A 1,153,433-nucleotide genomic window follows, 5' to 3' on the forward strand; every position below is an offset into this window, starting at 1 on the left:
ATTAAGTCCTTTTAAAATTGAGTATTTTTAAGGAGGGAGAATGGGGTAAAGAAAACTCTGGTCTATGATATTAAGACTCACAATTTCAGGTGATCTAGTTCTATAAATACCATCAAAATATATTCCATTCATAATGTCTTACTGAGACGGTATGTTAGAGTTCTAAGGTCTTTCATATCCCTGAGAGTTGCTGAGATAGGTAAAGAAATGGGTTGATTGTTTAAGACAGTGATATTTTTCTGGATGGGAGGATGTAATCAGTGGAGTTTCTAAATGTTCTTCTTCTTCCCACCATTGTGCGGGTATTTATATATGATAGATTTATTTTTATATCAGTGTTTGGTAGGAAAATCACCCAGGATATGCTTAAATTATATTCCTGCCCCTTCTGTCTCTCCCAAATATAAAATGCACAGCTGGTTTTAAATCACCATTCAGCATGTTGTTTAATTTTTATTACTCTACATTACTGTAAGCATCCAGGGAGAGAGTGAAAAGTGATATGGCCTCTAAAAATCAATGAGCCATCAAAGAGTTGGCAATAATTTTGATGGAAGTTTAGAGTACTTAATTATCACCCAAAATATAGATACTTCTTAAAATAGCAAATATTTGGGATCCTCCGCTTATAGATTTGGTTTTACAGGTGAACATAATAAAGCCCTAACTTTTAGTGCTTAGCAATTTTTCATATCCTATTTAGGTCATATTCATTCTCTCTCTCTCATTCTCATTGTCACACAGATTTAAAGAAAGATAATTACTTTTTTATCCTCTGTGTATCTTTCCATAATTTTCTTCCCCACATTTCAACTCCTTCTCTGGAGGAGGTTTTTATTACTGCTGTCAGTCTGACGCTGGGTCACTTGGTAAGGGTGAGAGAAGGCACCATTCTTCTTCACATTTCCGTACCTGATTCTGTAGCTCTCTGCTCTATTCATCTCTCCATTCACACATTACTAATATTACCTTCCTCCGTATATCTGGCTTCCCCATTCTCCTCCCTCCATCCCCATGCGCTCACATCCATACTTGCAAAAGTCATTCCTCCTCACTTCCAAGATGAAAAATAATAATTGACATTAGAGTAGCTAGTGTTTATTGAGTGCTTACTATGCCCCAGGTACTATTCTAAGAGCTTTATAGATATTAATTCATCTAATCCTCATTATAACCCTATGGGATAGGTACAATTATTATTTTATTATCATTTTCATACTCAACAGATGAGGAAAGTGACTATATAAATTTCTTAAGTTTGAGGTAGACTATATAAATTTCTTAAATTTGCACAGTGGCAAAGACAGAAATCAAATTGCAAATAGTCTGGCTCCAGATGGCACACTTTTTATCAATATATTATGTTTAAGTGAAGAAACCTAAGAAACCTGATATGTTGAGCTATCTCAAAGATTCCCAAAATGAAACACTAGGCTTTCTCCAAATTTATTCCAAATTTCAAGAGCGTTTCAGAAACATTACAAAATGGGAAAAAATCAGACTTCTCACTCCTGAGATTTTCTTCTTCAGGGCTTGAAGAATCTTTAGACAGGAGAGTCTTTTAGAGTTCCAGATCATCTGTCTACCACCTGAAAGGGTTGTCCATTTACTATTCCAGCTGGATGTCTTGATATCTGTTTTCAACATACATATCTCTCCTGGTGAGGTGGTTTTAATGCTCCAAGTCATCAGAAAAGGAAAGCGACTTGGGTTTCAAGTGATGAATTACCAGGTTAAACATTACGAAGAATAAGTGAAAATAAAATGGGCAGGGAGAGGTTGAAGCTACGAGCTGCATCTTGAAGTCATAGTAAAAGATGCTGATATCACAAACATGGAAGAAACTTCTTTCTTATTTCTTAAGATTTTTACAGTCCTGGATCTAGACTTTTAAAAAATTTTCAATATTGAGTTCTTACAAGGTGTGGGAAACATGCAGTTAGTGAAATGAGAACACGTCGAATCTGTGATAAGAATTGGTGTCTTGCTCTTGGAGTTCTGCAATATAACTTCATTTTAATTACACTCCTACCTATCTTTAACATTAAAATTATACTATGCATGAAAATACTGAGCAGTATGTACCTTTTGAGGTTCAGGAATATAATTTAATTTTCAACAAATTATGCTTACATGTAATGTTAAAAAATTTATTGAAGGATGAAAATATTGAGAAGACACTGTGTCCCCTTCCCACTCATATTTATTTTAACATCTTTATTGTAGTATAATTGCTTTACAATTGCGTGTTAGTTTCTGTTAATAACAAAGTGAATCAGTTATACATATACATATGTTCCGATATCTCTTCCCTCTTGCGTCTCCCTCCCTCCCACCCTCCCTATCCCACTCCTCTAGGTGGTCACAAACCACCTAGCTGATCTCCCTGTGCTATGCGGCTACTTCCCACTAGCTATCTATTTTACGTTTGGTAGTGTATATATGTCCATGCCACTCTCTCACTTTGTCACAGCTTACCCTTGCCCCTCCCCATATCCTCAAGTCCATGCTCTAGTAGGTCTGTGTCTTTATTCCCGTCTTACCCCTAGGTTCTTCATGACTTTTTTTTTCTTAGATTGCATATATATGTGTTAGCATACAGTATTTGTTTTTCTCTTTCTGACTTACTTCACTCTGTATGACAGACTCTAGGTCCATCCACCTCACTACAAATAACTCAATTTTGTTTCTTTTTATGGCTGAGTAATAGTCATCTTCTTTATCCATTCATCTGTTGATGGACACTTAGGTTGCTTCCACTTCCTGGCTATTGTAAACAGAGCTGCAATGAACATTTTGGTACATGACTCTTTTTGACTTATGGTTTTCTCAGGGTATATGCCCAGTAGTGGGATTGCTGGGTCATATGGTAGTTCTATTTTTAGTTTTTTAAGGAACCTCCATAATGTTCTCCAAAGTGGCTGTATCAATTTACATTCCCAGCAACAGTGCAAGAGTGTTCCCTTTGCTCCACACCCTATCCAGCATTTATCGTTTCTAGATTTTTTTTTTTTTTTTTTTTTTTTTTGCGGTACGTGTGCCTGTCATTGCTGTGGCCTCTCCCATTGTGGAGCACAGGCTCCGGACGTGCAGGCCCAGTGGCCATGGCTCACGGGCCCAGCCGCTCCGGGACATGTGGGATCGTCCCGGACCAGGGCACAAACCCGTGTCCCCTGCATCGACAGGTGGACTGCCAACCACTGTGCCACCAAGGAAGCCCCTGTTTCTAGATTTTTTGATGATGGCCATTCTGACCGGTGTGAGATGATATATGCCCAGTAGTGGGATTGCTGGGTCGTATGGTAGTTCTATTTGTAGTTTCGTAAGGAACCTCCATACTGTTCTCCCCAGTGGCTGTACCAATTCACAATCCCACCAGCAGTGCAAGAGGGTTCCCTTTTCTCCACACCCTCTCCAGCATCTATTGTTTGTAGATTTTTTGATCATGGCCATTTGACCGGTGTGAGATATCACATTTTAGTTTTGGTTTGCATTTCTCTAATGATTAATGATGTTGAGCATTCTTTCATGTGTTTGTTGGCAGTCTGTATATCTTCTTTGGAGAAATGTCTATTTAGGCCCTCTGCCCATTTTTGGATTGGGTTTTTTGTTTTTGTTATTGAGCTGCATGAGCTGCTTATAAATTTTGGAGATTAATCCTCTGTCAGTTGCTTCATTTGCAAATATTTTCTCCCATTCTGAGGGTTGTCTTTTGGTGTTGTTTGTGGTTTCCTTTGCTGTGCAAAAGCTTTGAAGTTTCATTAGGTCCCATTTGTTTATTTTTGTTTTTATTTCCATTACTCTAGGAGGTGGGTCAAAAAGGATCTTGCTGTGATTTATGTCATAGAGTGTTCTGCCTATGTTTTCCTCAAAGAGTTTGATAGTTTCTGGCCTTACATTTAGGTCTTTAATCCATTTTGAGCTTATTTTTGTGTATGGTATTAGGGAGTGTTCTAATTTCTTACTTTTACATGTACCTGACCAGTTTTCTCAGCACCACTTATTGGAGAGACTGCCTATTCTCCACTGTATATTCTTGCCTCCTTTATCAAAGATAAGGTGACCATATGTGTGTGGGTTTATCTCTGGGCTTTCTATCCGGTTCCATTGATCTATTTTTCTGTTTTTGTGCCAGTACCATACTGTCTTGATTACTCTAGCTTTGTAGTATAGTCTGAAGTCAGGGAGCCTGATTCCTCCAGCTCAATTTTTCATTCTCAAGATTGCTTTGGCTATTCGGGGTCTTTTGTGTTTCCATACAAATAGTGAAACTTTTTGTTCTAGTTCTGTGAAAAATGCCAGTGGTAGTTTGATAGGGATTGCATTGAATCTGTAGATTGCTTTGGGTAGTAGAGTCATTTTCACAACGTTGATTCTTCCAATCCAAGAACATGGTATATCTCTCCATCTATTTATATCATCATTAATTTCTTTCATCAGTGTCTTATAATTTTCTGCATACAGGTTTTTGTCTCCTTAGGTAGGTTTATTCCTAGATATTTTATTCTTTTTGTTGCAATGGTAAATGGGAATGTTTTCTTGATTTCACTTTCAGATTTCTCATCACTTAGTGTATAGGAATGCCAGAGATTTCTGTGCATTAATTTTGTATCCTTCTACTTGACCAAATTCATTGATTAGCTCTAGTTGTTTTCTGGTACCATCCTTAGCATTCTCTATGTATAGTATCACGTCATCTGCAAACAGTGACAGCTTTACTTCTTCTTTTCTGATTTGGATTCCTTTTATTTCTTTTTCTTCTCTGATTGCTGTGGCTAAAACTTTGAAAAGTATGTTGAATAAGAGTGGTGAGAATGGGCAACCTTGTCTTGTTCCTGATCTTAGTGGAAATGGTTTCAGTTTTTCATTATTGAGGACGATGTTGGCTGTGGGTTTCTCACATATGGCCTTTACTATGGTGAGGAAAGTTCCCTCTATGCCTACATTCTCTAGGGTTTTTATCATAAATGGGTGTTGAAGTTTGTCGAAAGTTTCTCTGCATTTATTGAGATGATCATATGGTTTTTCTCCTTCAATTTGTTAATATGGTGTATCACACTGACTGATTTGCGTATACTGAAGAATCCTTGCATTCCTGGAATAAACCCCACTTGATCATGTTGTATGATGCTTTTAATGTGCTGTTGGATTCTGTTTGCTAGTATTTTGTTGAGGATTTTTGCATCTGTGTTCATCAGTGATATTGGCCTGTAGTTTTCTTTCTTTGTGACATCTTTGTCTGGTTTTGGTGTCATAGTGATTGTGGCCTCGTAGAATGAGTTTGGGAGTGTTCCTCCCTCTGCTATATTTTGGAAGAGATTGAGAAGGATAAGTGTTAGCTCTTCTGTAAATGTTTGATAGAATTGACCTGTGACGCCATCTGGTCCTGGGCTTTTGTTTGTTGGAAGATTTTTAATCACAGTTTCAATTTCAGTGCTTGTGATTGGTCTGTTCATATTTTCTATTTTTTCCTGGTTCAGTCTCAGCATGTTGTGCATTTCTAAGAATTTGTCCATTTCTTCCAGTTTGTCCATTTTAGTGGCATAGAGTTGCTTGTAGTAATCTCTCATGATCTTTTGTATTTCTGAAGTGCCTGTTGTTACTTCTCCTTTTTCATTTCTAATTCTATTGATTTGAGTCTTCTCCCTTTTTTTCTTGATGAGTCTGGCTAATGGTTGATCAATTTTGTTTATCTTCTCAAAGAACCAGATTTTAGTTTTATTGATCTTGCTATCATTTCCTTCATTTCTTTTTCATTTATTTCTGATCTAATCTTTATTATTTCTTTCCTTCTGCTAACTTTGTGGGTTTTTTTGGTTCTTTTTTCTCTAATTGCTTTAGGTGCAAGTTTAGGTTGTTCATTTGAAATGCTTCCTGTTTCTTAAGGTAGGATTTTATTGCTATAAACTTCCCTCTTAGAACTGCTTTTGCTGCATCCCATAGGTTTGGGGCCGTCATTTCTCCATTGTCATTTGTTTCTAGGTGTGTTTCGATTTCTTCTTTGATTTCTTCAGAGATCACTTCATTATTTTTTATTTTTTTTTTTTTTTTGCGGTACGCAGGCCTCTCACCATTGTGGCCTCTCCCATTTTGCAGCACAGGCTCCGGATGCGCAGGCTCAAAAGCCATGGCTCACGGGCCCAGCCGCTCCGTGGCACGTGGGATCTTCCCGGACTGGGGCATGAACCCGTGTCCCCTGCATTGGCAGGCGGACTCTCAACCACTGTGCCACCAGGGAAGCCCCACTTCATTATTAAGTTGTGTATTGTTTAACCTCCATGTGTTTGTATTTTTTACAGATTCTTTCCTGTAATTGATATCTAGTCTCATAGTGGTGTGGTCGGAAAAGATATTTGATGCAATTTCAATTTTCTTAAATTTACCAAGGCTAGATTTGTGACCCAAGATATGATGTATCCTGGAGAATGTTCCATGAGCACTTGATAAAAATATGTATTCTGTTGTTTTGGATAGAATGTTCTATAAATATCAATTAAGTCCATCTTGTTTAATGTATCCTTTAAAGCTTGTGTTTCCTTATTTATTTTCATTTTGGATGATCTGTTCATTGGTGAAAGTGGGGTGTTAAAGTCCCCTACTATGATTGTGTTACTGTCAATTTCCCATTTTATGGCTGTTAGTAGTTGCTTTATGTATTGAGGTGCTCCTATGTTGGGCGCATAAATATTTACAATTGTTATATTTTCTTCTTGGATCGATCCCTTGATCATTATGTAGTGTCCTTCTTTGTCTCTTCTAATAGTCTTTATTTTAAGGTCTCTTTTGTCTGATATGAGAATTGCTACTCCAGCTTTCTTCTGATTTCCATTTGCATGGAATACCTTTTTCCATCCCCTCACTTTCAGTCTGTATGTGTCCCTAGGTCTGAAGTGGGTCTCTTGTAGACAGCATATATACGGGTCTTGTTTGTGTATCCATTCAGCAGTCTGTGTCTTTTAGTTGGAGCATTTAGTCCATTTACATTTAAGGTCATTATTGATATGTATGTTCCTATTCCCATTTTCTTGATTGTTTTGTTTTTGTAGGTCTTTTCCTCCTCTTGTTTTTCTTGCCTAGAGAAGTTCCTTTAGTATTTGTTGTAAAGCTGGTTTGGTGGTGCCGAACTCTCTCAGCTTCTGCTTGTCTGTAACGTTTTAATTTCTCCATCAAATCTGAATGAGATCCTTGCTGGGTAGAGTAATCTTGGTTGTACGTTTTTCTCCCTCATCACTTTAAATATGTCCTGCCACTCCCTTCTGTCTTGCAGAGTTTCTGCTGAAAAATCAGCTGTTAACCTTATGGGGATTCTCTTGTGTGTTATTTGTTGTTTTTCCCTTGCTGCTTTTAATATGTTTTCTTTGTATTTAATTTTTGATAATTTGATTAATATGTGTCTTGGTGTGTTTCTCCTTGGATTTATCTTGTATGGGACTCTCTGTTCTTCCTGTACTTGATTGACTATTTCCTTTCCCATATTAGGGAATTTTTCAACCCTAATCTCTTCAAATATTTTCTCAGTCCCTTTCTTTTTCTCTTCTTCTGGAACCCCTGTAATTCGAATGTTGGTGTGTTTAATGTTGTCCCAGAGGTCTCTGAGACTGTCCTTAGTTCTTTTCATTCTTTTTTCCTTATTCTGCTCTGCTGTAGTTATTTCCACTATTTTATATTCCAGGTCACTTATCCGTTCTTCTGCCTCAGATATTCTGCTATTGATCCCTTCTAGAATATTTTTAATTTCGTTTATTGTGTTGTTCATCATTGCTTGTTTCCTCTTTAGTTCTTCTAGGTCCTTGTTAAATATTTCTTGCATTTTGTCTATTCTATTTCCAAGATTTTGGATCATCTTTACTATCATTATTCTGAATTCTTTTTCAGGTAGACTGCCTGTTTCCTCTTCATTTGTTAGGTCTGGTGGGTTTTTATCTTCCTCCTTCATCTGTGGTGTGTTTTTCTGTCTTCTCATTTTGCTTATCTTACTGTGTTTGGGGTCTCCTTTTTGCAGGCTGCAGGTTCATATTTCCTGTTGCTCTTGGTGTCTGTCCCCAGTGGCTAAGGTTGGTTCAGTGGGTGGTGTAGGTTTCCTGGTGGAGGGGACTAGTGCCTGTGTTCTGGTGGATGAGGCTGGATCTTGTCTTTCTGGTTGGCAAGTCCACATCTGGTGGTGTGTTTTGCAGTGTCTGTGGCCTTATTATGATTTTTGGCAGTGTCTCTGCTAATGGATGGGGCTGTGTTCCTGTCTTGCTAGTTGTTTGGCATAGGGTGTGCTTGCTAGTCATTGAGTGAAGCTGCCTGTTGATGTTGAGATGGAGATCTCTGGGAGATTTTCACTGTTTGATATTACGTGGAGCTGGGAGGTCTCATTGTGGACCAGTGTCTTGAACGTGGCTCTTCCACCTCAGTTGCACAGCCCTGCCGCCTGGCTGGAGCACCAAGAGACTGTCCTCCACACGGCTCAGAATCAAAGGGAGAAAAAAAAGAAAGAAAGAAAGAAAGAAGATGAAATAAAAAGGTAAGATAAAATAAAGTTATTAAAATAAAAAGTAAATTATTAAAAAAAATTTTTTAAATAAAAAGCAAACAAAAACAAACAAACAAAAAACAGATGTACAGAACCCTAGGACAAATGGTGAAAACAAATCTATACAGACAAAATCTCACACAGAAGCATACACATACACATTCACAAAAAGAGGACAAGGGGAAAAAATAATCTATCTTGCCCCCAAAATCCACCTCCTCAGTTTGGGATGATTCATTGTCTGTTCATGTATTCTACAGTTGCAGGGTACATCAAGTTGATTGTGGAGATTTAATCCGCTGCTCCTGAAGCTACTGGGAGAAATTTCCCTTTCTCTTCTTTGTTCGCACAGCTCCCGGGGGTTCAGCTTTGGATTTGGCCCTGCCTCTGCGTGTACGTCACCTGAGGGCGTCTACGTCACCTGAGGGCGTCTGTTCTTCGCTCAGAGCGGATGGGGTTAAAGGAGCCACTGATTTGGGGTCTCTGCCTCACTCAGGCTGTGGGGAGGGAGGGGTACTGATGCAGGGCCTGCCTGCAGCGGCAGAGGCCAGCATGACGTTGCACCAGCCTGATGCGTGCCATGCGTTCTCCCAGGGAAGTTGTCCCTGGATCACGGGACCCTGGCAGTGGCAGGCTGCACAGGCTCCCGGGAGGGGAGGTGTGGATAGTGACCTGTGCTCGCACACAGGCTTCTTGGTGGCTGCAGCAGCAGCCTTAGCGTGTCTCATGCCCTTCTCTGGGATCTGCGCTGATAGCCGCGGCTCGCGCCCGTCTCTGGAGCTCCTTTAAGCAGCACTCTTAATCCCCTCTCCTCTAGCACCAGGAAACAAAGAGGCAAGAAAAAGTCTCTTGTCTCTTCGGCAGCTCCAGACTTTTCCCGACTCCCTCCCGGCTAGCCGTGGCGCACTAACCCCCTCAGGCTGTGTTCCCGCAGCCAACTCCTGTCCTCTCCTTGGGATCTAAGCTCTGGAGCCGGAGCCTCAGCTCCCAGCCCCAGCCCGTCCCGGCGGGTGAGCAGACAAGTCTCTCGGGCTGGTGAGTGCTGGTTGGCACCAATCCTCTGTGCGGGAATCTCTCCACTTTGCCCTCCGCACCCCTGTTGCTGTGCTCTCCTGCGTGGCTCTGAAACTTCCCCCCTCTGCCATCTGCAGTCTCCTCCTGTGAAGGGGCTTCTAGTGTGTGGAAACCTTTCCTCCTTCACAGCTCCCTCCCACTGGTGCAGGTCCCATCCCTATTCTTTTGCCTCTGCTTTTTCTTTTTTCTTTTGCCCTACCCAGGTACATGGGGGAGTTCCTTGCCTTTTGGGAGGTCTGAGGTCTTCTGCCAGCGTTCAGTTGGTGTTCTATAGGAGCAGTTCCACGTGTAGATGTATTTCTGATGTATCTGTGGGGAGGAAGGTGGTCTCCGCGTCCTTCTCTTCCAGCATCTTCTCCTGAATCCCCCGCATTCATTTTTAATAAGGATACCACACCACAAGGTACCACAAGAGCCAGGGTATTACTACAAATTGTCTTAAAATTGGGTTCACCATACCCCTCCTTTATATATTGTGAAGTTTCCTCTGCAGAATGTGAGATGATATTATTTAAATTCAATTCACACCTTTGGTTCAAGGTTAAACTGTCCCCCCTCCCTCAATGAGGGTGGGGAGGAAAAATGGTTTGTTCAATGTTAATGGAAAAAATTTCACCTGTGAAATAGCTTTAGACTGTGAAGTTAAATCCTCTGTCTATGTTCTATGTTCACTCCCTGAGCCTTCCTCCCTCTACCCCAATCTGTGGTCTCTTTGGATTCCCCCAAGAAAGTATTTAAATACCATGTTGCACAGAGGATAAATCAAGAGATCTAAACATGAAGTATCATTTCTATGACTTTGGGGGAAACTACTTTTGAATATTTCCTCTTGAACTAGAGTGTAAGATAAATAAGAACAAGGACAGAGATTTACTTTCACGTGGCCTCCTACAGTGCCTCACATAGGAGAGGTGCTTAATAAAGTTTTGAGGATGTTGATTTGAAATAGCCAGTGTGTGTGACAAGTAACACCCCAGACTACTCAACAACTTTTTTGTCTATGAACCTTTCTATGTCTATGTTCATGTCTATTGTACATGACCCAACAACAAGAGCATTACCTGCAAGCTTATAAGTAATGCAGACTCTCAGGCCCCATCTCAGTCTTACTGAATTGCAGTGTGCATTGGAAAAAGATCTTCATGTGATTTGTATGCACATTAATGTCTTGAAGCATTGTTTTATTGCATTCAGGACTGTACTTGACTAATTGTACTGAACACTTCTTTCTTTCTCTTTATCTTATATTTCTTCTTGTGTGCCCCAGCTAATTTTTTCTCTCTTTCTTCCTCTTCTGCTTACATTAGGAACCTCCTAATTCTACCTTTCTAGTTCACCATATAATTCCAAGTTTTTTAAGGGTTAGTCCTCACTATAATGCTTTTGAACTCTTCATAAAAAGTAACATCTGGGCTTCCCTGGTGGCTCAGTGGTTGAGAGTCCGCCTGCCGATGCAGGGGACACGGGTTCGTGCCCCAGTCCGGGAGGATCCCACATGCCGTGGAGCGGCTGGGCCTGTGAGCCATGGCCGCTGGGCCTGTGCGTCCAGAGTCTGTGCTCCGTGGCGGGAGGGGCCACAGCAGTGAGAGGCTCGCGTACCGCAAAAAAAAAAAAAAAAAAAAAGGTAACATCTAATCATCTCTGCTTCCTCAAATAGGTTTGTTGAAATTATATGAACAGAGGAGATAATTTTCAGCCTGCTCAGTCTTATGTGTCTTAGACCGATGTTACTTGTCCTTTCTCTAAAAAATCATGGAGTACAATATTATTCCCTTTAAATGATGAGCAGAGGTTTGGTAGGGAGATAATTTCCCCAAAGGGAATGATTTCTGATTCTCATAAGTATGGAATATTACTTATGTTTTATGTAGATAAGGTGCAAATCAATTAAAAGAAATTTATTCTGAGATTTCAGACACTTGAGGGATTTTTATCTTTACCTAATGTGGATGTTTGCTGTGTTTTGTCTCTCTGAAAGCCGTGGTGTTTCAAAATTTAATGAGATTATATGATATATTACCATCATTTTTGAATACAGTTAACAGCTGTGATTAATTCTGGCCCTTCGGAGAAGCAGTATTGGGTGTTATTTTCCCCCTCCTTGTGGGTATTTGTGTCACTCTTACTTTGTGAACTTTGAACTGAACTACGACAGAAGGGAGGGGCAAGCAAATGGGTGTTCGGAATAAGGCTTTTTATGACTGACTTTATGTGAACCTTTATGAGAGCCTGGGAGGAAACATCTCACTGAAATTCACATCATTTGGAGAGAAGAAAGTTTAAATCTTCATAGACAGATATAATATACTAATTTGTAGAAGGAATATAGTAATGGATATTTTCTGCTGAATTAAAACATGTGTTTCATTAAATTAAAACAGCATCAGCTCCTTGTACATGACTTTCTCAGGACCCCTATGTAGGTCTTACATTTCAAGGAAGTGATAGATGATTAGCTCCAGAGTTCCAAGATCTATTAAAGAAATCACATTGACTCTCAGTCAATTCCTCTATGCATGTAAGCAGTACATTTTATAACCCCCCAAAATCCAATCCAGCTCATCAATTATTAAGCAATTAAGCTCACCTGGAACCCTGAGAACTATGGTCTCCACGAATGAACCAAGGATGCATTTTGAGATTGTGTCACTGTTGAGTTCCAGTTGTATCATCTTACCACCACCCCTATCTCTACCACCACCTAGGCAGGATAACTGAAACCCTTGTTAGTTCCTTTCTCAAAAGAAGAGGGTAGATTTGCAAGGCTTAGAGTGAATAGGATAGAACCAGGACCCACAAGTATTCAGTATCAAGATACCAGTGGTTATATAAAGTCTTACCTGGTCAATTGTAAAAACAGAATTATTGCAATTACAGCTTTCTCTCAAGGGGGCTCTCTGCCAAGAAAAAAATATCTAGCTGGCAGCTGCCTTTATTATTCCCTATCTGTGCTTCACTCTCATAACTGCCTTGCACTCTGGCCAGCAAGTTGTATCTCTGACTCCCCTGTAAGTGAAATGCTTGACTAGACGCTGAAGCAGATACAAAAATACAAAGATGGATGAGAGGAATACTGCAACTGAAAGAAGTGAAGTGACTTGTCTTCACTTGTGAAAGATAATGGCAGAACTGACTAATGAGAGATGCTCAGCTATGTGTTCAATTGAACAGTTTTTCAAACTTTGGGGGAAATCAAAAAGAACAGTTCCTCATTAGGAACAGCTTTGGAATGCTGATGCATAGTCTACAACTTCATTTTGTAGATGTAGAAACTGGCCCAGATAGCATGATTTGTCCAAAACTGAACTAAGCCTAGGTCATCTCATACAGGTTGGTACTGCTTTTCCCGTATGATATATGGTTAGTACTCCATAGGCCAACTCATCTCTACCGCTATTTGGCTCAGTCTAGGAGGATACCTCCTGTTTGTGCTGAGAAAGGAAACTCTGTCTTAATTTAAATCCTAGTGACATAAAACAGGATTTAGGATTTAAACTGGATGGCAGTAGAGCCTGACAATCTGTAAAGTCTCTTCTGGTGCTAAGATGCTACGATCACAAAATCCACCAGTGCTGAAGGTGAAAGTGATTCATACTAAGCAGAGTGCCACACACACCGTAGCACTGCTCCTCCCTTTTCAAGAAGATGGAATGTTCAATTCTACCTAGTCGTGTTTTTCTTGAAGTGTTCTTTTTAATAAGGGTAATTGTGTTAGAGTCACAGTGGGAATGTGAGCTGATAATGTAGATAGGCTACAGAGATCTAATGCTGAGGTCAGAAATGATGCAAAGACCTGGAGAAGTGAGAAGGCAAATGCCAAGAAGGATAAAGTTCATGGAAAGAAGCTACAAAGGCAAAGCAGAAAAAGTCAGAAGCTTTTTGGGATCATAAACACTATACCTTCAACTGACTGACTGACTCACTAATCAAACTGATTAATAAAGGCAAGAGTAATGTTTCAAAGTGACAACTGCACTTTCTAATGAAAGAGAGAAACATCTTCCCTGGTTCCACTCACTGGTTTTAGGGTGGTGTTTCTCAACATATACAAGTTATAGGGTTATTCCTCCTATACTATGCCTTCTCAGATGGTTCTCTCTAGGTTTGGAGCTCATATCTTCTCCTCTGGGTCCTTATTTTCCTTCATGTAGTGTGCATTTGCAAGATTCATGTGGATAGGTGTATGATGAAGTCTGTGGTCATCAAGTAAAGGAATATTAAGTGAATAGAGTTGGATGTGTGGTCTTGGCTTAAGGAACACCATCCTTGTCCAGAATATGTGGAATAGGTAACCAATATATGGCACAATTTCAGGTATCAGGAAGGGTCAGGCATTTCTTCTCCTTCCTGCACTCATAGCTTTATCAATGAGCACATGAAATTCTACTGTCTAAATGTTATTCTGTTAGTTGAAGACCTTAGTCTTTGGTACAGTCCTCCTAGACCATAAATCAGATTGTCACTAATCATTGGCAGCTTCATATAAATAGAGTGTCTGAGCCTCTATCTATAAAGGGAAGAGGAGGAACAACAATGAGAGTCCTAGGGCTCTACTGCAGATAAAGGGTCTACAACATGGATGCTAGGTAGGGACAGGTAAACAGCCTACTTAACAATTTTGTTTCAGGAGGGCCTGTCTGAGAGTCAAGTAACAAAATTTATCAGGCAAGTGAATGAATAATGCTGATCCCCCCATTCATTGGGTTTAGGAAGTGAAGGTTAGTGTCATATCATTAGATGCTGTAGGGGGAACAGAAGAATCAGAAGACATTTTCATAGACTTTTAAAGCTAGAAGGAACTTCAGCAGATGTGACCAAGAATGAAAGAAATACAGCAACTTGTCCAAGATTACAAAAGAGAGTGACAGAGCTCTGACTAATGAGAGGCACTCAATATTGTTTGGACAGATTTTCAATTAGAGAACAAATGTAATGAAAATAGTGTTTTTATCTCTTTGTAATACTGTTTTGATTTGTGTGTAAATCACACTTTCCAACACTGTACTTTTAATGGAGTGTTTCCCTCTGAGTATGGGTGGATCCTTACCATCCTCTTGCAGAAACCTCTGCCTGTTACCTTAAATAAGCTTATCCTTGAGATCTATACACTCTTTGGAAATAAACTATGCACAATTTTTAAATGCAGTTTTGAAAAATTAACTGTGCCTAATATTTTAATCGTTTAGCTTTGTCAGCAGGGGCTTTGTATTACCTTGCAAAGTGATTCTTATATTTTCTGTAGAGGTACTTTTGATTGTGTTTTTGGTTTTCAGTCAAACTATTTTAAGAGCAGCTTAGTCTCAAGAGTAAATAATGAATTGCATATTTGAATGGCTTCCCTGAAAGTTAGGGTACATTCTGTTAACCCAGAAATGCCAGTCTGATGTAGTACAAATAGAGGCTTTTTCCCAAAATAGCACTTGGCACCTTGGCAGTGTGTGCATTTCAGCCAGTTTTATTACTTACCTATTTACCATGGTGCAAGAGTTTTACTCTCATTCTGGGATGGACTTTGAGTGTTTCTTTAGCATGCCTGTTATAGTGGTAATTGATTATATACTTTTAAGATACACTTTTGCTTTTTATTATCTTTTTTTTTTTTACCAGATTCATAAGTTTCCTTGTTAGATCCACAAGGGAACTATCTCCTCTCTTTTAATGTTTATATTAGAAATTTTAATGGAAGGGAGAGAATATCACTGTGGTAATTGGCCATTTCCCCTGCCTTAATAGCATTCCAGAGCGAAGGGTTTTTCTTAGATAGCAATGTTCAGCAAAAGGCATTTGTGCCGCTTCATTTTTTTTTTTACATCTTTATTGGAGTATAATTGCTTTACATGCTGTGTTAGTTTCTGCTTTATAACAAAGTGAATCAGTTATACATATGTTCCCATATCTCTTCCCTCTTGTGTCTCCTTCCCTCCTACCCTTCCTAACCCACCCCTCTAGGTGGTCACAAAGCAGTGAGCTGATCGCCCTCTGCTATGCTGCTGCTTCCCACTAGCTATTTATTTTACGTTTGGTAGTGTATATATGTCCATGCCACTCTCTCACTTTGTCAAAGCTTACCCTTCCCCCTCCCCATATCCTCAAGTCCATGCTCTAGTAGGTCTGTGTCTTTATTCCTGTCTTACCCCTAGGTTCTTCATGACCTTTTTTTTCTTAGATTCCATATATATGTGTTAGCATATGGTATTTGTTTTTCTCTTTCTGACTTACTTCACTCTGTATGACAGACTCTAGGTCCATCCACCTCACTACAAATAACTCAATTTCGTTTCTTTTTATGGCTGAGTAATATTCCATTGTATATATATGCCGCATCTTCTTTATCCATTCATCTGTTGATGGACACTTAGGTTGTTTCCATCTCCAGGCTATTGTAAATAGAGCTGCAATGAATATTTTGGTACATGACTCTTTTGAATTATGGTTTTCTCAGGGTATATGCCCAGTAGGGGGATTGCTGGGTCATAAGTAGTAGTTTTTTAAGGAACCTCCATACTGTTCTCCATAGTGGCTGTACCAATTCACATTCCCACCAGCAGTGCAAGAGTGTTCCCTTTTCTCCACACCCTCTCCAGCATTTATTTTTTCTAGATTTTTTGATGATGGCCATTCTGACTGGTGTGAGATGACATCTCATTATTGTTTTAATTTGCATTTCTCTAACGATTAATGATGTTGAGCATTCTTTCATGTGTTTGTTGGCAATCTGTATATCTTCTTTGGAGAAATGTCTATTTAGGTCTTCTGCCCATTTTTGGATTGGGTTGTTTGTTTTATTGTTATTGAGCTGCATAAGCTGCTTATAAATTTTGGAGATTAATCCTTTGTCAGTTGCTTCATTTGGAAATATTTTCTCCCATTCTGAGGGTTGTCTTTTGGTCTTGTTTATGGTTTCCTTTGCTGTGCAAAAGCTTTTAAGTTTCATTAGATCCCATTCGTTTATTTTTATTTCCATTTTTCTAGGAGGCGGATCAAAAAGGATCTTGCTGTGATTTATGTCATAGAGTGTTCTGCCTATGTTTTCCTCTAAGAGTTTGATAGTTTCTGGCCTTTCATTTAGGTCTTTAATCCATTTTGAGCTTATTTTTGTGTATGGCATTAGGGAGTGATCTAATCTCATACTTTTACATGTACCTGTCCAGTTTTCCCAGCACCACTTATTGAAGAGGCTGTCCTTTCTCCACTGTACATTCCTGCCTCCTTTATCAAAGATAATGTGACCATATGTGCGTGGGTTTATCTCTGCACTTTCTATCCTGTTCCATTGATCTATTTTTCTGTTTTTGTGCCAGTACCATACTGTCTTGATTACTGTAGCTTTGTAGTGTAGTTTGAAGACAGGGAGCCTGATTCCTGCAGCTCCGTTTTTCTTTCTCAAGATTGCTTTGGCTACTCGGGGTCTTTTGTGTTTCCATAAAAATTGTGAAATTTTTTGTTCTAGTTCTGTGAGAAATACCAGTGGTAGTTTGATAGGCATTGCATTGAATCTGTAGATTGCTTTGTGTAGTATAGTCATTTTCACAATGTTGATTCTTCCAATCCAAGAACATGGTATATCTCTCCATCTATTTGTATCATCTTTAATTTCTTTCATCAGTGTCTTATAATTTTCTGCATACAGGTCTTTTGTCTCCTTAGGTAAGTTTATTCCTAGATATTTTATTCTTTTTGTTGCAATGGTAAATGGGAGTGTTTTCTTGATTTCACTTTCAGATTTTTCGTCATTAGTGTATAGGAATGCCAGAGATTTCTGTGCATTAATTTTGTATCCTGCTACTTTACCAAATTCGTTGATTAGCTCTATTAGTTTTCTGGTAGCATCTTTAGGATCCTCTATGTAGAGTATCATGTCATCTGCAAACAGTGACAGCTTTACTTCTTCTTTTCCGATTTGGATTCCTTTTATTTCCTTTTCTTCTCTGATTGCTGTGGCTAAAACTTCCAAAACTATGTTGAATAAGAGTGGTGAGAGTGGGCTTCATCTTTGATTCACTCATTCTTATATTTTCATAAATATTTTCAGACCTTCACCAAATGGGCTTACCAAAGACTCTAGCCCTGCTGTTTGATGTTCACTGCATGGCATAGGCCAGAGGAAGGGTGAACTGAAAAGAAATTAACAAAAGCAATCAGAATTTTGGAGAAGTCAGAATTAACAAGCGTTTATGATATTGGATAAGTCCTAGCTCCAAAGTAATTTTTAACCATAGCATTTAAATTATTTTTTTTAATTTCTCAAATTATGTACAGCTCCATAGTAGAGACTGAAGGAGGTAGGGTGACTCAGGATAAATCACTTTCCTTCTGAGATGAGTGAGAAATGGGCAGGGGATGGGGTTGGAGAGATGGCAGTCTTGGAAACCTGAGGGGAGGGTCTTTAATGGGAATTAGGAGTAATAAATTTACTTGAAAATTACAACATATGGTTAAGGACTTGGGCTTTGTCTTTAAGTCTTAGTTCTGCTCCTTATTAGTTGTGTGGTTTTGGACAATTCACTTAAACTCTATGAGTCTGCCTCCTCATATGTGAAGGTGGTACAATAATTTAACTTCATACTGTTGCTTTGAGATTCAAAGGAGATGCTATATGTAAAGCAGTTCATAGTACTGTTCATAGACTGGCATGTAGTAAGTGTTCAATAATGGAAAATGCATTAATATTTAATTCTCAATGTTTATTATGCCCCACCCCTAGGTTTCTCCTTTTATTGAAGTATTTAAAAATGCTGTTTCAGATTTTCCCTTGCTTTTTAGAATTGCTTTAAGAACTTACTGAGGTATAAATTCACACACCATAAAAGTCACCTATTTTAATTATATATTTAAATGAATTTTAGTAAATTTGACAAGCTTTGCAACCATCGCCATAATCCAGTTTAGAACATTTTCATCATAGCCATCAGCAGGAAACCACTAACCTACTTTCCATCTCTGTGGAATTAACTATTTTGGACAATTCATATAATTGGAATCATATAAAATGTGATCTTTTGTGCCTGGCTTCTTTCACTTATATGATGTTTTCAAGGTTCATGTTGAAATATCCATGTTGTAGCATCAATAAGTACTTCCTTCCTTTCTATGGCTGAATAATATTCCCTTGTGTGGATATACCACATTTTTATCCATTCATCAGTTGATGGGCATGTGAGTTTGTTTCCACTTTTTGGCTATGATGAGTAATACTGCTATGAACATTTATGTGCAGGTCTAATTGTGGTGGCATTACTATTAATATTAGCAGTAGTGTTTACTACTGTATCATAATTCACCTGACAGATGCATTGATAACTACAGCAAAACAAAGTAACTAACTTCAGATGCCCGTTAAAGAAGCATCCCGGAAAACAAAACAAAACAAAAAACAATCGGCCTTAAATAAATAAAAAATTGAAAGATCCCTGTAGGAAACCAAGTTTAGTCACAGAATGGATCATCTGAAGACATTTTATTCACATCACCTTTGGGAGAATTCTGAAAACAATGTTTTTGTTTTGTTTTTGTTTTTTAACACCTCAAGTTTTGTCTTATTTCCACTTTTGTAAGATAACCATCTGAATGTCAATAGGGCATACAATGTCTCAGGATGGTGCAGATTTCCCAGTGATTAATATGGGGTATAAATAATGGTGTCTGAATCTGGGCATCAAAGCCAGGAAGATATATCTTGTGACATTCCTGCCTTTTTTTTTTCCTGGGATACACAAATCAGCCCTTAACAGAGGAATGCTTTCACACCATTCAGTGGAATGAAATACAGTTCTATGGCAAGCAGGGCTACACAGTGGTTTGTCCACAGCAAAGGCATCAGGTCTTTCTAGGTTCCTAGCTTAGGGGTCATATTCAGTTGCCCTTCACTTAAAGCAATAAGTGAGTTCCTGAAAAGTAAGTGATGCTCATATTGTGGGCCTACTATTGACATATATCAGTACCAACTGTGTGCCCAGCTTGTAGAACTAGTTCTTTAAACAGGGACGCAGGGCTAAATACACACACGCACACACCCACACACTCCAACAGAGAATGATAAAATGCAATGTTATTAAGTTCTAATTTATATGGTACCATAGGATTTCAACAAAAGCAAGGTAGGTTGCAGTATTCAGGTTAAGTAGTCAATGAAATCATATATTTACATTCTCTGTCATTGTAGTTTCTTTGTTTGGTTCCTAGTGCTTGCCCTATTCACATCTTTTATCAGAAGGAAATGAGTTATTCTTTTTTTATTGGGGTGTAGTTGCTTTACAATTTTGTGTTAGTTTCTGCTGTACAGTGAAGTGAATCAGCTATATGTGTACATTTATCCGCTCCTTCTTGAACCTCCCCCCATCATGTGCACCACCATGTGTAAAACAGATAGCTAGTGGGAACCTGCTGGAAATGAGTTATTCTGATTTGAACTGTAATAGTAAAACTCATTGAACAGTGTACCAAGTCAAAAGGATTCTGTCAGGTAACTGTGGAGCAGGGTTTCTCAAAGTGTGGTCCAAGGAAATTCCTTCAACCAAATAACCTAGAGCACATGCTGAAACTGCATGGAAGTTGGGCCCCACAGTAGTCATTTTGATCTCACTCTCCAGGTGATTGTGATACACACTGGTTTGAGAACACCGAAGTGGAGGCCTTGATATTATCTTTGCTTTATCTGCGTCAGTTATCCAAATGTAACTTGATGAGAAAGAAGCTGCCTTGACTCCTACAATTTGACTCAGCAAATCTAGCATAATATGCATTAGGCGTATAGTAAGCATTCAGTCACCTGAACTGGGATGTTGATTTAGGAGTTTTTAACATATCACCCCAAAATATGCTGCTCTGGCATATTGATTATTTTGAGCTGAAGGCACTTGAGAAATTACAGATGCAGAAACAGCTCTCTGACCTCCCCTTTTCTACCTAAAAGCAGGTCATAAAATTTCCCATGAGAAAGGTGCTCTCTCTACACCAGGAGAGAAGAACATTCTTCTCACTGGAGACTAGAGTCAGTGCTAAAATGGATCTGTACAAACAGACCTTCTGAAATAACCCTTATTTTCCAATAGTTTACCCTATATATTTCTTATTCACTATCCCACAAATTACTTCCCCTAGCCTAAGTCCCTTAGTTTTGCCACATCCCCACAATTTATCATTCTTTGTTTCAAAAGGTATACAAGCTTTTGGGCCTAATGGGTTCTTCGGGTCATCATTTTCCTTTTGAAGGCTCCTGTGTGCATGTAAAACTATTAAATAAAATTTGTATGCTTTTCTCATTTTACACTGTCTTAGGTCAGTTTAATACTTAGGCTCAGCCAGAAAACTTAGGAGGGTAGAATGAAATTTTTTCTTTCCTACAATTATTTATAATTCTATTATTGGAATTGTATAGAGTATCTTCAGGGCTAATGTTCTATAGGGGAGGTAGGAAGAATGCCGGTAAAGAAATGGGAAACTCACATCAGAAAAAAGGCATTTTATTAAGTGAAAAGTATCTGTAAGTTTAATAAATTTGAACTCACAGCAAACCAACCAACAAACAAACTTTTGCAAGTAAGTCAGATTTTGTTTATAAAGGAAAGGGGGGGTCCCTCAAAACCAAAGGAAAATAATTGAGCCCTTGGCTCGCACTTTTAAGTTTCTGAATTTGTCTTTGAAAGGACATAGCTTTTTAAAACATCAAGGACTCTAGCTGTTAAGAACCACACAACACAAAAAAAGATTTCAGCCTGTAATTAAAGTATTATTAAAAAAGAGAGAAGAAACCAAAGAGGTGGCACTGGTAGCATAACACTGAGTAGAGAGGGGGTAAGAACTGAGTATGAATAGAATGGAATGGGTTGGGGAGGGAGGAGGGCATGTCTAGCAATGAAAACAAAAAGAAAAACATAGATGGAATAGAAAACAGAGGTAAAAGGAAAACAGTTTGTAGTAGGAAGCTTGGAAGAAAGTGACTAAGAGGGAAACCATGGCAGAGACCCAAGCATTTCATATGCCCCAGCAAAAAAAAAAAAAAAAAAAAAAGACTACTCAGGAATGCAAGAAAGCAAGCTGACCCTCAACTGCTTTTAGGCAAGCTACCGAGTGTAGCACAAAGGCTTACCAAGAGAAGCCTCTTGGCCAAAAGTAGAACTAAACCCCATGATGTGCCTGAAATCCCCACCATTAAACTCATTATTTGGGTTAAGGTGTTGTATTTCCAGGTGTCATTCCTTAAAGAGCAATTTAAATTGACTGGAAGGGTTAAAATACCTACAGCTTTGTTATGGGAAATGGACCCTTCACAGAAAGTCTTTTAGAATACTTTTAAATGTGCCCGCTATTCTAGAGGAATGAAGCATAACATGATATGACCTGCCCAGCCTCATCTCTTCCTAATCCCTACCCCCTTGCTCATTATACTCCAGCCATAAATGAACACACATTCGTGCTCCTGTACCTTTTTATGTACCATTCCCTCTGCTGAAAATGCCCGCCTCCTACCTTTCTACCAACCTAAGCTCAAAAATGTCTCCTCTGTGAAGCTTTCCTTGTGTTGCCTTCTCCTGTACTTCCACTGCAATTTGCATATGCCTAACGTTGAGCAATGCTGTTAATGTATTGTAATTAGTAGTTTCAGTATCTGTGTTCCTTTCTAGATCATAGTTTCATGCTCCTAAAACAACTGATGCTTTCATAATCATGTGTATCACATGGTAGAGGTGGTACTGTGCTTAAAATCTGGGGCACTGGAGTCAGAGAAACTTGGATTAGAATTCCTGTTCTGGCATTTCCTAGCTGGGTGATCTTGGATAAATTACATAATTTCTCTGAGCCTCAGTTTTGTTTAAAAAACAGGGTTAACAACAAAAACAATAATGTCTAATAGTATTATGGAGAGATTTAAATAAAATATTGCATGTGCATGAAAGTCCTTAGTCTGCTCAGATGTTTTAAGCCTCCTTCTATGGAAAAATACAAAAGAAACAGGGCTAGGAGTCAACAATATTGAGTGCTGTTTTGAGTTTCTACCCTGAATCACTTTTTAATCCCAGCAAGTTACTAAAACTCCTATTTTTCGTATTTCCTACAAACATCATCAAGAGACTGGTCTCCCATCTTCCTTATGTGACCACTGAGTTTAAACAGGGAGTAAACTAGAAGGAGATTGTAGCTTCTCAGAGTGAGGTAGCTGAGAAATGCCAGGTGTTGCTGTGGCCATCTGAGAAAAAGCCAATAATCTTAATCAAAATTGTTACCATATCTTGAGGGCTAACTTCTAATGTGCTCAGGCACTAAGCCAAGTATTTTATTTATAGTTCTCTGTTTTTCATCATGGATAAGCAATGCATATAAGTTGGGCAGACATGCAATGAGAGTATTCAAGTATGGAATTGGGTAGCCTGAGGGTATATGACTCTATTCTTCAGTAGCATCTTTTGCTTTCTTGTAGAATTTTTTTTTTATTTTGTCTTTTATTCTCTCACTGTTCCTCTAGACTTTTTTTTTCAAAGCAATAAGAAGAGAACTATACCTTCAATCATTGTTTGAAGTCCTGTTCAAGTCTGGAAGCTAGTTCAGAGGGAAAGCTATAAATGTTGAAACACCAGCTCTGTAAAAACAGACAAAAGCGCCTTCTTACTGGAGTGAGGTTACTGTTAAGGTATGATTAGTAGTAACACATACATTAGCAATTAGAAAGTCAGCAGAATGGAGACGTGAACAAAAGACCATCTGTTATGAGAGAAATATCCAACCCTCAAAATCAGTAGGTAATAGATGCTCTCTTCTTGAAACATAATAAATAGTTAAAGAATAACAAAAGAATGTCTTGTTGCCTGCTAAAAATACTCTTGGGAATTCCCCCAAAAGAGCTGCACAATAATAATAAAAGTTCTGATTTCTTAAAAATTGAGCTAGAAATAAGAACTGACAACAATTTTCCTCTGACCTTATTCCCATGTTCAGGGACTCCCTCAAAAGTAATTGTAGACCTCAACTGTTAATTGTTAAAGAGAGCGATTTCTGATTATGATTACAATAGACTTTGAATTTAAAAATATCTTTAACTCACATATGAAAATCACATGAAGGATATTTGGTTTATCTCCTGAATGTAGCAGACCATGAAGAGTCATAGGGGCTCCTGGAGAGCAGGGGCAAGGGTCCAGACTTTGGAGCCAGAGAAACCTGAGTGTTAAAGTTGTGTCTTCCCCACTTCATGTGGGACCCCGGGCAGTTTTTTAATTTCATTAAAGCTGTTTCCTTCTCTATAAAGTGGAAGTAATATTTCCCAGCTCATAGTGTTATTGCAGGGTTTAAAGGAAATAATGCAATCAAGCATTTAGCCCAGTGCTACTGCCACTGTTGTTTTTGTTTTGTTGTTGTTGCTGTTGTTGATGGTGGTGGTGTTATTCCTGTGACAAAATTTTGGGCAGGATAGACCAGAGAGTTATCCCGAATGACAGTCTGATGTCTTTACTTAATGGAGGCAGATTGATCTGAGATCCGTAAGATGAGGATTAATAATATTAATATTCACTACACAGGGCTATGTGAATGCAAGGAGCTGATGGAGGTAAAACAGCACAGTACCTGGCATGTAGTAAGCACTCAATAAACGTTAGCTACTATTATTATTATTTAGCACAGTGACACATAGGCTTTTGAATGGTATTGGCTCTTACTGTTACTCCCAAGAATACCCCTGTTCACCGTTTGATTATCAGAGGGCAGAGATTCCCCAGCATTGGCTAGTGTCTGAGGAAAACCTACACTGCTGCTAGACTTGAGCATTGACTCAGCAAGGTGGACAGAGCAGAGGTAAAAGAAATGATACCTCTTATATAATATAGATTAGATATGGGAGAATGAGGACTTCATGCTAAATTAAGGTGACCATGCATATATTTAAAGATGTTCCATCCCTATCTTAGCATATCCATTTTTTTCACATCATTTATCATGGTTGTTAGAACAGTGTCAGCAGGTTTCTAAGAGAGAGCCACACTGCAAAATAAGCTGACGTCCTGTTCTCTTCAGTTTTAATCTAATTGTCAGATCTAACTTGGAGAGGTAGACTTGAATCATTTCGAGATAACCTATGTGTACATTCCACAAATCCCTTGAGATGTACTCAAGTAAAAGTCCTGGTTTGCATTCAATTCTAGTGCAAGGTCAGTGCCTCCAACACAGCTGTCATTCCAATCCTTTCATGCTTATTTCCTCAGCAAGACTGTTGATGTTAATTCTAGGGTGCTGTGGCTCCAGGACCATCTAAGGGACTGAGCAGATCAGGGAAAGCTATACTGAGGAAGAGATCTTCACACTTTTATCCCCATAAATCAGCTTAAAAAAATCTAAACAGTCTGTGAGAATGGAGGGAAAACCCATTCTTGGGTATGATCCTGGGAGTTTTTGGTGGCTGTGGAGCTTGTAAACAAATGAGATAGCTAAGGAACTGAGGACCTCTCCTCTGTCCGCCTTTCTGGGTTGTTGCTCAGTCCGTCAGCAGTACAGGGTTTCCCAAAACACCAGCCAGGGCTGAGGGCATCTCTGCCACTGGTACTTATTTAGTGAACAGGAGGAGTCTCAGAAGATTGTTTCAGGAGGCTCAAATATTTAAGGTAGAGTTCATCTGTTTTCATTTACCACAACTGCTCTCATTCTGTTAAATTTACTTGTTCTTTAGATGATTTTGTTCATGACTAGACTGGACTTCCCAAGGCAGTATGTGGGCATTTGCCTGTGGTACGTTAACCTGAGCCTCCTTCTTCCCTTGATTCCTTCCTTTTCCCCCATTTATTCAAGTAGTAAATAATATTTGAGTGTATACCTACCATATGACAGACAGAGGGTGGGGATGGAGATACATTATGGCAATTAAAACATGCATGGCCCTTGCCGTTGGCTAGTCAGTACAGTTAAGATATGAGCATTGATAGCAGTCATTCAATTCTAGAAAGTGACCAGTGAATGGAGGCCTCCCTAATGCACATTTCTGAACACTTTATATGTTATTCTTATCCTTTATGAGATTTATGTTCTCTTTTCTCTTGAGGAACTTTTAAGAAATCTAAATAACATATTTAGATGCAGAATACTATATATATATATATATATATATATATATATACACACACACACACACACACACACACACATATATATATATACATTTTATAGATTTGAAATATGTATAGTCCAAGGTTACTGAAACTCTTGTAAAGATAGGCAGCCAGCATGTGGGGGAATGAGGGGATTTAAGAAATGTGACTGGTTCCAAACAGTTTACTTAGTCTTACTCTGATACAAGAGAAAATCAAGATGAACCAGATTATAATCTTTAATTTCTGAAGATATTACTATTTTACTTTCTAAGTGCCCCTTTTCTAAAGATTTCCCAGTGACATGTGCTAAATGACTTATGGATACATCTTTCCCCTCTCTATCTTAATGAATGGCTCAATCAAGAAGCAGAATACATTTAAAACTTAAGTGATGTCCACCTCCACACTCCAAGTTACTAGGGAAATAAGAAAAGTCTTTTTATGGATATCTCAGGCTCGCCTGGCTTTCATCTCTGTGATCATTAATGGGGGCTAACACCCATGGGTAGATGGCATAAGAGACTGCTTGTTAAAGAGGATGTGAGAGGTGCTGAAAGTTTCAGTGGTCAGCCTCCTCACAAACAGAAACCTCTCCCATTTCAGTGACTACTTTGAGGTCTATGTAAGTCTGTATTTGAATGTCAAATAGCTGCTCTGAGAGGGCAGCACCACATAGTCTCATTCCTTGGAGGAGATGGTTAGTGGGCTAGTAGATTTTTCCCCTGTGGAGAAGGACTCAGAAAAGGTCCAAAATCTGAAATGCCTTCAGGTGGTTTTCTACAGTTTTAAGATCAGTGGATGCTAAGGCCACTGAATCTTGGTACCTCTTGACACCATCTGCAAGTTGAGTTATATATACATGAAAATAAAAAAAAAAACATAGGGAACTAAGTTAGAGGGAAATGAACATGAAAAGGAGATAGAATGTGAGTAACCTAAGGCAACCTTTCTTATTTTATAATTTTGTTAAGCTGACACTGCCCTCCTTTATAGAGCTAATCACAGTATAACAATCAGAGTCCTTGAGTTTTGTGTCTCTCTTGCTCCACTTGACTGTAAGCCCTTGGAAGGTAGGAACCCAGATTTTAGTAGGTTTTTTTTTTAATCACTTGTCCCTAGGTATGGCCTGATACATGATAAATGTTCAATAAATTTTGGGTGAAAAAAAAGAATGTCATTTCAGGTTTCTGAAACTTTTGAATCTTCTCTCACATTCTTTATTCTGGTCAAATGTCTAATCAGATGTCTTCCCTGACCACCCTATCTAAAATTGTACATTCATGCTCCAGTGCTTTAACTTACTTGCTTTATTTCGCTCTATAGCAATTACCACTCCCTGAAATTATATTATATAATTAATTCTTATTCTGTGTATTGTCTCTCTCCTCTGCTAGAATCTAACTTTCATAATGACAGGGACTTCGTTTGCTTATTCACTGCTGAATCCCCAGTACTTAGAATAGTGTCCAACACAAAATAGCATCTCAATAAATATTTGATGAAGAATGTACCAGCAGTTCTAGGGATGGGCTCCCAAATAGTTTTACTCCATTAATTTTTGTTAAATTAGGATTCCAAAGAATATCCAATAAGTTTGGAAGACAATATTAAGCACAGACCCTTAGGCAGAGAAAAATTTCTTCTAATTCCAGGTTTCATTACTTCAAATAGTCAATAAAATGATAAGAAGAATAAAAAAAACTAGAGCAGACATTGAGTAAGAAATCCTCTTGGCAGCATCAGTATATTATGTTTTTATTTTACTAGGGCAGGTAGTAGTTGTAAGTGCTTGTTTATTTCAAGAGTGGCATTATTTAAATTAATTTACTAGTTACAACCCTGCCTAAAAGTGATTTTTCCCATTTCAATTATCTTCATTTTCTGAAATATTTTCAAGGACATTGACTTCATGCTGAGGATAGAGAACATACTTGAAGAGCTGTATATAGCTCATGATTAACTAAAACTGTGCAATGGACCTCTTTATATATTTGGCAATTATTATACTTCTTTAAAATAAGATCAAGGAACAGAAAGAGTATTTTAACACCAAAAGGAGAGTATTTGCCTTGTTTTATTGAATACCCTGCATCTAACAGCTTAATGAGAATAGTCCCTTGTGTCAAATTCAAATTCTCATTTAGCACTTTTCCAAGTCAAATACCTTTCTACCTATCATATAATTTTGCCTTGAAGCATCTTGGCAATGGACAATATAGGGAGACTTCGAATCAAATTCTGCTTTTAATCTAGAACTAGAAATAGTCCCTTCATCTTCCAGGCTTATCTTTACATGATATGTATGTTACACTTTCTTTTTCAGAAGTCCACCCTCTGGGTTTAGGTATGGACACTATCAAGTACAGACATATATAAACTTGTGCTTTTACAATGTTTCAAGTAGCACAAGAGAAGATAGTAGTGTATGACCATGATGTGAACAGAAATAATAGCACAAAATTCTGTGTGTGGAATAGGACATGATTAAATAACAAAAAATGATGTAAGAATCAAATTATTGCCTAGAGGTACTTAGAGGTTTGGAAACAGGTAAGGAGTGAATGTTGATAACAAAGACTGGGAAAATTAGGTGTTACTGGTTTTCTTGTTTGGGGAAAGTGATGTTTTCTGAAAGATTCACTGGTTGAGCAGAAGGTATGTAATTCTACAAACAAAAGCAAAAAGAGGCATCTTTACCATTAACTGCAAGCTTTTACAACTCTCTCTTCAATTTCCTTGTAACAGCTTCTGGGAGGTGTGTCGGGTGGTGTTCAGTAAGAGAAGACAGCATATTGATGTTGACAGAGATGAAGTAGTTATAAACTTGGCAAGGGATTCTTATTAGTTGTTATCTGTCTAACTTCTTTCCAACTTCTGCTGATTTGTGAGTAGAGTTGCTATGTTGTTTTTCACACTTTTTCTTTGCTTTTCTTTGGTAGCAGGGATGATGCCTTTTTTTGTTTGTTTGTTTGGATGGAAAAGTGTTTTCTATGCCTATTGCTATCACGTCAGGCTTTTCCTTAACAATTTCTTCTCTGTGGTGACATTTGAAAATGAACTTGCAATGTTTTCCACCGTGTATTGTAGGGGGATTATAGACAAAAACTCTTTTAAGGGGCTTCCCTGGTGGCGCAGTGGTTAAGAATCTGCCTGCCAATTCAGGGGACACAGGTTCGAGCCCTGGTCTGGGAAGATCCCACATGCCTTGGAGCAACTAAGCCCGTGAGCCACAACTACTGAGCCTGCACTCTAGAGCCCACGTGCCACAACTACTGACGCCCACATGCCTAGAGCCTGTGCTCCTCAACAAGTAAAACCACCGCAATGAGAAGCCAACGCACTGCAACAAAGAGTAGCCCCCGCTCGCCACAACTAGAGAAAGCCCCCGCACAGCAACCAAGACCCAACACAGCCAAAAATAAATAAATTAAAGAAAAATTATTTTAAGGGATCTTGTTTTTTTCCTGCTTAGAACTGTTATCAGTTTCACACACTCTTAATCTTCTTATCTTTAAGTAGGATCCAGGAAGAAAAGAGAGAAGGAGTCTCAAAACATATTTTTCTAGTTTTCCTTGACTATTATCCAAGGAGGAAGCAAAACTCACTTACATAAGACAAGTAAATCCTTTATTATGATTTTATTTGAAAACTTATAACTCTAATTGTTACTCAGTCTTGTCATTAGGACCACTTTAAAAAAAAATTTCAAGTGGAAATTATTTCCTCTGCCCTCAAGTAGCTGGGCTGTTATACTTTCCTTAACCAGTAGGCTGACCAGACTTTATCTTTGACTTCAGCATATTTCTGGCCTGCCCTTAAATGACAAATTAGTCTTAAAAGCCCATGGAATTAATGTTGAAAATGGTTCCTTTTTTTTTTCTATTAGCTCAACAATAGTGCACTATTCCCTATGCCCTTTTCCTCTTTTTGGGTACAGTGGCTATAAATTAGATTTTATTTCTTTTTTGTAAATTAATAATTTATTTTTGGCTGCATAGGATTTCTTTTCTTTTTTGTTTTCTGAATTTTATTTTATTTTTTAGACAGCAGATTCTCATTAGTTATCCATTTTATACATATTAGTGTATATATGTCAAACCCAATCTCCCAGTTCATCACACCACCACCACCACTGCCCCCCACCCCCCGCCACTTTCACCCCTTGGTGTCCATACATTTGTTCTCTACATCTATGTCTCAATTTCTGCCCTGCAAACCGGTTCATCTGTACCATTTTTCTAGGTTCCACATATATGCATTACCATATGATATTTATTTTTCTCTTTCTGACTTACTTCACTCTGTATGACAGTCTCTAGATCCACCCACGTCTCTAAAAAGACATGGGTCATCACCCAATTTCGTTCGTTTTTATGGCTAAGTAATATTCCATTGTATATACGTACCACATCTTCTTTATCCATTTGTCTGTCGATGGGCACTTAGGTTGCTTCCATGTCCTGGCTATTGTAAATAGTGCTGCAGTAAACATTGGGGTGCATATGTCTTTTTGAATTATGGTTTTCTCTGGGTATATGCCAAATAGTGGGATTACTGGGTCATAGGGTAATTCTATTTTTAGTTTTTTAAGGAACTTCCACACTGTTCTCCATAGTGGCTGTATCAATTTACATTCCCACCAACAATGCAAGAGGATTCCCTTTTCTCCACACCCTCTCCAGCATTTGTTGTTTGTGGATTTTCTGATGATGCCCATTCTAACTGATGTGAGGTGATACCTCATTGTAGTTTTGATTTGCATTTCTCTAATAATTAGTGATGCTGAGCAGCTTTTCATGTTCTTCTTGGCCATCTGTATGTCTTCTTTGCAGAAATGTCTATTTAGCTCTTCTGCCCATTTTTGGGTTGAGTTGTTTGTTTTATTAATATTGAGCTGCATGAGCTATTTATATATTTTGGAGATTAATCCTTTGTCCGTTGATTTGTTTGCAATATTTTCTCCCATTCTGAGGGTTGTCTTTTCATCTTGTTTGTAGTTTCCTTTGCTGTGCAAAAGATTTTAAGTTTCATTAGGTCCCATTTGTTTATTTTTGTGTTTATTTCCATTACTCTAGAAGGTGGATCAAAAAAGAACTTGGTGTGATTTATGTCAAAGAGTGTTTTTCCTATGTTTTCCTCTAAGAGTTTTATAGTGTCCAGTCTTACATTTAAGTCTTTAATCCATTTTGAGTTTATTTTTGTGTATGGTGTTAGGGAGTGTTCTACTTTCATTCTTTACATGTAGCTGTCCAGTTTTCCCAGCACAACTTATTGAAGAGACTGTCTTATTTCCATTGTATATCCTTGCCTCCTTTATCATAGATTAGTTGACCGTAGGTGCGTGGGTGTATCTCTGGGCTTTCTATCCTGTTCCATTGATCTATATTTCTGTTTTTGTGCCAGTACCATATTGTCTTGATTACTGTAGCTTTGTAGTATAGCCTGAAGTCAGGGTGTCTGATTCCTCCAGCTCCGTTTTTTTCTCTTAAGACCACTTTGGCTATTCGGAGTCTTTTGTGTCTCCATACAAATTTTAAGATTTTTTTGTTCTAGTTCTGTTAAAAATGCCATTGGTAATTTGATAGGGATTGCATTGAATCTGTAGATTGCTTTGGGTAGTATAGTCATTTTCACAATACTGATTCTACCAATCCAAGAACATGGTATATCTCTCCATCTGTTTCTATCATCTTTAATTTCTTTCATCAGTGGCTTATAGTTTTCTGCATACAGGTCTTTTGTCTCCGTAGGTAGGTTTATTCCTAGGTATCTTATTCTTTTTGTTGCATTGGTAAATGGGAGTGTTTCTTTAATTTCTCTTTCAGATTGTTCATCATTAGTGTATAGGAATGCAAGAGATTTATGGGCGTTAATTTTGTATCCTGCAACGTTACCAAATTCATTGATTAGCTCTAGTACTTTTCTGGTAGCATCTTTAGGATTCTCTATGTATAGTATCATGTCATCTGCAAACAGTAACAGTTTTACTTCTTCTTTTCCAATTTGTATTGCTTTTATTTCTTTTTCTTCTCTGATTGCTGTGGCTAGGACTTCCAAAACTATGTTGAATAGTAGTGGTGAGAATCAATATCCTTGTCTTGCTCCTGATCTTAGAGGAAATGCTTTCACTTTTTCACCATTGAGAAGGATGTTTGCTGTGGGTTTGTCATATATGGCATTTATTATGTTGAGGTAGGTTCACTCTATGCCCACTTTCTGGAGAGTTTTTATCATAAATGTGTGGTGAATTTTGTCAGAAGCTTTTTCTGCATCTATTGAGATGATCATATGGTTTTTATTCTTCAATTTGTTAATATGGTGTATCACATTGATTGATTTGTGTATATTGAAGAATCCTTGCATCCCTGGGATAAATCCCACTTGATCAAGGTGTATGATCCTTTTAATGTTTTGTTGGAATCTGTTTGCTAGTATTTTTTTGAGGATTTTTGCATCTGTATTCATCAGTGTTATTGGTCTCTAATTTCCTTTTTTTGTAGTATCTTTGTCTGGTTTGGTATCAGGGTGATGGTGGCCTCACAGAATGAATTTGGGAGTGTTCCTTCCTCTGGAATTTTTTGGAAGAGTTTGAGAAGCATGGGAGTTAACTCTTCTCTAAATGTTTGTTAGAATTCACCTGTAAAGCCATCTGGTCCTTTACTTTTGTTGCTTTGAAGATTTTAAATCACAGTTTCAGTTTCATTACTTGTGATCGGTCTGTTCATATTTTCTATTTCTTCCTGGTTCAGTCTTGGAAGGTTATACCTTTCTAAGAATTTGTCCATTTCTTCCAGGTTGCCCATTTTATTGCCATAGAGTTGCTTGTAGTAGTCTCTTAGGATGCTTTGTATTACTGCAGGGCCTGTTGTAACCTCTCCTTTTTCATTTCTAATTTTATTGATCTGATTCCTTTCTCTCTTTTTCTTCATGAGTCTGCCTAATGGTTTATCAATTTTGTTTATCTTCTCAAGGAACCAGCTTTTAGCTTTATTGATATTTTCTATTCTTTTCTTTCTTTCTATTTCAGTTATTTCTGCTCTGGTCTTTTTGGTTTCTTTCCTTCTACTAACTTTGGGTTTTGTGTGTTCTTCTTTTTCGACTTTCTTTAGGTGTAAAGTTAGATTGTTTATTTGAGATGTTTGTTGTTTCTTTAGGTAGGATTGTATTGCTCTATACTTCCCTCTTAGAACTACTTTTGCTGCATTCCATAGGTTTTGGATCATCGTGTTTTCATTATCATTCGTCTCTAGGTATTTTTGGATATCCTCTTTGATTTCTTCAGTGATCTCTTGGTTATTTAGTAACGTATTGTTTAGCCTCCATGTGTTTGTGTTTTTTACATTTTTTTCTCTGTACTTGATTTCTCATCTCATAGCATTGTGGTCAGAATAGATGCTTGATATGATTTCAATTAGCTTAAATTTAATGAGGCTTGATTTGTGAACCAAGATGTGATGTATCCTGGAGAATGTTCTGTGCACATTGAGAAGAAAGTGTAATCTGCTGTTTTTGGATGGAATGTCCTATAATTATCAATTAAATCTATCTGGTCTATTGTATCATTTAAAGCTTGTGTTTCCTTCTTAATTTTCTGTTTGGGTGATCTGTCCATTGGTGTAAGTGAGCTGTTAAAATCCCCCACTGTTTTTGTGTTACACCTGACTTCTGCTTTTACAGCTGTTAGCAGTTGCCTTATGTATTGAGGTGCTCCTATGTTGGGTGCATATATATTTATAATTGTTATATATTCTTCTTGGATTGATCCCTTGATGATTATGTAGTGTCCTTCCTTGTCTCTTGTAACATTCTTTATTTTAAGATCTATTTTATCTGATATGAGCACTGCTACTCCAGCTTTCTTTTGATTTCCATTTGCATGGAATATCTTTTTTCATCCCCTCACTTTCAGTCTGTATGTGTCCCTAGGTCTGAAGTGCATCTCTTGTATACAGCATATATACGGGTCTTTTTTTTGTATCCATTCAGCCAGTCTGTTTCTTTTGTTGGAGCATTTAATCCATTTGCGTTTAAGACAATTATCGATATGTATATTCCTATTACTATTTTCTTAAGTGTTTTGGGTTTGTCATTTTAGGTCTTTTCTTTCTCTTGTATTTCCTACCTCGTGAAGTTCCTTTAGCATTTGTTGTAAAGCTGTTTGGGTGGTGCTGACTTCTCTTAGCTTTTTTGCTTGTCGGTAAAGGTTTTAATTTCTCCATTGGATCTGAATGAGATCCTTGCCTGGTACAGTAATCCTGGTTTTAGGTTTTTCCCTTTCATCACTTTAAATATGTCCTGCCACTCCCTTCTGGCTTGCAGAGTTTCTGCTGAAAGATCAATTGTTAACTTTATGGGGATTCCATTGTATGTTATTTGTTGCTTTTTCTCTTGCTGCTTTTAATATTTTTTTCTTTGTATTTAATTTTTGATGGTTTGATTAATATGTCCTTGGATGTATCCCGTATGGGACTCTCTGCACTTCCTGGACTTGATTGACTATTTCCTTTCCCATATTAAGGAAGTTTTCAACTATAATCTCTTCAAATATTTTCTTGGGTCCTTTCTCTCTCTCTTCTCCTTCTGGGACCCCTATCATGCGAATGTTGTTATGTTTTATGTTGTTCCAGAGGTCTCTTAGGCTGTCTTCATTTCTTTTCATTCTTTTTTCTTTATTCTGTTCCACAGCAGTGAATTCCACCATTCTGTCTTCTAGGTCACTTATCCATTCTTCTGCCTCAGTTATTCTGCTATTGATTCCTTCTCGTGTATTTTTCATTTAAGTTATTGTACTATTCATCTCTGTTTTTTTGTTCTTTAATTCTTCTAGGGCTTTGTTGAACATTCCTTGCATCTTCTCGCTATTTGCCTCCATTCTTTCTCCAAGGTCCTGGATCATCTTCACTATCATTATTCTGAATTCTTTTCTCTGGAACATTGCCTATCTCCACTTCATTTAGTTGTTTTTCTGGGGTTTTGTCTTGTTCCTTCATCTGTTACATAGTGCACTGCCTTTTCATCTTGTCTCTCTTTCTGTGAATGTGGTTGTAGTTCCACAGGCTGCAGGATTTTATTTCTTCTTGTTTCTGCTCTCTGCCCTCTGGTGGATGAGGCTATCTAAGAGGCTTGTGCAAGTTTCCTGATGGGAGGGACTGGGGATTGGTAGAGCTAGCTCTTGCTCTGGTGGGAAGAGCTTAATAAAACTTTAATCTGCTTGTCTGCTGATGGGTGGCGCTTGGTTCCCTCCCTGAGGTGAGGCCTGTTGTGTTCCAACCCTGGAGCCTACCTGGGCTGTTTGGTGGGGCTCATGGCAGACCCTTGGTGGGCTCATGCCAAGGAGTACTTCCCAGAACTTCTGCTGCCAGTGTCCTTGTCCTCATGGTGAGACACAGCCACCCCCTACCTCTGCAGTGGACCCTCCAACACTAGCAGGTAGGTCTGGTTCCGTCTCCTGTGGCATCACTGCTCCTTCCCCTGGGTCCTGATGAGCACATTACTTTGTGTGTGCCCTCCAAGAGTGGAGTGTCTGTTTCCCCCAGTCCTGTTGAGGTCCTGCAATCAAATCCTGCTAGCCTTCAAAGTCTGAATCTCTAGGAATCCCTCCTCCTGTTGCCGGACCCCCTGGTTGGGAAGCCTGACTTGAGGCTCAGAACCTTCACTCCAGTGGGTTGACTTCTGTGGTATAAGTGTTCTCCAGTTTGCAAGTCACCCACCCAGCAGTCATGGTTTTTGATTTTATTGTGATTGCGCCCCTCATCCGGTCTCACTCTGGCTTCTCCTTTGTCTTTGGATGTGGGGTATCTTTTTTGGTGAGTTCCAGTGTCTTTCTATCGATGATTCTTCAGCAGTTAGTTGTGATTCTGCTGCTCTCGCAAGAGGGAGTGGGAGCACGTCCTTCTACTCCACCATCTTGAACCAATCTAGATTTTATTTCTTAAAGCACAAAAGAATCACCTTGATCACAGCATGGAACTTATTAGGTTATGTTACTTCAAAAGAAAATAATAAAAACAAATTGTGTAAGGGTGTTCATAAGTTATTTTACAAGGCAAAGTCATTCACAAATGGTTGCCCATATTTCTTATAGTCCCTCCCTTTTCACCTTCTCAGGAATCCATTATTAGCCACAAAATTCTTTCATATTTGGCTAAAGGTGTTTTATGAAAAAAAAAGTGTTGTTTAAATAACTGCAGCTGGGACTTCCCTGGTGATCCAGTGGTTTGGATTCCATGCTCCCAAGGCAGGGGGCCCAGGTTCGATCCCTGGTCAGGGAACTAGATCCTCCATGCTGCAACTAACAGCCCACATGCTGCAATTAAAAGATCCCACATGCTGCAACAAAGGTCCTGCATGCTACAACTAAGACCTAGCACAGCCAAATAAATAAATAAATAAATGAATAGCTGCAGCTGTTTCTGTAGTCAAGGTGGGAAGAAGAACAAAGACAGCTGATTTGTTTGGGGAAACATATTAATGAGGCTTTCAGTTATGAAGGTAAGACTTTGAGCTGAAAGTAGAGGTTGAAATAAATAGGAGCTAAATTGATCTCCTCTATAAGCATTTTGAATTTTCTCTCAAGCAGCCAGAGACAAGAGTAGGAATCAGGAATCTGTGGAAAAGAGTTAATGGGAGAATGGGCTCCAGAATCATGGCAGATTGTCAATAACAAAACATCACTATGGCAGGAACTTATGTCAATTTTTACAAGTTGATACCTGCTCTGTCCACTAATCTCCCTCTGCTAGGCCAGCTTAATAGAAAGTCCATTGCATGCAAAAGCACTGTGTTAGTGGTACCTTGAGGGGTCATGCAGAGTGGGTTTCATTGGGTTGGCCAAAAAGTTCATTCTGATTTTAAATAAACATGAAAGACACATTTTTCATTTTCACCAAGAACTTTATTGAGCAACATATTCAACGTTTTGTTCTGCTACCCTCTGCCATTTTTCAGGCAACTTCATAATTCCATCTTCCCACAATTTTTTATCTTTTTGAGTAAAGAACTGTTCCCGTTGCCTTTTACAGTCTTCCAGGGAATTGAATTTTTTCCATTAAGAGAGCTTTGTAAAGACCAAAATAAGTGGCAATCTGAAGGTGCAGTGTCTGGTTAATACGGCAGAGGAATCAGAACTTCCCAGCCAAGCTGAACAGATTTTACCTATTCATTAAAGAAACATGAGGTCTTGCAGTAGAAGATTATGTGCTTTTTCTTGACTAATTCTGGGTGCTTTTCACTGAGTGCTGCTTTCACTTGGTCTAATTTGGAGCAATACTTGTTGGAATTAATCGTTTGTTTTTTCTGCAAGGAGCTAATAATACAGAACTCCCTTCCAATCCTACCATATATACAACATCACCTTCTTTGGTTGAAGACCAGCCTTTGGCGTGGTTGCTGGTAGTTCATTTAACTTCCCCATGAACTCTTCTGTTCCATGTTATTGTACAGTATCCAGTTTTCATTACCTGTCACAATTTGTTTTAAAAACAGAATGTTTTTGTTACATTTAAGTAGGGAATCACATGCAGAAATATGGTCAAGAAGGTTTTTTGTGCTTAAATTATGTGGAACCCAAACATCAAAGTGACTAACATAACCAAGCTGGTGCAAATGATTTTCAGTGCTTGATTTGGATATTTTGAGTATGTCGGCTATCTTGCGTGTGTTATAATGTTGATTGTTCTCAGTTAATGTCTTGATTTGATCACTGTAAACTTCAATTGGTCTACCCAACCATGGAGCATCATAGAGCGAGAAATCTCCAGCAGGAAACTTTGCAAACCACTTTTGACATGTTCAATCAGTTGCAGCACTTCTCCATACACTGCACAAATCTTTTTTTGCGTTTCAGTTGCATTTTTACCTTTCTTGGAATAATAACGCATAATATGCCTAAAATGTTGCTTTTTTTCTTCCATCTTCAATATTAAAATGGCTACACAAAAATTCACCAATTTTAATAAGTTTTTTTAATGCATGCTGATATGACAGTTGTCACAATACAATCTAACAGAATTGTTTCGAATGAAATTTAAGACAACTAAGTGCTACTGGAGCCATTTTAAGGAAAAAAAAAACAAATAAACCTTCTGACCAACTCAGTATCTACATGTGGAGTGAGTCAGTGAAGAGAGAGAACAAATATCAGTAATAATAGTGCCAAGATGGCTGAAGTAGATCAAGAACTGAACTAGAAGCTGGAATTCAGAATTAAAGGTATTAGCAACAACTAGGAAAAACAAGAGAATATTGAGAAGAGTGTTGGACTTCCTGCAATTGTATAAGAATAGGGACTTGAATATTTTTCATTTGATATTAAAAGAAAAAGTTAGTCTGGAAGGCTAGAGAACTAAGGACATTAAATATGTGAGGGAGTATGAGCATAAACACACACCCTGGGGACATGGTAAATTTATGAATACTTATATATTTATATTTTATATAATTTTCATTATTGTACTTGGTCAGATTTGCTGTCTTTAAATAAAGTTGTTCAAGATCTGTTTGTAGTACCTTTATATTTTGAGTGCTCCATTTTGTATTTTAGATTTATGAAGTCTATTTATCACTCTATGTCTTTGCTGAAGCACTAGATATATATTGCTAGCTGTTTTTTATTTGAATTTTCAAATTAATGATTATAATATTACCATTAATTGATGATAAGATCCCTATTAAGCACTGCATTCCCTAACATGTTCTCTGACACACCTAATCCTCTTCAGAAAGGGAATCATGTTAAAACAAATTTGGGAAACACTAAACCAGAATCTACCAAGAGCAGATTCTCAATTCACATCTATAAAGTAATGGCTCTAAAAGGTATCACAGAGAGAAAAACAAATTTAATCTGGCTTTAAACAGATTTATATGACTGTTGAACTCACTTTTTACCAACTCCTTATTTATATCTTATGGATCTAATGTTCATTAAAACAAAAGAATCCAATGTGTTTTTATATTTTCATTTATTCCCAGAAAAGTAATATAAAAGATCTACTCATTAAAGGGAGAAAAAATTCACATAACTACATTTGTGTTTAATGCATCTTTATACATAGATTATACCAAAAACAAATTGTCCTTTTTATTCCATGAGGAAATTAAATTCAATCTTTTTCCATCTTATACTCTTACTTACGTTTACTGAGCATTTCTTCTCTGTTCTCTTCAATCCAACATTAACTATCTACTCTGTTCCACTGAACGGGTATTACAAAGTATTGCTATGATGCTTTAGTGTAGTAATGAAGTTTCCCTTTCTGTGTATGGGTCCCTCATTTCTAAATCCAGTGCCTCATGTAGCTTATATGGCTCCCTCCACTAACCATGGTCCCATGAAAGTTCATGAAGCATAATTTTCATTCTTTTGGTGATGAGGCAAAACCAAAAATAACTAAAAGGAATTTGACCAATGTCTATGAGAAAGGCACTTTACCTTAACTTAGGGCTTCTTATTTCTAAACCTCTGGTTAGCTCAATGCCCTCTTTAATCCCAGCAGCCTACAATATGGGTTCCTGAAACACCTTGGAGCACAGACAACCATGGATCCAAACCAAATCCCCTCACTAAGATTGTAAGAAATGAGAGCACAGAAAGTTTAAGCTAATTAGCCAAGATCACACAGCTAGTTAGAAACGTAGAAAAGATGTTATTCAACCTAGTCCTGGCTTCTCTTTCTTATGGAACAATCCCATTTCTAATCCAAGATATTTTGGAATTTCCAAAACCAACAACTACTACCTACAACATACACACACACACACACACACACACAAGCCAAATAAATACCACACTTGTAAAATGACATCAGAGAGACATTTAGTTGGGCCATTTACTAAATTAAAAGAAAAATGCCAGAAACATTTTTCTTTGGAAAACCAAATACATTTTTTAAAATATATAAGGTTTATTGGGAAGAATTGCCTTTCTGTCTAGCACATACCTTGACATCATAGCCCACCTGAAGAGTTGGTTGGTGTCAAGAACTCATATGTTGAAGGATTCCTGAGACCTCATTAATGTGACAGACAATAACACGTTTATGGTATGAACTTGAACTCTCAACTCTTATTCACAAAAATTGGTCATGATTGTGCTTTTGGAGCTATTGAAGATGAGCGTGATAATAATATACAATATAAAGGGAGAAAAATGAAGATCCGGGCTTCCCTGGTGGCGCAGTGGTTGAGAGTCCGCCTGCTGATGCAGGGGACACGGGTTCGTGACCCGGTCTGGGAAGATCCCACGTGCCGCGGAGCGGCTGGACCAGTGAGCCATGGCCACTGAGCCTGCGCGTCCGGAGGCTGTGCTCCACAACAGGAGAGGCCACAGCAGTGAGAGGCCCACGTACCGCAAAAAAAAAAAAAAAAAAAAAAAAAAAAATGAAGATCCATGTCTAAATGAGACCTTTTATTCAGTTACTACATTTTCAATGGCTAACATGTACATGAAGAGATGATCAACATCACTAATCATCAGGGAACAGAAAATCAGAACCACATGAGATGTCATCTCACACCTGTCATAATGGCTATCATCAAATATACAAGAGATAAGTCGGCAAGGGTGTGGAGAAAGGTAACGCTTGTGTACAATTGGTAGGAATGCAAAATGGTACAGCCACTATGGAAAACAGTATGGAGGTTTCTACAAAAATTTTAAATATAACTATATGATCCAGCAATCTCACTTCTGGCTATATATCTAAAGAAAACAAAATCACTATCTTGAAGAGATATCTTCACTCCTATGTTCTTTGAAGCATTATTTGTAATAGCTAAGATATGGGAACAACCTAGGTGTCCAGCAATGGATGAATGGATAAAGGAAATGTGTGTGTGTGTGTGTGTATATATAAAATGGAGTATTATCTATTATATATATTATATATAATATATATTGTGTATATTTACTGGAATATTAGACATAAATAATAAGGAAGTCCTGCCATTTGTGACACATAGATGAACCTTGAGGGCATTATGCTAAGTGTAATAAGTCAGACATAGAAAGACAAATACTATATTATCATATGATAATATAGTATTTGTCTTATATATGGAATCTAAAAACATTATACTCATAGAAACAGAGAGTCGAATGGTGGTTGCCAGGGGCTAAGGGGTGGGGAAAATGGGGAGCTGTTGGGTAAAACTTTCAGATATAGGAGGAACGAGTTCTAGGAATCTAAGGTACATCATGGTGACTCCAGTTAACAGTACTGTGTTGTATACTTGAAAGTTGCTATGAAAGTAGAGTTTTAGTGTTCTCACCATAACAACAACAACAACAACAACAACAAATGGTAAGTATGTGAGGTTAAAGATGTGTTAACTAACCTCATTGTGGTAACCATTTCACAGTATATATGTGTATAAAATCAGCACATTGTACACCTTAAACTTATAAAATGTTGTGTATCAATTATATCTCAGTAAAGCTGAAAAAAAAATAAAACAGAATTACTACATTTTATCTTCATCATAGAGTCCTGTCAGGGATAATGGAGGAACTCTTTAACTCACAAGTTAACTTTGTATGTGCTTGTGGGAAGCACAGTAATATAGAAGATGGAGTCATTCTTTTGTGGATACTAATATGTACAACTTTGCTGATGTATACTGCTTGCTAATTTCCTAGAAGACGAAAGGAGTAGAGAAAATCTGCAAGAGGAATAGGAAATGCACAAGTGTATAATAACCAAAAAAGGCTGAGTAAGAGTTTGTGGGATGACGCTCATTACTTTAATGTCAAAATTGATAGTTGGATTGGAAGGAAAGATAGAGAAATTGTAGGGAAGATGATGATGTTACTTGAAAAAGGCTACAGGGAAATTGAGGTGTAGTGTGATAGTGACTTGTGAGGGAGCACTGAGCACGGTGTGTGGGGCTAATCAGGGGGGAATGGGCCTTGACAGAATGAAGGATTCTTGTCAGTGAAGGGAGAGAGGACAGTTTGGATAGTTACAGGGGGTCAGCAATTCCAGACTAGGGAGTGTGATCTGGGTACATGAGAGTATGAGATGGCAGGGTGAGCAGCGGGCAGGGGAAGTAGTATACATCAAGCACCTTCCATGTGCCAATCAGGAGGCCAGGAGAGTCACATTTATTATCTCACTGAAATCTTCCTAGTGGCCCTCTAAGTGTTATTTATTCCTGAATCCATATCCATGCTCTGTTTCCCCTCATATTACAATGGCTGAAGAGTTCAAGCCCCTGTCAAAGGCCAGCCCTGCCATTTGTGCTCTGGATCCCATCACCTTAATCTCTCTTTTTTGACTGAAACATTTCTAATGGCATTCAAACATGCTCTACTCTTTCCTATTTTAAAGAAATAAGCAAATGCAACTCCTAAACTAGCAAATCTCTCTTATCTACGGCCATGTTTCTCTACTCCCTTTCATGGAAGAACTTGAAAGAGTTTTTCACAATCATTGACTCCATTTCCACATCTCTAATTGGCTTTTGAACACAGCTGAGGGTAGAGCAAGGGGAACAGACTTTCCCCTTGAGGCAAATTCTGCAAAAGTATTATGCTTTCATAATCATTGTTAAGAATATGGTGAAAAACTATTAAAGTAAGCTGTGGGAAAGCATGACCATGAAACAGAGAAATTAGTCAAAGGTTTTCCATCTCTTAAAAATGCACTTGATCCCCCACCAATTGCCCAAAACCTGCTCCTCTGGCCAGGACACACCCGCAGCATCATGCTCACACTTCTGCTATTCAATACACTGCAATCTGGCCCCTGTCCATTCCAACCAACCAAAACAGCTTTTGGTAAAATCATGGATGACCACCATGATGTAAAATCCACTGGTAACTGTGTCTTCATCTTTCTCAACATCTTGGTTGTATCTGATCCTGTTAATCATGTCTTCTTGAACCACTGTTTCTCCTGGATTGCTTGACATTATACTGGCCTGATTTTTCTCCTACTTTACTGTCTAGTCATTCTCACTCTCTTGACCTTTAATTCTTAGACTGCAGGGCATTGGGGCAGAGGAAGCATGCATGGTGTTTTGTGTCTCATACTACTTTCATAGAAGAGTACAGTGGTTATAGAATCTTTTCTAGGTGCATGATTAGTGGCTGAACCTCCAATGTCCTGTCTCCTGGTGCTAGAAGGTTAATATCTACATCTTGCATTAATTTCTAGTCTCTTCTTTGCACCTCTGCCTTCTGTCTGCATTTTGTGTCCCTATAGGAATGTGCCTTTTGAAATTTATCATTCTGAATCCACGTCTTACTTAACTAAAGTAGCAGATTAAAAAAGACAGAGAGGGAATATAATATAGGACCGATGTCTATAAACTACAGTGTCATAGCAGAGAAAATATGCCATATTTCAATAGTATGAGGAAATAAAATTTCCTTGGCTTAAGGAATGAGAGTGGGTAATTTATAAAGATGATTAAAAGAATAAAATACATATAACTTGGCTTAGGGGGAGGTCTAAAGTTCTACATATGTCTCCAATTGTGCAAACATTAGCAAGAGAAAAGGTAGATTTAGCTTAGTAAAAGATACAAAGGAGCTGTAACTAAGAATAATGAAGTTACGCTTAAAGATACCAGAGAAGATGTGATGGAAATATTAGAATAAACATGTGGAGTAAGCCATGGAATGTCCTTTAAAGAGAGCCTTTATTAATAAAGGGAGACCAACTCTATTTAATGAAACAAGTGGCTATTTTGCAAGATCAGTGACATCCTCAACTCCAAGTCTGTGCAGCAGCAAAGAACACTACTACTCTGTCTTTTGTGGCCTTAATGGGGATAACAGTACCTGTGCTTCCCAACATATCTATAAATGGGTTCTAGGTAAACTTCTGCCTGTAGTTATGCCTTGATCTTTTAAAGACAATAATTACCAACTTTTTTTTTCCACACCAGAGCACATAAAGAAAACAAAAATATGTGTGTGGCAGATATCAGAGACCATCAGGGACTCTGGCTGCCTCAGATTCTGCTCAACCACCCCAAGGACTGAGGGGATCAATATGTTGGCTAACCTGGAACCCATTCTTGGCAAATCAGTGTCCTTTAAAACACTGATTAGGGAGCACTGTCCTAAAACCTTTTGTTTAGGCAAGGAAGGCAGCCAGTCTCTGACTCCCAATCCCCTCTTCCATTTCCCCTCTTGCACTACCTTCTTATAACTGCTGTGAAATAAGTCCCTCCTTCTTTTACCTTCCCCCATTCCCTTCTCTGCCCAGTTATTGCTTTAATATCATAGCCCAAATGATTTCTCCCCAAATCCTTACAATGTGTAATCAGAGCCATAGTTAGTATGTGCTTAGGAGGCAGTTGGGGATTTTTCCAGTTCTCTAAGAGACAACTGACTTTAACACTACTCTTTACACATTCAGATGGAGGGGGAGCTATTGCCATAAAGTTCTTAAACTGACCAATGGAAGTTTGCCCTGTTCATATTTAGGCTGTTCTTTTCATCCTGAAAGAGCCACAGTTTCCCAACCACCAGCAAAGAGTTATAATCTCTTTGAAATTGCCGAGTCTAATTAGTAATAACAAACTAAGATTCTGGAGTTATTGAGTCTAATTTTATGAATGTCAACTACGGTGTTTTAATTATGTATTCCTAAGCATACCTAGGGTTGAGTACTGTTTAAAAATTGGCAAAAGAAACCACTCGTAGGGCAATTAGTCAACCTGTAATAAACAGACCTCTAAATGCATTAAACCTTGTACTCAGAATACTTGATAGAAAGCTCTAAACACTTATTAGAATGTCAAAACAGTGGAGAAGATAGTCTTTACATATGAGGGAGTCAGTAGGATAAGTGGAAAGTGCACAGAACCAAGATTTAGGAATTCTGGGTTCTCTCTGGACCTGGTTCTGTCATTTGGAAATATTGTGGACTTAGACCTACTGGATATTCCCAAATCTTAAAGTATTTTAAGTAGTATTTAAATAGTATTTTAATTTTTTTTAATTTTTAATTTATTTTTGGCTGCATTGGGTCTTCATTGCTGTGTGCAAGCTTTCTCTAGTTGTGGCGAGCAGGGGCTGCTCTTCGTTGTGGTCCGTAGGCTTCTCATTGCAGTGGTTTCTCTTGTTGCAGAGCACAAGCTCTAGGCACGCAGGCATCAGTAGTTGTGGCACACAGGCTCAGTAGTTGTGGCTCGTGGGCTCTAGAGCGCAGGCTCAGTACTTGTGGCACATGAGCTTAGTTGCTCCACAGCATGTGGGATCTTCCCAGACCAGAGATCAAACCCATGCAGGCGGATTCCTAACAACTGTGCCACCAAGGAAGTCCCCTTAAATAGTATTTTTAAATGAATGATCTTTACATGGTGAACTGAATGCAAGCACGTACCTCCGTTCCATCTTCTAATCCCCCTAAAATGATATTAAAGAAGTAAAAAGGGCATAACTTACCAAATGAGAAAACAACCCCAATTGGCTAGGAGATGACAGCAGATGAGATAGCAAACAAACAAACAAAAAAGCTGGAGGTTGGAAAGCAGACGGACAAGTGTTATACTGATTCAACAGACCCTGAATAAGTGAAACCTAAGCCTGCAAAGGAGGGGGGTTGGGAAGCAGGAAGCAATCACATTTTTACCAGAGAATCCCAGAAAGTTTCAAAAACTAGAAATATCAAATAGTTCTTCAGGCAGGGCATTGGGTGAGACTGAAAATAGGCTGCCTGATGAAATGTCTTAAAACATGGAGTTAAACTCCCACCCCAGGTCCCCTTCCCATCCTGTCCCCCCAGACAGCTGTTTCTCCCACCCCTATTCTGGTTGGAGACTGAAAGTTTACTCTTTGGAACGGCTTAACCACTCAGGCTCTGCACTCAGAGACACCAGGCCCAACTGAGGACAGAGGAGATGCTTTTTTCTGAAAACAGGGGAAATAAGAGGAAGTCTACGTGTTGAACAGTAAAAGCTTCAATCGCCTTTCCATACTGAAGTCCAAGAAACTGGCAGCCAGGTTTCTCACCCAGTATACATTGAAGCAGGAAGACAGAAAGCTCTAAGAGGGATTCCTCCAAGAACATGGCATCGATAGCATACTGATATCTTTGAATGCATATTCAGAGGTTTTTCGATTCTTTAGAGAATTTGGGAGTGAATTAATTTTGGCACATAAAAAACTAAGCAAATGAAAATATGAGCCAATTAATGAGCTCCAAAATTTTTTTAAAAGTAGTACAAGAAAAGGAAGGTAATCATAAAACATTGAGTAGTTCAGCTATAAATAATGTTATATCATCATAATAGTGTAAACATTGAACTGATTTAACCAAATACGGTGTATGTGTAGGACGAAGGGGGAATTTAGGAAAGCTGAATTCTCATCTTATAATAGGAAGTCAACAGATAGTATTTTAAATTGAAAAAAATGTTAAAATAACAGTGTTAAGTGTGTAATTTAGATAGGGGGAGGTAAATATCAGAAGAAACAGAGGAAAGGGTTGGATGTGGTTTGCTTTTGCAGAGGATGGGGCAGGGATTGTTCTTGTCATTCTAAGCCTAGTAGTACTAGTTGACTCTTTAAAGGTGGAGATTTGTTACTGAGTGAAATTAATTTTTAAGAAAGCATTAAGTTTGACTAAATAACCTTCAAAGTCTGCTGCTTCGAAAATTCAAAGACTATGAAATACTTTAATACTTTCTTCTCCCAAGAGCTTGAGCTTCACTCCCCTTCATTAGATTAGATGCTATGAAGGAAGAAGTTACATTAAATGTTCCAGGCTCTTACAGACTCCATAGTACATGAAGCACTCAAGTTACTCATGTGAATAGTTTCCTCAGTACTCTGTAATAGCCTATATGGGAAAAGAATCTAAAAATGAGTGTATATATGTATATGTATAACTGATTCACTTTACTATATACCTGAAACTAACACAACATTGTAAATCAAGTGTACTCCAATAACATTTTTTAAAAAATCATTATGAATGAAAAAAATAAATTTAAAAAATCTGTTTGTGAATGTACTCCTTGTCACAGACATAAGGGAATTTTCCCTTTGGATATTACATGACCACATATGTGCATCCTCTGAAAAATAGATGGAGAGCAAATGTGAAAATAACCAACTCATAAGTGAAAGCTACCATGAATAGTACTAGTCTAAGAGAAATTTTTATGTTCCACAACTGACCCTCACCTCAGGTTCCAGAGTTAGATAAGAGTTGTCCTGGTTATAATTTCTCCCTGGATTACAATTTGTATATCTTTCTCTTTAGTTGGTTCTTGGTGTTTATTTAAAAAATTCAGTTACCAGTTCTTACACACATCACTGGCAGTAAGGCTGAAATTCCAGACTGAACCCATCTCTTGCCTCTTGGTAAATCCAAGTGCTGATTCTTCTCTGTCTCTCATTCATGTCTTTGTCCAGTCCCTGCATTAGTATCTGGTGTATTCTAATAAGAAATAAATTATACTTGACTCACTAAGAATTTCAGTTATAATTTTAAATACATCAGGTTGGTGACCATCAAAATGGCATGTAAGTGTTGTTTACTGGTAGGTTTCAACACAGTGATATTTCTTTTTATATTCTTACTAATGGTTTCTTTGTTAGGTGCCATCCATCTTTCATTGTCCATTTTCCACTCTGCTATATTTACCCTCATAAGCATTAAGAGCTTTGTGGGGGAGGGTGCCAGACCTAGTAAAACGCCAGCACAAGGAATTTTTCTCTGGGATATTTCTTCATCTCCCTTACTCTTCTCCCTTTCTCCTATTTGTCACATCACATCTTTTCATATGATCGTAATCCTCATCCTGTCCTCTACCTCTACTCCTGAATATCTAGAGATTGCTGGTGTGATTCCTCCCACATGTGAGGAAGCATACCGTATCCAGCCCTATATTGCCCTCTCATACCTAACAAAATGTAACTGTATACATTTCAGTCCAGCTTGGGCTATGTTCTCTGCTAGGAGATAGAACTGAAAGCCTAATTCAAATGGTAAGGGTTGAGATTCCTTTAATGTAATTCTCCTCCTAGGTAATAGCTGTACCTTAATGGGCTCCTTCATTCTACAGTACCCAAAGAAGGTACAGGTGTCTGTGTATGTATGTGTGTGTTTAGGAGGGGATAGCAAGTAATAGAAGGCAGGGGAGAAGGGGGATGAGAGGTGTTTCTGGTGCCATTCATGTCTCACTATGTGCAGGGAGTTGTATACTTTCCTTATATAGAGTGTTCTTTTTTATTTTTTTGAAGTTAGAACTTAATTTGAATGTTTTAATTTTGGCTTGGAAGATTACACATATTCATTTCACATCATTCATTATTATATCGGAATATTATCACAGCTTTGGTAACTTGTATTTTCTTCAGGCTTCTTTTTTTCTTTCAGACCTCTAATAATTATGAACCCTTTTTGTATGTTTGGTATACCATTTTATTCTGTGTAAGGTTAGTGTGCTGTTTTAGCCAATAAAAACAGAAAATGGCTTTTCTTTTTTTCTAAGCAATTAATCTATTCACTTATTCATTAATTTTTAGCAAGAAGGGGAATTCAATTCCCTGAAATATTTCCTTCTGGTTGATAATTCTTGATATTAGCTTGGGTTTTATGGTTTTTAGTCCAGCTGGTAGTGATGTAGGATTCCTATGATCTAGGGAGAAGATTTTAGAAGTAATTAAGAGTGAATACCCCCTCATCTGCTTGTCTTCTCTTATAATAAGAAATTTTCTTATTTAAAAGTGCCAGCTCTAGATCAGGAAACTTGCACAAGCCTCTTAGATAGCCTTATCCACCAGAGGGCAGACAGCAGAAGCAAGAAGAACTACAATCCTGCAGCCTGTGGAGCAAAACCCACATTCATAGAAAGACAGACAAAATGAGAAGGCAGAGCGCTATGTACCAGATGAAGGAACAGGATAAAATCCCAGAAAAACAACTAAATGAAGTAGAGATAGGAAACCTTCCAGAAAAAGAATTCAGAGTAATGATAGTGAAGATGATCCAGGACGTCGAAAAAAGAATGGAGAAAAAGATCGAGAAGATGCAAGAAATGTTTAATAAAGATCTAGAAGAATTAAAGAACAAACAAACAGAGATGAAAAACACAATAACTGAAATGAAAAATACACTAGAAGGAATCAGTAGCAGAATAACTGAGGCAGAAGAACAGATAAGTGACCTGGAAAAGAGAATGGTGGAATTCACTGCTGGAGAACAGAATAAAGAAAAAAGAATGAAAAGAAATGAAGACAGCCTAAGAGACCTCTGGGACAACATTAAGTGCAACAACATTCACATGATAGGGGTCCCAGAAGGAGAAGAGAGAGAAAGGACCAGAGAAAATATTTGAAGGGATTATAGTCGAAAACTTCCCTAACATGGGAAAGGAAATAGCCAACCAAGTCGAGGAAGTGCAGAGATTCCCGTACAGGATAAACCCAAGGGGAAACACACCGAGACACATAGTAATCACATTGGCAAAAATTAAAGACAAAGAAAAATTATTGAAAGCAGCAAGGGAAAAATGACAAATAATATACAAGGGAACTCCCATAATGTTAACAGCTGATTTCTCAGCAGAAACTCTACAAGCCAGAAGGGAGTGGCATGACATATTTAAAGTGATGAAAGGGAAGAACCTACAACCAAGATTACTCTACCAGGCAAGGATCTCATTCAGATTCAATGGAGAAATCAAAAGCTTTACAGACATGCAAAAGCTAAGAGGACTCAGCATCACCAAACAAGCTCTACAACAAATGCTAAAGGAACTTCTCTAAGTGGGAAACACAAGAGAAGAAAAGGACCTACAAAAACAACCCAAAACAATTAAGAAAATGGTAATAGGAACATACATATCAATAATTACCTTAAACGTGAATGGATTAAATGCTCCAACCAAAAGGCAGAGGCTTGCTGAATGGATACAAAAACAAGACCCATATATATGCTGTCTACAAGAGACCCACTTCAGACGTAGGGACACATTCAGACTGAAAGTGAGGGGATGGAAAAAGATATTCCATGCAAATGGAAATCAAAAGAAAGCTGGAGTAGCAATACTCATATCAGATAAAGTAGACTTTAAAAGAAAGAAATTTACAAGAGAGAAGGAATGACATGACATAATGATCAAGGGATCAATCCAACAAGAAGGTATAACAATTATAAATATATATGCACCCAACATAGGAGCACCTCAATACATAAGGCAACTGCTAACAGCTGTAAAAGAGGAAATTGACAGTAACACAGTAATAGTGGGGGACATTAACACCTCACTTACACCAATGGATAGATCATCCAAACAGAAAATTAAGAAGGAAACACAAGCTTGAAATGACACAATAGACCAGGTAGATTTAATTTATATTTATAGAACATCCCATCCAAACACAGAAGATTACACATTCTTCTCAAGTGTGCATAGAACATTCTCCAGGATAGATCACATCTTGAGTCACAAACCAAGCCTCAGTAAATTTAAGAAAATTGAAATCATATCAAGCATCTTTTCTGATCACAATGCTATGAGATGAGAAATCAATTACAGAGAAAAAAAAGTAAAAAACACAAACAGATGGAGGCTACACAATATGTTACTAAATAACCAAGAGATCACTGAGGAAATAAAAAAAAAATACTTAGAGACAAATGATAATAAAAACACGATGATCCAAATCCTATGGGATGCAGCAAAAGCAGTTCTAAGAGGGAAGTTTATAGCAATACAATCCTACTTCAAGAAACAAGAACAATCTCAAATAAACAATGTAACCTTACACCTAAAGGAACTAGAGAAAGAAGAACAAACAAAACCCAAAGTTAGCAGAAGGAAATAAATCATAAACATCAGAGCAGAAATAAATGAAATAGAAAAACAAACAATTACTAAGATCAGTAAAACTAAAAGCTGCTTCTTGGAGAAGATAAACAAAATCGATAAACCATTAGCCAGACTCATCAAGAAAAAGAGGGAGAGGAATCAGATCAATAAAATTAGAAATGAAAAAGGAGAAGTTACAACAGACACCACAGAAATACAAAGCATCCTAAGAGACTACTACAAGCAACTCTATGCCAATAAAATGGAAAACCTGGAAGAAATGGACAAATTCTTGGGAAGGTATAACTTTCCAAGACTGAACCAAGAAGAAATAGAAAATATGAACAGACCAATCACAAGTAATGAAATTGGAACTGTGATTAAAATTCTTCCAACAAACAAAAGTCCAGGACCAGATGGCTTCATAGGTGAATTATATCAAACATTTAGAGAAGAGCTAACACCCACACTTCTCAAGCTCTTCCAAAAAATTGCAGAGGAAGGAACACTCCCAAACTCATTCTATGAGGCCACCATCACACTGATACCAAAACCAGACAAAGATACTGCAAAAAAAGGAAATTACAGACCAGTATCACTGATGAATATAGATGCAAAAATCCTCAACAAAATACTAGCAAACAGAATTCAACAAAACATTAAAAGGATCATGCACCATGATCAAGTGGGATTTATCCCAGGGCTGCTAGGATTCTTCCATATACACAAATCAATCAATGTGATACACCATATTAACAAATTGAACAAGAAAAAACATATGATCACCTCAATAGATGCAGAAAAAGTTTTTGACAAAATTCAACACCTATTTATGATAAAAACTCTCCAGAAAGTGGGCATAGAGGGAACATACCTCAACATAATAAAGTCCATACATGCCAAACCCACAGCAAACATCATTCTCAATGGCGAAAAAGTGAAAGCATTTCCTCTACGATCAGGAACAAGACAAGGATGTCCACTTTCATCACTATTTTTCAACATAGTTTTGAAAGTCCTAGCCACGGTAATCAGAGAAGAAAAAGAAATAAAAGGAATACAAATTTAAAAAGAAGAAGTAAAACTGTCACTGTTTGCAGATGACATGATACTATACATAGAGAATCCTAAAGATGCCACCAGGAAACTAGTAGAGCTAATCAATGAATTTGGTAAAGTTGCAGGATACAAAATTAATGCACAGAAATCTCTTGCATTCCTATATACTAATGGTGAAAAATCTAAAAGGGAAATTAAGGAAACACTCCCATTTACCATTGCAACAAAAAGAATAAAATACCGAAGAATAAACTGACCTAGGGAGGCAAAAGAACTGTATGCAGAAAACGATAAGACACTGATGAAAGAAATTAAAGATGATACACACAGATGGAGAGATATACCATGTTTTTGGATTTGAAGAATCAATATTGTGAAAATGACTATACTACCCAAAGCAATCTACAGATTCAATGCATTCCCTATCAAATTACCAATGTCATTTTTTGCAGAACTACAACAAAAAATCTTAAAATTTGTATAGAGACACAAAAGTCTCCGAATAGACAAAGCAGTCTTCAGGGAAAAATCGGAGCTGGAGGAATCAGACTCCCTGACTTCAGACTATACTACAAAGCTACAGTAATCAAGACAACATGGTTCTGGCACAGAAAGAGACATATAGATCAATGGAACAGGATAGAAAGCCCAGAGATAAACCCACGCACCTATGGTCAACTAATCTCTGACAAAGGAGGCAAGGGAGAAAAGACAGTCTCTTCAATAAGTGGTGCTGGGAAAACTGGACAGCTACATGTAAAAGAATCAAAGTAGAACACTCCCTAACACCATACACAAAAGTAAACTCAAAATGGATTAGATACCTAAATTTAAGACCAGACACCATAAAACTCTTAGAGGAAAACTTAGGAAGAACACTCTTTGACATAAATCACACCAAGTTCTTTTTTGATCCACCTTCTAGAGTAATGGAAATAAACACAAAAATAAACAAATGGGACCTAATGAAACTTAAAAGCTTTTGCAAAGCAAAGGAAACTACAAACAAGGCGAAAAGACAACCCTCACAATGGGAAAAATTATTTGCAAACGAATCAACAGACAAAGGGTTAATCTCCAAAATATCTGAACAGCTCATGCAGCTCAATATTAAAAAAAAACAAACAACCCAATCCAAAAATGGGCAGAAGACCTAAATAGACATTTCTCCAAAGAGGACATACAGATGGCCAAGAAGGACATGAAAAGCTGCTTAACATCACTAATTATTAGAGAAATGCAAATCAAAACTACATTGAGGTATCACCTCACACCAGTTAGAATGGGCATCATCAGAAAATCTAAAAACAACACATCCTGGAGTGGGTGTAGAGAAAAGGAAACTCTCTTGCTCTGTCGGTGGGAATGTAATGTGATACAGCCCCTATGGAGAACAGTTTGGAGATTCCTTAAAAAGCTAAAAATAGAATTACCACATGACCCAGAAATCCTACTACTGGGCATATACCCAGAGAAAACCATAATTCAAAAAGACACATGCACCCCAATGTTCATTGCAGCACTATTTACAATAGCCAGGTCATGGAAGCAACCTAAATACCCACTGACAGCTGAATGGATAAAGAAGATGTGGTACATATATACAATGGAATATTACTCAGCCATTAAAAAAAACAAAATTGGGTCATTTTTAGAGACGTGGATGAATCTAGAGACTGTCATACAGAGTGAAGTAAGTCAGAAAGAGAAAAACAAATATCGCAGATTAACGCATATATGTGGAACCTAGAAAAATGGTACAGATAAACCATTTTGCAAGGAAGAAATTGAGACGTAGATGTAGGGAGCAAATGTATGGACTCCAAGTGGAGAAAGCAGTTTGGGGTGGGGGTGGGAGTGTGATGAATTGGGAGATTGGGATTGACATGTATACACTGATGTGTGTAAAATGGATGACTAAGAAGGACCTGCTATATAAAAAAAAAAATAAAATTAACTTAAAAAAATAAAGAAAAGTACCAGCTCTAGGTTAATTCTTTTCAGAGTAGGCAGTTTAGGTTTTGTGAGTAAGCCATGGAGTCTCCCCTGATTCAATCATCGTAATTTGGAAAAAGAGACAATATGGTGAAAAATGGGGATGCTACTGAAAAACAGCTGTCATTGTCCTTCACCAAGAAAGATTGGATGGCATCACAGGAAATCTGTGGTATCAAATCATGCCCAAAACATATTTAATCTCAGAAAAGAAACTCTATTTCTGAGAGTCAATAGATTGAGGGGAAAAAGAAGAGAGAAAAAGAGATGGCAGTTGTATAGCAAACCCGATCAAAGAATGGTGACTCAGTAGCATGAAGGATCTGTTTTGGAAACAGCTTCACAGACCACCACTAAGATCAAAGCTAAGGCTGCAATGCAGAGGTAAGGAGACAGCAAAGTGGGAGAAGAAGGAATAAAGACCGCACACCAGGAAGAGTATCCATTGGGACAGTCTAGGTAGAGAAGGCAGAGGAACCAAAGCTGTGAGGGGACAAGTTAGTTTGCCATAAGATATTAATGAGATTTTCATGTTGTGTGCCATGAGGCACATGGTAAAGAAAGAGTTCATTTAAAAATGGAGTAATCAGTCAAAGAATAGCAAATTTTTGTAGTATTATTTTTTTTTAATTTTTATTGTGGTGTAGTTGCAGTACTATTTCAATGCTTTTTCACTGATGCTATATTTTCATGCTTAGTGAACTAAATTATTGGCATGGTTTGTTTAGGGCAATACTGTCCAATGGAAATATAATGTGAGTTATATATATATTATTTAAATTTTTCTACTAGCCAAATAAAAAATATATAAAATGAAGGGTGAAATTAAACTAATAATTTAACATAAGGTATTAAATATCATAATTTCACCAAGTAATCTATTTAAATGATTATTGATAAGATATAGTACATTCTTTTTTCATACAAATACATAGAAACTCAGTGTGTATTTTGCACTTACAGTGCATCTTAATTTGCACCAGGCCCATTTCATGTGCTCAAAGTCATGTGTGGCTAACAGCTGCCATATTGGACAGTACAGGTTTAGAGGAACCCATCTTTTCATCACCACCTATGAAGTTGTCTTGAAAAGAAAACAAAGCAGAATTTGATCAAGCTGCTAGATCTGTACTGTCTAATATGTGACCACTAGCAACATGTGTCAATTTAAATTTAAATTAATAAAAATTAATTAAAACTAAAAATGTAGTACCTTGGTTGCACTAGCTGCATTTCAAGTTCTCAATAACCATATGTTATTAAGCAAGTGACTACTCTATTAGTCACCACAGGTTTAGAGACTTAATACTTCTACTATCTAAACTGAAAATTAGAGAAAAATATCAATTACAGGGCATTTGTATTAACTTTGATGAAAAAAATTATTTTATCATTTCAGTCCAAAATCCTCTTTCACTTTATGAACTTCTTCCCTCCCCCTCTGCTCAATAAAAGCTTACTATGGCCTTGCCTACAGGATGCAAAATTTTTCAAGAGAATCTTGAAAAATTCAGTTATGTTGATACCCCTTCTCTCTCAATAATTGCATTTTTCAAGTTTCATAAGGATGTGTGGCATCCTGTGCTTAGAATATATGGCACATCTGTAAAGAGTTGTGAGGAGTGAATTTCTGAGTATGCTTCGATAACTTACAAAACATAATTTTAGCTGGTGCTATGACAATTGTAGAATGTGCAATTTGGAAATTAAAAAGAAAGAAAGATGCAAACATATAGCAATACTCTTTTTACCCCTTCTACATTTTAGGCATTTTTTTTTCTTGTCTATGCTCTGGGCAGTGTTCTAACTTCATATTTGCAAGTCAATGGCAAGGCCTGCTCAGCGCTGAGGGTATTACATAGTTACAGACAGTTAGTCTTTTAAAAGGTCTGCTTCTTGGAAATTTGCCACTAAAGTCAGTATAGCCTTAGCACATAATGTAAATTTTTAATGATTATAACTTTTCTAAATTCAGCCTTTAACTAGTCTTATAGTAGTGTTTTGAAACTTTTAAATCAAACATAACCCAATTAGGTTGGTGTTTGATTAAACTGAACTGCTACTTCACTGAAGTGTTTAAATAAATCAACATTAATATGCTTTTACTACAGTAAATAAAGTTATGTCTATATAGCTGAAATGTCAATACTCACACATGGCTCTTGAAAATTAAGTACTCCCTGCACTCTGAATAACGAATCCAGTATTAAAGTGGGGGAAACTATTGATTTCTTTTTATAGGCCTGTGGGAGTACTTTGTCCCAAAACTGTACAAGTTCTTAGTTCTTAAAAAATAATAAACCAAATAGCTGTTGAATTCTAAAACCACTGAGTTGTCCTAATAATGGTTCTGATTAATGATCTTTTCTCCCTAAAATGCAATACTAATTGATCCTTCAAAGAATAGCTAAAAGGAATCCGTTTCATTCTAACAGGATAAAATTATTAGGAGACCTTTGGCTGCTTTGCTTCCACAATCTACCACCAAGCACTTGCATTGTGAGCCCAACAGTAGATTTTCAATAGCAGATAGTCCTCATCAAAGGTTCACTAGCATGACATGGCAGAAAAACAACCCTGTTCCTGTCCATAGGCACAGCATGATCAATTTAAATATCTCATCTAAGTGTAAAGGAAGCTTTTCAGAAGCAGGACTTAGTTACACTGAAAAATGTAGCTTTCACTTTTCCATTTCTCTTGCTGTTCAACAGATGGATGCTGTAAGATGGTGCTACATTTTCCATGACATCCATAGTTCTGTTGTTCCTTGTTATCCCCTCTTTATGTGGCCTTTAGCAGCCTATTTGATTTTTGACTGATCCCCTGAATCCTGTAAGGATGAGTTTCAAAGTACACTAAATTCTTATTTGAGTACCCCCTGTTAGTGTGTCCGTCACTTAAAAAAAAAAAAGGTAAAACTTAAGTAAATCTGCCTTGGAACACTTGTTTATCACAAGGAGATGTTTACACAGTCTACACTAGAACAACTGTGATTAGTTAGACTTAAGTTTGGGTGACAGGGATAGAAAACCTTAAATAAGAGTAGCTTAAACAAAACAGGTTGTTTCTCTCATGCGTTCAAGTGCAGAGTTACCATAGCAGGGCTGATATGGTCTAGCCTGTTGGTTTCAGAGCTCTTCCATGTCTGGCCTCCACTATGAAGGATATCTCGTGGTCAAAGAGGGCTACCTCCAGCCATTCTGGCCAGCAAGAAGGAGGAAAGGAAAGAGAAGGACAGAACCCTCCCTTTAAGGACATTTTCCAGGGTTTGTATACTCTACCTCCACTTATATCCCATTGACCAGGACTTAGTCTCCTGGTCACAATTAGCTACAAGGACCACTGGGAAATCTTTATGCTGGGTAACCATATGATCAGCTAAAAATTTGGAATTCTGTTACTAGAGGACAAAGGGGATATTGGGGAAAAAACAGGTGTCTGTGCCATACTCTTCTCTGGCATGGGATTTTTGTTCAGCCAAAGACCATTTCATGAGCCTGGCAGCCGCTGCTAGAAAAATAAAGGAAGTGACTAAGTTTCTGGTAGAACTTCCCCAAAGAATTACTTATAATGCCTTTTTCCCCCCTGGCTTACTATAATTTCAGAGCCCCTCTCACCGCAGCATACGAAAATTTCTGCTACTCTCATAGGTCTTAAAATCCCTTGGATTTCAACTGTTTCTTATTGAAACTTCCTACACTCTCATGATAAGAAGTCACTTTCCAATTTTCCACTCTGGCATAATATGTCTGTCATGAGGAGAAAAAACGTTGAATTCTTTTCTTATAGGCCTGAACTTTGTATTCTTTTCCATTCTGCATTTTTTTTTTGTTGGCACACATTGAAGCACCTCTGCTGACATTAAAACTGTCTATATAACATAAAATTAATTGAAGTTTTGGAGTTGATCAAGTAATAATAATAATGACCACTGTGCTTCGAGTGCTTACTCTATGCCAGGCATTGTGCTATGGATTTTACTTATATTATCTCATTAAATCTTCAGAACAACCCTATGAAGTAGGACTATTATTATTGTCCTTAGGTTTCAAGTGGGGAAACTGAAGCTCTTAGAGGGAACATAATTTGTACTAATCCCCACAGCTAATGAGTGATGGAATCCAGGATTCATACCTAGGAAAGCTGAATCCAGATCCCCCCTCAGCCCAGTCTTAAGCACAATATGCCCTGACTGGTTAACATTATTCCATATGAAAAAAATCTAGATCCATGCTGTTCAATATGGTAGCCACATGTGGGTACTTACATTTAAATTGGAATTAATTAATTTAAACAAAATTAAAATTTCAGTGCTTCATCATACCACCCACCTACCATGTGCTCCTTAGACACAAGTGGCTAGTGGCTAGCATATCGAATGGTGCAGATATGGAACATGCCTACCATCACAGCGAGTCTCTTGGAGAGTACTGATCTAGATAACTCAGATCCTAACCTGGATTTTCTTATACTCTGAATTATCTGTCTGTGTAGATATGGGCAAAGTGAAACAGGTAGAACATCTTTAAGAAGATAGTGACTGAGTTTATCATTTTGCCTCATAAATTCTGTATTTATAAACAAACAGTTGAGAGAAAAATGTGAATATTCCTTGAATACTGTCCCTGAAATCATCACCAATCCATTATCATGTCCTTTTTATAACCTTTCTTATTGTTATATAAATGGTGAAATCCTGTCAGACACATAATATCAGCTCTACATAGTCAGTGTCTGATATAGCACAGCTTTGCCCTACATGGCATCTATTAGTCCTTTTAAAATTATAATGGAATAACTTGCTTCTTATTATTGTCAGTATTGTGCAGTGAATGTTTTGACAATGGTGAAAATAAAATGAGAAACACAAAGATGCATATCGGTGTGTAGGAGCCAAATACAATTAATTCTAATCTTTATCCTTTGCTATTTTATAAATTTATGATAAAGATTGAAAGGTGGGTATTTAGAAAAGAAACTGGATTCATCTGTGGATTTGATATACAATCAAATGCAAAATCCTATCCTTTAGAATCATCAATAGTTACAACTTCAAAACCTTTGCGGTAAAAGTGCTCAGTTTCACTAAATCACATCAGCTTTTACTGAAAAAGCCCAGTGGGTTTGCCTATTTGAAAATACTATATTAAAAGAGTACTCTGGTAGTTGGCGAGGGAAAGAGCACCAAAATGACTTAATATACCGCAGCCTAGACTTAGGCCCATTTTTCTTTTTTCAAAGGTGAAAAGAGAAACGTTTAACTTTAAAAAGCAACAATTTTCTATAATTTGAATATCTATTCTTTCAGAAGTTAAAGTAGCAAACACCTAGGTTATTTAAATTTTAAAAGAAAAATGACAAGTTTCTTCTACTGAGCATCACAGTCAAACCAGTAATTTTCCTACCTGTATTCCTTCTGAATAAAGAGCTCCAACTGAAAGTAATAAAAAGTCATATTAAAGAAGCATATATTTTCACCTCTGTATACAAAAGGTTTTCTTAGCACTAACAGTTATTCTGGAAAAAAATAGATTTGCATTTCAGTCAAAGAACATCAGCCATGGGACAGAACAGACATGATCTTTCAAAGTTCCATTTCAGTGCACCTCTGAGATAAAAGGAGTGTTCTGACAATTTTCAGCACCCTGTGTTGCATTGTCTACTTTGAGGTACTATAGAAAATCCAAAAATATCCTTTGTCATTATAATGTCTACACCTCTGAACTGGTTAAAAAAATCAAAAGCAAGCATTCTAAAGCAGGTATAGAAATTACAGTCCTGATTTGGAGAAATCGAGAAATTTAGGGGTGGGAGAGACAACATCATTAAGACGAATCCTTTTGAGAGAAAAAAAAAAAACATAACCCGAGATAACTTAGTATTGACTGTGGCTATATAGATCAAATCCTGAATTCTGAAAGATGAAATTTGGATGTAGAGCTCAGCTCTAAGATTAATTGTGGGACTTTGGCTAAGTCCGTTTCTCTTTCCCTGGATCTCTGCTTCCTCCTCTCTTAAAAACAAAACAAAACAAAACAAAAATACAACTACATGTGGAACAACTCCTACAGAACACCACTGAATGCTGGCAGAAGACCTCAGCCTTCCAAAAAGGCAAGAAAATCTGCACGTACCTGGCCGAGTGGCTGACAGGGTCTTGGTGCTCTGGCCGGGTGTCCGGCGAGAACCTCTGAGGTGAGAGAGCTGAGTTCAGGACATTGGACCATCAGAGACCTCCTGGCCCCACATAATATCAATTGATGAGAGCTCTCCCAGAGACCTCTGTCTCAATGCTAAGACCCAGCTCCACTCAATGACCAGCAACCTCCAGTGCTAGACACACAATGCCAAACAACTAGCAAGGCAAGAACACAACTCCACCCATTATCAGACAGGCTGCCTAAAATCATAATAAGTTCACAGACACCACAAAACACACCACCAGATGTGGTCCTGCCCACCAGAAAGACAAGGTCCAGCCTCAACCACCAGAACACAGGCACTAGTCCCCTCCACCAGGAAGCCTACACAACTTACTGAACCAACCTTACCAACTGGGGGCAGACACCAAAAGCAACAGGAGCTATGAACCTACAGCCTGAGCAAAGGAGACCCCAAATACAGTAAGTTAAGCAAAATGAGAAGACAGGGAAATATGCAGTAGATGAAGTAGCAAGGTAAAAACCCACCAGAGCAAACAAACGAAAGGAAATGGGTAGTCTATCTGGAAAAGAATTCAGAGTAATGATAGTAAAGGATGATCCAAAATATTGGAAATAAAATGGAGAGAATACAGAAATGTTTAATAAGGACCTAGAAGAACTAAAGAGCAAACAATGATGAACAACACAATAAATGAAATTAAGAATTCTGTAGAAGGAATCAGTAGCAGAATAACTGAGGCAGAAGAAAGGATAAGTGACCTGGAAGATAAAATAATGGAAATAACTACCTCAGAGCAGAATAAAGAAAAAAGAATGAAAAGAATTGAGGACAGTCTCAGAGACCTCTGGGACAACATTAAACACACCAACATTTGAATTATAGGGGTCCCAGAAGAAGAAGAGAAAAAAAAGGGACTGAGAAAATATTTGAAGAGATTATAGTTGAAAACTTCCCTAATATGGGAAAAGAAATAGTCAATCAAGTCCAGGAAGTGCAGAGAGTCCCATACAGGATAAATCCAAGGACATATTAATCAAACCATCAAAAATTAAATACAAAGAAAAAATATTAAAAGCTACCAGGGAAAAAGCAACAAATAATAAACAATGGAATCCCCATAAAGTTAACAACTGATCTTTTAGCAGAAACTCTGCAAGCCAGAAGGGAGTGGCAGGACATATTTAAAGTGATGAAAGGGAAAAACCTACAACCAGGATTACTGTACCCAGCAAGGATCTCATTCAGATCCAATGGAGAAATTAAAACCTTTACAGACAGGCAAAAGCTAAGAGAAGTCAGCACCATCCAACCAGCTTTACAACAAATTCTAAAGGAACTTCACGAGGTAGGAAATACAAGAGAAGGAAAAGACCTAAAATGACAAACCCAAAACAATTAAGAAAATAGTAATAGGAACATACATATCGATAATTACCTTAAATGTAAATGGATTAAATGCTCCAACAAAAGACATAGACTGGCTGAATGGATACAAAAACAAGACCCGTATATATGCTGTCTACAAGAGACACACTTCAGACCCAGGGACACATACAGACTGAAAGTGAGGGGATGGAAAAAGATATTCCATGCAAATGGAAATCAAAAGAAAGATGGAGGAGCAATTCTCATATCAGAAAAAAATAGACTTTAAAATAAAGACTATTAGAAGTGACAAAGAAGGACACTACATAATGATCAAGGGATCAATCCAAGAAGATATAACAATTGTAAATATTTATGCACCCAACATAGGAGCACCTCAATACATAAGGCAAATGCTAGCAGGCATAAAAGGGGAAATCGACAGTAACACAATCATAGTAGGGGACTTTAACACCACACTTTCACCAATGGAAAGATCAACCAAAATGAAAATAAATAAGAAAACACAAGCTTTAAATGACACATTAAATAAGATGGACTTAATTGACATTTATAGGACACTCCATCCAAAAACAACAGAATATACTTTCTTCTTAAGTGCTCATGGAACATTCTCCAGGATAGATCATATCCTGGGTCACAAATCAAGCCTTGGTAAATTTAAGAAAATGGAAAGTGTATCAAGTATCTTTTCCGGCCACAATGCTATGAGAGTAGATATCAATTACAGGATAAAATCTGTAAAAAATACTGACACATGGAGGCTAAACAGTACACTACTAAATAACCAAGAGATCACTCAAGAAATCAAAGAGGAAATCAAAAAATACCTACCCCGAATAGCCAAGAAATCTTGAGAAAGCAGAATGGAACTGGAGAACCCAGTCTCCTTGAGTTCAGACTATACTACAAAGCTAAAGTAATCAAGACAGTATGGTATTGGCACAGAAACAAAAGTGTAGATCAATGGAACAGGATAGAAAACCCAGAGATAAACCCATGCACATATGGTCACCTTATCTTTGATAAAGGAGGCAAGAGTATACAAAGGAGAAGAGACAGACCCTTCAATAAATGATGCTGGGAAAACTGGACAGCTACATGTAAAAGAATGAGATTAGAACACTCCCTAACATCATGAAAGGATGCTCAAAATCACTAATCATTAGAGAAATGCAAATCAAAAGTACAATGAGGTATCACCTCACACCTGTCAGAGTGCCCATCATCAAAAAATCTACAAACAATAAATGCTGGAGAGGGTGTGGAGAAAAGGGAACACTCTTGCACTGTTGGTGGGAATGTAAATTGATACAGCCACTATGGAGAACAGAATGGAGGTTCCTTAGAAAACTAAAAATAGAACTACCATATGTCCCAGCAATCCCACTACTGGGCACATACCCTGAGAAAACCATAATTGAAAAGGGACATTTACCACAGTGTTCATTACAACTCTATTTACAATCGCTAGGACATGGAAGCAACCTAAGTGTCCATTGACAGATGAATGAATAAAGAAGATGTGGCATATATATACAATGGAATATTACTCAGCCATAAAAAGAAACGAATTGAGTTATTTGTAGTGAGGTGGATGGACCTAGAGTCTGTCATACAGAGTGAAGTAAGTCAGAAAGAGGAAAACAAATACCGTATGCTAACACATGTCTATGGAATCTAAAAAAACAAAAAAAAATTCGTTCTGAAGAGCCTAGAGGCAGGACAGGAATAAAACGCAGACGTAGAAAATGGACCTGATGGCACAGGGAGGGGGAAGGGTGAGATGGTGTAAAGTGAGAGAGTGACATGGACATATATACACTAACAAATGTAAAATAGATAGCTAGTGGGAAGCAGCCGCATAGCACAGGGAGACCAGCTAAGTGCTTTGTGACCACCTAGAGGGGTGGGATAGGGAGGGTGGGAGGGAGACACAAAAGGGAGAGAATATGGGGATATATGTATATATACAGCTGATTCACTTTGTTATACAGCAGAAACTAACACAGCAATGTAAAGCAATTATACTCCAATAAAGATATTAACGAAAAATTAATAAAATAAATAGTATACTGTGAAAGAAAAGAAAAAGTTAAAACTCCTTTCAGGTCTTATGGTCTATGTATGATTTCCTGTTATTTGCCAAAGTTTAAACAGCTTGTTAGTATTTTCAAAGACTCTACTAAAACACTGAATTAGCCTGAATACATTATTATTATTACTATTGTTGTTGTTGTTAATTTAATTTTGGGGAAAACCCAAGCAAGCTAGTATCAGGAATTCATTAAAAAATGACTTCCAGGAAATATTTTTAGGTCAAACCACAGTCTTAGTCATTCTAATTTTCCATCCCTTGCTCTGGAGAGTGAGTGCTGATGTGCACAGTGATGACCATGAAATCCTGAATAATCATAATTGCCCAGTAAAAATGCAACTCTGTATGCTAGATTTTACTCACATGAGCTGGAAATTTGCCTTGACCATTTAAAGATAATTTTCAACAAGGATTAAAAACAACAAAAATGCTTTCTGCTCAACTTTTGGTTAGATAGTTCAATTACCTACAATATTCTGTTCCCCAAGCATACCAGTTAATCAAGATTTTATTGTGCATTCTTTAAACCAGCTAGTAAGTTAATTAATTGGAGCAAGTGGATTGTTTGGCCTGGCTAGATGTCTGCACTGATGTGATCGGTTGCATTCTATTATTCTGTTTAGTAAAGAGCAAATTGCATGAACAGTGATATATGTAGGTTTGGCTAAGGCAAAGACACTTTGTATATGATGAGCATGGTCAGGCATTAGCAGAAGTAGTTGAAATTTCTGATACCACAATTATCCTGTTTCCCAGCCAACTCAGTCAGTGATACTGAGGCCCCTTACCTACTTCTAGGAACACTTGCTAGTCAATTCTCTTCTGTCACCTTGTTTCCTATGCCAAGTCAAAATCTAGCTCCCTCCATTTAGCAGCTTTCCCTTACAGTGAACGGTAGGATCTCTCTATTGTGAGGAAGGAAGTGGGGCTTTTCATCATTGCATCTCTGGCACAGAACACAGAGTCTAGCAAATAGTAGATGCTTCATAAATGACTAATGAACTAAACAATGGAACAGGAACTGGGGATTATTTTTGACTAATAGGTTGCTCTTTCAGGGCCAGGTTTGTAGTTATATTAAATTAGATCCCTCCAACCAATTTTAGCCAAGATGAAACAGCATGTTATCTGAATGTATTTGGAAACTTATTTCTCTCTTTCACTCCCCCTGCTGTCAGTAAGAGAAAATTGGCCAAATCTTTGATAACAAATATCTTTCATATTTAGACATGTATAGTAGAGATTCAGTTAAATTTGTTGACTGAGTATATAGGAAACAAGGGCAGCTTACAACACAGAGAGCCATTTTACAGTTTTTTTCCTTTGTTTTAAAACAAAACAAAACACCAAATTTATAACTTAGAATTAACTCAGTTTAGATGGTGACATTGACGAAGTGGAGAAGGCGTGCCCACAGAAGGGAAGAGCTGACACACTAAATGAATGATTTTCTCTTAAATATGAACATAACTCAGCACCAAGTGAGGGAACTGCCATGTCAGTTTCCATGATGAAAGCCAAATAATTTAATGAGGATAATCACACAGGCAGTTTTCTGCCTAATTACTTCAAAGCTTAAAAATGCAAGAGTAGGATCAAGGCCATTTTATATCCAAGTGTAATCCTGACAACCAAGAACGAAGATGTTTGTAAATTGTTGACATATAATTATGAACAGTTGTCTGCTTCAGAGGTAAATGCAAATGTGCATGCTAGGGACATGCTTCATGACAGTCTGTTGACTGACCAAAAACTAAGGTGCTGAAAATGCTCTTCATGTTGGAAGAGCTTGCTTTCTGCTTCGTTGTTGAGTAAAGGAGAAGAATCTGATTAACATCAGCTACAATGTTGATGGTTCACCCCATGGTAAACAAGGATAATAGTCTCTTGCCTCCATCAACAGTATACAAGCTAGGCCCTTTGGCCAGAGAATTCAGAGTTGGTCTTTGAGGGCTTCATGTTTCCATCTTTGATCTCAGTTCCAAATCCTCTAATCAAGGAACTGGGTTTTTTATCTTCATTTTATACTTACCAAGCTCATTGCAACTAAATTCTGAGAAACTTTCAATTTATTTCATGGAAAGTGTTGAATAATGTTCTGCTTCAACTGTTCTGACAAAGATTTGGAGCCACCTGGTCTGAATGGCTACTAAATAGGTGTGAAGTTTTCTCATCACTCACCTGTCAGCCACTTTCCTTTGAGTCAAAGGAAGTGCAAACCTGTTGAGTTTCTAAAACCTACTGGCTATATGTACTGAAACTGTAAGTGAGGAAAGCATTTGAAATGATTTAGATATAGTCTTCTGGAAACAAAGCTATGAAGATGAAATAGGCAGCTCAATATAGTAATTGAATTTGACTGGAAAAAGTGAAACAAACCAAAATTTGCTGGTAATGAAAAGACTGGCCCCTGAAGAGCATCAAGTCCAGTTTAAATAGTTAGAAAGGTCAACTAGGAAGGTAAGGATCTGAGGGTTCCAATGACACATACTTGGAGACAATACTGTTTAGTTTCTATTTTGACATAAAATAGAACTCCTCAAATGGAGTTTGATGAAACAGGGGGGTTATAAAAATGGCTCCTGGGTGGTTTGAGACCTGATCTCATAGTTGCATGGTTATTTATATGAATTCATTTCTATCATACTCATATAAATATCTCTTATTGGCATCTCATCCTAAAAATACTAGTTTTGAACTCTGGTTGGCATCCTTTCTGTTCCTTGCTAGCCTAAGAAGTGGGCAAGGTATGGAGGAGCAGAGAGTCAGGACTAAAGCTATTTGGGGAAAAAATCAAAGATTGGAAATATGGCCTCAAGTTAGTAACCTACTGTCAATCTTGGAGAACAGCTAGAACTGATGAGTATGAAGGATGTTGCAAAAAATATAAAAGACTCTCAGTGTTCAAATACAAAAAAGCTGTCCCTTTTATGTAAAATGCTGGCAGCAGGGTTGTGTTACCATTGTTGTTTGAAGAAATGTGGTTTTTTCCTGTACTTTGTTTTAATTGCTGTTTTACAAGTTGCAGTGATTAGGGCCTACAACATAGAATATTCCCTTAGGCAGGAGTTCTATTAAATTTGGTAATCATGATAGGATACCTGGCTGTTGAGAGGTGATTCTTTTTAGGTTAATCTGGTGTTTGTGTCTCTTTCTCCTACCCTCATCCCTTGCTTCCCAACTCTGGAGGGAAGTTCCCTGAGGTGGTTTTCAGATTAGTGTTGCATTCACCCATGGGGTGAAAGGGAGATTGGAATTAGCTGAACACTGCAAGTTACTGGTGGTGGGAGAGTCAGGGAACATAGATGAAGGGAGGTGTGGAGACTTTGAATGGGAGGCAGGCTGAAATGCATTGGCACAGAAACCTGAAAGGCTTTCTACTGAACATTGATGCAAAAATTTCTCTCTCTGTCCCCATTCTTGAAAGTTGATCTCTTCTTTGTTTCTCCATAGTACTCCAGTGAGGCAGTTGCCTTTGTTCTGGTCCCAGAACATGTCTTTATCAGTTTCCCTAGCAATCTTGCCTGCTTACCACATCCAACCCTTGTTGCCTATTAATTTTTAACCACTTTATATACAAAATTACACTTGATTTCCTGAGTAACAGTTCCCTGAAGCAAAACCTACTAGTACCAACTGTGATACTGACTAAACTCAAATGTGTCCTAGGAGCAGCTGCTGACATTTTGACTGAAAAATATGATGGTTGTAAGGCACAGAGCAAGTAGACTTTTGTCAGTTACATAAATGCCTGGACTAACTGGCCCCATGGAAATGTATTTTTGATTGGTATCTCAGGGTTGTGAAACTCATCAAGGACCAACATAGATTTAATAAATACCAATGTGGCTTATGGGAGGAACTTGAGAACTCTTAAGTCTGTATACTCAAAATGATCAGTGTTATAATGGTGGGCAGCCTTTTCTTTAATACTATGGCTCCCTTTTTCTCCTTCAAAATGCATTTTTAATTAGCTTTTATTAAATATGCTTCAGTGCAAAGAAGGCAAATTAGGGCAGGGTATAAAAATAGCACTGGCAATATTACGGTGAAATTTGCTCAAAAGCTAAGGCAGAGGAGGCAATAGAGTTCTAAATGATATGCCAAAACTCTCCCTTCCCAGAATCCTCTTTGAAATGCTATCTGAGTTAATGTGCTATTTCTTTAAATATAGACCACATTTAAACCATTTTCTAGACCAGAAGCACTGTCAGGAGTGTGCTTTAATAATTTTGCACTTGGGGTAAGTTGGAAGAATTGGTTGGTGCTGGTGAATTCAAAAGGAGTACCAGTTTGGTAAGTTCAGGTTTCAGCATTCCATAGAAAGTTAGAAATTGCCTCATGTGGTCACCAGTGTCTAAACCAGTGGTTCTTAATAGGGGTATCTAGGAAATTTTAAAATGCTGGCAAATGCATACACACATAGACACACACATGCACACACACAGAGACAAATTATAGAGACCCTTTCCACCCACATTTTCTCTCCACTGGAAGTTCACATTCCATAAATCTGGAGTAGAGCCTAAGCATCTGCATTTTTAAATGCTCCACAGGACATTCTGCTGTAAAGCCAACATCGAAAAACCCCTGCCCCAGATGTTTAAATTTCACCTGGAGGTAGATGCTTTATTGTGTAACTGATTTATTTAACAAATACAATTTGCCAAGCACTGTTACAGGTGCTTTAAAATATTAGCTCATTTAACAGTGTCATATCAATCCTATGAGGTAGGTACTGTTATCACCATCCCCATTTTGCAAATCAAGGTAAAGAGAGGTACTTAGCTTGTTCAAAATGCTACCAACAATCTTCTATCATAAGTAAAAAGGCACAAAAATTATATCACAGAAATTTACTGATTATTCTTAAGTTAATTGTATATCAAAATCCTGTGAACATTATGAAATAACTGTATATGATGATAACTTATGACATTAACCAGAGTAAGAGAAGACACCTCGACCTGGTTTATGAATATTAAGGAGCACATGAATCAACTTTACTCTCTCCTAAAACAAGATGAATAGCTGAAAAATAGGCTCTGCCATGAAACCTTATTCCAGGGGGAGGGGAAGGGAGAAACAGGACACAAATCAAACCCATGTGAGTGTTTACTATTATCATTTAAACATATGATTGTAGTCTTCCCTTCTTGCATTTTTACAAATCAAGAAAAACCCTGGACTTCCCTGGTGGTGCAGTGGTTAAGAATCTGCCTGTCAATGCAGGGGACACGGGTTCAATCCCTGGTCCAGGAAGATCCCACCTGCCGCTGAGCAACTAAGCCCGTGTACCACAACTAGTGAGCCTACGCTCTAGAGCCTGTGAGCCACAACTACTGAGCCTGCACGCCTAGAGCCTGTGCTCTGCAATAAGAGAAGCTACTGCCTTGAGAAGCCCATGCACCACATCGTAGAGTAGCCCCTGCTTGAAACAACTAGAGAAAGCCTGCGTGCAGCAACAAAGACTCAGTGGAGCCAAAAATAAAAATAAATTAAAAAAAGAAGAAAAGTCCTGGCCTTCTTGATGACCTTGAAATGGACTCCAGCAATATCAGTGTTATGACCTGTTACCACTAAATCCAGCAACCAGAACTTCAGAAACTAGTCCATATATTTAGTCTTCTCTGTTTGTTAATCCATTTTGCTGCGCTGACCTTTCAGAACAGTCTTTTATCAGTAAGTTAGATCAGTGAGTAATCTACATATAAAGGAACCTGAGTTCTAGTCTCAGCTCTGAGACAAATGAGATCTATGTTCTTTCTCTCCCTTCTCAAAGCCTCAGTTTCTTCATCTGTAAGGTGGATGGGTTTGCCTTGGATGATCTCTCCAAAGTCTCTACCAGTATTAACATTGTTAAGAGGCATTGTGACAGGAAGTTTATGACTTATACTTCTTCAAAGCAACAATGAGTTCCTGCCTAACTCCTGGATCTATGAGTGAGCATCAATTAGAAAGAATGTAGTGCTCTGTGGTGGGCAGCTGACTTCTCTTACCTGGCAGAAATGAATCTGTCAACTTTCATTAGGTGTTGTCAGGTAACATCATGCTCAGTGATTTCACCAGAAGAGGTGTTAGGCTAACATTCAATTACACCACGGTTCTAAAGAGGCAGTGCATTCTACTCTTTAAATTCCTGAGAATTAGGGATGCTGCAAAACATGTAAAATGGTTGATAGGATGCAAGAAATTGTTCCCTTTGCCTTTTTTTTTTTTTTTTTTTTGCAGTACGCGGGCCTCTCACTGTTGTGGCCTCTCCCGTTGCAGAGCACAAGCTCTGGACGCGCAGGCTCAGTGGCCATGGCTCACGGGCCCAGCCATTCCGTGGCATGTGGGATCTTCCCGGACCGGGGCATGAACCTGTGTCCCCTGCATCGGCAGGCGGACTCTCAACCACTGTGCCACCAGGGAAGCCCCCATTTGCATTTTAATGCTTCCATTTTGAGATTGTTGATGCTGCATCTGGTTTTACCATGTTTTAAAATTTGTCAAGATCAGAAGAAGAGGTTTCTGGAAAGCTACTGAGCCTCTTTGTGCTTTTAGCCACACTGCTCCTTGATCTGTCCTCCAAGATAGAAGAAGGTGAGGAAAACTTCCTCCTAGGGAAAGTGACTCAAGAAAGAGCCAGGTAGCGGCTGTGGTTAGGAAGGAGGAGGCTTGAGGTAATCATTTTTTTCTTCCAACAGGAGTTGAATTGTCAGAGCCTTTGCATTATCAGCTTTTCTCTTTTAATCTAAAAGTTAAAAGCTATTGTTCTCATTAGAATTGATATTCTGTTTCTTGCTTTACTTCATCAACCTTTTGGTGAGGAGCCATGGAATAATTCAAGATGTTCTCTCTAAGGTACCAAGCAAGTCAGCATGGCTAGCCCCTGATCATTGGCCCCTTGCTTGGGTGATGAAGGGCACACCATAACTTCTTTTGCTGGGCATAGGATGGCTTGTGATTTTCTTGATATGCTTGTTGCCTGATATTTCAAGAGTTGCTCTAAATGTGGCTTGGGAATCCAAGAGGACTGGGCAAGGCCAGGCTGAAGAGACTGTTTTGCCCCTTGGAGAATATTATCTTACAAAGGCTCCTTACTATCTAGGCAAAAAGAAAAAATACGCTCCTCTGCCCCTGGCTTCAACGGAGCCGTTTTCTAATTAGCACTTTATTTGGCAGCAAATGTTTGCTGTGTGCCAGACACTGAGGAAACATCCAATCAGAGTCTTTAGGTGAATATCCTCTACCATGAAGGGCACCTGCCCTCAGGCTTTTCTCCTTTGCTTAGGAAGGCCTTCATTATCCTAAGATCTGAAAGCAATCTTTTTTTCCCCCCAAAATTTGCTTACTTTTAAAGAGAGTTTTTATGTTTTCTTAGATTTCAAAAGTCATAATGAATATATTCACCTTTCAAACAATATGAAAGCATACAGAACAAAACATGAAGGTCCTCTTTAACCTCTTATCCCATTCTCAATGGTCTCATTTGCATCTTTCCAGTTCCTTTTCTATATATTTACATACACATGTATATATAAGCCTATGTGATTTTTCTTTGTGTCCAATGAAACATTCTGCCATGTGGAAAATGTTATAAATCTGCACTAACCAATATGGTAGCTCTTAGCTACATGTGGCTGTTTAATACTTGAAATATGTCTAGTGTGACTGAGGAACTGAGTTTTGTAATTTTAAGTAATTTTAATTAGTTTAAATTAAAATTTTAGTAGACACATGTGGCCATTGGCTATTACTGGGCAGTGCAAATCGAAATAGGAGGAACCAGGAACTCAGAGAAGAAAACAACAGTGGTGTGAGGAGTATACCACTGGGTACTGGGATACCAGTGTTTTCCTGGAGTTGCATCATCTCACTTAATCTTCACAAGCCCATGAGATAGGTTCTATTAACAGATATAAGAAGCAAGTCACAGAGAGATTAGGTACCTATCCAAGACACAAAGTGTTAGAGGGTTGATTCCAACCTAGGCAGTCTAGCTCCAGAAAGTACCTCCCTGAGCTTAAGCATGTGGAGGACCATGTGGAGAACTGGAAATGGCATGAGTTTTGGCATAGACAAAACTAGGTTTGAATCTTGATCCTGCCACATACTGGGGTCCTTAACTGTGTGACTTTGGGCAAGTCACTTAGCCTCCTTGAGTCTTGGTTATCAAGTATGTAAAATGAGACTCATAATTCTTTCTTTCCCACCATCAATGGGATATTCACTTAAGACAGAGAAACATGCTTTCCCCTCTTCCATCCTCCTTATCAACAATATTTATTTGCCTTTGGGTGATGACTACCTGTAGCTGGGGATATGGTCAAGGGCCATGACACAGGTAAAAATTAAATGAGTTTAAAATAGATTAAAATTAAGCATGTGCATTGGTCTTTGTGGGCCAGACCTTATAAGCACAGAATTCTAGTCAGCTGAGATAACTGAGGGTTTACCTCAAGGGAGACAAAGGAGTCTACTGGACTACCTCACTGAGTATAAGGCTAAAGGCAGGGAGCAGTTTAGTTTACTGGAGATAAATTTGTTAATGCTTAGGATTTATAATCAGACTGTGGATAAAGTCCCAGTTCTAATGCTTACTACTTGTGTGAACTTATGAAGGTCATCTACCCTCTATCTTGATCAGTTTCCTCATCTATAAAATGGGGGTAATAATAGTACCTACCTCCTACCTCATTGTATTGTGAGGATTCAGTGAAAATTTCATGGTAAATACTTAATGCCTAACACAAAGTACGCTGCTACTACCATTTTCACTTCTATTAACAGAAGCAACTGAGTGGCTCATTCATCACCACCACCAACCACGGCATGCAGATGCTGGGGACTTAGGTTCTGATCTTAACTCTGCAACACCCTCAGAGACAGGGCAGCTCTTCAAATGCTCTTCAGGTGTTTACTTTGTCCAAGCAGGATAATGAAAACTTCCTATAGGGTTGCTGTGATAATTAATTAGGAACAGCTAGCAAATCTCTTGCATACCTAGGACATATGGATCCATCTACTTGAAAGTGTCTTCTTAGAGTAGCTACAAAGGAGACAGTTTCTTTGATATACTGGGAGTGCCCTGACTTTAGTCTAGATTTCATGATATATCCAATATCTTTACTGGGCCCTCTTTCCACTTAACCTCAGCCCCAACTACATGATGTCCTATAACATTTGAGGAAAGAAAATATTTAAAGCCTATTTCCTTGAGATTCAGTGCTGGGATTACTTTTGTATTCTTGAATCTCCATTCACTTTCTTAGCTCTGAAAGAAAGGTAGCCACTTCTGACTACGTGGTTTAGGAACCTTGTCACACACAGTTCATTTGGAGTAATGTAATTTTGTAACACATTTGAAACACAAGCTTGCAACATACTCTGTTGCATGATTCTTTCTCCAAGATCTACTGGAAATGTCAGTCCATTTAAAGAGAGGTGTTAAACTTTAACATAATGTTTATGAAGCTCTTCCAGGGAAGAATACTGTGTAAATCATAACATCAATCCAAATGGTCAGTCACTATTTTTAAAACTTTTTATTGGAGTATAGTTGATTTACAATGTTGTGTTAGTTGGTCTGTCACTATTAATTCAGTCTAAGTGTAGGAGAAACCAGTCTGACCTGGTGATGAATCTAAACAGTAGAATATGTGAAAAGGAGTGATGGGTAGTTTGTGATGAGTAGGAATCATGCTGGGCCTGCTTTAATGAAAGATAAGATTAATTTTTAATTGTAATCACTGTAATAATAGGATGGTATTAAAGTATTTGAAAGCACAGTTTGGTCTATTAAGTAGTTTGAATATTCCTCCAGCATTTCTGTTTATACTGATTATATGCTTAGCAAAGCCTTTCTTCATACATAATACAAGGTCAACTTAAGCCCAACCTGTGTCCAAATTATCACAAAACTTGAGTTTATCAGGTCCACATTAATGAGGACTTATTACAATAATAAATCTAGGAAGAGCAAAACCTAGAGAAGGCTCTAGATTATGCTGTCTTTTACTGCTTTGTTTTTTCTTATTATAAATTTCACCTTTAGTGCCACTCTACATGTGATGTTGGGATTAGAACAGTCCCCTGAAAACACCAGAACTAAATGTGTATTTTTAAATAGAGACCCACTTATTTGTGCCAGTTAATCTCCAATGAATGTAATGTCAGTAAAATAAGTAGATAATACAAAAATGTTAAATTTTATTGCTAATCTTAAATTCTGCTTTAAGGTAAAGTAAAACCTTAATACTATGGCTAAAGAGTCAAGTCACACTAGATTAGCATTCTTGTACATTAATAATGAAAATAGCTGAGTGCAATTAGTGTCATTTAAAGTTTTGTGAATCAGAGATATGGCCTTACAAATTAAATGGTTTGAATACCGGATAAAAAGTCTAGGGAAATAATTCTTATTAAAAAGTTAAAACCTTCCCTTCTCTTCTAACAGGAAATTTATCATTGGTATAGAATTACATACCATTCACCCTGCAGCATGAAAATGATGGAACTTTGTAGACCATAAAAATGTAATAAAGGAGCCACTAAAATTGATTTTAATTTAGGTAGATTGCCATTGTTTTCTTCCTTAAATGGAGGGAGTGTTCTGTACTCCTCCAACCTATTTTCAGCCATGATACTCTTTCTACACGCACGATTAGGCACTCCTCCCCCCACATTTGAGGATGTTTAAATGTCCCTTGTTTTTCCCATCCTCAACTCCAAAACCTTTTTCAGTCTAGCAAGAGAAGAGGTAATATATAGAAGTGGATGTGCCAAAATTTCCAACAAGTGCACAGATAAACTAAATTGTGAGACAGGTGAAGTGGCTCCCCATTGTTCTTCCAACTCTCTGCATGCTTCTCCTTCTCTAACCCTCCCAACTCTAATATGCGCCGTGGTCTTCTTCCTAGCCCAGGTTCTTCTAGTATGATGCCTCAGACAAGCCTGCACTCCTTTTCTGTCTCTGATGCCACAAAACTTACTTGTTCTGAGTCCATTTAATCAGACCACTGATGTTTATCAAGAATGTTAGTTGTAGTAATGGCAGTAGGAGGAATCATAAAGTAACAATGAAAACAATAGCCAGTGTTGAGTATAATGACTATTTTATTGTGCTCCAGGTGCTCTTCAAGTATTTTATAGTCAGTACTTCATTTTCTTTTTTTTTTTTTTTGCGATACGCGGGCCTCTCACTATTGTGGTCTCTCCCGTTGCGGAGCACAGGCTCCGGACACGCAGGCTCAGCGGCCATGGCTCACGGGCCCAGCCGCTCTGCAGCATGTGGGATTTTCCTGGACTGGGGCACGAACCCGTGTCCCCTGCATCAGCAGGCGGACTCTCAACCACTGCGCCACCAGGGAAGCCCTCAGTACTTCATTTAATCCTCACTTTTACAGATGATGAAATTGAGACTTAGGAAGATTAAATGACTTATCTAAGGTCCCACAGTGAGTAAGAAGACTCACTCTTGTTTGTTTAATTCCAAATGTCCAATCTCTTAACTGCTACTACTCTAGACTGCCTTCTTAGATTTAGGAAAAACAATAAGAGTTAATATCCCTGAAAGTGTTTTGAAAAAAGTCCTTAATGGTTGTTACCTCTTAAGTATTTATAGTTTGTTATCAGATTTTGCTGCATTCTGTCTTATTGAAAAAGTGCAGGGTGGGGAGAGAGAGAGAGGGTAAGGTAGGTGAGGAAAAGAAGGGATGGAAGAGGAAGAATAATTAACTCTCATCCTGGAGTGGATAGTTTGCCCTATTCAAGAATCCAAATGGATAACCTCTAGGCTTCTCATGCTCTTTGGTAAGGGTGTGCCACCCAAAGCTGAGGTGATGCAGTGAAAATGACATAAATATCCCCCATCTCCCTTCTGCGTTCATGAACAAATTCCTCGCCCAATGATTTGTGGCCAGGGTAGCAGGGTTGGTTTTACTCAACACAAGTCATAGTAACTTAGTAAGCAAGAACTTTTTCAGGACACTTTCCTTAAAAGGTCTATAGACACAGGCCAAGCAGGCCTCTGAGGTTACCTCAACTTCTCCTAGAGCCTACTGAGTACAAATCTGTATGATTCTCCTAGGGCTAAATCAGATGATGGACAATATAAAAATTGGACCCAGCCTCCAGATGATAGGAAGAGTGCCATTGCCCTGGGTATAAGAGTTCTTCCAACCCCAAGACTATGCACTGAAATATTTGCTGCTATACCAGTGCTTATTCCCCACTTCCAAAACCACTGCTCTCTGCTGGGTACACTCTGGGGTCTTACGGGTTTCAACTCCCATTTCTAATTAGCCGTGTACGAGTCTGACTCCCTGAATGTAAAAAAATTTGTTTTCTTTAATATGAACCATAAGAGCTCAGGATCCAGCTGGCCCTAGATACTTAAGGGAACTGTTCAGCTCTGCTTTAGTGGCAATTGCCTTTGCTGGTTGAAAGCTCTGTTTTGCTCCCCAACTGTGTTTGTGTGTGACTTATATAAATTAGCAACTTTGGGAACTGCAGGTGATTTTAAGATACAAACTTTTACTTTAATAAAAGTGTAAGTGAGAACCATACCTTCTGAAACTAACCTGAAATATGTACTCTTGCATTCACTTCCTGACCATACTCTAGCTTTCTTCTCCAGCTGGAACAGCCCTTCACCAGAGGTGGCCTGGGTTCATTGCAAAGACAGCCAGGTCTCAAAGATGCACCTGGCATTGACTTTCCCATAGTGTCTTTGAGGTTAAGAATTTCTGGGTCATCTTCCTTCTGATTCTCTTCTGTTACTGACTTACTAGACATGATCCCTGACAAAGTCCACACATATGGGAATTGGTCTTAGAATAGGAAAAACCAAGTCATTGGACACTAGACCTTTGAATACACCATCCTGGTTTGCCTAGGATTGTTCCAGGTTTAGCACTGAAAATCCTACGTCAAGAGAATCCCCTACATCCAAAGGAAACCAGGATGGTTGGTTACCCTACTAGACTTGTCTTAGGCCATATAGTACAATAGAAACAACACTGGTCTTCAAAGATCTGGGTTCAAGTCCTACCAGTGTCACTTATTATATTTAACCGTATATTCTTCAGTTTGTTCATAGTATTTAACAAGATTTTGATTCTATATTATTCTCTATAGTATTAGAGAGTAAACTCAATGAGCGCTAGTATCATGTCTTCTTTGTTCCCTGGTGCATCTTCAACACTTAGCACAATGCCTCGCATGAAGTAGGCACTCAACACTTACCTAATGAATGAATGAGTTAATAAGTCATGTATTTGCACTAGCCCTCCATTTTCTCATCCATAATGGAAATATAATTACTTCCAAGAATTGAGACAATCTATGTGTGAGAGAGACAGTGTATATATTTCATAGGACACACAAAAAAACCACTGATGATTGTGATTATGATATGTGCTTGATAAAAATACCTGCCTTTTACTGAGGAATGTACTGAGTTCTAGGCCCTATCAATGTTTTATTTTGTTTCATCTTTATAATTATCCTTCAAATAGGTGTAGGTAGGTATTATACCCATTTTAGAAATGAGGAAACTAAGATTGCAAAGAGTTATGGTCAACTACAAAGTTAGAGGGCACAGTCCTCAAGATAACCCTCACTTGTGACACCAACTGCACGTTTGGATGGTTCCTAAAACCACCCTCATGTAAGATAATTCACTGGAAGGACTCACAAAACTTACTGAAAGCTATCATATTCACAGTTATGGTTTATTACAAGGAAAGAACACACGTTGAAATCAGCTAAAGGAAGAAGCACATAGGGCAGAATCCAGGAGAAATACCAAATGTAAAGCTTCCATTATCTTCTCCCTGTGGATTCAGGACACATTACTCTCCTGGCATTGATGTGTGCCAATATGCATGGAGCATTGCCAAACCAGAAAGCTTAGGCAAGCTCAGTGCTCAGAGTTTTTACTGAGACTCTGTTATATAGACATGACTGATTGATTGCCAACATGGTTAATTTCAATTTCCAGACTGATACCAAAGCACCTACTCTAAATCACATTGTTATTGTCTGGTTAGCCCAAAGGCCCAGGCAAAGAAATATTATCTTCCAGAAGCTGAAGGAAAAGTCCAGATCCTTTTTTGAACAAGTTTAGTTTCTTTACTATATAGAGGTGCAGAGATGTCAATCAACTTGCCAGAGGTTGCAGAGCTAGTACATGTAAACTCTAGTCAACCTCCCTCCAGTACCCATGTTTTTAGTTTCTATTATTTTCCCTGTGTGTCTGACAAATGATGTTTTAATGTGTTATAAAATAATGTGTACTTTTATATATAGATCAAAGAAAGGCTTGACTAGAAGTAAAAATAATGGGCAGAAGGCAGAAATATTACTCCTCCCCCATCTACCTTTTCCCTCCCACTGTTCTCCAACTTGAACCATTTTTTATGCTTTGAACCCTAACCTAGGTCCACACTGGGAAAAATGTAAAGTAGATGAAGGTGGATAGATAGTTTGTCTAGGGCATACTCCTATTCCACTAACCTCCTCTCTTGTGCACTCAGACTCATAAACACACTCACATATACACACGCACATGCTCAAGAGTGCACACACACACACACACATCTTCTCACAATGGGCTCTATTCTCCATGGCCTATTTGAGAAATTCCATCTTAAGTGTTAAATAAAATTTGAAAATTCTTCCCAGGGCCATTTTTTAAAAAAAACATGAGGCTCTTGAACATAGAACAATCATGAAGGCAAAGAAATTAATATAATTTGATGAGATTTAAAACAGGTGTTTGTGAAGCTATATTATCTTACTGGATATCCTCAAATTCACAATACGGCCAGCTATCCCATTCACTTGTGTGGTGCTAGGGGCCAGAGACAGGGGTGGAAAAACAGCAAGTACAAAGAGGAGAGAGAAACAGGGAAGGAAGGCAGGAGAGACACTCTGAAGCTCTGAAATAATCTGCGCCTGTTCAGAAGTGGGGAAACAGAATTCAAAGGTCCACATCACACAGAAGAGCATCCAAAGCTTAAATAAACAAGAGCAGGCTTAGGGTATATTTAACAAAACGAAGGTAAGGAGTTTGATAAAGCCCATTTTTTGGTTATATCTTTCTAATGGAAAAGGACAAATAATGCAAAATTACAGCTAATTTATTATAGAGGCTAGCAGAAGAAACAGCAGTAGCCTTAGAGACAGACACACCAGAGTTTAAATCCCAACTCTACTAATAGCTATGTGACCATAGGAAGATTATATACCTTCTCTAACCCTCAGTTTCTCACCAGTACAACTAGTGCTAATAATAGAACAAATCTCATAGGACATTTACAGTGATTAAATAAGTGTTTAGCACTGTGTTTGGCACAAGGCAAACATCCAATAAATGAGTTATAATAATGATGATGATGATATGTACTGTTTTCATGTATAAAATGGAAATAACTGTCCTGCTGTATCACAGGGCTTTGGGAACATCTTTTTCTATACTGAATGTGAAAATGCTTTCCAAGAAGTACATTACCAGGTCTTTGAGGTCATTGTTGCCTCTAATCCTTATTTGGCAATGGGCAATAGTGCATAAAAGGCTGATGACTGGAGTATGTACTGAGCCATTCTCTCAGGTGTGACAAAAACATTAGCAAAGTTTTGTTAACCTGCTTGGTACAATGGTAACATCTTGCATTATGGGGGTCATACATACAGATTTGAATCCAGGATATGCCACTTTCAAGTTGTGTGACCTACATATTTTCCTAGAGAAAATGGAAAATGCTTAGACTTTCTGAGACTCAGTACTCTTATCTGTAAAACAGGAGTGATAGCAAATACCTTGCAAGTTATGTAAAGGACCTATCACAGTGTATTACATTCTTTTGCCCCTCAGTGTTTCCAGAGATTAAAGAATGAGCATTTTCTTTAACAGGTAAACAATAGATACAATAAAATATTTTTATACAAACCACTTGTCACACACACATACATAATGTGTACATGTATAAATACATAAATATATATATATACACGCATATATTGGAAAGACTCTCTTTCCCCCATTGAATGACCTTGCCCCCCCAGTTAAAATCAATTGACCATAGATGTATGTGTGTTTTCCTAGACTCTCAATTCTATTCCATTGATCCATGTGTCTATACTTAACGCCACTATCACACTGTAGCTTTGCAGTGTTTTAAAATCAGAAAGTGTGAATCCTCCAACTTTGTTCTTCATTTACAAATTATTTTCATTATTCAGAGTCCCTTGTACTTCCACAAGAACTTTCAAATTAGCCTGTCCACTTTTTCCAAAAAAAAAAAAAAAAGGGAGTTAGAATTTTGATAGGTAGTGCATTGAGTCTGTACATCACCTTGGGGAGTATTGTTATCTTAACAACATTAAGTCTTCCCATCCATGAATACAGTATGTCTTTTCATTTTTTTAGGTCTTTTAAAATTTCTTTAAGTGATGTCTTACAGTATCAGTGTATAATTCTTACATTTCCTTGGCTAAATGTATTTCTAAGGATTTTACTCTTTTTCATGCTATTAATGGGATTTTTTTCTTAATTTTATTTTCAGATTATTTTTGCTATTGTATATTTTTGTATATTGATCTTGTATCTTGCAACCTTGATGAATACATTAGTTATCTTTAATAGATTTTTAGTGGATTCCTGGGCATTTTATAAATAGAAGATCATGTCATCTGAAAGTAGTTTTATTTCTTTACCAATCTGGATTATTTTAATTCATTTTCTTGCCCAATTGCCCTGCTATTACCCTGTACCTCCAATACAATGTTCAGTAAAAGTAGAAAGAGTGGGCATTCTTACTTCATTCTTGACATTTGGGAAAAACCTTTCAGTCTTTCACCACTAAGTATTCTTCTAGCTCTGGGTTTTTCATAGATTACTTTTATCAGGATAAGGAAATTCCTTTGTATTCTGAGTTTATTGAGTGTTTTTTATCATGAAATGGTATTGGGTTTTGTCAAATGTTTTTTCTGTGTCTGTTGAGATGATGATGTGGGTTTTTATCTCTTTATTCTATTCATATTACAAAGGTTCAGAAATCAAGACTATGTGATCCTGGTATAAGATTAGACATAAAGATTAATGGAATAGATTTGAGAGTCCAGAAGAAACCCCATATATCTATGGTCAATTGAGTTTTTAATAAGGGTGCAGAAAACACTCAATGGGGAATGAACAGTGTTTACAACAAATGGCACTAGAACAGCTGGATATCCACATGTGAAAGAATGAATTTGGACACCTATCTAACACTATATACAAAACTTAAAAAAAAATGGATCATATATATCATATATATACATATGATATATATATTAACTAAAACTATAAAACTCTTAGAAGAAAACATAGGTGTAAATTGTTTTGATCTTGGATTAGGCAGTGGGTTTTAGATATGAAACTTAAAGTACAAGCACCAAAGAAAAAGTAGATAAATTAGACTGCATCAAAATGAACAACTTTTGTGCACAAAGGATACAATGAAGAAAACAAAAAGTCAACTCACATAATGGGAGAAAAAGTTTGCAAGTCATATATCCAGAATATATCAAGAACTCTTATAAATCAACAAAATATAACTCATTTTTTATGGCTTGGGCTTGAATAGACATTTCGCCAAAGAAGATATACTAATGGCCAATAAGCACATGAAAAGATGCTCAATATTATCAGTCATTAGGGAAATGTAAATCAAAACCACTATGAGATACCATTTTACATCACTTAGAATGACTATAATTAATTTAAAAAAAGAAAAAATAATGAGTGTTGGTGAGAATATGGAGAAATTGGAAACCTAATGCGTTGCTGATGGGAAGGTAAAATGGTACAGCCATTATGGAAAATAGTTTGGCAATTTCTCAGAAAGCTAAACCTAGAGTTACCATATGACCCAGCAATTACATTCCTAGATATATACTCAAGAGAAATGAAAATGTGTATCCATGCATACACTCATACATGAATATTCATAGCAGCATTATTCATAACAGTCAAAAAGTGGAAGCAACCCAAATGTCCATCAACTGATGAATGGGAAAAAACAGTGTGTTATGTTCAATATATTCAGATATGCATATATTGTTTGTTGTGTAGCAGTAATTAACTATAATTGGAAAATGTCCTGTTTTATGGTTCTCTGAATTCTCAGTGATTTTTCCTTTCCCCTAACTCAAACTACTTTCCCTTAGCATAATCCTTTCCCTGCCCCACATACAAACTGCCTCAATAGAAATATAAGCAATGTAAGTAGGGTTTCCAGTATAGATTTTAGTATCGATGGGGCTACTACAGAATCTCCTGGTGTGGGCTATGTTTGAGATATGTAACTATATGCCTGGAACTGTGGAAAACAAAGATGGGAAATGTACCCATTATATAGGGAAAAGAGTTCGCATTTTGTCCCTTTTCCTTTCTCTAAGAATGGAACACAATGCTCATTCCAGAAGATAAGTGAAAAATACTTCTGAGATAGCATGTGGTAGAAGTGTCTACACCTTCACTGGGACCCTTGAGAAGCAAAATGTCCTTTTTAAGGCTGGACAACTCTGAATTTTAACATTATCTCCCTCTTCATAGTATGATGCATCCATACATCTCTTATAGAATTTTTGTCTTTTACTGGCCCCTTCAATTTCCTCCTTCTGCCTCCTGCCCTTAATCCTTATTTTTAATTTCTCTGTGTCTGTTTTCTACTCTGTTTCCTTGATAAAGAACAGTTTACAATTCTTTCATTTTTACTATCTAGACAGAATTTTCATAACTAGGTCTGCCTACTTCTCTTGATCAGTCCCTTCCTTTCTGGCCTCCCTAATCTGCTCTCTGGTTCTACCTGTAATTCTTGGCTGGATTCCCCATTTGTTCCTGCTACTGGTCACCTAACAGGAAAAATCTCCACAGGGTATCTTTCACTTTGAAACACTTTTTTGTCTTGCCTCTGAGTCACAGAAATTTGGTCACCTAAGTAAAGGAAATATATTTTCAAATACAGGGTGTCTTCCTGGGCACAATTTGAAATGACTCCTAGGAAAATCTCTGATCGTGTGTTCCCAAATATTTAGATATATTTTGATCTGCAGGCCTTCCTTATGCTGTCCACACTTTGTTTGAAAGGAGTGTGCTTCATAAAGCATCAGACTGAATACAAGAAAATCAATAAGCAATCTGTGTGATAATTAATTAAGGTGCCAGAATGAATTACTGTTTCTTCCCCTCCTGATTTGGGTCATAGTCACATTTGATTTGGGAAGTTGTCCATTTTCAGTTATGGTTTGTTCTGTGTTCTTCTGATGTAACTGGAATGAATGACTGACAAGAAAAATCACGTCATGTCAGAAAACTATGGGGTAAATGTAACATGGCGAAGGTGTGGTTTGAAAAAAGTTATTTCCAAGACAGAGCTGATATTAGGACAAGGTAGTGGGGGAGAAAATTCTCTCTTCACATCTGTAGTCAAGACTGTGATGAAGCCAACTGTCTTCTCTATACATTGCTCTCAGTTTGTGTGTATTAATTCAGCAAACATTTAGTGAGCAAATACTTGGTCAGGCACTGTACAATGCACTAGGGGTGTAGCCATGTACAAGAATGTTGTGACCCCTGAGAGAATTTATAGTCTAAAAAGGGAGACCAATATTAAACAGTCACATACATAGTTCATTAATTATAATTTTAATTGCTTCCATAATAAGCTTCAGCTAACTGGATTTTTCCACAACCTTAAGATCACTACTATTCAAACTAAAGCCAGGAAACATCTTGAAAGCTTTCTATGCCCTTCTGTATATCATAAAGTCTTAAGACATAAGTAAATAATGGATAAAGGGATTCCTTCTCAGGGATGCAGTGGGAGGTCTTAAGTAACCCTAGTTTGGAGTTTAGAGTATCAGACAACATGTTCCAACCAAAGAAAGTCTTCAATAGTATAATTCAGCTAATTTCCTAATCCCAATCTCTGCTTCCTTGGTGCTTATCTTAGAGATACCAGTCCTCACTGAACATGGCCTGAAGTCTGACTGGTAAAAATGATCAAGAACAGCCTGTTTTGGTAGATAGTGAATGCTGGTGGGAGGGGTGGGGGATGATGGCAGTTCTCTGGCAGAGAGACATTCTTAATAGGAAGGATTTTCTGGATTGCCTGGTGTTAAAAATATCAAAATGATTGAATGAAGGAGGCTGGAGAATTCAACAAGTGAATAGGTTCCTACTTATTCTGGATGGTGTAGGTTATTAGCAGCCTGAAGGTAGGGGGCCTGAAGCAGATATCTTCAGGCATAGGATTCTGTGAAGTTTAACTTGCTGAGACACTAGAAGAATTGCTGAATGCCAACTCCACTTTCCTTAAATGTGCATTTAAAGAGCACTTGCTGGTGCCAATTTATTCTTAGCTCTGTGGGTCTTCCTATGTATATGTCACATAGACAGGGAAATTGCTTATATTTGATTCAAGGGTCCCAGCCTAAATGTGCTCACAGTTTTCATAACTCAATTTAGTGTAATTATACTCAACTTAGAGAATGAGTAACTGCCCCTTTCTTACCCCTATGGGTATGTGATTAATTGGCTTCGTAGTAAAAATGTCTTCACCACAGACCTAAGCTCCAATGGGCTCCCAGAAGGTTAGGTTTTAAATCTAGATAGAGTTTATTTGGTGCTACCTCATTAAACTTGGATAAGTCAAGTTTAAAAACTCAGTCTTTTCTGATCAGCAAGGGCAGGACAAGCCTAAAGTAAACACAAGAGTTTACCTAGCATCTGTTCCAGACAGATGCCAAATGCTAGGTGACTAGCACACCTTTATGCCTGAGAATGCTACATTTTAATGATTAGTCCTATTTTAGAATAAGTGGCACATAGAGTCTTTCTGAGATCTTTTGGGGATAACATTTTTGGGAGAGTCATTCTGACTCCATTTGCACATAAGCTGTCACCAGTATCTACTTGGTCTGGGCAATATTAAACATCTTTGATCTGAGGCATATTCAGATATGTGTATAACCAGTATAATGCATATGTAAATGCATCTGTGGTTATCTGAACATGAATGTGTGTGGTGATAGTTGTCTGTTCCTCTAATTATGGCGATGACTGTGCCATTCCAACAGCCTTAGTGATTATGACCTTCTATCTAACCTGCCTGAAAATAATTAGACATTACTGCTTAAGTGGATGGTTAAGAAAGTGCAGGTAGATGATTCAAAGGACCAAACCAGTTTTCTTTCTTTACTTTGTGAGACAGTGTACTGTGGTCATTAGGAACATGGACTCATGTGACCTAGGTTTGAATCATGGAACCACAGGTTACAAAGCCTCCCTATGTCTCAGTATCCTCATCTGTAAAATGGAGATTAATGATGGTACCAATCTCATGGGTAGTTGTGCGGATTAGGGAAATTAATCCATGTGAAATGCTTAGCAGAGTACCTGAAACATAGATATCACTCAATGAATGTTAGTCTTGTTATTATCCTTTGAATAAAGCCCCAATCCCCCCTCCCACTTTTCACCCTCTTCACCACTGCTGTAATCCAAGTCACTTTCACCTTTTGCCCAAATTCATTCTCAGCAGTATAATAAGTATAATCTTAAAACATAAATCCTATCAAGGTGTCCCCCTATTTAAAAACTCTCCTTTACTTAGAATAAAACCCAAACTTCTTTCCCTGGTCTACAGAGTTTTAGGTGATCTGATCCATCCTCCACCTTAGATCTCCCATTCTACTACTCCGCCCTTTCTCACTGAGCCCCAGCTGTGCTTGCCTGCTTGCTGTTACTGAAATCATACAAACGTGTCCTGCCTTATAGCCTTTGCACAAGGTATTTCTTGTGCCTGAACAGTCTTTCCTCTAATTTTTATGTGGCTTGGCTCCTTGTCATTTTGCCTCATCAGAGAGACCTTCTGGGCCACCAACTCTAAAAGAACCACCTAAGCACTACCCACCCAACAACCTGTTTTAAATTTTTGCATAGCACTTACCAATCTTATAGGTCTCTGTTTGTTTGTTTGTTTATAGTCTGTCTCCTCTTACCAGAATGCAATGTTTATGAGAACAGGGTTATTGTTCACTATTTTATTCATTCCATATTTATTTATTGAGGGCCCACTATGTACCAGGCACTGTTCTAGGGTCCCTGGAGATATTGCAGTATATAAAGAGGTAAAAATCACTGCTCTCTTGAAGCTTATTTTCTACTAGGTTTAGATAGACAGTAAGAAAAGAAATTGTAAACTGTATCTATACCAGAGGATGAAAAGCAGGAAAGGAAGTTAATGAATGCCCTGTGGTGATGGTGATGGTGGTGATGGTGGTGATGGTGATGTGTGTGTGTGTGTGTGTGTGTGTGTGTGTGTGTGTGTGTGTGTGTGTGACAATTTTTAAAAAGATTGTTAGGAAAGGCCACAATGATGTGGGAACGTTTGAGAAAAGACATGAGGGTTGAGGGTTGGAGCCATCTGTAGTTTGGGGGGAAGATCAAATATAAATGCCCAGATATGGAACACACAGAGTATAGTCAAAGAATATCAAGGAACCCAGTGTGGCTGGAATGGAATAAGTGAATGAGGCTGGGAGTGACGGGAGGGGTGGCCACATCATGTAGGGCATGGTAGGTCATGGTAAGGTCTCTGGATTTTCTTCTAAGCTACATGGAGTGCCAGTGGCTCAATTTGAATAGAGAAGTGGCATGACATATTTTTTAGAAGCATCAATCTGGCTTCTGGATGGAGAATAAACAGTAGGAGGGCAAGGGTAGAAGGAGAGAGACTAATTAATAGGCCATTGCAAAAATACAGTGTAAGAGATGATGGCGATGTATCGATAGAACGGGTGGTAACAGTGGAGCTGGTGAGAAGTAGTCAGAGTAAAGTCTGTATGTGTTTAAAAACACAGGCAACAATATTTGCTAATGGATTGGAATGAGGGATGTGAGAGAACGAGAACAAAGATGACGGCATTTTTTCCCCGCTCAAATGAAAGGATGAAGTTGCTGTTTACTATGATGAGGAAGACTGTGAGAGGTTTCTGGGAATGGAGGAACTGTGAGTGCAGTCTTAAGCATATTTGGTTCAACATCTTTTAGACATCATTTCGAGACACAAATAAAATATCTTTGGTGCCTAGAACAGTGCAAGCATAGGGTCAGCACTCAGTAAATATTTTTAACTGAATGAATGAATGCCCTTTAACTTCCCTCTACCTCCTCTCAGTCACAACCACTTCATATTACCAAGTCATTCTACTCTCTCTCCATGGATTCTCACATTTGATATCAAGTGAGACTTTTAAAAAATTTGATAATTTCCTTTGACCTCTTTCTAAGGTATCTCTATTTAGTCTCACACATTCTGTTCTCTGGGAGTATCAAGAAAGCCCTGTTTGCTCTGATTTCCCTTCTGTGGGGAAGGAAAACGGCTAGGATGCCTGTTATTAATCTTCTTACATCAATACTTACATTGTAAACCTATGCAATCTTCTTTGATTAGTCACAGAGAAGACTACTTATACTGACTTGACTAATGAACTTAGTATGCAACTTTTCATGTAATAAGATGATCTGACCAACTTTCCCTTGCAGTTTTTCAAATACCTCCCCAATCCAGATTTTATAGCAAAGCCAGAAAATTCCAGAATATCCACACAGTTCACTAATGTTAATAAATGTGTATGTGTGTACATGTGTGGGCTTATAGTCTCTGGGTACATAAATATGTACAACTGGACATGTACACCCATCTTTGCAACTTGATGGTGGACAAGGCAGAACAGGGATGCTGGGTCCAAGAAAGACAATGAGAGTGAGTGTCTTCTAAGATTATATGACAGATCGCCTCTACCGATTTTTTCATATTCCACATATATGCATTAATACATGATATTTGCTTTTCTCTTTCTGACTTACTTCACTCTGTATGACATTCTCTAGGTCCATCCATGTCTCTACAAATGACCCAATTTCATTCCATTTTATGGCTGAGTAATATTCCATTGTATATATGTACTACATCTTGTTTATCCATTCCTCTGTTGATGGACATTTAGGTTGTTTCCATGTCCTGGTTATTTTAAATAGTGCTGCAATGAACACTGGAGTGCATGTGTCTTTTTGAATTATGGTTCTCTCTGGATATATGCCCAGTAGTGGGATCGCTGGGTCACATGGTAGTTCTATTTTTAGTTTTTAAGGAACCTCCGTACTGCTCTCCATAGTGGCTGTATCAATTTACATTCCCACCAACAGTGTAATAGGATTCCCTTTTCTCTACACCCTCTCCAGCATTTACTGTCTGTGGATTTTGTGATGATGGCCATTCTGATCAGACAATCTTATTTACGAAGCAGAAATAGACACACCAACATAGAGAACCAAGGGGGAAAGGGGGAGTGTGATGAATTGGGAGATTGGGATTGACATATATACACTATTGATACTATGTATAAAATAGATGACTAATGAGAACCTACTGTATAGCACAGGGAACTCTACTCAGTGCTCTGTGGTGACCTAAATGGGAAGGAAATCCAGAAAAGAGGGGATATATGTATACGTATAGCTGATTCATTTGCTGTACAGTAGAAACTAACACAACATTGTAAAACAACTATACTCCAATATTTTTTTGTGTGTGTGTGGGTGGTACGCAGACCTCTCACTGTTGTGGCTTCTCCCATTGCGGAGCACAGGCTCCGGACGCACAGGCTAAGCGGCCATGGCTCACAGGCCTAGCCGCTCCACGGCATGTGGGATCTTCCCGGACCGGGGCACGAACCCGTGTCCCCTGCATCGGCAGGTGGACTCTCAACCACTGCGCCACCAGGGAAGACCCAATAAAATTTTTTAACAAAAATTATGTGACAGAGATTTACATACTAGCACCAACACAGACAAGTCCTTTCAACCTTAGGGCAGGCACAGGGACCCAAGATTAGTTTTGCCATCCTGAGGGTTAGGTGGAAGATTAAGTTACTGATTCCTTAATAAAAGACAAATGATAATTATTTTGTGTAGGGTAGTTTTTAAATGCTTAGGTAGAAGTCTGCTGGGGTGGCTTCTTCTCCTGAAGGGATTGCCTTAATCACTAGAAGTTACCCAGAAGATCCAGTAACTGGGTTGGCTATAGTGTAAAGTTGGCAAACAATATTTCTGTCAGAGAAGGTCCTGAGCTCCAGGGCCTTTCTCTCCATTGGTGGTTTCTAGTGCTGCTGAGAGTTGCAGGCTGAGCAGAACCAGAAGCTCCTTCTGAGATCTGCCAGTAGCACTAGCCCTGGGCCCAGAAAAGGGTTTTGGGCCATGAAAGATGAGTCATTGGCTATAACAATTTTATTTCCACAAAGAGGAATATTTAGGGATCATCATCTCCTACTGCTTATGCCTCCCTGTTTTGGAGAAAAGTTGAAGAAAAAAAAAAACCCAACGAGGAAGCTTTATAGTAGATATTGGAGGGAGGGAGTTGTTTTGTTATAGGTGTGTATGTGTGTGTGTGTGTGTGTGTGTGTGTGTGTGTGTGTGTGTGTAGGCATGGGTGGTGTAAGATCTAAAAATTAAATTCAAAGAATATAAGAATTGGGAAGCAAGGAGCAAATTTATTTTGAAATCTGGTGAGTATAGCTGAATGGACAGTGAATATAAATGTGAATAGCCTTTTGTGGTGCAAAAAGGGCTGAAGTTCTTAGTTGGACTCTGGAATAGTCAGGGGACAGGAAAAGCTCATTGGTCCCTGGGCAATGGTTGATGTTGCTAGAGGTCCAGAAAGGGAAGATGTATTAATTCAATCAACAAACAGTTTTTCCCAAGTGCTTTCTTGGTTTTTTGCATGACAAAAATATTATTTTGCCTTATGCTTGATTGAATATAATTCTAGGTTGAAAATAATTTTTCCTGATACAAATTAAGGCATTGCTACAACTGATTACTGTCTTTCTTATTTAGCAAAATTTTAACTCTACAATATTATTCAATATTTATTTCAAAGAGTGAAACTATTGAAAGGTCTGAGTAACATTTCCCTGATATGAAATTCTCATTGTATATGATATGGTATTTATTTTATAACAGATTTCCTAATGTTTTATTATATTACTCCACTGTTGCTAATAAGTTTGGTATCTGTATGATTCTCACCTTTGTAATTAATTTTTGCTTCTTGGAAGTTTGCTGAATGTTGCCTTATTCTTCATATGCTAAAATTTCACCATGTCGTTTTTGCTTATGAGCATACACGTACATATATCCATTTGTAAATGTGTGAGTGTATATGTGTGCACACGTACACATGTGTGTATTCAACAAACATTTGTGTTTTTTTATTGGAGTATAACTGCTTTGCAATGTTGTGTTAGTTTCTGCTGTACAACGAAGTGAATCAGCTATATGTATACATATATCCCCTCCCTCTTGGACCTCCCTCCCACTCCCACCCCCCATCTCACCCATCAGTATCATCACAGAGCACCGAAATGAGCTCCCTGTGCTATACTGCAAGTTCCCACTAGCTATCTATTTTAACCATGGTAGTAGTGTATTTATGTCAAACCTAATCTCCCAATTCATCAAACCCTCCCCTTCCCCCACTGTGTCCACACATCTGTTCTCTACATCTGTGTCTCTATTCCTGCCCTGAAAATAGGTTCATATGTACTATTTTTCTATATTCCACATATATAAGTTAATATATGATATATGTTTTTCTCTTTCTGACTTACATCACTCTGTATGACACACCCTAGGTCCAACCATGTCTCTACAAATGACCCAGTTTCCTTCCTTTTGAAGGCTGAGTAACATTCCATTGTATATATGTACCACATCTTCTTTATCCATTCATCTGTCAGTGAACATTTAGGTTGTTCCCATGTCCTGGCTATTGTAAATAGTGCTGCAATGAACATTGTGGTACATATCTCTTTTTTTTTGAATTACGGTTTTCTCAGGGTATATGCCCAGGCGTGGGATTGCTGGGTCATATGGTATTTCTATTTTTAGTTTTTTAAGGAACCTCCATACTGTTCTCCACAATGACTGTATCCATTTACTTTCCCACCAACAGTGTAAGAGGGTTCCCTTTTCTCCACACCCTCTCCAGCATTTGTTGTTTGTAGATTTTTTAATGATAGCCATTCTGATGGGTGTGAAGTGATACCTCGTTGTAGTTTTGATTTGCATTTCTCTAATAATTACTGATACTGAGCATTGTTTCATGTGTCTCTTGGCCATCTGTGTGTCTTCTTTGGAGAAATGTCTATTTAGGTCTTCTGCCCATTTTTTGATTGGGTTGTTTGTTTTTTGACATTGAGTGCATGTGCTATTTGTGTATTTTGGAGATTAATCCTTTGTCCGTTGCTTCATTTGCAAATATTTTCTCCCATTCTGAGGGTTGTCTTTTCATCTTGTTTATGGTTTACTTTGCTTTGCAAAAGCTTTTAAGTTTCGTTAGGTCCCATTTGTTTGTTTATATTTCCATTACTCTAGGAGGTGGGTCAAAACATATCTTGGTGTGATTTATGTCAAAGTGTTCTGCCTATGTTTTCCTCTAAGAGTTTTTTTTTTTTTCTTTTTGCGGTATGTGGGCCTCTCACTGTTGTGGCCTCTCCCGTTACAGAGCACAGACGCTGGACGCGCAGGCTCAGTGGCCATGGCTCATGGGCCCAGCCGCTCTGTGGCATGTGGGATCTTTCTGGACGGGGGCACGAACCCATGTCCCCTGCATCGGCAGGCAGACTCTCAACCACTGCGCCACCAGGGAAGCCCTCCTCTAAGAGTTTTATAGTGTCCAGGCTTACATTCAGGTCTTTAATTCATTTTGACTTTATTTTTCTGTACGGTGTTAGGGAGTGTTCTAATTTCATTCTTTTACATGTAGCTTTCCAGTTTTCCCAGCACCACTTATTGAAGAGGCTGTCTATTCTCCATTGTATATTCTTGACTCCTTCATCATAGATTAGGTGACCAGAGGTGCGTGGGTTTAAATCTGGGAGTTCTAACCTCTTCCATTGATCTATATTTCTGTTTTTGTGCCAGTACCATACTGTCTTGGTTACTGTAGCTTTGTATTGTAGTCTGAAGTCAGGGAACGTGATTCCTCCAGCTCTCTTTTTCTTTCTCAAGATTGCTTTGGCTATTCGGGGTCTTATGTGTTACCATACAAATTGTGAAATTTTTTGTTCTAATTCTGTGAAAAATACCATTGGTAATTTGATAGGGATTGCATTGAATCTATAGATTGCTTTCGGTAGTATAGTCATTTTCACAGTATTGATTCTTCCAGTCCAAGAACATGGTATATCTCTCCATCTGTTTGTGTCATCTTTGATTTCTTTCATTAATGTCTTATAATTTTCTGTGTACAGGTCTTTTGCCTCCTTAGGTAGGTTTATTCCTAGATATTTTATTCTTTTTGTTGCAGTGGTAAATGGGATTGTTTCCTTAATTTCTCTTTCTGGTTTTTTGTTGTTACTGTATAGGAATGCCAGAGATTTCTGTGTATTAATTTTGTATCCTGCAACTTTACCAAATTCACTGATTAGCTCTAGTAGTTGTCTGGTGATATCTTTCAGATTTTCTAAGTATAGTATCATGTCATCTGCAAACAGTGACAGTTTTACTTGTTCTTTTCCAATCTGGATTCCTTTTATTTCTTTTTCTTCTCTGATTTCTGTGGCTAGGACTTCCAAGACTCTGTTGAATAATAATGTTGAGAGTGGACATCCTTGTCTTGTTCCTGATCTTAGTGGAAATGCTTTCAGTTTTTTACCATTGAGAATGAAGTTTGCTGTGGGTTTGTTATATATGGCCTTTATTATGTTAAGTTAGGTTCCCTCTAGGCCCACCTTCTGGAGAGTATTCATCATGAATGGGTGTGGAATTTTGTCAAAAGCTTTTTCTGCATCTATTGGGATGATCATATAGTTTTTATTCTTTAATTTGTTAATGTGGTGTACCACATTGATTGATTTGCATATATTGAAGAATCCTTGCATCGCTGGGATAAATCCCACTTGAACATGGTGTATGATCCTTTTAATGTGTTGTTGGATTCTGTTTGCTAGTGTTTTGTTGAGGTTTTTTTGCTTCTATGTTCATCAGTGATATTGGTCTGTAATTTTCTTTTTCTTAAAATATATTTGTCTGGTATTGGTATCAGGGTGATGGTGGCCTCATAGAACCAGTTTGGGAGTGTTCATTCCTCTGCAAATTTTTGGAAGAGTTTGAGAAGGATAGGTGTTAGCTCTTTTCTAAATGTTTGGTAGAATTCACCTGTGGAGCCATCTGGTCCTGGACTTCTGTTTGTTGGAAGATTTTTAATAAGTTTCAATTTCATTACTTGTGGTTGGTCTGTTTATACTTTCTACTTCTTCCTGGTTCAGTCTTCAAGGGTTGTACCTTTCCCAGAATTTTTCCATTTCTTCCAGGTTGTCCATTTTATTGGCATATAGTTGCTTGTAGTAATCTCTCATGATCCTTTGTATTTCTCTGGTGTCAATTGTAATTTCTCCTTTTTCATTTCTAATTTTATTGATTTGAGTCCTCTCCATTTTTTTTTGATGAGTCTGGCTAAAGATTTATCAATTTCGTTTATCTTCTCAAAGTACCAACTTTAGTTTTATTGGTCATTGCTCTTGTTTTCTTTTTTTCTATTTTATTAATTTCTGCTCTGATCCTTATGGTTTCTTTCCTTCTACTAACTTTGGGTTTTGTTTGTCATTCATTCTCTAGTTGATTTAGGTGTAAGGTTAGATTGTTTATTTGAGGTTTTTCTTGTTTCATGAGGTGAGATTGAATTACTATAAATTTCCCTGTTAGAACCGATTTTACTGCGACCTATGGGTTTTGGGTCATTGTGGTTTTGTTGTCATTTATTTCTGTGCATTTTTTAATTTTCTGTTTGATTTCTTTAGCGATTGCTTGGCTATTTAGCAACACACTGTTTAGCCTCCATATGTTTGTGTTTTTTACAGTTTTTTTTTCCTGTAATTGTTTTCTAATCTCATAGAGTTGTGGTCAGAAAAGATGCTTGATATGATTTCAGTTTTCGTAAATTTTCTGAGGCCTGACTTGGAGTCAAGATGTGATCTATCCTTGAGAATATTCTTTCCATGTGCACTTGAGAAGAGAGTGGATTCTGCCACTTTTGGGTGGAATGTCATATAAATATCAATTAAGTCTATCTGGTCTATTGTGTCATTTAAAGTTTCTGTTCCTTATTTATTTTCTGTTTGGATGATCTGTCCATTGGTGTAAGTGAAGTGTTAATGTCCCCCACTTTTATTGTGATACTGTTGATTTCTCCTTTTATGGCTGTTAGCATTTGCCTTATGTATTGAGGTGCTCCTATGTTGGGTGCATAAATATTTATAATTTTTTATATCTTCTTCTTGTATTGATCCCTTGATCATTATGTAGTGTCCTTCCTTATCTCTTGTAATAGTCTTTATTTGAAAGTCTATTTTATCTGATGTGAGAATTGTTACTCCAGGTTCCTTTTGATTACCATTTGTATGGAATATATTTTTCCATCCTCTCACTTTCAAGCTGTATGTATGCCTAGGTCTGAAGTGGGTCTCTTGTAGATAGTATGTGTATGGGTCTTCTTTTTGTATCCATTTAGCCAGTCTGTGTCTTTTGATTGGAGCATTTAATCCATTTACATTCAAGGTAATTATCAATATGTATGTTCCTATTATCATTTTCTTAATTGTTTTGGGTTCATTTTTGTGAGTCTTTTCTTCTTTTGTGTTTCCCATCAAGAGAAGCCCCTTTAGCAATTGTTGTAAAGCTGGTTTGGTGTTGCTGAATTCTCTTAGTTTTTGCTTGTCTTTAAAGGTTTTAATTTCTCCATTGAATGTGAGTGAGATCCTTGCTGGGTAGAGTAATCTTTGTTGTGGGTTTTTCCGTTTCATCACTTTAAATATATCCTGCCACTCCTTCTGGCCTGCAGAGTTTCTGCTGAAAAATCAGCTGATACCCTTATGTTGTTTCCCTTGTATGTTATTTGTTGCTTTTTCCTTGCTGCTTTTAGTATTGTTTCTTTGAATTTACTTTTTGTTAGTTTGATTAATATGTGTCTTGGTGTGTTTCTCCTAGGGTTTATCCTGTATGAGACTTTCTGCTCTTCCTGGACTTAGGTGGCTATTTTCTTCTCATGTAAGGGACGTTTTTGACTATAATCTCTTCAAATATTTTTTCAGACCCTTTCTCTTTCTCTTCTTCTTCTGGAACCCCTGTAATTCAAATGTTGGTACATTTAATATTGTCCCAGAAGTCTCTAAGTCTGTCTTCAATTCTTTTCATTCTTTTTTCTTTATTCTGCTCTTTGATGGTTATTTCCACCATTCCATCTTCCAGCTCACTTATTTGTTCTGCTGCCTCAGTTATTCTCTGTTGATTCCTTCTAGAGTATTTTTCATTTCAGTTATTGTGTTGTTCATCACTGTTTGTTTGTTATTTAGTTCTTCTAGGTCTTTGTTAAACATTTTTTGTATTTTCTCAATCCATGACTCCATTCTGTTTCTGAGATTTTGGATCATCTTTACTATCATTACTCTGTATTCTTTTTCAGGTAGGTTCCCTATTTCCTCTTCATTTATTTGGTCTTGTAGGTGTTTACTTTGCTCCTTCATCTGTAACGTATTTTTTTTTTTGTCATCTCATTTTTCTTGTTGTTGGGTTGGGCTGTGTTCCTGTCTTATTAGTTGTTTGACCTGCGGTGTCCAGCACTGGTGTTTGTAACCAGTTGTGTGGATCCTGGTCTTGATGCAGAGATTAGGACCTCTGGGATGCCTCACTCTGATTAATATTCCCTGGGGTCTGAGGTTCTCTGTTAGTCCAGTAGTTTGGACTCAGTCCTCCCACCACAGGAGCTCTGGGCTGACCCCTGGCCTGGGAGCCAAGATCCCGCAAGCCATGTGACATGGCAAAAAAAAAAAAAAAAAAGGCAGAGCAATAATAAAGAATAAAAATAAAAAATAAAATAAAACTAGAAAAAGAAAGAAAATTATTAGAAAAAGTAAAAGTATAAATGAAACAAAAACAACAATGTAAAATAGAACCACAACAGCAAAAAAAAAAAAAAAAAAAAAGCCAGAAAATGCCTTGGCTGTGGGGAGGCAGGGCTTAGGCAGGGGCATGGCTTAGGTGGGGGAGGGCGTTAGGAGGAGAGGGCCTAGTCTCAGGGCCCATGGTACTGTAAAAAGCGTTGGGGAGTTGGTGCTTCGAGGCTTTCGCAGGAGCAGGGTTTAGGCAGGGTGTGGGGCCTAGTCTCAGGACCCACACAGCTGGAAAAGGCCCTGTGGGGAGGTGGAGGGTGGGGCCTAGGCTCGGCCTGGCTAGCAGGGCCCTCAGAGTGAGAAGGGTCAGGCCTGGGACCTTGGCAGGCTCCCTAGGGCCCAAGTGGGAGGTGGAAACTCTGGCCTGTTTCCTTCCTATCCTCCTGTCCCCTGAGGGTCTCTCTCTGTTCTTGCCGATCTCCTCACCATGAATGGACCCATACTGAGTGTGGGAATCCCTCCTCTCCCCCAGCCACCCCTCAGGGGCACCAGTCCCATTCTCCTGCCCTCACGTTCCCCCCACGTCCTACCTGGTCACTCGGGGATTCCTCCCCTTAGGTGTCCAAGGTCCCCCACCAGTGCCTGGTAGTTGCCCTAGTTGTGAGGAGATGTGAACTCTGTGTCCTCCTACTCCGCCATCTTGACTCTACCCCCCAACACACATGTATTGATTAGTCATTCTGGGCTCTATTAAGGCCTTAGTTTACAGTGATAAATCAGACAGACATGATCCATTTTTCTGGAATTCACATCTCAGTGGTTCAGATTGACAAATATGTCAGGAAATAAATTCAATAATAAAAAGTTGTGATAAATGCTATTGAATGTTGACCACAGACACTGTTGTGGTGATTTAGTCTTCATACTTCAAAGCCTGGATGGATCCTACCACACTCTAGCACTTTTCATTACTTGAAATGATCTCAATTCTTCATTTATATATTTATTTTCTATTTCTTCCAACTTTACTCAAAGCTCCAAGAGAGCAAGGGCTTTGGCTGCCTTGTTTACAGCTATATTTTCAGGGGCTTGCTCAGTGTTCAGTAATTATTAGTTTGGTGATTGAATGCAAGCATTTTTATCTTCACGTTATCTTCACATTAGCCCTGTTAGGTGCGAAATACAGAAACTATCATACTGACCCTATAAGATAAGGATATGAGACTTTGGATTGATATAGACTTGGGGGTCAGAATAAAATAAAGACTCTCCTACTACTAATAATTATTATAATGCTTTTATGAATGCTTACAATATGTAAGCCATGGTGCTAGATTCTCTGTATAGATTACTTTGTTGAATTCTCACAACAATTCTGTGAGGTAAGTACTATCATTACCCCCTTTTTATATATGAGGATTCTGAGGTGAAATGACCCATTCAGGGTCATACATCTAGGAGGTGACACAGTCCAGAGTTAATTCCAGTGTGTGTTCTCAATGTTTATGCTCTCTCTACTACACCAAGGTGCTTGACTGGGGCTGTGAGGGCTGCCTGAGCTTTATCTGTGCTGTAGGAGAATGCCAAATAGTGTGTTTCTGACTTATTTCACTGGCATTTGGACTCATTATTTTAGTTTGAGTACTGCAGAGAAAGAAACCAGAACAAGAAAGAGAAAGTTAGTTCCTCAAGCTTATGTGTTCTCTCACTGATAAAGCTAAGGCCAGAACTAGAGCTCCTGAATTGCAGTTCAGTTTTATTTGATACAGCCATGTTATCTCCTCCCTTGTCTCAGTGACTTTCAAATGTAGTTCCTCCTAGAAAGGTTTGTTTTCTGAATGGGGCTACAAATATTAAAGTCTCCTTGTATTTTGTGAACCTTGACAGTGATGATTGTATAGATCCATTTCTGGGCAGCTTCCAATTCTGTACTTTCTATTGAGGAGAAGGGAAATAGCCTGAGCAAAGTAGAATGTGAGGTCTCCTTGGTTTGAAGACCTATCCTCAACTTTATAGTCATAAAAATTCATAGCCAACTTGTGGAAGAGATGTAGTCAAGAAGATCCAAAATAAAAGCACATGGTGTTAAGAACAGCTAGACAGAATGAGTTCACTGAAGTTTGACCAGTACAGATATAGTGAATAAGAGCTTCCTACTTGGTGCAGATTTCAGGGGCCTGAAAACATGGAAGTCCCATCATTTGCTCTTTAAAATATTTGTATATGACTTTTATTAAATTTGGAAATATAAGAATACCTAGAGTGAGGAAATATAGAAAGGTAATGTCACAAACCATTTGTTACCAGTTCATTTATCAGTGCAGCTGTCACATAGGAAAAGTATAAAGAATGTGACATAGAAGAGCTAAATTTAGATGAGAGGAAGTATTCATGATTAAGAGCTTGGCCTCTGGAGTCATTCTGCCTTCATTAAAGCCTGGCTCTTCCGTCTGCTACCTTCACAGCCATGGAGGAGTCACTTTTCCTTTCTGTGCCTCAGTTACTCCATCTATAAAATGGGGCTAATTATAATATCTACAGCCTAGGAGTTTTCTAAATACAAAATGAGATTAATTGAAGAAATGGCTTAGAACCGTGTCTGGCATAGCAGTAAATGGTAACAATCACTATTGTTGTCATATGGGAGAAAAGGTCAGAAAATTAAAACTTGTTTCCTTATACTATACCATGTGATTCAGTAAACATTTATTGTGCCCTCCGTCTGAGCCAAGCACTGTGCTAGGCACAGGAAAGAAGGCTGAGATGCATCCCCTGCCCTCAAGAGGTGTCCAATCTAAGAGGATACAGATTTTATAAAGCCATTTTTCTTCTCAGTGAACATTTCCAACCACAGGCATTATTTGCCACCATTTATCTCCTTCTCTTTATCACTTAGCTTTCAGTATACATAATTTTAAAGACCAGATGGTGTTAAACTGCCTATTTTAGGACTGGTTGTAAAAGTTCATTCTTTATCTTACTTTTAACACAGTATCTTAATGAGAAAACCATTCACAAAGCATTTTTAGAGTACTTATTCTTAGTGGGTACCTTGGGAATGATATAAAAAGGAATGCAGCTATCAGGCTTTAGGGAAAGTACCAGCCTTGAAATCAGAAAATTTGAGTTTGGGTAAGGACTTTGACCAGTTGAGTGACCTTGGATGAGTCATTTAACAGCTGTGTTGCTGAGAATATTAAATGAATTAGAAAATGGAAAGCAGCTGGATTCAAGAATTATCCTGTTATTCAGTCTTTCATTCATTCAGCAGAAGACAAAATGGTCTCTGCTTTAAATGAGGTCATTTCCCTTGAGGGGATGGAAAAAGGTATTCCATGCAAATGGAAATCGAAAGAAAGCTGGCATAGCAATACTTATATCAGAAAACATTTGACTTTAAAATAAAGACTGTTACAAGAGACAAAGAAGGACACTACATAGTGATCAAGGGATCAATCCAAGAAGATCTAACAATTGTAAATATATATGCACCCAACATAGGAGAACCTAAATATATAAGGCAAATTTTAAGAGACATAAAAGGAGAAATCTACAGTAACACAATAATAGTAGGGGACTTTAACATCCCACTTACATCAAAGGACAGATCTTCCAGACAGAAAATCAATAAGGAAATATAGACCTTAAATGACACATTAGACGAAATGGACTTAATTGATATATATACAGCATTCCATCTGAAAACAGCAGCATACAATTTCTTCTCAAGTGCCCATGAAATGTTCTCCAGCATAGATCACATACTAGGCTACAAAACAAGGCTCATTAAATTTAAGAAAATTGAAATTATATCAAGCATCTTTTATGACCACAAAGCTATGAGACTAGAAATCAACTACAAGAAAATAAAACTGCAAAGAACAAAAAAACATGGAAACTAAAAAATATACTACTAGACAACCAGTGGATCACTGAATAAATCAAAGAGGAAATAAAAAACAATACCTAGAGACAAATGAAAACATGACAGTCCAATCTATGGGACACAGCAAAAGCAGTTCTAAAGGGACGTTTATAGTGATACAAGCTCACCTCTGGAAATAAGAAAATTCTCAAACAACCTAACCTTACACCTAAAGGAGCTAGAGAAAGAAGAACAAACAAAACCCAAAGTTAGTAGAAGGAAAGAAATCATGAAGATCAGAGCAGAAATAAATGAAATAGAATCCAGAAAAACCAACAGAATAGATCAATGAAACTAAAATCTGGTTCTTTAAAAAGAACTCATTTTCTTTGAGAAGATTTAGAAAGACATAAAAGCCATAACTTGCTTCCCATTCTCCCATCCTCTACCATGGCACCAAAATTTTATTTTGCCAAGTTTATCAGTGACTTTATTGTCAATAAATCCTATGGTCACTTCTAGATCCTCATTTTATGTGACTTTTCAACAGTATTCGCCATACTTGGCCAGTCTCTCTTTGACACAGTGTCTTCCTTGTGCTTCTGTGACACAGTCTTCTGGTTTCCTTTATAGCTGCTCTTTCTCAGACTCCTTTTTAAGCCCCTCTTCCATTATCTACAAATTATATGACAGAAGTCCTCAAGGATCAGTCATATCTAGACCCTCTTTTCTTCACACAAGTCTACCCTCCCTAGGCTTCAGTTACCATCTGTACATAAAGGAGACCCAGATCTATTCATCTTTAGCCAAGCTGTCCTGGACTAAAAACCCACATAGCCAACTGCCTTGTCAACAACTGAATCTGGATGTCCATATCCTATAAGTATCTTAAACTCAAAATGTTACAAGATGAATTTATCAACTAATCTCTCTTCTGCAACACATTCAGCTACTCCTTTAATTGTTCCCATTTCAGTAAAGGGTAAGACCATCCACCCATTATGGCAGAAATGTAGGTTTCACCCTTGAGAGTATTCTTCTTCATCCCTCCCCAGTCTAATCCATTAGCAAGTTCGGTTGCTATTTACACCAAAATATATCTTTCTTTTTTTCTTCATTGGGTCTTCGTTGCTGTGCATGGGCTTTCTCTAGTTTTGGCGAGCAGGGACTACTCTTCATTGGGGTGTGCAGGCTTCTTTTTGTGGTGGCTTCTCTTGTTGTGGAGCACGGGCTCTAGGCTTGCAAGCTTCAGTAGTTGTGGCTTGCAGGCTCTAGAAAGCAGGCTTAGTAGTTGTAGCACATGGGCTTAGTTGCTCCATGGCATGTGGGATCTTCCCAGGCTAGGGATCGAACCCATGTCCCCTGCATTGGCAGGTGGATTCTTAACCACTGTGTCACCAGGGAAGTCCCAAAATATATCTTGTCTATGTTAAAATCTATTAATCTTCTATGCTACCACCCTTGTCTAAGCCTCAGTTGTGTCTGTGCTAGACCACTGAAATAGTCTCTTAACTGAATCCAGCACAGGCACTCCTTCTTCACACCCAAAGTCCATTTACCTGAATGATTGTTTACAAATGTAAATTGAATACTTTCATGTCCTTGTTTGAAACTCCTTAATAGATTTACATTGCCCTTAGAATAAATCTCCCAAATCATTACCTTTCTCCAACTTCATTTTTTACCTTTCTCCCACTGCACTTCCCTCCTCACTCTACATACTGAGCTTCCTCTCTCAGTGCTTTCATGCATGCTTTTTCTCTCTCCCCTCCTCACATTTCAGGTTATAATTTAAGTATCACTTCCACCAGGAAACCTTCCTTAACCAACCTTTGACCCAGGGTAGGTTAGTCTACGTATTTTGTGTAGAACCCAGCATTTTACCTTTCTTCCCACTCAGAACCAATTTCATTACTTATTCAATGTTTGTCCTCCATATTAGACAGTAAGTTCCTTGAGGGCAGTGACTGTGTCTATCTTATTCACCAAGCACAACACCTGGCATATAAGTAGACACTTGTTAAAAATGAATCTTACACAAATGTTCATAGCAACATCACTCATAATAGCCAAAGAATAGAAACTACCCACATGTCCATTATCTTATGTATGGATAAAAAATTGTGGTATATCCATACTATGGAATATTATTTAGCCATAAAAATAATAAATTATTGATTAAAGTTATAGCACAAGTGAACCTTGAAAACATTATGATAAATGAAAGAAGCCAGTCACAAAAGACCATGCAATGTATGGTTCTATTTAAGAAGAAATATCCAAAATAGGCAAATCCATAGAAATGGAAAGATTAGTTGCTGCCAGAGGCTAGGAAGAGGAGGGAATATGACTGCCAAAGAGTATGAAGTTACTTTTTGTTCTAAAATTTAGATAGTGGTGATGGACCTACAACTCTGTAAATATAATAAACACCACTGAAGTTTACATTTTAAATGAGTGGATTGATGGTATGTGAATTACATCTTGATAAAGTTCTTAAAAGTGCGTGTATGTAATGTAAACCACATATCACTGTGAAAGTGTGTAAACAATGTAAACTGTACTGAGTGATTTTTAATTTGCTGGAGGGTAAAGAAACAGGAAATAATAAAGGTCTTACAAATTACACACACCCATTTCATGCATCTGTTTTTTATCTACTTGGGACTTTGCAACTGGGAGAGAGCAAGCATTGGGACCTAAATTTGGAAAGGACCTCAGAGAATCTATAATTCAACTGTTTCACTCTACGTGTGAGTAAATGGGGGTACAAAGGTAAAGTGACTCACCAAGTTCACACAGAAAATTAATAACCAGACCCATACTAAATCCCTTGTCTCCTGAGTCTCATTTCAGGGTTCTTTCCATTATACCCATCCAAATTGGTCTCCTTAAGAACTTTCCCAGAAGCCCTTCATGACAACTTCTTCTTATAAATTATTGTTCACCCCCGTCTTCAAGGGAAGCTGAGAAATGTACTTTCTCTTAGTAAGACAAAGGAGGAATGGACTTTGAGGAGGCAACTTGTAGTTTCTGCCACAGATCCTTTTGCTGGAAATTTTGGATAGGCCAGTATTTAGACCTAGAAGAATCCGTTGTTATCTGAGGTTACTTCTGAAGTCAGCATCAATTTTTCAAATAGAGTGTGAAAGCAAAAGTCACACATTGAACCCCTTTCATGATAAACATCTCTAGCACCAGTCGAGAGGCTCAGCAGTTCCTGAGTAAACTGCATTTGGCAGGGACTGGCTACAAGGTATCACTGGCTCAAATGAATGCGAATTTATTTTAGAAAAATATCAAGGCAACACTCACTATCCTGGAATAAAGACAGGAGGTGAAACACCCTTTTGGAATGCAAATTGCAACCTGGAATGTAAAAAATACCGAGAGACTTCTTGTTGTCTTTTTTAAAAACAGTAAAAGTTCAAAATTTTGCCTTATATGTTCTTCTTTGCTATGTCTAAGTAAGTAGCTAACAGGAAAGGGTTGACAAGAACAGATAATATTTCTATATAAAATTGTTCAAAAAAACCCAAATTGTTCTAGAATGTAAAAAAAAAATTGCAGGGATTTAAGTATTTTTAATCCTCCACTTTATTCTTGGCCACAGTAGTAGTCCTTTTTTTTTTTTTTTTTTTTTTTTTTTTTGTGGTTAAGCCATCTTTCCAGTGCACATGACACTTTTTTTAAAAAACATCTTTATTGGGGTATAATTGCTTTAAAATGGTGTGTTAAGTTCTGCTTTATAACAAAGTGAATCAGTTATACATAAACATATGTCCCCATATCTCTTCCCTCTTGAGTCTCCCTCCCTCCCACACTCTCTATCCCACCCCTCTAGATGGTCACAAAGCACCGAACTGATCTCCCTGTGCTATGCGGCTGCTTCCCATTAGCTATCTATTTTACGTTTGGTAGTGTATATATGTCCATGCCACTCTCTCACTTTGTCCCAGCTTACCATTCTCCCTCCCTGTATCCTCAAGTCCATTCTCTAGTAGGTCTGTATCTACATTCCCGTCTAGCCCCTAGATTCTTCAGGACCATTTTTTTTCTTAAGATTCAGTATATATGTGTTAGCATACAGTATTTATTTTTCTCTTTCTGACTTACTTCACTCTGTATGACAGACTCTAGGTCCATCCACCTCACTACAAATAACTCAATTTCATTTCTTTTTATGGCCGAGTAATATTCCATTGTCTATATGTGCCACATCATCTTTAGCCATTCATCTGTTGACGGACACTTACGTTGCTTTCACATCCTGGCTATTGTAATTAGTGCTTCAATGAATATTTTGGTACATGACTCTTTTTGAATTATGGTTTTCTCACGGTATATGCCCAGTAGTGGGATTGCTGGGTCATATGGTAGTTCTATTTGTAGTTTTTTAAGGAACCTCCATACTGTTCTCCATAGTTGCTGTATGAATTTACATTCGCACCAACAGTGCAAGAGTGTTCCCTTTTCTCCACACCCACTCCAGCATTTATTGTTTGTAGATTTTTTGATGATGGCCATTCTGAGCGGTGTGAGATGATAACTCATTGTAGTTTTTTTGTTTGTTTGTTTGTTTGTTTGTTTTTACCAGTACACGGGCCTCTCACTGTTATTGCTTCTCCTGTTGCAGAGCACAGGCTCTGGACGTGCAGGCTCAGCAGCCATGGCTCACGGGCCCAGCCGCTCCGCGGCATGTGAGATCTTCCCAGACTGGGGCACGAACCCATGTCCCCTGCATCAGCAGGCGGACTCTCAACCACTGCGCCACCAGGGAAGCCCGCACTGTAGTTTCTATTTCCATTTCTCTAATGATTAATGATGGTGAGCGTTCTTTCATGTGTTTGTTGGCATCTGTATATCTTCTTTGGAGAAATGTCTATTTAGGTCTTCTGCCCATTTTTGTATTGGGTGTTTGTGTTTTTAATATTGAGCTGCATGAGCTGGTTGTAAATTTTGTAGACTAATCCCCTGTCAGTTGCTTCATTTGCAAATATTTTCTCCCATTCTGAGGGTTGTCTTTTGGTCTTGTTTATGGTTTCCTTTGCTGTGCAAAAGCTTTGAAGTTTCATTAGGTCCCATTTGTTTCCTTTTGTTTCTATTTCCATTTCTCTAGGAGGTGGGCCAAAAAGGACCTTGCTGTGATTTATGTCATAGAGGGTTCTGCCTATATTTTCCTGTAAGAACTCGATAGTATCTGGCCTTACATTTAGGTCTTTAATCCATTTTGAGTTTATTTTTTGTGTATGGTTTTATGGAGTGTTCTAATTGCATTCTTTTACACATAGCTGTCCCGGTTTCCCAGCACCACTTATTGATGAGGCTATCTTTTCTCCACTGTATATTCTTGCCTTCTTTATCAAAGATAAGGTGACCATATGTGCCTGGGCTTATCTCTGGGTTTTCTATCCTGTTCCATTGATCTATATATCTGTTTTTGTGCCAGTACCATACTGTCTTGATTACAGTAACTTTGTAGTATAGTCTGAAGTCAGGGAGCCTGATTCCTCTAGCCCCATTTTTCTTTCTCAAGATTGCTTTGGCTATTTGGGGTCTTTTGTGTTTCCATACAAATTGTGAAATTTTTTGTTCTAGTTCTGTGAAAAATGCCAATGGTAGTTTGATAGGGATTGCATTGAATCTGTAGAATGCTTTGGGTAGTATACTCATTTTCACAATATTGATTCTTCTAATCCAAAAACATGGTATATCTCTCCGTCTATTTGTATCATCTTTAATTTCTTTCATCAGTATCTTATAATTTTCTGCATACAGGCCTATTGTCTTCTTAGGTAGGTGTATTGCGAGATATTTTATTCTTTTTGTTTCAATGGTAAGTGGGAGTGCGTTCTTAATTTTACTTTCAGAATTTTCATCAGTAGTGTATAGGTATGCAAGAGACTTCTGTGCCATAATTTTGTATCCTGCTACTTTACCAAATACATTGATTAACTCTAGTATCCTGGTAACATCTTTAGGAATGTCTAAGTATAGTATCATGTTATCTGCAAACAGTGACAGCTTTACTTCTACTTTTCCGGTTTGGATTCCTTTTATTTCTTTTTCTTCCCGTATTGCTGTGGCTAAAACTTCCAAAACTATATTGAATAATAGTGGTTAGAGTGGGCACACTTGTTTTGTTCCTGATCTTAGTGGAAATGGTTTCAAGTTTTCACCACTGAGGACGATGTTGGCTATGGGTTTGTCATATATGGCCTTTATTATGTTGAGGAAACTTCCCTCTATGCCTACTTTCTGCAGGGTTTTTATCATAAATGGGTGTTGAATTTTCTCTGCATCTATTGAGATGATTGTATAGTTTTCTCCTTCAATTTGTTAATATGGTGTATCACATTGATTGATTTGCGTAGATTGAAGAATCCTTGCATCCCTGGGATGAACCCCACTTGATCATGGTGTATGATCCTCTTAATGTGCCGATGGATTCTGTTTGCTAGTATTTTGTTGAGTATTTTTGAATCTATGTTCATCAGTGATATTGGCCTGTAGTTTTCTTTCTTTGTGACATCTTTGTCTCGTTTTGGTATCAGGGTGATGGTGGCCTCGTAGAATGAGTTTGGGAGTGTTCCTCCCTCTGCTATATTTTGGAAGAGTTTAAGAAGGATAGGTGTTAGCTCTTCTCTAAATGTTTGATAGAATTCGCCTGTGAAGCTGTCTCGTCCTGGGCTTTTGTTTGTTGGAAGATTTTTAATCAGAGTTTCTATCTCAGTGCTTGTGATTGGTCCGTTCATACTTTCTATTTCTTCCTGGTTCAGTCTCGGAAGGTTGTGCATTTCTAAGAATTTGTCCATTTCTTCCAAGTTGTCCACTTTATTGGCATATGGTTGCTTGTAGTAATCTCTCATGATCCTTTGTATTTCTGCAGTGTCAGTTGTTACTTCTCCTTTTTCACTTCTAGTTCTACTGATTTGAGTCTTCTCCCTTTGTTTCCTGATGAGTCTGCCTAATGGTTTAACAATTTTGTTTATCTTCTCAAAGAACCAGCTTTAGTTTTATTGATCTTTTCTATCGTTTCCTTCATTTCTTTTTTCTTTATTTTTGATCTGATCTTTATGATTTCTTTCCATCTGATAAATTTGTGTTTTTTTCCTCTTCTTTCTCTAATTGCCTTAGGTGTAATGTTAGGTTGGTTTTTTTTTTAGCTGTTTCTTGTTTCTTAAGGTAGGATTGTATTGCTATAAACTTCCCTCTTAGAACTGCTTTTGCTGCATCCCATAGGTTTTGGCTCATCGTGTTTTCATTGTCATTTGTTTCTAAGTATTTTTTGATTTCTTCTTTGATTTCTTCAGTGGTCTCATGGTTATTCAGTAGTGTGTGGTTTAGCCCCCATGTGCTTGTATTTTTTCCAGATTTTTTCCTGTAATCGATATCTAGTCTCATAGCATTGTGGTTGGAAAAGATACTTGATACAATTTCAGTTTTCTTAAATTTACCAAAGCCTGATTTATGACCCAAGATATGATATATCCTGAAGAATGTTCCATGAGCACTTGAGAAGAATGTGTATTCTGCTGTTTTTGGATGGAATGTCCTATAAATATCAATTAAGTCTATCTTGTTTAATGTATCATTTAAAGCTTGTGTTTCCTTATTTATTTTCATTTTGGATGGTCTGTCCGTTGGTGAAAGTGGGGTGTTAGGTCCCCTACTATGATTTGTTACTCTTGATTTCCCCTTTTATGGCTGTTAGTATTTGCCTTATGTATTGAGGTGCTCCTATGTTGGGTGCATAAATATTTACAATTGTTATATCTTCTTCTTGGATCAATCCCTTGATCATTATGTAGTGTCCTTCTTTGTCTCTTGTAATAGTCTTTGTTTTAAAGTCTATTTTGTCTGATATGAGAATTACTACTCCAGCTTTCTTTTGATTTCCATTTGCTTGGAATATCTTTTTCCATCCTCTCACTTTCAGTCTGTATGTGTCCCTAGGTCTGACGTGGGTCTCTTGTAGACAGCATATATACGGGTCTTGCTTTTGTATCCGTTCAGCCAGTCTATGTCTTTTGGTTGGATCATTTAACCCATTTACATTTAAGGTAATTATCGATATGTATGTTTCTATTACCATATTCTTAATTGTTTTGGGTTTGATATTGTAGGTCTTTTCCTTCTCTTGTGTTTCCTGCCTAGAGATGTTACTTTAGCAATTGTCGTAAAGCAGGTTTGGTGGTGTTGAATTCTCTGAACATTTGCTTGTCTGTAAACGTTTTAACTTCCCTTTCAAATCTGAATAAGATCCTTGCTGTGTAGTAACCTTGGTTGTAGGTTTTACTCCTTCATGACTTTCAGTATGTCCTGCCACTCCCTTCTGGCTTGCAGAGTTTCTGCTGAAAGATCAGCTGTTAACCTTATGGGGATTCCCTTATGTGTTATTTTCCCCTTGCTGCTTTTAATATGTTTTCTTTGTATTTAATTTTTGATAGTTTGATTAATATGTGTCTCGGCATGTTTCTTCTTGGATTTATCTGTATTGGACTCTTTGTGCTTCCTGGGCTTGATTAATTATTTCCTTTCCCATATTAGGGAAGTTTTCAACTATAATCTCTTCAAATATTTTCTCATAGCCTTTCTTTTTCTCTTCATCTTCTGGGACCCCTATACTTCAAATGTTGGTGCATTTAATGTTGTCCCAGAGGTCTGTGAGACTGTCCTTAATTCTTTTCATTCTTTTTTCTTTATTCTGCTCTGCAGTAGTTATTTCCACTATTTTATATTCCAGGTCACTTATCTGTTCTTCTGCCTCAGTTATTCTGCTATTGATCCCTTCTAGAGAATTTTTAATTTCATTTATTGTGTTGTTCATCACTGTTTGTTTGCTCTTTCATTCTTCTAGCTCCTTGTTAATCGTTTCTTGTTTTTTCTCCATTCTATTTCCAAGATTGGGTCACCTTTACTATCATTATTCTTAATTCTTTTTCAGGTAGACTGCCTATTTCCTCTACATTTGTTAGGTCTGATGGGTTTTTGCCTTGCTCCTTCATCCGCTTTGTGTTTCTCTGTCTTCTCATTTTGCTTAACTTACTGTGTTTGGGGTCTCCTTTTTGCAGTCTACAGGTTCATAGTTCCCATTGTTTTTGGTCTCTGTCCCCAGTGGCTAAGGTTGTTTCAGTGGGTTGTGTAGGATTCCTGGTGGAGGGGAGTAGTGCCTTTGTTCTGGTGGATCAGGCTGGATCTTGTCTCTCTGGTGGGCAGGTCCACGTCTGGTGGTGTGTTTTGGGGCATTTGTGGCCTTATTATGATTTTAGGCAGCCTATCTGCTAATGGATGGGATGGTGCTCTTGTCTTGCTAGTTGTGTGGCATAGGGTGTCCAACACTGTAGCTTGCTGATCGTTGAGCGGAGCTGGGTCTTGGTGTTGAGATGGAGATCTCTGGGGGATTTTCGCCATTTGATATTATGTGGAGCTGGGAGGTTTCTTGTGGATCAGTGTCCTGAACTTGGCTCTCCCACCTCAGTGGCACAGCCCTGACGCCTGCCTGGAGCACCAAGAGCATGTCCTCCACACGACTCAGAATAAAAGGGAGAGAAAGAAAAGAAAGAAGAAAGAGAGAAAGAAGGAAAGAAAGAAAGAAAGAAAGAAAGAAAGAAAGAAAGAAAGAAAGAAAGAAAGAAAGAAAGAGAAAGAAGATAAAATAAAATAAAGTAAAATAAAATAAAGTTATTAAAATAAAAATTATTAAAAAATAATTTTTATGTAATAAAAAAAGAAAGAAGGAAAGAAGATAGCAACCAAACTAAAAACAAATCCACCAATGATAACAAGTGCTAAAAACTATACTAAAAAAAAAATGGACAGACAGAACCCTAGGATAAACGGTAAAAGCAAAGCTATATAGACAAAATCACACACAGAAGCATACCCATACACACTCACAAAAAGAGATAAAGGGGAAAAAAAAAAATATATATATCGTTGCTCCCACAGCCCACCTCCTCAATGTGGGATGATTCGTTGTATATTCAGGCATTCCACAGATGCAGTGTACACCAAATTGATTGTGGAGATTTAATCCGCTTCTCCTGAGGCTGCTGGGAGAGATTTCACTTTCTCTTCTTTGTTCGCATAGCTCCCGGCTTTGGGCCTGCCTCTGCGTATAGGTCGTCTGAGGGCGTCTGTTCTTCGCTCAGACAGGACGGGGTTAAAGCAGCCGCTGATTCGGGGGCTCTGGCTCACTCCAGCCGGGGGGAGGGAGGGGCATGGAGTGTGGGGCGAGCCTGCGGCAGCAGAGGCCGGCATGACGTTGCACCAGCCTGAGGTGCGCCATGCGTTCTCCCGGGGAAGTTGTCCCTGGATCACGGGACCCTGGCAGTGGCGGTCTGCACAGGCTTGCAGGAGGGGAGGTGTGGATAGTGACCTGTGCTCACACACAGGCTTCTTGGTGGTGGCAGCAGCAGCCTTAGCGTCTCATGCCGTCTCTGGGATCAGCGCTTTTAGCCGCGGCTCACACCAGTCTCTGGAGCTCGTTTAATCTGTTCTCTGAATCCTCTCTCCTCGCGCACCAGGAAACAATGGTCTCTTGCCCCTTCGGCAGCTCCAGACTTTTTCCGGACTCCCTCCCCGCTAGCTGTGGTGCATTAACCCCTTCAGGCTGTGTTCACGCAGCCAACCCCAGTCCTCTCCCTGCGCTCCTACCGAAGCCTGAGCCTCAGCTCCCAGCCCCGCCCACCCCAGCGGGTGAGCAGACAAGGCTCTCGGGCTGGTGAGTGCCGGTCAGCCCCGATCCTCTGTGAGGGAATCTCTCCGCTTTGCCCTCTGCACCCCTGTTGCTGTCCTCTCCTCCATAGCTCCAAAGTTTTCCCCCTCTGCCACCCGCAGTCTCCACCCGCAAAGGGGCTTCCTAGTGTGTGGAAACCTTTCCTCCTTCACAGCTCCCTCCCACTGGTGCAGGTCCCGTCCCTATCCTTTTGTCTCTGTTTATTCTTTTATCTTTTGCCCTACCCAGGTACGTGGAGAGTTTCTTGCCTTTCGGGAGGTCTAAGGTGTTGTGCCAGCGTTCAGTAGGTGTTCTGTAGGAGTTGTTCCACATGTAGTTGTATTTCTGATGTATCTGTGGGGAGGAAGGTGATCTCCACGTCTCACTCTTCTGCCATCTTGAAGCTCCCCGGCCATAGTAGTAGTCCTTTTAATAAGATGATTGACAGCATTTTTCATATTTTTTCTATTTGTTTTCTCTATTTGTGGGAGACAACCTCTCTAAATTAAAATCGTATTTGGGAGGTCTAGGTTGCAGATGGTATAGCAGCCTCTTTTCTCTTGTAGTTTGCAACAGTCTTCCCGAAGGAAATAGATGTTAATGGTGCTGAAAATACCTAGAAGCTTGAGGACAAAAAGGAAAGTGTGGCTAGTTCTCTCCTGTATGCTGTATTGTGATGAAGAAACCAGGTCTGCAGGATCCCTTTTACTTTGTTGACTTAGCTTCATATCAACCCCAAGCGTTATGTAAGATTGTCCATTTGTAGGGAAGAACATGCAATGGCAACAATTCCTCTAGATAAGTTAATTATCTGTCCTGAAGAATACTTCAAGTTTCTTGATCTGCTAATGATATTAGATAGCATAGGTTGTGTTGAGGCATTTTAATGAGTACCCATGAAGTAACGACAGTCTTCAGGAAAATATTTCTGACTTCTAATTAACTTATAAAGTTTCTTTGGGCATATGTTTTGGTTGTTGTTGTTTTGAAACTGAGAATCAAAGAAGGAAATTATATGGGAGGTAGTTAATGCATTCTTTCTGAATCTCTCTCTAGATGACATAAATTAATGGCTGGTCTCCTTTTTCATGCTCCCATTCATGAAAAGAAAGAAATTAAGACAGTGATGATGTTTAACTATTATAGGAGGAATTCATCTTTGGTCAGAATTGTCTAGAGCTTTCCAACTCTGACATCTACGTACTTTACTGTGCTACTTCCCGGGCCAGTGAACCAACTCAGCCTCTGCCAAATGGAACAGTTTAAATTTTAGTGATTCTGGCCCCAAACCTTATTGTCTGTATCCACTGCATGAAGAGGACACCCTTTTCTGAAGCATGAGGAATTCTATTACCCAGCAGCCTGGGACAAGTTAAATTAGTCTATAGACAATTTAACTACAGGAGCACTTGCCTCTAGGAAAACTATTAATTTTCTTTAAAGTGACTATATTGCTGTTGTCAGGGACTTTCTAAAAAAATTTTTTTGTTTCCACAGAGCCTTGTTTAAAGAAAAGTATGTTGACTGACTACATACTCTTTTCTTGCTCTTCACCCCCACAAAAAAAAGATCATACATGCAAATATGCAAATATATGCAGATACTTAGCTAAATTTTGTTTGAACTTTCTATGGGTTTTCTGGACAATTAAAGTAGGGCTTTTATAGGTTAAAAAGAAAAACAAGACTCTGGAACTGGACTTATACTATTCTCTGCAGTAATTAAAATGTTTCACATAAAGGCATTATATACAAAAGTAAATGGAAAAGTATGTGAATAAGACATTTTGGGGAATGTAAGGTGTGTAGTCTATTAGTCAAAAGCACAAGGTCACAGAGTATATATTAGTTTATGTTTTTGAATGTATGTGCCCACTTGCATTTTTCGTAAACATGAAAGCCTCAAATGCAACACAGCTCTGTGTGGGTCAAGTCCCACATCTCCACTCCACCCTCTTGCGGAGGTAGGCATCCTCTGCAGTCAACATTACTACCAAGAAAATTGTTAAAAGAGATGAATTCTGCTTTTCGCTTTCTAGATGCTCTCAAGAGCAGCAAGTATTCCTTGAGGGAATTATGCAGGTTCATTCTTTACTGTTTTCCTCTAAAGTGATCATATTATCTGTAAAGGGCCATACTGGTCTCAGACCTACATTAGAAGTGGCATTGAAAAAATTGCTAAGCCTGCCTAACAGGTAAATAAAAGAAAAAAGCTGTCTGCACAGATCTCACCACTGGTAACCAAAGGCAAGTGTCTTGGAGCAAACCTTGCATCTGTTGCAATTGGTACAAGGGCAGATGGCTGTAATTATGTGGGGATGACACCAAATCTCTACTTAGAGCCCAGAGCTCTATTAGCAGTGCATTCTCCAGAGTCTGACTACCAGCAAACGGGAAATAAGCTTATCTACACTGAAGGAGCACAGCTATTCCCTTGGGGAGCTTCATTAGTGATAGCAGTAATGCTGTTATGTGCTGCTGTTGGGCTCTACTCTGTGTAGCTCATGCTAAGTGGGAATGACATTCTTCTCCTAGCCTCTTTCCTCACTTCCTCTTCCATAAATAACAGCATAAAATATCTTTTTAAAATTTAAGTATGCTTTTGAAGATTATTTTTAAACATCGTTTTTTTGCCAAAACATTTTTTTTCCAATATAGAACTGATTTTTTGGTGAGAAATTAGAGTTGTAGAGTGATGGCATTAATGCCTTTCACTCTTTCTCAGGCTCATGAAACATCCCCTATCTGGAGCCTTGTTTTTTCTTGGCTAACTTAACATTGCTGACAAATGTACCTGTAGTACAACTTCAGTTTCACCTAGGTCCAGAGAATAATTGCCAAGATATTTCAGAAAACTCCTTTTTTAAAAATTAAGGTTTTCCCTAAAGAGCCATCTAATAAAATGACATCTTCTTGAAACAATTATTTGCAACCATTTTAGGACTTCTAATTTGGTGAACTTTTTACTGTCATACGTCATTTCTGTGTATCTCTGGTGTATCTTGTACATCAAAATCACTATTTAGAATATTTTGTGTTTTGAAAGTAAGAGATTTTAAAAAGAAAAGAATATGACACTTTCTTATAAGTCAAGTACAAATGTAGAGATTCAGTATCTTAGAGTCAAGACTGGATTGCCCAGTTGTTTGTGGGAAACCAGTGGGTTTGATCAGGGGTAGGATGGGGAGACTAGTATAGTAGAGAGAATGCAGTATTTTGTTTGGGGATTTTGGGGTTTTCTGGGGGGATCGTTAGAAACATTCTTTTCCTGACATCTTGATTCTAATGGAACAGTAGTAACCCCTTGGGTTAAACCCTTAAAAGGGAAAAGTTGCCTTCCCAGAGTTGACACAGTTAGGCACTCAGCACATGACTGAATAGGCACTGGTCTTGAGATGGTATCATTCATTCCAACCAACTTATACCATTCACAAGAGGGACTGATGGAGAGTAACCCAGCCACACTACTGGATAAACAAGCCAAAGTTTAAAGTTTGTTGTTGTTGTTGTTGAGGTCACTAACATAACTTAGGCACATGAAGTAAGTGACCCACTTTCTACTTTGTAGGACTGTGTAAAGACAGATATAAACTCCGCTTTTCAACTTTATCTGTTCATTGTTGCCTGCCAGCCTTAAAGTAAATCTTGGACCCATAAACCTCAGCAAATATTCAAATGGAAATTCTGAAATAGTTGTTGAATGTGACTAAGTTCTCACACCACTGTAGAAAACAAGAGTCTATCTATACGTACTGTGACTGATTCAAGAAAATATTTCAGGTGGACTTATCCAACAATTTATATGGGGCCTTTGGTGAGCCAGAACAAAAAACCAACAAATGAAGAGTTAATCTGTTATTCACCAAAGGTCATAACCATCAGCCGCAATAACTGAAGGAAGACAATAGTGCACATTGCCTCTGACAACTGGGACTGGTGAGCTGAGAGGAGAGAACAGCCCCAGGCAGCTACTGGCCTGTTTTCTTGTCTCAGGGGCAGCTGGTAACACCAACTGAGTAACACACTTACTCCATTCACAAATGTGCAAGTAAATTGAAGCCAATTTGTGTTAGGACTAAATTATTCCAAAGAGGTGGCTGAGCAGACCAGCCTTTTACTACTACAGCTCTGTGGGTACGTTTAAGAAAAGAAAAAGTAAAAAGAATACCAATCAAACCAAATAAAGAAACGATAAAAAAAGAAAGAGAAAAACATATTACAAAAGCCTTAAAATCTCCATGGGCTTATACACAATTTCTGATCTTCTGAAATATATTGCTTTTCTTTTCTCTGGATTTGGCATTTCAGTGACAGCTAACTATTCCTGTATGGGGAACCTCACTCACAGATAGCTATTCCCCTGTAAGCAGAGACATTTGAGTATATTAGGAAATATCCATCATGTGTGATAGTTCAAAAAAGTGTAGTACAGAACCCTAATAAAAGTGAGATGCAAAAAATTAAAATAGATTGGTGTTTCTGTTTTTCTTTTGTTATCAGCAAATATGTACATTATTTTAGCATATTTATTGGAGTATAATTGCTTTACAGTGTTGTGTTAGTTTCTGCTATACAACAAAGTGAATCAGCTACACATATACATATATCACCATATCTCCTCCCTCTTGTGTCTCCTTCTCACCCTCCCTATCCCACCCCTCTAGGTGTCACAAAGTACCGAGCTGATCTCCCTGTGCCATGCGGCTGCTTCCCACTAGCTATCTGTTTTACTTTTGGTAGTGTATATATGTCCATGCTACTCTCTCACTTCATCCCAGCTTACCCTTCCCCCTCCCCGTGTCCTCAAGTCCATTCTCTACATCTGCGTCTTATTCTTCCTGTCCTGCCCCTAGGTTCATCAGAACCTTTTTTTTTTTTTAGATTCCATATATATGTGTTAGCATACGGTATTTGTTTTTCTCTTTCTGACTTACTTCACTCTGTATTTCAGACTCTAGGTCCATCCACCCGACTACAAATAACTCAATTTTATTTCTTTTTATGGCTGAGTAATATTCCATTGTATATATGTGCCACATCTTCTGATACACTGGTTAGCCCAGACAGTGTCTTGGGGACAGACCTTATAGATGTCAGTCTTGCAGAGAAACCAAGCTAAGTGTGGTTGTTACATTTCATAGGACCCATTTTGACTTGTGATATAGCCAAGGTTTTTAGCTACAAGCCCTGTCATAACAGGGTTCTGTTGTGTTTTATACAGTTCAATAAATCAACTTGAACACCTATGTCTCGTGTGGGGGAGAACGTAGGTCAGGTTTAAAAGAAATGACGAAGCAAGCAAGAAGAATTTTAATACAAATTGAGGTCTGTCATTGTGTCTTTAGAAGCTATTTGATTGCAAGAACAGAAACTGTCACAAGCTCAGCTAAGTAAAGGAAAATGCATTTTAAAGGTAAAGGGAGTCTCATGGAGCCCATTCTCACAGAGAATTGGAAATTGTCAGGCAGCTCATCTATCCATTCTCATTCTCTCTAGCCACACAATCTGTCATCTCTGCTTCTTTCAGCACTGCTGCTTCATCCTGCCTTTTGCAGAATGCCTTTCACCAGTCTGATTCTTAATTTCTACTTTCCCATATCTCCAGCTCACCTTGGGCTTTGCCTATTCTGCTCTCAAATGTTTTGGACCTTACACTTCTGGTGCCCAATAACTTCTGATCTATAACTTCTGACCTATTTAGTCTTGTTTCTCTTTGTTCAAATTCTTAAGAGAATTGGACTGGCTTTTTTGGTCAATGAATCAACTCACTCCCAGCGTGTGTGTCCACCCAAGCAGTGTTGGGGTCAAAAGGTTTAGAAAAAGAATGTACAGCTGTGAACAATGCAGTTTAAGCTAAAAGAGTTAGTTGGATACTGCAGACAAATTGACTGATGTGTCAGAAACAGACATTATTGTCACAATGATGATAATGATGACTATAGTCATTAAATTACTGCAGTAATTAAAATCTATATTTACAGAACTTTTGTCAAGCATATTACATATGCTGTTATTTAATCTTCACAACAACCCTGTAAAGTAGATTTTATTATTATCCCAGTTTTTACTGACAGAAAAATTGTTAATAATAATAACATAATCTATAAATTAATAATAATAACATAAATAAATCTATAAATTGTTAATAATAATAACATAATCTATATATTACTCCCACGTTCATATAGAGGGAGAAAAGGATTAGAACCTCAAGAAATATTTATGTCTATGAGGATGAAAGAGAATAAATATTCTCTCTCATTTGAGTTATTCCAGAGCTTTCAGGTAAATGAAATAGCTTTTAAATATTCATGATCAGAGCATTACCCATTTGTCTCTTTGCCTTAATATTTATCTGAGTTCAAATTAGATATGCCTTTTAGCATAGACCAAGAGTAAAATCCAGCACTTTGGAGTGGAAGCCGAAGCTGGTGTATGTGGTGTTACTGCCCTCTTCCTGAGCTACCGTTTTATTGCTCTTCTGGGAATCCAGTTAAATTACAGCTGCTGATATATTGTGGATTGTGGATCTAAATTCTGGCTTTGACCAAGTCAAGGGCTGGTTTCTTTGGGCAGTATTTCATCTCCTGTTTTATCTGTGCTGTCACCTAAATTTAGCACTTAGACTATACTCCCCTATGTCTGCAGAAGTTTTAAATTATTTTCCAGTGATGCATACCGTGTCCATGCAGAGTTGTGTGTGACAGATTTGCAGTAAAATCTCGGAGCTCTCCAACTCCTTTTTGTAATAAATTAGATCAGTAGCTCCCACGGATTTGACTTTGGGATGGGTTGTAAGGTGATGTGTTTCCCACAAAACTGATTGAGTTCTCTTCAGTGTATTTTTGTCCTGCTGTGCATTTTACCATCTGGCAGACCAATCAGCTTCTTGAAAGCAAAAGATGGCTGCTCTCCCCCGTACCTTAGAAGGTGTCAAATACCTGGTGCATTAAGACCCTTCCCCCCTAATTGCAGGAATGACAGCTGTGTGCAGAGCAGTAATAGTGTTCTAAATTGAGGAATCTTGAATAAGACATAAATCCAAATTCTATACCTTTTTTATATGGGCTTCAACAAGCATCAACTGTAATTGGTAGAACAGCCTGACCTATTAATCCATAGATAAAAATGATTCAATTAAAGTGAAATATAAATATTGAAGGTAATGTAAAACCAAATGAGGCACATCACAGAATTTATGTGCAAATAAACTCACTGAATAAAAATTATCTAGTACATACAAAGTCCATATGCTGTCTTGGTAATGCTATAATTAAGTCAGAGAGTCATGTCATACTGGCCTTTTCCATCTGCTCTGTGATCTGTTAAGGGACCCATTCAAACAGAATGACAGCTGACCTCAAAATGATACATTCTGTTACTGCCCATTTTAATAGAGCTGTTAGTTATGCACATTTTGTCTTCATTTATACTGGGCTCTGAGTGGTTTTCCATTAAATCAAGTAAAATGGAGCATCTGCTTTTCTATTAAATGAGTTTATTTAAACCACTATTTTATTTCCTGAATATTTTTTCAGTTTTCACAAGCAGTAGATTATATTGGAGAGTTTTTTAAAATTGCATTTTGTTCTATAAATTTAAGTGGCATTAAAAAGAGACAGTGATAAAAATAGCAAAATAGAAGCACCCATGTTTTTTGCTTTCTAGTTTTTGTTATCTGATCAAAGCAAGATGGTTCGTACTTGGAGCCTCAAGATGTTGCATGTATGTAATTGACAAGAAAGACGTGAATGAGGAACCGATATTTATAATACTAATTGATTTCATTTATTTTACTTCCCTTGTGCATGTCTTATTGTCATTCTTGCCATTATCTTAATGTTGTTGTTTCCAATAACACTCAGGAAAGTCATTTTAAAGGCAGGGGATCTGGAACACAGATGTGTCAGGTGTAAAGTCTCTCAGCCTCAGAGACATTCAAACTGGCTAAAGGAAACCCCACCAAATGGTGCAGCTAAAGATCCAGTATTTGTCCATCTGTTTGTATCCAGGTTATCTTGTGATAGTCTATTTAATTTCTGGTCTTTGGAGTGTCTGTTTCAACAGTACTTCAATGTACTTCTGTTATTAGAACTCCGCAAGGGAAAAATTGGTAACCCTTGAAACCAGGGTGAACTTTAGTAGATTATGGTTTTGTCCTGTTCTGAACAAACGGTACAAATTTTAACAAGAGGGTCTGCTCTAGTTAAACTCCCAACTTCTTGGAGGGGGTTGTTAAATGTCTCCTCTTTGGGTTTGGAAGATAAAAAAGGAAGAAAGAAACTACACTCATGTGATGTAATGGAGAGTGCTTGGAAACCAAAGGTTTAAAATATACACCAGTTTTAAAATGCCTTAAATAAAATTTGAACCACAACAAGGGACAAGCAGTATCCACAGAGTGAGTCAGACTAACTCACATGAGAGGCTGGAGGGTTTAAAGAGGATGATAATCAGGCAAATGCCCATTGCTCTCTGGGGAAGCATGACCTTGACGTAGCCATTCCTGAATCAAATAAGAGAACTTAATTTGCCAATGTGAAAATCGTTTGTACACGGGATCTTATTTATAAGCAAAAATCCAAATGGAATTTCCTAGCAGAATGTATTTGAGTGTATCTACAAGAGGCAAGAATCATATTCATCCATTTATGCAGTGGGGAAACTTTTGTTGACCATCTAATACATTCCCACCATTGTCTTAGTTTCAGGGGATGTGTTAGTGAACAAAATGAAGTTTGTATTCTCATAAAGCAAATATTCCAGTGGGGGGAAGGCAGACACTAAGCAAATAAACCTGTTATCTGTTCTGTACAGTGCTCAGGACCTGTTAATTAGTCTAGCATTTGGATGTTGGTTCAAAGACAAATATTTATGATGCTTTCCTGAGATTCCAAAGAGCATGTTGATAAGCAAAAATGCAATGGAACATGTATACTCATTTCAATGAAATAATGTACATGTTAGCCATTTACTTTGAAAACTTTCCTTTTGTTTTGCCCAAGTCCATATAGTACTTGCTGTGGTGCAGTGGGAAGAATACAGGATTAGATTCTGCCAAGACACCTTCACCTAAAGTATGTTTTTTTTAAAATAGAATTTATTTATTTGTAAAAATTTTTATTGAAATATAGTTGATTTACAATGTTGTGTTAGTTTCGGTTGTACAACAAAGTGATTCAGTTATACATACGTACATATATATATATTCCTTTTTAGATTCTTTTCCATTGTAGGTTATTATAATATATTGAGTATAGTTCCCTGTGCTATACAGTAGGCCCTTGTTGGTTATCTATTTTATATACAGTAGTGTGTATATTAAACCCCAGACTCCTAATTTATTCCTCCCCCCTTTCCTCTTTGGTAACCATAAGTTTGTTTTATATGTCTGTGAGTCTGTTTCTGTTTTGTAAATAAGTTCATTTGTGACTTTTCTTTTTTTAGATTCCACATATAAGCAATATTATATGATAGTTGTCTTTCTCTTTCTGACTTACTTCACTTAGTATGATAATCTCTAGGTCCATCCATGTTGCTACAAACCTAAGGTACTTATATCCTGGTGGAGAAAAACAGTGATCTCTAAAAAAAGATAAAAATTAAAATGAGAAGCTGAGCCATAGAAATAAAGATGAGGGGACGGGGTCAGGAAAATTTTATTTTTGTGATCATATTTAAGGATTTGTTTTAATATTGGGACAATCTCCAAGTAGCTTAGGTTTGTTGGTGGGAGCCCCATCTTAGGATGGCCTCATAGTTAAAGATTCAGTCTTTGAACCAGTTAGCTTAGATCTATCCCAAACTCTTACCCCAACAAGTCATCATACAAATGCAAGCAACAAATCACAAGCAGGAGTACATATTCCCCACTACTGGAAAGAAGAATGGATCAACCATATCCCCTTTCTGTTCGGTCAGTGATGCATGGGAATAATTGGTAGATATATTACCTGAGATTTAGTTGGTGAATTAGAACCATGGATACTGCCAGACCTTTCAGAACAAAGAGAGTACTGAAAGAGATTTTTTGTGAGTGTTGATAGTTGTGGTAATGTGGAAGGGGATTATTAAATACATATTTAAATATTCAAAGCTAAAGCTATGCATTCTGAAATGCACGTGAACTAATATTTCTCTTTCCTTGTGTGACCTTGAGATAGGGCTACATTTATCAAAGTTCTCATTTTATCCCTCTCTACTGTCCTTCAAAACCTACAGGCTTTTAAACAAAGACCCTCCATAACTAATCAACATATCTGTTCCTGGGCCTCTCCCAAGATGATTTAGAGATGAGTAACCTCAAACCTGGCTTAGTTCAGTGCTATAATCATTTATAGTTTCTTTTTGGAGGCAGAAAATTCTCATCAACTTCACTCCTATTAATCATGTATCTAAATGTGGCATCGTCAGGACAATTTCAAAGTTTTTTAAGGCACAACCATGACTTCCCATCATTTGCAAATTGGCTCATAACAGCCCTGGCACTTTGTTAAAGTGCTAACTAGTCATTATTCCACCCTGTACTACAAAGCCTTTATGCTGCCAATAGCCCATCTTGCCTTTCTGGGGGTCTCTCGCCATGCTACTTTTAAAACAGTGATTTTTAAACTTTGCAGTGGATGGGGGTGGGAGGGGAGTAGACCAGGTCATTTTTGAGAATCTGGAGAAAATTGTGAAATCTTTCCACAGAAGAAAAATGCACATATACACACGGTTTTACATACATTTTCAGGGGACTTATAGACTTGTGAAGCCCATCCATAGACCTCAGATTACAAGGTTTCAGTGTCAAGATGATATGAGTCACAAACTTATTTATTTGAAGTAAATATTATGTATGCCTACTTATAGGCTCATTTATATAATCATATTTTAAAATTATTGAAAAGTGTGTCTATTTCTATTTTTTTCCCTCTTTGAATTTCTCTTTGAACTTTCTCACCTACTTTGAAAGACTTGATTTTTCATTAAGTTAGTTATAGTGACAAGTGTGTACATTTTGAATAAAATGTTCAGAGTATGTTTTTATGACTCTTAAATGTATTATCTTGCTTTATTTATTTATTCACTTATTTTTACTTAAAGAATAATTTTTTATGCACCCCACACCTTAAACAGCCATATGTTTGCCTAAGGACAGTCTTGATATTCTTTGTTCCAATGACATAGAGCTTGTGTTACTTTCTCTTACAACTGCTTGTCATTGATGTCCAAGCATTTAGAATAGTGGATACTGTTTGTTAAATATGAATAAATTTCCTCACTAAAGTTATAGTGGTTAATGTTATAAATTACAAGAGGGAAGGGGTTGTCTCTGTTTTGTTTTCCTTTGCCTATTCCCAGAGTTTAGCACAGTGCCTGGCAGACAGAAGTTGCTCAAAAACTGTGTGTGGAATGTATAATAAGGCACCAATCTTGCTAATTTGGAAAAAAAAGCTTAATGTTTTAAAAGGTCATTTAATCATTCTAATCCTGCAAGCTTCTTCAACGCTCATCCATTTTTCTCAAAGTCATGTGCTAGCTCTTCACTAATTCTGGCTGAATCGTGATTATAGTGACAGGTATCAAATGGGAGGAAGGCCAGACAAAATAACAAAACATTTTTGAAGGAATTCAATGTTATTTCACTCAAGCACAGAAATTCCAACTAAGCTAAGAAAAACTGTTTCTAAATAGATGTTCCATTGTATTTAAGAAGTAGGTAATAATAATTTATTACTTTTTTTCTCAGTAGATATTTACAAGGTACTTAAAATTATTTCTTTCAATAGTTAAATATAGTCCTACAAAATACAATTTCAGAATTAGAAGGACCTTAGAAACTATTTAGTTCAAGTTCCCACCCAGTATAGGAAATCTTTTGACAATATCCATTGCAATGACCGCAAACATGTTATTTTTAAAGGCAGTATATTCCATTGTTGAAAAGTTCTTCACTAATATTGACTCAAATTCTGCCTCCCTGTAATTGTTCTGTATTTGGTCCTAATTAAACCTCTGTAGGCACACAACATAAGTTTACTTTATTCTCCACATGTAAATGCTTCATTTATTTGATGACATCAAGTGGAGCTGACAGACTTACCTATTGACCTAGTATGTAACTCTACACTAATCTCTACTAGCTCGTGTCTGAGAAATTTTAAGCAAGGAATAAGCTGTAAGAAGTCATTTGGAGAATAGAGATTATATCCACAATTTTCTCCCTGATCTGTCCCCTCTCCACAGGGAATCAGTTCTCAAGATTCATCGATCATGAGAATATGGACATGGAATCATGCTGGTGAACATTCCTACATAGTTGACACTAGATAGTTGACACTAGATGTTCTCTATGTAAGCTTATGACCACCATTCATTTGTTTAGTGTGTTCCTTCTTCCTCCCTGCATATATTGAAAAGCAAACTTCATCAAGCTTCCTTTCTGAAATTTTACAAGCTCCAAGTTAGTGGTATCAATGCTGTTTTATTGTGATGCCTTTTTTTTTTTTTGGCTAAGGATTAAATAAGCTCTCCATCTAGCCATTTGTTAAAGAGGTGAAAGTATTATTCTTACTGGCTGGAGTTGAGTGTAGCAGGTGCATCAAAGTGAATTAATATGCCTCTGAAATGGGCCAGAAATTTTAATTGTGGGAAACTATTCTTTTCATCTTAGTTCTCATTACAGATGACTAGGCAGGGAAGGCTTATGTCGTGACGTAGATGTCAAGTGTATTAATTTTCTCTGAATGCCAGCATAATATTTTCTTATTAACAAACACAACAAGGCAGAATACCAGAGACTCAGTATTCTTCCCAAGTTGATCAAGTATTGCTGTAAGGTTCTGCCAGAAGGGCATCACCATATATAATAATGAGCATAAGCCTCCCCTCTATGACCTTTGATATTTTGCCCAGAAATGTTGTTGAGAGTTGGAAATTAATTACAGTATAGCAAAAAGCTATGAACATTAGCTAAAGCTTCATCTTTGCCTCCTTTTTTTTTTCTGAAAATTTGAGTCTGGTGATTTTCCTCCCATTTTTACATGTATGCTATAGAGACTCCCCAAAGAGCAAGCAAGGAAAGGGATGTAATTGCTAGATGCATTTGAGTAGATCTCAGATAAGGACAGGGTAATCAGTGAAGTTATAATGCAGTTAGAAACCAATAACATTTTCCCCAAGCAATACTTTCAATATTTGAAAGACTGACAGCCTTGGAGATAGATTTTTTCATTCCAGCAAAGGAAGAACTGTATTGCAAACTACTTTCCCCCAACAACTGTCAACCAAATATTTGTTCAATATGTTTATCATGGATTTTTATTATTTTATGTGTAGGTGTGTGCATTTTATCATGAAAAAGTTATGTGACTGAGGGCTATTAGTACCTTAGTTTGAGCATGAGTGTAAGTTCTATGTGGTGATTTTTTTAGGACAATAGATTTTTAAAATTGGAAGAAGCTAATATATTTTGAGCTTCAGGCCAAATTAGACTAAGAAAAACGATACACTTAGAGGAGTTAGAGTGACTTGTCCAAAGTCTCACAGCTGGTTCATGGGAAACCATGATAGAACTCTTTATGTGACCCTTTTTAGAAGTCATTATACAAAAGATTGGAAAAAAACCTCCAAAATAATCCCCTCAAGATTTATAACAAATTTGAGCCTTGCTAAATAAGTTGTATCAAGCTAAATAGTTCTTATATAAAGGACATTCTTTGGCACCTTAGTAGCTGTGTTAACTTCTAAGTCATGAGAATACCACAAGGACAGCTCAAACTAAAATGTTTCATTCTGGAAAAAGAAACAAAAACAAATTTTTAATTGAGAATTTTAAACAAGTAAACAACAACTGCAAATAGAAAACAGTCAACTTCCAGAGTGCACTGCTTACATACATATTCAGGGTAATCTCCTAGACTTCATTCCCTTTAGAGAAAGGGGGAATTTTATATTTTATATATATATATATATATATAGAGAGAGAGAGAGAGAGAGAGAGAGAGATGCGAATACTTTGTGATTTGCTGTGTATACTTGTATGCAACTAAATCAAAATAATATCCAACAGTCTGCTCTCTACTTCCGATTTCTTCTGCTTAAGGAACTTATACAGCAGTGGCTAAGAAAAGGATCTAACAGAATTCTTCCTCCTTTTTGTGTCCCTGGGTTTCTTCCAACCAGGTTTTAGTGAAATACCTCCTTTTTGTTTCAAGAAATGCCTTAGCGAAATATCTCCTATTGCTCACTCTTAGTTTCTGGATTTTGTTTTTTTAAATCACTTGCTCAAAAATTGGACTGTGTGATGTCTTTTACTTACTCTTTCCTCTTCCTATTACCCTTTACTACCCTCTCCCGTCAGAGCCAACTACCTACAACTACCCTCAAACCAATTTTCACAAGCTGGTGTATATCCATACGTAACTTTCTATACATAAGCACACACATAAGAGATTTTGTTTGTTTTACACAAGTGATATTATGCTATATATTCTGCCTTCTCATTGAATGGTACATCTTGGAAATCCCTCTAAGTTAGCTGGTAAGTCTAACTCATTATTTTAAAAATTACTTTGTAGTGTTGTAAGGTGTGAGTGTATTATAACTTGTTCAACCATTCCTATAGTGTTTTCCTGACTCCATACATTTTATAATATTGCTGACTCACCCTCTTTTTACTTCTGCTCCATATTCTATATATTTTCCAAGTCTCACGTCTCTTCCTGCTATTGCCCTGACTAAGCCACCTCTTCTAGCACTTGCTTCTAGTCTGTCTTCCATTGCCCTCTAGTGATTTCTTATATTTCAGCCTTAGTTTTTTAAAGGAATTGTAAGCTCCTTAAGGACATACATGGAACTTGTCTAATATCAGCCACAGTAAAAAAAACAAAACAAGTGTGTTCACAGAGCAAGAGTATCAGCTGATAATTTGACAATAGTGGAGTAGAAGTTTTAGAGCTCTGACTCTAGACAAGGAAAGGATAGAAGAATCTCAGAGTCTTTAAGTTTTCTTTGTACTGTTATTTCTGCCAGACATTTAATTCATTTATATCTCTTCTGTGATGATGCTTAGTTCTGTGCATTTTTTTGGTCTCCATTAAGTTATGGCTTCTTCTTGGAATTTTGATTTTATCTTTATCCCTCTGTTGACTCTTAGCCAGTGTGACTGATTTATTGACAGAATAGAAAGACCTCAGGAGTTCTAGATCTAGGGCCATTCCAAATCTCTGGTAACTCAGGAATTGCTGAAGAGGTATATCTCAGCCCCACATCAATTACTATCTAGCCTACATATTGAGGATGGCTAGGAGTAGAGTTCTTAGTATGCAACTGAACACCACAAGCCTATTGAGAACTAAGTGATCCTCCTTGACCATTTTTGGTCTAGACTCCCTCACCATCCTCCAAAACCAAGTTCATCAAAGCTTCGGTAATGCCTCTGCTTAAAAGCCTTCAATGGCTCTCCAGTATGTGCAGATTAAAGAACAAGTTGATTTGTATGGAAATAGGGCACCTACATATTCAGCTCAAGCTTTCACCACTCCTCATGGTAGTAGTGGTAGTGGTGGCAATGATGATAATTCTTTTTTTTAATTTTTCTTGGCCACGCAGCATGCGGGATCTTAGTTCCCCACAAGGGTTCAAACCTTCATCCCCTGCATTGAAACCGTGGCATCTTAACTCCTGGACCACCAGAGAAGTCCCAATTATGATAATTCTGATAATAATAGCTAATATGTATTGAGCGCTTACTGTATGCCAGACTCATTCACTCTCTACTTAAATCTTCATAAAAACCTGTAAGGCAGGTATTTTTGTTATCCCTATTTTATAGAAGACTAAATTGAGAATCACATTGGTTAAGTAACATGATATTTCAGAGCTATTAAGTAAGAAAACTAGGAATGTTCCACTAAAAAAAATTCACATTCTTAACCACTATTCCAGTGCTTCTCAAATGTTATTATGCATAATAATCACCTGGAGTGCTTTAAAAGAGACTGATTTTCAGATCTCATCTAAGAGATTCAGATTCAATAGGTCTAGAGTCAGGGCTGAGCAATATGCACACTTAGCACCCACAAGTGATTCTGAGGTATCACAGGCCAGGGTTTGAGAAGTACTGTCTTACACCAATGCTTCTCAAACTTTACTATGCATACGATTCACCTGGGGATCTCCTTAAACTGCAGATGCTGACTCAGAGAGTCTGGGGCGGGGTCTGACTTTCTGCCTTTCTAACAAGCTTCCAGGGGATACTCACGTTGCTGGTCCAAAGATCTACACTACTACATGCTTTAGTCAGTGGACCAAGATAGAATGTGAGTTTAGCATAAACATGGAATTAATTTTAGTTGAATAATATGTTACATGATAGATATATACCAGAAAAGTCCCCTGCAAGTCTAATTTCTGTTACTTGAATTCCTTTTTCACATTGACTTTCATGATAATTTCAGGTGCTGCCATTATTTATTTCTTACAGATCTCTAATAGCATTCACTTCAACTTTATCAGTCAAGGACTTGGTAAGGAATGACCACTTACACAAATACTCAAGTACTTAAAGAAGGAAGAGCTTACTAAATAGAGAAACCCAGTGGTGAGTTCTTTAGTAAAGTGAATGATCTCTTTTATGTAACTAAGAAATTTAAAAAGAGAAGAAAATCTTAGATTCTGAGATCTGAAAAGGACCAGAGAGATAATTTTATTTAAACTTTTAGTTCTAAAGATATGTAAAGAAAGGCAAGAAAGGGAAGATAGTGTGACTAAATTCACACAGGGAATTAGTGGCAGAGCTGGAACTCAAATGTTAGTTTGGTTAGAGTTTTATTTTTCCATATTGAAATTTTTGTTTTCGAAAAGTATCCTTAATTCTATCTTGGCCTGAGTGTTTGAGAGCTGTATTTTTACTGCTTTATTTAAGGAGAAAGAGGTCGACTCTTATTAACTGTTTTCCCCTAATTAAATATGACTCTAGACAAGGTTAAGGAAACCTTTATTCTGTAAAGGGCCAAGTAGTAAACATTTTAGCTTTGTGGGCCATATCATCTCTATCACAACTACTCAACTGCTATTGTAGCACAGAAACAGTAATATATAATATATGTATGTGTGTGTGTGTGTGTGTGTGTGTGTGTGTGTGTGTGTGTGTATAAAGTGACCATGGCTATGGACACAGAATCTTGAATTTTCATGAAGTATTATTATTCTTTTGATTTTAAGACCATTTTAAATTAAACTGTAAAAACCATTCTTAGCTCATAAACCATTACAACAAAAAGGTAGCAGGCCACTCCCTCTTGCAAGAGCACAGGAATCACAACTAACTGCTCAACAATCAACAACAGGAAGACACTGGAACTCACTAAAAAGGATACCCCATGTCCAAAGACAAAAGAGAAGCCACAATGAGATGGTACGAGGGGCGCAATCACAATAAAATCAAATCCCATAACTGCTGGGTGAGTGACTCACAAACTGGAAAATACTTATACCACAGAAGTCCACCATCTGGAGTGACGGTTCTGAGCCCCACGTCAGGTGTCCCAATGTGAGGGTCCGGCAATGGGAGGAGGATAGCATAGAGAATCAGACTTTGAAGGCTAGCAGGATTTGAGTGCAGGACTTTGACAGGACTGGGGGAAGCAGAGACTCCACTCTTGGAGGGCATACACAGGGTGGTGTGCATGTCGGGACCCAGGGGAGGGAGCAGTGACCCCATGGGAGACAGAACCAGACCTGCCTGCTGGTGTTGGAGGGTCTTCTGCAGAGGCAGGCGGTGGCTGTGTCTCACTGTGAGGACAAGGACACTGGCAGCAGAAGTTCTGGGAAGTACTCCCTGACGTGAGCCCTCCCAGAGCCCGCCATTAGCCCAACCAAAGGGCTTGGGTAGGCTCCAGTGTTGGGTCACCTCAGGCCAAAAACCAACAGGGAGGGAACCCAGCCCCACCCATCAGCAGACAAGGGGATTAAAGTTTTACTGAGCTCTGCCCACCAGAGCAAGAGCCAGCTCTACCCACCACCAGTTCCTCCCATCAGGAACCTTGCACAAACCTCTTAGATAGACTCATCCATCAGAGGGCAGACAGCAGAAGCAAGACTAACTACAATCCTGCAGCCTGTGGAACAAAAACCACACTCACAGAAAGATAGACAAGATGACAAGGCAGAGGGCTATGTACCAGATGAAGGAACAAGATAAAACCCCAGAAAAACAACTAAATAAAGTGGAGATAGGCAACCTTCCAGAAAAATAAATCAGAATAATGATAGTGAAGACAATTCAGGACCTTGGAAAAAGAATGGAGGCAAAGATCGAGAAGATGCAAGAAATGTTTAACAAAGATCTGGAAGAATTAAAGAAAAAACAGAGATAAACAATACAATAACTGAAATGAAAAATACACTAGAAGGAATCAAAAGCAGAATAGCTGAGGCAGAAGAACGGATAAGTGACCTGGAAGACAGCATGGTGGAATTCACTGCTGTGGAACAGAATAAAGAAAAAAGAATGAAAACAAATGAAGACAGCCTAAGAGACTTCTGGGACAACATTAAACACAACAACATTCACATTATACGGGTCCCAGAAGGAGAAGAGAGAGAGAAAGGACCCGAGGAAATATTTGAAGAGATTATAGTTGAAAAATTCCCTAACATGGGAAAGGAAATAGCCACCTAAGTCCAGAAAGCACAGAGAGTCCCATACAGAATAAACCCAAGGAGAAACACACTGAGACACATAGTAATCAAATTGGCAAAAATTAAAGACAAAGAAAAATTATAGAAAGCAGCAAGGGAAAAATGACAAATAACATACAAGGGAACTCCCATAAGGGTAACAGCTTATTTCTCAGCATAGGCTCTACAAGCCAGCAGGGAGTGGCATGGTATACTTGAAGTGATGAAAGACAAGAACCTACAACCAAGATTACTCTACCAGACAAGGATCGCATTCACATTTGATGGAGAAATCAAAAGCTTTACAGACAAGCAAAAGCTAAGAGAATTCAGCACCACCAAACCAGCTCTACAACAAATGCTAAAGGAACTTCTCTAAGTGGGAAGCACAAGAGAAGAAAAGGACCTACAAAAACAAACCCAAAACAATTAAGAAAATGGTCATAGGAAAATACACATCAATAATTACCTTAAATGTGAATGGATTAAATGCTCCAACCAAAAGACACAGGCTCACTGAATGGATACAAAAACAAGACCCATATCTATGCTGTCTACAAGAGACCCACTTCAGACCTAGGGAAACATTCAGACTGAAAGTGAGGGGATGGAAAAAGATATTCCATGCAAATGGAAATCAAAAGAAAGCTGGAGTAGCAATACTCATATCAGATAAAATAGACTTTAAAAGAAAGAATGTCACAAGAGACAAGGAAGGACACTACATAATGATCAAGGGATCAATCCAAGAAGAATATATAACAATTATAAATATATACACACCCAACATAGGAGCACCTCAATACATAAGGCAACTGCTAACAGCTGTAGAAGTGGAAATCAAGTGTAACACAATAATAGCGGGAGATTTTAACAGCTCATGTACACCAATGGACAGATCATCCAAACAGAAAATTAAGAAGGATACACAAGCTTTAAATGACACAATACACCAGATAGATTTAACTGATAATTATAGGATATTCCATCCAAAAACAGCAGATTACACTTTCTTCTCAAGTGTGCACAGAACATTCTCCAGGATAGATCACATCTTGGGTCAAATATCAAGCCTCAGTACATTTAGGAAAATTGAAATCATATCAAGCATCTTTTCTGACCACAACACTATGAGATTACAAATCAATTACAGGGAAAAAAAACGTAAAAAAGACATATACATGGAGGCTAAATAATGCGTTACTAAATAACCAAGAGATCACTGAAGAAATCAAAGAGGAAATCAAAAAATACCTAGAGACAAATGACAATGAAAACATGATGATCCAAAACCTATGGGATGCAGCAAAAACAGTTCTAAGAGGGAAGTTTAGAGCAATACAAGCCTACCTCAAGGAACAACAAACATCTCAAATAAACAATCTAACCTTACACCTAAAGGAACTAGAGAAAGAAGAACAAACAAAATGCAAAGTTAGTAGAAAGAAAGAAATCGTAAAGATCAGACCAGAAATAAATTAATTAGAAAAAAGAAAACAATAGCAAAGATCAATAAAACTAAAAGCTGTTTCTTTGAGAAGATAAACAAAATTGATAAACCATTAGCCAGCCTCATCAAGAAAAAGAGGGAAAGGACTCAAATCAATAAAATTGGAAATGAAAAAGGAGAAGTTACAACAGACACCGCAGAAATACAAAGTCTCCTAAGAGACAACTACAAGCAACTCTATGCCAATAAAATGGACAACCTGGAAGAAATGGACAAATTCTTAGAAAGGTATAACCTTCCAAGACTGAACCAGGAAGAAATAGAAAATATGAACAGACCAATCACAAGTAATGAAATTGAAACTGTGATTAAAAATAATCCAATAAACAAAAGTCCAGGACCAGATGGCTTCACAGGTGAATTCTATCAAACATTTAGAGAAGAGCTAACACCCATCCTTCTCAAACTCTTCCAAAAAAATTGCAGAGGAAGGAACACTCCCAAACTCATTCTATGAGGCCACCATCACCCTAATACCAAAACTAGACAAAGATACTACCAAAAAAAGGAAATTACAGACCAATATCACTGATGAATATAGATGTAAAAATCCTCAACAAAATACTAGCAAACAGAATCCAACAACACATTAAAAGGATCATACACCATGATCAAGTGGGATTTATCCCAGGGATGCAAGGATTCTTCAATATACACAAATCAATCAATGTGATACACCATGTTAACAAATTGAAGGATAAGAACCATATGATCATCTCAATAGATGCAGAAAAAGCTTTTGACAAAATTCAACACCCATTTATGATAAAAACTCTCTAGAAAGTGGGCATAGAGGGAACCTATCTCAACATAATAAAGGCCATGTACGACAAACCCACAGCAAACATCATTCTCAATGGTGAAAAACTGAAAGCATTTCATCTAAGATCTGGAACAAGACAAGGATGTCAACTCTCACCACTATTGCTGAACACAGTTTTGGAAGTCCTAGCCATGGCAATCAGAGAAGAAAAATAAATAAAAGAATACAAATTGGAAAAGAAGAAGTAAAACTGTCACTGTTTGCAGATGACATGATACTATACATAGAAAATCCTAAAGATGCCAGCAGAAAACTACTAGAGCTAATCAATGAATTTGGTAAAGTTGCAGGATACAAAATTAATACACAGAAATCTCTGGTATTCCTATACACTAATGATGAAAAATCTGAAATAGAAATTAAGGAAACACTCCCATTTACCATTGCAACAAAAAGAATAAAATATCTAGGAATGAACCTACCTAGGGAGACAAAAGACCTGTATGCAGAAAACTATAAGATACTGCTGAAAGAAATTAAAGATGATACTAACAGATGGAGAGATATATACCATGTTCTTCGATTGGAAGAATCAATATTGTAAAAATGACTGTACTACCCAAAGCAATCTACAGATTCAATGCAATCCCTATCAAACTACCAATGGCATTTTTTACAGAACTAGAACAAAAAATCTTAAAATTTGTATGGAGGCACCAAAGACCCCGAATAGCCAAAGCAGTCTTGAGGGAAAAAACCGGAGCTGGAGGAATCAGACTTCCTGACTTCAGTCTATACTACAAAGCTTCAGTAATCAAGACAATATGGTACTGGTGCAAAAACAGAAATATAGATCAATGGAACAGCATAGAAAGCCCAGAGATAAACCCACGCACCTATGGTCAACTAATCTATGACAAAGGAGGCAAGGATACACAATGGAGAAAAGGCAGTCTCTTCAATAAGTGGTGCTGGGAAAACTGGGCACCTACATGTAAAAGAGTGAAAGTAGAACCCTCCCTAACACCATACACAAAAATAAACTCAAAATGCATTAGAGACCTAAATGTAAGACCGGAGACTATAAAACTCTTAGAGGAAAACTTAGGAAGAACACTCTGACATAAATCACAGCAAGATCTTTTTTGATCCACCTCCTAGAGTAATGGAAATAAAACCAAAAATAAACAAATGGGACCTAATGAAACTTCAAAACTTTTGCAAAGCAAAGGAAACTACAAATAAGACAAAAAGACAACCCTCAGAATGGGAGAAAATATTTGCAAATGAATCAACGGACAAAGGATTAATCTCCAAAATATATAAACAGCTCATGCAGCTCAATATTAAAAAAACAACCCAATCCAAAAATGGGCAGAAGACCTAAATAGACATTTCTCCAAAGAAGACATACAGATGACCACGAAGCACATGAAAAGCTGCTCAACATCACTAATCATTAGAGAAATGCAAATCAAAACTACAATGAGGTATCACTTCACACCAGTTAGAATGGGCATCATCAGAAAGTCTACAAACAACAAATGCTGGAGAGGGTGTTGAGAAAAGGGAACCCTCTTGCACTGTTGGTGGGAATGTAAATTGATACAGCCACTATGGAGAACAGTATGGAGGTTCCTTAAAAAACTACAAATAGAATTACCATATCATCAAGCAATCCCACTACTGGGCATATACCCAGAGAAAACCATAATTCAAAAAGACACATGCACCCTAATGTTCATTGCAGCAGTATTTACAATAGCCAGGTCATGGAAGCAACCTAAATGTCCATCAAGAGATGAATGGATAAAGTAGATGTGGTATATATATACATTGGAATATTACTCATGCATAAAAACGAACGAAATTGGGTCATATGTAGAGACATGGATGAATCTAGAGGCTGTCATACAGAGTGAAGTAAGTCAGAAAGAGAAAAACAAATATCGTATATGAATGCATATATGTGAGACATAGAAAAATGGTACAGATTAACCGGTTTGCAGGGCAGAAATTGAGACACAGATGTAGAGAACAATCCTATGGACACCAAGGGGGGGAAAGCGGCGGGGGGGAGGGGGTGGTGGTGTGATGAATTGGGAGATTGGTATTGACACATATACACTAATATATATATATATAAAATGGATAAGTAATAAGAACCTGCTGTATGAAAAAATAAATAAAATAAAATTCAAAAATTCAAAAAAAAAAAAAAGGCAGCAGGCCATATTTAGCCCAAGGGCCATAATTTGCTGATCTCGCCTATAAATTAGTTCTTCCAATCAAATGCTAATATAATATTTCCTCAAATTGAGCAGGTATTTATTTCTTGAGTATGACGTGGAAAATAAGTAGTCTTTCAAAGTTCACTTGCAGAGTTAGTGGTGTTACAGGAATTTTATTTGCAAAAGAAAGCCAACAGTCAGAAAGAGGCATATGGTTGCTTATGAGTGGATATTTATGCGTTGCTAAGTTATTTCTAATCTCCAGGCAGAAATGGGGAAAGCCCAAGTAGGTAGGCATGCTACAAAGCAATTTGCTTCACCATAGCCATAGTAGTCTTTTTAACGAAAAGGACTTTGCAGTTCTTTAAAGCAGTCTATGTTCTATCCTACTCACAGTTTAGGGGATACGGAATATGCTGAAGTTTTAATGCAGTCTGTTCCTTTAATTCATGACAGGGAAGCAGGAAAATGACAATAGTTTGAAAGCAACTGATGCACAGGTGGCAATTGGTGAAATACCAAAAGTTTCAAGCTAAGTCCTCTTGGTTCATTATCAGATCACACCACAGTACCAAGAAAAAAAGGAAAAATGTCATATTAGCATAGATGTTTTGCAAATGTCAGATTTAACAATGCTTAGGTGACAAAGTTGGTGCTCCACCATTTCTTTATTTATTTATTTTAATCAAAGGGAAATCACAGTTGGAAATCCAACCAGAATGCTATCAAATGTCATTAGCCTTTGTATGCTTTATTGAAAATGGTGGGTAGGTTTCCTCTTCTTAAAATGGTTCAATTAAGATAATTTTCAGCATTTAAAAGTCAGTAAGTGTCCATATAATAATAACAATCAATCAAAATTCAGGGTTCTTTAAAAAAATAGGTTTCAGGGAGAAAACACAAGCATGAATTTGTCCATTCCAGCATGATATTTTTGCAGACTGCCCAGCCTTGGAATAACCAGCTGCAACAGGAAGATGGCCAAAGAAAGAGGATGATGTGCCTGGCTGGCTTCCTACGCTTCCTCCTTTCCCAAACCCATGACTTCCCTCATAAAAAGTTATCCCACAAGGAAACCTAGAAAAGAAATTTTACTAGGCATATATGTAAAAGAAAGAATTAAACTCTCAGAATATTTACTAAGAACTGGTCATGCTGTTTCTTGTATTCCCTGTATTGTGATTATAGCAGAGAGAAGACATTTTGATCAAACTCATTGGGGGAGAAGAGCACAATTTGAAGTTTCTTGGGTTCTCAGAGGTGAAACTTAATTGAAATCAATATGGGAAAAAGCAATGAGTAAAAACTGCTGCTCTGAACATAGGAAACTTTAATCAGCTAAAAGCGTGATATGTGTAGAGTTCCTTGTGGAGTTGAAGTTTGTTCAATAAAAATGTTTCTATGAAGTTACATTGCTCTCCCTAGTTCACAGGCACTAGTTGAGCATCAGGATCACCACCATTGCTTCTTTTCTTGTAAACATCCAAAAGTTTACAAATCTGAAGATATCTATAATTATCTAAAAACCTACTAAGATATTGAAGTGGAGGTAGAATTAATTTTGCCCAGTAAAGACATTATTGGAAATATTGGGTGTAAATAAAACCTCTGAATCAAATTTTGTTTCCCCACTGATTTTCATAATTTGGGAGAGAAATTTAATGTTATTTTTATTGATCTTCAGTAGACTGTGATTTCTAACAGTTTAGCATTGTATCTTTTCCGTCCTACTCCTAACTTTTGTGAAATAGCAAGTTATAAGCAAATATTTAAATGTACTTGGAACTTAAGGCAATTCAACTTTAACATTTTAAGTATGGTGGAAATAATATTTACACAAATAGCCATCTCATTTTATGGGCTCTTAATTTTAGGATTTTATGTAATGGATTCTACCTGTGTGTGTATAGGAGTGTGTGCATATGTGTGTGTGTATACACCCCAAGTGTCTTTCATATAAATTTTCTCTCAGGACCAACAATCAAATAATTTCAAATGATATATTTATTTATATTCCACCATCACAGGAAGACCTTTAAATGTATTCTTATCAGAAAATGAGACATTCTACCACTTTTCTGTGAGATATATTATTGCCTAGTGTTTGTAAGACTGTCTTGCTAATCTCTGACTGCATTTTATTTCCAGTTTCTGATTGACCTCTTCAACTTGCATGATTTCTGATGCCACCAACAGCTTTTATTAACAATAAACATTTACCTGTGATGCAATAATAGTTCAAAGTTGATTCAGTCATATTAGTTAATTACCTGATCAATCTAGTGAGCAAATTCAATTCAACCTCTTTTCTGATGGAATTGGCCAATGGTTTGAATGAAATTTCTGGTCAATTAAATAAAGATTGTAGCCAAAGTAGTTTCACATAGACACAGCCATACTATGGGCTTCCATCCCCCAACTCCATGTCATTGAACCAGAGTAATGTGTTGCACATTCATTCATTCAGCAAATGCTTATTGATTGCCTATTATGTGATTGACACTGCTCTAAGTTCTAGAGATACAGTGAGGAATAGGACAGTGTCCCTCTCTTTAGTATGCTTATAGACAATTATTCAAGGGCATAAGGACCCTGCCTTCAAGAGCCGTGTGGCAATGGAGTAAACAGAGGTATAAATACAGAGGGTTTTACTCTTTCCCTAAGAGAAGTAGGCAAGGGTCCCTGGGTACACAAATGGACCAGTGGCTCGTTTTGTCTCAGGGTCGACATGAAGAAGTACTAAGAGAAGACTGAGCTGGCATTAGAGAGTCAGTAATTGCTCACTGCCAGGTGAGTTTGGGAGTCCTTTTGGCAGAGGGAATGATGTAAGCCAAGGCACAGGAGGGGAGGGCTTAGGAAAGGAGGAGTGGTTTTGGAATGACACCACTGCCACTTACTGGGTGGGGGACCTCAGGCAGGATATTTTGCTTTGTTGAGCCTCTTTCTATCGCTAGTAAAATAATAAATAGTTTAAAATAATTAAAATATATGCTGAAAGTGTGTTAGTTCATTTTTAAGAAAGTGTGGTGGGAAGTGTTGAAATGAGCTGGCGGGTGGGGGTGTCTTTGGCAAAAGATGAGGCCAGTACAACAGGCAGATGAGCCACGCTAAGATCAGAATTGATTTGATAGGCAAGGGAGAGCCAGCAGAGGTTTTTAAGTTGACAGAGCTTCCATCCTCCTGTATTGTGTTAACTGTTAATCAGTTTGTCAGGAAAACGTAAACACTAAATTTTCTGGCCAACATCATAAAAAAAGAAAAAGAAAAGGATTATTCAAGAGCAGTTGCTTGCTTAGTTTTCCCCACTCTGGTATCAACACTGTGATTCTAATAGCCAAGTAGGCTTCACTAGGTCAGGTACTTAATAGTATTTACTAGGGTTTTTAATCTGAGGAGTGGCAGGGGATATTTTATGGGCAATGAAATAAAGAATTGATAATTATGAGGCCCCACACTCTGTAATGAGGACTATATACATTTTACAAGACTTTACAATGAATTCTAATGTCAGCCTCCATTTATTTTTCAGAAAGAATCTAGTGCTAGTCCTGGCCAGGTATGGATCTTGTGTGTGCCCTATGTTTGTATGTATTCCACTGAGTCTAATCTCTGCCTTTTATTTTCTTGTAAGGCTGTTCATTCTAAGTCCATAACTTCAGAAATTACTGTAAAATTGCTATATCCCTGCTTCTCCAACTGGAGTTTGTTATCTCTCTAATCTCTCTACCAGAATTGTTCTGCTGGTTGGGGCCAACATGGGGCAGAAAAAATGAGGGGTGCTACTTTGGAGAAGTCATATCTTACTTGGATTCAGAGCTAAAAAGTGGAACCCCCGCTTGGTACTATTTGTGCTATTTGCCTATGCCATCTCCTGGGTAACACAATTAAACATTTCCAGGTAATGGTCATTACTATTTAATGTATTTAATAAGTATGCCTTGCCATACCCTGTGGGATACAGTAGCATAAGGAGACTCCTCCTGGTGCTTTTACTTCAGTTCGTCTCATGAGTTTAACTGCTATATTTGGTGACTGGTGGTTCAGTACTTAGAGCAGCCATTAAATGATTTGGTGTGTTTGTAGGACTCTCCTAGAAACACGTGTTACTGTTTTTGCATTTCTTTCTTTCAAAGGCTAGCAAAATGCCAATTTAGTTGGTTGTTTATCTAGATTAAAATAAAAGTAGAATTTAAAAAGCAAATCTTTATGCTGTCCAAGAATTTCATTATCCATTTGCAGATTGCATTACATGGAAAGACTCATTTTGCAATAGTACAGATAATTGCTAAATAAATATTTTTGCCATTACTAATACATGATAGTAGAACTAGAGTGGAGAACTAAACTCTAAGGTCTTTGGAGATATGAGTTGTACCTTAAATGATATTTGTAATCTTTAATAACTGCATAGTGATGGGCACACAAATGCTCAAAAATGATTTGATAAACTTAAAATATCAAAAAGTTGATAATGTGTTACTGCTCTAGTTTAGGGATTTCAGAGGAAGCTTGGAAAATATTTACCTTTCATAGTCTTCCACGAGAAGATATTCTATGCAGATGGCCAGATCCTCCCAAAGACTACTGCCTTTGCACACTGTGTCAGGAGGGGTTTAGGGTTTTTAATTACTAGTTACTGTTCTGCTCTAGAGAAACCTTAAGCAGAGGTTCTAAAAACTCAAGCTGTGGACTTGGAACTAACTCCACACTTTAGCACTTTCTTAAGATTGCCATTACAATGAGACCTGGGAGAGAGATTGCCACAGTGGTCTAGAAGGCAGTATCATCATCTTTAATGGAATCAGCTCCATGTATGTCAAATAAAGCGTGGAATTAAGACTAACCAGGGGCATCAGGGAGGATAGTGTTTTGTGACTTTGTGCATTATCGAATGTATTCAAATGTTAACAAGATGATTACTCACTGCACCTGAATATGCATCCAGGTTAATGTTTTCTTATTGAAAGGAGATTTCATTAGGATAGTGCTCATTCACGTTTATCCAGCTGACTTCAGGAGGTGGTATAGATTTCTCTACAGCCAACAACTGTTATAAGGCCCAGGCTTATATTAGATTTTCCCTAGTACTGATTTTGTTTACTTTGACCTTTATTGTCTGTTTCTCCTAAACCCTCCTTTTTGGGCAGTTGCTAATGGGTGCAGTAAATATCATTCATGGAGGCACATGCAAATGTGATCTGTGTTTTCTGTCACACTCTGCTACAGGCAGTGCAACAAATGTGATGAAATAAATGAGCATTTGATTGACTACAGTGAGACACACCGTTAAGGAGGCTGTGCTCAAGTGTGGTGTTTATTTACATGCACTAATTGACTCAAAAGAGTGTCATCATAATTTGCTCATGGTGCATGTATTCAGGTTTTTTGGAAGAACTGAAGTCATTGTCAGAAAATTACAGTATTATCTCAATATTTTAGTTGAAAGTAGGTTGTGACAACAACAAACTCCTATTTTCTTCTAACTCCTCACCCTTGCGTCACTGTGTACACTGCATATGAAAATAGAGTAGCAAGAGATTAGAGGAGGAGGAATAGAGAACTGGCAGGATTCGTTAGGGAAATTTTCTGGAGAAATCAACTTCTAAATTAACTTATGAGAGGGATATGGGTGAGAGGGCAGTAGAGCCAAGTTACTATGTCCTGCTGGGTTTTCTTATGCCTGGGAATGGAGAGATCTTGGCCAGAGATAAAGCTATATAAACTCATAGTGGATAGAGTCACTCCTGCACCCCGAGCTGTCCCCTGCCCTACCAAGTAAACCAAGTGAGGAATGTGGAATCCATCCAAGTCATTGTGTGCTTTCTAGTGGTAGAATGAAGACTTACAGAGGAGGAGAACCTTGATGAATGGAGAGGGAGGAATGCAAGATGGCCTGAGGCAGGTAGTGAGAGTGGACAGCCCTGTAAGAAGGGGCCTTTCTACATATTCTAGAGTCGTGCTGTACAGTGCAATAGCCACTAACCACATGTGTCTATTTAAATGTAAATGAATGAAAATTCAATTCAACTGAAAAGTAAGTTCCTTAGTTACACTAGCTACATTTCAAGTGCTCAATATGGCTAACCACTACTATATTGGAAAGCACAGATACAGAACATTTTTACCACCCCAGAAAATTCTATTGGAAGCACTGTTCTAAAGCAATGGGCAGGAATAACTATTTGACACCTTAAGTGATAGGAGGCCCTGAGAGAGCTATGAGTGCCAGAGTGACCACAAAACTCTTTTTTTGTATGTGTAAACAAGTGAGAACACTACTGTTGTCTTCCCTTGCACCCTTCCCTAATGCCTCCACTGACCAGCAAGAAAATCCATTTAGATGGTTCAACTGTTATTTTGGATGAATTAAAGCATTAGTTTATGTTTTCATTCTTTCATTCAACAATGGAGCAACTACCATCTTTGAGGCACTATTAGCAGATCTTGTGGAGTTTGTGAGGTTAAATTAGGCACTACCTGCCCTTGAGGTATTTGTAATCCAGTGGGATAACTGTTAAGAAAAAAAGAGAGAAAAATGGAAATCACCAATAGGGGGCATAGGCAAAGTGCTATGAAAAGTGAGAGGAGGAAAACTCCTCTGGGGCTAGGGAACTGGAAGGGTAGCTGCCATTTATTGAGTGGCAACCTAGTACATGCCAGGTTTTTAACCTAGGTAACCCAACGTTATACTCCACCACGTCTAAAAAGGTACATTCTGTTATAGAAATCATACATTTTCAGTAGTAGCTAAATATGAATATTCTTAGAGTCCACAGGATGGTATACATCATTTCTTGACTTTGTAACCCATAGAAAGTCAGACTCTAATTAGCACTTGGTACTACCTTCCCTCTTCCCCTTTCCACTCCTCTGCCCTCTCCCCAGAGTCCTGGCTCCATCATGCTAGTAGCCCATATGGTGGAAGCCTGTGAAACTATCCTTCCTGGATCCATGCTGGTTCTTTTAGACTTCCACAGAGATAAGGTTAAATGCTTTTGGCTTATTGATGTTGGAGCAGCACAAAGACAAATAAAACTCTTTCTTGCTAATACTGATAATTTTTGGTGTGTAATTTTGCCTATGGTGCTAAAAATAACCCTTACTATACCCGAGGAATAAGACTGGAAAGGAGCTATAGGGGCATGACACTTAATCCTGTGCCCTCTCCCAATACTCACAATATCTCACCTAATCAGAAAAGGTTTTATGGAAGACATAGAAGAAATTTGGATATTGAATATGCTAAGAGGACACTGTATATACACTGACAAATTCAAGTGCCAGGGTTTTTTGTTGTTGTCATTGCTTGTTTGTTTCTTTGTTGTTCGTTTGAACATATTACACAAAATAAGTCATTTGCAGATTAAATTCATAACAGCGTGTAGTTCAGTTTGAGAAAGGAAATGGAATATGGAAGGGAGCAGTGGGACCTAAAGCAGGAGAGATTGGTAGAAAGAGTCTAGGTTGGGGAAGGTCTCAAAAGCTAAGTAAGTAGTTGGAATTTACTTGGTAGAAATAAAAACCCAAACCATCAACTAATGTTACCCCAGCTGTTTGAAAATGAGAAATTATTGTTTGCTCTCTCTTTTTATAGATGAATCTCATATTGACATAGACAAATATCATCTAGCTATGTGGTAGAAGAGGACATGTGGTAGAGCTGCCTACTTGGTTCATTTAGTTACCATTAGGCATGAAAGGGTTCAAGTATGACAATGGGAGGAAGAAGATACAAAAGAAATACACTTAATTAATGACCTCTGATCTCAGAGTTTATAGCTTGATTAGGGGATAGATTGTAGTCACACAACATACTGAAGAACACTGTAGCAGAAAATGCCACTGAAACCTCAATAGTCATTCTACTTTTTACCTTTTTAAGGACCCCAATTTTGTTGTTGACAGCAACTTGCCTTCTCAGATTCACTTGTAGCTATGGTGGTTTGTGTGATAATTTCCTGCCGAATGGCACATAGATTGAGATTAGGAACTACCTCTTCCTGCTTTCCTTCCATTTTTGGTTAGAATGCACACACTATTAGGCTGGAGGTAGAGCAGCCATCCTGGGACCAGGAAATGACAAGCACAAGGATGAAAATCAAACGTCATAGATAAAGTGTAAGGATATAATGAACCTGGAATGTTGATGACATTGTGAAGGATCTGTCCCTGGCCCTGAACTGCTTACCTCTGGCGTTTTCGTTATGTGAGAGGGAGAAAAAAAAAACAAAATACCCACCCATTTGTTTAAGCCACTGAATTTGGGTTTTCTGTTACTACTCAAAGCGAAATGCAAACCCAATTGATACAATGCCATGGAGTAGACTATCCCAAAGTGCAAATGAATATGTAATGCTAACACCCTAAGAGGCTTTATGGAAGAGTTTTTAAGCTTAGGTGGAAGCTTTGAAGGATTAAAGGAGCAATTTCAGGTGTTTGATAGCAAATGCTAATGTGGGGTTGTAGTATAAAATTATGTTCATGAGAGGAAGGCATTTTAAAGAAATCCAAATGTGGAATACATTAATATTAGTGGTATGAGAAGTGGATGTAGGTGTGTAAAGAGGTACAAGTGGTGTAGAAGGGACATCAGATATCATGGGGCCAAACAATAACTACAAAATCCTCCAAACTAATAGGCTCAAAAAGAGGTTGCAGGGGAGTGACACGGCCAGAATGCAAAGCCCCTTCTCTGGGATCCATATCCTCATTTATTCTTATAAATGAATCTATGATGTATCTCAGGCCTAAATGAGTGCCATTCTTTTTCATTAGTAAGTTCTTTAAAATCAATAATGTTTTCTTTAAGGGAAAGCTTTAGCTATTACTAATTTATATCTCATTAAATTTTCACCTTGTTTTCCAAGGTTCCGTCTAAGCTACATCTTTCATTAAGATTTTAAGCTACAGGCTATATGTAATTTATTGAAATACCCCAGATAGACAGGAAGAAATATTTGAAACACATAGGTGAACATTAGCTTAGAAGGCTTAGAGTGTTGCAAGCCTTTGAATGATGAGGTTTATCTTTATAGGTCACTTAAGGGATGTCAAGTGAAATAACCGGTGATATTGTAAGTTAGAGAGAGAAAGAGAAAGGTAGAGACAGAGAGATCGAGAGTGAAAGAGAGAGAGAGAGAGAGAGAGAGAGAGAGAGAGAGAGAGATTCTTTTCCCATCTTAAGTTTGTTGGTCGAAATAAATTAGGCTACAATTTTATGTAAAGTACCTAAGGCAAGCTACTATGCCTCAGAGAAAGGAAACCTTAGGTCTCATCATTTTGGATGCCATATTTCAGGATATTTGGGTTTAAATAGGGCCCCAAAATGACATTATAAAGGGTTATATACCCTAAGGCGAGCTGTCATAGAGACTAAGAATTTTGTACAGTTTTCCCCCAAAAATAGTTGGCTGAAAATATAACATCAGTACCCTATTATTTTCCTTGCATAAAATTAACACATCACAACCAATGGCTTTTTTTCAATTATGTGGCATCAAATGAGTCTTAAAAGAGATTAGGACAAGATCTGTGGTAGCTTTGGAGAATTCCTGCAATTGACAGTTTGACACAGCATGGTTTCAGATTATGTCAAATCCTACAAAACATGTGTAGCCCGCTTGGGAGGAGGGATTCTTTTCAATTTAATCTTGTTGGAAATATTTGCCACGAAGTAATAATAATGCCTTTAATATGCAAATGATTATAATTGCATTTATTACACTGTCAAATGCAAGCTCAAATACTGGTTCTTTGTTTTACAACCAAGCATATCAGACAAAGTAAGAGAAATGACTGCTTTCATCGTTAAGTTCATAAGAGGAAGAACAAATTCTCTTTTCCCTGAAGTTGCTTGCTTTTTCTCTCAGATGTGTAGATGTGTCAGATGTGTTCTTTCCTCCCAATCTCAGTAAAAAAAGAAAGAAGAAGAAGAATTGAGCTGATCACTGAAGGATTTTGACATTCAGATTTTTCTCCTTAGTCTTCATCTGTATCCCAATAGTCCTTTAGGTGCACAACACTTTCCCGTTGCGGAGCACAGGCTCCGGACGCGCAGGCTCAGCGGCCATGGCTCACGGGCCCAGCCGCTCCGCGGCACGTGGGATCTTCCCGGACCGCGGCACGAACCCGTGTCCCCTGCATTGGCAGGCAGACTCTCAACCACTGCGCCACCAGGGAAGCCCGGTGCACAACACTTTTGCTAAGACAAATTGTACCTTTGAAGGGGACTTTGCCATAAAGTACTCATGTAACTACCTTTATTCTTATCTACTGGTTGATCTTATTGTACTTTTTTCCCCAGGTGTCTCATTTTTTTCCTCATCACTTAAACAGGAATAAAGTTTTGTCCTGTTCATTTTTCCAGCAATTTCCACTTCATTCACCTGGGTTCATTTCATCTTTCACTTCTTGTTGGAGAGGCCCTTCCTAGATGCTATGTTTTTTCCATCATTAGGCACAAGGGGGGAAGAGAGGGGAGGTGGAGCCAAGGAAATAGTCCCTCTGCAGCTTCAGTGAGGGTTGTTTAAATCTGTAACTTTCAGAAGACATTTCCAGTGTGTGGGACTTTTCTATTTTTTTGCATAGAGATACCTTTATACAGAATACTTAGTTCTCTTGTTATACCTCCTGTACCCAAGAGATTACAGCCAGAGTCTCCTTTGGACATACGGTGTGGAGTGTGTGTGAATCTGTTGTCTTCCCTCTGTTTCTTTGCCTCCCTATTTGCTCCTGCCAACCTTTCCAGTGCGCATGGCTTCTCCTTCTCGCCTTGGTGGAAGCAACCACTTACTGACACCAATGCCTCATCATTAGCAACGTTTTTTTTTCTGAGTTACTTTTCACTTTTCTGTGTTCTTCTTTCCGTCTACCTATGATAGATAAATCAAAAGATTTACCATTAATATTGGGAGATTCTGGGCTAAAACATTTTGTTTTTTTTCTTTTCACTCCTTTGAATCACAGGCAGTTCAAGCTCTTACATCAGATGCAAAACTTGGGAGGACTGCACATTAAACCAGTTTCAGCTATTAACTCCTCTATGCTAATTAGGTTGTTAGAGGTTAGCCTCACTATCAATCAACCTCTAAGGGGTGAGGCCAAAGATAGATAAGTTTGGGTGCCAAGGGGGAAGGAAGGGGCTAGTGCATGGGGTCTTCTCGAGAAGAGTATAATCTATCTCCTCATGCCACTGTCCTTATGCAAGTTCTTTTTCAATAGCTTCCCAAGTGTATATCCTTCACATTCATCATCTGCTCTGCAGCCAGAGTGGTGGTGTTAAAACTCACACATCCTGCTCAAACCTTTGGTGGCTCCCCCTTGTTTATGGGATAAAATTTTTGCTCCTTGGCATAGTTAAGATCCTTCAGGACTTGGCCCTAGCACCTCTTATCTATCTTTTGCTATCACTTACCATCTTCTCACTTTGCTTTCTAGTCCTGCAGAATGGTTTCTGCTTTCTCCATGAGCCCTCTGTGGTTTGGTGCCTCCCTGTTTTTGTTCACAGTGTTTCCTATCCTAGGAGCATTTTTATTCTAATTCTTTGGCCAAATACACATAGCCAGTGCCTACCACAGAACCTGAAACATAGTAGCTGCTAGAATCATATTGGTTGAATGATTGAATGACTGAATGATTTTTATGTACCTCTTAAGACTTTGCTCAGGGGTTCCTTCACTGACTACATCCACATACCTTCTCCACCAATCCAGGCTAAGCAGGAACCTCTCTTTTCTCCCAAAGCATCCCATACTTTCCCACCCCCCATAATACTTACCATAGAGGAAAGCTGTGAACTTCTTTAAAGGCAAGGGCCATGTTTTATTCTGTTCTGTGTCCTCAACACCTGATAAAGGGCCTTTCCGAGAAGGGATGCTCAATAAGTGTTTCTTGAACCCAAATCTTTTTTTAGAGAATGAGGATAAGAAAATCCCTTGTCAAGTGAAACCTAATTTCTGCTCTTCTAACACCAAACCAGACTCCTGAAGCCAGAACTCTTAAGTCCTTTTAGTAGTGGTCACTATTGTGGATATTAAATTGAGATAGTGCTTTATGATATAAAGCTGCTTTATGAATTCTAAAGTATTAAACTGATGAGTTGCATTATTATCTATTTTGTACATGTCAAATAAAAGAAACAACTCAGAGCACTTCCAGTGAAAGCCAGAACCCTGCACTTTCCTACTTCAACCTTCCTCTGTTCCCTTTGGTTCCTAAAACTCCTAGTATTCTCCCGCAGTGATTCAGTACAGAGAAGGAAGCAGACTGGTGAGGGACTGTCAGAGTGGGGATTATTTTCAAAGAATAGCATTAGTTATGATCCACTTTCTTAGATTCAGAATCACCCAGCTGCAGAGATGACCCTGCAGACTCAGATTTCAAACACTAAACAGATTCACTAGGTACACCTAGCATGGTTGCTTCCTTTTAATATGCTTCTGAGTGTTTGAGAGGTATAGGATGTTCTCCTCTCTGTCTCTGTAGAAGTCAGGTAATTTCTTTTGGGGGCCCAACACTACCACTGTGATCCAGCCTGCACTGATGTCAGTTATCTCCTTTGCTACTATGACTAGAGTACCTCTCACTCCTAAGAAATTCATTCTGGGCTGTGTGTTCTGCCATTTCCTGAAAACTAGGTATATCCTGCTCTGCCTTTAAGCTGGCCTGGTCCAAGCAGGTTCTGATCCCTCTGGCACTGATTGTATGCCCTATTGTGGTTCCGAATTTCCCTCTAGTCCTTCATAGAGCTTCCCCTTCCTGTCCCTGCTCTACTAAGATTAGAAAGTCTGAGAACGTATTCTACAGCCCTAGTCTATGAGAGGGTGGGAGAAGAGTCTTGGACTCCCCCATTCCTTCTATATGAGCAATCTAGAATTTTCCAAATCATCTTATCTGGCTAATACAAATCTTATATTTGTAAATTGTACTTCAGAAACCACCCTTCCTGTCTTCTAATTCACTTATTTTTTAATATAACACATTTATTGAGATAAAATTCACATACCACACAATTTATCCATTTAAAGTGTAAAATTCAGTGGTCTTTAGTGTATTCACAGAATTGTGCAACCATTACCACAATCAGTTTTAGAACATTTTAGAACAATCAATCCCTCCCCACCCTCCAAATCAGCCCCTGGCAACCACTAAATCTACTTTCTGTCTCTGAGCCTATTCTGAACATTTCATACAAATGGAATCATATATGTGGATTTGGGGCCTTCTTTCAATTTAGTGTAATGTTTTCAAAGCTCATCCATGTTGTAGCATGTATCAGAACTTCATTCCTTTTTACGGTGATAATATTCCATTGTATGGATATGTCACATTTTGTGTATTTACTCATCTACTTATGGACGTTTGGATTGTTTCCACTTTTTGGCTATTTTGAATAAAACTTCTATGAATATTCATGTACACATTTTTGTGTGCACATAAGTTTTTATTTCTGTTGGGCATGTACCTCGGACTGGAATTGCTAATTCACTTTTAATATTAAGACTCCAGACGTCTATAGAAACACAAATACCCACTTTGTTCCATTATGATGGTGGGAGGAGGAACACATTGCCACCCCCACCCTCTAAATCAGTAAACAAACCTAATTATTAAAGGAAAGTTGCAAGGAAAAGAGGAAGTTGCTTTTTTCCTGCCTTCAAAATAATCAAAGCATGGAATTATTATGCTTATAAACCTCATGTAATGAGGTAATGTGGATTTTTTGCTTATCAAAAGTCAATGATAAATTATAACATGTTCTGTCTTCTCAAGACTCTCTACAAATTACAATTCTGATGAAAAATGTAATGTTTTAACTTTCAGCTTACACCTGAACAGCAACAGTGGTTTGAGAGTATACAAAGTAAGTTATTTGAAAATATACTATTTGGATTTTATAAATAGTATGCTATGGGTGTGTCACCCAATAGATTTCATAAAACCTATTTTCTTCTTAAATTTACTTAACATTTTATTGGAACCTAGGAAACCTGTTTTGGTGCAAAGGATTCCACAATCCTGTGAGGGTGGGGAAGATAGTGATTTATAATTTCCCCTTAAAGAGATTTCTGAGTTGCTATTTCATACCCACTAATGGGTTTGAGTTTCTTCCTGAATCTAAGACATCCTTTAAAGAAAGTTTCCTTGATTAGCAAGGACATTCTCATAGATCATTGGATGTACATGCTCTTTGGCTCTGTCTGTGAAGCAGAAAAGAAAACCAAAACACTGAATTCATGAGGAATGAAAAGATGAAGCCAACTTCTCAGAGACAGAGAATTTATAGACAACAAACCACACTGTTCTTTTAGTCTGAAGCCCTTTTCTTTGATTTTTTTTTTTTGTGATAGCATCTATGGAATCATTTTAAAAAATAAAAAATAAAATAAAATACCAAATGTTTCTTTAAGGTATATCTATATGCATGATCCCCATAGAGTGAAATTTCACTTGAGGGACCTGAGGACCAGGAAAAAGGAACATATGGAAAGCCTTAAGTTAAACTGCAAAATCTGTAAAAAGTAGCAGGAAAAGGGGAGAAAGAGCAGTGGACTTAGCATCTGATTCAAGTCCAACCTCAGCCACTTACTAGGTGTATGAGCTTGAGTATATTCCTTAACTATTCTGTGCTATAGTTTCCTCATCTGTAAGATGGGGGTAGATAATAATGATACTTACCTTATAAGGTTGTGGAGATCAAATGGGGACATGTATATGAAAGCACTATGCAAACAGTAAATCACAAAACAAATATGCATTTAAGTAATTATTTAAAACTGAAATTGAAATTTTAATTAATAATGACAATAACACATTGTTCTTTGTAGAAAGGAGAGTCTACGGTATCTGGATGAGGTGAAGGGGAAGCCTAGATTTACATGAATTTAAATTTTTATCAGTTAACACATGTTCCTTTCAAAATCTAGGCTTTTGTACTATTTCCCTTTACTTCACAGTAAAATATATGAAATGAAGACGCTCAAGTACCAGTAGGCTCAAAATCAATATAGAATCACCAGCCAAGCAGGGAAATCACTTAAAACACAATTAAATCAAATGCTATTTAATTAACAAAGCACTAAAACATCCAAATACTATGATCAAAAGACACACTGTGCCCTCAGGACTTGATTTTAGTTATTCTCCTTGGTAACTGGGTCAGTGTTCAACATTTAACTCTCTTCTGCCAGTGTGGCAGTGATAGCAAGGAGGAGCAGCCTCTACCTTCAGGGTCCTGAATAACAAGCCCGGTCTCAGCTGGATTTGTTTTCACCAGGCCCATTGAGGGTTAAAAATCCATCTATTCAAATATTTCACTGGAGCTGGAAACTGCTTGTTTAAAGGGCTCCCAGGTGTCTTTCTTCCTCTACACAGTGCATTCTTTCTGACGTTTCTTTACTTCCTGATCTTGTTAAACATCTTCTTTCCTTTGAGTAAATGAACAGCTGCCTCAGTAGAAAGGATATACACTGTCTGTCTCAGACTGGACTGGGCTGACAGTTCTCAGGCTGCCTCAGCCTTTAGGGAAAGAACAAAGTAGTCTGTCTTTCATGGAGGTTAATAAGCACTTCTCCTGTTGGTTGGTTCCTCTATAATGGCTCAGGCTTTAGCACTCAATCCGTCATGGATCTTAATAAATTACCCTTTTGGTTATGCACTTAGAAACAACACTTGTATTACTAATATAGCAACCAAATGTCGAAGTTCATCACTGCAGGTGACAAACAGAGCTTAAATCATTTGCCACACTATTTCCTTGACCTGTCTTGAAAAGTGAGAAAATGGCAAAAGAATCAAGTGATAGGAATGTCCTAAATTTGTGAAGAAACAGAGAACATCACTGTATTTTTTAGGGGATACACACACACACACACACACACACACACACACACACATACACACACACGCACGTTATATTTCTGAAGAGATTGTTATAATTATTTGTCACTGTTTCAAAGTTTGCTTTAGAGTTCAAATTATTAGGATATCTTTCTAAATTGTGTTTACTTTCCTGTCTTAATAAAAAGTTGATCAAATTGAAAGAAACCTTTGTATAATGATGGCAACTCTTCTTGTAGTGTCCTTGAGCAACTTCATTATGCAACTGTGGTGCTCAGTGTGTCTGGACCACTGCTTTGACCATCAGTGAACAATGTCCATAGTCATTGATGGAGATGGTTTAGGAGATTCAGCTGAATTGCACTGAGTTCCTCATTCATTCCCTAGAAGTATTTTTAATGAAATTACTGCCATGATTTCGATCTCCATGTGACTTGCCACTTCTTTTTCTAAGTATTCAAATCATGAATTGAGAGTTCTCTTAATTGTGATAATTGTGATCTGGTTAATCAAGACTGTATTCTAGTAGAAAAATTAGGGGTAGAGGGAGAAGGAGGGAGGGAGGAGGAGGGGAGAGGGAGAGAGAGAGAGAGATCACAATAACCAAAATGGTGTACATTCTATGGGAACATTTATGATGTAGAAGGTTTTATAGATTTATCATAGTGGACAGGAGAGAATTCAGCTAGAAGGAAAATTATACTTCCTTTATTTTACTGACTACTGGGAATGGGGGTAAGATGATAAATATAAAATTGGGACAGTACCCAGAGCCCATGTTATTTCAAAGTATTATAAAATGGGCTATATGATTACATGACAAATTTTAACTCCTAGAAAAATTATTTGTTCAGTTATATACTGCTGACTGTGAGTGCATACAGTTCATCTTGTAAAAGATAGAATTTTCAGCTGGTTGATTATCATCCTATTCACAGTTCACTGAATGTGCTCTATAGCCCATAAAAAAACAAGGAACATTTTTATTATTAGATACAGTATTATTCTAAGGAGCCACTGCATAGCAACATCTAGTTCATTTATTGTTTACTAAATTCTCTAATCAAATTAAATGAGGCATTTTATGTATCCTGCAATTCATTTAAAACATCATACATGTTAGAGATTATATGCAAAATCCTGACTATTCATAGGTAGCTTACATGGGCACAATTCAAGGGCATTTAAAAGTCTAGTTAGAAAACGTCTCAATTTCTGAACAGCACAAATATAATTTAATTAGTTAACTGTTTTGTTTATTTAGGTCAGCTGACCTTTGAGACAACTTGACATCTGTATGTTAGTCCTCTTTCAACAGGCATTAACACCATGGTTGATTTTTGAATAATTCTTCCAAGTTGGAGGCCTTCTGAGCAAAGGTGCAGGTACCTGCAAAGGACCCCAGTATTAACTGGATCACGATGAACTACCATTATGATATAGCTAACATGTATTGAACACGGTTTATATTCTAATCACATGATCTATATTACCTTATTTAATTCTGACAACAACCCAATCAGGTAGGTTTTATTTTCATTATCCCTGATTAATGTATGAGGAAAGTGAATTATGAAGCGGCGGATAAATGTCCAATTTTGCAGGGGTTAAAAGTGGCAGACCTGGGATGAACTCAGCTAGCCTGATACTAGTATGTATACTCTTAATCACTAAACCATACAACTCAGCAATGTCGCACATGATATGGTAGAGCCCCATTACACCAAAATTACTGGTTTGCCCTTCTGTGCCCTTTTGCTTCTGTCCCATTTTTTTTCTTCTCTTAATCTCAGCGCCAAACACCTATTGCCTTCTTTTTCTTACCACTTAGGGCATCCTACATCCAATGCCGATGGCTTTGAGCCCTAAATATGGCATCTTAGATGTTACTGTTGATCTTCTAAGGATGAGAATTAGGGTTGTTGAATTTCTTTTTTCTTCTTCTTCTTTGTTGTATTCAAGCTCTTTGATTATTTAACTCTCCTGTTTCTTTCTATTGTTCCTGTGTCTCCTCCCCTGGATTCTCTTGTCTTGTTCCCCCTTGTTTTCTCATTCTTCATTCATTCTTGCTCTTTATAAATGCATTCATAATCATGACTTTAGTCACTACCTCTATGCAGCTTTCCCTCCAACAAGTATCACCAGCTCTAATCACTTTTACAAGCTCTTTTCTCTTTAACCATCTACTATACCCTGATAGGAGCTCAACTGGCCTAAGACAAACTCATCACCTTTACCAAACCAGTTTGACTCTCCTTTTTAAATTTTAATGGTGTGATTCAGCCTCAAAACTCATCATTATTCATTTTTCTGATTCCCTTATCTCCTCAATCTAGTCCTGCTGATTCTTTTTCTGGTAATGTACCTCACCATTAGTTCCTTTGTGTTCCTGGGGCCTAAAGATTTTCCAGTCATCATTGTCTCTTGCTTGCAAGACAATAACTTTCTAACTGGTCTCCTGGCTTCCAAGGTGCTTACCACCTGGTGCCTTTTCTGATTTCATATCCCCATCACCTGTGTGCTGAGGTTAGGTAGGAGGAATACACCCGTAATAAAGTAGAGTTAAAATAAGTGCCAATATAATAGTTTGAAGTCAAGGGAGCAAGCTCTCATTGTTGGCCAGGGTAATCAGGGAAAACTCTATGAACGAGATGGAATTTAGATTTTATATCAATAAAAAATGCCTGAGGGAGGCATTTAAGATTGGGAAAAGTGTGTAAACAGAAGCTTGAGATAGAAATGTAGGAAAAGTTTGGGGACAGTTAGTAGTCCTGGATGAACCAGAACGTTATTGCAGGAAAAATGAGGTTGCAAATGTAGCTTGGGCTCTGATTGTAGGGCGTCTTGCATACCAGGCAAAGGAATTTAAAATGTATCCTGTAGAAAATGCATAGAGACATGATGAAATTGGCATTTCAGGACGATGAATCTGGCAGCTGTGTGCAGGGTAGATTAGTGGGAGGAGAGACTGAAGAGAGGAGGCCTGGTTAGGAGGTTATAATAGAGTTCAGATGTGAGTTAATGAAGGCTTTCAATAGGATGGCAGTGGGAACAGAACTAATGAGATGGATGCAGATGTGAGAAGTATTATGGCAGGAAATTTGATAAGGTTTTGTGAAAGGCTGAATTTACCCCCACCCCCCGAGTGGGGGCTGAGGGAGGAGAGTGGGAGGGTTAGAGTCCAGATGACCAGGAAAGTATCTATCAAAATGTTCCTATCCTTCAAGCTTCAGTGCTTCCTCCTGTAAGAGCGTTTGTCCTGAAAAAGCACTGGGAGCAAGACACCTTGTTCATAATAGATGCTCAAACAGGATTAAGTGAATGCCCACTCCAGCTGGCAGTGATTTTGCAAGCTTTGAAGTTCTAGAGACCTTATGATCGTACTTTTAGTGAGTACTCAGCGTAAACTGCATGCCTTCTATTCAACTGGCTTTTAATTTGAGTATGCTTTACCTCTATGGTGAGAGCAATCAGGAGCCTCTGGAGGACAGAAACCATGTCTTGTTCCTTAGATCCCCATCCTACATCATCCAGTTCTAGACCCATAGTAGTTGTTAAAAACATTTTCCTTGATTGTTTCCTTTTATTCTCTCAGGGGGCTTGGATCAGTTAACGTACAGGCATATTTCCCTGTCCATTATGCTGATGAGGATTGCAGTTTAGCTATACTATCACATCTGGACCTCAGGTACTTACAGAGACTTTCAGTATCTCTTCTTCCATAGTCTATTTTCTTCTTCTGGTAGTGTTTACTGAATGAAAGCACATATCTTATGTTTCATTGGGTGCTTGGTAAATGTTGATTGATTTATTCTCACATTCCAGGCTGTGGTGTGGGCTCTGCTTCATAGCTCATGCAGCTTTAATTCCATTTGCATACTTTAGCTACACTCCAAAAAGTGAATGTATTTGCAGAAATGACAGATTTCATTTGTTTAATTTTGTAAACTGTTTAAAATTTCGTTCATTTCTTTTCATTTTCAAAATATTTTTATTCAAGTGAACTATATGGCTACTCATCTCTGAAGAGATTTGCTATTGCCTGAAAAATACAGTTTGCTTTATGAGCCTAATATTATAGGGCAACCAGGGAATAGACTATCTCTGTAAACAAAATATTTATTTGACCTTGAGACTCTTTCCCCAAGTACCTTTCCCTCATATACTGATGCCAATTTCTACATACATATAAATGTTACCTTAAATTGATAAGATTTATACAATTTATATTGATAAGATTTAATGTATTTGACAGTAATTCCCATTAGAGGAAATTGTTACAGGAATTTCTCTGTTATGGCTAAATTTGAGAGCCCTGCATTCTAGTGCCAGGTCTGCCCCTTAAGTGTTATGAGAACTTAGACATGGTACTTGACTTTCCTGGGTCTCTTTTCCCACCATCTACAAAACCAGAGTGTTGAACTAAATCACTTTCTATCTTAGCACTATTTTGGGCTTCAAGTTAGATCAAGGGTAAAAATAAAGCCTTTTGAAAACCATATAAAATGGAAATTTCAGGGACTTGTAGGACTCTAAGAATAGGTTCTGCTCCAGCACACCCAGGCCTCATGGAAATTAGAATGGGGACAGGAAGCCATCAAGATTGGAAGTTACTTTTTGTCAGGATCTGGCTAATTACAAAGCTACTTTGTTCATTCTCTCTCTCTCTCTCTGCCTCCGTTTCCCCCCCTCCCTTTCCTTTCTCCCTCCCTCCATCTCTCTTTCTGTTCTTCTCTCCACATATCTGCAGTATTCTTCTTAGTATTCTTGTCTTTCTACCACTTGTAGCTTTGGCTTACACATGACCCACTAAGGTTCTAGCTCTAAGTCTCCCATGACCTTCTAACTCCACCCCCACAATTATCAGCCTCATCATCTCAATTTCCAGTTAATTCAGGAGAGAAAATGATTGGTTAAGCTCTTTTCAAGCCAGAGCTCATAAGTCATATGTTGTTGCCCAGCCTATGGAATGAATGCTTTTGTGTTGTGTCCACAATGGTCCAATTAGTTTTGGCTTTTGGGGGTAAGAGGTTGGTTCATATGAAACCAAAATAGGAGTTAAGGACAGCAAAAGGTATATTTCAGAAAACTGTATGAACAGGCAGACAGATACCCTGAAGCTTACCCAGTACATCTTCCAACACTGAATTTCTATGAATCAAAAAGTAAGTACCATTTCTTATTGAACAGTAAGAGATAGTGCTTAATGGGTAACATTTCACAAATTAACCAGCGGGAGGGAGAGATTTTCATTGTTGTTATTGTTAAAACACAAAGTTTGCTGTAAATATAAGGTATATTTCAAGATGTTATTAATTAGCTATCTTTAGGGTGGATGCATTTTAGCTTCCTTCTTGAAAAAGAGGTTTTTGTTTGAGAAGTATGAATATGGACTCCTTGGGAGCTAGTATCAAGCACTAGTTTAAAAAAGAGCAGAACTATGAGGGACTGATAAAAAAGTTTCATCTATGGTTAGGCCCTTTTTTACATCTTACTTTCAAAGTCTAGACAAGGTGCTCAGTAATGCATCTCAGTCCTAACATATTCAAAACTGAATTCTTGATTCTCACCTTTCCCTCATGTGTTATTTTACTTCTTTTCTCTCAATAATTGATAATCCCATTCATTTTGACTCAGGCATAAAACCTAAGGGTTTTTCTTGGTTCCTGTATTTCTACCACATCCAATCTACCATCCAGTTCCTCAGAATAGATTCCAAATTCCATCATGTCCTCCATTGCTATCTTGCTGGTCAAGCCCATCATCATCTCTTATTGGGACTATTGCGAGAGCCTGTGTGATTGCCTGCTTTTGGCTGTATAATGCAATAGCTAAAGTAGATGTTTAGGAGGTGGTTTGACTAGGGAAGAGAACTCTAGAATGAGTCAGATGATATGGGCTCTTGTTCCATCTCTTCCATTAACTAACTGTGCAAAGTGGGCCAAGTCATTTCACCTCTCTGCAACATGAAGGGGTTTCTAAAGGATATATTTCCCTTGCAGCATTGTGTTTCCCCACCTTACTTGCCCTCATTACCTTGCTTCTGGATCCCCTGTGATCCTATCCATTGGCTAGCTGGAGGGACTCTCCCTTCACAACACCCAATGCTCCAGGCTGGTGGTTGTGGGAGAGGAAATTCCACTACTTATGGCACTTACTGTGTACCAAGAATTATACTGGGCACTTTACATACATATCTTGTTTAAACCTCTCCACAACTCTGTGAAGTAGCTATTTTTTTTTCCCATTTTGGAGATAAAGAAACTAAGCTCTAGCGACATTAAATGACTTACCCAACTTATAAAGCTAATAAGAGTTAGACCAGGCTTTTCCAGGCCCTCTGTAAGAGGGAGTATCCTTCCATTTCTCTATGGTCTAAAGTTTGGTGGGAAGTTTTGATAATATAGGTCCAGAGTGGAGGTGGGAAAAATATCAAGTGCTGACATTATTCCCTTTAGATTGAGAAGCCAAGCAAGTGAGAAATCCCCATCTCCTCCTAAAGATTCCTACTAGGGGTCTTTCTCTGCCTCCTTTACTACCAAAATAAATAAAATGTTAAGAAGGGAGGAGGGAGAAAGAGAATAAGATATGGCAGTAGCCTTGCCCTGTACCAGATCCCTTCAGGGATCTTCTTTTTCTTTAGGAGTAAACTAGTCTGCACTAACTTGGTGGCAGTGGGCTAAAAAGTTGCACCTCTCATAAATTTCCAAATTGGCCTCCTGGAAACACACTACTTTCACACAAAGCCCTTACTGTCATAGAAGGGGAATTTTAAGTGCCAAGGCTGGACAGTGGAAGAGCCATTTGTGGACTGACATGTGAAGTACTTCGGGCAGATCGCTGCTCTTCATTCCACATACACTGCAGTTTACTCTGCTTTCTGCAAGCCTTGCCATGCTCCCTGACATTTGGCTTAACCCAGTACCTGAGGACAGGTGATTATTTTGCCCTCATCATAAAATCACAGACTTTGAATTAAAAGAGACCTTAAAGTTCATGGAGCCCAAGCCCCTCATTTTTTCATGAGAGGAAACAGACTACATGGGTTAAGTGACTTGCCTAAGGTTAGTCAGTTAAAAATTACATAGAACTAGTTTAAATAGCCAACATACTTGTTGTTTGTAATGTAAATGCTTACTTTCACAGAATGTAATCTATTAGGGCCTGACCTAGTGATCCAGCCTGTGGCCCGTGCTGCTTTGAACATTTGCTATTATTCTAGAGCCTTTACCAACTCTGTTGCCTGTGTTCCTCCTTTCCCGCAAAAGTTGGCAATGAAGATCCATAGAACTGTAAAACTTTCTTTGCAGTCCATTTACAAATATGCGATTCAGTTCTAGGTTTCTTGTGGATGATTTTGAGTGAGCTTGTTTTAATGACTCATTGGTTCCTGCATTCATTCCACAGCCCAGTACAAGCAGATGTAGAAATTGTTCTGGCATCCTGGATGCATTCTACCACATTATTTCTGTTATACAATGTGATGAAATAGTATAAGTGTGTTTACACCACATCCAGGGATGACTGCACCATTTAGGGGAAGTACTACAACTCAAGAGAAGAATGTGAGAATGGCCTTGATATCATATATATTTTAATTTATGCTTTTATACATTTAATTCCCTATTTTAATTGTGCAAGAGTTTTGAAGTTTCTCTGAACACACACACACACACACGTGCACACACACACACACACACATATATATATATATTCAGAGAAAGTGAACATATATATATATTCACACAGAAATATTCAGGTATTTATATATATGTTTGTATATATACACACAAACTAGTTTATCCATCTGCCCTTCTTTCATCCTCCCCAAAACTAGTCATCTGGAATTTAACAAATAAGCCATAGATCTAAAAGAGAAGAAGGAAGGGAGGGAGGGATGGGGAGGATATTGATTGAGATTGATTACTTGATTTTGATTTATCTGAGATCATCAAAAAGGCATCAAGTTTTCCCATTTGCTTTGCTTTCAAACTGGAGAAGTCTACCAACTTAATTCATAAACATATAAGAAAGGAAACTCAACAGAATATCTAATTGAGAATTTGTGTTCCTTGCCCAAGACATAAAACTATTTGAAATGATCCATTTGTATTGTAACCTCTGGTTGTTACCTGATAGATTGAGCTCCCTTTGAACTGTGCATAGTTAAAAGAAGTTGCTACTTAAGTCACTAGCCTGTTTTAGAAAATACATCAACAAATTACTATGGTCTTTCTCATTTACTTGAATTTAAAATTGGATTTTAGGTAACAAGATATATGACAAATAGGTGTAAAAACTGTACAGTATAAATTGCTCCAGGTGATGGTGCCATAGCACGATTACTACAGGCAGATTCAAGATGCAAAAATTACTTGTTTGACAGCAAGCAGAAAGGCAAATTACTCAGAGACTGAGTACATGTGCTTTTATAATTGCTCATAAATTATTGTGGTCCATGCTAAAATTCACCCAGTTTGTCTATACCACATGTTTTTATTTTAAATAAGAAAAATGCAAATTGTTAGGAATTGGAAAATGTAATCTGCATTATAAAATTAATATTAACCTTGGAACATGGCAATTTGTGTGTGACTTTTTTATTTGTTATCACCTATCTGTCAAAATCTTCATTTTATGACAGCTTTTAAGACCACATTGCTTGCAAAACCACAACAGAAATATCTGACACTGAAATCTCACTAAAATATTATTTGCCATAAATTAGAGTTCGTTATAAGATAGGTATGCCTTGGACCCTCTCCAAGGGGATTTAGTTACTGGATGGCATAAAGTACTTTCCCTTATAATGTGGCTTTCCGGGCTCTGATCCTGAAAACTGTGTTACAGGAGGCTTCGGCAGGCTTATCTCTGCATATCTTCTCGAACTGTGTTTTATGACTGGAATAAATTTCCTTACTCAAGAATAAATGTCTAGTTATTCAACCCAGTTTATGTCCACTCACCATTGTTGGATGATACTGTAAGTCTAGAGTTATATAATAATATAAAGTGTTTAGTTGTCTTACTTATGCTACAGTGGCAGCAGCACTGGCTGTGAAGTCAAGAGTGGGACTTCAACTTACCGTGTGATATGAATAAGTTGCATAGTTTCTCTGAGCCTCAGATTCCCATGTAACTGGGAATAACCATGTACTCTGTCCACCACCCACGACTATTGTGAGGAAGAAATGCAAATTCGTGGGAAAATGCTTCATAAATTTAGAATGGAGAATATTTCTTTTGCTGCTGAAATGAAGATCAATTGCTTTATAAGACTATTCAATGTGTGTGTGTGGCCAGGGACAACTTTGGAATTTAGGCCTCACTCAAAGTCAGGCACAGAAATATTCCAGGGCATGTTTTATATATATAGTGGCCACAATTTTCTGAAGAGAAAATAAACACAAATTTCCTTAAACAATTATTTCTGTGTTTTGAATGATAATATGACCAATGCTTCATCCATTATTTTATGTAACTGAATTATCATGTTTTTAAAAATACATAATGAGGGAAACAATGAATTCTCATTTACAAACTCACACTTATGAAAATGTAGACACTATGCTTAATGCTGTGTATGGTGGTAGAGTTAGGCAATTGTCTTGGAGTTCCTTTAGCCTCTAGATCAGGTATAGTCAAACTATAACCAAGGGGCCAAACCTGGCACACTGCCTGTTTTTAAAAGTTCTGTTGGAACACAGACATGCTTAATTGTTTATATACTGTCTATGGCTGCTTTCGCATTAAAGTGGGAGCGTTGAGTATTTCTGACAGACAGTATGGCATACAAAGTTGAAAAAATTTATTATCAGGCTCTGCAGAAAAAGTTTGCTGACTCCTGCTCTATACCTTGCAGAAAAGGTTTCTCAAAAATTTCTCCCCCTTATCAAATGAAATGCATCCTTTTCCCCTGATGTGTACCAGTTTTTTTAAGGGCTTAATTTTACCCAATGAAAGAAACTGCAAGGATCAGCTGTCAAGGCTCTTGCTTTTGGTTTTGATTCCTTCCAATTCTCTTTCCAACTCTGCCCATATAGCCAATAAGAACAGTAGCTAGGGCTTTCCTGGTGGCGCAGTGGTTGAGAGTCCGCCTGCCGATGCAGGGAGCACGGGTTCGTGCCCCGGTCTGGGAGGATCCCACATGCCGCGGAGCAGCTGGGCCCGTGAGCCGTGGCCAAAGAACAGTAGCTAATCTTCACTAACTGAGTTCCCTAGCAAATTTGAAAGATTTTACTGTATGTACAAATATTGTAGGGGGATAATTCATGTTTTCTAGTACCTTTGATATATCTCTGCTAACATTCATGTTTCATGTCGAATTAGCAGAACCTGCAAGTGCAATACACAACAGATACCCTCTGTGCTTTCTACCCTGGTGTCTGTGAGCTTTCATCATTTCTGGATCCCTAGGTCTTGCAGGTGTCTGCACAACTCACACCCCATTCCTAAAATGGTGACCATTTCAGGCTCAGGAAAGGGAGGAACTGTTCAGAGTCAGGCTTGGCCCAAGGTATGAAGAGACTGGTCCAAGGTCCTTTCCTCCTTGTGCTTGTCCATCACATCACTGATCTCTATCTAGAGGCCTGCCATTTGGTTAAGAGCCCCCTCCCATGTCCCACCTAAGGTCTAAAGAGGAGAGTTAAGAGAACTCTTCTGAAGATATCAAACTCTATATAAGGTATCAGGGAAACTGATGAATTAGACACTTTTTGTAACGAGTTGAGGACATTCACCTGTTCCTGTCAACAGCTAAAGGTGGGGAAGAATAATCTAAAAGGATTTTAAGTGCTTTTGAAAAACAAAACAGAAATCTTGTACTATATTGGAATTCCCCAATCCTTAGCTGGCAGCAGATTGCCCAGTAATCAGGCTGTGCTTCAGAAGCAGTGATTGATGGAGTTCTCATATCCTTCTTTGGAAGAGAGGTGTTGGTAAGATTGGAAGTGGCCTGAGCTGATCCCAAAGCTTCCCATTTTTGATTATGGTTAAATGTGTCCAGGGTGAACAATTTGTCCTGGTTCGCCCAGGACTGTTCTGGTTTTCAAAGTAGAAGTGCCATGTTCTGGGAAACCTTTTAGTTCCAAACAAACTGGGACAAGTTGGTCACCCCAGGTGTGACTATTGGAGAAAACAATAGTTCAACCCTAGATACTGTGCAAAGAAATGTGGAAAAAGGCGATCAAATGCCAGCTAGTGGCAGAAGTGAGATCTGCTAACAAGCAAAGTAAACAGAGCAATGATAAAAGCTCTGCTGGCTTACTGAAGTGGGTCACATAACAGGGACTCCCTGGCTTAACCACAGCCTCCTTTAAGTACTTTCAATTCATGTGCTATCTCTGCTACGGATTGCCAGTATAGCACAATGCTTAAAACCTCAGTCTTGGGAATCAGACAGTGTGGGTTTAAATCCTGGCCCCACCACTTATAAGCTGTGTGACTTTGAGTGGGTTATTTAACCTCTCTGTTTCTGAATTCACTATCTGTGAAAAAGGATACTAATAGTAATAGCTATTAGTAATAGTGGGACTTAGAGAAATATTAAACAAGTCATTACAAAGCACTTAGAACAGTGTCTGGAGCTTAGCATGCACTTAGTGTTAGCTACTATTATGATACATCTATGTCCATCTGTATTCTTCTTTGCACATATCATTGTCATGTGGGTGTCTTATAGGCACCTCCAACTTAATGTATTTAAACTTGAACTCCTCATTCTTGTTCCCAGCTGTTCCTCCTCCCATGTTGCCTATCTCAGTGAAGGAAGAAAGTTACCTGAGCCAGAAACTTTTGACCGTTGGTGACTCCTTCCTTTCCTTCACACCCTACATCCAGACAATGATATTTCATACTCCTTAAATATCAAATACTGACCATTCATTCATTCTTTGATATAGATATTCTTCATTTATTATAAAACATTTATTGGGTGCCACTTACTGTGCTATAAATTTTGGGAGCTTGGTCTTACTGTCAACCAAGCAGAAACCTGGGAGCCACTAACCCCATGCTCTCCCTCATTCTCCAAGGCCAGACTTTCTACCTCCTTAGCATTGCTTATATCCTTTACTAGTCTCTTTTCGACCATGTTCACATTTTTTTTAACCTGAACTGTGGTAATTTCATAAACCATCTCTCCTTCCAGTCTTGACCTCTCCCAGTCTTTGCTCAATACTACTACCAGAATGATTGTTGTAAAAAACTATTCAAAAGATCCTTCAGTGACTCCACATAGCTTTCAGGATAATTGTCAAACTTCTTGGCTTACCATACAAAGCGCTTTTATGATCTGTCTCTTATTTACCTCACTGTAATCTTCTCCTGACACTTACCCATATGTTCCAGCTATATGGAACTACTTGTAGTTTCCTGAACATGTCACATTGTTTCAGCCCTCTGTGACCTCACATGTGTGGTTTCCTCTGCTTGGAATGTTCTCTACTCTGTATTCATTTAGCTATTGGCTCCTCCTTCTTCTAAACTTAATTCGAGGGTCACCTCCTCTGTGAAGCTCTCCTTGACCTCCCAATCTGACTTCGGGGCTCCTATGACACCTTTTTTGTTTGCGGTATCACACTGAAGAGGCAGTCTGCTTAATGGTTAAACACATAGCCTCAGGAGCAGTCTCCCTAGATTTGAATATTGGCTCTCACACATACCACCATGTGGCTTTGGGCAGGTTACTTAACTCTCAGTGTCTTTGTTTAAAAACTGGGGAAATAAAAATAATCAAACCTATCTCAAGGTGTTGTTGTGAGGATTAGATGAGTTAATACATGTAAAATGCTTAGAATAGTACCTGGCACATGGTAAGCACTTTGTGTCATTTATTGATACCATTATTGCCATAACTTTTAATTTAATAATCCCACTAGACTGTAAGATTCCTGAGAGTAAGGACCATGTATTACTTACAGTATAGCCCCAGGGCCTACTCTAGTGTCTGCTACATGAGTGCTCAATAAATGCTTGTTGAAAAATGATCCAGTGAATGAATGAATAAAGAAATGGAGAACTGAAATGCCTTCCCCACCAAAATCATTTAACATCTCAACTTGCCAATCCCCATTTAGCCTCATGTACCTGGAAGAAACAGAGGCTAATGTCTGGAGCTGGCCCTTTCTTTTGGCGTATGCAACGTCTACTGTGCTATTTGGGGGAAAGGATGCAGACTTAGCTCCATTTTTCAATGCCAGGAGATTTTACCTTTGTTATCACTTTTAAGACTTGGGAAAATAATCAAAGGATGACACCATCCCAGTTCCAAAAGTGAAATCCTAGCAAATCGCTAAAGAAGAAAAAAAAAAGTGGAAAGACTTCTTAGTCATGGAGCTAGCTGTGCTCCATCCGGCTCATTCTAGACACTTGAAGAGATGTTTTCGAGAATTTGCCAGATTGCAGATTAATCAGAAAGCACATGAACCGGGATGACTGACAGAACAGCAAAAAGAACATCTCTGCTTCGCATTAATGGAGAGAGGCTGACCTAGATTGGAGACTCTACAGTTACACAGGAGAAGCCTGCTTGATGACGTTGTTAATGGGGAGTGGGGAGGAATCTTCTATTTGACTGGCAACGCTTCTATAATTAAGACTTAGTCCAAACTCACTGCAAGACCATTTTTAAAATGCCATAGAATTGTTACAAGCCTTATTATAAATTATTACCTTACTTCAGTCCGATTCTCTTTCTCATTGTTACTATTCTGTGGGATTTGATATTGCCTTTCTTCAAGGAGATAACTAGGCAAGCTGGGCTTTGTGTTCCAACTTCTCTCACCTCTTGTCTGAACCTACAATTAAGGCATCCCAGATCACTGACTAGAGCACTGAGATAGCTGTTTGAACTCTCATATTCAGAGATAATGAGGTGGGGAAGGGTTGGCCCAATACTCTGTGATGAAGAGGTGGAAGTATTTATCTTTTATGACCAACAATTTTGCTGGCCCCCAGCAAGGTGCCTCTTCCTAAGGAATGATTCCCTAACTCTGTGAGCTGGCTGTATGGGCTGACACACAATTTTCAGGAGATAATCATTACTTTTATTCAGTCAGTTTTGTTTCTTTTCCTTTAGACATTTTCCTCATGAATTTGTTCTAGCTACAACACCACACTCTTAGACTGTTGCTAATGATGGCAAAGCACCTGGTTGATTTGGTTGATTCAGTCAATCCACTGGTCAGTCACTTTAACAGGAGATGACAAACAAACACAATTATGTGAAAATGGCTTTGGGGCAGTTGCAGACAGAACTGAGAAAGCATAGCACTGTTCCACCCCATCCCATCCCCTGGATGCATACACGTACCAACACAGCAGCTTCTAGAACAGCCTTGCCTCCAATGGAAATGGGGGCAGCTTTATCTCAAAACTGTAAAGCTGGGGATGTGTGTCTTCAGAAAAGGCAGTGAAAGAACAGCAAGATACTGTTTTCTATCTTATTATTATTGTTATTATTGTTATTATTAGTAGTATTAGTATGTATAGAGTGTTTACTAGGTACAAAAATCTATGCTGGGTGCTTTATATAATTTACATTTCATTCTCTAATGACCCAGGAGAAAGGTACTATTATGACCCCCATTTTATAGGTGGGAAAACTAGAGGCACAGAGAGGTTATCCTAATTGCCCAAAGTCATAGAGCCACAAACAATAGCAGATTCTGAATTCAAACATAGGTATGTCTAATTCCAATGCCTAAATTTTTAACATTTTTCCTCTTCTGCTTCTCCAACAAACATGTGACCATGGCCAAGTATTTAACCCTGAGCTTCCCAACCAGTATGCTATAGCTAAGCTACAGGGGTGACAGCACATTGATTCCTCAGCTCTTGGGTGGCCAATAAGGTCCGGGATGGCCAGTTACTTCAAGCTGCTAGAAACCTTGTCATTTTATCCCAATGAACAAACACATTTTATCATTTTCTATGTGTATGATGACATGAAAAAGTTATGGCAGTGAATTTCAGTGTCCTCATCTATATTGTGGGACTAATCATATTTATGTGTTAGGGTTTTAGTGCATATAAAATGAGATACATAAGTCACTGTATTAGTCAGGACTCTACAGAGACTATCATCTATCTATCTATCTATCTATCTATCTATCTATCTATCTACCTATCATCTATCTATCTACCTACCTATCCCCAGGCTGTCCCTATATATGTATATAAAGATACTTATTATAAGGAATTGGTTCATGCAGTTATGGAGGCTGACAGCTTCGAAGATCTATGGTCAGCAGAGACCCAAGAGAGCCAACAGTGTAAGTTCCAGTCCTATTGCCGGCAGGCTTGACCTAGGAAGAGCTGATGTTTCAGTTTGAGTCTAAAGGCAGGCAAAAAACCAATGTCCCAGCTCAAAGCAATTAGCCAGGGGGAAATTCTCTCTTACTCAGGGGAAGGTCAGCCTTTTAGTTCCATTCAGGCCTTCAGTGGATTGGATGAGGTCTAACCATATGAGGGAGGGCAATTTCCTTTTCTCAGTCTACTGATTCATATGTTACTCTTGAGGAGAGGGGGAAGATGGTAGAAGAGTAAGACGCAGAGATCACCTTCCTCCCCACAGATACATCAGAAATACATCTACATGTGGAACACCTCCTACAGAACACCTACTGAATGCTGGCAGAAAAGACCTCAGACCTCCCAAAAGACAAGAAACTCCCCACGTACCTGGGTAGGGCAAAAAAAAAAAAAAAAAAAAAAAAGAATAAACAGAGACAAAAGAATAGGGACGGGACCTGCACCAGTGGGAGGGAGCTGTGAAGGAGGAAAGGTTTCCACACAATAGAAGCCCCTTTGCGGGCGGAGACTGCGGGTGTTGGAGCGGGGGAGCTTCGGAGCTGCGGAGGAGAGTGCAGCCACAGGGATGCGGAGGGCAGAGCGGAGAGATTCCCGCACAGAGGATCGGTGCCGACCAGCATTCACCAGCCCAAGAGGCTTGTCTGCTCACCCGCTGGGGCGGGCGGGGCTGGGAGCTGAGGCTCAGGCTTCGGTCGGAGCGCCGGGAGAGGACTAGGGTTGGCGGCGTGAACACAGCCTGCAGGCGGTTAGTGCACCACGGCTAGCCGGGAGGGAGTCCGGGGAAAAGTGTGGACCTGCCGAAGAGGTAAGACATTTTCTTTCCTCTTTGTTTCCTGGTGTGCAATGAGAGGGGATTAAGAGCTCTGCTTAAAGGAGCTCCAGAGAGGGGGAGCCGCGGCTAACAGCGCGGACCCAAGAGACGGGCATGAGACGCTAAGGCTGCTGCTGCCACCGCCAGGGAACCTGTGTGTGAGCACAGGTCACTATCCACACATCCCTTCCGGGGAGCCTGTGCAGCCCGCCACTGCCAGGGTCCCGGGATCCAGGGACAACTTCCTCGGGAGAACGCATGGCGCACCTCAGGCTTGTGCAACGTCATGCCGGCCTCTGCCACTGCAGGCTCGCCCCGCACTCCGTACCGCTCCCTCCCCCCAGCCTGAGTGAGCCAGAGCCCCCAAGTCAGCTGCTCCTTTAACCCTGTCCTGTCTGAGTGAAAAACAGACGCCATCAGGTGACCTACACGCAGAGGCGGGCCCAATTCCAAAGCTGAACCCCGGGAGCAGTGCGAACAAAGAAGAGAAAGTGAAATCTCTCCCAGCAGCCTCAGGAGCAGCGGATTAAATCTCCACAATCAACTTGATGTACCCTGCGTCTGTGGAATACCAGAATAGACAAGGAATCATCCCAAATTGAGGAGGTGGACTTTGAGATAAATATTTATTATTTTTTTCCCTTTTCCTCTTTTTGTTAGAGTGTATGTGTATGCTTCTGTGTGAGATTTTATCTGTATAGCTTTGCTTTCACCATTTGTCCTAGGGTTCTATACGTCCGTTTTTTTTCTTAAAAAAATTTTTTTTAATAATTATTTTTTTATTTTAACAACTTTATTTTATCTTAATTTATTTTATTTTATCCTCTTCCTTCCTTCCTTCCTTCCTTCCTTCCTTCCTTTCTTCTTTCTTTCTTTCTTTTTTCCTTCCTTCCTTCCTTCCTTCCTTCCTTCCTTCCTTCCTTCCTTCCTTCCTTTCTTTCTTTCTTTCTTTCTTTCTTTCTTTCTTTCTTTCTTTCTTTCTTTCTTTCTTTCTTTCTTTCTTCTTTTTCTCCCTTTTATTCTGAGCTGTGTGGATGAAATGTTCTTGGTGCTCCAGCCAGGAGTCAGTGCTGTGCCTCTGAGGTGGGAGAGCCAAATTCAGGACACTGGTCCACAAGAGACCTCCCAGCTCCACATAATACCAAATGGCAAAAATCTCCCAGAGATCTCCATCTCAACACCAACACCCAGCTTCACTCAACGACCAGCAAGCTACAGTGCTGGACACCCTATGCCAAACAACTAGCAAGACAGGAACACAACCCCACCAATTAACAGAGAGGCTGCCTAAAATCATAAAAAGGCCACAGACACACCAAAGCACACCACCAGACGTGAACCTGCCCACGAAAAAGACAAGATCCAGCCTCATCCACCAGAACACAGGCACTAGTCCCCTCCACCAGGAAGCCTGCACAACACACTGAACAAATTTTAGCCACTGGGAACAGACACCAAAAACAACGGGAACTACGAACCTGCAGCCTGCAAAAAGGAGACCCCAAACACAGTAAGATAAGCAAAATGAGAAGACAGAAAAACACACAGCAGATGAAGGAGCAAGATAAAAACACATCAGACCTAACAAATGAAGAGGAAATAGGCAGTCTACCTGAAAAAAAAAATTCAGAATAATGAGAGTAAAGGTGATACAAATCTTGGAAATAGAATAGAGAAAATGCAAGAAACATTGAAAAAGGACCTAGAAGAACTAAAGATGAAACAAGCAATGATGAACAACACAATAAATAAAATTAAAAATACTCTAGAAGGGATCAACAGCAGAATAACTGAGGCAGAAGAACGGATAAGTGACCTGGAAGATAAATAGTGGAAATAACTACTGCAGAGCAGAATAAAGAAAAAAGAATGAAAAGGACTGGGGACAGTCTCAGAGACCTCTGGGACAACACTAAATGCACCAACATTCGAATTACAGGGGTTCCAGAAGAAGAAGAGAAAAAGAAAGGGACTGAGAAAATATTTGAAGAGATTATAGTTGAAAATATCCCTAATATGGGAAAGGAAATATTTAATCAAGTCCAGGAAGCACAGAGAGTCCCATACAGAAAAAGTCCAAGGAGAACCACGCCAAGACACATATTAATCAAACTGTAAAAAATTAAATACAAAGAAAGCATATTAAAAGCAGCAAGGGAAAAACAACAAATAACACACAAGGGAATCCCCGTAAGGTTAACAGCTAATACTTCAACAGAAACTCTGCAAGCCAAAAGGGACTGGCAGGACATATTTAAAGTGATGAAGGAGAAAAACTACAACCAAGAGTACTCTATCCAGCAAGGATCTCATTCACATTTGATGGATAAATTAAAATCTTTACAGACAAGCAAAAGCTGAGAGAGTTCAGCACCACCAAACCAGCTTTACAACAAATGCTAAAGGATCTTCTCTAGGCAAGAAACACAAGAGAAGGAAAAGACCTACAATAACAAACCCAAAACAATTAAGAAAATGGGAATAGGAACATACATATCGATAATTACCTTAAATGTAAATGGATTAAATGCTCCAACCAAAAGACACAGACTGGCTGAATGGATACAAAAACAAGACCCATATATATGCTGTCTACAAGAGACCCACTTCAGACCTAGAGACACATACAGACTGAAAGTGAGGGGATGGAAAAAGATATTCCATGCAAATGGAAACCAAAAGAAAGCTGGAGTAGCAATTCTCATATCAGAAAAAATAGACTTTATAATAAAGACTATTAGAAGAGACAAAGAAGGACACTTCACAATGATCACGGGATCGATCCAAGAAGATGTAACAATTGTAAATATTTATGTACCCAACATAGGAGCACCTCAATACATAAGGCAAATACTAACAGCCATAAAAGGGGAAATCGACAGTAACACATTCATAGTAGGGGACTTTAACATCCCACTTTCACCAATGAACAGATCATCCAAAATGAAAATAAATAAGGAAACACAAGCTTTAAATGATAAATAAAACAAGATGGACTTAATTGATATTTATAGGACATTCCATTCAAAAACCACAGAATACACATTTTTCTCAAGTGCTCATGGAACATTCTCCAGGATAGATCATATCATGGGTCACAAATTAAGACTTGGTAAAATTAATAAAATTGAAATTGTATCAAGTATCTTTTCCGACCACAATGATATGAGACTAGATATCAATTACAGGAAAGATCTGTAAAAAATACAAACACATGGAGGCTAAACAATACACTACTTAATAACGAAGTGATCACTGAAGAAGTCAAAGAGGAAATCAAAAAATACCTAGAAACAAATGACAATGGAGACACGATGACCCAAAACCTATGGGATGCAGCAAAAGCAGTTGTAAGAAGGAAGTTTATAGCAATACAATCCTACCATAAGAAACAGGAAATATCTCGAATAAACAACCTAACCTTGCACCTAAAACATTTAGAGAAAGAAGAACAAAAAAACCCCCAAAGTTAGCAGAAGAAATCATAAAAATCAGATCAGAAAAAAATGAAAAAGAAATGAAGGAAACGATAACAAAGATCAATAAGACTAAAAGCTGGTTGTTTGAGAAGACGAGAAAAATCGATAAACCATTAGCCAGACTCATCAAGAAAAAAAGGGAGAAGACTCAAATCAATAGAATTAGAAATGAAAAAGGAGAAGTAACAACTGACACTGCAGATATACAGAAGATCATGAGAGACTACTAAAAGCAACTATATGCCAATAAAATGGACAACCTGGAAGTCACGGACAAATTCTTAGAAATGCACAACCTTCCGAGACTGAACCAGGAAGAAATAGAAAATATAAATAGACCAATCACAAACACTGAAATTGAAACTGTGATTAAAAATCTTCCAACAAACAAAATCCCAAGACCAGATGGCTTCACAGGCGAATTCTATCAAACATTTAGAGAAGAGATAACACCTATCCTTCTCAAACTCTTCCAAAATATAGCAGAGGGAGGACAACTCTTTCACAGAACACTCATTCTGTGAGTCCAACATCACCCTGATACCAAACCAGACAAGGATGTCACAAAGAAAGAAAACTACAGGCCAATATCACTGATGAACATAGATGCAAAAATCCCCAGCAAAATACTAGCATGCAGAATCCAACAGCACATTAAAAGGATCATACACCATGATCAAGTGGGGTTTATTCCAGGAATGCAAGGATTCTTCAATATGCGCAAATCAATCAATGTGATAAACCATATTAACAAATTGAAGGAGAAAAACGTTATGGTCATCTCAACAGATGCAGAGAAATCTTTTGACAAAATTCAATACCTATTTATGATAAAAAACCCTCCAGAAAGTAGGCATAGAGGGAACTTTCCTCAACATAATAAAGGCCATATATGACAAACCCACAGCCAACATCATCCTCAATGGTGAAAAACTGAAAGCATTTCCACTAAGATCAGGAACAAGACAAGGTTGCCTACTCTCACCACTCTTATTCAACATAGTTTTGGAAGTTTTAGCCACAGAAATCAGAGAAGAAAAGGAAATAAAAGGAATCCAAATCAGAAAAGAAGAAGTAAAGCTGGCACTGTTTGCAGATGACATGATACTACACATAGAGAATCCTAAAGATGCTACCAGAAAAATACTAGAGCTAATTAACGAATTTGGTAAAATAGCAGGATACAAAATTAATGCACAGAAATCTCTGGCATTCCTATACACTAATGATGAAAAACCTGAAAGTGAAATCAAGAAAACACTACCATTTACCATTGCAACAAAAAGAATAAAATATCTAGGAATAAACCTACCTAAGGAGACAAAAACCTGTATGCAGAAAATTATAAGACACTGATGAAAGAAATTAATGATGATACAAATAGATGGAGAGATATACCATGTTCTTGGATTGGAAGAATCAACATTGTGAAAATGACTCTACTACCCAAAGCAATCTACAGATTCTCTACAATCCCTATGAAACTACCACTGGCATTTTTCACAGAACTAGAACAAAAAAATTCACAATTTGTATGGAAACACAAAACACCGTGAATAGCCAAAGCAATTTGAGAAAGAACAACGGAGCTGGAGGAATCAGGCTCCCTGACTTCAGACTATACTACAAAGCTACAGTAATCAAGACAGTATGATACTGGCACAAAAACAGAAATATAGATCAATGGAATAGGATAGAAAACCCAGAGATAAACCCACGCACATATGGTCACCTTATCTTTGATAAAGGAGGTAGGAATGTACAGTGGAGAAAGGGCAGCCTCTTCAATAAGTGGTGCTGGGAAAACTGGACAGCTACATGTAGAAGTATGAGATTAGAACACTCTCAGCACTATACACAAAAATGAGTTCAAAATGGATTAAAGACCTAAATGTAAGGCCAGAAACTATCAAACTCTTAGAGGAAAACGTAGGCAGAACACTCTATGACATAAATCACAGCAAGATCCTTTTTGACCCACCTCCTAGAGAAATGGAAATAACAAAAATAAACAAATGGGACCTAATGAAACTTAATAGCTCTTGCACAGCAAAGGAAACCATGAACAAAAGCAAAAGACAACCCTCAGAATGGGAGAAAATATTTGCAAATGAAGCAACTGACAAAGGATTAATCTCCGAAATTTATAAGCAGCTCATGCAGCTCAATAAAAAAAATAACAAAAGCAACGCAATCCAAAAATGGGCAGAAGACCTAAATAGACATTTCTCCAAAGAAGATATACAGACTGCCAACAATCACATGAAAGAATGCTCAACATCATTAATCATTAGAGAAATGCAAATCGTAACTACAATGAGATATCATCTCACACTGGTCAGCATGGCCATCATCAAAAAATCTAGAAACAGTAAATGCTGGAGAGGGTGTGGAGAAAAGGGAACACTCTTGCACTGCTGGTGGGAATGTGAATTGGTACAGCCACTATGGAGAACAGTATGGAGGTTTCTTAAAAAACTACAAATACAACTACCATATGACCCAGCAATCCCACTACTGGGCATATACCCTGAGAAAACTATAATTCAAAAAGAGTCATGTACCAAAATGTTCATTGCAGCTCTATTTACAATAGCCAGGAGATGGAAACAACCTAAGTGTCCATCATCGGATGAACGGATAAAGAAGATGTGGCACATATATACAATGGAATATTGCTCAGCCATAAAAAGAAACGATATGAGTTATTTGTAGTGAGGTGGATGGACCTAGAGTCTGTCATACAGAGTGAAGTAAGTCAGAAAGAGAAAGACAAATACTCTATGCTAACACATATATATGGAATCTAAGAAAAAAAAATGTCATGAACAACCTAGGGGTAAGACAGGAATAAAGACACAGACCTCCTAGAGAATGGACTTGAGGATATGGGGAGGGGGAAGTGTAAGCTGTGACAAAGTGAGAGAGTGGCATTAACATATATACACTACCAAACGTAAAATAGATAGGTAGTGGGAAGCAGCCGCATAGCACAGGGAGATCAGCTCGGTGCTTTGTGACCACCTAGAGGGTTGGGATAGGGAGGGTGCGAGGGAGGGAGACGCAAGAGGGAAGAGATACGGGAACATATGTATATGTATAACTGATTCACTTTGTTATAAAGCAGAAATTAACACACCATTGTAAAGCAATTATACGCCAATAAAGATGTAAAAAAAAAAATGTTATTCTTATCCAGAAACACCCTCACAGACACACCCAGAATAATGTTTGACCATATGGCTAGGCAATCTGTGGCCCAGTCATAAAATTAACCGTCATAGTCACCTAGCAGTGGTACCTGATACCTGGTAAGGACTTTATAAAAGATTCTTCCCTTCAGGTCCACTTCCTGGATCTTTACAACAAGTCTGTACAGTAAGTAGAGCTAGTATCTCCATTTTACAGATAATAAAATGGGATCAAACCGAGATATCCTCAAGTGTTGTGCCCTTTGGCCTCTACCATCTATTCGTCATACCACTCTTTGGTGATGACATGACTTAATAAGGGCCAGAGAACACCCAAAGGCCAAGTACCCCTTTCCTTTTTCCTACTCCCATTTCTACTTAAAACTTTTCAGGGTCGTATTTTATCAATAGGTTTGTGCTGGGTGATGATAGGGAGTAATGGGTTAATCAGATTAAGGAATTTGTGCTAATATATAATATCTCTGTTAGGAGGTTTTACACTACTCCTAGGGAGTAATACATTCTAATTCAGTAAAACTGCATGATTCCAAACACTATAAAATGTGACACAGAGGAGATAAACCCAGGTAAATCCCTTTGGCTGGGAAGCTTTTCAGTGCCTCTCAAACTGAACAAGACCTAATGGATAGAAGTTGTGGGGCGTGGGGCAGGATTCTGCTTGTTCCTACTATAAATTGAGTTGATTTTCAGGCACAGTTGGGAAGAGCTTTGTAAGCTGCATCTTTGAAAGTCAGCAGATACAAACGAGTCCACTTCCGGTCCCCATTCCCAGCCACCTCATTATATTGAAGTCAATGTCATAAACGACATAGCCACAGCTTCTGCCTTGTTACAAAAAGTTTCCATGCAGCTTGCTAAATATGACCCCATCCAAAGAGATATATAACAAAGGGATAGAGTCGTTTGAATCTTTTGTGTAAGTACTATGCAAATATCATAATAATAGGAGAAATTACAAATGAGTATAAGAATTTATAACATCTTAAGGGGGGATTAGCAAGATAATGAGTTGTTATGGTTACCAGTGAGAATTGAATTATCACTACTGATATTATATATTATTTCTAATAATATGCAGTATCATTTCTAACATTAAACATTATTTCAAATATCATAAATTATATTACTGATAATAATCATACTGCTATAGTTATAAATCAAATTATATTTATTGTCACTACTATTAACCATAACTAATACTTATTGAGTATTTACTAGGTGTTAGGTACTGTGTGTTCTAAGTGCCTGACATGTATTCGTCTTTAAATCCTCACAATGACCCTATGAAGTAGGCACAGATATTATGTCTGTTTTGCTGATATGGAAACTGAAGCACAGGCTTGCAGAAGTAAGGAAGAAGGTGGGGCTCATGATACGTGGCAGAAACAACAGGGCTCCCCCCAGGCCAGCTTGCTCCTCATCTTCCCTCTGTCCCCTCACTCCCTATCTTTCTGCAGCACAGAGGATAAGGCTAGGTTTGTATTTTGAGGGGTAGTCTCTTTCCACTGCCCTGTATTTTGGGGTGTCTGTGGAGGAAGGTGATCTAACCTCCAACATATGTTAGGGAGCATACCTGGGGACATTGGTCCCGATATCCCCATTTGTTCCTATTTAGGCTGCAGGCCTGCTAAGCTCCATGCTAACTAAAATAGTCAGCACCTCTGTGTGTAGGCATGTGTGAGTGTGGCCTGGGCAGACCCTGTTGAGCACGCTCCCTCTACTCTCTACCCCGACTCTCCTGGCCTGCCTACCTGCTTATGTCTGCCTGGCACATACAAATGCTGAAGGGTGGAGGCTAGTGCTGGGGCAACAGGGAATGCCCCATCCCTGGCTGCCACCACCACAGGTGATTCATGTTTCGGGAAATCTTTCCACAGGGTTCACAATGTGACAGTGTCCAATCCCAGATCTCTCTGAATCCAGCCCCTTCTCTGGCTTAGAGTTCATGCCCTGGCTGGGGTGAGGAGAGAGAGAATCATTTAGAAAAGGAATAGCACCAGGCATGAGGGCAGTGGGTGGAAGAGAGAAGAAAGAAGTGAATGAGGAGTTGAGAGGAGGAGGAAGATTTGTTAATGGTGGGGGGTGTTGTCAGTCAGGGTATTTTGGGGGGGGATTTTATTGAAGGATAATTGTTGGGGGAGACTCTCATGCTCCCACACATCTTGCGGGGAATGCCAAGAATGCAAGGCATTGAGGTCCTTTACCTGGACCATTTCTCAGTGCTGTGTTTGCAGCACACAGCCTTAAGGAATGTGGTAAAATCTCTCTCAGGGTAAAGACTGAGCTTGCTGCTTGCTGTGAATTAGTGGATACCCAAGCTCAGTGTTCCTCGACTCTGTTGTACAGCAGCCTTCTGGACTGTTCTGTGTCATTCCTGTGGGAGTTGAGGGACATGGGAAACCTATGCAAATATGCTGATGTTCATGTTGTTTGCTGTCCCGCAAGTAATAATAGTAATAATAATAAGATGATCATCATCGCGAAGGGAGCCAGTCTTGGTGAGTCTTTAGTCAAGTGTGAAGCTGACAACTGGGATCTATGAGGATCTTGTCATATTTCCCAGGCCTCTTGGGTAGGCAGCTGAAGCATGTGGCATTGTTTAGCTGGTGGGGTGGTTCATGCATGCATCCACCCATAGGCAGCATGCTTCGCTGGCTTTGGAGCATGAGGTTGGGCAATGGAGGCAGGGCAGCACCTGTGGGTGGAAGGGCCACAGTGCTCCCCCCTCCACTACCTCTTGTCCTTATTCTCTATCCTGAAAAGGGGGAAACAACAGGGACCTGAAGAGAGCTAGAGGGATCAGGGACAGCTGGAAGTCACAGGGAGCAGCCCCTGAGGCTGCAGGATCACCTGGGAAGGACACATTCACAGAATTGTCACATCCTTTCCAGGAGACCCTATCTCGGCTAAGCTCAAACAAAAGTATACCTTATTGTGTTTTTGAGAATTGCATATTCCCAACCCCCAAGGACTCTGGAGAGGGGCAGAGACCATGCTGAGAGGGTCAGCACAGTGTGCCCCAGGACAAGAACACCCTGTGGTCTGCCAACCATCAGTACCAGAAGGCCAGGATGCCCTCGGGTGAGGAGAGCATCAGCTGTGCTTGGCAGTCCTGGCAGGACAGTTGGAGGGAACTCGGTGGGTGAAATGTATGTGTGGAAGACCTGTGGGCAAAGAGTTTGAGCAGGGCAAAGGCAGCAAGGGCAAGAGGCTGGGGACATTACCTTATGGACAAAACCAGTCGTCCTCCTGGATGGACAAGGAGAGGAGCTGATGTGTGAGGCCTCCTCAGGACCCTAATAATCTGTGAAGGGAAAAGAAAAGGGGTAGGGATTAAGAAGTTATGTTAGTTTTCTACCACTGCCATCACAGATTACCACAATTTTTTTTAGCAGCTTAATACAACACCTATTTATTAACTCACTGTTTGGTATGTCCAGCTGGGCTCACCTGAGTTTTCCGCTTAGGGTCTCACAAGGCCAAAGTCAAATGTCACCCGAGCTGGGCTCTTGGATGGAGGCTCATTCAGGGTACTGGCCGAATCTAGTTCTTGCTGACTGGAGGACTGAGCTAGCTGTCAGTTGGGAGCCACTTTTTGTACCTTGAGGCTGCTGTCATTCCTTCTCAAGTGGCCCCCTCCATCTTCAAAGCCAGGAATCCTGCATCGTGTGCTTTTCACACTTCAGGTTTCTCTGACTCCCCCTTCTGCTATAGCTGGAGAAAACACGCTGCTCTTCAGCCCCCATGTGATTAGATCAGGTCCATCTGAATAATCTCTCTATTTTATGGTCAACTGTGCCGTATAAAATAACATTATCACATAAGTGATATTTCATCCTATTCACAGGTTCTGAGGATGAGGATGGGGCATCTTTTGGGCGGTCATTGTACTACAAGAGAGTTTATGGGTTTCAGGGGCAGGGAATTAGGATTTCACTAGGAACATCAGGCTCCAAAGACCTACCCCACACCCTCAGCCAAAACAGGGTCCAGGAGCTTATGTTTTGGCTGGGGAGATGGATGTACGGAGAAGATGGTAGACATACCCTGGCAATAGTTATCTCTTAACAACTTATGGTCTAGTGATATTGATGGGCCCCAGAAATTGAGCTACAGTGACTGGAGGTGAGGACTGAAAGAGGGAGAAATGGGTCAGGAGGGCTCTCAGGGTTCTGGGACTTAAGATTCTCCCATTCCCAAGTCTCCTAAAAAGAGTATGAAAAGCCTTCCTCCCCACCTAGCCACTTAAATGGGGTCATTCCTTGCCCCTCTGGAATTGCATGGTGAGACCTATGTGGTAGGGATGTATCTGGTGTCCAGGATCATGTCTTTGAGTCACATTTAATGAGCTAGAGATACAGTAGGTAAAAACTGCATGCTTATTCAGGAATGATTTGGGACAGAGCCAGAAGCAAAGCAGAGACCAACAAGAAAATGGGGTCTCTGGCATCTAACTCTGGTTTTCCAGGGGTCATGCAGGAGGGGAAATAAGTGGTCAGGCCTCCATGGTCTGGTGGAGGGAAGGGGTTCTGAATCTGGGGCTCTTTGTCCTAATGGTCCGAACCCTGGCAGTCTGGGCTTTGTTACTTTCAAAGTTTCTATAAAATGCCCAAGCTCAGTGGCAGATAAATAATGATTAACAGGAAACCGTGGCCTGGTGTGGGTAGGTATGCCCATGTAAATCACACCCTTTCTGTTTTACCCTCTAGAGATCTTTTATCCAGCCTTCTACTAGTGTGTGGAACTGATGTTGGGGTGGTGTACCTGGGGTTCTGACTGCTTCTTAAGCAGACTTCTAACCAATCCTATTGGTAAGTCTCACATTCAACCTCCCACCACTCCTAGAGGGAACTCTTGCTGACAAACCTCTATCCATTAACAAATCTCCCCTCTTCCTTCTCTCAATTCCTCATTCACCCAGACATCATCATCATTCATCCCTTCAGCGCCCCAGGGAGTGGAGACTCATTCCATTCCCTCCATAGTCTTCCAGGCTACATCAATTGATCTGGGCCTTATCCAAGTACATATCGGACACGTGCAGCCTAGAAGCCTTGTACCACTGTGTGATGTCAAATACTAGCTACATAAACAGCCATGAACAATAGACTGTTGACATGATGAGTTTTCCTTTGGGCAGGGAGGGCAGGGCAGGTGGATAAAGTAGAGAGGGGGGCTGCCACAGATGGAGAGAGAAAAGAACACTTACTGACTGAGCACTGGGAATAATATCTTTCCTTTGCATTTCTCCTTTTTAAAATTGGCTCACACTTTTTACCTGGGCTACTAGGAGCTAAGGGCTATAATGAAGGAGTAACAAATTTTTGAGAAGCATTTATTGTGCACCAACACTCTACTAGGTACTTTTGGCTTGAGCTACTTTAAATGAGTCTCCTGACAACATCAGGAGGGAGAGATTCAGCCCCTCTTTATACTGGTCATCCCACACCTGCCTGGATCCCCAACATTAGAACCTCCAACACTAGCCACTGCCTGTGCCTGTGACCATTTTATGATGAAAAAGAAAGAAATCCTCATTCTTGTCTGATACATCATAATAATAAGATTATAACTTGCCTAAAATTATTAGTTACATATGATAATTATTCCCATTAATACCCAAGAGAGTAGTAGTGGTTAAAAGAATGGAACATGGACTCAAACTGGCTGTGGAATCTCAGGCAAGACATTTAACCTCTCTGAGTCCCAGTTTGCACAGATGTAAACTGGTCATATCTATAATACCTATCTTACTTATAAGGTTGTTGTGACAACTAAATGAGTCAATGCATGTAAAGTGCTTAAAGCAGTACCTGATACACAGTAAGGAGTTAAACTCTCCTATTACTAATATTATTATCCTTACTACTGTGTACCAAGTTCAAAGTCATTTAAGTCTGACAAAAACCCTCTGAGGTGTGAATTTCTCCATAGTTTACAAGAAATACTCATTCCTAATAGTAATTGTGACTCTAGCACTAATGTAAATGCAAATAATATCAGTATCAATGATGCCTCAAAATTATGTCCATTTTACAGATGCATGCCAAGATTCTCAGTAGTGGTATTAATTATGACTATAATATCAATAGAATGTAAATTATCAATATTCCAAAATCATTTCCATTTCACAGACAGGAACAGATAATACCATTATTTGTATATTAGTGTCCATCATTAGGATATATGATAAAATAACATTAGTGATAATAAAAACAACAACAACAGCAATAACAACATTAACCACATGATATAATTATGCCATTTCCCAGAGAAGAAAATACCACACCAGCATTACCAGGAGTGGTAGTTACTATAGTGTTTTAAAAATATCACAATAATGCAAGTAACTGCATTAATGCTGTACCTCAGTTATCCTGATTCTGATGAGATAAAAGGTTTCTTAGCAATATGGAACAGCAGGGTTTCTTAGCAGTACAGAATTAATTTATTACTAATTATATTTATTACTAAATTATTAACCTGTGTTACACTTACTATAATACTTGTAATACTTAATACAATTATGGTATACATAGTAATACAATCGTGATTGTATTACTATTACTATTAATCATTATAATGACTAATGATATAATCATTTAATTATGACCTTAATTATAATAATAGGTATTATAAAGGTAAAATAATTAAATAATATAAGTAATTTACAATAATGTAAACACGAATAATAATAATGCACAGTAATTATCTCCAGTTAACAGCAAGTAAAGCATAACACAAGCCTCCCTGGTGGTGCGTCCTGGCTAATATTATAACATTATAATATTGTAGAATTATAAATAATAATATGGATATGCAATAATTATGCCCCTTTTACCCTGGGGACAATCAGTACCCGTACACTGAGACGTATATTAATCCTCTAATGTTAACCTAAATGCATATAGCAACATTGTGGGCTGTCCTGTAACCATACCCATTTCTGGGAGGCAAAGACCAGCATCCTAGGTAGTGAAACTATGATAATGGTGCTAACACTTTGCAGGTACAGTCTACCCAGGAACCCAGAAAATCCTTTGAGCTTGGCTATTTCCCTGGCAGGGAAGGCAGGGCCAGCTCCACAGTGGGTGGCACCTCCTTGAGCACCACCTAGGCCATATCAATGCTATAGGTAAGTACCTGCACTGCACAGTACCTCCCAGTCACTTGGAGTGCAGGCACCGGTTTTGACACCCTGCCAGCGTCCCCTCAGCTCACAGTGCCCCTCTGCATCTCTCCCCAGAAAGTGCTATCCTCTTGTAGTCACTGAGGAGTGGCACTCCATGGAACCAAAGCCATGGACATTTCCTCCTCAAGGCCACGTGGACTAACCCACAAATGGGCACTTCCAGGTGCCCCAAGGCTGCCACTGCCCCCAGCCACAGAGGTGGATTGGAGGACCAGACTGAGGGTGGGGGGAACAACTGGGTAGAGACAGAGAGGAAAAACTGCTTCCCCCTTCCATTACCACCCTTCCTCCTTTCCTGGACACCTACCTGGGGGAGGCGGGGGTTCACAGTACAGACCACAAACTCTTTTGCAAGTGGATAGGGATCAGATGCACTTGGGAGATGGGGGAAGGAAAGGAAATGCTCAGGGTCTGGAAGGTTCTTCTGGAGATGAAGTGAGTTGGAGGAGGTTATCAAGCTACACATTCCTTTGTCTGATCAATCATGGAATCAGTAAATTCTCCTCACCCCGAAATTATTTGAACAGATAAGTGAAGGAGGTTGGTAGCCAGTGAGCCATGTGGATGTCTGAGGGAACAGTGTACTAGGCATAGGGCACAGACATTGCAAAGGCCTGGATTTAAAAGAAGCTCTGCTGATTTTATGAACTATCTGAAGGACCCTAGCATGGACCAGTTTGTAATGACAAATAATAACAATATTAAGCAACTAACAGAGTAGTTCTCAACTCTATCTGGTTCTACTCTCCCTTTTGAGGATAGTTGCAATTTTATATAACAAACGTTTATTTGAATTTATGACATCTTATATAAGATATATATTAGGATGAATCACATGAAGTTGTCAATATTTGGTCTTTTATTATAAATTTATTTTTGGCTGCATTAGGTCTTTGTTGCTGCATGCAAGCTTTCTCTAGTTGCAGTGAGCAGGGGCTACTCTTCGTTGCTGTGCACGGGCTTCTCATTACGGTGACTTCTCTTATTGCAGAGCACGAGCTCTAGGCACGCAGGCTTCAATAGTTGTGGCACATGGGCTCTAGAGCGCAGGCTCAGTAGTTGTGGCGCACGGGCTTAGTTGCTCCGCGGCATGTGGGATCTTCCCAGACCAGGGCTCGAACCCATGTTCCCTGCATTGGCAGGCGGATTCTTAACCACTGCACCACCAGGGAAGTCCCAGTATTTGATCTTTTTGACTTAAGCAGCAATTTCATATGATTCAACCTATTATAGTAAACATATAAATATAATTATATATATTTAGTTACAACAATTTATTTTATATTATAAATACACATTATATAACTATATAAACTTAAAATAAACACATAAATATATGCAAATTTATAAACTATGATAAGCAATCTGTAATAGAGTAAATGTATATATAATATATACATATAAATATATGCAGTCTTCAATAATATAATATTGTTATAATATAGCAAGTATACATATTATAATAGTGTAGAGTGATACACACATATTACTCTATACTATTATATACAGTTAATATTGAAACATATATATCATGCTAAAATATTACTTAATGGCCCTTTACTGTCCTGAAATGAAATTTATAAGTAATATGACTTACCTATGCCCCAAATTTGAAAAACAAATTTAATTATAAAACATTTTAATGGCCTAACTTTAATATAAAGATGGTGTAAAAGACAATTTTCATTGAAATAATGCACATTGTTGTATGTAAAGACTTGAGAAGTACAATAGAATAATTTAAAAAATAGATATATAATTAAAAGAAGAAATAGTAGTAGTTGAGGTAGTAAAGGAAATATTTACTGATCATTGTATGTGTGCAAGGCACCGTTTGTTCTAGTTCTAAGGACTTGAAGTACATTAATGTATTTAATCTTCACAGTCCCCTGATAGTCAGAGCCTGGAGAGGCCTTCCACTGTTTGTTAAGAGGAGGGGTTTAGAAATTGAGTTTTCTGTAGTGAGGTGGATGGACCTAGAGTCTGTCATGCAGAGTAAAGTAAGTCAGAAAGAGAAAAACAAATACCGTATGCTAACACATATATATGGAATCTAAAAAAAAAAAAAGTTCTGAAGAACCTGGGGGCAGGACAGGAGTAAAGACGCAGACGTAGAGAATGGACTTGAGGACATGGGGAGGGGGAAGGGTAAGCTGGGATGCAGTGACAGAGTGGCATGGGCATATATACACTACCAAATGTAAAATAGATAGCTAGTGGGAAGCAGCCGCAGAGCACAGGGAGATCAGCTTGGTGCTTGGTGACCACCTAGAGGGGTGGGATAGGGAGGGTGGGAGAGAGGTGCAAGAGGGAGGAGATATGGGGATATATGTATGTGTATAGCTGATTCACTTTGTGATACAGCAGAAACTAACACACCATTGTAAAGCAATTATACTCCAATAAAGATGTGAAAAAAAAAAGAGGAGGGGTTTATGGTAGCTGAATGGTGTGCTAAACTTAGAAATGGAGAGGGAAATAAGTTATCTAAAGAATAAGAGTAAGCCCTATTGGGCACTTATTTGGAGTCTGTATATCCTAGTTGACCCAGAATTTGATTTAAAATAGAGGCAGCTGAGTGTAGAACATATGATGTGGACCCTGCCTCATGCCTCTAACTTCTAGAGCCTGGCTATTTGATGAGTAACAGTTGTGTCTCTTCCGTGAATCAGAACTCTCCCCACAACAGAGCAGAACTCCAACAGGACCAGAGATCTCATCCTGAAATCTGTGTGGCCACACATGGTGTGGAAACAACTAACTTCAGGCAGAAAACCCCTGTAGACTCTGAGGTTGGTCCCCACTCAGACTCTGTGTGTTAGAGGTGCAGGTGGCACATGTGTGGAGTGTGTGCGCAGCTGTAAGTATACTCTCTTAGACCTCAGTTGACTAGAACCCACCTCATAAGAGCCCTCCGTTAACAGGCTTTTATTCCCACCTCTGCTCCCTATTGTAAGATAAACTTTTAATCCCTACAATATTTTTTCTTCAGGGTATCCACCTATGTATGTAAGAGTCTAAAAGTTGGAAAGAATAGTGGTTACATCCAGGCAGGGGTTTGAGATAAGGATGGGACTGTGTATGGTGGTTAAAAGGGGACATTAGCTATATCTGCAATGCTTTATTTCTTTAATAAAACAAAGCTACTGAAAGCAAATTGGAAAAAAGTTAACATTATTAACTTTGGATGCTGAGATCATGGGAGTTTGTAATAGTACTCTTTTTATTTCTGTGTAACTTTGAAATTAAGAGAGAAAAAAATGAAGATTGCCAGGGAGAGATTTTCCAGTTTAGCACATATGCAGCTGGTCTTCTTGACCAAAGACCTCAGCAACCATCATATAATCTGTTTTCTTGGTGCTGGGTTAGAACTTGTCTAGTTTAATGTCTTCATTTCTTTTGGGAGTAGACACTGACTTCCCAAAGTCACGTATCTCCTTGAGGAGGCAGAGGTGGAATGTAAACCCAGGGTTTCAGATCCCCAGCTAGCTCTATGCTCTTTTCACACCGCCAGGCTCTATTCTTATACTGTCTTGGCATCAAGATCTAGGGTGATGACCCTAAGGACCTGACAAATCCTTAGTCAATCCAGAAAATTTTATTCTCATCACGATTCTCTACTTAGGCAAAAAAATGGATTCGGACTTTTCAGAAAAAGATCTTCAACAATCCAAAGGTTAAACTTCAGCTAATGCAAAAATGAATTAACCAAAGCAGTTCACTCTAATAGTACTTAATTAAGCGAAGTCTCATGAGATGAGGATATATCAACCTATATTTAGTAAGACCTACTAAATGTCTGGTCTGGGAGGTGTTTGAGGAGAGATGAAAAGAAAAAACCAAACCAAAAAAAAAAAAAAACATGAGAAGTCTCTGACCTTGACTAATGTGCTAGTCAATATGGTTGGAAAACCAAGCTGCCGTTTCTAACTTGACACCTAGGTAAATTAAGCTCAGGACTTGACTAAGATTTGGTTTGGGAGAGGCATGGAAAGTGGGAGAAGTGGTATGAGGGTGGAGACAGGAAAGAGTTGAATGGGCAAGGGCCCACAACATAACTGCTTCCTAACAAGGAGGGTTAGGGTAGCTCTGTGAGGGAGGAGGCCCGCTTCAAGAACATTTCTCTTGGAAAGTGATAGGCAGCCATTTTGATAGGATGAGGCCTGATTTGAAAGGGCTTGGGTGATAGACTTGGTGATTTTGATCGACTTACCATAGAATCATGAGTTCTGGAGCAGGGATATGGCAGTGAGTTTATTTTGTGATTCCTGTTTTTTGTGATGCTAGCTAATGGGAAAATAGCAATCATTTGTTATTGTGAACACATTTTGTACCTTGGAGCCTGGCTCCTAGCATTCCTATCAGAGTTTGGATGCATCCCTGCTCTGGTGGGAAGCAGTAGGGGGAATCTTAAGGTTGACAAATGCAAACAACTTCTGATTATTAGTGAATTTTTGGGGGGAAAATCCCCACACAATTTCATCCCATAAAGATTTAATTAGTGCCTACTATGTACAATGCACTGGGCCTTGTCCTAGAGATACAAAGGAAATGAGGCACCCATCTAACTGGGAAGGAGATCTGTAGACAAACATGTGGTCAGAGCACTGCAGGGGAAAGAATTCACACAGGGCAGTGAAGTGCAGTTTTTTGGACGACGTGGCATTTGAAGCTGTCTTGGAAGATAAGTAGAATCTCAATTGATAGGCACAGAGGCAAAGTGGAAGGAACCAGAGAACAATGGCAGAGAAGTGAATGACATATCGGGGAGTGGTGAGTATTTACTGAAGGGTACGGTGTGTGAAGAGCTGTGGCTGGGGACAGGAAAGACAGGCAGTCGCTGGTGTGACAGGGGAGCTAGGCTTAGGGATTTGCATACCAGGAGCCACTGCAGGTTTTGAGTGGTAAAGGGACATGGTCTTGTACATCAGAAACATCACCTTGGTAGCAGTTTAAAGAACAGACTGGAATGGAAAACAAGATTCAGGGATGGCTTCCAAAAGTTTTGGCTTGGATGACTGAACATGAGAGACAGAGAAGATTTGGCATTGGAGATAAGCTCACTGGCAAGCATCCTGGATTTGAGAGAGTAGCAGAAAGCCGGCTAGAGGGGTTGGTGGGCAGTACTGATATCCTGTCTCCCACAGATACATTTGCAGCTGCAGCCTTCAAATTAACATCAGTGCATTTGAGAAGAGCTTCAGGCTAGTGGGTAATACCCAAGGAGGCTTATCAGGCCTGAGGTAATCAGGAGTTGAAGAGTTGGTTGTAATGCCTCACGTGGCCACACCTCCAGAACATAATTGAGGCTCTCATTTGGGATAAAGATTGAAGGAATGATCTTGACAAAGCATAGTACAGATTCTGTAATGAAAGGGTAAGGAAGATGGTTGCCAGCCCATTATTAAGTGTGATAACTGGGTTGAAATGAGATGAAGGACTTCATTTAGGCAGAATTTTCCCATTGACGAATAGTGGGGGGTAAAAGAGTGAAAGGAAAGCGTATAATCCAATCCATAAAAAATGTAAAAATGCTTTTTAAAATCTGAAGCAATAATCATTCATTGTATTTATAGAGCTGGAGTGGGGGATATTTTCTCTATTGATAGATACGGATGTGCGGATGAAATTTTAAAAATCAAGAAAATTTTCCCACTGACAGAACTTTATTTTAAAAATGACGAAACAACTCTGTCCATATTTCTAGACTGGGGGCATGAAGGCATATGTCCAGCAGCTGGGGCACAGGCCACTCACTTCTTAGGGAGTTTGACTTTTTGTGCTCGGAGGCTGCCCACTAGAGGCAGACGGCGTACACTGTGATGCATATAAATAAAAAGAATTTTGTCTTTAGGCATGTGTTTGAAGGAGAGCTGAGAGAGAAACAGAGGGTGTACAACTCCCACATTAAAATATTAGAAATAAGGAGAGTAATGTATTCAATAGGCATAATACATAATAAGTACAAATATTAAACATAGAACTCTATTTCTAGGCTGTAATGTTAGGAATTGGGTGATCATCCTTAGATATTTAATTTTAAATGAGTCAATATGGGTCAGATAAAATTTATCCAAGTTTTAGGACTGATCTTCAGAGGTTAAATCAAGTACACAGATTATTAATAATTCATTACTCTGTAAAAACTGTATAATTCAGAGGTAAATAATTGGCATACATTATTTGATGGTTATTATTCCCACAATGGTTATTATTTAGGGACAGACTATTACTCAGCTGGAAAGGTCCGCTCTACTGAACAGGCATGTGCTATTGGAATACATATGACAATTTGGATTAGCACCAAGCAAATTTTAATATTTTAATGTCTCATGGACTGGGATGAGGAGTATAGGAGGCAGTATATAGAACACACAGTGGTTAAGAACATAGGTTCTGGAGTTTAACTCACCTGCATTGGGGTCCAAATTCTGCCATCACAACCTGAGTGATCTTGAGCAAGTCACTTAAAGTCTCTGAGCTTTTCTTTTCTCCTCAGTAAAATTAGAAGAGCAAGAGTCCCTACCTCCCGGAGTTGACATGATAATGAAATGAGAAAACTACATGCAAAGCACCTGTCACAGTACCTACCTGTTTTGTACTGAGGGCTCAATGAATGCCAGTAGCTGCTGTTGCACCTTTCTAAGCTGGGTCATTTACCTGGCATATGTAACCTGGTCATCCAATTTGAGCAAGACCTTAGCTACATGCTCAACTTTTGGCTCCCCCTATCACCCACCCCCAAGGACGCATTCCCAGAGGTTGCTGTGATCCCTCCTCACAACCAGTGATTGGCAGATAGCAAATCCTTATTTTTAGAAATTAGGTGGGGAAAATCTACCGTGCTACACAAAAACTTGTGCAGCCCGCCCTCTAGTGGTATTTTGATGAATTGCCCCCAACAATTGCCCCGTTGATTCACAAACAGGAGAGCTGGCCATAAAAATGAATGGGATATGCGGCTGCTTCCCACTAGCTATCTACCTTACGTTTGGCAGTGTATATATGTTCATGCCTCTCTCTCGCTTTGTCACAGCTTACCCTTCCCGCTCGCCATATCCTCAAGTCCATTCTCTAGGAGGTCTGTGTGCAGCCGCATAGCACATGGGGATCAGCTCGGTGCTTTGTGACCGCCTGGAAGGGTGGGATAGGGAAGGTGGGAGGGAGGGAGATGCAAGAGGCAAGAGATATGGGAACATATGTATATGTATAACTGATTCACTTTGTTATAAAGCAGAAACCAACACACCATTGTAAAGCAATTATACTCCAATAAAGATGTAAAAAAAAAACAACTCATAGGACAGTACAGCTAAGGAGGATGGATTTCACTGTATGTAAAATATATCTCAGTAAACCTGATTTTTTAAAAAGCAAAAAAAAAAAAAAGAATGGGATATATACAGCTGACATAGTTACCAGAAAACACCTGGTTTAACAAATCAATTTATTAATCAAGAACATATAATAAACTAATATTGGATGTACATCTCAGGCAAAGGACTTAAGTTGTAGTGAACATTATCAAGATATCTGGAGATTGCATATTTTCATATGCTAATTAGCCATTTTACCTAAAGAGATTCCCAGTTTGGGGCAAAAATCCAAAATTGGCAATCCTATGCATACCTATATATCCTATCCCCCAATAAAAACTGTAATGTACATAGCCATTAGAGTTTGTAATTTTACTGCATGCAATATTCTTTTTTTTCTAAAATAATATAATTATTGTTGTTGATAATAACATCTTATCCTCTTCTAGGGATTAAAAACTTTTCTCAGGACTTTGTTTTCACAGCAGATAGGTGTGACAGGATTTGCTTTTCCAGATGCATTGAGGAGGAAGCCGAGGCTTGTCTATAAGCAGGCTAAATAGGTTTGCTTTGGTCACCCAGGGCACTTTCCAGGATACTGCATTAGTTTTACCCCTAGGAATCTCCTCTTGGTAAAATAAATTGCGTGGACATTGGCATGTCCCTTTATATGTTTCATATGCTCCTTTTTTTTTTTGAATCTTCATGTCAAACTCCTTAAGCATACACTTGTTTTGCAGTTTGAAATGAAAATGATTAAAATAGAGACCTACGTTTTAAAGAAGTGGCTTTCTTTGCTGCATTGTAATTGTTTTGTATAGCTCAGATATCAAAGCATTTCTACCAACAAGACCAAACTAAGAGTAATGATTTTAAGCCTTACGGAAACCTAAATCAAGGGAACAGAGATGAGCATCTAGAGAAACACAATTGTTCTTTAAATACTTGAATTGCTGTTCATAACAAGACTCAAGAGTGAACAGGGAATGGATAATTTAGAAATAGGTATTTTTTAATGGAATGATGGGAATATTTATAGCCATACTGAGAAATTGTGAAGCAGAGGACAGGCATGCATTCAGTGATGCTTTTGATGGGTTTGTTCTGTAGCAAATTTCAATCCAACTGCAGAACGTTGCTGTGTTTTTGGGGGAAAACCATTTTCCTTCTTACAGTGCCTCTATTTACACTTGTGGCTGGTTAGTGAAACGTAGTTATCAAACCACCTGTGGGAGAAGCCAATCTGTCCAGAAACCACTTTTCTTAGAAGTCTTTCGGGGGCAAACCTACACAGGTGCGACTGGAGTTGTGAACAGAATAGGGCTGGATCCCTCTGTGAATGAGAGGCCTTGCTGATAAGGTCAAGTTTGCAGGTAGGCTTCCTCTGTGGGCTACTCAGTTCCATTATGTCCCCAACCTGGCCATAGCGTGCTCCCTTGTCACCTGCATCACAGATCTATTCATTCACCTATTTGCCAAATATATCTGGAGTGTCAAAGTGCATAGGGCCCTGAACGTGTGGCATGTATTACAAACTCCTTCTCATGACAGAAATGTGAGTTTTACTGGTGACTTCTGATGGCACCATCTTTGATCCCTGGAATGGCCCTTGGCAAATTGAGTTTTATGTGAGCCTTCTCCTCTTCCTGCCTTTTTGTGACCCTCTCATGCTTTCTCTCTTTTTTTTAACATCTTTATTGGAGTATAATTGCTTTACAATGGTGTGTTAGTTTCTGCTTTATAACAAAGTGAATCAGTTATACATATACATATGTTCCCATATCTCTTTCCCTTTGCTTTCTCTTAACCTTCCCTCTTAACCTCAAGGTTTCAATCCCATCATGTTCCCTTGCCACCTGAGTTTCCAGGCCTCTTACCTCAGTAGGCCCTTTTTAGTTGCTTCATCAGTCCCAAGTCTAAAGATAAATGCACCACATTGTAGTACTTCATCCCATCTTGCCTCTCTCTCTGTTGGTTTTCCTAGGAATAGCAATCCATTAAAAACAAATCATACCACCTTGCTGGAATCTAGTAGTGGTCCTATACTCTCTAGATATAAGGCTACAAGGCCTTTACTCATGGGAATGGATTTCCCATGAGTAAAGTTCAGCATGGGAAAATATTCGGTGTCAGATGGGCCTTCATGGATCATACACTTTGTCTGCTTTTTTTGGGAAAATCGCCTGAGGTCTCTTGAGATATGTTATATTGTAACCTGTATTGTGAGTACAGTCGCCCCCAACCCTGCCCGTATTCGCAGGTTCTACATCCTTGGATTCAACCAACCGTGGATGGAAAATATTTTTTAAATTTGCAGAAAGTTCCACAAAGAAAAACTTGAATTTGCTGCACACTGGCAACTTTTACATTGCATTTACAACTACATCACATTTACATTGTATTAGCTATTATAAGTAATCTAGAGATGATTTGAAGTATATCAGAAGGTATATGTAGGTTATATGCTACTACTAAGTCATTTTATATAAGGGACTTGAGCATTCACAGGTGTTAATATCCATGGGGGTCCTGAAACCAATCCCCTGCAGATACTGAGGTATGACTATACTAAGAGAAAAGAATAAAGGAATAACGTTTGGAATTTGTTGTCCTTATTATTGAATATCTATTCTCTGTCTATTGACTACTTTATAACTAAAGATTCCCTCTCTGCTACCTAAAGCAAGGGAACAGAAGAAAAGGAACCATAAATTTATTAAGTCAAATACATTTTGCTCAGCTAGTACTTAGAAGGAAATGAATTCTCAGTGTACTCGCAAGGTCCGTATGACAAAGCTAGTTGTAATGGCAGTTAAATGTCTTCAACTGCCTTTGAACATGATGGTTGTGTCCCAGGAGCAGATTTTTGATTATTTTCTATACCAGCCATGTCCTGTCACTAATGGGACAAACCAGCCTGTTAAACATTGTACAGGTGTAGATTATGCAACAGATTGTTTAGAGGAAGTAACTAAAGGGATTTAGTGTGCAAATGAAAAAAAATTCCAGATTTTTTTTTCTAACAAGTAGGTAGTTATAGAGGTTTGAAACTACTTCGCCAAGACAAATTTGTTAATTCAGAAACACTTGCTGTGCATCTTAGGGTTGGAGAAAACAAAAACTGGAATATTAAGGAGTTTAAAAAAAATTTATCCCCATATTTTCTTTCTATTAACAAACTTTTAAAATAAAGCTATGAGAAAAAATATATTCTCAAAAAAAAACAGTTTCCTCTCAGTTGTGTTAACGCATGGGAACAGTATCACAAATAATCCTTAAAAAGGAATAATATAAAATTAATTTAAAGATGATAAAACAATAAATATTAAAATTGCATTTAATACAGAGATGTATCATCAGTAATTTACCATGACCCAGAAAGTTTAACGAATGCAGATATCCCCCTCTCTGTTCTTGACAGTTATGAGAATGACAAATGACAGGTAAACAACTGATACTTGGGAGTGAATAAAAAAGCCCCCCAAGAGATAGCCAGATATCAGTACGTACTTAGTCCAATTCAGTTGTACCTTCTTGACTTCAGCAGTGCACAATGGTCATCAAAATTCATAGTGATGAATCTGGTGCCCTGTGAGTACTCAAAGTTCAAATGCCCTTCATTATAAATTTAGGATGAGTTATTTATTTGGTTATTGATTTATTTCTAATGAATACTTCACATACTATAAGAGGATTTGAGGCAACTTATAATAAAAGCTCCTATGCAGCAAGGCAGTGAAAAATGAAGTCACAAAGAGACATCAGAAACCACAGAGTTCAAAAACTTTCTTGGGCCATAGACCCCTTTGAAGATCTGATAAAGAGCTGTGGAACATCTCTTCAGAAAAGTATAGCTATGCAAATAGGCACAACCTTGAAGTCTATCCAGGCACTCTGCCCCTGGGTGTCCTTGAACCCCAGGTCAAGAACCCCTTATGTAGAGAAAGCAAAATCCTGAGGTAAGATAGTTATTTCACTTGAGCATTGCATTTAGCTCTGAGCTTCCTGTCAACTGAGGTTAAAAGATAAACACACTGGGTTGCAGAGTTCTCAACATCTAAAAAAGGAAGCAGATCAGTTCACAAAATGATAAGCGAAACATATAATTTTAAAATGACAGTGTTTATAGAGTTTATGAAAGGATTATTTTATAAAGGGTAATCAAGTAATATAATGTAGCACAATTTGATGAAATTCTTTGAAAATCAGCAATTGGAGGTAGAATAACTATGCTAATTGTATTGATTAGCATATAAAATTAGCATATAAAATTAGCCACAGTGTCTCATTTCCAACCCTTCTGGAAAAGAGAGAATTTATTGTATATGTCTTTCTTTAATGGTAGATTTACCCACCTAATATTATTTGATTAAACCTGACATTAATATAATATATTCCCATGAGCGTACACCAGCTGAGCAACAAGGGAGATCTAAGGGTATAAAAAGAAACTGAAGTGTGATTAAATATCTGCTATTAGTAGGTCATACCATGGAAAACTGGCATGTAGATAATGGCAAATAATCATTTTAGGTATCCACTGCTTCCAACCCAGGCATCTACTTTCTCAAAGGCAAATAAATAAAACAATGGTTCCTGTCACAATTACAGGCAGAGGCAGTATAGGATAGTGGTTAAGAACAGAGTCTTGGGAATCAGAGACTGGTTTTCCACCACTTATTAGCTCTGTGTCCATAGGCAAAGTTGCTGAACTTTTCTGAGTCTCAGTTTTCTCATCTATAACATAAGAATAATAAAAGGGTCAATCTCAGGACTGCTCCTAGGCTCTATATGGGTCCTAAGGAAATCTTTGTTTTGTGGGGCTCCTGTCTATATAAACAATTTGAGTCGCCAAAAATCAGCATGTCAGTGTCATTGTAGCCATCCAATCTCACAAAATTCTATTAAGCGGATGCCTCGTGACTGGCAGGAGTGATCCACTGGAATTGATATCTATCTGTGGGGCCCCAGGAAAACCCCATAGGTGTGAGTGCTGGAGCTCCTTGGAAGATCTAGTCAACCCAAAGTTTACTGCAGAGGACTGGAAATACCCCAAAGGCACAGGGCTAGGGCAGGAATCCTGCTTGCCCAGGTCTAAGGAGGATACTGATCTATCTCATAGGATCACTGGGAAGACTGAATGAGGTAATCTATGTAAAGCATGTGACTCAGTGTCTAGCTCATAGCAAGTCCTCAGTACGTGTTGGCAATAATTGTTGCTCTTCTCATTATTGTCAACAATGCTCACTGCATCTCATGCCCAATCTGGTTTTCTTTCAGTGGATGGCTGCATTGACTGGTCAGTGGATCTCAAGACATATATGGCTTTGGCAGGTGAACCAGTCCGAGTGAAATGTGCCCTTTTCTACAGTTACATTCGTACCAACTATAGCATGGCCCAGAGCACTGGGCTCAGGCTGATGTGGTACAAAAACAAAGGTGATTTGGAAGAGCCCATCATCTTTTCAGAGGTCAGGATGAGCAAAGAGGAAGATTCAATATGGTTTCACTCAGCTGAGGCGCAAGACAGTGGATTCTACACTTGTGTTTTAAGGTAAGTGCTGTGTGAAAACTGCTCAATGTCACGGGTGGTAGTCTTGCTTTGGGACTGGAGTGTGTATGGGTGTGCCTCATGTTATACAGTGGATATATTCTTGAAAGGCTGCAGTGCATGTGGAGCTTCAATAAATTCAATTCTAATTATTTATGGGAACAATATAGCAAGTTCTTATCACATTTTCATAAGATTCCCATTTACTATGTATTCTCATTTAATTCAGAAAATTTTGTGATTCATTTATTTCCCAACTCCACCCCTGCCCCAGGGTCTTATATAGATGGTCCCTGACTTAATTATGGTTGGACTTAGAATTTTGCAACTTTACAATGGTGCAAAAGTGACACACATTCAGTAGAAACCTCACTTTGGATTTTGAACTTTTTCCAGGCTAGCAATATGCGGTATGATATTATCTCATAATGCTGGGCAGTGGCAGGCAGTAAGCTGCAGCTCCCAGTCAGCCAAGTGATCATGAGGTAAACAACTGATACACTTAAAATCACTCTGTCCCCATACAACCATTCCATTTCTCACTTTTAGTACAGTATTCAATCAATTACATGAAATATGCATACTTCATTATAAAATAGACTTTGAATTAGACAATTTTGCCCAACTGCAGGCTAATGTAAGTGTTCTGACCACATTTAAGGTAGGCTAGGCTAAGCTATGATGTTCGGTAGGTTAGGTGTATTAAATGCATTTTTGACTTAAGATATTTTCAGCTTACTATGGGTTTATCGGGACATAACCCCAATTGTTAGTACAGGAAGATCTGTATTAAAAATTGTTTTGCATATCTGGCTATGAAAATGACCTAAAGTATCATTTAGGTCAGGGTCTTTCCTTTCTTATTGATGGAAAATAGCTTCAAATGCTTCTGGTGAAATTCTTCATGGGATTTACAATGTGAATTTGAGTCTACTGTATCTAAATATTCAACATGGGACCCTATAAGCACATGGTCATCCTGTGTTCCTATATACTATTCTGGGAAGATACCACAGACACAGTTCCTACTTGCAAGAAGTTTACAGTGAAAAGCAGTCTGTTTTATCCCCAGTGATTCCACAGTATGTCCTTCCTCCCCCCTCCATCCCAGTGTCAGGATCTCAAATCTCAGATAGAGACTGCATTAGGTGTTGAAGTAAGTAGTTGAGGTGACCTTTAAACCACTCTTCAATACTGCCATTTTAGAAGTGTCTGATCTTGCTCACCAGGGACCTGCACTCTACTGTTTGATTTTACCTTCTTGGAAATGCAGACCCTTCCATTTTTGTTTCCTGTGGACTTTGTCTGATGCCAAAGCTATGTCACCTCTTCATCAAGAGCACTTGGAAGCCCCTGGTGTGGCCTCATTGTTCAAAAGGGCAGGAGAACAAGGTGGTATATAAATAGAGAACCTTCTTGATGCTCTAAGAATCACTTTTGTATGTATATTGGGAGGAAGTGTTGGGGGAGCAAGTTTAGTCTCTTTGCGGTGGGCAAAAGCCCCAGGATATTGGCAAAAATAGCAATCATTCTGATCACACCCTTAGCAATAACCAGTATTTTCACCTCCTTGGACAGCTCTTGGCAGAAATGAGAAGTGGGTGTAATTCGGTTCCACTGTCTGACACTCTGTTCTTTACAGTGCTGCTACTCTCTCCCTGCTTACACCCTCTTCATTCCCACCTTCACTAAATCCTGCCAATCTAAAATAGATCTCTTTTCCTCCCCCTATTCCATTTGCTCTGTTTGTTTTGTTTTCACAAATTTAAAATTTTATTTGTAGAGCATCAGCCTACTATATACAGGTGCTATACTTATAATGAATTATTGAATTAATTACTGCTTACTTCCCCTGCCCTGCTTATTTCCCCAGTCTGGCTATCTCTCCTTTCTTCCTTCCTCTCCTCTCACCCATTCCCCTACCCTGAGAAATGCTAACAATATAGTGTGTATCCTTGCATACCTTCCCCTTATTCTTTTAATTATACAAGCATATCTACATGCGGATTTCTCCTCACTGTTTTACAAAATAAAAAGAGAGTTACATATTTCCATGCATTTTCTCTCCTTATTAAAAATACATAGTGGAAATATTTACAAGTCAATTGATAGAGAGCTCACTCATCCTTTTAAGTACATAATATTCGGTGTTGTTTAATAGTCTATGATACCACAATTTAGTCAATCATTTCATTATTGATGTGCATATACTTTGTTTCCAGTGCTTTTGTCCCTATAAAAAGTGCTGCAATTAAAACTCCCAATTTGCTTTTAAATACACTTCTAAATTTTAGAACAGTTTTAGATTTACAGAATTATTGCAAAGATAGTACAGAAAGTTCCTGTATGCCCTACACCCATATTCCCCTAGTATTAACATTTTCCATGACTGTGATACACTTGTTACAACTAATGAACCAATAGTGATACATCATTATTAACTAAAGTCCACATTTTATTCAGCCTTCCTCAGATTTTCCTTAATGCCCTTTTTCTGTTCCAGGATTCCATCTGGGATACCCCACCTTGCATTTGATCTTCGTGTCTCCTTAAGCTCCTTTTGGCCGTGGTGGTTTCTCAGACTCTCCTTGTTTCTGATGACCTTGACAGTTTGAGTAGTACTATTCAGATATTTTGTAGAATGTCCCTCAATTGAGATTTATTTTTTTCATGTTTATACTGGGGTAATGTGTTTTGGGGAGAAAGAACACAGAGATACAATACTATTTTCATCACATCATAACAAGGATGTGGAGTATCAGTATGCTTTTCCATTGTTGATATTGATCAGCTGGCTCAAGATAGTATTTGTCTTTCTCCACTATAAAGTTGTTCTTTCTTCACTCCCTTTTCAAATTGCCCTCTTTGGAAGAAAGTAGTTATTCACAGTCCATACATAAGGAGTGGTAGTTATGCTCCACTTCATTAAGACCAAAGTATCTACATAAAATTATTTAGAATTCTTCTGCATGAGATATTTGGTTTTTTCTCCCATTTATTTATTTATTCAATCATTTATTTATATCACAATGGACTCATGGATATTTATATTATACATTGGGTAATAATCCAATGCAATTGTATTTTCTGGGTCAAATTTATCCACCTTTGACCACTGGGAGCTCTTTCAGTTGGTACATCTGTTCCTCTGACATAATCTCCTCATTGTTTTATGTTGTTGTCTGTTTGTTTGTTTAGTATTTTCTTATATTTCAGCACTCTAAGATGTTCCAGGCTTATCTTTTTATTTTTATTTTTTTGCGGTAAAGGGGCCTCTCACTGTTGTGGTCTCTCCCGTTACGGAGCACAGGCTCCGGACGCGCAGGCTCAGCGGCCATGGCTCACGGGCCCAGCTGCTCCGCGGCTTGTGGGATCTTCCCGGACCGGGGCACGAACCCGTGTCCCCTGCATCGGCAGGCAGACTCTCAACAACTGCGCCACCAGGGAAGCCCCAGGCTTATCTTATATATTCCCTGCCCCCAGTCCTAGAGTCAGCCATTTTCCCAAGGACCCTTGATTCCTTTTAATGAAGAATGATATTAGACACCAAGATTTGGGTGCTAGGTGTGCTCTTTGCTACTGGGGAATTGTTGCTTCTAGGCCCGCTCAGCTGACAGCCTATTGTGCTTTTAAACAAAGCCTTGTAATACCTCATACACAAGGGGGATTTCCCAATGCCCCTGAAATCCTTTCCTATAGGTGGCCCCCTCTTTCAAGTATATATTAGATTGACCTTACTTGTATTTTTTGTAGATATCATCTAAGTCAGTAATTCTCACCTCACATCTAGATCAGTAGAAGAGAAAAGAGTGGTATTCCACTGAGCAGAGACTTAGATGCAAGCATAGGTGGCGACCTCTTTTATTCGTGCAGCAGGTCTTAGGGAACGATTGGGACTGATGGGGTGGGGGAAATTTTGAATATTATCCCTCATGTGTGTCTTGGTAAGGAGAAAAAATATTTGGGAATCACTGTTCTAAAGGATGCAACCGTCTTTTGTCAACTCAGAGATATAGAACTCTCTTTCAGAATGGCAAGAGAGTGACATCTATAGTGAAAAAGGCTCTGAATTTGGCAATGTCTATGTCACCTAAAATCCCAAATTTGATACTATTTTAAGGTAATTATGGAATGATTTTTCTATGCTTTATCGACCTCATTAAAAGTTACTCTATGGATTTCAGTGTGGTTAAAAATGCAGTTATGAAATATTTAGTAATATGCTCCACCCATTTAAGTCACAGCAAGAAAGGTTTACTGTTTGTGACCTTTCAGTAGCCAGTTACTCATTTTTGTGTTTTTCTTTGGCCAGTTTCAAGAGTGATTACTTGAATTTCTCAGCATGTCGGTGGGTTAGTGATAGAGGAATGGTGGAGAAGTGAGTCATATTTTGAGAGCTGTGCCAATCCAAGAATTACTGTCTACTCCCCTTTCCGCTCAAATCTTTTCAGTTGAGGCACTTAGTAGAATAAAAATGATGAGAGTAATCTTATCTGACAAAATCCCCCATATCACTTTCCCAACAACTTGGAACAAGGGGTGACTTAAGCTGTGGATGAAGATAGATGTATTCCTATAATCCTGAATTGAATTCACAGATTTTGAAAAGAGTGATTAAATATAATTGAATATCTGCAGAAACCTGTGTGTTTGGGGATGACGATGGCCAAGTGCAGAGAATCAGTCATAAGTTCAAAACTATCATGACTATTTACCTCTCCAATGAAGTAAATGGAATAAGGAACCCTCTTCTTAAACAGGAAGATAACCCAACTATTTTTGGTCTTTAGTAATCATTGAAATAAATGAGGTTCTCAAAATCTGACTGCCTTACAAACTCATTCTAAAGGGTTCTTTAATGCATTTACACAGTTCTGAGGCATGACATTTGCTTTGCTATTCATCACATTTGAGTGATTATTACTCTAGCAAAACAACATTACCAGAAGAATTGAGGGGAGTTGGAGATATTCAAAACAAGAAATGTAGTATGTATCAATAGCTAATTTTTGAATCTGTACAATGAGTACATGAGGATTCATTACATTTTTTTATTTTTGAATATATTTGAAATGTTCATAATTAAAAAGAATAAGAAATAAGTATAAGTATACTGTAATTTTGCCTGATTTTGATGGCTCTTAAATGATCCTGACTTAAAAGTGCCTATGTAGCATATATTAAACAAGTCTTATATTTCAGTCAACAGTCATGGGACTTGCTTTATGCCATATTGCAAGGAAACTTTTTACATGATCAGCACATTTAGCACAGTTGATCATCCCTTCTTTTTGATATGTCCTTTACCTGAGTTCCAGAGAATCACACCCTCCTAGTTTTCCTCTTATTTCATCAGTTATCCTTTCTGAAGTTCCTTTGCTGACCCCTCATATTCCCCCTGACCTCTTAATGTTAGAGGGCCCTTAGGGCTTGGTCCTTAGGTTTTTTCATCTCTACCCATGCTCCCTCCCTCCATAACCTGTTTATACAGTCTTATAGTTTTATATACCATCTGCACACTGGTAACTTCAATATGTATACCTTCCAGCCCAGATCTCTCTGAAGTCTTTTTTATCCAACAGACTTTTCAGCATCTCCACTTGTGTCAAAACCAATATTCCAAAACTGAACTCCTGATCTTCCTCCTATCTTATCATTGGTTCCTAGAAAGTAAACCCTGGGGCAAAAAGCTAATATGTATTAGGGAGTGTAATCCCAGAAAAACAGGAGTGAAGGAAAAGGAAAGTGAGGCAGGGAGAAGGAAAGGTATTGTGACAAACGATCCAGGAGAAGAAATGGGGAACAATTTATTTCTCAGCTCCCATCTCCCATTGTTCAAGGGGTTATTCCACAGCGTCTTAACCACCTTGAATTTTGCGGATTGCATAATCCGTGCCTTCCATACCACTGCTGGCCCAAGCCAAGGTCTCTTATCTCTCTTGTTACAATAAACTCCTAATTCGTTTCTCTGCGTTCGCACGTCTCCCTTCAATCTATTATTATTGTTATTATTATTATTATTATTATTATTATTTTTTTTTTTTTGCGGTACGCGGGCCTCTCACTGTTGTGGCCTCTCCCGTTGCGGAGCAACAGGCTCCGGACGCGCAGGCTCAGCGGCCATGGCTCACGGGTCCAGCCGCTCCGCGGCATGTGGGATCCTCCCGGACCGGGACACGAACCTGTGTCCCCTGCATCGGCAGGCGGACTCTCAACCACTGCACCACCAGGGAAGCCCCAGAGTGGTCTTTTGAAAACGTAAGTCACCTATGTCTGTGTTCTGTTCTGCTCAAGACCTCCTGATGGCTTCTCATTTCATTTGGAATAAAAGCCAAGTCCTTACTATGGCCCTGGAGGTGATCTAGTCCCTGGTACCATTCTAACTACTACTTTCCCGTTCTTATCTCTTTGGCTTACTCTACTCCAGCCACTCTGACCTCCTTGCTGTTTCTCAAACATGTCAAGTATACTCCATCCTTAGGGTTTTTTCACTGGCTCTTCCCTCTGTCTAGAATGTTTTCCTCTTCTATACTCACATGACCAACTCCCTCATTTCTTTCAATTGTATAATTTCTTCTATTCTAATCTTATCAGTGGGCCTTCCTTGACTACCTTATTTGTAATATTAAGGTTCTCTTTCACTCAGTCCCCATCTTCTGTACTGATACTTGCCTTCCTCTATTTTTTCTGTTTCCATAGCAATTATCACCTTTTATTATATATATAATATATATAACTTATGTATTATATTTATTGTTTTTATTTGTCTATTTCCCCATGCTAGAATGTAATGTTCTTAAGGACAGAGATCTTTGCCTTTTTGTTGTTGTTGTTCACTAATACATCTCAAGGGCCTAGAATAGTGTGTGGCACATAGTAGACACTCAATAAATAAATAATGAATGAATGAGCTATTTTCCAGTTAAAGTCAGGTAGCTGCCTGACAGATATAAATTATTTTTACCGTTTAAGAATATAGGACAAAGTATTGCCAGAGCTTCTGATTTTTTAAAGAAAAACTTTAAATCTGAATATTTATGTGAAATTTCTCAAATTAAAAAATTTTCAGGGCTCTCCTCCCAAAAAAGTCCCTACTCAGATTCAACCAGTGGATTCACAGTTGGCAAACTCTGAACTACTAAATTCTAACTCTAACATTAACCTAGGGAGTGATGGTATATTATAATTGTGTGACCTGTGCCTTGCTTTCCTAACCTGGAAAATGAAGATTAATTTGTTTACTCAGCTTAAGATACATTGAACACTTGTTTTAGGTGTTTCGTATGTAGCATTAAACAAAACAGATTAAAGTTCCTATTCTGTAAATTACCTTCTAGAGTGGGGGAAACATACAAATAACAAATTCACAAGACTACATTGGGTAATGTGTATGATGAGAATAAAAAAAAAAAAAAGAAGGGTCATGTTGCAGGAGTAACTGGGAGGCCATTTTTGGTTAAGTGGTCTAGAGGGCCTCCCAGAGAAAGGGACTTATCAGCTGAGACATGCATGAAAGGAAGGAACCAGCCTTGTGAAGATCTATAGGAACAGTGTTCCAGTCAGAGTGAACAGCAAGTGCAAAGGTCATGAAACAGGAACAGGCTTTTTATATTCAAGGAAGCTAAAGAAGGCCAGTCTGGATGGAGTGCAGTGAGCTGGAGGAAAATGGTACTGGATGAGGCTGGAGAGGCAGGCAGAGGCTAGATCCTTTTGCATATTGTGGTCTAGGATAAAAATTGATTTTTATTAGTAATCAGGGGCAAAGGGAGTGTTGTATTTTGTCTGTTTGTTTTAGACTGGGGAGTAACATGATCAGATTTCCACTTTAAAAAGATCACTCTGGCTGCCCTGGTGGGAAGGGACTGTAGAGAGACAAAGAAGGAGACAAAGTTTGGACGGAATTGTGTTATTTGAACAGATATGTGATGGTAAGCTTGGATTGGGGTGGTAACTTGGAGATGGGGAGAAGTGAATGCGTTCTAGATATGCACTGAAGGATGAGCACCAGGACATACTGATGCACTGGATGTGAGAAATGGGAGAAATAGTTGAGTAAAGTATGACTCAAGTGTTTCTAACTTAAGCAGTTGAGTGAATCGTGGTGCTAGTAACTGAGATAAGAGAAGGCCTGGAGAGGAGCAAGGATAACAGTGTCTACCTCAGGGAATGCTGACAAGCACTTAGCACCAATGCTGACACAGAGTAAGCACTCAACACATTATCTCTTATTTCTACTTTTACTACAACTACCATTGTTACTACTATCTATGATTTTTAGCCCTTATTATATGGCAAACACTGTGATAATCCTCAGTAACCCTATGAGGTAGGTCATATTATTGAAGGTGATAAAACTGATACTCATAGAGGTTAAAGAACTTGTCCCGTGATACACGGCTCGTAAATAATGGAGCTAAGACTTGAACCCAGGTCTACCTAGCTCATGCACATAATCAGTTTTCTCTACCGTCTTTTTGTTTATTACCTATGTTTACTATTCTTTGTAGGTACCTGTATCTGTATATCACAACAAATGAGATATGGTTAATTCCTGTTTGTAGAAAGTTCTGTGATTCCATCTGTTTTCAGGTTCCATGGTATACAGTATTGTCTGGAGATGAGGATGGAATCTACTGTTTAAAGGTGGACAACAGAAGACAGTGAAATAGAGATCCTAAATTCACGAAAAGTGAGGATCAAGTTAAAGCAGAAATTTCCAGAGTTAAAAAACCAGACTACTTGTCTTACAAAGTGTGAAACCCTTTGCAATCATTTATCAGTTTCCAAACATTATACAGAAGTGCTTAAAAGTTGTTCGCTACCAAAGAAAAGGGATGGAGGAACCTTGTTGGACGTATGTCCTTAATTGGCTTTCTTTTGTCCATTTACTCTCACTCCCAAACCTGCAAGGTATAAGATTCACGATGAATCAATTAGAGAAGCATATACATCAGTCTGTGACAAAGTACTGGAATGAATATAATCAGGTGTATAAATGCATGGCTATGTTTTTCAAGAACTTATTGCATGTAACTACTTCCCTCCATTTACCCTAAAGGTATTTCATAGAAGTAGAAAATTGAAGTGCATTCCTTCCTGAGTACAGTTTTATATTATTTTGTTTATTTTGAATAAAAGTGATATTTTTCAGCTGATATCATTTCAGGTACCTATTTTTCACTAAACAAATATTTACTGAGCACCTATTCTATAAAAGCTACCAAAAAAGGCAAAATCAAATGACAGGGCTCCTGCCTCCTAACAAATTTAAAGGGGAATTAGGACATATATACAAATTACAAGCAAACAAGTATAACTTAAGTAAAAGAGAGGATCTCATATGGCTCATCAGAGAATTGTATCCTAGGAAACAGTCCAGCAAATAAACATAATTTTAAAAGTTTGAATATTTAGGTATTTAATGTAGTCCTTTGAAAAACATCAAGGGGAAACCAGTCTGTATCCCCCACCCGGCAACATTTGAAATCATCTTTTCCCATTACTTTCATGCTCAATATTTATTACATGAGGCAGCTGCCCAGAAGCCTCTCTCATCACTCCTCATTCTCATTCCCAACTAAAAAACTCACCCTGGAATGCATCCCCTGCAAGTTTTTCCTCTTTTTGTCCTTTTTCGTCTTCTGTCACTTCTTTTTTTTCCTTGCAAGTAGTTCTTGTTCCCCGTTCTAATATAATTTAATTAAACTAGCATTACTCCTTGCAGTTTTTCAGCTTTCTTCCCTACACCTATTCTGCACATTGAAAGCCCAGATACTGATCTGGCACACCAAGAATCTCCATAGAAGTTGCTGAATTTGGAGAGACCCCTGCAGCCAAAAAGAGGATTATCTCTGGAGGGGAAGGGGAAAACTGCCAATGCTAACTTCCTGTCTTTTATTCCATCACACATGAGAGGAAGTGAAAAGTGCTGTAAGAAAGATGGAGATAAAGTAGTAGTAGACAGTAAGGAAAAATAGCTTTTGACTTATAGAATCATGGTGTTTGAGATGGTTCTTGATGATCTAAACAGGTGGCAATAGTAGAGGAATTACCAGGCAGATGAAGCAGTGTTCAAGAGCAAGGATGCAGTAAAACATGGGTTATGTCCAGAGGAAAACAGGGAGGTCAGTGTGGCTGGAACCTGCATTTATCAAGGCATTTTTTTCTAAATATGAACATAACAATAACTAACCCTTGCTTTATAGAGGTTTCAGATATATTTTTGGAATGTGAGACTTTAACACATCGACCAATTCTTAGAAAATAAGATAAAGGACAGAACTAATGAGCACCTTAACATGCAGTCAGATAATAATGCATGTTTTTAACAGGTGATGTTTCCATGGAGAAAATGGAATATTTAAAGGGAGTAAATTCCCTTCTATGACTCTACCCTTAATAACAAAGGAGATGCTGCTGACCTCAGCATTATCAGTCAGAACATGCACTCCAACTAGTTTTCTCAGGGATGGGAATGAATTCATATGGAGCCATCCCCACTCTCTTGCCACTCTGAAGAATGATCCACCTTGGCAAGATAGCTGGTTAAGGTTCAGTGGGTACAGTCTCTATGGCTATGAAACGGAGAAAAGCCAAGTAGGATGGTGATGTGTAGTTCCACTCCAGGGCCTTGATCTCAGTAAAACAAGACACAGATTAACATGAATCTACACACACTCATTTCCAGACTGGATCATACTCTTCAATATTAAGGCAATATAGAGATGCCATATGCATTTTTTATTTTTCAGCCCCATTACCCTGCCCCCTCCCAACACCTTTCTCTGACTCCCTGTAAAGGAGAGCAGTCCCTCTCGCCTTCCTCCCTCCCTCCCTCCCTTTCTTTCCTTTGGTCTATCTCTTCCATTTTAACTGGGTCTAAAACTTACCCCTGGACTACCCCCTCACACAGTTTCTACACGCATAGAGCAGGCTTTCCATACATGTGGGTTACTGACTTACTGGCTGTAGCCCTCAGATCATTAGGGTCTACGGATTTTTAATTTGGTCGCATGAAATCTTTTCTTTTCTAATATGTTAAATTTTACCAATAGAAACAGCAGGAAGGCACTTATTATGAGATGACAGTGCAAAGAATAATGCTGGGAACATCAGTATTTTATAGCATGGTGCAATGTCACAGAAAATTCTAAATTTTAAGGCATTTAGGGAAATTTCTTATTATGTAGTTTTGTTGTATTATATAAACACTCTGGCAAACTTTCGACTTTGATTCCACATGACATAAAACAAACATTGAAAAGCATTGTTGTTTCTAAATAAAATATGACTTATTTTTACTTTCCATTGTTTTAGAGACAGGTGTAGCCATGTTTGACTGCCCAGTGTGTGGACAGGTCATTTGAAAGAGAGTGGTCAACAGAAACACCTTCGCTATTCATTCCCTTTCACTACTTTGTCATTATCTCAAGCCCAGAGAGGCTCACTACCATTTTTCTAGATATAAAATCAATGACTTTGACCAAACTATTGGCACCTATGAAATTTCCATTCCCTTCACTTGCCCACTGAAGCTGGGTCTTTCTTCCAGCAACATCGTTTTTACAGCTGTCTTACTCTTGAGCTGCTCATCTATGCATGCAAGCACAAGGGCTCAAAGTCCAAGTCATATCACCTCTGTTGGATCTGTTGAGGATATTTAGTGGTAGAAGTGGAATTAACTTTATTAACTCCTTTCCTCTGGACGTACGGAGGGAAAAAAAAAAAACCTTTATATTGGGTGTGATACACAAAATCATTAAAATGTCAGTATCTTCCCTTAATCCTATCAAACCCAAATCCAAACAAACCGAATCATTTACTGAAAAAAAAAAGTTATGAAAACAGTCTGTAACATAGAGATTTGTGTCTGGCGCCCCTTCTGGAACTACTCACCTTCCTTTCCAGTGCCCCCTCCTAGGCTCTTGTTGCAGTGCCCTTTGGTTTCCTTTCATTTGGGCCCAACTGGGCCCTCTGTGCAACCAGATGATTTTTTCTTTCCCCTTCCCCATTCCCCACTTATGGAAGTTATTCCTAAACGTGCCATTGTCCAGAAGCCCCCACCCTGACCTTTCCTTACTCACTCTCAGATCCCTAGTCTAAGGGACACACAGGCAGGAGCCCTCTTGGTTTCTCATCCCTTCGCGTCAGAGATCAGTGTCTGCTCTCTTCTCGTCCTGTCCCAAAGGAAGAGGTGGCCTTTCTAAATCTACCCAAGCCAGCAAATTAATTCTTCTTGTTTTTTGTATATTTGTAAACATTTAATTGTTTTACTTTCCTAACAAAGAAGTATATAAAGAAGTAAGAACCCTCTATCCTACTGCCCCTACCCTACTCCATTTTTCTGGAAAAAAAAGTTTTTTTCCAGAACATTTCTATGCTTACATAAATCCATATATATATGTGTGTGTGTGTGTGTCTGTGTGTGTGTGTGTGTGTGTGTGTGTGTGTATCACATACACGCACAGAATAATGAATAATGTGGGGAGAGATTTTGTTTCACAAAAAAAACACAATTGGCCATCATATTTGTTTTCATTGAACAGTGCAGTGGACATGCCTCCAATACAGTATGCAGGATCTACTTCATTCTTTTACATATTTCTTGTGTTTTCAAGATTTCTGCAGCTATCTCCTTCCCTATGGCCCAAGTTTCTCCCATATTCAAAAGTACTCTCTCTCTCTCAGTCTTGTACCCTACTTCACTCCTTCCCTTCACAGTCAAAGGTCCCTGAAGAAGAGCCCCCTTTCACTGAGCACTTCCTCACTTTCACTCACTCCTCAGTCTTTGCACTTAGGCTTCTGCCATCTTCGGCCCCCCCACTCCCCTGATCTGCTCAAAGATCAGACATGGCCAGACCCAGTGAACACTTTTCACCTCCCATCTTAGCGCCCCACCCCCTGCAGTCCTTAGCACTGCTGAACACACTCCCCTTGCAACTCTCTTCCCCCTGTCTCGACTACTCCTAAGTATTTCACTGTCTCCATGGTTCCCAATTAGGGGCGATTCTGCCCTCCAGTGGACATGTGACAACACGTGGAGACATTTTTGGTTGTCACGATTTTCTGGGGGTGTGGGGTGTGCTACTGGCATCTAGTGGGTAGAGGCCAGGGATTCTGCCAAACATCCTACAATTCACAGGACAGCCTCTGGAAATCTAGCCCCAACTGTCAGGAGTGCTGAAGCTGTGAAATCCTACTCTATAGGGACATAAATAAGCCCAAGGTTTCTGTCAAGTGCAGGCCCTTTAATAACTAGCTAGAGATCTGGCTCCAAATCCTGATAATGATTATGCATATCTGCCCCCAAAGGAGAAAACTCAGAGTCACATCCAGCTGCTGCAGAAATATCCCAGAGTTAGAGTTAGGGTCAGGGCCATGAAAGCTTCAGTACCTAGGTTCACAGTCCCCAGTTAATGTTCAGGGCTCCTCCAGTTGTGTCTCAGTCTGGTCCAGGTATGACTCCTCAACATGTTTCCACCTGTGGGCTAAACCATACATTTAGCCCCCATCAACACAGCTTAGTCATCAGAGGGGGAGATGCAGACCATCCTCCCCCTCCCCCTTTCACCCTCTCCCTCTGAAAATTGATTTCACATCGGGGTATGTTCTATTCTACATTTCTGAATTCACAAGGAGCTTTGTAGCCAGATTCCTCTCCCACTGTTATCCTGGTGATGGGAGAGAGAAAATCTCAGGATGGCAAAATACTGTGGTCAGTGGTCTAGACCAGCAAACCCTCCAGGCACTGTCAAGTTGCTGACTAGCCTCCTTGGCAGTGACACAAGTTCCCTGTTCAGATCTGTCCCCAGTTCTGCCCACTGGGGACTGGGGAGGATTCTCCTGTCATGGGGCTGAAAAACTATAGTAGTCCTCGTCTGCAGCTGGTGCTGGCGTCCTCTGTATGCAGCCCTGAAGGATTCCTTTAGGGGTGGCCCTGTTGTAAGTCCGGGGTTGACCCCAGGCCTGTTTTGATTGTTTCTCATGATATAACTCGCCCAGAACATGAATGAGCTTCCTGTCCAGTTCATTGCTGGAGACTTGTGATGCAGGAATCCCCACTACCCATCACTCCCTGATGCACCTCCCCTGCCAGTTCTGACATTTTCTTTGATGGTTTGTGGTTTGCAACTGCTCTTCTGGTGTAAATTTCTGGCTTGGCAATAATCTGGTTGCCCAGAACAAGAACCCTGTGAAGTTAGCTTAAAGAAAAAAGGATCTGTGTAAAGTGGATTTTCACTCAGCACAACTGCAGGAAGTGAAAAGTGGTCGGGCTGCCACTCTGCACGTCTGGGGTCATGGGATCAACTCCTCTCTGCTTCTCTGTCTCTCTGCTCCCTGGGGCCTCAGACTGTGATTCCCTAAAGGGCACTGGGCCTTTGTAGAGCACACGGTTCTGTTCCCCCACAGCCAAGGCCAGGCCTCAGCTGTGGCCTCGGTGTCCATGACCCCGACCTTGCCCCCGACTCCCAGTGCCCCACTGCTTCATTGCCCAACACCACCCTGGCTATGAAATCTGCCCCACTGCTTCATTGCCCGACACCATCCTGGCTATGAACTCTGCCCCTCTGTTCAGATTCTCTAGTGTGAGGATCTGTTTGGCTCAGGATGGGTCAAATGTCCACTCGTGCTCCAGTCATCTACAGTCTAGTTTCAGGGGTGGGAGGGGAAGCAGAGACAAGGGTGTTATATACTGTCTGCCCAGGTCCACCAGATGCTAGAGTTGGGGAGAGGCACACACAGAAGAGGCAGTAGTTCTGGGGTGTCGAGTACTAGTGCTCTGGAACACAAAGACGGTCATCAGAACACGTCTGTCTCTCTAGGTCTCTCTCTCCGTAAGCCCCCAATCTACAACTTCCCCAGCCACCACCCCATACCCTACTTTCCACCCCATTTCCCCTCCTCTCTCACAGCTCCCTTGCCGCATTCACCCACCCACCCACCCTCCCTTTCCTTCCACTCTTCCCAAGCCCTCCCCCACCCCTCCCCCTCCCTCTGAAAATAGATTTCCCATCAGGGTACATTTCTATTCTGTTTCACATTTCTGAATTCAAGGGTTTTATAGCCAGATTCCCCTCCCACAGTGGAAGCAAGTTTTGTCCCCTGGCCTTTGAAGTACTGGAGGTCTCCCCTGCTGGTGGCGATCAGAGTCCCTCCTGTCTCTTTGTGGTTCTTGAGGGCCCATTCCCTGGCCCCCCACATCAGACCACAAGCTAGAATCAGAGGGCCCCCAGCAGGGAGACGTCTGAGATGGAACTCCTGCTGTGAACGGCGCTGCTGGTGGGGAGGACGTGGGTGCGTCTGGGAAGGGGAATAAGGGGCGTGAGTGTGAGGATGGGAATGAGGCAGGGAGCTGGACAGGAGGGGGTTCCTATGAGGCTGTGGACCTGGACTTTGCTATCCCAGATAAAAAAAGCATGGCTGTGTCCACGGACCTGAGATCTCCCTCCCTCTGCCCACCAGAGGTGTAAATTTTCTGGTTCCCAACTCCGAGAAGCTGCATAAGGTCTCCACGCAGCTCCTCTGCTCCCTCGGCAGCTTCTGACCCTTCCACGTCCTTCTGTCTTCCTCCTCCTCCTGTGGCTCCAGAAGTGGCTGCAGTAGGAGCAGTGGCCTCTGCCTCTTCTTCCTCCTCACCTGCTCCTTCTGTCCCGTCCCACTGGCAGTGGCCAGGCCTGGTCCCTTTGCAACCGACTCCTGGAGAGAAGTGAGCAGATCTGAGACCTGTTCTGGGGGTGGGGCGGCAAACAGGACTGGGGTGGGGGGCGGGCCCGGGACTGAGGGCAGGTCTGGGGGGACGGGCCAGGGACCAAGTCAGAGTAACATGGGACTGTTCCAACTTCCAGAAACAGTGGGGGGTGGGAGGGGTGCATGAGGAAGATTCCCGAAACCCCCAGGACATAAGAGAAGCCCCTACACTGTTGAAAGTCTTTGAAGGTGGGAAGAAACAGGAGTGGTCAGAAAAGATTCAGAGCCAAGAATGTGAAGTCCTTGTAATCAAGTACAAAAAGTCTCAAACACCCTCCCACCACCACCACCACCATAATGGTTTTACCACTCAGGGGGCCCTCCCCTCCTAGAGATGGAATGTTCTAGAACAGGAAACAGCCCCAATCTCTCAGTAGCCTCTGGCGCCCCCCCTTGCTAGGAAGGTTCTGTAGGTCCTGTTCTAGACACAGCCAGATTCTGATACTTGGTCAGGAAACTTTCTTTAAAGGGCCATATAGTAATTATTTGAGACTTTGTAAGCAAAAGACCTCGTCCCAACTACTTGTAGCACAAAAGCAATCATAAGCAATACTTGAAGAAGTAGCTATGTTCCAGCAAATTTTTATTTATAGAAACAGACAACTGGTAGGATTTGGCCTGTAGTTTGCTAACTCCTGCTCTAGACTCATATTTCCTGTGTGTCCCATAGATATCCCAAATTCAAATGTTCATAAGTCAACCTTTTCCCCAAGAAATGATTTTACTCCTATATCCCTGTGTTGTTCAGTATAGAAATCTCAAAATCACCAAGACTACCTCCCTTTAATAACAATCAAATCAGTCACCAAGTCTTATTGCTAATACCTAAGGAACTTTTTTTGACATCCATTCCCATTTAGGGAATGCCCCTGTTGCTTTATAAATTATCTCCCTGACTTTAATCTCTTTCTAATTCCTAATATCCTCCTAACCTTTCCTATGATCACATTACTCTCAAGCTTAAAAAAAAATTTGATGGCTTCATGTGACAAATTACTTGGCTTGATGTTAGGTCTCATCTCAGGCTAGCTGTCTCTATTTTCTTCTCACCCCTTATTTATGTACCCAAGGGACTAGCCATGCAGAGACACTTGTGGGTTTTAATTTATTTTTCCATCTGAAAAATCAGACATTCATTATTTGTTATATGAACATTATATTCTGTTCTATGAACTAGTTTGAAAAAGACAACATTTATTCTTTAAGGGTTTATATCAGATAGTGACAGAGGAAAAAAATGATAAATCAGGCATTAAAGTATTACATAAGAAGGTGGTTAAGTACCAGAGGTATAAATCCCACTGTTTTAGCTCTCTTTAAACATGTTATCATGTGATTTCTTTCCATTTCAATTTTTGTATTTTAATTATCAGACCTTAGTGGGAAGGGTTCATGTTTTCCCTTGTTCTCGAGGGACTTCTGCAGAAAGAGCATTCAAAACCCTACACCTTCAGGAAAGCAAAGATCACCTAGTTTTAATTTTTTACTTCTGTATTATCAATGCTATCCAATTTTTTGAAAATAAATTTTTAGATCAAAAAAAAAACATAATGTAGAAATTGGAATGGTGAGGAAAGGGGAGATACTGGAGTCAGGGAGACCCATTAGGGGGATGCCACAGTAATTCAAAACGTAAACTAAGGGCAGTGGAATTTGGGATGGAGTGGTACATGAACAGAGCTTTTTGCTAGGTAGAATTCATGGGAATGCCAGAGAGGGGCAGGGATGAGAGAATGAGTAGGGTAATTCCCAGGTTTCTACTATAAGGAACTACGTTGATAGTGATGCTGTATACTTATATGGAGAATGAAGGAGAAACTGTGGTGGGTTCAACCTTTAGACGTACGGAGACTGTGGCACATGCCAGTTGAGATACCCTATAGGCAGTTAGATGTGTGAGTCTAGACCTTAGGAGAGACATCAGGGCTGGAGATGTAGTATTGAGAAGTGGAAGCTGGATTTGAAGCAGTGGTTAAAATAACCCAGGGAGAGGATATAGAACAAGAAAAACAGAGTGCCTAGGACAGATCCCTAGCTTTCCTCCCTTGACCTCTTCCTTTCTGCCACTGTCCACTCTCATCGACAGTTTTATAGCTTACCTGTTTACTTCTTTGCCGTCCCTTCTTCTAGCCTCAGAACATCTTTTGCCCTACCTTTTTTATTCCTTCTATAACACTTTAAATGTGAACTTCAGCTTGTGATCACTTGCCTCTGTATGCTACCATCCTTCCACTTCTGCTTATAAACACTTTTAGGAAATAAAAGATAAATAATTTCTTTTGGCCAAAGGATTGGAGGAGGGAGAAAATGAAGACAGGGAAACCTGTTAAGATCCTACTTTAGTAGTACAGGCAAGACACTATTAGGGCTTGAACTGTGGCAGGACCTAGGTGAAATATCAGATAAGGAGAGAATTTTGAAATAGAATTAGCGAAACTTGTTAGCCAATTGTATAAGGGAGATAAGTATGGAGAGGTGGAGTGGAGATGACTTTGAGGCATCTGACTTGAGCAACTAGGTAGTGATGCCTCTAATCATGATAGATAATACAGGAGGAATAACAGACTGTAGGGAAGAGGTACTAAGTTCAGTTTGGGACTGATAAGTGCTTTCATGACAGTAATATGGAATCATAGTTAGATGGATGTACTAGGCTGGATCTTAAGAGAGAGGATAGAGCTAGAGAAAAATATTATACATTTGGATGTCTTCAGCACTTAGTTTGTGGTTGGAATCTAGTGCTTGAACAAAATTTCTGGAGATGAAGTTTGGAGGGAGAGAAGAAAAACACAAATAAGCAAGCAAACAAAACAGAGGCAGGAAACCTGAGGCCTAGGGGAAGATGGCTAACATTCTGGAGATAGCTCAGGGAAGAAAAGCCAACAGTAGAGTTATAAGGAGTGGTCAGAGAAGTAGACAATCCTAAGTGAGAGATATCTTAGAAGTAACAAGAGATTTAGAAAGTTGAAGGAGAGTTACAAGTTTCAAACTATGCATGGAGGTAAGATAGGCTGAGGGTACACAAGAGGTCATTAGATTTGGCTAGTAAGATGTCCTTGAGTCTAATTATAGAAATTCAAAAGAATTATGGGGAAGAAACCAAATGTTAGTGGGTCATAGAGTGAAGTTATAGCAGCATGCAGAAATTTTGAATGTTTACCAGTCTTTTAAGACCTCTGACAGTGACAGTTATGGTGGGTAGGCAGGGATCAGAGAATAGATCATGGAGGCATAGGATATGACAGCTTAGTTGCTAAGACAACTAACTTATATAATTGTCAACACAAAGATAGAGAGAATATTCTGGCTACTGTATGAGGAGCAAGATAACCACATATAAAGGAAGCTCGGTGCTTTTGAAGTATTTGCAATATAACTTGGACGATAAAGCAAAACTTTTGTGAATATTATAAGAATAATTATAAAACTACTTTTTGACAGATACAAAAATATTAGTGTAATCTAAATAGGAAGCAGTGAAGAAGTAAGAAATACAGTTGACCTTTGAACAACATGGGTTTGAACTGCATGGGTCCACATAGGTGCCAGTTTTTCTCAATAGTAAATACTACAGTATTACACAATCCACAGTTGGTTGAATCATGGATGCAGAACCACAGATGGAGGAACCATTTATATGGAGGGCCAACTATAAGTTATATGTGGATTTATGATTGCACAGAGCATTGGCACCCCTAACCTCCTCACTGTTCCACTGTAGTTATAGTCAGTGAAAAATTGTCTTCAACCAAACAATAAATCAGGGGTCACTCGTAACATGTTGTGGGTTATGATAGTGGCGGGGAATCTTTTGAATTTCCCTTGATTATTCCCTTACCTTTACCCACATGTCGGTCAGCCACTGGCAACAGATTTTTAACTAGTTACCCACACCCCTAGGTGGCAGATTGCAATTGCTTTCCTTGAGAATGGTGACGAACTTGCCACAGGAAAGATCCAAAATTCTCAGTTATCTATGAGTGGGTTATTTTACACACACACACACACACACACACACACACACACACACGCACACGCACACACACACACAGGCAATATTTTTCTTGAGTAGGTATCTGACTTAACTACTCCACCCCCAGATAAATTATAGGTTTTTTTGAATTCAGGGTGAATGATATTTTGATAACAAATTTTATCTTGAGCCAGTAGTTTTTAGAATATATATAATTTCTATTGTAACCTGGTCCATTGGCTACTCTTTCTTTAAACCACAAAACAAAACATCTAGATTTACTTTACAGTTTGGTTTGGGAGTCAGTGGATAATGTATTAATTATACAGTGGTGATGATGTAAGAGGGGGTTACTTTCTATGGAGCACTTACCACATGTCAGGTACTGTGCTAAGAGCTTTAAATTAACTCATTGTTGAGAGACAATTCCCTATGGATCTCTTGCATTTCTGCATGGCTTATGCACAGAGGCACTGTCCCTTGTCCCAGATTATCTTTTCAGGGATGTATGTATAGAGAACAGTCATAAAAGGTAGAAATTGCGCCTCCCATCAGAGCAAATGACAGTTTTGCTTGCAGCCTTGGAAAATATAGATAGTATCTCCCTCTGAAGCAAAAGGCAGGCATGCCTGTGTCCCATTATTAAAGAGTTGTGCCTCCTAAGCTTGGGATTCCTGTCCTGTAATGCAGCCTACTGCTTGTGCTGGTGTCATCTGGCCCTCTTTGTATTGCCTTGTGGGAACTGGGTTTGGGGAAGCAAAACAAATGCTGATATTCTGGCTATTTCTATTGCTGTGAATAATTAACTGTCCATTGTTTCTGACCCAAGAGTCTCTTGTCTTCTACCAACACCCATGAAAATTAGAAGTATGGTAAAAATCTCAGACCCTACATGTTTTTTAACACTTGTGTAACAAAACAACTCTATTAGGATAACTTTTATTATTCACATTTTACATATACAAAAATGAAGCTCAGTGACCTGTCTAAAGATCCATGGTTAGGGCATGATAGAGTAGGGATTTGAAACGAAGCCTCTCTGACCGTAGTGGCCACATTCCCAAGCAGTGAGAATTCTCAAGTCCAGTTCAGTTCAAGTCCCTGGGTTGACCTTTTCTTGGACTGCATCAAGAACCATTAAGAAATTATGTTTGAATAGTCCTGGGTTGGAGATTATCAATGTCATTCCAAAGGCTGAGTGTTCATTTCAGCAGGGGAGAAGTTAATAAAGTATTCCCTGTTCACACCTCCAATGAATCCTTGTTTGTTTATTAACTGTGTTTCTGCCTAATGGAACGAATGTACATAAATTCAAACCTATTATATTGACATTATTATAGACTAGAGATATCACCCATGAAAGATAACATTGTTTATTAAAAAACAAACAAAAAACACAAAAATCCCTGAACTCTTCACAACTATAAATAAGGTTATTTGCTTATAGACTGAAAAGTAGAAAAGTGACATTTTCAAAAGATCTTGTATTCCCTCAACTTATTATAGCACAGATATTTTTTGTTATTGTGTTAAGTTTACATCTGCTTTTTTTAATATACCCAATCAGCATGGCACATAGAAGTTTCTCAAAAATGTCATTTGAATTCATCTAAAAGGTTGTGGCTCTTCATAAAATGATAATATTAAGAAATTGGTCAGAGCTTTGGCCCTCTTGGTCTTTTCTTGAAAAAAGACTTTATTTTTCAGAGAAGTTTTAGGTTCATGATAAAATTGAGAGGAAGATACAGAGATTTCCCATATACCTCCTGCCCACATACATGCATACACCATTATCAACATCTCTCATCAGAGTGGAACATTTGTTACAATTGATTAACCTACATTGGCACATCATTATCACCCGAAGTCCATAGTTTTCATTGTGGTTCACTCTTGGCATTGTACATTCTATGGGATTGGACAAATGTATAGTGACATGTATCTACAGTTATAGTATCATAACGAGTATTTTCACTACCCTAAAAATCCTCAGTACCCTACCTATTCATACCTCCCCCCAAATCTTGGCAACCACTGATCTTTTATTGTCTCCATAGATTTGCCTTTTCTACAAGGTCACATAGTTGGAATCCTGCAGTATGTAGCCTTTATAGAGTGCCTTTTTTTTTCTTTCTTAGTAACATGTATTTAAGGTTCCTCCATATCTTTCCTGGCCTGATAGCTCATTTCTTTTTAGCACTAAATAATATGCCATTGTCTTAGATGTACCACAGTTTATCCATTCACCTAACTGAAAGACATCTTGGTTGCTTCTAAGTTTTGGTAATTATGAACAAAACTGCTATAAATGTCTATGTGCAGGTTTTTGTGTGGACATAATTTCTTTACTCCTTTGGATGGATACCAAAGAACATGAATACTAAATCACATGGTAAGAGTATGTTTCGTTTTGTAAGAAACTGTCAAACTATCTTGCAAAGTGGCTGTACCATTTTGCATTCCTACCATTAATGAATGAGTGTTCCTGTTGATCTGCATCCTCACCAGCATTTGGTGATGTCACTTGTTCTGGATTTTGGCCATTCTGGTAGGTGTGCAATAGTATCTCATTGCTTTAATTTGCATTTTCCTGATGACATATGATGTACATCTTTCCAAATGCTTATTTGCCATCTGTGTACCTCCTTTGGTGAGGTGTCTGTTAAGGTCTTTGGCTCATTTTTATGTCGGGTTATTTTCTTATTGTTAAGTTTTAAGAATTCTTTGTGTATTTGGGATAACTTTATTAGATGTGTCTTTGGCAAATATTTTCTCCCAGTCTGTGGCTTGTTTTCTAATTCTTTTGATACTGTTTTTGGTAGAGCAGAAGTTTTTCATTTTAATGAAGTTCAGCTTATCAATTATTTCTTTCATGGATCATGCCTTTGGTGTTGTAATTTAAAAAAATTATTGCCATATCCAATGTCATCTAGGTTTTCTTCTATGTTGTCTTCTAGGAGTTTTATAGTTTTGCATTTTATGTTTAGGTCTGTGACCCATGCTGAGTTACTTTTAGTGATGGGCATAAGGATCTGTGTCTAGATTCATTTTTTTTTTGCATGTGGATGTGCAGTTGTTCCAGTACCATTTGTTGCAAAGACTGTCTTTGCTCCATTGTATTGCCTTTGCTTCTTCGCCAAAGATCAGTTGAGGGCTTCCCTGGTGGTTCAGTGGTTAAGAATCCTCCTGCCAATGCAGGGGACACGGGTTCGAGCCCTGGTCCGGGAAGATCCCACATGCTGCGGAGCAACCAAGCCCATGTGCCACAACTACTGAGCCTGAGCTCTAGAGCCCACGAGTCACAACTACTGAAGCCCATGAGCTTAGAGCCCATGCTCCACAACAAGAGAAGCCACTGTAACGAGAAGCCCGTGCACTGCAAGGAAGTGTAGCCCCCACTTGCTGCAACTAGAGAAAGTGTAGCCCCCATGCAGCAAAGAAGACCCAACGCAGCCAAAAATAAAATAAATATTTTTTTTAAAAATGAAGGCAAAGGAAAGATTTCTCAGATTAAAAAAAAATAGGGAGGGTGGGAGGGAGGGAGACGCAAGAGGGAAGAGATATGGGAACATATGTATATATATAACTGATTCATTTTGTTGTAAAGCAGAAACTAACACACCATTGTAAAGCAACTCCAATAAAGATGTTTAAAAAAAAAGATCAGTTGACTATATTTATGTGGATTTATTTCCAGGCTCAACATTCTATTCCATTGATCTATTTGTCTATTATTTTCCCATTATCACAATGCCTTAATTACTATAGCTTGATAGTAGACCTTGACGTCAGGTAGTGTCAGTCCTCCAGCTTTGTTCTTCTCAGTATTGTAGTTATCATCATCTAGATCTTGTAAATATTTTGTTAGATATATATCTATGTGTTTCATTTAGGGTTTTCTAAAATATAAATGGTATTGTGATTTTAATTTCAAATTTAAAACTTGTTCATTTCTGACATATAGGAAAGCAATTGACTTTTGTGTATTAACCTTATATCCTGCAACCTTGCTATAAATGCTTATTAGTTCCAGGCATTTTTTGTCAGTTCTTTCAGATTTTCTACATAGAAAATCATGTAATCTATGAATTTTCATGTCTACTGAATTAACTAGGACTTCCAGTATAACGTTGAAAAAGAGTAGTGAGAGAGGACATACTGCCTTATTCCTGGTCATTGTCGGAAAGCTTCTAGTTTCTCACCCTAAATATGTTAGCTGTAGGGTTTTTTGTAGATATTCTTTATCAAGTTGAGGAATTTCCCCTCTAGTCCTAGTTTACTGAGAGTTTTTATTATGAATGCGTTTTGGATTTTGTCAAATGCTTTTTCTGTGTCTACTGATCTGATCATGTGATTTTTTCTACTTTAGCTTGTTGATATGATGGATTACATTAATTGCTTTTTGAATGTCAAACCAGGATAAATCTCACTTGGTTGTGGTGTATAATTCTTTTTATACATTATTGGATTTGATTTGCTAACATTTTGTTGAGTATTTTGCATCTATGTTCATGAGAAATATTGGTCTGCAGTTTTCTTTTAATGTCTTTGGTTTGGGTATTAGGGTAATGATGGCCTCATAGAATGAGTTAGAAAGTATTCCTTCTGCTTCTATCTTCTGAAAGAGATTATAGAGAATTGATATAATTTCTTTCTTAAATATTTGATAGAATTTACCAGTGAATCTATCTGGGCCTGGTGCTTTCTGTTTTGGAAGGTTATTAATTATCTATTCAATTACTTTAATAGCTATACGTCTATTCATATTGTCTGATTCTTCTTGTATGAGTTTTGGCAGATTCTGCCTTTCAAAAAATTGGTCCATTTCATCTAGGTTATCAGATTTGTGGGCATAGAGCTGTTCACAATATTCCTATGTTATCCTTTTAGTATTCATGGGATTTGTATGTCCCCTCTTTTATTTCTGATATTAGTAATTTATATCCTCCCCCATTTTTTCTCCTCTTGGTCTTTTAAAGTATTAACATTTCATGTTTGCAGTTATATGTACTTATTTCTGCACTCATCTGAAAGTCTCCTTTTCCACACAAATATGTTTTTCAGTAAAATCTTCTTATTTTATAATGATTCTCAAGAAATGGAATTCACCAAAGGGCCTAATATCCTGTTTGTTTATTCATTTGTTTCCCTTCCCTGAATTGGTATAATATCAGTTCATAGTTCTTTTGGTTTGAGGACAATATCATCCAGTAATGGTAGATTGATTAATTGATAGTTATGCATAGTGGTCAATTCACATTTCAAAAATATCAGAAAACAAACTTGGTTTTAGTTTACTAACCATTAGATAGTTCTGTGATTTTCAAGGAAAGTATTTTGAAATGAAGATAAGACAGTTGAAGGAACCATTTAGAAAAGTTTCAACTATATCCTGACACATTTTTTCTGGGCTTCTGCTTTTAGATATGAAAGAATTCCCTAATTTATTTAGTTTATTTTCAGTAGGCTAACCCTGGTGATACAGCAAATGCACTTAAACTCATATTTTGAAATACAACTTTAGATTTTATAATATTAGCATGTTTTATAAATGGGAATTGGAAAGGGGCATCTGTATTTCTCATGTATGTTTTAAATCCTAGGTCTCACTTTTCCCCTTAGGAAACCCAAGATGATCAACATTGTCCCTTAGAAATATTTCTGCAAAAAAAGTGTATAAATTATGACCTAAAGTAGCTAACATTAAACCTTTGGAATAGAAAGCAAGGTTTATTTACAAATTTGAAAATTCTGTGCTGTGCATTTTAATAACAGTGTTCTTTAAGTGTTATCTGTACACATCTGCATTTCTTTCTGTGAGCATCCCCAAGTTGGTGTGGATAACCATGAGTTAGTTCAGCTGATAACACCAAGTTCTGAGAGTGGCCAGGGGCTAACAGCCAGAACCTTGGTTCTAAGCCACTGACCAGCTATATGATCTTGACTAAGTTATTTATCCTCTCTGTGTCTCTGTTTTACTCCTATACAAAATGTAGATGATACTTACCGTGCACCTTTTCCTGGATTATTGCCAGAATTAAGTAAGACAAGAGATATGGAAATACTTGAAAGATTACAAATGTATACAATTGTAAGGCATTGCTGCAACATCATTGTGAAGGCCCTTTGCTCATGTTGAGCCTGAATGTGCTCCTTGTCCCCCTCAGGATGTGAAGGGAGGACAGAAAAAAGTACAATTCCCATTCTTGCACACTCGTCAGTCTGCCTCCTCAAACTTGCACAGCTCTAATTGTACCTAATGAAAGAAAAGTAACATTTTTAGGTCCCAGTTGCAGGAAACATTTTAAATAGAACTGGCCTGCGGCATTTTTCAAAGTAAAATCTATATAATGCAAGATTATTAACAGGAACTGTGCCAGGGCTGGATTACACAACTAATCAAAATCAATCTGAGTCTCAGACTGTCAGGCATCCTTGATCACACCTTCCCCAAGTCAGCAATGGAAACAACAGGACTCACACCAGGCCTTGTCTTGAGTTCCAGAGAATTTGGTCGTCATCAAGGACTTCATACTAGGGCTTGCTCATGGGGTAACAAGCAATCTGTCAGCAGGCTTTTACATGGTAAAGACCAGAGCAAGAGTGAATTCATGCAGAGCCCTGGTCAAGATTGTTTGTGGATAAGGGTTAGAGAATATTTCCTCCTTCAACCTATCAGCCATTTCCAGGGTGGGTTCCCTGCCCTCATCCTCATCCCAAGTTAATGAAAGTGCTGCTGGCATGACCTACATAGTGTATACTTTGGGCATTTTGGAGAGGGAACACGAAAACTTGCCTAGGGGTCTGGGCTTTATTATAGAAGGTGTTTGTCTAAGAAACTTGCAAAAGGCTTAGTGGAACTCTAACAATTCGACCTCCAAAGTTCTGGCCTTTGCCTAGTAGCTGGTATTCACAGTACCTGGAAGTTCCTTCTTGCCTTAGTTGCTTTCTCTTGATTAACTTCTTTTTGTGCCTAGGTCAGTATATCTTTTTGATCCTTTCAGACCTTCATGGCACACTGGTACTAGGCCTTTTGCCTAACTGACCTCTTCTAGACTCTTCTCTCAAGTGGCACCCCAGGCCAGTGGCATATCTTAACCCATCACTGCCAATGTATTGTTTTTATTATACTGATGATTGTTCACAATTACTACATCACATATAAATTATAATTATTAATTTATCAACAATATATGTAGGAACTAATACAAGCGGTAAAAAACAAAACAAAACAAAAAAAAACAATTCTAATGGCAGTCTATTAAATATTTACTATGGGTCAGATGCTGTGTTACATGTTTTATATTTGCTTAATAGTTACAGCAGCCTGGAGAGGTCAGATATTATAACCATTCCAACTGAAAACAGTAAACTTGTTTTTGCTTAAGTTTGTATAATAAAAGAGCTTCCTCCTCCAAACTCCAGTGGAGCCACCATAAAGGATTTCTTATCCTCATTTTTCAGCTGAGGAATCTGAGACTGAGAGATGTTACATAACTTGCTCAAGGACACAGAGCTAGTTGAACCTAGTGGATCTTAGTTCAAAGCTAGTGCTTTGTTATGAAACCACAATATTATATTGGTCCCTTACTTAGTCTATCCTATTTTATCCTCAGGACTAAATAGATCTGGAATAGTAAGCTCCTTTCAGGGAACTGTACATTCTGTCTAATACTTCTATTGTTGAGACTGCTGGACAACAGCTCTCTCTCCCTGGGTTTGTAACACAAAAATGGGAAGATTTCACCTGTATGGATGGATACCATGGAACAGATATGATCAAAGTCTGTGACATTAACAACTGTTCATAATATTTTACATTCTTAGCAGAGGTGATTTTCTTTCTGCTTCGTTTAAAACTTTTTAAAAACTGTGACCATTTATCTTCCTTCCATCCCCTATACATACCCTAGTCCTCCTTGTCTCCCAGATATAGTCATCATAGTTTTTTCTTTGCTGGTATGCTGATGCACCAAATTTGGCTAATCCTTACCCTGGTGGTACAAGAATACCTGCAGAATTATCTTGAGTCATATTTAAACAGGGAATGTGATATTTGACCAGCCACATACACACATGACTCTGTAGAATGGGGATGGGGTGGTTAGTTCCATAATGAGTTTATGCAAAAGTAGAGCAGGGAGGACATGTCTCTTGAATACATACCTTTTGATGCCCATACATTTAATCAACTAACATTTACTAAGCCCTTGCTATCAACTTAGATCCCAGGAATAGAGTGATGAACAAGAGCAACAAATTCTTTGCTCACACTTAACAAAAAGCACATGATAGAAAATCAAAGAGAAGAGCAAGTATAAACAACCATGGCTCAAATAGGCTTAGTATATTCAAGTAACAGAGTAAATACAATTGCGACTGCACCCTAATGAGTGAAGGACAGAATGTTACGATAGGCCACATCATGTAGGATGTTAAAGAAAGCAAGAAGACATGGGCATGTTTAGCACTGAAGTATTGAAAATGGAGTCAAGAAGAGCCAAATTGATTGAACCAAATTTTACCTTATTGGCTGAGACTTAAAAACATTTCTGGTGGCTTTAGCTTCATGGCTCTTAAAGAAGCTGTCAAACATCTAATAGAATTAAATGTTCTTACATTTGATCCCTAGTGGCCATATATTAAACCCTAAGAACCTACATTGAGGAAGAGAGAAAAGCAATAGCTCACAATCTACATTGTATAATGGGGTTACATCTGAATATCAGAATGGAAGTGTATCTTCAGATGACACAGGCATCACATAGTCAGGAGTACTTGCCAGTAATTAACTTCACTAGAAATCCAAGTAGCAGTCATTTTGATTAACTTAGTTTGTAAACCCAATGGGCAGCAGCCATCTGCACTCCTGTGTTTTGTATGGTGTCTGGCATATTGTGAAATTTCAATGAATACTAAGAAGTAAAAATAGTAACAATCATTTGAGGCCATCTTAAAATTATTGGTTGGCATGTTAATCCCATTTATCAGGATTGTTTTTACTTAGTTGTAAAAATACTCGGTTTTGAATTATCCCTGGCACTTTTGTTTTTTAACAGCAGGTATCCCTTGATGTTTAGAACACATATGATTCTGAAATGTCTCACCAAGAGATTTACAGTTGACCTTCTTTTGAGTCTTACCAGGCTGCTTCTGATCTCTTCCTCATACTTTCCAGATTTCTTTTGTGAGGTTGATATCTTCTGGAGTCTAGGTAGAGTAGGGTAGGGAAATGTCATGGGATATATATAGGGAAATGAAGGCAGAATTCAATTTCATAAATACCCTTCTATTATGGGTTAGCCCAGTAATGTCCAATTTCTAAAGCAGCTTTATGGTAAAATTCAATGTTGAAATTCCTTTATAATTCTAGTTTTGATGAATAAAATTAATCCACTCTGCTAGGATTTGTTCTTTGTAGGAACCCAAATTTGACCCCTGACATATCTCAGTAAACACCTTAAAAAGCTATGTGAGTTAACGGGTATCTTCTATATGTTGATCTGTTTTTATTTTTATTTTATATTGGAGTATAGTTAATTAACAATGATGTGCTAGTTACAGGTGTACAACAAAGTGATTCACTTATACCCATACAAGTTGTTGATCTGTTTTTTGGTATGTATCCTATAAAAGAAAATGTTGGCTTAGAAACCAATGGAAAAATTAACAATCCTTGGAATACCTGTTAAGGGACTGGCCATAAGGGCAAACCAGAAATGGCTATAGCCCTAGTTATAGACTTTCTCATAAGTTTTTGCTATCAGATTGTCAACATAGCAATGTTTACCACTGGGAAAGCAGTCTGACTGTTTTACATTTCAGAAGATGGGTACAGCTGCTCTATGTAGCTATCTCATGGCCAGAGATGTCCACATTAGCATTTTGTTCCATATCTTCATGTCAGTTGAAGTAGAAAAATGTTCTGTGTTGTTTCCATGTTGTTTCTGATTTCTAGGCAAGGTCCTAAGTGGAAAAGTCAATATTCTTGAAATATACAGAGTAAAAACATAGGTGTAAACACCCAATAAAGCCATTTTGCTATTTCTCTATCCCTACAGAAACTCGACATATTGCATGAAGGTGTCAATGTCCTTGACTGTTGCAGAGAATGAATCAGGTCTGTGCTACAATAGCAGGATCCGCTATTTGGAAAAATCTGAAGTCACTAAAAGAAAGGAGATATCCTGTCCAGACATGGATGACTTTAAAAAGTCCGATCAGGAGCCTGATGTTGTGTGGTACAAGGTAACTCAGCATGATGTCAAATGCATTTTTTTACCCTAAGTCAATAGCTGGCTTGGGGAGATAAAAAGGGAGAGATTTTATTTTGAGTTTTTGGTATTAGATATTTCACTGAGAAGAATCAGCAGATCCACAGCTAAATAATTCAGAGCTATGATCCCTATATATTACTGGTTTTCATGTACTTCCATCAGCAGGTGTCAGAAGCAATCCCAGCTTCTCCAATGACTAAAAATAAGGAAAATATCCCTTTAACCCAACTCATGAGAGCAAATGGGAAGAAGAGTGAAGACTGAAATAACACATGAAAGAAATTATTTGAGGGACCTAGAAATATTATTCACTGTTAGGAACAAAGGCCCATCTTTACAAGGAATGGTGCTTACAAGAAATAACAACGATTATCATGGTCTATATTGTGAAAACCACTGCAGTCAGTGCAGAGGAGAGAAATGGGCCCAGTGCAGGATATGTGAACACTGGAAATAACGTGTTTATCTGGAAATAAACCACACTCAAAGGTTGTACAGATAAGAGTTGAATGAAGGAACTGTTTACAGAGGTGTGGTTAGGGTTAAGGGAACCAAAAAGGGAAAAAGCTGTAAATTACCGCTCCTAGGTCTAGAGTGGCAAGGGGAAGGAGCTGTATCTCTGGAACCTGGCAAGAGCAGAGCAGGCCTGTCAAGAGCTGTGGCCTTAGAGGAGCATATTAACTGTGGAAAACAGAGAGGGAGTGGATAGAATGGACACCCTAACCCCTCTTAACTCCCGCCTTCTGGTTTCTTGCTAGTGTCTTCCCTCCCACCATGTGAGTTCAAACAGAATTCAGAAAGCAAAACCAGGGGGTAGAATCAATAGTCTTCAGCTTCTCTGGGCCCAGAGTAGGTCAGACAAAGGCAGAGCATGGATCTAGGGCAGGAAGCAGAAAAATAAACATACAACCTTTCAACTATGATATTCTGGCTGCGAGCCTGGGGCACTGTGGTTCTAAAAGAGGACTGAGCACCCTCTGCCACCTCTGAGCCACACTGGTTGGCCCATGGTGACCATATATGACTATATATGGTGGCCAGAGGTGACCAAGGGGGTTTTCTGCACAGGTACTGTGCACATTATTGCAACCAAACATACATAAAAGGTAGGACAGGTTGTTTCTGTAGTATCTGACAGACCCTCAGTTTCCAGGAAAGCCTAAACCCTAGCTCCTACAGTTGTCAGGTGCTTTTACATTTGGAAGTTCCTCTATCTTCATGCCTGGGGGAACTCGACAAGAGACAGCAAGAGCATGTCCTGAACTAGAACCTCAAGTCTCTTTGTGAAGTGTCATCCTCCTTTTTTTTTTCTTAATATTCTGACACATAAAAAGGAACATGATGTTCATTATGCATAAATATAGAATATCCATACTTAGTGGGACCCTTCATGCCATCATCAGCCTTGTTAGTAGTTCTTTTTTCTTTAATTTTTTTTTTTTTTTGGCCACGCTGCATGGCATGTGGGATCTTAGTTCCCTGACCAGGGATCAAACCCGCACGCCCTGCAGTGGAGGTACAGAGTCTTAACCACTCGACAACCAGGGAAAGTCCTAGCCTTGTTAGTATTTCTTAATCACTTACTATGTGCCATTTGCTGTGCTAAGCTTGGTCTCTATGTTATCTCACTTAAGTCTCAATGCAACTCTGTGTGGTGGGCGCTATTATCATCATTTAACAGAGGAAAAAACTTGAGTCTTACAGGAATGTAGAGACTTGTCCAAAGCTACTCAGCTAACAAAGCTTCATTTTATATTCAAGGCAGTGTGGTTCCAGAGTCCATTTTCTTAATCACTAACCTCTCCTGCAATAGGCCTGGAGCTAAACCCAGCCTCGATTGCAGGCACTTCTTTAAGATGAGTAAAAAAGGTTTTATTTCAATTTTATACTTCAGGAAGGGAGGTTGACTAGCTCAAGGGTTAGCAGCTAGGAGTAAACTCCAGGTCATCAGCTTTCTCTTACAGTGTTCATTCTATCTCATCTTTTTGTCTTTTCACTAAATTCTTTTTTCCCCTTTCTTCACATCTCTATACATCACCATAGTCATTGTCTACCAAAGCAGTTTATTCCTTGGAAAAAGCTAACCCTCACTCTTTCTTAGAAATGGACCAATGATGGTGAAACAAAGGGCTTTTCCAGCTCTGCCTGGATAATAATATTTAATATTTGTATAACATTTTACAATTGATAAATAATAAGCATAATGATAGGTAATATTTATTAAGTACTTACTATATGCCAGACTCTATTTTAAGTGCTTTAGATGGATTAACTCAACTTCTAGTTTCTCAGTCTCAATCTTATGTCTTATGTAGGTATTATTATTATCCCCATTTTACAAAAGACATGACTGGAGACTCAGACGAGTTAAGTGACTCAACAAATGTCACACAGCTGTTTGTGACTTGCAGTTTGGCTCCTGGGCCCTTCCACTTAGCCATTACACTATACAAATGGATCAGGATAAAAAATTAAAACCAAAAGTTAAAGAGTCTGTGAAGCTCCCAAATGCATTGTTAACCCCACTTTTCACACATGGTTTTAAGTAAATCCTTGAAAAATTGACATATTAGGAAAACGTTTCCTTTTTAGCCAATACTTCGATAATCTGCCTTGCTTGCTTTGTAGTCTGTGCATTTCCTACCAGACTGAACATGAAGTGATTTTGCTCTGGCTACAACAATGAAAAAAGGAGGACACATTTGTCTGGAGTTAATTCTGGTGCATATCCAAAGTTAGAAATGTACAATGTATTATCTCCAGTGTTTTAACAGTGAAAAGTATGTGTTGCATGATCCTATTCCCAGTCTTCTTTTCAAATATATGTAATCTTTAAACTTGTTTACTTTCCAACCATCCTGTTATGGCAGGCCTTTGAGGACTATTCTTCCATGCCTGCAGGTAATCACAGGTGAATAGGAAGGTAGAGGTGGCTCATATGGCACTGGGGCGTGTTCATAAAGATGAATGAGTAAGCCTATCCTGGTTGTCCTTGGAATGTAAGAGATATGCATAAGGGGTCTGTAACTCCTCTATCTGAACTCTGTTAGCAAAAGGAAGTGAGGAGAGGGGCTACACTTTCAGCACTTCCTCCTGACGCTATGTATGGGGCTTAAATATTAGAACAGAATATACAATTATGTCAATGCTTTTGGAAACATTTTTGAAATGAGAGATAAAGATTATTTTCTTTATTGAACTAAGAACACAAGAACAACCTCATTATTCACTGAGAACACTTGACACAAGAGTGTAGAGTCCCTTTATCCCATTTCTAAACAAAAAAATTCCCTAACCTTAATAGGACATTAGGAATGAAAATACAAATATGTTCCTTGGGGTAAAACGCATATCTGTGTCATTAGTTATCTCTGCTGATAAAAGGCTGATGTTAATGAAGTCAAGTCTTCCAGTTTGAATCCTCCTTTTTCTTGCCACAATTATCTTAATTTCAGATGTTTGCCGTTGGTTATAATGGAATGGTTGAGTGCATTATGGATAGGTCAGTGCAAATTCATTCATTCAGTTAGTATATATATACTGGGTGCCTACTATGTGCATGTTGACTATATATATCTAATTCATTTTTAATAGCTGTATCATAGTTCATAGGCTAGATATAACCTTGCTTTATTCAACCATTTTTCAGATGGATATTCAATTTTTTCTAGTTTTTTAAAAATAATCCAAGTATTGCAGTAAACATCCTTGAAAACATACTTATATCCTTACATCCATGGCGTACAAGATAGGAATGATCTCTGTCAGTTCTATTATTCAGTATTGTTTTGGAGGTTCTAGCTGATGCCATAAGAAATTTAAATGAAATACACTATACAAACATTGGAAAAGGAGGACAAAATAATCTTATTTTTCAGATTGTATAATTGTATACCAAGAAAACCCAAGAGATTAAACAACAACAAAAAAATAGTACTAATGAGATAATTTGATAACTTAGCTTAATAAAAATATACAAACTATTCAATAATTTTTATTTTTGCCAGTAATAATCGGTTAGATATGTAAAGGAAAAAATGAAATTATCCCATTTACAACAATGAAAAACTGTAAAACACTTTGGAATACATTTAACAAAGATGGGAGGAGACCTATATAAAAATATAATTTTATTGAAGGACATAAAATATAGTCTAAATTAATGGAGAGACAGAACATATTTCTGCATTGGAAGATCTCATAGAAAAAAAGATCAGTTATTCCCAATATTATATAAATAAGTAATCCAATTTGCTAAAATATGAATTTTTAGAAATTAGACAACATGATAAACATTATAACATTCATATGGATGAGTGAATATATCAGTTTTGCAAATGAAATTTTGGAAGAAAACATTAATAAGAGGGGACTTAGTCTAACTGAGACTGAACTTACTGCAAAACAGTAGCAATTAAAATAGTAAGTTTAAGAAAGCATAAATAGATCAGTTAAATAGAATAGAGAATCCAGAAACAGATAAAGTATGTATATATGAGAATTTAGTATATAATAACATATCATTTTAATGGGTTTGGAGGGGGGATAACGGCTTATTAAAAATGATGTGCACATAATTGACAATTCACTTGCAAAAAAATAGATATCTGACTCATACCATGTTTAAGAAAATTGCAGATGGATTGTGAGGAGTTAATTTCATCTCCTAAATAATAGTCTAGGAATGACCATTTCTAAATGCTGTCACTCATTACAATGAGATAAGCTTCCAAAGTTAAGAGCTTTACAGTTATTTATCTTGCTAAACATTCTGACAGTTTTCTTTCTTTTTTTTAAATGCTAAGTTGGGTAGTATGGAGTTTTTTTTTAATTTAATTTTTATTTTATATTTGAGTATAGTTGATTTACAATGTTGTGTTAGTTTCAGGTGTACAGCAAAGTGATTCAGTTATACAGATACATATATCTATTCTTTTTCAGATTCTTTTCCCATATAGGTTATTATAGAATATTGAATAGAGTTCCCTGTGCTATACAATAGGTCCTTGTTGATTATCTATTTTATATATAGTAGTGTGTATATGTTAATCCCAAACTCCTAATGTATGCCTCCCCCCGACCTTTCCCTTTTGGTAACCATGAGTTTGTTTTTGAAGTCTGTGAGTCTGTTTCCACTTTGTAAATACGTTCATTTGAGCTTCTGCTGAAAAATCAGCTGTTAACCTTATGGGCATTCCCTTGTATGTTATTTGTTGCTTTTCCCTTGTTGCCTTAAATATTTTCTCTTTGTCTTTAAGTTTTGTCAATTTGATTAAAATGTGTCTTGGCGTGTTTCTCCTTGGGTTTATCCTGTATCGGACTCTCTGTGCTTCCTGAACTTGAGTGTTTCCTTACCCATGTTAGGGAAGTTTTCAGCTACTATCTCTTCAAATGTTTTCTCAGGCAGGTTCTCTCTCTTCTCCTTCTGGGACCCCTATAATGCAAATGTTGGTGTGTTTGAAGTTGTCCCAGAAGTCTCTTAGACTGTCCTCATTTCTTTCCACTCCTTTTTCTTTATTCTGTTTTGTGACAATTATTTCCACCAGTCTGTCTTCCAGCTCACTTATTCCTTCTTCTGCCTCATTTATTCTGCTATTGATTCCTTCTAGTGTATTTTTCATTTCAGTTATTGTATTGTTTATCTCTGTTTGTTCTTTAAATCTTCTGGTTCTTTGTTAAACATTTCTTGTACCTTCTCAGTCTGTTCCTCCATTCTTTTTCTGAGATCTTGGATCATCTTTACTATCATTATTCTGAATTCCTTTTCAGGCAGATTGCCTATCTCCACTTCACTTAGTTGTTCTTCTGGGCTTTTATCTTGTTCCTGCATCTGGAACATGTTTCTCTGCCATCCCATTTTGTCTAACTTTCTGTATTTGTGGTCTCTGTTCTGCAGGCTGTAGGATTGTAGTTCTTCCTGCTTCTGGTGTATGCCCCCTCGTGGGTGAGGTTGGTCCAAGGTTTTGTGCAGGCTTCCTGGTGGGAGGGACTGGTGCCTGTCCACTGGTGGGTGGCGCTGGGTCTTGTCCCTCTGATGGGCAGGGCTGTGTCAAGGGGTGTGTCTAGAGATGGCTGTGGGCTCAGGACAACTTTAAGCCCCCTGTCTGTTGATGGGTGGGTCTGTGTTTCCACTCTGTTTGTTGTTTAGCCTGAGGTGTCCCAGCACTGGAGCCTTCAGGCTGTTGGGTGGGGCCAGGTCTCGGTGCCAAAATGGTGACCACCAGGGAAGCTCACTCTGAGGAATACTGCCTGGGGTCTCTGCCACCAGTGTCCTTGCCCCTGTAGTGGGCCACAGCCAACCCTTGCCTCCCCAGGAGAGCCTCCAAGACCCACAGGTAGGTCTGGCCCAGGCTTCTATGGAGTCACTGTTTTGCCACAGTCCCAGTGCACGTGAAACCTTGTGTGTGCCCTTGAAGAGTGGAGTCTCTGTTTCCCTCCATCCTGTGGATCTCCTGTACACAAGCCCACTGGTCTTCAAAGCCAAATGCTCTGGGGGCTCCTCCTCCTGATGCCAGACCCCCAGGCTGGGGAACCTGACATGGGGCTCAGAACTCTCACTCCTATGGGTGAACATCTGCGATATAATTATTTTCCAGTTTGTGGGTCACCCACTCGGTGGTTATAGGATTTGATTATATCATGAAAGTTCCCCTCCTACCGTCCTGTGGTTTCTTATTTGTCTTTGGATGTAGAATATCTTTTTTGGTAGGTTCCAGTCTTTTTTGTCAATGGTTGTACAGCAATAAGTTGTGATTTTGGTGTTTTCATGAGAGGAGGTGAGCTCAAGTCTTTCTAATCTGCAATCTTGTCTCCCAGAAAATCCTGACAATTTTCTTAAAGAGGGAAAAAGAAGGTCATTGAAGACCTTGTAATACCACAGCCCAAATGGCCGACACATTTTGGCTATAAAAATGGTTTGGCAAAATGCTTGGGGTTTTTGAATCCCTTTTGAAAATGTATTGATATTAGTATGTACCTTATTTTGTAACCATAAAATTACATTCCATCTTGAAAATCTTAATCTATTTAACTAGAATTTTCAAAGATACTTTTATCCGGAAGGAATGAGCTAGGAATCCCATGAAGGCTTCAATTTTGTATGCCCTAAAACCACAGTCAGTGACACAAGATTTAAGACCCGTTTATCCTTGTTTTTATTTTTAGGTATGGCATTAGAAATGGGAAAATGGTTATTTATTATTTGCAAATTATAGAGAAGATGGGTTGCTATTTGAGGAATGGGTATTTAATATGTGTAAGAAGCACTGGTCTTTGAGCCTGGGGACCTGGATTCTGGTCACCATTACACCATTAATGTGGATGAGTAATTGGATGACCCTGGGCCTCTATTTTCCCACATATAAAATAGATATAACAATGTATGCCATATATCTCAGACATGTTATAAACATCTAATGACTAAAGTCCTTGATATTTGCTGCTACTATAGAAAGGAAAAAGTTACATAGAAAGCTAGAAGCAAAGTTAGGACATCTCCAACTCCAATTGGGAATTTAAGATTGAGGGTTTTTAAAGTCCTGTTATTCTGTATAATCTACAAACATAAAATGCATCCTTTTTACTTGAACAACTTGATGTGTTTTAGCAAATATATACACCACAAACAAGATACAGAACATTTTCATCATTGCAATTTTCTCCATGTCCTTTTGTATTCAGTCCCTTCCTCCAAGCCCCAGTCCTTGCTAAAAAGATATGTTTTCTATTCCTATGGTTTTGTATTTTCCAGAATGTCATATAAATGGAATAATATGATATGTAGCCTTTTGTGCCTATCTTTGCTCACTTAGCATAATTCATTTGAGATTTGTCAATGTTGTGGTATATAACAATAGTTCATTCCTTTTATTGCTGAATAATTGTCCAATATTCCACTGTAGAGATGTACCACTGTTTAGCCATTCACCCATTGATGACCATTTGCTGCTGGGTTTTGGTGATTAGGAATAAAGATCTTATAAGGTTGAGTTTTGACTGTCCAATTTCTGGATTTATCAAAATGATAGTTTTTGTCAACTTCTATAATTATTGACATGTTTGTTTTTCTCAAATTTAACAGGAGTTTGCTATTGATCTTTCCTAAATTGTTATAAGAATCCAGACTTTAAAGGGTCTTCCTGTGTATCCTTAATGGCATTAATGACATTTGAGAGATAAAAACAGATCAAAGTAAATTAAAGCCTTTTAAGCAATGTCTCTTTTTATAATCTGACTACCTTCTATATATCCATTAGAATGATCTTTTAGAAATGCACATCTGATCATAGTGTGCCACTATTTAAAGCACTCCAATGATTCTATAAAAACTTTTAGTTAGTAGTTCCTTTTTGTTGAGTATTTACAGGGCCTGACACTGTGCCACACATGTTCATTAATTAGCTAATTCAATTCTTAGAACAGTCTTATGAGATAGGTTATATAGTGACAGAGCTGAGATTTGAAACCTGACAGTGTACAAATATCTTAGAATGGAATTTAAGGCTTTTAGTATCTGGCCTCCGCCTACTCATTGCCACTCTCAAGAGAGCAAAACTATTCATATTTTTTTGTCCACTCCATGGTTTTTCACATCTGAGTTCTTCTACACATGTTATTCCCTCTGTCCTGTATGTCCTGCTTGCCTGCCTAACTTTTATATATTGTTCAAAACTCATTTCATTTGCTTATAGTAACCTATCTGTACACCAAACCTCTCTGTCATACCCAGTCTTGTATGATCTAGTCTGGTAATCTTGGATGAGCCAGCATTAGAATGACTTCAAATATTTCTTCTGTTCCTTTCTCACTTTCTTCTCCTTCTGGTATTCCCATTACATTTATGTTACATCTTTTGTACTCCTCTCACAGTTCTTGGATATTCTGTTCAATTTCTTTTCATTCTTTTTCCTCTGTTTTTTAGTTTGGGAGGTTTCTATTGATATACCTTCAAGCTCACTAATTCTTTCCTCGGCCATGTCCAGTCTATGAATATGCCTATCAAAGACATTCTTTATTTCTGTTACAGTGTTTTGATTTCTAGCATTTCTCTTTTGATTCTAAGAGTTTCCATCTCTCTTCTGTTCTTACATATTGTCCACTATTTCTATTAGTGTCATTAACATATTAATCATACTTATTTTAAATTCCCAGACTGGTAATTCTAAAATTTCTGCCCTATCTTAGTCTGGTTCTGATGCTTCTTCTTTCTCTTTGAACAGTGTTTTTTTCTGTCTTTTAGTATGCCTTGTAAATATTTTTAAAAATCCAGACGTGATGTACTTGGTAAAAGGAACTGAAGTAAATAGGCCTTTACTGTGAGCTTTTTTTTATGTTTATCTGGCTAAGAGTCAGGCTGTTTTTACTACTTGCTGTAGGTGTTAGAAGCTAAAAGTCTCTCTGGTGTCCTTATTTTTTACTTCCCTGTTATCTTTCTAGAGATATATTCTTTTTTTTTTCTTTTTTTTTTCTTTTTTTTTTCTTTTTTTTTTTTTGTGGTACGTGGGCCTCTCACTGTTGTGACCTCTCCCGTCCTGTAGCACAGGCTCCGGATGTGCAGGCTCAGCGGCCATGGCTCACGGGCCCAGCCACTCCGCGACATGTGGGATCTTCCCGGACTGGGGCACGAACCCGTGTCCCCTGCATCGGCAGGCGGACTCTCAACCATTGTGCCACCAGGAAAGCCCCTAGAGATATATTCTTAAATAAGGTCTGTGTTGTGCATTTCTTTCAACTGTAATATCGTGTTATTATACAGGAGCCCTATTGATGTGCTGGTAAGGTGTTGGGCAAGGGAAAGCATTCTATAATCCTGTGATTAGATTCCGTCTTTTAGTGAGCCTAGTCCCTGGCCTGTGACCATCATATGTGCTTCTCAGCTTCCTGTAAGACAGGAAAAATAGAGAGGACTGGAGCTGGCTATTTCTTTCCCCACTTCAAAGGCTAGAGGAGGCTGGGGTTGTATATTTCCTGTACCCCACGTCTTTTATGGGCAGGCTCTTTGGGTATATTTCAAAATGGTTTACTTTCCCCATCCTTTTCCAGAAGCAGGATTTTTCTCTGATGTTCAGTCTGAGAAGAACCTGGTGGGGCTCATGGAGGTAAACCTTACAGAAGTGTGGGCTGCCTTCCAAAACTGGGCCCTCAGGGATTTTTTATTTCTCAAGCTAGTTCACACTTAGTCTCCAGAAATTACTCAATTATCCTTTAAGTGTTCCTACCAGTTGGCTCCTGAGGCTGTTTCTGCTCCCAGTAAACTGTGATTCTCTGTATCTCCCTGTCTCTCCAGTTTCTGGGACAGTGGCTTTTACTGTGACCTCAATTACCTGATGGAAATAAAAGAAGTTATTGAGTTTCAGTTTGTTCAGCTTTTTTCTTGTTGTTAGGATGGCAGTAATAACTTTCAGGTCCTTTATGTGTCAGATAAGAAAGTAAATCAACCCCTTCATTGGAATGGTAACTTTGGATTGTCTTTTGGATTGTCTCCAGACTCCTATAGAAATATGAGTCACATTAACTCCTAATAGTTATTAACATATCAAGATAGTTGTGTATGTAATTTGAAAGCTGGATGCTGAGGGTAATGACAATGATAGAATAATAGTTAATATTTATTGAGTGGTTTTAGCATGTGATGCTCTATATTACAGAGGATTTATATGCATTACCTCATTTAATCCTAATAATTACCCCTATTTGGTATATAATATGATTATCACCAACTTTTTAAAAATAGGTGAAGCAACTGAGGCTTAGATTGTTAAGTAGTATGCTCAAGAACATATAATTTGGGATTTCATCCCAAGTATTTGAATGTGGGATTTATACTGAACTGCTGTGGGGGTACCAAAATTCAACATTAGGACTGTGAAGATAGAAAGTTAGAGGAAAAGAACTAGGGAGGGGAAGGACTCTCTGCAGTGGGTTATCCTAGGCATTTGGAGTGGAAGTACAAGATTGATACCCAATTCACAATTGTGCTCCTATCTCTTCCATCTTTAAAGTGAAGAAAGTTCAGGTTTCCTACAAATTGTTAGGCAGAGCCTAGATGCTCTGTGGAATAGTTCAGTCTCCAGGGCAAAGGAGAGAAGTTTGGTGTGAGGGAATGGATGTTAAGTATTTGAAGAGGACCAGAGGGTATGTGATTGCCTTATGGTTGCACAGCTGCTTTGTGTCTGAAATTCAGAATCAGAATAAATATTTAAATGAATCTTCCTCATGTTCTTGCTGTGAGAAATGAGTCATGTGCTCTGAATAGCACTGAAGTAACCATGACTAACAAATCAAACTGATTGAAATACACCTGTGGTTGTGATGATGCTATCTCAGAAGTAAACTGTGAATGTAGTGGTGAATATTTCAGGGTGGGAACTCCAAGATCCAAATATGGCTGGCAGCTTCAAGGGGCTGGGTCAACAGATGTTTCTGTTGAACATCCTAGGCTCCCAACCTAGCAACTGCTGGCAAATAACATCTTCCACTCAGGAAGGCTGGGAAGAAGGGAAGGAAGCTGGAATTTAAAGGCTGATGTGATTTTGACTGAGCAAGGATGTCCTACAGCAAACTGTTCTGTGAGAGGACAGCTGGACCATGAACTGAAGCTGTTTGTTAAACTTAGGTAAAACTGGTCCTCAGCGAAAACTTCCAGTTGATTAATTTCAATGTAATGGTCTCAGAGGCATTAACTAATAGAGGCATTACACACTGAGGACAATATTAGGGGCCTGTTCCCATTCGAGGTTCTGGTAGTTTGTCCTTACCTCAGATAAACAACCATCTTGAGACTTGACCTATGTGCTGCAAACTTTATTGCCCACCAGTCTGTCAGAATTAAACTAAACAGGTCTGGAGGGAGTGAAGTATGGTAATGTTGTCTGTCCAATAGGAAAGAGATGATGGGAAGACTGGGGGCAGGAGAGAAGCAGTGACAGTAGTAAGCCTCGCAGCCAGCAGCTTAAGGCAGAGATGCTGCAAATAATGGAGTAAAAAACCTGGAAGACTTCTGAGATTTGATATAGGCACCCAGACGTGGGCAGGATAGCCAATGAGGTAACTTGGTGAAGGATGGGTTGGTGGGGGCAGGATATCATCTACAAGGCTCTTCTGAACAAAATATAATTTCTCTACCCACCTGCTAGGATTAGTGTTGGCGTGGCCTCTTAGGAGCTATACATTTTCAGTGGGTTAAAGTATTACGTTGCTGGGGGATGGTTAACCAATTAGTGAAGATTTGTTCTTATCTGATTAGTCCATTAGCACCAAGTTTCACCAAGTAGAGCCAGATGTTTGGAGGAGATATAATCCAGGATTGTGAAAGTTTAGGGATGAAAAGCATTCTCTGTGTTGGATGACCACTAAATATAGTGCTGCCCAACAAGAGTGTAATGAATAAACTCTGCAAGCCTCTGGATTCTGGTTGTTCATATGGTAGTGTATAGTATCCCCACATGCAGAGTAAAAAACTGAGACCTAAAGAAGTTAGGCAAATTTTCCCAAGATCACAGAACTTGGGTGAACCCCAGATTTTGACCTAGAGCTGTCTTGCTCTGAAGCCAGTTTGCCTTTTCATCTATACTACATTGTTCCAGAAGGATGGAGGTGACCTGAAGATAACATTTTCCTATAACACAGTTAAAAACAAAAACTCTGTTGGGTACAAGGAATCCTTTATAAGGCTAGATGACAACTTGAAAAGCACTTGGGACTATCTGTATCTATCCCAAAGAACATGTGAAGATTCCAGGCTGTTCCTCATCAGGAGTTATTTTATAATTCCTGTACACTCTTTAGATTTTACTTCCTGGGGAAAAAAAACAAAGCAGTGTGCAGAGAAGATGAAAATGGTCAGAGCTAATTGCATATGGACTTTCCCCCAAAAAATGACATTAGAAAACAATGCCATTTGTCTTTGAATGAAGTGAGTGTGTGGGCTCATTTGCCTGCCCCCACCACTGCTATGTGAAAGTGAAGCAGCTCAGTTTTCATTTTCCTTTCCTCTCAAAATGCCCAGAGGGACCATATTTTTGTTTAATGACCTTCAGAATGATTCTTTAGAAATCTGAGGCTATCAGAGTTGGAAGCAATGCGAAAATAATTGTGGATTATTATTGTATGACGATAGTGGCAGCTGGGCTATTTTTTTTCTTTCTGTTCAGTCTTTCTTTTTCATTTTCCCAGAAACCTTATATCCCAAGGTTTAACTCAGAAGCAAATCTCATATAGGTGATAAACCTTGCCAGACATGGTATGTAATAGAATTTCAGACAGACCCTTAAGTGTTCTTTGGAAAGACCCTAGGGAGTGAAGCAGCTTTATATCTAGATGCCCTAGACAGTATTACTTTTATTTACTCTCTGACAATGTGTGTGGGTAGTTGTATTGGACATAAAGCAAGTGTATCTCTTAAATATTATACCTGTGAACTTAAGTGTCAGTTTTTGTGTTTTGTTTTCACTTCTGTTATCATAACAGAAGAAATTTTGTTACAGTAAAATCTAATAAATGGGTACTCACACTTCCAAATCATTTTACGACATGTGCGCACACACACATGCACACACTCAAGCATGCAGAGCTGGGGATTGAGAGTCAGCACTGATTTTACTTTTACATGAATATTTAGGATGTGTCTGCAGAGGATGGGAGTAAGGGTGGGGAGAAGGAGAGGTAGAATAGATGTTGTATATACCATGGGGAATATGGAAACTGTCCTCAACTATTATTCATGTCATCTGCCTCATGATCAATTTTTTAATTCCTTAACTGACAGATCCAGAATTTAAATGATAAAATACTTCAGTACCCCCTCACACCTATCCCCCACAGCTTCACTGATATTTGCACAGCTTTTGGCCACCACTTTCGTTGAACATTTGAGATAAGTGGTAGACAAACTGGAGCAATATGTAAAAAGTAGTCTGAGAAAATTCCCAAAAGACAAAGCCACTTGGCTGAATATTCTTACATACTCTGCTATTGTTGTATCTCTGTCAGTCAACGGAAATGAATCATTCCTTTCTAGTAAAGTCCAATTCCAGTAGCAACACATTCTTACCAGATGAGTAAAAGAATTGACCTCAAAACCCAAATCTTATTATCTGGTCACAGATCACTGAACTCAGAAAATAAGTGGATCATTTCCCCATTACCTTATTACAACAAAGTGTGTCCTCATTTTACCTAGCTATGTTTCTAGAGAATTCCTCAAGCCTCATTTTCTTGATCCCCTTCCCCTCTCAACCTCCTCACAATAGATCTCTTGACTATGGGGAGAGAGACTCTTGAATATTATTATTAGTTTTTACTATAAAAAATAATTAAACCATTGCCAGTGTAAAAGCCAATTAGAATTTTTAAATAATGCCTAAGGCTCCCTTGTTTATATTATGTTGCTAAGTGAACACTATCCTCTTAGAACTCTTAGGACATATTCCTGTCATATAGAAAGAACCAGGGCATTAAAATGCTACTCAGTGACTGCTCTACCTCTTTTGAGTTTGGGGATCTTGTATGCTTTTCTGTTTTTGCAGAATGTCTCTAAGGACATTCTGCTCTTGGGATCAGGCCTTTAAAGTGGTTCTTAGGGTGGTAGTTGTGATGTTTCAATTGGATACAATAAGATGCATTTGTGATGTTTTCTGGTCATTGACGTAACTCTTTAGCTACATATTTTGAAAACTAAAGAGAAGAGTACAAAAAAGTGAAAGTACTAACTTGCCAGTACTAAGACTTAGTGATGTGAATTTTTATTTTTTGCTTACTTGAAAATACTTTCTCTGCAGGAATGCAAGCCAAAAATGTGGAGAAGCATCATAATACAGAAAGGAAATGCCCTTCTAATCCAGGAAGTTCAAGAAGAAGATGGGGGAAATTACACTTGTGAGCTTAAGTATGAAGGAAAACTTGTAAGAAGAACAACTGAATTGAAAGTTACAGGTAAGCATTGGTTTAACCAAATCATGGCAAATGAGATTTTAAGTATAATTTGGTACAGGAAGAAAAAGTTTTCAAACAAAGGGTAAACTAGCTGTGAATTTATAATTAGCTACAAATAAAATAGTTGTGAAACTCACTATTAATAAGTTATACTGATAAGCTATATGTGGAATATGGACAATTAATTTAGGGAACATGGTACCAGTTACTGCATATCTGTTCTCTGCTTTTATGAAAGGTTCTTAACCCTTCAGGGTATCATTGATTGTTACTAAGCGTCTCAGAAGAAATATGCTGGAACCACTTTAGAATGTTGACTTACCCCATATGTGGAGTCTTCTTGCAGGTGAAGGCTGCCTCAGAATGAGGTTCTGTTGGGCTTTTGTAATGAAATCTTCTTGGACTGCATCCAAAATATCATTTATATAGAATTTCTCATAAATGAGTGATGTTATTGTGAGGTTCTAGTGATTCTTAAATGGAGCAACTCCAAATGAATAGCATGCACATGTGTGTTTTACATCAGAAGTACAAGCAAATTGTAAATTAGTAATTCTACTCACAATGGAAGAGAGAGACTCAGAATATTCTTACCTGGTGGAGAATGTTATTAAGTAATTTTCAGCAAAATAGGACAGACCCTAATGACATAAAGATTATCCCTGACAATGGGTGTGATGGACCTTAAGAAACAGTGTGACAAAAGGTCCACCTACTATTGTGCCTGAGCAAATATTGACTAATTCTATTCTTCTTATATATGTTTTAGATGTATGTGTGTGTGTATAAGTACACACACACATTTTTGTATTGTGGGTGAAATCTGAGCCATGGTAAAATTCGACATTATCCAGACAAGTGTAATATTTATTGCACTTATTAGCTTGAGCATTACCTGTTTAACCATCTAATGTTGACATCAACTAGTTGTTTAGTTACAACATACTCTCATTAATGTTAGGAATATAGATTTTCTTCTATATTGTTTTTGTTTATGGCTAGCTGACCTTTATGGGGTAGTGTTAAAATCAGTCTACTAATAATGATACTTGCTTAATAAGTTCATTTGTATAACATATATTTGATTTAGTTTTTGATCCCTGAGAGCCAACTAGTTTCTTTTTTCATCTTTTTCTAAATTCTAAATGTTAACAAAAGGAGTAAAAATAAAAATCAATATATATATACTTTAAAATTAATTAAAAATTAATATATATACTTTAGTTCATTCTCTATTCTGATACATGACAGTTCTACTTCTTAGTCTGAAATTGTAAAGTACCTTCTGTGAAGGTTTGAATTATTATTTTGATTAGAATTGCACGTTGCTTCTCCATGAGCTTTCAAAATAACTACCGTATTTGGCCAATCCAAATAGTAAAGATCTGCTTTTGTTTAATTTCTGATTCCCTTAGTATGAACTAGACTTCCTGCCTCATTCAAGCAGAAGAGTCAATCATAGGCAGTTATACATCATTCATAAGTGGCCTGACCATGCACAAATCCTTGCAGAATCATCACTTTGACCACAGTCACACAATCCTTATCTGATGTTTTCAGAACACTTCCATTTGGAGGTCATTTAGTAAAGTTTGTAACATTATAGTGTTTAGCTTATATTTTAAGTTGGACCAGAATAAGGTAAATATCAAACCTCTTTTATGCTTCCATCTGTTGGGTTATGGTGACAACACATTTGTTTCTTTAGTTTGTTTTTAGATTCTGGAGCTTATTTTGGGTGTCTTATAAGGCATTAATTCACTTGCCCTAAACTTTAAGAAAAGTTGAACTGGGGATTTAAAATTTCACCTGAACTCTACCTCTCAGAGTTTCTCAGACTTTAATGTGCATCAGAATCACATGGAAGAACCCAGGTATGGTAAAGATAAGGCTCCTTAAATATAGATTCCCATCTCTCTCCTCCAAATTCTAATTTAGTACATCAGTAAGACAGGGAATTTATCTTTTTGTCCTGGGGCATCTCTTGCATGCCTTTCAAGGATCATGCTTTGAGAAATACTAGCTGAGAAAATGGTGCCAAAGAAGTCAGTCACAGGTATGATTCCCTTGTGAGCATGTTAGTTCACACATACACACACAGACACACACACACCAAAACTAATTTTCATAGGTCCCAAATTGTTTCACCTAAGCTCCTAACAGCTGTCATGAAAATACAGAGTTTTGATCACTAAGGGAAATCTGTCAAGGGAGGGTGAGGATAAAACCTCAGCCACTGAAACAGTAATTTATTCATTTGGTATTTAAATAAAAATATACTGAGTATATATTACATACTAGAAAAAAATAATTCAAACTTATCCTTGAGTCATTGTTCATGTAAGTATATATCAAGTTTATTTATTCACAGAGTTCAAATGTTATACTTGATGTAGAGACAAAATGTCTTCTCAGTATGGAAGTTCAAGAGGTTGCTCTGTGAAGATTTATTTTATTTGCAATATTGTCTAAGCTATATTATTCCTTGTTTCCTTGTTTAAAGAGCAATTACTCAGCCATAAAAAGGAAAAAAACTGAGTTATTTGTAGTGAGGTGGATGGACCTAGAGACTGTTATACAGAGTGAAGTAAGTCAGAAAGAGAAAAACAAATACTGTATGCTAACACATGTATAAGGAATCTAATAAAAAAATGGTCATGAGGAACCTAGGGGCAAGATGGGAATAAAGATGAGACTTACTAGAGAATGGACTTGAGGATACGGGGAGGGGGAAGGGTAAGCTGGAACAATGTGAGAGAGTGGCATGGACATATATACACTACCCAACGTAAAATAGATAGCTAGTGGGAAGCAGCCGCATAGCACAGGGAGATCAGCTCGGTGCTTTGTGACCACGTAGAGGGGCGGGATAGGGAGGGTGGGAGGGAGGGAGATGCAAGAGGGAAGAGATATGGGGACATATGTATATGTATAACTGATTCACTTTGTTATAAAGCAGAAACTAACACACCATTGTACAGTTATACTCTAATAAAGATGTTAAAAAAACGAGCAATTAACAGATTGTCCTCTTATATTTCAAAATATAAGGCTGGGATTATTTAAAGAGTAACCCACTTATACTTGTTTTGAGTTTAGCGATATGCAGGCATGGGCTAGGAATATTAATACAAAAATCATAGAGTTGGTTAATTACAAAATCATGTAGGTAGAGGTTTTTAAGATTGTGTATTGCAAGTATGCAAGTTTAAAAAGATTATCAAAATTTTAAAAGATTATTTTCTCACTGTTCTTTTAAATTTATAAATCAGAAATATTTCTTCAGTGAAACAAGTGCTCTCTTAAAGTGTATAGGTACTACTTGCTTTAAATATACCGGTTGTAAAAAGATCTAGTTATTCAAAACTGATTAAATAGAAGGTAATCTTTGGCTTTATGAAATTATTTTTTCAATATAAAAGAATTTGTCATGAGATTTCTTTAAATAGCCAGCTGCATTTAAGTAGGATTTGATTTATATGCAACTTTTCTGGAATCATTGTAATATTTAAATCATAGAAGACCTGTGTACTGTTATTGTAGACATTTCTTTTTTATACTTTTAGAGGCTGCAGATAAATAGGGAGTGGTTTAACAACATATAGACATGTACAACAGGGTATTTAGGTCATTTGCCAAAGATACCAACAACTAACAGTTGTATTTCCCACAGCATTTTTCAGGTGGATATTTGCTATTTTAAAGATATTTTTTCCTTTATTCTCACATTGAATTTTGTGCAGAAGCCTAGTCAAAGTGATAAGGAAAGAAGGGAAGGTTGACTACATGAGAATGTAGAACAGGTGATAATAGAAGAAGGAGAAGAGGAGTGGGAGAGAGTGGATAAGATAATGGAATAGGGTCTCCTATTATAATAGAGGAGAACGTCTACCTTGAGAAGGTCAATGACAGACATAAATTATAGGGGCTCCCAAAAATGAACCCAAGCAGGAAGCCAATACTAATTAACTCTATTTAGAAGATAATTCACCCTTCACCTAACAAATCATTCATAAATACATGATTTTATGCCTTTTCAGAAAAGCATATTGACTATTTAGGAAAAAAAACACTAATCTGTTCTCTGGTGAATATGCAAATAATACCCCTACTCCTGATTATCTTAGATAGTTCTAGGGCTCCTGACTTGAGACTCTTCACTTATTAGGGATGAGAGACTTCTTAACCCATTGGTGTCTTAATGTCATGGCTAGAAAGAGAGATTTATTCTATGGATAGGTTGCAAAGATTTGCTGCTGGATTACTATAATAGCAGAAAATCAATCTGGTCATGCAAGGTTTGATTAAATTGCAAACTGGAAGCTGGAATCAGTCTTTGGTGAAGATGTTCAAATGCATGGCTTCAGTAAGTGCTTTTAATTTCACTTTGCAAAGCTAAAACCAACTGTAGTGCATTGTTGAAGGTGTCACTTAGACTGCATAGCTTGTTAGGGTAACCTTCCTTTGGTGTGGAGAATGGCATCTGTTTACACACAGAGGAAGCAATTTCCCATCAGATTTGAAAATGGGCTTTTCCTGGCCCTGGCTCTTTGTTCTTTCATGCCTCTACAGTTAATCCTGAGACACTGGGGTGAGAGTGGGTTTAGGAAAAACAGTGGAATTTAGAGATATGGTGGAGAGATGGGGGAATAAAAAGAAGTGGAGATTCTGACTGAGTGATAATAATGCATCAGGAGAAGTGATCTCTAAGCCAACATCTAAGTTATCATAATAGGGGCACCCTGAGAGCTAATGTCTATTGACAGCTTACTGTGAAGGAGACATTGTGCTTAGTGTATTTCATTCATTTTCTCATCTATTCCTCACAACAACCATATGAGAGTGGTTACTATTATTGTCCTCATTTTATAGAATAAGAAGCTAAAACTTAAAGAGGCTATGTCCCAAGGTCACATACTTTGTAATTGGCCAAGCACAAATATGAATCTAGGTCTTTCTGACTCTCAACTATAACTTTTCAACCATCACCAAGCACAAACCATACAATTTCACCCATATTATATACATTGAAAAAGATGCCAAAATATTGATCACAGTGTACATCATCCCACTATAATGACCTTTTTAGACATTAACTATTTGGTCTTCAATTTGAAGTCCCTGCTGGAATTTAGATAACCCTAAAAAGAATACACTTGACATTTTGGAGCCTAGTCCTTAGCTCTCAGTTAGCACCTTAGATGAGATTAGTAGTAATGGGACACATAATTAAATCTGAGCTTAGGACAGTGCCAGGAGAGAAACAAGGAGCAACATGGTTCCAGGAAAAGCAAGAACGTACAGAAGATAGAATTTGCCAGGCTGCATGTTTTGATGCCATGTGGCCCTATTAATAGAAAATCCGTATTGAGAAAAAAAAATCAATTCCAGTAAGGTTCATTGCAGTTATGGCAATGATTTCAAATTAGTAGAAGTGAAGAAATAGAGAACAGTCTAGTTAAACAACATTGATTCAATTGGTAAAGACCAATCATCACAAAAATCAATGTCTACTCTGTGCAACCAGGAGCATAGGATCTAAGTTTCTAATGTGGTTCTTGAAGGAGACAGGTAGAGACAGAATTTATTCCCTTTGGAAGCTGTGAAAATTTAAAATATGTTCATTAGGACAAATAGTGTTTCCCCAACTGTGTTCTATGGAGCTCCAATTCTAAGAGATGTTAATAGTTACTTTGGGGAGAGAAAAAGGAAAGGAAGAGAGAATGGTGAGAAGTTCTGTGGCAATGTGTTTATCTGCTAGGTCAAAGTTATATAGCTTTCCTTCTTGCAAGGCATTTCAGGGCATCTTAGTGTATATAATATTCTAATATATATTATAATTTTCTAAAAGGAAGATGGGCCATAGTTTAGAACATTTCCTAAACTGTATGACCACGTAACACTCTTCCCCTGGTTGAGAGTATCTGAAGATGCTGTTTCCACAGAATAAACTGTAAAAAAAAAAAAAAAAAAAAAAAAAAAAAAAGCTAATTGAGTAGTCAAGTGAATACCTGGGTCTACTGGCATCCTACTGATGACTGTATCTCTAACAGTTTCAGTAATATACTTAGCAGGCATTATCTTTATGTTACAATTATAATCTTGTTTTCCATTGTTTATCTTATTTTCTCAACTAGCCTATAAGCTCCTTAAGGACAGGGTTTTGTTGACCAATTCTTTTGCATCTCCCCAAGTGCTGAGCATATAGTAAGTACTCAGACATTATGTGTAGCTTGGATTGGTTGGGTTCTTATTTCATTGATGAGTGCTTCAGTTGGGCACAAATAAGACAGCTTGGTATTTGTAGAGAACTTTATAATTTCAAAGCACTTTCACTTCTGAGATCTCATTCTGTTTCTCACAGAACTTTATGGAGTTGGCAAAGATTGTTGTTGTTGTTGCTATCATTATTTGTATTTTGTATTTTTCAGCAGGGTAAATTATGGCTCAGTGTTTAAACCATTTGCCCTGGGCTGGGAACTGGTGAATGGCATAGCCAGGACTAGAACCCGTATCTGCTGATTCCTAACACAATACTTTCCTATCCTATCCCCCTGTTACTCTGTCCACAGTCCCTTAATCCTGGGTTCTGGGCCAGATAAAAAGGAGATGCAACCCAAAAGAGGACTCCAAAAATGGTGACTCCAGAGCTCAGGTCTCCAGAGCTAAGGATCCCTGAAATAACCTGTTATTTAAAATGCTTATTTGCCAATCCACTGTTTTGGCTTTAAGAATAAATAGCTCTGATTCGATTCCTTCTTTAAAAGGAAAAGCATTTACTGCTGATGGCTGACGCTAGGCCAGTGAAGGGGTAATTCCCTAATCAATATTCAAAATGCTTCTAGAAGCCAGGCAGGTCATATACCTGAGTGAGTGTGTGAGGCCACAGAGGGGAGCAAGTTGGAGAGTCCTTGCAGTACCAACTCAGCCCTAGCTGATTGCTGTTATATGAAATTAAGGATCCAGTGCTGCTAGGCCCTCTAATTTTTGAAGAGATGCTAGAAGTCTAAATTTTTATGTGGAAATCCCTGGCTTCTTGAGCATTGTGTGGACCAAATAAAACATGCCTGCAGGCTAAATTCTGTTTGAGGGCTGCCTATTTGTGGCCTTTGCCTTAAAGAATTTGGTTCAGTAGCACTTTTAAACAAGCGACTGGCTGTGTGGTGGGTGCACACTCTGCTCCATGATTTCCATCTCCAGCAGCAAGTGGGGAAAAAAAATCTTAAAGTGGTCCGGAGAGCAGTTAATAGACAAACTGAGAACAGCACTCAGAAGCTATCCTAATCACACCATCCAACAGACTGGTCGATCCAAGCAGAGAGTGAAGGGCACAATTTATGGATGTAATACTACAGGAGGGGTATTGACAAATTGATCACCTTCCAGAGAAGAGCGATTTAGATGATGAAGCAAGTTGGTCTCAAATGTTACAGATAAATGAAGAGCTCTGGGGATAAAGCAGCCACCTTAGAGCAGCATCGAAGCAGTGCCATGTGAAGCACCAAGGGGGACAAATCATTGGCGTGTGTTCTCTCTCCTTCCTGTTCCCTCTCAGCAGCCAGTTGATATGATCTGAATGTATCCCGATTATCGTATGAGAATATATCTCATTTATACCTTTTCTGTGACTTAATGAGGAAAGACCTCAGCAGTCAATAGTTCTTGGCTACATTAATGGAGCTTTCACATGACTGACTGTGCATTTCATAATTGACTGTTCTTTTGCACAGTTTCAGGTACAGAAATCTTATGACCCAAACCGGCTTGCAGCAGCTCCTTTGTCTTTCCTCCTAGGCCTCCCTCTTTTCCTGGGTCACCCTGGCCTTTCCTACCCTACCCAGCCCACCCTGAATGACATCTTTGTCCCTCTCTAGTTCTTTTAAATGTCCTAATGTCATGTCTTCTCTGTAGCCCATCTCCCCAGATCCTTGCTTTCTGGTGGGGCTAATCTAATACCTCAAAGAGATAAAGAATTCATGACTGATATTGGCCAAAATGTTTCCCTTCTAAGCTAACATATTTGCAATTTAATAGATATTTCAATTCTGTAACTCATAGGCATGACTAATGGTGGGAATTTCTGGCAGCTTTGCAGTGCCTGTGGGGGGCCTTTCCCACAGTGTCACAATTCATACCCTACAGGTGTCTGTTTGCTTCCTCTAGAAACAAGGTCAGCTCTACTCATGACCTTGGGGGACAAGGAGGAATAAAAAAAGCCTACTTAGAATTAGTGGGAAGGAGGGCCTTGAATGTCAGTCTAGAGTGATTTTTTTCACTTCCTCTTCTGCTACTCTTATTTTGTCTCTCCTTTCTCCCCCTTATTTCCCTCCTTTGCCTCAACCTATGACACAGTGCTATCTCTTACCCTATTAGTGACAGCCAGGGTCAAAGAGATTTCCAGTCTCTGTCCTAGGAAAATTTTTGTGTCGTGTTTCTATGCCCTACAGGGAGATGAACGAACACTATTAAACTGTCCCATCAGCAGAAAGACACTCTTGTTCCTCTGCAAAGTCAGGGACTATGAGAACATTCATTCCTGTGGGAGTCTTTCGCAAGTAGCTGTGCGGGAGACCAGCTTGCTGGGAGGGCTGGGGGTGAGCAAGTTAGAGCACCGTAGCAGCAGGATGTGGCAAACGTGCCCAGTCTAGGCCAGTTCCGCTCCAGTGGCTCTCTTCCAGCACCTGAGGTGATCATTGACTCCTTGACTGACTTTTCTGACTTGAGTTAGGGGTGGGGGAAGGAGTTCTTAGGAAGGAATTACATTATGAATCCTAGGTGTATAGGCACCTTAGATCCATGGGCACAGATTTCCCTAGTTCCATTATGTTCATTTGTGAGACTCTCAGCTACCTTGCTCTTTGCTAACCTGAAAGCATTGGTTTGAGAAGGCTGAGAATATTCTATCAAGCTACCCTTGTAAAAGGATGAAAACTAGAAGCTTAGTATGGTGGGAGATTAGCCATGAACTAGATCCAACACAGTGGAGTAGATGCTCAGAGAATGCCCATTTATTGGGTCAGGAACTGTACTTCACAATCAGTCAAAGTTCACAACAACATTGGAAGGTTGCCAATATTGTCTTTATTTTGTAAGGGAAGAAATGGAGACTCAGGTTAAGTTACTTGTCTATGGTCACACGGCTAGTAAGTGGTGGGGCTAGGATCTGAACCCACCTTTGTTCTAAAACCTTGCTTTTAAAGCAACATGCCACAGACTACCTGCATGGCTCTTGCACATAACAGTACTACATAAATGCCATTAACTCCTTACCTTCCTGCTTGTTTGCCTACTTCATGCCTTCATACTCTTCTTTGCCAGGACATATTTGCACTTCTGGACTTCCTCCAGGAAGTCTTCACAGATTAACTTTGATTAACTTTATTTTACAATCACCTGTTTATTTCTCCTAAATTCCCTTGGCAATTTTATAAAAGTTTTCACCACACTGACTGATGCTAATTTATAATTAATTATCTTAGACATCTTTGTTTAGGTTTTGTCTCACCAGTTAGATTAATGTTCTCCAAGATTCTTGGTTCCCCATACAAAGGTTTATCTTGACATTTAGACACAAAATACAATTATGGAGCTAGGAGCTGGCTCAATGTTTTTCACAGATATGGTTTCATTTAAGTATCAAAAAGATCCTGTGTGGTATTGTCACCTTAGCCCCTCTTTACAGATGCTGAAGTTGAAATTTGGAGATGTTAGGTAATTTCTCTCAGTGTTTTACAACAACTGAACAATGATGCTAGAATGAAGATTCAGGTGGCTATTGTTTTCTCAAAGCCTGAGCCCCTTCCACTAGTAAATGCTTATAGAACAATGTATTGCTCATAGTACTATGATCTGATTTGACAATAAAAAATTTTCTTATATGTAGAAGGTTAAGATACAGATGCGCACACACACATACACACACACACACAGGAATCTTAGCAAAACAAAGAGTATGATTCTAAGAGAAGACCCTTGGAAAACTCTGAAAACTTGATTTGCTCCCTTATGTCCTGATTTAGAACCAGAAAAATCTGATTCAAATCCTTGTAGCTGTGTGACTTTGAGAACTTTAATTTACTCTTCTGAATTTCAGTTTTTTCTCCATGCAAAATGGGGAGGTGTAGTAGCTGTGCTGAGTGAAGAAAATATATGAAAAACACTTATAATGGTGTCTGGGAAATAGTAGGTATTCAATCAATGATATTAATTATTATGATTAGTATCATTATCATCATCATTATTACTGGAACACTTGCAAAAATGATCTCACAGCCATTTTACCACAAGAAAACAGTCTGATAAATTGTCTAAAACAAATTGATATTTTTAATAGGGTGCTTCATTTACAGGGGATGAATTTTAAAAATTAGGAAGTTAACTAGGGGCTATGACAAACTCAAGCAAAGGGCTACATATGTTTGTATTTTAGGCAAAACTATTTCATTCAAGGAGATGCAATCATGTGGAATAATTTGTCAATTAAGGTGGTCAGAGCAAATGTTGTCTGTATAAATGAGCTTTTGCAGCCAGCAAGACATTTTAATGATGTGTGAGCCAATAGCAAAGGCTGCAGAGACAAAGCTGAGGTGGAAATGAGTCCCTAGAACAGGCATGTTAAGGAGAATGGCCTTTTCCTGTCCAGCAATTCCTTATGGCATTATAATTCATCACTGGTGGTTTATAAAAGGCAGTGAAATGGCCTCCTTTGGCTGTCAAATAGGAAAATAATTCATCAGTTCAAGTCCATAAATCATTTCTTGGTGCCAGGAGAACTTTATATAGCTAGAAATCTCCCCATGATTTGGCACCACTCTCCAGTGGGGATCCTAAGAAATAACTGGGAAGCACCAGATGCAGAAGCCTAAGTGATGAGATGCTTAGGCATGGGTCTGCAGGCAGAGAAGGTTGATTCATTTCTGGGGCACATTGCCTTGATCCTCTCTGACTGGTTAGAAAAAACACCCGGTTGTGTTTCTGGCTTATAGTAATCATTTGATATATTTGTTGGATGAGTGAATTTTAATGTTTTGTGTGTTTTGAATTCTTTGCATCAGACCCTACCTGTAATTTCTGATAATTCTCTTCAGCTGTACTCTGGGAAAATGAGATGGCAAGGCTGTAATAATAATGTTCAGAGATATTGGATCAATACCCTGAGTCGTTTGCTCAATTTTGATATTCAGGGCATCATAGCTTCACTATAAACTTTGGCATAAAAGTTGCATGAGTAATAATTGGGCTTGAATTTTTTTTCTGATAAAAGGTGTTTAACATTATAATTAAATCATCTAATCCACCTTGCTTCTAAAACGGACATCTGTTAATATCAATATCCTTATCTTTTGTGCCAGTAAAATTATCTTCACAATGCTATTTAATTTACGTCCTGTCTACAATATGAGGTGAAAGGTGAAAGGGACATTTTGGGACAAGTGAACAAGTATTTAGTGTCTAATACAGTGATTATCAACCCTGGATCCACAATGAATATATTTGATTTTTTTTAACCTTCATCAAATATTCATTGTGCAGAGTAGAAGTGAGCTAAAAGAGACATGTTCTGCCCTAATAGAGCTTGTAGTGTAATGTGGGGTGGGAATAGATAAGAGACAAAACGAAAAACACATGTATAAGTATATAATTAATAATTGCAGTAAGTGATATAAAGGTAAATAACTGAGAAGTAGGTAGGCTGTTACTTTATATTGGACCATTGGAGAAGGTCTACTTGAAGCAAAATAACATTTAGGCTGGACCCTGAAGGTTAAGAAAAAGCCATCAAGGTGAAAGATGATCAGAAAAATATTTCAGAGGGAATAGCATGTGTTGACTTTGAGGTGCCAAAGATCCCTGCATGCTTAGGGAACAGAAAGAGAGTGATGTGGCTGGATCACAGGGAGTAGTGACGGGGAGTGGGACAAAATGAGATTGGAAAGGTAGGCAAGGACCAGATAACACAGTGCCTTTTAGGGTTTTGTCTTTATCCTAGAGTGGGAGGACACCTTTTGATGATTTTAAGTAGAACAATGTCACATTCCTTCTGACTTACGTAAAAATAATCTTCCTCTGGATGCTTCATGGATAATAGATGGAAGGAGGCAGGGAGACAGGTTAAGAGGCCATTACAGCATCCAAAAGAAAGATGATGATGGCTTGGACTAGAGTGGTGGTGATAGAGATAGTAAAATGTGGACAGATTCAAGAGATATTATAGAGATAAAAATGACTGGACTTTCTCATGATGATTCCTAGGTTTTTGGTTTCAGTAATAGAGTAGACACTAGTTGTATTTACTGAACTGAATTAGAGTGGGGGAGACAAGATTTTGTGGCAAGATCCAAGAGTTCTGTTTTGGCCATTTTTATTTGAGATACCCACTAGACATCCTGGAGGAGACGTTGAATAGGCAGTTGGATATGTAAGTCCTGCATTCAGGGAGAAGTCTGGGATGGAGGTATAAATTTGGGAGCAGTCTGCATGGTATATAAGGTAGAATACAATGAAATACTAAATTGTGTGTGGCAACTGATGATTACTATAGGAGATCAATGAAAACTGCAGCTCCTAGGCCCTGTGTTACATATTTTCTCCAGGATCAGGACAGTGTAATAAAGCCACTTATCATGATTTTTCCAAACCTCATCAACTTGCTAAATATCAGGCATGCTGTCTGTACTTGTATTTTTGCTGATATGTGGGAATGACATCCTGTATTTAGCTGACGTTTGAATCCGTCAGAGCTAGAGGAATATAACTATTGCCATAATAACTACAGACACTATTTATAATCTATTTCAGGTACCGTATAAATCACTTTACAAATATTTATTTCTAATCATTACTCCAGCCCTTCAAAGTACGGGCCCCAATTTTTATATAAAGAAACTCAGATTCAAGAAGTTACATGACTTGCTCAAGGCCACACAGCAAGTATACAGCTGTCCATTCCCTATTCCAATCCCACACTTTAGGAAACATGATTCTAAATTTCCTTTCAAATTCTTCAGATTTCCTAAGTCTTTTACACCCTAATTAAAATAAAGAAAATACTGAGGTGTGCAAACTTATTGCTAAATCTCCTCAATTTTGAATAAAAGTCTGCTAATTTGGATTGTTGCACGGGGCCCGGTCCTTGATTCCTGGTGCATGCACACATCCTGCTGTTGGGATACTCAGCACTGGCTGATCATTCTTCACCCTCCCAGGTTTACTGAGATAAAATTGACACTTAAGCTTGCTGGCCATTCTGAAGGTGACTGCCTACCTAGACTAGCAGCTGCCTTTATAATTTTGGGATACCTTGTTCTGAATTCTTAATTTGATGTTTACTTCCAACAGGAGTATAATTCCCTAAGTGCAGGACAATGAGAGGAGCATAGAACCTGGTATGTAGTTGGTTCACAATAAATGATAGCTATTATGATAATTTTCATCACCTCATTGAATGATAACTTCACAAAAGCCTTGTGAAGTAGGTGTTATTATTTTACTGGTAAGAAAATCAAAACTCTGAGGTTAAGTAACTTGCCCAAGGTCACACGGCTATTAAGGGACTAAGTTGGAATTTGAAGGCCACGCTCTAATTTCTTTTTTTTTAAAATAAATTTATTTATTTATTTATTTATTTTTGGCTGTGTTGGGTCTTTGTTGCTGTGCACAAACATTCTTTAGTTGCAGTGAATGGGGGCTACTCTTCGTTGCAGTGTGCGGGCGTCTCATTGTCGTGGCCTCTCCTGTTGCGGAGCACAGGCTCTAGGCACGCAGGCTTCAGTAGTTGTGGCACGTGGGCTCAGTAGTTGTGACTTGCAGGCTCTAGAGCTCAGGCTCAGTAGTTCTGATGCACGGGCTTAGTTGCTCAGCGGCATGTGGGATCTTCCCAGGCCAGGCCTCGAACCCGTGTCCCTTGCATTGGCAGGCAGATTCTTAACCACTGCACCACCAGAGAAGCCCCGAATCTCTCTAATTTCTAAGCTTATAATCCATACCTCCTCAAGTTGAATGAGAAGGTGAAGCCAGGGGACTGTGCTAGAGAACATTGGGAGGTAAATTTAGATAGGTAAAGTAGACTTGATTACTGGAGGACCTTGAGTGCCAGGGAGAATAACTCATATTCTTGGAATATTTGGGAATATGCACAATGGAAGAGCTATGATTTTTCTCACAGATAAGCAGGGTCCAGCATTTGGATGTTAGGTACCTGTTTCCCAACTAAAATCCCTCACAACTGTGCATAAACCCTGCTCCTTAGCCTGTGCCTCTTAGAGCCCAGAGGGCTTGCCTTCCCTTGTGCTTTCTGGTTTGCACACCTTTCCTTCTTATAGTTCCTCATTTTAACTCAATTCTAGGAAGATTTTTCTGAGTCTCTTCTCTGCAAAGGCACTAAAGTAATTGCTGCTGCACTGGTTGTTGGGGGCATGCAGGTACACCATACCAGCTGGCCTATGTAAGTCTGGGGATGGGAAGGACTAAGAAGAAAGATACGGGAGAGATAGCCAAAATAATTTCCTTAGAGCTTCTGCAAGAGAGAGCACACATTTATACTGTCCTGTCAATCAAATATTCTCCAATTCCTGGAGGCTTCTTTTTCAGTTGATTGATCAATTGATTTTTACTCAGTTGGAATTTTAGCTACACAGGCTTTTGATTTACCCAGTAACATCTGCGAAGTAGAAATAGCTTCAGGAGGGGATAAGAGCTAGAAGAGACTTCGATGAGAATATGATCTGATTCCCTCATGTTTTTACATGAGGTAGCAGAATCCAGAGAGGTTAATTTATGTACCCTAAAGACACAGTTTGGGAGTAGATAAGCTGGGATTTGTCCTAATACAATGCTGCTTTCTACCACTTTCTACTGCTCCACAGTGCCTTTCTAACTTAGTCCTAAATCTTGCCTCAGAGGCTTTTTTATGTCAAATTTAATTGATATCTTCATTATAATTGAAATATTTAAATCAGATTAATGTAAAGACTTCAGAGAGTTCTGCTTATCTGGTTTATAAAAGTCATTCAAGCAAAACTGTGGAAGTATGTGGGATTTTTGACATTTTCCAGAAGCTATTAACTGATATTCTTCACTAATTCTCAGAATGTACATTAAAAGAGGACAATTTTCAAACTAGCCCTTACAAACTCCATATTTATCCCTTTTTGGTTGGTTCACAAGTCAATTTTGTACTCCAAAGATTTTTTGATCCTCAAAACCTTCTCCCCTCCTTAGGGATTATATGCACTACAAAATCAACTCATGAACTATGTCATGAATATTAAAGTCTATTAGCAGGGAGATACCAGGAAGCAGAACTGAGAAAATCACCCCAGCAGTCTCCCTTGCTCTAGAAAAAGTATGGTGAGTGGAAAGAGCACAAGATTTAAAGTCAGAAAGACTTGGTTTCAAATTCTTTCTTTAACAGTAACTTGCCAAATGACCCTGGGTAAGTTATTGAACTTCTCTAAGCCTGCATGTCTACATCTGTTTGTATACTTTTACCCTGCAGAGTTCTTGAGAGAATTTGAGATAACAGAGTAAATGATACCCATTTCTATCATTGCCATTGTCATTATGAATATTATTTACTGGTCCTATGACCAGTACTACTAGTACTAGTACTACCACTGCTACTACTATTACTACCACTACTTAGTAGGCTGAAAGGAAGGAAACGGCCCTCACATATAGTATATTGGCAGATGGAATCAGCTCAAGAGCAGAAAAGCCTTGACACAGGATAGAACAGAGCAGCTTCTAATAATACATTAAAAGTTAGAAAGTGCAAATAACTTACTCAGTAAAAATAGTACTTTAGTTGAGTTATAGAATATATGACTTCATAAATAAAAGTGTTAGAAAAATAACCCTCTCATTAAACTAGAAGTTAAGTTCCATTAGGACAGGAGTTATATCAATCTTGCCCCTTTGCATTCCTCTCTTTAGCACAGTGCTTGAAACAACTTTGTTTCAAAGATGAAAGAATATTTATTGAATAAGCGATAGAAATTCCTAGAAGTAAAACTGTGTATTCTTTATTTTGCTGTTGTTTCTGTATAGTTGTATTTTTTTATTTGCTTAAAATATATTTGAGAGTACAAGCAAGAAGAACTACAATCCTGCAGCCTGTGGAACAAAAACCACATACACAGAAAGAGAGACAAGATGAAAAGGCAGAGGGCTATGTACCAGATGAAGGAACAAGATAAAACCCAAGAAAAACAACTAAATGAAGTGGAGATAGGCAACCTTCCAGAAAAAGAATTCAGAATAATGATAGTGAAGATGATCCAGGACATCGGAAAAAGAATGGATGCAAAGATCCAGAAGATGCAAGAAATGTTTAACAAAGACCTAGAAGAATTAAAGAACAAACAGAGATAAACAATACAATAACTGAAATGAAAACTACACTAGAAAGAATCAAGAGCAGAATAACTGAAGCAGAAGAACGGATAAGCAACCTGGAAGACAGAATGGTGGAATTCACTGCTGCAGAACAGAATAAAGAAAAAAGGATGAAAATAAATGAAGACAGCCTAAGAGACCTCTGGGATAACATTAAACACAACAACATTCACATTATAAGGTTCGCAGAAGGAGAAGAGAGAGAGAAAGGACCCGAGAAAATATTTGAAGAGATTATAGTTGAAAAATTCCCTAACATGGGAAAGGAAATACCACCCAAGTCCAGGAAGCATAGAGAGTCCCATACAGGATAAACCCAAGGAGAAACACGCTGAGACACATAGTAATCAAATTGGCAAAAATTAAAGGCAAAGAAAAATTATTGAAAGCAGCAAGGGAAAAATGACAAATAACATACAAGGGAACTCCCATAAGGTTAACAGCTGATTTCTCAGCAGAAACTCTACAAGCCAGAAGGGAGTGGCACATCCCTTTGAAATGATGAAAGGGAAGAACCTACAACCAAGATTACTCTACCTGGCAAGGATCTCATTCAGATTTGATGGAGAAATCAAAAGCTTTACAGAAAAGCAAAAGCTAAGAGAATTCAGCATCACCAAACCAGCTCTACAACAAATGCTAAAGAAAATTCTCTAAGTGGGAAACACAAGAGAAGAAAAGGACCTACAAAAACAAACCCAAAACAATTAAGAAAATGGTCGTAGGAACATACATATTTATAATTAACTTAAATGTGAATGGATTAAATGCTCCAACCAAAAGAAACAGGCTTGCTGAATGGATACAGAAACAAGACCCATATATAGGCTGTCTACAAGAGACCCACTTCAGACCTAGGGACACATACAGACTGAAAGTGAGGGGATGGAAAAAGATATTCCATGCAAATGGAAATCAAAAGAAAGCTGGAGTAGCAATACTCATATCAGATAAAATAGAGTTTAAAATAAAGAGTGTTTACAAGAGGCAAGGAAGGACACTACATAATGATCAAGGGATCAATCCAAGAAGAAGATATAACAATTATAAACATATATGCAGCCAACATTGGAGCACCTCAATATATAAGGCAACTGCTAACAGCTATAAAGGAGGAAATCGACAGTAAAACAATAATAGTGGGGGACTTTAACACCTCACTTACACCATCATCCAAAATGGTAATAAATAAGGAAACAGAAACTTTAAATGACACAATAGACCAGATAGATATAATTGATATTGATAAGACATTCCATCCACAAACAGCAGATTACACATTCTTCTCAAGTGTGCATAGAACATTCTCCAAGATAGATCACATCTTGGGTCACAAATCAAGCGTAGTAAATTTAAGAAAATTAAAATCATATCATCTTTTCTGGCCACATTGCTATGAGATTAGAAATGAATTACAGGGAAAAAAACTTAAAAAACACAAACACATGGAGGCTAAACAATACGTTACTAAATAACCAAGAGATCACTGAAGGAATCAAAGAGGAAATCAAAAAATACCTAGAAACAAATGACAATGAAAACACAACGATCCAAACCATATGGGATGCAACAAAAGCAGTTGTAAGAGGGAAGTTTATAGCTATACAAGCCTACCTCAAGAAACAAGGAAAATCACAAATAAACAATCTAACCTTACACCTAAAGGAACTAGAGAAAGAAGAACAAACAAAACCTAAAGTTAGCAGAAGGAAAGAAATCATAAAGATCAGAGCAGAAATAAATGAAGTAGAAACAAAGAAAACAATAGCAAAGATCAATAAAACTAAAAGCTGGTTCTTTGAGAAGATAAACAAATTTGATAAACCATTAGCCACACTCATTAAGAAAAAGGGGGAGAGGACTCAACTCAATAATTAGAAAAGAAAAAGGAGAAGATACAACAGACACTGCAGATATACAAAGCATCCTAAGAGACTACTGCAAGCAAATCTATGCCAATAAAATGGACAACCTGGAACAAATGGACAAATTCTTAGAAGGGTATAACCTCCAAGACTGAACCAGGAAGAAATAGAAAATATGAACAGACCAATCACAAGTAATAAAATTGAAACTATGATTAAAAATCTTCCAACAAACAAAAGTCCAGGACCAGATGGCTTCACAGGTGAATTCTATCAAACATTTAGAGAAGAGCTAACACCCATCCTTCTCAAACTCCTCCAAAAATATTGCAGAGGAAGGAAGACTCCCAAACTCATTCTACAAGGCAACCATCACCCTGATGCTAAAACCAGAAAAAGATACTACGAAAAAAAGGAAATTACAGAGCAATATCACTGATGAATATAGATGTAAAAATCCTCAACAAAATACTACCATACAGAATCCAACAACACATTAAAAGGATCATACCACCATGATCAAGTGGGATTTATCCCAGCGATGCAAGGATTCTTCAGTATATACAAATCAATCAATGTGATACACCATATTAACAAATTGAAGAATAAAAAACCATATGATCATCTCAATACATGCAGAAAAAGCTTTTGACAAAATTCAACACCCATTTATGATAAAAACTCTCCAGAAAGTGGGCATAGAGGGAACATACTTCAACATAATAAAAGCCATATACGACAAACCCACAGCAAACATCATTCTCAATTGTGAAAAACTGAAAGTATTTCCTCTAATATCAGGAACAAGACAAGGATGTCCACTGTCACCACTATTATTCAACATAGTTTTGGAAGTCCTACCCACAGCAATCAGAGAAGAAAAAGAAATAAAAGGAATACAAATTGGAAAAGAAGAAGTAAAACTGTCACTGTTTGCAGATGACATGATACTATACATAGAAAATCCTAAAGATGCCACCAGAAAACTAGTAGAGCTAACCAATGAATTTGGTAAAGTTGCAGGATACAAAATTAATGCACAGAAATCTCTTGCATTCCTATACATTAATGATGAAAAATCTGAAAGAGAAATTAAGGAAACACTCTCATTTACCACTGCAACAAAAAGAATAAAATATCTAGGAATAAACCTACCTAGGGAGACAAAAGACCTGTATGCAGAAAAATATGACACTGATTAAAGAAATTAAAGATGATACCAACAGATGGAGAGATATACCATGTTCTTAGATTGGAAGAATCAATATTGTGAAAATGATTATACTACCCAAAGCAATCTACAGATTCAATGCAATACCTATCAAATTACCAATGGCATTTTTTATGGAACTAGAACAAAAGAATCTTAAAATTTGTATGGAGACACGAAATACCCCAAATATCCAAAGCAGTCTTGAGGGAAAAAACCGGAGCTGGAGGAATCAGACTCCCTGACTTCTGACTATACTACAAAGCTACAGTAATCAAGACAATATGGTACTGGCACAAAAACAGAAATATAAATCAATGGAACAAGATAGAAGGCCCAGAGATAATCCCCTGCACCTACGGTCAACTAATCTATGACAAAAGAGGCAAGGATATAAAATGGAGAAAAGACAGTCTCTTCAATAAGTTGTGCTGGGAAAACTGGACAGCTACATGTAAAAGAATGAAATTAGAACACTCCCTAACACCATACACAAACTCAAAATGGATTAGAGACCTAAATGTAAGACCAGACACTATAAAACTCTTAGGGGAAAACATAGGAAGAACACTCTTTGACATAAATCACAGCAAGATCTTTTTTGATCCACCTCCTAGAGTAATGGGAATAAAAACAAAAATAAACAAATGGGACCTAATGAAACTTCAAATCTTTTGCATAGCAAAGGAAACCATAAACAAGACAAAAAGACAGCCCTCAGAATGGGAGAAAATATTTGCAAATGAATCAAATGGACAAAGGATTAATCTCTAAAATATATAAACAGCTCATGCAGCTCCATATTAAAAAAACAAACAACCCAATCCAAAAATGGGCAGAAGACCTAAATAGACATTTCTCCAAAGAAGACATACAGATGGCCAAGAAGCACATGAAAAGCTGCTCAGCATTGCTAATTATTAGAGAAATGCAAAACAAAACTACAATGAGGTATCACCTCACACCAGTTAGAATGGGCATCATCAGAAAATCTACAAACAACAAATGCTAGAGAGTCTGTGGAGAAAAGGGAACACTTTTTCACTGTTGGTAGGAATGTAATTTGATACAGCCACTATGGAGAACAGTATGGAAGATCCTTAAAAAACTAAAAATATTATTACCATATGATCCAGCAATCTCACTACTGGGCATATACCCAGAGAAAACCATAATTCCATAAGACACACGCACCCCAGTGTTCACTGCAGCACTGTTTACAATAGCCAGGTCATGGAAGCAACCTAAATTCCCATTGACAGGTGAATGGATAAAGAAGGTGTGGTACATATATTCAATGGAATATTAATCAGCCATAAAAAGGAACGAAATTGGGTCATTTGTTGAGATGTGGATGGATCTAGAGACTGTCATACAGAGTGAAGTAAGTCAGAAAGAGAAAAACAAATATTATATATGAATGCATATATGTGGAACCTAGAAAAATGGTACAGATGAACCGGTTTGCAGGATAGAATTTGAGACGCAGATGTAGAGAACAAATGTATGGACATCAAGGGGGGAAAGCCACGGGGGGGTGGCGGTGGGGGTGTGATGAATTGGGCGATTGGGATTGACATGTATACACTGATGTGTATAGAATTGATGACTAATAAGAACCTGCTGTATAACAAAGTAAATAAATTTCAAAATTTCACATACACAAATATATATATATATTTATATATATATATATATTTGAGATCCAACTGTATGACAGACACTGTGCAAAGCTCTGGGAATGCAGTGGGAAGCAAAATCATACACAGTTATTACATTTAAGAGCTTAAAATCTAGTGGGAGAAACAGAACTTAAACAATCAGAAAAATAAATATGAAGCTTTAATTATGAAAATAGTATGAAGGAAAGAGCTACATCTGTTAAAAGAACATGTATTAGGGGGATTTGACCTAATCAGAGAGTTCAGGAAAGGCTTCTTAGAGAAAGTAAAGCTTTAGCAGACATACAAAGTGTAAATGGGCATTAACTAGGAAAAGAAAGGAAGGAAGGGCTTTTCTCGCAAAAGCATCAGCATGTACAACTGTGCTCTGTGGAGAGATCATGGGAAATACCAGAAGCTAAAATAAGGCCAACTTCAGCTGGCTGGAGTGAAGTGAGGTAGGAAAAGACTAGAATAAAATGAGGCTAAGGTGGCGATTAGGAGACAGACAATGTAGGGCCTTTATGCCACACTAAAGATTGCCTCTTTATCCTAAGAGTAATGGAAAGCCATTAAAGTGATTTTAAGGAAGGGTATGGCAATGAACCCATCAGATGATTTCAGTATGGAGAATGGATTCGAGGGGAGCCAGAATAGATGGGATTGCTCTAGTCTAGGCTAGAGGTGATAGTAACTTGGACTAGGGTGGAAGTTGTGGTGATGGAGAGAAGCAGATGGACTTGAGGGGCTAGTTAGAATGTAAAATCAACAGGACTTGATGATAGATTAGATATGGAGTATTAGATGAGTAGAAGGCTGTCTCTTAAGTAATTCTTAGGCTCCTTGCTTGTTCAACTGGATGGATTGTGGTGCCTTTCAGTGAGAGGTCCAGGTACGACAAGGTTTATTCAATCACAGATCTTTCTATATGCTACTATGTGCTAGGTATCATGATAGGTGTTGGAGATTCAGAGATGAATAAATTATGGTGCTTATCCTCAAGAACCTCACAGTCTAATCAGGGAGGGGTACAGAAAATCAGCATGTAGTTACAGTGAGTTCAGTGGTGGACTAAATATCTGATAGGCGTCTGCCAAGGGTGCTATGGAAGCCTAGAGGAGGGGAATTGGCTAGAGACTAGACAGAGTTAGGGAACTGTGTTCAGGGAGGCCAAAGAATAGAGGGGTCATTGTGGAGTTGGGTTATTTTGGATTTATATGCACTCATTTGTCGGACATGTTCACTAGACATTAAGCTTTGTAAAGGAAAAGATACCCTTTTCCCCCTTCCTCCTTCTCTATCCTCCGCTTAGTACAATATGCAACCTGGCTGTATATTCTATGCCTATGAGTCAAGAGGCAATTTCTAGTGTCACTGACTGATTTCTCAATCTCTGGCAGACTCTTAAGTGTTCCTCTCTCATTATAAGATACAACAGACTCCTGAAAAGTGGTGTGTAAATCAAATTGGGGCAAATTAAATCCTGCTTTAAATAAACAGGGTAGTTTGCTATTTAGTTTTATAAATTAAAATATTATTTTCAAATTTTCTTCCATATACTCCCATTTAATTCCTCAGCTTTGCTTAAGGCAGTACCTATTATTTTATTGTTTTATTTAACTAACTTCTAAATAGATTTTTCTCACATTCATTTATTTTTAAATCAACTTTATTGAGATAAAGTTTATATTCAATAAAACGCACCCATTAATGAGTTTTGACAAATATCTGCTACTATGTAACCCTACAAAGTTGTAGTTAATCCCCTTCACTCCAGGTCCCAGGAAATCATCTATCTACTCTTTGTCACTTGATTAGTTTGGGCATGGCTCTCACATTTAATGGACTCTAGTGAATTGTTCTGAGCATATACTGGGGGAAAAACACTCCCCCTTTTATTTACTTTAAATTAGAATTCTTATATCCTAACCTTATGGCTGTATATGAGTGACTACATAGACTAGGGGAAAATGGTGATCACATCATGCTTGTTTTAGTATGCATCCTTGGGTCGTGGTGGTGGTGGTACTGTTTGCAAAGAGGGAATTCTGGGAAAAATAATCTGCGGGGGGCTGGCTACAAAATAATGGGCTTTCAGTCATTTCCACACAAACTAAGTTACCATTGGTATTGGTACTGTCTTTTTCTTTTTGTTAAAACTGTCATTTTTAACCTTCATAGGACAAAGCTAGTTTATTGGAATGGGCACAGGACTTGCCATACAGACTAGAGTTTAATTCTTGTCTTACCCTTTTGCCAGTTGTATGAACCTGAACAAGGCACCTAGCTTTTCTGAGTGTCAGTTTCCCCCATCTGTAAAGTGAGAATAGTAATAAATTCTTTATAGGATTATCATGAAGATTAAAAGTCATATTGCATATAAATTCTGCCTGGCACGGAAGAGCTATTAATGAATGCAGGTCCTTCTAATCCCAAATCATAGAACACAAATAAGAATTTACTGAATACATACTTTTCCTGATAGTGTGCTAAGGAGGCCTGAGATGATTGAGAAGAAGATTAAGTTATAAGTTCATAGAATGCTGAAACTGGAAGAAGTTTTATTCTAAAACTCTCATTTGATTGGAGATCATAAGAATCTAGAGGGTCGAAGTGACTTGCTTGATGTTAACAACCAGTGTGTTTGGTCATCCATTCAATCAACAAATATTTATCAAGCATCTAATATACTCTGAGTATTATTCTAGGGGATGAAGATTTAGTAGTTGCAAAAAACCCCAACTATCTTCAAGGAGTGTACACTTTAGTGGAGGAAGATAGGAAGATTGACAATAAACAAATGAGCTGTGTGTGTGTGTGTGTGTGTGTGTGTGTGTGTGTGTGTGTGTGTGTTTGGGAGAGAGAGGGATGGAGAGAGAGGCGTGCTGTGGAGAAAAATCAAGCAAGATGGTAGGGAATTTTGACTATATTATACAGAATGGTCAGAGCAAGCCTCATTTATAAGGTTGTATTTGAACAGAGACCTGGCAAAAGGGAGGGATTTTTGTCGTGTTGATATCTCAGGAATGATTATTTTAGGCAGAGGGGTAGCAAGTGTAAAGGCCCTGGGTGAGAGCCTTTAGGCTTCACTGAACAATAAGGAGGCCAGAGTGGTTGGAGTAGAGTGAACAGTGGAGAATTAGAGAGGAATTAGAAGTTGATGTCTTGAGGAGGTGGTAGGGTCAGATCATGTAGGGCTATGTATGCAGTTGTAAGGATTTTGGCTTTTACTCACAGATGAAAAGCATTGGAGGGTTCTGAGCAGAGACTTGGCATGGTATGGTATATTTTACAAGGTGCATTCTGGACCCCGGGTGGAACTCAGACTTAACAGGCAAGGACTGGAGCAGGGAGACCAATTAAGAGGATATTGCTATAGTCCAGAGGGAAGATGATGGTGACTTGAACTAGGGTGTTAGCAGCAAGGGGAATTAAAAGTGATAGAGTTCTGATTATATTTTGAAGTTAGAACCAACAGTTTTTGGTTCTATTGAGTGTGGGGTGTGAGAGAAAGAGACAAGTCACAGATGATTCCAGATTTCTTGGCTTGTGTAACTAAGAGTGGATTTGCTGATTATTGAGATGGGGAAGATTAGGGATCAGGAATTTGGTTTTCTACATGTTTAATTTGAGACATCTCAGACATCTGAGTGGAGATGTTGAGTACATGAGTTGAAGGGAGAAGTCCACCATAGAGAAATCAAGTTGGGAGTGAACAGCATATAAATGATAAGCAAATTCATGAGATCATTGGGGAATGTAGTTAGATAACAGAAGTAGTCCAAGTTCTGAACTGTGAATGCATGCCAGCATTAGAGGCCGGGGATATGAGGGAGACTACAGAGGGGATTGAAGAGGAGCACCCAATGAAGCAAGAGGAAAACCAAGAGGGAGTAAGTGAAGATAGTGGATCAAGGAGAGTGAGGACTGTGTTGAATGCTGTTGACTGGTCATGTAAGGTAGGGATCAGAACTGACCTTTTGATTTAGAAACATGGCTATTGCTAGTTGACAAAAATCTCAATCCTTACATCTGTTTTCCTTTCACTATACCATGATGCCTTTTCATATTCTTGTCCTTGAGAGTATTTCTTCATTCCTTTATTAGCATTTACTTAAGAGCCTGTTGTGTGCTGGGCATTGGTCTGTTGTGTGCCAGGTGCTAAAACCCAAAGATAAATAAGCTTTGATCTCTGTCCCTAGGGAATCCATGGTATAGTAGACAAATGAGATACATTAACAATGATAATATAGCATGTTTAGTGCTGCAGTAGAAATATGAACAAAATATTATGGGAACACAGAATTCATCTTGGGTGGAGGTGGAGCATGGTGGAAAGCTTTGCAAAGGGGGTGACTTTCGACAAAGAGAATTCAGCAGTGGGTAAAGGTCCAGTAACCATAAGCAGAATTTATCTTGAAATGCTTTATACAGTTGAAACATCTGTACGAAACATCAGAATATTGTTTTGAAAGATGGATTGTAATTTATCAAGTGGACAAGTGAAGAAGGGCCGGAGAGATAGGCAAAGGGCCAAATGATTCAGCGTCCTGGGTGCCATGCTAAGGAACTTAGATTTTATCTTGCAGATGATTCATTGCCATTGAAGACTTTAAGTGGGGGAAGATTTCTATATTAGAGGACTTAGTGGTGATAAATTGGGAAGGGGGAAGAGAAAAGAAGTTAAGTGAATACATTCCTTATTTTCTGCTTGGCTGATTGAGTTGATGGTTATACCAAAGTCTCCAAGATCATTGAAGTTCCAGTATTGAGTATGTCGGAAGGAGTACAAATTTCTTGCTCAAATTTGATTAGAATCGAGTATCCTTACACTAGAGAAGTGAATACTGAAAAACCAGATGCTTTACTAATGCTTAATGGAGTTGGATTTTCCTCTAAGTGAACCGTCCAAGTTCATTGAACTTTACTTTTCTAATAGGAACATTTCTCTTTTGCTAAGGCAAAAGTGGGTCAAGTGCTGGGACACATGGCTCTGAAGGGCCATCAGATGAAATCCACAGCTGGGCCCTTAGTCCCTCATAAAGACCATTTCTGCCTATTTAAAGCCTCCTCTAGGCTTGATCAAAATCAAAACCCTTTAAAATATAATGAATTATTACATTTTGTGCTGAATCACTACTTGTCTAAGCCTCTTACATAGAACAGGATGTTTGAGAATTGAGTTCACTAGGACCTTTGTACAACTTTTTGTGCTTTAGAAAAAAAAAGGAAACAAGAATCTTATAGAACAGATGTATTAGAGGTATATATTTTCAATGGCAAAAGGCCTTCCTATGGCCTTTAAATATCTGTTTACTCTTCATTAACTGTTTGAGAGAAGGGAAACAAGGGTGAAACTTTATCGTGAAGGCCTGTGTCCAACTGAATTCTAATGCTTCTCAAATTATCATAATGGATTTGTGGCATTTATGAAATGATCACAAAGTCATCAGAAATATAAGCCACAATTCTCAAACATAGGCCTTTTGTTCTGTTAGGAATTATTGGTGAAGTCACTTAGCTTTATTAAAGAAACAAAGAGGATACCTCTGTCAGTCTTTATTTATTTTTGAATATGTAATACTAGCACACAGCAAAAAAATACAAACTACAAATATGTATGCACTGAAAAATCTCCCTTGTACCTCCAACCCCTTACTTAAATGCAATCATTTTTTCCAGTTTCTTGGATATCATCCACTATTCAATTGCATGTAACAGTGATTCTCAAAGTATAAATCAAGTATTCTCAGAAGCCCCAAGACCCTTTTGTGGGATCCATACAAGTTCAAGACTATTTTCCTAATAAAGCTGATAAAATGAATGGTGATATTAACAAATATCCAGCAATTCCATTTCCAGGGAGGTTATACATATGTATAATGACATCAAAAGGTGTCTGAGAATACTTGATTCCCCAAAACCTTGTCAGCACAGTTTTTCCTCAAATGTCTTGCTCTTTGCCAAGCATATGGCAAAAACATTATATCTTATTGTAGGTTTATTTGATTTATCTTATTATGATTGGGGTTAAACATGTCTTCATATATTTCAAAACTATTACATTTTACATTTCTGTGAACCATATAGTTTCACTTCTTTAAAAAGAACCTTGGCACAGGCAATCTTTAAATTTCTAAATATAATTCTTAGAAAAATTAATGTAAACTTCAATTTTCCCTTTAGGAATGCGCTCAGTACCTTAAACATTAAGAGCCCTTTCAGTTCAGATATTCAGCTTCAAAACAGTAACAGATCCAATTGAGCTATGTTAGAAGTTATCTTAGCAGGTTTACATCACAGTGATTGAACTGTTTGTAATATGATATAACTAAAACTAGAGAGTTGAGCAAAAGCAATTTGGAACAATAGATCATAATGTAATAAAAAACATTTTGTTCCTACATGTAAGTGATGTGCTGTTCCCTTTACCTGTCCTTTGTGGAAAACAATGGGTCACATTATTCCTGGATTTGTCACCATTTCCCACAGTTCAGTGGACAAGTTCTTCAAGATCCTGCAGTTTTCATTCACCAGAGCTCTGCTTTCTTGGAGCCAAGGCAAAAGGAAATTTCTGTAGACTTTTATAAAAAAAAAAACTAGAGTTTAATAATGACTGGAGTAATTTCAGAAATGAGCCTATTCCATGAGAGAATAGGATTGAATTACAGTTACTATTTTTTTAATATGATGGAGCTTTTCACCCAACACAGATGTGAAAATTTTCTAACAAAGATCACAGCCATATAATTGGCATGTCTGTTTTGAGTCTGCTGGTGCAGAGGACACAACAAACAAAACTGCTGAAGAGAGTAGAGGAAGAGAGTAGAGGAAGAGTCACAGCAACACAAAAGGGGATCAGGGGAAAGCACAGAATATCTTTGGGAACCTCTCACTGCTAATTTTCAACAAAAGTTAGCCAAATGAAAAAATATGAAGATTTACCTTTATTTCTTGCTTTGCTGTTTAGTTGGCTATACTGACTGGGGAAATTTTAAATTAGTTATATACAGTAGTCTCCCCTTATCTGTGGGGGATACATTCCAAGACCCCCAATGGATGCCTGAAACTACAGACAGTACCAAGCACTATATATACTATGGTTTTTTCCTATACATACATACCTATGATAAAGTTTAATTTATGTTAGGCACGGTAAAAGACTAACAATAATAACTGATGATAAAATAGAACAATTATAAAAATATACTATAATAAAAGTTACGTGAACGTGGTCTGTCTCTCATAATATCTTTATTGTACACATTTAATGCCTTTTTCATCTTAACTAAGCACGTAACACATACTGTGGCTGTAACTTTTGCAGTGTAAGGTACAATAACAAAGCAAGCATAGATTTCTTTATCCTTCTACACAATTTCATGGATAGATGATTTGTTATTACTGTAGATCTTAGCAAACCTCAGCATGTGATCTTTTTTCTTTCTTTAATAAGTCGAGAACTTTCACCTTTTCACTTGAAAGATACACTTTACGGTTTCTCGTTGGCATGTCTGAATTGCCAGCATCACTACTCTTGAGGTTTGGAGCCATTACTAAGTAAAATAGAGCTTACTTGAACACAAGCACTGTGATACTGTGATAGCCAATCTGATAACCTGAATGGCTACTAAGTGACTGAAGGGCTGGATATGCCGGACAAAGGGATAATTTACATCCCTAGTGGGATGGAGCAAGTTGACTCAAGATTTCATCATGCTACTCAGAATAGCACATAATTTAAAACTTATGAATTTTTAATTTATGTAATTTTCTATTTAATATTTTCAGACCACAGTTGACCCCAGGTACATGAAAACATGGGAAGCAAAACCACAGATAAGGGGGGATTACTGTACAATGCTAGTGGAGGAGAGTGAATTGATTGACCATTAAATAATCAGATTTTAGTAAGTGTCTACTATGTACTCAACCCTCTGTTAGATACTGTATAAGACATGAAACCCCTTTCTAGTGAAAGAACATGAAAGGGAAAATAGTTGTTGAGTCATATCAGGCATTGTACTATTGATAGATCCTTTATACATCCTATCTCATGTAAATGCTCAAAATAACCTTATGAAGTAGGCACTATTATTGGTACTTAATGGATATGTGGTTTAAGGCTTACAGAAGTAATTTACCAAAGGAGGCATGACTGGTAAATGGCAGATTCCCGATTTAAACTTAGGTCTGTCTGGCTCCAAAGTTTATGCTCTTTCTACTAATCATGTTTTCTCAGGTTATGGAGATAAATCTAATACATTTGAAATAATTAAAGAGCACACGATGGTAAAGTCAAACACTCCGTGGTTGAGTGTGTGTGTGTGTGTGTGTGTGAGTGAGTGTGTGTGTGTGTGTGTGTGTGTGTGTGTGTGTGAAAGCAATTCACTGTGAAACAGAGTAATTAGCAGAAGATCCCTCCTGACGTAGATGGGCTAGGGTAGGTAGGCATTTTTTGTGATTGGTGGAGAAATAAGGGGGAGACATTCAAGACAGTGGCAACAATATGAGCACACTATAGAGGAAGGAACAAGCAGTACATGTTTGTGAGATTAATCAGTCTAACTTGAACATGAGGAGTTGTAGAAGATGAAGTTGAATAGGAAAAGTGGAGATAAATTACAGAGGACCTTGAAATCTACAACGTATAGTTAAGGCTTTTGGGACTAGGCAGTAGAGAACCATAGAAGATTTAGGCAGATTACTCCGACAGTGGTATGTTTGGTGGCAGAGTGACTAGATCTGAGGTTATTGAAGTAGTCTGATGTGAGGTAGATGAGTCTCCTTTCAAATTATAGCATTGTAAGAGATAGGTTTCAAAGGCTTTGAATTATTTGCTTCAGGTCAAATTGATTAACTTTTGGTAGATGGTTAAACAAATGTAAAGTGAAGCCCATGATCTGGAGGTATATGTGAGTTAGTGACATCTAAATCACTAGGACTAAATCTAGAGCAATATTTTTTTCAAACTGTGGGGTATGGCCCATTAGTTGGTTATAAATCAGTGTCAAAGTTTGTGATTGATATTTTTAAATGAAATAGAAAATAGAATAGCATTGCAGATATTAAAAGAAAGTATGTTTGTAAAATTTTATTTCAGTTGTGTATGTACATGTGTGCACACATTTGCATTGAGTCATGCCATAAAATACATTTATTACTATGGCTTGTGGTAAAAAAGAAGTTTGAAAGTCTCTAATCTAGAGCAGAACACTGAATTAGTCTTTTTTCCTCCCATGTAAATTGTCAGCCTACATGATTGACTTTGAAAATTAGTTGAAAAGTCCTATCATCACTTTCCTTTTTGGGCCCTCTTTATCTGTTGCATGGTCCATTTCTAACCACCAAACTGACCTGTATGGTTTCAGTATATCAAGCACATAGTTTATGCCTAAAGTATATGCTTTAGCTTTCAAGGTCCTCTATAATTCATCTCCACCCTTCCTATCCAACTTCATTTTCTATAACTCCTCATGTTCAAGTTAGATTGATTAATCTCACAAAGATGTATTGTTTGTTTCTTCCTCTATAGTGTTCTCATATTTTTTGCTTCACCTTGAATGCCCTCCCCTGATTTCTCCACAAATCACAAACTGCCCTACCAATCCATCACATACCCAGCTTCTAGATCAATATTTCTATAGCACTACTCACATAATGCCATTCTCCTTTACCTAAAGAAAGAATGGTCCTCCCTTCATTTATTTAATGTTCACTCAATAAGTGATGATTGTACCCCCAAGAAATGAAGCCCAAACTCTTGGTTTAGTCAGATATGCAAAGCCTTTTATATTATTGCCCCAAATATCTTTCCAACTTTACTGATTACTGTAGCACCACAGAGACCCCACGGATCAACTTAACTGTACTACTTGCTCTCTCCAGAATACATGTATTTTCATTTCCACATGTCTTTGTTCATGTCATTCCTCATTTACTTGCCATTCTCATCCTTTAAGGCTCATATCAAATATTACCTCTTCTATCAATACTGTTATAATCCTGAATCAGCTGTGCATAGTTAATTCCTTCTCTGGACTCACAATACTTTTTATCACCCACGTGAGACTCATCACATTCTGTCTTGCAGTATATTAATTGGGTTTATTCTCTTTTTTAGCGTTGCTTCTTGTTCACCTCTACAGTGGAAACAGTGCTTTGCATATGGTAGATGGTCAATAAACAGCTGCTAAATAAATAAGAATACTGAATCCATGACACAATTCAGTATCTTTTTGTTTTTATCTAAGCAGTATGACATTATATAGTTCAGCAAAGTATTTTCCCAATATTTTTCTCAGTGTTGCTGACAGCATGAGACAGAATGGACCGGAAGAAAGAGCACTGGGCTAGGAATCAGAAGAACTCAACACTAGTGTTGGCTCTGTCACCAGAAAATTCTGTCACCTTTAATATGCCATTTGATCTCTCTGGGTGTTTTTTTTTTTTTTTTTTTTTGGCTTAAGGGACTGGTCCTATAAAAATATGGGACTGGTCTAGTTAACTTAAAGTATTTTCTAACATTTAACCCTAGATTATTTACTGTGCAAATTTCATTCACTTAGCAAATATTTACTAGGACCTTACTGGGGATACAGCATTGAACAATATACACAGGGAGATCAGCTCCGTGCTTTGTGTCCACCTAGAGGGGTGGGATAGGGAGGGTGGGAAGGAGATGCAAGAGTGAGGAGATATGGGGATATATGTTTATATATAGCTGATTCACTTTGTTATACAGCAGAAACTAACATACCATTGTAAAGCAGTTATACTCCAATAAAGATGTTAAAAAAAAACTATATACTTTCATGGACCTAGCATTATGGTAGTGAAGACAGACAGTAAACAAATGTAATATAGAAAGGTAGTGGTAAATGCTAAAATAAAAATAAAATAAGGCAAAGGGAAGGAGAATGACAGGAAAGGTCTCTGTGGGGAGGTAACATTTGAACAGAGGTCTATATGAAAGTGAGAGATCTAGGTAGAAAAGCATACCAGACAGAGGGAACTGCTATGTAAAACCCCTGAGGTCAGAATGTGCTTTGCTCTTTGTAGGAACACAATGAAAGCCTGGGCCATACAGAGCAGGCAGTTGGGTTGTGGGAGGTGAGGTCAGAGAGTGCTATGGACTGAGTGTCTGTGTCCCTCGCCAAATTCATATGTTGAAACTTAATGCCCCATGTGGTGGTACTAGGATGTGGGGATTTGGGGAGTTGATTAGCTCATGAGAGGAACCCTAAGGAATGGGATTAGTACCCTTACAAAAAGGACTCCAGAGAGCTCTCTTCTCTCTTTTGCCACTTGAGGACATGTGAGGGTGTAGTGAGAAGACGGCCAAATCTGTGAACCAGGAAGTGGGCCCTCACTAGACACAGTATCTGCTAGCAGCTTGATCTTGGATTTCCTAGCCTCTAGAACTGTTCTCATTTTTTAAATTAAACTATGGTTGATTTAAAATGTTGTGTTAATTTCTGCTGTACAGCAAAGTGACTCAGTTTTATATATATATAAATAAATAAATAAATAAATAAATATATATATATATACACACACACACACACACACACACACACACACACACACACACATATTCTTTTCCATTATGGTTTATCATAGGATATTGAATACAGTTCTCTGTGTTGTACAGTAGGACCTTGTTGTTTATCCATTCTATATATAAAAGCTTACATCTGCTAACCCCAACCTCCCATGCCATCCCTCCCCCAACCCCTTCCCCCTTGGCAACCACCAATCTGTTCTCTGTGTCCGTGAGTCTGTTTCTGATAGGTTCATTTGTGTCATATTTTAGATTCCACATGTAAGTGATATCATATGGTATTTGTCTTTCTCTTTCTGACTTACTTCCTTTAGTATGACAATCTCTAGTTGCATCCATGTTGCGGCAAATGGCTGGCCTCTAGAACTGTAAGAAATAAAAAATTTCTGTTATTTATAAGAAATCCAGTCTAAGGTATTTTGTTGTAACAGCCTGGATGGACGAAAACAGAGAGGTAGTCAGGAACTAGGTCATATGGAGCCTTTTCAACAGGGTAAAAAGTTAGATGTTATTCTAAGCATAATGGGAAACCATTGGAAGACTTTAAGCAGGGTAGGGACATGATCTGCCTTATGTTTTAAAATGATCACTCTGGCTACCATTAGAGAATGGATGGCAAGAGTGGATGCACAGAGACTGTTTAGAAAGCTATTAAAAAGGTCACTTCAAGAGATGATAATTGATTAGACTAGAGTGGTAACAGTGGACATAAAAAGAAGTGGGTATATTTGAGGTATAATTGGAAGGAGAATGGACAGGACTTGTTAATGGATTGGTTATGGAGGAGTAAAGGAAAAGAGAGAATTAAGGGATGACTCAGGTTTCTTACTTAACCAACTGGGTTGGATGGTGATACCATTTACTAAAATTGGAAAAACAGAGGGAAAGAATAGATTGGAGGGTTGAGGCTAAAAGTTGAATGAAGAGTTAAGTCTGTGATATGATAAATTTTAAATATGTTTTAGATATTCAAATGCAGAAATAAGAGATATAATTGGATATGTGAGTCTGGAGTTTGAAGAGAAGTCAGTACTGGAGATGTAATGTCAAGGGCTGTCACTATATAAAGAGCACCTAGCGAGTGATCTTAGCTAGGGAATATATATAAATATATAATATACATACATATACACTGTAAACTACTATTGCTGGATAATAAGATTGATCCTTTATTATGGCTAATATTCCACACTGGGGGGGGTAAAGAATTTAATTTATAACATTTAGAGATAATTTATCAAGGTATAGGATAAAAAATTAAGTTGGAGACCTGCAAGGGTACAGTTATTAAAATCAGGAGGTTTAACACTAATACATTAGTTTTATCTAATCTGCAGTCCATATTCAAGTTTGTGTGATTGTCTTAATCATGTCTTTTATAGCTAGTTTTTTTTTTTCCCAATTCAGGATCGCACATTGCATTTAGTTATATCTCTTTAATCATCGTTAACTTGGAATAGTTTTTAAGACTTTGTGTTCCTTAACTTTGACATTTTTGAAAAGTATATACCAATTATTTTATAGAAGGCCCCTCACTTTGAGATTTCCTGATGTTTCCTCCTACTTAGGTTCAGGTTATGCATTTTTGGTAGGAATACCACTAAATAGAGATTGTGTCTTTTTCAGTGCATGTTATTATGTGGCATATGATTTGAGCTTGTCTCAATATCGGTGAGGTTAAGTTTGAAGACTTGGTTAAGGTAGTGTCCTCCAGGTTTCTCAAATATGGAGTTAGTATTTATTTTCTCTTTGTAAGTAATTAGCAATTTGTAAGGAAACACTTTGAGGCCATGTGTATATTCTTTGCCTTATCAAACTTTTCACTACTAGTTTTAGCATCTACTGGTAATTTTCCAACTCCAGCATTTCTTTTATATTTATTAGTTGGCATTTCACAATAAAAGAGGTTTCCTTTCTTCCCTATTTATTTCATTATTTAATCATCGTGAAGTCATGGATTCTTATTTATTCAATGCGTTACAATCCTTTATACCTACTTTTTTGATGTGCAAATTGTCACAGAATTGACCATTAGGAGCTTCTGCAAGCTGGCTCCAGTGCCCTTTTAGCATATCTTATTTGTTGAGCACTTCCTTACTTTAAGATGCAACAAGCTGTTCCAGGCTCTTATTATCCTTTCCCTGCTCCAGAATTAAAACCAGACATTTTTTCATGGGATTCTGGTTAGTTTAGTAAAGAGAAGTATTTTAAAACCAAGATCTGGGCACTAGATGTGCTCATTCCAATAAGCTGCATCATCGTTTCTAGTTCATCTGAAGGAACAGAGTGAGAAAAGACATATCTCTATTAAAAACGTTGAGTTCATACTGATACCTCCAATTCCATTCCAGCATCACAGAGAACATTCTGGTCTTCCCTTTTTCCATATTTATAACTAAAAGAAACATGGCTTCCACTATCCTCAATAGATTTATTCATTTGCTCAAGCCTAGGCTATACAGAATTTAGAATATACAGATTTTAGAATTGCTAACCCATTCTACTACAATTAGGTAGCTCAGAAAGGATTCAATATTTGTCTACAGTCCTTTTCATTTTCATTGATGTAAGATTTGTATCCCTTGAGATGCTTAAATCGTAAGAGTACAATCAATGAATTTTGACAAATGGATACAGCCATGCGATGCACACCCCTATGAAGATTTAGAACATTTCAATCACTCCAGAAAGTTTTCTTGTGTCCCTTCCCAGTCAATCCCTCTCTCCTTTATAGATGTACCCAATGTTCTGAGGTTTTTTTTTTTTTTACCGCAAATTATTTTTTCCTTTTCTAGAATTTCATATAAATGGAAACATACACTATGTAATTTTTTTTGTATCTGAGGGATTTGTCCATAGTATTGCATGTATCGGCAGTTCATTCTCCTTTACTACTGGGTAACCATTCTGTTGATAGATATCCAGGTTGTTTCTATTTTGGGGCAATTATGAATAAAGCTGCTTATGAACATTCTCATACAAATCTTTACAGACATGTTTCCTTTCTTCTTGGGTAAATACTTAGTGGTGGAATTGCTGGTTCAAAGAGTAGAGGAATGTTTATCTCAAAAAGAAAATGTCAAATATTTTGCCAAAGTAATTATATCATTTTATATTCCATTAGCAACGTGTGAGAATCCAGCAACTCTATATCCTTGCCTCATTTGGTGTTCTCTTTCTCATGCTTTCATTCTTTTTCATTCTAGTGCATTAGTGTTGGTATCTTATTGTAGTGGGGTTTTTTTTAAACATCTTTATTGGAGTAGAATTGCTTTATAATGGTGTGTTAGTTTCTGCTTTATAACAAAGTGAATCAGCTATACATATACATATATCCCCATATCTCCTCCCTCTTGCATCTCCCTCCAACCCTCCCTATCCCACCCCTTCCCCAATGACTAATCATAGATTTTCTCTTGTAAATGTCCTTTTAGTTTTTTCTCCATTTTTTTTTTTTTTTTTTTTTTTTTTTTTTTGCGGTACGCGGGGCTCTCATTGTTGTGGCATCTCCCGCTGCGGAGCACAGGCTCCGGACGCGCAGGCTCAGCAGCCATGGCTCACGGGCCCAGCTGCTCCGCGGCATGGCGGATCTTCCCGGATCGGGGCATGAACCCGCGTCGCCTGCATTAGCAGGCGGACTCTCAACCACTGTGCCACCAGGGAAGTCCCTCCATTTTTTAAAATTAGGATTTTCCCTATTATTGTGCTGTAAAACGTTTTTTTAAAATATATATATTCTGAAGAAAGTCCTATGTCAGATATATATTTTGCATATACTTTCTACTTGTCAAGTGTATATATTTTTATATATTGCTGGATTCTATTTGCTAATATTTTGATAAAGGCTTTTGTATCTATGTTCATGAGGCATATATTGTTCTATACTTTTCTTCTAATATCTTTATCTCTTTGAGTATCATGATTATACTGGTCTTATAAAATAAGTTGGGAAGTGGTCCCTCCGACTCTTCTTCTGAAATTGTTTACATAAAATTAGTATTATTTCCTCTTAAAATGTTTCATGGAATTCACAGTGAAACCACCTGGGCCTGGATATATCCTTTGTGGGAAGGCTTTTGGAGATGAAATTAATTTATTTCATAGATATAAAGCTATTTATGTTTTCTAACACTATTTCATCTTTTTTCAGTTTTGGTAACTGTTTCTTAAGGAATTTGTCTCTTTTGCCTAAATTTTGTATTGGTATAAAGTAGTTCTTAATTTTGTCTTAATGCTTTTCATATCTGTAAGATTTGTAATGCTATGGTAGTGTTAATTTGTGTATTTTCTTTTTATTTTTTGCCATCAGTCTTGCTAGAAGTTTATGACTTTTTGTTATCTGTTTGGATAGTCAACTTTTCGGCTTTATTGATTTTTCTAATGTTTTTCTACCTTCAATTTATTTCTGATTTTATCTTTATTATTTCCTTCCTTCTACTTACTTTAGGTTTAATTTTCTTGTCTTTTTGTAGTTTCTTAAGGTAGAAATATATATCATTGAATTAATTTTTTAGTATAAGCATTCGAATTACAAAATTTCCTCTGATAATTGCTTTAGTTGAATCTTACAAATTATCATGTGCTGTATTTTCATCATTATCCAGTTCAAAATATTTTCCACTTACTATAATGATGATTTCTTCTTGGTTAACAGTGTATTTAGAAAAGTGTTGTTTAATTTCCAATTATTAGAACTTTTTAAGATAGCTTACTATCTTGTTGTTACTCATTTCTAATTGAATTCCACTACATTCAGAGAATGTATTTGTAGTATTTCAAATTTTGAAATATTTTATAGTATATAAAATATTTTATAGTATATATCTATTTACTCCCCTTTAAAAATATATTCATATATATATATATATATATATATATATGTAACTCTCTTTTCATTTAATGTACTTGTTGAGACACCTGTGTCTATACTTTCAATTTGCTATATATTTTCTATTTGGCCAATCTGGTTTCTTCTTCTATTCCTCCTTTCATGCCCCTTTTTTGGGGGGTAATCAAATATATTTTTTATTACATTTTAATTTCTTTATGGCCATTTAACTAGGTTTCTTTCCATTCATTTTAGGTGTTTGTGGATTCAATATGTGTCTTAATTTTATCCCAGTTTACTAAGAGTTAATTTTCTACTTCTTATAAAATACGGGAACTTTGCAACAGTATATTTTATCTACTCTCATCCTTTGTGGACAATTATATGTATTTCATATGTGTATTTATATATAATTTATATTTGTATTTACATTCTATTTTATATACATTGTAACCCCAATAAAATGTTATAATTTTTAACTTTAAGAGCTAGGAGGCATCTCCAAGTAAGTGTACAGGAGCATCAAAAAGTGATAGTTAATAAACTGAGAGCTAGGGGGGAGATAGAAAAGTTGAGAAAAATGGACACAGGGACTAAAAATTGATAGTCTACTGAGACCATGTAGTATTGAGTAAAACTCTAAGAAGATCACCACAACATAGCATAGCAATTGCTATTCTAAATTACAATGCACATAAAATAGTGTTAAATATTATTAAGTATCAATCAGTAAATATAGTTTTCAAAGTCAGGTAAATATATAATAATATTTTAGAAAGCTTTCATTTCTGAGACTTTATCTTGAAACTTCACTTAGGTGAATATATGTATTCCTTGATAATTCAACATAATTCACTAATTACTATCAATGTGTGTATATGTGTATATGCACATTTACATAGAGACACTATGAGTGTGCATATTGATTTGTGTGACATTTTCACAAGAAAATTGGGCAAGGGAGTTATCGATGCAAGTGTCTCTTCTACTGGTGGTCATGATTGGGGGTAAGTGACCTCTTTTATACATCATTTAAACACCTTTTTTGCAAAATGACCATCTGAGACTTAGTTATTCCTTTAATACCTGGGCAGAGTGTGAAACAGAAGCATTGTTTCAGGTTAGGACAAGGACAGGTTAGTTGCAAAGAATGGGCAGTAATATGATACTCCCTCCAGGAAAAAAAATGAAATCCATAATTCACCTGAAGCAATGCGATGCATCAGTTCTCTTTTATTGGAAGTGGACATCATCTAATTCAGTATCTAGAGACTTTAAGAAGTCAGTTAAAGATGACTGTGAATTATGTGTTGTTATAGCAGTACTGTCAATGCCTCAAAATAGTTCCATTATGGAAAACGGCCTTTAATTTCCAACCCTAAGTGATATAATCAGAAACCTTATGTCCTACCATTGCTCCTTGAGACAAGTTACTCTTTATTCTTTGTTGGGAAATCTGTTTGGATACAGAAATAGTTAGCATGACATTTCCTGAAGTTGTATAGCATTATACATGAAGACTCAAAAATTAATGTGAAATATTTGAATTGTAAAAGCATATTCAGGTTGTTAAGAATTGTATAGATACTCTCAGAATTTTATATATACATGGTAAAAATAGTTAAGATAAAAGGCAACTTTGGACTTTTCTTTTCCCATTTTCCCAAGATATCTTTCCTAGATTCAAACTATAGCTAAGTCTCAATTAAAAGAACAAGAGGTATAGGGTAATGAAAGTTTAAGATTGTGAGAGTCCACCATATCCACTGAAATACTTGACTTTGGAATATGTGTTCATACAGGTACTTTCATATTGTCAGAAACATACTTGAATCTTAATGTATCACCTTAAAGTTATTTAGCTCTTCTATTGAGAGGCTATTGACTTATTTTAAATGGCCAATGACCAAAATGACAATTGGAATTCCAACCAAACGTATATGGGCTTCCATTCACTTGTAGAAATATAAGGTCTAAGTGATAATAAATGTCAGTTCCTTGTTCCAGAGTGTTATCCTCATTCTGTTCAGCTTTGGCAGGCAACTCAGCCATCAGACAGAAAATGACTTGCCCTCAGATGCTGAGCCCTTCCACGCTGCCAGAAGATGATGACGTTGTCTTAGCCCCTGCAGTTGACCTTAAAGTCAGGCAATAGCAATTTTGAATAGATAGCCTTCGGATACCTTTAAGACCTTAGGGCCTTTGCACTTACTATTTCTTCAGTGTGGAGTGCCCTTCTACCTTATACCCAAGTGGATAGCTCCTTTAACATCCTCAAGTCTTTACTTAAATGTCATCTTTTCAATGAGGTCTTCTTTGACAACACTATTTAAAACCACATCCACTTTCTTCAGTACAACCTTGTTTGATTTTACTCTTTGGCACTTAGCACCTTCTAAAATAGAATGTAATTTACTTTCTTATTTTGTGTATTGTCTGCCTTTTTCCCATTAGCATATAAGTGTCACGTGGGTATATAATTTGTTATTACCTTTCAAAAACATTGTGTTGAAATTCACATGACCTAAAAGTAGCCATTTTAAAGTGTACAATTCAGTGCCCATTAGTATATTCACAACTTTGTACAACCATAACCTCTGTCTACTTCCAAAACATATTCATTACACCAAAAGGAAACCCCATATCCATTAAGCAGCCATTCCCTATCTCCCCACCTCTCCCAACTCCTGGCAATCACTAATTTGCTTTCTGTTGCGCATCCATTTTGACTGTATGCTATTTGATAAGGCTGGTGAAAAACAGATGGAACTAATGCTGGGAAAATTAGCCTGGTGCAATAACAAGTGTATTAAAAAATAAATATAGCTGGTGATGGGCCATCATAGAAAAATCAACTTGTTAATCAATGAAAAAAGGCATGAAATGAGTGACGGCCAGGACCATGCACTCATTAGTTATCTGGCTTTAACCAGAAGAGTGAAGCAAAGATATGTAGACAATTTGGTTAAAATAAAGACATTGCCAAACAGTTATTGATGAAATCAGGCAGGAAAAAAGAGAATCAGGAAACTTGAGTATTTAAATGCTTAGACTTTCCACCATAAGAAGGAAAGAATTGGTTACTGTATGATATAAACACTGCTCTCCCCTGTAAAATAACTCAATGAAGACAAAATCAAAGATGAAACTTACTTATAAGAAGGAAATTCAACTTAATCCATATTCAAATGCTTGGGCATATTGTTGGTAGGCAGAGGCTACTGGGAGTGACAATGGGTATAAACTGGAGGAGCCAATTTTGCATTCACTGCCTAATGGCACAATTCATCTTCTACTGTTCAGTGACTCTTAAGTCTCTTGGAGCCAGATGCACTAGAAATATTGAGAGGAAAACATGGATTTAAGTGTTGAATTTTAACCCATGACTCAAGGGTGAAGGTCTCCAATATTTTTTTTTATGTAAAATACGCATTATCTATATAAAGTCAAACTTGAGATAGTTGGATTAGGAATCACTAGAGGCTCTAATCTGGGCTTCATTAGTAATTAACTTGGTGATATTAGGCTAGTAATTTACCCTTTCTCATCTGATTTTCTTATCTTACCCTCCCTATCTCATAGTGATTTTTCAAAGTAAAAATAGGCTGTATGTTGAAAAAACTCTTTGAAATAGAACTCACAACTTATAGTTTGAATATTTACAAATATCTGTTTGCTGGACCTGCAAAAACAAGAAAAAAAATGCTTCCTACGAAACATTTAATAAGGATTTAATTGCCAGTATCGAATTCCTCTGTAAATTGCAGTCACTAGTAGTTCAACTTATTTTGGGAGGTATTTTGCAAATATGAAAAAGGCACTGATTATGTTTATTCATTTGTACAGGGTGTCCACTCTTTCTGCTCTGAGCTTCTCTCTTAGTTTCTCCTAAAGCCCTTAGCAACTTCTTATATCCCTTCAGCCCAAGCCATAATGTTTTCTCTGTATGTCCTATGATTTCAGAGGGACAAAAGCATTTTTAAAGAATTGTAATTATTTTTTTATTGTTGTAATCCACACTTGGGGGAAAGGTGTCTTTACAAGATATTAGTCTGGAGAGGTAAACATAATCCAAATCATGAAGTATCTTTTATGATTTGAGCCAGGTTACAAAGTTTAGATTTTTATTATTAAGGCACCTGGGAGCCACTTATGGGTTTTATGCAAGGTGTGATATTATCAGGTTTCCACTTTTGAAAAATAACTTTAGCTGCTCTCTGGACTAGAGGAGGGAAAGGCTAGAGTCAGGAGACCAGTTAAGAGGCAAGAGATGATGCCTAAACTAGGGTGGTGACTGTGGAGAAGAATAGAATAAATGGATTTGAGAGCTATTTGGGAGGTAGAATCAGTAGGACTTGGTGAGTGGTTAGGTGTGGGAAGTCAGGGAGAGAAATTAGGTAAGATTTCTGGTACCATTCATTTAAATTAAAAACCAACCAACAAGCAGCCAATTCACCTGTAACCATATTTATTTGTAAAACTTTAGTTATTAGGTTTCTTTTCATTCTTTTCTAAATCTGCTGGAGACTCAGAATGATAAAATGATTAGGAACACAGGTTGTAGAGTCAGATAGATCTGGGTTCAAAACATGACCCCACTCCTTCCTTGCTGTGTAACCTTAGGGAAGTTGCTGAATCTTTCTGTGACTCAGCTTCCTCATCTATAAAATGAGAATAACCATAATATATACCCAATTACATTCAGATGAGTGCAAAATGAGTTAATCTATGCAAAGTATTTAGAATGGTGCCTGGCACTTAATAAGTACTTAGGAAATGTCAGAAAAATTTATTATTGTTGCTGCTGCTACTACTACTACCACAGTACTACTACTACTACTACTACTACTACTACTACTATTAGTTTTAGACTACTTTCACAAATACTACCTAAGGCTATGATTCTTATTTTCAGCACCTTTCAATAGCCCACCTTTAGATTATGGATGAACAGCAGTGATTCCCTACATGCCCATAGGCACCCAGACGATGAGATTTTGGAAGAAAGAGGAAAACGGGATGAAAAATCTCCTATTTTCAGTCCCCTATTTAAGGTCAGAAATCATGTTTGACGGTCATTCCACCCACTGATTTGGGTCTGTCTTCAACAGCCTTCTTTACTAAGCAAGGTAGACCTTACTGATGTGGCATTTCTATTTTTCTTTTTTTTTCCCTAAAAAGTAAAAGCTTTGATGTAACTTCATTGGCAGAAATTAAATTTGAGAACAGGACAGAGCTAATTCTGTGAGGTATCTGTTATTATTTCCATTTCACAGATGAGAAAACTGGAGTTTAGTAAAGTAAGTTACTTGCCTGGAGTCACACAGATAGGCATTAGAGTTGGGCTTTAGTGGTCACACAACTAAACATGAAGTATTTTTACAAATGACTATGTGATGAGCACTTGTAGGCACTATGGGGAATATAAGTCCTTGACCTCCAGGAGTTTTATATTAGCGAACTATACAAGATCGTGTAAATGCAGGGACCAGGCTATGTGGTATAGCCAGTAAGCACTACAGAAATAAATATAAAACAAAGTTATGGGGCTTCCCTGGTGGCGCAGTGGTTGAGAGTCCGCCTGCCGATGCAGGGGACGGGGGTTCGTGCCCCGATCTGGGAAGATCCCACATGCTGCGGAGCGGCTGGGCCCATGAGCCATGGCCGCTGAGCCTGCGCGTCCGGAGCCTGTGCTCCACAATGGGAGAGGCCACAACAGTGAGGCCTGCGTACCGCCAAAAAAAAAAAAAAAAAAACACAAAGTTATGGTTACCAAAGGGGAAGGAATGGGCAGGGATATATTAGAAGTGTGAGATTAACATATATACACTACTATATATAAAATAGATAAACAACAGGGACCTACTGTATAGCATAGGAAACTATACTCAATATTTTGTAATAACCTATAAGGGAAAAGAATCTGAAAAGGAATATATATATATATATATATATATATATATATATATATATATATATATATATATGAATCGCTGTGCTGTACACCTGAAACGAATGCGACATTGTAAATCAACTAAACTTCAATTTAAAAATAAATAAATATCCTAACCTTTAATAATAATAATAAAGAAAGAAGTAGAAGGAAGACATCACTGTGGTTTGTCAAGTCAGGGAGGACTTTTTGGAGGAGATGTGACCTGAGGTAGCTCTCAAAGGAAAATGTAAGAAGTACATTTTTTGAAGTTGGAGGTAGGAGAGAGAGGGTTACTTCAAGCAGAGTCACAAATAGAGTGAAGGCACAGAGAGAAGAACTATATAGTATGTGCTAAAAGGATTCATGACATGTTCATAGTACAGAGCAGTGGAATGAGGTCTGGTGTGGCAGGGTAATCTAAGCAGATAGAAGGCCTTGAATGCCAACCTCTGGGGTTTCTCTCTGCTTTAGAGTTATTTATTGAATAAGCAAATTTCTGCTTGTCCCAAGCACTCTCACTATTGTTATCCATCAAGTGGAGCATGAGATACATTGGTTTTCCAAAGTGCTCTTATAGATTATATTTGTAAGGGGAAATGTGACAAGATGAGCCAAAGTGTCCAAAGGGATTCATAACTATTGCCTTCAAAGCAATACACAACTCCACTCAAGCTGCTAGGATTTTCATGCCTACCAGCATCCCAGAGATACATTATTTAATATTTCAAATTATATATTTTTCTCCTTTCTCTAACAGACCTGTGTTTCTTTCAACGCTCTGCCAGTTCTAGCAGCTCCAGCTGCTGCTGTCACACTTAATAAGGCCTTTTCAGAGTTTAGATATTGTGCCACTGCCCCAACTTTCCCACAGCCCAGAAAAAGAGCTTTGAGATGAGCTGTTCTTTCTGCATTGGTTGATGTTTAAGTTTCAACCTGACAAAGATCCCAGGTTGACCTGCAACTTATTCTGCTATCAGTGAGAGGGTTAAGAATCAGTAAACTTAGCTCCTCCTAATGCCACAGCAAGGTCACTTACAAAGCTGGTAGCTTGTCGAATTGCATGAAATGATCCAAGCTAGTGCAAAACTCCCAATGTGTTAAATGTTGATACCCATATTTGCAAAGTCAGGCATCTGAATTGTGCCTGGTATGAAGCATTAGGCAGTGATTTTAGGAAATTGAGCTCAAGGGTGGGAACATCATAACTTTGGAATTATTGGCATTGACGTGGCTATTTTCACTCATCGTGATGGGAATGTGTTCATAAAAGAAGCAAGATGATTCTGAAAAGTGCCATGCAATCATGAACTATTGGTGGATTAAAAAAGGGTGCTCTCATGTTGGCTTTCTTGCTACTGATTTTTATCCCCTAATTTACTTTATGGTATACTATATGTCAGTCAAATCAAATCAAATTGATGCTGTTTACTATTTGGTGATTTTACTTCTGCTTGTACAACATATGCAGATGTTCTAAAATGTGTCAATAATGCCAGGATATCACAAATAAGATGCACATGTGGTGAAAATAACACTGCGTACACTTATACACACACAGTTTTAATGGGCTGCCATAGAAAAGAATGCAAGCAAAAAAGGCAGAGCTCACATTTCAACTGACAAAATACCAGAATGGCTTATGTTCTCAAAAATGGAAGAGGACCAAAGTGAAATCAAGGGATATATATATATATATATATATATACACACACACACACATACACACACATACACACATACATATACATATTGTGATATTGTGTATGTATGAGTGTGTAAGAGTGTGTGTGTGTTTGTAAAGTTCACCCTGACACAGAAGAGAGAAGAGGACTGGGGACCATGAGGAGAAGGAGTTAGTTCCAGAGTTTGATTTGAACCCCCTCCTCCTGACTCATGAGCCCCTGCCTTGCACCTATACACTGCCTCTTGTTTTGCACAGAAATGCAGTCTGTCTCTGGAAAAATCTTTCCCTTCATCTCTGCCTGGGAAATCTTGACCCATCTCTCCAGGTACAGCTCAGGTGCAGCCTCCTCCATGAAACCTTCCCTGATTTCATGTTCTGCACCCCCAAGGGATCTGACCTCCCCTGTAGTTATGGGCAATTAGCACTGGGGTGCAGAGGAGTGTTGGGGACATTGGGATGGGAAGTTGACCAAAAGGATTAGAGGCTTGCATTCAGAATCTGTGCTTCATAGTCATAACCACCCCTGACGATTCTCATTATCAGGTAGGTTTCAGAAATTCTGACCCAGTCTTATCCCCTCAATTTATAGAAGAGACAACTGAGACAAGCATGTAGTTGCAAACCCGTTTATATTATAGTCCCATTATGTACCCTATTATAGTATATTCCCATGGTAGGACTGGCTATGTAATTTGTAGGGCCCAGTGTAAAATGAAAATGCAGGGCTGCTAGCTCAAAATTACTAGAAATTTCAAGATGGCAAAAGCAGAGCATTAAACCAAGCACAGGGCCTTTCTACATACAGAGCCCTGTGCAACTACACAAGTCACAGACTCATGAGGCCAGCTGTGTCCCACCGAGATTGTTGACTGTATCTTGCATGTGATAGGTCATTATATAAATACTTGTTGGATGAATGAATGGATTGAATTAACACCTCTCATCTGCCAGGAATAAATAAGAGCAGAACACTAGACAAGTTTGTTTTGATGAAAGCACTGGAGAGAAGAAAAATAAGTCTGGAACATGAGACATAGAGTTACCAACATTTATATTGGGATGTGCACATGAGTTTCACACATAAGCTGAGGTTGCTACAAGTGCTGTCCAGTATAAGCACTTCCTAAGTAATAAACACAGGGTCTCTGACTTGTAAGAAGAATGAATTTCAAATGCTTAGCAACCATGACTGGGGAGAAGGCTTTATGGTCATATCAGGCCAGGAACCTGGGAGGAAAAGAAAAAAAAATTAGCTGTCTACTGGATAACTGTACATATTTAATAAGGAATGGTTTAGAGTACAGAAATAAATGTGAATTTATTAGATCTGATTTGCCTGCAGAATTGATGTGTAGCTAGCTCCCTTAGTAAAGCTTAGGCCTAAAGAATAATAAAAACTTTTCTGAGATGTCTGAAATCACTGTCTGGGATCTTTATGCTGCCATCAGAACCTCTGAAAGTCACAACTGCTATGAATATTGTCTGGGTGTTCCATATTATCCCTTTAGGTCATAGTTTCTTAATTTATGTTCGTATTAGTTTTTTATTGCTAGATAACACCACAAACTTAATGGCTTTCAAGCCACCTATTTTTATCCCAAGTTTCTATTGGTCAGAAGTCCAGGCACAGTGTAGCTGATTTCTCTGTTGAGAGTGTCACAAGGCTGAAATCAAGTTGATGTGTGGTCTGTGTTCTCATCTAGATTTTGGGGTTCCTTTTTCAAGCTCATTTACGTTGTTGGCAGCATTGTATTCCTGTGGTTATAGAAATGAGGTCTCCATTTTCTTCTTTACTGTCACCTGTGAGTCATTCTCAGATTCTAGAGGCTGCCATCAGGTTCTACCTGCATGGCCCTCTACATAGGAAGTTTCTAAAATGGTTATTTGCTTTCTTCCAGGCCAGGAGGAGAGCATCTCTGCTGCTTAGAGTTTCTCAGACTTCTTTAGTCTTTTAAGGTTTCACCTGATTAGGTTAGGCTTAATGAGGAAAAACCTTTTTATTAACTCAGAGTCAACTGATTAGGGACTTTAATCTCATCTGCAAGATTCTTTTACCTTTGCAATCTAACATAACCTAATCATGAAAATGATATCCTATCATATTCACAGAGGGGATTGTACAAGGTATGGACACCAGGGGTCAGGATTCTTGGAGGCCATCTTAGAATTCTACCTACCACAATGTCCATGAATGAACTTTGAAGGCATGTCCAAAAATCATCTAAGATGTCATGTAAAAATTTGTGACTGTGCATTTTTCCTAAGCACAGCAACTACCAGCTTTCATCATTGGAGGTCCATGACCCAAATGCCATTAAGAACCACTGATGGGCCAGATAATATGCATTGGGAAGAAATGACCTAGAACCAAATACTTATTTTTGAAAGAATTTTACCAGTGTCTCATTGAGAACCAAATAATTCAAGTGTAGTGTTTATTAAGATGAGACAGGAGATGGCTCAATTTTCATTTAAAACATATCTTTTATTGTACATCTTTGTTTAAACCAGTTACTAATGGACATTTGAAACAGATTTTGCTATTAGTGTGTTTTAAAATTTACCATTGATGGAGGATCTGCTACTCTCTTTATCACATTTGCCTGTGTCTCCACTCTCCTCTTCCACCTGACTGTCTATAACAGTTTGACTAATGGCAAGGCATAGTTAAGTCAGATATATTTTACTTTTCCTGTTAGACATTAGCTGGGGCAGACAATCACCAGTGCTGAATACATTATATTTAATTTCCTACTGTGCTCTAAATTATTTCACATGAAGCTTGGGACCTTCTGGCTAGTCTGTAAGCAACTTGAGGGCAAGAATCAAGTCCTATGCTATATTCCATATAGCATGATATTGGGCAGTGAATAAACCCTTAATAAATATTCAGTGAATTCACTTTGATTCAGTGAATGACTTTGAGAAGATATTGTGTGTAGGAACCATAACAAACAATATGACAAAACTCTGTACCTCAAGTTTACAATTTAGAGAGGATAAGATAATCACAACCCAGAGATTGTAATGTAATGCTGGGTTAGAACTGTGCGAAATGAGAGACATTTGAGACAAATGAGAGCAAAGTCTTGGGTCAGATCACATGTCACATCTGATGGAGGAAATGGGGGTTGGGCAGGGTACTGAGTTAGAGAAGAATAAAGCAGAGGAGGTGAAATTTGCAGTGTGTGAATAGAAAAGGATTACAGAGGGGGGAATCCTTTCAGGTGTAAGAAGAGATAAGGAAGCAAGAAAGCCATACTTCAGGTAAATAGGTGTATTTTACCTGTCCATGTGTGACCCACACTTCCTCTGATTTTTCTGACTGGATTCCTAGATCCCTTCTCTACTTGCTCAAATGCAAATATCCATCATGGTCCAGTTTAAATGTCAGCATCTCCATGAAACTTTTCTGTTCACTCAGGCCAAAAAAGAGACTCTCCCTCCTTTGAAATCATATATAGATAGTATGTTATCTATATCTCTCTCAGGTCATTTTCTGCTCTTTAGCATAGTTTATGTATAGGTACATTTTATCTTCTCTACCACTACTAATAAAAAAAAACCAACCCTTTAATTTATATTGCAATTTATGTGTAAAAAGCAATTTAACGTAGATTCGTCTATTGTTCTCTTGGTTACAGATGATAAAACCAACAATCAGAAAGTCCCAACCTTTACTCTTAGCAAGTAACAGAGTCAGGAGATGACACTGCAAATTATTTTCTCCCACCGTGTGACTTGTCTTCATTTTCTAAATGGTGACCTTGACACATAAATTATTTTTTTTATTTTGATGAACTCCAATTGACCTAGTTTTTATTTTGTCACTTGTGAGTTTGGTGTCATATCTAAGAAATAGTTGCCTAATCCAAGATCACAAAGATTTATGCCAATATTATCCTCTATGAGTTTTATAGTTTTAGCTCTTACCCTTAAGTCTGGAGTCCATTTTTAGTAAATGTTTGTGTACAGTGTGTGGTAGAGATCTAAATTAATCTTTTTGTGTTGCCCCAGTACCATTTTTTGAAAATACTATACTTTCTCCACTGAAATACCTTTTCACCTTTGTCATAAATCTATTGACTGTAAATGTAAGGGTTTATTTTTCTTCAATTGATCTATATATCTATCCTTAGGAAAGTGTAAGCCCTCTGAATTTGTTCTTTATTCCAAGATTGTTCTGGCTGTTCTAGGTTCTTTGCCTTTCCATAAAAATTCAAGGAGTAATTTGGCTGTGTCTGCCCAAAAAAATCCTACTGAGATTTTAAGAGAGATTGTGTTGAATTTATAGATCAATTGGAGGATAATTGTAGTCTTAATAATATTGAATCTTCAATCCATGGACATCAAATGCCTCTTCATTCATTTAGGTCTTCTTTAATAATACATATTTATTCAATGAGTACATAAATGAAAAACTTCTTTTTGTAAAATAGTTTTCCAATTTTGTTCTAGCAAAGGCTGTATGTATAAGAAAAGACAATGCTGAATTGTAGTCTAATACAAGTTGTATTGTCTAGCATTTTTTGAGAAACAAAGTTGAGTGAGTGTTTTATTGTATGTATTCATTGAATGAATCAATGAAAGAGAGAGAGATAGAAGGTTTGGAGGAAGAATCCTAGAGTTTCCAACAGTCTAAGGAAGGTTGGACAAGGCCACCACTGAGTCCTCAAGCCAAAGTCACCAACAAGGTGTTTTCTGTCTCCTAGGAATGGACAGACCTGCCTTAGTATTCCTGCCATGCACAGTCAATGGTTGGGAGAAGTCTATGGGACACATGACCACAACACCAGTGTGGTGATGGATATTAGCATACAGCAACTAAAGCCCCTGGTCAATTATATTCTTTGTAGTTGTAAATCTGTGAGGTACATTCACATGGCCATCACAATACATGATTAAGTAATACTCTTCTTCCTCTCCAGGAGAACTTTAATAGAAGAACCTGATCACTCTGGCCCAGAACCAGTTTTCCTTGATACTCAGCTTTATTGTATCCCTAATACTATTCAATATAGGTTCTCCTACATTCAGGCTGTCACTGCATTCATGTACTTGACTGGGTCATGGTTGTTCCTGGAGAAGTAGCAAGGATAATTTTACTGGGCCTCAACAGAATTGATTATTGAAGATCTAGCAGTAGGATTATTTAAGATTTGCTAAGGAATGGTCTAAATAAATTATGTATGAGACTTCCCTCTATGAACCTGTATGCCTTGCTTTTACACCATGAGAGTAGACTGAGTAGGAAGTCCCAGGGCTTGTGGGAGGGTTTCTTTTATAGGATGTGGACTTTGTAGCTATTGATGTTAATGTCATGGGAAGAGGTAGTTTAAGGAAGCAGATGAGAAGCATGGCCTTGAAAACAGCCTATAGGTAGAGTAGGGAGACTACTGAAAACTGTATTTTCCTGTAGTAGGCATTTCTGTGGCATCTCATCTTCTTTATATATGTGGGAATTATACACTGAAATTTTTAAAAAATTAGGAAAGCATAATTTCTTAGCTATGATTTAATCTCTTTATATCTCTAAAAATCAATCTTCTCTGGGGGTTACTTACCAAAGATCCCCATGCTATCATATGATTTTAAGCTCCTTTCCATTGTGATGGCTTTTTAGCCTCCAGCAAAGGAAAAAGATGAGTTGTGAAGTGGAAGGTTCTTAAATTAAGATAGTATTTTATATATATATATATATATATATATATATATATATATATATATATATATATATAAAATATAATCTCAATACTACAACTATGAAAGAAGCAGGAGTCCTGTCTGGGGCAAAGAATTTAGTTTAACCTAAATTTGGCCCCTTTGTCAAATTATTTTCTGAGCCTAGAAGGAAGTTGTAATAGTCCTCAGATAGCCCCATACTCTCAAGAAAAATGCCATTAACCAATTGTTTTTGGAAACCATGGGGAACCTCACCATTTTAAAGTAAAATTCTGCTGTGCTTTGTATAAGTTCAACTGTTCTGATTCCATTTTCATTTAGTAGCTTAATTCTCATGGCTCTAATCCATCCTAATATACTTACAGGAAGAAGTAGATTGTATTAAGTAAAATTTTACCAATTTGAAATGAAGAAGAGATTTTAACTTTTTATGGTTTTTCCATTTGAGTGGGTGTAATAAGTATACTAATTTCTTCTTTTCCTTCTTGCTTTGTATCTGCTTGCTTCATTTTAGCCTTGGAATGACCTGTTGCAAGTGGCAAAACCCTACAGAATTCAGCTCAGTATTTAGACAGCTAATTATGATTGAGTTATTGGGTGGTGTTTATCAAAGCTCTATTCCTGGCAGGTCACTGCTGCCATAGCAAAGGCTATTTTTCTTTGTTGATTGACTGTCTGTTCAGTCATTAGAAAATATTTGGCTTTGGATTCTCATTCAGTGCTCATTTGTCAACAGAATTGATATATTGTGGAAATAATTCAGGGCCTGGAAGTGTTGGCTTGTGACCATTTGTTACTCCAAGTGTTCACAATACATAGCATTAGATACAGATTAGTAGAAAATGAGAACTGAGAGGAACCTTAGAGATCATCTGGTCCAAACTACCCCCACCTCAACACACACACATACACATTTCACCACGTAGGGAACTATGTGACCCAAGTTATAAGCAACTAAATGGGGACAAAACTCTCTTGCGCCTGCATTTATATCTCCAGACTTCTACTCTGGTGCTTATTCAATTTCTTAATTAACCTGTTCAATTTCTTAATTGACCTGGTCTGGAATGAGTTTATCACATATTTGGTAGCTACATGGAAGTTGAAAGTGAATATTGTCTGAGCTATGTAACTGTTGAATTCACATTGAAAACTAAGAGAGCAGATAGCTATGAACAGAGTGGGATGAAATTTTTCATACGCATTGTGGAAAATTGAGATCTATTTTCATGTGGATGATTTCAGTTTGTTTATCATGGATTCAACACATGATTTAGAACTGAGTATCTGGGCCTGTGCCATCCTTTGAATGTGACTTTTAAGCACTTGAAATGTGGCTAGTTAAAACTGAAATAGATGAAATGTAAGGGTAAACTACACACTGTATTTCTAAACATTAATATTAGTACAAAAAAGGATGTAAAATATCTCATTAATGTTTTAAATATTAGATACATATTGTAATTATATTATTTGGATATATTGGGTTAATTAAATTTATTATTAGAATGAATACCACAAGTTTCTTTTTACTTTTTTAATGTGGCTACTAGAAAATTTTACATTAAATATATGGCTAATATATTTCTATGGGCAGCACTTATCTAGATTGTTGCTACTCAACGTATGGACCACCAACATTGGCATTTCCCAAGAGCTTGATATAAATGCAGAGTTTTATGTCCCACACCAAACCTACTGAATCCAAAATCTGCATTTTAACATGATTCTCAAAGTGACTTCTATGTACACTAAAGCTTGATAAATACTAATCTAGCACATGCATTCTTTATTCATATACTTCCTAGTCCCCCATGTAAAACATGTTAGACATCTTTGGCCTTGACATGTGGCAATTAGGGCCAGGTCAACCCAAGACATTCTGGCTCTAAGCTTTGGTATATTTTTAAGCTGCCTTTATATGCCAAGGTCTCCTGCTCTCAAAGAATCCTACCCTCCTTTTACACCATGATTCTTACTAATAAATCATACAGCAGTGATGAAGGCAGGAACTCCAGAAGGCCAAAGATGAAAAGTGAAAATACTATTGATACACAAATCTATCTTCTGCTCAGTTATCTCTCCTGGTTCTACATCTGGACAGCAGACTGTGTTTTATATTTAGCCCTGGTGTACTACTGGAATGTCAATACAAGCTGTCCAAAATGAAATTAACTACCTTACCTATAAAGTATGCTTTCTTTTGCATTTCCTGTCCTGATGAATGTCACCATCACCTACCTATACACACAAGTGAGACTTGGAAGTCATAATTAATAATTCTTTTCTCACTGTTCTCCCTTAACCTGAAATCCAACTGGCTACTGAGTATGGTCAATTTGCCTCAGATCTCTCTCTCTTGAATATGTTCTTGATTTCCATTTCTACTGTCTTTAATTCAGTTTTCATTAAATCTTGCCTGAATTATTACACTAGCATTTTTTTTTTTTCCGGTATGCGGGCCTCTCACTGTTGTGGCCTCTCCCGTTGCGGAGCACAGGCTCCGGACGCGCAGGCTCAGCGGCCATGGCTCACGGGCCCAGCCGCTCCGCGGCATGTGGGATCTTCCCGGACCGGGGCATGAACCCGTGTCCCCTGCATCGACAGGTGGACTCTCAACCACTGCGCCACCAGGGAAGCCCATACTAGCATCATTTTTTAATCTTCTGCCTCTATTCTCTCCTGTCTAAGCATCTTCCATATTGAAGCCATTAATACATTTCTCACATACAAATCTGATCATGCCTAAAGCCTTTCCTTGACCTCTTAGTAACTCAATCTCCTTGTAAAATGAGGCTAATAATAGTACCTACATAAAAGGTTTATTGTGATAATTAAGTAAGTTAATGTATGTAAAGCATTCAGAACAGTGCCTGGTCCAGAGTAAGCATTATGCAGCTATTACCTTATATTATGGTTGTTGTTCAAGACCCTTTATAACATATGACCTCAACCTACCTTTCTAGTGAAACCAGTGTTCTATTTCTTACAATACACAAAGCATTTTATGGTTTATGCATGTTCCTTCATACTGTTTGCTCTGCCTGAAATACGCTTACTTTATTTTTGTGCCTGGAAAAATCCTACTTCGAACTTTTTTGTTTGTTTTGCTTGAGTTGGTTCCTGGCACTCAAGGCTTCTTTTTGATGGCAAAAATGTACCTATATCCCATGCTTTTATATTGAAATACACCTGTGAACTGTAATTATCTAATGCTGGAAGCTTATATATTCCATTTGATAAATGTATGATGTCCAAATGGAATATGTGGCAACATTTCAGATTTCATTCCCATGAACTTTCCAACCAAAGTAACCAAAGCTCTCTCAGATGGTGAATTGAACAGCTAATTTTTGTAAACAGAACAGCAGGTGGTCTCGTAATTTATCCAAACTGAGAGGAAAAAGAGTTGTTTTGTGACCTTCAAACAGACACTGAGTAATTTAAAGAAAAATGATTGTGGTCAGCCTGTTTATTTATAAAAATTTGAAGCACTATTACTTGGTGTTTTTCTCCTGTTTCATTTGAAAAAGGAATTACAGGCAAAACTTGCTTTACAAATTGTATCTATTCTAGAAGACATATAATTTAATGAAGTTACTTCAAATGAAATATTGTCATAATATCATTAAGCAAACTTGGAATTTAAAGGAACCTGTTAGTGAATCCTACCAGAATATCACCTCCTAACTTAATGTTTCCTGAAGTGTGGACTCTGACAACCTGCATCAGCCTCCCTTGCAGGTACCTATTAAACTTCCAAATTCCTCAGTGGTACCTCAGACCTATGAAGTAGAATCCCTAGAAGTGGATCCAAAAATCTTTATTTTTAACAAGCCATCCCCCAAGTAATGCAGATGCACATAAATGTTTGAGAACCACTGAGCTATGGCTTCGATTTTGTTCATCTGCATTTGTTGCTGGTCCCCGACAGGAACTTTCTGCTGTAATTCATTTGGATTGCTATGGTGATTCTTTGAACATTCATTGCTCCTTTCTGCCTGCCTGTCTTTGCTTATGCTAGTTCTGCCTTTGATCCATTCTTTATCTTGCCATTGTCTCTTTCTAAAAATCGTTCACTATTTTATTTGTTTTTCAAATGTTCTCTTCGTAAAAACGCTTTCTCTAGATTCTGATGTTGGGAACAATCTCTCCTGCTAAACACTTAGTGTGTACTACTCATGAAATCTTCCACATACTGACTTGAGCTCATGGTATGTGAATTAGCATCGTAGTCTTATCTCTCCTGGGATGAACTTCAGTGTCTTATCACCACTCAAATCCTGTGAGTACATAGGTGCTCACACACATACCATCCTTCACACAACAGAAACATACAACTACACTTGAAAATTAGTTTATTTAAAGAAAAAGCGAATCCATTTTCATATAGAGGTTTTCTTAAAGTGAAGTACTAGAATAATCCAGCAGAGTAAGTGGATGGCAGGGTGAATCCTTGAAACAAAGGTATGACTTTCTGGGTCTCGGTATAGTAAAGCCTAATGATACAATATTCTCGACCTGAGAATGCCCAGGCTGCCCTTCTGCTCAGACCCTCTATTCCTTTGTCCCCTGTATTCCAAGGGATTCTATGTTGCTTCTCTCAGTCTGGTGACCTCACATGCATGTCTTTATCAAGAATTTGGCCTTTGAGGTCCTCTTCCATGATCCTGGACATTCATTCATACCCAGATTAGCTGTACTACAGCTGTTCAGTAGTCAGGGCCAGATCTCTTCTCTCAACAGGTATATGTATGTATATATGAATATATATATATATATATATATATATATATATATATATATATATATATATATATATATATATATATATATATAAGGAAGGTACATTCTGCCAAATGATGATTAAACTAACTCAGAGCTAACTGGTGCCACAATGTGGCACAGAGCTGTGTCACACAAAGAGCTCTTCTCAGTGGATCTCTCTGAAACAAACAAAAAAAAGGGTTAACACTTATTCCCAATGCCTTTCATCTGCCAGCCACAGTATTGCTTTAGCTCCTAGATCCTGGCCTAATTATTTCAAACTTAGTAAAAAAGCCATATTGAACCAGGACATAGTTCAGGCCCAGGGCAGAGATTTTAAATGAATGTCTGAGGTATCCAAGCATGTGAGAGCACAGACACATACATACAAAACCCATTTATACCAGATACAAAAACTTAGATGAAAATCTTTCCAGTGGACTACGTCAAATAGTTGAATCCATTTTTAATAAACGTTGTTCTGTTTTGGGGAAAACCACCCTTGAGTTGTGACCAGAAGGGATAGATAGATTGTGTTGAAAGGGCTGAAAACAGAGGATTCCCCTGGAAAGCACAAACTGAGCTTTAATGTTGCCTTGCTCTATCAAACCTTTTACTTTATGAATTCTGGTCTCACTACACAGTAGCAGAAACCATGGGTGGGAGAAGTTAATGCCCCTAGTTTTTCTCTGGAGACATCTTTTTCCAGTAACACAGGAGAATGTTTGCCAATAAAAATGCACACCCAAATGAGTACAGTTATTAGTTGAGATTAAATATTTCTCATTTAGAGTTTTCATGGCTGTTATGAAGAAAATTTCTGCAGCCCTTTACAAACCTCGAAACTGATTGAAACCAACTGAAACTGAGTTATAGTGCTGGTGAATAGCCACACATTTTCCACTCTGAAAATACAAGTGATCAGAGAGCCATTCAACTCAAAAGAAAATGATTGTCATCCAAGCACAAGGTGTGCTGAGCCTTACAGAATAGATCAGGTAAAGTTGTAAAATAATAGAATCACTCACTTACACATTGCAGAGTTACAATTGAGATGCCCAGTTGCTGGTGGTAGCTGAGATGCTCTTGTCCTGAAAACGGCTCTGATGTGGCCTGATTGGCTCTGCTATGGATCCTCTCAGTCCTCATTCATTCATTCAATAAATCTGTATTGCGTGCTTACTATGTACCAAACACTTCGGTAGTCTTTCAAGTCTATGCTATTCCCTACAACATTTTTCTGCTTTGGGTTCTGAGACATTACATTCTCTTGTCTGCTCCTTAGTCACAGATGCAACCTTCCCTTTCTCTTTTTATCTATAACACGTTGTTGGGCTGCACCCCACAAGATTACAAACTGTGTGCTTGCCCAGCTTCAAGACTGAAGAAAGAGCCTGGAGTCAGCGACAGAGACATCAGTGGTTTAATGGAAGGGGAGCTTATGTGTCTGAAGCAAGGTGCTAGAGTGACACCTCACTGTGTGTGACAGATGGCGGGCAGGACATGGCAGCAGGCTTTACTCCCAGGGGTAAGGGGAGATGGCCAGTTATAGGGGAATTGACATCAGGTGGGCTCATTAGTTACCAGGGAAACCAGTAAAGGGGCATTCCCCTCATCTCCCCTTTGATAAACTATCATAGTGGAGATGCTCTGATATAAAGTTAGAACCATCACTAGCTGGGGCTGGGGCAAGTACATAGGAAGGTCAGTCATGTGAGTAGATGAAGCATGTCTGTAGATGAAGCAGGTGCTGGTCGAGCAGGGGATATAGAGAGAGCAAGAAAGTAGCCATCTTGAGTGTCCTGACCACACACATGTGTTCCCCAGGGCTTTGTCCTTGTTTCTTTTCTTGTTCTACACTCTCTCTGAGTAATATCCCATATTCAGCATGACTCTTAAAATATACATCTCAACCTCTGGCTTCTCTCCTGAATTCTAGATACGGACTTCCAGCTGCCCTACTGGCAACATCATCATGGTTACGCTATTGACACCTTCTTTATGGGATGAACCACACATATTATCTTCTACCTAATCCTTTTCTTTGATGTCATTTTTTTTTCTTCTGGTCAAAAATCAAATGAGCCTTCACAGCTTATAAATTCTACCTTTCCTGTGTATTTTCTCTTTTCCATTCGTACTTCCAACACCTTAGTTTAACACATTAAACACATTATTTACAAACTGGCAGCCTGCAAGCCAGATGTGTTTGTTTAAATAGCAAAACATTGATTTTTTAAAATGTGACTGCCTCTAAGATAGACATATACTCTCTAGTTCACTCTAATTCAGCTCTGTTCTCCATGGCACTGACCCAGTACCTTGCATCTAACAGGTAGTCAAGCAATATCTTGGATTGAGTGCCTTTTCCTCAAAAAGCTTATAACATGACTGGAAAACATATATGTGTGCGAAATTATTTAGTAACAATCCAAAGCCGAAAATAGAAAAGTATTGTAGAAAAGTGGAGTAGGCAATAAGTTTTCCATGTAGTGAAAGAAAAGAGAGATCATTTTGGTTGGGAATACTCAGAGAAGGATTCACAGAGGAGAAGGGATTTAATCTGAACTTTGAAGGATGGAGAGAGTATATAAAATATGAAATAGAATTACTTCATTTTGATGTTTTACATCCTACACTGCAAATACTCTGGGTATAGAGAGGTTGAAGAGGGAGAATGGGTACTTATTTTACTCAAACTCCTAACACTGGGACAAATGAAAGAGAGTCTCTTGATGATTGAAAGCAGTAAATATAAAACTGATAAATGGAGATGTTACTTTAAATGGTGAGAAGTACATTTCTGAAAGTATCAATAGCTTCAAATAAATTTAATACTTTGAATAAACAAACCCATTCTATGCATTTATAAATGACAAAACATGGAACTTTAAGGGAACCCAAACTGTTTCAGGAAAAGATGATTGGAAATTAATCATACCTTCCCATCACATACTTCTTTATTCTCTATTAAAGGTCAACATATTGAGCTGGGTGGTACATGCTGTAGGTCTAGAAGCCCAGTTTTGATGTTCTCATTACCTTCGCTCTCTACTTGCATAGGAAGAGATACAGTGGAGCACTTGCCTTAGTTATGTTAGTACCAGGATTGTAGCCATAGATACTCAGATATTCTTTGCTGATGAAGAGAGGTGAGCCTGCAAACAACTTAGAAAGACTGTGCCTTACTTCTTTGTCAGTCACAGCACCTAGAATTGTGCAACAAACATAGAGGCTATTCCTAAACTCTTTTTGATGGATTTCCTCTAGCTGAATTTAAAAGTTCAGTGTTGTTCATTGGAGCCCAATCCTTTGTCTAGGCTCAGATACAGATTATACTGCCTTCTGCCTGTCTCTCTTCCACCATGCCCTCCTCCCCAAAGCCCTTGGTGCTCTGCTGTTTTTGAAGGTGCTCACAGTTCCATCATCACACCATGGCAGACAGGCTGCGCTATGGTGAAGCCAAGGGGAGCCAAATTGCAACAACCCTACTCCAGTTGGGCCCGGCAATAGGGCTTCTGAAGAGTTACGCTTCTAAAGGATAACCTTTTCCATTGTTGTTCTTGTTTTCCTCCCTCAGCATCTTTCGCTGCCCCCACCTCCCTCTACAACTGATTATCTGAAGCAGTTTAACTATCTTTTCATATAAAAGAGCAGCATGGCAAACTGTTGGGCGTGATGCCCCCCTCCCCCACTTGGAGGTTGTAATACTATCGGCTTGCCACTGCCAGCACAGATCCCAGTTGTTTGACACAGAAGGCTAGCATTGTTTTTGATGGTTTATCTTGGATGCTCTACTCTGTCATCTTCCACGTAGATTCCTTATTGGAAAGTCTGGGAGTTCCTCAAAACATATAGAGAATTGTTTATTAATAAAGCCTCCAAATTAATAGCTGGTCTCAGATTTTATGTGTTGGATCTCTTTCACCAAATACATTTTTAGAATCTCATAATTAATAGTGTGTGGAGCACTTGGAATGGAACTAAAGGTGGGGAGATGGTAAGGAAGTTGGGTCAACATATGGTAAGTATGTACATGAGGATAAGGGAAGTAGCATTTTAAATGAAATCATCAAAATAAAAACTCACTTCTTAAAAATCAAAACTCCTAATTTTTTTGTAATCATAATCCAATGTTATCCTATGCTTATGCCAGGTTGGGCACAGGGCAGATATGTTATCTCAGAAACCACCTGCCTGCTCAAAAGTTCAAAGGAAACCTGGTTAGGGAGGCTTCTAATTAGAATTAAGAGAACAAACGCAGATAGCAATCAGATGCAAAACCGGTGGAATATACACGTACAACAAAATCCAGTTTGACTTAATTATTTCAGATTTTAAGCTGGAGTGTGCAAAAACACACTCAGTGGCATACTAAGGGTGAAACCATGGAAGCAGTCCGCTCTGGGTGCAGACAATAAAGGAATGCATTGCCTGCACAGAAGTATAAATAATTATAAGTCTAACTAAATGTTGGTCTGTTTTTTATTATCACCATTTGTCAGCAATTCTGAACAATGTTAGTAACAAAAACTCCTCTGCTGCTAGAGTGGACTGTTTCCTAACACAGACACACACATGGAGGAAAGTTGAGAGAGAGAGAGAGAGAGAGAGAGAGGGAGAGAGAAAGAGACCACTGCACCACACTCTCTATCCACCTTACCTTGATCTAAGGTTTTCTTTTTCTATGTAATTTATGACTTTCTAACAGTCTATGCAATTTATTTATTAGTTTTGCTTGTTTCTTGTCTGTCTTCCCTCACTAGAATGTAAGCATGAATTTTTGTCTCTTGTTCACTCACATATTCCCAGTGCCTAGAATAGTTCCTTTGTGAGAGAATGTATATGTGCAATAAATTATTGAATGAAAAATACTGAATGAATATTGAATGAATAAATGACTTTAACTACATCTATCTCATTTGCTATGAAAGTAACTTAACTGCCTGGAGATAGGGAAGTTCAGTCTTCTGACAGGTCTACATATCATAACTGGGCTGTTCAATATAGACTTGCTTGCACTCGGTAGAATTTGTATATGTTTGTGTATTGTCTTGTTTAGATTATAACCTTATTCTTAACAGAAATTGTAAATGCTTGTGCATACACATTTGCAGTCCCTTACTTTCTCTCAACCTAGATGAGAAATATATTGTAGGAAGAATTCCCCTGCTTCGGCAAATGTCAGTTACTCTAATTCCCTCCTACACACTGGCACATTCAGTCTGTGTGGTTTATATTGTCCTTTACTGAGGATTGTTTTGAAAGTAATTACACAAGACATTTTTTTCCATTCGCATGATTGTTTACTTATCCTCTCATTCATACAAATATTTCCAGTAAGAATAAAGGAAGGTGAATGAGAGAAACCACCTAGAAAGTTACCTGAATTAACTCTTAAATGGCATTTTAAACTAACTTTTAGTCTCCAACTGATCTGTAAATGAGATATTACGTTACGTGACAAATGTTAAGAATTGTTATTTCTACCTCATAGGTAAAGAATGCAATTCATTAATTTCTTAGAGATTCCTATACTGAAATATTTCATTATAAACATTTTAATTATATGATCTTTTTCTTTTCCATCATTACCCGTGATTTTTTTCTCTAAGTTTTCTTCACTTTCTCAAGGAAATCCTGCTGATTCTTTTGGCCACATCTAGTACAATTGTCCCCAAATGCTTTTGTTGAGAAGAGGGAAAGATCACGGGCTAGCTTCATAGGGCAGAGTAGAATGGGGTAGAAAATATAACCTCAGAGCAGATTCAGTACATTCTGTTTTAACCATCAATGAACCAGACAAGTCAGCTATATTTATGGAACTGAGCCAATGGTCAAAACAGACAGGATATAACTTTCTGAGACAAAATGTTGAAAATATCAATTCTGTAATTAGGTTAATCCTGTTTCTCATTTATTTAATCTCAATTAAGGCACAGAAGACCATTTGTTGATTTATTTAAAAAGAAACAAGAAGAAGCATGTTGCAATTAAATTGATCTTTTAAGTCAGGAGGCCCTGGCAATTTGGTCTGACACTGTATCACTTTGGGGGATAAATTTTGAAAATTCCTACTCTGTAATAAGGAAGACCTCATTTCTATCTTTCCAAGGTCTCATATATCATGTTTTATCTTAAAAGAAAACCAGGAAAGTATAGCAATTGGCTGCATACTGAAACCTAGGCAATAGATCTGACATAGCTACTGTGTTGAAAAAAAATAAGGAATCCTCTAAAATGGAAAGGTTGGTCAGGTAGTTAAGTTGAAGAGTCATGGTCCTTGGAAGGCTAATTTATCCTCAGAAAGTCATTAGACAGAGCTAGTGAACTTTCTATCAAGCAAGGTAAGGCTAGCCTTATATGTAGCTTAATATGTTCTTTGGAGTATTTTTTCTTTTATGTCTTTAAAATAGAAAATAATTAATTAGAAAAACTATATTGCAAATACTTATAAAATATAGAATGAATTTTAAAAGATTTACCCCAATACCACTATGCTTATACAACTTCTATTAGCATTTTGGTGTATTTAATTTCAGTCTTTTCTCCTATCCATAAAGGTTACATAGTTGTAATAAAACTGTCTTTACAATTTTCTATGCTGCTTTTTAAAACTTAATATTTTATCATAAACATTTTCCAAGCTGTTATGAAATTCTCAAATCATGATTTTAATGGTTCCATAATGGTCCATTGAATAAATGTACCATGATGATGGACATTTGAATTCTTTCCAATTTGGACCATGTAAACAACTATTTGGTGGGAATGTATCCATGTCATTATTCCTCCATAACTGGATATTTTTCTCTAGTATAGCCATCCACAAATCAAAACATTAGGTCAAAGGGCATACTTCTTTTATAAAATATTACAGTTTGATTTTTTGCAAAAGATGTGTGTGTGTCTGGAAAGATACATATATACTTAAAATTTAACAGTGATTATTTCTACTGGTAGGTTTGCAAATAAGTAACTAATTTCATTTAATTTTAGTTATTTTCAAAATTTTCTATAATGAATATGTATTACTTTTTAAATTAAGAAATGATAATAGAGCAAAATCAGAGTAAAGTGTAATGACTTAAAGCACAGGCCCTGGAGGCAGATTGCCCAGGTTTGATTTTCTGCTGAACTACTTTTTAGCTCTGTGATCTTAGACAAGTAACTTAAACTCTCTGTACCTCAGCTTTCTTGTCTGTAAATTGGGATAATGATGATGTATAGCTCATAAAGCTGTTGACCTCATATCTGTGTTTTGAGAATAAATGAGTTATTCCATGTAAAGAGAACAACGTCCAATATAATAAACACTCCATAAATCTCAGCTTCATTATTATTTGGGACTGGAACAGCAATCCAACCCTCTCACTCCTCACACTGATATGTGAGGATTGTCTTTGAAAGCTTGCTTCCCATTTCTTTCTTGTCCAAGCACCCAGGGCTCTCAGGATATTCTGCTTTATCCTTCAGTAAAACTATTCTGGTGATCAGAGAGGACACTGTATACATTTCAGAGACAATCCTCACATATCTTACAATTTTATATATGATTGGCACTGAACTTAAGTAGAGTGCAGTGAAATATAAATCTGAAAATTTGTAGAAGTGGCTATGTCTTGGTACAAATCTCTATAATTCTCAAAGGTGGCTTTCTCCTAGAAGCAGAATTGATTTTTTTACTTCATCAAACATTGCAAAACTGACTATCATATTTACTGGCCCATATACTAAAGATTTACAAGATACAACCTATCAGTAAATATAAAAATGAGAACTGGGCTTCATTTATTTTATAATTTCAGGATGAACAATCTACCTAGAGACTCACACTTAATTCTGGGGAATAATTTATAAATTCTTGAGTGGATATAAGAAGTCAATGCCTTTCATCACAGTCACCTCCATTCAAAAATCATTTACCAGATCCCCACTCAATTACCTGCTTCCTGCCATTTTATTTCCCAAAACAATATATAAACAAACAAGTATAGTAGAGAAACTCACTGGATGAAGAATCACCAGAGAGACTAGTTCATGCAATGAATAATCATTATTTTGTCTGTTAATTAAGTGCAGGATTTTCATATATGTAACATATAATGTACTTCTACTATACCACATGGATGAAGTCTTTTTAACATGAGGCATTTCTGAGACCCATGGCAGTCTTTTTCAGTCTTATGATACTTTGCTACTTTGAAGAAAGCAAAGTAAATATCCACCAAGTTATCTAGAAGTTTTTCTTTTTCATTTCAAAAGCTTTATAGCATATGTGAAATGGACTGCAAATTAATATTTTTCCAATTAGACTCTTCTTGTTCTGAGCATGATAATGGCATTTTAGGCCATTCACCAAATATTGTGTTTTCCCTTTTTCCTTCAGGTATTATCATCTTCTTTTCATGACCTGGGACATACCACAGAATGTAGCCTCAGGCGGCAATTAGGAATTTAATTTGCCTCCTCTTCTAACCCTGAAATCAAAAGACAGCAACTACTGATACATGCTAGTCATGGCATAAGCACAGGAATAGGATTAACCTGTTTGTCTGTATTTCTATTCTAGGGAGTAATATGAAAATCACACCAACACACAACATAATAAGGCACTTGATGGTCAGGGCATAATTACTGCCTGCAATGTGGCAGGCTCCAGACAGGAAGTTATTATTTGGATCATCAAGGCAGGGAGTGTACCCAGAAACTGACATCACTCAAGCCTACACTCAGCTTTTCTCAAACTCTCCCTCACTTAAATATGAAGCACTGTAAAGTTCACACACACACACACACACACACACACACACACACACACACACACATGATTTATCTTAAGAAGAAACCACTGAGTGTAAAGTCTACAAGGCTTTTGAACAAGCTGCCTCTCACTTAGGCCTAATAAACTCTGATTGTATTAGGAAATGCAGTTTAATAACTCCCATAAACCAAGGGAGTTAAACCAAGAATCAACAATTCCATGTCCCAGGAGAATAAAATGAAATGAAAAGAGTTTGGTAATATTGAGAGCTTTAAACACACAATGCAGTGTATGAACTCCAGGAGTTTCACTTTTGATTTCTATGAGCAGTGATTTTTTTTGTTATAAAAATAAGAGAAATGAAAATTACTGGAGTGCTTGGATACTTACTTCACTGTACTAGTATAACCCACAAGGAAACAAAAGCTCTGTCTATGAATAAGCTCTAAAATCTATCAGAAAAGAAAGTACCTTCATTTTTATTGTCACCAGAGAGCCTTCTGCTAAATGCGGAAGTAGATGTCGTACTGACTGAGGCTTTAATTTGTGACAGCAGGAAAATAGGATCTGACTTGAAAGGCCCTGAAGAAGAACGTCAGGCCTTTGTAATGCTGGTTTTGGGGGACAGGACTAACATCAGTGTCACAAGCAAGCTGGGATAGAGCTGGTTTTGACTGAATGGGGCTGTTATATTTCCAAGATGCAGCCTGGCCTCTGGATATCATAAGCAGTTCTAATGTAAGGGGGGCCTACTCTAGTTTAAAAGTAGGGTGTTTTTTTTGTTTTGTTTTGTTTTGTTTTTGCGTTACGCGGGCCTCTCACTGTTGTGGCCTCTCCCGCTGTGGAGCACAGGCTCCAGACGCACAGGCTCAGCGGCCATGGCTCACGGGCCCAGCCGCTCCACGGCATGCGGGATCTTCCTGGACCAGGACACGAAACCGTGTCCCCTGCATCGGCAGGCGGACTCTCAACCACTGCGCCACCAGGGAAGCCCAAAAGTAGGTTTTTTTTTTTTAAGGACTGTATTGTGCAATAATTTAGCATTGAAAAGAATAGTAAATGTAGCTATTTTTCTCCAGGTAGAATTGTTGAAATGGACAATTTTAGACAGCCTCCTATACTTTTAGCAGAGATAATACACAGGTTGTCCTTGGTGAGAAAGAAGTCTGGCTGCCAAGTCCAGAAGAAATGTGAATGTTGCATCAAGTTTGAAATAAACTGATTCCCAATGGTTCCTTTCCTAAAATGGCATACACACCTGCTTGTCAAGTGATGAATCTTTTTGAAAATTCATTGAATTATATCAGTGGGTTTTTTTCTCAAATTCTTCTTCATAGTACCCTCCTCCACCTACCCCCACCCCAGAACCTGGAAAGGGTTTATCTTGTGTCCAATTCTGGCTCCTGACTTTTGGACCAAGTGTTAACCCTTAACCAATTGTACACATACTGTGAAGTGTTTAATGTAGTGGTGTCTGGGGTCAGACTTGGATGTGAATCCTGATTGGTTCACTCACTAGTTATGTGATCCTGGGCAAGGTACTTACTTCTCTGAGCCTCATTTTCCACATGTGGAAATTTGGACTTATAATAGCACCTATTTCATAGGTTTGCTTTGAGGATTAAGCAAGATAGTGTAATAAAGAACTTAGTACAGTGTGTAGTAAACACTAGACATGTTTTGTAGATTCTGCTTTTACTTTTTGTTGGAGTATTCTAAATTCGTATTTCTTCATCATCACCATCATCATAATCCTTGGTGAACATTGTCTATAAGGTCAGGGTTGGTCATGGAGTCAAGTAGAAGCCTCTAGGCCAGAGTTTCTCAATAATGACACTGAAATTTGGGGATGGATAATTCTTGGTTAGGGTGGGAAGAAGCTGTCCTGTGCATTGTAGGATGTTTAGCAGCATCCCTGTCTTCCACCCATTAGATACCTACCAGTAGCACACATTCCTGTCCCCAAACTCCAAGCTGTGCAACCAGAAATGTCTTCAGATGTTGTCATATGGCCTCTGGTGGCAGGGGGGCAATATTGCCCCCAGTCGAGAACCATTGCTCTAGGCATTCTTTGGTTTAATAATTTCCCTGAAAACTATCTGCCATTCTACCATTCATATACCTGTTACTCTTTATTATCTTGCCTCTGGTTTCATCTGGCAACTTTGATTTTTTTCTCATACTCTCATTTTGGTTTCTTGAAGTTCCCTGGCTTTGACCTTCATTTTGGAACCTAAATCACATTCTCTTCTTGCCTTATTCTAAACCTGAAACTTTGTGACAGCCAGTTCTGACCGTTAATACATCTCTGGACTAACAACTTATTGTTCCCTACTTCGGCCTTCCAGCCCTTATCTCCCAATCCCTAGTGCTAGACCAATGGCCGCCTACCAGAGCCTTTCCTTTAAATTTTTGTATAAAGGGCAGTTGAAATGAGGACTCTGGAGCCATACATCCTGGGTTGGAATCCCAGCTCTGTCAATTACTCACTTAGTGACCTTAACTTCTCTATTTTCTTCCATTTGTAAAACAAGGATATTAATAGTTAGTACTTCATAGGGTTGTTGTAGGATCAGGTGGGTTAAAACATACTTAGAACACTGCCTGGCACAATGGCAAACACCATGTAAGTATAAACTATTATTATTACTACTCCCATAAAGACACCTATGAGAGAACTATTAGCATAATCCAAGAGTTAACTAACCTCCAGGCCCCATCACAGTGCTCCAAAAAAAGCTGCCAAGCTTTTCATGTCACGGTGCATACTGAAAATGATAAATATTTGTCCAGCAAACTGGAATAGAGGGAGGAGGCTCTGACAACCTGAGGGCTGAGGAGATCAATATCTTAGCTATGTGTAACCCATTTGTGACATGCAGTGGTCCACAGCGCTCTGGTTTGAAAGCTTTGCACCAGGCTCATCAAAATTAAAGAAGAAAGGTCCAAATTGTGACCCAGTTAGAAATTCTGATTCACGGTTTTTGACACATAGACTGCAGCATCTTCTAGGTCCACAGGGCCTTACAAGGTCTGTAAGCTATTTTGTGGTTTATTTGAAGAAGTGTAGATAAAATAAAACAAAGGCAAGTTCCATTGAATATTATGAAGTTTTAAACACGTATGCATTTTTTTCTGTGAAGCTTCAGAGTCTAGCAAATCCCACAAGTGTAGAGGTATGAGAATTTAACTCAATAATGTTAGAGAACAGGAGCTCTTCAATCAAATTTCATGTGATGACCCGCTCTTTCTATTTTGTAACTTTCTTTGGAAAGGGCTGGAGCAAAAATAGCCCAGGATATAAAAAGGGCGATTTTCTCTGATTTTCTGTTTGAGTCCTGTGGCTTTGGTTTTGTGGCATGATAGGGCTGTTTTTCATTTGTGACCTCTCCAAGCACTGATTTTTAAGCAACTCATTTGCATATGCTTCCTCTGCATGATTCACCCCATTCAACCAATTGATTCCTTGGTCTCTTCAGCACAATATGAATAATACACTATCTTCCTCCCAGAGACATTTTAAATTGTGGTTTAAATATGTTGAGCCAGAAAAAAAAATGGTGTTTTTGAGTCAACTTCCTGAAAAGTCTACTAAACAAAAGGATGTACAAATGGACCTACTGAGATGAAGCCAACCCTTCCAACCAAGGTCTGACTTATCATAGCACACTGTCAGCTCTACCAGAATCTGTGCCCCTGGACACATTTATTCCAATTTTCCATTGCCATTGTCAATTCTTTAGTTTGTGCCTTTATTAATTTATGCTTCAGCTTTGGTGTTAGCCACATGATTGTATTGCTTGCTTTTCCTCTTCCAAGACCTCCCATATTAACTTCCTAAAACATAGCTTTCATAATATGATTTCACTACCCCAAAATCCTTCAATGGTTCCCTACTGCTTGATGAATAAACTCTTAGGAATCATAGAAATTCTAGAATGTCAGCATTGGAATGAATCCTGGAGTATAATTCAGTGGTTGCCAAACTCTGGTCTCTGAACCAGTGCCAGAAGTTTGCATGAATCCTCAATGGAAATATAAAAATAAAAACAATGAAGTGACTATTATCTGGCTATTCCATAAAACCAAATGTATCCATTTTAAAACGTCTTTGAAATTATCTTTCTTTTTTTTGAAATATCTTTTATTTTATGAAGTGATGGTACTAGATGATAGTTTTTTATACTTTTTAAAACGTCTTTGAAATTATCTTTCTTTTTTTTGAAATATCTTTTATTTTATGAAGTGATGGTACTAGATGATAGTTTTTTATACGTTTGCTCTTTTTTTTTTTTTTAACATCTTTATTGGGGTATAATTGCTTTACAATGGTGTGTTAGTTTCTGCTTTATAACAAAGTGAATCAGTCATACATAAACATATGTTCCCATATGTCTTCCCTGTTGCGTCTCCCTCCCTCCCACCCTCCCTATCCCACCCCTCCAGGCTGTCACAAAGCACCGAGCCAATATCCCTGTGCCATGTGGCTGCTTCCCACTAGCTATCTACCTTACTGCCTTTGTTAGTGTGTATATGCCCATGACTCTCTCTCGCCCTGTCACAGCTCACCTTTCCCCCTCCCCATAACCTCAAGTCCGTTCTCTAAGAGGTCTGCGTCTTTATTCCTGCTTTACCCCTAGGTTCTTCATGACATTTTTTTCTTAAATTCCATATATATGTGTTAGCATACGGTATTTGTCTTTTTCTTTCTGACTTACTTCACTCTGTATGACAGACTCTAGGTCTATCCACCTCATCACAAATAGCTCAATTTCGTTTCTTTTTATGGCTGAGTAATATTCCATTGTATATATGTGCCACATCTTCTTTATCCATTCATCCGATGACGGGCACTTAGGTTGTTTCCATCTCCGGGCTATTGTAAATAGAGCTGCAATGAACATTTTGGTACATGACTCTTTTTGAATTTTGGTTTTCTCAGGGTATATGCCCAGTAGTGGGATTGCTGGGTCATATGGTAGTTCTATTTGTAGTTTTTTAAGGAACCTCCATACTGTTCTCCATAGTGGCTGAACCAATTCACATTCCCACCAGCAGTGCAAGAGTGTTCCCTTTTCTCCACACCCTCTCCAGCATTTATTGTTTCTAGATTTTTTGATGATGGCCATTCTGACTGGTGTGAGATGATATCTCATTGTAGTTTTGATTTGCATTTCTCTAATGATTAATGATGTTGAGCATTCTTTCATGTGTTTGTTGGCAGTCTGTATATCTTCTTTGGAGAAATGTCTATTTAGGTCTTCTGCCCATTTTTGGATTGGGTTGTTTGTTTTCTTGTTATTGAGCTGCATGAGCTGCTTGTAAATTTTGGAGATTAATCCTTTGTCGGTTGCTTCATTTGCAAATATTTTCTCCCATTCTGAGGGTTGTCTTTTGGTCTTGTTTATGGTTTCCTTTGCTGTGCAAAAGCTTTGAAGTTTCATTAGGTCCCATTTGTTTATTTTTGTTTTTATTTCCATTACTCTAGGAGGTGGGTCAGAAAGGATCTTGCTTTGATTTATGTCATAGAGTGTTCTGCCTATGTTTTCCTCTAAGTGTTTTACAGTGTCTGGCCTTACATTTAGGTCTTTAATCCATTTTGAGCTTATTTTTGTGTATGGTGTTAGGGAGTGATCTAATCTCATACTTTTACACGTACCTGTCCAGTTTTCCCAGCACCACTTATTGAAGAGGCTGTCCTTTCTCCATTGTACATTACTGCCACCTTTATCAAAGATAAGGTGTCCATATGTGCATGGGTTTATCTCTGGGCTTTCTATCCTGTTCCATTGATCTATCTTTCTGTTTTTGTGCCAGTACCATACCGTCTTGATGACTGTAGCTTTGTAGTATAGTCTGAAGTCAGGGAGCCTGATTCCTCCCGTTCCTTCTTTCGTTCTCAAGATTGCTTTGGCTATTCGGGGTCTTTTGTGTTTCCATACAAATTGTGAAATTTTTTGTTCTAGTTCTGTGAAAAATGCCAGTGGTAGTTTGATAGGGATTGCATTGAATCTATAGATTGCTTTGGGTAGTAGAGTCATTTTCACAATGTTAATTCTTCCAATCCAAGAACATGGTATATCTCTCCATCTATTTATATCATCTTTAATTTCTTTCATCAGTGTCTTATAATTTTCTGCATACAGGTCTTTTGTCTCCTTAGGTAGGTTTATTCCTACATATTTTATTCTTTTTGTTGCAATGGTAAATGGGAGTGTTTTCTTGATTTCACTTTCAGATTTTTCATCATTAGTATATAGGAATGCCAGAGATTTCTGTGTATTAATTTTGTATCCTGCCACTTTACCAAATTCATTGATTAGCTCTAGTAGTTTTCTGGTAGCATCTTTAGGGTTCTCTATGTATAGGATCATGTCATCTGCAAACAGTGACAGCTTTACTTCTTCTTTTTCAATTTGGATTCCTTTTATTTCCTTTTCTTCTCTGATTGCTGTGGCTAAAACTTCCAAAACAATGTTGAATAATAGTGGTGAGAGTGGGCAACCTTGTCTTGTTCCTGATCTTAGTGGAAATGCTTTCAGTTTTTCACCATTGAGGATGATGTTTGCTGTGGGCTTGTCATATATGGCCTTTATTATGTTGAGGAAAGTTCCCTCTATGCCTACTTTCTGCAGGGATTTTATCATAAATGGGTGTTGAATTTTGTCAAAAGCTTTCTCTGCATCTATTGAGATGATCATATGGTTTTTCTCCTTCAATTTGTTAATATGGTTTATCACATTGATAGATTTGCGTATATTGAAGAATCCTTGCATTCCTGGAATAAACCCCACTTGATCATGGTGTATGATCCTTTTAATGTGCTGTTGGATTCTGTTTGCTAGTATTTTGTTGAGGATTTTTGCATCTATGTTCATCAGTGATATTGGCCTGTAGTTTTCTTTCTTTGTGACATCCTTGTCTGGTTTTGGTATCAAGGTGATGGTGGCCTCGTAGAAGGAGTTAGGGAGTGGTCCTCCCTCTGCTATATTTTGGAAGAGTTTGAGAAGGATAGGTGTTAGCTCTTCTTTAAATGTTTGATAGAATTCGCCTGTGAAGCCATCTGGTCCTGGGCTTTTCTTTGTTGGAAGATTTTTAATCACAGTTTCAATTTCAGTGCTTGTGATTGGTCTGTTCATATTTTCTATTTCTTCCTGATTCAGTCTTGGCAGGTTGTGCATTTCTAAGAATTTGTCCATTTCTTCCAGATTGTCCATTTTATTGGCATAGAGTTGCTTGTAGTAATCTCTCATGATCTCTTTTATCTCTGCAGTGTCAGTTGTTACCTCTCCTTTTTCGTTTCTAATTCTATTGATTTGAGTCTTCTCCCTTTTTTTCTTGATGAGTCTGGCTAGTGGTTTATCTATTTTGTTTATCTTCTCAAAGAACCAGCTTTTAGTTTTATTGATCTTTGCTATTGTTTCCTTCATTTCTTTTTCATTTATTTCTGATCTGATTTTTATGATTTCTTTCCTTCTGCTAGCTTTGGGGTTTTTTTGTTCTTCTTTCTCTAATTGCTTGAGGTGCAAGGTTAGGTTGTTTATTCGAGATGTTTCCTGCTTCTTAAGGTGGGCTTGTATTGCTATAAACTTCCCCCTTAGAACTGCTTTTGCTGCATCCCACAGGTTTTGGGTCGTTGTGTCTCCATTGTCATTTGTTTCTAGGTATTTTTTGATTTCCTCTTTGATTTCTTCAGTGATCTCTTCATTATTAAGTAGTGTATTGTTTAGCCTCCATGTGTTTGTATTTTTTACAGATCTTTTCCTGTAATTGATATCTAGTCTCATGGCGTTGTGGTCAGAAAAGATACTTGATACAATTTCAATTTTCTTAAATTTACCAAGGCTTGATTTGTGACCTAAGATATGATCTATCCTGGAGAATGTTCCATGAGCACTTGAGGAAAATGTGTATTCTGTTGTTTTTGGATGGAGTGTCCTATAAATATCAATTAAGTCCATCTTGTTTAATGTATCATTTAAAGCTTGTGTTTCCTTATTTATTTTCATTTTGGATGATCTGTCCATGGGTGAAAGTGGGGTGTTTAAGTCCCCTACTATGAATGTGTTACTGTCGATTTCCCCTTTTATGGCTGTTAGTATTTGCCTTATGTATTGAGGTGCTCCTATGTTGGGTGCATAAATATTTACAATTGTTATATCTTCTTCTTGGATCGATCCCTTGATCATTATGTAGTGTCCTTTGTCTCTTTTAATAGTCCTTATTTTAAAGTCTATTTTGTCTGATATGAGAATTGCTACTCCAGCTTTCTTTTGGTTTCCATTTGCATGGAATATCTTTTTCCATCCCCTTACTTTCAGTCTGTATGTGTCTCTAGGTCTGAAGTGGGTCTCTTGTAGACAGCATATATAAGGGTCTTGTTTTTGTATCCATTCAGCTAATCTGTGTCTTTTGGTGGGAGCATTTAGTCCATTTACATTTAAGGTAATTATCGATATGTATGTTCCTATTCCCATTTTCTAAATTGTTTTGGGTTCGTTATTATAGGTCTTTTCCTTCTCTTGTGTTTCTTGCCTAGAGAAGATCCTTTAGCATTTGTTGTAAAGCTGGTTTGGTGGTGCTGAACTCTCTCAGCTTTTGCTTGTCTGTAAAGGTTTTAATTTCTCCATCAAATCTGAATGAGATCCTTGCTGGGTAGAGTAGTCTTGGCTGCAGGTTTTTCTCCTTCATCACTTTCAGTATGTCCTGCCACTCCCTTCTGGCTTGTAGGGTTTCTGCTGAGAGATCAGCTGTTAACCTTATGGGGATTCCCTTATGTGTTATTTGTTGTTTTTCCCTTGCTGCTTTTAATATGCTTTCTTTGTATTTAATTTTTGACAGTTTGATTAATATGTGTCTTGGCGTATTTCTCCTTGTATTTATCTTGTATGGGACTCTCTGTGCTTCCTGGACTTGATTAACTATTTCCTTTCCCATATTAGGGAAGTTTTCAACTATAATCTCTTCAAATATTTTCTCAGTCCCTTTCTTTTTCTCTTCTTCTTCTGGAACCCCTATAATTCGAATGTTGGTGCGTTTAATGTTGTCCCAGAGGTCTCTGAGACTGTCCTCAGTTCTTTTCATTCTTTTTTCTTTATTCTGCTCTGCTGTAGTTATTTCCACTATTTTATCTTCCAGGTCACTTATCCGTTCTTCTGCCTCAGTTACTCTGCTATTGATCCCATCTAGAGTACTTTTAATTTCATTTATTGTGTTGTTCATCGTTGCTTGTTTCATCTTTAGTTCTTCTAGGTCCTTGTTAACTGATTCTTGCATTTTGTCCAATCTATTGTCCATTCTATCTCCAAGATTTCGGATCAACCTTACTATCATTATTCTGAATTCTCTTTCAGGTAGACTGCCTATTTCCTCTTCATTTGTTAGGTCTGGTGCATTTTTATCTTGCTCCTTTATCTGCTGTGTGTTTTTCTGTCTTCTCATTTTGCTTATCTTACTGTGTTTGGGGTCTCCTTTTTGCAGGCTGAAGGTTCGTAGTTCCTGTTGTTTTTTGTGTCTGTCCCCAGTGGCTAAGGTTGGTTCAGTGGGTTGTGTAGGCTTCCTGGTGGAGGGGACAAGTGCCTGTGTTGTGGTGGATGAGGCTGGATCTTGTCTCTCTAGTGGGCAGGTTCACGTCTGGTGGTGTGTTTGGGGGTGTCTGTGGCCTTATTATGATTTTAGGCAGCCTCTCTGCTAATGGGTGGTGTTGTGTTCCTGTTTTGCTAGTTGTTTGGCATAGGTTTTCCAGCACTGTGGCTTGCTGGTCGTTGAGTGAAGCTGGGTGCTGGTGTTAAGATGGAGGTCTCTGGGAGATTTTCGCCGTTTGATATTATGTGGAGCTGGGAGGTCTCTTGTTGACCAGTGTCCTGAAGTTGGCTCTCCTACCTCAGAGGCAGAGCCCTGCCTCCTGGCTGGAGCACCAAAAGCTTTTCATCCACAGGCTCAGGATAAAAGGGAGAAAAAATAGAGGGAATTAGTAGAAGTATGAGGAAAGAAAGAAGGAAAGGAGGGTAGGAAGGAAGGAAGAAAGAAAGAAAGAAGCAAAGAAGGAAAGAAGGCAAGAAGGAAAGAAAGGAGGGAGGGAGGGAGGGAGGAAGGAAGGAAGGAGGGAAAGAAGAAAAAAAGAAAGAAAGAAGATACAGTAAAAATAAAATAAAGTATAATAAAGTTATTGAATTAAAAAATTCTTATTTAGAAAAAAAAAAAGGGACGGAAAGAACCTTAGGACAAATGTTGGAAGCAAAGCTATACAGACAAAATCTTACACAGAAGCATACACATACACCCTCACTAAAAGAGGTAAATGGGGAAAAATCCTAAATCTTGCTGTCAGAGACCACCTCCTCAATTTGGGATGATTCGTTGTCTAAAGGAGGGAAGGAAGGACGGAAAGAAAGAAAGAAAGAACGAAGGTAAAGTATAATAAGGTTATTAAAATTAATTATTAAGAAAAAAAATTAAAAAAAAAACATGGACGGATAGAACCCTAGGACAAATGGTGGAAGCAAGACTATACAGACAAGCTCTCACATAGAAGCATACACATACACATTCACAAAAAGAGGAAAGGGGAAAAAATCATAGATCTTGCTCCTAAAGTCCACTTCCTTAATTTGGGATGATTGGTTGTCTATTCAGGTATTCCACAGATGCAGGGTACATCAAGTTGATTGTGGAGCTTTAATCCGCTGCTTCTGAGGCTGCTGGGAGAGATTTCCCTTTCTCTTCTTTGTTCTCACAGCTCCCAGGGCTAAGCTTTGGATTTGGCCCTGCCACTGCGTGTAGATCGCTGGAGGGCGTCTGTTTTTTGCTCAGACAGGATGGGGTTAAAAGAGCCGCTGATTGGGGGCTCTGGCGCACTCAGGCCGGCGGGGACGGAGGGGCACAGAGTGCGGGTCGGGCCTGTGGTGGCAAAGGCCGGCGTGACTTTGCACCAGCCTGAGGCGCGCTGTGCGCTCTCCCGGGGAAGTTGTCCCTGGATCCCGGGAACCCGGCAGTGGCGGGCTGCACAGGCTCCGCGGAAGAGGGGTGTGGAGAGTGACCTGTGCTCGCACACAGGCCCCTCGGTGGCGGCAGCAGCAGCCTTAACGTCTCCCGCCCGCCTCTGGGGTCCGCGCTTTTAGCCGCGGCTTGCGCCCGTCTCTGGATTCCGCGCTTTCAGCCGCGGCTCGCGCCCGTCTCTGGATTCCGCGCTTTCAGCCGCGGCTCGCGCCCGTCTCTGGATTCCGCGCTTTCAGCCGCGGCTCGCGCCCGTCTCTGGATTCCGCGCTTTCAGCCGCGGCTCGCGCCCGTCTCTGGATTCCGCGCTTTCAGCCGCGGCTCGCGCCCGTCTCTGGATTCCGCGCTTTCAGCCGCGGCTCGCGCCCGTCTCTGGGGTTCGCGCTTTTAGCCGCGGCTCGCGCCCGTCTCTGGAGTTCCTTTAAGCAGCGTTCTTAAACCCCTCTCCTCACGCCCCAGGAAACAAAGAGGGAAGGAAAATTCTCCTGCCTCTTCTGCAGGTGCAGGCTTTTCCCCGGACTCCCTCCCGGCTAGCTGTGGTGCACTAACCCCTTCAGGCTATGTTCAAGCCGCCAACCCCAGTCCTCTCCCTGCGCTCCGGCCTCAGCTCGCAGCCCCGCCCGCCCCGGCGGGTGAGCAGACAAGCCTCTCGGGCTGGTGAGTGCCGGTCGGCACCGATCCTCTGTGCGGGAATCTCCCCGCTTTGCCCTCCGCACCCGTTGCTGTGCACTCCTTCGCGGCTTCGAAGCTCCCCCCTCCGCCTCCCGCAGTCTCCGCCCGCGAAGGGGCTTCCTAGAGTGTGGAAACTTTTCCTCCTTCACAGCTCCCTCCCACTGGTGCAGGTGCCGTCCCTATTCTTTTGTCTCTGTTTTTTCTTTTGCCCTACCCAGGTACGTGGGGAGTTTCTTGCCTTTTGGGAGGTCTGAGGTCTTCTGCCAGCCTTCAGTAGGTGTTCTGTAGGAGTTGTTCCACGTGTATATGTATTTCTGGTGTATCTGTGGGGAGGAAGGTGATCTCCGCGTCTTACTCTTCCGCCATCTTCCGCCTTCTCTGCTTTTCTTAATGTCCATACTTGGTAAAATGATGTTGGCAACTCTTTGTTGCTTCATGGCCACCCCTTTTTACAATTTTACTCATCCATGCAATCCAAAAGTCTGGGAGCCACTCATTTCATAAATGAGGAAAGAAGGATTAAGTGACTTGCCTAAGGCCATACTGATAGTAGCAATCTTGGACTGCAAATCCTCATGTTAGCTTCAACTCTTTACCATAATATTCAAAACTCTTCTGTATTTAAATTCCAGTATGCCTCTGCATCTTTATTGTTAGTGTGCCCTAAAATAAACCCTATGCTCTGAACAGTCATTTACCATTCCTTGAATATGCCTTGCATTCTTTCACTGCACTAACTATTCTCCTAAAGTCCCACCCAGTTCAAGCATTGCCTCTTTTACAATAACTCAATGTCAGAAGGGATTCTTCTCTTTTCTGTGCTTCCCCTGCCGAATATATACCATTTATCAGCATATTGTATTTTGACCAGACTGTCATCATCCATGGCCTATACTCCTTTCTGTGTTCTCCATCTCAGTAAATGGCATCACCATCTACCCAACTGCTCAAGCTGGAAACCTTGAAGTCATCCCTTACGACTGCTTACACCAATATCTAATAATCATGAAATCCTGCCATCTTTACCTCCAGAGCTCATCTTCTGTATGTCTACTTGAATCCTTTAACTTGTCTACTACACAGGTCTCTTTGTGTCTCCTTGCTCCCCCCTACAATCCATTTGTTATTTAGCAGCCAATTTTGGGTCTGGTACCTCTCCTTGTAAAGGCCTTCAGTGGTTTTCCATAACCTTCAAGATAAAGTCTAGAATGTTGAACATGTTATATAAGATATAGTATCCTTGCCTACTTCTCTAGCCTCATCTCTTACTCCTCTTTCATTTGCATGTTTCCTTCAGCCTTCCCAAACATTCAACTCTTTGAAAGCATTTTTCTCACTCTTTGCATATTCTTGCTTGCTGACTCTAATTGCTTCTTACCTCTCTGGACCTTCACATATGCTGTTTACATTGCCTGGAACACTTTCTTTAGGACACCTTCCTTGAGCCCCTAATTTTGATTGGACACCCCATGGCACAGTACCTTGTGCCACATATGTCACACCACATTGTGTTATAATTGATTGTTTAACTGATTTCCTTTCTGGCTACACTATATGAACATGAGGTCAGGGATCATATCTATTATGCTTAGTATTCTATTCTAGCTCTTAGCTCTGGCATACAGTAGGCACTCAATAAATGCATGCTGTATGAATAAAAGTCTCAAATTACATTTACGCTTACACTATTATGACTTGCATGCCTATTTTATTTCCTTGATTTGATTGTAATTTCCTGAAAGTCAAAGAAGTCTTTTATGATATAATGCCCTTTTATGGAACCATATATATTATAAACTGCTGGTAAATATTTGGTAAATACATGACTAAGCTATTTTTTCTTAGTTGGCCAGGAAACGTGGTACAGTCAAGGATAAGAATTTTAGTGCATATTTTTACTAAACCTAGGTTGCAACACAACTCTATACAATCCAAGGATTTTAGGCTGATACTAGCACTGACTGTTTATAACATTGCATTTCAGGTGGTCTTCCCACACCCCTCCACAAAATATCCCTACCTTACCTGGTTTAAATTGAGGAATACCCTGTAGCTTCACCAAGCTATTATATGACTGTTCAACTAGGGATTCTGCTGCATTTTAGATAATAAAAATTGTAAAAATCTTAAAGTGACCTAGGATGCATAGGCCTTCATGTGTGTGTGTGTGTGTGTGTGTGTGTGTGTGTGTGTTTCTTGGGGACTGAATTCAGGGTGGACTTTATGGGAAGCTATGGTTAGGGTGACAGCTTCACAATGAAAGCAAATATTTTACTTTAATCATCATTCCAGATTTTTGTGGGGTACTTTATCTATTGAGAATATTTTCAATGTTTATTGATTCTATTTTCATCATCAAGAACATATAAAGATGTTATCAGTCACAGATGATTCATATTGCAAATAATGGGCTCGAATCTCAGCCTCTTTGTATGCATCATAGTACCTGAATTGTGTATCACAATAACCTATAAAGGCAGGAAGCTTCTCTTCTGATTTTTGTTTGCAGCTGACTCAACCTAAATGACTAATTTTCTTTGTAAAAGATGAACAAAACATTATCACTGGTGATTTTTTCTTTTTACAGTTTATGCCTTAAGCCTGACTCACTCTTCTTGTGTGTAAGCATTCTCCCTGCTCAGACCATTTGGATTTGTTGAGTCCAGAGCAAACAAACAGAATGATGAGAATACTGTTATAATTTTAAGCAAGCTCTCTGAATAACAGCCCATGTTACATGGCAGAGGACAGTGCCAAAAGACATGTTTGGGTCAGGAGTGGGAACTGTAACAAGCTTCAGTGCCCATCCTTAAAGAAGTCTTCTCTGACCTTCCAGTGTAAGTCAGTGCTCCTTTATCTCTCACTTATGATCCTCTGTCAAATTCAACAGGGCTTAGCAATGGATGGATGCTGTAGGTGAAAGAAAGGGAGGAGGAATCAAGAATATCTTCATTACTATAACCCCAGCATTATTACCTTGCTCATGGTAGGCTCTGAATAAATATATTTTTAAAGAACAAATAGCTGGGAATGAAACACATTTTGAAACTCTCAGCTACAACACACAGACTATAAAAATAATGGTTGTTTTTATCACTGGGTGGCCATATGTATGGTTAATAAGACCATAGTTTTGAAATTCAGGAAGACCTGGGTTCAAATCCTGACTTCACCATTCAAGTTACGTGATTTTGCAAGAGTTACTTAACCTCTATGAGCCTTGCTTTCTGTGCTTATAAAATGAAAATCAGATCATACCAACCTCATAGTGGTGAGGATTAGATACAATACATTTAATGTACTTAGAACAATGCACTTCGGACTATTTTATTGAGGTAGCTATTATTATTACTGTTGTTCTGTGTTCTTAGCATGTTATGCCCTTAGGTATCGGGGAATAGTATATATTCAGTAATTGTTAGCTGTAAGTATTATAATTATCATCATTATAATAGTTTTATGTTATTTAAATTGAATTATTTTCGATGGAATGCTTATGGGACAAAATTACTCTTTTTAATATTGGGCACAGATTAGTAGTCTTAATTGCAGTAAGTATTATCTTTTAAATTGTTTGGAGTAGACGTGGGATATCTTTGCTTTTAAAGCAATAAGGGTTATTGCTCTTATCATTCATGTAAATTGTTCAGAAATGAGCAAACTGAAGGATTTGTTTGTTTTAACACTGGAAGTTTACAAAAAACATCAGGACAGGATAAAATAGGATTTGGCCATAATGGCTACATGGTTTTTGCTTTATTTTCTGAACCATATTTAAAATTCATTCAAGGACGTCCTTGTTTTCATGAACCTGACATAACTTCTCCAGTTTCTAAAAGTGTGTATGTATATAGATGCGTGCATAGTATACATATATGTTTATATATTTATTATGTATATTAAAATGTTTCCTACCAAGGACCACTATGGAGAATAGTTGAAGGAAGTGTTTTTCAGATGCTTAAGCAAATTGTAAGTACTATTGGTAGCCACAGTTTGACCCAATGTAAATTTGCAAACTTTAGAAAGATACCTCTGCTGTTCTCCAAGTTTATATTCTAATTTGACCTTACATGCTTTGGGGGGTTCTTCAAGCATTTTTTCCAGGTTTATTGAGATACAGTTGACAAAGAAAAGTTGTATGTATTTAGGTTGTACATCATGATTCTTTAAAAGGTGTATGATGTATGATTTAATATACATACACATTATGAAATGATTACTACAAGCAAGTTAATTAATATACCCATCACCTCACATAGTTACCACTTTTTTGTCCAAAAAGATATCACTTCACACCTCTTAGAATGGCCACTATTAAAAAGGCAAGAGATAACAAGTATCGGTGAGGGGTTGGAGAAAAGGGAATCCTTGTGTACTCTTGGTGATTATTGTATTGCTACAATCATTATGGAAAAAAGTATAGAGGTTCCTCAAAAATTTTAAGCTAGAATTACCTTATGACTTTATGTGTTTTATTTCTACACAGTAATTTTTCTTTCACTATCTCATTTCACTATCTCTTTTACTATGTCATTTATTTTATGTCAATATACTGTGAGTGGTTATTTAGGAGAAAACTAACTGACATTACTGACAAACTCAGTCTTATTTTTTAATCATGAAAACAAGTTGCTTTTTAAACATTATGGTTAACAAACCAATAGCAATCTAAAATCTTCATTGAATACCTACTATGTGTCAATGGAGAAAGTATGAAACTATGAAACTGTGTCTCTACCTTCAAAGAACCTCAAATCTAGTTGGGGAAATGTGATATGCATACCTGGAAATACAGCTCATCACACAAGGCAGAATATACTATAATGACAAATCAGTATGAGTCCTCATGGAAAAATACCTCTTATAAGCTCTAATGAGCTTAAAAGTCTTCTGGGGGTATCTTAGTTTGGGTTCCCTAAAAACAGATTCTGAAACAAGGAGTTGCATGATTAAGGTTGATTCTAGAGTGTTCTTGGGAAATTACACCTATAAGGAAGTAAGAAAGACAAAAGGCAAGATTCAGAAGAGGGGGAAGTTGACCGATAATGTGGTTGCTACATGCCCTCAGCAGATCTTAGAGATATCTGGAGCTGGGATGGGTTTTCAAAGTTATCCCAAATGGAGGCAAGGAGCCTGGGCTTTTGAATCTCTGTATCATCCAGTCTTTGGCCATGGACCACTCCCTGCAAGGGTGTTGGCCTTAGCAAAGGCAGCTCTTTGTAATCAAAGGCAGCTCTCAGTGTGGGTCTAGCTTTGAGGGTCAGCAATACGATATTCTCAGCAGCTGGGTGCACTGGCCTGAAGAGTCTGCCCTGAGCAGAGTACTGGAGCATCTACTACAAGGCATTACAATTTGAACAGGCCTTTGAAGGTTGAATAAGATTTATATAAGTGTACTAGAGGAGAATTGACAGATATGCAGTCTTGGGTGAGGAATGGTATGGAAATAGGCAAGTTATATTCTGGATACAACAAATAAATCAGACTTTAATTCAACTGACTTTTGTTGAATTCCTACGTTTAACAGGTGCTAGGAATTTTTATAATGTAGTATCTCATTTAGTCATTATTATAACCCTTCAGGCTTATTCCATTTCATATATGAGAAAAATGCATCTCAGTGTGGTTATGAACTGCACAAAGTCACCCATGAAGTGGTGGAGCTAGCACTCAGACTCTAGTCTTCTGTCTCCAAAGACTTCTCCATCCATTACACCATGTTTATATGACTGGAAACTGAGAAATATGCCTGCAAATGGTGGTGGTAGGATGTGGAGAGTCTATAAGAGATGTTCTGGTCCTTGGTCTCATACTTTATTGTGTTGATCTCTAGATGTCTCAGGACTATAATCTTTTAATGATAATACATTCATTATTAGTAGTAATATTATTAGTACTGGTTATTATTTGCCAAGACTATGTTAAACTTTCTCCCTCTCTCCCTCTTTCTGTGGATTAAAGCATTTATCCTCACAACAAACCAGAGGAAGGTAGTATTGTTCTTATTTTATGGATGAAGTATCTGAAACTCAGACAGTAAAATAAACTTGTTCAATATCACATAGCTCAACTGTGATGGAGCTGAGATTAGAATCCAGGTCCCTTTGACTCCCAAAGTCCATGATTTTAAGCAGTATACTTTAAGCCTTTTTTTTTTTGTATCTTCTATAGTGCTTGGTACATCACTGAACACTTTATTGATACTTAGTGATTACTTATCACCTTAGCAACCTGGGATAAGTGGCTTTGCCTCTCTACTTAAGTGTCCACAGTTTTCACAAAGGTGGCTAACAGGAATATTATATGAGATCAGAGAGTGAACTGGTGAGCTCAGAGGAGTGAGTCTTTACTTGATTTCTTCCAGGTTTCAGGCTCTGTAGCCTATGTCAGTTGGGTTGACCTTATTCATCATTTCATGCCCATCATTCACCCATCCTTTATTATAACAAATATATGTTGAGTCTTACTGTGTGCTGGACACTGTTTAGATGTCAAAATAAATGAGGCAAAGTCCCTGTACTCATAGAGTTTATATCCTAGAGCCAGGAGACAAGTGAGTCACAATTAGTTAAATATGTAATATCTCAAGATGGTGATCAGCGCTCTGGAGAAAAATTAAACCTAGTAAGGAGGATTGGGAGTAGGTTAGGGTTGGAGAAAGGGTTAATATTTTACATAGGGTAGCCAGGAGGGGTTTTTTGGTAAGATGATATATGAACAGAGATCTGAAGGAAGAGAAGTGAGCCATGCAGATATGCTGAGGAAGAGTGTTGCAGGCAGAGGGAACAACAAACGTGAAGGCCTGGAGGCAGGAGCTTTCCTGGTGTGTTAGAGGAACACCAAAATACAATTAATGAGATGTTATTATAATATTTGCCAAATGACTCACCAGTGATATAAAAGATTTAAAAGGCCTTTCCCAAAGTTGGCTATGTATTTCCCACTAGAGTAGATTTAGCATAAGATGAAAAGGACCAATGGGAAAAGATTAAAGTGTTTGAAGCCAACTCATCAAGAAGAAATAAGTAAGATGGGCTACTTAATGACTATCTTTAGCAGTCCCATGCAGGGTTTTTATAAGGAGCTGTGGAACAGCCTTCTGAGGACTAAGTTCTTCCCTTCCCTTTAGGAGATAGCTACAAATTAGAAAATCAGTCAAGAGAGAATGTGTCCTCTGGTAACATGAGAATTATTTTGGGGTAGTAGGAGGCAGAAGCATGACTGTATTCAGTCAACAGGTGAAAAATTTAGAAAAATAAAGAAAAGAGGTTGAATTGAGCAATTTTGGAAGGGAATTAATTTCCATTTTGTTTTCAAGCTAAAAGAAGTGTTTCGATATAAGGGGAAAAAACTCTAAAAATCCAGCTTTATTGATAGTTCTGAGTCAATTGCATGAGTAACATGGTCCTAGAGACAAGTGTGAACTTGATATTAAGGTGAGTAAGCCTGAAAGTGGCTTCCTAGGGAGGATTGATTGGTGCATTCATTCAATTATTTTTTATGTACATATTTATGTCTTGTCTCTTCCAAAAAGGGGTTGAAAAAGGCTACACAGCTATGTATATAATATACAAGATTAAAAAGTAAGAGAGGAAATTATGAGGAAATAATAGCAGTAGGAGAAATAAGATATGATAATGGTAAAACATCCTAAACTGCCAGCCGTAAGATCCTGCACAGTTAGCTAGGGGGAGGCCACATACATTTAAGTTTGATATTTCCAGAAAAAAAATGGAAGGATCCCAGGAAATGATCAGTTCTTTGATATATAGTACCCATAAGATAAAAACTAACTAAAAGTTTTAGAGAGGCCAGAGAGAAATTTTTTCCTCTCTGAGGCAGCCAGATCCTGAGGTAAACCTCCCACCCCAAATGAGTCCCCATATCCAAATACTAAGGCCTCTGTGTAATCCCATTTCCTAGCATGTGGGCACACCTGTGACTCGCTTCTTACCAATAGAATATAGCAAAGTGATGGGTAGACACTCTGGATTGACACACATTTTTATATGAGATTCTGTCTTAGCAGACTATAGTAGGAGACTCTTTCCATTGCTTTGAAGAAGTAAGCAGCCATGTTTTGAGAAGGCCTATAGAAAGGGGTCACATGACAAGGAACAGCTTGCAGCTTCTAGAAGCAGAGAGCGACCCTTGAATGAGAGCCATCAAGAAAATAGGACCTCAGTCCTACAACCACATGGGAATAAACTGTTCCAACAACACGAATGACCTTGGAAGGAGATATTTCCCTGGTCAAACGGATGAGACTGCAGCACCAGCCAACACCTGGATTGCACCCTGCTGAGACCTGGGAGCAGTGGATCTAGCTAAGCTGTGCCTGGACTCTCCATCCATGGAAAATATGATATGATCAACTTGTACTGTTTTAAACTACTAATCAGTGCCTTAAACCATCCCTTAGGTCTCACTCTTTGATACGTCTCCAAGGGAAGCTGGGGAAATAATTTCCATAAAACTTTTCACTTCTTACAGAAGCCTTAGCTACAGTTCTGTATAGAGTCAGGATAAATAGGATTCATGACACTTTAAGATCTCCAGAAGATCTTTCCTCATATATAGAACCCTACCTTGGTTTTGAGATACTTGAATGTAGCAATCTAAATCTTCTGGAATAAGGTCTGTCACCCTCCACATGAGATTCTCTTTTATATGGTATCCATATACTCTTTTGCACTTTGAACACTTCAGGCTTTTACTGAGTATGTAATTACTCTGCTGACTGCTAAACAATAATGTCATTCGTTGAATTCCTTTATCACCAGACACATAATCATCTGTTCAAAAAAATCATGTGAGATTCTCATTGATCTTCAGAATGTCTTTAAAGCTTTATAACTTATAATTAACACATATATTTGTCTTTTTGTGTTAGCAAATGTGGAACAGAATCATTTCCCTGCTGCAGCATTTCATCATTCTCTAGTCTTTGCTGGAATCCTTGAAAATGTGAAGGTGAATGGGTGCTTTTTGCTTTATAATTCAATGTGATAAAACCCACAGCTCCTGTCAAGAGTTCCATTTAATTTAAAAGGGAAAGGGACTGATTTATTCCAAACTAATACGTTTTCCCATGCAGGAGACTGATGGAATTATATAATTCTCTCAATTAAAGTAGATAATAAAGTTTTAAGACATATTTTACAACTTTTTTCTATTATAGACTATATGGGAGTCTAGCTTTTTTTTTTTTCTTCACAACCTGAAGGGGTAGGAACTTTTGCAAACTCTACTTCTCAAGAGACGATAGGTTTTATCTTCGACAATAAACAACTCTACTGTGTCATCAGTGAAGGAAAATACTTTGAATAAACAAGTCTCTTACCTCACTAAAATCCCAGCTCTCCAGCAAACATCTTGTGGAATCAGGAGGCTATCATTCATAAACAAAAACAAACATAAATCTAAATATACTGTTTAGGTTATAATCAATTTGATATATGGCACTGAACTGGTTCTTTATTTTGTTCAGGATGAGTTACAGCTTAAAAGTCAGGACTGGGCTTCCCTGGTGGCGCAGTGGTTGAGAGTCCGCCTGCCGATGCAGGGGACACGGGTTCATGCCCCGGTCCGGGGAGATCCCACATGCCGCGGAGTGGCTGGGCCTGTGAACCATGGCCGCTGAGCCTGCGTGTCCGGAGCCTGTGCTCCGCAGCGGGAGAGGCCACAGCAGTGAGAGGCCCGCGTACCGCAAAAAAAAAAAAAAAAAAAAAAGTCATGACTAAACCAACATGGGGATTTGTAGGGTGTTATTTCTCACAAAACTAATGGCTTTGCATTCAAATGCCACCAAATTAGCAAAGAAAAAACCTTTCATCTACTCTCTCGTATTCTGTATCTGAGGCGTGTGAATTAAACTGACAAAAGACAGACTAACAGGAGAAAATGTTTATTTTGCATGCACAGAAAAGAAGTGAAAACCCAAAGAAATGGTTAGGCTTGAGAACTTATATACCACTTTAACCAAAGGGTGCTATTTTTTGGAGAAGTGACAAGACAAAGGAAAAGGAGTTTGCGCTTCTAGGGGCAGTAAATTATGGAAAGGTAAACATACACAGAAGCTAATGGAAGATAAGAGTTATTTTATAAGCTTTTTCTTAATTCAGACTCATCTTGGTACTGACTTTCCATCTCCTGTGTTAAGTGTTGTTCCCTTCCTCCTGGTATGGGAGAGGGGCGGGAGGACACTTTCAGAAAGGAAAATTTATACTTTGCTTTCAAGTCAAAAGGAGGAGGGAAAAGAGTTCTTCCTGTGTCTGCTGTTTCTTAATTGCTTGTTTCTTTACCTCAAAATAATCCTTATGCCAAAATGGCATGTTTTAGGGTGGGCATATTCTGATCCTCTTCATTAGTAAAATCTTGATTAATAAATACCCAAAGCATTATGAATCTCAATTAACCAGAACTTTTTCATCACTAAATCCTTAGAAATCAAAACTGATTTCAGAGATACTGAAATCAGAGAAGTTAAGTAATTTGCCCAGGCTCACATGGGTAGTAAATAAGGCAGAATTAGGACCAAAGGCCAGTCTTCCTGACTCCTAGTCTACTGTGTTTTCCATTAAGTTTTCTTATCCATAAAGTGAGACTAATAAGATCATAAGCTTTGAAGATAGAATAATTTCATATATAATCCAAGCCTGTGGTACTAGATATATAGTTTGGGGGGTGTTAGTTAACCTTGCTAAAGTTCAGTTTCCTTATTTTGAGTTCTTAGCTGTATCAACCTCATAAGGTTAGTTATTGTGAGCATTAAATGAGACAATCCATGTAAAGTCTTTAGTACAATGTCTTATCAATAATCAGTGCTCAAAGTCAATTATCAATTATTATTAACAATAGTAACATTGTTAGTTGTAGCAGTTTATTAGCATAATTATCATCATGATTGTTTCAGCATGATTGTTAATTATTTCCATAGGTCCAACCCAACTTTTGAGCCAACTAGGCATGCGTGGTTAGAAATGCCTTGAGGGGCATGAAAGACCTCCTCAAGCTTAAATGTCTTTCCACAGGCCTGGCATACAATTCCATCATTAACATTAACTTTTAAAGGTTTTTTGAATATGCATGCACACACATCTGGCATGATATTAACCCATTCCTAGTGGAAAGAAATGCCCTTGGGAAAATGAAAATTAGGCTAATCAGTTTTAATGGGGGTGAGAATAAGAAAAAAAAAATTGTCATTATTTGTATACTAGTAGGCACTATTCTAAGTTCTTCACTTTTGATACCCACAGCAAACTTTTGCAGTAGGCACTGTTATTCACCTCCTCAGTTTATTGATAAGAGAACTGAGACACAAAGAGATTAATTGACTTGCCCACAGTAGGTCACTAGTACCAACTAGGATTCAAGCCCAAATTTGGCTGACTCCACTGTCACTGTTTAAAAGGACAGTTGCTTTTGCCACACAGTCTCCTCAGTGGAGAAACTCAGCAGCCAGAGGTACCCAAGACTGACCTCTGCTGCAATCAATATTAACCCTTTATAGAAAATGAATCAAGACTTTTTCTAGGGGTCTACTATGTCTGGCTGTTGGAAAGTGACAATATTTGGATCATGGCTATTAGTTTGGATTTTCAATGAAAAGAAACACCATTTATACATTTCTTTTGGGTAAGATTTGGAGTAAGATTTTATTAGGAAATGGAGTAAGATTATGGAGTAAGATTTTATTAGGAAATGACTTTTTTTCCAATTTTAAACCTTGCCGCTTTAATACCAGAGGGGTTTTTATAGGAAAGAGCAATAGCATTGAACTGGCAAACATATTATTTTACTTAGATGATTTGAATAATCTGAATAAGTGAGTCTCTGAAATATGATTCTGTAGTTGAAATAATAATCTCCTTTACCAGAAATAATTTCCAAAAGCTGGATGGTGCCCTTTCATTATTCCTCACTTTTTGCCTTCCCTGTTACTTATAATGCTAGCCTCGGGGAATCAACTCTTTTTCATGCAATTAGCACATACCTAGAGCTTGAACTGTTCTCCCTATTCTTGGATTCCAGCCTACCTGACTTCTCTCTTACCCAGTCTGCTTTCCCAAGACATGCCAAATCTCTCTATGAAACCAAAATACTAAATAACTTCCCATTGTTTCCTCCCCGTCAAACATGTAAATCTCATGACACCCTCAATTACCCATTTTTAATTGTTCAGAGTGTTTGTGTTTGTTGATCACACTGTGTCACTGTATTTTCTCAATTTATATTTGTCTCCTATGAAGGGCCTTTAGGTGTTCTCTGTGAAACTGGCTATAGAACCATGAACACATAATTTTTTTTTTAGATTTACAATATGCGTGTTCATTTCAGAAGTGGTAAACTGACCAGGTGTGGGTCCATATATCTGTTTTGTTTGATCTCCAGTGTTTTCAAAATTTACATTAGTTGCCAACATTTATTTAAACATCTAAAAATCACATAAAATCTCTTAAACCCCTTTATGTCAATCACAGCTAGAGCTGAGTAGCAGCCACCTCCTTTCAAAAGAATATATTCTCCAGGTTATACAAGTCGCTATTCTTCCCTATTGTCTTACACCCTTGGCTAATTCATTCATTTATTTTGCCAGTCTGCCTCCGATAGCATGTAAATTTGGAAACCCTGATGATTGTGCAGGAAATAAAATTTTTTTTAGGAAAATTAGAAGGTAAAAATAATAACCATTTGTAGACCCACCATCCAGAGTCAGCCACAATTAATATTTAGTGTATATTTTTCCAGACAGTTCTCTCAAATAGATAGATAGGTTGGTAGGTAGATAGATATGTTTAGAATATGATTGTTATAGTAATGATGATATATCAATATTATTTATTGTTTTTCCTTATTTCAATGCAATAAAGATAGACTGGTCAGGGAATGAAGGTTCAAATTACTTTTCTAGTAAACTGGGCATAAACACCTTTTGTTTCAGTGTTTGGCATGGAAGATATACCCAAATATGCCATTCCAGTTTTTTGCTTAATAAACTAGTGATTAGGTTTGAAATCATCTACTATAGACCAGGACATTTAAAAATCTTTATGTCTTCATTTGGTAATATCTGAGGTGGTTGTTCAGGAAATGGATGCAAATGAGGAAGTTATAGTAGTTTGGTACTAAATTTAGCATATCCCTTAAATATTGAGGCTTCACATAAATTCCTTCCTTTTCATGTCTTCTGTGCTGGAATTTTCTCTATAACATCATTGTTACGGGTTACTAAGTCTGTGTTTGAATATCTGCTATAACAGAAAACTCATTACCTCTTAAACCACAACCTGACCTTGTTGCTCAGCTATTTAAAAGGCCTTCTTTTAAATAAGCATAAATCTATGTCCTTACAACTCCTATCCATTAGATTTAGTTGTACTCTTTGGGTCCACAGAGAATACATTTACTTCCTTTTCTACACATCGATCCTCTTAATATCTTACTATCTTAATATAAAATGATCACATTTTTCCCTTTACTCAAGCCCTTGCTCTTTCAATGAATCTTTATATTGATGGCATGGTTTTCAGACCCTTTCATTATTTTCAGGGACCCACTGAAGACGCTGTTATATACTAATATCCCAGGTATTAGCACCCATAAGAGAAAAAATATATATATATAATATCAAAACTAAACCCCATTTTAATAAGAATTTAATTTCCCTGATATTTAATTGGAACCAATTTTTGTTGCTCTTGTTAGGGCTCATAGTGCTGAATCATACAAACAATAGCATCAACTTGTTATTGCATTCTACCTGTTGCAGACACAGTTTTGGTGCAATCTTCACCTTTAAATATTTCATCAAATTTTTACAATCTCATCAACACAACGTCAAATTAACTATTATCCTCTTTTAAAATTAACTTAATCTGTAGAGGTGAGATTCCTAATAACTTCTCTTACTAGATCAGTCAGTATCAGAATATTTAAAGAGAGGAGGCCTGGTAAGTCATTCAGGGCATACTGCCCCACAAACTCCTATATCCTGAGAGGGTCAGAATCTCAAAGGGCAATCAGGTTTGTGCCAAATGGCCTGAAGAACAACCTGAACTTGCTATATTTCACAGGGTATTACAAAGAAAGGCAAAAGTTATCATTTATTATGTAGGGGAGGAAAAACTTTTCTTCTACCATCAGATTTAGTCACTGGGACCCTCAAATGAAACTGACAAAAGACAGATTAATAATGGAAGAGGCATACAGATTTTATTAATATTTTTACATGCATTTGGAGCTTCTCAGAAAAAAAGTAAAAACCTAAAGAGGCAAACTAGGGGGCTTATATACCATTTTAACAAAGGGGGATAAACTGTGGAGAAGTGACTAGACAAAGGAAAAAGAAGGTTTGTGCTTAGTGGTGGGAAAGGAAAAGGGAAGGGTAGGAAATGTATGGTGGATATGAATTGTTTAGTAAGGTTTATCAGGCAAACTCACGTTGTCTTTTGTGATAAGAATCTTTGTCCTCTTTCCTGGTAAGGAGTGGAGGGGACTTGTCAGGGGGAGACCTTTACAAAGAGAAATTTATACAGTGCTTTTAGTCAGGAAGAAGGAGGACAGAGAGCTCATTCTGGGTCTTCTGTTTTTCAGTTGCAGTCAACTCAAGTTAATCAATATGCCAAGATAGCATAGTTTGAGGTAACATATCTTGACACCATTCAATTATTCGAAACTAAACTTGGCATTCTGGAAATTAGTCAACTTGTTTAAAGGAAATCTGTTAACTGTTTATTGCCATGTTACTTGCTTTTGAGATAATTGACATCTACCCCCATTTATGAGATGTCCCCACCTCCATCTAGGTTATTTAGGAGTCTGTGTGTGTGTGTGTGTGTGTGTGTGTGTGTGTGTGTGTGTGTGTATGTGTGAAAGAGAGAGAGACAGAGACACACAGAGAGAGAATCATAAATATTCAATTTATCAGTTTGTTGAAATAAACCACTAATTATTTGAACAATAACATTCACAATCTGTTCTTTATAGCCTAGCACTTGGTTACATAATGACTTTTATTATTCTCTAGTTCGTGTGCACAAGTCTTGCCAACTGTTTCATAAGCTTTTTGAAACCAAGGCTCATGTCTTCTTTTGCAGTTTCCCCTCCACCCCCCACAACATCTAGTACAGTAAGCACTTAATAATTATTTCTTAACTAGAGAAAATCTGCATGTGGGTTGTGTAGCTTGGCTCCATTCTAACATTCCAGTTGATGCTATTAACCCCACCCAGCTTTCTAGGAAGACTTCAGTCACATGAAAACTGGGCAGGGAAGTTTAGATGACTTAGAGAAGTCAGGCCTCAATGCTGAAGAAAAAACTAAAAGTTCCTAAGCTGCTTCTCAGATGTCAGGCACCCCAGCTCGTACAGATGGTGCACTTATTGAGACTAGCTGGTCCTAGCAAGTTGAAAGCTGTACATGTGGCTTTAACATGCTCTTTGTGGACCACTGACAAAGAGTGTTCACAAATTAGGCCAAGTGCTCCCCCAAGTCATGCTTTACATGTTTACTTTGAGAGATTTACTCTTCCTCCTGGCAAGTATTCTTCCTTCTCCCTCTTGTAAGAAATATGAAATTTGTATCCAGTCATGAAGATTTTATATTAACCTATTTTTCAATCTTTACCAAAGAAAATCCTTTTTTCTGCTGCTCTCGCTTCAATCAGCTGAAAAATGGCAGCCACCTTACTCTGATGCTTCTAAGTCTGCTACTCAGCATTTCTCAAATTACCTGAGATTTTGTTGTTCTTCATGGTAGAAGATAAACCCTTAGACACTTCTTTGCAGAAATTATCACTACTGTAAAAGAGTCACTGAGATGTTTCTACTCTGAGTATTAAAAAATAAGTATTTTTTTCCAAGTCATATCAGCATAATAGAAGTAGGTAAAAAGGAAACTAGTTATTGATTAAAGATATGTTTTAGTTCTAAATGCCCTGTTTTAGAATATCAACCTATAGAGAATTATTAAGGTAAAATTTGCAGTAAATAATTTTGTCTTGTTGAAAAATCTATATGTTGATTGTCAAACAGTGAAGAAAAATGCCAAATCAGCTATACATATATGTATCAGTCATTTGATACACTAATATATCAAAATTTTTAATTAATTTTATTAATTGAAAAATGAAAGTGAATAAAATGTTCAAGCAGTATAACATCAGGTGTAACAAAAGTAAGTATATCTCCAACCCCACACCATCAGTCTTGCTTCTGAGAGGCAATATCTTAACAAATTTTTTTCTAAACTTCCCCCAAATTTCTATAAATATATAAGCATAGAGGGTATTTCTGTGTTTCTATATATCCTTTTTCCGCCTTTTACACAAATGGGAGTAACTTGATATGAAGTTCTACACCTTGTGTCGTGCCCCCCACCGCCTCACTTCACAATAGGTCTTGGAGAGCATTTCATTTCAGCATATATTGACCTAAACATCCTTTTAAACTACTGAATGTAACAAGTCTCCACCTCCATCTAGGATATTTAGGAGTCTGTGTGTGTGTGTGCGTGTGTGTGTGTGTGTGTATGTGTGAAAGAGAGAGAGACAGAGACACACAGAGAGAGAATCATAAATATTCAATTTATCAGTGGATGAATCTGCCAAACAGATTGGAATGACCATTTGTTAACATGATCTTTTTCTTGATATTTCACAGTTATACCAGGTGGGGGAAAAAATCTATCATTTCAATTATTTAAGTATTTGTGAAGGCTTATTCTGTATCCAGTACTGTGCTAGACACTGTTGTATATAAAATTTTTTTATAAGACAAAATTCCTCCTCATACACATTTGCTTTGTTGTAAGACCAGACATCCACACATGAATTAATTAGAGAATATGAGATGGGGTACACTGGAAAAGGAACCCTAATGTGAACTCACTTAGGGGCTCAATATAAACAAGAAGTCTCCGAGAATAGCAGCAGGCTGTGTGTACAGGCCAGCTGAAGTGACTCTCTCCATCAAAAGAACTCCACACTAGGAATATGGCCTGCACTTCTGGGACATCTGAAGTTTAAACTAATTGCAAATTTGAAGACTGTGGACAAATTTTGAAGACCATGAGGCTGCTTTCCTCACAAACAGCTTTATAAGAAGTAAGCAAATCTGACAAAAACAAACTACAGATTGAAATGATATTTCTCTATATCAAGGCTACTTTGCCACAACAAAAACTGAATAATAGACTTTCCAAAATGCACAGGAATGAGCTTATCTCCATTGTATAGGTATAATGACTCGAATTCATTTTCAAAATGGCATTCATTCTACTTATTTCACTGTAAACTACTGACTGGAAAAATGATGTCCCCATTTTAGAGAAGCAAAAGAGAAAAAATAATAAGAGAGGAGGTTGATGTTGGTTAAACTACTGAACATTGAGGTTTTCAGTAGAAGGAAGATTCTTGAGGTTTAAAATATTGGACATGGGGAGAATGGTTCAAGATGGTGAAATAGAAGAATGTGCACTCACTCTCTCTTGTGAGAGCACCAGAATCACAACTAACTGCTGAACAATAATTGACAGGAAGACACTGCAACTCACCAAAACAGATACCCCACATACAAAGACAAAGGAGAAGCCACAATGAGATGGCACAAGGGGGTCAATCACAATAAAACCAAATTCCATAACCACTGGGTGGGTGACTCACAAACTGGAGAACAATTATACCACAGAAGTCCAACCACTGGAGTGAAGGTTCTGAGCCCCATGTCATGTCAGGCTTCCCAACCTGGAGGCCTGGCAATGGGAGGAGGAATTCCCAGAGAATCATACTTTGAAGTCTAGCGGGATATGATTGCAGGACTTTGACGGGACTGGGGGAAACAGAGACTCCACTCTTGGAAGGCACACACAAAGTAGTGTGCGCATCAAGACCCAGGGGGAAGGAGCAGTGACCCCATAGAAGACTGAACCAGACCCACCTGCTAGTGTTGAAGGGTCTCCTGCAGAGGCACGGGGTAGCTGTGTCTCACCGTGTGGACAAGGACAATGGCAGAAGGTCTGGGAAGTACTCCTTGGCATGAGCTCTCCCAGAGACCACCATTAGCCCCACCAAAGACCCCAGGTAGGCTCCAGTGTTGGGTCGGCTCAGGCCAAACAACAGGGAGGGAACTCAGCACCAACCCTCAGCAGACAAGTGGATTAAAGTTTTACTGGACTCTGCTCACCAGAGCAACACACAGCTCTACCCACCACCAGTCTAACCCATCAGGAAGTTTGCACAAGCCTCCTAGATAGCCTCATCCACCAGAGGGCAGACAGCAGAAGCAAGAAGAACTACAATCCTGCAGCCTGTGGAATGAAAACCACATTCACAGAAAGATAGACAAAATGAAAAAACAGAAGACTATGTACCAGATGAAGCAACAAGATAAAACCTGAGAAAAGCAACTAAATGATAGATAGATAACCTTCCAGAAAAAGAATTCAGAATAATGATAGTGAAGATGATTCAGAACCTCAGAAAAAGAATGGAGGCAAAGATCGAGAAGATGCAAGAAATATTTAACAAACACCAAGAAGAATTAATGAACAAACACCTAGAAGAATTAAAAAACAAACAAACAGAGATGAACAATACAGTAACTGAAATGAAAAATACACTAGAAGGAATCAATAGCAGAATAACTGAGGCAGAAGAACAGATAAGTGACCTGGAAGACAGAATGGTAGAATTCACTGTGAGGGAACAGAATAAAGAAAAAAGAATGAAAGAAATGAAGACAGCCTAAGAGAGCTCTGTGGCAACATTAAATGCACCAACATTGGCATTATAGGGGTCCCAGAAGGAGAAGAGAGAGAGAAAGGACCCGAAAAAAGTATTTGAAGAGATTACAGTGGAAAACATCCCCAACATGGGAAAGGAAATAGGCACCCAAGTCCAGGAAGTGCAGAGTCCCAGGCAGGATAAACCCAAGGAGAAACACGGTGAGACACATAGTAATCAAATTGACAAAAATTAAAGACAAAGAAAAATTATTAAAAGCAGCAAGGGAAAAATGAAAAATAACATACAAGGGAACTCCCATAAGGTTAACAGCTGATTTCTAAGCAGAAACTCCACAAGCCAGAAGGGAGTGGCACGATATATTTAAAGTGATAATAAGGGAAGAACCTCCAACCAAGATTACTCTACCCGGCAAGGATCTCATTCAGATTCAATGGGGAAATCAAAAGCTTTACAGACAAGCAAAAGCTAAGAGAATTCAGCACCACCAAACCAGCTCTACAACAAATGCCAAAGGAACTTCTCTAAGTGGGAAACACAAGAGAAGTAAAGGACCTACGAAAACAAAGCCAAAACAACTAAGAAAAGGGCAATAGGAACATACATATTGATAATTACCTTAAATGTGAATGGATTAAACGCTCCAACCAAAAGACACAAGCTCGCTGAATGGATACAGAAACAACACCCGTATATATGCTGTCTACAAGAGACCCACTTCAGACCTAGGGACATATATAGACAGAAAGTAAGGAGATGGAAAAAGATATTCCATACAAATGGAAATGAAAAGAAAGCTGGAGTAACGATGCTTATAGATAAAATAGGCTTTAAAATAAAGAATGCTACAAGAGACAAGGAAAGGCACTACATAATGATCAAGGGATCAACCCAAGAAGAAAATGTAACAATTATAACTATATATGCACCCAACATAGGAGCACCTCAATACATAAGGCAAATGCTAACAGCTATAAAAGAGGAAATCAACAGTAACACAATAATAGTGGGGGACTTTAATAACTCACACCAACGGACAGATCATCCAGACAGAAAATTAAAAAGGAAACACAAGCTTTAAATGACACAATAGACTAGGTAGATTTGATATTTATAGGACATTCCACCTGAAAACAGCAGAATACACTCTCTTCTCAAGAGCATATGGAACATTTTCCAGGATAGATAACATCTTGGCTCTCAAATCAAGCCTCAGTAAATTTAAGAAAATTGAAATCATATCAAGCATCTTTTCCAACCACAACACTATGAGATTAGAAATCAAATACAGGTAAAAAAAAAAACATAAAAACACAAACACATGGAGGCTAAACAATATATTACTAAATAACCAAGAGATCAGTTAATAAATCAAAGAGGAAATCAAAAGATACCTAGAGACAAATGACAATGAAAACATGACAATCCAAAACCTATGGGAAGCAGCAAAAGCAGCTCTATGAGGGAAGTTTATAGCAATACAATCACACCTCAAGAAACAAGAAACATCTCAACTAAACAATCTAACCTTACACCTAAAGGAACTAGAGAAAGAAGAACAAACAAAACCCAAACTTAGCAGAAGGAAAGAAATCATAAAGATCAGAGCAGAAATAAATGAAATAGAAGCAAAGAAAACAATAGCAAAGATCAATAAAACTAAAAGCTGGTTCTTTCAGAAGATAAACAAAATTGATAAAACTTTACCCAGACTCAAGAAAAAGAGGGAGAGGACTCAAATCAATAAAATTAGAAATGAAAAAGGAGAAGTTATAACGGACACTGCAGAGATACAAAGCATCATAAGAGACTACTACAGACAACACTATGCCAATAAAATGGACAAGCTGGAGGAAATGGACAATTTCTGAGAAAGGTATAACCTTTCAAGACTGAACCAGGAAGAAATAGAAAATATGCACAGACCAATCACAAGTAATTAAATTGAAAATCTCATTAAAAATATTCCAAAAAGCAGAAGTCCAGGACCAGATGGCTTCACAGGAAAATTCTATCAAACATTTAGAGGGGAGATAACACCCATCCTTCTCAAATTCTTCCAAAAAATTGCAGAGGAAGGGACACTCCCAAACTCATTCTAAAAGGCCACCATCACCCTGATGCCAAAACCAGACAAAGATACTACAAAAAAAGAAAATTACAGACCAATATCACTGATGAATATAGATGCAAAAATCCTCAACAAAATAATAACAAACAAAATCCAGCAACACATTAAAAGGAACATACACCATGATCAAGTGGGGTTTATCCCAGGGATGCAAGGATTCTTCAATATATGCAAATCAATCAGTGTGATACACCATATTAACAAATTGAAGAATAAAAACAGTATAATCATCTCGATGGATACAGCAAAAGCTTTTGACAAAATTCAACACCCATTTATGATAAAAACTCTCCAGAAAGTGAGCACAGAGGGAACCTACCTCAACATAATAAAGGCCATATATGGCAAACCCACAGCAAACATCATTCTCAATGGTGAAAAACTGAAAACATTTCCTCTAAGATCAGGAATGAGAAAATGATGCCCACTTTCGCCACTCTTATTCAACATACTTTTGGAAGTTTGGGCCATGACAATCAGAGAAGAAAAAGAAATAAAAGGAATCAAAATAGGAAAAGAAGAAGTAAAACTGTCACTTTGCAGATGACATGATACGATATATAGATAATCCTAAAGATGCCACCAGAAAGCTACTAGAGTTAATCAATGAATTTGGTAAAGTAGCAGGATACAAAATTAATGCACAGAAATCTCTGGCATTCCTATACACTAACAACGACAGATCAGAAAGAGAAATTAAGGAAACAATCCCATTCACCAATGCAACAAAAAGAATAAAATACCTAGGAATAAACCTACTGAAGGAGGTAAAATTTCTGTATTAAGAAAACTTTAAGACACTGATGAAAGAAATCAAAGATGACACAGACAGATGGAGAGATATACCATGTTCTTGGACTGGAAGAATCAATATTGTGAAAATGACTATAGTACCCAAAGCAATCTACAGATTCAATGCAATCTCTATAAAACTACCAATGGCATTTTTCACAGAACTAGAACAAAAATTTCACAATTTGTATGGAAACACAAAAAACCCCGAATAGCCAAAGCAATCTTGAGAAAGAAAAACGGATCTGGAGGAATCAGGCTCCCTGACTTCAGACTATACTACAAAGCTACAGAACTCAAGACAATATGGTACTGGCACAAAAACAGAAATATAGGTCAATGGAACAGGATAGAAAGCCCAGAGAAAAAGCCATGAACCTATGGTCAACTAATCTATGACAAACGAGGCAAAGATACACAATGTAGAAAAGACAGTCTCTTCAATAAGTGGTGCTGGGAAAACTGGACAGCTATATGTAAAAGAATGAAATTAGAACACTTCCTAACACCATACACAAAAATAAACTCAAAATAGATTAAAGACCTAAATGTAAGACTGGACACTATAAAACTCTTAGCAGAAAACATAGGAAGAATACTCCTTGACATAAATCACAGCAAGATCTTTTTTGACCCACGTCCTTGAGTAATGGAAATATAAACAAAAATAAACAAATGGGACCTAATGAAACTTAAAAGCTTTTGCACAACAAAGGCAACTATAAACAAGACGAAAAAACAATGCTCAGAATGGGAAAAAATATTTGCAAATGAATCAGCGGACAAAGGATTAATCTCCAAAATATAAAAGCAGCTCATGCAACTCAATATTAAAAAAAACAAACAACCCAATCCAAAAATGGACAGAAGACCTAAATAGACATTTCTCTGGAGAAGGCATACAGATGGCCAAGAGGCACATGAAAACCTGCTCAACATCACTAATTATTAGAGAAATGCAAATCAAAACTACTATGGTGAATCACCTCACACTGGTTAGAATGAGCATCATCAGAAAATCTACAAACAGCAAATTCTGCAGAGGGTGTGGAGAAAAGCGAACCCTCTTGCACTGTTGGTGGGAAAGTAAATTGATACAGCCACTATGGAGAACAGTATGGAGGTTCCTTCAGAAACTAAAAATAGAATTACCATATGACCCTGCAATCCCACTACTTGGCATATACCCAGAGAAAACCATAATTCAAAAAGGCACATGCACCACAGTGTTCATTGCAGTACTATTTACAATAGCCAGGCCATGGAAGCAACCTACATGTCCATTGACAGATGACTGGATAAAGAAGATGTGGTACATATATACAATGGAATATTACTCAGCCATAAAAGGGAACAAAATTGGGTCATTTGTAGAGATGTGGATGGACCTAGAGACTGTCATACAGAGTGAAGTAAGTCAGAAAGAGAAAAACAAATATTGTATATTAATGCATATATGTGGAATTTAGAAAAATGGTACAGATGAACCAGTTTGCAAGGCAGAAATAGAGACACAGATGTAGAGAACCAATTAATGGACACCAAGGGGGGAAAGCAGGGGCAGGGGTGGTGATATGAATTGGGAGATTGGGATTGACATATATACACTAATACTTATAAAATTGATGACTAATAAGAACCTGCTGTATAAAAAAATAAATAAAATAATTTTCAAAAATATTTTAAAAAATCATGTTTATTATTATGAATAAATATTGCCATGTTTCCAAAAAAAATGTTGTACATGAAAATCGAGCAGGTATATGTTTTAGAGAAGACAGGAATCATAATTTTCACTTTAGGAAGAATGCTGTATTTTACCAGTGTGTTATAGGCTTCCTCGTGCTAATATAATCATTTGAGAAAAATGATACAGTGGTAAAATGGGATAAGATACATTTGGAGGAAAGCATGCTCTGCTAGATATCCAGAATTTTAGAAAATGTGTTGTGATAACAGAATGAATGAGCAGGTTTCATAGAGTACATTTAGTTAAGATGAAAGCAGTAGATGGGAAAGAACGACTTTCCCATAACAGATTTTGTATCTGAACATTAAAACATTTAGTGAAAAAGTTTTTTCATGCATAAATATTTCAGTCAGCCATTTACCTCCTATTCCTTGAAACATGTTCACCAACTAAGAACATATGCTCTAACCTTTAATAAAGTAAAAAAATATATCAGCTTCTCAAAAATGTAATGTTTTGTCCAGTTTTCTATTCTAGTCAACCAGTATTTTTTGAATAGTTACTATGTGCAAAGCATCACAGTAGGCATTGTGGAGAATGCAAACTCAAAAGGCAGTCCGCTGGTCTTAGAGTCAGGAGATTTGCCCTCTAATCCCAGCTCTGCCACTTAGTTATGCGATTTAGAGATTCACTTCCCATTTTATGGCCTAGGGGCTGGATTTGATGATCTCTGAGATTCCTTTCAGCTATGATATGATCCAATCCAGTGAGTAAAACAGTTTGTATCCCCAAGAAGTTTACAGTATTTTGTTCAGGTTGAAACTGTTACACAAAAAATCTATGAGAGAAAGCAGAATTATATCAATAATTTCAAAAGAGTGTTACAAACAAAACGATATAGGGATTCAAAAGTAGGAGCTATCATATCAATGGATGATATCATTAATTGCTTCACAGAGGTAGTGGCCCTGAAGGATTAGGCTTTGATAGGCAGAAAAAGGGTCATGAGAATGACTCTGCCTCTTTTGTGGACTTTCTCCATCCTGAGTATTACTTAGGATTTGTCACTGATGAGGAAATAATGGCAGAAAGTCAACCTTTGAAGGCTTTTATTTTTGAAGGAGTTAGCGAATGGGTATATATTTGAGTGGTAGATAGGGAAGCTAAAAGAGAGATGATGGGCTGGGAGCATAGGGAGGGGTTATAAGAATGGACTTCTTCCATGAATGCTGATAGCAATTGTGCCTTGTATTTGTATAATGTTTAATCTGCAAAGTGTTTTGATATCACTTATCCCTAGCATGTGCGAGTATGACAGAGATGTTAAGAGGATGGCTTTGGACTCAAACAAACCTTGGTTTATACTCCAGGTCTGCCATTTACAAGTGGTGTAATCTTGGACATTGATTTGACCACTTATGCCTCAGTTTTCTCACTTGTAAATGGGGATAACATCATGAGGTGACTGTAAGGTTTAAATAAGACTGCATATATAAAGCACTTAGCAATGTAACTTACACATAGGGCATACTCAAAAATGGTAGCTACAAGGTAGTATGTGAGATATTGTTCTCTTTTAATAGAAAGTCAAAACTGAGGCTCTGCAATTCTGTGTCATTTATTAGAATCCAGCATTCTTTCTATTATACCAGTGATTCCTAGCCTGAGTTTTCTGCCCCTACCCTCTCCCTGGGGATATATCTAAAGGTAGTAATGAGAATCTATTAATCATTTTCAATATTTGAAAGGAGCCTAACAGAGAACATTCATTTACTTGTGATAAATTACACAACCTGACTAAAATGTCAAGTTTCTTTGCTTTTGCCTGAAATTATATCAGCTCATTTTGGTAATAGTGACTATCTTATGCTGATGGGAAACTGATTGGCAGCCATATATGTCTTTGATGAATGGAAATGGTAAAAGTGAATTTTATATCGTAAATGCAGTTGATATAGGTGATTTTTTTTTAAACTTAGGAGAACATGAAAGAAAAAGAAAAATTCCCCTGTTGCTGAAACTCTTGAGAAGCAATGCAGTACACCATGCTTCCTTTCTGGCTCAGGGAGAGAGGGGAATAAGGAGGGCAGAAAAATAAGAAGTTGTGGTCAGAGAGAATTTCAGAGTTTGAGATCCTAAAGGTAATTTTTTCACATAATAAGTATGCTAAAAATGAGGACATGACTTGTGGTTTCTTCCTGTGAGAAGACAAGGAAGCTGAGACCCAAGGAGGGGTAAAGAATTGGCAAGGTTGACAGATGCAGCTTGTGGCAGAGCCAGTATTTCAACCCAGTCTCGTGACTCCCAGTTCCATAGCTCTCTCCACTCCAAAGCAAGGCAATATAGTCATCCTGTCTTGAATTCATCAGAGTGTCCACAATGGAATTTCCCTAGGCCTGATTTTAATATTGACCTGTTCTAGTCAAAGAAAACACTTGTTAGAAGATGAATGAAAATGCAATTAGAGACTTACAGACACCTAACATACAAAAGTCTCCTTTGTATTGATTGGCTTCTTTATTGACTTGACAGTACAGATTACCATCTCCTACTCTGAAGCTGTACTGAGAATTCTCTGGTTCAACTTCATTTTTCAGAGTTCATACAAATGCAACAGGTACAGAGGAAAAGGGATGAATAATGATAGCAGCTATAATTTAATAAGCACCCATCATGTGCCAGGAAGTTTACTCATGCATCTCTACTTATTGAGTGCCTACTGTGCTAAAAAATGATATAGCAGTAAACAAGACAGATGAAAGTCTACCCTCATGGAGCTCACAGTTTATTTTCCAAGTGTTTTTACATTACCTCACAACAACCTTATAAGATTGGTAGTTATTATCCCTAATTTACAAATGAGGAAGTAAAGATAGAGTTGATAAATGACTTAGTCAAGATCACACAGCCAGGAATATTAGGTTTGGAAGTTGAACCAAAATTTGTCTCTTACATGCATGTTTTTCTATTATTCTTTCCTAGTTTTATTCCTAACTGTGCTGCCTCAGCAGAGAATTTCTTTCTGCCATTAGTCTCAACTCCCACTTCCCCTTGTATCCATCTTTTCTTTATGTCATGGTACAGAAAACATGAAAATCAGGAAACCAAAGATAGAAAGGCAAAATGCATTCATATTATTGAAACAAGTGGTGCATAGGTCTCCTCACACACTAAACAGAGGGGATGATATGCAGAAGCTGTTAGATTTAGGTAGAGCAGATAGGAAACATTTTATGTTAAGAGACAACATTTATTGACTACTTATTATATGTCAGCCAGTACACTTTTTATACATTTTAATATGTCTAATTCTTACAGCAACCCTATAAGACAGGTTTTGTTGTTATTATCCTCCCTGTTATTTAGATGGAGAAACTAAAGCATAGAGAAATAAAATAACTTGCCAAGAACCCCCAGGTAATAAGTAGCAGAATTTATGTAAGAGAGATTTAAATAGACGCAGCCAGTTTCCAGAGATTGTGGTCAGGATAGTACTTACAGCAGAGTACATAATAACACAATTGAATGATTGTTTAAAATAATCCAGATGTGAGGAAATAAAGGTATAAACTGGGTCAGTTACAATGAGAACAGAAACGAGGATATGAATGCAATAGCCATTTTGGAGAAAGAAGCAATGCGATTTGCCAAGTCTCAGATTTGAGTGACAAGGGGAATGATGGTACCATTGATAGAGATTATTGTTAATTTTTTAATCTAAAGGGATAAAGACTTGGGAGAAAAAAATACTTACTTTGGTTTCTGACATTCTGAGATTGGGTTGATGGTAGAAGTATCTATTAAGCAGATAAAATATGGAATTGAAGATCAAATGTAAAATCAGAACCAGGAGGAGATATGGGGGCATATGTATATGTATAGCTGATTCACTTTGTTATAAAGTAGAACCTAACACACCATTGTAAAGCAATTATACTCCAATTAAAAATGTTAAAAAAAATCAAAACTGGGCTCTGAAGGCAAAGGAGAGGTATGAGGAGAAAGGATAGTGGAAGCCAGGAGAATTGATGAGAACCTAGGAGGAGCGAAGGCTTACAACATGTAGACATTTCATCCTTCTCTTTCCCCATGATGTTAGTGTTGCAATAAAATGAGACCTCAGATGTAACGTGTTCCAAACTAGGATGTTCCTTTGCTTTCTCAGACTCCTCTGCACAAATATGAAGACACAATAGAATGTAAACCCATTCAGGAAAGGAACTGGTTAACAAATTAGACCTTTAAAGGAAGAAAACTTCCTGTGTTGCCCTATGGTGATCTTAAATTTTGTTCACTATACCTTTTATAAAATTGCAAACAGATATCGAGTTAGCTGTAAATCTTTAGATCTATAACTATTTTTCAGAAATAAAATTACAAATGTAACATAAATAAAACCACAAAATGGATAAATTTAAAAGTCATATTAAGCGGTCAGATTTTACTGAAATAAAATCATTGCTTGAAATATGTACTGGCTGACAAGTGCAGGTTCTTTTGAGTTGTGCATGGCTGGGTTACTGTGTGCCATGAGGTGCTGCAGTTTCCCTACCATTATTTATTACTTGGACTATGGTGCACCATGATATCCTTTGGTTCTCATTTAATACGAAATCATCATTTATATACATTTATATGTATGCATTTATATATAATATTAGTTGTTGCCAATATAATCACAAATATGTAAATGTTGGCACTAAAGCCATGTGGCAGTACCCAGTTTTGAGGTGATCACGTAGCATACTGAAAATATATTTTGTTGATTTAGTTCAGTTGAAACACACACAGGTATTCTCATAAAAAGTTCTGCCCCCCAAAACCTCTAGTTTGAGAAGTACTGATGTGAGGTTAAGAGATACATACAGAGTCTTGCTGTGACTTAATACATTAGGACATTTCTCTAGCACTATTAGATTTAATCCTACCTATATGATCATACAATAAAAGTGAGATGTATGAGACATGAATTCTCAAGCTGGCTCTGCCACTACCTTGTTACGGGACCTTAATGAAAGTGCTTTACCTCTCTGAGCCCCAGTTTTCTCATCTATAAAATGGGAGTTGGGGAGAAAGAGACAGGATGGACAACATGATCTTTAAGGTCCCTTCTTGTTTTCAAGTCTACCATCCTTTTGAGGTTCAGAGTAGATGATGTATATGTAACTGTATATGTATATACACACAAATATATATTATTTAGTTAACACTATGGATCTTAGATCATTTGTGAAGGCAGAGCACAACTCCAAATTCATTATAAAGCATATTTATTCTTTTGTTGCTGTTTTGTACCTGTGATCAGAAATTGTATACTTATTTGTCAACCTTGTCACCTGCATATATTTTTCATCACAACTTTCACTGTGTACATTTGCTATAAAAATGTTCTCACTTGATGATTACAAGCGAACAGTTCTATTTTATTTTGTTTATGCTATCACAGTAATCAGGACCATTTCCTTACCATGAAACATAAAACTATACTGTAAGTGAAATGTAATTACAGTGTGAAATTAGTTCATCATAATATTTAAGTTAATAAAGATCTCTTTGCAAATTAAGGAATAAAGGACTTCACATTTGCAATACACTTAAAAAATTAAGACCTCTTCAGCTCAGGTTAATTTAAAAAGCAGAAAGTGATTGATATATATTATGCATTGAGTCTCTAGTATGTGAGTAGTTGAAGGAAACAAGCTATTCTATAAAAGCATAAATTAGTAACTCTGACCATGTCACCTGCCACAGTTTTGCCTACCTAAACAAAAAATTTAGAATACACATACTCATATTGAGACATACCACAAGAAGTTTTGGATCAAAACAAATACTTTACCAACACACAAAGGTTTTTTCACTAATAGTGACTCAAAGTTAATATGATTAAGAAGACAAAATGAATTGTTATGGCCACAGATTTTCTGCAAACATTATTAAAAAAATTGGGCAAATTTATGCTTTTTAATTGAGAGATCTTTATAATTTCCAACTTAACTTCCCCATGTTATAAGGACAAGCTAGTCTGACAAATGGAAAACAGGTAAGAGCAATAACCACAGTCTATGAAGAGGCCAATTCAGTAATGGTCCAACTTACCATTGAAAATAGTGTAAGGCTTGCATCTCTCAATCTTGTAACCAATGACTATATTGTTCTTAAAATCACCCTTTAATTGGAACAAAATATGCACTTTCTTATGTCTAGATTTGTCAGAGTTTTTTGTATAAAACATCTCTTTTATCCACAATTTAGTTTTATTTAATACATCCTGATTGCATCTTGTTATCATTTTGTTTTGATTTGATTTGCTTTGTGTCTTATTACATAAAAGGGGTACTAATCTTTGGGAATTAGTTCTTTATTAGGGTCATTTGAAATTTGCAACTTGAGTTGCAAGTTTGTATTTCTGATTATAAATAATTGACTGCAAAGGAATTCCTAGCATGATATATTATCAGCATAAATTATTATATTTTAATTTTAATGTCTTTTTAAAATATGCTCACAGGAGAGTTCTTCCTCCTGCTTAGTTTTTGTTTTTTGGGGGTTTTTTTTGCGTTACACGGGCCTCTCGCTGTTGTGGCCTCTCCCGTTGCGGAGCACAGGCTCCGGATGCGCAGGCTCAGCGGCCATGGCTCACGGGCCCAGCCGCTCCGCGGCACGTGGGATCTTCCCGGACCGGGGCACGAACATGTGTCCCCTGAATCGGCAGGCGGACTCTCAACCACTGTGCCACCAGGGAAGCCCCTCCTGCTTAGTTTTGGTAGAAGATTATTTTATGCTTTCCTATGCCATTCCTAGTGTGGCTTCTAAGATATACCACTTGCTTGATAGTGTTATTTTGTTACTATTTGAAATTTATAGAATATTTTATTTGTAATTTTATGTTTCTTTGACATATAGTGGAGCATCAGATTGAGTTGGATTCTGTTTATCTTGGAATCAAAGTATAATCTTAGATACTGCCATTTGTTGGCCTCCTCACTTTCTTCTATAGCCAGGAGCTGGGCATAGGCATTAAAATGCCATTTTCCCTAAAAGATGTCCATTGAGTCTCTCTCTTAATTACCAAATTCTACTGTTGTGGTAACTTGAGCTGGATTATGCAGTTGTTAGGCAAGTACCATTCAGGAGCTGTGAATGTCTTAGAGAAGTTTCCTCAGGGTAATTGTGCTCAATGTTTTCAGGATAGGAACTTGAGGCTAGTCAGCCATAGGTTTGACAAACATCCCATTAGTCATCTCATGTTGTTTTTGGGAATTACTGTCCTTCTAGTGTGGAGTGAATACAGAGCATGTTTTACTTTGTTCTGTCTAGACGAGCAGCTGGGATCTCTAAGATAGTTCTTTTTCCAATGACTTCCCAGGTGATGAATGAATACTTTGTTAGTAGAGTCTGCCTTTAGGTAGGGTGCCTATATAATTTATCTTCCAAACTAGATAACTTTTGAGACTGAAGGAGGATAAATTACTAAAAATTATGCTGGGACAACTGGCCTAAATTGGGACCGTCCCAGGCAACTGCATTGTATGATCTAGTCAACTTGGGACAACATGGAGATTTGCCTCAACCCTGCTCCCACCCTTCCTCATCCTCCCCATCTCCCCTCCCCCTATCCTATGGAAATGGTCTATGAGACACACATAGCTCAGAGACTCTTCAGTCATATTGATTTGTGTTCCTCTTTTAGGAGTCACTTAAAAAATAAACATCTCCTACTCATCTGTCTTCCGATCAATTAAAAAATGTTTTTTCATCATATGTTTCCAGTTTGCCCTCCTCTGTAGTTGTGCCCCTTTAATAGTCAGACTTTCAGAGAAAAAGGAAGATTACACCATGCTCTTTCTAAAATGCAAATCTAATCACATCACTACACTACATTAAAACTTCAGTGAGTCTCCATCACCAAGGCCTTTGTGATTTGGCCCCTGCCTCAAATCCCACCATTTTCTACTTCTCTCCTTTCACCAATCACAAATTGCTCCCCATTCATAAGCTAGCATTCTAATAATACAGAAACATTCATACTGTTGAATCCTAGAAGTAAGGAGTGTGTGTATATATCAAAATTGTCCCATCATCCAGCAGAGTGCCTAAAGTATAATTGGTGTTCAATAAATTATTTTTGATGTTATTTAAGTTTATTTTTATTTATTTTTTAACTTTCTATTGCAGTATAGTTGATTAATAATGTTGTGTTAGTTTCACGTGTACAGCAACGTGATTCAGTTATACATATACATGTATCTATTCTTTTTCAAATTCTTTTCCCATTTAGGTTGTTACATAATATTGAGCAGAGTTCCCTGTGTTCCCCAGTAGGTCCTTGTAGGTTATCCATTTTATATATAGCAGTGTGTACATGTCAAATCCCAATAAATGTTTATTGAATAAAAGAATGAATGAAGAGTTAAATGCTATAGGGGATTTTAGTTAAGGTAATCTATTTGTAATATGAATTAGTATATAGCAACTATCATCCTCTTAATCTGCTTGTTTAAGAGTTTCCTATATTGTTTTTTTAAGCAAAGTACAGAGAAATTGCTCTATAAAATAGTATTCCCCACTATCTTATGGGCCTTTAACATGCTTAAGGGAAGTTAATATATTAGTAATAGCAAGCCAATTCCCAAGGCCTTAATTAACCATATTTTACTTGAAATTCTGTGTGAGGGAAATATCTTCACAGATAGTTACACTATCCATGGTACAGGTTTTTGCCTCTGGTACATCCAGGGTGAAAAGCTAATCTTGTAAATATGTGTTTTAGATGTCTTTACTTCAGATAAGTCTGGTGAGTAAGAGACCCACTGACAAAGACTAAATTTTTTAAATCTATAGGTAAGGAAAATATGTGATGAAATAAGTTAAAGACCTGGAATTACTATCACCAACCTCACAATAATGCTTTATATTACAGCACACAAAACATTTTCACAGATATTTTCTTCATTTAATCCTTGGGCCTATGGGGTGAACTCTGTGAGTTAAGCAAGGCAAGGTAGTTATTATTATCCTTTTTTTTTTACACATGAGAAAACTAGCTTGTGATATTTTGTTCATTTATTTCAGCCAATGTAGTTAGGCTTCAATTATTTATGAGACTCCAGAGTGAATAATAATCATGTTGTAGGGTACTCCAGTAAATTAATGATACCTAAGGAGTCTCAATCCTAGCATAACTTCAGCTTATTTAAAATATGCTGTTTGGGCTTCCCTGGTGGCACAGTGGGTAAGAACCCGCCTGCCATTGCAGGTGACATGGGTTCAAGCCCTGGATCCCACTGGCCATGGAGCAACTAAGCCCATGTGCCCCAACTACTGAGCCTGTGCTCTAGAGCCTGCGAGCCACAACTACTGAGTCTACATGCTACAACTACTGAAGCCCACATGCCTAGAGCCTGTGCTCCACAACAAGAGAAGCCCCCGCAATGAGAAGCCCATGCGCAGCAACGAAGACCCAATGCAGCCAAAAATAGGTAAATAAATGAATAAACTTTTTTTAAAAAAAATATGCTGTTCTGCAAAACCAGGCCACTAGGCTTAAAGAAGACTGACTGTATCTGAAGATTAGAGTGATGAAGATTAGAGTGATAAAGTTTAGCCAGGCTCTGTTGGCTACTGACTCTGAATACTTAAGTGGCATAATCAGAAACCACTGAGGTTTTATTCACTTGTCTATTTATGACCTCTCATCACAGCAGTTCACAGAGCTAGTTTGAAACATTCTTAGGAAGCAGAGATTGTATAGAAAAATCTTGTGTTACACTCCCCTCCCAAAAAACAAAATAAACAAAACAAACAAATAAATATATTGATAAATAAATAAATGATGTCCTCTGATGTTGGCCTCAGTTGACAAAAAATAAGTAGAGTTCTAGGTACAATCTCCTGGCACTTCACCAGTATTTGAATACTGAATTGTCACCAAAATGTGCATCAAGTATTTTTCACATTTAAGACATTGTGCAGCATGCCACAAATCCCAGGAGAAGGTGAGGAATTTTGACAGTGACATATTTTTAAAGGTACAAATGGCATATTTGACTTATGAGCCTTATTCTCAGTAGTCCTAATAATACATTTATCCCTCTTAGTGAAAGGGCCTCATAAATCAGCCATGACAATGTACAATGTTCTCAAATTCATGTATGGAGATATATGTGTACCTTTAGTATTCCCATCAGTTGTGCTGAAGGGTTGAATGAGTGTGTATGTATATGTATATGTGTATATGTATGTTTCCTCCAGAGTTTGACTTTGATGAAAACATGCAGAAACTTGAATAGACCCCCTTTTCAAGTTAACAAATCTTAGTTCATTCCTGTTGGCTGTACTCTCTAAGTCTTTGGTTCCTATTGGCATCCATTTTAAAATTGGGGTACTTGATGAAAAATAATTAGAAATAAAGCATGGTTATAAGGAATTTTCTAAGAATCTGTTGATCTCATGAAGATATCAGTTCAATAAGTACTTTTGAGCATTTATTGAGTCAATTCAATAAATATTGTTGCAATATATCTATATCTATATGCATATATGGGCTATACTAGACACTGAGACATACCACATCTCATTTAATGTTTGCAGCTACCCTCTGAGAGCATTATTATTATTATTATTATTTTTTTTTTTTTGCTGTACGCGGGCCTCTCACTGTTGTGGCCTCTCCCGTTGCAGAGCACAGGCTCTGGACGTGCAGGCTCAGCGACCATGGTTCACAGGCCCAGCCACTCCACGACATGTGGGATCTTCCCGGACCGGGACACGAACCCGTGTCCCCTGCATTGGCAGGTGGACTCTCAACCACTGCACCACCAGGGAAGCCCTGAGAGCATTATTATTAACCTCCCTATTAAATAGATGAGGAAACTGAGGCTCAGAGAATTATAATGACCTGTCTCTGATCAAAAGGTTTTTGACCATGCATTTAATAATTTTGTGCTTTTCTTTAAAATGAAGATAAATAAGCAAGTTCACAGTATTGTCTGATAAAATAGGATGAAGTTTGTAAAATGGCTTTTGTGTACTCTGACCCACCATGGGAGGTTTTTTGTTGTTAGCTAATTTTACTTGTGCTACTGGTTTGCTTAATGGGCAGACAAAGCATGTCCTTATGGCATTAACAATGCAGAGATATCTGTAAATTTTGATGAATATTTTTAAAGTATAGAAGTAGTCATGAGAAAAAGATCTTTTTGGTTTGCTAGAATTTATTTTATATTTTAGAATTGTGTTTACTTTGAATTACCGATATTTAGGGATATTATCTATTCAGTACTGAAGACCTCTAAATGTCTTAATTTACATCCTTGTTGAATACGTGGGACTTGGGAATTCTCTTATTCATCCAATCATGCGTCATTTCTAAAATCTGCAAAGAACTGTTTTTTCTTTCCTTCTCAAATTCTCAGAATATCACCCTTCTTTGATAGTCATCTCTCATAACTAGTTGCCTGTCTCCAGTCTCTCTCTTCTTCTAACCTTTTAAATTACTATTTATAAACTTACCTTACCAAAACTCTACTTCTTTAATTCAGGAACCTGTAAAGAATACCTGTATATGGAAATAGAGTTACAGGTATAGAAAACAAACTTATGGTTACCAGGGTGTAAGGGAGGGGGAGGGATAAATTGAAAGATTGGGATTGACATATACACACTACTATACATAAAATAGATAACTAATAAGGACCTACTGTGTAGTACAGGGAATTCTACTCAATACTCTCTAATGACTTATATGGGAAAAGAATCTAAAAAAGAGTGGATATATGTATATGTATAACTGATTCACTTTGCTGTACAACAGAAACTAACACAACATTGCAAACAGCTATGCTCTAATACAAATTAAAAAAAAATAATACATGTATATGTATAACTGAATCACTTTGCTGTACACCTGAAACTAAAACAACATTGTTAATCAACTATATTCCAGTATAAAATAAAAAGTTAAAAAAAATCCTCATTGCTTACCATATCAAGACCAAATGTCTCTGTACTGTTTTCAGGATCTTTCAAATGCTGACTCTTGATCACAAATCTAGTCTGGTTTCACTTTCTGGTCTCTGGTTTTCACATTCTGTTCTGGTTAACCTGATTTTCTCATTGTCTTCTACATAGGCTATGCTAATTCCTACATCCAAGATTTTGTTCTTGTCATTGTCCTGACACTCAATGTTTTTTCTCCTTTCCATCTATCCAATTCTCACCAACTGCCAACATTCAGCTCAAACTCTAAATCCTCTATGAAGTCTTCTCTATTACTTCTGGTGATACTCAGTTCCACCTTCTCTGATTACCCCATTATAATTGTAACACACATTTTAGTATGTAATTGCTCTCTAATTATTTGATATGTGTTGGTTTTGTCTATGTAACCAGACTACAACTCCCCAAAGAGTCTAGCAGCAGAGTACTGTACAGTAATTCAATAACTTTTCTTTGTTTATTTTATGAGCTAGGAAGTATAGAGACTCCATGAATTTAACATTACCTAATTTGACTAGATGGAATTAGGAATAGTGTATATGGTGATGCATATTGTTTTGCCATTGACAAATGTATGGTGTTTCTTCAAACATGCAAATCTTGACACTAGATGAAACTAGAAACCACTTCTCCAATCAGTCTTCCTCCTCTGGGTCTAAGGGTATCCTCATATAAGTCCTCATGTAACCATTATAAAGAAAAATGATATTCTTCTTAAGCTCATTTTAGAGATGAGAAAGTGGAGACTGAGAAGGGAAGACTAAAGTGAGAAAGAGATGCTTAGGCTGGGTCATGAAGGATAAGTTGAATATTCATCAGAAAGAAGGGGGAGAGGCAAAGGAATTACAGACATATAGTTCTTTAGAAGAGAGACATGATATATCTTCATTGCATTCAGTGACTTATAAATAGTACAAAGTGGCTGGAAACTAGAGTTGGTTCAAGGCAAGTAAGGGTATGGAAATAGAGGGTACAGTATGAAACAACACCTTAACATTTCAAAATTAAGCTCATCACGTTTGGTGTCCTCTTCCCAGATAACTCCTTCTATCCTCCTTCTCAGTGATTGCACCAACACCCACCCAACTTCTTAAGTTTCTGATGTCAGAAATTCAGCTCTCACCCTGCACTCCTTATTTTTCCTTCCCCTCGCTGCACAGCCAAGTGATAAATTCTGTTGAGTATACATCCAAATTAACCTGGGAAACTGTTAGAAATGTAAATTTTGAGGCCCAACACCACAGCTCCTGAATCAGAAACCCTGGGGATGGGACCCAACACTCCATGTTTTAACCAATCCTCCTAAGTATACTTACGCACAGGAAAGTTTAAGAGCCACAGCTGCAGACAATGAAGAATTTTTGAGAGGCTTAAGGCAGGCAGGTGACCTAGTAGGATAGGCATTTTAGAAAAGTCATTCTGAAATTTATGTGGGAGATGGAATGGAATAGAGTAAAACTAAAGTAGCAGAACCAATTAGTAGAATACAAAAAATCAAAAAATGAGAGAAGAGAATATAGATTTATGAGATATTAAAGAGTTAGAATTGATTGATTGATGTTACCATTTGTATGCATAGGGTAAAGAGGGAGTAGTCAGGTTGACTGGTCTTATAACACTAAGTAAACATGATGGTCAGGGTATGAAGAAAATAATTAATGTTTTGTTTTTTCTTCTCTTTCTGTTATATATATATATATATATAGAGAGAGAGAGAGAGAGAGAGAGAGAGAGAGAGAGAGTCGTGTTAGGGTGCCATGTGTCAATGTTTGGTAAAAATTTGGATATTTGAGTCTGAACCTCAAGATAGAGGTCATTGCCTACAGATAAAGATTTTGGTGTCAACAGTGTACTAGATAGTAATAGATATTGCCCGAATGGGTTAAGTAACCCAGAAGAACATTGAGGGTGAGAAGAGGACCAAAGACGAAGTTCTGAAAAACACCAATATTTAAGGGAGGACTTCAGAGAAAATAGGAATGGCTAGAGAGTAAGGGAGAGAGCCAGAAAACTGATATCATGGAGATGGGAGGATAGAATTTCAATGAGGTCAACAGTATCAAATGCCATAGACAGGTCAAGTAAGAAAAGAACTAATTAATTATATTTGTCATTCATGGAGTCACTGATGTCCTTAGTAATCACAGCTTCAGGGAAATTTTGAGAGCACAAGACAGCAATAAATTGAAGAGTGAATTGGAATACATTAAGTTGAAACTTTAAATATAACTTATATGTGAAAGGAAGTTAAGGAAGGGGCAGTGACAGACAGATTGAGAAACAACATCAGTGGGAGGTTTTTTTGTTTTTGTTTTTGTTTTTACTAACCAAGAAAATTTTGTATGTTTACAATCCAAAAGAAAACAAGTGAGCTAAGAAGGAAAGTTTGAAGATAGAGTAAAGAGAGGGGGAACGTGATGGAATAAGGTCTCAGAGGAGTGAGGAGATAAGATCCAGGGCACAAGAGGAGATATTAGCTTTGAATATCGTGTTATTATTATCTATTAAATCATCTGCCTCTCTCAACTTAACTGAGAGTCCTCAAGTGAACAGACAGTTTTTTTCAGTCCTTTAATATGCAAGGCTCCAGAAATGTTTGTTGAATGAATGAAGGCCATTTCTTTTGATACTTTCTCTCTCATCTACTTACTCTTCATTGGTTTTTCCCTAATCTTTCATCCTCACCTCTCTTTTTTGTCACTATATTCAGTCTCTTGAGCAGATCTCATCCATGTCCAAAGTTTTCCTTTCTGAGACAGGAGATGCTGAGTTGTGACTAGATCTTTTTATAACTCAGAGAAATACTGAATAATTATACTGTCTCTGGCTTCCTGTTTGCCTTCCCATTGAGCTACAGTAAGTAGAATTCAATTGGCTTTGAAAGTCATGTTCTAATATGTTGCAAATAGTTGACAGATATCATTTGACTTCTTAGTCTTCCTGCCAGGATCTTTCCCAAACCCTCCAACTTCAGGAACGTTCCATTTTCATCCCCTGCTCTGTTCTTCCAGTAGAAAGTAACCCTTGTTGCCTACCTTCTTCATCTGGAAAGAGCTTCCTAGAATCTTCTTTATAGTGATTCTAAAATACATCAGAGTAAATTTGCTTATTCCAGTAGGCTTTGCTTTGACTTTGTTGACTTGTTATTTGCTGAAAGATGTAAGTAGCTTCACAGTAAAAGAAGGAATATTATACCTAGGTTGAAGCAGGATAATTATTTTTGTCTTAAGAGAAAAATCTGATCTAAAGATATATTTGATTTTTTTTCATGTGTGTAATTAAGAATGACCACTTGAAATAGGAGCAGAGATTCCCAAGAGCCCAATTTCCAAAGTAGCAATTTGCTATATTTATTTCTAAGTGAGGCTCTATTCCTAATTTTAGCAAATGCCTTGGAACTGAACCAATATGCTTTAGGAATATTTGGATGTTTAGTTTTTAACCCTTCTGTATTCACTTTAAAATTTCTAATAGTTGCCTGTGAATGAAATACATTATAAACATAAGGGCTCTTTCCTTTTTAGTGCCTTTTTGTAGCAACTAGAAAGTGATTTTGAATGTCAGCTCTTATAAAGAGCACATTTATCTTCCTCTAGGGTAAGAATAGTCTTCATCTCCTCTCTTCTCCATATTGCCTAGTATAGTGCAGGAGAAACAGAAACTCAGTCTATACTTCTTGATTTGAAAGTTTACAAAAACAACATCTTGTCCCCTACCTCCTCCTTTAGAGTATCCCTGTCGACACTATATTTAGAAATGGGTTCTCATCTAAGTCTGGAGACAAGGTTATATCTGTGGAACAGATGCTCATTATAGTTCACATGCATATAGAACAAAATTTCAGAAAAGCGATGAGGTAATTCGTATAATCTTCAGAAATCCCCTAGAAAGGACCATAAGAATAGGAGGCTGGTAAACTCACCCTCCTAACTCATCTGCTCTCTCATTGGCCCCACCGATGCTCTGGGTTCCAATTCTCTGAACCATTTCTGTTCCTGTTTATTTGATTTTAATCTATAAACTTTAAAAGGCATTCTATTATTTACTGATGCTACTTTACTGGTTAGTTTTTAGATTCATTCTTATATTATAAGCAGAGTAAAGGTCAAAAATCAATTTAGATATTACCCGTATCTACCAGGCAGCCTCCCCTTGCCATCACTATCCTTTTTAGAGGTCTCTTCCTTAATGCTCCAAAAGTACTATATTTCTGTCTATCATAGAAGCATTGCTCACCCTACATTGTAAATGCCTGTTATTTTTATCTGTCTCCCTCATATTGAATAGACCACAGGCAAGAAGTATCTTCCATTTTTGTATCTTCCGTACCTGGTACAAAGTCCAGTGTATAATCAGTATTCAAAATATATTTGTTAGATCAATGAATGTATGATGCTTCAATATAGTAAAATTCACTAGCCCATTGTAAAGGCCTTCACTAATCTGAGCCTATTTTAATTATCCAACTCCATTTGTGTATGAGCACCTATTATGCATCAGGCACTGTTAGGCACTGTGGATAGCATGGTAAATGAAAATAGAGATGATCCATACTCTTATAGAACTAATAGTCCAGTGGAGGAGGCACACTCATAATCAAACAAATAAATGTAAAATTACAACTGTGTTAAGTGTCATTAAGGAGAGGTACATAGTGCTATAATAGCTAATAGCAGGGCAGGATGGGAAGTTGACCTAATCCAAAAGAAAGTGATACTTGAATTGAGATCTGAAAGATGACTTGGCATTGCCTAGGTAAAAAGCAAAAGAAAATCTTCCAGGATGTGAGAACAGTGCCATGCAAGGCTTGATCAGAGGCAGCAAAGGGTGGGGGATGAGGCTGGAGAAGTAAGTAGATTCTAAATCATGTAGCAACTTAAAGCCATGTTAAGGAGATTTTGTCTTTATCCTAAAAGCAAGAGGAAATATGGCCTATGAAACTCTTGATCTTTCTGTTGTTTTCCAAAACTACAAAGCTTAGTCTACATACTTCTAACCATACTACCCTCCACTTGTATTCTAATCACCACTACTTTCCAATAATTCAACTCTTGTTAGACATTGAGATGTAGTTCAAATCTTATGTCCTCCAAGATTATTCCTTGATTACTTCAGTCTAGATAGAGTAACCTTTTGATTTTTACTACACTAAATTGTGCTATTCATACACTCATTATAATGCCTCATATCATCCTACCTTGTATTTTTATAGTAGTTTCATACATGGATTTTGGCTCAAGAGACTGTGTAATAATTGTCTTCTGAACCCATCTTAAATATCCATAGCCCAGTACTCTATTCATACTGTATTCCAAACATACACTGAGCATGAAACCAAATACAAACCAATACCTGTAAGAGATGAAGGGAAATATTTTTACACTAGTGCTCTTTCTGATGATACAAGAGCAGCAATTGGAAAAATGAAAAAAGAATCACATCAACTGGTTTTATAGGTTACATCATGACAATTGTTTCACTAAGTTGACTTATCTTTTCACTATATCAATCAGCACTTTACTCACTCAATAAGAATGTATTGAATGAATGTTATGGAACAGCCATTTTGCAGGTGGATACTGGGGATTAAAAGATGAATATGACATGATCTTGACCATCACAAAGCTCAAAGAGATGGTACCCATAGCTACTAAGAATAAGCACATTTCAATTCCCCCAAAGAGTAATATGGATTGGTTGACAGTCATAATCCTTAAGCAGTTTGTAAATGATGCATGTCATTTTCATAGGAAATTCAGCCACACTGTAAGATTAGGAATACAAAGTCTGGATATTGTAGGGTGTGTTCAATGCACCCTACAAAATAATAATTTTGTAATTCACAGAATAATAATTTCCTCTGTGATTATTGTAGTTCTTCACAGGCATTGTATGAGTAATATGAAAAGCGGAATTTTGTAGGGATAACAATTCATCTACATTTTTCAGTAAATCTAGGTAAATTATCTTCCAGTTGTGAGGCAGTGCAGAGTCAGGACTCTTTGAGGTCTGTGATTCTCTTCGTTATGCCACTAACCAGTTATGGAGAAGTCCACAGATAGAGATCAGCAATCAGCCACTGAGAATTAGCTTTTTTTTTTTTTCCTTTGCAAAAGGTTTTGGCTAAGTATAGAGAATAATATTATTCACCCTAATTCCTGGATTTGACTAAAACTTGACTAAAATACTTGTCCAATTGGAGGAGACACAGCAAAGCCAATTATTCTACTAATCAACATATATTTTTAAGCATCCTGGAGGTAACTAGCAGAGTTTAGGTGCTTGAAAAAAATTTCTGCTTTGTGAACAGACATTTGAAGAAACATGCTCCTAAAATTAGACAATTTTAATTAATTGTTTAATTAATAAACTGCTTAATTCAGTGGAGCATGTCACATCAGGGGCTGCTGCTCAAAGGTCTCATAGAGAAGCCGTCAACAAAATTGCAAAAATGAGACTAAAATTTAAAAATAACCTCATATCCATTGATAATCTTTTTTTAACACCTTCAGTTATTATATTCAAAGAAATACAGATTCACGGCATTATCATTAAATTATAAGAATTTTCCAGGGCTTCCCTGATGGCGCAGTGGTTAAGAATCCTCCTGCCAATTCAGGGGACACGGGTTCGAGCCCTGGACCGAGAAGATCCCACATGCTGTGGAGCAACTAAGCTCGTGTGCTACAACTACTGAGCCTGCGCTCTAGAGCCCGTGAGCCACAAATACTGAGCCCGTGTGCCACAACTACTGAAGCCCGCACGCCTAGAGCCTGTGCTCCGCAACAAGAGAAGCTCCCACAATGAGAAGCCTGTGCACCGCAACAAAATGTAGCCCCCACTCGCCGCAACTAGAGAAAGCCTGTACGCAGCAATGAAGACCCAACGCAGCCAAAAATTTTAAAAAATATTTTAAAAAAAGAAATTTTCAAATAGGCTATACCATCCTGTTATGATACACTCATTTCACAGTATTAATGATTACGAGCCAGAGCTTCTGTAGACATACATCTCAACTTGAATATCGGCAAGACTTTCAGCAAGATAAGGGTAACAAGAAAACTACTTTCCTAGCCTGTTTTCAAAGTATGTATAAATATTTTAAAAGGCAGGGGGTTGTAAGAATGTACTATTGTAGGTATTCCCTGAATGAATTTAAGTCCCTTTTTGTCCATATCTTTTATGTCTTCATCCTAGCAACTGTACTCTTATATGATGAAAATAGGATGAAACAAAACCTCTGAGAGTAACTACATTGTTTTTGTTGCTGGAGGACAGACGGTGACCCGAGTCATGGGCTGCTTTGGCTTTGATTAAAATTAAAATCTTGTGCAGATTCCAATTCTGAACATATGTCTCAAACTCTGTGTGCCCACATTATAGTGCATTCAAAATATTTTATGCTAACAGATTACAGTAGGTAACAATATGCCTTTGTTTCCTACAAAGGAATAAGTCAGTAAATTGTTCTACTTAGTAGTAAAAAGACCAGCTCAAGATGCAAATATATCCCAATAGCTCTAAATCCCACTGTAATTCTTCCTAATTTAAGGCATTTATGAACTCATAACAGAGGCTCAAGCTGTTCATATTTCTAGCTTATTTAATTTATTTTTTCTTATTACCTGTTCCACTTAAAGCTTTGCAAATCTTGAAAATCCTGTGTATGTTAAAGGAGAGACTTCCTCAATTAAAGTGTACTGCAACATAGTGGGGAAGAATAAAACTATTGTATGATTCATGGAGAAATGCATGATTTATACTAGTTTATTTTTCTTTCCCTGGTTTGTTATACTAGCCAATTTCACCTAGTCATGTAATGATTAGAAGGTTCTAAGTTCTTTAGCTGGAACCTGCATTTCAAAGTATTTGTTTAGCTCGGGGAGGAGAATGCCATATTTCTTTACAATGGGGGATTTGGTGAAACAGTTAGAGGTTAATATAACATTTTTCTTTCTAAATGCCTTCTAAGAACGAGTACAAATACACAGTTTACTAAAGATATTCAACAGTGCCATTTTCCTGGAACTTCTCCACCAAGTAAATGACATTTTGAAATATTTTTTTTCCTTAAAAGACCTACCCAGCCATTATATAAAATGAGGAAACTCTTCTTGTTGTGTTAACATCTTGAATCTAGTCTCAGGGAAGCTGTTTTATGAGATTTACTGGTGCAATTTGGTTGCAGATGCTTGTGATTTATAGAGAAGCTCATGGAAATAGAATCTGTATAAAGAACCAATACAAAAACAAAGGCATTAGGTAACTCACATGGAGTACATGTCACATTCATCATGTTTCTGTCATGTGCTTTAATGTTAATGTCTTGGGGAGTATTTGGGACTCACGCTTTGTAACCTTCAGATGTATGGGGAGTGGTTCAGGGTCAAACTTCCAGAAAAATCTCATGTGATAAGGTCTGGGCTACTCCCCACCTCAGCCTGCATGATTTGAGACTCTTCTCCACATGCTGGCCCTAACCAATTTCTCTCAACCTCCAAAGGGTTATAAAATTTTGCAGTCTTACTTCTGTCAAGCTCTTTGTTCCTTACTTTGTTAATGGAATAATTTTCCAACTAATTTCTCTTTACAAAACAAAAATATATTGCTTCCTACTTTGCTATTTGCATGCAGTGTTTTAGATGACATACTTCTTACAGGTAGGTACATAGTTACATGCTTCTCTCTCCCAGCGTGCCTTATACAGGATAGTTATAAAATCGATGTTCAGCAACGATTTATTGATTGATTGATCCTGTGTTTTGTCACTCAACTAGTCTTAGACATTATGTTTAGAAGATAAATAGAGCAGGGAGTCTTTCATGCTGACTCATGTTTCCTCCAACCACAGAGATATGAGCCACCTAGTGACGAAGCACCAGAAAAAAGATCAGACTTTAAGCTTCATCCTTGTCTATCAGGGCCTGAGACTGGTCTAGAGGATTTTCTTAGTTGATGTTAGCCATGTTCTCATTTCTCATGTTCAGCCTTACAGATCAACTAGACTAATGTCATGATGACATATCCTCGCCTCTTTTCCCAACCCCTAGTTTACCTCATCTTACTACCATGGGCTAGAATGTTAATATTTGTTGCTCTTGTTGCAGATGATTTTAAATATGTAATTTGTTATCCCTGCAAGATTGTGCTTTCTTCTTCCCTGAAATTTTTTACTCTATCTTTCTGTTTTTTTTTTTTTTTCTTTCCTCTTCAGGGACAGGAGGGAGGAAATTTTTTTTTTCCTGACAAAGAGAGCAGATATGGTAGTTGGTAGGTATGGCTGGGTCTCCTCATTTTACAATTCTGTATTTTACATATTTATATTCAAGTGGTTCAACAATTATACAGGCAATGATCCTACAGTTTCTGGCACTGATGGTGTGTCATCTAAACAAGGTTTCTTTCCTCATAGCTTGAGAAGTTACAGCAAGGATCTCAGTATACATTCAGCCTGTAGTACTGGAAAAGAAAAGATTCTTTTGGCTTACAGAATAAAATTAACACATATTAATATATTTTACTATAATTTCTTAAAATATTATTTACTACTTATACCTAGGTGATATGTTACCCTAACCAATAAAAATTCCATGAACAAATTTATGTATTTCCAATACAGATTTTTTGTTTGTGTTTTGAAAACATTCTAAGCAAGTAGTTTTGAGACTTTATTGTCACACACAGTGATAGATATAGATATGTTTTTGATAAATGATATGTGGTTCATGTAAGTGTCAGTACAATGTATTGTATTTTTAGGTTAGTTTTTATAGATGTGTTTAGTCTGATTTTTGGAATTTCATAGATATGAAAATTATTTAGTCACAGAATAATAAAAAGTAAGACAGTTGATAAAATCTACATGTATTTTCATAAGTCTGTACAGAATTTTCACTGAACATATAAACACTCACATATTCTTCCTTTATTTACTCCTAGGTTTCACTCTGATTCGATTTAGTAACGTAAGAGTAATGGTGATATAAATTTGGGTTGCTCTTAAGAAAGAAATAATTGAGAACACTAAGAGAAAAATCCTGCATTAACAACCCATAATTGTATGAGAACTTTAAGTAGCTTCCAAATATAAAATACGATAAGACCCTTTTATCATATAGTGTAGTATTTACTTTTTGAACTTGGTCTGAAAGTTACGAGTGATATAGCCTAGATTTTAGATATACTTCTACCACTTACTTGTTATATAATCTTGGACAAATTATTTTTCTTCTCTGGGCCTTAATGCCACTATCTGTAAAATTCAGTTACAACAGATCATTCTAACTCAGAGCGTAGTACCAAAATTTTTCTTATGGCTGATACTAGGTTTATTTCCTACATCTCTCTCTCTTTTGAAATGCTTAGGTGTGTCCACAGGTATATAGCTTAAAGTGTCAAGAAGGACATTCATATTTACATTTATTAACTTTTTTCATAACTAATTTTTGAGTACCTATTCTTCTAAACTGGTAAATTAATTTCTGTGTATAATGAAGTTGTTGAAAGCATATGCAAAAGTCAGGATAAATAAACATTGTCCTATGAAAAATGCTATAGATAATATATTCTTTAAAAACTCTATACATTTAACAATTATATTTTGAGACTCTACTATGGTTTTAGGCATTGCTTTTAGGAGCAAGTGCTATAAAAATGATAAATAATGTCCCTGCTCTTACAGAGATAATATTCTTTGGGAGAGAGATATAAAATAGATAAGAAAATAAATAAGAAAATAATATCAGCTAGTGGTAAGTGCCATCCGGAGAAACAACATATGTGATGTGGTTGAGATTGATAGGATGGGATGCATTACACAGTAAGGAAAGGCTGAGATCTGAATGCCACAAAGGAGTTAGCCATATGAAGATGAGTGGGGACAATATTCCAGGCTGATGATATGCAAATTTCCAAAGCAAAAATAAGCCCAGCGTGTTTGAGGAACTGTAAGGAGATTAGACATTCTAATATTTAGAATTTAAATAGAGAAGGAGGAGTTAGCAAAGACAAAGATTGGTCAGTGAGGTAGAAGGAGAACAAGGAGAGACTGTGGTATGAGGGAAACCAAAAGAAAGAACGCATTTCAAGTGGGAGGGAGTAGTAAGCTATGTCAAATGTTGCTGAGAAGATAATTAGGATAAGAACTGAGAGGTGGCTATCAGAAGTGGCAGTATGGAGATCACTGAGTGATGGTAAAGGAAGCCCAATTAATATTGACTGAGGAAAGAATGTGGAATGCTGAAATGAAGTCAGCTATTCCACACAACTGTTTCAAGAAGTTTTGCTGTGAAGGAGATGGGAGATAGGAGGCTGTAGCAAAACGGGCATATTATATGTCAAGGAAGGGTATTTGTTTTATTTTTTGCAAGACTGGACATACTAGAACTTGATGTTTATTGATGGAAAGAAATCAGTAGAGAGGAAAAAATTTTGCCAGAGGAGAGAAAGGGGATAATTGTAGGGGCAAAGTTCATGAAGAGGTGAAAGTGGCAGTATCCATTGCACAAAGGAGTTGCCGGCCTTTAAAGTAGGAGAAGCTTTTTATGCAAAGCTATAGCAGTGAAGGAAGATTCTGAGCATTCATGTTTGGGAATTTCTCTCTGAGTACTCCCATTTTCTCAATGAAGCACAGTAAGGTCAACAACCAAAGATCCAGGGCTGCAGATGAACAGATGTAGAAACTTTGAGGAGAAAAGAGAAGAGATAAAATAGTATTAATGGACCATGGGAAAAAAATAAAACCTACTAAGGGAAACAGAAGAATAATGTACTCTTCGATTTGGGGCAAGTCACTTGGGCTCTCTTAGCTTTAGGTTCTTTTCTCTTTGAGTATCAAAGGATATCGTTTAAAGTTAAAACATGGAATTTAAATGTGTAATGATTCCAAGCTCAATACTATTTATAATTTTTTTAAACCCCAGAGAGAGATTTTAGGAATTAATATCTATTCTGGTGAAGAAAAATGTATTTGAAGTTCAGTAGTTTCTTCTAATTCCATTCAATTTATTTTTCTTCTGTTAAATTCAGGTAAAATGATTGAATGTAATACTTTTTATTCAAAATAGAATATGAGTGTGAGCTTATTTTTGTGAAATTATTTTTCTCTCCATCTTTCTACCTGTATCTATACATAGAGAGGTGGCTGAAATGATGTTTAATAAATGTTAGTAAAAATGTTTCTGAGTATTAAGATTTCGTGTAGTAGTGTTTTGTTGTTTAATTTATTCTTTGTGCTTTTCTCTATTTTATTAACTTTGTCATAAGAAGGCATATTGTTTCTATAAAATGTTAAATTCATTATTATTTTTAAAATATTGTTTTAGTGTAGATAACGTGTTTTCTTGCTGTGGTAGACAGAATCATTCCCCACACCTCCCCTGTAGATGTCCACATCCTAATCCCTGGAACATGTGATTATGTTTGGTTACATAGCAATGGGTAGTTAAGTTTGCAGATGGAATTATGGTTGCTAATCAGCTGACCTTGAGATTAGAGAGATTTGCTGAACTACCCAGGTGGACCCATTGTAATCACAAGGGTCCTTACAAAAAGAAGAGAGAAGTAGAAGAGAGAACCAGAGAGGTGGTAGCATAAGAGGGACACAGCCCAAGGCTGTTAGGTTTGTAGATGGAGCAATGGGACCGTGAGCCAAGGCACATAGGTGACTTCTAGGAGCTGGAAAATGCAAGGAAACAGATTCTCCCCTAAAGCCCACAGAAGGAATGCAACCCTGCCAACACCTTGATTTTAGCCCATGGAGACCCATGTTGGAATTCTGACCTGTGAAATTGTAAGATAATACATCTGTGTTGTTTTAAGCCACTAAATTTGTGATAATTTGCAAGAGTAGCTATCGAAAAAAAATACTTGCTTTAAACCATTCCTCTCTAATTTATTCTCTATACAGCAGCCAGAGTAAACTTTACAACCCTACATTGTCCAGTACAGTAGCCACTAGCCACATGTGACAAATGAGCACTTGAAATGTGGCTGCTCTAAAATGAGGTGTGCTATATGTGTAAAGTACACACTAGGTTTCAAAGACTTAGTATAAAAAATGTAAAATATCTCATTAATGATTTCATACACTGACTTCATATTGAAATGATAATTTGGAAATATTGGGTTAAACAAAAGACAATAGTAAAATTGACATCACCTGTTCTATTTTACTTTTTGAATGTGGCTACTAGAGAATTTAAAATTATATTTCTTTTAGATAGCCCTGATAAAATGTTAATAGGATACTGTAATTTCCCAATTTAAAGCCCTTCACTAGCTTCCAACTGTACTTGAAATATACTTCAAACCCTTGAACTTATAAGATCCTGCATCACCTGGCTTCTGGTCCGTATCTAACTTCATGTTTTGCCTCTTCTTCTCCATTCTAATGGGCCAAGCCTGTTTCTGCCTCAGGGCCATTGCACATGTTGTTCACTAGGCCCAGAAAACTCTTCATCCCACTATTCATCTGAGTGAAGACTTGTCATTCTTCCATCTCAGCTCAAGTCTGCTCAGAGAGAACTTCTCCGGCCTCCCAGTGTAAACTGATCCATTGTGCCTTCTCATTCAAAACATTGTGTTCTTTTCCTTAGTGGCACTTTTCACAAGTTGTAAGGATAGACTTATTTGTTTATCTTTAAAATTCCCTTTGCAAATGATCACCTCAATGTATTTTTTTTAACTACTGTATGCTCAAGGCCAGGCAAGGTATAGCTGCTCAGTAAATGTGTATTACATGGGTGTAGAATGATTAAATGAGATAATGTCTACATAAGCACTTTGTCAACTGTAATGTAATATATAGATGTGATAGGCTTATAGTAGTGATAGTAATAGGAAGAGATGCAGGAAGATGAGAAGGAAGAGAAAGAAGAAAATAAATTGAAGTAGTTTTAAACTACTTGTCATATGTGAATTTTTAAATAGATTTTCTTGATATCTTAGGTTATATCTTCAAACCATTTGGAAAAAATAGCACAATAGGCAACTTTATTACATTGCCTTTTATTTATTTTTTCTTTATTTTTTGAATTTTATTTTAGTTTAATATTTTATACAGCAGGCTCTATTAGTTATCTATTTTATACATATTAATGTATATATGTCAATACCAATATCCCAATTCATACCACCACCACAACCAACAACCTCCCCCCTTTCCCCCCTTGGTGTCCACAAGTATGTTCTCTACATCTCTGTCTCATTTCTTCCCTGCAAACCGGTTTATCTGTACCATTTTGCTAGATTCCACATATATGCGTTAATATACGATATTTGTTTTTCTCTTTCTGACTTACTTCAGTCACTAGGTCCATCCACGTTTCTACAAATGACCCAATTTCATTCCTTTTGATGGCTGAGTAACATTCCATTGTATATATGTACCATATCTTCCTTATCCATTCATCTGTCGATGGGCATTTAGGTTGCTTCCATGACCTGGCTATTGTAAATAGTGCTGCAATGAACACTGTGGTACATGTGTCTTTTTGAATTATGGTTTTCTCTGGGTATATGCCCAGTAGTGGGATTGCTGGGTCATATGGTATTTCTATTTTTAGTTTTATAAGGAACCTCCATACTGTTATCCATAGTGGCTGTATCAATTTACATTCCCACCAACAGTGCAAGAGGGTTCCCTTTTCTCCACACCCTCTCCAGGATTTGTTGTTTGTAGATTTTCTGATGATGCTTATTCTCACAAGTGTGAGGTGATTCATCATAGTAGTTTTGATTTGCATTTCTCTAATAATTAGTGATGTTGAGCAGCCTTTCATGTGCCTCTTGGACATTGTATGCCTTCCTTGGAGAAATATCTGTTTAGGTCTTCTGCCCATTTTTGGATTGGGTTGTTTGTTTTTTTTTAATATTGAGCTGCATGAACTGTTTAAATATTTTGGAGATTAAACCTTTGTCCGTTGATTCGTTTGCAAATATTTTCTCCCATTCTGAGGGTTGTCTTTTCGTCTTGTTTATGGTTTCCTTTGCTGTGCAAAAGCTTTTAGGTTTCATTAGGTCCCATTTGTTTTATTTGTTTTTATTTCCATTACTCAAGGATGTGGGTCAAAAAAGATCTTGCTGTGATTTATGTTAAGGACTGTTCCTCCTATGTTTTCCGCTAAGTGTTTTATAGTATCTGGTCTTACATTTAGGTCTTTAATCCATTTTGAGTTTATTTTTGTGTATGGCGTTAGGGAGTGTTCTAATTTCATTCTTTTACATGTAGCTGTCCAGTTTTCCCAGCACCACTTATTGAAGAGACTGTCTTTTCTACATTGTATATCCTTGCCTCCTTTGTCATAGATTAGTTGACTATAGGTGTGTGGGTTTATCTCTGGGCTTTCTATCCTTTTCCATTTATCTATATTTCAGTTTCTGTGCCAGTACCATGTTTTCTTGATTACTGTAGCTTTGTAATATAGTCTGAAGTCAGGGAGCCTGATTCCTCCAGCTCCTTCTTTTTCCCTCAAGATTGCTTTGGCTATTTGGGGTTGTTTGTGTTTCCAAACAAATTGTGAAATTTTTGTTCTAGTTCCATAAAAAATGCCATTGGTAATTTGATAGGGATTGCATTGAATCTGTAGATTGCTTTGGGTACTATAGTCATTTTCACAATATTGATTCTTCCAGTCCAAGAACATGGTATATCTCTCCATCTTTCTGTGTCATCATTGATTTCTTTCATCAGTGTCTTATAGTTTTCTGAGTACATGTCTTTTGTCTCCCTAGGTAGGTTTATTCCTAGGTATTTTATTCTTTTTGTTGCATTGGTGAATGGGATTGTTTCCTTAATTTCTCTTTCTGATCTTTCGTTGTTAGTGTATAGGATTGCCAGAGATTTCTGTGCATTAATTTTGTATCCTGTTACTTTACCAAATTCATTGATTAGCTCTAGTAGTTTTCTGGTGGCATCTTTAGGATTATTTATGTATCATATCATGTAATCTGCAAAGTGACAGTTTTACTTCTTCTTTTCCTATTTTGATTCCTTTTATTTCTTTTTCTTCTCTGATTGTCATGGCTAAAACTTCCAAAACAATGTTGAATAAAAGTGGCGAGTGTGGGCATCCTTGTCTTGATCCTGATCTTAGAGGAAATGCTTTCAGTTTTTCACTGTTGAGAACAATGTTGGCTGTGAGTTTGTCATATATGGCCTTTATTATGTTGAGGTAAGTTCTCTCTATGCCTACTTTCTGGAGGGTTCTTATCATAAATGGGTGTTGAACTTTGTCAAAAGCTTTTTCTGCATCTATTGAGATGATTATATGGTTTTTATTCTTCAGTTTGTTAATATGGTGAATCACATATTGATTTGGGTATATTGAAGAATCCTTGTATCCCTGGGATAAATCTCATTTGATCATAGTGTATGATCCTTTTCATGTGTTGTTGGATTCTGTTTGCTATTATTTTGTTGAGGATTTTTGCATCTATATTCATCAGTGTTATTGGTCTGTAATTTTCTTTTTTTGTAGTATCTTTGTCTGGTTTTGGCATCAGGGTGATGGTGGTCTTGTAGAATGTGTTTGGGAGTGTTCCTGCTTCTGCAATTTTTTGGAAGAGTTTGAGAAGGATAGGTGTTAGCTGTTCTCTAAATGTTTGATAGAATTCACCTGTGAAGCCATCTGGTCCTGGACTTTTGTTCATAGGAAGATTTTATTTTTGAATTTTATTTATTTATTTTTTTATACAGCAGGTTCTTATTAGTTATCCATTTTATACACATTAGTGTATATATGTCAATCCCAATCTCCCAATTCATCACACCCCCACCCCCCACCCCCACTTTCCCCCCTTGGTGTCCACAAGTTTGTTCTCTACATCTGTGTCTCAATTTCTGCCCTACAAACTGGTTCATCTGTACCATTTTTCTAGGTTCCACATATACGCATTAATATACGGTATTTGTTTTTTTCGTTCTGACTTAATTCACTCTGTATGGCAGTCTCTAGGTCCATCCACGTCTCTACAAATGACCCAATTTCATTCTTTTTATGTCTGAGTAATATTCCATTGTATATATGTACCATATCTTCTTTATCCATTTGTCTGTCGATGGGCATTTAGGTTGCTTCCATGACCTGGCTATTGTAAATAGTGCTGCAGTGAACTTTGGGGTGCATGTGTCTTTTTGAATTATGGTTTTCTCTGGGTATATGCCCAGCAGTGGGATTGCTGGGTCATATGGTAATTCTACTGTTAGTTTTTGAAGGAACCTCCATACTGTTCTCCATAGTGGCTGTATCAATTTACATTCCCACCAACAGTACAAGAGGATTCCCTTTTATCCACACCCTCTCCAGCATTTGTTGTTTGTAGATTTCCTGAGATGGCCATTCTAACTTGTGTGAGGTGATACCTCATTGTAGTTTTGATTTGCATTTCTCTAATAATTAGTGTTGTTGAGCAGCCTTTCATGTGCTTCTTGGCCATCTGTATATCTTATTTGGAGAAATATCTATTTAGGTCTTCTGCTGATTTTTGGATTGGGTTGTTTGTTTTTTTTAATATTGAGCTGCATGAGCTGTTTATATATTTTGGAGTTTAATCCTTTGTGTGTTGATTCACTTGCAAATATTTTCTCCCATTCTGAGGGTTATCTTTTCATCTTGTTTGTTGGAAGATTTTTAATGAGAGTTTCAATTTCATTACTTGTGATTGGTCTGTTCATATTTTCTATTTCTTCCCGGTTCAGTCTTGGAAGGTTATGCCTTTCTCAGAATTTGTCCATTTCCTCCAGGTTGTCCATTTTATTGGCATAGTATTGCTTGTAGTAGTCTCTTACACTGCTTTGTATTTCTGCACTGTCCATTATAGCTTCTGCTTTTTCGTTTTTAATTTTATTGAGTTGAGTCCTCTCCCTCTTTTACTTGATGAATCAGGCTAAAGTTTTATCAAATTTGTTTATCTTCCCAAAGAACCAGCTTTTAGTTTTATTGATCTTTGCTATTGTTTTCTTTGTTTCTATTTCATTTATCTCTACTCAATCTTTGAGTTCTTTCCATCTACTAACTTTGGGTTTTGTTTGTTCTTCTTTCTCCCATTCCTGTAGGTGTAAGTTTAGATTGTTTATTTGAGATGTTTCTTGTTTCCTGAGGTAGGATTTTATTGCTATAAACTGCCCTCTTAGAGCTGCTTTCGCTGCATCTCATAGGTTTAGGATTGTCATTTTTTCGTTTTCATTTGTCTCTAGGTATTTTTTGATTTACTCTTTGATTTCTTCAGTGATCTCTTGGTTATTTAGTAACATATTCTTTAGCCTCCATGTGTTTGTGTTTTTTATGTGTTTTTTCCCTGTAATTGACTTCTATTCTCATAGCATTGTGGTCAGAAAACATGCTTGATATGATTTCAAATTTCTTAAATTTACTGAGGCTTGATTTGTGATCCAAGATATGATCTATCTTGGAGAATGTTCCATGTGCACTTGAGAATAAAGTGTAATCTGCTGTTTTTGGTGGAATGTCCTATAAATATCAAATCTACCTGGTTTGTTTTGTCATTTAAAGCTTGTGTTTTCTTATTAATTTTCTGTCTGGGTGATCTGTCCATTGGTGTAAGTGAGGTGTTAATGTCCCCCACTGTTATTTTGTTACTGTTGATTTCCTCTTTTATAGCTGTTAGCATTAACCTTATGTATGGAGATCCCCCTAGGTTGAGTGCATATATATTTATAATTGTTGCATCTTCTTCTTGGATTGATCCCTTGATCATTTTGTAGTGTCCTTCCTTGTCTCTTGTAACATTCTTTATTTTAAAGTCTATGTTATCTGATATGAGTATTGGGACTCCAGCTTTCTTTTCACTTCCATTTGCATGGAATATCTTTTTCCATCCCCTCACTTTCAGTCTGAATGTGTTCTTAGGTCTGAAGTGGGTGTCTTGTAGACAACATATATATAAGTCTTGGTTTTGTATCCATTCAGCGAGCCTGTGTCTTTTGGTTGGAGCATTTAATCCATTCACGTATAAGGTAATTATAGATATGTATGTTCCTATGACCATTTTCTTAATTGTTTTGGGTTTGTTTTTGTAGGTCCTTTTCTTTTCTTGTTTTTTCCACTTAGAGAAGTTCCTTTAGCATTTGTTGTAGAGCTGGTTTGGTGGTGCTGAATTCTCTTAGCTTTTGTTTGTCTGTAAAGCTTTTGATTTCTCCATTGAACCTGAATGAGATCCTTGCCAGATAGAGTAATCTTGGTTGTAGATTCTTCCCTTATCATAACTTTAAATATATCATGCTGGGCTTCCCTGGTGGTGCAGTGGTTGGGAGTCTGCCTGCAGATGCAGGGGATGCAGCTTCATGCCCTGGTCCGGGTGGATCCCACATGCCACGGACTGGCTGGGCCCGTGAGTCATGGCCGCTGGGCCTGCGCGTCCAGAGCCTGTGCTCCACAATGGGAGAGGCCACGGCAGTGAGAGGCCCACATACCGCAAAAAAAAAAAAAAATATATATATATATATATATATATATATATATATATATAGTGCCACTCCCTTCTGGCTTGTGGAGTTTCTGCTTAGAAATCAACTGTTAACCTTATGGGAGTTTCCTTGTATGTTATTTGTTATTTTTCCCTTGCTGCTTTTAATAATTTTTCTTTGTCTTTAATTTTTGTCAATTTGGTTACTTTGTATCTCGGCATGTTTCTCTTTGGGATTATCCTGCCTGGGACTCTCAGCTTCCTTGACTTGGGTGGCTATTTCCTTTCCCATGTTGGGGAAGGTTTCGACTGTAATCTCTTCAAATATTTTCTCAGGACCTTTCTCTCTCTCTTCTCCTTCTGGACCCCTATAATGCGAATGTTGATGCGTTTAATGTTGTCTCAGAGTTCTCTTAGGCTGTCTTCATTTCTTTTCATTCTTTTTTCTTTATTCTGTTGTGTGGCAGTGAATTCCACCATTCTGTTTTCCAGGTCACTTTTCCATTCTTCTGCCTCCATCGTTCTGCTATTGATTCCTTCTAGTGTATTTTTTATTTCAATTATTGTATTGTTCATCTCTGTTTGTTTGTTCTTTAATTCTTCTAGGTGTTTGTTAAACATTTCTTGCATCTTCTTGATCTTTGCCTCCATTCTTTTTCCGAGGCCCTGGATCATCTTCACTATCATTATTCTGAATTTTTCTGCAAGGTTATCTATCTCCACTTCATTTAGTTGTGTTTCTGGGGTTTTATCTTGTTCCTTCACCTGGTACATATTCCTCTGCCTTTTCATTTTGTCTGTCTTTCTGTGAATGTGGTTTTCGTTCCACAAGCTTCAGGATTTTAGTTCTTCTTGCTTCTGCTGTCTGCCCTCTGGTGGATGAGGCTATCTATGAGGCTTGTGCAAACTTCCTGATGGGTTAGACTGGTGGTGGGTAGAGCTGGCTGTTGCTCTGGTGGGCAGAGCTCAGTAAAACTTTAATCTGCTTGTCTGCTGATGGGTGCAGCTGAGTTCCCTCCCTGTTGGTTTCTTGGCTTGAGGTGACCCAGCACTGGAAGCTACAGGCTCTTTGGTAGGGCTAATGGTGGTCTCTGGGAGGGCTCATGCCAAGGAGTACTTCCCACACCTTCTGCTGCCAGTGTCCTTGTCCCTGTGGTGAGCCACAGCCATGCCCCACCTCTGCAGGAGACCCTCCAACACTAGTAGGTAGGTCTGGTTCAGTGTCCTATGGGATCACTGCTTCTTCTCCCTGGGTCCTGATCTGCACACTACTTTGTGTGTGCACTCCAGGAGTGTTGTCTCTGTTTCCCCCAGTCCTGTCAAAGTCCTGCAGTCAAATCCCGCTAGCCTTCAAAGTCTGATTCTCTGGGAATTCCTTCTCCCTTTGCCAGACTCCAAGGTTGGGAAGCCTGATGTGGGGCTCAGAACCTTCACTCCAGTGGGTGGACTTCTATGGTATAATTCTTCTCCAGTTTGTGAGTCACCCACCCAGCGGTTATGGCATTTGATTTTATTGTGATTGTGCCCCTCATTCTGTCTCATTGTGGCTTCTCCTTTGTCTTTGGATGTGGGGTATCTTTTTTCGGGAGTTCCAGTGTCTTCCTGTTGATGACCGTTCAGCAGTTAGTTGTGATTCTGGTGCTCTCACAAGGGGGAGTGAGCACATGTTCTTCTACTCCACCATCTTGAACCAATCTCTCTACATTGCCTTTTGAAAATGCTTGTATTTTCAAAGATACATTTCTCCTTAAAGGAAGTTCTTAAATGAAGTCCTTCTTAAATTTCTTCTTTTTTTCTTCTTAAAGAATTTCTTATTATAGGAAGCTCACAAAACTGTTGGCTGCTGACTCAGATTCCCTCTTGCATTCTCTAAGACATACATCTCTATTTCCACAGTAGAGGACACCATGGGAATGGAGTGGGAGGGGTGAAGAAAGAAAAGCAACAACAACATTGGGGATATTTTTGTAATAGTTTTCATATAGGAAATCAGAACACAAAAGGAGCAATGAGAAAAACATTCCTACCATCCACTGGTACTTTCAGGTTCCTATTTTTCCAGTCTCTCCTGCTCCTCTAGTCCTGTCACTTATTGGTCTTTTCAACAACTGAATATATCACTGGCAACACCATTCACAAGAGCTTTTTTTTATTGAATTGCGTGGGAGCAGTTCATCTGGTAGCCTTGGGTAAATACACAGAGGGTGTGGGAATGCCATTACAAGCCATTGTGATGGGCAGTAGGCCATGAGTCAGTATCTTCTGGGCTAAAAAGGAAATTGAATATTTGGGAAGATAAAGCTTTGAGGAGATTCAGAAAGCCCCAAATATATCTGAAGTTATTCTGCAACTACTGTATTAGGGCCTTGTGAAGTTCATCATTTTTAGGAGAGTAGGTGCAGGGGTAACAAATATTTGCACAGCCTATCAGTTCACTATTTGTACTGTAGGTGAAGCTGTCCAGAGATGTTTGTCTACTTGAGACTGTTAGGTTTTGCCACTAAAATGAAATAATGCGTCCCGTAGTGTAATGATCAGCCGTATTGCTATAAACAAGTATAATTGTACTGTGCTTTCTTTATATTTTTTCTAACAAGAAATTTCCTTTTTCACTGAAAAAAGTCAGAGCTTAATCCTAGCCTTTCTTAAATTACCTTAAAGTAAATTTTCCTACCTTTGTGCCTTTTCAACAGTGGTTTCTGACTTAAAGTTAACCTTTCCATTAGCATTTTAATAGCCCAAAAAAGTTTACCTTATACTTAGTAGCACATTACAATCTGCATTTAAATGGGAATGTTGTAAAAGAGCAATATAAAAAAAATACTTATGTTAGAAAAGTTGTTTTCCTGGATTTTGTTTTTGTGTTTTCATTATGGCATAGCTTCTTTATATCTTAGACTAAGATTAAGGCCACTGTTTTTGAAGTCACTGAATTAATTCTTGAGAAACAGTTATCATAACCAATTCTTTACCTTTAATAAGAACATCCCAGTTTGATATTTGAAAAGTAATACCCAAGAATTGATACTTTCAGAATGAAGGTTGATCTGCTCATTTCAGATTTGGAAAACCAAAACAAACTAAAACCTTTTAATATAGGTAGAGAGAGAGATATATATAGAGAGAGATAGATAATTATATATGGCCAGAGATATAAGTTTATAGATATAGATATAAATAGACTTAAGACAGCTTTAAAGAATGGGAATGTGTCATTATTACAAGATATCACTGAAAAAACTACAACCAGAGAAGTGCTATTATATGATTCCTGTATACCTAACATTGTTTGCCTTAGATAAATCTCTATGTCTCTTTTGCCACCACCTTCAGCTCTACCCAGGCACACATACCTATTTTATCTCTATCACAATACCCCAAGTGCTCCCATCTCTGCCTCTGCACCTTCTCCAGTCATGGTGTCTTGAATCAGACTGACCGAGTTCAAATCTCTCTTCACCACCTACTAGCCATATGGCCTTGGCAAGTCACCTGATATTTCTGTACTTCAGTATCTGTATCTGTAAAGTGGGAATAATGATGCTACTACTTTATATAATTGTTATGAAGATAAAAAGTAATGCATGTAAAATATTTTTACATAATGCTCACAATAAATATGTTATTTTATTACTTTAAATTATGCTATTAATGATACTATTGATTTTTTACTACTGGCCCTCTAAATACCCTACATTATTAAACTACATCTTTAAAGCATCCTTCTCCTCATAGCCTACCTGTATTAAAGAAAACATATAAGGGCTATTCTCTCACCCCACCTTTGCCTTAGTCTCATTTGCTTTTCATTGTCAAGAGGAAGAGACTGACAAAGTTAAAGGACCATATCTTTGACTAACGTAATCCTAACCAAAAAAGCAATGTATTAAGAAACAATGCAGAACGTCAAAGCTGGTTCTTTGATTACTCCAATTTCCTCAGCTTCCTGATACCCATGCCACAGTATTTCTTCATATTTTGCCTTTGTTCCCTATCCCATATCTTGCTGGTTATCTAGCTCAGTTTTGTAAATTGCAGCCCTAGCTTTCTTCTTTCTTCCATTGTTAGTTCATTTCATTCAGGATCAACAAGTATTTAATGAGCACTTGGCCCTGTGTTAGGGAATTGAGAGGGAGCAGGGGAGTTTTTATGAAACAAAATTTTCGGGACCACCTCTTCTTTCTACCAAATAGGAAGTTAGATTTGTATAAAATTTATATTAAATTGTTAGAAAATCCTGCAAGAGGGGAATTTCATTTGGCTAGCTTTCAACACATATACTGCAATTATTTGTTTTTATGTTTTTCTCTGTCACCATAATATGAGTTCCTTCAGGGCAAGGTCAATGCCTTGGTAATGCTGTCTTCCAGCTCTAGTCTTTGTCTTGTAGGGGACACTGAAAAGATGTTTATTGAATGACCGGATGGAATGATGAAAGGGTGAGACTTGGATCTTAACCTCAAGAAGCTTGCAGTCTAGCAGAAAGGATGACCCGTGTACATAAATAGCAGTAATTCTCATCTCAGCCTACCTTTCTGGCCCATTCTCTCCTCTAATTTCTCTGGTCCACAGAGAATATGACCTGTACATTTATATCTCTCTTCCACGATTTTCTCTGCCTAGAATGTCCTTCTCCTCACTTTCTGCTTAGTGAACTGTTATTCATTTGTCAAAGTATAACTCTAATAGTATCTTCTTAGTGAATTCTTCTCTGAGCATCCTCTCCAAGCAGAACAAATACCTCTTGCCCCTGCCCACTTCTAGCCCTTTTCATATACCTCTCTTAGCACTTAGTACATTGAACCATAATTACCTATTTATCATCTCTTCAGCTTTAACGTGAACTCTAAAAGGTATGGTAATTTATATAGTTGATCTGTGTAATTCTAGGCCTGATGAAAATGTCTGGCATATAGTTACTGCTCAACACAGGGTTAATTGAAAAAAATTAATCAACACTCAGTGAATAATTACCAAAAATACGCTAAAAGATGTAAAAAAATATGAACAATTGTTATATTGTGTAATATGGTCCCAGGTGTCAAGTTCAAATCCCCCTTTTCATGGTTAAATTTCTCTTTACCTCAATCTCACTCCTCCTTTACTTTTGTCCATTCTTGTACCTTCTGTCCGTCCTTGACTTTGCCATCACCATTGTTATTATGTTTAATGCTGTGAGCATCCAGCACAGAATGTGTGCAGAAAAACAAACAAAACAAAATTAACTGTAGGTAAAATTACATCACCTGAAGCATAATGTTAACATGCATAACTAATTGAGGGATATTCTGGTTAATTGCGTCTTTTGATTAATCTTTTTGCTGAGAATAATCATTGACTAATTTTCATGAAATTAAGATACAGAAATATATACTCACCATTACAATTATACTCAACATTGTTGAATAATGATCTGGTATTTGTTCAGGGATTCTGTGATCATTGGATGGTAGATATGGCAGGTGGAGAATATTGATTTGAATCTACACTAATCCCAAAATGCATATAGGGATTTATTCTTTAAAAAAATACCTGACAAATTTCTTATTTGTCATCTACCTTATTATTATAAAATCAAAAGCAGAAAATATCCTAATTACTTTTGCCTTCCAGTTGTTTGGGGATCTGAGAAAATGAGGCATTTTGAAAGTGACTGGACCATAACTGACAAAAACCCATAACAGATATGCCCCACCATCCTGAGTTAGAACCACTGGTTTGTTTTGCTGACATTAGCAGATTTCTTAATCTCTATATTCATTGGATTGGGAGTGAAAATATAGAATTCCCCAGAAGTATATCATCTAGTTACCCTCACAAAATTAGATTGCTTCTATTGATATGTATGAGTGCTTTAAAAATTCAGAATAACACATGGCAAATTCCGTTATAACAATTGCCAAGTGGACATCCACAGTGTGTGACAGTTTTGTTAAAATTCATCATGAAACATATGGGTGAGCAGTCACATCTTTAAAATCCATTTATTATAATGGAAAATTCCACTGTTACAATAGTTGTTTTCATGGGGTTTGTCCATATTATCAGTCCACTATTACTATAGAAATATGGCTGTAATAACCTTTTGTTATTATTGTTTTTTTATTTCTATTTTTTTAAGTATTGGAGGGGCTTGTGATAGAAATATCATTCAGCATAACAAACATTTTACAGTCATCACATGCAGTTACTTTGAGTTTTTGCCTTCATTCTATATGTACCAAGGATTCCACATCTGACTATTTAAATAAGCCTTCTTCAAAGCCAGAATTCTACTGAATTGAGAGTGGGGATGTTGTTTGTTGTTTTCCAGAAACAGACTTGCATGCTACTATATTTTGGACAGATGATCTCAAACACATCCGCATGAGAAGGCAACAGATGTAAAGAAAAAAGTGCTATATTTATTTCAGACTCAGAGCAGTGCAAGTATCACAGAAAATTTGTGCCAACAATTATATATATTCTTTTGCTGACAGCTTGGTCTACAAAGCTGCTGGAGTGCAGCATCAGCAAGTCTAACCCAGAGGCAACTCCAAACTGATGGATAATATTTGATTCAGTAAATGAAATCAAATAGGAGTTTTAAAACCAGTTACATCTCCTTTCATTAGATGTTTCTTCATCTTGTCATTTTTATGGCCTATATATTGGAATTAATATGAAATGTTATATGCAGGGATTTCCACAAACACGCTGCCCCCCCCTTTTCCCCCTTGTTATAAGGCAAGGCCATTTGTTGAAGGAGGAAATAGTTACAAATGCATGTTTGTTATCGATAAATGATAATGTATATGATCCAGTGTTTCAGAGTCTCCTTCACATTAAAAAAATATAGGTTTGAGATGAGAAAATTAAACCCAGGTTTTTGTTTTACTTTAAGTACAACAGATAAAAGGAAAATTGAATCTGAAAGGGATTTTTGAAGTCATTTGGATCACTGACTCCCAAACCAATCTTCACATTATGAACTACCTACAAGAACTTTTTGAAAATACAGTCTTGGGCTCTACTCTGAGATTTCAATTCAGGAGCTCTGAAATGGGGCCTGAGAACCTGCATTATAAACAAGCCTACTGGGTACTTTCAATATAACTGGCCCATATACTATTTTGGAACTACTGATCTGTTACAACTCCTTAGCCATTGTGGAATTCCCTTTACAAGTCCTTAACATGTGGTCATTCAGACTCAAGGTGGCCCATTCCATTTCTGGACAATTATAATTGAGAGAAAGTTTTTGCATATTAAACCAAAGTCCTAGAAACTTCCCCCCAGTAGTGTGTTTCCAGCAGCCTCACAAAGAACCCTCCTCAGTCAGACATGTGTTTGGCCCATCGAAGACTCCTTGTTTTGCTTAGATAATTCTGTCTCAGGGATTATGGAGTGTATATATCAAGAAACCAAATTATAATGTAAGGTACATTTATATTGATAAAGCAAAAATATCCATAGGTTTATGCTCCATAGTTAATAGCTAAGCTTTATTTAAATGTTTTCCCAGCAATGGCTTCCAAAAACAACTTAAATCTTGGCTGAGTATTTAAGATTAAGATTTGTCTGTTTGACAGCACCAACTCAGTCAGTACTGGGAAGTTTGACTGAAAACCCCACTAGCCTACTCAGAGATAGCAGGGTTACAATTGGATTTAACTCCAGCCTACGGCTGCTCCTGGACAGAAAGGCTTCCTTCTACTTCTGAACTTCCTCAAGAAAGACAAGCCTGGGAAACCTTTGCCAAGATAATCATACTGCTTAGGATAAGAATAGTACACAATTGGGGTAGGAAGTGGAATGATAAAAAGGGTTTACATTGAAACTGAAGGGGAGGGTGGGAAGCTAAACAGTGAACAAAGGGTCTGAGTGTGTAACTGACAAGCCTTTTCTTTCTACCATGTCTTCCTTCCCAGGAAACTTGTCTCTTGCTTAGCTCAGTTCACAGCTCTGCCATGCCTCATGATCCTGTATAACACCACCCAGGGGTGTCCTATTCAGGCGGTCAGCTGGGATTGAAGGGCTAGCTTGTTGATTCTCAGTCTCCATCCAACTGAGGCACCAGGACACGGTCAGACTGAAAAGAAATTTAGGGCAGCTATGAGTCTGCCCCAACAGATAAACCAGTGTTCCAGAGTGCAGCTAACCTGAAAGAGGGAAAATTAAATCTCACCTTGGAGAGGAGACTGTCATAACCCAGACTCTGAACAGAGAACAACACTCTGACTAAACCATGGAAAGGTGTGGGCAGAATAGAGATTTTTTGGGTTAGAGCTCAACAACTCTCTTTGCTCTGAGTGCAACCAAGGAGGCAGATGTCACCTTCCAAGAAAACATCTGACTGACCTAAGGCAAAAATAGGCAGGGGAAGAGACAGAAAAAAAGTGGATGGGAGAATAAAGAAGATGAGAGTAGGGAAGAGGCAGGAAAAGGGAAACTGAAGAGATAGGAAAAGGAAAGGGATATAATTAAGGGTGATAACAGCATTCCCCCCAGGGATTGTAATACAGTCATTCTTTTAACTGTTTCTTTTTTCTTCTTTAAGCCAATTTCTATGGAAAGAATTCAGCAAGTTTGAAATTAAATGACGATAACCAGTTTTTTGACTCAATATATATGGCAACCCCTAGTATCCTCTACCTTTCCTTTGTTGGTCTATGTGCACAAGCCCATTATCAGGGAAAGGGAAGCTGAGAAAGTGTGATGCCATTGCCTCCTCCAACCCCTAATTATTCTCACAAGGTCTTTGTAGAACTGGAGTGAAGTTTTGAATTTCTTTTTTTTCTTTTTTACCCCCAGTTTTATTGAAGTATGATTGACAAAAATTTTATATATTTAGGTGTATAATGTCATTTTTAAAATAAATTTATTTTATTTATTTATTTTTGGCTGCGTTGGGTGTTCATTGTTGCACGAGGGCTTTCTCTAGTTGCAGCAAGCGGGGGCTACTCTTCATTGGGTTGTGCAGGCTTCTCATTGCGGTGGCGTCTCTTGTTGAGGAGCACAGGCTCTAGGCCCACAGGCTTCAGTAGTTGTGGCACGTGGGCTCAGTAGTTGTGGCTCGAGGGCTCTAGAGCGCAGGCTCAGTAGTTGTAGCGCATGGGCTTAGTTGCTCTGCAGCATGTGGGATCTTCCCGGACTAGGGCTCGAACCCGTGTCCCCTGCATTGGCAGGCAGATTCTTAACCACTGTGGCACCACCAGAGAAGCCCAAGTGTACAATGTAATTTTTAAAGTGTATTTTTTAAGTTGGAGAACTAGAGAGCAAAAGAGTGAATTTCTTCCTTCTCTTCACCAATAGTTTTCCAGATTTAATTTAGTTTATTTCAATACAAATGCTCAAACCCCCAACAGCAACAAAAGCAATAACATAAACCCAACCAGTGCAAAGCCCTAGGTCAGGAGATGAAATTGATTAAAGGGGTTCCCTCCCCCTATTATTCTCTGTAATAGCACTTATCTATTTCTGCCATAGCATATATAAAAATCTGTAATTATCTTGTTTATTTTTCCTCTTTTCTTATTTACTGCCTGCCTTCCTTTCAGTAGAATATCAGATCCCTGAGGGCAGGGATTAACTATTTTTTTCCCTAGGATATATATTCCCATGGCCTAGAAGAGGGCATAGCAGGCACTCATTCAACATTTACTGAATGAATGGATGGATGAATGAATGAATGGTGAGGCTCAGTGAGCAGGTAGAACAAATCCTCGGGAGAGACTCAGACCACTAGACTGTGAAATCCTGTGTCCTGATTATGTCCCCAACCCCAGTCTGCTCTCTTCCTGGTCTTTCAACTCCTCTCACACACCATGATCTTCCTACCTTAGGGTGTCACACATGCCCTTTCATTACCTATATGCTCTTTCCTGGCTTGGCAGTCCTTCAGTTCTGATTATAAAAAAGCACCTAAGTGAGAACTCCTTGGACATCCCATCTAAGTAGACCGCCCCCCACCTTGTCGTTCTGTCTCACTGCACCCTGCTTACTTCCTTCAATGTGCTTTTCACAAAAAAATTTGTAATTATAAAACTATTTACTCTTTATTATCTGCCTCCCCCATTGTGGTATCTATGAGGACTGGGACTGTGCCTTTGTTTGCTCAACTCTGTATCCCCAGTACCTAACACATCTTTGGTATACAGTTGACAGTTAAATATTTGCTGATTGATTAACTGAGTAAGGAAACTAATAAATGCGTTACTAGTTTTCCTTCCCCCATCCCTCAATATTCAGACATGACCTCCTGAGGCCTGGTGTTTTTATGATATTCTAGGTATGGCGATAGGCTCTCAGTCCACGCCAGAGGAAATCTTGTGTTAGAAATATCTTGATAACCCCAATTATACTTCAATGATTTGAAAGGAAATTACAAAAATAATTTATTTTGAAAGGAGGAACTAAGAAGGACAGGAATCACTTTTATTTCCATTTCTTATATACAAAATGGCTTGGGTCTAAAACTGGATTTTTTTGTAATATAACACACTTGCAGCAATACAATGTACCATGTTATTTTTGTCACAAGCAGCAAATTCCCAACTGGGTGCTACAGAGTCTTTTGGGAGTTTGACTAGCTGGGCCTAGTAAGGCATTTTAATCGGGTCACCTTGGATTAGTTGCTGTCCTGAGTTGGGCTCCATTCTTCCTCTTGCTGGGTTGGGGGCCAGGGCTTGTACAGGCTCCTGGTCAGGCCTTCTGCTGCCAGCACTGTCTCCCTGTCTCTCCAGTTTCTTAATCCTCCCACCTCCTCTGGGACTCTCTAACATCCCATGATTTTGAGCAGCTGTTGTTTCTGTCTCTGAGTCAGTCATGTGTCCAACAGGGGGGTTTAGATGACTAGGCCCCGGGAAGGATTTTTCCCAAATGGAGCCACCTCAAATATTTTATTTACTTTAGGATGTATCACTTCTGCCTTCCTATTCTTCCTAGTAAGTGTCATTTCTCTAAACTTTCTGCAGTCATGTTTATAAATGCAGCAGATGCATGTACTACATATAGACCTTGCTGATTTGCTGCTCCTGGCACTACTCCTTGTCTTTATCAGACATTCAGTAAGTATTGTTTAATTGAATTGGATCAAATCTGAAAGCTTATTGGTGTAATTAGAGGAGGTAGACTCCAAAAGGACTGTCTTCCACGGAAGGAAACATCTTCATTCCTTTGACATTTTGAGAACTACATTTGTGTAGGTTAGATTTAGGTTATGGTTTAAGACTAATACTAACTGCTGGCTTCTATTAGTAATAGGAAGGGTCATTTAGCAAATCTGTGATTGAGTTTCTAATTTAGTCACTATTGAAAATATATAAAATTATATATAAAGTCATCATAACTAGATATTGGAGGTTTGGAATATTACAAAAGATTGTGGTTTAAAATATTGAAAAATATGCCTTCAATATATACAAATTCAAAAAGTATATGAGAAAATTGAAAAGAAAATAAGAATCATAAATATTTTAGTTAATGTTACAATAGAAAGTAAAATTGAATCATACAGCAATGTCTTGGATTCCCTATTTTCAAAATGTAGTGTCAAAAATGAAAGAAATGATAATATCTAAAGAAAAAACTATAAAATATTTGATGCACTAAATAAGTTGAACTATCAAGGATTTCTAAAAGCCTAAAGCTTCTTACATGCAGGCAGGAGTAGTCTAAAATTTGTGTGAGTTGTAAAAACTGCCCACTTCCAGACTCTAGGGGTACAAATAAATGTGGCAGCTTTCTTTTTCTCTGTTGAAACTGAATTTAACTAACTCTCAGCTTTATTTTCATTCCTGGGTCGTGACTTTGCTAACTCAGATTTACTTTGTCTAACTGCCATTTGCTTTGATAATCTCAGAAGCCGTTTCCCCCAGAGTTCTTGATAGCAGCAGCCAGCTCTGTCTGAGACTCCTAAATTTCTAGTGGTCATTTGACTCCACCTCCACCATTCACCTTCTGCCCATTTCATTGACCTCTACAAAGAAAAGAAGCTTTACTTGCCCTGTTTTTGCATTTGGCAAATGATAGCAACCAATAGTTTTATAATTTCTAACATACATAAATGAGAGATAATCAAAGCAGAAGGAATTTAAAGCAGACTACCTAGATTTAGTCAATACTAAATCGGTGGTACATTTGTATAGTCTCCTGATCTGAGAACTTTAGGGATGTAGTTTTCCCATTATAGAACTAGCCATTTGTGCTTAACCCTCATTTATTTCTTACTCCCAGGATCATCATGATTTATATAAAATGAGTTCCAAAAGGTCAGTTGCCTTAAGAATTCAGATTTGGGTGAGAGACTTGGAAAATAGGTGGACTGTGCTTGTTTTTTCCCCTAAATCTGAAAAACTTGTGATTTTCCTTTCCCTCGAGGCAGTCTGCTAGATTAGATGGGGACAGGTTTTGTCCCAAAGACAGAAACTCAAGAACACTCAGAAATGTCTTGATCTGAAATGAAAGCCATGCTAGACTTCACCGAAGAAAGCTTTAGAATGTGAAAATAAGATTAGGGTATGAATTCCAGAGTCTTATCCTAAATCATACTTTTTATCACAGAAATTGTTCACCACTTACTTAGCACATGGTCTAATGCTATGCAGATTCTACATAAAAATGGGACTACAGAAATTAGTATATTGATCAAAAATTGTGAAAATGAGCTTCAAGTTATACATGAGCTGTAACTGAACCTCAACATGGGCAGAATATTGAATGTTCAGGAGAGAAACAAATGGAATTTCTGTTATTTGGCTCTAGGAACACTATGCAAATATTTAATCAATCTGGCAGATTAAAGATACTGTAGGCATCCCTCGACAATATATTTGATTCAGAGACTATACTTATAAAATTTGTGACATAAAACAATAGTTTTCACAATTTAATATGCTTCAGAATAAACTGTCATGCTTTATAAAGTGCAGGTATTTGGCCCCTTAACAAAGAGTTTCATTCAGTGGATTTGGTATTAGCCCAAGAATCTGCATTTTAATGAACAAAGCAAGTTGACAATAAACTGCCTTTGGCAACTAATGAACTCTGTCATTGTAGCATGAAAGCAGCCATAGACAATAAGTAAACAGGTGGGAGTGACTGTGTTCCAGTAAAACTTTATTTATAAAAACAGGCATAGAGCTGAATTTGACCATGGGTCATATATAGTAAACATAGTTTTCAGACCTTGGCCCCTAGCCTAAAGAATTAACTCTTCTTACAAACCTACAACTTCCAGTCTCAGGAGGATTTCTCCCTCCCTTCCTTCCTTCCTTCCTTCCTTCCTTCCTTTCTCCTTCCCTCCCTTCCTTCCTTCCTCCCTCCCTCCCTTCCTTCCTTCCTTCCTTCCTTCATCTTTTATTTTCTTCTCTTTCTCTCTTTTTTATGTAGCTGGTATACAGTTTATATTAGAGAGAAGCATCTATTGGATAACTGTGGTATTGAAGCCTAGTCCCATTTACTATTGTAAATACAAAATAAGGGGGGAGAATAAATTTCCTTGAGCTGTGTACACAAAATGAAGAAGAATTCTTATGACCCATTTTCTCCAAAAATCTTCCTGGATTAACCAAGCCCAATCTCCAGTTAGCCAACACATTCTCTTACTTATGTTTTCTCTATAATTCACATTGATAATTCTGAACTCCCCTATGATAATAGTAGAGGTCAACAAGATTGAACAAGAATATTTTGATAGAGCAAGAATGGAATACACCTGGCATTTGCGCTGCCATTTTCCATTTCTTATCTCCATGACAGACTTTGCCAACCATTTATAGTACTCTTTCCTTCTGGGTATTTATATGGCCAAAAAATATTTCTCAAGAATTCCGGTTACTCATTACCAACCAACGAAAGTTGATATGTGAGATGAAACTTATGTGTTATACCTTAACAAACTAGTCTTGCCATGTGATGTTTTTATTATCTGTGGCTATTCTATTTGGGGTCGCATAATATTTCTTCTATATCTCAATCAATGTAATTATAAGCCTCTCTTAGTGGTGTTCCATAATATGTATTTTGATTAGTTGCCATTGTTTTCCTGTTGGAACATAGATATTTAAATTCAGGGTGTATGCCTAATCATGTTACTCAGTGATATCCTCCAAAAACACTCGTTGCCAGGTTTATACAGCATCTTTTTTCATTAGAATGTCAATGTTTAGTATACTAAAAACTCCTGCTAATAGTTAACTAATTAAAAAACATTTGAAACCGTAAAAACTGATGTTATCAGCAATTTGGAAATTAGAGACTTGTAGTCTGATTTTTGGTCAGATATCTATAAACTATAGCATATGCTTTGAGATAGCATTTTAGATCAGTTTGGGTTAATACTGTTAAAGCATTGTTTAGCTACATAATCAAAATGTTTGCTTACTAAGTACAATGCAAGCTATAGCATTAAATGGACTCAGTTGCATAGCGTAGTATTAACTCTGCAAACTCATTATGTCATATGCTAGCTGTTTTAGTAAAACATGTTTAGTAAAATGTGAAGAAAAATTACCATTTAACGAAGCAAAGCAGTTTTCAAGGCATTTTCAATTTTATCCTGATACATAAAGCTCATGTGTAACATGACTACATTTACATATTTACTGAATAGGTAGTAAGTGTTTTACTGGGTGGTAGGATTGGTTATGAAGAAGGCTTGACCAGAAACTCAAATTGAATAGGATTAAAAACAGTACAGGGGACTAATGCAGTCCTACTATGTAACTTGCCCCAAAGTTTCTGAGGTAAGACAGCCAATAAATGGGATTTTTCCATTGACATGTCATCTAAGAGGTAATGTCCATCAGACACCCAGCTTCTGACTTAGTAAATTTGATAGAGGCTCACACACCAAAATGAAAGAGATGGATAATGGCATCCCTTTATATCTACTATGTGTGTTTCAGCACCAAAATCTCCCTTACAGACAAACCACATTCTTCAGGCTTTTCCTCCAGGTCCATGTTAGGCCTCAGGAAACATTATCTGACCTCTGATATTCCCAAATCTCCATAACAGGATCTGTGTTTATTTTTAGCCAACTTGTTTCTCTTAAAATATGGAAAATCTCTTCTTGCTACTCAACAAAATTGTCAACAGTTTTAGGCAAAGAGAGGGCATTTGTTAGAGACTCTAGGGAGAGCCATCTCCAGAAATAACATGTTCCTCACCTTTCTAATGTCTGTCTTTGAGAGATAAGAATCTGTCTGCTCTTCATATTCTTTAGTCTTGATGCTTACCAAGAGCATATAGGAAGTAGGGAGAGTTTATAAGTGAATGTAGGAGAATGAAAGACATGGAACTCATGTGCAAATTACAGGGAGAGAAGAGATGGTGGAAAAGAGATGTTGGTGTCAGGAGACCTTGTAAGAGAAAGTTAGGGTTAAGAAATCTGTGATGAGAGCTTAGAATATATTGCAGGAACTCAGATCCCGATGTTTTTTTTTTTTTCTTTTTAAAATTTATTTATTTTTGACTGCGTTGGGTCTTTGTTGCTGTGCACAGGCTTTCTCTAGTTGCGGCAAGCAGGGACTATTCTTCATTGCGGTGCGCGGGCTTCTCATTGCAGTAGCTTCTCTTGTTGTGGAGCACGGGCTCTAGGTGTGCGGGCTTCAGAAGTTGTGGCACGTGGGCTCAGTAGTTGTGGCTCACAGGCTCTAGAGCTCAGGCTCAGTAGTTGTGGTGCACGGGCTTCGTTGCTCCATTGCGTGTTGGATCTTCCCAGACCAGGGCTCAAATCCATGTCCCCTGCATTGGCAGGCAAGTTCTTAACCACTGTGCCACCAGGGAAGTTCACCTGATGGTTTTTGGATATACTCTGGCCAAACTTTGACCAGGCTTATAAACTGCTTATTGCTCAGTTTACCAAGCCAAGAACCCTCATGTTCCAAGGATTAGGTAGGCAGGGCTAGCCCCCTGCAAATTTGGGTAGTAGATTCAGTATCCTCAGTCTGCATTTTTTATACTTTTCTCACTCTAGAATGCTACCACTATAACTGTCATATGTGATGCTTAGTATTCTCCCCAGGTGTTCAACCCCGCCCTCTGGAAATTACAACATCTGAAAAAGATTTGGGGAGCTCATTCACTCTAAAGTGTTAACGATGGATGAGAGTGTTCATTGTTTTTCCTTTCCAGGAGGATGTATCTTGAGTCCAGTAAATGACCTATTTGAGCAATTTTGAATATCCCTCAGTTAAATTAAAGAGGTATTGGTGATGTAGCTGGCCTTCTTACTGCTACTGAAATCACAGTACCTATAGGCAATTGATCACTTATAAAGTCTGCCCTGTGGCTGGCCATGGGAATACATGTTGGGAAGTTGGGAGAAGCTGGCTCTCCCAGTGTTTGACTCAGGACTATCACTAAGTACTTTGTGATTTTTTATTTTTTGCTTTTTTTTGATTCACTTTGAATTTAGTTCTCTTGAAATGAAACTCTATAAGAATGCTAGAGATCCCTGAAAGACTTATTCAAGACTTTCTAGAAAAACAAGGTATATTTTATTTTTTTGTACAAGGTTATTTGGGGAGTTGGATGGAGGAGCATTCAGAGAGTTCAGGGCAAACCCTAGGATAGAGACACCAATTTTAAACTGCCAGTCAGACCTTGAGGAAGCTATTTACCACACCCAGGGGACTCATTGCTAAATCAAAGGAGCAATTTGTTGTTTTTAACCCAAAGTAATTTTTCATCAAGTCATTTTATCTATTCAAACAATTATCTGGCAGTGGGTGTAATAATTGATTTTTTGTCTTGGTGACAGATAGGAGACTGACACTTTTAATGTTATGGACCATGTCTGTGCATGACTCTTTAGATCAACTAGAATTTTAATTTACAAAGCTCATCTTGTCTTTAATAAATGGCTTACTCACTGGTATAACAGATACATTTTTATTATCCTTTTTATTACTTTCCACATAGATCAAGGTTTAATATTCTAATCCAGCCATGCTTAGTTATGAAATTGACATACATGCCTATTGCTGAGCACAATGTAGTGACTACCAATGTGCTTTTCCCCTCACAGTGACTATATTTGTACCCAGTGAGAATTGAAAATCAACCATTTGGCTGGTCTCATTTCTCTTAGCTTACTAAAACTACTATCCATTTGGTTGGGACCCCTAGTTCATTTTACTGGAGCAAAATAAACCAAACTAAATGAATTAAATGCTTCTATTAGTTGCTGCACCTACAAAATTATGAAATTGGTGGGATGAATAGAAAGTACCATAGCTATATCCTCTAATATTCCTTCAAGCACTAAACATCTATGAATCTATGTTTAGATTTGGTTCCGTAACAATGATACATTACATCTGATAGCACTTTCTAATTTACTAACACGAGCTTAATCAATCCTTGCAATTACCCTATTCATTTACATATTTATTGAGTTATTGCGAAGTGTCTGCAGTGTCATAAGGCTCTGAGAATATAAATATGAGGTAGACATTCCAGGGATTATTATCCCCATTTTAAAGAGGGAGAATCAGAGACTCAATGAAATTTAGTGATTTACTAAAGGTTACAGTTGTGGAGCTGGGACAGAATAGCGAGTATTTTGACTTAATCTTTTGATATTTCCATTCTACCTCTTGTGTACAAGTACGTAGACCAATGTAAAATGGAAAAGTTAATGATACAGATACGTCATCAAAGGTATGAAAAAAATGATTAAATTGGACTTCATCAAAATTTAAAACTTTACCCTATGAAAGATACTGCTAAAATAGTGAAAAGATAGGTCACAGAGAAGAAGCAAATATTTTCGGATCACATATATAGCAAAGTACTTGAATCCAGAATATATTTAAGAAAGAAACTCAAAACTCAATAATGAGAAAAACAAAATTCAATTAAAAAGAGGTTGAAGAGACACGTAAACAAAGGAGATATAAAGATGGCAAATAGACACATGAAATAAGTTAAACATTATTAATTTTCAGGGGAATGCAAATTAAAACAATCTTGAGCTACCATTACCTACCCATTAAAATAGCTAACATTAAAATTAAAATACTGATAATACCAAGCACTGACAAGGATGTGAAACAGTTGAAATTTTCATATACTACTTGTAGGAATGGAAGATGGCATAGCCACTCTGGAAAATGGCTTGTCAAGTTCTTATAAATTTAAACATATACTTACCATGTGACCCAGAGATCTTAAAACTTATGTTTGAATAAAAAATCTATACACAATATTTATAGTAGCATGATTCATAGTTGCCCAAAACAGAAAACCTCCCAAATGTCCCTCAAAAAGTGAATGGATAAAGAAACTGTAGAGTGTCCACAAAATGAAATAGTAAAATGAACCACTGATACATGCAACAGTATGAATGAATCTCAAACACATTATGCTTGGTGAAAGAAACCAGACACAAGAGATCACATACTGTATAATTCCATTTAGACAACATTCTAGAAAAGGTGAAACTATATGGAGAGAGAAGAGTTCAGTGGTTACCAAGAGGTTAAGGATGGGGACAGAGATTAAAAAGGGGCAGCCCATGGGATATCTCTGGAGTGTTGGAAATGTTTTGTATCCTATCAATGGTGCTAGTTATGTAGTCTATGCATGTGTTAAAACTCATAGAACTGTACATGTAAAAATGTTTATGAAATATTTATTACACATTAATACTTATAGTTAAAATTCACCCTAGCCAAAATTTAAAAATAAGTGGGGTTCGAATTCAGCATTAAACACTTCTTTTATCTTATCAGCAATACTCTTCTAGGCATCTAGTCCCTAATCTCAGTTCCTTATTTCAGCTTTCAGGATATGAGCTGGTGAACCAATTCACATAAAAATTTAAATAACTACTGATAGTTGCACATGTGTCTTCTAGTAGGGTGATTTTCACTTGAACAGGTCACCAAAGTCTTAAGTTGAAGTAATGCTTCTCAGTGAGTGGTATTCCAAGCACTGGCCACTGAGTAAAGGAGCCATTCTAGTGGGGAAGAGCCAGGACAGTCTTCTATGCATTTCTGACACTGAAACATATTTGCTTAGCTCTTCAAATTTTATTTTGGAAGTGTAGTCTGGGTGGTAATACAGATGAATATATAGATATGTATATGACCTTCCCACATACACTCAGCCCGGGAAAGGAAATCGTTGTTGGAATGAAAATAAATGTCTTGAAATCTTAACTTCTTAATAAAAGAAATCATTTAATTGATGAATTTCTTACATAAAAATTCTGAAACTATGCAAGCTCATTGTTTGAATATATATGTATATATATGTGCATATATATAATTTTTATTATCCCTTTCCTTATCCAGATAAGGGAATATTAAGTCAGGAGAGAATTCGGGAAAAGAGCTAAAAGATCAAACTTGGTAACCCAAAGGAGTAACTATTGAAAACTCAGTTTGGGGTTGACTTAAGAGGTGAGTTAGAGATGGGGTATCTGGGTACATCAGAGAGAAGTGCTGTGTTGGGGAAAATGAATCCTAGAGATAATAGAATCCATTTTAGTGCCCATAGTTTGTACTAAGTTGACATCATACCAGTTTTTGCTGCTGTCAGATGGACTGGTTTGTGATGACCTGCAACAAAGTTGGATTTGCTTAAAATTGAGTCCTTCAACACATCAGAGTGGCAAGATTGTAGAGTATTGCTATGGCATCCGTCCTCTTCCATTAGTCATCAAGACCTCAAAGAGAAGACAAATAACTGAGAATAAGGAAGTTATGCTGACCTCAGATTCATATAGAAAATGAGAAGCCACATAGTTCCCTCTATCCTGTCAGTTAGTGACCTGCTTTTTGTCCCTACCCTGTTGCCATTTATAAGCTTGAACCCTATCTCTTCTGTGATCTTGGCTTGGCCATTGGCCCAGTTCTTATATGTTTATGACCTCACTTCCTTTTTGCTGCATCTGCTTTACTTCAGATCCTGATTAGATCCTGTGTTTCTGAGCCTAAACACCCAACCACAAGTCTTAATTGCCCCTTACCAGAATGTTTGGTTTTGGAATTTTTGCTTGGACTGTGCTATGACTCCTATCAATGCCATTACAGTGGCTCAGCCAAAAGTGCCCAAGACCCTTCCCCTAGCAATATAACTTTTGTTAAATGAGAAAAATGGGGTGAGGAGGAGGATAGAAGGGAAATGATACTAAGGAGACAGGGTAGCTCAGAGATTCTACTTAGCCTTTTGTGTTTTATTTCACAAGGAATAAGAACCTTCTTCTCCTTTCAAATGTTTCTTGGTACAGGTCAGAGAAAAACATACTGCACAGGATGGATAATTTCTCTGGCCCAGAGTAGTGTTATGTAGGTCTGGAAAGGAGTCAGGCCCAATGAGGACAAAAAATATCAATGAGAATGGGATAGGAAGTTGAAATCCAAGATTATCCTGCATAATGAAAAACATCTGGTGACCTTAGGCAACTACTAAATTAAACCTGACTTAAAAGATGGTTTGGGGCTTTAGGAGCAAGAATCTAGGTATTATTTCCTTTTTGACAACTATTTGTGACTGCAAAAACAAGGTGAGAACTTCCTGGGTGAATGTTTTCCACAGCTAAATTGAAACATACAGACTCATGTAGAAAAACGTCATGGAAGTTTACCTTTCAAAATTAATTTATATACCAACCCAGAAAACATCCCCCAAAATGACAGCATGTGAAGTGTTGTCCCCTTGGAAAAGGAATTCAATTCTGAAATATCTATACTGTAGTCCTTGAAAGTCTTTAGTCACTTCGTCCAATGGCAAATGGAGATACTTGACTTAGTGACAGATGATCTGCCCAACAGTGTTTCCTTTTTTCTATTGCTGCTTCAATTGTGTATTTAGTGAATTAGTCGTGATTGATGATAGTATTTTAAGCACTTGCTAGTTTTTCTAGTGAAAAGATGGCAATATTTTAACTACCTTAATAGTTTTAGGTTTAAGTGTAGCACAATATATTTTTATCATCCTTCAATAGCAAAGCCACAGTTTATACAAATGGATTCATTCTGTCTTTATCCCTAGCAACTCTGACAAAAAGATGTCATTTATAGTAATGTTGCTCATCATTCAGAGATGAAAAAGCTGAACGCTACATCACTTTGAAATGAAATACCTTTGTAGTTTTGAATACTAACAAAATCTATATATGCTACTAACAGTAACTTAAGTAGTTTGTACAGCTGGAGCCAAACATGCTCCTGAGGGAAAAAAATATCACCAGCTGTTGTAATATTAAAATAAAAAATAGGGCTAAAGAAACAGTTTTGTTCACAAAGACCAACTTACCCCCAAACTGGTTATGAAATATTTAAACGATTTAAAGGTTTATTAATACAACTGTGAACAATGTAAAGTGTCAGTAATTACAGTAGACTGTAGGACTGCTGTCTTACCTTAGGCAGTATTATTTGGAGTCCGATGTCTATCAGATTTAGGGTGAGTACTCTAAAACTTTAGAAGAAATTGTGTTTAGTGAATATTGTTTTCTACTTGGTCTATTCCTCAGTGAAGAAAATAGTGTATACTCTTACTTAATAAATGTCACTGTGGGGGAGAAAGTACAAGGGATTGCCCATATTGTGTCTTTCAGTACAACTACCACATCAAGTATAGTATGGCACTAAGCTATGTGAATGCCAATAGCTAAGTTCTATAAGTGGAGAAGAAAGAGAATTTGGGAAAATTAGTTGATAAGAGATGAGGTTATCTCTCTGTAGTGCCAGATAATGAAGTATTCACTTAAGCCTCTAGGCCTTGAAGAGAACTGTCAATATTTCTAATATCAAATGAACCTAGACCTCTCCTAAAACATAATAGTTCATATGTATTATGTGTACAACATTCAAGCTATTTTTTCATACTGACAGCCTTGAACGGAGGTATACTTAGTTTATTAAAGTCAAACTAAGACATGACAGGTTCCCAAAGTGATGTAAACATGACCCTGACTAATGAATATGCTGGGAGCTGAAACTTATTTACAGGTAGTAGCCTCCATTCTGTTCTAGATCTGGCGGTGCATGGGGAGATGTTTGTGTGTTTGTGTGTATGTGTGTGTGAAGTTGATTATATAAGTGTGTAAACTTACCTGAATTTTTATGTGTTTTTGTAGAGGCTTTGGATGGGGCCTCATCCAGTACAGGGAGATGACAGGGTACCTGGAAGTGAGAGACAGAATTTCTTTGCAAGTGAAGTATAGTAGTACCTTAGCTGATCCATGCTGACTTAGGCTTCAACTCTTTCTACTATAATTGTTTTCCACACAAAGTATTTGATTTATAGCATTCATAAGTAACAACAACTACCAAAAAAAGGCTCATTATTATGAATGGGTAATTGTATACCTGGGGTATAAGAGTGCACCCCTGATCATAGGCCCAGGCAAACAAATGCATGAGGGGCAAATTTGTTTAATCCCTTCAGTATTACCCTCTATTGCTACTCACAAATGTTAACTCCCTAGTATTCCTAAACCTGGCAGCACATTTAAAAGCTGTCTCTAGCCTCTGGTGGCTCCAAATGATACCAACCTTCCATATCCTACATGATTATAGTTTTCAGCTCTGACAGAAGCACACATGGAGCTCTGCCTACATTTTCATTGTTAACACCTCCACTTTTGCACTGTTTCTACCCCATCATACTGTGCAGCAGATGCTGTCTAGACAGTCTTGGCATATGCCCATATACTGGGTCCCTTCTTCTTTAAGGGAGAACAAAAAATCTTCACTTCAAAAGGGTAGATCATAACCTATGAGCACTTCTTATATAATGTCTTCATTGGATTGGTAATTCAAACCTATTTGGATGGTTTCTAATTCAGTCTGACAGCCAATCAGTAACCAGTTAAATCCATTAAACCAGCAATAAATGTGGACTTTGCTTGTCTGAAGGCTAGCTTCAGACTCTCAGTTTTACTCACAGAGTACTTTATAAATACCCAGTGAAGAACTCTGAGAGGAGGAAACAAAACTATTTGTATTGAAGTTTTCAGTTTGTAGCTGGAGATTTTCCAAGAATGGATGTTTGTGAGGAAAATGAACTTTGAATAATATGGAATAATAATCTCTTCTGTTTGAGTAAATCTTTATGTTAACAGGGCACATTCAAACACATTTGTGGATTTCATTTGTACAACAACCTTATGAGGAAAGTAGGACAGGCCTTGGTATTCCAATTTTACAAAATTTGTCAAAGATACACAGGCATTAATGATGCACAACTCAATCCTAAATCTCTTTGTTTTTTGTACTTCTCTGTTAGAATTACAATCATAATTGTTGGTATTGTTTTTTTTAATTATCTGGATTAATTAATGACATTACTCATTTGTATCTCCATATCCTTTCACATTTTGTTCTCTTGCCTAGAATGTCTCCTCCCCTTTCTCTTGGGATTAGTACAAATCTTACTTCCTCCGTGGAGCCTTCTCTGATTATTCCTGAATCTTCCTCTTTTCAGAACTTCCACGGAACTTCTAGTTTATACTCTAAAATAAAGCATTTAATTTTTCATGTCTTACATTTTGTCCAAATTAAACTGTGGGAATGAAACAGGAGCTATTCTATTTGTACAAATGGCCTTTAAACATCTATATCCCTTACTTCCCTGCTTTCTCCCATGGGCTTATCTGATGGCCTGTACCCAGAATTGTACTTTCACCGGGAAAGTGTCAGATTTATCTTTCTCTCAGTTTTCTTGCCCAACAGATGGGGATAATAATTACTATTTTATAGGACTATGACAGTTGAATGAGAATGAATACAAAAATGCCTGGCATCGTTTCTGGCACATGGAAAGGCACTCAATAAATAGGAGCTACTAGTGTAGGATGTAGATATTAAGTTTTGAAGAGTGAGAGAAAGGAAAGACAGTGTTTTAAATCCTTTTAAAGTCTTCTTAGTGATTCCCTTTGGCTTTAGGCATGCCTGCAGTTCCACAGCTCCCTCTATGAACATCTGTGCTTTGATTACATAAACATTCCTGTTCCCAGATTAGTCTATCCATAATAACATCTGTGAAAAGATGAGGTATGTGTGTAAGCATAATATCCATAGAGGTTAAAACCACTTCTGCATACTTATTGCCTGCAGGAACCCATGTCATCCAGTTCAGTTTAATGCTGCCATTGTGAGTATGCTTAATGAAAGGTACAAAGATATTTGGTGAATAACCCAGTAGCCACATGCAATAGAGAGATGGGTAGAGTTTTTCCCCACTGATAATCACAAACTCATAGACATTGTTTTCATATGGTCCTGTGAAAAGTCCTCCAGTATATAATTACTAATCCAAATATAGGCATGTGATGCAAACATATGTATATGTATAACTGAGTCACTTTGTTATAAAGCAGAAACTAACACACCATTGTAAAGCAATTATACTCCAATAAAGATGTTAAAAAATAACAAATATAGGCATGTGGTCTTAAAAAAAAACCTTTATAACACATTTAGATGTTTCCTGAAGCTACATTTTCAATTGTACTTCTTGCTATAGGAGGTACTTAAAACTATGCTTCATTCTTGGCAAAATCTCCAGTGTTGAATCCTTCTTGTTATGATAAATAACACCATTGAAAGAATTTTGAATCATCTTGTAATGATCTAAACTTGATGTGTACATTAAAATAAGGGATGGAAAAAACTTCATATCTAAAGAAGAAAACCCTACAATTTTGGCCAATTTTAGAGCTAAAATGAAACTTTATCCTATTTTTGAGGCTGTTATTGATCTTTTTTAAATTTTTTAATTTAATTTAATTTTTTTATACAGCAGGTTCTTATTAGTCATCAATTCTATACACATCAGTGTATACATGTCAATCCCAATCGCCCAATTCATCACACCACCACCACCACCAACACCACCACTTTCCCCCCTTGGTGTCCATACGTTTTTTCTCTACATCTGTGTCTCAATTTCTGCCCTGAAAACCAGTTCATCTGTACCATTTTTCTAGGCTCCACATATATGCGTTAATATATGATATTTGTTTTTCTCTTTCTGACTTACTTCACTATGTATGACAGTCTCTGGATCCATCCACATCTCAACAAATGACCCAATATCATTCTTTTTTATGGCTGAGTAATATTCCATTGTATATATGTACCACAAATTCTTTATCCATTCATCTGTCGATGGTCATTTAGGTTGCTTCCATGACATGGCTATTGTAAATAGTGCTGCAATGAACATTTGGGTGCACGTGTCTTTTGGAATTATGGTTTTCTCTGGGTATATGACAAGGAATGGGATTGCTGGATCATATGGTAATTCTATTTTTAGCTTTTTAAGAAACGTCCATACTGTTCTCCATAGTGGCTGTATCAAATTACATTCCCACCAACAGTGCAAGAGGGTTCCCTTTTCTCCACAGACTCTCCAGCATTGTTGCTTGTAGATTTTCTGATGATGCCCATTCTAACTGGTGTGAGATGATACCTCATTATAGTTTTGTTTGTTTGTTTGTTTGTGGGACACGGGCCTCTCACTGTTGTGGCCTCTCCTGTTGCGGAGCACAGGCTCTGGACGTGCAGGCTCAGTGGCCAAGGCTCACGGGCCCAGCCACTCCGCGACATGTGGGATCTTCCTGGACTAGGGCACGAACCCATGTCCCCTGCACCGGCAGGCAGACTCTCAACCACTGTGCCACCAGGGAAGCCCCTGCAGTTTTTTTTTTTCTTTTTTTTTTTCATATCTCTATTGGAGTATAATTGCTTTATGATGGTGTGTTAGTTTCTGCTTTATAACAAAGTGAATCAGTTATACATATACATATGTTCCCATATCTCTTCCCTCTTGCATCTCCCTCGCTCCCACCCTCCCTATCCCACCCGTCTAGGTGGTCACAAAGCACCGAGCTGATCTCCCTGTGCTCTGCGGCTGCTTCCCACTAGCTATCTATTTTATGTTTGGTAGTGTATATATGTCCATGCCACTCTCTTACTTTGGCACAGCTTACCATTCCCCCTCCTCAAATCTTCAAGTCCATTCTCTAGTAGGACTGTGTCTTTATTCCCATCTGACCCCTAGGTTCTTCATGACCTTTTTTTTTTCTTAGATTGCATATATATGTGTTAGCATACGGTATTTGTTTTTCTCTTTCTGACTTACTTCACTCTCTATGACAGACTCTAGGTCCATCCACCTCACTACAAATATCTCAATTTCATTTCTTTTTATGGCTGAGTAATATTCCATTGTATATATGTGCCACATCTTCTTTATCCATTCATCCGAAGATGGGCACTTAGGTTGTTTCCACCTCCGGGCTATTGTAAACAGAGCAGCAATGAACATTTTGGTACATGACTCTTTTTGAATTATGGTTTTCTCAGGGTATATGCCCAGTAATGGGATTGCGGGGTCATATGGTAGTTATATCTGTAGCTTTTTAAGGAACCTCCATACTGTTCTCCATAGTGGCTGAACCAATTCACATTCCCACCAGCAGTGCAAGAGTGTTCCCTTTTCTCCACACCCTCTCCAGCATTTATTGTTTCTAGATTTTTTGATGATGGCCATTCTGACCGGAATGAGATGATATCTCATTGTAGTTTTGATTTGCATTTCTCTAATGATTAATAATGTTGAGCATTCTTTCATGTGTTTGTTGGCACTCTGTATAACTTCTTTGGAGAAATGTCTATTTAGGTCTTCTGCCCATTTGTGGATTGGGTTGTTTGTTTTTTTTGTTATTGAGCTGCATGACCTGCTTGTAAATTTTGGAGATTAATCCTTTGTCAGTTGCTTCATTTGCAAATATTGTCTCCCATTCTGAGGGTTGTCTTTTGGTCTTGTTTATGGTTTTCTTTGCTGTGCAAAAGCTTTGAAGTTTCATTAGGTCCCATTTGTTTATTTTTGTTTTTATTTCCAATTCTCTAGGAGGCGGGTCAAAAAGGATCTTGCTGTGATTTATGTCATAGAGTGTTCTGCCTAAGTTTTCCTCTAAGAGTTTCATAGGTTCTGGCCTTACATTTAGGTCTTTTATTCATTTTGAGCTTATTTTTGCGTATGGTGTTAGGGAGTGTTCTAATCTAATACTTTTCCATGTACCTGTTCATTTTTCCCAGCATGACTTATTGAAGAGGCTGTCCTTTCCCTACTGTACATTCCTGCCTCCTTTATCAAAGATAAGGTGACCGTATTCTGTGGGTTTATCTCTGGGCTTTGTATCCTGTTCCATTGATCTATATATCTGTTTTAGTGCCAGTACCATACTGTCTTGATTACTGTAGCTTTGTACTATAGTCTGAAGTCATGGAGGCTGATTTCTCCAGCTCCATTTTTCGTTCTCAAGATTGCTTTGGCTCTTCACAGTCTTTTGTGTTTCCATAGAAATTGTGAAAATTTTTTTTCTAGTTCTGTGAAAAATTCCAGTGGTAGTTTGATAGGGTTTACATTGAATCTGTAGATTGCTTTGGATAGTAGAGTCATTTTCACAAGGTTGATTCTTCCAATCCAAGAACATGGTATATCTCTCCATCTGTTTGTATTATCTTTAATTTCTTTCATCAGTGTCTTATAATTTTCTGCATAGGGGTCTTTTGTCTCCGTAGGTAGGTTTATTGCTAGATATTTTATTCTTTTTGTTGCAATGGTAAATGGGAGTGTTTTCTGGATTTAACTTTCAGACTTTTCATCATTAGTGTGCCAGAGATTTCTGTGCATTAATTTTGTATCCTGCTACTTCATCAAGTTCATTGATTAGCTCTAGTAGTTTTCTGGTAACATCCTTAGGATTCTCTATGTATAGTATCGTGTCATCTGCAAACAGTGACAGCTTTACTTCTTCTTTTCCGATTTGGATTCCTTTTCTTCTCTGATTGCTGTGGCTAAAACTTCCAAAACTATGTTGAATAAGAGTGGTGAGAGTGGGCAATCTTGTATTGTTCCTGATCTTACTGAAGATGGTTTCAGTTTTTCACCATTGAGGACATGTTTGTCGTGTGTTTGTCATATCTGGCCTTTATTATGTTGGGGAAATTTCCCTCTATGCGTACTTTCTGCAGGGCTTTTATCATAACTGGATGTTGAATTTTATCGAAGCTTTCTCTGCATCTATAGAGATGATCATATTGTTTTTCTGCACTTTGTTAATATGGTGTATCACATTGATTGATGTGCATATATTGAAGAATCCTTGCATTCCTGGAATAAACGCCACTTGATCATGATGTATGGTCCTCTTAATGTGCTGTTGGATTCTGTTTGCTAGTATTTTGTTGAGGATTTTTGCATCTATGTTCATCAGTGATATTGGCCTATAGTTTTCTTTCTTGTGACATCCTTGTCTGGTTTTGGTATCAGGGTGATGGTGGCATGGTAGAATGAGTAAGGGAGTGTTCCTTCCTCTGCTATATTTTAGAAGAGTTTGAGAAGGATAGGTGTTAGCTCTTCCCTAAATGTTTGATAGAATTCGCCTGTGAAGCCATCTGGGCTTTTGTTTGTTGGAAGATTTTTAATCACAGTTTCAATTTCAGTGCTTGTGATTGGTCTGTTCATGCTTTCTATTTCTTCCGGGTACAGTCTCAACAGGTTGTGTGTTTCTAAGATTTTGTCCATTTCTTCCAGGTTGTCCATTTTATTGGCATAGAGTTGCCTGTAGTAATCTCTCATGATCTTTTGTATTTCTGCAGTGTCAGTTATTACTTCTCCTTTTTCGTTTCTAATCCTATTGATTTGATTCTTCTCCCTTTTTTTCTTGATGAGTTTGGCTAGTGGTTTATCAATTTTGTTTATCTTCTCAAAGAACCAGCTTTTAGTTTTATTGATCTTTGCTATCGTTTCCTTCATTTCTTTTTCATTTATTTCTGATCTGATTTTTATGATTTCTTTCCTTCTGCTAACTTTGGGATTTTTTTGTTCTTCTTTCTCTAATTGCTTTAAGTGCAATATTAGGTTGTTTATTTGAGATGTTTCCTGTTTCTTTAGGTAGGCTTGTATTGCTATAAACTTCCCTCTTAGAACTGCTTTTCCTGCATCCCATAGGTGATGGGTCGTCGTGTCTCCTTTGTCATTTGTTTCTAGGTAATTTTTGATTTCCTCTTTGATTTCTTCTGTGATCACTTTGTTATTAAGTAGTGTATTGTTTAGCCTGCATGTGCTTGTATTTTTTACATATCTTTTCCTGTAATTGATATCTAGTCTCATAGCATTGTTGTCGGAAAAGATACTTGATACAATTTCAATTTTCTTTAATTTACAAAGGCTTGATTTGTGACCCAAGATATGATTTATCCTGGAGAATGCTCCATGAGCACTTGAGAAAAATGTGTATTCTGTTGTTTTTGGGCGGAATGTCCTGTAAATATCAATTAACGCCATCTTGTTTTATGTATCATTTAAAGCTTGTGTTTCCTTATTTATTTTCATTTTGGATGATCTGTTCATTAGTGAAAGTGGAGTTTTAAAGTCCCCTACTATGAATGTGTTACTGTTGATTTCCCCTTTTATGGCTGTTAGTATTTGCCTTAGGTATTGAGGTGCTCCTATGTTGGGTGCATGAATATTTACAGTTGTTATATCTTCTTTGTGGATCAATCCCTTGATCATTATGTAGTTTCCATCTTTGTCTCTTCTGATAGTCTTTATTTTAAAGTCTACTTTGTCTGATATGAGAATTGCTACTTCAGCTTTCTTTTGGTTTCCATTTGCATGGAATATCTTTTTCCATCCCCTCACTTTAAGTCTGTATGTGTCTCTAGGTCTGAAGTGGGTCTCTTGTAGACACCATATATATGGGTCTTGTTTTTGTATCCATTCAGCCAGTCTGTGTCTTTTGGTGGGAGCAATTAATCCATTTACATTTAAGGTAATTATCGATATGTGTGTTCGTGTTCCCATTTTCTTAAGTGCTTTGGGTTTGTTATTGTAGGTCTTTACCTTCTCTTGTGTTTCTTGCCTAGAGAAGATCCTTTAGCATTTGTTGTAAAGCTGGTTTGTTGGTGCTGAACTCTCTCAGCTTTTGCTTGTCTGTAAAGTTTTTAATTTTTCCATCAAATCTGAATGAGATCCTTGCTGGGTAGAGTAATCTTGATTGTATGTTTTTCTCCTTCATCACCTTAAATATGTCCTGCCAGTCCCTTCTGGCTTGCAGAGTTTCTGCTGAAAGGTCAGCTGTTAACCTTATAGGGATTCCTTTGTGTGTTATTTGTTGTTTTCCCCTTGCTGCTTTTAATATGTTTTCTTTGTATTTAATTTTTGACAGTTTGATTAATATGTGCCTTGGCGTGTTTCTCCTTGGATTTATCCTATATGAGATTCTCTGTGCTTCCTAGACTTGATTAAATATTTCCTTTCCCATATTAGGGAAGTTTTCAACTATAATCTTTTCAAATATTTTCTCAGTCCCTTTCTTTTTCTCTTCTTCTGGAACCCCTAGAATTCGAATGTTGGTGCATTTAATGTTGTCCCATAGGTTTCTGAGACTGTCCTCAGTTGTTTTCATTCAATTTTTTTTATTCTGCTCTGCAGTAGTTATTTCCACTATTTTATTTTCGAGGTCACTTATCCGTTCTTCTGCCTCAGTTATTCTGATATTGATCCCTTCTAGAGTATTTTTAATTTCATTTATTGTGTTGTTCATCATTACTTGTTTCATCTTTAGTTCTTCTAGGTCCTTGTTAAATGTTTCTTGCATTTTCCCTATTCTATTTCCAAGATTTTGAATAATCTTTACTATCATTATTCTGAATGCTTCTTCAGGTAGACTGCCTATTTCCTCTTCATTTGTTAGGTCTGGTGGGTTTTTATCTTGCTCCTTCATCTGCTGTGTGTTTTTCTGTCTTCTCATTTTGCTTATCTTACTTTGTTTGGGGTCTCCTTTTTACAGTCTGCAGGTTCGTAGTTCCCGTTGTTTTTGTTGTCTGTCCCCAGCGGCTAAAGTTGGTTCAGTGGGTTGTGTAGGATTTCTGGTGGAGGGGAGTAGTGCCTTTGTTCTGGTGGATCAGGCTGGATCTTGTCTCTCTGGTGGGCAGGTCCATGTCTGGTGGTGTGTTTTGGGGCATTTGTGGCCTTATTATGATTTTAGGCAGCCTATCTGCTAATGGATGGGGTGGTGTTCTTGTCTTGCTAGTTGTGTGGCATAGGGTGTCCAACACTGTACCTTGCTGGTCGTTGAGTGAAGCTGGGTGTTGGTGTTGAGATGGAGGTCTCTAGGAGATTTTCGCCGTTTGATATTATGTGGAGCTGAGAGGTCTCTTGTGGACCAGTGTCTTGAAGTTGGCTCTCCCACCTCAGAGGCACAGCACTGATGCTTGGCTGCAGCAGCAAGATCCCCTCATCCCCAAGGCTCAGAATAAAAGGAGAAAAATAGAAAGAAAGACAGAAGGAGGATAAAATAAAATAAAATAAAGTTATTAAAGTAAAAATAATTATTAATAAAAAAATAAAAAACGGACGGATAGAACCCTAGGACAAATGGTGAAAGCAAAGCTATACAGACAAAATCTCACACAGAAGCATACACATACACTATCACAAAAAGAGGAAAAGGGGAAAAATAATAAATCTTGCTCTCAAAGTCCACCTCCTCAATTTGAGATGATTCGTTGTCTCTTCAGTTATTCCACAGATGCAGGGTACATCAAGTTGATTGTGGAGATTTAATCCGCTGCTCCTGAAGCTGCTGGGAGAGATTTCCCTTTCTCTTCTTTGTTTGCACAGCTCCTGGGGCTAAGCTTTGGATTTGGCCCTGCCTCTGCGTGTAGGTCGCCGGAGGGCGTCTGTTCTTCGCTCAGACCAGACGGGGTTAAAGGAGCCGCTGATTTGGGGTCTCTGACTCCCTCAGGCTGGGGGTAGGGAGGGGCACGATGCGAGGCGAGCCTGCGAGGGCAGAGGCCGGCATGAAGTTGCACCAGCTGGAGGTGTGCCGTGTGTTCTCCCGGGGAAGTTGTCCCTGGATCCCGGCACCCTGGCAGTGGCAGGCTAAACAGGCTCCCTGGAAGGGAAGCGTGTATAGTGACCTGTGTTCGCACACAGGCTTCTTGGTGGCGGAAGCAGCAGCCTTAGCGTCTTATGCCCATCTCTGTTGTCCGCGCTGATAGCTGCGGCTTGCGCCCATCTCTGGAGCTCCTTTAAGCAGCACTTTTAATCCCCTCTCCTCGCGCACCAGGAAACAAAGAGGGAAGTAAAAGTCTCTTGCCTCTTCGGCAGGTCCAGACTTTTCCCCGGACTCCCTCCAGCCTAGCCATGGTGCGCTAACCCCTTCGGGCTGTGTTCACGCTGCCAGTCCTCTCTCTGTGCTCCGTCCGAAGCTCGAGCCTCAGCTCCCAGCCCCGCCCACCCCGGCGGGTGAGCAGACAAGCGTCTCGGGCTGGCGAGTGCTGGTCGGCACTGACCCTCTGTGCGGGAATCTCTCCACTTTGCCCTCCGCACCCCTGTTGCTGCGCTCTCCTCCACCACTCCGAAGCTTCCCCCCTCGCCACCCACAGTCTCCACCTGCAAAGGGGCTTCCTAGTGTGTGGAAACCTTTCCTCCTTCACAACTCCCTCCCACTGGTGCAGGTCCCATCCCTATTCTTTTGTCTCTGTTTATTCTTTTTTCTTTTACCCTACCCAGGTACGTGGGGGGTTTCTTGCTTTTTAGGAGGTCTGAGGTCTTCTGCCAGCGTTCAGTAGGTGTTCTGTAGGAGTTGTTCCATGTGGAGATGTATTTCTGATGTATCTTTGGGGAGGAAGGTGATCTCCACGTCTTACTCTTCTGCCATCTTCCCCCGAACCCCTGAACTGTTTTTTTTACTGTTGCTTTAAGAGTTCTTTATACATTCTCTATACTATTCCTTTGTTGGATATTTGGTTTGCAAATATTATCTTTTTTTTTCTTTTTTAATTTTTTAATTTTATTGATTTTTTATACAGCAAGTTCTTATTACTTATCCATTTTATACATGTTAGTGTATATATGTCAAACCCAATCTCCCAGTTCATCACACCACCACCACTACCACCCACCACTTCCCCCCCTTGGTGTCCATACGTTTGTTCTCTACACCTGTGTCTCAATTTCTGCCCTGCAAACCGGTTCATATGTACCATTTTTCCAGCTTCCACATTCTGTTTTTCTCTCTCTGACTTCCTTCACTATGTACGACAGTCTTTAGATTCAACCACGTCTCTACAAACGACCCAATATTGTTCCTTTGTATGGCTGAGTAATATTCCATTTAATATACGTACCACATCTTCTCTGTCCATTCATCTGTTGATGGATATTTAAGTTGCTTCCATGACCTGGGTATTGTAAATAGTGCTGCAATGAACACTGGGGTGCATGTATCTTTTTGATTTACAGTTTTTGCCAGATATATGCCCAATAGTGGGATTGCTGGGTTATATGGTAATTCTATTTTTAGTTTTTTTTTTTTTACATTTTTTTTTTCATTGCAGCATTGTTTTTTATTTTATTTTATTTTTTATTTTTTTTAACATCTTTATTGGGGTATAATTGCTTTACAATGGTGTGCTAGTTTCTGCCCCATAACAAAGTGAATCAGTCATACATAAACATATGTTCCCATATGTCTTCCCTCCTGCGTCTCCCTCCCTCCCACCCTCCCTATCCCACCCCTCCAGGCTGTCACAAAGCACCGAGCCAATATCCCTGTGCCATGCGGCTGCTTCCCACTAGCTATCTACCTTACTACGTTTGTTAGTGTGTATATGCCCATGACTCTCTCTCGCCCTGTCACAGCTCACCCTTCCCCCTCCCCATACCTCAAGTCCGTTCTCTAGGAGGTCTGCGTCTTTATTCCTGCTTTACCCCTAGGTTCTTCATGACATTTTTTTTTCTTAAATTCCATATATATGTGTTAGCATACGGTATTTGTCTTTTTCTTTCTGACTTACTTCACTCTGTATGACAGACTCTAGGTCTATCCACCTCATTACAAATAGCTCAATTTCGTTTCTTTTTATGGCTGAGTAATATTCCATTGTATATATGTGCCACATCTTCTTTATCCATTCATCCGATGATGGGCACTTAGGTTGTTTCCATCTCCGGGCTATTGTAAATAGAGCTGCAATGAACATTTTGGTACATGACTCTTTTTGAATTTTGGTTTTCTCAGGGTATATGCCCAGTAGTGGGATTGCTGGGTCATATGGTAGTTCTATTTGTAGTTTTTTAAGGAACCTCCATACTGTTCTCCATAGTGGCTGTATCAATTTACATTCCCAGCACCAGTGCAAGAGAATTCCCTTTTCTCCACACCTTCTCCAGCATTTGTTGTTTGTAGATTTTCTCATGATGCCCATTCTAACTGGTATGAGGTGATACCTTATTGTAATTTTGATTTGCATTTTGCTAATAATTAGTGATGTTGAGCAGCTTTTCATGTGTTTGTTGGCTATCTGTATGTCTTCTTTGGAGAAATGTCTATTTAGGTCTTCTGCCCATTTTTGGATTGGGTTCTTTGTTTTTTAATATTGAGTTCATGAACTGTTTATATATTTTGGAGATTAATCCTTTGTGTGTTGATTTACTTGCAAATATTTTCTCCCATTCTGTGGATTGTTTGTTCATCTTGTTTGTAGATTCCTTTGCTTTGCAAAAGCTTTTAAGTTTCAATAGATCCCATTTGTTTCATTATGTTTTTATTTCCATAACTCTAGGAAGTGGATCAAAAAAGATCTTGCTGTGATTTATATCAAAGAATATACTTCCTATGTTTTCTTCTACAAGTTTTATAGTGTCCAGTCTTACACTTAGACCTCTAATCCATTTTGAGTTTATTTTTGTGTATGGTTTTAGGGAGTGTTCTAATTTCTTTCTGTTACATGTAGCTGTCCAATTTTCCCAGCACCATTTATTGAAGAGATGGTCTTTTCTCCATTGTGTATCCTTGCCTCCTTTGTCATAGATTAGTTGACCATAGGTGCATGTGTTTATCTCTGGGTTTTCTATCCTGTTCCATTTATGTATATTTCTGTTTTTGTGCCAGTACCACATTGTCTTGAGTTCTGTAGCATTGTAGTATGTCTGAAGTCAGGGATCCTAATTCCTCCAGATCTGTTTTTCTTTCTCAAGATTGCTTTGGCTATTCGGGGTCTTTTGTGTTTCCACTGGGAATTTTTTTGTTCTAGTTCTGTGAAAAATGCCATTGGTAGTTTGATAGGGATTGCATTGAATGTGTAGATTGCTTTGGGTAGTATAGTTATTTTCAAAATGTTGATTCTTCCAATCTGAGAACATGGTATATCTCTCCATCTGTTTGTATTATCTTTAATTTCTTTCATCAGTGTCTTATAGTTTTCTGCATACAGGTTTTATCTCTCCCTAGGTAGGTTTATTCCTAGGTATTTTATTCTTTTTGTTGCAATGGTAAATGGGAGTGTTTCCTCAATTTCTCTTTCAGATTTTTCATCATTAGTGTATAGGAATGCAAGAGATTTCTGGGCATTAATTTTGTATCCTGCAACTTTACTAAATTCAGTGATTAGCTCTAGTAGTTTTCTGGTGGCATCTTTCAGATTCTCTATGTATAGTATCATGTCACTTGCTAACAGTAGCAGTTTTACTTCTTCTTTTCCAATTTGTATTCCTTTTATTTCTTTTCCTTCTCTGATTGCCATGGCTAGGACTTCCAACACTGTGTTGAATTGGAGTGGTGAGAGTGGACATCCTTGTCTTGTCCAGATCTTAGAGGAAATGCTTTCAGTTTTTCACCATTGAGAATGATGTTTGCTGTGGGTTTGTCGTATATGGCTTTTATTTTGTTGAGGTAGGTTCCCTCTATGCCCACTTTCTGGAGAGTTTTTATCATAAATGGGTGTTGAATTTTGTCAAAGCTTTTTCTGCATCTTTTGAGATGATCATATGGTTTTTCTTCTTCGATTTGTTAAAATGGTGTATCACATTGATTGATTTGGGTATATTGAAGAATCCTTGCATCCCTGGGATAAATCCCACTTGATCATGGTGTATTATCCTTTTAATGTGTTGTTGGATTCTGTTTGCTAATATTTTATTGAGAAGTTTTGCATCTATATTCATCAGTGATATCGGTCTGTAATTTTCTTTTGTTGTAGTATCGTTGTCTGGTTTTGGTATCAGGGTGATTGTGGCCTCAGAGAATGAATTTGGGGGTGTTCCTTCCTGTGCTATTTTTTGGAAGAGTTTGAGAAGGATGGGTGTTAGCTCTTCTCTAAATGTTTGATAGAATTCACCTGTGAAGCCATCTTGTCCTGGACTTTTGTTTGTTTGAAGATTTTAAATCACAGTTTCCATTTCATTACTTGTGATTGGTCTCTTCATATTTTCTATTTCTTCTGGGTTCAGTCTTGGAAGGTTATACCTTTCTAAGAATTTGTCCTTTTCTTCCAGGTTGTCCATTTTATTGGCATAGAGTTGCTTGTAGTAGTCTCTTAGGATGCTTTGTATTTCTGCAGTGTCTGTTGTAACCTCTCCTTTTCATTTCTAATTTTATTGATTTGAGTCCTCTCCCTCTTTTTCTTGATTAGTCTGGCTAATGGTTTATCAAATTTGTTTATATTCTCAAAGAACCAGCTTTTAGTTTTATTGATCTTTGCTATTGTTTCCTTTGTTTCTCTTTCATTTATTTCTGCTCTGATCTTTATGATTTCTTTCCTTCTGCTAACTTTGGGTTTTGTTTGTTCTTCCTTCTCTAGGTCCTTTAGGTGTAAGGTTAGATTGTTTATTTGAGATTTTTCTTGTTTCTCATCGTAGGCTTGTATTGTATAAACTTCCCTCTTAGAACTGCTTTTGTTGAATCCCATAGGTTTGGGATAGTCGTGTTTTCATTGTCATTTGTCTCTAGGTATTTTTTTTATTTCCTCTTTGATTTCTTCAGTGATCTCTTGGTTATTTAGTAACGTATTGTTTAGCCTTCATGTGTTTGTGTTTCTTACAGTTTTTTCCCTGTAATTCATTTCTAATCTCATAGCGTTGTGGTCAGAACAGATGCTTGATATGATTTCAATTTTCTTAAATTTACCAAAGCTTGATTTGTTATCCAAGTTGTGATCTATCCTGGAGAATGTTCTGTGCGCACTTGAGAAGAAAATGTAATCTGCTGTTTTTGCATGGTATGTCCTCTGAATATCAATTAAATCTATCTGGTCTATTGTGTCATTTAAAGCTTGTGGTTCCTTATTAATTTTCTTTTTGGATGACCTGTCCATTAGTGTAAGTGTGGTGTTAAAATCCCCCACTATTACTGTGTTACTGTTGATTTCCTCTTTTATAGCTGTTAGCAGTTGCCTTATGTATTGAGGTGCTCCTATGTTGGGTGCATATATATTTTTGTAATTGTTATATCTTCTTCTTGGATTGATCCCTTGATCATTATGTAGTGTCCTTCCTTGTCTCTTGTAACACTCTTTATTTTAAAGTCTATTTATCCTATATGTGTATTGGTACTCCAGATTTCTTTTGATTTCCATTTGCATGGAATATCTTTTTCCATCTCCTTACTTTCCATCTACATGTGTCCCTAGGTCTGCAGTGGGTCTCTTGTAGACAGCATATATATGGGTCTTGTTTTTGTATCTATTCAGCCAATCTGTGTCTTTCGGTTGGAGCATTTAATCCATTTATGTTTAAGGTAATTATAGATATGTATGTTCCTCTGACCATTTTCTTAATTGTTTTGTGTTTGTTTTTGTAGGTCGTTTTCTTTTCTTGTGTTCCTTTAGCTTTTGTTTTAGAGCTGGATTTGTGGTGCTCAATTCTGTTAGCTTTTGCTTGTCTGTAAAACATTTGATTTTTCTATCAAATCTGAATGAGGTCCTTGCTGGGTATGGTAATCTTAGTTGTAGGTTCTTCCCTTTCATCACTTTAAATATGTCATGCCACTGCCTTCTGGCTTGTAGAGTTTCTGCAGAGAAATCAGCTGTTAACCTTATGGGAATTCCCTTGTATATTATTTGTCATTTTTCCCTTGCTGCTTTCAATAATTTTTCTTTGTCCTTATTTTTGCCAATTTGAGTTCTGTGTGTCTCAGTGTGTTTCTCCTTGGGTTATCCTGTATGGGACTTGGGTGGCTCTTTCCTTCCCCTGCTAGGGACATTTTCAACTTTAATCTCTTCAGATATTTTCTCGGGTACTTTCTCTCTCTCTTCGCCTTCTGGGACCTCTATAATGTGAATGTTGTTGCGTTTAATGTTGTCCCAGAGATCTCTTAAGCTGTCTTTGTTTCTTTTCATTCTTTTTTCTTTATTCTGTTCCGTGGCAGTGAATTCCACCATTCTGTCTTTCAGGTCACTTATCCGTTCTTCTGCCTCAATTGTTCTGCTATTGATTCCTTCTAGTGTAGTTTTCATTTCAGTTATTGTATTGTTCATCTCTGTTTGTTTGTTCTTTAATTCTTCTAAGTCTTTGTTAATCATTTCTTGTATTTTCTTGATCTTTGCCCCCATTCTTTTTCTGAGGTCCTGGTCATCTTCACTATCATTATTCTGAATTCTTTTCCTGGAAGGTTGCCTATCTCTACTTCATTTAGTTGTTTTCCTGGGGTTTTAACTTGTTCCTTCATCTGGTACATAGCCCCCTGCCTTTTCATCTTGTCTCTCTTTCTGTGAATGTGCTTTTTGCTCCACAGGCTGCAGGATTGTAGTTCTGGTGGATGAGGCTATCTAAGAGGCTTGTGCAAGTTTCCTGATGGGAAGGACTGGTGGTGGGTAGAACTGGCTGTTCCTCTGGTGGGCAGAGCTGAGTAAAACTTTAATCCAGTTGTCTGCTGATCTATGGGGCTGGGTTCCCTCCTTGTTGGTTTTTTGGCCTGAGGCAACCCAACACTGGAGCCTACAGGGGCTATTTGGTGGGGCTAATGGTGGACTCTGGGAGGACTCATGCCCAGGAGTACTTGCCAGAACTTCTGCTGCCCATGTCCTTGTCCTCATGGTGAGAGACAGCCACCCCCTGCCTCTGCAGGAGACCCTCCAACACTGGCAGGTAGGTCTGGTTCAGTCTCCTATGGGGTCACTGCTCCTTCCCTTGTGTCCTAATGTTCACACTACTTTGTGTGCCCCCTCCAAGAGTGGTGTTTCTGTTTCCCCCAATCCTGTTGAAGTCCTGCAATCAAATCCCACTAGCCTTCAATGTCTGATTCTTTAGGAATTCCTTCTCTCGTTGCCAGACCCCCAGGTTGGGAAGCCTGATGTGTGGCTCCAAACCTTCACTCCAGTGTGTGGACTTCTGTGATATAAGTGTTCTCCAGTTTGTGAGTCACCCACCCTGCAGTTATGTGATTTGATTTTATTGTGATCGCTCCCCTCCTATGTCTCACTGTGGCTTCTCCTTTGTCTTTGGATGTGGGGTATCTTTTTTGGTGAGTTCCAGTGTCTTCCTGTCGATGATTGTTCATCAGTTAATTGTGATTCCAGTGCTCTCGCAAGAGGGAGTGAGAGCCCGTCCTTCTACTCTGCCATCTTGAACCAGTCTCCAGATATTTTCTTCTACTATGTAAGTTGTTTTTTCCTCATGTAAGAGGGTCTTTAACAGAGCACATGTTTTTAATTTGATTATATCTAATTTATTAGTTTTTCCTTTTCTGGATTGTGCTTTTGTTGTCAACTCTAAGGACTCTGTGCCTAACTCTGGATTCTAAAGATATTCTCCTGTGTCTTTTTTTTCCTAAATGTTTTATAGTTTTAAATTTTATATTTAAGTCCATGGTCCATTTTAGTTAACTTTTATATAAGGAATGAGTTTCAGGTCAAGGTTCTTTTTTTTATTACAAATGTACCATCGTTCTGGCATCATTTGTTGAAAATGCTATACTCCCTCCAATGAATTGTTTTTCCCCTTTGTCAAAAATCTATTTTGCATGATTCTGAAGGTTTGTTTCTGGGTTTTATATCTTTTCCATTCATCTATGTCTGTCCCTCCACAAATACCACACCACCTTGATAATTGTAGGTATATAATAAGACTTACTTTAGGTAGAGTGATTCCTCCCAACTAATTCTTCTTTGTCAAGATTGTTTTCACTATTCTAGGCCCTGTGACTTTTCATATAAATTTTAGAATAAGCCTGAATATGAAAAATACTTTGCTAAGATTAGGAAATAAATTACATTATACTTAAAAACTTTTGGGGGGAGAATTGATATATTTACTATGTTGAGTCTTCCAATCTATGAACACGTGATTTATCTCCATTTAGATAGTGTTCTTTGATTTCCCTCATGAGTACTTTGTAGTTTTCAACATACAGATCCTGTACATGTTTTGTTAAGTTTGTGGCTATTTCATCTCCTTGCAGAGATTATAAATGGTGTTGTGTTTTAAATTTTGGTTTCTACATGTTTATTATTAGTATACAGAAATACACTTGAGTTTTTGTGCATTTATCTTTTGTGTGTGTCCTGTGAATTTGCTGAGCTCATTTATTAGTTTTACTGTTTGTTGGGAGGTTCCCTGGGATTTTCTATTTAGACAATCATGTCATCTTCAAATTTATTTCTTCCTTTAAAATCTGTATGCTTCCCCCATACCCTTTTTTCACTTATTGCAGTAACTAGAATGTCCAGTACCATGTTGAATAAATGTGGTAATAGCAGACATTCTTGCCTTGTAGATGATATTCAAGGGAAAATATTCAGTCTTTCAAAATTAAGTATGATGTTAGATGTGGACTTTTGACACATTCTTTTTTCATTTTGAGGTAATTCCCTTCTAAACTTGTTGAGAGTTTTTATAATAAATTGTTTTTGGATTTTGTCAAATGCTTTTTCTCATGCAATTGACATGTTCCTAACACTTTTCTTCTTTACCTTGTTAATATTGTAGATTACACTAATTGAATTCAGATCTAGAACCGTCTTGGCATACTTGTTATAAATGTCACTTGGTTGTGGTGCATAATTGTTTTTATACATTGTTGAATTCTGTTGCTGATATTTTGTTGAGGATTTTGCATCTAAGCTTGTAAGAGACATTGGTCTGTAGTTTTCTATTTTTGAATTGTTTTTTCTAGGTTTGTTATCAGAATAATACTGTCCTCAAATAATGAGTTGATAAGTGCTCCTTCCTCTCTATATTTTGGAAGACACTGTGTAAAACTGATTCAAGGCCTAAAGATGTATTTTTTCAGGAGCTTTCTATTAACAAATTCAATTTTTTAATGGTTATAAGACTATAATATAATCAGATATTCAGATAATCAGATTATCTATTTTATCTTTCTTGATTTTGGTATTTTTCAGGGAATTGGTCTGTTTCTTCTAAATTGTAGAACTTACAAGTGTAATGTTGTTCATAATATTCCCCTATTATTCTTTTGGTGGCTGTATAATCTGTAGTAATAGCCCTTATTTCAACCTGCTATGGGTAATTTATGTCTTCTCTCAGTGTTTGTCTGTCTTGCTACACAACTTTCCATTTCATTAATTTTTTTCAAAGTACCAGCTTTTTGTTTTATGAATTTTCTCGATTTGTTTTCCCATTTCCAATTTTATTGATTTCTTCTGTTTATTCTTTCCTTCTTTCTTGCTTTGGACTTATTTTACTCTTGTTTTTCTGTTTTCTTGAAATAGGACCTTAGACTATAGATTTCAGATCTTTCCTTGTTTCTAATATAAGTGCTATAAATTTAGTACTATAAATTTCCCTCTCAGAACTTCTTTAGTTACATCTCATATATTGCCATGGTATAAATTTATTTATAATCAGTTTGTGTATTTCTAAATTTCCTTTGGGACTTTCTCTTTGACTCATGCATTATTTAGATGTGTGTTGTTTAATTTCCAAGTATTTGGAGAACTTCCCTCTTTTCATTCTGTCATTGGTTTCTAGTTTGATTCCACTCTGATCAGATAACATAATCTGTAAAATTTTCAGTTATTTTAAATTTGTTGATGTTTGTTTGTATTATGGTGCAGGATATGATCTGTTTGATGAATGTTCTTTGGACACAAAAAAATTATGTAGTCTGATGTTGAGTGAAGTACTCTGTTGATTTCAATGAGATCTTATTGGTTGGTTGTATTTTCAGTTTTTCTATATAATTGCTGATTTTATGTCTAGGAATTCTATCAGTTGCTGAGGTAGGGGTGTTGCTATAATTGTTGATTTGTCTCTTCTTTTCTATAGTTCCATCCGTTTTTGCTTCTTGTATTTTGTGGCTGTGTTGTTTTGGTCCATACACATTTTAGGATCATCATGTCTTCCTGATAGCTTACTATAACATTATGTAATGTACCTCTTCTCTAGTTATTTTCTTTGCTCTGAAGTCTACTTTCTTTGATACTAATATAGACACTCCTGCTCTTTTCTGGATTAATTATTTCATAATATATCTCTTTTCATCCTTTTATATTAAATATACATATGTTATTGAAATTCAAGTGAGTTATTGTAAACAGTATATATTTTGATCCTGCTCTTTTATCCATAACATTTTTGATTGGTGCATTTAGACCATTTATATTTAAGATAATCATTTTTTAAATTTATTTATTTATTTTACCATTTTATTATGATAAAATAAATTTTATTTTATTATGGTAAAATATACGTAATATTCATCACTTTAACAATTTGTAAATGTATAATTCAGTGACATTAAATACATTCACAGTTTAGTGCATCCATCACCACTATCTATACCACAAATTTTTCATCATCTCAAACATAAACTCTGTACACACTAAGCTAACTCCTCATTTCCCCTCTCCCCCATCCTTTGGTAACCCCTATTCTATCTTCTGTCTCTATGAATTTACCTATTCTAGGTACTTCATATAAGTGGAATCATACAGTATTTGTCTTAATGTCTCATTTACTTCACTTAGCAAGATGTTTTCAAGGTCTATCCATGTTGTAGCATATATCAAAATTCCATTACTTTATATAGCTGAATAATATTTCATTGTATGTATGTATATATTACATGTTGTTTTTCCATTCATCTACCAGTGAGTATTTGGATTATTTCCATCTTTTAGCTATTGTGAATAATGCTGCTAAAACATCAGTGTACAAGTATCTTTGAATCTCTGTTTTCAATTCATTTCAGTATATTCTTAGGAGTGGAGTTGCTGGGTCATGTGGTAAATCTGTGTTTAAATTTTTGAGAAACTACCAGTTTCCACAGTGGTTGTTCAATTTATATTCCCAAGAGCAATGCACAGATTTTCAATTTCTCTACATCCTTACCAATGTTTATTTTATGTTTATTTTTCTTTTTGTCTTAATAATAGTCATCCTTATGGGTTTGAAGTGGTATCTCATTGTGCTTTTTTAATTGTATTTCCTTAATGACTGATGATGTTGAGCATCATTTTATGTGCTTATTGGCTATTTGTATATCTTCTTTGAAAGAAGTGTCTATCCAAGTCCTTTGCTCATTTTTTAATTGTGTTGTTTTTTAATGTTGAGTTATAGTTTTTTATATATTCTGGATATTAATCCTTTATAATATTTGCAAATATTTTCTCCCACTCTGTAGTTGTCTTTTCTTCTTCTTGATCATGTCCTTTGATGTGAAAAAGTTCTCAATTTTAGTGAAGTCATACATATATACACATACATACATATATATAACTTGTTTTTGCCTAATCTTTTGGTGCCATATCCAAGAAATCATTGCCAAACCTAATGCCATGAAGGTTTTCTTTTAAGGGTTTTATAATTTTAGCTTTTAAGTTTAGGACTTTGATCAATTTTGATTTACTTTTTACATAAGGTGTAAGGTAAAGGTCCACTTTTATTCTTTAGTATATAGATAACCAGTTTCTGAGTTCCTTGAAGACTGTCCTTTCTCCATTGAATGATCTTCATACCCTTGTTGTAAAACAATTGACTATATATGTGAGGACTTATTTCTGGGTTCTGTATTGTACTTCATTAGTCTATATGTGCTTGATTTTATTATTTCTTACTGATTTTATTTTTCAGTTTATTTCCTCTAGTTCTTATTTCCATATTTCTTTTTTCTTGTCTTCCTGTGGGTTGCTTGAACACCTTTTAAGATTGAATTTTGATTTATTTACAGTTATTTTAAATTTATCTTTTTTGTATAACTTTTGAACTGGTTGCTTTGTGTATCATGATTATACATATGTGCCTTATGACAGTCTACTTGTGTCATCATTTTACCACTTTGAGTGAAGTGTAGACAACTCACTTCCATTAGGTCTCTTTACCTTCCCCAGCTTTAAATATCATTGTTTTTAGTATAAATATTATAATTTTTCTGTCATTAAATAAGATTTACAAAATTCATGAATAAAAGGATGGTCACTTTTATGTACTCATATTTCTGCTCTTTTCTATTATTCCTTCTTCCTTCTGGATGTTATAAGATTCTTTCATTTATCATTTTCTTTTTTGTTTGAAGAGTGTCCTTTAATCAAGCTTTAAGGGCAGATCTGCTAGCAACCAATTCTTTTAGTTTTCCTTCATCTGAAGATGTCTGTATTTATCTTTCATTATTAAAAGATTCTTTTGCTGGATATAGAATTACAGAGTTTTCCCATTTGGGGAAAGATTCAGCCATTTCTTTCAATATTCTTTCAGCCTCACTGTTTTTCTCCTCTCATTCTGAGACTCTGATGATACAAATATCAGATTTTTTTTTTATTATCCTGCAAGTCTATGAGGTTCTGTCGGTTAATATTCAGTTTATTTGCTCTCTGTTGTTTAGATTGTATGAACTATATTACTTTGTCCTCAAGTCTGCTGATTCTATCAGCTTATATCTCCACTCTACTATTGAGTCTATCCTTAGAGTTTTTATAAATTCTTATTTTGTATTTTTCAGCTTTATGATTGTGATTCTTAGTTACTCCTATTTCTTTGCTGAAATTTTATTATTTTTTCATTTGTTTTATGAGAATTTGTAATTAATTTTTCAAGTATTTTTATGATGCCTGCTTCAAAATCCTTTTCAGATAATCCTAACATCCAATTCATCTCATTGTTTGAGACAATTCATTGCATTTTCTCATTCAAGTTGTGGTTTCTCTGGTTCTTGGTGTAGTGGGTGATTTTTTATTATTCCTTGGACATTTTGTCTATTATATTAGGAGAATCTAGGTCCTGTTTAAATATTTTACTCTAGCAGGCAGTCACCTGCTTAGATTTACCACTCAGAAGCTAGTTTATTTTTGTAGGCTGTGGTTTCAATTTAATTTTCAGAACATTTAGGGAGCTATTTTGGTCTGCTTTGATTATCTGGTGCTGCTGAAATAAAAGTGTATGTCTACATAAAATAACTTGTACACAAATGCTCACAATAGTCAAAAGGTGGAAACAACCTAAATGTCTAACAATTGATGAATGGACAAAGAAAACATGGTATAACCATACAATGGAGTATTACTTTCTCACCAATAAAAAAAAGAATGAAGAATTAATACATGGATAAATCATAAAACTGTATGTTAAGATAGTATGTGCAAAGAGTTGTGAAACCATAACCAAAATCAATTTTAGGATACCTTTAACACCCTAAAAAGAAATCCATACCCATCAGCAGATCTTTTTAGGTCTTTTCCTGGGCTTGTGAACAGTCTTGCTCATGTGTGTGACCTTAGGGTGACTATGAATATCTCAGAGCTTTTCAAAGCCCTCCATGGATATCTCACTCCCCAGTTTTTCCTTTTTACATTTTTTGGTCAGCCTCTTGTTAATGCCAACTAGTAATGCCACCCCAGGCAGCAGCAGCGTTAAACAATTGCTACTGATCATTTTTTATAAAGTCCCTGTGGACAAAACTGTTTGCACAAAGTAGGCTCTGTGTCTGGCCAAAGAAGTCAAGCCCTGAGAATGGAGCTTTTCACCAAACTTCCAGACATCTCATATAGTATCAATTATCTGGCGGTGAGGCTTTTGGATTGCTCCAAACGTGTTCTGCTTTCTCCAATAGCAGCTAGACTGCTGATTTTCAAGCTACCATAATTGTGAGGCTGTTGGTTTTTAAGGCTAGTGTGGAGCTTAGGATTAGGGCAAGTTAAAATGCCACAAAGCTCATTGATTTTAACGAGATTTGGCCATTTTTCTTTAATAAACACTGCTTGGATTGTTGCAAGTCCTAGTTATTTTTCAGTGTTCTGAAAAAGTTTTACTTGACAATTTGTACCAATGCTGTCATTGTTTTTATGAAGGAGTAGATTTTTAAGGTCCTTACTCCACCCTTCCCGAAGTGCCTATCTTGAATGAATGGTTTTAAAATGTTTAATTCAGCATAGAATGCATGTGTGTGTTTGTGTGTGTGCATGTACATATGTCTCTCTGTGTCTGATGTGTTTTAATCTCATATATATGTAATTTTAAAATTCTGTTCATCTACTTAGACTGTATACCTTCTGGCCTTGTGTTGGTTCTGGAATATTTATTTAAAGATATGTTATTTTTACAATTCTTTTGGCTCTTCTTTAAAGGTCAGCCTCCTTTTCCTCTTATATCATCATCTATACCTTTGTGTTTGGATTTTAGCAACAGTGCAATATTCAAGACTTTATCTTTCAGGCTTGGGAACGTGAGCAGGACACACAGGATAATAATACATGTCTTCAAGAGAGCAAGAAGTTTGCTGTAATAATAGAAAATCTATTTAAATATATTTAACAGGCTTTCATGTAGAAACTAAAGACAATCCAACATAAATAGTGTGAGTGTTTGGGACATGTGTGTGAATGTATGTTTTCTGTTTAAAACAAGAAACCTTTATTAGAAATGTCCTCTAACTTTCTTTCATCAATTTGCTCTGCTATCCCAGCCAGGATCATGATCCAAACCAAGGATCCAAATTCAGAAATATAAGCAAAAATAACTATGTACTCATTAAATCCCTATAGAGAAAATCCAATTGGCAAAAAATACTAACCTAAGTGTGAATATATCCAATTTACCAACATAATCTTGTACTTCAGTCATTTTGGCCGTGCTAAGTTGGAGTGCCACTATTCCCCTTTGGAATAGTAAAGGATTCTTTGCTATCAGATTGTCCAGCAGCTAATCATATTTCTTCAGTGCCTATCTTGTCAAAATGGTGAAGCAGGCAGAGTACTGTCTTCAGTGCCCACAAATCTCCCAGATCGAGTTCCTTGTTTCCTTGTTTTTCTTCTGTCACAGTACATGGGCAAGCAAGTAACCCTCTCTATATAAGGCTCTCCAAGTGACCACGAACATGTTTTAATAACAGACATTCTCATTTAAGAAAGGAAAGGTAAACAGCAGGAGGGAATATATACCCAACCCTAAGAATCTCACCATGTATCTCCTTGTAAAACAAAGGATGCTGATGCTCTGACGTCTCTTTCCTTCCTTCCTTCCTGCCTGCCTGCCTGCCTGCCTGACTCCCTCCTCCCCTCCTTCCCTTCCTTTCTTTTCCCAGCCCTCCCTCCCTCTCTTCCTTCCAGGCACAGATGAAACAATTCTTTTTACATTATGGCTCTCAAATATGGAGTATTAATCACATAAGTGCATAAAAAATGACACACTTCTCAACTGGGAATTTTTTCAAACAATGGAGGCTAGCAAGCTATATAATGGCAGCACCTGTGACTAGAATATTATGATGCTAAATAGACTGAAACATCCGGTATTGTTTAGTTACCAATGGGCAAGAAGAGTTTCACTGGTCTCTTCCATCTTCATGTTTTTAAAAGAATTCTCCTTTTAGGAAATCACCTGTATTCAGCATATCATGACCCTTTACACAGATGTGTACTAAAACTCAGTCACTTACTAGCCTAGACCAAACAGCAGGCAGCAATTCCCACATTTAGCCAGAATAATGCCATGTCTGTATTCATACAAAGTTATTTAAAATGGTTCATTTCAGTTTGTCTCTGGAAAGAGAACATTAAAGGAATACAAGTACTTGAGTCAGACAGATGTAGGTTTAAATCTATGTTCTTCTGTATATTTGCTCTTTTCCTTATATATAAAATATATGTGCTTCCTATGCCATATTGAGGGTTGAGATGTTTGAAGTCAAGAGGATTAAATGAAATAAGATATGCGAAATGCCTAACACTGTGCTTGGCACATAGTAAGCACTCAGTGATTATTGTTGGCTGTTGCTGACATTCAAAGAGGGTTTCCAGGGCCCCAAGTCCTGTGGAGCCCAAAGGAGTTACTTCATATTTTATACATTTTTTTCTGTAGTGTCAGTTGTCCTTAGTGCCTTCTAGCAGGAGAAGAACACAGTCTACTTCAGGTTAACTGTATAGAAGGAGATGATTAGGGACTGAGTCAAGAAGAAGCTTATGCTAATGACTTTTACCCCCATGGATACTTGCCTTTACGTCTTTGAATCGTCACCAAAGTCAATTTGAGTTAGAGTGTCCATCTTACTAAATGTCACCCTAGTGACTTGAAAGGGTTAATGCCACTTCCAAATAGAGTATGTTAGGCCCTAAAAGTAATCTGAACACAAATCCCTACACATCTGCACGAATTAATCTCAGCCTGTGTTTCTTTCCTCGTGAAGGCTCAGTCTGTCAAAAGAGTAAGCGTCTAGGTTCTCTTAAGCAATCTATATTTAAGAAAATCACTGAATCTTCCTTCATAAGTAATTCCTTTCATTGTGGAGAAGAAGCATTCTGTCACAAATTCACTGCAATAGAAATGAAGTGAGTAATAGTAGCAGAGTATAGTAGAAGAACAAGAGAGGTGGTGGAGGTGAACTATAGGCAAGAGGTATGTGAATGCTTCACATACAGAAGAAAGAAGCTCTTTCTAGGTATACGTGTGGTGTGTGTGTGTGTATAATTTATAAAGTGCAGCTCCTTAGGAAATAAGTATCTTATTAGAGATGTTGCTCTTTTGGTTCCTAAACAAACAGGACACTGGAAAACATCCACCTTGAACTGTACTCTTGGCTTTCATACCCCATCTCCGCCTCCTTCCCATACAAATCTTTTATAGGACATCATTAATTCCTCCTGCCTGAGGATAGTTCCCAAATTATATTATTACTGGGCTGCTTAGTGCTATCAAAAGTTGGGTTATTAAGGAGCTGTGTGAGGCTTTGTTTCCTGATAATGAAAGCACAATGGCCATCTGAATGGAGATTAATATCTCACTTGGGGTTATGTAATATTTTCTTTATTCCATTCCAGTTGCAATCCCCCCTTTCCTAATTTTTCAAAATGCCACTGAAGCTCATTTCATGAAATTGCAAAGTAATCTGACGGTGATAAATCACTGTTAGAAAGAGAAAATTTGCTGAAGCTATGGATTTGCATTCCCCATGTCATTTTAGTTAAAATGAGGAATGCTTGGAATTGAGACACAAACAAAATTGTATTCTGGCCTTATTTATTAAAGAAGACCCTTGAAATAGCAGTTGGTTTTAATTACACTTTGCCATTGTGTGAAGAGAGAAAAAAAATTGTCTACTTGCACTTAGCTACTATCAGTTTAGAAGTTTTAAGGAGAGTTTGTTAAAATACTATTGAAAAAATTAAGGTCAGAATGATTTTTCTCAGAGACAAATCTATGAATTCTCTTTCTACCTGGCAAGTCATCAAACCAGTGCCTATGAGAGAAGCAGCCCAGTTATTTTAGCATCAATGCTTTCCCTCACTTTCTTCCTACTCCTCTTTCCAATATAATTTTTCAGCCATGCATCAAAATTAAGAGGTTAAATACTCCTGCCACAACACATGGGGGCTTTTTCCCAATTCAGTCAGTTCACACTACTCACCCCTAGATCACTCTCCTGATCTGCCATTTGCAGCCTGACCCCCATTTTCTCTTCCCTCTGGTAGGTGTTAGAAAGGTTCCATTTTCGGTCTCACGAAACCACTATCTTGAAAACACTGGGTAATCCATTTAGGTGAATGGTTTAGTCTGTGAAATGTGATTATTTGGTATAACAACAGATAAGAATCTTATTAATTTGACATGTTAGGGATAGCAGAAAGTATCACTATCTTTTTCTTGAGCAACAATACATTTACCATCTATGGAATAGGCAAGTCCACAGATTTTTTTCCACAACTGTTGAATCAAACCACATTATTTTCCCTTGACTAAATAAGCATCTATTGAGCACTCAGTGTGCTCTCCAACCAATAGACAGTAAGGGGTAGTTGAGTAGGTGGAGGCAAAGGATGCTAAAGATGTGGATCCTGCTTGGCTTCCTTTGAAGGAACTAAGTCATTGATTTGATAATCCTCCCAGAGCCTAGAAAGGTGCTAGGTAGTTCTAGCTCAGGGTTATAATTCTGGTTTTGCTAATAAACAAGTATTTGACTTTAGGCAAAATCATTTTACCTCTTCGGGTTCCTGTTTATATAAAAATAGGGGATTGAGCTTAATTTCTACTTCTCTTTTTCTCTCTCTCTTTCATGTGCATGTGCTCAAATAAAACACAAAGTAAGCAGTCAAGAGAGAGAATAATGAGTCAAAGAATGCTCCTTCTAGGATTTAAGGTTTAAATTTTATTTTGTCTCTTAAGTGTACAGATTAATGGCTGTGCTGAGAAATTTTGCCTTACCTAACTTTCAGGTTTATCTAAAATCTGAGAATAAATCATGTTTCAACATGATCTTAGTATCTGTTCTCCCATTTAAGCAGTCTAGGCTAGTTTTATATTCTAGTCCTGGGCATATACTACTCATTATAGATTAAGCATTTCTAGCATCCACCAGAGACTCTGTCATAACTAGACTATATAGGAGAGAGGGGGAAGATGGCGGAAGAGTAAGACGCGGAGATCACCTTCCTCCCCATAGATACATCAGAAATACATCTACACATGGAACAACTCCTACAGAACACCTACTGAACGCTGGCAGAAGACTTCAGACCTCCCAAAAGGCAAGAAACTCCCCACGTACCTGGGTAGGGCAAAAGAAAAAAGAATAAACAGAGACAAAAGAATAGGGATGGGACCTGCACCAGTGGGAGGGAGCCATGAAGGAGGAAATGTTTCCACACACTAAAAGCCCCTTCGGGGGAAAAGACTGCAGGTGGAAGAGGGGGGGAGCTTCGGAGCCGCAGAGGAGAGCGCAGCCACAGGGGTACGGAGGGCAGAACGGAGAGATTCCTGCACAGAAGACTGGTGCCGACCAGCACTCACCAGCCCGAGAGCTTGTCTGCTCACCACCAGAGCGGGCGGAGCTGGGAGCTGAGGCTCGGGCTTCAGTCAGAGTGCAGGGAGAGGACTGGGGTTGGCGGCGTGAACACAGCCTGCAGGGGGTTAGTGCACCACGGCTAGCCGGGAGGGAGTCCGGGAAAAAGTCTGGACCTGCTGAAGAGGCAAGAGACTTTTTCTTCCCTCTTTGTTTCCTGGTGCGCGAGGAGAGGGGATTAAGAGCGCTGCTTAAAGGAGCTCAAGAGATGGACGCGAGCCGCGTCTAACAGCACGGACCCCAGAGACGGGCATGAGACGCTAAGGCTGCTGCTGACACCACCAAGAAGCCTGTGTGCGAACACAGGTCACTATCCACACATCCCTTCCGGGGAGCCTGTGCAGCCCGCCACTGCCAGGGTCCTGGGATCCAGGGACAACTTCCCCGGGAGAACGCACGGCGCGCCTCAGGCTGCTGCAACGTCACGCTGGCCTCTGCCGCTGCAGGCTCGCCCCACACTCCGTGCCCCTCCCTCTCCCCAGCCTGAGTGAGCCTGAGCCCCCGAATCAGCGGCTACTTTAACCCCGTCCTGTCTGAGCGAAGAACAGACACCCTCCAGCGACCTACACGCAGAGGCGGGGCCAAATCCAAATTTGAACCCCGGGAGCTGTGCGAACAAAGAAGAGAAAAGGAAATCTCTCCCAGCAGCCTCAGGATCAGCGGATTAAATCTCCACAATCAACTTGATGTACCCTGCATCTGTTGAATACCTGAATAGACAAAGAATCATCCCAACTTGAGGAGGTGGACTTTGAGAGCAAGATTTATTATTTTTTCCCCTTTTCCTCTTTTTCTGAGAGTGTATGTGTATGCTTACGTGTGAGATTTTGTCTGTATAGCTTTGCTTTCACCATTTGACCTAGGGTTCTATCCATCCGTTTTTTTTTTTTAACTTTAAAAAAATGTTTTCTTAATAATTATTTTTTTATTTTAAAAACTTTATTTTATTTTGTCTTACTTTATTTTCTTTTCTTTTATCCTCTTTCTTCCTTTCTTTCTAATTTTTCTCCCTTTTATTCTGAGCCATGTGGATCAAAGGCTCTTGGTGCTGCATCCAGGAGTCAATGCTGTGCCTAGAGGTGGGAGACCCAACTTCAGGACACTGGTCCACCAGAGACCTCCCATCTCCACATAATATCAAACGGTGAAAATCTCCCAGAGATCTCCATCTCAACACCAACACCCAGCTTCACTCAACAACCAGCAAGCTACATTGCTGGACACCCTATGCCAAACAACTAGCAAGTCAGGAACACAACCCCACCCATTAGCAGAGAGGCTGCCTAAAATCATAATAAGGCCACAGACACCCCAAAACACACCACCAGACGTGGACCTGCCCACGAGAAAGACAAGATCCAGGCTCATCCACCAGAACACAGGCACTAGTCCCCTCCACCAGGAAGCCTACACAACCCACTGAACCAACTTTAGCCACTGGGGAAACACACCAAAAACAACGGGAACTACGAACCTGCAGCCTGCAAAAAGGAGACCCCAAACACAGTAAGATAAGCAAAATGAGAAGACAGAAAAACACACCACAGATGAAGGAGCAAGATAAAAACCCACCACACCTAACAAATGAAGAGGAAATAGGCAGTCTAACTGAAAAAGAATTCAGAATAATGATAGTAAAGATGATACAAAATCTTGGAAATAGAATAGGGAAAATGCAAGAAACATTTAACAAGGACCTAGAAGAAGTAAAGATGAAACAAGCAACAATGAACAACACAATAAATGAAATTAAAAATACTCTAGAAGGGAACAATAGCAGAATATCTGAGGCAGAAGAATGGATAAGTGACCTGGAAGATAAAATAGTGGAAATAACAACTGCAGAGCAGAATAAAGAGAAAAGAATGAAAAGAACTGAGGACAGTCTCAGAGACTTCTGGGACAACATTAAATGCACCAACATTCGAATTATAGGGGTTCCAGAAGAAGAAGAGAAAAAGAAAGGGACTGAGAAAATATTTGAAGAGATTATAGTTGGAAACTTCTCTAATATGGTAAAGGAATTATTTAATCAAATCCAGTAATCTCAGAGAGTCTCATACAGGATAAATCCAAGGAGAAACACACCAAGTCACATACTAATCAAACTGTCAAAAATTAAATACAAAGAAAACATATTAAAAGCAGCAAGGGAAACACAACAAATAACACACAAGGGAATCCCCATAAGGTTAACAGCTGACCTTTCAGCAGAAACTCTGCAAGCCAGAAGGCACTGGCAGGACATATTTAAAGTGATGAAGGAGAAAAATCTACAACCAAGATGACGCTACCCAGCAAGGATCTCATTCAGATTTGATGGAGAAATTTAAGCCTTTACAGACAAGCAAAAGCTGAGAGAGTTCAGCACCACCAAACCAGCTTTACAACAAATGCTGAAGGATCTTCACTAGGCAAGAAACACAAGACAAGGAAAAGACTTATAATAACAAACCCAAACAATTAAGAAAATGGGAATAAGAACATGCATATCGATAATTACCTTAAATGTAAATGGATTAAATGCTCCCACCAAAAGACACAGACTGGCTGAATGGATACAAAAACAAGACCCATATATATGGTGTCTACAAGAGACCCACTTCAGACCTAGAGACACATACAGACTGAAAGTGAGGGGATGGAAAAAGATATTCCATGCAAATGGAAACCAAAAGAAAGCTGGAGTAGCAATTCTCATATCAGACAAAGTAGACTTTAAAATAAAGACTATTAGAAGAGACAAAGAAGGAAACTACATAATGATCAAGGGATCGATCCAAGAAGAAGATATAACAATTGAAAATATTTATGCACCCAACATAGGAACACCTCAATGCATAAGGCAAATACTAACAGCTATAAAAGGGGAAATCGACAGTAACACATTCATAGTAGGGGACTTTAACAAGCCACTTTCACCAATGGACAGATCATCCAAAATGAAAATAAATAAGGAAACACAAGCTTTAAATGATACATTAAACAAGATGGACTTAATTGATATTTATAGGACATTCCATCCAAAAACCACAGAATACACATTTTTCTCAAGTGCTCATGGAACATTCTCCAGGATAGATCATATCTTGGGTCAGAAATCAAGACTTGGTAAATTTAAGAAAATTGAAATTGTATCAAGTATCTTTTCCGACCAAAACGCTCTAGACTAGATATCAATTACAGGAAAAGATCTGTAAAAAATTCAAACACATGGAGGTTAAACAATACACTACTTAATAACGAAGTGATCACTGAAGAAATCAAAGAGGAAATCAAAAAATACCTAGAAACAAATTACAATGGAGACACGAAGACACAAAACCTATGGGATGCAGCAATAGCAGTTCTAAGAGGGAAGTTTATAGCAATACAATCCTACCTTGAGAAACAGAAAACATCTCAAATAAACAACCTAAACTTGTACCTAAAGCAATTAGATAAAGAAGAACAATAAAACCCCCAAAGTTAGCAGAAGGGAAGAAATCATAAAAATCAGATCAGAAATAAATGAAAAGAAATGAAGGAAACAATAGCAAAGGTCAATAAAACTAAAAGCTGGTTCTTTGAGAAGCTAAACAAAATTGATAAACCATTACCCAAACTCATCAAGAAAAAAAGGGAGAAGAATCAAATCAATAGAATTAGAAATGAAAAAGGAGAAGTAACAACTGACACTGCAGAAATACAAAAGATCATGAGAGATTACTACAAGCAACTCTATGCCAGTAAAATGGACAACCTGGAACAAATGGACAAATTCTTAGAAACACACAACCTGTTGAGACTGTACCCAGAAGAAATAGAAAGTATGAACAGACCAATCACAAGCACTGAAATTGAAACTGATTAAAAATCTTCCAACAAACAAAAGCCCAGGACCAGATGGCTTCACAGGCGAATTCTATCAAACATTTAGACAAGAAGTAACACCTATCCTTCTCAAACTCTTCCAAAATATAGCAGAGGGAGGAACACTCCCAAACTCATTCTACGAGGCCACCATCACCCTGATACCAAAGCCAGACAAGGATGTCACAAAGAAAGAAAACTACAGGCCAACATCACTGATGAACATAGATGCAAAAATCCTCAACAAAATACTAGCAAACAGAATCCAACAGCACATTAAAGGCATCATACACCATGATCAAGTGGGGGTTATTCCAGGAATGCAAGGATTCTTCAATATACGCACATCAATCAATGTGATACACCATATTAACATATTGAAAGAGAAAAAACATATGGTCATCTCAATAGATGCAGAGAAAGCTTTTGACAAAATTCAACACCCATTTATGATAAAAATGCTGCAGAAAGTAGGCATAATGTTGAGGAAATTTCCTCAACATTATAAAGGGCATATATGACAAACCCAGAGCCAACATTATCCTCAATGGTGAAAAACTGAAGGCATTTCCACTAAGATCAGGAACAAGACAAGGTTGCCCACTCTCACCACTCTTATTCAACATAATTTTGGAAGTTTTAGCCACAGCATTCAGAGAATAAAAGGAAATAAAAGGAATCCAAATCAGAAAAGAAGAAGTAAACCTGTCACTGTTTGCAGATGACATGATACTATACATAGAGAATCCCAAAGATGCTACCAGAAAACTACTAGAGCTAATCAATGAATTTGGTAAAGTAGCAGGATACAAAATTAATGCACAGAAATCTCTGGCATTCCTATACACTAAGGATGAGAAATCTGAAAGTGAAATCAAGAAAACACTCCCATTTACCATTGCAACAAAAAGAATAAAATATCTAGGAATAAACCTACCTAAGGAGACAAAAGATCTGTATGCAGAAAATTATAAGACACTGATGAAAGAAATTAAGGATGATACAAATAGATGGAGAGCTATACCATGTTCTTGGATTGCAAGAATCAACATTGTAAAAATGAGTCTAACACCCAAAGCAATCTACAGATTCAATGAAATCCCTATCAAACTACCACTGGCATATTTCACAGAAATAGAACGAAAAATTTCACAATTTGTATGGAAACACAAAAGACCCCGAATAGCCAAAACAATCCTGAGAATGAAAAACGGAGCTGGAGGAATCAGGCTCCCTGCCTTCAGATTATAGTACAAAGCTACAGTAATCAAGACAGTATGGTACTGGCACAAAAACAGAAATATAGATAAATGGAACAGGATACAAAGCCCAGAGATAAACCCATGCACATATGGTCACCTTATCTTTTATAAAGGAGGCAGGAATGTACAGTGGAGAAAGGACAGCCCCTTCAATAAGTGGTGCCAGGAAAACTAGACAGGTACATGTGAAAGTATGAGATTAGATCACTCCCCACAACATCCACAAAAATAAGCTCAAAATGGATTAAAGGCCTAAATGTAAGACCAGAAACTGTCAAACTCTTAGAGGAAAACATAAGCAGAACACTATGACATAAATCACAGCATGATCCTTTTTGACCCACCTCCTTGAGAAATGGAAATTAAAACAAAAGTAAACCAATGGGACTTAATGAAACTGCAAAGCTTTTGCAAGCAAAGGAAACCATAAACAAGACCAAAAGACAACCCTCAGCATGGGAGAAAATATTTGCAAATGAAGCAACTGACAAAGGATTAATCTCCAAAATTTACAAGCAGCACATGCAGCTCAATAACAAAAAAACAAACAACCCAATCCAAAAATGGGCAGAAGACCTAAATAGACATTTCTCCAAAGAAGATATACAGTCTGCCAACAAACACATGAAAGAATGCTCAACATCATTAATCAGTATGGAAATGCAAATCAAAACTACAGTGAGATATCTCACACTAGTCAGAATTGCCTTCATTAAAAATCTAGAAACAATAAATGCTGGAGAGGGTGTGGAGAAAAGGGAACACTCTTGCACTGCTGGTGGGAATGTGAATTGGTACAGCCACTATGGAGGACAGTATGGAGTTTCCTTTAAAAACTGCAAATAGAACTACCATATGACCCCGCAATCCCACTACCGGGCATATACCCTGAGAAAACCATAATTCAAAAAGAGTCATAGGGCTTCCCTGTTGGCGCAGTGGTTGAGAGTCCGCCTGCTGATGCAGGGGACACGGGTTCATGCCCCGGTCCGGGAAAATCCCACATGCCGCGGAGCGGCTGCGCCCGTGAGCCATGGCCGCTGAGCTTGCGCGTCCGGAGCCTGGGCTCCGCAACGGGAGAGTCCACTACAGTGAGAGGCCCGCGTACCGCCAAAAAAAAAAAAAAAAAAAAAGAGTCATGTACCAAAATGTTCATTGCAGCTCTATTTACAATAGCCAGGAGATGGAAACGTCCTAAATGTCCATCATTGGATGCCTGGATAAAGAAGATGTGGCACATATATACAATGGAATATTACTCAGCCATAAAAGAAGCGACACTGAGCTATTTGTAATGAGGTGGATGGACCTAGAGTCTGCCATACAGAGTGAAGTAAGGCAGAAAGAGAAAGAGAAATACCGTATACTAACACATATATATGGAATTTAAGAAAAAAAAATGTCATGAAGAACCTAGGGGTAAGACAGGAATAAAGACACAGACCTCCTAGAGAATGGACTTGAGGACACGGGGAGGGGGAAGGGTAAGCTGGGATGAAGAGAGAGAGTAGCATTGACATATATACACTACCAAACGTAAAATAGATAGCTAGTGAGAAGCAGCCGCATAGCACAGGGAGATCAGCTAGGTGCTTTGTGACCACCTAGAGGGGTGGTATAGGGAGAGTGGGAGGGAGGGAGATGCAAGAGGGAAGAGATATGGGAACATATGTATATGTATAGCTGATTCACCTTGTTATAAAGCAGAAAGTAACACATCATTGTAAAGCAATTATACTCCAATAAAGATGTAAAAAAAAAAAAAAAAACTAGAGTATATACTCCAACTTTGACTACATTCTTTGAAGGCAGTAGCTGTAAAATCTTCTTTCTTCTTTACAGTATCTAGCAAAATTCCAGGCACATAACAGATACTCAGTAAATCTCTTCTGACACAGGTATCTTTAAGAAATGACATTGAGATACAGCACCAATGTTTGGACATTGCTATTTGAATTTTGTAAAGGTTATAAATTGGACCAACAGAATAAGACTGTGGTGATGATCAAAATCACATCAGCTCTAATTTAATAAGTGCTTACATTGTCTCATTTAATCCTTATAACAACCCTATATAATAAAAATTCTAATATTCTCATTTACTTGTGAGGAAACTGATGCATAGAGTGTTTACATAATTTTCATATTGCTAATAAGTAGTGGAGCTGGGATTCGAATTCATGTCTAGTTAGTAAGCCTTTAACCACTGTTGTATTGCCTTAGTTCCCATCCCATCTAGAAAGAAGAAAACATAGCATTCGCTTCTTTTTAAGCTTCAATCCTGAGAGATATCCATGTCTTCCCTCTTTCAAACTGACTCCATAGAAGGCTTTTTTCCTAAGAATGTAAAGTGGACTTGGTATCAAGAATTTCTTTGAATGGGAAAACACATTCTCATTTTGTACTATTAAGTCATGGAAATGAATAATTATGGAACTTGAGAGCTGGTTCTTATTTTAAACATAGATTATTAATTGTAAACTATTGTTGATTTATTTTCCTCTGTTATTACTTAAAGACAGACTTGCTTTTACGTTAAAGGTGTTAACATAAATGTACAAGGATGTTAATATTCTTCTCAAAATTCAGCTTTTTATAGAGATGGACGCTGCATTTGTAGGCAACTTATCAATCCATCCTAATGAGTAATGCTTCACCTAATGTTGAATTTTAACCTGACTCTGGCTAGCCAGAAGGGACCACCCATAGATATATTTGCAGAACTGAGCAGTAAGGAAATCAACCATTCTCCCACTTAGTAGATTGCTAGCCTAGCAAGGAAAGTGCTGTCAACATTTCAGAGTGGGAAAAGCCTCTTCTGTGCAAGGGGTTTTCTCTTTGTTCGAGGACAATGGGCTTTTAAGCAAATACTACTTCTGACTCAGTCCAGCTTTAAAGCTGCTTGTGGCTGCTTGTTAGCTGTCAGTAAGCCTGTTATCTTTGTTCTCTAGCTTTTCTCTCTTTTAAGGGCACAAGATCCCTTGAGCATACTCAGTGGGCATACTTTATCCCTGACATTATTGATGTCACACATATATCTTCTTAGACCATCCAAATTGGCATATTCCAAGGATTTGCGAGGGATAGAGGTAGCATCACTGAAAGACAGAATTGATGGTCCAATTCTCACAGCCAAGTGACGATTTTGTCTCCTGAATCAGAAATCAGAACTCTGCATGTCTCTAGTCACGACTATGATCCTTAAGAAGCTGACCTTTGTGGGGCTGGACTTCTTTGTGACATTACATTACAGAACACCTAACCTCAAATAATTTAGGCCTTTTATTCAGCAGCTTTTCATTGTCAAGACAGTCAAAATATTTTTGGAAAATACATGTTTTTAGCATAAATGAATAATATATTGAGTCAATTTGATTGGAAATCACAAGTTAAAACTTCTCTATCTTCTGTAACTAATAATTTTGGGCATTGGGATTATGTTTCGGGATGGGAGAACAGTCTGCATGAGTGCTCTGATTGGTCATGGAGTATTAATTGGCTGCAGACATCGTGTTTAGAACTCCAGCTTAAAGTTGACAAGAATGATAGCTTTCATTTGTATGCAAAAACTCCAACTGCCCCTTTAAGATGGATGATCAGGTCCTGTGCATCTGTCACTCCGTCTTTACTTTTTAATAGATGAAAGAAGAATGAAAGAAAGAACCATGTGCATCCATGCTTTTCAAAATCATCTTGAACCAAAAGGGGTGCCTCAATCATCTTGCTTCTCAAAAGCACACTTATTTCCTTTCATCAGATTAGGAAGAGCATGAGCTCTGTCTTAGTCTATCTGGGCTGCTATAACAAAAATACCATATAGACTGGGTGGCTTATAAACAACAGAAATTTATTTCTTACAGTTCTGCAGGCTGGGAAGTTCCAGATCAAGTCATTGGTAGATTTAGTCTGATGAGAGCCTGATTCCTCATTGACAGTGGTTTTCTCAATGTAACCCCACATGGCAGAAGAGGCAAGGGATCTCTCTGGGGTCTCTTTTATAAAGGCATTAATCCCATTCATGTGACCTACCTCCAAAGTGCCTCACCTCTGAATATTATCACTTTGGGCATTAGGTTTCAACATATGAATTTTGAGGGGACACATACATTCAGACCATAGTAAGCTGATATAAGGTAAATATTTTTTCATTGAAAAATATCAAACACAGGATATTGTCTCTGAGATTTTTAAGACTTCGACAGTGATATCTCTAGGCTTGTAAGAGGGATTTCTTGATGACTACAGAGAAATACAATCTGATTTAAGATCCTAGTGAAATGAAGTACTGACTTCCATTGCTTCCACCATACTACTCAATTGCTTGGACAAGTTACTCAGAGAAGGCCTGGTTTTATATGAAGATAAAGAGCAACCATCAGCATAAGGAAATGTATATCACGGGCCCTGAAAGAACAGCATAGTCTAACATAATTCCCTGTGGGTTAGGATTAGCTTCTACTACATAGCATAGAAAACTACATAACAGAAAACTCTACTGAATAGTTTTTCAAACACATAAACATTCATTCTCTCAAAGCAAAAAGAATCAGGAGTTAGTCCAGAGTTGGTATGGAAGTTTCAAGAAGTCGTCAGGGATCTAGGCTTTTACTCTCTTTCTGCTCCTCCATTTTTTGCATATAACTTCCATCCCCAAATTACAAGATGGCTGCTGGAATGCCAGACATCAAAACTGCATTCCATGAAGCAGATTAATTAAATACATGAGGTAAATATCACCTGGGAAATAAGAACCAGGAGAAAATCAAACATAGGATGGGGGTATTGCGATAAGGAAAATGGAAGGAAAAGCCTAGACAATGGGTCTCCAAACTTGTCTTATCATCAGAATGAGCTGTGAGGGGTTGGTTAAGAACCCAGATTTCCGGTCCCCACCTCAGACCCACTGGATTGTATTCTCTAGTTGGGGGAACCAGGTGAATTTTGACTAGCCTTCTACGTAATTCTGATATTCAAGCAATGTATTTTCCAGAGTGACATTAACAGCTTAAGAAGCAAACCCAAAGATGTGTAATGATTCAACCCTAATATAAATTAATTTTTTCACACAAAATTCTAAAAAAAGTATTCTTTTTTTTCTCCTTTAGTTCTTTATTTTTTAATGTTCTTATTGGAGTATAATTGCTTTACAATCAAAGTGAATCAGTTATACATACACATATATCCCCATATCTCTTCCCTCTTGCATCTTCCTCACTCCAACCCTCCCTATCCCTCCCCTCTAGCTGGTCACAAAGCACCAAGCTGATCTCCCTGTGCTATGCGACTGCTTCCCACTAGCTATCTACCTTACATTTGGTAGTGTATATATGTCCATGCCACTCTCTCACTTTGTCCCAGCTTACCCTTCCCCCTCCCCATGTCCTCAGGTCCATTTTCTAGTAGGTCTGCGTCTTTTTTCACGGCTTTCCCCTTGGTTCTTCATAACCATTTTTTTTCGATTCCATATATATGTGTTAGCATATGGTATTTGTTTTTCTCTTTCTGACTTACTTCACTCTGTATGACAGACTCTAGGTCCATCCACCTCACTACAAATAACTCAATTTCGTTTCTTTTTATGGCTGAGTAATATTCCATTGTATATATGTGCCACATCTTCTTTATCCATTCATCTGTCGATGGACACTTAGGTTGCTTCCATGTCCTGGCTATTGTAAATAGAGCTGCAATGAACATTGTGGTACATGACTCTTTTTAAAAAGTATTCTTAATTCAAGTACTTTGGTTCCTTCATTCTTGAAATTTTACCACCTCTAGCATGTGGCTTCCAAGGTCTCCATTATCATCTGTATCAAGCTGATGAAAGAGAAAATGACATGAAAAAACTCGTGTGTGAAATTTTTATGAGCCAGGTCTGGAATTGATATATGTCACTTCCATTCACATTGTATTGGCTAGAACTCAGACTCATAGTCACACCTAACTGCAGTGGAGGCTGACACATATAGTCTAGGTATCTGCTCAGAAAGAAAAGAAAACAGATTTTGCAGAACAGCTAGCAGTCTCTGTCACAGGAAAGTTTGGGGATAGGGCTAGCTGCATGGGCACAGGACCTGTGTAGTCATACAGGGTCCCATGCTTAGAAGGGCCCCACACTTGGTTTAATAATCTAGTGTTACTGTCTTAAAATTCTTAAGTTTTGCCCTGGCCTCCACAAAATACTTAGCTTGTCCTATTTGGAGAAGAATGGCTCAGAGCATGAGACACGGCCAGAGAAATGTGGCACAGTGGGGAACATTGGGCAGGCAGCAGACACTATACTTCAGAAGTGTTGATTAGTGAATCAATGTTGTTGACCACCAGAGAGCCCTCTCTCAGGGTGCTGTCCAGTTCTGCATTTTTTATCAGTGACTTAGATGACATATAAATTATACTTATCACATTTGCAGATGAGAGGAAGTTGGGAGGGACAGTTAATTCTTTGGAGGACATAATTCTTGTTCAAAAAGATCTCAGTAGTTTGGAATGATGGGTTGAAACTAACCAGATGACATTTAATCAAAAAAATGTAAAGTTTTTCTTTCAGGTCCAAAAATCCAACTGCAAAAGTACAGTCTCGGGTTTTTATTTGGCTAAGAACACAAGCAGTATGACTAGTTGCCAAAAATGCTAATTTATTCTTAGTCTGCATCGCAGGAAGGCAGGGTCCAGAACAATAGAAGTATTGGTTCCACTGCACTTTAGATGACATCTGAAATCATGTGTTCAGTTTATTTTGCCTTATTTAAGAGACCTATTGACAGACTACATTTTGCCCAAAAAAGAACGTCTAGGATGGTAAAGGGTTTCGGAATACATATCACCTAAAAGACAATGGACAATTGAAGGAACCGAGAGTGTTTAGCCTGGAAAGGGTAAGATTTTCAGAAAGGTAGGGGGGTGGAAGAAACCAAGAGATCTGCCTGCAAATATTTTAGGCATTGGTATATAAAAGGTGTGTTGGTTTATTCTGTGTTATTCCAAAGAGCAGAAATAGGACCAGCAGATAAAACATACAAAGAGACAAATTTTAGATGAATCTAAAGAATAAATTTTTAATAGAGTTATTTAAAATTGAAATGATCAACCTTGTGAGGTAGTGAGTCTATTGCAGAAAAGTTATAAAGCCAAGACTAAATGCTGGGGACTCTTTAGAAGGAATTTATGTGTTAGGAGGACTAGTATATTTCTAATTATGATTTTGTAGGACTAAATGCTTGTCGAAGTGACAAATTGATCGGGATTGTATTAAGCTTATACTTAGCAAGAACTCTGCAGCCAGACTGCCTAAATTCAAACCTCAGCTCTGTTTCTTACTAGATATGTTACCTTGGGCAGGTCACCTAATTTTTTGATGCCTCAGTATTTTATCTATAAAATAGAGATAATAAAAGTATGTACCTCAATCATAGAGTTATTGTAAGCTTTAAGTGAATTAATATCTAAGTCCTTAGAATAGTACCTGACTTATAGTAAGTGCCATATGAGTGTCATATATTATTTTCTACAAATATAGTTGATGATTCTTCTCCCTTTTCTTTAGTAAATGTAGCCTTTCATTGCAGTTAGATATTTATACTAGACATAAAGTAGAATGGTATGGTGACAAAATATTTTAAAACACTGAACAAGCAAACAAACTGGTCCTGTAGATTTCCTCCTTGGATACTTCTAGGAATGGCAGAAGACAGCTATATCTCTGGGATGCATTGTTGGAAGTTGTTAGTTTAGGAGGACATTTCCCACTTTATAGCTTATATTTTTAGAGTTCTTTTTGAAAACTGCATAGGGCTTTTATATTTTTTATTTCATTTGGTCCTTATACTAACCATACAAACTATACAGGGTGATCATCATCCCCATTTTGAAGATGGGGAAACTAAGCAACTGAAAAGTTATCTGAATTGTCCAAGGTCACACAGTATATTATTAGCAGTCTGGATTAGAACTCAGGTCTCTGAAATTTCAGGCCAGGACTTAAACAATATACCTCATGCAGAGTGAGCTTCTTTTAGTCTATCCATTCTGTGGAAGACATTTCATTAAGCTGATGAAGTGGCTTCTATTATTGTGCCAATAATTTGCCTACCTGTTTTGCAGCAAAATGGATATCAGCCTGAAACTCCAACCAACCAGCTCAATTTCCTTTTCATTTTGCACGGGTAGGAGGAGTCAGTAAAATCACTGACTTAGGTTCAGTGTATTATCCACATAGATACTATTGAAACACACCTGCCAGCTCATCTATTTCCTACACAATATTATAGATATTTTTTAAGCTTGTAAAGAAAAATCCAATCCCCTTACCAAGGCAGAAGCTGGCCGTGTGAGTTTTAGATCTGGATCTCTATACACAAGTACTGTGATTGCTCAAGGTATTGGAAAATGGGATTGTTAAAATGAGTGCAAATTGCTTTGGTGATCCTGTTGCTCTGTCTCTACCCTACTCCCACTTCTTCCCTTCAGTACCCTACCCTTGTCCTTTCAACCTTTCTCTCATTGCCATACCTATTCTCAGTCATACATTACATTGGGTTCTCTCCCTAGAAGTAGATACGGCTCAGTGTTTTCTTTAATTGGCCAATTAATAATAATTGCTACCATTGATTGAGAACTATGAGCCAGTTCTCTATTTTGCACTTCAGAAGCATCATCTCATTTAATCCTCATAACAATCCTAAAGAGTGGGTACAATTACCATCCACAGTTATTCATTAAGGAAATGGAATCCTGGAGGAATTAAGAAACGTGATCAAGGTCACACAGTAGGTGGCAGATCCAGATTCAAACTCAGGTATTCTTAACCCAGAGTCTGTGCTTTAAACAGCAATATTATAGGGTTTATGACCTAGATAGTGGGTGGCAGATGTTTTTGAAAGTTGGAAGAGGCTTTCCTTTTAAAATCATAACATATAAGCAGCCATCTGCTCTGAATTAGAGTGAGATCAGCCCAGTGCTGATGAACATCACAGACATTTCCAAGGTCTGGATACACATAAGACAGGCAAGGGTGAGGAGCTTTTGCTGTCCCAGGAACTAAAATTCTCTCTTCAAGAAATGGACAGCGCTTTTTTCTTCTTTAAGGATCTCTGAGACTAAATGGCTATATGCTAGTGAGCTCCAGCTGTCAGGCTCAGGCTGAAGCATTCAGACGAAGATCCTGAAGGCCCCGGTTTTGGTTAGACATATCAGTAACTTAGCAGGCTAAAAGCAGAGCAGTAGACACTGAGTCACCTAATACAGCAAGATCTGTCTGCAGTGTTGTAACAGGTTGATAACCCCAGGTAACCACCGCTACAGAAGAAAGTTCCTTGAAAAGCCTTTTGTTCTCTCACAAATGACCTGACCACTTCTTGACTAAAGACACTATTGGAGAAAGTGTGTGTTTGCTGTAGAAATATCCAGTGACACCAGATCAATATGGCATAAGGCCAGAGCAGCCTTGAGCACCTGGGTTTCATTTGTACTGGAATGTTCCGAAGTGAAGCATTAGTCCAGATCAGTGGATGATGGGGTGGGGAGGGGGTACATGCAGACCCTCAGGTGGATTAACCCACACTTGGAAGCTGCTTCATTTCAACCAGTATGAAGAAGACTGTAATGTGGAGTGCCAGAGAGTGACTATCCTGTCATAGCATTAGCCTGCCTTATGGTAATGAAAGGCTTCTTATTCAGAGATGCATATTCTCCTTCTGAGCATTGAGTCCAATCTCTTGACAAAATTATATCAGGAGATGAATGATACTGACAGCTGAGGAAGTGCTTATCCTATCAGAAAATATGGGTCTATCATTAAAGTTCTACAGTTAGAGGGGAAGTTTATGAGGTTGATTAAAAATATCAAGGCATTCTGTTTTGGGAGACTTGGATCCTACTTTGAAAAATTTCTGAGATTTCATATCTCAGTTTCTGAAGACAGCAATCCTTGCCCTACTAGCCTCTCAGTTGGATTTAATGCGATAATAATTGAAAAGGGAAAGTGCTTTGTAAATTCGGTTTTTCCTTCTCTTGTCTTCAATTTTTCTGCATTCAAAAATTGTGTCTTGAAATCACTCAGCTTATATTTTCTCCTTGGAACTGAGAACAATCATAATTGGCTTCATTTGAAAATCAATTTCAACATCATACATCATCAACTTATATTTGATTAATTACATTAGTGCTCATCAGTGTTTACGAAGACAGGGAACAAGCTTGGAAACCTCCCAGAGTGCTGCCATCATGTGGGAAATCAATCAAGATTTTGAAGGCCAGGTTCTGACTTCAGTGATGAAAATGGAAAGCAAAATGATTTTATTTTCAGATATATTTGTAGTAGGATTGAGTTGATTTGAAATACTATGACATATTCGTCCTAGAGAGTTTTAGGGGGAAAGATCCCAGCTTTAATGTCAGATAGTTGTAGATTTGGGTAACATTTCTGCCCCTTTTGCTAGCTGGTTATGCTACCCAACCTCTCTGAACCTTAATTTCCTCAACAATAAAACAGGAATTATAGTAGTGCTCACCTCATAGGAATGTTGTGAGGATTAAATGAAACTAGGAGACTACAGGATAGGAGTAAGGGAATTGGATTTAAAATCCTGGTTCTGTCCCTTAGTAGCAGGGTATCCTTAGGTGAGTAAATTAAGTTTTCTGAACCTCAGTTTCCTCATCTGCAAAGTCAAAATAATACACTGCAATTTATAGTGTTTTTGATGACCATGCATTTGACTTGCTTTCATGCAAACAAATGGGTTAATCATGATCATGAAAAATTTTCTGGAAATGCAAAGCTGACATGAAGGGATAATGCCCTGTGATTGATACCAGCTGTTTTTTTCAACTTCGGACCCGAAAGTCAGTCTTTATGTTAGAAAAGTTCTCCACTTAGGAGGACAATTTATTCCTGAGTTCTAAATATCACATCATGTTTAATGTCCACCAAAAGATTATTCTGTGAATTAGAAAATTATTCTTGGCATGAAATTTTGATTCTAAAGCAATTCCTTATTTAATGTCTACAGTTGTAGTCCTCATTAGGGACTATAAGCACATCCAAATGGATAAAATTGCTTAAGTGATATTCTGCTTTTTCTTATTCTTTTGCATTACAAAACATTATATTGATAGGCTATGGATGCCTAATCAGTTCAGTACTTGTAAATAAATAAATCATTAAGCTGAAAACAGAAGTATCAATACAAGCCCAATCTACTCAAATAATTAATTGTCTGGATGGACTTCTGTTTGAAAACAAAGATTATGTCCCTGTTCACAAACTGACTTGGCTGAAATGAGACCAGTAAATAAAACTTTATTTCATTAAAATACAATGCATGCAATAATGTATGTTGTTGTTCCATATGACAGCCAAGAAGTCATATCCTTCTATAAATTCCATTTGTATTTTATTTGATTACCTGTTGTGGCATTTTAGTAGGCAGGATAATGGCCCCCCAAAGATGTCCACATCTTAATCTCTTAGGAATCTGTTAGGTTATATAGCAAAGGCAAATTAACGTTGCAAATGGATTTACGATTGCTAATCATGTGACTATAAAATAGGGAAATTAATCTTAATTATCCAAATGAGCCCAATAGAATCACAAGCGTTGTTAAAAGTAGAAGAGGGAGGCAGAAGAGAAGGTTGGTATGATGTAATGTGGGAAGGACTCAACCTATTGATACCATTGCTGGCTTTGTAGATGGAAGAAGACCAAGCACCAAAGAATGTGGGCAGCCTCTATAAGCTGGAAAAGGAAAGGAAATAAATTGTCCCCTAGGGCCTCAGAAAAGGACACAGCTTTGCCAGCACCTTAATTTTAGTCCAGTAAGATCCACGTCAGAATTCTGACGTCTTAAACTATAAAATAATAATAAATGTGTTGTTTTAAACCACAAAGTTTGTGGTAACTTGTTATAATAGCAAGAAAAACTAAAATAGACAATTTCCTCTTTTTGTCAGCCATTTGTACATGCCTATCTCTCATACTAGATTAACCCTTTTTATATGACTCCACATATTGTTCAAATTTGTGCTTTACATCCCCAACTCCAGCACAGACACATACACTATTTATTACAGTAACTTTCTATAATAGAACTATAAACATTTGTTAACTGATTGAAAGAATGAATGACACCAGATAATCCAAATTGAATTTTCATCCCACTCTTTGACTTGTAGAATTGTATAGATACAGTATAAGGTATTCAGTCAATTCATCCCCAAACTCCACTAATTAAATAAGTATTTTCTGAGATGTTTATATGGAAACAGGATATGTTTTGAATAAAAGAAACAAAGTCTTAAATCAAAAAACAAGGAAGAGGGGTAACTGTATAGAGTAGTGTCTATGAGCTCAGACTCAAGAGCCAAATAGACTTAGGCTGATTCCTGGACCCAAAATGTATTTATCAGCAATATGACTTTAGGCAAGTCACTTAATCTCATTAAGCCTCAATTGTCTCATCTGTCAAATGTTGATAATGTTAGGACCTACTTCATGTATTGTCGTGAGGATTTAATGATGGAATGAATGTAAAAGAGCTTGGCGTGGAATGCATGCTTAGTCAATGTTAGCCATGGTGCAGCTGCAAGGATATTGATCTTTAATTCAGGAAACATGGGTTTTAGTCTTCTGTTTGATCACTAATTTGTGATATGATATTCAGAAAATCCTTTCATTTTCTACCTTTCAGTTTCTTCATCTTTCAAAATAGCCAGATGAATTAGACAAATAAGAGCCTGTCTAGCTCTAAAATTATCCATCCCAGAGTATCTTATTATATTCTTAAGCATAACTATCAGGGCCAAATTTCTAGAATCTGACAGATCAGTAACCATAGAAGCCAATGAGGATCTTGATGCAAGTTGAAAATTGATCTATCTTATAAAGATACACAATGGAATACAATTTAGCTGTGAGAAAGAAGGAAATCCTGCCATTTGTGCCACCATAGATGGACCTGGAGGGCACTGTGCTAAGTGGAATAATTCAGACAAGAAAAATACTGCATGATATCACTTATACGTGGAATCTAAAAAAGCTGAACTCATAGAAACAGAGACTGGTATGGTGGTTACCAGGGGCTGGAAGGTGGGAAAAATAAGGCAATGTTGGTCAAAGAGTACAAACTTCTTGTTAGAAGATGAGTAAGTTCTAGGGATCTAATACACAGCATGGTGATTATAATGAACATTACTGTTGTGTATACTTGAAAGCTACTAAGAGAGTAGACCTTAAATGTTCTCACCACAAAAAAGAAATTATAATTATGTGACCTGATGGAGGTATTACTTAGCTATATGGTGGTAATTGTATTGCAATATATGTGTGTCAAATCAACAGATTGTATACCGTAAACTTACACAATGTTATATGTCAATTATATTTCAATAAAGCTGAAAAAAATTAAAACTGATCTATCTTCTATGTGTAACCTCTCATTGTTTTAGCATAAACTATATCCCAAGTTCTGTGTAGAATTCAGAAGTACACTATCTCAGGTAATTTATTTGATAGTAACCACATTTGGAATGTGTTAGACATCAACATTTAAGTGCCCAGAGAGTACTATTTTAAAGAGAGAAGGCAAAAATCTTTCTTGAGGGGGAAAAGGCAAAAGAGAAGAAAAAGCATGTTCTGTGTAGAGAAAAAAAAAAACAAAACTACCATCACAACCTCTGTTTAAGTTTCCATTTCCCCCAAGGTTGTTTTCTTTTCAAGTTTGAAGAAGTTGTTTTATGTCTGGGCGGATTTGTGCTGAATAAACATTGTTCTCTCCAGAGAAGAGCCCTGTGTTAAATGGCATCAAGAAGAAATTTCCCTGCCTTTATGCTCAAGCTTTCCCAAAGCTCATGCATTGCTCAAAACTCAAATATTAGTGGAAATAAATACGGAATCTAGAGGAAAGGGCACCTCAGGGCAACTTCACAGCACCCCTGAGCATTCAGGACCCTCAAGGCACATCCATTGAATTACAAGGCAGCACAGGATCTTTGAGCCAGATGCCCAGAGCAGTTGCTAACGAGATCCTGAGCTGTGCAGGGGCAATGGCCTGGTAGGTTGCCCAGCACTTCCCTGGCAGCTTAGCGTCTGCCTGTTAAAGGATCACCTATTGATTCAAAGAAAATACCTAACTTTATGTTTTAAATAAAGACAAATACTTGGAATGGCTTTAAATTATGGTAGGAGTATTTTAATTCAACTAGAATGTGTTTGTATTAAAAAGCATTTTAATCCTATGAATATGACCTCCTGTCTGTTTGACTCCGTGGTTCTCAATAATTTTATCTTTCAAATACACACATGAGGAACGTGAGCCACCACCATCAATAATAGTGACTTACTAAAGGAAATTATTCTTAGTCAGTAGTAGGGAGGTGTGGGAGACACATATCTAAATATCCAAAGGTTGAGCCACCAGTGGTTTAAAACAAATCTCCAAATGACTCTTGGAATCACTGGCTTGATTTTTTTTTCTGACCCCATCTCAGCCTTTCTACTATAGTTGGAACACCTAGAGAATACATATTCTTTTTGGATGGAATTAATGGACAACATATGTCAGTCTGCCCCCTCCTGTTTTATTTATTTATTTACTTATTTATTTTAATTTAATTTAATTTTTTTTTTTTTACACAGCAGGTTATTAGTTGGGATTGGGATTGACATATATACACTAATATGTATAAAATGGATAACTAATAAGAACCCCTCCTATTTTAAATGAGGTAGATATATTAGAGTTTTGGTGGAGAAAATATTTATAAAAAATTAATTGCTATAGTGCTTAGTTGATGGAGGTAGTAACAGGCTGAAGTGAAAACAAGTGAAACATTGATGTATTTTTAAATTTAAACTATGCTGGGCTCTCTTTCCTAAGATACGTTAAGAAGTGGAGAAATCACTCATAATAATGCTGGTTGGAATCTTGAGGAAAATAACTGTATCTGTCTTCATTAACTTCCGCTGAAGCCCACCCTGTCTGTTGACCAACACCAATATGAAGACAGGAGTAAAGAGAAGGGTCCTGGGGCCAATTATATGCCTGCTGTTTAACCCCCTACTAAGGAATAAAGCCTGCCCTTCCACATTTCCAGACAATCCTTCAAAAGCAACTAGCCTTAGGAGAGGAGATTCAGGTACCTTAAGTTCATTCTAAGGTTTAAATTGCAGAGATTTCTTTGCAGCGAGTTTTGATTAGAGAGACACAACACTGGGTGTCTAAAAGCAGGCTGGAGAAGAAACTCCTCTGAAGTAAGGTACACAAAACGAGGAAGCTTAGGGCAAAGGAGACACATTATATCTAAGACTGATCCTGTTTGGGTTTATAAGTTTGGAGGATTAAAGATAATATTACATAATCATATTTATTGTATATTTTTTCCTGAATGATCACCTAAATTAGGGGATTCTCAGCTTAGTAATCCTAGAAATGAAATATTCACAGTATATGGGACTTTATATTCACTAAGTAGCTAGTAAAATATGTGCCTCATAATTCAGAATTAGGAAGTCTCTAATGTTAATTTCAGAAAGAGATATTCCTTTCCAAGAAATAATAATGCTTATGATGTTTCCAGAACTCAGCAATTTCTGGATTCATTCTGTGTTCAATTTACAAAATCTTGAAACTAGTCGACTACTTTGGCTAGACTTGGATAATCTCCCTTCATGATTACAGGAAACCTTTAAGGATATTAACAAGATCCTTGACTCTCCCTAGATCTAATTTGTTTAGTAAGGACCTCCATTTTCTTTTCCCATGTGAAGACTATTCCCAAGTCTTTTTTCTGAAGATCTTTGGTTCCCTCAGAACATCAGAGAACCTAGGTTTTCTGCAGGGCAGTGGTTCTCAACCTGGGGTGATTTTGCTCCCCAGGGGCATGTGCCAATATCTGGACATATTTTTGGGTTTTACAACTGGGGGAAGGTGCTACTAGATTTAGTGGGTAGAGGCCAGGGATGCTGTTAAACATCCTATAATGCACAAGACAGCCACCTACAAGAGAGAATTATCTGGCACTGAAAATTAATATTGCTGAGGTTGTGAAAGCCTGCTTTAGGGAGATTCTTGTTTTCCTCGGTGTGTGCATGCAGTCTTGGCTAGGGCTGGAGTTAAAAACTTATCCATTCATCCTCTCCTGGGATTTTGAATCTTGGTCAAAGTGACACAAGGACAGAAAACAAGTTACAACACAATAAGACAAAACAAATTAAACACACATACACACACACACACACACACACACACACAAACCAGTTGGAGTGAATTCAGTCCTATGATGGGATCAAGATGAAATTGTTGTGCAGTCCCTTTTGCCTGTACATCTAGACCTAGCCTGGTTTCTTTCCTGTATCTAAACTTAGTTCCCCAGACATCCTGTCCATCATTGAGACATCCTTCTGATAAATTCCCTTTTTGCTTAAATTAGCAAGAGTGTGTTTCTCTTCCTTGTAACCTAAGAACCCTATTGGAGGCACCCATTTTTAGAGAAAGAATACAATGGGAAAATAATTTGAAGATTGTGTTTATTTGTTCCACAGTGTCAGACACTATCTTGATTGTTGGGTTATGTGAGACATGATTCTTGTCATCTAGGAACTTCAAAATCTAGTTAGGGAGACTAGATATACCCATATAAGGTGAAGTTTAATTCGTTTTCAAAGAAATGTGTGCTGTGAACCAACTGAGTGGTTCAAAGAAATAGTAAATGCTTTAGGGTTTCAGAGAGAGGAAAGGTTTGTTTGGGCTTTTATTAGGGAAGGTTTTCTGGAGGATGTTGGACTTAAACTGACTTTTGGAAGATAGATAGGACTTGGGATGGCAAAAAGGAAGGGGAAGGTCTTAGACACTGTGGGCACGGTGAGATCAGACATTACTCATTTCAGATCCCTCTTTTACAAGCTCCTTGACTTTGGGAAAGTTATTTGTAAAATGTAATATAAAATGCCTTAGAACAGGGCCTAGCACACAGCAGATACTAAATAAATGCTAACTATGGTAACTATTATTATTTGTCTCTAAGCTTAGGGAAAGTGTTTAAGCCAAGATGCAGAGTTGGAAATTAATGCAATGTCTAAATAAGGAAAGTAACTTGGCCAAACAAAGAACAGATAAAGTAGAAGAGTGGGTAAGAAGACAGGAAGGCTTTTTTTAAGGCTATATCATGACTGCCTTTATGTTTACACCTGACAGGTTCAGATTTTATCCTCTTGTAAATGTAGGGGTCATTGGGAGATTTTGTATGGTTAAATGTTGTGGTGAAAATAATGATTTTGGAATGTGATTTCAGTGCTGATACATTGAATGGATTTGGAGAGATCCATTTCATTGACCTTAACATACACATTTCATAATGTCTTCATTCCTAGAAATTAAATAGCTACTTTGTGATCCTACTGGGTTCGTACACTTAGTGTCCTTTGCATCAAGCTGTCCTTCTATTCCCTTCCACTTGGCTTGCTAGCAAGTCTAATTAAAGAGACAAATCAACAAAAGAGGACGATGAAACTTGTAATAACTGTATGTAACACTTAGGCAATATAGTCACATAAATTGATTTATTCAAACAGTTAATTCTACTGATTTCTTATACTAAGTTCATAGAAATTTACCAATCATTTCAGCCAAATTAATTGATCTGGTTATATAGGTAGACACACCTTTGCCTGCAATAGAAAAGAAAGAGCTAATTTGGACATTCTCAGGAAAGTTAGTGTTGAACATATAAAACCTAGCTTTGGGAAGAAGCAGGCAGTAACAGTCATAGCTTCACTAGCACATTAAGACTAATACCATGGTATACTCAGTAGAGCAATTATAGTTAAGGATAATTAAACATAAGCGGCTACAGAGGGAAACGCAGGGAGGAATTGTGGACTGAAATGTTAGTACCAAACTGCATCCCTTGCTCCCATTCTTTCAATCAAAGCATGAAGCTTGAGCAGAAAATTGAAAGACTAGCTCAGACCCCAGTTAATCCCTCTAGGGGTCCAGGATAAGTTTTCTAATAAAATTGTAAATCCCCACTGTGTTGTTCATGGGGTCTAGTACTGACAGTTCTCCCCTTCATTTCCCAAACAATAACTGTGATTTTCAGATGATATTTTTTTAAAAAGAAGAAAAATGAAATGAGCTTGCCTACTCATGGCAGCATGTGCTCTAGCTAATCTGCAAATGCTATAATTATGCTGGGCGCTGATAGATTTGTCTCTGGGCTGGTGGTCAGGATCCAGATGAACTGCTGCAGTTCCTGCTTTATCATCACAAATGTTTTGCACTTCTTGGCAATTCCCAGGCCTAGACATGATATTGGAATTTAATGAGGTTCCACGCCCATACATCCCACTGGGATGCATTAGGATAAGTGTAAGTTCATCTCCTTTCATTCATGAGTTTAGGGAAAAAAATGTATGTGCATGGAATGTTCTACAGAAACTGTGTTTCAGCTGGCTGTTTGCCACAAAGCCGCTCCCACTGGCCTGGGAAACTTAGCTTAATTAGTTTGTAGTCAAAGAGGCTAAAACCATTGATTCAGTACTGAGCATTTTTACCTGTTCTGCCTACAACTTATATCTATCTTCCTATCCATTCTGCATATAGGGGCTTTTGGTGACAAGGGGGCACCAAATGAGACAATGCAAGCTTCATTTAGCTTCATCTCTAAGGTGGCCATAATTGTAACTATATTCCTTACCTTCCAAGGTCATTGTGTAGATCACATGAACTAATGTATCTGAAAGCACCTTAAAAATTATGAACCACCTGTAAATGTAAGGCACTTAAAATTATCATTAATATTAATAAATTTTAGTAATTGACATTTAACAATAATAAAATCAGAGTAAGTATATCCATAGTCCATGGCAGGAGGTAAGGATGGGGGGCAACAATGACTCCAGATTCATATCCTGATGAAAGTAAAACAAGATATTCACCTTTGAGCATTAAATACATTACCTACAGTTACTTCCCACCTACCACATCCCAATTAATACATTTGCAGGCAAGACATATTTGAAAATAATACTGAGAACAGTTTCCAGCAATCTAAGTGTCAATAATCTGGATGTGTAAGGCAAATTGACAATAATTATGCCAAGTAACCAAAATAATTCTTTTATAAATAAAATGTAGGTGGCTGGAATTTTAAAATTTTTATTCATGTTTTGAATACACAGTATTTGAATGTTGTTCAAAATGTATAACAGGTATACAGTGAAAATTAAATCTTCCTCTGCTGGCCAGTACCTCCCTAACCCAACCTTACCCACCACTATTCCCCAATCACCTAGCTCATCTCCTCAAAGGAAATCACTGTTATGAGTTTCACATGTATCCATTCAGAAATATTCCACACTTGTACAAATATATATATGCACGGCACGTGTGCGTGCACACACACACACATGTATATTTTTTACACAAAGGATAGTATACTGTGCACACTGTTTGGAACATTGCTTTTTCATTGAATAATATATCTTGGAGATATTTCATAATAGACGTACAGATTTACCTAATTCTTTTAAGTAGATGTATTGTAATATATCATTATATGGAAGTAACATAATATTATTTAACCAACCTCTTACTGATGGATATTGGTAGTTCTCAATATTTTACTATTCCAACTGATAGCAAACAACAAAACTGAACATCTGTTGTGACTGGATTTTGAATACAAATATTTAAATTTTGTTTAAAAGCATATCCTTTATATTTCAAATAATATTTAAATATTGATATAAGGTTATTAAGAGTAACTGAAATATTGAAGAAATGAAGACTATAGATATTGTATTTGTGTGTTTGCCTGTATTATGCCAAAATTAGCTTAGTTAGAAAAATATATCATTCAATTCCATAAGGACAAGATGCATTACAGGCCATCAATAAAGATTTGTTGGAAAAATGAGAACAAGTCACTAAAATTTTTCCTTAACAGTTTGGATATCAGGAAGATAAAGATAATGTTATGTAAAGCTCTTTCCTGGTGCATTTTTTGTTATCAACAATTATTTTGGGAATATCACCAAATTTGTATATTTCCCTAACTTTTCCTATCATGTGATCAACTTTTGTTTCTCTCTTTCTCTTCTAAATATCTTTGCAAATATGAGATGAACTTCTCTCAGGTTGGCACAGAATTCCTAAACCACTCAATTAACAATGGGTTAATGATTATCTCTTTCATACCCAGCTATATTCTATGTCTCTTGTGAATTACAAAGACTTATAAAACATTTCCCTTTGATAGGTAAGAGTCTAGTTGGATAGTTGAAGTAAGGCATAAATACGGGAACAAGTAAAAGGAACTCAGGGTATAAATAATAGCTTCATATAAGGTTTGTCATAAAGCATTTTATGTCTGTGTGTGCCAAGTCCTGACATTTCTTTCTTCTAGGTGCCTCTCTAAGTTCTACCTCTATTCCTCGATTTGTGTTATTAATTTTTCTTGCATTTCTTTTTCCTTACTCTGCCTTTCCAAATCTTCTCCATTCCTTAAGGTCTGTGTGGAGACTCATTTCCTTCATAAAACTTTGCCCGACCCTGACAACAAATACTGACCTCTCCTTTCTCCATTCCTTTACCACATATAGCCTTAGAGATGAAATGCTACAATTTTATTTTTACTAAATTGTATTCTTTGTTCATCTCTTTACTTTCATGTGCTAATTCTGTGTTCATAGTCCTAGATTATATATTGAAGACAAAGATAAAGATTTTACTTCTTTTCCCTTAGCACTTAGCATAAGACTTAGTGGACAAAAGATGCTCAATCAGTATTTTTGATCATTTATCCTAATGAAGGTACCAGTGTTTTATCATATTGTTTTAGAGATTGAGGTGGGGAGTGAGGGATGATTCAGAGGTATAGAAGGTTCATTCCACCATAAATGTCCATTAGGGTTATATTTCATTAAGAATATTTAGTACCACAAAGTGGGTATGAAGATTTAATATTTATATGATTATACTCTTAAAATCTGTATTTCTTTACACTCACAAGCTTATAAAACCACTCAAAATAGACCATTCGTTTGATCTTGTTGGAAAGTGTAGCTGTCAAAGTGGCATATTCACAGTGAATCAATGGTGCTCTAAATGTGTTGGGAAGTGGAGATTGTATGGATAGAGTAACAGCTCAAGTAGGAACACTGTCTAATAAATGTTTACGTACTGTCAAGTCTACAAACTTTAAATATCATACACGATAGAATCTTTCTCATCCTGTAATTTATCTCAATTTTTCCATTACCTTCTTTCATTTTCTCTTCTAGCTTTACTCACAGACAAACCTCCCAAGCCATTGTTCCCCATGGAGAATCAGCCAAGTGTTATAGATGTCCAGCTGGGTAAGTCTCCTTCTGGGAATAATAGGTCCTAAACTTCCTCTCTGTTAACAGATGGGGAAAATTGCATGAACCAGGAAAGGTTTATTGCTACTGTTATTACATGCAAATCAATTTGTGTCTGCTCATTTATAACCCTGGAGTTCATTGCAATAGCAGTTTAAGGAAATGAGTTTGTATTGCATCAAGGAATGGTAATACTAAGTGGTTACACTGGGTATTAAGTGTGCTGTAGGACAGAGCTTTTTAAATCTGTGATTGATAGATTCCTGGGTGTCGTGAATTGGTGATTGGTACAGAAAACTTTTCATGCTTGTCAGTCCCAAATTTTTATTTAGAGAGCACTAACTCCTGGAGAACAAGCCCTTTTTTAAAATAAAAGAGCCCCTCAGTACAGACTTTAAAACGATCTGATAATATTATTTCCAATGGCACAATCCAGGGCTATTTAAAACGTATTTTTAGGTTGAGATCCTAAATATTTATGAATCATCTGGAGTAGGAAAATATAACAAGTTGATTCATGGGTGCTAGTGCCTTTTTACAGATTCAAAGTCACAAGGTGTTGAGCCTCCTGCCACTAAACCTTATGTTTCAAGAAATTTAAGCTTGAAACTCAGAGGCTTGCTAGGGTCTCTTTCAAACCACGGCCTTTACTCTAAACTATATTCTTTAACATCTGTGAGCTTTCATCTATCTTGGGTTTTATTCTATTCTTCAGTTCTAATAATTTCTTCAATTCTAAACAAGAGAACTGGGTAAATATGCTGGTAACATATTATTCGTACTTTGGGCATATGACATTGAAATATGTGACCAGTGGTACCTACCAATTATATAGCTAGGGAAGATGAATTGGCCCCAATATTTCAGTCACTTCGGAAGTTTTTGACTCAACTTTTGATCTTTCCAATCCAACTTGGATTGTTAGAGACTTATTTCTATCTTAAAAATAGGTGAGAGAAAATTACATTCCTAAGAGCTTGTTCATTTTTTAAGAATGAAATATAACACATTATAGTTAATGCAGCCTAGCAGTATGAGTACCAGAGTTAAGTATTTTAAAACAAAAAGAAAATAATAAACATGTTGTTAAGAGTGGGATGGTGAATATTTTGTTGATAATGTTGAAGATTAGACTATGGCTCTCTCCCCACCTCTTGTATATTATTTTGCAGAGTCATCATATTTTGTTAAAGCCAAATCTAGATGTGCAGACACACTCCTTCAGTAAGTTTTATATACTCACATCTTTCCATCCACACTGATATAAAATACCTCAAGGGTACTCTGGTTTGCCAGGGGTTACATGAAGCCATAAGATGATCTTGTATCATTTGTTGAAGATTCAAGTGAATAAGTTATTTCTATATGAAAACATAAACTAAAGAGTAGCAAGCAAAATTCACACAACTATTTCAATTAAAACATGACTAAATTTTGTGTTTGTGGCCCCTAGGGGGATACTTCTTCATTCTCCTCTGCCATTAAGCAAACTTCAACAGAAAAGTTTGAGGAGTGTTTCTCTAAAGGAAGGAGGGAGACCCTTGTAGGAAGTAAATTTCATTCAGATTCACTGGGTGTCACACTTGTCTGTTGTATTCAGGACATCTCTAAGATGTGTACTTTTTATAAATATGTATTCCAACACAGGTATGTATACCAAAATAACTCACCAACACCACCCTGTAAAATCATTAAAGTAATTTGCCTCCAATTTACGTTAGATGCAAGGCTGAACTTTTCAGTTTTTAGTTTGTTACACAATTTGGAAACAACTTTATTGACAGAAAAATGGAGACCTGCCCATTTTTCATTCCAGAAAGGCTGTTTCTCCAAGATGCTAAATCGACCATGTAATTCAGAGAAAGAAAAACAAAATCACTTAAACAAGATCTTTGGCATTTCAAGGAGCACATGACTGGTTAATTTTAAGTGATTTTTAACTTTTCCACAGATTTATTTAGTACTGTTTATTCACAACTGGAAATCATTTTGTAATTTACTCATGCCTCAATAGTAAGGTGATGTTAGAAGCACTATAAATGCCAGAGAGCTCTTCAGTGTTGGTGGGGGCTCTGCAGTCAGAATGATGAGGGCTTAGAAACCCTAGGCATAAAAATGAGCTAGAGAAAGATAACTGTGGTGATTGGACATCCCTGTCTATATCTTGAAAACTTTTAGAATTAACTAAGATCTCAAAACTTCTAGAAATTATTTTCCTTCATTTTTTAAAGTTTACCTAGCACATGCAGTTTTACACATCCTTAAACTAGAACTAAAATTAGAACTACCCAAAATACAACAATCCAATCTAAATGGCTAAGCACATTACCAAGTTCAGTTTTGTCAAATCCCAATATTTGAAAATTTGGGATAGCATTGTAGTGGATTAAAGTTAGCCCCAGATTTTCTCCTATTCCTACCATCTAAACATAGTTTCTCATCCCCCTCCCCTTGAATCTGGTTGGCCTAGGATATACTTGACCAATAGAGTATGGCAGAAATGATATTCTGAGATGTTGGAGGTTGGGTCAAAAGGAATCTTGTAACTTCTCTTTGGATCTCTTGGTCTGGTCTGAAACTACCATGCTGTGAGAAACTCAAGACACATGTAGAGACCCTAGAGGTTGAGATGCCATGTGGAGAAAGAAAGGCCAATAAAACACCAAGGCACCAGACATGTGAGTGTATGAACCCATATTGGAAGTGGATCCTCCAGTCCCAGATGCCCTGACCTATGCCATGTAGTTCAGAGATAAACTACTGAGCTGAACTCTTCTTAGATTTCTGACCCAAAAAGTCATAATCAACCAAAAAAAATGGTTATCACTAGTCACTAAGCTAGGTATAGTTGGTTAAACAATAGATACCTGGAACAAACATTAATTAATTTTCTCTAGAACATTTTGAAGTCCACTTTACCCATGAACAAGAGTCTCATGCAGGCATTTTATGCAAAGTTAGAAATATTGTAGGAAATATTTGAGTATCAGCTTCAAGATAGTTTTAGAAAGCATGATCTAGAATTATTATTTATGTGTTTGTTTGAGGGCTGCACTCAGTTAACAGTTCTGCACATTTGTAAAGGCAATCCAGTAAATGAAAATTTTCAGTCCAGATGAACACTTTATAGTGCATGGAGTTGGCATCAGTACAGATATTTTGTTGTGTCTCTAGAGGAAAATAAACATCTTGACTTTCTCTCTCCTATAGTGTAATCCATTACTCATCCACAAGGTTATAGAAATGTACATATTTTTGCTGACATAGTGATGACAGTTTGGTTGTTGCTAAATTTTGTTCACACTATAATGCTGAAAGAAGATTAATCTTAACAAATAACTATATATGTTGAGATGATAAACATGTTCTTAACAAAATAATATTAAAATTACTGCTCTCACAAAGCAAGTCTATTCAGCTAAAGCTGCCTGTGGTACTGTATGAAATATAAAGATAAAAGTAATGTATAAAACACACACACAAATCCAGTTTGGCCTTATTACCTTCCATTTATTTTCTCCCTCTGAAAGTAGAAAAAATAACACTGCATCACAGTATATTAATTTATATTGTACTTTAATACAAAATTATTAAAGCATCATAGTGATATCTGCCCCACTTGAAATGTATTGATGCTAGGTAGACCCTCTTTTGGTTACTGTTTCTTTTATAGAACACAAACGCATGCTTTACAAACTGTTACAGACGCCTAGAAACTTTGAAAAAGCTATGAACAAATGTGGGTGAAAAGATTTGAGATCTGACATTTCATTTCAGTTAACGGTGAATTAGGAAATGTGCCCTGTTCCTCTCATTGATGATGATAACTATTTTCCTGGGAGTTCCTAAGACTTAAACTACCAGTCAGTGTTATGCATAAAATAAATATACCAGGAAGAAATAGAAAACATGAACAGACCAAACACAAGCACTGAAATTGAAACTGTGATTAAAAATCTTCCAACAAACAAAAGCCCAGGGCCACATGGCTTCACAGGCGAATTCTATCAAACACTTAGAGAAGAACTAACACCTATCCTTCACAAACTCTTCCAAAATATAACAGAGGGAGGAACACTCCCAAACTCATTCTACGAGGCCACCACCATCCTAATACCAAAACCACAAAGAAAGAAAACTACAGGTCAATACAACTGACGAACATAGATGCAAAACCCCTCAAAAAAATACTAGCAAACAGAATCGAATAGCACATTAAAAGGATCATACACCATGATCAAGTGGGGCTTATCCCAGGAATGCAAGGACTCTTCAATATATGCAAATCAATAAACGTGATAAGCCATATTAACAAATTGAAGGAGAAAAACCATATGATCTTCTCAAGAGCTGCAGAAAAAGCTTTTGACAAAATTCAACACCCATTTTTGATAAAAACCCTCCAGAAAGTAGGCATAGAGGGAACTTACCTCAACATAATAAAGGCCATATATGACAAACCCACAGCCAACATTGTTCTCAATGGTGAAAAACTGAAACCATTTCCTCTAAGATCAGGAACAAGACAAGGTTGTCCACTCTCATCACTATTATTCAACATAGTTTTGGAAGTTTTAGCCACAGTAATCAGAGAAGAAAAAGAAATAAAAGGAATGCAAACCAGAAAAGGAGAGGTAAAGCTCTCACTGTTTGCAGGAGACATGATACTATACATAGAGAATCCTAAAGATGCTACCAGAAAACTACTAGAGCTAAACAATGAATTTGGTAAAATAGCAGGATACAGAATTAATGCACAGAAATCTCTTGCATTCCTATTCACTAATGATGCAAAATATGAAAGAGAAATTAAGGAAACATTCCCATTTATCATTGCAACAAAAATAATAAAATAACTAGGAATCAACCTACCTAAGGAGACAAAAGACCTGTATGCAGAAAACTATAAGACACTGATGAAAGAAATCAAAGATGGTACAAACAGATGGAGAGATATACCACGTTCTTGGATTGGAAGAATCAACATTGTGAAAATGACTATACTACCCAAAGCAATCTTCAGATTCAGTGCAATCCCTATTAAACTATTAAGGGCATTTTTCACAGAACTAGACCAAATAATTTTACAATTTGTATGGAAACATAAAGGACCCTGAATAGCCAAAGCAATCTTGAGAAAGAAAAACGGAGCTGGAGGAATCAGGCTCCCTGACTTCAGACTATACTACAAATCTACAGTCATCAAGATGGTATGGTACTGGCGCAAAAACAGAAATACACATCAGTGGGACAGGATAGGAAGCCCAAAGATAAACCCACACACATATGGTCACCTTATCTTTGACAAAGGAGGCAAGAATGTACAATGGAGAAAAAACAGCCTCTTTAATATGTGGTGCTGGGAAAATTGGACAGCTACATGTAAAAGAATGAAATTAGAAAACTTCCTAACACCATACACAAAAATAAACTCAAAATGGATTAAAGATCTAAATGTAAGGCCAGACACTATAAAACTCTTAGAGGAAAACATAGGCAGAACACACTATGACATAAATCACAGCAAGATCCTTTTTATCCACCTCCTAGAGAAATGGAAATAAAAACAAAAATAAACAAATGGGACCTAATGAACCTTAAAAGCTTTTGCACAGCGAACAAAAACATAAACAAGAGGGAAAGACAACCCTCAGAATGGGAGAACATATTTGCAAATGAAGCAACTGACAGAGAATTATTCTCCAAAATATACAAACAGCTAACGCAGTTCAATATCAAAAAAACAAACAACGCAATCCAAAAATGGGTGGAAGACCTAAATAGACATTTCTCCACAGAAGATATACAGATTGCCAACAAACACATGAAAGGATGATCAACATCACTAATCTTTAGAGAAATGCAAATCAAAACTACAATGAGATATCAGCTCACACTGGTCAGAATGGCTATCATCAGAAAATCTACTAACAATAAATGCTGGAGAGGGCGTGGAGAAAAGGGAACCCTCTTGCACTGCTGGTGGGAATGTAAATTGATACAGCCACTATGGAGAAGAGTATGGAAGTTCCTTAAAAAACTCAAAATAGAACTACCATATGGCCCAGCAATCCCACTAGTGGACATATACCCTGAGAAAACCATAATTCAGAAGGAGACATGTACCACAATATTCATTGCAGCACTATCTACAATAGCCAGGACATGGAAGCAACCTACGTGTCCATCAACAGATGAATGGATAAAGAAGATGTGTCACATATATACAATGGAATATTACTCAGCCATAAAAAGCAACAAAATTGAGTGAGAGAGAGGCATGGACATATATACACTACCAAACGTAAGGTAGGTAGCTAGTGGGAAGCAGCTGCATAGCACAGGGAGATCAGCTTGGTGCTTTGTGACCACCTAGAGGGGTGGGATAGGGAGGGTGGGAGGGAGGGAGGGGTGGGATAGGGAGGGTGGGAGGGAGGGAGACGCAAGAGGGAAGAGATATGGGAACATATGTATATGTATAACTGATTCACTTTGTTACAAAGCAGAAACTAACACACCATTGTAAAGCAATTATACTCCAATAAAGATGTAAAAAAAAATTGAGTTATTTGTAGTGAGGTGGATGGACCTAGAGTCTGTCATACAGAGTGAAGTAAGTCAGAAAGAGAAAAACAAATACAGTATGCTAACACATATATATGGAATAAAAAAAAAAGCTTTTGATGGACCTAGGAGCAGGACAGGAATAAAGACACAGACGTATACAATGGACTTGAGGACACGGGGTGGGGAGGAGAAGCTGTGACGAAGTGAGAGAGTAGCATTGACATATATACACTGCCGAATGTAAAATAGATAGCTAGTGGGAAGCAGCTACATTGCACAGGGAGATCATCTGCATGCTTTGTGACCACATAGAGGGGTGGGATAGGGAGGCTCAAGAGGGAGGGGATATGGGAATATACGTATACATATAGCTGATTCACTTTGTTTTACAGCAGAAACTAACACAACACTGTAAAGGAATTATACTCCAATAAAGATGTAAAAAAAATAGAATTGTTTTGAGGATTGTGGCAAGTGAAAGCAATTTCAGGCAAATGTAAATGGATTACCAAAGGTGGATTTAGAATAAGTGTCTTCAAACTTTTTGTAAAAGCCTAGATAGTAAATATTTTAGGCTTTGTGTGCTATATGTTCTTCACTATAAGTATCATGTAGTGTGAAAGTAGCACAGATATTTATATGAGCATGACTTAGTCCTCATAAAACTTTATTTATGAGAACTAGGATTTCAATGTTACATACATAATTTTCATATGTCATGAAATATTATTCTTCCTTCAATTTGTTTGCAAATATTTGAAAAATGTAAAAATCATAGCATGTGGACCATACCAAAACAGAAGTTGGGCCCGCTGTGTCCCCGGGGTTGCAGCTTGCTGGTCCCTGGTGTAGAAGCAAAAAAGTACTAGGCGCCTCAGATGCTGAACATCAACTTCATGTTGAGTAAAAGTGTTTACTCACTAATTGTTAATATGGTTATTTACATTACCCTGAGGATTTTAAATGAAAATAATTCTTGTGGATAACCTTGGATCATTATGCTCATGACGACCATAAGATATTTGCTAAAGTATGCAAATTAGTAAATTGCAACTCGCTAGTGCTGTTTCCTATGTTGGTTCTAAAAATTAAGCAAAGACTATTGTTTTGATAATAAACCTCAGGGTATAGAAAAAATAAATATAAACACTGTTTATTTTCTTTTTCTGTGTTAAAGAGTCAAAAAGGAGGCCTGTGGGCCTCAGTCATATAAGAAAAACTCAGACCAGTGGAATAGTTCCAAGCTAATTGAATACCAGATGAATCTGATCCAGTATGAAAAAGTCTCTTTATTTCTCTTCTATTCTCATTCAGAATTTGTTTTATTTTTATAGGCTGTTTAAATTCATACTTAATGACTGTGTTATGTGCTACTGGCTCAAAAACTTTCTCTGTGTGTATAAGGAGTTTTAATCTTCATCAGAAATCAATGTCACCATCAGTTTCTACTTAAAATTATATTAGGTCCCCTAAGAGACCACTGTATACTACAAGAGAATAAGGGAAAATATAATATTTAATGCAATACTCAGGACTACAAGGCAAAAAAATAACTAATTGAACCCTAATTTAGGAAATTAGCTGTTTAGCCAAATCAATCTTATTTTTAAACTCAATATACATAAAAACATTTTTTGCGTTCTTAGTTGATGCCAAACACTGTGTTAGAACCTGGGGATATAGAGGTTAACAAAATGAGGGCCTTGGCCTTAAGGTGTTTCTCAGTCTAGTGGGGAAGAGAGATGTGTAAGCAGAATTACAATGCAATATGATAACGGCCAAAACAGAGATAACGGCCAAAACAGAGATGGGAAAAGGGAGAGTGACATTTTTGTGGCAAGACCTCATAAATTAACAGTTCTATACTCTTTGACTTTCACTCAATATAATGACAAATCTCTGTAACCTCAATCCAAGTATTAAATTTATGTGAAAATAATTAAAAATTGCCAAGATATAACCTTTTATAATAATAAATTATCTACCATTTCTTCAATATGGTAAATACTAAAAATGGAAACTTATGATATCCCTGAGTCTCTTCAGTTTAGCAAAATTAGCCAACTATTTCTAAAGTTGTCATAGAACAAATAATCCAAAGCAGGTCACCAACAAATTGAGCTAAAGTGTCAAGCCATAATTAATATCAATATAAATAGCAATACATGATTATTCCATAAGCTCGAATCATGTATGTGTCGTGTATATAATGGTGGTAGCAAGGGATTTATTTAATTATTTTTGTTTTTGTATACCCCTCCTATGCTTTTAACTTCAAATAACTCCTTAAAACCTTCACTTAATTTAATCTTGAATAAGTGAAGACTTTGGAGAGGAAGAAGAAGGGTATCATGAGTTCACTCAGCATTCTTGGCACACATAATTGGAGCTGGTTCATGGCAGCATTCACTGTCCCTTGTAGATATTCTAGGGTTAGTGAGCTGTTTCCAAAAGATCTATTTTTTGCAGGATAACATGTACAAGCTTAGCCTGGGGCTACACCAAACTGCAAACTATTCTATTCCCCAGATTGTACAACGTGTGCATTATTTACAGCTTTGGAAATTCTGAGCCAAGCCTTTTCCCTAAGAGTTGGCTGCCATATTAATGCTTGAGATTGAATCTGGTTTACTTACTTTGTCTAAGTTTGTATAACTTAATAGCACAGGGAGATCAGCTCGGTGCTTTGTGACCGCCTGGAGGGGTGGGATAGGGAGGGTGGGAGGGAGGGAGACGCAAGAGGGAAGAGATTTAGGAACATATGTATATGTATAACTGATTCACTTTGTTATAAAGCAGAAACTAACACACCATTGTAAAGCAATTATACTCCAAAAAAGATGTAAAAAAAATCATACTTGTTTTGAGGCACTTGACAATGAAAAGAAAAAAGTTAACACTTAAGATTTATCTGTAATGTAATGAGTTAATTATGAACATCTGAGGAATAACATGATTGTTGACCAGACCTCTATTCCATATATTGCTATTTGGGGGCATTGCTGAAGTTTATGGCTCATTGAGATAATTAATATAAGCTTGAGGGTGTTTCATCACACTTTCACTAATGCCAATACAATGATTTTATACATATCAAAGCAAAATTTGAGAATTTACTATGTATAGACACTGCAATAGGCATGTGTACATACACTGTCTTATTTATTCCTCACAAGAGCCCAAAGTAGTAGTAGGTACTGTTGAACCATTTTGCAGATGAGGAAACTTGGCCTCAGACAGATGAAATAATTTTCCTGAGGTTACATATTTAGTAAGTGGTAAAAATGGGATTTCGATCAGATTTGTCTGACTCCAAAGTTTGCGTTATTTTTATTGCAGCATACTGAGTATGGTAACTTTATCTAGGCCCAAAATTATATCCTCAAAAAAGCTATCAGGCCAATAGAGACATTTTAATAATAATAACAACAACAATAATAATTGTATTATATGTATTATAACTACATGTGAAATAGTAATTATTTAGCAATAGCTCTACTAGTAATAATTATTATTGTTATAATAATATTTAGTATGATTATTTAATAATAGCTCTACTACTACTACTAGTTTTTATTGCCAGTAGTAGTTGTTGCAGTGGTAGTAGTAGTAGCAGTAATGATAGTAGAGCTATCATTTATTGCTTGCTTACCGCATACTGACACTATATTAATACTTTATATGAGCTATCTCATTTAATCCTCCCAATGACTTTGTGGAATGGATGCAACTATTTGTCCCATTTTTAAGAGAATCATTAAGATATTATTCATACACCATACAACTGATCTACTTAAATCATACATTTCAATTATTCCTAATATATTCAAAATTGGGCAACCCTCACCACAATCAATTTCAGAACATTTCAACATCCCCAAAAGAAACTCCAAACCCATTAGCAGTCACTTCTCAGTCCCGCACCTTCACCCCCACCACCATCTCTACGCAACCACTAATCAATTTTCTTTGTCTATAAATTTGCCTATTCTGGACATTTAATATAAATGAAATCATACAACATGTGGTCTTTTGTGATTGGCTTCTTATACTTAGTATATTGTGCTCAAGGTTCAAACATGTTGTAGCTTATATAAGTATTTCACCCCTTTTTAACTGCCAAATAATATTCCATTGTATGGATATACCACATATTATTTATCCATATATCAATTTAAGGACATTTTTATTGTTTCTACTCTTTGGCTATTATAAAGAATGCTTCTATAAATGTTAGTGTACACATTTTTGTATGGATATATGTTATCATTTCTCTTGGGTTATCATTTCTACCTAGGAATAGAACTGTTGGATCACTGGTTACTCTATATTTAAACTTTTAAGGAACTGCCAGATTTTTCCCAAAGCAACTACACCATTTTACATTCTCAGTAGAAATACACAAGCATTCCAATTTATTCACATCCTCACCAACACTTGTTCTTTTCCATTCTTTTGATAATAGTTATCCTAGTAGGTATTTAGTGGTATCTCATTTTGGTTTTGATTTACACTTCTGTAATGGTTAATTATGTTAAGTATCTTTTTTGCGTGTTTATTTGCCATTTGTATATCTTTGGAGAAATGTCTATGGATCATTTTTAAAATGAGAAAATTTGGCTCAGAGAGGTCATATAACTTACCCAAGTTAGTAAGCAGTTTATAAATAGTGAGGCCTAAGTAAGTTGACACTCTTAACACTTACCCATAATGTCCATTAATGTTAGTACTGTTGTTTACTCAGTCTCTTTGCATTGGGGGCTTAGTTCTGTTCCCATTTTAAAATGGATTTTGGACAGAAGTCGAGTGATCCTATAAGTTAAAAGAGTATCCTGTGTGAATTAATTCAGTGGGAGAATAGGAATGAGTAAGAGAGAATTATTTTGAGTTATTGACCTTTGTAACGCATGCCAAAACACATTTTCAAATGGCAAACTAATTCAGAACCTGCAGGCATACCTGAAAACAGGCTATGAAACACAAGGCAGTATGGCAAAACTTTCCAAAGGGATGTACACTTAAGTGACCAGGAAGCTGCATGTATGCTTCATCATCTGAACAAATACCAAGAAATTCATCTGTGTCACTCAATAATAGGAGGGATAGATTAGAGACTAAAAAATACGTTAGGGGGCTTCCCTTGTGGCGCAGTGGTTGAGAGTCTGCCTGCCGATGCAGAGAAGACGGTGTTCGTGTCCCGGTCCGGGAAGATCCCACATGCCGCGAAGCGGCTGGGCCCGTGAGCCATGGCCGCTGAGCCTGCGCGTCCGGAGCCTGTGCTCCACACGGGAGAGGCCACAGCAGTGAGAGGCCCGCGTACTGCAAAAAAAAAAAAAAAAAGTTAGGAAACTCTCTATTTTTTTTTTTTTTTTTGCAGTACGCGGGCCTCTCACTGCTGTGGCCTCTCCCGTGTGGAGCACAGGCTCCGGACGCGCAGGCTCAGCGGCCATGGCTCACGGGCCCAGCCGCTTCGCGGCATGTGGGATCTTCCCGGACCGGGACACGAACACCGTCTTCTCTGCATCGGCAGGCAGACTCTCAACCACTGCGCCACAAGGGAAGCCCAGAAACTCTCTACTTTTGGAACTTATTAGGAATATGTGTCAACTAAGGACACTATTCCCTAATAGCGTGTTTTGTCTTTATTAATATCAATACCATCAGCTTTATAATTCTTTTCAGCAGTTCTGTCCTCTAACCCATTTTAACAAGTGGATAGTGTATGCTTTTTAAATATCTGGAAAGGGAAAAAATAAAGCTACCTCTTTTGACTATGTCTTAACATCCAACATGAACAGGGGGGAAAAAAGAATAATTTAGACACCCCTTCCAACTCAAATAGCTTATTTTATGTAAATAAAAGTGGATTTTATATTATAGGTAAACTTGTAGAAAATTGAGGGAAATATCACCTGGCTGGTTCACACATAAATGACTTTTAAGTGTCTTCAGAATTGAGGTGGAAGTGTGGCTTTGCATCATTTAAATAAGTCCCTTAATTATTTTATACACTTCATTTGTACAGATCTGGCTTAAGCTTTGGAAGATCTTTTGCTTCTTTAGAAATAGTTTTTTTTTTTCAGAAATCACATAGAGATATCAGGAGTGTTATATAAATATATGGTTTTGTTAATAGGCACATGTGCTGCTGTTAATTAGAGAACACCCGAAATTTTCCCACTTTCCTTCCCATCCTTACCCTAATTATCTCCTACACTGTTATGGTGGACAACCGTAGATCAGACTCAACACAAAATAAGGGCCAGGCAAGAGATCTGGAGGAAAAACTCAGAGGTTTCTGAAGACAGAGCTGATAGTCTAGAGTCAAGGTAACAACCTGAAGTCTGGAAGTTTACAGCAAGGTGGTGAGCAAATAGGTCAGGTCAAAGAACACACCAATCTTGGGCTCCTAGCAAGGTGAGAAAGTCAAAGGCTGAGAAGCCATCCAAAATCAAGCAACACATGGATACTGAAAAATCAAAAACAGTGGCATTAGACCTGTAAGAGTTGGCACTTGTTTCCCATAAGAGAAAGGTATTGTCACTGGGCATGGTCCCTAAAAAGGAAGTTGGAAAGAACTGGGGCTTAAAGTAATGCAGAGGAGGATCCACCTGACAGTTAGGAGCAGTTTATGAACACAGGGGTGAGAAAGGGAGCTCCATCAAAAAGAGTGAAAGGCAAACTTAGCCTGAGACCAGTTCTGATAGAAATAGTCTAGTCTTTGCCAATACCTGAATTTTTAAAATTGAATTAATAGTATATGCATCATGTCCAAAAATACATTTTAGTTTTGTTTACAAATGCAATATCAACCCCAGAGCTTCCATATATTGATATTTTGCATATGCTTTATACATTTGTTTTCCATGAACAGCAGCTTTGGTCCACTGAGGGCCTATAACAGGTAGTTTGTTTCCTTCATTGCAAATGTGTTGGGAGTCCTCCCATTGCTATAATGATGATTTTCCATTTAATAGCTAAGCTGTTTGATAAGATTTTTACTTGGTGAGATGATAACCATGGTGTGTCTCAAGGCTGATTGTGATGATGAGTCAGCAGAGGAACAGAAAAAAGGTGAACATTTGGAGTGAGACCCTGCCATAGAGGAGAGGGAATTTTGGTTAAGGCCCAAACTGAAAAACCCTTATCTCAATTATGGGAAAATATTAAGTTCTTTAGAGAGGAAAGAATTGTGATAATTTTAGATAAGAGAATTACAGAAGGGAAAAATTATTTTTTTAACTTTTTAATTTATTTTGGAATAGAGCTGATTAACAATGTTGTGATAGTTTCAGGTGCACAGCAAAGGGACCCAGCCATACATGTGCATGTGTCCATTCTGCCCCAGACTCCCCTCCCATCCAGGCTGCCACATAACACTGAGCAGAGTTCCTTATGGGGAAAGGATTAATTTTAATACTTATATCTCATATTTATGCAGTATACTTCTCTAAGTAACTCAAAGTTTTTGTCAGGTACTATTTACTTAATTTCTTTAATATTTTTGGAAAATAGGATGAGTCATTATTAACCATTGGCGTGTTGAGATTAAAGTTCTTTGTGACACCCACAGGCATTTTAACTAAACATACTAGTGAGGAATTAGCTGGACCAGTAATAAATGAATAAATGTTCATTTATTCATTAAATAAATGATTATTAGCCTGACCAATTATCAGGCAGCTCAGAATTACTGTTGACTCTTCTATTATATATGTACAATTGTATAGCAAGGATGATCTATTTACTCACTTCTGGATGTTTTACTACTTTCTATCTCACTCTAGTAATTAGCTTTATTAACCTACTAACAGCTGTTCTCATGAATGACCACTTAGTATATCAGACTAGTAGGTCTTAAACTTTGAAGATTGGTAGCCTGTGTTTGCATTTACTCTTTGGCTCTATGTGTTGATTCTTGGTATTTTAGTTTTTATATTCTTCTGATGTGCAAAGTATTCTTAAAGAGGACAGGTAAAAAGCAAATAAAATGGTGATATTAGTGGGTACATGTTAACATTTGCAAAGGACAAGAGGGAGACCCTGCCTTCATACAATGTGTAGAAATAGTTCAGTAAGAATGGAATTTCTTTTTGTCAAAGGCAAGTCCATGGTTCTATTAGTCCTCTAGGCTATTGTTTCTTTTAAACCTTCTATTTGACTTCTGTTATGTCTGTATATGCCAAAGAATAATTCTATTAATCACCTTCAGTTGTCTTCTCCAAATGGATTGTTTTATTATATTTAATCTACTCTTATCAACATCTTAATTACATCCCTTTATTTATAGCAGACGTAAACTTAGTACAATTTATTTCATTCTACAGATCTGGAAACCAGCATCACATCAAAAGTCACTGAACAAACAGACCAAGATCATTCAGTATAAAATGTCTCAAACTTTTCCCCTCTGTTTCAAAATGTCTCTTAATTTTTATCCTTTCTTTTCCCCTTTCCTCTATTCTAGGAAGAAGAGGTGCCATGAATTCTTTCCAAATTTAAATTGTCTATGCCTGCTCTTTATTCCACCCCTTCCCATGTCTTTTGTTACCCATGCATTATTCTTTCTTTCAACTGCATTTTTAAACTCTGTCCCAAAGTAAATACACTAATTTTTCTCCCATCCTAAACAAAATATATATTAGAAAAAAAAACATTTTCTGTATCCTGCTTCTTCTTCTTCAAGATACACTGTTCTGTCTCTATTTTTCCTGTCCACACTCAATTGCTTGATACATAGACCATCTGTTTTACCATATATCATTCACTTCCCACCTTACTGAACCTGACTTCAATGCCACAATTCTGTTGAAGCTCACCTCTCAGTTATTTAATTAATTATCTTCTTATAATTAATTCTGCGGCCTCCTCTATTGCCTCTTCCATTTTAGGATCATTTTATACCTTTTGGCACCGTTGAATATGTTCTTTTCCAGTACCTTGCTTGGCACACAGTACATGTTTAGTGTGTGAAGAATACCTCCATTTTCTTCCAAATCTCTTCTTTACTCTTCTAGTTCTTAACCTAATTATCTTCTTGTTTATTCTCAATTTCTCTTTCTAATCTCTCTTCCTACAACTACTTCGTTAGTTGGTGTTAGTGGGAAATAGGATCAGTACAAGTTTAAACCATAAGGATAATTTTTAAATATTCACAAATTTACATTATGAGAACATGGGTTTGGCTAATATGTAGGCCTTTATTAAATAAGATAGAAGTGCCTGCTTTGGTTTATTTGGTAAAAAGGAATGTCTATTCTTAATTAATGAAAGCTTTAAGAAGGGACTCTCATTTTGAACTAGGATTATTAATAAGATTTCTCCAGTAACTGAGATATTAATTGAACACCCACTGTGTATAAGATCCTATGGAGACACATAGATGGCTAAATGTAGACATAGTTCCTATGGAGACTAGAATTTATCTGATGTGATTGAGATAAACAAACAATACAGAGTATGAGGTGACATCAGTAAGACAGTAGAATAGGAAGCTTCTGACCTTGTCCCTCTACAGAAACACCCACTTAACAACAATAAATGATCCAAAAAGCCTTTATGAAAACTCCAAAAATTAGATAGGAAGTCACATTACCCCAGACAAGCTCAAAGCCAAGAATAGTTACATTGAAAAAGTAAGAAAAATCACATTTCAACCATGTCACCTCCTCCCCCAAGCTGGCATAACCAGCAGTTGGAAGAAAAACCCAACTTACAGCTTCTCCCTTGGGAGGGAAAGAAAAGAGTAGAACATACATCCAGTGTTCCAGATTTTCAGGGGACTGAGCAAAGGACTGGTTCCGTCTCTCCTGACACAGGGTACTCATGGGGAATCAGCATGCCTGGGATGCCTAGGGGTCACAGAAATTTAAATAGAGCCAATTGGCTTGAGGCAGTGCAAGACAGCTTACAGACAGATACCAGAGGGAGCAAGATACTACAGGCTCCAGAAAAAACAGTGAATATAGCTAGAGAAGATGCATTCCCAGAAGAGTTTTGAGAGACTCTCAGAATATCTAGACAGCTTGATTAGTGAAGGCATTTCCCTGTGTGAAGATTTTCTATAAAGAGTGGGAGAGGTGGCTGTGTTTTAAAATGCATGGATAACAACACAAACTTTCAAGGCACACAAAGAAATAGGAAAATGTGGCCTAATTGAAGGAACAAAATAAATCTCCAGAAATCAACCCTAAAGAAATGGAGGAATATGGATTACCTGACAAAGAATTTAAAATAAGCCTCATGAATATGTTCAACAAGCTCAGAAAAATGATGCATGAACAAAGTGAAAATATCTACAAAGAATTAGAAAATTTAAAAAAAAACCAACCTAAATTTTAAAGCTGAAGTACACAAAAACTGAACTGAAAAGTTTGCTACAGAAGCTCCACAGTAGACATGATTAAACAGAAGAAAAATCAGTGACCTCAAGACAGGTCACTTGAAATTATCCAGTTAAAGGAGCAAAAGAAAAAAGAATGCGTAAACAAAGCCTGAGACTTATGGGATACCAGTAAGCAGATCAGTATATGCATTATGGGAGTCTCAGAAGGGGAAGAAAGAGAAAAAAAGGAGAAATTTTATTTGAAGAAATAATGGGAGAAACCCCCAAATCTTGGAAAGGTAGTGGACATCCAGATTCAAGAAGCCCAAAACATTCCAATAAAGATGAACACAGAGAGTCCACACCAAGACACATTATGAGTAAATTGTCAGAAATCAAAGACAAGGAAAGAATTTTGAAAGCTACGAGACAAAAGTGACTCATCATGTACAAGCGACACCCATAAGACTATAAGTGAATTTCTCAGCATAAACTTTGCAAGCCAGAAGAAAATGGAATGATATATTCAAAGTGCTAAAAGAAATAGAAAACTGCCAACCAAGTATACTATATCCAGCAAAACTGTCCTTCAAAAACAAAGGAGAAATAAAGACTTCCCCAGATTAACAAAAACTGAGGGAGTTTATTATCATTAGGCCTGCCTCATGGAAAATGCTGAAGGAAGTCCTTCAGGTTGAAATGAAAGGACACTAGGCAGCAACATGAAAACATATGAAAGTATAAAACTTGCTGGTAAAAGTAACTATACAGACATATACAGGAAACTGTAATACTGTAATGGTGGTGCATAAATATTTTTAATTATGGTATAGGAGTTAAAGGACAAAAGTATACAAATAAATATAACTATAAAATATGTTAATGGGTAACAATATAAAATATGTAATTTGTGACATCACTAAAACAGAACTTGGGGGGAAATGTAGAAGAGTAGTTTTTCTCATGAAATTGAAGTTATTATCAACTAAAATATATTGTTAAAACTACAAGGTATTTTATGTCAGCCGCATGGTAACCCAAAATAAAATGCCTGTAGTATATGTATAAAAGATAAAGAAAAAAGAATCAAAGAATGTCACTACAAAAATAAAATCAGGAAAACACAGTGGAAGACAGCAACCAAAGAGGGATGAAAAAGCTGCAAAACAGACAGAAAACAACTAACAAAATGTCAAGAGTAAGTCTTGCACTATCACTAATTACTTCAAATCAAAATGAATAGATAAAAATAAAGCCAACTAACAAACAAACAAAAATCAAGAGAAAACTATTTGGTGTCTACAGGAGCCTCATTTAGATTTAAGGGCACACATAGGTAGAAAGTAAAAGAATGGAAATTATGTCCTATGCAATGTTAACCAAAAGAGAGAAGGGGTGGCCATACATAGAGCAAACAAAACAGAGACTTCAAGACAAAAACTGTCACAAGAGATTAAAAAAAGACATAAAGACATTATGTAATGACAAAAGGCTCAATTCACCAGGAATATAAAACAACTATAAACATATATGCACCCAATATCAGAGCACCCAAATATATAAAGCAATCATTGACAGAGGATTTCAAGAACCCCACTTTCAATAATGGATAGAATATCCAGACAGGTCAATAAGGAGACAGAGGACTTGGCCAATGTACTATAGACCAATGCATTTAACAGATATATACAGAACAATCCACCCAACATCGTCAGAATAACATTCTTCTGAAGCACACATAGAACATTTACCAGGATAAATCACATGGTAGGTCACAAAATAAGTCTTAACAAATTTTAGAAGATTGAAATCATACCAAGTATCTTTTCTGACAACAATGGAATGAAACTAGAAACAAATAGCAGGATGAAAATTGGAAAATTCATAAATATGTAGAAATTAAATAACACAATTTTTAACAACAAATGGGCAAAAGAAGAAATCAAAAGAGCAGTTTGAAAATATCTCAAGATAAACGAATTTAAAATACAATATACCAAAATTTAAAGGATGAAGCAAAAGCAGTATTGAGGGAAGTTTATAGTGATAAACACCTACATTAAAAAGAATAAAGTTTCAAAATTAAAAAAACCTAACTGTACACCTCAAATAACTAGAAAAAGAACAAATTAATCCCAAAATTAGTAGAAGGAAGGAAATAAGAATGATTAGAGGGGAAATTAATCAATTAAAGAATACAAAAACAATAGAAAATATCAACAAAACTAACAGTTTTTTTCTGAAAAAAACAAAATTGACAAACTAGATTAAGAAAAAATAAAGAAGATTCAAATAAGTAAAAAATTAAAGAAGAAAATACAACTGATTCCACAGAAATAAAAAGGATTATGAGATCATTATGAACAATTATCTACTAACAAATTGGATTACCTGGAAAAAAAGGATAAATTCCTAGGACCATACAACCTACCAAAACTGAATCATAAAGAATTAGAACATCTGAACAGACCTATAACTGTAAAGAGATTAAAGTAGTACCAAAAACTTTCCAACAAAGAAAAACCCAGGAGTAAGTGGCTTCACTGGAGAATTCTATCAAAAATTTATATAAAACTTAGTACCAATCTTTTCAAACTCTACCACAAATGTGAACTGGAGGGATCATTTCCAAACTCATTTTATGAGGACAGCATACCCTGATAACAAAGCTAGACAAGGGCACTACAAGAAAACAGAACTGCAGGCCAATATCCCTGATGAGTATGGATGCAAGAATGCTCAACAAGATATTAGCAAACTGAATTCAACATTGCATTAAAACGATCTTGCACCATGACCAAGTGGGATTTATCCCTGGGGTGAGAGGATGGTTCAACATATGGAAGTCAATCAGTGTGATACACCACATTAACAGAAGAAAAGACAAATATCAATATCACAGGATTATCTCAATAGATGCAGAAAACCATTTGGCAAAATTCAACACTCTTTTATAATAAAAACAATGACTAAACTAGGAACAGAAGCAAATTACCTCAATATAATAAAGGCCATATTTCAAAATTCCACAGTTAACATTACATTCAATAGTAAAAAACTGAAAGATTTTCCTTTAAGATCAGAAACAAGTCAAGGATGCCATCTCTTGAAATTTCTATTTAATACAGTACTAGAAGTCCTAGCCAGAGAAATTAGGCAAGAGCAAGAAATTAAATTCATCCAAGTCAGAAATGAAGAAGTAAAATTTTCTCTGTTCATAGATGGTGTTATCTTGTATGTAGAAAACCTTAAAGATTCAAAAAAAAATCCTGTTATCTAATAAATGAATTCAGCAAAGTTGCAGGATATAAATCATTAAAAATTCTGTTGCATTTTTTATACACTAACAATGAGCAATCCAAGAAGGAAATTTTTAAAATCCTATTTATAGTAGCATTAAAAAGAATAAAATACTGAGGAATGAACTTAACTAAGAAGGTGAATTACTTGTACACTGAAGACTATAAAATATTGCTTAAAATATTGCTGAAAGAAATTAAAGAAGACACAAATAAGTGGGAAAACACATCATGTTCATGGATAGGAAGACAATACTGTTAAAATGTCCTTATGACCCCAAACAATCTCCAAATTCAAAGCGAAAAATTCCAATAGCATTTTCCACAGAAATAGTAAAAAACAATCCTAAAATTCAAATGGAACTACAATGGACCTAAATAGCCAGAACAATCTTGAGACAGAAGAACAAATCTGGAGGCCTCACACTTCCTGACTTCAAAACATATTATAAAACCACAGAAACCAAGCAAAGCAGCATTGTACTGGCATGAGAATATACATATAGACCGATGGAATAGACTAGAAAACCCAGAAATAAACCCATACATGTGTGGTCAAATGATCTTACAAAAAGGTGTCAAGATCTCTCAATGGGAAAGGATAATCTCTTCAATAAATTTGTTGAGAAAAATGGATAGCCACATGCAAAAGAATAAAATTAGACCCTTTCTTTACACCATACACAAAAATCAACTCAGAGTGGATTAGAGACTTAAATGAAGGCCTAAAACTATACAACTCCTAGAAGAAAACATGGGGAAACCTTCAAAAGTTTGGTCTTGGTAATAATTTCTTGGATATGACACCAAAGGACAGGCAACAAAAGTAAAAATAGATGAGTGGGACACAACACACTAAAAAGTTTCTGCACATCAAAGGAAATAATCAGTAAAGAGGCAACCTACAGAATGGGAAAAAAATATTTGCAAAACATTTCTGGTAAGGGATTAATACCCAAAAATATAAGGAACTCCTACAATTCAGTAACAAGAAAACAAATTACCTGATTTTTAAAATTGACAAAAGAATTGAATAGTCATTTCTCCAAAGAAGACATACGAATGGTCAGCAGGTTTATGAAAAGATACTTAACATCACTAATAATTAAGAAAATACAAATCAAAACCCTAATGGGATATCACTGCACAGCTGTCAGGATGTGCATTAAAAACAATAAGCAAACAAAAAAACCAAATAACGAGTACTGTTGAAGATATGGAGAAATTGGAACCCTTATACACACTTGGTGGAAATGCAAAATGGTGCAGCTGCTATGAGAAACAGTGTGAATATTCCTCAAAAAGTTAAGGATAGAACTAGTATTTGATCCAGCAATCCCACTTCTATTTATCCAAGAGAACTGAAATCCGTATCTTGAAGACATATTTGCACTCCCATATTTTTTGCAGCATTATTCACAATGGCCAAGGTATGGAAACAATCTAAAAGTTCATCAACAGATGACTGGATAAAGAAAATGTGTTATATACATACAATGGAATATTATTCAACCTTAAAAATATAAGCATATGAATCCTGTCATGTACAACAGCATGGATGAAACTTGAAGACATTATTCTAAGTCAGTCACTGGAAGACAAATACTGCATGATTACACTTATATGAGGTAACTAAAAGAGTCAAACTTTTAGAAGCAGAAATTAGGATTGTGGTTCGCAGGGGCTGGGGAGAGGGAGAAAGGGGGATTTGCTTTTCAATGGGTATAGAGTTTCAGTCATGCAAGATGAAAAATTTCCAGAGATTTGCTGTACAACAACAGGCATATAATTAACAATACTGTACCGTACCCTTAAAGCTTTGTTAAGAAGGTAGGTTATGTGTTATATGTTTGTTGCTAAAACTAAAAAGAATTACTGAGCTGTTGTTAAGAAGTATTCTGAGATCTTCCAAACCAGAAACCTCAGGCTTAAAATGCACTCTTCCCTTTACCACATCTTGCATATCATACCAACAGTGCTTAGGATTCTCCCTACTTAGAATATTATGTATCATTGCTTAAACAGCTTCAGATCAGGCTCCCATATTTCTCACTGGGGCAGGTATTATTATCAATTCCAAACAGGTGTCTCTGCCTCCAGTCTTGCTTACCTTCAATCAATTCTCATACATAACCAGTAAAATGTAAAAATGTAACTCTCATTTATATCTTCGAATTAAATAGCTTCAGTAACTCTCCATTACCTATCTAGAAAAGAAAACACATTTTGCCTTGATTACTGGCTGCCACCTACTTTTCTAGTCCTATCCTCTCCTTGCACCCATTATTCTAAATATACCAAACTGTTTCCATTACTTTCACTTGTGAAGCAACCCATGCCCTTCTCCACCCACAGTCACCTGTCAAAGACTATTTTTATAGAGCAAAATTGATTTTAGCATCACCTCCTAATGATGCTTTTACTGATCCCTGATCCATAATTCCAAGAAGAAGATATATCTCCTTTTAAAAAATATCCCTGCTATATCTTATGAATTTTGTGTCCCAGCATATATAGCTCTTAATTATACCTTTATTTGTTGATACGTCAGTCTCTATTTACTAGACTGTGAACTTGATACTTAGATATTTTGTTCAATATTTTCCCCTAGAAATTAGCACAGTGCCTGATGGTCAGTGAATTTCACATACACATGAATAAATGAATAAAAAAGTGAATGAATATTTGAGATAACCAAATTCCAGATGGTTGGCGCTATCCCTCACAGTAGCCCTCCTATTAACTTTTGTATACTTTCACAAACTAAATTTACTTTAGAAGAGAACCTGTGGTTGTATTTCATGCTATCAAGAAACATAGAATCTTAGACTTAGAAGGAAACTTAGTGGTTTTATTAGTAAGGGTAAATAACTCCAGCAAGTATAATAACCACAAAATCACAGTGGCTGAACATAATAAAAGTTTACTTTTTGCTAACACAAAGTCTAGCTGGGTATTCAGATGATTTTCTGTGATAGTAGCTTTACCATTTCCTAGTGACCTTTCAGAGCCTTCTGCTGTGTCCTTTTTGTTTATCTAGGGAAGGGAGGGAGAGAGAGAGAGGCAGAGAAAGGGAGAGAGAAGGAGAGAGAGGGAGGGGGGAGGGAGAAAGAGAGGGACATAAGGAGGTGGGGAGAGAGGGAGGGAGGGAGGGAGGGAGATTGATTGATAGATAGATACATCACAAGAATGTTTTAAGGTGCCAGAACAGAAAGTAGTGTATTTTACTTCCAACCACATTTTTTTGTTCAGAGTTCAGCTACATGGCCAACCTAATTTCAAGGAAGGCTGTAGACTGTAGAGGAACACATGATATGGGTGAGCATTGACTATCCCTACAGCAGTCATCTTGTCCTATGAGAGTATCCTTAAAAGAGGATTCTTTGGAAGAAGAGAGTTCTATGATAGGGGAACACTCACTATCTTCACAAGGCAGCCTGTTCAAGTATTATAAAATTCTCATCACTAGAAAGTTCTTTATTCTGAGCTGTGATCTCCCTCTTGTAATAAGAGAGAGTAAAACTATTTTTCTTCAATTAAGCCCTTTAAATATTTGAATAAAGTAGCAGATTCCCCCAGGATCTTGTCTTCTTTAGGATAAGTATTTCCAGTTTTTAATAATTTCTTATAGGAACCTTCCACTATTATGGCTACTCTCCTCTGGATATACTCTAACGAAGGTTGTCAGTGAACTTCTTAAAATATGAGACCATACACTAAATGTGATCAAACTCTTGTAGAGAACAGGATAGTGACTTCCTGTAAGCTGGCCACTATGTAAAATGAGATCATCTGTATGAAAGCACTTTTCACAATGTAAAGCAGCATGCTCGTGGAAGGTATCATTATTATTATAAATGTAGCTTGAGATTGCGTTAGTTTATTCAGCAGCCACATCACACTGTTGGCCAGTATTTTAAACTTGTGGTCAGCTAAATCACCAAACCTTTTTCACAGGAATTGCTACATGAAAGAGCCCCATAATCATTTGTTCCATGGTTGGTAATAAATATGCCATTCATTTTTTGCCTTTGAGAAAATAAGCTTAATAGTGTCTAGATTTCCAGGGCTAACTACCAATTTAAAATTTTTGATAAGATTTAAGTCCTATCAACCCACACAAAACCACTTTGACCAAATTCAGTGTTGGGTTTTTTTCTTAAGTACAAATTCAGTTAGCTAAGCATTTTTAAAAAAATTTTCTCTGCATGACAACAAATACCTGATTTAAGTCTTCTTTTGTCTATTTGTGGTTATGGTGTGGGAATGGCCTTAAACTTTTGATTTCCTCTTTAGTAGCTAATGGTTTTGTTTTCATTAACTGCTTTCTGTGGTCAAGAACTACACATTTTCTTGGAATTTGCAAACAGTACGACCAATTTAAATTATACAGAAGCACAGAAATCATAAATAATAGCAGCCTTGAAATCTCACGATTAGTATAGTTAAAGCAGAAAAATGGAAAAACATACCTTTTCCACCATATTCTTTTCCCTCTCTAGGAATGTTCTGGATCATTTACTTTTCAAGCCCATAAATCAGAGCCATCTCTTAATCCAAGATTAATAGTCCATAATGAAAGGATCAGAACTTTTTTAATGCTGTCATTTTAATTGGTTAGTCTATTTGTACTTCTCCATAGGGAATGTGACGGTGTTTTCAAATATTGAGTTTTTAAATAGTTCCCAATGAATTAATTGTACTACTTTAATTTGTTAAAGGCAACTACATTATGTGATGTTTGAAGTATATTAACTTTCTTCAGTCTTGGTAGACCAGACTTTCCAGTTTACTAAATAAGAGAAAAAGGAAAGAAATCAGCTTCCATATTGGATAGTGAAAAGTACATAGTGGTTTTGACTGAGCCTAAAATATTAACAGTATCTCTCTGATTATCTATCACAAGAATATAGTGGTGCATCCTATGTAGGCGGGCTGGTTGCATTTTACTCTAACATACCCACCTTTAACTTTACTACATTCACTAATTTCCTGGGTCGGCTGTAACAAAATGCCACAAACTACGTGTCTTAAAACAACAGAAATTTATTGTCTCATAGTTCCGGAGACTAGAAATCTGAAATCAAGGTGTCAGCAGTATTGGTTCCCTTTTGAGTCTCTGAGGGAGAATCTGGTTCATGTCTCTCTCCTAGCTTCTGGAGCTTCCAGTAATGCTTGGTGTCCCTTGCCTTGTGGATGCATCCCTTCAATCTCTGTCTCTGTTACCACATGCTCTTCTTTCCCTATCTGTCTCTTTCTGTGTCTAATTTTCCCTCTTTTTATAAGGGCACCAGTGATTGGATTATAGGTCTCACCATACTCCAGTATAACCTTGTCTCAACTCTGCAAAGCCCCTATTTCCCAATAAGGTCACAGTCACAGGTACCACAGGTTAAAAGTACATAGCTTTTGGGGGGCACAATTCAATCCATAACACCACACCTTCTTATATTGATATTCATATGACAGTGAACATCTGGATGAGAAGTAAGATCTTCAGTCCCAAAATGAGAAGTTTGCTGTGCTAAAATCTGATCATTTAGAAGCCTGGACATTTCAGTTTTCATATCATTGGAGGCCTCTGGAAAGATATACTCTTAGAAAAGCACATTGGCATGACTTGTGCAGATCTTAAAAAGGAAGTCTTATCTAAAAATAGGTTGTGGCCTCAGTGCTGAATCTACAAGTCTAGCTTACCAAGTCCAGGAGAGGAAATCCTTTTGTATATATGGAGCCCCTTTCAAAAGTGGGCCTTATTTCAAGTATTGTTTTTTCCTCCCTGTCTAGGGCCATAAGGGCTTACTCATTTCAGCTGTCTCCCTTGACAGAAATATTTTCTCATCGCTGGGAAATTTCAGAGATCCTGATGTGTTTATTGAGTTTGTATTTATGGAGCCATATCAGTTTATAGACCAGAAAAAATTGAATAAAAGTCTTTCATTATAACATAGTACCGAGGAGAGCAAAATCTGGCCAATTTAATCTAAGGGTATACATACATGACAGAAGTGGTATAGTAAGCAAGTGCAGTTTCAGGGTTATGTTCATTTCTTATCTTAGCCCAAAAATGATAGAGAAAAGGGGTAGCTTGGAAAATGGAACAAAATAGGTGACATACATCTATTATTTTCCTGTAAGTAGATTACAGATAATTATATAGTGAATTTCTATATTATTTCTGTGTAGGAACGGTATTTGTGCATTACTTTGTATCATTGGAATTTCTTTCAGTCTGAACGTATGATGCAACCTGCGTCTTCCTCCTAGCACCTAGTACAGGGCAGTGTAAATGTCATGTGTAGTCGGTGTAGACAATAGGCAGTCCACACAATAGATCATCAAAAAGTGCTGAATAAATAAATGTAGTATTACTATGTCTAGTAAATAAATATGTAACATTTACTTTTGTTGTAATCCCTAGGTCCTTTTAATACTGGTATGGTCATGTGGGATGGTTTGGTCTTTGTTCTGTCTAGAGCCATAAAGTAACCTCTCACCTTCCCTTCCTAACCCGAGGGTGCTGTTCATGGCCACAAACATGATCTTTGCCAATTATCCTAACTTGCATATATTTTAATTTAATTAGACTTGATACAAATCGGTAATTTCAGTGAGGATCCATTAGATTTAACTCACTCAACAAAGAGTTATCGAATGCTAATGATGTTCTAAACACTGTGAGTATAAGACAGATATGGTTTATTTTCTCATGGTGACTATTGTCTAACAGGGGAGACAGGTTAAGTAAATTAACCTACTATTTCATGTGAATGTAAAATTACTTACTGTGATTGTGTTATGAATGGGAAGAAGAGAGTTCTATGAGAGAATATCAGTAAAATTGTGGATGGGTAGAGCTGTATGGTTTCAGAAAGTTTAGAAGCTAAGACTTATAGGATGAGAAGGAAACACCATGTGAAAATTTAGGGGCATGTGTTTCATGCAAAGGGAATTGCATATGTTAAGGTCTTGCAGAGGCAGAAAAGTTGGAAATATTTGAGAGACTTAAATCCAGTGTAGCTTAAACATTGTAATCTCTGGCAATGGAAGTAGGGATGGCATGAATTGACATCAGAGAGGTAAGGAGTTGTCACATTATGCAGAACCTCATGGAAGGGTTCTAATCAAAGAAGTCTTCTATACAGAAGTCAAAATATAATATTGTACACATGAAACATATAATGTTATAAACAAAAAAAATCTCATGATGCAATTTATATGCATACATCTATATTTAACTTTTTAGTTTGAAATAATTTTAGACTTATAGAAATATTGCAAAATCAGCAGAGTTCTTGTATACCATTCACCCAGCTTCTTTTACTGTGGACCCTAATTAAAAGGATTTGTAGTATTTTAGGCAAAAGATGAAGTTGAATCTGTTGGTGGAGGTAAGATCAATAGCCATTCCCTTAAATTAACCTACTATCTCTCAGATACTGGGTTAGTTGCTGGAGATGCAGTAGTGAGCAAGAGAGACATGGTTCCTGTCTTCAAGAAGCTTGCAATTTAGTGGACTTAATAGTGGATTGGATATGAGGTGATGAGAAGGAGGGTCAACTAATGAAAGTCTTCCAAGTTTCTGACTCTGAACAGTTGAGAGAGTAGAGATGTAATTTACTAAAATGGGCATTTTAATTATGAATTGCTCTGTGACAAACACCCTCCAAAATTTAGTGGCTTAAAAGCAATTATTTTATATGGTGTTATAGTCATCTGGGTGGTTCTTTTGCTACACATGATTTTTACGGTGGTCATTCATGCAGTTGCATTCAGCTGAGAGCTTGGCTGAGCCTGGAATACCTATCATGGCCTAACTCACATTTCTGGGACCTTGGTGATGACCTTTGTCAAAAGTACCTCATTTCTCCTCCATGTAGCTTCTTTTCTCCACGTGATATTTTATTATTCACTTTTTTAGTCCTTGTTTACTTAGCAACTCACTACTAAGACAGGCAGAAGATACAAGGTCTCTTAAAAACTAGGCCTGAAATGGGCATCATTTTCACAATATTCTATTGGTCAAAGCATGGCACAATGCAAGCCCAAATTCAAGAGGAAGGGAAATCGATTCCACCTCTCAAAAGAACTATTGATACATGCACAATGTATCAATAGGTGATGACAATCTTCAGAAATAATCTACTGCCATGGAAATGTCTGAAAGAAGATTTGGATTATAAATCACAAAATCAAATGATACATCAGAATAATAAAGCTAGGGGGATCCCAAGAGAGCTTCTGGTCTAATTGCATTGTTTTTCATGTGAGAAAACTCAACCCCAGAGAATAAAAGTGACATTTTAAGGTCATACAGCTAATTAGAGCATGATATCGGAGGTACAGTTATCTCAAGTGCTTTTTAAACTACATTCCTGCTATCCTTTTGTATAACAAAATGTGATCTACTCTCGAATTTTCCTTCATTCAACATTTTTCAAGCTAACATTTGAAGGAAATATAACTTATTTTCTAGGGAACCTCATGGGTTTCTAAGTGCCTGGATAAGTAAGTGGAGCATCATCTTAGAAAACCAAGAAATAAATTGGGCTCTGTCTATGTTTTATTTCTTTTGCCTGTTTCCCAGATGGATTCATGGTGTTCCATTTTATGTTGTTCTTACTCTGTCTGTCAAGAGAATGAGTTATTTGAATTTGAATGTCTCATATATTCTGTAAATTACAAATAGCAACATTCGCCTCTACTATTTTGACCTTTTCAACAATGTATAATTTTCAGGGTATGCCATTGTACATCTTCTCTTGTTTACAGCCTCAGTGAACTATGGAATAGAGGTGGAATGGCCATCAAATCAAAATATACAATACTGAGAAGGTCAAAATAATGAATCATGAGTCTATTTTTCAAAGCAAGGATTAAAATCAGGATAAGTCTGTCTTATTACTCCCCCCCTTCTCCTCTCCCCCACCATACACATACAATAGGGACATCTGATTTAAAAGACTGTTCACATGATGATGGATGGTGTGGATGGTAGAAATGAATAATATAATAACTAAAGTTGCACTAATGTTTGAGTCCATTTTGAAAAGGAATTTTCCTGAGTATGGGCAGTCTTTAGGTCCATTTCCCAAATGGCTTTGATAGTGCTACACTTATCAACCTTAAGCTTAAAACTTCCTTAAGGATCTCTAACTATCTCAATTTTCTAAAGTTTTGATTAGAAATTTAATTTTAATTTATTTTAATGTTAATATTGAAAAGAACATTTAGCACATATTTGAGAGAAGCACAGGGTATCAAGTCAAATTGGTAGTGTTTGGACTTTACAGAAGTTAAAAATTATTGTCTATTTCAGTTGAATTCCCCTTTTAGTAGTGGAACCATTTCTAGAAAAACAATTTAAAATTGAATCTCAATATGAAAATATATTAAGAGGAGGCAACTTTAGTGAAGAAGGAGATTCCTAATGAGGTCCCAATCCCACTGGGGCCCAAACACTGTCATAGATCCCCTTTGCTCTGAAGAGTGGCTTCTGAAAACCTCTGTTCTATTGCAATGTGCTGCTGCCTGAAACAGCCACTGACCTTCTATAAAGCAAACTTTCATCACTTTGTCCCAAGGAAATATGAGACTCAGAAACTCCCTGCATGCAGGAGAGGATTATTTTTTTATTTCTTCAAGACCCCATATAGCAACCTTGACAGTACTAGGCCCACAGTTAGACTCTATTCAATATCTGGGACTATCGTCAACATTAGGGTCCTTTTCAGAGATCATATTGCCAAGATAAGCATAAATAACTGATTTCTGAAACAGTAACCAAAGCTAATGCAGCCATAAGTCATAGACATAGTGCTGCTTTCAGAGTAAAAGTAACAGAATTTTCTCATGAGTTAACAAGTTTAAAAATACATAAATTATGTTTAATTTCATAAAGTAAGAGAAATAAGCACATGTATATTTGTATGTGCTATGCCTCCAAGTTCTACTGACAGTGAGCAGTGAGCCAGTAACCAATGAAAACCAATGAATAAACATTTCAAAGGGGATGATCAATTAGTAAGTGTAGTTTGTAGCCACAGAATAGACCAATTGGACTGTTATCCAGTCACCTTAGTTTCAGTCTCTGTAAGCAACTGGAATCAGATGTCAAAAACCTTAAGGTAGTGTTTCCCAAAAGTCCAGTGTGATACACTCACAAACAAGAGTTTTATAATCAGTTAAGATTGGGAATGGCCCCATACCCTCTCCCCATCTTGGAGTTGTATAGTGAATATTAATTAGTCCATCAAAATCTCTGCAATATCATGTAATAAGGAAACCTATTGAATTTTGGTTAATCTATTATTTCCTTAACATATTTCACCATGGAATAATTTGTGTGTCAATGTGTGTGTTTTGTGTATATATGTGTGGGTGTGATGCATGTATTTATGTATGTGTGTGCATTGCACCCACACACATCCCACTGAACACACCTTAGAAAAATCTAGATATGAGTTTTGTATGAAAACCAAATGGATTCTGTTTTGTAGTGCTGAACTGTACTCCATGTGGTAGATAGAATAATGCTCCCTCAAAAGATGTACATATCCTAATCCCTTAAGCCTGTGACGGTGTTATTTTACATGACAAAGGGAATTAAGTTTGCAGCTGGAATTATCCTATATTATCTGGTGGGCTCATTGTAATTACAAGAGTCCTAACAAGTGGAAGATGGAGGCAGAATAGGTCAGAGTGATGTGATTTAATGTGAGATGGGTTCAGCTCACTGTTGTTGGCTTTGAAAATGGATAAAAGAGGCCACTAGCTAAGGAACATGTCAGGTGCTAGAAGCTAGAAAAGGCAAGGAAACAGATTGTCCCCCATAGTATCAAGAAAGATATGCAGTCCTGCCAACACGTTGATTTTAGCCCAAATGAGACCCATGTCAGACTTGTGAACTACAGAACTACAATATAATAAATTTGCAACCTACGGAATAGGGGAAAATATTTGCAAACCATCTATCTGAAGATAACAAGTTAATTATCTAAAATATATAAGAACTGCCTACAATTAAATAGCAAAAACAAAACCCTGATTTTAAAATTGAGCCAAGGACTTGAACAGACATTTCTCCAAATAAGACATACAAATGGCCACCAGTATATGAAAAAGTGTTCAACTTCACTAATTATCAGGGAAATGCAGATCAAAACTACAATGAGGGGCTTCCCTGGTGGTGCAGTGGTTGAGAGTCTGCCTGTTGATGCAGGGGACGCGGGTTCGTGCCCCGGTCTGGAAAGATCCCACATGCCGCAGAGCGGCTTGGCCACGGCCACTGAGCCTGCGTGTCCGGAGCCTGTGCTCCGCAACGGGAGAGGCTACAACAGTGAGAGGCCCACGTACTAAAAAAAAAAAAAAAAAAAAAAAAAAAAAAAAAAACCTACAATGAGATATCATCTCACACTTGTTAGAATGGCTATTATATTTTTTAAAAACTCAAAAGATAACAGCAAGTGTTGGTAAGGGTGTGGAGAAACTGGAGGCTTGTACACTGTCAGTGAGAGTATAGAATGGTGTGGCCATTATGGAAAACAATATGGATGTTCCTCAAAAAATTAAAAATAGGGGCTTCCCTGGTGGCGCAGTGGTTGAAAGTCCGCCTGCCGATGCAGGGGACGCGGGTTCGTGCCCCGGTGCGGGAAGATCCCACATGCCGCGGAGCGGCTGGGCCCGTGAGCCATGGCCGCTGAGCCTGTGCGTCCGGAGCCTGTGCTCTGCAACGGGAGAGGCCACAACAGTGAGAGGCCCGCGTACCGCAAAAAAAAAAAAAAAAAAAAAAAAAAAAAAATTAAAAATACAACTACCATATGATTCAGTAATCCCACTTCTGAGTGTATACTCAAAATAATTGTAATCATGATCTCAAATAGATACCTGCACTCCCATGTTCATTGCAACATTGTTCACAATAGCCAAGATATGGAAACAACCCAAATACCATTGGTGAATAGATTTTAAAATGTGGAAATATATACAATGGAATATTATTCAATATTTAAAAAGAAGGAAATCCTGCCATTTGCAACAACATGGGTGAACCTAGAAGACTTTATGCTAAGTAAAATAAGCCAATCATATATTGAAAAATGATATATGATTTCCTTTATATTTGATATCTAAACCAGTCAAACTCATAGAAGCAGAGAATAAAATAGTGGTTGCCAGGGGATGGGGAAAGGAGAAATTGAGGAGTTGTTTCTCATTGGGTATAAAGTTTCTGTTATGCAAGATGAATAAGTTCTAGAGATCGGCTTGTTATATAATAAAGTACCTGTAGTTAACAACACAGTATTGTAAATTTTAAAATACGTTAAGAGGAGAGATCTTATGTTAACTGTTCTTACTGCAACAAACAAACAAAACATAAAAGAGCATAGGAGACTTTTGGAAGTGATGGATATGTTTAGTATCTTGTGTGGTGATAGTACCAAGAGTATATGCATATGTCTAAACTCAACAAGATGTATACATTAAATATAAGCAATTTTTGTATATCAAATATACCTCAATAAAGCTAAAAAGATAATAATTTTTTGTGATTTTAAGCCACCAAGTGTGTGATAACTTGTTACAGCACAGTAGATAACAAATACACCTTACCTTAGGGTAAGATTGCACTGTGTTACCAACACCATATAGAGGACACATTTAGTAGATTATTCTGTTGATATGACATAAAAAATGCAGCTCCAGAATCACTTTGCTGAACACCTGAAACTAACACAATATTGTATACTATACTTCAATAAAAAAATAATGCAGTTCCTTCAACCACACTGACTAGATACAGTACTGAAGTTGACCACTCACATATATAGAGAGAGTGGATGCAAATGAAGATCTGATTGAGCTTTATAAGGCATGTCAATCTTAGAGATCATTTCACTTATAAGCACTTTTCATATTTTTCACTGGTTCTGTTTAACTAGCTCTTGAGGATCTTAGAAAAGATCATTGGGCATTTTGAGATAACTGTTTTCCATTGCACTAGCTCCAGGTCCACAAAACATCATATTATCATGAGTATGAATGATGTCTATTTTTACTAATTTCATTTCTGCAGCAAGTATTCTTGGGTCCTGCTTCTTGAAAGCTGGAAGGAATTTTCTAGAAAAAATCTTCTCAATAGGCTATTTTGTGCTGTCCTGTATACACAAAACAAGCTTTATGCACCTAGCCTCACTAGGGCATATGTTTTGAGTTGTTTTTCTAGCCATAAAGAAGAATTTTCCTGAACTGTCTACCCACCTAACCACAAGTGTTCCATCCAAAATAAATAGCCAGCATTTCATTGGCCAAGATCAAAATGTAGACTGAGACAATGATTGTGTGGATGAACTAGAAAGAAGTTGATTGGCCTTTATAACACCTGGACCCATGAACTTGTCTCATTAGTAGCCAGGTAAACTAACAGAAAAAAAATAATATTTCAACTTTAGCTTTGAGAATTATTATCTTAGCATCTTCTGTTTAGCACAGTATTGAGCAAAAGGCTATCTCTTCTTTGTATCAAACATCTTAAAATAAACATCCAAGTAGATGAGACTGTTAATATCTCATGCTGAACTGAATGTTTTACAAAGGATATATTTTGTTTTTTAAACTGAACTCTTGTATATTTATGTACTATATACCACATGTATACAAGTCCTTTTTTCAGGTGGTTGGCTCCTACAGTAACAGCTAACAGAGGAACAGGAAATTTGACTGAAACCATGTTTAAAATAATATATGTGATGCAAATACTTCAAGATTCTAATTCCAAACTTTTAAAGTTTTCTCCTTAATTTCAGTACAACCATATGGCACTTCTGGGTGAAAAATTGTCACAGGCAGCTTTTATTTTCATGGGTAATTAAATTTGCTCCAATCCAACAGTTCTCAAGGTAGATATTGTAGTTTGACATGGGCGTTTCACCTCTTCTCTGTGGCTTCTTTTCTTTCTTTCTTTCTTTTTTTTTTTTGGCATGTGATATTAAACAAAAATTATTGAGGTATAATTGACAAACACAGTGATAAGATATTTAAAGTGTACAACATGATGATTTGATATGCATATACATTTTAAGAGAATTCTCCCCATCAAATTCATTAATACACCTATCACCTCACATATTTACCTTCCTCTTTTTAGTTAAAACATCTAAGCTCTACCCTCTTAGCAATTATATAATATAGTGTTATCAACTATACATTATATCTTCAGTCTTTATACATCTTACAACTGAAAGTTTTTACTCTTTCACCAAACTCTCCTTATTTTCCCTGCCCTCCAGCCCCAGCAACCACTTTTTTCCTCTCTGTTTCTATGACTTCAACTTTTTTTTGGTTCCACATATAAGTGATAGCATGCGGTATTTGTCTTTCTCTGACTTATTTCACTTAGCATAATGCCCTCTAGGTTCATCTACGTTGTCACAAATGACAGGATTTCCTTCTATTTTAAAGCTGAATAATATTCCTGTTTGTGTGTGTACATACACATTATACTGATTACATTTTCTTTATCCATTCATCTGTGCACAAACACTTAGGTTGTTCCTATACTTTGGCTAATGTGAGTAATGCTGGAATAAACATGTAAGTACAGGTGTCTCTCTGAGATAATGATTTCATTTCCTTTGGATATATACCCAGAATTGGAATTGTTGGATCCTATGGTAGTTCTATATTTAATTTCTTGAGGAACATCCATACTGTTTTACATAGTGGCTGTACCAGTTTACATCCCCACCAACAGTGCACAAGGGTTTGCTTTTCTCCATATCCTTGCCAGCATTTGTTATCTTTTGTCTTTTTGATCACATACATCCTAAGAGATGTGAGGTGATATCTCTTTGTGATTTTGCATTTCCCTGATGATTGGTAATGTCGAGCACTTTTTCATGTACCTGATGGCCATTTGTATGTTTTCTTTGGAAAAATGTCTATTCAGATCCTTTGCCCATTTATTAACTGGGTTATTAGATATATTTGTTATTGAATTATATGAGTTTCTTGAACATTTTGGATATTAACCTCTTATCAGATGTATGATTTGCAAATATTTTCTACCATTTCATAAGTTGTCTTTTCATTTTGTTGATAGTTTCCTTTGCTGTGCATAAACCTTTTAGTTTGATGTAGTCCCAGTTGATTATCTTTGCTTTTGTTGCCCTTCCTTTTGCCAAGGCCAGTGTCATGAAGCTTACCACTTATGTTTTCTTCTAGTTTTATGACTCAGGTCTAACATTCAAGCCTTTAATCCATTTTGAGTTGATTTTTGTGTATGGTGTAAGATAGGGATCCAGTTTCATTGTTTTGCATGTGGCTCTACAGATTTCCCAGCACCATTTATTGAAGAGACTATTCTTTCCTCATTGTATATTCTTGGCTCCTTTGTTTTAAATTAATTGATCATATAAGCATAGGTTTATTTCTGGGTTTCTCTATATTGTTCCATTGACGTATGTGTCTTTTACGGCAATGCCATACTGCTTTGATTACTGTAGCTTTGTAATATAGTTTGAAATAAGGAATTGTGATGCCTCCATCTTTGTTCTTCTTTCTCAAAATTGTTTTGACTACTTGACTATTTTGATTCTATACAAATTATAGGATTGTTTACACTACTTCTGTAGAAAATGGCATTGGAATTTTGATAGGGATTGCATTGAATCTATAGATCATTTTGTGTAATATCAGCATTTTAACAATATTAATTTTTCCAGTCCACGAACAGAGGATGTCTTTTCACTTATTTATGTCTTCTTCAGTTTCTTTCATCAAAGTCTTATAGTTTTCAGTGTACAGCTCTTTCACATCTTTGGTTTATGTTATTTCTAAGTAGTTTATTTTTTGATACTATTGTAAATGGAATTGTTTTCTTTCTGATCATTCATTGTTAGTGTATAGAAAGACAGTTACGTTTTTGATTTTGTACCCTGCAATTTTACTAAATTTGTTTATTAGTTTTTCTGGTGGAGTCTTTAGGATTTTCTATGTATAATATCATGTCATTTGCAAATAGAGACAATTTTGCTTCCTCCTTTCTGATTCAGTTGCCATTTACTTATTATTATTATTAATTACCCTAATTTCTCTGGCTAGGACTTCTAATAGTATGTTGAATAAAAGTGGTGAGAGTGGGCATCCTTGTGTTGTTCCTGACATTAGAGGAAAAGGTTTTAGTTTTTCACCATTGAGAATGATGTTTGCTGTAGGCATGTCGTATATGGCCTTTATTATGTTGAGGTATGTTCCCTCCATGCCCACTTTCTGGAGAGTTTTCTTAATCATAAATGAATGCTGAATTTTTCCAATGCTTTTTCTACGTCTATTGAGGTAATCATATGATTTTTATTCTTCATTTTGTGAATGTGCTGTATCATAATCATTGATTTGTGGCTGTTGAACCAGCCTAGTACCCCTGGAATAAATCTTACTTGATCGTGGTGTATGATCCTTTTAATGTATTGTTGAATTCAGTTTGCATTTATATTCATCAGGGGTATTACTTGTAATTTTCTTTTCTAGTAATGTCCTCCTCTGGCTTTGCTATTAGGGTAGTGCTGGCCTCATAAAATGAGTTTTGAAGTGCTCGCTCCTTTTCTATTTTTTGGAAGAATTTGGGAAGGATTGATATTAGTTTTCTTTTAATGTTTGGTAGACTTCACCAGTGAAGCCATCTGGTCCTGGACTTCTCTTTGCTGTCTTGCTTGACTCTCTTGGTAGTTTCTTACTGATTTTAGGTCAGTGGTAAGAAGTAGCTCTAGACTCTTTTAGTAGGTTCAATTACAACAGAGCTGTCTCTCTGAGTCCACAAGATAATATTTTCCTGGTGTTTTTCTACAGATAAGACACTTTATCTGTATATTTTGGCAACATAGAGGACAAAATTGTACTTCAATTATGGCGTTTCTTCCTCTCATCAAGCCCAATGAAGTGTTAATACCCATATTTTCTGAACCAAAAAACAGAATGCATTATCTAGCATCGTTTTTCTTTTTCTGATTTGTGAATTTACTTACATAGAAAGTCCTTTAAATATATAAAAATAAAATCACATTTGGTTATATATTTAACACACCAAGTTTACTGAAAAAAATAAAATTCATGAATGAGAACAGTTTTAGAAAATTCAAGTAAGAGTCTTTTTTCAAACTAGGGTCAGATAGTATACACAAACAAATCAGATTTTAAAAAATTCAGCAGTTACAGGTCCTTTTATCTTTATACTAACATATTGCCAAAAGAAACAGATGACTGAATTTAAAGAAAAACTTTTTAGCCAACCCTATATTGGTTTATAGGGCTTTTCTGAAAACACGTGGGCACAAAAAAAAAAAAAAAAAACAAACAAGAGTACTCAAATTTTAACTTTTTAAAAAATCTACTAAATTCTGTCAATTGCAAAAAATGGATTTCCCAGAAAAATTGCCTTTAGAGGAAGGCCTACCCAAGACTGAATATTATTCTTGACTGGGAATTGCTCTCCTCTGAAACTGTAGCATCTCTTTTTTCCTAAACTGTTCTGTGAATAGTTTCTAAATTTACATGAATTTATTCAGGACCTGATGACACTATTTACCTTTAGGATTTGAGTCAGTTGACATGCAAGGTGAGATTATTACCTCTAAGTCTACTTCTTGCCAGGAGCACCAATCCAGCACTTTTCTAGTCTTTTCCCTCAAAGTTTCATTGAAGAGAGACCTTCAAGATGGTGGAGGAGTAAGACGTGGAGATCACCTTCCTCCCCACAAATACATCAGAAATACATCTACATGTGGAACAACTCCTACAGAACGCCTACGGAATGCTGGAAGAAGACCTCAGACTTCCCAAAAGGCAAGCAACTCCCCACGTACCTGGCTAGGGCAAAAGAAAAAAGAGAGACAAAAGAATAGGGAAAGGACCTGCAACTCGGGGAGGGGACAGTGAAGGAGGAAAAGTTTCCATACACTAGGAAGCCCCTTCACTGATAGAGACGGAGGGTGGCGGGGGGAAGCTTCAGAGCTACGGAGGAGAACACAGCAATAGGGGTACAGAGGGCAAAGGGGAGAGATTCCCGAACAGAGGATTGCTGCCAACCAGCACTCACTAGCCAGAGAGGCTTGTCTGCTCAACCAGCGGAGTGGGTGGGGGCTGGGAGCAGAGGCTCCAGCTTCAGAGATCAGATCCGAGGGAGAGGACTGGGGTTGGATGCGTGAACACAGCCTGAAGGGGGTAGTGCGCCACAGCTAGCCCGGAGGGAGTCCGGGAAAAGTCTGGAACTGCCTAAGAGGCAAGAGACCATTGTTTCGGGGTGCACGAGGAGAGGGGAATCAGAGCACTGCCTAAACGAGATCCAGACACTGGCGTGAGCTGAGGCTATCAGAGTGGACCCCAGAGACAGGCATGAAACTCTAAGGCTGCTGCTGCAGCCACCAAGAAGCCTGTGTGCAAGCACAGGTCACTCTCCACACCTCCCCTCCCGGGAGCCTGTGCAGCGCGCCACTGCCAGGGTCCCGGGATCCAGGGACAACTTCCCTGGGAGAACACACAGCTGTTGAAATGTCACACTGGCCTCTGCCACTGCAGGCTTGCCTCGCATTCCATACCCCTCCATCTCCCCGGCCTGAGCAATCCAGAGCCCCCTAATCAGCTGCTACTTTAACCCCGTCCTGTCTGAGCAAAGAACAGACACCCTCAGGCAACCTACACACAGAGGCGGGGCCAAATACAAAGCTGAACCCCAGGAGCTGTGCGAACCAAGAAGAGAAAGGGAAATCTCTCCCAGCAGCCTCAGGAGAAGCAGATAAAATCTCCACAATCAACTTGATGTACCCAGCATCACTGGAATATGTGAATAGACAATGAATCATCCCAAAATTGAGGCAGTGGACTTTGGGAGCAACTCTAGACTTGTGGTTTGCTTTCTGCATCTAAATTATTTCCGGGCTTATATTTATCTTAGTTTAGTATTTAGATTTTATTGTCATTGCTGGATTTGTTTATTGATTTGGTTGCTCTCCTCCTTTTTTTATATGTAGATATATGTATATGTTTTCCTTTTTCTCTTTTTGTGAGTCTGTATGTGTCTGCTTCTTTGTGTGATTTTGTCTGTATAGCTTTGCATTTACCATTTGTCCTGGGGTTCTGTCTGTCTGCATTTTTGTTTATCGGGGTTTTTTTAGTATAGTTTTTAGCAATTGTTGTCATTGGTGGATTTGTTTTTCGGTTTGATAGCTCTCTTCTTTCTTTTTTTAAATTAATTTTTAATTTTTAAAATTTTTAATATATTTTTTATTTTAATAACTTTATTTTCTTTCTTTCTTTCATTTTTTCTTTCTTTCCTTCCTTCTTTCTTTCTTTCTATTTTTCTTTCTTTATTTCTATCTTTCTTTCTTTTTTTCTTTCTTTCTTTCTTTCTTTCTTCTTTCTTTCTTCTTCCCTTTTCTTCTGAGCCATGTGGCTGAGAGGGTCTTGGTGCTCTGGCCAGGTGTCAGGCTTGTGCCTCTCAGCAGGGAGAGCTGAGAGCAGGACATTGGTCCACCAGAGTCCTCCTGCTCCACATAATATCAAAAGGTGAAAGCTCTCCCAGAGATCTCCATCACAACGCTAAGACCAAGCTCCACTCAATGATCAGTAAGCTACAGTTCTCATCACCCTATGGCAAATAACTAGCAACACAGGAACACAACCCCACCCATTAGCAGAGACGCTGCCTAAAATCATAATAAGGTAATAGACACTCCAAAACACACCACCAGTTGCGGTCCTACACACCAGAAAGACAAGATCCATGCTCATCCACCAGAACACAGGCACAAGTCCCATCCAACAGGAAGCCTACACAACCCACTAAACCAACATTAACCACTGGGGTAAGACAGCAAAAAACAATGGGAACTGCAAACATTCAGCGTTCAAAAAGGAGACCCCAAACACAGTAAGTTAAGCAAAATGAGAAGACAGAGAAATACACAGCAGATGAAGGTGCAAGGTAAAAACCCACCAGACCAAACAAATGAAGGGGAAATAGGCAGTCTATCTAGAAATGAATTCAGAATAATGATAGGAAAGATGATCTTAAATCTGGGAAATAGAATGGAGAAAATACAGGAAACCTTTAACAAGGACCTAGAAGAACTAAAGAGCAAACAAACAATGATGAATAACACAATAAATGAAATTAAAAATTCTCTAGAAGGAATCAATAGCAGAATAACTGAGACAGAAGAATGGATAAGTGACCTGGAAGATAAAATAGTGAAAATAAATACAACAGAGAAGAATAAAGAAAAAAGAATGAAAAGAATTGAGGACAGCTTCAGAGACTTCTGGGACAACATTAAACGTACCAACATTCAAATTATAGGAGTCCACAAAGATGAAGAGAAAAAAAAAAGGGACTGAGAAAATATTTGAAGAAATTATGGTTGAAAACTTCCCTAACATAGGTAAGAAAACAGTCAATCAAATCCAGAAAGTGCACAGAGTCCAATACAGAATAAATTCAAGGAGAAACATGCCAAGACACATATTAATCAAATGATCCAAAGTTAAATGCAAAGAAAAAATATTAAAAGCAGCAAGGGAAAAGCAAGAGTAAATATACAATTGAATCCCCATAAAGTTAACAGCTGATCTTTCAGCAGAAACTCTGCAAGACAGAAGGGAGTGGCAGGACATATTCAAAGTAATGAAAGGGAAAAACCTACAACCAAGATGATTCTACCCAGCAAGAATCTCATTCAGATATGATGGAGAAATTAAAACATTTACAGACAAGCAAAAGCTAAGAGAATTCAGCACCAACACACCAGGTTTCAAACAAATGCTAAAGGAACTTCTCTAGGCAGGAAAAACAAGAGGAAAAAAAACCTACAAGAACAAACCCAAAACAATTAAGAAAATGGTAATAGGAACATACATATCTATAACTACCTTAAATGTAAATGGATTAAATGTTCCAACCAAAAGACATAGACTGGCTGAATGGTTACAAAAACAAGACCCATATATATGCTGTCTACAAGAGAACCACTTCAGACCTAGGGACACATACAGACTGAAAGTGAGGGGATGGAAAAAGATATTCCATGCAAATGGAAATCAAAAGGAAGCTGGAGGAGCAATTCTCATATCAGACAAAATAGAATTTAAAATAAAGACTTGTACAAGAGACAAAGAAGGACACTACATAATGATCAATGGATCAATCCAAGAAGAAAATATAACAATTGTAAATATGCACCCAACATAGGAGCACCTCAATACATAAGGCAACTACTAACAGCCATAAAAGGGGAAATCAACTGTAACACAATCATAGTAGGGGACTTTAATATCCCACTTTCACCAATGGACAGATCATACAAAATGAAATAAATAAGGAAACACAAGCTTTAAATGATACATTAAACAAGATGGACTTAAATGATATTTATAAGACATTCCATCCAAAAACAACAGATTATACTTTCTTTTCAAGTGTTCATGGAATATTCTCCAGAAGAGATCATATCTTGGGTCACAAATCAAGCCATGGTAAATTTAAGAAAATTGCAATTGTACCAAGTATCTTTTCCAACCACAACTCTATGAGACTAGATATCAATTATAGGACAAAATCTGTAAAAAATACAAAAACATGGAGGCTAAACAATACACTACTAAATAACGAAGAGATCACTGAGGAAATCAAAGAGGAAATCCAAAAATACCTAGAAACAAATGACAATGAAAATAGGACGACCCAAAACCTATGGGATGCAGCAAAAGCAGTTTAAGAGGGAAGTTTATAGCAATACAGTCCTACTTCAAGAAACAAGAAACATCTCAAATAAACAACCTAACCTTATCCTAAAGCAATTAGAGGAGGAAGAACAAAACAACCCCAAAGTTAACAGAAGGAAGAAATCATAAAGATCAGATCAGAACTAAATGAAAAAGAAATGAAGGAAACAATAGCAAAGATCAATAAAACTAAAAGCTGGTTCTTTGACAAGATAAATAAAATTGATAAACCATTAGCCAGACTCATCAAGAAAAAAAGGGAGAAGACTCAAATCAGTAGAACTAGAAATGAAAAAGGAGAAGTAACAACAGACACTGCAGAAATACAACAGATAATGAGTTATAACTACAAGCAAGTATATGCCAATAACATGGACAACCTGGAAGAAATGGACAAGTCCTTAGAAAAGCACAACCTTCTGACTGTGAACCAGGAATAAATAGAAAATATAAGCAGACCAAGCACAAGCACTGATATTGAGAATGTGATTAAAAATCTTCCAACAAACAAAACCCCAGGACCAGATGGTCTCACGGGCGAATTCTATCAAACATTTAGAGAAAAGCTAACACCTTTCCTTCTCAAACTCCACCAACATATAGCAGAGGGTGGAACACTCCCAAACTCATTCTATGAGGCCACTATCACCCTGACAGCCAAACCAGACAAAGACGTCACAAAGAAAATTATAGGCCAATATCACTGATGAAAATAGATGTATAAATCCTCAAAAAATACTAGCAAACAGAATCCAAACCGCACATTAAAAGGATCATACGCCATGATCAAGTGGGGTTTATCCCAGCAATTCAAGGATTCTTCAGTATATGCAAGTCAATCAGTGTGGTAAACCATATTAACAAATTGGAGGAGAAAAACAATATGATCATCTCAATAGACACAAAAAAGCTTTTGACAAAATTCAACATCAATTTATGATAAAAACTCTCCAGAAAGTGAGCATAGAGGGAACCTACCTCAACATAATAAAGGCCATATACAACAAATCCACAGGAAATATTGTTCTCAATGGTGAAAAACTGAAACCATTGCCTCTAAGATCAGGAACAAGACAAGGTTGTTCACTCTCATTACTATTATTCAACATGGTTTTGGAAGTTTCACCCACAGCAATCAGAGAAGGAAAAGAAAGCAAAGGAATCCAAATCGGAAAAGAAGAAATAAAGGTGTCACTGTTTGCAGATGACATGACACTATACTTAGAGAATCCTAAAGATGCTACCAGAAAACTACTAGAGCTAATCAATGAATTTGGTAAAATAGCAGGATACAGAATTAATGCACAGAAATCTCTGGCATTCCTATACACTAATGATGAAAAATCTGAAAGAGAAATTAAGGAAATATTCCCATTTACCACTGCAAAAAAATGACTAAAATACCTAGGAATCAACCTACATAAGGAGACAAAAGACCTGTATGCAGAAAACTATAGGACGCTGATGAAAGTAATTAAAGATGATACAAACAGATGGAGAGATATACCATGTTCTTGGATTGGAAGAATCAACACTGTGAAAACGACTATACTACCCAAAGCAATCTACAGATTCAATGCAATCCCTATCTAACTACCAATGGCATTTTTCGCTGAACTAGAACAAAACATTTTACAATTTAATGGAAACACAAAAGGCCCCGAATAACCAAAGCAATCTTAAGAAAGAAAAACGAAGCTGGAGGAATAAAGCTCCCTGACTTCAGACTATACTACAAAGCTACAGTAGTCAAGACAGTATGGTACTGGCACAAAAACAGAAATATAGATCAATGGAACAGGATAGAAAGCCCCAAATCCATGCACATATTGTCACCTTATTTTTGATAAAGGTGACAAGAATATCCAATGGAGAAAAGGCAGCCTCTTCAATAAATGCTGGGAATACTGTACTGCTACATGTAAAAGAATGAAATTAGAACACTCCCTAACACCATACACAAAAATAAACTCAAAATGGATTAAAGACCTAAATGTTAGAACACTCCCTAACATCATACACAAAAATAAACTCAAAATGGATTAAAGACCTAAATGTAAGGCCAAACATTATTAAACTCTTAGAGGAAAACGTAGGCATAACACTCTATGACGTAAATCACAGGAAGATCCTTCTTGACCCACCTCCTAGAAAAAATGGAAATAAAAACAAAAATAAACAAATGGGACCTAATGAGACCTAAAAACTTTTGCACAGCAAAGGAAACCATAAACAAGACTAAAAGACAACCCTCAGAATGGGAGAAAATATTTGCAAATGAAGCAACTGACAAAGGATTAATCTCCAATTTACAAGCAGCTCATGCAGCTCAATATCCAAAAAGCAAACCACCCAATCCATAAATGGGCAGAAGACCTAAATAGTCATTTCTTCAAAGAATATATACAGATTGCCAACAAACACATGAAAGAATGCTCAGCATCACTAATCATTAGAGAAATGCAAATCAAAAATACAATGAGGTGTCAGATCACACCAGTCAAAAGGGGCATCATCAGCAAATCTACAACCAATAAATGCTGGAGAGGGTGTGGAGAAAAGGGGACCCTCTTGCACTGTCGGTGGGAAGCTAATACAGCCACTATGGAGAACAGTATGGTGGTTCCTTAAAAAACTATAAATAGAACTACCATTCGACCCTGCAATCCCACTACTGGGCATATACTCTGAGAAAACCATAACTCAAAAAGAGTCATGTACCACAATGTTCATTGCAGCTCTATTTACAATAGCCAGGACATGGAAACAACCTAAGTGTCCATCGACAGATGAATGGATAAAGAAGTTGTGGCACATACATACAATGGAATATTACTCAGCCATAAAGAGGAATGAAAATGAGTCATTTATAGTGAGGTGGATGGACCTAGAGTCTGTCATACAGAGTGAAGTAAGTCAGAAAAAGAAAAACAAATACCATATGCTATCACATATATATGGAATCTAAAGAAAATCTGTTCTGAAAAACCTCGAGGCAGGACTGGAATAAAGACGCAGATGTAGAGAATGGACTTGAGGACACGGGGAGGGGGAAGTGTAATCTGGGACAAAATGAGAGCGTGGCATGGACATATGTACACTACCAAATGTAAACTAGCTAGCTAGTGTGAAGCAGCTGCGTAGCACAGGGAGATCAGCTTGGTGATTTGTGACCACCTACAGGTGTGGGATACGGAGGATGGGAGGGAGACAAAAAAGGGAGGAGTTTTGGGGATATAGGTATATGTATAGCTGATTCGCTTTGTTATAAAACAGAAACTAACACACCATTGTAAAGCAGTTATATTCCAATAAATGTTTTAAAAATCCCTAAAAAAGGAATTTCTTTGAATAATTTGGCTTCCTAATAATTCTGTCATTTTTTTTGGTGTGTGTTGGGTATTCTCTCAAAAATTCATAAAACTTTTAGCAGAAAGTAAACAAAGATATCTGACTTTCCTGTTGATAGTAACAGATGATTATGGAATTAAGTAGGGGGCAACAGAACTGCTGGCAGGCATGTGCATAAACTTTTAATATCTAGCTGTACCCTAGATTGAAACCGGCAATGTTTAAAAGTTTAAGATGACTCCATCATATCTGATTTAGATTCTCTATCAAATCATATTAAATGACAGTAGAATAGGGAAGACTAGTATCACGAACTGCAAGTCTGTGGGTTGTCAGAAAAGTGATGAGTCAAAAAACAATCTTGTTTTAACAAACATCAGTCTACTCTCAGTGGGTATTTCCTAAGAAGAATTTGATGTCTGGTACATTTTCTACTTTTAGGCTTTGACCAAATAACCAAAGATTCTCTCACCAGACAACACTTTGAAAAGTTGCCTATCCCGGTTTATCATTTAGAAGCAATAACCACTGGAACCCCTGTGTTTAATATTTCCAATGCAGGAGAAGCAATATGATCGAGTGTAATCTGGAGGCAGGTGGGGCAACAAGAGATTGCTTCCAACTCTGCTCCATCAACTTCCTAGAACCTTCTGTGCCTTGGTTTATTCATTTACCAAATGAAAGGAAAGATGTCTGCCAGAGGCAAGTAAAAAAAATCATATAGGTAGTAAACCTTTGAAATAGATAGAATAAAAGTCCAAAAACATAGAATGTAGTTAGAAATAGACATTGCATTGTAACCCACAACACTAAGTGCAACTAAGAAATATGGGCAGAAATTTCCCAGAAGTATATAAGAAGTATACCCAGAATCAAAGGTGGGCAATAAAAGGCTGGTTTTGAGGAGAAACTACTGTTGTGCAGTGGGATGGTGGTACCCACCAAAAGGAAGAAAGAGTTAATAGAAGTTTTGCTATACAGTTCTACCTAATCAAGCTCCTTAAAGATCAGCCGCACCAGTATGCCACTAAATGAAAGTCCTGCTTTCTTTAATTTGTTTAAAACATTAACCTTTGTCAGCTTCCAGGGCAGATCCTGCTAGAGCAAATCAGTCAAATCAAGGTTGAGGAGAAGGAGAAGTGGGAGAAAGAACAGAGTTAGGATAGGAATGGAGGCAGTACATAAGATCTTTGTAAAATTGTCCAGCACTATGAACATCCCAGAAAAAAATAAATATGAATGGTAATAATAATGCTACTCCTAAGCTCTGAGCACAGAGTTCTTTTCTTTAGGGGCATCTATAGATTTGTAGCCATTCCCTCATTCACAGTCCCTGGGAAGTCAGAGAGGAAGTACATTCACTGATCACAACATCCTTTCATCATTTCAGACCAAAACTTTCCTGATAAGGCCACAAGACAAAACCTCCTATAGTTCTTAACTATTTGTCAATTACAGATCATTTTGAGAATCTAATAAAAACTGTACAAACTTTGCATAGAAAATAATAATCCATAAGCTGAAAATTGTGCATGTAATATAAGGAAGTTCATAGTGTCTTGCAACCCAGTTTAGAGACCTCTGTTTATCATTGGACTACTTTAGGATCTTCTTGTATGCTCATTTGCCAGCTCTACCACTGAGAAGAAAAATCAGTGAGGATTTTAGAGTATTTTCTGACTTGGACATTTAGGTCTTAAAATTTGAATCAACTTACAGGTCAGGGATTAGCAGGATGGAGCGTGACTGGAATGCAATAGCTGATAAGTGTTTTGGGAGTTCATTGCAGGCTTGAGTTATCAAGGGACTCTTCAGTGAGTCCCAAGAATCTGAGCTGTCCTTGGAACATTTAAAGTAGGAGAGAGAAGAAAAGACTTGCTCAAGTTATTACATAAGATTGTCTTGACTGGGCAAATATTACTGCTAGGGGTGTGGTAGAAAAGAAAACCAGGAACTCGTGACCAGGAGGAGTGGAGGGTGGAACAGCTATGATCTGAATCCCTTGATATCTGTTTTGTGACCTGGCATCAGGGAAATGGATCTAGCTTACCTGATAAAAGTAAATGGGAAAATATAATATAAACCTGTAAATATTGCACCTTTATCCTTGTGACTTGTTTTAGTATATGTGACAACAACAGTTTCTGAGCTGTGCTTGGATTCACAGAAAATCTATCCCTAGAGAATTTGCTGGGTTGGCAGTAGGATTTAGAAATTTGTAAGGTGTAAGAATGTATTTCTGAGAGGAGTTCAAAGCCCACAAGTCAGGGGAAGGAGTCAGGAATGGATTTGAATAAATATTATCACATATTCAAACATTTTCTCTTGAATATGTGATTCAGGGTCTGGAGACAGCTGGTAGTCTGTCTGGTTTTCCCAAGCCAGACCAAGTTCTCATCGAGTGCATATTGTTTATTTAGACAGCAAGTAACTCTTACAGCAGTGATTTGGCAAGACAGAACTTTATTCCTCTTGCACTGGGCAGAGATTTTTCATTTAATCCATCATTCTGAACTTACTGCACTGTTTTCAAAAGTCACAGCAAGTCACTCAAAGTCGACTTTGACAGCAGCCCCAGAACACAGGGGAGACTTAGCCTATAATTACAAGATGACATGACATCTGGAGGAGAAGTCAGGAATCAGCCAGGTGTTGGGTATCTCAAATACCTGGCTACAATGAAAGACTTTTAGGGGACAGTGAAATCACCTGCTTCGAAATTGTTGACCTTTTTAGTTTGTGTGTGTGCGTATATATATATATATATATATAATGTTTGTTTATTTATTTATTTATTTATTTATACAGGTCACATATCCCCTAGTACATGAAAAGCTATTTGAGGACATAATTCATCTGATATCACACTATACTAATTGGAGTATCATATACTTAGAAAACAATAAATGTAATAATGCAAGAATAAGTAGTGATATTTAAAAAAAGACTTTGGAACAACAATCATTCCTACATTCACTGGATGCTGTTTTTAGTGTCCACTGTGTCCTAGGCACATGCCTGGTAATACAGAAGTAAAATACATAGTCCTTTTCTAGGCGGATCCCACAGCCCAAGTGCATAGTGAGTAGTGGTGTGATAGAGATGTGCACACAGTCCTAAAATATTTCAGAAGAGGGGCACCTGACCCAGATTGGAGGGTTGAACAGGACTCCAGGCACAGAGGAGATACAGTGAAATTAGGATGGTATTAGTAGAAAACTTGAAATTGGGCTCCAGATTTTCAGACTAGAGTCCTTTCCACTAGACACAAGAAATATGTTGTGTAAGGTCAGAAAATCAAAGATCAGGAGTGTTTTAAAAGGCAATGTTGCCAGTAATTAAGTAGGCATCATTTATTCTTTTATTGACTCCAAGATATCAACACAAAATGCTGATAATGGGGTAGGTTATCGGTATGAAGTGTCCACAGATCATTCTCTCAAGAAACTAAAAAACAACCAGGTATAATGTTGTAAATGTAGTAGTGAATTTTCTTCCTAATTCCAATTTCACCTATGCAGCTCCCTACTGGATGATTCAACCTGATCATCCTGCTAGTACCTTAAGTTCAAATGTAGTCAAAATCCTATGTCTATCACTTAAGACCTCCCCACACATCTCAGCAAACATTAATTCTCACTACTGCATTCAATCATTTTATAATGCAAACTGAAATGCTTGCTGTTCCTGACACATGCTCTATCGTTTCCCAACAATGTGCCTTTGTCCACCCTGTTTCCTCTATTGAGAAGCTTTTTCTACCATTTCTGCTTATCTATATTTTACTCCAGACTTTAAGGCCCCACTGAAAACCTGCATCCCCACCAGGGAATTTCTGATTCCCACTTTATCATCTCTTAAAAAACAAAATAAAATCTGGAAGTGACTTATTTGTTCAAGCTTTTATAGCATTTTATCTGTACTTCTCTCATACTAGAAAGAGAGATTTGGGTGTCATCCATACAGATATAATAATTGATGTCTTAAAGTAAAATGAAATTGCCAAAGGACAAAGTACAAAGAGATAATAGAAAAATGTCAAGGTCAGAGTTTAGGGAAACACATTTTAGGGGACCTGAGGGGGAAAGGCGCCAGAGAAGGGGACAGATAAGTAGCAAAGCAGTGAGAGAGAACAAGGTGAAAGGGATGCTTAACAATGTTGAAGAAGGTAGAAAAATCAAGAAAGAGGAATGAACAATGAATATCTGTTGAACGAATGGAAGGATGAAGAAAGAACAAATGAAGAGACCATTGGATTTAATAGGATTTTGGTGGGGAAAGAGTGATGATATGGAGAAATTTTGAGGGCAGGAGAAAAGATAAAGAATTGGAATTTGTCTGACTTATCTTGCTTAGCATAATGTGCTCAAGGTCCATCCATGTTGTCCCAAATGAGGTAATGTGATAAATATTGCTTCAATGGCAATTGTATTACAATATGTAAATGTATCAAAGTAATTATGCTGTATACCTTAAATTTATAAAATATAACATGTCAAATTTACTAACTAAAGAAGGAATAAAAAGATTTATGTATGCTCCCAGTATGCCATTCTGATATTAATATGAATAATAAAAAGGAAAAAATTATTTTGATGAAAAAAAGAAAGAAAGAAAGAAATGGAATCTGAAAATCTGTACTGGACTACTGGGTCTTCTACTGCATAACCTTAAGCAAGTTAAATTTTGTGAAACTCCTTCCCCATCTCCAAAAAGAGAGCAATAACCACTCCTTCATCTACATCTCAGCTTTATCATATGGGTTCAGTAAGAATGTGAGCAAAAGAGACCAGCAAAATGTAAAGTTCTATACAAATGTAACATAATATAATTAGCATCGTTTTAAAGAGCTCTACAAATGAGGAGACATTCAATCACCAGTCCAGAAAAATATTAGGGGCAAGAGTTTGCAGACGTCGAGTTAACAGTTGTCATGACTTGCTGTGCATCTGCTGGGATTGAGCTCAGGATTGAGCTCAGTACCAGGTATTGTATGAATTTGATTTTACTTTCATCCTCCAGGTTACTATTTACTAGTGACATATTTCAAGTACTTTCTAAATAGTAAAACTTGTGAACAGATCCAAATATAGCCCTATAATAATATCACTCATTGGCTTACAATTCTATCTTAATTCTTCTTCTTTTTTGCAATTTTACTTTATTATTTTTAAAACATCTATATTGGAGTATAATTGCTTTACAATGCTGTGTTAATTTCTACTTTATAACAAAGGGAATCAGCTATACATATACCTATATACCCATATCTCCTCCCTCTTGCGTCTCCTTCCCACCCTCCTTATCCCACTCCTTTAGGTGGTCACAAAGCCTATCTTAATTCTTTATTTTTTAACATCTTTACTAGAGTACAATTGCTTTACAATGGTGTGTTAGCTTCTACTTTATAACAAAGAGAATCAGTTATACATATACATATGCTCCCATATGTCTTCCCTCTTGCGTCTCCCTCCCTCCCACCCTCCCTATCCCACCCCTCCAGGTGGTCACAAAGCACCGAGCTGATCTCCCTGTGCTATGCGGCTGCTTCCCACTAGCTATCCACTTTATGTTTGGTAGTGTATATATGTCCATGCCACTCTCTCACTTTGTCCCAGGTTACCCTTCCCCTTCCCCGTATCCTCAAGTCCATTTTCCATTAGGTCTGCATCTTTAGTCCCATCTTGCCTATAGGTTCTTCTGGCAACTTTTTTTCTTTTTTTAGATTCCATATATATGTGTTAGCATACAGTATTTGTTTCTCTCTTTCTGACTTACTTCACTCTGTAGGACAGTCTCTGGATCCATCCACCTCACTACAAATAACTCAATTTAATTCCTTTTGATGGCTGAGTAATATACCACTGTATATATGTGCCACATCTTCTTTATCCATTCACCTGTTGATGGACACTTAGGTTGCTTCCATATCCATGCTACTGTAAATAGACGTGCAATGAACATTTTGGTAAATGACTCTTTTTGAATTATGGTTTTCTCAGGGTATATGCCCAGTAGTGGGATTGCTGGGTCACATAGTAGTTCTATTTTTAGTTCTTTAAGGAATTTCCATACTGTTCTCCATAGTGGCTGTATCAATTTACATTCCCCAAAACAGTGCAAGAGGGTTCCCTTTTCTCCACACCCTCTTCAGCATTTATTGTTTGTAGATTTTTGATGATGGCCATTCTGGCCGGTGTGAGATGATATCTCATTGTAGTTTTGACTTGCATTTCTTTAATGATTAATAATGTTGAGCATTCCTTCATGTGTTTGTTGGCAATCTGTATATCTTCTTTGGAGAAATGTCTATTTAGTTCTTCTGCCCATGTTTGGATTGGGTTATTTGTTTTTTAGATATTGAGCTGCATGAGTTGCTTGTATGTTTTGGAGATTAATCCTTTGTCAGTTTCTTCATTTGCAAATATTTTCTACCATTCTGAGTTTTGTCTTTTCAGCTTGTTTATGTTTTCCTTTGCTGTGCAAAAGCTTTTAAGTTTCATTAGTTCCCATTTGTTTTTATTTCCATTTCTCTAGGAGGTGGGTCAAAAAGGATCTTGCTGTGACTAATGTCATAGAGTGTTCTGCCTATGTTTTCCTTTAAGAGTTTGATGCTGTCTGGCCTTACATTTAGGTCCTTAATCCATTTTCCATTTATTTTTGTGTATGGTGTTAGGGAGTGTTCTAATTTCATTCTTTTACATGTAGCTGTCCAGTTTTCCCAGCACCACTTATGGAAGGGGCTGTCTTTTCTCCAACAATAAGGTGACCATACGTGCATGGGTTTATCTCTGGGCTTTCTATCCTGTTCCATTGATCTATATTTCTCTTTTTGTGCCAGTACAATACTGTCTTGATTACTGTAGCTTTGTAGTATAGACTGAAGTGAGGGAGCCTGATTCTGCTAGCTCCATTTTTCTTTTTCAAGATTGCTTTGGCTATTCGGGGTCTTAGGCATTTCCATACAAATTGTGAAATTTTTTGTTCTAGTTCTGTGAAAAAGGCCAGTGGTAGTTTGATAGGGATTGCATTGAATCTGTAGATTGCTTTGGGTAGTAGACTCATTTTCACAATGTTCATTCTTCCAATCCAAAAACATGGTATATCTCTCTATCTGTGTATCATCTTTAATTTCTTTCATCAGTGTCCTATAGTTTTCTGCATACAGGTCTTTTGTCTCCTTAGGTAGGATTATTCCTAGATATTTTATTCTTTTTGTTGCAATGGTAAATGGCAGTGTTTTCTTAATTTCATCTTCAGATTTTTCATCATTAGTGTATAGGACTGCAAGAGATTTCTGGGCATTAATTTTTTATCCTGCTACTTTACCACATTCATTGATTATCTCTAGTTTTCTGGTAGCATATTTAGGATTCTCTATGTAGAGTATCATGTCACCTGCAAACAGTGACAGCTTTACTTCTTCTTTTCTGATTTGAATTCTTTTATTTCTTTTTCTTCTCTGATTGCTGTGACTAATACTTCCAGAACTATAATGAATAATAATGGTGAGAGTGGGCAACCTTGTCTTGTTCCTGATTATAGTGGAAAACGTTTCAGTTTTTCACCATTGAGGATGATATTGGCTGTGGCTTTCTCATATATGACCTTTATTATGTTGAGGAAAGTTCCCTCTATGCCTACTTTCTGCAGGGTTTTTTTTTATCGTAAATAGGTGTTGAATTTTGTCAAAAGCTTTCTCTGCATCTATTGAGACGATCATATGGTTTTTCTCCTTCAGTTTGTTAATATGGTGTATCACGTTGATTGATTTGAGTATATTGAAGAATCCTTGCATTCCTGGAATAAACCCCACTTGATCAGAATGTATGATACATTTTATGTGCTGTTGGATTCTCCTTGCTAGTATTTTGTTGAGGATTTTTGCATCTATGTTCATCAGTCATATTGGCCTGTAGTTTTCTTTCATTGTGACATATTTTTCTGGTTTTGGTATCAGAGTGATGGTGGACTTGTAGAATGAGTTTGGGAGTGTTCCTCCCTCTGCTGTATTTTGGAAGAGTTTGAGAAGGATAGGTGTTAGCTCTTCCCTAAATGTTTGATAGAATTCGCCTGTGAAGCCATCCGGGCTTTTGTTTGTTGGAAGATTTTTTTTTCTTTTTGGTGGTATGCGGGCCTCTTATTGTTGTGGCCTCTCCCATTGTGGCCATGGCTCACAGGCCCAGCCGCTCCGTGGCATGTGGGATCTTCCCAGACCGGGGCACGAACCCGTGTCCCCTGCATCAGCAGGCGGACTCTCAACCACTGCGCCACCAGGGAAGCCCTGTTGGAAGATTTTTAATCACAGTTTCCATTTCAGTGCTTGTGATTGGTCTGTTCATATTTTCTATTTCTTCCTGGTTCAGTCTCGGCAGGTTGTGCATTTCTAAGAATTTGGCCTTTTCTTCCAGGTTATCCATCTTATTGGCATATAGTTGCTTGTAGTAATCTCTCATGATCCTTTGTGTTTCTTCAGTGTCAGCTGTTACTTCTCCTTTTTCATTTCTAATTCTATTGATTTGAGTCTTCTTCCATTTTTTCTTGATATGTCTGGCTAATGGTTTATCAATTTTGTTTCTCTTCTCAGAGAACCAGCTTTTGTTTTATTGATCTTTGCTATGATTTCCTTCATTTCTTTCTGATCTGATCTTTATGATTTATTTCCTTCTGCTAACTTTCAGGGTTTTTTTTCTCCTTTCTCTAATTGCTTTAGGTATAAGGTTAGGTTGTTTATTTGAGATGTTTCTTGTTTCTTAAGGTAGGCATGTATAGCTATAAACTTCCCTCGTAGAAGTGCTGTTGCCAAATCCCATAGGTTTTGGGTCCTTGTGTTTTCATTGTCATTAGTTTCTAGGTATTTTTTAAATTCCTCTTTGATTTCTTCCGTGATCTCTTGGTTATTAGTGTGTTGTTTAGCTTCCATGTGTTTGTATTTCTTACAGATTTTTTCCTATAATTGATATCTTGTCTCATAGCCTTGTGGTCGGGAAAGATACTTGACACTATTTCAATTTTCTTATATTTACCAAGGCTTGGTTTGTGACCCAAGATATGATCTATCCTGGAGAATGTTCCATGAACACTTGAGAAAAATCTGTATTCTGTTGTTTTTGGATGGAATGTCCTATAAGTATCAATTAAGTCCATCTTGTTTAATATATCATTTAAAGCTTGTGTTTCCTTATTTATTTTCATTTTGGATGATCTGTCCATTGGTGAAAGTGGGGTGTTAAAGTCCCCTACTATGAATGTGTTACTGTCAATTTCCCCTTTTATGGCTGTTAGTATGTGCCTTATGTTTTGAGGTGCTCCTATATTGGGTGCATAAATATTTATGATTGTTATATCTTCTCAGATTGATCCATTGATCATTATGTAGTATCCTTCTTTGTCTCTTGTAATAGTCTTTATTTTAAAGTCTATTTTGTCTGATATGAGAATTGCTCCTCCGGCTTCCTTTTGATTTCCATTTGCATGGAATATCTTTTTTCATCCCCTCACTTTCAGTCTGTATGTGTCCCAGGTCTGAATTTTGTCTCTTGTAGAGAGCATATATACAGGCCTTGTTTTTGTATCCATTCAGCTAGTCTATGTCTTTTGGTGGGAGCATTTAATCCATTTACATTTAAGGTAATTATTGATATGTATATTCCCATTACCATTTTCTTAATTGTTTGGGGTTTATTATTTTTGGTCTTTTCTTTCTCTTGTGTTTCCTGCCTAGAGAAGTTCCTTTAGCATTGTTGTAAAGCTGGATGGTTGGTGCTGAATTCTCTTAACTTTTGCTTTTATGTAAAGCTTTTAGATTCTCTTTCAAATCTGCATGAGGTCCTTGCTTGGTAGAATAATCTTGGTTGTAGGTTTTTCTCTTTCATCACTTTCAATATGTCTTGCCACTCCCTTCTGGCTTGCAGAGTTTCTGCTAAAAGATCAGCTGTTAACCTTATGGGGATTCACTTATATGTTATTATTTTTTCCCTTGCTGCTTTTAAAATTTGTTCTTTGTATTTAATTTTTGATAGTTTGATTAATATGTGGCTTGGCGTGTTTCTCCTTGGATTTGTCCTGTATGGGACTCTCTGTGCTTCCTGGAGTTTATTAACTATTTCCTTTCCCATATTAGGGAAGTTTTCAACTATAACCTCTTCAAATATTTTCTCAGTCCCTTTCTTTTTCTCTTCTTCTTCTGGGACCCCTATAATTCGAATGTTGGTGCGTTTAATGTTGTTCCAGAGGTCTCTGAGACTGTCCTCAATTCTTTTCATTCTTTTTTCTTTATTCTGCTCTGCACTAGTTATTTCCAATAGTTTATCTTCCAGTTCACTTATCCGTTCTTCTGCCTCAGTTATTCTGCTATTGATCCCTTCAAGAGAATTTTTAATTTCATTTATTGTGTTGTTCAACACTGTTTGCTCTTTAGTTCTTCTAGGTCCTTGTTAAATGTTTCTTGAATTTTCTCTATTCTATTTCCAAGATTTTGGATCAACTTTACTATCATTATTCTGTATTATTTTTCAGGTAGAGTGCCTATTTCCTCTTCATTTGTTAGCTCTGGTGGGCTTTTGCCTTGCTCCTTCATCTGCTCTGTGTTTCTCTGTCTTCTCATTCTGCTTAACTTTCTGTGTTTGGGGTCTCCTTTTTGCAGGCTGCAGCTTCTTAGTTTCCATTGTTTTGGGTGTCTGTCCCCAGTGGCTAATGTTGGTTCAGTGGGTTGTGTAGGCTTCCTGGTGGAGGGGACTAGTGTTTGTATTCTGGTGGATGAGGCTGGATCTTGTCTTTCTGGTGGGCAGGTCCACGTCTAGTTGTGTGTTTTGGGGTTTCTGTGGCCTTAATATGATTTTAGGCAGCCTCTGTGCTAATGGATGGGGTTGTGTTCCTCTCTTGCTAGATGTCTGGCATAGGGTGTCCTGCACTGTAGCTTGCTGGTCGTTGAGTGAAGCTGGGTCTTGGCCTTGAGATGGAGAGCTCTGGGAGATTTTCACTCTTTGATATTACATGGAGCTGGGAGGTCTCTTGTGGACCAGTGTCCTGAACTTGTCTCTCCCACCTCAGTGGCACATCCCTGATGGCTGGCTGGAACACCAAAAGCCTGTCCTCCACACAGCTCAGAATAAAAGGGAGAAAAGAGAGAACGAAAGAAGAAGATAAAATAAAGTAAAATAACATAAAGTTATTAAAATAACAAATAAAATTATCAAGAAAAAAATGTTTAAGTAAAAAAAAGAAAGAAAAACAGACAGAACCCTAGGACAGATGGTAACAGCAAAGCTATACAGACAAAATCATACACAGAAGTGTACACATACACACTCAGAAAAAGAGAAAAAGGGAAAAATATATTTATATTGTTGCTCCCAAAGTCCACCTCCTCAATTTGGGATGATTCATTGTTTATTCAGGTATTCCACAGATGCAGAGTATATCAAGTTGATTGTGGAGACTTAATCCGCTGCTCCTGAGGCTGCTGGGAGAAATTTCCCTTCCTCTTCTTTGTTCGCACAGCTCCCGGGGTTCAGCCTTGGATTTGGACCCACCTCTGCGTGTAGGTCGCCTGAGGCCGTCTATTCTTCGCTTAGAAAGGACAGGGTTAAAGGAGCAGCTGATTCGGGGGCTCTGGCTCTCTCAGGCTTGGGGGAGGGATGGGTATGGGTTGCAGGGCGAGCCTGTGGCGGCAGAGTCCAGCATGACGTTGCACCAGCCTGAGGCCCGCCGTGCGTTCTCCCGGGGAAGTTGTCCCTGGATCCCGGGACCCTGGCAGTGGTGTGCTGCACAGGCTCCCGGGAGGGGAGGTGTGGATAGTGACCTGTGCTTGCACACAGGCCCCTTGGTGGTGGCAGCAGCAGCCTTAGCGGCTCATGCCCGTCTGGGGTTTGCGCTGATAGCCGCGGCTCGCGCCCGTCTCTGGAGCTCCTTTCAGCGACGCTCTTAATCCCCTCTCATCGCGTGCCAGGAAACGAAGAGGCAAGAAAAAGTCTCTTGTCTCTTCGGCAGCTCCAGACTTTTCCCGGACTCCCTCTCGGCTAGCCGTGGCACACTAGCCCCTTCAGGCTGTGTTCATGCTGCCAACCCCAGTCCTCTCCCTGTGCTCCGACCGAATCCCAAGCCTCAGCTCACAGCCCCGCCCACCCCAGCGGGTGAGCAGACAAGCCTCTCGGGCTGGTGAGTGCCGGTCGGCACCAATCCTCTGTGCGGGAATCTCTCCGCTTTGCCCTCCACACCCCTGTTGCTGTGCTCTCCTCCGTGGCTCCGAAGCTTCCCCCCTCTGGCACCCGCAGTCTCCACCCACGGAGGGCCTTCCTAGTGTGTGGCAACCTTTCCTCCTTCACAGCTCCCTCCCATTGGTGCAGATCCTGTCCCTATTCTTTTGTCTCTGTTTTTTCTTTTTTCTTTTGCCCTACCCAGGTACGTGAGGAGTTTCTTGCCTTTTGGGAGGTCTGAGGTCTTCTGCCAGCGTTCAGTATGTGTTCTGTAGGGGGTTTTCCACATGTAGATGTATTTCTGATATATTTGTGAGGAAGAAAGTGATTTCCACATCTTACCCTTCTGCCATCTTGAAGCCATTCCCTGTCTTAATTCTTGAATGAGAAAGAAAGGCTAGTCTGACAGGAATTGTTTATAATCCACAACCTGCCTTATGCTACAACTCAGACATCTGTATTTCTTTCACCATTAGTGCCCTGGTAGAACAAAATATTAATATTCAACCACATCTTGAGAGATCATTTAGTCCTATCATTTCATTTACAGGTGAGCAAAGTTAAGGCCCAGATAAGGGGAGGGACTTACCCAAAACCACAAGTAGTTAGAAGCAGGAACACAGATGGAACACAGATTTCCTGTTAGTCCAAGATCCTTTCCTCTACATCAGCCTTTCTCAAAATGTATGAATGTGCAAAGTGTTACATACACACACAGACACACGTGCACATGCACACACATTCATGTACATGTATGTATATGTTGAGGAAAGTCAAATTTAGAAAGTTATGTGTGCTATGCCATCCTCTTGAAGATTCTGTTATGAAGTCTCCTGGAATATCACCAACACAACTTGTGGATAAAACAAAGTTGTGTTTATTTCTTAAATACCTTCACAGAACTTGGGCTGTGTTTCAGAGTGAGGAAGGTGAGGACAGAATTTATTAAGAACTGGAAATTTGGTTTATGGGGGGTATTTAAATGTGGGAGTTTGACTAGTATTGACTAAGAATTGTGATACAACAGTCCAGGATTGGTGGAAGCAGCAAGGTAAGGATTTTGAAGACACGATTCAACGAATCTTAGGGCTCAAGCTGTTGGATGCTTTCCACTGAAGAGTTAGTGAGTCTTTCAGGAATTTCCTGTAATAAATAGTCAAACCATTTGCATGGACAAGATAGTCCTGGAAGAGTGAAGAAATGCTAATAAAGAAAATGAAATAGCAAAGTCATGTTAATATAGACAGTAAGGTGTGGTTTTGATTCTCAGTGTCCAGAGTGAGTGTGAAAGTAAACAGTTTGGTTTTCAATTCACAATGTATATTAAAGCCTCAAAGAAGTCCTGCATTAATTAAAATTGTTTTACTTTATTTAATCCAGACTTTTTCAACATCTACCTGACTACAGAATCCTTGTTTTTACTTTAAGCACATTCTAGAAAACTGAATTCTATTTGTTCTCCTAAAATTCATACTTTGGGGGACCTATTCAGAAGTTGATCAGTTATGAATTGTCTAAAAACACTAAATGGATGGTATCAAGTTTCTTTATCCAGTATTAGCAGTTGTTTTGATGGCTCGTCTAATTGACTAGGCTTCTTCTATTATATGCTACATAATGATTGCTCTCCCTGATAAGAACTGCTTGAGTTGTAAAGGTTTTAATTGAGGACCCATTAGTGCTGCAAGAATTAAGTGTCTGGAATGGATCATTCTATTTACCTTTTCATCAGGTTGGACCAGAATAAACTTTCTTTATACCCATATAGCTTACACCACATTTGTCAATGAGTTGGTGTCATCATTTGCATTTTGAGGTAGATGATCATGCTCAGGTGATTTTCAGATATTGCTTTTTGGCTGTGTTTTTTGTTTTGTTTTGTTTTTGTTTTGCGGTACGTGGGCCTCTCACTGTTATGGCCTCTCCCGTTGCGGAGCACAGGCTCTGGAGGCGCAGGGTCAGTGGCCATGGCTCACGGGCCCAGCCGCTCCGCGGCATGTGGGATCTTCCCGGACCGGGGCACGAACTCGTGTCCCCTGTATCGGCAGGCGGACTCTCAACCACTGCACCACCAGGGAAGCCCTTTTTGGCTGTGTTTTAATATAGTTTTATAAATTGTTTTCCAAGCCACTTTAATTAGTACTTATTAGATATTAATCACCTGTCTAGTTTGATTTATAAAAATGATACAATTTTGAGTTCTCTCAGCTGCATAAGAAAACTATCGGTGCTTTGTGACCACCTAGAGGGGTGGGATAGGGAGAGTGGGAAGGAGGGAGGTGCAAGAGGGAAGAGATATGCGGACATATGTATATGTATAACAGATTCACTTTGTTATAAAGCAGAAACTAACACATCATTGTAAAGCAATTATACTCCAATAAAGATATTAAAAAAATAAAAATAAATAAAAGAGAAAACTATCTCCAAAGCCTTAAATTCTTCTTTATTCAATTTTAAACCACAGCAGAGTCAAGGCTGTGTATTTTTCCTCTTTTTAACTTAAAATTGTGCCATATTTTTTTCTTCTTGAAGCAACAGTTTATGGCCAACCCATTTCCCTAAATTACTCCAACACATACAGATATTTAGTTACAAATGCAGAACTTTAAGTGGGAAAAGACTCAATGAGTCCAAAGGTGAACCCAAATGAATTGAAGGGAAATTCACAAGTCAGGAATGCGGCTAGAATGCTGTACTTGCTAAAACTGCAACTGCTTAGACTCCTCCATTAGATTTCATTTAGCTGATCATGTGATGTTAACCAGGTAGTTCCTCTATTAGAGCTAGTTCTAACAGAGCAAGGGAATTCAAGTTTGGAGCATCTGAGTTTTGCCAGCTGCATTAAATGGATCAGGAACTCACATGGAGATTTGGAGGGTAACAACAACAATAACAAAATGGAACCAGGGAAGAGCAAATAGACTGTGACTTACTCTTTAACTGCAGTTATATGACACCAAGAAATTTAAAGAGAACAGTCCGTCATCTGATGTTTAGGTGCTCATCATGAAGCTGCATGTGTCTTGGTGATGTAAATCATCCTCACCACCAAGTAATATAAGAAGTCACTTAGTAGTAGTTGTATAGACAACTATAGCCCACTGGCCCACAGGGTACATACATGGTTTATGGAAATTTCATTAAATCAGTTTTAATTTTTAACATTTTCTAGCACTTAATATTGACCAGCACTTTCACATATGTTATTTCAATTGATCCTCTCAAAAACTCTTGACTTGGCTATTATGCAGTCTTAATATCACACATCTCTAATATATCGATACATATTAAATCAAGTATTTGGTACATGGTGCACCATCAACGAATTTTAATTGAATTCAGAACTAAGGTTTCAAGAGTTGGAAATTTATTCTATGAATATGGCAAGCTTGAAGGTAGTGTCATGAAGCTTTGCTATATGGAATTATTTGGTTTGAAAGAGGTGATTTGACATAAAGTATATCTGAGTCTTCATGATAAATCTCATAGCTATATTAGTTAGTACTAATGTGCATCAACCTAATGTGTATATATCAACACTTTAGGTAAAAAATTGAATTTTATTTAGTCAGCAAGATAATTTCCTACATGATGTCAAGCATCTGGATATTTAGAACCATACATCAATCAAATTTAGTACCATCTGGACATTTGGCATTATTTAGAAACAAGTAACATGACATGCTTGCCTGTGTGCATTACTCTAACTTTCAGTGTTGAGACCAGTAATTACATACCTGTAGGTTCAATCCTATCCCAGTTTCTGGGATAATTTATGTGTCTACATAGGAGAAAATAAAGAGTTCTAGTTACTCCATGCTTGGTACTTAGTTTAGTGGTTCTAAATTTTGTCTGGATATTATAGTCAATGAGCAGCTTTGAAAAGTATTGATACCCAATGTTACCTCCCAGAGATTCTGATGTAGTTGGCCAGGAGTATAGTGTAGGTATCAGGTTTTTTTAGAAGTTTGCTAGGTAGTTTTAATGTAGAGGCAAGGTTAAGAACCACTGATCTAGTTCATTCACTTACTGGTTCTATGCTGCCCTTGGTACTTCAATACTTCTCCAATAATCAATTTCCTATTTAGTACATCAATTCCCCAGGGTTTCTCAATGACTGTGTCTCTGAAAATTATTTATCTCCTATCAGTAACCTCCCTACTTGGACTCCTACCAAATTCTTTTCACTTAAAACTCAATCACATGCTTGATCCGGCCCTGCTAGAAACAGTATGTCTTGGAACCTGGTTCTTTGTTGACAGGTTTCCTATTTTCCAGAATATTGTGCCTTTCCCCTATGTTCTGACCCCTAACCTTTAATCAAATCTAGGGATCTTACTAGATTTTGAGTCCTGATCCTGTGCAGTCTGCCCCAACTTACCACTAGAAATTGATTTACATCGGTATCTAAATGATTGTGAATTGTTTTTTCCTTTTCTCCCAAATATTTTGGCATCATCCTATCACAAATGGTATAGCATGGTAGTGAATTCAGAGTTAGGCTGTCTGAAATTAAATCCTGGTTCCACCATTTTCTAACTAGATGACCTTGGATTACTAATGTAACCTCTCCTAGCCTCAATTTTCACATCTATACAATATAGATAATGATCATAATTATTAGGGTTGTGATCATTAAGTGAAATAATACCCATAACATGCTTCACACAGAGCAGGGTACATATTGTTTAAATCCATGTTAGCAGCTCTGTTTTCAAATGAAAATTTGACAGGTAATAGAGTTTGTTTAAAATTAACAAACAATGATTTGGTAGTTAAAACAAATTACCTCATCCATCTTATTTACCATTCATATACTAGACCTCTCATATTTACACATCTTTCAAAACAGTGACTTTGCCTTGGAAGTATTGAATTTCACAGGGGAAAAGTGAATAGAGGTCCACTTTACTTTTAATGCATGAAAAGTCCATTGCCTTTGATATCATAGATAAATGCTAGGATACTGACATAATAATTACTTTACTGCTGGGAGTTTTCAGTGAAGCCATAAAAGAAAAAAATGATCAGCCTAATTGCCTCAAGATGGATATATAATGCATAAATCTCTTGTTTAATGGATCTAGTAATAGACCACCTGTTACCCCTGCCTCCTTCTCAGTTCAGTGCATGGATGACTAGTGTTCCTGAAGTGAACAAACTCAGACTTTGAAGTGCTATAATGCTGTAATTTAATGACAGTTCATCTCAATTTTGCATTTTACATAATCAGATAATTCTAGATTTTAAGAAAAGATCCATGCCCTGCTTATCGTGTTTATTGCACATTCATCATTGAGATATTCTCTCAACAGAAGTTCTAGGTTCAAAGGCTCCACTTAGAGGGGTGAATAAGAAATAAGTAGAGGAAAGGATATAGAGGTATGTAGGTGGTGGAATACTTGGTTGATTTGTTCAAGACCAAATTCACAGTATGCTATCATAGCTGAATTTAACATTGTCAGGCTGCTCAGCAATAATTTCCCACCATTTGACCTCATTATTTAATCTATCACAACATTCAAAGACTGCCATACATGATCCTATCTAGAATAAGTATAAATTAAGTCTAAATGAGCCTTACCACTTTTAACATTTCAGAGGTTCGGGCTCTAGTAATTCAGAATTTGTGATGAATCAGACTTCTCTGAAAAAAAGGGGTGCAATTATTCTTGGCAGATTAATAGTGTTAGCAGATTAAGGGAAGTGTGTTTAAGCTACTTAAAACACATCGTTTGTAAGTACCTAAGAAGTTATTTGCTACAAATACTAGATAGAATAATTATAAATCATCGTGACAAACTCGATGAAACTTGTCACTGTGTTTACAGTAAAGATGTTTTTTGAGGATGTTTTTCATTATTTGCTCTACAAATCTCCTGGAATATATGTTTCTCTCTGGTTTCATTATTAGAAAAAGTTACGCTTACCAGGAAAAGAGATAGTATTAATTAGAGATTAAAATGTGATAGTTTTAATGTGATAGTATTAATTAGAGATTAAAGTCTTCTAGTCCAGACTAGCTGTGGTTAAATCCTAACTCTTTCACCTTTTGGCTGTGTGAACTTTGACAAGTCACTTAACTTCTATGAGCCTCAATTTCCTCACCCGTAAAATTGGGGAAAATAGTAGCCCCTATGGTGAGGATTCAATGAATTTATACGTGAAAAGTGCTTAGAACTATGCCTGACAAACATGGTAAATGTTCAGTAAATGTTAGCTCTAATAGTATCATAATGTTTTCTTAGTAACCAGTTTATTTTTTTCTCAAATAAACATTGTATTGAATATTTCCCTCTTTATGTTGCCGCCAGACAGCTTAAGGTTCACTTTGTGGCCCACTTCACACAAGGATAAAAACTTGCATGTTGTGATTCCTTCTTACATTTTTACTATTATTTTAAATCTATTTGACTTTGTTAAATTGCTTGAACCTCTGTAATTCCTTTTTAAACAAGGCATATATAAGGCAAAACTAGCTTAACTTCAGCTACTATGAAGAATCAAAGTTAATAGTCTCTTTCAAAAGTTGTTGTCAGGACTTCTCTGGCAGTCCAGTGGTTAAGACTCTGCCCTTCCACTGTAGGGGGGCACTGGTTCGATCCCTGGTCAGGGAACTAAGATCCTGCATGTCATGCGGTGTGGCCAAAAAAAACTTTCTTATGATTGAAATTGGCTTTTCCCCATTAATCTGATTGGTAAAAAAATTAACCTTTATTATAAAAGTTTGAAGACATACAGAAAAGCAAAGAAAATAATCTGATGAACACCCATGTATCAAGTACCTAGATTTTACAATTATTAACATTCTGCCACATTTGCTACCTCTTTATTTTTCCATATATATTTTATGGTAATTAAAAATACATGGTGTTTCACCCCTAAATACTTCAGCATGCATGTCTTAAAAAATAAGGACATTTTCTTTTGTAACTATAGCATTATTAAAACAAGTGACAAAATTAACAATATGAATTAGCGCATTTTAAAAGACTACGGACTCCTTGAAGGGCAGGGATAGGGGCTTCTGCTATTCTTTATCTCAGTGACTGACACAGAAATGGGTATATGTGCTCAGTGCATCCTCATGAAGTGCCTAGTCATTTAATTGCTTAATGCAGTTTTATTGTATTTGCTCAGTTCTTTCCTCCAGAACAAAAAAGGTAGAAAACCCATTTCTGCTGCTCTTGTTCCCTCATTCCTGCCCCTCCCCAAATCATCAAGAGAGAAAAGAATGGAGGCAAATTAAATTCCTCTCCCTCTGTAAATTCATACAGGTTGCCCCTCCCTATTGGCACCCTGCATCTGTAGGCAAGTTAATAACTCTTTCCCCATTGGCAAAAATCACTGACTTCTCACGAACTGTGGTAGTTAATGTTTGTTAGATAATTTGTGATTCATGGCTGGAAGTTGCAATATATACCCTGAGGTATCTTAATCCCACAGTTGAAATGAATTGTGTTAGTAATAATTAAAATTGTTACTATATCAACTCTAGCAGCAATAAGACAAGCCAGGTTAACCACTAGCCCCAATCTCTCCCCACCTTTCCCACAGAGAATATTTTCCTCTCCTTCCTTTCTAGCTTTGTAAAATTCTTTCATCATTTTGGAAAATGTTGAATAATTCTCTGCATACTAGTGATATGAAACCCCCTTGAATTTTATCATATGTGATCAGTTTATTGTCCATTTGAGGCTTTGCCTGTTTTTTGCTTTTTGTTTTGTTGTTTTGTTTCTTTAAAGAAATACATGATTTAATCACATCATTCTTCTCTGGGGGAACTCAGGCCAAAATAATGCTTCACCACATGGAAAATCCACCTAATTATTTAATAACATCTTTCATCAATGTTTTCCTCAATTCATTCTTCCATGATTGTGTTCTCCCATGTATTAGAGATTAAATCTTGAGTCAAATATTTAATCTTGGACAAAACATCACATTTAGAAATAGCATGGGTTCCATCATGCCTAGACAAGCACTGTACAGCTCTTATTCCCATGCTCATAGTTACTGACAGGACTGCTGTCACTCTTTGCTATTATGGGCTCCATTAATGCTGCCAGGAAAAAGGGACTCTGGCATTTTAGCAGTTGCTCTTTGCCAGGCTCTAAGCTTTCTTCTAAGCTTTACAAGTTGGATACACAGAGATTTTAGGAGCGCTATTTGACATCTTGGCTGTTGAATTAGTCATAACTGAAAAATACACTAAGTTGTCTTTGTGTTGTCTGGCTCTTTTTTCTGGTTTAGTGCTTTCTGGGCAGGAGATATGTATTTTACATAAGTCAAAATTTGATGCAAAGTACTATGTTCATGTTTGCTAGTATGGATCACCTTAAATGCATTTCTGGATTTGATCATCATCATAACACTAAAGTTGAGCAAGAACTAATAGGTCCATTTCATAGGTGAGCATGTTAAGAACATTTTTAATTTTAATTTCCTGAGATCATAAAGGCCAGGAAGAGAGCCCAGCTCTCTTGAACTGTGGCCAAGTGTAATGTGCTGCCTCGTAATCTAACTTGTTTTTCCTATTAATGAGAATTTGACAAAGGGCACTTAACTATAAGCCAGGAGACTAGGTTCTAGAGTCAGCTGTAAGAATTGAATGAATGAATGGCAGCAGATATAATTTAGAGAAGATTGACCAGTAACCTTTATTCATAAGGTGGTACAATTGAATGGACCTGTATTTCTAAGTCTCTATTATTTAGGTCTGCATGTTGATCGAGGTCTCTACCGAGTAAATAATGGACAATTATGGGTCATAAATGTGGCTTTCTTCCCAGAGCCTACAAGAGAAAGAAGACATTCAGTGAATGTGAGTGCATGCATATGTCTGATTATCCTTTCTGAAATAGTTTGAATATCTTATTTTTTTTTTACCAAAAGTTACCCTTAGATTATCTATGGCACATTTTGCATGCCAAGGATATTGAATCATTAATTAAGTGTAAAATGAGTCCTGACTCATGTAATGATTATTGAAAAAGAATTAACTTGGGTATTTCCAAACAGTGTGAATGAGACATTGACTTTTGGACAGTCTTCCCACCACTAACTATATGGCAAATTTGTGAGCAGCGGTAAGTGATTGCTCTAGTGAAATGTAAGAACACCCCAGGGAGATAGATACCTGTATATAACAGTGTCAAGACTTTCTGGTCCTCTCCCTTAAAATGTACCAAGGAGTCTCTTCATGACACTGCCACCTTTCCTTCCTCTTTCCTTCCACCAACCTCTCTTCTGTTCACCATCTTCTCTGGTTACACTTGATTTAACCAGAACTACTACCACTGACTCAAATGGAAAATATGCAGAACTGCTGCCCAGAAAGCAGGCATGTGGCAGAATCCTCTTGGACACCAGTGGTGTCATTCAGTGCTAATGATAGCCTGCAAGGGCCATCAATCATTTTAGGGAATACCCATCATAGGATACAGGAATTTCAAAAGCAAAGGGGTAAATGCACATCATCGAAAATGTGCAAATCAGTAATTGTCAGTTTCCAGAAATGAATTTGGTAGTAGACAATGTAAAAATATTCTGACTAAGATGACATAACAGTGAGTGTTCTGAATTTGAATAGCACTTTTTCCCCTTGTCAGTGTACTTTCCCATCTGTTATCTCATTTAATTCTCACAACAGCCCTATAAAGTAGACATGGCAAAGAGGTATTATCACCCCCTATTTGACCCATGAAAAAACCCAAGTTAAATGACAAGTTAATGACAGTACCTGGACTAGAATTTAGGGCATCTGACTATTTATCCAGTCATCCAGCCATTCCTTTCTTCCTTCAAATATAGCAGCTTCAGCCTCAGCATAGTAGATGACTTTAAGGAGAGAGAGTGAATATCTTTTTTAAGAGATTTTAATTTTATTTTTTATAGCTTTATTTATTTGGAAACATTTCAAAATGTTCATTTCAAACATTTCAAGTGGGAAAATTGTGAGAAAATTACCTTTTATCTAAATTCACCAATTGTTAACATCGTGCCACATTTGTATTATTTCTATGTATACATATGTGCCTAAGTATGTTTTTTTCTGAACCATTTGAAAGTTAACTGCAGATATGATACTTCACCCCTAAATAATTTAGCATGTGGCTCATAAGAATAAGGACCTTCTCCTACATAGCTGCAATACAATTATCACATTCAGTAAACTTAACTTTGATACAATACTATATCTAATGTATATTCTATATTCAGATCTCCCCATTTGTCCCAATACTGTCCTTTATGGTATTTTTCTGATCCAGAATCCAATAGAAGATTATGCATTACATTTTTTATCATGTCTTTCTCCTTTAATGTAGAACAGTTCCCTAGATTTTTAAATTTAAATTTATTTAAAATTGATTTCATGACATTGACATCTTTGAAACAACTAGGCCAATTGTTTTGTAGAATTATCTTCAATTTGAATTCATCTGATTGTTTCCTCATGATTAGATTCACATTATACATTTTTGACTAGAATACGACTTGCATGATTTTTGTGTCCTTCTCTGTGCCTAACTTCAAGAGGTAGGTACGTGATTTACTTTGTCTCATTATTGATTATTCTGAGTTTGATCATTTATTTGAGGAAGTATCTGACAGATTAATCCACTGTAATTAATTATAATTCAACAGAGTATAACTAATGAATAATCTGTTGGGTGATACCTTGAGCCAATTTAAATACCTTGTTTCACAAAACTTTTCATTGATGATTCTTTCCTGAATCAGCTATTACAATGGTGGTGGCCAACTGGTGATTTTTAAGTCATTCTCCATATATTAGTTGGTATTCTTATATAAAAAGGAGCTCTTCCCTCTTTTATTAGTATTACTGTGGACCCATAGACTCTTTGCCATCCAATTCTGTCCATTCTGAAATGCACAGATCTTCAATGTAATCTCAGAGAATTATTTTTATTACAATTTTAACCATATTTAAGTGTCCATTTCAGGACATTTATAACATTCACATTTTTTAAAACCCATCACCCGCATCCATCTCCAGAACATTTTCATCTTCCCAAACTGAAACTACATACCCACTAAACAGTAGCTCCCCATTTCCCCCTATCCCAAGCCCCTGGCAACCACCATTCTACTTTCTGTCTCTACAAATGTAACTATTCTAGGTACCTCATATAAGTGGAATGGCTTATTTCACTTAGCATAGTGTCTTCAAGATCCAACCATGTTGTAGCATCAAAATTTCTTTTTAAAGCTGAATATTCCATTTTTGTATATATCTCGTTTTGTTTATCCATTTATCTTTATATGGATACTTGGGTCGCTTCCACTTTTTGGCCATTATAAATAATGTTTCTGTAAATATTGGTGTACAAATATCTGTTTGAGTTCCTGCTTTTAACTTTGGGGGGTATATGCCTAGAAGTGGAATTGGATCATATAGTACCTATATACTTAATTTTAATTTTCTGTAGAACTGTCACATCGTTTTCTGTAGCAGCTGCACCATTTTACATTCCTACCAGTAATATGCAAGGGTTACAATTTTTCCACATCCTTGCCACACACATTTTTCTGTTGTTTATACACACACACACACACAAACACACACACACACGTCATTCTAATGGATATGAAATTGTATCTCATTATGGTTTTGATTTATGTTTCTCTGGTGATTAGTGACATTGAGCATCTTTTCAAGTACTTATTGGCCATTTGTGTATCTTCTTTGCAGAAATTTCAACTCAAGTCCTGTGTCCATTTAAAAAATTGGGTTTATTTGTTGTTGAGTTACAGGAGTTCTTTATATATTTTGGATATTAATCCCTTATCAGATATATGATTTGCAAATATTTTCTCCTGCGGGTTACATTTTCACTCTGTTGATAGTGTCCATTGATGCACAAAAGTTTTAAATTTTGATGAAATCCCAATTTATCTTTTTTTTCCTTTTGTTGCCTGTGCTTTCTGTACCCAAGAAATCATGGTCAAATTCAGTGTCATGAAATTTTCTCCTATATTTTCTTGTAAGAGTTTTATAATTCTTCCTCTTATGTTTAGATTTTTGATCCATTTTGACTGAATTTTTGTATATGGTGTAAGGTAAAGGTCCAACTTCGTTCTTTTTCATGTGGATATCCAGTTTTCCCAATATCAATTGTTCAAAAGACTGTCTTTTCCCCCATTAAGTGGCCTTGGCACCCTTACCAAAATAATTTGACTGCATATGTGAAGTTTTATTTCTGGGCTCTGTATTCTATTCCATTGGTTTAAATGTCTCTCTTTATAATAGTACTGTACTGTTTTGATTACTTGAGCTTTGTAGTAACTTTTGAAATCAGAAAGTATGAGGCCTTCAACTTTATTATTTTTCAAGATTGCTTTGGCTATTCAGGGTGCCCTGAGAGTCCCATATTCCATATGGGGTTTTAGGATGGATTTTCCTGTTTATGAAAAAAAAAAAAACTCATTGGGATTTTGATAGGGATTTCATTGAAGCTGTAGATTGCTTTGAGTATTATTCCCATATTAACAATATTAATTCTTCCAATCCATGAATGCAGGATATCTTTTTAATTATTTGTGTATTTAATTTATTTCAGCAACATTTGTACTTTTCAGTGCACAAGGCTTTCACCTCTTTGGTTAAGTTTATTCCTAAGTATTTTATTATTTTTGATGATATTGGAAATGGAATTGTTTTCTTAATTTCCTTTTTGAATTGTTCATTGTTAATATATAGAAACACAATTGATTTTTTGTATTGATTTTTATCCAGCTCAGTGAATTTTTAAATATAAATGTACCCATGTAATCAACACATCAAGATTAGAACTTTTCCATCATCCCAGAAAATTCTTTCATGTCCCTTTCTAGTTAAAACTCCCTAAGCACTATTGTGGTGTCTATTACCATATATTTAATTGGCAAGTGTTTGAACTTCATATAATAGATACAAACAGTACACATCCTGTTGCTCATTTTTTTGAACAGAAGTTTATTCAGTGCCTACATTTTGTCAAGTAAACATGTCAAGAATACACAGAAATATGATACAAAGTCCCTACTTTCAAGGAACTTAAGGTTTAATAAGAGAAAGAACTTACCACCACTTGAAGTGGTAGTATAAAGCAGATGCAAACTGAACTGGATGGACAGCCTTGGATCAATAATATGGCTCTTGTGGTCCTGGACATGCTGGGCTCATTTGGAGAACTGTAGGAGTGTCAGTTTTGCTAGAGTGTAGCTGGATGTCTTTCAGTCCAGTGGTGGACAGGCAGAGATATGTTGTGCTCAATACGTTTTTGAGATGCATTCATATTATCCCTAGTTCAGCAATTCATTATTTTATTGCTGTAGAGATTCTATTGCATGAATATGCCAAATTTTGTTTATCCATTCTCTTGTTAAAGGGCATTTGGGTTATTTCCAGGTTTTTGCTTCTGTAAATAAAGCTAATATCAACATTCCTGTTAAGGTCTTTGGTAAACATATGGACTCATTTTCCTTGGATAAATACATAGGTGTGGAATAACTAGGTTATGTGGTAAGTATATGTTCAATTTTAAAAGGAATTGCTAAATCATTTTTCAAAGTAGTTGTAAGATCTTGGTATTATAATTCTTTGTCATTTTGTCCTTTCTGGTGTGTGTGGTAGTATCTCTTGGTGATTTTAATTTGCATTTCCTTGATTGCACATGATATTGACCACTTTTTCATATGCTTATTGGCCATTCAGATATCTTCTTTGGGGGCTGCCTTTTCAGGACTTTTGATCAGTTTTTATATGGTTTTTAAAATTATTTGTTTTCCTCATTGAGTTTTAGGAGTTCTTTATATTTTCTGGATGAGAGAGAGAAAAATATAGCTAGAGACTGAGATTGGATATTTTCACCCAGTTTGTGGCTTGCCTCTTCACTTTCCTAATCATGTTTTTTTGATGAACAGAAGTTTTGAAATTTGATAAGTCCATATTATTCTTTTTCAATACTCACCTTTTTCCTAATTAGGCCAGTGGGAACCACTTCAAGCTAGCTTCTGTGTTCTTTTGAACTATCTCCATCAGTTTTTTAATATTTCCTTATGATCTGGCACATAGTGTTCTAGACTCGCTGTGTACTTCCCCTTTCCCAGCCCTGGAAGGAGCACTGGTTCATTTTAGTGGGGGATGGCCTTTTGAAACCAAGATGTCTAGGCATCAGTTGTGCTCATTTCTATTGAGGTGTCATTGATTTTAGACATTTTCAGTAGGTAAATGGGTTGATACCAATATCTCTAATTCCACTCAAAACCACAGGTTTCATTCTCTCTTTCCTCCATTTTATATTTGTACTCTCCACCCAAAGTGTGAACGCTGATTCCCTAAAGCATTTACACACACACACACACACAGTTTTGGAATTTCTACACCTATTGAAGCATCCACAATAAATCTGATAATTAAAGCTCAGAATTTCTGTGCAGTTAATTTTGCCCTTTTATGGAAACAATTTCATTTATTTCTGTGTCATTATTCCTTTGTCACATTTTGCAAAAGCAAATATATAATTACATTTTTTAACATCTTTATTAGAGTATAATTGCTTTACAATGGTGTGTTAGTTTCTGCTTTATAAGAAAGTGAATCAGTTATACATACACATATTTTTCTCTTCTCACATTTTCACCTTCTTTCTTTCATGAAATATAGTATATTAAATGTACATTTTCTTTTGTATTTTTTTAACTTGACAATATATCCTGGAAAATATATGTCCTGACAATATATCCTGGAAAATTACTCCATATATTTCAGCTCATATCAGCTCATGGAAAACCTCATTCTTTTTAAAATTTAACTTTGAAATAATTATAGATTCACAGGTGGTTGCAAAGAATGTATAGGACGGTCCTTTATTTCCTTCCCCCAGCCTTCCTGATAATATCTTATATAACTGCAGTTCAATATCGATACCCAGGAATTTGACATTGTTACAATCCACAGAGCTTATTCAGATTTCACCACTTACATATATACTTATTTGTATTTGTGTGTGTTCAGGTTTTTGAAGTTTTATCACATATATGGACTTGTATAACTACCACAACAATCAAGATATTGTACTGTAATATCACAAGATTTCCTCAAAGGTATGGAGAAAAGTGAACCCTTGTGCTGTTGGTGGGCATGTAAATTGGTACAGACACTATGAAAAATAGTATGTATGTATGTATATATATATATATATATATATATATATATGCAGTGGAATATTATTCAGCCATAAAAAGAAGTAAAATACCATTTTCAATGTGGGTGACCCTTGAGAGCATTATGCTAATAAGTGAAATAAGTCAGAGAGAGGAAGACAAATACTGTATGATATCTTTGTAGAAACAGAGAGTAGACTGGTAGTTGCTAGGGGCAGGTAGGGGTGCAATAAGGAGATGCTGGTCAAAGGGTACAAACTTTCAGTTATAAGATGAATAAGTTCTGGGTATCTAATATACACCATGGTGACTATAACTTGTAGTTATACAAGTCTATATATGTGATAAAACTTTATATACTTGGAAGTATAAAAAGAGAGTAGATCTTAAAATTTCTCACCACACACACATTCACATGATAACTGTGTGAGGTGATGGAAGTGTTAACTGACCTTTTAGTAATCATTTCACAATATATACCTATATCAAATCATCACATTGTACACTAAATTGATGCCATATTAATATCTCAATTAAATCTCAATAAAGCTGGAAGAAAAAGACTCCCTTAAGTTACCTCTTTATAGACATACCCTTCCTCTCCCCCACTATCCTTAATGGTAGAGAGCCACTAATCTATTTTTTGTCTCTATAATTATGCTGTTTCACAAATGTTACATGAATGGCATCATACAATATGTATCCTTCTGAGACTGGATATTTTCCTTCACTCAGTAAAATTTCCTTGAGTTTTATCCAAGTTATGTGTACTAGTAGTTTGTTCTTTGTTATTGCTGAGCAGTATACTATGGAATAGATGTACCACAGTTTAACTATTCACCCACTAAAGGACATTTGGGTAGTTCCCAGTTTTTAGCTATAATGAATAAATAAATCTGCTCTGAACATTCATGTACAAGTTCCTTTATCCTCATTCATTTTTGCAGCCACATAAAACTTCATTGTGTGGATTTCTAATGTATGGGCACATAGATTGTTTCCAAAATTTTGAGATTATAAACAATCCTGCAGTGAATAATTTGTACATATTCATTTTTGTATGTTGAAGATATATCTTCGAGTAAATTCCTAGAAGTAGGATTGTTGGGTCAAAGGATAAATGTGTATTTAGCTTTTCAGCTATTTCAGTAGTGTGCTCAAAGTGGTTCATAGTGGGTTTTCAGAATCAATTTTTACATTTTCAGGAATTTTGTGAGCTAGTTGTAAAACATAACTAGTAGTAAAAATTAAATCCTCTAAACTCATCATTGTAAAAAAATATTTAAAAGTAAGGCAATGAATACTCTAAATTCATCACTAATCCTAATTCTTTTAAACTACATTTTGCTATTAGCTATGTTCTCTCAGATAGTCATGTTAATTGTAACTATATGGTAGGAAATCTATATAAATGTATGCTAATGTGTATCTCTTTCCAATCTGTGTTCAGTGACGTTACCTTAGAAGCTTGAAATTGGCCATGGTGAGACTACTTTCACCAAGGAAATCAACAAATGCTATACCTCAGAGCTTTTCGGTTTGGGGTTTGGTTGTTTCCAGAGAACCAGCTGTCAAACATTTACTGCCACACCATTGTGTATTTTGAAATTCCTGTTGAAGAATTAATGCCATTCTGCACTTTTACCAGAAATATATGAGAGTGCCTGTTTCCCCCACAGCCTCACCAACAGTGTATTGTCAAACTTTTGAAGTTTATCAAACTTGTGGATTAGAAATTTTTTCTCATTGTGGTTTTGATTTACATTTCTCTTATTATAAGCAAACTTGAGCTTCGTTTTTTATATACTTAAGAATAATTGTTTATATATTTTTGTTAACTGTTTGTCCATGGTTTTTGCCTATATTTCTTACCCAATTTTGATCTTTTGTTTTCATCTATTTTGAAGAATACATATCTCTATATTAGGGATATTAGCCCTTTTTTGTGATGCATGTTGCAAGTAACATTTTGAACTAGTTTGTAATTTGAATTTTTGCTTGTTATGATTTTTTTTGCCCTGCAGAAAATTTTATGTAATCAAATTTTCCAATATTTTATTGCATCTGGACTTTGAATCATAGTTAGAGTGATTGTTTAACAATCCTCTCATATGATTTTAATTGGGAGCAATAGATCAAACTCAATTAAATAGACATTAGGTACCTATTATTTGCAGGATGCTCTGGTGAATATACAGACAAAAGTAGCACATTCCTCATCTCAAGGAATCCATAATTTCTTGGGAAACAGAGACCTATACATCACTTTCCTGAACCTGCTGTTAATTATAGCTGCCTAGATTCTGTTTAAATTAAATCTCAAACCTAAAACAGGCATGTAATGCTACTTTGTAACTGTACTATATTCCTCTTTTTGCTCACCTTTCCATTTATCAAAATGACTATTTCATATCTTTTCCTCTTTCATCCAAGGTTTTCAAACTTTGCTTATATCTGATTATTTCTTAACTCACTGAAAAAGTAACATATGGTTAAAAGCATGAACTTTGAATCTATACTGACTAGGCATGAATTGCAGCTGTATGTGAATACCAACTGCATAACATTGAGCAAGTTTATTAACCTTTCTGTGTTTCAGTTTCTTCATCTAGAAAATGAAGCTAATAATAGTACTTGCCTGATAGTTTTGATTAAGTGTGTGGGTGGGTGTGGATGTGGGTGTGTAATGCCTGGAAAATAACAAGTGTCTGTAAGAGTTTGTTATCATCATCATCATCATCATCTAATCATTCCCTCATCTTCCCATGCCCAAATCTATCAATACAATACTACCTTTGTCTGCATTCATATTCTTCCCCTTTCCCACAGTTTCCAAATGAGGATATATCCCTCCTTCTGTCACAGGCAAATTCTTTCAACTGCTCTTTATTTCCCATCCTTTTTCTCCTATTCAAAATTTTTGCTACTTCATTTATCTTCTCCTTTTTCTACATCATTAATTTTTCCTTCTTTACTGGATCAATGCCAACAACATTAGCATGCCTTCCTACTTCCCAGTCTCTCATTTTGCAAAAAGAAACAACCTTTCTTGACGTCACCTCTACTCTAACTATCTCTGTATTTCTGTTATTCATCCTAGTCAAACTCATTGGAAGATTTAGCCACACTTACTTTCTTTAATTTATGAGCTTCCATTTACCCTTCAACCCACTCCATTCTGGCTTCTTTCTCTACAACTCAAATGAAAATACTCTTGACACAGTCACCAACAACTTCCATAATGCAAAATCCAATGGACCTGTCTCTGTCATCTTCTTACTTGACCTGAGTAGCATATGGCACAATTTACCTCACTATTTGTCTTGAAATATTCTTTGCTTTCATCAACCTCATGCTCTGTCATGTTGTTTTTTCTACCCCAATAGCTGCTTTGAATAAGTCTTATGTGTAGGCTTCTTCTCTACCTTCTAAATGGTAGAATGCTTCAGGACTGAGTGTTTTGTCCTCTTCTCTCTCTGCATTCTCTCTAAGTAATCTCATCCAATTCTGAAATAATTTTCTCCAGTTTATTTATGTCTCACAAAGCCTCCAGCCTCACACCTTTCACTGTGCTCAACCCCACATCAATTTTCTTTCAGTATTATTATTATTTTTTTTTTGGCGGTACACGGGCCTCTCACTGTTGTGACCTCTCCTGTTGTGGAGCACAGGCTCCAGACGCACAGGCCCAGTGGCCATGACTCATGGGCCCAGCCGCTCCGTGGCATGTGGGATCTTCCCGGACCGGGTCACGAACCCGTGTCCCCTGCATCGGCAGGCGGACTTTCAACCACTGCGCCACCAGGGAAGCCCTTCTTTCGGTTCTTTGAATGTATTGTACCAAGGCCTTTCTTATCTCAGTGCCTGTGCGTATGTTACTCTTTTTGCCTAGAATGCCCTTCTCCATACCCTCCACAAAACTCCCTCCTTCCTATCCTTTAGGTCTTAAATATTATATCCTCAGTCAAGCCTTTGTTGACATAGAACTTTCTCTCGATCTACATCATTCTAAATATCAGCCCCTTGAGCATGTCCTTTATATCACTGACTATAACTCTCAATCAGTTTATTTAGTTATTTGTTTTTGCCTGCTTCTTCCAGTAGAATATGTGCTCCATAAGCTAAAGCACTATATCTGTCTTCTTCCCTATTGTATTTGCAGGGTTCAGCAAAGTGCCTGGCATAATTAGGTATGCAAATATTTTTGGATGAATTAATTAGTGAATTAATCAATGACCAAATAAATACTTCTTTGTGTTAGAGACCTTGGATGCCATGGTAAGGCTTTTGAACTTTATTCTCTTGGTGATAAAATATTGTGGACTGTATGTACAAAGTGGGATGCATGCTAAACCAGAGTTAAAATAAAATGCTAGGAAAGAATAGAAGAAGGAGTTAATTCTGGTTGAAGGAAAATCAGGAGAGGTTGATGAAAGAGATGACATTTGAACTGAAGTTTCAAGGATGGATAGAATTTATACATGTGGAGATAAGGAGAGTAAATGGATAAGTGCAGGGTATGCTTTAATAAAGAAATTCAATCCACTACAGCTTGGAGAATGAGCATGTGGCTTGCTTAGTGAAAGATAAATCTGAAGAAAGTAGTTGGAACAGATTGTGGAGAGTACTGAATGCTGAACTGTGACATAGCCTAAGCAGAGTAGGAATGTGATAGACTGTCAAATCCTCATTTATGTTTTCTCCTGAAATTCCTCTTTAATCTATCCTCTCCTTTACATTACCCATTACCTTTTCCCTGTTTCTAACCCAAGTTACCTCTTGCCTGGACTATTCAAACAACTTACAAATTGGACCCTCCTCTCCTTCTCTTAACCTTCTTACCAGCTTAATCTTTCTAATACACAGCTCTGGTCATATGATTTCCTTCTTCAGGGAACTTCTGTCATTCTGTGTTGGCTACAAGATAAAATCCAAACTCCATAGTAGTGTAGTTCAAGCTTCACTCCTCTGAACTCCCTTTACACACATATAAGGCAATTTAAACTACATTTACAGTCTTTGTATTCTTCACCCACACTTCATGCATCTTACCTCACACTGTCCTCTCTGCACATCCTATGCTTTTTTCCCCCTCTCTCCCTTTGCACATAGTTGCCTCCCCTTATAGTACATTCTTCCAGTTCCTTTTCTCTCAAGCTGGATATGTCTGAATCCTGAGCAGCTTAAACATCTTTTCTACCAAGCTTTTACTGTTTTTCTACCCTCCCAAGTTGTTAGTAATTTCCCTCCTCTGAATCTCCATAATATTTCACCTGTACCACTCTTGTAAGGAACATTGTATCAGCCATTGAGGATACAAAGGTGAATAAGACAAAGTCTTACATTATTATTAATACTATACTACACTTTAAAGATCAAGAGTATAGGAGGATGGGTGATGCAACCCATTGTAGTCAGCCAGTCTAGTTTGATGAACTCTCTCCAAAGAATGTACTGATAGAACAAACCTCCCTCTTGGCCTCTATGGAAAACAGGCTACACAAATGGCTTTCATTGGAGAAATTAGACTATATATCATCTCTATGCCACTAATAGCACTGTGTTTTTTCTTCTTCCTTTAATGGAGGTGTTGTGGAAGAGAATGAGTGGGGTCAGCAACATTTATTGAATGCTTCCTATGTGTTGTTTAATCCTCAAAACAATCCTATAAAATAGATCCTATTATGTTCATTTTATATATACAGTAACTGAAGCATAGAGTAAGTGAATAAATCAGAATTCAAATTCAGTCTAGGAACTGGAGAAGTTGGGATTAAAATCCATACAGTCTGGCCCCATAGTGTCTACTACTTAACCACCATGCTACACTCATAGGTACTACTGTTTAGCAGAAACAAATATGTTAGTTTATTGGGGAGGCAACTTCTTCAGACTTCTGAGAAGAATTTGTAACATTCGTCTCTTTGTAAGAAAACACTGCTCTTTTATGGTACCATGAGACAATAACTCCTTATGCAAATATATTTCCAAGGAAGTGACCTGGCATCTTCTTTCATCTAAATCCTGTGAAAACAGTAGACTCACAAAGTTCAACCAATGAATCAACAGTAATTCTTGAGTACATACTGTGTGGCCCAATCCTATAAGGAATAAGAGAAAAGAAATATGGTTACACAAAAATATTCAGCAATATCAGGAGCACTGCATTGAATGGGTTATACTTTTTTTGAATGAGTACTGTAGAGTTGGAGAAAAATCCAAATATAAACATTTCTGGTCTTTTCCCATACCACACAGTGGCTCCTTCTTCCCTGGATAGCATATTGGAGCTATGCAAATGCACTGAGTGTGAGATATGCTGAGTTTATTTGCAAGGTTTCTTCTGGATGGCATTGATGCTCACATGACATGGAGGGCTGGCTGAGGCTGAGACTATGAACATTCCTGGAGAATCAGCATGAGACATCTGAAGACAACAAAGACCATAGTGGTGACTGACCACCTACTATGAGTCAAGCATAGTTCACTTCCTATGGAATTATACAATGTATGGTCCCTTGTGACTAGCTTTCTTCACTTAGTATACTATTTTTGATGATCATCCTTTGTAGCATGCATCAGTACTTTGTTCCTTTTCATGACTGAATAACATTCCCTTGTATGAATATATCAGGTGTTTACCCATTCATCAATTGATGGACATTTGTGTCTTTTTCACTTTTTGAATACTATAAATAATACTGCTATGAACATTCACATACAACTTTTTATGTGGACATGTTTACCTTTATCCTGGGTATATATCTTAAAGTTGCTGGGTGGGTCATAAGGTAAAGCTATGTATAACTGAGGAAATTGTCAGATTTTAAAATCCCACCAGTAATCCATGAGTCTTCCAATTTCTTCACATCCTTACTTATACATTATTAACTGACATTTTTTATTATAGTCATCCTAGTTTGCATATAGTGGTATCTCATTGTAATTTCTTTTTAACATCTTTATTGGGGTATAATTGCTTTACAATGGTGTGTTAGTTTCTGTTTTATAACAAAGTGAATCAGTTATACATATACATATGTTCCCATATCTCTTCCCTCTTGCGTCTCCCTCCCTCCCACCATCCCTATCCCACCCCTCCAGGCTGTCACAAAGCACCAAGCCAATATCCCTGTGCCATGCGGCTGCTTCCAACTAGCTATCTACCTTACTACGTTTGTTAGTGTGTATATGTCCATGACTCTCTCTCGCCCTGTCACAGCTCACCCTTCCCCCTCCCCATAACCTCAAGTCCGTTCTCTAGGAGGTCTGCGTCTTTATTCCTGCCTTACCCCTAGGTTCTTCATGACATTTTTTTTCTTAAATTCCATATATATGTGTTAGCATATGGTATTTGTCTTTTTCTTTCTGACTTACTTCACTCTGTATGACAGACTCTAGGTCTATCCACCTCATTACAAATAGCTCAATTTCGTTTCTTTTTATGGCTGAGTAATATTCCATTGTATATATGTGCCACATCTTCTTTATCCATTCATCCGATGATGGGCACTTAGGTTGTTTCTATCTCCGGGCTATTGTAAATAGAGCTGCAATGAACATTTTGGTACATGACTCTTTTTGAATTTCGGTTTTCTCAGGGTATATGCCCAGTAGTGGGATTGCTGGGTCATATGGTAGTTCTATTTGTAGCTTTTTAAGGAACCTCCATACTGTTCTCCATAGTGGCTGAACCAATTCACATTCCCACCAGCAGTGCAAGAGTGTTCCCTTTTCTCCACACCCTCTCCGGCATTTATTGTTTCTAGATTTTTTGATGATGGCCATTCTGACTGGTGTGAGATGATATCTCATGGTAGTTTTGATTTCCATTTCTCTAATGATTAATGATGTTGAGCATTCTTTCATGTGTTTGTTGGCAGTCTGTATATCTTCTTTGGAGAAATGTCTATTTAGGTCTTCTGCCCATTTTTGGATTGGGTTGTTTGTTTTCTTGTTATTGAGCTGCATGAGCTGCTTGTAAATTTTGGAGATTAATCCTTTGTCGGTTACTTCATTTGCAAATATTTTCTCCCATTCTGAGGGTTGTCTTTTGGTCTTGTTTATGGTTTCCTTTGCTGTGCAAAAGCTTTTAAGTTTCATTAGGTCCCATTTGTTTATTTTTGTTTTTATTTCCATTACTCTAGGAGGTGGGTCAGAAAGGATCTTGCTGTGATTTATGTCATAGAGTGTTCTGCCTATGTTTTCCTCTAAGAGTTTGATAGTTTCTGGCCTTATATTTAGGTCTTTAATCCATTTTGAGCTTATTTTTGTGTATGGTGTTAGGGAGTGATCTAATCTCATACTTTTACATGTACCTGTCCAGTTTTCCCAGCACCACTTATTGAAGAGGCTGTCCTTTCTCCACTGTACATTCCTGCCAACTTTATCAAAGATAAGGTGTCCATATGTGCATGGGTTTATCTCTGGGCTTTCTATCCTGTTCCATTGATCTATCTTTCTGTTTTTGTGCCAGTACCATATCGTCTTGATAACTGTAGCTTTGTAGTATAGTCTGAAGTCAGGGTGCCTGATTCCTCCAGTTCCTTTTTTCGTTCTCAAGATTGCTTTGGCTATTCGGGGTCTTTTGTGTTTCCATACAAATTGCAAAATTTTTTGTTCTAGTTCTGTGAAAAATGCCAGTGGTAGTTTGATAGGGATTGCATTGAATCTATAGATTGCTTTGGGTAGTAGAGTCATTTTCACAATGTTGATTCTTCCAATCCAAGAACATGGTATATCTCTCCATCTATTTGTATCATCTTTAATTTCTTTCATCAGTGTCTTATAATTTTCTGCATACAGGTCTTTTGTCTCCTTAGGTAGGTTTATTCCTAGATATTTTATTCTTTTTGTTGCAATGGTAAATGGGAGTGTTTTCTTGATTTCACTTTCAGATTTTTCATCATTAGTATATAGGAATGCCAGAGATTTCTGTGCATTAATTTTGTATCCTGCCACTTTACCAAATTCATTGATTAGCTCTAGTAGTTTTCTGGTAGCATCTTTAGGGTTCTCTATGTATATGATCATGTCATCTGCAAACAGTGACAGCTTTACTTCTTCTTTTCCAATTTGGATTCCTTTTATTTCCTTTTCTTCTCTGATTGCTGTGGCTAAAACTTCCAAAACAATGTTGAATAATAGTGGTGAGAGTGGGCAACCTTGTCTTGTTCCTGATCTTAGTGGAAATGCTTTCAGTTTTTCACCATTGAGGATGATGTTTGCTGTGGGCTTGTCATATATGGCCTTTATTATGTTGAGGAAAGTTCCCTCTATGCCTACTTTCTGCAGGGTTTTTATAATAAATGGGTGTTGAATTTTGTCAAAAGCTTTCTCTGCATCTATTGAGATGATCATGTGGTTTTTCTTCTTCAATTTGTTAATATGATTTATCACATTGATAGATTTGCGTATATTGAAGAATCCTTGCATTCGTGGAATAAACCCCACTTGATCATGGTGTATTATCCTTTTAATGTGCTGTTGGATTCTGTTTGCTAGTATTTTGTTGAGGATTTTTGCATCTATGTTCATCAGTGATATTGGCCTGTAGTTTTCTTTCTTTGTGACATCCTTGTCTGGTTTTGGTATCAAGGTGTTGGTGGCCTCGTAGAAGGAGTTTGGGAGTGTTCCTCCCTCTGCTATATTTTGGAAGAGTTTGAGAAGGATAGGTGTTAGCTCTTCTCTAAATGTTTGATAGAATTCGCCTGTGAAGCCATCTGGTTCTGGGATTTTCTTTGTTGGAAGATTTTTAATCACAGTTTCAATTTCAGTGCTTGTGATTGGTCTGTTCATATTTTCTATTTCTTCCTGATTCAGTCTTGGCACGTTGTGCATTTCTAAGAATTTGTCCATTTCTTCCAGATTGTCCATTTTATTGGCATAGAGTTGCTTGTAGTAATCTCTCATGATCTCTTTTATTTCTGCAGTGTCAGTTGTTACCTCTCCTTTTTCATTTCTAATTCTATTGATTTGAGTCTTCTCCCTTTTTTTCTTGATGAGTCTGGCTAGTGGTTTATCTATTTTGTTTATCTTCTCAAAGAACCAGCTTTTAGTTTTATTGATCTTTGCTATTGTTTCCTTCATTTCTTTTTCATTTATTTCTGATCTGATTTTTATGATTTCTTTCCTTCTGCTAGCTTTGGGGTTTTTTTTGTTCTTCTTTCTCTAATTGCTTGAGGTGCAAGGTTAGGTTGTTTATTCTAGATGTTTCCTGCTTCTTAAGGTGGGCTTGTATTGCTATAAACTTCCCCCTTAGAACTGCTTTTGCTGCATCCCACAAGTTTTGGGTCGTCGTGTCTCCATTGTCATTTGTTTCTAGGTATTTTTTGATTTCCTCTTTGATTTCTTCAGTGATCACTTCATTATTAAGTGGTGTATTGTTTAGCCTCCATGTGTTTGTATTTTTTACAGATCTTTTCCTGTAATTGATATCTAGTCTCATGGCATTGTGGTCAGAAAAGATACTTGATACAATTTCAATTTTCTTAAATTTACCAAGGCTTGATTTGTGACCCAAGATATGATCTATCCTGGAGAATGTTCCATGAGCACTTGAGGAAAATGTGTATTCTGTTGTTTTTGGATGGAGTGTTCTATAAATATCAATTAAGTCCATCTTGTTTAATGTATCATTTAAAGCTTGTGTTTCCTTATTTATTTTCATTTTGGATGATCTGTCCATAGGTGAAAGTGGAGTGTTTAAGTCCCCTACTATGAATGTGTTACTGTCGATTTCTCCTTTGATGGCTGTTAGTATTTGCCTTATGTATTGAGGTGCTCCTATGTTGGGTGCATAAATATTTACAATTGTTATATCTTCTTCTTGGATCGATCCCTTGATCATTATGTAGTGTCCTTCTTTGTCTCTTCTAATACTCTATATTTTAAAGTCTATTTTGTCTGATATGAGAATTGCTCCTCCAGCTTTCTTTTGATTTCCATTTGCATGGAATATCTTTTTCCATCCCCTTACTTTCAGTCTGTATGTGTCTCTAGGTCTGAAGTGGGTCTCTTGTAGACGGCATATATATGTGTCTTGTTTTTGTATCCATTCAGCTAATCTGTGTCTTTTGGTGGGAGCATTTAGTCCATTTACATTTAAGGTAATTATCGATATGTATGTTCCTATTCCCATTTTCTAAATTGTTTTGGGTTCGTTATTATAGGTCTTTTCCTTCTCTTGTGTTTCTTGCCTAGAGAAGATCCTTTAGCATTTGTTGTAAAGCTGGTTTGGTGGTGCTGAACTCTCTCAGCTTTTGCTTGTCTGTAAAGGTTTTAATTTCTCCATCAAATCTGAATGAGATCCTTGCTGGGTAGAGTAGTCTTGGCTGCATGTTTTTCTCCTTCATCACTTTCAGTATGTCCTGCCACTCCCTTCTGGCTTGTAGGGTTTCTGCTGAGAGATCAGCTGTTAACCTTATGGGGATTCCCTTATGTGTTATTTGTTGTTTATCCCTTGCTGCTTTTAATATGCTTTCTTTGTATTTAATTTTTGACAGTTTGATTAATATGTGTCTTGGCATATTTCTCCTTGTATTTATCCTGTATGGGACTCTCTGTGCTTCCTGGACTTGATTAACTATTTCCTTTCCCATATTAGGGAAGTTTTCAACTATAATCTCTTCAAATATCTTCTCAGTCCCTTTCTTTTTCTCTTCCTCTTCTGGAACCCCTATAATTCGAATGTTGGTGCGTTTAATGTTGTCCCAGAGGTCTCTGAGACTGTCCTCAGTTCTTTTCATTCTTTTTTCTTTATTCTGCTCTGCAGTAGTTATTTCCACTATTTTATCTTCCAGTTCACTTATCCGTTCTTCTGCCTCAGTTATTCTGCTATTGATCCCATCTAGAGTACTTTTAATTTCATTTATTGTGTTGTTCATTGTTGCTTGTTTCATCTTTAGTTCTTCTAGGTCCTTGTTAACTGATTCTTGCATTTTGTCCATTCTATTGTCCATTCTATCTCCAAGATTTCGGATCATCCTTACTATCATTATTCTGAATTCTTTTTCAGGTAAGCTGCCTATTTCCTCTTCATTTGTTAGGTCTGGTGCATTTTTATCTTGCTCCTTTATCTGCTGTTTTTCTGTCTTCTCATTTTGCTTATCTTACTGCATTTGGGGTCTCCTTTTTGCAGGCTGCAGGTTCATAGTTCCTGCTGTTTTTGATGTCTGTCCCCAGTGGCTAAGGTTGGTTCAGTGGGTTGTGTAGGTTTCCTGGTGGAGGGGACTAGTGCCTGTGTTGTGGTGGATGAGGCTGGATCTTGTCTCTCTAGTGGGCAGGTTCACGTCTGGTGGTGTGTTTGGGGTGTCTGTGGCCTTATTATTATTTTAGGCAGCCTCTCTGCTAATGGGTGGGGTTGTGTTCCTGTCTTGCTAGTTGTTTGGCATAGGTTGTCCAGCACTGTGGCTTGCTGGTCGTTGAGTGAAGCTGGGTGCTGGTGTTAAGATGGAGGTCTCTGGGAGATTTTCGCCATTTGATATTATGTGGAGCTGGGAGGTCTCCTGTTGACCAGTGTCCTGAAGTTGGCTCTCCTACCTCAGAGGCAGAGCCCTGACTCCTGGCTGGAGCACCAAGAGCTTTTCATCCACACGGCTCAGAATAAAAGGGAGAAAAAGTAGAGGGAATTAGTAGAAGTATGAGGAAAGAAAGAAGGAAAGGAGGGAAGGAAGGAAGGAAGAAAGAAAGAAAGAAGCAAAGAAGGAAAGAAGGAAAGAAAGGAGGGAGGGAGGGAGGGAGGAAGGAAGGAAGGAGGGAAAGAAGGAAAAAAGACAGAAAGAAAGAAGATACAGTAAATATAAAATAAAGTATAATAAAATTATTGAATTAAAAAATTCTTATTTAGAAAAAAAAAAAAGGGACGGATAGAACCTTAGGACAAATGTTGGAAGCAAAGCTATACAGACAAAATCTTACACAGAAGCATACACATACTCCCTCACTAAAAGAGGTAAAGGGGGAAAAATCATAAATCTTGCTGTCAGAGACCACCTCCTCAATTTGGGATGATTCGTTGTCTAAAGGAGGGAAGGAAGGAAGGAAGGAAAGAAAGAAAGAAAGAAAGAAAGAAAGAAAGAAAGAAAGAAAGAAAGAAAGAAGGTAAAGTATAATAACGTTATTAAAATTAAAATTGATTATTAAGAAAAAAAATTTTTTAAAAAAACCATGGACGGATAGAACCCTAGGACAAATGGTGGAAGCAAGACTATACAGACAAGATCTCACACAGAAGTATACACATATACATTCACAAAGAGAGGAAAAGGGAAAAAAATCATAGATCTTGCTCCTAAAGGCCACTTCCTTAATTTGGGATGATTGGTTGTCTATTCAGGTATTCCACAGATGCAGGGTATATCAAGTTGATTGTGGAGCTTTAATCCGCTGCTTCTGAGGCTGCTGGGAGAGATTTCCCTTTCTCTTCTTTGTTCTCACAGCTTCCAGGGGCTCAGCTTTGGATTTGGCCCTGCCACTGCGTGTAGGTCGCTGGAGGGCGTCTGTTTTTTGCTCAGACAGGGCGGGGTTAAAAGAGCCGCTGATTCGGGGGCTCTGGCGCACTCAGGCCGGCGGGGCGGGAGGGGCACGGCGGGCGGGGCGGGCCTGCGGCGGCAAAGGCCGGCGTGACTTTGCACCAGCCTGAGGCCCGCTGTGCGTTCTCCCGGGGAAGTTGTTCCTGGATCCCGGGAACCTGGCAGTGGCGGGCTGCACAGGCTCCGCGGAAGAGGGGTGTGGAGAGTGACCTGTGCTCGCACACAGGCCCCTCGGTGGCGGCAGCAGCAGCCTTATCGTCTCCCGCCCGTCTCTGGGGTCCGTGCTTTCAGCCGCAGCTCGCGCCCGTCTCTGGGGTTCGCGCTTTTAGCCGCGGCTCGCGCCCGTCTCTGGAGCTCCTTTAAGCAGCGTTCTTAAACCCCTCTCCTCACGCACCAGGAAACAAAGAGGGAAGAAAAAGTCTCTTGCCTCTTCGGCAGGTGCAGACTTTTCCCCGGACTCCCTCCCAGCTAGCCGTGGTGCACTAACCCCTTCAGGCTATGTTAAAGCCGCCAACCCCAGTCCTCTCCCTGCGCTCCGGCCTCAGCTCACAGCCCCGCCCGCCCCGGCGGGTGAGCAGACAAGCCTCTCGGGCTGGTGAGTGCCGGTCGGCACCGATCCTCTGTGAGGGAATCTCCCCGCTTTGCCCTCCGCACCCGTTGCTGTGCACTCCTCCGCGGCTCCAAAGCTCCCCCCTCCGCCCCCTGCAGTCTCCGCCCGCGAAGGGGCTTCCTAGTGTGTGGAAACTTTTCCTCCTTCACAGCTCCCTCCCACTGGTGCAGGTGCCGTCCCTATTCTTTTGTCTCTGTTTTTTCTTTTTTTTCTTTTGCCCTACCCAGGTACGTGGGGAGTTTCTTGCCTTTTGGGAGGTCTGAGGTCTTCTGCCAGCGTTCAGTAGGTGTTCTGTAGGAGTTGTTCCACGTGTAGATGTATTTCTGGTGTATCTGTGGGGAGGAAGGTGATCTCCGCGTCTTACTCTTCCGCCATCTTCAAGGTCCCCCTCATTGTAATTTTGGTTTGCATTTTCCTAAGACAAATGGTGTTGAGCATTTTTTCATGGGCTTATTGACCATTTCTGTATCTTCTTTGGAGAAATGTCTATTCAAATATTTTGTTCCTTAAAATTACATCACTTATCTTTTTATTATTGAGTTGTAAAGGTGCTTTATGTAACCTAGAGACAATTATTTAACAGATGTATGATTTACACATATGTTCTCCCAGTCTGCGTCTTGTCTTTTCATTTTATTAATGGTTTCTTTTGAAGTGCAATTAATTGTTTTTTGATAAAGTTCAATGTATCAAAATTTTCTTTTATGGACTGTGATTTCTTTTCTAGAAAGCTCTTTTTCCCTAAAGATGTTTTTCCCAAGTCAGGATCACAAAGTTCTCTTTTATGTTTTTGTCTAGAAAATTAATAGATTTACTTCTATGCTTACACTTATGATCCATTTTGAGTGACTTTTAGTGCTTGTTGTGGCACCCTAGTCAAAATGTAATTGACGATAAATGTAAGGCTTCATTTCTGGACTCTCATTTCTATTCCATTGAAACTATATATTCATTATTGTGCTAATACCACACTGGTGGTTTATAATAAGTTTTAAATCAGGAAGTGTGAATAATCCATAACTATTCTTTTTCAAGATTGTTTTAACTATACTGGGTCTATTGTATTACCCCATAAAATTTAGGATCAGCATGTCCATTTCTATAAAAAGGTAACTGGTGACTATTGTTAATAATACTATCTGTCTTGTAAATTTGAAATTTGCTGAGAGTGTATCTTAAGTATTCTCACTAAAGAGAATAAAAGGAAATATATGAGGTGTTAGATTACCACTCGATTGTGGTAAATATTTCACAATATATATGTACATCAAATCATCACATTGTACACTTTAAATATATAGAATTTTATTTGTCAATTATACCTCAGTAAATCTGGGGGAAGGAGAGAAAAAAGAGCTAGCTGGAATATTAATAGTGTTTACATCGAATTTATAGATTAATTTGGGGATACTTTTCATTTATTTTTTGTCAGTCTTAAAACCCATGAACATAGAATGTATTTCCATTTACTTATATTTTCTTTAATTTCCCTCAACAATGTTCTGTAGTTTATTCAGTATATAAAAATTGCACTACATTTGATGTATTTATCCCTGAGTATTTTATTCTTTTTGATAATATTGTCAATTAAATTATTTTAAAAATTTTATTTTTAGATTATTCATTGGAATTTAGATACAAAATTTCTTTCTGTATATTAATCTTGCATCTTGCAATTTGCTACATTTGTTTTTGTACATTTTTAATAGATCCCAGGTCTCTTATAGATGTTTTATATCCAGATTAAAGACAGTTTAAGTTTTCCATTTCTAACTTAGACACTTTAGATTCTTTTCTTTTCTTTTTTCTCTTTTTAATTTTTCTTTTTTGTTTGTTTCTCCTCATTGATCTAGCCAAAACCTCTTGTAAAGTGTCAAACAGACATGACTAAAGCAAACAACTGCCTCATTCTTTTTTCTAACATCTTTATTGGTATATAATTGCTTTACAATGGTGTGTTAGTTTCTACTTTATAACAAAGTGAATCAGTTACACATATACATATGTTCCCATATCTCTTAAATCTTGAGACTCCCTCCTACCCACCTTCCGTATGCCACCCTTCTAGGTGGTCACAAACAACCTAGCTGATCTCCCTGTGCTATGCGACTGCTTCCCACTAGCTATCTATTTTACATTTGGTAGTGTATATATGTCCATGCCACTCTCTCACTTTGTCACAGCTTACTCTTCCCCTCGCCATAACCTCAAGTCCATTCTCTACGTCTGTGTCTTTATTCCTGTCCTGCCCCTTGGTTCTTCAGAACAATTTTTTTCTTTTTTTAAGGATCCATATATATGTGCTAGCATATGATATTTGTTTTTCTCTTTCTGACTTACTTCACTCTGTATGACAGACTGTAGGTAAATCCACCTCACTACAAATAATTCAATTTCATTTCTTTTTATGGCGAACTAATATTCCAATGTATATAAGTGCCACATCTTCTTTATCTATTCATCTGTCCTATTCATAGGTTGCTTCCAAGTCCTACTATTGTAAATAGAGCTGCAACGAATATTGTGATACATGACTCTTTTTGAGTTATACTTTTCTCAGGGTATATGCCCAGTAGGGGGATCGCTGGGTCATATGGTAAATCTCTTTTTAGTTTTTGAAGGAACCTCCATAGTGGCTGTATTAATTTACATTCCCACCAACAGTGCAAGAGAGTTCCCTTTTCTCCACACCCTCTCCAGCATTTATTGTTTGTGGATTTGCTGATGATGCCCATTCTGACCAGTGTGAGCTGATATCACATTGTAGTTTTGATTTGCATTCCTCTAATGATTAATGATGTTGAGCATCCTTTCATGTGTTTGTTGGCAATCTGAATATTTTCTTTGGAGAAATGTCTATTTAGGTCTTCTGCCCATTTTGGTATTTCATTGCTTTTTGATATTGAGCTGCATGAGCTGCTTGTATATTTTGGAGATTAATCCTTTGTTAGTTGCTTCATTTGCAAGTAGTTGCTCCCATTCTGAGGGTTGTCTTTTTGTCTTGTTTATGGTTTCCTTTGCTGTGGAAAGCCTTTAAGTTTCATTAGGTCCCATTTGCTTACTTTTGTTTTTATTTCCATTTCTGTAGGATGTGGGTCAAAAAGGATCTTGCTGTGATTTATGTCATAGAGTGTTCTGCCTATGTTTTCCTCTAAGAGTTTTATAGCATCTGGCCTTCCATTTAGGGCTTTAATTCACTTTGAGTTTCTTTTGTGTATGGTGTTAGGGAGTGTTCTGATTTCATTCTTTTATATGTAGCTGTCCAGTTTTCACAGCACAACTTATTGAAGAGGCTGTCTTTTCTCCATTGTATACTCTTGCCTCATTTGTCAAAAATAAGGTCACCATATGTGCGTGGGTTTATCTCTGGGCTTTCTATCCTGTTCCATGGATCTATATTTCTGTTTTTGTGCCAGTACCATACTCTCTTGATGACTGTAGTTTTGTAGTATGGTCTGAAGTCAGGGAGCCTGATTCCTCAAGCTCCATTTTTCTTTCTCAAGGTTGCTCTGGCTATTCATGGTCTTTTTTGTTTCCATACAAATTGTGAAATTTTTTGTTCTAGTTCTGAGAAAAATGCCATTGGTAGATTGATAGGGATTGCATTGAAACTGTAGATTGCTTTGGGTTGTTTAGTCATTTTAACAATGTTGATTCTTCCAATTCCAATGAAAGAACATGGTATATCTCTCCATCTGTTTGTATCATCTTTAATTTCTGTCATCAGTGTCTTATAGTTTTCTGCATACAGGTCTTTTGTCTCCTTAGGTAGGTTTATTCCTAGGTATTTTATTCTTTTTCTTGCAGTGGTATATGGGAGTGTTTCCTTAATTTCGGCTTCAGATTTGGCATCATTAGTGTATATGAATGCAAGTGATTTCTGTACATAAATTCTGTATCCTGCTACATTACGAAATTCATTGATTAGAGCTAGTAGTTTTCTGCTAGCATCTTTAGGATTCTCTATGTATAGTATCATGTCATCTGCAAACAGTGACAGCTTTACGTCATTTCTGATTTGGATTATTTTATTTATTTTTCTTCTCTGATGGCTGTGACTAAAACTTCCAAAACTATGTTGAATAATAGTGGTGAGAGTGGCAACCTTGTCTTGTACTTCATCTTAGAGGAAATGATTTCAGTTTTTCACCATTGAGAATGATGTTGGCTGTGGGTTTGTCATATATGGCCTATATTATGTTGAGGTAGGTTTCTCTATGCCTACTTTCTGGAGGGTTTTTTTTATCATAAATAGGTGTTGAAATTTGTCAAAAGATTTTTCTGCATCTATTGAGATGATCATATGGTTTTTATCCTTCACTTTGTTAATATGGCATGTCACATTGATTGATTTGCTTATATTGAATAATCCTTGCATTCCTTGGATACACCCAACTTGCTCATGGTGTATGATCGTTTCGGTGTGCTGTTGGATTCTGTTTGCTAGTATTTTGTTGAGGATTTTTGTATCTATGTTCATCAGGGATACTGGCCTGTAGTTTTCTTTCTATTTTTTCTTAGATTCCATATACATGTGTTAGCATATGGTGTTTGTTTTTCTCTTTCTGACTTACTTCACTCTGTATGACAAACCCTAGGTCCATCCACCTCAATACAAATAACTCAATTTCTTACCTTTTATGGCTGAGTAATATTCCATTGTATATATGTGCCACATCTTCTTTATCCATTCATCACTTGAAGGACACTTAGGTTGCTTCCATGTCCTGGCTATTGTAAATAGAGCTGAAATGAACATTGTGGTACATGACTTTTTTTGAATTATGGTTTTCTCAGGGTATATGCCCAGTAGTGGGATTGCTGGGTCATATGGTACTTCTATTTTTTTTAAACATTTTTATTGGACTATAATTGCTTTATAAGGGTCTGTTAGTGTCTGCTTTATAACAAAGTAAATCAGTTATACATATACATATGATCTGATATCTCTTCCCTCTTGCATCTACCTCCTTCCCACCCTCCCTATCCCACCCCTCCTGATGGTCACAACGCACCGAGCTGATCTCCTTGTGCTATGCAGCTGCTTCCCACTAGCTATCTATTTTACATTTGGTAGTGCATATATGTCCACACCACTCTCTCACTTTGTCACAGATTACACTTCCCCCCTCCCCATATCCACAAGTCCATTCCCTAGTAGGTCTGTATCTTTATTCCCGTCTTATCCCTAGGTTCTTCATGACCGTTTTTATTCTGTTTTTTTCCCTTAGATTCCATATATATGTGTCAGCATATGGTATTGGTTTTTCTCTTTCTGACTTACTTCACTCTGTATGACAGACGCTAGGTCCATCCACCTCACTACAAATAAGTCAATTTTGTTTCTTTTTATGTTGGAGTAATATTCCATTGTATATATGTGCCACATCTTCTTTATCCATTCATCTGATGATGGACACTTAGGTTGCTTCCATGTCCTGGATCTTGTAAATAGAGCTGCAATGAACATATTAGTATATGACTCTTTTTGAATTTCGGTTTTCTCAGGGTATATGCCCAGTAGCGGGATTGCTGGGTCATATGGTAGTTCTATTTGTAGTTTTTAAAGGAACCTCCATACTGTTCTCCATAGTGGCTGTATCAATTTACATTCCCACCAACAGTGCAAGAGAGTTCCCTTTTCTCTACACCCTCTCCAGCATTTATTGCTTGTAGATTTGCTGATGATGCCCATTCTGACCGGTGTGAGCTGATACCACATTGTTGTTTTGATTTGCATTCCTCTAATGATTAATGATGTAGAGAATCCTTTCATGTGTTTGTAGGCAATCTGAATATTTTCTTTGGAGAAATGTCTATTTGGGTCTTCTGCCGATTTTGGTATTTCATTGTTTGTTTTTTGATATTGAGCTGCATGAACTGCTTGCATATTTTGGAGATTAATCCTTTGTCAGTTGCTTCATTTGCAAGTAGTTTCTCCCATTCTGAGGGTTGTCTTTTTGTCTTGTTTATGGTTTGCTTTGCTGTGAAAAGCCTTTAAGTTTCATTAGGTCCCATTTGTTACTTTTGTTTTTATTTCCATTTCTCTAGGAGGTGGGTCAAAAGGATCTTGCTGTGACTAATGTCATAGAGTGTTCTGCCTATGTTTTCCTCTAAGAGTTTGATAGTGTCTGGCCTTATATTTAGGTCTTTAATCGATTTTCAGTTTATTTTTGTGTATAATGTTAGGGAGTGTTCTAATTTCATACTTTTACATGTCCCTGTCCAGTTTTCCTACCACCACTTATTGAAGAGGCTGTCTTTTCTCCACTGTATATTCTTGCCTCCTTTATCAAAGATAAATTGACCATATGTGCGTGGGTTTATCTCTGGGCTTTCTATCCTGGTCCATTGATCTATATTTCTGTTTTTTGTCAGTACCATACTCTGTTGCTTACTGTAGCTTTCTAGTATACTCTGAAGTCAGGGAACCTGATTCCTCCAGCTCTGTTTTTCTTTCTCAAGATTGCTTTGGGTATTCGGGGTCTTTTGTGTTTCCATACAAATTGTGAATTTTTTTGTTCTAGTTCTGTGAAAAATGCCAGTGATAGTTTTATAGGGATTGCAATGAATCTGTAGATTGCTTTGGGTAGTAGAGTCATTTTCACAATGTTGATTCTTCCAATCCAAGAACATGGTATGTCTCTCCATCTGTTTGTATCATCTTTAATTTCTTTCATCAGTGTCTTATAATTTTCTGCATACAGGTTTTTTTGTCTCCTTAAGTAGGTTTATTCCTAGATATTTTATTCTTTTTGTTGCAATGGTAAATGGGAGTGTTTTCTTAATTTCACTTTCAGATTTTTCATCATTAGTATATAGGAATGCTAGAGACTTCTGTGCATTAATTTTGTATCCTGATACTTTACCAAATTCATTGATTAGCTCTAGTATTTTTCTGGTAGCATCTTTAGGATTCTCTATGTATAATATCGTGTCATCTGCAAACAGTGACAGCTTTATTTCTTCTTTTCTGATTTGGATTCCTTTTTATTCTCTGATTGTTGTGGCTAAAACTTCCAAAACTATATTGAATGAAGTGGTGAGAATGGGCAACCTTGCCTTGTTCTGATCTTACTGGAAATGATTTCACATTTTCACCATTGAGGACTATTTTGACTGTGGGTTTGTCATATATGGCCTTTATTATGTTGAGGAAAGTTCCTGTATGCTGACTTTCTGCAGGGTTTTTATCATAAATGGATGTGGAATTTTTTGAAAGCTTTCTCTGCATTGATTGACATGATCATATCATTATTCTCCTTCAATTTTTTAATATGGTGTATCACATTGATTTATTTGCATATATTGAAGAATCCTTGCATTCCTTGGATAAACCCCACTTGATCATGTTGTATGATCGTTTTAATGTGCTTTGGATTCTGTTTGTTAGTATTTTGTTGAGGATTTTTTCATCTATGTTCATCAGTGATATTGGCCTGTAGTTTCCTTTCTTTGTGACATCTTTGGTTTTGGTATCAGGGTGATGTTGGCCTTGTAGAATGTGTTTGAGTGTGTTCCTCCCTCTGCTATATTTTGGAAGAGTTTGAGAAGGATTGGTGTTAGCTCTTCCCAAAATGTTCGATAGAATTCACCTGTTAAGCCATCTGGTCCTGGGATTTTGTTTGTCGGAAGATTTTTTTTTTTTTTTTTTTTTTTTTGTGGTATGTGGGTCTCTCACTGTTGTGGCCTCTCCCATTGCGGAGCACAGGCTCTGGACGTGCAGGCTCAGTGGCCATTGCTCACGGGTCTAGCCACTCTGCAGCGTGTGGTATCTTCCCGGACTAGGGCACGAACCCATTTCTCCTGCATTGGAGGGTGGAGTCTCAACCAGTGCGCCACCAGGGAAGCCCTGATGAAAGATTTTTAATCACAGTTTCAGTTTCAGTGCTTGTGATTGGTCTGTTCATATTTTCTATTTCTTCCTGGTTCAGTCTTGGCAGGTTGTGCATTTCTAAGAATTTGTCCATTTCTTCCGGGTTGTCCATTTTACTGGCATAGAGTTGCTTGTAGTAATCTCTCATGATCCTTTGTATTTCTTCAGTGTCAGTAGTTACTTCTCCTTTTTCATTTCTAATTCTATTGATTTGAGTCTTCTCCCTTTTTTTCCTTGATGAGTCTGGCTAATGGTTTACCAATTTTGCTTATCTTCTCAAAGACCAAGCTTTTAGTTTTATTAATCTTTGCTATCGTTTCCTTCATTTATTTTCCATTTATTTCTGATCTGATCGCTATGATTTCTTTCCTTCTGCTAAGTGGGGTTTTCTTGTTCTTCTTTCTCTAATTGCTTTAGGTGCAAAGTTAGGTTGTTTATTTAAGATGTTTCTTGTTTTTAGGGTAGGATTGTATTGCTGTAAACTTCCCTCTTAGAACTGATTTTCCTGCATCCCATATGTTTTGGGTCATTTTGTTTTCATTGCCATTTGTTTCTAGGTATTTTTTTATTTCCTCTGATTTCTTCAATGATCTCTTGGTTATTAAGTTCTGTATTGTTTAGCCTCCATGTGCTTGTATTTTTTACAGACTTTTCCCTGTAATTGATATCTAGTCTCAAAGCGTTGTGGTCAGAAAGGATACTTGATACGATTTCAAATTTCTTAAATTTACCAAGGCTTGATTTGTGACCCAAGATATGATCTATCCTGGAGAATGTTCCATGAGCACTTGAGAAAAATGTGTATTCTGTTGTTTTTTGATGGAATGTCCTATAAATATGAATTAAGTCCATCTTGCTTAATGTATCATTTAAAGCTTGTGTTTCCTTATTTATTTTCATTTAGGATGATCTGTCCGTTGGTGAAAGTGGGGTGTTAAAGTCCACTACTATGATTGTGTTACTGTCAATTTCCCCTTTTATGGCTGTTAGCATTTGCATTATTTATTGAGTTGCTCCTATGTTGGGTACATAAATATTTACAATTGTTGTATCTTCTTCTTGGATTGATCCCTTGATCATTATTTAGTGTCCTTCTTTGTCTCTTGCAATGGTCTTTATTTTAGTTTATTTTGTCTGATATGAGAATTGCTCCTCCAGCTTTCTTTTGATTTCCATTTGCATAGAATATCTTTTTCCATCCCCTCACTTTTAGTCTTTATGTGTCCTTAGGTCTGAAGTGGGTCTCTTGTAGACAGCATATATACAGGTCTTGCTTTTGTATCCATTCAGCCAGTCTGTGGCTTTTGGTGGGAGCATTTAATCCATTTACACTTACGGTAGTTATCGATATGTATGTTCCTATTACCATTTTCTTAATTGTTTGGGGTTTGTTATTCTAGGTCTTTTCCTTCTCTTGTGTTTCCTGCCTAGAGATGTTCCTTTAGCATTTGTTGTAAAGCTGGTTTGGTGGTGCTGTTTCTGTTAACTTTTGCTTGTAGAGGTTTCAATTTCTCCGACAAATCTGAATGAGATCCTTTCTGTGTAGAGTAATCTTGGTTGTAGGTTTTTCCCTTTCATCACTTTGAATATGTCCTGCCACTCCCTTCTGGCTTGCAGAATTTCTGCTGAAAGATCAGCTGTTAACCTTATGGGGCTTCCCTTGTATGTTATTTGTTGTTTTTCCCTTGCTGATTTTAATATTTTTTCTTTGTATTTAATTTTTGATAGTTTGATTAATATGTGTCTTGGCATGTTTCTCCTTGGAATTATCCTGTAATTGTCTCTGTGGGCTTCCTGGATTTGGTTGACTATTTTCTTTCCCATATTTGGGAAGTTTTCAACTATAATCTCTTCAATTATTTTCTCAGTCCCTTTCTATTTCACTTTTTCTTCTGAGATCCCTACAATTCGAATGTTGGTACATTTAATGTTGTCCCAGAGGTCTCTGAGACTGTCCTCAATTCTTTTCATTCTTTTTTCTTTAATCTGCTCTGCAGTTGCTATTTCCAGTATTTTACCTTCCAGGTCACTTCTCTGTTCATCTGCCTCATTATTCTGCTATTGATTCCTTCTAGGGAATTTTTAATGTCATTTATCATGTTGTTCATCATAGTTTTTTTGCTCTTTAGTTCCTCTAGGTCCTTGTTAAACATTTCTTATATTTTCTCCATTCTATTTGCAAGACTTTTGATTATCTTTACTATCATTACTCTGAATTATTTTTCAGGTAGACTGCCTTTTTCCTTTTCATTTGTTTGGTCTGGTGGGTTTTTACCTTGGTCCTTCATCTGCTGTGCGTTTCTCTGTCTTTTCATTTTGCTTACCTTACTGTGTTTGGGTTCTCGTTTTCACAGGCTGCAGGTTCGTTGTTCCCCTTGTTTTTGGTGTCTGCCCCCACTGCTAAGGTTTGTTTAGTGGGTTCTTTAGGCTTCCTGCTGGAGTGGACTCATGTGTGTGTTCTGGTGGATGAGGCTAGATCTTGTTTTTCTGGTGGGTAGGACCACATACGGTGTTGTGTTTTCGGGTGTCTGTGACCTTACTATGATTTTAGGCAGCCTCTCTGCTAATGGATGAGGTTGTGTTCCTGTCTTGCTGTTTGTTTGGCATAGGTTATCTAGCACTGTAGCTTGCTGGTCATTGAGTGGACTGGCTCTTAGCATTGAGATGGAGATCTCTGAGATAGCTTTCGCTGTTTGGCATTACATGGAGTTGGGAGGTCTCTAGTGGACCAATGTCCTCAACTCGGCTCTCCCACCTCAGAGCTTCAGGCTTAATACCTGGCCAGAGCACCAAGACCCTGTCAGCCACCCAGCTAAGAAGAAAAGGGAAAAAAAGGAAGATAGAATGAAAGAAAGAGATAAAGAGAGAGAGAGACAGACAGAGAGAAAGAAAGAAAGGAAGAAAGAAAGAGTTATTAAAATAAAAAATATTAAAAATTTAAAAATTAAAGATTAGAAAAAGAAAGAAAGGAGAGAGGAACCAAACCAAAAACAAATCCACCAATGATAACAAGCACTAAAAACTACAGTAAAATAAAAGAAAATGGACAGACAGAACTGTAGGACAAGTGGTAAAACAAAGCTATACAAACTCACACAAAGAAATCTACACATAGGCACTCACAAAAAGAGAAAAAGGAAATTAATAGATATCTATATATAAAATATAAAAGGAAGAGAGCAACCAAATCAATAAACATATCTACCAATGATAATAAACTCTAAATACTAAACTAAGATAAACATCAAACCAGAAACAAATTATTTGCAGAAAGCAAACCCCAAGTCTATAGTTGCTCGCAAAGTGCACTGCCTCAATTTTGGGATGATTCATTGTCTGTTCAGGTATTCCAGAGATGCAGCATACATCAAGTTGATTGTGGAGATTTAATCTGCTGATCCTGAGGCTGCTGGGAGAGATTTCCCTTTCTCTTCTTTGTTTGCTCAGCTCCTGGGGTTCAGCTTTGGATTTGGCCCTGCCTCTGTGTGTAGGTCGCCTGAGGAAATCTGTTCTTGGCTCAGAAAGGAAGGGGTTAAAGGAGCAGCTGATTAGGGGGCTTCCGCTCACTCCGGCCCGGGGGGAGGGAAGGGTACGGAATGCAGGGCGAGCCTGCGCTGGCAGAGTCTAGTGTGATGTTGCCCCAGCCTGAGGCGCACCATGCGTTCTCCCGGTGAAGTTGTCCCTGGATCACGGGACCCTGGCGGTGGCGGGCTGCACAGGCTCCCGGGAGGGGAGGTGTGGAGAGTGACCTGTGCTTGCACACAGGCTTCTTGGTGGCTGCAGCAGCAGCCTTAGCGTTTCATGCCCATCCCTGGTGTTCACACAGATATCTGCGGCTCGTGCCAGTCTCTGGATCTCGTTTAGTGCTCTGAGTCCCCTCTCCTTGCACACCCTGAAACAATGGTCTCTTGTCTCTTAGGCAGTTCCACACTTTTTCCCAGACTCCTTCCCAGCTAGCTGTGGGGCACTAGCCCCCTTCAGGCTGTGTTCACACAGCCAACCCCAATCCTCTCCCTGGGATCTGACCTCCGAAGCCTGAGCCTCAGCTCCCAGCCCCCGCCCGCCCCGGCAGGTGAGGAGACAAACTTCTTGGGCTGGTGAGTGCTGGTCGGCACCGATCCTCTGTGCGGGAATCTCTCTGCTTTGCTCTCCGCACCCCTATTGCTGTTCTCTCCTCTGTGGCTCCAAAGATTCCACGCCCCCACCACCCCCCATCTCTGCCAGTTAAGGGGCTTTCTAGTGTGTGGAAACTTTTCCTCCTTCACAGCTCCCTCCCCAAGTTGCAGGTCCTGTCCCTATTCTTTTGTGTCTGTTTTTTCTTTTTTCTTTTGCCCTACCCAGGTACGTGGGGAGTTTCTTGCCTTTGGGGAAGTCTGATGTCTTCTGTCAGTATTCAGTAGGTGTTCTATAGCAGCTGTCCCACATGTAGATGTATTTCTGATGTATGTGTGGGGAGGAAGGTGATCTCCACGTCTTACTCCTCCGCCATCTTGAAGGTCTGTAGCATAGTATTTTAAATTCAATCATTTTTTCATTCAACAATTAATTTCTTGAGAACCTAATATGTGCCATATTTTAATCCAATATTTGAAGTCACATAATTCACACATCCACAAGGAACTTAATATTTAATTAGGAAAACATTCTTGCAAATAAACAAAACAATACAGTAAGATAAATGGAGAGAGGGAGAAGGGAAAATAAGAAAATAGTACTAGGGGTTCTTTCTGCTTAAAGGAAACCTATGGTGAGTTTTTGTAAAGCTAATAATACTCACTGTCTACTAATATATGTACAGACATGTACAGAATTGGGTAGGCACAATGGGAAGGAGGAATCCACATGAATTTTGTTGCATCTGGGATGATGCCCTGAAAACTGTGAGCTTGGATGTGACCTGTGAAGGAAGAGAGACTTGAGTTATGGCAAAAAAAAAAAGAGGAAAAACATTCCCCATGAGTAACTAAATTCATCTTAATCAGCGGTCTAGTTATCTCTAGATAAAAACTACATTTCTATAGATCCATGATATTTTCGAATGATTTTGAATCTAATACCCAATATAATGAGTAAAATTATATTCTCTCCACTTCTATTTTCTGAAATATATTATAGTTGATTCTTGTCAATGAAGTTAAGCATATGGTCCTAAAATGGCTCTAAATGATTTTATATGTTTTCTGTTTTATTATTATCCATCTGATACTTTGAATAAGGCAGCATACGGCAGTTAATTTTCTCCTCCAGTCTCTTGTGCACAAGATTAAAACATTTCAAAGCAGTGCATATTTCAGCTGTCATTATGGATGAATTATAACTCCTGCAGTCTGTACATGGAGATATAGAACAGGCCACGAGACAGATTTCAGCATAAATGTTATTTTGCTTCCTAAGAAGGATTTAGAGAATGTATTTAAAATTATGTGAGCTTTAAGTACAAATCAAATGCTGAAATGCTTCTTTAATTATAACATGTATGGTAAATCCAAACAAATGTATGAATAGCCTCTATGGTGCATTTTTATCAAAAAGGGACTTTTCAGTTGTTTTGAATGACATTTAAGTATTTAAAAAAACATTCAGTACAATTATAGATTCTTAAGATTGAAAGGGTCATTTAAGGTCATCTAGTAAACACGTCTACCTGTTATTGGAACATCTTCTACAGTAGCCCCTGATTCTGCTATTACTGTCCAACCAACCTCTCCAAAATCTAGTGACCAGCATATATATTTTTTTTGCTCATGATACTGTAAGTCACCAATTTGGGCCAAGCTTAGCTATACAAGTCTTTTCCTGGTTTTACCTGGTGCACTTATGTGACTGTAGTCATATGGTCACTTTATCATCTAGCAGTGGTCTAATATGGCCTCGCTCATATGTCCAGTGGTTACTACTGGCTGTCAACTGCATCTCTCTCCAGTTGTTCTCTCATTCTCAAGTTTAGTTCAGACTCCAAATGGTGGCAACTGTGTTTCCAGAGAGGACAAGTTTCAATGTGCTCACACTTTCCAAGTCACTACTTCTGACACTTTGTTAATGTCCCATTGCTAAAGCACGTCACATGAACAAGCCTAGCTTCAGGGGTGAATAAATAGACTATTCCTTCTTACAAGGAGGAGGAAAGTCACAGTTCTTGCAAGCACAATGTAACAAATTTGTAGCTATTAAGTGGTCTATGGATTCTGTTATTGTAGCTATATATCTTTTGCTTGATCATCTCCAATGGAAAGAAGTTAGTACATTCCAAAATAGCTTCTTTCATTATAGTTCAGTTCTGACTCCCTATAGCTTCCATTCATTGGTTGTAGTTTTTATCTATGTACACAGTTATACAGCCGGACAGCAGATAATCACCTAATATGCTAAGTACTAAATAGCATAGAAAAATATAGTGAATAGATCAAATGTGATCCTTTCTGTCATGAAAGTAATATATACTGTGAGGAGACAAACAGTAAACAAGTAAAGGGACAATTGTATTCTGAAAATAGTATATATGCCTTGAAGTAGTCAGGGGAACCATAAAAGCATGTAACAGGAGAATCTAAACTAGTCTGAGGGAGAGGGGGTCAAGAAAAGCTTACTTGAAGGAGTGACATAAAGTGTAGACAGGTGAAGAGCAGGGAAAGAATGTTTCAGGCAGAGTATATATGCAAATACAAAGGCTATGAGGTGGAAAGAACTTTACTTGTTCCAAGCCAATACAGTGGGGTAAAATGGAAAGTGTACTCAAAATGGAATGTACTCTTGAAGAAGTAGGCAGTGGACTAGTTGTGTAGAGCCTTGAGAAGTTTTGTCATTTTATTTCTTGGAGCCATAGAGAACAATCAGATCCCTCTTTTATATGATAGCAGTTTAAGATAGTAGTTAAGAGTATAGGCTCTAGCATCAGATTTTCTAGATAAGAACCCACACTCTGCCATTTACTGTGTGATCTTGAACCTGTAAAATGGAGATTACAATAGCTACCTCATGAGTTGTTATGTGAATAAGTAGAATAACTTAAGTAAAGTGCTTAACACAATCTCTAACACATAGTAAATTGTGACTAAATGATAGTTATTAGTATGATTCCTTTTTTGGTCCCTTAACAATATTGGGCCATGATCCTCCAAATATATTCTTAACATGTGAGTTTTAACTGGACTTCCTGTTTTAACTATCCAAAAGGATTTTTGGATAGGAAAATCATTAAAAAATCTAATCTGAGTCCTTCATTTATGATATAAAATAAACTCAGTGACTTGGATTTGGCTCTTTCTGGGTATGAAGAACATGCAGTTAGTACACTATCTTACAAACCCTGACATAAAGTAACTTCTTACTTATTTCCTGACATGTATAGGTGCATGTTTGTGTATATATGTGTGTGTCTATCTCTAATTGGTCATATTTATCAAGTTAATAACAATGACTGGAATGTCTTTCTCTGTAATATAGTGGTTATACTTTTCTCTTGACAGCAGTAATTTTTTTAAATGACCCCAGTCTATTATGATATATGTTATTATTCTTTAAAAAATCAGTTTTTAGGGCTAAAAGAAACCTTAAACATCTAATCTAACTCTTTTTCACCTCACTCCCTTTTTGTGGTGGACAGAGATATGTGCTGCCCAGACTGCCCTTAAAGGAAGGGCTTGTTGGTCCATCTGTGGGAGTGCTCCCACTTGCTTTAGGGTTTATCTCAGCAACAGAGAGCAAATTTTCATATGGGCTTACCCTTCCTATCCAATGATGAATTACAGTGGGAGTAGAGAGGCTCAGCCTTCCAAGCCCAATGTGAGACATGCTGGGGAGCCATATGTACTCCAGACTTCCCTGTGGGGTTGGCCAGCATGGCAGTTTTTCTTGATCTGTATGATCCGGCTTCCTCCTCTTCTCTTCAACAGGTGTTGATCCCTAATAAACACCCAGCATGCCCTAATAAATTCCATTTCAGTATCTCTTTCCAGAGAACACAACCTGTAACATCTCTTAATTTCTGTAGCTCACATCTATTTGTGGATCTGGACCCAGAATCCAGATCTATTCTAGAATCCTAGTCTTAATTCCAAATCTAGGCTCTAGATATTCTGGCCACCTTCTTTATTAAATCTTTCTTCATAGGCTCCATTTTCCATTTCTTTAATTCTTTTTTGTTGCTTTTCTGTATGCTCAGAAAAAATGTGATCTCCTCCTGGGTTCCAAAGTCTATGAGATTTGATTGGATTTATCCTAAGATATATTTCTATATCAGGAATGATTTCTGGGTCTGAGAGTGGCACTGCTATACAGACCAAAGGCTTTTACATAGCAATTCAGTTCCAGAAGATAGGATCTGAGAACTCTGAAATTGTCATTGATAAAGAGAGAGAGGCAGGGGAATAGGCAGTAGTAAGAATGTTGAGCAGATAATTCACGGGGGCCACCTCCCTGTGTGTCCTCTACCTTAATTAGCTCAACCATTATAAATTCCCTCATGTCTCATGTTCTGTATTGTCACCTGGGTCTCCCTCAGTATAATCTTTTCTCAGTGCCACTTACTGAAAATGCTGACTTAAAAAGAGCTCTATAAATTTCTTTAAACATCCCCTGACTCAATAAAAAGGAATGGAATTGAACACTAAGGCTATATTCCATTGTCTATTTCCCAAAAGTGTTCAGATAAACTATGAAATAAATCTTTCTGTCCCATTCAGGTCATTTCACTAGTTTTAGTATTATTTACAGCCTTATCCATACAATCCCTGTTCCTTACCATGAAGTCATCAGCGTACTCCCTTTCTTTTTGTTGCAAGCTCACAGGGTCTTTCAAACAGAAAATAGCTGATGCCTCATACACTGATAATGGAAAAAATACTCCCCTGGTTGCTTGTAGACTATTTCTGAAAATGGGATGTGGTTCAGGTATGCAAAGAAGAGAATTTTTTAATGCAGGGTGTGTTCTCAGGACATACTAAGAGCGTTAAAGATTCTGAGAAGTAGTGTTTACCAAAGGACGAAAAGTTTGGGAGTTTATTCCATAAACAGTGGTTATCTCTGCAGAGTGGGATTACAGATAATTTTTACTTGGATTAGCTGTATTCTATACATTAAAGTTATATCACTTTTGTAATGAATTTTATGAAGAAGAACAAAGTAGGTTTTACATTCTAGAAAATCTTCGTGCTACACTTTCATACACACATACACAAACACACATATATATGTGACTGGTATTATTATGTCTTATTATTATACACACAGACATATATATATACACACACACACATACACACACGTACATATAACTAGCATTATTCATCATCCTTTGTACTTACAGAGACTGAAGTGAAGCAAGGTGAAATGAAGTGGCATGCTATCTAGATTCTTGTAGTGAGTGGTGGTAGAATGAGACTACAATTTTCTTCTTCTAACACTTAGCCTAATTTTCTTTCCACAAACCTACTCCAGTTTTAAAGAGAAGTGGAGAAGTTGCCTTAAAGAGCATCTTCCTCAAAATTTCAGGATCCCATTATGTCTCTGAACATGCTTATCATTAGCAGTATTCTAACAGCATCACTTATGCAAATGGAATGAAAGAGAATCAATGCACTTGCCAAAAAAATCACTCAGAATCAATGCATTTTCCAAAGAAAAGAATTATAGATGCCCTTTTGCTTTATGATGAAGATAAAAGAGGCCTTTAAGAACCTCATATGTCCCATTTTTGATAAGAGCAATTTTATTATATTCATGAATTTATTTCTCTTTCATCTCTGGACATTTCTGTGAAACAACAACTCCTCACCTCCAACTGCCTTCATGTCCCTCAAAACAGCAGACCTGCAGAAAAGCAGGCCTCAATAGCTTAAAAAATTTATCCTTTTTTTTTCACTTAAAAAATGTTGCTAAGGCATATAAGGCAGAATGTTTAGTGAATGTTAAATAAGCAAGAATTTAGCCCCATGAAGTATATGTAACTTCTAGGCTGCAAATAAAAACGTCCACATTGCAGCAAGGAAGTGATAAAAGTTATGACTTCTTCCTAACTACCTAGCTCATACTCCCTTAATATGCAGTGAAAAATGTCATCTCTCCTGAGCTAAAGGGTGGGTAAATTGTAAATGAGAAGAATTCGCTTTAGAGACAAGATTTTTGATTCCCTGTATTTACCTCTCCCATAACATTTATCACTCTGAATGGCAAAAATCAGTTAAGTGTGTTATCCCTCACTGTACCATAATAAACAAAGTATAGTAAGTAAATTCTAGTTTTTCTTTAGTTCTGTTGCTTAACAAAGTGCCTAGCTCATAATAGGGACTCAATAAATATTTGTTAAGTGGTATTCTTAAGCCTGTGACAAGGATTTCTTGGTAAAAAATACCACTTCCATTTTCCCCAAGATTATGCCTTGTGGCAGAGATAGTCTAATTACTCACTGAATTTGTTTCCCTTTCTTCCTTGGCACATAGTTAGAATATACTCACAGCCTTCCTTAACTTAGATGTGGCCATTTCAGTGGATTTCTGGAGATGATGCAACTTACTTCCAGGCCTGGCACATTACTTCCCATGCAATTCTGTCCTCTTTCTCAATTCCCCCATCTGTTGACTAGGTGTTGGATCCAAAAGTAACTTTGGAACCCATGTGTTGAAGGTGGCAGAGCCTGGGTCTCTGAATAAGTGAGAAATTTTTATTATGATGAGCAATTGAGATTTCTTGGTTTAACTGCTGCTGCAGCTAATGTTACTTTAACTAATACATGTCTAGAATACTTAATTTCAGTATGTTATTGTACTTGTTCAATGTCTGCAAAATTTTCAATTAGGGCTCACACCAGTTTTTGGAATACTATTGAATTTAAACTTTGTTCTGTTAAGTTTAAATTGGGTGAAGTATTCTTTGTACTCAAATTGGTTTTATTTTCATATGTAGCATATGAAAATATGTATCACAGTGCTTTGATATCTGCCATATTGTTTTCTGAAAAATTCAAAGGCAGAAAAATACCCTTCACTCTTAAGAAGCAGTTTTAACCAGAATTTCCTAGTAGACATTCCTGGATGTCTATGGCAGAGCTCAGTGAATAGGTGACCTTTAGCTATTGTATGGAAAAGATCTGTCACTCAATCTGAGCTTCCTTAGAGAAGAAATAAACCATAGTGGGATGGTTGGGATAAAAAAGAGATAATCATAGGAAAACATGGCCTAGAGAATTATGAGTGACTGTGTATTTTAGGAGCTTTTCTGTGAGCAGTTGGCAGGGACCTTGAAGCAGAGAACCATCTGTATCAGGCCACAGAAACTACCTAAAGCGGGGCACACTGGAATGTGCAGCAAGCAAACCAAGAGGAAACTCTCACTAGGACAACTAAAACTAGCAAAAGGAGAAAGTACAACAGCTAAAAGGAATTTTTACTCCACAGCTACAAATGACTTAGAGTGGGTTAAGCCAATACCTACGGATTTTTAAAAGTTACATATTTTTGTAATAGTATATATAAGAAAGTCCCAATTTAGTCAAGGTGATGAATAATCACTCTGTGTTTAGATAATAAACATAGGTAACATTTATCTCTAAGTTTTCTATTTCTTTTTAAATTATTCTATGTGATAACTTAAATGAGGAGTTTAGTTAACCAATATTTGTGCTATTATTTTAATAATTGCCTTTAAAACAAAATATGTCAAGTATGAAATATTCATATTTTATTGCTTTCTCAATCTTCCACTATTGAAGCAACCCCAAACACATGGTTTACATTCTATTACCCAAGGTGCCACTGATCACTTGGGGACAAGACTTGGAAATCTCAGGCTTAGTTCCTAAAGAAAAATAGGCTAACTCAATAGGGACTGACCATAGAAATCTAACTCCATAAGGTTACAAGTCTCTTTCCAATTTTGAAAACTTTCATCTTCAACACCAAATTCCCCAATCAGGATCCTTAGTCTGAGGCCACAATCATCCTGAGTCCAAATTTCAAAGTTGATAAAATTTGTCTGCTGTATCTTTTCACATCCCCTCTAAGTAACACATCATGTGGGGTTGCTCCACATACCAGGGCTTATTCACATTTATCTAACCTGTTCTCCATTGCCTAAAGGCTCTACCCTTCAACAGATGCCCTATTCCAAAATAATCCTGAAACTCCTCCACAGGGTAGTTTGAATTGTATAATGTATTCTCTCCTCAAGAGTATTTGTATTTGATAATACTGTATTATATACTTGAAAGTTGCTAAGAGAGTAGATCTTAAATATTTTCACCAAAATAAAAAAGAAAAAGAAAAAAATGATAGTTATGTGACCTGATTGAGGTGTTAGCTAATGCTATGACTATAATCAATCTGCAATATATATGTGTATCAAATCAACATGTTGTTTGAGAAACACAGTGTTTATCAAACTTAAACTTACACAATGTTATATGTCAGTTGTATCTCAGTAAAGCTTGGGGGGAAAAAAGTATTTACCGTTTAACCAAGGGTTCTAGAAAGACAGCGCCCTTTGAGGTCAAGGAACATTTTTGTCCCTTTGGCTGCTTAAAATTTTTTTTCATTGATGCTGATTTTCAGTAATTTGATAATATGTCTTGGTGTATTATTCTTTGTATTTAGTCTACATGGGATTCACTGACCTTCTCAAATTTATGGTTGCTATTTTTAATCTAATTTTGAGAACTTTCAGGCAGTATTTATCCACATAGTTTTTCTGCCTATCCCCTTTCTAGACATTTACACATATAGTAGATTGTGATATTGCTTCACAGGTCCCTGATTCTCTGTTTAATGTTTTCAGCTTTTTTCTTCAATGTCCTTTAGTTATGATAGTTTCTATTACTTAATCTGAAAGTTCATTTTTCTTTGCTTCTGCAATGTTTAATTTTCTATTAAGCCCATCTATTGAATTTTCAATGTTTTGATGTCTATTTGTATTTAGTTCTTCTAAAAATATTTTTCATTTCTATTATTATGTTTATATTTTCCTTTAAATCCTTAATAATATTCATAATGACTTTTAAAATCCTTGTATGATAATTCCATCACTCTATCATTTTGGAGTCTGTTTCTATTGACTGATTTTTCCTAGTTAGGCATGACATTTTACTAGTAAGTCTAGACCCTTCTACATTCTCTGCTGATTGGCTTAGGCATTCAGTGAGATTTTTCCACTCTGTAACATCAGGACTCAAACTTTTCATAACTCTGTGTGAGTTTTGGGAATTTTTCAGCTTACAGCTCTCTGGTAGTTGTTCTCTGACTAGCCGTATAGTTTTACCCTATGCATGTGCAGCTTAATATTATGACAAAGATGAAAGAGGACCACATGCAGATTTCTGGAGCTATTTTTCTGAGTAGCCCCATTCTCTCCAGCACTCTGTCTTGCAAATCCTAGCCCCTTCAGTCTTCCCAAACTTCACTGTCTGTTTCCTCAACTTAGCAAGACCACCATCTTCTACTTGAGTTCCCTTGCCCTACTCTGCAGTTCAAAATATTCCCCTAGGCAGAAAGCCAGGGTGTCAGAGACCTGTGTTGCCCATCATCCAATACTTGAAAACAGTTATTCCGTATCTTTTGTACACTTCCCTAGTTTTCTATGGTGAGAGAGTAAGTCAAGTACCAGTTATTCCTTCAGGGCCACAAACATAAGTCCCAAGGAATCCTTTGAAAAGTTTTCCATCATACTTCAGAGATGGCTTCCCTCTATGGCTTAGCATAACATCTGGTCTCTTGATAGCTCCAGTTTGATCAAAGGATATTTCAGACAATAATAATTTCTTATTAGCTGAAATATAGATGAACTCTTAGTGTCTTATAGTATCTTGTTTTTACACACTCCTTCCCTTGTCCAACCAAATCCACACCATATTATGAGGTTACATTAAATCTTTGGCTTTGGAGAAAAGCTTTTGAGAGTAAAACTTCAAATTAGAGGTATATTCAATTGTCCTCATTCAGTACCTAAACATTTGAGAGTTGTTCTTTTGTCTAAAAGATTGTTGGGAGTTCCAGATGGAGAACAGAAACATTTTATCCTCTTTTAAGAGCAGGCTTTAGACCTTTGTGAACTGGAAATGCAGGTCTTATTTTATTCATCTCTCATTTACATCATATATCATTAGTAGTCAGTGATCAGTAAAATAATTTGGGCTTCAGAGGCCTTTGCAAAGAAGTGAACCGACAGGCCAAGATTATGTTAGTCATTTAGTTTGTTCTTCCTTAAACTAGAAGCATTATCCACCATTCACCCCACCACAATTTAGTATTGTGCTTTACAGAAAAGAGCAAATGAAATGAATGACTATTGTGTTTGTACTGTCAAATTTTGACATGTCATAGGGGGATATTACCAGAAGCTTTGTATGCGTGCTTTTCTCTTGGCCTATCTGAAATTGTTTTGTTAGGCTTTTGCTGCATGCTTGTGAAGAGTTTCTTAAAAATAATTTAAAATAATGATTTATCTATAACTACATGATAGTACCACCACTTGGTCCCCCTCCCCCAACAGGGAAGCTGAGAGCCAAGAGACAAGACATTTATTCAAGGTCATCCAGCAATCAAGAAATGGAATTAGAACACAAAACACAAAACTCCATCTCTTGATGAGTCTCTAAGCCAAGCTGCTCTTTTCTGCTGAGTTTTTTTTTTTTGCTTGTTTGTTTGTTTGTTTGTTTTGCGGTACGCAGGCCTCTCACTGCTGTGGCCTCTCCCGTTGCGGAGCACAAGCTCCGGACGTGCATGCCCAGCGGCCCTGGCCCACGGGCCCAGCCGCTCCACAGCACGCGGGATCCTCCCGGACCGGGGCACGAACCCGCGTCCCCTGCATCGGCAGGCGGACTCCCAACCACTGCACCACCAGGGAAGCCCTCTGCTGGGATTTTTGATGCAAATAATGCAACCTGCCTTCGACCCCATCATAGCATCCCCAACACCATCATCCCACCCCCAATATCTTCATTCCATCCAAGTTGCATATGAATAACTACATTCCATTAAACCCCTCATTTCATTGTTTGCATAGTAATCTCTATTGATAAAACTATGATACATGCAAAAATTTAATTAATAATAATCTCAAATATTGTTTAAATTTGAGGACATATATGTGACTGGCCTTGTAATTAGCATTTCCTAGAAAAGGTTCAGTCTTTTCTTTAGTTTTTACTTTGCTTACCACATGTTATAAATGTTTAATGGAAGATTTGCTCAGCTCTTTTTAGCCATCAAAATAAAATTTGAAATAATTACTTTGCTAACTAAATATTATATAAATAAATACAGAAAATAAATTAGGTAATAAAGAAATATGAGACAGCAAAAATCTCTCTTTACTACTAAATCACTCTTTAGGGAATCAGGGAAATACATAAGATAGTGGTCTGCTTCATATAGCCTTTCTGCCAAATTGCTACAAAACATAGGGTTATATAAAATTTCCTTTTGATCTCTCACATGGGGATATATTTGTTTATTATCTGGTTGTTTGAAGTTGAAAGCCTTTTCATAGCATTTTAGAAAAAGGAATTATACTGTGTACTGTGGCTTAGAAAAGGTTTAGAAAGTTGTCCTGCAGATGTTCTAACTCCTCCTCTTCCCCACCATTGCTATTAGTGGTGAGCTGTCATATTTCCAAAGAGGTGAGAGACCATTGCCCCAAAGCCTCTTAAATGAAATAGAAACAGTGGAATAATACAATGTAATAGTAGCCAGCAACTCTTTTTTTTTTCTCTCTCTTCTGGAGATCCTAAAAGAAGTAGTATTTTCTGACACAAATATTACATTCTGCCAGATTCTGAAAGAAATATCAGGAATCTACATATTTTTGAGTAAATACAAATGTTAGCAGCTTTAACAGGGAACAGAAACAAGTTCTTGATGCTTATGTCTTCATTAATTCAAAAATATGTCTTGTGAATACCATTTAATTTGGGCAACAAATTATACTGTTCCTTTGCAGTTTTCATGATATTCCGTTTCCCTGAAATAGAAGACCAATAAAAGGGCTCTCTTCTTAACTCCATCCTCAAACACAAGTACAAACATTGACATAATTTCCCATTTTCATGTCATTGAAGCTTATAGAAGGAGTATTTAAATGCTGTGTAAGAGTAAGGAACAGTAGCCCTCCCACCTGCAACTCTGCAATAAAAAAGATTCTAGTTGGAAATTCACATAGTTTTGAACAGTTCAGGACCCTGGAAAGGTATGTGTTATGCTTTCACAGGAGATTGCTCTGCACTCTATGAAACTGTTGACTTGCTAATAATCTGCACCACATACATTTATTTATTTCGGAAGTTAAGGAAGCATGCATACTATTCCTTTGGAATGTTTTCTCTTTAATATGTTTTTCTTATTAAAGGTATTTGCTTATTCAAAGTAGTAAAGTAATTCTGAATATTTAGGGATTCACAACCCAAATACTTCCAGCACCTGTACTGAGAGGCAGCATGGGGTGGTGGTGAAGAGTGTGGACGCTAGGAACAAACTGCCTGGAGTCAGGTCCCAGTTACTGGTCCTATGACCTTGACCTTGGGCAAGTTTTGTCACATCTTTTTATTATAGTTTCTTTTACTATAAAATGGGGATATGGTAGTACCTGTCTCATAGAGTTGTGGTAGCAAGTGAACATATGCAAGGTACTTAGTATGCCTGGCCCATGATAAACACTACTCAGGTACTCAGGTGTTAACTGTAAATAGAAAGTCCCTCATAGCAAAAAAGACATATCTCACTATTTTCCTTCCATACTACCTTCATTTCAGAATGTTGTCTAAGTGAAGCAACTTCTGGATTGGCCAGAAGGGAATAATGCCCTCCACTCCACTCTCATTTTTTTGCCCTCTTTATTCTTTAAGGCAAAGGCAAACATTTTTAAATAGTTATTTTCCTATTCTAAATGTTGTGCATGTATTTACACTCAATGAATATTTGTCTATCTGAATAAAAAGGACAAGTTCAATTTGGTTTGATAATTTCGCAGAAAGTGACTCAAGGTTTGACTCAAATTTTATGTACTTTCAGAATTCTAAAGTAAAAATTTCCTTTTAAATCAAGTAGGAAGTAGTTAGCAGTATCTTGCAGAAATGTTCTAATCATGGTCTTCTATGTACTGAACACATTTAACATGTGTAATGAGATTTGTGTATTAGTGACATCTGCTACTGCTTAATCAGCTCCTAAGAATAATCACAGAAAATGGATTTAGGAAGTCTGTGTTTTAATTAAATCTGTTTACCTCGTTTCTTTACATTTTTTTAATTCCCTGGGTATAGGTTCCACTCTATCTCTTGGTGCAGTTTTTAATCCCTGCCTAGAGCAGACGTTTATCTTTATTTTACATTGCCTCTTCTAAGCCTAAAGCCATTGACTCTGAGAGTCTTCTAATTTTTACTCATGACCCAACTTATCTTTATCACATTACTGACACTATTGAGTTTCTAGAGTTCAGAAGGAAAACGTTTCCCAGGATCACGGCCAGTTAACTCAGATGGTTGGAACATACTAATGAGGTCAAGGCTGTGAATTTGATTCTTATAAGGGCCAGTTAGCTTTACCCTTTTCCACCAGGATAGCTCTGATATAAATGTGTACTCTTGACCAAAAGGGAGATTCATTGAGAGGTTGTAGATTCGTAAGCAAAAAGCCATATTCATTGCTTAAAAAAAAAAAAAGAAAAGAAAAGTCAGATGCAAGATGCACACCTGACAAGTTCTGAATCAGTAGAGCCATCCTTGTTTATGCAGTGTGACTACCTCAGACCTCTCCAACCAATGGTTATAAATCAGGTCACATGAACTGTAATATCAGTACCAATATCACTGTCTTATTATTTCCACGTGCATATTTCAGGATCCCTTGACTCTTTTCCCCAAAGTGTCACCCAGTTAGTTATACAGGAGAATCTCTAGACATTTCTCACCTGTGCTCACAAACAGTATTTTCATATTCATCCATTTCAGGCCTTTTGTCAATATCTGTTCTGCAAGAGGACACTTGAAAATGTCACTTTACTGCTGTCACTGCTGCCATGCCATCTTGTGGGACAATGATTTCTTGCTTAAGATAATTTCTTCTTGTGCTCTTCAAAGTAGCACACCTTGTGAAGAGTCAAGATAACACTTAAGGTCTTTTCAGGTCTCACTGTGTCAGTGCCACTCTGGGTAAGATGGGGAAAGTGTTACTCTGCCCCCAATCTATAGCATTTTTTCACTTGGGCATTGAAGCAGTATTGCTTGTTTTGTTATCTTTCCCTATTGCTATTGTAAAAATAGCTCATTTGGATTCAGTCTGAAGTCTTGTTCTCCATGGGGCTCAGATAGCAATCCTTGAGACTAGGTGGGACACCAGACATCATATAACCTCTCTATTTCCCTTTATTTCCTAAGTAACCTGTGCAAAAAATGGACAAAACCCTCCATCTTCCTTCAGCCTTCATACAAATTAACTGTACTAGTTCACCGTAATCATCCCAACTTGCCTGAACTCTAGCAGTGGACATAACAAGTCTTAAGCTGAGGTCTCTGCCACAAGTTTAAAGAAGGAAATCTCCTCAGGAGTCTGTATGAAGACTTTTTCTGAGCTAGGGCAACTTAGAGTAAAATATACTCTTTGGTAGGATTTCAAGGTAACAAGGAGGATACTGATATCCACTTGTGGTCCACACATACATCTCAGTCTTTCCTCAACTTTTGGTTGGATACCTGGACTTTACTCTCAGAGATTTCTCCTCTCACTTAAGTCCTTTGATCTTTACACAGTATTCTTCCTGGAAGAGGGAACATGCCACACTGTTATCAGTCATCTACAGCTGAGTGAAAATGAAGGCACTGTACAGGTTTTGATAGGAAAAGATCAGGATAGAGTCAAGCTCAGAGAGAGAACATGGAGTATGAACTCCAAAGGGGGGAAAAAAGGTGAAAGACAGTCACACTGTCAGTATGAAGATAAACCTTCCTGGGTTCATAGTGCTTTCTGAGGACCACACATTTGACGAAATACACTGCCTGATAATCAAATCTCTGACATTGCATTCTCCATCTTACTCTATGAAGAGAAAAACCTTTTCTTTTCCAAATGTTATTTTGATGCCCTGTTGGGGGGGAAAGATGCTATTTCGTCCCTTTCTCTTGTTTATGGGCATTTTACCTATTCTTTCTTTACCTCTCTTATCATATTCTATTGCAATCATAAAACAACCACCAACAAAAGAAAATAGAGCAAAGACACTACCATAAACCTATCCTCCATAAAATCAAACAAAAGAAGCAGAAATAGAGAGGAAAATAGAGTCTAGAGATAAGTGGCCCAGTTTTCATTAGCAGATACTTCTTAGGGCCCCACAGTTCTACTTATTTTCAGGCTTGTTCTAAGTAGGCTGCTTTTTTATTTTCACAGCTGATCTATGACATTATGGAAGTTAGCTCATCATAGTTCACTTGAGCCAAGAATCCATCAACCTCAAACCAGATAAGTCTTAAACCTACAAAGAGATGTTATTCTCCAGAAAAATGTCAGCAGTAGGATGTTTTACCTGTAAAATGACCCACGCATGGACCTTTAGAATGGGGTATTACCATACTCATATGAATGGGACACCCTTATAGTATATGCTCACTGAGATATAGTTGCTGGCAGTTAATAAGGATGTGGCCAAGTAAATAGCTAGGTGTACAACTCACCTTCAGAAACCATTAAGATTCAGCTTCACCTTCAGAGTCAGGTCTAAAGTGAAGAAGTGCTGGCAGAAATCTTCTTTGATCTATATTTGCTTTGAAAGCCCTGACCTAAAATTGGTAGGTGGGTAAAAACAGGAGTTACCCAAGCAGCCAAACATGCTGAGGGGCATGTAGCCTCTTAATAAGTCACAGCTGGTAGTTAGCAAATCCAAATGGACTTGAGATTCCCACCAGCACAGAGTAATCAATATTTATCAACAGGAAAAGTGATATTCATTACTGCCATTTGAAGGTCATGCATATAAAGCATATATGAGTAATGCTAAGGCTCAGGGCTATTTCCTCTCACAATTTGGTAAATAGAGTGCCTCTGCTTCATTTTGCCACTACACAATAGTCTGGCTTCTCCCTGAGCTAAAGTCTAATCCCCTCTTCTCTCCTGACCTTTGATACAGTATATTTCTTAAAAATAATAGTGCTATGCAGAAATAAGCAGAAGGGAAGCTTTGGGGACAATGCAGAGTTTCACATCAGAAGAGGGAAAAGATTCACAAAACCAAGTGAACAACACCCAGCCAGGTATAACATCAACAGAAGATCTCAGGGTTAAAGTAGAAACCAAGCTAACTGTGCAGAGTAGCATTTCAACGTTCCTGTGATTTACAAGTAGACATGGGCACTGGAGATGCCTGGAGGCACTTGGCTGGAACCACTTGGCTTAAACCTCTCTTGTTCCTCACTCCCATTGTGTATAGAGTTGCTCTGACTCTCACTGACCTGTCATATCTGCTCCAATAGTATATTACTAAAAAGGAAAAGGCAGGATTTGAGATCCAGGGTTAATCTATTAAGGTAATAAACCACTTAAAATCTTTTATGATCTGGGAAGAAAATTTAAAGGAAGCAGAATATTTTTTAAAAAGCCACACAATACAAGGTGTCTTAGTGATTAATTACAGGCCTCACAGCCAGGCTGCCAGGTAAGTAGGAGTTTATGAATGCACTTAAGAGAAGTAATCAAATGTTGTAGCTACCCAGAGGGCTTAGTTCGGATTTCAGGATGCTCTCTTCCTAGGAGGAGGATCGATAGACAATAGGAAGGCTCCCACACTCGGGTTACGGCCACCCTCATCCTGAAAGAGCTGAGATTCTCCTCTTATTGGAATGCCTTAGGTAGAATACATTCATTCAGTCAATGGATGTTTATTTAGTGCCTACTATGTTCCAGGTACTCTTTTAGGTGTTGGGGATTAAAGAAAATAAAAAGCTTGCTTGCACGGAGGTAATGTTCTAGTGATAGAGGGAGCAAGATAAAAATAAGCAAATATATAAACTGATAAATATATATTTAGTCAGAGGGTTATAATTGTTAAGAATAAAAATGAAGCATGGTGAGGTAAAGCGGAATAAGAATAATGGCTACAATTTTGAATAGATAGTCAAGGAAAGCATCTCTGAGAAGGTAACATTTGATTTTTAATAATGCACATTTAGTTAGCACATATTATGTGCCAACAACTTGAATTAACTCATTACATCTTCACTGAAATCCTATGGTGTAGGAGTATTATTATTCTTGTTTTACAAATGGGAAAATGGAGCCTTAGAGAAGTTAAATAACTTGGACAAGGAAACATAGCTAGTAACAGAGCTGGGGTTTGAACTCGAGCAGTCTGACACAAAATCCCATGCTTGGAATCACTGTGATACTTGGCATTTTGGACTCTGTGTAAAAGGCAGAGGGATGTGCACACTGTCGCATTAACCCTGTGAGGTACCAACAGGACTATGCAAAAAGAAGCAGAGTAAGGGTGATAACTGACAGAGAAAGCAGGGAAAGAGAAGGGGAAACAAAATGACTAACATTCAAGAGTTTTCTATGTATGTGTAAGCTATTTTACTCATACGGTCTTATTTAATCCTTACAACAAACCCATGAGGTAGTTATAAGTATACCTGTTGCTCAAGATCTCACAGCCACAAAGGAACAAGGTTATAAATTTGGGTTAGTCTGTCACCAAAGTCCATACTCTTTCTAATATACCATGCTGTCTCCGGAGCGAAAATAAAGTCAAAGAAATACAGAGTGAAATACATGGAGGCCAAGTGAGAAAGAGAGAGAGACAGAAAAATAATGACTTAATAGGTTTGGAGGGCCAGAATTGACAGTGGCTTAAGGAAATTTTAATGACATCTTCATCTTCAATTTCTTCTCCCATACCAACTTCAGTGTGTTCTTGAGAGTTTCTACGATTTGGGGATTTTAAGAATTGACATGTCGAGTTTCTCAACAAGACCCGGTATCTATATGTGAAATAGCCCTTGGGCAGTGCATCATTTTCTACAACTGCCACTGTCATTGAATCAGGTGCTCCAGGAAAACATGGTACGTAAAATTGGTAAAGCCATGAAGGAAAATTTAAGACCCATTGGTTATTTGAGGACTAGCATGCAGTTATTTGATATATATTTATTTTTTTTCCCTTCAGAAGCACATTTTAAAGCTGTCAGCTTTAATGAAATAACTTTAGATATACCTTGCCTATCAACGTTTCCCTTTCTAATAGTACAGTAGTAACACTGTGGGAATGTCAGAATTATAGGCTGATGGGCAGAATGTCAGATGGCTGATGTCAGGCTGATGGCTCTACAGAAAGCCAAGTAGAGCACTGCCTGTCTTGTGTCATAGCCTTTGTGTGGTATGGGGAAGCCAGGATGTGATCAGATCACTTGTGGGATGGGGCTGACTCACCCATTCATTATTCTGGACAAGCAGCAAGTCTCCGTCTGACCGTACGCCTGCTCTGCCTTGCTTTGCCTTTCTCTTCCCTCCCCTTCTTTTCCCACACACTGTCAAAGCCTTTGATTTTTGCTGAATATTAGACAAACAAATAAAGCAGCAAAGAAACTTGCCTGTTTTATCTTTAATAGGGCCTTAGGTAGCTCCCCACAAAGGGAAGCTGAGGGAGGCCCAGTGTGGGAGACTAGCTGGCTCTATCATTTGTATTCTTCAGGTAAATCTTTTAAGCCTCCATTTTTTTCAGCTATAAAATGCTATGTTAGTGGCTATTGCTTCCTAAAAACTTTCTAGAATTCATTACACATCCTTGAGAACTAGATGTTTGTGAACTCATTAGGTGTTGGGAAAATTGGTATTTTAAAAGGAAAACGTAGTTCATTTTAGAATATACCCAGTGAACCAGAGAATCCACTGAAATTCACCTTTGGCTCTACAGAGCAAGGCAGTGGGCTTATAACCTATTTTCTGTTGAAAATGGAACTAGAACTAGAAGTTTAATATAAATAAAATTTTAATGAAGTTGATTTTGAGGAGATTTTGGCAAGTACATAGGCTCTGAGGACCAAGAAACCAAGGAATTCTATTCTGGTATGTGTTTTCCAATTTTGCTATGAGGGACTTCTGTGACATCTCCTCTCACCAGTGGCCCATCCATAAAATGGGTGCAGTGCCATTTTAACCATAAATATTCTGAGCCAATATTTTCCAGGAATTTTAATCTCATTTTATAAATAAAGTATGGAAAAATCAAGTTGACTTTTAATGGACTGACATGGTGTGGTTGTAAATCTGGATATTGCTGTCTCTGTACCACTTCCCCACATTACACCTCCACCCTAAGCCCTGGCCATCTATGCAGTCAGTAAGGAAATGCCTAGAGTCCCATCAAAGTCTATACTTGGCAAATAATAGTTAACTGAATCACACTTTCTGTTGCTTTGGGTTGAATTGGTGCCAGGTTTTCTTTCCAAGACACCACTGACCACCTGCTGTCAGCAAGGGAAAGGAAATGGGGCAAAGAGATAAGGAGAAGAAGAGGTTGTAGGGTAGCCAGGAGAAAAATGTGATTATGGAACATGTTCCACAAATTAAGCAATTTATGGAGAGTAATTTGACTGGTGAAGATCTTCAGAGTGTCATGTCAGCTTCAGAATCTAAGAGCTGTCATCTAACTTGGCTTGTAGTGTTTCCATGTGGGAATGGTGGGGGCAGGGTGAAGCCAGTATGGATGGAGGCCAGACAAGAGGAAAACAAAACAAAGTGCTTTGTTTACAGAAGTCTCCTCAGAGAAATAAAACCATTGCCAATTCCACAACTGGAACATGTGTATTCTTAATGGCAGCAACCCAGGAAGAGCCTGGCATAAGAGTCTAGTATTAAGCTCCAGAGGGCAGGTTGCTTAGAAGTAGTGGGACAGGAAAAGGGCCCCAGAAATAGGTACCTGCATGTAGCATCTCTCCCATTGTGCTTCTTGGCCACAGTTTTTAAGTACCTTTAAGTTTCTGCCTTTGACTACCTAGCTACTCACCCAGGGGACTCTGGCCTTTACATTCTTTCCTAATAAACCAGAATTGAAAACCTGGACCATAGTATCTATTTCTGGTTAAACTGGAAGTGTATTCATGCATTTTCATTGTGTTAAGGACATCAAAATCTCAAGTTCCCTATTTCTCAACCTGACATAAGCCAGCCTTCCAAACAAAGGTACAGATGCCAACTACAGGATGTGCTCCAGTTTGGCCATCTGTCTATCACAACTCCTTCTCTTCATCCTCAAATATTTCATCCATTCACCTGTTGTAAAAAGTCTTCAGAGCACTAAATCTACAGCAGACACTGTACTAGGCATTGAAAATACAAAGTGAATAAGATAGAGTCCCTCTCAATCTAGTACCAGAGGTATAGGTATAAAGAAGTTGTTGAAATATTATGAGTTAAGAGTTAAAAAGAGGCACATGAAAAACTATGCCTGGGAGATTGGAGACTGTTCCACAGAGATGATAATATTTAAGCAGGTTAAAGGCAGAGACATGACAGAAAAATATTCTAGACGGAGGAGAACAACAAGTGAAAAGGCACAGAGGCATAAAGGTATGTGGCCTGTTTAAGGAAGCAAAATTACCCAGTACAATGTGGGGAACATATGATATGAATGGAGAAATGCTATTTATTGAAGCCAAAAAGCTAACTTAGACCAAACTAATGCACAGACTCCTAGGATTAGATTAAAAACAAAAATAGACTTCATTCTTTTTTTTTTTTGAAAAAAAAATTTTTTTTACATCTTTATTGGAGTATAATTGCTTTAAAATTGTGTATTACTTTCGGCTTTATAAAAATGTGAATCAGTTATACATATACATATGTTCCCATATCTCTTCCCTCTTGCGTCTCCCTCTCTCCCACCCTCCCTATCCTACCCCTCTAGGTGGTCACAAAGCACCAAGCTGATCTCCCTGTGCTATGCAGCTGCTTCCCACTAGCTATCTATTTTACGTTTGGTAGTGTATATATGTCCATGTCACTCTCTCACTTTGTCACAGCTTACCCTTCCCCCTCCCCATATCCTCAAGTCCATTCTCTAGTAGGTCTGTGTCTTTATTCCCATCTTACCCCAAGGATCTTCATGACACTTTTTTTTCTTAGATTCCTTATATATGTGTTAGCATACAGTATTTGTCTTTCTCTTTCTGACTTACTTCACTCTGTATGACAGACGCTAGGTCCATCCACCTCACTACAAATAACTCAGTTTCGTTTCTTTTTATGGTGAGTAATATTCCATTGTATATATGTGCCACATCTTTTTTATCCATTCATCTGATGATGGACACTTAGGTTGCTTCCATCTCCTGGCTATTGTAAATAGAGCTGCAATGAACATTTTGGTACAAGACTCTTTTTGAATGATGGTTTTCTCAGGGTATATGCCCGGTAGTGAGATTGCTGGGTCATATGATAGTTCTATTTGTAGTTTTTTAAGGAACCTCCATACTGTTCTCCATAGTGGTTGTACCAATTCACATTCCCACCAGCAGTGCAAGAGTGTTCCCTTTTCTCCACACCCTCTCCAGCATTTTGCTTCTAGATTTTTGGATGAAGGCCATTCTGACCAGTCTGAGATGATATCCCATTGTAGTTTTGATTTGCATTTCTCTAATGATTAAGGATGTTGGGCATTCTTTCATGTGTTTGTTGGCAGTCTGTATATCTTCTTTGGAGAAATGTCTATTTAGGTCTTCTGCCCATTTTTGGAATGGGTTTTTTGTTTTATGTTATTGAACTGCATGAGCTGCTTGGAAACTTTGGAGATTAGTCCTTTGTCAGCTGCTTCATTTGCAAATGTTTTCTCCCATTCTGAGGGTTGTCTTTTTGTCCTGTTTATGGTTTCTTTGCTGTGTAAAAGCTTTGAAGTTTCATTAGGTCCCATTTGTTTATATTTGTTTTTATTTCCATTTCTCTAGGAGGTGGGTCAAAAAGGGTCTTGCTGTGATTTATGTCATAGAGTGTTCTGCCTATGTTTTACTCTAAGAGTTTGATAGTGTCTGGCCTTACATTTAGGTCTTTAATCCATTTTGAGCTTATTTTTGTGTATGGTGTTAGGGAGTTCTCTAACCTCAGACTTTTACATATAGCTGTCCAGTTTTCCCAGCATCACTTACTGAAGAGCCTGTCCTTTCTCCACTGAACATTCCTGCCTCCTTTATCAAAGATAAGGTGACCATATGTGTGTGGGCTTATCTCTGGGCTTTCTATCCTGCTCCATTGATCTATATTTCTGTTTTTGTGCCAGTACCATACTGTCTTGATTACTGTAGCTTTGTAGTATAGTCTAAAGACAGGAAGCCTGATTCCTCCAGCTCCATTTTTCATTCTCAAAATTGCTTTGGCTATTCGGGGTCTTTTGTGTTTCCATACAATTTGTGAAATTTTTTCTAGTTCTGCGAAAAATTCCAGTGGTAGTTTGATAGGGATTGCATTGAATCTGTAGATTGCTTTGGGTAGTAGAGTCATTTTCACAATGTTGATTCTTCCAATCCAAGAAAATGGTATATCTCTCCATTTATTTGTACCACCTTTAATTTCTTTCATCAGTGTCTTATAATTTTCTGCATACAGGTCTTTTGGCTCCTTAGGTAGTGTTATTCCTAGATATTTTATTCTTTTTGTTGCAGTGATAAATGGCAGTGTTTTCTTTTGTTTTTTTTTTTTGTTTGTTTTTTGCGGTACGCGGGCCTCTCACTGCTGTGGCCTCTCCCGCCGCGAAGCACAGGCTCCGGACGCGCAGGCTCAGCGGCCATGGCTCACGGACCCAGCTGCTCCGCGGCACGCGGGATCCTCCCAGACCGGGGCACGAACCCGCGTCCCCCGCGTCGGCAGGCGGACCCTGAACCTGCAGTGTTTTCTTAATTTCACTTTCAGATTTTTCATCATTAGTGTACAGGAATGCCAGAGATTTCTGTGCATTAATTTTGTATCCTGCTACATTACCAAATTCATTGATTAGCTCTAGTAGTTTTCTGGTAGCATCTTTAGGATACTCTGTATAATATCATATAATCTGCAAACAGTGACAGATTTACTTCTTCTTTGCTGATTTGGATTCCTTTTATTTCCTTTTCTTCTCTGATTGCTGTGGAGAAAACTTCCCAAACTATGTTTAACAAGAGTGGTGAGAATGGGCAAACTTGTCTTTTTCCTGATCTTAGTGGAAATGGTTTCAGGTTTTCACCATTGAGCACGACGTTGGCTGTGGCTTTGTCATATATGGCCTTTATTATGTTGAGGAAATTTCCCTCTATGCTTGCTTTCTGCAGGGTTTTTATCATAAATGGGTGTTGAATTTTGTCGAAAGCTTTCTTTGCATCTATTGAGATGATCATATGGTTGTTCTCCTTCAGTTTGTTAATATGGTGTATCACGTTGATTGATTTGCGTATATTGAAGAATCCTTGCATTCCTGGAATAAACCCTACTTGATCATGGTGTATGATCTTTTAAGTGTGCTGTTGGATTCTGTTTGCTAGTATTTTGTTGAGGATTTTTGCATCTGTGTTCATCAGTGATATTGGCGTGTAGTATTCTTTCTTTGTGACATCTTTGTCTGATTTTGGTATCAGGGTGATGTTGCCCTCGTAGAATGAGTTTGGGAGTGTTCCTCCCTCTGTTATATTTTGGAATAGTTTCAGAAGGATAGGTGTTAGCTCTTCTCTAAATGTATGATAGAATTCGCCTGTGAAGCCATCTGGTCCTGGGCTTTTGTTTGTTGGAAATTTTTAATCACAATTTCAATTTCAGTGCTTGTGATTGGTCTGTTCATATTTTCTATTTCTTCCTGATTCAGTTTTGGCAGGTTGTGCATTTCTAAGAATTTGTCCATTTCTTCCAGGTTGTCCATTTTTTTGGCATAGCGTTGCTTGTAGTAATCTCTCATGATCTTTTGTATTTCTTCAGTGTCAGTTGTTACTTCTCCTTTTTCATTTCTAATTCTGTTGATTTGAGTCTTTTCCCTTTTTTCTTGATGAGTCTGGCTAATGGTTTATCAATTTTGTTTATCTTCTCAAAGAACCAGCTTTTAGTTTTATTGATCTTTGCTATCATTTCCTTCATTTCTTTTTCATTTATTTCTTATCTGATCTCTATGATTTCTTTCCTTCTGCTAACTTTGGGGTTTATTTGTTCTTGTTCCTCTAATTACTTTAAGTGCAAAGTTAGGTTGCTTATTCGAGATGTTTCCTGTTTCTTAAGGTAGCACTGTACTGCTATAAACTTCCCTCTTAGAACTGCTATTGCTGCATCCCATAGGTTTTGGGTCATCGTGTCTCCATTGTCATTTGTTTCTAGGTATTTTTTAATTTCCTTTTTGATTTCTTCAATGATCACTTGGTTATGAAGTAGTGTATTTTTTAGCCTCCATGTGTTTTTATTTTTTACAGATCTTTTCCTGTAACTGATATCTAGTTTCATAGCGTTGTGGTTGGAAAAGATACTTGATACGATTTCAATTTTCTTAAATTTACCAAGGCTTGATTTGTGACCCAAGATATGATCTATCCTGGAAAATGTTCCGTGAGCACTTGAGAAAAATGTGTATTCTGTTGTTTTTGCATGGAATGTCCTATAAATATGAATTAAGTCCATCTTGTTTAATGTATCATTTAAAGCTTGTGTTTCCTTATTTATTTTCATTTTGGAAGATCTGTCCATTGGTGAAAGTGGAGTGTTAAAGTCCCATACTATAATATGTTACTGTCGATTTCCCCTTTTATGGCTGTTAGTATTTGCCTTATGTATTGAGGTGCTCCTATGTTGGGTGCATAAATATTTACAATTGTTATATCCTCTTCTTGGATCAATCCCATGATCATTATGTAGTGTCCTTCTTTGTCTCTTCTAATATTCTATATTTTAAAGTCTATTTTGTCTGATATGAGAATTGCTACTCCAGCTCTCTTTTGGTTTCCATTAGCATGGAGTATCTTTTTCCATTCCCTGACTTTCAGTCTGTATGTGTCTCTAGGTCTGAAGTGGGTCGCCTGTAGACAGCTTATATATGGGTCTTGTTTTTGTATCCATTCAGCCAGTCTGTGTCTTTTTTGGGGGAGCATTTAATCCATTTACATTTAAGGTAATTATCGATATGCATGTTCTTATTCCCATTTTCTTAAGTGTTTTGGGTTTGTTATTGTAGGTCTTTTCCTTCTCTTGTGTTTCTTGCCTAGAGAAGATCCTTTAGCATTTATTGTATAGCTGGTTTGGTGGTGCTGAACTCTCTCAGCTTTTGCTTGTCTGTTAAGGTTTTAATTGTTCTATCAAATCTGAATGAGATCCTTGCTGGGTAGAGTAATCTTGGTTGCAGGTTTTTCTCCTTCATCACTTTAAATATGTGCTGCCACTCCTTTCTGGCTTGCAGAATTTCTGCTGAAAGATCAGCTGTTAACCTTATAGGGATTCCCTTGTTTGTTATTTGTTGTTTTTCCTTTGCTGCTTTTAATATGCTTTCTTTGTATTTAATTTTTGACAGTTTGATTAATATGTGTCTTGGAGTGTTTCTCCTTGGATTTATCCTGTATGGGACTCTCTGTGCTTCCTGGACTTGATTAACTATTTCCTTTCCCATATTAGGGAAGTTTTCAAGTATAATCTCTTCAAATATTTTCTCAGTCCCTTTCTTTTTCTCTTCTTCTTCTGGGACCCCTATAATTCGAATGTTGGTGCATTTAATGTTGTCCCATAGGTCTCTGAGACTGTCCTCATTCTTTTTTCTTTATTCTGCTCTGCAGTAGTTATTTCCACTATTTTATCTTCCAGATCACTTATCCATTCTTCTGCCTCAGTTATTCTGCTATTGATCCCTTCTAGAGTATTTTTAATTTCATTTACTGTGTTGTTCATCATTGCTTGTTTCCACTTTATTTCTTCTAGGTCCTTGTTAAATGTTTCTTGCATTTTGTCCATTCTATTTCCAAGATTTTGGATCATCTTTACTATCATTATTCTGAATTCTTTTTCAGGTACACTGCCTATTTCCTCTTCATTTGTTAGGTCTGGTGGGTTTTTATCTTCTTCCTTCTTCTGCTGTGTGTTGTTCTATCTTCTCATATTACTTATCTTACTTTGTTTGGGGTCTCCTTTTTACAGGCTGCAGGTTCGTAGTTCCCGTTGTTTTTGGTGTGTGTCCCCAGTGGCTAAAGTTGGTTCAGTGGGTTGTGTAGGCTTCCTGGTGGAGGGGATTAGTGTCTGTGTTCTGGTGGATGAGGCTGGATCTTGTCTTTCTGTTGGGCAGGTCCACATCTGGTGGTGTGTTTTGGGGTGTCTGTGGAATTATTATGATTTTAGGCAGCCTCTCGGCCAATGGGTGGGATTGTGTTCCTATCTTGCTAGTTGTTTGGCATAGGGTGTCCAGCACTGTAGCTTGCTGGTCGTTGAGTGAAGCTGAGTGCTGGTGTTGAGATGGAGATCTCTGGGTGATTTTCACCGTTTGATATTACATGGAGCTGGGAGGTCTCTTGTTGACCAGTGTCCTGAAGTTGGCTCTCCCACCTCTGAGGCACAGCACTGACTCCTGGCTGCAGTACCAAGAGCCTTCATCCACATGGCTCAGAATAAAAGGGAGAAAAAGTAGAAAGAAAGGAAGAAAGAAGATAAAAGAAAAGAAAAGAAAGTAAGATAAAATAAAGTTATTAAAATAAAAAATAATTATTAAGAAAAAAATTATTTAAAAAGTTAATAACAAAACAAAACAGAAACGGATGGATAGAACCCTAGGACAAATGGTGAAAGCAAAGCTATACAGACAAAAATCTCACACAGATGTGTACACGTACACAGTCACAAAAAGAGGAAAAGGGAAAAAAATAATAAATCTTGCTCTCAAAGTCCACCTCCTCAATTTGGGATGATTGGTTGTCTATTCATGTATTCCACAGATGCAGGGTACATCAAGTTGATTGTGGAGATTTAATCCGCTGCTCCTGAGGCTGATGGGAGAGATTTCACTTTTTCTTCTTTGTTCACACAGCTCCCGGTGCTCAGCTTTGGATTTGGCCCCGCCTCTGCGTGTAGGTCGCCGGAGGGTGTCTTTTCTTCGCTCAGGCAGGATGGGGTTAAAGGAGCAGCTGACTCAGGGGCTCTGGCTCACTCAGGCCATGGGGAGGGAGGGGCACAGAGTGTGGGGCGAGCCTGCGGCGGCAGAGGCCAGCGTGACGTTGCACCAGCTGGAGGCGTGCCATGCGTTCTCCCAGGGAAGTTGTCCCTGGATCTCGTGACCCTGGCAGTGGCGGGCTGCACAGTCTCCCCGGCAGGGAGGTGTGGATAGTGACCTGTGCTCGCACACAGGCTTCTTGGTGGTGGCAGCAGCAGCCTTAGTGTCTCATGCCCGTCTCTGGTGTCCTTGCTGTTAGCCGCGGCTCGCACGCATCTCTGGAGCTCCTTTAAGTGGAGCTCTTAATCCCCTCTCCTCGAAGAGGGAAGAAAAAGTCTCCTTCCTCTTCGGCTGTTCCAGACCTTTTCTCGGACTCCCTCCTGGCTAGCCGTGATGCACTAACCCCTTCAGGCTGTGTTCACGCTGCCAGTCATCTCCCTGCGCTCCGACCAAAGCCTGAGCCTCAGTTCCCAGCCCTGCCCACCCTGGCTGGTGAGCAGACAAGCCTCTCGGGCTGGTGAGTGCTGGTCGGCAACGATCCTGTGTGCGGTAATTGGGCTGGTGAGTGATGGTCGGCACCGATCCTCTGTGCGGGAATCTGTCCGCTTTGCCTTCCGGACCCCTGTTGCTGTGCTCTCCTCCGCAGCTCCGAAGCTCCCCACCTCCGCCACCCGCAGTCTCTGCCCGCAAAGGGGCTTCTAGTGTGTGGAAACCTTTCTTCCTTCACAGCTCCCTCTTACTGGTGCAGGTCCCGTCCCTATTCTTTTGTCTCTGTTTATTCTTTTCTCTTTTGCCCTACCCAGGTACGTGGGGAGTTTCTTGCCTTTTGGGAGGTCTGAGGTCTTCTGCCAGCGTTCAGTGGGTGTTCTGTAGGAATTGTTCCACACGTAGATGTATTTCTGATGTATCTGTGGGGAGGATGGTGATCTCTGCGTCTTACTCTTCCGCCATATTCTAAACTCCTGTCAGACTTCATTCTTAGGTAATAGTGGCTATCTGACAATTTTGAGGAGAAGAAATCATGTTCAGATTTACATTTTAGGGATATCGTTTTGTGGTATTGTCTGGAAGATGAATTGGATGGTATACTGAAAATAGACTGGCTAAGAGCTGTTGCAGTGATGCACATTCAAACTGCTGAAGGGTAGATCTTCAGTATTACACAGTTTGTTTGTGTGTTGGCAGTTAGGGTGGGGGTGAGTAAGCAAGAGATGGTGGAAGATAAGTAAAGGGCTTCGTTTTAGACATAGGAATAGAAATGACAAAACTTGGTAACTGATTGTATGTGTGGCATGAAGGAGAGAAAGGAGTAGGGGTTGATATCTAGGTCTCCGATTTTGATGAATGGGTAAATGGTAGTACTGGAAAAGTATATGCCTTCTTAAGCTGTCTGCTCTCTTTCTTTATTTACCTTTCCTTTTTTCAGTATTGGCTGCCCTTCCTCTCTTACTTCAGATAATCTCTTGACAAGAAGTTTTCAAAGCGGTTTGAGAAAGCTAGAACACAGCACATTAAGGACACCTGAAAACCCAAACAGCCTGAGATGTTGTGACTTGAAGAGTGACCAAAATAATGTCTGCATGTATAAGAAATGTTTTTAGAGGAGGTTTTTAAACCTTTGATTTCTATTTATTAATTTGTAGAAGAGTAAACAAGGAAGTGGGATAAAATTATAGTTAAAAATATTTCAGTGGGATATAAGGAAGATGGTTTTTAGCTATTCTAGTGAAACAGACTAGAATGAGACACCTGGATGGAAACTATGTAGATCTTCAAGGCGAGATACAATAATCCTGAGACCTAAATAATTTGACAGCAGCCTGAAGGCAGGTGCTTGGATTAGAGGATCTCTCCGAGCATCCTTTCTACAAATGTACTTCTATTCTTCCCCAGATATTTCCGGAGGAACTATCTTCCTATTGATCTGGGTGTGTATATGCTTTGAGGGAAAGGGTGCAGCAAATACTTGAAATTATCTAATTTGATAACTCTAGAAATGAAGATAGAGATGATAGAGGGAGAAAATTGCTTACTTTAGTTTTGAAAGTATTTTTTAAGTGGAATCTTTAAGGCCAGCTCCTGTTAGGGGGGAAAATGCACCTAAGATCCAGAACTTAAAACGTACTAGCTATCCAAGACAAATTAGGGGATTGAGGAGAGTGGTACAGATACAGAGATGCAAAGCAATGAATCAAACACTTCACTAAGCATGAAACCAGAGCAGAACCCTCCCATAAGGCTAAAGCTGTAGATTTATGGGGAAAGTAGCTTAGATTTGAGGTCCATGGACTATGAAAGGCATGAGCATTCTCCATACTCTGACACACAGGCAGGGAACATTCATATGCAAACAATACGCATATGTAAACCATGGTTCTAGCGGGAAAATCAGAATAATTTATGTTAAGGATTAGAGATGAGCCAGACACCCCGTGGAGAATTATGCCAACAATATAAGAGGACCAGAGGACTTCCAGCTAAGTAAAACAGCATCTTACCAAAGGTATAGATCTCTGAGTAATGAGTTATCTTTTTTCCCTTTCTTCTTAAGAGTTCATTTACATTTGAATCATTAATTCCATTGCAAAGGATTATGTCATTATGAATTATTTGGTATCTTCCACCATACCATTATTTGTGGTTGAATCTGGAAGACTGACATATAGAATCTCATTTGTCAATTTGTCTTGGATTTTCTCAGCCTAGAAAGTTTTACAGATTTTGTTAAATATAACATTATTGATACATTAAAAATTTCATATTTTTCCTCAGGGAACTTTTGCTAAATATCTATATCCTTTGGCATTTATCCAGGGATTTGTGGAGAGTTTTCTTAAAAGGAAGATAAAGTCCTAAAGAAGAAAAAAATTCAGAAAGTTGCCCTCATGGAATCACTTCTTTTAAGTACTTTCACTCGTTTGTTAGATTTTACAAAGGGTACCCTCTGCTACCAGGTTCCAGGGCATATCAACATAATTTGAATAGGAGAATAAGAGAAGATAATAAAACTGTTAAAACTCTGTGTGTGTGTATGTGTGTGTGTGTGTGTGTGTGTGTGTGTGTGTGTGTAAGTAAGAGAAACAGGAAGAGTCAGAGTTAGAGACACAGAGAAACAGAAAAAAACAAAAATTAAAATAACAGCCATAAACACAGCAGTTACCACATTGTTTGATATTATTGTTACCTGCTCAGAGAGAAAAATCTTGCTCAAGAAGATGAATCATGAGTGGCGATATCCGCCTTCTTTCTTTAAGCATTATCCCCTATAAACCCTTTGATTTTGTGGCATTCTCTGCCTCTCCTCAATGTGCCATAAAGCACTGATTTATTAAAAAGAAAAACAGTATATGAGTTATATCTCACTAAAGCTGATGTTTAAAAAAGGAAAATCAGAATATAGTTAAAATACCTTTACTTGAACATTCTTATTAGAATCTTATGACACCTTTTGAGGTAACTCAAAACACCCCTGGTGCAGGTGATGGAAGAAAAGGGGGATATCATTAAACTCAGGTTAGGCTGTCCTGACATATTATGTGACTGATATGTATTTGAAAAAATATTTGGACATCCCTGAAGTTTAGCCTATTTAAAACACTAATGGTTATTTGGCTCCTTCAGAGAAGCAAGAAGGGAATTTTTGGTTACCGCCTTGTTAGACTCCTAACCTTTTTCCCTACACAGGTCAATCCAGGAAATATCAACTGGGTGAATTTCAGTTAAGGTCAATTTTAATTGCAGCAATTCATTGAATTAATACTTTCCATTACGGCATTGCATGGTAAGCTGGCTTTAAAAAAAAGAAGTTATCTGAATGTGAGAGTGGTTGCTACCTTTGTTAAATGCATAAAGTAATGGGCATTGCATCCAGCCCTCTCTCAACACAGACCCTGATCTCTGGAGTATGTCACTCACCCCAGGGCTACATTGGCAGTATTTTCATTTTTTATAGAGAGTCAAATCCCATACCATTTCAAGTAAGTAATTGTTTATATACATTTTTATAAGTAGTAATTTATTGCTGAATGGTTACTGTTATTTGATTGCCATTCCAAATTCCCACAAATTGAGATTTTGCACTCTGTCTACAGAAGAAGCATTCATGCCCTTATTTTTAGATAAAATAATTCATCATAAAATTATGGATAATTAAAAATTATATTTCATTAATGGTTTATACTTTTCATTTTCTATTACCTCTCTGATCCTCACAACAAACCAGTGTGGAAGATGATGAAGCCCATTGAGTTTAAAAGCTGTAGCTCACATATCTGACAGTATTACTAAATCTGAAATTCTGGTCACATTATTTACAGTCTTATACTCTGTGATAGTCAGTAAGACTGTCAGAAATATTTCAGTCCTTCTAGCCATATGGTAGGAATTCACTTTCCTGCCCAGCTGAAATTAGGTGTGGCCAACATGACTTACTTTGGTCATTGAAATGTGAGCAGAAGTGACACATGTCATTTCTTAGTGGAAGCATTTAATTGCCAGTGTTGGTTTCAGCCTTTCAATTATCTTTCTTTGCTGATTGTGGAAGCTCTTTTTTAGATGGATCCTCCTTAAGCCTGGGTCTTTTAATGATTACCTTGGACAGAGCCTCCACCCCATCAACCTACATTGTATGTGAAACCTAAATAAAAAATAAACTTTTGCTGTTTTAAGATAAGGATATTTGGATGATTGTTTGTTTTTAAGGCATAACCTATTTTATCCTGACTTATGGATATACTTTTTCAATGGGAATGACCAGTATATTCTCATTTAAGTATGTCTCCCTAATAGTTTCATATCTGTTGAAACTTGCTCCTTTGAGGCCAGCAGTATTTTTGCACAGCTACATTAGCAACATTTTATAACGACTCTCAGATTAAATAATTTTGGATTTGGTAGGCGTACTGGAATGAGAGTCAATGCCCTATTCTTTTTAAGTGTAGTGATGATAGATTAGTCACAGATTAAGAGCTTAAAGGAATTTCATGAGTCCAGCAATTCTACCTCCCACTTTTAAGCTGGTTGAGCATTTTCTCTTTCTTTACTTTGCATCAGCAAGGAAGATATTTGACATGAAAGGGGAAGACTGTGAATAGTAAGAAGAGCATGGCAGTGATCACAATACCATGAACTTGGAAACTTTTTGCCCTATTGAGCTTAAGTGCATTTCAGATATTACCTATGAAAGAGGAAAAAGGAAGAGAATGTATAGGGATTGGGAAGGGAGGATAGTTATCTTTAGCACCACTTTGAACCAATATTCCCTTCTGTCAAGATAGAAGTAGATTTCTCTGAATATACTGGATCATTTCTGAGAGTGCAGATGTTAGATGTTTCCACAGCATTAAAAAAAATTAACAGTCAATTCTTGAAGCCATAATTCAGGCTTAAATATAGCTTTCCCCTCACCATGTTCAAAATCCCATTCTCTTTCCTTGGTTGAGCTCACCAAATCACTCACAAGGAAAAATAAGGTAGAGTCTATAGACTCTTAGAATCATTACCTTTATAAATGGAAGAAGCCTTAGAAATTATGCAGTCCAACTCTCTCTCTTATACATGAGGAAACTGAGACCCAGAAAGAGGAGACTTTGGCTCATTTCATACAAAGCTATCTACATTTCCTGGATATATACATATGACTGTCAGGATTTATAATATATCTATTTAATGAAATCTTAAATGTATCTAATTTTTCTGTAAGTAGTTTTGGTAGCCTGAAGCATAAACTAGATCCTCTGTGTATTGGTAAATGACAGTATTAATGGTGGTGATGATGATGATGGTAAATCTTTCAAATTAATTATGATATAGGAAGTTGGGCTGCTGTAACAATAACAACAAAACAACTAAATATCCACTGTCTTAACCGAGACTGAAGTGGTTTGTTTGTGTTCCCCCTCACATGTTCGTCTATATGTAAGTAGTCCCTTTTGATAACAATTTATTTCTACTTGGTTTATTCTTAAAGAGCATTATCTTAATTCAAATGGAATGTTGCCTAGAATAATTAACACACTAAGCTTTTCCAGATTTTTCTCTGGAAAGGAGAACACTAAAAGAGGAGATGATAATACATGTCTACTAATGCTTGGTAATTTGACAGTATGGTAAGGAAGACTTGGGGGAGGCTCACAAGAACTAGACCACAGAAGATAACTACCCACTCTGCTTATATATAGGATTAAACCCTTGCTTTGCCCCTAATTTTCCCTCTTCCACTAAGGAGGGAATTACCATAGCCTTCCTTAATTATCAATCCCTAGATAAAACTTCAAAATCAGATTTTTAAAACTTTACCTAGAAATGAAGACATTCCAAGTATTTCTAATTTCACTTTTCCTTCAGAGTAAGGACACTCAGTCTGCATGCCCCATAACATAATCGGTCATAGGAGCATTTGGTGACATCAGTCTTTCCCTGACATGCCCAATAATTATCAGACTCTGGATTTCCCCCTACTCTGGAGGCACAAACACCTAGAAATGAGAAGTGATTTACAAGAAATTTTAGCATCAGGAAAAAGTAAAATGAACCATAAGGATAAATTAATATGTCAAATCCAATGAAGCCAATAATTCTTGGAATATTGTTTATTTTCCAAGTGAAAACATAGACTTATGTAATATTTAGGAAAGCTTAAGTTTGTATTATGGCCGGGAATATAGTTCATGGATGGAAATTAATTACTTTTTTATCCCAGATCTCTCTGAGGTTAATGTGTCTTAAGTACAGGTATAACTTGTTTTAAGTAAACCTAACTTTTGAAAATCACAATTGGCACAAAAATCAAAATTAGTTTTTAGCTCTATAAAAGGATTCAAGACAGGATTTCTTTATATATGGTCCTCTAATTCTAGAGTCAGCAAACTGTGACCCAAGGACCAAACCTGACCAGCCCTTATTTTTGTAAATAAACTTTTATTAGGACACAGTCATGCCCATTCATTAAGTTTAGGGATTATTTATGGCTGTTTTTACACACACTACATCAGCAAAGTTGCTGCAACAGAAACTCTGGCTGGCAAAACATGAATTATTTACTATCAGGCCATTTACAGAAAAAGTTTGATAACTCCTACTCTAGTGCATTCAAATTACTCTAGTGTTATTCAAATTGCATGAATGTGATTTATTTGGAGGAATTAAATGTATTTTGATATGGCTGGAGAAAAGTGCACATGTACAAAAGGGATAGAGATAAAGCTAGTGGAGTGGAAAGAGGTCATGAAGAACTTTGTGTATTTAGCTAAAGAGTTTAAACTTTATCCTGAAAATAGTGGGAAGCCATGGAAGGTATTTATTTCAGTGGACTGACATGATTTGGAAAGAAATCAATTAGGAAAGTATTGTTAACCAGTCAAGAAATGATGAATACCTGAACTTATGTGGTAAAGAATGAAGTCCGAATGAAGCTGAAAGAAACAGATGCTAGTGTTATTAACAAGACAGAAACAACATGATTTTGTGAATGGGTAAATGGATGTTAATAGTAAGGAAAAGGGAGGAATGTGAGATAACTTACAGATTTCTGACTTAGAAAACTACATGCATGTTAGTACCATAAAAGAAGGAGGAAAATTTCAGGGAAATAAAATGGGTTAGGTTTTGTATGTGTTGAATATTATATGCTTGTGAGACATCCAGGTGGAAATAGTCTTTAAGCAAGTTGTAACATGAGTCTGGAACACAATTAAGAGTTCTGAGATACAGACTTGAAGTCATCAGCCATAACTGGAAATATAGGCCATGGTTTGGAATAAATCAGTCAAAGAACTCTATAGAGTAAAACAGCATCAGGGGTAACACCAATATCTAAATGATTGTGGAGGAAGTCCATGAAGAAGAATGGGAAGACCATGAAGGACACTGAATATGAGCTTCCAACTGGTAAGGAGGGAAAAAAGGAATATCATGAAAGCCAAGAGAAAATGAAAATTTAAGAGAGAATGTCAAATACCTAAGAGAGATCAAGTAATGAAATAATACATGGCAGAAGATTATTCACTGGGTTGGTAAATATGGAGGTCACTGGTGACCTTAGTGAAAGCAGTGACTGGGAAGGAAGAAAAAAGAAACAGTTAATGTAAGCTGATCTTTCAACTAATTTTTCTGTAGAATACTGGAGAAGCCAATAACTAGAGGATTCTTAAATCAAGGGAGTATTTCTTGAGGATGGGAAAGACTTGAGTGCATTAATTACGCCGGGGAGATGGAGTCTCCAGAGAGGAGGGAGAAGATTCAAGAAAGGCCCACTGGATCTTCAGGCTCCCTTGCCAAGCAAGGTCTGTACATTACAGTCCCATCTTCTAGTTCCTCAGGTCACTGTCATCCAGGCTAATCAAAAAAGAGCTGACATTTAAACTTTGGATGATAATCACATGTCTGAGAACATGATTCATAGCTCAATGACACTTGCTTTCTCAGATCTGTCTTTCTTTAGTAGGATCAACTAAGGGGAACATGTTTTAATTTCTTTTTCCATCAGGCAGGAATCACTGGAAGGTCCAGAGGGAGGCTAGAGAGTAAGTGGGTGTGTGGATTGTTAACTGGTCCCTTTGCTATCTGTCATGGTACTTGAATGTGCAATCAGCTCCATGTTAATACTGTGTTTAGAGAAGTAAAATAGTAGTGTTAAGTATACTTGGGAGAAACATGAGCTCATTCTTCTCTGTGGTAAATGGTACATTTTTGTGAGACTGCAGCAGTGCACATTGCTGGATGTGTGGTGGTAAAAAGAAGCATTCAATACAACATGCTAATATGTACAATTCATTAAAACATCTCCTGAATCTTACAGAATAATGTAAGATTTACTAATGTAAATCACCCATTGGTGCAAAATTAGAATTGAAGATACAAAAGTTGATAAGGAATCAGTCTAGTATTACTAAGCCTTCTGAATATATATGCCAAATTCCAGTAGGTCAGTAGGTCAACAGGATACAGTGTGTTCACACTCTATATGCAGATTCCAGAAGTCACCTTGGAGATGTTCAGAAAGCTTAGCCCAGTCACTTCCTTTGAGGAACTTATGTTCTGTTAGGGCACTGAGACATAGTTATATGATAGAATACTTATGTGCAACACCTACATGACCTTACTACCTTGTTAGTATTATGTAGACTTAATGGGGAAAACTGCAAAATGCCCCAGAAGTAGCAGATGCCATGAGAGTATTGCAGTGAGTAATATAAACCAGCTATATGATTAATTATTTTAGAAAAGGCAATTACCAAAAATTCATTTATTCAACAAAATTTCATCAAGTATCAATACCTACTATGGGCAAAGGATTTCTTTGATAATGGAGCTGAAGACTGAAAAAACCCCATCATCTTTTCTGATGGGCCTATGTAACATTAGTTAACATTAGTGGAAAGTTACTTCTAGAAAAATTGAAAAAAAAAGGATGCCTAAAACTTATTTTAATATTCTCATTGAATATTGCTTGGAGCAATCTGTGAAAGGTTGAGCCAGAGAATTTCTTTCCAATAACTCTGAAGCCACGTCTTTGCCCTCATGCTAAATACTAATGGCACTAGCAGAGTGAAACATGATTTACCACAATCTGTGTATGTTTTTTCACCTCAACTAGGTTTTAGTTGTATCGAAGGTAGTATATCTCTTCTGCTTCCCTATTCCTCCCATATAGTAGGCACTAGGTATGTACCATTGTGATTGATTTGATTGATTTTTAAAAGATATTAAATATCTCTCTCTTCAGCCAAAATTGAGGGCATATTTTCCAGACTACTCTTATCCGTGAGAAAGCATGTACCCACCCCCCCACCCACCCCATAACTCTATATTGAAGAAGATTAAAGTGCCAGACTATAATAATTTCCCCTCTGCTGACCACACTTCTCTACTCCCCCCACCAAACGCCATCTCTTTTTCCATTCTGTGGTAGGACCTAGGATGCAGTCAAAAATGTGGTTTCCATTGCTCTGAAGTTATGTCAGCTTTGAAGAGTTCAAGATGTTTCCAGTTGTAGGAAATTTTTCACTTTCTTTGTACAAGACTTACTTTATAATCATCTGTAACAGCAGAAAAGCTGTAAGTGCTTTTGACCAGCTTCCATGAATATGCTTATAGATTAGCAAATATATATGATTGTCTCACACTGGGAATAGGTCCTGAAACAAAATATTTTTCAAGGGAGGAGTCACCTACTATGTTTAAGGTTAAGTGATATGTCAAACATAGGGGTTATATAAGACATAGACCATGCCTACTGAGCTTAGTTTGATATTTTATTATTTACATTTGACATTTTTCCTACAAGTACCTTTAATTATGCTTTAAATCACTTTAAATCACAGTGACTAATACCTTTTCTGAAGTAATACAGTCTACATCACTGGAATAGGAATATTTTCTCTTTAGTTTAACCTTCTGGAATTCCAAATACCAAAGGTAAGGAGACAGAGAAGCCAAGAAAACCCCAATGCAAGTGTTATTGGAGCGCAGTGTGGGGTGAGATCTTTTCAAAGCTGTTGGCCTCTTGAAAGTACACCACTAATAATTACAAAGGGTGCCGAAGCCAAACTCTAGTCCCAATACTTATCAGAAAAATTCATCCTGTTCCTATCACTAGGAGACATTGAAAATCTATCACTGTTTTCTAAAGTCTGTATAATGGGCCCTTTATTTTATTTTATTTTATTTTATTTATTTATTTATTTATTTATTTATTTTTTGCGGTACGTGGGCCTCTCACTGTTGTGGCCTCTCCCGTTGTGGAGCACAGGCTCCGGACGCGCAGGCTCAGCGGCCATGGCTCACGAGCCCAGCCACTCCGCGGCATGTGGGATCCTCACGGACCAGGGCACGAACTCGTGTCCCCTGCATCAGCAGGTGGACTCTCAACCACTGCGCTACCAGGGAAGCCCTGGGCCCTTTCTTTAATGACTTTCCAGAGCTATGTGATCAATAAATGTTTGTTGAATAAATAAATAAAATAATGAGTCCGTGTTGCCCTCAAGGTCCATGTGGTAGGGCTACCTTATAATTGGGATCCATTTTATATTGAGGACTATCTACTTCTTCAGGAATTGAATCCCACTGGATAGACTCCAGCTACAGTAGTATCTAGCCCTCTCCCCTCAGGAATAATGTTATAGGTAGATTCTCAATATTTGCCAACTACATGACTTTTGCTTGACTTGCAGGTCTTATGGATGAGCTTTCCACTGGGGGAAAAAAGTTCTGCTGGTTAGTTACATTTACACTTGGCATTTGGGAATATTGGTGTTAAAATAGAGTAATTGTTTTTCCTCCAATCAACTTTTCATATCTGTCTTATACTAATGACTTTAGCTTCACTTTCAGGGGAAAAATTGCAAACCCTAAGGTAATTTTTCAACCCCTAAAATAAATTCACATGAGGAAGATGAAAGTTTAAATACAATCATGGCTAAAACTTTTAAAAATATCTTAAACATTTTTTAAAAAGACTTAGAAAAAAAGATAACCAAACACATTTGCTTTTTCTATTTCTCCAAGGAAACATTATCAAACTGGCCTCCACCATGTCATTGAATAATCTGTATGTAGTAATCACTGAAATAGCAGGCTGAGAATACATAATAATAACAACAACTCTATTACTGCTACTTCTACTATTTTTGCTGCTACTGTTACTAATAAGCATTGAGACTTTCCTAAGGGCCAGGCACTAAGCTAATTTTTAAATTAATTATCACATTAATTCTTCACAATTAATTTGTACAATATATTTTAATACTCCACATAATAGATAAGGAACTAAGGCTCAAAAAGGAACATTAACTTGCTTAAGATCACATAAATATGAAGATATGAAAGCCAATACTCAATTCTTCTCTAACAACTGTCTATGTTATTATCCATCAGTCCATATTGCCTCAGATCATCAATAGGTTGGTAATAATGCAGCAAATAAGAAAAATTGGATACCCTTCCTAAGCCCAAAATAAATGATTTGGAATTGTTGTAGTGTCCTGACAGATCATTACATTGATAGCTAAGAGACCAAGATAGTCTTTGAAGCCCAGGTTTTATTCTCTTGCCTTACCCATATTGCATACACTCTCTCTCTCCCCCTCCCCCAGATACTGTAAGGCAGGTTGCTTGTACAGCTTATTTGCTGCAAGTAAATTGTTCAGATAAAACCATCTTTGCACTCCACACTTAATAGGTACGTGTTGGTAAATAAATCTGTTATATTATTAAGGCTATTCAATGGAGCATTGATGAAAAATCATCCTATGTGCTTTCCTGACCCAAGTTCCATATTCGTATCCAGTGAAATCAGGCTAAAATAACCCAAAATGGAAAAGAACTTTTAAATAGGCAGCCTCAGTTATATAGAGAGAAATAAAACTGGAGAAGGATATTCCTAGGCAATGTTTATGCCTTGGTGCTGGCAGGAGGAGGATGGCTAAGAATTAATGTTAAGCGAGCCTCATGTGTTTTCTGGCATACTCTGGCAAAGGCCACTTCCCTTGTATCCACCAGCTGAACAACTGTACAGCTGCCAGGAATATGTATCCCCCATTTCCCCTAACAAGGGGCCCAGGGCAATCACCTTGACTCACCCACTCTAGGGACAACTGGGGATTCTGCGACAACAGTAGCAGAATAGCATGAATTTTGAGAAAGAAGAGCCAGCAGCCAGACAGATTTCACAACATAGGTACCTAAATGTTGCAGGACAGGGCAGGGAAACAAATTTGTCAAACCAAAACATTATGAAGCCAAGATTTTGAAGCTCTACTAGAAAAGGCTGCTCAGAGAATAAGGCAGAGAAATATCCCTAGGATAACCCTTAAAGGGAGAAGGTTTGGCAACCCTTTTGATTGTTTAGAATGAATTCTGCTAAGCCTTATGAGGCCCATTGTGTACAACTTAAAGCATTTTATGGAAATTTAAAAAATAAAATTAGAAAATATCTTAAATTTGAATGCTGCTAAGTAAGAGGGAGAAGGGTAACATAATTTAAAAGGGGGGAGACGAGAGAGATAATCCTAAATCACTAACATTTGGTTCGGAAATGCATTCTGAAATATTTTTTTCTTCTGTGGACCCACCTTAGTTTTTGTTCAGACTAATATCTAAAGTAGTTGAAAGTCCCTGGACACACCAACTGGCATAGGATAGGGAACCTAGAAGCAAAAGCTTAACCTAGAATCTGGGATGTACCATCTGTTATAGATGAACTACAAAAGGGATTAACTGCACAAAGTTAATTTGGGCTTGACTGTACTGCTATGATCATGCAATTTCTCTTTCTATAGCCAAAAAGTAACATTTAAAATTTGATTTGTTTCTGTACTTTCAAAATGATGTTGACAGTTTTTTATTTGCTGATTATAAAAGTTACAAATATTCATTATAGAAAATTTGGAAAGTATAGGAATAATAAAGAAAATAATGATCTATAATCCCACCATTTGAAGTTAATGGCTTTTAATATTTCAGTGTATTTCTGGCCGGTATTCATATAAAGTTATAAATATAGAGAGATTATGAACTTGAGATCTAACTGCTTAAGTTTTTATCCATCTTTTATTTAATATTTTATTATGAACATTCCCCATGTAAATATTCTTCAAAAGGAAATTGAATTATGTGTTATGATTTTCTTCACCACTTGGATATACCATAATTTATTTAAGCATACTACTCTTTGAATATTTAGACTGTGTCTAATTTTTCACCAGTATAGTGAATATCACTGTTAATAATTTTAAAATTATCTATGCAAATAAGCATATATTTGCATATAGGACCTTGAGGTAGGGTCCTAGATGTGGAGATTATTATATCAAAGAGAATACATATTTTTGAGGCTCTTGATAACATAGCTAAACTGCTTTCCAGGAATATTGTATATATTTACAACCATACTGGCAGTATATATAAGTGTCCATCTTGCCATACCCTCCAAGGTCTAGAATACACATATACATGCATATTTTATGTAGGAAAATAGTATTTCATTTACTAGTATTTGTATTACTTTTGAGTTAGGATTTTGGTTTATAGGCTATTTGTAGTTTTTCTTGAGTTATCTATTCATGTACTTTGGCAAATTTTGACTTGGATGTTAATATTTTTATCTATCTACATATATACACATATATTTCTATATATATCAAAGATATAAAACCATCATCTGCTATATTTGTCACAAATTTTATCCCAGCTTCTTTGAGGAATAATTTAAATAAAATAAAGTTAACCAATTTTGAGTGTACAGTTTAATGATTTTTGGTAATGTTCAGTTGTGTAACTATCACAACAATCAAGATGTAGGATATTTCCATCACCCCTCAAAATTCCCTTGTTCCAATTTACAGTCAATTCCCCCTACCTATCTAGCCCCAGGCAACCAATGACCTGATTTATAGCATTATAGTTTTGCCTTTTCTAGAATTTCATAAAAATGAGAGTATACAGTATATGGTATTTTGTGTATGGCATGTTTCACTTAGTATAATTCTTTTGAGATCATCCATGCTATTATATGTACTGGTAGTTCCAACCATGTTTTTAATTCATGAATATACCACAATTGTTTATGCATTCCCTAGTTCCTGGACATATGAGGTTTTCCTAGTTTGGGGCTATCATGAAAAAGAGCTGCTGTGAGCATTCTTTGTGAGGGCATATGTTTTTACTGCCCTTGAAAAGAATTGCTTGTCCATATGGTAAGTGCAAGTTTGAAAGAAGCAACCAAACTCTTTTCTAAAGTGATGAACTATCTTGTATTCTCTCAAGCATTCCAGTTGCCCCACATCATTGTCAACATATGGTATTGTCAAGATTTTTAATTTTAGCCATTCTGTTGCATGTGAAGTAGCATCTCAATGTGGTGTTAATTTGCATTTTCTTGATGACTAACAATGCTATTATTTTCATGTATTGGGTTGGCCAACAAGTTTGTTTGTGTTTTTCCATGTTACAGAAAAACCCGAATGAACTTGTTGGCCAAACCAATACTTATTAGCCACTCATATATCATCTTTGTTTTAACTAAAGTATAGTTGATTTACAATATTATATTAGTTTTAGGTGTACAACATAGTGATTTAATGTTTTTATAGATTATACTTCATTAAAGTTATTATAAAATATTGGTTATATCCCCTGTGTTGTACAATGTATACCTGTAGCTTATTTATTTTATGCATAGTAGTTTGTGCCTCTTAATCCCCTACCCCTATCTTGCCACTCCGCCCATTGCTCTCCCCACTGGTAACCACTAGTTTGTTCTCTATATCTGTGAGTGTATTTGTTTCTTTTTTGTTATATTCACTAGTTTGTTTTACTTTTTAGATTCCACATATAAGTGATAAAGTATAATATTGATATTTGTCTTTCTCTGTCTGACTGATTTCACTAAGCATAATGCCTTCTAAGCCCATCCATGTTGCTGCAAATGACAAAATTTAATTCTTTTTTATGGCTGAGTAATATTCCATTGTCTGTGTGTATGTTTGTGTGTGTGTGCACATCTTCTTTATCCATTCATCTGTTGAAGGTCACTTATGGACATATCTTGGCCATTATAAATAATGCTGCTATGAACATTGGGATACATGTATCTTTTCAAATTAGTGTTTTTGTTTTCTTTGGATATATACCCAGGAGTGGAATTGCTGGATCATATGATAGTTCTATTTTTAGTTTTTTGAGGAATATTTATACTGTATTCCCTAGTGGCTGCTCCAATTTACATTCCCACCCACAGTGTACTAGGGTTCTCTTTTCTCCATATTTTCCCAAACATTTCTTATTTGTAGACTTTTTGATCATAGTTATTCTGACAGATGTGAGGTGATATTTCATTGTGGTTTTGATTTGCATTCCTCTGATGATTAGTGATGCTGAACCATCTTTTCTTGTCCCTCTTCACCATCTGCATATCTTCTTTGGAAAAATGCCATTTCAGGTCTTCTGCCCACTTCTTTGATAAGGATGTTTGCTTCTTTGATATTGAGTTTCATGAGCCATGTATCATCTTTGGAGAAGTAAGTGTTCAAATATTTTGCCCACTTTTTAAAATCAGGGGACTTGCCTTCTTATTACTGAGTTGTAAGAGTTCTTTACATGTTTGAGGTGCACAGTCTTTATCAGATGTTTTGAAAATCTTCTCTTCTAGTCTGGTACTTGCCTTTCATTTCCTTAATAGTATAATATAAGGAACAAAAGTTTTAAATTTTGATAAAAGACAATTGATTTTTTTTAATTTTGGAGTTCATGTTTATTTTTGTGTCACATTTAAGATACCTTTGCCTAATCCAAGGTTACTTTGTTTCTTTCAGAAGGTCTATAGATTCAGTACTTATATTTCGGTATAAGATCCAGTTTGATGATGGCCACCCTGACTGGTGTGAGGTGATACTTCACTGTAGTTTTGATTTGCATTTCTCTAATGATTAGTGACATTGAGCATCCTTTCATGTGTTTGTTGGCAATCTGTATATCTTCTTTGGAGAAATGTCTATTTAGGTCTTCCAACTAGTTTTGGATTGCATTGTTTGGTTTTGTTTTTTGATATTGAGCTGCATGAGCTGCTTGCATGTTTTGGAGATTAATCCTTTATCAGTTGCTTCATTTGCAAATATTTTCTCCCATTCTGAGGGTTGTCTTTTTGTCTTGTTTATGTTTGCCTTTGCTGTGCAAAATCTTTTAAGTTTCATTAGGTCCAATTTGTTTATTTTTGTTTTTATTTCCATTTCTCTAGGAGGTGGGTCAAAAAGGATCTTGCTGTGATTTATGTCATAGAGTGTTCTGCCTATGTTTTCCTCTAAGAATTTTACAGTGTCTGACCTTACATTTAGGTGTTTAATTCATTTTGAGTTTATTTTTGTGTATAGTATTAAGGATTGTTCTAATTTCATTTGTTTATATGTAGCTGTCCAGTTTTCCCAGCATCACTTATTGAAGAGGCTGCCTTTTCTCCACTGTATATTCTTGTCTCCTTTACCAAAAGATAATGTGACCATATGTGTGTGGGTTTACCTCTGGACTTCCTATCTTATTCCATTGATCTATAGTTCTGTTTTTGTGCCAGTACCATACTGTCTTGATTAATGTAGCTTTGTAGTATACTCTGAAGTCAGGGAACCTGATTCCTCCAGCTCCATTTTTCTATCTCAAGATTTCCTTGGCTCTTTGGGGTCTTTGGGTTTCCATACAAATTGTGAAATTTTTTTGCAATGTTGATTCTTCCAGTTCAAGATCATGGTATATCTCTCCATCTATTTGTATCATGCTTAATTTCGTTCATCAGTGTCTTATAGTGTTCTGCATACAGGTCTTTTGTCTCCTTAGGTAGGTTTATTCCTAGATATTTTATTCTTTTTGTTGCAATGGTAAATGGGAGTGTTTTCTTGATTTCATTTTCAGTTTCTTCATCCTTAGTGTATAGGAATGCCAGAGATTTCTGTGCATTAATTTTGTATCCTGCTACTTTCCTAAATTCATTGATTACCTCTAGTAGTTTTCTGGTAGCACCTTTAGGATTCTCTATGTATAGTATCGTGTCATCTGCAAACAGTGACAGCTTGACTTCTTCTTTTCCGATTTGGAATCCTTTTCTTTCTTTTTCTTCTCTGATTGCTGTGCCTAAAACTTCCAAAACCATGTTGAATAACACTGGTGAGAGTGGACAACCTTGTCTTATTCCTGATATTAGAGGAAATGCTTTCAGTTTTTCACCATTGAGGACGATGTTGGCTGTGGGCTTGTCATATATGGCCTTTACTAAGTGAGGTAAGTTCCCTCTATGCCTACTTTCTGGGCAGTTTTTATCATAAATGGATATTAAATTTTGTCGAAAGGTTTTTCTGCATCTATTGAGATGATCGTATGGTTTTTCTCCTTAGGTTTGTTAATATGGTTTATCACATTGACTGATTTGTGTATATTGGAGAATCCTTGCATTCCTGAGATAAACCCCACTTGATCATAGTGTATGATCCTTTTAATGTGCTCTTGGATTCTGTTAGCCAGTATTTTGTTGAGGATTTTTGCATCTGTGTTCATCAGTGATATTGGCCTGTAGTTTTCTTTCTTTGTGACATCTTTGTCTGGTTCTGGTAGCAGCGTGATGGTGGCCTCATAGAATGAGTTTGGAAGTGTTCCCCCTCTGGTATATTATGGAAGAGTTTGAGAAGGATAGGTGTTAGCTCTTCTCTAAATGTTTGATAGAATTCGGCTGTGAGGCCATCTGGTACTGAGTTTTTGTTTGTTGGAAGATTTTTTTCTTTTAGTGATGTAAATATGGTTTTATTTTAATAAAATTAGATTTCAGGCTTAATTTTGTGAAAACTCTGAATTAAAATGGTGTTTAGTAACTTCAGCTTCTTTTTTTTTTTCTTAATATCTTTATTGGGGTATAATTGCTTTACAATGGTGTGTTAGTTTCTGCTTTATAACAAAGTGAATCAGTTATACATATACATATGTTCCCGTATCTCTTCCCTCTTGCGTCTCCCTCCCTCCCACCCTCCCTATCCCACCCCTCCAGGTGGTCACAAAGCACAGAGCCGATATCCCTGTGCCATGCCACTGCTTCCCACTAGCTATCTACCTTACATTTGTTACTGTATATATGTCCACGCCTCTCTCACGCACTGTCACAGCTCACCCTTCCCCCTCCCCATATCCTCAAGTCCGTTCTCCAATAGGTCTGTGTCTTTATTCCTGTCTTACCCCTAGGTTCTTCATGACATTTTTTTTCTTAAATTCCATATGTATGTGTTAGCATATGGTATTTATCTTTCTCTTTCTGACTTACTTCACTCTGTATGACAGACTCTAGTTCTATCCACCTCATTACAAATAGCTCAATTTCGTTTCTTTTTATGGCTGAGTAATATTCCATTGTATATATGTGCCACATCTTCTTTATCCATTCATCCAATGATGGGCACTTAGGTTGTTTCCATCTCTGGGCTATTGTAAATAGAGCTGCAATGAACATTTTGGTACATGACTCTTATTGAATGTTGGTTTTCTCAGGGTATATGCCCAGTAGTGGGATTGCTGGGTCATATGGTAGTTCTATTTGTAGTTTTTTAAGGAACCTCCATACTGTTCTCCATAGTGGCTGTACCAATTCACATTCCCACCAGCAGAGGAAGGGTGTTACCTTTTCTCCACACCCTCTCCAGCATTTATTGTTTCTAGATTTTTTGATGATGGCCATTCTGACTGGTGTGAGATGATATCTCATTGTAGTTTTGATTTGCATTTCTCTAATGATTAATGATGTTGAGCATTCTCTCATGTGTTTATTGGCAGTCTGTATATCTTCTTTGGAGAAATGTCTATTTAGGTCTTCTGCCCATTTGGGGATTGGGTTTTTTGTTGTTTTGTTATTGAGATGCATGAGCTGCTTGTAAATTTTGGAAATTAATCCTTTGTCAGTTGCTTCATTTGCAAATATTTCTCCCATTCTGAAGGTTGTCTTTTGGTCTTCTTTATGGTTTCCTTTGTTGTGCAAAAGCTTTGAAGTTTTATTAGGTCCCATTTGTTTATTTTTATTTCCATTTCTCTAGGCGGTGGGTCAAAAAGGATCTTTCTGTGATATATGTCATAGAGTGTTCTGCCTATGTTTTCCTCTAAGAGTTTGATAGTTTCTGGCCTTACATTTAGGTCTTTAACCCATTTTTAGCTTATTTTTGTGTATGGTGTTAGGGAGTGATCTAATCTCATACTTCTACATGTACCTGTCCAGTTTTTCCAGCACCACTTATTGAAGAGGCTGTCCTTTCTCCACTGTACATTCCTGCCACCTTTATCAAAGATAAGGTGTCCATATGTGCGTGGGGTTATCTCTGGGCTTTCTATCCTGTTCCATTGATCTATATTTCTGTTTTTGTGCCAGTACCATGCTGTCTTGATTACTGTAGCTTTGTAGTATAGTCTGAAATCAGGGAGCCTGATTCCTCCACCTCCATTTTTCGTTCTCAAGATTGCTTTGGCTATTCAAGGTCTTTTGTGTTTCCATACAAATTGTGAAATTTTTTGTTCTACTTCTGTGAAAAATGCCAGTGGTAGTTTGATAGGGACTGAACTGAATCCATAGATTGCTTTGGGTAGTAGAGTCATTTTCACAATGTTGATTCTTCCAATCCAAGAACATGGTATATCTCTCCATCTATTTGTATCATCCTTAATTTCTTTCATCAGTTTCTTATAATTTTCTGCATACAGGTCTTTTGTCTCCTTAGGTAGGTTTATTCCTAGATGGGAGTGTTTTTCATTGCAATGGTAAATGGGAGTGTTTTCTTGATTTCACTTTCAGATATTTCATCATTAGTATATAGGAATGCAAGAGATTTCTGTGCATTAATTTTGTATTCTGCTACTTTACCAGATTCATTGATTAGCTCTAGTAGTTTTCTGGTAGTATCTTTAGGATTCTCTATGTATAGTATCATGTCATCTGCAAACAGTGACAGCTTTATTTCTTTTCCGATTTGGATTACTTTTATTTCCTTCTCTTCTCTGATTGCTGTGGCTAAAACTTCCAAAACTATGTTGAATAAGAGTGGTGAGAGTGGACAACCTTGTCTTGTTCCTGATCATAGTGGAAATGCTTTCAGTTTTTCACCATTGAGGATGATGTTGCCTGTGGGCTTGTCATATATGGCCTTTATTATGTTGAGGAAAGTTTCCTCTATGCCTACTTTCTGCAGGGTTTTTATCATAAATGGGTGTTGAATTTTGTCAAAAGATTTCTCTGCATCTATTGAGATGATCATATGGTTTTTCTCCTTCAATTTGTTAATATGGTTTATCACATTGATCGATTTGCGTATATTGAAGAATCCTTGCATTCCTGGATAAACCCCACTTGATCATGGTGTATGATTCTTTTAATGTGCTGTTGGATTCTGTTTGCTAGTATTTTGTTGAGGATTTTTGCATCTATGTTCATCAGTGATATTGGCCTGTATTTTTCTTTCTTTGTGACATCCTTGTCTGGTTTTGGTATCAAGGTGATGGTGGCCTCGTAGAATGAGTTTGGGAGTGTTCCTCCCTCTGCTATATTTTGGAAGAGTTTGAGAAGGATAGGTGTTAGCTCTTCTCTAAATGTTGATAGAATTCGCCTGTGAAGCCATCTGGTCCTGGGCTTTTGTTTGTTGGAAGATTTTTAATCACAGTTTCAATTTCAGTGCTTGTGATTGGTCTGTTCATATTTTCTGTTTATTCCGGATTCAGTCTTGGCATGTTCTGCATTTTTAAGAATTTGTCCATTTCTTCCAGATTGTCAATTTTATTGGCATAGAGTTGCTTGTAGTATTCTCTCATGATCTTTTTTATTTCTGCAGTGTCAGTTGTTACTTCTCCTTTTTCATTTCTAATTCTATTGAATTGAGTCTTTTCCCTTTTTTCTTGATGAGTCTGGCTAATGGTTTATCTATTTTGTTTATCTTCTCAATGAACCAGCTTTTAGTTTTATTGATCTTTGCTATTGTTTCCTTCATTTCTTTTTCATTTATTTGTGATCTGATTTTTATGATTTCTTTCCTTTTGCTAACTTTGGGGGTTTTTTTGTTCTTCTTTCTCTAATTGTTTGAGGTGCAAGGTTAGGTTGTTTATACAAGATGTTTCCTGCTTCTTAAGGTGGGCTTGTATTGCTATAAACTTTCCTCTTAGAACTGCTTTTGCTGCATCCCATAGGTTTTGGGCCATTGTGTCTCCACTGTCATTTGTTTCTAGGTATTTTTTTATTTCCTCTTTGATTTCTTCAGTGATCACTTCATTATTAACTAGTGTATTGTTTAACCTCCATGTGTTTGTATTTTTTACACATCTTTTCCTGTAACTGATATTTAGTCTCATTGCCTTGTGGTCGGAAAAGATACTTGATACAATTTCAATTTTCTTAAATTTACCAAGGCTTGATTTGTGACCCAAGATATGATCTATCCTGGAGAATGTTCCATGAGCACTTGAGAAAAATGTGTATTCTGTTGCTTTTAGATGGAGTGTCCTATAAATATCAATTAAGTCCATCTTGTTTAATGTATCATTTAAAGGTTGTGTTTCCTTATTTATTTTCATTTTGGAAGATCTGTCCATTGGTGAAAGTGGGGTGTTAAAGTCCCCTACTATGAATGTGTTACTGTTGATTTCCCCTTTTATGGCTGTTAGTTTTTGCCTTATGTATTGAGGTGCTCCTATGTTGGGTGCATAAATATTTACAATTCTTATATCTTCTTCTTGGATCGATCCCTTGATCATTATGTAGTGTCCTTCTTTGTATCTTCTAATAGTCTTTATTTTAAAGTCTATTCTGTCTGATAGGACAATTGCTACTCCAGCTTTCTTTTGGTTTCCATTTGCATGGAATATCTTTTTCCATCCCCTTACTTTCAGTCTGTATGTGTCTGTAGGTCTGAAGTGGGTCTCTTGTAGACAGCCCATATATGGGTCTTGTTTTTGTATCCATTCAGCCAATCTGTGTCTTTTGCTGGGAGCATTTAGTCCATTTACATTTAAGGTAATTATCGATATGTATATTCCTATTCCCATTTTCCAGATTGTTTTGGCTTCGTTATTATAGGTCTTTTCCTTCTCTTGTGTTTCTTGTCTAGAAAAGTTCCTTTAGAATTTGTTGTAAAGCTGGTTTGGTGGTGCTGAACTCTCTCAGCTTTTGCTTGTCTGTAAAGGTTTTAATTTCTCCATTGAATCTGAATGAGATCCTCGCTGGGTAGAGTAATATTGGTTGCAGGTTTTTCTCCTTAATCACTTTCAGTATGTCCTGCCACTGTTTTTCCCTTGCTGCTTTTAATATGCTTTCTTTGTATTTAATTTTTGACAGTTTGATTAATATGTGTCTTGGCGTATTTCTCCTTGGATTTACCCTGTATGGGACTCTCTGTGCTTCCTGGACTTGATTAACTATTTCCTTTCCCATATTAGGGAAGTTTTCAACTATAATCTCTTCAAATATTTTCTCAGTCCCTTTCTTTTTCTCTTCTTCTTCTGGAACCCCTATAATTCGAATGTTGGTTCATTTAATGTTGTCCCAGAGGTCTCTGAGACTGCCCTCAGTTCTATTCATTCTGTTTTCTTTATTCTGCTCTGCAGTAGTTATTTCCACTATTTTATCTTCCAGATCACTTATCCGTTCCTCTGCCTCAGTTATTCTGCTATTGATCCCATCTAGAGTATTTTTAATTTCATTTATTGTGTTGTTCATCGTTGCTTGTTTCATCTTTATTTCTTCTAGGTCCTTGTTAAATGTTTCTTGCATTTGTCCATTCTATTTCCAAGATTTTAGATCATCTTTACTATCATTATTCTGAAGTCTTTTTCAGGTACACTGCCTATTTCCTCTTCATTTTTAGGTCTGGTGCATTTTTATCTTGCTCCTTCATCTGCTGTGTGTTTTTCTGTCTTCTAATTTTTCTTATATTACTGTGTTTGGGGTCTCCTTTTTGCAGGCTGCAGGTTCGTAGTTCCCGTTGTTTTTGATGTCTGTCTCCAGTGGCTAAGGTTGGTTCAGTGGGTTGTGTAGGCTTCCTGGTGGAGGGACTAGTGCCTGTGTTGTGGTGGATGAGGCTGATTCTTTTCTCTCTGGTGGGCAGGTCCATGTCTGGTGGTGTGTTTTGGGGCGTCTGTGGACTTATTATGATTTTAGGCAGCCTCTCTGCTAATGGGTGGGGTTGGGTTCCTGTTTTGCTAGTTGTTTGGCATAGGTTGTCCAGCACTGTAGCTTGCTGGTCATTGAGTGAAGCTGGGTGCTGGTGTTAAGATGGAGGTCTCTGGGAGATTTTCGCCATTTGATATTATGTGGAGCTGGGAGGTCTCTTGTTGACCAGTGTCCTGAAGTTAGCTCTCCCACCTCAGAGGCAGAGCCCTGACTCCTGGCTGGAGCACCAAGAGCCTTTCATCCACACGGCTCAGAATAAAAGGGAGAAAAAGTAGAGAGAATTAGTAGAAGTAGGAAGAAGGAAAGAAAGAAAGAAAGAAAGAAAGAAAGAAAGAAAGAAAGAAAGAAAGAAAGAAAGAAAGAAAGAAAGAAAGAAAGGAGGGAAGGAAGAAAGAAAGAAAGAAGGAAAGAAGGCAAGAAGGAAAGAATGGAGGGATGGAGGGAGGGAGGAAGGAAGGAAGGAAGGAAGGAGGGAAGGAAGGAAAAAAGACAGAAAGAAAGAAGATACAGTAAAATAAAATAAAGTATAATAAATTTATTGAGTTAAAGAATAATTATTTAGAAAAAAAAAAGGGACGGATAGAACCTTAGGACAAATGGTGGAAGCAAAACTATACAGACAAAATCTTACACAGAAGCATACACATACACCCTCACAAAAAGAGGTAAAGGGTAAAAAATCATAAATCTTGCTCTCAAAGTCCACCTCCTCAATTTGGGATGATTCGTTGTCTAAAGGAGGGTAGGAAAGAAAGAAAGAAAGAAAGAAAGAAAGAAAGAAAGAAAGAAAGAAAGAAAGAAAGAAAAGTATCATAAAGTTATTAAAATTAATTATTAAGAAAAAATTTTTTTTTTAAATGGACGGATAGAACCCTAGGACAAATGGTGGAAGCAAAGCTATACAGACAAGATCTCACACAGAAGCATACACATACACATTCACAAAAAGAGGAAAAGTGGAAAAAATCATAGATCTTGCTCTCGAAGTCCACCTCCTCAATTTGGGATGATTCGTTGTCTATTCATGTATTCCACAGATGCAGGGTACATCAAGTTGATTGTGGAGCTTTAATCCGCCGTTTCTGAGGCTGCTGGGAGAGATTTCCCTTTCTCTTCTTTGTTCTCACAGCTCACAGGGGCTCAGCTTTGGATTTGGCCCTGCCTCTGCATGTAGGTCGCTGGAGGGCGTCTGTTTTTTGCTCAGACAGGACAGGGTTAAAGGAGCCGCTTATTCGGGGGCTCTGGCGCACTCAGGCCGGGGGAAGGGAGGGGCACGGCATGCGGGGTGGGCCTGCAGCGGCAGAGGCCGGCCTGACTTTGCACCAGCCTGAGGCCTGCTGTGCGTTCTCCAGGGGAAGTTGTCCCTGGATCCCGGAAACCTGGCAGTGGCGGGCTCCACAGGCTCCCTGGAAGAGGGGTGTGGATAGTGACCTGTGCTCGCATACAGGCCCCTTGGTGACGGCAGCAGCACCCTTAGCGTCTCCCACCCGTCTCTGGGGTCCGCGCTTTTAGCCACGGCTCGCACCTGTCTCTGGAGTTCCTTTAAGCAGAGCTCTTAAAGCCCTCTCCTCGCGCACCAAGAAACAAAGAGAGAAGAAAAAGTCTCTTGCCTCTTCAGCAGGTGCAGACTTTTCCTGGGACTCCCTGTGCTCCGACCTAAGCCCGAGCCTCAGCCCCGCCCACCCTGGCGGGTGAACAGACAAGCCTCTCAGGCTGGTGAGTGCCGGTCGGCACCGATCCTCTGTGCGGGAATCTCCCCACTTTGCCCTTCGCACCCCTGTTGCTGTGCTCTCCTCCGTGGCTCTGAAGCTCCCCGCTCCACCTCCCGCAGTCTCCACCCGCGAAGGGGCTTCCTAGTGTGTGGAAACCTTTCCTCTTTCACAGGCTCCCTCCCACTGGTGCAGGTGCCATCCCTATTCTTTTCTCTCTGTTTTTTCTTTTTTTTTTCTTTTGCCCTACCCAGGTATATGGGGACTTTCTTGCCTTTTGGGAGGTCTGAGGTCTTCTGCCAGTGTTCAGTAGGTGTTCTGTAGGAGTTGTTCCATGTGTAGATGTATTTCTGGTGTATCTGTGCGGAGGAAGGTGATCTCCGCATCTTACTCTTCCGCCATCTTCCCAGCACCTCTGTTGGAAGATTTTTAATCACAGTTTCAATTTCAGTGGTTGTAATTGGTCTGTTCATATTTTCTATTTCTTCCTGGTTCAGTCTCGGAAGGTTGTGCGTTTCTAAGAATTTGTCCATTTCTTCCAAGTTTTCCCTTTTATTGGCATATAGTTGCTTGTAGTAATCTCTCATGATCCTTTGTATTTCTGCATTGCCAGTTGCTACTTCTCATTTTTCATTTCTAATTCTATTGATTTGTCTTCTCCCTTTTTTTCTTGATGAATCTGGCTAATGGTTTATCAATTTTGTTTATCTTCTCAAAGAACCAGGGTTTAGTTTTATTGATCTTAGCTATTGTTTCCTTCATTTCTTTTTCGTTTATTTCTGATCTGATATTTATGATTTCTTTCCTTCTGTTAACTTTGGGTTTTTTTTTTTTTGTTCTTCTTTCTCTAATTGCTTCAGCTGTAAGATTATGTGTTTTATTAGAGATGTTTCTTGTTTCTTGAGGTAAGATTGTATTGCTATAAACTTCCCTCTTAAACTGCTTTTGCTTCATCCCATAGGTTTTGGGTCATCGTATTTCATTGTCATTTGTTTCTAGGTATTTTTTTTATTTCTGCTTTGATTTCTTCAGTGATCTCTTGGTTATTTAGTAGTGTATTGTTTAGCCTCCATGTGGTTGTATTTTTTTACAGATTTTTTCCTGTAATTCGTATCTAGTCTCATAGTGTTGTGGTCTGAAAAGATACTTGATACAATTTCAATTTTCTTAAATTTACCAAGGCTTGATTTGTGACCCAAGATATGATCTATCCTGGAGAATGATCCATGAGCACTTGAGAAGAAAGTGTAATCTGCTGCTTTTGGATGGAATGTCCTATAAATATCAATTAAGTCGATCTTATTTAATGTATAATTTAAAGCTTGTGTTTCCTTATTTATTTCATTTTGGAAATCTGTCCATTGGTGAAAGTGGGATGTTAAAGTCCCCTTATGGCTGTTAGCATTTGCCTTATGTATTGAGGTGCTCCTATGTTGGGCACGTAAATATTTACAATTGTTATATCTTCTTCTTGGAATGATCTCTTGATCATTATGTAGTGTCCTTCTTTTTCTCTTGTAATAGTCTTTATTTTAAAGTCTATTTTGTCTGATATGAGAATTGCTCCTCCATCTTTCTTTTGATTTCCATTTGCATGGAATATCTTTTTCCATTCCCTCACTTTCAGTCTGTATGTGTCCCTAGGTGTGAAGTGGTTCTGTTGTAGACAGCATATGTACGGGCCTTGTCTTTGTATCCATTCAGCCAGTCTATGTCTTTTGGTTGGAGCATTTAATCCATTTTCATTTAAGGTAGTTATTGATCTGTATGTTTCTATTACCATTTTCTTAATTATTTTCGGTTTGTTATTGTAAGTCTTTTCCTTCTCTTGTGTTTCCTTGCTAGAGAAGTTCCTTTAGCGTTTGTTGTAGAGCTGGTTTGGTGGTACTGAATTCTCTTAGCTTTTACTTGTCTGTAAAGATTTTAATTTCTCCATCAAATCTGAATGAGATCCTTGCTGGGTAGAGTCATCTTGGTTGTAGGTTTTTCCCTTTCATCACTTTCAATATGTCCTGCCACTCCCTTCTGGCTTGCAGAGTTTCTGCTGAAAGGTCAGCTGTTAACCTTATGGGTATTCCCTTGTCTATTAATTGTTGCTTTTCCCTTGCTGCTTTTAATATTTTTTCTTTGTATTTAATTTTTGATCTTTTGATTAATATGTGTCTTGGCATGTTTCTAGTTGAATTTATCCTGTATGGGACTCTGTGCACTTCCTGGATTTGACTGACTGTTTCCTTACCTATGTTAGGGAAGTTTTCAACCATAATCTTTTCAAATATTTTCTCAGTCCCTTTTTTTTCTCTTCCTCTTCGTGGACCCCTATAATTTGAATGTTGGTGCATTTAGTGTTGTCCCAGTGGTCTCTGAGACTGTCCTCAATTCTTTTCATTCTTTTTTCTTTGTTCTTCTCTGCAGTAGTTATTTCCACTATTTTGTCTTCCAGGTCACTTATCTGTTCTTCTGCCTCAGTTATTCTGCTATTGATTCCTTCTAGAGAATTTTTAATTTCATTTATTGTGTTTTTCATCATTGTTTGCTCTTTTGTCCTTCTAGGTCCTTGTTAAACGTTTCTTGTATTCGCTCCATTCTACTTCCAAGATTTTGTATCATCCTTACTATCATTATTCTGAATTCTTTTTCAGGTAGACTGCCTATTTCATCTCCATATTTTTGGTCTGGTGGGTTTTTACCTTGCTCCTTCACCTTCTCTGTATTTCTCTGTCTTCTCATTTTGCTTAACTTACTGTGTCTGGGGTCTCTGTTTCACAGGCTGCCGGTTTGTAATTCCTGTTGTTTTTGGTGTCTGCTCCCAGTGGGTGAGGTTGGTTCAGTGGGTTGTGTAGGCTTCCTGGTGGAGGAGACTGGTGCTTTTGTTCTGGTGGATGAGGCTGGATCTTGTCTTTCTGGTGGGCAGGAACACATCCAGTGGTGTGTTTTGGGGTGTTTGTGAACTTATTATGGTTTTAGGAAGCCTCTCTGCTAATGGTTGGGGTTGTGTTTCTGTCTTGCTAGTTGTTTGGCATAGTGTGTCCAGCACTGTACCTTGCTGGTTGTTGAGTGGAGCTGGGTCTTAGCATTGATATGAAGATCTTTGGGAGAGCTTTCGCCATTTGATATTACATGGCGCTGGGAGGTCTCTGGTGGACCAATGTCCTCATCTCGGCTCTCCCGCCTCAGAGGCTCAGGCCTGACACCCGGCCAGAGCACCAAGACCCTGTCAGCCACATGGCTTGTCTCGTCCCTTGAATTCTGCGATCTCTATCTTAAATTTTATCCACCTAGCACCTTTATCTTGGCTTCACAACCTGAAGGAGCATGTTGCCTCGCAGCGCACCTCAGCATGGGCCAGCACACCACACAGGACAGGACAGGCAGGGGCTGGGGGTCAGGTGGGGGAGGAGGACTTGGAGGCCAAGGGCAGTGGTCGTTTGCCCAGCACTGAGGTGTCTCCAGGGGTACCTTGGTACCCTCCTCAGACCTGCTTTGGCTCCTGGTGGCCAGGCAGCCCCCGAACCTCAGGTCCTCACAGGCTCACCAAGCTGAGATAGTACGACTGCTTGTATCATTTTTTTTAGATTCCACGTATAAGTGATGTCATATATATTTGTCTTTCTCTATCTGACTTACTTCACTTAGCATGATAATTTCCTTCCATGTTGCTGCAGATGGCATTATTTCCTTCTTTTATGGTTAATATTCCATTGTGCGTGTGTGTGTGTGTGTGTGTGTGTGTTTCTGTGTGTGTATGTATGCCACATCTTCTTTATCCATTCCTCTGTTGATGGACATTTAGGTTGCTTCCATGTCTTGGCTACTGTAAATGGTGCTGCTTTGAACATTGGGGTCCATGTATTTTTTCAAATTAGAGTTTTCTCTGGATATATGCCCAGGAGTGAGATTGCTGGATCATATGATAACTCTGTTTTTAGTTTTTTAAGGACCTCCATACTGTTTTCCATAGTGGCTGTACCAGTTTACATTCCCACGAACAGTTGCTACATTATTTTTATGGAACCATAGTACTAGCATCTAAAAGGAGCTTTAGGAAACCATTGGCATCCTTACCTTTTAGTGAAAATAGTGATGAAGGGTCCTAATCCTGAATCATACACAACACATGCATATATACGTATCACAGAATACTCCTTGACTATTTTCTTTTTGCCAGGTTCCATGCTAGGTCCTGGAGGTAGTAAAGATTAAGCATAATCCATACCCTCAAGAGGTTCATAGTCAAATGGGTATGACATATCTGTTTGGAACTATCTATATCACTAGGCAGGATCAAACAAGTGTTACTTAAATATGTTCTGTGGGAGCACAGAGTAAGGGGCAATGAATTCTGCCTATGGATGTGGTCACAGTGACTAGACCTCTTATTTTGTATATCTGACTTCAATACACGTGCTGACATCTCTAGACTCACTTGCTTCAAAGCAACTTAAAAATTGCATTTTATCCTATAACTACTGAACACATTATGATTTGTAGTGTATTTTCCTCAGATCAATTGACACGTCTTTCCTGACTGTTCACTCTGTGCTAGGGGTGTTGGGGGGATAGAGAAACAGATCATTTGATCCCTGTCTTCAAGTGCCTACAGGCCAGAGAGTTGGAAGTGAAAAGAACCCAAGATGGCAATTAGGGAACAATAAAGTACTATTCACTGTGGAGCTGCCTCAGAGTGTATACAGAGAAGAGAGTTCAGGGTGAGTTGGAATACTTAGAAAAAAGCAGAAAGCATTGTTCTTGCAGATTCAAACATCAGTTCAGACTTGAACTACCTAGATGTTTAGAGAGCCATTCAAATATTCTCTACTGCATAATATCTCAAAAGAGAAAAATAAGTTTAGTGTATCAGAATCTTTCTCAATGTGTATTAATCTGAATTTACAGCACATTGCTTTAGGAGTGCTTTATTTAAATTCTGTTAAAAACCTTAGCTGGAATATTCTTAGCTGGTCCAAAGACAGGTAGGTTAAGCATGTATTAATGAAAATAATAGACAGATTTACAGGCTCTCAAAGCTGTATACATTTCAGAGTAGGAGCAACCTGACATAAGAAAAAAGCAAGGATGCAATGAAATTCTTTCAAACCCTGGTTTTTGTCAGATGAGCCTTTGAAAGGGTTTTTTTTAATTTTTGAGGTGCACATGCATCCTTTTGTCCATTGAATGCCACAAGAAGGTGTGTTTGGAAAGAAGCTGACAGGGAGTGAGAAATGAGGAGAGCTGCCGAAAGGCATTAATGAGTTGGAGGAAGGTCACCAACCCATTTCAAGCTCATTAAATCTATTATCTGAGATCAGAGTGGTCCCAGGTGGAACTTGTGCTGACATACCCAGAACTCCCTCTTCAACCCAGAGCAATGTAAAAAGAGGAAAGTATTTAAATGTGATGGTGGTTTCCAGGTTACCCTTTACTTCTAAGTATGATGAACGGAAATTTCAGACTCCTCGGTTTGGGGGGAAGATTTTAAATATAAACATGGTCAGTGACAACTGTGTTTAAGAGGTGAAAAATTTTATTAGGTGTTGAAATAAAAACACAAAGAATTGAAAAGTTCTCCACACTAGTCATTTAAAATCCATTGAAATATTATTCTTTACCTGTCCTTAAAATCGCTCCTGTCTTCTAAGCCAAGCATTTATCAGACTTCAGTGTGCATTGGAAACACTTTGAGAAATTGTGTAGAATTCAGTCTCCTGCTCCCCCTCTCACTAAAGATCCTTATTTATTAAGCCTGAGGTTTGGCCTGGGAATCTGCAGGACTAGTGACAAGAAAACATAAAGTAATAATAAGAGGGAAACAGCTTTTCAGTTCATCTTAGAAACTGTTTTATATTTATTTCTTATTGTTTTTAATGGAATTGAATTGAAGAGCAAGCCTGTCTTGTACTTTAAAAGACTTCCTTTCTTTAGAAAGGGCTGACATGGCTTTTTAGAAAGTTTTTAATTTTCTAAATTAAGACTGCACTTTGTGCCAGACTAACACTTATTGCTTTATTTGAAAAAAAAGAAACAACTTATTGTCATATCCATAATGACTTATATTTAAACATTATCTTCTAGTAAACATCCTCTTTTTAAGATTATAATTTTTCCAACTCAGAGCAAACATTACCTATTTTACACTTACAACTCTAGTTTACAAGTAAAAACAATAAAAAATGCAAAGAAGTTAGGTGACTAGCCTAAAATCACACAGTAACCACTGGCAGAGAAGGAGAGAATCTATATTTTCTGAATCTCAAGGCAATAGTCTATCAGGTAGTACTTCTATAAGCTAGAAAATATGGATAGAAGTCCACCAATTGACATTTGAGCCATGGATACTAAAATGTTTCCCTGCCCCATCTGGTCAACCTACATCCCACTACCCCTACTACATCTCATCTACCTTCAACTTGAAGTTCCTTTTTCATTTTTTGAGAATTAATTTTGTTGCTTGAAATCCTTGGAAAGTCAGAAAGTTCTTCTCTTGATGATATGAAATTGTGCCGATCACCATTTGAAATCAGATCTATCTTTGAGCCCTGATGAAAACAGTTTTTTCACATCATTTTGTGGCTAGGGTATGAATAGGCCCAAAGGTGTATGCTGAGCACATGTCCCAGAGCTCCATTCAATAATTAAAGAAGCTAGTTGGCTTCACAAAGTCAGCTTTCCTCAGCCATTCTACATATGGCAGGTTCAGGAATGGCACCTAAGTTGCTGAAATCATTGAGTACAGAACCTCTGTGAAAGTTTACTTTCTCTGTTCAGGCGAGACTGTGTTAGCAGAATCCCTTTATTTTGCTGGAGCTTGTGTGTCTGGGGATGGAGGGGGTGGAGTAGGGGTTAGAGGAGCATTTCCTGGTGCTGACTGTGCCTTTTGCTCCTTTTGCAAATAGGCTTGCAGCCCTTCCTGGGGAGCTGCTTTGATGCCAAGGTGCATTGGTCTTGCTGCCCATTTCGAAAGTGAAAAGACCCAGCTTGCTTACTCTAACTCAACAAAGATTAGTCTACCAAACACAAGGAAATCACGACTTGCCAATAACTACATCTGAAGGGTCTGAATTATTAACCAAAGCCTTCCTTTTTCAAAATCTTCTATCTGTTGTATATGTTGTCTAGATAGCCAAGGGATAAGGGACTTTTATGTCTTTGGCATGGCTGCCATTAAAAGATAATTTGGCAGGGCTTCCCTGGTGGCGCAGTGGTTGAGAGTCTGCCTGCCGATACAGGGGACACGAGTTCGTGCCCAGGTCCTGGAAGATCCCACATGCCGCGAAGCGACTGGGCCCGTGAACAATGGCTGCTGAGCCTGCGCATCCTGCGCGTCCGGAGCCTGTGCTCCGCAACGGGAGAGGCCACAACAGTGAGAGGCCCGCGTACGGCAAAAAAAAAAAAAAAAGATAATTTGGCAAAAGAATGTAAAATCATGACACCCATTCAGCTGTAAAAATGAACAAATATTAAAGACTTTCCCTAACTCATTACTGAGGAAACTGTTGAGGTGTTACACAACCAGTCTGAGGGGGAATTCAAGAAAAAAGAAGGACACTGTAGATCAGTAATATTGAAATGGATGTGTAAATGGAGGCTGACTGGCCTCCTACAAAGTGTGTCCGTGTGTGGTGGGGAGACCACTGGGCATCCAGTGGATACAATTTACATGTCTATGGACAAGAATTATTTTGTACTGCTATCAGTTTTCTACAGTTTACAAAGTTATAAAATTGCTCAAACACAGTGAAAGATTAGAATCAGATATAGTGGAAGGGTGTGATCTAAACAATGCATAGTTTTCCATTCAAAGATATTTTTTTTTCCTGCACTGTGTTGGGGGAAATAGCCCAGGCCTTGGTAAGACTAACCAGTGGGCTAAAAGCCATAGGCTTCCAGCTGCCAGGTCTCCTTGATCCTGAACTGACCAATTTACAAAAACATTTCTTGAAACTTGTTTTAGGATGCCTTCAGCCTGCTGCTGAGTTCTTTTTTTCCCCTCTGTTCCTTTAAAATGGCACAATTTGTTCACAGGACAGTTTCAGTGTCATGGCAAGGAAACAGAAGAAGAGATTAGCCACTTCTCTGAAAAAGTCAGGGGCTAAAAAGCCACACTTTCCCATTCCATTTCCACTCCAGATTCCCTTTCCCCAAAGAAAGAGAATACTCCAAGGTGCTACTCTCTTCCACACCATAAAGCCCAGCCTGCCACAGCAGTTTGCTTTTGACTTGGTAAACTTGTTTTGTCTTCCATTTGACAGATTCTCTTTTTCTTTTTGTATATTTCATTCACCAAGATTACATGCAGGGAGACTTGGTACACACACACACACACACACACACACACACATATCATATGCACACCCTTTAGGAATTAAATCTTCAAGTTTACCCCCAGATTATGTTATCATCCATTTGATTATTCATGTTAAAGAAGAGGAGCAGAGGCATGGCTAATTAAAAATGCTAGGTAAGGCCCAGATCATGTAATGTGGCTTTGAAGTATATTTTTATGCTGATGCTTGAAATCAGATGTGACTTATGGAAGCAGGCATTATAGAGAAAATGTTCTGGAAAGAAACACTTTAAAACTCAAAGTATGGTCCCACCTCAACTAGGTTTGTGACCAAGTGAATTCTGTTTATCTTTCAGCCTCACTTTGCAACACTACAAAATGAGAGGTTTGAACAAAATGATCTCTAAAGTCCCTTTTGCTCTGACAACTTCAGGATATTCTAGGGATTGGTTTTAAACCAACAGTAAAGTAAAAAATCAATCCAAACTCTAACTCAAGGGGGCGCTGGGAAGCTATTCAATTTCTCCTTTTGACCCTCTGTTTAGCTCTCCCCTGTGACTGTCCTGTTGAGAGTAGATCTCGCTCACTTTCACTCACCCTTTCATTAAGTAATATGAATGGCCACCATTTATTGCGTGCTTACTAGTGCAGACACTCTATATGAATTACCTCAATTGTCACAAAAATCCCATGACATAGGTACCATTATTAGTTCCATTTTATAGATGCAGAAATAAGGCTCCAGTATAGCACATAAGTTACTCAAGGCCTCATAGCTGGTTAAGCATCAGCGCTGAGATGAAAATTAGGTTTGTCTGGCTTCAAATTCAGGACTTTTTTGCTAAACTGTACTGCTTCCCCATATTTTTATCAAATGAGTTATGTGCCAGAACTGTGAAAGGCACTATGAAGAACAAAAATTGTACAAAATTCAACAACTGCCCTTAATGGTTTTAACCAAAGTGGAAAATTGATTATTCATTTGGGTTTCAGGAAAAAAAGAAAGAAAACTATCTAGAAAATAAGCATTAAGTGAATTAAATGTCAATGAATTGAAAACCGAAATATTAGAAGAGATCATCATCTGAAAAAGGAAAACAGATATTAAATATGAAATTTCTTATGACCCCATTTATTTACTCCTGTCCAAGTCAAAGGCCCCAGCTCTACCATAAATTGCTGTGTGAATGTGGGTAAATCCCATTTCCTCTCTGGGTCTTGATTTCCTCACTTCTTAAGTTATGAGGATAACTAAATGGTCCCTAGTTCCCTCTAGCTGAGATTCTGTGATTATATGATAACATGGGAGTCTTGCTTACATCATGTGGATTGAAGAATGGAGAGCGATGAAGATTTCATGCAAGGATCTGATTCAGTTATGGGGTAAGAATTCTTGAAAGGAAATGCATATCTCCAGAAAAGCAGCCCAGAGAACTTACATAGCCTTTTTGTACAAAAACTTAACTGTGGTAAGGGGGTGGGGGGAATGGTGTGTTCCATAACTATACTTTGAAATGTGTCCACAGCATCTTTGTAAATAGAACACATTTGTATCTGAGGGAAAGTGTTCAGACAGATGAGAGGTACCAGAGAGGTAAAGACAGATTTAGTCAGTGCTTCTGCTGCATTTGGTGAAATGTATAGTCCAGCCAAAGGGTTAAAGCTGAATAGCCCTAATTGCCGAGAATTCAGATTAGGCATATTCAACAGCCATGAATGCCCCAGCTATCCATCATCCCATCTGGTCCTTCTTCACAGCAAATGGAGAGGAATGGTGAGGGCATGCTGCCCTGACACAGTCTCTAATTTCCTCAGAAAACAGCCGCCCTTTCTCCAGCATCCGGAATCCAATTTCAAGAATGAATAAACAAACAAACTCAGACCTGCTTCTCCAGGGTGCAATATAGTAGCCCAGTTATTTATTGACTGGAAATTTAGCCTCCCTAGAAAAGACAAGATGGTCTGGCACTATTCAAGCCTCGGTGTCTTATGCAATAAGAAGGCAAGATTCACTCTCAGTGCAGGCTTAGAAACTTCCAACACCTTGACATTGTGATAGGTAGATGAAGGGATTCAAGCATGTCAAAGGCCCCTGTCCTTTTTCCTTCCTTCAAACTCATTCAGCACAAAAATCACAGCTAACCCAACTGTGGATGCTGGATTTTGACTTAAGGAATCCAGAACTTTTAAAGTTAGTGTGGATATTAATGAAAGAGGCGAGGCAGCCTAAACTTTAGGTTCCCCAAGTTGTCTTCCCTCTTCCTAACTATTGCTCTCTCTTCCACGCCCCTTCTTTATATCTTATTCTTTCTACAGCCTCACAAATCTTTCCTTTATCTTCTCATACTCTCCCAGGTCCTCTTTTATTCCTCTCCCTTTCTTTTTCATTTCTGCCTGTGCCTAAAGCCTGTCTGAACTCACTGGGGCTTAACTCTGTTGACAGCAACACAGAACTAAAAAAGTCACTGGCCCCTGACCTTCAGGGTGTTCAGGTGTGATCTTCATAAACTCCTCCCTGAGATTAAAGGCCCTGCCATATACTTTTTCATTCTCCACCACATCTAGGGCAGGATGCTGAGGAAATGGTCAATAAATCCTTTTTAGTTAAATGTAATGGGTGAATCATTCCTCTAGGGTTCCACATATTTCTGGGAATAAGACATTTTGGCTTTTGACAGCTGACAGAATTTGACATTGACATGAGGTCTCGGAATTGGCCTGCTGGAGAGACCATAGATTTTTAATATTCCTATTCCATCAATATCGAATGAGATTTGTTAACAGCCCCAAGAGGAAGTCAAAGTTGTCATTTTTTACTGAAGGTAGTAGAGGAAAGTGTTGGAGGAACTTCTTTATAATACTTCTTGGCAACCATCATGCTTCTGTTTTACCCCCAAACAGACATCTCACTTTTAGGAAATGATTCCAAATCATGCAAGAGGTTAGCTCAGTTTTATTTCTCCTGAATAGAAGTTTTAATACTTGAATTCTAATAGGCTGTGGGCTCTTCCACCCTTCCATTTATAATATGCCTTCACTGAGGCCATATAATTTGTGTAAAAACTTGTCATTATTGAGGAAATAATTCCAAATACAACAAATCAAAATGGTTAACGTTCTCACTTAGGAAAGCCACAGTCCCAGGCAGATATAATCACACATGCCAGTTCTCCCTGAGAGGAGTTTCAGCCACACCCGGTTGTGCAAGTTTTACACAAAACTAAGTTTCTCTTCCTTGCTGCTATAAGGAAAGGAATTTGGCACAGAACTTTCTCTTAGTGCTCAAGTGTGAAGGTGCACCATCAATGCATTCATTCATTTCATTCTCTTCCCAGCCAAGGAAATTTCTCTCACCTCTCAGAGAGAAAAGAGAAAATGGGCTACAGGCCAAGCATGAAAACAGATGAAGTGGACTGAGCGTTACAATGCTGTTTCTCTACCAACATTTTTCACTATTTCATTTCTTGCTGAAGATTTTTTTCACTGTCATATAGTCATTAAGGCCAAGAGACTTTGTAGATAAAGGGGACAACCAAAAACTAAGTCAGCTAGATTTTCATGCAGCATGTTATGGATGTAAGAGAGAACTAACACATTTATACATTCATAAGTCCTCACTTAAGATGTTTTTTTTTATATTCAAGAAAAATTTTTCATCTTTGTGTGTTTTGGTTTGAAAACTTTTTAAAATAAATTTATTTATTTATTTGTGTGTGTGTGTGTGTGTGTGTGTCTGTATTTGTGTCTGTGTTACTTTCTGCTTTATAACAAAGTGAATCAGCTATACATATACATATACCCCCGTATCTCCTCCCTCTTGCGTCTCCCTCCCACCCTCAATATACCACCCCTCTAGGTAGTCACAAAAGACTGAGCTGATCTCCCTGTGTTATGTGGCTGCTTCCCACAGAGTGAAGTAAGTCAGAAAGAGAAAAACAAATACCATATACTAACACATATATATGGAATCTAAAAAAAGATGTTTATTGATAATTATTCTTTGCTTTCCCCCCCCCAGGGATATATGATAAACCTAAAGTGACCCCTAGTTATTATCTTAGTTGGGCTTATCTGATTGAATACTCATTTCTTCTTTGTTTATTGATCTTCAGATAATATGAACACAGGAACAACTGCTTACCTTGGGTCTTGAAATTTTCAAATAAAAGAGAAAAACTAATAATTTTGTTATTGAGCCTGTACCAATTTGACAGCAAGTTTGTAGGGACCTTCTATGTATGCAGAGAAGGTGACCTATGTGATATGGACTTAAAAGCCCTAGGAAAGCTTCTCTGTACACTCAGAATTTCTACCATCACTTCTCTTCCACACCTCTTGACTAATGTTTAAAATCTAACCATCAAAATGACATATTTTAGACTTAAAGTTTTTATTTCTGTTTAAAATGTAATATACATGTACATACACACAGGCAATGAAACTCCCTAAGCTGTTCTCAGAAATTTATACTTGAGTATAAATGAGAGATGGATACTTGATTTTGAATTTGAGTTTAGGGAGAAAACATTTGGTGCCCAGCACCTGAGAAGGGCCACAGAAGGGGTTAAATAGAGGGACCTGGTACAAGGACATAAATGACTTTGTTTCATGATTTTGCCTATATATTACTCTAGTAATGCTCCCAATGAGGGTAGTTTTTACTCTTTCCCTTCCTTCATCTTTTAGGGTTCTGTGTGACAGCTCAGGAAAGAAACTACAGAGCTAAACTGAACTCTTTTTAGAGAGTGTGTCTGCTGCTTTTCTTATATGCTTTTGGGTGCCTAAGGGTATGTACACCAAAATAAGTCAAGGAATAATATTGACTGGCTTTCCTAGTTCAAAAAGAGAACATAAATGATAGTGTCTGAAAGGTATATAGAAAAGAAAGATAAGCCTTCCCCTCCTTATAATCAGGGCTATAATTTCCCCCATTAACTCCATGGCTAAGTCCCCTGCCCACTTACTCCCAGTCATCACAATCCCTGAGTAAACAATTTGCCATGAGAGACCAAACAAAGGAAAGCAAGACTCTATTCAAAGGTAGAAGGAAAATATTACGATGAAATGTCTTACATTCTTACACTAATCACTACTGCTTCCTTTGGAACTGAACAAAAGAGGAAGGAACAAAAATTAATGCCAAAAGGGACGAGCAGGAAATAGGATACAATTTACTTAAATTCAGCAAAAGCATATTGAGCCCCTACACAGTAAGATAAGGAAGACATGGTTCTTGTCCTTATAAGATAATAGTTGGAGGGGGTTAATGACAGGTGTCAACTATGTAGATAAATAACTCTAACAAAAGTTAGAATTAGAAAAATTCAATAGAAGAGGCAGAACTCAATTGCTCTGGAGTTCCAAATGAAGATATGGTAATATCAATAGTAGTAGTAATACTAATGGTAGTAGTCAAAGAAGAAGAAGAGAGGGAAAAGGAGAAGGAGCAGGAGAAGAAGAAGAAGGGGGAAGGGGAGGGGGGGTAAGGAGGAGAAACAACAGTAAGCACTAGCACCTATTGAGGTTATTATATGTGAGATGCTATGCAAAGCACTTTTATACAAATTTTTCTCCTTTACTTTCATCCTCATATCAACTTGATCAGTTAGGGATCATGATTATCCTCATACTCTGAATGAAGAAATTGAAGCTGGGTGATTTAGTAACTTCTCCCTCGTCACGCAAGTAGAAAGTAGTAGAACAAGTGTTATTCCAGAACTCATGTTGATAGGAAACATTTTACAGAAGAGATAATATTTAAGATGGTCTTTGAGAAATGGGTTGGAGTTTAACAAATAAGCCAATACAAGCAAAATTGTGGAGGCTGTAAAGCATATATGCTATATTTAGAGGGTTGCAAATGGTAGAGTTTAGCTGCAGCAAAGCCAAATCTGTGATGCTAGTGACAAAAAAGAGCAAAGTTAGGAGGAAAGCCAGTTTAGAAGGAATGACGATGAGTGTGGCTGTGGACTTGCAATAACCTCGCTCCTAAATCCAAGACCCATATTTCCATCTTCATTGAGGGAGAGATTGAGAAAGGAAAAAAGAGTTATCAGAATCTTAGGACATGATCACACTGATGGGGTAGGAGGAGGAAGAGCCATCAGCAATGTGGATGGAGGTTTCAAGTATTGTAGATGCCATGGAAAGTCAGGGTTCCAGAAGAAGGTGTTTGGTCCCTAGTGTCAAATAGCATAAAATTTGAAGAGAATCAGGACTTATAGCATGCTAAATTTCTACCGCTTTTGGTCACTTCTTGTGCTCCAGTTACTGCGCTAAGCACTTTACAGGAAATTTCCCCATTTAATCCTCAGAACCACTTGTGAGTTAAGGACTGTTGTTTACCCCCATTTTAAAGATGAGGAAACTGAAGTTTAGAGAGGGTAAGAAACTTGATCAAGGCCTCATAGCTAGTTAAGAGGTACAGCCTGGACATAAGCACAAATCTGTTTAACTCTGAAGCCCATGTTCTTAATCTCTAAGATCTACTGCTATTGAATTTATGGTCACCTTTGAGAGAGAGGTTTCAGCAGAGTAATAAGGATAGGAATCAAATAGCAAAGATTGATTGGAAAGGAGAGGACAGATGTGCGAATGATTGTGGAATGAGTGGGTGGTAAGACAGTGGAGGTTATAAGTATCAACTTATTCTGTTTACAATTCAGAAGTGTTCACAAAGGAAGGTAAACAGTAGGGGAGAGTAGCTTAAGGGAATAGAAGAGTCAAGGAAAAGTTTCTTTTAGGATAAGGGAGGACTGAACCTATCATTGGTCAAAGAGTAGCCAGCAGAGAGGAAGAGAGAGGGCATGATTTATGGAACAGGAATGTGGCAGAGAAGGGAGGGGTAAGATTAAGAAGATAAGGGGAAAGGTTCAATTTAGAAAGAAGAAAGAAATTTATTAGGTAACCCATTTTCTTAACTTTTTCTCCTCTCTTTGATCCTATCAAAATGTGACTTCCCTGTGTCTGATTCAGTTAACACCTTACTTGGTTAAGTATAATTACTTATTAGTTATAATTGGTATATATTATATGAACATTTATTTATATAAGTATAATAATTAAAATGTGAAATTAATATGATATACTAGATACAATTAATTAGAAATTATAAGTAATGAATAAATTAGAGGTACTAAGGTGTTAGATAATAACATAATATATTAAATTTATGATAGTTGAGTTTTTGTAGAAATGTTGGAAACAGTGAAGAAATTCATACACATACCTGCCCGTGATGCTCAGATACAGACTATGTTAGAGTGAACCTGGCATTCATTCAGTAAACATTTACTGAAGTTTGTTTTGTGCCACACTCTATGTTAAGCATTGGAGATACAGAGATAAAAGAGTTTACATCCCTAAAGATCTCACAGCCTAGTAGAGGAGGCAGAGAAATCAACACAGTATAGTGTAGCATGATGAATGCTGTGATAGAGGTGAAAACCATGAAACCCTGGAGCACTGTGTAAGGAGACAGGGGGCGGAGTGCCGGGAAGACTTCCCAAAGGAGGTGATATTTGAGATGAGTTTTGACCTTGTACTGTTGCTTTTATAGGGACCTACACAAGGGGCCAGGCATTCCCCTAAGGGATCACATTACAGGCAACAGCTGCAACTCACCACCCTGGCTTCATCTTCAATGTCTGACATCAAGGTCACTGAGCTGAAAGTTTAAGGGGGATGGCATATAAAATGGCTCTAAATCTAACCTCCGGGCTATTGGGTAGTAGGAGAAGATGAGGGCTATTAGTTCCAAATTATAATCTAAATGGATAGCTTTCCCTTTTCCAGGGTTGGGATGGTGAGAAAGCAGAAAAGGAAAGTGGAGAGGGCCTAGAAGAAGGAAGGAAGGCAGTAACAGCTACCTCACTATTAGATCTTTCTGCCTACTGGGAAGAAAGCGTTCTCTCTGTATATATACCACTTGTCTTGTTTCAGCCTTTATTCCTGCACCTTTGTCCACATGAAAAGGGAGTACATATATCTCACCTCAGTGCAGAGACATTTAGAAATGAAAAACCACCTCAACTAAGCTCCATTTCCCCTTCCCTCGAAACTAGAGAGTGACTGTAGGTCAGTTTCTATTTTATCTGAACCACTTGGACCATCTGGAATGGTCACTCTAGGAAACTGAAAACTAAATTTAAATTTTATAAAGAGGAAATTCTGAAATGACTCCCTCAGTCCGATCACTCCATTGTATCCCTCTGTCCTGGCATGATGCTGAGCCTCCAAAGAAACTCTGAATGGCAATTGTCTGTTTTTAGTATTAAATTATTTAGCATTGCCCCCTATATTCATTCATTTGCAGACTTGATATAGAGAAGACTCAGCTTGAACAGTTTGCCTTTTAAATTTGCCTCTCATTTTCCTTCTCTTAACAAAAGGTAATATCCATAAATTGAAGCAGGAAAGACTACAGTTAGACATAAGGAAGAACATCAGGTAAATAAAATAATGGGTTTGGCTGTACTGGAAGACATTATGGATTTTGTACCCCTGAAGATTTTTGAAAGATTCTTTGTTTTGTTTTATTTATTTGATGTTGCTCTTCTTGCTGTTTTGGTGAAGGAGTTTTTAATACAAGAAAACATCTTTACTAAAGACAATTTGAAGTAGCAAAGAGACAGTCATCTATCCTGGATGGTTTGCCAGTCTGAAGGGGGAAGAAAGAGATCTTTCACCCTGAAAATTTTAAGATTCTGCTGTGTCATCCTCAGGTGGCCTACAGATTTATTAACCCAGCAACATGGACAATTTTGTCTTGTACCTGGGAAGGTTTCCTGCTTTAGAAGACCCTTTTATGGTATGGAAGAAGGATAATTCTAATCAATACAAAAGCATTTGAAATGAACCACTGCTTCAAATATGGCTCTTCAAGAGAAAAGAAAAAAAGAAAGCAATATAATTCTAAATAATTAAAACTATTGGAAGAAATTGAATTGCAATTGAGTTAAATCTTATTAAAAATAAAATATTTCAGTTTTCATAGCAGATATTTTGTACACAGTGGGCACCATGTATGGTGCTGGGTAGGCATTCTTTTGAAAAGTACAAAGCTTTTTAATTCATATCCTGGGATCCCCCTGATCTGGCTCAGGCTTTCATGTTGACCTGGTTTATATTTTTCTCTTATTCTTTGTCCAGAAACATCCAGAAGTGATGCCTCATGGAAAAGTAATAGAGAAGAAAATTGCATTAATGATCAAATCACTATTTCATTTCTAAACCTGGGTTAGCACATAGAATGCTTAATAATTTAGCCATAGAGGGAATCTAAGTAGAAATACAAGTTCTGTTTGGGGAGGTTTATTTTCCTTTTTCTTGTACATTTTCCCTGTTAGTATTAAGTTGTATTCAGTTTAGTATGGATTTTGTCAGATTTGTGTTTACGAGAAAAGTCAGTAATTATTTCAAACGTAAAATCATGTTGGATATCCCCATGCTATATCAATATATGATTTCAAAACACTTCTTTCTTAAATAAATCTAATATCATGCTTATAACCTTATTAATCCCCACATAAAGACCATCAGGAACTTACTGCATTGCATGGGACACAACCTGCCATAACTTTCCACTGGGCATTTTCCATACACAGCCAAGTTAAATCCTTGCTCTTGTGAAATCCGGCACAGGGAAGATGTGAACCTTTGTGCAGCACTCAAAATATTACCATTAAGGTTCTGAAAATAGAAATTCTAAAAGGGTGAGTAAGAGAAGATCTAGAACATATCTGAAAGCAGAGGAGCTATGTTCTTGGAGTTAAAGATAATATCTTATAGAACTAGAGAGTCTTTAAAAAGTGTGAACCCTCATAGAAAACTAGAATTAATTTTTCTCCCTATACAAGGCTTTTAATTTTACAGTTTACCTTCACACGAGTAATCATCACTGCTCATCTTTATTGTAGAATATCCAGTCCCAGCTCCATTTTTCCAACTAAAATCTCCTGGTCATCTATTCCCCTCACCATTCGCTTTGACCGCCCTGCACACATACACACACACACACAAAGAGAAAGAGAGAAAAAAAGGGGAAAAAAGCCCCACAGACTCACACAAAAAAAGCCATGAGTTTAAAGTACCCAAGATATGAAGCCTATTGGCAGAAGTGACAGCTACCGTATGGCATTCTATTTTTCATGGTCCTCTGCAGAGCCATTGGTTTCTCATTACAGCCAGTCAAGTCATGTCAAACTTGGAGTCTGCCCTTTACCATCATTTATATCTGCTAAAGTTCCAAAGAGAATCTGTGAAAGGCCACAACCATATCTATCTACCCACATCTATCATGTTTTATATCGGGCTGAAGACTATAGGAATTACTTATGTTTTGTGAAATACACAGGAGGAGCTTTTAGTAGTTTTTACTGTTGATACAACTCATATCTAAATTCATTCAGGTTTATGTTAGGGATTTGAATTAGGGCCAGGAACTAACTTGAAAAAATGAACTTGCAGAAAACTTTTACTGGCCTAGCTGCTCAGGAATGCCTAGCACCAACATGGAGCAGTCACAGACCTACTGCAAGACACCACCCCCAGGTCCCCCCACCTCTCTGTATCAGCCATGAAGGGAATCCTCTTTCTACTTCAGTCTATTTTATCCTGTGCAGTAAACTACAAATAATGTTGCAGCAGGTTCAAAATACCCACATCCATTGAGGATCCAAGAGGATCATATCAACCAGATTTTTGTCTTAGGAGCTTAAATTGCTGACAGTGTTTGCTTTCACTGTGCACAGTTGTGACCAAAAAGACTGGGGTGGACTAACAAGCTGTGTGTCTAAAAGCCCCAAACCATTTCAAAAGTTCTAAAAAATAATGTAAGGACTGGTCATTAAGGTACACAAAGCTTTTTCAGTAAAAAAAAAAAAAATTAAAACAGCCAAACAGGTTTGACCATTTGTGTTTCTTCCCCTCCCTTAAACCCTGGCTCTTTTGCTTCCCAACTAATCTGTTAATGGCTGGAACTGATTGACAGGTGCAACAATGCCAGTGTAAGTGATGTGGGAATCCTAATTGGGTAGCTCTTTATAAAAGGAATTGATAGCTGAGTAAATACAGTATTGAAAATAGATGGTAAACTAATGAAAATTAAGCACAAGTTAGCTAGACTTAGGCTGTAAATATTTAAGATGGGAGAACTCTAGGATAGCATCTCAAGTTCTGCAATTTATTCAGCCTATAAGGTTGTGAGGCCATCGGGAAAGAGATTTTCTCAAGTTGATATGCCTACCCACAAAAATCCTTAATTTGCACTTTAAGACTTTTTTTCCTAGTTAGAATATGAGATCCAACAATTTATTTTAAAATAAATTCCTTAAGTTCCTTTGTTCATTCATACATTCAGCAAGCATTTACTGAACACCTACCCTATGCCAGGTAGTCTACTAGGTAGGGGATATAGAGATGAAAAAATGTAGTATTTGAGGAGCTCACAAGCTAGTTGAAAGACCAGAAAAATAACTAAAATTCTTGATACCATAGCAATGACTATAGCATAGCTATGCATAAGATTCTGTGAGAACACAGTGGAAGCATACTTCAACTATTGGGGCGGGGGTAGTCAGAGAGGGCAGAGATATAGGCTTCCTTGAAGATCTGATACCTGAGTAAGTCCTAAGGGGTGAGCTAGCTAGCTCAAAATGGGTGATGGATAGAGGAGTTTGCAAATTCAAAGGCACATGGACATGAATTAGCATTGCAACTTTGGGAAAAGATAAGTAGTAATTTGATGCAAGTTAAAAGAAACATGTAGGAAAGTGATGGATGACAAGAGCAGAGAGATAAATAAATGCCAAACCATGCCTTATAAGCCATGTAGTGGAGTGTGGGGTATATTCTTTAGGCAAATGAAAGCCAATGGTGACATGCAAAGGTGTGACGTGATTAGAATTATAGCTTAGATTACTCAGACAGCATTATGGAGGATCTGACAGCATTATCATGGGAGAAGGCTGGATACAGACAGATCGGTTAGGAGGCTATGGCATTCATCCAGGCATTAAGCAAGGTGGGCTTGAACAAAGGCAGTGACAGAGAATGGAGAGGAGGTAACAAATATTTAAATTGTTTAAAAGGAAAAACTTGGATCTAAGGGCTTTGTGATGCTTGAAAGGGAGATGGAATGATGAGGAAAAGAAAATATTCTGGAAGAAATTCTGCATTTCTGACTTGGATGTCAAGGTAATTAGAATGTGATCCCATCAACCAAGATGGAAAATACAGAATATTTATGGATGACAATGATAACTCTATTGTGGTCATGTTTTGTTTTTGTGGTGCTTGGTGGGACACCTAGATGTGGATGTACATTATGTAATTGAATATATGGGTGTGGAGCTCAGGAGAAAGGCTTGAACCTTTATGTTTGTTTATGTGCCTATAATTGATATTTAGAAAGCTTGTGCCTCTGCTTTCACTTTCTGGTCCTTTCTGTGTATTGTTCCCTCTCTAATTCCACAAGGTTTCTTCAAGTTCCTTATATCCTCACAGTATTCACTGACTGCCTAGGGATCCCTACTAGGGAAGAAAGGCAGAATGTGTTACCATATCTCTATCCTAAATAGTCCCCCACATTCTGAATCACTTTCCCCTTCATACACAGACTCCTGCCCTCCACTCCCCACCACCCCTGCTCCCATCAACATCTATCGATCTTGCATTCCATGCCCTCAGAACCCTGCTGGGTGATTGGCTAATCTGAAGAAGTTAGGTTTTGCTCAGGTGTAAATGATCAATTGTGGATTTATGTGCCATACCCCCCTAGTAATATATTTGCTTTTTAACAGACACCAAAAAAGTGGGAATTACAACATAATGGTAGAATAGCAGAGAAGGCATTGGACATCAACTTAGCCCCTTCAATTCCTTAAACACTATCACCTAAACATCATTACTCACATATATTCCAGCTTCATTAAAAACCCTGTTTTTGGACTTTTAGTCCACCAGAAACCTTTGTTCCACATAAATTATTCCTCACCAACTGTACTCCCCTGCCTCGGACCCACAACACACAACCAATGTCCAATTCCTGATCTCTCTTATTCAGTTTTTCAATTTATTGCTTTTATTTTCCAACAATAAATCTGCTTCATTGGCAATCAGGTTTCAGGGCACCCACAAAGAGTAAATTCTGCCCTCTTTACTTGCCTATTAAGCAACCAATTAGTCCTAGATGATGAGAGGTGGAATTGACCCCAGAAGGTCACTTGGGTACTTTCTTTATTAGATAAAAAACCAAGGCTCAGAAAGGGGACAGGACTGACCCAAGTTCACACAACTATTCATGGTTGATTTTGGCGAGAACCCAGGTCTCCTGACACCTAGGCTAGTTTTCTTTCCACTATAACTCAACTGTCTGTGTAGGCATGCTGCCATCACCTGCTCTGCTTGAAACACAATCCCCTTTTACACCTTACAATTAATCATCTTGACTGACAAGGCTCTGTCCCCTCTAATTCCCCTTTGGGCCTTTAAACACCTGAGCATGCCACCAAATATAATTTTTGGATTTTTTAAACTGCCTTTTCAAGGGAGAAAAGTTCCTCTGTGCCAGGTGTCCCATCTCCTATCTTGGCAAGGATTCCAAACAAGCTGGCATAACTAGTGTGGGCCCTACAGGGCTGGGGTGGGTGGCAGGACTGTCTCTTGCCCACACCTGCAGGTGCTCATGATGTTCATGGTGTGTACAAAGTTGAAAGTTGAAAATGTACACAGAGAACTGATGGAAATAAACCAGGGAAATAAGTCTAAATAGATTGTCAGAGTGAGGAGGACCTAAGGCACACAATAGTAGCCAGAGAGTAGGTCCATTCAGGTCTGAGAATCAGAAAAAAGGAGATCTGGTGGAAACGGGCAAGCAGGAGAATAATAAGATAAAGACCTGAGGCAGAGGGCTGCTGCCTACACCCAAGCTTCTGCATGTTCCTATTAGTATATTACAGAGATGGGCCAAATCCATGTAAAGGACCAACGACAGAGGACAAAACAACACCACAGGCTGATAGAAAACAGTTTGAATATGTGCTTTTCCTGGGTCATGCTTCTGGCTCTTTGCTTCTTTGCAAGAAAACTGGATTCAAGTTGATGATCCCAGAATTCCACTTACTCTGGCCCAGAAAAAGTTTCACAGCTGGATAAAGTATTACGCAGTGTCAGCAGCTGGGCAAGCTCCTTTTCAGCACTGTCCATCTGCCACCTTTTGTGCCTAGTCGGCCTTTGGCATCTTGGCTGAAACTGCTCAAGAGGGTGCCATTTGTGCTCGTGATTTGATCCCACCCAGTGGTAACACTTTCTGATGATGACCCGTCTGGCTCATATTGACAATGTTGTCCTATGGTACAATAATATATTCAAGCAAGCTTTTCCATCATACCTCTTGTTCAGAAACAAGATCTCAGGCCTAACGTCTGAGTTTTTCAGCACTTCTTTTCCAGGCACCCCTGCAGCAAGTCCTGCTTCATTTATTCTCACAAAATGATGTGAGATTTCTGTCCTAAACTTCAAACCATGCTGTATTTTATTCTCCCTTTGATTGTGTGGCTTAAGGTTGCCATATCCTCAGAAAGCTTTTCCTGATAGACCCAGCCCAGTCTCCAACCTGCCATAATGATTCCCTTCTCTCAATATGCTTTTGTCATTTTTGGAATCCTGGGCTGCTTTTGTGTGTTCATTTTGAGAGGTTGAGTGTACTTTCTTTAATCAGATGACAAAATTTGTGGTCTTTGATAGGAGGGACCATGTCTAATCTTAGCTAAGGACTCAAAGTCTCAAATACAATGTAATATAAATAGTCTTGATAGTCTAAATAGTCTTGATAGGTGAGGAATAAATTAGTGTAGAGGGTAAATACATCTGACAGAACTGGGTTCCCATCTGAGCTCTGCCATTTATTAGCTGTGTCACCTTCCACAAGGTAATTAATATCTTTGCAGACAGTTGCTTCATCTGAAAATGGGAGTATATTAGTATCTATTTCACAGGGTTGTATTAAAATAATTATTTGAGATAACTCAGGTAAAGTGCTTAGCACAGAACCTGGCACATGAGTGTTCAACACATGGTCAGTAATATTATGCTTGGTGTTTATTCAGATTAATTGCCTAAACAAGTGAATTCCTGTGTCTGCAGTCGCTGGCAAGGGTAATCTAGAGCCTGGGCCTGCCCTGTCAACCCCAAGATCATTATCACAGATGTGTTATGGTCTCCAGCATAAGTTCATCCTTCTTTTCCTTCCCCTCTCCTCTTATGTTCTCCCTCTTGCCCTTCTTTACTTCAAAGATGCCTTACTTCTTTCTCCCTCTCATTTTTTCTTCCTAGCCTGCCCATGACATAGACTTGATTTCACCCCGGGTATGCAAGAGCTTTCTTACACTCTCTCTCTCTCTCTGCTTTAATGGTGACCCTGGGGGTGAGGGAAGCTCTTCTATGCATTCAGAGTTGCTTTGCACTCCAGAGTCAATTTCCACGCAGTTGAAATTAGATCACAGCTCTGTCTGGAAGGGTGACTGTTTGTGCATATGTAGGTGTCTGCCTGGGTTTGTATGCACTGGTTTATCAGTGATTTTGTGAGGCTTTGTCCAATAGTTCAAATCTTGAGGCTTTGCATCCTGTAAAGGGGGGTTAGGTTAGGAAGGGCAAAGAATTAGAATTACTGCTCTTATTCTTAATGATTGTAATTGTAATTAGCAGTATTTGTCAGCTTTGCTTTTTTACAGCTATTCATTTTAAGATCCATTTAAGGACTTTATCATTTCATTTTTGCAAAGTGTCATCAAATCATTTTTATTACCTTGCAAGAGGGCAGACTGCTGCCGGCCAAGTCATGTTCAGTCCATATCAATCACTGAGCACCTATTTTGCACCCAACCAGGTGCTCTGAAAGACACAGAAATGAGTAAGACAAAACCCCTATCCTCAAAAGAACTTGGCTAGTAAAATATGGTAAATGGACTTTCATAATTAGGTCAAAGGCCTCTAATAAACCCCTGAACCTAGCCCAGTCTATCTCCCCATGGCAACAATAAAAATCTGCTTCTCAGGGAATGTAACTGACAGGTAGCCACAGCTGCTATGCTCTGAATCTACCACTATGTTAGGAGCCACACTTCTCACAGGCTGCCTCCAGCCAGTGACTGAGCATCGCAAGGACACTAGGGCAGACCTGTTCCTGGGAGATGCAGAATTCCTTGGATGGATGACTTTAGCTCAAGGATTCCTCGTTGGCTTTGCCAAAACTTTCTTAGAATTTCTCTGCAATTTAAAACTCTTATTAACTAACCTTCCTTCCTTCCCTCTCTCCTCCACAAGTGTCAGAACCATATCACAGTCTATTGGCTCTCCCAGCCTCCTTTGTCTTCTCTCTATTTTCCCTCACAGGTTTTCCCCTCCCCCAGTGAAGCTCTGGCATGTCTCATCCTGCCATGGCATCTGCTTCTCAGAGGACCTGAACCAACACATCCCACAGCTGTGTCAGCTGACTTTATAAGTGGCGAGGTCACAAGCTAGACCGAATGAACATTCCAGTGCTTCAGTAGCATAGCATAGAGTGTAAGAAAAAGAACATAAACTTTTCACTTAAGTTCTCTGATCCTGTTGCAATACCTATGAAATAGGGTTCAGAATACTACCTTGCAGTGTCCTTGGGGAGAATCATGATAATAAACACAGAATCCCTATAATATAGTAAACACTTGACACATTTATTCATATTAATGAGAAAATAACTTTCCTACTAATGGCAGATCTTATGCAGCAGCTTCGTAAATGAATGACAACACTTTCTCATTAGGAAAAAAAAAAGAAAAAACAGATAGTGTTCAAAAGGGAATCAGGAATTTTTCTGGTGCTCAGAATTGTGCTCTTTGTTCTTTTCTAGCAGAAATGGTAACAGGTAGAAAATGTTCAGTACGGGGGGTCTGGGCTCCTGGAAACTGCCTATGGCTTAAAATGCTGGGAACTTGTCCTGATTGCTTCATGCAGGTTATCTCAGGCTGGGAGGGGACAAGAAAAGAACAAAAAGTTAAAAAAAAGAAACGAAAAGCAAGAAAATGAATTTCAAGTTCTAAGATGCAAATTGATAATCAGATATGCAGATATGGCTTTGTTTAACTATCCTCAACAACTTCACCTGCTCTGTGATACTACAGGAAATATGTAGAGCAGTGAAGAGCTGTGCAAGAAGAAAAAAGGGAGAGAAAGGGCAAATTCTGATTCCCTCAGGGCTACATCTCTCTGACCTTGTAATATTTGCTGGACTGAGAATAAAGCTATTAGGTGTTTAACATATGTGGCACCTCAGTATTAGTGTCTTCTGTTTTCCAAGCAAACAAAATACAACTGTGATCTTTCCTTTGGCAAAAGCCACAGGCAAGCTGGTCACCAAGTTCCTGTACTTGCCTAAGTATAGAGAATTCCTGTGATGTCTGGGAAAGGGTCAGGGAAAGCATAACAGGGTGAAGCTTCCAGTGCAGTCGATCCCCAAGTACGTGTGGTCTCAGAGCCCTAGGCTGAAGGCAAAAAAGAATACAGTACACCTAGTAACAGGTGAGTGAGGAAATTCAGTAGGTTATTTAAATAAAGCTAGAGTTAAAGCCTTTCACATTGAAAAAGTACCATTTTTCTGAGTTACTGGTAGATGATAATAGGAAATTACAACTGAGAGATCCAATATGCAACTGAGGGTAGCATTCATTTTTAGCTCTCTGCTTTCCATGTTTTTTTATGCTTCTAGATTTTTTTTTAAATGTCAAGATTTGGACAATAGATTTCCACAGTGGGGTAGCCTCTATCTGCTTGCATTAGTCTGCATATAATTTTTACTTAGGGCCCAATTCTGTCTCCCAGAATTCCTTAATTGAACTAATTCTTCCACCAAGCATCAGTCAAGCAAATGAGACAAAGAGAGAGAGGATTCTAATAATGACTGTAAGGCAATAAAAGATCCTAATGAGTCATTTAAATTTTCAAGTAAAGATTAAATGATGTTCGCTATGGTTTTAGTGTTTAGTGTATTTGGTCTCTTTCCAACTCCTTGATAAAACAATCAGTGGTTCTGGCATGGTATCTCTGATGACTCTCAGTTAACCAGAGTCTTTGATAAACCAGGGTGATTCATATTGCTTCCAGTACTAAATTATAGTCATTAGGAGCTTGAAAACAAATTAGCCAAGCTCAAATCACTATGTAGGTAACTTCCCAACTTCCCAACAAATACTTGAGTTGAGTGCATACAAGTGTAGCCAGAAACTACAAAGAGGTAGCCGCCAAACATGGGGGTTATAGGAAATCTGCCTGAGGGTAGAAATGGAAGTATTCAAGAAACTGGGCAGAGCAGCTTGGCCCTCTGTGAACTCCAGAGGAGCATTCCTCTCATCTCCTCGGAGAAAGGGCATACGCTCCCTCTGGAGTTTTCCACAAGACTAGAGATTAGAGAATAGGCAACAGAAAGAACACAGCCCTTAGGGGTAGAACTTGGCACTGTCTTCCCAGGGAGATAAGGAAAGATATCTTGAGTCTTCTCAGGTTTTCCCATCCTTCAGAAAGTAAGGAGGAGGAGAGAGATAGCAGGGACAAGCATGCAGCACGTTGGTAGAGAAGCAACATCCTAGGTAAGGCAGACTGTGACATAGGGTCCAAACTGCAACAAGAGCTGTTCTCCCTTAGTGTCGTAAGTCAGGAGACTAAGCCAGGATTTTTTAACCTCAGCACTCTTGACATTTTGGGCTGGGTATTTCTTTGCTGTTGGGGGCCATCTTGTGCACTGGAGGATGTTGAGCAGCATCCTCAACCTCAATCTACTGGATGCCAGTAGCCCTAGCCCCCCCCCCCAGTTGTGACAACCAAAAACTACTCCAGACTGCCAAATGTCCCCTGGGAGGCAAAACTGCCCCCTAGTTGAGAGCCACTGGTTTACAGAATCATTTCAAGGGCCACCTCATGGTGATGGAGGGCAATGTCATTCTCACAGGGTGGTTGAGTTCCAGCTATTACCCTATTAGAGGATAAGACCAAAGTTCCTTATACGTTTTTGTTTGTTTGTTTGTTACCAGTGTTATTGGGACTCAAACTCTTCATATTTTTACTAAATCAAACTGATGGGGCATGGAGAAAATGCCTGCTATTTGTTTAAAAACATGACATTTTCCCCAAATCTTCTCTTTATAGAAATAATAATACTGTACTGCCATTAGAGAAAGTTAGCATTTTACCCTGAATGGAATTCCTTGCCAACCTCTTCTCTAAATAGGTTTGTACATCACTTAGTCCATATTTGTACATCACTTGGTCCATATTATGAATTCACGAGGTTGCCAGTGCCCACATAACAGAATAAAGCTAAAAAGCTCACATAGAAATTAAGTTACAATCTTAACCTCTTTCGTATGAAAATTATACCTAAATTCTAGCAGGGGCTCAGGGACCTGGCTTCCAAGTGAAGAGACAAACCACCAAGACTCTGTAAATGGTATAATGTACAATTAAGTTGGTAAACTCTATTGCCTTAGAAACAATACCTAAAACTTTCATCTGAATTGCAGGAGTGAGATAGAATTTCAGAGTTGTCTTTCTATATTTTATGGGTCAAATGTTTCTAAAATTGCTTATGACTTTATCAATCCTCTGACAGTACTTTTCCCTTAGGTTTTGGGAAAGTGTTACTTTATCATTTGAAGGCCTGAAGATTTTTCTGTATCATTAGCTCTGTTGGGTTACTGAGGAAAGCTAGGAAAGGTGGGTTCAGAGTTCAGGAACATAACCTTTGCTTGGGGCTATGTAAGTTGGTAAAACTCCCTATGTCAGTGGCACTTTGAGTAATTTTTCCTTTTATGTAACTTCACAATTTACCCATGAAGATAGGAAAAAAAAAGGTTGATCTCTGTCCACAGCAGAAATAATTCTTCTGCACAGTTCAACTCCTTAGAGAAATACTGTTTTTTAGGTTAAGTAAGATTTTCCACTGGCATCTGTCATCGAGAAAAGGAAAAGAGGCTAATTTTTAAAATATTCTTGGCCTAGGAGCCAAGGCGGATATATGCTCTTTTTTTAAGTTAGAGCTTTAATTGTATGATTATTTGGCATGGAAGACAGCAAGATTGTTTTTCTTATTATAAAGCTATCCCAGAGCATAGATGATAAACAGCAGGAAAATAAACTGAAGAAGAGAAAACCAAAGGGAATTGAGATTGTTCAGCTCATAGAAAAGCTGGCTAAGAGGTGATTTAGTAATGATCTTCTAGGATCTGAAGGGCAGTCATTAGGACCAGATGCTCCCCATCTGCAGTGAGGGCGGAGCCAATGGAAATGACACTATAGCATGAGAAAGAATTTACTGGCAGTGAAGGCTGTCAAACATCAGAATACATTACTGTGGAGGTTATGAACTCTGGACTTTTTTACATTTTGGTGTCAAACAGCATAGTTTCTCTCTTGTCTGAGATGATTGAGGTGAGGTTTTACTTGAAGATTAGGGGAATGGACAAAATTATATTTCAAGATTTTTCTTAAGTTCTATGATTCTATGAAGTCTGTATCTTTATTTGCACCATGTCCCCTAAGGTGCTGGTTTTACAATGTGCTTTTTACATTATATTTTCTCTCTATGAAGATTCAATTTCTCAGTTATTCCCAGTTATGAAAGTTTATTATGTAACTTTTCTACCCTGTTAGATTGTTGAAAACTATGACTCTGCCTCACTGCTCTTCCTCTCTTTTCTATTTCTTTTTCTCTTTTTGCTAATTCTCCCACTTTTCAGTTGTGTGTTCACTCTCCTGCAAAGAACTCCTGAGAGCATGTGCAGGCTTTGCACATCATTTAACACATTGACTGTCTGAGGTCAATTTAATAGCTAATTATTGTTTTATAATTTCAGGATGTGATGCAATATGAGAGAATGTGATCCCATACAATGATAATCAGTATAATCTATAATCTTTTCACTTGGCCTTCAGTGAGTATATGTCTTAGGAGCCATGTTTGCCATGTCTTCTTCAAGAAAACCATTCGGTTCAATCATTCTAAGATGGGGTAAGAGTCTAGAGTTAGAAAGAGAAACCATCAATACACTTAATAGACACCTTTCGATAAAAATTTTTTACTTGATTGACTGAATTTTTCTTTTTACTAGGTTGTGTTGGGGAAATGTAGGTACATGGTATTGCAATCTTAGTGAGAAGACCTCAAAATCCAATAGACTGCAACGAGAATCTTTCAAATGCAAATGGTTCCTCACTGCCTATAGAAAAGTGAGTCTTAATGCATCAACCTGACACTCAAAGTTCTCCTCAATCTTGACATGGACCTTCCTCTCTGTTATTTTGATTCCTCAGAATGAGTGCTCTCTTTTAACTTAACTGCTCCCATCTTACCATGCTTATCCTAAAATCTACTGTTTGCCTAGATGCTTTCCACCACCTGAAAACTACCAGCCTCTCCATCGAAACAGTTTTCCTTCTCCTCACCTTTCTCCCATCATCACCACTGTCATCATCACAGACACTATTTGTTGATTGTTAACTATGTTTAAGACATTGTGTTAAACCTTCAAATTTATCATCCAGCTTAGTATTTGCAAGAACACTATGAGGTAGATATTGTTGTTCAGAGCTCATTTCTAATAGTGTCTCTTCTAGGAGATCTCCTTTAACCAACTGAATCATAGTAATGCCCCCTTCTCTGAATTTATAATACCTATTGTTTTTACCATTTATTAAGGCACTAAATCTTATTTAACAGTTTCTCATGTAAATATTATTTCCTGATAAAACTGTAAGCTCATTGAAGGGAAAAACTCTGGCTTATACAATTTTATGCCATTATAATGCAAAATACATAGTAGGCCCACAATAAATATAGGACTGTAAGAAAAAGGAAAGGAAAGAAAAGGAAAGGAAAGGAAAGGAAAGGAAAGGAAAGGAAAGGAAAGGAAAGGAAAGGAAAGGAAAGGGGGGAGGAAGGAAGGAAGCAAAGGATGGGGTAATCAGGATTTGGTGAAGTTGTATCCTGTGGCACCAACTGTAGGTTATCACTTCATTAACAAATATTTTATTGGGCATCTACTGTATACCCAATACCATGCTGTGATCTATGATGAATAAGAGAGAATGGGAAATTTTACCTCACAATCTAGATGGGAAGACAATAATAAACGCACAGTTACAGAGGACAATATAATAAAGCTCAGTAAACAAAACAGAAGCCAAACAAACCAAAAGACACAATACCAACATGGTGCTGAACTGAGTAGTACTGTGTAGTACTGGAATAGGGAAAGAATACTTTTGGAGTCCCGAGAAAATACCCTCCTCTTGGATTTTAGTTTTCTTTAACAATTTGGGTTTTCTCTTTTCCTTATACCTGGAATTTAAAAAGTACATGAGACTGTCATACAGAGTGAAGTAAGTCAGAAAGAGAAAAACAAATATTGTATATTAACACATATATGTGGAATCTAGGAAAATGGTACTAGTTTGCAAGGCAGAAATAGAGACACAGATGTAGAGAACAAATATATGGATGCCATGGGGGGAAAATGGTGGTGGTGGTGGTGGTGGTATGAATTAGGAGATTGGGATTGACATATATACACTAATATGTATAAAATAGATAACTAATAAGAACCTGATGTATAAAAAATAAATAAAATTCAAAAGAAAAAGTACATGAGAATGTGACACAACAGAATAATAGAAATAATTTGTAATACTCAAAAGAAGAGCCTCTACCCATTGTTTGGCAAAGTAATGGCATATCACAGATGCAGTATAAAGTAGAAAATTTTTGAAACTCAATGAGTTTATGAATCCAGGCAAAGAGATTCACACCATATCTGATATAACAGTGATATTTTATGCATCTCCAGCTATGGGTCATTTTATTTTCCTCCCTCCCTCCTTCCCTCCTTCCCCACTTCCTTCCTTCCTTCCTTCCTTCTTTGCTGAGAATTTTTTCTTTTAATGAGGTAGACATACTATTATTCCCCCCACAGAAGTAGAGCAATTTAAAAACTTAGAAAGAGAAAAATGTGCTCCCTTCCTCACCTTCAAATAAGTATTATCCATATAAAGTTGATCTTGAGGGTATGTCTTCAGAATTTCTCAAGATAAATACTATTTTCTCTCTGAGACTAAATGTTTTAGTTTAAGAGAATAAGGTCATCCAGCACATTGCAGGTATATGTGTGTTGGCCTGTGCATATATTGGGGGAAATGAGTCATGAAGCTGAATGTCAATCTCCTTTATAAATTGATTGTGGGGCCTTATTTCTTAATTCCCATATGTGTATATACAATATTTATGTATACACACTTATACACACATTCCTTATGTTAGAGAATTGGAGGGCTACAATTAACATCCTTCAAATGTGCCCAACTAGATCCAGGGGTGAAAAAGAAGCCACAGAAATGTCAAAAGCAAGTGGTGGAGATTCCACTGCCTTGGCTGTGAGTTAGCCATCCTTTCACCTTTGAGGTGAAGGCTTAAGCTGGATGATCAAATATTTTTAACTCTTCACTCCAGAAGAACTTTGTGAAGTATTATGAACTCTTGTCTAGATCTCTAGAGGTCAGTGGAAAACAGAAATTAGGTCTCCTTCTACCCAAATGGGGAAGCAAGAGTTAGTTTTTGTTTTAGGCCATTTATTTCCTCTCTAGTTCAACACTTCACAGGCTCAAATTCCACTTTTCTTTTACCTCCTGTAATCTCTTCTCTTAGCTTATGAGACATGAAGATTTAAACCTGGAATGAAGAGAACTTTTTCTTTGATATTTTGAATAGAGTTCATGTTCAATATCCAATATTAATCTGGAATATGTCTATATTAATTCAAGGAGAAACTGATAAGTGGTTTGCCTTAAAAACTGTTATTTTAAAAGGTCCTTTTAAACCATTTTGAGTAAGAATATTTCCTTATTAAACAATTAAAAAGCCCCAGACTTCCTTTCTTCTCTTCCTACATTGCTTGTATACCAACATCTATTCTCAAACAGACTAAAGGCTTCTTATTTTGGCTTCTTGTTTTGTTTGTTCTTCTGCAAATAAGCAAGCTTCATTTTAATACAATACTCCCAAAGCCATGTTTCTGGCATTTATCAACTTCCCACTTTGTAATATTCTTTGCTTTTCAGAACATGCTACTATGGTTCTCAGAAACACATCAACTTCATTTCCTGTCATCAGAATTTGGACTGAAAGAAAATAAATTTGGATAGTCCATGAGATCTAGGTACAGGTTACTCTTCAGTTGAATTCTCACTTCCTGCCCTGCCCACCTAACCCGTAGACAGACAATCACTGGAGTAGAGGGTGGGCAGAAGCCCCAGGGAAATGTAGAAATTTAAAGCAATTTTAGAAATGATTGAAATGGTGGAAAACTCTCATGTTGTTTTGACAGTGAAGCTTTTTCCGTTAGGACCATGTAGGCTGACTTCTTTTCATTAGAATTTTATTTGCATGTTTCCTACTGCTGCAAGCCCAACATAAGGAAAGTAACATTATGTCATACCCCTAATCTATTAAGCCAGTGATTCTGTTCCTAACAAGTGTCCAAGTATCACTTTTCTGTACTGAAGACAAACATGCATCCTGGGCTCTAAGCCAGGACCCAGTCACCAAGTACCAATGTTTGGTCTGTCACCAGACGTGTCAGATGGGACATACCATCTGACCTACCATATTACATCTTATTCTAACCCAACCTGTTCTGTTTACATATGTAATTGCTTTAATTACAAAATAAGCATTTCTCTTCTAATTCTGAAATTGTCTTCTTTATTGCCAATTGCTTGGTAACTTTTGGCTTGTTGGACTTTATAATATTGTCCAGGCCATGTTGTTCTTCTTATATTCCAATGGACATGTTTGGCTGCAAAATGTTATGAATAGACTGATACTATTTTGTCACTATCTGTATTACTTCACTGTCAAGGTAAAATATAGAACACATTTTATTTTATTTATTTTCTTTTTTTTAACGTCTTTATTGGAGTATAATTGCTTTACAATGGTGCATTAGTTTCTGCTTCATAACAAAGTGAATCAGTTAGACATATACATATGTTCCCATATCTCTTCCCTCTTGCGTCTCCCTCCCTCCCACCCTCCCTATCCCACCCCTCCAGGTGGTCACAAAGCACCGAGCTGATCTCTCTGTGCTATGCGGCTGCTTCCCACTAGCTATCTACCTTACGTTTGGTAGTGTATATATGTCCATGCTTCTCTCTCGCTTTGTCACAGTTTACCCTTCCCGCTCCCCATATCCTCAAGTCCATTCTCCAGTACATCTGTGTCTTTATTCCTGTCTTACCCCTAGGTTCTTCATTACATTTTTTTCTTAAATTCCATATATATGTGTTAGCATACGGTATTTGTCTTTCTCTTTCTGACTTACTTCACTCTGTATGACAGACTCTAGGTCTATCCACCTCATTACAAATATCTCAATTTCGTTTCTTTTTATGACTGAGTAATATTCCATTGTATATATGTGCCACATCTTCTTTATCCATTCATCTGATGATGGACACTTAGGTTGTTTCCATCTCTGGGCTATTGTAAATAGAGCTGCAATGAACATTTTGGTACATGACTCTTATTGAATGTTGGTTTTCTCAGGGTATATGCCCAGTAGTGGGACTGCTGGGTCATATGGTAGTTCTATTTGTAGTTTTTTAAGGAACCTCCATACTGTTCTCCATAGTGGCTGTACCAATTCACATTCCCACCAGCAATGCAAGAGTGTTCCCTTTTCTCCACACCCTCTCCAGCATTTATTGTTTCTAGATGTTTTGATGATGGCCATTCTGACTGGTGTGAGATGATATCTCATTGTAGTTTTGATTTGCATTTCTCTAATGATTAATGATGTTGAGCATTCTTTCATGTGTTTGTTGGCAGTCTGTATATCTTCTTTGGAGAAATGTCTATTTAGGTCTTCTGCCCATTTTGGGATTGGGTTGTTTGTTTTGTTATTGAGATGCATGAGCTGCTTATAAATTTTCGAGATTAATCCTTTGTTAGTTGCTTCATTGGTAAATATTTTCTCCCATTCTGAGGGTTGTCTTTTGGTCTTGTTTATGTTTTCCTTTGCTGTGCAAAAGCTTTGAAGTTTCATTAGGTCCCAAGGTCAAAAAGGATCTTGCTGTGATTTATGTCATAGAGTGTTCTGCTTATGTTTTCCTCTAAGAGTTTGATAGTTTCTGGACTTATCTTTAGGTCTTTAATCCATTTTGAGCTTATTTTTGTGTGTGGTGTTAGGGAGTGATCTAATCTCATACTTTTACATGTACTTGTCCAGTTTTCCCAGCACCACTTATTGAAGAGGCTGTCCTTTCTCCACTGTACATTCCTGCCTCCTTTATCAAAGATAAGGTGCCCATATGTGTGTGGGCTTATCTCTGGGCTTTCTATCCTGTTCCATTGATCTATCTTTCTGTTTTTGTGCCAGTACCATACTGTCTTGATTACTGTAGCTTTGTAGTATAGTCTGAAATCAGGGAGCCTGATTACTCCAGCTCAATTTTTCTTTCTCAAGATTGCTTTGGCTATTCGGGGTCTTTTGTGTTTCCAAACAAATTGTGAAATTTTTTGTTCTAGTTTGGTGAAAAATGCCAGTGTTAGTTTGATAGGGATTGCATTGAATCTGTAGATTGCTTTGGGTAGTAGAGTCATTTTCACAATGTTGATTCTTCCAATCCAAGAACATGGTATATCTCTCCATCTATTTGTATCATCTTTAATTTCTTTCATCAGTGTCTTATAATTTTCTGCATACAGGTCTTTTGTCTCCTTAGGTAGGTTTATTCCTAGATATTTTATTCGTTTTGTTGCAATGGTCAATGGGAGTGTTTTCTTGATTTCACTTTCAGATTTTTCATCATTAGTATATAGGAATGCCAGAGATTTCTGTGCATTAATTTTGTATCCTGCTACTTTACCAAATTCATTGATTAGCTCTAGTAGTTTTCTGGTAGCATCTTTAGGATTCTCTATGTATAGTATGATGTCATCTGCAAACAGTGACAGCTTTACTTCTTCTTTTCTGATTTGGATTCCTTTTATTTCCTTTTCTTCTCTGATCCATTTACCATTTCACCCATAAACCTGGGTCTTTGAAAAAAACAGAAATCAAACAGTAGAGTATGTAGCAATGAGCACTATTTTCTGATTTTAATTCTTTGAACAGCTGTATTTTGTTGATTAAGGAATTAGATCATTGTTATCAACATGGCACATCTGTCAGAAGCTTTGCCTCATCATCGCAATTATCAGGTTATCGTCCGAGTTGAAATATTGGGAGAATGACCTATGTCTTTGACATTTTTGTCCTCATTTTTAATCTTTTTGTTATTGTGGAAGGGAGCAGGTAGAGAGCGAAGAAAGAAGCAAGTGACCTGTGCACATATGTGTCCCTGTTATTTGTTTCTTTGTTTTGGGGTGGAGAGTAGACAGATGGAAGAAAAAGCATCAGCATGACTTAATAGCAAGTCTTCACATGACAACCTATTTTTCTACTATTATTCAACAGAAGAGAAAAAATAAAACATATTTATTGAGTGCCTGTTTTGTACAAAGCACTTCATCAAGTGCTCTGGGAGACCCAAAATGTCTAAGATATGGATACATGTCTCCAGAGAGTGTATTGTCCAGTGGTTGTTTCATTTTGTTTTCTTTGTTTTGTTTCCCTGAAAGGTGGAGACCATAAGACATAAACCATCACTCTTTGGGGGTCCCTGTCCATAAGGGGTACCTTGGTTTCTACTGGCTTTTGTGACAATACCTTTTGCTCATGAGGTTTTTAGGGTTTTTTCCTCTCCTTTCACAGGGTGCATAGTTGAAAGGTCTTACAAAGGATATCACTGATCCCTGTGTCTCTCAAACCAGCAGTCCTGGATTCAACTCACAAGAAGCACATTCTCTGTTCTAAAGAAAGCAACAATTCACTATTCAGAATGTTGTTTATTCTACTTCTGACTTGCCCCAGACTCATGGATCACACATAGGTTATACATAACTTTCCATTAATATCCTTAACCATGAAAAACAATTTTACATTTTTTTCAACTTTTGCAATTAGAATCAATTTCCTACTCACATTTACAGGCCCTAAAAAATTTACTATCACCCATGCTACTGATACTGTGCACAGACACACACAGATGCACTGTTCTTGACAAGAGCATCAAGATAAATAGTTGTGCTATGATGATGCTATCCATGATGTCAACCTCAAAAAGTAAAAGCCATCCCTATATATTTCTATCTGTCCTTAATTTATGATGAGTCTATCATGTAGGAATTTATTTTAACTTCTCCTTGAACTAATTATATTTTGAGCCAGCTCTACCTCTTTGTACAATAAGCTCTATGTGTCTACTATCCACTGTGGGAAGTGTAAGTGTTCTGTTTAATTTCCCAAAAATTATTTATGAAGCTGTACTCTTTTGGCTTATCTTGGATTATTTGGTCACCAATTTTGTGTTTTCTCCTCCATCTCTGTCATGATATTGTAAACATCTACCTTAATAGGAGCTATGCTATCTTGGACTTAAGAGGTATGTTTTACTTTGCTTCTAGCTTCCAGTAGAGTTCAGCATGTAATGATGCATTAAAAGATTTAAATCAGTGTCATCATCATCATCATTCTAAAGGCCTTGTACAGTGGGGATCTATTATGTTTTAGTGGCTTAAAATTAAGCCACTTACTTTCATCAAGTAAGAAAATGGACTTTCTAGAATCTACTAAAACAGATGTAAGTCCAATTAATAAGATTATTATAACTTGCTTGGCCAAGGAGATGTTAGAGTATAATACTATTACCCTATGTAAACTGTTAATGAGTTAATAATGCATAAGACCCACTCTTCTCCCAGAAAGCTACACGGGCTAAGAATTCAGAAAGGAATCCACTCCAGATAAAGAAAATGTGATGTAAGTAAGTAAATAGGTAGGTAGATTAAGTAAGTAAATAAGTAAAAATATATATATATATATATATATATATATATATATATATATGTTAGCCATAACAGAGAAGGAAATCCTGTCATTTGCAACAGCATGGGTGAACCCAGAGGGCATTATGCTGAGTGAAATAAGTCAGACAGAAAAAGACAAGTACTATATGGTATCACATATTTGTGGACACTAAAAAAGAAAAAAAGAAGGTGCTTTCATAGAAACAGAGAATAGAATGTAGAATGCTGATTGACAGGGGCTGAGTGAGAGATATAGGTGAAAGTGTACAAACTTTCAATTATAAGATGAATAAGTTCTGAGGATCTAATGTACAGCATAGTGACTATAGTTAATAATATGGCGTTGTATACTTGAAATCTGCTTAGAGTAGATCTTGAGCATTCCATCACATAAACACAAAAAGAGTTAACTATATAAGGTGGGATGTGTTAATTATCTTTATCTTGGTAATCATTTCACAGTGTATATGTATATCAAATCATCATGTTGTACTCTTTAAATATATACATTTGTCAATTATTCCTCAATAAAGCTGGAGGAAATAAAAGAAATTCAGATTATCAGGCCAATCCCAAATCTACTGAATCAGAATCTACATTTCAACAAAATTCCTAGGTGAGTCATATATACATTGAAATCTGAGAAGCAAAACACATGAAACTGTTAACCATGGGCTTCTTCTGGAAAAAGAACCAGGATTAGGGGTAGTGGCTAACTTCTGAACTTCTTACCAGATTCATATGTAATGTCTGAATTTTCACAATGAATATTTCTTAATGTAATAATTCTGAATTATTATGTTTCATTTAAAAATGGAAAAAATAATCCATTTGAGTTCTTGTTTATTTACATTATCTTGAGCCCATTTTCCCTAGTACGGTTAATATACTAGTGAGATGTTGCTACTCCAAATGTTAGTTTTGGCGTCAGTAACAGCCTGTAGACCAGGGGTCCCCAACCCCGAGGCCTCAGACCGGTACTGGGTCCATGGCCTATTAAGAACCAGGTTGCACAGCAGGGGTGAACAGCCGGCAAGCGAGCGAAGCTTCATCTGCTGCTCCCCATCGCTCGCATTACCGCCTGAACCATCCCCCTCACCCCGTGGAAAAATTGTCTTCCACGAAAACGGTCCCTCGTGCCAAAAAGTTTGGGGACCGCTGCTGTAGACAATGGGATTGTTTTCTTCTGCATGCATATCAAAAACTCTTCCAGCTATACTTGTAGAATTCCCATGCTTATGAGTGGGGATTCCATCTGGAAAGCCTCTGTTAGCATGCTATCTCTTTACAAGGTGATTCCACACCTCAGGCAGAACTCTCAGAAGTTTCAGTTTTAAAATCCCAGATTTTGAGTCATTATGCTTTCCATTCCTCAGCTGGAACTGAGTTTTGTGGTGTATGGTTCACATCTGTGTAACTGATATCTTATTTGATGTGCAAAAATTGCGAGTTTTACCAACTCTGTGCAAGGGAAAATACCCAGAATAAACTGGAGTTGGCTGTAGTTGAGCTTTTAAAATATATCCTCGGCCCGTGAGCCATGGCCGCTGAGCCTGCGCGTTCGGAGCCTGTGCTCTGCAACGGGAGAGGCCACGACAGTGAGAGGCCCGTGTACCGTAAAATATATCCTCAAAGTCTTTGAAACTCCTCCCTTCAGGAGGTGGAGCCTAATTCTCCTCTCTTGGACTATGCACTGGCTTTAATGACTCATTTCTAACAAATAGAATAAGGCAGAAGCAGTGGTGTGTGACCCTGGAGACTAGATCATAAAAGGCACTGTGGCTTCTTTCTCACTCTCAGACTGCTCACCATGGAGAAAGTTAGCTGCCATGTTGTGAAGACACTCAAGCAGCTTATGTAAAGGCCTACCATGTAAGGAATAGAACTCCTGCTAATAGCTGTATGAGTGAGTAATCTTGAAGTGAATCCTAAAGCCTCAGTCAAGATTTCTAATGACTGCAGCCTCAGCTGACATCTTGAGAGTCTGACTCTTAAGAGATGCTGCACCAGAACCACCCAACTAAGCCACTCCCAAACTCCTGAACAACAAAAATTGTGAAGTAATAAATGTTTGTTATTTTAAGCCACTAAATTTTAGGGTAATTTTTGACATAGAAATATATAATTAAGAAGACATTAATAGGTTTAAACAATTAGATTATTACATCTCTCAAAAAAGCTTAGATTGTTTTCTGTATAATACTTACCTCTACCTGATAGATGAGATAGTTGAATCCATGAAGCAGAATGGATTTTCATGCGTTGATTCCTATCCTGAATAGTTGTAACCCAAGGAGCTAAGTCTCAGATAAAAGGAAATTTAACAAGCCCTTATTTTGTATGGAGGTGAGGGGTGTGTGTGTGTGTGTGTGTGTGTGTGTGTGTGTGTGTGTGTGTGTAAAAGTTTAGTTACCTTAACAGAGCAGTATGATGTACTATTTTTCCTCCTATCATTTGAGAGAACAAAGCCAAACTACAAGAGCACACCTGTTGCATTTTTATGAATGGACTTCTAAAATACTTGACCTTTTAAAAATTATACCCACCATAATGCTATTTAATATAACTTGTTTTTATGAAAAGGACAAATAATATGTTTCATTTTGATATATTAGAAGAGATTAATTTCACTGTAAATTGTTTACTGAGTATATATTTATTGAACTGAATTTATTTTTTATCTCCTTTTTGAAGTTTTCTCAAAATGAGTTTTGCTTCTTTGAGTAAAAATGGAGTACAAAATATAGAATTTTTTACTAAGTTGCCCCAACTTAAAAGTTAAAACAATAAAAACTGCTTACTTTTGTAATCCATTTCAAATAGCTTTAAAATTATCTAACATTATTTTAATATCAAGCTATAGCTCACAATTAGTTTATTTATGATTTTTTAAATGTTTTCAACATTAATGTCTAAATAAAAATAAAATTACTTATTTTTGTGAATTGTATAGACTCCAAAATACCTTAGGATAAAAAAATAGGTCTTCAACATTATACAAACAAGCAAAAAAAAAAAAGATTTCATGTTAGTGATCTCTCATTCATTCCTCATTTTGGGTTTCATTGTTCAAGTTTTCCCAGTCTTCTGGACATGAACTCATTACCCATGAAGGACAGGAAAGGGACAAACATTTTATATCAGTTATGTATAGAAAAGCCTGGCTTGTCCTATCCAAAAACCACGCATGGTTTCCAGAGCCAAACAACACGTCAGATTCCATTTCTTGAAAGATAAATCCAAACATCAGATTGTCATTGTTTTGCTGCTTTCTTTTCATTTTTCCCACTAAAAACAATTTTTCTAATTAAACTTTTTAATTTGAGATAATTGTACATTCACTTGCAGGTGTAAGAAATAGTATAGAGAGATCCCATGTACGCTTTACCCAGTTTCCCCCAAATGGTAACCTCTCGCAGAACTGTAGTGAAATACCACAACCAGAATGCTGATGCAGTCATGACACAGAACAGTTCTATCACCACAAAGATCCTTCATGTTGCTCTCTTATAGCAACACCTACTTCCCTCCCACCCTCTTCCCCTCCTTAACTCCTGGCAACCATTAAGCTGCTATCCATTTCTGTAAATATTCATTTTGAGAGTGTTACATAAATGGAATTATAGAGTATAAAACCTTTGGGGATTGGCTTTTTTCACTCAGCATAATCCCCTGGAGATTCATCCAGGTTGTATATTAATCCATAGATTTGTTATTTTTTATTGTTGAGTAGGAGTCCATGGTATGGATGGGCCAAACTGTTTAACCATTATCCCTTGAAAGTCATCTACATTGTCTCCAGGTTTTGGCTACTGTGAATAAAGCTGATATAAACATACAAGTACAGGTTTTTATATATATGTAGAGATGTAAGTCTTCATTTATCTGGGATAAATACCCAGGAATATAATTGCTGGGTTATATGGTACTTACATGTCTAATTTTTAAATAAACTATCAACTGTTTCAGAGTAGCTATACCATTTTACACTTCCACAAGCGATGTATGAATGGTCAAGTTTCTTTACATCCTTCCCAGCATTCGGTGTTGTCACTATTTTTTAAGTCATTCTGATAGGTTTACAGTGATACCACATTGTGGTTTTAATTTATATTTTCCTAGTATCTGGTGATGCTAAACATGTTTCCATGGGCTTATTAGCCATCTATACATCCTCTTCAGTGAAATCTCTCTTCAAGACTTTTGCCCATTTTCTAATTTATTATTTTGTTTCATTACTGTACAATTTTGAAATACTCTTTAAATTACTAAAAATATTCTAGATACTATAGTTTTTTGTTTGATTTGATACTATTTATTTGTCAGATATGTGGTTTGCCCATATTTTCTCCCTCTCTGTGGAAGAAATTGACTTTTTATCCTTTTAATAGAGTAGTTCACAGAGCAAAATGTTTAATTTTGATAAAGTCCAATTTACCCATTTTTCCTTTTATGGATTGGGCTTTTGGTGTCAAGTCTAAGAACTCTTTGCCTAGCCCTAGTTTCCAAAGATTTGTCCCAATACTTTTTTTCAAAAAGTTTCATAGTTTTATATTTTAGTTTAATTTACTTTTTTATTTATTTTTAAACATCTTTATTAGAGTATAATTGCTTTATGATGGTGTGTCAGTTTCTGCTTTATAACAAAGTGAATCAGTTATACATATACATATGTCCCCATATCTCTTCCCTCTTGCATCTCCCTCCCTCCCACCCTCCCTATCCCACCCCTCTAGGTGGTCACAAAGGACCGAGCTGATCTCTCTGTGTTATGCGGCTGCTTCCCACTAGCTATCTATTTTATGTTTGATAGTGTATATATGTCCATGTCACTCCCTCACTTTGTCTCAGCTTACCCTTCCCCCTCCCCGTATCCTCAAGTCCATTCTCTAGTAGGTCTGCATCTTTATTCCTGTCTTGCCCCTAGGTTCTTCTGACCATTTTCTTTCCTTTTTTTAATATTTATGTCCTTGATCCATTTTGAGTTAATTTTATTGTGTAAGTTGTGAGACATTTCAAGTTTCATTATTTTTGCTTAAGTATGTCCCATTATTACAGCATCATTTGTTGAAAAGCCTATCTTTCCTCCATTGACTTGCTTTTACATTTTTGTAAAAATTAAGTCAGGCCTATTTCTGTGAGTCAATTTCTGGGTTTCTGTTCTGTTGATCTATGTGTCTGTCTCTCCAACAGTACCACATAGTCTTGATGATTGTAGCTATATAGTAGCTCTTGAAATCACATAGACTAATTCCTTCCACTTTTCTCTTCTTTTTCAGTATTGTTTTAGCTATTCTAGGTCCTTTGCCTTTCCATATAGATTTAGAATAATGTTGTCTATATATACAAAATGTCTTGCTGGAAATTTGATAAGAATGAATTAAACCTTTATATCAATTTGTGGAGAACTGACATTTTTACTATGTTGAATCTTCTGATCCATGAACATAGTGTTTCTCCATCTATTTAGATCCTCTTTGTAGCTTTATCTCTTCAGTATTCTGTAGTTTTTAGCACATAAATCTTGTACATGATTTCTTAGATTTACACCTAAGCATTTAATTTAGTGATTGAAATGACATTGTATTTTTATTCACTTTTTATTTTCATTTGGTATTTTTAATTTGTATATCCATGGATTCATGATAGTTTATAGAAATACAATTGATCCTTGAACATTTATAGTATATGTTTTTTAATTAATTTTTATTATAGTATAGTTGATTTACAATATTGTGTTTGTTTCTGCTGTACAGCAAAGTGAATCACTTATACACATACATATATCTACTCTTTTTTAGATTCTTTTCCCATACAGGTCATTAGAGTATTGAGTAGATTTCCCTGTGCGATACAGTAGGTTCTTATTAGTTATCTATTTTATATAATGTAGTGTGTATATATCAATCCCAATATCCCATTTATCCCTCCCTCCCTTCCCCCTTGGTAATCATAAGTTTGTTTTCTATATCTGTGATTCTGTTTTGTAAATAAGTTGATTTGTACCATTTTTAGATTCTACCTATAAGCAATAACATATAATATTTGTCTTTCTCTGTTTGACTTACCTCACTCAGTATGACAATCTCTAGTTCTGTCCATGTTGCTGCAAATGGTATTGTTCGTTTATATGGCTGAGTAATATTCCATTGTATATATATACCACATCTTCTTTATTCATTCATCCACTGATGGACACGTAGGTTGCTTCCATGTCCTGGCTATTGTAAACAGTGCTGCAGTGAATATTGGGGTGTATGTATCTTTTCAAATTATGATTTTCTCCAGATATATGCCCAGGAGTGGGATTGCAGGATCATATGGTAACTCTACTTTTAGTTTTTTAAGGAACCTCCATACTGTTCTCCATAGTGGCTGTACCAATTTACATTCCCACCAACAGTGTATGAGGGTTCCCTTTTCTCTACACCCTCTCCAGCATTTATTGTTTGTAGATTTTTTGATGATGGCCATTCTGACCAGTGTGAGATGATACCTGATTGTAGTTTTGATTTGCATTTCTCTAATAATTAGTGATGTTGAGCATCTTTTAATGTTCTTTTTGGCCATCTGTATGTCTTCTTTGGAGAAATGCCTATTTAGATCTTCTGCCAATGTTTTTGATTGGGTGGTTTGTTTTCTTGATTTTTTAAAAAAATTTTATTGGAGTATAGTTGACTTACAGTGTTGTGTTAGTTTAAGGTGTACAGCAAAGTGATGTTTTTCATATTGAGCTGCATGAGCTGCCTGTATATTTTGGAGATTAACCCCTTGTCAATTGCTTTGTTTGCACATATTTTCTCCCATTCTGTATGTTGTCTTTTCATTTTGTTTATCATTTCCTTTGCTGTGCAAAAGAATTAGGTCGCATTTGTTTATTTGTGTTTTTACTTTCATTACTCTAGGACGTGGATCAGAAAAGATCTTGCTGCGATTTATGTCAGACAGTGTTCTGCCTATGATTTCCTCTGAGAGTTTTATAGTATCTGGTCATACATTTAGATCTTTAATCCATTTTGAGTTTATTTTTGTGTATGGTGTTAGGGGGTGTTCTAATCTCATTCTTTTACATGTAGCTGTCCAGTTTTCCCAGCATTACTTATTGAAGAGACTGCCTTTTCTCCATTGCATATTCTTGCCTCCTTTGTCATAGATCAGGTGACCATAGGTGCATTGGTTTATCTCTGGATTTTCTATCCTCTTCCATTGATCTTTTCTGTTTTTGTGCCAGTACCATACTGTTTTGATTATTGTAGCTTTGTAGTATAGTCTGAAGTCAGGAAGCCTGATTCCTCCAGCTCTGTTTTTCTTTCTCAAGACTGCTTAAGCTATTTTGGGTCTTTTGTGTTTCCATACAAATTATAAAATGTTTTGTTCTAATTCTGTGAAAAATGCGAATGGTAATTTGATAGGGCTTGTATAAATCTGTAGACAACTTTGAGTAAATTAGAGGCTAATATCACTGATGAACATAGACGCAAAAATCCTCAACAAAATACTAGCAAACCGAATCCAACAACACATTAAAAGGATCACACAATGATCAGGTGAGATTTATCCCAGGGATGCAAGTATTCTTCAATATATGTAAATCAATCAATATGATACACCATATTAACAAACTGAAGAATAAAAACCATATGACCATCTCAGTAGATGCAGAAAAATTTTTGACAAAATTCAACACCCATTTATGGTAAAAACTCTCCAGAAAGTGCACATAGAGGGAACATACCTCAACATAATAAAGGCCATATATGATGAACCCAGAGCCAACATCATTCTCAATGGTGAAAAACTGAAACCATTTCCTCTAAGATCAGGAACAAGACATAGCCAAGGGCTTTCTTCCTGTTGTGTGGAAGAGTAACCCCAAAGCCTGGATTACACGGGCCATTTTCCAGGACTGGTTTTTCCACCACTTTATCCCAGAGGTAGAGAAATATTGCTTGGAGAAGGATGTCCCATTCAACATTCTTTTCCTGCTGGACAATGCTCCAGGCCACCCCCATTCATGGATGACTTTTATCCCAATGTCAAAGTAGTGCATCTGCCATCAAATATTACATCGTTCATCCAACCTATGTACCAGGCAGTTAGAGCGACTTTCAAGAAATATTATTTACAACACACTTTTTGTCAGGCAATAAAGGCAAGTGACAAATCAGGAACAACCTTGTGACAATTTTGGAAGGACTATAACATCTACAAGGCCATAAAAACCATTGACTTTGCTTAGCGTGAGGTTATGGCTGTCACCATAAATGGGGTTTGGAAGAACCTTTGCCCACAGTTCACAATCTTCATGGATTTGAGAAGGTGGATGATGGGTCCAAAGAAGTCTTCAGCAACTTAGTGACCCTCATCGAGAAGCTGGAGCTAGATCTATAAAAGGATGACTTCATTGAACTCCTTGCTGTGCAACAGGAGGAGCTTACTAATGAAGACCTGATGGAATTGGAGGCCCAGAGAAAGGATGAAGAGAGACAAGAGGAAGAAGAAGTAACTGAAGAACCAAAGAGATTCACGATGCAGGAAATTTCAAGGGGATTTTCTTTATCTGAGGAGTCACTGTTAGTTTTTGAGGCATAGGACCTGAACGTAGAAAGGTACACGAAGGTTGCAGCAGCCGTTCAGAATGCAATCCAGTGCTACGTGTGATCTATGACAAGGAAAAAACAGCTACTACCCAGACATATACTGGATTGTTTTCTCAAGAGAGTAGATAGAATTGAATCCAGCAAGGAACCAGAACCTGTGCTATTACCGTCAGGTGTGAGTGAAGTTGCAGCTTGCCCTCCATCTCTTACTGCTGACAGTCCTTCAGTATCTCCCACCTCCACTCCCTCCTCCAGTCAGTAACTCTTCTTGCCTGTTCACTCGATTGCTAGTCCCTGTATGCCAGCTATTGTGCTGTACTACTGTACTTTTCAAGGTACTGTAAGATTTAAAATGTTTTCTTTATTTTTCGTTTTTGTTTTTTATGTATTATTTGTGTAAAAAGTATTATATAGTACTATATAGCGGATTGTTAACTGAGTACCTAGGCTAACTTAGTTGGACTTATGAACAAATTGGACTTACTAACATGCTCTCAGAATGGAACTCATTCATATGTAAGGGACTTACTGTATTAATGTCTATTGACTAGCTTTCTTCATTTCATTGAGATTTTCTTAGTTTTTGCTATGACTAGTAGTTTTCAATTTAAATCTGTACATTTTTCTCTTATGTTCTTATTTAAACTTTTCATTTTAGATAGCTTTCTCTGACATTGCTTATCAGAGGAAAACGAAGGTCATCTCAGTACTGCCTGGCAAAGGTAGAAGTCTGAGTTCACTACTCAACTTCCATTAACACCCAAACTGAGGATCTCCTCTCTACTGCTATATGGGTAGGAGTTCCAGGTTCTCCCATGGTCTCCATTGACACCATGGTATGTGTGGCACCATTATCACTTGGCAATGGTGAAAGTCTTCTTCTGACAGCAACCCAGTGGAAAAGTGGAGGGGTACCTCATTACAGCTGGGTGGGGGCAGAAGTCCAGACTCCACACATGGTGTCCATTGACAACACAGAAGGAGGGGAGCAGGGTCGTCCTTGTTATCAGATGGTGAGGGTGAGAGTCTTGGCTTCCTATTTGACTGTCTCTGATACCTCTCCAATGGGAATGTTAGGGAAATTTATGACAGCATCCTGAGATTGGATGTCTAGGTTCCCCAATCAGCCTTTGCTGGCATATGTATGAGTGGGGCCATAGTTTTTTTTCTGTGATGTATGGCTTGAGTAGGGGGATTATTGTCTAAAAGTTTTCTATCTTTGTAGACTTCCCTTTTCCTTCTCCTTTAGCTAGAGAGAGCAAGTCTTCATTGAACACTTTCTCTCTGTGCCTGTTGATATTTCTAGATTGCTGGCTTGTCAGTGATAAGTCTGCGATTTGTGAGACACAAAGACAACCCAGAGAATGCACCACCATGTCGTTCCACGGATCCTGAGGCCCCTATTACTCTGTCATCTTTAACAGTCTTCTTATATATGCTTTATACATAATATCCAGAGCTTAGTTGTACATAGGAGGAGGAATAGGGGAAAGTACATCTATTCCATCTTCCCAGAAGCAAAAGCCTCCTAAAGCAATTTTTTAAAATAAGCATTGTGTCCACCTGGGTACCTCTCCCATTGGTAAAAGATAATGAGCTCCTTCAAGATCCCTGAAACATCACAGGCCAGACTAGAGTTCATTCACATTAACTTTCATCATCTCATGGTAGTTTGATATAGGTTGTTGTTGGTGATAAATATTCTCTCAGACACAATTGCTCTTTTACTGGTCAGTTGGAAGGCTGGAGGGCTGTTTAGAACCACCACAGGTGGTCAGAGTTGATTACAAAGAGACTGCACAGAAAATTGTATTTCTCTAGATGGCATTAGGCTCATTAGAATCCACTTAGTAATTACTCAAAGGCTACCAAGATGGGGCTAACTAAAGCAATGGAGGAGAAAGGTATTCCCTCGTATCCAAAGACTTCCCCTTTGGCCAAAGGAATTTCTATCACTTGAAAACCTACATCACTGAAGGGATCTGCTTTTTAAAGATTACTGCTACAAATCTTGGGAGATTTGTTTCACCATTAGACTCTGGTACCATATTGCAGGGGCTACTGCCAAGGCACAAAAAAAATGTTAGACGAATGGCCTCCTCAGTAATTACATAGCAACAACTGAATGTGTAACTACATGGCACCTTGTCAAAACTGGATAATAATTACATGGTAGCTTTCATTTCCCTCAACTAATGCTATTATATGAGAAAAACAGTAAGATATTAAGTCATAATGCTTTAGTGACTACATAGTTATTTACTAAATAAAGAGGTAAGAGATAAAATTCTATTATGTTTTATTTATTTATTTCTTTATTTCTTTATTATTTTTGGCTGTGTTGGGTCTTCGTTTCTGTGCATGGGCTTTTCTAGTTGCAGCGAGTGGGGGCCACTCTTCATTGCAGTGCGCGGGCCTCTCACTGTCATGGCCTCTCTTGCTGTGGAGCACAAGCTCCAGACTCACAGGCTCAGTAGTTGTGGCTGACAGGCCTAGTTGCTCCGTGGCATGTGGGATCTTCCCAGACCAGGGCTCGAACCCGTGTCCCCTGCATTGGCAGGCGGATTCTCAACCACTGTGCCACCAGGGAAGCCCCTAAAATTCTATTCTTAAATAATATTTGACAACACACACAGTAATTTCATTATTTTCTGCTGTTTGCTATATAAACTATACCTCTCATTTTTTAAAGTTTAAAATATCTCTTGGGGTTATTGTTGTTTTGATTATTACAGCTTTTTATTAAGACTTATGTTGCATTAAAGAGGCACTTTATTTTGTAATTGAATAATGTAAATAATTTAATATTGTTTCCATCTTCTAGTTTTGTGCATTGGAGATTTTTAAAGTCAATAATTTAGATTACAAGGCAAAATTATCACTGAACAGTGCCAGATGAAAGAAAATGCCATCAGTTATAACAGTTCCTGATTAATTTCCTCTGTTTGTATTATGCATAATTATTGGATCTCATAGGATAAGTAAAACCTGTTTAACTTTATAGAATTATTTTTTCACTAAGCATCTATATGTATTGCACATTCCCAAACTCATACTACTTCCCTCCTTCTGTGTTATGTAAGCTTGTGTAATTTCCCCACTCCTTATCATGATGCCCTTAAACAAGAAAAGAGAAATACTTGGGTTAAGTTGCAGACCACATTAATAGTCTTATTCTAAGAAAGTCAGAAACCTGTTTTTTCAGGGTAGTCCTTATTTGAAATATAAGCAGTTCAATATCAGGCAGGTAGCATTGTTCAAACACTAGGCCAAGGTCTCCCAATATCAGCACTACTGACATTTAGGACTAGAAAATTCTTTGTAGGGGGCTGTCCTGGGCTTTTAGTAGCACCCCCTACTTTCTACCAGCTAAAGGCCAGTAGCACTCCTGATCAGTTGTGACTACTCAAAATGGCTCCAGACATCGCCAAACATCCCCAGGGGGACAAGATCACCCCCAGTGCTATGGAGCTACACATACTCTCTGAGAAGTTTTTTTTTTTTTTTTAATGTTTTTATTGGAGTATAACTGCTTTACAATGGTGTGTTAGTTTTTGCTTTATAACAAAGTGAATCAGTTATACATGTACATATATCGCCATATCTCCTCCCTCTTGCGTCTCCCTCCCTCCCACCCTCCCTATCCCACCCTTCGAGCTGGTCACAAAGTACAGAGCTGATCTCCCTGTGCTATGTGACTTCTTCCCACTAGCTATCTATTTTACATTGGGTAGTGTATATATGTCCATACCACTCTCTCACTTTGTCCCAGCGTACCCTTCCCACTCCACGTGTCCTCAAGTCCATTCTCCAGTAGGTCTGCGTCTTTATTCCCGTCTTGCCCCTAGGTTCTTCATAACCATTTTTTTTTAGATTCCATATATATGTGTTATCATATGGTATTTATTTTTCTCTTTCTGACTTACTTCACTCTGTATGACAGACTCTAGGTCCATCCACCTCACTACAAATAACTCAATTTTGTTTCTTTTTATGGTGGAGTAATATTCCATTGTATATATGTGCCACATCTTCTTTATCCATTCATCCGATGATGGACACTTAGGTTGCTTCCATCTCCTGGCTATTGTAAATAGAGCTGTAATGAACATTTTGGTACATGGCTCTTTTTGAATTATGGTTTTCTCAGGGTATATGCCCAGTAGTTGGATTGCTGGGTTGTATGGTAGTTCTATTTTTAGGTTTTTAAGGAACCTCCATACTGTTCTCCATAGTGGCTGTATCAATTTACATTCCCACAAACAGTATATGAGGGTTCCTTTTTCTCCACACCCTCTCAAGCATTTATTGTTTGTAGATTTTTTGATGATGGACATTCTGACGGGTGTGAGGTGATACCTCATTGTAGTTTTGATTTGCGTTTCTCTAAGGATTAGTGCTGTTGAGCATTCTTTCATGTGTTTTTTGGCAATCTGTATATCTTCTTTGGAAAAATGTCTATTTAGGTCTTCTGCCCATTTTTGGATTGGGTTGTTTGTTTTTTAGATATTGAGCTGCATGAGCTACTTGTATATTTTGGAGATTAATCCTCTGTCAGTTGCTTCGTTTGCAAGTATTTTCTCCCATTCTGAGGGTTGTCTTTTCGTCTTGTTTATGGTTTCCTTTGCTGTGCAAAAGCTTTTAAGTTTCATTAGGTCCCATTTGTTTATTTTTGTTCTTATTTCCATTTCTCTAGGAGGTGGGTCAAAAAGGATCTTGCTATGATTTATGTCATAGAGTGTCCTGCCTATGTTTTCCTCTAAGAGTTTGATAGTGTCTGCCCTTACATTTAGGTCTTTTATCCATTTTAAGTTTTTTTGTGTATGGTATTAAGGAGTGTTCTAATTTCATTATTTTACAAGCATTCCTATACACTAATAATGAAAAATCTGAAAGTGAAATCAAGAAAATACTCCCATTTACCATTGCAACAAAAAGAATAAAATACCTGGGAATAAACCTACCTAAGAAGACAAAAGAACTGTATGCATAAAATTGTAAGACACTGATGAAAGAAATTGAAGATGATACAAATAGATGGAGAGATATACCATGTTTTTGGATTGGAAGAATCAACATTGTGAAAATGACTCTACTACCCAAAGCAATCTACAGATTGAATGCAATCCTTATCAAACTACCACTGGCATTTTTCACCGAACTAGAACAAAAAATTTCACAATTTGTATGGAAACACAAAGGTGCCTGAATAGCCAAACAATCTTGAAAAAGAAAAACGGAGCTGGAGGAATTAGGCTCCTGGACCTCAGACTATACTACAAGGCTACGGTAATCAAGAGAGTATGGTACTGGCACAAAAACAGAGATATAGATCAATGGAACAGGATAGAAAGCCCAGAGATAAACCCACGCACATATGGTCACCTTATCTTTGATAAAGGAGGCAAGAATGTACAATGGAGAAAAGACAGCCTCTTCAATAAGTGGTGCTGGGAAAACTGGACAGCTACATGTAAAAGAATGAACTTAGAACACTCTCTCTGAGAAGTTTTAATGGATGTTGAAAAAGATTGTGCTCATGGAGAGTGAGGAATAGTCAAATTCTACAACTTATTAGGGAAGTGAAGCTATTCCAGGAGAATTTACTGAGATAAAAGCTATAACCCCTGCCCTTTACTAGTGAAGTGCAAACTGGGAGTGTTTATCATATCTGGAAGTTCTGATTCATTACCTAATATCAAAATTATGGATGCATTATTTTCTGATTTGTGACCCAAACCAAGAGATGTCAAAAACATATATGTAATAGAGGTGGACAATAGACGGAAAGAGGATAAATGCAAATACCACATAGACACTGTAATCTGTAAGATTCAGTGCTGTCATGATGCATGAGTAACAGATGAGCAATAGGCGTGATGGAGGTAGGAGATAGTAACCCCATATTTTATAGGAAGACCTATAGTTGGTAGCTACCCTTCAGGTTATAGAATCAATCACCACTGATTTCCTTGTCTTTTCCTGTTTTTTTAATAGCTCATACTAGGAGTCAACAGTGTAATAACCACAGTGACAAGAGTAAGATCAAGAGTCTCCAACATTACTTCACACACACACACACACACACACACACAATCCCTATATAGGGCCCTACAGATATACCCAAGTTTTATTAAAAAGCAACAGCTCTGTTTATGTATGACTGATTCACTTTGTTATAAAGCAGAAACTAACACACCATTGTAAAGCAATTATACCCCAATAAAGATGTTAAAAAAAAAAAAAAGCAACAGCTCTGTTAAATCTTCTTTTAACAAACTAGAAGGTAATTAAAGTTAATTTATCTTGTATATGACGAAAAAAAGGAAAATAATTTTCTCTAAACCAACAGGCAGAAACATTAGTTTTAAAATATCTATACACAACCAGGAAAAGAGGGAATGGAGCATAAATGAAGAAGGCAAAATATGATTTTGTTAGGGGATGAATTACATCCTCCAAATATGTGAAAAGATGGCTTCTGAAAAAGTCTATCTTGTTTTACTAGCATGTGGTAGACAAAGTCATTATTTAATTTCCACAGCTTATGATCCCCTAGACTTGTTTGCTATATGGAATCAGAGTGAAAATAAATGAAGAACTGAATATGAAACTAAAATGACACTTGGGTTCTACTTAAGTTGTCACTTAAGTTATATGTCATGACAGGTCAGTCACTTCTTTTTATGAATCCTTTTTATTAAATCATAAAGTTCTGTGATAGAGAGAACATAGTCAACTCTATAATCTAAACTCAGAAAGGTAATTAAGAATTAAATGCAATTTTCTTAAAAAATAATTTTCACAGAAAGGTAAAACCATGATTTTCCTACAGACATCAAAATAAATGCAGGTTAATGTTTTATTTTACTCATATCATATGAGGGAAGCAAGCAGATATTATAACTGGTTAAAAAGTCAAAAGGGCACATATTTTTATGGAGTAAAGGAATGTTGAAATGAATTACAAATGGAGACAAAACTGGTTTTTCTAGGGTGAGGTTTGGGAGTCAACTAAATTTCTACCAGATAGGCCTGAAGGGTGTGCTCTAGATGATACATAGTTTTCCAGTGAAAAACAACTTTTTTTTGTTACAATTACCCCCTCCTTTGATCAAAAACAATCTCGAAAAAGATTATCTTGATCACAAAATATGATGTGTGTCATTAGAGCTGACCTGATGACTTACATAGGTGCAGCAGCAAGTATGTTCATTTGCCATGTGACCTTCTGAAATTTGTTTCGATGGAAATTTTCATGAGGCATCTCAGATTGGACTTTGACAAGCCTCTTATTATTTGCAGTCCTGAAGCTAGGAAGCAAGCCAGATTTCACCTGTAGTACACATACTTTTGGGTGAATTCCTCTCTTCTTAAGGTCTTCAAAATAGCCTAGGCTCCTGGTCTACCAGGAAATGACCTTCCTTACTCATCTGTAAGACTAAGAACCCTGGAAGCCAGGTTCCAGGCCAGGTTTCCCGAGAGAGCACATTTTATGCTTTGGCTTCATAAAGTCAGCCTTAGTTCCTTTAAAGCATCAGGTCACATATGATTAAATGAGCATAATTCTCAAATATAACATCCTAGGCAAGTCCTTAGTTGTATAACCAACATTTCTAATTATGTCCTAGTAAAAGGAGAACAGATTCTTATTTAATCCATGCAAATAACTACAATATGAAAATAAGAACATTCAATAAGAGTTTGAAATCTGAGGATCAGATAAGAAGAATAAAATCTCATTTACAAATGTTTAATTTGGGTTTTACAAAAGCAGAGTCTACTAAATTGTTGAGGGTGATAGAAAGCTTAAGAGGAAAGAGAAATGACTTCCTTATGTATCCAGAAAACAGAACATTAAAATAATTTTAGTGAGAAAATAATCTTAAGATAAAATAATCGTGACATAGTATAGAATGAACATTCCAAGCATAGAGTAAGAATATACCAAGAATACATTAATATCAGGTAAAGTGATACGGTATGGAGTACATCCTAAACATCTGTATATTAATAAAACTCCATAGGTAGGGCTTCCCTGGTGGCGCAGTTGTTGAGAGTCTGCCTGCCGATGCAGGGGACACGGGTTCGTGCTCCGGTCCAGGAACATCCCACATGCCGTGGAGTGGCTGGACCCGTGAGCCATAGCCGCTGAGCCTGCGCGTCCAGAGCCTGTGTTCCGCAACGGGAGAGGCCACAACAGTGAGAGGCCCGCGTAATGCAAAAAAACAAAAACAAAAAAACTCCATAGGTAAGTGATATGAATCCCCATTAGAAAACCCTGGCATAGAAGATGCAAGAATCAAATTAAGGGGTCAAAGTTGTGACAATATTTTTTTAAGATTTTTTTTTTTGATGTGGACCATTTTTAAAGTAGTTATTGAATTTATTACAACATTGCTTCTGTTTTATATTTTGGATTTTTGGCCATGAGACATGTGGGATCTTAGCTCCCCGACCAGGGATTGAACCCATACCCTCTGCATTGGAAGGCAAAGCCTTAACCACTGGACCAACAGGGAAGTCCCAGTTAACGTTTTTTAAATAACTGAAATTACGACTGATAACACTACTGCTATCATCTAATATCAGGCAAAGCACCAAAGTGTTTGACAATTCGCTTGGAACTTCCCACACTGTATACAATTTCTGAAATATTTATACTAATAACATCTTACCCACACAAATTTAACTTAGAGTAGGCTGAGCATCTCTTCTGATTTGAAAACTCTCCCCATGCAACATAACAAATAAACCTACTTGCTTCTATAACCTCTCTTTTTACCAAAATCAAATCTGTGTGTCTTTCCAGGAAGACTAAAAAGATAGTTTTAGGTGTAAAAGGTAACTTAGAAGTTTTATTTTATTTTATTTTTATTCTGTATCTGAGATTTGGCTTTGTGAAGGCAAAATCAGTGGAGGAAAAGAGGGAGGGAGGGTGGGGGAAGGCGCAAGAGAGAGAGAGAGAGAGAGAGAGAGAGAGAGAAGTCTTCCTCTTCTTAAAAGACCACAGTTTTATCAGATTAGGACCCCACCCTTATGACCCCATTTAACCTTAATTACCTCTTAATGACCCTATCTCCAGATACAGTCACATTGGGGATTAGAACATCCACATGAATTTTGGGGGGATACATTTTAATCCGTAGCACACTCTCACACAGGTAGAACTTATAGCTTCAATTCCAAAATTTCAGCCATGGGTGAAGAGTAAACAAACACATATAACTCTCTGATCCATATCAAAGAGCTATTCTCCTCTCAGTGGGTAAAATAACTGACTTGAGTTCAATACAGACAATCAGAAAATATTAACAAACCAGATTCTCTGTTATCTCTCGCCCAACAGGAACAAGATCTCTGTACAACTATTAATCAATTTATGGGGGTCATCAAATGATCAAACCATAAAACCAAATTCCCAATCAAAAAGGCTAACAAAATATATTCTCTGTCATCTTTCACCTAACAAAGAATAGATTTCTATAAACAATCCATTTCCAGAAATCACCAAATGGTCAGACCATAAAATCACATTCTCAATGGGGAATAACTTATTGGTGTAAACAAACCAAAAACAAGATTAGTGGAGAGCAAAATTCAAATTAGAAAGACAGCATATTTCATTGTCAGTCTAGAGTCACCTCTGGGAACCAAAAGAAGACATGACTGGGCTAAAACCGTTAAAATATAATTTTTAGAAAAAAGCAAAAATCATGATTTTCATATAGATATAAAATAAACATGTGCTAAAGATTTTACTTTCATGATATGAGGGGACCAAGCAGATGTTATAACCTGTTTAAAGGAAAAGACAGAAGAGCACGAATGTATATGGAATATAGTATTGGTATGAATTGAAAATGGAGATAAAATTGGTTTTTCCATGAGGGTGAAGGGAGGGAAATCAACTAAACCTCTACCAGGAAAACAGAATTTACAATTTACATATGGTTGCAAAATAGCTCAAAGAAAATGAAGAGGACTGAATAAGACAGTCCACAAGTTTTCCACTGAAACATAGATTTCCACTGATACACAGGGTTTTTTTCTACATATCGGAATAATTGAGAACTGTTTTTTGTTTTTGATATATATATTTTTAGAATGCGTTCTGTAATTAGTTTTGTTGGGAATATTACAGATTACATTTCTAACCTAATTTTGTTCCAGCTAATCTTCGACTGAGTTCACACACTCTCATAGACTGTGGGGTTAACAACCACCACCAACACTACCACCGTGACAATCATAATAATGATTCTTGATACTGACATAGCACTTACTCTGTGCCAACCATGTTTCTAAGCACTTTACATACACCTATTTATTCCCCACAACAACTCTATGAATTAGGTACTAATATTACTAATATTATAACTAATATTATCCCCATTTTACAGGTGAAGAAACTAAGACACAGAAAATTAAAATAATATGTGTATGGTTCCACAACTAACAAATACCAGTAAGTAGGCCACTGAGATATGCACTAGTTAATATTTGGAGAAACATTTTAATGAGATGTTTCGTATAATCTACAAAATACCAGAAAACAGAACTTTCTTGAAAACAGAATGACCCTTTGTTTTTTCACTGGTTCATTGAATAATTATTGATTGTTACTATATCCCAGATGCTGTGCCAAGTGCTTCAAGTACATAATGATGGGGTTTAGGACACACTAACCCAAACTATGGCACCTTGGCATATTAATTATTTTAAGTTGAAGGAGTCTGAGGAAATGGAAGAAGCAGGAAAATCACTCTGATCTCCTCCCCACCCCTACCCTTCTTCACAGAAACAGGTCATAAAACTCTCAAGTGAGAGGTGCCCTTCTTATACCTGGAAGAATGGAACATCCTTATCTCTGAAAACAAAATGATGCCAAGAGGAATCTGAACAGACAGGCCTTGCTAAATTTCCACAGTTTACTGTACTTACTTCATATTCCTTAACCTATCATGTTTCTATACAACTACCCACTTTTCATCAAACATAGCATAAAATACTCAGCTCTAACTGTTTCTTCAGGTCTTTATTTTCTGATGAAGTCTCCCATGTCACATAAAATTTATATTAAATAAATTTTCATGCATTTATCCTGTTCATCTGTCTTTGCAGTTTAATTTTCACACCCAGCCAGGGACCCTAAAAGGGTCAAGAAACCCTACAATATGTAAGTGAGGCAATACCCATGGCCTCGAATTCCCAAACAAGGAAGGGAGACAGACATATACTCACACAATTATAATGTGTAATAACACAAGCTAACAGTTCACTGATGCAGGAATACACATTTCTAAGAAACGAATACTGAATGAAAGAAAAAGTTGAAGATATGTGCAGGGATGAAGTTGGGGAGGGCCTTGAATATCATGCAAAGTAACTTTAACATTATCCTGAAGGCCAAGGGGAGAAATTGTAAGATTTTAAGCAAGAATTGCGTTTTAGAAAGATTGCTTCAGCAGCAGAATGGAAAAGGAATTAAATAGTCAGTAAGCCTGGATCCAAAGAGACTGATGTATCTTTTGTCTTAAAAAAAAAAAACCCTCAAAATTTAGTGGACTATTTATTTGCTCAAGATTCTGTCCATCAGCAGTTTGGGCTGTGCTCAGCTGGGCTGTTCTTCTGTAGATCTCTCTTGGGGCCTCATCCACACATCTGATCATTTGTGCTGTTTCCTGGACCTCCCTCTCCCTGTGGTTTTTCATCTTCAAGAAGGATAGCCCATGTTCCTTTACATGGTGTGATAGGCAGAATAATGCCCCCCACCACCAAAAGTGCTCATGTCCTAGTCTCCAGAACCTGTGAATACATTATCTTAAGTAGCAAAAGAGACAATGCAGATATAAGAGTTGGAGAGAAATTTGAAGATACTATACTGCTGGCTTTGAAGCTGGAAAAAGAGCACTGAACCAAGGAATGCAGGCAGTCTATAGAAGGTGGAAAATACAAGGAAACAGATTCCCCTCCAGAGACTCCAGAAGGAACCAGATCTGTTGACACCTTGACTTTAATTCACTGAGACTGATTTTGGACTTCTGACCTTCAGAACTATATGGTAAATTTGTGTTATTTCAAGCTACCAAATTTGTGCTAGTTTTTACAGCAGCTATAGGAAGCTAATATACATGGCAATCTCAAAGCGGCAAGAGATTAAATAAAAACAGAAGCTAAAAGGCCTCCTGAGACCTAGCTCAGAAGTTGCACAATGTCACTTTTGCCCCATTCTATTGGTCAAAGCAAGTCACAAGGCCAGCCCAGATTCAAGGGTAGGGAAATATAATTCATCTCTTGATGGTAAGGACTATAAGAAATATGTTGCCTTTTAAAATCCACTACAACTGGTTAGGAGTCAGAGTAATCCAGGTAAGAAGTAAAAAAGATTTTAAGTTGCTGTAGGAGAGATGGAAAGGAAAGGAGCGGTTCAAAAGATATTTAGAAGGTAAAACCATCAAAATCTGATGATTAAATGAATATAGAGGGTGAGGGAGATGAAACATATTTGATTATCACCTACTTTTAATGCAGGAAGAAACATTATCACCTATATATAGCCCAGAGATTAAATGATTTGTCTGATGTCCCATAGCTTGAACTAGAACACAAGACTACTGACCCCCTGATCTTTTCTCCTGGCTGGACTATGTTGCTTACATATCCCAATAGCCCTACTTTTACCTCATTCTTTCCTGAGATCTTAGATGATTAATGGAAGTATGTCCCTGCTTACTCTTTCATCTGGAATGGATACCCATGTTTACTTTCACTCTCGGGCTTTTATATAACTGGTACAGCAACATCAACACGTTCCCAGCCAGATAATGTGAAAATCAATAGAGAAGCTAATAATGAAAATGCAGATCCAAATAAAGCCATCTGTTAGTAATCATACTAATAAGACAGTAGGTATAAGATGCTGAGTTGACTAAGATTTAATCTGGGGGGGGGTTGTGGTTTATAAAGGAAGAGATGTCCTTTATGGCTTCTTTCCCTGGAAATGATATTTCCTCTCTCTTTCTCCTTGGGAATCATTATTGAACCAAGGAACTAACAAACACCTCAAGTTGAGGAAGGTTAGTTTCATTTCTTAAGAGCCATTATATCATGTAGCTAGTTTCCTTAGCAACCATGTACATATCTCCTCACATAGTATCTTGAAAATTGCAAAGATAAATATGGTAAGTGGTGTTCTTAAAGTTATCAAAAAATTGTTTCTAAATATTCTTACTTCTAATTTCTATGTAAAAAGCTACCTTCTAGGTTTTGGTCTCAATCCCAGTAGACAATTACTCTTACATTATTTTATGAATCAATAGATAAATGAAGTAGTCAATAAACAAAAAAATACCATATTTTAGAGAAAACATGTCAGATACAAAGTAAACTTTCATATTGAAAATCACTATGCCACCAAATACAGAGTGCTATGAATTATAGAGTGTCCATTTTACTTCCATGAGTCTTACAGCTAAATGGTAGTAGCCTTTTTCTATGGCAGGAAATTGAACCAGTAGAGGATAAGTATTCAATAAATGCTAGATGCTATTATTATTGTCATTATATTAGAAATTTGTAGAAAACAATGTAAAATGTGATATGCAGATGCTTCCTTGATATGTATTATCTGTGTGTAAAAAGTCATAGCTTTATTTAGGCCTAAAGTTACAAAGCAAGTAGCTATAGTAACAATAGAAAAGCTACCCTTATTGAGCATTACTTTGTGTCAGGCACTGTGCTAGGCATTTTAATGACTCATTTAGTTACCACAGAAGCATTATATAGTAAGTAATATTACCTTCACAATTTTATAAATGAGGAAGTTGAAGTGAAAAGAATAAGTGATTTGACCAAATACCCACAACTGACTCCAAAGCCAAGTACTTAATTGCTCTTTTGCATGTGCTGCAGTTTCTGCATACAGTCTTCTCTAATGGTGTGCCATCTAAGTCCAGGAGGAGAATTAGAGAACTGGGATGGGATCCCCACTTAACTACCACTCCTCTCCCAATTCTGGTACCTCACCAACTCATGTATCTTCACTCTGCTTTGAAAAATTCAAACACAATACTCAATATGTAGCCAGGACCATGGAAATATATAAGCATATGGCATGGTTCCTTTCCTCAAGGAGTTCACAATCTAGTTAGAGAGATAAGGCTACCAAATGAAATAACTAGAGAATCATAGATGATTGTATAAAAGCAAGTGCCCAAATTGGTCATGCTTTATCTAAGGCAGATGGGTCTTCAGCTACATATGTAGGTGAAGAAGGAGGGATAGGCCAGCCCAGGACAAATGTTAATGGAACTGACACAGCTGGACATCTTGATTCTAGGTGATTGGCTATCATCCCAGTGTGTCATATCTAAAGAGATATACTATCTAAAGGGAAGAGGTTCATCCAGACTATGGTTAATAAACAATCAAGGAGCCCCAATCTGGTGTTTAGGACTAGTAATACTTCAAAGCAGATGAAGTGCTAACAATGCAATTCTTGTTGATGAGTGAATATGGGACACCATATCCAACCCCCATAAAGCAAGAGTTGAAAGACCAGCAAAAATTAGGCAAAGGATCATGGTTCTGGCCAAATGGACTAGAGTTCAAGGTCAGTCACTAATCTCATGTGGGAAGTTGTAAGAACTGGGTAAACATGACAGGGATACAGAGAAGACCATGACTGACTCAGGGCACATGTGAACACCTAGGGCTGACTTTAAAGATACCATGTACTAGTCCTATTATCCAGTTTCCACTCATAGGACCAGAGAAAACTTAGGGACCTCAGAATAGGAGTTCCTGGGAGCCAGACATAGACAAAACAGGATATTTATTTTAGGTGGCCTAAGGCAACATAGCTGAAAAAGAAAACCAACATGTCAGTCAAGGAGGGAAGACAAGAACCTAAGTAACAATACAGTGTCAAAGGCCAAACCTGAATGTTGAATCTGTATGGTGAGAGATTCATTGAGCCTTGTGTTTATATGGTGCCAGCTGAATGGCTGGGAGTTACAGTGGACTTGGTGGCTTAAAGAATATCAAGACAGAAAGATGAATTCCAGAATTCACCCATTTATGGGTTGGAGTAACAGTCCTAACATTCGCTCCTCCCAGGTCAGAACTGGCTTAGAAACTATAGGGGTTATGAAGAAGCTATATACACACACGACACCTGAAGACTGAATCATTATTATGTCTTATTCATATATTTATACCACTGACATTTTTGAGTTATGTGCAAATGCTGTTGTGATGAATAAAATGGCAGCTTATTTCAAATCATTAGTGAATTAGTAGATATTTTCTATCATTATATATTTTTCTAAAAAATGCATACTAAAAATAAAAGGGGGTGATCCAGGGAATTTTTGACATCACTGGGGCTAGTTTCTAGAGCCCCTTTTTTATGGAATCACTGCATAAATGACATAGTTATACAAGCCAACATTTTTCCTTCCTGCTTCCTGAGATTCAGGTCAGGCAATCAGGATATGGTTTCTACCAGGGATTTTCAGGGAGTAGAGTACACACAGCATGAAATGACTCTTAAAGAGACCAGTATGGCTTCTCCCATAACTTGTTACTTTCTACAAATGTCACTAGGCTACATATTTTGTAATACAATCATCATCACCATCATCAATGTTTTTATTACACTCTGCACTTTACAAAGTACACTCACATATCCACAGAGGTTGGTTTGTTGTGAAGTTAATGAAGTATAAGCCTTATAGGCTCCCTCCAAACCTCTGAGAATAGCCTTAGAAATGTTCTTTTCTGGTCATATGTTTTTCTTTTTTTTTTAACATCTTTATTGGAGTATAATTGCTTTACAATGGTGTGCTAGTTTCTGCTTTATAACAAAGTGAATCAGCTATACATATACATATATCCCCATATCTCCTCCCTCTTGCGTCTCCCTCCCATCCTCCCTATCCCACCCCTCCCGTCTAGGTGGTCACAAAGCACCGAGCTGATCTCCCTGTGCTATGTGGCTGCTTCCCACTAGCTATCTATTTTACATTTGGTAGTGTATATGTGTCCATGCCACCGTCTCACTTCATCCCAGTTTACCCTTCCCCCTCGCCGTGTCCTATGTCTTTGTAAAATTTGTAGAAGATATTTTACCTGAATTCAGTTAAGTCATTTTCCCTCTTACCTGATGGCATTGGAGTAAACATGAGCATTTTAGGGATCTGAGAAGACTCAGTTGACCTAGCAAAACACTTCATTTGGGTTTGGTAGGACATAGGATTCACAGTTTTGTTATGCTAGCTACCCCAGTATGGAATGGCTTCCAGGAAATCATCCTACCACCCACTGTGCTGACTCACCCAGTGACCTGAAGCTGCAGAACCAGAAGTCCTGTTACAACAATAACACGTCCCAAAGTGTTTGGCAACAGAAGTATAAGTGAATGTAAGAGAAATAAGCTTTGACATATATAGGGCTAGAAGCAGCCTATGGAAGATTATTCTATATCTACCAGAAAACTGGTAGAAAATTGATTTTAAAGTTGGTACGTGCTTCCCCCTAATTTGACAGCAATTCTCAGACTTTACATGACATTAATAATAAGTTCTGAAGCTGAAGGAAACTTCTAAACTTATCAATAATAAAAAGAAAATTTCAATCAACTGTGCTAGAGGAAAGATTGGATTATCTTTATGTTCTGTCTAAAGAAAATATTATAAAATTGTTGTCATATGAGAAGGAAAGCAGGGTATATGCTGTTAAAAATGTAAGGAATAAAAATATAAAGTGTGTCAGGTAGTTTATTCATGGAACTATTCTTTTGATTCTGTGATGTTTGTGGCATTTATCAGGTTTTCAAAATGTGTAATATAAAGTGATTTATTTTCTCATTCTAAAAATATATTCACTTTCATACCTAATTCTGTACTTATAATTCTGTATTCTTTTTCTTAAAGGTACCCCCTTGAACTGTGTAAACCTTAGGCCCACAAAACCTGGATTGACACCTGTACATGCATTCTGCCACCTAACCCTCACAATATTCCTAGATATATACATTTTACATTTTATATATACAGATTAGAGAGATGCCCTCACCCATTCAGTCTTTCAGCAAATACTTATTGAAGACCTACTATGTGTCGATTATTCTTCTAGGCTCTGGAAATATAGCAATGAACATCACAGATTAAAATTTCTGGCCTCATAGATCATACATTATAGTGAACTTACAACAGGTTATACAGATATTTATCCTCTGTCATAGAATTTTAAAATGAGTAAATAATTTTGGCACTGAACCCAGATATTCTCCCTTCAGTTTATCTCTCTTTATTTGATTAGCTTAACCTACCATGGCTCTTTTTTCTTCTTCCACATTCCTCTGTGGGGTGGGGTTTGGAATCAACCCTCTTCAAGTCTTAGACAAATCTCTGCTTTCCCTGTGACCTTCTCAAGGGTCCTAGAATTGAAGTGAGATGCTTTTCTTAGAGAAGCTTACTTATTTTTAACATGGCTTTATTGTATCTTTTTTGGATGAAACACACCCTGAACATAAACTTGTTGGGGCTTTTTGTCCTTTTCTCTAGGTCACTGCTTAGATTTTTTGAGTTTCCAAGTTCAGGCAGCTCTTATGTTGCAGAGAACAGATTATTAGCCATCAATTTTTACTTTCTAGGTAGAAGAATCAGAGGTTAGTCCTTAAAATGTCTTCCAGCAGCCACTGAATTTTTCTCAGTAGTATCATATTATATATTTTTTCCTAGTTTTTAGTTTTCATTTGCCAACAGAATTTTTCTCTCTAACAATTTCTCCCACTTTTAACTCACTGTGGATGTGGTTGGTACTAATAAGAAAAGGTAAATTCTCCCAAGGTTATGAATTACAGCAAAAGTAGCAGTATAAACTGGCATGGGCTAAATTGTTCAGTAAGAGTCACTTTTTCTGCACTGCCTTTGGCTCCATCAGTGCCTTCAGAGAAAAGTGAGTTCTGAAGTCAATTTCCTGGACAGATTTGGCAGGGAGCTAAATCTGAAACTGAGGCAAGAGTGGGCTATGTTGGGCTTGAATTATTGAGATTACTGAGTCTCGTAACCACTTTATTCCTGATGTTTAGACAGAACCTTATAAATCATCTGATTTTCTTCAAAGGTGTACATTGTAAAGAGAATTTCCCTAAATGACTCACCTACTCTTCTGGACTCAAGTCCTATAATTTGATTTCCCTTATTCCAGTATAGCTACCTATCATTCTCCCAGGCGCTTGAGGTCAAAGTTCTTGAAAAGTGCTTAAATCTCAGTCAGGCTTTATGGTGACATTTTGCTAATGTGCTTTGGTAACAAAACATCCTAGGTCTTGAAACCAAAGCCCCATTTCTATGGTTTTGTTTTTGTTAAACACATGCCATTAAGAAAGAGGATATGTTGGACAGATCAAACTTACTGTGTCAGTATTCCTTTGATTTATTACCGGTCTAGTGTATATATATATATATATATATTAGAGTCTATTTAATAATATTATTCATTATTTATCCTTCTTTCATAGAGAAAATAAAAGTTTTCTTCATACTTGTATTGATTTAATTTGCAGATGAAAGACCAGATTTTTATTTTTTTAATTTTTATTTATTTATTTAATAAATTTATTTACTTATTCATTCATTCATTTATTTTTGGTTTCATTGGGTCTTCGTTGATGCACATGGGCTTTCTCTAGTTGCAGCAAGCGGGGGCTACTCTTTGTTGTGGTGTATGAGCTTCTCATTGCGGTGGCTTCTCTTGTTGCGGAGCACGGGCTCTAGGCACATGGGCTTCAGTAGTTGTGTCATGTGGGCTCAGTAGTTGTGGCTCATGGGCTCTAGAACACAGGCTCTGTAGTTGTTGCACACAGGCTTAGTTGCTCCACGACATGTGGGATCTTCTTGGACCAGGGCTCAAACCCATGTCCCCTGCATTGGCAGGCAGATTCTTAACCACTGCACCACCAGGGAAGCCCAAGGCCAGATTTTTAAATCTCTCTCATACTACTAGCTTGATACAATTTGAAATCATTATTATCTCATTGTTTTTTTCAGTACTCCCCTCCCTTCTCAAGTGCTCCCCAGTGGTGCCTCATGTTTACCACCCATACCTGTCTTTCCTCTCCTCTGAACCACATCAATATTTCCTCCTGTGTCACATGTCCTGTCTTCCTTTGGACTTTATTGCCAGGTTCCCAAATGAGAATCTACCTTAAAAGTGAGGTTTGAATGATGATAAAAACTTTACCTCTTTCCCCTCTTCTTCTTCCAGGAGATTTTGGGTTTTAATAAGGGCCACATGAAAGTAAAATGCATTTACCTGAGGAATGAATGATAGCTGGAATTTCAGGCACTGTGCAGGCCAATTAAGTTTGCAGCAGAGATGAAGGTATGGAGAAGCAGGAGAAGAGTTTGAGCCATTCCCTCATAAAATACATAGTGGTGGCCTGTTATGTTTAAATATGTGCCTAGTCCTTGAGACAACTCATAGGATGATTCTAATCTACTCACTTAGACATTTGACATCTGTTTAAGAAATGAACTTTCACAATAAAAACTACTTTTCTTTAGAAAGCCAGGAACAGAGAGTATTTATTCTTTGCTATATTGCTGCATTGAATTCCTGCAATTCCTCTTACCAACAACTCAGTTTAAAATGTGTATGTCATTCCAGTCTAGTTAGATCTGTATCAAGCTGATCATTTCAGTGCAGCTGTGGGTTGATGTCCCAAGTCATGGAAGAACAGGCTGTTTACCTGCCTGCCTGCCAGGTAGAACAATTGTTATTTTTTAGCTCCCTCCTGTACTCAATAATAACTACCCATCATATTACCAATTCATTTGATCATTTTGAAACCACCCTCATAGATTTCAAATGAAAAACTGTATCCTCAGCTTTTGCATTGATGTCATGTCTGTGTTGTGTTGTTGTTGTTGATGGGTGTTTGCTTTTTGTTCTGTTTTGCTGTGTTTTCTTATTTTCAGAATCTTGTTCTTAGATTGCAAGAGTGACCTCTAGTGTGAAACATCTGTATAGTTATGATCTCAAGCTCCAGGGCCTCTTATCCAGCCCTGATTTCCATAGGTATTGGTGTTATACAAAATTTAGATAACCAGGCCTCCGCAAATATGACAAATTATCATCCAAGAATAAAACCCTGTCAGGTTTCTTCTTATTAACTCTCATATATTTTATTCCCAAACTTTGGCTACCAAAGGACACTTGCATTCTGGGGATTATGAAATGGCAAGGACAACACTTCCTGAAATGCCCTTGCAAGTAACTGGAAGTAAATTATGACTTTCTTTGAGTTGGATGTATTTGACTGCAGAAAAATTGTTTTGCAGGTCTCTTGTTGCCCCTGGCAATCCTGCTGTGAATAATTGGCTGGTGAACTCACCTGTTCTCTTTCTTCTCCAGAGAAAGGAAGTGTTTTCCTTACCACCACACCGAGTAGATACGAGTCATAAAGAACATACTGTACTCTTCATTTGGAAAATTAGACTTTAGCATATTCCAAGCCCTCACACAAGGTCAGCCAGAAAACTTGCAGTATGGTCAATGGCATTTCTTATTCCCTACACAAGGTTAAATGGAAGCTTTACCAACCTTTCAAGGACTAACTCCCCTTGCAATAAAAATAACAATCCCTCAAGTTGGCATAGTGCTTTAAAACTTAAAAAGCACTTTCATTATTTAATTTTGCTTCCTCCTCTCACCATGTTTAGGAAGTAGGCATTATTTGTCCCATTTTAGTGATGAAAAATTTGAAGCCTGGTGAGATTAAATGGCATGTCCAAGATCAAACATGCTTAATAAATGGTGAAGTCATAAGTCTTTGGACTCCAACCTTAGTGTATTTTTCTCACAGCTGCTTCATAGTCTAACAGCCAGACTTCCCAAAATAATATATATATTTTTAATAGCTTACATACAAATTTCTATGAGACTTGAGAAGAGAAACAATGATCTAGTTGTAAGGATCAGGGAAGATTTTTATGAAGGAAGCCACATATAGTTTAGTCTTTAACAAATAGAAAGAATGTGGAAAGATGAAAAAAAAACATTTCAAGTTAAGCAAAATCAAGGCAATGAGAAAGTATGGAACGTATACAAGAAATAAGAAGTAGTTTACATTTTCTAAGTTGCCAGAAGGTAGTGGAAAATAAAGTTAGAAAATAAAGTTGAGGTCAGGCCATGAAAGTCCTCTAAATCTAGAACAGGGTTTCTCAACCTCAGCACTTATTGACAGTTGGTGCCACAGAATTCTTTGTTGTGGGGGCCTGTCCTGTGTATTGCAGGATGTTTAGAAGCACCCCTGTCCTCTACCCACTAGATGCCAATAACACTTCCTTCCCCAGTTGTGACAACCAAAAATGGCTCAAGACACTGCCAAGTATCCCCTTCTGGGGCAGAATTCCCCCCCACTGAGACCACTTGAATTGGTATATTTATAATGCCAAATAAAGCCATTTTAGATTTTGAAGCAGAGAAGTGTCATGACTGAATCTATGCTTAGGGAAGAAAAACATGCAAAGTCTACAAGACAAATTGGAAAGGGGAAGAGATTGAAGGCAAAAAGGTCTGGCCGGAAGATATGGCGATGGTCTCAGTGTAAGAACCAGAGGTAGCTGCTGTCTTGGAAAGAGCATTTAGCTTATAGGTAAGACATTTGGATTACACTGCAAGCTCTGCCAGCAGTTAGTATGTGTTCTTGGACAAGTTATTTACCTTTGTGCCCTCCATTACTCATCTACACAGAGAGAGAGTGAGATGATGATCTCAAGGTTCCCTTCTAGCTCCATATACTTTGAGTCTGTTAAAGATAGATATGCAAATGTTATCACTAACATTAACCACATCCACTCTTCTCCATATGTCTTTCAAAAGAATATTGGTGGTACCAAATGTGTGTCTGACTTTGCTGTGTAAAGGTAAAGAGTATGACCTCACTTTTTAGATATAGTTGGGTGAAAAGGCAAGTCAGAAATAGTGAAAAATCTGAATTAGGAAATGCATTTTAAAGACATGTACATGTATTACATAAAGTACCTGGAACATAGAGATTGAAGTATTGCCTAGGCGAGGTGTTTTGGAATCTAGTTTAATTAATTTAGCATTTGCTGAGAGCATACTCAGTGTAAGACACTGCTGGGCTTCGCAGGGGTTAAAAAGATAAATTATGGGGCCTGCCAAGAAGTTTGCAGTACAGTAAGGAAGGTCAGCAATATACACAACTGTAATACAGAGCAGAATATAATACATTCCAGACAAACTGTACGTGCAAGTCTCATGCACATCAACAGGCTGATTTTCAAATTGTTAAATAGTGTAGAATACAGCTTAATCTCAGGCTTAAAAAATAAATCAACTTTTAAAAATACATACAACTTTCTCTTTCTGACTTACTTCACTCTGTATGACAGACTCTAGGTCCATAGACCTCACTACAAATAACTCAATTTTGTTTCTTTTAATGGCTGAGTAATATTCCATTGTATATATGTGCCACATCTTCTTTATCCATTCATCTGTCGATGGACACTTAGGTTGCTTCCATGTCCTGGCTATTGTAAATATATGCTAACATATATATATGGAATCTAAAAAAAAAAAAAAAAGAGGTTCTGAAGAACCTAGGGGCAGGGCAGGAATAAAGACACAGACCTACCAGAGAAAGGACTTGAGGATACGGGGAGGGGGGAAGGGTAAACTGGGACAAAGTGAGAGAGTGGAATGGACATATATATACTACCAAACATAAAATAGATAGCTAGTGGGAAGCAGCTGCATAGCACAGGGAGATCAGCTCGGTGCTTTGTGACCACCTAGAGGGGTGGGATAGGGAGGGTGGGAGGGAGACGCAAGAGGGAGGGGATATGGGGATATATGTATACGTATAGCTGATTCAATTTGATTTACAGCAGAAACTAACACAACAATGTAAAACAATTATACTCCAATAAAGATGTTTAAAAAATACATACAACTTTTTCATTGAGTCTAAAAATTTTAAGAAAAATACATGGCAAACAAACATCTGTCAACTCAATTGTGCCTGAGTAATATATAACTTAATCGTAATTGTTCCACCCATAGGCTGACCTCATTTGCCAGTGGAGCTTTAACAAGTAGACAAGAATGTTTGGAAACTAGCAAATTGTTTGTATGTAAATGGTTGTTTTAAATAGCTTGAAATCATTCTCCTTTTGTAAGACTGTGATACATTAAATATCCTTCTTAAAATCTTATCTATACTATTTTGTTTCTTGCTTTAGCAATCTTTGTTCTAAATTAGCAGATTTTTTAAATGTTAAGGTTTTGCTATATGCCATAAAACTAAGTGCAGATTTTGTATGGACACTTTTCCTGTTGAGCTATTTTCTATTATTTTCTTTCTTGCCCTCTCTTCAGGCTATCAGCAGAGCTGTGTACATAGCAGATGTATAACTTTGGTTAACAGGTCCTACTTGAGATCATTTTTGAGGTACAAACTTATGTGCATACATACATAGTATGAGGGGAATATGGTGGAGACAGATGTAATTAACTCAGGGAGAAAATGCCACGTCACAGATAGAGAGAGAGAGAGAGATCATAGTAAAGAACAATATCTTCGTTAAGTGGATATATGTGAGTGAATAGGTGTTTATATGTATGTCTAGGCCAAAGAGATAAAAGATAGACAACTGGCAACTATTCAGGAATTAGTTACACCATTTGAATGGCTTATTTTCCTTCCTTTTACCTGCTAAGTTACTGCACTGCTTTTCTTTCCTTATTTAGTGAACAGGCAGAGAATGGAATTAACAGCCGAGTCAGTTTGGCTTCTTTAGCTATCTTTGGGGGGAAAAACTATAAAGAGAAGTTCAAACTAATATACAAAACATGGTTTCATACCATTTACGGATTTCAGTAAACTCTGTTTTCCCTGTTGCCTCTTTGTAGAAAACCATGGGCAATTATGTTCAGGTAATTTTGACCTTTACAAGGCAACATCTGGAATGATGCATATAGATCTTGTAACACATACAGGAAGAGTGGGGATAAATAGAAGAAATCTGCAATATAAAGTACAAAAAGAGAAAGCAAGAATGTTCTAAGGAAAGACTCATGAAGAGAAAGAAGCTAAGTACAAGATGCTGTTCTTGAATGTATATTCAAGACAATAATATAAACGCAGGAAGGAAATTATTCACATAACTTGGGATTGCTAAGACTAGTCATTTGTAGATAAGAAAAGAAAGGATTAGAATAAATATTAGGGATAAGGAAATACAAGGAAGTGCAACTGGGAATAGACTACTAAAGGAAAACCTAGAGGTTGTAGTGGCTTCTGATACTAAAAAAGTGATAATAGTGAAAATGAAACCGAGGTCTAGAGCACAATCTCCTGAAAGAGAAAAATGAAACAAGGGATTTAATTAAAACAAGCATACCTTTCTTTCCTGAATGCAATCTCCTCTATCCTTAAACTAGGGGTACTCTAGTCAGAAAAGCAATTCAAACCTTCTGTGTGCCTAATAATGTGCAAGCTACTAAAGAGGATGGGGAAAAAGAGACCCAGTTCTCTATCCTCAAGGAGCTCAATGTCTGTCCTCTTGAGAAAATCATATGCAGAAAACCTAGATCTTTGTTGAGTGGTTGTGATGATGAATACAAGGAATAGAGATAACAAGATTATTGGGTCTTTTACATCACCATCTGTACTCCTAGTTGCAGAGGCTATTTGACATTGTCAACTTGAGTATTTCTTCCAAAAGCTGTATCCCTGTTTCCTCCGTTTACAGGCTGACTTCCTAGCCCTGACTTCTAGCTGGCAAATTAGACAACTTTCCTCAGTCACATCTGACATGGCTTCTTACAGATAGGCTGTCTCTTCCTTCAGATGGCCATGAATGTTAGTGTGGCAGAGGGCCAGTACATGTGCATAAGGTATAACTCACATTAACCAGTTTCCTGCCCAAATGCACTGGGAAAGGTGATTTCCTTCATTTTCTGAGCTGGATGGTCAAGGAAAATTATCTTTGAGTATCTACTTGAGAGCTGGAGGGGAAAGAGGTTGTTTTCAATCAGGTATTGACTATAAGGAGTAAGTGAAAGAAGGTATAGGGAATGGGCCAGGGTGGAATGATGTTGAGAGGTCCCTGTTGGCTCCAGTCAAATAGAGAGGAGGGTGTGACAGAAACAATTGGCTCTGAGATTTTTTTCCAACTAGGTCACTCCTGGCCTACTGCTTGTATAATATTCACACTGTGGGAAATATGGGACTGCATAAAACATCATCCTGGTCTAGCAAGCATGTGAATAGTTCAGAATAATACTGAACACAAACAGGTGAGAGGAAAACTACCAACCTAAGAAATGCCATGAAACTATCTTGATAAAGAATGCGTAGTGACACCATGATATCTTTGAAGGCAGAGACCAACCATGTATTATTTAATTTTATATCCTCTCAACACCAAGGAAAAAGACTTTGCCCATGGTAGGCACTTGTTATATGTTTGTTGAAATGAAGTGGCATACCTGTGCAAGGAACTGTAGAAGCTATGAAAATTCAAAACCTAAGGAGATCATTGTTCCCAGAAGCCTAGTTACAAGATACTTACAAAGCAATTAACAGTGTAATTGGGAGGTTGCAGCGTGTGACTGTTTTGGGAAAATAGGGGATTTTGATTTTTTAAAAATTTTGTGCACTGTTGAATTTTATAAGCATTTATTATTTTATACTAAAAATTCATAGCTTTATAGAGCCTTTATAAAGGAAATGGTAGGGAAAGGAAAGGGAAGGACGATAGGACTAGATCCAGAGGGCAGAGAGAGTGGGGATGATTGAGGAGACAGGATAGTTCCCTGTGTAATTGGGAAAGAATTTTAGAGGAGGGAGAGAAAAGATTGTGAGCAGCAATTTGAGAACTTAGAGTCAATAGATGAGTAGAGAGGAATTTTAGAAAGGTCTACTCTGTTAAGCAAATATTATATTGGCCTGCTCTTTGAGAAACTTTGCTGAAGATGTACACTAGTTTTCAAAGAAAAAAAACACATATTATGTGGAAGAGTATGGAGAACCCCCTTCTTTAGCTTTACCCCATATTAGCAAATTATCATGGATTATTTTTTTTAATTAGTCAATTTTTTCACTATGGAAGGTACAAAGAGTTTTTAGTGGAAAGTTACAGTGGGGAAGAGTTGTTTAAGTTATGAAGACTGAGTGGCTAAGAGCAGTGCAGGATACCAGTAGGGAAGGGTAGAGGAATGATGAGGTAGGGAATCCGTCTCCAGCAAGGTGGTTGGCTCATTGTTGTTGCAGGAGAAACAAAGTGAGGACCCAGAACTGGGGATTATATGGCTCAAGGAATGGAGATAAATTACTGGAAGGTGCACAAAATCCCCAAAATATACTTCACTGACTTTCAGAATTTCATTCCATGTTGTTCCTGGCATAAGACTCAGAACTTGATTTCTGACTTTAATGATGGGTCTTTGTTTCTATTAATCATCATACCTTTCAGCAAAGGCATAAAGAGGAGGTGACTTCTTGTGTATTATGATATTGTTAATTGTAATAATTAGCTTCAAAATCCTTTATTTTCTGTTGTTCATGTATCCTTCTGTCTAAAGAATAGAAAATTTATTTGAACTATTAAATGAAAGGAATGTAATTGTTCTATTCTCCCTTTCTAGATTCATTGAACCAACTCTTTTTCTTCTGGAATTTATGGACATGGGCAGAGAAAGATTCCATGCACAGAACAATTCAAGATAAAATCCAAAGCAAAAGTGACAGTTGCCCTCTTTTATTGGTATTGCCTGAAACAGCATATTGGCTGATTTTCACAGGCATATAACCGTTGAAGTTTCCTCTCATTTTGTTGTTGACTATGCCTTGATGTAATTTTTCAAAAGGCAACACGGATGGATCACATCTGTTCCTCTTCCTTTTCCTTTGTTCCCTCCTCCCGCTTTAAGAGAGTTGGGGAAAGAAAGGAAAAATCTTGAACTGCAGGCATTCAATTATTATTTGTGTGCTGCTTTATTCCAAAATGGATGGATTTTGATGGCTTACAAAGATACATTTAATGCCATAAGAGAGAATTTTTAAAATAAGAAAAGTTGAAATTTGAGCTAAGATATTGAGAAACAAGCAAGTACTATTGGGCACAACTGCATGCCTTGCACTATGCTAGTCTCTCTATGGAAATGAAAGTGAAATATGAAATATGGTTTCCACTTTTAAAGACTATAACATTTAATTGGTAAATGAGACAAACATCTGTGAAAAGGCAGTATTGAAGAGTGGTTAGGATCTTTGACTATGGAGCTAAACTTGTCTGGTTTTAAGCTTTCCTACTTTCAATATCTGTGGCTTTGGACAAGATGTTTAACTTCTCTCTGCTTCCATTTGCTCATTTGTAAACTGAGAATATTAGTACCTTACTCACTGGGTGTCTTTGGGGATTAACTTAGAACATATTAGGTGCTTAGCTTATTTTTGCTGTAATAATTTATGAGGTGGAGCACAACTAGATGTTTAACTCCCTATGAACATATGCAAATAGATTTTAGAGAAAACGAGATATGTCAGCGTGCACTTAGGGTAGTCAGGGCTGACTTCATGGTATAGATTACACTTGAGCTACACCTTGAATGGTGAGGCTTCAAATGGGCAAAAGAGGAACGTAGAGGCATGTCAATCAAGTAGGCAGCAAAATAGTTTAATGAATGGCAAGACAAGGGGAATTTGTTGTCAAAGGAAATTAATAGTCCAAAAAAACTGTTGTGGGACTTCAGAAAATCAATAGTGTGACATGAATCTGATCAGAAATCTGTGGATAGCTTCAGGTTTCATATTCTCACCTGGCATTAAACCTTGATATTTCCTTTTTCTGAAGTATTAAAGGATCCTTGTGGGATTATTTTAAACATTGATTCTGGAGTCACAGCCTGCAAACAGCCAGCAAGGCTTATCAAAGTGAATGTCACCTATGTTAAAACTATGGCCACGGGCTTCCCTGGTGGCACAGTGGTTGAGAGTCCTCCTGCCGATGCAGGAGACACGGGTTCATGCCCCGATCCGGGAAGATCCCACATGCCGCGGAGTGGCTGCGCCCGTGAGCCATGGCCGCTGAGCCTGCGCGTCCGGAGCCTGTTGCTCCGCAACGGGAGAGGCCACAACAGTGAGAGGCCCGCGTACGGCAAAAAAAAAAAAAAAAAAAAAAAAAACCAAAAAATCTACAGCCACATTTTATTTTTATTTTGTTGAAGATTTTTAAAGCTTTCCACAACCACGTTTTAAATCACACTATTATACCCAGAAAACAGATCAGCATTTTCTTCAGTCACCATATAATACCTGGATCAATCTTCAGATACACAGTAAGAATTACCATGGTTGTATTGATGCATTTCTCCTCTGAACTGGTACAGCAGGATTTGACTAGCCAGTAATTCTTAGTACCTGAAGTTGTGATCTTATCAGTAAGGGATTCAAAAGCACTTTTGATGATGCAGAAGGGGAGAAAGTGAAAAAGATTTGTTTCCAATCAGATGTTCTCAAATGACAAAAGTGACCTCCTTTACAGAAAGTAATGGTTACCCTGTGTTTTATTTTTGGTTCCTAGAATAGATGTAACGTTATAAACCTTAACATTTAATTCCATATAGTTGGAAACCAAGTAAATAACTTTTGAAACAAATGAAAATAACATTAAATATGAATCTCACATGGATTTAAATCACTTTTCAACTGATATGATTACACAGGTTGGCTACCCTACAAACCTAGATTTCTAGATCAATAAGGGAATTTTTTAAAAATGAAGTCATTTAATAGTAAAGGATTAAAAGTGTTGTCTGTTTATTCTTCCACCTAACAAATTATAGAGAATCATGTGTATTTAATTTTGAACTATTAATTAATTCAATTCAGATGAATTCTTTTGCAACTATATATACACTTGCATACACACACACAGATAGAGTATTTGCTTACTTCCACTCTCTTGCCATCTCAATTTGCTGAGTATGAGTTGGACTTGCTAGTGTAGTGAGTTAATACTCAAGGTCTTTGTCTTTTCCCATAGGGAACTTTTTAAAATCCCTTTGTCAAACTGAGATATGGAAAGCACTGGGTCAAGGAAAGCAGGGCCATAAGCCAAGATCAGCAGAGCCAACATAAGCAGCTAGGGGCCAGTGGGACAGAGAGGAACTAGGGTTCAAGGCAAGGTAGGGTGCATAGGCAGGAAACTCACTCTGCAGTAAACAGAGGTTAAGGGGGGATACACAGGAACTAGGACTCCAGGCACAGCAGGCAGGCAGACTCAGACACAAAACACCAGGGCCAAGGGACCTTGGAGCTAAAGCCAAAACCTACCCAAGGCAGAGGGACTCACATCCTCTTCCTTTTACAAAGAGAACTAACGACTGCTACTCCAGGGCTTGTACTCCAATGGAAGAAATTCTTCCCACCTGGAAAATCCTAACACTCACTCTTGTACGCCAGCTTCTTGAAATATGAGAATGTCAGACCTGAAAGGGTCCTTAGAAATTCTCTTAGTTGACTGTCATTTTTTAGAAGAAACTGAGGCTATTTGGGAGAATGAACTTATCAAAACAAACAAACGAAAAACAGCAAAAAACCCCACACAACCTAGTGAAACCACCAGGTCTATAATTTCAGTGTCCTGACTCCAGTACTCTTCCCATGCTGTGTTTCTGCCTTGCCTATACCTTATGTCCTTGAATCAGAAATATGAATGAGAAAACAAGTATCTTCAGACACTGAGCCAACCAATCCCTGTTCTAAGGAGATGAAAGAGGTAAAGTAAGTAAGGTTTATAGGCATGCTATGTAGTCACAAAGGGAGTTCTGTTTATTTACCCTTGATGAAATTCAGTGCAAGAAACTTCTATTGAGATTGAGGCTACTTGATGTGACAGCTTGGTAAGTCCTGTAACTCTAAACATTTCATTTTTCACTGAACTTTGTGCCACTTATCCCTAAGAGCCGATTATAGACCAAAGCAACCTCATTGCTTAAACTTTTAGTCATGAAAACAGTGCTCTGTCTCATCTTTGAGGCCTGCTGCTATGCTACTTGTCTCTAGTATAGACAAATAGCTGTGGGCATCATCCCTAAAAAGATTTCCTGGCTTTACATGCGTTGCGAAACATGAAACAGTAGGATGTTTCCATCTCTCTGTCTCTCTGTCTCTCTGTCTCTCTCTCTCTCTCTCTCACACACACACACACACACACACACACACACATTTTTCACCATTTCCAAATAATTAGTTTAAGGGTACTCAAGGATTTTCTCCCAGTGTTGTTCCTTCCCCAGTCAGTTGTCAATTAGCTTTGGTACCCACTTTCTTTTCTCACAAAGTCTTAATCTCTTCTGGGTCGAAAACCCTACTTTGCTGCAGTTTCCACCATCTGGGATAACCATTGCCTGTCTCTGCCTCATCAACTTTTCATCTCCTTTTGAATCTTACTGGAAAAAAATACATTCTTTCTTCCTGCCTTTAGCTTCATAATTGCTTGCTCTCAACTATAATTTATAATTCACTCCAGTGGCTGTATCAATTAATTTAGAAAATTATGGCAAGAGGGTTCTTCTTTAGAAAGAAGTGGGGGGAAAGGTGCACAAAATCACTCTGGGTCTTTTGTATTTCCATACATATTGTGAAATATTTTGTTCTAGTTCTATGAAAAATGCCATTGATAGTTTGATAGGGATTGCATTGAATCTGTAGATTGCTTTGGGTAGTATAGTCATTTTCACAATGTTTATTCTTCCAAACCAAGAACATGGTATATCTCTCCATCTGTTTGTATCATCTTTAATTTCTTTCATCAGTGTCTTATAGTTTTCTGCATATAGGTCTTTTGTCTCTTTAGGTAGGTTTATTCCTAGGTATTTTATTCTTTTGTTGCAATGGTAAGTGGGAATGTTTCCTTAATTTCTCTTTCAGATTTTTCATCATTAATGTATAGGAATGCAAGAGATTTCTGTGCATTAAATCCTGCCACTCTACCAAATTCATTGATTGGCTCTAGTAGCATCTTTAGGATTCTCTATGTATAGAATCATGTCTCCTGCAAACAGTGACAGCTTTACTTCTTTTCCAATTTGGATTCCTTTTATTTCTTTTTCTTCTCTGATTGCTGTGGCAAAAACTTCCAAAACTATGTTGAATAATAGTGCTGTGAGTGGACAACCTTCTCTTTTTCCTGATCTTAGAGGAAACTGTTTCAGTTTTTCACCATTGAGAACGATGTTGGCTGTGGGTTTGTCATATATGGCCTTTATTATGTTGAGGTAGGTTCCCTCTATGCCTACTTTCTGGAGAGTTTTTAATCATAAATGGGTGTTGAATTTTGTCAAAAGCTTTTTCTGCATCTATTGAGATTATCATACACTACAAAATGTAAAATAGATAGTGGGAAGCAGCTGCATAGCACAGGGAGATCAGCTCGGTGCTTTGTGACCACGTAGAAGGGTGGGATAGGGAGGGTAGGAGGGAGATGCAAGAGAGAGGAGATATGGGGATATATGTGTGTGTGTATATATATATATATATATATAGCTATATATGTATATATATAGGGGATATATGTATATATATAGCTATATTCACTCACAATATAGCTGTTGTGTTAGTTATACAGCAGAAACTAACACAACATTGTAAAGCAATTATACACAAATAAAGAAAAAAAAATCACTCTAGAATGTCAAGGATTCTTTCTTTTCCAGATACATAGAAATGGGAAGGCAACATTGTCTATAGTAGATTGAACACTGTATTAACATATTAGAAGACATGAATTAGTTTTTCAGCATTGAAACTAGATCATTATTTTACCTCAGGAAAGTCAGTTTATTTCTGTGTGAGCCTGTGTCTAAATCACAATGATCCATTCAATATGAGTCTGTAATCTCAGTGAAATCAAGGACCCTGGAGTTTTCACCAGTATAGTTTGGGCTACAAATGGTTACTTAGCATATTAGATGATTGATAGGAAAGGCCAGTGTGAACAATGAAGAACTATCTTGGGATTCAACCACACCTGAGCTATTTTGCTTTGTGTGTGTATGCTTGTGTGTAATTTTTCAAAGTGAGAGAATATATGTTTCTCTTCAACTCAAGAAAACCACATCCATGGATCAGTGGTTCTCAACTTTTTCCCTCTTTAACACACTGGACAGATGACATTCACTATCAGACAGACTCTTAATGGACATTCCCCATACGCAAGTTATGACTCCATCCTTTATCTTTCACTCAAAAAAGGGCATATTCAAATGAATATGATGAGTAAGAGTGACACCAAAATAATGATAACCTCAGCTCTGCTATGAGTTTTTGAGGAACTAATTTACAAATTCAGTGTATTATTAGAACAAACTTCTTAAAATGTGTCTCACAACTGAAAGTATGAGACACATGCCCCTATGTTTTGTGTGTCCTAATATTAACCAACTGGATTGAAGCATGTGGCTCAGGACACTCTCAGCACTTCATGGGCAAAAAAGCAAAAGTTGTGTGCCCTAATTATGCATTCTCTTCTGAAAGAATAAAGCTCTTGAAAGTTGAAACTACAAACTTAAGTACATAAAGCACAGCAAGAAGGTGGATGGCTTTTACATTGGGCATCACAAATATCCACTCCTCTTTTCATCTCATCTTGTAAAGGTCAAATTTAAGTGTGAGCCCAGGGAAGAAAGGAAAACCTTCGTTTATGTTAGCAGTAACAGGAATAGAAATTCTACCTTCAATTCCTTGGATGAATGTAAAATTAACTTGATCATTCAGGCCTAAGATATACTGCTTATAGATTTCAGTGGTGGAACTTTATACAACTAGTTAATATGATAGACTGAATTGATATGGTAAAGAATCATCTCTTGTTCTAAACACAGAGAAATGCTGGTCAAAATAAAGATTGTACATGCTTAGCTCAGCATGAAAGCAAGTAAGGGAAATTCCCAAGCTTTAGGAATGAAAAGGGAACTCAAACCCAGAGAAGGGAGCATAAACGGAGGCTAAATACCTCCTGAGGCTATCAGAATCAGATAAGGATCTTAGGAATCTAAGGGCTTGAGCTCAAGGTCAGATGATAGAGCCACAGATCTGTGTGAAGTGTGGAGCTAGAACTGAGAGCCCAACAAAAATCTAGAAGCCTGAATAATCTATGAAGCCTGAAACTCTATGAAACAGGAAGTAGAAAACTCTGCTCATTGGTCTAGGAAAGTAACCAGGAAATTCACATTCTGTCTGGTCCATGGTCATGAATGAAGAGACACTCCAGAGAAACTGGAACTCTAAACTTGTACCAAGCATGGATGTGGACTTTAAATTCACACGACCCCCATGTGGTACAAACCCCCAAGCTAAGAAATTAACAGAAAAACTGTTTCCAGACCAGTGAAACTTGTAAGAACTTGGCAGAGGCAAACTCGGAACCACTCTGAGGGAATGCCTCCACAGCACTCACCACCCAGGACTCCCAGAGGAAACAATCCCTACTGTAGATAAAAACACAGTAATTACAAACCTTGCAAGAAAATTAACCACCATATGTGTGCTTCCACTGACACAAACAGAAAAAAAATTGCATCCCAAGAAATAGAGATAATAGGACAATTTGAAAGAGGTTTGTTGAAAACTGTTTTAAGAGAAAAACAAAGAATGAAGAACAACTGTGAGGCAAGAGTAGAGCCTTGCTGGTTATCTGCAGCCTTTATAAAATCCATAGCCCATCATGGGATACGGATACAGGGAGGGGCAGATCTATCTAGATAAAGAAGTTGAAAGTCAAATTTTTGCCCTTGAGAAATTCTTAGAAAGTCCAGGTACAGGGGGAGATTAAGATGTGTGGCCAAATTAAATAAATTTTATCATTCCACTCTTACCTGCAATTCTCTCGCATTAGATAATTCAGCCTCTGGTTCCTTTAAAGTTGTCCCAGAGCAACTGTATGGATTTGAAATGCAAAATAGAGTCTCCTTGGGCTTGCAGGAGACTTATACATAGACAATTCAGTGATTAGGGTGATGACTTTGGCTCTTAAAACACAAAGATTGAGATGTCTATAACATGTTTGCAACTTGCATTATATTTAATTCATTTTGTGTATTGTCCTTCACCTCTTCCTCTTTCCCCTCCCAGACATAAACTTCCTGAGGACATGGATTTCTTTTAGCTTTTAACAACTTTGTTGAGCTGAAATTTACATATCATACAATTTACCCATGAAACTGTACCATTCAATGGCTCTTAGTAAGTTTACATATTAGTGCAGCCATCATCCCAATGCAGCTTTAAAACACTGCTATCATTTCCTAAGAGTTTCCTCCTTCAGATTTTCAGTCAATCCCTGACCCCAGCCATAAGTAATTACTGATCTGCTTCTGTTTTTATAGTCATGTGTTCTCTAAAAATTTAATATAAATGAAATCATACAATATGCAGACTTTTGTATTTGGCTTCTTTCACTCAGCATAATGATTTTGAGTTTTATTCATGTAGAATGTGTCAGTAACCATCCACATGTTGACTGAAATTTGAGTTGTTTGGGGCTATTACAAATAAAGCTGATACAGGGAGGTGGTTTGAATTGATGATGTAGGAAGATCCTGAATTGATCTCCTCCCACAGGCACACCAAATTAACAACTACATATGGAATAATTTCCTCTGAAAAAGTCATAGAAACTAGCTAAGAAACTCCTTCACATTAGGCAAATGAAAAGAAGACAGGTAGGAGAGGCTGAGATACAAACTCACCATAAATACCACCCCAAGTGTGGCAACGCACAGTTGGGAGAGAAGTCACCAACCTGGAGCTTCTTCCTGAGGAGTGAAGGATTCATACTCCACATCGATCACCCCAGCTTTTAAGGTCTGCACCTAACAGATGAGTTCCCAAAACATCTGACTTTGAAAACCAACAGGGCTGATATCCCCAAGACCCAAAGGGCTGTAGCAAACTGAGAAAGAGCTCTTAAAGTGCTCACATGTGGACTCACTCACCCCAGGGCCCAGCAGAGAAGCAGCTGTTTGAAAAGCACCCAGCCTTTATGTGAAAGAGATTAATTTGCTAACCTTAAAGCACCAGTCTCCTAGGGACAGAGGCTGTTTAGGGCCATTTTCACACTCTCCTTCTTCCTTGCTAAAGGTGACAGGCACCATCTTTTTTTTTTTCTTTTCTCAGTGGGCGCCATCTTTGCACTTTCCCTCTGCCTGCTCCATAATACCAGTGTCTCCCAGACGGGAGCTTTTACATGTGTCTGGTACCACAGTTTTTACATCTGGTGCCTTGCTTTTTACATCTGGTGCCTTGCTTTTTGCAGCTGCTTCCAGTGGACACCTCTACATCACCTGGCTCTGAGGGTCAGTGGGGCTTACACTTGCAGGTCCCCAAAGACTATAATCAATAGAGAAAGAGTTCTTAAACAGCTACCACTCTCAGGGCACAAGAAGAGACAATAGACCCAGAAGCTCAATCTTTCTGTGAAACAGGCCTGTTAGCTTATCATCATGGCTGCAGCCTGAGGGGAGACTTCTAATTAAACACATCTGAAGATTGACTATAAACCTTCCCAGAGACCTCAGAGGGCTGGCACTGTCTTTGTGCTCTCTCTCTGTCACACCCCAGAGCACCAGTATCTTTCAGAAGGGAACTTTTATCTGTGTCTGGTACCCCAGATTTTACATCTGGTGCCTCAGTTTTTGAAGTTGCTGCCCAGCAAATGCCTCTTGATCATCTGGCTCTGGGAGTCAGGGGGCTTGCGTTCCTGAGTCCCATGTGACTGTAACAATTGAAGAAAGGGTTATTGACAGACTACCACCCCCAGGGCACTGCACAGACAGCAGACTGGAACACATCCCCAGCTTTTCAGTGAAAAAGGCCTACTTGCTAGTCCTGGGGCCTCAGCCTGAGTCAAGAGCTTCAGATTTGGCTCACACCTAGATACAATGGAGGTACTCTCAAGGAATGCAGGCTAGGTGACATCATCTTTGTGCTCTCCCTCTGACTCACTCCAGCTCATCTGTGTCTCCCAGTGAGGAGCTTATAGATTAATCTGGAGCCCCAAGTTTGCCCAGGGAACACTACCAGATTGCCTAGCTCTGGTGGCTAGCAGGGATTACACTTGTGGATCCACAGGACTGTTATATATGAATACTTTAAAAGCTGCTTCCTGAGGATCTGAGTTCCAATCAGCCTGAATATAAGTGCTGACTGAGATCCTCCCCTCTTTAGGCCACTGACAAGTCTTGGCACACCCTAAATTACTGGGAGCTATTAAAAATATAATAGACTGCTTGGACAATCACAAAGGTTTGAGAGACAACCAAAAGCTAGGGTGAGTTGAGCAACAAGGTTCATCTCCTACATGAGGTCACCACTTCAAGACTGGAAAAGGTGGTTGTTCTATCTAATTCATAGAAGTCAACACAGAGGGTGAAGGAAAATAAACAGAGGAATATGCTTTAAGCAAAAGAACAAAATAAAATCTCAGTAAAATACCTTAATGAAATGGAGATAAGTAATTTACTTGATAGAGTTCAAAGTAATTGTTATAAAAATACTCACCAAATTTGGGAGAAGAACGGATGAGCACAGGATGAGAATTTCAACACAGAGATAGAAAATGTAAGAAAGTACCAAACAGAAGTCACAGAGCTGAAGAATACAATAACTGAACTGAAAAATACACTGGAGGGATTCAACATCACACTATAATAGATGAAGCAAAGAAAAGTTTACCTGAAGACAAGGCAGTAGAACTCACCCAATCAGAGCAGCAAAAAGAAAAAGGATGGGAAAAAAGTGAAGATAGCTTAAGAGATTTATGAGACAACACCAAGCAGACTAACATTTGCATTATAGGAAGTCCCAGAAGAAGAGAGAGAGAAAAGGCCATACAACATATTTGAAGAAATAATGGCTGAAAACTTCCCTAACCTGGGAAGGAGATGGACACCCAAATCCGAGAAACCTGGAGAGTTCCTTGTATGAGGAACCCAAAGAGACCTACACCAAGACACATAACTGTATACAGTCGTCCCTTCATATTTGAGGGTTCTATATTCATGGATTCAATGAATAAAATAATCAAACTTCATTATATAATCAAAGGGCATTACATAAGCAGCAGCATAAACATTTTTTCTCAAGTGCACATGGAACATTCTCCAGAATAGATCATATGTTAGGCCACAGAATAAGTCTTAATACATTTAAGAAGATCAAAATCATATCAAGCTTACCCTTAGCACAGGGAGATCAGCTCGGTGCTTTGTGACCACCTAGAGTGGTGAGATAGAGAGGGTGGGAGGGATACACAAGAGGGAGGGTATATGGGGATATATGTACATATATATATATGTGTGTGTGTGTGTGTGTGTGTGTGTGTGTGTGTGTGTATGTATAGCTGATTCACTGTTATGCAGCAGAAATGAACACAACATTGTAAAGCAATTATACTCCAATAAAGATGTTAAAAAAATAAACACAGCGTTTTAAAACTTACAAAAATAATCATATCAAGCATCATTTCAACAACAATCAAATGAATCTAGAAATTAATTAAAAGAAGAAAACTGCAAAATACACAAATATATGAATATTAAACATGCTGCTAAACAACAAATGGATCAACAAAGAAGTCAAAAGAGAAATTATAAAATACTGTTCAGCAAATGAAAATGGAAATACAACATACCAGAATTCGTGGGATGCGGCAAAAGCAGTTCTAAGAGGGAAGTTCATAGCAATAAATGCTTACCTCAAGAAACAAACAAACAAAAAATCTTAAATAAGTAACCTAACTATACTTCAAGGAATTAGAGAAAGAAAAACAAATGAAGCCCAAAGTTAGTAGAAGGAAGGAAATATCAAAGATCAGAGTGGAAATAAATGAAATAAAGACTAAAAAGACAATAGAAAAGATTAGTGAAACTAAGTGTTGGTTCTCTGAAAAGGTAAACAAAATTGACAAACCTTTAGCTATACTCACCAAGAAAAAGAGAGGGCTCACAAAAATAACATAACAAATGAAAGAAGAAACATTAGAAATGATACCACAGATAAAAGGATCTTAAGAGGCTACTATGAAAATCATATGCCAACAAACTGGATAACTTAGAAGAAATGGGTAAATTCCTAGAAATAGACAACATTCTAAGACTGAATCCTGAAGAAAGAAAATCTGAACAGACTGATTACTAGTAAGGAGGTTGAATCAGTAGTCAAAAACTTCCCAAGAAACAGAAGTCCAGAATCGGATGTCTTCACTGATGGATTCTACCCAACATGAAAGGATTAATACCAATTATTCTCAAACTCTTCCAAAAACCTGTAGAGGAGGGAACACTTCCAGCTTCATTTTACAAGGCTAGTGTTACCATGAAACCAAAACCAGACTAGGACACCACAAGAAAATAAAATTACAGGCCAATATCCCAAATGAAAATAGATGCAAAAATCCTCAACAAAACATTATCAAACAAAATTCAACAATTTATGAAAAGGATTGTACCCCATAATCAAGTGGTATTTATTCCAGGCATGCAAGAATGGCTAAACAACTGCAAATCAATGGGATACATCACATTAAAAAGTAAAGGCATATATGTGGAACCTAGAAAAATGGCACAGATGAACTGGTTTGCAGAGCAAAAATAGAGACACAGATGTAGAAAACAAACATATGGACACTAAGGGGGGAAGTGGTGGTGGGTGGGGAGATGAATTGGGAGATTGGGATTGACATGTATACACTAATATATATAAAATAGATAACTAATAAGAACCTTCTATATAAAAAATATAAATAAAATTCAAAAAAATAAAGGCTAAAAATGATATGATCATCTCAATAGATGCAGGAAAAGCATTTGATAAAATTCAACTTCCAAGTATGATAGAAATTCTCAACACAGTGGTTATACAGGGAACATCCCTCAACATAATAAAGGCCATATATGACAGGCCCACAGCTAACATCATACTCAATGGTGAAGAGCTAAAAGCTTTTCTTCTAAGATTAAGAACAAGACAAGAATGTCTACTTTCACCATTTTTAATTCAACAGAGTATTGGAAGTCCTAACCAGAGCAATTAGGTAAGAAAAATAAATAAAATCATCCAAAGTGAATAGGAATAATGAAAACTGTTACTATTTGCAGATGACATGATATTATGTATAGAAAACCATAAAGACTCCACAAAAAAACTGTTAAGACTAATAAATGAATTTAGTAAAGTTGCAGGATATGAAATCAATATACCAAAGTCTGTCACATTTCTATACACTAATAACAAACTATCATTAAGAGAAATTAAGAATAAAACTCCATTTACAACAGCATCAAGAGAATAAAATTCCTAGGAATAAATTTAACCAAAGAAGTGAAAGACCTATACACTGAACACTATAAGACATCATGAAAGAAATGGAAGAAGACAAAAATAAATGGAAAGGTATCCTATGCTCATGGATTGGAAGGAACAATACTGTTAAAATGTCTATACTACCCAAAGCAATCTACAGATTCAATACAATCCCTATCAAAATGGCAATGGCATTTTTTCACATAAATAGAATAAACAATCCTAAAATTTGTATGGGACAATAAAAGACATAGATAGCCAAAACATTTTTAGAAAGAAGAACAAATATGGAGGCATCATACTCCCTGATTTCAAACTGTATTACAAAGCTACAGTAATCAAAACAGTATGGTACTGGCATAAAAACAGACACATAGATCAATGGAACAGAATATAGAGCCCAGAAATACACCCACACATATATGGTCAATTAATTTATGACACAGGAGTCAAAAATATACAATGAGGAAAGGCCAGTATCTTCAATAAATGTTATTGGGAAAACTAGACAGCCACATGCAAAAGAATGAAACTGGATGAATATCCTATACCATATACAAAAATTAACTCAAAATGGATTAAAGAGTAGAATGAAACACCTGAACCTATAAAACTCCTAGAACAAAACATAGGCAGTAAACTCCTTGATATCAGTTAGTTTGGAGATGATTTTTAAAATCTGACTCCAAACCAAAAGCAACAAAAACAAAAATAAACAAATGGGATTACATCAAACAAAAAAGCTTTTGCACAGTAAAGGAAACCATCAACAATGAAAAGGCAACTGACTGAATAAGAGAAAATATTTGCAAATCATATATATGATAGGTGGTAAATATCCAAAATATATAAAGAACACATATAACTCAATAGCAAACCAAACCAAAAAAAAAAAAAAACTTGATTTAGAAATGGGCAGATCTGAACAAACATATTTCCAAAGAAGACATGCAGATGGCCAACAGGTACATGAAATGATAATCAACAGATTGCTAACAGGTACATGAAATAATCATCAGAGAAATGCAAATCAAACCACAATGAGATCACCTCACACCTGTTAGAATGGCTATTATCAAAAAGACAACAAATAACAAGTGTCGGTGAGGATGTGGAAAAAAGGGAAACCTTGTGCACTGTTGGTAGGAATATAAATTAGTGTAGCCACTATATGGAAAACAGTATGGAGTTTTCTCAAAATTAAAAATAGAACTACCATATGATTCAGTAATTCCGCTCTGAGTATTTATCCAAAGAAAATGAACACACTAGCTCAAAAAGGTATCTGCACCCCCATATTCATTGGAGCATTACTTACAATAGCCAAGATATGGAAACAACTTAAGTGTCCATCAATGGGTGAATGGATAAAGAAAAGGTGGTGGGTGTGTGTGTGTGTGTGTGTGTGTGTGTGTGTGTGTAATGAAATATCATTCACCCATGAAAAAGAATGAAATCTCACTATTTGAAACAACATGGATGGATGTTGAGGGCATTATGCTAAGTGAAATAAGTCATACAAAGACAAATACTGTATGACCTCAATTATATGTGGAATCTAAAACAAACAAATAAGTAAACATAAAACAAACTCATAGATAAAAATAGATTGGTGGTTGCCAGAGGTGGGGTTTGTGGTGGGTGGGCAAAATGAGAGGTCAATAGGTACAAACTTCCAGTTATAAAGTAAATAAGTCATGGTGATATAATGTACAACATGGTGACTATAGTTAGTACTGTATTGCATTTTGAAAGTTGCTAAGAGAGTAGATCGTAAAAGCCTTCATCACAAGAAAAAATAAATTCATGACTATGTGTGGTGACATGTTAACTAGACTTATTTTGGTGATCATTTTGCAATATATAATATCAAATCATTGTATTATATACCTAAAACTAATATATTATATGTCAATTATACCTCAATTGAAAAAATAAAGCTGATATGAATATTTGTGTACAAGTCTTTATATAGACATAGGCTTTCATATGGAATGGTTGGATCACATGGCAGATGTTCAACTTTTTAAGAAACTATAGATTAATTTTAACTTCCTAGAATTTTATATAAATTGAGTCATAAAGCATGTACTCTTTTGTTTGACCTCTTTAACTTAGTATAATTGCTTTAAATCTCAAAAATCATATGTTGTGGTATGTATCAGTACTTCATCCTTTTCATACCTGATGAATATTTTTTGTATGGATGTACCAGAGTATTCCTTCACCTGTTGATGAACATTTGGACTATTTCCAGTTTTGGGGTATTACAAATAAAGCTGGTATGAACATTCATATATAAGTCTTTGTATGAACATATGTTTTATTGACTGGTCTAGACTTAATAAAGTGATAGAGAAATTGCTAGTAATACAGACTGAACCTAAAAGGGAGTTATGTCTAAAGCTGTTACCTTGTAAATAGCACAAAACACTGAGAAGCTCGCAAAGTTATTTTTATTTTGATAGTCTTTAACCTACTGTACAATCCTTTTTAGATACAAATATGAGTTGGTCATCTCTACTAGTAGGATATACAGTACCATAGGAATGACTTTGAAAACATCTGGAGGCAAAACAATACAATAGCAAACAGATACAAATGGTAGATAAGAGTTTGCACATGCATGTAAGCCAGATTTTAGAAAAACCTGGAGAGACTGTTTCAGGTTATTTGCTCAATCAGTGCTGAGATCCCTCCCAGGCCTTTTGAAAGAAGAGGTATTCACAACGTGGCACACATTGATTCTTACTATCTGGCGCAAGAGCTGATCATTTTGGGACTCTCCTCAGAGTACTGCGTATGATGATTGAACCATCTTCCTGTTTTAGCCGTTGACAAAGGCTTCAGGATATTTGTTCAGCATTTGTAGAAACTAGACTGCTGAAATATGTCTCTTGCATTTATTTAGCAAAACCTGTCTGATAGGAGAGTAAAAACATTCCCAGGAGAAATCGCTGCAATAGTCAGTACCCATTGTGTAGTGCCAAGGAAAGGGCAGATGCTGTCATTTTTGATAGACCACCTCAGGGAGGCACCTTTTTGCACATCGCTATAATCGTCTTTTTCCATTAAAATCAAACCAGGCCTGAGTACCCACATGCTAGGAATCACTAAAAGGTATTTTATTTGATATATTCTTTCAACATAGCCCAAAGGAATGACAACCAGAATTTATTTGTATAAATGTATATACTGGTAGTTTTAGCAACTGGGATCCTTATAATAATGTTTATCACAGTCTCTGGATCTTTTGCCATCTAGGTTGACATTCTGTAATACCTTTAGTTTCATGGGAATGAAGAGCAGTAAGGCATAAAAAGACCCTGTGTTTGGGTTTAGAGAACACAGGGCCTGCTTGGATGAATCACACCTACTCTAGAATCTGGGAAATATTTATAGAGCATTGATAAGAAAAGGATATTACCCCATAGGCACTCATAAGTAAAAGAAGGACATGAGATTGGCAGGATCAAAATGAACAGTTATCTATCTCATTACATATATAGAATTATGCCTCAAACTTGACTTTTTGAAAGACCAAGCCTTGGAAGGAAAACACAACCATGCTAAATTTGGATGGGACTTGCACGTTCACCAAGCACTTTTGTAGATATTGTCTTATCTGAGCATCCAAAGTATTATTACCATCCGTATTACATATATGAGAAATCAGTTTGTAAAAGGTTAGGTAATGTACCCAGGGCCAGAGAGTCTACTTTTTAATGATAAATCCAAAACAAGGGCCCACATCTCTTAGCTATACAAGGCTGTCTTCCATTTTTTAGACAAGTTTGTATCACAAAACACATGTTCAAAGAAACAATGAATAACCTTGTTTCAGATTAGCATGACATATATGAAAGACTGTTGATATCAAAGCTTTTGAGAGTAATTGAATGATCCCAAAGGTCCATGACAAGTCATTTGCTGAGAGAGAAATTTACACTATAAAAAGACCAATATTTGGTAGCACTTATTGTGGTTAAGCCCAGCCTATCACCCAGCATCCATATGTCTATGAGGTTTTCTTAATTTCCACAGTCTCAATGTAGACCCTAACTCCAATTAAAATTGTTTCTTGGTGAAAATGGTCCTCAAAGCAAGCCATCTGCTAGTTATGGTGATTAAATAGAAAGGTTCCCAAAAAGTAATGGTTCTTAGAACATGGAAGTTTTGGATCAATTTAAGAATAGAAAGGAGAAATTTTACACAGCTCAGAGTTATAATGGGAACAATTTCACCATGTACTATACAAGGAAAAAAATATTTTTGAAATTGCTTTATCTAGTGCTCCAACCAGGGCAAAAATTACATGTTATAGAGAAAATGATATGTTATATTATGATTTATGAATTAGGGGATTCCTTTGTCAGAAATGTCAAGATTGTACTCTCTATACCATTCTTCCCTTACTGATGTACTTTGTAAGAAGAAAATAAAATCAACGCCAGCAAAAAAAATTGCTTATATATTTGATGATAAATTCATAATTAAAACAAAGTTTTTAGCTATAATCACCAAGATGCATAGTAAAAAACTGCAGTATTGCCTAGAATTATTTAAGTTCTGTAGGTGACACAAGGAATATCGAAGATATGGTTAGACTGAGTTTTCACTGCATGTACTTTCTATAGATATTCTTATAATTATAAAATTCTTATTTGATTTTAATTATCCAATTTTTCTCAGAATATACAATAATCAGAATTAACAAAATTTCTCTATGCAATCTTAGTAATAGTGGATAGTCTATTATATATTTTCTCACAAATCAAAAATTAACTTATACTTTGATTAATGTTAACTTCAAAAGTAAGTCCAAGTAAGCAGTTATTAATATGCTCAAAAAAGGAAAATAAAAGAGGGTTCCTTCCATATGATTCTTTCATATTAGTTCCTAGGAGGGAGGCAGTAAAAATAAGCAGTTCTAAAAACTTAGTAACTTTCTTTACTTTCTCATTTTTGATAATATATTGAATTTTAAAATTTCCCAGAGGCCCTTGTAACTATTTTAAAATGTTCTCATTTGCAGTGATAAGGTGATTGGAAGAAGAGTTATAAATGGGTCACTTCTGAGTTTTCCTTTGGATGTTAAATGGTCCTTTTCTGTCTTCCAATGATAACCAGAGCCATTTGCTCATTTTTTTCTCTGTCATTCTCAGGTAAGCCTCTGAACATCCCTTGCAAAGCATTCTTTGGATTCAGTGGAGAGTCCGGACCAATGATCTACTGGATGAAAGGGGAGAAGTTTATTGAGGAACTGGCAGGTCACATTAGAGAAGGTGAAATAAGGTACAGAACTTGAATTGCTTACTTTTCTTTGCTGTGTTTGCAGTTAAGCAATGGAACATCCTAGAAGAGCTTCTGCCTGGGATTTTAATTGCAACTCCAAATCATTCCATTTTCTAAAAGCTGATCTGGTGGAGAGAATGAGGCTGACTGTCTTAAGAAATGCTAATGTATAAGCTTCCAATATAAGGAAGTTTTCTCAGGTTCTAAGAATATACCATGGGGTATAATGATTCCCTCAAAGCTGCCTAAGCAAATTCCTTTAAGGTTTCAAAGCTTAGGCCACTGTTTCTCTAGTCCCAGCAAAGATCCAAACTTTGTAGGTGACTCTTCAGACCACAGGGCAAATGCTCATTTACTCCCTGGGAACAGACAACTTTCATATGTCATAAGTATAAAGCTGTGGTGGCAGTAGTAAGCCAGTACTCGCCAAAATAACTGTTGACTCTTGTTGAATAGTGTTTCTTTTTCCCAGTACCCACTGCTCATCCTGAAAGTGACTTTCAGGTTAGTACCTCCCTAGACCTCTTTTCACTTTCCTGTTACACAGATACCTCCCTGGTATATAGATATCTATTCTATTGGTTTTCTAATCCTATGTATATAACCACATTGTACAAATAAGAGATAGGTAATTTTTTCTACCTCAGTCTATGGGGTTACTCTTTGATTTCAGAAATGGTGATATATAATGTACTTTTCTCACTCCAATAGGAATTGGGACCCCTCCCCCTCCACCGCTATTAAGAATCATGAAATAGAAATCAAACCAGTATTTCAGTGCAACTAATGTTAAAATGTGTTCTTTTATTTTTCTTATTAAATATAGAGCAGTTTAAAAGAAAAATATACACATTATATTATTTACTATGATTAGGTATAATTTATAATAACTACCATGACAGTTTTTCTTCATGTGTCCATGTAATAACTCCCCCCTAGGGGTACATATCTTTGAGGGTCTATGAACCCCCTGAGAGTTTATGCAAAATATTCTCTATATGAGCATATTTCTAGGAAGAAAAGTACATGAAAATGTACCTGACACCATTAGTCATCGGGGAAAGATAAATCAAAACCATGTGATAATATTGGGTCGGCCAAAAAGTTCGTTCGGGATTTTCTGTAAGATGGTATGGAAAACCCCAACAAATTTTTGGCCAATACTTCATACTCACTAGGATGGCTATAATCAAAATGTCAGATTACAACAAGTGCTGACGAGGATGCAGAGAAATTGGAACCCTCATACACTTCTGGTGGGAGTGTAAAATGGTGCAGCCACTTTCTGCAATTCCTCAAATGGTTAAACAAAGAGTTATCAGCAATTCCCTTCCTAGGTATATAACCAAGAGAAATCAAAACATATATCCACACAAAAACTTGTATATAAATGTTCACAGTAGCATTATTCATAATAGACAATAGGTGGAAACAGCCTAAATGACCATTAACTGATGCATGGATAAATAAAATGTGATGTATTCATGCAGTGGAATAGTGTTTAGCCATATAAAGGAATAAATGAGATCGTGATACACACTACAACATGGATGAACCTTGAAAACATTCTCAGTGAAAGAAGTCAGTGACAAAAGACCACATATTATATGATTTCATTTATATGAAATGCCTAGAATAGGCCAATCTATAGAGACAAAAGTATACTAGTATTTGCTTAGAGCTGGGAGAATGGAGCGATAAGGGTAAGTACCTAGAGTATATGGGTAAGTTTTATGGAGTGGGTTTTGGTGTGCTGGATACAATATTGTAATCTAAAATGCATTATTTTAAAGTGTACAATTCAGTAACATTTAATACATTCACAATGTTGTGCAACCACCACCACTATCTAGTTCTAGAAATTTTTCATCACCCCAAGAAGAATCTCTATGCCCTTTGAGTCTAAGGCTTCTTTTGGAGGTGATGAAAATGTTACAAAATTGACTGTGCTGATGGTTGCACATACTTGTGAATATACTAAAAAACAGTGAATTGTGCATTTTAAATGGATGAATTGTATGGTATGTAAATGATATCTCAATAAAGCTATTTTTTAAAAAATACTTCTAACTGATTGCCTGACATAAAAAGATACTCAGAAAAAAATAATCAGTATACTACTTACAAATATTTCTTAACTATTAATTCCCATTTAATCTTTAAGGTTCCTAATAGGTATCACTTTATTAGCCAATTTCAAGTTAAGGTTTATGAAATTAATGCAAATGAATTTATATTAACTTATTTCAGAAGATACATGTTTAGAATTATTCTCAATATATCTGCCTGTAAAAGACTTTAAGGGTCACTCGTCATTTTTCAGAGAAAGAAACTGGTCCCCAAACAGCCAGTGGTAGGTACAGTGGTACAAAGAAGCAAAATTTCCACTACCAAAAAGCTCAGAGCTATGTTTAATGATCAAAGGTAGTAGTTATATGAGCCTAAGATAATTATTTCCCTTTTCCTATACATGACTAATTGGATTTTTAAAAAAATAAACAGGTTTATTGGCACATAATTGACATACAATAAACACACAATTTAGAGTGTATAATCTGTAAGGGCTGATTGATATATGTATCCACCTATGAAACCATCATCATAATGAAGATAATGAACATATAAATTACCCACAAGTTTCCTGGTGCTCCTTGCTAATGCCCCCCTCCTGCCCTTCTTTCAAAACAACACTTATCTTTCTGTCACTATAAATCAGTTTGCATTTTATAGAGTTTTATATAAATGGAATCATGCAGTACGTGCTCTTTTATTGTCTGGATTATTTCACTAAACACAATTATTTTGAGATTCATCTGTCTTGTTACAAGTATCAGTAGTTCATTCTTTTTTTTTATTGCTCAGTATTATTCCATTATATGGATATAAACAATTTGGTTATCCATTCACTTGTTGATTGACATTTGGGTTGTTTCCAGTTTGAGGGCTATTACAGATAAAGCTGCTATGAACATACATGTATGCATCTTTGCATGCATATATATTTCCTTTATTCCTGGATAAATGTCTAGACATGGAATGGATGAATTTGATAGTAAGTGTACATTTAACTGTTTTAGTTCCTTTTAAAGCTTTTTTAAAAAAATCTTTACTTTTTAGAATAATTTTAGATTTACATAAAAATTGTAAAGATAGTGTCTTATTCTGTTCGGCTGCTATAAATTTCATAGACTGGGTGGGTTAAACAACAAATATTTATTTCTCACAGTTCTAGAGATTGGGAAGTCCAAAATCAAGGCACCAGCAGACTCAATGGCTGATGTGAGCTCACTTCCTGGTTGATAGATGGCCATTTTCTTACTCTACCCTCAGTGTCCTCACATGGCAAAAGAGGCAGTTTTTCTTGTTATTAACATCTTAAGTTACTATGGTACATTTGTTACAATTAAAGAACCAAAATTGATACGTTATTATTAACTAAAGTCAATACTTCATTCAAATGGCCTTAGTTTTTACTTACTGTCTTTTTTTTTTCTCCAGGATTATCTGACTTTTTAAGAATCTTCCAAACTATACTCCAAAGTGGTTATACCATTTTACAAAAGAAAAGTTAGGCCATGCTGCTGCTCCAGCAGCAAATGATTAGAGTGGTGGGAGACAAAGCACACATATGTGAAACAGTTTAATCCAGTCCCAGCCACTGTATTAGGTGCCAAATGAGTCACCCAGATATTAAAGCGCTATAGGAAGTCAAACTTTCAGGATTTGCAAAACATCATTGTTTACTGGATTCTGTTAGATCCTCTTTCTCTACCATCTGCAACCCTTCCAGTAACAAAGGGTGCATACCTATATTTTTGCAGGGGAGGAAAGTAACATAGAATTTGTTTTGAAAATTTCACAAAACCTTACTAGCTAACTAGAGACACTTTCAGAGAAGTGCAAACAAAGAGGCAGGAATTCCTGGCCAAGAGAAACATATAGTTGGCCATTTTGTAATATTAATTGTATGATCTATGATCTATTTGGGAGCTTGTGTGGGTGTGGGAATTCATTCAGGCTATGGCCATTTATGCTAACACACGAGTTAATTACTAGATTCTGTTTTCTAGCTTCCAAAAGCAATGTCCTTGAAACAAGATTTTTACACAGTATGGTGGATTGGAACAAATCTGGTAGTTTCATCGAAAACAAAGTTGCTAATCATATCATTAGTTCAATCAAGAAAAGATCTGCATTCTTTCATAGCCCACATATATTCTCCAAAGGGAACAGTTCTGACAGCAGAATGCTGAAGATGTGAAGTAGAGGATTCCTCTCAAAATCATTTCTGGAAACAAAATTTCCTTCTGAATGCATAGCTCTCCCAAAGGGTATTGTATTTACTTCATATTTTAATTGAATCACAACTCTTGTGTTGTGCACATATGTCAGAAGTGCACTGCCCAGTAGATCTAAGAAGTGGGGATGTAAATTAATTGCTCTTAAGAAGTTAACTTATGGAGAAGCTGCTGCAGAGGCAATGGATCTGGCAAGACGACTGACCATGCTGCCTAGGTTCTCCATTTCCTGGGCAGCAGCTTGATCCTAGAAGTATGTGTTGTACCTTTTTATCTCTTAGTATTGCCCCAGAGGAATAGAAGACTTTGAAGAAAAAATCTACCTAAGGGTAGATTAGTGCAGCCTAATCTATAGTCAGTGCAGCCTCTGTATTCAGCAGTTCCCTTGCATTTTTTTTTTGTTTGTTTGTTTGTTTTTTTTTGCGGTACGCGGGCCCCTCACCGCTGTGGCCTCTCCCACCGCGGAGCACAGGCTCCGGACGCGCAGGCCCAGCGGCCATGGCTCACGGGCCCAGCCGCTCCGCGGCACGTGGGATCCTCCCGGACCGGGGCACGAACCCGCGTCCCCCGCATCGGCAGGCAGACTCCCAACCACTGCACCACCAGGGAAGCCCCCCCTTGCAGTTTGACTAGCAGATTTGATCGAATCCTGACCAGGGTTTTGGAGTTCTTATTTGTTTGTTCTCTGGGTTACTTTGACCACCATGGTTCCTTGTATCTCCTTACTTGCAACCTGCTGCCAAAGTACTCAAACTCCACTCTGGGCATACAGATTCTCCTTTATCTCCCTTTAGGCAGAAATTTGGCATAGCCCTACCAAAGTCCATGATGTTTTAAGAGACTGAGCCCTAAGGAAATTTGAACCCAAATGTAGCATCCAATCACAACTGCCAGCCTATCCCATACAACTGCATCGCAGCATTTCCACTGACTCCAAAAGATGTCATCTGTGGGGATGTTAAGGGAATTTTGCATGTGCAGTAGCATAAGCTACAGTTGTGCAAATCTGGTTATTTTTATCTACCATTTTAAAGTCCTTGCAACAAGCTGCTCTCTACAAGCTCTACCATGTCTATTCAGAGAAGTCAAATTATTATTTGGAGGAGACACAGTGGAAACTATCCTTAGGAGAGGACTTCCTAATTTCTGTCCCTCTGTTTAAACTTAATGGGAACGGCTTGCAAAGTGGGGTAAGAGAGTTCATGAACAGGAGTAGTCTTTGGGTATGAGCATTCTAGCAAGACCAACCCAGTTCCACACCTTTACAGACCTTCCTTTTAATTAATCTTAACAGAGGCTTGAGAATTTTTTTAAAAAAATTACAGTGAGGTACATATTCCACAGTGTTAATAAAAAATGCCAGAGAAACTGAACTAATCCTATTAAACAAGAAATAATAGTCCTTAAGCTTCCCTGCAGGGTTGTGAATTGCATCTGATAGTCGATGGAGACTGCATGAATTTCAGTGCAATTGCTTTGCCCCAATGGAGAGTAATTTTCGATTATAAATCTCACTTTACAAATCTCCCTATCAATAGCTAATGTTTTTCCCCCAGCCAATACCATAAAGCAAGTTTACCAAATCTTGTATAATTCTTGACCTGAAAAACATATTCAATTTATCTTAAGGCTTTTCAGACAAGCTTCTTAAAATGCAAATAATTTAATTTACTTTCAATTCCTAAAAGGCTACAAGTTGAATATGGGCTTTGTTCACTTGTAAGTTTTGTTTTTTTCACTCCTGCTTCTACCACTTTCCAGCCTTCTGTTTCCATCCCTTTACCTTAACATACCTTTCTTGAGTAAGTGAAATGCTCTTGATAAAGAAGGGAATGTGATACAGGTATGAAAAGATTTTATTCTTAAAATAGGGTGAGTCTATGTTAAAGATCCAAAATAACCTATTAATATCTCACCAATTTAAACAAATAATATGGAGCTGGGAATATTAATTTTTCCCCAGGAAGGCCAAGGCAAAATGATGAGCTCTGCTTTGGCAGCTTCCCACCATGCTTTTTCAGTGCCTTGAAACACCCAACCTGCTCTGGCTGCCCCAAAATTGAACTAAAAACATAACAAAACAATCCCCTAACACACACATAATCTCTTGTTTTCTCCCACTCTCAGGTCATCCCACTGGAAGGAGGAATATTGATTGATCACTTTGCCTTGACTTAAATAATTTTCAAAACTCATCATATATATATATGTAAGTGTAGATATTGTAAGTCATAAGGAGTCTTCAATGGAAAAGTAAACTTCATAAGCAGCATAGTTTTACCTAAGGGCAGCCTTAATGACCATTTATCTGAAGGATGATTTTTGGAGGAGTGGTGACTCTACTATCCACAGTTCCACTTCCACAGTGGGTCTTAGCCTTGACGTATGCATAAAATATTTAAAGGCTACCTAAGACATATTTGTTATCTCTCTTCATTTACTGAGCAGATTATAGATGCCTAGTCTCAAATATGGTGTTTTCTATTGTAAGCTGCTCGAGACAAGCAACTATAGTTAGTAAATAATAATTCCTCCATGTTTCTATGCTACACAGTACGTTGCAAAAACATTTTGACATCCTAAATTACATTGGATTTTTATGATAACCATCTGAGATAAATCATATCAGTTTATTTTACAGATTAAAAAATCTGAGGTTTAGTGACTGAGGAAGAGCTGTCCTTGGGCAGTTGATTCATAGTTCCAGTGGAGCTACATTGACTTTATCAGAACACAGCTAGCAAGAATCATCAATTCTCAGAATGATCTGTTGTAGTCCACATTTAGGATATAAAGAGTCAAAACCTGCCCAGGACTGAAAGAGTAAAAAATCAGTTGGGACTGAGAATAAGCAGCCCAGCTATTAATCAGGCTGGGAGGACAGACAGATAAAACCAGCTGCAAAGTTAACAGAAAATACTGTTTCTTCCAAGGTCATGCAGCAGTTGTATAATGCCATAATGACCCCCACCTCTTTGGAGTGACTACTGTTTTCTTACCAGTGATGCCCAGACCTGCTTTGCTATTTTCATATTACTGGGAATACCCAATTAGTAAACCACCTCCACCTCATGACAGTACACAATTCCTAGTCAATCCTCCCCCCCATACCACCAACTGCCTCAGAAGTTGCAATCAATCCAGAACTTATTTCTGCTTCTTTACACCATCCTCAGAATCTTTAGTGGGAACCCAAATGTTACAAAAGATGCTTTTTTCTTCTCTTCAATCAAGAAACAATCCACAGTTCCTCTGGAGCGTTCCTTCCACAGTGTATTCAGTCAACAAATCTGATTGTGTCAGCCTACGGGCTTGATCCTGGTCTTTGATTAATAAGGCTTTAACAGGAATTTTTTTAAAAAGCAAATGACACTATAATAAAGATTTTGTTTCCTTAAGAGGGTTTTTAAAAACTGTCTCCTATTATTGATGTTCTCAATCATTATTCCTGGATAATGATTACTCATACTCAGAATAAAGACCCAGAGACTTGCAAGATACCTAGTCGTCAAAGGAGGATTCAGTTTGGTTTCAGGGACTATTTACAGTTAATGGAAACTGGAACAGCACATACAACTCAACATCAAAAAAACAAAGAACCCAATTAAAAATGAGCAGAAGACCTGAATAAACATTTTTCCAAAGAGGAAATGCAGAAGGCCAACAGGCACATGAAAAGATGCTAAACATCGCTAATCATCAGGGAAATGCAAATCAAAACCAAAATGAGAGATCACCTCACACCTGTCAGAATGGTTCTCATCAAAAAGAACACAAATAACAAATGTTGGAGAGGATGTGGAGGAAAGGGTACCCTAGTACACTGTTGGTGGGATTGTAAATGGGTGCAGCCACTGTAGAAAACAGTATGGAAGTTCCTCAAAAAACTAAAAATAGAACTACCATATGTTCCAAGAATTACAAGCTTTCATTTTATTTTATTTTGTTTTATTTATTTTTTATTTTGGGGGGAATCCAATCTCTTTGCTCTATTTCATTTTTGATTTTTAAAAAATTCCATCTTTATTGAAGTATGATTGACAAATAAAAATTGTATATATTTAATGTATACAATGTGATGTTTTGGTATATGTATACATTGTGAAATGATTACCACAATAAACTAATTAACATATCCATCACCACACAGTTATCATTTTTGTGTGTGTATGGTGAAAACACTTGAGATTACTCTCCTCTCAAATTTCAAGGATACAGTACAGTGTTGTTAACTATAGTCACCATGCTGCACATTAGGTTTCCAGAACTTATTATCTTACAACTGAAAGTTTGTACTCTTTGACCAGCAATTCCCCATTTCATCTACCAACCAGCATCTCCCTATTTCTTCCACCCTCCAGCTCCTGGTAACCACCATTCTGTCACTATTAGTTTGGCTTGTCTAGAGTTCATATATAAGTAATATTATACAGTATTTTTCAGTATTTTTCATTCTCTGTCTGACTTATTTGACTTAATATTCTCCAGGTTCCCCTACGTTGTCATAAATTGCAAGATTTTCTTTTCTTTTCTTTTTTGAGACTGAATAATATTTCATTGTACACATAAACCATATATTCTTTTTCCATTCATCTACTGATGGACACAAGTTGTTTCCACATCTTGCCTATTATGAATAATGCTAAATTGAGCGTGAGAGTACAAATATCTTTTTGAGATCTTGATTTCATTTCCTTTGATATATACCCAGAAGCGGGATTGCTGGATCATATGGTAGTTCCATTTTTAGTTTTTGGAAGAATCTCTGTACTCTTTTCCACAATGGCTGCACCAAATTGCATTCCCACAATTAGTATACAGTGTTCCCTTTTCTCCACATTCTTGCCAACGGATATTAACCCGTTATCAGATATATGGTTTGCAAATATTTTCTCCCATTCTGCAGGTTACATTTTCACTCTCATTTTATTTTATTGAGGTATAATTGACATATACCATTATATTAGTTAAGCTCACATAGTTAACATAGTTAACTCTTTTATTAATGTGGTGAGAATGCTTAAGATCTAATCTCAGCAACGTTCATGTATAAAATACATGTTACTAACTATAGTCACCATGCTGTATATTAGATCCTCAGAACTTCTTATAACTGCTTTTATTGCTATTATTATTTTAAACAAACTGTTACCAGTTAGATCAATTATGAATAGGAAAAATAAAATATTTTTTCTTTATTTATTCCTTCTCTAACACTCTTCCTTTCATTATGTAGATCCAAATTTCTGACCTATATCATTTTCATTTTCTCTTAAGAGGTTCTTTTAACATTTCTTGCAAGACAGGTATACTGACAACAAATTCCCTCAGTTTTTATTTGTCTGAAAAAGTCTTTATTTTTTCCTTCACATTTGAAGGATAAATGGATACAGTATTCTAGGTTGGTAGTAATTTTCTTTCAACACTTTCAATATTTCACTCCACTCTCTTCTTGCTTACATAGTTTCTAAAGAGAAGTCTGATGTATTTCTTATTCTTATTCCTCTATAGCTAAGCTTTTTCCTCTGAATTCTTTTAAGATTTTCTCTCATTTTTTCACTTTATACAGTTAGAATATGATGCATCAAGGTGTAACTTTTCTAATTTTCACTCTGCTTGGTATTCTCTGAACTTCTGCATCTGTGGTCTGGTATCTTTGGAAAATTCTCAGTTATTACTACTTCAAATATTTCCATTGTTCCTTTCTCTTTTGGTATTTAGATTACATGTATGTTATGCCTTTTGTAGTTATACCTCAGGTGTTCAATGTTTTGTCCCTTTTTTTTGCCATGCTCTTTTCTCTTTGTGTTTCAATTTAGGAAATTTCTGTTGATTGTCTTCAGGATCACTGATTCTTTGGCCACGTCCAGTCTGTTAATGGCCCATGAAAGCCACTCTTTATTTCTATTACAGTGTTTTTATTTCTAGCATTTCCTTCTGAGCCTTTCTTAGAATTTCCATCTCTCTGGTTATGCTACCAAGCTATTGATTTATGTTGTTCACTTTTTCCATTTGAGCCTTTAACATATTAATAATGGTTATTTTATATTCCCATTCTGATAATTCTCTGCCATACCTGAATATGGTTCTGACACTTGCATTGTCTTTTCAGACTTTCTTTTTAACATGCCTTATCATTTTTTGATTGAAATCCAGATGTGATGTATCAGATAAAAGGAACTGAAGTAAATAGGTCTTTATTGTGAGATTTTATGTTTATGTGGCTAGGAGTTAGGCTGTGTTTACTGTTTTCTGTAGTCGTAGGTGTAAGAGGCTAAAATTTCCTATAATGTACTTGTTTATGTCTCCACTGTTTCTTTCAGTTTTCCTAGAGACTGCTTCTTAAATAAGGTCTGAGCTTTGCAGGTTTTTCAGCTGAAAACCTTTGTAATCATACAGGAGCTTGATTGGTGTGGTGGTAAGTATTCTATAATCCTATGGTAAAGTCTTAGTCTTTCAATGAACCTGTACCTTCAGGCTGTGACCTTTACAAGTATTCCTCAGCTTTCCTCCTTTTCTTAGATGAGACAGGAAGGCTTGAGGAGGCTGGAGTTGGATATTTCTCTTCCCCCAGTTTCGGTAAAACCCAAGTAATTTAGGTTCTGCTAAAGAGTTTCACTTGAGGGCGTGCCTTTGTTAAGAAGAAAGAGTGCTCTGGGCTCATTTCAAGATAGTTGCTTTTCCCCTTCCTGTGCCAAAAGCATAAAGGATTCTCTGATCTTCACCCTGAAACTCTGGACAGGCTCTTGGAAGCAAAACTCATGAAAGTACAGGGCACCCCTAAGATTAGATCCCATGGAGTTTTGTTTTTTTTTTTAACTCTCAATCTAGTCCATATTGGGCCTACAGTGACTCATCAATTACATTTTAAGTGTTTTTATTCATGCTGATTCCTGCTCCTGGGTTTCTGCTCCCAGTACACTGTGATTCTCAGTTATTGTCTAGCTATCTCAAATTTAGGGGGCAGGAGTTTGCCCTGTGACCTCAATTCTCTGATGGATCTACGAAAAGTTGTTGACTTTTATTTTGTTTGCTTTTTCTCTTGTAAGGATGAGAGTGACAACTTCTAAACATTTTCTAGTATTACTTTTTAATAATAGGTCTTAACAATAAAACTTTTGAAACTAGTGATTTCTGTCACCTGAATTTAGTATTTTTTATTTTGCCAGTGTTCACTGTTGCCTATAACTTGCCTTCAATATTAATCCTTGGAATGAGATACTTCTGAAGTTATTTGAAGTATATCCCAAGACCCCCTTATTTGTATCCTCCATTCCAAAACCAGTCCCTTCAGTGTCTCTCTTTCAAACATTTTGCAAAAACCTGTTCCTATCTTCCCTCCTAGAAAACACTTCCTTCTTCCTTTTGTTTAGGCAGAGTCTTCTCAAGCCTTCTCCAGCTAATTTAGTAAATAATAATCTCTCCCTTTTTTGAAATTCCATTGTAAGAATGACTGTACCATCCTGTTTTACTTCATTCCGCCTATAATTTTTTCAGCTGTGTAGATTTTGTCTCCTTGTTTAAATTTTAATGCTTACTGGGAGCAGGCACCTGGTCTTTTAGTGCTTATACTGCTCTTACACCAAATACCTATCCCAGAGCTAGGCACTCAGGGGAATGACAAAGAATAATTGATAGATTGTTACATATCAATATTTGCTAGGAAATTGTGACTGCTCTGCAGAATGATTTATAGACATAAACACCAATTTTCTCTTTAATTACAAAAAAGCAGGTCTACTCTAGATTTTCAAGAGCTGATAATTAAGACACCTCATATATATTAATAGATGAAGGATCATTTTTCAAATCCTCTCTCTAGATTCTTTCTGCAGCCTGTGAAGAGCTGTTTTTGGAAACTGCATTAGAAATGAAGAGGGAAAGGCTTTGTCTGGAGGGACAGGATCAGCTTTCTGCCTTATGCCTGGCAAAGGCTGTGGCTGCCCTACATGTGAAGCTTTAAATCAAACTTAATTTGTGGTGCTTAAGCAGCTTCTGGCCTAAAGGGGGTTATCCCATAGCAGGTCACACAGAACTAAAAGAATTGAGTATAGTGTGATATACACATAGCAGGGGGAAAATAGAGTAAAATTCAATATAAACCATTAAGACAGTAAATTCCCATTTTTCCTTGTTTAGGTATGTGTTGGGAGAGGAGAAAGAGAGGAAAACTGCAAGTTTAGCCAGGAAGAAAAAAATGAATAGACTACCAGTGAAATATGGTTAAGAAAATTCTTATACTAAAGAGACTTACTCAAGTTACCAACGCCAGTATTGTCAACTCTCTGATATGTATATTATTGGAAGGTAACAGAAATAGGGTTAATTTTAAAAGCATCTCTATTTGGAATATAATCTGGGTTTAGGATTTCAGTATGGGAGATTCTCAGATTCTAAGAACTCCCTCTCACCAACCCAACTTTAAGTCTTTCCTTCTCTTAAAGGGGAGCCAGAAGAGATTAATCCAAACCAAATTGAAATATCAATAAGTATAAATACAAATATGTTTCGAGGAGCCAAAATTTATAAAGTTCACCTTTGGATAATGAAATGTTGGTGTTTAATAACATTCATTTGCATTTGCATATGCCATTTAATCTTGAAATCATTTTACCCATTTTACCCCCACAACAAAGTTAAGTATGGCAGGTATTTTTCCCAACTTAAAGATCAGTTATATTAAGGTGCCATTGAGTTAATTACTTTGTAAGAATACAGCTTGAGCTTGTAAGTGGGAGGCCCATATTTATAACCCAGTTTTCTCTGAGTACAGTTGTCTTTTCCAACTTTATGCTAAATGCCAGTAAATCTGAATGTTCTTCTCTGCCTTCCTAACCAGGTGTCAAAAAGGAGATGAGAATTACTTTAAATGCCCCAAATGTTCCATCTTGCAAATTCATGTATTTAACAACCTCACCCCAGAACTTAACAGCAGGCTTTCCACTATTTAGACTCACAATTTTCTCTTTCTTTGGTCAAAACCAGGAGTTAGAAAGTAATAGTAGGCAGTGTACCTACTTTCACCTCACCCAGGAGGCAGCTGGCCATTGGCAAGAATATAACTCTCCAGAGAAACAAGAGGCACGCTCCTCAGGAAAGGTTCCTGGCAACTCAGCTCCTCTGTGAAGAACAACTGTTACTGGCCATTCAAGAACCTTTGCAACTTCACTTGAGAAAGCAAAAGGCAGCACTATGAGAAAATGTCACATAGGGCAGTTCCTCCTAGGGGCATGGGAGGGTGTGGAGGGAAGGAGAAAGACAAATGGTGAGCAATGTCGGGAGAAAGCAGGGCCATGGTAGGTCATTGGAGGATTAGGGGTATATACCTGCATTGGACAGAAGGCAGGAGAAAGTAGAGAACAGGCTTCTCACTGATATTTGGGGATAAAAGGCCACTAAACACCCTTAGTTTAATTCTCATAAGGCAGTCATTTTCAAGGCCCATTTCTTTACCATCTTGCCCCCTGTTGTCAAAACTCTAGCCTCTGACATAAACTCTACATCTCTACAGACATTTTTCCCTTCATGCCGTGTTGCAAAAATCCAATTTGTTTTCATAAGCTCAGCTTAGAATATGGAGTCCAACGTCTCCTCCTCTTTGCCACACAAATCATATTGGCTTCATTTATCAAAGCCTAGTGGCATGATAATATTTCTTTTTGCTGAGTGAATTCCTCACTTTTTTCATTTTCCATCTGATCTTTGCATTAAGAGTCACTTTTTGTGTTTTCTTTTCCAAGTTTCTGCACATACACCCCGTCAGGACTCTCCAGCCCACTGGAGACCTTAGTAAGCTACGTAACCATCTTTAGTCCTTGCATGGCTGGGCTCTCCCCAAATCAAACCAATTCAGCCAAGAATACTTTCCTTTATTTCAGGCTCCTCAAAGAGCATCTTGGAGAAAAAGAAGTTGAGTTGGCACTCATCTTTGATTCAGTGGTGGAGGCTGACCTGGCAAATTATACCTGCCATGTGGAAAACCGAAATGGACGAAAACATGCAAGTGTTCTGCTGCGTAAAAAGGGTATTTTTTTAAATAACTGTTACTATAGTTTGTTTACCTATCAAGTAACTATTGAAGTTAGGTATGTTTCCTGGCCTGATTTTATCATTTAGTATAAATGTCTATTAAACATTTTGTCTTTTTAAGGAAATATCTCTCTCTTGCTGTGGATATTAGCATAAAATTCCTATGATCTTCCATACCATTAGGAAGTGGATAAATTAAATGAAATGTTGTTATTTGTTAAATCCAGTGAGGTGAAATATACCTTGGTTATAAGTGTTACATAAAATTTGATAGGCATTAATATTAAACATTTTCTCTATATTTCACTTCATCCTATATTGCTTAAATTAAATAATAGGGGTTTTACTATTGGATGAGAAACAAAATCACTTCTTTATTCCCTGACTAAAATATAAATAAAAATAATAGATAGTATCATATAATTTTTACAATTATTATAATAAAGATCATGAACAATATTTCATGATATGACCTGGTGTTGAAGGCCTTCAGCAGGTGCATATATTTTTAAATACTTTGGCATTTATGTAGATCCCTCTCTAGAGCTGATTCCATATGGGGTGGAAATTGTATATAATGAGCAAAGAAAAGAAACTATAAATTTACAAATAAAAGAGATAAAAACAGACATAGGAACAACAATCCCAGCTGCTGGAGCAACTTCTGAGATTGGCTCTTACCATGAAATAACTCCTGATTACTGCAAAAGGCTAAATACTTTCTGTATGTGTGCATCTGGCAAAGGTTTTGTAAATGTAACACAACAAATGTTCTCAATCAGTGTTCTTTTTGTCTAGGCTATAGAGCTAGAACAGATTCAATCAGCAAGGTCACTAGTTGTACCTTGTAGCCAAGATGGAATTTCTATTTTCCAACCAGCCCTAATATATAACCTTGACCAGCAGTTCTAGGAGAAGCAGGGAAATGTCATTATTCTGAGAATAATGCTTTTATCTCTCTAGCACCATTTCTTACTCTGTTGGACTTGATTTCATCTTAAAATAATGGAGTATTTAAGTATAGAGGAGTCTAATATAGAAAGTGAAACTAGGAGACCCTGCTTCAGGAGATCCTGGTTCAGCCACTGCCTTGGCTACCTACTTCAGTAGGACTAACTTGTCTGATTAGACATCCTAAACTTTAGTTTCCTCATCTATAAAATAGGGGTAAAAATACCTACCTTGTAGAGTCACTTTAAGGTTCAAATAATAATGATATGGTGTGAAATATACCATGCTCAAACAAGATTTGTTATTAAATGGAATTTGGATAACTTGTATCCACTAAGCAACCACTTGTCCACCTACTTGAAGGGCAGACATTGATTATGTCCAGATACCTTCTTGCAAGGATTGCTTTGTTCCTGTCCATCTCAGTCTTATTTTAGGCTTAGAGATCCTCCAAGCCAGACTCTGCTGCACCTCTGTATCCTCAGCAACTTGGGCAGTGTCCGGCCACTAATAGGCACTTAGAACTCATTCTGGTTAATAAATGAATAATGTTCTCTTTTATTATTGAGGATCATGTATAGCAAGCATCGTGTTAGGTACTAGGGAATAGCCATCCCCAAGTCTGTGGGGGGCTTATAGTCTTCAGGGCAGTGAGGGTGCAAAGAAAGACAAAGCTCAAACATGAAACAAAAAATTGCACAAAATGTGTATGGTGTTACAATTAAAAGCCTGCTCTGAGGAAAAATAATGGGGGTCTTACCATATAGTCAGTCAGTAGAGACAGAAATAGCCTTGAGTTTTAAAATAAATCCATTTCCCTTTAATAAGTAAAGCAACCACTAGCAGCCCTTCAAATTTCTAATAATCTGACACTAGAAACCAAGGTACGCTGCAAAATTGCTGCCTCCCATGGCTTCTGCAAGGAAATGTGTCTAAATCATGAATAACTGTGAATATTAATTTTCATCTTCCTAATCGTTAAATATTAGAGTTCCCCAGGGTTCAGGTCCCCTTTTCTCACTCACTCCCTAGATGATTTCAATTCCATCTCCACCTCAGTTTTGCTTACGATTTATATGCTGACATCTCCCAAATTTATATCTCTAGCTTGGACTTCTCGCCTAAACTCCAGAGTTGTATTCCTAACTGCCTATTCAGCAACTATTCAAAAACTCCACTAGTAGACATATCTAGCAGGCATATCAAGCTTCACTTGTCCCACACAGGATTCCTGATTTCTCCTCCCTATAAACTTGATCCTCCAGTTGCCTTCTTCATCTCCATCACCATCCTTCCAGTTGCTCAGGCCCAAAATCCTTGGAGTCATCATTGACTTCTTCTTTTCTCTGCTCATACGCTATATCTAGTCTACCAGCAAATTCCATGGCTCTACTTTTAAAACATATGTACTCTGAGCACTTTCCCCATCTTCACTGTTATCATCTGAGTCTAAGCCACCAGCATCAATTGCCTGGATCACTGCAATAGCCCCGTGAACGGTCTCCCTGCTTCCCCCTTGTCCCCTCACAGTCTATTCTCATCACAGCATTGGGAGTGATCCTTTTAATATCTAGGTCAGATCATATTATTTCCCTAATTAGAACCATCCAATTACAGGACCCTCACTGTTACACTTAGAATGAAACCCCAAATCTTTGCCATGGCCTTCAAGACATTTCTGATCTCATTTTCTACCACAATCTGCCTCAAACCTTGCACACACTAGCCTCCTTTCTATTTCTCACGCTCACCGAGCACAGTCCTGGCTCATGATCTTTGCACTTGCTATTTCCTCTGCCTGAAACACTGCTGTTTCCCCCAGCTGTTCCCATGACTCATTCCCTCTTTTCATACAGGTGCCTGCTTAAATATTACCTACTCAATAGGCCTTTCCCTGGCCACTTTTTATAAAATAGTACTACCCAATCATTTTCTTTTAAAAAAATTTTTAGCTTTATTGAGGTAAAACTGACAAATAAAATTGTATGATATACAGATATATTAAGTGTACAACGTGATGATTTGATATATGTGTACATTGTGAAATGACTCCCCACATTGAGTTAATTAACACATCAATCACCTCACACATCTACATTTTATTTCTGTGTTTGTAAGAACATTTAGGTTGTACCTTCTCAGCAAATTTCAGTTTATACAGTACAGTGTTATCCACTACTGTCACCATGTTATACATTAGATCCTCAGACCAGATTCATCTGCCTGAAAGTTTGTACCCTTTTACTAACCTCTCCCTATTTCCTTTCCCACCGTCCATCCCCTGACAACCACTTTTCTCCTCTCTGTTTCTGTGACTTCAGCTTTTTTTTTGAGATTCCACATATAAGTGATACCATGCACTATATTTATCTTTCTCGCTCTGGCTTATTTCACTTAGCATAATGCCCTATAGGTTCATCCATGTTGTAGCAAATGACAGAATCTCCTCTTTTAAGGCTGAATAATATTCCATTGTGTATATATGCCATATTTTCTGGATCCATTCATCCATCGATGGACTACCCATCACCTTCTTTTCCCTCTCACTTGGCTCTATTTCTGTTTATTGTATTTACTACTATCTGATATCATATTACATACTTGTTTTCTTCTTGTCTCCCCCCCACTCCCCCCACCCCCCACAGACACACACTAGGATGTAAACTTCATAAGAACAGGGACGTTTTCCTGCCTTATTTACTGCTGTATCCCTAGCACATAGAATATAGTAAGTGCTCAAAAACATTTGTTGGGCGAAAATGGTCCTCCTAGAGGACAGGTGCAATAGGATAGAGGATGGGTAACGGGGATTGGTAAAGAGAGGATTTCCCTGAGATCTGGCCTTGACTAGTGTCTATTCTGGGTTATCTGAATGCATTTCTCTTTTCAAAACATTCAATTTCCAGATTGAGGGATAAAAACTCAAAGACATTAATAGCCAGGTAGATATTGAAATTAAAAGAAAAAGAGGGCTGGATATTAAACACAGGCTAGAGGAAACATGCCTTTCTTTAAAGGGCAGTCACTATTCTTTTCTAGATTATTGCCATGCTTGCTGAAATGTGAACCTAAGGATATGAGAGCTTCAAGGTTTTCAAGTGAAGTTGAAAGTCTGGATATGCAATATTTTTATTTTAAAATATTAGTATCTACTTTTTGGGAAACGTATAGACCAACAAAAACCTTTTTTCTGGCCCATTGTATACCAGTTTGTACTGCCTGTTTTAGGTAGCATTTAAATTTTTTCACTGCGCTTTGCAAAAGGATGCAGTTCATCTTCCCTTACTCCATTTTTTTAGGAGCTATCGACAATATGGTAGAGGTCAAGAAAAGAACAATAAGCCCTATGGTCCTGATCCAGCATATTAAATCAGACTGAGCTCTGGCTTGTATTGCAAAATTTCAGTTATTTCCTTTGGAGTTGAACCTTTCAGGCTTTATCACAACATAGCCTGGCATCAGTAGCCACAGGATTTCCACCTGGAATATGAGTATGGCTCGTTTTATGGAACAATAACTTCCTGATGATCTATAAGTCAAATATCAAAAATGCCATAAGTGATCATTATAGAGAAGAAACATTTCATGAATCCTTTCACAAAGTGAAAAGGCCTTCCATAAAATGAAAACTCATGTCTAATATATGCAATTAACAGGGTCAGGCATTCTCAAAGCAAGATGTCTCTTACCTATGCAACTTCTACCTTCATTTACTAATCTGCTATGCCCTCACTCTCCAATGAACTATTTGCCAACAAGTACAGCTAACATTTTAGTAAGAAATTCTTTTTTTTTTTTTTTTTTGGTGAACCAAGACTCTGAACTTAATGCTAGGAAAATTCTGATAATTATGCCTTCTCTGTATATACTCCCTTTCCCACAAACAGAGACATATCAATGACTCTCTCTTTCTCTTCACTCCTAGTGCTACTGCCCCACCCTGAACCCCCAACCTGTATAGGAGACCCTCAGGTGGGATCTCCTAACCTGCTTCCCAACTTATGAGCAAGCTCAGAACAGTTCCAGTCTTCCTGCTCTCCAGTCCCTTGACTTCAGCTATTATTTGTCCCATTCTATGCTGTCTGATCTTCATGTTCAAAGCGAAGAACTAGCTGGGTTCAAACTAAGAAGGTTAAAAAGAACTACACTTGTACTTTGGGTGCCTGGAAAAAGTTACAATCCCATAAATATTTGCTCTTCTGGCTATCTCTATCCTTGTGAAGTGTATACATGACACAGTCCAAATAAAATGACTTCCACCTTCTCAGTCAGGAAATGTCCCTAGAAGTATAGATCCTGCTGAGATGGAAAATGGCAGTTGAAAACAGAAGACAAAAGAAAAGCTAGGTGTCAACTGGGTGATGGCAATTCTGCCCTCTGATTATAGGATACATGTTTCCCTTTTAATGTGACTGCCTGTGCTGAATCAAAGAATACTGGTTGAGTCTCAGGGACTCGGTCCACAGTTTTCAATGTAAACAGCCATCACTAGGTAATATCTTTCAAAGATATTTTTATAAAATGGACCCCGAAACCACAAAGGTACTTTTCACACCACAGTTTTCTTCCATATATTTACTGCTGAAAAAGGTGTCTGCTACTTGGGAGCACAAATTGTTCCTGCTGCTGAAGCTTTCCATCTACCTAATAGCAACTCTACTCTGTAAATAACATAGAAATTGCTGGGAAAAAAATCCCATTCAGTGACTTTGAAAACAGTTGAAAGCTGTTCTGACCAGAGAGTGAGACAGAGGGAGAGAGACAGAGACAGAGAGTTAACAAAATTACAACATTAAATGAACATTTTACAACAGGAAAAACATGTTGAATCAAGTCAATCAATGACCTAAGATCAAAGAGAATTCAGTTTTCAGAGTAAACAAAAAAAAATCATATTGCCCTGTCAATTTCACACTGGCTAGAAAAACAAATACCGTATGCTAATATATATATATGGAATTTTTTAAAAAAATGGTTCTGAAGAACCTAGGGGCAGGACAGGAATAAAGACACAGACATAGAGAATGGACTTGAGGACAGCAGGAGGGGGAAGGGTAAGCTGGGACGAAGTGAGAGAGTGGCATGGACTTATATACACTACGAAATGTAAAACCGAAAGCTAGTGGGAAGGAGCCGCATAGCACAGGGAGATCAGGTCGGTGCTTTGTGACGACCTAGAGGGGTGGGATAGGGAGAGTAGGAGGGAGACACAAGAGGGAGGAGATATGGGGGTATATGTATATGTATAGCTGATTCACTTTGTTGTAAAGCAGAAACTAACACACCATTGTAAAGCAATTATACTCCAATAAAGATGTTAAAAAATATAAAGACACTTGATATTTTTTTTTAATAAAAAAAGAATGCATAATTGATAAAACAGTAAGAAAACAAGCAAAGGTTGTGATACTGCAGCCCCACAGAGGTCTCATAAGCAAGCCTGCCTTACCAACCACATAGAGACAGGCAGTGGTTCCTGGGGAGTCATTTTCTATAGGGAGGGCAGGAGGCAGAGCTAATATGAGGTAGGATTATTTTTACCTGAAATTTTGTGGCTTAATTTTCCAAATGACCACCTCTTGCAGTAGGCATGACAGAGATAGATTCCAATTTCCTATCCCTACTCATTATGTGGCCCCTCATAATGCTCCTTATTAATATATTTTGTCTCTCACAACAGCTTCACTCCCTTCTTTTTTCTATCCTTCTCCCTCTCTCCTTACTGAAAAAGAATACATTTATATTTCTTACATTTCTACTCAGCGACTCTCCTCATTGGCCATGCTGTCTCTGGCCACTACCATCTTCTCTATTACTCCACCTCCTTTAAAATACCAAACTCTCTATCTCCCTACAAAACCTAAAACTTTTCATATGCTGGACTCCAAGAGCCCCTCGTTCCTTCTTGATATAGCTGCAGAATTCTTCAATACCCTCCAATAAACTGTCTGAGATCTGCTCGGTCCTATCATTCTGCCTGGCAATTGTAGTTTAGCTTCTTTCCTTGGAATTGAAAGGGCAGAAGAATCCAAAATTCACAGCAGGTCACATGTTCTTGAAAAGCATTACCAACAGTTCTATGGAGGAAGAGGGAGAAGGAATTTCATCGTCACTTTCCAGAGGAGCTTACAAAACTGTGGTGTAATAAAAAGAACCTTAAATATGAAGTTAGAATATCTGGGCTCAAGTCCCATCTTGGCCACTTCTTAGGTGTATGACCTTGGGTAAGTGAATTAAACTACTGAGTCTTAGATTCTTCAGTGATGAATTTGGACCAACAATTCTTGCCCTAAAGGATTACTTAGAGAATAGATAGTAGACTGGTAGAAAATTTTATCTATAATATACATTACTTGTAGTATGTATTATATATGTTCATCTTTTTTCTTAATCTTATTGTTATACTGAGCCTAATTCATCTTGAGCAATAAGCCTATATAGAGACAAGGGACAATCCCAGGGAAAGGCTCATGATTTTACTGTCAAGAGACCTTCAAGAATGGCAGTCTGTCATTGTCATCAATTTGATTTTGGCAGTACCCCAGAATTGATCCATCCAGGGAGGCTGATTGCTGCCAAGCAAACTCATAAGCAACTGATGTACAAACTAAAATGCCACTCCCTTTTTCAGTTTGTAGTTACATGGTAAGCTGAATTAATAATAAAAGAATCACTTGGTAATTGTGGAATTAGATTAAGGGGAGCTTAGCTAATTTTTAAGATAGTTTTATCTGTATTATGTTGAGACCAGTGAATTTCCCTGTCACACAGTGGAAAATATCTCTGGTCTAGTGTCTTCCAGATTCAGCATTTCTCCTCTGGACATTGCTGAATTCATATTCTAAATTCTTCTCTGACTTCCCCTTTCTCTAAATTCCATGATGCTATCCCCTCTTTTGATGATACACCCTAGATTTTGTTAATATCACTAATTAAGCTACATGTAAGTCACTATTTCCTGGGCCTAGGATATACTATGTCTCCTTCCATTATGTGTTGATTTAATTGTTCCAACTCTCAGAGTTCTAGGGGTGCCCCACTGGAAAAGCCTAAGGCTGCTATCAGGTAGCCTGGTGTTGGCTGAATAGGCCAAGTGATTAGCCTAGATTTCTCATTCTCTTTTAGCCCCATTGGGCATATTATATCACATACAAATTATAGTCATTTATTCAGATAAGTAGGGGAAATGGATAAGCTAATTTCCCCTGCCTACCTTCTATTGGATTATGTTCTACTGTGGTTAAATGAAACAGTTAAATCCTGTAGGCTCATCGGATTTTATTTGATTCTGAGAATAATTTTATGATGCTGTTCTCCTGTAGAAGAATAGGGCCTGTGGCCTAAGAAGTATTAGATTGTAATCTTGCTAAGCCAAAAGATAATTTAACAGAAACAACAAAATATTGGACCTGAACCCAGTAAAAGGCAGCTCTAATAGTTTCCTGAAGTACACTTAAAGCAAAAGTATACATGTGAGGTCTAGATGTGTTCAAAACAAAGTGGGAGAGACTATTCTTTTTCAGATAGACATCACTTTCAACAGTAAAAATTTTCAAATATTTAGAAAAGAGTTAATTTAACAAGAAATTGATTTACACAAATGTATCAAGAATGCATCTACTTACTGCATTAAGCAAGAATCTTCTGTAAAGAAAAACAGAATGGGTTGTACATCTTAGAGACTAGAAATATGGGAAGTTCCTCAGTGTTGCTGATTTAATTACCTTTTCCTGTTTATTTTATTTGTTCCAGATTTAATCTACAAAATTGAACTTGCAGGAGGCCTGGGAGCAATCTTTCTCCTCCTTGTATTGCTCGTGGTCATCTACAAGTGCTACAATATTGAATTGATGCTCTTCTACCGACAGCATTTTGGAGGTGATGAAACTGCAGATGGTAAGCTATCTCTTATTGTTCAAATTCAATTAAAAGGCATGAATTTGTGATTATGTAAGAGAATATCCCTATTCTTAGGAGATACATGATGAAAAATTTAGAGTTAAAAGGCTATGACTAATGCAACTTACCCTCAAATAGTTCAGAAAAAAATGGTATTAATCTATCAAGAAAGACAGCAAAGGGGAGAAAATATTAATAGATGAACCTGGGTAAAGAATATATGGGTGTTCTTTAAAATAATTTTATTTCTTGAAATTTATTTCCAAAAAAATAGTTTAACAAGGAGATATTAGTTGGTCAGGAGATCAAACAATTGCTGTCAAAGCACTTTCCCTTATTAAGAAAGAAATTAAGAATCAATTTCATTTTTTTCTTCCAGAAAATTCAAATTTAGGCACAGATCATATTTAGCTCTTCCTGGCATTGAAAAAAACAAATTATTCAAAAAACATATTAAAAGCTATGGAGATACTCATTTTAAAGCTCATAGTACATCTGGACTGATATATTTTGGATGATTGTAGCACAATTCTCAAAGGTGACCTCAATGGAAAAAAATTCAGAATGTGGCTTATAATTTTCTTCTGTTTGCCATTTATGGCCCTTGAAAATCTTATATATGAAATATCAACAAAACATTGTATTGAGCCTTGTTTCTTTGAACATTCAAAAATGATTTAATTTTTCAAGAGAACAAATTATCATATTTCCAATCAATATCAATAAGAAATCATTACATATCACTCCTTATGCATACAGTCCTCACCCACAAACTACTATAAGCCTTGGAAACATGTGTATGGAATGCCTTAGGTAAGCCAAGATAAAAAAGAAGTTCAATTGTAAGTCATTACTTTAAAAAGCCAGATTTAAATTTTAGTTTTCATTCTATTGGAATAATGAAAGTTAGAGCTTTTGTTTGTTTTGAGATCCTCAAAGGAGAGCAGTTTATGATTTTGTTTTATTTATATAGTGATAGGAGAAAGGCAGAGTGGTGAATGTAACATCAAAATTTTTGAAGAATCTTTGATTTTGGTCTTATTGTTACTATTATATGAACAATGATATGAGTGTGTTTTAATTGACTTTTATGTTTCCACAGTAAATTCGACAAATGCTGTTTGGTGAATACATATGCATGCTCATTATCAAAGCAGTGTATTTACCTAATGATTATAGCAGCCTATTTAAAAGTACCAAAGACCCTTATTTAGATATATCTTCAATATGAGAAATTAGGGCCTGTTCTGATGATAATTACATGCTCCAACAATATGTATGAAAATGTAGTCAATTACCTTCAGTTTCTGTATACAATAATTAATATTGAAAGATCTGACTTCTTAACCTGCACACATAAAATAATGAGATGAAATATGCTATTGAGGAAAATTTCACTGGTTCCCAAGCGCCAACAAATGGCTAAAGTATCTAACTGGGAATGTTAAAGATGCATTGTCTATATGAAAGTACATGAAAGGGAGTCTGCTCTGATTCATTTGCTTTAGGTCATGATTACAAGCAATTTGTTAATACTTTCTGCAAGAGGTGATATAGTTTATGAAGTTAATCTGAAATAATTACTTTCATCACCCATATCCAATAATCCAGACTAACTGATCAGTTGTAGTACATATTTGTAAGATTAAATTCATGCTAATATCATACGACATTTTGCATCTATATCGCCAATGTGGCCCATGTGGCCAAAGATGACAAGTAATCTAGAGCATTTTGGTTAGAGAATTGTGTGTATTGGTTCCAAACCAATTATCTTAGGGAAAAATTCAATTGGGGGGGAACTTCAAGGATTTTCAGCAGGAAGGAAAATTAAAATAGTTTATATTCCTACATGGAAACTTGGACTTTAAACACACAATCTCTGTACTAGCTGAATAGAATACTAAAAAGTCAGCAGATATGTAGTGAGGATGAATAAATGAATATTAAAGCCCTTCTAGAAATATCCAGTTTCATGATGCCAAATGTCAGCTGGATAGCCTACTGAATTTTCATTTCTTTATTTAAATATTTTGACATCTCATAGACACACCATAGTTTTACCCATGTACTTTTTGTTCATGTTTTCTCTTGGATTCATATCTATGGTAGCATTTCCTGAAAGTTCTTATAAAAATGCCATATTTTTTATAAAATAAAATCTATCAAACTGACTTCTTAAACATTTTTGATATAATTCATTTCATTTCATCAATGATTGCTTCATTTATTTGATCTTTGAATTATGCAGTCTTTAAATACTTATTAAGTGTCTACTGTGTGCCAAGCACTATGAATGATGTATATACTTACATATATTCTTCACCTGGATTAACCCTACACACACACACACACACACACACACACACACACACACACACACACACACACTGGTAGTATAGTAGGCATTGGAGACACAATAATCAACAAAGTTACACAGTCTTTGCACTTTAGAAGCTAAGGATTTAGCACTGTGTTTAGCAGAGCCCCAGAAGAACTACATTGTAAACAGGAATGGCTTCCTAATGGTGAACAGGATTAAAATGAGATTTTAAAATGGAAAGGACAGTGTGACAACAGGAAAATTCTTCCACAGAGAATTTGGTTCCCTTTGTCATAACTTCTCTCTTCATTGGTAACAGCATACCTATGGTGACCACTGTGCGAGCCTTCTTCCTTATAATGTTTTGTCTCCATCGTGCTGTTTTCTGGTTCCTCAGTTGAACTTAGTCCTCAGTTGAACTTAGCATGATTTAACACAGAGGAATGCTCATTAGCCTCACCTAGCAAAGTGGTGTTGCTGAATTGCCATTCGGTTTTAAAACAATATTCAGGACTTGCTGTTAACCTTTATTTGCATCATATTGTTGATATTGCTCTATCCATCTTGCTCCTCTTTGTGAGCAACAGCTGTGGCTCTTCATGAGGTTTTCTTGGCTGTCTACATAGAGCTGAAGTGCACTTTTAAAACTGTTGCATTTGCATCACTGCTTGCTCACTAGCTGGCATCCTAGACCTTCTGGGACATCTGACATGGTGGCTTGAGAGCTCTCTTCCTGCTCTGGCCAGCTACCATAAGCTCTTCACCTTTAGTTCACCTTAAAGGGACATGACTGAAAACAGAAGCAACCATTTTCCAAAGAATGATGTGTTTCTAGAATGTTATGTACAATTTGTTATCCAGATGTGTTGGGTGTTAACACATAGCAAAGATATCCATTTTCTTTCTCATAACTTGACTTGGGATATGCAAATATAGCAATATTTTCTGGAAAAAAAGTCTTTGTAGCATCACCTATATTAGAATATAGGTGAAGCAAGTAAGGATAGGACCAGGGATATGTGAGATTAGGCATGGTTGGAGGGCAAATAGTCATAGTCAGGACAAGCAATATGGCATGAGTCTAGAAGTTCTGGCCAGATGGGTGAAAGAGAGGTAGTCATTGCAGATGGCTAGCTCATAATAGATGCTCAACAAATCACTGTTGAATGAATTAATAAGTGGTTGCATTTCAGGAGGTTTGTAACATAGAGTTATCAAAGTTAGAGGAAACTAGGGTCTAGTCTAACATTATGAAGTTTGAGGCAGCAACACCATCCATCAAGAACAATGAAATACAGTCTGCTCATAGAAATGGATCTGTTTGTCCTTTGGCCTATTTTATTCTTCCAGCTGTGTATCATCGGCAGCTCTCAGTCCCAGGTGAGTAATTATAGCTGGAGAAAGTCAAGGGCCTGCAGGTGCATCCTGAGCTTGATTGGAACAGGGGCAGAGGTGCTAGGATTACCAGGAGGTTCTTACATTAGCGTTGCTTATGAACATTCTCACTTCCAAGTGGCGTTTTATGCATAACAGCAGAATGTGCCCCATTTGTAAGCCAAGTGATCTCAACTATCAGGGCAGTCCTTCATGTGCATCTGCTTCTAGGCAATCAAGTACCCAACCAAGGTTCACAGCAGTCTTTTCCAGATAGAGGACAGGCTAAAGAGAAGCCTCCTGGCTTCAGGCACCATCTTAATATAAATAAGCAGAGTCCCGTTCATGTGGGGGTAGTGAAGCCTGGAATCTTACTAGACTTAGAACAATATAATCCTGCCTCAGTTATCACTAGATAGTCAGGGGGTGCTGCGTACTCCTACCATAGGGTATTTATATCTCTTTATATGCCTATCACATATTCCTCTTTCAGCAGGTAGAACCACATTTTAGTGGTATAGGGAAGTGAGTGGCTGCTTCATCTTGTAAATTAACTTTTGGTCAAGTTTTAGCTATATTCTAATCAGGTCTGTTTTAATGGAAAATATTTCTGTGTTTTAGAAACAAATCCTGAAATGTTTGCTGGTCTTTTAAAATTATTATTTGCAAGTAACTAGATTTAAAAAATACTAATAGTTCCATATGAGTCTAGGTTCATTACATTAACTTTTAAATTTTTTTCTATAAATAAGGGAATTTTGAAAACCAATATAACTTTTCCAATGTGTTCCTTCTAAAACCAGCGGGGACTAATACTTTGAGAAAGAACTGCATATATATATATATATATATATATATATATATATATATATAGAGAGAGAGAGAGAGAGAGAGAGAGAGAGAGAGAGAGAATTTTCTCTTTGGGGAGACTGGCTCTGAGCCAATATAGCAAAGGAAGAAAAAATACATTCTCAAAGCACAGTTAACCCTCTGACTAAATGTGTGAAGGGAAAACCTAATTTGGCAATATTGGAAGGATGTATATTCTGAAACAAAGGGTTCTTTTGGTAGCTTGTGTCAAATTAGTTGGCCATGGATTGAACAAGAAAAACAGGCAATGCACTTGTATAAAACCCAGCTGCTGTCTCTAATATTTGGTAATGAACTGCATTTTGTATATGAGGATGACGACACTAACCAACTGGAAGTATGGCATGTGCTACAAGTAGTGTCTCCAGGAGTGAGGCTGGATTATTTCGATCTTCCACACTCTAGGGCCCAGCCCCTCTTGGATCTCTTACACATATTTGTGCAAACAAGGTATAGTCTGTGACCGAGTAACAGAGCCAAGCCAACTGGCACAGAAAGAGTTCAAATCCATGAGTCTATTTAGTCCTGCATTCAAACACACTGAGCTGATCATTCACACCAAAAGTCACAAATAATAGTTCTCTTTTATTCTGTCCTGACTATATGTTGCCCACTGCATAACAGTTTCAGTTCATATCCTACGACTATAACTAAGTTATGTTGAAATGTACTAGACTTCTTATAGCATTGCATGTAACTTATTTTTTCCAGTTATTAATGACAGTCACTAATTATAGTGCATATTCCAGCCTGTTAATGATTATAGACATTTAGTACTTAAAGAGAACCTAATGATACATACAACCCTTTTGTTTTCTTTGTTTCTAAGACAACAAGGAATATGATGCCTATCTCTCTTACACAAAAGTGGACCAAGATACTTTGGAATGTGACAACCCTGAAGAAGAGCAGTTTGCTCTTGAAATACTGCCAGATGTGCTAGAAAAACACTATGGATATAAACTCTTCATCCCAGAAAGGGACCTAATTCCAAGTGGAAGTAAGTACTTTCAATTTTTGTATTTTAAAAGTTTGGCTTCACTTAAGTTATGTGGAGACTTCATATGTCAGAGCCAAGTATTTAGATAGTTTTTCTTACAGGAGATTTTATTAAATTCAAATTTTTCCCCAATACCTGTGTTCTGACTTTCTAGCACCCAAATTTTTTTAAAGGCACTCTCACTTATATTTTAGGTATGGTTTTTAAATTGTGCTTTAATGGTATGCTTTATTATATTGCCTTAGTGTTCTGAGAAAATGATGATCATTAAAAAAATGTGTATAAGTCAGATATTTTTTGCATTTCAGACTTTTTGCATTTCAGATTTTTTGCATTTCAGATTTTCAATGCATTTCAGTTCCAAATCTGGTCTTCTGTCATTGTGCTTCTACTTATACCTACAATCATTGTCACTAATAACTCTGAATTTATGCTTTAATACTCATTTCCAGATTTGCAGAAGAAAATCCACTTAAAAATGAAAGTGAGGCCATGGCGTATGGCACCTTCACTGTGTATTTAAATTCTTTTTAAGAAGTTCTAGACTATGTAGGCTTGAGTGCTACTTTTAAATTATGCTACATATTAAAAGCTATATATGAGCTTACAGAATAAATTCAGGTTCAAGTAAAAATATATACTTTTTTCCTGTTTCTGTTCAGTGTACTGTACACAGTAAAGTGTGAGGTAAATACAGAAAAGATATGGTCTCTGCCCTCGAGCTTGAAATGCCATTGAGGGAACATAAAAGTGCTAGAATTCATTTGCATGTCTATATTAATATCCTTGAGAGGGGGAGATTAAGCTGTGACCACAAATCAGAATATGGTAATTTATACACATGGGCTAACAAAATTTAAAAGCTTATATATTTAGTACTTCACAGTATATAGAATATTTTCACATACATTATTTCACATACATTATTTTCACATACATTATTTCTTTTCATCTTTACAATAACCCTATGTGGAGAAAGAGCAGGTACTGTTATCTTCATCTTACAGATGAGGAAATAAGGCCTGAAAGAAGTCCAAGACCAGTCAGCTGGCAAATGGTAGAGATGGAATAAGAACCTATATCTGTTTGATTCCGGTTCTCACTCCTCTAGATCACGCTATTTATTCCTCAATAACTTTTATTCAGATTATCAGAAGTCTACTGTGGTCACTAAACTGACAGGAAACAAATTGAAACAACTGAGTTTTTTTGTTCATCTCTTTTTTCAGTGTGCATACATTTCTGTATATGTTTGGGTTTGCACATGAGTATGCACACTTACACATGTATAGAAAGAAACCAGACAATATTTTCTGGTATATTACTTTCTACAAATGTAATATTTCCCCAAATTTCTTCCCATGGTCCTCTCCTCACTTCTTTCTGTAATTTCCTTTATTTTCATGACTTTAAATACCACTTCTACATTGATCGAGCCCCAAGGAACATGCAGATACCTCAGAGTCATTTTTGATTCTTTTGTATCTCTCTCCCAAATCCAGTGCCCATTGCATCTTTTCCATTACCACTTCCACCATTCTAGTATAGGCCCTAATCACCTCATTCCTGAATGTTGATTACTCTCTGCCTTCCCTATTTTTCCTCTTACGCATCTAGTCCCACTAATATGTATACCTCCTTGATCATGTCTCTCCCCTATTCAACAACCTTAAATTCTTCACCATTTCTTATAGGATAATATCCATTAACCCTTAGCTAAACACTGCTACAGTCTGGTGCAACACTTTTTTTCATGTTAGCCTCCTACACCTTTACAAATACTATGTATACTCTCCATAACACTGCCTCTGTGAAAAGTCCATAATAATTTCTCTAGCCCTAGAGTATGTGGTGTATAATCACTTGTTTGACTATAAATTTTGTACTCCTTACTCCTGTGATATTTTGTATTATTTTCTTTTTTTAATGTAGTGTTCCAGCTATTTGTCTTATCTTCTCAGCAAAACTATAAGCTCCATGAGGGCAAGTACTGTCTCTCATTCATCTTCATACACCTGTTATCATCTACCAAAATACCTAAACTCAGTAGATGCTTCATAGATGCTTGTTGATTTTGTTTTAATAGTATTGGTTTAAGACAAGAGGAAATAATAAGAATGAAATAAGTAAAAATGTTAATTTTTGCATGACAGTATCTGAAAGGCATTTTTTTTAACAAAGTGAATGTGAAATCTAAACAAGGAGCTTTCTGCTGAAAGAAAAAAAATGTAGTTAATAGGAATAGTTTCAGTCCTAATGTGTATACTACTTTTATTTTTTCAGATATTAGAAAGAATATCTACAAGAGGTTGATCAATCATTAATGAAATATCAAAAATATCCCTTTACTATTTTTTGGTTTAATTCCTTAGATTCCTATGCACTTTTTGCATTTTTGCCAAGAGCATCTTGTTAACTATCAAAATTCTGCAACATCGATTTTTAGAGTGATAGTGTACTAAATTGTATTAAAGTAATATCATTACCAAAGTGGAATTTATACTCTATGTCAAGTCACCTTCAGTAGGATTCAATATGGATTCAATTTCTGCCTTATTGCATTACAAAATTGTTGGCACCACAATAGACAGTCTTTATCAACCCAAGTGACTTAAAAATGTCACCCTTCATGTCCGAACACATCAAATTTGATTATCTTTCTTCTGACCTGGAAAACAATGCTTCAACATTGTGCACATCAGAAAAGGAAATAGGGACAACATGGAATACAGGCGAGTCACTTTACCTGAGACTCAGTAGATGACACTTGCTTATTATATAAAGAAGCAGCTATTGTGCATGGGTGAGAGTGAGACCCAGAGAGCATGAGAGTGAGAGAGATGCATCCCCAAACTGTGTTCTCTTAGTTCTCTCAGATAGTCTATTTTGATGATGACAGGCCAATTGAATCAACCTGCTGTGTCAATTTAGCCAAACAGGTGGTAGACTATTTTACACCTCATTGAGTCAGCTAGTTGACTGGCTAAATTGATTGAAATTGATTAGTTGTTTTGGTGTATCACAGACAGGTCTGAATGTCCTCCTTGACCATGGGGTATGAGGCTTACACAAGCCATATTTCCTAGCACAAAACTACAAGATTTTAGTTGAGGACTATAACACGCTACATAAGAGATAATAGAAGGTTGTCACCTCATATACCCTGGCATTTAAAGAACTCAAAATAAAAATACCCAAGATGATGTTATTAGGGAGAAGAGAGATTTTTATAGTCCGTAGAAGATCATTTTAGTGTTTTTGAGATTGTACAACAATTAGACTGAGCAGGGACTTGGATCCTGGGTACTCAGTGGTACACAGGAAGACTCCTTTTACAACTAAGCCATTTGGGACAACTATGCAGTTTTTAGATGCAACCACTGGAGGGTGTTTGATTTTAATCCTTCCTTCCTGAATGAGGAAATTCATGTTCTCTGAATTCCGATTTGCGAGTGTAACCTGCAAAGGTTCTTAAAAAGGCCCTTTGACCATTTTTCTTTTCCATCAACATTTCAGAGCTGGCTGAGCAGTCACCATGTCACGATTAACGAGTTTTTCCTTGGCATTTTTAGCACGCATTCAGGAAGTCGATGAAGTATATGAATAATATACTTGATTTACACATGAATGACAGAGTAGAACATTTTGGACTTGGTGTATGTGTGTTATTAAAGAAGCTTCTGTGGTCTGTAGTTGCAGCCATTGGTACAGATTTAACAGGCTATGCTATATAAATATAGACACATTCCTGCGGGGGGGGGAAGTAGTTACAATATTATAAGCTATGTTTGTCCCTCACATCTCATTTAAAACATGTTGACCCAAGACTGCTCCTTCCTCTAAAAACTAGCAATGAGGCCTTTGAGAATTGTAAAATCAGACTTCATAATATCATTCTTGACCTACAACAATAATTTTCTATGAATCAAACTAATGAAGTCTATGACATAAACCCATTCATGTTTAATGCCTTCACTTTTGATGTATCTTCAGTTTCATTTGTACCACTCTCGTGGTATTCCAATTCAACCTCATCAACACACAAATATTTCTAATGTATACAGTTTCAGAAGTACATGAATGGGTGTCCCCCACCCTTCTTCCTCCCCCTGACACCAATGCACGCATGACTGTGAGTTCACAGAAAGCTTCAATATAAAGATGTCACTCTCCAAGGTGAGGTATAGGTAACTGTACCCTTCTCGCATGCCCTACTAGAGAAGTGTCGTTTGACCATCATGGAACAGCACAGGTGGGAAGATTTGACACAAACATTTTTCCTAAATGCTAAAACTAAAAGTCTGCAGATCTGGACATTATTTTCCTGGCAGTGACCTACCTTTCCATTCTTGAGCCTGTGGCCAGGATCTTCCTTATGTTTTCTCAGGTTTGGTGCCTGAATGTGGCAAGAATTTCTACTTTCCAGTAAAAGTTTGGTCTGTCTCTTCCCAGGCTAGAAACATCTGTAGTAGAATAGCAAAAGCAACTTTGTTGCCAACAGGCATCTGAATGTCAGGAGTGACAGGCAACCAAAAGAAAGCCAGAGAGAAAACACCCTACTCAAACTGCCTAGAGACACAAACTTGAGAAGTAGAGATTTTCTCACCCATGCAGCTGCTGGGTTTTGTGGTGTAAAGTACTCTACACAGAGCACATTGTGTTCATAGGGCCTAGTGGATCCTTTAGGAATGAACAGATGTGCTCTGAAGCTGACATGTGACCAACAGAACCCAGCTGTGCAGTTGAGATCCTGAGATTGGGGACATTTTTGGATGAGTACCATTTAGGCTTCTGAGCCCATCTTATCTCAGTGTTTCTGCAGAGATTTAAAAGCATAAAAATATAAAAGTTAATCAACTGGTCAGATGGAGAGAATAGTACTCCAAGACTAAAAGTAGAAACAACCCAATCTTATAGCTTTTGTTTGCCCTTAAGAGAAAGCAAGCAAGGTGCTTAAAAGTGCATGTGCAATACTGATTAACAATTATAAATTGAGCTAGTTCTGGCTGAAGTTTTAGAAAAATCTATAGATGATTAAGTGCACATTAAAGAGAAAAAAATCTTTTAAAGTCTTTTAGCTCAGTTTCCTCTTCTAATCATAGGAAGACTATGGGGATCTCTGTGTGAGTTCTTCCTGCATTATTGCACCAGAGAAAGACACTAGTGAGTGAAAAATATTATCGTGCGTATGGCTGATCAGCCATGTCTATTGAAATTATATTTATGAATTTGGCCTCAAATATCAAATTGTCTTTCCATTTGTTTTCATGCTCAAATTTCTATTAGTTTCTCTCACTCAAGAATCCTAGGACTCTTTCAGTAATTTAAGGGAAAATTATAATGTCTGATTACATTCTTGCATGTGCTAGACCTTCCTCCCTATTCTAATCTTCAGTTCTTTAATGGCCATGTGATTGTGCTGACATTGAAATGACAAATGACTAGAGAATACATCTGGTGTCACATGATCCCTAGTCACTTATGAAGTGAGGCATGCAAAAAACATTTTTGTACATGGATCTGTAGCTACTCATTGCCAATAGTTCCTCTAATAGCTGGACATATTGGATACCATTCAAGGAAATTGTCCTTGGGGAGTAATAAATTCCTTTTCCAGGCAATCTGACGTCTGTGACCTAAAAAGTGTGAGGCAGGGGTGACATGCACAGGCATGGAAATTTAACACATTGTGTACAATTTACTCACATGGAATAAAATTAGATAAGCCCACCATCCCCTTCATGTTAGTCAAGAGAGAGGGAACTGTATCCAATATGCCCAGCAAAATACTGCGGTCAATGGACTGAGGTTTCTCATCAATGTTTGAGGTAAAGGAAGAATCCACTGTGTAGAATTTCAATCAGGAAATCTACTTTTTGGATAGCACAAAGAACAGACACCTTAAAAAAAAGTAGAAGACCAGGATAAAATTGTCTTAAGTACCAAAGGAACCACAGAAAAGACTATATAAGGAGCAAGTTGTCTTGTTCCATATTTATCAAGATTGCACTGATTAGAATTAGTTATATCTACAAATTTTTAGGGCATGAGTTTAAGGGGGAAAAGAGGAGGGGAAGAACATTTTGCAGACTCTCTTTGTTTGCTACTCTCCACATTTTCTTTCTTTTAGTATTCTCTGAATGTGTTCTATTACTTACCTCTATTCTCAGTGAAGAGGTAAAGAGCGAAGAGAAAGAATTTAGAGATGTGGACAACATTCCAGAGTAAATTCTGCCCACTGTCATGCTTCCCTGTCCATCCACTGGTGAAATGCTATAGCAAAAGTAAAGGATTCATTACCAGAAATACAGCCTCCAAACTCAAAACTGTAAATAAATTGTGGTTCCCTGCACTCACAAGGACTCAACAAATCCATGTTAATGTTGATCAACTTTTTAATCAGAATCAGTTAGAACACTTACACTAGTCAATAGAAAACAAAACTCCTGCCAAAAAATTTAGCCCAGTGAACTATGAATTATCAAGCCAAGGACTTAGAGGAGGGGCCAGGGAAGGTTTTTATAGGGCAAGTAATATCACACACTGTTCAGAAAGCCCCCTACTCCCCTCACACACACCTGGCTAAATAAAAAATTTTGTACCCTCAATATCTGTGGCAGACAACACAGATTCTTACATCTGCCAGATACAGAAGCAAGACCCAAAAGCTTTAGCAACGTTGGCCAAGACAAAGAGTGAAGTTGTCAACCTGTATCTCTTTCAATAGGTTAGTATTAAGTATCATTATTTTACATGCAGGTAGTATTTTCAGTAAGACTACATTATAAAGTACCTCACTGTATGCCTCTATTTATACCAGAGGTCTAATAATTTTTTACCAAATATTTAGTGCTGAGTAATACACTTTTTTTGATACATGTGAAACCTGTATTATTTTTGCTGGTTTTTCCTCACCAGTCATAGGAGTGGATCAATCACTGTCAGAAATTGTCTTGATTTTAAGTATTGACATATTAACCCATAGGTTTAATAAATATCACCATTTATAGCTATCAATTAACTAATATTCACTAAAATTGGTGGGGTATTATTCAGTTTTGATGCATCCTATCTCACCCTAATGATTTTTCTGTTTAACTGATATTGGTTGTACATAGCTGTGAATATAAGCCTACCAAGATTCTATTATTTGAACCTGGCAAAGTAATAAATTATGCTTTTGTTTACAGACTAAGTATTTGTCTTTTAATTTTTAATATGCTATCTGCCCCTAATAATGATCCTGACATAAGTGGAAGTGTCAACACAAAGATAATTTATAAGTAGCTAATTGATTAGTTTGATAAATCATATGGTTAGTAGGCAGTAGCAAGACCACATAGAAATTCATGAATGAGAGTGTTTTCACCTTGTCCTTCTGCCTACATCTGCAGTAGATTCAAAGCCTGGCATTTAAGAGTACTGAGTTCTTTTGGGAAAGAATATACACCCCATTAGAAGCAATTTCTTGGGGCTGCCATTATATTCTTTCTGCTTCTATTTTGTCCTTTTATTTCTTCCTTCAGTTTACATTTTGCTTTGTTAATGTGTCCTGTTTTCAAGTCACTTTTGTAGACTGAATTCTATTTTTCTAAATACACTGGAATTTTGGTTTATACAACTGTCCGTTTTTTTTGTTTGTTTGTTTTTTTACAAAATTGTGAAGATCACAAATAGGTTAAGTGTAATAGCTTTGTTTCATGGCTGATAATCTAGTGTGGTTTCATAGCCTTGTTTAGAGAAACAGAATGCTGTCAGACACAACCCTCTTTAGTTTTTTCTGTCATCGTAAGTTACTTCAAACTAAAATCTGCAAAGAAATAATGACCTTTCATTTAAGGGATACTTTATATTTTTATGTGGAAAAAAAGAGTCTTTTAAGGGATTCCTGCTACTCAGTTGCTAAATTTGCCTGAACAAGTCAGGGCAAGATTTAGCGAGTATTCTTATGTGCTGTGGATTTAGGGATTTTTTTTTTTGAAAAACATTTCTTTATTATCTCTTCGTGGTAAGAAACCTTTTAAAACGGTTTCTGAAGTTTTCTAACATGTCTCCCACAAAACCACAGCCCTACCATGACAAATACCACTGCCTGTCATGGACTACACTAGCTATGGACCAGCAATGCCTTAACTTGATGCCTGTTTCTGCTTAGTTTATTTGGAACTTTTCCAAACCTAAACATCCTGATTGGTCTCTAATTCAGGGGTGGCAACCTTTCTCTGTAAAGGTCCAGAGAATAAATATTTTAGGCTTTGTAGGTTATATATGGTCTCTGTTGCATCATATTCTTTATTTCTTTTACAACCCTTTAAAAATGTTTTAAAAAATCATTCTTAGCTCACAGGCCATACAAAAACAGGACATGGTCCTAATGGATCAGGCTCCAATTCACAGTCATTGGATACAGACATGCAACCCCAGGGTAAGGGGAAAATTATTTTGGGCACTTGCTGTGTAGGAGCCAGCAACGACTGCCTGGCTAAAGATTAGCAAGTAAAAAATATTAACTCTACCTGTTGGGTCCCTTGCTAATTTATTTATACTTTTCATGATATCTAGGTCCTTGTTTTTTCCCAAAGATAAAGAGACAGAAAGAAAAGATTTAGGAAAGGAGGGAGAAAGGGGGCAAAGGGAGATAGGCAAAAGAGGAAGGGAGAGTAAGACAGGGGAAGGGAGAAAAAAGTGAGAAAGAAAGCAAAGAGGGAGGTAAAAGGACAGGAGAAACAGCACAGGAAAAGAAAAAAAAAGAAATGGAGAAAGAGGAGCAAAGGGGGTGAGAATAAGAAAAAAACATAGAAAAACAGAGAGAACAAGCCAGAATATGGAAGCTAGGGCACAGTCTCTCCTTCTTTTCCTGAGAGCCAGGCAGCTCTTAGCAGCACCTCCCCAGCTGCTTTCAAACATTGAGGTTGCTGCCCAGCCACTGATCACCATCCCAAGAAGTGAAATGTGGGCTTCACATCTGAAAACTTCCACTTGGTTTTTCACCAAGTGAAATGGAACACGAAATTCAGGGCCCAAGAAAATGGCTCATGTTTTCTTTGGGACACTTGGGCTGTGTCTACCCAGGGAAAATTTAGATGTACTGACTGACTGACTCCAGTGCATATGATTAATGTATATATAGGGCAAACCAGGATAATTCAGACCTTTTTTTCTTCCAGAGCAGGTTTTCAGCCGGAATTATCTGGATGGTTGCCTCAACTCTCCACTAGGCTTTGCCAGGATAAGCACAGCCAGTGTAGTATGCAGGAGACAGGGACCACTCCCTCTCTCCAAGGTTCCCTTCAACACCCACACCCTGTGCAGCTGAGTGTAGTGGGATCTGTCCTGACAGGCATTCTTTCTGGGGGCAAGTGAAAATTCTGTTTAATGAATCTCTAAGAAGCCCCCCAAACCCTAAATTTTGCATTCTGCTTAGCTGTCAAATGGCAAAGTGTAATAGAATGGTGAAGGGGGAGAACAATATTAATGCGGAAAAATGTTGTACCCTGTTCCCTTCCCCAATCAAGAAAGAGGATAATAAAGCCAAAGCCTATGACTTCCCAGTCAAATTCATTAGTGTGTATGTATATAGTTTCTCTTATGACTGAACACTTGAGTTGTAATTTTCTTGAAATGGATAGAGATATGTATAGCTATACCTTTTGTTTTTAAAAGTATATTTTAAAAATAAATTACATCCCAACACATAGAAACAGCGTTGTTCATAGAGGTATAGTTTCTGTGACAAATGTGCTCCTGCCAAGGTTTGTACAGATCAATTTTTAAAAATTAAATGTAAAGCTACAATTAATGAGGGAAGAATGCTACTTGGAATAATTCCTCAGTAAATCATTTGGTAAGGAATTCTTCTGTAAAAATAACAATTAACTCATACATAACCTGGTAAAACTGTGTTTTCATGGACTCCTGCACTCATACCATGTATAAGTTTGGGGTTTGGTTTTGTTTCATTTTGTTTGGAGGAAAGGTGAAAAGAATAATGGGAAAGATGCATGATAGTTTATTTTACTGTATCTTACAGATCCAACTTCTAATGATGAAGCTTCCCACATAACTTCTTTCTTTTTGGGAGCAGAAAGAAAGGAAGAAAATGAAGAGTCAGAGCTGTTGATACATTGGGATAATATTTTTCCACTCTATTGAAACTTTCTACCTTTCCTTCCATTCTGTTTCACCAGTTCTCTAAATGACAATTACAGAGTGATAACTTCCCCATTGCTACTTGTGTGGTATTTTTGTTTGGTTTTTTGTTTTCATTTTTATTTTTTGCAGATTTCAATGCTGATTTTTTTTCCTTGAAAACGTGATCTCTAAAAGAAATGCATAAAATTCTTAATGGGTTCCCTCCCCACTTAGAAGTTGCCTTATTCCCTCAGATACAGTCTCTGTAACTACTGCATGAGAAAGTCCTGAAATGTATTAAGTAAAAACCAAAACAGCAGTAACAACAAATTGTTAAATGGGCAATTCTCTGTGTATCTCTCAAAAAGTTTTTTGTTTATCTGTAGGGTGTATAGAAAATTTGCTCTTTTTCACTTGTGAAAGTGTTCTTGCTGCCAAATGGTAGAAATAAAACCCTGGAAAAGAGAGATCATCTGTAAAATATGCATCTGTAAAATAAGTTTCTCTTTTCAAATGGCTTGTACTGGGCTGTTTGGTGGCGCCTCACTGTGTACTGGACGTGACTCCTTGAAAGCAGTCTGTAACCTTGGGCAGATTTGCAGTGACAAATGTTGCTATGCTTCTGTAAGCACTGCTTCTGCTAGAGGGCACTGTACATTAGACAAGGCCTTGTGCTCTGCTTAGTAAAGACAGCTCTCTGTTGCAGCACCTGTGTCCAAGTCTCCATTTGTTAACACATGTGTGTGTTTCCCTTTTTGGCGGATAAGACTTTGGGAAGCACGGTTGCAAAAGGATTATTCCATGGGATAAACAAATCTAGAGTTCGTTGAGTGTTTTTCTACTAGGAAAAGGACATAACTTGTTCACTTCACTTTCAGAATTGTTCCACAAAGTAGAGCAAAGACTTCTCAGTTGATAGACTCCTCCCCCTTTACTGTTCTTTCCACACCACCCCCCACCTCTGACTCCACCCCTCACTCCTCCTCTGAACAAAGAGCAGCTGGTTCAGATTAAACTCATGGGCACACACACACACACACACACACACACACACACACACACACACACCACTTCCCTACCTCCGGGTTTGAAGGGCAAAATGGAGAATGTAAGGTTGCAAAGAACAGAAGGTATTCTGAGAAACAAGCTAGGATTGTAGAAGAGATTTTCCACCATCTCTAGCACATTATCTTTGAAGCATTTATACATTTATATATATATATAATATATATATATATTATATATACATAGACCCCCTACTTGTTTAGTAGTTGGAAACTGGGGGAAAAGCAAACCAAACCCGTAAATACAGTGACCTTCATTAAAAGGTTCCATTTCTCTTTTCATCAACCCGCTGATTGCTTGTTCACTTAAGAGTACTAGCCTTGAAGCCTGCCTTGAATTAAATGATTAAGTAAATAAAAATAACTGAACTACACCTAAGCTCTTAAGAAGTCAGAGTTTATATAGCTAACAGAACACTGTAAGTAATGATGAGGGGAAAGAAAAGTATTAGAAAATTTTTTTTTCATTTTTATTTTTAAGGCAACGAGCCTTCTGAGTGTGCAATACAAGAAAAGAAAATGTGATGTACCTTAGTGAAAGACTGGATCTTTGCTATACTAGGGTGCAAACCTAATGCTTTAAAGACTGGAAATGTCTTTGTTTTACTTTTTCTCTCTTTCTGTGATTTGTAGCCTACATTGAAGATCTCACAAGATGTGTTGAGCAAAGCAGAAGACTTATTATTGTGCTAACTCCAGACTATATTCTCAGACGAGGATGGAGTGTTTTCGAATTGGAAAGCAGACTCCATAACATGCTAGTCAGTGGAGAAATCAAAGTGATTTTGATTGAATGTACAGAATTAAAGGGGAAGGTGAATTGCCAGGAAGTGGAATCACTAAAGCGCAGCATCAAACTTCTGTCCTTGATCAAGTGGAAGGGACCCAAGAGCAGCAAATTAAATTCTAAGTTTTGGAAGCACTTAGTATATGAAATGCCCATCAGGAAAAAAGAAATGCTTTCTCGGTGTCATGTTCTGGACTCCGCAGAACAAGGACTTTTTGGAGAACTCCAGCCTATACCATCTATTGCCATGACCAGTACCTCGGCCTCTCTGGTGTCATCTCAAGCTGACCTCCCAGATTTCCACCATTCAGATTCGATGCAAATGAGGCACTGTTGCAGAGGTTATAAACACGAGATGCCAACAACCACCTTGCCAGTACCTTCCTTAGGCAACCACCACACCTATTGTAACCTGCCTCTGACACTACTCAATGGACAGCTACCCCTTAATAATGCCCTGAAAGATACCCAGGAATTTCATAGGAACAGTTCCCTGCTACCTTTATCATCCAAAGAGCTTAGCTTCACCAGTGATATTTGGTAGCGGAAAATCTGAAGTCTTCTGAACAGCTATGTAAGCATAAAAATTTCTGCTATACCAAGCAAAAAGTACACCTAATAACATTGAGGTGCTGAAAATGTGTTCAAAGAAAAAGGCACAGAAATCACTTTTGTATCTAATTTTTTTTGTTTACATTTCCAGAGTAGTGGGGGGATAGAAGGACCTGCTTTTGTAGTATAGTACGTTGTTCCAATGTACAGTTTTGATTTCTTCCTTAAAAGAAAACAATATTAAATTCTATTCTATAGAGTAGGTTTTATGATACCACTTAGACTGCAAGTTTGGTAGGTAAGTTAATATTTATGAATATTTCAGTATTTACATGTTATTTGAAAGCAGGAAATTTAAAGACTTTAACTGAATTTGAAATTTCTGAACTAAGTTTTAAGGGGAAAAGAGAACTTCTATAGAGTAACCAAAAATCAGGAATTATCAAGAAAGAAGTGTTGAGGCATCCCAAGTGGAAGATTGTTTGTAGAGGAAGATCAGTTAAGAAAAAATCTGATTGAAACGTTTAGAACTTCTTCAACATAATGGACAACTTCTGTGTACTAAATCAACACTCATAATGAGAGTTTTTAGTTTTATTAGGGAAGCACATCTTCTGTAGGCAAACTGGTAGGTAGATAAACAATGTACATTTCTTAAGCAAATGAATAGGCTGTTCTTTTAGGATGGTGTTAAACAAATCTTATGGCATTTTAGCCTATTAACAAAGTTTTACACATTTGAAAACACATTTTAAGTTATGCATTTTATTGCTTGCTAAAAAATTCAGATTTGGATTTTTTCCAAATGATCTCTTGACCTGCTATAAGCTTTATATGAAGATGCTCACATCTTCCTACTTTTATTTCAACATCGTTGGAGTTTGAATTTAAATAAATATTGACTGCAAGAGTCAGCAGTAGAAAAGAAATGAAACAATATTCACAGATGAAGTACTAAATGATTCAAGTTTACTAGTGTTAGAGCAGCAATTGCAGTGATTCTCATCTGAAATTTAGTTGTGAAACAGACTATTCTGTACATACACAATATCTGCTTGGCCATGTGTGCAAGGCTCCTTCAGAAGTATCTCTATTCCTGATGCTTCAATATGTATATTTTATAGACTAAACTTCTCTACCCTCACATTGTGACTGTGACTGTACCATATCAGAAAATTCCTGTGAATATCTAACATATTATGAATTTGCTGAAAGGAATGTGCCCCTATTCTAATATTTATTGTGAATTACTACTTTATGTTCTTTCCGATTAATTTTGGTGTGCTCTCCACAAAGATTCCTGTGGGGGGTCAATTGTTAATTGAGTTTCATTCTGGCATTTTGTATATGGTTCTTAAGTCATGTTTTGGGGCAAATATAAACAAGTACAAATGTACACAGTGTGTAAGAATTTTCCCAGTCCTTGTAATTGTGAAACTCAAATGTGTAAGAGAACATTAGGTAACATGTTTTGATTATTTCTTTCAACCTCTTTACATGACTGATTCCCTATAATCCATGGGTTTTGTTCAAAGTACTTGTTTTTCTGCTGCTTTTCTATATCCAGCTGCTCAGAAAATGCATTATGCACCAACAGTATGTGAAACCTTAGCAGTGATACATGTTCATTTCACAGTGGGACAATTAGTTGCTCCTTTAAAAAGTACTGTCCAACGCATAGGTGTTTCATAGATGTATTTTTTTCCACTGAGAAAAGTGATTTTTGCTTCTGTAGAAACTTTAGGTATTTCAAAATGGAAATGTATCGATTCTGAACTGTTTTCCAAGTGTTACAAAGTTGTATTTACTCTCATTGTTCTTTAGTGATATGTGTAATTACTAAGTTAATAACCTGCATGAAATGAGTAGTACATGTTTAAGTGACCAATTGTACTTTTTATTAGTTTGTTTTTCACAGAAGTCTAGATTAATTCAAATAGAATGTTCAGTGGTATTTTTAAACTAATAGTTCTGTATTGAGCATGCCAGTTCTGAAAATATAACATGGGTCTCTCTGCTTCCTTTATTTACAATGATTAAACGTGGGTAGCAATTTGAGTTGGCTGGCCACAATGTGTCCTTTCACTACTAGTAGGTAGTCAAAAACAGAGCATTCACACTTGTGTTGGGGAACTTGACAAGAAACCTTTTCTACCATTTTCAGGAACCAATGTGTACACTATCTATAAAAATTTATTTCTAGATGGCAATTCAAAATTCAATTTTCATCTGAGATTTTTTAAAAAGATATAGCCCATATGGACATAATAAGTATTTAGTCTAGAACATGATGCATTCTTCCAGTTGCTTTCACAGTGGGAAAAATTTTTCTTCTCAGTTTTTCACTGAAATGGATTTTGGAAATTTAGAAAAATACTGATGTAACTAGTTCCCATACATTCATAACAACTTTATATAGCTCATCCACCAACAGTATGCTTACTTTTTAAAATTGAGGCTATTTTAAGGTGAAAAATTCTGAAAATGTCAGAAATTATTAGACAAGTGAGAAATGCACAAAAGCAATAGATACATAGGAAATGAAAACTGCATTAAAAATAAACAACGCTCAGAGAGATGGACAACACATACATGGTTTTAATTTGACAAAGTGTGAAATCCAGCAGGTTTGGCAATCTATGTGCTCCAATCTAACTGGAGACTCTGAAAGGTAGCTGGATAGTTCTTGAAAAGACGTAAGAAGGTATCTCTTCTCATCCCCTCTAAGTCTTAATTGAATTAGATCCAAATATGTTCTGCTTTCAATCACTCTCATTTAAAAATGGGTAAAATGGCACTTGAGGGCTTCTGATAAGACAAACCCAACTTTTCATCATGTGAAAAGTTGATATTTTGTTGAAGATCTGTGGCTGTTTAAAAGTAGGAAATAGGCTTCAGTGAGAGGAGAAACAGTTCAGTTATGAAGGAAATTTATAGAAATTTATACAAGATTTTCAAGAGAACATGGAAGTGAGTAGTATCCTATGTATTACCTCTGTAACAAGTTGGAAAATGGCTGGTGTGAGAAAGAAGGAAATCATGGCAAGTAAAAGAAGGAGACTCTCTGATGCACTTGGTGGTTGAAGGGCTTACAAGTATATAGAACCACTGGTTTCAAGCATTTACTGCCCTTTGGCATTTTATTTTTAAATAAATTACCTGGTTTTCACCAAGTGTTTTCTAGAAGATTAAATAATGACCAAGGGAAATATCCTGAAAATTGCACATATAAATCTTTATGCTCCTTGTATTCATTTTCCAAGGTGAGGTAGTGATCTGATAAAACCAGAGTGAAGTTAAGACAGAAAATAGTTCCATAGTGTCCAGCTAAGTTTGAACACTTGCAATTGTTGTTGCTCTTTTCTGGGAGATAATTTAATGTAGAAAATTGTCTGGCTCAAATTTCTCTATGACTCATGCATTTTTGTTCTAAGATGTTTGATAGGAGGTCACAGTGTTGAACATCAAGGCACTCTGATGAATATACGGGGCTGTTTGATAAACAATAATTCACTTCAAACTCTTTCATATCAAATTTGTCCTTTTTAGAACTAAAATCAGCCATAGGCAATTTAAGAAGATTATTCAGCACTCTAATTGCTGTGAAATCAGAACTTGTAAAATCACCTACACCCATCAAAGCTTGTCTTCCCAAATGCTCACTGCTAGTTAATCAAACAAATTTCTCCAGATATTACTAAAGTCAATCGTGACTATTAGATGCCTACTGTGTACTCTCCACTACAAAAAGTATGATAGAAATATTTTTAAAAAATTGAAGTCCCTGTTCTCAAGTATTTTACACATCAAATGCAAGAAGAAAGGGGTATTTGCAGAACACAGTCCAGTGTAGAAAAATTAATATCGTACACACAGAGCTGATAAGTGAGGTGGGGTGATTCAGTCCTGAATTGGGCAAGAGTTAAGTTTGGAACAGAGGGAACAAGTAGTGAAAAAAAGGCAATTTCCCAAATGTGGAGAATAGCACATGTAAAGACTGAGGGGGAAATAAGTAAGTCCTATTTAGCTGATGAGCAAATTTGGCTAGCAAGGGCAGAAATCTATGTGAGCGCATAATAAAAAATAAGGCTAGGAGAATCTCTGCAACATGCACCTGGTACGGAGAATTAGATGGAGGGAAACAATTGTGTCAGGGAGGCCAGTCGGGGGGCTGTTGTCATAGTCCACACGTGAGGTGATAAGAGATGGAGGGTGATGGCCTGGATATTCTCAAAAAAAAGGCAAATTTGAGGATGAAGAGGAATAGGCAGGATGTGGGATGTGAAAAATGGAAATGAAGAGAAAACACAGTCAATAAAGACTCCAAAGTTCAGAAAATTTAGTTGTATCAAAGGAATTATTTTAGAATATTTAACTTACCTTCTTAACTGAGCACCCTCACACTGTAAAGACAAGGATAGAGACAACATAACAATAGGTATATTTGCTACTGGATCAAACCTGAAGTGTTTGCAGGAGAATATTTGTCAGGAAAGGCAAAGTGCTTCAGCAAATCTGATTTAGAAACAAAATTACATTTACTCCACTGAGTATAATCACAAAATCTTAAGGAATTGACGGAATTTGATCATTTATATCTCATCTGATTCTCTTCAAATTCTTCACTTCACTTTGGAGTAAAGAATTATGATCTTAAAGACACTGAAGTTATTCAATCAGAGGAAACTCTAGGAGGCAGAGATTGGGGGTGTTTGCCATGAGTTTTAAAACAGAAAAAGCAACAATATCTTTGATGAATATAGATACAAAATCCCCAACAAAATATTAGCAAATCAAACTCAACAACACATAAAAAGTATCATACACCATGATCAAGTTGGATCCATTCCAGGGTCACAAGAATGTTTCAACATATGCAAATCAATGCGATATTACACATCAATAAAAGAAAAAAAACACATAAATTCAGCAAAAGCATTTGATAAACTTCAATATCAGTTCATAATAAAAATTCTTGCCAAAGTTGGTATAGAGGGAACATATCTCAACATAATAAAAGCCATTTATGACAAACACACAGCCAACATAATACTAAATGGTGAAAAGCTGAAAGCCTTCTCATTAAATTCTGGAATAAGACCAGGATGCACACTCTCACCAGTTCTATTCAACATAGTATTGGAAGTTCCAGCCACAGCAATCAAACAAGAAAAAGAAATAAAAGGTCTCCAAACAGGAAGGGAAGAGTAAAATTGTCATTATATGCTGATGACATGATACTCTATATAGAAAACCCTAAAGACTCCACACAAAAACTATTAGAACTGATAAATGAATTCAGCAAGGTAGCAGGATACAAGATTAATATACAGAAATCTGTTGCACTTCTTTACGCTAACAGTGAAATATAAGGAGAAAGTAAAAACAATCCCATTTAAAATCACATCAAATAAATAAAATACCTAGGAATAAACCTAACCAAGGAGATGAAAGACTTATAGGCTGAGAACTATAAAACACTGATAAAAGAAATTGAAGATGATTCAAGGAAATGAAAATGTATGCCATGCTCTTGTATTGGAAGAATTAATATAGTTAAAATGGCCATACTACCCAAAGCAGTCTACAGATTTAATGCAATCCCTATCAAATTACCCATGACATATTTTTACAGAGCTAGAATAATCCTAATCTTTATATGGAACTGCAAAAGACCCAGAATTGCCAAAGCAATCCTGAGGAAAATGAGTAAATCTGGAGGCATAACCTTTCCAAACTTCAGACAATACTACAAAGCTATAGTAATCAAAACAGTGTGGTACTGGCACAAAAACAGAAAAACAGACACATAGATCAGAATAGAACAGAATAAGAGCCCAGAAATAAACTAAAAATGGCTTAAAGACTTAAACATAAGGCATGAAACCATAAAATTCCTAGAAGAGAACATAGGCAGAACATTCTCTGACATAAATTGTACCAATGTTTCCTTAGGTCAGTCTACCAAGGCAGTAGAAATAAAAGCAAAAATAAACAAATGGGACCCAGTCAAACTTATAAGCTTTTGCACAACAAAGGAAACCATAAACAAAAAGACAACCTACAGACTGGGAGAAAATATTTGCAAACATTGCAACTGACCAGGGCTTAATTTCCAAAATATACAAACTGCTCGTACAACTCAACAAAAAACCAAACAACCCAGTCAAAAAATGGGCAGAAGACCTAAATAGACATTTCTCCAAAGAAGACATACAGATGGCCAACAGGCACATGAAAAGATGCTCAACATTGCTAATTATTAGAGAAATGCAAATCAAAACTACAATGAGGTATCACCTCACGTGGGTCAGAATGGCTGTCATCAAAATGTCTACAAATAATAAATGCTGGAGAGGATGTGGAGAAAAGGGACCCTCTTACACTGTTGGTGGGAATGTAAATTGGCGTAGCCACTATGGAAAACAGTATGGAGGTTCCTTAAAAAACTAAGAATTACCACATGATCCAGCAATCCCATTCCTGGGCATATATCCAGAAAGGTCGAAAGCACTAATCAGAAAAGATACATGCATGCCAATGTTCACAGTGGCACTATTTACAACAGGCAAGACATGGAAGCAACCTAAATGCCCATCGACAGATGAATGGATAAAAAAACTGTGGTATACATACATACATACATACACACACACACACACACACACACACACACACACACACACACACATACATACACGCAATGGAATATTACTCAGCCATAAAAAAGAATGAACTAATGCCTTTTGCAGCAACATGGATGGACCTAGAGATTACATACTAAGCAAAGTCAGGCAAAGACAAATATCATATGATATCACTTATATGTGGAATCTAAAAAATAGTACAAATGAACTTATTTACAAAACAGATTCACAGAAATACAAAACAAACTTATGGTCACCAAATGGGAAGTTGGGGGGGGAGAGTAAATTGGGAGTATGGGACTGACAGATGCATGGTACCATATATAAAATAGATAAACAAGAGGGATCTACTGTATAGCACAGGGAACTATATCCCATGATAAATCATATTGGAAAAGAATATGAAAAAGGATATATATATATATATATATATATATATATATAACTGAGTCACTATGCTGTACACCTGAAACTAACGCAATATTGTAAACCAACTACACTTAAATTAAAAAGGTAATAGGAAAGAGAAAAACAGAGAAAGTGGACAATGTTCACAAAGAGAAAAATGGGACATGTTGAAGTGTGTTGGAGTGGTGGGAGGGGGTGCAGAGAGTGGACTGTTGATGAACAATAAAGAATTAATAACCATATAAGTACTGAACACAAGGAACCAAATTTCCACCAAAATTGAAGGCAGAGTGATTACCATCTTTTAAAGTATGAAGAAATTTTATAAGGGACATCGTATTAGTAAGAATAGATAACTGTTGTTAAGGTCAATAACCCCAATCCTGCATGTATTGTTTTCTCAAATCAGTCCAACTAGGATTAGATGGGGTTATGAGGAGAGGCTCTGCTCCACAGTCAGAGATAGGGTTTTTCCATTTTGTTTCTCTGATATCCTCTAGGTCCAAGGAATCCTCACCATTTAGCCAGTAGATTGGTAAAGAAAGAGGACATGGAAGCTGGTACCAAATGGCCCATAAAAAACACTCATATGCCAAGAGGGCGGAAAGGGGGAGAGAGTTTAGGGGGTAGGAAATGTAGTCTAGCATTGCCCAGAAGGAAAAGGAAATGTAGCTTAATGAACATAGTCTCCATTAGTAAGATGCTGAGCAATTCTTTTCCATAATGCTAGAAGATTAGACTAAAAATAGGCAGGAAAGGGACTTCTCTGGTGGCACAGTGGTTAAAAGTCCACCTGCCAATGCAGGGGACACAGGTTCGAGCCCTGGTCCGGGAAGATCCCACATGCCACAGAGCAACTAAGCCCGTGCACCACAACTATTGAGCCTGCGCTCTAGAGCCTGTGAGCCACAACTACTGAGCCTGTGTGCCACAACTACTGAAGCCCATGCGCCTACAGCCCGTGCTCTGCAACAGGAGAAGCCACCGCGATGAGAAGACCGCGAACTGCAATGAAGAGTCACCCCTGCTCGCCGCAACTAGAGAAAGCCGGTGCACAGAAACAAAGACCCAATGCAGTCAATAATTAATTAATTAATTAATTTAAAATAGGCAGGAAAGTTATAGGAAGGAGAGCCTTTACTTTCTAAAGCAGAATACACCAGCCTAGATGAAGAGTTTCTGAAGATCAATGGTCATGTCTTATTCCTTGTTATAATCCAAGCACACGTAACAGTGCTGGTCACAGAGTAGACACTCACATCACATTTCTTGATAAATGGACAAATAAATTTGAGAGCATCTGTGAACTTTTAATTCCTGGAGTCCTTAAAAATATAAGAGGAATTTTTTTTTCTTTTGCTTCTTTCAACAAGTAATTTATTGTTTACAATTAAAAAAAAAAGAAAAACAGATTATCTCTTTACATCCTGTCTAGGTCTAGAATTTTAGGATTCTAAGTCAATTTGTGGTTGGAGATCAAAGTTTCTTAAGCATTTTTCCAGTCAAAGAAATCATTCTTCCTCAGAACATTCAGACAATTTAGTTCTATGAGGCCACCCAATGTAGTTCATTGCTCCTAACCACATAGTCCTGTTTCTTAAATATATACTTTATATACTGACTTATTGCCAACAAAAACATTGTTTTTCTTTTTTGGAAAGGGTACTTTTATGCCGATAATTATCATATTGGGTGGAAGAATAGGAATTAGATTAACCTCCTTTACTGGGCAACTGGCGTGCCACAGTAGCAGGTCCACCAATTAATTCACTATGCAAAAATATCCAAGTTTCTCTCCTCTTTTGACATATTTTCTAGACAGTCAGTACATTGTAACCTGACCTTCTTGACAGAGGGAATGTGGGAAAATGAACAGAAAAATGAGAATGTCATCCATTTTCATCTTGGGCAAATTAACTTTCTGTGACCCTATTTCCTCACCTGTAAAATGAGAATAATAATAATACACACAGGGTTGTTGTGAACATTGTGATTTAATGTTCTTAGCACATAAAGTGCTAAGAACAGTGTTTGACACAAAATAGTCACTATATAAGAGTTAATATTATAATAATTATAATTATTTTCATACAAAAATGGCACCACTGACCCACCATCCATAGGAAACGCATTTTTATTTTACTTTCCAATTGGTAGAGATCAGCTATTCAGTTTCTTGCATGACTACCTGTAGGACCAAGGACACTCATTTTCCAGACAGCTGGCTGAGGCTAGAGGTGCATTCTGTGGTCATGGAAAAAATCAGAGCTAACTGGCCCATACAAGGAACAAACCTATGGTAACTTTGACCTCATTAGTAATGTGTTCTGAGCTAGACAAAAAACAGGACTCTCAGAACATGGATTATTCAGATTTGCTGTCCATGTTAATCAAAGTCCCCAGATGATTGCTTGATATTCTCCTTCACTTTAGCTAGGTTTACATAAGACCAAAACATCTGGATGAGAAGTGAAAAAATGCAGATGCTTAAGCCACATGATGGGAAACATCCAGATGTCTCAGATTTTGGATTTGTCATTTTGTTCTTTGTTTTAAAAGAAAAAGAAGCCAAAAGAAAAAAAATTCCACCATGGTTTGTCTATTTCCTTAACCTGGGCAAAATTGAACTACTTTTTTGTCGTAGAAATTTAAAATGCACCAAAGCTTATTAGGAATCTTGTTGATAATATCACTAGATGAGCTCTTTTCAAGAGGAGTTTTTTTTTTAACTTAAAAAAGACATCTGATTCACGAGTAGCATTTGTGAGAAGTGATGCTTTTCAGAGTGAGACAATATTTTGGAAGAGTTGATCATAATGAACTATCTGGGAAAGTGTGGCTGGGATGATACCAACAGTAAAGGACAGTTTGCTAAAGAAACTTCAGAAATATTATTTATTTCCCTAAGAGGATCTGAACTCAACTAAATAAGGAGTTAAGTCCAAAAGAATACATATAAATCTTTTCTTCTGGTTATGAAATGACTGGATATTTGCTACCTGAAAACCAACAAAAGGAGTTGACTATAAACAAAATAGGTAGCCATTTATGGAATGTGATTTTAAGGAAATCAAAAACCATGAGGAATTCCCTGAAATGCCTATCATTGGTGTTCTAAAATAATTTTAACTACGTTAAATCATAATATTCCCAGGGAGTTGCCACAATCTGGCCTTTATGATTCTACCAAACTCTTCTATCAGGAAGTAAAGTACATTTACTAGATACCACATTAACACAGGTATTAACTCATACGATTCTAGAGCTGAACAGGGACCTTCAAGGTCACCTATTTCAACCCCTTTATTTTACTTATGGGAAAACTGAGGCCCAGAAACTAAGTGACTTGCTCAAGTGACATGGAATACAAAAGCCTATAATTATGAGGCAATTAATGTATACATTTTCATAAAGGTGGAAGGAGACAGAGACAGAAAATAGAAAGGATTCTGGAATTCGTGAAAGCACTGGGTACACAGGAAATGCTGGGATTATGCTGAAGATAGGAGTAAGACTTAGATGGACACCAAGCAGAGGACCCAACAAGAATATGCTTCACCCATGAATAATTTTGTCAATATAAACAACACTACTTAACACAGATAGCTGCCTTTGCTCCATCTTCCACAGTGGTTAAAAACCATTGAGCATAATGTTGTTTGGGGCTTGGATCAGCTCATTTGACAGATGAAGATGTAAAGGTTTAAGCTTTCCCCCAAAGACTCAAATAAGGCATCAAAGAACTAAGCTCAAATTTGGTGAGTTGGTTTTGATTATCAGGTGCTCAATTTCATAAGCACATGGCAAAAAAACAAAAACAAAAAAAAATCTTGCTTCAGATCAAAATGTATCTTTCCAAGGTCTCTAGCACTGTCTTTGGCAATATGTGTGGAGAAAATACAAATCAACTGTTCTCAAATGCTTTGAAAGTCACAGACAAAAAAATTTACAAAAATATTCTGCACACCTGTGTTTCCCCAAGTAGAAAAAACAAAAAGGAATTTTCTCTTCAGAGTTCCCTGGTCTTCTTGAAAGTACTCCCATATAATGAAAAAAAAAAGCCTAAATTAGGATGTAACCTCAAGTATTAGGACCAAAATACATATAATTGTTCACTGATTACAATTATCACATGATGGCCATTTTGTCTAACACAGTTGAAACCTACCAGGGAATTAAAATGTATTCATTAAAGAGAAATATAGAATATCAGTATAGAATTCAGAGTTCTACCATTGCACCATACCCAACCATTTATCATTTCAATTTAAAAACAGTAATGCTGCCAGTGGAAACAGAAAACAAGTTGTCAGCATTTTTCCTTGAGCACGATGAAACCACAAAGCCGTAGACTAGGCAGTAAAATTTGTTTAAAAAGCTCAACGTTTCAAGACAAGCCAGATTATTATGGGAGATATACTGTAAACTACTCATCTAATTTGTTTTGCACTGATGCCAATTCACATGAAATTAGCTTTATTAGGTTGAAATATTTGTTTTTTCCTTCCCTTCCCTTTCCTTTCTTTTAATGTGAGCAAACCCAGTTCTGAGCCACATTGTGGAGGGTGAGGGTCATTGATCTCCTTTGTTTTTCAGCTCCAGTTACAACCCAGGATGATTAAAACTGGTGAGGCCAAGGCTAGGTTTTATTTCTCCATTCATGGCGGTTCTTTAAACATTTTTTCTACTTCTCTACCATTGGTTTCCTTTAATCTTTTAAAACATGGAATGTTAGGATTGGAAGAGTCCTGAAAGATCATCTAATCCTCTTATTTTAAAGAGGGGGAAACTGAGACTCAGAAAGGTTAAGTGACTTATCCAAGGCCAGAGAGCTAATTAGTGACAGAGGCAAAAGTAGAATCCAATATTTCTATTTGACCTCTCTTTCCACTATTTCAGTCATGCTCTCAGCAATTCATAAACTGGATCCTTAAGATATTTATCCATCCATCCACCTTTTCAGGTGGAGGGCAGCCAATGTTTTGCCAATTCATATAACTTTAAATCTTTTCAAACGTCTTTATGTCATGTGGATTCATCTGTGAGATTTTAAAATGTTTAATCAAATATACTACATGCACAAAGGGACTGGAATCAATTGAAAAACTTCCTCCCCCACAACCACCACCACCACTTGCAGGAGAGAAGATATATTAGTCTGGAGTATAGAAACTTAACTTACTTAAGTTTGGTCTTCTTAGCCCAACAAGTTGGGGACATTTTCTAGATACTGTAAATCAGTATTTGGATTATGCTATTCTGATTGAAATGAGTGATTGTATATGAGAAATACTATGAGCACCAACTCTGGAGCCAGACTATCTGGATTCAAATTCCATATTTGAAATTACTGGCTTTGCAGAATTTAGTTAAATTCTCAATACCTCAGTTTCCTCAGCTGTAAAATAGAGATGAGGAAGTGATTATAACAATAGTGCTCGCATTATGGAATCATTGAGAAGTTCAAATGAACATGTAAAGTGCTTAGAAGACAGCCTCACATATAGTAGTTGCTATAAAAGAGTTAGCTATTACTTGTATTTTTCTCTCTGCTGTATAGGGAAAAAATGTTGGCTCATCAAATTAATGTCCAACATTGACCATTACAGGGACTATTTTAAAGGATTCTAAACATGTAATATGTGTAAGGTAGGGTACTGTTAATTACTAGTCATGCCTGTTATTCAAAGATGACTAACACATCCTTTCCTTGAAAATTTCAAAGCCTTTATTCCAATTACTATTGTTATTTCAAACATCATTTTTTTCACATTAGAAAGTGATTCAGACTTTTCACTGATTCAGTAGATAGATCTTCCAACTACTCTTGAATTACTGAGTTGTAACTATACCTCAACACTCCCTTCTCCCCCAAAATAACAACAAACCTAGACATTTTTAAGAAAGAAGTTTTTCAACCTGCCTAGTCCCCTGGATTTTCTACTCACAAGATATCAACAGGTTTGAAAGGCCAAAATAGTAAAGAGGAAGTTCACCAGGTCAACAAGCCATTACATAGTTGTGGCTTTTAGGCAATCAGAAGTTGAAATGAGTCAATAGTGTGATGTAGCTTCTTAGAAAGCAAATGCAGTGTTAGAAGAGAGCAATACAAAGAGAATGCCCAGTTCAAAGGAGGGACTCAGCACTAGTCAGACCACATCTTGTAGGCTGTGTTCATTTCTGGGCACCCACATTCTAATGGGAAGTCTATCAGTCTAAAGACATTTCAGAATAAGATAGTCCAGATGGTGAAGTTTCTAAAATCATGCCAAGGAGGGATGTTTGAATAAACTGGAAATGTTTTTTTCCTGAAAAAGAGAAAATTTAGCCAGAATATGATGTGGAAACAAAATTAGACATATACAGTGCAGTACCAAGGGGAGAACCAAGATAATGAGTAGAAGTCATGAGGAGGCAAATTTAGGCTTAGGATCAGAAAACTCTAAGGATACAAAATACCCATAAATGGAATGGGCTGCCTTGCAAAACAGTAAACTCTGTCACTGCAAACTATCAGAGATTGGGAGAATGCAGAAAGGATTTCTACCTTAAGTGTGAGGTTAAAGTACTCGATATCTAAGAATATTTTCAACTGGGATCTATGATTATAGTTCCATGACTATATGCTCAAATAGTGAAATACCCATCTAGCTGATCTCTCTTCTAATCCACCTTGAACACTATTATTACTACACTCTTGTCAGACTAATCTTTTCACTCAATTTTTATTTACTACATTCCACCTCCCCTTCTATTTCACACACATGCACGTAATTGTTTAGACATAGATGGAGTTCACTGTGTGCCAGGCACTGTTATAAACACTATATGTACACATACAAACACACTTTATACATGACTGATTCTCATCTCCTGAATTGGGTCCAAGTCTCTTTTCTGACACTTTGCACCTCCTACTACATGAACTTCTCCCTCTTGGCAACTTTATCCCTCCCTCTTCTCCAAAATATATTCTCAACTATTGAAGACATCCTAACTAAGTCAAACTCATATTTTATTCTATGCCTTTGTATGTACTGTATTTCTTCCTGAAATTCTTTTAATCCTTCCATCCACAAAATTAACTGACATTCATCTTTCAGGGCCAAGTTCTAGTCCATCTTTTGCCTAACACTTTCTTTGGCTATTACAAGTCCACTGTGTCTCCTGTTTCTCTGAATTTGTAAATATAGCACTGTCTTATTTTCAATCTCTAATTTTATGTAATCCACAATTTTCCAAATAAGGAAATTATATTGCCCCCAAATAAAGTGACTTGTCCAAGGTATCCCAGCATATTAGTAGCAGAGCCATAAAGAGAACTCAAACATCTGTTTTTGGTCTGGGTGTTTTAGCATGTAATTGTTTTTCGGTTTTGGTTTTTTTGGGGTTGTTTTTTTAAACACCTTTATTGGAGTATAATTGCTTTACAATGGTGTGTTAGTTTCTGCTTTATAACAAAGTGAATCAGCTTTACATATACATATATCCCCATATCTCCTCCCTTTTGCGTCTCTGTAATTGTTTTTATATCTGCTTATTTAATCTTCTCAGGTGGATTCTAAATTTATGGAGGATAAGGAGTGCTTCATATTTAAAATTTTCTTCGTATCTTCAAAGAAATTACCACTTTGTTAGGCATATAATTACTGCTCACTAAGCTCTTGTTAATTGAGTCTACCTGGAAAGTTTTACTGCGCACTCTCTCTGCCAGGCACTGTTCTACTCACTAGGTCACTAAAGTGAACAAAACAAATACAAATGCCTGTCCCCATAGCACTTACATTTTAATGGATGGCCAATAAGCTCCCAGAAAAGAAGGGTTTGTTGAAACAATAGTTCATCTGACTTGCCCTTCTGTAAAACTTCCTTGCTCATCGCTAAATTGACTTGAACTAAACAATACAGGTCTTACCATGTGGAACAATTTTGGAAACTGGATTCTTTTCCGTGTATTTTAATACACCTATTAGAAGGGTCATCTGTCATGCTTGTGTGAATGAAAGTAAGTCCTGGAAGCTTCCAGTCTTGTCCAGTCTAACTAGTTATATCCAATCTAACTAGATCCAAACCAAGTTGACCACCAGTAAGAAAAGAATGCCTGTATTTGGTGATCTCTGCCTTTTGGTTTTGTACTTTAAATGAAAGTCCAACCACCCTATCTCTAGGACTCAGAGATATCATTTTAAGTCAGCAAAGGTCAGAAATTACTAGTCAACATGAAAATTGAAATCAATCAGTAGATATTATTATATGCTGAACATTGTGCATGTAAAGTTTAAATCATGGTCCCTGCTTTTATGATCCTAGACAAGAAATGTACCAAGTATGAAATATAAGCACTTCATATGTAACCCTCCCCCATCTCACCAAGGCAAACATATGCATAGCATATAGTATTGGGGAAGGGGATGATTTAAGGGCAGAAATTAGAGCTCCAAGTTGACAAAAGCTGAAAGTGCCCTACTTCTGATATTGTGCCTCAATGGGTGAAACTGTTTCTGAGAGTGTAGCTTAAGAAGTTGAAGAAACTTTTTCTCCCCACTTTTTACTTCCCCCACAGACCAATGCAGACTATGGAATGTAAGTCCACAAACCGCCACATCTCCACTCTTTACCTTGTGAGGAGGCCAAAAATGTTTAGCTATGTCAGTGGGTCCAATAGCCAAACCTCATATTTTTATGCATAAATAATTGGGAGTATGTGTAACACTCTGTCCTCAGGGTATTCAGGGACTGGGAGGGTGTAAATCATTTTAGAGTGCTGAATAAATGCAGATTGATAAAGAAATGTACACAGGTTTACACATATAAATTCACAGATATTAATATGCTGGAACATTTTCCCCAGCAACCTACAAATAACAACTGGACCTCAAATATTTGAAAAAGATTTATAAGTCCAGCAACAGTTCCTTTGCTGTTTCTCCTTTAGGAGCTACAACTGGTGTTTTTTATGTGATTTCTAACAGCTCAGCTAGTAGTCTGTAAGTTCCAGCAGCTTGAACAAGGAGACTCAATCTCTAGGTGTGAGGGTGTAATTCCAAAACCAGTTTTTTACAATCCAGAAAGTTCTAGTCTCATTTCATGAGAACTCCCCAAAGAAAAAGAAAGCTCCTCTTGAGAAGAAACTCCTTTTCAGGCCAGAGACACTTTATTTTCTGAAGAAGTCTCTTAAGGCAGATTTGTCTAGGTTTGTATACAGTGATAGTTCTGAACATATTTTTGGCTCATAGACCATGTTGAGAATCTGGTGAAATTTATGGATTCGATTCCTCAAAAAATATATGAATATACATAAGTTTGCTCAGCTCACAAATCTGAGAGGCTTCATGTATTTCCAGAAGCCCATCTATGTGTGCCATTAAGGGCCAGTGGTCCCTTATTAAGAGTGCCTCCTCTAGAAGTTGAAAATTAAATATGGGAAGGATGGGATGCATAATAAGAGAAAAGGTAGGGAGTATAGCATAACACTTTCAAGTAAAACAAAAATGCAAATGATACAAGCAATCTAGAATTAGAGCTGAGATAGTCCCATCCCAGGAACAAAACAAAACAAAAAAGAATGCAAGGAGTTGTTACAAAAATGAGCTTTTTTACTTTACAAAAATAAAAGCAGAATATGCTTAAAGATATTCTTGCAGAATGTAGAAACTGTGACCCTTGGCTGCTATCATTTTTTTCTATTTTTCTTGCCAAACAAATGTTATGAAAGAATATCTCCAGGCATTCACTCTACCCTGAGGGTTAAAAACATGTACAGGATGGAAACTGGCAGAGTGCTGGGGTTGGCGGACTCATCTGCCTCGCTAAAGCTTCTAGAGACCTTCAAGGGCTCTAGGGATGAGGGAGTTGTCTTTTTTAGAGAAAATCAGGTCACAAAAGAAGTGTCCAAGTCTTCAGAACAATTGAGCCATGGCAGCAGATACAAGTAGAAAAAAAGTTCTTCGGTGTAGATCCCATGATCTCAGAATGCTGTATTTTACATTAAGAGCATCTACAGGAAATACTCTTGCCAGCACAAATAATCAGGAACCTTTCTGAACTGGAGAAGCTGGGAACAAAACAGCAGAGACATTATATCTTGGGAGGAGATAGATGATTAAGGCTTTGAGACAGGATTCCTTGAAGCTAAAATTCTCAAAAAGAATTCTATGGCAGCTGAGATCACTCTCAGATATTACTAGATTTCCAAGGGTGTTTTCATTATTTTCTTGCCTCCAAGAAAACCAACATCATACTGTCTTTTGCATAACATACATTTATGAATTCCTCTTATAGGCCCTGCAATTTCCCAGGCAGAAAATAACATAGCAGAGAGCATAGTGGATAAGGTTCCTGTCCTTAAGGAACACAGTCTAGTGTGGAAGTTAGAAATTCAAGCATGCAATTATAATTACCTCTCCTAAGTGGACTAATAGAAGTATGTACAAGATATTAGTTTTTCCTTCTGCTATTCTACCTAAGTCTTCTTGAAGAGGTGATACTTTGACTTAGGTCTCAAAAGAAGAGTAAAAGTGTGCTATGTGACCAAGGAGAAGAACATTCCAAAGAAAATGTACAGAAAATACAAAGAGAACAAGAAATGAAATAAAATTCATATCTGGAGATGTGCAAACAGGATACTGTTGCTGAAGCATAACATGCGACAAGTTAAACAGAAGAAAGTTAGCGTTTCAGTTAGACTCATTGATTTTCAATAGCCATGATCTATGGCACCCAAGAGAGTTATAATTAGGGATTAGGTTGACCCAGATGACTTTAAGAGCCTTTTAACTGGACATTGGGGCTCTCAACTGGCTAATACTGTTTTTTAAAAATATATACCTTTACCTCAAAGAGGTGTTTTTCTGTATCTTCTGCCCTCTAAAACCCAATTCATTTCAGAGTGCAAAATGTGAACCTCACTGCTATAACACACATTCCCACAAAAGCAACATGAATGTGACAGCCTACTAAAGAAGCCAGTAGAGTTCCTTGATAAACCAATAAGATAAAAAAATTTTTAACATTTTTGAGGTTAAATTCATGTAACATACAATTAACCATTTAAAGTGTACAATTAAGTGACATTTAGTACATTTAGAATGTTTTGTGTGTGACCAATACCTCTATCTAGTTCCAAAACATTTTCATCACACCAAAAGAAAACTCCATACCCATTAAGCAATCACTACTACTTCCCTCCTCCCCCCAGCCCTTGGCAACCACTAATCTCCTTCCTGGCTCTATGTATTTACCTATTCTTGTTATTTAATATAAATGGAATCATTCAATATGTGACTTTTTGTGTCTGGCATAATTCAGTTAGCATCACATATTCAATGTTCATCAATACTGTAGCATGTATTAGTACTTCACCCCTTTTAATGGCTGAATAATATTACGTTATATGGATATACCACATTTTGTTTATCTCCTCATAAGCTGATGGACACTTGGGTTGGGTTGTTTCCACCTTTTGGTTATTGTGAATAGTGCTGTTATGTACATTCATGTATAGGCTTTTTTCTTAAACATCCATTTTCAGTTCTTTTGGGTATATACCTATGAGTGGAGTGGAATTGCTGGGTTCTGTATTAATTCTATGATTAACTTTTTGAGGAACTGCTAAACTGTTTTCCTGCAGCTGCATCATTTTATATTCCTACCAGCAATATATGAGGGTTCCAATTTCACCACATCCTCACCAACGCTTACTGTTTTCAGGTTTTTTTTTTAAGTTATGGCCATCCAAGTGGGTGTGAATAAGGTAGGATATGCCACAATACAAGACAGGGAGAGAAAATAAATAGACTCCAAATACACTCTGACGGGCAATCACATCAACTAGTGGAAAATTTCGTTGGTCTCTGGACTAGAGCATTAAAATCTGTGGACATTTAGCACCACTGGTTAAAAACCATGAATATCAATAAGTCACAAGTATCACACTTTCTAAAAAAAAAAGTCTGTTTACTTCATTCTGGAGATAAGGAGATGTATATATATATATATATATATATATATATATATATACATACACACACACACACACACACACACACACACACACACACACACACACTCAACCCAAATCCTCGAAAGGAGAGTAAAGTGTATAACCATATCTAGCTACACAGCCAGAAAAAGAAAGAAAACCACACTGAAATCTCATGATGACAAGTTAGAACATCTTTATCTTCTATGAAGAATGTACTTCTTCATTAACATTAAAGCCTATAGAAGCTATTTGTTCTGTCAAAATCTCATTTTTATAAAATATCTGATCCTGTTAAACCCTGGGGCCAGCTCAGGATTTCTTTATCATCAATTAGAGCTACAATAATTTTCCAGTGATTTCAATTCTGAGCACACTCCTGAGGGAACTAAGCTGCTTGAGCCGGGTGGAGAGCACAGAGCTTTGTATGAAAATTTTAGTATTGAGGAGTCTCTGGCAAGCCAAAGCAGCTGGATGAGCAGCATAGAGAAATTCATAAGAACCTGGGACCAGATTAATGACAATCTCTTACTTCCAGAAAACCAGGCCAGCAAATATTTGCCAAAATTAATTATCCCACAGATGAGCCCCACAGCCAAAAGCACATAAAATCCAGAGAGACCAAAATTTGAGCTCCATTTTGTCCTTAAATATATACATTGTATAAGTTGTAAATGATACCAAAGGTCAGCTAGTGAAGAAACTTCTAGGTATTTAGGTCTTTCTATGAGTCCAGGTATACAAACCAAGACCTAAGGAAGAGCTTCTTGAAGAGCTAAGGGACAGGAAAACATAATGGAATACTGAATAAAGGTGAGGTAGGGTGGATAAAGTTTCCACCTGTGAAGTTCTTAAAAAAAAATGTAATCATCTGTTGTTATTGGGCCTGCCATAGATATAAGAATCGATGGTGCCTTCCTTCATGGAGAGGAATTTGATGGATGTTCGGGAAAGTTCACCCCCTGAACAAAAACAAAACAAAACAAAAAAATCCACCCTATTAGTCTGCCTTAGTACCTGAGTATTTCAACATCAGACTCATTCTTTCAGGTTTAAGCATTGTCTCCAGAGGACCTCAGAGTCAATATATTAATTTAAAATAGGCCAAGATCAACTCAAAAATTTTGCCCTAGAGAAATGTATTTATAATAACACTTTAAATAACATGATACTTGAATTTATATAGTATTTACTTGTGTGGAGTACTATGATAAATATTTTAGGTGCATTATCTCATTTAGTCTACACTATGAGGAGGGTAATATTATTTTTGTCTTGTCAATGGGGAGTCTGAGTCTCCAAGATGGTAAGGAGCTTGGGTAAATTAATACAATTTGCCAGTGATAAAACCAGAACACATTATATATGTAAAGATTCTTAGTTAAGTAAGAAGAAAAATATAGAAAGCTCCATTTTTTTACCCAATGGATAGAATTAGGGGTGAATATTGCTATCACAAAATAAATTTTTCCCATTACAAAACAGATTCAGCATTCTTTAGAGAATCTGGCATATTTAAATGTTAAGAGGGAGAGACTTCTGGGAATGGAGTTTAGTGAGAAAAATTTAGCTAAACCATTAAAACAATTTTGAAGTTAGACTGCATGTTTCTGAAAGACAAGAACTTCACCATAATGTATATTGTATTCATTCTTCCATGACACTTGGGGTAGAAAGAAAACTAGAATTTCTTTTTCTAAATTATTGAGGTATAATTGGCATATAACATTTTATTAGCTTCAGGTGTACAACATGATTTGATATTTGTTTATGTTCCGAAATGATCACCACAATAAGTCTAGTAAATATCCATCACCATACATAGTTTCATTATTTTTCTTATGATGAGAACTTTTAGAATCTACTCTCTTAACAACTTTAAGATATGCAGTACAGTGTTATTAACTATAGTCACCATGATGTACATTAAATTCACATGACTTACTTATTTTTAACTGGAAATTTGTACCTTTTGACCCCATTTATCCATTTAACCCACGCCTCACACCAGGCCTCTGGTAACCACCAATATGTTCTCTGTATCTCTGAATTTTTTTCTTTTTAGGTTCCACATATAAGTGAGATTATATGGTATTTGTCTTTCTCTGACTTATTTCGCATAGCATAATGCCCTCAAGGTCCATCCATGTTGATACAAATGGCAAGACTTCATTCTTTTTATGGCTGAATAATATTCCATTGTGTATGTGTGTAACATTTTCATTATCCATTCATCTATCCATGACATTTAAGTTATTTTCATATCTTTACTATTGTAAATAATGCTGCAATGAACATGAGGGTGAAAATATGTTCTGAGTTAATGTTTTTACTTTTTCCTGATAAATACCCAGAAGTGAAATTTCTGGATCATATGGTAGTTCTATTTTTTAATTTTTTGAGGAATGTCCATACTGTTTCCCATAATGGCTGCACCAGTTTATGTTCCCATCTTCAGTGCACAAGAGGTGACTTTTCGGAACCCTCTTGCACTGTTGGTGGGAATGTAAATTGATACATTCCCTCCCCTCCCACATAGCACAGGGAGATCAGCTCAGTGCTTTGTGACCACCTAGAGGGGTGGGATAGGAAGGGTGGGAGGGAAATGCAAGAGGGAGGGGATATGGGGATATATGTATATATATATAGCTGATTCACTTTGTTATACAGCAGAAACTAACACACCATTGTAAAGCAATTATATCCAATAAATATGTTAAAAAAGAGCTCCCTTTTCTCCACATCATTGGCAACACTTGTTATTTGTTGTCTTTGTGATGATAGCCATTGTGACAGGTGTGAGGTGATATCTCGTGGTTTTGATTCACATTTCTCTGATGAGTGATGTTGAGCCTATTTTCATGTACCTGTTGACCATCTGAAAGTCTTCTTTGGTAAAATGTTTATTCAGATCCTCTGCCCATTTTAAAATCAGATTTTTTGAGTTTTTGCTATTGAGTTGTATGAGTTCTTTATATATTTTAGATATTAACCCCTTATCAGATTTATGAATTGCAAATATTTTCTCCCATTTAATAGGTTGCTTTTTTTGTTGATTATTCCTTTGCTGTGCAAAAGCTTTTTAGTTTGATGTAGTCCTACCCATTTATTTTTGCTTTTGTTCCCTTTGCTTTTGTTGTCAGTTCCAAAAAATCTTCACCGAGGCTGATGTCAAGGAGTTTACTGCCTGTGTTTTCTTCTAGGAGTTTAATAGTGTAAGGTCTTACATACAAGTCTTTGATCCATTTCGAGTTAATTTTTGTATATGGTGCTAGGTAGTTGTCTAGTTTTATTCTTTTGTATGCAGTTCTCCAGTTTTCCCAACTCCATTTAATTAAGAGACTGTCCTTTTCCCACTGTATATTCCTGGCTTCCTTATAATAAATTGACCGTATATATGTGGGGTTTTTTTCTTAGCTCTCTATTCTGTCCCACTGATCTATGAGTCTGTTTTTATGCCAAAACCATACTGTTTTAATTACTATAGCTTTGTAGTATAGTTTGAAATCAGGGAGTGTGTGTCTCTAGCTCTGTTCTTCTTTCTTAAGATTGCTTTAGCTATTTGGGTCCTTCTGTGGTTCCATACAAATTTTAGAATTGTTTTTTTCCACCTCTGTGAAAAATGCCATTGGGATTTTGATAGGAATTGCACTGGATCTATAGATCACTTTGGGTAGTATATATATTTTAACATTATTAATTCTTCCAATCCATGAACATGGAATATATTTCCATTTATTTGTGTCTTCTTAAACTTCGTTCATTAATGTCTTATAATTTTAAGTGGAGAAGTCTTTTGCCTCATTGGTTAAATATGTTCCTAGGTATTTTATTCTTTTTGATGCAAAGAAAGAAAACTAGTATTTATTAAATATTTATCAGGTGTTAAGAGTAGTATCAGACACCCCTATTAGCTAGGACTAGATTTGTCTTCAAGTGACAGGAGACCCAAGAATAAAATCAAAATAAACAAAATAAAATAAACAAAAAGTTGGTATTTTTTCTCTCTGTTGTTTAGATAGATACAGATGATCTATAGCAGTATTTCACATAATAATTTCAGGAATCCAGGTCCCTGTTTACTTGTTGCTCTGCTCTGTTCTCACTTCACTGTTCAAAATAGCTGCTATAGTTCCAGTCATTGTATACTTCTTCCATCTATCAAGACAAAGGAGCTGAAGAAGGGCACACTCTGTCTCCTTAAGGACACTTTCTGGAATTCACATATTCCATTCATAATTTATCCCTGTCCCAATTTCCTACTGCTGCATTATACGTTATCCCAACATCTAGCAATTTAAAATGACTCAGTTCTGTGGGTCAAGAATCTGGGCATGGCTTAGTTGCAACTCCTGTCTCACATTCTCTCACAAGGTTACAATCAAGGTGTTGACTGAGTCTGTGTTTCATGTGAAGGTTTGACTGGGGACAAATCTGATTCCAAGCTAACTCACAGTTGGCAGGATTCAGTTCTTTCCTGGCAGTTGGCTGGAGGTTGTTCCCTGTTCCTTGTCAGTTCCTTCTTCTCCAACCTAATTGCTTTGGTCAGAACTTAGTCACATGGCCACACCCAGATTCAAAAGAGACTGGGAGATGAAGCCTTTATTCTAGATGGGCATGTGGCAAAATAAAAGTACCCATTCTGCTATAAAGAAAGAAGGATAGTGCAGAATTTGGGGAAACAATTCATGGTTTCTACCACAGACAATTTATGTATTTTTATCCCATCGATTCTCATAATTACCCTGTAAGGTAAATAATATTACTCCCATTATACAGATGAGGACTTTAACGCTCAGTCTCTGTTAAGTAACTTTTGAAGAGTTATAAAACCACTTAGGTTGGGTGGAAAAAAGAAAAAAGATAGTAAATGGTACAACCCTGCTTGAAGAGTGTCAATCAACCTAATCTTTTGATCTGTATGAGGGCAAGTACCTCCTATTTTCCGTATATTTCACAACCTCTTACTTAATAGGAATCAAGCTTCCACACAGATGAGTGTGAAATCTGGCTCAAACATCAGCCATTTTTAAGAACTGTGATTTTGGCATATTATTATGGTATAACCTAGCCAATAAGAACTGAGATATCAAGGGGATTCTACAAGCTGCTAAACTACTGGGAGAAAACCAGCTGGATTGTAAGTTCTTGAGGGAGGCATACATGACTCTTTTTTATTTCCAAAGGTACAGTGATGGTAACCACCCCAATTTTCTTTGGATGCAATGGGGTTTATCCTCTTTAAGCTGATCAAGATGTTGTAATTGACACACTGATAATCTGCATAGATAAGCACAATACAAAAGGAAATAAATGTCTAACAGTGAAAACTATGACCTTGATTATACAAATGGCTGCTTCAATAAACTTAGCTGAGTGGATACCAGAAATGTGAAAAGAAAATGATTTTAATGGGTGAGTCCAATCCTATATAAAAATCTGAGCTCAGATTCCCAGAACCTTCCCTAAGCTAACTAACCTCTTGCCAGCTAGACCCTTAAGACCACTCTGGTCTCTTGGAGTTTCTGGTTCCAACTTTCATTTTCTTTTGCTGCACAAAACCCAATGCAACACCCTGCTTAGTTGTATCTTGACATTTTCGCCATTTTTGCCTTCTTGGTTCCCACATACACACTTTTCCCTTGCTTTATCTCTCTCCCACTCTATTTTTCCCTCTGCATGACCCTCCTATGAGAGTGGGGAACAAACATGTCTGTGTGATAGAAGGAAAGGAAAATGAACAAAACCTGTTCACATTCTTTTTACCCCCATATCAATTCCAGTATCAACCTGGAATATGTCCATTGTATCCACTGAGCTGGGGCCCAAATAATTCCTTGGGTTTGGTTAAACTTGACAGGATCCTTTTTAGGGATTAAGAGTCTCTGAATTCCTTGGGATATTTAAGGGAAAATATTCAAAAGACCCCATAATCAATCTTTCTGTATACTTCTGCATGTTAAGTTTGCCACCTCCACTTAGTTGCTTTGCAGAAGCCCTTGGATCTATGTTTAAAAGGTGGATAGACATGTAAGTCACTAATGTTTATATGCATCACAGAAAAATGTTTATAACTGAGGCTGCAATGTAGGAAGGCTCAGCTTTGGCCATAACATCTATGATATGTTCTTTACCCTTGCCCTACATCAGTAATTAAACCATGCTTGTAATAGAACTTTGACAGCCTCTTAATTCTGGCAGAGCTTCCATGAGTGTCTTAAAAGACAAAAGAAATCTAGAGCATATGGGATACTTGGAATATAATGCCTAGTTTGTAAGTCAAGAATATCATTGAGACATGAAAGCCTCATTTTCTAATTATAATGACAGATGAGGTTGATATCAGTAAATTTATGTGCCTGTCAAGCATTCTGAAAGCAAATCTTGGAAGATAATTCATATATTAAGGTCCACATATGGAAACCACCAGGCTCTGTTGTAGCTAAGTCCTACTTTGCTAGGCAAGAGCCTATCAACTTTGCCTAAACATATTAAAACATTAAGGACTATGCAAAGGCAACAGAAACGTCAACACACAGAGAAAAGGTTATCAGAGGTGCCAATGCATATATCTAGAGCCTTTTCATAGGAGTGTATAGCTGCTCCTGTAACCTTAACCAAAGAACATATTCTTCTCTCTGTGAAGGTTAGCTTCTTCCAACAAGTGTGGGTCTCTCATGGAACTGCACAAGGAGAACTGAGCAATGCTGTAGACTGATCATTCCAGATTTCACTGTAAACGTGCCTCGGTAATCATCATCTTAACCAAATCACAAATCCAGAAGAAGGTATTTAGGGGATCTTGCAATTTTGAAAAGGTGGAATTCAACAAGTAAGACAAAATAGAGGTTCTACTTTGACAAAGTTTTCTTCATGCTTTTAATGGTTACCTACAATGGTACCAGTGGGATGGGACCTACAATGTATTAAGTACTTCCTGTGTTCCAAGCACTGTGCATGCATTTTTCATATCATCATATTTAATCCTCTCAATACTTATGTTAGGTAGATATTATCTTTGTTTTATAGAAGAAGAAATCAAGGCCCATAGAAGTTAAGTGACTCGTCCAATGATAACACAGCTAAAAAGTGACAGAAAATAGAACCAAGGTAGCCTGATTCTAGGACTAATGCTCATTCAGAGATTCTCAGCCAAAGGAAAGAGAAGCATAAAGGGTTTTTCTGGCTTTTTTTGAGGCTGGAAGGTAGACTTTCAGAATTACATTTCTGTGATTACAAAATGCTTTCTCATACATTATCTCCTTTAATTCCCACAATAACCCCACAAGGCAGGTATTAATATTCCCAACAATAAACTCAAGTCTAAATATAAAATCCTTTACAAGATATTTCTGGAATGTATATATATATATATATATATATATATATATATATATACACACACACACAACTGATTCACTTTATTGTACACCTGAAACTAACACAACATCGTAAACCAACTCTATGTACTCCAATAAAAAAAATTTTTTTAAAGCACCACCCAAAAAGCTTTGGAAGCTAAAACGTGAGAAATTGGAAACTACAATGTAAGCCTGATTATTGTGAGTTCTATTGATTGGAGGAAAGATGTTAACATTGGAGCAGAGATAGTTAATATCTCCTGTAGCTTTCACTTCAGTAAATTAAAAAGGATAGCAGACAGAATGTCCCTTGTTTGGAAGTAAAAGAGAAAATTAAGAAAATTCACTGTTGGTCCTTGAATGCTTTAAAAATTGCAAAAAAGGTAGTTTTTTTAAAAAAGAAACAGAATAAAGTAATTTTCTCAGTTTTTATCTGAATGCCTTAACCTATCAGTAAACAAGTTCCAACCGCATGTCTCTATTCAGTTAGAAATCATTTAGAAAGAAGATGAATCTAACAGATTTAAATGGCCTTCAAAAGAGAATTCAAATGAGTCTTTGAAGAGGAGAGAGACTAAAAAGGAAAGATAGACCTCCAACATGGTTTGCAAGGTGGGAAAAAGGGGAAAAAAGATGGTAAATAAGAACAAACAACAACAGCAACAATAACAATGTGGAAGCCATTGAGATAGGCAATGTTAATGCAATATACTGCTAGGCAGGTAGGGTTAGGCCACTTGATGTACCTTTAATTGGGATCAACAGGCAAAATTGTTGAATTAATCCAACCTGCTGCCCAATTTCCAGAAATATCTAAAATATTTCCTCCCCCATTTCTTCCTATTTAAACTTCCTTACCCTGTGTCATATTCCTTTAGCAGCCTGTTTTATACTAGATATAATCTTGTAAATTCATATAAGCTAAGGAATTAAAGGCTCAGGGTGATTTATTAACTCCCATGTATCTATATATTTTAGCAGGAGACTTCGACAAAGACTTGATCCAAGGGATGAAAGGATACTCTAAGTTGGGAACTTCAGGCACTGGCACAGGCTGACTACAGAGACAATGGGGAGCAGGGAGGGATTTCAACATCTTTCAACTTATACCATGGAATCTACACATAGTGAAATACAAATTGCTGAGAAACAGGGCCATTTTAAAGTTGATAAACTACATTAGACAACAAATACAACAATAATAATATGATTAAAAGTATTGCATTAGGCAATAACATAAATTCAATACTAATCACATCTTGGGGGGCAATGTATCTCTCAATAACATATATTTCCCACCTACTGTCCACAACACCATACATAAGCAACATATTTTTTGGCACTTGCAGAGAAAGAAGAGCAAAAGGAGTGTCCAGGAGGGTGGAAGTATTAGTAGGTAGCTTCCAGGTCAAAGAGCAGACCTAATGTCACCAAACACAGGAATAATGTTCTTCCTGCTCTACTCTTGTCAGCCTATACTCACTCCAACCTTTGCAAGTACTGAACTCCTTATCACTTAAAAAATACAGTATGAGTTTCTTGTCTAAAAATACAAAAAATAATGACATTTCTTCATAATAGGGCAAGATATTGAATCAAGAATGAATCAATCAGGAAGACCTGAGAATTAAGGCAACTCTTTTGCTCAAAAGGAGAAGAGTGTTAAACAGAATGTAGCAAACACATAATAACCATTTACATAAAGCTACTCATCTTTAAATGGGTGTCCCCAGTGATATCAAATACAGAGCTAAGCCTCTCATTTCACCTTCTAAGGCCATCTAACTAACGACATGCCAGTACCCATATGGTGGGGGTTAGCAGGACCCTTCCTTTCCTCATAAAAATGCTGTCATCACACTGCTAACAGCCAAGTGATCCAATAGTTCATATAGAAATTGACAGTGGCAGCAAAAAAAGTTAAATAAAATGAAGATGTTAAAAATCTCTCAATTCAAGTTGAAAATAAAAAGAAAATAGAATGACATTTTTTTCCCATCAGAATTTCTGTAAAGATTTAGACACCAGGGTGATGTATTCCAACTATGTGTTTAGATAAAAACAAAGACATAATTAGGGAGCATATTCCTTTCACTGCAACCTAGTTTATCCTGATCCTATAACAATACATACATCCTGTAACAGTACAAATAGCAATATGTCAGAGTGAAACTGCATTAAATGAACCAGAAAGTACTTTTTTGTCCTTTAGAAATCAATAAAATATAGTATTTGTGTTGATGAGCTTGAGGATTTCTTCTCACAGCAAAGTAGTTTGTTTTAAAGGCACTTGAAAAAATAATTAATATTACTTAAATTTAATTTTAATCTATAAATTTTAAATACTTAATATTTGAAGAATATTCATCCCAAACAAAAAAATCTCTCATTAGTTGGGGTCCTCATTTGCATAAATGAGAGTACATTCCAAGCCAAGGGCATAGACCCAAGGAGGCCAAATCCTAGCCCAGTAAGCAAAAAAATTTAAAAAGTAATTTGGTAGCCAGACAGGCCTATGGAAATACTGTTGAAAATTTCCCCAAAGGAAAATTTGCTGTGTGGGTGTGTTTGTAAATGTAAACAGAAAACCTCTAATAACCAGTGTTACTTGAGAAATCATGTCATATTGTAAGACAGATTTGAGCATAGAGGCTAATACTGTGAGGGAAAAAAATTATATATATATATATATATATATATATATCTCCTGAGAAACCCAGAAACATTGCTGAAAATGCTACTTTGCACAAATTTAATGGGTGGTATTTTTGAATAAAGCACCAAGGAGTACATTTTCCAGTGACTAAAATATGGTGTGAGTGAGACTTGGGGCTCAAGTTTGGCTAAGGGGATTAAGGGTACAACATGGTTAACATACTAAGATCCTCTTCCAACTTGCCTCCTTCAATACTTGGGGGAAGGGAGAAACAGAACTTGTGAAATTTGGGGTGGGGCAGAATCCACTGAAATAAACTCAGAAGTCTGAGAGAAATAAAAGTTGTTAAAAATTACCATCTACTAAAGTAAGGCTATTAAATGGCATGTATATTAGCAACCTTTTATCTGTTAGTAGATCCATGAAGATAAAAAGCCAGTTGTCTTTTCCTATTACTAATGCAAGACCAATATAATTTAAGATCCCCAAATTAATGGCTATATCACCCAACTCAGAATTCAATATATTCTTCTGGGAATTGGGACTATTTCATTCACCTGCAAACTGATCATGACATAATGGTCAAAGCGGGTAGAACCCACAAGTCAAGAAGAGTAAACTTTAGTACACTTTTGGATTCTGTTGTACCAACTGAGCAAAGTTTATTCACTTTCAAAGGGTGCTAACAAATCAAAGGTTAGTATCAAGTAGTATACAGATTTAAACCCCTTGGGACATATGCTAACAATTCTCTAGAGAAAAATTTCCTTTTCCCTTTTCTCCAAAAGGGTATGATTTAGCATTAGAACCAGCTTGCATTGTTCATGCATAGGATAGAACAATGATATTTTCACCCATTCAGTAATGATATAGACTGAGAGACACTGGGCTTGGAAGAGCCGTTCTTCATCATTATGAGTAGTGAGTGGATGAGTAGTGAGTGGAATAGGCAGCCTAATTCATGGTGTGATTATAGGGATATCATGAAGACACTTTTTGTCTTCTTCCCTGTTCCTCACTACCCCACAAATACCTCCCTCATCCAGTTTGCTGATACCTAAATTGCAGTTAGTGCTTTGTCTTTTTGGTTTAAAGCCAAAATACTGTAGTATTGGTTAAGAACACACACTTAAGATTCAGTCAGACTTATATTCTAATCATATCTGTACTACTTATTAGCTTGGTGGGCTTGGGAAAATTATTCAATCTCTCTGAGCCCATTTTCCCAAATTTATAAAATGAGGGTGGTGCTAATAATAACAATGCCTACCTTATTGGATTATCACAGATTAAACTTAATTAAATTTATTAAATTTAATATTTAGCACAGTGTCAAGAAGTTTGTAATACACATTAAATTATTAAAATTCAGCCACCCTCCTTAGGAAGAGAAAATGTTTAGCTTTATCCATCATTTTCTGATGAATTTAGCAGCTCCCTTCCTCAGAACAGTACATGAGGAGGTAAAAATGCAGAGAGGACACCAGGTTATAGAGGAGGCTATGTGTGATGGCGAGAGCACCGTCACTCTAGGTGAGGGGAGGGGATGCATGAACAGCAATGCAGAACCTAAAATATACCCTCAACCTCACAAGTTTTCTAGGCTTCAGCCCCTCTCCCTTCTGCTTTCGATATTTTCCAGCTGCTTAGACAAATCAGGTTTGTGAGCCTTGGTTTTCCGAGTAGAACAACAAAACATCTGTCCTCATAATAAAAATGTTCAAAAACATCTTTTAAAAAAGTAGTACTGTTGGTGGGAATGTAAATTGATACAGCCACTATGGAGAACTGTATGGAGGTTCCTTAAAAAACTAAAAATAGAACTATCATACGACACAGCAATCACAGTACTGGGCATAACCCCTGAGAAAACCATAATTCAAAAAGAGTCATGTACCACAAGGTTCATTGCAGCACTATTTACAATAGTCAGGACATGGAAGCAACCTAAGTGTCCATCGACAGATGAATGGATAAAGATGTTGCATATATATACAATGGAATATTACTGAGCCATAAAAAGATACAAAATTGAGTTATTTGTAGTGAGGTGGATGGACCTAGAGTCTGTCATACAGAGTGAAGTAAGTCAGAAAGAGAAAAACAAATACCATATGCTAACACATATATATGGAATCTAAGGGGAAAAAAAGCGGTCATGAAGAACCTAGGGGTAAGATGGGAATAAAGACACAGACCTACTAGAGAATGGACTTGAGGATATGGGGAGGGGGGAGGGTAAGCTGTGATAAAGTGAGAGAGTGGCATGGACATATATACACTACCAAACGTAAAATAGATAGCTAGTGGGAAGCAGCCGCATAGCACAGGGAGATCAGCTCGGTGCTTTGTGACCACCTAGTGGGGTGGGATAAGGAGGGTGGGAGGGAGGGAGATGCAAGAGGGAAGAGATATGGGAACATAGGTATGTGTATAACTGATTCACTTTGTTAAAAAGCAGAAACTAACATACCATTGTAAAGCAATTATACTCCAATAAAGATGTTTAAAAATAAAAAGATGTGACACATATATACAGTGGAATATTACACAGCCATAAAAAGAAATGAAACTGAGTTAATTGTAGTGAGGTGGATGGACCTAGAGTCTGTCATACAGAGTGAAGTAAGTCAGAAATAGAAAAACAAATACTGTATGCTAACACATATATATGGAATCTAAAAAGAAAAAAAATGGTCCTGATGAACCTAGCGGCAGGACAGGAATAAAGACGCAGACAAAGAAAATGGACTTGAGGACACGGGGAGGGGTAAGGGTGAGCTGGGACAAAGTGAGAGAGTGGCATGGACATGTATACTCTACCAAACGTAAAATAGATAGCTGGTGGGAAGCAGCCACATAGCACAGGGAGATCAGCTCGGTGCTTTGTGACCACCTAGAGGGGTGGGATAGGGAGGGTGGGAGGGAGACGCAAGAAGGAGGGGATATGGGATTATATGTATACATATAGCTGATTCACTTTGTTATACAGCAGCAACTAACACAACATTGTAAAGCAATTATACTCCAATAAAGGTGTTTTTAAAAAAGTAGTAATGTATTGAAAACTATATTTAAAAGGAAGGGATGCTCACAGGCAGGCATTTTACTTCTGGCAGTAGGCTGAATTCACTCTCTTGCTGAGCTTCCCTTGTGACTTCTGGCTTTTTTTTATTTCCTAGGGGAAATAGCATTTCTTTGGCAAAGGAAAGTACCAACAGTATCCCCTGTCTTATTCCGTTTGCTTTGCATTCGGAGAGTGATCTTGTTTTACTGCCTCACTTTGGTCCCAGAGAATCTGGACCTGGATGGAAGAAATGTGAGGACCCAACTGAATGGTTAGCATTTCCTTCAACCTGACTTTGAGAGAAAGCCACTTTGGGAACATCAAACTGGCCCAGTCATAAGTCTAAAGCTTGACAAGCAGAGCACCTCCTGAAAAATTATCAGGTGGTGAAAGTGGGTATCTGTAATTGACTAGCTATGTGACTTGAGCAAGTTGCTTAAGTCTCCTAGTCCATGCTTGATTTCTTCATACACAGAATGTTAGTAGTTCCTGCAGGAACCAACTGTGGGTCAAGTGAAAGAATGTCCCTAAAGCTGTTAATGCAGTACCTCTCCCAATATGGTAGCAATGAGTATTCTTGGTGAATTAACTCACACTGCTGGGTAGCATCATGGTATAATAACAAGAACATGGATTTCAGAGGAAAAGCAATATTAATTTTGAATCCCGGACTCCTACGTTACTTTGGGCAAGTTATTTTACCTTATTCAGTCTCAGTATGTTTATCCACAAAATGGAAATAATAATGCAGACTGCCTGGACCTCTTTTAGGAAATAAATATAATGAAATAATATATGTGAGGAGTCTGGTTGAGGGCAAATGCTCAATAAATGTCAGTTCTCTTCCTTTCTGCACAGAACCTAAAAACTTGCTCTCTAATGTCTACAGATTATTTTAGTGGGAAAAGTTCTCATATAGAAAATATTCTCAGTAATTCCCTGGCAGTCCAGTGTTTAGTACTCTGTGCTTTCACTGCAGAGGGTGCAAGTTTGATCCCTGGTCAGGGAACTAAGATCCCACAAGCCGCACAGCATGGCCAGAAAAAAAAAAGAGGGATAGAAAATATTTACCCCAACTCAATAAAACAGTTGGTCTTACGGCAAAATGAGGCATAAAACATATATAGCAGGTAGCATTCTCAGCTAAATGTCACCTTTTCAATGAGACTTTAATTTTACTACCTTATATAAGGACAGTCCCATTATTATTCTCCTATCCTTTTTATTATTTTCCTAGCAATTGTTAAAAGGCAGTTTTTGTCTATTTGACACATAATAGGTACCCCATAAATATTCCTTAAATGAATGAATCCTACTTATTTCCAAGAAAGTCTAGTCAGGGCCTAGAGATATGGCAGATAGTTTCCCTATTTTGCACACTGAAATAATAATCTTCCATCATTCCCCACTTACTTTTGTTTCCCTTTGGACATCTTTTCTAGGGTGACAGACACTTCTGACCCACCACCACTAGTAAGACATAGGCTATGAACTTATTTAAATGTAGTGGAGGGAGATTTTGTATTGAGCTATTCACATACACACTCTGCCCATCTTATGATGAAAGCCATAAGTTACACCATAGAATTGACAATGGTTAGTGTTGGGGTCTACAGTTCTGGAACACAGCAAAAACTAAAAGGTACACATGAAAACTATACCCACAATTTTGATCTTGTTAACCTTTTTTTCCTCACATTTATTCAGATAACAGAGCATACAAATAATAAAGCCAAGCCTACAGACACCAAGAAATAACTTCGCAATTCCCCTCACCAGACAGTAACTCTGGCCCAAATGATGATCTTCAAGGTATAGAATAGGGAGTTCCCTGGCAGTCCAGTAGGTAGGACTCGGCACTTTCACTGCCACTGCCCGGGGTTCAATCCCTGGTCAGGGAACTAAGATCCCGCAAGCTGCACGGTGCAGCCAAAAAAAAAAGTGGTATAGAATAACTTGGGGGATTCTCCATCCCATCAGTCACCAGAAGTTGTGGAAGAGGAGGCAGTATCATTCTAAAGTAGTTTTCTGGCCTACCAGCAAATCCTCTGACAAATAAAAAGTGTTGAAAACGTCTCCCGTTTTTCTTCCTCCCAAAGCTTTAGAATATCTCTGACCTGCCAGCATTTGGGGGACCATTAATCCTGTTGAAGAGACTAAATCTTATGCTGTATCTCAACAAAGTCATCAAAGCCCATGATCTGAGCAGTGTGGGAATTTTCCAGCTAACATGGGACGCTGAATAATTCAGTTATTTAACAAGTGAGTACCTACTATGTGACAGGCACTGTGCTAGGCACTGGTGAGCAAGACATTTGCTGCCACTGCTCCCATTATCTCTTGGCATTGAGGGATAAAGTGCAAAAGAGTAATGTTTAAAGGAATCAGGAAAGAAAAAAAAGGCATTTCTTGGAATGGACTGCAATGTCTAAGAGCTTTTTAGTAATGCTGTCTATTATTGAAATCACTGACAATGGTATAATCCTTCAATCACTCTTAATACTTTAAAAGTTACATATTTGTTTTTTTGTTGTTTTGGGGGGTTTTGGGGGGGGTGTGGGTTTTTTTGCGGTACGCGGGCCTCTCACTATTGCGGCCTCTCCCGTTGCGGAGCACAGGCTCCGGACACGCAGGCTCAGCGGCCATGGTTTATGGGCCTAGCCGCTCCGTGGCATGTGGGATCTTCCCGGACAGGGGCACGAACCCGTGTCCCCTGCATCGGCAGGCGGACTCTCAACCACTGCGCCACCAGGGAAGCCCCATATTTGTTATTTTTATGATAGTCATTAATTGCTGTGTAGAAGATGCCCCTAAGCTGTTGGAGGATGAATATGTTGTAGAACAAATGTTGGCATAGTGGGCAGACGTTTAGCATGGTATGTAAAATGAAGAGCCAGTTTAAAAAAAATAAAAGACTCCAATAAATACAGGATTGTTCAGTGAATGCTAGAATATTTGAATAGGTCCTTAGAAGAGGATTACTTTGTACCAGATAAAATCAGTATATATATGGTACTGAATAGACAAACATCTCCAAAAAGACTTAGATGTGGGCATGAATGACTGACCCATATTGAGCTATTAAGAGAAAGTTAATGGCTGAAGAAGTCTTTCAATTTATGTGCTTGATAAGCTCTGCAACCTTTGAGATGCCATAGATTAGGGATCAGCAAACTATGGCCCCACAAGACAAATCTGAACCACCACCTGCTTTTGGAAGACCCATGATCTAAGAATGTTTTATATATATATATATATATATATATATATATTTTTTTTTTTTTTTTTTTTTTGTGGTACGCGGGCCTCTCACTGTTGTGGCCTCTCCCGTTGCGGAGCACAGGCTCCGGACGCGCAGGCTCAGCGGCCATGGCTCATGGGCCCAGCCGCTCCGCGGCATGTGGGATCTTCCCGGACTGGGGCACGAACCCGTGTCCCCTGCATCGGCAGGTGGACTCTCAACCACTGCGCCACCAGGGAAGCCCTGTTTTTTATATTTTTAAATGGTTGAAAGAAAAAGGAAAACGGTATTTCATGACAAGTGAAAATTATGTGGCATTCAAATTTCAGTATTTTTAAATAAAGATTCAGTGGAACACAGCCATTCTCATTTGTTTGTGTATTATCTATGGCTGCTTTCATGCAACAATGGCAGAGTGAATTAGTTGCAGAGACTGTATTGTCTGCAAAGCCAGAAATATTTACTATATGACCATTTATAGAAAAAGTTTGCTGACCTGCCATGGACCATAGTAGCTTTAAAATTTCACAGAATTGGGTTTAAGTTCTCACTCTGCCTTGAACAAATTACTTCTGTGAGCCTCAATTGTCTTATGCAAAAGTGGAGATATTAATGTCATCCTCATAGAACTCATATGAGATGATTAATGTAAAACATTAGCACAGTGATTTTCATGATTTAAGCATTCAATAAATCAAAGGTATTATAAATAATCTTCTCTGGGTCTGAGACAAAATGCTGGGCTGTATGGGTCATGAAAGACCCTTGGTGGCAGTTCTGTTGTTCTTACTGAGATATCTGACCAAGAAGTTCTAGGCTGCAATCTGGAAAATCAATATTTGCTATTTTTTTCTTACCCCAAATAAAGCATCAGAACCTTCTTTTTAGGAAGTTTCTAATCTGCTAGAAAATCTCCATAAAAGCATACTACTACAATGATAACTTAATTCCTCAGTGAAATGATGATTATTATGCTAGTCTGGCCAGGAGGTGTGCAAAAATATTGCCTCTAAATTTTAGTTGGCACTTTGGCAGTGTTAGTTGAACGTCTTCTCATCAGTCTACCAGATAGGCCAGACACCAAAGAATGAGCTAAGAATTCTGCAGAGTTAGATAAAATGAAATGAATGATAGGCCTCAATGTAATAATACTTTCTGCTATATTTAAACACTTTCCCCTACCACTATCACCCCCGGCCACAAACCCATACACTTGAAAGAAAAAAAATCAATAGATTCAAGACCCTGTTCTGTATGTAAGGTGTTTGGAAATCACCACTCTAGCAAACAAGTAAAAAGCTGAACAGAGTGAAAAAAATCAACAACCATAAGAGAGGAGAGGGCACAAGTCAAACCACTGTCCTCAAAATTGGAGAGACAAACGGGAATACAGAGATTTGCAGCTTATGAGAATGGAAACTCATGAGCGGAAACTGCTGTGGGAACAAATGCCTGGGTAGAAAAACCTGAACTGTAAATGAGGAATTGCTGGAGGCTCAGTGTGGACAAGTCTGAGAGTTAAAACTCCAGGGGGACCCAGTCAGAGGGGCCCCAATGATATTGTGAAACTTACCTCCCGGTGTTGAATAGGTTCTCACAGTAGATACTGGAGAAAAATCTTCTTGTGCTTCCAGCAGGGGAAAAGGTAAAGGAACCATTCTGAAATATCAATACATCAGAGTACTCGGTTCTCCTTAATGCCCACCCTCATGGGAAACTTGTTAACCAGAACCTAACCTTCCAGGGTATAATCAGAGCTTAACTGACCTGGGTGAAGTGAAATATCCAACTCCAGCCCACTCTAACCATTCTATCCCAACTAAGAGGGAAGGAAAAAATAACAGGCAAGAAAAGAAAAATCACATGAAAATATTAATAGACAGAAGAAACACTGTATCTAAAAAGTCATCATAATTGACAAAATCCAACATGTGTTTGTGATTAAAACTCTCAGAAAGTAGAAATAAATGGGAACTTCTTCAGCTTGATAAAGCTAACATACTTCATAATGAGAAACTGGAAGCTTTTCCACTAAGATCAGGAACAAGGCAAGGATGTCCTCTCTTACCACTCTGTTGGGCTGCAAGCCTTGTAGTCGCCCAGCCTTGAGACTGAGGAAAGAACCTGGAGACAACAACAGAGACATCAGTGGCTTACTGGACAGAGCATTTTACACATCCAAAACAAACGTCCTGGAGTAACTCCTCACCACAGATGGCAGACGGTAGGTAGGACCTGACAGCCATCTTCATTACTCAGGGGAGAAGGAGGCTACCATTTACAGGGAGGAATTGATGTAAGGTTGGCTCATCAGTTACCAAGGAAATCAGCAGCTGGGGCAAGGGGCAAGTATTCAATACCTAGGCATTACTAATTAAGCCCTATAATTAGGAAGATTAGATAGTTATGTGAGAGAAGCAGGTACTGGTTGAGCACGGGGATGTACAGAGAGCAAGAGAACAGCCATCTTGAGTGGCCTGATCATACACTCAACCCCTACACACTCTGCATGACACTTACAGTCTTGGTCTGCCCTTTTCCATGATATCCCTAGGGTCAGGTATGTAGAAGTGCACTGCAGCCAAATACAACAAGTGCAATAAAGACAGCAACTAAAGAGTATCAAGAGTCCTGGAGGTAGGCTAACTTTGGAGCCAGGTGCTTGTTGTGTCAGTTTTTCATCGAAGTCCAGAGGAGGACAACAATGGCATCTCACTGCAGACCCAGCAATCAAACTCGTTTTACAGTGAGGCCACCATTTTTGCCCAGTCCATGAAGAGATTCCCTCCACTGAGACTAGGGATGAAAGTGAGATGTTTAACAGGCACAATACAAAGAATATCATGACCATTAAACAAAATAAAAGCAGTAACAACATTCTGAGATAATACCACCCCTGCCTTTGGTCTTTGTCCTGGCCTGCAGTACCATACTACCAGTCCACCCTCAGTTTCCACAGCCGGTGCCAAATACTGAAGAGGCAGTATAACAACAGACCATATGGTTAATAGAGTGATGTCTTTCTCCAGTAGGAGATCTGGATAAATTACCTTAGTAGTCTTAGGTGGGGTCGGGTAGAACACAGGTGAAACCTGTAAGTCCCTTTCTAATCCTATTCCCCATGGGGTGGCAAACCCAAACCACCAGGGACATACCTGCCAGTCCTAGGGCCATTTTATAACGTATTCACCTGGAAGTAGATCCTGTAGCTAGGGCAAAAGTAAGTTATTGTCCTGATCAATAGTTAGCAAAGGTCCTTCGGTGGTCAACAGTTGAACTTGATGGTGTTGACTAGTTGCTTCTGGGTTAACATAGCATAGGCACTGGGACGATTTCTCCTGGGATGTTCAGTTATAGTTCACAGGGCTTGAGTTAGCCTCTGGTCCACATGTTGAGAGCAAGTTTCCAGTCTCAACTGCTGTTTAAGCAGCCCATTCATCCCTCCAGTTAGCGTGGTAGCAATGGAGTTGTAGGGCAGGTGGAAATACCAGTGTATGTCATTTTTATTGGCCCATTCCTGAACTTCATGGCTGGTAAAGTGGATTCCTTGGTCGCTATTGATGCCCATGGGGGTCCTCTATGTCATGCACAGCTGTTCTAGACCCCCAATAGCATTTTTCTGCATTGCTCAATGACTTGGGTAGGCCTTTTGTAATGTCTTCGACCTGTTGTAATGCACTGTAGCCTGCATATAGATGTTGTTCCACTACACTGTATTGTTGCTCTGCCCCCGCCATAGCTGGGACTAGAAGCCGAAGGATACTTTGCCATTGCCACAGGCCCCAACCAAACGCCTCTGGGTAACTGGCCATGTCCAATTCACAAGTCTATCCCTGAGTCAATATCCCTAAATCCTGTGTCTGTTATTGTTTATGGGTAGCGTGTTGGGAGTATGCTTATATTTTGTAGGTAATCCAGGTCCTTGTGTTTTGTTTGTATTCACCAGCCATTCACATGCAGTCAGAGGAACTATGAGCACAGGGCTGCAACTTTTAAACTGGAAAGAGACCCTGAGATCAACAAAATATCATCAGTATAATGGCAGAGAAAGACATCTCTCATGGTAGTCAGCTGCCACAGGGACCCACATGCTAGTGGACAGCCACCTCAGGATTTCCTCCACAACGTTCCATTCCCTGTCCTTAATTCCCAACATCTCAGTGTTCACAGGAGCTTCCATGGCCTCCTGGATGTCTTGTCAATTGTTAAACTACACCCTGTGGGCCTGCAAGCCTTGTAGTTGCCCAGCCTTGAGACTGAAGAAAGAGCCCAGAGACAGTGACAGAGATATCAAGGGTTTATTGGACAGGGGATCTTACATGTCTGAAACAAAGGTCCTGGAGTGACACTCCACCATGGCCAGCAGACGGCAAGCAGAACACGGTAGCCATCTTCACTACTCGGGTAAGAAGGAAGTTACCATTAATAGGAGAGATTGACGTCAGGTTGACTCATCAATTAACAGGGAAACCAGCAGCTGGGGTAGGGGGCAACTTCAAAGGCAGTTACTAATTAAGCCCTATAATTAAGAGGATTGGATAGTCATGTGAGAGAAGCAGGGCTGGTCGAGCAAGGGGGATGTACAGAGAGCAAGAGAACAGCCATCTTGCATGGCCTAACCATACACCCTCCTTTCAACATCATCCTGGAAGTCCTAATTAATGCAATAAGACAAAAAAAAGGAAATAAAAAGTATACAGATTGAGAAAGAAAAATTAAAACTCTATTTGTTTGCAGAAGATATGATTGCCTAAGTAGAAAATCTGAAAGAATCAACAGAGAAACTCCTGGAGCTAATAAACATTTATAGCTAGGATGGAAGACACAAGGTTAATATACAAAGTCAATCACTTTCCTATATACCAGCAATGAACAAGTGGAATTTGAAATTTAAAACACAATATCATTTACATTAGGACCCCCCAAAATGAAATACTGAGGTATAAATCTAAAAAAAATAATGTATAAGATCTACATGAGAAAAACTGCATAAATCTGATAAATGAATCAAAGAAGAGCTAAATAAATGGAGAGATGCTCCATGTTCATGGATAGGAAGAAAATACTGTCAAGATGTCGATTCTTCCCAACTTGATCTATAGATTTCATGCAATCCCAATCAAAATCCCAGCAAGTCATTTTGTGAATATTGACAACTAACACTAAAGTTTATATGGAGTGGCAAAAGACACAGAATAACAAACACAACATTGAAGGAGAGAACAAAGTTGGAAGACTGACACTACCAGACTTCAAGACTTAATATAAAGCTACACTAATCATGAAAGTATGATATTAGTAAAAGAACATACAAATAAATCAAGGAAACAGAACACAAAGCTAAAAAAATAAACCCACATAAATATAGTCAATGGATCTTCGACAAAGGAGCAAAGGCAATACATGGAGCAAAAATAATATTTTCAACAAATAATGTTAGAATAGTTGGACCTCGATATGTAAAAATAAATAAATAAAACAAGAAAGAATCTAGATACAGACCTTATACCTGTTATAAAAATTAATCAAAATAAGTCAGACCTAATTGTAAAATGCCAAAACTACAAAACTCCTAGAAGATAACATAGGAGAATGCCTAGAAAATCTTGGGTATGGAGGAACCAAGATGGTGGAGTAGAAGGAGGTATTCTCATTCCCTCTTGTGAGAACACCAGAATCACAACTAGCTGCTGGACAATCATCGACAGGAAGACACTGGAACTCACCAAAAAAGATAACCCACATCCAAAGACAAAGGAGAAGCGACAATAAAATGGTAGGAGGGGCAAAATCACAGTAAAATCAAATCCCGCAACTGCTGGGTGGATGACTCACAGACTGCAGAACACTTATACCACAGAAGTCCACCCACTGGAGTGAAGGTTCTGAGCCCAACATCCGGCTTCCCAACCTGGGAGTCTGGCAACGGGAGGAGAAATTCTTAGAGAATCAGACTTTGAAGCCTAGTGGGATTTGATTGCAGGACTTTGACAGGACTGGGAGAAACAGAGACACCACTCGTGAAGGGCACATACAAAGTAGTGTGCACATCGGGACCCAGGGAAAGGAGCAGTGACCCCAAGGGAGACTGAACCAAACCTACCTGCTTGTGTTGGAGGGTCTCCTGAAGAGGCGGGGGGTAGCTCTGGCTCACCGTGGGGACAAGGACACTGGCAGCAGAAGTTCTGGGAAGTATTCCTTGGCGTGAGCCCTCCAAGAGACTGCCATTAGCCCCACCAAAGAGCCCAGGTAGGCTCCAGTGTTGGGTTGCCTCAGGCCAAACAACCAACAAGGAGGGAACCCAGCCCCAACCATCAATAGTCAAGCAGATTAAAGTTTTACTGAGCTCTGCCCACCAGAGCAACAGTCAACTCTACGCATCACCAGTCCCTCCAATCAGGAAACTTACACAAGCCTCTTAGATAGCCTCATTCACCAGAGGGCAGACAGCAGAAGCAAGACGAACTACAATCCTGCAGCCTGTGGAACAAAAACTACATTCACAGAAAGATAGACAAGATGAAAAGGCAGAGAGCTATGTGCCAGATGAAGGAAGAAGATAAAACCCCAGAAAAACAACTAAATGAAGTGGAGATAGGTAACCTTCCAGAAAAAGAATTCAGAATAATGACAGTGAAGATGATCCAGGACCTCGGGAAAAGAATGGAGGCAAAGATCGAGAAGATACAAGAAATATTTTTAAAAGACCTAGAAGAATTAAAGAACAAATAAACAAACATGAGCAATACAATAACTGAAATGAAAACCACACTAGAAGGAATCAATAGCAGAATAACTGAGGCAGAAGAGCGGATAAGTGACCCGGAAGACAGAATGGAATTCAGGTGGACAGGTGGAATTCACTGCTGTGGAACAGAATAAAGAAAAAAGAATTAAAAGAAATCAAGACAGCCTAAGAGACCTCTGGGACAACATTAAACGCAACAACATTCGTATTATAGGGGTCTCAGAAGGAGAAGAGAGAGAGAAAGGACCAGAGAAAATATTTGAAGAGATTATAGTCGAAAACTTCCCTAACATGGGAAAGCAAATAGCCACACAAGTCCAGGAAGCACAGTGAGTCCCATACAGGATAAACCCAAAGAGAAACACGCCGAGACACATAGTGATCAATTTGGCAAAAATTAAAGACAAAGAAAAATTATTGAAAGCAGCAAGGGAAAAATGACAAATAACATACAAAGGAACTCCCATAAGGTTAACAGCTGATTTATCAGCAGAAACTCTACAAGCCAGAAGGGATTGGCATGATATATTTAAAGTGATGAAAGGGAAGAACCTACAACCAAGATTACTCTACCCCAGAAGGATCTCATTCAGATTCGATGGAGAAATCAAAAGCTTCATAGACAGGCAAAAGCTAAGAGAATTCAGCACCACGAAACCAGCTCTACAATAGATGCTAAAGGAACTTCTCTAAGTGGGAAACACAAGAGAAAAAAGGACCTACAAAACAAACCCAAAACAATTAAGAAAATGGTCATAGGAACACGCATATCGATAATTACCTTAAACGTGAATGGATTAAATGCTCCAACCAAAAGACATAGGCTTGCTGAATGTATACAAAAATAAGACCCATATATATGCTGTCTACAAGAGACCCACATCAGACCTAGGGACATATACAGACTGAAAGTGAGGGGGTGGAAAAAGATATTCCATGCAAATGGAAATCAAAAGAAAGCTGGAGTAGCAATACTCATATCAGAAATAATAGACTTTAAAATAAAGAGTGTTTACAAGAGACAAGGAAGGACACTACATAATGATCAAGGGATCAATCCAAGAATAAGATATAACTATTATAAATATATATGTACCCAACATAGGAGCACGTCGATACATAAGGCAACTGCTAACAGCTATAAAAGAGGAAATCGACAGTAACACAATAATAGTAGGAGAGGTTAACACCTCACTTACGCCAATGGACAGATCATCCAAAATGAAAAAAAATAAGGAAACAGAAGCTTTAAATGACACAATAGACCAGATAGATTTAATAGATATTAATAGGACATTCCATCCAAAAACAGCAGATTACACCTTCTTCTCAAGTGTGCATGGAACATTCCCCAGGATAGATCACATCTTGGGTCAAAAATCAAGTCTCAGTAAATTTAAGAAAATTGAAATCATACCCAGCATCTTTTCTGACCACAACGCTTTGAGATTAGAAATGAATTACAGGGAAAAAAACGTAAAAAACACAAACACATGGAAGCTAAACAATACATTACTAAAAAACCAAGTGATCACTGAAGAAATCAAAGAGAAAATCAAAAAATACCTAGAGACAAATGACAATGAAAACACGACGATCCAAAACCTATGGGATGCAGCAAAAGCAGTTCTAAGAGGGAAGTTTATAGCTATACAAGCCTACTTCAAGAAACAAGAAAAATCTCAAATAAACAATCTAACCTTAAACCTAAAGGAACTAGAAAGAAGAACAAACAAAACCCAAAGTTAGCAGAAGGAAAGAAATCATAAAGATCAGAGCAGAAATAAATGAAATAGAAACAAAGAAAACAATAGCAAAGATCAATAAAACTAAAAGCTGGTTCTTTGAGAAGATAAACAAAATTGTTAAACCATTAGCCAGACTCATCAAGAAAAATAGTGAGAGGACTCGAATCGATAAAATTAGATATGAAAAAGGAGAAGTTACAATAGACACTGAAGAAATACAAAGCATCCTAAGATACTACTACAAGCAACTCTATGCCAAGAAAATGGACAACCTGGAAGAAATGGATGAATTCTTAGAAAGGTATAACCTGCCAAGACTGAACCAGGAAGAAACAGAAAATATGAACAGACCAATCACAAGTAATGAAATTGAAACTGTGATTAAAATTCTTCCAACAAACAAAAGTCCAGGACCAGATGGCTTCACAGGTGAATTCTATCAAAAATTTAGAGAAGAGCTAACACCCATCCTTCTCAAACTCTTCCAGAAAAATTGCAGAGGCAGGAACACTCCCAAACTCATTCTAGGAGGCCACCATCACCGTGATACCAAAACCAGACAGAGATAGTACAAAAAAAGAAAATTACAGACCTATATCACTGATGAATATAGATGCAAAAATCCTCAACAAAATACTAGCAAGCAGAATCCAACAGACATTTAAAGGATCATACATCATGATCAAGTGGGATTTATCCCAGGGATGCAAAGATTCTTCAATATACGCAAATCAATCAATATGATACACCATATTAACAAATTGAAGAATAAAAACCATCTGATCATCTCAATAGATGCAGAAAAAGCTTTTGACAAAATTCAACACACATTTATTTTAAAAACTCTCCAGAAAGTGGGCATAGAGGGAACCTACCTCAACATAATAAAGGCCATATATGACAAACCCACAGCAAACATCATTCTCAATGGTGAAAAACTGAAAGCATTTCCTCTAAGATCAGGAACAAGACAAAGATGTCCACTCTCACCACTATTATTCAACACAGTTTTGGAAGTCCTAGCCACGGCAATCTGAGAAGAAAAAGAAATAAAAGGAATACAAATTGGAAAAGAAGAAGTAAAACTGTCACTGTGTGCAGATGACATGATACTATACATAGAGAATCCTAAAAATGCCACCAGAAAACTATTAGAGCTAATCAATGAATTTGGTAAAGTTGCAGGATACAAAATTAATGCACAGAAATCTCTTGCATTCCTATACACTAACGATGAAAAATCTGAAAGATAAATTAAGGAAAAAACTCCCATTTACCATTGCAACAAAAAGAATAAAATACCTAGGAATAAACCTACCTAGGGAGACAAAAGACCTGTATGCAAAAAACTACAAGACACTGATGAAAGAAACTAAAGACGATACCAAGAGATGGAGAGATATACCATGTTCTTGGATTGGAAGAATCAAGATTGTGAAAATGACTATACTACCCAAAGCAATCTACAGATTCAATGCAATCCCGATCAAATTACTAATGGCATATTTTACAGAACTAGAACAAAAAATCTGAAAATTTGTATGGAGACACAAAAGACCATGAATAGCCAAAGCAATATTGAGGGAAAAAAACAGAGCGGGAGGAATCAGACACCCTGACCTCAGACTATACTACAAAGCTACAGTAATCAAGACAATATGGTACTGGCACAAAAGCAGAAACATAGATCAATGGAACAAGATAGAAAGCCCAGAGATAAACACACGCACCTATGGTCAAGTAGCCTATGACAAGTAGGCAAGGATATACAATGGAGAAAAGACAGTCTCTTCAATAAGTGGTGCTGGGAAAACTGGACAGCTACATGTAAAAGAATGAAATTAGAACACTCCCTAACACCATACACAAAAATAAACTCTAAAAATAAAAATAAATAAATGGATTCAAGTCCTAAATGTAAGACCGGACACTATAAAATTCTTAGAGGAAAACATAGGAAAAACCCTCTTTGACATAAATCACAGCAAGATCTTTTTTGACCCACCTCCTAGAGTAATGGAAATAAAAACAAAAATAAACAAATGGGACCTAGTGAAACTTCAAAGCTTTTGAACAGCAAAGGAAACCATAAACAAGACGAAAAGATAACCCTCAGAATGGGAGAAAATATTTGCAAATGAATCAATGGACAAAGGATTAATCTCCAAAATATATAAATAGCTCATGCAACTCAAAATTAAAGAAAGAAACAACCCAATTCCAATATGGGCAGAAGACCTAAATAGACATTTCTCCAAAGAAGACATACAGATGGCCAAGAAGCACATGAAAAGCTGCTCAACATCACTAATTATTAGAGAAATGCAAATCAAAACTACAATGAGGTATCACCTCACACCGTTAGAATGGGCATCATCAGAAAATCTACAAACAATAAATGCTGGAGAGGGTGTGTAGAAAAGGGAACACTCTTGCACTGTTGGTGGGAATGTAAATTGATACAGCCACTATGGAGAAAATATGGAGATTCCTTAAAAACCTAAAAATAGTATTACCATATGATCCAGCAATCCCACTACTGGGCATATACCCAGAGAAAACCATAATTCAAAAAGACACATGCACCCCAAAGTTCATTGCAGCACTATTTACAATAGCCAGGTCATGAAAGCAACCTAAATGCCCTTCGACAGACGAATGGATAAAGAAGGTATGGTATATATATACACTGAAATATTACTCAGCCATAAAAAGGAACGAAATTGGGTCATTTGTTGAGATGTGGATGGATCTAGAGACTGTCATACAGAGTGAAGTAAGTCATAAAGAGAAAAACAAATATCGTGTATTAACACATGTATGTGGAACCTAGAAAAATGGTACAGATGAACTGGTTTGCAGGGCAGAAGTTGAGACACAGATGTAGAGAATGAACGTATGGACACCAAGGGGGGAAGCCGCAGGGGGGTGGGGATGGTGGTGTGATGAATTGGGCGATTGGGATTGACATGTGTACACTGATGTGTATAAAATTGATGACTAATAAGAACCTGCGGTATAAAAAAAATAAATAAAATAAAATATAAAAATTTAAAAAAAAACTTTGTGTATGCTGATGACTTTATAGATACAATACCAAAGGCATACCCTATGAAAGAAATAATTGATAAGCTGGACTTCGTTAAAATTAAGAACTTCTGCTCAGTGAAAGACAATGTCAAGATAATAAAACAAGGCCCAGAATGGGAGAAAGTTTTTACAAAAGACACATCTGATAAAAGGCTGGTTATATAAATACACAAAGAACTCTTAAAACTCCACAACAAGGAAACAAATGCAATTTAAAAATTGTCCAAAAATTTTAATGGAAATCTCACCAACAAAGAGATACTGATGGCACATAAGCTTATGAAAAGATGCTCCACATTATATGTCATCAGGGAAATGCAAATTAAAACAATAATGAGATACCACCACACATTTATTAGAATGGCCAAAATACAGAACACTGGAAACACAATGCTGGCAAGGATGTGGAGCAACAGAAACTCTCATTCATTACTGGAGAGAATGCAAAATGGTATAAACATTTTGGACAATAGTTTGGTGGTTTCTTACATAACTGAACATACAAATAATTCAACAATCATTCTCCTTGGTATTTTCCCAAGGGAATTAAAATCTTATATCCATACGAAAACTTGCCCACAGATGTTTGTAGCAACTTTATTCATAATTGCTAAAATATGAAAGCAACTGATATTTCCTTCAGTAGGTGAATGTGCAAATAAACTGTGGTACATCCAGACAATGGAACATTATGCAACACTATGCAAGCTGTGAAAATACATAGAGGAAACTTAAGTGCATATTACTAAGTGAAAAAGCCAATCACAAAAGACTATATACTGTATAGTCCAGCTATAGGACTTCCCCTTTACTAGAAAAGGTAAAATTTTATAGACAGCAAGATCAGTGGTTGCCAGCAGTTGGGGAGGGAGGAATAAATAGGTGGAGCACAGAGGATTTTTAGGACAGTGAAAATATTCTGTATGACACCATGATGATACATACATGTCATTATACATTTGTCCAAATCCATAGAATGTACAACACCAAGAGTGAACCCTAATATTAAACTATGGACTTTGGTCATTATGATGTGTCAGTGTAGGTTCATCATTTGTAACAAATATCCCATTCTTATGGGAGATGTTGATAATGGGGGAGATTATGCATGTGTGGGGGCAGGGGTATCTGGAAAAACTCTGTACCTTCCCCTCAATTTTGCTGTGAACCTAAAACTGCTCAAAATATATAAAGTCTTAATTTTAAAAAAATAAGGTCCCACAAAATAATTTAGGCACACAGAGTCGAATAGCAAATACCTTTTATTTTATATGAGGCATATGTATATGCATTATATTGGCTTAAAAATGAGAATAATTATTGATATGCATGAACATTTGTAGGCTTATATTTTGTCATGAACCAAGCAGCATGGAAAAACAATTGTTATTTTAAAATACAAAGAAAACCTAGAGTCTGTCATGCAGAGTGAAGTAAGTCAGAAAGGAAAAAACAAATGCCGTATGCTAACACATATATCTGGAATCTAAAAAAAAAAAAGTTCTGAAGAACCTAGTGGCAGGACAGGAATGGAGACGCAGACATAGAGAATGGACTTGAGGACAAAGGGAGGGGTAGGTATAAGCTGGGACGAAGTGAGAGAGTGGCATGGACATGTATACATAACCAAATGTAAAATAGATAGCTAGTGGGAAGAAGTCATATAACACAGGGAGATCACCTCAGTGCTTTGTGACCACCTAGAGGGGTGGGATAGGGAGGGTGGGAAGGAGACGCAAGAGGGGTGGGGATATGGGGATATATGTATAGCTGATTCATTTTGTTGTACAGCATAAACTAACACAACATTGTAAACAATTATACTCCAATAAAGATGTTTAAATAAATAAATAAAATACAAAGAAAAAGAAAAAATATTGGAATTATCTATTGGAGCAAATGTGTAGAAATAGGAGAACCCTTGTAAGCTGCTGGTAAGAATGTGCTTACCACCAAACATTTGGAAAGCAATGTGACAATATTATTAAAAATTTTAAACGGACATAACCTTTGAGACAGAAATTTCAGTTCTGAAAATCTGTAATAGATAATATAAGCATCAGCACATAAGGTATAACTATAAGGATATTTATTGAAGGATTATTTATAAGGGAATAAAATCTGGGAAACTACTTGAAAGTCCACCAATAGGTTGAATAAATTGTGATAGATCTAACCTATGGAATACTATGTAGCTATTTAAAACAATGGGCTGAGTCTTTGCATATACACCAGGGAGGTATCCATGAAAATTGTTAAATGAAAAAAAGCAGGTTTCAAGGTAATATACTTAGGAGGTCACAATTTTATTTAAAATAGCTTTTGTTGGTCCAGATCAAGATGGTGTGGTAGGAAGATCGTGAGCTCATCTCCTCCCATGGATGCACCAAAACTACCACTACTTATAGAACAACTATCTCCAAGAATGACCTGAAGACAAGCAGAACAGATTTTCTACAACAAAGAATACAAACAAAAGGCCATATCAAGATAGGTAGGAGAGGCAGAGAGGTAGTCTAGTCAGAATCCACTCTCCTAGTGTAGCAACCCCCAAGCAGGAGGAATATCAAAACTACAAAGGTCTGCTCTAAGTAGAAAGGGCTCTGAGTCCTATGTCAGACTCCCCAGCCCAGAGGACTGCATTGGGAAGTAAAGTCCCCATATTGTGTGGCTTTGAAACCAGCCAGGCTTATGTCCAGAAGAGCCAGAGGAATGTGGAAAATGGAGACTGTACTCTTGAAGGGTTCATGTACATATTCATTTACTCTAAGGCCCAACTGCAGAGGCAGCAGCTTACAGAGTACCTGTGTCATATGAGAAAGAGATAAATTGACTAATTTCAGGGCATGTGATAGAAGGGAAACTGGTGGAAATTTCTCTGGGCATAGAAGTGACAATAGGTGTCATTTTAAAAAAAAAATCTTTCACCTAGCTGGCCTGACAGTTATGGGTACCATTTCTGTCACTCTCCACCAACCTAGCTAACACCATGACCCGACCCCACAGGCCCTTCCAAAGTAGCTCTGCCCTGCCCCACCCAGTGGGCCACCTTGGCCAGCACCAGTGCCCCTCCCAAAGTGCTCTCAATCCAGGGGGCCAGCTCCAAACACCAGCATGCCAACAGCAGTCATAGGCAGTCCTCATAGTCAGCAGGGCCAGAGACAAGTCCCACCCATCAGGATGTCCATAGAAGTCATGACCAACCCATAGAGCCAGCAATGCCGGGAACCAGCCCCATACACCAGCATACACACAGAAGTATCAGCCAAGCCTCACAGCCAGCCAGACTGGGGACCAACCCTACCCACCACTGTACCCATAGTAACCAGAGCCCAACCAAGCACACCTGGAAAAACTGGCTTTGATGACTGGAGAGATTGTACCACTGGGCCCCACAGGACATCTTCCACATAATGCCACTCTTTCAAGATAGGGAAACATAGCTGATATACCTAACACATAGAAACAAACACAGAGAGTTAGGTAAAATAAAGGAGACAAAGGAATACCTTCCAAAAAAAAGAACAAGACAAAAGCTCACTAAAGGAAAGGCAGATAAGCAGTTTACCAGGAAAAGAGTTGAAAGCAATAGTCAAAAACATGCCCACCAAACTCAGGAGAAGAATGGATGAACTCAGTGAGAACTTCAACAAAGAGATAGAAAATACAAAAAAAGAACCAAATGGATCTCAAGAATACAATAACTGAAATGAAAAATACAATAGAGGGAATCAACAACAGATTAGAGTATGCAGAAGAATGGACCAGTGATCTGGAAGACAAGGTAGTGGAAATCACCCAATCAGAGCAGCAAAAAGAAAAAAGACTTAAAAATGAAGACAGGAGAGGGGAAAGATGGCGGAAGAGTAAGATGCAGAGATCACCTTCCTCCCCACAGATACATCAGAAATATATCTACACGTGGAACAACTCCTACAGAACACCTACTGAATGCTGGCAGAAGACATCAGACCTCCCCAAAAGCAAGAAACTCCCCACGTACCTGGGTAGGGCAAAAGAGAAAAGAATAAACAGAGACAAAAGAATAGGGATGGGACCTGCACCAGTGGGAGGGAGCCGTGAAGGAGGAAAGGTTTCCACACACTAGAAGCCCCTTCGTGGGCGGAGACTATGGGTGGCAGAGTGGGGGAGCTTCGGGGCCACGGAGGAGAGTGCAGCAACAGGGGTGCAGAGGGCAAAGCAGAGAGATTTCTGCACAGAGGATCGGTGCTGACCAGCACTCACCAGCCCAAGAGGCTTGTCTGCTCAACCGCCGGGGCAGGCGGGGCTGCCAGCTGAGGCTCAGGCTTCGGTTGGAGCCCAGGGAGAGAACTGGGGTGGGCGGCATGAACACAGCCTGAAGGGGGTTAGTGCACCACGGCTAGCCGGGAGAGGGTCCAGGGAAAAGTCTGGACCTGCCGATGAAGCAAGAGACTTTTTCTTCCCTCTTTGTTTCCTGATGCGCGAGGAGAGGGGCTAAAGAGCGCTGCTTAAAGGAGCTCTAGAGATGGGCGCGAGCCGCAGCTAACAGCGCGGACACCAGAGACGGGCAGGAGATGCTAAGGCTGCTGCACCACCAAGAAGCCTGTGCGCAAGCACAGGTCACTATCCACACCTCCCTTCCCGGGAGCCTGTGCAGCCTGCCACTGCCAGGGTCCCAGGATCCAGGGACAACTCCCCTGGGAGGAAGCACGGTGCACCTCAGGCTGGTGCAACGTCACGCTGGCCTCTGCCGCCGCAGGCTCGCCCCGCACTCCGTGCCCCTCCCTCCTCCCGGCCTGAGTGAGCCAGAACCCCCAAATCAACAGCTCCGTTAACCCCAACCTGAGTGAAGGACAGACGCCCTTCAGCGACCTACACGCAGAGGTGGGGCCAAATCCAAAGCTGAACCCCGGGAGCTGTGCAAACAAAGAAGAGAAAGGGAAATATCTCCCAGCAGCCTCAGGAGCAGCGGATTAAATCTCCAAAATCAACTTGATGTACCATACACCTGTGGAATACCTGAATAGACCACGAATCATCCCAAATTGAGGAGGTGAACTTTGAGAACAAGATTTATTTATTTTTCCCCTTCTCCTCTTTTTGTGAGTGTGTATGTGTATGTTTCTGTATGACATTTTGTCATATAGCTTTGCTTTCACCATTTGTCCTAGGGTTCTATGCATCCGTTTTTTTTGTTTGTTTCTTTCTTTTACTTTAAAAAATAAATTTAATAATTATTGTTTTATTTTAATAACTTTACTTTATTTTACCTTACTTTATTTTATTTTATTTTATCCTCTTTCTTTCCTGCTTGCTACTTTTTCTCCCTTTTATTCTGAGCTGTGTGGATGAAAGGCTCTTGGTGCTACAGCCAGGAGTCAGTGCCGTGCCACTCAGGTGGGAGAGCCAACTTCAGAACACTGGTCCACAAGAGACCTCCCAGCTCCACATACTACCATATGGCAAAAATCTCCCAGAGATCTCCATCTCAACGCCAACACCCAGCTTCACTCAATGACGTGCAAGCTACAGTGCTGGGCACCCTAGCCCAAACAACTAGCGAGACAGGAACACAACCCCACCCTTTAGCAGAGAGGATGCCTAAAATCATAATAAGTCAACAAACACCTCAAAACACACCACCAGATGTGGGCCTCCCAACCAGAAAGACAAGATCCAGCCTCATCCACCAGAACACAGGTACTAGTCCCCTCTACCAGGAAGCCTACACAACCCAGTAAACCAAATTTAGCCACTGGGAACAGACACCAAAAACAACGGGAACTACGAACCTGCAGCCTGCAAAAAGGAGACCCCAAACACAGTAAGATAAGCAAAATGAGAAGACAGAAAAACACACAGCAGATGAAGGAGCAAGATAAAAAACCCACCAGACCTAACAAATGAAGAGGAAATAGGCAGTCTACCTGAAAAAGACTCCAGAATAATGATAGTAAAGATGATCCAAAATCTTGGAAATAGAATAGACAAAATGCAAGAAACATTTAACAAGGACCTAGAAGAACTAAAGATGAAACAAGCAATGATGAACAACACAATAAATGAAATTTAAAATACTGTAGAAGGGATCAATAGCAGAATAACTGAAGCAGAAGAATGGATAAGTGACCTGGAAGATACATTAGTGGAAATAACTACTGCAGAGCAGAATAAAGAAAAAGAATGAAAAGAACTGAGGAAAGTCTCAGAGACCTCTGGGACAACATTAAATGCACCAATATTCGAATTATAGGGGTTCCAGACGAAGAAGAGAAAAAGAAAGGGACTGAGAAAATATTTGAAGAGATTGTAGTTGAAAACTTCCCTAATATGGGAAAGGAAATAGTTAATCAAGTCCAGGAAGCAAGAGAGTCCCATACAGGATAAACCCAAGGAGAAACACGCCATGACACATATTAATCAAACTGTAAAAAATTAAATACAAGGAAAACTTATTAAAAGCAGCAAGGGATAAACAACAAATAACACACAAGGGAATCCCCATAAGGTTAACAGCTGATCTCTCAGCAGAAACTCTGCAAGCCAGAAGGGAGTGGCAGGACATACTGAAAGTGATGAAGGAGAAAAGCCTACAACCAAGATTACTCTACCCAGCAAGTATCTCATTCAGATTTGCTGGAGAAATTAAAATCTTTACAGACAAGCAAAAGCTGAGAGAGTTCAGCACCACCAAACCAGCTTTACAACAAATGCTATAGGATCTTCTCTAGGCAAGAAAAACAAGAGAAGGAAAAGACCTATAATAACATACCCAAAACAATTAAGAAAATGGAAATAGGAACATACATATCGATAATTACCTTAAATGTAAATGGATTAAATGCTCCCACCAAAAGACACTGACTGGCTGAATGGATACAAAAACCACACCCATATATATGCTATCTACAAGAGACTCACTTCAGACCTAGAGACACATACAGACTGAAAGTGAGGGGACGGAAAAAGATATTCCATGCAAATGGAAACCAAAAGAGAGCTGGAGTAGCAATTCTCATATCAGACAAAATAGACTTTAAAATAAAGACTATTACAAGAGCAAAAGAAGGACACTACATAATGATCAAGGGATCGATCCAAGAAGAAGATATAACAATTGTAAATATTTATGCACCCAACATAGGAGCACCTCAATACATAAGGCAAATACTAACAGCCATAAAAGGGGAAATCGACAGTAACACATTCAGAGTAGGGGACTTTAACACCCCACTTTCACCAATGGACAGATCATCCAAAATGAAAATAAATAAGGAAACACAAGCTTTAAATTATACATTAAACAAGATGCACTTAATTGATATTTATGGGACATTCCATCCAAAAACAACAGAATACACATTTTTCTCAAGTGCTCATGGAACATTCTCCAGGCTAGATCGTATCTTGGGTCACAAATCAAGCCTTGGTAACTTGAAGAAAATTGAAATTGTATCAAGTATCTTTTCCGACCACAACGCTATGAGACTATATATCAATTACAGGAAAAGATCTGCAAAAACACAAACACATGGAGGCTAAACAATACACCACTTAATAATGAAGTGATCACTGAAGAAATCAAAGAGGAAATCAAAAAATACCCAGAAACAAATGACAAGGGAAACACAACGACCCAAAACATATGGGATGCAGCAAAAGCAGTTCTAAGAGGGAAGTTTATAGCAATACAATCCTACCTTTAGAAACAGGAAACATCTCGAATAAACAACCTAAACTTGCACCTAAAGCTATTAGAGAAAGAAAGAAGAGAAAAAAAAACCCCAAAGTTAGCAGAAGGAAAATAATCATAAAGATCAGATAAGAAATAAATAAAAAAGAAATGAAGGAAATGACAGCAAAGATCAATAAAACTAAAAGCTGGTTCTTTGAGAAGATAAGAAAAATTGTTAAACCATTATCCAGACTCATCGTGAAAAAAAGGTAGAAGACTCAAATCAATAGCATTAGAAATGAAAAAGGGGAAGTAACAACTGACCCTGCAGAAATATAAAAGATCATGAGAGATTACTACAAGCAACTCTACGCCAATAAAATGGACAACGTGGAAGAAATGGATTAATTCTTAGAAACGCACAACGTGCCAAGACTGAAAAAGGAAGAAATAGAAAATATGAACAGACCAATCACAAGCACTGAAATTGAAACTGTGATTAAATATCTTCCAACAAACAAAAGCCCAGGACCAGATGGCTTCACAGGCAAATTCTATCAAACATTGAGAGAAGAGCTAACATCTATCTTTCTCAAACTCTTCCAAAATATATCAGAGGGAGGAACACTCCCAACCTCATTCTACGAGGCTAACATCACCCTGATACCAAAAACCAGACAAGGATATCACAAAGAAAGAAAACTACAGGCCAATATCACTGATGAACATAGATGCAAAAATCATCAACAATATACTAGCAAACAGAATCCAACAGCACATTAAAACCATCATACACCATGATCACGGGGGTTTATTCCAGGAATGCAAGAATTTTTCAATATATGCAAATCAAACAATGTGAAACACCATATTAACAAATTGAAGGAAAAAACCATATGGTCATCTCAATAGATGCAAAGAAAGCTTTTGACAAAATTCAACACCCATTTATGATAAAAACCCTGCAGAAAGTAGGCATAGAGAGAACTTTCCTCAACATAATAAAGGCCATATATGACAAACCCACAGCCAATATCATCCTCAATGGTAAAAAACTGAAAGTATTTCCACTATGATCAGGAACAAAACAAGGTTGCCCACTCTCACCACTCTTGTTCAACATAGTTTTGGAAGTTTTAGCCACAGCAATCAGAGAAGAAAAGGAAATAAAAGGAATGCAAACCGAAAAAGAAGAAGTAAAGCTGTCACTGTTTGCAGATGACATGATACTATACATAGAGAATCCTAAAGATGCTATCAGAAAACTACTAGAGCTAATCAATGAATTTCATAAAGTAACAGGATACAAAATTAATGCACAGAAATTGCTGGCATTCCTGTATACTAATGATGAAAAATCTGAAAGTGAAATCAAGAAAACCCTCCCATTTACCATTGCAACAAAAAGAATAAAATATCAAGGAATAAACCTACCGAAGGAGACAGAAGACCTGTATGCAGAAAATTATAAGACACTGATGAAAGAAATCAAAGATGATACAAATAGATAGAGAGATATACCATGTTCTTGGATTGGAAGAATCAACATTGTGAAAATGACCCTACAACCCAAAGCAATCTACAGATTCAATGCAATCCCTATCAAACTACCACTGTCATTTTTCACAGAACTAGAACAAAAAATTTCACAATTTGTATGGAAACACAAAAGACCCCGAATACCCAAAGCAATCTTGAGAATGAAAAATGGTGCTGGAGGAATCAGGCTCCCTGACTCAGACTATACTACAAAGCTACAGTAATCAAGACAGTATGGTATTGGCATGAAAACAGTAAGATATATCAACGGAACAGGAGAGAAAGCCCAGTGATAAACCCACGCACATACGGTCACCTTATCTTTGATAAAGGAGGCAGGAGTGTACAGTGGAGAAAGGACAGCCTCTTCAATAAGTGGTGCTGGCAAAACTGGACAGGTATATATAAAAGTATGAGATTACATCACTCCCTAACACCATACACAAAAATAAGCTCAAAATGGATTAAAGACCTAAATGTAAGGCCAGAAACTATCAAACTCTTAGAGGAAAACATAGGCCAAACACTCTATGACATAAATCACAGCAAGATCCTTTTTGACCCACCTCCTAGAGAAATGGAAATAAAAACGAAAATAAACAAATGGGACCTAATGAAACTTCAAAGCTTTTGCACAGCAAAGGAAACCATAAACAAGACAAAATGACAACCCTCAGGATGGGAGAAACCATTTGCAAATAAAGCAACTGACAAAGGAATAATCTCCAAAATTTACAAGCAGCTCATGCAGCTCAATAACAAAAAAACAAACAACCCAATCCAAAAATGGGCAGAAGACCTAAATAGACATTTCTCCAAAGAAGATATACAGACTGCCAACAAACACATGAAAGAATGCTCAACATCATTAATCATTAGAGAAATACAAATCAAAACTACAATGAGATATCATCTCACACCAGTCAATATGGCCATCATCAAAAATCTAGAAACAATAAATGCTGGAGAGGGTGTGGAGAAAAGGGAACACTCTTGCACTGCTGGTGGGAATGTGAATTGGTACAGCCACTATGGAGAACGGTATGGAGGTTCCGTAAATAACTACAAATAGAACTACCATATGACCCATTAATCCCACTACTGGGCATATAGCCTGAGAAAACCATAATTCAAAAAGAGTCGTGTACCAACATGTTCATTGCAGCTCTATTTAAAATAGCCAGGAGATGGAAACAACCTAAGTGTCCATCATCAGTTGAATGGATAAAGAAGATGTGGCACATATATACGATGGAATATTACTCAGCCATAAAAAGAAACGAAATTGAGATATTTGTAATGAGGTGGATAGACCTAGAGTCTTTCATACAGAGTGAAGTAAGTCAGAAATAGAAAGACAAATACCGTTTGCTAACACATATATATGGAATTTAAGAAAAAGAATTGTCATGAAGAACCTAGGGATAAGACAGGAATAAAGACACAGACCTACTAGAGAATGGACTTGAGGATATGAGGAGGGGAAAGGGTAAGCTGTGACAAAGTGAGAGAGTGTCATGGACATATATACACTACCAAAAGTAAAATAGATAGCTAGTGGGAAGCAGCCATATAGCACAGGGAGATCATCTTAGTGCTTTGTGACCATCTAGAGAGGTGGGATTGGGAGGGTGGGAGGAAGGGAGACGCAGGACAGAATAGATATGGGAACATACGTATATGTATAACTGTTTCACTTTGTTGTAAATCCGAAACTAACACACCATTGTAAAGCAATTATACTCCAGTAAAGATTTAAATAAAAAATGAAGACAGTTTAAGGGACCTCTGGAGAAAATCAATCATACTAACATTCAGATTGTAAGGGTCCAGGAAGGAAAAGATAGAAAATTACAGAAAACCTATCTGAAGAAATAACAGCTGAAAACTTCCCTAACCTGGTGAAGGAAACAGACATCTACATCCAGGAAGCAGAGAGGAGTCCCAAACAAAATGAACCCAAAGAGACCTACACCAAGAAAAATTATAATTAAAATGTCAAAAGTTAAATATAAAGATAGAATCTTAAAGCAGCAACAGAAAAACAACTAGTTATATATGAGGGAACCAATAGAAGACTACCAGCTGATTTTTCAGCAGAAACTTTAGAGGCCAGAAGGGACTGGGATGATATATTCAAAGGGCTGAAGGAAGAAAAAAACTTACAAACAAAAATACTCTACTCAGCAAAATTGTCCAGAATTGGAGAGATCAGGGTTTTCCCAGAGAAGCAAAAGCTAAAGGAGTTCGTTATAGGGACTTCTTTAAACAGAATATAAAAGAAAAGAAAAGGCCATATTTAGAAATAAGAAAATCATGAAAGAAAAACTCTCACTGGTAAAGGCAAACATATAGTAAAAGTAGTGAATCAATCACCTATAAAGCTTGTATGAAGGTTAAAAGACAAAATTAGTAAAATCATCTATATCTAAAATAATTAAACAAGACAAAATATTAAAATATGTAAAGTATGATGTCAAAAACATAAGACAAGAAAGGGAGAGTAAAAATGTAGTGCTTTTAATATATGCCAGAACATAAGCAACCATTAAATTAAAGTAGACTGCTATATGCATAGGCTGTTTTTTTTAACATTTTTATTGGAGTATAATTGCTCTACAATGTTGTATTAGTTTCCGCTTTAAAACAAACTGAATCAGCCATACATATACATATATCCCCATATCTCCTCCCTCTTGTATCTCCCTCCAGCCCTCCCTATCCCACCCCTCTAGGTGGTCACAAAGCACCGAGCTGATCTCCCTGTGCTATATGGCTGTTTCCCACTAGCTATCGATTTTACATTTGGTAGTGTATATATCTCCATGCCACTCTCTCACTTCGTCCCAGCTTACCCTTCCCCCTCTCTGTGTCCTCAAGTCCATTCTCCACGTCTGCATCTTTATTCCTGTCCTGCCCCTAGGTTCTTCAGGACCTTTTTTTTTTTTTTAGATTCCATATATATGTGTTAGCATATAGTACTTGTTTTTCTCTTTCTGACTTACTTCACTCTGTATGAGAGACTCTAGATCCATCCACCTCACTAAAAATAACTCAATTTCATTTCTTTTTATGGCTAATGTTCCGTTGTATATATGTGCCACATCTTTTTTATCCATTCATCTGTCGATGGACACTTATGTTGCTTCCATGTCCTGGCTACTGTAAATAGTGCTGCAGTGAATATTGTGGTACATGTGTGCTTTTGAATTATGGTTTTCTCAGGGTATATGCCCAGTAGTGGGATTGATGGGTCATATGGTAGTTCTATTTTTAGTTTTTTAAGGAACCTCCATACTGTTCTCCATAGTGGCTGTATCAATTTACTTTCCCACCAACAGTGCAAGAGGGTTCCCTTTACTGCACACCCTCTCCAACACTTACAGTTTGTAGATTTTTTGATGATGGCCACTCTGACCGGTGTGAGATGTAACTTATAGTTTGTAGATTTTTTGTGATGGCCACTCTGACCACTGTGATCTTCTTTGGAGAAATGTCTATTAGGTCTTCTGCCCATTTTTGGATTGGGTTTTTTTGTTTTGTTGATATTGAGCTGCATGAGCTGCTTATAAATTTTGGAGATTAATCCTTTGTCAGTTGCTTCATTTGCAAATATTTTCTCCCATTCTGAGGGTTGTCTTTTCGTCTTGTTTATGGTTTCCTTTGCTGTACAAAAGCTTTTAAGTTTCATTAGGTCCCATTTGTTTATTTTTGTTTTTATTTCCATTTCTCTAGGAGGTGGGTCAAGAAGGATCTTCCTGTGATTTATGTCATAGAGTGTTCTGCCTCTGTTCTCCTTTAAGAGTTTTAGAGTTTCTGGCCTTACATTTAGGTCTTTAATCAATTTTGAGTTTATTTTTGTGTATGGTGTTAGGGAGTGTTCTAATTTCATTCTTTTACATGTAGATGTCCAGTTTTCCCAGCACCACTTTTTCAAAGGCTGTCTTTTCTCCATTGTATATTCTTGCCTCCTGTATCAAAAATAAGTTTACCATATGTGCGTGGGTTTATCTCTGGGCTCTCTATCCTGTTCCTTTGATCTATATTTCTGTTTTTGTGACAGTACCATACAGTATTGATTACTATAGCTTTGTAGTATAGTCTGAAGTCTGGGGGCCTGATTCCTCCAGCTCCGTTTTTCTTTCTCAAGGTTGCTTTGGCTATTCAGGGTATTTTCTGTTTCCATACAAATTGTGAAATTATTTGTTCTACTTCTGTGAAAAATGCCATTGGTAGTTTGATAGGGATTGCATTGTATCTGTAGATTGATTTGGGTTGTATAGTCATTTTCACAAGGTTAATTCTTCCAATCCAAGAACATGGCATATCTCTCCATCTGTTTGTATTATCTTTAATTTCTTTCATCAGGTCTTATAGATTTTTGCGTACAGGTCTTTTGTCTCCTTCGGTAGGTTTATTCCTAGGTATTTTGTTCTTTTTGTTGCAATGGTAAATGGGAGTGTTTCCTTAATTTCCCTTTCAGATTTTTCATCATTAGTGTATAGGAATGCCAGAGATTTCTGTGCATTAATTTTGTATCCTGTTATTTTATGAAATTCATTGATTAGCTCTAGTAGTTTTCTGGTAGCATCTTTAGGATTCTCTATGTATACTATCACGTCATCTGCAAACAGCACCAGCTTTACTTCTTCTTTTCTGATTTTGATTCCTTTTATTTCTTTTTCTTCTCTGATTGCTGTGGCTAAAACTTCCAAAACTATGTTGAATAATAGTGGTGCGAGTGGACAACCATGTCCTGGTCCTGATCTTTGAGGAAATGGTTTCAGTTTTTCACCTTTGAGAACAATGTTGGCTGTGAGTTTTTCATATATGGCCTTTATTATGTTGAGGAAAGTTCTGTCTATCCCTACTTTCTAGAGGGTTTTTATCATAAATGAGTGTTGAATTTTGTCAGAAGCTTTTTCTGCATCTATTGAGATGATCATATGGTTTTTATCCTTCAATTTGTTAATATGGTGTATCATATTGATTAATTTGCATATATTGAAAAATCTTTGCATTCCTGGGATAAACTCCAGTTGATCATACTGTATGATCCTTTTAATGTGCTGTTGGATTCTGTTTGCTAGTATTTTGTTGAGGATTTTTTCATCTATGTTCTTCAGTGATGTTGGCCTTTAGTTTTCTTTCTTTATGACACCTTTGTCTGGTTTTGCTATCAGGGTGATGGTGGCCTTGTAGAATGAGGTTGGGAGTGTTCCTCCCTCTGCTATATTTTGGAAGGGTTTGAGAAGTACAGGTGTTAGCTCTTCTCTAAATGTTTGATAGAATTTGCCTGTGAAGCCATCTGGTCCTGGACTTTTGTTTGTTGGAAGATTTTAATCACAGTTTCAATTTTAGTGCTTGTGATTGTTCTGTTTATATTTTCTATTTCTTCCTGGTTCAGTCTTGGAAGTTGTGCTTTTCTAAGAATTTTTCCATTTCTTACATAGGTTTTCATACATGAATCTCATGGTAACCACAAATCAAAAACCTATAACAAAAACACAAAAAATAAAAAGAAAGGAATACAAACAAAACACTGAAGAAAGTCATCAAATCACAGAGGGAAAATGAGAGAAGAAAGAAACAGAGAAGAACTATAAAAACAAATAGAAATATAAAACCCACCAAGAAACAGTAACAATATGGCAATAAGTACATAGCTATCAATGATTACTGTAAATGTAAATGAACTAAATGTTCCAATTAAAAGACATAGCATGGCTGAATGGATTAAAAGAACAAGATCCATATATATGCTGCCAACAAGTGGCTCACTTTAAGAGCTAAAGACACACTCAGACTGTAAATGAGGGGAAGGAGAAAGATATTCCATGAAAATGGAAACCAAAAACAGCTGGGGTAGCAATACTTACATCAGACAAAATAATCTTTAAAACAAAGACTGCAGCAAGAGACAAAGCCATTATATAATGATAAAGGTATCAATCCCAAAAGACGATATAACACTTGTAAATATCTATACACCCAACATAGAAGCACTGAAATACATAAAGCAAATACATAAAGAGAGAAATTGAGAGTAATACAATAATATTAGGGCATTTTAACACCCTACTTATAAAACATCAGTGGGGGCTTCCCTGGTGGCGCAGTGGTTGAGAGTCCGCCTGCCGATGCAGGGCACACGGGTTCGTGCCCCGGTCCGGGAAGATCCCACATGCCACGGAGCGGCTGGGCCTGTGAGCCATGGCCGCTGAGCCTGCTTGTCCAGAGCCTGTGCTCCGCAACGTGAGAGGCCACAGTAGTGAGAGGCCCGCGTACCGAAAAAAGAAAAAATCAGTGGATAAATCATCCAGACCAAAAAAAAAAAAAAATTAGTAAGGAAACATTGACCTTAAATGATACATTAGACCAGATAAACTTAGTAGATATATGTAACACGTTCCACCCCAAAATAGAAGAATACACATTTTTTTCAAGTGTACATGGAATATTTTCCAGGATAGATCACATGTGAGGTCACAAAACGTCTCAAATTTAAGAAGATTGAAATCATATCAAGCATTTTTTCCAACCACAACGAGGTAAGACTAGAAATTAATTACAAGAAAGAAACTGAAGAAAATGCAAACACCTGGAGTCTAAACAGCATGCTACTAAATGACCAATGTGTCATTGAAGAAATCAAAGAGGAAATCAATAAATACCTATAGACAAATGAAAATGGAAACACAATATTCCAAAAGCTATGGGACACAGCAAAAGCAGTTCTAAGAGGGAAGTTTACAGTGATACAGGCCTACCTCAGGAAAAATCTCAAATAATCTAAGTTTACATTTAAAGGAACTAGGAAAAGAAGAACAAGCAAAGCCCAAAGTTAGTAGAAAGAAGGAAATGACAAAGATCATAGTGGAAATAAAATAGAGATTAAAAAAATCAGCAATAGAAAAGATCAATGAAACTCATGGCTGCTTCTTTGAAAAGATAAACAAAATTGATAAACCTTTAGCTAGATTCATCAAGAGAAAAAGAGACAGGGTCCAAATAAATGAAATCAAAAATGCAAAAGGAGAAGTTACAACATATACCACAGAAGAACAAAGTATCATAAGAGATAACTATGAACAACTACACACCAAAATATTAGACAACCAAGAATAAATGGATAAAGTCCTATAAACATAAAATCTTCCAAGACTGAATCAGGAAAAAGTAGAAAATATGAACAGACTGATTACTAGTAATGCAATTGAATCAGTAATCAAAAAGCTCCCAACAAACAAAAGTCCAGGGCATCACAGGTGAATTCTACCAAATATTTAAAGAATTAATATCTATCCTCAAATTATTTCAAAAAAATAAACAGGAAGAAATGTTTCCAAATTTATTTTATGAGGCTAGCATTACTCTGAAACAAAGGCCAGATAAAGACATTACAAAGAAGAAAATTACAGGCCAATATCCCTGATGAACATAGATGCAAAAGTCCTCAACAAATTATTAGGAAGCACAATTCAACAATACATTAAAAGGATCATACACCATGTTCAAGTGGGATTTATTCCAGTGATACAAGGTTGTTTCAATATCCATAAATCAGCAAACATGATACACTATGTTAACAATGTATAAAAATCATATGATCATCGCAATAGATGCAGAAAAAGCATTTGACGAAATTCAACATCCATTTATGTTAAAAACTTTCAACAAAATGGGTATAGCGGGAACATTCCTCAGCATAGTAAAGGCCATATATGACCAATCCACAGCTAACATAATACTCAACAATGACAAGCTGAAAATTTTTCCTCTAAAATCAGCAACAAGTCAAGGATTCACACTTTTGCCACTTTTATTCAACATAGTATTGGAAGTCCTAGCCACAGTAATCAGACCAAAAAAGAGATATAAAGCCAGCCAAATTGGAAAGGAAGAAGTAAAACTGTCACTACTTGCACATAACATGACACTATATAAGAAAACTCTAAAGACTCCACCAAAAACTGTTATATCCTATAAATAAATTCAGTAAAGTTGTAGTTACAAAGTCAATAAACAGAATCATTTGCATTTCTATACACTAATAGCAAACTATCAGAAAGAGAAAGTAAGAAAACAATCCTATTTACAATTGCATCAAAAAGAATAAAATACCTAGGAATAAATTTAATCTAGGAAGTGAAAGACCTGTACTCTGGAAACTATAAGGCATTGATGAAAGAAATAGAAGATGACACAAACAAATGGAAATATACACTGTGCTCATGGATTTTAAGAATGAATATTGTTAAAATGTTCATACTATGCAAAGCAATCTACAGATTCAATGCAATCCCTATCAAAATCCCAATGGCATTTTTTACAGAACTGGAACAAACAATCTTAAAATTTGTATGGAACCACACACACAAAAATAAACCTGAATAGCCAATGCAGTCTTAAGAAGAAGAACAAAGCTGGAGGTTTTATGTTCCCTGATTTCAAACTTTATTACAAAGGTATAGTGATCAGAACTGTATGGTACTGACACCAAAACAAAAACAAATACACAGATCAGTGGAACAGAAAAGAGAGCCCAGAAACAAACCTATGCTTACAAGGTCAATTAATTTACAACAAAGGGGCTATGAATATACAGTGGGGAAAAGACAGTCCCTTCAAAGGGCTATGAATATACAGTGGGGAAAAGACAGTCTCTTCAATAAATGGTGCTGGGAAAACTGGACAGCTACATGCAAAAGAATGAAAGTGGACCACTTTTTTTTTGGACCACATTTTTATTCCCTAAACAAACAAACACCACCCCAAAATGGATTAAAGACATAAATATAATACCTGAAACTATAAAACTCCTTGAATAAAGCATAGGAAATATGCTCTTTGACATTGATCTTAGCAATACTTTTTTGGATCTGTTTCCTCAGGCAAGGGGAACAAAAGCAAAAATAAACAAATGAGATTATATAAAACTAAAAAGCTTTTGCACAGCAAAGTAAACAATCAACAAAATTTAAAGGCAACCTATGGAATGGGAGAAAATATTTGCAAATCACATATCTGATAAGGTGATAATATCAAAACATATTACAAGCTCATACAACTCAATATCAAAGAAAAAAGCAGTCTGATTAAAAATGGGCAGAAGATCTATATTTTTCCAAAGAAAACATACAGATGGCTAACACATACATGAAAAGATACTGAACATCACAAATCATCAAGGAAATGCAAATCAAAACCACCATGAGATATCAACTCACACCTGTCAGAATGGCTACTATCTAAAAGGCTAGGACTAACATATGTTGGTGAGGACAGGGGAACCCATGTGCACTGTTGATAGGAATGAAAATTGGTAAAATCACTATGCAAAAGAGCATGAAGTTTCCTCATAAAATTAAAAATAGAACTACCATATGATCCAGAAATTCCATTTGTGGGCATTTATCAGAATAAAATTAAAACACTAATTAGAATATATATATATATATATACATATATATATATATACACATACACCCCTATGTTCATTCCAGCATTATTTACAATAGCCAAGATGTGGGAGCAACCTAAGTGTCCATCAACAGATGAATGGTAAAGAAGATGTGATATGTGTATGTGTATATATATATATATATATATATATATATATACATATATATGTGTGTATATATATATATATATAATGGAATATTATTCAGTCATAAAGAAGAATGAAATTGTGCCATTTGCAACAACATGGATAGACTAAGAGGGTGTTATGCTAAATAAAATAAGTCAGTCAGCGGAAGAAAAATACCATACTACTTCACTTATATGTGGAATCTAAAAAGCAAAACAAATTAACAAACAAAACAGAAACAGACCCATAGAAACAGGAAAAAACTGATGGTCTTTAGAGAGGAGGAGTTTGAGGGGTTGGGTGAAATCGATGAAAAGGATTAAGAAGTACAAACTTCCAGTTGTAAAATAAATAAGTCACTGGGATGTAATGTACAGCATAGAGAATAGTCAATAATATTGTAATAACTTTGTGTGGTGACAGATCATTACTATACATTGTGGTGATCAATTCATATTGTATATAAATGTCTAATCACTATGTCATACACCTGAAACTAAAATAATATTTTAAGTTAGCTATACTTCAATAAAATTTAAAAAGAAAAAAATAATGTAAAAGAATAGCCTTTGTTATGGGTTTGTTTAGGTTTGTAAAAGAATGGAGAATTGTGTGGTAAATACTGTTAACTCACGGAAAGTGAGACTGCAAAGGTGAAGATGAGATTATTATTCTTTACTTTATATACTTTTATTTCATAGTTTTACTGTTACCCTTTTTTACAATAAAGTTTTATTAGTTTCATAATTTTAATGAAATATCCTTTTTCTCTGGATTTAATTTTCCCTGACTACTATGAAGTAGAGCAAGTTTTTATATATTTATTCGTTACTTGTATTTCTTCTTCTGTGAATTGCCTATTCATAGCTTTTGCCCATTTTTCCATTGGAGAGACTTTTTTCTCTATCAATTTTTAATAGCTCCTTGCCTATTAGTGAGATTAAGAATTTTTTGGTCATATATATTACAAATATTTTTCCAGGTCCATTGAATTATTTTAGTTTTTATGTGATCAAAGCTAACAGTCTTTTCCTGACACGCTTAAAACAGTAAGTTAGATCTATATGCTTTGCTGTGTATAAAATATTAAGTGAAATAAAACAAGTTGCTGAGTGATATGTATAGTACAATCTTATCTTCTCACTTAAAAAATAGAGGAAAATATATTATGCTTGCATATTTTTATGAGAAAAGATAAAAGTATGGAAAGATGAAACCCAGACTATTAACACTGATTATCTCAATGATGTGAGATGGGAGAAGAAGCGATTATTAACTTTTTCTTTACACATCCATATATGACTTGACTTGTTACAGCAAGTATGTATGGTTATTGTAAATGGAAAAATATTAAAGAATACTATCACTGTGCTTTCAGTATCCTCCTTGGATGAGAATGTATATCATGTAGGGCATGTACCACTCTCACAGATTCTTCTTGGAAGCACTATAAGAGGAATAATTGATTGGATTTGTTCCCTAAATTATGGTTGGGAGAGTAGCATAGTCATACATTCCCAGAAGTAACACACTACCCCCCCAACACACACACATACACACACAAAAACCTGTCCTTAAAGACCCTCTTTAATGTTTGAATACTGCAAAGAGAAAAACAGAAGAAATGGAAGTACATACTTGCAGATTGTGATTGAGAGTGCACTTTGTGTGGTAACGCCTAGGATCAGGAGGTGGCTAAAGGGAGAGGGAAGGAGGGGTGGCAATGTTTGCATTGCTTGGCACTTGCTCCACATATAAAAATAGCTAGTTATGTCTTTGAATTCTAACCAAGTGTAGCATTTGTTCTGTGACTTTATATAAAATGTAGTTTCATGGGTGTGACTTAAGGATAGTACATGTCCCTAAGTTGGAAACAGAATAGCAATGACTTCTGAGTGAATAGCCAGATACCACAATACATAGGGGGAAAGAACAGTAGTTGCAGTTTCTCAGAATTGGAAAGGATTTAGGGTTGCTTTAGTTCAATCTACCTTCTAATCCATGAGTTCTTTGTACAAATCCAGGGAAGATGATCCAGGGTAGTCTCCTCCTGAAATATTTCCACTTAGAGAGAGTTCTTTCCTTCATAAAGCAGCTAATTCTTTATAGTGACAACTATTAGAATGTTCTTTAAATTGCTAAATGTTTTACCTTCTTGGAACATCTATCCACTGATCCCTCTTTATTATGACTTCCCATTAAAAATATGTGAAGATAGCTACTCCATCTCCCTAAGCCTTCTCCTCAAAAGGCTGTACATCACCAGTACCTCAACATTTCCAAATGTCACAATTTCTAAATTATTAACCATTATTCATTTTCCCTAGTTTGGAGAATATTTAATTTGTTTAAATATAATATTCTGAAACAATCAGCCCTCTTCTGGTGCCTTTACCTGGGTACAATTTTAAAAATTGTCCTTGATTTGGTTATCTTACTGGTCTTTCTGGTATCACTGCAATATTAGATTAACGTTACCTTTTAAAGTTGTTTCTCCCCTTCTTGTTCTTATGGAATTGATTATTTGTTTTTCAAACCAAGATGCAAAAATTCACACTTATATCTGTAAAATGTCACCTGGTTGGTTTAGGCCAATAATTCTAGGTTCTTGCACAGTCCGATTCTCTACAGAATGCCTCTGCTACTTTAATGCTCTAGTCCATGCCCAGAGGGAATGCAAAATGCCATAAGCAAAAACAACCAGAGGAACAAGACAGCCAAAAGCCAGAAGAATGGGCCTTCACTTGTGCTTATTCTTTGCTGCATTTCAGTTTGCCCCCTGCCTCCCTTTCCTAACCCCCTGCTCATTCATCATTCTAGCTTCCTGGCAGCTCCAGTCTCATCTCTAGTTTTATCTTCTCAGCTTATCTGCTTCACTGCCTCCCAAACCTATGGCCAATTTATTGCTTGTCTTCTCTACCCTATTCTGACCTTGGGACCCTTTCCCTTGAATTAACCCTAAAGACTACCTTATGTCTCAGACCAATCACTTCCTTAGCTCTACTCCCTTCTTGCTCAGCCTTGAGGTGGTCAACCTATATATTAATAATTCTTCACAGTTTGGGTTCATCAACAAAAGTTATATGCATGTCTTTCATGTTGTCACCTAAAACATTGATAAATAAGTTGAAAACCAAGACAAGGATAGAAAATCTGTATCACATTCCTTTTAGAGTTACTCTCCTTAGGATTCTATTTATTTTTCCACTAATTTTAACAAACCTTATTTCTTAAATCATAGAGAGTTGCACTGTCCAGTATAGTGGCCTCTAGCCATTGTATAATTTTAAATTATACACTGTATAAATTATGCACTGTATAAATAAATTTAAAGTTACCTCAATTAAAATTAAATTAAATTTAAAATTCAATTCCTAAGTTGTAATAGTCACATTTCAAGTAATCAGCCACATGTTTCTAGAGGCTATCATACTTAATTAACAGTGCAGATATTGAACATTTTTACCACCACAGAAGTTCTACTGAACAGTGCTACTCCAGAATATATATTTCATTATGCTCAGCATAACCTTATATCAGTATCACAAATTCTCTTCAATTTGCTATTGATTCATTGGTCAACTGTTTTGTTCATCTAATCATGCCCTTCTGTGCTTTTTCCATCCCACATTTGCCTATCTAGTCTAAGAGGATATTATAAGATTCTTTACTGAAATAAAAATAAATTGACTATAGTAGTATCCTGGTCTACTTGGTGAGCAACTCATCTGACTAGTTATTTATTGCTTTGTAACAATTCATCCCAAAATTTAGCGGTGTAAAAATATCATCTTTTCTTATCTCTCATGTTTTCTATGGGTTAGGAATTTAGGAGTGGCTTAGTTCAGGGTCTGTCATGAAGTTGCAGTCAGATGTTACCTGTGAGTGCTATCATCTTAAGGCTTGAATGGGGCTGGGAAATTCACTTCCAATGTAACTCATTACATAATTGTCAAGATGGTATTGGATGTTGTCCACAGGTCTCAGTTCTTCTCCATGTAGGTCTCACCACAGGGCTGCTTCAATGTCTTCAAACCCTGGCAAATGGCTTCCACCAGATCAAGCAATCTGAGACACCTAGGTAGAAGCTTCAGTGTCTTTTATGACCTAGCTTTATAAGTCATACATTAGCACTTCATCCATATTCTATTGGCCACACAGGTCAGCCCTCATTAATTGTGGGAGGATACCACATAAGGTCATGTCATGAATGACAAGATGCCTGGTTCACTGGGGGTTACCTTGAAGGTTGATGTCACATCATTCAAAATAAAATATGAGGTGATTTGTCATGGTACCTTATTAATGTATCCCTGTTTGCTCCTGGGAAGTACCTCGTAGGAGCCATCTATATAATATTCTGTGAGAATTCCCTTAGAACCAATATCAAGTTTACTGGTCTATAGTTTCTGGAATCTATCTTTTTGTTCTGTTTTGAAAATTGGAATTTTGCCTGTTTTCAAATTTGCAGCACTTCTATTATATTCTGAAGATCACCATAATCACATATGTAGGGTTTTTAAAAAAATTTTAAGTCTGTCATTTTTCTGAGCCTAGAGATTTGCCCCTCAGCACAACAGCTGAGTACTTTATCAATTTTCTCTCTTTTCCAACACTATTGTGTAGTGTACCACAATATTTTTTTGTTGAAGTAATGTTCTCTCAGGACATTCTTGATTCTGTGTGTATTTGTGCGTGTATGTGTTGCTCTCTACAAGACAGAGCCATGAACAAGAATCCTACTTCTTGAGAAATAAATTAAAAAATAAGGGAACAAAAGAATAAGGAGAGAATGCCATGTGTGTGTGTTTTCCTAAAGTTTATTGTCATCGAGAATGGCGTACACCAAATTGTTAACAACTTGGGGGAGGGGGTTGTGGTGGTAGTATGTGATTGGATAGAGAAGGTAGAGACTGTTACCTTTTTCTGCATTCAACTTTGAGTTGTTTGACATTACAATGAGTTGATATTTTCTAATACAATAATATAAGACATTAAAAATATGCTATCATTATTACTTCCTCCCCCAGTGGCAGTGCTGTGACCTAGATTTAGGAAAGCATTGCCCATATATTTCCTGTCATCAGTCTATAGCACACTCTCATAACAATATCACTTCCATTTTCTCTTTCCTTTTAATCCTCAATTCAAAGGATATCCATCCTACTTATGTAATGTATTCCTTTCTACGTAAATGTTTAATTTCTTAAACTTCCGTGCTATTTCTCTCTTCCTCCTTTTATTTTTCTGTCTTTTCAAAATACACACACTCTAGTTGTGGATTGCTAATTGCAACTCACTTTTTTAAGTCTCAGTAATATTATGGAGATTAAACACACACACACACATACTTCAACTTTACTATGTTCTTTATACATTATGCATTCAGGGCCAAATCCAAGTTCTGTTGGATCTTAAGCTTTTATAATTTTGGGAGCCCACTTCAAAACAGAATATAAAATTGCCAATGCAGAATTACTAGTACTACTCCCAGGACCTTAGAAGTGCAAGTGAGGTATCTTGAAGCATAAGCTTCATTACCATCCTGGTAGATGTGTTCCTATATGTGTTTGTGCTAAGGGAGGGAGGCTGGCTAGCCTGAAGTTCTTGGGTTGGGAATTCCAGGACTAGGATGGTATGGCCTTCAAAGAGAGAAAAGAGTGAGAAAAAAGGAAGCCCCATGGCTAACTTCAGAAATTCAACTGACTTTTGGTTTTAATTTCCCTGTTTTAGGTCTCTTTATAAAACAATTGTCTTTTTTTAGAGTAGCATTCCAGTTTTCAATAGCGACAAGACCCATGTTCAGCTGGGATCAGATTTCTAGGGCCCCATTTTAGAAACAAGCATAGCTCAAATCATGCCGAGCTTAAGAGCATTCCATGACAAGTGACAGAAGCTTTGCAAACTATGGTCAGAAGGCACATTTCATGACCTCTAGCCTGAGAAACATCAGGTGTTTTTTTTTGCTTTGTCCCCAGAAGATTGACACATAGGAAAAATCCAAAGAATCAGTGGCAAGAGTGTTGGGGACTGTGGCAGAAATCCTACAGTTTCAAAGTTGTCTCCAAAAAGAAGAATGAAAACCATAAGAAGGTCCTTTAGCCCAATGGTTCCCAAAGGAGGTTCCTCCCTCAAAGAGGAATCCTGAGACTTTTAACGATAGGCTGCCCCAGCCATTCACATGTATACTGGGAGATATTGGACCTTGAGTATTTACAATCACAAATGTGCAAAGTATCTTGTCAAGAAGATTGCTGTGCAACCTAATTCTGCTATTCCCACTAAGGATCAGTAATGTAGGCTGCAAACTTGTCCTAACAGAAGTTTACAAGACACTCATTTTCATACCCAAGGTGTCAGAATGGAGGAAAAACAATAAATGGCAGACCATTTTGTGTGTTTAAATGCTTAACAGATGTGTAATAAAGCATTTTATGAGATTCATTTTTAGTGTTGATTAAGATATATATTACCAGTTATAAATGTATAAATGAAAAAAGAAGAAAAAGCAGCCTAGAATCTTTTGAATCTGTATTTTTCATAACACACACATGCTCTTACAGTATAATTTCTCCAGATTACGGCAATTAGCAATTTACATGAAAAAACAAATATGCAATTCTTTGTATACAAAGATGAAAGCATCGCTGGCTGGCCAGAGGTGAGGTGCTATCAAGGGCCAAAGAGTAGAGAGATGCACACTGGCCCTCTGGAGGATCAAACCCATACCCTTGGCACCATGTCTGCAGTACTCTTACCAACTGAGCTAACTGGCTGTAACCTTGCCATTTAGCGTCTCAGGTCTGCTAAGCACGATTGCTCACAAACACAGCCTCCTTCAAGCCTCCACTGAATAAGGTTTCTTTTCAGCCAAAAAACTCTCTAGAAGGAATAGGAATGGATTTTAATATTTTCTAAGCATTGAAAATTGCTGGGTTTTTTCTCTGGAAGTTTCTTAAGCTTGAAATCCATGATTTTTCCCTGTGAGGTGATCCACTTGGTACTCTCTGCACAGGCAAGTCACTGGCTACTCTTGGGGTATAGCTGGGTTCCATTACTTCTTATAAAGCCCTTGTTATTTCTGTTAGGAGGGCTTGCAGGCCGAAAGCGGGGAAAGGGGAACTGGATATTCAGGGGCCTAGCTAATGTCATCTGATCTCACTTACCCTGAAGCTTTTTTGAATTTGGCTCCTCTTCACACAGTCTCAAAATATGCACCGGCCCTTCAACAGTCATTGACAAGTGGGTTCTGGAGTCAGACTGCCTGAATTGGAAGCCAGGCTCCTCCAATTACTAGCTGTGAGGCTTTAGGAAAGTTACTTCATCTCTCTGTGCCTCAACTTCCTTGCCTATAAAACAGAGATAATTTAAAAGCTGGAAGAATTTTTGACAAAATTAAATGAGATAATTATATACAAAACACTTTGTCCAGAACATATAGCAAGTACTCAATAAATTTTAGCTATTAAAAAAATAACAACAATCAAAAGTTACAAAGTGCACAGGGCCTTAAGATAACAGAATGGATTGGAGGAGAAATGGATGGAATAAATATGGGACATAAAGTGTAGGCAAAGAAATTATTTCTGGGTAAAATACAATCTGACAAGTTCCCAGACTCTGGATTGACTAGGGTTATTTTCACGCAGTTTGAGGTCAGGAAATAAAGAGAGAAAAAACACTTTGGAAGGGAGAAGGGGAAGTGATGGCTGTGGGGTGAGGGGAAAAGAAGTCCTGAAGTTGGAAAACAAGTGCCCTACTTCAGGGTTTGTCTCAGCCTCATGCTTGGGGGCCATCTATTTGCCTTCTGGTCGGCTAGCCGGGCTGACCTTCCCCAAACTGGCCACAAAAATCCCCATAATGGCAGCTTACAAGGCAAAGTTTCCACGCTCTTCCATAACTCTTTTTTCCTTGAAAATAATAATAACTTTAAAAATGTGTAGGTTGTCTGTCAAGTTCTGATCAAACACCTAGCTTCCCCTCCCCCTACCACGGGGGTTCCACCCGGCGATGCGGCTAATCCCCATGGAGTCAAGAAGCCGCTAGCCTCCCACGGAGCCTTGCAACTAGAGAGCCCAACGATCTAGCCTGGATTCTTTTGCCTGGTCTGGACTTGTCCCCTTAGACAGGCTAAAACACTCTCTGCCATCGGGGGCCACGGGGCATTTCCCCACACCCTACCGTCAGCAAACTGCATTGTTAAAAAAAAAAAAGTCTCAACACTTCTTCCCTTTAGCAAAGATTCTCTTCAGATTTCCTTTAAATGTTGTATTTCTTGACTCTCTTGATTTCTAAAACCTAGATATGTATTAAAAAGTGTAACTTTCTATTAATTAGTTCACCTGCCCAGCTGTAGCTATGAAATGTTATTTTCAGATTAATATTTAGCAAGATCTAGAAGAGTTTTTCTGATCATTCAGGAATGCTTAAACTGTATTTTAAAAAGGCAAGATTTTGTGCGGTGGAGTTGTCAAGATTTGAATTCTTGGAAAATAAAATTTGCTTGGTTTACATCATATTTGAATTAACACGAAAATTCGATCCAGAACATCCGAGTCTCTTTTTGGGGGGAGGCGGCAGTTGGTTTTCCCGCACCCGTTCACAGAGAATTTTCTTTATTTAGCGAGACCGGGTTCTTCAGACTGTGGCGATTACAGAACTCACTGAGGTTCGGAGGTTAAGGAATGTAAAGGGGTCAAACTCGGAAGTTGAAACAGACACGAAATAAACAAAATCCACCAATATATAAAGAAAATAATAACAAAAGTTAGAAGCCAGGGTCAGAAATGGTGAGCTCCAGGTCTGTGGGAAGAATTATTCCTGTAAATCTTCCTAGAGGAGGTAGAAATTTTTTACTTAAAAAAGAAAGAAACCGGAAACAACCCCCCACATCGCGTTCTGACTCCGGAGTGCGGGTGCGCGAATGCAGTCGATGAGCTCCAGGGAAAGTAAGCAGCTTTGGGACGTTTTCTAAAGTTCTTTGCAGTGCAAGAGCTTAGAATGCGGTTAGTCGTACACACCATCTCCCTTTCCCATAAACTCTTCAAGAGGTGCCTTACCTCTCAAGGTTAAATCGCCTCTGTCAGATTCTTTTAAACCGTGTATCGGACCTCCTGCGCTTTGTGGGGAAACGGAGGCGAACAGCCTGGGCACCCGGAAATGTTCTGCAACAAAGGAGCGAATGAATGAAACCCGGCCCAAGAGCTGGAGACTGGGAAGGACGCAGGAACTTTCTCTGCGCTTTGCGAACGCGGCGAACTGCAAACTTAGGACCCGGGGTAACCAGGGCTTCTGAGACTCAGTCTCTCTTAACTCCCAGCACCTGTGAACAGGTGCGGTTCCGACTGGGCAGCCCGGGCCTAGTACCAACTAGCCCGGGGCTAGAAGAGATGTAGACCCCCTCGAGGGGACTTCGCAGCGGCCCTGTCCACGCTGCGCTGCCCTAGGCTAGTGGCTTCGAAGACCAAGCTGTGGTAGCCCTGCGGCGCACTTGGTGTTTTCTCCCCGCCCCGCCCGCACAGGGGCTCGCCTAGGTCTGATCCCTAACCCAGTGGTAAGTCATTTCCTTATCTATCTTGATGGGTCTTTGCAATAAATGGAGCAATAAAATTAGAGGAGCAGAAAGAGAAAATAGACAACTAGAAAAGTCACAAGTGTTTCGTGGAGAGGTGAGGGCGCGGGCTGTTTGGACTGCAGAGCTGTGGGGCCCAGACTGGGAGCGGCGCGGAGCGGGACCGGTTTTCCGGGGCTGGCAGCTGCCTCGAAAAAGTTTCCTGTGGAACACTCGCCAGCGGGGGCGGGGGCGGCGGGATCAGCGGTGGACGTGGGAGGGGGCGGGCGCCGGGGGCCGGCTCGCAAACCGTTATAGTCCTTCAGCACCTCTCTCGGCCAGTGGCCCCCTCGCCCGCCTCCCCGCCGCGGGGCTGCCCACCTGGCGACGTGACGCTGCACCAATCCCCTTCGAGCTGCTCCCGGGCCCCCTCCTTGCACCGCCCCCCTCCCCACCCTGAAAGAGGCGCACCCTGCCGGGACAGACGCTGCGCTCTCGCCCTCGGAGCACCCTTCTCACTCCTTGGTCTCCGGGACGGACGCTCAGACTCTTCTCTCGCCTTAGCCAGACTCGTTTTCCCGCCTCTCAAACTCCGGCTTCCCTCCACTCCTCGCTCTTTTCCCTCCACATTCCCCTCCTCTTTCTCCCACGCCGCAAACCCTGGTCCCCGTTGCCTTCCCCGGCCCTTTCCCTTTCCCTTCTCCTCCTTCGACTTCTGTCCGCTTCCACCTCAGACTCCCCGAGCGTGCCTAACTCAGTCACCCGCTCCGGTTCCGCTCGAAGTCATGGCGGGACCTGGGGGTTGGAGGGACAAGGAGGTCACGGATCTGGGCCACTTGCCGGTGAGTAGAGGACGCCCGTCACCCCCGAAGTGCTCTCTTCTGCGAGTTCTGAGCATCGATGGAGGGGACAGACGTCCGAAAGCCTGGCTAGGCCAGGACTTCGATAAGACCGCGACTGCAGGAGGGGGCCCCGGGAGTGGGCTTGCGGGAAAGGCGCCCCCTGGGTACCCGGGTTGCTCCAAACTCACGGAAAGGCAAAGGGCCGGGGGAAGAGGGATGGTGGGAAGAGGTGGCAGTAGGTTGGTGCGGGCCACAAACAGCGGGACCTGTTCTAAATGTGGCCCGTTTGGTCTAGCGGCGCTCGGGTACTTGTCCTAGCGGGGCCCAAGGAGAGGCCAAAGAGCGCGACGACGCGTGGCTTCCTGAAAGCACGCCTCTCTGTCACCCTGCCGCCCCGTCGTTTGCTTCTTCTTTTGCCAGAAGAGATGCCCACTCTCAGCGTGACCTTTCCTTCTAGGTGCCAGCGGGCCAGAAAATTCAAGCGTTGAAGTCTCACTTTCTAATAGCACTTTCTAAAACCTTCTTACTCTGCCAGGGCACTGGTCCTGATTTAGTATTGCTGGAGCTAAAGAACTCGACGCCGCTTGGGGAAGAAGTGAATTCTGCACACCCCAATTTAAAAAATAAAATGTATTGCGCTCACTTGCTAACCAGATTTAGCTTTTTCTCGTGGTTTTCGTTTGCGGATTCTCCTTTTCCCAAATGCCCAGCTTTCCTCCAGAGTTGTAATTGATTGGTGAGCTATTATCGCCGTCGTTATTAGTAGACTTATTATTTTAGCAGCACCGTTTATTTCATTGGCATCTGGTTTCTGGCAGATATTGGATCCCACCCAAATCCGTTTTTCAAGTTCCCGTTTTAGATTGGCATTTCACTCGCACCCTCTCTTGAATGCAAAGGGCCCCTGGACTCTCTAAAGGGAATAAGCATGCACCGTGCTGGAATGATCACCAGGCAACTGTAGTACAGGGCAGTGGCCTGCTTGCTTTGGGGAAAGCTAAATATTAACCTTGAGGTTATGGGGCTATTCAAAGTAGCAGTGCCTTAATTTTATACATATTTACATTTAAATATTGTTTTCCTGATGATGGCAGACACCTGTCCCCCTCAAAAATGGGGCATTCCCCAAGGCTCAGCTATATAATTTCACACTAAAACAATGTGGAGGAGGAGGTGATGCACATGGGTAACATTTTAGCAAATTGTTCTCAGCCTTTTTTTTAAAGGAGCCTCAATGTAAACGTGTTGAATTACAGATAATCAGCATTGTGGTTATTGATGCAGCTTCATAAAATAAAGTCACAGAATTTTTAAAAGTTAAATATTTTTCCACTCAGTGTATACATGAGATTTCTGGAATATGGAGGCCTCAATTGGTGGTTTCCTTTCTGAACAGCACTTTCACATTCTGACTAGATTTGCTCCCAAGTGTAAAACCAATGAATGAAATGTTACCCTCCTCCAATATTCTCTGTGTACGGTGGGGGAAAGAGAAAAAAAAAAAAACTAGGGCAAATATGGAAACCACACATAGGCAAACTGAAATAAACTCTTTTTTAAATTGACTGAAGGGAGGAATGGGAAAGACCTCCTAGAAATGATAGAGCACGGAATTCCAAAAACAAGGAGAAAAGGTTTGATTGCTGCAAAAAAAAAAAAAAAATGGGGGGAAATGGCCCAGACTAACTGACCCGGTCATGGCCCTGGACATGAGAACTTGGTGAGAGCCAAGAAGATAAGGGGAAAGGCTACAATCTTTACATTGCAGCTCACTTAAATAGTTTTCTGGGGGTTGGTGGGGGTGTGGAGGGGAGAAAGATGAGGTTAGTTTTTAATATAGGGATAGGGAGAAGACAAAATTTCAGGGCATTGATGTTTGGCCTTATTTTACAGACTTCATGAAAGTCTCGTAAGGTCCTCAACTTCTAACAATTTCTAAATTTCTATTACATAGGAGCTATTTTATATCATGGAGATCTTCACCATGTGAGCAAATTATGCATAAGTTTCCCCTCTTCCTGAACATCCATCAGGGTCTAAACCCTGAGAAATCAAGCAGAAGAAGAGCACCCCCATTTAGAATTCTTTTTTTACATCAAATTTTTAGAGATGCAAAACATTCACTGTTGTTTTGGTCACTGAGGTATAGATTAGTGATTTTGGATTTCTTTGCATTTGACTTATTTCCTAAGTTGCTGAAGAAATAAGAGTAAATGAAAAGGTCAAGAGATATCTAAGTTATCTGTTTGGAAGTTTGCATTTTGATGCAAAGTAGAGATGATAAAGCAAGCAAAGAAACCTGCATATGGTGAGATCCCTTGTGATAATTATCCTCAATAGGATACATATGAGGTCAGAAAGTTGGCATCTGTCAACACCAAGTATACCAACTTGGCAACAGCCAGATAATGAGGGGGGATTCAGACTTTGGAGTTTCACACTGAGCAAGAAAAGAATCTTGAAGAGTATAGAATGATTAAATATGGGTCTAGTTTAAGATTGATATATTATGTCCGTTCTAGGGCTAGCCAGCTAAATGACCACAAGACAAGGACCTTTGAAAGAGACCAAGCTGGCTGTGCAAATTGTGATTTAAAGAAAGTAGTAGAAGGTTATTTGGCATTTTTGTTATTAGATAGATATCTTTTAAGACCTAAAATATTAAACAATAGTGAAAGCTGGGGAAGCAGGGAGAGGGGAGAGAGAAATGTACTTTCTTTTTTGCATAATTCCCTAAAGTTAAAGACGTAAAATAAAAGAGTAAACATAATAACCAGAGACTGCCAGGTGGGTAAGCTACATTTTCTTTGTTAATTAGTGGGTTACTGTCATTTTTCCATTTTTCCTGACTTACTATTGAATAAACATTTCCTATAGGTGACAAAACAGAAAAGAAAGTACAGAGATTTGTGGTTTGTGCTTCCTTTTTGAAAAAGAGAATGGCAAAACCATATATATATATGTGTATATATATATATATACATATATATACATATGTATGTATGTATGTGTGTGTATATATATATATATATATATATATATGTAAGGTTTTTTCCCTACTATGCATATGTCACTCAATCCTTGGGACTGGAAACTATTTCTTCATCTCCAAATCTGGCATGTCTTTCACTATGATAGTCCCCTTTGCCTTCTGTGCCCAGTATGGTAATGACATTCCTCACAACTCTGGCCTTGGTATTTGACACTGCCGTGTGTAGTCCTAATCTATATTGGGGTCAGGATTAGACAGGCCTGGAGGACAGTGGTGGCAGAGGTGATCTGAAATAGTACATGATCCAAAAAACTATATTTGAATTACATTAAGTTTATATTTAAATATAACTGCCAGCTCTCCCAGTCTTCCTTCACCCAGACCAAGCCTGCTTTCCACACTCAGTCATGAGAAACTTTCACTTTCTCAAGTCCCTTAGCCCCCTATTTTGAATCAGTTTTACCTTCTAGTCCACAAAGATTGAAATATTCAACATATCCTCCATTAGGTATCCCAGAGCATCACCTCAAAATGACATTGTACTTCAATCAGTTTTCTCAGTCTTTTTCCCCTCAATATCTAGAGCAGTGGGTTTTATGTTAGTGCACCAGAACAGTGCCCAAGAATGATCTTGGATCTTGAGACCCATCCACAGAAATTCTAGTTTCATAATTCCATGGTTGGGACAAGGAATCTGTATTTTAAACAAGATTCTCCAGATGAGTCTCATGTAAGGAGAGTCTATGCAGTTCACAGTTTGAGAAACACTAGTCTAAAGGAAGAGATTGTCCTTTTTAAATTTTCCACTTGAATTGTGAAGCCCATTCCTCCAAATATCTCTGAAACTTACTCTGACACTTATTTTGTTTTATCTGCCACTTTCAGGTTCTCTCTCCATAAACTATTTTCATAAAATCACATTTTCTAATATTTAAAACAAAAGAACAATAGCCTCTGCTCTTTCTAGGTACTGTGCAATCTCTTTTCTTCCTTTAGCTGTCTAACTACTGGAATGTGTTCTATGATTCTCTTTTACTGCCCTAAATCTGAAATTTATTGCTACCTATGATGACCATTTATCATTTCCACTTTGTTCTTAATTTCTGCTGTATTTGGTCCTGTAGATCAGCCTTTGCTTTTGCGTCTCTTCCATGACCAGCAAACACTGCCTTCTAGTGGTTCTTTTTCTTCCTGTTACCCCCAACCCCCTGCCTTTAATAAAATTACCCATCAATGTTCCCATTTTCCCCCCCTTCTTGAATTCAGAAGACAGAAACAACTCCCCAATTTCAGGATTTCAGGGGGCAGACTAGGACTTTTAAATTGCAAGAGTTAATTTAGATACATAGAAAAACATAACGAAGTATGGAGTATTTGCCCAACATTTTATGGTTCAAAAATGTTTTAAAACTTAGACTTTTAGTAATATCTTTTGAAAAAAACTTTCACAAATTAAGTTTTCTTGTTAAGTGACCATTCTTTTAACCAAATGGAACACCGGAACATACTGAACCACCAAGTATTCTCTAAATTGATATAGCAGTCATAAATATAAAGATCTTTCCTCTTCTGGTTTTCTTATCTCCGAGTAGCAGGGCAGAGGAGAAGACCAGGTAATCATAGAGACCCCCTTGGTGAGGACTTTAAATTTCACAGTGACCAAAAAAAGTTGACTTCTCAATACTTCCTTCTTTGGGAGCCCAGAATAAGCTTTCTCTGACTATAATTCAGTGGAAAATCTGATACAAGAAATTGAGTAATATTACTCTAGTAATTAGCATAGTTCCCTTCCTCTTTTTGCCGAGTTTGACAATCATTTAGTCTTGAAAGAGATTAGTGTGGAGATGGAAACAAAAAATATTGCATAAAACTAATGAAAAAAATAGTCTTAGATGAATACTAAAATGAGCTGCCTTTAAGAACAGAAAAAAAGTTTTTAAAAACCTTTTCTTTATTAAATGTGAGCATGAGGAGAATTAAGATGTTCTGGTCATTTGTGAGCAGGAAAAATTTTCCAAACAACATGAATATAGATAAAATAAGGCCTTCAAGAATTCCACCGGCATTTTGTTGTCCCGTTCATTTCCTTGGTGTCTTTTTTGAGTAGGTAGATACCTGGGTTCAAATATGAGTTAAGTACTTACATTATTGAGGGCTAGAAAAAGGATTACAGAAATTAAAGACCGTGCTCAAAGATTCGGAAATAAACTTGTTCAGATAATACAGTAATTCTCTGATATATGATATCGGGGTTTTGTTTGTTTGTTTGTTTGTTTTTAGCTAAAATGCAGCCTCAACTGTAACAAAGAATGGTTTACCGATAGGAATCAGCTAACATATTTGATTCTTTTGACAGATGACCAGAGACTGTTTCTCCAGAATTAATAATGTCTCATATAAGTTCCTCAAAGATCTCCTTTAAAGAAATATGCTAAATTGATAAACTCTTCAAGCCAAACCTTAGGAACTTCTTTGTTGGCTTTTTCCCATAAATTTTTCAATGAATTATAACAGCAATGATATGCCTATTATCAAAGTCCACTATAACAATCTATTTTTAGTTTTCTTGAATCCTCAAAATTATCATTAAAAAAAAATTTGTATTTTCATTGGGAGTATGTTCCCTGAAATATTTTCCTACAGTAATACTGTGCATATTGTGACATTGAGTTTAATGCTAATTTTAAGAAAGTAGGCTGCTAACAATTGTCATATCAATGCATTGGAAACATCTGGATTTTAGAATGTCAGAATCTGATTTTTTTCTAAAGAATTTTAGAGCTAGGAAATCACTTAACACAGCACCTTTATTTTATATATGTGAAAACTGAGTCCCAGAGAGAGTAAATAACTTACACAAAGTCATATAGTTAATTAATGGCAGAACTGGGGCTATAACTTTAGTCTCCTGACTCTGTCCAGTTGAATACTTATTGACTGAAGTAATCCCAGAGCTGTGTCATTTTCCTATGACACTTTTGCTAGATTAAACAAATATCACACCAGTTTAAAGGAATCTATAATTTGTCATATACATTGCATTTGCTCAATAGTTTTTCTGTTTAGCTCACATTTGTCACAGTGATAAAAATATTTTTAAACAAAGTTATACAAAGTTTGTATATATAAAATGTGCTTTCTATAAGGCATGTGAATTTCCAAGAATTTGCCAGTGCTCCTATTACTTTGTGCATAAATTGGCATCTACTCATACTTCATATCTCTTTTGCTAAAATAGCAAAATAAGCTGCTAGAGTAAGAGTTTAAATAGTGATAAAATTCAAGAAACCATGTTTTGTGATGAACAAGAAATGAATATCCATATTTTAAGGTAAGGAAACAATGTTTAAGGATAAATATGGAAGCCTTAAGAATCTGCTGATAAACATGTTATATTGTCTAGTTTTTTAAAAAAAAATGATGCTCTTTTAATACCATGATGTTATTTTGTTATTTATATTTAGAGGCAATATTCTTTCTTAAGAATTACTATTATATAAACAATCTAGACTTTGTAGCCAGTACCTACTCATCATTACATATCTACTCAATATTACCATTGCCATATGGTAAACTTTCTGCCTGTCTGGTTAGCACTCAAAAGATGGATATCAAAAGAGTATTTCAATTGCAAGTAAATTAATTTAGTTCTACTTTTAATAGCCTTTCTAATTAACTTATGAATATGCCTCAACTAGACATAATTGTATGCATTTTACAGTTTTATGATAATTATACAGTTAATGTTCACACCATTGCTTCTTTTTTATAAATGACTACACTCAGTCCAGGGAGATTGTGACAACGCTATGCTTTTGGTAAATAATACTTAGGTTCTTCCCATGGAAATTCTAAAGGAACAAGACAGATTAGAAATTCCACTCTAGATAATTTAATGCTTGGCTGTTTTTCCAAGAAAATTGAAAAGTTTTATCCTACATTTTTGCAGGATCCCACTGGAATATTCTCACTGGATAAAACCATTGGCCTTGGTACTTATGGCAGAATCTATTTGGTAAGTGGAGTTACATTAGGTATTCATTCTGCATTTTCTAATAACAAAAATGATTGTTAAGTCGAAACCCTACACTGCAAATCAAATAATGCCAAAACATATTTCACTTTGAGAGAACGATCAAATTAAGATAGCTCAGTGACAACTGTGAGAATTATTACGAAAAAATGGATTGGAAAGCTATAGTGAACCAACCAACAAAACATAAGATCTAAACATTATTAGCAGAAAATTAATAAAATCACTAAAGGAAAAGAGAACTAATTCAAATAATATGTACCCAAATAAAAATATCACTTGTTTGATATTATATGTCCATACCATTCTAATTACTGACATTCAACTTTTAAGCTGAATGTTACAAAAAGTTTCCATAGCATTCTATATCATACTATGTACATGAATGTGCACACGTATGTGATAGCTTCCCAAATAATCTAACAAGAAAATCTCTGCATTTGTTTAATGATATTTATTAAGCATAAAATATATGCCAGGCACTGTGATAGTCTTAAGTGGTGAACAAAACAGATAGTCCCTACTCTTCCAGGGTTTATGGTCTAGAAATATGTAAGTGATTAAATGTGTGTATTTGTGTGTGGGTGCGTGGGGGCTTGGAGGAGGCAAATATATAAGTAAGCACAGGAATAACTATATAATTGCAATTGTAATATATTTCTGTAAGAAAATTCATAGTGATATAAAAGTAAAGAACGGGGGGCTTAATTTAGATTGAAAGTCAGGCTCCCTGGGGGAATCACTGTTAAAATGACATCAGGAGGACAAATATGAGATAACCAAGCAAAGGTATGGTTGTAGAGGATGATGTTGATTCATTCTAGGTAGAGCAGGGGCAGTGGTAAGGGCTGGATTGGAGATGGGGGGTGCTTTAGTGGCCCTATCACCTTGATCAGGTGCCCTTCCCTCACTCTCTAATATGGTGAATAGACATTTTCTCAACCTTGTATAATGTTATGTACAAATGCAGGGTTCCTCTTCCCCAGGAATGTCCCTCAAAAACCAGATCACTGTCCCTAGGCTGATCCTTACTGTCGACTGACCACCGGTCCTCTATGTATGGGTTGTGTAGACGTGTCTTGAAATGGGTCCAGTGGAAGGGGCCTCTTTCTAGTTCAGACAAAGGTGCCCTCTGCCTGCCAAGCCTTGTAACCTTAGGGCTGCATCTGCCCAGAAGTAGCTTATTTTTTAAATTCATCTACCCAGGTAGGGTGGGGAGATCTTTAAAAGTTGCGCAAATGTGCCTAAAGCACAGACTTTGAGTAGGAGAAATAGCATTGTGGAAGGATCCTAAAAGCAGAAAGAACCTTGGTGAGTATAAGGAACAGAGAGAGTATCAATATTCATGACAAAAGTTTTTTCAAGCCATTTTGACCTGACCTATTAACAGAAACAATAAGCTATAGACGGAAATGTGATACAGACACAAATATATTGTTTCTGTTACTTCAATTGCATTCTAGACTGAATGATTAGTTAACATTTGTGTGATCTAAGCAAATTTTGCCACTTTGTGCATAGATACCTACACCTTATACATAGAAGTTTCTCTTCTTTATGGCACATTTATAATTTCCATGGCTCCACGTACATTTTAATTCCTGAGGGGTGTGTAGTTAAGTGTGTGTGTGTGTGTGTGTGTGTGTGTGCGTGTGTATACTTGGCTTGATTTGAAGGTATAGAGCTCTCTCCACCATCAGATATTAGGAGTAAAAACCTCAGTTATATAAGGCAAAAAGCAAAGGTAAGGCTAGATAACACAAAAAGATGGTTTCTCATCAGCAGTCATCAGAATTGTGATGCCATAAGAAGAAAAGTCAAGAGGGTAAAAAGGTGAGTTGTGCATGATAATTCTCTTTTTTAAAAAACTAGGGCTTAGGGGACTTCCCTGGCAGTCCAGTGGTTAGGACTTCGCCTTCCAATTTAGGGGGTGTGGGTTCGATCCCTGGTTGGGGAGCTAAGATCCCACATGCCTTGTGGCCAAAAAAAACCAAAACAGAAAACACAAGCAATATTGTAACAAATTCAATAAAGACTTTTAAAATGGTCCACATCAAAAAAATCTTTAAAAAAATAAATAAACTAGGGCTTATTTAGGTATAGTTTACACTTGGTAAATTCATCCTTTTAAGTGTAGAATTTTATGAGTTTGGACAAACATGTCCAGACATGTAACTACCACCACAATCAAGACTTTTCAATATACATCTTAAATTACACAGTATACCTTCAAGTAGTATTCTACCACTTCACTGTGTGGTGTCCTAGTTTGTGTACTATGCTTATGGTTGTTATACATTTTGCTCTTAGGTATGATATGAACCTACACTACTACTACTATTTTCCCTCTACTCAATACTACTACTTTTTCTTTAGTCAGTTATCTTTTAGAGCAATTTAAAAAGAAGAAAAATTTATATTTATACTCATTTGAGCTATTTCTGGAATCTTCATTTCGTTGGGTAAATCCAAGTTTCTATCTGGGTACGATACTCTTTAAGCCTGAAGAACTTCCTCTAACATTTCTTTTAGTGTAGGGCTTCTGGTAATGAAGTCTCTGCTTTAGTGTGAGAAGTCCTTACTTCTTCACTTTTAAAAGATATTTACACTGGATATAGAATTTGGGGTTGACAGTTACTGTAGTTTCTTTCAGCACTTTAAAGATAACACTCTATTGTCTTCTGGCTTGCATAGTTTCTGAAGTCCATTGTCATTTTCGTTCCTCCTTCTATCTTCTGGCTGCCTTTAAGATTTTTCTCCTTATCTTTGTTTTTCAGCAGTTTAAATATGAAATGTCTAGGGGTTTTGTTTTTATTTTGTGTGTGTGTGTGTGTGTGTGTGTGTATGTGTGTTTGGTGGGGTATTTACCGTCCTCGGGTTTCTCTGAGCTTCTTCCTCGTGCTTCTGTGCTTCAGATTCTCGCTCAATGCTCTCCTGCCTCCCCTAGTGGTATACTGCTATCGTTTCTTTAAGTGCTTGTTAGCCTGATGGTGTGGGGCAGGGAGTTCTCTGTTTTCCTGATTCAACCCCAGTCTTAGGCAGATACTGTGCTTCTAGGTCATGAGAGTGAGACTTTCTTATTTACCCTGCCCCTCTATTAGTGGTAAGACATCCTAAATGTTTTGGACCCAGGACTAATTCCTGCGCTACCCCCCAGAAATAGAGGAGTGAATTATTTTTTTTTTTACATTTCCCCCAGCTATATCAGGTCTTCCTCTGCACCCTGCGGGGAATAGGGTTTGATGTGCCCTTCCCCTAAGGCTTAGGGCTTTTATTCCATGGGGGGCAGGGAGAGAAATTGCACATGGTTTCACGCTTTTCCTACTGCAAGGGCTTCTTCTCTCCATCAGGTCAGTACCAGAAATCTGTGGAGAAAAGCTTATGACTGTGCATGTATTCCTCTTGTATCTGTGGCTCATGAGCGTACTGTACTCTTATGCTAGCCCATACTTGGCCTTTAGCAGTTCATTAAAAATTCAGCAGAATTCTTTTTTTTAATTTTTATTTTTTATTGAAACAGTTGATCAACAATGTTGTGTTAGTTTCAGGTGTACAGCAAAGTGATTCAGTTATACATATACACATAGCTATTCTTTTTAAAATTATTTTCCCATTTAGGTCACTTCAGAATATTGAACAGTGTTCCCTGTGCTATACAGTAGGTCCTTGTTGGTTATCTGTTTTAAATATAGCAGTGTGTACATGTCAGTCCCAAACTCCCAATCTGTCCCTCCCCTCCACGCTTCCCCCACTGGTAACCATAAGTTCATTGTCTATGTCTGTGAGTCTGTTTCTGTTTTGTAAATAAGTGCATTTGTATCATTTTTTTAGATTCTGCATATAAGTGATATCATGTGATATTTGTCTTTCTCTGTCTGACTTACTTCACTTAGTATGATAATCTCCAGGTCCATCCATGTTCAGCAGAATTCTTTATACCAGCTTCTATGTGATCCTGTCTTCCCTCTGTAGCCACGGGTGAGCCAGTGCTCATGTCCCATCTCTCCCTGCAAGTGCTTGTCTTTTTTCAGACTTCAGGCTGGCTGGTTGCCTTGAGACTTCTCTCTGGGTTCAAGAAAAGTAATGATTTCGTAGGTTATTCATGTTTTGATTGTTGTTAGGGTGGAGGTGGCACTCCTTTCAGCTTTCCACATCTTCATCAGGAGCCAGAAGTCCATGTCAAATTGAACCTTCATGAAGCATCTACTATATGCTATGTCCTGTACACATTTATAATTCCTAAGACTTTTATATGTACCTATTCACATCCAGAGATAGAGAACACTTCCTACCATCAGATCTTCAAACTAGAAACCTCTATGTTACAGAAGGTGAATGATTACAGATGCTTTATTTACATTAGACAGATTTTCCTTTGTCACTCATTGATGTAACCTCTTTTTTCTCCCTCAAATTTATTTCCTTCTGTAAAAATTTTTGGGATAGTGGCACTTTATATAAATACCTCCTTCATGGAAAACAACCTTGAGTATGTAGTAAATGCTTTTAAAATGTTCATACTCTTTATACCAATAATTCCGCCTCTGGAAATCTATGATAAATACAAAAATATAGAAAAAGCATATATTCATTTTAGCAGAAAGGTGGCATTTTGTGGTGAAAAGTGGACCTGCTTTGGAACAAGACAGACTTAATTCAGTGCTTACTTGGCCATTAATTAGCTATGACCTTGAGCAAGTCACTTAACTTCTGAGTATAAATTTCCTTATTTATAAAATGGAGCTAATAATACCTACCTTGCAAGATTTTATAAAATTTAAAAACAATGCATATAAAGCACTTGGCACATGGTAGCTATCCTTAAAAGATAGCTACTGATATCATTATCACTGTTCCTATTACTTGTAGGAAGACAAATTCAGCAAAACACTAAATAGTAAAAAATTAAATGAAGTAAATTATCTCAGTTAATATATTATTTCTCTGAAAAGCAATGTTTATGAAGGTATCTAGCAGCATAGAACTATGTTTATGATATTTAGTAAAGTATTGCATATTATTTGTATACTCTTACAGTTCTGTTAAAACTTGCACATGAAAAATGGTGAATTAAATTGTTAGAATAGTGAGATACTGGATGTACTTTTCTACTCTATATTTTTTAATTGTATATTTCTAATGACTGTAATGTTACATGTTCTTTACCTAAATAATATATATGTATGTGTGTATGTATATTTTATATATATATATATATATATATATGTATATATATATATACATACATATACAATTCTGTATAGATACCCTGTATAACAAAATGGAAGCATGATACCATTCAAAATTAATGTCAGAGTGACTCATAGAGTCCTTTGCTTTTTCAGCTCTGCCAACCACATCCCCTGCTGGTGTTTGTTTTGGTTAAAGTCTCTCCAATGTCTTCCAGCTTGTTTCCAAGGCCTCGTTCTCTGGCAGGTTTCCAGCTATCTACTGAGGTCTGTGCACGTTGAAATGAAGGCTGAGTTGCACATTCCACATTGAAACCCTTTTCCTTTCCTTCTTTTTCTTCTAATTAAATGCCTGTCTTTCTACCCTCTCCCACCTCCTGCCAGTACAAACCTCACTTAAAATTGTGGGTTTTATTTTTCTCTCTCTTTTTAGGAGAAAGTACTGCTCTTTCTTTTTTTCCTCTAGTAGAGTTATAAAACGTAGTTTCCTCTTCACTTTTAGATGCTAGTCTCATAGCTTAAGAATTGTCATTTGAATTAGAATTTGCCCATGTGAGACCAAATTAACAAAAAGAAAATAGTTTGAAACTTGTTTTTAATGTTAGTATTTAAAAAATAAACAATTTCCTGAAGAGCAATATACACGGAGAGACCACAGTTATTTTATGAAATATTAAGAAAGAGACCAAAGCACCTTAGGTTGGCTCAGTGAGTGGCAACCTGACTCTCCCATTAACTGACACAATACTTATAAATTGACTTTTCTGGGCCTGTTTCCTCAAGTATAAAATAAATGTGTTTCATTAGATAATCTCCAGCGTTCTTCTGGCTCTTCAACAATACACCTAGCACAGTGCCTGGAACTCAAGAATGTAAACTATTCTTATTCTTACTGTCACCAGCATAATAATAACTAGCTTATAGTTCTTTCACCACCTTGCAAAATAGAAGTTGATTATTGGCTATTAGGTGAAGTAGTTCCTCATTTCACCAAATAAAATGATTCTCATCACGTTTTTCCATTCTTTCGTCCACTTTACTACCTGATAGCAAGACCTAATATTTATCTCAGTAACTACTATGATGCCCAATGCAAAGGTAAAACTGTGTTACTGTTATCTAACAGCATTTTCTTAAGCAGAATACTATTGGGGTAAGACAATGAACTGAATCGCCAGAGTGAACCAGTTTGCCTTGCCCTTCATGACGTCTTGACTGTACTTCTAACTTTAATCACCTATTCCCACGTTGCCATTTGCAGGTGGTGAAGGCAGAAAAAGAAGTGGGAAAAGGTTCAAGGCAACTGTTTCAAGCAAAGGAAAAATTCACCTGAAATAGGGTAAAACTTTACAGTTGGATCTAGAGCTTAATTTTCACACGTCCCTGATGCCTAGTTGGAACTCAGTTAATGCTGGTGGAAGGAAGGGACTGGGCCAAATATATTATTGTCCTAAAACTTAAAAACATACCCTGGGCATAAGTAACCATCTGTCCTTGAGATATATTAGAGGGGTCATCTGCCCCTTGGCACTCAGCAGATTAAGTCAGATATAGAAGGTGTGTCATTACAATGATGAGCAAATTCCTGAATCTATTGCTCTCTGGAAGTGTACTGTTGAATACGGTAATTTCTTTTTAAAACACTGTCCAATGCGTCCCTGTTAAGTTTGATTTTTTTTAAATCACTGCTTGACACATTGCTTTTACTTGGAAATCTCACCAGACAGGTGATATTTAGGTTTACTAGTTACGTTTTCTGGATTTGCAGTTAGGACAGGGAACGGGAACAGAAAGGCAGGAAAGAAACGTCCTCAAAGTTGATGACATACAATTTATGATATTTTAAATTAAGTTTCAGAAACATGGTGCTGACATTTGGATTGCCTAGCCACTAGGCCTATTGGATAGGGGTTTGAATATTTTTCCTTTTAGGCTGAAATTATACTGTTTATTTGCCTAACAAATGTCTAGCACTGTGAATGCTTTCTTTTTAGGTAGGAAAGTTTCCTCACATCCTTGCCATTTTGCAAATATAGCTCAATTAAGTCAGCCAACAAATATTGCTTAAGCACCCATAAAGTGCATAACACTGTGCATTTCATTATACATTGCAAGCCTCAGAAGCAGGAACTGAAGCTGAAGCTGAGTTGAGGCCACAGGCTTACGAGGCTGTTGTGCCTTCCTGGTGCAGTACCATAAGACCAGATCCCTCTCTTGGTTCCTCCTTCTTCCTATGACATCACCCCCTTGTGATTATATGCCTCAAAAGTAGAGGTTGGTCTTTCTTAAGTAATCCTCTGGCTTCTCTAGCATAGGAAACATCAATTTATCCATTAAATAAAAACATTGCTTTGAATGTTTAATTTTCCATAATACAATTAAAAAATATTTATCGAATGTTCACTGTGTCCCAAGCAATATATTAAGTACTAGGTGTTAGTTAGAATTACCAGAAACCATTTTTTTTGGGGGGATGGTCATTTTTATTGATTTAGTTTTAGTAGACTTAAAGAAGGAAGTTATTTTCCCTATGACTGTAGCTCCATATTAAGGAGGGAGTGATGAGTAACAGAAAGGAAAGGGAGTGCCAGGGTGAGATTGGGCAAAAGGAGGGAGAACATAGGGATGTCCTTTTTTTTTTTTTCTTTGGATGTGGAAAGTCTAATGAACCTTCTAACTCACCCTCCAGGAACAAGTTTTTCCTCAACAAGAAAACTGAGTTTGAATATTTGCAATGGGGGTGAAAGAAACAACATACACTAAATAAATTGAGACTCAGGGGACCAAATTAGTGGAAAGTGCTGAGGCTTAGCGGCCTTGGAGAAAATGGAATATTTCTATCATGTCCATGACATCTCTCCAACTGTGGAATATAACCCAGTCTCTGAGTTGTAGGCTTGTCTTTTTCTTTTTGTGTTATACCAAAATTTACTTCTGCCTCCTGATAAAACTTGAGGGAGGAAGAAGCAATAGCATGATAGAAATGAAAGGTAAAAATAAAAGTCGTATGTAGAATTTGTGCTCTCTGGAGGCCACAATAAAAAATTTTCACAACTACACATCTATTTAATAAGTTCACAGATATATATGGGGAGAAATTGAAATTCTATATTTGGTGTGTTGGGGTAATACAAAAATCATGGTCTCATGTCTTCATATCTTCATATACTTAATCCAGTTGATTTTATAAATGGGTTTTATGAGCAGAAAAGACAAATTTAAATGAATGGAGACAAATACATATTTCTAAACAAAAGCCAAGACTAATAAACTATAGCATGGTGGCTTTGTTCAATCAGATAAAAGCATCCCAATTATAGATTTTTAAAATATAAATATAAATCTCTGTGTGGGAAATAATGCAGTTACTTAAAAATTGGCGTACAATTAGGAGATTGGGATTGACATATATACACTATTGATACTATGCATAAAATTGATAATTAATGAGAACTCTACTCACTGCTCTGTGGTGACCTAAATGGGAAGGAAATACAGAAAAGAGGGGATATATGTATATGTATAGCTGACTAACTGTGCTGTGCAGTAGAAACTAACACAATATTATAAAGCAACTCTACTCCAATAATTTTTTTAAAATAAATTTTTAAAAATTGATATACAAAATTACAAAATTGATGCTTCAATTTTACACTTAAAGATGTTTTAAATATATCAGTCCTAGGAAAATTTATGTGAAAAAGCCCATTTTAAAGAGTGCTGGGAGTATTGCTAAAAATACTAATGTGCTCTTTGTCTAATATATTGAAAATCAAGTTTTGTTTTATTTTGCATATATATGAATATATTTATATAAACTATATATGTACATTTATGTATACAAATATACATATAAATGTACATATGTTTGTATATACATATATACACAAAATGCAAATATATGTATATACATACCATATATATTTTTGAGGGGGCATACAGTTTATTTTGACAATCAAGATATGGAACAGTTCCATCACCCCCCAAAATACCTCCTGATGCCCCTCTGTAGCCAACCCTTCCTCAACTCCAGCCACTAGCAACTAGTGGTCTGTTTTCCATCCCCATAGTTTTGCATTCTCCAGAATGTCCTATAATTAGATGCACACATTTATCCTTTTAAGTCTAGCTTCTTTCACTTAGCATGATGCATTTGAGATTCATCCTTGTTGTTGTCGGTACCACTACTTTGTTCATTTTTTATTACATATTTATTGGAGTATAATTGCTTTACAATGGTGTGTTCGTTTCTGCTTTATAACAAAGTGTATCAGTTATACATATACATATGTTCCCATATCTCTTCCCTCTTGCGTCTCCCTCCCTCCCACCCTCCCTATCCCACCCCTCTAGGTGGTCACAAAGCACCAAGCTGATCTCCCTGTGCTATGCTGCTGCTTCCCACTAGCTATCTATTTTACGTTTGGTAGTGTATATATGGCCACGCCACTCTCTCACATTGTCACAGCTTACCCTTCCCCCTCCCAATTTCCTCAAGTCAATTCTCTAGTAGGTCTGTGTCTTTATTCCTGTCTTACCCCTAGGTTCTTCATGACATTTTTTTCTTAAATTCCATATATATGTGTTAGCATACGGTATTTGTCTTTCTCTTTCTGACTTACTTCACTCTGTATGACAGACTCTAGGTCCATCCACCGCATTACAAGTAGCTCAATTTCATTTATTTTTATGGCTGAGTAATATTCCATTGTATATATGTGCCACATCTTCTTTCTCCATTCATCCGATGATGGACACTTAGGTTGTTTCCATCTCCTGGCTATTGTAAATAGAGCTGCAATGAACATGTTGGTACATGACTGTTTTTGAATTATGGTTTTCTCAGGGCATTTGCCCAGTAGTGGGATTTCTGGGTCATATGGTAGTTCTATTTTTAGTTTTTTAAGGAACCTCCATACTGTTCTCTATAGTGGCTGTACCAATTCACATTCCCACCAGCAGTACAAAAGTGTTCCCTTTTCTCCACACCCTCTCCAGCATTTATTGTTTCTAGATTTTTTGATAATGGCCATTCTGACTGGTGTGACGTGATATCTCATTGTAGTTTTGACTTGCATTTCTCTAATGATTGATGATGTTGAGCATTCTATCATGTGTTTGTTGGCCGTCTGTATATCTTCCTTGAAAAAATGTTATTTAGGTCTTCTGCCCATTTTTGAATTGGGTTGTTTGTTATTTTGTTACTGAGCTGCATGAGCTGCTTATAAATTGTAAAGATTAATCCTTTGTCAGTTGCTTCATTTGCAAATATTTTCTCCCATTCTGAGGGTTGTCTTTTGGTCTTGTTTATAGTTTCCTTTGTGTGCAAAAGCTTTGAATGTGCCATTTGTTTATTTTTGTTTTTATTTCCATTCTCCAGGAGATGTTTCAAAAAGGATCTTGCTGTGATTTATGTCATAGTGTCCTGCCTATGTTTTCTTATAACAGTTTGAGAGTTTCTGGCCTTACATTTAGGGATTTAATCCATTTTGAGCTTATTTTTGTGTATGGTGTTAGGGAGTGATCTAATCTCATACTTTTACATGTACCTGTCCAGTTTTCCCAGCACCACTTACTGAAGAAGCTATCATTCCTCCACTGTATATTCCTGCCTCCTTTATCAAAGACAAGGTGACCATATGTGCGTGGGTTTATCTCTGGGCTTTCTATCCTGTTCCATTGATCTATCTTTCTGTTTTTGTGCCAGTACCATACTGTCTTGATTACTGTAGCTTTGTAGTATAGTCTGAAATCAGGGAGCCTGATTCCTCCAGCTCCATTTTTCGTTCTCAAGATTGCTTTGGCTATTCGGGGTCTTTTGTGTTTCCACACAAATTGTGAAATTTTTTATTCTAGTTCTGTGAAAAACGCCAGTGGTAGTTTGATAGGGATTGCATTGAATCTGTAGATTGCTTTGGGTAGTAGAGTCATTTTCACAATGTTGATTCTTCCCATCCAAGAACATGTTATATCTCTCCATCTATTTGGATCATCTTTAATGCCTTTCATCAGTGTCTTATAATTTTCTGCATACAGGTCTTTTGTGTCCTTAGGTAGGTTTATTCCTAGATATTTTACTTTTTTGTTGCAGTGGTAAATGGGAGTGTTTTCTTGATTTCACTTTCAGATTTTTCATCATTAGTGTGTAGGAATGCCAGAGATTTCTGTGCATTAATTTTGTATCCTGCTACTTTACCAAATTCATTGATTATCTCTAGTAGTTTTCTGGTAGCATCTTTAGGATTCTCTATGTATAGTATCATGTCATCTGCAAACAGTGACAGCTTTACTTCTTCTTTTCTGATTTGGATTCCTTTTATTTCCTTTTCTTCTCTGATTGCTGTGGCTAAAACTTCCAAAACTATATTGAATAAGAGTGGTGAGAGTGGGCAACCTTGTCTTGTTCCTGATCTTAGTGGAAATGGTTTCAGTTTTTTACCATTGAGAATGATGTTGGCTGTGGGTTTGTCATATATGGCCTTTATTATGTTGAGGAAAGTTCCCTCTATGCCTACTTTCTGGAGGATTTTTATCATAAATCAGTGTTGAATTTTGTCAAAAGCTTTCTCTGCATCTATTGAGATGATCCTATGGTTTTTCTCCTTCAATTTGTTAATATGGTGTATCACGTTGATTAATTTGTGTATATTGAAGAATCCTTGCATTCCTGGAATAAACCCCACTTGATCATGGTGTATGATCCTTTTAATGTGCTGTTGGATTCTGTTTGCTAGTATTTTGTTGAGGATTTTTGCATTTATGTTCATCAGTGATATTGGCCTGTAGTTTTCTTTGTTTGTGACATCCTTGTCTGGTTTTCGTATCAAGTTGATGGTGGCCTCATAGAATGAGTTTGGAAGTGTTCCTCCCTCTGTTATATTTTGGAAGAGTTTGAGAAGGATAGGTGTTAGCTCTTCTCTAAATGTTTGATAGAATTCGCCTGTGAAGCCATCTGGTCCTGGGCTTTAGTTTGTTGGAAGATTTTTAATCACAGTTTCAATTTTAGTGCTTGTGATTGGTCTGTTCATATTTTCTATTTCTTCCTGATTCACTCTTGGCAGGTTGTGCATTTGTAAGAATTTGTCCGTTTCTTCCAGGTTGTCCATTTTACTGGCATAGTGTTGCTTGTAGTAATCTCTCATGATCTTTTGTATTTCTGCAGTGCCAGTTGTTAATTCGCCTCTTTCATTTCTAATTCTATGGATATGAGTCTTCTACCTTTTTTTCTTGATGAATCTGGCTAATAGTTTATCAATTTTGTTTATCTTCTCAAAGAATCAGCTTTGAGTTTTATTCATATTTGCTATCATTTCCTTCATTTCTTTTTCATTTATTTCTGATCTGATCTTTATGATTTCTTTCCTTCTGGTAACTTTGGGGTTTTTTTGTTCTTCTTTCTCTAATTGCTTCAGTTGCAAGGTTAGGTTGTTTATTCAAGATGTTTCCTGTTTCTTAAGGAAGGATTGTATTGCTATAAACTTCCCTCTTAGAACTGCTTTTGCTGCATCCCATAGGTTTTGGGTCGTCGTGTCTCCATTGTCATTTGTTTCTAGGTATTTTTTGATTTCCTCTTTGATTTCTTCAGTGATCACTTCGTTATGAAGTAGTGTATTGTTTATCCTCCATTTGTTTGTATTTTTTACAGATCTTTTCCTGTAATTGATATCTAGTCTCATAGTGTTGTTGTCGGAAAAGATACTTGATACAATTTCAATTTTCTTAAATTTACCAAGGCTTGATTTGTGACCCAAGATATGATCTATCCTGGAGAATGTTCCATGAGCACTTGAGAAAAATATATATTCTGTTGTTTTTGGATGGAATGTCCTATAAATATCAATTAAGTCCATCTTGTTTAATGTATCATTTAAAGCTTGTGTTTCCTTATTTATTTTCATTTTGGATGATCTTACCATTGGTGAAAGTGGGGTGTTAAAGTCCCCTACTAAGAATGTGTTACTGTCGATGTCCCCTTCTATGGCTGTTAGTATTTTCCTTATGTATTGAGGTGCTCCTATGTTGGGTGCATAAATATTTACAATTGTGATATCCTCTTCTTGGATCAATCCCTTGATCATTATGTAGTGTCCTACTTTGTCTCTTCTAATAGTCTTTATTTTAAAGTCTACTTTGTCTGATATGAGAATTGCTACTCCAGCATTCCTTTGGTTTCCATTTGCATGGAATATCTTTTTCCATCCCCTTACTTTCAGTCTGTATGTGTCTCTATGTCTGAAGTGGGTCTCTTGTAGACAGCATATATATGGGTCTTGTTTTTGTATCCATTCAGCCAATCTGTGTCTTTTGGTGGGAGCATTTAGTCCATTTACATTTAAGGTAATTATCGATATTTATGTTCTTATTCCCTTTTTGTTAATTGTTTTGAGTTTGTTATTGTAGGTTTTTTCCTTCTCTTATGTTTCTTGCCTGGAGAAGTTCCTTTAGCATTTGTTGTAAAGCTGGTTTGGTGGTGCTGAACTCTCTCAGCTTTTGCTTGTCTGTAAAGCTTTTAATTTCTCCATCAAATCTGAATGAGATCCTTGCTGGGTAGAGTAATCTTGTTTGTAGGTTTTTCTCCTTCATCACTTTAAATATGTCCTGCCAGTGCCTTCTGGCTTGCAAAGTTTCTGCTGAAAGACCAGGTGTTAACCTTATGGGCATTCCCTTGTGTGTTATTTGTTGTTTTTCCCTTGCTGCTTTTAATATGTTTTCCTTGTATTTAATTTTTGACAGTTTGATTAATATGTGTCTTGACCTATTTCTCCTTGGACTTATCCTGTATGGGACTCTCTATGCTTCCTGGTCTTCATTAACTATTTCCTTTTCCATATTAGGGAAGTTTTCAACTATAATCTCTTCAAATATTTTCTCAGTCCCTTTCTTTTTCTCTTCTTCTTCTGGAACCCCTATAATTCGAATATTGTTGCATTTAATGTTGGCCCAGAGGTCTCTGAGACTGTCCTCAGTTCTTTTCATTCTTTTTTCTTTATTCTGCTCTGCAGTAGTTATTTCCACTATTTTATCTTCCAGGTCACTTATCCGTTCTTCTGCCTCAGTTATTCTGCTATTGATCCCTTCTAGAGTGTTTCTAATTTCATTTATTGTGTTGTTCATCGTTGTTTGTTTCATCTTTAGTTCTTCTAGGTCCTTGTTAAATGTTTCTTGCATTTTGTATATTCTATTTCCAAGATTTTGCATCATCTTTATATCAATATTCGGAATTCTTTTTCAGGTAGACTGCCTATTTGTTCTTCATTTGTTAGGTCTGGTGGGTTTTTACCTTGCTCCTTCATCTGCTCTGTGTTTTTCTGTCTTCTTATTTTGCTTATCTTACTGTGCTTGGGGTCTCCTTTTTGCAGGCTGCAGGTTCATAGTTTCCGTTGTTTTTGGTGTCTGTACCCAGTGGCTAAAGTTGGTTCAGTGGGTTGTGTAGGCTTCCTGGCGGAGGAGACTAGTGCCTGTGTTCTGGAGGATGAGGCTGGATCTTGTCTTTCTGATGGGGAGGTCCATGTCTGGTGGTGTGTTTTGGGGTGTCTGTGGAGTTATTATGATTTAGGCAGCCTCTCTGCTAATGGGTGGGTTTGTGTTCCTGTCTTGTAGTTGCTTGGTATAGGTTGTCCAGCACTGTAGCTTGCTGGTCGTTGAGTGAAGCTGGGTGCTTGTGTTGAGATGAAGATCTCTGGGAGATTTTCACCGTTTGATATTATGTGGAGCTGGGAGGTCTCTTGTTGACCAGTGTCCTGAAGTTGGCTCTCCCACCTGAGAGGCACAGCACTGACTCCTGGCTGTAGCACCAAGAGCCTTTCATCCACACGGCTCAGAATAAAAGGGAAAATAGTAGAAAGAAAGAAGGAAAGAAAGAACGGAAGAAAGAAAGAAAGAAAGAAAGAAAGGAGGGAGGGAGGGAGGGAGAGAGAGAGGAAGAAATGAATGAGGGAAGGAAGGAAAGAAAGAAAGAAGATAAAATAAAGTAAAAGAAAGTAAGATAAAGTTGTTAAAATAAAAATTAATTATTAAGAAAAAAAATTTTTTTAAAGAAAAAGAAAAATGGACGGATAGAACCCTAGGACAAATGGTGAAAGCAAAGCTATACAGACAAAATCTCACACAGAAACATACACATACACACTCACAAAAAGGGGAAAAAATCATAAATCTTGCTCTCAAAGTCCACCTCCTCAATTTGGGATGATTCGTTGTCTATTCATTTATTCCACAGATGCAGGGTACATCAAGTTGATTGTGGAGCTTTAATCTGCTGCTTCTGAGGGTGCTGGGAGAGATTTCCCTTTCTCTTCTTTGTTCTCACAGCTCCCGGGGCTCAGCTTTGGATTTGGCCCCACCTCTGCGTGTAGGTCGCTGGAGGGTGTCTGTTCTTCGCTCAGACAGGACGGAGTTATAGGAGCAGCTGATTCGGGGGCTCTGGCTCACTCAGGCCGGGGGGGAGGGAGGGACACGGAGTGCGGGGCGGGCCTGCGGCGGCAGAGGCCGGCGTGATGTTGCAGCAGCCTGAGGCGTGCCGTGCATTCCCAGGGAAGTTGTCCCTGGATCCCGGGACTCTGGCAGTGGCGGGCTGCACAGTTTCCCTGGAAGGGGGTTGTGGATAGTGACATGTGCTCGCACACAGGCTTCTTGGTGGCGGCAGCAGCAGCCTTAGCGTCTCATGCAGTCTCTGGGGTCCGCGCTTTTAGCCGCGGCTCACGCCCGTCTCTGGAGCTCCTTTAAGCAGCGTCTTAATCCCCTCTCCTTGCGCACCAGGAAATAAAGAGGGAAGAAAAAGTCTCTTGCCTCTTCGGCAGGTCCAGACTTTTCCCTGGACTCCCTCCCGGCTAGCCGCGGTGCACTAACCCCCTGCAGGCTGTGTTCACGCCGCCAACCCCAGTCCTCTCCCTGCGCTCCGACCAAAGCCCGAGCCTCAGCTCCCAGCCCCGCCCACCCCGGCGGGGAGCAGACAAGCCTCTCGGGCTGGTGAGTGCCGGTCAGCACCGATCCTCTGTGCGGGAATCTCTCCGCTTTGCCCTCCACACCCCTGTGGCTGCGCTCTCCTCTGCGGCTCCGAAGCTTCCTCCCTCTGCCACCCGCAGTCTCCGCCCGAGAAGGGTCTTCCTAGTGTGTGGAAACCTTTCCTCCTCACAGCTCCCTCCCACTGGTGCAGGTCCCATCCCTATCCTTTTGTCTCTGTTTATTCTTTTTTCTTTTGCCCTATGCAGGTACGTGGGGACTTTCTTGCCTTTTGGGAGGTCTGAGATCTTCTGCCAGCATTCAGTAGGTGTTCTGTAGGAGTTGTTCTATGTGTAGATGTATTTCTGGTGTATCTGTGGGGAGGAAGGTGATCTCCGCGTCTTACTCTTCCGCCATCTTCCCCTCTAAGCTCTACATACCATCTATTTATACTACATAGAATATTATATACGTGTGTGTGTGTGTGTGTGTGTGTGTGTGTGTGTGTGTGTGTGTATATGACACTGTTGTCAGATTTTCAGTAAATTCGGTGAAGGTGGTTGAAGGATCAAAAGTTCTTTCTTTCCTTGATCCTCTAATAGTTGACCACAAAAAATTAGTTAGCCGGGTCCTCTCCACATTTCTTGAAACAGACACTTTGGAAAATAGCATTTAGGCATTTCTAACTCTTGAAAATAACAATGAGCCCTAACTTGGTTTTAGGACTTTTCAACATTATACCATACTTGTGTATCTGTGTCTAAGGTAGTTTTGTAGATGATGCCAAAATAGCATTTAGAAATTAATGTGCCACTGTAGCTCTCTGGAGGTGCCAAAGCAAAAGTGGAAGCTCTTAAACTTTTATGTTGCTGGGGCTACATTAAAGGCAGGCTCTTATAAAGAGGCTATGAGTAAAATAATGCTAAAATATCAAAGAATGTCAGAATATTAAGCAGTTATTTAACCAGTACTCTTATTTTTCTCTGTTCAGCTACACTCAGTAATTTGTATTCCTCCTCTAGCAGAGCATGGAGAGAGGAACAATAAGGCATAAATTATGTGTCTTTTCAATTGGAGAAATAATAATATGGAGGTGGTTTATGTGTAATTCGTGCTGGAAAAATAATAAAGCTCATTTTAGGTATGTCATTTATAGGCAGAGTTCCTTTATGACTAGGAAAAGGAGGTTGGATTATTCAGGTTCCCCTGAGGGAAAAGAAGATTGATTACATTCTAAGCACTGCCAGTAACATTTTGTATAAATCATTAACTCTGAAGAGAAACAAAACAAAAACACCACCATGATCAAAAAGGACACGTCTGAGAGTCCTCAGAGAAGGACAGCTTTTCCTAACTCTGAGAAAAGAATTAAAATTAAATAAAATTATTTGGTACACAAATTGAGTGAGAAAAAAAGATGGAGAATGAAATGTTTGTCACTTTAGAGATAGTGAGCTCAGTGTTCTAAGAACTGGTATCATTAAAGAAAAACTGGGTAACATTCACTGAGTGCTTACATTGTGCCTAGTGCTTAATTTACACTATCATTTATATCTCATACAAGTGTTTTGAGGTAGGTACCATTGTTATCATCATCTCCCCCATCTCATAAAAGAAGAAATTAAGGATCCAAAATTTGAGTTACTGAACAAAGCTATTAAGTTGCAAAGTCAGGAGTCAAACCAAAATTTGCCTGGCCACTAGGTCTGTGTTCCTAACTCTACTACATTATATTCAGATCAACAGGTACAAGCCAGAGTCAAAAAACACTAAACTAGATCAGCCAGTTGAAAAATATATCTGCCCAAATATAAAAATTTACAGGAGACTGGTGAGCTGAGGTCAGTGATGACGATTATTTATGATTTGTCCCTCTGGCATATTTGTTTTTTTCATGATGGGCACTAAGGCACAGTCTAGTCTGAGGGACTTAGTAGAATTCCAGAAGTGGACTGGAGCAAGCAGATGGGCTTTATAGGACACTCGAAGCTCATGACTAAATCCCCACTCAAACCCTTAGAAGCCCTAGAAAGGCAAAGAAGTGCTTGCTAATGCTTTACTCTCGTCTAGTGAGCAGGGCCAGAGGTATTTTGCCTCACTTACTGCTCCTACTGGGAGCCCCAGGGAAGGGCGAGGCAACAAATGATCATTGAAAATTAGTGGCTCTCAAAGATGAAACAGAACCTCAGGATCTCCTTTGTGGATGATTGGTTTCTGATTGGTGGGTATTTTTAAAATTAACAAATTAAAAATAATCTGTGTATTATCTAATAGATGCATTTCTAGGAATAATTGTTTGTTTCCTGCTTAAGAGCACAACTTCTCCCACAGTCTAGGCTGGGAATAAATTACATGTAGGGGCTAAGTGGCTATAGCTTGGAAGATTAGAGGCTGGCAGAGGAAGAGAGTTGAACAGGTAGATGGAGGCAGGTTTGGCATTGAGATGAGGAAGATGAGGAGGTGTATACCAGGTGTGCTGCTTAAGTAAAATTCTTCTTATAGTATCCCTCCAGATGGAGATGCAAGTTTTAGCAGAACTTGAGGCTTTCCTGGTGGTTAGCCTCTACAAGAATTTTGTAGGCAGCCAAGTTCCTCCCACCTTGTCACAAAATAATGTGTTGCAATGACAGTAAAAAACCAGTTCCAAAGCTTGCAGTTGATGCCTAAGAATTCATTAGTCTTTAAAACTAGTTCACAATAAATAAATATATAAATAAAACTAGTTCACAAATTTCTTCAGAGGCAGAGACCAGGACATTTTCATTTTGGCTGTACTTCCAGAACACCTCATAAAGTGCCTTGCACGTACTAGGCACAAAGAGCATCAGGAATGTATGCCAAGCAAAAAATTCAATGTAAATGTCTTAGTATGTTTTCTATTGCCTACATTCATTTTCTCATTTTATTATCATCGTTGTCATTCTACAAGTACGTGCTATGAAAAAATTAGGTGTGTCCAGAAAAATCTATCTGAATCACCTTTATAATCTCTTTGGGACTAGCAGAATACCTTCTACATGTGGGTGCTTGGCACAATTTCTTGTGGGACTAAAAAGATGTGTACAAAAGTGACCCCCTCCCAAATGACATATTTTAATAGGGGCTGTCTGCAGATGTGCCTTGATGGAAAGGATTGACTAATGACACCCTGTTAAGCCAGTGCTGGAGACAGGTTGGCCTTTAAAAATTATGCCACCTAAAAAAAAAAAAATTATGCCACCTAAGTAAATTTCTACTCTGACTATTAGAAAAAGGTGGCACTGTGTAGAGATAAATATTTCCAAAGGATGGAAATATTAGCCTTACTTTTTTTTAAATTACTTTCTGCTGAATGAGTCATTTAGGAAGCTTGAAAGAGTATATTTTTTCTTGGGGTACTGTAGTTTGCTGTAGTGTCTTTGGCACAGCCAAGTGTAAGGATGGTTTCAAGAGAGCCTCATACCTTCAGGAAGATGTCTAGAACATGTGCAAATATTTCCTGACTTGGAAGATTGGCAGCCATTAGAAAGAAAAACACATAAATAAGAGCCTTCAAATGCCTTTGCTTCTCTCAGCCTTCTACCCACGCTTGCCAGTTGCAGTAATGGGTTTTTAAACTACCTTAAATTTTAGTGAGTTTCAAAAAATTAAATGCCCCAAAATGTTAAACTCTAAAAGTTTTAGTAATGTGGATTTTGCAAGGCCCTACACTGATATATATATACATATATATGTATATGTATATATCTATGTATATATCTATATATATGTGTGTATATATATATATACACACCTTGGTTGTTGGGTTACATTTCTAGTCCCATGTCTTGGGAAACTCCCATCAGTTAAGGGCACCATACATACATGCTTGATTTATGCCTTTTCATACTTGAGCAACATATTGTACTGAGTAAGAGGTAGTTGTATCCTCCCCTCAACTGTACTCAGGGCAGAACTAACAGATGGGAGTAGAAAGGTGCAAAGTAGTTTAAGAGAAGTGAAAAACAGAGTGATATTTGTAGGGAGCAGAGTCTATGTTTACCCCAGCCAGCACAATGTGAAAATTGGTTTGACTGATTTCTTCACCACCACCACCATCCCCTCCAAAAATAAACTGACATAATTAATTGACTGATTATTTGACAGAAATTACCAAAATGTTTGTTGCCATCTAGTACCCATAGCCTTACTAAAATGGAAAATGGATGTTTTACATTGTGTCCAAAATGGTTTTTAGAAGGGAATTCTCAGACAGATCTTAATGCTTGGACATCAAGGGAGGGAGATTAGAGAAGCATAACGCACTGTCAACTTACCTCCCTGACGCCCTTCAGATGGGATGCTCCAGTATGAGGTCAGAACTTTTCAGATTAACCTCCCCCCATTCCCTTCACCATTTTGGATCTGGCAGTGGCATGAGTGATGAGTTGGGTTGGGAGAGGGTTTACATAAATCAATTAGAATATGGCCAGTTAATTTATAAGGATAATTCATTTAAAGAAATAAATATCAAAGTAACTATTTACATGACTCCATTGAAATTGAGTTGTAAAGCCTTCCTAACTCTCTACAAATCAGCAGAGTTTGTATTTTTTTAAAAAAATAGGCAAATGATTGGCCTTTCTACAGTATTGGTAAATATAGTAATGTGGTATCAACTCCTTTATAAATACTTATCTCTTCTGAGTTCTGTTGGTGCTGCGAATTATCTTGCCATTTATTTGCATTTAATATATCATTATGTACTTAGTAGAGAAATGCAATGCAGTTTGAATGAGTTATAGCAACAGAGATTTAGTGCCTAAGGTTGTATCTCAGGTTTATATAGAAGCAAAAGTCACTTGAGCCTTTAAGGATGCAACTTGCCCTTTATTTGCATTAAAATATGCAGAATGAAATGTGGCCCCAAGTAACTTCACTTGGCCCCAATCAAACTTTTTATTGTAAAAAGGCTGTGAGGTCAGGGACTAGATACTATACATTGTTTCTTTAATATCCCCTGAAGTAGCATTATGATGAATGAAATTTCATTGGTTAATTCTATACTTTGTGGTTTTCTTTATTAAAATCTTATATTCCAGGGCCCTGATGATCAGATGGGGGAGTGGGGGAAATGGAGAGGAAAAAATTAACATATACACACTACTATATATAAAATATATAATCAACAAGGACCTACTCCATAGTACAGGGAGCTCTACTCGATCCTCTGTAATAACCTATGTGGGGAAAAGAATCTGAAAAAGAATAGATAAATGTATATGTATAACTGATTCACTTTGCTGTACACCTGAAACTAACACAACATTGTACATCAACTATACTCCAATATAAAATAAAATTTTTTTAAAAATAGAAGGGTAAGAGAGAACTTACAATAAAGGCTGCCAGATTTTACAAATAAAAATACAGGATGCCCAGTTAAATTTTAATTTTGATAAAGAACAAATTTTTGTGTGTGTGTCAGTATGTCCCAATAGTATATACTTATGCTAAAAAATGTTTGTTTATTTGAAATTCAAATTTAACTGGGCCTGTCCTATAGTTTATCTGCCAGCCTTATCTAGAACAGCTTTCCCCAGGTCACAGATTTGCCATCCACCAGCCCTGTGTTAAGAAGTAAGAGGGAGATTATCTCACCCACCTGCTGTGGTATGGTAGAGAATGCCAGTTCAGCCTACTAAGAAGCTTCCAATGTCTAGATAGGAGTGGTCTTCTGGTCCTAGAACAGCTGCTACTCCTCCTTGCTTCTTCTGGCAAATGTTTGGTGTGCTTTCAGGCTCCATAGCAAGGCTGCTTTGCTGGTAGCTATAGGGCCCACCTAGTACAAGTGTGTAATTTTCTCTTTGCTGAGAGGCTGAGTAGAGGAAAGGAGAGATTTCTCTTTGACATGCCGAGGAGAACATTTTGCCTGCTCAGTCCCCTGGGCCGAAAAAGAGAATCAATATCACTTTTTTTTTCCTTCTCTAAAAGTGGAAGGGCACCGGGCTGATGACTTGATTAGTCACTCTCCAGTTTTATTGTACCTAATATGGACCCAAGCACCTAATGTGATTTCAGCCAATATCAGTCAATGATGTTTGTTTGTTTTGTTTCTCGGTAAACAGTCTTCGTTATTCTGTTTCACAGGCCAGGATATCACTGGCTTCAATTTACAGAGTTGTTTCTTCATAGGAAGACCATTTGTGTTGTTTAGAGCCCCGCTGCATGTGGTTCATTTCTTTTTAAGAGTTGTGAGTTAAATCATTTTGCCTGTGATACTGGGAGTTTACCTTAAAGAAGGATACATAGGGCATGACTGATCTACAGTGCAGAATAGAGACATTGCCAGCAGAACTGTTTAAATCCAACCATCTCGCTCTGCTCCTAATTCCCTCAGGATGGCCCAGAGAATGTCCTCAAGGACAACTGATAATCACACAGGAAGAATGCTTCTGTAGATTTTAAGAAGATTACAAAAGGGGCAGTGATATACTGGAGCTCTCTACTTGATGTGACATTGTTAGTTATGCCCTCTCTGGATTTGCTAAGAGTCCCCAGTAGAGAGAGAAATAGAGCCTGAAACAAGGTCACCATCTCCCAGCTTTCTCAGTGACTTAATTTATTGGACCTTCTGCCATCATCAACTCTTTCTAGTGTTTCAGGCAAAAGTAGTTCCTAAATAATAAGTGGGGAAGGCCATGCACTCTAATATATAGATAAAAAGTAAATCAGTCTTGAACCCTAGCCCAAAACAATTCATTACCATTAATTGCTTACTATATACCAGACACTATTCTATATTCTTTATAGACATTAACTGACTTGAGCCTCATAGAAATCCCATGAGGTAGATTTTATAAATCTTATTTCTCATTTTGTATATGAAACTGAGGCATGGAGAAGTTAAATAACCCATCTAAAGTCAGGCAGTAAGTGGCCAAGCCAGGTTTGAAACCAGATCTCTCTGGCCTTCAAAGCCCTCACTTTAACTATGCTATATAAAACCACAAGAGGATTGGTAAGTACAAAAAGTAACACCTTTCTATTGATACATGATATAGTTGGATCAATGAGAACCTAGAAGGTGGTTCCACCAAGCCCCAAAGGAGTGTTTAGGATAAGGCTCCAGTGTATATAATTCTCCCAGTTTCAAGCATTATTGTTTTCTTCCACTCAGTCTCAGAGAGCCTTTCTAATGAAGACAGAGAGAATTAGAGAATTATCTTTTCAGTCAATTGACAAAGCCAAATTACATGGTATATTTTATGGGGAACATTAGAAGCTACATGAGAAATTAATTAGCCATTCATGAAGTGCCTATTCTGAATAGTAAATATTTAAGAAGGATTCAATTAAATTTTCTCACTGAGAACTGGCTTTTATTTTTAAGAATAAATTTTATGTAAAATCTTTCAACAGCAAAGTGTCTGGTGCACAATATAGGTTTTGGAACCAACCAGGACAGAAATAAATTAGACATGCTATCGATATTGTGCTATACAATTTCAAGAGGAAAAGCTCTTCTCTCAAAAAAACTAGACAGTAGACACATACTGTTTAAAAAACTAATCCCTTTGATGAGAGCCCTGGCCAGGAAGGTTTCAGTTTAGGTTCATAGTATAGATTCTAAGTAGTCAGCTAAAAATTCATGTAGGGACTTATTTTGACACAAGTTTGAAGTATGCAGCTTCCATCCTTGGATAATCAAGTCTGTCTAGTCCCCTGCCATGCCATAGTGGGAGCATGTGTTGTGGTGTCATACAGATATGAATTTAATCCATGAAGTGAGTGACCAGGAGGTGGGTCACTTAACATCTCTAAGCAGCAGTTTCACAAAAATAATGGGGATAATAAACACATTATTCAGTGCATCTGTTATTATCCCCAGGAGAGAACATGCAAAAAGCCTTTCATCAAGACTGAAAGCATTATAAAAATGTTATTACCACTGAGTGCAGGAATTGATGGAGGGATGCCTTTCTTTAATATAAAAGTTATTTTAATATTCGCTAGTCAGAAAGCTGAGACAAGTGAGGAAGAATCAAACTTGACTGCAGGATAGAGCTGGAAGGACTCCCTAGAGGTCAGATTTTTACAGATGACGAAACTCAAACCCTGAGAGGAGATGTGACTTGCTTAAGGTCAAATATCTAAAGGTGTAAAGCCTCACTTTGTTTTAGAAGTACCATGTTCCAATTCCTTGTTAACTCATACTCAGTTGTTCAAGGCTTCTTAGATGTTAGCTAATGCTCTAATTTCCAGATAGTCATCCCCTAAGTATGCTAATTCTTCATAGGGACCTGAGATGAAATATCTCATTTTCCCTCTCATACCAGATTATGACTAATTAAAACTGTAATAATTCAAGTTTATAGTTATAATTATTCTCTTATTATACCAGTGAAACTATAATTTTTGAAATCAGAATGACGATTCAAATGTACCTTCAGACTCTTCTGAGTGACGGCTAGGAATAAAGGATATTATTCAATTTACATTAAGGAGGCTTATTAGTATTTATCAAAATACAAGGAGAAAAAGAAATTTCATAAATCAGGCTTTAGTTATTCCAGCCTCTGAAAAATGAATCCTCTATCTTCAACTCACATCAGCCCCACTTTACATCTCTTTGCCTTGACAAGTTCTTTTATTTTCGTTTCATATACCCTCTCATTTTTTTCTTTACATACTGACAATTCTAAGTGTGGTAAATGACCTTGACTGCTACAAGTCTCTTTAATTTTTTTGGACAAAATCTGGAGAAATGTAAAAGTGACTTATTAGTTGACTTTCCAGAGTCACTTTGCACCATGCTTATCTCCATATGCTTTGTATTATTATGTAAAATTTTGAGTAATTTGTCCCAGATACATTAGATGGCGATGAACACTTGAAAGCACTGAAATTAAGTGAAGTCCTGGCCTGCCTAATCTTAAAATGTCTCTCTGTATTGTTCCTTATGGCCCTGTAGCAGGTCAAATAACCACTGATAATTGATATGCAGGGGTGGGGTGAGAGGCAGTAAGGGAGAGAGAATGAATGAAAGAATATATACTCATGGATTTCAATGTTGCATTTTTTCCAGAGCAATTCATAATTTGACATGAACTAAGAAACTGTGTTTAAGCAGCATTATGAGCAAAGGCAGTATCAGGCCTGGACTTGCTGCCTTCTGATGGAGCAGAATGCCCTTACTTCTGTATTTCCATGGTTCTCAAGCAGGAGTGCATATCAAAATCCTCTGGAGGAATCATTTAAAAATGCAAATGTTCAAGACCCACACTAAGAGATTCTGACTGGGAACCACTGCCTAGGTGAACTTGAAATTCTACGTGTAACCTAGAAATCTCAGAGAGGGTATATTACTTTTTTCATAAGTGGAAAAAATTAAGCATATGTGCTGGGAGGGCAGAGATTTGACTCAGTATGGTATGAGTTTCAGGAAAGATATCCCAGACCAAATATATATCCCAAAGACAAACCTGCTGCATTCCTGAAAATTCCCATTATTAAAGAGTCATTTCTTTGGACTTCTCACCAGAAATCACCTATTTACATGCATATTATAAATTAAGTAATACATTAAACTACTAATTAACATTTTAGCACAGATGAGATTAGTTCTCACCCTAATCCCAAGGGAAATGAGGCACAAGGCAGGTAAATTATTTTTGGTGGCTATGAGAGAGTCGGGAGGGAGAGTTTTGTAACATGGGAGTTGTTCCCAAGGAAAGCAAAGCCAGATGTAGCACCTCTGTAAGAGAGAGCCTTAAGGGCGACATGGGAGGAGCCAGTGAAAGTGGGGCAGGAGATGAAGGCAAAATACACTTTGCCAGAGGTTATCCATTTGCCCTTGATGGAGGGAGCCTGTTTCTCTTACTCTCACAGGCTCAAGTCACTTTTGCTTAGAATGACCCTCCATTGACCCTGGTTCATTTAAATGCAAAGCAACAAAAGGAGAAAGGCTGGAGGGACTTAACCCTACCATTTAGGTTACACTGTATTTAACAGCTGATTGATGTGGCCTATTCAGTGAAGAGAAACACACAGACACACACGCATGCACACACGCAGGCAAAAACACAAATTCAAAGCAACTTTAAATTTATTTGTCAATTCAGGGAAATTAGTTAAACTATGTCATATCATTTTGAAATGCCATTTTCTGTTTGCTCACGTGAACCTCAGTCAGAGTTGTGTGTCCTACTACGTCCTCTGGCAGATAGGGGAACTGACTCTTAGGTGAAAGAAACCTTTCAGAAGACCTGTCAGAACCTTTCAATATGCTGAAAATGCAAGCACAGGGATCTTGGCTGAAGGCTGGTTAGAGGGGATGGGGAAAATGGTCTTGTAGATTAGGTTGTTTTAAGTTAAATGAAAAATAGTGAAATATTGAAAGTACTGGTCTCGTTAAAAAGAAGTTTTGGGACATTGGTAATCATGAATTCTACCATGACTTTTATCTTTCTTTCCAGATATCAATAAAGCCCATTTGTCCAGACGTCCTGAGCAACATATAGTTAAGAGACTACGTTCCCTTAAAAAATGTGGTTTTAATTCATCTGCTCTTGGATTTTTTCGTTGCTCTTTGGTCAGATGACTTGAGTCTTGGACTTTTTATTATTTTTTTTTCTTTTTAGTATTTGGCCATGTAAAACAGGGATTAAAGCACATATCAAATCTAAGCAGCAGGATTTAAACCAAGCCAAGCACATGAACTCATTTTTACTCCCCTGGCTCCCAAGTTAGCATCTATTCCCTAAAGCAGCACCAATGTTTTTAATTAAGGAAGCCAGCTGAAGTGGCATGAGTGGGGACCACTTTCTTTACGGGGAGCCCAGAAGCTGGTACTGACGTCTTGGCAGATCATACAGTAGAATTAAAATCTAGTCAATATGGACTTACTGGAAATATGCTCAACTTCCCCAAACCCGTAAGACCTTAACAGCCTTGGTGGCAAAGGAAGGTGGGATATAATGACTTAAAAATCCTTTTGAATACCCTATTACACCCTTGTGAACTTCACATCCGTCAACTGAGTAATGAAATTAGTTTTTTTCCTCCCCTGGTTTACCAGGTTCTTCCTGTAAAGTTCAGTGCAGTGTCCCAGTGGTCCTTAGAATTACTCTTTATTTTTTATTTTTATGACCTTTTGGAGCAGTTGATTCACAGATTCTACTTTCACATGTTAATACCCTTACACAGTGGTTCCCAAAGTTTGGCATCTGGACCAGCAGCATCAGTATCACTCAGGAACTTGTTAGAAGTACAAATTCTTGGTTGCCACCTCAGAACTACTAAATCAGAAACTCAAACTCTGTGGAAGGAGTGCTGGTTGTGCAGACAGGCAGTTTGTTTTAACAGATTAAATAATTCTGATGCATGCACCAACCTGGAGAGCCACTGCCTTAGTACATTCCTTAGCTATATACCATCCTTGTAGGTGCTCTTTTGTCCCTCCATTGCACATACTCTATGTCCCCATGTTAAGCACATGCATTTATATAGGTTATCCTTCAGATTAAGTTCTTAGAGGATATAGACTTGAGGAAGGTATTTAAGACTCTCTTTCACAGTAAAAATAAACTATAAACTATGCAAGCATGTCCTTGGGCATTGATAAAAGCAAATCTCCTCACTCCTCTACTCCCACACCGCAAATCCCTAAAAGTTTAGAAATACATGTAGCCCTGGTTTTGATTATAGAATTAGTTACTTTTCCTTGCTTTGCATATGTATCCTGTTAGTGAATTGGAAACTTAAGCAATTTGTTCCTTATATCTTAATACACAGTCGAGTAGCATTTTGGGGCTGTCTTTGCAAAGTTCTTTTTTGGCAAGTTAGTGGTGGCAGCTTAGTGCCATGGTTTGGAATACTGTAACAGCATTCTGCAGTAAATTTCCCTGTGATGATGGGCTAGAATTCACTAAATGTTTCTGCAGAACTTTCAGATCTGTAAACCAGTGCAAGATTTCTCAGAAAGGGCAGAAGTTGAGGATGGTAATGGAGAGAGATGTATGATCCCCTCTCCTGGTAAGATTTACAGAGTGAAATACTTTGCAAATGATTTTAGAACTTTTGTTGTTTTGCCGCCAAACAGATTGGTCTATTCCAGTCAACTTAGCCAATCAGTTTAATAATGAAAAAGAAACATTGTCAAACCAATTATTTGGTTAAATTAACTCTTGATTAACTATATGGCTGGCTATTTCATTCAAGACACAATAGCCTCAAGACACAACCTACGTTTGATATATTCCCAGAAAGAAACTGAGGAAACGCTAACATCTGCAAGCCACATGAATATAATTTTATATCTGGTTGATGGGCTTCAGATGAAACTTAATCATTTGAGTCACAGGAAGCACCAAACTTTTTATAGTAAAGTACACTTCACCTGTGTTTCTTTTAACCTGCACCCAAGTTGACTAAACCCAGGTTCACTATGGTCTGGTACATGACATCGTAAGTGCACATGTCAGATGATAAATATTCTGCTCTCTCTGAGGTTGAGTTTCAGTATTTGCAAGGGAATCCTCAGTTGTACTAGCTCTCCTGGATTGCCTTCGGGAGCTGCATAGTGTATTGCAGAAAGCATGAGCTTTGGAGTCACTCAGACCTGGGTTTTAACCCTAACTCTGCCCCTTTCTGTGTGACCTTAGGCAAATTCCTTAACCAGTCTGAGCCTCAGGTTTCCTCATCTGCAAAATTAATGATAATAATACTTATCTCACAAGATACAGTACCTGATACTTAAGAAGTACTCAGTAAATGTTAGTTACCACCTTTCAGGACACAGAAATCTACACTTGAGAAACTAATCTTAATTAAGAGGCATAAACACTGAGTTGTCCTAGTGACCTGAAGGGAGTATACTGTTTGTCTTCCTGACAGAATCAATCATGAACTGTGCACATGGTAATACATAAGCTGTTGAACAGAGGGAAAGAGAAGGTGAAAGGGCCTGAGGTTGGCATCTCTGTGCTTTGATTCAATAACAAGGATAAAAAAGAGTTTTGGTTCAATGGAAGAAACAATATTGAACGGTAAAATGGAAGTACTGATCTCAGGGAAGAAGCAAAAACTAGAATTGGGAGAAGGGGAAATGTATCTTCATAATTCAACCAGGAGAGAATTCAGAAATAATTGTAATACAGTGCATATTGAAATGAGTACTATAAAAGGAGCTATGAATGACAGTGGGGGTTTGTGGGAGAGAAGGAGGGAAAGACATTGAAATTATTCTGATTGAGAAGATTGAAATTGGGGGAGTTTCTGGAAGCTTTCTCCTCATGCCCTCTCACCTCCTCTAGCTGGGGACAAGTCTGCATTTGCAGCATACATAATTGTTTATCTCCTCAGGTTACTATCTCCTAAATGATGATCTTTATCTTATAAAACAAAAGAATGAAGGAAAATTATTGGCAGTAGAGACCCATAGATATTCATGCCTCACTTTTTATTGAGACAGTAATATCTTTTAACATCTTTATTGGAGTATAATTGCTTTACAATGGTGTGTTAGTTTCTGCTTTATAACAAAGTGAATCAGTAATATTTTTTAATTGTGGTCTGACTCTGACACAAAGAAGATAGCGTGAAATCCACTAAACCACTGTAGATACTATATTTTTGTGGAAGATAAAATATGTAATTAAGGTATTAACTTAGGCCTCACTTCTTTGTTCATGCCTCACTTTTAAACACCACTCTAATGTACCTAACATTAACAGAACAACAAATTTAATAAATAAACTAAGGGTCATTAGGATGAGTAGTCACTCTATAGCTATTAGTCAATCAACAGTCATTATATTGATAGTTTTCCTCTGAGCCATTTGATCCATGAAGATACTTTTTACCTAATTTTTACCATCTTTCTTCAAGTTTTATGTTTATCAACCACACTCAAAAGAAAAATTGGGGATAGTAACTTTTTTGTTGCTTCTATTGATCTATGTCCTGTAATCATTCCTTCTTTAATTAAAAAGAAATCTTTTGGGACAGTTTGTCAAAGCTTTGAATTGATACCTTATGAAAATATATCTAATCATTTTATTTAGATACATTAATTGTTGCTTACAAAAAATTTGAAAATCAAGAAATTTATGAGAAACCTTTGCTGAGAAAATACCTAGGTATCTAACAACTCTCACCAGAATTCTTGTTCTTAAAGGAATTCCAAATTCTGGGAGTGTGTTTATTTTCCACTTTTGCCACTTTGTCTTCAGTGGTATGTAAACAGTCTGTAATAAAGTAACACTAATGCTCCTGGGATGCCATGAGAAGTCTCATTGTAGTCCACTATGTCATAGGGTTAGTGCTTATGTACATAAGATGCTAAACATCTAGATGTTTGATTACAGCATCACATCAATATTGCCAATGTGCGTGATCCTTATTTAAGACTCTTCATGGATGCAATAGCAGTAGAAAACGACATCAATGTTTATTATGCTTGTAGGCAATTCCAAGTAGAAAAAAACAATATACCAAGCTAAGGATACCACCACCACAGGATCACTGACTACTTAGGGACAGAAATAGGTACCTCAGGACCACTTATAGAGATAAAAGGGCCTGGTTTTCTTAGATACAGTAGTATCTAAACTTAACTATCCATGTATATGAGGCTGTTTCAAATAGATGCTAAATCAAATAGGTTTGATCAGTAAGTGGGTTGTTGGGTTCAGTTAAGAGAATTATTTGTCTCAACAAATAGTGAAAGGCAGTGTTGTATAATCATTCAAAACATAGGATCTGGAGTTTTGAATTTGTATCCTGGCTCTGACACTTAAGTACCTATGTGATCTTGGACATGGGACCCCTTAATTTTCTCATCTGCACAGTGGGTGTAATAATACTACTTACCCAATAAGGTAGTAGTGAGGATTAATTGGGCTTATATATGGTAATAATTGTTAGAACAAAACCCAGTACATAGAAAACCATATAAAATTTTAATTTTTATCGTTGTCATTAGTTATTTGAGTCTAATGGCTCTTTGTCCTGCAGTAATAGTGAAACAATAACCAGCATGTAGAAGAAATTGAGATTGATTTATTTCCTTTTTAAAGCAATCATTATTTTTATTGCTCTGATCTATTATTAACAAAGTAGTATTGCTCTATAATCTTTGATTAGAATCACACTCCTCATAAAATGGGCTGTCAGTTAAAAAGCAAAAGGTTGGTACAGATTTAGATTCCACATTACTCTTTTTTAACCAGTTTCCAAGCAACCGGATGTAAATAATATGTAAATTAAACCTCTCCTTTTTCAGAGAAAAAGGTAATTTATAATATTAGGTAATTTATAATGTTGAGGTAATTTATAATGTTAATATACATTTGTTAAGATCAAGGTGAGAGATCAGAAACCAATTAGGAGAAGAATAAAGATAATTACACCAGTAATCTAACATCAGAAAATGAGTTAGTTGAATAATAAAGATCTGGATTTCTCAGCATCTGAGGCCAAGAAAAGGAAATTTAAAAAAAAAATCCTGATGGCATTTATATCAATTTGTAGAAAACTATATTAAAAGAAAAAGAAAACTAATTTTTTTACAATCCTATCTTGATTGGTTAATCCCAACCTAAGGGAGCCTTAATTTACTGGGGTTTTGTTACATAAATAACTTGTAGGACAAGGAAGAAAATAACAAAATAAGCATAAAAAGCTATTTCCAGGCATTTGCTGTCAGGCAAGCACACATTCCCCACGGTTTCACAAATCTTCTGTCTATATCAACCTTTAAGACTGTCTGCAAAATATATGAATAAGCAAAATTTCCTTTGCCATCTCCCCTTCCTCTTTTGTTCTTCCTTCCTTCCTTCCTTCCTTAACTTGGTAGCATCCCTCCCAGACTTGTCACCTGAGGAACCCTACTTGATCAAGTAAATCGGTCTGTATCTCCTGCCTTTCTCTTTTCTACATAATAAGGCAGCAAATGTACTCTGGCATTTTAGAAAGCTTTTCAGCAAAAGTGGAACCAAAAGTGTTTATGGTTACCTCACAGTTAAGCTAAACATTTAGTCAAACAGAACTTTCCATTGACTGCTAAGTTCATTACCAGCACTGTCAATATAGTAAGAATAAAGTGCCACCCAAGGGAATTTTCCAGGATAATGAAACTACTCTATATCTTGATTATGGTGGTAGTTACACGACTGTGGTTGTCAAAACACATAGAAATATACAGTAAAACAAGTAAATTTTACTAATGTAAATTTTACTTAAGTAAACCCGACCCCCCAAAATGTGCTCCATCTCCAATTGTTTTCTCCTTGGATTTTGAAAGGGAGTGATTTAAAAGATATCTGGATGGATGAATGGATAGATATCCAAAATGCTATAGAGATAAAATTATGTAGTTATAGAAAAGCACTGAGACTGAAACCCCAGAGGCATAATTTCAGGCTCAGCCACACCACTGGCTACACCCCTCCTCCAAGTGACACCGCTAAGGTTACTTACACTTTCTGGAGGTTGTTTCTGCCTCTTATAAGCTTAAGGGGTTGGACTAGAACCTCATTAAGGTCACCTCATTCTCTGTTGAGGTGACCTGATTTGGGGGGAGGGTGGGAGGAGGGGAGATTTGTTTAAGTGTCAGAAAGTAAATCATCTGTCACAAAAACAGGTGGAATGGATAATGTCATGTGAAATTTGAGAAACATCTGTTAGCCTGTCGCAGTGTCTGGGTCAAGATGGAGTCACCTGGGTCAAAGTGATGTATCAGGTTGCCGAAATCAGAATCTAACTGACCCAAGACATTTTGGCCAATGTAAAAAAGACTATTATCAGTTTTATAGTTTTTAGGATTATTTTCACTTTCATTGGGAATTGTTGTAGATTTTTTTTAAGCTATGGGGGAAGGGGGAAAGAATTAATGAACAGTTATTCTCAGTGTAAGAGAATTATACTCATCTTAGAAGAGTAAAGATTGCCTCTAAGAGGAGTGGGTATTATTTTATGAATATTTTACTGTCTTGCTTTCCTGTAATTGCTTGCTCAAAAATATTTCTTTCAGTTAGAGAAATGAGGAAAACCTGTATCATTGATTGTATCAGTATTGAATGTGAAAGAATAATTCATTGAGCAATATTGAGCAATATATGCTGTAATATAACCTAATTATGTTTGGGAGACCTGATTTCCATTTCCAAGCACAAATAGACCTATTAAAATAGTAAACTTGATAAGGTGATAATTTTGAAAAAGAAATAAGAGGAGCCAAGGCAAACTATGCTCTCTGGTTGAACATGGTTGTCTTCAACCTATAAAGAGCATCTATAAATGAAACCTATGAGACAAGAATCCCCAGTGATAAATTAGAGTACTTTTATGTCAGTGACTTGTCAAACAATTATATATAGCCAGTATCAGCATTATTTTAGTTACTCATAACCCAACAAGGGTGTGGTTAAGATAAAATGTGGCTTGAACCTAGAGAACAGCAGCAACTGAGAAGTCCTCATATATCTCAGAAACACACTGGAATGTGTTTCTCAACAGAGTGCATGGAAACCAAGCTTCTACTGTAAACTACTTTTTAAAAATATACTATAGATATCCCCAGTGAGAAATAACTGCTTTATAGTGTTCATTTAACAACAACATACACAAGTAGAATTCTTTGTACTAATTTACTTGATGTTTCCATAATCATGTGTGACAGTGGGGGTAGGAGGGTACAGAAATCTTCTGAGGGGTAAATAGGCAGTTGAGTAGCCCTTGCTACACAGAAAGCTTGGAAAGAATAATAAACCTGTTTTATGGTAATTTTTAATAGCCTAGTTGACCCTGAACTTCTTGAAGGTGAAGTCCTTGACTTAATTTGTTTTTAAAGCTCAAGCCCAGCACCTTGCATTGAATGAATTAGTTCTGTTTGGATTCTTTTTTTTTTTTTGGCTTGCTTTGTGTCAGGCACTGTGCTACTTCTTTCATGTACATTATTTCTTTATTTTTTTAACATCTTTATTGGGGTATAATTGCTTTACAATGGTGTGTTAGTTTCTGCTTTATAACAAAGTGAATCAGTTATACATATACATATGCTCCCATATGTCTTTCCTCTTGCGTCTCCCTCCCCCACACCTTCCCTATCCCAAGCCCTCCAGGTGGTCACAAAGCACCGAGCTGATATCCCTGTACTATACGGCTGCCTCCCATTAGCTATCTACCTTACGTTTGGTAGTGTATATATGTCCATGCCTCTCTCTCGCTTTGTCACAGCTCACCCTTCCCCCTCCCCATATCCTCAAGTCCGTTCTCCAGTAGATCTGTGACTTTATTCCTGTCTTGCCCCTAGGTTCTTCATGACATTTTTTTTTCTGAAATTCCATATATATGTGTTAGCATACGGCATTTGTCTTTCTCTTTCTGACTTACTTCACTCTGTAGGACAGACTCTAGGTCTATCCACATCATTACAAATAGCTCAATTTCGTCTCTTTTTATGGCTGAGTAATATTCCATTGTATATATGTGCCACATCTTCTTTATCCATTCATCTGTTGATGGACACGTAGGTTGATTCCATCTCTGGGCTATTGTAAATAGAGCTGCAATGAACATTTTGGTACATGACTGTTTTTGAATTATGGTTTTCTCAGGGTATATGACCAGTAGTGGGATTGCTGGGTCATATGGTAGTTCTATTTGTAGTTTTTTAAGGAACCTCTATACTGTTCTCCATAGTGGCTGTACCAATTCACATTCCCACCAGCAGTGCAAGACTGTTCCCTTTTCTCCACACCCTCTCCAGCATTTATTGTTTCTAGATTTTTTGACGATGGCCATTCTAACTGGTGTGAGATGATATCTCATGGTAGTTTTGATTTGTATTTCTCTAATGATTAAAGATGTTGAGCATTCTTTCATGTGTTTGTTGGCAGTCTGTATATCTTCTTTGGAGAAATGTCTATTTAGGTCTTCTGCCCATTTTTGGATTGGGTTGTTTGTTTTTTTGTTATTGAGCTGCATGAGCTGCTTGAAAGTTTTGGAAATTAATCCTTTGTCAGTTGCTTCATTTGCAAATATTTTCTCCCATTCTGAGGGTTGTCTTTTTGTCTTATTTATGGTTTCCTTTGCTGTGCAAAAGCTTTGAAGTTTCATTAGGTCCCATTTGTTTATTTATGCTTTTATTTCCATTTATCTAGGAGGTGGGTCAAAAAGGATCTTGCTGTGATTTATGTCATAGAGTGTTCTGCCTATGTTTTCCTCTAAGAGTTTGATAGTTTCTGGCCTTACATTTAGGTCTTTAACCCATTTTTAGCTTATTTTTGTGTATGGTGTTAGGGAGTGATCTAATCTCATACTTTTACATGTACCTGTCCAGTTTTTCCAGCACCACTTATTGAAGAGGCTGTCCTTTCTCCACTGTATATTCCTGCCTCCTTTATCAAACATTAGGTGACCATATGTGCACGGGTTTATCTCTGGGCTTTCTATCCTGTTCCATTGATCTATCTTTCTGTTTTTGTGCCAGTACCATACTGTCTTGATTAATGTAGCTTTGTAGTATAGTCTGAAATCAGGGAGCCTGATTCCTCCAGCTCCGTTTTTCGTTCTCAAGATTGCTTTGGCTATTCGGGGTCTTTTGTATTTCCATACAAATTGTGAAATTTTTTTATTCTAGTTCTGTGAAAAATGACAGTGGTAGTTTGATAGGGATTGCATTGAATCTGTAGATTGCTTTGGGTAGTAGAGTCATTTTCACAATGTTGATTCTTCCAGTCCAAGAACATGGTATATCTCTCCATCTATTTGTATCATCTTTAATTTCTTTCATCAGTGTCTTATAATTTTCTGCATACAGATCTTTTGTCTCCTTCGGTAGGTTTATTCCTCGATATTTTATTCTTTTTGTTGCAGTGGTAAATGGGAGTGTTTTCTTGATTTCACTTTCAGATTTTTCATCATTAGTATATAGGAATGCAAGAGATTTCTGAGCTTTAATTTTGTATCCTGCAACTTTACGAAATTCTTTGATTAGCTCTAATAGTTTTCTGGTAGCATCTTTAGGATTCTCTATGTAAAGTATCATGTTATCTGCAAACAGTGACAGCTTTACTTCTTCTTTTCCGATTTGGATTCCTTTTATTTCTTTTTCTTCTCTGATTGCTGTGGCTAAAACTTCCAAAACTATGTTGAATAAGAGTGGTGAGAGTGGGCAACCTTGTCTTGTTCCTGATCTTAATGGAAATGCTTTCAGGTTTTCACCATTGAGGATGATGTTGGCTGTGGGTTTGTAATATATGGCCTTTATTATGTTGATGAAAGTTCCCTCTATGCCTACTTTCTGCAGGATTTTTATCTTAAATGGGTGTTGAATTTTGTCAAAAGCTTTCTTTGCATCTATTGAGATGATCATATGGTTTTTCTCCTTCAGTTTGTTAATATGGTTTATCACATTGATTGATTTGCATATATTGAAGAATCCTTGCATTCCTGGAATAAACCCCACTTGATCATGGTGTATGATCCTTTTAATGTGCTGTTGGATTCTGTTTGCTAGTATTTTGTTGAGGATTTTTGCGTCTATGTTCATCAGTGATATTGGCCTGTAGTTTTCTTTCTTTGTGACATCCTTGTCTGGTTTTGGTATCAAGGTGATGGTGGCCTCATAGAATGAATTTGGGCGTGTTCCTCCCTCTGCTATATTTTGGAAGAGTTTGAGAAGGATAGGTGTTAGCTCTTCTCTAAATGTTTGATAGAATTCACCTATGAAGCCATCTGGTCCTGGGCTTTTGTTTGTTGGAAGATTTTTAATTACAGTTTCAATTTCAGTGCTTATGATTGCTCCATTCATATTTTCTATTTCTTCCTGATTCAGTCTTGGCAGGTTGTGCATTTCTAAGAATTTGTCCATTTCTTCCAGGTTGTCCATTTTATTGGCATAGAGTTGCTTGTAGTAATCTCTCATGATCTTTTGTATTTCTGCAGTGTCAGTTGTTACTTCTGCTTTTTCATTTCTAATTCTATTGATTTGAGTCTTTTCCTTTTTTTTCTTGATGAATCTGGCTAATGGTTTATCTATTCTGTATATCTTCTCAAAGAACCAGGTTTTAGTTTTATTGATCTTTGCTATCATTTCCTTCATTTCTTTTTCATTTATTTCTGATCTGATTTTTATGATTTCTTTCCTTCTGCTAACTTTGGGGTTTTTTGTTCTTCTTTCTCTAATTGCTTTACGTGCAAGGTTAGGTTGTTTATTTGAGATGTTTACTGTTTCTTAAGGTGGGCTTGTATTGCTATAAACTTCCCTCTTAGAACTGCTTTTGCTGCATCCCATAGGTTTTGGGTCATCGTGTCTCCATCGTCATTTGTTTCTAGGTATTTTTTGATTTCCTCTTTGATTTCTTCAGTGATCACTTCGTTATTAAGTAGTGTATTGTTTAGCCTCCATGTGTTTGTATTTTTTACAGATCTTTTCCTGTAATTGATATCTAGTCTCATAGCATTGTGGTCGGAAGAGATACTTGATACAATTTCAATTTTCTTAAATTTACCAAGGCTTGATTTGTGACCCAAGATATGATCTATCCTGGAGAATGTTCCATGAGCACTTGAGGAAAATGTGTATTCTGTTGTGCTTGGATGGAGTGTCCTACAAATATCAATTAAGTCCGTCTTGTTTAATGTATCATTTAAAGCTTGTGTTTCCTTATTTATTTTCATTTTGGATGATCTGTCCATTGGTGAAAGTGGGGTGTTAAAGTCCCCTACTAAGAATGTGTTACTGTTGATTTCCCCTTTTATGGCTGTTAGTATTTGCCTTATGTATTGAGGTGCTCCTATGTTGGGTGCATAAATATTTACAATTGTTATATCTTCTTCTTTGATCGATCCCTTGATCATTATGTAGTGTCCTTCTTTTTCTCTTGTAATAGTCTTTATTTTAAAGTCTATTTTGTCTGATATGAGAATTGCTACTCCAGCTTTCTTTGCGTTTCCATTTGCATGGAATATCTTTTTCCATCCCCTTACTTTCAGTGTGTATGTGTCTCTAGGTCAGAAGTGGGTCTCTTGTAGACAGCATATATATATGGGTCTTGTTTTTGTATCCATTCAGCCAATCTGTGTCTTTTGGTGGGAGCATTTAGTCCTTTTACATTTAAGGTTATTATCGATATGTATGTTCCTATTCCCATTTTCTAAATTGTTTTGGGTTCGTTATTGTAGGTTTTTTCCTTCTCTTGTGTTTCTTGCCTGGAGAAGTTCCTTTAGCATTTGTTGTAAAGCTGGTTTGGTGGTGCTGAACTCTCTCAGCTTTTGCTTGTCTGTAAATATTTTAATTTCTCCATCAAATCTGAATGAGATCCTTGCTGGGTAAAGTAATCTTGGTTGCAGGTTTTTCTCCTTCATCACTTTCAATATGTCCTGCTACTCCCTTCTGGCTTGCAGAGTTTCTGCCTAAAGATCAGCTGTTAACCTTATGGGGATTCCCTTGTGTGTTATTTGTTGTTTTTCCCTTGCTGCTTTTAATATGCTTTCTTTGTATTTAATTTTTGACAGCTTCATTAATCCGTGTCTTGGCATATTTGGCAATACGTGTCTTGGCATATTTCTCCTTGGCTTTATCCTGTATGGGACTCTCTGTGCTTCCTAGACTTGATTAACTATTTCCTTTCTTAGGGGAGTTTAGGGAAGTTCTTAGGGAAGAACTTAGGGAAGTTTTCAACTATAATCTCTGCAAATATTTTCTCAGTCCCTTTCTTTTTCTCTTTTTCTCTTCTTCTTCTGGAGCTCCTGTAATTCGTATGTTGGTATGTTTAATGTTGTCCCTGAGGTCTCTGAGACTGTTCTCAGTTCTTTTCATTCTTTTTTCTTTATTCTGCTCTGCAGTAGTTATTTCCACTATTTTATCTTCCAGGTCACTTATCCCTTCTTCTGCCTCCGTTTTTCTGCTATTAATCCCATCTAGAGTAGTTTTCGTTTCATTTATTCTGTTGTTCATCATTGTTTGTTTCATCTTTAGTTCTTCTAGGTCCTTGTTAAATGTTTCTTGCATTTTGTCTATTCTATTTCCAAGATTTGGGATCATCTTTACTATCATTATTCTGAATTCCTTTTCAGGTAGACTGCCTATTTCCTCTTCATTTTTAGGTCTGGTGCGTTTTTATCTTTCTCCTTCATCTGCTATGTGTTTTTCTGTCTTCTCATTTTGCTTACCTTACTGTATTTGGGGTCTCCTTTTTGCAGGCTGCAGCTTTGTAGTTCCCGTTGTTTTTGGTGTCTGTCCCCAGTGGCTAAGGTTGGTTCAGTGGGTTGTGTAGGCTTCCTGGTGGAGGGGACTAGGGCCTGTGTTGTGGTGGATGAGGCTGGTTCTTGTCTCTCTGGTGGGCAGGTCCACGTCTGGTGGTGTGTTTTGGGGTGTCTGTGGACTTATTATGATTTTAGGCAGCCTCTCTGCTAATGTGTGGGGTTGTGTTCCTCTTTTGCTAGTTGTCTGGTATAGGGTGTCCAGCGCTGTACCTTGCTGGTCGTTGAGTGAAGCTGGGTGCTGGTGTTGAGTTGGAGATCTCTGGGACATTTTCGCTGTTTGATATTATGTGGAGCTAGGAGGTCTCTTGTTGACCAGTGTCCTGAAGTTGGCTCTCCCACCTGAGAGGCACAGCACTGACTCCTGGCTGCAGCACCAAGAGACTTTCATCCACACAGCTCAGAATAAAAGGGAGAAAAAGTAGAGAGAAAGAATTAGTAGAAGTAGGAAGAAAGAAAGAAAGAAAGAAAGAAAGAAAGAAAGAAAGAAAGAAAGAAAGAAAGAAAGAAAGGAAGGAAGGAAGGAAGGAAGGAGAAAAGAAGGAAAGAAAGAAAGAAAAGAGGGAGGGACAGTGGGAGGAAGGAAGGAAGGAAAAAAGAGAGAAAGAAAGAAGATAAAGTAAAATAAAATAAAGTTATTAAATTAAAAAATAATTATTAAGAAAAATATTTTAAAAAAAACAGATGGATAGAACCTTAGGACAAATGGTGGAAGCAAAGCTATACAGACAAAATCTCATACAGAAGCATACACATACACACTCACAAAAAGGAAAAGGGGAAAAAATCATAAATCTTGCTCTCAAAGTCCACCTCCCAATTTGGGATGATTCGTTGCTCTAAAGGAGGGAAGGAAGGAAAGAAAGAAAGAAGATAAAGTAAAATAAAATAAAGTTATTAAAATTAAAGTTAATTATTAAGAAAAAAAATTTTTTAAATAATTTTTTAAAAAAACGGATGCATAGAACCCTAGGACAAATGGTGGAAGCAAAGCTATACAGACAAAATCTCATACAGAAGCATACACATACACACTCACAAAATGAGGAAAAGGGGAAAAATCATAAATCTTGCTCTCAAAGTCTATCTCCTCAATTTGGGATGATTCATTGTCTCTTCATGTATTCCACAGATGCAGGGTACCTCAAGTTGATTGTGGAACTTTAATCCGCTGCTTCTGAGGCTGCTGGGAGAGATTTCCCTTTCTCTTCTTTGTTCTCACAGCTCCCAGGGGCTCAACTTTGGATTTGGCCCCGCCTCTGCGTATAGGTCGCTGGAGGGCATCTGTTTTTCGCTCAGACAGGATGGGGTTAAAGGAACCGCTTATTCGGGGGCTCTGGCTCACTCAGGCCGGGGGGAGGGAGGGCCACGGAGTGCGGGGCGAGCCTGCAGCGGCAGAGGCCGGCATGACGTTTCACCAGCCTGAGTGAGGCCCACCGTGCGTTCTCCCGGGGAAGTTGTCCCTGGATCCCGGGAACCTGGCAGTGGCGGGCTGCACAGGCTCACCGGAAGAGAGGTGTGGATAGTGACATGTGCTCGCGCACAGGCCGCTTGGTGGCGGCAGCAGCAGTCTTAGCATCTCCCACCCGTCTCTGGGGTCCGCGCTTTTAGCCTCGGCTCGTGCCCGTCTCTGGAGCTCCTTTAAGCAGCGCTCTCAATCCCCTCTCCTCGCGCACCAGGAAATAAAGAGGGAAGAAAAAGTCTCTCGCCTCTTTGGCAGCTCCAGACCTTTTCCCGGACTCCCTCCCTGCTAGCCGTGGTGTACTAACCCCTTCAGGCTGTGCTCACGCTGCCAACCCCAGTCCTCTCCCTGCGCTCTGACCAAAGCCCGAGCCTCAGCTGGCAGCCCCGCCCACCCCGGCGGGTGAGCAGACAAGCCTCTCGGGCTGGTGAGTGCCAGTCGGCATCGATCCTCTGTGCAGGAATCTCCCTGCTTTGCCCTCTGCACGCCTGTTGCTGCACTCTCCTCCACAGCTTCGAAGCTCCACCCCTCCACCACCCGCAGTCTCCGCCCGCGAAGGGGCTTCCTAGTGTGTGGAAACTTTTCCTCCTTCACAGCTCCCTCCCACTGGTGCAGGTCCCGTCCCTATTCTTTTGTCTCTGCTTTTTCTTTTTTTCTTTTGCCTTACCCAGGTACGTGGGGAGTTTCTTGCCTTTTGGGAGGTCTGAGGTCTTCTGCCAGCATTCAGTAGGTGTTCTGTAGGAGTTGTTCCACGTGTAGATGTATTTCTGGTGTATCTGTGGGGAGGAAGGTGATCTCCGCGTCTTACTCTTCCACCATCTTCCCCTCGTCCTCCATGTACGTTATTTTTTTGATCTCCAAAACGTTCCTGTGAGAAAGGTATCATCATTCATATTTTACAGATGAGGAAACTGAGATTCAGGAAGGTCAAGTAACTTGCCTGATAGCTGGTCACATAATCATGTAATGGTAAACATCTGAAATTCAAAGACCAGCACACTCTTTTTACCATACCAGAGCTTGCTTCACTGTCCAAAGAGATTAAACATATATTTATGCGCCATTCTAATATATTAGCAATTATTATTAAGCTGTTTCTTTTGCTACATTGTTCTGTTAAGACTAGAGGAGATTCATACTTAATGTTCCTACAGTCATTATTTAACTTATTTTCATTTTTCAATAACAGCTTTGTTGAGATAAAATTAACATAAATTTCACCTTTTAATAGTGTGTAATTCAGTATTTTTTAGTATTGATATATTCACAAATTGGTGCAACCATGACTACTATCTGATTCCACAACCTTTTCATTACCCACAAAAGAAATCCTGTACCCATTTGCAATCATTCCCCATTCCCCCTTCCCCCAGCCACTGACAATCACTAATATACCATCTCAAAATATTTGCATATTCTAGAAATTTTACATAAATATAATAGAATCATACAATATGTGACCTTTTTGTGACCAGATACTTTCACTTAACATACTATTTTCAGGGTTCATCATGTTGTAGTGTGAATCAGTGCATCATTCTTTTTTAATGGCTGAATAATACTTCATTGTATGGATATACCACACTTTGTTTATCCATTCTTCAGTTTTGATAGAGATTTAGGTTATTTCAACATTTTTGACTATTATAAATAATGTTGCTATGATGATTCATGTACAAGTTTTTGCATGGATGTATGTCTTCTATCCTATTGGGTATACACCTTGGGATGAAATTTCTGGATCACATGATAAGTATATGACTGAGGAACTACAAGACTGTTTTCCACAATGGCTGCACCATTTTACATTCTCATTAAAAGTGTATAAAATTTCTGCTTTCTTTCCCTCCTCACCAACACTCTTTTTCATTATAAAAAAATATTATAGCCATCCTTGTGGAGACAGAGTAGTGTCTCATTGTGGCTTTGATTTGCTATACCCTAATGACCAATGTTGTTGAGTATATTTTAATGTACTTATTAACCACTTGTGAATCTTCCTAGGGTAAATGTCTACTCAAATCCTTTGCTGATATAAGTCCCTGATCAGACACGTGATTTGCAAATATTTTCTCCCATTCTTCTTTTCTTTTAATTTTGATGAACTCCAATTTATCTATATTTTCTTTAGTTGTTCTAAGAAACCATTACCTGATCCAAAGATTTACTCCTATGTTTTTTTCTAAGAGTTTTATAGTTTTGGCTCTCATGTTTAGGCAGCTGATCCATTTCAGGTTAATTTTTGTATATGGTATGAGGGAGGGGTACAACTTAATTCTTTTGCAGGTTATCCCAACACCGTTTGTTAAAAAAATTTATTACTTCTCCACGATTGTCTTGACACTCTTGTCAACAACCATTTGAACATAAATATAAACATATAGACATAGTTTTAAATAATTTAAATTATTTTCATACCAGCTCGGTGCTTTGTGACCGCCTGGAGGGGTGGGATAGGGAGGGTGGGAGGGAGGGAGATGCAAGAAGGAAGAGATATGGGAACATATGTATATGTATAACTGATTCACTTTGTTATAGAGCAGAAACTAACACACCATTGTAAAGCAATTATACTCCAATAAAAATGTTAAAAAATTATTTTCATATATTATCAAATTTTTATGATGTCTGCCATGAATTTAATTTAGATATTTGAGCTTCACACAAAATGAAACAGTGATAAGATACAAACTTACTTGCTCTAAAATAGTTATTGAAAGAACTTTGTCATCAAGGAAGAAAAAGTGAGTGGCTTCTAATTTTGAAAATAATTATACTTGGGTCTTTGTTACAGTAAATTATTCTCTACTGTACTTTCACCTTAACTGTGAAATGGATTACTCAAGAGCTAGTTTTGAACACAGTAATATATAAATATCATTGACTGCCTTCTATTAAATGCAAGAATAATTTTTTACTGGTTAACCACTAAAATTACAAAGGGGAAAAGAAAAAACACAGCCAGATAATTATCCTACACAAATGAAATATAATCATAAGACACTAAAAAATCAGAATAAAAGGAAAGTTGTCACACATCTCCAAAATGAAGAAGAAATATATTTTATAGTCTCTAAAGTGCTTTCCTTAGAACTTTCCTTTGGCTAAGATTATTCATAGATTTGTTTCAAAAAATAGCAATGGAGGACAGAATATTTTGGTATTATGATATGGATCATTTAATACACAAAGTATACAGAGAAAAAGTTGGTTTTAAAATGTGTGTGTTTGTACTAAAGCAGCCATTGACAATATGTAAATGGCTGTATTACAATAAAACTTTATTTATAAAAACAGGTGGTAAAATCCCTATGTTGTGTAACAGGAACTAACAGTGCTATATGTCAATTATACTTCAAAAACAAACTCATAGAAAAAAGAGATCAGATTTGTGGGTACCAGAGGTGGGGGTGGGAGAAGGGGAAATTGGATGAAGGTGGTCAAAAGCTACAAACTTCCAATTGTAAGATAAGTAACTACTAGGGATGTAATGTACAACATGATAAATATAATTAATGCTGCTGTATGTTATATATGAAAGTTGTTAAGAGAGTAAATCCTGAGAGTTCTCATCACAATAAAAATATTTTTGCTATTTAATTTTGTATCTATGAGATAATGTTCATTAAACGTATTGTGGTAATCATTTCATGATGTACGTAGTTCAAGTCATTGTGCTATACACCTTAAATGTATACAGTGCTATATGGCAGTTATATCTCAATAAAACTGGAAGAAAAAAATTAAAAATATGAAATGCATGTGTTTGTAGCTTTAACTTTCCTAAGTCAGCGTTTATGATGGATACAATTAATGGCAGATGTTAAAACCAGGGTGGAGGGGCTTGTGCTTGTTATGCTCTTGATGCATCGCAGCATCAAGAGTTGACTGAATTTGTTTCCAGTGGGCAATACATTTGGGTGAGAGAGGCCCTGCATAGTACTTAGCAAATTCATACTTTAACTGTCCTTAAATCTTCTGAATGCTGAGTGACTGATTTGAGAATTAGGAATTGTATTCACCAAAAAATTAGGAACTAGCATGGGAGTTTATATTCCATTTATCCTGCATGATAGGCCTGGGAAAAACAAAAGCAATATTGTATAAATGGTGGACAAGGAATAATAGTTAAGCTATGGGATGGTATGATATATGATTTTTATGAAACCTTAGCCCAGTCTTTTGTACTACATTGATTACATTTCCTGAAAGACAAGAAGGAAAGCCACTATGAAAACACTAGAGATGATTCTAAGGATGCTAAAGTCGCAAAAGATAAGAAGGCAGTTGTATTATTGAATACTGTTAATATCAGAGAATAGAGAGTTTTGTTTCAACACCAAAACCTATATTTAGACTGGCCAAACTTCATACTTTCAAGTTAGTTATACACACACACACACACACACACAGTTTTTAAAAGTCTCTGTGAAAAGAAGGTAACCCATTCCCATGTGTTATCATTCTAATTGTCAAAGAATTCTTGCTTCCATTTAGTCAACATCTTTCCTGCTTTATGATGAACTGGGAGACTGGGATTGACATGTATACACTGATGTGTATAAAATGGATGACTAATAAGAACCTGCTGTATAAAAAAATAAATAAAATTAAATTAAAAAAATATTTCCCGCTTTAATTAAAGCCTATTTCCTTTTTATCACTTTCCTGTAGTCACACCATATGTATATATATATATATGTGTGTGTGTGTGTGTGTGTGTGTGTGTGTGTGTGTATGTATATATATATATGTGTATATTTGAAGACAATCTTCCAGGTTACCATTGAACCTTCTCTCAGCTTTATAACCTTAATACCTCTAAACTTTCCTGGAAAGATTCAATTACCATCACTTCAGTGATTTCTGTTATTCTTTGTAAAAGAATATTCTTCTCTTTAAAAAATGATAATGCTCAAATTGGCTTAAGTAGAGTCTCTTCAGGAGCGTCTGAACTTTTTGTATTTTTCAAATGAAAGAGGGAGCCTAACAATCTCTGAATTCTATTTAGGAGACTTTCATTTCTCACCTTGACATTTCTCAAACTGTTGTTTCTCACCATGTGTGGTCATATCTGAAAACTATATAAGAAAACCTTATGCCAAAGCATCTCTCAGATGCTCTGCCTTTGGAGTCAATTTGGTCATTAATGCAGGAGAACAATGTGTTTAAACCAAACTGAGTCACTTTTTGCAAGAGGATGATCTTCTAAGTTCTTCTTTATCCATGGTCATTCAGTGTCATGCATAACAGTATAAAGTTGTAATTTGAATGGAAACTTTTAAAAAAGGATTAAAAAGGTTTTTCTCTATTGTTATAAGTATATTTAGAATGCATACTGCAAGGACATGCTGAGTTTAATTTATATATCCGAAGGGGCAGAGCATAGAGTTACAAATTCCTGAAGAAATGATCCTGCAGTTCTCGGTGCTGCTTAATTTCAAAACTCTAAATGGGACACAGACAAAAGACAGATATTTAGTCTGTAATGTGGTATAGTACATCTCATTACCTTGTAAGTATAGAGGAGATCTTAACATATCTATAGGCCACTGCCCAGTTATATCCGGCCAATTTTGCAAATTTATTCACCCTATTGATTAGAAAAATCTCTTCCTATTGTTTGAGCTAGAAGTTTCGAAATCCTTTAAAAGTAAAAGGAATAAAATATGTATTAGTGGGAAAACTCTGAAACCATCAAATGTACCAAGTAGAGGAAAAAATCTGATCTTTATAGAAAATTGTCATTTATTTTAGCTGGTGGCAAACGTACCAAACCATCCAAAGTTTAATGAATATATACCTAATAAGTGAAACACACATATGCTCATGCACACACGTATATGGTTCTCAATACCTGAATAATCTTATTGATGTAATTTGGTAGTTAAACTTGTCAAGGTAGAAAACTAGTTTCCATTTGGCTTTCTCTGAGGCAAGAGTTGGTTAGTCCAGAGTTAATTTGAAAGAGTAAACCTAAGTCATTTAAGGTGTCTGAATTTTGCTACGAGACTAGTAAACTTCACAGATACTAAGAAGAAAGGACTTGTAAAATGAATTGCTTTGGCTGCACACTTTGCCTACTCTCAAAGAGAGTCAGTCTTTCTCATCTCCTCCCCTCTCCTCCTTCCCCTCCCCTCCTCCTCCTCCTTCTTCTCCACCTTCTCCTGCTCCTCTTGCACCTCTTTCTCTTCCTGCCTTCATCATCTTCCTCCCCACTCCCTCTTCTACCTTCTCCTCCCTCCCCCCTCCCTCCTCCTCCTCGTCTTCTTCTTCTTCTTCTCCCTCTTCTCCTTCTCTCTCTCCCTCCCTCCCCATCCCTCTCTCTCCCTCTCCTTTCCTTCCTTCCCTCCCTCCCCTTCCCTGCTTCCCCCAGTTTCCCACCTTCACCCAGTCAAAGTGGATGAGTCTACTCCATTCTTCTACACAGCTCCTCTTCAGGGTCCTCTTCAGAAATATTTTTCCCCTTCATGATTGCCCCAGATGTTTATTTTAATTTGTGAATCTCCCCTGAACCTAAATGTTTTTGCATTCCTTTCAGCTGCTGAAACATATTACAGGGGTTCCATTTCAGCAAGACAATTATAAAACAATTTCACTATTTCTCTAAGCTTATACCTGGAGTGGTAGTTTGGGGAAGACAGGAGGAGAGATAATGGAGGATAGCAGATAGCATTTTATTCCTTGGAGGGAAGGCTCAATTTTTACAGGTACAGTGTCCTCCCAGAGGAGGCCCCTGAGCTCACACCCTTTCAGGTACTGCCCCACAAAGACAAGGAATTTTCTGACTTCTCATAATTCACAGTGGAATAAAGGTACACTATATGATAAATAAGAGCAACTTCTGTATTACCTCACTGACAGTGACTCATGACCATATCACCAGCAAAGACCCTTGGAACCAGAGTATTTTGGTTTTGTGAAATCCCACTTGTGGACTTAGAGAGATAGTGGAATCTTTTTTTAAATAATTGTCTTGCTGAAGTGGAAACCCTGCAATATGTTGCAGCCTCTGATAAGCGGTGCAACAAACATTTAAACCCACACAAGTGGTGAAGGCTGCTGAGCTACTGTTTATGTAAATATTGTAATTTGGGCCTGAAAGGAATTGGACTTTGTGCATTAATAAATAAAATTGGAATAAAAGAAAAAATCTGCCTTTGCTACCTTGCTTTGCAGGTCTCTAGCTCTATTTCCCTATCTGTTGAACACTTATTTAGGAAAAAGATATTGGTCTTACAGCCTTGTAGGCATTACTACGGCAAAATAATCTTTTCTTCTTTTAGATTCTGCCAACACAGCCATTTGTCAGTCAATTCAGGGATAAACCAGTTCAGTCAGTTGTTTTGTTTTCAAAGTTTGGCCCAAGGGACACTCCTTAGCCTGGGAAGTACTCTAGGTGGCATAACTCTCAAAAAGTGTAAGTCAGGTGCTTAAAACAAACCAAAACAAAAAGTAAGTAATAAAAGCAGGATTTTTTTCATGATAGATTTTAATTTGTGTTATGAACTCAAATGGATTTTTTTCCTGGCTTAAGTGTATTTTTATTAAAAGAAGTTTATTGCATAATGATGAAATTTAAAATGTATCGGTAAAATATTAAAATATCAGAAGTAAGTGAAGCTAAATTGATAGAATTACAAGGAGAAATTGGTCTATCCCCAATCACAGTGGAAGACTTTGACCCCTGTCTCAGAATTTTACAGACCAAGTTGACAAAAATAAAATTAACGAAAATATAATTAGCAAGCTTGATTTCTTAGAAATAAGTAGAACTCTGCAACCAACTATTAGGGAACAAACATTCTTTCCCAGCACATAAGAGGCATTTTTAAAATTTGGTTATATGCTTGGCTATAAAGAAAATCTTAAATATTAAAAAATATGTATCCCAAAGAACATACTCTCTTACCAAAAGTCAATACAATTTAGAAAGCAACAACAAAATGGTAACAAAAATCCTCATGTATTTAGGAATCAAAAACTTGTATGTATAAATAGTTCATAGAGAAATTAATATTTTAATATATACTCAAAAATATTTTTTTACTCAGATATTTATCCAATCCAGCAATAATTTTGATTAAATAGGAAAGGGCTATTTTGAACCTCCCATGGATATCAAATAATAGTAGTAAACACATAGCATAATAATTAATAATACTTGTTGGTTGATTGGAAAAAAGTGTTAAGCAAATTAATATAATAGACAATCGTAAGATTATATAATCTGTTAAGAATAACAATTTTTTTCAAGTCCTTTGGCAGCACTAGATTTTCTATCACACACTTCCTAGCAAAATGCTTTGCAAACAGGCATTCAATTAATTTTTGTTGGATTTTATGCAGTAAAAATTAATGAAAAACTATCCTTGGTATAGTCTTGATGAGTTAATTGAAAATCATTCTTACCCAGTCATTAAAGTAGATTTCTTAATATTGTCTATTTGGCAACCTGGATAAATATACTGAAGTTATTTCAATTTAGATTTTGAAATAATTCAGAATGTCTTTTCTGAAAATTCTTCTAAATTATGAAGCATAATCTACTTAATCTTCTGAAAAGGCAAAATGACAACCAAAGCTACATCTTACAGATGCTCTTTTGACAAAGTGAGGTATGGGTGAAGTGTCTTCTCTGGACTCTGTACTCTGATCCTAAGCCAGGTGTGATATATGTTTGTTTTTGTTTTTTTGGAGGTTCTGAGGAATACTATGGCTATACTACCCAAAGCAATCCACAGATTCAATGCAATCCCTATCAAACTACCAATGGCATTTTTCACAGAAGTAGAACAAAAAATTTCACAATTTGTATGGAAACATAAAAGACCCCGAATAGCCAAAGCAATCTTGAGAAAGAAAAATGGAGCTGGAAGAATCCAGCTTCCTGACTTCAGACTATACCACAAAGCTACAGTAATCAAGACAGTATGGTACCAGCACAAAAGCAGAAATGTAGATCAATGAAACAGGATAGAAAGCCCAGAGATAAAACCATGCACATATGCTCACCTTATCTTTGATAAAGGAAGCAAGAGTATACAATGGAGAAAAGACAGCCTCTTCAATAAGTGGTGCTGGGAAAACTGATATATGTTTTTGAAAGGTCTGATTATTAGCCAAAATGAGCCTGCTAAGGTTATACATAGGCCACCTAAACGTAGTGGCCTAATGACAGACTAAGAATTAGGCCACAGTCCCTGACTTACACAAACCCACCCTGAAAATAAATCTCATCAAACATATTTCTATTATTTAATGTCTCAGCATTGTCAAAGAAACACTTATCTGGCTAAAATAATATTTAAACAGCACATCTGTGCCTGCATTTGAATTCACAGGGATTTTTACAGATGAAACTCTTCCTTCCATTACAAATAAAAATTAAAACAAAAAATTCAAATAGCCTATTATATCAGTTCTTTTCCTTATATCCTCTAAATATTAGCAGATTGCTCCATTGGATTTCATCAAGAATCCACCCTGAAGCTTATAATTATAACAGTAATATGTGGCATTGCCATCAATATGAGACCATATAGAACATATGGCCTAAGAAAATGTAGCTGTTATGTATGATTTCAGTTATATACTAGGAATTTGAAAATAGTCAAATATATAGGATCTCACTGATTTACAGGAATGCTGGTCTGGATTTGTGAAATACTTTCAATAGGAAAATCTTAAATATAATTCTGATACTTTCAAGGACCTCATAAGTTTTCATGTGCACCCTTATAAAAGTTGCCACTTTTTCTCCTTCATGTTGGTAGTTTGTGTACCTTTATTACTATCTAGAAAATTATTTAAAAGTAGAAACTATAACTAATTTTTATAATATATTGCCTGGTGTCTAGCATATAGGTGGGATTTAATAAATATTCCTTAAATATGGAGGTTGTGTGAAGGAGTGAAAGGAGCATCAGACTGTGAAGGAAGTCTTGGGCTTAATTGTGCCTCTGCTGCTAATCTGGGGGACTAGTGGTAGAGAATACAGCAGGAAAAAATGGCAAAACTATTTGAAAGAGGAAAGGAAAAAGTCAAAATTGTGTAAAAGGCAAAGTTTATTTCTATACGCCCCCATGATCCTTTAGATCTCTTTTGTTCCTTTCCTGCAAATCTGGGAGTCGTCATTGCTACACACACACACACGCACACACTGTTCCCCACTGATGCTCCTCCCACATGTGTGTGAACACACACACAGAATTTAATGAAATAATGAGGTATTTGGCATAAACATGTTTTCAGCCTTATTATTCAGCCTTGTTATTGCCTTAGTCTCTTAGTCTTCCATATTGCCTTGCTAGATTTGACTTGCCTCGGTAGCTTTCCTCTTTTGATTAGCCTTATCTAAGATCTTCCTGTACTTTTATTTCCCTGTGTACTAGCACCATTCTCCTTTTATCCTGTTACAATTTTCAACTCAGCATTTTTTGGGAGGCTATATCCCGCTATCCTTTCTCCCCACCCACTTCTGTCTGCACACAACTGTGAGAGATGCACTGAGGGGTTTAACTTCGAGCCTTTTAGTTGATTTCACACTCTTCAGATTTCATTTCTGCAGACTTGATGTAAACAGCCTGTTATTGGCAAATCCAGCACTATAGTTGCCAAAATGTGTTGAAATTCCCTTTGCCTAGATAATTCCTTTGAGTTAAAAAGGCCCTCCAAAAAGCAGACAGCTCTAGTTAAAATGCACGTGTAGTTCCTTGGTGAGAAGGAAGGTCACTAGACAAGACCTTCCCAATACATCAGTAAGAGAAGGTTAGCTAATGCTTTGACTTTGGAAAGGCCAGAGCAGGATCCTGAAGGAATGGGGTATCAGTGGAGTAATAAGGGGGTAAACATCTAAGGCATGTAGTATTGCCCACAAAGGTCAGTTAAAGGTCAGTTCAATGAGATGTATGTTTAAGTCATCTTAGGGGCTAGAATGAGGACTCCCAAACTTTTTGAGGCTGGCAGAGATGGGGAGTTAGTGGTAAATTACCAAATTAATATTGGTGGAAAATGCCCTTTAATTTCTTCACATCTATGCTTTAGAGCATTGATTAGACCCTGAAAGCTGTTGGTGTTTCTTGGCCTATCTTCTGTGGAAACCATTTTTCTCTCTTCACCTCCTTTCTCAATCTTTTCTATGCCCTGCCTGTTCTCTCACTTCCCCCACTACTCCTTCTTTTTCCATTTTCCCTTCTCCTTGGCATTTCCCTAAGTCTTAGTGTCCATCCCTGTCAAATATAGGTGCTTCAAAGGTGCCTTAGAGAACTGCTAATCACTGCTGTAGATTATGGAGACAATTAGGTTTTGTTTTGTTTGTTTGTTTTATGCGGTACGTGTGCCTCTCACTGACGTGACCTTTCCCATTGCGGAGCACAGGCTTCGGACGTGCAGGCCTAGCGGACATGGCTCATGGGCCCAGCCACTCCACGGCATGTGGGATCCTCCCAGACCGGGGCACAAACCCGTGTCCCCTGCATCAGCAGGCGGACTCTCAACCACTGCGCCACCAGGGAAGCCCGACAATTAGGTTTTTAAGGACTTTTTTTCTTTAAGGCATCAGCATCCTCTCCACCTTAGCTTCATACTGAGGGTGTTGTGTTTGTACCTCTGTAGACAGACCTGGGAGAGTTGAGGATCCTGTTTTGATTGGGTAGATTTTGAGACAAAGCTGCTTCTTTTGGTTGAGTCTCTTTCCTTACCCATCTGTCTTTTTCTTTCAACTAGCTGTGCTATTTGATGGAATTGAAAACACTGTAGCTTTCATCTGTGTGAGCAGATGGAATGCATTTTGCCTGAGTGTTAACTGATTCATGCATTGCATAAAGACAGCAATCTGCGTTAAAACATTGTGACATTGCAAAGAAGCATTATCTAGTGTATGCTGAAGCCTGTTTGCTTATAGAGGGGTTCATCCTTTGCCCTTGCCCATGCCCTCACCAACTACCCCATAGTGAAGCCCAGACAAACCTTAAAGAAAAAAAGGATACTATCTATGGCAATGGAAGAAAATGGAAACTGAGAGGAAAAAAATCTGAATACAAAAGTGGCTTCTAGTAGCTGAGTTCTTTCTTTATTTTTGTAGTGTATTGGGCCTTCAGAGGGGGAAGATATCACTGTGGGGAAGCTTCACACATGGAGAACTAAATCATCATCTCTCACTTGATCATTATTTCACTATATATTATAGACAAAGCTGTTTGGAAGTGTTTTCAGAGCATTTGACATAGTGTGGTCCCTAGTCTCACAGAGTTCTTACACAGTTTACTCAGCATGAGCATAGTTACAGACTGACTTTAAACCTGAGTTTGTGACCAGCATCAAAGTTTTCATGATGTCACCCATTTGTAGCACAAATACTCAATGGCTTTATACTTTTGTCCCTCGTGGACACTGACGTGCTTGCCACATAGCAGTGCGTTGAGAGCTTCCCTTAGTGGCCTACTAGTAGCTATTCATTTATTTCCAGCAAATGTTGTGTGTATCCTGCAGCCAAGAACATTGAGCTTTATTGTCCATTTTGAGCAATTTGCTGTTTGAATGCTGTAGCACAATAGAGAGTAGCTCCATTTGCAAATGATGTTGCTACATATTTTGACCTATTTTTCCTGCAGGAGTAATAACAAGGGTAATAAAACTCATTTGAAGCTGCTGTATAAGCATACATAACTGCCTCAAATTACAGGGCAGTTTCTAAGCTACATAGGCACCTAAACCATGAAGGCCCTCTTCCGATTCCCTTCACAGTTCTAATAAGCATTGCTATGACTGTCCCAGATTTCTGGATGAGGAAAAACATTATTCTGTTGGATTATGCTGATGGTTAGTAGCTTTTTAGCTACAAAATTTCTGTTTCAGTACATATTATTTGGCTCCATTTAGCCAGGTAATTTGGGTAAATTGGGGGCTTGCTAACAAAAAGAAAAAAGAAGCGAGGAACTTGGAACTCTTTCTGTCTCATGTAGTTGTAGTAGATATAGCCACAAGGGGTATAAACAGCAGATCTTTACTAAAGAAGCTTTGGGAATAGTAGCCATGGGTTAAGGGAAGCATGGATAAGAATTAGGTAATTTCACCTGACAAACCAAACTTGTACCAATTTGGCAAGAGCCTTGGTACTTCTATTATTTATGTAAGATCATGCCCTCTGACTAGCACATATCATCTCCCTTGAGGATCTCTGACAAAAGAGAATTGTGAGGAACTTTGAGTGGCCTCAGAGTGGAACCACAAAGGTGATTATAGGGTCAAAAAATGAAATTCATCTATGGACAAGTAACGGTCTTTGAGTTCCTGGAGTAGCCTGCTGCAGTGCAGCATTTCAGTCTTTGTCAGAAAACCCAGTGTATCATAAGGCACATTGGACTCTGGCCTCTCTCCAAATCTTTGCCCACATAATTTGGCATATCTCTGCACACTCCCCCACCATCACACCCACACATACATACACACCTTTGCCCATGCGTTGTCCTCCCCTATTTAGAGCTCCATATGGAGACTGACTTGGTTTAGTTTAACACATATTTGCTGTGTGATGGTGATATGCCAGGCTTTGTGCTAGACTATAAAGATATACAGAGAGGAAATTTGTCCTTAGAGAGCTGCCAGTCTAATAGTGGAGATGGATAGGTAAATAGACTAATTAGGTAAAAGGAATTTATGAGGCCTCAGAAATATAAAGTACCAACTTATAATGTAAGTTTCATTTATGTTGCTGAAACAACATGAATGCAGATTAAATCTCATGATATATTTATACAGATATGACACTTCTTCATAGGGACCTAGAAGTGACAACTGTGTCATAAAAAATATAAAGTCCAGCAACAATCTGTTTGTTACTATTCTTGAAGGAAGTGTATCTCCTGTTTCCCCCAAAATTGCAAGTTCTGCAAGTTGTAGCAACTTGATTATGGAAGCTTTCTATCTTAAGGTGTCAAGGTTAAAATAGTATTTATTCAACTCCAGGCTCCATCTGCTCAAAGCCAGAAATATCTGCTCCTGCTTATTCTGAATTCTCTCCAAAAGGAGAAAGTCACATCCAAAAAGAATTTTCCAACTTTTATACATTTGGTTGTATCAAGACTTTTGTGATGATGGGGTACTCATGCAAATATCAAATCAAAGAGTCTTTTTAGTACCCCTTGTCAGTTAAATAACTATTTCCCCTCAATCAAATTTAATGAACACAGCTGTTGTGTCCTAGCACTGTACTAGGCTTTGTGGGAGTTATAAAAATTGTGAGTCTTAATAATCTTGTCAATTATCAAATTGTGCTTTTCAAACATCTACACATCTGTGAGTTCCTCGCAACATTTTAAAGCAAATCTAAAGTTAAAGTCTATGGAGTTCCTTTAAGGAGCTCCCCTAACAGACTGCATCTCTTCCTTTGGCAATCTTTAGAGTAAATAAATCTTCCTGATGGATAAGCAGTGAGGTGTAGGGTGATTAACATGTTCCCTTATACGTCTCCCAACTCTGCCCACTCACCACTACTACCAGTCTGTGCTAGATCCTCTCCAATCTTGGCCACACCTCCAAACCCTGACTTCTCCAAATTCATCTGTTCCTTTGGCATCGTTGAGCTTGTTGGTAGTGATGAAGACTAAAAGGGGAAGCAAAGGAAAAGACTTTTCAAACAAGGACCAAACCACCATTACTCCCCATCTCAAACATTGGTTAAGGAAAGTCCCTGCTTGGAGGCAGGGTTATGGGCTTGCTAACCTTTGAAAGTTCTCTTGAGACCCATGTCTTTGTTTTTCTGCATAGACACGATGCTGACAAAAACTATCCTGTTAGCCATGTTGTCTTATCCCTCCACAGCACAGCATGAAGTACTCAGTCAATGCTGTTTAGGGCTGCACTCTTGGTGGCCTTGAAGCCTCACTTGGTTTGTTTGCTAGGAGAAAGCTGGCACCCAAACAAATGACTAGAAGGACAAAACTGTGTGAATGAAAAACAAGGTTACCAAATGGACATGAGTGCAGTGAGTGCCTTGTGGCCTTTTGCCACCACAAAACCAATTGAAAAGAAAGAAAGAATGCCCTGGAGATTATGTGGTTTAGATTTGCCAACAGAAGGCAAAGTAAATAACTAGAAGGACTATGTAAGAACTGCCGAATAGTTGGCAGTCTTTCCACAACAATTTCCTTAACTGCATTATTAAAAATAAAGTTTTTAGCCTAATCAAAATTACAAGGCCATTGAGGACTGTCTTGTGTTCTTTCCGGGGGGAAAAAACGTGGTAATTAACTGCTGCATAATGATGGATTTTTCCAACACAGCTGTCACAACTGCTATTTTAAATCATTTGTTATGGTTTAAAATGTGTAATCCCCAAGAAATTGATCATTACTGAAATTCAGTGCTGGTTTTTCATTGCTTTAACCACCTGAGCTTTGCATTAGACCATTAGCTAACAAAAGCCAGTCATAAAGTACTATACTACTAATGGCTAATTTCTCAGTGATCACTTCTGTCCTCTTTTAAACAAGATTTTAGTTTTTAAAAATTTACACTGAAATTTCTGGCATTACAAAAACAGGTGCACTCTTGTATTCTCTCCTTTTCATCTCTCTTCTATTTATGGCCACTCCCACATTTTCCTTTTCTTTTCTTTTTCAGTGGCTGTGCCTTCATAATCTGTATTACCTCATAGTCTTTGTTCATGGTGTATCACTCACTGGGTCCATCCTGCCCTTCAGAATCTGTTCAAATGCTATGCCATCTTCATGGTCCAATTGATATTCTACCTCTTCCAGGAAGCCTTCCCAGTTACTCTATTCATCATTCACTTAACTAGTATTCGTTAAAAGGGTCTTATATACTAGCCGTTGTGCTAGGCACTAGAGATACCAAAATATAAGACATATATTCCCAGATTTCAGGAACTTTTATTTTTTACCTGAGTTTATTGATGAAGTGACTAAATCCTTGATATGATTATGTGCTTGAGAACTAGACTTTATTGCCTTAATTTATTTTTCCATTGTAATTGTCTGCATGTAATTAATTTACCCATATATCTTATTTATCATTGTCAATGTGGTTCTGTATAATAACGGATTTGAGAAGATTGGGCCCTGCCTGGGGCAGTCACCTGTTCCCTGCTCTACTACTGTCCTTCTCCCTACTCTTCCTTCTCCCTACTCTTCCTTCCATATCTACATCTATCTTCTAGATTTCCTAACAGAAATCATAATGAATAAGTGGAATAGCTATTTATCACCATCTGAATAGGTCCAAAGGCAGAAGATAAGCCAATCAAACAAAAATGGAAATCTTGAGATGCTGTGGGCCAAAAGGAAGTATGGTGGACTGGTTGGTCTGCTAGAAGTCAATAAGGCTAAGTTTCAAGTGACCAGGATACTGACAATTTGTAATTTTCTTTTGTAATCATTAGGTAATCTATAGTTTGATTCTGGATTCCCAATCTACAAGTTGACCTTGCTTTACTACTTTTGATATATTCCCTCAAATTGGAAATAATCTGAAATGTGGTAATTTGACTTTCCAAAAATAAATTTGAGGAGTTTGGTGTTTAATGAAAGCTAGTATAAGTCCATTTGTAAACCAGAGAGTTCTTTTATGGCCATTACTTCATTTATTTTGTTATATATACAAAGATTTTCCTGTAATGTTTTTTGTTTAAAGCAGACACATATACTTTTTAACAATGTTTTATATGTAACTAGTGCCCTAAATTCAGGGACATGTCACATTTTATGTTCATAGGACAGATTCACAATGCTTATATTCAGCTTGGAGCCATTGAAGAACAACAGCACAGTAATAAACTCTGTTTTTCCTGGGGGAGGCAGATGAAATAATGCTGTTTATTTGATTATCTAAATTAATTAATTAATAAGAACACAAATCACTGCCAAATTGAAATCAACACATTGAGGAATTTATGTTCTTTCCTGGATAATTTCAAATGGTCCTGGAAAAAGAATACAAGTTTATCCTAATTACTATATTTTGGAGTACAATCCTAGAAAATAGTACCATCATAAATTAGTAAGGGATGTTTCTTAGGACTTTATTTAAGACCTTCTTGTTTTATCATATATTTAGTCTCCTGAACCCTTTAAACTGTACTTAGACTATATTTGGGACCAACGAGTTCATGTTGTTAACTAGTCTTTGTATTTGGTTTCATTCTGTAATTGTTTCAGGTAATACATCTTAAATACTGTATATTTCTCCAGTAAAATTGGACTTGTTGCATTTTGTCTCTTCATCTCTCCACCCCGCCACCCATTTTTTTTACTCCCTCACACTTTGAGAATGCCTTCTCAGCCACCTTCACCCATTCTAGGCACCTCCTACCTTCATTATGGCTGAGGAGCAATCTCTCCTGGAACTCCTCAGACTCTAGCCCTTTCCTTCCTCCATCAACACTTAACTGTTCATTATCAATCTTGCAGTTATTTAATCAGATCCTATAACTCATGCTAAAGTGTTAATGACAAATGATAAATCAATGTGTCTTTCTCAGCTAACATTTGAATGATCAGAGAGTATCATTCCTTTAATAAAATTGAGGCCATAATAGTGATTTTATACTTTGTAGTGGGTTGTAAGGTGGATTGGAGGGGGAGATTTTTTGAGTAGTTGACCTTCTGTTGCCCCTAAAATCATATCATATGAGCTTCATCTATTAATAACTAAACTTAAATAAATTAAATGAGCTTATTGACAAGACAGACAGTTGCCTGAGGTGGAAATATAGGTGATTTGGTGCCAAATGTCAATAGGCTTGAGCCTAGAGTCAGGAATGGCTACAAACAATTGTTACTACATATCTTCTGTTACTCAAATATGAGAGGGTGAAACTCAGATCTGAGACATAAACTAGACCCCAGGCACCAGCTGAGCCTACTAACACTACACTCTGGAGCTGAGATGTAGCCCTCCAGGCCCGAGCACCCAGCGCCCTGCATGCCTCAGACCTAGTGCCTGGCCCTCAGAAGACTGCACCTGGAGGAGGAGCCAATGACAGGATGGCCACCCCTCAGGTGTCTCTGTGACAAGACGGCCACCCAGATGGCTCCTGTGCTGGAAGCCTCATGCCAAACAACCAGCAAGACAGGAACACAGCCCCACCCATCTGCAGACAGGCGGCCTAAATTTGTACTAAGCTCACAGACCCCCCAAAGCACACCACCTGAAGCTGCCATGCCCATCAGAGGGACAAGACTCAGTTCCACCCACCAGAGCACAGGCACCAGTCCCTCCCACCAGGAAGCCTACGCAAGCCCCTGGATCAACCTCACCCACCTGGGGGCAGACACCAGAAGCAAGAGGAACTATGACCGTGTGGCCTGCAGAAAGGAGAACACAAACACAGTAAGTTAGACAAAATGAGAAGACATAAAAATATGTTGCAGACGAGGGAGCAAGATAAAAAACCTACAAGACCAAATAAATGAAGAGGAAATAGGCAAGCTACCTGAAAAGGAATTCACGGTAATGATAGTAAAGATGATCCAAGATCTCGGAAATAGAATGGAGGCACAGATCAAGAAGATACAAGAAATGTTTAACAAAGACCTAGAAGAACTAAAGAACAAACAAGCGGTGATAAATGACACAATAACTGAAACGAAAAATACAATAGAAGGAATCAATAGCAGAATAACTGAGTCAGAAGAATGGATAAGTAAGGTGGAAGATAGAATGGTGGAAATAACAGCTGCAGAGCAGAAAAAAGAAAAAAGAATGCAAAGAATTGAGCACAGTCTCAGAGACCTCTGGGACAACATTAAATGCAACAACATTTGAATTATACGGGTCCCAGAAGAAGAGAAAGAGAAAGGGTCTGAAGAGATTATACTTGAAAACTTCCCTAACATGGGAAACGAAATAGTCACCCAAGTCCAGGAAGTGCAGAGAGTCCCATACAGGATAAATCCAAGGAGAAACATGCTGAGACATATTAATCAAACTATCAAAAATTAAATACAAATAAAAAATATTAAAAGCAGCAAGGGAAAAAGCAACAAATAATATACAAGGGAATCACCATAAGCTTATCAGCAGATTTTTCAGCAGAAACTCTGCAGGCCAGAAGGGAGTGGCAAGATATATTTAAAGTGATGAAAGGGAAAAACCTACAACCAAGATTACTCTACTCAGCAAGGATCTCATTCAAATTCGATGGAGAAATCAAAAGCGTTACAGAAAAGTAAAAGCTAAGAGAATTCAGCACCACCAAACCAGCTCCACAACAAATGCTAAAGGAACTTCTCTAGGTGGGAAACACAAGAGAAGAAAAAGACCTACAAAAACAAACCCAAAACAATTAAGAAAATGGTAATAGGAACATACATATCAATAATTACCTTAAATGTAAATGGATTAAAGGCTCCAACCGAAAGGCACAGATTGGCTGAATGGATACAAAAACAAGACTCGTATATATGCTATCTACAAGAGACCCACTTCAGACCTAGGGACACATACAGACTGAAAGTGAGGGGATAGAAAAAGATATTCCATGCAAAGGGAAATCAAAAGAAAGCTGAAGTAGCCATACTCATATCAGAAAAATAGACTTTAAGATAAAGACAATTACAAGAGACAAGGAAGGACACTACATAATGATCAAGGGATAAATCCAAGAAGAAGATATAGCAATTGTAAATATTTAAGCACCCAACATAGGAGCACCTCCATACATAAGGCAAATGCTAACAGCCATAAAAGGGGAAATCGACAGTAACACGATAATAGTTGGGGACTTTAACACTCCACTTACACCAATGGACAGACGATCCAGACAGAAAATTAATAAGGAAACACAAGCCTTAAATGACACATTAGACCAGATAGACATAATTAATGTTAATAGGACATTCCATCCTAAAGCAGCAGAATACACTTTCTTCTCAAGTGCACACAGAACAGTCTCCAGGATAGATCACATCTTGGGTCACAAATCAAGCCTCAGTAAATCTATGAAAATTGAAATTGTATCAAGCATCTTTTCTGACCACAACACTATGATATTAGAAATCAATTACAGAAAAAAAAACTGTAAAAAACGTAAACACATGGAGGCTACACAATATACTACTAAATAACCAGTGGATCAGTGAGGAAATCAAAGAGGAAATTAAAAACTACTTAGAAACAAATGACAATGAAAACACGACAACACAAAACCTATGGGATGCAACAAAAACAGTTCTAAGAAGGAAGTTTATAGCAATATAATCCTACCTCAAGAAACAAGAAAAATCTCAAATAAACAACCTAACCTTACACCAAAAGCAATTAGAGAAAGAAGAACAAATAAAACCCAAAGTTAGTAGAAGGAAAGAAATTATAAATATCAGAGCAGAAATAAATGAAGCAGAAATGAAAAGAACAATAGCAAATTTCAATGAAACTAAAAGCTGGTTCTTTGAGAAGATAAACAAAATTGATAAACCATTAGCCAGACTCATCAAGAAAAAAAGGAGAGGACTCAAATCAACAAAATTAGAAATGAAAAAGAAGAAGTTAAAACTGACACTGCAAAAATACAAAGGATCATAAGAGACAACTAGAAGTAACTATATGCAAAAAAATGGACAACCTGAAAGAAATGGACAAATTCTTAGAAAGGTGCAACCTTCCAAGCCTGAACCAGGAAGAAATAGAAAATATGAATAGACCAATCACAAGTAATGAAATTGAAACTGTGATTAAAAATCTTCCAACAAACAAAAGTCTGGGACCAGATGGCTTCACAGGTGAATTCTATCAAACATTTAGAGAAGAGCTAACACATATCCTTCTCAAACTTTTCCAAAAATTTGCAGAGGGAGGAACACTCCTGAGCTCATTCTACAAAACCACCATCATGGTGATAATGAAACCAGAAAAAGGTATCACCAAAAAAGAAAATTACAGGCCAATATCATTGATGTACATAGATGCAAAAATTCTCAACAAAATACTAGCAAACAGAATCCAACAACACATTAAAAGGATCATACACCCTGATCAAGTGGGATTTATCCCAGGGATGCAAGGATTCTTCAATATACACAAATCAATCAATGTGATGCACCATATTAACAAATTGAAGAATAAAAACCGTATGATCATCTGAATAGATGCAGAAAAATCTTTCAACAAAATTCAACACCCATTTATGATAAAAACACTCCAGAAAGTGGGCATAGAGGCAACCTACCTCAACGAAATAAAGGCCATATATGACAAACCCACAGGAAACATCATTTTCAATGATGAAAAACTGCAAACATTTCCTCTAAGATCAGGAACAAGATAAGAATGTCCACTCGCGCCACTTTTATTCAACATAGTTTTGGAAGTCCTAGCCATGGCAATCAGAGAAGAAAAAGAAAAAAAGGAGTCCAAATTGGAAAAGAAGGGGTAAAACTGTCACTGTTTGCATCCTAAAGATGCCACCAGAAAGCTACTAGAGCTCATCAATGAGTTTGGTAAAATAACAGGATACAAAATTAATGCACAGAAATTTCTTGCATTCCTATATACTAACGATGAAAGATCAGAAAGAGATATTAAAGAAACAATCCCATTTACCGTTGCAACAAAAAGAATAAAATACCCAGGAATAAACCTACATAAGGAGGCAAAAGATCTGTACTCAGAAAACTATAAAATACTGATGAAAGAAATTAAAAACAACACAAACAGATGGAGAGATATACCATGTTCTTGGATTGGAAGAATCAATATTATGAAAATGACTATACTACACAAAGCAATCTACAGATTCAATTCAATCCCTATCAAATTACCAAGGGCATGTTTCACCAAATTAGAACAAAAAATTTTACAATTTGTATGGAAACCCAAAAGACCCCAAATAGCCAAAGCAATCTTGAGAAAGAAAAATGGAGCTGGAGGAATCAGGCTCCCTGACTTCAGACTATCCTACAAAGCTACAGTAATCAAGACAGTATGGTACCAGAACAAAAACAGAAATATAGATCAATGGAACAGGATAGAAAGCCCAGAGATAAACCCACGTACATATGGTCACCTTATCTTTCACAAAGGAGGCACGAATATAAAATGGAGAAAAGACAGCCTCTTCAATAAATGATGCTGGGAACACTGGACAGCTACACATAAAAGAATAAAATTAGAACACTCCCTAACACCATACACAAAAATAAACTCAAAATGGATTAAAGACCTAAATGTAAGGCCAGACAATATAAAACTCTTAGAGGAAAACATAGGCAGAACACTTTGACATAAATCACAGCAAGACCTTTTTTGACCCACCACCTAGAGTAATGAATATAAAAACAAAAATAAACAAATGGGACCTAATGAAACTTAAAAACTTTTGCACACCAAAGGAGACTATAAACAAGATGAAAAGACAACCCTCAGAATTGGAGAAAATATTTGCAAACAAACCAACTGACCACGGATTAATTTCCAAAGTATACAAATAGCTCATGCAGCTCAATATCAAAAAAACAACCCAATCAAAAAATGGGTGGAAGACCTAAATAGATATTTCTCCAAAGAAGACATACAGATGGCCAAAAAAACACATGAAAGTATGCTCAACATCGCTAATTTTTAGAGAAATTAAAATCAAAACTACAATGAGGTATCACCTGACACTGGTCAGAATGGCCACCATCAAAATATCTACAAACAATAAATGCTGGAAAGGGTATGGAGAAAAGGGAACCCTCCTGCAGTGTTGATGGGAATGTAAATTGATACAACCACTATGGATAAAAGCATAGAGGTTCCTTAAAAAACTAAAAATAGAACTATCATATGACCCAGCAATCCCACTCCTGGGCATTTACCCAGAGAAAACCATAATTCAAAAAGACACATCCACCCCAATGTTCATTGCAGCACTATTTACAATAGCCAGGACATGAAAGCAACCTAAATGTATGTCAGCAGAAGAATGGAAAAAAGAAGATGTGGTACATATATACAGTGGAATATTACTCAGCCATAAAATGGAACAAAATTGTGCAATTTGTAGAGATGTGTATCGACCTAGAGACTGTCATACAGAATGAAGTAAGTCAGAAGGAGAAAAAGAAATATTGTGTAATATCGCTTATATATGGAATCTAGAAAAATGATACCAATGAACTTATTTGCAAAGCAGAAATAGAGACACAGATGTAGAATGGATGTATGGATACTGGGGGGAAAGGGGGGTGGGTGAATTGGGAGTTTGGGATTGACATATATACACTACTATGTATAAAATAGATAACTAATGAGCACCTACTGTATAGCACAGGGAAATCTAATCAGTGCTGTGTGGTGACCTAAATGGGAAGGAAATCCAGAAAAGAGGGAATATATGTATACGTATAGCTGATTCACTTTGCTGTACGGCAGAAACTAACACAACAATGTAAAGCAACTATACTCCAATAAAAATTAATTTAAAAATATGAGAGGGCTTCTTTTCTTATGGTAGGAATGAGAGCTAGGAAAATATTCTTCTTGCTCTGTGATGCTTGAGAATTAAAAGGTCATTCTTTGCACACAAACTCTATTTAAGGGAGCATTGCTAATCCAGTGCAGTTAGTACCTCCTGCATGATATTATTGGAATTACTGATGGTAGGAAAATCAGACCCAAAAAACCCACATTTATAGTTTAAGGTTTTCCTTGTGATTTTCCTGTATAATAGTCACTAAGACCAGTGGGAAATGTGAGATTATTTAACATTCAATCTAGAATTCAAAGCCAAATTCCTTTCTTAGCGTTCTCTATGTGTGTTTTCAACAAATGGTGTTTAAATTTCCATAAAACATACATTGTAATTGATAAAAGGCACATTCTAGAAATTGAATTTGCTGGTGCTGGTTCAACATCTCATTTGGGAGACAATCTGTTTATGACAACATGACCTTCAGCTAAGATCACAAAACAGCTTCTATGTAGTCAGTGAACCACAAGATGGCACCACTGAACAAATATTGTTTATCTCAAGATGACTTCTACGTTCTTTAGATAAATGCTCAAGAATAGTGTTATCCCTCTTCAAAAGCAACATCAATCACTTCTGATTGATAGAGTGAATAGAGTACGAAAGGGGCAAATAGTAACTTTACAGTAAAGAAACCTGGCAGACATCACTTAAACCAAGTGATCTAGGTTAACTTCACCAGTGATAAGTCATGGTTATACCATGTACCCCTGACATGATGTAATGAGAAAGGCACTTCATCTCTGTGGTGTTCTATCCTCAAACCCATGACCTCAGTCTAATCATGAGAAAACATCAGACAAACCCAAAGTGAGGGACATTCTATAGAATACTTGACCAGTATTCCTGAAAAGTCTCAAGTTCATGAAAAATAGAAAAGTAGACTAAGGAACTGTCACAGATTGCAAGAGCCTAAGGAGATATGACAGCTAAGTGGAATGCAGGTTCCCAATGCAAGTCCTACAAAAAGGACTTTAGTGTAAAAACTGAGGAAATCCTAATAAATACTATAATGCAGTTAAGAGTATTAGACCAATATTAATTTCTTAGTTTTGACAATTGTGCCATGGTCATATAAGATGTTAACATTAAAAGAAGCTGGGTGAAGGATATACAGGAACACTCTTTTACTGTCTTTGAAACTGTTCTCTAAGTCTGAAATTATTATTTAAAATAAAAATAGTCTAAAAGTCCAGATACAAAAGATAGTCTCTGAAATACTAAGTTAACAGGAAGCAGTTTTCCATTTATCTATTATCTGGATATTCTAGACTTCTATGGAAGCTTGCATAATGGTTAGGCATATTAACCCCATATATGGTTCCAAGATCTGGGGTTTAATTCCTCTATAGACACAGTGAGCATGTTTTTAAAACCCCACATTAGGATTCCTTGTCTGTCAAAATAATTTTGTGCAGTTTTCAAGTGAGAGAATAAATCCCAGATAATGAGGATGGAACCAAGTTGATTTTCTCTGTTCTATGGCAATTGGTGGCACCTTTTAAAGATATTCAGTTATCTCACTAATATGTGACATGAGTATGATGGCTGTGTATTCCAGACTTTAAAAACTTTTGTGGTTTACTAACCATAGATCAAATAATGCAATATATGGCTAATACCTTTGCTAACAAGCCGAATATTTGTGTTGCACAGGATAGTATTTTGGCTCACAAAAACCTCTTAGAATCAAGGGAGTAAACATTTTAACTCCTCTAAAGGGTGTGTGAGAACCAGTTTCCAACATGTTGTATTTGTGCACACAGATGTGAGTAAAATTTGACTAAAAAGTGTTTATGGGAATAATTAGAAAAACAATACTTTCTACGTCATGATGGGGCTAAATAGATTAAAATATTAATATATATTTTCTCCCAGAGCTGTAAATAAATGTGGGACTCTCCAACATATTTAAATTTCCACATGCAAGAGAATGAAATTGGACCCCTATCTTACACCACTTACAAAAATTAACACAAAATGGGTTAAAGACTTAACCTGGAGTTGTAAAGCTCCTAAGAAGAGAACATAGGGGGAATATCTTCTTGACGTTGATCTTGGAAAGGATTTTTTGGATATGACACCAAAAGCACAAGCAACAAAATCAAAAACTTAAGTGGGACTACATCAAACAAAAAATCTTCTGCACAGCAAAAGAAACAATCAGCAAAATGAAAAGGCAACCTACAGAATGAGAGAAAATATTTACAAATCATCTATCTGATGAGGGGTTAATATCTAAAATGTTAATTACTTTTCTCTGATCAGTCAATAACCTACAACATTTTCCTTTCCTTTAAAAATTCTAGTCTTTGGTAGCTGTCATGCTCCACCCAAAACTGCTCGCCTGATCCTAGACATTTCCTTATACCTTGATCATTAGTTTCTGAACTGTATCCCAAGTCCAGCCCTATTCCTTTGCTTAGTTTCTATCCTTCTAGCCTTGTGTACTAGTTTCCTAGGTCTGCTGTAACAAATTACCACAAACCGGATGGCTTAAAAGAAAAGAAATTTATTCCCTCACAATTCTGGAGGCTAGAATTCCAAAATCAAAGTGTCTGTAGGGCCATTCTCCCTCTGAAGGCACTAGGGAGGAAGACTTCCTTGCCTCTTCTAGCTTTGGACGATTGCCAGCAATCCTTGGTTTTCCTTGACTTGTAGACACACTGGTCCAATCTTTGCTTCTGTCATCACATGGCATTCTCCCTGGGTATCTGTGTCTAAATTTTCCTCTTCTTATAAGGTCACTAGTTATTGGCTTTAGGGCCATCTCTAATTGAGTATGACTTCATCTTAACTTGATTACATCTACAAAGACTCTATTTTCAGAAAAGGTCACACCCACAGGTACCAGTGGTTAGAACTTCAGCATATTTTTTTGGAGGACACAACTGAACACAAAACACCTTGACCTGACTCTCACAGGCCTGACTGCATAAAGTGAAACCAACAATCCATGCCATTCCCCATCAGTGCTACAACAATCTAACCAGTATAGCTGTTTAATGCTAGTTCTTAGGCATGAACTGGAGTTAAATCAAAGTGCTGGTGTTTCTAGAGTTACTGTATTTCCTTGAAAGTCTTCTGATCCATTTCTGACACATGGCTTCATTTACAAACAGTGGCTTGATCAATAGGATTGAAGTAACCTTAAATGTATGGGATTAAATCCTATCAAACATATCAGTGGATAAAATGGAGTTTTGACACCCATGTAGCATGTAACATTGATAGTAATGGTAGAGTGGGATTCTTTTTCTTTTGAGCTTCTTTGATCAGTTGGCTTTATTTTGATGAGAAAACTTGTAGGAATCATCTAAAAACAGTATTCATATACTTCAAAGCATATGCTTTATAAGAGAGGTTTAACAACAAACTAACAATATATTTAAGTATCACTGTCCTGAAATCAAGGAATCTCGATATTTTGCATAGTTACTCACTTGACAGGTTACCCAAGATATTTAAAATATTATACAGAAATATCATCCCTCATTTGATCATTCTATAAGTTAAAAAGTGTGGCTGTTTTTCACATGAGATCTGTGACTAGTGACAGTCCTTTTTTTGCCCCTATATTAGTTTACTACAGTTGCAGTAATAAATCCACAAATTAGGTGGCTTTAAACAGAAATTTATTCTCTTATAGTTCTCAAGACTATAAGTCTGCAGATTCATTCTCCCTCTGAAGGCTCTAGGGAAGAATACTTCCTTCCCTCTTCCTAGCTTCTAGTGGTTGCCAGCAATCCTTGGCATCTCTTGACTCATAGCTGCATCACTCCACTTTTTTCCTGTCTTCATATGACCATCTTCCCTTTGTGTGTGTGTGTGTGTGTGTGTGTGTGTGTGTGTGTGTGTGCAAATATCCCTCCCTTTTCTCTTATAAACATACTAGTCATTGACCATTGTAATCCAGTATGACCTCATTTAACTTGATAACAACTGCAAAGACCCTATTTTCGAGGAAGGTCACAATATGAGGTTATGGGTGAACCTGAATTCTGTGGAGATACTGTCTAACCCAGTACAGCTGAAGAATCAAATCTGCTGGAGAACTATCATAAAAGGCATTCTGTTTCAAGTTCAAGCTTTACTCATATCAATATCAGACTGATTTTTTTCTATGACTACAGCTTGAAATATTTTAAAAGGCACCAGCCACAAAACAAGAACTCTTGTTCCAAACCTCTGTGTTCATTTATGAAAATTATAAACTTGTAACTTGTACTCACATTTTCTAAGTCCAAATACTTAGAACTCAGAGTGTTTTCAATAAGAAAGAATCTTTCAGAACTCCTGTTCATAAATATTTTTGGTTCATATGATTGAGGGCACACTAAATGGTTTAAAGGCCATTAAATTAATTATGTATCACTCTTATCTGTGATCATTATGGAAAAAACTTTTTTAGTATGTGAAGAGGTGTTCAATAGAAATATCTGTCTGCATAGTACCACATAATCAGTTGGAAAAATGTTCAATAAAACATTTCCTTTTACCCTATCTCCAGTCTGAAATTTTTACTTTTTATCTGGGTGCTTCAGTGCCATGTAAACCTAGATTAAAGATACTAAGAAAGCAATGCCTTCAAATGGCCGATCATGTCCACTACTCAAATCAAAACATAAAAAGCAAACTGCATAAATTTGCTTGATTTTTTGAGTGACATGGTTGGGGTTTCTTTAAAATGTTCATAATTTAATATTTCTGTCCTCTACATAATACCTTATAGTTAATCTCTATATAATATTTTATATTTCACAATAGGCTACAATGTTTAACCTTATTTAATTTTAATATTTTTTACTTTGTTTACTTCTTGATTGCTAGATTATATAGCCAGCATTTGATGTTTATTACTATCCTGTGTTTCAGGGACTCCATGAAAAGACTGGTGCACTTACAGCTGTTAAAGTGATGAATGCTCGTAAGGTAATATTACCTCCTATCTGTATTCTGTTCCCTTAGTGGACTATGGTCTTGTGATAAACAGCTCAGAAAATATTGTATTTGTTTTTTCCATCATTGTTATATATAATTATCTTAATCTGCATTTATTATATTTAGAATTTAATATTATTTCTATCATTAGTATATTATTTTTATTATTTATTACATTTACACATAAAAAACTTTTATTCACAATGAAAGTGCTATATATTTTAGTATTCTGTAAAAATGAAAAAATAGCTGTACTCCTGTCTATTTCTAGTTGATTATCTGTTTCCAGGGATAGTAAAAAGTCGATTTCCTCTAATGTTGTGTTAATCCTCTGTTTCATCATTATTTCTTTCCCTCCCCAACCATTCATTTTGAGAGTTGAGGACACTAGATTTTCAATGACAGGTAGAAGGAAAAGAACTTGTCTGAGATGCACATTTTTCATGTATTTTCTGACAGATGCGCAAGATAGGCAGTTTAATTGGCACTGTTCCTGCTAACATTCATAAAGCTGTGTCGTGGTTCATAACATATTGTCATAGAATTTGTTAAGCCCTGATTTCTGTCCTCTTTCTTTAGCATGAGTGCCTCACTTTCTCAAGATAATATTAGCATGAGCATAGCAAAGGTCAAAACATATTCACTTCACTACACCCTAAAGGAAAATTCTCAGATATTATATCTGAAAAATTGTACATGTTGACTGAGTTGTTATCAATGCCATAAACTGTTCTTTTCCAATTTGTGCAGGAAGTGAATTGCTGAAACTATTTAAAGAGTTGCATGCTTTTTGTTTTGCCAGTAAATGTCAAATGTTGCAAACCAACGTGAGTTTCAATGAATTTTGAGGTTTTGTGGATTTATTTTGCCCTATAAACCATGACTTCCAAATAATCAGCCTGGTGCTTTTTGAGTGAGACTCTCTAAAATACTTATTTCCTTTTTTTAACTTGAGAGACTTTGACCCACAATCTACATTTCAGATACTCTAACTTGAAATAGTTAAAACTCATGTTCAGCCCATAGATAGTGTCAATTACCTTGTTTATTTTTTAGGGGAAATAGAACTTTACTAATATCAAATTGTAATATACCATTAATGGCAGTTAAATTTGTTACTATGAATTTGGTGCCAAGTTTCTGTATATATTAGAATCTGATTTTTTATTAAAACTATTAGTAAAAATTGAGAGAGGAATAATATTATGTTACTCTTCCATTTAGTACTAGAAGAGCACAAAGCACTTAAGAATAAATCATTTTCAGAGTGTACCAGTGGGTTTAATAACATTTTGTTCTTGGTTTTGCAGACCCCTTTACCTGAAATAGGGAGGCGAGTGAGAGTGAATAAATATCAAAAGTCTGTCGGGTGGAGATACAGTGTAAGTACTGAAAGTCTTCATTAGCCCGCAAGCCGTCTTTCCTTCAATTTTCAAGTTAAACAAGTCCCTTTGTGTTGTATCATTATCTTTAGAAGGCCACCACTAAAATTTTCTTGCCTAAAAGTGATAACATATTTATGTTTTTAACATATTCACATAGTTTCATTCATTATATGTGAACACTAGCATCTATCAGAAAGCAGGGCCTAGAAGAAATGGTTCCCTGAACAGGTAAGCATTGACTGCAGATGAAGGACTGAGTAAATTCACAGTGCTCTATGCCCTTTAGCTGAGTAAAAACAAAAGAGATGATGCGAACAAGAGTGAATTTTGCCTAAAATTGGCCTTGGCAAGGTCCTTTTTACACCTTTTACACGGTATTCCGGACTGACTGGCTTTCCCCCCATTATGATTCTAAGAAACATTGCCATCATATATGAGCACAATGATGACTACTTTTTTGTATGTGTGAGACCAGTAGCAGACAGAAAACCAACAGGCTACCCAGCCTAAGAGTGTTCAGACATCTGGCACAGTACTTGAATACATGAAGGAGTGTGAAAGTGCTTTCTACTTGAAGCTTTTTAACTGCTTTACAAAGCAATCTCTATTACTCTGATAATTTGCTGGCTCTAGAATAAGCTCTGGCAAAGGAAATTCTTTTTCAGTAGATGTTGATGATCTAGATGTTAGTGATCTATCAAAATATTCTCTGGGCCTAAATGTAGAATTTTGCTCTTACAATATAATTGATATTTTTTTCTTAATTGTCTCCCCTGCAGTTAACTATCTAGTAGTCAAATATTTTCAACCTTTTGTGTCTTAATAAATGCTCTCAGGCTCATTTAAAATAACCTTTTCCATTAACAATCACATCCAGAAGAACGTTCTAGTTATATTAGGAAGGTATTGGTAAAGAGTTTCATGATTGGTTTAGTAAGTACTGGGCTCCTGTTTTGTTTACAGTGTATCTTGGGAAACGAAGCATATCCAAAAGTAACAGGCAGTACTGATTAATAACATGCTTTGGTTGATCAAGAATCTGTGAAAGGGACTTCCCTGGTGATGCAGTGGTTAAGAGTCCACCTGCCAATGCAGGGGACACAGGTTCGATCCCTGGTCTAGGAGGATCCCACATGCCGTGGAGCAACTAAGCCCGTGTGCCACAACTACTGAGCCTGCGCTCTAGAGCCCTCGGGCCACAACTACTGAGCCCACGTGCCATAACTACTGAAGCTCGCGTTCCTACAGCCCGTGCTCCACAACAAGAGAAGCCACCGCAATGAGAAGCCCGCGTACCGCAAAAAAAGTAGCCCCCGCTCACCACTACTAGAGGAAGCCTGTGTGCAGCAACGAAGAACCAATGCAGCCAAAAAAATAAATAAAATAATAATAAAATGATCACATTCTTTTAAAAAAAAGCTGTGGAAGGTAAGGTATGAAAATTATAATTGTTTCACCAATTTTGGTTTTATCAAACATTTGTGTTAATAAATTCATTTAAAGTTCATCTTCAAACCCTCTCTGATATTCTTTTTATAAGGAAAAACATTTTGATTCTAGAACTGGGTGAAATTTCAAAGCAAGTTTTGGCATCCTTGAGCTGCCTCTTCTTGACAAAAAGCAGGATATTCAGGCCACTCTGGGATCAACTGGCCCTGAGCCAGGAAATGCTATAGCATCATATTACTGGGATATATGTGACAGTTTTAAATTACCCACTTGGCCTGATAGATATAATGTACTTATGTGTTTCTCACAAGCTCAACTTCCTGTTAATTGAGAATGACAAACATACTAATGCTTTCCAAACATATCTGATCTTGGTCTATTGGTTTTGGGGGAGTTTACATTTATATGGGAAACCCACTCTTAAAAGTTTTTCTAGTTGGGAACTTTGTATCCTCTGATTATATATTTTAGTAAGAAAAATAAGTGATCAGCCAGTTAGCGTCTCTAAATCACCCTGAATCCTTTGGGGTAAAGAGTTTGTGACTTGCACACACATCTCATTAAGTCAGGAGTTTATGGAAAGAGCAATAAAGTGGAAGTCCAGAAACATGAGTTCAAATGCCAAGTCTACCACTAAATAGCCAAGAAGTACTTGGAAAAGTAGTCTTACCTCTCTAGGCTTCAGGTTTCTCATAGGTAAAATGGCACCAGAATATTTGGCCTGCCTATAACAAGGTTAAAAGTACGGTTAAATGTAACTACAGAGCTGCCTAGAGCCGAGCCATTCTCCTCTTCCTGCCTGAGGACATGAGATTTCTTACCCAGAAAAGAAAAGGAAGCTCTTTGATATCAAACTACCAAACAAGTTAAACGACTCAATCTAACCTGTGTTTCTTTTTAACCTGTTCTTTGAGTTCTTATCCTCACACCATCATCTCATTCTTATTTATTGCACTCTTTATGAGTTCATATTTCTCTCAGCAGAACCTTGATGCTTTGCTAGGAACTGAGAGTGCCCCTGTACATAAAGAATTGCTAGGTTCTGAGGTTTATTCCTATATGATTGCAGATATTGTTACAATTTCAAAGAAGGGCAACATCACAAGGGAGGCAGAACGTTTAAGGGTCCTACATGGCAAGAATGAAAGCCACAAGGATTGATCTTTACCTTGTAGAAAACAGGTTAAGGGGATTCGAAGGAAACTTATTAACCAAGCTTCCTTGGGAGGCTGGGACGAAACGGGAACCTGAACTTCCATATAATTCTCATGCTACAAGTGATTGTTTTATTCATTCATGCCTTTATTACACAATGAGTACAAAGAGAAACTGTCATTGGGGTTTCCAACTGGAGAAATACGGCTCCATCCCCTCCCCCAAAGACATACAGGTGTCTAGATTTTTTTATAGTAATTGAATGTTTATGGATAAATCCACTGGAAAAGCCTAGGGAAATGCTAAAAAATGTTCTAGAGATGCATTTTCCCCTACCTCCAGGTCTTCAAGTCAAGGTAATTGAGGGAAATGCTGAGGAGAACTAAAGATAGTTAAAAGTTCACACATTAATTGCTTTTAATGTCAGTTGGCCCTGTTCTAATTCATTGCCCAAAATAAGCCAAAGGTATCATTTTTCACTGGATTTAAGAACAGGAGTTTAACTGTATCTTTAATTTGAAAGTCTTCACTTAATAACCAAGAGATCACTGAATAAATCAAAGAGGAAATCAAAAAATACCTAGAAACAAATCACAATGAAAACAGGAAGACCCAAAACCAACGGGATACAGCAAAAGCAGTTCTAAGAGGGGAGTTTATAGCAATAAAATCCTACCTTAAGAAACAAGAAACATCTCAAATAAATAACCTAACCATACAGCTAAAGCAATTAGAGAAAGAAGAACAAAAAAATACAAAAGTTAGCAGAAGGAAAGAAATCATAAAGATTATATCGAAATAAATGAAAAAGAAATGAAGGAAACAATAGCAAAGATCAATAAAACTAAAAGCCGGTTCTTTGAGAAAATAAACAAAATTGATAAACCATTAGCCAGACTCATCAAGAAAAAAAGGGAGAAGACTCAAATCAACAGAATTAGAAATGAAAAAGGAGAAGTAACAAATGACACTGCAGAAATACAAAGGATCATGAGAGATTACTACAAGCAACTCTATGCCAATGAAATGGGCAACCTGGAAGAAATGCACAAATTCTTAGAAAAGCACAGCCTTCTGAGACTGAACCAGAAAGAAATAGAAAATATGAACAGACCAATCACAAGCACTGAAATTGAGACTGTGATTAAAAATCTTCAACAAGCAAAAGCCCAGGACCAGACAGCTTCACAGGCAAATTCTATCAAACATTTACAGAAGAGCTAACACCTATCCTTCTCAAACTCACCCAAACTATAGCAGAGAGAGGAACACTCCCAAACTCATTCTATGAGGCCACCATCAGTCTGATACCAAAACCAGACAAAGATTTCAGAAAGAAAGAAAACTACAGGCCAATATCTCTGTTGAACACAGATACAAAAATCCTCAACAAAATACTAGCAAACAAAATCCAACAACACATTAAAAGGATCATACACCATGATCAAGTGGGGTTTATCCCAAGGATGCAAGGATTCTTCAGTATACTCAAATCAATCAATGTGATACACCATATTAACAAATTGAAGGAGAAAAAATATATGATCATCTCAATAGATGCAGAAAAAGCTTTCGACAAAACTCAACACCCACTTATGATAAAAATTCTCCAGAAAGTAGGCATAGAGGCAACCTACCTCAACATAATAAAGGCCATATATGACAAGCCCACAGCCAACATTGTTCTCAAAGGTGAAAAACTGAAACCATTTCCACTAAGATCAGGAACAAGACAAGGTTGCCCACTCTCACCATTATTCAACATAGTTTTGGAAGTTTTAGCCACAGAAATCAGAGAAGAAAAAGAAATAAAAGGAACTCAAATCAGAGAAGAAGAAGTAAAGCTGTCACTGTTTGCAGATGACATGATACTATACATAGAGAATCCTAAAGATACTACCAGAAAACTACTAGAGCTAATCAATGAATTTGGTACACTAGCAGGATACAAAAGTAATGCCCAGAAGTCTCTGGCATTCCTATACACTAATGATGAAAAATCTGAAAGTGAAATTAAGAAAACACTCCCATTTACCATTACAACAAAAAGAATAAAATATATAGGAATAAACCTACCTAAGGAGACAAAAGACCTGTATGCAGAAAATAATAAGACACTGATGAAAGAAATTAAAGATTATACAAACAGATGGAGAGATATGCCAAGTTCTTGGATTGGAAGAATCAACATTGTGAAAATGACTATACTACCCAAAGCAATCTACAGATTCAGTGCTATCCCTATCCAACTACCAATGGCATTTTTCACGGAACTACAACAAAAATTTTCACAATTTGTATGGAAACCAAAATGAGCCCAAATAGCCAAAACAATCTTGAGAAAGAAAAATGGAGCTGGAGGAATTAGGCTCCCTGACATAAGACTATACTACAAAGCTACAGTAATCAAGACAGTATGGTACTGGCACAAAAACAGAAATATAGATCAATGGAACAGGATAGAAACCCCAGAGATAAACCCATGCACATATGGTCACCTTATCTTTGATAAAGGAGGCAATAATATACAGTGGAGAAAAGGCAGCCTCTTCAATAAGTGGTGCTGGGAGAACTGGACAGCTACATGTAAAAGAATGAAATTAGAACATTCCCTAACACTATACACAAAAATAAACTCACAATGGAATAAAGACCTAATGTAAGGCCGACACTCTCAAACACTTAGAGGAAAACATAGGCAGAACACTCTATGACATAAATCACAGCAAGATCCTTTTTGACCCACCTCCTAGAGTAAAGGAAATAAAAACAAAAATAAACAAATGGGACCTAATGAAACTTCAAAGCTTTTGCACAGCAAAGGAAACCATAAACAAGACCAAAAGACAACCCTCAGAATTGGAGAAAATATTTGCAAATGAATCAACGGACAAAGGATTAATCTCCAAATTATATAAACAGCTCATGTAGCTCAATATCGAAAAAACAAACAACCCAATCCAAAAACGGGCAGGAGACCTAAAAGTCATTTCTCCAAATAAGATATACAGATTGCCAACAAACACATGAAAGGATGCTCAACATCACTAATCATTAGAGAAATGCAAATCAAAACTTCGGTGAAGTATCACCTCACACCGGTCAGAATGGCCATCATCAAAATATCTACAAACAATAAATGCTGGAGAGGGTGTGGAATCCCTCTTGCACTGTTGGTGGGAATGTAAATTGATACAGCCACTATGGAGAACAGTATGGAGTTTCCTTAAAAAACTAAAAATAAAACTACCATACGACCCAGCCATCCCACTACTGGGCATATACCCTGAGATAACCATAATTCAAAAAGAGTCATGGACCACAATGTTCATTGCAGCTCTATTTACGGTATCCAGGACATGGAAGCCACCTAAGTGTCCATCAACAGATGAATGGATAACGAAGATGTGGCACATATATACAATGGAATATTACTCAGCCATAAAAAGAAACGAAATTGAGTTATTTGTAGTGTGGTAGATGGACCTAGAGTCTGTCATACAGAGTGAAGTAAATCAGAAAGAGAGAAGCAATTACTGTATGCTAACACATATATATAGAATCTAAGAAACAAACAAAAAAAATGGTCATGAAGAACCTAGGGGCAAGACGGGAACAAAGACACAGACCTACTAGAGAATGAACTTGAAGATATGGGGAGGGGGAAGGGTAAGCTGGCACAAAGTGAGAGATTGCCATGGACATTTATACACTGCCAAATGTAAAATAGATAGCTAGTGGGAAGCAGCCGCATAGCACAGAGAGATCAGCTCGGTGCTTTGTGACTACCTAGAGGGGTGGGATAGGGAGGGTGGGAGGGAGGGAGACGGAAGAGGAAAGAGATATGGGGATATATGTATATGTATAACTGATTCACTTTGTTATAAAGCAGAAACTAACACACCATTGTAAAGCAATTATACTCCAATAAAGATGTTAAAAAAATAAGTCTTTTTTTACATACTACAAATATATTTCACTTTGTACAATAATAGTATTCCTGAAAAGTTTAAATTGAAGTTTTATAGATGCTGTAGGAGAGCTTTGTTTATTTACAATGAAATGAAATTTATAGCTAGTAGAAATTCAGACCACTTATCTCTCTAGATAGATAGATAGTAATTTTTACATATTTACCACTGTAATGATTAGGAAAATAATGAATTTCAGCATTTAAAAAGATAGGACAAATCAATCCAATACCTTTAAACTTCAGTCAATCACAAATTAATCAAGGCAGTGTGGTGCAAGCATAAGGATAGATACATAGATCAGTGAAATAGAACTATTTCCATATATCTGTGGTCAACTAATTTTTGACATGGGTGAAAAGACAATTCATAGGGAAAGACTAGTCTTTTCAACAAATGATGCTGAGTCAACTGGATATCCACATGTAAAAGAATGAAGTTAGTCCCCTACTTTATATGAAAATTACCTCAAAATGGATAAAAATCCTAAATGTAAGAGCTAAACCTATAAAATGTTTTGAAGAAAAATTGGAGTTCATCTTCATGACCTTGGATTTGCAATGGATCCTTACATATGCCACCAAAAGTACAATCAACAAAATAAGAAATTGATAAACTGGACTTCATCAAAATTAAAAATTTTGTCCCTCAGAAGGCACTATCAAGAAAGTGAAATGAGCACATGCAGAATGGGAGGAAATATTTGCAAATCATACACTTATAAAGTACTTATATATAGAATATATAAATAAATCTTACAGTTCAATAATAAAAAGACTATTAACCCAATTTAAAAATAGGGGCAAAGATATTCTATTAGACATGCCTCTGCCCATAAAATGATCCTTAACACCATCAGTCTTTAGGGAATTACAAATCAAAACCACAATGAGATACAACTTTCCACCCACTATGATGGTTATAATAAAACAGAAAATAATAAGTGTTGGTGAGGGTATAGAGAAATGAGAACCATCATTGATCTGGGAATGTAAAATGGTGTAGCCACTGTGGAAAAGTTTGGCATTTCGACAAAATGTTAAATATAGCATTACCATTTGACCTAACAATTTCACTTCTAGGTATATACCAATGAGAAATGAAAACATATCCACACAAAAAATTGATATGAATGCTCATAGCAGCATTATTCATAAGAGCCAAAGGGTAGAAATAACTCCTTCAGTTGATGAATGGTAAATGAAAAGGAATGAAATACTGATATGTATTACAAATGGATGAATTCTGGGGAAAAAAAGCTAGTCACAAAGGTTCACATACTGTATGATTTTCATTTATATAAGATGTTAAAGATAGATAAATCTACAGAGATAGAAAATATATTTGTGGTTGCCTAAAGCTGGAATGTGTGTGGCAGAATTTGGGGGTGATAGCTAAAGGGTATGGGGTTTCCTCTTGGGGTGATAAAAATGTTCTAAAATTGATTGTGGTGATGGTTGAATAATTTTGTAAATATGCTAAAAACCATTGAATTTTACACTTTAATTGGGTGATTCCAGTTAGTGAAAACTTTACACAGTGGCCATTGCTGCTGGTCCAGGGATCACACTTAAAGAACCATTGAATTAAAAGATATTTAATTAACCTTTATTTTCTCCCCAATTCCCAGTTAACCCCAGATCTCCATCCTGACAATTCTAGTTGAGATCTTATTATAAATTGCTGTGGGATATAATGGGTTGCCATAGGATTCTCCTTCTTTGATCTACTATAGTTTAGGGTCCCATAGTCATTGAGTGGCATAGCTTCGGAATTTTATTGTCTATTCTTATTCTACAGGATGAAGAAGAAGATCTCAGGACTGAACTCAACCTTTTGAAGAAGTACTCTTTCCACAAGAACATTGTGTCCTTCTACGGTGCATTTTTCAAGCTGAGTCCCCCTGGCCAGAGACATCAACTTTGGGTGTGTATTCAGTTACCTTGATCTTATTGCATAAGACTAAGTCTCACTTGAGGGCATAAACTTTCATAAGCTGAGATGTCATTTTTGTGCACCTACAGGAAAACTTAAGCATTCAACTGATCAAAGTAGTATGGAAAAAAAGTGCTCTGATTCCTGGATATGGGAGTGATAAAATATGGAAAAATAAATTAAGTGCCTGTCAAGGGGCTCAGGGGTAGGATGGGAGAAGACTCGAACTCTGGAAATATCTAACATATTTTTTAATAGAGTTTTGTTGCTTTTAACTTTATGTAGTTACTACATTTACTTGTAAATTAAAGGTATAGCTAAGGAGACTACCTGATGGACCTGGGAATAATGACTGGATAAATATAGATTCTAATTCACATTTGGGAAGAGCATATGAATGCAATTTAAGTGTTTGCTAAGTATATACACTTATGTTTAAACATAATTCCTAGAAACTGTTTTCTAAGTGGTTAGTTGACATCCTTTTCTTAGGCTTCATGCCTATAGCATCATGAATTACAAATCAATGAAGATATAAATTTTAGAGGCTAAATGAGACCCATGCTACAGTTACCAGAATTGTTGCTGCCTCCCCCTATAGGAGACGTAATCAAATCACAGGAAAATGAGCTTTGATCAACGATATCTTTATTTAAAAAGGAATATTTAGAACATAATCTGGGGTCGGTGTACACTTGCTTACATTTCGATTTCTAGTCCAAGTCAAGAGCAGCATTTTTTAAAAAAATAATGACTGAGACTTTTCAGGATCTTCAAGAGTCAAAGAAAGATTCTGTTACATTTTATGTGTGAACTTTAGGAAGCAGGATAGTGGACATAGAATGGTTTTCAACAAGGGATTGAATTGAAACAGTGGTTCTCAAACTTTAGCCTGCATCAGAATTTCATGGGGATCCTGATAAAACACACATTGCTGGGCCCCACCCACAGAGTTACTGATTCAATTGGTCTGGGGTGTGGGTCCCCAAATTTGGACTTTTTAACAAGTTTACAGGTGATGTTGATGCTATTCGTCTGGGTACCACACTTCGAGAACCCTCAAATTTAGAGATCTTCGATTTAACCCTATTTTCTCCCAAATGTCCAGTTAACTAAATCCTCTATTCTCTGACAATTCCAGTTCAGATTTTATTAAATATCACTGCACATTTTTCGCGGCTACTGTTTTTATTTTTCTTTTGTGGGGGCATACAAAATTTGTCTTTTAATATATTTTTACTTACAAGTTTTTTTCCTCCTGACAGTATGGCGGTCTACTTATTAGATATGTTTCTTAGTGCTCAATTTGTTTAGTCATTCAACATCTATTCATTCGAAACCCATCGACTTGCCAGGCTTTGCTAGATGCTGAGAATACCATGGTAAGCTGAATTGACATGACCCTGGCCCACTGGAACTTAAAGTTTACTTGCAAAGACAAATATCAATCGAATAATCACACAAATAAATGTATAATTTGTCAGAAGGGAAATAACATGCTTCTGTGTGGGCAAATAACAAAGGAATCTAAGTTAAGGAATGGGAAACTCTTGCTTGAGAAACTTTTTCTTGCACTGAGATCTGAAGGATGAATAGGCACTGCATGCAAAAGTTATTTGTTGAGGTAAGAATTTTCATGGGACCATTCACACTTTCTTTCCCATGTTAATCAGAACACATAGGAAGTAAATGACTAAATAATTACCATGTATAAAATGTATGTGCCAGGCACTGTGCTTACAAAGCCAGGAAAATGAGAATGCCTTGCATTCCTTTCACAGTAGAGCTCTTCTGACTCTGGTAATACTAGCAAGATTTTCCAATGTTCATCTTAGTGAATGGCTTTAATTCATGTTTGTCGTGATTCAAAATGAGCCCCTTTTCTTCCATTACCACAGTGTATATGTTGTGCCTGTTTGATATAGTTGACATGAAAATTAACCTTTTGGGTTTATCTGTATTATTGATTTTGTTAGGCTGTTTTTCTTTTCTTCTTTTTTGGGAGAGTATACTCAGGTAAAAAACACATGATATATCAATTGTGAACAAATATAAAATAAGGGAGTAATTTTCTGAAAAGAAAATCTTAGTATTCCAAAAGGAAATAAGGTAGACTTTTTGAATATTCATGATTTGGGGTTTATCCTTTTGCTTCCCTTCATCTATGGCAATAATTAACTTACCTACACTTATTTTAAAAAAAGGCATGTCTTGTTCTACTGGCAAGGTAGTATTGACATGGGTATTAATGCATAAACCTGTGCTTAAAGTTTGTGAAGTTGATTATAATAGTTACATTCTCCTTCACATTGGTCAGCCCTCTAATTAGCTAATATAGGGAAGCAAATTTACTAGTTGGGCACCTGATTCATTAGTGGCAAAAATAAATTTCCTGAGAAATTGCATTTATTAATAAAGTAAAATCTGAATGAGATACTGTCAAAGTATTAACCTTAAAATAGATTTTCTTTAGCAGTAAAGTTATTTGGAAAAAAATGCCCTACAGTAATGGAACTGACAGTTTCCCCCTTGGAGTTGTATTTTGCCAGTTTCTTGGGGAAAATATTCTAGAATTTGAAAATAAAACAACAATTTTAAAAAATCTAGTCTTAATGTTGAAGTGTAAATTGTTTTGAGATCCTCCATATCCTGCTTCTCCACCTGCAAACTATTCCCTCAACTGTGTTTTTTGTTCTACTCCAGTCATCACTCAGACTTACCCCTGTACAAGCTTCTTTCTAAAGGCAAGTCTTATTCGGTTTTCAATAAACTGAACGTTTTTCTTTCTCAGCATATACAAACACTACCTATCCTTCAAGGCTTAGCTCAAATCCCAGGTCCTGGTTAAAAATCCCTGGTGTGGTACCTGCCTTCTCTCCCTCCACAGATCTTTGGATTTTTTCCCAGTTCTTTTTCATTCTACCAGACAATTGAGCCAGTCTTTGCAATGTCTTAGTGTCTAAACATTGCATATAAATACAAGCCATATGAACTAAAACTCTCCAGATATTTTCAGAAAATTACTTCCTAAACCTTGATACTTTGCTGGCTTCCCTGCAGATGGTGATGGAGTTATGTGCAGCAGGCTCAGTCACTGATGTAGTGAGAATGACCAGAAATCAGAGTTTGAAAGAAGATTGGATTGCTTATATCTGCCGAGAAATCCTCCAGGTGAGCATTCATATAGTCATTCTCCCCTGGTCTTGAAAAAACCTGGTGGTAATATATACAATGTACCTTATACCTGCTCATAGAGGATGATTTGAAAATTCTTAACATAACTTCTGGGTCAGGATACTGAAAAAGGCTTTAGAGAAAGCAGATTTTCAGATGATGTCCTTAAACTTTAAGGTACACCAGCAGATGGCTAACCAGGTCCTTCCAAATCATGGCCTTTAATGGCTCTGTCAAAGTCAGACTGTAGTGTTCAGTGGATCAGGGATATGACAACTTGGAGTATTTATTATGTTGTTATGATTTTTAAAGTTTTTTTTTAAAAAAGCATAGCACTGTCATTAGAGATTAAGATAAGTTGAGAAGTCAGTGTTTTACTCAATGGCTCCAAACCATCTACAAACTGTTTTGCAGACAGATATTCTCTCTGAATAATGGCTTACTTTTAAAACGTTCCTTATTTTTAACAACAAATTGGATGAAAGTGCCAATCTTCTTGATCTACCAAACTCAAATTTTTCTTTGTGTCTTAAGTGCTTAGGGTCACCCAAGAAGGATATTAACAGAACTGAACAGCACCACTGATAAAAGATTAGAATGTCTTTCCTGTCATCTTAATTGGATTCACTTGTGGTAATAGTGTAAATATTAAGAGTGCAAACTCTGGACTGAGTTTAAATTCTGGTTCATCATGTATTAGTTGTGTGTCCTTGAGCCAATTACTTAATTTCTCCAAATCTCATTTTCCTCATCTGTAATTTGGGGTGGTATTAGCACCTTCCTTAAAGGGTTGCTATAAGGACTTAGTAATTTACTCCACGTAAAGCACTTAGCAAAGTGCTTGGCCAAGAATAAGGACCCAATAAATATTAGCTGTTTTTACTGTTACTTCTGTTATTAATCCCCAGTTCGTATCTAGAGCAATCTCACTGAAGCCAGGGCATGGGTTAGCCAGGTCAAGGGTTAGTTTTAGTGGTGAATGGTCTGGAGACAGCATGGTAAGCCAATACAAATGGCAAATGCTTTAAAATGAATTTCCATATTCCCCCAAATTCTCAGCCTACAAGGTTGACTAGAAAATATTTTGGACTAAACAAATGGTTGGATGAGGAATAGAGTAAAACAATGCGAGCTATGATATTTAAGATATCCAGGTCTTTACTCATATGGTTCGTTGGAAAAATGGAGGCTAGAAAGGACGGTAAATGGCCCAATGTATACAAACATTAATTTTTGGTGTTTTGTTTCTTTCATGGGTGTCCTGATTTATTTTCCTTTCCTTATAGCCAAAAGTAGTATGTCTGGGAACTGGTTGTGGTAATTCCAGCCTAAAGAAAGAATTTTGTCTGAAAAATGCAAATCTGGGCCATTTTTCTTACCAAAAGTTTTTTCAAAAATACTAAGAAGAGTACCAGAAAAAGAGAAAAATATATACTGATGTTGCTTTTTAATATAAATGTGTATATATATATATATATATGTATATATATGCAGGGCTTAGCTCATCTTCATGCACACCGTGTAATTCACCGGGACATCAAAGGTCAAAATGTGCTACTGACTCATAATGCTGAAGTAAAACTAGGTAAGTTTATTCTTGTAATACTTTAAGTGAGGCCCAAAATATCTTAATAGAGAAAAATCCTTTAAGATTACTGTGTTTTCTATCATGTCACTAACAATCCCCTCTACTTATTTAGGCCGTGTCTTCCCTGCCTGCAAAACAAGTCAAAGTTCGAAAATTTGTTTGGGAAGGGAGGTTGGGACAAGAGAAAGATGCACTTAACTGCTTCTCTGAAATCATGTAGATAAAAACAACTTTTCAAGTATAATAGGAGTTTTACATTTTGATCATTGCTTAACCCTCTAATAGATTCAGCTATTACATTTATTTTAACAATTGAATTGAGTATTTACTATGTGGAAGTTTCTGCGCCATGGACAAGGATTAAACAAAAAGACAATTCTTCCACATCACAGAGCCATATTTTCCAAAGAAAATCAAAGAACTTTTAAATGACTTAAGCACAAATTGCTTCATTGGAATTTCCCCTCAAATATTTAAAGAACTGATATCAGTTAGAAATAATGCTCCAGTAATATCCAAATCAAATTGAGAATTAGAAATCAAAATACCAAAAAGTTCCTGGCTTTCTATTCCAGGGTTCAGAATGGCATAATTTATTTGAAAAACTACACATAATGTCTCACAGGCACACAGGGGACAATATATTGCACCTTTTAAGGTTTAAAATAAATATTGTTGATTTGTTTTTAAATAATACCATATGAATAATGTCAGTACTATGTAATGGCAGATGACCTCACTGATATATACAATAGAACATAAAATCACTGGTATCAAACCCTGCATTACTTTTTAATCATATCAATTCTTGCCTACCATGTCTCTAGCATGACTTTAAAATCATTCCCATTTTTCTGCTAAATAAATATAACCAAAGAAGAGAGTTTGTTCATTCACTGAGAATGCTTTTCACTGAATATTTCTGGAAGAAGCATGAGGCAATAATTGTTCTTAAAATAAGTGAAAAGTAATTTCAAGAAAATGTACTGTGTATTTTGTGTCTACAAGCTACAAAGCTAGAAACAGAATTTTAAGACACTGTGTTAAAATTCATGAGAGTCATTTGGATCTCACATTCAAGTGTGCAGGGTAGATAGTATGTCACACAGCTATTCTGTTCACATGTGGCAGCACTACCATATATCTGGGTCAAGTTGCTGGCCAGCCCTACCATTTGCAACACAGAAGAGAAATTGTAAATATGTGAAAAGCCACTGAAAAACCTGTCACAAAGTCCATGCACTAAAGATCATGTACTTGACTCTGTAGGAGAGACCTTTTAGCACTAGAGTAAAATTTAATCAGGCTTATTATATACATAATCCTTATACATTTGGTTTTAGATTTCTTAGATCCCAGCATATTTTTAAACAACATGTTATAAGGAGAAAGTTGCAAAAACCAAACTCAATGACAGCCAAAGGGAGTAACAGAAAGGAAAGAGACTGGACAGTGATTCTGTTGCAATTGCAATTGATCAATAATCCTCATATTCTGGTACCTAGGTCTTTAAAGAAAAGGTGAATGATGCCACTGCTGGGGTCTCATCTCTACTTTTAACTTCAGCTTTTCTTTTTTCCCTTTTCTTCCATTCATCACTGTTTCTTCCAGTCTTTTCTCCTTTCATTTTCTTCTCTGAATGTCATATATCAGTTTATGGCCTTCATAGGTATTTCTTGGCCCTTAATGTTGGCCCTCAGGGATAGTGAAAATGCTGAGCTCTGATGTAACCTATTCTCAATAAAATATCTAGCTAATGAGATCGTGCAACACCCAATGATGATTTTCATATATTATGGACATTTTGTTGTTATTGTTCTTCTTAGTCCTTCCTTTAACACTGCCTTAAACTCTTAACTTTAAAAATTTTCTTTTCCTTTCCCAAGTTCTTTAAACTACTTTTCAGTCAAGGTTGTTAGCCATCCTCTAGATTCCTGGAAACCATTCTAAATTAGGAAATCTACTTCATTTTTCATCCCTGTCTTATTTTTCTGGACTAAATAACCCCAGTCTACTTTAGCCTTTTTTCTGTCTGTTTCTGAGGATACCATACTAAATATTTTCATATAATATATCCCACAGATGAATAGAAGACTGACCTTTTATAGTCTAAGCTAAGATATGGATACTGCAGTAAATATTTGCATCTGATTCAGAAGATCTGTAGAAGAACTTAAACTAAATTTTAGCATAAATTCCTTTTTCTTTATCAGTGTGGTAGGGCTTTCTAATATCACAAATGAGACTTCCTAATAAAGTACTAATAAGTTTTAGATTTCTTAGATGTTGCTTATAGTGCTGGTCTTCCTCCAGCTTGGTGGCAGGTCCAAATACTACATATGTTATCACTTCAGAGGTTCAGGGTGTACTGATGGAACTTTATTTTTAATATTCATGGTAAACATTCAGCCAAACCTACTGTAGATTTATAATAGCACTGCTCATTCTCTTTCCAATATAAATACCAGCAAAAGCCTATTTCCCAGTGTTCCTGGAGTAGACTTCATGGTAAAGTTTGCTGGGCTGGAATGAAAATCTGTTATCCATTGTGGCTTTTGTATTGGCTTTCCAAGTTAAAGCAATAATTTATTGACCTTTTTGTTACTGATTAATTATTTTGACAAATGAATTTTGCAGTGGATTTTGGAGTGAGTGCCCAGGTGAGCAGAACTAATGGGAGGAGAAATAGCTTCATTGGGACACCATACTGGATGGCACCTGAGGTGATTGACTGTGACGAGGACCCCAGACGCTCCTATGATTACAGAGTAAGTGTAAGGATTCAGATAGTAGGAATCAAATTTTGGAAAGGACTTTTGACTTTTTATTTTAATTTATGAAATAAAAGAATAAAAAGCAGGCAGCTCCCTTTTTATGATTCTTTTAATGTATTCTTTTTTATATCTTTATTGGAGTATAATTGCTTACAATGTTGTGTTAGTTTCTGCTGTACAACAAAGTGAATCAGCTATATGTATACATATATCCCCATATCCCCTCCCTCTTGAGCCTCCCTCCCACCCTCCCTATCCTACCCCTCTAGGTCATCACAAAGCATCGAGCTGATCTCCCTATAAAAAGCAGGCAGTTGCTTCTTTCACATAGACTCTAATAAGAAATGCTAGACACTGTTCCTATATGTGGTTTAATGATGTGCATAAAAATAATATTTTCTAAGAATGTAGACAAAGTAGACCATTGGGAGTTATCCATATTTGAGGAAGAATGTCTAGTTCATATTGCTTGCAACTTCTTGGTAAAAATATTATATTATGTGGCTTTATATGGAAATTTAACTTCCAGGGACAGAGTGCTTTGTAAACTTAAAAATGAATAAATGTAAAGCCAATTATTAATCCCCACAGTAACTTAGCTCCAGAGAGAAAAAAATAATAATTTGATTACTCAGAGTAATGGAGAAAATCCTTGGCATGGTTCACCTCCAAACCACAGAAAATCAGTGGAATAGACAAATTAAGTAACAATTCATGCTATTTATTAAAATTTCCACTGAAGCTGCAATTTGGACAATATACATCTATGTACACATTTCAAAAAGCTGGTGTGGAAAGAAAACTCTCCATTTGCTATAGTCTGGAAAAACCACACTCACTCTCCACATCATAAGTCATCCAAACAATTCATTGTGGTTTCGTTGTATGGAACCTAGGACTCAATACTTGAAGTTGATTAATTCAAGTTTCATCTCTTTTCCCTTTCCCTTAAATGCCCCCTGCTTGATCTGCAAGCAGACCTGATGAGAGCTTATTATAGCCCAGTACTATTAGGAGCTATGGAGACAATGGAAGTGTAATGTTCTTTAAGTGGCTTGCTGTAAAACAAATAATGTTTTATAGCTGTACAATTTTTGGCAGTCTTCCAAGGACTTTCACCCATTTTAATTATATGTCTTTAATTTTTAGTCCCATGTAACTTAAAGAAAACTTAAACCATCACAACAACCCTTTGAAGCTAAGACATCTATAAACAGGTGTTTTAACAATTCAGTTAACTTGCTTAGGAGTCATTAAGCCAAACAGTGCACCTCTAGCCCTGTGCCCTTTCCACATTCTAAAAAACAAAGTACAGTTAATAGTAGTGAGGGTCATTTCCTAGAGCCTCCTAGAACATAATTTCCTAGAATTATAATAATTCTATCTTCAATATACTATATTCAAGGCACTGCTGAAGTGCTTATATATAGTATTTCATTTAATACTTATACTAGTTCTATGATGTGTATACCATTATCATCTCTACATAAGGTGAAATTGAGATACAAAGAGTTAAATCATTTACCTAAGATCCAACTTCTTTACAGCTAGTAGTATGTGATAGGACTTCTTTACAATAAATTCCTTCTGTTATTTCAGTTAAGGTAACAATAGCAATACATCCAAGATGAATTTTCCTTACATTGAATCCCATCCCATGTCAACTGGTTGTGTAGTGTAGTACTGGCTGGTCACAGGGTCAATAAGATCTTCCTATAACATCAGTCTCTAATGAAGCCCCATTATAGAAAACCCATAAAATGGCTGTAGCGTTGACATCTCCCCTCAGCCAAAGATTGTTTTGAGATTCTAAATACTATCAGTTTCCCATTTTTAAGTGACATTTTTTTGATCATCTTTTCTTTTGCAGAGTGATGTGTGGTCCGTGGGAATCACTGCTATTGAAATGGCTGAAGGGGCTCCTCGTGAGTAAAAATATTTGTTGTTTGTTCAAAGTTAGGGAAACATGTTGTACAAATCTGTCACTTGTACTAGCTAGCTTGTACTGGCTACAAAGGTGCCACACTATGTGCCAAACTATAAATGGTGGCCTTTTCCTGCTTACCGAACGCTGCAGTCAGAATGGCCAGATATGTCTATAAGAAGAGTTTGTATTTTTCTCTCTTAAGATATCTTATTTTAGGATGATTGAGTGTTGTTTCAATTTAGCCTCAATAACATTTGGTCCTGATAGTCCTAACCAAACAGAATATAAAGGCATTCAGTACATATTCACTGGTGGAATATTTAGGTTCCCAAACATTTACAGTTATACCCTGCTACTACTTCAGACTGTGACAGTTGAGAAAATCCCCCAGTAGTTCCTTTTAATTGAGCCAATCCTCAACAACATTGAGAAGTAAGTTTTTTATTTTCCTTTGGAGTCAGTCTAGCTCATCATTGGTGCCTTCCTTGCTCCTATCAGCCACTTCATTGCCCCTAATTGTTCAGAAGGCTTCATTTCCTCTTGTTTCCCCCTCCTTCCCATCATTTAAATGACCTGTCAGCATTCTGTTCTCTCAGGACACTGTTTTCTGATAGGAAAGTGAAAATAGAATGTGAACTTGTGTATAAATGATTAATAACCATCTAATGTATGACCCCATAAGCAGAGCATATTTGTTGTCCTCAATACCTAAATCCAAGGATATAAATAATAAATACATTCCTAGTATTGATGAGAAGTGAGAGAAGTGCCTGGAGTGTGTGTGTGTCAGGGGGCAGGGGTTGGAATTGCTTTGCTTCTCCCTCTCCAAGCAGATCTTGTAGGTTCCCATGTCCCTACCTGCTTCATCTGCACAGTATCTACTATATTATCACTGTGTTTCAAGGCTAATGGGAGTAGAAATAGTGGTAACAGAATTGTTAAGAATTCCTGGTGTCCCTTGGAATATCACATATCATAGAACGGGCTTGGATTAAAGCTGAGCCAGATGTGGAGATCAGGTCACTGCTGCGTCTCTGCTAGTGCCCAAAAAGCTACAAAGTACCTATATTGGGTGAGTTTTTAAATGATGGAAAAATTGTTTACTCCACATATATATAATTGAGATGAAACTGGGAAGGTACATATTATTCCTCATTATCTCATGATTATTTCTCTTTATGAAACATGCTTAAATTATATTGAGCTCCTCCACTCTTCCTCTTCCTCCTCCTCTCTTGCTCTCTTTAAATACCCATATTGTACTTCATGAATATTGATGCATGTATTTGGTTAGGATGAATGACTGCATCAAGTAGTATATTATTTCTATTGTCTTTCCAAAAAGACTAGCTTTCTACATTTTGCAGATTTGTACTTTTTGATTCACCTTTTTTGGTTTCACTTTTTTATTCTAAAACAATAAATCATTGGAGAAAAGAGGCGTAATGAGCAACTCACAGAAGAAATACAGAGAGGGAGTTCTTCACAGAATACACAAATGGCAACTTTTTGCAAAAGATAGCTGAGGACCAGGAGATTCTTAACTCACAGTAGAAAATAGGACCAGCATGCCTGGATAAGTAGTCATTGGAATGGTGCAACTTTAGTCATGAACAACTTGAAATAGCCATACTGCTAGAACATTTGTCTTTCACCAGTCTCCTTTATTGCCTGGAGTATTAATTTTGGATGGAAATGGCTGTCATCAATTTAAATACAGAAATCCCCCAGGTTGTGATATTTATCATCTCAGAAAGGATGGCCTTCCAAAGTGACAGTTATGTGATAATTACCTCTGAGGTCCAAATAACAAAATCCCCTTCTGCCTTTGGTGAGTCTCTCCCAGGGAAGTAAAAAGAAATAGAGAATACCTTCTCACTAAAAGGGTGCTGTAGGGACTCTCAGAGGAGAGAGAATCAGGACCCTTGCACATCAGGACTTTAAGTCCTTGGATTCTGGATAGAAATTCAAACTTGATGTGCAGTCCTTTAAACCAAGGCCAGAACATTACTAGTAGTTATTCAAACACCGGAATATCATAGGTCAATTAATATTGAATATGTGTAGTTCTTAGTTTCTTTGTTTTTTATAGAAAAGTGAATCGTTGCCTGGAGAAGCAGGACTGGATTGACAGTTTACTCCAACTCTCCTTCCTTGTCAAGGATCTACACCAGCCAATTTACCTTAATCAGAACTGTATCTTTTCCTATGTTAGCATTCTCCTTGGTGTTGTAGAGATTGTTTGTAATACTATCAGACATGCTTGTTTATAGTCCTACTTCTATTCCTTGTAGTGTCCTTCCCTTACACCCCAGATCAATCTTTACCTGAGTGTCTTTACCCCTGTCCCATCAGGAGATCCATTTCTTCAGTATTCAGAAGATTCCTTTGGATCTCAACATATTGTAGGTGTTAAACCACGTTATTTAAAATAATTCAAACTACACCCAGTTTAATGTTTCTAATCTATCAAGATATGTATTTTTAAAGTAGATTTACTACTTCAAAGGAATGAGCTTCTAATGGTGAAAATTTAGGCAACATTAGGATATATGGGGTGAAGGGGACATTAACTGGAATTCCTAAAATTAAACAATATAGGAAACCTCCACAATTGCTGTTTGACATAGTTCTTGTACCCACCCTATGCCTCATTCATTTGTGGACTTCTCCTTTCCTTTCATGAAAACTTACCCAGCCTATGCCCTAACTCTTGACACTGAAGATGTTGTTAGTTAACTGAGATGCTCAGATGTTAATAAATGACAACTGCTTAATATTGTAAAAATTTACTTACAGTATGTTTAAAGGACAGATTCTGGTGATTGATTGGACACAGTAAAGGAATGAAGAGAATCAAATATTATCCGGATGTTTTGAGCTGGGGGCTAATTTTGCCCTCATTTATATACCTGCACCTTCTATTAATTTATACCCATGTAATTGAAACGAAAGTTTGACCTTTGAACAATTGCCTTTATATTACTCTAATGAAATTACCCTGGGGAGTTTCTTTCTACTACTATGAGAGGCCAGTTCGACATTGTAATTTCTCTGGAGATGTATTTTGGGAGAGGAAGGATGCCTCTAAAGAGTTATTAATATCAAAATGTCCTCAGATGAATGGCACACTTCTAGTGTTAGATGAAATTTACACTATGGCTTTCCTTTGGGGGAATTATTGCACTGCCTGTTTTCTTTAATCAAAACACAAGAGGAAATAAGTGAAGTGAGACACATATTTAAACACTTACAGAAAATCCCAGAATTCCCAAGCCAATGAGGTAATGAAATTATATACCACATATTGGAATAGGCTTTTCTTTGTATGGCTGTGTGTCTAAAAAAAGAGAATGAAAGTCTAGTAATTTGGCACAGAATTGAGGTGCCAGATAGTTAAAATCTTATAATATCAATAGCTAATATTTATTAAGTGCTTACTCTGTGCCAGACACTTTTATATGTAGGTTGCCATTTAATCCTCATAGCAACTCTTTGAAGGAATTCTTGATATATTTCCTGTTTTTAAGATGAAGAAACCAAGGCACAGAGAGGTTAAGTAATTTGCCCAAGGTCACAAAGGTAGAATTAGGATTTGAACACAGATGATCTTACTCTAGAGGGTGTGTTCTTAATAGTTACTCTATCTACTTCTTTTCCTAGGACTGTCAGCTTCCAAAACAGATTATTCTCCTCTTTTTAGACTACTAAATCATTGTTTATATATTATTGCAAATAGTTATTAGTCTGGTTGACTTTTTCAGCCTATAATTACATATTCCAATTTTACAGCTGTAGATACCTGCAGTACAAAACACAGAAGAGTGCTTGTCTCCACCTGTATTGTTTACTTCTCTAGATATAAATTATCAATCACACATTTCAAAATTTTTATCTAGTGTAATTTATTATTATTTGTCACACCTGGCAATAGTGAAGCTTTAGGATCTTATATAATGGACTGTTTGCGTTAAAATCAGCTTTCCTCTAACTACATTCTTTTGTATCTATTCCTTAGTATCTATTCAACATGATATGTGAAAGAATAGTGAGAATCCCCTCTGGAATAAGAAGTGTGTTCTGTAGTTACCCTTATTACTCATTCTAAGCTTATCTATTTTACTTTGCAGCCCTGTGTAACCTTCAGCCTTTGGAAGCCCTATTCGTTATTTTGCGAGAATCTGCTCCCAAAGTCAAATCCAGCGGATGGTAAAGATGAATGACTTAATCTCTTAAACACATTAACCTGACATTTTTATGTAGCAGAATTCATTTGGTCAGTCCTGCTTCAACATCCTTATTGGACAATATTTCCTAAAAACCAATACCTTAAGTAAGGGGGTCTAAATGACTAGTGTTCATTAAGAGCTAGCTAGCCAATCAGAAATAATACTCTCCATAGTATATTGTGATGACATTACTGTCCTGGCATTAGTGGCATATTCAGTTATTTCTTCAGTAATGGGATGGACTAATGGAAGCCATTTGAGAAGTTTCTCACTGAGCCCAGATAGGCAGTCAGTGATTGTGATATATAGCCCAGTCTTTTTACCCATTAAACTAAACATCCAAAGACCTAGAAAAGAGGACTTGTTCTCTCAGCGTGCTACAGCCCAACTAAACTTGGGAATCTTTCTTCCTGAAGCTTTTTGATCTAGTACCTGAAGCTCTTGCTTGTCTTAGTATTTATTGCTTTCCTGGTAGAAGTGGTTACTATGATTTGATTGTAGACATTCTTCCTTGTGATTAAATTTAACCCTTCCCACAGATTCAGGCTTTCTGGTCACATCTGTTTCTGTGGGCCATTTTATAAGATTAATTAGTCATGGTACTATTAACACCCTTTTCTGGATCATTACATTGGCACCTTTATAGCTTAAAGTGCATATAGTCAAGTGAAACACTCAGGCTTCAAAGTATGACTACTGTGGGATGACCAATCTAGTCTCATGGTCTACATAAATCACATCAACCACTTAATTGCCTTCACACCACTTGACTTTTTATCATGTACATACTTCCGAACTCATTGAAGTTTCTACTATTATTTGGGTAGAAAATGCCATTGACTCTGGCCTCTTCAGAGGTTTGAATGGCATTGCTGTGTAATGTATATTGTCAAACTGCAGAATATCTGGCTATTGAAAAGACTATTAATAGCTAGAGACAACTCTCTTCAAAAATACAACCTTCAGAGTGGCATGTGGGTGGAGGTGGGAGGAGGTGTGGCAGGCCTGAGAATGCTCTTTTATCTCTTTGACTCATTTCTTTTAGGTCCCGCAAGTTCCATAATTTCATGGAAAAGTGCATGATAAAAAATTTCTTATTTCGTCCTACTTCTGCAAACATGCTTCATCACCCATTTGTTCGGAATATAAAAAATGAAGGGCATGTTGTTGAGTCATTAAAGAAGCACCTTACTGGAATCATTAAAAAGAGACAGAAAAAAGGTAGAATATGTGAATCTTCATTTTACTGGAATAAATATTCAAATGAGAGCAAAATTTATTAAATTTTTTCAGAAAAAAATATTTAAGAATTAGGTTGAAAGTAAAAATTCTGAGACCACTGATATTTAGTTTTTCCACTAATATGCCATATGCATTTAATTCATTATCTCTTACCTGATCATATATATATACATAAGATTATAATTTTTTGTCAGTTACAACTGGCACGTGTTCATATTTACAAAGACTTTGAAGGCCTCCAGAAGAATTTTGTGATATGCCAGTTTCATTTTAAGAAAACTCCTAACTGAAGAAATAAAATTTTAAAAAAGATAACAAAATCTATATCTTATTATTCTTTTTTGGCTAATATGTTAATTAACTCCAATGAGATAAATGGATTTGTAATTATCCATTTTCTGACTACTAATTTTGAAGTAATATCAGTGTACCATACAAAGTTGATTTTATGTACGAATCTCCAACTTTAAGATGAAATTAAAGGAACACATTTATGCAAATAAAAGTAAGCTTCTAGATTTTAATGTCAAAAATGGCAGGATGAATGTTCATCAAACCCAGAGGAAATTACTTAGGAAGTTCTAACTTTATAGGCTGTATACCATATTCCGCATTTAACTTAGGGCACCATAGGCAGGGTTGAGTGGTAATGGAATAGCAAGGGGGGAGCCTGAAAAAGATAGCAGGCATTCTCAGATTCACTCTAAGATTGATTGCAGTGAGCTCCTTCCATCTACATAAATATACATATCTTATTTTGGAGTGAGAAGCAGAAGGAATTAATTTATTTACCCATGGTGGAGAATTTATTGGACCAGCATCACAGAAGCCGACCAGTCACAAATGGATACAGGAAGACCACACATCTAGTTGAGAATTCGCTAATTACCAGAGCTGCAAGATTTTCAAAATGTAACCTGCAGGAAAAGACACGATTATATGGAGATTACATGGAAGATGTAAATATAGTTGTCCTAAACTCTTTTTTTTTAATGTCTTTATTGGAGTATCATTGCTTTAAAATATTCTGGTAGTTTCTTCTATATAACAAAGTGAATCAGCTATATGTAGACTTATATCCCCTCCCTCTTGTGTCTCCCTCCAACCCTCCCTATCCCACCCCTCTAAGTGGTCACAAAGCACCGAGCTGATCTCCCTGTGCTATGGGGCGGCTTCCCACTAGCTATCTAATTGACATTTGATAGTGTATATATGTCAATGCTATTCTCTGACTTCGTCCCAGCTTACCCTTCCCCCTCCCTGTGTCCTCAAATCCATTCTCTATGTCTGCATCTTTATTCCTGTCCTACCCTAGGTTCTTAAGACCTTTTTTTGTTTTAGATTTCATATATATGTGTTAGCATACGGTATTTGTTTTTCTCTTTCTGACTTACTTCACTCTGTATGACAGTCTCTAGGTCCATCCACCTCACTACAAATAACTCAATTTCGTATCTTTTTATGGCTCAGTAATATTGCATTGTATACATGTGCCACATCTTCTTTATCCATTCATCTGTCGATGGACACTTAGGTTGTTTCCATGTCCTGGCTATTGTAAATAGAGCTGCAGTGAACATTGTGGTCCATGACTCTTTTTGAATTATGGTTTTCTCAGGGTATATGCCCAGTAGTGGAATTGCTGGGTCGTATGGTAGTTCTACTTTTAGATTTTTAAGGAACCTCAATACTGTTCTCCATAGTGGCTGTATCAATTTACATTCCCACCAACAGTGCAAGAGTGTTCCTTGCTGGTTTCCTCTCCAGCATTTATTGTTTGTAGATTTGTTGATGATGGCCATTCTGACTGGTGTGAGGTGATACTTCAATGTAGTTTTGATTTGCATTTCTCTAAGGATTAGTGATGTTGAGCATCCTTTCATGTGTTTGTTGGCAATCTGTATATCTTCTTTGGAGAAATGTCTATTTAGGTCTTCTGCCCATTTTTGGATTGGGTTTTTTGTTTTTTTCATATTGAGCTGCATGAGCTGCCTGTATATTTAGGAGATTAATTCTTTGTCAGTTGCTTCATTTGCAAATATATTCTCCCATTCTGAGGGCTGTCTTTTCGTCTTGTTTATGGTTTCCTTTGTTGTGCAAAAGCTTTTACGTTTCATTACGTCCCATTTGTTTATTTTTGTTTTTATTTCCATTTCTCTAGGAAGTGGGTCAAAAAGGATCTTGCTATGAATTATGTCATAGAGTGTTCTGTCTATGTTTTCCTCTAAGAGTTTTATAGTGTCTGGCCTTACATTTAGGTCTTTGATCCATTTCATTTTTGTGCATAGTGTTAGGGAGTGTTCTAATTTCATCCTTTTATATGTAGCTGTCCAGTTTTTCCAGCACACTTACTTAAGAGGCTGTCTTTTCTCCATTGTATATTCTTGCCTCCTTTATCAAACATAAGGTGACCATATGTGTGTGGGTTTACCTCTGGGCTTTCTATCCTGTTCCATTGATCTATCTTTCTGTTTTTGTGCCAGTGCCATACTGTCTTCATTACTGTAACTTTGTAGTATAGTCTGAAGTCTGGGAGCTTGATTCCTCCAGCTCCGTTTTTCTTTCTCAAGATTGCTTTAGCTATTTGGGCTCTTTTTGGTTTCCATACAAATTGTGAAAATTTTTGTTCTAGTTCTATGAAAAATGCCATTGGTAGTTTGATAGGGATTGCACTGAATCTGTAGATTGCTTTGGGTAGTAGATTCATTTTCACAATGTTGATTCTTCCAATCCAAGAACATGGTATATCTCTCCATCTGTTTGTATCGTCTTTAATTTCCTTCATCAGTGTCTTATAATTTTCTGCATACAGGTCTTTTGTCTCCTTAGGTAGGTTTATTCCTAGGTATTTTATTCTTTTTGTTGCAATGGTAAATGGGAGTGTTTCCTTAATTTCTCTTTCAGAGTTTTCATCATTAGTGTATAGGAATGCAAGAGATTTCTGTGCATTAATTCTGTATCCTGCTAGTGTACCAAATTCATTGATTAGCTCTAGTGGTTTTCTGATAGAGTCTTTAGGACTGTCTATGTATAGTATCATGTCATCTGCAAAGAGTAACAGCTTTACTTCTTCTTTTCCAATTTGAATTCATTTTATTTCTTTTCTTGTCTGATTTCTGTGGCTAAAACTTCCAAAACTATGTTGAATAATAGTGGTGAAAGTGGGAAACCTTGTCTTGTTCCCGATCTTAGTGGAAATGGTTTCAGTTTTTCACCATTGAGAACAATGTTGGCTGTGGGTTTGTCATATATGGCCTTTATTATGTTGAGGTAAGTTCCCTCTCTGACTACTTTCTGGAGGATTTTTATCTTAAATGTTGTTGAATTTTGTCAAAAACTTTTTGCATCTATTGAGATGATCATATGGTTTTTATCCTTCAATTTTTTAATATGGTGTTTCACATTGATTGATTTGCGTATATTGAAAAATCCTTGCATCCCTGGTATAAACCCTACTTGATCATCGTGTATGATCCTTTTAATGTACTGTTGGATTCTGTTTGCTACTATTTTGTTGAGGATTTTTGCATCTATGTTCATCAGTGATATTGGCCTGTAGTTTTCTTTCTTTGTTTGTGACATCTTTGTCTGGTTTTGGTATCAGGGTGATGGTGGCCTCATAGAATGAGTTTGGGAGTGTTCCTCCCCCTTCTATGTTTTGGAAGTGTTTGAGAAAGATAGGTGATAGCTCTTCTCTAAATGTTTGATAGAAGTTGCCTTTGAAGCCATCTGGTCCTTGGCTTTTGTTTGTTGGAAGATATTTAATCACAGTTTCAATTTCAGTGCTTGTGATTGGTCTGTTTATATTTTCTATTTCTTCCTGGTTCAGGCTCAGGAGGTTGTGCTTTTCTAGGAATTTGTCCATTTCTTTCAGGTTGTCCATTTTTTTTTTGGCATATACTTGCTTGTGTTAATCTCTCATGATCCTTTGTATTTCTGCAGTGTCTGTTGTTATTTCTCCAGTGTCATTTCTAATTCTGTTAATTTTTGTCTTCTCCCTTTTTTTCTTGATGAGTCTTGCTAGTGGTTTATCAATTTTGTTTGTCTTCTCAAAGAACCAGCTTTTAGTTTTATTGATCTTTGCTATCATTTTCTTCATTTGTTTATCATTTATTTCTGATCTGATCTTTATGATTTCTTTCCTTCTGCTAACTTTGGGTTGTTTTCTTGTTGTTTTTGCTGTTCTTTCTGTAATTGCTTTTGGTGTAAGGTTAGGTTGTTTCTTTGAGATTTTTCTCATTTCTTGAGGTAGGTTTTTATTGCTATAAACTTCCCTCTTAGAACTGCTTTTGCTGCATCCCATAGGTTTTGGGTCACTGTGTTTTCATTGTCATCTGTTTCTAGGTATTTTTTGATTTCCTCTTTGATTTCTTCAAGTGATCTCTTGGTTATTTAGTAGCATATTGTTTAGCCTCCATGTGTTTGTATTTTTTACAGATTCTTTCCTGTAATGGGTATCTAGTTTCATAGCGTTGTGGTCAGAAAAGATACTTGATACAATTTCAAGTTTCGTAAATTTATCAAGGCTTCATTTGTGGCCCAAGATATGATCTATCCTGGAAGATGTTCCATGAGCACTTGAGAAGAAAGTGTATTCTGTTGTTTTTGGATGGACTGTCCTATACATATCAATTAAGTCCATCTTGTTTAATGTATCATTTAAAGCTTGTGTTTCCTTATTTAGATTCATTTGGATGATCTGTCCATTGGTGAAAGTGGGGTGTTAATGACCCCTACTATGATTGTGTTACTGTTGATTTCCCCTTTTATGGCTGTTAGCATTTGCCTTATGCATTGAGGTGCTCCTATGTTGGGTGCATAAATATTTACAATTGTTATATCTTCTTTTTGGATTCATCCCTTGATCATTATGTAGTGTCCTTCTTTGTCACTTGTAATAGTCTTTATTTTAAATTCTATTTCGTCTGATACGAGAATTGATACTCCAGCTTTCTTTTGATTTCCATTTGCATGGAATATCTTTTTCCATCCCCTCATTTTCAGTCTATATTTGTCCCTAAGTCTGAAGTAGGTCTCTTGTAGACAGCATATGCACACGTCTTTTCTTTGTATCCATTCAGCCAGTGTGTGTCTTTTGGTTGGATCATTTAACCCATTTACGTTTAAGGTAATTATCGATATATATGTTTCTATTAACATTTTCTTAATTGTTTTGTGTTTGTTTTTGTAGGTCTTTTCCTTCTCTTGTGTTTCCTGCCTAGAGATGTTCCTTTAGCATTTGTTGTAAAGCTGGTTTGGTGGTGCTGAATTCTCTTAACTTTTGCTTGTCTGTAAGGTTTTAATTTCCTGTTGAATCTGAATGAGATCCTTGCTGGGGAGAGTAATCTTGGTTGTAGGTTTTTTTCTTTCATCACTTTAAATATGTCCTGCCACTCCCTTCGAGCTTGTAGAGTTTCTGCTGCAAGATCAGATGTTAACGATGGGGATCCCTTGTATGTTATTTGTTGCTTTTCCCTTGCTGGGTTTAATTTTTTTTTTGTATTTAATTTTTGATAGTTTGACTAATATGTGTCTTGATGTGTTTCACCTTGGATTTATCCTGTATGGGACTCTCTGTGCTTGTGGACTTGATTGACTATTTCCTTTCCCATATTAGGGAATTTTTCCAGTATAATCTCTCCAAATATGTTCTCAGTGCCTTTTTTTCTCTGTTCTTCTTTTGGGACCCCTATAATTCGAATGTTGGTGCATTTAATGTTGTCCCAGAAGTCTCTGAGGCTGTCCTCAATTCTTTTCATTCTTTTTTCTTTATCCTGCTCTGCAGTGGTCATTTCCACTATTTTATGTTCCAGGTCCTTTATCCGTTCTTCTGCCTCAGTTTTTCTGCTATTGATTCCTTATAGAGAATTTTTAATTTCATTTATTGTGTTGTTCATCACTGTTTGCCTGCTCTTTAGTTCTTCTAGGTCCTTGTTAAATGTTTCTTGTATATATTTTTTTCATGGTTTCTAAAAATTTATTTCAGTTTTCAGTATTTAAACTAGACTTTGTGTAAACCCTCCCCAACCTCCTCTTAATGAGTTTGGATTGTTTAAATCTCAATGCATAGACTTGATTTCCCCTGAGCATAAGCAGGTACAGAACTTATTCTCATTCTCTCAGAATAAAGGTAAAATTAGGGAAAATGCATGTTGAGGTTAAACTCTGCTTCAGTTAACAACCATATAATAATATTTATACTTGCATATGAATATATGCATATATATTCATATATATGCATATATATGAATATATCACATTGACACTTGCTACATATTTTATGAATTAATGTAAAATATGCATTATGGTGAATTGTTACCTGCACATTCATTCCCTGGTTTCTTTTTGGTTTTTTTCTACATCTTTATTACAGTATAATTGCTTTACAATCGTGTGTTAGTTTCTGCTTTATAACAAAGTGAATCAGTTATACATATACATATGTTCCTATATCTCTTCCCTCTTGCATCTCCCTCCCTCCCACACTCCCTATTCCACCCCTCCAGGTGGTCACAAAGCACCGGGCTGATTTCCCTGTGCTATGCGACTACTTCCCACTAGGTATCTACCTTACATTTGGTAGTGTATATATGTCCATGCCTCTCTCTTGCTTTGTCACAGCTCACCCTTCCCCCTCCCCATATCCTCAAGTCTGTTCTCTAGTAGGTCTGTGTCTTTATTCCTGTCTTACCCCTAGGTTCTTCATGACATTTTTTTCTTAAATTCCATATATGTGTGTTAGCATATGGTATTTGTCTTTCTCTTTCTGACATACTTCACTCTGTATGACAGACTCTAGGTCTATCCACCTCATTACAAATATCTCAATTTTGTTTCATTTTATGGCTGAGTAATATTCCATCGTATATATGTGCCACATCTTCTTTATCCATTCATCTGATGATGGACACTTATGTTGTTTCCATCTCCGGGCTATTGTAAATAGAGCTGCAATGAACATTTTGGTACATGACTATTTTTGAATTATGGTTTGCTCAGGGTATATGCCCAGTAGTGGGATTGCTGGGTCATATGGTAGTTCTATTTGGAGTTTTTTAAGGAACCTCCATACTGTTTTCCATAGTGGCTGTACCAATTCACATTCCCACCAGCAGTACAAGAGTGTTCCCTCTTCTCCACACCCTCTCCAGCACTTATTGTTTCTAGATTTTTTTGATGATTGGCATTCTGACTGGTGTGAGATGGTATCTCATTGTAGTTTTGATTTGCATTTCTGTAATGATTAATGATGTTGAGCATTCTTTCATGTGTTTGTTGGCAGTCTGTATATCTTCTTTGGAGAAATGTCTATTTAGGTCTTCTGCCCATTTTTGGAATGGGTTGTTTGTTTTTTTGTTATTGAGCTGCTTATAAATTTTGGAGATTAATCCTTTGTCAGTTGCTTCATTGGTAAATATTTTCTCCCGTTCTGAGGGTTGTCTTTTGGTCTTGTTTATGGTTTCCTTTGCTGTGCAAAAGCTTTGAAGTTTCATTAGGTCCCATTTGTTTATTTTTGTTTTTATTTCCATTTCTCTAGGAGGTGGGTCAAAAAGGACCTTGCTGTGATTTATGTCATAGAGTGTTCTCCCTATATTTTACTCTAAGAGTTTGATAGTTTCTGGCCTTACATTTAGGTCGTTAATCCATTTTTAGCTTATTTTTGTGTATGGTGTTAGGGAGTTATCTAATCTCATACTTTTACATGTACCTGTCGAGTTTTCCCAGCACCACTTATTGAAGAGGCTATCCATTCTCCACTGTACATTCCTGCCTCCTTTATCAAAGATAAGATGACCATATGTGCGTGGGTTTACCTCTGGGCTTTCTATCCTTTTCAATTGATCTATCTTTCTGTTTTGTGCCAGTACCATACTGTCTTGATTACTGTAGCTTTGTAGTATAGACTGAAGTCTGGGAGCCTGATTCTTCCAGCTCCGTTTTTCTTTTTCTTTTTTTTTTAACGTCTTTATTGGGGTATAATTGCTTTACTATGGTGTGTTAGTTTCTGCTTTATATCAAAGTGAAACAGTTATACATATACATATGTTCCCATATCTCTTCCCTCTTGCATCTCCCTCCGCCCCACCCTCCCTATCCCACCCCTCCAGGTGGTCACAAAGCACCAATCCAGCTCCGTTTTTCGTTCTCAAGATTGCTTTGGCTCTTCGGGGTCTTTTGTGTTTCCATACAAATTGTGAAATTTTTTGTTCTAGTTCTGTGAAAAATGCCAGTGGTAGTTTGATGGGGATTGCATTGAATCTGTAGATTGCTTTAGGTAGTAGATTCATTTTTACAATGTTGATTCTTCCAATCCAAGAGCATGGTATATCTATCTATTTGTATCATCTTTAATTTCTTTCATCAGTGTCTTATAATTTTCTGCATACAGGTCTTTTGTCTCCTTAGGTAGGTTTATTCCTAGATATTTTATTCTTTTTTGGTGCAATGCTAAATGGGAGTGTTTTCTTGATTTCACTTTCAGATATTTCTTCATTAGTGTATAGGAATGCCAGAGATTTTGTGCATTAATTTTGTATCCTGCTACTTTACCAAATTCATTGATTAGCTCTAGTAGTTTTCTGGTAGTATCTTTAGGATTCTCTATGTATAGTATCATGTAATCTGCAAACAGTGACAGCTTTAGTTCTTCTTTTCCAATTTGGATTACTTTTATTTCCTTTTCTTCTCTGATTGCTGTGACAAAACTTCCAAAACTATGTTGAATAAGAGTGCTGAGAGTGGGCAACCTTGTCTTGTTCCTGATCTTAGTGGAAATGCCTTCAGTTTTTCACCATTGAGGACGATGTTGGCTGTGGGTTTGTAATATATGGCCTTCATTATGTTGAGGATAGTTTCCTCTATGCCTACTTTCTGGAGGGTTTTTATCATAAACGGGTGTTGAATTTTGTCGAAAGCTTTCTCTGCATCTATTGAGATGATCATATGGTTTTTCTCTTTCAATTTGTTAATATTGTATATCACACTAATTGATTTGCGTATATTGAGGAATCTTTGCATTCCTGCAATAAACCCCACTGGATCATGGCGTATGATCCTTGTAATGTGCTGTTGGATTCTGTTTGCTAGTATTTTGTTGAGGATTTTTGCATCTATGTTCATCAGTGATATTGGCCTGTAGTTTTCTTTCTTTGTGACTTCCTTGTCTGGTTTTGGTATCAAGGTCATGGTGGCCTCGTAGAAAGAGTTTGAGAGTGTTCTTCCCTCTGATATATTTTGGGTGAGCTTGAGAAAGATAGGTGTTAGCTCTTCTCTAAATGTTTGATAGAATTCGCCTTAAGCCATCTGGTCCTGAGCTTTTGTTTGTTGGAAGATTTTTAATCACAGTTTCAATTTCAGTGCTTGTGATTGGTCTGTTCATATTTTCTATTTTTTCCTGATTCTGTCTTGGCAGGTTGTGCATTTCTAAGAATTTGTCCATTTCTTCCAGGTGTCCATTTTATTGGCATAGAGTTGCTTGTACTAATCTCTCATGATCTTTTGTATTTCTGTAGGGTCAGTTGTTTCTTCTCCTTTTTCATTTCTAATTCTATTGATTTGAGTCTTCTCCCTTTTTTTCTTGATGAGTCTGGCTAATGGTTTATCAATTTCGTTTATCTTCTCAAAGAACTAGCTTTTAGTTTTATTGATCTTTGCTATCATTTCCTTCATTCCTTTTTCATTTTTTTCTGATCTGATTTTTATGATTTCTTTCCTTCTGCTAACTTTGGGGTTTTTTTGTCTTTCTTTCTCTAATTGCTTTAGGTGCAAGTTTAGGTTGTTTATTCGAGATGTTTCCTGTTTCTTAAGGAAGGATTGTATTGCTATAAACTTCCCTCTTAGAACTGCTTATGCTGCATCCCATAGGTTTTGGGTGCTCATATCTCCATCGTCATTTGTTTCTAGGTATTTATTGATTTCCTCTTTGATTTTTTCAGTGATCACTTCGTTATGAAGTAGTGTATTGTTTAGCCTCCATGTGTTTGTATTTTTTACAGATCTTTTCCTGTAATTGATATCTAGTCTCATAGCGTCATGGACAGAAATGATACTTGATATATTTTCAATTTTCTTAAATTTACCAAGGCTTGATTTCTGACCCAAGATATGATCTATCCTGGAGAATGTTCCATGAGCAGTTGAGAAAAATATGCATTCTGCTCTTTTTGGATGGAATGTCCTATAATTATCAATTAAGTCCATTATGTTTAATGTATCATTTAAAGCTTGTGTTTCCTTATTTATTTTCATTTTGGATGATCTGTCCATTGGTGAAAGTGGCATGTTAAAGTCCCCTACTATGAATGTGTTACTGTCGATTTCCCCTTTTATGGCTGTTAGTATTTGCCTTATATATTGAGGTGCTCCTATGTTGGGTGCATAAATATTTACAATTGTTATACCTTCTTCTTGGATCGATCCCTTGATCATTATATAGTGTCCTTCTTTGTCTCTTCTAATAGTCTTTATTTTAAAGTCTATTTTGTCTGATATGAGAATTGCTACTCCAGCTTTCTTTTGGTTTCCATTTGCATGGAATATCTTTTCCCATCCCCTTACTTTCAGTCTGTATGTGTCTCTAGGTCTGAAGTGGGTCTCTTGTAGACAGCATATATATGGGTCTTGTTTCTGTATCCATTCAGCCAATCTGTGTCTTTTGGTGGGAGCATTTAGTCCACTTACATTTAAGGTTATTATCGATATGTATGTTCCTATTCCCATTTTCTTAATTGCTTTGGGCTTGGTATTGTAGGTCTTTTCCCTCTTTTGTGTTTCTTGCTTAGAGAAGTTTCTTTAGCATGTGTTGTAAAGCTGGTTTTGTGGTGCTGAACTCTCTCAGCATTTGCTTCTCTGTAAAGTTTTTAATTTCTCCATCAAATCTGAATGAGATCCTTGCTGGGTAGAGTCATCTTGGTTGTAGGTTGTTCTCCTTCATCCCTTTAAATATGTCCTGCCAGTCCCTTCTGGCTTGCAGAGTTTCTGCTGAAAGTTCAGCTGTTAACCTTATGGGGATTCCCTTGTGTGTTATTTGTTGTTTTTCCCTTGCTGCTTTTAATAAGTTTTCCTTGTATTTAATTTTTTACAGTTTGATTAATATGTGTCGTGGCGTGTTTCTCCTTGGGTTTATCCTGTATGGGACTCTCTGTGCTTCCTGGACTTGATTAACTATTTTCTTTCCCATATTAGGCAAATTTTCAACTAAATATTTTCTCAGTCCCTTTCTTTTTCTCTTCTTCTTCTGGAACTCCTATAATAAGAATGTTGGTGTGTTTAATATTGTCCCAGAAGTCTCTGAGACTGTCCTCAGTTCTTTTCATTCTTTTTTCTTTATTCTGCTCTGCAGTAGTTATTTCCACTATTTTATCTTCCAGGTCACTTATCCGTTCTTCTGCCTCAGTTATTCTGCTATTCTTCCCTTCTAGAGTATTTTTAATTTCATTTATTGTGTTGTTCATCGTTGCTTGTTTCATCTTTAGTTCTTCTAGGTCCTTGTTAAATGTTTCTTGCATTTTGTCTATTCTATTTCCAAGATTTGGGATCATCTTTACTATCATTATTCTGAATTCCTTTTCAGGTAGACTGCCTATTTCCTCTTCATTTTTAGGTCTAGTGGGGTTTTATCTTGCTCCTTCATCTACTGCATATTTTCTGTCTTCTCATTTTGCTTATCTTACTGTGTTTGGGGTCTCCTTTTTGCAGGCTGCAAGTTCGTATTTCCCGTTGTTTTTGGTGTCTGTCCCCAGTGGCTAAGGTTGGTTCAGTGGGTTGTGTAGGCTTCCTGGTGGAGGGGACTAGTGCCTGTGTTCTGGTGGATGAGGCGGCATCTTGTCTTTCTGGTTGGCAGATCCACGTCTGTTGGTGTGTTTTGGGGTTTCTGTGGACTTATTATGATTTTAGGCAGCCTCTCTGCTAAAGGGTGGGGTTGTGTTCCTGTCTTGCTAGTTATTTGGCATAGGGTGTCCAGCACTGTAGCTTGCTGCTCGTTGAGTGAATCTGGGTGCTGGTGTTGAGTTGGAGATCTCTGGGACATTTTCGCCATTTGATATTATGTGGAGCTAGGAGGTCTCTTGTGGACCAGTGTCCTGAAGTTGGCTCTCCCACCACAGAGGCACAGAAGTGACTCCTGGCTGCAGCACCAAGAGCCTTTCATCTACCTGGCTCAGAATAAAAGGGAGAAAATGTAGAAAGAAGCAATTAGTAGGAGTAGAAAGAAAGAAAGAAAGAAAGAAGGAAAGAAAGAATGAAAGGAGGGAGGGAGGAAGGAAGGAAGGAGGGAAGGAAGGAAAAGAAAGAAAGAAAGAAGATAAATTAAAATAAAATAAAGTAAGATAAAATATAATAAAGTTATTAAAATAGAAATTAATTATTAAGAAAAAAATTAAAATAGATGGTAGAACCCTAGGACAAATGGTGGAAGCAAAGCTATACAGACAAAATCTCACACAGAAGCATACACATACACACTCACAAAAAGAGGAAAAGGGGAAAAAATCCTAAATCTTGCTCTCGAAGTGCACCTCCTCAATTTGGGTGATTCGTTGTCTAAAGAAGGGAAGGAAGGAAGGAAGGAAGGAAAGAAAGAAAGAAAGAGAAGATAAAGTAAAAAAAAATAAAGTTATTAAAATAAAAAATAATAATAATTTTAAAAAACGGACAGATAGAACCCTAGGACAAATGGTGGAAGCAAAGCTATACAGACAAAATCTCACACAGAAGCATACACATACACACTCACATAAAGAGGAAAAGGGGAAAAAATCATAAATCTTGCTCCCAAAGTCCACCTCCTCAATTTGGGATGATTCGTTGTCTATTCATGTATTCCACAGATGCAGGGTACATCAAGTTGATTGTGGAGCTTTAATCCGCTGCTTCTGAGGCTGCTGGGAGAGATTTCCCTTTCTCTTCTTTGCTCGCACAGCTCCCGGGGTTCAGCTTTGGATTTCGCCCCGCCTCTGCATGTAGGTCTCCGGAGGGCGTCTGTTCTTCCCTCAGACAGGACGGGGTTAAAGGAGCAGCTGCTTCGGGGACTCTGGCTCACTCAGGCCGCGGGGGGGGGGGGGGGGAGTGGCACGGAGTGCGGGGCGGGCCTGCGTGACGTTGCAGCAGCCTGAGGCGCGCCGTGCGTTCTCCCGGGGAAGTTGTCCCTAGATCCTGGCACCCTGGCAGTGGCGGGCTGCACAGGCTCCCCGGAAGGGGAGTGTGGATAGTGACCTGTGCTCGCACACAGGCTTCTTGGTCGCGGCAGCAGCAGCCTTCGCATCTCATGCACGTCTCTGTGGTCTGCGCTTTTAGCCGCGGTTCGCGCCCATCTCTGGAGCTCCTTTAAGCAGCACTCTTAATCCCCTCTCCTCGCGCAACAGAAACAGAGAGGGAAGAAAAAGTCTCTTGCCTCTTCTGCAGGTTCAGCTTTTCCCCAGACTCCCTCCCGGCTAGCCGTGGTGTACTAGCACCCTGCAGTCTGTGTTCACGCCGCCAGCCCCAGTCCTCTCCCTGTGCTCTGACGGAAGCCCAAGCCTCAGCCCCCAGCCCCGCCCGCCCCGGCGGGTGAGCAGACAAGCCTCTCGGGCTGGTGAGTGCCGGTCGGCACCGATCCTCTGTGCGGGAATCTCTCCCATTGCCCTCCGCACCCCTGTTGCTGCGCCCTCCTCCGCTGCTCCGAAACTTCCCCCTCTGCCACCCGCAGTCTCCACCCGCGAAGGTGCTTCATAGTGTGTGGAAACCTTTCCTCCCTCACGGCTCCCTCCCACTGGTGCAGGTCCCATTCCCTGTCCTTTTGTGTCTGTTTATTCTTTTTTCTTTTGCCCTACCCAGGTACGTGGGGAATTTCTTGCCTTTTGGGAGGTCTGAGGTCTTCTGCCAGCGTTCAGTAGGTGTTCTGTAGGAGTTGTTCCACGTGTAGATGTATTTCTGGTGTATCTGTGGGGAAGAAGGTGATCTCCGCATCTTACTCTTCCGCCATCTCCCCCTCGTCCTCTCTTCTATATTTTATTTCCAAGATTTTGTATCATCTTTACTATCATTTTTCTGAATTCTTTTTCAGGTAGACTGCTTATTTCCTCTTCATTTGTTTGGTCTGGTGGGTTTTTACCTTGCTCCTTCATCCGCTGTGTATTTCTCTGTCTTCTCATTTTGCCCAACTTACTGTGTTTGGGGTCTCATTTTCACAGGCTAGAGGTTCATAGTTCCCGTTGTTTTTGGTGTCTGCCCCCAGTGGGTGTGGTTGGTTCAGTGCGTTGTGTAGGAATCCTGGTGGAGGGGACTGGTGCCTGTGTTCTGGTGGATGAGGCTGGATATTGTCTTTCAGGTGGGCAGGGCCACGTCTGGTGGTGTGTTTTGGGATGGCTGTGAACTTATTATGATTTTAGGCAGCTTCTCTGCTAATGGCTGGTGTTGTGTTCCTGTCTTGCTAGTTGTTTGGCAAGGGGCGTCCAGCACTGGAGCTTGCTGGCTGTTGGGTGGAGCTGGGTCTTAGCATTGAGATGGAGATCTCTGGGAGAGCTTTCACTGATTGATATTATGTGGGGCTGTGAGGTCTCCAGTCGTCCAATGTCCTGAACTCAGCTCTCCCACTCAGAGCCTCAGGCCTGACACCTGACTGGAGCACCAAGACCCTGTCAGCCACACGGAATTATTTAGATAGTGGTCCTTGGCAAGTGAAACCACTAGATAGGAGGCTCGTGCTATGCCTGGTCCTGCTGAGCAATTTTCAGACTTTAGCTCATTTTGGCAATAGGGCGACTGGTTTGGTGACGTGAGGCAGGATGGGTCCATGAGGCGGGTGATGCTCAGCCAGTGCACAGCCTGAGGGACCCAGTCAAAGCCCTCAGGGAAGGCCAACAGTGACCAGGACTCCCACCTCCTGCAGCTGCGGCCTCTTTGGGATCTCCCTCCTGGTGTCAAGTATCTCTTACTCCTGCTTTGGCAGCTGTGCCTTTACCCTGAGCTTCTTCATGAGGCTATAGAAGTCCCTGAGGCGATGCATGAAAAGTGGGGGCCGCATTCCCGAAGTCTTTAATATAGGAAATTCAAAAGAAAAGTCTTTTATTTTTAAGCTTCTATATTTCAGTACTGCACAGCTGACAGGAAGGATGCCAAACATTTTCAGTGTGTCAAGTGTAAAACCCAGAATTTAGATTTTTACCTTCTCATTGAAAGGACAAAAGATAGGTGTGAGCCCAAGCCATAAAGTCCTTAAATCCAGAGTACACACCTGTAAGCCATGCTCACCAACCATCTAGTTTCTCTTGGCCCTTTCCCTTTTTACCTTTCTCAATTTTTCCTCTTTAGAATTGCAGCAATCAGATTGCTAAATATTTTTCCTATGCTGAGAGAAATTAGTCTCTATGGAATAGATGCACCGTGCTGCAGAAGTAGGCCTAGGAACAAGGATATTGTCTACATTACCAACTAGGCGTTATGTGAAGGGTTACAGTCCTCTTGTCCTTATAAATTCACTCAGCTTCCTGAGCAGTAAAGGTGCACATTGACTAAGGTGGATTATCTTAATCTCTGTTGACTGTTATGCATTTTTTTCCTCTTTCATAAAAAGGAATACCTCTGATCTTTGAAAGAGAAGAAGCTATTAAGGAGCAGTATACCATGAGAAGATTCAGGTGCGTTAGACATATTACATATATAATTTGATGTTAGCAATTCATGTAAGACAGTTGATTCCATACTGTTGTATGTGACTCAGAAAACTTAATCCTTTCTGATAAAATAAAAACAGATCTGTATTTGCAAGAGATATTTGAGTGGAAATGTTGAGGAAAAGTTTTTATTACTACCCAAAGAGTCCTTAATTTCTGGTAATAGAATGATCAAGTATATTATTAGACCGTTTGTACTGAATATATTAGTAATGCAAAGACTTTCAGACATTACAGGAATGATTCAAGAAAGATTTACTGAAGATACCTTTATTGCAGAAAATGTTCATCTTTTAAAATAAAAGCATTTCCCCTGAATGACTTCACTCTACTGACAACTCTAATTGTACAGCATTCATTTGTATGTTTATTTCTAGGGGACCTTCTTGTACTCATGAGCTTCTGAGATTGCCTACGAGCAGTAGATGCAGACCACTTAGAGTCCTGCATGGAGAACCGTCTCAGCCAAGGTGGTTACCTGATCGAGAAGAGCCACAGGTTCAGGCCCTTCAGCATCTCCAGGGAGCAGCCAGGGTGTTCATGCCACTACAGGCTCATGACAGTGCACCTAGGCCTCTACAGGGGCAAGCCCAGGCACCTCAGCGACTACAGGGGGCAGCTCGAGTGTTCATGCCACTACAGGCTCAGGTTAAGGCTAAGGCATCTAGGCCCCTACAGATGCAAATGAAGGCACCTCCACGACTACGGAGGACAGCCTGGATGCTTATGCCACTACAGGCTCAGGTTAAGGCCCCTAGGCCTCTAAAGGTACAGGCCCAGGTACCCAAAGAGCAGCAGGCTCAGGCCCAGCCCCAGGCCTCAGGAGAGCTGCAGGATCTGGACCAGGTACCAGAGGAAGTTCAAGGGCAAGATCAGGTACCTGAACAACAGCAAAGGCAGGGCCAGGTCCCTGAACAACAGCAGAGACAGAACCAGGTACCTGAACAGCAGCTGGAGCAGAACAGGGCACCCGAGCAGCCAGAGGTACAGGAACAGGCTGCTGAGCCTACACAGGCAGAGACAGAGGCAGAGGAACCTGAGTCATTACGAGTACATGCCCAGGTATTCCTGCCCCTACTGTCACAGAACCACCACGTGCTGTTGCCACTACATTTGGATACTCAGGTGCTCATTCCAGTAGAGGGGCAAAATGAAAGGTCACCTCAAGCACAGGCCTGGGCACTAGAGCCCACGCAGGCAGTTGGCTCTGTTCAAGCACTGATAGAGGGACTATCAAGAGACTTACTTCGAGCACCAAACTCACATAACTCAAAGCCGCTTGGTCTACTGCAAACACTGATGGAAAACCTGTCATCAGACGTGTTTTACTCTCAACCAGAACAAGCACAGAAGAAAAAATCAAAAGTTTCTAGTCTAAGGCAGGCATTGGCAAAAAGACTATCACCAAAGAGGTTCCGGGCAAAGTTGTCACGCAGACCTGAAGAGTTTGAGCTATCAGATTTAGAAGCCCATAGGCAAAGGCGCCAACGCAGATGGGAGGATATCTTTAATCAGCATGAGGAAGAATTGAGACAAGTTGCAAATGTAAGAGTTTCTGATATTTTTCCTAAGTCAAATATGCAGAGAAAATATGCTAGTTCATACTCAAGTGTTCCCTCTGTAAAAACCAAATGAAATAAATATTCCTTGTGTCCCAGAGAAGATTATCTAAATAACTTGTGCTTCAAATAAATTATCCTGAAATTTCCAGATAATTGTGACGAAATTTGAGAAAGAAAAATTTGCTTGAATGACCCAGGTAATTGCTTAATATCTCTGTAGAGATATAGCTTTAATTATTAGTTAAATTTCTACCTATTATTCCCTTAGCCAATAAAGGGATGTCATATGCACATTTAAAGTTACTATACTGGATCTTTAAAAATTACTTTCAGGGCTTCCCTGGTGGCGCAGTGGTTGTGGGTCCACCTGTCGATGCAGGGGACATGGGTTCGTGCCCTGGTCCGGGAAGATCCCACATGCCGCGGAGCGGCTTGGCCTGTGTGCCATGGCCGCTGAGCCTGTGCATCCCGCATACAGCAAAAAAAAAAAAAAATTACTTTCATAGGTCAAAATTTCAAATATAACTCATTAAAACTAAACACAAAAACAAATTTGATTTTGTTCCTCCAACTTCTAAGTTTATTTTGCTCTTCCTTCCCATAGAATGCTGAATGTATTATTTAAGAGAATTGCACTAGCTTTTGTACATCAGGATGTTAAAGGTCAAACTGAGAAGGAAAAGCATTTTCTAAAACATTTTGTACATGGTTACCATAAGTATGACTTGTCTCACTTATTTTTCACTCATTTTACATAATTGATGAAGTACCTGCATAGAACATGACACAAGTTACAAATTCATCTCTGCACTCTTTTGAAGTGTGGGGTACAATATGTTAATCTCTTTATCTTATTTTGGTTTAGTCAACAAAACTTCATTCTTTCAAAATTCTCTAATATAAATGGATATAATTGGGCTGGAGTTCATGGATACAATCTGGCAAATCTAATCTGATCCTGAAGGGTTTGTGGGCTTTGTAAGCAAATTATAGAGGTCAAAAAGACCAGGAGAGCAGTTGTTTCCTAATACTTCATAGCATCCATTTACATAAAAGGAATCATTGTGAAGATCCTAAATTAAACCCTGGTATCAACATCCATTTACCTAATAGTAATTAATGTAGTTATTACAAATGAACCTTGTCTGAATGTCTGAATAAGGGAGACTTTTGGTTTTTGTCCATTGAGTTAATTGAGCAAATACTATTTCCCTGATATGTTTAACATGAGAAAAGGTAAAAGCAACAAGAAAAGAAAGACCCAAAAGGGGAAATGAATGTCTAGTCCCCCAAAAAACAGGAAGATAAGAAGCAAAAGAAACCAAATAGAGAAAGGGTGGCATGAGTCTAGAATGCTACTGTTTGCCTGACATTAAGGCATCTAAAATGCTAATGACTATTCCCAATGAGCCTTAGTAACAATTGGATCTAATGGGCTTTGCATTTTTTAAAAAGACTTTTATGCATTTCTGCAAGACTAGTAGCATGACCCATACTTATTGGCATTCAGTGTTTTAAATATTTATGTGAGAAGCCATTCTAAAATGGAAGAAAAAGTCACTAAATAATAGTTACTAATCCCATGACCCTAGGATCTTGTATAGGCATTCCTGCCTTTATGTGTAACTCTTAAAGAAAGCATAAAGAAAAAGAAAATTATTGATGTTCTAGTCAAAGTCATAGGTCTTTTGAAATACCTGAAAATTTATTAGAGTTTAAAGACATATGTGAGTGCTTCAACTCACTAGAAGGAAAGAAAACACATTCCCATTATTCTGTTTGAGTTGAAGAAATATCAGTTGGCTTAAATGGGAAAACAGAAACTTTCCTAAACTACTAGGACTCAATCAAGAAGAAATATTTGCACTGCTGTGTTGCAGATCTTCCACTGCACAGGAGGACCAAACTTTGTAGCTATAACCGCTTATTAAATATGACAGTTTGCGGCTATGAGTTAAGCTTTAGACCAGAGATTTTTAACCTGGGTCTAATAGGTGAGTTGCAGGTGGCCAGTGATCCCCCTGAAAATACTTGCAGAGATATGTGTCTGTCTGTATGCAGTTTTCTACAAAAAATCTGTAGCATTACTCAGATTCTGAAAGGGATCCAGGACCAAAAACTATTAGAAACTACAGGCTTAAATCAATTTGAATATTTGAAAATTATTTTTTTAATTGAACATTAAGATGATGGGAATTGCTCGTATTATTTACAGGTTATTATTTACAGTTTAAAATATTTATTTTCCTTTTTGTTTCAAGGAAAAGGAAGATGAATCATCAGATAATGATGAAGTATTTCATTCGATTCAGGCTGAAGTCCAAATAGAACCATTGCAGCCATACATTCCAAATCCTAAAGAAAATGAGGTGAGTTTCTCTATATGAGTTGCTGTGGCACTAATAAGTGCCTGGAACAATGGTTCTTAAACATTTTGGTCTCAGGATGTCTTTATACTCTTTAACATTGAAGACCCCAAAAGCTTTTACTTAGTTGGATTGTGTCATCCAATGTATGATGTATTAGAAATTAAAACCAAAAAATTTAAAATATTTATTACTTCATTTAAAAAGTAAGAAAACTATTAGATATTAATATAAGAAACAAATTTTAGTGAAAATAACAATTTTCCATCTTGCTTAATGGAAAACAGCTGGATTCTCATATCTGCTTCTGCATTCAACCTGTTGCCATATGTTGTTTAGGTTGAAGTATATGAGTAAAAGCTGACTTCTCACATATAGGTGGTTGGAAAAAGAGAATTTCCACAGATTTTTCAGATAATTGTGGATATTCTTTGAAATACACCACAACTAGAGAAGTGGAGTCCAAAACCATATCAGTGAAATTTTGAATATTCAGTAATATTAAAATCTGTAAGTCTCTTGTGTGCTGTGAATATATGTTTTGCTCATACACAATTTTGTATCTTCGTGCATTGCTCAGTCGGAAAATATTGGTTCACTGTGTATGTAGATCTTTCCAAATATTTACATGTTTTATTTTACAACATCAAAAAATGGCATTTGTTAATATCATCAATTTCATCATAAAAATTATTGAGTATTGATAAGCTGTCAAATGCACAGTGATAGATGAGTTTAAAATTCTAATATTCAATTGAAAACTCAATTTTATCATTGCTAACAACTAACATCAGTTGCTTTATCTTTGAATTGATAGGCTTACTTTGTTGATTTTAAATAAAATGCCTGCCAGATACCCAAGTTGAATAACTACAGTTTGTCTCATCAGTCATTCTTCTAAGTAAAAATATTGCCCATGAAATATTCAGTAGTTCAGCTTGTAACACAATCACACATACTTTTTCCCTTGATCATTTCTGTTCTGAGATGTAGTTTATGACAGGGTCTGGGTTATTTAATCTGTCACTTATTTTCTTAGATTTATGGGAATAATCAAGTCAGTCCTGGTGTCCAGGTTGACTTTTGTTTTCACGAGTTTATTAATAGATATTTAGCACATGGTATTGGTGAGGACCAAGTAGCAGTTTCAATTCCTGTGTGGACAAGGTAGTGTCATTATAGACAGCATTCCTTACAGCTAGCTAGCTAAAAAATTTTTGGTCACTAAGGACAGATAGGTGGATGGGTGAAGAACTCAGAAATTCTTGCCTTACTCATAGTGAGTCATGAGTCTCATTGCTGTTCTTAATTAGGACAAGGGCCCAAGATCACTATATTTCCTCTTTCAAGATACTTCACAGTAGTCCATTATGATGTATGTCATGGACAATCATCCTTCTTATTTTTTTAATTTTATTTCACTTATTTATTTTTTATACAGCAGATTCTTACTAGTTATCTATTTTATACATATTAGTGTATATATGTCAATCCCAATCTTCGAATTCATCCCACCACCACCCCACCACCCTTGCTTTCTCCACTTGGTATCCATATGTTTGTTCTCTACATCTCTGTCTCTATTTCTACCTTGCAATCTGGTGCATCTGTACCATTTTAATAGATTCCACATAAAAGCATTAATATACGATATTTGTTTTTCTCTTTTTGACTTACTTTACTCTGTATGACAGTCTCTAGGTCCATCCACATCAGTACAAATGATCCAGTTTTGTTCCTTTTTATGACTGAGTAATATTCCATTTTATATATGTACCACATCTTCTTTAACCATTTGTCGGTTGATGGGCATTTAGGTTGCTTCCATGACCTGGCTATTGTAAATAGTGCTGAAATGAACATTGGGGTGCATGTGACTTATTTTTTATATATTCTTATGTGTTTAATTCCATATCTGTACACATACACACACAGAATGGCATGATAGATGTTTTAAAACATCCTTTACATGCAGCTGTACATATTTTTTTAACATCTTTATTGGAGTATAATTGCTTTACAATGGTGTGTTAGTTTCTGCTTTATAACAAAGTGAATCAGCTTTACATAAACATATACCCACATATCTCCTCCCTCTTGCATCTCCCTCCCAGCCTCCCTATCCCACCCCTCTAGGTGGACACAAAACACCAAGCTGATCTCCATGTGCTATGCAGCTGCTTCCAACTAGCTATCTATTTTACATTTGGTAGTGTATATATGTCCATGCCACTCACTCAGAACTTCCCAGCTTACCATTCCCTCTCCCCGTGTCCTCAAGTCCATTCTCTACATCTGCCTCTTATTCTTGTCCTGCCCCTAGATTCTTCAGAACCATTTTTTTTTAGATTCCATATATATGTATTAGCATACAGTATTTATTTTTCTCTTTCTGACTTACTTCACTCTGTATGACAGTCTCTAGGTCCATCCACCTCACTACAAATAAATCAATTTCATTTCTTTTTATAGCTGGGTAATACTCCATTGTATACATATTGCCACATCTTCTTTATCTATTCATCTGTCGATGGACACTTAGGTTGCTTCCATGTCCTGGCTATTGTAAATAGAGCTGCAATGAACATTGTGGTCCATGACTCTTTTTGAATTATGGTTTTCTCAGGGTATATGCCCAGTAGTGGAATTGCTGGGTCGTATGGTAGTTCTATTTTTAGTTTTTTAAGGAACCTCCATATTGTTCTCCATAGTGGCTGTATCAATTTACATTCCCACCAGCAGTGCAAGAGGGTTCCCTTTTCTCCACACCCTCTCCAGCATTTATTGTTTGTAGATATTTTGATGATGGCCATTCTGACTGGTGTGAGGTGATACTTCACTGTATTTGCATTTGCATTTCTCTAATGATTAGTGATGTTGAGCATCCTTTCATGTGTTTGTTGACAATCTGTATATCTTCTTTGGAGAAATGTCTATTTAGGTGTTCTGCCCATTTTTGGATTGGGTTGTTTGTTTTTTTGACATTGACCTGCATGATCTGTCTGTATATTTTGGAGATTAATCCTTTGTCAATTGCTTCATTTGCAAATATATTCTCCCATTAAGAGGGTTGTCTTTTGGTCTTGTTTATGGTTTCCTTTGCTGTGCAAAAGCGTTTAGGTTTCATTAGGTCCCATTTGTTTATTTTTGTTTTTATTTCCATTTCTCTAGGCGATGGGTCAGAAAAGGATCTTGCTGGGATTTATGTCATGGAGTGTTCTGCTATGTTTTCCTTTAAGATTTTTATAGTGTCTGGCCTTACATTTAGATCTTTAATCCATTTTGAGTTTATTTTTGTGTATAGTGTTAGAGAGTGTTCCAATTTCATTCTTTTACATGTAGCTGTCCAGTTTTCCCAGCACCACTTACTGAAGAGGCTGTCTTTTCTCCATTGTATACACTTTCCTCCTTTATCAAAGATAAGGTGATACGTGCATGGGTTTACCTCTGGGCTTTCTATCCTTCCATTGATCTATATTTCTGTTTTTGTGCCAGTATCATACTGTCTTGATGACTGTAGCTTTGTAGTATAGTCTGAAGTCAGGGAGCCTAATTCCTCCAGCTCCGTTTTTCTTTCTCAAGATTGCTTTAGCTATTTGGGCTCTTTTTGGTTTCCATACAAATTGTGAAATTTTTTGTTCTAGTTCTGTGAAAAATAACAGTGGTAGTTTGATAGGGATTGCATTTAATCTGTAGATTGCTTTGGGTTGTAGAGTCATTTTCAAAATGTTGATTCTTCCCAATTAAGAACATGGTATATCTCTCCATCTGTTTGTATCATCTTTAATTTCCTTCATCAGTGTCTTATAATTTTCTGCATGCAGGTCTTTTGTCTCCTTAAGTAGGTTTATTCCTAAGTATTTTATTATTTTTGTTGCAAAGGTAAATGGGAGTGTTTTCTTAATTTCTCTTTCAGATTTTTCATCATTACTGTTTAGGAATACAAGAGATTTCTGTGCATTAATTTTATATCCTGCTACTTCACCAAATTCACTGATTTACGTTTACCAGTTTTCTGGTAGCATCTTTAGGATTCTCTATGTATAGTATCATGTCATCTGCAAACAGTGGCAGTTTTACTTCTTTTCCAATTTGTATTCCTTTTATTTCTTTTTCTTCTCTGATTGCTGTCACTAAAACTTCCAAAACTATGTTGAATAATAGTGGTGAGAATGGGCAACCTTGTCTTGTTCCTGATCTTAGTGGAAATGGTTTCAGTTTTTCAACTTTGAGAACGATTTTGGCTGTGGGTTTGTCATATATGGCCTTTTTTATGTTGAGATAGGTTCCCTCTATGCCTACTTTCTGGAGAGTTTTTATCATAAATGGCTGTTGAATTTTTTTGAACGCTTTTTCTGCATCTACTGACATGATCATATGATTTTTCTCCTTCAATTTGTTAATATGGTTTATCACATTGATTGATTTGCATATATTGAAGAATCCTTGCATTCCTGGGTTAAACCTCACTTGATCATGGTGTATGAATCTTTTAATGTGCTGTTGGATTCTGTTTGCTAGTATTTTGTTAGCGATTTTTGCATCTATGTTCATCAGTGATATTGGTCTATAGTTATCTTTTTTGTGACGTCTTTGTCTGGTTTTGGTGTCAGGGAGATAGTGGCCTTGTAGAATAAGTTTGGGAGAGTTCCTCACTCTGGTATATTTTGGAAGAGTTTGAGAAGGATAGGTGTTAGCTCTTCTCTAAATGTTTGATAGAATTCGCCTGTGAAGCCATCTGGTCCTGGGCTTTTGTTTGTTGGAAGATTTTTAATCACAGTTTCAATTTCAGTGCTTGTGATTGGTCTGTTTATATTTTCTATTTCTTCCTGGTTCAGACTCGGGAGGTCATGCTTTTCTAATCTAAGAATTTGTCCATTTCTTCCAGGTTGTCCATTTTATTGGCATACAGTTGCTTGTAGTAATGTCTCATGACCCTTTGTATTTTTGCAGTGTCCGTTGTTACTTATCATTCTTCATTGCTCATTCTATTGATTTGAGCCTTCTCCCATTTTTCTTTATGAGTATGGCTCGTGATTTATCAATTTTGTTTATCTTCTCAAAGAACCAGCTTTTCATTTTACTGATCTCAGCTACTGTTTCCTTCATTTCTTTTTTATTTATTTCTGATCTGATTTTTATGATTTCTTTCTTTCTGCTAACCTTGGGGGTTTTTTGTTCTTCTTTCTCTAATTGCTTTAGGTGTAAGGTTAGGTTGTTTATTTGAGATGTTTCTTCTTTCTTGAGATAGGATTGTATTGCTATAAACTTCCCTCTTAGAACTGCTTTTGCTGCATCCCATAGGTTTGGGGTCATCTTGTTTTCATTGTCATTTGTTTCTAGGTATTTTTTGATTTCCTCTTTGATATCTTCAGTGATCTCTTGGTTATTTAGTAGTGTGTTTTTTAGCCTCCATGTGTTTGTATGTTTCACAGGTTTTTTCCTGTAATGGATATCTAGTCTCATAGCATTGCGGTCAGAAAAGATACTTGGTAAGATTTCAGTTTTCTTAAATTTACCAAGGCTTCATTTGTGACCCAAGATATGATCTGTCCTGGAGAATGTTCCATGAACACTTGAGAAGAAAGTGTATTCTGTTGTTTTTGGATGGAATATCCTATAAATATCAATTAAATCCATCTTGTTTAATGTATCATTTAAAGCTTGTGTTTCCTTTTTTATTTTCATTTTGGATGATCTGTCCATTGGTGAAAGTGGGGTGTTAAGATTCCCTACTATGATTGTGTTACTGTCGATTTCCCCTTTTATGGCTGTTAACATTTGCCTTATGTATTGAGGTGCTCCTATGTTGGGTGCATAAATATTTACAATTGTTATGTCTTCTTCTTGGATTGATCCCTTGATCATTATGTAGTGTCCTTCTTTTTTTCTTGTAATAGTATTTATTTTAAAGTGTATTTCGTGTGATATGAGAATTGCTACTCCAGCTTTCTTTTGATTTCCATTTGCATGGAATATGTTTTTCCATCCCCTCACTTTCAGTCTGTATGTGTCCCTAGGTCTGAAGTGGGTCTCTTGTAGACAGCATATGTACAGGTCTTGTTTTTGTATCCATTCAGCCAGTCTGTGTCTTTTGTTGGAGCATTTAATCCATTTACCTTTAAGGTAGTTATTGATATGTGTGTTCCTATTACCATTTTCTTAATTGTTTTGGGTTTGTTATTGTAGGTGTTTTCCTTCTCTTATGTTTCCTGCATAGAGAAGTTCCTTTAGCATTTGTTGTAAAGCTGGTTTGGTGGTGCTGAATTCTCTTAACTTTTGCTTGTCTGTAAAGGTTTTAATTTCCTGTTGAATCTAAATGAGATCCTTGCTGGGTAGAGTAATCTTGGTTGTAGGTTTTTCCCTTTCATCATTTTAAATATGTCCTGCCACTCCCTTCTGGCTTGTAGAGTTTCTGCAGAAAGATCAGATGTTAACCATATGGGGATTCCCTTGTATGTTATTTGTTGCTTTTCCCTTGCTGCTTTTAATATTTTTTCTTTTTATTTAATTTTTGATAGTTTGATTAATATGTGTCTTGACGTGTTTCACCTTGGATTTATCCTGTATGGGACCCTCTGTGCTTGTGGACTTGATTGACTATTTTCTTTCCATTATTAGGGAAGTTTTCAAGTATAATCTCTTCAAATATTTTCTCAGTGCCTTTTTTTCTCTCTTCTTCTTTTGGGACCGCTATAATTCAAATGCTGGTGCATTTAATGTTTTCCCAGAGGTCTCTGAGCCTGTCCTCAATTCTCTTCATTCTTTTTTCTTTATCCTGCTCTGCAGTAGTTATTTCCACTATTTTATCTTCCAGGTCACTTATCCGTTCTTCTGCCTCAGTTTTTCTGCTATTGATTCCTTCTAGAGAGTTTTTCATTTCATTTATTGTGTTGTTCATCACTGTTTGTTTGCTCTTTAGTTCTTCTAGGTCCTTGTTAAACGTTTCTTGTATTTTTTTAAATTATTTTTGCGGTATGCAGGCCTCTCACTGTTGTGGCCTCTACCATTGTGGAGCCCAGGCTCCGGACGCACAGGCTCAGCGGCCATGGCTCATGAGCCTAGCCACTCCGTGGCATGTGGGATCTTCCCAGACCGGGGCATGAACCCATGGTCCCTGCATCGGCAGGCGGACTCTCAACCACTGCACCACCAGTGAAGCCCGTTTCTTGTATATTTTATTTCCAAGATTTTGGATCATCTTTACTGTCTTTACTCTGAATTCTTTTTCAGGTTGACTGCCTATTTCCTCTTCATTTATTTGGTTTGCTTGCTCCTTCATCTGCTATGTATTTCTCTGTCTTCTCATTTCGCTTAACTTACTGTGTTTGGGGTCTCGTTTTCACAGGCTAGAGGTTCACAGTTCCCGTTGTTTTTGGTGTCTGCCCCCCGTGGGTGAGGTTGATTCAGTGGGTTGTGTAGGCTTCCTGGTGGAGGGGACTGGTGCCTGTGTTCTAGTGGATGAGACTAGATCTTGTCTTTCTGGTGGGCAGGACCATATCCGGTGGTGTGTTTTCGGGTGTCTGTGAACTTATTGTGATTTTAGGCAGCCTCTCTGCTAATGGGTGGGGTTGTGTTCCTGTCTTGCTAGTTGTTTGGCATAGGGTGTCCAGCACTGTAGCTTGCTGGTCGTTGAGTGGAGCTGGGTCTTCACGTTGAGATGGAGATCTCTGAAGGAGCTCTCGCCATTTGATATTACGTGGCTCTGGGAGGTCCCTGGTGGTCCAATGTCCTGAACTCAGCTCTCCCACCTCAGAGGCTTAGGCCTGACACCTGCTGGAGCACCTAGAGTCTGTCAGCCAAATGGCTCTGAAGAAAAGGGAGGAAAAAAAAGAAAGAAAGAAAAATAGTTATTAAAATAAAAAATAAAATATATATTATTAAAAATAAAAAGTAATTAATGAAAGAAGAGAGCAACCAAACCGAAAAGCAAATCCACCAATGATAACAAGTGCTAAAAACTATACTAAAAAAAAACCCCAAAAATCCTACAGAAAGAACCCTAGGACAAATGCTAAAAGCAAAGCTATACAGAAAAAAATCACACAAAGAAGCATACATACTCACAAAGGGTGAACAAGGGAAATATATATATATATATATGTATATATATATATAAAGAAAGGGAGAGAGCAACCAAATCAATAAACAAATCTACCTATGATAATAAGCTCTAAATACTAAACTAAGATAAACATAAAACCAGAAACAAATTAGGTTCAGAAAAGAAACCACAAGTCTATAGTTGCACCCAAAGTCACCGCCTCAATTTTGGGATGATTCGTTGCCTATTCAGGTATTCCACAGATGCAGGGTACATTAATTTGATTGTAGAGATTTAATCCGCTGCTCCTGTGGCTGCATGGAGAGATATCCCTTTCTCTTCTTTGTTCGCACAGCTCCTGGGGTTCAGCTTTGGATTTGGCCTCACCTTTACATGTAGGTCGCCTGAGGCATCTGTTCCCCGCCCCGACAGGACAGGGTTAAAGTAGCTGCTGATTTGGGGACTCTGGCTCACTCAGGCCAGGGGGAGGGAGGGGTACGGCATGCAGGGCAAACCTGCAGCGGCGGAGGCCCACGTGACATCGCAACAGCCTGAGGCGCGCCGTGTGTTCTCCCGGGGAAGTTTTCCCTGGATCACGGGACCCTGGCAGTGGCGGGCTCTACAGGCTTCCAGGAGGGGAGATGTGGATAGTGACCTGTGCTTGCACACAGTCTTCTTGGTGGCTGCAGTAGCAGCCTTAGCATTTCATGCCTGTCTCTGGGTTCTGTGCTGGTAGCCGTGGTTCACGCCCATCTCTGGAGCTTGTTTAGGTGGTACTCTGAATCCCCTCTCTTCACGCACCCCAAAACAATGGTCTTTTGCCTCTTAGGCAATTCCAGACTTTTTCCCAGTCTCCCTCCTGGCTAGCTGTGGTGCACTAGCCCCCTTCAGGCTGTGTTCATGCAGCCAACCCCAGTCCTCTCCCTGGGTTCTGAATTCCGAAGCCCAAGCCTCAGCCTCCAGCCCCCACCCGCCCCAGCAGGTGAGCAGACAAGCCTCTAAGGCTGGTGAGTCCTGGTCAGCAGTGATTCTCTGTTGCGAGAATCTCTCCGCTTTGCCCTCAGCACCCCTGTTGCTGTGCTCTCCTCCATGTCTCCGAAGCTTCCCCCCCCGCCCACCCCCTATCTCTGCCAGTGAAGTGGCTTCCTAGTGTGTGGAAACTATTCCTCCTTCACAGCTCCCTCCCAGAGGTGCAGGTCCCATCACTATTCTTTTGTCTCTGTTTTTTCTTTTTTCTTTTGCCCTACCCAAGTATGTGGGGAGTTTCTTGCCTTTTGGGAAGTCTGAGGTCTTCTGCCAGCGTTCAGTAGGTGTTCTGTAGGAGCTGTTCCTCATGTAGATGTATTTTTGATGTACTTGTGGGGAGGAAGGTGATCTCCATGTCTTACTCCTCTGCCGTCTTGAAGCTATCCACATGTGTCTTTTGGAATTATGGTTTTCTCTGGGTATATGCCCAGTAGAGGAATTGCTGGGTCCATCCTTTATAAATATGTTCTTTCTGATACTAACAGTCCTCTGAAATGAATAACAGAGTACTGCTTTATAAATACTAATTACTGGCAGAAGGAACATAGGCTGGATTTTATTATTTAATTACAAGAGGCAATGTGTCCCCCTCTCTGCCTTATTAAATGATGACTTTACTCTTACTCCCAGATAAGAATTATTACTATAAGCATGATACGTTAAGCCCAAAATATAATGAGCTGTGTCTGGTTGATTTGGAATACATCATTTGCCATAACATATGCTATTCTTACTACTCATTTTCTTCTCCCCATTTTTCAGAACAAATACAGTCAATTCATATTAGGCATTAGCCTTACTTATTTTGGGCCTTTATCTCTTCTGAGTAATTTTGGCCTCTGGTAAACTAGTTTCAATAAACTTTCTGAGATCAGCTTCATGAACCAGGAGGCCTAGACTGGGTCAATATGATTCCAGTTATCTGAATCAAAAGTGGAAAAAGTCAGTCAGATGCTTATCCTGCATACTGCCAAACATCTGGTTGTATTTGGAAACATTCATTAACAAAACATGTGAACAATTGACAACATTTCTCACTTCTTATGTATCTGTCTGTTGGAGTATAAAGACAACCTTGATAAGTTACTACATAAGAGAAAAAAAAGTGTAGTAAGGTTATTATAGTTTCTAGAAACTATAGCGTGATGTTATCAGCATGAAAATGCTAAATTTATTTTTTATTGTAACATGTTGAATTTTCCTTTCTAAAGAATCTAATATGACTGCCTTGTTGAATGTCAGAATGATCTATTTTGGGGGGTAGCTAAAAACTATTTTGAGTAGAAACCTAGAGATATAAAATTAAATTAGGCAAGGCAACACTCCATGGCCCTATATATTAATGCTGGCAGAAGGTAAATCTGCACTGCTGATGGAAGCTGGATCATTATATGTGCTCTTTCTTGAGTCTTTTGCTGTATGAGATGAATGAATAGTTAATAAAATAAAAATTTATTTATTTAGAATTGAAAAGTATTTGGAACTCTGATTATGACATTACAGTCAAGTTGTAAAGTGAAAAAAACATACTTTCTTAAAGATGAGTAAGGCCAGACACTATAAAACTCTTGGAGGAAAACATAGGCAGAACACTCTTTGACATAAATCTTAGCAAGATCTTTTTTGACCCACCTCCTAGAGTAATAAGAATAAAAACAAAGATAAACAAATGGGACATAGTTAAACTTAAAAGCTTTTGCACAACAAAGGAAACCATAAACAAAACGAAAAGACAGCCCAAAGAATAAGAGAAAATATTTCCGAATGAGGCAACTGACAAAGGATTAATCTCCAAAATATACAAACAGCTCATGAAGCTCAGTATCAATAAAAATAAACAACCCAGTCCAAAAATGGGCAGAAGACCTAAATAGACATTTCTCCAAAGAAGACATACAAATGGCCGACGCACACACGAAAAGATGCTCAACATCACTAATTATTAGAGAAATGCAAATCAAAACTACAATGAGGTACCACCTGACACCTGTCAGAATGTCCATCATCAAAAAATCTACAAACAATAAATGCTGGAGAGGGTGTGGAGAAAAGGGAATCTTCATGCATTGTTGGTGGGAATGTAAATTGATAGAGCCACTATGGAGAACAGTATTCAGATTCCTTAAAAAACTAAATATGGAATTACCATATGACCCAGCAATCCCACTACTGGGAATATACCCAGAGAAAACCATAATTCAAAAGACACATGCACCCCATTGTTCATTGTAGTACTATTTAAAATAGCCAGGACATGGAAGCAACCTAAATGTCCGTCAACAGAGGAATGGAAAAAGAAGATGTGGTACATATATAAAACAGAATATTACTCAGTCATAAAAAGGAGCGAAATTGGTCATTTGTGCAGACATGGATGGACCTAGAGTCTGTCATACAGAGTGAAGTAAGTCAGAAAGAGAAAAACAGATACTGTATATTAACACACATATGTGGAATCTGAAAAAAATTGGTACAGGCGATCTTATTTACAAAGCAGAAATAGAGACATAGAGAACAAACATATAGATGCCAAGGGCAAAAGGGGGGGTGGGATGAATTGGGAGATTAGGATTGACATATATACACTATTGATACTATGTATAAAATAACTAATGAGAACCTACTGTATAGCACAGGGAACTCTACTCAATGCTCTGTGGTGACCTAAATGAGAAGGTAATCCAAAAAAGAGGGGGGCTTCCCTGGTGGCGCAGTGGTTGAGAGTCCACCTGCCGATGCAGGGGACACAGGTTCATGTCCCAGTCTGGGAGGATCCCACATGCCGCGGAGCGGCTGGGCCTGTGAGCCATGGCCACTGAGCCTGCGTGTCCGGAGCCTGTGCTCCGCAACGGGAGAGGCCACGGCAGTGAGAGGCCCGCGTACCACAAAAAAAAAAAAAAAAAGAGGGGCTATATGTATACATATAGCTGATTCACTTTGCTGTACAGTATAAACTAACACAATATTGCATCTATACTCCAATAAAAAAATTTTTAAAATAAAGAAGGAATACTTTAGACTCCTGAGAGGTTTTTAGTGATGTGTATGTGTGTTACAACTTTTGAAAATCTAGTATTAGCTTTAGAAAGGGTGAGTGAGTGAGAAGTTTGAACTTGGTATAAAAAGTAATATGAAAACATAGAAAGAACATTAAATTAGCAGGTGGGAGACCTACAGTCTGATTAAAGATATCCTTTGACTTGATGTAAAGTTCTTAGAAAAGTCATTTTCCATCTCTGGGATACAGATTCCTCAATAATAAATGAGGGTGTTTTATTATATGATCTCCAGAATCTGTTGTTATACTAAAATTCAAGGATGTATTCAAAAATTATGGTTAAGTAGTTCTAATGTTATACTATAAGTAATAATGAAATATAATCTATTTATGAAAATCAGATTTTATAAGCTAGATTTTTAAGAAAATATCTCTTCGTGAAGAATGACATTTTCCCATGAATTAATAACTCAAAAAACGTATGATTCAGACTTCTACCAAAGTATTGCATTGTATCTTTAAGGTTCAAGAGAGATCTATTTCTATGCCTTACAACCAGGATTGTGTACATCGTGTCAAGTTCTCTTCAAGGTATGTGTCTCTGATTTCTATATTCAGATTACTCTGATTTACTGTCATATGAGAAATTAAAGCTTATTTATTTGATACTAAGTTCTGTGTGAATTCAAAACTAAAATATTAATGACAACATAGTCATCAATGATATCACCGGCCCATATTTAAAACCTTAAAACTGCAACAATCCATTAACTAGATCTTTCACCTTTGGACATACTGCAATCTCAGTGTTATTTAGTTTGATGATTAGCTGGTAACATTCACAATTTAATAACACAAACAGCAGTGAATTCTTGGACAGCGTTCAATTAGTAATTTACAATAAAAAGATGTGAAATTTCATGTGTATCATGTACACTTCAATTACATGATATTTGTGATGTACTACATGGTAAAACACACACACAATCGCTAACCTCAGAACCTAATGCCACAGAATGGGCAAACCTAAAATAACCTATAGGGAAAATCAAATCTAAAACTCAATATTATAGCAATATTTTATACCAGTCACTGTAATTTTTAACTCTGTAATATTGATAATCTTCAGTAATTTTCAAAGATCATGTTTCATATTTTAGATGTATGCAATGTGTTATATTTGGGGTTTTTTTACATCTTTATTGGAGTATAATTGGTTTACAATGGTGTGTTAGTTTCTGCTTTATAACAAAGTGAATCAGTTATACATATACATATGTTCCCATCTTATCTCTTCCCTCTTGCATCTCCCTCCCTCCCACCCTCCCTATCCCACCCCTCTAGGTGGTCACAAAGCACCAAGCTGATCTCCCTGTGCTATGCGGCTGCTTCCCACTAGCTATCTATTTTACGTTTGGTAGTGTATATATGTCCATGCCACTCTCTCGCTTTGTCACAGCTTACCCTTCCCCCTCCACATATCCTCAAGTCCATTCTCTAGTAGGTCTGTGTCTTTATTCCTGTCTTACTCCTAGGTTCTTCATGACATATTTTTTGAATGCTAAATTTTAATTTAGATGTTCCTTGAAAATCATACCCCTTCCAACTCCAACTCATAGTGGAGAGAACTTAACCTATATTCATTCACTCAGTCATTCAGTAAATACTTATTGAGTACTTACTGTATTCAAGATTCTGGACAGTATGGTCAGATAGCATAGAGCTGATAGTATTTAGCATGTATATTCTTATCTTATTATTCTTTAAAACCCCCATGTATTTGTGTCCTTAGATTTAACTGGTGTGCAGAAATTTTGAAAAATTTTAAAGCAAGATTGGGAACTTTCTCTTACTATGCATTCAATGAATGAGTTGTCATGATCCTTCTGACAACAAAGGGGGAGAAATCAGTTTAGTTTTGTGTATCTGTTTTGGTATCATGGGGTATGATATAAAATCAATATAACTGTTAAGCATGGGGTATATAAAAATCAATATTGCTACTAAACTGGAATTGGTTGTTCTTCTTACAAAAAAGGGTTTTGAATTTATGAATTGCATATATATTTACTTTAAATATGGTTATATTTATGAAATCAATTTAACTGAAACTTAAGTCTTTCCTGAAATTTGGGGTCATAGAAAAGACTCTTGTCTGTTCTAGGCCTAAATCAATAACCAAAGTCCTTCCTATTTAGAAATTCCAAAGCAGCTATAAAATTTAGCAGAACTGGTCCAAAGAAACTTTCTAAATATTCCCTGAATTTGAATAGTGAAAACTAAAGTGTCCTATCTATTTATCCATGTATCTAAATTAGGAACAGGACATTAAAAAACACAAATTCCAAGCATTTGAAATAAGGATTATAATAGTGGAATATTTAACATAAAAATAACTTAGTTTTTATCATGTTAAAATACTCACATACACTATAAATTTATGTTTCTTGCTGTTTTACCCAGGTAGCAATAATGTCTGAATATTAGCTTAAAGAAAGTTCATAGAAATTTTTAGAAATAAATATATATGTGAAGGAAACATACTTGTATAAAGACAATTTTTTATATTTTGGAAATTGTTTCTCTCTTCTAGATAAAAGAGCAGATCTGGGGAAATTGGAAAATATTACTTAAGCTCTACTTCTTTTTAGTTTGATATATACCCATATACTTAAAACTTTTGTTGGTCTTGATGTGGAGTTGTACATTCCCTTTATGAATGTTAGGATGTGACACATGCTTTTCTGTCTTTTCATTAGTGTTCCTCAGCGGTCTCTTTTGGAACAAGCTCAGAAGCCCATTGACATGAGACAAAGAAGTTCGCAAAATCCTCAGAATTGCCCAGCAGCATCAGGTGATTCAAAGCACAAAGTTTAAACAGTCAAAACGGAGTTAATGTTTAATAGTTTATTTTGCAAAAGTTAAGAAAGAATTTCAAGAAGGAATGAATCAATAGTGTCAGGGAAGCCAAGTAAGATTAAGACCAGGAGGCCGTTGGATTTGGCAATTAGGTGATCAGTGATGACCTTTGAGAAATGGAAAGTAATTTTTCTGAAGTTTCTTCTTTCAGTTGGGTAGTAGTTAAGAATGTGTCTAGGGAGGCGGGAGGGGGGGTCAGCTTTAGTTTCTAAACCATGTGTGAAAAATATGGGAAAGGAATTTGAGAGAGGCTTCTACAACAGGCTAAAATTTATAGGCAATCTTTAGAATATTGAAATATTAAATGGAGTAGTTGCGGGCATGTGTTTATTTATCAGTTTGTTATTTCACCTCCCCAAAGTAAGATATATACAGTATCTCTTAAATGTTAAAAATTAATGTAGTTACTCAAAATGAAAAATTAATCCATAAAATCATAGAAAATAACTTTACAAACTGTGATATGAATTTCAAATAAGTATTTTATTTTATGATGTACTTTTGAGAGAGTTTAAATGAATTATAGATTTGTGACATATCAGATAAACAAAGTGAAAAGTTATGCCTTGGGTCATAAAATCTTGCACTATCTACTTTTAAGCAATTCAAGTAAGTTAAGTAAGGGAAAAATGCCTGACTGAGTCCCCAAGTTGTCTGTAAAATATAGCATATAGATTTTATTAAAATGTCAATAATTAAATGGATATATAGGTACACTGTATGAAAATCATATAGTCGAAGACCTGAATTTTAAAACCCCATTCTTCTTCTTAGGAGACTCAGATAATGGCATAATTCTTTTAAATGGTAGTGTCCCCTTGTGCAGAAATATTATCTTGTGAGAAATAAGATAAGCCTGTGTGAAGAGAAACTTTAGGACTTTTTTCCCAGAATCTTTCTGGTTTGACTAGGGTTAATTTTGCTAATACTGAAGAAACAGCTAAAACTTTAAGGTTTATTCATATTGTATATTTTGAAATAAGGAAACTCTGGAATAGGCCCCAAAACGTTTATGAACAGTGGTGGGAGGGAGAAAGGGAGAGTATCTGGGTAGATAATAGCTAAAGTTCTTTTTAGCTCTAAAATTCTTTTATTTTATTGTGTGTGCTACATAGATGATTTGAAGTTCCCATGAGACTCAATACTTCATGATGCAGGAAATCAGAACACCTTACTACAAATTTGCCTCAAAATCTCAGACATTCACCCAAACTTCTTACTTAGCCTAATGATACACCAAAAGACCTGAGAGAAAATAGTTTCCTACGGAAAGATAATAAATTGCAAAAGTACAACAGTGTCAGACGATGTGAACATAAAGTGTAAGATGTGTTCAGTACAATATTCTCAAAAGATAGAAATGTTTTCAAATACATGCTTTTTCGAGTTCTAGTGTCAATACTTTGGCTATGTATCAAGGCTGCAAATAAAAGAGGGATGGTACTATTTATCTTCAAATTCCAAGCACACAAAAACCATAAAAAGGGACATGAGAGTCCCCTTAGTGAAGCTTTTTCTAAGTACACTCACCCAGATCTACTGATCTTTGAGCCTAAATATTCTCACTCTATTTTAACCACAGATGTTATTTACTATACCACAAATCTTAATATCAAAAATCCAGTCTTCTGGGCTTCCCTGGTGGCGCAGTGGTTGAGAGTCCGCCTGCCGATGCAGGGGACACGGGTTCGTGCCCTGATCTAGGAAGATCCCACATGCCGCGGGAGCGGCTTGGCCTGTGAGCCATGGCCGCTGAGCCTGTGCGTCCGGAGCCTGCGCTCTGCAACGGGAGAGGCCACAACAGTGAGAGGCCTGTGTACCGCAAAAAAAAAAAAAAAAATCCAGACTTCTAATCCAGACAAATTTGCATTTTAAATGGAAATATTTACACTATAGAAATGAGCTGTGCATTGTGATACAACTAGCAAAATGTGGCTATTAAAATTAAAACTAAAATGAAAATGAAGTTAAATTTTAAATTCAACCTCTCAGACACACTGGCCATATTTCAAATGCTCAATAGCCATGTGTGGATAGTGGCTACTGTATTGGACAATGCAGATACAGAACATTTCTATTACTGCAGAAAGTTCTATTGCAGAGAGCTTCTATAGAAGGGTTCCTGGCTTTATAAAAAAGGCTAAGATTTGCCACTTTTCAGTTGTTCACTTTTCAACTGTATTGAAATACTTGAAGATATATCATTGAGTAGAAATTGGGGGATTAAGATTCAAGAGTCAACTCTCCTCTTGAAAGTTTTGTCTAATCCATCATCTTCTAGTATACTGTTGGGCTCTTTTTCTACTGGTTAGTATGGGAGGCCAGAAATACCACCCAGCCCTTCCTTTTCTTGATACATTCTCTTTTTTCCATGGGACTATCTGTATACCAGTCTTATTATGTACCTTGTTACACAGATAGAGAGAAATACCTAGCAAGTGTACACTTAATACTGAAAAAAAAAAAGCCATGCAGGTCTAACAGAACAAACCTTGAGCCTGTCACTGTCTGTGAAAACAGAACATAGGATCTTAGCCCCATAAGAATTTACCAAGTGATATCTCCAGAATGGAAAGAGACTACAAGAAAAATACCAAGGGATTGAACTGGTACACTATAAAAATGAAGTCCATGGCTGTGATCACAACTGTTATTAATGTCTTTTTGGCATTCCACAGAATCTTCTTCTGAGGAAGAGAGCCCTGTGACCAGGAGGAGGTCCCAGTCATCACCACCTTATTCTACTATTGATCAGAGGTTGCTGGTTGACATCCATGTAGGTTTCCATCTTAACTCTTAAAGCATTTATATCTGTTCTTTTTAAATTTCAATTTCTTTTAACTTACATATTTTCAGCTTCATTCGAGGGAAAGGCTAAAGTGTTCAGTTTTTAAATTAATCTTTCAAATATATATTTCTATTGGTATGTCAGTATGCAGAATATGAAATCTAGAAATTAAATTTAATCGATGTAAAAACATTTAATGTAAAATGTTTTGTAATGTAAAATATAAAAACATTTAATCTATCATAAAATATTTTACTTTCACATTCTTGTGTCATAACATATTCGGGAGAGGAGTGATAAAAAGCTATTTGCAGAAGCTAATCTCAAATTAAGGAGTAAGGTTTAGATGCTCAGTTTTTGTCTAATATTTCGTGGATGATGAGGCAATGCATAAAGATAAAACATTTAGCAAAAAATAAAATGCCTTCCAATTTCATAAATAAAAAGGCCTTCTACTTATTTTTGCAGTTTGCTTTCAGATCATTCTGTTTTACTTTTGTAATTACCTCTACCCTACTACACATACACCCCTTTCAGATTGCTCAGAGGTTGCTTATAGGACACATACCATACTTAAAGGTGAATTTATATGAATTTACTTCTTAGAAGTGTTTACATTACTTTAATACAACCTATGTTGTATAAAACTAGAGCTGGGAAATTAACATATCAATTTTAAGAGCTAATCCCAATATCAAAGGATAAAGCAAAAGGAAAAAAGTGACAGTCTTCTCTAGAATGTTAAATCATCTGTTCTCTTCTCCAGCACCAAAACCAAATGTCTAGTTCTCAGCAGATAAGTAGGACTAATATAAAACAAAGTGAGTAAATTTTGCCCTGTGTGATCCAGAAAGGCCATTAATGATCATAGCCTGAGGTTTGGGTTTTGGCAGCTCATCCTCACAAAAATGTTGGCTCTATATAGTGAGTGAACATCTTCATTTCAATTGAAAATACATTTTAAAATATTATCAGCCTGGAAGCTTTCCAATCTAGAAGAAAATGAAAGGCTACTAGAGACTACATTAACCTTTCTTGTGCACACAGGTTCCAGATGGATTTAAAGTAGGAAAAATATCACCCCCCGTTTACTTGACAAATGAATGGGTAGGCTATAATGCACTCTCTGAAATCTTCCGGAATGATTGGTTAACTCCTGCACCTGTCATTCAGCCACCTGAAGAGGATGGTGATTATGTTGAACTCTATGATGCTGGTGCTGATACTGATGGTGATGATGATGATTCTAATGATGCTTATGAAGATACTTATGACCATGACAATGGCTGTGATGAGTTGGATAACCAGGTTGATCAGGCTAATGATGCTGGTGAAGACCAAGATGATGATGACAATGATGAGGTTGTTGATGACAAAGGCAATAGTCGTGATGATGCTCCTAGTTGGCCAAGGTTGGTTTTTCTGGATTACTTGCATTACCCATATTTTATCATTTCAAAACTATTTGCATCTTTGGTTTACTTTTAAAATTTATTACCAAGAGGATGAATGAATTGCATTTGCATGTTGGTAAATGGTTGATTTTCAACAATAGATTTTAAATTATTTTAATGCAAAACACTTAATTTTGCATTTCTTGTAATACTATATTTTATTAGCATTCAACTATTTATTAAGTTCTTTATAACTGGACCTGTCTGGGTGTTTCTGTTAAAATTAATGCTACTGAATCATTCTACCCTGTAAAACACAATGAGTGTGAGAAATGGGCTGACAAATTAAGTAGTGTGCCTATTAATAATTGTAAGTTGAAGCCCTGATGTTTGTGAACAAAATCTCTAAATTTGCTGAGAAAAATGAAGTGCAAACATGATACTCACTTGATAGTTTTAAGCTCCAACTTACTAACATAGCATTATCCTTGGGATTCTGAAGACTGCTGTAACTAAATTCAGTGCTTGTTCAATTTTATCTTCTTATAGAGTAGCTGCTCAAAGAGGTAATATTTAGTGAAGTAGTGTTTTTGGCATACCACCAGTATGCTATATATATATATATATATAGTTACTTGTTCCTGCTCTATAAGCAGCCAGTGTGTTCTTATTTACATGTGCTTATGGTTTGTATTTAAACTGCTCTCAAAGGTGATTCATTAATATAGTATATTTTTAGAAAAGTAATTAACAGTGGGAGAATTGTTTGCTTTATAATATTGAAATCCATATTTTATTTTAATTTTCAAATGTTACTGGGGATATACATGACAGAACAGACTACAATTCATTCAACATTTTTTCTTTTTTGCCAACTAAAAAACTACCAGGAATTCCGTTCTTAAATTCATTTGCTTTTAGAATTATCATAGGTACATATTTATGTTGTCCCTTATGCAAAAGATCATTGAGACATTTTGCTAAGCTTGGTGTTCTTAGCAAATAATTAAGTGACTATCTTAACTTAATGAGATCTATATTACTGAACTTCCTGATGATAATAGTAGAACAATCAATGGAAATCTGTTGCAAAGCAGACAATACACATGTTAGAAAATAAAGGCACATGTTTAAATTAACATAAATTACATATATTATAAGAATTATTTAAATATGTTGTGGTTGAACCAAAAATATGGGCTTGATCATTCATGTGGCTGTGAAGTTGCTAATGCATGAAGTAGTCTACGGTTTAAGAAAATAAAACATATTATTGCTACTAACCTAACACATGTTCCTAATAAAGGATGCAAGTTCTCTTCCATCTGCCATCCAAATGCAGCCAGGGAATTGACAGTGGCTATGGTGTTAATTTAATATTTAAGACTGACAAGACATAGGGACATTTTTCATATCTATATCATACCAGTAGTGTTCACATAGAACAAAAACATGCCTGGAGATAGTACATATGTGTAAGGCATACTAATTTTGTTTCATTTGTTGACTTTCAAATATGTTTTTGTTGGGTGGTTTTCTATCATTAATTGGATCTTGTTATCAGACCAAGCTGTGGCAGAGGTGGAAGTTACAAGCAAGATGGTAAAGATGGAAGTGATGGAGGGGAAGGAACTTTCAGCAGCAATGGAAGCCAGAGAGCTAGTAGAAGCCACGGAGGAAGTACAGCCATTAGGGGCAGTGAAGCCATTGGAGACCATGAAGGACACAGAGCCAATACAGGCAGTGGAAGAAGAGGCAAAGAGAGTAATGGAAATGAGGGAATCAGTGGAACCAATGAAGAGAGTGAAGCCCTTGAACTCAATGGAGAAGAAAATTGCTCAGAGATACATGATCCAGTATTGGAGAGACCAGCATCCCAGGAATTTGAACATAAACCAGAGGTAATGCGCCATTTGAAAAGGAGAATGAACTCTTCTCCTTGTGAATGCATTTCTTCATGTGATATGTCATATTTCCAGCCATTACAAATATATTTTAAACTTCTATCCCAAAGCCTTAAAGACTTTTAATTATAGCTGTAGATAGATCTTTATTTCTTCTAATTTGGATGGTTCCTATTTTCTTCCAGGGACAAAAATATCTTATTTGTTTACCTTTATTACTCAGATCACATGCTTGGGATAGTGTCTCTTAACACATACATTTTTCTGGGAGGTTTTATTGTGATAAAATACACATAACATAAAATTTTATGTTTTAACCATTTTTTAAGTGTACAGTTCAGTGGAATTACGTACATTCACAATGTTTTACAACAATTACTACTATTCATTTCTGGAAATTTTTTATCATCTCAAACAAACAATTTACTCCCCATTATCCCTCCCCCCAGTCCCTAATAACCTCTATTCTACTTTCTGTGTAGGTACCTTATATAGGCAGAATCATACAATATTTGTCCTTTTGTGTCTGTATTTCACTTAGCATAATATTTTCAAGGTTCATCCATTTTGTAGCATGTATCAGAATTTCCTTCCTTTTTAAGGCTGAATAAGATTCTGTAGTATGAATATATCACATTTTGTTTATCCATTCATATGTTGATAGACACTTGGGTCGTTTTCACCTTTGGCTGCTGTGAACATTGGTATACAAATATCAGTTGTTGGAGTCTCTCTTTTTAATTCTTTGAGCTATATACCTAGGAGTGGAATTGTTATCTTCTATTTTAACTATTTGAGGAAGTGTTAACACATACAATTTAAAACAGAAGTAGTGTACTGTGTTTAGACAATTATTTTGTCATTCACAAAATATTTACAGACTTTATAGATATGTTTTAAAATACTCAAGTAGCTTCACATATGCTAGATAAATAGGAATTATCACAGAGATTTCCTGGAACACGTGGGTTTTGAACTAATTCTTGACAAATGGGGAGTATTGGATATCTGAAAACAAAGATGAGATTCCAGACAAAGGAAAAATCATGCCAATTTATTTTCCCAGCCTATTGTCCTATCATAACTAGCTTAGACGATGCCATGCTCTTTCATGAATTAGTGACCATGTTCAAGCACTTCCTTTTGTCTATAAGGCTTCCCCTTACCTCTTCTCTGCTTGTGAACTAGTCATCCTTCATGATCCAACTCATATATCATCTTTGACTTCCCAAGGCAGAATTACACACCCCTTCATCTGCACTTGCAAGCATTTTGCCCATCGTTTTATTTTAGTACTTATGACTTTGTAATTTATTTATTTGTTTACTTGCTCTTCTGTCACGATAGATTGTAAACTCTTAAAAGGCAGGAACTATTTTTAATCCATCCTTGATTACTTTTCTTTACCTACTCACACAATCCCAGGGTCCAACCTAGGGCTTCGTCTATGGCAGGCATACAGTAATTACGGAAGAAATCAATGAAGGAAGGAAACAAAGAAAACAAGGAAGGAGGAAACTCCCTAGATGGTTTCCAATGGGAAAGCAACATCAGCGGGAAAGTATCTATGTCTGCCTCTCTATCTGTCTATCTATCTATCTACCTATCTATCTATCTGTCTATCTAGCTATCTTTCCATCCATCCATCCATCCTACCTACCTACTACCTACCTACCTAACTGCCTACCTACTTATCTTAATTAAAAACATTAAAAAAGGATGTCCCAGCACAGTTTTCATAGCACCCCTGGTTATCTCCAGTTATCTTAAGAAATGTTTTTGACGTTTACAGAGTAAATGGATCTTTTTATTTTAATTTTTTTTAGGATGAGATAATCTTTTATTTTTTTAATTTAACATCTTTATTGGAGTATAATTGCTTTACAATGGTGTGTTAGTTTCTGCTTTATAACAAAGTGAATCAGTTATATATATACATATGTTCCCATATCTCTTCCCTCTTGCGTCTCCCTCCCTCCCACCCTCCCTATCCCACCCCTCTAGGTGGTCACAAAGCACCGAGCTGATCTCCCATTGCTATGCGGCAACACTTTTGTGGCAGGAAAGGTCATAAAAACAAGTCTTTGACAGGGCAGCACAGCTGTCTCAATCACTGTTTAGAAACAAAGAAATGCTTATCAGCAAACAGGCTTACCAAAACCTGTTGGTATGTTTTTCCACAGGATATGGCATCCCACATAAATTCTGTCACATTTTGTGACTTTTATCGTTGAATTTCTTCTCTGTAAATTAATGGAATCTGGCTAAATTTTCACTGAAGCATGTTCACACTCTTGAATTTGTGTTAGTTGATTTTCCATCATTAGCTTTGTCATTTGACAAAATGGAATTGAATCTACCATAGCATAGCTGAATGTAAGCTTTGGAATCAAACAGACTTTGGCTTCAAACTGATCCTCTTAATTATCTCTATGACCTTGAATAAATTATATAACTTCGCTAAGCTTTAGTTTCCTTGTAAGTAAAATGGAGATGATCTTACTTTTTGGGTTGTTGCAAGGATTCACAACAATATGTAAATAAGATGCCTAGCAGGGTATCTAATGCATAGTAAAAACTCCACAAATTTTAGGTCCATAAATTATACAGCTAAGGAGTTCATGCTCCTTGAATTTCTACTTTGGCATCAGTTGTCTCAATATAGGTTAGTTAGTTTTGGTTTTTTTTTTTCGGTACGTGGGCCTTTCACTATTGTGGCCTCTCCCGTTGCAGAGCACAGGCTCTGGACGTGCAGGCTCAGCGGCCATGGCTCACGGGCCCAGCCGCTCCGCGGCATGTGGGATCTTCCCAGACCGGGGCATGAACCCGTGTCCCCTGCATCGGCAGGCGGACTCTCAACCACTGCGCCACCAGGGAAGCCCTATTTCTTTTTTGATAACATTGTTGCGTTCTACTGGTAAATGTGGATTTTATAAGGATAAAGAATTATAAGATGTTACAAATTTTGTATTCTCTTTTTCAAATAACCGCTAGGCATATCATATTTCTCTCACTGTTAATTTCCTAATAAAGTCAAAATAAATTTTTAATCATCTTTTAGGAGTTAGGTGGTAGAAGTGAAGCCTCAAATGCCGTTGCCTCAGGCACTGCACCTGCAGCACCTGGTGATGAGAATGACACTATGGACATATCAGAAGTATCAACAGAATCAGGTTTTTCTGCCAGCCACTCATCTCCTTCCAAAGGTTCTGAAGGGGCTGCAAATGCTGACTTTGCCAGTACCGTCTGTAAGTGTATTTAATATAATCTCCGAATGCTGCAGTCTGTTCACATATTAAATACAGTGTTTGACCACTGGTTCATTATCAGAAAAGAATCAAATCATTCTGATACTCATTTGACATAAATTCAGATGGATGTATATATATTTTTAAATCTACTCTTCACTTAGTCTTTATGGCACCTAAATTTGAACTACAATTGAGAAATTGGGTCCCTCTTCTGGATTTTACTTGCAATTTAATCACAGTAACTTGAAGTATATTCATATTCAGAAATGTATTCTGACCATCTTGATTTGTGTTAACTGATGGTTTAGGATTTATAGAAATTATAGCTCCAATAAAAAAATAAAATACAGTAAAGGAAAAGGAATATTTCTAAGCTATGTCTCATTTGTGGAAACACTCAAGTGCATATGGTGTAAGTTCTCTCAATATCTTCTCTTCACAGTATATGCTGGATTAGTGGAAGTACCTGAGAAATCATCTAAGCAACCCTCTGAAGTCAATGTTAACCCACTCTATGTCTCTCCTGAATGTAAAAAACCACTAATCCACATGTATGAAAAGGAATTCACTTCTGAGATCTGCTGTGGTTCTTTGTGGGGTGAGTTTTGTTTCTTAAAACTGAGTTGTTATACTTTAAAGAATATATTTTTATCTATATAGCAAACTTGTGAAAAATCATAGATGTAAACATGTGTTTGCTATTGAAAAACCATTTCCAAGTATATACATATATACACATACATATACACACACAGTAGTTAACTTGCTTATTTATTTATTTGCTGATTTATTTTTACTCAATGCAGTTTGCTGTTTGAATTACTTCCTACCCTTTTTATTCTGTTTTTCTTTACGGCCCAAATTAACTTGGCTAAAATATAAAATTGGACTAGGTTATGATTATTTGAAAATTCAAGCTTAGCATTTTTAATTTGGGCAGAATGCAACATATAATACCTAATGAGATATTACAAGAAATTTCTTCAGGTTCTTGTTTTTAAAATATCTTGAGGATTTGTAGAGAAAGTTCCTTGTGTAATATCTTAACTTTGATAGACTTTTTCAACCTTTTGTTCCAGAAGAATTGTAACCACATTGGTAATGCTGAGACAATATTTTACCTCAAGCGGGTCTGAATCATAAATGAAACAGAATAAATGAATGCAAGGAAGGGAAAAATCCCAAATAAATGCCAACATCCTACCTTCAGTTTCATAGACTTTGCTTAATGTATGATTGAACAGGAGACAGAATTTTAAATTAAAAATAGAGCAGTGTAGCAAACATTATAGTTATGTGGATTAAACAATTTGGAAAAAAATAAGCCATCCTCAAAGTTCTACTAATAAAATGTATTGGATAACAAGAAAGCAAAGTTTACTTCATTATCATTCCAGTCAGGCAACTACCCAGAGATGAACTTAATGTCTAGTAACTCATTTTTATCATTTGTGGTTTTATATTTTGAAAAATAAAAGATTATAATATGTGTCAATGTGGTAGACCGAGATCCCCAAAATGGCTGCTGCCAGTGTCAGTCCTCAGGGGGGTCCCAGCTGCCTCATGCCTCTCCAGGGGGATTCTCTAAGAACAACAAGTGGTTCTGACCCAGGCATCTTTCACACTACTGCATCTGCCCTGCGTCATGCCACTTGGAGCATGTGAGATTTTGTGCATGCCCTGTAAGAATGAAATTTCCTTTTCCTATAGCCCTCCAGCTCCCCTGAACATAAGCCCCACTTGATTTTCAAAGGCAGATGTTCTAGGAACTCATTTTCCCAGTGCCAGACCCCCAGGCTGGGGAACCCAATGTGGGTTTCAGACCCCTTGCTCCTTGAGTAGAACCTCTGTGGTTATGATATCCCTTTTGTTTATGAGTCATCGACCCTGGGGTGTGGGTCTTTACTAAACCACATCTCTGCCACTCCTTTCCATCTTGTTGTGGCTCCTTCTTTATGTCTTTAGTTGTGGAAAATCTTTTCTGCTAGTCTTCAGGTCATTCTGATACACAGTTGCTCCGTAAATAGTTGTAATTTTTGTATGCCCATGGAAAGAGGTGTGTTCAGGGTCTTTCTACTCCACCATCTTGAGACTGACCCCCATTTGAAGTATATTCTAACTTTACTTCAATCTGCTATTTTAGTCTTCTCATTCAGTCTATAAACAGTGCTTCTATTAGAATGAATAAAGCCAGCACACAAATAACAGAGTGTAGGAGTGTAAATACATGAAAGTAGAAACTAATTTTATAGGCATTTAGCAATATGTTTTTTTAATATATGTGTGAACACAGAATCACTCAATTTAAAAACAATTTACATGCAATTATTCTAAAAGCATTAAAACCATGTTACAGTTAGCAATGAGAAATCAACTGAATTGAAGGCTTGATATATACTAGGCATATTTTATATTTAATGGTAACTTTCAAAAAGGTTGATTGATTTTTATAAAGTTTGGGACACTACTGAAGGGTGCTGAGATATACATAAAGTTCTATTTGTGTGATGGCAAACAAGACACCAGCCAGTAGAATATTGCCAGAGGGTATTATCTTCAATATTTTAATGAAAATAAATTTGTTCTGTTGGCAGAGAGTTCATTTTCACACAGAATGAAGTTAACATTAGCCTAAGATGATAAACGTCACCTTTACATAGATCAGCACACTGGAGTAGCAAAAATACTAGTATAAATTCAATTATAAAAATGTAATCTGAGCTAATATAGCACTTTTCTTTTCATATACGAACAGGAGTGAATTTGCTGTTGGGAACTCGATCAAATCTGTATCTGATGGACAGAAGCGGAAAGGCAGACATTACTAAACTTATAAAGCGAAGACCATTCCGTCAAATTCAAGTTGTAGAGCCACTCAATTTGCTGATTACCATCTCCGGTTTGTTTAAGAACTAAAATTAACTGAGTAATTATGCAGATAAATTAGGTTTCAAACTGGGCTAAAGACTCTCTCAAGTGAAAGTATTCATAGGAAAGCACTATAAATATACACTTTAATTGGGACACCAGGCTTTCCTACTTGTATTTTCTTACCTATTTACAATTTAAACTTCTGACTCTCCTTTGGTGTCTGGATATTTGATTGCAATGTACCTGTCCAAGGTCAGTGACAAGAAAAACCATGCCATTTGCATCCTTTCACGTCTTTTCTAAGTAGCCACCTACATCTTCACAACTCACAGCTTCACCCACCCATGCACACATGACCACACTAACCACCACTATATACCTTTCTTGTGTTAGAAGCAACAAAGAACAAAAAGGACAATAATTGGATAAAAATGAGACTCTGTTGTCTCTGCCACAGCTGTATAATAAGGGCCTACAGATAGGACTAGTAACAAGAATGGATCCCCTAAGATCTCTCCATTCTTCCCACATAGTAGTTGAACTTCTCAGTTTTGGTCAGTCAGATCCTGAACCTTGAAATATGAAAGACCAAGTATATGGATGTTAATAATTATTGTGATTACTAAACAGTACTTGGTATCAGGAAAGCACTAACATTAATGCTGACTTTAGGCAAAAAAATGACTGTTGAAAGATTAGGAAAAATTTTTTAAATGGTTCGACTGTAGAATAAAATTATGCTAATCACAGTAATTTTATGTGTTTATATACTTCCTGTCTGTACCTAATAACGATATTGCACATTAATTAATGATTATGTATAGTCCTAAATATGATTAACTTTGCTTTAAGTTTTGGTTAGAGAAATCCTCTACAGATATACTAAAGTGTCATGATTTTTTGGTCATTCATTTTTAATTGCTTGAGGCACACAGAAGCAACATTTAGTTTTTGAAAACATCTGGGTGGCTTACAGACTGCACATCTGGATAACAGATTTCTTTACGTTTTATCCAGCTTTCTCTAACCCAAATGTTCTCTTTTTAATTCTTAAGTTTCTCTTAAATGTGGATTATTTTTGCATCAAATAGTACTGAGAATGTCAGTATAGAAAGATATCTAATAGTTTGGATTTCAATTTTATTTTACCATTTGAGAATAGAATGGCAATAGCTATAGATGCTTGAATTCTAACACTGCTCAAAAATGTTGTATAAAAATATATTTAAGATTAATTACATAAATGAGAATCTTATTGTTGGGCCCAGGAATCTTACAGTCATAAACCCTAAAAATGGATGTAAAGTCACTATATATGAAAAGAAATGTGTAATTTTAATGGCTTGTTTTTCTGAAGGAATTGTAGAAATTTGATGGGACTTACTTCGTAAGTATACTGGAATGAAAGAGTACAAAGACCCATCTCACTGGCCCAGAATGCCTAACAAGCAATACATAAGACACCCTTCTCATATATACACACTACCAGAGATAGCTTCTGGGTCTCTGAATCCCAGAAAGGTCATGACTTAGATAAGAAGCTAAGGTACAAATGAATGGATGGTGATTCTGTTGCCTGCACAGTGGCAGTCTTAACCTGTCCCAAAGAAGTATTTTACATTTGCTTCTACATAGGTAGCTGGTAGATACTTCAGCTATCTCTTGGAAGTGAGAGACTGAGAGACTTTGCTATCACATTTCCAAACTCTAAAGGGAAGACTCTGATGCAGCATAGATTTTTTAAAGTGCATTTTTACTTTAATGAAAACATTTGGTTAAAAAGACAAAAATACCTTTACCATTTTTGTTCTTCTAATATATAAAAAAAATAGACTGAATTGAAACATTGTATCTTTTCTTATTAGGCCATAAGAACAGACTTCGGGTGTATCATTTGACCTGGCTGAGAAACAAGATTTTGAATGATGATCCAGAAAGTAAAAGAAGACAAGAGGAAATGCTCAAGACAGAGGAAGCCTGCAAAGCTATTGATAAGTTGACAGGCTGTGAACACTTCAGTGTCTGTAAGTCTCATTTCGTGTTTACTATAGCTATATAAATTTTGCTTCCCTTCATTTGGTGAAGAACATTATTGTGAAAGGCAAAGTAGAGAAAGAAAAGAATTTGCAACTTCAAATACAAAAATGAGTGAATTTCACTGAGATACCTTTCAGGTCTTTTATGTCACAGTCTTGGCTGTTATTGAGAAAATATAGATTGACTGAAATAGCTATTGGAGTTAAGTTTGGTTCACTTTCTCACCTTTCTTCCCTTCCCAGTCACTCTAATTAGTTCATATGAACTGATATTTCTTCCTGCTTCTATCTAACTTCAATTATATAAATGGTGTTGATGTATCTTCAATAACCTACAAGGAGATTTATATGACATTATCTTTTCTTGGAACAGCAATAAAATAGGATCACATAATAATTCCTATTTTTCAAAATCAGAAAATCCCTCCTAATACTGACCAGGAAACTTTACCATGAGTCAAAACGAAAATTCATCAATTATCTGCTGGCTCTCATTCCCACTGTCGATATTCATGAGTATAATTGCTAAATATTTCCTATCTGATTACTGTGTTTTCATTTCCCCTGTCTCTTCACAACCATCCACTGTGAAATGGAGTAACACATCCAAGGTCTTAGAGTCCTGCTCTAATCTGTCAACAACTTGGAAGTAATGTTATCCAATTCTTTCTGTTTCTGAAGCAAATCCCCTCTACTCTCAGCCTTTGTTTTCTTCTTTCCTCTTTACTAATTGCCTGTGAGGCAGAACTAGTGGCATAGGTAAGAGATAGCTGGAATCACATAATATGAGTTGCAGCAGTATATTTCTACACTGACTGACCGTTTTTGTTCTGCATACAAAGAGCCTTTCCAAGGATAGGTTTCCATATGTGTGTACATATGTACACAAACACCAATAAAGGTAGGAATGAGCACCCAGACAACTTAGGCATCAACTAAATATACTACTTTCTTCTAGTTTTATGTATCACTAATTTCCTCCAAATCATATTACATAAATGTGGTAGCCAGAGGTGAAAGATATTCCCAGATGTTAACCCAAAAGTTTATATAGCAGAACTGCCTCTTACTAACTTATCGAGTTTTTAGTTGAATAAGAGAGAGTTTACAAAGATAATCATCTTGCAAATCTATGCTTTTGGTAAACAGATGGACTAGTTTAGTCCAGTTTTCCTGGCTGACTGCATTCCAACCCATCCCAGCTCTCATAACAACCAATAACATTTGTCCTACTGACAGGTGGAACAGTAGCACCTTTACATAGGAGGACAACAACATAGCCATACTTGCGTGGTATTTTCATGGCCTTCCAAGGTCAACAAAATAATGGACCGACATCAGTTACTGTCGTTTATTAAAATTATTGGAACTATTTGCTTAACAAAGAATTCCTTTGCTTCTTGGGGGTTTATTAATCATGCTTCTTTGACCTACTTCTGAACGGTTTAAAAAAAAAGAAAGCAAAGCTAGACTCAGAGAGACAGCGACACAGAATGAGAAAGAGAAGGAGAGAGGAGGGGAGGGGAGAGGAGAGAGAGAATTCGTATATATTAGTCTCAGATGAAGTCTGGCTAGCGAATATAGAAGCAGTGTCTCAGTCAAAGAAGCGGGGTTTTAGCACAAATATAAATCTAGAAGTAGGACAAAATATTTCATGAGAGCCAGAAGGTCTAGCCAAGAGCAAGCATATACTTTTTATATTTTTTCTCTTTTTTAATAAAAAAATGCTCTATTGAAATAATTTACATATCATAAAATACACCCCATTAAAGTGTACAATTAAAGGCTTTAGGGTATGTTTATAGAGTTGTGTAACCATCACCATGATCTAATTTTCATCATTCCAAAAAGAAACCTCATGGCCATTAGCAGTCACTCCATATTTTATTCCTCTTACCTTATTCCCCTCATAGTCCTAAGTAGCTACTGATCTACTTTCTTTGCTGTGGATTTGTCTTTTTTCCACGATTTATTTAAATGGAATTATACATTATGTGGTCTTTTGTGACAAGCTTCTGTCACTTAGCATAATGTTTTCAAGGTTCATCCATGCTTTAACCTATTCAACATGTATCAGTATTCCTTTTTATTGCTGAATAGTATTGCATTGTATATATATATATATATATATATCACCTTTTGTTTATCCAATTTTTTATACATCCATTGTTTTATACGTTTGCACTTTTTGGCTATTAGGAATAATTCTGCTATGAACATTTTCATACATGTCTTTGTACATTGGAGTGCATATTTTCTTTTCTCTTAGATAGTACTGCCAGAATATTTTTAAAAGTGACTGACAGAACTGTTTTACATTGCCATAAGTATGAAAGCTCCATTTTTCTCTTCATTCTTACCAACACCTGTAAATGTCAGTCTTTTGATCCTAGCCATCCAAGTGGGTGTAACATGGCATCACATTATAGTTTTGATTTGCACTTCCCTGATGAATAATGTTGTTGAGCATCTTTTCAAGTGTTTGTTGATCATTTGTATATCTTCCTTGGCTTATTTATTTTTTTGTTGTTGAGTTGTAAGTATTCTTTATATATTCTGGACATTAAACCTTTATCAGATATATGATTTGCAGATATTTATTCCCATTCCATACTTTGCCTTTTCACTTTCTTGATAGTGTCCTTTGATACATAGAAGTATTAATTTTAATGAAACCCAATTTATCTGTTTCTTTCTTTTGTCGCTTATGCTTTCGGTGTCAAATAGACTCTATTGCCATGAAGGTTTATTCCTATATTTACTTCTAAGAGTTTCATAGTTTTAACTCTTACATTTAGGTCTTTGATCCATTTCAAGTTATTTTTTATATATGGATTGAGGTAGGAGGTCCAATTCATTTTTTTGTGCTTGGATATTCAGTTGTCACAGTACCATTTGATGAAGAGATTATTCTTTCCCTATTGAATAGTCCTGGCACCACTGACCATAAATGAATGGCTTTACTTGTAGACTTTCAATTCTACTCCATTGATCTATATGCGTGTCCTTAGGTCAGTACTACACTGTTTTGATTACTGTAGCTTGTAGTAAGTTTAGAAATTGGGAACCGTGAATCCTCCAACTCTGTTTTTCATTTTCAAGATTGTTTTGGCTATTTGGAACCTCTTCCAATTCCAAGTGAATTTTAATCAGCATTTCCATCTATGCATAGGGGGGCATTGGGACTTTAATAGAGATTGCAATGAATCTGTAGATCACTTTGGATAGTACTGACCTCTTAAGGTCAGTACTGCTGACTGCTGATGATTTTTAATCACATCTCTCATTTAACAATGTTAAGTCTACCTGTCCATGAACAGAGGAAGTATTTCCATTTATTTAGGTCTTCTTTAATTTCTTTCAGCAATTTTCTGTAGTTTTCAGTGTACAATTTAGAGTGTTCTTAAAGGCTAATGCATACACTCCATAAAACTATACAGTATTTTTGTCACCTTCTTTTGGGAATCAAATTGTAACCAAATAACTATTCTAAAATAAATGATCTATGGTCTTACATTGTTATTATGACATTTTCAACAACAAACACAAATACTTGAGTGTTCTTGTTAACTCTGTGGCATCGTTACTTCTTTGTATTTTATCACTGTAGTGCAACATGAAGAAACAACATATATTGCAATTGCTTTGAAATCATCAATTCACCTGTATGCATGGGCACCAAAGTCCTTTGATGAAAGCACTGCCATTAAAGTGAGTGGTCTCCTTTTCCTTTGGTTTTTCTTTTGAGAAATTGTAAACAGAACAGTATTTGGAATAGAGTAGCAGAAATATATACCATTCTTCTACAATTAATGTAATTTAAATATACCATGTCAATAATTATCATTTAACCCTTTTTTAGATAATTCACAGGCACCACACCAAGGGAGAGTGTGAGGGAAATCCCTGACCCCTCCCCTTAAAGGACCTCCCCACCAGCTCCTCACTCCCAATTCCTGTAGTCAACATGAAGACCTTCTCTTCTAAAGCCACAAACTCAAGCTTTGGGTGCCACCCCAATGACTTGAAGCTGAGAAAGTCCCTGTTCTCTCTTAGTGGGGGGTGGAGAGCAGAGGGAAGGTAAGGAAAGGTGTGACAATGGTAAAGGGGGAAACCTCTACCATTGTAGAGGAATGGTAGAGGAATGAACCTGGAAGAGGAATGAAGGAAGAGAAAGGCTTTGCTCTAATTACCAGGGCTACAGTAGATGGGGGTGGGGAGGAAAGGATGGCTCTATATTCCTTCCAAGCTGGATCTCTAAACACATTCTTCTCTAGAACTATTACAAGGAATGGTGGTTAGGCTTATTTGGATTATGAGTACTGTTTCCACCCTTATTATGGTTTAATTGAACTTCTATGGATCAGCCTCTTAAGGTAACCATTTAGTGTCCCAAACACTAAATTTTTAATCACATCTCATAAACTAGGGACTATTTTTATCTTCATTATCTTTTTATAATGCTCCAGAATTCAACATAAATAAGATTATTTTGTATTTATTCTATAGTAATAAGGACTGATTAATGAGCTGGCAATATTACATAGAGTCCAGTAGCTCCTAACCTGGGATATACATAAGAATCACCTGGAGCATTTGTTAAAAGTTTAGATCTCAGACCCAACTCCAGGCCAAATTAGTAGGTCTGAAGTGGAGCCTGGGAATCTATATTTTTAGCAAACAACCCAGGAGATTTTGAACTGGTTGGTCCCTGGACAAGTTTTTACAAAGCACTGATAGGGATACATCATGATAGACCCCAACAACATATTCGTGAAATACTATTGTATCTTAGGTCAGGATCTGATTACATGGTATATTTTGTAGGCCAAAACATCACATGTATACAATAAAGATGGGTTAATATCTATGACTACTCCTCAATGTCTATTTGTACAATAAATATGTTCTTTTATAAATAGCACAGACTACTATATAGATAGTCTGGGTCTGTCCTGACACAAATCACATCCCTGATCTGATCTCCCTAAATTGGGCCTTGGGTCAGCTGTCAGTATTTGGATATGGGTTTGTTCTTGGGTGTCTGCTGATTGGTCAGAGCTGCCTGGTATGGAGCTGGAAAGCAAAGAAGGTAAGTACCAACAGTCTGTGTAGCCTGATACACAATTCCTGGTCCAAGTCCTCACTCCAGTTCTTGAATCCCACCTCATGACTACAGTGTGGTGAAACCTGTGATGCCCAGTCCTCTACTGTGACCTGAACTTGTCAATGAATCCTGTTTGGCTTTTTGTTTCCTTGGACTAGGAGCCATAAGAGCCTAGAGTACATCCAGTCTATGGTAGGTTAACATGTCTGGCCTTTCTCATTCCCTACCAAGTGTGCATTGATCAATCAGCAGACTCCAAAGGAGACTACATGTCCTATGAAGCCTATATACGAATACTGGCAAAAATACAGGCAGCTGATCCAGCAAACCGGTTTAAGAGACCAGATGAGCTCCTTCATTTGCTGAAGCTCAAGGCAAGGAATTTAAAGACAGCAAACAGAGTACAGGGCCATACAAGGCTCTTATGATTTTTGGAGATTTGGCCTTCGAAGGAAAACTCAATATTTAGAACCTGAATATAATCGTTCTTATTGTAATAACAGACCTAAGAAAAGTTATAATACATAGGTCTCTAAATATATTACGTAACTTTAAAAATAATTCTGGGTTTTATAAACCTGTTAAACAAAAGGGCAGGGGAATTTTCTCCTTAGACAGAGTGTCATTTTTGGCCTTTTGGCCATATTTGGTTTTATATCTACAGGTGTTTCCAACACTTGGTCATAAGCCAGTGACAGTTGACCTGGCTATTGGTTCTGAAAAAAGACTAAAGATTTTCTTCAGTTCAGCAGATGGATATCACATCATTGATGCAGAATCTGAGGTTATGTCTGATGTGACCCTGCCAAATAATGTAAGATCCCTAGAAATTACTGTATAACACAATTTTCCAACTGTCAAAACTCTTAAAGTTTTAAAAATATGAGTATCAATATCTATATTAGAACTGAAATGTAAAAGGTAAGTATAAAGTGCCAGAAAGTAGTAATGGATAAACAAAAATCACTGATGGTTTCTTAGTCCAGACAGCTAAGTCTGTTCCGCAGATAGATTTTGTCTGCAACAGTGATTTTTGTTTGTTTTTAAGTGAATATCATTTACATTTAAAATCTGGATTTCTATTGAAAAACCAATGATCTGACAATATCAGGCCAACATTACTATCTGGCCATAATCAACTGGAACCAATTTGTGCCTGTCCACTTTTAGATGGAACATATGCTATACATTCTCTATCCATCCACCATTATGTATTTATAATAACTGGCCCTTGTAGCCATATGAGTTTGCAACCCTTGCTTTAGTCTTCTGCACCTCATAATGCATTAATAGATTTTTTTAAATTACACCAGTATTGCAACATTATTATGTGTATGTCCTTTCTTTATCCAGATTGTAGTACTTTAACTGTGATATATAGCAAATTATCATAAAGTATTCTCTTACAGTATAAGTTATACTTAGAATTTCTGATCAAAGATTCAGCATTTTAAAAGCTAATGCACATCAACTCTTAACTCAAATAATTATAAATATGAAAATATGGCACAGCATCTAAAATATGGATAGTTGTAAAAATACTATACACATCATTTGTCTAAAGAGATTGAACATAACACAATACCCCTCACACACACGTACCATACATAATATAATTCTCCTATATCTCAAATTTGATGGTAGAAATGATATTTGTCCTATTGAAAATTATATTAAAAAGGAAGGACTGAACCAACAAATCTCTGCTTCACCCTTTTTGAATTCCCCATTTTGTCAATCACTAAAGTTTTAGCAGTTTAGCATTATACAAAATTCCAGGAGAAAACTTTTATGTACTGCTAAGCCACTGTAGTAATGTGATATTTTGCACAGCTTTCAGAATTATCTATATATCTCTGACAGATTACATGGAGCAATTGTCAGATCATTAGTGGAGAATTTTTTTAAAGTTTTGGTCATATTTAACAATCTAATTAGCTGATCATTCTGTTGTCACCTATGACTATATAGAAATCACTGTTCATAAGGCAGAAAATACTGAACCAAGCCCAGCCAAAGCCATTTAAATGAGTGTAGGTTAATTTTACTATAAATATTATAGTACTTTTCACTTGGAGTGTCTTCCATCACTTCCTGCATCTTATTTTTTATGTCATGTCAGATAGCCTTTATTTTGAAGGTAGTGCATTATTGAACACCACAGTGTTGGTCCAAGTTTATACTTATTTGGAAAGTCATTTAGGAAGATTGAATTCTGTGTTCCACTTGACTACTAAGCAAGAAGAATTATTTTCTTTTGAAACGATCAGTTAATTATTATGGAAACAAGAATAAAAGAAGGTGAGGTTTTTAAAAAGTCATTTTCTGGCCTAATTAGGATACCTTAAGTGTATTAAAAAATAGAATTTTTAGCTAAATGCCCTAGTGTCTTGACCCATTAAAAGAGAAAGGACTCTAATATAAAGGAGGAGAGAGTGTCTTCTGAAACAGAATGTACTAAAAATAATACTTTTCCAAAAGTGCTAGATTACAAAAGCTGTAAAGCTACAGAATATCTGGTTACTTCAGGAATCATCTGAGAAGCAAGAAGATTACCTCTGAGGCTTTCTGGATTTACAACAGCCCAGATCTATTCTAAACAAATTTTTTGAGACAATCTTTTTTCTTGAATTTCTTTTTCTCTCTTCCTTCATCTCTTTTCTGATTCAACTGCTCATGAGAGTGCCCAGGGAACGCATTAAAATTGCTTTTCGCCTCTGGATCCCCATTTTAGTTTTAAGAATTGTTGTTGCTGAGACTGAGACATGGCCTCAAGCACTTGGCCTGAGTACGCTGGGTTTGGCAAGTATAGTTTCTGACATTTTTTCCTTTAACTTGCTAAATTCGAAAAATGATAGAGGAATTAATTGTTCGATTTTTAGGGAAATATGATTAATGTGACAATATCTGTAGTTTAGGCAAGTTTTGTCACATTGTTTTATGCATCATGAAATTTAGAAATTCTTAGATATTTCTTAGTATTTCATCTTCTGTCACCTAATACATCTCTGAATTGAAGATATTTTAAGATTATATAAATTAGATAAGAAATTCCATATTTTTGTGAAGGGAGGATATATTTCAAGCAGTGAAGGATATTATAAAGCTGCCTCTTGTAAATATTTAAACTCAAGCTATTTTAAAGTTAATTTTCTATTTCTGATTTGAATAAATTGGTTGATAAGCAGTGATTTTGTATTTGTTACTTGGTTCACACATTCCTTACTAAAGTATTAATTAGTGTGCTGAAATGAATCTGAAATCAAACAAGTAATGTTTCTTCTATCATTATACATAATAGTTTGTGAAATTTCAATGAATTTCTCTGTGTTGGAAGTATATCTCTGCTTTTTACAAAGTTTTCTCCTAAATATAAAGGAGAATATTAAACAGTGACAGATTTATGACATAGGGAAGGCTCTTTTCAAGTGTTGGATAGCATGTTGTTTAGTACTGAAATAGAAATTTCTCTCCTCCCTGCATTTTGAACCCCTTTTTGGTCTTTATTGCTCAACCAAGCTGCTTCAATGAAAGTAGTAGTGATAAAATGTTGGACATGTAAATCCTTATGAAACATAATTCCAGCCCCTGGAAATCATTATACCACAGAATATCATCATTTTACCTGATTCCTTGGGAATTGGCATGATGCTCACTTTCAATGCCGAAGCCCTTTCCATGGAAGCAAATGAACAACTCTTCAAGAAGATCCTTGAAGTGTGGAAAGACATACCATCTTCAGTAGGTATGTATAAAATTTTTCTCCTTTCAGATGATCCCAGAAAAGCTTCTATTTCCTGAAGTATCACTTTTTCTCAAGGCATATAGTGTTAATTTGGGATATGGCATACTTACTCCCTTGTAAGGTAATGTGTATGTTTGTCTTATGCTTAATTACTTCACAAGGCTATCACAAAGAGACTGATTATGGCTGTCTTAGTTGTTCATTTTTAATAATCATGTAATTAAAATAGGAAAGTAATTCTTTTCCACAATAATCTGTAATTTTATTTTAAATACCTTTGCTTGCAGCTTTTACACAGGTGTTGAAAGTGTTTCATTCCATCACATTGATTTTTGGGGTTTACCTTTATCTTAGGAGACTGCCAAATAGTCATAAGAGAAGAGCAAAATACTTCCATTTTATACAGTCAATAGTGTTCTGTTCAGCATGTAATATTTCTGTGAAGAATCAAATACAAACTGAATATGTGACATATAGGTTGTCACTAAGATTTCGTCAAACTTCATTTACAAAATTTTCATCTTCATTAGACCAGGACATCTTTTTTTCTTCCTGACCATCGCAGGACTGCTGATCTGGGCAATCTGAATAACTTGAAACTTGTATTTCTCTGAGTCTTGATGACTACAGAGGTGATTCTAGATAGGGAACAGAATAATGCATATGAACAGTAAAAATATTAGAGAGAGAGTAGAATGATTTGCTTGAAGATAAATGTTCCTGGAAGTAAGATAAGGTTAATGAAGCAAATAAAGGAGAAGGGAGAAGGAGAGGGAGAGGGAGAAGGACAAGGAGAGGGTGAGGGAGGGAGGGAGGGGGGGAGAGAGGGAGAGAGAGAGAGAGAGAGAAGGAAGGGAGGGAGGGAGGGAAGGAGGACAAGAGAGACAGAGAGAAAATAGTTTATCAATAAAGAAGCCAGAAGCTTCTGAAATCTCTATAAAATGGCTAAATGTGATCCACATGTGGCTTTAAAGACCAGTTTGAAAGAACTTCTTTTTAATGGACATTTTTTCCATTATGGGATGATGGCACTTTGCACTGCATCTGCAGAATCCTTTCCTTTTGCATACATAGTGTTAAGGATTATCCTGAAAACCTCCAATTTCTTCAAAAGGTAAGAACTCACAGAGGGTTTAAAACCATTTTGTGACAAGACGTAAACGCTTACAATATAATTGACAGATCTGGGACAAAAAAAACCCTGAAATAATGAATCTTGTTCTAACCTTTACAGTGGTTGTGATCAATATATTAATCAGAAATTGGAATAAGGAAATTCAGTTCAAATGGGAAACAGAACCCCTATATTTATGCCATATTTATGCCACATGTAGACAATGATAGGACTCAAAGAGGTCTTAAAAAGTCATCTGGTACAGTTCTTGTCCTTAGGCAGGACAACTTCTGACCTAAAACAAAGAGCTATTTTAAGTCACTAAAATTGAAAAGCATCCCTCTATGTGTAAACTAAATTATAGCACTATAAAACATGATATTTTGGTCTGTGTAAGAAGGGTATTTTGAGCGTATATAAAGATTGCATTATAACACTAATATTAAGAAAATCAATTACTCTCTTTTTCTGTCTAAAAACAACTGCTTTGTTATTTAAAACTAACCTAGATCCAGATTTTCCCAATCTACATTCCTTTAGATATAATGAATGTTTTTACGAATAAGATCTTTGCTTTGGCTTTTCAAACAAATATATAGAGACTTAGCAATCACAGCAAGTATCATTAAGCATTCTGAACTAAATCACTGGATTCCATCCCATACACAAGCTAGCTCAGTAGCTAGGTTAAGTGGCTGATTAATGTGTTTTAGAATTAAGGTAGAAATTATGTAATGCCATGTGAACTGTGTATTTGGGCTCAGCAAGTACACTGTGCATTATGTTTAGAAAATTTTGCTGTATGTAGTTGTTGGAAAAAATACTGCTCCCCATGTCAGAAAATACCTTACAGTGTCAGCTGACTATATAGCTATTTACATAATTAGGTTTTCTGCTTTAAAGCAATTGTCATAGTCTTTATTGCACTGAGTAATATAAAACAGGGTCCAATAGTTTATATCTTAATAAAAATTTCCTGAGCAAGAGAAACGCTTAGCAGTATCAAATTAGCTTTAGTTCTATGTATAACATGGTAATTAATTGAATTACATTAGAGTTGCTAAAGTCATTATTTGAGCGAGTCATTTTTTAGCAGTTTTAATTTTGAAAAGTTAGTCAGGTTTCCATATATGTCACTTAAGCACAAGTAGAAACCCTTACAGGATGTTGTACCTCAACTAGATTATAAAATAATCACTGTAGCTAGATTTGACTTTCTACAAACAGGGTTAGATTAACCCTTAGCTTTTTCTGTGGTATTGGAGAATATGAATACAAACATTAACTGAGATCTAGTTATTCACAATGTTAAATAGTTGGTCACAATGGTGATAGTACATAGCAGGTTTGAACAACACTGTTGAGCAGCATAATGGCCAAACAACAGTCTTATAAGCAGGAAAAAAGGAATGTATTTACCTGAACTGTAATAATGTCCCTCTTAATAATCAAATGTTGACTGCGTTTATAATTTTCTATCACTGACAGAAAGATATTATGTTTTTCTGATTTTTAAATTTTTATTGTAGCTTATGAGTGTTCACAGCGAGCCACAGGATGGGGCCAAAAAGCCATTGAAGTCCGCTCTTTGCAGTCAAGGGTTCTGGAAAGTGAACTGAAGCGCAGGTCAATTAAGAAGCTGAGATTTCTGTGTACCCGAGGTGACAAGGTATAGTTTACATCCCCCAGTTAAAGCAAAAATAAAGCAAGTGATGAAATTAACTAAGGAAATTTATATCCTTTTCTTTCTGGCTATAAATATATTTCCCAAATTGGCATACTCTTAATAATATAATAAATTAATAAAAATATTTTTGCAATTTGCATTAGAAGCATTGATTTGGTAAATCATGAAATTTGATTTCAAAAGAAATCATTTTCAAAAATGTAAAACTTCTAATTGTGTCCAAAGCAAAGCTTAGCCTTTATTTTATTTCTTACAAATTCCATTATTGTCTTTGGTGCATAGTTCTTTTCATGTTCATATTAATATGATATTTTGAAAAAGAATGCTTGAGTAAATCTGCCTTTTATAGTTTTCAACGTAATCCAATAACAGAAGAAGGAAAAAGTTACTTATGTTTGCTGAACACCTAATTATATGGTAGAGTTTGTGCTAAATACTTTAGAAGCTATCATAGTTAATCTTCACAAGTGGACATTATTATGTCCATTTCACAGGAAAGAAAAATAAAATCAAGATTTGGCAATTATTTGTGTAATGTGATCAATTTTAACCAATTCATATAGTTTAGATGGAAAAATGAATTGCATGACATCATTACAGTCCCGACATGTTATGAGAAATAATAGCGTGAAGAAATAATTCTAATAAGACCAGAAAACATTCACATTTGGAAGAAATTGCAAAGGATTTGAATTAATATCAGAACAAACAGGGTAAAGCACTGGGCATCAAGAAAAGGTACTTTTTTGTAATATAAAGGGATATAATGGCAAGAACCAGTGATTGAGATCGGATAGATCTAGCATGCAGTCCCAGCTTTGCCACCTAATTACGTGTAAAAACCTAGAAGTTTGACTAGTCCTTCTGAACCTTAGCTTTTTCATCTCAGGAATGGGAATATTAATAACTACTTTGGGAACAATTCTGAAAATTATCAATAATATGTATATAGTAAGCATCTCACAGATTGACTGGCACATAAAAGTGTTAAATCACGGGTAGCTAGTGTTATTATCATCATCATCATCATTACATCACACACCCTCCTAAGTATATCCATTGTGGACGTTGAAAACCTTAGTCCTAACAAGGATACCTCTGTTTGCTATTTATATTATTGTACTGTCCTAATTTTCTTTATGGCACAGACCATATTTACACAACATGTTCCTCTCTAAGCCGATTGGTTTAGCTCATAATCTCAGTCTATTGATGTCAGTCTGTTCCACTGAAATAGAGACTTGCACCAAGTAGAAAATTTCAGTGGCCACTTAAACACCAGCAACAATGTGAACATCTAAATAAGGTAATATTTTCCATATATTAAAAGAAAAAGGAAAGCCAGCTTGAATAAAAATAGATTTTAAACAAATAGCAAAGGAGAATTGTTAACCAAACCAATCAAGAAGTTTAGCAGATGAATTCCACCTACAAAAATCTAATTTTATTTAAACTATATGAAGTACAATTATAGGATATGGTAAAAGGTTATTTTTTAATTGTAATTTAGACTCCATACCAATTTAAATTTGTATTCTTTAATCTGAGGAAATCCCTTTCTGAAAAACAGTATGGCTTAATATTTTATTCGTTGGTGAAGATAAATTGAAGTTATAGTTGTACCTATCAAATATCAGTTTGCAATGTATTAAATATTTACTGATGGTGTCTCTTTCTCTCTTTTTAAAGCTGTTCTTTACCTCTATCCTGCGCAATCGCCATAGCCGGGTTTACTTCATGACCCTTGGAAAACTTGAAGAGCTCCAAAGCAATTATGGTGTTTAAAAGGTTCCAATGATTTATTATAACAATTACAAACATCATAAATATACAATTTGCATTTTAAGTTTCTGATATTAAATGAGCATACAGTTTTACTGGTAGGGAAAAATTAAATCAGATACTTTTAATGTAGCACAGAATAGTTTTAATGAGAAATGTAGCTTTATATATAAAATTAACTATAGCAAGCTCTATGTACTCCAATGGTGTACAATATCTTTTGCACAAACCTTGTAACTTTTGTTACTGTGAATTCAAACATTACTCTTTGGACAGTTTGGACAGTATCTATATTCAGATTTTACAACATGGAGTTAAGAAACCTGTAATAAGTTAGATTCCAAACAGCTTTCAAAAGAATTGGCCCTAAATGAGGGGGGTTTTTTTGGAAAAAAATAAAAATAGCAACAAACCATATGTAAATTTGCCAAGTCCTATAAAGAACCAAAGGTTAGATTATGAAATGAAAATAATAAGGACTAAACATAAACCAGACTAAGGCTGAACAACCTGCATGCCTGGAGAAAACTACAGTGATAAAGGGGAAAAGGCCGCCCATTTCCTCATTGCTCCATGACAGTTAAGCCCACAGACAGAGAACAGTTGTGTTCTTTCACCCCATGTTAAGCTGGTTTTCTCCTGATAAGAAGAAAGGAAGAAAGCCTCGGATGCTTGATTTTCCTCAGAAACTCCAAAGATGTGCAATAGCCGTTTTTAAAAACCACCGAATAATACACTTGCAAGCCTGAATACAGGACTGAACTCCTATACACATGTACTGTAGAATAAGTTGTATATTTTAATACTTTAAAGTAGGCGTCAAATTCTATCCCCAAAGACAAATTGGTTGATTTATCAAAATTCTTATCTGGCCAACAGTGTGACCATCAGAAGCATTAACTATTTTCCTGATTCCAGATTAAACTATATAAAAATTTCACTCCAGTCATTAAACAAAAATTACAAAATGTAACAGCAAAAAGTTTTGGCTGCTAATACTTGTGTTTTTCATGTTTCTATTTCTGTAATATCAGAAATTAATCTAAAAGTGATAAGTCCACATGTAGGGACTTAATGTAATAGGTTAAAAAAGATTTTGAAAGAAAATACAACTTTCATCAAATACCTAGGTCTACAAATTTATAGTCGTGAAAAAATCATTCTAGTCCATCACTCCAATAAGTTATAGACGCCATAGATAGGTGGCGTTTGGTCACCTATGGTAATTGCTACCTGGTGAAAAGCATCATTTCTGCATATCCATCCTCAATACCATGGTTAGTTCTGGAGCAGTAGAGAAGCAACAGAACTACCACAAAGTATACCTCACTATAATTCCTCTAGTTCTGCTTCTAAATCTGAAGACGGTGCTAGTGGGATAATAATTTTCAAGCTACCTGGTTAAACCAAAATACAAAAGCAGACTATGTGTGATTTCATGATAGCACGTTATTTCTTGGCACCTTGGCGCCAGGAATGATGATTTGGATTTTCCTAACAACTTATATCAAGAATGTAGTAGCTCAATAATGAGAATTTAGGAGAACCTGAATCCATGAATTAAAAGTAAATGTGATTCACATTTCTGTTACTGTGACACAATAATGTGATCTTAAAACTGGCTTATCCTTGAGTGTTTACAACTCAAATGACTTTTTAAATGCAGTAGTTTAAAGAGAAAACAAAGTTTTATGTCAAATTATTTCCTTAGAAGTAGTCTTCATTATTATAAATTTGTACACCAAAAAGGCCATGGGGAACTTTGTGCAAGTACCTCATCGCTGAGCAAATGGAGCTTGCTATGTTTGAATTTCAGAAAATTTTCTCATTTAAGTAGCGTGTAGAATCAAGTCTTTTAAGAATGCATTTTTTCTTCATAATATTTACTCAGTTAAGGTTCAAAAATAAATTTTATCTTAAAATCATATTTTTAAGACAGTAAGACAGTAAACTATTTTAGGAAGTCAACTCCCATTGTGCTCTGTGGCTGTTATTCTAATAAATATACACAATAGTGAACTGCATCTACAGAGGTGTCCCAAAGTAAACAAGCAAGAGACATTGCAAATGTGTAATTGAGCGTTAAATGATAAGGTGCTAATGAGGAAAGGAAGCTGGGCACATATTAAGAAAGGAGATTGAGATGTTGGATAGCCAACTTAGGAAGGACTGAAAATATTTAAAGTGGTTTGTAGGTAATGAATATTTCCAATTTAGATGTTAATCCATCAGGAATTTTTACATCCTTTGCCAGCTGAAACAAGAAAGTGAAGGGACAATTAAATTTCACAGTCAGTGCACAGTGACAGAAAAAATTATAACTACACCTCACCTTGTAGCAGCAGTACCTGGAAGCCCTGGCCCACCAGAGAAGCATTGAGGGGGATTTCTGAAAAGCCAGATTCCCGAGTCCTGTGAGTTGAAGCATGAAAGTTCTGGCAAGTTGTGAGTAGCATTGGGACAGAGTACAGTGTTATTTTAGTGTACTTTAGTTCTTTCACCAAAGCCCTTGTCCAAAATAGAAGGAATTATTGAAAATGTTCAAAAGCTAGAAAATGATGTATGCAAAGGGCTGACAAGAAAAGTTCAGTGTGATTAGGTCTCTTGAAGTAAGGTAAGAGCCTCAGAGGAAACAGTAAGAAAGGATAATCATTAAGATAGTAAAATAGGCAAAGCAGAAATCACACATGTATACATAGAAGCATACACACGCAAACCATTAGAATGCATACATTTTAATATTTTCAGTGCTACCAGTTTCTAGATAAATTAATCACTAAGTGTTTTCTGCCAGGACATTTAATTGAGACACTATCGATAAAACTAGGAATAGTGCCACATGAATTCAATGGGATCTTTTAAGTACTCTTCAGTTCTTTTCAAAACTGTGCCTATTTAAATCAATTTATATTCAATCTGTGCTCTAACTTTAAAATTTATTGAAATAATCTTTGAGACTGCTAATTGTTTCATCAGAAAGTCTGCAATGAATCATTGTTCAACCTCTAAAAATAAAATGTTTTTAAATGTATTGATTGATGTCATTATTTGAAATACACTCGTCCAATACCTCAGAATTAAGACTCATTCAAGGAATATTCATTTCTATAAAGTATATAATAATGCACTGATTGGGAGGTGTTACATGTTCTGCCTATTGTTCCATTAGGAATTCTAGCCAAGGAGGGGTATATTAACCTGACTAAAATCTTTCTGTGTACAGTGGTGGAATTAGAAAGTAAAATCTTTCTGGGTACAGTGGTGGGATTAGTTTTCCTCTAAATATGTGGAACTTTAAACAGACACACAGACTCACAGTGTATGGGTAAAACCTGAGCAAGTTTTAATGTTGACTTCCTTCCCATCCCATCCCAGTGTCTGTCCTGAAGTCCAGTGGAGAAAAAAGAGGAGAAACTTTATCCAAAAAGTGGAGTAAAGATTTATAGTTTATTAACATTCAATAAAGGGTTTAGTGCAGAGTGATGGTAGAAAATGGAAGATAAACATGGAAGATTGTCAAGGAAGCCAAGTTCTTCAGTTAGGATCAGGAGAGGAATAGCACTTCTCTCAGCAGGTCACAAAAGCGTTAGAGGACCGGTCCCATGAAGATCCTATTGTCTCAGAACATTCTGGAGAGGTGTTCATCAGACTTTCCTGTTAGAGCCAATTGGTGTGGTCCTAATTTGTCAAGTATGGCCAGACATTCAGGAGTTGGGTTACGTGGACATGACATGCTTGCTCAGGCTTTTAGAGGCTAAATTCAAAATACTTCATTATGATCAAATTGACTCATTCGGCTTGATACATAGGACCCACCGACTTCAACTACTTTAAGGGACAGTGTTATGAGCCAAGGAACAAAAATATCGTCACAGATTGGAATTAGAATAGGCAGGGTGATGCCCTAAGGCTGAAAGATGGCATTATCCTGGGGATCCTTTAACAAAGGATGGGATAGTGTAGGTCATGAATAGAAATCGCTATTGGTAACTTTATCATTCTCAAAGGGAACAGTGGGTTTACAGACTCCAACACTGCAAGTCTATTAACAATCTTTTTCCAGTATAATAACACTTTTTTCTTTATAGGTCCTTTAACCCTCACCTAAGGATAGTCAGGTTGAGTGTGCCTGCTCTTTAATAGACAGCTAATGTAATAAAGGCCAACATGTTTCAAAAAACATTGTCAGTATTACATTTTATATTGTTTACAACCATGGCAACTGATTAAAGAAGAATAGTTCCTAAGGGAATAAAATTGATTCTATATGGATTTATATTTTCAGCAGCTAGTGCACAGCCTACTTTGTAGAGAAATACAAAATCAGGTTTGGGATTAACTTTTTCTTATAATGTTGCCATCCCATACATCAAAGTGCCTCATTTGGTGCTTATACAGCAAAGACCCAATAAAAACATGAGTTTAAAGGGAAAACTGAGTCTTTTTGATTTGATTGTCCTTAGTGCTATTTAATTTACAACAGCCTGAAATGGAAACTCACAAATCCAATTGTTTAATCAGAGTACCATCTGGGTTCCAGTGACCAAAGTGTAATGACCTATTTTGGGTAACTTCAAATTACTTTACCCTACAAACCTGAAATGTAACAAAGAGTAGGTCAAAACAAAACTAAAAGGGTGTCTTTTAAAGTTTTGTTTACCTTTAAAAGCAACACATAAGGGACCACTATGCCCCTTTAGTAATTACCCAAGGATCATGAGAAATGACAAAGGTTATTTAATAACATAAAAACAGCACAAAAACAAGCTATATAACTGTCTGTTTTGTACAAACATTTGATTTGAATCTGATTCTTTTTCACAAGAATGACTCAACGTTGCAGCATCCTGAGACATATTTAAGGGTCATCAAAGTTTGTCAATATACTATTGATCCCAAAATTTTAAATTATGTTCCCATAAACCGATATATCAAATTCCAGGCATCCCCTGAAGGTACTTTTTTAGCTGATGAAAGAGTGTGTCTGACTTGCAGGTAGCCATTAAAATGCATGCCAAATGGAACAATATTTCCAAAATTCTAAAAGCAAACTTTTAACACCATGAAGTTGAGTCTCACAAGTCCAGATAGTGAGAAATGAATATAATGAAGTTCAAAGTAAATTGGACTACACAAAAATGAAAATCTTCTCTCTAAAAGTAAAATTAATATTATACGACAGGCTGGGAAAATAGGCACTTCATTTCACAGTGTAGAAAGTATTTATGAATTTTATTCCACAAACCTGTATGTGCAAAAACCAATCCAAAACAAACAAAAACTGGTTATTTGAACTCCAACTCTTATCCCACCAGTCTGAGAGGAAATTTAAACTTAATCATTATTTGTTCTTTCCTTATTTAGCTACTAGGGTTGTACGAAGGTCTGAGGGATCAGAAAAAATAGGGGTACCCCACCGATCTATAGTCTACACTGGTCAAGATTGTTACACTCATTGCTCACTTAGTCTCTTGCGGTGACTCTGCAACTTCTGTGTCTTGTGTAGCTATAGAAATCTTTGTCAAAGCAGGGAGCCCAGATACCTAGGGTCATATCCACGGTGGTCACAGTACCTCCCTGGGTGCTGGGTGGGCATAGGTCCCTGCTGCTTTAAGTAACCACAGTTCCTCATATCCTTTCCTATTCCTGGTGAATCTCTCTCTCTCTCTCTCTCTCTCTCTCTCTCTCTCTCTCTCTCTCTCTCTCCTGTTAAGCTCTTGTACTTCTGTCCTCACCTCATACCATATAAAATGTAATTACCTCTTTCCTTTCCCTTTGTGAAAATTGTGTCAAAGAGCTTAAGCAAAAAGTAAACAAAAATCCAGCATGAGATTTTGACACAATTTTTACCTTGAGTTCCACTGTATAACCTTTGTACCTGCCCAAGGAAAAGGACCCATCCATAAACTTGGGGAGAGTAAATTCAGTTAGAACAAATTAAGACCACAATTACTTATCCTGTCACCTACATATGAAAAAATAATTCAACTTAATGTAATCAAAGAAATGAACATTTCAAAGTGAAACATTATTATTGCAATGATAAGGAAGTACAGAAATGTCTAATCACTTCTCATTACTCTCTCTACAGTCCCCTCCCTAGTACCCTGACCCTTTCCTTTGTGCCCTGTTGCAGCTTCCAAACAATTGTCCCTTCTAAGTCATTGTCTCTCTTTCCTTGGTAGTCTCCACTGTTGAATCTCTTGCTATCAGACTATACTATCCATTACTCATCCTTGTTTCAGTCATGTATAGACCGCCACATCATTCCTCTTCATTCCTTAAAAATTTTAATGCTGGCTTGCTGTCATTTCCTCCAACACTATTTCTAATTCTTGATAAAGTTAATATCTACTTAGATGATTCTGTCAATATCCTTTGGCCTGTAATCCATGGCTTACTATCCAATTAAACTTGACCACATTATCTCAGCCACCCACCTCCAGAGTAATACACTCTAGACTGTATCATTACCATTAATTATACTTTTACAAGCTTAAGTTCAATTGTTCCAATCTCAGACCACCACCGTCATTTTCCAACTGACTCCATCACTGGACTCCAAAAATTCTTTGACTTCATATGGACCCACAATTCAATGATCCTAACATCTTTTTACTGCCCTTCACCCTCACTCAGAGAAGTTCTCAATCCCTTATTGGCTCAGCTAACATTTCGTGGTATATCAACATAATCAGTCCTATGCATGGGCCCTTAACTTCATTGCCTTTCTTTAGCTTAGCAAAATTATAAATTTCCTTGAATCATATTCTTTGTCTCCTCCACACCCACATCAGTGCAGCGGATTGTGGCTATAGAAAACACACAACTGTGCTAACTTGTCTCATTTTGAATTCATTCCTGAAAGCCACCAGTGGGCTGGCAATGCAACTCAGTAATTTATACAACATTTCCCTATTCCACTCACTCTTCCCACTTACATATGGGAAGATGAAAATTTCATATTTTCTCTTCTGTCCTTAATCTTCTAAAATCTGCCTCCACTGATTCTCCTTCTCACCTAATGACCTGCATTCTTCACTGAGAAAATAAAAGCAATCAGTAGCTCCCACCATCTTATCCACCCATGTATTAAGTTGATTCTCTGCAATTCCTCTTCTACAAATCATTTTTATAGTAATTCCAGTCAGATTTTCATTCCCATCATTCCACAGAAAGAGCTGATGAGTTCTTTGCAAGGTCATCAATGACCTCTACATTGTTAAATACAGTGCCAGTTTTTCCCAGTCCTCTTTCATTTAACATATCAGCAATGTTTGGCAAAATTGATCAGTCCCTCCTCCTTGAAATAATTTCTTCTCTGGCCACTGGGATACCACTCTCTCCTGATTTGTCTCCTACATCACTAGTGCAGTTGATTGTGGCTCTACAGTCATGAACAATTTTGCTAACTGGTCTCATTTCTTCCTGTCTCCTCTTCTGATTTCTTTTCATCTCCGTGATCTCTAAATGTTGTAGTATCTCAGGGTTCAGTTCTAGTATATTATATCTCTTCTATCTACAATTTCTCCTTAGGTGATAACATTTATTCTAGTGCATTTTAATGTCATCTATACACAGACAACATCCAAATAATTACTTCCAGTCTGAACCACTCTTCAGAGCTCCAAACTCATGTAATCTACAGCTTATATGATATATTCATTTTTGGCAGAATTCTCCAACAAAACCACTTGTGCCTGAAGATTTCTTTTTGGGGAGTAGCTGTGAAACTATGAATTAAATTTTTTAATGGTTATAGGGCTGTTAAGATTGTTTAATTCATCTTGGTTGAGTTTTAGTAGTGTATTGTTTTTGAGGAGTGGTCCAATTATTTTAAGTTGCTGGATCCTTAGTGATATTCCCTGCCTCAGTCTTGGTAGTGGTGATTTATGTCTTCTATCTCTTTATTTTTGTATGTCCTGCCAGAGGCTTATCAATTTTATTGACTTTTTGAAAACCTTGTCTTTGTTTTGTTGATTTTCTAGATAGTTTTCCAATTTTCACTTTTATTGATTCTTGCTCTTATTTTTATTATTCTCTTCCTTCTGCTTTTTATAGATGCATTTTGCTCTTCTTTTTCTATTTCCTTGAGGTAGGAACTTACATTATTGGTTTGAGACATTTCGTTGTTTACAGTGCAAGTATCTAGTGCTATAAGTAATTTAAAACCTAATTCTGTCATTGTATTATTTTTTTTTCTTCTAGTTCTTTCTTCTAGTTCTCTTTTCTTGACTTCCTGTGGGCTACTTGGCCGTTTCAGTTTATTTATAATGATTTTTAGTGTATTGCTTTGTATAATTTTTTGGTGGTTACACTGGGTATTAAAATATACTTATTGGTTCTTTACACTAATAATGAAATATCAGAAAGGGACTGTAAACAAACAATTACTTTTAAAATTATATCAAAAACATAAAATATTTAGGAATAAACCTTACCAAGGAGGTGAAAGACTTATATGCTGAGAACTACAAAACATTAATAAAGGAAATTGAAGTTGGAAAGATATCCTATGCTCTTGGATTGGAAGAATTAATATTGTTAAAGTGGCCATACTACCCAAAGCAATCTACAGATTTAGTGTGATCCCTATCAAATTTCCTGTGACATTTTTTACTGAGCTAGAACAAATAATCCTAAAATTTATATGGAACTATAAAAGACCCAGAATTGCCAATGCAATCCTGAGGAAAACAAAAAACAAAGCAGAACACATAACCTTTCCAGACTTAAGACAATACTACAAAGCTACAGTAATCAAAACAGCATGGCAATGGCACAAAAATAGACATACAGATCAATGGAACAGAATAGAGAGCCCAGAAATCAACCCACACACTTATGGACAATTAATCTTTGAAAAAAGAGGCAAGAATATACAATGGGGAAAAGACAGTCTCTTCAGCAGATGGTGCTGGGAAAGTCAGATAGCCACATGTAAATCAATAAAGTTAGAACACACCCTCACACCATACACAAAAGTAAACTCAAAATGGCTTAAACACTTACATAAGACAAGGCACCATAAAACTCCTAGAAGAGAACATAGACAAAACATTCTCTGACATAAATTGTACCAATGTTTTCTTAGGTCAGTCTCCCAAGGCAATAGAAATAAAAGCAAAAATAAACAAATGGGACCTAATCAAACTTACAAGCTTTCGCACAGCAAAGGAAACCATAAACAAAATGAAAAGACATTCTACAGACTGGGAGAAAATATTTACAAACAATGCGACTGACAAGGGCTTAATTTCCAAAATATACAAACAGGTCATACAGTTCAATAACAAAAATAAACAAACAACCCAATCTAAGAATGGGCAGAAGACCTAAATAGACATCTCCCCAAAGAAGACATACATATAGCCAATAGGCACATGAAAACATGTTCATAATCACTAATTATTAGAGAAATGCAAATCAAAACTACAATGAGGTACCACCTCACACTGGTCAGAATGGCCATCATTAAAAAGTCTACAAATAATAAATGCTGGAGAGGGTGTGGAGAAAAGGGAACCCTCTTACACTGTTGGTGGTCTTGTAAATTTGTGCAGCCATGTGGAGAACAGTATGGACCCTCCCAAAAAAACAAAGATAGGGTTACCATATGATCCAACAATTCCACTACTGGGGATATACCCAGAAAAAACAAACTTCAAAAAGATACATGCACCCCTATGTCCATAGCAGCACTATTTACAATAGCCAAGGCATGGAAAAAACCTAAATGTCCATCTCCAAAGAAATGGATAAAAATGTGGTACATATATACAACGGAATATTACTCAGCCTCAAAAAAAAAGAAAGAAAGAATGCCATTTGCAGCAACGTGGATGGACCTAGAGATTATCATACTAAGCAAAGTAAGTCATAAAGAGAAAGACAAATGCCATATGATATCACTTATATATGGAATCTGAAATATGGCACAAATGAACCTATCCATGAAACAGAAACAGGCTCACAGACATAGAGAACAGACTTATAAACTTGTGGTTGCCAAGGGGAAGGGGGTGGGGGAAGGAATTACAGGGAGTTTGGGATTAGCAGATGCAAACTATTATAAATAAGATGGATAAACAATGAGGTCCTACTATATAGCACAAAGAACTATATTCAATATCCTGTGATAAACCATAATGGAAAAGAATATGAAAAATATATGTGTATAACTGAGTCACTTTGCTGTACAGCAGAAATTAACACAACATTGTATATCAACTATACTTCAAAAAATTTAAATTATATATATACTTATGGGATTCATCATAGCCTAATGATATCAACATTTGACCACTTGAAGTAAAATGTGAAAACCTTACTTCCATTTAGGTCCCTTTACCTTCTCCATTTTAAAATATCTTTAACTTGAGTATCAGATTGTGCTTTAGTCTTCAACTATCATTTTTAGATAATGGCATGTAAATATCATTATAATTTATACAACTCATGAGGGAAGGGATAGTTTATTGTATTATCATATTTCTGGCTCTTTCCTTTTTTCTTCCTTCTTCCTGAGTCTCCAGATTGCTTCTCGTATCATTTCCTTTCTGTTTGAAAAACACCCCTTCACCAATCTTTCAGTGTAGCTCTTCTAGAGACCAATCCTTTTAGTTTTCTTTAATCCTAGAATGAATTTACGTATTTCTACCTTTATTCCTGAAGACTATTTTCACATGATATAGAATCCAAAATTGACAGTTCTCTTATTTCAGCACTTGAAAAATATGTGCCAGTTCCTTTTGACCTCCGTGGTGTTAGATGAAAAAACTGCTCTCATTCTAGTTGATGCCCCTCTATAGGTAATACATTTTTTTCTTTCTGTCTCCTTTCAAGACTTTTTCCTTTGCCTTTTGTTTTCAGAAGATTATTCTGTGCCTTGGAGTGGATGTCTTTGGATTAATTACTTTTGAGTACCGTCAAGGTCCCAGATGGAGAGAAGAGAAAGAGAGGGTAGTATGGAAAATAATATAAAGAAATAATGACAGAAAATGTCCAAATATGGTGAAAGACATAAGCCTAACAATTCAAGAATCTGATTAAACTCTTAGAACTGTTTTTACAGCATCCCATGTGTTTTGGTATGTTGTTTTTACATTTTCATTTCTTTAATATATTTTAAATTTCCCTTTTGGTTTCTTCTTTGATTCATTGGTTGTTCAGGAAAATGTTGTTTAATTCCATATATTTGTAAATTTTCCAGTTTCTTCATTTTGATTTCTAGTTGCATACCATTGTGGTCAGAAGTGATATTTGGTATGATTTTAGTCTTCTTAAATTTGCTAAGACCTGTTTTGTGGCCTATTATATGATGTATCCTGGAAAATGTTCCATTCATGCTTGATAGTAATGTGTATTCTGCTGTTGGTAGATGGTAGAATGTCCTGTATGTGTCTGTTAGATTCATTTGTTCTAAAGTGTGGTTCAAGTCCAGTGATACCTTGCTTATTTTCTGTCTGGATGATCTATCCATTTCTAGAAGTGGGGTATTAAAGTTCGATACTATTATTTTATATTGTCTATTTCTCCCTTCAGATCTGTTAGTATTTGCTTAATATATTTAGGTGCTCTGATGTTAAGTATGTATATATTTACAATTGTTATCTCTTCTTGTTTAGTTGACCTCTTTATCATTATATAGCGACCTTCTTTGTCTCATTATTGTTCTTGGCTTAAAATCTATTTTACCTGATATAAGGACAACTATCCCTTTTCCTTTTTGGTTTTCACTTGCATGGAATATCTTTTCCTTTACTTTGAGCTTAAGTGTGTCCTTAAAGCTGAAGCAATTCTCTTGTAAGCAGCATATACTTGGATTTTTTTTTCAATCCATCCAGTCATTCTGTGCCTTTTTATTAGAGAATTCAATCTATTTATATTTAGAATAATTATTGATATATAAGGACTTACTAATATCATCTTATTAATTGATTTCTAGCTGTTTTGTAGTTCCCTTGTTCCTTGCTATCTTTCTTACTGCCTTTGTTTTTGAATTGGTGATTTTCCACTGTGGTATGCTCTGATTCCCTTCTCTTTATTTTTGTGAGTCTACTATGGAGTTTAGCTTGTGGTTACCATGAAACGTACATAAAATATCTTATAGTTAAACACTCTATGTTATGCTGGTAAAAAATTAACTTCAATCACATACAAAAACTGTACCCTTTTACTTCCCCCTTTATGTTTTTAATGTCACAATTTACCACTTTTTATACTATGTATACATTAACAAATTATAGTGGCTACAGTTATTTTTAATACTCTTGTCCTGTAATCTTTATACTATAGTTAAGTAGTTAACACATCATCATATTACAGAATTAGAGTGGTCTTAATCTAACTGTGTATTTACCTTTACCACTGAATTTTATATTTTCACATGTTTTTGTCACTAAATAGTGTCCTTTCATTTCCTTTTTTTTTTTTTTTTTTTTTACAGTACGCGGGCCTCTCACTGTTGTGGCCTCCCCCGTTGCAGAGCACAGGCTCCGGACGTGCAGGCTCAGCAGCCATGGCTCACGGGCCCAGCCGCTCCACAGCATGTGGGATCTTCCCGGCCGGGGCACGAACCCGTGTCCCCTGCATCGGCAGGAGGACTCTCAACCACTGCGCCACCAGGGAAGTGCCTTTCATTTCTTTTTGAAGAACTCCTTGCAGTATTTCTTGTAAAGCATGTCTAGTGGGGATAAATTCCCCAAGCTTTTGTTTGTCTGGGAAAGTCTTTATTCTCTTTCATTGAAGGATAACTTTGCCAGATAGAGAGTTCTTGGTTAGCAAATTTTTTTTTCCTTTCATCACTTTAAATATATCATCCTACTCTCTCTTGGCCTGTAAGTGTTCTGCTGAGAAATCCACTGATAGTCTAATGAGAGTTCTTTTGTAGATTACAAACTTCTCTTCAACTTGCTGCCTTTAAAATTCTTTCTTTGTCGTCATTTTGGCAGTTCTATTACAATGTGTCTTGGAGAAGATTGTTTTGGATTGAAATAATGGTGTGACCTATTAGTTTCATGAATTTGGGTGTCTAAATCTCTCCCCAGTTCTCAGCCACTATTTATTTAATAAGCTTTCTGACCCCTTCACTCTCTCTTTGCCTTCTGGAATTCCAATGATTTGTATATTGGTTTCTTTTATGGTCTCTGATAGATCACATAGGATTTTTTCACTCTTTTTGTTGTTCTCTGACCGGGTTATTTCAAAGTCCCTATCCTCTATCTTGCTGATTCCACTGATTCTTTCTTCTGTTTGACCTATTCTGCTGTTTATGTTCTTTACTGCAGTTTTTTTCATTTTATTCATTGAATTCTTCAGCTCTGACTGTATGTTTGGTTCTTTTTTATGATTTCTCTTTGTTAAATTTCTCATTTTGATTGTGTACTGTTTTCTTGATTTCATTGAATTGTCTGTGGGTTTTTTTGTAGTTCACTGAGTTTCCTTAAAACAGCTATTTTGAATTCTTTATTGTATAAATCATAGATCTCCATATCTTTGTGTTTGGTTACTGGAAGATTATTGTGATCTTTTAGTGCTGTCATGTTTCCTTGATTTTTCATGTTCCTTGGAGGTTTGTGTTGCTGCTTTCACATTTGAAATAACAGTTACCACCTCCAGTCTTTACTAACTGCATTCAGGGTAGAAATACCTTTAATCAGTCCTGCTGTAAATTCTGAGAGTCTCTCAGACCTTGTATGGATACAGCTGTTCCCTGCTTCCTGTTCCTTCTTGTGGCAGAATTCTTAAGCTTGTATGGCTTCTCTTGATCCTACAGTGCATCAGGCCAGTTACTGATAGTCTCTCTTTTGCTTTCTTGAAGGAGATACTACAGCTCAAGTTTGTGCTTTCTCCCTTGCCCACAAACCCTGGCCTGCTTTCTGTGAATGTTCCCTAGTCTTCTTCCAAATCACACTCTCATGGTCACCACAGGGAGCCAGCTACAGAGTTGGAGGAGGTGTGGATTTGGTATGCAATACACTGTGGGTGTCTATGGGCCAGTCCAGGGGATCTGTGGTTGAGATTTTCCCTACAGCTTCTGGGTAGATTTCCTAATTGAGTCCAGAATGCAGTCAGTAGGAATCATGTCCTTTTAATACCCTCCAGGAATCTTTTATGCCACTCCCCTGATCTGTTTCTTCCTCCCAGTAGTGGAGCTCACAAGTTAATACTCTAGATGCTATGAGGGAGAAATGAGTCTCTTTGGCAGTGTCCCACACAGCTGGGAAAGCCAGGTGTTTACCCATCTACTCTCCCATTCTCCTCTGGGAGAGATCACAGGCTCAAGTCAGCGTCCTCCAGTTGTTTGCAGACCATAGGCGATAGGGACTAGAACCAGTTCATTGTCTCCTGCAAATTCCAAACCAGTACCAAGGTCTGTCTGACTGCTATCCAATGCACAGGTGGATGAGACTCCTCCCAGGTGCTTTGGCATATTGTGCTGGATCTCAGAGAGGCGATTTTGTTCATAGATGGTTGTCAAAGTTTTGTTGTTGAAGTGGGAGGACAAATACAAAGGACGACTTATGGTACCATGATAGTGATGCCCAGATGACTCCAACATTTGATTCATCTTACTTTTGGCATCTGTTACTTATCTTTTCTTATTCAAGTTATGATTTCCCTGATTCTTGGTATGATAGATTTATATTTCCTATACATTTTATTGATTATGTTAGGAGACTCGCATTTAAATCTTTTATCTAAGCAGGAAGCCATCATGCCTAGATTTAACACCAAAGTCCTGGTCTACTTTTGTGATCTGTGGTTACAATGACAGTTTATTTATTTTCAGAGTCTTTGCAGTATTATTTTGGTCTGTTTGGTTTATCTGGTGCTGCTGTAGCTCCCACCTGCTGCTGGGGTGGAAGATGTTTCCCTAGTCCTAGGTACCTGGTTCTCTGGGTAGGAGAGGGGAGTCTCAAACCATGGTCCAAAGAGGCTTCCCTGGCAATGAGGTTGTTGTAGCATAGTTTCCTCTGTCTGTGGATGATGGAGTGTATATCTCTGGCTGGTCAGTTGTTGTAGGAGCTCATCTACTGGTGAACTAATGTCTCTGGGCTGGGAAGGGGAGTCTTATGCTAGTGGAGAGAAAGGAGCTTTCCAGGCTGGGCTGATTATTGTGGTGGAACCCCTCTTGCTGGTGTTACCAGGCTACCCCCAGTATTTTCCAGTGTGGGATTGGAGTCTCTGGCCCAGCGGGGTGAAAGAGTGCCTCCTTTGTTCACTTATTTCTCATGAGGTTACTGATAAATTTCCTTTTCTAGTAGTGTTGGGCTTTCTTGATGTTGTCAGAGGGACTCTCTTTAAATCTGGGGGAGAAATGATCCTATCTGGGCTATCTCTTTTTACTCAGCTGAGGATTGGGAATACTTATGATAACTTGCCACTGTGTTGTTTCTCCAGTCTTGGGAGTCCCAACAACCTTGCCTTCCTATTACCACCTTTTAGAATTCTTTGGTTGCCAAATGCACTGTAAATTCAGAGTTTATAGCTGTACCTGGTGGGAAGGGGCAGGGAGAAATGAGTCTGTTCCATCTTGTCCCTAAAACTTGCAGTGGCCTATATAATGCATCCATACATCATTTTATTGTCTTTCCTTCCTCTTTTTCTCACTCTACCAACTCTCCAACTTCTGCTTTCTGAGATCATCTCTCAAATAAACTATCTGAATCCATATCCTTGTATAATGTTCTCCTTTCAGTGCCAAACTAAGACAAGCCCAATAGACTAAAATAGGCTAAAAACATGAACAATAAGGTCATCAAAAGAAATATGAATAACTTATAAACTTATTAAATATGTTTGGCCCACTCATAATGAAAAAAACACAGGAATGAGAACAAAAAAAAACCCATTTTTTATCTGTCAGATTAGCAAAGGTTAAAGATTTTGATATTATGCCACTTTTGTGTTCTATTGTTACAATCTCTTTGCAAGGCAATCTGACAATAGCATTCAGCACACACATTCCCTTTGAACCAGCAATTTTACTTGTAGAAATATATACTACAGATATACTCAGACACAGTTATATGCACAAGAATGTTTGTTGCAGGATTGGTTGTAATAAAGTACTGGACTGAGGAAAAAATACTGAATTTCCATCCGCAGGTGATTGGTTTAAAAAGTATAGTAAGCCTATGCAGCAGAAAATATGCCATTAACAAAAATGGAGTTTATCTATGTGGGCCAATATGGAAAATCAGATTCATTAAAGGGATTACACAAGGTGCAAAAATGTACATAGTATAATTAAGAATCATATTATTTATATTACCTACTATATTACATAATAACTTTTAACATTAACATACAATGTCTCTGAGAAAGGAAAAACAGTTTCTGATTGGGTAAAACATCTTTTTATCTATCCTGTTGTACTCTTAGAATTTTTAGTCATGCCCGTATATTACTTTTTCAATTACAAAATAATTCACCAAATAATGGATGTTGTGTTCCTCAATTGTAATTGAAATTAATCTTCAGTTTAATTTAGTGTAGCAGTTTCAGAGAGAAAAACAATTTGTTCTATAGCTCTTGTGCATAGAAAATACACATACACACACACAAATGCACACACACACACCAAAATGTTAAAAGTAATTATCTACATAGAGGTAGGACTATATATTATCTTATTTATTCTTCATACTTTTCTGAATTGTTTGTATTACTTTAATAATAAAGTAACAAAGTCCTCTCCCCTCAAAAAATATTTTCATAAGCTCTGCGTGGCATGTTTGGGTGGCACCATCACCCTCTTCACTGGAAAACTCCTTTATGCTATTACCAGCTATTCCTTTTCCCTTGATTCCTCTACCTTGCTCTAATTGCTGCTTTTGGAGCAAACTCAGGCAGCACAAGAGAGAAAAGGAGTTCCTTCACCTGGACTTGAGCTTAGGCCTCTAATGCAATATCAAGGGGGAATATAATTTTTCCCTGAGATTAGATGAAATTACAGCTGTTTGATATTTGTATTATAGTTCTGCTGCACTTGGTTATTTTAAATAAGCGTTGTAACAAAATCAGAAAATAGGAATAGCACCTGTTTTCCTGTTAGACCTTAGGAAGAAAACTACTCTTAAACTTGCTTTTCCTGTGAACCATACTAGCCACTAAGTGGCGCTATAGGCTCAAGTATGAGAAATAAGGGACAAGTTCAATTATTTTATGAAAATAGATATAGTGATGTTTTTGGAATATTCCAAGAAAACTGACAAATATTCAGGCCGATTTTCCTCCCAAAATTTTACTCCTTTGCTCAAAATGAGTATTCAGAAACTGAGATGTTGAAAGACTGGATGAGTTCACTAGAAGGCCTAGGGGTGGGTTATACAGGTGACACTTGTTTCATTATTCTACTTCATACCAGATTATTAAAAACAATTGCAGTATTATAGAACGTACAACAATTTTAGTATCATATAATTTTGTCTTTTTCTTTTAAAATTCCAGCTTCCTGCATGCCATTCCACTATGAACCTGTGATTATGGAAAGAATAACTTTGCACACCAGGAGACTACAAAAGAAAATGCTTTAAGTTTATTTCGTATTTAATAGAGTTTTTATTAAATGATTCTATTCTAAACTGATAACACTTAGCATTACTTTCTCAATATTTTATTGCCTACAGTAGTGGCTCTTAACTGGGGACAATTTTGTTCCCCAGAGGTCATTTGGCAATGTCTGAAGATAATTTGCATTGTCACAAATGAGTGAGGTGGGTGCTACTAGCATGTAGTGTGTAGAGACCAGGGATGCTAAAGAGGATGTACTTTATATTTTCCCTAATTCATTTCCATTACCTTTTGTGATCCTTGATACTACAATGCAAAGAAGAAAAAAAAGTTAGAAGACAACCCTCAAAATGGGAGAAAATATTTGCAAACGAAGCAACTGACAAGGGATTAATCTCCAAATTATACAAGCAGCTCAATATCAAAAAAACAAACAACCCAATCCGAAAATGGGCAGAAGACCTAAATAGACATTTCTCCAAATAAGATATACAGATTGCCAACAAACACATGAAAGGATGCTCAACATCACTAATAATTAGAGAAATGCAAATCAAAACTATGATGAGGTATCAATTCATAACAGAATAGCCATCATCAAAAATTCTACAAACAATAAACACTGGAGAGGGTGTGGAGAAAATGGAACCTTCTTGCACTGTTGGTGGGAATGTAAATTGATACAGCCACTATGGAGATCAGTATGGAGGTTCCTCAAGAAGCTAAAAATAGAACTACCATACAACTCTGCAATCCCACTACTGGGCATATACCCTGAGAAAATCATAATTCAAAAAGAGTCATGTACCACAATGTTCATTGCAGCACTATTTACAATAACCAGGACATGGAAGCAACCTAAGTGTCCATCTAGAGGTAAATGGATAAAGAAGATGTGGCACATAGATACAATGGAATATTACTCAGCCATAAAAAGAAACGAAATTGAGTTATTTGTAGTGAGGTGGATGGACCTAGAGTCTGTCATACAGAGTGAAGTAAGTCAGAAAGAGAAAAACAAATACCATATGCTAACACATATATGTATATGGAATCTAAAAAAAGAATGGTTCTGAAGAACCTAGGGGCAGGACAGGAATAAAGACGCAGACGTGGAGAATGGACTTGAGGACAAGGGGAGGGGGAAGGGTAAGCTGGGACGAAGTGAGACAGCGGCACAGACATATATACACTATCAAGTGTAAAATAGATAGCTAGTGGGAAGCAGCTGCATAGCACAGGGTGATCAGCTCCGTGCTTTGTGACCACCTAGAGGGTGGAATAGGGAGGGTGGGTGGGAGGGAGACGAAAGAGGGAGGAGATATAGGGATATATGTATACGTATAGCTGATTCACTTTGTTATACAACAGCAACTATCACAACATTGTAAAGCAATTGTACTCCAATAAAGATGTTTTAAAAAAAAATGAGAGAGACAGAAGGGAGGAAGGGAGAGAGGGAAGGAGGAAGGAAGGAAGGAAGGAAGGAAGGAAGGAAGGAAGGAAGGAAGGAAGGAAATGAAAAAAATTGTAAGTGAATTGCTTAAGGCCATCTGAGTTAAAAGCTCTTCTGACTTTAAGGCCCTTTCAGAAAGCCACACTATCTCTTTGAAAATCAATACGCAATGCTACAACAATTTTGAAATTGTTGTTTGAATGGCTTCCATATGGATATATAGGTGAGTTTTTATGTAAATAATCATACATATATATAAATAATATGAGCTGCTATTTGTTGAACTTACTATGTGTCAAATTCTGTGCTTGAGCAAGTTATATATATTATTGATATTAAAATTGCAATAGCCCCAAAAGTTGATATATTTTCTGCTTTACAGATGACAAATTGAGGTTCAGGGAGGTGAAATAACTTGTCCAAGTTCATAGGGCCTATAAGTAGAAGAATCAGGGTTTAAATCTAAGGTCTGCTGACCCAAGATCATGAGTTATTTTTCCTATTTTTAATATACTTTATTTTTAGATCAGTTTTAAGTTTACAGCAAAATTGAATGGAATCAAGTCCATGTTTTAAACCGCTATCTCATTTCATACCACCTCTCGCATAAAGACTACTCCCATTACACACATGAGCACCTACATACACACACATATACCTATAGATGCTAACTGCACTACATATATATGTAATTGAGAAGTGTGGTAGCAGAGATTGCTCCTAATATGCATTTTTCTCAAGCCTACTACAAGCCCTTTGATTCAATCAGCCAAATAATAGTATTTTTAGTTGGAAATGTAGCTCCCTAGAATAAAGAATAAATTTCTGAGCCTCCCTATGTATGACATGTGATTAAGTTCTGGCCAATGAGATGAAAGCAGAAGTGTCACATGACATCTTCCAACAACCTTCTTTATAAAAGTGCTGAAGGTTGTATGTTGCACGTTTTTCTTTACCTTTTCATCTATCCTGCTGCCTGGAACGTGGTTGATGCTTTAGACCTAAAGGTAAGGGCCCCACCCAGCAAGGTAGAAAATGAACTGGAGGAGCTTAAGTTCTCTAAGGTTTCATTGATCAGAGCTGCCATGTCACCCCTGACATATGAAACTCCAGATTTTACATGAGAGAAATACATTTCTAAAATATTTAAGCAATGGAAATTTTGAATTTTTTAGTCACTGGCCGCAGATTCTAATCCTAAACATCATAAGGATAAAATATTTTTCAAAAGGAGAACTAAAGGCCAGGAATGCAGTCAGGCCTTAGGCCCGATTGACTATATCAGAACACTGCTTTCCCAGACAGGATCACACAGTCTTCAAATCTATGGTGTCTTCTCCCCAACAATATTGCCCCAGATACAGCTGAAAAGATACACAGTCTCAGTAAAAGAATTTTGACTCCATGAAACTAAATCTGATTTCATTTTGTCATATAAACACCCTTCTAAACACATCTGACAGATATGTGGAGGAGATTGAGTCTGTGTTGACTAGACCATAGCAGCGCCATCTTTGATCAAGGCCCTTATTAGATGCAATTCATCTCCTAGGAAAGAACTTAACCTTGAACACTAAAGGTTTATGTGCCCTGCATAGAAGTATATCTGACAAACTATATGCAGAGAGTATGACAGAAGAGACTTTAGGGCCCTGCAAATGAACCCAGTCTAGCAACATGAGTCACCCATGTAACAGAGACAGAAGTTAGAGAACAGTAAGTATCGGTACAGTATGTGGCCTTCTGACAACATTAAGGCATACTCAGTCCAAGACGATTGAACTCACCTTAACCCCACTCCCAAGAAGCACCTTTGTGTCCTAGGAGAAGAAATAGCTGTGAGCATAAAACAAAATGTGTTATAGCACAAGAGTTATTGCATATTTACTGTTAGACCTTTCTAAACCAGCACAGAGATGTGATAAAAAGGCATTTCCTTATAGTTCCAAGTTTAAGACCAAGAGATGATTATAACAAATGAATATATCAAAAGCACATTGTGATGGTGAAAATAATGACTCAGGCAAAATCTAAGTTGTAGTTTGGAGTACTGAGGTTGCATAAGTGACCAGTGGCATTTGGACAGGAGATCCATGAAGCTGGACATTGGTCAAGTTTGCCCCAAATGGTGGCAGCAGTAACTAGCACTTATAGGTGGAGAGTGTCAGCAATAGGAATCACCTGCATCTGTGCAGTGGCAGCAAGGTAACAATGGTGAGAATGGATGAATTCAGGATGTGACACATGTCACGTTAAGAATAGCCTTAAAAGCAGTCCAGGTGGAGCTTGATTCAAAATTTACCAGCTTTTCTGGAGTATCTAGTATTTTTTTAGTAACTCTTCTAGGTGCTGGTGACATAGCAGTGAACAAAAGAGACAAAATCCTTGTCTTCGTGGAACTTATTTTCTAGGAGAGTGAGACACTAAATAAGGAAAATTAATAAGTACAGTATAGAGTATTTTAGAAGATGAAATATTACAGAAAAATAAAACATGCTGAAGGGGAGGAGTGCTGGAATTGTTGGCTGCAATTTTAAAGAGGGTGGTCAGGGTAAGTCTCACTGAGTTAATATTTGAGCAAAGATTTTAAATAGGTGAGGGAGCAAGTCATATGTCTATTTCAACAAAAAACATTACAGAAAGAGGAAATAGCAAGCACAAAGGCTCTGAGGTTGGAACATGCCTAGTAAGTTCAAGGAGCAAGAAGGTTAAAGTTGCTGTAGTTGATGGAGATAACAAATAGTAGAAGAAGAATTCATAAAGTTAAAGTCTAAACCACTTAAAGGACTTTGGATTTTATTCTGAGAGGATGTCATTAGATGGTTTTATGCAGAAGAAACATGAACTGACTTAAGTATTAAAAGGATTACTCTGACGTTTTGAAAATAGACTGTAGGAGAGTAAGAACTGTTTTATATTTTAGATTCCACATATAAGTGAAAACATACAGTATTTGTCTTTCTCTGTCTGACTTCACTAAGCATAATACCATCCAGGTCCACCCATGTTGTCACAATGGCAAAATTTCATTCTTTTTATGGCTGAGTAATATTCCATTGTGTGTATGTGTGTGTGTGTGTGTGTGTGTGTGTGTATCTCCTTTATACATTCGTCTATTGATGGACACTTAGGTTGCTTCCATATCTCAGCTATTGTACATAGTGCTTGTATGAGCATTGGGGTGCATGTATCTTTTTGAATTAGAGATTTCTCCAGGTATATGACCAGGAGTGGGATTGCTGGATTATATGGCAGTTCTATTTTTACTTTTTTTGAGGAATCTCCATACTGTTTTCCAAAGTGGCTATACCAGTTTACATTCCCACCAACAGTGTACTAGGGTTCCCTTTTCTCCACATCCTTGCCAACATTTATTATTTGCTGTCTTTCTGATGATAGCCATTCTGACAGGTGTGAGGTGATATCTCATTGTGGTTTTGATTTGCATTTCTCTTATGATTAGTGATGCTGAGCATCTTTTCATGTGCCTATTGGCCATCTGTATATCTTCTTTGCAAAAATGTCTATTCAGATCTTCGGCCAATTTTTAATCAGGTTGGTTTTTTTTTATATTGAGTTGGATGAACTCTTTTATATTTTTTGGCTGTTAACCCCTTATCAGGCATATCATTTACAAATATCTTCTCTCATTCAGTAGTTTGTCTTTTTGTTTTATTGATGGCTTCCTTAGCTACACAAAAGCTTTTAAGTTTAATTAGATCTCATTTGTTAATTTTTGCTCTTGTTTCCCTTGGTGGAGGAGATAGGTCCAAAAAAATATTGCTAAGATTTATGTCAAAGAGTGTACTTCGTGCATTTTATGTTTTATTTTAGGTATTTTATGATTTCTAGTCTTACATTTAGGTCTTTTTTTCTTTACATCTTTATTGGAGTATAATTGCTTTGCAATGGTGTGTTAGTTTCTGCTTTATAACAAAGTGAATCAGTTATACATATACATATGTTCCCATATCTCTTCCCTCTTGAGTCTCCCTCCCTCCCACCCTCCCTATCCCAGCCCTCTAGGTGGTCACAAAGCACCGAGCTGATCTCTCTGTGCTATGCAGCTGCTTCCCACTAGCTATCTATTTTACGTTTGGTAGTGTATATATGTCCATGCCACTCTCTCACTTTGTCACAGCTTAAATCTATTTTGAGTTTATTTTTGTACGTGGTATGAAAAATGTTCTAATTTCATTCTTTTACATGTAGCTATCCAGTTTTCCCAGCACCACATATTGAAGAGACTATCTTCTCCATTGCATATTTTTGCTTCCTTTGTCATAGATTAATTGAACATATTATGTGGGTTCATTTCTGGGCTCTCTATTCTGTTCCATTGATCTATGTATCTGTTTTTGTGCCAGTACCATACTGTTCTGATTACTATAGTTTTGTAGTATAGTCTGAAGTCAGGGAGCATGATCCCTCCAGCTTTCTTCTTTTTTCTCAAGATTGCTTTGCCTATTTGGGATCTTTTGTGGCTCCATACAAATTTTAGGATTATTTGTTTTAGTTCTATGAAAATTTTCATGGTATTTTGATAGGGGTTGCATTAAATCTGTAGATTGCTTTTGATAGTATGGACATTTTAACTATATTAATTCTTCCAATTCATGAACATGGGATATATTTCTATTTATTTTATCACCTTCAGCTTCCTTCATCAATATCTTATAGTTTTCAGAGTATAGCTCTTTTACCTCCTTGATTAAATTTATTACTAGGTATTTCATTCTTTTTTATGTTACTGTAAATGGGATTGTTCTCTTTCTGATAGTTTGGTATTAGTGTATAGAAATTCAACAGATTTCTGTATAGTAATCTTGCATCTTACAACTTCACTGAATTAATTTATTAGTTCTAATATTTTTTGGTGGAGATTTTATGGGTTTCTATATATAGTATATCATATGCAAATAGTGATAGTATTACTTCTTCCCTTCCAATTTGGATACTTTTTATGTATTATTCTTGTCTAATTGCTGTGGCTAGTACTTCCAATACTATGCAGAATAGATATGATGAAAGTGGTCATCATTGTCTTATTCTTCATCTTAGAGGAAAGCTTTCAGCTTTTTAACATTGAGTATGATGTTAACTGTTGGTTTGTCATTTATGGCTTTTATTATGTGGAGGTACATTTCCTCTATACTCACTTTGTTGAGAGTTTCTATCATAAATTGATGTTGCATGTTGTCAAAAGCTTTTTCTGCATCTATTGAGATGATCGTGTGATTTTTACACTTCATTTTGTTAATATGTGTCACACATTGATTTGCAGATATTGATCTTGCATTCCTTCATCCCTAGAATAAATCCCACTTGATCATGGTGTATGATACTTTTTATATATTGTTGAATTCAGTTTGCTAATATTTTGTTGAAGATATTTTGCATATATATTCATCAGGTATATTAGCCTGTAATTTTGGGGTTTTGTAGTGTCTTTCTCTGGTTTCCATATCAGGGTAATGGTGTCCCCATAGAATGAATTTGGGAGTGTTCCCTTCTGTTAATTTTTTGGAATAGTTTGAGAAGGATAGGTATTACCTCTTCTTTATATGTTTGGTAGAATCTCCCTGTGAAGCTATCTCATCCTGGACTTTTGTTTGTTGGGAATTTTTTGATTACTGATTCAATTTCAGTGCTAGTCATCAGTCTGTTCAGATTATCTATTTCTTCCTGATTCAGTTTTGGAAAATTGTATGTTTCTATGAATTTATCTATTTCTTCTAGATTGTCCAATTTGTTTGCTTATAATTGTTCATAGTATTTTCTTATGATATTAGTATTTCTGTGATATCAATTGTAACTTCTCCCCTTTCATTTCTTATTTTGTTTATTTGGGTCCTTTCTCTTTTTTTCTAATGAACCTGGCTAAAGGCTAATCAATTTTTTTTATCTTTTTAAAAAACCAGCTCTTGGTTTCAATGATCTTTCTATTTGGTCAGAGATCTCTATTTTATTTCCACTCTGATCTTCATTGTTTCCTTCCTTCTTCTAACTTTGGATTTTGTTTGTTCTTCTTTTTCTAATTTTGTTAGATGGTAGGTTAGGTTGTTTATTTGAGGGGTTTTTTTTGTTTCTTGTGGTATGACTTTATCACTATAAACTTCCCTCTTAGAACTGCTTTTGCTGAGTCAGATAGAATTTGGAAAGTTGTGTTTTTATTTTTGTCTCGAAGTATTTTCTGATTTCCTTTGATTTCTTCATTGACCTATTGGTTGTTTAGTAGTATGTTGTTTAGTATTTACATTTTCATGTTTTTCCCATTTTTCTTCCTGTAACTGATTTCTATTTTCATATCCTTGTAGTCAGAAAAGATGCTTGGTATAATTTCTGTCCTCTTAAATTTGTTGAGACTTGTTTTGTGGCCTAGCATGTGATTTATCTTGGAGGACATTCCATGTGCATGTGAAAAGAATGTGTATTCTGCTGTTTTTGGATGGAATGCCCTGTAGATATCTTTTAAGTCCAACTGCTATAATGTGTGTGTCATTTAAGTCCACTGTTTCCCTACTGATTTTCTGTCTGGATGATCTGTTCATTGATGTAAGTGGAGTATTAAAGTCCTCTACTATTATTGTATTCTTGTCAGTTTCTCTTTTTATGTCTATTAATATTTGCCTTATATATGTAAGTTCTACTATATTAGGTGCATATACATTTACTAAAGTTATATCCTCTTGTACTTGTTATATCCTCTTGTACATCACTATATAATGCTTTTTTTTGTCTTTTATTATAGATTTCTTTGTTTTAAATTCTACTTTGTCTCATATGAGTATTGCTACCCCAGATTTCTTTTCAATTCCATTTGCATGGAATATCTGCTTCCATCCCTTCACTTTCAGTCTGTCTGTGGCCTTAGCTCTGAAGTGAGTCTTTTGTAAACAGAATATAGATGGTTTGTTTTTTTATCCATTCAGCCACCCTGTGTCTTTTGATGGGAGCATTTCATCCATTGACACTTAAAGTGGTTATTGACAAGTAAATACTTACTGCCATTGTGTTATTTGTTTTCTGGTTGTTTTTGTAGTTTTTTTCTGTTCTTTTCTTCTTTTAGTCTCTTCCCTTGTGGTTTGATGATTTTGTTTAGTGTTATGTTTTTGTTTCTTTCTCTCTAGTTTCTGTTTATCTACTGTTGGGTTTTGATTTGTGGTTACCATGGAGTTCATATGTGCTGACCTATAACCATATCTAACCTGTTTTAAACTGATAATCATTTAAGTTCAAACACATTCTAAAAGCTCTACATTTTTTACTCTCCCCTCCATTTTTTGTGTTTTTGATGTCATATTTTACATCTTACTGTCTATCTATTAACTATTTATTGTAGTTATATTTGATTTTACAATTTTGTCTTTTAATCTTTGTACTAGCTTATTTAAGTGGCTGATCCACAGCCTTTACTATACATTTGCCTTTACCAGTATGATTTTTCCCTTCCTATAACTCATTTTTCTTGTTGTAGCCTTATCTTTTTCACTTAAAGCAGACCCTTTAACACTTCTTATAAGTTCAGTTTAGTATTGATGGACTCTTAGGTTTTTGCTTGTCTAAGAAGCTCTTTATCTCACCTTCAATTCTGAATGATAACCTTGCTAGGCAGAGTATCCTAGGTTGTAAGCTTTTCCCTTTCAGCACTTTAAATATATTATGGCACTCCCCTCTGGCCTGCAAAGTTTCTGCTAAAAAATCAGCTGATAGACTTGTGGGGGTTCCCTTGTATGTGACTCTTGTTTGTTTTTCTCTTGCTGCCTTCAGAATTGTCATTTTATCTTTAACTTTTGCCATCTTAATTATATGTCTTGTTGTGGATCTCTTGGGTTCATCTTGTTTAGAACTCTGTATTTCCTGTACCTGGACATATATGTTTCCTTCTTCAGGTTCAGGAAATTTTCAGCCATAATTCCATCAAATAATTTTTCTACCCCTTTCTCTCTCTCTTCTCCCTCCAGGACCCCTATAATATGAATGTTAATACATTTTATGGGGCTTCCCTTGTGGTGCAGTGGTTAAGAATCCACCTGCCAATGCAGGGGACACGGGTTTGAGCCCTGGTCTGGGAAGACCCCACATGCCGTGGAGCAACTAAGCCCATGCACTATAACTACTGAGCCTGTGCTCTAGAGCCCACGAGCTACAACTACTGAAGACTTCATGCCTAGAGCCCATGCTCCACAACAAGACAAGCCACCACAATGAGAAGCCTGTGCACTGCAATGAAGAGTAGCCCCCACTTGCCACAACTAGAGAAAGCCTACTCACAGCAACAAAGACCCAACGCAGCCAAAAATAAATTAATTAATTTTAAAAATATATGTTTGATGTTTCTCCAGAAGTCCCTTAAACTATTCTCATTTTTAAAATTTGTTTTCCTTTTTACTGTTCTAATTGGGTGACTTCCATTATTCTATTTTGCAGATCACTTATGCACTCTTCTGTATCACCTAATCCACTGTTAATTCCCTCTAAAGTATTTTTCATTTCAGTTATTGTATTCTTCAGCTCTGACTGTTTCTTTTTTATATTTTCTGGTTATTTGTTAAAATTCTCACTATGTTCATCTAGTCTTTTCCTCACTTCAGTTAGCATTCTTATTACTATTGTTTTGAACTCTTTATCAGGTAATTATCTCTGTTTCATTAGGGGTTTTTTTCAGTGATTTTTCCCCCTTGTTCTTTAATTTGAAACATGTCCCTGTGTCTTTTCATTTTGTTTAACTTTCTCTGTCTCTGTGAAATTAGGTGAAACATTTACCCATCCCAGTCTTCAAGGTGTGCCCTTGTGTGGGAGTATCTCTATGCAATCTGCTTGTGCACAGTGGCTTTGGTGGAAGAGCTGGACCTGAAATAAGCATGGGCTGCATCTTTCCCTGGGGTGTGCTGGCAGCCACCACCTTAGTGGGAGGTAGGGCTGGAGTCAGAGGGACTAGAACCAAAGCCAGGTGCAAGTCAGGACTTTTCCTAAGCTTAATGGCTGTCATCCCCTTATCATGGGTGGGGTTGGGGGCTGAGGAGCTGGAGCAGGAGCCCTCAGGGAACTGGGTTTCTCCTTGGTATAAAGGCAGTCTCCATCTTGGTCTGGGACATGGCTGGGGCTTGAGGGCTTGGTGCTGCACTTCTGTGCTGGTTTCACTTTTCCCCTGGTATGCATACCTTAGTTAGAGGCTGGGTCCTGGCCAGAGGGGTGGGTACTACACCACTGAGCAGCCCCCACCCTCTCCCAAGTGTGTAGAGGAATGCATGCTCCTGCAGTGGCTGTCTCTGCCCTGGAGCTAGCTTCACTTTCTCTGGAGTGTGCACAGGGACATGCAAGCTGGTAATCGCTGCCCAGCTCTGGTCAGAGGCAGGGTCAGGTCTGAGCTGCCTCTATTCCCTTCAAGTGTGTGCATTCTCATTGGCAATGGTAGGCTCCGTCTCAGTGGGGAGCAACACCGGAGCAAGAGGGGCTGGAGTAGGAGCCTGGTGTGGGCTGGGGGTGTGCTGCAGCAGTCCTGGAAAACTGGCCAGAACTCTAGGCAGTTTTCAATCTGCTGCCTCTGAGCTGTGACTGTGAGTGTGCAAGTCTATGCACATGCTCTTCAAGAAGAGTCTTTGCTTCTTACAGCCATTTACTAAAAGTCTCACTGTTTTTCAAACAGCTAAGGGGGCTTGTGTTCCCAGTGTCAGACCCCAGGGCTGAGGTGCATCATATGTGGTTCAGACTTCATATTAATTGACCTAGCAACAGCATTTGACACAGTTGATTACACCTTCTCTTTGATAAACCTTTTTCCCTTGATTTCCAAGAAATGGCATTCTTATGTTTTTTTCTCCAACCTCATTGACAGCTTCTTCTCACTGCCCTTTCTAGTTTCTCCTATTCTAGCTAACCCCTTAACACTGGTATTCCCCAGGGTTCAGTCCTTATTTCCCTTCTCTGTCTATACTCATTCCCTTGTTTATATCCAGTCTTGAGGCCTGGTGGTATGAAGTAAACAAGATATTCTCATCCATTACAGAAATTTATAATTCTGCCCAAATCCAAAATCATTACTATAAAATTATATAAATATTATAATGAAGTATATAAAAATACAGACGTGTGAAAAACAGTACCTTTAAACAAACCTGTAATTTGTTTGAATAGTTTCACGGGTTGTCATGGAAGTAAAACACCTTAGGTTCAGGACCCGATTGGGTGCCGCTGAACCCACTGATAAAGAGACTAACTAGGTGGGAAGCTTTCCCTGCTGGATGTGGAGCATACATGGTGAGATCAGGAGAACTCACAGCTAACCATTTGGGGCTACGTGAGTCTCAAAGATGTCAAGGCAGCACATGGAATTTCAATCCTTACAATACAGAGGTAAAAAAGCTAGGCATAAAAGCATCTATCTATGGACTATTAAGTACATTTACATTTAAGAACAGATTAAACTAGCCTATAGTAATAGAAATGGAAACAGTAAATGATGTGGAGACATTGCAAAGGGACATGCGGAAACTTTCTGGATTGATGCAAATATTTTATACCTCCATTTGAGGATGGATTTTGAGGGTGTATACATTTGTGAAAACTCATTGAACGGTACACTTTCAATATAATTATTTCAATACATGTGAATTATATTAAAGATGAGTGTGTATGCACATGTGTGAGAGAGAGGGGGCAGAGAGAGAGAGAGAACAGAGAATGGGATGAGAGAAATTGTATACGTCAAGTATTAGTAAAAATTTTTGTTTTACTGTGCAAGTGAGTAAAAGAATTTGGTGCCAGATAACAGGGAAGTGATATCAGGGAACTTTTCTTTTATGATGGAAGAAGTAATAGGAAATTTGTGTATTTATTGGAATGATCCACTAGAGAGAAAAAAATAAGAATTTATAGGAGAGTGAAGGAAGAATCTCTGGGGCTTAAGCAAAAGTGGTTAAAAGAATATGCAATCTAGTGCAAAAAAGATTGATTTTAGAGAAAAGTAAGGAAAGATTATCTTTGTACAAGCAGGAAGTTAGCGTATATGGGTGCAGATGCCGCTAAGTGGTTAGAAGTAGTGATGAGAGTATGTGGAAATTCCCCTTTGTTTCAATTTATCTCCAAAGTAGGAAGCAAAGAAATCAGTTGAGAGAGAAGATGGGGGAGATGGTATTAGAGGTTTGAAGAGAGAGAAGAAGCTGTGAAATAGTCACCTTTGTGGATGGGAGATTTAATGGATTTAAAACAAATAACAAGGTATCTGGCAGCATTAAAAACATACTTTAGGTATGTGGTCATTAATTTATTGTGCAATTTTTTTCTCCAGTCATGGTCAGCTTTTCAGGTGCAGGTATGAAAGAAAGGTGGATTTAATCAAGGTTCTAGTTTCCCAAGTAAGTGTGCCAAAATGAAAGAAGAGCAAGGGAGTCAAGGGCATATGCAAGAAAATAATTATCATGATTGAGCATGAATTTGAGCTGGATAAAATACCTAGATATAGAGAGTATTATTATAATAGATTTCCTTAGAAAATGGCTTCATAAGGAAGGATCTATAGTTTAGGAAAATGTGTAATTATAAAAGCATCACATGATCCTTTTTTTTAAAAAAGAAAGAAATGTATAAAATAAAAATTTAAATACCTAACATCCACATCTCCATCCCCCACTACTAAGGGTCAACTACTATTAAATGTTTTGTATGTATGCCTGAACATCAAAAATGTAGTTGATTTTCAAAGCCTTTTGCTACAAATGCAGCATTGTTGGGGAGTAAAAGGGCTACATTCCCATAAAGAGGAAGATTCACAGCTGAATGAATAAATAAACAAATAAATAAATCCAAGCTCCCACAGAATTAGCAAATTCTGGGAGCATAATTTAGGATAAGCAATAAGAAAAGATGTTCCTCTCATAGTTAAAGTCACTTTTATTAAAAGCAGAGATTTTTCTCAAGTAGTCCTGCTCTAGCACCAGGGAAAGAGACATTTGAACACTGTCTTTAGCAAAACTTGTTGCTGCCAGATGGAAACAGTAAAGTACTTAATGGGGAGAGTTTAAAGGTCCTCAGTGTTTTCAAAGTAAACATTAGTTAAATAATATTGACAAAGTGCTTTAGAACTCTGAGGCAGGCCAATGGGAATATTATGAACCATAGAGACTATTCAGGTCAAAAATTTAACTATGTGCATGTTGGTGATGAAGACTTAATTACAGAAGACAATCGGGAAATGAGCACAGATAGAGGAAGTATTGATCGACATTGCCTAAAAAGAAATTATGTGGCAGAGGGGACAAGACAGAATGCTTCAGCTGAAACTCCCAGGAACATATCAGGGGAAGAACCTCCCCCATAACATCGCACAAACACCTAATTTATTTTAATTAATACAATGTAAAGCTTGTTGTCTCTGATCAGTTACATCACAATGTTATATTCAAAAGACTCCAGTCCGATATCCAAAAATCATTGAAAATCAATTTGAAATAGTCACCTCTTCCTAAGAATTAGCTCAGTTTACCTTTACCTTTCAAAGGTAAACTGAGCAAATCTTTTAAGGGTCCTTCAGTCCTGCAGCTCTATCCATTATACCAATCAGCACAATAAAATCCCATGTCTGGGAGCTGCCCAGGCAACAGGGGATTCCTCCTTATAACATGGCAATGAAGGACAAAAGGGTAGGAATATTTAATTTAAGAAAATTTAGTCAGTTACATGATAGTAAAAGCTAACATTTATTGGACACATCACACAATAACTCTATGATGTAGGTGCCATTTTAATCATCTCCTTTCTACAAATACTAAAGAAACTGAGGCCCAGAGAGTTTAAATAAGTTGTGGGACCAGAATTTAAACCCATGTTCTAATGCTAGTACCCATGTACATCATTGGTTTATCATATTGAAATTCTTTAATTTTTTAAAGTTAAAAAAATAGAAAATAACTCAGGCAAACTTAAAAAGTGAATTTGCTATAATGATATTAAGAGCTCAGAGAACCAACAGGAAACTGGACAACTGGGCTAGGAATAATCAAAAGTGGTGATGTAGCATGATTGGTCTGATGAAGATACTGACACATGGATTGCTTAGACCTCAGACATTTTCATTCTTGTGTCCCTATTATTAAGATCCAAAATCTAGCCACAGAGCATTAGATTATTCTAACTTAGGTCAAGATATGCCTGCCCCTTCATTAGAGGAGAGAAGTGCCATTGATTTAAGTAGATTTAATATAAAAGGCAAGGGTACTTCTTTAAAAGGAAACTGGAGTACAATAAGAACTGGGAAAGTTGATGCTGGGTTGCTAAAAAGCAATACATGTCTATTAGAATCCATTCTTAGGGCTACCCAATATCTACATCTCCTTCTTCTCAAATACTTTCTTCCAAAAATGTTCTTACCTAAAAAGATACAATTATCTTATATATAATCCAAAATAAATTCTGTCACTTTCCAACATTTCTTCAGTCACTTCACTGACCTCCAATTCCAGGATCTATGGGTAATGCTCATACTTCCTCTAGACTTATTGTGATTATACTTCAATATTCCTCAACTTGTGGACTAAATTTCGCCATCATAAACACAGTTTATGTACAGTTTTGGAAGAAAGGGACTATATTAATTAAAATATATAGGTATAAATCCATGACCAGGAAGAAAGAACCTACTTGTTAAGACCTATTTGCAAAACCCATATTTCTTTAGCTGGTATTGAGATCATATTTAGCATTTATGACTTCCTTACTCCACTCTCCTTTTAATATACCCTTTTCTTTTTACCAGCACCTTAGCAGTTGGACTTCATTGTTCAGTGGTATACTCAAACTTTAATTCTTGCCTGATCTGAGCCTTCGGATGTACTGCCAGAGAAGAGTCGCATTAATTTACATTCTGGTGCCAACTTGTCAATCTAAATAACAAGTTTAGATTGTTTTCCTAGCATTATATTCATCTCATGCTATTCAGGCATTAAGTGATTTGCCAAAGTTCCCATACCCAGTAAGTGATAGAACCAAGGTTTAAATTCAGGTTCCTCTGATTCCAAAACTCACACTTGTGGTGCTAGTCTGGCTCCTTGAATGAATAAGAAAAGACTGAGATAAGAGGCAGGAAATAAGTGGAACAACATCAGGAGTCATAGGCCCACAATCAGCAAAGAACAGGCCTGTTGGATGGGCAGTAGAGAGATGGAAAGTAGATAAGACAATTGCCACAACAGGATAGGGGAAGGGAGGTGCAGACTGAGACAAACCCTTGCAAAATCGTACCTTGCAAAGTTAATAATTTGCAAGGAAATAAAACAAATAGGTGATAGGGGGGAGCAAAAATCAACTTAGACCTTGTGAGGGTGTTTCATCTCAGGTTCTGGGAAGTGTGGTATATCAAACAGAAAGAGTAACCCTTGTTTCTCCAACCCACAGAAAGGGACCATTATATCTGAACTGTTGTACTTTCCTTCTTCCTTGCTTTATTGTTCTCCATGATACTCATAACTATGCAAGACCTAATATATTTTACTTATTTAGTTTACTGTCAGTCTTTCCACACTTGGATTGTAATCTCCATGAATATTTTTGTTTTGTTTTGTTGGAACAGATCCTGGCACATGATAGGCCCTCCATTTATGTCTGTTGAATGAATGAATGAATGCATCAAGAAGGTTTGTGGGTCCCCCTCTGCTTCTGGGCCTTTAATTCCAAGTTCCAAGTTTCCAACTAACTTCTTGGAAATGTTGAAAAATGATGAAGCTTTCTGACTGCTTTTGCTAATTGCTTTCTATTTACCTGTGGGTGGCCTCCTGCTGTAGCAGGAAGTAACTGTACAAATACCAGTACTGCTGGCAATGCCCTTATTTCTACTATTTTTCCAGGAGACAAGTAATGTCCTAGCCAAGAGCAAAGGCTCCAGAGTGAGATGGCAGTAAGAATCCTGTCTCAACACTAAAAAAGCCATTTAAGTTTGGGAAAATTCCTTAAGCCCCTGAGCCTTTATTCCCTCATCTACAGTGTTTCCTTAGCTATATATATCTGTATGCATCTTCCTTCTCACATCTAGAATATACTGACTCCCTCTCCAAAGAAGATAAGCCAATGTTCTAACCAGTTACTACATTCAGTTCAAAATCCAGGATCTCTGGGTGATGTGCAGTCCTCTCCATGAGGTCCACATGTAGATCCTTTTGAACTAAAAGTTAAATTATAAGTCTCTCCCACGTCTCCAATAGACAATGGTGGAATATGGACAGAGTAAGCTGAATAAAAACTTCCATTATAAAAACGGAAGAATGAAAGATATACTGTGATCACTTGTTCATAGCAATGATGGAATCTTACTGATCAGGTCTGAAGACACTCTGCCCTGGTAGTGAGGGAGGTTCACTGATTAGATAGTGAATCTTCTCTCTGTGAGAAACTCCCTTGTCCATTGCTATCCATAGTAATATCTCAAGTGGGTTTGGGAGATATTTCCTTCCTTGGTGGATACACAATTTTCCACACCCCTCTTCCTGATGGTACAGGTTTGGGGACCAGGCTATACAGTCATAAACTCTTCTACAACAAGTTTGTGGTTTCTCTGTCAGTGCAATTGCCTCAAAACTCAATAAGCTTTCAGTCTATTTGCATTCGTTCAGTCCCACATGACAGCAATAATATCCAACTTTTTTGCTAGACACGATTAAGTCTACCTTATTTCTTTGCTTCCTCACTCTCTGTCAACCTCTTTTCTTAATTGAGGCCATCTAAATCTGTTGGGTTGGGTGAGAAGGAAACAGCTATAATCTGATCTTTGCTGAAAGACTGAGTGTATCAGTTTAAATGAAGTCTTAATAAGCCTTTCAAAGACCTTTATCTACTTGAGTTAATTAGAACCTTTTCTATTTGAAGTTAATTTTTGTATATGGTGTGATATAACGGTCCAACTTCATTCTTTTTCATGTTGATATCTAGCTGTCACAACATCATGTGTCAAACAGACTATAATTTCTCATTGAATGGTCTTGGGACCCTTGCCCAAAATCAACTCACCATAGATGTATGGGTTTATTTGTAGAATTAAATTCTATTCCATTGATCCACATGTTTATCAATACCAGTACCACACTGCTTTGATTACTATAGGTTGGCATAGGTTTATAAACCAGGAAGTGTAATTTCTACATCTTTGTTCTTTTTCAAGATTTTTTGGCTACTCAGTGTCCCTTGTACTTCCTTATGAATTTTAGGACCGGCTTTTCCATTTCTGCAAGAAAAGGTGGTTGGAATTTTGACTAGGATTACATTTAATCCGTGGATCCATATTGGGTGAGTAATGCCAGTTTAACAATATTAAGTCTTCTAATCCATGAACCCCGGATGACTTTCCATTAATTTATGTATTCTTTAATTTCTTTCAACAATATTGTATAGTTTCAATGTGCAAGTCTTGCATTTCTTTAGTTAAATTTATTCCTAAATATTTAAATCTTCATGATGCTATTGTAAATGAATTGTTTTCTTAATTTCCTTTAAGATTATTTATTGCTAGTATATAGATATAGACCTGATTTTTGTATGTTGCTTTATATCCTACAATATGGCTGAACTTCTTTATTAGTTTCAGTAGTATCCTATGGATTCTTAAGGGTTTTCATCTACAAATAGAAATAATTTTTCCTCCTTTCCAATCTGTCGGATATTTATTTATTTTTCTTGCTTAATTGCTTTGGATATAAATGCCAGTAAAATATTGAATATAAGTGGTGATATTGGGCATCCTTGTCTTTTTCCTGATTTGGGGAGAAATGTTGCCAGTTTCTCACTATTGAGTATGGTATTGGCTTTGGGTTCTTAACAAATGTCCTTTATTATGTTGAGGAAGTTCCCTTTTATTCCTACCTGGTTGATTGCTTATATCATGAAGGTGTGTTTAATTTTTCAAACACTTTCTCTTCAATTATTGAAATGTTATTGTGCTTTTTTATTCATTCTGTTAATATACTGTATTATATTGATTGAGTTTTGTATGTTGAACCACCATTGCTTTCCTGGGATAAATCTCCCATGGGCATGGTGTATAATACTTTTTATATGTTGCCAGGTTCAGCCTACTAGTATTTTGTTGAGGATATTTGCATCTATATCTATAAATGATATTGGTATTTGTTGTTTTGTGTGTGTGTGTGTGAAGTCTTTGTCTGGCCTTGGTATCAAGGTAATACTGGCCTAATAGAATAAGTTGGGAAGTGTTCTTTCTTCTTCTATATTTTTGCAAGAGTTTGAGAATAATTCATTTTAATTCTTTTATAAAAATTTGGTAGAATTTGACAGTGAAGCCACCTGGGCCTGAGCATTTTGGAATTTTCTGTATATATCTATTAGTCCATCTGCTATAGTATTTCATTTAAGGCTGAAGTTATTTTGTTGACTTTCTGTCTGGATGATCTATCCATTGATGTAAGTGGCATGTTAAAGTCTGTTACTATTATTGTGTTGCTGTCAATATCTCCCTTTAGGTCTGCTAATAACTGCCATATATTTGGTGCTCCTATGTTAGGTGTGTATATATTAATAACTTTCCAGAGTTTGGTAAAATTGATTCTGACAGGTTTTGCCAGTTTACTATTTTTGTGGAAGAATGGGCTTTTAAGGTTTTCTATTCTACCATTTTCTCTCTAACTGAAGAGACTTAATGAGACTTTTTAAAAAATTTTATTGGAGTATAGCTGATTTAAAATGTTGTGTTAGTTTCAGGTGTACAGCAAAGTAAATAAGTTACACATATACATATATCCACTCTTTTTTTTTTTTTTTTTTTTTTTGCGCTACACGGGCCTCTCACTGTTGTGGCCTCTCCCATTGCGGAGCGCAGGCTCCAGACGCGCAGGCTCAGCGGCCATGGCTCACGGGCCCAGCCGCTCCGCGGCATGTGGGATCCTCCCAGACCAGGGCATGAACCCATGTCCCCTGCATCGGCAGGCAGACGCTCAACCACTGCGTCACCAAGGAAGCCCCATATCCACTCTTTTTTAGATTCTTTTCCCATATAGGTCATTACAGAGTGTTGAGAAGAGTTCCCTGTGCTATACAGTAGGTCCTTACTAGTTATCTATTTTATATATAGTAATGTGTATATGTCAATCCCAATCTCCCAATTTATCCTTCCCCCCTCCCCCTAGTAATCATAAGTTTGTTTTCTACATCTGCGACTATTTCTGTTTTGTAAATAAGTTCATTTGTACCATTTTTTTAGATTCCACTTATAAATGACGTCATATGATATTTGTCTTTGTCTGACTTACTTCACTCAGTATGATGATCTCTAGACCCAAGGATGTTGCTGCAAATGGCATTATTTCATTCTTTTTTATGGCTGAGTAATATTCCATTGTATATATGTACCACATATTTTTTATCCATTCCTCTGTTGATGGACATTTAGGTTGCTTCCATGTCCTGGCTATTGTAAATAGTAACAAGCCTTTTTTCTTGAAGACTTTTTCAGGCCGAAGTCTTTCTATTTAGAGTCCAGAAGTATACTGTTGGCATTTTAAATGCTGCAGGACCACTCCTATGGACTGAATATGTCCCTCCAAATTTTATGTGCTGAAACCCTAATCCACAATGTGACAGTATATGGAGATAGAGCTTTTAGACTGTAATTAAGCTAAAAACGAAGCCATAAGGGTGGGGTCCTAATCTGATAACACTGAGGACCTTACAAGAAGAAGGAGAGAGAGCGATCTCTCTCCACACACACACACACACACACACACACACACACACACTGAGAAAGTCTATGTCAGGATAGAGTGAGAAGGTGGTTATCTAGAAGGCAGGAGGCTAATACTTGTTAGAAATAATTCCTACTGCACCTTGATCTGGGACTCCTAGCCTCTAAAACTATGATAAGATACATTTCTGTCATGTAAGCCACCCAATTGATGACATTTTGTTATGGCAGCCCAAGCAGACTATGACATGTTTTGTTAGTGAGAAATAGGGTGCTGCTATAGCAAATACCTAAAAATGTGGAAGTGGCTTTGGAACTGGGTAACGGGTAGATGCTGGAAGAGTTTTACAGTGAAATCTAGAAATATGGACATTAAGGTGACTTTAGTGAGGCCTCAGCTGGAAATGAGCAACACATATAATGTATATGAGATTCATTGTTTGATTTTATGGAATTGGGTCACATGATTGTGGAAGCTGGCAAGTCCAAAATCTGCAGGGCATGCTAGCAGAGCAGAGATCCAGGGAAGAGTTGATATTGTAGTCTTGTATCTAAAGACAGTCCAGAGATGAAATTTTTCTTTCTGTTCCTACAATTCTGGGCTCTTTAGGGTGGCAGATCATGATCTCCAAAAGACAAACACTTCTCCCATGAAAACCAGCAAGAGTCCCATTGTACTATAAGCTATGGATGTTGTGTTGACACTTCAGGATTCCTTTGTTCAGGGAATAGCAAACAACAAGAGGAGTCACCATCTGTTGTGGCCATCCTTATAGACACAGAATGGACCCCCGCTCAAAATTTGTTTCAGACATCAAGACTGGTAACACACACACACACACACACACACACACATACACATGTTAAAGTCTTATTACTTACATAGTAAGGATTTTTCAAAAGAGCTGGCTTCTTATGCTCGTCCAAAAATGACTTCAGAGATCAGGGAAATGAAACTGGCTTGGGGTTTTATGGTGCGTAGGGTATGGAGATTCTTTTGTACATGCTGTGTGATTTGAACCTCCCATCAGCACCAAAGGAGGGAACACCTTAGTTACTTATAAGCTTGCCCAGATGTGGTACACAAGGGGAATAGGGAGGGGTGAGGCTTAGAAGATGTTAGCAGTCAAGCATTAAAAAATGGATTCAGACTATTACACCATCTAAGGCAAAGGCAATTGACCCTCTCTATCAGGAGGAGGAAGAAATGTTACACAGTGGGAGCAAGCTGAATATGCTTGGCACCAGAGCAATCCAAATGGTGCCTTTTGATACTCTTTTGACCAGTTTTGATGGGAAATAGACATATGTAACAACCTTGGCCAGAGAAGTGTTCAAGACTTGTCAGGGATGAGGGTTTCAGTCATGTCACGAAGTGAGGTACAGAGGCCAGCTGAGAAGAATAGGAATCTAGAACAGATAGTGGAGGACTCTGGAGGATCTGCTTCTTGGACTTATATGAAGAAGTAGATTTAAGCAGCATAAGAAATAGATTGTGTTGGACATGGAGATGTACCATACATATTCCTCTTCAGGGAAAGGACTTGTTTTTCCAGATTCTAGGTGTCCTGTCAGTAGAAAGTCTTCAGCTTTAGACCTTTATAGGATAGCCTCAGCTGTAGAGAGATGTCTGGCCCATATCCAATGACTGATTGAGGGAGTTGTGTGAAGCCTCATCCATTTCATTGCATCGGTCGCAAAGAAACTCCCTGTAAACATCCTGTATGATGAACTCTGTCTGCTTCCTGGAGAATATAACCAGCAACATCCCCACTAGTGCTACCAATTTCTGTATGACTTGGAATAAGGCTAGTGTTATGGACTGAATGTATTTGCTCCCCCCATTCATACATTGAAGCCCTACCCCTCCCCCAGTGTGGCTATATATGGACTAAGGAAGTAATTAAGGTTAAATGACGTGACCAAAGTGGGGCCGTGATCTGATAAGATTAGTATCCTTATAAGAAGAGATACCTGAGAGCTCACTTGCTCTTTCCACACACATGTATGCATGGGAGGAAAAGCCATGAGAGGACATAGCACAAAGGCTTCAGCTAGGAAGAAAGATTTCAACAGAAATGGAATTTGCCATCACCTTGATCACAGACTTCTAGCCTCCAGAACAGTGACAAAATTAATTTCTTTTTTAAGCTAATCAGTTTGTAGTATTGTTATGGCAGCCTGATTAGTAAATAGACTCAGCAATAAGTCTAATTCTTAAAGAAGACAGAAAATTATTTCTGGTCACCTAATCATCTGGGATAAGAATTTTAGGTCAGTGGCCACCTCTTTTCCATGTGGGTATTTAGATATCAGGTCTTTTCCATCCTGTTTTTCTGCAAAGGCAGAATTTTTAACCTGGAGTCCAAAGAAACTTCAAGGATGTCTAAGGGCAAAATTCTGAGAATCTATAAATTTGTTTATGAAAAAAATTCATATTTAATTTTGCCAGCCTCCAACCAAAATTTAGCATTTTGTTCATTTATAACTGTGGGCCACAAACCACAGTAGTGGCAAATGTACCTGTGATTTTGTCACAAACAAAGTTCACATAATTTCAAAACAATTATACTTCCTATTACTTTGGAAAGAATGTATTTATTATACCAGTTATAAGATCTTATTAATTAATATGTTATGATGGAAGCATACATATTACTATATCAGTCATTTCAATTGTATTATTTTTATAATTATATTTCAATGTTACTGATGGCCTTTGTAATCCTAAAATTTTTGGCATTTAAACTATTCTGAAAAGAGGCACATACATTACACCAGACTGCCAAAAAGCTCTTCATCTGCTTGGTGGTCAAACTAGATCATAAGTAAGTCCACAATCCAGTTCAAAGGAGATGGAAAAAGAGTGAAGGAGGTACCCAACTATTGTAATGCCCTGACCAGTAAATGTCACACCACACCTACACTCATATTCCATTAATTAGAACTTAGTCTCATGGTCACACTTAGTTGTAAGGGAGGCTAGGAAATGCAATATATCAGGGAAGCCTTGTGGCTATGATTCTGTTATAATGGAGAAAGGAAAACAGAGCTGATGAAGTTCATACGATGTATGCCACTACTCTTTTGTACCCTGTCCCCCAACAAGTTTTCTCCCTTTTGTTCTAAGAGTTTACCCATAGATTTTTCTTGGTTTTTCTGAGTAGAGAGATTTGTTTCCTCCTTTACATTACATTTTTTATAATGTGTATTTCTTTTTCTTATCTTGCTGTATTCACTAGGACCTCCAGTATAAGTTTAATAGAAACAATGATAGAGAAAATACTTGTCTTTTTCCCAATTTAGTAAAAATTCTGCTGTGAACTTTTACTACTGAAATATTGGTATAGGTATTTTATGGTTAACATTTTTGAAATTAAGGAAGTTATCTTCTAGTCCTAGTTTGCTAGAATAAGCTGAGATTTATATGGTGAATAGTGGTAGTTCTTCATGATCTGGCTACAGGAATGAATGATTGAATGAGATTTAGTCTCTGCTTGAAAGACAGTGTCTTGGTAATTCCTGACTTACCCCTGGAGAAACTGATATTCCTCCAAGAACAACCTCTGATCCAATTCATTTGGGGAGGTTTAGGAAGGTGCCTGTATAACATTAACTCTGGCCTCTGGATGTAGGGTCTGTGCCAGAGAACATAAATCTGCAAACTGGGAGACCCACACTACAACCTTGGCTTTGACACTAGGCTCCTGGCTGATGTTGACCAACAAGAAAAACAATTAATATTTACAAGGCTTTTTATCAGATGTCTGACTCTGTGATGAGAACATTACATATTCTGTAGCAAGGAATGTTCACAAAATCCTGCTGACACGAATATTATTAGTGTTCCCATTTTACAGATGAGGAAAACAAGGTGCAAGGTTTAATACGTTGTCCAAGATCACAAAACAGTATAAGTAGCAGAGCCAGGATTGTATTGTAACTTCAGTGAAACCAAACTGCATGTTAGTGATGACTTTTCTGTGCTATAAATCACCTTCCCTTCCTGGGCTTCCAGTTTATTATCCATAAAACCAAAATGCAAACTATACCAGGAGTCAGCAAACCTCCATGCAAATTGTCTAATAAAACACTAGAATGTTTGTGGGCTACATACTTTTCTAAACATATCTATTTAGTTCAATCTGGAAGCACAATATCTGCAAAAGCACTGATGCATTTATTATTATTTCCTTGTCACTGAAGAGTTTCGTCTTAGGGCTAGAACTTCAGACAGTACATCATTAACAGTCATTGTACTATTTATGTGTACTGAATTCTAATATTGGAGATTTGAATACGTATTGTCTGAGAGGAAGTCTAGTATGGTGGATGGGGGTAGAAGGGCATGAACAGACAAGGGAAAATTGCTGAAGGATCTGAGGATAGGGAGGTATCAAACTTCAGTGAAACTAACCAGGAGATTTATACTTGAGCAAGTGGGACTGAGGTACAACATTTGGAAAGGAGTCTGATTAGAATACAGAAAAGGAAGGGCCATGAGATATAATATGAATGAATCACTTTCCTTCTCCACTGCCAACTTATAGCTTATCAATAAGGAAACTTTTTAGGGGCAAGGTGGGCTTGTACAGTGAAGTTCATCTCTGTCTCTATTGTTTTTTTGTCCCATGCTTGTTAGGTCACAAAAGCGACATCCTAGCAGTAGCTCTCAGTCGGTGACTCAGTCCTGTAGTGAAAACACCTTTTTACAACCCACCAATGGCAGTTCTGGCAAGAACACAGAGAACAATTTTGATGGGGTGGGAGGAAGGAGGTTGAGAAGTTCATACATAATCTACTGCATTTATGTTGCTTAATATTCATTGTACTTATTATGAAAATAATGGGTTAGGAGGACCTGACCTGCATTTCAACTATTCTCCAAGAGGGCAGAAGACAGAGCATTTGTCAGCCCAGTAAAATTCCTTGGAGCTAACTAACTGGGAGCTAACTAACTGGGGTTCTGACAAAGAGGATTGCATTGACATGGGGCCTTCTTTTGCTTTGGGTAATGAGTCACTCATTGACTATCTGAACATAAGAGTGGCCTCTTTCACACCCAATGCAGTTCGGCTAGGGTCCAGTCTCCACCCCTGTACAAAGGAAAGCACATCCAAGCCCACATCGATCACATCAGGCTATACTATTTATTTATTTCTCATTGCAATAAGCACATGCAATTAGCCAACAACCTCTTTCCCAACTACACTTCTGTTGGGTCCACAATTTTCCCTAGAAAGAGAATACTCCTGGTGTTTTTCTCCAATATCAACAACAAGAAGGATCTATCAAACTGGATGATAGGATGAAGAAGAGTTATTTCAGGCTGATTCAGAAATCTGACTTCAGGGACAGCTTCAGTTCCCTTTTCACCAATATGCAGCACAGCCTTGTGGGCAGCCTGTGGAGGGGGGGGGAGAATAAATATTGCTGATCCCCTGAAGAAACAGGAAACATCTTTGGAACAGTTTAGAAGCAGGAAAGAAGAAGGAAGGATGGGGCCACCCCTTTCCTGTATTGTGTTGATGGTGCTTGAATATGAAGGACACTTGTCTAAGTGTAGTTAATGACTCTCTGGTGATTTTAGAGCTAGATGTCAAGGAACCACCACTCTTTCCATGGCTTTCTGCCTCTAGAAGTCACTTATTAAGATTTCCCCTGCCCCCGCCACCTCCTCAAGAACTGTATCGCATCAGAGTCAATTCTTATGATTAAGTTCTTCTATCAGAATCATTTAGGACATGAAGGTCAAGGATGGAAGTAACTGTTACAATGACTTGTTTGGGGGTAATGAGAATGGCCCTGGAGTAAACCTGGCTTAGGAAAAGTCATTCTGCCTCTACAGGCTTCAGAATTATCACTGATAAAATGAGAGAGTTGAATTAACTGACTCTCAATGGCTCTTACATCTAAAGGATATTAAAGGACTCTAATCTACCAACTTACATTGGAAAGTTTAAGACCATTGTCCTTTGTGAGTCCAGAAAAATCAGCAGTGTCAGCAAAGGCATCCTGGATGCCCATCTTCAAAAGGATGGCTCCAAGGTCATATGTGGCAGAAATGGAAAACTTTGGAACAAACAAGTTAATCCACCTGTGGAGAAAGGGGAAGGGAACATATGGCTATCAGTACACCAAGCTCATGATTCCCTCCCTCTCTGTCTCCATGTTATTGTATTGGGCGCTGCTCCTCCCCTAAGTATTGACAACCACTACTATGCAGGCCAACACGTGGCACCAAAACCTCAGAAGTTATCCTGGAAGGAATGCTCTCTGGTTCAGCCCATTTGGGACTGCAACAATGGAAGTTGGAAGATGTGACCCACTTATAATCTCTGGGGGTGTTCATGAAGGTTGGGAAGCCAGTGGCATGAATGTCAATGGGTAGTACCAGGGGGAATTTCATCGTTTTCCATCTAGCACTTCCAGCTCAGTATGAAATATCTATCAATATCCTACCCATCCCCCAAGCTCCACTTGGACTCTGGGGAAGGCACCAATTTACTAGCTGGCTGACTTTGGATAGTTCATTTTATTTTTCTAGTCCTGATTTCTTCATTTGAAAAATGCCTATAATACTATCTCCTTTGCAGGTTTGTTGATGTGCTTAGGTGAAATAAAGTATGTAAAGTGCCCAGCAAAGGGATTGGCAAAGAGTATGTCCTCACTATATTGTAGTGATCAACACACACCTCCTAAGTGGTTCAGAGTGAGTCTCCTGCCTCTGGGTTTCTGCTGAATTCGGTCTCTGTGCCATTATGCCCACCCTCCACTTCTCACATCATCTAAGATGTTTACCCCTTCCGCAGTAAGCGGTTCCACTTCTTCAGTGTTTTAGATGACATGGCCCCTTCCACCCACTCAATCTGGCCCTCCTTGGGAAGGACAAAGAGTGCCAGAGCATTCTTGCTGTAGTCCATTTGCAGCACTGTGCAGTTCAGCTCTGTATCCACCAGGTGATAGTATTGTTCAATCTGGTGCATCATGGGCACTTGCACTGTTGTGGTCTTGTCCACTAAGAAACTGGAACCCTCTTCTGTCTTGGATGGATCAAAAGGATTTGCCCACTGGGCTTAAAATACAAAGAGAAGAGAGTTGTTTGTTTAAAACCAGTATTTGTGCCAATATGAACTTCTCTATCAGTCATCTAATCTAGTAATTAATACCACCACAGAGGTAGGTACCTTCTGTCAACCAGTTTTACAAATGAGTAACTGAGGATCAGGGAGAGAATGTGACTTTACATGTTCTCCCAGGTAGCTGGTGGCAGAGCGAGGAGTCACACCCAGGGTTGTTAGACTCCATGTTCAACAGATGTTCCATCTGTGTTCAAAACCACTATACTTACACTAAACCCATCAGAGCCACAGTTTCCTCTTCCGTAAAAAGGCATAAGCACATCCAACACACAGGGTGAAATGAGACAACAGATCTGTTCTGCCGTTTTATCCGTCTACAAGTGTGTGATTTGTGGCCAAGAATCGTTCACTCCTCCACCAAACATGGCTGACATGTGCTGTAGAACCAGCAGAAATCATTTGGGCACAGCACCTTCAGGAAAGAGTCACATGATTCTTGTTGTTACAAGCACCAGCTTTAGAATCAGACAAACCTGGGTGGGAATACCAGCTCTGAAACTTATTAACTGTGTGAACCTGGGCACTTGTGAAGATTAGATGAGACAAAATGTGTGTAAACCACACATGTAGCATGGTGCTTAGTATATAGTGGGTACATAGTACATGATAGCGACATGATAGTCTTTATGTAACATGCCCAAGAATGAACAGCAAGTGAGGGTCACTTTAAGGTTTAAAACTAATTCTGTTTACCTGCCAAGTGCAAGCTTGTCTCACCTCACCAAATCTTTTGGAAACCATGATTCTGTAGCTAGATGTGAGGAAGGTGTTCATACCATTGTAACTAACCTCTCTGAAAGTTCCCTCTCCCTAGAAATTTCCTGGGCTCATCCACGAGCTGTGTATCCCTCCTGGAAGATCCAAAACTACACACAGCTATGTCCAGTGAAGCAGGTCACTGTAGTATAAGGGACACCTACTGATGCCAGTGAGAAGACACCACGAGCTTCCCCAAGTGCCCCATGAAATTATTGGAACACTGAACTAGAAATGGACATCTTAGAACCTTACCTTTAAAGAAAATATAGTTCACCAGAACCATAATGGTGTTTGGTTTGAGGTCTTGGATGAGGCCCACAATTTTCCCTTTGGTTTTCCTCTCCACGTGACTATTGATCTCCTGCTGGGCTGCAGAAACATTGGAGAAGTTTGTAGAAAAGACTTCAGTCTCATAGAGGTTGTTGACATCATCCAAGAACTTTGCCAGTGGTTTCAGCTGCTTCCCAATGAAAAGGGCATTTCCCATCTGTAATTCCATCTCCTTCTTTGGAAAATTCAGTGAACAGATCAGGTACTGGAAGCCCTGCTGGATCTCTGCCATTGTGGTGTCTGTAAGGTTGAACCCCAAGCTTTCCAGGATTTGAGTTTGGGTGCTGGAGCAGGCCCCAGTGGAGAGCATGGCCAAAGCTGCAGAGATGCTCACAGGGGAAAAGAAGATGTTCTGATCTGGAGTCTCCACGGTGAACCTCCGGTACAGGTTGAATGCAAAGTCAGCATTGATAGATGACATCTTATAGAGAGTGGCATTTTGTTGGGGGGAAAGGCAGGAGGTTATTTTGCCTTCACAGCTGTTAGGTGGTGCACAATGAAGCCCAAGTACCAAGAAAACCAGATAGAAGAACAGTGGCATTTTGGAAGGAGGGTAATCTATAAGAGATGAGGTGAGAAAACCATTGGGGATCTTAGCTGGATGAAAACTCTGAACCAGAAACACGTAATATTCACCCATTGTGATTAGTAAAACTGTAGAAAATATTTACTGGTGTGCTCACTAGGGCCTGTGGGGAGGCCTTTCTCACCTGAAAAACTGATGCCACATCTAATAGGAGCAGGAAATAGGTGGCCTCCTGAGGCCACAGAAATAATGGCAAGGACTGTCATTCAGATGTAATAGTGACATATGAAAACTCTGGGAATAAATCAAATTTATGGAAATTGAATTACTTTTTATTTGAACCAGAGGCAACCTTTTGGAGAAGGAAGACTCTTTAGATAAAATTAGCAATCTCTCTGCTTACGTTATTTTTTATAGATAAGAATTTAAATTTTTTTTAATTTGGTGTTTTTCTTAAGGTAAAATCTATGAGAGATAAGAGAATACCTGTACTTTTCTTTGGATAAAAGACAAAGGAGAATAATTTTCACAAGATATGTTTAATTGGAATGGAAGGGTGGTAGTTTATGGAGCCATGTATAAGGTCATGACCTGAAATTAATGCATTCATGCAACATATGGAAGTCACAGGAATATTTCTAAACAACAGGAAGATTAAAGTATAGTTTTTGCATTTCAGATCTTTCACCATCAGTATCATCTAAAGAGTCATATTTAAGTTGCAAGACATCTTATCACTATTATTCTTAAACTCATTCAGGTTTCTTTTAATTATTAGAGCAGAAGCCAGAAAATATGATGTAAGATTCTCCGAGCCTGGATGAGTATGAGGCAGCAGAGAAAGGGAGTCAGCTGTGGAATCCAGTGACCATGGATATGAGTGATAGGAAGGAAGAGATAGCCCTCCATTCTCTTCCTGAGTGATCTCATCCACTTCCAGGAACTAAACTGCCATTGCACAAAACTACATACTGTACTGCAGAGTGTACTGTGTTCCCAGCCATTTGTCCAGCTGCCTACTGCATATAGCCACCAGAATGTTCCACACATACCTCAGTTTCAATTTGGAAATCTCAGTTTCCTAAAGTAAACGCATCATATTTTTCACCCTCAAGGCTGCTCCTTCATCTTCATTCCACCTCACTGTCTATTGAGGCTCCCATGCCAGAAACCTGGGAGTCATCCTAGGGGCTTCTTCATTCTCATTTCCCACATCTAATGAGTCATGATGCCTTATGAGTACTACCTTCTAAATACCTCTCAAAACTGTTCCTTTCTCTCCCTTTCTACTGTCACTGCCTCAGTTCATGGACTGAACTACTTCACCAGCTCCTAGCAGGTCACACGACCTTCAGTCTCTCCCACTCCAATCCCCCTGCTTCTACCCTTCTATCCAATCTCCACATTGTCACCAAAGTCCTTTTTCTGAAAAAGTCACAGAGGCTGGTAGGAGGTCAATTATCAGATGATCACACTTAGACCTTGGCCTCTAGAGGTAATAATTTGGAGCTCATGGTTATTTGGGATTCTGACTTGTTGATAGAGATGCTCAAGGTTCCAAAAGAGAAAAAATGTACTTACAGCACATGCCCAAGAAGCCACTTGCATCTCTCAGAAAGCAAAATCTTTCCATTTTTATAACATGCTCTGTATTGCAAAAGTAGAGTGTTCTTAGTTACTCATTAACCCCAGGCATTAGCCCTGGGGTGATAGTTTCAAAGCTGGTGTACAAAACCAAGGCCAAAAAGAACAAAGTGAAAAATGATAAGGATAGAACTTTGAATGATTGCTTTGCTGCCACATCCTTCATCTATAACAAGAGAGGAAGAAGATTGTCAGAGCAGGCAGGGCCCATGTTCATGCTAGGAAATGTGTCTTTTCACCAGGCAGGATGAGAACCAAGGGCAAACATGCCAAAAGGCAGCAGGGCAAAGATTATTTTCTCCATCACAGCCAAACAGTGCTGGGATAAGCAGCCTTTTGAGAGAAAAATATACATAGGCAGAGGCTGGGTGTATCTCTTTTAATGGGTGCTGTAGAAATTACTTATGCATTGGCTTGTAGGAGATGATGTCAAAGGTAGCTTCCAACGCTAGACTTCTGATGCTATACACATCTATGTCTGCTCAGGGGGAAAGCAGTCCTGTCCTCTGGTCACTAAAATCATCTGTGCCATTGCCTGTGTCACAGGACCCCAAAAGAGAACACAGAAGGAGCCAAGGAGTGTGGAATCAAAGATTTCATTGTTCGGTATTCACTATGTACTGAACTGTGTGCTGCAAAGAAGCAGTGGGAGCAAAGAGCACTGGACTCAGTCAGGAGACCTGAGTTCGACCTTGCCTCTGCCAATTTCTAGGTCTAGTAGTAGTAGTAGTAGAAACTCCTGCTTATTGAGTATTTACCATGTGCAGGATGTGATGTGAAGCATCTAATTCCAGACACTCACTTCTTCAGAACTATGTTAAGGATATGTGTATGTTAAGATTGGGATGAATGTTGAGGAAATGGGAGCTAGTTTGAGATAAACTTAGATCACAGTCTATGGTAGGACTTGGAAACCAGGTTAAATAGTGCAAACTTTACCTTGAGGGCACTAGAAAGCCACTGGAGGATTTTGACAAAGCAGTAACTAGATAGAGGGTGATTGTACTGTGACATTGTTTCTTCTCAAGCAAACATAGACAGAGCTCCTACTGTGTGGAAATGACCACATTTAATAATGGGATTTCAAAATCCCACTGCTGCTATCAGTCCTGAACCCAAGGGATCTTTCCAACTACCTGACACCCACTGCCCAAACTGAACAGGAGAGGGCACACTTCACATATAGGATGGTCATGGGTGTATTTGTCCTGCAGCAAGGCAATGGAAAGCTCAGATCTCCCAACACTGAAGTCAGTCCATACTCACTCTTGATATACAACATACAGTCTGCTCTCTCAGTTATAAGTATTTGCTTCAGATGAAACAGGCAGACTATCCAGAAAGAAAACTTCCAAAGTTGTGCCCTCTGGCGGCATAGTCAGACAATGGCACAGCTTATTTTCTGCTGTATCTGATTCAGCTGAGCTTTGCTAGCAGGTAGCAACTGCAAGATCTGTTGCTGACAACTGAGAAGGGCAGCCCTCCGCCCCCCCCACACACACAAAGACTCCCCTGTTCTGTGCTCTGGAGTCCTGTGCTCCTGTCATACCTTTGCTATGTAAGAACTGTGTAATTTGGGGCAAGTTACTTAACACTCTTGAACTTAAGTTTCCTCTCTTCTAGAGCAGAATGATAACAATCCCCACATCATGTGGTTATCAGGAGTATCAAGTAAAATTTAGAGGTGGTATATATATAGCTACTATATAGTACCTGGCACATAGCAGGGATCCAGAAACTGTTCATTCTCTTCCCCTTCATCTACTATCTTGATTCTCTTCCCCCACCCCAAGTCTCCGTAGTCCCTGTACTCCACCTCCCTCCCATTCCAGACTACTGTTCAGTTCTCCTTTCTGGTAACACATTCTCCCTAAGATGAAATTGATGGATTGACTGTTAATGTGTAAGATCTTCTCTAAAACTTATATATTTTTATTTTTTTTAAATCTTTATTAGAGTATAATTGCTTTACAATGGTGTGTCAGTTTCTGCTTTGTAACAAAGTGAATCAGGTATACATATACATATATCCCCATATCTCTTCCCTCTTCCGTCTCCCTCCCTCCCACCCTCCCTATCCCACCCTTTTAGGTGGTCACAAAGCACCGAGCTGATCTCTCTGTGCTGTGAGGCTGCTTCCCACTAGCTATCTATTTTACGTTTTGTAGTGTATATATGTCCATGTCACTCTCTCACTTTGTCCCAGCTTACCCTTCCCCCTCCCCATATCCTCAAGTCCATTCTCTAGTAGGTCTGCGTCTTTATTCCCGTCTTGCCCCTAGGTTCTTTGGACCATTTTCTATTTTTTTTTTTTAGATTCCATATATATGTGTTAGCATACAGTATTTGTTCTTCTCTTTCTGACTTACTTCATTCTGTATGACAGTCTCTAGGTCCATCCACCTCACTACAAATAACTCAGTTTCGTTCCCTTTTATGGCTGAGTAATATTCCATTGTATATATGTGCCACATCTTCTTTATCCATTCATCTGTTGATGGACACTTAGGTTGCTTCCATGTCCTGGCTATTGTAAATAGAACTGCAATGAACATTTTGGTCCATGACTCTTTTTGAATTATGGTTTTCTCAAGGTATATGTCCAGTAGTGGGATTGCTGGGTCGTATGGTAGTTCTTATATTTAAAATAATTATTTTGGTCTCGTGTAAAGCTGCTGGAGCTAGCACATTGAATAAAGAATCTCTAGGAAGTGCAGCCATATCAATAAACTCAACCAGATCTAAAAATATGTACCTCCCTTATAATTCAGAGTACCACTTAATTACTTTGTCATTTCATTTGATATTCCCCTTATAGGGTTTTCAACTCCCTTTACCTCTACTAGACCAGATAATCAATTTCAAAGTTTCATAATTTCATCAAAATTTTTTTCACAGAACTGGAACAAATAATCTTAACATTTGTACAAAGCACAAAAGACCCTGAATAGCTAAAGCAATCTTGAGAAAGAAGAACAGAGCTGGAGGTATCATACTCCATGATTTCAAACTACACTACAAAGTTATAGTAATCAAAACTATATGACACTGCCACAAAAACAGACACATAGATATCAATGGAAGAGAATAGAGAGTCCAGAAATAAACCTATCCTTATATGGTTGATTAATTTATAAAGAGGAGCCAAGAATATATATACAGTGGGAAAAAGACAGTGTCTTCAATAAATAGTGTTGGGAAAACTGAACAGCCACATGCAAAGAATGAAACTGGACCACTTTCTTATAGTATCTACACAAATAACCTCAAACTGGTTTAAAAACATGAATGTGAGACCTGAAACCATAAAACTCCTAGAAGAAAATATAGGCAGTACACTCTCTGACATCAGTCAGAGTGACATTTTTTGGTTCAGTCTCCTCAGGAAAAGGAAATAAAAACAAAAATAACTAATGTTACTACATCAAACTAAAAAGTTTTTGCACAGTAAAGGAAACCATCAACAAAAGCAAAAGGCAACCTACTGAATTGGAGAAGATATTTTCAAATAGTATATCCAGTGAGGGGTTAACATCTAAAATATATAATAAACTCACACAACTCAATATATATTTAAAAATCTGAATAAAATTGGGCAGAGAATTTGAATAGACATTTTCCCAAGGAAGACATACAGATGGCCAACAGATACATGAAAGCTGCTCAATACCCTTAATCATCAGGGAAATGCAACTCAAAACTATAATGAGATATTACCACACACCTATCAGAATATCTATTATCAAAAAGACAACAAAAAGCAAAAGAATCTTAAAAAGAGTGGATATATGTATGTGCATAACTGATTCAATTTGCTGTACACCTGAAACTAACACAACATTGTAAATCAACTATATTCCAATAAAAATTTTTAAAAAGGCAACAAAAAAGTGTTGGTGAAGATATGGAGAAAAGGAACTTTCGTGCACTGTTGGTGGGAATGTAAATTGGTGCAGCCACTGTGGAAAACAGTATGGAGATTCCTCAAAAATCTAAAAATAGAACTACCATACAATCCAGCAATTCCACCTCTGGGTATTTATAAAAAAAAAAAAAAGAAAAAGAAAAAACCCACTAATTTGAAAGATACATGCACGCCAGTGTTTCTTGAAGCATTAATTACAATAGCCAAGATATGGAAGCAACCTAAGTATCCATCGATAGATGAATGGATAAATATGTGAGATATATATATATATATATATATATATATATATATATATATACACAATGGCATATTATTCAGCCTTAAAAAAAGAAAGAAATCTTGCCATTTGCAACAACATGGATGGTCGCTGAGGATATTATATTAAGTGAAATAAGTCAGAAAAGACAAATACTGTATGATCTCACCTATACGTGGAATATTTTATAAATAAATAAACAAACAGACTCAGAGATACAGAGAACAAACCAGTGGTCACCAGGGGGGAGAGTGGTGGGGGATTGGGCAAAATAAGTGAAGGAGATTCAGAGGTACCAACTTCCAGTTATAAAATAAATGTCTCAGATATATAATATACAGCATAGGGAATATTGTCAATAATATTGCAATAACATTATTATAAGTTATTGTAACAATAATTGTCAATAATGTTGCAATGACAGATGTTTGCTACACTTGTGGTTTTTAATTTGTAATGTGTATAAATGTTGAATTACTATGTCATACATCTGAAACATATAATTTTGTATGTCAACTATACCTCAATTTAAAAAATAAAGAGAGAGACAGAGACAATGGAGGCCAAAATACAGTGTTCAAAGAAAAAAACTGTCAACCAGTAATCCTATATCAAGCAAAGTGATCTTTCAAGAATGAAGGTGAAATAAACACATTCCTGACAAACAAAAGCTTAAAGAATTTGTTGCTAGCATACCTGCGGTAGAGGGAACTTTCCTCAACATAATAAAGGCCATATATGACAAACCCACAGCCAACATCGTCCTCAATGGTGAAAAACTGAAACCATTTCCACTAAGATCAGGAACAAGACAAGGTTGCCCACTCTCACCACTATTATTCAACATAGTCTTGGAAGTTTTAGCCACAGCAATCAGAGAAGAAAAAAAAATAAAAGGAATCCAAATTGGAAAATAGGAAGTAAAGCTGTCACTGTTTGCAGATGACATGATACTATACATAGAGAATCCTAAAGATGCTACCAGAAAACTACTAGAGCTAATCAATGAATTTGGTTAAGTAGCAGGATACAAAATTAATGCACAGAAATCTCTGGCATTCCTATACACTAATGATGAAAAATCTGAAAGTGAAATTAAGAAAACACTCCCATTTACCATTGCAACAAAAAGAATAAAATATCTAGGAATAAACCTACCTAAGGAGACAAAATAACTGTATGCAGAAAATTATAAGACACTGATGAAAGAACTCAAAGATGATACAAATAGGTGGAGAGATATACCATGTTCTTGGATTGGAAGAATCAACATTGTGTAAATGACTCTACTACCCAAAGCAATCTACAGCTTCAATGTACAATAAATACTAAAGGAAGTTCTTCAGGCTGACAATGGGTGACCCCAGATTGTAATTTGAATACACACACACACACACACACACACACACGCACACACAAAGAGCAACAGTAACTATGTAATTATAAAAAGACTGTATACAAGCATATTTACTCTCCTTTCCTTTCTTAACAGATTTAAAAGGCAATTGTATTAAAAATATGTACATAATATATTGTAGAGCTTATAACATATAGAAATGTAATATATTTAGCAAAAACAGCACAATGGTGGAAGGTAGGAGCAAAGCTGTATTGGACTAAGGAAATTACTCCAGATGGTAACTTGAATTCACAGGAACAAATGAAGAGAACCAGCTATGATAAATAAGGTTAATATAACAAAAGCTATAAACATGTACTTGTTCTCCTTCTTTCAGATTCTTCAAGAAACATAAAATTATATAAAGTAATAGTTATAACAATGTATTCTTGGGTTTGTAACATTTATTAGTTAACATGTATAACAATAATACCACAAAATAGGGTAAAGTGAATACAGCTATATAAAAATAGTGTTTCTATATCTAACTGGAATTAAGTTAATATAAATCTGAAGCTGATATTAAAAAGTTAAGATGTATTAAAAAGTTAAGGTGAGCCCTAGAGCATCCACTTAAAAAAAACCCACTAAAAAATATAATGAAAATGAAGAGTCTGGCTCGTGGTTAAAAACTTATGTGTGATTTTCAGGCCTGACCATAGGCAATTACAAAGGCTTTAACTGGCAGACTTCACAAGAGAACATTGCTCTCCCTACAACAGATGTCTTGTACAACCAATGCATTGAAGTCTCTGGAGGGCGTTGCTGTCAAGGAATCAGCCTCTCCTGGCTGGCCATGCTCTTACACATAGCTGCGTTCCTAGCCTGAGTGCCTCCACTTGGGGCCCTTTTTAACAGGTGCCTTTGGCAGAGGCCTTCCTCAGGTACCTCTGCTGAAATCTCCTTGGGTGGGGGATGGAGAGGGAAGGAACCTTGAAGACACATTTTCTCCTCTCTGAATCAGTACTCATTACACTCTTAGCTCTTCCCCTTCTCCTATTCTCCAGCTCCTCGGACCGTAAAACAACGGGAGCATTTTGTTCAGGGCTCCTTCCAGTGAGACAGTGAGACAATCTCCATGTCTGTGTTCATCCATCTGACCCTGTGCTGGTACTGGTCCATGGGCAAAATGGAAAAGAGTGGAATCAGCACTTTCTCCGGTTTAGCTTTTTGCTTATCTTATTGCAGTAAGTGATTTAAGTAAGGCTTGAGTGTTACTTTCACTTTGGTTTGTTGTCTTAAACAGCTACTCTGACATCTGGCAGATCAGCTTTCTCTCCAGCTCAACTGAGCTCCTGACAAATTGGTGTAGAGAGCCAAGCGGTCAATTAACCACAGTGCTATCCTGGAAAATCAAACAGCCTGAAGATCCCGCGCAGTACCTTTGAGAGGTATTAGCAGAGTCTGCAGGGCATATTAAAAGGTTGCTAGTGGATTATTTGCAAGAGTCTAAAAGTCCCATGGGGCACTTTGCCAGCCATGCGTATGGGTCTTGGGAAATGCTAGAGGAAGCCATGGGGCATTCTTAGAGTGTGTTAGCATATTTTTATATAAAGTTTTCAGCTCTGAGGGCAATTTCTAGTCCTCCTTAGTGCCTGACTCCCTGGCAGATCTCACCTGGCTAGTCAGACAAGTGATCCAACAGACGGGTTCAAAGAAAGCTAGGGAAGCAATATCGTAGCCACTGTTTAGGGCTCTCCAACAATGAGATGGGAGGGGTGCTGTCGCACAAGCTGAGTAACTTGTACTCTATGTCCCTGGTGCCAATAAACACCCTGCTGTCAGCAAGTTGTTGAAACTTCAAGAGAGAAAAGAAGTGTAGTACCCCTCAAGATTGCTTTGTCCAGCAGCCCCAAAGAGACCTTAGAAACTTAATTAGATCCCACCAGAGGTAATCTAGCTAAAGTTAATAAAGGGAGAGTGGCACAGTGTGGGGTGCATTACTACAAACTCTGTCCTTCAGATTGCCCTTATGGCAGCCGTTGCCAGGATAACAGAATGCAAACAGCAGCAGCAACAGCAGCTGCAGCCTTCTGGTTGCCACCTCCTTCCAGGGAAGCCTGATCGCTGCTTGAACAGGCCCACCCTGCACGCCCCCAGGAGTTCTAGCCAGGAAACAGCTGTCACCCACTCTCTGCTCCTTCTCCCTCTCCTGCTCCAGAGAAACTGTGGCCAAATCCAGGGAGGTTGCCTTGCTGGGGTCTCTATGTTGTCAGCCCCTGTGACTGATGCAGGTCCACGCCTCCCTGTGGACCTGGGAATGTATCAAAAGGCCCAGAAGCTTTGTCTAGACCTCTCAGCATTTTTTTTCTTCTTCTTTAAAAGAAATATTTTTTAAATTGAGGTCTGACATATAACATTATATTAGTTTCACGTGTACAACATAATGATTCAGCATATACATTGTGAAATGATCACCACAATGTCTAGTTAACATCTGTCACCTTACATAGTTACAAAAAAAATTTTTCCTTGTGACGAGACGTACTTTCTTAGCATCTTTAAAATATGAAATAGAGTATTAACTATAGTCACCATGCTGTTCATTGCATCCCCATGATTTATTTATTTTATAACTGAAGTTTATACTTTTTGATCCCCTTTACCCATTTTTCCCACTCTTCACCCACAACTGTTGGCAACCACCAATCCGTTCTCTGTATCTATGAATTTGGGTTTTTGATTTTGCTTTATTTTTTAATTACTATTATTTTTTTTGCGGTATGTGGGCCTCTCACTGTTGTGGCCTCTCCCATTGTGGAGCACAGGCTCCGGACGCGCAGGCTCAGCGGCCATGGCTCACGGGCCCAGCCGCTCCGCGGCATGTGGGATCTTCCCAGACCGGGGCACGAACCCATGTCCCCTGCATTGGCAGGCAGACTTTCAACCACTGCACCACCAGGGAAGCCCTGGTTTTGTTTTATTTTAAGTTTCGTTTTTGTTTTTATGTTCCACATATAAGTGATATCATACAGTATTTGTCTTTCTCTTTTTTAATTTAATTTTTATTTTATATTGAGGTATAGTTGATTTACAATGTTGTGTTAGCTTCAGGTGTACAGCACAGTGATTCAGTTATACATATACATGTATCCATTCTTTTTCAGATTATTTTCTCACATAGGTTATTACAGAATATTGAGTAGAGTTCCCTGTGTTAAACAGTAAGTCCTTGTTGATTTTCTATTTTATATATAGTAGTGTGTATATGTTAATCCCAAACTCCTAATTTATCCCTCTCCCCCACCTTTCCTCTTTGGTAACCATAAATTTGTTTTCTAAGTCTGTTTCTGTTTTGTAAATAAGTTCATTTGTATCATTTTTTTAACTCCACATATAAATGATATCATATGATATTTGTCTCTCTCTGAGTTACTTCACTTATTATGATAATCTCTAAGTCCAACATGTTGCTGTAAATAGTATTATTTCATCCTTTTTATGACTGAGTAATATTCCATTTTATATATGTACCACATCTTCTTTATCTATTCCTCTGTCGATGGACATTTAGGTTGCTTCCATGTTTTGGCTATTGTAAATAAATAGTGCTGCAATGAACATTGGGGTGTATACATCTTTCCAAATTATGGCTTTCAATGGATATATGCCCAGGAGTGGGATTGCTGGATCATATGGTAGTTCTATTTTTAGTTTTTTAAGGAACCTCCATACTGTTCTCCATAGTGATTGTACCAATTTACATTCCCACTAACAGTGTAGGAGGGTTCCCTTTTCTCCACACCTTCTGCAGCATTTATTGTTTGTAGACTTTTTGATGGTCATTCTGTTTGTCTTTTTCTATCTGACATTTTTCACTTAGCTTAATGCCCTCAAGGATCATCCATGTTGTCATAAATGGTAAGATTTCATTCTTTTCTATTGCTGAATTATAATATATATATGTATACATATATACATATGTATATATATATATTCGTGTGTGTGTGTGTATATATATATATATATATATATACACATATGTACGTATGTCACATTTTTTTATCCATTCATCCATCGATGGACATGTAAGCTGTTTCCATACTTTGGCTAATGTATGTTGTAAATAATGCTGTTATGAACATGGGTTCATGTATCTTTTTGAGTTAATGTTTTTGTTTTCTTCAGATAAATACCCAGAAGTAGAATTGCTAGATCAAATGGTAGTTTTATTTTTAATTTTTTGAGGAAACTCCATTTTCTTTTACATAGTGGCTACACGAATTTAAATTCCCGGCAACAAGTCGCAAGTATTCCCTTTTCTCCACATACTCACCAACACTTGTTATTTGTTTTCTTTTTGATAACAGACATTCTAACAAGTGTGAGGTGACATCTCATTATGATCTTGATTTTCATTTCTCTGATGATAAGTGATGTTGAGCATTTTTCATGTACCTGTTGGCTATCTGTATGTCTTCTTTGGAAAAAATATGTATTCAGATCTTCTGCCCATTCTTAATTGCATTTTTTTTTTTTTGCTCTTGAGTTTCAGGGGTTCTTTATATATTTTAGATATTAACCCCTTGTCAGATATATGATTCACAAATATTTTCTCTCATTCAGTAGGTTGCCTTTTCATTTTGTTAATGGTTTCCTTTGCTGTGCAGAAGCTTTTCAGTTTTATGTAGTCCCACTTGGTTTTGTTTGTTTGTTTGCTTTTGTTGCTTTTGCTTTTGATGTCAGATTCAAAATTATCACCAAGACCTATGTGAAGTAGCTTACCATCTATGTTTCTTCTAGTTTATGGTTGCCAGTCTTAAATTTAAGTCTTTAATATAGCTTGAGTTAATTTTTGTGTATGGTGTGAGATAATGGTCCAGTTTCATTCTTTTGCATGTGACTATACAGTTTTCACAATACTATTTATTGAAGAGATTGTCTTCTCCCCCTTGTATAGTCTTGGCTCCTTTGTTGTAGATTAATTGACTATTTATACGTGGGTTTATTTCTGAGTGCTGTATTCTGTTCCATTGATATCTATGTGTCTGTTTTTCTGCCAGTACCATACAGTTTTGATTTCTATAGCCTTATAATATACTTTGAAATCTAGGAGCATGATGTCTCCACCTCTTTTCTTCTTTCTCAAGATTGATTTGGCTATTTGAGGTCTTTTACAGTTCCATACAAATTTTAGGATGGTTTGTTCTATTTCTATAAAAAAATGCCATTGGAATTTTGATAGGGATTGCATTAAATCTGTAGATTGCTTTGGGTAGTATGAACATGTTAACAATATTAATTTTTCTAATCCATGTGCATGGCATAGATTTTCATTTATTTGTGTCTTCTACAATTTCTTTGATTAAGTTCTTGTAGCTTTCATTATATAGGTCTTTCTCCTCTTTGGTTAAATTTATTCCTAGGTATTTTATTCTTTTTGGTGCAATTGTAAATGGGATTGTTTTCTTAATTTCTCTTTCTGATAGTTTGTTACTAGTGAATAGAAACACAACATATTTTTGTATATTGATTTTGTATCCTGCAAATTTACTAAATTCTTGTATTAGTTCTAGCAGTTTTTTAATGGAGTCTTTTGGTTTTTCTATATATAACATCTTATCATGTGCAAATAGTGACAGTTTTACTTCTTTCTTTCCAATTTGGATGTCTATTTCTTTTTCTTGCTTAATTGCTCTTGCTAGGACTTCCAATACTATGTTGAATAAAAGTGGTGAGAGGGGGCATCCTTGTCTTGTTTCTGCTCTTGGAGGAAAAGCTTTCAGCTCTTTACCATTGAGTATGATGTTAGCTGTGGGATTGTCATATGTGGCCCTTTACTATGTTGAGGTACATTCCCTCTATACCCAATTTGTTGAGATTTTTATCATAAATGGGTGTTTAATTTTGTCAAATGCTTTTTCTGCATTTATTGAGATGACCTTCTATTGAGAGGATCATCTATTGAGATGACGTTTATCCTTCATTTTGTTAATGTGATGTACTGCATTGATTGATTTACAGATGTTGAACCATCCTTGTATCCCTGGAATAAATCCCACTTGATTATGGTGTATTATCCTTTTAATATCTTTATTGTTGAGTTTGGATTGCTACTATTTTGTTGAGGATTTTTGCCTCTATGCTCATTAGAGATTTGGGCCTATAATTTTCTTTACTTGTGATGTCCTTGCCTAGTTATGTCCAAGCAATGCTGACTTTGTAAAATGAGTTTGGAAGAGTTCCCTCCTCTTCTATATTTTAGGAGTTTGAGAAGAATTGCTCTTAATTCTTTTTTTAAATGTTTGATAGAATTTATCAGTGCAGATGGAATTTTGTTTCTTGGGAAGTTTTTGAGTATTGATTCAATCCCCTTACTAGTAATATGTCCAGATTTTCTATTTCTTCATGATTCAGTCTTTGGTAGGTTGTATGTTTCTAAGAATTTATTCATTTCTTCTAGGTTGTCAGATTTTTTGATGTATAGTAAGCTCTTACGATCCTTTGTATTTCTGTAGTACCAGTTTTAACATCCCCTCTTTCTTTTCTGATTTTATTTATCTGAGTCTTTTCTCTTTTTTTCTCAGTGAGTCTAAATAAAAGTTTGTCAATTTTGTTTATTTCTCCAAAGAACCAGCTCTTAGTTTCATTGATCTTCTCTATTGTCTTTTTAGTGTCTATTTCATTTATTTCTGCTTGATTTTTGTTATTCTCCTCCCTCTACTAACTTTGGGCTTATTTGTTCTTCTTTTTATAGTTCCTTTAGGTTTAAAGTTAGGTTGTTTATTTGACATTTTTCTTGTTTCTTGAGGTAGGCATTTATTGTTATGAACTTCCCTCTTAGAACTGCTTTTGCTGCATCCCCTAAATTTCAATTCATTGTATTTCCATTTTTGTTTGTGTTGATGTATTTTTAAAATTTTTCTTTGATTTCTTCTTTTACTTAGTACTTCTTATATTTTCCATCTCTTTGTGGAAGTTCACAGTCTGTTCATCCATTCTTCTCCTGAGTTTGGTGAACATCTTTACTTTTACTTTACCATTACCTTTAACTCTTTATCAGGTTTAAATTACTTATCTTCATTTCACTAAGATTTTTTTTCTGAGATTTCATCTTTTTTCATTCAGAACATATTCCCCTGTTTCTTCATTCTGCTTGACCCTCTGTGTTGGTTTCAGTGCATTAGATGAACCAGGCACCTCTCCCAGCCTTGAAGTAGTGGCCTTAGGTAGGAGATGAACCTTGTCATTCAACCCTTCCATAGCTCTTGGTTATCTCTCAAACCTTTGTGATTGTCCAAGCAGCCTATTATAATTTTAATAGCTCCAAGTAGTTGAGGGCGTGCTAAGACCTGTCAGCATCCCAAAGGGGAGGATCTCATTCAGCTCCTAGATTCAGGCTGATTGAAATCCAGACCTTCAGGCAGCAGCTTTTAAAGTATGCAAGTATACACAGTCTGGTGGGATCACAAGCGTGTGCCGTTCTAGCCACCAAATCCAGGCCGTTTGCAGGTGTCCCCTTGGAAGCAGTTTTAGAAGTTGGGTCTCCAGATAAGTATATAAGCTCTTTTATGGGAGATACTGCCAAGCTTTAGTAAGACAGAGGGAGAGCACAAAGATGGAATCCACTGTCCTACATTCCCTGAGAGCAGTTCCATAGGCTCCTTGGTATGAGCCAAACCTGAAGCCTTCCCCTCAGGCCAGTGCTCTGGGACAAGCAAATAAGCCTCTTTCACAGAAAGACTGGGGGTGCATTTCAGTCCATTGTTTCTGCAGTGTTATCGAGGTGTTAGCTTGTGAAGAAATATCTCTCTGATTGTTACAGTCCCATGGGACCCAGGAACACGAACTTCTCTGGCCACCAAACCCAGGCAGTCAAGGAGCATCCCCTCGGCAGCAGCCACAAAAATCAGGGCCCAAGACATGTATAAGAGTGCCCCTCTGTGAGATACTGTTGCTCCTGAGCACAGCAGAGGGAGAGTGTAAAGATAGCACCCACCCTCTGAGGTCTGTGGAAAAGATTACAGTCATGCCTTAGATGTGTGCTTAATTATAAGCTTGCCCCTCAGTCTGCATCTATGATGATTAGCTAATAGGCTTCTTTCAGAGACTGAGCTCCTGGATCTGCTGTCTCTTGCTGTGCCCTTGGGATGGTAACTATTTAAGAACTATTTTTCTGTTGGTTAAAATCCTGTGGGACCCACAAGCATAAGCCCCACTGGTCACCAGAGCCAGGCCATGTAGAGGTGTCCCCTGGTGGCAGTTGCAAGAATCTGGGCACCAGGCAAGGGTATAAGCTCCTTCCTGGGAGATAACAATGAGCTGTAGTGAGGCAGAGGGAGAGTGCAAAGATTGCATCCATTGGTCTCTGTTCCCTGAAATCACTTCTTAGGGCACCAGATGTGTGTTAAACCAGAAGCCTGTCCCTCAGGCCGAAGTTCCTGGACAAGCAAATAGGCCTCTTTCATATAAATACCAGAGTGTGTTTCAGTCTACTGTATGTGCAATGCCTTGGGGGTGGTAGACTGCCAAGAACTGTCTCTTTGATTGATGCAGTTCCATGGTACCCAGGAACACAATTTCTCTTGGCCTCCAGAACCAGGAAATCAAGGGGCATACCCTGGGTGTTAGCTGCAAAAATCAGGGCACCAGATTTGTATAAAAGCTCCCCTCCCTGAGATACTGGTGTTTCGGAGCATGGCAGAGGGAGAGTGTGAAAATGGTGCCTACCAGCAGTAATGAGGCAGAGGGGGAGCATAAAGATGGTTCCCACCAGAAATAAAAATAAATAAATAAAAAGATGGTACCTCCTGGCTAGAGTAAGGCAGAGGGAGAGTACAAAGATGGCGCCCAATAGTCTGCTCCCAGAGAGTATTCCAGCAGGCTCTTAGATATGTGTGTTAAATTAGATGCCTGCCCCTAAGGCCAATACTTTAATACACACAAACTTCTTTCACTTAGCCTCTGAGTGCAATTGGCTACCTCTGAGCTAGGCCCTAGCGTGGGTGAGCCCAAGCACACAAGCCCTTTTAGAGCCATTTCTCATATTGCTACAGTCTTGTAGATCTCATGGCTGTGAACTCAGTTGGTTTTCAAAGCTAGATGTTTTGGGGGTTCAGCCCTCAGGTGCAGGTCTTAAAAGTTTGGGTGCCCAATGTGGTGTTCAAATCCTTTGCTACTCAGGGAGAAGCTCTAGGTTTTGAGTTCCATCCCAATTGTGGGTCACCATGCTAGGGGTGGGTTTTATAGGAAGATTGTGTCCCAGTCTCTTCTACCCACTTCTGTGAGGTTTTGTTTTTTTCTTGTTTGCTTGATGTGTAGTCATTGCTCAGCCAGCCTTTAGGTTTCCTTCAGAGGAAATTGTTCCATATAGCTATAGACTCAATGTATCCATGTGAGGGAGTGAGTTCAGGATCTTCCTATATAGCCATCTTGAACCAGAATCTGACCTCTCAGCTTTCAAATACAAATAAGACTGGGATCAAGCCAATGTCCCTATGTTACCAGGGGACCAGAGTTCCTATGCAAAGGTTAAAATTCAATAGAGAGGTGAAAAAATTAAACTCCTTGGCTTTCTAAGTATCATTTCATAGGTTACTGTGCTCCACACAACCACTGGCACCAAGATGAGGGAAAAGTAGATAATACCCTCTGATTTGGAGTCTAAATCCACAACCACTAATACCCTTACCTAAGCTTGACTCTGACAGGGTCCCTTAGAGCTCCTACAAATCTCTATTTTTATGACTCCCACAACTTAATGTGTTATTCGTATTGACATATTGTCTACATACATCTCTGCTAGCTTTTGCCCTCAGGACCTGATGGGAATTGCTACAATTAGGGCCATTTTAGTGGGTCATATGGAAAACCATAAATCTATGTGACTCATAGGTTATAGCTAATGGCTTGTAAATTTGATCTGGCCACTTGCAAGTCTCAGACTGGCCTATTAAAATGGGCCCCTTGGAGGGCAGAAACATTTAAATAAAAATCAGTTTTGCTCCTAATAAACTTTTTGTTACCCATACAGATGCTCACTAGAAAGGCCTCTAATAATGGTGAAGGAAAACATAATCAATGTGTAGACTGTGATTGTCCGCTAAATGCTGAGACTGAAGTGTCTTCTACCCTAAAGCAGGTAGATTTGTGATAGTTTGCCCCTGGGATCCACCAGAGATAGCTCATAGAAATTCAGACGCAATCCTAGACTTGGTCTACACACATGCACTGCCAGTGCCATTAGAAAATACTGAAACAACACAGAAAACCTACTATACCTGCCAAACCCTTCCCAAAGCTTAAAACACTGCCCAACATTCCCCAAGCCATGGGCCAGGACATTCTTAACAGTTTAATCACATTGAGTCTCTGGTCACATCTGGAGGGATTCACTGGATCCTAACTGGTACAGACATTTTCTCTGGGGTTTGGCCTAGTCATTTATATGTATTTCACTGACTTGGTCACATTATCCTGGACCTACAAAACAACAATTGTTTTCTGTTCAGGTTTCCTGAACACATTGCATCTAATAATGGCTTCACATTTGTGATTCAAAGTACACATCAGTGGACCCAATCATGGGATATATGATACAATCTCCAAGCTTCATATCATGCCCAAGCCACAGAGGTAATTGGAAAATTTAAAGGATAATCAAAGGACAAGCTTAAGCAGCTGACAAGATGGGACAAAATAATCCCAGCTTGGACTACATATCTCGAGTGAGTAGTCTGGGGTATCAACACAATAATTCCCCCAAAAAAGCCCTTATGCCATATGTTTGACCACACTGTCTACCTCCTTCCTTCAACTGTGTACCCTTCTTTTATAGTATTGACACTTTGGTCTCTGTAGTAGACCCTGCAAGGGCCTTCCATATCCTTTTATCTTTTTCTAAAGACCCAAATATATGGGAAATCAAAATAACAATTAAACATTTACTGGTTTATTATAAAGGATACAACTCAGGAATAGTGAATTGGAAGAAATGCATAAGCCAAGGTATGGGATAGTAGCATGGAGTTTCCATGCCCTCTCCAGGCATGCCACCTTCCCAGCACTTTGATGTTTACCAACCTAGAGGCTTCCTACATCCTGTTGTTTAGGGATTTTTAATGGAGATTTAATTACGTGGGCATGATTGATCAAATCATTTGCCATTGGTGATTGAAATCAATCTCCAACAGTTCTCCCCTCCCTAGAGATTAGTACATGGGGCTGAAAGTTCTAAACCTCTAATAATGGCTTGGTCTTTCTGGCAACCAGCCCCAATCCTGAAGCTATCTAGGGTCCAGCCAAGAGTCACCTCATTAGCATAAACTCAGGTATGGTTTAAAGGTTAAAGGGGCTTGTTATGAATAACAAAAGAAGTTTCTATCACCCCCTATGACTCAGAAAATTCCAAGTGTTTTAGGAACTCTGTGTTAGGAACTAGGGACAAAGACCAAATATATATTTTCCATTATACCACACTTGTGCAAATTGCTTGTCCCCTCAGGACTTGCTCAAGACAAATCTTCCACTTCCCAGCAATACCACTATCATGTGTTAATGAAATGCTATTGTTCAACCCCAACTCTATGGTTTAATGGGTTAAGCAACATTCAGTTCATCAATAGGCATTTCAGGTTACATGAGTGTTTGGTGGCCCACCGTCAAACATTAGTTTGTTCTAGAGTTCAAGATCAAAAAATAAGCTGCTCTTAAAAGGACAGTGATGAAGGAAAATCTCAGTGGCCAAGACTTCAAGCAGTGCACCAGATTGCTCATTTTCCCTGAAAGCAAACATGAACAGAATTATGCATCTACCCTAATTCATGGACAATGGTTAATGGTTGGCCTGAATGATTGGGAACATGGAAAGGACATGAATGGAAAACAAGTGATAGGAGGTCTGGGGAAGCTGTATGTGTGTAACTCTCTGCAAATGACCATGGAGCATGAAGATATTTCTGTCCCGTGCAAATATTCACCAAAGAGCAATATTAACAGAGTAGAAATTTTAATAATCAGGTGGATAAGATGATGCAATCTGTGGATGTCAATCAGCAACTTTTCCCAGATATTCCTGTCCATGCCAGATGAGATCATGAAGAAAGTGGCTATGCCAAATGAGATAAAGTTTATGCATGGGCTCAGAAATGAGGACCTCCACTCAACAAGTTCAATGAGACCACAACAACAGCAGATACCAACACTGAGTTTCAAGTAAGGCACTATACCTCAGGGGAACTAGCAAGCTATTTGCTTTTACCTTGATTACATTGGACCACATACATTATAGAAAGGGCATTGCTTTGTTCTCACAGGAATAGACATTGACTCTAAATGTGGCTTTGCCTTCTTTTCCCACAATGCTTTTGCCAAAACTACTATCCATGGACGTACAGACTTCCCTATCTACCATCATGATACCCTACATAGCATCACTTCTGACAAAAAAAATCTCATTCCACACCAAACCAAATGTGGCAATGGGCTGATATTCATGAAACTCACTGGTCTGACCATGTTTCCCATCACCTTGAAACAGCTGGCCTAATAGAGAGTGAAAAGGCCTTTTGAACTCAGTTACAGTGCCAGCTAGATGACAACACCTTGTAGGGTAGGACAATGTCCTTTGTGATGTGGCATATGCTCTAAATCAGCATCCAAAATGTGGTGCTGTTTCTCCCATAGCCTGGATTCACAGGTTGGGGAATCAAGGAGTGAAAATGAGTGTGGATCCTCTCATTACTCCCCTACTAATCCACTAGCACAATTCTTGCTTCCTGTCCCTGTGAACTAGGCTCTCTGGATTCAAATGGATGAGTGCTTCCACTGAGGGGTACAACAATGGTTCCACTGAACCTGTAGTTGAGATTGTCACCTGGCCACCTTGGGTTACTCATGCCACTGAATGAACAGGAAAAGAGAGGAGTTAGAGTACTGGTTGGGGTGGTAGATCCTGACTATCTAGAAGAAATGGCATTGTCACACAAAATGGAGGGTTGTAATGCAGGAGTTTCCCAGGGATTCCTCTTACTACTCCTGTACCTGAGCAGGACCCTATGGCGCCTTCCCAGGACATATTTCCCCCCATGTCCTTTGCCTGCCTCTTGTCTGTAGAAAACTTTAGCCTCCTAGGCCTTCCCTGAGATCTAGTCAAGCAAGACAAAATAACAATACTTTAGCCATTAAACGAAGTCAAGAACACTTAGTTCCTCCTCAAGGTCTATAGATATTATTCTGATCCAAGTCCTTTGAGCTGTTTTGAAGATACTGAAAGCCCCCCACCAAGTGGAAGAAGTTAACTGCATGCTGCCCACAAGTACATATACCTCAGACTGATTGGAACCAGAAGGTTGATAATGTGGACTCCCAATTACCTCACCACCAACCAATCAGAAGAATGTCCACAATCTGATCACACAACCCACAACCCCACCACCCCAATCACTCACCCTGCCTTTAGAAACCTTTCCCTGAAAGCCATAGGGGAGTTCATACTTTTTGAGCACTAGCTACCTGGACTCCTTGCTTGGTGCCTGGCAATAAACATCACACTGTCCTTCACCACAACCTCGGGTCAGTAGATTGGCTTTATTGCATGTGGGCAAGCGGACTCAAGTTTGGTTCATTAACACTCCCATGTCTTGTGAACAAAATCAATGGAAAACTATAGCAGCCCATACAAAGAGAACTGCTAATGGTCCAGACCTTCCAGAAAGGAAAAATTGGGTCACTCCACACAAGACAAGGAAACTCACCGAGCTAAGGGACTTGCTGACAGCAATGAGACTATGGAATGGGTAGTAGAAGAAGGTAGGTGAAAACCTCAGTTATGATCACCAGACCAGTTGCGAACCCCAGGACTGTAATAGTCATGAGTATTTCTTCCTTATTTTGATATCAATATATCTGTCTTTATATTAACCATTTTTCTTCTACCTTCCTTTTCCCTTATTCCTTCCTATTTATATAACATGTGCTACTTATGGTTAATTTTTGTTTTGGTGTACAAGTTACCAGATGTCAAAGTGGTCTGAGAGGAAAAGTGAACATCACCCAAGATCCCAAGATGGATAAAGGGGATTGTATCTTCTTTTATGAAGAGAGTTAGCATGTTCTGATTTTTACATAGGAGGGTTGCATCATGATAGGCTGAAGCATGGCTTTGCTCTTTCCTTTGGTTGAATTGTGTATGGGTGCCAAGTTGACAAGGGCTGGACTGTGAAAGCACTGTTCTGTGTCAACTTGTCTAAGCCAAACTACATTTCCCAGAATTGTTTACTTTGCATGTTACAAGTTAGTGTTTGTCACCATAAAATTGTGCCTAAAATCTGGAAAGCTAAAATGAAACAGTAGCCATGTTTTATTGTTGGAAGGATGATGCAGGTCAGGTACCATGATGTAGATCACAAAATTTCTTGTACATCTGCTGGTTCCACTTGTTGATAATGGCAGTGACCAGGCTCACAACTCCAGCCTCCAGGGTCATATTCCTCTAGCTTCTATCATTTCTGGGCCAAGTTCAAGATGGACTTTGTGGCAAGAGTTGCATTTCTCTTGCAGGTCATACATGGCAGCAAATTTTTAGGCTTGATGTTAGACAAATTCTGACATGGGGGCCAATGAAAGAAAGGAATGATACAGATTCCATCTTGCTTGCATGTTTCAATTTTTCCCTGCATTTCCCCAGTTCATATTTATTCTTCCTTCCCAGCCATGTGTCTTGTGAGTTGAGGATCAGCACCAGATGTGAAGGTAACAGCTGAACCAAAATTGTTTTACCAGTTCCTACAGTAACATAAAGTCAAATCTCCATTATATTTTCCTTCCTCCAGAGAGAAAAAGTCAAGGACACTCTGAGAGGACAAGGGAACTGTGACGGGGCAAAGCAAAAACTGTCCTACCAAGTCAGGTGTCTGATGCCTTGCTTTTGGTGCCCACCTTAAGTCCTTCCTCCTCCTTTCTTGAGAAAAGCCCACCCACTGTGACCCCTCCTGATTCTTTCAGCTACACAGTTAGTAGTAAATGTATTATGTGTAATGATACTTTATAGATCCAATTCACATTCAGTCTTTTCTCCAAGCCATGCTTTGAGCCTCTCATTTTGGGGGACTGTGGCACCTCTTTCTCAGTCCCTGGCAATGCTTTTGGTCAAAGGTGGAGGGAGGGTGGTAGAGATAGCTTAGTCTGGTCCTTTCGGATTCCCTTAATTGGGGCCACTGACTTTCTCTGTGGCTGGCTAATTAACCTTCAGATGTCATGTTGCCCCCTAAGCTGGATAGAAAAAGCAATCTTGTTTAGATGCAGATTAGACATCAAGAAATTTTGGATGGAGACTTGACTCTGCCATTAATTTGCGTGACTTTCAGCAAGCCAATTAGGTGCTCTGGGACATTGATTTTCTCTGTGTCTGGTTAGTTACTTTGCTACATTCCCTTCAAATTTAAATCAGTGTTTTTTGGCAATGCCATGTTCCATTCTTGAGGTGAGACCAGAGACAAAATTAACTACCATATGATCCAGCCATCCCTCTTCTGGGTACTTATCCAAAGAATATGAAAACACTAATTTGAAAAGAAATATGTACCCCTTTGTTCATGGCAGCATTATTTACAATAGCCAAGATATGGTAACAACCTTAGTGACAATCAATAGATGAATAGATAAAGAAGATGTGATATATATCTTCTTTATATATAATATATATATATATTACTCAGTCATTTAAAAAATGAAATTTTGCCATTTGCAACAACATGGATTCCACTTGTGGGTATTATGCTAAGTGAAATAAGTCAGACAGAGAAAGACATATATCATATGATTTTGCTCATTACTGGAATGTAAAAAACAAACAAACATAATAAATGAACAAACCAAAGCAACCCAAACAAACACCTAGATACAGAAAACAGAGTAGTGGTCACCAGAGTGTAACCACTGAGGAGGAGGGCAAAATGGGTAACAAAACTCAGGTCCAGCTGCTCACTGCTCAAAAGCCAATACTCAAGAGGCAAGATTGGCAGAAAGGAAAGTTTGCTTTATTCCAGAGGCTGGCAGGTGGGGGAGAAGGTAGACTCATGTCCAAAGGCCAACTCTCTCCTGACAATCAGTGGGGAATAGCTTTTAAGGGGGAGTTTCAGGGTTTATAGGCAGAGGGAGGGGGGCATGCAGAAACGACACAGTCAGCTCTGACAGTCGTCTTGAAATTGGTCATGCAGTGGTCTAATCTGTGTTATCTTGATTGTTTTAAATACAGTTAATCTTCGGTTCCAGGGTGGGTTTGTCCCATTTCCTTGAGGCCAGTTCTCAGAATTATGGTAGCATATGTCATGGCTACAGTTTAGTCATCATGTAGTTAACTTCTTCCACCTGGTGGGAGATTCAGTATCTATAAAACAGTTCAAAGGATATGGCTCAGAATATTATCTATAGCCCTTGAGAATATTATCTATAGCCCTTGAGAACTAAAGGTCCTTGACTATGCTTAATGACTAAACTATTATTATTTAGTCTTGTTGGACCATTTTCTTTTGTTTCTGCATTTTCTCACTTTTCAGATTAAACTTATTTTTTGGCTAAAGATTATTTCACCAACAAAAGGCAGGCAGAGGACATGGTTGGGGCAGGGGGCGGACGGTCTGTCCTGGGAAGGCCCCATAGGGTCCTGCTCTGTTTCAATATGGTGATGGATGGAAAGTAAATTTTTGGTGCTAAGCATGCTGTTGTGTATTCAGAAGTAAAAATACAATGTTGCACACATGAAGCTTACATAATATTATAAACTAATATTATTTCAATAAAAATCATTAAATTTTTTAAATTTAAAATTTATTGAAATTTTGTTGGAGTGATGAAAGGGATTTATCAGTATTATTTTTCTGATATATGATATTTCATAATTCATTTCCTATGTTTCTTTTTTCTAAAATATTTTTCAGTTACAAAATATTTTAATTTTCAGAATAAATACCATAAACGTGATCTATCCATTTTTTTAAGAATTTTTTTACACTTGATTTCTTGGTTTAGTGGGTCAGAATGCAGAAAGCCTTAGTTTAACTCAAATCATACTAAGAAGGCTGCCCTTTTAAAGTCTTTTACGGTTGCCTTAAATAAGAATTCTCCTTTCTATACTTATTCTTTAGAGGATTGATGTGTTTTTGGCAGCATTTATTAAACTCCTTCCAGCTCCTGTTTCTAACATTTCTTCAACCCTTTGTTCTGACTGATTTCATTTTAACTTTATATGTACTTTTTAAGGAGTTTTAATAACATTAGTAAATCCAAAATCCTTTCTCTCTCTCTTCTTGAAGACTTTTGCCACTGCTGAGATCTGAGCTATACAATTTTTTATGACTTTGTCCCTACTGACATGAGCTGTCCTTAGATGAAAATGGTGGGAGGGTATTACAGTTCCTGTGCTGCAGGGTGCAGTCATATTGGAATACTATAGTTTTGCTGACAATGGTGAAATTAACAGGACTCATGAACTCGTGTGGGCCTAAAGCACGAACAAGGACTCTAAGGTTCAAAGGGAGATTCTAAGCAATCCAGAACCAAGGGGTCTTGATCACTCATTGGACCACAGGCATGTCAATCCTCACTTCTCAGCAAATGAGCTTAGAGCTGGGCGATGACAGAAGTGGTCCTTTGTTGACCCTTCAAGCTTCCGCTCCCACCACCCGCCCCTCAGATTCTTTCCCACCTTGTCCACTGCCACCGCAGGTGCAGTTTTGGTAGGCTGCACTCCGCCCTTCCTGTCACGGGTCCCCCACAGGCACCTTCGCAGACTCTTGTCCCCTGTGCAGTCATCTTCTTTGTGCCTCCACCACCTCCCGGTGGCCCCAGTGCCAGCAGCGTCCCCTCAGTGGCAGTCAGTTTGGTGGCTGCCATCTTCACCGCAGTCATCACTGCACTGGATCACAGCTTAGGTCCAGGCAGGGATTCGTGCATCCCTCCTGCCATGTCTGCCACAGAGGAGCAAGACCCAACTCAAGGTGACCAGGACAGAGCTAATGGTGGGGCAGACCGTGACCCTGGACTCATCAAGGACCCCGTGGTTCCCCTTGAAGAAGGGTCAGATGAATTTGTGGGGGCTTCAGCCTTTCTGGCTTCCCAGGCAGTTGCCAGAGCTCTTCTGGAGGACGAGGGTGAGCAGGAGGCCTCCCAGCCCACAGTCGAGGAGGACAGGGATGTCCAGTCAGCAGAGCAAGAGGAGGACCTGGAGGAGGGGAAGGAGGAGGAGGAAGAGGAACAGGACTACGATGGCGAGGAGGAAGATGAGTATGAAGGGGAAGACCATAACGAGAGGTACAGGAGGAGGGTGAAGTAGTCGTTGTAGGGGTCCTTTAGTTACCCATGGCAGGGTTTCAATCCCTTTTCCAGGATCTGATCCAGTCCCTTACACGCTGTATCCATTAAAATGACCACGTCTTGAATCACCCTCATGCAGGCCGCATAGTGGTCAGGAGTTGTTCCCCAGAGCCCGAGGATCCAGAAGAGGGACCCATATCTCGGGAGGGCGAGGACCTGGTAGAGGGAACCTCCCCGCAAGTGCCCAAGGAACTTGTAGAGGAGGCGGCATCCCAGAAAGAAGAGGAACCGGCGGCAGAGGCCCAGTTCTGGGTGGGCAAGGTCCTGGCTGATGCCTCCGAGTCCTGGGAGACTGCGGCGTGTGGACCCGACGGGGCCGAGGCTGGCGAGTGGCGGCCCAGTCCTCAGGCCCTTGCAGCCCCTGCTGGGGCATCGGCCTCAAAGGCAGGCTGCGCTCAGCGCTGCCCTCTGGCGGTTAAGCAGCGGGTTAAAGCTCTCAAAAACCTTCAGGCACGATATGCACAAGTAGAAGCCCAGTTCTCTAAAGACCTTTAGGATCTTGAGAAAAAGTATGCTGCCTTCTACCAACCTCTGTTTGATAAGAGAGCTGACATCATCAATGCAATACATGAGCCCACAGAAGTCGAAGTCAGTGGCAAGTAGGTGTTCAGGAAGGAGCTTGGCAGGAAATGGAAAGAGAGCCTGAAGGAAAGGGGCAAATGGCATACTTCACTTTTGGTTGATGGCCTGTAAAAATGTAAAGATTCTCAGTAGCGTGATCTGGGGAAATGATGAACTTGTACTGGAGCACCTGAGAGATGTAAAAATAAAATTTTCAGGGGTTGGGAACCCATGAGCTTCAGTGTAGAATTTCTCTTTAAGTCAAATGAATACTTTTTCAACAACGTTGTGACAAAAACATACCGAATGTGATCAGACCCAGATGGTTCTGATCCTTCTTCTCCAAAGGGCCAGAAATAATCAGCAGCACAGTGTGTGAGATCTACTGGAAAGACGGGAAAGACCTCACCGTGAAAACTCTGAAGCTGCAGAAATGTGAGGGCCCTGGAAGTGTCGTAACGACCCCTAGGAAGGTGCCCAGCTCTTCTTTCTTCACCTACTTCTACCCTCTTGATTCTCCAGAGGGTAGAGTTCTGGATGTCACCACTGATTATAAGTTGGGCTATTTTTTCCATGAAGTTCTCATCTCAAAGTCCATATTACTCTTCATGTAGGAAGCAATTAAATATCAGTATGAAAACTCTGTTGAAGAGGTCCAAGAATCTGAAGGCAAGGAGGAGAAAGAAGCTGAAAATGAAGAACCAGAAGAAGGGCCTGAGAAAGATCCAAATCCAGTAGAGTGCAGCCTGGAAGAATCCAGGTTGAATATCATCCAACTATTCCTGCCATACACATGTCATATTCTTAAATTTTCTCAATAAACAATAATAAATTGTTTAAAAATTTTATGACCCAGTTTTAGGGTTAATAATATACATATGTACTACATCATATAGAATGCAGCTTATTCTGAATTGTACTTCTTTCACAGGCACACATTCTTTGAGCTGTAATTATAAGACTTCTATAGGTGGGAAATTTATCACACCTGGTAACTGAGATCATTTGTTTAGAACACAGTTGCCAGAACTAGTAGCTAAAGTGACTAGAACATACATTAGATGGGACTTCATCATTCGGTGGCCAATTATATGTGGTCTCTTGTACTAACTAGGAGGCAATGCCTTTGATAATGTGACTACCTAAAAATTGTGAAAAGTTAAGAATTTCAAGTAGGACCATATTTAATGACTTATACCTAAGTATTTTCTTAGTTTTAAACTTTTGTATTTCATGTGACACTTAAAAGAAAATTTGTTATATTAAGGTTTTGGTTATCATTAAATTGTTAATTTAAATTATATCTCTTCTATCATTTTATTTCCCTCTTTTTTTCTTTCTCCTTTTACAGATATGGACACTGAGGGTCTGGGAAATTAAGAAATTATGGTTTATGGAAAGAGCACAGTCTTTTAAGGTGGAAAGACATATTTATATCCCTGAGTGGTATCCTACTCCCCCCCCCCAAAAAAAATAACAAGCATTTTTGGTGTTTGGCAAGTGGAAGATGATATTGGTGTGATCAGATGATTGAAGGCATCAAATGATGGACAACCACCCTTATACCCAAGGGTCTGGGTTACAAGAGGAAAATTGTGTTTTCTCTTGTTGAGACAACAGATATATGTATGATTGACTATTCTTAGATTTAGAAAGTCACTGGTGTATTTTAATTGTGTTCAATTGTTCATTTATTTCTTCCTACAGTTTGAAGTCATAGAAAGACATGGATGAAGGAGAAACAGTGAATTTGTTCTTCACGGATTTGAGATTTTCTGATTTTCAGTAGTCCATGGGAAATTTTATCAACATGGGTTTGTTCCAAAGTTCATCACCCAAAAAGTAACATCCACTGATATCTGATTTTTTCTCTTTTTTCAGATATATCTGACAGCATTTGTTCAAGTTGAAAATAAAACTTTGTTTAAAATGAATAATCTGAAAGATTTTTTTAGATAAATAACCCTGATTCAAATTTATCTTTCTTTCTGTTTTGGCCCACCTTACTGTCATTGAAAGGGATCAAGTTCTTTTATTGCATCCTTCAATTAATTGAAATATCAAGTTATAAACAATTTATGTAAAGACGGATAGAGGTCTAGGCCCTACTGCATTTTATTGAAAGAACCTGATGGATGACTTAGCTTACCTCGAGACCAGATGATGCTGGGCTGGTACTGGGCTGACATGGAGCAGTAGCATCAGTGTCATTTGGGAACTTGTTAGAAATACAAATTCTCAGACCCCATTCCAGACATACTGAATTGGAAATTTGAAGGTGGTCCAGCAATCAGAGTTTTACAAGTCCTTTAGGTGAATCTGAAGTACACTAAAGTTTGAAAACCACTGGCTTAGGCTTGATCTATGTGATGACCAGTCTTACTTCACTGGCTTGTGACAGTTTCAAGTAAATTGAACAGGACAATAAAGGCTGAACTGGGAAAGACACCAGAATTCTCAGGTATGGAGAGACAGAGAAAGACCAGGTACAAAGATTGGGTGGTAGCAGTGAAAAAAAAAATAGATAAGGTAAAAATCTAGTCCCAGAAGTATACAAACATTATGATGCCTTGTATATGAAGTTTAAAAACAATCAAAACAATCGCCATAAATTGATTATGGGTAAATATACATGTAATAAAAGGCATGTATAAGAATTATGCATGCATATGTAGCACACAAAAAGTCATGTATGTGAATTATAAACAACTTATTTAGGATAGTGTCTACATCGAGTGGAGAGAAAATGAAGAAAATTTAATTGGGAAGGGTTACAAGGTGGGCTTCAACTCTGCAAATGGCCAAGAGTCCAGTGTGTGGGGTTAAGGGGATGTGCATGCTCAGAACTTTTGCCCCCCTACCTATTTGAGGCCCGAAATTTTCTCCCCTTGTAGTCCTAAGGCCCAAGAGGCCTGCATGGTCCTCTTCAGTGAGCCTGTGCTTCTGAGAGTTGAGTTCACAGCCAAGATATATACTCCCAGGACTGAGAAGTGACCAAGAGGTAATGGCTGTAGGCAGGGAACAGAGGACAAGTTAGCTACATTATCTGCATATATGCATATGAAGCCTCTTGAGGTGAGGAATGGAGCTCAGTGAGTGTAAAGAAGAGGTAAAGGAGAGGCTGTGGTCTGAGAGGAGGACCATGGACCTAGGGTGGTGGCTCTATTCTCCCCACATCACTGGAACAGAACTGAAAGGAGTCCAAGTATAGTGGACAGACCAAAAGCTGATCCGCAATAATCCCCACCTTCTGGTAATCACAATCTTGTATAATTCCTTGCCCTGGAGTTTGGCAGGACTAATGACTTCCTTCTAACCAATAGAATATGGAAAGGTGAGAGAGATCCTTTGTGTGGTAATTTGTTATATAACAATAGATGATTAATACACTCGATTTAGCACAGGACAGCCCTGGAGATAAGTATCTGGATGTGATCTTGAGTACCACCGAACCATTCCTGACATACACCTGTACTGACAGCTTTGTTTTTTAATTTCCTCGTCAACTATATAAGAAAAACAACACAATACACCAACTACTCAAATGCAAACCTGACCATTCAGGTTAATGTCAAGATATTTTGTTTAACAGTCTATTAGTTGATTTAAACCTTTCACATATTTTATATATGGCCTGTAAGCCCCCAATTAAACTCTTGCCCTAAACCTTTAAATATTTCAAATGTTACAGGTGGTCCAGTTTAGATATTTGACCTATTACCCCTTCCCCATCCTCACTCCCTGTCACACTTTGTTACCTAGGCACAGAAATAGTGTTGCTTCTTGCTTTGGAAATGGTCTCTGCAGCTGGATCCCATAGTTCATCATTCTACAAGGTTGGACCTATGGACCTAGTCCCTGGGCAAGGCTAAAGTATAATTACCAACCATCTTCTTGCTCCCCTTCCCATGCCCAATCACATACACCCTTTCTCCCATTCATATCTCACTTTCTCCACACATATTGGGTGCATAAATCCTCTTACTCAAAACCACTCCTCCCCCATGCAAACAGTCGCCTTGAGGCTACAGCCATCAACTTGTTCATACACACTTGTATGGAACCCATTTAAGATCATACAGAACAATCATTCTTAAAAACAATCCTTCTTAAGAACATTTTGCTTCCCTGACAGCCTTCCTATCTGACCTGTCAATATCCTATTTGATTTCTCTCTGTTAATCATAGATTGTGATGAGCTACAGAACAGTTTCTATTTTTGTAAGGGTAGTTTTTCATAGAGCGAAATACTAAGTAAGCCACAAAAAAGCTGGAAACTTGTCAAAATGTGCCTCTGTGAATTTAGAAATTCTTAGCCTCTTCATTTAAAAAAGTTATATTGTTAGTTTTGGAAAATAAAATATTAATGCAGGAATTGTCAGAGTGATAATAACTTTATATTGGTCCCCTCTGAGAAAAAAACAAAGGGGTGGGAGGTGTAGCATGCCACAATTATCTTGGGGAAGGGTATAAACCCAAATAAACTATTTGCTATGGGCAGTTGAAGGAAATATAAGCAAACTATCACTTATAAAAGTATGAAAAGTGCTCCACACAACATCCTGATTTGCCAGTCACTGTAAATTCCACTAGATCTGCTGGGTCATTCTGACCAAGTGAAAGAGCAGGTTTCATGGCAGCCTGTGTATATTGCAGATCTTTTTCTCATTCTGGACCCCACTCAAAACTGGCAGCCTTTTAGCATACTCAGTAAATGGGTAGGATTAGCACTCCCAAGTAAGATATATGATGCCTTCAAAATCAAAAGAAGCCCACTAGTATGGGCCAGGTGCAGCAACTTTTCCTTCCCCTTGAAGGAATATTTCAATGTTCTCTAGACCACTGAACCCCTAGAAAATTCACCAAGGATGCCAGTCCCTGAATTTTTTGTGGGGTTCATTTCCCATTCTCTGGCATACATTCATCTTACCAAGGTGTCTAGGGTTGTTGCTGCATCCTACTCATCAGGTTCAATTAGCATGATATCATCAATGTAATGGGACAGTGTAATTTCCTATGGTATGGAGAAGTGATCAAGATCCCGAAGGATTAGTTTTTGACATAAGTCTGGAGAATTGATAGAGCCCTGAGGCAGAATGGTGAAGATAACCTGCTGGCCCTGACAGCTAAAATCAAACTGCTTCATAGGGTCTTTATTTCCAAATACAGAGGGAAAAAAGCTTCACACCAGGTGCCAGGGGATATGTTGCTTTTCTCCAGCAAAGAAACCACATCTTGAATAGCATCTACAATTGGGCTCACCATTTGACTGCTTTTATAATAATCCACTACTATTCTTGAAAATCCATCTTTCTCCTACACAGGCCAAATAGGAACGTTGAATGGGGATATGATGAGAATGTCCACTACCTGAATATTTGAAGTCCTTGATAGTGGTGTTTCATCCAGGAATACAATAGTCTCAAGTTTCATCCAGGAATACAGTAAGTCCCCTACATACGAATCTTCAAGTCATGAACTTTCAAAGATGCGAACGTGCATTTGCATGTCCAGTCACATAAGTTAGTTCACATGTCCGGTGTACATTGTAATGTGAGTGCATCCTCTACAGGTAGTTGTGCTTTTGTGTACTTTACTGTATAGAGTAGAGTAGTACAGTACCTTTATTTCAAGCCCAGGATGTCCGGAAGCAAGCATAAAAGCAACAGTGATGTACCTGGTACTACTGTACTTTTCAGGGTACTGTACTGTAAAATTAAAAATGTTTTATTTTTTGTGTTTGTTTTCTTATGTATTATTTGTATGAAGAGTATTATACACCTATTACAGTGCAGTACTATATAGCAGATTCTGTTAGTTCAATATCTAGGCTAACTTTGTTGGACTTATGAACAAATTGGACTTACGAACACACTCTCGGAACGGAACTTGTTTGTATGCAGGGGACTTACTATACAATATTGCTTTGGGTTTACTGTATTAGTAGACAGAGGCAGTTTTAGTGTTTTTCACTTGGCCTTCCCTGCAGTAATAGTCCATATTCTATGGAGCAGGAAACCAACATGGGGATTCTTTCCCCATGTTGAGTGTCTATTTCTGAGTGTGTCTATTTCATTTATGCATTCTGTAATGAGGATAACAACAGTGTAGCAGGATATGTGTCACTCACTTGAGTCAAAACTCCACAGTGGCATTTTGAGTCTCTGGGAATTAGAATTACTTCAGAGTCAGTGTCTAGTAATCTCTGAAAATTTTTATTATTTCCCTCCTTCCTCATTGCAGTTACCCTGATAAATGGATACAAGTTCCTTTAGGGAAGACCAAATAAAGATTTACAATATTTCTTTTGGTTGGGTAGCAGAGTCCTTTTTCAAGGGGATCTGGCCTCCCCTTTATTCACAGGGCATGGAATTTGTGAAGTGGCTCAAGTATGGGAGTTGAGCTCAAGAAGGCCCTGTGACTTTTTATTGTAGCGATTCAAGTCAGATTTCTATTTATTAGATATAGAGCTGTTTAGTTTATACAGATGAAGTAGAATTTAGTAGACTGCTCATCTATTTTAGTTCTAGGGACACCACAATCTACTTGTCAACACCAAAGCTCACTGTGAGTCAGAAAATGCTCATTACTGCTTAAGCTCTGACACCTATTATAGCAACCATACCCATCTTGTCTCTGGCAAATACATGTCCCCACTTGTCTCCTTCCAAACCAAGAACACAATGTCCCCTTTTGATGCAGGAAGCTCAATTTGATGGCAGCAGTTCCCACTCTCATCTATGCCCTACAAAGGCTATACATCACAGAGCATTCAATGATGCTGAGGCTCCCCTCATGGATGTGTTTCTAACAGCTTTGGTAAAGAAAGAGTCTTCTGGACTTTTCTGGATGTCACAGTGGGGTGTTGAGAGTAGGTCTTAAGGGATAAATCCACTCTACCATTTCAAACTCCTTAAACCTTTAGATACCTTCATCTCCAGTGTTCTAAGGAAGTACTGACATTTTGACTTCATTTCCTATAGGATACCTTTGGGTCCGTGTTTCAGTCAACCAATTAAGCAAATTGTTAAGTTCACTCTTGCCACTGAAATTGACATATTAAATACTCTCCACTTAGTGAGACCATATCAATAAATATGGCCCAATCCAACATATCTTTTTACATCATGGTCCAACAACTTTAGGATCTATTTCCACACTTGTTCCCCAGATTTCATTAATATAAGTGGACAAAATCATATAACTCTTTTGATATGTATCATACCTTTCCATAGGCTACACTTTTTACCTCATGCTCTGGAAGCTGCTAGGACTTGAGTCTGGTTATAGACCTAAAAGCAATGGTAATTATGTGATATGATGGAGGTGTTAGCTAGCACTATGGTGATAATCATTTTGTCATAATGCATTGTATACCTTAACTTACATAATATTATATGACAATTATATCTTAATAAAGGTAGGAAAGTAAAAATAAAGCAAAGATACATGGTGTGGGTAGGTGCTGAGGAGGATCAGTAGTCCCTTGCAAGTCAGTTACCTCAGGCAAGGCCATTACAGGTTTTTCATACTAAGGAAGACTGATCTCCTCAGACACAAGTGTAAAGACTGCTACTAATAGCAATGGAAGATTGGCAGAATTTATGGTTTCAAGGACTTCAGCTTCATGATGATCTTCCTGCATGTTCCTCTCTAAATTTTCATTGTTCAATTACTTTTCTATCCATGTTATAACTTTAATATAAGAGAATACATGAGTTTGGAAAATAAATTTTCATTGTACTTCAGTCACCCACAAGATTATACTTTAGTTTTGCTTTTCAGAAATATCAGCCTTATGACTACATGAGATAACAATTGTTGTTTAGAGCAGTCATAGATATGGTTTGCTTCCCTACCAGGAACTTGATCTGGGAATTTAAAACCCTGAACTCATCATTCTCTCTCCCAAGTTCTCTGAAACATGTAGAAGCAAACAACCAACCTCATTATAAACCTTATTTCAATAAAGTATTTTATGGCTGCAAGTGTTTTTCAGACACTCAAAGTCTTGCCATGTATATGCATTTGCTTCAAGGTGTCTACAGGTGATAATATAAGAAATTGTATTGCTGCTGTACACCGTAAACTATACTATGCACTTTACCAATGGAAAAAGCTATTAATGTCTTTAAATATAATCAGATCAGAGAACTAATTCAGAGAAGCCATCCTTAAAGCAGTTCCTCTGGAACCACTCCTGATACCTGTTCTGGCTATATTTATGCACAACAAATCATCCCCCAAATTGTGATATAATACAAAAATTTTATTATGCTATCAGATTTTTTAGGTCAGGAATTCTGAAATGGCATAGCAGAAAAGATTTATCTCTGTTCCATTATATCTTGGGCTTCAGCTGGATAGACCTGAAATCTAGGAGTCTTTCATTAGCTGAGGAATGGAATAATATGAAGGTACATTCACTCACATATACGATGCCCAGATGAAAGGATGCAAAAGCTAGGATTGCCAATCAGAACACATGCATGCATGTGAACTCTCTAGATGGCTTGGCTTCCTTACAGCATATTGGCCTCAGGATAGACATATTGCATGGCAGCTCAAGAATTCAAAGACAAGTGTTACAGAAGGCCATATGAAAGTTGCATTGACTTTCAGGGTCTATCCTTGGAAGTCAAATAGTGTCACCTTCACCAAACCCTATTAAATGAAACATTCCCCCCAAACCTGCCCAGTTGAAAGGGTTAGAGACATAGGCCCCAATTCTCAATGAGACATAGCAATGCTCTTGAGCAGCATGTGGGATGGAAGACGAAGTCATAGATATCTTTGGAAAATACAATCTTCCACAGTCTGCTCTCTAGCAACAATTACTTATATTCTTCCAGCATGCAAATTATATTCATCTCCTTCAAGACCCCCCAGAAGTCTCATACTGTTAAAGATTCTGCTCAAGACCCGGATCTCATCATCTCAATCAGGTCCCTGTGCACATAACACTCTTTGGTTATTGTTCTTCAATTTTGCCTCTTTGAGTACCATTCTTCTCAATCTGAAAACCTGTGAATTAATGAGACAAGTAATTTCTCCTTCCCTCCCAACATAAAATTTAAGACAGGCACAGGAAAATTACTATAGAGACTCCCATTCAAAAGGTAAAATAAGAGGCACTTAGCCACTGAATATGGCAATTCTAAAATCCAACTAGTCATTTCCTGCAGTTCCTTGATAAAGTAGTAGTACTACTCCCTGGGATCTGTTCTCTGAGGCTCTTGGCTTTGCACTGTGTGTCTTGCTTCTACTCTTTGAGTCATCTTTCTTTTTTCCCTAAGAAGTGGCCTGTGTGTAAAATGGAGTAATCTCAGTCTTCTACACTCTCAGAGAAGTTTGGGTGCCCAAATGCCTCTTTTTATTTTGTATAACCCCTATCCATTTCAGTTCAAACTGAGGCAGTTCCTTTAAAACCTTTGGGGGCTTCCTGCATATCAATTTATAATCTACTCCATTAAACAAAAAACACACCTAGAAATTTCTTCTCTACCTTGGAATTCTGTGAAGCTCTTATAGGATACACCTTTGAAATTTTAAGAAGTCCTATAATTTAATTTGAGTTATAATTTTACGATTCTTAGAAGATGTTTTGTCTATCTGAAAGTGTCTGAGAGCCACTGATTTAGATCATTCTAAGATCAGGACAAAGGCTCTTACATAAGGTTAAATGAAAGGTCATAAACAGATGTGAGTGTATGTTCTGTTTAAGGTTGAGAATCAGTTTAGAAATATGTGAATGTCATCCTCCCAGAGGGAGTGGCCAATATAGTAGAGTAGGAAGATGTTGAGCTCACCTTCTCCCACAGGTGCACCAACATTACAACTATTTGCAGAGAAACTATTGAAGAGAATGACCTGAAAACTAGCAAAAAAGATCTTCTACAACTAACGATATAAATAAGGAACCACAATGAGATGGGTAGGATGGTCAGAGACACAGTATAGTCAATACTCACACCTCTGGTTAAGCAACCCACTTGCTGACTTTGGAGAGCCTCTTAGAGAAGAGGGAGGCAATTGAGACTTACCCTAGGGACACAGACACTGGAAGCAGCCATTTGGAGGAGCTTATTCTACTATGAGGACATTTTGGAGTGCTTCCTCTATCTTATTGGCACCTGGACCCAGCCATGCCAACCAGCCAGTCAGCCTCAGTTCTGGGACCTACGAGACCAAGCAGTTAGCCATGCAGGGACATAGTTCCACCCATCAGAAGGCCAACAGCAGTCGTAGGTCATCCTGAGCACTCCAGCCTCCCCAAGACCCAACCCCAGAAACTTGATCTGCCCAACAGTGGGCTGGCACTGGGCCTGGGATTCCCCAGGGGTCTGTAGCCAGCCACCTTAAGATGTAGCCCTGCCCACTAGTGGCCAGCAGCTCCCACATTAGGCAGGACTTGGCAACCAATGAGTTTGGGGGCTAGCCACACTTAGCAGAACACCCACAGTAGTTGGTCTCACTACAAAAGAAGGGACCATGCAGCCCACATAGGGGTCACCCCTAGAGCATATAACTCTGGTGAACAGAGGGGAGTGTGTTGCTGGGACCCATAAAACATCTCCTACATAAGTCCATTTCTCCAATATCAGGAAACATGCCTGACCTACCTCATGCATAGAAATAAAAAACAAAGAATCAGGCAAAATAAGGTGACAAAGGAAAATTTGGGGGAAAAAAAAGAACAAGATAAAACCCCAGAAGAAGAGCAATGCAAAGTGGAGATAAGTAATCTACCCAATAAAGAGTTTAAGGTAATGATCATAAAGATGCTCAATGAACTTGGGAGAAGATTGGATGAACACAGTAAGAAGTTTAACAAAAAGTTAGAAAATATAAAGGGGAAGCAAACAGAGCTGAAGAATCCAATAACTGAACTTAAAAATATACTAGAAAGAATCAACAATAGATTAGGTGATACAGAGGAATGAATCAGTGAACTGGAAGACAGAATAGTGGAAATCACTCAAGTTGAAAAGAAAAAATATTTTTTTTAAATGAGGACAGTTTAAGAGACCTCTGACACAACATCAAGCATACTAATATTCACTTTACAGGAGAAGAGAGAGAGAGAAAGGGGCAGAGAAATTATTTGAAGAAATAATAGCTGAAAATTTCCCTAACCCAGAAAAGAAACAGACATCCAGTTCTAAGAAGCATAAGGAGGACCACACCAAAACACATTGTAATTAAAATGGCAAAAATTAAAAATAAAGAGAGACTATTAAAAACCAGGAAGGGAAAAGCAATTAGTTCCACACAAGGGAACTCCCATATGACTTTTCAGCAGAAACTCTGCAGACAAGAAGGAAGTAGCATGATATTGATATATTTAAAGTGATGAAAGGAAAAACCTACAACCAAGAATACCCTACCCAGCAAGGTTATCATTCATATTTGAAGGAGAGATAAAGAGTTCTACAGACCACCAAAGTCTAAAAGAGTTTAGCACCACTAAACCAGCTTTATAAGAAATGTTAAAACGATTTCTCTAAGCAGAAAAGAAGAGACCACAGCCAGAAATATGAAAATTACAAAAGGAAAAATCTCATTGATAAAGACAAATATATAGTAAATGTAGTAGATCAACCACTTATAAAGCTAGTAGGAAAGTTAAAAGACAAAAGTAGTAAAATCATCTATGTCCACAATAAGTAGTTAAGGGATATACAAAACAAAAAGATGTAAAGTATGATGTCAAAAACGTTAAATGTTGTGGGGAGGATTAAAACTTCAGGGTTGTTATAACTTGAGATCATCAACTTAAAATATATATATATATATATACCTCGTGATAACCACAAACAAGAAATCTATACTAGATACACACACACACAAAAGAAAGGAATCCAAACACAATACTAAAGATAATCATCAAATCACAGAGAAGAGAGCAAAAGAAGAAAAGAACAAAAAGGAACTACAAAACAATTAACAAAATGGTAATAAGTACATACCTATCAATAATTACTTTAAATGTAAATGCTCTGATCAAAATACATAGAGTGGTGAATGTATACAAAAACAAGACCTATCTATATGCTGCCTGTAAGAGACTCACTTCAGATTTAAACATACACACAAACTGAAAGTGAAGGGATAGAAAAAGTTATTCCATGCAAATGGAATAAAAAAGAAAGCCAGGGTAACAACACTTATATTAAACAAAATAGAATTTAAAACAAAGACTGTAACAAGAGACAAAGAACGACATTACATACCACTACTGGGTATTTATCCAAAGAAAACAAAAACACTAATTAGAAAAGATATATTCATCTTGAGTGATTTCACCCCTATATTCATCTCAGCATTTTCTACAGTAGTCAAGATATGGAAGCAACCTCAGTGCCCATCAATAGATGAATGGATAAGGAAGATGTGGCATGCATACACAATGAAGTATTATACAGCTATAGAAAATGAAATCTTGCCATTTGCAACAACATGAATGGACATAGAGGTTATCATGCTAAGTGAAATAAGTCAGGGAAGGACAAATAATGTATGATTTCACCTATATGCAGAATCTAAAAAACAAAACAAATGAATAAACATAACAAAACAGAAACAGAGTCATAGATACGGAGGGCAAACAGGTGGTCACCAGACGGGAAGGGAATGAGAAGATGACAGAAATAGGTGAGGGATATTAAGACATAATAAACAAACAAACAAGAAGTATGTGAATGACTGTGAGTGAGTGTGAAATGTGACAATGATAGTATAAAAGTATGAGAATGTGAGGGAGAGTGAAAAAATATGGATAGGTTTACTGAAAACAGCCAGAATTTTCCAAAACTGTCCATCAGGGTCATAGAATTAAACAAAACATACGCTGGGATTATAATCATCAGTTTTATCATTCTATGGATGAACATCACCCTGGTTGCTAAAACAAAGCCTGATTCCTCACATAGGGTGTGGGGAAGGGTGGTGGAGAGAGTACAACTGACTGCTATGGAGGACACAGACCTGGGTCCAATATGGGCTCCTCTTCTTCTCATCTGTGTGACTTTGGGCACATGCCTGAGAGTGACCATTTCCTCACACCCATGCTAATGGTCTAGTAGGTCATTCAAAACAGGTTTAAAATGTGGAATCACGTTTCTATTTATTCTCTCAGTATTTTATTTCTGAAGATGTCTCTCTTTATTTACATTTTCTCTCTGAGAGAAGTGAAAACAATCCTGTTTGGCTATATGTATAATCTTGTCCTAGATGGTTCTTCTTTTGTGAGCCCCAGAGGTATGAGATGGCTTCATCTTGTTTAGAATACTTAGGCCTGAACAGATAGGGCTTTTTCTTATTAATCTTCTTATTAATAAACAATTGAAATTAAAAATAATTTTATTATTAACCTCTCAAAATCAATCAAGGCCATACTATGTTTCTGTCTCTCTAACTGGAATATCCTGAATTTGTGTAACAGTGTCCTTCCTTATGTACTCTGATGATGAGGATGTGAGGTCTCTGCAAAGCTACTTACTTTTTTGTCTGCTTGTTTCATCATAGGATGATAAAAAATTCCTTAACTCCAGGCATCTTTATACATTTGCAGGGTATCAATTTAGCATTTCCTGGGGAATGCAATTTCCCAAATATGACAGGCTCAATTTCTCTCCCTGTGGTCACAAGAACATAAGATAGTTTTTAGAGTTTGTTTCTCTTCTCTGGGAGCTTGATTTTTCTCCAATATCATTGTACATGTTTTTCCAATGATTATCTACATGTTTGGCCCTGGCATTGCCTCAGTGTGGGTTATTTTCTCTGAACCTGTGGAGGTTATCTTCATTAAATTCTCTCCTCCTTATTAGAGTCCTGGTGACTATTATAATTGGGCAATTTTCACTCTTTATATGGATCTCTTATAAGAAACTTAGATATATTATTTAAGTTCTCCTTTCTCACCTGAGTCTTATCTCCAGGTTCTAACTTTTTCACTTTTGCTTCATCCATTCATTCATTTCTAGCTTTGGGAGGAATGTGTGATCATTGAGAAGTATTAAAGACAGTGCTTGTGAATGTGCCATAGAAAGTATATGTTAATCTTGCAACCCATGTATTTATACCCATGTATACATTAGTCTTGTGACCCATTGCATTTTCATTTTTCTGTTGCCTGGGATGGCGGAGGTCCAGTTATTGAATACAGTTATGCATTGAAATTATATGTTGTATACAAAGATATGATATCCGGAATCCCTAAAGACCCAATCTTTGCAGATTTTAATGTGTGTGTTTGCTTGGGGATTGAAACTAAGGGCCTAAGGCCCCTTGGCAAGTGACTCAAACCTGAGATCTTTAGGAAAGATCATCAGATATATCTCAGACATGCCTGCATTCTCTCCATCTTTGGGTCTTGGGATCAATCATGGCAACCAAGTGTTGTGATTAAATTTGGGGCTTTGTAGACTTTGAGATCTTTTCCACCCTGTTTATCTATGTCTGTGTGTCTACTGGAAAAGACAAACCTGTTCCTTTGTGTCCTCCATAACTCACTATTTGAAAAGATTATTTCTTCAATTTTTTTGAGGGTTGCTGATATTGCCTTTAATATTTTATTTACTAATTTATTAATTGGATTAGGTGGACAATAAATGGCTGATGTCTAGATTAAAGGGGTACCACTGGGAATGAATTTGTATTTTCCAGTTTCCATAGAAACCTAACAACAATTAGAACTTTATAATGGCATTCTGCTTTCTATGATACCTGTGTTATATCCACATATTCCAGAAGCAGAAATATTAGCAGCATATTTACACTAGATGGAAGAATGCTTCCATCAACAACAGGCTTATTGCTTGTCTACCATTATTATGAGCTTTTGTATTTTTTGAGGGGGAGGATGTAACTCAGGATAAGTGACATTTGATCTATCCTCTTGTGTGGGAGAAGCCTGTTGCTTCTGCTGAGAAAAGACTGATATTCCAGCTGTGCCCATATGCCTCTTATTCTGTGATTTAAGATGACAGAGGCCTGCGATTTGATGGTCTTGTGACTTTTGAGTTATAGAAAGAGAGGTTCCTAAACATATTTGAATAGCCCCAATCTCTTCCCCACTTTTCATCCTGTCTCTAATTATGGTAGCTGCTTCCTGCTGTTACTTCTTGTATGCTGTCTCAATGTTTCCTTCTCTTTTTCTGTCCCTTTCAATATTCCAATTTTTTAAAAAAATTCATCATTCAACCTATTTAAATAACTGATGTGTGTTATTTTTTTCCTTTGCATTTTATTTTCAGTAATTTCTCCATAATGTGGTTAAGTGTGATGTCCTTTGCATTCCCTTTGGTGTTTGTGGCATTTCTTGAATGTATGTTTTGATGCCTTTAATATTTAAAAAATTCCCAGCTATGTTACTTACAATATTTTGTTCATTGATTCTGTATCCCCTCTCATTCTGAGGCTGCAATTACACATCCTTTAGTCCTTTGCATCAAGGTAGTTATGTCTGTTAAGGCAGAGGACCTTAATTCAGACAGGTGATTCAAAGCTGAGATTCAATGTTTGGGAGGGCTGATTTTTATTCTTAGCCCTTCATAATTCCTTACTGAAGTCCTTGGGCATGCAAAGGGCTTTTTCTCAGTATCAGAGAAAAATCCAGTTATTGTTCTTCAAGCCCCAAGATGCTTCTGGAAGCTCTGCTCAGCTCCAAAACCTCAGCTACTACTTTCAAAATCAACAAATGTCTTATGGGAAAACACCCTGCCAAATTTTGGTCCCAGCTCTTTGCTTTCTTTCTTTGGGGATTCCCTTCCTTTCCAATTTGGATGCTTTTTATTTCATTTTCTTGTCTGATTGCTGTGTCTAGGGTTTCCAATACTATGTTAAATAGTAGTGGCGAGACTGGGCATCCTTGTTTTGTTCCTGATTTTAGAGGAAAAGCTTTCAGCTTTTCACCATTGAGTATGATGTTAGCTGTGGTTTTGTCATAAATGGCCTTTATTATTTTAAAGTATGTTCCCTCTATATCAACTTTAATGAAAATTTTTATCATGAATAGATGTTGTATTTTGTCAATTTGTGAATTTTCAACTTTCCTCTTGTTATTAATTTCTAGTTTCATACAATTTTAGTCAGGAAAGATACTTGACATAATTTCTACCTTCCTAAATATGTTCAGACTTGTTTTTTACGCTAATATATGCCTATCCTAGAAAATGTTCCATGTGTGCTTGAGAAGAATGTGTATTCTGCTAATGTTGAATGGAATGTTCTGTATATGGCTGTTAGGTTCATTTGGTCTACAGTGTTCAAATCCACTGTTTCCTTATTGATTCTCTGGATGATCTATCCATTTTTGAGAGTGGGATACTAAAGACTCCAACTATTATTGTATTCTGTTTATTTCTTATTTTACTTCTGTTAGTGTTTGCTTTATATATTTTAGCTGCTTTGATGTTGAGTGCATAAATATTTGCATTGTTACATCTTCTGGATGAATTAATCCCTTTATCATTATCTAATGACCTTCTTTGTATCTTGTGACCATTTTTAGCTTAAAGTCTATTTTGGCTGATATAAGTATAGCTGCCTCCATTTTCTTTTTGTTACTATTTATAGGCTTAGAATCTTTTTCTCCATCCCTTCACTCTCAGACTGTCTTTAAAACTAAAGTGTCTGTTTAAGGCAGCATATTATTGGATTTTGGTTTTGGTTTTTTTTTGTTTTTTTTTTTTGGCGGTATGTGGGCCTCTCACTGTTGTGGCCTCTCCCGTTGTGGAGCACAGGCTCCGGACGCACAGGCTCAGTGGCCATGGCTCACGGGCCCAGCCGCTCCGCGGCATGTGGGATCTTCCTGGACCGGGGCACGAACCCATGTCCCCTGCATTGGCAGGCAGACTCTCAACCACTGTGCCACCAGGGAGGCCCCATTTGTTTTATTTTTTTAATCCATTCAACCATTCTATGTCTTTTGATTGGAGAATTTAATCTATTTTTATTTTAGAGTAATTATTGATAGGCAAGAACTTGTTATTCCTATTTTGATCATTGTTTTCTGACTGTCTTATAGATCCTTTGTGCCTTCCTTCCTCATTTCTGGTCTGTATGTTCTTGTATTTTGCTGAACTTCCTTAAGAGGACTATTCTGAATTCTTTGCCAGACAATTCACAGGTCTCCATTTCTTTAAGGTCAGATTCTAGAGCTTTATTAGTGGTGTCATTTTTATACTATTCTCCATGATCCTTGAATCCTTGCATTGGTATCTGCACATTTGAATGAGCAGTCTCCTCTTCTAGACTTTACAGGTTTGCTTCAGCAGGGAAAGAGCTTCACCAGTCAGCTCGACTTGGAGTACTGTATAGGTCAGCTGGTAGCATTCAAAGGCAGGCAGGGCCTGCTATCAGGGTCTCTAGCTGGCCAAGGCCACTGCTTGTACTCTGGGAGGGCAGGGTATTACTGCCTGGGCTCCATGGTTGGGTTTGTCTGTTGGCTGAGCTCCTTGTCCAAGTAGAGCTCCCTGGTTGGGCAGGGCTGCTGGCTGCGTTCTGCAGTCAGGTGAAGCCACTAGCTAGTCTCTGCAATTACCTCCAGTTGGATGGGACCTGGAGCTGTGCTCCCCAACCAAACAGATGGTGCCACTGGCTGGACTCTACATTCATGTGGCACCACAAGCCAGGCAGCACAGTTGGATGGGGCTTCAGATGTGCTCTGAGATCAAGCAGGGGTCTGCAGGCTGTGCCCTGAAGTTGAATAGGACCACAGGCTGGATTTTGCAATTGGGTAAGCTGTTGGCTATTCTCTGCTGTTGTTCAAGGACACTAGCCAGGCTCTCTGATTGGGTGGAAACTGCAGCTGTACCCCACAGTTGGGTGGAGCTGGAGACGGTGTTTGATGCTGGGTTGATGTCCCATCTCCCTGGTCAGGTTGGCTCACAGGCCATGATTCCCCATTGGGTGGAGTCACTGGCTCAGCTTCCTGCCTGAGTGAAGCCACAGGCTGTGTTCAGTAATCAGGCCAGGCTATAGGCTTTGCTCCAATTCTGAGTGGAGTTTTAGGCTGAGCTCCATGGCTTGGTGGTACCATAGGCTGTGCTCTGAGGCTGCTCATGGTAACAGTTCGGGCAAGCTGGTCAGGGCTGCTGGCTTGGCTCCCTGTCCAGGTGTGCCATCAGATGTGCTCTGCACTTTCCAGATGTCTGTGGCCACTTTTCCCAGAGGGGCAGGACTTGGAGGTTATGCTCAACAACTTGATGAGACTGCGAATTTGCTCTCCGGCCAGGCAGGCCATAAGATGTGTTCCACAGCTGCTGGCCATCTGCGGCCATGCTTCCCAGAGTGGCAGGACTGGAAGTTGTGCTTAACAGTTGAGTGAGACTGCAAATCTGCTCCCCTGCCTTAGCAGAGCCTTAGAATGGGCTCCACAGCTAGTATAATCTGTTAGCTGAGGATCCAAACCATTCAGAACTGCCAACAGAGCTCCCTGGCTACAGAGGGCTACAGGCTTGACTCTATAGTAGAGAAAATCACTGGCTGGGATTCCTGCTCAGGCACCACTGCAAGCAGGCACATGGCCCACCAAGATTGAGCATTCATTGCTGTAAAATCCCACCCACCTTCTCCACCTCTATCTGATCCCCAGTGGTCGAACTCCACAGATTCCCCCAGTGATCCCCATGAAATGAGACTTAAATGGGCCTCCAAGAAGCATCCCACAATGCTGGGGAAGCTGAATGTTCATCTTTGGTTCTCTTTTTCCCACTGGAGAAACTATAAATCCAAGGAGGACCCTGTCAGTGTGGCACTGGGCTGGCCTCAGAGAGGGGCAGTGTGGTCAAAGTAAAGCTGCTCTTTGGACACTTCTAATGTGGTTTCTCTTGGTCTCTGTGGTCTAGGAGTATGCTTCAGTCTCACCTCCAAGGTTCTGGGATTTTCACAATGGTGTCTTGTCTATGGATAGCTGCTAATTGATCTTCTTGTGAGAGGCACTGGGTCGGGAATGACCTATGTCACTCCCTCAATTCTCCTGAAGTATATGTGAGATTTATACAATGGAGTACTATGCAGCAATAAAAAAAGAAGGAATTATCAATAAATTCAATATGGGTGAATCTAACATATATGTTTATTGAAAGAGATCATACACAAAAGGATACATGCTATATGATTCCATTTATATGATGTTCAAGAGCAGAAAAAACTAATCCATGTTGATACAGGTCAGAAAAACTGTTGGATTAGGAAGTCTGGATACTGATTAGAAAAGGATACAAGAAAACTTTCTTTTTTAAAAAAATAATTAATTATTATTATTATTTTATTTTATTTATTTATTTAGTTTTTGGCTGTGTTGGGTCTTCATTGCTGCATGCGGGCTTTCTCTAGTTGCGGCAAGCAGGGGCTACTCTTCGTTGCAGTGCGTGGGTCACTTCTCATTGTGGTCACTTCTCTTGTTGTGGAGCATGGGCTCTAGGGCGTGCAGGCTTCAGTAGTTGTGGCGTGTGGGCTTCAGTAGCTATGGCGCATGGGCTTAGTTGCTCTGCAGCATGTGGGATCTTCCCGGACCTAGGCTCGAAACCACGTCCCCTGCATTGGCAGGCAAATTCTTTTTTTTTTCTTCTTGAAAAAGGTATATTACTTTTATTCATTTATTTTTTTAACATCTTTATTGGAGTATAATTGCTTTACAATGTGTGTTAGTTTCTGCTTTATAACAAAGTGAATCAGTTATACATATACATATGTTCCTATATCTCTTCCCTCTTGCGTCTCCCTCCCTCCCACCCTCCCTATCCCACACCTCCAGGTGGTCACAAAGCACCAAGCTGATCTCCCTGTGCTATGCGGCTGCTTCCCACTAGCTATCTATCTTACGTTTGGTAGTGTATATATGTCCATGCCTCTCTCTCTCACTTTGTCACAGCTCACCCTTCCCCCTCCCCATATCCCCAAATCTGTTCTCTAGTAGGTCTGTGTCTTTATTCCTGTCTTACCCCTAGGTTCTTCATGACATTTTTTTCCTTAAATTCCATATATATGTGCTAGCATGCGGTATTTGTCTTTCTCTTTCTGACTTACTTCACTCTGTAGGACAGACTCTAGGTCTATCCACCTCATTACAAATAGCTCAATTTCGTTTCTATTTATGGCTGAGTAGTATTCCATTGTATATATGTGCCACATCTTCTTTATCCATTCATCCGATGATGGACACTTAGGTTGTTTCCATCTCCAGGCTATTGTAAACAGAGCTGCAATGAACATTTTGGTACATGACTCTTTTTGAATTATGGTTTTCTCAGGGTATATGCCCAGTAGTGGGATTGCTAGGTCATATGGTAGTTCTATTTGTAGTTTTTTAAGGAACCTCCATATTGTTCTCCATAGTGGCTGTACCAATTCACATTCCCACCAGCAGTGCAAGAGTGTTCGCTTTTCTCCACACCCTCTCCAGCATTTATTATTTCTAGATTTTTTTTTTTAACATCTTTATTGGGGTATAATTGCTTTACAATGGTGTGTTAGTTTCTGCTTTATAACAAAGTGAATCAGTCATACATAAACATATGTTCCCATATGTCTTCCCTGTTGCGTCTCCCTCCCTCCCACCCTCCCTATCCCACCCCTCCAGGCTGTCACAAAGCACCGAGCCAATATCCCTGTGCCATGCGGCTGCTTCCCACTAGCTATCTACCTTACTGCGTTTGTTAGTGTGTATATGCCCATGACTCTCTCTCGCCCTGTCACAGCTCACCCTTCCCCCTCCCCATAACCTCAAGTCCGTTCTCTAAGAGGTCTGCGTCTTTATTCCTGATTTACCCCTAGGTTCTTCATGACATTTTTTTCTTAAATTCCATATATATGTGTTAGCATACGGTATTTGTCTTTTTCTTTCTGACTTACTTCACTCTGTATGACAGACTCTAGGTCTATCCACCTCATCACAAATAGCTCAATTTCGTTTCTTTTTATGGCTGAGTAATATTCCATTGTATATATGTGTCACATCTTCTTTATCCATTCATCCGATGACGGGCACTTAGGTTGTTTCCATCTCCGGGCTATTGTAAATAGAGCTGCAATGAACATTTTGGTACATGACTCTTTTTGAATTTTGGTTTTCTCAGGGTATATGCCCAGTAGTGGGATTGCTGGGTCATATGGTAGTTCTATTTGTAGTTTTTTAAGGAACCTCCATACTGTTCTCCATAGTGGCTGAACCAATTCACATTCCCACCAGCAGTGCAAGAGTGTTCGCTTTTCTCCACACCCTTTCCAGCATTTATTGTTTCTAGATTTTTTGATGATGGCCATTCTGACTGGTGTGAGATGATATCTCATTGTGTTTTTGATTTGCATTTCTCTAATGATTAATTATGTTGAGCATTCTTTCATGTGTTTGTTGGCAGTCTGTATATCTTCTTTGGAGAAATGTCTATTTAGGTCCTCTGCCCATTTTTGGATTGGGTTGTTTGTTTTTTTTGTTATTGAGCTGCAAGAGCTGCTTGTAAATTTTGGAGATTATTCCTTTGTCAGTTGCTTCCTTTGCAAATATTTTCTCCCATTCTGAGGGTTGTCTTTTGGTCTTGTTTATCATTTCCTTTGCTGTGCCAAATCTCTGAAGTTTCATCAGGTCCCATTTGATTATTTTTGTTTTTATTTCCATTTCTCTAGGAGGTGGGTCAAAAAGGATCTTGCTGTGATTTATGTCATACAGTGTTCTGCCTATGTTTTCCTCTAAGAGTTTGATAGTTTCTGGCCTTACATTTAGGTCTTTAAGCCATTTTGAGCTTATTTTTGTATATGGTGTTAGGGAGTTATCTAATTTCATACTTTTACATGTACCTGTCCAGTTTTTCCAGCACCACTTATTGAAGAGGCTGTCCTTTCTCCACTGTACATTCCTGCCTCCTTTATCAAAGATAAGGTGACCATATGTGCGTGGGTTTATCTCTGGGCTTTCTATCCTGTTCCATTGATCTATCTTTCTGTTTTTGTGCCAGTACCATACTGTCTTGATTACTGTAGCTTTGTAGTATAGTCTGAAGTCAGGGAACCTGATTCCTCCAGCTCCGTTTTTCATTCTCAAGATTGCTTTGGCTACTCGGCGTCTTTTGTGTTTCCATACAAAGTGTGAAATTTTTTGTTCTAGTTCTGTGAAAAATGCTAGTGGTAGTTTGATAAGGATTGAATTGAATCTGTAGATTGCTCTGGGTAGTAGAGTCATTTTCACAATGTTGATTCTTCCAATCCAAGAACATGGTATATCTCTCCATCTATTTGTATCATCTTTAATTTCTTTCATCAGTGTCTTATAATTTTCTGCATACAGGTCTTTTGTCTCCTTAGGTAGGTTTATTCCTAGATATTTTATTCTTTTTGTTGCATTGGTAAATGGGAGTGTTTTCTTGATTTCACTTTCAGATTTTTCATCATTAGTGTATAGGAATGCCAGAGATTTCTCTGCATTAATTTTGTATCCTGCAACTTTACTAAATTCATGGATCAGCTCTAGTAGTTTTCTGGTAGCATCTTTAGGATTCTCTATGTATAGTATCATGTCATCTGCAAACAGCGACAGCTTTACTTCTTCTTTTCCGATTTGGATTCCTTTTATTTCCTCTTCTTCTCTGATTGCTGTGGCTAAAACTTGCAAAACTATGTTGAATAAGAGTGGTGAGAGTGGGCAACCTTGTCTTATTCCTGATCTTAGTGGAAATGCTTTCAGTTTTTCACCAGGATGATGTTGCCTGTGGGTTTTTCACCAGTTTTTCACCAGGATGATGTTACCTGTGGGTTTGTCATATATGGCCTTTAATATGTTGAGGAGAGTTCCCTCTATGCCTACTCTCTGCAGGGTTTTTTCATAAATGGGTGTTGAATTTTGTTGAAAGCTTTCTCTGCATCTATTGAGATGATCATATGATTTTTCTCCTTCAATTTGTTAATATGGTGTATCACATTGATTGATTTGTGTATATTGAAGAATCCTTGCATTCCTGGAATAAACCCCACTTGATCATGGTGTATGATCCTTTTAATGTGCTGTTGGATTCTGTTTGCTAGTATTTTGTTGAGGATTTTTGCATCTATGTTCATCAGTGATATTGGCCTGTAGTTTTCTTTCTTTGTGACATCCTTGTCTGGTTTTGGTATCAAGGTGATGGTGGCCTCATAGAATGAATTTGGGAGTGTTCCTCCCTCTGCTATACTTTGGAAGAGTTTGAGAAGGCTAGGTGTTAGGTCTTCTCTAAATGTTTGATAGAACTGGCCTGTGAAGCCATCTGGTCCTGGGCTTTTGTTTGTTGGAAGATTTTTAATCACAGTTTCAATTTCAGTGCTTGTGATCGGTCTGTTCATATTTTCTATTTCTTCCTGATTCAGTCTTGGAACACTGTGCATTTCTAAGAATTTGTCCACTTCTTCCAGGTTGTCCATTTTATTGGCAAAGATTTGCTTGTAGTAATCTCTCATGATCTTTTGTATTTCTGCAGTGTCAGTTGTTACTTCTCCTTTTTCATTTCTAATTCTATTGATTTGAGTCTTCTCCCTTTTTTTCTTGATGAGTCTGGCTAATGATTTATCTATTTAGTTTATCTTCTCAAATAACCAGCTTTTAGTTTTGTTGATCTTTGCGATCGTTTCCTTCATTTCTTTTTCATTTATTTCTGATCTGATTTTTATGATTTCTTTCCTTCTGCTAACTTTGGGGGGTTTTGTTCTTCTTTCTCTAATTGCTTTAGGTGCATGGTTAGGTTGTTTATTTGATATGTTTCCTGTTTCTTAAGGTGGGCTTGTACTGCTATAAACTTTCCTCTTAGATCTGCTTTTGCTGCATCCCAAGAATGTGGGTCGTCGTGTCTCCATTTTCATTTGTTTCTAGGTATTTTTTTATTTCCTCTTTGATTTCTTCAGTGATCACTTCATTAGTAAGTAGTGTATTGTTTAGCCTCCATGTGTTTGTATTTTTTACAGATCTTTTCCTGTAATTGTTATGTAGTCTCATAGCGTTGTGGTCGGAAAAGATACTTGATACAATTTCAATTTTCTTAAATTTACCGAGGCTTGATTTGTGATGCAAGATATGATCTATCCTGGAGAAAGTTCCATGAGCACTTGAGAAAAATGTGTATTCTGTTGTTCTTGGCTGGAGTGTCCTATAAATATCAATTAAGTCCATCTTGTTTAATGTATAATTTAAAGCTTGTGTTTCCTTATTTATTTTCATTTTGGATGATCCGTGCATTGGTGAAAGTCAGGTGTTAAAGTCCCCTACTATGAATGTGTTACTGTCGATTTCCCCTTTTATGGCTGTTAGTATTTGCCTTATGTATTGAGGTGCTCCTATGTGGGGTTCATAAATATTTACAATTGTTATATCTTTTTCTTGGATCGATCCCTTGATCACTATGTAGTGTCCTTTTTGTCTCTTCTAATAGTCTTTATTTTAACGTCTATTTTGTCTGATATGAGAATTGCTACTCCAGCTTTCTTTTGGTTCCCATTTGCATGGAATATCTTTTCCCATCCCCTTACTTTCAGTCTGTATGTGTCTCTATGTCTGCAGTGGGTCTCTTGTAGACAGCATATATATGGGTGTGGTTTTTGTATCCATTCAGCCAATCTGTGTCTTTTGGTGGGAGCATTTAGTCCATTTACATTTAAGGTAATTATCGATATGTATGTTCCTATTCCCATTTTCTAAATTGTTTTGGGTTCGTTATTGTAGGTCTTTTCCTTCTCTTGTGTTTCCTGCCTAGAGAAGTTCCTTTAGCATTTGTTGTAAAGCTGGTTTGGTGGTGCTGAACTCTCTCAGCTTTTGCTTGTCTATAAAGGTTTTAATTTCTCCATCAAATCTGAATGAGATCCTTGCTGTGTAGAGTAATCTTGGTTGCAGGTTTTATTCCTTCATCACTTTCAATATGTCCTGCCAGTCCCTTCTGGCTTGCAGAGTTTCTGCTGAAAGATCAGCTGTTAACCTTATGGGGATCCCCTTGTGTGTTATTTATTGTTTTTCCCTTGCTGTTTTTAATATGTTTTCTTTGTATTTAACTTTTGACAGTTTGATTAATATGTGTCTTGGCGTATTTCTTTGGGTTTATCCTGTATGGGACTCTCTGTGCTTCCTGGACTTGATTAAATGTTTCCTTTCCCATATTAGGGAAGTTTTCAACTATAATCTTTTCAAATATTTTCTCAGTCTCTTTCTTTTTCTCTTCTTCTTCTGGAACCCCTATAATTCGAATGTTGGTGCATTTAATGTTGTCCCAGAGGTCTCTGAGACTGTCCTCAGTTCTTTTCATGCTTTTTTCTTTATTCTGCTCTGCAGTGGTTATTTCCACTATTTTATCTTCCAGGGCACTTATCCATTCTTCTGCCTCAGTTATTCTGCTATTGATCCCATCTAGAGTATTTTTCATTTCATTTATTGTGTTGTTCATCGTTGTTTGTTTCATCTTTAGTTCTTCTAGGTCCTTGTTAAATGTTTCCTGCACTTTCTCTATTCTATTTCCAAGATTTTGGATCATCTTTACTATAATTATTCTGAATTCTTTTCAGGTAGACTGCCTATTTCCTCTTCATTTGTTAGGTCTGTTGGGTTTTTATCTTGCTCCTTCATCTGTTGTGTGTTTTTCTGTCTTCTCATTTTGCTTATCTTACTGTGTTTGGGGTCTCCTTTTTGCAGGCTGCATGTTCGTAGTTCCTATTGTTTTTGGTGTCTGTCCCCAGTGGCTATGGTTGGTTCAGTGGGTTGTGTAGGCTTCCTGGTGGAGAGGACTAGTGCCTGGCAGGCTAACTGCTGCACTGCCAGTGAAGCCCAAGCAAACTTTCTACAATGGGAAAAGTGCTCTGTATCTTGAACTGTGTAGTGATTATAGGGGTGTTTATATACATAAAATGACATGGAGTTGTACAATTAATTTTTGTTTATTTTAATTTGTGAAAAGTATGTCTCAACTGAAAAAGTGAAAAACAATGGGAAAAAAGTTGGAAAACTAAAACTTCTGATTTTAAAATTAATACATTTCATGTATGTAAGTGGGTTGACCATCGGATACACATATCTCAATTTTTTTCACTTTAAACAAGTTTAAAGATTAGAACCAAAGATAGTATATAAATACATCTATTTTAGTGAAATAAAAAGTATTATAATAGTGATAGCTGTGAAAAGTACTTTAAAAATTTTAAAAATATTAACTCCAAAATCATTGTAGCAAGGTATAATACCACCAGCAGTGTATCTTTTTTCTACATTCTTTAAGTCAGGGTATTAGTTTATTTTTAATGTTAGCAAAAGTGATAAGCATACATTGATTTTTATATCATTTTTGCACATGCATATTTAGAGATTTAATGAGGATGATCATCCTCCTCTATCCCTACAACTAAAAAACCTAAGAAATAACATAGCAAACAAGCAAAGAAAACTCTGAAATTTAGAAAGGAGGAGACAGATTGGCTAGGGAGTTGGGATTTAAAGAACACAGCAAGTTAGCTACTTTGGTTTCCTTATTGCCTAACATATGTCCCAGACAGTGCATTGCGGAATCCTCCAACTCAGAAACACCAACAGGCACAGACACAGTAAATAAATAAAAGTTCCAGTGAAAGTCTATTCCCCCTGGCCAGATCCTGGATAACAGTGGCTTAACAACAGAAAAACTTTTTGATAATACCCACCCTACTCCAGTGAAACACAAATGATAAAACCACACTCCTCTCCCAGTTTCAGTGGGGTGAACAGAAAGTGGGTTATCTATCGTATATGCCCACCCCATGGAATTAGCTGCACTCTAATTTCCCTACTGGTAGTGTCAGTGGGGCTGGCCAGGAAGCTAATTCATGCCCTACTCAGAAGAAGCAAGCAGCACTGTGATTCTTCAAGCAGGTGATGGAGACGCTAGCAGGCAGCTGATATGGAGAAAAGGAAACCCTCGTGCACTCTTAGTGGGATTGTAATTGGTACAAACACTATGGAAAACAGTACAGTATGGAGGTTCCTAAAAAATTAAAAATAGAACTACCATATGATCCAGCAATTCTACTTTTGGGACATATCTGAATGAAACAAAAACATATCTGCACTCCCATACTCATAGCAGCAATATTTACAACAGCCAAGACATGGGAACAACCTAAAAATCCATCAATGGATGAATGAATAAAGAAGTGTGGTATATACATATATATATATATATATATATATATATATATATATATATATACACACACACACACACACACAATGAGATATTACTCAGCCATATTAAAAAAAAAAGAAGGAAATTCTACCGTTTGCAACAACATGAATGGACCTTGAGGACATTATACTAAGTCAGACACAGAAAGACCATCACTGTATTATTTCACTTATACGTGGAATCAAAAACAAAATCAAAATCAAACTCATAGATAAAAGAGCCTGGATTTGTGGTTACCAGAGGTGGGAGTGTGTAGGTGTAGGGGATTTGGATGAAGATTGTCAAAAGGCACAAACTTGCACTTATAAAATAAATAAGTCCTGAGAATGTAATGCACAACATGATGACTATAGTTAACACTGGTGTGTGTTATATAAGAAATAAACATAGTAGAGTTCTCATCACAAGGAAAAGCACATTTTTTGTATCTATATGATATGATGGATGTTAACTAAACTTACTCTGATAATCATTTCATGATGTATGTAAGAAAATCATACCTTAAACTTATACAGTGTTGTAGGTCAATTATATCTCAATAAAACTGGAAAAACATTGACTGAGTTGGATTTTCTATAACTTGAAACAGAAAGACTTCTAATATATGCATTATCTGCTTGCTTTGTAAATGGATGTATCTAAATAAAGGGGATTTTAATATTTAAAAAACAAACAAACAAGCAAAACCTCATGAGCCGACAATATGCCGACAACAAGAAACTCACTTCAACTACAATTATATAGCTAGGTTGAAAGTAATGGGATGGAAATAATACACCATACAATCATTAACTGAAAAAAAGCCAGAATGGCTATATTAATATTAGATATAGTAGACTTTGGAGCAAAGAAAATTAGTAGAGACAAAGAGGGATATTACATAATGATAAAAGGATGAATCCACTGGGAAGATATAACAATCCTTAATAGGTATATACCAAACAACAGATTGTTACAATATATGAAGCAAAAACTGATAGAGCTAAAAGTGAAAACAGATGAATACACAATTACACATGGAGATTTCAATACCCTGCTTTCAAAAATTGGTAGAAATATTACACAGAAAATAAGCAAGGATATACAAAAACAAAACAACACAGCATCGATAGGCAATAATTGACATTTATAGAACACTCCACCTAACAACAACAGAAGACAATTTTTTTTCAAGTGCCCATGGAACATTCACCATGATAGATCATATTCTCTGACCATAATGGAATCAAACCAGAAATCAATAACAGAAAGACAACAGGAAAACTTCTGAACTTTTGAAAATTAAACAAAAATACATGTAAATGGCCTATGGATCAAGTAAGAAGTCCCAAAGGAAATAAAAACATAGAACTAAATAAAAAATTAAAATACAACATATAAAGTATAAAATACATGAGCCACAGTTAAAGCAGAGTTGAAATGTAAATTTATAGCACTAAAATGTTTTCATTAGAAAAGAGAAAGTGTCTCAAATTAATAACCAAATTTCCCACCTAAACAAACTAGAAAAAGAGCAAAGTAAACCTAAAACAAGTAGAAGAAAGGAAATAATCAAGATAGAGCAGGAATCCTTGAAAATAGAAAAATGATAGAGAAAATCAATGCAACAAAAGCAAATTATTTTTCAAAAATCAATAAAATTGATAAACCTAGCAAAAATGACAAAGATAAAAAGAAAAAAAATCACCAATATCAGAAACAAACTATGGGATATCACTGAAGATCCTTCAGTCATTTAAAGGATAGTAAGGGAATACTATGAAAAATTTTATGCTCATAAATTCAACTTCTTAAAAGAAATAGACCAATTCCTCAAAACCCACAAATTAACAAAACTCAATCAAGATGGAATATACACTCGGAATACTTCCATAAATGTTAAATAAACTTCATTCAAAACTTAAAGCCACAAGAAAAAGAAATCTCCAGGTGGTTTTGTTGAAGAATTCTATCAAACATTTACAGAAGAATTAAAACCAATATTACACAATCTTTTCCAGAAAATAGAAAAGGAGGGAATACTTCCTAATTCATTTATAAGACTAGTGTTACCCTGTTATTGAAATAAGTTAAAGACAGTGAAAACAAAAAACACAGAGCAACATCTCTCATGAAATTAGACACAAAAAGTCCTCAACACTATACTAGCAAACTAAATCCAACCATGTGTAAAAATGTTTATGCAACAAGACCAAGTAGAATTTATTTAAATTATGCAAAGCTGGTTCAACATTTGAAAATTGATTAATTAATGTACTATACCATATCAACAAGCTAAAGAAGAAAAATCATATAATCATATCAAGTGATGCAGAAAACATATTTGATAAAACCCAATACTCAGTCATGAAAAACACTTTCAGAAAACTAGGAATCCAAAGGAATTATTTCAATTTGATAAAGAGAATCTACAAAAAACTTACAACTAACATCATATTTAATGGAGAAATGCAATACCCTCCCTCTGCTATAGACTGAATGTTTGTGTCCCCACAAAATTCATATGTTGAAATCCAACCCTCAATGTGATGGCATTTGGAAGTGGAGCACTTGAGAAGTGATTAGGTCATGAAGATGGAGCCATTATGAATGGGATTGGTCACGTTATAAAAGACACCACAGGGGACTTCCTTGGTGGTCCAGTGGTAAAGAATCCGCCTTACAATGCAGGGGACATGGGTTTGATCCCTGGTCAGGGAACTAAGATCCCACCTGCCATGGGACAACTCAGCCCAGACATCGCAACAAAGAGCCTGCATGCCACATTGAAAGATCCCGCATGCCTCAATGAAGATCCCAAGTGCCGCAACTGAGACCAATGCAGCCAAAAAATAAATAAATCTTAACTACAAAAAAGAAGACACCCCAGAGACTCCTTTGCCCTTTTTTGTCATGTAAGGGCATAGTGAGAAGACAGCCAACTATAAACCAGGAAGCAGGCCCTCACCAGACTCTGAATCTGCTGGCACCTTGATCTCGGACTTTCCAGCCACCAGAACCATAAGAAATAAATTTCTGTTGTTTATTAACCACCCAATCTATGATATTCTGTTATAGCAGCTTGACTTTACTAAGACATGTCCTAAGACTGGGAACAAGGCAAGGTTGTTTGCTCTCACCACCCTTATTCCACATGAAGTAAGGAAAATATATAAAAGGCTTACAGATTGGAAACGAAGAAAGAAAAATGGCCTTGTTTACAGGTGATGTAATTACCTATGTAGAAATTCCCAATGAATTTACCAAAACACTTCTAGAACTAATCAGTGAGTTCAGCAATGTTTCAGGATAAAAGATCATATGCAAAAATCAATTATATTTCTACATACTAACAATAAACATGTGGAGACCAAGAACTTATATATATATAGAATTTACATTCCCTCCAATGTAAATTAAATACGCAGGTATACATTTAACAAAACAGGTTCTGTATGTTGAAAATTACAAAATGCTGATGAAAGAGATTAAAGAAGACCTAAATACTTGAGCAGTCATTGTGTGTTCATGGACTAGAAGTTTCAACACATTAAGGATGTCAATTCTCCCCAGATTGATCTATAAGTTTAATTCATTTCCTATCAAAATCCCAGCATGTTTTTACAGACATAGACAAGCTTACTCTAAAATTAAAATGGAAAGGCAAAGGAATTAAAATACCTAAGTCACTCTACTGACAGTAATACCTAATATATAGTTACAATAATCAAGACAGTGTGGTACTGGCAATGAGATAGACACATAAATCAATTGAATAGAATGAGGAACCCAGAAATACACCCACACAAATATACTCAACTGAGTGCTGACAAGCAAAGACAATTTGATGGGTGAAGAATAATCTTTTTCAACAAACAGTGCTGGAGCATTTGGACAGCCATAGGCAAAGAAGTGAAAATCACCCTAAACCTTACACTTCATACAAAAATTAACTCAAAATAGATAATCTACTTAAATATAAAATGTAAAACTACAAAACTTTTAGGAAAAATTGAGGAAAATATCTTCAGAATCTAGGGCTAAGCAAAGTTGTTAAACTTGAAACCAACTGCACAATCCATAAAAACAAAAAATGAAAAATTGTCACTTATCAATATTTAAAACTTTTGTTCTGATAGACACAATTAAGAAGATGAAAGGAAAAGTTATACACTGGGAGAAAATATTTGAACACCACATATCTGATAAAGGACTAATATCTAGAATATATAAAAGACTCTCAAAAGTCAATAGTAACAAAGAAGCAATCTGATTAGAAAATGGGCAGACATTTCATTGAATAGGATTAGAGATGGCAAATAAACATGCGAATAGTAAAAATACTCACAATCTTTTGCCTCTATAGTGGGGCAAAATTAGCTTTAGATTACAGGCTGCTTTGGTTTTGTTTGTTTGTTTCTATTGGAGTATAATAGCTTTACAATGTCGTGTTAGTTCCTGATGTACAATGAAGTGAATCAGCTATATGTATTCATATATCCCCTCCCTCTTCGACCTCCCTCCCCCCCCATCCCACCCATCTAGGTCATCACAGAGCACCGAGCTGAGTTCCCTGTGCTATACAGCATATTCCCACTAGCTATTTTACACTTGGTAGTGTATTTATGAGAGGCTACTTTGATTCCAACTAGAAAAGCTTAAAAACAGGACCTGAAAGGATCAAACTATTTTCAAGAACCATATTCTAGAATAAGGCACAAGAAAAGTTGTAGGAATATAAGAATATTGAGCACTTAACAAGGTAAACTTATCAGTGTTTAGCATCCAGTGAAAAATTCCAGTCATGTAAAGAAGGAGGGAAATATGACCAGAATTAGGAGGGAAACAAAATTGACCCTGAAATATTAGTGATGATAGGACTGATAGACAAGTACATTGAAATAATTTATAACTGCACTCTACATATGCCAAAAACTGGAGAAATAATTGAATGTATTAAGTAGAGCTGTGAATGATATTTTAAAAGAGCTAAATCCAACTTCTATAGATTAAAACTACAGCTTCTGAGATGGAAAATACACTGGATGGGATTAACATCAGATTAGATACTACAGAAGAAAGATTAGTGACATTGAAGACAGAGCAATAGAACAAAGAGAGAAATCTGGGGGAAGAGAGGGTGCATGAGACATGAAATAAATTCCAGTGGTCTAATACAGGTTTAATTGTAACCCTTTAAAGATGGGGCAGGGAGGAAAATATTTGAAGTTATAACTGAAATATTAATTGCCTCAAATTTTTCCAAATTTGATGAAAATAATAAATCCATGTATACAATAAGTTCTAAGCATATGAACCATGACAAAAACTACAGCAAGTCATATCATAACCAAATTGTTTAAAATGAGTGATAGAGACCATTTTAAAAGCATAAAAGGAAAAAAGGGCATATTATGTGCAGACTAATAAGAAAGTAATGATATCAGATTTCTCATTGGAGACAATGCAAATTAGATGACAATAGAGCTACATCTTTAAATTAATGAACAAAAGAAAATTAAGCTAGATTTATAACTCAGTGAAGATATCTTTTAAAAGCAAATGTGAAATAAATAGGCTTTCAGATATACAAAGCTGAAAGTGGTCATTACCAGCAGAATTCTGCTAGAAGATACATTACAAGAAGTCTTTCAGATGATTCTGAATGAAAATCTGGATCTAAACAAAGTAATCAAGTTTGCCAGCAATGGTAACTACATCAGTAAATACTTTTCCTATTGTTTAAATGTCTTCAAATTGTTTTCAAAAATAAGATATTTTGAGTTTTACAGCATATATAGAAGTAAAATGTGTGATAACAACAGCACAAAGATTGAAATTGGAGAAATAAAATCATACCATAGTAACGCTCTTAATCCATATATGAAGTTGAATAATATAACTTGGAGATACACTATGGGCAAGTTAAAGATGTATACTTAAAACCCTAAAGCAATCCATAAATACTCTAACCAAGGGGGGAAAATGGTGGGGGGCGGTGGTGGTGGGATGAACTAGGAGATTGGGATTGACATATATACACTAATGTGAATAAACTAGATAACTAATAAAAACCTGCTGTATAAAAAATAAAATTCAAAAAATCAGTAAATACTCTAATGAAGGGTAATAGATAATAAACCGACAAAGAATATAAAATGGAATGATAAGACATATCTGATTAATTCAAAAGAAGGCAGAACAAGAAGCAAAGAGGAACAAAGAGCAGGTGGGTTAAACAGCAAGATGGTAGATTTAAACCCAATCACATCAATAACCACATCAAATATAAATGGTCTAAACACTCCTTAGCTAAAGACTGGGAGACTGGATAAAAAAGCAAGACTCAACTATATGCTGCCTACAAGAAACCCACTGTAAAAATAAAAGTACACCAAAAAGTAAAAGGATAGAAATAATATGCCATGCTAATGCTAATCAAGAGAAAGTTGGAATGGCTGTATTGATATCAGACAGTACAGGTTTTAAATAGATAACTGGTGTACTGGTGTCCATCGATCAGGACACTCAATATTGTTAAGGTCTCAATTCTCCCCAAACTGATTGATTGATTCACTACAATCCCAGTAAGCATCTTAACAGTCTTTTTGGTACAAATAAACAAGCAGATTCTAAAATTCACAGGGAAATACAGAGAAATTTGAATAGCCAAAACAATTTTGATAAAGCACAAAGTTGGAAGACATATTTCTAAACTTATTATAAAGATGTGTCAATCAAGATAGTGGCGTTTCACTGTAAAGATAAACATATAGAACAGTGGGATAGAAGAGAGAGTCCAGGAGCAGATTACACATACCTGGACAATTGATACTTTACAAAGGTACCAAGGCAATTCTGTGGAGAAAGGTTAGTCTTTTCTACAAATGAGGCTGGATCAATTTAATACCACATTTTTAAAAAAAATGAACTGGATCTAAAACTCACACTAGGTACAAAAATTAACTTAAAATAGATCATAGAACTAAACTTGAAACCTAAAACTATAAAAAATTTAAAAGAAAACATAGAAGAAAACCTTTGTGACCTTCAGTTAGACAAAGATTACTTAGATATGACATCAAAGTATAATCCATATGAGAAAAAAATGATAAATCAGACTTCATCAAAAATTTTAAATTATGGTCTTTGAAAGACATTACTCTAAGAGAACAAACAGACAAGTCAGACTGTGAAAAAATATTTGAAAAGAAGATATCCCACAAAGGACTTCCATCCAGAATATATAAAGAGCTCCGAAAAACAAACAATCCAATTTTTTTAAAAAAAAAGGCAAGAGATTTGAATCAGCACTTCACCAAGGAAGACTTACAAATGGCAAATAAGCATATGAAGGATGCTGAACATCATTAGTAGTTAAAGAGAATAAATCAAAACCACTGAACGTGTAATAGAGTGGCTTAAAAAACATGTATACCGGGCTTCCCTGGTGGCACAGTGGTTGAGAGTCCACCTGCCGATGCAGGGGATACGGATTCATGCCCCGGTCTGGGAAGATCCCACATGCCACGGAGCGGTTGGGCCCGTGAGCCATGGCCGCTGAGCCTGCGCGTCCGGAGCCTGTGCTCCGCAACGGGAGAGGCCACAACAGTGAGAGCCCCGTGTACCACAAAAAAAAAAAAAAAAAAAAAAAAAAACAAGAAAAAAATCGTGTATACCAAATGTTGGTGAAGATGTGAAAGACTGAACTCTCATACACTTCAGATGGGATAGTAAAATGGTACAGCCACTTTGGAAAACAGTTTGACAGTTTCTTAAAATGTTACACATACACCTACCATATAATCTAGCCATTTTACTCCTAAGTATCTACCCAAAAGTAAAAAACTAGCATGTGTCTATACAGACTTGTGCAGGAATAGCAGCTTTATTTTTAATAGCCAAAAACTGGAAACAATCCAAATACCTATTAATAGATGAAAAAATAAATTGTTGTACATCCATTCAATGGAATACTAATCAGTAATAAAAGTAACAGTAATAAAAAGGAATAAACTGTTGATACATACAACGAGGATAAATCTCAAAATAATTATTCTGAGTAAAAGAAACATTAAAAAGATTGTTACTGTATAAGTGCATGTACATAAAATCCTAGAAAAAAGCAAACAAACAAGTTTATAGTGACAGAAAGAAGCTCAGTGGCTGACTGGGGACTGAGTGGGAAAGGGGCAGAACAAAGCAGTGCAGGGAAATTTGGAGGGTTGATAGATATATTAATTATATTGATTGTAGTGATAATTTCATCAGGGCATACATACATCAAAACATTAATTGTAAAAGTTTATATATGTGCAGTTTATTATATGTCAGTTATACCTCAGTAAAGTTGTATAATGAAAAACAGGTTATGAAACACTAAGTAAGAGGGTCTATACACTAGATACTACAATATGTAATTGCTGAAAAGAATGAGTTGGTATATGTAGTAATATGGAAACGTGTCATATTACATTTAAAAGAAAAGTAAAATGCAGAATTGCATGTATCCCATGGCTTCATTTTTAAAGTAAAAACATCTGGAAATATATGGCAATAATTAACAGAGTATATCTGGGTAGGCAGGCAGGAGGTGGGGGTGGTAGAGATACAGGATCATATCAACTTCTATATTATACAATTCTGTAGTATTCACATTTTCTTTAAAAACATGCATTATATTTGTCATCAGAAAAATGATATAACATTTTAAAAACATAGGGACTGTCTTGTTAAAATTATCTTTTAAATGATGAAAAATATTTTGGGTATGAAAGTGTTCAAGTATATTGTCGAATACAATAATCCTAATTTCAAATAGCATTCGCAGACCTACTAGAGAATGGACTTGAGGATATAGGAAAGGGGAAGGGTAAGCTGTGACAAAGCGAATGAGTGGCATGGACATATATACACTACCAAACGTAAAATAGATAGCTAGTGGGAAGCAGCCGCATAGCACAGGGAGATCAGCTCGGTGCTTTATGACCACCTAGAGGGGTGGGATAGGGAGGGTGGGAGGGAGGGAGACGCAAGAGGGAAGAGATATGGGAACATACGTATATGTATAAATGATTGACTTTGTTATAAAGCAGAAACTAACACACCATTGTAAAGCAATTATACTCCAATAAAGATGTAAAAAAAATAGCATTCACAGGCATATGTGTGAAAATTTATGAAAGATAAAACTACAGACATTAACAGTGAGTATCTCTGGTGTGTTATACTAGACAGTATATATATATACACCTTCTTGTATTTCTGTATTTTTGTATTTTCTATAAGCATGTGTAATTATTTTACAGAAAAATATTGGCAATAGACACTATATTCCTACTGTACCTATTGTACCTTTCCCATCCTTCCGTATTATAGGTGATGAAAACCCATTGACTACTTTCCCCAGATCCCATTTCCTGCTTGGTGTCTATTAGGTTCTGTCAATGGGAGGCACTATCAGGAGATTGGAAAGTGGGAGAAAGAGAGAAGCCATTTTTCTTTTGTGTTCTTTTCTTTCCTTTCTTCTTTTCTTTTTCTTTTCTTCTCTTCACTTTTCTTCCTTTTCTTTTCTTTCCTTCCCTTCCCTTTCTTCCCCTTCCCCTATCTTTCCTTGATTCCTCCTCAGGCAGAAAGTGCCCAGTTGTGCAGGTAAGTCACAGATGCTCTGGCTGCCTAGGCAGCAGTGTGCTCCAGGCTCTGGCTCTAACTGTAGCAGTGGGAGTGCCAGAAGCCTTGTTGACACAGCACTTGTCTGCTCTGATCCCCATAGCTTCAGGGCACTCATGTGCTTTGGCTCTGATGATGAAAGTAACAGGTGACTTCAAGCATGCAGATTTCTATAACATCAGTGTTGCTCTCTCTCACACACATGAATACAGACACACATACTTACACCTTAAAATAAAATAACAATGAGAATATGTTGGTCTTGGGGTATGATAGTACTCTTATAGTTCTTTTCTTTCAAGTAGATTCCATGCATGAGGCCTACTCTGTATGATCCCCATTTTTTTCTCTTCATTCTTATATCTCTACTGCATTCTCATTGACAAGATTCCTTCTGTGACATAAGACATTCCTTTGCTGGTTCTTCTTCTCTGCCCTGTCCTTAATCCAGTATGTTCAAATATTGCCCATTCAAAACAAGTTTTCAAGCCCCCTTAGAGTTTTAGGAGGAAAGGACAAGGGCCCCAAAGGTGAGAATAATTAGTAATCCTAAAACAGAAGAGTCTGATTAAAACCACTGCTTCAGTAGTGAACCAGGAATTAAACACAGACCAATGGCCCAAGGATTTTTCCAGAGCATAGAGAATCCATGCTAGATTTCTTGTCCATATTCACCTACATTAATGGACCATGTGTACCTTCAGATACTCTGTGGTTCATTTTGGGCTTCTTTTTTCCTTTCTCCTATTCTTGCTATACCTACTTTAACCTCTTGATACACACCTACATAGGTTAGTACTAAACACTTTTAATCATTATTACTTTGTTTATATGCCTTCATATACGGTGTTGTTAGTCTTCCATACTTAAACTTTTTTACAAGTTTCCTGGAAATTCTCAGATATTTTCATTTCAGTTGAACTACAGTATTCTTTTGATTACTTCTATCAACTCTAGAGATAGTTATTAATATTTCTCTAATTTCATACTTATGCACTCAAAAAACTGAGGTATATAGATGTTAAATAATTTACATAAGATCACATGACTAATAAGTGGCAATATGGGGAATAAATTCATATCTATCAGATTGCCTGTCATATTGAGAATATCAAATATATAACAATCCTGGTATGCATTTCCCTGACAATTTATATAGACTAAACAGTGGACCTTGTGAACAACTATCTATCTATCTAGCTAGCTAGCTACCTATCTATCATTTCTCACTAGAAAATGAGGATAACCTCTATTCAAAGTAAATACAGGAATAATTCTGGTCCAGCCTAATCCTTCTTTTATGGGCCCCCTAGAGAGTGAGATGGCTCCTTCTTGCTTTAGAGTTCTCAAGAAAGACCAGAAAGGGACCTGCTTTATGGTGTTAATCCCAAAAAGAGTTGTGTCACACTGCAACTCTAATCTATGATCTCAGAGTGTGGCAAGAGCTGGTGTTATTTTTTCAATTACCTGTGTACTGTGATAATGTAGTTGTCAATTCTTCATCACCCTTACTTAATTTTTTTTTAATTTACTGTAATATCACCCTAAGTGGTCTAACTCATAGTATCATTAGCCATTGGCAGTGTCTAAGTTTTAGTATTGACTCAGGAACACAAAATCTCCAAATGGAGCAAATTCAAACTTGTATTCGTAGAGGTCATAGGTCAGAGGATTCTCTGTGGGACTTCATTTCTCTGCACTGGAAGCACTTTTTCCCTCACTGCCATATTCACACACATTTCACCAGAGATTTCTCAGTCCCTTTTGGCGCTGGCAGTGACTCACTGATTAGCTTGCCTTTCTCTGTGTGTGAGCGCTCAACTCCAGTAAATTCTTTTCTCCTGCTCTTGCACTTAAGATGGGCTGACATTTAGCCCGTATGCATGCTTATGATCATGCTGTTTGTTAATAGCCAGTCTTGTATATTGGTCAAGGCCAATGACTTAGGGATTGTTAACATGCTTTGTATATCATTTGATAAAAAATCTGCTTTAGATAAATTTACCTCTAACGTGTCAAAATTTAACTCACTAATAAGGGAAGCAGCAAGATAACAAAAACATTTAGAAGAGAATGTGCCAGTTCTGAAAGGACATTGAAATGGAATGGTTACAAAATTGGAGACTATGAATACTTACATAAATACAAGTAGTTTTTTATTGTAATTCAAGTTTCCTTTCACAAAGTCTTAAACACATAATGTCCTTGCCAGTTGTTACAAAGTAAGCTTGTAGCAATATCGTACATGCTGACTATCAGTCAGAAGAGCAAAAAACAGGGCATTTATGCAGCAAATGTTCTGAATATAGCTGCCTGAGATTGGGATTCAGTTTTCATCCTCCAGCAATAGTGAGTAATAGGGACATCTATCAGGAAAGCATGAAACAAAGTCAACAGAGATTGGAAACAGCATACCAAAAAATAAGTTAGTGCCAGTGGGTTTTTTTCAAGCTGAAATGAAGATACAGAATATAAAGTTTGCCCATTTCTTAGTTTGGGGATAATTGTTTTTTCTTTGACTATCACTCCTTTTGGTTTCCTCCTCCAAAAAGCAATACTCATTCTCATTTTAACTTACTGTTAGATTAATCATTTTTTACAATTTTTGAATTTAGCAAAAATTGAACACAGGTTTACTTTGTATACTATTATTACAATCATGATCATCAGTAAGATTTGTACTTATATTGATATTATTGCTTTAATTCAACTTCAACACCTAGGAAGAATTTCCATATAATTCCAAAGTAAATCAATCTTAATGGTAACAAATTAATTTTTTCTATGAATTTGGGCTTTTAGAGTGTGTTATTTTTCTATATAACCTGTTATATTTACATAAGTGCATCAAGAGTGTTACTGAAACTGAGTCCCCCTAAAGCTGAGTTTATGATTAACGTCTCTATCCAAAACTTTATTTCCTTTCTTCTCCAGAGCCTGTTCCCCTCAAGATTGAGGAGTATCAAAGAAAAGGGGGTAGTGAAACCATATACAAACCCCAGTGTCCCTGTCTTCTGAAGCAAAAGACTTTGGCTTTAGTCTCCCAGGCCTCCACTGAGTCTGGAAAGGCTGGATCAAGAGCTGATGATTAGGAAATGTGAAGATGTAGAAACAAAGAATAGCTTTTTGCCTGGGAAACTGGTAACAATGTAGACTATAAATCCACAAAATAGCAGAATCACTGAACTCCCAGTTCCCTGAAAGATATAGATACAGGCTTGACACACATTCCTACATTGTTTTTACAGGGAGCAGACCCCCACCAGATGAAAACTGCTGACCACAAGCACATAGACCCCAAACAGGTTGAAAACAGAAGATTGGTGATGCTTGAAACTTAACCTTTATGCCAACCAATCTGAGAATTATGTATGAGCTGATCAAGCACCCTGTAGCTCCCTCCCTAACACTGCCTTTAAACACCCTTCCCTGAATGGCATTGAGGGGTTTGGGTCTTTTGATCATGAGATGCCCATTTTCTTTGCTTGGTGCCCTGCAATAAACGCTGTACTTTCCTTTACCACAACCTGGTGTCAGTAGATTGGCTTTACTGTACCCAGGCAAATGGACCCAAGTCTGGTTTGGTAACATTACTAAACATACACATGCCTCCTAGTTATATAGCTAACAACTTTTATGGAGAGAAACTACCAAGGCCTGATAACTTTTGTTGGAAGATTATGAAAGGAATTCAAAGCTCTGTTTTAAATAGTTCCTATTACTTCAGAAATGCCCTTTCCCACTTTCATGAACTTATGCAAAGTTAGAGAACAAGGACCAAGAAATTCACCTATATTTATATGCATACTTATTACTGTGCAGCAATCCCACATTTCCAGAGATCAACCCAAATTTCTAAGGTTGCTGACCTGACAGAAAAGAGATATTATTTACTACCTGTGAGGCAGCGACTCTTTGAGCAACAGAGCAAGTACCAGACAGTTCCCTGGGAGGTCTTTTTAGGCATTGTTATCAAGTATAATCCTTGTTTCTTGGTAGTAGTTTTGTCAATTCTGATTAGGTGATTTTACCTTCAAATGTGATATTTCCAGTGTGGTTACAGTTACAAATTTGATTTGATTTCTGTTGAACTACAGTATTGTTTCAATTAATTTTGTCAACTCTAAAAATAGATATTATGATTATACATATTTTATAGATAAAGAAATTGAGGCACACAGAAGTTAAGGAATTTATTTAAGATTACACAACTAATAAGTGGCAGAGCTGAGAAATAAATTAATGTCTGTCAGACTGCCATCATATTGAAAATATCAAACATGTAACCATTTTTCCATATGCCTCCCTGGCAATATACAAAGGCTAAAGAGTGGGATTTTGAACAGTCTTCTAGATATCTAGAGTTATCATCTCTAAGTTTTTTATTCCCCTGAAAATTCATATTTACAGTCTGTTTTTACATTAAAATGTCATAATATAAACACATATGAAATTTTATGTGTTTCTGAATTCTAATGGGCTATGCTCTATCCTGTAATATTCTGAAGAAATTAATATGTTGCATCCTAAAATTTGATGACATGAGCTACGCCATAATATATTCTCTGTGGATTTTCTTGGTGGGATGGGTGGGAATCACTTGAATTGCATGCCACATGAAGGGTGAGATATTTCTGTTACCCTATGATTTGGGGAGGTAGAATTTAAAAGGAGGAGGAGGAAGAGAAGAAAAAAGAGAAGAAAGAGAGGGGCTTCCCTGGTGGTACACTGGTTAAGAATCTGCCTGCCAATGTAGGGGACATGGTTTTGAGCCCTGGTCCAGGAAGTTCCTACATGCTGCAGAGCAACTAATCCCATGTGCCACAACTACAGAGCCTGTGCTCTAGAGCCCACAAGCCACAACTACTGAAGTCCACGAGCCTAGAGCCCGTGATCTGCAACAAGAGAAGCCACCACAATGAGAAGCCCAAACACCACAATGAAGAGTAACCCCCACTCATTGCAACTAGAGAAACCCCATTAGTTAATGTTTAAAAAAAGAAGAGAGAGAAAAACTTGATGGTACAAAGACTGAATAGAGAATATCAAGCACAATACCTAAAACATCTCAATGCAAACAATCACAAATTTTTCTCATTCCTTTCACTCAGTCTTCCCTTAGTCACATATAACTAATTCTTGTTCAGTTCATCTTCAATCAGCAGTTTATTGCTTGAAGCCCTTGCTTCTAGACTAACATAGTCCCAGAAATTTTGAATCTCCAGTCCTTTATACAATCCATTCATTGTGGATCTATGGCTAACTTTCATGGAACTCTCTTCCATTATATGCAAACATTGACCTGTAGCTTGTGACAGGGACCCTTAAGTTTACATGTATGTGGAAGGGAGATACAATACTGACAGGCTTTGTTAATTTATTAGAGTGGTTGAATATATCAGGATAGGAGCATGGATTCACCTACTGGGTAAAATACACAAATATATGGACCTACCATGACTTTTCCTTAGAGATTTAGGCAATATTTGTCAAAAGTAAGTGTAAGAACATTTTATGGATTGTGATTGACAAATCTCAAGGTCCTGAAAAATCTTCCCATAGAGGGCAGACAGCAGGAGCAAGAAGAACTACAATCCTGCAACCTGTGGGAGAAAAAACCACATTCACAGAAAGATAGACAAGATGAAAAGGCTATGTACCAGATGAAGGAACAAGATAAAACCCCAGGAAAACAACTAAATGAAGTGGAGATAGGCAACCTCCAGAAAAAGAATTCAGAATAATGACAGTGAAGATGATCCAGGACCTCGAAAAAAGAATGGATGCAAAGATCGAGAAGATGCAAGAAATGTTTCACAAAGACCTAGAAGAATTAAAGAACAAACAAAGAGATGAACAATACAATAACTGAAATGAAAAACACACTAGAAAGAATCAATAGCAAAATAACTGAGGCAGAAGAACGGATAAGTGACCTGGAAGACAAAAAGGTGGAATTCACTGCTGTGGAACAGAAGAAAGAAGAAAGAATTAAAAGAAATGAAGACAGCCTAAGAGACCTCTGGGAAAACATTAAATGCAACAACATTCGCATTATAGGGGTCCCAGAAGGAAAAGAGAGAGAGAAAGGACCAGAGAAAATATTTGAAGAGATTATGGTCGAAAACTTCCCTAACATGGGAAAGGAAAGAGCCACCCAAGACCAGGAAGCGCAGCAAGTCCCATACAGGATAAACCCAAGGAGAAATACACCAAGACACATAGTAATCAAATTGGCAGAAATTAAACACAAAGAAAAATTATTGAAAGCAGCAAGGGAAAAGCGACAAATAACATACAAGGGAACTCCCATAAGGTTAACAGTTGATTTCTCAGCAGAAACTCTACAAGTCAGAAGGGAGTGGCATGACATATTTAAAGGGATGAAAGGGAAGAACCCAGAACCAAGATTACTCTACCCGGCAAGGATCTCATTCAGATTCGATGGAGAAATCAAATGTTTTACAGACAAGCAAAAGCTAAGAGAATTCAGCACCACCAAACCAGCTCCACAACAAATGCTAAAGGAACTTCTCTAAGTGGGAAACACAAGAGAAGAAAAGGACCTACAAAAACAAACCCAAAACAATTAAGAAAATGGTCATAGGAACATACATATCGATAATAACCTTAAACGTGAATGGATTAAATGCTCCAACCAAAAGACACAGGCTCGCTGAATGGATACAAAAACAAGACCCATATATATGCTGTCTACAAGAGACCCACTTCAGACCTAGGGACACAAACAGACTGAGAGTGAGGGGATGGAAAAAGATATTCCATGCAAGTGGAAATCAAAAGAAAGCTGGAGGAGCAATACTCATGTCAGATAAAATAAACTTTAAAATAAAGAATGTTATAAGAGACAAGGAAAGACACTACATAATGATCAAGGGATCAATCCAAGAAGACGATATAACAATTATAAACATATATGCACCCAACATAGGAGCACCTCAATACATAAGGCATCTGCTAACAGCTATAAAACAGGAAATCGACAGTAACACAATAGTAGTGGGGGACTTTAACACTTCACATACATCAATGGACAGATCATCCAAAATGAAAATAAATAAGGAAACAGAAGCTTTAAATGACACAATAGACCAGATAGATTTAATAGATATTTATAGGACATTCCATCAAAAAACAGCAGGTTACGCTTTCTTCTCAAGTGCGCACAGAACATTCCCCAGGATAGATCACATCTTGGGTCACAAATCAAGCCTCAGTAAATTTAAGAAAATTGATACCATATCAAGCTTCTTTTCTGACCACAATGCTATGAGATTAGAAATGATTTACAGGGAAATAAACGTAAAAAGCACAAACACACTCAGGCTAAACAATACGTTACTAAATAACCAAGAGATCACTGAAGAAATCAAAGAGGAAATCAAACAATACCTAGAGACAAATGACAATGAAAACACGATGATCCAAAACCTATGGGATGCAGCAAAAGCATTTCTAAGAGGGAAGTTTATAGCTATACAAGCCTACCTCAAGAAACAAGGAAAATCTCAAATAAACAATCTAACCTTACACCTAAAGGAACTAGAAAGAAGAACAAACAAAACCCAAAGTTAGCAGAAGGAAAGAAATCATAAAGATCAGAGCAGGAATAAATGAAATAGAAACAAAGAAAGCAATTGCAAATATCAATAAAACTAAAAGCTGGTTCTTTGAGAAGATAAACAAATTGATAAACCATAAGCCAGACTCATCAAGAAAAAGAGGGAGAGGACTCAAATCAACAAAATTAGACATGAAAAAGGAGAAGCTACAACAGACACCGCAGAAATACAAAGCATCCTAGGGGACTACTACAAGCAACTCTATGCCAATAAAATGGACAACCTGGAAGAAATGGACAAATTCTTAGAAAGGTATAACCTTCCGAGACTGAACCAGGAAGAAATAGAAAATATGAACAGGCCAATCACAAGTAATGAAATTGAAACTGTGATTAAAAATCTTCCAACAAGCAAAAGTACAGGACCAGATGGCTTCACAGGTGAATTCTATCAAACATTTAGAGAAGAGCTAACACCCATACTTTTCAAACTCTTCCAAAAAACTGCAGAGGAAGGAACACTCCCAAACTCATTCTATGAGGCCACCATCACCCTGATACCAAAACCAGACAAAGATGCTACAAAAAAAGAAAATTACAGACCAATATCACTCATGAATATACATGCAAAAATCCTCAACGAAATACTAGCAAACAAAATCCAAAATACATTAAAAGGATCATACACCATGATCAAGAGGGATATAACCCAGGGATGCAAGGATTCTTCAATATACCCAAATTAATCAATGTGATACACCATGTGAACAAATTGAAGAATAAAAACCATATGATCATCTCAATAGATGCAGAAAAATCTTTTGACAAAATTCAACGCCAATTTATGGTAAAAACTCTCCAGAAAGTGGGCATAGAGGGAACCTACCTCAACATAATAAAGGCCATGTATAACAAACCCACAGCAAACATCATTCTCAATGGTGAAAAACTGAAAGCATTTCCTCTAAGATCAGGAACAAGACAAGGATGTCCACTCTCACCACTATTATTCAACATAGTTTTGGAAGCCCTAGCCATGGCAATCAGAGAAGAAGAAGAAATAAAAAGAATACAAATTGGAAACGAAGACGCAAAACTGTCACTGTTTGCAGATGACATGATACTATAGAAAATCCTAAAGATGCCACCAGAAAACTACTAGAGCTAATCAATGAATTTGGTAAAGTTGCAGAATACAAAATTAATGCACAGAAATCTCTTGCATTCCTATACACTAATGATGAAAAATCTGAAAGAGAAATTAAGGAAACACTCCCATTTACCATTGCAACAAAAAGAATAAAATACCTAGGAATAAACCTACCTAGGGAGACCAAAGACCTGTATGCAGAAAGCTATAAGACACTGATGAAAGAAATTAAAGATGATACTAACAGATGGAGAGGTATACCATGTTCTTGGATTGGAAGAATCAATATTGTGAAAATGACTATACTATCCAAAGCAATGTACAGATTCAATGAAATCCCTATCAAATTACCAATGGCATATTTTACAGAACTAGAACAAAAAATCTTAAAATTTGTATGGAGACCAAAAAGACCCCGAATAGCCAAAGCAGTCATGAGGGGAATAAAACAGAGCTGTAGGAATCAGACACCCTGACTTCACACTATACTACAAAGCTACAGCATTCAAGACACTATGGTACTGGCACAAAAACAGAAACATAGATCCATGAAACAAGATAGAAAGCCCAGAGATAAACCCATGCAAATATGGTCAACTAATGTATGACAAAGGAGGCAAGGATATACAATGGAGAAAAGACAGTCTCTTCAATAAGTGGTGCTGGGAAAACAGGACACCTGCCTGTAAAAGAATGAAATTAGAACACTCCCTAACACCATACACAAAAATAAACTCAAAATGGATTAGAGATCTAAATGTAAGGCCAGACACTATAAAACTCTTAGAGGAAAACATAGGAAGATCACTCTTCGACATAAATCACAGCAAGATCTTTTTTGATCCACCTCCTAGAATAATGGAAATAAAAACAAAAATAAACAAATGGGACCTAATGAAACTTAAAAGCTTTTGCACAGCAAAGGAAACCATAAACAAGATGTAAAGACCACCCTAAGAATGGAAGAAAATATTTGCAAACGAATCAATGGACAAAGGATTAGTCTCCAAAATATATAAACAGCTCATGCAGCTCAATATTAAAAAAACAAACAACCCAATCCAAAAATGGGCAGAAGACCTAAATAGACATTTCTCCAAAGAAGACATACAGATGTCCAAGAAGCACATGAAAAGCTGCTCAACATCACTAACTATTAGAGAAATGCAAATCAAAACTACAATGAGGAATCACCTCACACCAGTTAGAACGGGTATCATCAGAAAATCTTCAAACAACAAATGCTGGAGAGGGTGTGGAGAAAAGGGAACCCTCTTGCACTGTTGGTGGCAATGTAAATTGATACAGCCACTATGGAGAACAGTATGGAGTTTCCTTAAAAAAGTAAAAATAGAATTACCATATGATCCAGCAATCCCACTACTGGGCATGTACCCAGAGAAAACCATAATTCAAAAAAACATGAACCCCAATGTTCATTGCAGCACTATTTACAAAATAGCCAGGTCATGGAAGCAACCTAAATGCTCATCGACAGACAAATGGATAAAGAAGGTGTGGTACATATATACAATGGAATATTACTCAGCCATAAAAAGGAACCAAATTGGGTCATTTGTTGAGACGTGGATGGATCTAGAGACTGTCATACAGAGTGAAGTAAGTCAGGAAGAGAAAAATATCGTATATTAATGCATATATGTGGAACCTAGAAAAATGGTACAGATGAACCGGTTTTCAGGGCAGAAATTGAGAACCAGATGTACAGAATAAACGTATGGACACCAAGGGGGGAATGCTGCAGGGGGATGGGGGTGGTGGTGTGATGAATTGGGCAATTGGTATTGACATGTATACACTGATGTGTATAAAATTGATGACTAATAAGAACCTGCTGTATAAAAAAATAATAAAATAAAAATTTTAAAAAAAGGAATCATATTAGACACTACAAGACCAAATACGTAGACTTTAATCTGGGAGAAATCAAAATGCTTTGTATGCTGAAAGAGCTTCAAGAAAAGCTGGCCTCACTTTCTCTCACTTCTGTTAGAACTAAACAAAATTATCTTTTTTTTTACATCTTTATTGGAGTATAATTGCTTTACAATGTTGTGTTAGTTTCTGCTGTATAACAAAGTGAATCAGCTATACGTATACATATATCCCCATATCTCCTCCCTCTTGCACCTCCCTCCCACCCTCCCTATCCCACCCCTTTAGGTGGTCACCAGGCACAGAGCTGATCTCCCTGTTCTATGTGGCTGCTTCCCACTAGCTATCTATTTTACATTTGGTAGTGTATATATGTCCATGCCACACTCTCACTTCATCCCAGCTTACCCTTCCCCCTCCCCGTGTCCTCAAGTCTGTTCTCTACATCTGCATCTTTATTCCTGCCCTGCCACTAGGTTCATCAGTACCATTTTCCTAGATTTCATATATATGCGTTAGCATACGGTATTTTAAACAAAATTTTCTTGCTTGCTGAGTGATGTATTTCTATACATTTTTTTGCAGTATTACACATTTTGATGTTACTTAGTGGATACACAAAACTTTACAACTGTCATATCTGGTAAATAATGAACAAATTGCAATAAAACAAATGGAATAGCAGATGAAAACAAAATGTCAGCTTTATTAAGAGGGGGGAAATAAATTGCAGGATACTGCTCATTATGAGAATAAAATGAGAGTAACAGAAACCCAGATTTAAGCAAACTGTCCATCATCTAGAGGCCTTTCTGATCTAGAAGAAGCAGAGAGAGCCTACAAGTTGCACTGCTTGAACTTTCGTTATAGGGAAGTAAATATCACAAGTAGGAAAGAACATTGTGAATTGTCTGCTAGTGCCCTTTGTCTGATTCTGCTATGTTGATCATTTCTTTTTTATTGAAATATAACAGCAGTTTAGGGATATTTTTGTTTACCCAATCATATGCATTGAAAAGCGTTTGTAAATGTGTGGTTGATTTTCGACTGTGGCTTATTGTGATATTACGATTGATTTTTTTTTTCAATTTCGGTTTGGTCAGATTTTGTTTGGGGATTTTTCTCTAGAAATAACCTAAGGAAGGAAGTATTAGGAGACCTGAATGAAAGGAGAGACATACAGTATTGTGTTCCAGGTTCAGATTCAAAACTGTAAAGAATTAATTCTCCCTAAAATAAAGTTATTAATCCACTACAATCGCAATCAAGACACTTAGCATGCTTTTTAGTAAAGCTTGACTAACAGGTCTTAAATTTACCAGAGACAAAGTATGAGAGACAGACTGAAAAAAATATGTAAGGATTATTTTACCTGCATCTTTATTATATGAAAAAGAGATTTGCTACCTCCTTTTCTTTTTTCAGGAAATCACAGACCCTAGGGGTTTAAAAGAAAATTGAACAGACATATGTTTCCATTACACGTTAAAGTTCTTTAAAATGAACATTTCTTTCCTTTAACTGTATTTCGGTTCAACTTGGAGGTTCTCCTCCTTCTAAACGAGGGAAGGACCTCCTGCTTTCCCCATCACAGGGAGGGGGCGGAGCATCCTCTAGAAGCTTGGAAGTGAGCCGGCCCTGGCCAGTCTTGGGGGAGGAGCCGCATTACATACAGACTTCGGAAGCCTCCGCCGAAGAGAGAAGAGAAGAAGCTTGGAGGTAATGGCTGTCGTAAAAAGCTAGTTATTTTCGGAGATTTCTGGAGACTTGGCAGTTAAGGTGAGAAAAGAAGGGACTGCTGCTTTGGAGTCGTGGGAAAGGAGTGTCGTTTTGTGAGAGTCGTTGTTTCTGTGAGGGAATTATATCTGAATTTTGTATTCCTTCCAGATATTTTAAAAGTACACACTTTAAAAGTGGGGGAGGTGATCAGATTACACCTGCGGAAAAAATACTTCATGAGGTTGCAAAAGTTGACTTTCGAATAGGGCATTTTATCTTTCAGTCAAAAAGTAATGGTAACAGAGATAAATGATGAAACAAAACTTGAAAATTTATCTTCCTTACTTTGAAAAAAAAAGATTGTGATAATGCCAAATGAAAAATGAAGTTATTAGTTTGGAGTGTTACCTCTTTATATTACTTTGGTTGTTGATTGTGTTTCCAACAAATCTTACTGTTTTGGTGGAGTTTGTATAGTAATAATCTGAAGTAATGTATAACTGCAAATTTAAGTACTTCTGGCAATAAGAAGTTTAGTTTATTGTCAGGGAATACTCAATGTCTTAAGAGGATCACTTTTTTATGGATGTGCAAAGGACAATCACTGTCTACATCTCTACCTAGCTATGAAAAGAATGATATAGTCCTATTTGTACTGTAATATGAAAAATATTTGTAAGATCATAAACTGAAGAATAATAGACATATTGATATAATAAAACACAGCAATATATCTAGTAATAAATGTCTAGGGAAAAAAGAGAGGAGATTTTCCACTTCTTTTCCCACATTTCACTTAGCATGAGTAGCTATGTCAGCATAAAAAAAACTGAGATGAGAATTTAAAACCATGGGGGAAGAAAACTACCTGCCAAAAAAAAAAATGTGTAAACATATAGAAACGTGGAAATGTGTTCAAATATGTTGGTGAATAAATGTAATTTAAAATAGTGTATTCTGATATGTACATATATATGAATACATTATTTGAAATTACATATATACACACACACATGAGGGAAAAATCAAGGGGATTAGACTCAAATGTAAGCAGTAAACAACTCAGGGGTTGGAGAAAGAACGTTGAGTATTTTCTTCTTTAGATTTTATGTACCTTTAGATTTTTTTTGGAAAGACATAATGGAGCTGAAAGAGAAAAATCCATTTTGTTACAGACATTTAAATGGATACCCACACACACACCATTGTCTTTAGCTGAAGGTGGATTTTTCTGTGGATCTGAGAAGGCTGGTTATCTGGCTGCTTGTGCATTTCTTGCAGTTCAAATATTTAGACTATTGTACAGACTTTGGTTCAAGCAGAAGATATTTATTTGAAGTTTTATGTACTTTTGAGAAATAATTCAAAAAATGTTTAAAACATATTATGGAATAGTTATGTAGGATAGTACATCCATAATTTTGAATACTATGCAGCTATAAAAAGAATAAGCTAATGCAATGAGCTAAATGTAAAAATAAGAAAGGATGTAGAAGGTATACTCTAAAAAACTAAAAATAAGCATATTGCAGAATGGCCTGTAATAATATTAGTACATTATATGTAAGAAAATTTTGGAGATATACATGCTACTTTATTAATTGGGGATATATAAGTGTAGTTGGAAACAGAACATTTCAACCTTTTATATATTACATTTCTCCATTTTTAAATCTTATTTTTAAAACAGTAAGCTTGAATAATTTTCATTGTGAGAAAATGAGAAAAAATTTTAGAAATGTAGAATAGTCTTGAAAAGTTATTCACAAAAAGACGATGTAGAAAATATTTATTGATGTGGAAAGATGTTAAAATATATTCTTAGGAGGGATAAAGGTCTGATTTCAAAAAATATGCACATTTATTAATATGTATAAGAGAAATCTGTTAATATATAGAGCAAACCATTATATTTTGAACATTATTGTGGGGATTTGCTTTTTTTCTTGAAAAATTGAAAGATGAAGAAAGATATACAATATGCATGAAAGATATTATAATAGCAAACGTTAAAATGAGGAAATATGATCCCATTTTTCTATAATACGCACACAGCTCTTAAGTTAATGTAAAAGTCTAGAAGCCTGAGAAGGCTGCTGTCTGGATGGCTCTAGTTCCCACCCTTCCTGACCAAGGACCTGAGTGCCTGCAGTTCTGGTTCTAGTCACGAGATGGCGCTTGCCAGGTGTCCTAAATTCAGGCAACCATTTTCATGAAGTGGACAAAGCAATGAAATGTATTTGCTATTATGAGACAGGTTATGAGACAGTATGTAGAGTGTGACTGCGGTTCGTTGAAAAATTGCACATGTATAAAATTAAAAAACACACAAAGACTGATGTGAGAGTTCAAACAGAAAGCATTAAAAAAAGTAGCTACACAGATTTGGCCTGTAGAAAGGCACAAGGCAATTATTTCCCTTCTTTCCTGTCCCCAAAGCATACTTTTCACTAGAGGGATGATTTTAGCATGAACCTAATAACATAACTGTGTCACAAAGAACATTTCAAATAACATGAACAAGAAGGAAAATAAGGCAGCTACATCACACATGAGATTTCATCTCATTCCTGTGTTTCAGAATGACATGCCTGCTAAAGTTTTGGTAAGGAAGCTTCTTTATGCCTTTTCCATTTAATTGGTTTGATTCCCTGTCTACTTTTGGACAGCTTAGGTTAATATCAGAGATGTACACGACCTGGGGAATCTGCATGTGATGCCAGTTGAGCCTCAGAAAGGCAGCATGACCACAAAAGTGCCAAGCAAGAAGGCTCTGCTGGACAAGCAGTTGGAGTGAGAATAGAAACAACCGGGTCACAGGGCCGGATCCTGCATGATCCACATGACATTGGGTAAGGCTCTTCCCATCTCATGAAATAGTTCACATTAAAAACATGTTGAGAACTTGGGGTATAATTTATTTTGCTTCCTGCTTTGAAGCCATAGCATTTTAAAAGTCACACTTCATAGTACAATCATGTTAGGTTGAGAATTTGAGATACAATTCAATTTGCTCCTGGTTTTGCAGCCATAACGTTTTGTAATTAAAAGTCATAGCTTCTAGTTTTGGGGGAAATATCTCATGTATTAAAACCACTATGAAGAAATAGTGAAAGAGGCTATTCAGGTGTCTACCAGAGGTTCCAGCCAATGACCTGACTCTACAATCCTTGACACCTTTGCTAGGTTGTCATCACCACATGCTAGATAGCATAGTTACAAGTATTTCTTAAGACCTGCTTAAGGTCTCACAGCCTTCCTTGAATAGACTTCTGCATACTTTCTTGAATAAGGCTGTTGATGCTGAACCTCACTGTCTGTGTCCATGAGATCTTTGGTTGCTTTGGACAGACAGGGCAGCACTAGCAGCTTTGGAAACATTAAAGCCCAGCATTCCCTCCTAATAACCCAGTGGGATTTAAAAGGCCCAAATTATCCAGGAACACAAATAATTTTCCTGCCACTTCCAAAGCCCCTCCCACATGCATTCCGTTCTTACAGTACAACAGAAATAATAAAGATGTGATATTGGGTTTGTGCTATCATAATTCTTCTCTGTTTTCCTTCCCCTCCCCCAAAAGATGTCCATGTCTCCAACCTCCTCTGTCTGTTATGCACTACTTATTTTTCTGATTCGTATCTTGCCTCCATCCTCATTGTCCATGTTCTTTCTGCTTAAGAGGGTAAACTTCTTATCTGATCCCTTTTCTTTTTTGCCTTATTTCAGTCTAATCCAGTTATCGCCCATTGAAAACACTTTAGTCGAGCTACTTTGTGAAGTTTCAGAGAATAAGAAGAGGCTACAGCAGGTGAGAGCCGTTTACTAACCCTAATGCAATAAAGTTAAGGGCTCTTCATAAACACTGATTTTCTAGAAAACCAGGCAACTAGAACCAGACCAGGGTCCTGAGGAATGTTCCAGCACATTGTGTATCTGTTGATTGAGTTCTTGTCTATATCCCAGTGCACTAACTGAACATGTGCAAATTCAGTTTCCCTGTGGTTAAATTAGGACTTCTTTTCCCCCTTTTCCCTCCTTCCTGTCTCATCCGTCTCTCACTACACCTTAGACAGCTACTAAACTATTTTTTTATTATTTGTACCGTTAAATGTGGTTTAACCCTAGGTTAATGTCAGAGATGCTTGTGAGTCATGCATGTTTCTTAACTGTGCTATCTAGTATGGGGACATGACAAGTTAGCATAGTTATCAAGGATTTGAAATTTTTCTCTCCACTGAGCTAGTAAAGGTCTCAAACCCACAGCTGTCTGCCTGCCTGCCTGCCTGTTTGAACACGTCAAAAACGTAACTCTGTCATAATGCCTCTGTGACAAAACCCAAGGCTAGACATTGGGTTCTACAGACAGAAATCCATATCTCCTCACCAAAGAAATTTTAATGTCCTTTACTCAGATTGGTTAACAGAATAATTTTGATCCAGCCTGACCCTTCTGCTATATGTGTCTGGAAGAATGATGGCTTCTTTCTTTAGAGACCCTCATGCAGACAGTTTTCTTTCTTTGTGTTTGTTAATCACAGGAAGAGCTGTGTCATACTGCAGCTCTGTTTCTCTAAGGTGAATTAGTCAGAGGTGGCAAGAGACAGGAGTTGTGTTTACTTGTTCACTGTGATGATGGATGGGGTTGTGAGGGCCTTACCAACTTTACCTACACTTTATAATTTTTTGTGTTTGAATTAGCATAACATTATCTTAAGAGAACTAACCCTCAGAACGATCCACTGGCAGTATGTAGGTTTTGGCACTTCCTGGGAAACAACACCCCTAGGTTAAAGGCAATAAAACTCTAAATTTAACTCTTAATTTCTTGAATATTTTGTGAACAAAAAAGCTCAATAAAAGAGGATATTGAATTAGAAATTGCAAACAACAAAAGCACAAGAACAAGAAGTTGCCAATTGTAAATGAGGATAGGATGAAATGGGCATTTCCCTGCGTAACAAATTATTTTCAGTCGTACTGCCAGGACCCTGCAACACAAAAGAGACAGATCGTAACTACTCTATGGCTAAGTGAAACTATAATGAAGATATGGTCAGTGCAAGAGCATAGTGCAGAAATATATTTTTTAATTTGTGTGAGAGGTGGAGAGTTATAGATAAGTACGGTAATTATTGAAAATTATTGTGGTTCACCAGTGTGTTCACCAGGAAGGACATAGGTTGACACTCACTGGAGGTTACATTGACTAATTCCACTACAATCTGAAGGTGAATGACATCATCCTTGGTTCTACTCAAGAGACAGGATTCCAAGCCCAGGAGGCAATGAGTACTGGTGGAGAGAGAACACATCTTTCTGTTTGGGATTCTGATAAGACTTTGGCTTTGATTTTGTTTTGCCGTCTTCCCAGCTTTGTGACCTTGCTCGTGAGCAAGAGTGCCCATTTCCTCACTCTCTTGTCAACTCTCCATTGTATCATTTTTTGGCCTCATTATAAGTCAAATTAGGTAGAAAAGTGAAATCTCATTGCTGTCTATGTTTGCATCTCTTTATTAGGGGAGGTGAGTACCTTTATGGATTGTTTAGTTTTAATTTTTATTTTGGATGTTTGGGTTTTGAGGACCCCCACTGAATAGCACCTCCTTTTCTACACTGAACAAATTGAACAAACTGATATAAAACAAATGAAGTTGCAGATGGAAGCCTAAACGTCAGCTTTAGTACAAGGTGAAGGTAAGTTGCAGGGCATTGATTATTGTGAGTCAAGCGGACTTTAAAACAACAAATTTTAACAATTTTACCAAACAGCCTGGAGGTTTGCAACTGTACAAGAAGGACAGAGATACCCTTGCAGAGATGTAGTTGCACTGCATGAGCTTGCTCACAGGAAAGTAAATGTTGGGAGGGGGTAAGAATTTTTCCCTCAGAATATTGTGAATTGTCTATTTTTGTCCCTTGCTCATTTTTTTACCTCACTTTTTTTCCTTATTAATTTGTAAGAGCTACTTTAGAGCTGTTTCTTGAATGAAAAACAGTTTGTCAAGTTTATTCTTATGTTTTCAACTTTGCTTTATAGTGTTTTTTACCATAAGTAGTTCTTTTTTCAGTTTTAGTATATTCAGTTACATATCTCTCATATCTCTCTTCATTAAGGATTTTGGTTGATGTTTTGTGTTTTAAAAAATGACTTTACTTGAAAAAAACTTAAACTTTCTGAAGGATGAAGGAGACAAACTGAGTACAAAAGAGACATATCATGTCCCAGGGCCAGAAGAATTAAAATTGTAGAGATTTAATTCTCCACAAAATAGTGTATTAATTCACTGCAATCACAACAAGGACTTTTGTGTAGTCTTTTAGTGGACCTTGACCAGCTGAGTCTTAAAATAATTTGTAGAAATGTTACCAGAAAAGGCAAGAAAAATATGTAAGAGATATTTTCAACTGGGTCTTTACTGTATGATAAAGAGATTTGCTATTTCTCTACAGGAAATCACCTACCCCTGTGGTTTGAATGGAAATGAAAGAGACACATGTTGCCATTTCTCTTTAAAGTCCTTTAAAAATGAACGTTTTTCCCCTTTAAGTGAATTTCAGTTTACTTGGCGATTCTTCTCCCTCTAATTGAGGGAAAGGCCCCCTGCTTTCCCCATCACAGGGAGGGGGCGGAGCATCCTCTGAGAAGCTTGGATGTGAGCTGTGCCTGGCCACTCTTGGGGGAGGGGCTATATTTCACGAGGCTGCAGCTGACAAGAAGCTTCAAGGTAATGGCTGTCTTAAAGCTAGTTTTTTTCTGGGAATTTCTTTCGGCTTTAGTGTTACGGTGAAAAAAATAGAGACTGTTGCCTGGGAGAGGTGGGAATAGAATATAGTGTGGGGGAAATTCCTGTTACTGTGACAGAATCAGTCCCCTGGAAAATTCAGTTTCTCCCGATATTTTTTGAAGTCCACAGTGTGGGAATGGGCGATCAGATTACAGCATCTAAATTAAGACTTAAGTGAGGCATGCTGTTCATGTTAATTGTTTACATGGCATTCCATGTTTCTATCTTCGTTACAGATTTTATTATATTTAAACATTTATTATTCTACAAAACATAACTGATAGAAAAATGTAACCATAAAAAGTGCTTGGCACATACAACCACAAATATAAATGTACAACGAACGTGGAAGGGATTCAGATATGCTGTTGAGTGATAACATTTGTAAAAAAATATGTGCATTTTTCTTACAGAGGGAACTAGATTCCCATGTTAATAGTCAGCATCTCTGGAGTGTTCAGACTTCTGGGGATTTCAAAATATATTTTAACCAGTTTTCAGCATTTTTAGAACTGTTTTATTCCGTGATAATTTTTATAATTAGTAGAGCAAAATGAAGCTGAAACAAATTGTATCCATTTGGTTTTAGACATATAAGCATTCACAGACAAACACAGACATTCAGACATACCGCTTCCCGCCACCAGTCTTTTGCCGATAGTGGAAATTTTCCTGGACCTGATCAAGCGCGTAGCCTGGTTGCTGTGTTGGCTACAGCCCTGCCTGTGTCCTCCTTGCAACTCATTCTTTCAGACCACAGGTATGGCCATGGTCAGCAATAACAATTTTTCTCTATCTTTTAAGTTTAAGAGTGAGACAGAGAGAGGATTTGGTTTATTTCTACTAGCAGTTTTAAAAATATTATGTGACGTGGTGCATCCATACAACTACAATTGAACGTTAAATAGCTGACAAAAGTATGAAAATGTCGCGATTTGAAAAGATGTCTGAGAAGTAGTACTAGCTGAAAAATGCAAATTGAAGAATGGCAAACACCATATTAGGTCATTTAAAGATAGAGGACTGTGTTAATACAATATGTGTAACAACATCAGAAAAAATAGAAGGGTACCTACACTAAATGGGATTACTTGTATAGTGTGAGAGGACAGTCCTTACTATCTCTATTTTAAAATGATTCTTAACGCATATTTAGTCATTTCCTAACAATATCAGAAAAAAGTTTGAGGTAAAATGTTACAAATTAGGGGGAAATTACATTTGAAGTGATTGAAACAAAGTCACATTGAAAATACTTATCAATATGGAAAAACTTTCAAACTGTGCACTTGAGCACGGTAAAAAGCTGGTTTGAAGTTATATGTATCATGTATATATGTAAAGAAAAATATTGAAAGATACTCAGGAAATAATAATATTGATCATTTTTCCAGAATTATACTTTCTTTATAAAAATCGTATCTTTTCAATTTTCAGTAAGCATGCAATTTTTTGTCAGACCCTTGCAACTAAAGACATTAGCATTCCATTTTTTGTGTGATGCATAACAAAACTCTAAATTTGAGTATGGTATATTCTAGAAGCCTGAGAAAATTGCTGGCTTGCCAGGATGTAAGTTCCCACCCGTCTCCCTTAAGAAGGATCTAGTATTAACGGGATGCAGCTCTGGTACTGGTCACAAGATGGCGCTTGTAGGGTTTTCCATGTTTTCTCTAGGCAACTATTTTTATGAAGTAAGGAAACAATGCCATGAAATGTACTTTATGTTAGCAGACTATCAGACAACATGTAGAATGTGATTGTAGTTCCATTGAAAAAATTGTACATGCCTAGAAAAAAAAAGCCCTATATGAGGACTGATGTGGGGACCCAAACAGAAACATTTTGAAAACAAAGCTACACAGATTTGGCCTATAGAAGAAACAAGTCAATTGCTATTTCCCTTCTTTCCAGTCCCCAAAGCATACTTTTCACTAGAGGGATGATTTTAGCATGAACCTAATAACATAACTGTGTCACAAAGAACATTTCAAATAACATGAACAAGAAGGAAAATAAGGCAGCTACATCACACATGAGATTTCATCTCATTCCTGTGTTTCAGAATGATATTCCTGCTAAAGTTTTGGTAGGGAAGCTTCTTTACGCCTTTTCCATTTAATTGGTTTGATTCCCTGTCTACTTTTGGACAGCTTAGATTAATATCAAAGATGTACATGACCTGGGGAATCTGCATGTGATGCCAGTTGAGCCTCAGAAAGGCAGCACGACCACAAAAGTGCCGAGCAGGGAGAAGGCTCTGCTGGACAAGCAGTTGGAGTGAGAATAAAAACAACCGGGTCACAGGGCCAGATCCTGCACGATCCACGTGACATTGGGTAAGACTCTTCCCGTCTCATGTTAAAACATGGTTAAATTGAGAATATGGAGTGCAATTTGTTTTTTATTTTTTGGAAAAGATGAATTTATTTTTATTTAACATCTTTATTGGAGTATGATTGCTTTACAATGGTGTGTTAGTTTCTGCTTTATAACAAAGTGAATCAGCTATACATATACATATATCCCCATATCTCCTCCCTCTTGGGAGGGAGATGCAATTTGTTTCGATTCTGGTCCAGTGACCATACTTTTTAAATGAAAACCACGGATTCTAAGCAGAAAAGAATTAAATGTGTTAAGCTCCTATGAAGAAATAATACAGAAGACACAGGACGCAGCCCCAGTCCAGGTCGCACTGCCCTTCTGTGCCCCAAGGCCCTCACTGGCCATCTAAGGAGAGCCACTGGCCGTGATCGCCACTTGGTAGTATATTTCTGTACTTTGAAGATAAAGCAGAAATCTTCTTTAAAAAAAAAAAGAAGTTATGCAAATGAGTATGATGATGTCTACTTTTGGAAGACTTGCAGGTCCCAGCCAACTGCCTGACTCTCAATAAATCCTTGAAAACTACCCTATCCGGAGGGAGACGCAAGAGGGAAGAGATATGGGAACACATGTATATGTATAACTGATCCACTTTGTTATAAAGCAGAAACTAACACATCATTGTAAAGCAATTATACTCCAATAAAGATGTAAAAAAAAAAAAACTACCCTATCCAATAAGTAGCCATGACAGCCATTCCAAATATCTGACTCCTAAGCTCATCCTCTTAATGAGGTCATTGTGTTGTTGTCTGAATCCAAGAGACACAAACCCCAGTATCTGTGTCTTGCTGCCTAGATAGGGCAGCACTGAAACTTTAAAAGTTTAAAAGATCACCCTAGAATTACCCTCAGGAGGCCCCAAAATACCAAAACACCCAATAATAGCAATGGTGCCCCTGATGCATTTCATTCCTCAACACTCCCCTTTCTGAAGCTCCCACCATACACACGCTCATTCATTCCTTATATTTAATAGCTATAATAGGCCTACATACAGGGGCATTATAGAACTATTTCTCTTTCCTTGTACATATATATATTTGTGTGTGTGTGTGTGTGTGTGGTAGGCGGGCCTCTCCCTGTTGTGGCCTCTCCCATTGCGGAGCACAGGCTCTGGATGCGCAGGCTCAGCGGCCATGGCTCACGGGCCCAGCCGCTCCATGGCATGTGGGATCTTCCCAGACCGGGGCACGAACCCGTGTCCCCTGCATTGGCAGGCAGACTCTCAACCACTGCGCCACCAGGGAAGCCCTCTTTTCTTGTATTTTTAAATATATTTCCCCAACCACAGTATGTTTCTTTGGTGCCCAGTATTTATTCATCTTTTTGTCTGTCTTCTCCATTTTTATTTTCCACCTTTCTTCTCCTTTGACAGAGAAATCCCTTTGCTTATTCTCTTTTCTCTTTCCCATTTCTTTGAGTATTGCTCATTCAGAATTGTTTATTCAAGCTTCCTTGCAAGTTTTCAGGAGGATATGTATGAGCACAGAAGGGGGAAACTGCTTAGTAGCCCTAAGGCAAACAGATGCCTGTAAAATCACTGTGTTTGTGGTTAACCAGGCAGTCATATACAGACCAATGACCTAAGGATTTTTCTAGATGATTTGGAGTTCACTGGTTGATTCCCAGTCTATATCTAGATGTACCAATCAATCACATGCACATTCACATTTTCAATGGCTCATTTTGAAATCTTTTCTTCTTTTCCCCTTCCTTCTTATGTTCATATCTACTCCTTGCTACATGCTTAGACTGTTACTGAACTTTTAAAAATTATTTTAACCTTGTAATATATTTTGATATCTGGTAGCTCCAGTGGTCCCTTTAGTGAGCTATTAAAGTTAGAACTCAGTCAGAAACCCATGTCTGAATATCTGTTTGAGGACTTCTAACACATAACAAGCTTGGCATAAAGCTTGTCTGAGAAATTCTGAAATTCAGACAGTATATGTTTAACAGTCTCTCATATTTCCTCACTAAAGAACTGATAAGTACCTTTATTCAGAGTGCTCACAGGAATAATTTTGGTCCAGCGTGGATCTTTCTTTTCCTCTGGGTGTCTCAGAAGCTGGTGGGGGTGGAGGGTGCAGTGAGAAAGGGATTCCCTTTATCTTTAAATTCCCCAAGGCAGATACAATGAAGGTCTTTCTCTGCTTGATGATCCTCTGAAGAACACTACAACCTAGTCTATCTACTTGAATACTCAGAGTGTAATAAAATTTTATTTTTTTATTTTTAAGTTTATTCTTTTTTATAAATTTATTTATTTTACTTATTTATTTTTGGCTGTGTTGGGTCTTCGTTGCTGTGCATGGGCTTTCTCTAGTTGCAGCGAGCGGGGGCTACTCTTCGTTGCAGTGCGCAGGCTTCTCATTGCGGTGGCTTCTCTTGTTGCGGAGCATGGGCTCTAGGCACGCAGGCTTCAGTAGTTGCAGCACATGGGCTCAGTAGTTGTGGCTCGCGGGCTCTAGAGTACAGGCCCAGTAGTTGTGGCACACAGGCTTAGTTGCTCCGTGGCATGTGGGAGCTTCCTGGACCAGGGCTTGAACCTGTGTCCCCTGCATTGGCAGGCGGATTCTCAACCACTGCGCCACCAGGGAAGCCCTGTAATAAAGTTTTATTTGCTATGTGCTGTGATGATGACGTTGTGGGGTCCTCATCAACCTTCCTTTCATTTTATTTCTTTTAATGTTTCCCATTCCATCATCCTGACTCTTGAATTCCTAGCAGCTTCATCCATGGACACTGTGTAGGTTTTAGCATTACTTGGGAAATACAAAAATCTCCAAATATGGCAGGTTTATCTTCTTGTGACCTCTAGGTCACTGGTTGGTTGGTTGTTGTTGTTTTTTCTTTTTTCCCAATCATGTTTACATGCATTTGACCAGAGATTATTGTGTCCCTTTGGCCCTGGCAGTGATTCACTATCTGGCTTGCCTTTTTCTTACCTGGAATGCTCATCCTTCGTAAGTTTTCTTCTGATACTCTTCTGCTTTAGGTGGGCTGACATTCGGCCAGTGAACATTAATAATAAGATCTTAACTTTGTTTACAGGCAGTTTCAACTGTTTGTGCCTGTGCCTTAGGGGTCATTGAATATTTTGAATATCCATTAAGAATCTAAAATTTCTTTCTTTAACTATGCTTATGGCCCCCTTGTAGTTTTTGGGAGTATTCTAAATGGACCATTTCTACTCTTTTATATGGCCCTTATACACTAAAAATATTGACATTTGTTTATTCTATAACCATTCTGTATCTCTTATGTTATTTGGCTTCTACTTTCTTACTGGGGACATATTCTTAACCAGATCTCTGTCTCCAGATTATAGCGCTTTGACTTCTGCTCCTTCCTGTCCTTCTACTCATAAGGTTGAATGGCACGCATCAAAAGTCAGGTTCTGGGGCTTCCCTGGTGGCGCAGTGGTTGAGAGTCCGCCTGCCGATGCAGGGGACATGGGTTCGTGCCCCGGTCCGGGAGGATCCCACATGCCGCGGAGCGGCTGGGCCCGTGAGCCATGGCCGCTGAGCCTGCGCATCCGGAGCCTGTGCTCCGCAATGGGAGAGGCCACAACACTGAGAGGCCCATGTACCGCAAAAAAAAAAAAAAGTCAGGTTCTTAGGTGCCCCCCGCAACATTTTTAAAACAAATTCAGAAGTAGAAGTTAATAAAAGTTAGTTAAAACATGGAAGCAACCTAAATGTCCATCGCCAGAGGAATGGATAAAAAAGATGTGGTACATATATACAATTGAATACTACTCAGCCATAAAAAAGAACAAAATAATGCCATTTTCAGCAACGTGGATGGACCTAGAGATGGTCATACTGAGTGAAATAAGTCAGACAGAGGAAGACAAGTGTCATATGATATCACTTATATGTAGAATCTAAAAAAAGATACAGATGAACTTATTTACAAAACAGAAACAGACTCACAGACACAGAAAACAAATTTATGGTTACCAAAGGGGAAAGGTGGGGGGAAGGGGTTAATTAGGAGTTTGGGATTAACATATACATACTACTATATATAAAATAGGTAATCAACAAGGATCTACTGTATAGCACAGGTAACTCTACTCAATATTCTGTAATAACCTATATGGGGAAAGAATCTGAAATAGAATGGATATATGTGTATGTATAACTGAATCACTTTACTATACACCTGAAACTAATACAACATTGTAAATCAACTATACTCCAATATAAAATAAAAATTAAAAAAATAAAGATGCTAAGCATAACAAAAAATTTATAAAGAAGTTAAACAAATTGAATATCTAATATATTCTTTGCACACTCCAGAGGATATTTTTACACATACCAGTGGAACTCACAACCTCCTTTGGCAATCATTGGCCAAAAGTAGAAACAAAATTCCTGTGTGTATCCCCATTACTCTACTGTAAAATTTCAACTTCTTAGATAGGTCATATTCTGATTGGATGCCTGTTTAAGACTTAGGTTTATTAAGGTATAATTTACATAGAGTTAAATTCACTCTTTTAGGTATATAATTTTATGAGTTTTGACAAACATATACAGTCATGTAATAACCAGTACAGTCAAGGTATAGAATATTTCCATAACTCCAAAATGTTCCTTCTTGCCTGACTGTAGTCAGTACTCTCTCTCAACCCCAATTCCTAGCAACCACTGGTCTGATTCCTGTCCCTATAGTTTTTCATTTTCCAGAATGTCATATAAATGGAATCATACAATATCTAGCCTTTTGCCCCTGGCTTCTTTCACTTAGCATAACATTTCTGATATTTACCCATGTTGGTGCATGTATTAGTAGTTTATTCTTTATTATAGCTTACAGGTATTCTGTTATTTTACAATTTCTGTATCCACTCACCAGTAGATTTATAGTTTATGCTGATTATGATTAAAGTTGTTATAAACATTCCAGAACAGATCTTTGTACATGAGTTTCATTTCTCTTGGGTAAGTACCCAAGGAATGGGATATCTGGGTTTTTGGTAAGTGTATGTCTATATTAGAAACTGCCAAACTGTTTTCTAAAGTAGCTGTGATGTTTTGTATTTCCACCAATAATGTATAAGTTCCAGTAGCTCTGCATCATTGCAAGCAGTTGATATTGTCAGATTTTTTTCTCTTTTTAATATTAGCCATTTTTATAAAGGTGTTAGTGGTGTCTCATTGTAGTTTTACTCACATATCTTTAATTACTAATAGTGATGAGCATTATTTAATGTGTTCAATTGATGTTTATATATTTTCTTTGATGCAGATCTATTTAAATTAGTTGTCTATTTTTTAAATTGGGCTGTTAATCTTATTATTGAATTGTAAGAGTTCTTTATATATTCTGGATACAATTTTTTAAATCAGATACTTGTTTTGCAAATAAATTCTCCCACTCCGGATTTTCATTTTATTTTTTGAAGAGCAGAAGTTTTCAAGTCAAATTTATGAAATTTTTTTATAGTCCATGCTTTTTGTGTTCTAATAAATCTTTGCCTAAATGAAACTCTCAAAGATTTTCTACATTGTTTTCTTCTAGGAATTTCATAGTTTTTGCTTTTACATTTAAGTTAGTAATTCATTTTGAGTTAATTTTTGTATATGATCTTATCTAAGGGTTCAGAGTGAATATTTTTGCATATAATGTCCAATTTTTCCAGCACTATTTGTTGAAAAGACCATTATTTCTCCATTTAATTACCATTGTCAGAAATCTGTAGACCATATTTGCTGGTCTATTTGTATTTTATTTATCTATATGTCTATCCTGTGCCAAATAATACACTATTTTGATTACTATAGTCTTGATATCAGGTAGCGTGAGTCTTCCAACTTTGTATTTCCTTCTCAAAATTGTTCTGGCTGTTCTACTAGTTCCTTTGCTTTTCCATATACATTTTAGAGTTACCTTCTCAATTTCTACAGAAATCCTGCTGGGATTTTGATTGAGATTGCAATGATTCTATAGATATGTTTGGGGAGAAGTTACATCCTAAAAATAGTTCATCTCTCAGTCAGTGAACTTGATGTATTTCTCCATTTATTCAGCTCTTCCTTAATTTCTCTCACCATTTTTTTTGAAGTCCTCAGCATGGAAATCATGCACATATTTGTTAGATGTATTCTAACAGTATTTCCTGGGTTTTGATGATATAATAAATGGTACTTTGCTAAACTTCGACTTCCAAATTTTATTATATAGAAACAAATTATGTTAGCCTTATATGCAATTATACTGATAAACTTACGTATTAGGTCTAGTAGCTTTTTTTTCTATTGGTAAATTCATTGGGATTTTCTGCATAGATCATCATGTTGTCTGCAATTAAAAACAGTTTTATTTCTTCCTTTCCAATCTGCATGGTTTTAATTTATTTTTCAGGTGTTATTTATTGGTTAGGACCTCCAGTATAATGTTGAATAGAAGTGGTGAAAGCAGACACCCATGCCTTGTTCCTGATTTTAGGTGAAAAGCATTCCATGTTTCACCATTAAGTGTGATTTTAACTTTAGGTTTTATATAGATAACCTTGATCAGGTTGATTGAGATCCCTTTAAATCCTAGTTTGCCAAACATTTTTATCATGAATGTCTGTGGAATTATGTCAAATGCTTTTTCCGCATCAATTGAGATGTTCTCTATTTTCTTCTTTATTTAGTCTGTGATATGGTGAGTTACATTGATTGATTGACAAATATATAACCATCCTTAAACTTCCAGGATAAACACCATTTATTCATAATATTTTATCCTTTTTCTATACCATTGGATTTTTTCTGTATCATTTTCTGTAATTCTATATCATTTCTGTATCATTGGATTTGTTTCTGAGGCATATTGATCTGTAATTTTCTTCACTTGTTATATTTTTTTTCTAGTATGAGGTTAATGCTGCATCATAAAATACGTTGGAGATTGTGTCCTCCTTTTCTCACTTCATTATCATCTGGCTTACATAACAAACTTTATTTTGCTTAGAGTGCAGCCTGAATGCCAGAGGATTTTTCCCAATGGTCTTTCTCCATCCTAAATTTTCAGCAGTCCCTTTACACCTGTGCCACTGGTTGGGGAGCGTGGTGTCTCTCTTCATGCTCTTGCCTGTTTTGCAGCAGTGGGCCTCTGTTATTAGGTGCTAGGTTCGTGGTGAGGCAAGGAGTGTTCTCTGTTTTTCTGTCTAACCTCAACCTTAGAGAGGCACTATGTACCTAGACCTGATGGTTGCACTTTCTCAGCATTCTTTCCTCCGAATGTCAGCTAGCCTCTGATTTACATCTGGGGTTGACCTTTGGTGGGAGATATATTCTTGCCCCTTCCTCAGCAGTAGCTCACCACTGCTTTTTACTCATATAGGATCCTGGACTCAAAGGTTTACTGCTCCTTCTCAAGGGCAGAGGTTTTTTGCTTTTACTGCTCCCCAGTAGCTATGGATTTCTGCCTTTGTCTTGGGGATGGGAGGGTTTCCTATCTTCCCCTCCCCAGGAAGGTGGCGTCTGCTTTTCCCCTAGTGACTTAAGGCTTTTGCTTCCCATGATTGAAGGGTTTGAATTAGTGTGTGGGGCTACGTGTCTGTCCGCCAGCAACAGCTGATTGCCTCCTGCATACCTGAACACTGACATGGGTTCTTTTTGGTCTTCTGCGTTGTCCCCAGTCATGTTTATGTGCTTCTGGTTAAGGACTTGTGAAAAATAGCAGTGAGCGTATAGGTGTCTTGGATGCCACATATTCCAAACTACTGACACACTAGCCCATTAAAAGTTTAAGAATTTAAAAATTCATTAAGCTTTCAGCTGATTTTTTTTTTACCTGCTTGTGTGACAGCTACTTCTGTCTCCATGCTTTGCCAAAGGGGCTGGTTACCCTTTGGAATTCGTTTTACCTCAGTTCTGTGATGAGCTCAAGGGATATTATAGTTTTGTAGATTATTTAGATTTTTGTCATTAAGTTATGGGTGGCATTCTCTTACAGCTTTTTATATCCTAATTTGAAATGGAACTCATGCTTTCTAATAATATATGTATGGGTGTTATTTTTGTTTTCTTTGTTATTAAATGTGCTTTAGGAAGAAGCTGAATATTTCTAAAGCATACTTACAAGAGTTGATTTTTATATACTAGTTATTAAATTTTTCCATTTAATTTTTTTTAATTATTATACATTAAAATCATACTTTAAAGTATCATATATAATATATGACTTTTTGTATATACTTCTTTGGATTTTACACATGTATAAATTCATATAATCACTATCACAGTCAGGATATGGAAGATTCCATCACCCCAACAACTTCCTGTGCTATCCCTGTATAGTCACACCCTCTCCCTACCTATAACCCCTAGCAGCCACTGATCATGTCACTATACTTTTCTCTTTTTGAAAATGTCACATAAATATAATCATACAGTATTGTGGTAGACACACCCTAGGTGGCCAACTCCCTTGTGTAGTTCCCTCCCCTTAGGTATGGACAGAACCTGTGACTTGCTTCCAATCAATAGAATTTGGCAAAAGTGATGGGATGTCACTCACTCCAATAATTATGTTATAAAAGACTAATTTATGTTAAATTAGATACAGGATTCTCTTTTAAGTTGAAGTGACTCCCAGTACATAACTATTTCAAATTCATTAATTCACCATTCATCCAGCCCACATTTTTAGAGCATTTTTCATTTGTGATGAGGTAGGTTCAGTGTGTTTTAATGATTAAAAGCATGGACTCTGGAGTCGAAGTACAGGATTCAAATCCCATATGCCCAGTAGTCTCTAGATATCCTTGTAAAAGTTAATTAACCTCTCTAATGCCTCATCTACAAAGTGGTAATATTCAGAATACCCACCTAACAAGATTTTGTGAGAATCGAGGGAGATGGTGTATTAGTAAACTAATACTTGGTCAAAGAGAATTACTATCTGCTCCTGATTAATTCAGAACCCAGTTCAACATCTAGAAATACACATGCTTAACAAATGTTTGTTGAATTGACAGCATTCAATGTATAATCCAGTTTGAATTCCAGAATGGGAGATGTAAAGAGACACAAGATATTATGGGTTGTGAAGACCTCAGTTCTAGGGTCCTCCCAAACTTAGGATGATGTTGGGTATCCTTCTGCCAGAGCAGCCAAAGCCTTAGTTTTCAGTGGCTGGTGTCTACTTTATTTTTTTTGTTTGTTTAGAAAACACCTTAATTAGTCTTGATTAGGTATCTATGGAAACAACTCTATATTAGCACTCAGAATACATAATCTTTTTTTTGTTACAGGTGTACAATATAGTGGTTCACAATTTTTAAAGGTTATACTCCTATTTATAGTTATTATGAAATATTGGCTATATTCCCTGTGTTGTACAATATATCCTTGTAGCTTATTTTATACATAGTAGTTTGTACCTCATAAGCCCCTACCCCTATATTGTCCCTCCCCTCTTCCCTCTCTCCACTGGTAAGCATTACTTTGTTCTCTGTATCTGTGAGTCTGTTTCATTTTTGTTATAGTCACTAGTTTGTGGTATTTTTTAGATCCCACATATGTGATATTATGCTAAGTGTCTTTCAGTTAGCATAATACCCTCCAAGTCCATCCATGTTACTGCAAATGGGAAAATTTCGTTCTTTTTTTATGGCTGAGTAGTATTCCATTGTATATACATACGGCGATGTATAGATATTATTATATCTATAATTATTATCTATCTTCATTAAGATAGTAGTAGTAGTAGTAGTAGCATTAATTATTATTGGATATCATTCCTCTCCTCCTCCTTCTACAGAACAATGAAATATAAAATATTGTCCAAGGAATTAATCTTTTACTTTGCATTTTGTTTGGAAAATGGTGTGGTGATGTAGTATTTCCTGATTTATGTGCAATATAGAAAATAGACAAAATAAACACAGCAAAGTATAATTTTAATGTAATGACCATATTTTATGTGCATTTGGTTTTTCCCAAACATGTGAAATAAGAAGAGAGAAAGAAATATTACATTATAAAATATATAATTGAATGTATCTCTTCATTTAAATAAATCCATATTTACACTAGCTTGATAATCCTCTTTAAATTAGGTAATAATACTTTGAAAGTTTTGAAAAGATTAATTATATAATAAGAAAATTATTTTTGTTGCTGATTATATATAAGATCAACTTTTTTTATTATATAATAAAAACTTTTACATATATATGTTTATTTTATATATAACTAAGTTTTTATATAAAATAAATAAATTTATATATAAATAAGATATATAAAATAAATTTATTTATAAATATTTTATACATAAATATATATATTACATATTATATAATACAGAGACCAAATAAAACACTTCATTCCATATATCTTCATTTCCAAAATTACCACTAGCAATATTTAAAATTGACTTTCTAAATTAAAGCAGAAATCTAAATTTTAATTTAACACAGGAGAATTTTTTTTTTTTTTGCGGTATGCGGGCCTCTCACTGTTGTGGCTTCTCCCGTTGTGGAGCACAGGCTCCGGACGCGCAGGCTCAGCAGCCATGGCTCACGGGCCCAGCCGCTCCGCGGCATATGGGATTTTCCCTGACCGGGGCACGAACGCGTGTCCCCTGCATCGGCAGGCAGACTCTCAACCACTGCGCCACCAGGGAAACCCCTACACAGGAGAATTTTAACTAATAGAATGTGCAAGATATATTTCAGACATACAAATACATGTGAATTTTTGAAAGTTAACTTCCCCCACATTGAATTGTGTGAGTGAAAAATACCAATAAAATATAAGAAGAAGTAATTGCCATTTATTGATGAGGGTATATGAAATGGGTGCTTTCCTGCCTAATGAGTGATTTTCAGCCTCTGACAGAAATATCTGTGTTCATGAAGACGTCTCTGGAAATTTCTGAAGCATTTAAGAGAAGAACTGAATAAAAGGAGAGACATACCATGGCCTGGAAACATAAAAAAAATTATAAAGAAGTCATTTTCCCCAAAATGATGTGCAGTTTTAGTGCAATCCCAGTCAAGATCCTTAGTGAACTATTTTAATGAAGCATGACCAGCTGGGTTTTAAATTTACCTACCAAGGTAAGGTGCAGAGAAGGCAAGGAAAAAATATAAAATAGTTTAGTTTTTTTTAAATAAAGTGATTTGCAACCTCTTTTTTTCAAGAAATCAACACCCTAAGGGAAACTAAACAGACACTTGTTGCCAATTCACTTTCAAGTTCTTTAAAAAGGAACATTTCTACCCTTTAACACTTCAGCAGTTTAACTGGGCAATTCTCCCTCCCATAATTCAGGGAAGGACCGTCTGTCTTCATCACAGGGAGGGGGCGGAGCATTCTCTGAGAAGCTTGGGAGTGAGCTGCGCCTGACCAGTCTTGGGGGAGGAGCTGCATTTCACCAGGCTGCAGCTGACAAGAAGCTTCCAGGTAATGGCTGTCTTAAAGCTAGTTATTTTATAGGGATTTCTCAGGACCCTACAATGAAGATGAGAAAAATAGGGACAGTGGTCTTAGAGTGGTGGGATAAGTGTGTGGTTTTGAGATAATTGCTGGCATTTTGAAAGAATTAATCCTTTGGAATTTTTGTATCTCCCAGTGCTTTAAAAGTCCACAGTGGGAGAAGGGGTGATCAGATTACAGCCTCTATATTAAGACCTCAGTGCAGCACGGGCGTTCATGCTAATTTATTGACTTGGCATTCGATGTTTATATTGCTAGACATTCTGTTACTGTTTGAATTTTTAAGCATTTATTAATTTACACAGAAAATGATGGATAAAAATATATGACAGCATGGAGGGAAATACTTCTATAATTTGATTGACACATAGACTATGTGTGTGTCACCTGTACATGAGCGTGGAAAGGGGAACAAGTATGTATTTGAGTGAAGACACTTGCACATATATATGCATGTATATATGTGTGATATTTTTAAAAAATCTGGGAGAAAATAAGCTCCCATGTTAGCATTTCTGGATGGTCAAGTTACTATTTTAATATTATTTCTTAGCCTATATCACCATCTTTAGAGTAAATTTCCCCATGATTAATTTTATAATCATGAAAGAAAAATGAAGCTGAAACAGCATATCCAATTTGCTTCAAACACATAAGCATTCATAGACACACACAGACATGCAGACATACCCCCCCCACCCCAGTCTTTTGCCGATAGTGGAAATTTTCCTGGACCTGATCAAGCGCGTAGCCTGGTTGCTGTGTTGGCTACAGCCCTGCCTGTGTCCTCCTTGCAACTCATTCTTTCAGACCACAGGTATGGCCATGGTCAGCAATAACCATTTTTCTATATAGTTTAAGAGTGAGACAGAGAGAGGATTTGGCTTATTTCTACTAGCAATTTTAAAAATATTATATGGCAGTGTGCATCCATAAGTGGAATACCTATGTATCTGGAAAATAAAAACATAATCCTTTACATGTAGAGATTTGAAATGTCTGAGAAATAAAGTGAAAAAAGCAATTTGTAGCATAGCATTTGTTATATTATCTCACTTAAAAATAAATATGTGTGTTAGTAAAACATATATATGCTACTATATAATTCATGCAACCAAATCTGGGAAAACATATCTGCCACACTATTAACAGGATTGTTTATTTGTGTAGTTGTAGAGACAGGACTAGCTTTACTGCTATTTTTAAAATATTTAAAATATTGATATATACTTACTCATTTACTTGTTTTACATCATCAGGAAAAATATTGAGATAAAATGTTATAAATGTGGAAAAAACCTCATTTAAAGTAATTCATAAATCATGTGGAAAATACTTATGTAGGATGATGTTCGAACTATGCTCTTAATTGAGATCTGATGTTGTTTTGAAATGATATGCATTTATCTATACATGTAAAAAACTCTGGAAAGATAGAAAATATTCAGAGTGATTATTTATATAGAGAGTTGTACTTAGTTTTGCATATATCCTTTTGCATCTTTTCAATTTTTAATAAGCTTCTGCATGTTTTATAACCAGAAACATTATAGTTGAAGACACTTTAATCTTCTTATCCTACACAATAAACCCCTTGAACTTAGAAAGTTCTAGAAGCCTGAAAAGGCTCCTGGCTGGCTAAATGTAGTTCCCACCCTTCTCATAAATAAGAAAAATCTGATAGTGATTGAGGCTCTGTGTATAGCTCCTGAGGAGGCTGCAGTTCTGCTTCTGGTCACAAGGTGGCGCTTGACAGGTTTCCTAAATTTTCTCCAGGCAACCATTTTTATGAAGGAGGCCAATAAAGCAATGAAACATATTTTGTATTAGTGGACTGTGAAACAGCATGTAGAGTGTGAATAAAATTCTGTTGAAAAAAAATTATGTGTGTAAAGGATGAAAAATTCACACGGTGATTGATTTGAGGATTCAAACAAAATCTATAGTCGGGTTCATAGTAGACACAAGGCAATTGTTACTTCCCTTTCTTGTCCTAACCTCACACTTTTCCTGGGAAAGATGATTTAAACATGAACCAGATATCATAACTATATCACACAGAGAGAATTTAAAATAATAAAACCAAGGAGGACAGTAAACATCTACATCACAGATGAGATTTCATTTCATTCCTGTGTTTCAGAATGACATGCCTGCTAAAGTTTTGGTAGAGAAGTTTCTTTATGCCTTGTCCATTTGTTTGATTCCCTGTCTCCTTTTGAACAGCCTGTCTCCTTTTGGAGTGAGAATCAAGACAGACAGATCACAGGGCCTGATCTACATGACATTGGGTAAGGCTCTTCTCATTTCACAAAATATTTCACATTAAAAACACGTTGAGAACTTGGGGTATAATTTATTTTGTTTCTTTCTCTGCAGCTTTAGCATTTTTAAATTAAAAACTACATTTCATATTAAAATCATGTTAGGTTGAGAATTTGAGGTGTAATTCATTTTGCTCTCTGTTCTATAGCCATAATGTTTTGTAATTAAAAGTAATAGCTTCTCCTTTGGGGAAAGAATCTCATGTGTTAAACCACTATGAAGAATTCATGCAAGAAACTATTCAGATTTCTACATGAGGTCCTATCCAACCACTTGACTCTCAAGAGATCCTTGATAATTATCCTATCCAATATGTGAACCTGGTAGCCATTCTAAATTTTTATCTTCTAAGCTCATGCTATTAACAAGGTCATTGTGTTGTGGTCTGGGTTCAAGAGATAGAGACCCTATTATCTTTGTCTCCCTGCTTTGGGTAGACAAGGAAGCATTTATAGCTTAAAATTTATAAAGCTGTGTGTTCAGCTACAGCAGTGCTTCCAAAGAGTTCTTAGACAAGTAGCCTCAGCATCATTTGATAACTTATTAGAAGTGCAAAACATTGGATTCTGTCTAGACCTTCTGAATAAAATTCTCAGGATAGGGCATAGAAATCTAGTTTTAACAATCCTCCAGATGATTCTGATGCACACTAAGTTCAGAGTCCCGCTGCCCCAGGTATAACATTAGGGGCACAGAAGTCCGAAAATATCTAATAACATAGAGTTCCTGACACACCATCTCTGCCATCATGCACATATAGTCACTCTTTAATAATCATGTGCAATAATGAGGGTAAGTTCTTTAGTTTGGGATATTATAAAAATACTTTTCCAATTCTCATCCCACACCTTATATTATTCTGCATTTTTCTCCTCCGTCTGATGCCCCACTGAGCATTGTCCTTTCTTCTGTCTCTGCTCTATTTGCAGTTGCTCACCAACTTTGGCAAAATAATTTTATTTGCTGATACTTCTCTTCTCTTCCTTTTCGTTATTTCAGTATCTTCCATATCGTCCCATTCAAACAACGTGTTCAAGCATCCTTGGGAAATTCAGCTGGAGAACAGGCCACACAAGCTGTAAACCCTTTGTAATTCTTTGTAGTTTTAACAGGGGCATTGCTAAAAGTATTGTTTGTGGTAGGAACTTCCTTAGCAGTGACAAGAATAGCCAGACACCTCAATCTCTGCTAGTAAACTCTTGGCACACAAATCTAAATCATAATGGATGCCAAGTATGTCTTATGCAATTGGCAAGGCCAGCTGTGGCCAGCAAAAGTTTTGTCCAGATCTGAGGCTTCATCAAACAGTAAGAGAAAAAAGACATTTTCCCTAGAAGTTCAGATACTCTCACTAGATAAAACAATTAAAGTGGAAAGCACAGAAACAAAGATCCTCAGTAAATCTCAAGTTGAAGCTATTGCCTTCTCACTAGCAGCACAGTCAGAGGTCAGTGACCCACCTAGAGAGGAAACAGCCTATGCAAGGTCACTAAAAATGGCACTGGATATTCTGAATGAGAGAACAAATTTGATTCAAGCAAGCAGTTCAGATGAGGGAGAGACCACGACACTGTCTCAAAATGTACCACAAAAGCTTTCTGATTCACCACCTCGTAAAATGTATCGGAAGCACGAAGGAGACTTACCAAAGTGTCTTGAGGAAAATGAAAATTCAACATCCCTGTTAGTATCTTCAGAGAGTGATGATTCCCTGTATGATGATAAATCACGGGTGCATGCAGTCATTGATACTATTCCAAGTGAAATGGAAACAAAGTCATCACAAAACTTCAGCTGGCGCCACACTTTCCCTTCACTTTCAGAAGATGAGGATGAAAAGGAGAGCAAGAAAAAGATTGACATCTCAACAATTATGCCTTTGCATTCCACAATTAAAGAGGAGGATGTATATGTTAAAGATGAAAAGTTCACTCCAACTTTACAATCAGATAGCTTCACTGTGCCCAAAGCTTTGAAAGAGGAGGCACAGGACATCTGCCCAGAGGCCCCAGCTATTTCCTCTGAATGCTCTACCTTCTCAGAGAATAGTGAAGATCCTGGAGAGGGCCCCTCCAATCCATGCTCAGATACCAGCCAGAATCAACCTACTGTGGAATCAGAGATGGGTGTTGTGGCATCCCCTAGGCCTTCTTCATGGGAACACCAGGTTTCCTTTAGTGCCTCTAACCATGCCATGGATTATTCACTCCTTGTGAATAATGAAAGAAATCTTCAGAAACTGGATTTTGAGGAACTTGGGGAAGAACTTCAAGCTTCTGACAAGTCAGTTCATCTAAATTCTATTGATGCTTCCATATTAGATGACAGTGAGGAAGATGAAGAACTTCCACGTTTCATTTTTCATTATGAGCCACGTTCATTTGAAACAGGAATGATAGTCTGGTTTAAATATCAAAAATATCCATTTTGGCCAGCAGTGGTAAAAAGCATCAGGCGAAAAGAGAGAAAAGCAAGTGTGCTTTTTGTTGAGGCAAATATGAATCCTGAAAAGAGAGGCATTAGAGTGCCTTTTAGAAGATTAAAGAAATTTGACTGTAAAGAGAAACAAGCACTAGTAGATAAAGCCAGGGAGGACTACAGTGAAAGTATTGACTGGTGCATCTCACTGATTTGTGACTACAGAGTTAGAATAGGTTGTGGTTCTTTTGTAGGCTCTTTCCTTGAGTATTATGCTGCTGACATTAGTTATCCACTTAGGAAAGTAATCAAACAGGATACCTTCAGGAACTTATTTCCAAAGTTGCAAAATGAAAATCCTGTGGAATCAATGGTTGTGACTTCCCAGACCAAGAAAATGTCCTTCCAGAAAATTCTTCCAGACCGAATGAAGTCTGCTCGGGACCGAGCCAACAAGAACCTAGTGGACTTCATTGTGAATACAAAGGGAACAGAGAGCCATCTTTTAGCCATTTTAAAAGGCACGAAAGGGTCCAGATGGCTGAAATCATTTTTGAATGCAAATAGGTTCACACCCTGTATTGAAACATACTTTGAGGATGAAGATCAGTTGGATGAGGTGGTGAAATATTTACAAGAAATCTACAAACAAATAGATGAAAAAATGCTGACTCTGATAAGAGATGATAAAATTAAATTTATCCTGGAAGTTCTTCTGCCGGAAGCAATCATTTGTTCAATTTCTGCTGTTGATGGATTAGATTACAAGGCAGCAGAAGCAAAGTATCTAAAAGGGCCATCTCTAGGATACAGGGAAAGAGAATTATTTGATGCAAAAATCATATTCGAAAAGAGACGGAAACCATTAACTAATGAAGCTCCTTAAATCTTCTGAGAGTCCAAACCATAACAGGGAACTTCCATAGATGCTAGTTTTTAAAAAAATCTCTGAATGATTCTAACATATAAATATTTTCCAGAAATGGGAGATTTTGGGTGATGAGTTCACTTTTTCTTTGCAATCTCTAGGATCTACGACTATTCCTACATCTTCATTTCCTTTTCCTGTGCTTCTTCAAAGTCAAATTATTAACATATTTCAGCAGTTCTACTTTCCCATACATTTTTAGAATGCATAATTCCTAAATGATTTATAAGGGAAAGTGCTATTTTGTTTTTTGACATTTTTGTGTCTATGCTGTATAGTTAAATACAGTGTGCACAATCATTTTAACATTAAAGTTGCACTGGTATTAGATATTAAGCAAGATAATTAGAAAAAAGTTAAAAAGCATCAATTATATATTTTTGCTTAATTTTTATAAAATATTAGGTTTTCTCTTAAGATAGCTGAATTATTTTTCTTGCCATGCTTATTTATTTTTGGAAAAAAATATCTCTGAGATATAGAACCAAAGATAGAGATGCGTTGCTATATATTATAACTAACTACAATTGCTTTTGCAAGAAAACAATGTGGACTTCAAAAATAAAGTTAATGAATTACCAGCATGCAGTCTTTGTGTGTGTGAATAACATCTCAGCATGCAGAAAATAATTTTGGCAGCCTTGAACAAGATTGTCCATTCTACACTTCCCTGAAATTCCATGTATGGAAGTGTCTATCATTCAATAGCTGAATGGTTTCTTAAAACAGACAGGCTTTCGGCTGTCTTCATAACTGACATTGGCTGTATCTTAATATAGCCTTCTGACCACACGTGGAAGGTAGCTAGAATCATTGTATTCATGGCCTGGCTACTCTAGATATATGAGTCCAGACTGACTGCTTAAGAGCCCATCTGGTTTGATACAAACTGTAGAAAATGCAAGCACTTTGTTCTGAGTCTTGTATCTCCAAATACATAGTCACTTGTTTCAAACCAAGCAATTTTTATCATCTGGCTTATTCATGCAGTAGTTCCAGTTGCTTTCAATAATATAAATTCCAACTGGTAAATCATTCCACACTACTAGAAAGAGTAGATGGACCAAAGTCTGTGAATTTGGAAATGGGTCACAGAAAAAGTCTCTATTTGGCAAAATATGACAATTATCCCAATGTGTTTAAAAATACACAATTGAAAGTTAAAGCCTGAAGCCAGTGAACTGTTCATTCTAACTGGAAACAAGACTTTAGTGAGAATAAATATTAAGAGAACTATTTTATTTTAAAAGTTTGATGTAAAAATAAATGCTAAGGGCTCTACATGAACCTGTCTGCATTTTTCAGAGTGAGACAGCTGTCACTCTTGGGTTTTTGTTATGTGTTCACATGGCCACGTGTTTATGTAAAAGTTGCAGAAGTTCGATGTTTTGATTTTCCATAAAACTATTATATCTTTCACCTTGGATGTCCACTTCACCATACTTCAGATTGTACAGCTACATAAGTGGTGTTTCTGCGTATATATATATATATATATATATATATATATATATATATATATATATATATATATATATATGATTTGTTTGGAATTTTTGCTTATTGTAGTTGTCATGATTTTAATCTTGTTATACATTATCTTATAATTCTAAATAAATATTCACTTTCATGATTGATTCTGTGTTATTTTAAAAGAAAGCCTTCAAAACTGTGTAAGCTTCAGATTTCACAGAACCTTCTCTGGACCCTGTCTCTTGCCTGACAAAGACCAGACTCCTTGGGCATATAGCCTGTACCAATCCACATAGTTTCCTCATGATCCTCATGATTCTGAGGATCATTTGACAACAGACCATCACCACACTATATGTGGACCTTATACCCTGGGAAAACACACTGTTTATAATATTGTGTCCCTTTGATTCTGATATATTACCCAGCTTCTGTTTTCTCAGTGGAGCTAACTCTATCTCTTGGTTCTAATATTTTATTTACTACCTAATTCATTTATTTATTCATTTATTCATACAATTGTGGGTCAATAGAGCAAGCAATGTGTGGGTTAAAGCTCTGCTCTGAGAATTTAAGGTACCAGATTTAAGGTGAGCCAGATGACAATCTAATTTCTAAAATGACTAAGATGCACTTCTTCATCATAATAATGAGAAATATTTCTTAACCTCATGGACTAACTGTATTTGAAAACCAAAGCCCGAGGATTCCCCATATTTGTGAGTTCCTGGGTGTTTGGTTTGGGGTAAAGGAGGGGCACCTAATTCCTCCTAGGATGTCATTTATATTGTGGCATATTTTGAAGTAAGGAAGATGTGCCTAAACATGCATTTATTCTCCTCTTTAAGTAAGTTGGCATTTGGGGTGTGGAAATAGATGAGTTTGGCTTCCAACTCAGTGTGGATTCTGAGATCCCTTTCAGCCTGAGTGGTTGTTAGGGCAGGCTCTAAGATTGCCCTAAACTGGATCTGTAATCTAGGTTTGTGTGTCTAATGGAAATGCACAACCTGTTATTCACCCTAACACATTGGATTAAGAAGACCCTCATCTCCTCCAGTCATAAGGCAGACTGCTGAATATCAGACCCAGATTCTAATTGTAAGGTTGCAGAGCTGCATGGAAACTGCATTCACAACATTTAAAGATCTCTATATCAATATATGTATCCTAATAAGGAAGGAGTAGAACTCTGAGACCTGGAATAGTGATGAGTGTGGGAATCTTGAATACCTATAATCCTCTGTACACTCAGCCTGGTAAAAGCAGCCCCTTAACCCTTACTATTGGAGAGCAACCTCCCTGTTCCTAGAGACAAGGCAATAGCCTCATCTAAGGCAGTTACCTCAAAAAGACATTGCTTGTCTTTCTCAACACCCAACACTGATATTTTTCATTGCTTCCAACTCATGACAAGGGTAAGGCATCATCACAGCACAAGGAACAAAATACAGTCTCTGTTTAGGTGGAAAATCCAGAAAGAACTGTAGGAACAGGCTAATGTGTACTAGTATGAACTGGGATAATATACATTGGAATGGATTTTGAGGACTCACTGACATGAGTCATAGGAGTACAAAGCTATGACTCAGGGTTCAATGTCCTGGAGCTGCCTTCATATGCTGCTTGGGTGGCATCTTTAAGCTTGGACAACAGGCTACAGTAAATGAGATAGAGATATTAGAACTTCCTTGCCAGAGTACTGAGGAATTGGTGAGAAGGTCAAAGGGAGTGAAGGTATTAGAAATAATTTATTGCATGGGACGAGGACCTATCTCTAAACTACTTGCCCTAGGAGGGCAGAGAAGACACTACAATAATAAAGGCTGTGCTGGTGAGGGGGAACACTTGACATTTTTGAGAAACTCAATGTTGGCTCTCCTCTGAAAGCCATGATTGGAACTAAACTATGTTGCAATGGAGATGATAAGATTCCAGAATGTCAGAGCCCAGTTAGCAGCACAAAACCTCAGAAGCAAGTTGGGTACAATTACCATAATGCGAAGTAAGGTCAGAGTGGAGTCAAACTAGTTTGACTGACAGGAATCTGTGGCAATACCTTATAGATAGTATTCCAGGGCTAGAGTATGAACAGCTCACTTCTTTTGTACAAAAAGAAAAACATGAGACTTGGCAAGTCAAAGTCTGATGTTAGCAGCTGCAGTGGAAAATTGTGGTCCCCCACCAAGTTTTCAGATCTGCAGTGCAAGTTGTTCTGCTACTCAGGTCATATGACTCAGCATATCTGATAATGCTTACAGCATCTGTGATGGATAAGGATGCACTAAGTCATTCTAAGCCATAATATGGGAGTTGCAACACAGAATCCTGGGGTTCTTAACAAAAGCCATACCTCCTATGTCAGTAAACTACTTGCCAATTAAAACATAGCTCCTTATATGCTATTGAGGTTAGTATATATGGAGTGCCTAACCAAGAGTTAACAAGTGACTATACGACAGGAGCTTCCCACCACAAGCTGTACATTATGAGATTCACCAAGCGATAAGGTCTGGCAGGCTCAATAGCAGTCCACCCACGATGGAAATGCTCCAGGATCCAGCCTGAGAAAGCACAAATAAACCGACTGATTGCACAAACCCCCATGGCTTTGGCCACTGTTACAATGATGCCCCTCGTGAGGTAGGGGGTGATCTATGACCAACTAATGGAAGAGGAAATTATCAAGCCTGGTGCACAGATGTGTGAGCATTAAATATTAATGGTAGCTATAAACGGACTGCCACCACACTTCAGCTTCAGTTAGAGTAGCCCTAAAGAATAATGTTGAAGGGTAGAACTTCCAGTTGGCAGAGCTGTGAGCATTACACCAGGTTCTTCACTTTGTATGGAGGGAGTAGTAGCTTGAGGTGGTCACCTGGACTGTGGTGAATGATTTGGCTGGTATGTAAAGGTCTTGGAAGAAGAATGATTGGAAATTGAAGATAAGAAAGTTTGGATATGAGGCATGTAGTTAGAACTATAAGAATGGAAACAAAGCATGTGTCTCTGTGCCTCATATTAATGGCCATCCAAGGAACTGACTGTAGAGAAGGCACTTAACAACCAATTGGATCTGATGACTCATGTGGATGTCAAACAGCTTCTCTCCTCAGTCATCGTGGTTCTGGCACAGTGAATCCATGAATTGTCCTGATGGCAGGGATGGAGCCTAAGCTTGAGTTCAACAGCACTGGTTCTCTCTCTCCAGGGGTGATCAAGCTACTCCCACTTCTGAATGTATAACTCCCCAAGAGCAACATCTGATGCTGGGCACTCAATTCTGTCCCTTCCTTCAAGGATATCATCCAGCTACCTCATTCTACATTGAATGCACTGCACCCATTCTAAGAGGTGGTAGTTATTCATTTTCACAAAAATGGATGCCGACTTTGGACCCATAGGGTCAAGCACCACTTGCCTGTAGTGATGTGCAGTTTCATAACACAATCCTTGTTTGACTTTTTTTCCTTGCTTCACCACACGTTTTTCTTACTCTGACTCACTAGAATCTCTTGCCAAATGAGCTACTCAAATGGAAACTCTTGTATCACACTCTCTTTTGTGGACGCTCAAGCTAAGATAACCAGCAATAATTATGTATATATTTTATAAAATATAAGTAGGCATCACCAAATCAAAAATGTATTAAAGATTTTAAAATTATTCATGTATGAAAGCTATTAAAAATCAGTAATTTCCAGTTCTGGATAAGATGGAGTCCAACATTTCCCCCTATCCCTTTTGCCAGAATCAACAACTTAAGTTTTCACCTTAGAAAACCAGAGAAAGAAGAGCACATTAGATCCAAAACAAGTAGAAGAAAGAAAATAAATATTGGAGCAGAAATCAAAAAAAAACTGAAAAGAGGGAAACAATAGAGTAAATCAATGAAATCTAACTCTTAGCTAGGATAACCAAGAAAAAGAGAGAAGACACAAATAACTGATATCAGGAATGAAAGAGGGGACATCACTACTGATCCCATGGATGTTAAGAGGATAATAAAATACTATCAATAACTCTATAAACACAAATAACTTAGATGAAATGGGCCAATTCCTCAAATTTAAAGGAAATTATTTTATTTTATTTCATTTCTTTTAAGTATACTTAATATTTTAAAATAGAATTCACTTTCTTTTTTTTTACATAAAATGTCACTGGTGTCAGATATTGGGCAATAACAATTTTTTAAATTTAATGTATATTTTTCCAGAAATATAAATCAATTTTTTTCCTTTTTCTTTTGCTTCATTGGTATAAACTGTTGGATTTCCTTTTAAGATAATTCCTGAATTTCCCCTTTTATGCCTACTTATTTTTGGAAAAATAGCTTTGAGACATCAAACCAATGACAGGTAATACCTTATATATTATCACTAACTTCAATTGGTTTTGTCAGAAAACCACCTGCATTTAAAAAATAAAGTTAATGCAGTCTATTATGTGTGTGAATGAAATCTCAGCATGCAATAAATCATTTTGGCAGCCTTGAGAAAGATTCTTCACTATACACTTCCCTGAAATTTCATTTATGGGAGTATCAATTCTTCAATGGCTGGATGGCTTCTTAAAACAGACAGGTTTTTGGTTGCCTTCCTGACTGATAGTGACTGGATCCTCTTAATATAGCCATCTGACAACATGTGGAAGGCAGCTAGAATCATTGTATTCATGATCTGGCTAATCTATGAGTCCAGGCTGACTGCTTAAGAGCCCATCTAGTTTGGTATAAACTGTAGGAAATGTAAGCACTTTGGTCTGACTCCTGTATGTCTAAATACATAGTCATTTGTCATAAGCCAAGAAAGCTTTATCATCTGGCTTATTCATAGAGTAGCTCCAGTAAGTTTCAGTAATATAAATGCTGACTGGTAAGTCATTCCAGGCTGCTAGAAAGAGTAAATAAGCCAGAATCTAGGAGTTTGGAAATGTATTACATTAAAAAGCCTCCACTTAGGTAAATATGACAATTACCTGAATATGGTTAAATACAGGCATACCTCAAAGATGTTGCGGGTTCAGTGCCAAACCACCTCAATAAAGCAAATATTTCAATAAAGGGAGTCACATGAATTTTTTGGTTTCCCAGGGCATATAAAAGTTATATTTACACTACACTGTAGTCTGTTAAGTGTGCAATAGTATTGTATCTAAAAAAAGTAAATGTCTTAACTTTAAAATATTTTATTGCTATAAAATGCAAACCATCATATGAGCCTTCAATGAGTCATAGTCTTTTTGCTGGTGGAAGGTCTTGCCTCAATATTGATGGCTTTTGATTGATCAGGGTGGTGGTTACTGAAGGTTGGGGTGACTGTGGCAGTTTCTTAGAATAAGAACAATGAAATTTGCCTCACTGCTTGACTTCCTTTCAAGAACAATTTCTCATTGCATATCTCCATCAGAGCTCTTGAGTGACCAGGTACATTGTCATTGGGCAGTAATATTTTGAAAGGAATCTTTTTTTCTGAGCAGTAGGTCCCCAACAATGGACATAAAATATTCAGTAAACCATGTTGTAAACAGATGTGCTGTCATTCAGTCTTTGCTGCTCCATTTATAGAGCATAGATTTAGCATAGTTCTTAAGGGCCCTAGGATTTTCAGAACGGTAAATGGGCATTGGCTTCAACTTAAAGTCACCAGCTGTATTAGCTCCTAACAAGAGAGTCAGCCTGTCCTTTGAAGCTTTGAAGCCAGGTATTGACTTCTCTCTAGCTATGAAAGTCTTAGATGGCATCTTCTTCCAATATAAGACTGTTTCATCTACACTGAAAATTGTTGTTTCGTGTAGCCACCTTCATTAATTTTCTTAGCTAGATGGTCTGGATAACTTACTGCAGCTTCTACATCAGCACTTGCTGCTTCACCTTGTGCTTTGATGTTATTAAGATGGTTTCTTTCCTTAAACCTCATGAACTAACCTCTGCTAGTTTTAAACTTTTCTTCTGCAGCTTCCTCACCTCACTGAGCCTTCATAGAATTAAAGAGAGTTAGGGCCTTGTTCTGGATTAGGCTTTGGCTTAAGGGACTATTATGGTTGATTTTGATCTTCCACCCAGACCACTGAAACTTTCTCCATACCACCAATAAGGCTGTTTCCCTTGCTTATCATTCGTGTGTTCACTGGAGCAACACTTTTAATTTCCTTCAGAAACATTTCCTTTGCGTTCACAACTTGGCTAACTGTTTGGCGCCAGAGGCCTAGCTTTCAGCCTATCTCGGCTTTCAACACACACCTTCCTCACTAAGCTTAATCATTTCTAACTTTTGATTTCAAGTGAGAGACAAGTGACTTTTCACTTGAACACTTAGAGGCCATTGTAGAATTATTGATTAGCCTAATTTCAAATTGTTGTGTCTCAGAGAATCGGGAGGCTTGTGGAGAGGGACAGAGATGGAGGAATGACCAGTTGGTGAAGCAGTGAGAATACACACATTTATTAAGATTGCCATCTTGGGCTTCCCTGGTGGCACAGTGGTTGAGAGTCCGCCTCCCAATGCAGGGGACACGGGTTCGTGCCCCGGTCTGGGAAGATACCACATGCCGCAGAGCGGCTGGGCCAGTGAGTCATGGCCGCTGAGCCTGCATGTCCGGAGCCTGTGCTCTGCAATGGGAGAGGCCACAGCAGTGAGAGGCCCGCGTACTGCAAAAAAAAAAAAAAAAAAGATTGCCATCTTATATGCGCGTAGTTCACGGAGTCCCAAAACAATTACATTAGTAACATCAGAGATCACAGATCACCAAAACAAATATAATAATAATGAAAATGTTTGAAATACTGCGAGAATTATCAGAATGTAACACAGACACAAAATGAGCAAATGCTGCTGGAAAAATGGTGCCAATAGACTTGCTTGACTCAGGGTTGCCACAAACCTTCAATTTGTAAAAAACACAATATAATATTCCATTTGCAGCAACATGGATGGACCTAGAGAATATTATGCTTAGTAAAATAAGCCAGACAGAGAAAGACAAATACTATATGGTATGATTTATATATGCAATCTAAAAAATAAAACAAATGAATGTGTATGCAAAACAGAAATAGCCTGTGAGTCTGTTTCTGTCACAGAACACAAACTAGTGGTTATCAAAGGGGAGAGGGAGGGACAAATGAGGAGTATGGGATTAACAGATACAAACTACTATACATAAAATAGATAAGTAACAAGGATTTGCTGTACAGCACAGGCAATTATACCCAGTATCTTGTAATAACTTATAATGGGATATAATCTGCAAAAAAAACAAAAAACAAAAAACTCGAATCACTTTGCTATACACCTGAAACTAACAATATTTTAAATCAACTATACTTCAATTTAAAAAATGCAATATCTGTGAAGCACAATAAAGTGAAATACAATAAAATGAAGTATGCTTCCATACATGATTAAAAGTTAAAATCTGAAGCCAATTAATTGTTTATCTTAACTTGAAACATGACTTTTTAAAAAATAAATGTTAGAAAAACTATTTTATTTTAAGAACTTGATGTGAAAATAAATACTAAGGACTTAACCTAGACCTGACTGCATTTGTAATCCTTATGGTAGGTCAACTGCACCTCACATGTGATGTCATTTACATATTTTTTCACAGTAATTACTATTGTAGCTGAAATTATGGGAAGAATGAGACCCACTTTGTTGATTCCTCTCTCACTTTACAGAATCCCCTTTAATAAAAATTATATTGCATTTCCTATTCAATGGGTAATTATCCATTTTCCTTCTATTCATAAGTTAATGTTTTAAGAGGAAGACAGATGTTCAGGTGAAATAGTTGCAAATAAAAATTGTAGGGGCTTCCCTGGTGGCGCAGTGGTTAATAATCCGCCTGCCAATGCAGGGGACACAGGTTCGTGCCCCGGTCCGGGAAGATCCCACATGCCGTGGAGCGGCTAGGCCTGTGAGCCACAGTTACTGAGCCTGTGCGTCTGGAGCCTGTGCTCCGCAACAGGAGAGGCCGCGACAGTGAGAGGCCCACACACCGTGATGAAGAGTGGCCCCCACTCGCTGCAACTGGAGAAAGCCCTCGCACAGAAACGAAGACCCAACACAGCCAAAAATGAATATTAAATAAATAAATAAATTTTTAAAAAATTGTAATATGTTATACACATTTTCATTGTTGATTTCAATGTGTGATGTAGAATTATTTTTAAATATTTATTAAGTGGCCTGCTGAAATTGTGGAGTAGAGAAGTCCAAGGATCTTTCAATCCACTGAAGCAACAAATAAGCTTCAAAAAACTGTCAGAATCAATTTTTTTGAAACTCTGGAATCTAATCAAACACATTCAACAGCAATCCAAATGTCCACTGACGGATGAAGGGATATAATGTCCACTGACAGATGAACGACTAAACAAAGTATGGTATATACATACAATGGGATATTATTCAGCCTTAAAATGGAAGGAAATCCTATCACACGTTACCACATAGATAAACCTTGAGGATACTATGCTAAGTGAAATAAGCCAGTCACAAAAAGACAAATACTGTATGATTGCACTTCCATTAGGTATTTAAAATAGTCAAATTCATAGAAACATAAGTAGAATGGGAGTTACCAGTAGCTAGGGGAGGAGGAAAAGGGGAATCATTATTTAACAGATACAGAGTTTAAGTGCGGCAAGATAAAAAGTTCTGGAGATCTGTTTCACAACAATATGAATATACTTATGCCTGCTGAACTATACAAGTACAGATAGTTATGATGGTAAATTTTATGTTATGTGGTTTTTTTAACCACAGTTTTAAAAACACTACAACGTGGGGAGTCCTTAAAGAAGAAAGAAGCTGATAATTGTTGCTAACAGTTATTTACCTGCTTATCATCTGCTACTCGCCAGCTCAGAGATGCCCATGTGGATGATAGCCCACATGCCTGGTATGGCTTGTTAGTGCTAGAGGAACAACATGAACCTTGTTTTCAAAGAAATGCAATTGTGTATTGTGACCTGTCCGGCAGCTCCCTGAGGAGAGCTGTTCAGGGGCTTCCCTTTGTTTTGCATCCCTCAAAACGTTCTCAAGGTTTGAGTAGCCTCCCTGGAGGTATATGTCAAAAGCCTGTAAAGGAACATACAAGCCACCATCTGGAGCAAGGAATAACAGACATGGCAAGAAGCAAACAAACTGAAAATCCTTGCAAGGAAGAAGCTAGGGAAGGAGATACATGGAGGATTAAGGGTTTTGAAATGCTTTTGTTTATACTGGGGACTCTCAAAGGACACATGCATACCCAAGAATAGATGCATAGTCAAAAAGACATGAGAAGGCCCGAGTTTTAACCTCTGCTGACCTTAAGGTTCAATATAAGCAGGAAGTGAAACAAAAGGCTGAGTTCTTAACGGCCTGGCTAAGCACTGAAAGCATGCTCCAACTCAGAGTCAATGTACAAAGAACAGGAGAGGTTTTCTTGTTTGTTTGTTTGTTTTTGCTCCTTTCCTCCTCCTCCTCCTCCTTTCTCCCCTCCTCTTCCTCCTCCCCACTGTCTTCCTCCTCCTTTTCCTTCTTCTTCTTTTACTTTCTCTTTTTCTGTTGACTCCAGGCTTTTAAGGAAATCTCTGTCAAATCAGTAGCTGGCCACTAGGCTAACAGAACAGAGACTTCAGTGACTACACACAACAAAGAATACACTTTTTGCAAAAATAGAAAAATTAGAAAAGTAACTAAGCAAAAAACTACAATATACAACAGCAGAAAAAATAAAATAAACCTGAGGAGAGTTACCAAAAGAGAGTTAGTTGTATATACTAATATTAGATTTTTTAAAATTAAAAGATACAAAGAAGGACATTATATATTGGTAAAAGGGTCAGGTAATCAAGACTATATAACAATTAAAAACATATAAGAACAGTATGGAGGTTCCTTAAAAAACTAAAAATAGAACTACCATATGACCCAGCAATCCCACTACTGGGCATATACCCTGAGAAAACCATAATTCAAAAAGAGTCATGTACCACAATGTTCATTGCAGCTCTATTTACAATAGCCAGGACATGGAAGCAACCTAAGTGTCCATCGACAGATGAATGGATAAAGAAGATGTGGTACATATATACAATGGAATATTACTCAGACACAAAAAGGAATGAAATTGGGTCATTTGTAGAGATGTGGATGGACATAGAGACTGTCATATGGAGTGAAGTAAGTCAGAGAGAGAAAAACAAATATCATATATTAATTCACATATGTGGAATCTAAAAAGTGCTATAGATGATCTTATTTGCAAAGCAGAAATAGAGACACAGACATAGAGAACAAACGTATGGATACCAAGGGGGAAGGTGGTAGGATGAACTGTGAGATGGGGATTGACAAATATACACTATTGATACTACGTATAAAATAGATAACTAATGAGAACCTACTGTATAGCACAGGGAACTATACTAAGTGCTCTGTGGTGACCTAAATGGGAAGGAAATCGAAAAAAAGAGGGGATATATGCATACGTATAGCTGATTCACTTTGCTGTACAGTAGAAACTAACACTTTTTGTAAAGCAACTATACTCCAATAAAAAAAATTTTAAATCACCAAATTATGGAATTACATTTGACTGTTAAAAATAACTTATATTAATTATATTCAAAGTTAATTATATTAAACTAAATAAAATTAATTATATTTTAAATTTTTTTAATAAAAACATATACACAGGTAACAACAAAACCCCAAAATATATGAAGCAAAAATTGATAGAATTTAAGGGAGAAATATTTTCTACAATAATAGATGTAGTGTTCTATAAGCCACTTACAATAATGGATAGAATTACAGAAATGATCAATAAAGAAATAGAGAACTTGAACAACACTGTAAACCAATTGAACATAAAATATATATATAGAACCCTTCACCGTACAACAGCAGAACATACATTCATCTCAAGTGCACATGGATCCAGGATAAACCATATGTTAGACAACCAAACAAGACTCAATAAATGTAAAAAGATTGATTGAAATCATACAAAGTATATTTTCTGACCACAAAAGAATATAACTAGAAATCTATAACAAACTAAAACTTGAAAATTCACAAATATGTGGAAAGTATACAACACACACTTAAACAACCACTGGATTAAAGTAGAAAACACAAGAGAAATTTAAAAGTAACTTGAGATGAATGAAAATAAAAGCACAATATATCAAAATTATGGGCTGCAACAAATGCAGGACTCAAAGAGAAAATTATGATCATAATTGCCTATTATACAAAAAGGTATCAAATCAATAATCTAACATCGTATCTTAAAGAACCATAAATAGAAGAGCAAACTAAATGCAAGGCTAGCAAAAGAAAGAAAATAATAAAGCTTACAGCAGAGGTATAAAAATACAGAATAGAAAAACTGTAGGGGGACTTCCCTGGTGGTCCAGTGGCTAAGACACTGTGCTCCCAATGCAGGGGGGCCAGGTTCAATCCCTGGTCAGGGAACTAGATCCCACATGCCACAACTAAGAGTTCGCATGCTGCAACTAAGAGTTCACACGCTGCCACTAAGAGTTCACATGCCGCAGCTAAAGATCCCGCATGCCGCAACAAAAAAGATCCAGCATGCCACAACGAAGATCCCATGTGCTGCAACTAAGACCCAACATAACCAAATAAATAAGTAAATATTTTAAAAAAGAAAAACAGTAGAAAGAATCAACAAAACCAAAATTGGTTCTTTGAACAGATCAACAGAATTGAGAAATTTTTATGTTGACTAAGAAAAACAGAAAATAAAAATTGCTAAAACCAGAAATAAAAGTGAGTACATTACTACTGAACTTACAGAAATCAGAAGGATAATAAGAATACTATGAATGACAGGATATCAACAAATTGTGTGTTATATGAAATGGACAAATTCCTAGAAATAAACAAACTATCAAAACTGATTCAGGAAAAGATAGAAAATATGAATAGTTCTATAATAAATAAGGATATTAAATAAGTAATCAAAAACTTCTCAAGTAAGAAAAGCCCATGACCAGTCTTCACTAGTGAATTCTACCAAACTTTTAAATAATGGACATTTATCCTTCTCAGGATCTTTGAAAAACTAGAGGAGAGAATTCTTCCTTCCTCACTCATTTTGTGAGGCCAGCATTACCCTGTTCCTAAAGCCAGACAAGAACAACATGAAAACTACTGACTAATATCCCCCATGAATATAGATGCAAAAATCCTCAACAAAATACTAGCAAACTGAATACAACAGCAAATTTAAAAGATCAGATACTATGACTAAGTGGAATTTGTCCTAGGAATTCAAGGGCAGTTCATCATACAAAAATCAAACAATGTAATACATCATCTTAATAGAATAAAGGAAAAAAACCACATGATCACTTCTACTGATGTAGAAAAAAACATTAACAATTTCCAACACCCTTTCATGATTAAAACCCTCAACAATCTCAGAATAGTAAAGAACTTCCTCAACTTGATAAAGGGCATCTAAGAAAATTCCACACCCAATATACATACTGATAAAAGACTGAAAACTTTCCCCTGAGATCACAAGGCAGACAAGAATGCCTGCTTTCACCACTTCTTTGAAATATTATGCTGGAAGTTCTAGCCAGAGTAATTACTCAAGAAAAAGGAAAATAATGGGGCGTTCTCTTAGTTACTCTGGGCCTTTTGCCTCTCCCTATTAATTTTAGAATCAGGGTTTTTTTAATCCATAATATAATTTGCTGGAATTTTGAGTGGGATTGTGTTGAATCTATAGATCAAGTAGGGAAGAACTGACACCTTAACAATATTGTTTTCCTACTCATGTATATGAAATATCTATTTATTTAGATTTTCTTTTATTACTTTTGTAATAAAAAGTAATGAAAGAATTTTGTAACTTTCCTTATACAGATCTTGTACATATTTTATAAAATTTATGCCTAGGTATTTAGTTTTCTGTACTAATGTAAATGGTGTTGTGTTTTTAATTTAAATTTCCAATTGTTCATTGCTGATATACAGGAAAGCAATTGACTTCCGTATATTATCCTTGAATCCTGCAACCTTGCATAAATGTATACTAGTTCCAGGACATTTTTGTTGATTCTTTTGGGATTTTCTTCATTGATAATGATATCATCTATAAACAAAGAAAGCTTTATTTCTTCCTTTCCAAACTGTATTCCTTTTATTTCCTTTCGTTGTCTAATTGCATTAAATAGGACTCTCAGTACAATACTGAATAAGAGTAGTGAAACTGGCCATCTTGCTTTGTTTCTGAACTTGAGGAAGGCATCTAGTTTCTCACCATTAAGTGTTTTGTTAGTTGTAGGTTTTTCTGTAGATATTGTTTATCAAGTTTTGGAAGTTCCCATCTATTTCTAGCTTGTTCAGAGTTTTTATCATGAATCTGTGTTGGACTTTATCAAAAGCTTTTTCTGCATCTGTTGATATAAACATGTGATTTTTCTTCTTTAGTCTGTTGATGTGATGAATTACATGAATTGATTTTTGAATAATAAACTAGCCCTTGTATACCTGTAATAAATCTCTCTTAGTCATGATGTATTGCTTTTTTTATACATTGTTGGATTCAGTTGGCTAGGATTTTGTTGCAGATTTTTGCATCCATATTCATGAGAGGTATTGTTCTAGAGTTTTCCCTTTTTTTGTAATGTCTTTATCTGATTTTGGTGTGAAGGAGATGCTGGACCTCTTCAGGAGCAATTCTATTGTCTTCTTCTAGTGTATGGACAATGCTTTCTTCTGCTTTTGTTTGTCTCTTAATTTTTTTTGTAAACTGAGAATTTTGAATATTACAATTGGTCCACTCAGTAAATAAGATTCTCCTTCCTCTCCCAGGATTATTGTTGTAGTCTTTGTAGTAGTCGTTGTTTGTTTGTTTAGTGACTTCTGTACTAATTTTGTAAAGTCTGAATTCCTTCTCATGTGTAGACATTGAAATCTCTTTTTTTCTTCCATTTGCTTAGTGGTCAGCTAGCAATTTGACAAAGATTCCCTTAAAGGCCTGGAATTTTTAAAATCCCAGTTTTTGCAGATGGGGCCTTTGTGTATGTTGAGGCATATCTTCAACACTGAGCCTGTCAGTTTGTAACTCTGCCTTTTGTCCTTTTTTTTGCTTGCAGAGCATAGAAGGCAGCCAGAGATGAGAGCTACTGCTTTCTCAGGTCTTTTCTAAGTATACACTCTACCCTGGGCTTGTAAGAGGTTTTCTATATTTCCAGGAATATGTCATAGTTTTCCTAGTCCTCATTTCTCAAATGTCTCATCCCCAGCCTTTTCTAGGCATTTTGGTGAGTCTATTAATTGTCCCAACTGTAATCCATTACCCTGGGCAGCAGCCATTGATACAATTGACTTTAAGTGTTTTCAAAAAATGTATCCAGTAACCACCACAGGGCTGGGAGATTTAGGTGTGATAAGAGCAAGACTTTAAACTAGTACTCCAGTGATACACGAGACAGACCAAAACCATCAACCATCTTTCTTTTACAATAGGTCTCGATTATCTTTCTAGTACAGCTACCCATACGGAGAATGCAGCCTGTTGTCTTCAATGCCACCACCAAACTGGGGAGTGGGGAATGGAACCAGGGTAATTTAAAACATCACAAAAATCTCTTATCAAGTTTCAGCCTTTTTTCCTTGATTCTTTCCCTGGTTGCTGCAAGCTTTTGGTCAGTGTCCAGAGTTCTTAAAAAGTTGATTCAGATAGGTTTTTCCCCCAGTTTATTCATTGCTTTTGTGGTGGACAGAATTTTCTTGTTATCTACTATGCCATTTTTTGTTCAATTCTGTTTTTTAAACTTTTTTAAAAATTACACTCTTGTGAAATAACTGTATATTCACAAACAGTTATAATAAATTATACAAGACACCCTTTGTACGTTTTGTTGTCCAGTTTGCCTCATTGGTAACACTTTGCAAAAGTATAGCATAATATCAAAACAAAGCTATTTATATTGACACAACGCACCAACCTTACTTAGATTTCCTCAGTTTTACTTGAGCTTGTGTATGTGTATTTAATCATATACATATTTTTCCCTGAGTAGGTTTGTGTATTCACCACCACAGTCAAAATACTGAACAGTTCCAACACCATGAGGATCTCTTTTGCTGCTCTTTCATAAATTTACTTACCTCCCTCTCCTCCTTCACCCATCCCTAACCAGTGGCAAACACTAATCTACCCTCTGTTTCTCAAATATTATTTCAATAATGTTATGTAAATGAAATAAGAAGATTTATAACGTTTTGGGTTTGTCTTTTTTCACTCACCATAATTTCCTGGAGATTCATTCAAGTTGTTGTGTGTATAGCTTATTCATCTTTATTGCTGAGTAGTATTCCACAGTATGACTGTAATATAAAGAAACTATAGTTTCTTTAACCATTTACCCTTTGAAGGATAACTGAGTTGTTTTCATTTTAGACTATTACAAATAAAGCTGCTGTGAACATTTGTGTGTATATTTTTTATAAAAATGAATCTTCATTTCTCTGAGGAAAATCCCCAAGAGTGCAGTAGCTGAGTCCTATGGTAATTGCATGCTCAGCTTTATAAGAACTTGCCAAACAATTCTCCAGAACAGTGTATATCATTTTAACTTTCCACCAGCAATATATGTGTGATTCCATTTCTCTGCATCCTCATAAATGTTTGGCATTCCCCCTCTCTCTTTATTTTTTTCTTTTTTGGCCACACCATGCTGCTTGTGGGATCTTAGTTCCCTGACCAAAGATTGCATCCGGGCCCTGGCAGTGAGAGCACCGACTCCTAACCACTGGACTGCCAGGGAATTCCCATCACTCTCTTTTATTTTAGCCCTTCAAATAAGTATGTAGTGATATCTCATTGTGGTTTTAATTTGCATTTCTCCAATGGTTAAATATATTGAATACCTTTTCATGTGCTTGTTTTCCATCTGTATAGTCTGTTTGGTAAAATGTCTGCTCATGTCTTTCTATTTACTATTGAGTTTTGAGAGTTCTCTAATATAATCTGCATGCTAGTGCTGTGTAGGATGTTTGTAGCTTTTCTTTTCATCCTCTTCACATGGACTTTCAAGAACAAAAGCTTTCAATTTCAATGAGGTCTAATTGATCAAGTTTTCCTTTTCTTCATTGTGCTTTTAGTATAAGAACTAAGAACTCTGCTTAGCCTTGTTTCCCAAAGATATTCCCTCATGCTTTATTTTTTTCCAGAAATTTTATAGTTTTATGTTTTACATTTAAAGCCATGCTCCATTTTGAGTTGTTTCTTAACAGGTATGATGTTTACTAGTCTCCTCCACCAGGAAGCCTACACAACCCACTGAACCAACCTTAGCCACTGGGGACAGACACCAAAAACAACAGGAACTACGAACTGCAGTCTGCAAAAAGGAGACCCCCAAACACAGTAAGATGAGCAAAATGAGAAGACAGAAAAACACACAGCAGATGAAGGAGAAAGGTAAAAACCCAGCAGACCTAACAAATGAAGAGGAAATAGGCAGTCTACCTGAAAAAGAATTCAGAATAATGATAGTAAAGTTGATCCAACATCTTGGAAATAGAATAGAGAAAATGCAAGAAACATTTAACAGGTATGATGTTCAGGTCACAGCTTATTTATTTTTGGATGTCCAATTGCTCCACACCATTTGTTGAAAAGCCTATTCCTCCTCTACTGGATTGTTTTTACAACTTGGTCAAAAATCAATTGGATAGGCAGGCGGGGGAAGATGGCGGAAGACTAAGACGCAGAGATCACCTTCCTCCCCACAGATACCACCAGAAATACATCTACACGTGGAACAACTCCTACAGAACAACTACTGAACGCTGGCAGAAGACCTCAGACCTCCGAAAAGGCAAGAAACTCCCCACATACATGGGTAGGGCAAAAGAAAACAGAATAAACAGAGACCAAAGAATAGGGATGGGACCTGCACCAGTGGGAGGGAGCTGTGAAGGAGGAAAAGTTTCCACACACTAGGAAGACCCTTCGCGGGCAGAGACTGAGGGCGGCGGAGGGGGAAAACTTTGGAGCCGCGGAGGAGAGCCCAGCAACAGGGGTGCGGAGGGCTAAGCGGAGAGATTCCCGCAAAGAGGATTGGTGCTGACCCGCACTCACCAGCCTGAGAGGCTTGTCTGCTCACCTGCTGGGGTGGGCGGGGCTGGGAGCTGAGCCTTGGGCTTCCGTTGGAGCACAGGGAGAGGACTGGGGTTGGCGGCGGGAACACAGCCTGCAGGGGGTTAGTGCACCATGGCTAGCCGAGAGGGAGTCCGGGGGAAAGTCTGGACCTGCCGAAGAGGCAAGAGACTTTTTCTTCCCTCTTTGTTTCCTGGTGCGCGAGGAAAGGTGATTAAGAGCGCTGCTTAAAGGAGCTCCAGAGACGGGCGCCAGCCGTGGCTAAAAGCCCGGACCACAGAGGCGTGCATGAGACGCTCAGGCTGCTGCTGCCGCCACCAAGAAGCCCTGTGTGCGAGCACAGGTCACTATCCACACCCCACTTCTGGGGAGCCTGTGCAGCCCGCCACTGCCAGGGTCCTGGGATCCAGGGACAACTTCCGTGGGAGAATGCTAGTGCAATATCACACCAGCCTCTGCCACTGCAGGCTCACCCCGCACTCCGTGCCCCTCCCTCCCTGTGGCCTGAGTGAGCCAGAGCCCCCGAATCAGCTGTTCCATTAACCCTGTCCTGTCTGAGCAAAGAGCAGACACCCTCTGGAGACCTACACACAGAGGCGGGGCCAAATCCAAAGGTCAGTCCCTGGGAGCTGTGAGAACAAAGAAGAGAAAGGGAAATCTCTTCCAGCAGCCTCAGAAGCATCGGATTAAAGCTCCACAATCAACTTGATGTACCCTGCATCTGTGGAATACATGAATAGACAACGAATCAGCCCAAATTGAGGATGTGGACTTTGAGAGCAAGATTTATTATTTTTTCCCCTTTTCCTCTTTTGGTGAGTGTGTATGTGTATGCTTCTTTGTGAGATTTTGTCTGTATAGCTCTGCTTCCACCATTTGTCCTAGGGTTCTATCCATCTGTTTTTTATAAATTTTTTTCTTAATTATTGTTTATTTTAATAACTTTATTATATTTTATCTTACTTTATTTTATTTTACTTTATCTTCTTTCTTTCTTTTTTCCTTCCTTCCCTCCTTCCTTCCTTCCTTCCTCCTTCCTTTCTTTCTTTCCTTCTTTCTTTCTTTCTTGCTTTCTACTTCTACTAATTCATTCTTTCCACTTTTTCTCCCTTTTATTCTGAGCCATGTGGATGAAAGGCTCTTGGTGCTACAGCCAGGAGTCAGTGCTGTGCCTCTGAGGTGGGAGAGCCAACTTCAGGACACTGGTCCACAAGAGACCTCCCAGCTCCAAATAATATCAAACAGCAAAAATCTCCCAGAGATCTCCATCTCAACACCAGCACCCAGCTTCACTCAATGACCAACAAGCTACAGTGCTGGACACCCTATGCAAACAACAAGCAAACCAGGAAAACAACCCCACCCATTAGCAGACAGGCTGCCTAAAATCATAATAAGTCCACAGACACCAAAAAAACACCACCAGATGTGGACCTGCCCACCAGAAAGACAAGATCCAGCCTCATCCACCAGAACACAGGCACTAGTCCCCTCCACCCGGAAGCCTACACAACCCACTGAACCAACCTTAGCCACTGGGGTTGACACCAAACACAAGGGGAACTACGAACCTGCACTCTGCAAAAAGGAAATCCCAAACACAGTAAGATAAGCAAAATGAGAAAAAAAAAAAAAAAACAAGTGAGATGAAGGAGCAAAATAAAAACCCACCAAACCTAACAAATGAAGAAGAAATAGGCAGTCTACCTGAAAAAGGATTCAGAATAATGATAGTAAAGATGATCCAAAATCTTGGAAATAGAATAGACAAAATGCAAGAAACATTTAACAAGGACCTAGAAGAACTAAAGATGAAACAAACAGCGATGAGCAACACAATAAATGAAATGAAAAATACTCTAGATGGGATCAATAGCAGAATAACTGAGGCAGAAGAACGGATAAGTGACCTGGAAGATAAAATAGTGGAAATAACTACTGCAGAGCAGAATAAAGAGAAAAGAATGAAAAGAACTGAGGACAGTCTCAGAGACCTCTGGGACAACATGAAATGGACCAACATTCGAATTACAGGGGTTCCAGAAGAAAAAGAGAAAAAGAAAGGGACTGAAAAATTATTTGAAGAGACTATAGTTGAAAACTTCCCTAATATGGGAAAGGAAACATTTAATCAAGTCCAGGAAGCACAGAGAGTCCCATACAGGATAAATCCAAGAAGAAATACTCCAAGACACATATTAACGAAACATATCAAAAATTAAATACAAAGAAAACATATTAAAAGCAGCAAGGGAAAAACAACAAACAACACACAAGGGAATCCTCATAAGGTTAACAGCTGATCTTTCAGCAGAAACTCTGCAAGACAGAAGGGACTGGCAGGACATACTGAAAGTGATGAAGGACAAAAACCAGCAACCAAGATTACTCTACCCAGCAAGGATCCCATTCAGATTTGATGGAGAAATTAAAACCTTTACAGACAAGCAAAAGCTGAGAGAGTTCAGCACCACCAAACCAGCTTTACAACAAATGCAAAAGGAACTTCTCTAGGCAAGAAACACAAGAGAAGGAAAAGACCTACAATAACAAACTGAAAACAATTGAGAAAATGGGAAGAGGAACAAACATATCAATAATTACCTTAAATGTAAATGGACTAAATGCTACCACCAAAAAAAACAGATTGGCTGAAAGGATACAAAAACAAGACCCATATATATGCTGTCTACAAGAGACCCACTGCACACCTAGAGACACATACAGACTGAACGTAAGGGGATGGAAAAAGATATTCCATGAAAATTGAAACCAAAAGAAAGCTGGAGTAGCAATTCTCATATCAGAAAAAATAGACTTTAAAATAAAGACTATTAGAAGAGACAAAGAAGGACACTACATAATGATCAAGGGATCGATCCAAGAAGATATAACAATTGTAAATATTTATGTACCCAACATAGAAGCACCTCATTGCATAAGGCAAATACTAACAGTCATAAAAGGGGAAATTGACAGTAACACATTCATACTAGGGGACTTTAAGACCCCACTTTTACCAATGGACAGATCATCCAAACTGAAAATAAATAAGGAAACACAAGCTTTAAATGATACATTAAACATGATGGACTTAATTGATATTTATAGGACATTCCATCCAAAAACAACAGTATACATATTTTTCTCAAGTGCTCATGGAACATTCTCCAGGATAGATCATATCTTGGTTCACAAATCAAGCCTTGGCAAATTTAAGAAAATTGAAATTGTATCAAGTATTTTTTCCGACCACAACACTATGAGACTAGATATCAATTACAGGAAAAGATCTGTAAAAATTACAAACACATGAAGGCTAAACAATACACTACTTAATAACGAAGTGATCACTAAAGAAAACAAAGGGGAAATTTAAAAATACCGAGAAACAAATGACAATGGAGACATGACGATGCAAATCCTATGGGTTGCAGCAAAGCAGTTCTAAGAGGGAAGTTTATAGTAATACAATCCTACCTTAAGAAACAGGAAACATCTCGAATAAACAACCTAACCTTGCACCTAAAGCAATGAGAGAAAGAAGAACAATAAAAACCCAAAGTTAGCAGAAGGAAGGAAACCATAAAGATCAGATCAGAAATAAATGAAAAAGAAATGAAGGAAACTATAGCAAAGATCAATAAAACTAAAAGCTGGTTCTTTGAGAGGATAAACAAAATGATAAACCATTAGCCAGACTCATCAAGAAAAAAAAGGGAAAAGACTCAAATCAATAGAATTAGAAATGAAAAAGGAGAAGTAACAAATGACACTGCAGAAATACAAAAGATCATGAGAGATTACTACAAGCAACTCTATGCCAATAAAATGGACAACCTGGAAGAAATGGACAAATTCTTAGAAATGCAGAACCTGCCAAGACTGAATCAGGAAGAAATAGAAAATATGAACAGACCAATCACAAGCACTGAAATTGAAACTGTGATTAAAAATCTTCCAACAAACAAAGGCCCAGGACCAGATGGCTTCACAGGCGAATTCTCTCAAACATTTAGAGAAGAGCTAACACCTATCCTTCTCAAACTCTTCCAAAATATAGCAGAGGGAGGAACACTCCCAAACTCATTCTGTGAGGCCACCATCACCCTGATACCAAAACCAGACAAGGATGTCACAAAGAAAGAAAACTACAGGTCAATATCACTGATGAACATAGATGCAAAAATCCTCAACAAAATAGTAGCAAACAGAATCCAACAGTACCTTAAGAGGATCATACACCATGATCAAGTAGGGTTTATTCCAGGAATGCAAGGATTCTTCAATATACGCAAATCAATTAATGTGATACACCATATTAACAAATTGAAGGAGAAAAACCATATGATCATCTCAATAGATGCAGAGAAAGCTTTCGACAACATTCAACACCGATTTATGATAAAAACCCTGCAGAAAGTAGGAATAGATGGAACTTTCCTCAACATAATAAAGGCCATATATGACAAACCCATAGCCAACATTGTCCTCAATGGTGAAAAACTGAAAGCATTTCCACTAAGATCAGGAACAAGACAAGGTTGCCCACTCTCACCACTCTTATTTGACATAGTTTTGGAAGTTTTAGCCACAGTAATCAGAGAAGAAAAGGAAATAAAAGGAATCCAAATCAGAAAAAAGAAGTAAAGCTGTCACTGTTTGCAGATGACATGATCCTATACATAGAGAATCCTAAAGATGCTACCAGAAAACTACTAGAGCTAATCAATGAATTTGGTAATGTAGAAGGATACAAAGTTAATGCACAGTAATCTCTGGCATTCCTATACACTAATGATGAAAAATCCGAAAGTGAAATCAAGAAAACACTCCCATTTACCATTGCAACAAAAAGAATAAAATATATAGGAATAAACCTACCTAAGGAGACAAAAGACCTGTATGCAGAAAATTTTAAGACACTGATGAAAGAAATTGAAGATGGTACAAATAGATGGAGAGATATACCATGTTCTTGGATTGGAAGAATCAACATTGTGAAAATGACTCTACTACCCAAAGCAATCTACAGATTCAATGCAATCCCTATCAAACTACCACTGGCATTTTTCACAGAACTAGAACAAAAAATTTCACAATTTATATGGAAACACAAAAGTCCCTGAATAGCCAAAACCATCTTGAGAACGAAAAATGGAGCTGGAGGAATCAGGCTCCCTGACTTCAGACTATACTACAAAGCTACAGTAATCAAGACAGTATGGTACTGGCACAAAAACAGAAAGTTACATCAATGGAACAGGATAGAAATCCAAGAGATAAACGCACACACACATATGGTCACCTTATGTTTGATAAAGGAGGCAGGATTGTACGGTGGAGAAAGGACAGCCTCTTCAATAAGTGGTGCTGGGAAAACTGGAGAGGTACATGTAAAACTATCAAATTAGATCACTCCCTAACACCATACACAAAAATAAGCTCAAAATGGATTAAAGACCTAAATGTAAGGCCAGAAACTATCAAACTCTTAGAGGAAAAATTAGGCAGAACACTCTGTGACATAAATCACAGCAAGATCCTTTTTGACCCACCTCCTAGAGACATGGAAATAAAAACAAAAATAAACAAATGGGACCTAATGAAACTTCAAAGCTTTTGCACAGCAAAGGAAACCATAAACAAGACCAAAGGCAACACTCAGAATGGGAGAAAGTATTTACAAATGAACCAACTGACAAAGGATTAATCTCCAAAATTTACAAGCAGCTCATGCAGCTCAATAACAAAAAAAAAAAAACCAATCCAAAAATGGGCAGAACACCTAAATAGACATTTCTCCAAAAAAGATATACTGACTGCCAACAAACACATGAAAGAATGCTCAACCTCATTAATCATTAGAGAAATGCATATCAAATCTACAATGAGATATCATCTCACACCAGTTCAGAATGGCCATCATCAAAAAATCTACAAACAATAAATGCTGGAAAGGTGTGAGAAAAGGGAACACTCTTGTACTGCTAGTGGGAATGTGAATTGGTACAGCCACTATGGAGAACAGTATGGAGGTTCCTTAAAAAGCTACAAATAGAACTGCCATATGACCCAGCAATCCCACTACTGGGCATATACCCTGAGAAAACCATAATTCAAAAATAGTCATGTACCAAAATATTCATTGCAGCTGTATTTACAATAGCCAGGAGATGGAAACAACCTAAGTGTCCATCATCGGATGAATGGATAAAGCATATATACAATGGAATATTACTCAGCCATAAAAAGAAATGAAATTGAGCTATTTGTAAAGAGGTGGATAGACCTAGAGTCTGTCATACAGAGTGAAGTAAGTCAGAAAGAGAAAGAGAAATACCGTATGCTAACACATATATATGGAATTTAAGAAAAAAATATGTCATGAAGAACCTAGAGGTAAGACAGGAATAAATACACAGACCTACTAGACAACGGACTTTAGGATATGGGGAGGGGGAAGGGTAAGCTGTTACAAAGCGAGAGAGAGGCATGGACATATATACACTACAAAATGTAAGGTAGATAGCTAGTGGGAAGCAGCCGCATAGCACAGGGATATCAGCTCCGTGCTTTGTTACCGCCTGAAGGGGTGGGATAGGGAGGGTGGGAGGGAGGGAGACACAAGAGGGAAGAGATATGGGAACATATGTATATGTATAGCTGATTCACTTTGTTATAAAGCAGAAAGTAACACACTATTGTAAAGCAATTATACTCTAATAAAGATGTAAAAACATCAATTGGGCATAGTTGTATGAGTCTATTTCTGGATTGTCTATTCCTTTTCCTTGAACTATGTATGTATCTCTGCACCAGTACAACAATATCTTCCTTATGGTATAGATATAGATATAGATACACACAACATTGGATAGAGTGGTGTTATTCTTCTTTTACAAAATTGTTTTGGCTATAATAAATCCTGTGCCTTTATAAATACAATTTTCAGTAAGGTTGTCTATGTCTACAAAAGAGTACTGAAATTTTTATAGGAATTGCAACATGCCTGTAAACAAATTCACATCTTCACTATATTGAGTCATCCAATCCATGAATACAGTATGCCTCTCCATTTATATAGGTCTCTTATTTCCTCAGCATTTTGTAATTATCAGCATACAGAAACTGTACATGTTTTGATACGTGTATACCTAAGTGTTTCAACTTATTTGCAATTATAGTAAATTATGTTTTTTTCAATTTTGGTTTCTGCATGTTCATTGTCAGCAAATAGAAATACAATTGATTTTTGCATGTTGATACTTTATTCTGTGACCTTACTGAGCTAACATTTGTTCTAAGCAGATTTCACAGGCCTATACAATTCCTTTGCATGAATATGTGGTAGCAGCTATTATGGCATATAATAAAAATGTACACTCATGAAAGAATCTGGAAACTATGTCACTAAACAAAACCTACATGTATTAAGTAGCATCATATGAGAAACATGGAGTAGAAGTGGAAATTAAGAAGACGGAAATATACTGAATAGTAAAGATAGGCACTTCAGGCAAGAACTTGTCATTGGGGCTGCCAATCATTGCAAATTTCTAAACTTAGAAGATAGCAATGTCTCAAATGACACTTCTGATAGAGGAGTCAGTATTCATGAGTGGGTTTTTCCCACTCATCCATAGATGTTTAAATAATATGGTTCCATGTTGACCTCTTTTTTTCCATATTGACCTCTTAAAAGGAGATTTCTCTCACTGAATTTAAAATTAGGCTTTCTCATCTAAACAAGTTGCATAAATGATTGGCAATACTGAAGCTAATATTGCGTCCATGTACCCTCATTTCATCAAATACCATTCAATTGTTGCTATGGTCTTTGGCAACACCATGTACTGTGTTCTGGGAACATAATTTTCCATGGCATAATTGCCTTAAAAATCTGGAAGTTGCTTCTTTTCTACTTGTATTTATGATGAGCTTCTTAGAATGCCAGCTTCAGGACCATCTTCAGAGGGATTTTTTGACTCTTTTATTTCTGCTTCATATCTTAGGGCCTGGCACATAAGAGGTACCCTCAAAATATTTGTTAAATAAATTAAATGAAGGAGTGATATGGAAATCAAATCTCTTGATACCTGCTCTTTATTTGTATTTTTTTAAAAAGTGAAGCTCGTGAGAAACCTGTGATTCAACTCCTGTGATTTCTGAGGCTCAAAAATACTTTACCAACAGAGAGGTATTAGTCAAAGGGTACAAAGAATTATGCAAGATGAATAAGTCCTAGAGATCTACTGTACAGCATAGTGCCTACAGTTAATAATATAGTGAATACTTAAAAATTTTCTAAGAGGGTAGATCTTAAGTGTTTTATCACAAAAATGATAGTAATAAATAAAGAGGATAGGAGAAAACTTTTGGAGGTGATGGATATGTTTATGACATAGATTGTGGTGACGTTTTCGTGGTTGTATACTTATCTCCAAACTCAAGTTGTATACATCTAAAATGTACAGCTTTTTATGTCAATCATACCTCAATAAAGTGATTTTTTTTAAAGCACTATACTCATTCCAATGAAATACATTGGAGGATGTAGCTGTTGACATAAGCTCAGCACTATCCAGGCATCAGGAATGACTTTGGCCAAAATTAAATAGAAAAAATACATGGTGTAGGAGTTTAAGATCTTTGAGTTTTCATTTAATTTGACATAGGAGCAAAATAATTTTTATTAAATTCTTTGGAGTTTATTTATTTATGGGAAGTTCATAAAGGGAAAGGGGAACTTTTTATTCGTTTTCAAATTTGGAGCATCTCTACATTCTGGTCATTTTATTATTGGCATATCTCAATGTTATCTTATATTAGAACTTCTGATGAACTATACTGAACAACATAGACGGATGTAAGGAAAGATGGGAAATAGGAGAGGGAGTGAACTTAGAGTAAGAAACTAGGACTACAGAGAAAGCAAGACTGTATTTGTAAATGAATAATTTGCTGCTACAAGTGTGGGAAATCTTGCTAATGAGAGCATAGTAGCCAGGTGGCTAGATGAAATCCACAAGGAATTGATGGTACTACTGACTGTAGTACCAGCAGCACAGGGCTCAGTTGGCAAGTAAGAAAGTTTCAGTATGGTGAGTAAAAAGACACCTATAATAAAATCTGGTGACGGGATATGCAGCTACACACTTGGCTTACTGTAAGTCTAATTAATGGTTAAGACATGTGAGTTAAAAGAACAAAGACCTTATGAAACATTGGGATGAAGGTGGGTCGAAGGCCCTCCATTTCCCTGGCTACTGGTTTCCCTGTTGAAGGACTTCACAGTAACACTCCTGATCTCTCTCCCTAAACTTCCCTCCCTTGGGGAGGATGAATGGTGAGCTTGGGAGAAGAAATTGTATGCTTGGATCAGTCCCTTCTTTTGTCATTGGATCTGACTGTCTACAATGAGGGTTCATTCTGGCTTTCTTTATGCTGTAAGTTAAAATGGACCCTTTCTGTGGTACTAGGAAATGATGAAGGCAGCAATTTTCTTGCAGTAACAGAGATTGGATAAGTAAACTTGTATAGCTCAAGGGGGAATTATTTGTAAGTGTTTTGGTTAAATATCAGGAATAAAGTTAACATTTTGATGCCCACCTCTCTGTCACCCAAGTCTTATTTTTCAATTGATTCTAATCTAGGGAACATAAAGAAGTACTTAACACATCTTCTATATTAACTTCAAAAGAAAAATAAAGCCATTCAAATCTCACGAGTTTTCCAGGATTACTTAATATAAATAGAAATAATTAGCAGGAAGAGAAAAGTAGGAAATTTTTTTGTGGATTGTTCCATTTCAGGAACTTTGAGTGATATTTCAAAGTTTCAAACTTAAAAATCACTGTACCATATATACACTACCAAATGTAAACTAGATAGCTAGTGGAAAGCAGCCGCATAGCACAGGGAGATCAGCTCGGTGCTCTGTGTCCACCTAGAGGGGTGGGATAGGGAGGGTGGGAGGGAGACAAAAGAGGGAGGATATGGGGATATATGTATATGTATAGCTGATTCACTTTGTTATAAAGCAGAAACTAACACACCACTGTAAAGCAATTATACTCCAATAAAGATGTTAAAAAAAACCCTAATATTAAAAAATAAGAAGAAGAAAGAAAAGAAAAGAAAAAAAATCACTGTACCAGACACTGAGAATATATTCCTTTTTCCGTGAGATTTCTCTTGAAAGGCCTTTGTCATTTCTGTTCTTTGGTGTGTAATACAGAGCGTTGGCTATAGTCCGAGATACTTCTAATCCCAGAGTGTATTTCAAAAACAATTATCTTCAGATGTATTTATATATCATCTTTATATAAACCTGCCTTTGTATTAAAAGAAAACATTCAATTATATTTGGAATTTTAGGATAAAAGGAAATATTATACTAAATGAGAAGTTGAAAAAAATCTTCCCTTAGAATTGGGAAGTTTGGGGTAAGTTATTGGCACAGATGGTACACAATGAAAAAAATAATAAAACAATAAAATTTTGTTTATCCAAATTGAGAGTCCAGATGATAAGTATGTGATTGAACTACTTAGCATAGTAAAATGTAAGGCTTTTTTAAAAGAAGGGAGAGTTTTCTGGGTACATTTGTGAGAAACAGAATTCTTCCACTGCCTTATTGGGACATTTATATACACAGGGCTTATTCATTGAACAATGGAGTATATTTTATACAGCTTTACTTTCTGGTGCTTCTGGCATCTAATGTAAGCTTCTGGGTTGATCAACATTTACATTTAGTCCTCTGAAGAAAAGGGAGTTGGTTTGTAGGCTATGTGTGTGTTTGTGAGGTGAAAGTAGTGGTAGAAACATGAAAATGGGAGTGTTGGTTCTGGTTCCAGGTTACACAAAATAAACACATCACCCATCTCTGCAACTGAATACAAATACAACTTGAACAGAATGTATGGAGAAGCTATATGAGGACTCTGAAATGTAAATAGCAGCAGGCAAATTGGGAAAGGACAACCAAATTCAAAGTATCATGGAACTGACAGTGGGTTTAACATATTTTTTCTTTTTGAACTCCCTGCCTTGAATGTAATACACTCTGAAACCCAGAAGTGAGCACTGTGGTGTAGAAAGTGAGAGCTCCAGAGAGCTTAAAGGTTTGGAAAGGAAATGCCTAACATTCATAGAGATCATAGATATGTCCCTTTTTCTTTCTATCTTTGAAATACACCTCATATTACATACTTTTTTCCAAAACACATCATCAAATTAAATATAAAACCAAAAACTATAAAACATCTGAAAGAAAACATAGGAAAAAAATCTTTGTGACCTCTGGTCAGGCAAAGATTTCTCAGATGTGACACCAAAAACATGATTCATAACAAAACTAATTGATAAACTAGACATTATCAAAGCTATTCTCCTTGGAAAACACTGTTAAGAGAATGAAAAGAGAAGCTACAGAGAGAAAATATTTTCAAACCACACCTTGATAAAGGACACATATCCAGAATATACAAAAAATCTCGGAACTTAATAAGAAAATAACCCAACATAATATAAAATCACAAAACTCAATAATAAGATAATAAACAACAGAACATAAGATGGGAAAATGATTTCAACAGACATATATATGGAATCTAAAAAAATAAATGGTCATGAAGAACCTAGGGGCAGGATGGGAATAAAGACACAGACCTACTAGAGAGTGAACCTGAGGACACGGGGAGGGGGAAGGGTAAGCTGGGACAGAGTGAGAGAGTGGCATGGACATATATACACTACCAAATGTAAAATCAATAGCTAGTAGGAAGCAGCCACATAGCACAGGGAGATCAGCTCAGTGCTTTGTGACCACCTAGAGTGGTAGGATAGGGAGGATGGGAGGGAGGCGCAAGAGGGAGGAGATATTGGGATATAGGTATACGTATAGCTGATTCACTTTGTTATAAAGCAGAAACTAACACACCATTGTAAAGCAATAATACTCCAATAAAGATGTTTAAAAAAAAGGTATAGAAATAGCAAATTAGTACATCAAAAGATGTTTAACATCATTCATTATTAGGAAAATTTAAATTAAAGCCAAAATGAGTTAGCACCACACACCTATTAGAATGAATCAAATTAAAAATATTAACCACACTAAGTACTGGAAGGTTATGGAGAAACTGGAACTGTCATACACTGCTGGTGGGAATAAAAAATGGTACGGACACATTGAAAAACAGTTTGGTAGACCACAAATAACAAATATTGCCAAGGATGTGGAGAAAAGAGAACCCTTGTGCACTGTTGGTGGGAATGTAAATTGCTTGTAGCCACTGTGGAAAACAGTATGGCGGTTTTTCAAAAAACTAAAAACAGAACAGCTAACACAACATTATAAAACAACCATATTCCAATAAAAATTAATTTTTTAAAAAACTAAAATAGAGCTACCATATGACCCAGCAATTCCAGTCCTGGGTATATATCTGAAAATAACAAAAACAGTAATTCAAAAACATACATGTACCCCAATATTCATAGCAGCATTATTTACAATAGCCAAGATATGGAAGCAACCTAAGTGTTCATCAATAGATGAAGGGGTAAAAAAGATGTGGTATATATATATAATGAAATACTACTCAGCCATAAAAAAGAATGAAATTTTTCCATTTGCAGCAATGTGGACGGACTTGGAGGGGATTATGCTAAGTGAAATAAGTCAGACAAAGACAAATACTGTATAATATCACTTATATGTGGAATCTAAAAAAATACCACAAACTAGTGAATATAACAAAAAGCAAACAGGCTCACAGTTATACAGAACAAACTAGTGGTTACCAGTGGGGAGAGAGAAGGGGGGAGGGACAAGATAGGGGTAAGGGATTAAGAGGTACAAACTATTATGTATAAAATAAATAAGCTACAAGGATATATTGTACAACACAGGGAATATAGCCAATATTTTATAATAACGATAAATGGAGTATAACCTATGAAAATATTGAATCACTATGTTGTACACCTGTAACTTACATAATATCATACATCAACTATATCTTGATAAAAAATAAAAATAAAGAGGAAGAAAGAACTCTAAGGGATTGGTGCTATGGAAAATGTTTGTCACCTGGCTTTATTGTCCTCTGAGCCAGCTGAGTGGTGGGTGGGACATTTGCTTCCTACCTCCCATTTTTTGTTATTCCTCTATTGCTTACAGCATATTTATACAGAAATCTATATGAAATGAATGGTTATGTATAAACACAAATGTTTCATTTTTGCCATAGGTGTTTTTGATATTTTTTCATATATTCCTTTTCCTTTGATTTCAGCCTCTCCCAAAGGTTTCTAATTAGCCTCCTTTCTGATCACAGGGCTATCAATAAAAATGATTGTTTGAAAAAAAATGGTTTGACAGTTTCTTAAAAAGTTAAACACATACCTACCATATGATCTAGATATTCCACTCTTAGATATTTACCCAAAATAAATGAAACTATATGTGCATAGAAAGATTAGTGCACAAATGTTCATAGCAATTTTATTTGAATTAGCCAAAAACCATAAACAGGAAACATCCACATGTCCATTAAGAAGTAAATGAATATAGCAGTACTATTCACAATAGCCTAGACATGGAAATTACCTAAATGTCCACTGAAGATGAACGGACAAAGAAAATGTGGTACATATATACAATGGAATACTACTCAGCCATAAAAAAGAATGAAATAATGCCATTTGCAGCAACATGGATGCAACTAGAGATTATCACATGAAGTGAAGTAAGTCAAAGAGAAAGACAAAACCATATGATATCACTTATATGTGGACTTACGTGAAACAGAAACCATATCACAGACATAGAGAACAGACTGGTGGTTACCAAGGGTGAGGGGGTTGGGGGAGGGATAGAATGGGAGGTTGGGGTTAGCAGATGTAAGCTTTTATATATAGAATGGATAAACAACAAGGCCATACTGTTCAGCACAGAGAACTATATTCAATATCCTATGATAAACCATAATGTAAAAGAATATTTTAAAATATATATATGTATAACTGAAACACTTTGCTGTACATCAGTAATTAACACAACATTGTAAATCAACTATACTTCCATTTAAAAAAAGAAGTAAATGAATAAACTACAAACTGTAATATAACTATACCTATACCTATAACTACATCTACATCTATATCTCTATACCTATGTATGTATCTCTATAGAAATATATCAGTAATGAAAATTAATTATTGATATATGCTACAACCTAGATGAATCTCAAAATAATTATTGTAGTGAAAGAGGAAAAGCAAAGAGAAAGCACATAGTGCATTATTGCATTAATATGAAATCACAGAAAATGCAAGCCCTATGAGTAACTGTGGAACAAGAGGGAGGTTGCAGGGAGTGGGAACAAGGAAGCATTATCAGAGGAGTGAGGAAGCTTCTAGGAATGAATGAAATGTTGCTATCTTGAGAGTGGTGATAATTTCATGAGCTTATGTACTACACAAAAACTGTGTTGTATAATTTAAAAACGTTAACAGTGTGTTTTATGTCAAATATACCCATGTACACCCATTTAATAAAGTAAAATAATGGAAAAAGACATACTATGCAAACATTAATCAAAAGAATGCTGGAGTGGATATATTACTATGGTAAAAATTAGATTTCAGAACAAGGAACATTAAAGGGATAAAGAGGGGAATAACAATGATAAAGGATTCAATTGAAGAACTAAAAATCCCAAATGGGTATGTGCCTAACAACTGAGTTTCAAAATAACTGAAACAAAAACCACAGAAATTAAAGGAGAAATAGAAAATTATGCATTTATTGTTGGAGGTTTTAACACGATTCTCTGAATAATTTATGGAATAAATAATAAGTAAGTTTGAATAAGATTTAGACAAGACTATGAACTAACTGATCTAATTGATATTTATGGAGCACTCCACACAACAACTAGCATAATAAACATTCTTTTCAAATGCATATGCATCATTTACCAAGACAGACAATATTTTGGACCACTAAAAATCCTCATTAATATAAAAATATTAAAATTATGCAAAATACCTTCTCTGATCATAATGGAATTAAACTAGAACTAAATTATAAAAAATACTTTTAATACCAACTGTTTTAAAATTAAACATCATTCATAAATATCAATAACTCAATATGTCAAAGGGGAAGCCATAAGAAAAATTAGAAACTATTTCGAATGGAATAAAAATGAAACACAATATATCCAAATTACTGTAATGCTTCTAAAGCAATACGTAGAGAGAAATTTATAGCATGAAATCCTCAGAATAAGAAAGAAGAGCCTGGAGGGGGAAGATGGCGGAAGAGTAAGACGCGGAGATCACCTTGCTCCCCACAGATGCACCAGAAATACATCTACACGTGGAACAACTCCTACAGAACAACTACTGAACGCTGGCAGAAGACCTCAGACCTCCGAAAAGGCAGAAACTCCCGACGTACATGGGTAGGGCAAAAGAAAAAAGAATAAACAGAGACAAAAGAATAGTGATGGGACCTGCACCAGTGGGCGGGAGCTGTGAAGGAGGAAAAGTTTCCACACACTAGGAAGACCCTTCGTTGGCAGAGATTGTGGGTGGCGGAGGGGGGAAGCTTTGGAGCCGCGGAGGAGAGCACAGCAACAGGGGTGCGGAGGGCTAAGCGGAGAGATTCCCGCACAGAGGATCGGTGCCGACCCGCACTCACCAGCCCGAGAGGCTTGTCTGCTCACCCACTGGGGCGGGTGGGTCTGGGAGCTGGGCCTTGGGCTTCCGTTGGAGCGCAGGGAGAGGACTGGGGTTGGCGCTGTGAACACAGCCTGAAGGGGTTAGTGCACCATGGCTAGCCGGGGGGGGGAGTCCGAGAAAAGGTCTGGACCTGCCGAAGAGGCAAGAGACTTTTTCTTCCCTCTTTGTTTCCTGGTGCGCGAGGAGAGGGGACTAAGAGTGCTGCTTAAAGGAGCTCCAGAGTCGGGCGCGAGCCGTGGCTAAAAGCCTGGACCACATAGACGTGCATGAGACGCTCAGGCTGCTGCTACCCCCACCAAGAAGCTTGTGTGCGAGCACAGGTCACTATCCACACTCCACTTCTGGGGAGCCTGTGCAGCCCGCCACTGCCAGGGTCCTGGGATACAGGGACAACTTCCCCGGGAGAACGCACGGCGCACCTCAGGCTGGTGCAATGTCATGCCGGCCTCTGCCACCGCAGGCTGGCCCACCATCCGCACCCCTCCCTCCCTGTGGCGTGAGTGAGCCAGAGCCCCCAATCAGCTGCTCCTTTAATCCCGTCCTGTCTGAGCGAAGAACAAACGCCCTCCAACGACTTACATGCAGAGGCGGGGCCAAATCCAAAGCTGAGCCCCTGGGAGCTGTGAGAACAAAGAAGAAAAAGGGAAATCTCTCCCAGAAGCCTCAGCAGGAGTGGATTAAAGCTCCACAATCAACGTAATGTACCTTGCATCTGTGGAATACATGAATAGACAACGAATCATCCCAAACTGAGGAGGTGGACTTTGAGAGCAAGATTTATTATTTTTTACCCTTTTCCTCTTTTGGTGAGTGTGTATGTGTATGCTTGTGTGTGAGATTTTGTCTGTATAGCTTTGCTTTCACCATTTGTCCTAGGGTTCGATCTGTCCAGTTTTTTGTTTGTTTGTTTGTTTATTTTTTGTTTAAAAAAATTTTTTTCTTAATAAATATTTTTTATTTTAATAACTTTATTTTTATTTTATCTCACTTTATTTTATTTTACCCTCTTTCTTTCTTTCTCTCTACTTTTTCTCCCTTTTATTCTGAGCTGTGTGGATGAAAGGCTCTTGGTGCTACAGCCTGGAGTCAGTGCTGTGCCTCTGAGGTGGGAGAGCCAACTTCAGGACACTGGTCAACAAGAGACCTCCCAACTCGACGTAATATCAAATGGCAAAAATCTCCCAGAGATCTCCATCTCAACACGAGCTCCCAGCTTCACTCAGCGACCAACAAGCTACAGTGCTGGACACCCTATGCCAAACAAGTAGCAAGACAGGAACACAACCCCACCCATTAGCAGACAGGCTGCCTAAAATCATAATAAGCCACAGACACCCCAAAACACACCACCAGACGTGGACCTGCCCAACAGAAAGACAAGATCCAGCCTCATCCACCAGAACACAGGCACTAGTCCCCTCCACCAGGAAGCCTACAAAACCCACTGAACCAACCTTAGCCACTGGGGACAGACATCAAAAACAACGGGACCTACGAACATGCAGTCTGCAAAAAGAAGACCCCAAAAACAGTAGGATAAGCAAAATGAGAAGACAGAAAAACACACAGCAGATGAAGGGGCAAGATAAAAACCCACTAGACCTAACAAATGAAGAGGAAATAGGCAGTCTACCTGAAAAAGAATTCAGAATACTGATAGTAAAGATGATCCAAAATCTTGGAAATAGAATAGACAAAATGCAAGAAACATTTAACAAGGACCTAGAAGAACTAAAGATGAAACAAGCAACAATGAACAGCACAATAAATGAAATTAAAAATACTCTAGAAGGGAAGAATAGCAGAATAACTGAGGCAGAAGAAGGGATAAGTGACCTGGAAGATAAAATAGTGGAAATAACTACTGCAGAGCAGAATAAAGAGAAAAGAATGAAAAGAACTGAGGACAGTCTCAGAGATTTCTGGGACAATATTAAACACACCAACATTCTTATTATAGGAGTTCCAAAAGAAGAAGAGAAAAAGAAAGGGACTGAGAAAATATTTAGTTGAAAATTTGCCTAATATGGGAAAGGAAATAGTTAATCCAGTCCAGGAAGCACAGAGAGTCCCATACAGGATAAATTCAAGAAGAAATACGCCAAGACACATATTAATCAAACTTTCAAAAATTAAATACAAAGAAAACATATTAAAGTCAGCAAGGGAAAAACAACAAATAACGCACAAGGGAATCCCCATAAGGTTAACAGCTGATCTTTCAGCAGAAACTCTGCAAGCCAGAAGGGACTGGCAGGACATACTGAAAGTGATGAAGGACAAAAACCAGCAACCAAATTTATTCTACCCAGCAAGGATCTCATTCAGATTTGATGGAGAAATTAAAACCTTTACAGACAAGCAAAAGCTGAGAGAGTTCAGCACCACCAAACCAGCTTTACAACAAATGCTAAAGGAACTTCTCTGGATGAGAAACACAAGAGAAGGAAAAGACCTACAATAAAAAACCCAAAACACTTAAGAAAATGGGAATAGGAACATACATATCGATAATTACGTTAAATGTAAATGGATTAATGCTCCCACCAAAAGACACAGACTGTCTGAATGGATACAAAAACAAGACCCATATATATGCTGTCTACAAGAGACCCACTGCACACCTAGAGACACATACAGACTGAAAGTAAGGGGATGGAAAAAGATATTCCATGCAAATGGAAATCAAAAGAAAGCTGGAGTAGCAATTCTCATATCAGACAAAATAGATTTTAAAATAAAGACTACTAGAAGAGACAAAGAAGGACACTACATAATGATCAAGGGATCGATCCAAGAAGAAGATATAACAATTGTAAATATTTATGCACCCAACATAGGAGCACCTCAATACGTAAGGCAAATACTAACAGCCATAAAAGGGGAAACTGACAGTAACACATTCATAGTAGGGGACTTTAACACCCCACTTTCACCAATGGACAGATCATTCAAAATGAAAATAAATAAGGAAACACAAGCTTTAAATGATACATTAAACAAGATGGACTTAATTGATATTTATAGGACATTCCATCCAAAAACAACAGAATACATATTTTTCTCAAGTGCTCATGGAACATTCTCCAGGACAGATCATATCTTGGGTCACAAATCAAGCCTTGGTAAATTTAAGGAAATTGAAATTGTATCAAGTATCTTTTCCCACGACAACGCTATGAGACTAGATATCAAATACAGGAAAAGATCTGTAAAAATTACAAACACATGGAAGCTAAACAATACACTACTTAATAATGAAGTGATCACTGAGAAAAATCAAAAAGGAAATCAAAAAATACCTAGAAACAAATGACAATGGAGACATGATGACCCAAATTCTTGGGATGCAGCAAAAGCATTTCTATTAGGGAAGATTATGGCAATACAATCCTACCTTAAGAAACAGGAAACATCTCGAAGAAACAACCTAACCTTGCACCTCAAGCAATTAGAGAAAGAAGAACAAAACAACCCCAAAGTTAGCAGAAGGAAAGAAATCATAAAGATCAGATCAGAAATAAATGAAAGAGAAATGAAGGAAACTATAGCAAAGATCAATAAAATTAAAAGCGGGTTCTTTGAGAAGATAAACAAAATTGAAACACCATTAGCCAGACTCAACAAGAAAAAAAGGGAGAAGACTCAAATCAATAGAATTAGAAATGAAAAAGGAAAAGTAACAACTGACACTGCAGAAATACAAAAGATCATGAGAGATTACTACAAGCAACACTATGTGAATAAAATGCACAACCTGGAAGAAATGGACAAATTCTTAGA

General features: G+C 37.4%; 4 protein-coding genes across 6 annotated transcripts; 3 read left to right on the forward strand and 1 right to left on the reverse strand.

Annotated features, from left to right (window-relative positions):
- The first annotated feature begins 183,745 nt into the window (after nucleotides 1-183,745).
- IL1RAPL2 (interleukin 1 receptor accessory protein like 2) lies at nucleotides 183,746-729,780 on the forward strand. The gene is made up of 10 exons (XM_004285240.3): nucleotides 183,746-183,935; nucleotides 191,328-191,601; nucleotides 221,380-221,566; nucleotides 236,373-236,526; nucleotides 444,751-444,825; nucleotides 686,438-686,567; nucleotides 700,744-700,889; nucleotides 709,598-709,741; nucleotides 715,141-715,311; nucleotides 727,140-729,780. Exons 1-10 carry the CDS (start codon nucleotides 183,746-183,748, stop codon nucleotides 727,835-727,837), a joined length of 2,169 nt encoding a protein of 722 aa, XP_004285288.2. The 3' UTR covers nucleotides 727,838-729,780.
- A 73,865-nt stretch (nucleotides 729,781-803,645) lies between these two features.
- NRK (Nik related kinase) lies at nucleotides 803,646-968,580 on the forward strand. The gene is made up of 29 exons (XM_049705235.1): nucleotides 803,646-803,971; nucleotides 810,913-810,978; nucleotides 880,163-880,219; nucleotides 881,539-881,610; nucleotides 889,989-890,114; nucleotides 893,184-893,294; nucleotides 894,792-894,882; nucleotides 897,523-897,653; nucleotides 899,530-899,584; nucleotides 903,717-903,795; nucleotides 904,861-905,036; nucleotides 920,608-920,671; nucleotides 921,085-922,252; nucleotides 924,531-924,638; nucleotides 937,227-937,294; nucleotides 939,463-939,557; nucleotides 942,301-942,398; nucleotides 943,458-943,822; nucleotides 945,369-945,705; nucleotides 948,770-948,956; nucleotides 949,402-949,557; nucleotides 951,715-951,858; nucleotides 953,696-953,854; nucleotides 957,477-957,581; nucleotides 959,205-959,347; nucleotides 959,638-959,787; nucleotides 962,559-962,718; nucleotides 965,362-965,501; nucleotides 967,209-968,580. The coding sequence occupies exons 1-29, from the start codon at nucleotides 803,915-803,917 to the stop codon at nucleotides 967,302-967,304; spliced, it is 4,764 nt and encodes a 1,587-aa protein (XP_049561192.1). The 5' UTR covers nucleotides 803,646-803,914; the 3' UTR covers nucleotides 967,305-968,580.
- A 41,503-nt stretch (nucleotides 968,581-1,010,083) lies between these two features.
- On the reverse strand, nucleotides 1,010,084-1,015,331 carry SERPINA7 (serpin family A member 7). Its single transcript, XM_004285238.3, has 5 exons — nucleotides 1,015,295-1,015,331; nucleotides 1,013,110-1,013,745; nucleotides 1,011,758-1,012,031; nucleotides 1,010,906-1,011,053; nucleotides 1,010,084-1,010,360 (listed from the first exon to the last, which is right to left on the reverse strand). The coding sequence occupies exons 1-5, from the start codon at nucleotides 1,015,299-1,015,301 to the stop codon at nucleotides 1,010,163-1,010,165; spliced, it is 1,263 nt and encodes a 420-aa protein (XP_004285286.1). The 5' UTR covers nucleotides 1,015,302-1,015,331; the 3' UTR covers nucleotides 1,010,084-1,010,162.
- A 73,580-nt stretch (nucleotides 1,015,332-1,088,911) lies between these two features.
- On the forward strand, nucleotides 1,088,912-1,116,741 carry PWWP3B (PWWP domain containing 3B). Of its 3 annotated transcripts, XM_004285241.3 has the most exons (5): nucleotides 1,095,599-1,095,695; nucleotides 1,097,909-1,098,094; nucleotides 1,109,432-1,109,563; nucleotides 1,111,823-1,111,887; nucleotides 1,112,921-1,116,741. In XM_004285241.3, the coding sequence occupies exon 5, from the start codon at nucleotides 1,113,144-1,113,146 to the stop codon at nucleotides 1,115,223-1,115,225; it is 2,082 nt and encodes a 693-aa protein (XP_004285289.1). In that variant the 5' UTR covers nucleotides 1,095,599-1,095,695; nucleotides 1,097,909-1,098,094; nucleotides 1,109,432-1,109,563; nucleotides 1,111,823-1,111,887; nucleotides 1,112,921-1,113,143; the 3' UTR covers nucleotides 1,115,226-1,116,741. The 3 variants fall into 3 exon arrangements, 2 of the variants coding, with proteins under 2 accessions (XP_049561152.1, XP_004285289.1); XR_007474969.1 differs by lacking the exons at nucleotides 1,095,599-1,095,695; nucleotides 1,097,909-1,098,094; nucleotides 1,109,432-1,109,563; nucleotides 1,111,823-1,111,887; nucleotides 1,112,921-1,116,741 and adding exons at nucleotides 1,088,912-1,089,029; nucleotides 1,091,639-1,091,821; nucleotides 1,092,697-1,092,943; XM_049705195.1 differs by lacking the exons at nucleotides 1,095,599-1,095,695; nucleotides 1,097,909-1,098,094; nucleotides 1,109,432-1,109,563; nucleotides 1,111,823-1,111,887 and adding an exon at nucleotides 1,091,801-1,091,821.
- Nucleotides 1,116,742-1,153,433: the final 36,692 nt, after the last annotated feature.

Source organism: Orcinus orca, chromosome X, assembly GCF_937001465.1.
Source record: "Orcinus orca chromosome X, mOrcOrc1.1, whole genome shotgun sequence".
NCBI lineage: Eukaryota > Metazoa > Chordata > Mammalia > Artiodactyla > Delphinidae > Orcinus > Orcinus orca.

Coding starts and splice junctions, on each gene's coding strand:
- IL1RAPL2 (XM_004285240.3), top strand. CDS start 183,746: ATGACTGAACATGAGAGACAGAGAAGATTTGGCATTGGAGATAAGCTC. Junction 236,527..444,750: donor AACTGAATTGAAAGTTACAG/GTAAGCATTGGT, acceptor TTTCTCTTCTAG/CTTTACTCACAGACAAACCT. Junction 700,890..709,597: donor TGTTCTGCTGCGTAAAAAGG/GTATTTTTTTAA, acceptor TATTTGTTCCAG/ATTTAATCTACAAAATTGAA.
- NRK (XM_049705235.1), top strand. CDS start 803,915: ATGGCGGGACCTGGGGGTTGGAGGGACAAGGAGGTCACGGATCTGGGC. Junction 924,639..937,226: donor CAAATCCTAAAGAAAATGAG/GTGAGTTTCTCT, acceptor TGTATCTTTAAG/GTTCAAGAGAGATCTATTTC. Junction 945,706..948,769: donor AATTTGAACATAAACCAGAG/GTAATGCGCCAT, acceptor ATCATCTTTTAG/GAGTTAGGTGGTAGAAGTGA.
- SERPINA7 (XM_004285238.3), bottom strand. Junction 1,011,054..1,011,757: donor AACCGCTTACTGCGGAAGGG/GTAAACATCTTA, acceptor CTTTCTCCACAG/GTGGATTAACTTGTTTGTTC. Junction 1,010,361..1,010,905: donor ATGGTCTTAAACTTTCCAAT/GTAAGTTGGTAG, acceptor CCCCCTCCACAG/GCTGCCCACAAGGCTGTGCT.
- PWWP3B (XM_049705195.1), top strand. CDS start 1,113,144: ATGGATGCCAAGTATGTCTTATGCAATTGGCAAGGCCAGCTGTGGCCA.